The sequence below is a fragment of the Eleutherodactylus coqui genome, chromosome 5, assembly GCF_035609145.1.
Source record: "Eleutherodactylus coqui strain aEleCoq1 chromosome 5, aEleCoq1.hap1, whole genome shotgun sequence".
In the NCBI taxonomy this organism is placed as follows: Eukaryota; Metazoa; Chordata; class Amphibia; order Anura; family Eleutherodactylidae; genus Eleutherodactylus; species Eleutherodactylus coqui.
Window position 1 is genome coordinate 167,272,245 of NC_089841.1, and position 1,153,433 is coordinate 168,425,677.

General features: G+C 43.0%; 7 protein-coding genes across 15 annotated transcripts; 4 read left to right on the forward strand and 3 right to left on the reverse strand.

Moving 5' to 3' along the window:
* Nucleotides 1–787: 787 nt before the first annotated feature.
* Nucleotides 788–40,386, reverse strand: LRRC74B (leucine rich repeat containing 74B). 2 transcript variants are annotated; one of them, XM_066603675.1, is made up of 13 exons: nt 40,063–40,386; nt 30,053–30,230; nt 23,599–23,741; nt 23,053–23,185; nt 20,604–20,810; nt 18,650–18,759; nt 11,375–11,490; nt 10,193–10,271; nt 9,685–9,780; nt 6,769–6,885; nt 3,914–4,042; nt 1,721–1,806; nt 788–1,025 (listed from the first exon to the last, which is right to left on the reverse strand). In XM_066603675.1, the coding sequence occupies exons 1-13, from the start codon at nt 40,228–40,230 to the stop codon at nt 998–1,000; spliced, it is 1,590 nt and encodes a 529-aa protein (XP_066459772.1). In that variant the 5' UTR covers nt 40,231–40,386; the 3' UTR covers nt 788–997. The 2 variants fall into 2 exon arrangements, with proteins under 2 accessions (XP_066459772.1, XP_066459773.1); XM_066603676.1 differs by lacking the exon at nt 3,914–4,042.
* A 1,151-nt stretch (nt 40,387–41,537) lies between these two features.
* Nucleotides 41,538–50,677, reverse strand: HSCB (HscB mitochondrial iron-sulfur cluster cochaperone). Its single transcript, XM_066603684.1, has 6 exons — nt 50,241–50,677; nt 48,728–48,824; nt 46,830–46,919; nt 46,413–46,557; nt 44,897–44,944; nt 41,538–41,894 (listed from the first exon to the last, which is right to left on the reverse strand). The coding sequence occupies exons 1-6, from the start codon at nt 50,570–50,572 to the stop codon at nt 41,806–41,808; spliced, it is 801 nt and encodes a 266-aa protein (XP_066459781.1). The 5' UTR covers nt 50,573–50,677; the 3' UTR covers nt 41,538–41,805.
* Nucleotides 43,017–80,976, forward strand: CHEK2 (checkpoint kinase 2). 4 transcript variants are annotated; one of them, XM_066603679.1, is made up of 15 exons: nt 43,017–43,037; nt 53,981–54,225; nt 57,428–57,552; nt 58,167–58,314; nt 60,764–60,854; nt 63,634–63,739; nt 68,309–68,362; nt 70,567–70,631; nt 70,921–71,017; nt 73,698–73,784; nt 74,582–74,745; nt 75,890–76,005; nt 76,088–76,173; nt 77,526–77,597; nt 79,081–80,976. In XM_066603679.1, exons 2-15 carry the CDS (start codon nt 54,003–54,005, stop codon nt 79,183–79,185), a joined length of 1,539 nt encoding a protein of 512 aa, XP_066459776.1. In that variant the 5' UTR covers nt 43,017–43,037; nt 53,981–54,002; the 3' UTR covers nt 79,186–80,976. The 4 variants fall into 4 exon arrangements, with proteins under 4 accessions (XP_066459776.1, XP_066459775.1, XP_066459774.1 ...); XM_066603678.1 differs by lacking the exon at nt 43,017–43,037 and adding an exon at nt 50,615–50,634; XM_066603677.1 differs by lacking the exon at nt 43,017–43,037 and adding an exon at nt 50,804–50,851.
* A 5,865-nt stretch (nt 80,977–86,841) lies between these two features.
* Nucleotides 86,842–136,080, reverse strand: LOC136628064 (solute carrier family 2, facilitated glucose transporter member 11-like). 2 transcript variants are annotated; one of them, XM_066603682.1, is made up of 13 exons: nt 135,882–136,080; nt 135,604–135,743; nt 117,397–117,495; nt 115,257–115,417; nt 108,543–108,667; nt 103,251–103,380; nt 100,795–100,943; nt 99,119–99,306; nt 97,686–97,796; nt 93,756–93,857; nt 89,420–89,495; nt 88,494–88,621; nt 86,842–87,118 (listed from the first exon to the last, which is right to left on the reverse strand). In XM_066603682.1, the coding sequence occupies exons 2-13, from the start codon at nt 135,655–135,657 to the stop codon at nt 86,915–86,917; spliced, it is 1,527 nt and encodes a 508-aa protein (XP_066459779.1). In that variant the 5' UTR covers nt 135,658–135,743; nt 135,882–136,080; the 3' UTR covers nt 86,842–86,914. The 2 variants fall into 2 exon arrangements, with proteins under 2 accessions (XP_066459779.1, XP_066459780.1); XM_066603683.1 differs by lacking the exon at nt 135,604–135,743 and having other exon boundaries at nt 86,843–87,118.
* A 55,660-nt stretch (nt 136,081–191,740) lies between these two features.
* TTC28 (tetratricopeptide repeat domain 28) lies at nt 191,741–735,072 on the forward strand. 3 transcript variants are annotated; one of them, XM_066603685.1, is made up of 23 exons: nt 191,741–191,928; nt 250,511–250,789; nt 446,703–446,850; nt 455,743–456,015; nt 459,955–460,085; nt 520,914–521,421; nt 587,359–588,700; nt 589,664–590,187; nt 594,465–594,574; nt 598,650–598,779; nt 601,786–602,004; nt 606,673–606,838; nt 648,748–648,888; nt 684,761–684,905; nt 715,551–715,730; nt 717,149–717,869; nt 720,960–721,084; nt 722,297–722,528; nt 724,345–724,421; nt 725,715–725,738; nt 727,011–727,137; nt 729,220–729,327; nt 731,190–735,072. In XM_066603685.1, the coding sequence occupies exons 1-23, from the start codon at nt 191,896–191,898 to the stop codon at nt 732,767–732,769; spliced, it is 7,323 nt and encodes a 2,440-aa protein (XP_066459782.1). In that variant the 5' UTR covers nt 191,741–191,895; the 3' UTR covers nt 732,770–735,072. The 3 variants fall into 3 exon arrangements, with proteins under 3 accessions (XP_066459782.1, XP_066459783.1, XP_066459784.1); XM_066603686.1 differs by lacking the exon at nt 725,715–725,738; XM_066603687.1 differs by lacking the exons at nt 191,741–191,928; nt 250,511–250,789 and adding an exon at nt 314,953–315,141.
* Nucleotides 735,073–774,574: 39,502 nt separating this feature from the next.
* Nucleotides 774,575–818,755, forward strand: PITPNB (phosphatidylinositol transfer protein beta). Its single transcript, XM_066603688.1, has 11 exons — nt 774,575–774,678; nt 786,884–786,914; nt 791,173–791,318; nt 797,699–797,790; nt 801,536–801,543; nt 804,025–804,099; nt 804,836–804,919; nt 811,376–811,453; nt 813,425–813,535; nt 814,532–814,654; nt 817,205–818,755. Exons 1-11 carry the CDS (start codon nt 774,659–774,661, stop codon nt 817,253–817,255), a joined length of 819 nt encoding a protein of 272 aa, XP_066459785.1. The 5' UTR covers nt 774,575–774,658; the 3' UTR covers nt 817,256–818,755.
* Nucleotides 818,756–847,125: 28,370 nt separating this feature from the next.
* MN1 (MN1 proto-oncogene, transcriptional regulator) lies at nt 847,126–901,384 on the forward strand. Of its 2 annotated transcripts, XR_010792842.1 has the most exons (3): nt 847,126–850,974; nt 890,237–890,341; nt 897,954–898,051. XR_010792842.1 is itself a non-coding variant. In XM_066603689.1 (2 exons), the coding sequence occupies exons 1-2, from the start codon at nt 847,515–847,517 to the stop codon at nt 898,136–898,138; spliced, it is 3,645 nt and encodes a 1,214-aa protein (XP_066459786.1). In that variant the 5' UTR covers nt 847,126–847,514; the 3' UTR covers nt 898,139–901,384. The 2 variants fall into 2 exon arrangements, 1 of the variants encoding a protein (XP_066459786.1); XM_066603689.1 differs by lacking the exon at nt 890,237–890,341 and having other exon boundaries at nt 897,954–901,384.
* Nucleotides 901,385–1,153,433: the final 252,049 nt, after the last annotated feature.

Genomic DNA, 1,153,433 nt, shown 5'->3' on the forward strand with positions numbered 1-1,153,433 from the left:
CACATACCCGTTACAGAGCTGGGCAATGAAAAGCTTTAACATGTCAACTTCACAAATGCCCAATGCATTAAATACAGTAAGCATTGGTTATGTCATGCGCTCAGTGGTAAACTAGTGGTGTAGAGCAAGACTGCACGTACTGCCATAACCATGGGGGTATTCTCCTTAAGAAGCCGGTGTAGTAAGTGGTTTACACTGCTTACATGGAGCAGGATGTACACCAGGTTTAAAAAATGACAACTCTGGCTTTCTGTGGTTTGGAATAGCCAGCTTTTCTCTACAATGTGGATTTTTAAAACCGCAGCCATACACTTGGGGTCCCTGCACTTTCAGTCTGCAGTACTCATGCTCCAGTGACCATTTTCGGATCTTCCTGGCAGCTGAAGACTGCTCCATATAGCGCTATATCTTCAGTTGCCAGGAGAAGCCAAAAACGGTCAACGGAAAGTGCAGGTACTCTTAAAGCTCTCTACAGGTGAGACGTGACAGAACCTACCTAGTAATCCTTCCTTGGAAATGAGCTGTTTGCCTTTCTTCTGCACATACAATGTGATACCAGGGTTCAGTAGACGGTGCCATGCTCTGCTAGCTGGCATCTACCCTCTGTACAATCTGAACTTAGGAACTCTGGTCTTGTGATTTCAACCGAAAGTTTAATGACTGCTTAATTGTTTTATCAGTGCTTATGGCAACTACAAAACAAATCTTGTATTTTTGTATTGATGTATTTTAACATTCCTTGGAAGAAAAGTGCTTACTCCAAATGTCTTTTCCAATTATTTAGACGTTTTGTTGTACAGTGATGTATTTATTTCACAATAAAGTATCTAATAAATGTTTAGAGATGTGAAGTCTTCTGTAATATTTGTATGTTTATAGAAGCACAAGTTTATTTATAAAGTGCCATTAACACCAGGGTGCTGGACAAAGGATGAGCTGAGGGAAATGCTGGCAAAGTGCTCCACCAAGGAAAACATCATCTATATAGCTGCTTCTATCAAGAAGACAGGGCTTTGTGAAACTCACTGCAAAGAAGGAAAAGCCATTTTACAACAGCAAGACAATTAAAATAGAATTAGAAAACTGTGTAAACAACTTCCTATCTGAACATGAATCTGTTAAACTACAGCGATACACATTTCTAGAGATGAGCGAGCATACTCGCTAAGGGCAATTGCTCGATCGAGCATTGCCCTTAGCGAGTACCTGCTCGCTCGGGAGCAAAGATTCGGCTGCCAGCGGCGGGCGGGGGAGAGCAGGGAGGAACGGAGGGGAGATCTCTCACTCTCTCTCCCCCGCTCCCCCCTACTCATGGCCGCAACTCACCTGTCACCCACGCCGGCAGCCGAACCTTTTCTTCCGAGCGGGGAGATACTCGCTAAGGACAATGCTCGATCGAGCAATTGTCCTTAGCGAGTATGCTAGCTCATCTCTACACATTTCGCTTCTGCCACCCACTGTCTTGTGTTAAATCCACAGATCTATTCTATAACTATACGTACCCAGCAAATATCAATATTCTACTGATTTAGCAATGTGGGGTAATTTATGATTTTTTTTTCACAGAACGTCAGTGGACTGCAGTTGGAAAACACTACTTTATTGTATAAAGCAACACTATAGTTAGCTCCAGTTTCTACAGCATCAGTTGAAACATCTCTTTTTGAGCACATAATGGCAACATATATCTTAATAAGACTCTACAATATGTAATAATCACCTAATATCAATCATGCCTTTCTTGTCTTGGTCCAGGAAGTTGATGAGCTGCTGAATTTCTTCTTTAGGCATAAGAACCCCAATGTTCTGTAATAGAGAACAGTTTCTAAAACATAATGGGCCATGCAAGTATGTCCAACCTTTTTTAAATTCCACCAATGCATCCAAAATGAAAAATAAAACTTTGCAAAGTCTTCATTAAAATGATCCCATTTTTGTATACAGTTGCTATTCAGATGTATGCGTCTCCATGGTTACAGGCTGAAAGCTGTGCAGTCAGGTTTTGTCTCTAATCAATCTGATCTTGCAGTCATATGCAGAACCTAAGAAAAACATAGGAGCTATAGGCAAAAAATGGTAGAATATTTTTAATAAGGACTATTTGCAAAGTTTCTTCATGTATTGGAGCAGTAAAAGAATGCATGCAGAGGTGGACATAGTCTTCAGTGTATGTTCACATGTAACACACTCTGCAGCTATTCCACAGCGTTGAGTACAAGCCATGTGGATGAAACATTACTAAACCTCATCCACATACTACAGAAAAATTCCCGATGTGGATTTTCACCATGGAATTCACCCCCTTCAATGAATGGAGAGACTTCTATGGCGCATCAGCAACAAACCTCACATACAAGAATGCACAAGACAATCTGCCGCAGACAATACATCCCATATTAATGTAGCCAGTCAAAATAAGTGTTTTTTTTAATTCACCCATGCATGTAATAATGTGACATTTCAGCTCACTCAGTGTAACGTTTTTCAAGCAATATGCCTACAAAATGCAGTATTTAAAGGCATATCGTTACAATTACTTCATTATGCTAATTACTGTCAGACTGCATTCAAGTGTTATAGTCATATGTTTGAACAGCTGAAATTTACTGTGGTTTTGGCCTCGAATTCATGGAATATCCATGTCAGTATAGTGTCCCAATCACCTGAATGGGAATCCTTGCAATAGTTCTACATGCACCAATAAAAAAGTATCATCCCATCTTGAAGCAGATTACACATCGGGAATTCTGCATGTAGATTTGCCCATTCAATAAGGCTAAATCAGCATGCTTATCTGTGACAAACAGAGGGGCAAATCGGCAGCATAGCCATGGGGTTCTGTGATGGTTTTAGAGGTGAAATTCATGTGGAAACGTACCCAAGGCCGCTCTCGCACACAACGCTTTTTGCAGAGTTTACAGCACTATACAACGCCTCCATTGATTGCAATAGAGCTTCACAGATTAGCGATTTTTCAAGCGCTGTCTGCTCTATTTTCATGCATTTAGGTGCTTTTTAATGCACCTCATCACCTATTGCTACGATAGGGTGTATTTTAAAAACCGCTGTTGAACACTATACAATGCTTGCTGGAACAATGCATGTGTTCTACTGACAGGGTGAGTGAGCGTTACTTAAGACTGCCTGCAGACGAGCGTAAATTCCGCGTCGGGATTTCCCGCGGAATTTCCACCCGTGGAAGCTGCCATAGGATTGCGTTAACAAACGCAATCCTAGGCAGACGGCCACGATTTGTCCACGCGATATCTCGCGCGGCAAACAAATTGCGGCATGCTCTATTTCTGTGTGGCGCTCGCAGAGCACCGCACAGAAATCTCACTCCCCGGCCACCGGCTCCGGTTTGCGCATGCGCTGGCTGCCCGGCGGCCGGAACACCAAACTGCGGGGGCCATGGGAGCAGGTGAGTACACGCTGCTCTCTGCAGGGGCTCGGGTTGGGTCCCGCTGCGAGAATTCTCGCAGTCGGATCCAACCCGGCCGTCTGCAGACTAATAAAAAGTAAGTTCGGCAAAAAACAAATGTATCAAAATATTTTCAATATATGTGATATATATACATAAACCCTAAATAGAATATTGATTTATGTATATTACTGTAACTTGTAAACTCCCCCTTAGCCCACATTCAATTCTTATGATTTGAAGAAACACTGACATCTGTTCATACGGAGTAACATATTGGAACTGGTTCATAAAGGGCAGCTAAATGGTTAATGGGGACAGTGGGGCACAAAACCCCCCACTGCTCTATGCCGCATCACAATATTGAACAATTGGGGTTTCGTCCTTTCACCTGCCAGACCTGCTTCACACAACATTCATGAGCTGCTTCTATTGTTACTTGTGAAGCTTTTCATTTATTTTGTGCCTTGGGACACTTCACAGGGAACTTGCCATTAAGTTGCGTTCGAAGTCTTCATAAGTCGCCCGGCGGCTCTTTTCCACATCCATATTTTCAAACAATCCAGTTGCCTGCAGGTTATTTTTCTTTATATACTCTTTTACTTTGCTTATTGGATCTGCCTGAACAAAGTGACAAATGTATACAGCTTCAATACTAATGTATGGCTCCACTGATTGGTAGTGATGGATTTTTATTCATACCATGATCTCTTTTATGGAGTATTTCTTCCCAAAATACATTTCCTATTTGTTAGTAGAAGTTTTTGAAAGTCAAAATGCGGTAACTTATTTATTTAGAGAAACGGTGTAACTTCTCTGCGGTATTATGGCAGATAGTTCTACAAAGGTAACCACAGGCAGTGCAGCCATTATGGCTGTCAGCTTTAAATCCTCTTGACAAGTGGATGGTAAAACTATTAATTTATTAGGTATTTTAGATGATTGACTAGGGGCTCGCTCTCATCTCTGTTAGGTTCCATCTGGCTTGTTCCATTTTTGGAGCAGAAAACGGATTTCAAATGGAAATAAGCATTTCCATTTTTCCCCATTGATTTTGTTGGGTTTTCTAAAAACAGAACGCTTTCCATTTGATTCTGGTCAATTACGGGTCTCTTTTTTTTTTTCACTGAACTAAACGCCCGGCTGCAGTGCTGCGTGTTCTGTTAAAAGAAAATGGAAGTTTAAAGTTGCAGTTTTAAAAAAAAACAGCTTTTCACCTCCAGCCTAGATAAATAGCCATCATGTTCTGGTGGAGGCCCTGGGCCCTTCGATTTCCTGCCTTGCTTGCCTCGCTCTCGTGGCACTGTGCCGACGACTCCAATGCAATGCGTGCAAGCTAGGTGAGAGCTTTACGTCTGGTGGCTTAATTATAATGTGCCCTCCGGAAGCGGTCTGGTTGCGGTCACACTTTGAAATCAATGGGTGAAAAACAGAAATGTTTCATTTCAGTTCCATTTTGCTGCGCCAAAAACAGAACAGAGAGATGGAAAGCTCTAACCCAAGTGCGAAGTCAGTTTAAGGCCCCAGGCACACGGGCGGAAATTCTGCGGTGGGATTTCCTGCAGAATTTCCACCCGTGCCCGCCTGCATTGGATTGCATTACAAAACGCAAACTTAGGCAGACGGACGCGATTTGTCTGTGTGAAAACACACGCGGAAAACAAATTGCGGCATGTTTTATTTCTGCGCGGGTCTCGCAGAGGCCCGCACAGAAATGTCAGTTGTGACAGGCCGGCTCCACTCTGCGCATGCGCCGGCAGCCAGTGCATAACAGGAAACAGAAGACGTCAGGAGCTGGTGAGCCACAGTTCTCTGCAGTGGCACGGGTCCGCATCTCGCTGTGAGAATTCTCGCAGCGGGATCTGACTCGTCCGTCTGCAGGCGGCCTAAGTGTCGACAAATTCATTAATAACGAATGAAGGATCACTGATGTCAACCCAGCCTAAATCATACTGCTGATTAGAGATGAGCGAACGCACTCGTCCGAGCTTGATACTCGTTCGAGTATTAGCGTGTTCGAGATGCTCGTTACTCGTAATGAGTACCACGCGATGTTCGGGTTACTTTCACTTTCCTCTCTGAGACGTTAGCGCGCTTTTCTGGCCAATTGAAAGACAGGGAAGGCATTACAACTTCCCCCTGCGATGTTCCAGCCCTATACCACCCCCCTGCTGTGAGTGGCTGGGGAGATCAGGTGTCACCGGAGTATAAAAATCGGCCCCTCCCGCAGCTCGCCTCAGATGCGTTGTGACATAGCTGAGGGACAGTGGTATCGTGTTGGAGCTGCTGTAGGGAGAGCGTTAGGAGTTAGTGTAGGCTTCAAGAACCCCAACGGTCCTTCTTAGGGCCACATCTAACAGTGTGCAGTACTGTGGAGGCTGCTTTTAGCAGTGTTGCACATTTTTTTTTTTTTGTATATCGGCCGTGCAGAGCATTGCGCCCTGCAGTAATAGTCCAGGGACAGAAGTGTGGAGGCAGGGAGAGCGTTAGGAGTTAGTGTAGGCTTCAAGAACCCCAACGGTCCTTCTTAGGGCCACATCTAACCGTGTGCAGTAGTGTGGAGGCTGCTTTTAGCAGTGTTGCACATTTCTTTTTTTTTGGTATATCGGCCGTGCAGAGCATTGCGCCCTGCAGTAATACTCCAGGGAGAGAATTGTGTAGGCAGGGCCAGAAGACATATATTATAGATTGAATACACGCAGTGGTCCTTTGGAAAAAAATCTTGAAAAAAAATCTATTTGGGCTGCCTGTCACTGTGCTCAGTGTTCTGGGTCTGTGTCTGCTGGGGGTAGTAGTTCTCCAAATAAATACGCAGCCAGCTAAGTGTTACAGCAGGCTTGCGCCAAATTCTTTCCTGGCTCTGCTGTGCGTGGGTCGTGCGGGGGGGGGGGTGGTTGGTCAGCATGTAACCCAGGAGAAGTGGCAGCGGAGTGTCATGCAGGCAGTGATTGTGCTTTGTTGGAGGTAGTGTGGTGCTTAGCTAAGGTATGCCATGCTAATGAGGGCTTTTCAGAAGTAAAAGTTGTTGGGAGGGGAGGGGGGGGGCCCACTCTTGCCGCTATTGTGGCTTAATAGTGGGACCTGGGAACTTGAGATGCAGCCCAACATGTAGCCCCTCGCCTGCCCTATCCGTTGCTGTGTCGTTCCCATCACTTTCTTGAATTGCCCAGATTTTCACACATGAAAACCTTAGCGAGCATCGGCGAAATACAAAAATGCTCGGGTCGCCCATTGACTTAAATGGGGTTCGTTATTCGAAACGAACCCTCGAGCATCACGAAAAGTTCATCTCGATTAACGAGCACCCGAGCATTTTGGTGCTCGCTCATCTCTACTGCTGATCTTACCTTATATGTAGTTCTTTTGAACATGTCAGAATTCCCTCCAAGTCTGATCGATAGGTTTGGCAGAGTTGTCTTTACTGCAGCATACAGATCATCAAACTGTTTATTTACAACGATTTCCTAAAATCATGAAAATAACAAAACACTAAGGGCTCATGTCCACGGGCAAAATGTGATTTAAAATCCGCAGCGGATCTCCCGCGCGCGGATCCGCACCCCATAGGGATGCATTGACCACCCGCGGGTAGATAAATACCCGCGGATCGTCAATAAAAGGCATTTAAAAAAAAATGGAGCATGAAAAAATCTGGACCATGCTCCATTTTCGTGCGGGTCTCCCGCGGGGACGGCTCCCGCGGGCTTCTATTGAAGCCTATGGAAGCCGTCCGGATCCGCGGGAGACCTAAAATAGGAATTTAAAGCATTTACTCACCGCAGCGGACCGCGAAGCTCTTCTCTTCCTCACGGCCGCATCTCCCTTGCTTCGGCTCGGCGGATGTGCCCGGCGCATGCGCGCGGCACGTCGACGACGTGCCGGCGACGTGCCGCCGGCGTCAGGAATTCATCCGCCGGCCGAAAATGAAGATCCGGCCGTGAGGAAGAGCAGAGCTTCGCCGCCCGCTACGGACAGGTAAATGCTTTTAAATTGCTATTTTCAGCGCTCATGTCCGCGGGGCAGGAGGGACCCGCTGCAGATTCTCCATGTAGAATCTGCAGCGGATCTGATTTTCCCCGTGGACATGAGGCCTAAGGGCTCATGTCCACGGGCAAAATGTGATTTAAAATCCGCAGCGGATCTCCCGCGCGCGGATCCGCACCCCATAGGGATGCATTGACCACCCGCAGGTAGATAAATACCCGCGGATCGTCAATAAAAGGCATTTAAAAAAAAATGGAGCATGAAAAAATCTGGACCATGCTCCATTTTCGTGCGGGTCTCCCGCGGGCTTCTATTGAAGCCTATGGAAGCCGTCCGGATCCGCGGGAGACCAAAAATAGGAATTTAAAAGAATTACTCACCCGGAGCGGGCGCTGAAGGTCTTCTCTTCCTCACGGCCGCATCTCCCTTGCTTCGGCTCGGCGGATGTGCCCGGCGCATGCGCGCGGCACGTCGACGACGTGCCGGCGACGTGCCGCCGGCGTGAGGAATTCATCCGCCGGCCGAAAATGAAGATCCGGCCGTGAGGAAGAGCAGAGCGTCCCCGCCCGCTACGGATAGATAAATGCTTTTAAATTGCTATTTTCAACGCCCATGTCCGCGGGGCAGGAGGGACCCGCTGCAGATTCTCCATGGAGAATCTGCAGCGGATCTGATTTTCCCCGTGGACATGAGGCCTTAGAAGCATTACATGAATTTACAAACACAAAACCGGACTGCATGATTCAATAATAGGGTACTGGACACTACAAACAATCTAACACTATACAGAACGAGTGGTATCATCTCTATACTTCTTGTATAGACCGCCATACCCGAGTGCAAATCAGAAATACCCGTGTATATTCATCCTAGTAAACTCAGCAGGACAGTATACAGTACAACTGGCTTCACTTGGTGTCATTGTGATGAACAAAAGGCGCGCAGTATGTATGTGGAATGGAGAATATCCTCAGGATACAACAGAAATGTCTGAGAGGTGCCGCTCTGTTGTTTCAGAAATGAATGGAGAGAGAAACACGTGTGACCTCTATTCTGGAGACAGAGACAGTATGGCATATTTATATGAATATGCTATAAATGTCTATGATGGGAATATATTCCTTTAATTACAAAAGATGAAGAGATGGTGGAGCCACCTGCCTGCCCAAATAACTGCAAACATGCAGCAACAAGTCAGGGGCAAGAAGGAAGGCTTTGTTCATGTCAACCTTTAAGCCATCAATTGGAGGTATTTGACAGGAGTATTTCCTAACCTATACCTGTAATAGAAACCATCGACTTATGCCACTGTATAGGTAAGACGACGCATACATTACCCTAAGGCTTCCTCACACAGACCTTTCTTACCGCGATTAGCGCGGCACTTTCAACACTGCGCTAATCACCATATAACGCTCCCATTGTTTTGAATGGGATAGCTCAGACAACAGCTCAATCACAGCGCTTTTCAACCGGATGATGAGGAGTGCTGAAAGCCGGCGTCAGCCGCAGCATCACTGTGGCCAAAAACGATAGCAGAACGTGGCAAAGCGCCGCGATTTAAATTGCGGTGCTTACCGTAACGCCTGTGTGAAGGAGGCCTTGAGGCTCATTTATGCGGAGCGATGATCGCTCAAACGACAGTTTGAGTGACAGCTTTGAGCGATCATTTTGCATAAACTATTTAGTAGCTACTCAGCTACTTAAGAGCAATAAAGTGTGCCAATAAAGCCTTAGCTGAATGCAGTTAATAGCCCGAGGGCTCTTATCTGCATTCAGTTTCTTTGTTCTCCAGTGGGAAACAATGCTATCAGCACTACCCTGGAGAACTCTTGATAAGGCTGAATGATGATTTTTAGGTTGGCCTGATTTTAACGATCAGCTAGCAGTGCACGATGGCCGTGCGTTTAGACGTAACGCTTATCGCTCAAACGTTCGCTTTTTAGCGATTTTTGAGCGATCATCGCTCTGTGTAAGTGGGCCTTTATGGTCCCATTGTAAAAACAATGTATCATATAAAATCCTAAATAATGCCAAAAAAGATACTTTTTTTGATTACATGTGATAAATAGAAACAATGGGAACTTTCTATTCTATGCGAACCCAGTTTCATGCGACTAAAGCTAAAAGAGTACCAAACGTGGAACCAAATGTGTAGATATCAACAGCTAAAGCAAGCAACAATGTCTTAAAGCACCAAATATACCGTACAATATTATATACGGTATATAGCACTTCAGTAAATAGCATTGACTTGGTTAATTATACATTGTACTTACAGAAAAATCAAGTGATTCTATAGCGGACTCTGTGTTTGCTTGAATTGACTTTAGAATAGCGAAGCATCCATCACTTTGCATTGGATTTCTGGCCATCTGAAGGAGCAACAGAAGAAAATCTGAATTCTACTAATAGACAAACAGCATATAAAGTAACCATACATAAAATAATATTGAAAGGTACAGTATGGTTGTGGAATAGAGCAACACGGGAACATATGCCCCCAGGCTACCGATATGGACTATTCATGACATCTATTCCAATACAAATGTATTTGAAGAATCCCACTGACTAGAAGATGGTTACATAGTGCTTCTGATGACTAAGCACTAATACAGACTTCTCAAAAAGTAAAAAAAAAACATCCTCAAAGTGTGTTTATTGTTCAAAAATGAAATCCCAAGCACGCCTTTGGATGCTGTAGGTGCGTATTATGTTGGATTTCCACATGTCTAGTGGCCATCTAGTAAAATTACCCCTATCTACATACATATTCACAGGACTTACCTTTAGCACTCTCAGGGTTTTGTTTTCTTTAAGACACAATGAAAACCGTACAGCCCCTTGTATGGCGATCCGGTTGTTGCTTGAAAATAAAATACAGAAAAAGTTTTCATCAAACTTATTTTCTTTAATGCTAGCTTCAGTCAAAACTTGTACTAGAAAAAGCAGGACTTAGGTTTAGTAGGCACCAGAGCCGCCGTTCTGTATACTCCTGTGTTTTGAGTGCAATCCCTATGATGTGGTGGCTATAATGCAGCAAAGCAGAGATGCTAATGATAGATGTATCTTACGGCCAAGACAGTAAAGAAACTGTGTGCAAGAGGGATAGCAGTGTGCTACCATGTTCAGTGTCCTGCTGACCAAATACAGAGTAAAAGAACCCCCCGACAGAGAGATCTTAGGTCCGTGAGCCTGAGGGATAGCCGTCACTATCTGGTGCCAACCAACTGACTGGTGAGTGATCACAATAGTGAACTGCCAGAGAATGGTTCCACCACAAAAAAAGACATACTGGTGGTGATTCTATGAAGAGTGGAACTGTGATCACTGTTCCTGGCATAGTTGGCTGAATATCAGGACACTAAGGCGGTCTTCACACAACCAGATGTGAATTGTGGATTCTGCGATCCGCGTCCTCACAGACGATCTGTGGTAAAGCGCGGGCATGGAAAAGGTATGCATTGTTGATTTTTCCTTCACACTCGTGGATATGAATTATGTATTCCGTGAGCGAAAGAAAAATCGCAGTATGTTGTATTTTACCGCACATGGTCTGCGGGTACAAACAAAAAATAACCTGCACAGCGCATGACCGCCTGTGTGCCTCCACAGTCATCCGCAATACAGGAAAGTGCAGTAGGCAGGGTCACCGGCTGGGCTCACAGACGGACTCCGGCGTGTGAGCCCGGACTAAGTATTACCAAGGGAGGTGTAGATTCTTCCCTGGATATACTTTTACAGCACCACTGCAATGTGAAAGCTGGACTCTCCACCTAATGAGGTTACTCTACAAGAGCTGTGCCTCTGCCAAGTGTAACCATTAGGATTGGTGCCTCTACAGTGTTTAGTTTTCAACCGATTTCTATGTTTGTAATTCACTGCCATAACAGTAGCCAAGGCGTTTATAGCAACCGGATATGAATTGTAACTGTAAGCTACTCCTATGACTTCATACATATACTTTACCTGATATCCACTTCTTCTAATACATTATTAACCTTCAGAGCTTCTCCAAGTGCAGCCGCTCCATCATTTCCAAAACCATTGTATGATAGATCTATTACTCTCAGAAAGATATTGGCCTACAAGATAAATGGCAATAGCATTTTATATACCAATGCCTGTGTTATAAGCAGGAATCAAATCGTGTGACATTATAAGAATAGGCCAGTGAGTTACAATGAGTCCTTAGTAAGGCCACTCTCACACAGGCGGTTTTAATAAGTTTGAAACGCCTGCTAAAAATGCTTGTCTGCGCCTCCGTTGATTTCAATGGGGCTTCTCAGACGAGAATGTTAGAAATGGCGCGCTAATCAAACACTATGCTATCTTAGTGCGTTGCATCGCTTTTTAAATGCACCACATCACCCATTGCAATGATGGGGTGCCTTAAAAACGCTGTAAGTGCTGCCTGTAAAATGCCGTGTTTTATATATGCCTGTGTGATACTGGCCTACGGGTTATGGTGAATACTGTAATAATGCCACTCTTCTTAAAATGTATGAAATACCCAAGAAACCGAAATTGACCTCCTCCCTCAGTCATGTGCAAGAGGCAACTAGTGACTCGTATATAAATACGGGACAAAGACTGATAAACATATGGTACCGTGTTAGCCAGAAGAACACAATGTTATTGCTTTGAGGAAGAGGAAAAAAATTATGATGCTAACGGTGCAATTTTTTACTACTGTTTATGGCCCCCTGCATACAGGCGGAAATTCCACGGCGGCATTTCGCACGGAATTTCCGCCTGTGCCCTCCTGCATAGGATTGCATTACAAAACGCAATCCTATACAGACAGCAGCGATTTGTCCGCGTGAAAACACATGCGGGAAAACAAATCGGGGCATGTTCTATTTCTCATTCCCGACGCGCTGGCTGAGCGGTAGCCGGCACATCACTGAGCAGAGCAGACGTGGGGTGGTGAGCCTCACTGGTCACTGCAGGGGTGCAGGTCGGATCCCGCTGCGAGCATTCTCACAGCGGGACCCAACCCGGCCGTCTGCAGGCGGCCGATGCCTTCTCATCAGACTAATATAACAACATTTATCTGAAGAAACACATTATATACTTGTGTATATAAGAGCAGGAACATGGTGTAATTAATTTGCATTAAAAAAAGTGAACGGAACAGGATGAGATTGCAGAGTAATTTCCTAAAGGGGTTGTCCAGCTGTAAACTATTGATAATCTATCAGCACATTAAGCCTTCAATAGTTGATAAGCAGGTGCCTGCCACATGGGAGCTGTTCTCTCAGTCAGTGCACTTATAAACTGGGCTGATTTCTGCAGAAAGCAGACAGCTCTGTTCTCACTGCAGTGGCCAAGCTTGGTATTACAGGCAAAGTTCCCATTGAGGTCGGACGAAGATGGCACATCTGGAGGCTGACGTGGAAGCTCCCTTGTATCTGAAAACCTGCTGAGCGCTCACTGGTTAGTGAGAACTTTCAGCCAAGCCTCACAAGTTCGCTCACAAACATGAAAGAAATTCCCGTGAAAGTTCCTGAAACAACTCGTTCACCATCAACTCCTTGACCACAAGGCGGACACATCTTACTCTCGCTTGGTGAGCCCAGCGAAACAAGGACAAAAGATGAGCTCACAGATGTTTTGATCGATATTCCTGTCAACCACATATCAGTGATGAACACCTCGATGAAGGCGATGCTGAAAGCCTTACAAATCTGGTGACAATCTAACATTGCTCAACTTATTCAAAATCCTAACTTGGCAAAGCAGAAAATAGAATTACCCGTATAGAATTTAAGATGACAGAACTCGCATCATCGCACAATAATCTTATAGGCTCGCACTATAACTTGGAAGTGGATCTTCAGAAACTCCGCAATAGCATCATATTTAAAGGGATCCCTGAATTAGTTTCTGCTTCTAAATTGATGGATTGTTTGTAAAATCCCATGAAATCACTACTCCTTGCAGGATCTCATGATAGACAGGGCTCACAGACTCCCCCTCCCTAAACATCTGGCAGGTCATATACCCAGAGATGTCTTAGCCTACATTTACTTTTTCCATGTTAAGGAAAAGCTCTTGGAGGCAGCCAGGGAAATGGGCCCATTGCCTGCGCCTTATCAAACTTTGTCTCTGTATACAGACTTATCCGCGGCAAGTCTGGCTCAAAGACATCGACTGCTTACTGTCACCAGAAGGCTCAGAGACAATAGAATAGGATATAAAATAGGGATTCCCTGCCTACTGATAGTCCACAATAACAACACTTCTGTCATCAAATCACTGGATGAAGGAATCGCCATCCTGCAACAATGGAACCTAGACATCTTGCCTACTAAAATCCTGGACAAGTCAGTCAACACTTTCTGGAGGAATGGCATGCCATGGGGTCTCTCGAACAAGTTCACCGCAGACTTTAAATCTGCCCTGCTGGTGAGACTTCATGAAATCACTCAACATTCAAATGCACCAAAGAACATTCACCTCCACTCATGGTACTCGGCTCCAAACGAGCTGCTACATTTTCCTTTCCACTGCCAAGTTTGTATAGGACTGTTTGCTGTTGCGTCTTTTTGTTTTCAACATCTAACATCACGGATCCCGTATCTAACTTGCCAAAACAAGGAAGGAAAAAAACTCACAAGCCCTATAGATCTAGCAAACAGCTTTTAAGACAGTTTATGGCCTTGTATAATCTAAAAGATAGATGACCCTTTTACATTTCCAAGCGCTACACATTAAATTCAAAATTCTTGCATAACATTAATCTACCCACGCTCTCTGAAACCCACCAAAGTGCTCAAACATATCAACTCCCTATCAGACAGTAAATCACCTGTCCCAGATGGCTCTACAAATTTCTATTATAAAAAGTTTCAAAATATTCTATCTCCGCACTTGTGCAAGTCCCTTCCAATTGGTGGTTACAGAGGGATCCTTTCCTAAAGAAAACCAACAAGCTCTAATAGTTACTCTTCCTAAAACAGGGAAGCAAACAGAAAGCCCCCACAACTTTCGGCCTATATAACTACTAAACACCGATATCAAAATTTATGCCAAAATCCTAGCCTCCAGATTGGCATTTATCCCACCTTCTTTGATCAAAGAAGATCAAGTTGGATTTGTCAAAGTTCAACAAACTTCGGATAATACCAGAAAGGTACTAAAACTTGCACATTATATTGAATCTGCGAAAATTCTAGGGGCTTTTCTTGCTCTGGATACCGAAAAGGCTTTCAACCATGTACATAGGTTGTATACTTTTGCAACTCCAGACAAAATTAGCTTTGGCAGCCTTTTTCTCAAAGCTATAACTGCATTGGCGTGAGTATTCACCAATGGTGCACTATTGGATGAATTCATAATTACAAATGGTACAAGACAGGTCTGCGCTCTATTCCCGCTAATTTTTATATTTTTCCTAGAACCAGTAGCCCAAGCCCTCAGAGAAAATACCTTAATTAAAGGAATACAGATTGGTGACTGTTCACACTCAATATCGCTATGTGCGGATGAGATCATCTTGACATTAACAGACCCCACACCATCTCTGGAAAATCATAAAAGAGTTTGGAATGATATCTTACTACAAAATAAATACACAGAAATCCCAAATCTTACCTATGATTATCCACAATGACTTTCTATATTACTTACAAAATAAACACACTTTTAATTGGCCAAATGATGATATAAAATACCCGTCATAACTATAACAGCTCTACATCAAAAAGTAGAATCAACACAATTTTAACATTTGTGTTGAAAGTATTGAAGGAATACTCCCAAAGGCTATAAATTCGAGATATCGTGGTTAAGAAGAAAACGTTACCCTCAAAATGCTTTTACTTCCAAAATTGCTATCCTTATTCCGTACCCACACTATTGAACTACCACAGTGATTTTTTATAGACCTGAATAGAATGCTATCTCAACTTGTGTGCAACATAAACATCAGGTGACTAGCACCATATTCACTAAGGAAAGATGGGCAGGAGGTCTAGGCCTCCTAGACATCCAAGACTACTGGACAGCAACACGTGTTTCCCAACTAGCTGTACTGTGGAGGTCTTAAAACCAGAACCATTGAGTCCATAATGACCATCATTTAGTATCCTCTATCTTGACTAAATCTTTACTTACAGTTGCGTTGTGACATTTGCCTTTAAGATCCCACCTCTGCCTGCTAACTCAAACATCTTTAAAAGTATGAAAAAAATTCTGCTAAATCCTCTCCCAAAAGAATATATCAACTCTAGACCACCTCCGATATGCCATCGCCTATCTGAATATTTCAAATTGGAGAACACTAGGTTTCTGTACACTCGCACATCTATGAATGGATGAATCTCTTGGTCCAACTCAAACCCCAATATCATCTGACACCAGGTGACCACTGCAAATATTTACAAATCCAGCATTTCCTACATATACATAAACCTCAACTTTTCCAGGCAACTGAAATATATTCTGAAGATTTTCCAAATTGAACTGAAGCATTAAAGCCTATATATGTATTACTACACGGTCATGCTAATTTCCAAAAAACATACCCTCTGGAAGAGTGGGGAAGGCATTTAGACTAAAAATCTAGCGACATAAACTGGCATTCATGTAGAAACATTAGCGAAAATCATATTGAGATGGTATTATACCAATCCGTATATCTAAGATATATGCTGATGGCTTGGCTGATTGTAGAGAAACTGTGGCGGTAAGGGATCATTACTGCACATTTTGTGGAACTGGACCAATAATAATGGGACTCTGTGTTTCACCTTCTTTAGTCAGTCGTACAGTCCAGAGGTCTCCCTCATTAGCCCTGATGAATATTAACTCCCATCTAATGCCACTGAAATTTCTAATTCTAGGCTGCAAAGTGCTGACATTATTACATTTGGTTATCCTTAGACACTGGAAAAGTACTGGCATCCCTTATATAGAAGAAACTATCACTTTGATCAACAAAACATGTATATGATAAAATATCCACTGGTAACAAAGCCACATTCTTGAAATTCATACATATATGGAGAGCTTGGATGTGCTGCAATCAGTGTATATCTGGATAATTGTCATATCTTCCTACTCTTGTAGAGTCCTATGTTTTCATCACATGGCAGTCAATTGGCAGGGGCATGGTCTATAACTTTTCTCTTTGTTTTACCTGGTATTAGTTATTCACCTACTTTCCCGTTCACATATTTATTTAAACAATGGTTATTACTTCCCCCCTATTACCTACCCAATTTATGATGCATATTATATTTCTATTATAATGTTAGAAGTGCATTCCCTCATTATTGTATATGGTAACCTGTTATTGATTGTTTGGAAAAATAATGAAACCCAATAAAGATTATTGAAACAAAAAAATCTCTCTCAGATGTTATTCTCTGGGTTGTTATATACTCATCATCAAAAAAAAATCAGGCACCTAGAAGGAGTTGTGATTTTGCCGCAAAACTCGGCATGCAGTTACATCTCAGGCAGCTATACAAGTGATTAGAGTTGTGATATGATTAGATGAAAGGTCTTGCCACCTGAAGCCCTAAAAGTGGTTCCACCCTTGGCCTATAGAGAGGCTCTCAGGAGGCTACTTGTCTGTAGTGGACCTCTTTTTCCACTTGTGTAGAGCTTTTTCACCACTAGACCTCTCTCTGCAACATCAAAGAGATTTCGCTCAGTTAACCAAGTTTGAGAAGTGGTGCATTATTAGAATGCAAGAAGCTGGATGGTCGTATCAATGAATTGCCCGCCACCTGGACAGTTTTGACCAGACTGTTAGGAGGTGTTCAGACCAATGGATGCGTGAGGGCATGCACACAAGGCAATCCAGCTCAGGACGTTCTCAACAAAACACCAGCAGAGAAGATCATCTTACAAGAATGAGCAGCTCCAACTGTTTCGTTGTCCGCCATGCTGAGGCAGGTGGCACTATCATTACAGGCCTCTGGGTCTGTCAGGACCATTTGCATGCACTTGGTTGAAGGACATTTGACCTTTTGGCATCTATTACGTATACTGCCTTTGACACCCACCCACCATCACGTGCGTTTGCAGTGGTTTCGTAAACAATGAAACTGGACTGCTATGGAATGGAACTAGGTTGTCTTCAGCAATAAATCCAGGTTTAGTTTGGGCACTGATGACGGCTGTGTTCATGTCTGGAGACCTAGGGGTGAACGCCTTAATCCTTCCTTTGCTGTGAAGCGGCACACTGCCCCCACTGCTGGTGTAATGGTCTGCAGGCTATCACATACGACAGCTGGTCACCCCTAGGAGTGGTACGAGGGACAGCTACGTGATATGTTCAGGACTTACTGCAGCCACATGAAAGCCCTGCCATGAGAGGCAACACAAGAGGCATTTTCCAGCACGATAACGCTCGGCCACACACAGCAAGGGTGTCACAGGAAACCTCCACAACATTGCCACACTTTCAGGTCCTGTTCAGTGGCTAGATTTTTCACCAATAGAACCTGTATTGGATTATCTGGGACACCAACTTTGACAGCCTATGAATTTGCACAATCTAGAGTCTCAGTTACAGCAAATGTAGACCGATAGGCCTCCATGTCCGCCCATATCACATCTTGTATCCAAGCTAGAGGTGGTTTAACAAGGTACTAGAGCCTCCCTTCAATTTGCTCTGATATTGTAACCACTTACTTATCAATGGTACAATCACACATATAAAGTTTCATTCAGCTCCAACAACTCCTTTTAGGTGCTTGATTTTTTTTTACAATGAGTTTTACATAAATAGGTGAGAACTGTGATTTGGTTTGTTTTATCCCTCCCATTTCTACAGTTTTTTTGATAATCAGTATATTAGAAGGCAACTTCAAATTGCAAAGATACAACAGGGGGTCGTGAGAATACAAATTTGTAAGAATTTTTGATGCTTTGAACGCGGGGTTACATGTTTCTGATGGGTTTATGTTGGGGTATACCATATAAGAGACCTGGCCAGATAAATATATCATGCAATTTCAACAAGTGAACAAGAATCACTTAGTGCCCTGTTGGTGGCCACGCGTACATGGGCTGACCATTGCCCAAATTTCCAGTTTCCAATGATTATTCGGGCGATTATCATCCGGTGTACAGGTATCTTTACTGAAAGCAATAACATTTTGAAAACCTTATTTCACTTGCAAATTAATTATCTTTTTGGTTGTTAGACAGTTTGAGGCAATGTTAATAATAATGCATTGAATGAATGCTATTTCTAATTTTCAGAGCAGAGTATTAAATACCTACCCCTAATCCCTTAGCAATGGCTACAGCAGCCTTTCCACGAAAATAGTTCCAACTGAGATTTATTTCCAGCATTCCAGTGTTTTCAGCAATCGCAGCACCCAAAATCTCACCTACACAAAAATGACATTCTTGCTTTACATACTCATTTTTTTCATTTTAGATTTGGGTCTACACAACCATGCATTCCAATAATCTGGAATAAAATTATGTACAACCCCACTCCCATCACAGATATATGTAGCAGATTATTCCCACGTTGATTTAGGAGTGTCCCCAGGAGATAGCAAGCCACATTGCCCCATAAGAAGGGCAGCCAGTGTTCTCCCATAAGAACACCACCATATTACTAGTCACAGTGCCCCAGAAGGGACAGCCAGAGCCCCTATATGCTTCAGGGAGTGCCCACAAAATTTTAAAAAGCGCTAGCACTATATTTGAATGATAGATTCTAATCACAATTACCACTGTACCTACCAACAGAGTACACTTTTCAAATTAACCCCATTAGCAATCAATGGATACTGCCCAGTCTAAGTTCCTAGATAGTTTGGAACTAGCTTAACCAGATAGATGCTCAGAGGAAGATTTACTGATAAAGGAACCAAAGAAAAAACAAAATGAAATGAAACCCTAGCAGAGTCTCCAGCCTTGAAGGTAGGCTGGAGGCATATCATTTTTTTGGACAGAACTGTATCCGTTCCATTTTCTCAGTTTGGCCCCTAGGGCATATTAGAAGCATATAAAAAAGCGCACAACACTTACATCAGTGAAAACCGAGTATTTACTCTATAAGCGCCATCCATGGGCCATTTGAGAAACTGGAAGTCTATGGTGTTTTAACCAAAATATATATTTGTTACCTCTCTGTGGGAATATACGTTTTTAGAAGTTACCATTAAACGTTAAATTTTAATTAGGAGTCAAATCAGTGAAAAGTACTTTAATAAAAAGTGATTCCCCTGCGGCTGTGATCCCCCTATTATTGACAGCGACAATTAATGAATGTGATTTGTACATAATTTATAACGCTCTGCCCAGCTGACCATTTTATGTTGCATTTCTCTTATAGCCTGACTAGAAATAAAAATGTAGTTTGCATTGTTTGAGGTCATGAGGGTTTGATGTTACATATACTTTTTGTTTGTGTGTATTGTTTCATTTTGGTGGAGGGATTTTCTATTAATATTTTCTGGATTTATTATTTTTGGGATCAGGTCTCTTTTGTCCTGAGATGGGTATCTTAAAATATAGAGGGGATAAGAGAAGGGAGAAATAGGAAAAGGAAGGTTAGGTTGCAGTGTGGGGTCGTCTTATAGTTTGGGACATTATAGGGTGCAGTTAGGTTTGTTTTTTTTATATATAATTTGATTACTAATAAAATTGAAATTTTAATTAAAGGATACAGTACACTTTTCTGAGAATCTCTAAAATCTTTTTGTGGCTGTGACTATATATTTTGGCCTGTGAGGGAGGTTTATTCCTGATATTCCGGGAGCTTTCTATGATCTGTATTGCAAGCAGAAAAAAAAATCCAACTTTGAAATGGAACATAAAATGGTCAGCGTGTTATAAATAATGTACAGGTCCCAATCATATAATTGCACGGCCATTAATATATGCAGTACCCATTCAGTATATCGGATCTGGACTCATAAGTTATAACCCCTTGATGGGACACTTGGTCTCCTCTTGTGGCTGGGCACGCTGGTACAGTATCGACAAACTACAAATCACAAGTCATTAGGAAGGAAGAATTTCTTCACTGACTCAAAAAACTGAAGCCTACTATCTCACCACAGCCCTCTAGTGGTAATCCATCTGCTCGTTATAGGTGATCCTTCCTGCCATGTGGTTTTAGGCAATGCTTTATAAAAGGACGGTAGCTTATATATGGTTTTAGAAAATTATGAAATTTTGTCCTATCTAGTAGCTAACATTTCAATGTGTGCTGTACCTGAACCATCTCCAAACATGTTATGGCTGAGATCCATAGATTCCACCTTCTGATTGTTCATTAGGACTTCAGAAACATAAGGAGCGACCTGGTCATCAAACTCATTTCCCGATAGCTTCACCTTCTGAAGTGTTATGTTCTCCAGCAGCATCAGGGATAGTGCTTTGGCACCGCTCAGTGCTAGTCTATTGTCACACAAATGTAGCTCTGAAAGCACAAGAACATCAGAAGTAAAATTGTAAGTGTTGGACAGAAGTAACATTATGTTACACACTGGGAAGTAGCTATAGGGGGGGCAAAAGTGGTTGTCCCACCCAGGGTCCTTTCGCTTGAAGGGACTGAAAGGCCCCATTGCCACATAAGAAGACATTAATATTAACCTGTTGGTCTTCTGTGACATATTTTATATTTTATAGTTTCCATACACTGTCAATCCAGACCGCGGCATGTAAGTAGTCAGCTGCAGAGGGAGAGTGTCCCATCTGACTCCACATCAGTTTCGCATGATGCAATGGCGGAGTGTTGAGGCTTGCCATGGTAGCCATGGGTCTGGTGAAGGCTTCCAGGACAGCCATGTATTTAATAGGAGAGTGTTAAAAATACAGTATACTGCAGTGCTGAAGTATTGCAGTATATTGTAGAAGTGATCAAAAGATCACAAGTTCACGCCCCCTAAGGGAACTAAAAAAAAAAAAATCTAAAATAAAGTCAAATAAAATAAAATAAAGATTAAAAAAATTAAAACAAAACTCCCTTTTCCCATTTTTCACACAAAAAAATAAACAATGGGTATTGCAGCATACAAAAAAGGAACTCAAGTAATGTGTAATTTATCCCACATGGTGATTGCTGTCAGAAAAAAACAAAAATATAACACCAAAATTGCAGTTTTTTTGGTCACCTCATCTTCATATAAAAATTGAATGAAAACCGATCCAAAAGTCAAGTGTACCCAAAAATGGTACATTTTCAGTTTAAAGCGTTTCGGGACTAGATTTTCTCCTGTATGCGGAGGGGACAGTTATATTACTTGCTGTTGGTCTTCTGTGCTGATGCTCCTCTAATCTGCCAGTTCCGAGTCCCATTTTCAACTGTTCAAGATGGCCCTTGCAATCTTCAGACTACCTAATCCACATAGTGAATTGGTAGTGTTAGACTATCAATGCACTTCACTTGCTGTTTGATTGGCCAACACTGCTCACATGATCAGGGCTGGCGAATCACAGGGCAGTGCACAATGTGCATTAGGCATCTTTAACACGGGCAATAAAATCATGCAATTTTCTTGCCATGTGACAATGCTACAAAATCGCATGTATGTGAAGCCCATGCTTTCCTATGGGTTACTTGACATTAGCGAGGTTTTCTAGCATGCGACATTGCGAGTCAAAAACATCGTGGGTCCAGCGATATGCGGTTTTGTAGCCCATGTTTCCCTATGGAGCCTTCCTCTCTGCAATTCTGCTTTTTTTTTTACAGTGCTCACTGTGCAGTATAAATAATACATTAAATTCATTATGTGAGTCATTACTAAATTTATATAATTTTGTTAATATCTTGCTACTTTTTCACACTTTTATAAAAGACATGCATTTTTTGCCTCGTCGCATTCAAAGAGCAGTATTTTTCCTGTCAACAGTGTTGTTTCATGTTTTTTCTTTGCAGGACAAATTGTGCTTTCTATTGGTACCATTTGGTGACACATATGACTTTTTGATTGTTTGATTGTTTTCTATTCTGTTTTTTGTGAGGCAAGATATACAAAATTGTCTATTGGTGCTTATTTCTTTTTCACAGCTTACACCGTGCAGATTAAATAATGTACTAACCTTTAATCAATGTTTTTTTATGAATGTTGCGATACCAGATTTGGGATTTTTTTTATATATATAGTAAAGGAAGAAGAGTGGAGTGGTTGACATTTTTATTTTTTATTTTTACCTTTTTTCAGCACTTTTTCAACTTCTTATTTTTGTCCCACTAGAAGACCTTTAATCAATCTTATAATGCCTCGTGTGGTGCAGAGTGTAAACTTTCGCCTACGACCTGAAGGTTGCAAGTTCGATCCCTGTGTGATTCAGGTAGCCGGCTCAAGGCCTTCCATCCTTCTAAGGTCAGTAAAATGAGAACCCAGCTTGGTGGCGGGTAATAAATAATAATTACCTGAAAGCGCTGCGGAATAAGTTGGCGCTATACAAATACCAATATTTATTTAATACACTGCAATACTCCAGTATAGCAGTGTATTATATTGCCTATTAAGCTCAGCCAGAGGCTTTGTGTACATTGATTGTACATTAGGGCCTAGAAAATCCAAAGTACACCTCTCGAAAGAGGGTAGCCTAGAGGTTCATGGTGCAAACAAAGCTCAATCAGACCCCTGATGGTCGAGAAAAATCAGGTCTATTCTCATCCAACTTATAATAAATACTTGGCAACACAAACAAACCTGAAATATAGCAGTTTTCCTTTAACATATCTGCAATTGCAGCTGCCCCTTCTCCTTCCAGCCAGTTATCACTGAGATTTAAGTTTACAATTGAAGTGTTGGTCACCAAAGATAGAGCAATTGCTTTTGTGGCCTGGAATAAAAAGCAGTTTGTTTTATTTTATTGTAATCTTTTCATTTCAAATGAGAAATCCATCCTGATTAGAGATGAGCGAACGTACTCGGTTCGGGTGTTTTTGCACTCGACTACTCGGACGAAAAGATTCGTGGGCCGCCGGGGGGGGCGGCGTGGTGGAGCGAGGGGGGGGGGGTAGCAGTGGAGAACAGGGGGGAGCTCTCTCTCTCTCCCCCCTGCAACCCCCGCTCACCCCCGGAGCTCCCCGAATCCACCCGAACCGAGTACGTTCGCTCATCTCTAATCCTGATTAATGTTACAACTTGTAAAGAACTGCTTCATTCCCCATTTCCAAGGTTTAACAAATTTAAAAACTAGTGTCTATCATTTACTCAGCCTCACATTTTACCATTCCTCTTAATAGTTCTTACCTGCGCACCAAGCCCGTGATGCCTCATTATGAACTCGGAGTCTCCCATATGACGCAAGAAGTATGAAACTGGGACTACACCAAATAGCTGGCAGGCTGAGAGGTATCTGGCTTTACCGGAGGGGTCATACGAATGTTTGACTTCTGCAAAAGTGAATTACACGTTTAGCTAATTAGATGTATAATGCTAATTTATTAGCCATAACCCAGCAATCCCCATGTAAAGAAATTATTATGTATAGCATGCTTGACAAACCAATCAACTTCAGTTAGCAATATAATGGCACATAGTTACTCCTGGCATGGCAACAAAGACCCATGGGGCACTGACGCTGGCGCAGCAGGGATTTAATAGGTGGTTAATCTTTTGTTTTACTTTATTACACCTAGTTTGTATTGGTTGACAGTGGTTAAGTAAGTGATAAACATTTCTGTCTGAAATACCCCTTTAACTGCCAAGAATATATGTAATATGTCATAAGTTTTACTCTTGGCACTTCTAGAATATCAGTGCTAGATCTCTTAGCCCAGAATCTTTTATATGATTTCAGGCTTACTATTCCAGATATAATTTGGGCCACTGTAGCATCTACCCAAAAGGTGATACAAACCTGATATTTGTACCATGTATTATACTAGTGGTAGTCACTATTCTGGGGAATTCTCATCTCCTGAAGATCTACAGGCCCTTCAGAGTAATCCATCAAATAGGTCATTGTTTACAAAAATTATTAAAGTTACCACTTTTCGAGCTTAAATTATAAAAAAAAGAGAGCTTAAATTTTTTTTCTTACCAATACTACGTGAATGAAAATTTTTTTTCTCTCTTAATTAGATGAGTAAGTTTTGCAATGCCACCCATGGTGTGGTTAGAATTTCTGTCAAAGTATGCGGGTTTCTATGCACGCGGAAAGCTTAATGGCATTCCAAGTAACACTGCAGGTGGTAATAGAATGCTAAACAGCAGCGGTGGAGTCGCAAAATGAAAACTTACTGATCTAATAAAGAAAAAAATTCTCACAAAATGGAAAATTCTGAAATCTAATTAGCAGCAACCTGTACCTTTTATCTGCCGCTCTGCATCCTCTTCTTCATCCTGTGCAGCCGTTAATCTGCTGCTGTGTTTGCATGCATCACTTCCCAGTAAACACAGCAATAGACTGTTACCTACAACTCCCAGCATGCATAGAGCTTGTTCACTGGCCAGCACTGTAGCTCCTTCCTCAGATCACACGTCCGACACCTTACTACCACCAACCTCCCTCTCACTGAGAGGGCCAGAGAAAGCTGAAGGAGGCAGACAAGACCTTCCAGCACTCTGAACTGTACATGAGCAATACAGCGCAGCGCTTCCACTGCTGTCCTCCCATCATGCACTGCTCCCAGGATGTTGGAGGCTATGGGCAGGGGAGGAAGTGGCAAATGTGGAGATGATGTCAGAGGAAGTGAAGATATGTTTTAGGCGGAGGGTCACATGACACAGAGAGAATGAAGGTAGCTAAACCAGGTACAGTGAACCTATCACAAAATGACTTATCGCTATGGTATACATTAGATTTTAAAATGTTAGTCTGTGCCCGGAATACCCCTTTAATAATAACTTAATATTCAATAAGTTTTTTTTGACAGTTAGCATATCATTACATAACATGCAGGCAATAATCTTTCTCTTACATGTTATTTCTTGCGTTTAACATTCAAAATACCGTAAACTTCTAACAGTGAGTATGTAGATATAGAATTGTAATTTTTGCATTACATCTACTAGTAATCTAAAACAAAGGGAGAAAACAAAAAGTGGGGGAGGGGGTGTAATGTCAGGAAATTTTGATCCAGAACTCAAGACCAAACTAGTATGAATTTTTTAAGCCAAGAATTTTACTAGTACGTCAGATTGTGCTGAATGATCCAGCCAGGGTTTCTAGGTCTCCAGAAATTGTTTGACCCTGTTGTTTCTGTAAGCAAATATTTTTTCGTAGCTGCCGTGTTCAGAGAGTAGCTGGGTTAAGTCGGTCACTGAGGGGATGCGATCTGTTCTCCAATTCCTAGCAATTAATAGCTTAATGGAGAGGAGACTATGTGACGCTAGTTTTCTGACTTCCCTTGGGATGTTGTTTACGCCTAACAGTAGAATTGCCAGTTCAGGTGTGGGTGGTATTCTCACTCCTGTGACTCTTTTGAACTTTAATAATAACTTGAGCCCTCACACTCCTTTTTTTCTAGAGCCACTGGAACGGTTTCTCACTTGCAGGAGTACTTCAGATGCTGATTGCCTGATGTGGTCACCTGTAGTCATGATAAGATCCCCTCTTCCTCCAGTCACAGCACATGCACTCTTTCACAGTCCGAGTCAGGATGGCTTTTGATCAAACCATAGATAACCAGTTACTGTGCTAAACTTGGAGCAAAAACAAAGCTCCTAACAGACTGTAGCCATCAGCTCCATTGCAACAATTCTCTTCGACTCACCAGCCTCATTATCTCTGAGTGGTACTTTGAAAAAAGCCGTGAAGGACAGAAATGCGTGGAGAACATTGATCCATTGAGCGACCGAGGGTCGGATGTGACTAAACGGATAATCATCATCATCGGTACTTCTGAGGGCTTCTCTCTAGGACACATCTCTCTAACTATCATTCTCTCTCTTAGCAGCCAGATGGACTCCATTCTCCCGCAGGCTCCAGTCACTTACTGGCCTCTTTATGTCAGTACGCTCCTCGGTGGCACCCTAGCCCCAACGCAACTTGGTTTCTCAGGTGCTTACTGCACACATACTCCCAGATGTGCCAAACCCACCTACAGGTGTAACTTTCACTGTCAAGTCAGATTCAGGGCACCAGTGAAATGACTCCTTCTGTCTCATCTGTCCTGCATGATAACAGTCCAAGAATATTGTTCTTGGTGTCCTCAACCAACAAAGGAATCCATTGTATCAGTTGAGAAACATAGGTGGTGTGTTCTCTGACTGTCACATTTCAAAAAGGGGTCATTTTTGCACTGAAGGCTTATGGCTGCCCATACATTTCAGATAGTACTCTGCGTTTCACCGGACATCCCCAAGTACATTCAGCCGAGAATTACTGAGAATATGCTTGTACAGTGCCTAGAATTGCCGGGAGTCGGTGCATGTGCCTTAAAAGGCCAAACACACAGAATCTACATAATGGGGTCTTCGGAGACGAGCTCCAGTAATACTTTGGATTCACAAAGAGACTTTTTTTTGTTCATAAGTGTTTGTGGAATTATAGATAACAGGATAGTAGAAGAAATGCACAAATCAGACTAGATGATTCTATCATTTTAAATGATTTTTCTATAAATAATAGATGTTTTAGATGACATTTTAAGTGAAGCTACATGTCTGTGGGTTTCAATCGGGGAATAAAATATTCCTTCTGTTGTAAATAAATGATAAGTCTGTGTTGCAAGAACACTTTTACTGTGCAACATGCTGATGACTTTGCTAATTTGATGTCTAAGGGCAATGAATTGCTAATCTGATCGGATCTGAAAAGCATCACTTTGTTCAACTTGATTTTCTAAAATATTGTGTAAATAGAGCATTAAACTTGAATATCAGTGAAATTTACGGGACTCCATAAATAATGTATATATGACACTAAGCACTAGGCATTCCCTAATACAATTAGAAATTTCTGTTACAATTCAGCCCCTACAGCAGATCATTGATAAGGTTTAATAAGCAATGATCTGGACAGGCCATACATACATGAATGAGTCTTATATGTGCATATATTCCCCCAGCAGATGCAGAGGAACCCGTTTAATTGTTAATCAGAGTTTTCTAAAAATAAATGTAGATAACGACCAACTTTAAGGTTGGCTTCACAACAGTGCTAAGTTGTTCTAAATAACAGAAAAGCCAGAAGTGCCGGATCTGACATATGCCTGACCCTGACTTCGCCAAATGGACCCCAATGACTATAGCGGCGTTTGATACAGCTTCTGGCATACTGGGGGGTGCTATTTCCTCCAGGGTTTTATGGCAAATATGAACATACAAAAGAGAGGGTTAATATTGTCAAATTTAAAACAAAACAATAGAATAAAGAAAAAATTTATGATGCCTCAATTAATGATGATAATCAAAATTCCAATATGCAAGAAATAGATATTGATCAGGGCCACATGCATAACGCCATAATACGTGTATATAAAGGATGAGCAGCCATATGAAATTCACCTATGGCAATCTGGCTTCAGTTCTTATTACCGTAGACCTGTTGAAATGGTTGAATACAATCTTGTATTGGACCGGCTAGCCATCCGCAGTGGTTTCCTCTTGAGGGTGAACTGGGGGAGGAATGGACACCTCTTCCTAAATGTCCCTAGTGACTAAATGAACCAATGTACTGTAGCAACATGCAGGACGATGCAGCTCCGCAGGTGACCTAAGAGGTATGACCCTATTCAAGGTACATAACAGCAGGGACAGATTAACAAAAAGTGACCGTAGTCAGTGGCAGAGCGCCAAATGTTTTACATTTGATAATATTCACCCTTTCCTTTGTATGTTGTACATAGTAACATAGTATGTTAGGCTGAAGGGAGAATGTCCATCTAGTTGTTCACTCCCCCGCTCCTTGTTGATCCAGAGGATGGCAAAAAAAAAAACCAACGAGGCAGAAGCCAATTAGCCCATTTGGTTGAAAAAATTGCTTCCCAACTCAATAATGGCAGTCAGAATAATCCCTGGATCAATGTTTGAAAGTTCCTACCTGACTCCTAATTTGCCGAAGTCTTAGTATAGGGCTTTGTTCCCACGAACATAAAAATATCGGCCGGCCGATATAAACTACGATCTGAGCAGTAAAAACTCGTAAACGGGTGAACAAATCTAACGTGTGTGCACCCGTTCAGACGGCATGGACCCCAATGCATAAATGCCCCCTTCCCCTGCTGGTTCACCTCCTCTCTCCTCCCCTCCGGCTGATTGCAATGGGAGGGGGCGGGATGGCGGTGGAGCTGAGTGCTGCCCCATTCTGCCTTCTTCCATTGCTGGCTGCGGATAAGGTTCAGGAACATAGCTCTGCCCCCATTCTGCCCCCTTTTTGCAGCCAGCAATGGGAGGCGGTATGGGGTAGCGCTTAGCTCCGCCCCATCCTGCCCCCTTCCATTGCAATCAGCCGGAGGGGAGAAGAGGGAGGGAGTTTAGCAGTCCTGCTGCTAAACTCCCTCCCATCTCCCTTCTCTGGCTGCTGTCATTGGCTCCTATAGGAGCCCATGCAGCGGGCGACTTATTTCGGCCCAAAAGATAGTTCCGGGACTATCTTTTGGGCCCGACGTAAAAACGCCCAGCACCATATTAGCTGGCCGGGCACTTTTACGTCGCGGGAATGCGGCCATGTGATCTGATGCATTGGAATCCAATGCATCAGATCACAGCGTATAGACCGTGAAAACGTCGGGCTGGTATACGCTCTTGGGAACAAAGCCTTAGGATCCATACCAATTGTAAGGTTTCTTTAAGATCTTCAAATATCAACATAGCCCAATAGTGCAGAAATGGGCAATGGCACAAGTGTTATGCAAGCGCTGCGGAATATGTTGGCGCTATACAAATAAAGTTTATTATTATTATTATGGCCAACAAGCTGGTTCATCCCTTTCTTTGCTGTCAACACAGTGAAACTCCAGTTTTGATCTGATCAGCTGTCATGTCTGCCAATATTTCTTACAACCAGTCTTTTCAGTGTAGTTGTAAGGCTACATTCACATGGGTAAGTACAATATCTCACTTGCCAACATGTATTTTTTAAGGCGCTGCTACGCGTTTTTTATTCAAAAACGGATCCCATCACTTTAGTAAAATTGTGATCCTCACGTGTGTGTGTCATGCGCATGAAAGGATCACACGTGTTTTTCATTGACTTCAACGGGAAACATCACATCGCACTCGCATGCACATTGCACGGCATACGAGTGCCATGTGATGGTTTTTAAGGCCCCATTGAAAACAATGCTGCGATTTTTTGCGAAGAAAAAAAATGCTAGTGTGAATGAAGCAATTCAAAAGATACATTCAATTCCACATTCGTGCGTCGCACAAAACACGCCAGAGAATATTACTTGTGTGAATAAGCGCTTAGGGAGCATATCTCTAAAAAAACAGTCTGACTCGAGTTTTCAACTAGAGATGAAATTTCCAGTGAACACAAGAAAAGGAAGAGCTTGGCAAACTTAAATCATGCCCGCATGTGCCCATTTCTGCATTTTCCGAAACTGTAGAACATAAATCATGCTGAGAAATTGTTAAATATTTGTCCAAAATAATATATACGTAAATTCTACAGTGCAGCACAATAAAAGATTATCTTTTTTGAAGCTATGACAAGATCTACCAAAGATCACATGTTTTGTGTGCTATCGAGCGCTGCTTACTGATACTGTAACTGTCTAATGTATCAACTCAGATATCCACTCCAGTAACAAACCTTCCATTTCTAAGTCTGTGTCCCAGTCATCAGGACTTTCTTTAGGTGTTGTAGAGTGTTTGGGCTGCTTATCTGGTACTGTCTCTTCTGTTTCTTCTCTTGTGGGTATATCCTCATTTATGTCCTGCTTCTGAGGTTCTTCAGTCGTGGACCGTGATCTAGCTGACCTTGGTACAATCTAGAAAAATGCAATAATTTACTTTTATAACAAGAACTAATTGTCTGCGGCTTTACATGGGAGAGCACGATATCAGACCAAGAAACTCAGACAGGTATTGGAATAACTTGTTGGAACTAAAATACCCCTTTAAGCCTGTGCAGGAGTTCTGGAGTGTGGTACCAAAGAAAGGGCAACTGAACTTACGTTGATTCTCTATACTTGATTGACCCAATGTTCAGGAAAGTGGTGGTTGTGAACTTCTAAATCTGCTTGGTTATTTAATTATTCAGAGTGTCACTTTGTATTTGGAGCAGATATTTAATATAAAACACCCTACAAAGGTGTCTGTCTCTTTCTCTCGATTCGCTTCAACTGTTCGCTGTCCACTGTTTGCTATGAAGCACAGCAGCGCCGCTAAACTTAACATAGGAACTTTCAACTTGCCTGTCACTTAATGTAATCAAACTCAAATGTTATGATTTTACGGCAGTGGTGAATATGTAACAAATCTAATGACACCAAAATCATCCACCAAAGGTCACACCAAGGGGTCAAAGTGTGGTGCAAGAAAAAGCCTGTAGGCTGTTTCATATTAGATAAAACACAAGGGAGTTTTAGCATCCCGCTTCCAGATGAGCCTCCACACAGCATCTGACAAAACTTCTCCTAAATATTCTTCCCATTTTGTCCTATATAGGTGTCTAGAAGGCGATTCCAGGCTAGGGTTTATGAGAACACGATGTATGGTAGATATGAGACCTCTCGTAGAGGAACCAATTCTGCATGAACTCTTAAACAATGTGTAAAAGGACTGACTTCTGGAATTCTGACTGCCTTTGGGTTGGATCTGCATCGGAGGCTGTGAACGAAGCCTCCAATGCAGGTGTGAATGGGGCCTTACATAGTAAGAGCACCTGTTGCTAATTACCTTCCCGATGAGCCCATTGCTGTTTAGCTTTATCCTTTTTTCAATTAAAATTTGAAAAATGTGCAAACTGCAGTAAAAAGTCATAGCAGGTCCTATTATCTCCAATGATCGAAGGTCCCATTATATTATATACAGTATGTACGTACAGACCGATTGTCCCCCTTGTGCCTCCAAGTTAGTTCTGACTCACCAAGGCATTAACACAAGAGCTCGGAAAGTGTCTTGTGGAGTCTGACAGCATTAGCAGCAGATCCATTAAAGGGGTAATCTGCCATCACATCCAGTCCTTACCGAGAGCGGAGCAGGAAGTGCAATGGGAGTGAAGCCGGCCCCCGCACTTCCTCCGCTGTCCACCAATGACGACATCCCGTTCGCTGCACTGGACAACAAGCCAGGACAATCAGCTGGCTGAATTAAGTTGTGAGGAAGAACTTCCATGGATTGATTGGACTTGTTTTCCCAGCACATCCCAGAGATGATCAATCGGAGTACATTATACTGCTGAAAGAGGCCACTGCCATTAGGGAATACCGGGGCCATGAAAGGGTGTAGTTGGTCTGCAGCAATGTTTGGGTAGATGGCACATGTTAAAGTAACATCCACATAAATGCCAGGAGACAAAGTGTTCCAGCATCACACTGCCTTCTCTGACTTTTTCCTATTGTGCAACATGGTGCTGTCGCTTGCACCCGCCTGTCCATAGGATGTAAGAGAGAATGTGATTCATCAGAGCAGATCACCTTCTTCCATTGCTCCATGGTCCAGTTCTGATGCTCAGGTGCCCAATGCAGGTAGTTTTGGCAGTGGGCAGGGGTCAGAATGGGCAGTCTGACTGGTCTGTAGCTACATAGCCTCATGTGTAGTAAACTGGTATACACAGTGTTACCTTTCTATTATACCGATCAATGGCTGTTTCAGCCATTTGCACTACAGTAGTTGTTTGTGGGAATGGACTAGACAAGCCAGCCTTTGCTCCTACATGCATCAATGACACTGTTGCCGGTTTGCCAGTTTTCCTTCCTTCAATCACCTTTCGGCTACATTCACTAAAGTCACTCAGATCCTTATGCTTGTGGATTTTCCCAGCTTCCAACGCATCAACTTCAAGACCGTTCACTTGTATCCTAAAATATCTGACCCCTTGAAAAGTTGCCATGTTACTCTGAGACAATCAATGTTATTCAGATCCCCTGTCAGTGATTTCAATATTATGGATGATCAATAACAATCCTACATCTATATATATAAAAATGAATGTATGTATGTCTGTCTGTTTGTCCTTTATGCGCTACTACACCATTCATCCAATCGCCATGAAACTTTGGGAAGTTATTGAGTACACTTCTGGGAAGATTACTGGCATAGTACATCTATCATATGATAAATGGCGAGCGTCGTTGACAGCTACGCCCCCCCCCCCCCCCACGTTGATCGTTCGATTTCCATCATTGCCACTAATTCTCTCACTTCCCGATGTCGTTTTCAATTCTAAGCGCAAAAAAATTAGTGTCCAAATTTTACGTACGGAATCTAATTCCATCACTTCCCAATGTCATAGAAACGTGAAATTTGGCACGAGCATTGATTATGTCATAAATAGGAAATGTTAATGGGTCCCAACTCGATTATTCAATTCTAAGCGCAAAAGAATTGGCGTCCAAATTTTATGTACCGAATCTAATTCTCTCACTTCCCGGTGTCATAGAAACATGAAATTTGGCACGAGCATTGATTATGTCATAAATAGGAAAAGTTAATGGGTCCCAACTCGATTATTCAATTCTAAGCGCAAAAGAATTAGCGTCCAAATTTTATGCACGGAATCTAATTTTCTCACTTCCCAATGTCATAGAAACTTAAAATTTGGCATGAGCATTGATTATGTCATAAATAGGAAAAGTTAATGGGTCCCAACTCGATTATTCAATTCTAAGCGCAAAACAATTAGCGTCTAAATTTTACGTACGGAATCTAATTCTCTCACTTCCTGATGTCATCTATATATAGATATAAATGAATGTATGTCTGTCTGTCTGTCATGCATTACTACTAGAGATGAGCGAACGTGTTCGTCCGAGCTTGATATTCGTGCGAATATTAGGGTGTTCGGGATGTTCGTTATTCGTAACGAACACCATGCGGTGTTCTGGTTACTTTCACTTCCTTCCCTGAGACGTTTGCGCGCTTTTCTGGCCAATTGAAAGACAGGGAAGGCATTACAACTTCCCCCTGCGTCGTTCAAGCCCTATACCACCCCCCTGCTGTGAGTGGCTGGGGAGATCAGGTGTCCGCCTAATATAAAAGTCGGCCCCTCCCGCGGCTCGCCTCAGATGCCTGGTGAGTTAGATGAGGGACAGTGCTGTTTGTACCGGAGCTGCTGTAGGGAAAGAATTGGTAGTTAGTGTAGGCTTCAAGACCCCCAAAGGTCCTTATTAGGGCCACTGATAGCTGTGTGTTGGCTGCTGTTAGCAGTGGCAATTATTTTTTTTTCTCAAAATCGCCTCTGCAGAGCGTTGCACCCGGCATTAGGGACAGAAGTGTTGGATAGGCAGGGAGAGTGTTAGGAGTGAGTGTAGCCTTCAAGAACCTCAACGGTCCTTTCTAGGGCCATATTTAACAGTGTGCAGTACTGTGCTGGCTGCTGTTAGCTGTGCTGCATATTTTTTTTCTTCTCAAAATCGCCTCTGCAGAGCATTGCACCCTCCATTGATACTGCAGGGAAAGAATTGTGTAGGCAGGGCCACAACACAGTTATTATTCATTGAATATACGCAGTGCGGCCTTTTGCTTGTAAAACAACTGAAAAAAATTGTATTTGTCCAGCCTCTGTCCGTCCTAAGGGCTGTGGACACGTGTCGGCTGCGTGAACAACGTTGAAAAATCAGACGCACCCAGCTACGCTTTACTGCTGGCTTCGCCATTTGCTTTCCTTAATTGGGAAAAAAATACCTGCTCTGCCAGAGTTATAATAACTCTGCTACCCTCACGTTCTGTGACACATTAGCAGGGACACAGCACAGTTATTAAACTTCTCATGTTCATTGAATATACGCAGTGCTGCCTTTTGGTGGAAAAAAACTGAAAACAAATCTATTTGTCCTGCCTCTGTCCGTCCTAAGGGCTGTGGACACGTGTGAGCTGCGTGTACAACGTTAAAAAATCAGACGCACCCAGCTACGCTTTACTGCTGGCTTCGCCATTTGCTTTCCTTAATTGGGAAAAAAATACCTGCTCTGCCAGAGTTATAATAACTCTGCTACCCTCACGTTCTGTGACACATTAGCAGGGACACAGCACAGTTATTAAACTTAGATTATTCATTCACTAGAGGCAGTGGGGCCTTTCGTTTTCCAAAAAGGGAAAAAATTATATTTGGCCTGCAGTCTTGCGCCAATTTATTTCCTGCCTGTGAAATCAAATCACTGGTAATACAGCATGCTGAGGGGTAGGGGTAGGCCTAGAGGACGTGGACGCGGCCGAGGACGCGGACGCCCAAGTCAGGGTGTGGGCACAGGCCGAGCTCCTGATCCAGGTGTGTCGCAGCCGACTGCTGCGCGATTAGGAGAGAGGCACGTTTCTGGCGTCCCCACATTCATCGCCCAATTAATGGGTCCACGCGGGAGACGGTTATTAGAAAATGAGCAGTGTGAGCAGGTCCTGTCCTGGATGGCAGAAAGTGCTTCGAGCAACCTATCGTCAACACGCAGTTCTGCGCCGTCCACTGCTGCAAATCCGAATCCTCTGTCTGCTGCTCCTCCTTCCTCCTAGCCTCCTCACTCCACTACAATGACACCTGCTCAGGAGCGGGAACACTCTCAGGAACTGTTCTCGGGCCCCTGCTTAGATTGGGCAGCAGCGGTTCCTCTCCCACCAGAGGAGTTTATCGTCACTGATGCCCAACCATTCGAAAGTTCCCGGGGTCCGGGGGAAGAGGCTGGGGACTTCCGCCAACTGTCTCAACAACTTTCTGTGGGTGAGGAGGACGATGACGATCAGACACAGTTGTCTTGCAGTGAGGTAGTAGTAAGGGCAGTAAGTCCGAGGGAGCAGCGCACAGAGGATTCGGAGGAAGAGCAGCAGGACGATGAGGTGACTGACCCCACCTGGTGTGCAACGCTTAATCAGGAGGACAGGTCTTCAGAGGGGGAGTCAAGGGCATCAGCAGGGCAGGTTGCAAGAGGCAGTGCGGTGGCCAGGGGTAGAGGCAGGGCCAGACCGAATAATCCACCAAGTGTTTCCCAAAGCGCCCCCTCGCGCCATGCCACCCTGCAGAGGCCGAGGTGCTCTAAGGTCTGGCAGTTTTTCACAGAGACGCCTGACGACCGACGAACAGTGGTGTGCAACCTTTGTCGCGCAAAGCTCAGCCGGGGAGCCAACACCAACAGCCTCACCACCACCACCATGCGCAGACATATGATGGCCAAGCACCCCACAAGGTGGGACGAAGGCCGTTCAGCGCCTCCGGTTTGCACCCCTGCCTCTTCCTCTGTGCCCCAACCTGCCACTGAGATGCAACCCCACTCTCAGGACACAGGCACTACCGCCTCATGGCCTGCACCCACACCCTCATCTCCGCTGTCCTCGGCCCCATCCAGCAGTGTAGTTCAGCGCACCGTCCAGCCGTCGCTTGCGCAAGTGTTCGAGCGCAAGCGCAAGTACGCCGCCACGCACCCGCACGCTCAAACGTTAACCGTCCGCATAGCAAAATTCATCAGCCTTGAGATGCTGCCGTATAGGGTTGTGGAAACTGAGTCCTTCAAAAGTATCATGGAGGCGGCGGCCCCGCTCTACTCAGTTCCCAGTCGCCACTACTTTTCCCGATGTGCCGTCCCAGCCCTGCACGACCACGTCTCCCGCAACATTGTACGCGCCCTCACCAACGCGGTTACTGCTACGGTCCACTTAACTACGGACACGTGGACAAGCACAGGCGGGCAGGGCCACTACATCTCCCTGACGGCACATTGGGTGAATTTAGTGGAGGCTGGGACAGAGTCAGAGCCTGGGACCGCTCACGTCCTACCCACCCCCAGAATTGCGGGCCCCAGCTCGGTGCTGGTATCTGCGGAGGTGTATGCTTCCTCCACTAAAGCACCCTCCTCCTCCTCCTCCTCCTCTGTCTCGCAATCAAGATGCGTTAGCAGCAGCATGTCGCCAGCAGTCGGTGTCGCGCGGTGTGGCAGCACAGCGGTGGGCAAGCGTCAGCAGGCCGTGCTGAAACTACTCAGCTTAGGCGATAAGAGGCACACGGCCCACGAACTGCTGCAGGGTCTGACACAGCAGACCGACCGCTGGCTTGCGCCGCTGAGCCTCCAACCGGGCATGGTCGTGTGTGACAACGGCCGTAACCTGGTGGCGGCTCTGCAGCTCGGCAGCCTCACGCACGTGCCATGCCTGGCCCACGTCTTTAATTTGGTGGTTCAGCGCTTTCTGAAAAGCTACCCACGCTTGTCAGACCTGCTCGTAAACGCGCGCCGGCTCTGCGCACATTTCCGCAAGTCCCACACGGACGCTGCCACCCTGCGCACCCTGCAACATCACTTTAAGCTGCCAGTGCACCGACTGCTGTGCGACGTGCCCACACGGTGGAACTCTACGCTCCACATGTTGGCCAGGCTCTATGAACAACGTAGAGCTATAGTCGAATACCAACTCCAACATGGGCGGCGCAGTGGGAGTCAGCCTCCTCAATTCCTTTCAGAAGAGTGGGCCTGGTTGGCAGACATCTGCCATGTCCTTGGTAATTTTGAGGAGTCTACCCAGATGGTGAGCGGCGATGCTGCAATCATTAGCGTCACCATTCCTCTGCTATGCATCTTGAGAAATTCCCTGCAAACCATAAAGGCAGCTGCTTTGCGCTCGGAAACGGGGGCGGTGGAAGACAGTATGCCGCTGGATAGTCAGAGCACCCTCCTGTCTATTTCTCAGCGCGTACAGGAGGAGGAGGAGGAGCATGAGGAGGATGAGGAGGAGGGGGAAGAGACAGCTTGGCCCGCTGCTGACGGTACACCGGCTGATTGCCTGTCATCCTTTCAGCGTGTATGGCCTGAGGAGGAGGAGGAGGAGGCGGAGGAGGATCCTGAAAGTGATCTTCCTAGTGAAGACAGCCATGTGTTGCGTACTGGTACCCTGGCAGACATGGCTGACTTCATGTTAGGATGCCTTTCTCGTGACCCTCGCGTTACACGCATTCTGGCCACGACGGATTACTGGGTGTACACACTGCTCGACCCACGCTATAAGGAGAACCTGCCCACTCTCATTCCCGAAGAGGAAAGGGGTTCGAGAGTGTTGCTATACCACAGGACCCTTGCGGACAAGCTGATGGTAAAATTCCTATCCGACAGCGCTAGTGGCAGAAGGCGCAGTACCGAGGGCAAGGTAGCAGGGGAGGTGCGGAGATCGAGCAGCATGTACATCCCAGGCAGTGCAACAGTCTTTAAGGGCCTGGACAGCTTTATGGCTCCCCACCAAGACTGTGTCACCGCTCCCCAGTCAAGGCTGAGTCGGCGGGAGCACTGTAAAAGGATGGTGAGGGAGTACGTAGCCGATCGCACGACCATCCTCGGTGACGCCTCTGCCCCCTACAACTACTGGGTGTCGAAGCTGGACACGTGGCCTGAACTAGCGCTGTATGCCCTGGAGGTGCTTGCTTGTCCTGCGGCTAGCGTCTTGTCGGAGAGGGTGTTTAGTGCGGCTGGGGGAATCATCACAGATAAGCGTAGCCGCTTGTCAACCGACAGTGCCGACAGGCTAACACTCATCAAGATGAACAAAGCCTGGATTTCCCCAGACTTCTGTTCTCCACCAGCGGACAGCAGCGATACGTAAGCAATACGTAGGCTGCACCCGCGGATGGAAGCTACGTTCTCTCTCACCATCCAAAACGGGGACATTTCTGCTTCATCAATCTGTGTCTAATATTCCTCCTCCTCCTCCTCCTGCTACTCCTCCTGAAACCTCACGTAATCACGACGAACGGGCAATTTTTCTTAGGGCCACAAGGCTCACTCAAATAATTTTTCTAAACAATTTTTAAAAGTTTCAATGCTCTTAAAAGCGTTAGAACTGTAACTTGAACCAATTTTTCGTTACACTGGGCTGCCTCCAGGCCTAGTTACCACTTAAGCCACATTAACCAAAGCAATTAATGGGTTTCACCTGCCCTCTTGGCTGGCCATGGCCAATTTTTGGGATGTACATTAGTACTGTTGATACAGCAATTTTTGTGGGCCCTCGCCTACAGTGTAATCAAATAAATTTTTAGCCCACCTGCATTAAGCACGACATTACTACCTCAGCTGTGTTGGGCAATGCAATGGGATATTTCTATGTACCGCCGGTGGCTTCCTGGCACCCACCCAGGCAGTGGGTCCACAGGGAGTGTAACCTACATGTGTCCACTTCTAAAGAACCCCAGTCTGACTGGGGCATGCAGTGTGGGCCGAAGCCCACCTCTATTACGCACGACATTACTACCTCAGCTGTGTTGGGCAATGCAATGGGATATTTTTGTGTACCGCCGGTGGGTTCCAGGGAGCCACCCATGCTGTCGGTCCACAGGGACTTCACAATAGGGAGTTGTACCTGCCTGTGTCTATGAATTAAAAAGCCCGGTCTAACTGGGGCATGCAGACACCTTGACAGAATGAATAGTGTGTGGCACATAGGTTCCCCATTGCTATGCCCACGTGTGCAGCTCCTGATGGCGGTGGCACAGGATTATATTTCTCATTGCTTCTGTACAGCATTGTGGGCTATCGCCCCGCCCCTTTTAAAGAGGGTCGCTGCCTAGCCGTGCCAACCCTCTGCAGTGTGTGCCTGCGGTTCCTCCTCATGGCAGACGCACTTCTAAATAGACATGAGGGTGGTGTGGCATGAGGGCAGCTGAAGGCTGCGCAGGGACACTTTGGTGTGCGCTGTGGGGGGGAGGGGGTGCGGTTGGTCAGCATGTAACCCAGGAGAAGTGGCAGTGGAGTGTCATGCAGGCAGTGATTGTGCTTTGTTGGAGGTAGTGTGGTGCTTAGCAAAGGTATGCCATGCTAATGTGGAGTATGCCATGCTAAAGTTTTTGGGAGGGGGGGGGGGCCCACTCTTGCCGCTATTGTGGCTTAATAGTGGGACCTGTGAACTTGAGATGCAGCCCAACACGTAGCCCCTCGCCTGCCCTATCCGTTGCTGTGTCGTTCCCATCACTTTCTTGAATTGCCCAGATTTTCACACATGAAAACCTTAGCGAGCATCGGCGAAATACAAAAATGTTCTGGTCGCTCATTGACTTCAATGGGGTTCGTTGTTCGAAACGAACCCTCGAACATCGCGGGAAGTTCGTTCCGAATAACGAACACCCGAACATTTTGGTGTTCGCTCATCTCTAATTACTACACCATTCATCCAATCGCCATGAAATTTTGGGAAGTTGTTGAGTACACTCCTGGGAAGATTACTGGCATAGTACAACTATCCTACGATAGGTGGCGCGCGTGCGAGCGTCGTCGACAGTTATGCCCCCCCCCAGACCAAGATCGTTTGATTTCCATCTCAAGCACGAAAGTAAAAGGCATTACGAGCAACGGGATGAGTGTTCAACCAGAAAATGATGCATCCGCCGAACGTTTCGCAAGACAATTGCTGGATATTGAGAATGCTGAGGTAACATGAAAGCTGCGCTGTGATTGGTTGTTATATATTATACTGCTGAGGTTACATGAAAGCTGTGCTGTGATTGGTTGTTATATATTATACCGCTGAGGTAACTTGAAAGCTGCGCTGTGATTGGTTGTTATCTAGATATATAAAAACGAATGTATGTATGTCTGTCTTCGCAGCAACTCGCGACGGGTATGCTATTATATATAAAATACACACATATCTACGACTCAGACATCCATAAATTGTCCTTAAAATACACAGAGAACTTACTTTGTTGTCAACACTTCCTCGGCTCAGGTGGGCCAGCGGTCTGCTAGGCGGTCTACTAGGAATTCCTCCTAAGGAGTAACCGACTTCCTCCTCCTCGGCATCTTTTGCCTCTTCCACTGAAGGGAGCGTTGGACTGATGTCCTTCGAAAACCTCTTGCTCAGCACCATATTATAAGGATCACCGACTTACCACAATATAATTAGATCTGTTCTACTTGTTTAATAAAGGTTATAATCTGACTACTTGTATGGCGACCCCTCCATGCAGCCAGGTGCTACATTAGTAAGACTAGGTCTCTTCAGTTGTGGTGACTGCCACTACATAGAAACTTGCTAGGCTGCTTTTTTTCAGGCTGACGAACATTGCTGCAGACCAATTAGAGCAGCTGAACTGAGGATTCAGCCAATCAGAAGTCAGGGGCGGGAGTGCTATGCAGCCCTGGTTGTTGTAGGGTTGCCATGGTGATGCTCACTGCTCAACAGTGATTTCCAGCAGATTGAAGAGCTCATTTCTGCTTCACTCATCCAGCAAATCGTACGGCAGCACAAAGACAATTCTATTAATCAGGATTATTCGTGATGCTTCTATGCGGATTCTTCCACACTGAAGTTCTGCAGAACAATCCGGTACAAAGCGTGTGACATGTCGTACGCAAAAATATCTTACATTTCATTCATTAAAATCTGCAGCATGCTTAGTTCTAAGTGGATTTCCCGATTTCAGCACAGTTCCCACCCCACTCATTAGTAGGTAGTGAAAACGGCTAATAAATATGTGCAGATTTATTGCAGCTAGATTGTAAGCTCTTGTGAGCAGGCCCTCACCCCTATTGTTGACATTGTTTACTACAGTTTAGAATATTTTATTTGGTCTTTGTATATATTCTGTAATTTGTGCTGTCGCTATATACAGGTTGCTACATATGTAGCAAATTTTAACTTCTCCATGATAACAACAGGGTACTAGAGCCTCCATGCCCGCCTGTATCACATCTTGTATCCAAGCTAGAGGTGGTACAACAGGGTACTAGAGCCTCCCTGCAGGGACCAGCGCGGCACTCACCCCTCCTGTGGCTCCGGCTCTTTGATGTGCCGGCTAGCCGATGCATGCGCAGAGAGGAGCCAGCGGCTGGGGAGTGACATTTCTGTGTGGGGCTTTGCAAGTGCCGCACAGAAATAAAGCATGCCGCGATTTGTTTTCCGTGTGTGATTTCACGCGGACAAATCACGTCTGTCTGCCTAGGATTGTGTTTGCTAACACAATCCTATGGCAGCTTCCACAGGCGGAAATTCTGCGGGAAATCCCGCCACTGAATTTCTGCCCTTATGCAGGGGGCCTTAAAAAATAAACACCCCAAATAAACATTCAGCAGTTTAAACATATTCCTGCATAAATAAATAGTTGTCAAACCAAATCACATTACAATGCAGTTAATTATGTAGCAGATAATGCAACGTCAATATAGGAGGAAAACTAGAACTTGGTAATATTTTATTAACACTTTTGTTCACCCGATTGCATCAACCAGATGAAGTAATTCCGCCTTGTGCGGTAAACACATGCGGGTCAGGAAAGTCATTCGAAATATGTGAGCAGCAGTCTTTCTATTCATAACCTTTAAGTTAAATTGTAAGTTTAAGAGCGCTTGAGTGTTAATTCCCATGGTGCGGTCTGCTGAGCATACTCCGCTGATCACGCACAGCATGCCCACTCGCTCCATAGAGGCAGCAGGGGGACAGATGTTAGGGAACCATTTTCTTCTTCACTTGATCAAGTATGTTTGAATAGTACTTCATCTTGGCCAACAACATTTCAGCGCCATCGAGGTCACCTAGAGAAAGAACAAGGCTTCAGTGAGCATAAAAGTACTCATTTCTTGGATACATAAAGCAGTATTTTTACATAACGCATCATTATCTACAAAAATTCATTTTATGCAACAAAAGATTAGTCTAGATTGGGCTTAAAGGGAACCTGTCAGCTGGAACACACGGTCCAAACTACAGGCATCATGTTGTAGGGCAGGAGGAGCTGAGCAGGTGGATACATAATCTAATGGGGAAATATTTAGTTAAACTATCCATCTATGATGTCATCAGTATTTGGTATATCCCTTGTTTGTTTAGCCTTTGTATATACTGTGATAGCTATACAGAAGGCCTCAAATATGATGGTGAGGTGTTGAATTATTTTTATGCCTGTACCTTCACATATGTCAGTCAGGTGACCTCATCTGGGTATGTGGGATTTTATTTTTATTTATACCCAGTGTCATTACAGGATATATATTTACTTGACGGAAGTGACATAATATACTTACTGTTAAAAGGGTTGTCCCGCGCCGAAACGTTTTTTTTTTTTTCAATAGCCCCCCCCCCCCCCCCGTTCGGCGCGAGACAAACCCGATGCAGGGGTAAAAAAAAACGAACCGTCCAGTACTTACCCGAATCCCCGCGCTCCCGCGACTTCCTACTTACCTTAGTAAGATGTCCGCCGGGATCTTCACCCACGATGCACCGCGGGTCTTCTCCCATGGTGCACCGTGGGCTCTGTGCGGTCCATTGCCGATTCCAGCCTCCTGATTGGCTGGAATCGGCACACGTGACGGGGCGGAGCTACAAGGAGCAGCTCTCCGGCACGAGCCGCCCCATTCGGAAGGGAGAAGACCGGACTGCGCGAGCGCGTCTAATCGGGAGATTAGACGCTGAAATTAGACGGCACCATGGAGACGAGGACGCCAGCAACGGAACAGGTAAGTGAATAACTTCTGTATGGCTCATAATTAACGCACGATGTATATTACAAAGTGCATTAATATGGCCATACAGAAGTGTATACCCTCACTTGCTTTCGCGGGACAACCCCTTTAAGCCTTTGTTGTCATCTGGGTGAGTGATACAGCGGGATAAGAAAGGTCTGGTCCGATCATTTGACTTTTAATATGGCATGAAGGATGGTATGGGCTGATACACAGGTATGTACTATGTTGCAAAGATATTATAATCTTTGTGGGTCTAGTAAAGTGTATGAAGGTAAGGGCTAGAATTGTTTTGATCTGTATTATGGCGTAGACCATGCTCGCCAAAAGTCCAATGCGAGCCTCTGTGCAGTGACAATTAGAAGGGATGTGCTGCAGCATTCTGCTGGCAGGTTCGGCCCATGCATGCGATGTTGGGAAGTTTGTGTGGTGGATTGGTTAACAGATCGTTCCCCTGATGGCACAGTGAGGTCGGGTCCTCAAGACTGGGCATCCATTTTTCATCTATCCTACTGTCCTTCATTTATAACTTTATATTCCCCTGAGGAGGTAGCTATGGATAGAGTTGCAGAAAGCTGTAAGGGAGAGTTTTATCAATTGGAACCCTTCATTTTGCATATTACAGCTCAGTAGTCGTGAGATTAGGTTTATTATGTTAAATACACAGCATATGGGTGAAATCATCCCGTACATCCGATCTGTGTATTTTGTGTTTGTAGGGGTGCTGCAATTAACCAGAGTCTTAAGAACGGGAGATTGAAGAGGAAAATAGGATCCCTACTATATCTCTGGGTTTACTTTGGAGGAATTGTTAGTTCCCCACCTCCCTGTCCAGATATTAAAGATAGAGATGCTTCTAGATACACACATCAGTAGGTTTCCTCATATTTAAGTACCTTTTTTGCTTTTTTTCTGATATCAGTTCAGGTCAATTTTAAAAAACTTGTAATAAAGTTACGTTTTAGTGAACTCTCACAGTAATACCTGCAGCCTCCACTAGGCTCAAATGTTGGCATGTCAACCTGTAGGCCCCCAGCAATCAAAGAGCAAAAGGGTTATGCTATGGCTTTTAGACAGTTGAGTTGACAATCCCCCCTCCCAAATAAAAAAGGTTGAACCATAAAGCGACCCCCCCCCCCCCCATGCACAAGAAAAACAGATGGCCGCATTACTTCTCTGACTACTTTGATGCATACTGTGTATTAGTATCCATCCAACTTTTTTTTGGTTAACCAGTGCTGCCCCCATGAAGAGCGCTGGCCAGTCAGTGCGGCATGTAGTGTCTAAGACTACCGATGCATGCTATGTACAGTGTGCAGCAGGTAGTCAGAGAAGTGGTGCGGCCATGTTTGTTTCTCCAGGCCCCATTTTTTCAGCAAAAAATAATTATATGTCTGGAAGCATCTCTAATGAGACAAATCTGGAATTCACACTTCATATTTGACACTAGAGGTCAGCACAGTAAATAACTGTACAATTACTTAACTTATAGCCTATGATGTACATTTACTTAGCTCACTCATATAGCACATTCTGCAGCGCTTCATACAGAGTGTCATCACTAACATGGGGGTTCACAAACCATATCCGCCTGGGGCCGCATGCACACGGCCGGGTCAGATTCCGGGTGTGAGATCTTGCAGTGAAATCTAACCCTGTGCCGGCCAGTGACCCCTGCGTACCTGTGTCAGATGCACTGTGGATGTGCCGGCTGGCGCACATGTGCAATGCAGGGAGTGATGCGCCGTCACGCCAATGATGAATTCGTGAAAGGCATCTGGCTGCGAATTCCGCAGCAAAAATCCATCCATTTGCATTGGGCCTAATAGGATGTACTTGGAGTGTGGGTGGGAACTAGAGTACCAGGAGGACACCCAGGCAAACACGGGGAGAACATACAAATTCCATACTGATCCTGTCTGCGGTCAAATTAAAAACCAGGACAGCAGCGCTGCAAAGCAAGAGTTAACCACTCTACCACCATGCTGCCCAACGTGTAAATATTATACAATATAGATTACAAAATAATGTATTGTTTGTCTGAAGGACAATGGGATACAGAAAATAAATCCTACCTTTCTCAAAGGCTTTTCTAACATTCTCTATCAACGAATGACACTTATCTGGAAAAATAGCAAAATCAGACGTTAACTGCAAAATTAAAGTATAGTTATTGTAGCAGAAATCCCTCCCAGGACGGCAACTGAAAAATATATATTAATCTCCAGGCCCAGGAAAATTATTCAGTGAAATTAGGAAAAAAAGTTATAACGCAAAGGCGTCAGCTATTTCATCGGCACAAACCAACATGGAGGTCCCTTTGCATGTTGCCCCACTGGCCTACTTTTATAGATTCTGGTAGAATTTTTAAAAAGCCTCTGCAGGGTTTTCTTTTATTCTTAGTGCATCTAATTAAAATATTTCCCAATAAACAACATTTCAATGAAGTTTCTTGTACAGGGTCGGCCACGCAAAATTAGCCCAACACCACACTCTTATGAAAGCTGTCTAAAAGAAAATTTTTATTGCCCATAGCAACCAATCATTTTTTTTTTTTAGACAGCTTTCATAAGAGTGTGGTGCCGGGCTACTTTTCCGTGGACCACCCCATGACAACGATGGGCGAGCAGTGAGTGTGAAGCATGCCGTGCAGTTACAGAATGCACACACACGAGGGCAGAGTTTTGAGACTGTGAGACTTCAGATTTCATAGGAATGTTTTTAAAACTGGTGGGTTCGATGAACTCCCCGAATAATTTGAGGTTTTAGAAAGGCCAGTACAGAATTTGTGAGAGTAATAATGTGTCTGCATAGGCGGCTATTTTGTGGGAAACAGACTTAACCTTTATACTACGGTATGTTCTTGGATTATTTGCAATGAGAGTTCAAGTAAAAACACAGAAGGAGGGAGAGGGGCATTCCTGCCCTGTGTCATTTAGGGTATTAGAAGGGGGCAGAGAACTGTTAACCCTTTCCAATCCAATTTGTATCCTAATTTTCCTAGGGGGCTTACTCTTTTTTTGCCGTTATACAATGGCGCTATATTCTGGCTAAAGCCAGTACTGCATGAGGTGACACGTTGGATAGGCTCTGACAGCAGAGAGTCTGGCAATATCCAGTAAGAGAACCCTGACAGATGTCTTCCAACATCGGAGTTGTACAGCCTTAAATCATAATGTCTTCAGAGGTCAGACAGTGGATTGGAAAGGGTTAATACATAGCTTAGCATTGGTTGAGAAAACATTGCAAAAATAGCTACTATGACAGGGATTTTGGAGTCTGACGGACAAGCCTTATGTGGATCCAATCAAGCCTGTCGAAGGTCTTTTCTGCATCCAAGCTCAGCAAGGCTAGCAGACTTCTTGTTTCATGAAGCACCAAACGATGCATTTTGTCCATCCTAGGTTTCTGACTTATGCTGTGAATGTAGAAATGGCCTTACGCCTATGAAACTTGTACGCCAAGATTAATTACTCCCTCGGAGCCTGAAACTGCAGTTGCAACAAATTACAAATTCGTTCATCTGAGACTAGCGCAGTAAAAGTCGATTGGTACCCATTATTGTCAATACAACTTCCACCCAAGTAATACCTTGTACAAGAGTCCCAATTTCTTCAATTTCTGCCTCGGTGCTCAAGTCATGAAGTTTCTCATTGAGCTCTAAGACTTCAATCAGAAATGGTGCATCCATGCCATCTTCTGTACCTTCTGCAATTGTGATGCCATGAAGGCTTAACTGTAAACAGACAAAAAAAAAATACTTCTATGATATATGTGTCAATCAGTATTTAGGTGTACCCAAAGTTCTTCATATCGCTCAGCTCTGATCATACCTGGAAGATACAGATGGATTCTTCCTTAATATGACTCTTGCGGCACACTACACTGTTACCGCAGCACGCCTGCGCCATTTGTGTAGCTCGGCAGTCAATAGAAGCAAACATCATTGGTGTGCGGAACGTCGGCTTACAGAAGAATACATTATGTAAAAATACTATAAAAGCTTACCAGGTATATTCCTCTGCTCAGTGGTGACAACAAGGTGTTGTAAGCTTTGTTAACCAATGAAGACTGTTTTTCAGAAATTTCTCGTTCACGCTAATAACGAAATCAGAGTAAAAGGTCACTACTATATAGAAAGACTACACAACTAAGGCGCTGACCGCAGTCCTGGCTTTAGGTTTTAAAAGCTATTTTATAGCATCAAATACCAGGACATTGCTCATATGGCATACAGCAGGGCATGTACATGCAGTAGACCTTAGGGAGAGCACCTAGAAGGTGTGAGGAGACTGGGAAATTAGAATATGCAAAGAGGAGATGGAACAATGCTTCAACAGCGCCACCTATAGGAAAGCAGCATTACAGCAAGTCAATGTCTGACCTTTTCACAAGCCTTGTAACAATGGCTGAGAGTATAAGGCAAAGCAAGAGGCTTCTCTTGAAGGAAAGATGGCCATGTACAGATGGATTGCTTTAAGCTTCCGCCCCATCATTAGTATACAGTAGGTTGCTGGCTCGCTGGGTGAGAAGCCCATGACGTGGTCAGGAGGAGTATGGTTTCTCGTTAGGCAGAGCAAATGCTGTCTTCTAATAAGTGGAGCTGTAGAAGCATTCTTCCATCTATCCAGAGGAGCATGTATGGCCTTATAAGCCTCCTCACACCTTCTAGGTGCTCCAGGAGGAGGATACCCTTCCTGACCCACATCATAGGCCTCTTACCCAGCCAGCAACCTACTGTACACTGATGTAGGGCAAAAAAGCTAAATGGTGTGTCTGTACATAGTTATCTTTTCCTTCTGGCTGTGGTTTATATTTCAAGTCCTTACTACAAGGCTTGTGAAATGTCAGATATTTGCTTGCAGGAATGCTGCCTTCAAATAGATGGCGCTGTGGAGGCATCTTTCCATCTTCCTTTTGCACATGCAACAGACATAGGCCGCTTGCAGACGGGCGGAAATTCCACAACGGGATTTCCCGCAGAATTTCCACCCTTGGAAGCTGCCATAGGATTGCGTTAGCAAACGCAATCCTAGGCAGACGGCAGCGGTTTGTCCACGCGAAATCTGGCGTGGCAAACAAACCGCAGCATGTTCTATTTCTGTGCGGGGCTCGCAGAGCCCCCCACAGAAACGTCACTCACCGGCCGCCGGCTCCGCTCTGTGCAGGCGCCGGCTGCCAGCACATGAATGAGCTGGAGCTGCAGGGCCTGGATGAGTACGCGCTGCTCTCTGCAGGCGCTCGGGTCGGGTCCCACTACGAGAATTCTCGCCGCCGGATCCGACCCGGACGTCTGCAGGCGGCCTTAAGCTGAGTGACAGACTGGTAAAGTAGGGGAGAAGGTCTTATCTGCGAGGGCGGATGATAAGCGGCCATGGAAAGGCATGAACTTTTACACCTTCGTCAGACGTTCAGATTCAGGAATTGTGGTTTCCATGAGTGAAATTAAAAAAAAAAAATTAAAAATTGCAGCATTCTCTTCTTTTGCGCGGATTCCGTACGGATGCCCCCATTGAAGTCAATGGATGTGAGTGTTCTGTCACTAATTAATTAACATTGCATATGAGCGGTGGAAACGCTTTAAACTTCAATAAAAAAGTCGGAATGCCAGCTGGAGCGTATCTTTCGTGCGGAAAAGCCACATGCAACCGCGATCTTTTGCAATTATTTTCTGAGAACCATTGCAGGTCTTCCGCTGTGGAAATCCACATGTGGAATCTGAGCCTGGCCTAAATTATAGAAGACACTGAGCAAAAGATGCGGTACCCGCTGTCAGAGAGCGGTCATCATGGGTGGATTTGCCGTTTAGAGTAGACATTGATTTATACAATTTATCACAAAGTTACAATTTACCCACAATTTAACAATAAATAAACTCCTGTTATTTACAGACACACTAAACCTACCTGTGACTTGCGGCTGAAGTAGTCCGGGTGCAGGAGGCGCTGGAGGTTCCGATACTTCCGCTGCAAATCCTGAACATCAATAATAAATGATCGCTCGCTGCAAAAGTCAGTGAGTAAAGATTAGTGTCTCCCCTAATATGTCATCTTAGGGAGAAGCAACAAGTGGGGCTAAGGAAAACCTCAAGATACAACACAACTTATACCGAACGCCCACGCAGAGGAGCCTGGCAACGGCACCACCATCCTACTGAACCCCAACCACCATGGAAACCCACGTTCTGGTCAGACATATTGAGGAGGGTCCGGGCGCTAAGTCCATATTATGGAAACCAGGGTAGCGTGGCCTAGCCACAATGTCCATTACAGTTGGGCCGTGTGTCGGATGGCTCCCATTGACTTCAACGTTTGTGTGGAGTCCGCACAAAAATAGAACATGCTGCGATTTAAAAGCCGCTCACAGAAATGGCAATTGCTGTCCGCTCATCTAAGGAGCAGATCTGCGAATGTTCTAGTCTTTCAATGTGTGCAGAATACGGCAGATCGCCTGTGCGGGTGGCGATCACAGATTCTGCAATAGAAGTCCGGCCGTGTGAGAGCGGCCTAAGGGTATGGGACCAGGAATCAGCCATATATCTGCAGCCAGTTTTAGCAGCTACAGCGCTCCCCTTCCCAACACATTACGCCCCGTCACATGGTAGCCTCTATAGGCCAGTTCTGTCATTCACAACACCCCTGCAAACAGAGATGATGACGATGGGTTGGTGTCTATGGCCATACACGCAATGGGCGCCGCAAGACCAAATGTCCTGCAGCTGGAAATGGTTCAGCCAGACACAGGAGTGTAACAGTGCTGCCACCTGTCTCTGGGTGGTGGACAGCGGAACAGTTGGAGCAGCTGGTCAGAAGACCCCCTCTACTAGTGGTCCACCGAGAGCGCCCTGAGCCCGATCCCCTTGAACATGCGACCTCATGTATGACACCTAGGACTAATCTTTATCAGATGTATACCTCCACTTGTTTGCTTTGGAAGCACATTTAAAACTTTTCACATTTTTCTGAGCAATTTAGGAGTCTTCGTAATTTCACATTACTTTTTCAGACTCTGGCGGTATATGGTTTTACATTGTCACTTATACTTAGTTTACTAGTCTTAGTTTATATACACAGTATTGGTGGTTACATAGCAGATACGGGTCTGTTCACACAGCGGAATGTGTGCAGACATAGCATGTAGCATCCTGCATCACACACGGGGACGCGGATCCGCAACAGACTGCATCCTGCATTTGGTAGGGGGACAGCCCGCTGCGGATCTGCATCCAACAGGGGCAGAGCCGCACAGACTGGGGTGGATCTGCACCAAGCCCCCTAGGTGTGAGCTCACCCGTAACGTTCTAGAACGTAAGCCCCGCATTACATGTATATGACCAGGCAGGTGAAGCCTAGGGCTGAGAGCAGCCGGCATGTCTGCGGGGAGCTGTAGTCGCTCTGCATGCCGCCACTACGGCCTCACCAGTGCAGGAGCTGGAAGTAGTCTCTGCCCTCACTGGGAGGCTGGATGCAACTGCAGGAGGGGCAGAAGAGCTCGGAGCTTCCGACCGCGGACTGACAGCTCCAGCACGGCCTGCCGCCTGTACACAGGGGTCTGTGGGTGGTGAAGCCACGGCTCAGAGAGGCAGCCCGGGTCAGCGCACTACACAAGGGCGCGAGCGGGGAGGAGCGGCCGCCTACAGGGCTGACTTTGGAGGTGACCGCGCCAGGCTGTAGTAGAGCCGCACTGCAGCGCCTCTTCACCCGCCACTGAGCGGCACACTGCCTCCATACTACACGGCCGGCCTGCTCCATTATTCAGACGTTCCCAGGTGGGTCCCGGAAGTAGAGGGCGGATCACGGATTCCTAGTTATAGGTATGCTGAGCCGCAGGAATCCCCCGCTCTAGTGTGTTTGGAAGAGGCCGGCCACGCCTACTTTAGAATCAATGTATGCATCCGGAAAAAAGTCTGTACAGGCGGGGAGGTTCCCGCCCATTGCCGACGTCGCAGCAGCTGATTGGATGACTGCACTTAACTTTGCATGGCGGCAAAACATGAGTGCGGGATTTCCTGTTTACGCGGCGGCTGTGAGGTGAGAGTCTCCATATGTGGCCGGGCCTGTGTGTAATACCGCGCTGATAGCAACTCACAGGCGGGGGCGGCTGCAGCAGACTCCTGTGGCTACCCCGGGCCTGTATGTAATACTGCGCTTATGGTTCCTCACAGGCGGGGGCGGCCTCCTGCTTTACGGCTACCTCGGGCCTGTGTGTAATACTGCGCTCATAGCCGCGGCTGCCCTTAGCGCCCTCGGCCTTCAGAGAGTAAATAAAGCCTCGGCGGTCATGGAGGAGGTGGGGGTCCTTGTCACAGAGGGGCCGCTACAAGCCGCCGCCGGTTCTGTGCTCGCTGCTGCCCCACACGGCCGGACGGTCTCCGCATTTTATCTTGCATTGTCTTCTATGGGGGACGGATAGAAACGGGAACTGTTTTGTTTATGTGCTGTCTGCTACAGCCCCGTCGCCTGCGTGAGCCCGCCGCCCTCCCATCGCCTGCGTGAGCCCGCCGCCCTCCCATCGCCTGCGTGAGCCCGCCGCCCTCCCATCGCCTGCGTGAGCCCGCCGCCCTCCCAGCGCCTGCCTGCTGCGGCAGTAATGGTCCCCTCCTGGATGCCATGATGTCAGCTAAGTGGTGACATCTTCCACAACAACTCCCGGGAGGGTGGCGTACAAGGGGGGGGGGGGGGGTGTTGTCTGCTAACCGGACCCCCAGTCATACGGTTCTCTCATCTGGTGCCCCATAAGCCGGCGCGGTGGCAGGCTTCTAGTAGAGGGCCGGGCTCGCACCAGCGGGTTGGATTCCGCAAGCTTATTTCCGCAGTGGAAGAGCTGCGTATGACCGTGGAGGGGAGTTGCATATGCGTGCGATGTGCTCTGTACGACAGTGTATCATCCCTGCGGAGGAAAGAATGTAAGCAGGTGACGACCCCCAAAAGTCAGGGCATCTCAGTGCCCGGGTATCGTATGCACAGATGGCGATATCCGATCCCACAATTCCCATCCGATCTTGTGAGATCAGCCTGAGGCACATCAGTTTCTGGGGTACCTCATACTCAATGTGGTGGGCTGCACATGGGCATGCCCCCTGTTGCTTGAACTTGCATGCTTTTGGGAAAATTGCTAAGTACCATTCATGTAAATGGAACTGAACTGCAATACCAGACACCGCCACTAAGCAATGTGTGGTGCTCTGTCTGTTTTACAATAAAGAGGTCGCAGCACATAGCCAAGCATTGCAATTACTTCCAACAGCCAACTGGTGAGCGTGCCAGGAGTCGGACCCCCCCCCAGATCTGATATTCACGACTTCTCCTGAGGATAACTCATCTGTATCCAAGTTCTGGGAAACCCTTCTATCAGAAAGTTCAGCTTTCCCTAAAAACTCTTCTTACCGTTTGTACAGAATTTTGGGGGAACAACTTGAAATAATCCGTACCCCCAAAATGAGCCCTAGCTACACTACATGGGGGGAAAAAAGCAATACCCGCCTAGCAGGCGTCGTCTGGGTTGTGGCACTCCGCCAGGCTTCCATGTAGTCCTTAATGCCGACGGAGCATCTCTTGTTGGTGACGGGGCTTGAATGCCTGTGATTGGTTCATCAAGCGCTGGCTTTGTTTGGTTCAGGATCGCCGCCTCAGCCAATCAGAGCAATCTCTTGCTGGAGGCGGGGTATGTAAGCCATGTCAGCAGCAAGAAATGCTCTGTTGGCGGTGACTGCATGGAAGACTGCCAGAGTGCTGCAGCCCAGCGGGAGGGACCCGAACAGCACCTGCTAGGTGACTATAAGACATCCCCCAATAATAACACCCCGTGCCTCTTTTGAGGTAAAAATGAATATGACAGGGTCTTATTTTCAGGGAAACACTAGCTGTTAGGTCGCCCCTCAGCTGTCTTTTTTTCTAAATTATATAATCCCAATTTTGATAACCTCTCTGGGTTTGTAGTCCGCCCATTCTATTTATTACTTTATTGCCCGCCTTTGTACCCGCTCAAGCTCTGATATGTCCTTCGTGAGTTCCGGTGCCCACAACTGTCCACAATATTCCATGTGTGGTCTGACCAGTGATTTGTAAAGAGGAAGAACAATGTTCTCATCATGTGCCTGTAGACCTCTTCTGATGCACCCCATGATCCTGTTTGCTTTGGCGGCAGCTGCCTGACACTGGGTGCTCTTGGTAAATTTACAAAATGTATTTTACATTAACTAAAACCCCCAAGTCCTTCCCCATGCCAGTGCTCACCAGCAGTTTCTGATTTAGTGTGTAATGGTGACATGGATTTCTCCTGCCCATGTGTATAACCCTACATTTATCAGCGTTAGCCCTCATTTACCACTTTTCTGCTGAATCCCCGAACTCATCCAGAACTATGTGCAGCCACGTTCTGTCCTCTTGTGTTAATTACTTTACATCGTTTTGTATCATCTGCAAATATCGATATTTAATGTACGGGGGTGGCAGAATATCTCAAATCCGTCAGGTTGTAAGCTGTTCGCGTGTTGCTCTGATACTGCATTGTGAGTGGGCACTATTGGGAATAGCTGAACCCCCTGCCATTACTGTCAGAGGTAAATGTAGACTACAAAGGTGCAGTCTGGCTATGAGTCCAGCCTTGCAGATCACATACATCCATACATGCTGTGTGTCTTCCCTGGGGCAGAGGGGCTCTTCTAGCAAGACAATGTAACATGTCACACAGCTGGAAATGTCTGACGGTGGCTGGAAGAGCACAACCAAGACTTCCAAGTACTTCCCTGGCCCCTTAATTCCCCAGAATTGAACCTAGTTGAGCATCTGTGGGACCACCCTGATCGTCATGTTCACTCTATGGATCCCCCCATTCACACACCCTCCAACAACTGTGGGATGCAGTGCAGTCAGCATGGCTGCAGTTACCTGGGACAACCTACCAGCATCTTACTGGATCGCTCCCAGCCTGTATAGCCGCTGTCTGTGCGGCACAATTTGGCTACTTTGGATATTCGCTGGTGGTCATAATAATGTGACTCGAGTCTGTGTGTTTGTTTAAATAAAATAAAAAAAGATGGAATGAGCGTAATATACCGCTGCATTGTACATGGTAGTATATGTCGGCGCCATATGCTCACTGTATATATCAGCAGACGGCGGCTTTCTGCTTTATACATTTATTTTTTTATTGTTTAGACCTTCTAGATCCTGAAACACAATGGGTGAATCCCAGCAATCTCAGCCGTCTCAAGGCACCTCCAGCTCGTCTTCTAGTGCCCCTCACTCGGCCAGCCAGTCCTCCTCCTCCGGTTCTGGGACTCTGAGCTCTTTAGAAACTTTACCAACGCAAGATCTTGCATCGATTCCAGAAGAAGTGGATGAGAAGAGTTCAAATCCGTGGGGTCGACTCTGGGCACTTGGAAGAGGATTCGTGAACCACGGTATGGATCTATACCTCGTGATGTAGAACCAGGCTGTCTGTACATTGGGGTAAATGAGTGTGGGCTCCGGGGACACTGTCACACAAAGTATTTTACATGAGAATTTCTTAGTGGAAGCTAAACTATACATCCTCCCATTACACTTTTACACACGGGGTTTTGGCTTAAGCCAGTTTCATGCATTATGTACAAGTTGTGAAATTTGGGTAGCGGAATCCACACTGAATTTCCACAATTAAGTACAGTGCCATGTTAGTGAATGGGGTTTCAAAAAAATGCCATTCACTCACAGAGTAACAGATGCGATGAGGATTCGAGTCATGTTGCGCATTTTCAGATCCGCAGAATGTTCTTCTTGTTGCCATATTTCACTGCAGATTGCAATCCCTTTAATGAAGTGAATGAGATCTGCTATAAAATTATGTGTGGATCTCAATGTGGACTTTTGTACGGGGTATTTACGCAGAAATGCAGCATCATTTTTCTGCTGTTTGTGCAGCCAGCTATTTACGGGTTGTCTTCCCCATCTCAATATTGAGAATGTAGCTTTGCGGCTCCCAAACTACAGATATCTGAGGGCGCACATGCACTCCTCTCCTCCATGCACTTCTATGGGACTGCTGGAGATACCAGAGCGCTTGAATTCCGCTAGCTAAAGGCTATCCCATTGAAGTGAAGATGCTCATGCCTGTTCCCTGCTGCCCACAATTCACAACACTTTGGGGTTGCTTTCCTGGTATCTGCTTTGGTGAAACAACCCTCTTAAAATATATCCAAGTCTTTAAATGGTTTTTCATATTTAGCTGTCGTGTTTGTGTACATGAGGAATAACACTATATATCTTGTCATTATATGACTTTATATTGCATTTAGCACTATTTTCCCTTTCTGCACACTTTATATCTAATTCTGAGATCTCTCTGAGGTGGTGGGAGGAGACTGCTGCTATGTCTTCTATATACTGCATATGGTAGTGTTTTCCAACTCCGGTTCTCAAAACACCCCAACAGGTCATGTTTTCAGGATATCCTATGGTAACAACACCTGTGGCAATGTGTGAGGACTGACAATAATTACATCACCTGTGCAACACTGAGGAAATCCTGAAAACATGACCTGTGGGCTCTTGAGGACTGGAATTGCGAAATACTGGCATATGGAGAAAACGGCAGATTCTTCTCTCTGTAGCGTGAAAAACACACGCGTATGTGTGTATATATGTAATCATTTACGACTGTACAGCACTACTGAGCATTGTAGATGCGATTCCAGTAGGTGTGAGCCAGTACATTAGTCACTATTACCTTCATCAGCTATGTCTGTGTGCGCGTCTCCCTTCTCCTTCCCTCTTCTCCCTCTCCATAGACTTCTAGAGACAGCATGAGTCCTCGCCCTCCTTCGCTTCCTATTGTCTTTGTTACCAGAGATGGCCTTCACTTAACAGGCAGTGGCCGGCAATGGGGGGACCCTATCGCTACGGGGGCGGCAATGGGGGGACCCTATCGCTACGGGGGCGGCAATGGGGGGACCCTATCGCTACGGGGGCGGCAATGGGGGGACCCTATCGCTACGGGGGCGGCAATGGGGGGACCCTATCGCTACGGGGGCGGCAATGGGGGGACCCTATCGCTACGGGGGCGGCAATGGGGGGACCCTATCGCTACGGGGGCGGCAATGGGGGGACCCTATCGCTACGGGGGCGGCAATGGGGGGACCCTATCGCTACGGGGGCGGCAACAATATGTGTTTTCAACTGACTTCTGTGACAGCAGACATTGACAAACTCTGCCGCAAAAAGCAGACACATTGTTCACATTCACTTTGGGTGTTCATGTAACATTGTAAGAGGTTTCAATATCTTAACTAGTTGTTATATCATTTTGTAGATTTAAAGAATATTGTATCCAGTTCTTGTTTTTACCATTGTTTCCTTTATTAATATACATACCTTATTATTCCGACTTCCATATACGTATCGTGTATAATATGCCACATAGACAGATGGAACTAAACATTTCTTGGGGCTCTACCTGAAATTTATACTTCAAAAAGGGCTCCATGGCTGAACATTTTTGGGAACTACTGGCTTAGACTATAGTGTTTGATGCATATATTTGCTTCTTAAATAATAACCAAATTTAAAGTTCTTGTGGTTTTTTTTAAAATTTTTTTTAAAGGATGGACATGTGTATAAATAATAAAACAGCCTATACTTGCCCGTCCGGGTGCGGGCAGCTCCAGTGCTGCCTCTGTCTTTGCCCCACTGGGTCAGTTTATAGGCTGTAGAGGTATCTTTAGAGTGGAACGTCACAGGCTGCAGCCAATTGCACATCCCGATGGTCGATCGCTGAGATCTGTGATTGGCTGCCGCAGCCTGTGATGTCCCATGAACAGGCTGACTGAAGTCTGTAAACAGAGTGCTTGGGGATAGGGGGATCAGAATTTGAGTTAATTGGGCTGTGCTAAGGCCTCCCCAAGTCACTGCATCCCACCAGTCTCCTCTTGCTCACCGCCTTCCCCAGATTCTGATGTCAGTGCTTGTAGCGCTGAAAACCCATGCATGCGTTGTCCGCTTCCCATGGATTGCGGTGCATGTTCTGTATACACCCGCACGGAGATGAAACAGATATATTGAACTGTGTATGTGCCAGAAGACACGGAGGGGGCTGTAGGGGGGAACATGCACGGGATTTCGGCACTACAAGTGCTGACATCGGGATCTGAGGAAGGCAGTGATTAAGTGGAGGAGGAGTGGAGCCTGGCCTGATGCAGCGACTTGGGGAGCCCTTGGCACCGCCCGATTTATTCAATCCCCTGAATTTACATACAAGACGCCAAAATATAAAAGTGAGATTTTAAGCTGATGTTTGTTCTTATTCCTCCTAAAGTATTCTTCCATTTCTTGAAGTTTACGAGGAAATGTGTAGCAGCAGATACAATTTTAACACGCCTACCTATGAAGATGTAACATATTTTGACCAAATTGGGAGGTTTCATGTTCTTTTGGCTTTTTACGTAGATTATAGAAATATATTACTGCAAACTGCATAGTAGACTTTTATAAAAGTAATTTGGCTATATTATAATCAATTTGGCTATGAAGTATCTCTTTAACATGAAGGAAAACCTGTCTTTCCGTTGCTTTACTAACCTTGTCTAGAGTTTGTGTCGTAGTGTTAATAATGTGTTTTGTTTTGGACAGACTGCGTGAATGATGAATATATATTTGGGAGGGATAAGCTCTGCGATTATACCTTCGATAGGCCTATAATCAACCAGATGGAGAGATATAAAACATACAGCAAGAAGCATTTTCGGATTTTTAGGGTGAGTAATTATACACGTTCATCTGCTAAGTAACACTTGATCATCTGATACAGCTGGATTCCCATTGAAGGTCTTGGGTGGCGCAAGAAACTGCAAATTTTACATTAAATGTGCCACATAATCCGCTGTGTGAACAAGCTTAAACATTTCATCCCCATTCAACTTTGTAAACCTTTCTGCTGGCATGTAATGCTTTTATTCACGGAGCTGCTGCCACACAATTGGCTGACTTCTATTTTTCAGCCTTAAAGGGGTTTTGCCATTAAAAAACGCTATATTAAAGTAACTTACTCCTCGCTGTCACTGATTCCTTCATGTATCCTGATTTTTCATTTTGCTTTGTTTCTTTGATTCTAACGCTGGTCACGTAATCCACAGCAGTGCGTTTTTGCCGTTTCCGCCCAGACAGTGAACGCTACGTCACTAGTGACGTTCGCTGCCTGAGGGCAAATACAGGCGTTGCAAACTGTACCTTGTGGTAAAACAACCTCTTTAAAGTTTTTTTCATTTTTTAAAATGTAGTGTACAAAAAACAAATTGTGGGATATCAGAAAATCAAACTGTTGTGGTGATGATGATTATTCTAATTTATTTCCATTCCCTTGTCACTGTAGGAAGTTGGACCCGGTCCTTCTCCTGTGGCCTATATCGAAGATTTGAGTGGCAATGGAACGTTTTTAAATGCTGAGTTAATTGGACGTCGGAAGACATTGCCCTTAATGAATAATGCTGAAATTGCAATTTCATTACCAACAAATAAAGGTACTCCTATACTGGTACAATAATGATATCGTGTGTGACCATAGAACCATGTAAGAAAACAAACCTGGCCCCATATGTCTACTAGTGAAAGCTTCTGTAATTCCGTATTGCACCAAATCTTTTGCACTATTTCTCCCACATATTATGCTGTGAAAAACTCACCTAGGTAGGTTTTAGTAGTACAATTTTTTTTTTTGGGGGGGGGGGGGGGGGGTACATGTATTGCATAACTCAAGGACCAAACACGGTTACTCAGTAGATTATGGCTGTAGACACAATGGTCTTATCTCCACATGGACATTAAAATAAGCGTTGCCACTGCGATGAATGTGCCTAATTATCGCTATTTGATCTTCTGCTTAAAAAAACAAACCTCTATCTATCGTGGAGTAATTCGCTCTGGAGCTGCTGCATGATGGATGACGTTAATCTTTCAGTTAGCAGAACCCACATAGAAGCTTTGCATTATATATAAATAATATGTATATATTACATGAAATCCTCACTTTGATCTATCATGCAACTGCCCTGGAGCAAATGACTGTGTACATCTCCACTCCAGAACTGTGCCCTCTCTGCCCCATGAGGTTAACAGAGTCAAACAGTGTAAGTACAGCAGTATTGCTGCGCTCTGGAATGGATCGGGGCTCAGCTGATCAGCACTTCCTCTACGTGTCGGTCTGCAGGATTTGATTGGTGGAGTAGAAGAGCAAAGGGAAGCCTGCTGCACCAATCACCACTCGCACCTCAGAGGAGAGGGAAGAGCTTTGGTCCTAGCCATCCCTCTGACTCGACCATGTAGCCTGTGCACTCAGTGCTCAGACAGCGCCTCCTAGGTGAGTTCAGAGGCTGTGCAGCCTCACAGCTGAAGGATAACACAGCTTCCCTCCTCATCTTAGCAGCTAGTGGCCATAGTTCAGATTTAGACCAATGTCCACCAGTTAAGTACTCCTAACCTTCTTTCTTACAGCAAATTGTAGTTCTAATAGCTAACAAAAGGGATCCGATGCCGGGCACTGCACAACCTATTATAACATTAATTATATGGTTCTTATTTCAAAATACAAACTACGTTGCTTTGGACTAAAAGTAAAGCAATAAAACATTTTGCTTTTACTTCACCTCATGTACTAATATTTAAGAAACTTGAATCTGAATCTAAATTTTTTTCTCCTAAAATGTGTCCCGTTGTACCACAATATGGCAGCACAAGCCAAAGATGAAAAATCCCTTTTAGGAAATAAGTAGATTTTATCGGGATCACTACCAGTTTAATCTCTTGTCTACTCTTATTTGCCAGATCCACGATGGATTTTTCCAACGTGGATCTGCCGCAATACAAGTCGGAAATATGAGGCTGAGCCTTGGAGTTCTACTGCCAAGGCAACTGAAGGTCTAAAAGTGGCCTCAATGTCTGCAATGGCTGATATTGTCCTAATGAAAAAGTACTGCAGTGTATTATCTACGTGATCACAGACTCAAGACCCCTACAGAGGCATAATGAAAAGGTTAAAAAAGAATATAAAAATATTCAACAAGTAAAATAAAATCTAAGAAAAATACATGTTTTGTTTCACTGCATCCGTAATGACCAGGAGAATAGATTGCACACATTTTAATGTCACATGGCAAACTCTGTAAGGAGAAAAAGCAGCGAAAATGATAGTTTAGTTAATTTTGCATTATCAAAAAGTAATCAAAAAAGTTATACATATTCCAAAATAATACCCAAAAAATTGACAGCTTGTTACGCAAAAAAAAAAGCTTTCACACAGCATCATTGATGGAAATATTAAATCGTGTGGGCTTTTGAATGCAGCAAAGCAAAAACCTAAGAGAAATTATTTTGGTATGGTTATAATGGATACAGCCTCACATAGTTGCATCCCTGTAGGGCCAAAGGAATCCCCTGGCGTGTGGCTGTCACAGCCGCGGATGGGAATCGCATTATTCCTCCATTGTTTTCAACGGGGCCAGCAATGCTGCCGCCGCCGCCCTCATTGGAGGCAATGGGCAATATTGCAAAAATATAGAACATGCTGCAATCTTTTTCCTACATCACATCATGGTGCTATGCGGGTGAAAACCGCTCATGTGTATAAACCCATTCAAAAGAATGGGCTTCATATCTGTGAGTCTCACAATGCACAAATCTCATGCGATTTTCCTCGTCCGTGTGAAACCAGCCCCAGTCATTAATATTTGGGGAGTTTGTCTTATGTAACACAGCACTGCTATTTCTCTTAGCTTCTTTGTAGGCTTACATTGTGAGCCTGAGGTGAGTTTACTGATATGCTGGCATTCCAAGTCATTGGTATCTGATCCGCCAGCCTGTCGTGGTTTCTGTTCTAAGTGGATCCATGATGCAGGGCCTAAACCATGTGCTGCTTTAATTTAATCTGTTTACATGTTTACTACAAAATACATTATTGTTTGGAATTGTTTCCAGTTTTTCTATTTACAGATTTGTTGACAGACGATCAGTCCATTTATCCAATAGAGTTTAGACAAAAGTACATCATGTCAAAAACTATTGGGAGGTAGGTAAAAAAATCACAATACTGTAATTCATTACAACACCTGTCATTACCAAAAGGCAGCTAGCTGTAAGGTTGGGCTCAAAAGTACTTTCACATGGGATGACTATCATCCGAATAATCACGTGAAACAGCAAATTTAAAGGGGTTCTGTCACTAAAAAAGAAAAATGCTCTACTTATCTATTCCTCCCCATCAGTCTACTTACCAGATCTTCACCTCCCTTATCTTCTCCTGCAGTCTGGGGGCTCACTTCAGCTCCAGCTGCCTGATTCTGCTCCTTCCTGTGAGGTTACTACATTAGGTTGGCAGTCTGCCAATGTATATTAAGTCACAGCTCACAGGCCAGCAGGAGGACTGCCTATCATCTTCAGAGATTGCTCATGCGTGCTGTCTCTGAAATAATTACAATTCCTTCCTAGGCAGTGAAGCTACAGCACAGGGATGTGACCTTCACTGACCCAGCAGGAAGGAGTTTGTGATGAGCAGCCCTCATAACAAGCTGGGCCCAGCCTGCAGTGAGCTGACCTGGGGCACTGGAGAAGCTAAACCAGGAGAAGATGTGATAAGGAGACTGACAGGGAAGGGATAGGGAAGTTTAGATAATTATTTTTTTTTTTTTTAATGACAAAACCCCTTTAAGTTATAATCATTCAGGGTAATAAATGACTACTGGCAGGATCAGTCTCTAGTCATTTAGTATCAGCCTACCAAAAAAAATAGTCTCTGGTTCGAAAGTGGTCTGGTGTAAAGTCACAGTTGTTGATATTTAAGTGACTTGCCGACAAATTTTCATAGAGGCCATCTCAGTGAATATCTCAGCAAACAACTAGTGAACAATGACTATTGCTTAAAACTTTCTTTTCTGAGTGATTATCTGAACAATAATTGCTCTGTTTAAAGATACCCTTAGGGCCGGCTCATACTAGCGTAATTTAATTGTGTATTATGTGCACATAATAGGCAATGAATGGATCCAATGAGAGTACGTTGATTTTCATTGATCCATTCACATTTGCGTATATACATTACGTATAATACGCCTGTAAAAAACGCAGCATGTTATATTTTACCACGTATTACAAGTGTTAGAGCCCTATTGTTCTCTATGGGAGCCTAATAAACGCTGTAAATGCACAATTACATTGCTAAGTGTCAGGAAATCAGTGTGTGCTGATTGTGGACATGATTATTTTTAGTGATAATTGTGATATTTTTGGCTAAGTTAATGGAATTGTAAATTTTTGAGCTATCTCCTCCCCCCCCCCCCCCCCCCCCAAAAAAAGGCATTTCCTGAAAAACACTCTGTTATTGGCTATAATCTGCAGGGGAAAAACTGGCAGCTCCACCATAGGTAAAATGACGCAAGACATGATGGCCTATAAAATCAGTGGGCCTTCTCTGAAACGCCCTATGGGGAGAACGCTGCTCTGGTTTGTTAATGGATGTTATGTTTTGGGGATTTCAGAACATTACATTTTGAGTTGTCATCTTTTTTAATAAATGAGTTTTTGGCCCTTTTGCTGTAGAAATTTTTGGATGTTTTGCATATTACACCCATCTGAAAGCACACAAATATTGAGATGTACAGTAAATAATTTTTTATGGCATTGTTTGAATTCAATAATTTATGGTAACAGTCAATGGGAGAATGTGTTTTGTGGCTGATGGAACTCTTTTCTATCAATTAGAAAAAGTTAACAGTCAGTAAATTTTTGCTAAAGTCCAGTTCTAGACGGGGAGGGAGGGGGGGGCAGTGTGAAATATGTTAACTTTATTAATGTGTGTGTGTGTGTGTGTGTGTGTGTGTGTGTGTGTACAACTTGTTTGATGCCGCAAACCAGATACTTGAAAATGTCAGAGTTGTGGAGTCATCTGTTCATCCGATGGGCGGGTGCTCATCTTATCACACACTTTTTGAGAAGAAAAAAAAAACCTCCCAATATGTGACGGAGAGCAAGTATGCTTGCTGATTAAGGGGAGAGTGGTGTAATAACTGGTACAAAAGTCCAAATTACCGATTCGTCTTGGGGTCATCTACTATTATACAGGTGCAGCATAAGGCTCTATCCCTCTCCTCCTTGCAGCCTGTCAGCACGTACCCTGCTGGCCCTCTCCACCATGCTGACTTGAAGGGATTGCTGTAAGTATATGCAGCTTCCACTTCAAACATCTCTATCTCAAGCCAGATCACAGCGTTCCTGGTCTTGTTTTAAACCCAATGTTCAAGCTGCGATCTAGGCTGAGAGAAAGTCTGTTGGGACACTATTGGCAATGAGAGTTGCAAATACGATCCTCGGTCTTGTTTTATAGCTTCCTGGTTTTAAAGTAAGACCAGGATCGCAGTTCTCGTTGAAATACAGCCTAAAATAGAGCTGGAAGCAGCAAGTATGTATCTCTATGTCACTGACGTGACTTCCTGCAAAGACATGAGATACAGCAGAGAAAAGTTTAGGCCAAACAATCACTTTTTAAAGGGATTTACCCCAAACTTAAAACTGTTTCACAACCACTCTGCTTCCTGGTTGTTGTTAACCAGGACCTGTGACTGCTGCAGCCAATCACTGGCCACAGCATTGACCTTCTATAGCCAGTGATTGGCTGCAGCAGTCACAGGTCCTGGTCAGCAGCAGCCAGGAAGGACAGAAGGGTTGTTAAGCAATATTAAGTTGTGGGCAAACCCCTTTAAGTGGTGGTCAAGATGGATGAGTGCAGTGCTACTCTTTCAATGTTAATGAAGGCTTTTATCACACTTACATAAACATATCTTTTGTTATTGCAGTGGAGCTTGTGGAGAAGTCAAACTGGCATTTGAAAAATCGACGTGCAAAAAGGTTGCTGTTAAAGTTATAAATAAAAGAAAGTTCTCTTTAAGTTCCTCATGCCTCGTAAGTAAGCTTTTTTTTTCGTAAAAATGTATAGTTTTACGTATGGTTGTATTATTTCATCTGGTAATTAGGATAGCCACTATCTCATGAATATACATGATAGGTTGCCACAGCAAAACCTTTGTATGGTCATTATATGAACTGTAGATAGCATGTTTTCCCCTCTACAGACTGTATTTCTGATTTTCAGTCATCCCTGAGCTGGTTGGTTGGAGACTGCAATACGCTGCACAAGGAGAAAACAGATTCTGCTCTCTAATTCTCTGTAGTCCACGCACAGATAAGAGCAGCATGGAGGACATTAGAAAAGTACTGAGTAGGCTAGATGTCTGTGTGATTTTCAGCTTCTGTCTTCCTCCTTTTCATGCCCTTCTCCTCTCTGTAGAACTCTATGGGCAGCATCGGACAACACCCCATCTTATCTTTATTAATAGAGACAGACTTCACTTGACAACAGGCAGTGAACAGAGTCTGTAGGAATGGAGACACCTAGTGGTCAGCACTTTAGGGTGATTTTTTTTTTCAGCACAAAAATATCACTAGGTAAATAAAGTGGTACTTTTGTTACCCCATTGGCTATCACATAAGCACAGGTTTGTAGAAAATTTAGTGACCATTTAACTTGTCATAACGTATGTACAATGAGTACGGAATATTGTGTACATGTAACTTTTTTTTTTTACTTTTTTGGTTCTTAGACCTAGATCATGTTAAATCATCCAGCCAAATATGGCATAAAGAAGAAAATGGTACAAGCAATGTTATTACAATCTTTGAGCAACATAAATATAAATTGCTAAATCTGCTATGATGTATTGCTTCAAATCCTTTCACAATTAGCCAGGAAGTGAGTATTTCGGATGGGAGCGGTGCGCAAAAACTCTATGCACAGCAGAACAAATGGAAGCTGTGTTGTTGAATGTGAGGTAGAAAACACACCACCTCAACTAGTAATCACAAAGTATCCCAATTTTATGTGTAAAACAGGGCAGTATATATAATATATATCACCTGCTGGTGCACTGCAGGCACTCACCATGAATACGAGGAACCCTGTTTGTCAACAGGGGGATGCCTTCCAGAAAAGTCCTGTATAGTGGTGTTGTCCCAGTTTGCACCCCCCCCCCCCCTGAGGAGAGGAGACGTCTGATGTAAGCTGATCTCCACAGCCTTCATTGGAGGTGGCTATCGCTGGGTGCAGAACTAAAAGAATGCACTCTGGCACTAACCCGCAAAAGCACAAGCCACTCCAACCGGAAGCGGCAGTGTGAGGGGAAACTGCGGGCTAAAGTGTGACGTCACACGGCTGGCTACGGTGGACATCGCTGCCCAAAAAGTTGCTAAGAAGCCTGAAACTGGCTTCTTCATCTTCTTTCCCTGACAAAGAAGCCAGACTAAGGTGCACTTCGTAATGCATTACAACAATAAGCTTAACAGCCCCGAACCTTATCAAATTTATCGGGACATGTTTGAGGCATGTATACATAAATACATTACTGTTCACTTCACGTATCCAGGCAGTTCTCGTAGGTTGTTCAGGATGCTTCCAATAAAGCAGTATTACATTTCTGGCATATAAATCTATTGACGCTCCAGCCAGCAACATCTTCCCACTTGTCAAAGAAATGAGTCCGGTTATCTTTGGTAACCTTCGCCTTAGCCAGGTACAGCATGGCGGTGATAGGCTGCTTAGAACGCAAGAAACATTTTTCTTCCTTAAATTATTGTGGCTTCCTCAGCACTTCTAATGAGTAGTCTGAAGAGATCTTCACACATGGTTGCCAACCAACAATTCGGTTTGAGCAGTTTATATCTATCTCGACAGTTCAACTCTCCTGTAGTCCTATCCATCTGAGGTTGCATCTGTAAGAGCGATTTTCTAACTCCTGGAGTTTTTGTTGCTGAGCATAAGAACTGGACTCAAGTGCCTGTATCTGAGCTCTACAAGGTGTGACCAAGACCTCTAGATCAGAAACTTGGGTCTCCACCATAGTAGTGCGCTCCCGCAGATTTTGCACATCTGCTCGCAGCTGGCTGAAATTGGACTGCAAAGCATCTATCTTCTCCATGAGTGCAGACAGACACTCTGTTATTGCCTTATTTACATCCGTAGTAGTTGGACCAGGTGATGAAGATGTAGCTAATGTAGCGGTTCCAGAGAAAGACCACTGAGAATCAGTGAATCCACCATAATAGTGGACTGTGTAAACTTCTGTAGCTTATTAGTGAGCTTACTCTGTTAATTACCGTGTTTCCCCAAAAATAAGATACTGCCTTTATATAAGTTTTTGTGTCTTATTTTCGGTGGGTGTATTATAATTACCTAGCAGCCGGCGTTCGGGTCCCTCGTGCTGGTCTCTGTTGCTGCTGAAGGCTTCCGTGTCTTCCAGTACACTGACAGAGCAGTTCTTCCTGGATGACACGAAAGCCTGCAGCAGCGCCGTAGCCCAGCACGAGGGACCCAAACACTGGCTGCTAGGTGAGTATTGTTTTTTTTTTTTTTTTATACATGTAGTGTAGCTAGGGCTTACTTTTGAGGGAGGGCTTATATTTTAAGCCGCCCTCCCTAACCCCACACCTCCCCCCCAAAAAAAATGAGGGTAGGGCTTATCGGGGAAACACGGTAGGAGCCATGCAAGCTGAAAAAGGCACACAAGGCCAAAAGGAAATGTAACTGAAGCAAAAGTAGTGCCATGCTGCAGCTGTTATATCATAAGGCATCCTTAGAGAAAAAATGTAGCTTTCACCACATCATAAACTCATAGAAAAATCAGATAGTGGCATGCAGTCCATAATGTCCACCTGGCAGCAACAACATACCACCATCTGGACATGACTGAGAGCCCTTTAACAGAAGTTTAGCTCAGAGACTGCTATGTTAGGAAGGATCTCCAGGTGGCAGTCGCAGCACAGCAATTACAAGGATCTAGTAGTAATGCCAGTGATATGAGCCTCTTGTTGTATATCAGTAGTAGTATCGCCACAGTATAGTTGTATAATTGGGGAAGCCCAGTAACTTCTAAAATATCCATGGGGAAAAGGGGGGCAATGTGTCTGTTCTCCACAGTGCCAGAAAAAAGAGGAATCAGCAGTGTCATTAAAGACTTAGCCATATACTGGAGTATCCTTGTGTCTGTCCTGCCTCCAGATCCACCAGGCAGAGGCCTCCGAGATTCTCGGCCCACGGGTAGTTTCACGTGAGTGCAGCCAAGTAAGAGGTTAGCAGGCTGGTAATCCGCAACAAAGTCCGTAGAGTTCCCAGGCGGTTACCTCTATGAGCTGTAATATGCTAGGGCTCGAGAAAATAACAACTGCAGAGTGCTCCTCCCCGTGCTGAAACCCCAAGAGTATCCCCCAGCAGGTGGGGAAGAAAAACCAAAAATACAGAAAAAAAGTCAGCGTCCTTAAGGGGCTATATAAGAATCGCCTAAAAGCAGGATATGTCACAACTTTTCTATCTTGGACCATAGGTCCGAGACAAAAATCACTCGTAAATAGCTATATACTATATACTAGGTAAAAAAAACAAATACAATACTCGCCTCACAGCTGGGGTCTGTGGTCCCGGCGCAATGGTTTCCACAGCCGGGCAGTAAGCTGCTTGAGAATTCTCCCCGTTGTCCTCTCCCTGCTTGGCTTTGAATTTCCCCACCATCAGCGCTGTGTAAGTAAGCGCTGTGATTGGATCGAGCGCCAGCCAATCACAGCCGGCACTCAATACACCAATCACAGCCATTCAGTGATGTCATTCACTGAGGCTGTGAATGATCGAGCGCCGGCTGTGACTGGCTGGCACTCGATCCAATCACAGCACTTACTTACACATTGCTGATGGCGGGGGAATTGTGCTGATTGGTTCAGTTGTTTGGCCAGGATTCACAAGACATGAGCATCTTTGTGACTAATAATCTTTATATGGAAAGCTATCTCAAAAGTTATAATGGCAGTCACTGCGGCTTTGTGCAGACTGTGAATATAAACCAACATTGCAGAACTGAACTAATTTGAGGTAAAAAGGTCTTGGCATCACATGGGCTAAAACCTGTGCACTACGTATGGCTTTACCTAAACAGGAAATGCCTGATTAAGCTGGATTCCCATAATGAGATGTCATCAGGATAGTCTATTGTTTAGAATCGAACTCTGGGGCTGCTTTTGTATTCTTTCCTCTCGGCTTTTCTTTCTGACTCCCCTAGACTTCAGTACACTGAGCTCCTTGTCCAGTATCCATGTGTGATGCAGTAATATTTGGCCTAGTCTTGGCGCTTGTTCTTTGATACAAATTGATAGACTACCTGATTTGGTGTTCCGGAAATGTCCTATGCAGTTTTGTTTTTTTTCCACAGTTTTACAATTCCATACAAATGATTGAAGTACAGAAGAGCCAGTAATAAGTGTGATAGGAGTTGGTAACCTTCAGTTGTAGAGGCTGGAATGTAAGCCCTCTACTGCAGTAGTAGTCTCTGTACTTCATTGTATGTCCTGGCCAACTAGATGAAGGGTTACTGGGGTTTTCTTGGGATAAGTTGCATTAATTAGGTCAGGTTCAATTAATCTCTCTTTCCGCAGGATCAGTCCGCTTCAGTTGAAACTGAAATTGAAATTCTGAAAAAAATAAGCCATGTAAGTTGGAAAAACATTTTTTACCTTTTTTTTCAAATGTTTACTGAAATCATTGTGCACATTGTCATTTTTTTTTTTTTTTACAATGAAGCCTTTAGGGTTAGAATACACAGTTCTTGTCATAAGGTGCATTTTCACTTTCTAATTCTGTCCACATAAAAATCCTCGCAAGACCAGAGATTTTTAATTTCTTTTTTAGTTTTCTGCTTGGCGAGGTGTATTTATATAATATATATACACACACGCATACATATACACCATTAAGGTGCCATATAATGTATTAAGCTTAAAATTTATTGGGTGGAGTAGAATGAAAAAAAAATTGAATTGTGTAATTTTTTTTTTCTTGGGGGTGGAGGTATTTGGTTTAGCCGCGTTCACAGTTCAGTAAAAAATGTTAACTTATTCTTAGTATGTTTGTGGTGATATCAAATTCATATAGTTTTTTCATGTTTTACTACCTTTTAAAAAGTAAAGAACTTTTTTTTTTTTTGATAAATAAAACTTGCTTTCCACCACTATATTTTGAAACCCATAACTTTTTTCATTGATTTAAATTTTTTGCGCTGGCATATTTTTTGGGGTATGTGCTGTAGTTTTTATTAGTTCCATTTTGTGGTACATACATCATTTTGATCACTTTTTCAATTTTTTGGGTAGCAGGGCTGAAAACAATAATACAGTATTCTTTCCTTTTTCCCCTGTCTTTACTGGACAGGATAAATAGTGTGATTATTGTAATAAATTAAGACTTTTTACGAGCTATTTATAGTTTTAAAAATGCTACACGTTTTTCTACATTTTTTCTTTAGTTCCTATATGGGGACTGAACTTGCAATCACTTGTACTATATACTGCAATACTTCAGTATTGCACTATATAGTGATTTTCAATGTTGCCTATTAAGCTCTACTAACATGCGTGGCAGCCATAGGCTCATTTACTAGACTCCAGGCTGCCATGCTAAGCCATTGGCACCCCAAGATTATGTTGGAAGGGGCGTGATGTGACACGGGATGGGCTGGCTCTTCAGACAAGCGATTAATGATTGACTCCACAATCTGAGCCAACTCAGCTGATAGCCACTGGGTATGGAGCGGACTTGGCTCCCAAGCCCTTTTTATATGTCCTTCAAGACTGAATGATGTTTATTTGCATGATGCATTCAGGAAATAGTTAGAGGCTTTCCAGATAAATACTAGAGATGACCTGTCCTCGTGATAGATAATGAATAATTGCTTGGCTGGGATCTACCATGCAGGACCCTGGCTAATCTACTGATCAGGTGCCGGCTGTCAGCCACAACATACAGGGTATAGAGCAGAAGCGCTCTGACATCGGTGTAGTCACAGACGCTGGTAACTACAGGTGCAGTTCACATTAAAATCAATGACAGCTGCACCTTTAAATAGTAGTGCCAGCCAACACACAGGTCAGAGCAATTTGCTTCAGCTGTGCACCTCTGTGTGTCGTGGCACTGACAGTGGGCACCGATCAGCTGATTGGCCGAGGTCTGGAGCTGCGGACCCCAGCCGATCAATTATTGATGGAAATACCCTGTAAAGTGCATTTGTATATAACCTGCTGCTCTGCAGCTCCAGCATCGGTTATATACCAGGTTTGCTCTACTCAAATGTCTGCAGGCTTCTGTGCTGAAACCTTCATCCCTTACCGACTCATTTATCTTCATAGTCTGCATTCCAGGAAGTCTCCTCTTTATAGCTGTCGTCATATGACATAAGAAAGCCCCTCCACTGCAGTGTTGTATCAGTTTGGCTATTAGATTGAGGCTACTGTTAAGTTTTTTGCTTGTTTCCAGTAGCAACATGAACAATTGTGAGCGCTGCTCTGTACTAGAATACAGACAACTCCAGACTAGTGCGAGATAACTTTCTTACAACATTTGGGGCTCATTTACATCTCCCTAGAGGTTCTGTTTGAAGCCTCCGTTGCAGACTTCCAAGGTACAATACCGCTGCATTCACCACTATTTTGTCCTGGGAAAATTCAGAAATCTGGACGGACCCCATTATAGTCGTTGGGGTCCGTCCGGCATTTTCAGTCTTGCTGCTGTTCAGCCCCTAGGATGGAGACAAACGGAAACTGTAGTTATATGAACGAGTCCTTAGCGGTTTATATAGTTTTATTCTATGTCTAAACTGTAAAGTGATTCTTCTTAATGCCTGAATTTATTTTTTGTACAGCCTTGCATAATCAAGATTGAAAACTTTATTGACACTGATGATTGTTTTTACATTGTGCTGGAACTGTGAGTACACAAAATTCTAATGTTTTTTTAATTATGTTTTGTTTTGTACTTCTTATGCAAGTCTTTTGGACTTCGTATGCAAGTAGTCTATACTTGACCAGTTGAATAGGCAGAAGTAGCCCACAAAAACCCACTCGGTGCCCATGATTACACATGCACTTCAGACAAGCCAGAAACTACAGCACATGGGGTCACCAAGTGTCCTAGCGTTTTTCAGGCAGATAACTAATTTACGTCGTCTTGTATCCGCTGAGCAGACCTGTAACCCAGTGACGCATTTTCTTTCTAGGATGGAAGGAGGTGAATTATTTGACAGGATATTGAAATCCAGACTCAAAGAGTCAACTGTAAAACTGTATTTTTATCAGATTCTACTTGCAGTTCAGGTAAACTACAAATCCTATTAAATGTCACACTGCGTAATCTACCATTATCAGCACTATGAAAGAAACAATGTACATATTGTACAATGGTTATTTATGTCATGTGATTGTCAGTGGGGCTGAATCTATCCTCCATTTTTCTTTCCACCATATTTGCCTAGGTTCACCTGGTCAGGCTCATCCTTAGTCTGACTTCCGGCTCTTTTAACGTGTCATTTGGGTAATCCCTACTGCTTATTGTCGATGAGTGACATCTGACTTGATTTGACACTCTCGTGTCACCTTTTGAGAGTGAGCATTGGGGACCACACACTTGGCACACTGACAGCGCCTGGAGCTGGACCTAAGAAAAGTTTGGCCGTGGGAAGGGAGGGGAGTATGGGGAAAAAAATGGGGGGTAGAGTCAACGGGGCCGTGGCTGCAGAGCCATGCAGCCAACCCCACTGATTCTATCCAATGACCGGTCCTCTTTCATATTCTACGTAACAAAATGTTTTCATTAAACCTTGAAACAGACCTCACACTTCACCTTATTCCTAGTTCTTGATACCTATTTTCCTCACATATGAATACTAATGGGTAAACTTGGTAGGTTCTATTCTCAGCACAATTTTTAATGTTTTTTCTTTCTAAAACCAAAACCAGGATTGGAAAACTAATGTAGAAGTCTTCCCTTTATAGACAATCTTTCTGCTAGGGTACACTCCTAGTAAACTGCACAAAATCTGTCTCTGGATTCCTCAGCCAATACTGCCCATAGCATGCAATGGAAAAGTGATTCTTCCTGCACACAAGCCAAACAAATTGCGGTTTCCGCTTGCAAAGGAAACCTCTGAGCATGCTCCATATTTGCACTGATTCAATAGAAACTGTCTGATTCGCAGCCCTTCCGCAATTCACATGGTGGGAAGGTTGCGGATTCTGCATCATCGTTAGACAATGACACGAAAAAAACAGGGACTTAAAAAAAAAATAAAAAATTGTACTGCGGATGTCTGACAGCAAGCCATGCGGACCATCCGCAGTAGAGATGAAGAAAAAGAAAGGCAGGTACGCACGGACACTGCTGCTGCCAGGGCCATATTCCACATGACGAATCCGACCCGCCTGTGTGCATGGGGCCTTATAATCACACTGACCCACAGAATAAAGGTAACATAGCACTTTTAAGCATACAAAGTATACCTAAAAAATGAAACCCTACACGACTCATAGCTCCTTAATCTAATTTGAAAAATTATGCTTGTCATCGACCCCCAGCGACAAGAGCTCTGTCAGGTATACCATATTTTGCTGGCAGAGGAGACTGGGAAAGACCCATTGGTAGTTAAGCAAGGTTGGGGAAAAGAAATAGGAAAAAAATTCCCAGAGGAACAAGGGGCCAAAATCTTTATCTTGACATACAAAACTTCTAGGTCCAGCAAGTTCTAAGAACTCCAATAATAAACTTCTAACCCAATGGTACAGAACCCCATCGCGATTGGCCAAAATATATGGTGGTCCTGCCCTTACTCCAACCTATGTGGCGCGACATAAATAGTCTATACAATGTGGCTTTAACTCCTCCCCGACCTCCCCAGAATGGACTCTCCTTACACTGCTTCCGGGCTCTCCAGCAAGGACCAAAGCAGGTCCACTCAGATTTTCTCCTAGCCACGCGTCAACTTATCCCTTAGCTGTGGAAATTAAAAATGGCATCACAGACATTTATTTTCTTGTACATTAAATGATGCCCCCAAACATACAACTCATTCTGCAAAGAATAAACTCTCATACAGTTATGTTTGAGAAACTAAAAAATATATGGCTTTTGGAAGGCAAGGATGTAAAATCAGCAACAAAAGTAAAACTAGCAGGAAGGCATTAAAAGCACAAACCCTTTATAAGCGTGGACAGAACAGCGCTATGGTTTCACGATGTCTAGCTGAATAATGTAATGTAAGCATTATGTATGCAGCCATAAATCATCGCACTTCAAACCCAACTGGTTGTATCTAGAGATGAGCGAGCATACTCGCTAAGGACAATTGTTTGATCGAGCATTGTCCTTAGCGAGTATCTTCCCGCTCGGAAGAAAAGGTTCGGGTGCCGGTGCGGGTGACAGGTGAGTTGCGGCCATGAGCAGGGTGGAGAGAGAGAGAAAGAGATCTCCCCTCCGTTCCTCCCTGCTCTTCCCCGACGCTCCCTGCCCGCTGCCGGCAGCCGAATCTTTGCCTCCGAGCGGGCAGGTACTCGCTAAGGGCAATGCTCGATCGAGCAATTGCCCTTAGTGAGTATGCTTGCTTATCTCTAGTTGTATCATCTGCTATGCCACCATAGTCATTGATCCAACCAACAATAGGGTTAGAGTGCAGGACACAGGCGCATGGTATAATTCGGATACATCACAGTATGTACATATTGGATATGAAGTGTACCAAGACCGATCTGTCAGCTGAGTATGAATGCAGCATTGCTTTATAGCACGAGTCTGCTGGGCTCCATGAAAGATTTATCACATTAGGAGAAACCATGTCTGTATGCCCTACCAAGGACAGGGTTGGTCTTTGCTTAGTATAGCCTGAATTTTCTAAACTGACTTGCAATAATTTTTTTTTTTAATCTATTGTCATGCATGCTGTGTTCCATTTTATACCTTTTGATCTCTTGTTTTATGGAGCGTTAAACATATCTTGCCTTTTAGCATCTCCATGATAATGGGATAATACATCGTGATCTGAAACTCGAAAATGTGCTGCTATCTTCAACTAATGAGGAATGCTGTATAAAGGTGTGTACTATAAGCTTTTTCGATTGTTTGTCAATGGAGGTGGGAAGTCACAGAAAAACTAGTAGCATAGTATGTAAGGCCGAAAAAAGACATATGTCAATCCAGTTTAGCCTAATATCCCCCAATGTTGATCCAGAGGAAAGCAAAAAAAAAACAAATGTGAAGGTAGCCAATTTTTTCCAATTTTAAGGGGAAAAATTCCTTCCTGATTGCAATCAGAATAATCCCTGGATCAACAACCCAGTACACGATACATTAAAGAGCATGTTTATTAGCAGTAATTGATGTACAGTCTCTTAGCAGACGTGGACAAATAATTTTTTTGCACTGGAACAATCATCTGTGGTGCCTAGGATGATCTAGGCATGTGTACACTGCTATAAGTCTTTTATAGATGCTCCTGAACCCTAATGTTAGTGATAGCAGCCATAGTTACCGCACCACAGTTATGTCCTCTTCATCCACGACTATACTGATCCTCCCCTATAGTATACTAGCTGTCAGGTAATGTGTGCACACCAGCTATTGGCACCGTGTGTACTATATGAATTACCAGTGAGAATTTTAATACAAAATAATGATGATTGGCGCATTGTACACAAACATTGGAAGTGGTTTGTGTTACAAAGTAGTAGCAGAAAAGCCTGGTGACCTAACCTCAAGATCATCTAGTCCATGCTCGGATGTTTGTTAGTGGATCACCAGGTTTGGCCAACTCTGGTTTACACCATCAACAAACTGTTTCCTATTAGGAGTAACACTGTAAGTCTTATTTCAGTCATTAATTTATTTTACAGGTTACAGATTTTGGACAGTCCAAAATTCTTGGTGAAACATCGTTAATGAGGACTTTGTGTGGGACACCCACTTACTTGGCTCCTGAGGTGTTGAACACAGCGGGCACAGGTGGATATAGCAGAGCGGTGGATTACTGGAGCTTAGGGGTCATTCTCTTTATTTGGTAAGTATATAATGCAAGCATACATGGCACTTATGGTGACATCACACATGTCAGCTGTAGCTTAAGGGGGGTGCTTAACACTGCAAGAAATCTTACTAGATTGTAGGATCAGTTCATCCTGTTCTGTTTGAAATGAAGTTCTGTATTTGCAGAATATTAGACGATCTTAGTTCCCGGTGTAGTCAAATAGATAGAACTCTAAATTCTGTAATAATACATGTTGAAATCCTGCTATGAGTGTTAATGTGAGTTTAGGGTACAATGTCAGTCCCATTAAAGTGTTATCCTGCCAAGATGAGGTAGGGTGCTCTCACCTTGGACATGCAGTGTCCGTTGGAGGTATATACTGGAAAGATTTCCCATTGTATACCTCTATAGGCGTACAGTGACATGTTTTACTTATAGGTTTCTGTGTTTTAGGGAAAAACGCAGCGTGTGTCTTTTTTCCCTCTTTGTTTCATTGGATGCCTGTGTATGAAATGGCACTGCACAGTGTTCAATTCCATGCAGAGGTAAAAGTATACAACATATGCCCGCCCGGTAAAGGCCAAAAGGACTTTCTTTTGGCCTCTGTAATGTGAATGGGGGCCTACAGATACATTTGGCGTTCCGAATGGGACTGGAACTTTCCTGGTCCATGTGACAAAGTGAAAGCCACCTTAGAGAGTGAAAGGAAGAGCAGATCATTAGAAGGGGGGCTGTATTTGACAATTCAGTTTCATCTTTAGAAATGTAAGTAAGCAGGTTCCTTATTGCAGCCGCTCCCATAAATGAGCCTGCAGCCACTGCTGAAACTCCTTGTCCCATTCAGAACTTACTGTAGTGTATATTATAGTAGTCACTTTGCCTGAGGCACTTTGGATCCTAAATACACATAGATGTTTTCACAGCAGCATTCCTGGGAACATTTCCTACAAGTGCTAATGCTTCTGTGTATTTAACATGTGCCCGGGCAGATCACATGTGGTTCTGTGCCATAGCACTTCAGGTATGTGTGAGCTACTGCAGGACTAGTGATTGCTCTACTCAACACCTTATCAACACTTCTTCCAAAACCATACGGATCAGTGAATCATAGTATTTTCCAGTATAAGCTATACAGTATGCATAGACAACTTCTGCTGATACAATTTGAATATTGCAGCCTTAGCGGGTACCCACCGTTTTCCGAAAGTAACTGTAATCGGCCTCTAAAAGATCAGATTACATTAGGACTCTACAACTTCATTCCAGCCGCTTGGCAACACGTACCACAACCAGGTATGGAACAGCAACATATTGTCAGCTTTATGTAACGTTAGTGCATTTGGCAGAATAACTAACCACACTTGTATGCTTAAAGCACTAGATCTTGTTAAGAAGCTGCTGGTTATTGATCCAGAGGAGAGACTTACAACGAAGCAAGCCTTGGAGCATCCCTGGCTGCAGGTATTTTTCTGGACTCTTGTGGAGCACCATGTGTCCAAGGGGGGGTCTTTTATTTATTTATTGTAAATGCACTGAGGGAATGACTTTTCATAATGTGTGCTGCGCTACAGCTCAAACGCTGATCTCATGACTGGTCTTTAGTTCCTTTTATCAGAAATAAAAATTCATGAACTTGGCAGATTAATTCACTGGGAAAGATTCACCAATCTAAATGCCCCAATATTCTGCCTCAGTTCACACAACAAACTGGCATGTAAGCTTTGCACCATATTTAGATCTCCCTCACAGGCGTTTGCAGAAACGCAGCGTTTTTGAACACTGCGTTTACTGTAGTTTCAGCCCGGTTTCAGCAGCGCTGGCATGCGTTATGCCAGCGTTTTCAGCACAGCGAAAATGCAGCCAAGGATGCTGAAAAAAAAAAATCAATACTCGCCTAGCGTACCGTCGGGGTCCTGGCCACTGGTCTCTGGAGCTGCTCCAGGCTTCCCCTGCATTGACAGATCATCTATTGCTGTAAGTGAGGTTTGAGAACTGATTTTCGGGTTAGGTAGTTGTGCCATGTTTTCAGCAGTGCTGCTAACGCTGCCCATTCATTTCAGTGGGCGACACAGGGCTGAAAACGGCTAAAGACAGAACATACATTGCTGTTGAAGACACTGCGTTTTGATGCTTGTGTGAGCAGCCCCATTGAAATTAATGGGAGTGTTGTACAGCATTTAGCACAGCGCTGAAAAGGCAGCGCTAAACGCTGTAAAAAAAAAAAATTATATATATACTGCTTTAGTGTGTGTTTTAGACACTTTTTGGACCTTGCTTGATAAATGGGCGTGACTTTAACAAGACGGCTAGTTGTGAAAAGTCATGGCTTAAAATTCCCCCTCTAAAATTTTGTTGCAAAATAAGCTAACCGGTAGTGTGAAGTTAGACAAAAGTGATCTCCCTTCATACATACCCCAAAGCTGCATGACGTAATTGTATGTACTATAGCGTTAAGGGGTTAAAGGGTGAAATCGGCTGCAGATCTGCACCAAAATCTTCATCAAAATCCACATCAATGCAGATTTTTTGCAGTAGAAAATTCCCCCCACTTCCGGTACATGTGAACTTTCCCTAAAGATGCACCAAATCTATCATACAGCATGAGCCACTGGCATGGCTTGGCACATCTTTAGACTTTTATTGACTTAGTACACTGTAACACAGGATTAGCGAATCTGTCTCATTATGTGTCCTGTATTGTAAAAGGACAAACCCAAGGAATCGGTGTGCATGCTAGAATACATGTAGTCTTGTTCAGAAAGCAATGCATTTTGGTAGGTTTTGTTCATGATCCCAGTTTGTATTTCCTTTAGGATGACAACATGAAGAGTTTTGCTGATAGATTAATGTATGATGTTGCTCATCCGATGCCACCTCCCACACAGGTACGAAGTCCTTGTGTTCTGCTACATCTGCCCTTTGCCATAGCACTTCCGTTCACATTAGATTGTTTAACTGAAATTAACGAATACCATACATGAAATAGTATCCCAATTATTTAAGGGAACCTGGCACCATCTATGAGCACTATTAACTTAGTTATGGTGCTCATAGCTGAGATCTCGAGGAATCCGGGCATGTATTTTTTATATTTACCCGGCTTCCTGTTTCCGTGCCGTCAACTGTGAAAGTCCACACTAGAGAACAGTGTGTGCACATGCGCACAGCCTGCAGGGATGAGTCCGCTGCACTGTTTGTGTGCCAACTTCCATGGATGACAGCATGGGAACAGGGAGCAGGGTAAGTATTAAAAAATCCATCCCCGTACTTCTTAGGACCTGGCCTATGAGCACTTAGGACAAATTTAAGAAAACTATCTAAAGCAGAAAGTGTTTTTTGTTGCCCACAGCAACCAATCACAATGCAGCTTTCATTTTTCAAAAGTACTATGAGAAATGAAAGCTGTGCTGTGATTGGTTGCTATGGGCAACAAAAGCAGTTTTTGTTAGTTTCAGAAAAGCCCCCATACTTTATGGTGCTCATAGGTGGTGACAGGTTTTCCTTAAAGGGGCTGCTGCAATAGAACAACCCCTTTCTGTAGTCTGAGACTTTATCTATGCATGCCGTATCCTCAGGATAGATTATTAGTAGCTGATTGGTGGGGGTTTGCCACTCATGATCCCCATGAATCAGCTGATTGTTTGACCCGCTGGCAATGCAGCGGGTCTGATGTAGTCATTGGTGTCTGTGCCGGAAGTGAAAGGGCCGCTTTCACTATCATTGGTATTAATGGGAACGATGTCTCCTATTACACTTCTGGATCCTAATTGGACTCAAGGCTGAAAAATTATTTTATTATTTTTAAAAGGAGAAAAGTGGTGCCGTGCCTGGTGCTTCACTCACATCTGCATTCTGGCATTTCCTTTTCTTGTTCATAGTAAAAGGAAGACAAAATGCCAGCTGGGTATGGATCTGTCACATGACTGGCGTCCAGTGGACCTTATTGACCACAATAGGGTCTGCCTGACCTCTGCCATGTAACTTGGCATTTTACTGGGCAAAATAGTGGGACATGATGCGCTATTTTGTCTGGGATTTTGTGCCCAATCTGCATTGCAGGCTCTGCTGCAGGTGTGAACAAAACCTCACAGTAGAGTCAATGTGGATGTGATTTCAAGAAATCCCATAAGCTCTGTATAAACAATCCTCACCATAAATGGACCCGCAGTGCCGATTTGTAAATCTACAGCAGTTAAATCTATCCTGCGGATCTTCACTGTGGATTGCAGCCCTTCAAATTAGAGGGTGAAATCTGTTGGAACTTCACCAAAATCCATGGCAAATCCAAATGTGGATTTTCTGCTGCAAAATTCATGTCCCCTGTGGACTTATGCTTAATGGTTGTTCTTCTTTGGGTTTAATCCACAGCATTTCATGAGTCGTAAACGTGGACATGAAGCGGACTTCATGGATGCCAGCACTTCTACGTGTTCAGAGGCTTCAAGTCTATATGAGAAGAGAGCCAAAAAATGACCAGATTTTGTAAATTGCCACATCTTTATTTAATATTTGTATTTTATGTACAGTAATCAAGTTCTACCTTTTTAATTTAATTTTCAGCAATTATCTGTGTAATGGAACTGCTGACACCGCACTGGAGACAGTAGCCTGATTTCACAATGCTATGTTTGTTTCATATGGAAATACAAAAAAAGCATTTAGGCCCGGTCACACTGCGGAGTTTTGCAAATCCGTGGCGATATCCACATCACTTTATCATCCTGCATTGTGGCAATCTGTGTGAGAACAGTGTCAGGTGGTCGCACGCAGGTCTACCCCATTGACTGGGAATAATCTGTGTGCAAATCTGCAGCGGCACTCTGAGGCTGAGCCACTGAGTTCTGCTGCAGAGTCCGGTGTCGGATCCAGGTCACAAACTTCTGACCCGGGTCTCATGCTCGTTCGATCATGTGAACATGCTCTTAGTTTCTAAAAGGAATTGCCTCTTTGATCTGAAGCTATTCTGCTCTGTGCATCTCTCCTCGTCTGCATGTAAGAGGAAAATCACATGATTAAATCTGGTGTAATGCAGTTTAAGGGCTTGTTGGGCTTTATTCTGTAGATAAAATGTTCGGCAACTTTCTAGTATGCTTTTTGTTTCACTTAGGGCTTATTCACACAGTCGTCATTTCTGCTCCGTGAAATACCCATTGCATTTTTTTGTGCAAGAAGACCCTATTGATTATGTGTAAATACGCAGTGAATACTCAGAAAATGCTACAGTTGTAGCCAATCTAAGAAACACTGTGTGTGTTCCATATCAGCAGCACATTACTCTCTTCGGTGTTCAGCGCAGAGTATTACCCCTAGAAACCAGGGTGTTAAGGTCACCGATCTAGACCGGATTCAACTGTGGTAAACTCTCAACTGTGAGTAGTAGTAAGTTTGTTCAGATTTCCATTCTCTTGATGTAAACAAAAATTTTTTTGCTGCTTGATATCAGCTAGAGAACGGTGAAGTCATTGCAAGTATATTAAAATATTTTTTGTTATATGCGGAATATGATTAGGAAGAACCCTTAGTTAAGTTATGGTTTTCAGAAAAATTATGTTAGGGGTTTATAAATTATTCTGAGTTTTTATACAGTACTTGCAGATTAATTTTGCACAAAAATTGAAGTTCTACATAATGTTCTGAGAGCATTTCAGGGTTGTTTTTTTTTTGCAAATAAGGAAGATGCAACAATACCTCTGCAGCGCCACCTATCAGATAGCAGCATTCTTGAAAATCAATATCCAACCCGTTAGGTTGCTGTCACACTTGCGATCGTGATATTGCTGTGATTTTTTTTTTTTTCTTAAACGCAAATGTCAATAGGACTTTCTAATGTTAAAAACCTCACACAAAAATTGCAAGTTTGTGATTTTGGTGCGATGCTTTTTTAACATTAGAAAGTCCTATTGACATTCACATTAAAAAAAACAAAAAACGCAGCGATATCGCGATCGCAAGTGTGAAGGCACCTTTAATACAGGTCTTTAGAGCAATGATTGGGAATTGAAAACCAAGCCAGAATCCACACACAGACAACTGTTTTGGAGTGTTTGCCCCTCATCAGTGTGCAGTAGGATTCTTATAAAGGCAAATTTGGAACAACGTGTATACCGGTTTACTCTATTGTATCACACCTCTATATGCAGAGTTTGTTATTACAGAAAGAGTGTATTCTATATCTGCTGCCAGTCATATGGCCAGATATTTTTTTATGCATTTTATTCAAATTGCTGTGAAACAGTATGTAGACCAATAAATATTTGTAAACAATGCAAACTTTGCACTTGTGGTTTATCCAGATCGTTGGTGAATGTTATCAATTTCAATACATTGATGAAATAAGTCTACAAAACAGTTAAACAATAGAGATGAGCGAGCATACTCGCTTAGGACAATTGCTCAAGCGAGCATTGTCCTTAGCGAGTACCTGCCCGCTCGGAAGAAAAGGTTCGGGTGCCGGCGGGGAGCGGCAGGGGGGAACGGAGGGGAGATCTCTCTCTTTCCCCCCTGCTCACTCCCGCAACTCACCGCTCCCCCGCGCTGGCATCGGAACCTTTTCTTCCGAGCGGGCAGGTACTCGCTAAGGACAATGCTCGCTTGAGCAGTTGTCCTTAGCGAGTATGCTCGCTCATCTCTATTAAACAACTTTAGAGAATGTGGGTGTAGATTCATTAAAACGTTTCACTACATGGTTTATTCTGTATGCCGTCATGATCCATCAAATCTTGTAGAAAGGTTAGATTGCAAGGAGTGAGTAAGAGAATACAGTAAGAGGAGGCTAACGCCATGGATCTCATACCGTGGAAAGTTTTGGAGTGCACCTCAGGTTTATATAAACTTGTTTTTTTAAAGTGGATAGCTGTATTCACTAACTTCCTCCATTGGCCTATTTGATCTATCGAAGTGCAATTGTCATCCTAGTCAAGAACAAGGTTTCCCTAAGAAATAGTGCGTGATGCAAAGAGACACACTGTCAGACAGGAAAAACCTGCGCTTCTAGAATATGTGCAGTAGCCACCAAAAATCGATGCAAGCAAAGTAACAGATTGACAGAGGGGGGGGTATGTCAGGCAGAAGCCCCGTCCTGGAAGTGTCCACTCCGAGTTTACCAAATGAAACTTAAATCCAAGCTCACTGGATCAGTTCTCAAAGGTCCTTTATTCTCACAGACCAACAGTACAATCAAAGACAACACGTTTCGGTGCTCTTCTGGCACTTTTCTCAAGCCAATATGGTCTCTTCTGGCACCTTTCTCAAAAGAATATTCCCTGTCTAGATAACTTTCAAAGGCCAGTCCTGGTTAAAGAGATCAAAGCGAGCCCACACAATGTAAACCCCTAGTGCATTAATAAGACAATGTCCCTTTCTAGTCTGTAAATGGCCTATAGTAAGCCGTTAGAATGACTAGGTCTATGACAACAAGGTCCAGATAAACTCTAAGCGTGATGGCCCTGCCTAGCGAAAAGCTAGAATGTTATAGCAATGAGCCAATCGCAAATTGCTGGAACAGCTAAGTCCAAGACAACAAGGTTTAGACTTTAACTGGCCTATAGCAGGTCATTAGAATGACCAGGTATAAGACAATAAGGTCCAGATAAGCTCTAAGCGTGATGGCCCTGCCTAGCTTAAGGCCCATTTAGACAAGATGAATGTTGGGCAAACGATGCCCGACACTCGTTCTTACACATACTTGCTCTCGTGCTGCTGCATGGGAGGTAGTATCGCTGGCTCACAAAGGGGTGGCTGGAGTTTTTACTACTTGCTCTCCCCCGCCCCCTCTCCAATATAGCGGCCGTTCAGTACTGAACGGCTGCTATTTACACTGAACACTCATCGTTCAGCTCATCATCAATCATTTATGCAGCATAAACTATCGCCGATGAGCTGATCGTTCAGTGTAAATAGCAGCCATTCAGTACTGAGCGGCTACTATGTTAAGTCAATGTAGAGGAGTGGGGGAGCGCGAGAAGAGAAATCTCTTGCAGCCTCCCCACCCCTCTGCTGACCGCTCTGTGAGCGAGCCAGCGATACTAGTTTCCGTGCAACAGCACGGGAGCGAATGTATGCGGGGACTAATGTCGGGCATCGTTTGCCCAACATTCATCCCGTCTAAATGGGCCTTAAAAGCTAGAAAGATGTAATACAGCTAGTGGAGATAGCGTAACCAGCAACCCTGATGGTAGGTTGCTGGAGCGTAACTGACATTCAGATCAGTCCAGCCTTTTATATTATCTTCTAGTCCACATGACCCAGTAGTCTTAGCAACAGAGGCACGCAGGACAATCAACACAACAATACTGGTGATCTATTGCCCATCTCATGCCACATACCTCCCACCAGAGGTAGAGAGGTGGAGCCGTACGATCCGTAGATCGGAGGACAAGGGGGCGTCAGCAGGTCACGTGACCGGACCAAGAGGGTGTATACAATAGTGAGGAGGAGAGGGGAATGCCCACAATTAGGTCACTCTGTACTTTAGGGTTTTATTTAGTACATACATAAGTACATCATTTAATGTTCTCATAGTCTTGATGATGGACAGGGGAGATAAATCTGTCTTCTACAAAGTATGCTACCTATGGTAAAATGATAAACTACAAAAAGAAATAGGAAATAAATATTTTAAGGAATACACAAGAGGGACATAACCGCAGGATAGGTGTTAAAGAAAGCAACTAAATGACAATGTATCATTGAAGCCGAATGGGTGAACAGAATTCAGTCTGTATATCAACGCGGCCTCTTTTTGTAGGAGCCTTTGATCAACATTCCCCCTCCTACCAAATGTATGCACAATCTCAATTCTCTGAAAACTAAAATGCATATGGTCACCCCGTGTTGTTGCTGTCCATGATTTGCCGGTGGGGTATTCTCTTTCCTTCTTATATACCCCATATGTGCTAGGATCCTCTTCTCCAGTTGTTGAGATGTTTTTCCAACATAGTTTAGTGAACCCGAACAGGTCACCATATAAATCACATTTGACGTGTGGCAATTTATGAATTCCATGTTATATGAGATATTAGTAGAAGCACTACAGAAGGAGTTACTCTTGTTAACAAAATAGTCAGCACAGGGAAAGGTACCAATAGTTCTAAACTTCCCCAACCAAATCAGGTCAGACACCTGTTGAAAAGGGGGACTTTTGACTACACGATCACGGACATGGCGGCCACACTGAAAGGTAATGGCAGGAGACTCTGGAATAACGTTGAGGTCTTCATCCTCTCTGAGGATACCCCAAAACTGTTGCAGAATCTGGTGTACTTGTGTGACTCCTGTGATGTACTCTCTGATGAAGCGAAGTGTATCACTCGAACTACGTTTGCGCTGAGCCAGAAGCGTGGATTTGTCTTGGTCAAGAGTGAATTTTAAGGCCTGTGAGATCAGATGTGGAGAATACCACCTTTGTATAAATCTATCTGACAACTTGGAGCCCTCCATCAACAAAATCAGAGTTAGTTGAGCAGTTCCTACGCAGTCCCAAGAATTGACCCTTAGGCATTCCTTTCTTCAATGGAAGGGGGGGGGGGGGGGGGGGGGAGGAACTAAGCCAAGAGTAAACTTTTGGTTGTGGGGGTCTTTCTATATAGTTTGGAGGTGAGAGTACTGTCCTCTTCTTTCCTTATGAGGACATCCAGGAATGATATAGCCGTATTATTGATTATCTGATGTAATTTTCAGATTCAAATCATTGGTGTTTAAATGCTCAACAAACACCTGGAATCCTGATACATCACCAGTCCACAGTACTAGAGTACCATCTATAAACCGCAACCATAGTAATATGTTATGTGTCTAATTAGAGTTCTTTTCAGAAAACACAAACTTTTCATCCCACCAGCCCAGGTACAAGTTGGCATCAGAGTGTGTCTGTTGGGTTTTATCTCCACTTAGAATATCCCCTGGTATACCTGTCCACTTCAAGACTTTGTCCGACATTACCCCATCCTGTTAAAACCATTTTATAGTTGTGGGGTATAAGTGTTATATGTACATGTATCAGTTTAAGCCCCGTACGTTTTAAATACTATTAAATAAAGATTATTTTAAGTGTCTATACTGTGAAGGCCTAAACGAAGTGTGTACATTTAAAACAATTGCATAACTGTATAAACAGATAATAACTAAAGGCTGAAATTAATAACCGTAAGATTGAGCGTATAGTGTCCACAGTCACGGATGATCAGAAGAAGAAAATGGCAAAAATACCAGGCACAATCAGGTTGAATAGATCAAAGCAAAATCACAAACTACGGTATATTTTCTCCCGTGGCATATGGACCCAGCACAAGCCACGCATCTCCCAACGGACAATATAGTAATACATATATTATGAGCATACTATGGAGGGCATTTAACCAAATATTCCTTCCAGGGTCTCAAAGAAGAAAATAAGGACGTTTTAGTAACCTATCTATAAGATAACAGTTCCTCCAAATGATACATAAGATTAATAGAATTAATAACTTAGTTCAAAGAAGGTGCATCTAAAGATTTTTATTTTTTGGCAATTGCCAGATGAAATGCTATAAAGCTATGAGAGATAACTGAATAAAAAAAGGAGTTTAATAGAAGTTATCCCTTATCCACAGAATAGGGAATAACTTTTACCCATTAAGGACCAAGCACTGTAATTTTATGGTGCTTGGTTCCGGGCTAAAAGCCCAGCTCTATGTAAAATCACGGCAGGGATTAAAGCCTTCTGCAATCAATCAGAAGCAGGATGGGTTGTCAGCTGTTAGTCACAGCTGATAACCCGGAGGAGGAGGGAGAAGTGGGTTTTAACCCTTTCTGCCTCCTCCTTTATTTAGTACACATCGCTCAATGAGCACTATGTACTAAAAAAGTGAAAAAGGAAATCTTTCACTACGCGAGCCGGCAGTCAGTAATTGCCGGGTGACCTCTGGCACAGCAGAGCTACAGGGTCCCAGCAGACCCTGATCAGCTCTGCCAGTGACTAATGTCATTACAGGGGCTCCTATGGATGCCGCAGCTACAGTAGAAAAATGTCAAATTAAAAAAAAAAAGTGAATGTCCCCCAGAGGTCTTACATGAGGTCATGGGGGACATAGATAGTAAAAAAAATAATTAGATAAATAAGTAAAACAAAATTACAGAATAAAACAACAATATATGCATAAGAAAGAAAATAACCCAAAACCGACGTCAACCAAAACCGTCGCTATAAGCGCCCTGTAATCCAAAACCATACATTTTATATATCGAAACGTCCGAAACAAAATGAGGAAACCGTTTCTTTAGTATATTTACGCTAAAATAGTCATTTAAAAAAAAAAATCTAAATGTTAATTTTTTTGCTTTTTACCCCCAATAAAACTAAGCTATTTAAAAAATTGCTTTCTATGTCACGGAAAAAGAACGCAGCAAAAATAATTTTGGTAGCTAAAGGAAAGAAAATAGGGCAGTAAAACTACCATATGGGTAAAATCCCTAAAAAGTGTCTGGTCCTTAAGGTATAAAACAGCCTGGTCCTTAATGGGTTAAGATGGCTGGAGGTCTGACTGCTGGAACTCCCACACCACCTGTTCATGTCAGTGGGGCTGCCACAGACAGCTGAGCGATTAAAGTTTAAACCGTATAAATGGAGCGACTGCTGCTTTCTTTTCTTCAGGACAGACCGGTGCCCCGTTCTTGGGATTGGTGGGGGTCCTAATGCTCAGACCCTTGCCCATCTGCAGGTTATCCCTTATCCTGTAGATAGGGGTTAACTTCTTTTGGCGGCACAACCTCTTTAAGTAATGGGATAGTAAAACCATATAGCAGTAAAAATATACTGATTGGAAAATTATAGCAAGTTTTTGAAAATTGCACTTTTTTTTTCTTCTGTGCTTATATTTATAAATTTTCATACCACATTTGTGAGTTCACAGTATCTATTCTTGCATTTTCATACCTTTTTAGTGCTAAATAAAAAATGACAATTCTGATGATATTTTCACTTTAAAGGGTTTTTCCAGGCAGTGTCGGCGGTCGATCCTGAGCCACAGCGGAGTCTGAGCGGAAGCCGCTGCTCCGACCACTGTGCAGTGTCCGGCGCTAGTAACTGCAGGCGCAGCTGTCATTGCAATCAGTGGGACCCCAGCCTGTATTTACAGGCGCAGTTTATCCAACTTCACATTTATAGCCATTAGATGTGTACAAATAGAGCTAGTTTTATTATATAATAGGTGTACATTAAGAAAGGTCACATGGAATCATCTTGTGTAATACTATTATCCTCCACTTCTCGGGAACTTATATAAGAGTGTCCATAGTTCAGTTTCTGAAAGTCCTCTTTGATATCGAGAAATGATTTGTTCTTCGTTTCAGGTACAATGATGTAGATGAAGGTGGCTATTATAATGCACGTCAAAAGGAAAAACAGGAAGCAGTATTGATTTAATCCATTCTGGTGAAAAAGGAACAGAGAAAATAAGACACTAAAGGTGCATTTACACACAGAGGATCGCTCAAAAGATGGCTTTTGAGCGATCATTTTGCATAAATTACTACTTGGTACTAATGCCTATTAGTACCAATTAGTAGCATGTGAGCCGCCGGGAGCTGTATTTAGAGAACAGACCACCTGCTGTTCTCTGAATACATTGCCTTTGTTCTGCCGTGGGGCTGATAGCTGAAACAATGTAATCAGCGCTCCCCGGGCAGAACACAGCATGCAGTCCTTCTTATTAGCTATTCTGCCGAACGATGGATTTCATGCTGAACTGAAATTCATCGTTCGGCAGAAAAGTGAAAGATGGGGACAATTACACGCAACAATTATCGCTCAAAAGATGCCTTTTGAGCAATAATTGTTGTGTCTAAATGGGCCTTAAGTGTACAAAACATGGTACCTGAAGCAATACTGTTTCATATTACTACTCTCCACGCTAGGCTTTTGGTAAATATGGACTTTAACATAATCTTTGTATTAATATTCTATTATGCTGATCTCACTTAAAGGGAACGGATCGCTTACATTTTTTTACTGATCAAATCCAGATAGTGAAACATTTTCCATCTTTCTAATCCGTTTTTTTTAATGGAGACTGCCATCTTGCTTAAGCGGCAGTTAACAGCATTTAGAGACATGCTTTACAGCAGCCTCAAGGGCCATTCACACAATAGACAGGAGCTGACCCCTTGACTCCCATGGGAGAGCATTCTAGCCATGCCCTGTGACACATCTACGGCGGATGAACAGTTGTATGAGCAATAGACTTCTTATATGAAATTGTAAATATATTACATTACGTATTTTATACTGTGCTAAGCTTCTCAATTTTTTATGTAGGATATTATTAATATATACCGCATATCCGCCTTTTATTCCCTCGCTGTTCCACCACCACCCTTTCATTATCCCCCACCACTCAGCGTTTACTGGCACATGACCGCTTCACATAATCACTGGCTGCAGTGGTTACATTACGTGCTCTACTTACTGAACAGCTTCAGCCAGTAGACAGTAAACACCGACCAGCAGAGGACCATAGACCGCTGCCAGCACTTGATTAAAGAATTGTTGCTTTTCTTTTCAGTGACTTAGCTCACAGTTTATTTTTTACAGGCCTGGAAACTTTGAGATATACTGTTGCAGTTCCATATCTCAACATCTTGCAGGCAATAGGCATTTTCATCGTTTTGCAGTACAAGTTTTACTGTAAAAGCTGATCTTAGATTGGCCATTGACTTTTGGTACACACTTAATTTAAACAGTTCACTTTTTGATCACTGATAAATAAGATCCTTCTGATGGTGAGATATAAAGTAGTAATACTTACAACTATAAATGGGAAAACCATTCCTATTGCAAAAAAACTCATCCAGTTTACAGCTCCTCCTATCATATAAGCTCCTGTACGGCTTGATTGGGTAAATAACTCTGCAGTTAAGGTATTTGTGACACCACCTATGGGTTTAAGAACACAATGGTTTTGGTTAACAGAGAGATTTCCTTAACCCTTTCCAATCCACTGTCTGAAGTCTTTCTACATTCTGATTGAAGCTTGTACAGCTCCAATGTCAGAAGACGTCTGACAGGGTACACTTACCGTCTATTGCCAGCCACTCTGCTGTCGGAGCCTCCTGGCTCACGCACACTGGCTTTAGCTAGCAGGTGGCACCGTTAAATAACAGCAAAAAGAGAAAGCCTTTTAGGAAAACCTGAATCCAAAATTGGGTTGGAACGGGTTAAAGGGCCACTCCAGTGAAATTCTTTTTCCATTCGTTATGTAATTCAGGGGTGTTAAACCCATCTTCACCGAGGGCCACATCTGCCTTATGGTTGCCTTCAAAGGGCTGATTGTGAGACTGTATAGCACTAGTGAACCCAAAATAGTGTCCACAGTAGTAATAATGACCCCATAGTGGCCCTAGTATTAATAGTGTCTGTCATAGTGGCCCTACTAGTAATAGTAGTAATAGTGTCTGCCTAAGTGGCCCCAGTAGTAAGAGTGTCTGCCATCGCAGCCCCAGTAATAATAATGAAAGCCATAGTGATCCCAGTAGTAATAGTGTCCATCATAGTGGCCCTACTAGTAATAGTAGTAATAGTGTCCGCCTTAGTGGCCACAGTAATAATACTGGCCCCAGTAGTAATAGTGTCCTACCAAAAACATTGAATTAGAAACCACAATTAAACAGATATTTTCATTGTTCCGCTCATTACAATACAGTTTAGTTGAATTTTGTCATATATTTTACATACCTGGTCCTAGACCAAAACTTAATATAAAGGTTAGAATAGCTGCCATACTAAAATACGGTATCCATGGATATGAATCCTAGAAAAAAAGAAAGTAAAAAAACCATTATAATGTATAGGACCAACAGCTCTCAAAGTAAGGCTACAATTGCATTTGTGCAGAAGGCTCGATTTGGAGCCTCCAATGCAGATCCAACAGAAAATCCTGGATGATGCATGGTGCTGCACTATATCATGTGGGAAAATTTTAGGCGGTTTGTCAGAAGCTGAACAAATCCTATTAAAGCCCTTGGGGTCCATCTGGCACCAACCAGGTACTGCATGTGCCAAATGTGGCACTATCAGTATTTTCATTGTTTGGCTCTTCTAGCAGAACCCTGAAGACCTCCTGCGGATGTGAACTTGACATAAAACTACTATTAAAAAGAAGCGCTGTTGCATTGTATATTGAGAATGTTCAACACCATAAGAATGCTGCTCCTTTTCTGATTTTTGGTTTCTCCTCCCCATTTAAAACAATCCTAACTCTTATTTTTCAGCCGACATAGCTGTTTGAAGACTTGTTTTTTGTGGGACAAGTTGTATTTTTCAATGGTGTTATTTAATGTACCTTTTAATGTACTGAAAAACTTTTAAAAATGTCTAAGTGGAGTGAAATGGAAATAAAACAAAAATGTAGCCATCTGAAAGGGGCATTGTTATTACAGTATACATACTGCGGCAAAAATGGCATAACATTATTCTGTGGGTCAGTATGATGGCGATACCAAAGTTATTCATCTTTAGTTGTACTACTTTTTAAAAAAATCTATCTTTTAAAAAAAATTTTGTCGCCATCTTCTGACAGTCATAACTTTATCTTTTCATTGATGGTGCTGTGAGAGGACTTGGCAATACCAAATATGTTTTTTAACTGGGTCAGGAGGGGTGTCGTGTCTCCTTAAGGAGAGCACCTAAAAAGTGTATGGGAGACACCCAGGGGGTGAGTCAATCGGGGGATGGTATAGTCTCTCTCCAAGAAGAGCACCCAAAATCAAGCCGAGAGTGAATAAGTGGGACAGTAAGAGTTTTTGAGGTCTTTATAGCGAGGAAGAGGCAGATTTGGAAGATGTTTTTGAGGTGCAGGTGACATGAATGAGCAAGTGACTGAATATGGGGAGTGAAGGAAAGGTCAGAGTCGAATACGACCCTAAGACAGCGGCCAAGGATTATGTGCTGCCAAGGATTATGGTGGTACCACAAACTGAGATGGAGATATCAGATTTAGGTCAGTCAGTAGATAGCGGAAACACAAGAAGTTACGTTTTAGATAGAGAGACCACATAGTGTTGGATGTCCATACAGTGGACAGACAATCACTGGCATTTTGTAGTAGCGAAGTTGTGACGTCATGGGACAAAGTATATAATTAGATGTCGCTAACATAGAAATTGTAACCAGACCAAAATCTACTGATAGTTTGTCAAATGGGGGTTGAGTAAATGGAAAAGAGGAAAGGACTAAGGACCGACCCCTGAGGAATGCCAACAGCAAGGGAAAGAGGAGAAGAGTGGAGCTAGCGAATGAGACACTGAATAAGCGGTCAGAGAGGTACAAGGAAAATCAGGAGAGTGTAACATCTTAGGGCCAATAGTGCAGAGCATATTGAGGAGAATTTGGTGGTCTACAGTGTCAAACTCTGCAGAGAGATTCAAGAGGATGAGTAAAGAGTGGTTACCACTTGATTTAGCAGTCAGGAAATTGTTTAACACTTTAGTGAGAGTGGTTTATGTAGTATGTAAAGAGCAAAACCAGACTGCAAGGGATCAAGAAAAGAGTTTTCTAAAGGCCGGTTTAGACCCAACGATTCTCGCTCAAAATTTGCTCAAAGCTGTCTTTTGATGTCTAAATGCACTGACATTGTGCAGTTTTCGTGCACGAGTCATTCATCTTTCAATTGTAGTTTTCTTGAATAGAGCGATGAACTCTTATCAGCGTGCAGGCTGTTATCACAGTCGGCAGCGCTGATAAGATTCTTTCAGCCCGTGTCCCGCTGGTAGTCCACAGTGGGACGTGAGCCGTAATCACGGACAACAATATGGCTGTTTGCTTGTGCAGAACAGCTGTATTGTTCTCATAGCGATCGCGGGAGTGTCTCGCAGCCCCTGCATGGCTCTTAAGTAGCTACTTAGCTACTATGCAAAGATGATCGCTCAAAACTCTCACTCAAACTATCATTTGAGCGACTTTTCAGCGATCATCTGTCAGTGTAAATGGGGTCTAAGAGATAGCTTATTAAGTGAGAGTAGACCAGACATTCCAGGAGTTGGGAGATGATGGGAAGATTAGAGATAGGTCAGAAGTTGGTAGCACAGTACTAGATAAAACATATTTTCTTTACTGATGGGGATATGACAGCATGTTTAAAGAATGAGGGAAAAATACCAGAAGAAAGAGGCAGGTTGAATATTGTTGTGAAATGACCAATGACAGCGGGGGAGAGACACTTACATAGGTGAGAGGGAATAGGGTTAATAAGGCTAGAAGATAGAAGACTAGAGACTACTTCTTCTGTTGGTGGATCATATGCTAGAGGGGGTGCAGGAGAGAATGGAATCAAAGCTAACCGTGGACTGGGAAGTTTTTTCCTGACAGAGGTTGTCAGTTTTATCTTTGAAATAAGCCACCAGATCTTCAGCACTGAGATCTGTCATAGGGGGCTGTATTTTAGGACAGAGCACGAAGTGAAAAGTATCAGAGTTTTTGGGTTATGGGATAGTGAGATGAGAGAGGTGAAGTAGGCTTGTTTAGCATTGTGCTGGGCAAAGTGTGTTCTGAGCATGAATCTGTAGTGGAGAAAATCTGCAGACGTTTGTGATTCTCTCCACATGCATTTGGCACATCTAGAGCACCGCCAAAGGAAATGCGTTTGAGCCGTAAACCAGTGGTGGCGCAGTCTGCAACGGGAGGGTCGGATCATGGGGGCGCACGGCTTAATCTATTATAGTTTTAAGCGTTTTATTGTAGTGCTCAGCAGCCAAATTGTGACAAGAGAGTGAAGAAATCAGGAATAGCGATGACTAATAAGTCTTGAGAATTCATTGGTGAAAATGGCCTGAAAATGTCTGTGTGTGGTAGGTAGGAGTGTCCTTAGAAAGACAGAGAGGAAGCTATGATTGAAGAGTAGGAGAGAGGAGTTTGCAAAACTAGAAACACAACAAAGACGGAAGAAAGCCAAATCAAGAGTATTGTCATCTTTGTGCGGGGGAAGTTGTAAACCGTGAGAAGCCTAAGGAGGAAGTTAGTGATAAAAGCCGAGAGGCAGTCAGGTAAATCAGGTCGCCAATTGGATGTTGAAGTTGCCCAAAATGAGAGTTGGAAATTCACAGAATAAGAAGTGGTGGAGCCAGGCATCTGAGTGATTAAGAAATAGGCTGGGAGGGCCCAGGGGCGGTAGACAACCGCCTTTTACATAGACAGAAGAGTCTAAGGGTTTGGACCCCAAAGGAGGGGAATGTCAGCGAAGGTAAAAGAGGGATAACCTGAAAGGTGCATCGTGAAGGAGAACAATACCTACTCCTCCACCACACTTATTTTTAGGTAAGGGAGAAGTTTACGCTACCAAAAGATAGACTATTCAATCCATGTTTTTGTGAGAGCCAGTAGGGTTGGAGATTTTGCAATAAATTCATCATGAATGTTTGGGGATTTATTGCACACTGACTGACCTTCCAGAGTGTACATTTTAAAGGAGATGTGAGGGTGAACAGCGAGTGGTAACTGTATAAGATGGGTTTCTTAGAGGGGTAGATAAGTTATAGCCAGTGGAAATAGATGGTGGACCTGGGTTAGGAGAGCTGCTTCCCGCAGCTAGTGGGAGGAGGATAGAGAGGGTGAGCAGATGACTGAGAGGTTTGTGGAAGCAGCTTTAATGTTTCACCGTGGAATTAATTGGGTTGAGGCATTTAGGAAAGTGAACAGTGCTATGAACTGTGCATCGGTGAGGGAAGGAGAGAGGAGCTGATGTGGATGGACTCCACTGAAGGCGACATAGATTGTTAGCTGAGAAACAGAAAGATAACAGGAAAAAAGAAGCAATAGTGAAGGTGTGGAAATGCAATTTACTAAAGAAGTGTATGTGGCATACGTGTCTAACGGCCATTGTATAACTGATACTTAGTCAAACAAATTAAACCTTGCCAACAAATGATATGTGCCACTATATGAATGTAGAAGTGAAATAATGCTGCTGAATTTCATGTGAGTGCCTTCATTTACGTAATCATCATTTCATGGACATTTTCTTAATCTGCCTTATTTAGCTACTTTAGACAATTCAGATCTACAAATTGATAATTACCTGAAATGTGAGTGTTATTGTTAATAAAATACAAAACAATGCCATCAAAGAATATCCACCAATGATGAGAACTCGTCTTCCAACTCTGTCTATCAGCAAACCCTGCAAATAATACATTTCTTATTAGCTAGGGGAGATAGTTATGAGAGGCATCAGCTTTGACAATATTTGGAAAAGACAGAATCCATGTGTTAAACTATATTATCTATAGATAGAAGCATTCCAGAAGAAGAGGACTTGTCACCATTCCTGGCATGTCAGCCTTTATAAATGCTTGAAATTCCCAATGAAATAACAATTCTGGAGCATCTTTTCTTAGAACTCTGCACTGTGTTAAATATGCATAACTTGACTACTGGCTGTTACCATTCCCTTGTCAAAAAGGCTGTGTCCCTAGGCAGTACTGATACTGTCAGCATTGAGTGGACTGTGTAAAAGTGTGTAGGGACACCTCTCCACCAACTCCAGTAGAAAAAACAGAGGAATGGTACCAAAGGCATCACAGAATTGATATTTCATGGTAAATACAATTTACTAAAAGAGATATATGAAAAGAGCTGACAGCTTCACTTTAACCCCTTCTCGTCACAGGACTTCTACTCCTTTATACATTCTGGGTGGGTAGGCGTTCCCATGAAATGACGTATATTTATGTCTTATGGATAGTGGGAGCTCACTCAGGAGCTGCCGGATCTGGGGTCTGAATAAAATTAGGGATCTATTCTGTGGTCTGAAATTAATATAGGGGTCTGAATATATTTAGGGGGTTGTTCTGGGGTTTTATATTAAAATGAGGTTCATAAAAGAAGAAAGTTAAATTGCTCACCATACATAGATGAAAAGTAAACCTTCGGAATGGTAGGTTGCAGAGGACAAACTTGTCAGTTTATAAGCAGGTCAGACATTGGTGAAATGGCGAATTTTATAGCACATCCTTTGAAATTAAAATCTTTATATTGAAATTGCATTTAAATTAGGATTTTCCCAGGGGGCAGTAGCATACAGCGCTTATGCATTTTGAACTAGAAGTCTTTAGCCTTAGAGTGTGTCATGGGAAATTACAAGATATTTCCAAAACTACTATGGTAATATTGAATTCTGACATTCAAGTCGACAGAATTCTGGATGATAGTCACACATATCGTAAATTCGAGTCTGACCCTACATCAATTTCTAAACTGTCCCTTGAGAAAGTTATCAAGGAATGAATCAGCCTGAAATGTGTTAGGCGATAAAGAAATGAAGTTTGTGATTAATGAAAATCCAGTCATTCTTGTATTTTATGGACGGACAAACACCCATGAGAATGTGTTCTCTCCACCCTTGAGACCCATCATCTCAGACATTAGATCTCTCAGTGAAGGACTCGGTGCTTTGAAATTTACTATGTCATCGTTTGACTCCATACACCTCTTAGATTTAACCCTACAGGGCTATCGAACTACTGAATACGTGATTACTCTTTCAATGGAAGTGTTCAAACAAAGGCTGGACAGACATCTGTCTGGGATGATTTAGTGATCCTGCACTGAGCAGGGGGTTGGACCCGATGACCCTGGAATGTTCCTTAGTTGTATTTTCTAGTGAATATGGCATTAATTTCAAGCAGATCATATATAAATACTTACTTGTACTTAAGCAAGATCCAAGACATTTTATCCCAAAGTGTGCATAGTAGTCCTAAATAGAGATGCACTGAACTTGTAGAACCCCTAATTTTGGTCTAACGTTGCTAAAAATTTGGCTCGGTGACAACCCACACCTCAGGCAGGTTGTTTTTGTCGAACTGGAAGTTCATTCAGAAAACCCCTGAAACAAGTACTGAATACTTTCTAGAAGTCCAGTGTTGGTGCTGCCTTTTCAATGGATTGTCAGCACTATTGATGGAATTGTAAAACTCCATGCAGAAGTTGTCTTTGGTCAGATTTAAATCGAGGACTCCAGCACTGCAAGGCAACAGTGCTAACCACTGAGCTGCCTTCATTGAAGAGGCCCCCTTCCTTAGAAAGTACTTGTTTTAGTTTTTTTCCCGAATTTCTGGTTCGGTTCGACTTAATTCCAACTGAACCGCATTTATGATGAGATTTGATGAACTGACAGAACTTAACTTTAAAAGTTTGCTCATCTCTAATCCTAAAACTATTACCAACCCTGGCTCTCCTTTAAGGATTTTTATCATTGTGGAGGTACATATTGCAATACATGATAATACATCCTGAAGATGAATACATTTAGCACTTTCGGTAATCCTGATCAGTTTTTTGTATCACCTCATATTTAAATTATAGTTCCAATCATGTCTAATGGTTGCAGACAAACTGTAGTTTGCAATATATAGGTTTGCATATAATGCAAGGTGAGAGTACGTTTAGCTGAGCACATTTATGACATTAGCAACAAGTCCATGGGTATTTCAGGAGCAGCCAGGCAGTTTATGGAGGCACTGTTTAATGTTTATCTATGCTTAGGACAAATTAACTGACCTCCAAGAGAAGGCAGCTGGAGGAAGTGCCTGCTCATGAAAGAAGTCCACTGGATCCTGTATTTGAACACATGGGCTTTGCCCAGTATAAATTACAGAAGTGATTTGGCTGATATTTATTACTGCATGTTGCAGGATGAGATAATCTGATAGGTCAATCAGGTAAATTGTGCCCCCCCCCCCCCACACCCTTTTCCCCGAATCAATTAAAAATTTCCCAACTTAATAAAAATGATTGACATATTTTCAAAGATCCCTGGAAAAACCTGTAATTAAATGCAGCCCACCGTATCATACTTTATACAGGCCCCAGAACAGTCTTATGCAATTTATACAGACCCCTGGTCACCCCATGTAATTTCCATAGACCCCCAGAACAGTCCCTGTGATTTCTGCAGACTCCAGAACAGTTCCTTGTTATTTATACAGACCCCATTCCCACCTGAATACAGGCTACATAAAAAAAAACCAAAAAAAACAACTCACCTCTCTGCTTGTTCTGGACACTGCCTCAATCATAGTGCAAGGATGTGCTGCTGCCACTACTCGGGGTCCTCTTCTGCTCCGGGTGTCGCTGCACACTGCATCAGGGTATACTGCAGCAGCGAGACCCGAAGAAGCATTGAGTAGTAATATACACTATGCGTCTCAGATCTCCTGTCACTACTTCTCGAGTCTCCTATTGCAATGAGCGCTTCCCTCAATGGAAGCGCTTACAGCCTAGAAAGATGAGTAGCGCAACGTTTTTTTTTCAGTAAAACTGTGCCCCACCTAACCTACCCCTCATGCCAGCCCTGGCTCGCTATATAGAATTGTTGCTTACAAGGAATTTATGCAGTTTTTGTGTGAATTTGATCTACAGTTCACATACTGCTTTAATGAATCCTACTGGTGCATATTTGTTTTAAATATCATGTGACTTACCATGATGCACGCTAATACTAAGGACATCTAGTCCGAAACGGGTAAGTATTTGTAAGATTGTGCTACTTGTCATTGGGAATATCCTGTTAAAAATAAAATCTTCATTAAAAGTATATGCTGGAGAATTCGCTATTTCACCATTAATATAAGGTGTCTGGTCTGGGGTATCATATTAAATTAATAGAGGGGGCCGGAAATATCTAGGTGAGACTGAGATCTAAAATTAAATTAGGGGTTTAATATCAAAATGGGGAGCCTGAATATATTTAGCCCCACCCTTTTATATAAGCCTCGCCTCTTGAAAAGGCCACTCCAATTTTTGCTTTGACCTGCTCAGATAAGTATCGCCCCTTGAAGGGTTCTGCAGGTTACCATCTGCCTCTATGGTAGGGATGCCATTGATCTTCAGCTTCTTGCTGTGGGAATCCAATGTGTTTTGCCTGGATGGTATAATTTGTTATATGTTGATACCAATAATGTAAAGAATTTGCTACTATACCCTGTGAAAATCAGAGCTCTCTTACACATGTCATAGCGGTGATACATTCACAGACGCCAGTCCCCAGTGTCACATAAGGGATGTTTGCACTTGGAATCCCAGCTTTTTTGAACACATAAACTGCATAAAAGTAGATCTGTAAAACATAAGAACTTGGTTTGAAATTTACGCTACATTTAGTATTAATGTAACTTAGTGATATGTTGTATTATAGTAGCAAGAAAAAGTATGTAAACCCTCTGGAATTACTGGTTTTTGCATCCATTACTAATAAAAAATGTTCAGATTGTTATCTAAATCACAATTATAGACAAACACAATCTATGTTAATAACACACAAGAAGTTGTACTGTTTGTCTTTTATTGAGCACTTTAAGTAGACATCCACAGTGCAAGGAGAAAAAGTAAGTGAACCTCTGTGTTGATGTCTTCTCAAATTGCTAAATGGCAAAAAAAGTGTTTTAGTGAGGGGGCCTCCACACTGGCGAGAAAATCGAGCGATTTTCTCACAATGTGGGAGGGAGTGAGGAACGCATGATTATGAAACCAATGAATTTTAATGGTTTCATTCTCATTTGCGATATTTTCACTCCTGTGATGCTGCATGAAAACAAAATCGCAGCATGTAATCTATTTTTGCGATATTACCCATAGTTTTTAATAGGGCCGGTGGCAGCAGCTCCGGCCCCATTGAAAACAAAGGGAGAACGTCGTGATTGTGACAGCAGCGGCAGGGTGTTCAGTGATAAGGGGACTCCACGCAGGGATGAAGGAATCCCCTGCCACTGCTGTCACAGCAGTGGCAGAGAATTGCATTGCTCTCCCATTGCTTTCAATGTGGCCAGCGCTGCTGCCGCCCCATTGCAAGCAATGGGATAAAGGGATTTTCCCACAGTGATGTGAGGCTGTTTTCACATGAAAACGCTTCACATCCAGGGGATTCCCATGGATTGCGAAGGCGATATCGGGCTGTGAATCATGGCCCGATATCCCTCTCGCAAAGGTTCAGAAGATCTTAGGGAGATGAGATTTACTATCAATATGAAACAAATGAGTGGAGAATATCATGACCAGTGACTCCCTACACCAAATTGATGCTCTCCCCAAAAAGAAACTTTATTCCCTCTGACTCAAATTGAAGGTCTCTCACTAAACTTTGCTGATGTGGGTCTTTTCCTTCTCGAGGAGACTTTTAGCTATGTTCTCAAAGCCCGTTGAAAGGTCTAACATTGACTTATAGGGAATTCACCTTTAAATAGGTAGTGTAGTGGAAGTACTTTTCCATCCCCTATTTGCATCCTTTTCTTCCCACGGAGCATTGCATTACAAGGCCTACGCCAACTGGGCACTCTCCTCAAGAAGAAACTTTATCTTCCTCCAGACTCTATTTGCCTACTTGGTACGTAGACTTAGATCTTAGATGAGATTATGTAATAGTAAGGTTTTTTTTTTACTTACTGCATTAATTCCAGAGAGCTGCTGTCCAATGTTAGCCACAATTATGGTAATTAGTTGCCATTTTACTGATTGTTCAAAGAACAGCTCCAGTATCGTCTTCTGTTTCTCGCCGTTTAAGGCACGTGATTCTTTCTGGATATCATCCATTTCCATTTGGTAATGTCGTGAACCATAAAGTGATTTTAGTGCTGGTTAATGAAAATAAAATACACTATCTGGAGTTCAAAACTTAATAGTTACATGTTAGGGGTGAAAAACAGAAAACAATCCATAAAGTTTCCCCCAGTATACAGTATTTTAATGCAAAATCAAATAAAACCAGGGGTTGCCAGTCGGGATTGGCTGGCTCTGTAATAGTGGCACTATGGTTGTTACTGTTCTAAGATCATTCTACTGTTTAGTTAGGGAGCTGTGGATGGTACTGTTCTGGGGCAGTGTGGATGTCTCTCTCATTGGGTGACTCTGGCTAACTGTATTCTGGAGCTGCCGGTTCTGGGAGTGAGGTGGTTGGCACTGTTCAGAGCAGGGTGGATAGTTTATCCTGGGGACATTGTGTCTTTGTTCTTGAGGCATTCTAGTTGAATCAGATCTGGAGGTGTTTTGGACACGAAAATTTTGGACATGAAAATGGAATATAGCTGAAAGCAGGTAATGCAAATCTTTACGGAGAAACTAGCAATAATTGAGCTGACTATAACAAAGTACAGAGGACCACAAGGACCAAAATCATCCAAACTGGACCGTTCCCTCAAGTGGAGTGTTCGCTCTGAAAAGGGCAACCCCACTGTGGAAGAGAGACCAGAACCAATCCGAGCCTATCTGGTGAAAAGTACACTAACACTAAACCTCTGAGACTGTATAAACTAAAAGTAAAAAGCTGCTTAACCTCTATGACTTGAACACAAGATAACCAATAAAATTTTCTAGAGACACTTCAGGCACAGCGTGTCAATAGTACACTTACAGTATAACCAGCAACCTCTGTTCAGAGGAGCTGGAATTAATAGCACTAGAAAGAAACTGATTAATTGTGGATGTTCCAGGCAGTTATTAGCAGTTACCTGCTGTATATGGAGTGGGATCAGCTTGTGAGCCCACTCCATACACAGCATGTGTTATGGATGGCCATTACGTCCTAACTACACAATGTATTTGCAGTTAGGACATAAATAGTCTTATCTGTGTCAGGAAGGGGGTAACTATTGTACAATAACTATTGTACTAATTTTAATAAATGATAGTAGCATATTTTTCAGCTAGAAAGTGAGATCTTGCAAAAAGTTTGTTTCCAACTCCTGCAAGGGGGAAGGGGGGGGGGGTCGAGCAAATAATAATCCTGCTATCTAGCATTTAAAAAAATAAATAATTAATGGACCACATTTAGTAGTATTTTTATTTTTTTTTGGGGGGGGCACTATTCATTTATTAAATAAAACAGACATCCAATTTTAGTGAAAGATCCTCTTTAAATACATTTCTGTAAAAGAACCTGAAATATACATTTTATTGGTTGACGAGAAAAATATATTTCCAAAATTTTGGAGCTCCGTGGGCCTTTGTGTTCTGTAAGCCTACACATATAATTCTTATAGTAATCAGCATCACACAAATCGCAAGTACACAGACGTTAGTGATATTAATTCCACAATGCGGCTTTATTAGGGCTCATGTCTTACCCTTTTGGCATTGATATTCATCTTTCTTGTCTATCAGAAGGTATCTGGGACTCTCAGGAAAGCATGGCAGCGTCAGTAGCTGTATAAGAGCCGGAATGGCACAAGAGGACAGCAATAAAGACCAGGAGCTTTCACCACCCAGCATCTCTCTACAACATACAAGACCTGTGAGTACGGAGACTCTTCAACTCAGAGGCAATTAACATTAGCACATTTAGGCTGGATATTTTATGTATTGATTTTAAAAAATCTGTTCTTATAGTTTATAAAATTTTTACTGGTACATTTCTAATAATAACTATTTGGAATCAAATTGATACGTCGTCCTCATCTGCGGGGGGGGGGGGGGAGGATGGAGGAGCCAGAAGCAGGAACTGAGCTCCCGCCCCCTCTCTGCCTCCTCTCCGCCCCTCTGCACTATTTGCAATGGGGAGAGGCGGAACGGGGGCGGGGCTAATTCTCGTAACTTAGCCCTGCCCCCATCCCGCCTCCTTTCATTGCAAATAGTGCAGAGGAGCGGAGAGGAGGCGGAGAGGAGGCAGAGAGGGGGCGGGAGCTCAGTTCCTGCTCCTGGCTCTTCCATCCTCCCCCCTGCAGATGAGGACGACGTATATCGGCTCGGCGTGAAAACCGAGCCGATATACGTTTGTGGGAATGCAGCCTTTAAGATTGTAAAATGTTTAATCACTGGGATATTCTACATAAGGGTGCATTTACACAGGCAAGTACAATATTAGTTTGAGAAACTCAGACCAGTATCGCTCTTGCAAACCCGCGATTTTTATCCGAGTGCAATGCATTTTGCGAGAGAATCGCATTGCACTTACATTGTTGCACTTGCTATTTTCACCTACGTGAGAAACGCCGTTATTCACTATGGGAGTAAAAATGCATTGCATTTGCATATACATGCGAGTTCAGTGTGATTTTTTTTTCTCTTCTCCCATATGGAAGAATGGGTGATTCTTCAACAGACTCACCCAGAAATAGGACATGCTGTAGTTTTTCTCTCGCACCGCTTCCTCTCATAGCACTGCGAGAGAAATATCGCACATATAAATGCATCCAGTAAAAGCAATTAGTGTTTTTTCCATGCAAATTCTGTCATCTTGCAATGCACAGAATGTGCAGAAAAATCCTCTCTGTAAATGCAGCCCAACAGATCATGTGCAATACCTCCTTGCCATGTGTAGCATAGGAATAGTGTATTGAGCAATAGCAATTTACAGCATAAATAGACAACAAGCCATCTCTGCTATACACTAGTAAAGGTCTTTAAATCTAGCGCCTTTGAGACCAATACATGTCAGATTGTCAAGTATTCTGGACTGTTGGATGCCAGATTAATAATGTCTGCTATATCTCATTGGTATGAGAATGATCTTAAACATAAGACCTACAGTATAATGCTTTTTTCTAAATTTAAAATGTGATGCTCCTTTTTATCTTTAACCCTTTCCAATCCAATTTGTATCCTGGTTTTCCTAGGGGGCTTACTTTTTTTGTGCCGTAATACAACGGCGCTATCTGCTGGCTTAAGCCAGTACTGCATGAGGTGACACGTTGGATAGGCTCTGTCAGCAGAGAGGCTGGCAATATACAGTAAGAGAACCCCAACGGAGATCTTCCAACATCGGAGCTGTACAGCCTTAAATCATCATGTCTTCAGAGGTCAGACAGTGGACTGCAAAGGGTTAAAGGGAACCTTCCATGTTGAACATGCAGTCCGATCTGTGAGCTGAATCTAACAGAGCAGAAAAAGCAGAACAGATAGATATATAGCTTTGTGAGGAAAGATTCAGTATAAGTTATGCTTTATTAATGTAAATTGGAGGGCCCTGTATGTGTGTGCACACAGAGATAGCTGTCAATCACTGATAGGACCGCCCACTGGACTCTTAAGCATCGAAAGAGCAAAATACACGTTATACGGAATCCTCCCCCATAAGGGCGAGCACCCACTGGCGTTTGCGTTCTCCGCGGGAAAAAACGCAGCATTTTCGCCGCGTTTCTCGCGTTTTTTCCGCGCGTTTTTCGCGGCGTTTTCCGTTAATTTCCATTGACATTCATGGGTGCATTAGGAGAAAAATAGGGACACATATACAACTGACAGTTCCTATGTTAAAAACGCAAACGCAACGCAAAAAAAACGCCAGTGGACAGGAACACATGTTATCTCTATGCCTGTGCAGGAAAAACGCAAAACGCAGGTAAAAAAACGCCAGTGGGTGCTCGCCCTAAAACTATATATCAATCTGCTCAGCTCCTCCTGCTCTATAACATCATGCCTTCACATCAGACACTGTGTTCAATATGCCCCATATAAGTGCTATATGGGTCCATCTTTGGCTGAAGGGAGAAGCCAAAAATGACCAACAGAGAATGAGTGCTGCAGACTTAAAATTCAGGTATTCTTTAACTAAATCCTGCCTTCTGTAATTTTAGACAGTCCATACCGTAAACCAACAATCTGTCCTGTCAAGATCCCAACAGTCAGGAATATGTTAATGCCCACAGATGTAAGGCCCCTTATTTTCTTGGGAGCTATTTCTCCCAGATATAATGGCTGCACACACATTCCAACACCTGCAAAAGAAAGCAAACAATATTCTATATACCTCTTTATAGCATAAATGACATCTATTGAACACAATAGGCGGATGAATTGAGTTCTGCAAAGGTCATCTGTCTCTCAGGGAGAGTCCTCAGCAGCCATATGGAGTAACTCTTCTTGCCCATTACCATAAATACTGTCCGCAGCACACCCTGCAGCCACACTACACAATTCTTACCAATCATGCTGGCCATTAGTCTCCAGCTCCTAGCAAGGGTCCCAGCTGCTTCTAGAGCTTCTATTTCCTATGTAATGCTCGAGCTTCAGGTCCAAGCTATGCTCTCTGCTGTATCTATATCTCCCACAGACAATTTAATCTAATGGTGTGTATATTAAATGTTATAGTCTAGTATTGCTGGGAGCTGGTGCTGCCGCTACATCTGCACTGATGATGATCCAGACCGGGCAAGCAGGGAGATACCTCCCATTACAGCCATATGACTTTAAAGGGCACAGTTCTCTCCCTTACCATGATTCATACTGTATCACTGGTGAAACTAATGCTCACCATACAAGCTGGCATTTGCATAGTCAAAGTCACCCCATCACCGTTTATTAATGTTTCAGACCTTCATTCACATTCATTAACAACAGCATTTGCATTTTTATCCTAAAATCTCTGTGTTCAGCCTCATTTAGGCTGTAAATTAATAGCGACAGTAAGGTGACATTGATGTTCTTTCTGTTACATGGGTATTACATAGGTTTCCTGCTTATCTAGTCTATCAGCCTATATTCCTTGGAACATAACAGTAGTTTAGTCATGACTTCTACAAACTGCAAGGGAGGCACAAATAGCCCTTGTATAGGTTTTTTTTCTTAGTCGTCCTTTATATATTGTACACAGGATCACATGATATTTATATTGTCAATTATATATTTATTAGGGTGGCCCAAAAACTCAACTTTCAACTACAAAGCAAGACACCCTCTATTTTTTTTCCCTTTTAACAAACCTGTATTTGGGGCATTTTCGGTTCTTATGTCTATGACAAGGTTGTGCTCAGAGACCAGGAATTTTTACTAATGACCAAGAAGAAACACAACTGTTGCTTCTAATCGCAAATCGCAAGGCTGCTCCAACACAGATGACCAAGAAGTCTGCCGACCAGTCCTTTAAGGGGTTTTCCAGTTAAATAATATTGATGACCTATCGCGTTGATTTCAATGAGAGCCGTGCCTGCAGTTACAAGCACCGGCCACTACACAGAGGTCAGCGAAGAGGCTTCTGTTATTGCGGTGCCGGCAGCATGCGCCCGCTCAGCTGATCAGTTGGGGTCCCGAACGATGGACCCCAGACGATCAACTATTGATGACCTACCCTGATGATAGGTCATCAATAGTATTTAACTAGAAAACCCCTCTAGGCACTGACTGACAAGTATTTGTGTCGTCATTTGAACTATATTAATAAATTTGGAGGTATTATATACAGCACAAATGTGTAGGTTGTTGGACAAATGCCATTGTCAATACTTCATGTTCTAAAGTATGGTGGTTGTTTTGCAAAAGCAAATTGTTACTATTAAAGGGGTTGTCCCGCAAAATGAAGTAAAGGTAAACACTTCTGTATGGCCATATTAATGCACTTTGTAATATACATCGTGCATTAAATATTGGCCAAACAGAAGTTATATACTTATCCCCCCGGTGTTGGCATCCCCGTCTCCATGGCGCCGACTGAAGCCTTCTTCTGTCTCGATTAGACGCGCTTGCGCAGTCTGCCTCTTCTGTCCCGTTGAAGGGGCCGCTCCGGCGTGCTCGCGACGCACAGCTGGTCTGCGCACCGGTGTGGCGCGAGCACGCTGGAGCGGCCCCTTCAACGGGACAGAAGAGGCAGACTGCGCAAGTGCGTCTAATCGAGCCGGGCGAAGGATTCGGTCGGCGCCATGGAGACGGGGACGCCAACACCAGGAGGGGGTAAGTATATAACTTCTGTATGGCCAATATTTAATGCACGATGTATATTACAAAGTGCATGTATATGGCCATACAGAAGTGTTTACCTTTACTTCATTTTGCGGGACAACCCCTTTAATGCTGTAGGTTGTGTAACTGGAAATCTTGCGCTTAGGCGCCATTCCTCATAACATACATCAGTTTTGAGCACCATCTAGCAGTTGGAATTTAAAGCTAAAACTTTATCCTAACATTTCTATTAGCAGACATAACACATTGGGAAGGTGTCTTGCTGTATAGCTGCCACTTTATTTCTTGCCATATCTCTATGAGCCACCCTAATATTTATATTGTCAAGAAACAACCTCCGAATCACCTCATTAAAGCCCAACTCCACCTACAAGCTGTAAATTCACATGTGACTGCAGTAAGTATTCCCATACCCTCAGCATCGCACTCACAGTAATACAGGACATTAAAGTAGGGAGTTGTTTGTAGAGTCTTAAGTGATTTTTTTTCCCCCACCAAGAAAGGGGGTTTATATTTGGCTGGGCTCACACAACTGTCAGCGCCGTTGTGCTGCACACGAATCTCTTGCACGCCGGCATGCAGCAAGTACGCACAAGTAAATACGTACTTGCTGCGTGCCGCAAATCCCCATGCATTTTTTTTTTTTAATACGTGCATGGAATGATATAGTGCGTTTGCCTTCAAGACACCTCCAGAGGAACCCATTTGAACCTGAGGAAGAACACCTCCAGATTGCCTTGCACTAGACAAAATGATGTCCCTTATGATGTAAATGAGTGCAATATTAATCCCTACTGATAATACTTTTGCATTGGCTGCAGCAGCTTGTGACGTCCTGTAAACAGTTTGTTGCAGCCTGTAAATATGATGGGGCTGAGCGGGACACAGTAGGGAGCCAGGAGAAGCTGATCTATTGTTTTAACCCATGAAGGGCTTGTTTACAGTACAATTGTATAACTCGGACAACCCTTTAATAAGATCCCTACTCAAATTGAAAGAAAAAGTAATTATGTTTTTATTTCTTTCCACTGAATTGTCTAAATAGATTCTTGCTTTTCGGACTTCTGGGACACGGCAGCAATTACCGGAGTGGTTTTCAGGAAAGTGGTGGAGAAATACTAATGCCCTTAGACTGGCGACAGGTTTGATAAAGTGCCTATTTATTAGTGGTAAATAAAGAAGAGCGGGCTGTTAGGAGGAGAAGGCTTTAATAAGTAAAATGTCTCACTCTTTGTAATCTTGTAGCTTTTTTCGTGCAGCACGTTGCCCACTTTACATTCCCTCGCCTTTGATAAATGAACCAGACAGCACTGGTCTACCTTTAATCAATGAAGGCTTGCGGTCAGATTGTCAGGACTTTTTGCTCTCTTATTTTTATTTTTAGAGTTCAAAAGCTATTTCTAGGCTGTTTATATATACGCTGATCGTCTCATATCTCCATGTCCCCATGGGGCTTACTGTCTTTCTTTACCTTAGTCATGGGCTTACACATTCTACAGTGTATAGATGTTACATTTCCCCCCAGATTCTAGAGTTTGATCGCTCTCTCGCCTTCATCAAACAGCAGAATTGTAAATACTGCATTATAATTGATGGATCTTGTATGGATATAGTCACACACAGCAGAGTCGTTGCAGAAATTTCTGCTACATGTAAATATACTTACTTATGGATATCAAATATTGTAGGGGGCCAAGAGTTTGAAGTTTCAACTCCACAAGAGTCAATAGTGTAGTGCCAACCAACCTACCTACAGCTATTTATTAAAGAATTATAATTCCCTTCTTCATTCTCCTCATCTGATAAATCTAGTTATTGGTCATGCATAAAATGAAAAATGGCATGCTATTACACTTTTTGATTGATATTTCACACCAAAACCATCACATCCTCATGACTAATGAGGTTCCTAGCAGTCCAACTCAACAACTTAAAGGGGTTGTCTGAGTTGTAGCTTTCATGTAAAAACGCCATCTACATGCACTAAAATAACATAGGCACATACTTACCTCTCCCCGCTGTGTCCTGTGGTGCTGCTCCAGGTCTGCACTCTCACATCACATTTACTGGCTGCCCTAGCCTTTTTACAGGCGCTGCAGCCAATGACAGAGCTCAGTGCTCGATCGCCAAGCTCTGCTATTGGCTGCAGTGCCTGTGACATCCTATAAATTAGGCGGGGCTACAGCCTGTATACAAACATAGGCACGGAGGACTGAGTGGCAGTGCATAGCGGGAAGAGGCGAGTTTATGTCTATTTGCTATGTTAGTGCATGTAGAAGGGATTTTACATGAAAGCTACAACCCATACAACCCCTTTTAAACATTTAGTGTATGTAGCACACACACAGACTTTACATTTATCTTTAGCAATAGGTACCAGTTGGCACTACTGTGGGTGAAGGGTGTATTTTAGTATATGCCTGTAGAATTCCTAACTTTGTTCCTGTAGCGATACCTTTATATCCATTGTAGATGTAACTTCTACCATTTAATACCTAACTGGAACTTGTCAACAGTTTATAGCAATGTAAACCAGGACCAGCGCTATAATAATGGGAGTCCACGCTTTCACACAATTGTCTTTGTAGGTCTGCTGATAAAAGCATACCTGCGCCACATGTAAGTGAGGCAGAGCGGTCCGGCGGGCGTGCTGGACCATCTCTGCTAGCACCTCCAGACGTGGATGACATAGAAGACATCATCCACTCAGCTCTCTCAAGTTTTGTAGATGGTCTGTCCTTTTGTGGGCTGAATCACGCTGCTCATCTGCTCATGCGCCGGCTGACGATGTCCCATTGCTCATGTGAGACTTGGGAATGCTGCATAGATGACAACTACTATGTCATCCATGTCTGAGGAGGCGAGAGGGGCTGACTTAGGGGCAGAACAAGATGGTAGAGACAGTCTGGCACGTCCACTGGACCGCTCTGCCTCATTTACAAGTGCGGCAAAATTGTAAACTTCGATAACCCAGGCATACTTTTATCAGGAGACATGCAAACATAATTGTGTGAGAGAGTGGACTCTCATTATTGTGGCGCCGGTCTTGGTTTACATTGCTAATAACTCATGACAGGTTCCTGTTAAGATCTTAAGCAAAAACCTTTGTTTTCTGTCTTCCGCATTCACATTGTAGACCTTCACTAACAATGGGCTAAATATAACAGCGATGTATTAAAAAAAAAAGTATTTGCATATATATTACCTGCATTGATTCCTATTAGGAATCTCCCAACTATCAAAAGTTCAAATAATCCAGCTGGTTGTGCAATTCCCATGAAAAGAGCAGCAAGAATGGCTACAACATTATTCACAAGTAGAGCTTTTTTCCTGCAATACAGATGAGCAGATAATTTAGTATCAGCAGGACATCAAAAGTAATTGAAAGGTTATTTGCTTCAGATCAGACAGGTATAGAAACGTAAAGTCCCTTTTACACTGCAATGTACAGTGGAACGAGAAAGCATTGAGCGGTGAAGTAAAGATCATATACCGTTCGCTTGAAAGTGGACAATAATTGGGTAGTTTGGATCATTCATTAAATCAGACCTGCACATTAAGTCAACCTGTCCCCCACTTATTTCCAATCAGCAAACCGTTACAACGCCGGTTTATATGAAAAGATTTGTAGCAGAAAATGATTTTTAGGTCCGCATGAAAGATCTGATCACTGAGAATTAGTGATGAGCGAGCATACTCGCTAAGGGCAATTGCTCGAGCAAGCATTGCCCTTAGCGAGTACCTGCCCTCTCGAGAGAAAAGGTTCGGCTGCCGGCGGCGGGGGAGAGTGGGGAGGAATGGAGGGGAGATCTCTTTCTCCCTCTCTCCCCCCCCCGCTCCCCCTGCTCACTGCCGCAACTCACCTGTCACCCGCGCCAGCAGCCGAACCTTTTCTCTTGAGCGGGCAGGTACTCGCTAAGGGCAATGCTCGCTCGAGCAATTGCCCTTAGCGAGTATGCTCGCTCATCTCTACTGAGAATCTAAGGATTTATCATGGATTGTTTGGTCGCTGCACAACACGCTTATTCTTAACAATTATTGAGCAAAAACATTCGACCTAATGATTATTTGCACAGTAATTGTGCCATGTAAAAGGGCCTTTAGGTCATTCACTTCAGTTTATTCAATGCTCCTTGGCAATAGTTTGCTATTTTTCCCATATAGCAGTAACACACTGCCACTCTCTGCTGTAAACCTCTCATTGACACCCCTAGGTAGCCCTGTAAATGCTTCAACTGCCTTGCCCAAGGAATCATTCTTTCCATTGATAGTAGATGTAGGAAACTTGCAGATCACAGGCTCTAGCCTCCAGCTACATTAGCTCCTTATACATAAGCACAAAAGGCCATTCACAGAGGTTGCTTGTGCGTGAGAGCCTTAAAGTAGCCAAACATTCAGGAGGAGTGTAGGGGGATATCACAAGCACTTCGGGTGACCGGTAGAGTTTGGTTTAGAATAAACAGGTTTTACAAAAGTTCGTCATGAGACAAACATGATTTTTCCTAAAAGAAACCTCATACTGTATAGCAAGCAGCTGAAGCATTTAGGAGGGGTGGTGGAGGGAGTCCACAACTGAGCCAGTGTTGAGATCAGCTCTTCCATGTCTACCCTAGCTCTATCAGTCTGAATACTGTAAACTACAAAACATACCAGAGGGCCGTCTACCTTTCTGATTTTCCTTTCCAATCTGTGAAGAAACTTCATATGATCTATTACCAGAATTTAGGTAATCAAACATGTGAAAAGACAACAACTACATTTTGTTACTATGAAAGCACATGGGTGTTCCTTTAAAAAGATGCAGATGGAACAAATTTGAGTCACCGCATAACTTTATACACATGACAAGACCTCAGTGTAACTATTCCCTAGGCCTTTTTATAGCTATTGTACAATTACACATAGAATGGCTAGACCTAAGAAGTATTAGCCTACATTCTTATTATTATATGAGCTCTCAACAGGTTAGAAATGACTATGAAGTTAGTGCCTTGTTTTTGAGATTGGGATATCACATGGTGAGGCAGGGACTGATGTGAGTGATGACAATCTCCGTAGCCCTGTAAATCCAGCTATTTATTCACTGAGGCAGAGGGATCAGTTATTAACTAAACACATTCACTGATCTGATCCCTTAAAAGGAGGCGGGTGGCTTTGCTGAAATTCTTTGTTATTTTCTTTTGTTTTAAACTCCTTCATTTGAGGCTTAGTGTAGGTAATTCAACTACTACTAGAAGGAGTTTAGACGTGAAAATACTCCTGGAACTATTTTAGGTTATTGAACCAGATTTAGGTACAGAACCAGGGTTTAGTTACAGAAACACCCATCCTGAACGCAAGAGAATAGCTATGTCTGCAGTCCTTAGGGTTCTTACGGTAGGGGATCTTTTCTCCTTCTATAAGGTCTCCCACAGCTATGTGAGTTTAGCTCATTTAATAAAAAATTTTTGTGCAACACTGTGGTTAGAGATCGATCTTCTAGCAGCTTTTTTGGTAGTTTGTTCTGCCTTTGTCTAATCTATAGGTTCCTGATGAGTTGTTTAATCAACGAAACACGTTGAACCATACTATATAGACAATTTGGCTTTATTGTAGATACAAATCTGTTCATATAATCAGGATCTTATCATATAGACGAGGATATTAAATGGCTCAAGCTACGTAGTTCTTAAACAGAGATAGTTATTAAACCTGCTACTTTTATGGTTGCCTGGACAAACGTTTCTCAAACCCTGATTCTGGAGATTCCAGATAGGGACTGGGAAGAATATCTCCTTTTCATGCTCCAACAATTGGTGGTACGCGTCTTGCCTATGACTTGACATTTTGACTGTTACCTTGGGGACCTTATGCTGAAGTAACCAATTACTATCATGTACAACAGTGTGTTATTAAAGAGCCTCACTAGAGATGAGCGAGCATACTCGTCCGAGCTTGATACTCGTTCGAGTATTAGGGTGTTCGAGATGCTCGTTACTCGTAACGAGTACCACGTGATGTTCGAGTTACTTTCACTTTCTTCCCTGAGAAATTTGCGCGCTTTTCTGGCCAATAGAAAGACAGGGAAGGCATTACAACTTCCCCCTGCAACGTTCAAGCCCTATACCACCCCCCTGCAGTGAGTGGCTGGCGAGATTAGGTGTCACCCGAGTATTGAAATCTGCCCCTCCCGCGGCTCGCCACAGATGCATTCTGACATAGTTCAGGGAAAGTGGTATCTTGGTGGAGCTGCTATAGGGAGAGTGTTAGGAGTATTTTAGGTTTCAAGAACGCCAACGGTCCTTCTTAAGGCCATAAATCTTCTCTATATGCGCTCAATGGGGCCGGCGGCAGCAGCGCCGACCCCATTGAGAACATATAGAAGACAAATCCTTCTTCTCTGCCAGAGCTGTAACAGCTGTGGCAGAGAAGAACGATGTTTGCCCATTGAATTCAATGGAGCCGGCAATACAGCAGGTTCCACTGAAAGCAATGGTCTGCCGACGTGCGCGGGGATGAATTGTCGGGAAGGGGTTAAATATATAAGCCGTTCCCTGCAATTCATCCAGAAATGTAAATGAATTATAAGGAGGCGCCTTGATGCTTTTTACTAAATCATGTTATATTATCTTAACATAAAAAGAAAAACAAGGTAGAGTGTTAAACTCACCTGGTGTCTAGCGAGAATACCTTGCAAAAGGTATCTCGCTGACACCGCAATCCACGTCCGCTTGTAAGATAGGTCTTTAATCCATCCAACCTCCGTCGGAGAGCAGCCGGACACTCCAGGTAAGCTACACCGGGTAACCGGGGCTTAATTCAGGCAAACCACAGGAAAGAAAAAACGGCTGTCCGCGCTCCTAGGGATATCAGACTCTAAAAGGTAGTTGTATCTACTGAAACGCGTTGCTCGAAGATCCCTGTATGTGTTCCCAATAAAAAAAGGAATTTATTATCCTGGATTAGAGTCTGATATCCCTAGGAGCGCGGACAGCCGTTTTTTCTTTCCTGTGGTCATCCAGAAATGTGTTACAATAAAAATATATACCGGCGTATAAGGCGACGGGGCGTATAAGACGACCCCCCAACTGTCACCTTATACGCCGGCAATACAGTGGAGCAAAGAATAAAAATCATTACTCACATCTCCTGGTGTTCTGCGCCGCTGCTGCAGGCTGTTGCTCCCTCCTGGTTCCCGGCAGAGCATTGATTTCTCTACGAAGGGCTTGAAATCCCCGCCTCCAGAAACACACGTGCCTTCAGCCAATCACAGCCAATGACAATGATGTCATTGAATGGCTGTGATTGGCTGTGTTTCTGGAGGCGGGGATTTCAAGCCCTGCGTCCAGAAAGCAATACTCTGCCATGGACCAGGAGGGAGCAACAGCCTGCAGGAGCGGCGCAGAACGTCAGAAGAAGTAAGTAATGATTTTTATTCTTTGCTCTACTGTATTGCCAGCGTATAAGGTGACAGTTGGGGGGTCGTCTTATACGCCCCGTCGCCTTATACGCCGGTATATATTTTTATTGTAACACATTTCTGGATGAATTGCAGGGAACGGCTTATATATTTAACCCCTTCCCGACAATTCATCCCGCGATCGCTGGCAGCCCATTGCTTTCAGTGGAACCTGCTGTATTGCTGGCTCCATTGAATTCAATGGGCAAACATCGTTCTTCTCTGCCACAGCTGTTACAGCTATGGCAGAGGAGAACGATCTTTACGCTGACAGTGCGGGGGGGGGGCCACTCTTGCCGCTATTGTGGCTTAATAGTGGGACCTGTGAACTTGAGATGCAGCCCAGCATGTAGCCCCTCGCCTGCCCTATCCGTTGCTGTGTCGTTCCCATCACTTTGTTGAATTGCCCAGATTTTCACAAACGAAAACCTTAGCGAGCATCGGCGATATACAAAAATGCTCGGGTCGCCCATTGACTTCAATGGGGTTCGTTACTTGAAACGAACCCTCGAGCATTGCGAAAATTTCGTCCCGAGTAACGAGCACCCGAGCATTTTGGTGCTCGCTCATCTCTAAGCCTCACTTCTTAGACCATGTGATCACACCGATACAAGTACATACTATTCATTCCGTGGTTATAAACTCATCGAGAGAGTATTATACCACTGAGAACACCCTTGAGATAAGACGCGTCCGACCAATGTCATTATAGTTCTTGGTGTTCTCATTCTCCATATGATATCTAGGCTGAGTATCCATTCAATGGAGAAAGTCGATGTATATGCACATGAGATAGGCCCTGGTTGCTAAACCTCAAGGGATATTCTAACACCCAGACCAGAGGTATAAGATAGTCTGGTGGTGTGTCACTTTTTGGTGGTGGATAGTAGCTTTTAAATAGCGTCAATAAAGATTATTATTTTAATTTTTCATTTATATTCTTCTCTTTTTAAGCGATCAGATCAATGAATTTATAAATCCAGCTATAAAGTAGTCAGAATTGTAATGTATAGATAAACTAATGAGTGCTGCAATACAACAGAGCTACCTGTCCACATGTTTGTCTTTACTGTGTCTATCTAAAAAACATGGCACTAGTCCAAACGATGGAGGTGAAAAATGAATCAACTAATTACTTGCCCATACGTAACGTTTCAGTCCAACTAACTAAGGCCCCAATGAGTTGCGCTGAAATGTCCTATATGGGTAAAAAAAAGAGGCCATTTATTTTTCGCCTCCATTGTTTGGTGTGCTCCCATTTTTTCATCTATGTATTATTTCCGCTGCTAAGTCAGGCTCCACAGGACTGCACCCATCTTTCTCATAACACAGTGCTAGTTCCTTATGTTTGTGATCTGTCTTTTTTACTCTATTCTATTTCACTCAATTTTCTTCAGGTTCCATTGTCTCCTGTTGGAAAAATACAATATAGAATTATCAGCCTTCATCCATGGATGCTAAACACGTAAATAGATGAATCCACAAAGTACTGTGCAATAAACCCAACAAGTATTTTATCAATTCTGTTAACTTTCAGTGACTGTAGATTCACTAGTTTCTCAGTACATGTAATATATGTGTATTGCCTGCTTACGAGAAATAACATCACTTCATAGGAATCAGTTCAATGAAAAAAAAAATCTTTTTGGCATTATTGTTTTCCTTCTTTCTGCTAATTTTGGTCATGATTCCTCATAAGAATATATTCACATTCCATAGATTTGTTGACCATGAAAATTTGGTGGTAAGCTCATAGATTTCTACAAGACTCATTCAGATGAATGGGACAAAAGTAGATATTTCTGAAACAAATCTGCCGTGTGTGGATATATCAAAACGAGAATTTTTGCACTGCGGAAATATATAAGATGAGAATAAAATTAGTGGACCAACCTTCCCAGGAACCAAAAATCTACCTAAATGTATGATGACTATGCCAGGTTGTCACTACTGTCCTGAACTGCAGAGACACCAAGCTTCTATCCTGGCAACTGTATAAAGGGGTTCTCCAGGACTTAAGCTCTTTAAGATAGACCATCAATGCTATCATTATAGAAAACCCCTTTAGGAAGCTGCATGTGAGCAGTAGACGTTTGCCCACTGGATTTGTGCAAGTGGAAGTCTGAGAAGCACTGGGGTATGGGGAAGGCTTTCTTGAGACACTGATATCGAGGCGCTACTGATGTGACAGTTATGGGGCACAGTGACTGTGACCATTATGGGAATTATGATTGGTTATGTTATGAGAGAACAGTTCTTGTCCCTAAAGTGTGAGTACAGGGGCTTGTTCCTGTAAAGGCTATCACTGCAGTGGATCATTGTAGTAGGAACCAATCACTTTGCTGTGATTCTGTGGCCATCACTTTAATAGGTCACTGTAGTGGTCATCATTATGGAGGACTGTGGTTGTTTCGGTTACAGTGGCAATGCATGCATTTAACTATACCTCTATTCCATATACAAAAGGAGGTGTCTACTAACCTGCCAAGCTTTACTGCTGCATGCCCACCAATAAATGTCCCAAAGAGTCCACCTATTGTAAACACTGAAGCAATTACTGACCAGATGAGGGTTAACAGGCCTTCATCTAATTGGGTGTTGTAGCGTGAATACCAGGTTTCATTAATGAACTTGTGTACATGCTGTAAGGGAGTAAAAGAAAAGTTAAAAGAAAGTTCAAGATATTAATAGGGGTCCAAACCTTCACTGTCAATTTATTTTCTAATTTTGGTGATCATGCAGCTTTTGTAAATAAATCAGGTCACAATGAAAATGCAACATTCTCAGCTCTCCTTGTAAATTCTCAAGCAAATAACAGAATATGTGTGATTGCTTCAGTGATCTCCATAATTGTTCTATTATCGGAATATAATGACCTTTATGCCTTCATCAGGGAAGATTGAAGTACCAAATACTTCACAAAACTCCAATGTGAGAACAGTTGATTGATAAAAAAACATAAGAAATTCCACAAGACATTCCACACAATGCATTTCACTGTTAAAAACGCAATACAATCTGGACTAATTGACATCTACATCCATGCTGCCCCATTAAAGGTAATGGGATGAAGGCATTCCCTGCAGCGATGATTTTCAGGGGGGTGGGCTTGAAGTATAAGCCCTACCCTGAAAATCATCCCTAGCTGTAAAAAAAAGAAAAATGTCCAGCTCTTCTCTTCATCCCTGTCAGTCTTTATCTATTGTCTGATGGCGGGGAATGAAAAATCCCTGCCCCCAGAAGGCCCTGCTTCTGATTGGCTGAGCACTATGACCAATCAGAGGCAGCACTCAGCAGTCATTGAATGATGCCTCTGATTGGTCACAGCGCTCAGCCATTCAGAGGCAGCGCTTTCTGGAGGCGGGGATTTTTCAATCCCCGGCCACCAGAAGACAGATGAAAACTGATGGGGACAGAGAGAAAAGCCAGACAGCTCTTCTAGGAGAGTTATTTTTTTTTACTTTTTTTTTACAGCTATGGATGATTTTCAAGGTAGGGCTTATATTTCAAGCCCCCCTTCCCAAAAATCATTGCTGCAGGGGATGCCTTCATTCCATTGCTTTTAATGGGGTGGCAGCAGCCTCAGCCCTATTGAAAGCAATGGGATAGCATCACAGACCTCTGCCCATGGATGAATGGCTGTGATTGGAGCATCCAGCTCTGAATGTTATTGGCTGACTGAGCTGTCACTCAGCCGACTTAGCCAATCAGGGCAATCTCTTGCTGGAGGTGGGGGATTTCAATCTCCCGTCACTAGCAAGATGCTCTGCCGCCTTGACAAGCCTGCACAGAGCTCTGGAGAGCAGCCATTGGGACACCAACTGCACTTGCTAGGTGATTATATTGATTTTTATTTCCTCTCAGGCAGTGTAGCTAGGGCATTTAGCGCTGCCAAAAACGTTGTACTAAGTTGTGCCGCGTTTTCGGCAGGTCTGAAAACACTGCCCATTCATTTCAATGGGCGACGCAGGACCGAAGATGTTTGTGTGGACAGACCCAGTTTTATTGGTTTCAAATTTAGCTGATTGCTTTTGGATGGATTACCAACAAGCTAGAGGTTTGACTGTAGTCATACTGTAAGCACACTGATTTCTCAAGGGCACAGGGGATAAAGTGAGTAGGAAAAGCAGCTCCCTGGGACCCCCGTTCACTCACCTTTGAGCTCCATAACATAGTTTATGGGATTCAAAGGTGCTGACAAATTCCCTTTAAATGTGAACAAGAGTTAAAAAAATGTGTAATTGCATAAAATTGTCTTTCAGGTAAATGTCTGGACCACCAATTCCCTGTGTTCTTACTGGCATGGCACAATGTGGTGCTCCGAGGAATGAAATCCTATTAGCTAATTTTCAGTTTAAGAAGTCAGGTAATCCAAGACAACACACCAGAGCTGCATAGTTACATAAGACAGCTTACATAACCAATGGCTATATTTTTATTATTAGGTTCAGGATAATTTGTGGAATCAACTGAACAACTGAATTTAATTTTGATACAACAAGGTCAACCTCATGTTCCATTCCACCCTCTCTGTATAATGAATGTACAGTATTCATCTTTGCATCATTCTCCACAAAACAATACTCCAAATGCCCAACAAAGCTTACAAGCCTTTACTTACTAGGGTAGGTGCATTAATAATTGATAGGTTATATCCATATTGAAATGCCCCTCCAATCCCCACTGCACAGACAGCCCCAAATAGTTTCTTTTTAGGAATCTATGGAGTCATAAACAAAAAATGTTATTTGCATTCAATTCTAATGTTTAACTGCACATCCGGATTACAGGCAGGCAAATGGGTGAATTATAATAGGATTCAAATAACTGAACACTAACAAGTAAGACAGTTTAAGGCTCTGTTCACATTGCTGTTTGGGAACGGTTGGGGTTTTGTCACTTTCACTTGCAAAAATAGTGCAGCATGCATCACTATTTTGGTCCATTTAGGTTTACTTCAGCATTGTCATAGAGAATAATGGGACAGTGATATAATGTAACCAAATGTATGATACGAATAACCACAACCATCATGACATAACCAGTAGCCTTATACTGTATAGTGACAGTGTGGCCAGTGGAGTGGCCTGTTTACACCACTGATTTCAGGAGATGTTCAGCGTGGAAAGGGTTTTCCCCATATTTCGTGCTGTCTAATGAGATAATTAGCAGCCGGATGGGAAGGCTCAATAAGAGCTGGCTGAGCACTTTCCTCCCCCTAGACTGGGAAACAAAGCCTAAGGTCATCTGCACATGAACGGATTCCTATTGCGGAATCCGTGGTCGACATCCTCACAGAGGATCTGCAGCAAGTCGCACGCATTGAAAGGTATATATTTTTGCTTTTTCCTTCACACTCGTGGAAACGAACTGCGTATTCTGAGAACAGAGTAAAAATCGCAGCATGCGCTATTTTGCTGCAGACTCCACGTGGACAACCTCGCTTTTAAAAGTTAGAAACCCCTCAATTACTACAGTTATGCCCGACACATAGTTATAATAAACTCCACAATCGCTCTTTTTGGCACCCCAGCTAACCGGCGATTGCTGGATTTGTTCACCTTAGTAGTTTCCCCTTACTTCCCATTGAACTCTCCTACAATCCCCATAATGCGGGCACATATGTGGTATGCAGAATAGATGAGGGGGGACATCCGACCCTCCCCTCTTGCAAAATGCTATTCTAAGTCATGGCAAAAAGTCATGTACTTTGATTAGAATGGCCCGTCACTAAGAAACAGGAGAACGGGGTCTTGAGACTGAGTGCCGAAACAGAGGAATTGTGATATATCGGAATAGCTATGATCTGTCTATTTCACCAAGTAGGCAAACATTTTGAATAGTGGTAAAGCAACCATTAAACCTCTTTAAGCAGAAGGCTTGAGTGCTGGGGTAGCAGGAGTTCAGAAGTCTTCGCTAAGTGTCATTTCCAACAAATTAACACGGCACATAGACAGACATATGTGATATCTCTGTATTTTACAATGACCAATAACAATTTGTTGACAGCCGTAAAATCACAATTCAACGCTGATAAAAATAATGTTGGAAGAATTTAGTTCCAGTCATAGAGGGGGTGGTATTTTGGTGCTATAGACACATTTTTTACTACAAAGCCAGGATTCATCAAGCATGGATCATATGCACATTGAATGATACTTTCAGTAGACTAAACATTTTTATGAATAACATGGAACTCACTTCTTAAAGAGACACTCATTTTTTAAAATGGATTCATTATGTAGCTATCCACCTAGTACATGTAAGTCAGCTAGTGTTACCTTGGTCAGTTATTCCTCTCTCTCTGAAGATCCTGGTCTCTTTTTCCTCAATGGTCATGTGATTTCGGTTCTGACCAGATCAGATCCACTTGGGGTTATGGATTCATTCTTTAGTCAGTTTCACAGCCTGTGTGATGCTATGACTGAAAGTGCTTAGAGGAGGACACAAACGCCCCAGTCACAGTTACTGATGTCGATCACACAGCCCCTGTCACACAGTTATAATAGAGGAGATCACTGCTCATCCTCCTGACTGTACACTTATGGTCTGTAGCTTATTTAGGTAAATATAGAAGGCAGAGGCGTAACTTGAAGCTCCTGGGCCCTAATGCAAAATCTGTAACAGGGCCCCCAACTATAATGCTTTATTCATAGTACTGGGCTCCTATATGGAGAAGAGAGGCCTTATGGGCCCCCTAAGGCTCCTGGGCCCGGGTGCAACCACATCGCCTGCATCCCCTACAGTTACGCCAGTGATAGAAGGTAATGATAATTGAACTGTCCTCTCTGCAGGTAGAATGGTAAGAAATCAGGTGAGGGGGCAGGCAAGGCAAATGTGTTTTCTCCACAGTGGCCCTTTATGAAGAAAAGCGTTGAGATGTAGTGCAATATGTTGTACTTTATATGCTTTTAATAAATTTATGGAATCCTGTGCCTTGGAGCTCTTTAATGAATGCCAATACTTACAGTATCAGCTAAATTTTATTAATACACTAGCTTACCCGTCGCGCGTTGCTGCGAAGACAGACAGAGATACATACATTCGTTTTTATATATCTACATAACAACCAATCACAGCGCAGCTTTTTTATGTTACCTCACTGGTATAATATATAACAACCAATCGCAGCGCAGCTTACATGTGACCTCAGCTTTATAATATATAACACCCATAGTTGTACTATGCCAGTAATCTTCCCAGGAGTGTACTCAACAACTTCCCAAAGTTTCATGGTGATTAGATGAATGGTGTAGTAATGCATAAAGGACAGACAGATAGACATACATTCCTTTTTACTGGTATAGTACAACTATCCTACGATAGGTGGCGCGCATTGCTGCGAAGACAGACAGACATGCATTCGTTTTTATATATCTAGATAGCAACCAATCACAGCTGTCTGGGGTTTGACTACTCCTATGCCCCCAATCCTGCATTTTCTACCTATGTGTATAGTTTATAGTGCTATTCTACTTTTGACAGAAGTTATGATTTTTACTGCAACAAGGCTGACAAGTGTGCTCTCTCTATAACTTTCATGTTTTACCTGGTAAATGCTCATGGGAGGGCAGACATGCAGAGTTTTCCCTGGCATTTCATAAATGATTGTGGGACAGCAACTACTTCTATTTAAGGCGGTGACACTGGTAAAGCTAGCGGCAAAATAAGAAGTTTGTGTCATTGGAAAGCATAAACATTCGGATGAGCCAAGGGCATTGGTTGCAAATTATGTAGCGACAAGTTGTGGTCAGGAGCAGTTGTTCTGCTGGTTTGAGCTGATGTTCACCGTGCGGGGTAAATAATGCGCTACTTTGATAGATCAGACTTTTACGGACGCGGCGATACCAAATAGGGATTTTTGTTTTATGATGTAGATTTTTCTATTAAAGATATGGCAAAAAGGGTGCGATTTAAACTTTGTCACTTTTTTATTTACAATTAGTAAAACTTTATTGATCTAATTTTTACTTTTTTTTAGTTCCCCCTAGGGGACGACAACTAGCGATGCTGTGATCGCTCCTGCAGTATGATATAATGCCATAGCATTACATCATACTGCAATCTGACAGGCAGTCTATCAAGCCACCCCACGGGGATGGCTTGACAGGCAGTCTGCCGAGACAGCCTTGGGGCCTTCCAGGAGGACCCCGGCTACCATGACACCCACACGGCTCCCTGCGATCTCACCACGCAGGGGAGGGGGCCGTGCGGGTGTCATGGTAGCCGTACTCGCATTAATGGGTGAGTGAGAGCTGCCTCTGATTGGCTGAGGGCTGTGACCAATCAGAGACAGCCCATTCAGCAGGCGGGGATTTTAAATCCCCGCCTGCTGAATACTACAGAAAGCAATTCAGGAGAAGAGTCGGCTGGACGCGGCTGATCTCCGGCAGCTGCAAAAAGATGAGTATATATATATTTTTTATTTTTTTACACTTTTTTCGGATGGTTTTCAGGGAAGGGCTACATTGAATTCAATGGGCGAACATCGTTCTCTTCTGCCACAGCTGATAAACGCTAGCAGCGTTTTTTCAGCTGTGACGCTGGCTTTGGTCACGCGATTTTTTGGGCGCATCAGTTTTGCCCGTGTGACTGAGCCCGTATTAAGCAGATTTTTTACCTTGTGAACATAAAAATTATATTCATTTTCTTTGCCTTTTCTGGATATCCTCCACCCCTCACATACACTCTATATTGTGGGTGGAAGTGCCATTTCACTGTTCTCCTAAGGCAACGGAAAGGCTGGGCACATTCCTGGTGACCGTCACATGTTGGCTAGAATCTACAATCATCTTCTGTTATCTGATAGTAGACAGCCGTTTGGCAGTCTGCTAGTCAAAACTTTTCATTCTGCACAATTTTGCCTCAAAGTACCCATTAATCAAGAGAGCTTATTATTAATGAGAGCTCTATATATTTAAATAGGATGCTATTAAATCATGTGATGCTCTAAAGCAACAAACAAAAAGCAATAGCTTTAAGGTCAGTCAGCTTTCCATGTGGCTAGTCATTCGTGTGATACTTTAAAGCAATTAACCACAGAATGTTAGTCTCATGTCAGGAATGAAAAGCCATGACTGCATCCTTCTCCGATTATGTGCTTCCATTATATAAAATGAGCAGAGGGACAGAAGAAGTTTGTACACAATATTATCGTCTAGTCCTTGTATGACGTTTATTCTTATGTTAAAGCATAGCTACATTTTTTATACATTTTTTTTATTATGAAAGATGTTGCATGCGTTACTTGTATTTTTTCTCTAATATAGGCCGCCTGCAGACGGGTGGAAATTCCGCGGCGGGATTTCCGCCGCTGGAAGCCTGCATAGGATTGCGTTAACGAACGCAATCCTATGCAGACGGCCGCGGTTTGGCCGCGTGAAATCTCACGTGGCAAACAAACCCCGGCATGCTTTATTTCTGTGCGAGTTCGCAGAGCCCCGCACAGAAACGTCACTGCCTGGCCGCCGGCTCCGGTCTGCGCATGCGCCGGCTGCCCGGAGCCACGGGGGTGGGTGAGTACGTGCCGCTCTCTGCAGGCGCTCGGGTCAGGTCCCGCAGCGAGAATCCTCGCAGCCGGATCCGAATCGCCCGTCTGCAGGCGGCCATACTTTTGTCTTTATATGTCTTAGTGAAAATTTCTCAATGTAACAAAAAACTTGGGTGGGGTAATAATAAAGGCAAAGCTATATTGGAAATGACAAAGCTTAAAGGGGTTTTCTAGGCTATTGTTATTGATGACTTATCCTCAGAATAGTTCATTAATAGTTGATTGGCTGGTGTCTGCCATTTGGGACCCCAACTGATCACCTGTTCGGGCTCCCGCTGTCACTGGCAAAACACAGGGTCCACAGTGGGAGTAGATCACTCTGATCCCTGTGGAGTGGTCAGTGCTGTTACTTGCACATACAGCTCTAACTGATTTTAATGGGAGTTGCGCCTGCAATTACCAGCATCAGCCACTACACAGCCAGAGTGATCTACTGATTGCTTGGGGTCCTGAACAATGGATCCCAGCTGATCAACTATTGAATAGGAGGATAGGTTATCAATAAAACAGCCCAAAAAAACCCTTTAAGGCCCTTTTACACAGCCCAATTAAAAAGGGACAGTAATCAGACGACAAACAAGCAAAAGTCCCTTCGTCAGCTCTCTCAGAGCCATGAAGACAGAGCCAAACATCATACAGTTCCTCCTTCTGCAAAAGCAGGACTATAGGGGAAGGTAGTCTAGATCCAGAAGTAGAATCCAGAGACAGATCTATAACTGAATTGAAGTTCCCCTCCAAATATCAAAGTGCCCTTTCGTATGTTAGCAGTTTTTTTCAAAACGTGAGAAAAATGTAGCCTGCCGCTTATATAGAAAATATACATTTACTAAAAGGGAACGGGGTATTATTAGAGATGAGCGAACACCAAAATGTTCGGGTGTTCGTTATTCGTAACGAACTTCCCGTGATGCTCGAGGGTTCGTTTCGAACAACGAACCCCATTGAAGTCAATGGGCGACCAGAACATTTTTGTATTTCGCCGATGCTCGCTAAGGTTTTCATGTGTGAAAATCTGGGCAATTCAGGAAAGTGATGGGAATGACACAGTGACGGATAGGGCAGGCGAGGGGCTACATGTTGGGCTGCATCTCAAGTTCCCAGGTCCCACTATTAAGCCACAATACCGGCAAGAGTGGGCCCCCCCCCTCCCAACAACTTTTACTTCTGAAAAGCCCTCATTAGCATGGCATACCTTTGCTAAGCACCACACTACCTCCAACAAAGCACAATCACTGCCTGCATGACACTCCACTGACACTTCTCCTGGGTTACATGCTGCCCAACCGCCCCCCCTCCCCCCCACAGCGCACACCAAAGTGTCCCTGCGCAGCCTTCAGCTGCCCTCATGCCACACCACGCTCATGTCTATTTAGAATTGCGTCTGCCATGACGAGGGACCGCAGGCACACACTGCAGAGGTTGGCACGGCTAGGCAGCGACCCTCTTTAAAAGTGGCGGAGCGATAGCCCACAATGCTGTACAGAAGCAATGAGAAATAGAATCCTGTGCCACCGCCATCAGGAGCTGCACACGTGGGCATAGCAATGGGGAACCTATGTGCCACACACTATTCATTCTGTCAAGGTGTCTGCATGCCCCAGTCAGACCGGGCTTTTTAATTCATAGACACAGGCAGGTACAACTCCCTATTGTGAAGTCCCTGTCGACCCACAGCATGGGTGGCTCCCTGGAACCCACTGGCGGTACACAGAAATATCCCATTGCATTGCCCAACACAGCTGAGGTAGTAATGTCGTGCTTAATGCAGGTGGGCTTCGGCCCACACTGCATGCCCCAGTCTGACTGGGGTTCTTTATAAGTGTACAGATGTAGTAAAAACTCCGTGTGCACCTACAGCATGGGTGGGTGCCAGGAAGCCACCGGCGGTACATAGAAATATCCCATTGCATTGCCCAACACAGCTGAGGTAGTAATGTTGTGCTTAACCCTTTCCAATCCAATTTGTATATGGTTTTCCTAGGGGGCTTACTCTTTTTCTGCTGTTATACAACGGCGCTATATGCTGGCTAAAGCCAGTACTGCATGAGCTGACACGTAGGATAGGCTCCGACAGCAGAGAGGCTGGCAATATACAGTAAGAGAACCCCGACGGACGTCTACCAACAACGGAGCTGTACAGCCTTAAACCCTAATGTCTTCACAGGTCACACAGTGGACTGGAAAGGGTTAATGCAGGTGGGCTTCGGCCCACACTGCATGCCCCAGTCAGACTGGGGTTCTTTACAAGTGGACACATGTAGGTTTAACTCCCTGTGGACCCACTGCCTGGGTGGGTGCCAGGAAGCCACCGGCGGTACATAGAAATATCCCATTGCATTGCCCAACACAGCTGAGGTAGTAATGTCGTGCGTAATACAGGTGGGCTTCGGCCCACACTGCATGCCCCAGTCAGACGGGTTCTTTAGAAGTGTACAGAAGTATTAAAAACTCAGTGTGCACCTACAGCATGGGTGGCTCCCTGGAACCCACCGGCGGTACACAAAAATATCCCATTGCATTGCCCAACACAGCTGAGGTAGTAATGTCGTGCGTAATGCAGGTGGGCTTCGGCCCACACTGCATGCCCCAGTCAGACTGGGGTTCTTTACAAGTGGACACATGTAGGTTTAACTCCCTGTGGACCCACTGCCTGGGTGGGTGCCAGGAAGCCACCGGCGGTACATAGAAATATCCCATTGCATTGCCCAACACAGCTGAGGTAGTAATGTCGTGCGTAATACAGGTGGGCTTCGGCCCACACTGCATGCCCCAGTCAGACGGGTTCTTTAGAAGTGTACAGAAGTATTAAAAACTCAGTGTGCACCTACAGCATGGGTGGCTCCCTGGAACCCACCGGCGGTACACAAAAATATCCCATTGCATTGCCCAACACAGCTGAGGTAACGTCAGCTGTAATGCAGGTGGGCTAAAAATTAATTTGATTACACTGTAGGCGAGGGCCCACAAAAATTGCTGTATCAACAGTACTAATGTACATCCCAAAAATTGGCCATGGCCAGCCAAGAGGGCAGGTGAAACCCATTAATCGCTTTGGTTAATGTGGCTTAAGTGGTAACTAGGCCTGGAGGCAGCCCAGTGTAACGAAAAATTGGTTCAAGTTAAAGTTCCAATGCTTTTAAGCGCATTGAAACTTATAAAAATTGTTCAGAAAAATTATTTGAGTGAGCCTTGTGGCCCTAAGAAAAATTGCCCGTTCAGCGTGATTACGTGAGGTTTCAGGAGGAGGAGCAGGAGGAGGAGGAGGAGGAATATTAGACACAGATTGATGAAGCAGAAATGTCCCCGTTTTGGATGGTGAGAGAGAACGTAGCTTCCATCCGCGGGTGCAGCCTACGTATTGCTTACGTATCGCTGCTGTCCGCTGGTGGAGAACAGAAGTCTGGCGAAATCCAGCCTTTGTTCATCTTGATGAGTGTTAGCCTGTCGGCACTGTCGGTTGACAAGCGGCTACGCTTATCTGTGATGATTCCCCCAGCCGCACTAAACACCCTCTCCGACAACACGCTAGCCGCAGGACAAGCAAGCACCTCAAGGGCATACAGGGCTAGTTCAGGCCACGTGTCCAGCTTCGACACCCAGTAGTTGTAGGGGGCAGAGGCGTCACCAAGGATGGTCGTGCGATCCGCTACGTACTCCCTCACCATCCTTTTGCAGTGCTCCCGCCGACTCAGCCGTGACTGGGGAGCGGTGACACAGTCTTGGTGGGGAGCCATAAAGCTGGCCAGGCCCTTAAAGACTGTTGCACTGCCTGGGATGTACATGCTGCTCGATCTACGCACATCCCCTGCAACATGGCCCTCGGAACTGCGCCTTCTGCCACTAGCGCTGTCGGCTGGGAATTTTACCATCAGCTTGTCCGCAAGGGTCCTGTGGTATAGCAACACTCTCGAACCCCTTTCCTCTTCGGGAATGAGAGTGGGCAGGTTCTCCTTATACCGTGGATCGAGCAGTGTGTACACCCAGTAATCCGTAGTGGCCAGAATGCGTGCAACGCGAGGGTCACGAGAAAGGCATCCTAACATGAAGTCAGCCATGTGTGCCAGGGTACCTGTACGCAACACATGGCTGTCTTCACTAGGAAGATCACTTTCAGGATCCTCCTCCTCCTCCTCCTCCTCAGGCCATACACGCTGAAAGGATGACAGGCAATCAGCCGGTGTACCGTCAGCAGCGGGCCAAGCTGTCTCTTCCCCCTCCTCCTCATGCTCCTCCTCCTCCTCCTGTACGCGCTGAGAAATAGACAGGAGGGTGCCCTGACTATCCAGCGGCATACTGTCTTCCCCCGCCCCCGTTTCCGAGCGCAAAGCAGCTGCCTTTATGGTTTGCAGGGAATTTCTCAAGATGCATAGCAGAGGAATGGTGACGCTAATGATTGTAGCATCGCCGCTCACCACCTGGGTAGACTCCTCAAAATTACCAAGGACATGGCAGATGTCTGCCAACCAGGCCCACTCTTCTGAAAGGAATTGAGGAGGCTGACTCCCACTGCGCCGCCCATGTTGGAGTTGGTATTCGACTATAGCTCTCCGTTGTTCATAGAGCCTGGCCAACATGTGGAGCGTAGAGTTCCACCGTGTGGGCACGTCGCACAGCAGTCGGTGCACTGGCAGCTTAAAGTGATGTTGCAGGGTGCGCAGGGTGGCAGCGTCCGTGTGGGACTTGCGGAAATGTGCGCAGAGCCGGCGCGCCTTTACGAGCAGGTCTGACAAGCGTGGGTAGCTTTTCAGAAACCGCTGAACCACCAAATTAAAGACGTGGGCCAGGCATGGCACGTGCGTGAGGCTGCCAAGCTGCAGAGCCGCCACCAGGTTACGGCCGTTGTCACACACGACCATGCCCGGTTGGAGGCTCAGCGGCGCAAGCCAGCGGTCGGTCTGCTGTGTCAGACCCTGCAGCAGTTCGTGGGCCGTGTGCCTCTTATCGCCTAAGCTGAGTAGTTTCAGCACGGCCTGCTGACGCTTGCCCACCGCTGTGCTGCCACACCGCGCGACACCGACTGCTGGCGACATGCTGCTGCTAACACATCTTGATTGTGAGACAGAGGAGGAGGAGGAGGAGGAGGGTGCTTTAGTGGAGGAAGCATACACCTCCGCAGATACCAGCACCGAGCTGGGGCCCGCAATTCTGGGGGTGGGTAGGACGTGAGCGGTCCCAGGCTCTGACTCTGTCCCAGCCTCCACTAAATTCACCCAATGTGCCGTCAGGGAGATGTAGTGGCCCTGCCCGCCTGTGCTTGTCCACGTGTCCGTAGTTAAGTGGACCGTGGCAGTAACCGCGTTGGTGAGGGCGCGCACAATGTTGCGGGAGACGTGGTCGTGCAGGGCTGGGACGGCACATCGGGAAAAGTAGTGGCGACTGGGAACTGAGTAGCGCGGGGCCGCCGCCTCCATGATACTTTTGAAGGACTCCGTTTCCACAACCCTATACGGCAGCATCTCAAGGCTGATGAATTTTGCGATGCGGACGGTTAACGTTTGAGCGTGCGGGTGCGTGGCGGCGTACTTGCGCTTGCGCTCGAACACTTGCGCAAGCGACGGCTGAACGGTGCGCTGAACTACACTGCTGGATGGGGCCGAGGACAGCGGAGATGAGGGTGTGGGTGCAGGCCATGAGGCGGTAGTGCCTGTGTCCTGAGAGGGGGGTTGCATCTCAGTGGCAGGTTGGGGCACAGGGGGAGAGGCAGGGGTGCAAACCGGAGACGGTGAACGGCCTTTGTCCCACCTTGCGGGGTGCTTGGCCATCATATGTCTGCGCATGGTGGTGGTGGTGAGGCTGTTGGTGTTGGCTCCCCGGCTGAGCTTTGCGCGACAAAGGTTGCACACCACTGTTCGTCGGTCGTCAGGCGTCTCTGTGAAAAACTGCCAGACCTTAGAGCACCTCGGCCTACGCAGGGTGGCATGGCGCGAGGGGGCGCTTTGGGAAACACTTGGTGGATTATTCGGTCTGGCCCTGCCTCTACCCCTGGCCACCGCACTGCCTCTTGCAACCTGCCCTGCTGATGCCCTTGACTCCCCCTCTGAAGACCTGTCCTCCTGAGTAAGCGTTGCACACCAGGTGGGGTCAGTCACCTCATCGTCCTGCTGCTCTTCCTCCGAATCCTCTGTGCGCTGCTCCCTGGGACTTACTGCCCTTACTACTACCTCACTGCAAGACAACTGTGTCTGATCGTCATCGTCCTCCTCACCCACAGAAAGTTGTTGAGACAGTTGGCGGAAGTCCCCAGCCTCTTCCCCCGGACCCCGGGAACTTTCGAATGGTTGGGCATCAGTGACGATAAACTCCTCTGGTGGGAGAGGAACCGCTGCTGCCCAATCTAAGCAGGGGCCCGAGAACAGTTCCTGGGAGTGTTCCCGCTCCTGAGCAGGTGTCATTGTAGTGGACTGAGGAGGCTGGGAGGAAGGAGGAGCAGCAGACAGAGGATTCGGATTGGCAGCAGTGGACGGCGCAGAACTGCGGGTAGACGATAGGTTGCTCGAAGCACTTTCTGCCATCCAGGACAGGACCTGCTCACACTGCTCATTTTCTAATAACCGTCTCCCGCGTGGACCCATTAATTGGGCGATGAATGTGGGGACGCCAGAAACGTGCCTCTCTCCTAATCGCGCAGCAGACAGCTGCGACACACCTGGATCAGGAGCTTGGCCTGTGCCCACACCCTCACTTGGCCCTCCGCGTCCTCGGCCACGTCCACGTCCACGTCCTCTAGGCTTACCCCTACCCCTCAGCATGCTGTATTACCAGTGATTAGATTTCCCAGGCAGGAAATAAATTGGCGCAAGACTGCAGGCCAAATATAATTTTTGCCCTTTTTGGAAAACGAAAGGCCCCACTGCCTCTAGTGAATGAATTATCTAAGTTTAATAACTGTGCTGTGTCCCTGCTTATGTGTCACAGAACGTGAGGGTAGCAGAGTTATTATAACTCTTGGAGAGCAGGTATTTTTTTTTCCCAATTAAGGAAAGCAAATGGCGAACCCAGCAGTAAAGCGTAGCTGGCTGCGTATGATTTAGCAATGTTTTTCACGCAGCTCACACGTCTACACAGGCGTAAGGACGGACACAGGCTGGACAAATAGATTTCTTTTCAGTTTTTTCCCACCAACAGGCAGCACTGCGTATATTCAATGAACCTGCGAAGTTTAATAACTGCGCTGTGTCCCTGCTTATGTGTCACAGAACGTGAGGGTAGCAGAGTTATTATAACTCTTGGAGAGCAGGTATTTTTTTTCCCAATTAAGGAAAGCAAATGGCGAACCCAGCAGTAAAGCGTAGCTGGCTGCGTATGATTTAGCAATGTTTTACACGCAGCTCACACGTCTACACAGGCGTAAGGACGGACACAGGCTGGACAAATAGATTTGTTTTCAGTTTTTTCCCACCAACAGGCAGCACTGCGTATATTCAATGAACCTGCGAAGTTTAATAACTGCGCTGTGTCCCTGCTTATGTGTCACAGAACGTGAGGGTAGCAGAGTTATTATAACTCTTGGAGAGCAGGTATTTTTTTCCCCAATTAAGGAAAGCAAATGGCGAACCCAGCAGTAAAGCGTAGCTGGCTGCGTATGATTTAGCAATGTTTTTCACGCAGCTCACACGTCTACACAGGCGTAAGGACGGACACAGGCTGGACAAATAGATTTCTTTTCAGTTTTTTCCCACCAACAGGCAGCACTGCGTATATTCAATGAACCTGCGAAGTTTAATAACTGCGCTGTGTCCCTGCTTATGTGTCACAGAACGTGAGGGTAGCAGAGTTATTATAACTCTTGGAGAGCAGGTATTTTTTTTCCCAATTAAGGAAAGCAAATGGCGAACCCAGCAGTAAAGCGTAGCTGGCTGCGTATGATTTAGCAATGTTTTTCACGCAGCTCACACGTCTCCACAGGCGTAAGGACGGACACAGGCTGGACAAATAGATTTCTTTTCAGTTTTTTCCCACCAACAGGCAGCACTGCGTATATTCAATGAACCTGCGAAGTTTAATAACTGCGCTGTGTCCCTGCTTATGTGTCACAGAACGTGAGGGTAGCAGAGTTATTATAACTCTTGGAGAGCAGGTATTTTTTTCCCCAATTAAGGAAAGCAAATGGCGAACCCAGCAGTAAAGCGTAGCTGGCTGCGTATGATTTAGCAATGTTTTTCACGCAGCTCACACGTCTCCACAGGCGTAAGGACGGACACAGGCTGGACAAATAGATTTCTTTTCAGTTTTTTCCCACCAACAGGCAGCACTGCGTATATTCTATGAATAATAACTGTGTTGTGGCCCTGCCTATACAATTCTTTCCCTGCAGTATCAATGGAGGGTGCAATGCTCTGCAGAGGCGATTTTGAGAAGCCCAAAAAAAATGCAGCACAGCCAACAGCAGCCTGGACAGTACTGCACACGGATAAATATGGCCCTAGAAAGGACCGTTGAGGTTCTTGAAGGCTACACTCACTCCTAACACTCTCCCTGCCTATGCAGCACTTCTGTCCCTAATGCCAGGTGCAACGGTCTGCAGAGGCGATTTTGAGAAAGAAAAAAAAATCCCACTGCTAACAGCAGCCAACACACAGCTATCAGTGGCCCTAATAAGGACCTTTGGGGGGTCTTGAAGCCTACACTAACTACCAATTCTTTCCCTACAGCAGCTCCGGTATAAACAGCACTGTCCCTCATCTAACTCACACCGCATCTGAGGCGAGCCGCGGGAGGGGCCGACTTTTATATTAGGCGAACACCTGATCTCGCCAGCCACTCACAGCAGGGGGGTGGTATAGGGCTTAAACGTTGCAGGGGGAAGTTGTAATGCCTTCCCTGTCTTTCAATTGGCCAGAAAAGCGCGCTAACGTCTCAGGGAAGGAAGTGAAAGTAACCAGAACACCGCATGGTGTTCGTCACGAATAACGAACATCCCGAACACCCTAATATTCGCACGAATATCAAGCTCGGACGAACGCGTTCGCTCATCTCTAGGTATTATTCATTTCCCAAACAAGAATTATGAAGCGGCCCAAAGGATCTACATATAAATCCCACTGGGAAAATGATACTGAATTACTGATTGCAATTAGTACTCCTGTTTTTTTCTTAGCAGGATTCAAAGAGAAAAAAAAGATGCAGGAATTTAGGGTGTCTATCCTTTATAAAATGTGTCTATTCTTTATTAAAAATCCCTTTTAAAAATTATCCTTTATAATCTTTGGGTATAAGGAAAATTGGTGATCTATATTAGATTTTCCCTTACTTTGCAAATTGTTCCCAATACCTAGGAATATGTTTTTTACCTCTCTAAGATTGCAACATAGTATAAATGAGGATAGCGCTCCTGGGTGTGCAATGTCCAAATGGATCTATAAACTATATATATATATATATATATATATATATATATATATATATATATATATATATATACACATATATATAGTTAGGTATGAACTTACCCGGTGTCTAGTGGAGCCTAGGATAAGGACTCCACTAACACCTCCATATCCTGGTGAACCTTGTAGATAATGAATCTGGAGACTCCTGTAATCCCACCGGGCTACAAGCAGGAGAGCAAGCAGGTCCCCCGTATTGTTAAGATTGCAACATGCTCTTTGATCCCTATTTGTTTATAAGCCTTCTTTTCCCAAGTCCGCTTTCATTTTTTTTTTTCTCTGCGCACTCGGGCATCTAAAAGGCCAAAGGCGAATTTTTTTTTCTTTCCCTAGCTACTCAAAGTAAATACTCTTGTATGCAACTATGGGAACAAGACTTTAAACATCAATTCCATCTGAAGAAATAGAGGAAAGCTCCATCTTGAACTAAAAAGTCTCACATAGAATCAGACATCAGGAGTCATCCCACAAAATATTTATGCACTGGTATCCAACTCCTGCTAGACTCGCCAAAATGAACAACTATCCCTAAAACATGCTGGATAGGATGTGACCTCAAGGACAGTTACTACCATATGTGGTGGTCCTGCCCTGTCAATCGTTCCTTTTGCAATATGATCTTTGACTTTGTTTATACAGTATCACATCATTTTATGGCCTCAAACCCAACACTGGCTTTGTGTTTTCTGTATTCAGATAAATCTTCATATTTTTATTCAGTTGTTATCTATGATATCTTTCTTGCATCTCGTAAGGCAATTGCCAAAACATGGAAATCTGAACAAAGTTATTAATTCCATTAATCTTACATATCATTTGGAGGAACTATTTTCTTATAAATATTTTACTAAAACCTCATTATTTTTTTCGTTGGATGGAATAGTTCAGGGAGTAGGAAAGCGGAATCACCATGGCCAAACGCTTCCGTCTTTGGATGAAACCGAACAGCGCCGGGTGAACCCGATTGACTATAATGGGGTCCACCCACTTTCCGCCTAGCTGGAATGGAAGAAAAAGTGGAACTGAAGCTTGGGCCGGAAGAAAAACTGCTGCATGCAGCTCTGTTTCTTCTGATATTTGCAGCCAAATCTGTGACAGAACCTCTGGTCGGAGGTTTCGGCACGGATGTGAGAGAGCCCTTAATTATTTAAACCCTTAAAAATTATTTCAATAAGAAGTAATTACTTGAAAAATATTTGAAACTTTGAACATTCCACAGAGCACCATTAAATCCACTATAACATCTACAAACCTGACAAGACGAGGCCAACCACCAAAACTCTAATACCGGGCAAGGTCAGCATTGATCAGATATTCAACAGAGGCAACAAGGATAAATCTAAAGGGGCACCAAAGATCCACAGTACAGACTGAAGTATCTGTCTAGACGCCATACACTCCATAGAGTGCGGCTTTATGGAAGAGTGAGCAAAAAAAAACAAAAAACAGCCATTTCTTAAAGAAAATCATGTAATTGACACTCCCTGATGTGGTTGATGGATTGCCATGTCAGTCAACAGCTTAAAAAATGCCCAGTAGGTCTGCCATGTGTGTATGCCTACTAGGCTGCTTGTGGTGTTTTAGGCTGGTTTAGGCTTGTATCTAACATTGACTTGCAGGAATGCTGCCTTCCAACAAGTGGCGCTGTAGAGCTATTGTTCCATCTCCCTTATTTGCATATTTCCCAGAGGAGCATGAATGGCCTTACAAGTTTCCTCACTCACTCACCTTCTAGGTGCTCTCCCTGAGGGTTGCTTACCATGGGTGATAGCAATATCACTGTGAGAAAATTGCAAATGTTAAAATCACAAGCTTTTGCGATGCATTGTGAGAAATCTGTTTTCCCATTGCACTGTACAGGTCACATAAACAAGCAAAACGCTGAAACAGTCCTGCTGCTGCAATTTTTTTTATTCCTCACATCCTCACATTGCAGCTTGCCCTAAAACATTGCAAGCGGATAGGCTGTCAAGATGTGTAGCACTTTCTTGCAAGAGCTCGCACTCTCGCATCGCACTAAAAACGTGTGATTTGCTCGCAAGTGGAAAGGGCCCCCTAGGGCTCCTACCCACTTGAGTTTTTTTAACGCTGCGGTTTTTTTTAACACGAATGTCAATGGGACTTTCTATTGTTAAAAATGCATCGCAAGTTGGTGCTTTGCGATTTGTTTCTGCGATGCGTCTTTAACATTAGAAAGTCCCATTGACATTTGCGTTAAAAAACGCAGCGTTAACGCAGTGTTAAAAAAAAACGGAAGAGGGTAGGAGCCCTGAGGAGAAACGATAGCATTCCTGAGGCTGATTTCATACACAGTATTTTGCTTACTTTCTTTTCAACTAAAACATGTTTTTCATGGTGTTTTTTCTTCCAGTTTTCACAGCTTTTTTTGGGGTGCTTTTTTCTTGCCCATAAACTTTGTGGCCAGATGTTCCATTAAAGTATATAGTATAGTCAAATATACAATACATTGCATACAATTTAATGTTATTTTTCATGTCTTGGTAGCATTTTTGGATCAGTTGCATTTTTTGCACAATGCAGCATTCTCATGGTATGAGTATGTTTTCTCATAGGCTTCTCTGTACGAGTTGAAAAATGGTCTAAAAACTAAAATGACATTAAATTAAAAAAAGGCTACCAAAAACGGAAGCAGGAAGTCTACTTGTACCCCAGGCTGGCTATGTCGGGGCTCTATCTTCAGTGTACTGCATTTTCTGAGAGATTTTTCCAGAAGAGTGATTAAATGAGGTGTGAACAGAGCCTTAAAATACATATAATAGTGATCCAGTTTAATTCTTTTCCTCAATATTGGTTTGTATCATAATACAATGTAGGCTATTTAGATTTACCATACGCCACAAATAAGCAGGTTACATGCATTTTATTTGGTGTACTGCGTATTACTCACATATATAATACACGCGTAATACGCGGGCCACATACTCCCATGTGAATGAGCCCTAACACCAATCCTTATCTCATAATTACATATAAAACAAGAACAAAAACCCCCAAACACCTGACTGATCGCTAAACCGCTTGAGCTAAAGTTCTGCAGGCTGATAAATGAGAAGTTTTTGGAAACAAGAACCATTAGGTTTGGTAAAAGCCAATAAAGCAAAAACATACACAAATACAATAAAGAGCATCACACCAGCAAATCATAATAGTGTAATAGTGGAGATGCAATGCTGAACATAACAAATAAGTTACTGGAAAGAAATCATTAAGTCTGCAATTTACCAGAAAACCCTTCCATTTCTACAATTTAATAAAGTGGTACTCCCAGAGGAAGCAATTGGCAAGAGATGTAATTAATACGCCCCCGCCTGATTCTCCCTCACTACACTGATCAATGGTATTGTGAAAAGGCATCAGAGGAGCTACAGGAGAGGAAACCCTACTATCTAAAGCGCAAAACCAGCGACTCATACAATCCCAATGTCAAACGCAAATAGGAAGCACAAGATTAATTTTCAATGTTTACCTAATTTGTATCATACAGTATGATAAGTTATGTTGTATGATGCATAAACTTTACCAATCTGACATATTTCATAATATACATATGAAAGGTAAAACATATAAAACATATATGGTAAGTGGCTTCCTATGAGTGGCAGGAATATTAGATAGTGAGCCCTACTGGGTACAGGGGTTAGTGTAAATGGATTACACACCAGCATGGCGTATGTCAGTGGTATATGGTAATATATTGATAATGCATCACACACTAATGCTGTTCTGCAATAGCATGCATATGTTTACTGCTATACTGGGTCCTCCAGGAGAAGTCTAAGAGATGTATAGAACTTTACTCAGGTCCCACTACAGTATTTCTAATAAATGGCTTCCCGTGAACACACATCAATAACAGAGACTGGCCACTTACCCCGCTTCGACTCTTGTGTAAAAAGGGCTGATATTCCATTGCTCTCGACAGCATTGCTGCTCCTCTAGCTAACCGGAGAAATGTCTTTTCTCTCCTCTCTCTCTCCCTTTCACTTAGTGAAAACAATATCCAGCATTATACTGCAAACCATGCAAATTAAAATAGATCATGCAGACATAATTTAACACAAGCTGCTTTCACAGCTACACACTACACATGTCATTTTTTAGATCACTTGAGTCTATAGGATATATGGTTAATTAGTTCCAAAAACTTACCGTTAATTGGACTTTGAGCATCTCCATCTTATTTCGCTTTGGCTAGGAGAATGTTCACTCTTTATGGCACATGTGGAATTTTCATGTGACTGACCGTGGAGAGGGTTTTTTTTAGTGTCTATTCTTAAACCCTGTCTGCTGTCTCAGTTTCAAGTTCATGTAAAGCCGGGAGGGAAGGAGCCAACTTTTTCATTATGCCCTCATAATTCTAGATTGCAATGACAGATAAGAATTGCTTAGGGCAGAAAAGTTCTTAGGCTACAGAATACATCAAAGAAACTATTATATAAGAGAGGTGTGTATTCAAATTAAGTGAATACATACCAAACAGTGTTTTTCTACAAAGGACTGGATTCACATCTGTGTCAGAGGTTCTGTATGGATGTAATAGCACCCCACAGTGGGGTCTGTTCGTCATGGTTTAGGTCCGGTATGTGTGAGGACAAAGCCGAGCAATGGAAATAGAGCGGAACTGCAGACGCAAGTGTGAATCTGCCTTAAGATATAACAATAATTGATATAAATTATAGGGGGGAAAAAACTTTTTTATGACACTTTAAAACTTCTGTCATTGCTGGCCAGCAGCCAACTGAACAGTCGTACCACATCTTTTTGAGTACTCTCCATGAAAGTGGACTGCCAACCATAGGGATCGAAAGCATGCAGATGGTTCATATCTTTGCTGTCAGTTGCACCAGCTACTCTGCCATTGTAGGAAGCATAAAAGGCGCACAATACGTCCTCATGCTACACTTTTATTAAGTGCAGCACATTGCATGCTCATAGTTTTGGGGGTAGCTTCATGTGATTGGATTGAGTCCTCAGCTTAGTAGGGCAGCGTGTCAAGGTGCATTTACACAAGTGAGTTTCATGTGAGTGCGAAATTGGTCTTAGTAACTCGGACTGATATCACACTTGCAAAGATGTGATTTTTATGTGAGTACAATGTGTTTTGGGAGAAAAATGCATTGTACTTGCATCACAGTGGTTTTATATATCAAGCACTATGGTGTCATTTATGGGGGAATCCGTAGGGCACTGCACTCTTGAATGGCCCCATAGTCGATAGAGGGGACATAACAGCGACCCCAGGAGGTATATGATGGAACAGAACAGGTGGTCAGAAGGGGCTGCCAAAGGGTACTGGTTGGCGGGAAGCAATTCTTCCTTGGGTGACCCTGTCATGGGAGCTGTTAGTGAATGGGTCACATAATACTGCCAATCACACGGCTGAAAGCAGGCCAATAGCAGTTTCCGTAAAAAGAACATAGCGTTGTATGCCATCTTGCTTCAATAAACCTTTATTCTCTAACAACAAACTGGTACTGTGCACTGTGATCTGTAATCTCCTCGAAATGAGGGGTGAATTCATGCGTAGAGGTTTCTTTAACAATAATAACTCTTCTCACAGCGAGTGGCAATAGGTAAGTACACAGTTCGGTGGTAATGAGCAGGGCACTCCAATGTCAATAGTCTCTGATGTGCATTGGGGACTTACAGTTGGAAGTGCCAGTTGAAGCTGTGATAGTCATACAAACAATTCCCTTGTGAGTCAGTTCCAGGAACATGAAGCTCAGTCTGTAAGCAGATCCCGCTTGTAGACGAGGTTAGTCAGCGCATTGATCCATGCTGGATTGGGCCTGGGTACCAGGTGTCACTCCACTCTAACCTGGGGTCTGATACAGAACACCACAGGCATGAAGGAGCTCTCAATTTCCTCTTTCGGGATCCTTCACACTCTGACTTAATCACCTGCTCCCATAGGAGATTGCCCACAACCATGTGATCACCACAGCCAATGAGCATTAAGGCTATAAAGCTAATGCTAAATAAAAGAGGAAATGTGATTGTTCTCAGCAAGAGAAACGATGTAATCTTGTAGATATGATACCTTTTAATGGCTAACAAAAATACATGATGTAATAATAGCGAGCTTCCGAACCAACGCAGGGTTCTTCTTCAGGCTTATGGATTGGATCTGAAGAGACATGCATATTTATACATACTTATAACATACATACTTATGACAAGGCACAGATATGGATGTGATTGGTTCGCACTTAAAAGGAATTCTGCAACAGCAAACAAACTTTTTTTGTCTAGGCACTGATAGCGGAGTGAAAGTTTTATGGTCCCTAAATTACTGTTGGAGGGGGGAAAGTCAGCAGGCTTGAGTTGCTACAAGAGATACACAAACATTTTTAGCTAAACACTGATAAGGGAGTGAAAGTTTATGGTCCCTGAATTACTGTTGATGGGGGTCTTATCTGGGAATAAAACAGACACATATCGCTGGAGATCGGAGAATATACATTTATATATTATAATCCAGGAAGGCTATAAAAGGGGCAATAGACTAATGACTAACTCGTACCCCCGTGTTACACTCTTGCTATGCATATAAGTACACTCTGACCCCCTTTAGTTTGGGGATACATGGAGTCTTTTTTTTATAGTGCGACTTTCCAATTTTAACTACAAAGTAACAGTTGCAGTTCTGGGGAATACTGAGAATTGTATGCAACTGAGTGCACTCCTGTGAACTGCAGCTGTCAGTCAGTAGTTAAAATTGGAGAGTCAAGCTAAGTCTCCATGTAGCCTCAGCCTTAGAGGGGCACTTTGGTTCTATTTGTGGGCCCGATAAGCAGTGTTTCTGGAGAATACACTGGCAGTGTTCACAATGTTCATAGGATCTATCTCGATCTTCTCATAGGGGCTAAAATTGTTAATGCGTACTCTGTTAATTGGAAAATCCAGGATCTCATGATGGGGACATTTAAAGAGGACGCTGTTAGGTCTTTTGACAAGCAAGACCTGCTGCATACCTTTACAGCCACTGTCCAGCTCACTCCATTTACCATTATTTTTCCAGTTTGCCCACTATGACACCCATTCTGTTTATGTCCCACTATGATTCTGTCTTTCTCTCTTTAAATCGTGTGGCAATGCGATCTCAACCTGGCTTTCAGTTTTTGTCCTGTTTTTCCAACATAAGGCCCCCTGCTGTGTGTTGGGGATCCGTATCCTGTCCACGGTCAGTACATGTGAGCAGGTCTTGCAGTTCCTTACATTGCAGGGCTAAGTTCCTTTTTGTGTGTCAGAGGGTAATGCACTTCTGTTTATAAGGTTTCTCAAATTTGGAGGCTGCCTGTAACACAGAAGGGGAGGGTCTGGGAATATGGTTTTCAAACTGTCACGCTTGTGTAGGGTATGATGGAGTTTTTCGCAGTTTTCCTTAGTACTTCTAGCTGTAAATTGTAGGTCACTGCTAGGGGTGCTTGACCATTTTCTTCTTTCTCTGTATATTGGAGCAGTTAATTTCTGGGTATCCTGGTGGCTCTGGTTATTTGGCCATCAATTGAGGTGGGATGGTAGCCCTGGTTTAAAAATGTTCTTTTAAGGTGGTATAAATGTTCATCTCTGTCTGTTGGGTTGGAGCAGATCCGGTCGTATCTGATGACCTGGCTGTGTATGATGGACTTTTTGATGTGTTTAAAATGAGAACTATCCCATCTGAGGTATGTGGGCTGATCAATTGGTTTTCGGTATACTGATGTTTGTATTGAGTTGTTTGAAATTTTGATGATGGTGTCCAAAAAGTTGATTTCTGTGTATGAGTAGCCTAATGTCAGGTTTATGGTGGGGTGAAATGCATTGAATCTCTCATGGAATTTTATTAGTTTTTGTTTGGTGTTGGTCCAGAGGATTATGATGTCATCAATGTAGCGGAAGTAGGCCAATGTTTTGCTGGAGCAAGGGGCCAGAAAGTCACTCTCCAGTTTTGCCATGAAAAGGTTGGCATATTGCGGTGCCATTTTACTTCAAGCCACAGCCGCCAATTAGGCATACTTCAAGACCCAGCCCTCACTTGAACCAGTCTGGCCAGAATCAGGTCACGAGTCCTTTATGCCTCAACTGCCCACCTACAAAGAGAAAAGGACCATGACCTCTCTTATGGAGCTTAGCCTGGAACTCCAATCTCAGGAAACAGGCTAGCTCTATGCTGCCAGGCTGACACTGATCTGGAAGACTGGGAGAGCCAAGAACCAGCTGCTTGAAGTCGTGTACATTAGCTTTTTTTTTTTTTTAACAAGTTTTATTGAAATTTTTCATAGTAAGTAATACACAACAGTCTTGCAGCCAAGATAAGAAATGTACAGTAAAACGAGGGGTATACAGCTGTTCACTGTCCATCTGAAGGGAATTATGGGAGGAGGGTCTTGCAAGTATTTCACATGCCCTCCAGGCCATTATGCGCAAACGTCTGGGGTGGCCCGAAGATCCTTACAAATAAGAGCTGCATACAGAGTAAACTGTAAAAATAGTATGATGGTGGGGGGTGAAAGACGTGGAAAAGAGGGGGGGTGGAGGGGGAGGGGGGGTGTAAAGGAAATGAGATCCATTAGAGACAGTGTATCTAAGTATAACAACAGAGGGGGGTGGGGGTACCTTCTTGTTCCGTCCCAAGGTCAGAGGGACACAAACACAGCGCCACGTCATGCCACATCTCTCTGTCTTGTAGTCCAGGGGTCGCTTCACCACACTGGATGAGAGTAGCCAGAGTCTGTGGAGGGTCCTCCAACGTCCGCGGTCCGAGCCCCAAGATCATGTGCATACCACAGGCTGTAGGGAGTAATAGAACTGCTCCAGGAACCGGATGCTCTCGCGAGGAGCTCTATGAGCTTTTGCGGCAAGTCTCCCTAACACTCAAGCCAGATGGGTGTTCAGGAGTTGATTTGTCTCCAGGGGTGCCATGTTTTAATAAATCCCTCATGTGTTCCCGTGTTCCAACTGTGTAGTTCCTCCATATTATAAATGGAGTCCACTTTTGATTTCCAGAGTGCCAAAGTAGGAGGTACCCTCTGAAGCCAGAAAGCGGGAATCAGAGCCTTAGCGGCGTCTAAGAGAAAGGCTAGCAATTTGTCTTTTATCGGGTGGAAATTCGCCGAGGGTTTCCAAAGGAGCAATATTTCCGCTGTGATGTGGAAGTTGGGTTTAAGACGGCGCATCACCTCCCCTATTTCTCTCCAGAATTTAGTTAGTCCTGTGCACTCCCACCAAATATGACAATATGATCCCACTCCCGCACCGCATCTCCAGCATTTATCCTGGTCAGCTAATTTGTGCGCGTGTAGCCATTGTGGGGTCTTATACCACCTGACCATAATTTTATAGTGGCATTCTTGGAGCAATATACAGGGTGAGAGGCCAAAGGCAGTTTGCAACATCAGTTTGACCTCTGAAGTAGAAAGGGAGATTTTAAGTTCTTTTTCCCAAGATATTAGAAATGCTGGTTTATAGTGAGTTTCGGGGCTAATATACCTGTTACGAATACAAGAGATAGATTTGTCTCTTGTCAGGTTACTAACTAAAGCTTTTTCAAATGGGGTTTCTGGTCTAGTCGACCTAGCTGTTTTCTGGAACTCTCCAAAGGCTTGGAGAACATGGGCCCTTTGCAAAAAGGAAAGGGTAATCTGCGGTGCCAGGGTGTCTAAGATCTCGGTTGGTGTCTTGTGCGCCAGTGTCTGAAGCTCCTTGATCCTTAAAGGGGCGAACTTCCTCCATAAGCTTCTAATATCCCTATCCGTTGTCCGACCCAGGTAACTACTTAAAATACTCAGTGGAGCTGCCGGGGACCTCTCTGGGGCTAGGGCTAACCCGAGTTTGTCCCACACTTCACACGGGCCACGCAGCAGTGGGTTAAAGTCCTTAGCCCTGTAGACTTTTCTAGAGGGGCGCCACAGATCCTCCAAACAAGTGTCACTCTCTCTGCCAAAGGTCAAAGAGTGCAACACCTTATCCCCTGAAGGGGAAGTTAGGTCTATCCAGTATCTTATTTGGATCGCTTGATAGAAATCGTGGACGCATGGCAACCCAATCCCCCCCTCGGACTTCCTTTTAATCATGAGGCAGAAAGCTAAGCGCGGTCTTTTCTGTCTCCATGTGTAGCCAATGAAAGCTGACCATAGGGCTTTGAAGAAAGATTGGGGTAGGTGGATAGGTAGCATTCTCAGTTTGTAGAGGATTTGAGGTAGAATGTAAGTCTTTAATATATTTTTCCTCCCAAACCAAGAGGCATATGGTATGTCATATTGTTGTAGTATGGTTTTGACCTGTGATATCAAGGGCACAAAGTTGGCGCTGTATAGGTCCTCGATTTTTTTTGTGATCTTGATGCCGAGGTATTCAATCGAAGTATCTGACCAATCGAAGGGTGAGCTGGACCTCAAAAGCGCGCTGCGGTTTGGTGGGATGGAGATATTGAGAATGGTGGATTTAGTATAGTTTATTTTAAAGTTGGAGATGCTACCAAAGGAGTTTAAGAGAGCGATCAAATTGGGGATACCTTTCTCAGGCTCAGTTATCACAAACATAATATCGTCTGCGAACGCAGCCGTGTTTAAGCTGACTGTACCAGCTCTCAATCCCTCAATATCTGGGGCCAACCTAACGCTCCTTAATAGGGGTTCCAACGTGAGTATGAAAAGGGTCGGAGAAAGCGGACAGCCTTGTCGAGTACCATTTCTGATGTCGAAGGGTGGGGAAAGTAAGTTATTGACTTTCAGTCTAGCGTAAGGTTCTTTATAGAGGGTGAGAATTGCTGCTATGAACGGTGGTGGGAAGTTGAAATGAGTTAGAACTCTCTCCATGTAGGTCCAGCTCACCCTATCGAACGCCTTCTCAGCGTCTGTTCCGACAAGTGCCAGCTCTATACCGTTGGTTTGGGCGTATTTTATAGCATGGAGCAGTCTGTAGCAGTTATCTCTGCCCTCTCTATTTTTAACAAACCCTGCTTGTTCTTTGTCAATCAGTTTGGGGATTAGTGTTTCAAGCCTTTTTGCAAGCAGTTTAGCCCAGAATTTAACGTCTGTGTTGATGAGGGAGATGGGCCTATAACTGCCACAGAGCTCCGGATTTTTGCCATCTTTATGAATGAGCGTTATGTGTGCCTCTTGTGCTTGTTTGGGTAGCGTTTTCCCTGACATGAGGGCATTCATCAGGTCTTTCAATTTGGGGGCCAGTGTCTCCCTGAAAGTCTTATAATACAGTGCTGGGTAGCCATCAGGTCCAGGGCTCTTGCCGGCAGGGCTGTTGGTTATTATCTCTTCCACTTCTTTTAAGGAAATGGGAAGCACCAAGGCTTGAGCGTCGGAGACTTTCAATTTAGGTAGGTTAATATTGTTTAAGAAATGGTCTATTTGTTCCTTGGTGTCATTAGGGTTTAAGGGGTACTCCGGTCCTTTTAAGTTGTAAAGCTCGGCGTAATATTTTTGGAAGGCCTCTGCTATTCCTTTTGAGGAGGTTAAAGATTTCCCTGCATGATCTTTGATGGAGGAAATATGGTTCTTAGTTCTCGCTTTTTTGATCATGGAGGAAAGCAATTTGCTCCCCTTATTGCCGTGAGCGTAATATTTATATTTTAGATACAGGTGTTTTTTATTGTATCTCGAATCTAACAGGCGCTTAAGCTCCCGTCTTAAGTCCGCCAGTTCCTCGAGGTTATTTCCTACTTGGGAAAGTTTTGATTGTTGCTCGGCCTTAGCGATCCGCTTTAAGAGCCTGTCTATTTCAAGTTGTTGTTGCTTCTTAATTTTGGAGCCTAGAGAAATGAACAGACCTCTCATGAAGGCCTTGTGGGCCTCCCAAACTACTGGGAACTCTAGGTCCCCGGTGTCATTGAGTTGGAAAAACTCCTCTAACAAACCAGAGAGGCGGTCCCTCTCCATGTCCAACCCTAGTAGTGAGGTATTGAGTTTCCAGACCCATTCTCTATGACCGTCTGCGAAGAGTGTAAGATCTATGTGTATTGGGGCGTGATCTGATATTGAAATTGATTCTATTCTAGCTCCCTTTACTCCAGGCAGAATGTTCTGTGAGACAAATAGATGATCTAACCTCTGGAACGAATTATGGACTTGGGAAAAATATGTAAAGTCCTTTGTCGAGGGGTTGATTGTTCGCCACGCGTCCACGATCCCGGCCTCCTGAAAAGCTTTATTCAGTTTTTTGATTCGTCTCTGGGCGATCCCAGATCTGCCCTTCGACGAGTCGAGTAGGGGATTGAGGAATAAATTAAAATCTCCTCCAAGTACAATTGGTCCCTCGGCGAATTCCTTCAAGATATTAATTTGCTCAACCAGCCAATCTACTTGGTTGGTATTGGGTGCATATAAGTTCGCTATTGTTAGCCTTTTGTTCTCAATAGACCCCTTCAAAAACAAAACTCTGCCCATCCGGTCTGAGTATTCTGCTTTTAGGGTAAACACAACGGATCTATGGAACAGAATGGCCACCCCTTTTGATGCAGATATAGGGTATGTGCTATGGTAACTCTCGGGAAAAATTTTCCTAGAGAGGTGGTAATGGTTATCAGCTTTAAAATGTGTTTCCTGGAGCAGTAATATTTTTGTGTCGAATTTTCTTACCAGTTGGGAGACACTAAACCTTTTCTGGGGTGTGTTCAGGCCCCGGACGTTGAAGGACGTGACTCTCAATGGCTCCACGACCCCGGGAACGTCCATTGTTGTCTCAGACCGTTAGACGCTACCCTAGTGTCGAGGAGAGAGAAAAGCAGGTTAAGTCGTTGTTATACGAATCTGAATCGAGGAGTGGCGTTGGAGAAGCACCGTCGCTGCAGTCCTGTCCGTCTCGCTGGCGGTTGTTGTCAGGGAAGATATGGTCGCCCTGGTAGGTATTGGAGGGGGGGGGGGAGGGGAGAGGTTAGGAAAAGTAAGGGGTAGAGGGGGAAAACAGTTAGACAAATTCAAAAGGTACAATAATAAGTTGTGGCACCAGAAACGTCTGATGCTTAAATATTTACGGGTGAGCTCCGCAGGAAATTACGGAGCCCAGCCGCAAAAGTGGGGTGGAGTTAAGGTCTGCACCAAATACTATAAGTATTGGTAATCGCCTGATCGGGGGAGCACAAAAAGGCACTTGCTTGTAGAGAAAACGAGAAAAGTTCTAACTTCTATAGACCATGGATTACTAGGTCCAACGTAAAGAATGAATCAACAGCGTTCAGTGTGCAGGATTCCGCAGGTTTTCCGGGTGGTCGTTTTTGTAGGAAAACCATGGGAGTTCGGTAGCCCAAAGGGCACATTTTTACTGCCACTGTGTCTTTAATGGAAGAGGACGCATGTCCGGACGGGCTCAAGTGTCACAGATGGCGTTCTCTTCTCTCTGTTTCTTCCTTTGCTTGCTGCGTGGTGACTTTGACTGTGTCGCTGTCTGCCAGCTGTCCTGAGTGGGTAGATGGGGGAGGGACGGGAACTCCGGTAAGGGAAGCCAGTTCGGGAGGTCCATAGGCTCGAGTCCCAGGTGCTGCCAGCTTCCCTGAAGGTCCTCCGGGGATCGTATATTTATCCTTCTCCCATTGTGAGTTACACCTAACCCGAAGGGAAAAAGCCAGGCGTATTTTATATTCTTTGATTTAAGCGCATCCAATAAAGGGCGCAGCAGTCTGCGCTTGGCTAGAGTTGTGGGGGAGAGGTCTTGGTAGATCTGTATATTAGTACCTTCATATTGGAGGTTTCTGCTGCTCCTTGCTGCATTCAAGATAGCAACCGCATCAGGGAAAGTCAGCAACTTGCACAAAATGTCCCTTGGGGGTTCTGCTGGGGCAGGCTGTGGTCTCAGAGCTCTATGCACCCTCTCAATAGCAATCCCTGAGGCTCTCTCTTCTCCCAGCAACCCAGCAAAGATTTCCAAGCTGATCTTATGCAATGTCTCTGCCGCCCAGGACTCTGGCAAGCCCTTTATGCGGACATTATTGCGACGGCTCCTATTCTCTAAATCCTCCTGCATGAGGAGCATTCTGTTGAGGTGAGTGTGCTGGTCTTTTACTGCGGCAGCTAGTTCTTTAGAATGGTTAGTTATATCTGCTGTGGAGCCCTCCAAATCCTCTACCCTCCTCCCCACACTCCTTACTTCTTCTTTTATGGCTGTTAGTTCAGCTAGCAGCGGTCCCATCGTTGTAGCTAGCAACTCTCGCATGAAACCCTTTGAGGGGGGGTCATCCTCTTCACAATCAGAGGAGATCTCTCCTTCCCGCGCTGTGTTCATTGCTGCTGCGGCCGCCGGCGCCATCTTGCCTGCTGTGTGCGGGGAGCGGGCGCTCCGTTCTTTAAGGAACCGCTGCATGTCGGACTGACCTCGGGGCTGGCGAGGGGTCCCTGTATGTTCTCCCGTCCTTTCCTTAGTCAGCTTTCCCATTTTCGGATAAGATAGCGGCTGTTAAGTGCCTGAAAGAGTGCCGTGGAGATGGAGCACAAACTCTATGCTACCATCTCGCTCCGCGGTCAGGCTCCGCCCCCGTGTACATTAGCTTTGATAGGACCAATCTGACCCTGCTTTTGATGCCAGTCTATCTCTAGACCTGTTTCTGGGAACACTGGCTCTACTCATGGAAAATTCTGGGTCAGTCTATGGGAGCACTCTATCTTTATGTCAGGTCTCACACGCTACTTATACTGTCACTCTACCACTTTTCTGAGAACTTGGGCACTATTTATTTAGGAAACCGTAACACTTTAAGTTCTATGGCTCTGCTTAAGAATGCACTTTGGCTCTGCTTGTAGGAGTAAAGTTGATCTGTTTATGGTACTCTGACCCTGTTAATAAGGAGTTTTCCCCTGTTAAAGGGCCACTCCAGTAAAAAAATGTTATCATTCATTTTGTAACTAGTCCTCCATTATATATAAGTGGACTAGTATTGCCTTGGTTACTTATTCCTTTGTATTTCAAACTTCCTAGAGGTGGGTTATGTGATCTCATGATGGCCACTTAAGAATTACTTCACTTTATGTTCTCTCTAGAAGTCACTTTTTCAGTCACATAATTCCTGAGTGATAATGACATGGACTCTACCACACAAGCTCTTCATGGGGGACAGAAACTCCTATCGCAGTATTGCTGATAATCCGAGACTCCCGTTACGCAGTTAAAGTAAAGAAGATGACAGGTGACTATAGAATACAGAAGGTAATGGCATTTTCCTACTAACAGGCAATTTGTCGATACGACATCCAACTTCTTGCATTCCAATAATGCACCCACTCTTAAAACTTTGTGTAACTGGGTGAAATCTCTTCAATTTCATCATAGAGATGCCTAGTGGTCAACAAGCTCTACACTGGCGGAAAATGAGGTCCACTGCATAGAAGGAGCCTCAGAGCTTTTTTATGGGCCAAGCGTGGAGCAACTTTTCGGGTCTCAGGTGACAAGATCGTTCATCTAATCACGCCGCAACTCTAATCATTTGCATGTCTGCCTGAGACATAAGTACATGCCGAGTTTTGCAGCAAAACGACAACTTTTTTTAGGTGCTTGATCTTTTTCTTTTTTTTTACAAAAAGTGTATCTCTACAATTTACTCTTTTTGTGTCATCTCTACAATTCGTCCTATTCTTCACATGTAACTGCATATTTCCCTTTACCAACATGGCTAGAATATACAGTAATTTTTGCTCTAAGACAAGTTAAAATATAGCTAAGAAGAGACATTGTCATCTAGAGGCAAAATAAGCTTATCCTTTCTTTTTGCCCCTCATGATTAATTCAGCTTTCCCCATTATTAAATGGGACCTGATAAACACAATACTATGAAATGCTCTGGACTATCAGAGAGCCATAGAACTAATTATAAATTGTACGTATAAGAGTTAAGAAACTCCATTAAGACAGCCCTAATTGAAATGCTAACATAAAATATACTGTTAGCACTTTTCTTTATGACAAAACAAATCCTTACAACTGATTACCTCTGGCCAGTCTTCTGTTTTCGGTCTTTCAGATTTCAGACTGCCTTGCTGCTTTGTACCAGAAACAAATCCCAGACCATCAGAATATCTGGAGTTTTGCAAATGGAAGAATACTTGTATTTTTTTACAACCATGCTGCTGATTATTATTGTTGTTATACCTATCATCCAGGTCCCTAAGATGTGGCATGAAGTAAGCTTTAAAAATTCTGAGAATTCTAAGCAAATTAAATGTTTATTTCTATCATAACCATATATGAAATGATGTGTCATTTGGAATATAGGATGAATTAGAACAATGGCAGAAATCTATAAAAAATGTCAGTCTAGCATTGAATAAGAGATGCATTTTCTATATTAGTGTTTTTGACAGCAATTGGTTTGTGTCCTCCTCGATACCGATCAGCGTGCCTGGCAAGGGAATGGACTTGGCATATGAGCCTTGGGTATTTTAAGAAACATTTTCTAGATTCCAGATTATATTAATAGCAATTAAAAGCAATGTTCCACTAATGCAAATCTAATCTTCTACATTATTTCACCTCCTATGATATGACAAATCTATATGGCAGATATTTCTCTGTCTATATAGCACAGTTGATCACACGTCCACATGGCACATGCAAACACCATTCCAGGACCCCCCGCTCTGTGGCAGACACGCTTGCACTTACCTCCTGTCTGTATTCCAGTAGTCACTATGCACCGGTGCTGGGGATCATGTGCAGAGCTGGTTGATCTTGGCATTTTTTGAATTCTTTAAGATGGAGACTAAGATAAACTCCTTACATTATCCTGCAATTGTACATGTGGTAGATAATCCTGCAGTGGGGGAAGGGTCCTCTCAACTATTGCATAACTCCTGGCTACTTTATCATAAAAGCTGTACAAATGACAGGTTAGGGGCCATTTACACGGGACAAGCTGTTTGGGAAATGATGCCCGGCAGCTCGTCCCAGTGATGCTCGCTCTTGTGCTATTACATAGGAGTGAGTATCACTGGCATCGCTCACAGTGCTGCCGGAATGGTGGCGGAGCGGCCGGGGAGTGTTCTCTCCCACCCCCCCGCCCACCTACCGCCATTTACAGCCAGCAGACAGTCGTTCAGAAGTGAGTGACTGCTGTTTATAATAGGCTCGTAGAACTGACCGACAGAACAATTCGCGTTCAGTCGCTGCATGCGTTCACACGGGATGGTTAACTGAATGATAATCATCCCATGTAAAAGGGCCATTAGGGTCCTCCTACATAGAGTGAGAAATTGTTTAAAAGATCGAACGCTGACTAAGTAGTTTGCTTTAAATTGCAGTCAGTTTACACATGCAGATATTCATTTACATTTTTTTGTCATTCGCTCATTCACTCGATATGTGCCAGTGAATGGGACCCACTGAATGATGAGTTTTAAAATAAAAATGAACGACAGACAATAGATGATTCAATCTAACGGCCATGTTTACTCTGAACAATTATCATTCAGAGTTACATGATCCAATCATCTAATTTCTTGAATGAAAATTGTTCCCTATAAAAAGACTTTTAGTATTCAGTGGTCTGACACTCTTTTTAAGACTAGCCAGTGGGTCCAAAAAGTCTGCAGACGCTTTGACTTTTTTATGTTTTGTTATGCTTTTCCACATCATTCTGAACTCAGTACCCCATAATGACATATTTGCAAGCGAAACATTCCCAGATCCTTTAACCGTTCCTCATAGGACATGATTTGCAGACCGCTCACCATCTTGGTAACTCTTCTCTGAACTTGCTCCAGTTTGTCTATGTCTTTTTTAAAGTGGGGTGCCCAGAACTGGACAGAGTATTCCAGATGAGGTCTGACTAAAGAAGAGTAGAGGGGGATAATGATCTCACATGATCTAGACTCTTTGCTTCTCTTAATACATCCCAGAATTGTGTTTGCCTTTTTAGCTGCTGCATCACATTGTTGACTCATGTTTCAGAAGGCTAGCCATCACTGCAGCACTTCACCAATCTGGGCTTTCGGGCAGAGTGGCCAGAAAGAAGTCTGTCCTCAGTAAAAGATACATGAAAGACCATCTTGGAGTTTTCCAAAAAGCACCTTAAAGGGGTTGTCCCGCGGCAGCAAGTGGGTCTATACACTTCTGTATGGCCATATTAATGCACTTTGTAATGTACATTGTGCATTAATTATGAGCCATACAGAAGTTATCAAAAGTTTTATACTTACCTGCTCCGTTGCTGGCGTCCTCGTCTCCATGGTGCCGACTAATTTTCGGCCTCTAATGGCCAAATTAGCCGCGCTTGCGCAGTCCGGGTCTTCTGCTGTCTTCAATGGGGCCGCTCGTGCAGAATGCCGGCTCCGTGTAGCTCCGCCCCGTCACGTGCCGATTCCAGCCAATCAGGAGGCTGGAATCGGCAATGGACCGCACAGAAGAGCTGCGGTCCACGGAGGGAGCAGACCCCGGCGGCCATCTTCAGCAGGTGAGTATGAAGATGCCGGACCGCCGGGATTCAGGTAAGCACTCTCCGGTTTGTTTTTTTAACCCCTGCATCGGGGTTGTCTCGCGCCGAACGGGGGGGGGGGGGGGGGGTTAAAAAAAAAAAACCCGTTTCGGCGCGGGACAACCCCTTTAAAGACTCTCAGATTGTGAGAAACAAGTTTCTCTGGTCTGACAAACCCAAGGTTGGAATTTATGACCTCAATTAACATAGTAATATTGTAACATAGTATGTTAAGCTGAAAAAAGTCATATGTCCATCAGCCTATTACCCCCATCCATCCCTTAAAGTCAATGCAGAAGGCAAAAACCCCAATGAGGTAGAAGCCAATTTTCCTCATTCAAGGGAAAAAAATTCCTTCCTGACTCCAAGTTTGGCACTGGCATTCTAAGCATTATGGCTGGAGGAAACCAGTCACTGCTCATCACCTGCTCAATGCATCCCTGCAGTGAAGCATGATGGTGGCAGCATCCTGCTGTGGGGGTGTTTTTCAGTGGCTGGGACAGGGAGACTGGTCAGGGTTGATGGAAAGCTGAATGGAGCAAAGTACAGAGATATTCTTAATTTCCCCAGTCGTCTCCACGCCAGCACCAATTGAGATTGCCTCCTCCTGGTAGGACAGGAACATACTGAGAGGTTAAAAGCTCCCCCCCTTCCCCACTTTCCTCAGTGTCTTCCTGTCCTGCCAGGAGGCAGGATTGCTGAGAGGAGCTGGTGGAGAAGCCAGCCAGAACTACTTACCGGCGGATCGGAGGGCAGTGGCTCAGCCTGTCCTCCCTTCCAAGCCAGACGACTCCCGGGACGCCACATGGGGTGGTAACCCCCGGGCCAGGTTCCTCCGGCGGCGGCCCATGGGGGGTACAAAGCGGGAGCCTCAGTCCCCCTCGTCCTCCAGGCAGAAGTTACAGCACGGCGCTCCAGGAAGCCCTTTGACGGCGGGGGGTGGGGCGCCGCGTCACGTGTCCAAGCGCGATGACGTCATCACGTCTGCATCAGGAGCGGAGGGGGCGGGGCTTAGCGCAGGAGCGCGAAAATTTAAAAAATAGGAACCTGAGAGAAGCCAGAACAAACCAGCACTACAGGTCGCAGGGTGTCTGCAGCACCGGTACAGAAATGAGTGCTCCAGCCCCAGAGACAGCTGAAACTTCAGCCTCAGCGGCCGTAAGTAGCCAGTCCAGCAAAAATACAATGCAAATATCCAGTATGTTGTGTATAGAAAAATTGCATATTTACCCGCAAAAAATGCTTTGTTTGTCAGGGGGATAAAAAAGACATCCCCCCCAGAACAAAACTGCGAAAATGCGTGGAATGCGGGACGAGACTGCCAGCCACGTACCAGAGGCCTCTATGCAAGGCATGCGTGGCTAGGCTAGTCAGAGAGGAATCGGTGGGATTCCTGGAGGACGTTAGGAAGCTGGTGAAAGAGGAGGTTAGATCAGCCCTAACGTCACAGCCGGCGCCACCAGCGAAACGCCAGAAAAAGGCGTATGTTCCCGACGAGCCTTCCGATTCCGAGAGTTTGATCGGATCGGAGCAAGAGGAACAGGCGGCCGAGGAGTCCTCAGACGATGAGGGCCAAAAAAGATATTTATTCCGTCAAGACGACCTAACGGAATTAATTAAGTCAGTCAGGGCTACACTAAAAATGGAACAGCCCAGAGAGCCACGTACTCTACAAGATGAGATATTCGGTGGACTGGGGGAGAGGCGCAAGCATACCTTCCCGGTCCACAAGAATATCACAAAAATAGTTCAGAAAGAGTGGAGTAAAAAAAGACGCAGGCTCCTTCTCCGCTAGAGGCGTAAAAAGAAGATACCCACTCGAAGAGGAAGTTTGCGCAAGCTGGGAAGAGGTACCTAAGGTAGACGTCCCGGTGGCCAAAGTAGCCAAGAGGACGACTCTTCCCTTTGAAGACGCCGCACAGTTAAAAGACCCCATGAATCGCAAAGCGGAGGGCCTTCTAAAGAAATCATGGGAGGCAGCGGCAAACATACTTAGGCCAGGGATCGCAGCCACTTGTGTGGCGCGGACTCTGGGGGTATGGTTAGAACAGCTAGAGCTACACCTAACCCACAAGACGCCGAGGGAGCAGATCCTAAACTCCCTTCCGATCCTGCGCATGGCAACTAACTTCCTAGCGGACGCCGCGGCCGAAACCGTCAAACTTTCGGCGAAGGCCACAGCCCGCTCTAACTCAGCCAGAAGGGTGTTATGGCTAAAATCATGGTCAGGCGACCTAGCCTCAAAAAATAAGTTATGCGCCCTCCCGTTCTACGGCCAGTTCTTGTTCGGAACGGACCTAGACAAAATTCTAGAGAAAGCAGCCGACAGAAAGAAGGGGTTCCCCGAAGAAAAACCACAGAGAGGGAAGACCTTCTTCCGGGCTCCAATGCAACAGCCCGAGGCCTACCGAGGCAAGGGCAAGACAGGCCGCTGGAGTTACCCCAAGGGGGGCAGAGGAAGGAATATCCTCTTCAACCCCCACCTGGGAGAGCCGAAGCAGAGACCCTGACGCCATCCCTGTAGGGGCAAGGCTGGGGAACTTTGTGGATCAATGGGCCGCAATCTGCGAGGGCCCATGGATCCCAAAAATCTTACAGCAGGGATACCAGATAGAGCTGGTGTCCCTCCCCAGAAGAAAATTTGTCATCACGGGAGGCTCAAAAAGACAGTTACACCTACTAAGGCAAAGCGTGCGCGACTTGCAACAACTAAATGCAATATCCCCCGTACCGCAAAACGAGGAAACCCAGGGCCATTATTCCAGGCTCTTCCTAGTAAGAAAACCCTGCGGGAAACATCGGATGATAGTAAATCTGAAACCCCTGAACAACTGCGTCCGATACAGAAAATTCAAAATGGAAACCATCTCCTCAATAATAAAGTTGATTCCCAGAGGAGCCTACATGGCATCCATCGATTTAGAGGACGCTTATTTCCACGTACCGATCCACAAGGGGTCCCAGAAATACCTAAGGTTCGCAGTGGACATGGGCAAAGGAATAGAGCACCACCAATTCAGATGCCTGCCCTTCGGGATATCCTCAGCCCCCAGAATCTTTACCAAAATTATGGCAGAGGTAGCCGCCTACCTGAGGAAAAAATCGGTCCTAATAGTACCCCACCTGGACGATATTTTAACAATAGCAGAGTCCAGAGAACTCCTAACAAAACATCTGGAGATAGTGCTAGAGCTGCTCCAATCATTAGGATGGATCATAAACTGGGAAAAATCCAGCCTAGATCCCGACAAGCAGAAGACGTTTCTGGGAATAACGCTCAACTCAGAATCGCAATGCTCCTGCCTACCCGGGGAAAAAATACAAAAAATCCGAAGAATAGTCAAAACCTTCCTACGAAGACGATTCTGCACAATTCGGGAAGCAATGTCTCTCCTGGGAAGCTTGACATCATGCATTCCAGGAGTGGCATGGGCCCAGGCCCACGCCAGAGCCCGGCAGGCCTTAGTCCTATCCTCGTGGGACAAAAGGCAGTCCTCCCTAGGAGCAAGAATGTACATCCCAGGCAGGGTGAAAACATCCCTGCGTTGGTGGGCATCCCCAGAGAACCTGCGGAGAGGGGTTCACTGGCTACAAAACCCAGCCACCCACATCACAACGGACGCAAGCGCCTGGGGATGGGGAGCGCATGTGGGGAACCAGTTCTTTCAGGGCCCCTGGCCTCAGAGGACAAAAGAACAGTCCTCAAATTACAGAGAACTACAGGCAGTATGGCAGGTTCTACAGCAGTTGGGGAACTCGCTACAGAACCGGCATATAAAGATACTGTCAGACAATATCACCGTGGTCGCCCATATACGACACCAAGGGGGCACAAGATCTCCCGCCCTGCAAAGCATCACACAGAAAATTTTTCACTGGGCAGAGGGCCGGATCCTTTCGATCACGGCACCCACCTGAAGGGGACGTTAAACCAAAAAGCGGACTTCCTCAGCAGGAGGCAAATAGACCCAAGAGAATGGTCCCTCTCCCTAGAGGCATTCAGAATCCTGACCAACCGGTGGGGGACCCCACAGTTGGACCTCTTCGCAACCAGGGAGAACGCCAAAGTAGGCAACTTCTTCTCCCTCCGGCCAGGAGATCATCCGACAGCAGTAGACGCCCTAGGCCAGGACTGGGGACAAGGGCTGGTGTACACCTTTCCTCCTATACCACTGATCCCCAGGGTTCTACAGCATTTCAGAGCCCAGGTATGCACACTAGTCCTGCTGACCCCCTTCTGGCCGAAAAGAAGCTGGTTCGGTCCTCTAGCAACATTGAGCGTCCAGGACCCAGTCACCTTTCCTACCTGGACAGATCTTCTATCGCAGGGGCCACTGAACCACCCAGGCCTAGACAAACTCCATTTAACGGCATGGCTCTTGAGGAATCCTCACTAAGAGAGAAGGCATTCTCAGAGAGAGTAGTAGAAACCTTAATGTCGAGTAGAAAAAAGACGACCCACCGGATCTACCAGAAGGTTGGAGAAGGTTTTCCTCATGGAGACAGGGAAGGAATCGCGGGGATTCTATCCCTGACACTCCGCTAATCTTGCAGGAGGGCCTAGAGATGGGCCTCTCTCCAAGCACCCTAAAGGTCCAGGTCTCAGACCTTAGCGCCATTTGTGACATAAAGTTCGCAGACGACAGATGGGTCCACAGGTTCCTAACAGCAGCAGCTAGATTACGGCCCAGGCCCATAAATCTTTTTCCAGACTGGAACCTTAATTGGGCTCTAAGGGCCATGACAGCGGCACCGTTCGAACCGATCGAGGCACTACCCATAAAAATGCTTACAATCAAAACCATTTTTTTAGTAGCCATCACCTCCGCAAGACGGGTTAGCGAGCTACAGGCCTTGTCCATCCGCCACCCGTTCATGAAAATCGCAGACACCAAACTAGTATTTAAAACGGACCCTGCTTTTTTGCCAAAGGTAGTATCAGAGTTTCATAGGTCCCAGGATATAATAATCCCCTCATTTTTCAGCAATCCAAAGAGCGAGGAAGAAAAGACCCTAAACTGCCTGGACGTTAGGAGAGCAGTCCTAGCCTACATAGATGCAACAAGCCACTGGAGACGGGACGACAACTTGTTCGTCCAGTTCAGTGGCCCAAATAAAGGTAGCAAAGCAGCAAAAATTCCATAGCCAGGTGGATCCGCCCAGCCATCATAGAATCCTATAAGGCCCTCGGGAAGGAAATCCCGTTAGCTCTTAAAGCTCATTCCACAAGGGCAGTGGCATCCTCATGGGCCGAAGACAGCTCAGCCTCGGTCGAGCAGATATGCAAGGCCGCAGCCTGGAAGAAACCCCATACGTTCGTCAAACACTATAGGGTAAAAGTGCAGCAGGACGAGGACATGGCCTTCAGCCGCAAAGTCCTCTCGGCAGCAATCCCACCCTAAGAAAACTTTAGTTGGTACGTCTCAATTGGTGCTGGCGTGGAGACGACTGGGGAAAAAATAGATTATACCTACCCGATAATCGGGTTTCCAGTAGTCTCCACGACAGCACCCGTACCTTCCCCCCCTAAGAAAGTAGTATAGTATATAATTTCCAAAAAAAAACCCGGTTAAGGGAAGAATTTTAAGTTGAGCTCCTGCCCCGGCAATTCGTTAGAATCCACTGAGAAAAGTGGGGAAGGGGGGGGAGCTTTTAACCTCTCAGTATGTTCCTGTCCTACCAGGAGGAGGCAATCTCAATTGGTGCTGTCATGGAGACTACTGGAAACCCGATTATCGGGTAGGTATAATCTATTTTTTAATATGATCCAGAGTACAACGGACCTTAGATCGGGGAGAAGGTTTACCTTCCAACAAGACAATGACCCTAAACAAACAGCCAAGAGAACACAGGAGTGGCTTAGGGACTGTTCTGTGAATGTCCTTGAGTGGCCCAGCCAGAGTCCTGACTTGAACTCAATCGAACATCTCTGGAGAGACCTGAAAATGGCTGTCCACAGGACGGTCCCTATACAACCTTAAAGCTGCCTACTACACTTCCAGCTCCGACCATGATGACAGTATCTGGCCCTCTGACAGCAGGCCAAGCGATCCATTGATTGTTGGGGATCCTAAGCAGCAGAATCCTGCTGATCAACTATTGATGACCGATCCTGAGGATCGGTCATCAATAGTAAATACCTGGAAAAACCCCATAACTAAATTAATTCTACATGCCTGTTTAATGTTTTAACATCTATACATCTATGAAAAAATGATTGAGTATATAACAAGGGAAAATACAAATATAAAAAACAGAGGCTATATCATCATTATCCCCTTCCTTCTCTTGTCCCAATCAGGTTACTTGACACTCTATTTAAACTCTCAAATGTGCACTGGACAAAACAGCACCCCCCATACTCCAACCCTCCTGATGCAAACCACAGCAACCATTGCATCAAACATGTCACTGAGGATGGGTGGGGCTAGCAGAAGTCTATGAACATATTGGATCTCTTAATGTACTTTTACACAGGATGACCTGTTGGATGCAGATGCCCTTCAGGTCATCCTAGTGATGATCGTTGCTGTCCTTTTACACAGGAACAATCATTTCTTCAGTAAATGGAGGTGGAGCACAGCAGGCATTGTTTTGGCGTAGCTTCCATTCACGGTAAACAGGCCATCATTCATAGATGAATGAGGGCCTGATTACACTGGCCGATCCATCATTATGTTTTTATACATGCAGAAACTGAACAACGAACGGATTTATTGTTCATCGTTCAGTCGTGCATGTATTTAGACTTAACAATATAATTGTTCAGATTCTTGCTGATTTTGCAAATCTGAACAATTTTTTTTACCTTGTGTAAAAGGGCCCTTAGTGGAAGCTGCAGTAACAACCTGTAAGTTTGTAAAAAAAAACACTGCACATTACCAAATACGTAACAGACCACTAAAATCAGCATGTCTCTCACTACTTTATGCTCTCAGTGAGGAACAGCCTAAAGTACCTGACTGGTTCCCTTTAAAAGATGGAGTGAAAGGAGTCAAAGTTGTCTATTATTCAGCTTGACCCCATTTTCAAAAATATAGACAAACGGTGAGCAGCACTTTCAGTCTCCGCAGTATTAGAGGCACACTTTTCCAGTGGGAATCATTCTACAGTACCCACCTTCTAAACTTCATAAAAAATAAAGTGTTGTATTTAAGAATGTATTAGGTTGTAATCCATAGATGCAGCATTTCAGCTTGTCAGAGCCCTTCTTCAAGCATTCGGTAAACCACTACACTGTATACTTATATACCCTAAATGAAACTAGTATCTATGATATCTGCAACTGAGGCTCTTAGTGATGGTTTCACTGGGTATGTAAGCCCCAATATCGCTTGCAAGCAAAATCCTACTGAATATTATACAAGAATGCATGATGGTGATAGTAAAATGGGAACTCCCTGATGCACAAGCTGGTTTTCACAAAGGAGGTGGAGCAAGAGAGCAATTGAAAATCTTCGATGGATCATGGAAAAGGCCGGGGAATACCAGAAGATGGTGTACACATGCTTTATTGATTACAACAAACTCTTCAATAGCATTGAACACGACAAATGGGAGTTCCAGAACATCTTGGACAACTCATATAGTCTTTATATGCGAACCCAGAGGCTACGGTCAGGACCTCCAACGGGGAAACAGAATGGTTTAGAATTGGGAAAGGCATACGCCAAGGCTGCATCCTATCCCCTGCATTGTTCAACCTGTATGCAGAGGCGAATCCATCATCAGAGTCAAGGTTGTTGGATTAACATCAACAACCTCAGATATGCAATAGATAGAGCCTTGCTGGCAGAAAGTCAAGAAGATCTTGAACAACTGATAATAAAAGTTAAAGTAGTAAGTGAAACAGGCCTATACTTGAATATAAAAAAAAAATATCAAGATCATGACAACAGCCAGTAACGGTACAGGAATAATCAAAATCAACGATGAAGAATTCAAAGCCGTTCAAGACTACATCTTCCTCAGATTGAAAATCGACCACAACGGAGAACCAGGGCCCAGAATAAAATGACGCATCGCGCTAAGTCACTACACAATGTTATGGTAGAGTGATGAGTAAGGATTGGATGGATAAGACTAGAAAAACAAAGGCCTAAGCATTGCAACAAAATGACAGATTGTCAACTCAATTATCTTCTCAATCAGAACTTCCGTCTGTGAAAATTGGACGCATAAGAAAACGGACCAGAGGAAGATCGATGCCTTCAAACTTTGTTGCAGGAGGAAACTCCTATGAATTTCTTGGACCGCGAACAAAACATTCCTAGACCGCATCAAACCATCATTTTGATTGGAAGGCAAAATTATGAAACAGAGACTCTCATACTTCGGCCACATAATGCAAGCTAATTCTTTAGAAACATTAATAATGCTTGAAGTGATCAGAGGCAAAAGAAGACCTGGCCATCAAAGAACATGCTGGCTTGATACTATCAGAGCTGACACCGATATGCAAATGATTGAACTGAAAGAAGCTGTACAAAGCAGAACCATGTGAAGTGGGCTGCTCCATAAAGTGTCTGAGAGTCATCCCCAACTAAATAGACAAAGCAGAAGATACTTTCTAGCGTAACTGTGGGTGGGAGAAGCAACCTCATAGTGACAGGCACAGCGGGACAGGGGACCACTGTTCTCAAGATTGGCAGAAGTCTCAGCTGTGAGACCACCACTGATCAGCAAGTTATTCTCTATACTTTTCTGCATCAAAACTGGTGTCAAAATACACACAATTAGTGCCGATTCTGACTTGGAATCAGGTGCGGGAATGCAGTTGATTTCAGCCCGCACAAAAGATTCCCCTCGCCTAGGAATACTGCCAGTGCCAAAAGTGTAGCATGTGCCATCACCCTGCACCACTACTGAGTGCCGCTGCTAGTCAGGTGATGCGGAAGTGGAATGGTGTAAATTTTGATGCTCTTTTTGATGGGGAAATACTGCGGATTTTGCCATGGAAGTTTTCGCTATGTCAAATCCATTGTGAACACACCCTAATACAGATTGATGCGCAACATGGCAGCTGCTTTCACTTTATATTTTGTGGCATAAAACTTTAAGAATGTGATCTTGGTTATTATATTCTTTTATCTTGAGTTCTTCCATGCACATAAGATCTCTGCTTTCCTGAACCTATCCTTGCATCAGTTGAGCGATCGACAGTTAGCAGTGGTCTGCTTTCCACTGACTCGCTTAAAACCCTATGCAAGAAGAGTTTGGTCAAAGGGCAGCTGCACCTGATGTGAAAACTTGGTTCATGTTCCAGACCACAGTATCAAAACATGTCAAAGTCCATAAAGTGGTAGCAAAAAAAAACCTATCAGGCCATCAATACCATAGTTGCCAGCATTCCGAAAAAAGAGGGACAATGAGACGCATAGGGTTAAGTTTTAACAATGTAGTGTGGCCTGCAAAATTGGTGCCCATACGACCCACCTCTTTGTATAGGCCAGGCCTCCATACCCCGCAACCTAATGTACTTGAAATACATGACCCAACAGACCCCAAACTTGTTTTGCGAACAATTATCCAAAAATCACATACAGCAAATATTTTTTACAGACACATTGGAAAACCATAATGAATGACAGTGATTGTTAGAGATGTATGCTTATAGCTGAGAACACCAATATGAAGACATAAGCAGCATTTACTGTAAAAGTTATGATCATTACCTGTAGAAGGTCTTCCATCTTAAAACAAATATCTTGGACAACTATTTTTTTTTCCAGATACTAGAAAAAAGTGCCAAATTCTTACAGACTGTCCAGCAATTTACGAATGCCTGACACACTTGAATACGTGGTTGAGTCTATTCATGCTACGTTCATTGGAAGGGGGAGACGAAAGAGGATTCCTGCATAGTTTAAACGTCACAGAGAAAGCATGGGTTGGATTATTTCACAGGAGGGCCATGCTACATTAATCCAGCCCAGCCGCCTAGGACATAGCTGGGAACACATATGCACTAGGGTCTGAGTTTATTGGGACAAAATTGGGACAGTAGGTCACTATGAAATACCAATGAAAAAACTATTAGTAGTTTTATTCTAGCACTTGATAGGCCACTGTGAATGTCTGTGCTATGATACAATGTAAACGAGTGTGGCAGCATAAACGTATGTGCTATGATACACGACTTACTCATCATCTAGGAGCTGTCCTTGATGCTCAGACCAATGAGTGTAAAAGTTTGTAATTCTGTCTGATTAGCCTCCTATATGCCCCAAAGGTATGAAATTATATATATTTTTTTTGTTAGTAATGTAATTACTGATATACAACTTTCTTAGATAGATCTATTTAAAACTCAGAGATCATGTGTCACAAATTTTGTATTTTAGTATTTGTCCCATTTAAGACAATAAGTATAAAAAGCGGAGTAAATATTCCCCATTTTAGGATTCTACACAAATGTAGCCCTTTAACCCTTTCCAATCCAATTTGTTTCCTGGTTTTCCTAGGGGGCTTACTCTTTCTGCTGTTATACAACAGCGCTATATGCTGGCTAAAGCCTGTACTGCATGAGGTGACACGTTAGATAGGCTCCGACAGCAGAGAGGCTGGCAATATACAGTAAGAGAACCGCGACAGACGTCTTTCAACATTGGAGCTGTACAGCCTTAAATCATAATGTCTTTAGACGTCAGACAGTGGATTGGAAAGGGTTAAAATAGACAAACCTAATAGGTAAAGCTCATTTCAACCACAACATTCAACAGACATGATCTGCATAACATGTAGAGTAAATTCGCTTAGGCCTCCCTCACACAGACGTTCTTTTCAGCGTTTAGCACTGTGCTTTCAACGCATCACTAAATGCTGTCAAAGGCTCCCATTGTTTTCAATTGAGCCTTACACACATCCGTTCTATTTTAGGGTGTTTAGCGTTCCTCATCAATGATGAGGAGTGCTTGAAGCCTATTAGTGTGTTTTTGGAGTGTGGGAGAAAAGATGGAGAGAACGTAGAAATTCCATGCAGATTTTGTCCTTGGTCAGATTTGAACCTAGGACTTCAGTGCTGAAAGGCAACAGTGCTAGCCACTGAACCACTGGGCCACCAAGCTAAATGATTTTCCATTATTATTGAATTGTGGGAGCATAGATGACATTGGAATAAACTGTTGTAAGTTTCTATGGGCAACCATATACATTACTTGTAAATTGGCCTCAAGGTGCATAATCACCATCATCAGTGGCAATGGTGTGAAGATATTAACATTACCTAATGTAGCTTTCAATTTTTTTTGAGTTTTGTGCCAGTCTAAAAATTGAGAATGAAATAGTGCAGTTATTATATTCACCACTAGATGTCAGCACATTAGATATCAACTGGTAAAATGAAGTAACAACCTCAGTTCACTTTCTGCTTTGAGGACTTTGAGCCGAATATGTCAAGGCGGAAGGAAGGAAAAAAAATAGTTTTTAAATGGCTAGTTTAATAATAATTAAGCAGTTTTTTTGGGGGGGGGGGGGGGCTGGGGGGGTTGTGAAGCGCTGAGCAAGCAATTCAGCTGTGCAGTCTTGTCAGTGTAAACGCTCTGCACAAGTGCTGACGACCTTATCAGTAATGCCAGTGCTTGTGCAGTCGTTCACCCGGCTGTTGTCCTGTGTAATAGGGCCATTATGGTGTCCACTTTCACTTCACAGTGGATACAAGGATGTGAGAATAGCTAAGTGAATTAATATAGTTAAGGTGATAAAGATAAAAAGATACAGAAAGACATCAGATACAAGATACCAAAAGATAGATACAAGACAAAAGCTGAAAGATCTCTAAAGATACATACAAGATGTTGGGACTCGAACCTGGAAACTCCTGTGCTCCAGGCTGCAGCCCTGTATCCTAACATTACCCTTGCTCCTGTTGATCCGGTTCCTGTTTCCCTGTCTGGCTCCGCCTGCTCCCTTGATTGAGCACACTATGAAAGCCTGGCCCTGCCACTCCCTACTTGTATGTTTATTGAGCTCTCAGCCTTTAAACCAGGTCCTCCATATACCTGCTCCTTTTAAAGAAGATTGCTCTCTGTGTACCGACCACTGGCTTGTTTCCTGACTATGTCTCTGCTGAAATCCTCTGTAGTGCATCGCCCTCTCCGTTTACCAACCACTAACTTGTTTCCTGACTAGTTGTCTGCTTAAATCTTCTGTACTGCATCACACTCTCCGTTTACCGACCACTGGCTTTCCTGACCACGTTGCCCGCCCTTGCTGGCTACGACCCGAGACTCCAATTTAGTGCCAGAACATGACACAAGATATAGAAATAGTATGCCAGCAAGATAAGGAAGAACAATACAGTATTATTCTAGAGGCCTGTTCATACAGTCCGATTAACAGACACAAATGCCCATTAGCACATTCATTAGCCTGATTATCAGGCCATGTAAAAGAGATACCAATTAGCTGACAAACAAGGGAATGCTCATTCATTGTCTGATCAGTAACTTTCAACAAGCAAAAAAAACCTGATGATCACCCGTAGGTCTCTCCATGTGAGTAGCGAGATGTACAGTTGGCCTATGAGGACATATATTCACATTATTCACATTCTTCCTATTCATTTCCATAAGACCATTCTTAACCCTTCTAAAAGAAAATTAAACAAGGACCAATCAACATGCTTGTTGACCTGCGCTTGTTACATCAGGCTTTACATTCAACCGATGTAAATATACCTTTAGTGTCCATTACATAATCTGAAGTAATGTTCATGACCTGATCTGGAGCAGCCCCTGTTTTACCAGCACCTAGAGTTTGAGAGTAGACTTCACATTTGCCCAGTTCCAAATTGGCTCAATTCTCTTTGTCTGTTTCAAGCTTTATAACCAGTGTGTTCTCCTATCAGTTAGTGATTGACTACGCATGTCATGATTTCTACTATGAACTCCTCAGCAACATCTGGGTGTAGCTATGTAGGTTGCACTAATTGCACTTGCAATTGGGCCCCTCCACCCAAAAGATCCCCTCACCACATTAAGAGATACGGTTGCATGGGCCCAGAGACTTCCTAAGCACTAAAGAATTTCTGAATTTCTGGGTCATGCTGACAGCATGGCAGTGGACATTCAACATATCCCAACTCTTCCTGTCTTCTCTGCGCTGTAGTGCCAGTTATTTTGAATGGACACTACCGTGACCAGCGTGACTTGCCAGTAGGGAAGTTCTACATTGCTGTAAGAAGGCTCAGAGGCACAGGCAGTAACCCTGTATGGACTGCTGTAGTCCATCAGGCTCAGAGGGCCAGTAGGTACTTTGTGGGGACACAGTAGTCCACTTATACTTTGTGGGGCTACAGGGGGGCATGGAATAGGCATTTTTACTTTGTGGGGCAGAAACAGAGCTCTATTACTTTACATGGCACAGAGAGGTTGTTACGGGTCTAGCGTGGGACTGGAATCTCATGTTATAGCCACTACTGGATGGTAGCATGGTCAAGAAGTAGCCGGGGTCTGGTAAACAAGATGGTGGTGCAGTACAGTGGGTTCAAGCAGAAGAGTAGTCAGGAGGTCTGGTAATACGGGAGGACGATCAGTTGGTAGAGAGGCAGGTATGAAGGGAGGAAGCTTGATTAAAAGCAGAAAGCACAATAAGCATGCAGGAAGGAGGGAACACAGCGAGGTTTATATAGGAGACTAATTGGGGAAGATACAAGACACTAGAAGGACTAGACAGGGAAAACATGGAGCAAAGAACATAGAACAAGAGACAAGGACAAGGAACAGGGGACTAGACTCAGGGGAGCTATCCAGCATCCTGAGGTAGCTCAACAGGTAGGGCTACTGCTCTGAGTGCAGGAGGTCATAGGCTGAATCCTGATAGAGCTTTTTATTACTTTGTGGAGACACAGAGGGGGCTCAGTTGTGGCACTGAAGAGGCTGTATTTGTTGTGGCCCTGACAGGGCACTTTTATTTTGTGGAAGCCTTAACGGGGCAATATTGCCTTGTGCAGGGACATAAAGGGGTATTACTGTATGGAAGCACAAAAGGGACTTTATTAATTATGGCGGGCACTATGGAGGAATTATTATTTTGTGAGGCAAAAATAGGGTGTTATTGCTATGGGGGTACTGAGAGGGGCATTAGATATAGTGACAGGAAAGGGTGAGCGTGCAGTGATCACTGGAGGTAACTGCACTGTAGTCACTATTTCTATGTAGAGCTGGTATCTATTATATGGAGACGGCATTAATCAGAGCTATATGAGAGCCGAGCTGCTGTATCTATTTCCGCTATGTGATACAAGTTTTATAAGAATTCTTATGTGACAAGCTATCTACATGAATACTCCTAGTTTTCCGGTTTAGAGCTTAAGCTAAAACCTTTGTTTAGGCTGGTCCTAAAGTTGTATAATCCCATGTGCAATGTGTAATATTGTGTTCCTTTCTTGAAATAATTCTTCACTCTTTTATCAAGACTCTAGAAATGATAAAGAATTGCGTTCCGTAGTCTGGATGGATGTAATAGAGAACCAGCACAGCAAGGGTCAATTGGACCCTTGACATATAATTGACATATAATTTTCCTATCCAGCTGCTTCTCAGACTCCTCCGCACTATGCCAGTCCCTGCACTGGCTTACCTATCCACTACTGAACTAAATTCAAACTCATCACCCTCACCCACAAAGCTCTCCATGGTGCCGCGCCACCATACATCGCCTCCCTCCTGTCTGTACACCACCCAGCCCGCACATTTCAATCAGCTAACACATTTACATTAAACATCCCTCTAATTCGATTCTCACATGCTCCCCTCCAGGGCTTCTCTAGAGCAGCAACGGTCCTCTGGAACGCACTACCCCAAAACATCCCCGATGCACAGAACTTCAGATGCACCTTAAAAAACACACCTCTTCAGGGAGGCATACCAAATCTCCTGATCCAATCGCCGACGCAGATGTGAAACCACCCTTAAAGACAGTGTCTCTTGTCTCTAACTAAAAGCTGGCATGGTAATCAGCTGATTGATCCAGGTGCAACTGTTCTAACCCGGGGTGATTAGATGTTGTCACTAGAGAAAACCAAATTTAACCAGACATCAGGTGAGTGGCTAACCGTGTCTTGCCTAGAGCCAGGTTCATTAGAGTGTCTCCCCATCTGGGATAATATTAATAATCATATGTCTTATAGAAACACGAGGCAATAGATATATTCTGACATTAGATCACATAATCTGTTTTGCACGAAGCGAGAAATTGTTTGCATGAGTGGACAATGATGAAGTTTGTTCGCTTGTTCAGCCAGTTTACACAGGCAGATAAATCGTTTGAACTTTTTTTTGGCTCGCTTGTTCAGTCGTTCACGGCACTGTACCTGCGAATGGCCGAATGATCGCTGTTTACACGACTTATGAACGATGATTTTCATGGCTGCATAAAATGAACAATAGGCGAATGAATTATCTTGCATTGTTCAATTGTTGGCCGTGTTTACATTGAACAATCATTCAAATTTGCATAATCCAACAAATTTTTGAAGTAATCACCGGGGCAGTAATTCTTCAAATATTTTCAAAGATATTCACCGATGAAGAATCTGTTAAAATTTTACTAACTTTATTAATTTACTTAAAATCTGGACAGAACAAAACATATATAATAGATCCTGAGGACCTCGGGAATATATCTTTTTTGATGAAAAAAAGATAATTTATTCCTTGGCTCCTCAGTTGCATGAACCGTCTCTTATGTGTCCCTGCTGTTCAATGAGTTGCGGGCATCTAAACCACTTGTGGCCTGTAGCCATTGATTGAGTCAGGGTTGCAGGGACGGATAAGGCAACGCCTTTTGTCAAAGATCTTTTTCTAGATAGTCAGGTGATAGTGTGTTGCAGTGTTTTATACTGAAACCTCGCCTTCAGTAGTCTAGTCAGAGTCCCCTGTCCCTTAAACATATAAGGAGATCAGGTATATTGTGTTCTTGATTAAGTCATCACAAAGTGACCCGTTAGGACAGAGGAGTACAGTTTCCAGAGTGTTTAGTGCCCCTTGAGGGTATTTTAGAAGAGGTTACAGAGATATTTATATTCCTATAGGGTGATATTTAGGAAAGGGGGTGTCAAATTCAGTATCAGATCCTTTATGATACCCAGTGTCTAAAGGGTTAAACAGTCCCTTTATAGAATTCAAACAGAAATAGAAAGCAGCAATGTTGATGAGAAGCGCTGGTTTCCAAAGTTTGAAATTTAATTTACACTTATTTTAACTCAGAGGTTAAACTTACCCCTGGAGGGAGAGGAAGGGGTTAATTTTGAGTAGGTGGGCTCCTAGGTGGTGTGTATCCCTGGCCCAGTCACCCAACCATGATAAAGAAAACTGATAGGTATCTAAAGTTGTGCCTTTTTTTAGTTTTATGCAAACCAGCGCATTAGGGGTTAACTCCCGTTAAATAGGAGGTTTTCTCTGCGCTGGTGATACCTCTCTTATACTCAGGTATATCCCCCAGTTTGAAAAATTCCTCAATTTTGCATGAAAAATCCCTGTCTCCTCTCACAGCACCGAGCACTGTGATATGGATGGGACTAACTCGGCATTGGTGTAGCCGCCCGACAAATGGTATCGGGCAGCCGATGAGTACTACACCGCACTGACTAAATAAGAGATCTAACTCACTACTCTGCGTCATAGACACGTTTCTGCAGTCTTTTAAGAGAGAGACTGCTTCATCAGGATGATTGGGGAGAGAAGCAGGGAGCGGCCCTGATTACCGGCGGCATCCCAGAAGTGAACAGCAGGGACACATAAGAGACGGTTCATGCGACTGAGGAGCCAAGGAATAAATTACCCTTTTTTCATCAAAAAAGATATATTCCCGAGGTCCTCAGGATCTATTATATATGTTTTGTTCTGTCCAGATTTTAAGTAAATTAATAAAGTTAGTAAAATTTTAATAGATTCTTCGTCGGTGAATAACTAATTTTTGAATGATGATCGTTTCAAGTAAAAGGGTCCTTACAGGCAGAATGCTCTCTCATTGTGTTTGATGCTCACTGATAGACAGACAGACGAAACACTTGTCCTTACTGGAAAGAACCATGTGGAAGAATGTGCCAGGTGATTGATCAAAGCAGTGAGGTTTCGGTTTCCATCTCCGATGAGAAGTGAGAGTCCATGGCATTTTAATTAGTGTTTGTTCTATAGAGGTGTTGACCTTAGGAGATCAGTGTAGACAGGCTTCTTAAGGGTCATAAACATAAATCCATGAGCTAAATTGAGGTCTGTTTTTAGTGTGTCGAGCCTTGTGATACATTTATGTCCCCATATCCTTTTCTTTCTAAGAGCATTCCCATCTGCTAGAAAGTGACTTGGACTATAAATCTTACTTCCAAAAGGTGTAATTTTTCCCACCGTTCTTTGTGCAATACTGAAGATACATTATTTTTCTTCTTAGATTCGCTCTTCTTCATGTTTTAGGTGTAACATCAAGGATACAGCTGTTAAATAGGCAAACCAGATAGGCAGGCCCAGGGAAGCACAGAATATTGGGGAGCATGATAATGTGTCGGTTTTAAATGCTTTTGTCCTCCTTTTGTATATGGCATCACCAGGGGATGCAGGGGATGCGGTTGCACCCAGCCCAGGAGCCTTAGGGGGCCCATAAGGCCTCTCTACTCCATATAGGGAGCCCAGTACTATGAATAAAGCATTATAGTTGGGGGCCTTGTTACAGGATTTGCATTGGGACCCAGGAGCTTCAAGTTACGCCTCTGGGTATCACTAATCATAAATTGAAAAGAAGAAGAGAGTAATAGGATGCATCCAGATGCGGGCAATAATATATATATATATATACACATACATACATATGTATAGATGTCACACTTTAAATGACTGAAGCTACGGCCACTTGTTGCAGATTTTTTGCAGGAGCACATCTGCATGTGTTATATGTGGATTTTGGTGTAGATGTTCTGTGGATTTCACCCTGTATTTGAAGGGGTGATAATCTGCAGTAAAAAGCTGCTGCATGAATTACCATGTTGCGGATTTAAAATCCGCAATGCATGTCAATTTAGGCTACTTGCACACAAACAATATTTCTGTCCGACTCTCGGACAGAAAAAGCGGTCAAAAAAAAAAAAAACTGACAAAAATTGCACCCATTCATTTGCATAGGTGTATGCACATGGGCTTTTTTTTACTTGGATAGAAGATGTGAGTAAAAAAAATTGCAGCATGTCCCATTTTTGCCCGATTCTCAGACAAAAATCGTACCTGTAGATGTGTGGGGTCCCAAACATCCGAGAACACACAGGTGGGATATCTGTGTGCTGTCCGATGCAAGTCGCGCGCAAGAATCACAGGCACGACTTTTGTACAGTCTGTGTGTAAGTAGCCTTAGGCTACCTACACACAGCTGAGCGAGATATCGGCCCGTGACTCTCGGCCTGACATTGCGCTTGTGAACGTGGGATGTAGCCGCGGATGCAAGCCATTTTTCAGGCAAAAAACACCTCCCATCACTTCTAGGAGGTAACGATCCTTGTTGGAGGTTCGGCAAGTGTTTCCCATGGGAAACCTTGCATCGCGCTCCCTTGCACATCGCACGCCATTAGAGATGAGCGAACGTGCTCGGCCACGCCCGAATACTGCGATTTTCGAGTACTTCCGTACTCGGGCGAAAAAATTCGGGGGTCGCCGTGGCGGCGCAGGGGGTTGCAGCGGGGAGTGGGGGGGAGAGGGAGAGAGAGAGGGCTCCCCCCTGTTCCCCGCTGCTACCCCCCACGCCGCCACGCCTCTCCCTGCCCCCCGGCGCACCCGAGTACTTTTCACCCGAGTAGTGAAGTACTCGAAAATCACGGTATTCGGGCGAAAAAGGGGCGTGGCCGAGCACGTTCGCTCATCTCTACACGCCATACAAGGTGTCTTCCTGTCCCACTGAAATCAATATCATCCACACTGAGTGAGCTTTAAAATGCTGCAGATTTCAGTAGCTTTTATCCTAAGGGTTATGTTCACATGGTGAAAAATCCACGGCGAATTCCACCTCAAACTTTCACAATCCACAGTCTGTTGCCGCAGATCCACACACGGAATTTGTCCTGTCAGTGGGCAAATTCCACGTGTGAAAAATCACGTTCCCGCGTCAAGAAGTGACATGTCACTTCCTGATATGGAAACATACAGAAACGTGATTTTCCGCACTGGAATTGTGCACGTGGATTTTGCTCAATGATAGGGCACAGTCCGCATTTGGATCTGCGCCAAAAACCATGGCAGAAAGCAGATTCGGCAGGGTTTTCAATGTGGAAAATTCTGCAGCGACTTCTGCCATGTGAACAAAACACTAAGCGTGGACGTACCCTCAGGGTTTAAACATACAACGCAGTTTTTATACATGTGGGAACAGATGCGGCAGGACCTATTTGTCTGGTTTGTATCTTCTTGTGCGCAATAGCGCGGAGTTTGAAATGTAAAAAAATAAAAAAAACTTTTTACTGGTTCATGTACGATGGTCCGCAGCGGCGAGCGTATTTGCACATAGGCCAGTGTGAAGACGTTCTTAAAGGGACATAAAAACCAAACGCTTGATTAAATCTATTTGTTTTGTGCCTCCATTCTTGCCCCTGATTACATCCTAAGGAGTGAACGCTGCTTTGCTCATACCAGCATTTTTAGACTTTTGCCAGGATTTCCTGAGTGCAGATAAGAGCAGTCTTGCAGCACTTTTCTTGCTGTCAGAAATAGTAGAATTCAGCAAGAATCCATAATATTCCAACAAGGTTTGTCAGGATCCGTTTAAAGCTGGAATAGGATAAAGCCATGACGCTAATGGGAACTGAGCCTCCGCCGCTTATGTTTATAAGCTTTTCTCCTTTGGCTCATTTATTTTACACAATATTATTTATTTTCGCATTTTTCAGCATAGCTACATATGTAATAATGTTACAGTGTATACTATTACACACATCAATATTGATTTTCGTGGAGTAATGAAACAATGACAGACTTTGCATTCCCGTTGCACAGTGTAGCCAGCAGATGGCGATCTTGTACAATGTTACTGCCTACTCCGCGCTCTTTTGATGTCCTATGAAGCATATAATGACACACACCTTTAGATAATTATATCATTTTGAGTAGTTAATATTGCAGTATTATAATTAGTGTGTTAGAAATGGAGATAAGCAAAATTGAAATAAACATCTCTCGTGTGAATCTGAATCTGCCGGCTGATCTTATTTATCATACAGTGATACCTCAAGTTATAATGGCCCTAAAGTTATAATATTCTCAACGCACATTGGTCTTTCCCAGGCACTACAACTGAGTATGAGTGGGCGAAACGCTCGCTACTTCATAGGAAAGCCTGAATGCCGTCTGGAGATTAGTGAGAGATCTTTCTTCCACCGACCGATACGCTGTGCATTGCGTACATCCACATATTCGTATCCACAATCTTCCACGGCCATTCGCAATGACTTTCCGCGATCTATTGCTGGTGCAGCCCCGCCTAACTTTCTTTTCACACATTGAATTGATTGAGGGAAAACAAAATTCAGACGGCAATTCCAACTTACTTATGGAAATGGGCCGCTATTAAATCTACAGATCTAATAACGTCTGAATTAGCGTTTATTTTAAACAAACCCCTCCAGATGTCTTACATTAATTCGTGTGGACACCAGACAAGTAAAATGCCCCCCATTGGTGGGAGAAGCTTGATACACCCAAGTAAAAAAACTATTTAACCTTAGTAGTTCTGCCCTGTGGTGACTGCCAAACCCTTATGGATGACAGACATACACCAATTTTCGGAGCGCCTCTCTGTGGTGCAGTATGGTACTACATGCTCTGTACTGCTCTTTACCTGTGCCAGGTTGAGTAGTTCTTTTGACCATCAGATGAGGGCTGCTACATGGTATTTTTCTAATTCAGAGGTTGTACTAAACAGGACGGACCCTTAAGTAGCTTCTGTCCTCAATACAGAAAGTGATTTGCGGCTTCCAACAGAATTGGAAGGACTTGCTTATTTGTAAGGTTATCTCATTCCCCCCCCCCTTATTTTAGGGTGATAGTTTGTGGGCTGTTCCACAATTAATTAGGGCTTCATGTCCACGGGCAGGAGTCTCAGCAGCATTTTACCAGTGCTTGTGATGCCGGCTCTACTGGCAGTGAGCCAACAGAGAACGAGTATGAGCAGCGAATGTATTACGCATGTATTACCCGCATAGCTCACGCAGGCATGCCCCCTTTTTCTGCGGATGACGCGAGACGGCTTCCATTGAAGTCAATGGAAGCTGTCCGATCTGTGGCACAGAGAAAGCAGGAGATTTTTTTAAAAAGTGCACTGCCCATGCAACCGGCATGTCGCCAGGGCGTCTGGTCGCATCTACTGTGCTGAATGAAGAAGATCGAGCCAACATGGAGGAAATCCGTGCTGGAGCCGGACAGGTAAGAAAATGTATTTTCCTGTCCATGTCTGCCGGTTTTAGTGGTGGAATCCGTGCACGCAAGTGGACATGAGGCCTAAGGCTCACGCTGCGTGGTATGCCAAAATATAGAGTATGCTGCGATCTATTTCTTGTGTGCATCTGCAAGCAATGTCTACACACATATGCATGAATCAGTGAAAGCCCATTGACTTTCATGGACTCCATTCACTGTGTATCACGCGGCCGTGCATCACACATTTAATACACAGTGAAAATATGCCCGTGGACATGAGGCCTAATACTGTAACCTGAGGAACCCATGTGTTTGCTTTCTTGCAATGTCCCTTATTTGTGGAGCAAGCTAAGCTACACAACTGAGGATATAGCTTTCTACGAATTGTTCACATTGAAAACTAGAGATTGAGGCGCTTCTGGCATAAACAATATTTATGGTTACAGGTTAGATTATTTGTTTCCTGCGAGTTGCAGAAAGTTGAATGGTGCAATTTTCTTCTAGCCATATAAAAGACTAACTCTGCCATGCAGCCCAGGCTTTTGGTTGGTTTCCACTAATGATATCTAAAATGATGCTACACCAGGGGCGTAACTAAAGGTTCAGGGGCCCTGATGCAAAAGGTGAGCTGGGCCTCCCCTCTATCTGTATCTGTACCCGTACCCATACCTAAACCATGCTGCACAGAGGCATAACTTGGAGCTTCTGGGCCCCAATGCAAAATCTGTAATAGAGCCCCCAACTATAATACTTTATTCATAGTACTGGGCCCCCTATATGGAGAGGAGAGGCCTTATGGGTCCCCTAAGGCTCCTGGGCCCGGGTGCAACCGCATCCCCTGCACCCTCTATAGTTACGCCCCTGTGCTACACATATTGTGGTCTTCCATATAGTAAGTGTGATGGCCATTTTCTATTACTAGAATCACCAAAGTAGAATCATTTTTGGATGGATTTCCAACTTCATTGAAAAGGTTTGTTCAGGTCTGACGGCTCCTGCTCAGCTGATCACCAGGGGTCCGGCTGCTGAATCCCCCCGGCCATCAGCTGTTATCTCAGAGGGAAGCTGCAGGCATTGCAGGAGAAATGAGGTTTACATGGTGCTCATTCATGTGGCAGCGACAAGCTCTTTAATATTATAGTATGTCACGCTTTGCCACTGTGCCGCTGAGGCTTTGGGCTTGCAGAATTGTTGCATATACATTTTTAGTGTTACATTTTACCCTGAGAGCCCCGACTCTATTGTATGTCCAGATGGGACAACTCTGTTACAGAAATTCCTATGATTGTCTCTTTCATCTCAATGCAGCTTTCACGCGTATCAGAATATTCTGCAAGATGCTGCTGTCAATCTGCAGGTCTATATGCAAATTTTGACATGAAATTTCTGACAGAAATGAGCTATTTTCAAATCTGTGTCAAAAACCACTGTAAGGCTAACTTCACACGGGCGGGTGCGGTATTGAATCCCGACCACCATATTGTGCTCCGACCCACCGTGTGAAAGTCCTGAATATGGGAGGCGTTTTCATGTTAAAACAGCCTCGCATCACTTTGGGGATGAAGGGAACCTCTGCCACGGCGGGGGATCGCGGAGTTTCCCCCATTGTTTTCCATGGGACATCTCACATCACATGCACTTTGCACATGGCACGATGTTGCCACTGGACCCATTGAAAACAATGGGCAGTGCCACGTGAAAGCACGCACAAGGTAGGACATATCGCGATTTGTTTCCCACGTCACAGTTGCCATGCAGAGAAGAAAAAAAGAAAAAAAATCGCTCGTGTGTATGACCCCTTTCAAAAGAATATGGGTTCATATTTGTGCGTCTCACAAACTCACAAATCTCATGCAATTTATTGCCCGTGTGAAGCCAGACATACAGATTTTGCTGTGGACCTTCGCACATGGCAGAGTACTCTGCAGCAACTCATGGAATATTCGATTATGCATGAAAACACACTAAAGTTCATTTCACACAGGTGAGCGCGATATTTGGCTGTGAAACTCTACCTGATATCGCGCTCGCGAATATGCGATTTTCCCACAGATATGAGGCGTCTTTATGTCCAAAACCCCTCGCATCACTTTAGCCAAGTGACTTTCATTGTTTTCAATGGGAAACCTCGCATTGCATCGTACTCACGTGCACCTCATTGAAAACAATGGGCGAGGCATTCCGAGGGAATGTCCAAAGATATGACATGCCACAATTTGCATAGGGGTTTCATATTCATGCAAAATTTGTGCGTCTTGCAACGTACAAATCTCGTGCGATTTTTCTTGACCGCGTGAGAAGCTATGATCACACATTGCGAAGCTAATCTGCACCAAAATCTGCATGCAGAATTAACTCATTGCAATGAATGAATGGATGAAATCTGCAATGAAAATCTGCTGCCTTTGTGCAACAAGTAGAGTATGCTACGGTTCTGAAAATCCACAGCATGACGGTCCTAGAAGCGAATGGGGTTTATTCTGTATATTGCAGTGGAATTTTGGATGCCATTTCACGGCCAAAATTCCACAGTAATTCCACTAGGTGAGCACTCACCCTAAGACTGTCTTCACATGGGCATAAGTGTATTTCCATGCACATTTGTGCTGGGAGCATTGCGTTTTTGCACCCGTGTGTGCATTTTTTATTGTATTTTCTGTGCACATGCCCTGCATATTTGCACGTGCAAGAAAACATGCAAGCATGCTCCCATTGATTTCAATAAGCAATTTAGTTTAATATGTGCTATTTTCATGCACAATAGTCACGAAAATAGGACATGCTGCATTTTTTTGGGTGCAACCGAAGTGCGTGTATAAAAAAACATGTGATTGAACCCATTGAAATCAATGGGTTCTATTCACTGCATCTTGCATGCGCAAACTTTGCATGTGTAATGCACAGCGCAAATGCATTGGTGTGAATAAGCCCTAAGGCTGCTTTCAAACAAGCGTATCGTAGCACATCCATAATACGGATCTGTATTCTGGACGTCTCGCAGATGACATCACAACCGATGTCATCAGTACTTGAGCAGTATTTTCGCCTCCGCATATTTTATTTTCCACTGGCTAAATTTTGATCCACATTTGCACAATAGAAACGAATGGTAAAACAGAGGCGGAAATACAAAAAAATAGGTCGTGCTGCGTTTTAAAAAACCACCTGTGAGATAAACATTTCTTGTGTGAATGTGAAGCCTTTTTATGCCTACTGATATTATTGATTATACAGTGATCCCCCAAGTCAGTGTTTCTCAACTCCAGTCCTCAGGGACCACCAACAGGTCATGTTTTCAGGATCTCCTATAGTAAGAACACCTGTGGCAATGTGTGAGGCACTGACAATAATTACATCACCTGTGCAACACTGAGGAAATCCTGAAAACCTGACCTGTTGGGGCTCCATGGGGACTGGAGTTGGGAAACATTGCCCCAAGTTATAATGGCCTCAAGTTACAATATTTTCAACGCACATTGGTCTTTCCCAGCCACTGTAACTTACAACCAGTTTCAATGTACAATGTCACAATACAGCCATATGAAGAGGTACCTAGATTTACATTAGCTCCGGATTATAGTCCCCAAAACATAGATCAAATAGCAAAAGCTCGTACTGAGCTATGTCTTTCTTTAGGTGTTTTGTTTGAAATAAATGCTAATCAAGATGTTGAGTGACACTTTATATTTGTGTAGGGACTCACGAGACGCGAGGAGCCTTGACGATTGGTTTGTGAGCTCAAATATTTTGGACAAAATCCAACTAATGCCTTGCATTTATTATGTATTATTCACATGCAGTGCAGCTTTTAAACGCCGAGGGAGCCCAGGGTGCAAGTACCAATGTGGTTCACTTTGAAGTGCAGTGCAGCCCACTGAACTATTATGGCATCATTAATAGGTTGCTAGTCTGCATGGTGCACTACATGTATCAGAATGGTTTGACATCTACTCTGTGTGGGAGTATACACCAAGCAGCCACCCCCCTCTATATAGGAGGTTGTGTGAGTGGCTGTCGCATCGGTGTCCTCCACAGGTGTGAGTTGGCTCCCTCATTTGGCAGTATGGCTGCCTGCATGTTGAGGTGGTGCACATGTTTGCCCTCCTGCGTTAGTATGTATATGGCCGATTTCAGTGAATGTTTGTTTTTAATTTTCCCTGTCTGTGATACACTAATTAAGATGTTAAGGGCTTATTCACACAAGCATATATCGGCCGGTGTTTTCGCGGCCGGCCGATATACGCTACCATGTGATGCACTAGCTCGGTGTATATGCCATCTGGCGGGGGAAGACAGCATTGGAATCCAATGCATCAGATCACAGCGCATATCAGCCGGCCGTGAAAGCACTGCTCCCAGCTCTTCCAGCCTCCATCCCCTGCAGAGAGAGACGCCGTATATCGGCCAGCGTGAAAACCCAGCCGATATATGGTTGTCTGAATGCACCCATAGGCCCAGCTTCCACTTGCACGCATGGATTCCATCGGCTGAATCCCACAGTGGAACCCAGACGTGGCCGCAGACATGGAGAGAAAAATATATTTTCTCACCTGTCTGGCTCCAGCGCGAGTCTCCTGCCGGCCCGAATCTTCTTTCTTCTGCACGGCGGATGCCTCCTGACACACTGGTGACATTGTTGACGCATGTGCAGTGCAAGTTTTTTTATTTTTAAATCTCCTGCTTTCCCACAGATCCACGGCACATCCAGTGACAGCTGTGGCTGTGCTGCGGATTGGACGGCTTCCATTGACTTCAACGGAAGCCGTCTTGCGGGATCCGCAGAAAAACGAAGCATGCTGCGATTTCTTCCCGCGCGTACGGTCTCCCCCACCCCCGGGAAAAAGAAAATCACATCTGCATGCTCTAAATTGTTTTGCGGATGCTAATGTATCCCTATGGGCGCCTAGAGCTGCGGATTCTATAATTAAAATCCGCCCGTGGACATGAGGCATTACAGCTCAATTCCAAATGTTTAAAAACTAAAATGCTTTACCCCCTTCTGTTGAGCATTTACACCTGTGGTTGTCTCCTGTCCCAGATTTACTGCCTTCTCCCCAACTGTTAGAGCAGTACAAGTTAGATAGTTCCTTTGTGTGCGCTAACCAGACATCAAGTTGTGATGTAACTGAGGATGGATCACTAATGTGGCAAGTAATTGGCTTCCACAATGACTTGATGTGCCGTTACAATTGAAGTCACCTCATCATGTATGAAGGAACAGAAGTAGAAAGGTTTAACATGTCTAAAGGTTGGGCTAATTCTATCATGTTGTGTATAGTGTTTTATAAATTTGGCATAACTTGTTCCCTTTTTAGCTGTGTGTTAAATCGGTGCAACCTACAACAAAACTAGAATGAGCTCTCCATTAAAATGTCCTCAATAAGTGAGAGTCCCGCTTGTGAACGGGTGTCCAGATGACTGTCAGCTGGCAGTTAAAGAAGTAATATACAGGAAGAATGAATTGCAGCACTTCTGCATAATCACACTTCTTTATTGACGCATACACTATCCTAGCAAAGGAATTGGACACCTGAGCAAGTATCAAAAATAGCATTTATTTCCATATGTTAATACTTACTGGGACCTTATTTGGCCCTAATGACATTGGATACTTTCTGTAGCATACCTATTACTAATGTCTAATACACTTCAGCTGGTATTTCCCTCCATTCACCCTGCAAACATCTGGTAAGTTCTCTCAAAGAAGATGGACGCTGTTTATATTTTCTGATACGATGTTCCAGTTTGCCCCAAAGATGTTCAGTAGGGTTCAGGTTGGGACTCTGTGCAGCCAGTCCAATCGTGGAACAACGATATCCTCAAACCAACGTAAAACAGTGTTGGATTTGTAACAAGGCGGGTTGTCCTATTGGAAGCATTGCTGACCATCCCCAGAGGATTGTTTTTAAGCATTTGGAATTGAGCTGTAAGGCCCAATGTCCATGAGCGGATTTTATTTGCGGACCTTGTGCGGGAGATCTGCAAATCAAGCCGCCCATAGCAATGCATTAGTGTCCACAGGACATTAAAAAAGCATGTGGATGTTATTTTTATTAATTTTTTTTTTCCTGGCGTGCAGAAGAAATCACAGTATGCTCCTTTTTACTGCGGATCCCGCGCGGACGGCTTCCATTGAAGTCAATGGAAGCGGTCTGATCCGCGGACTGCCCGCAGTTGCCACTGCTCAGTGGGTGGCGGCATCATACTTGCCTTCAGCGGCTCCCAAATAACGCAGCCTGTCCTCCTCACAATTCTAGCGATGGTAAAGTGCCCCAGCAAAAAGTGTAAAGAGACAAAAGAGTTGCCAGTGGCCAGGAATCTGTAACAAGAAGATAGATAATATTTTAGACCTGGCAAAATAACAGCAAAAATATATTCTGTGCAGCAAAAGGACAACATAGAAGCTAATACTTACAATAGTAAAAAAGAACGAAAGATGGCGCAAATTCTACAGAGCAAACTAACCATGGGAGCAAAAAAAGAGCCAGCACACAATTACTATGGGGGTAACAAGCGTGATCTTAGCAGAGGGTGACAAGCAGACGCTCCTCAGGGGTGATGGATGGCCGCATGTTGGTGTCTTGGAAAGTTAAATGTGGCCGTAGGAGCTCCAGAAGCTCGCAGTATTTATTCTACAGCGACCTAGTGTCTGGGAAGGTATGCGTATAGAGTAGCAAAATGACCCTTATGATATCGCTGCTGGACAATGGGGTGAACCCAATACCGCCGCTTTTTGTGTATTGGCTCCCCCTCTTCCTCCTCCAGCTCAGAGTTGTTATCAAAGAAAATGTCATAAGCCAGCCATGCCAGTAAGCAATTCGACAAGCTCTAGACAAAGGCATCCTGCTCTCTTCAATGCTAAAAAGCAAAGTAAAATGGCTCCTAGGCATTGGCCAGTGGACTGGACAAGTATTTAAGGGTTTGGCTTCTTTTCCAGGAGAATTGCAGATTTTTTCCGCGTAGATGATCCGCAATACATCCGCATGGGAAAAATCTGTGATCTCCCACATGCACTAAAAAAGTCAATTTTAAGAGGATCAGCAGTGCATCCGCTGTGGAAATCTGCATTGAATATCCATGTGTCCCATGGACATAAGGCTTTAGACCTCCGGTGGTAGATTTCCATGTTTACCGCCTTTGCCTTCACTGGACATATCTGTGATATATTAGGAATAGAGATGAGTGAGCGTACTCGCTAAGACAAACTACTCGAACGAGTAGTGCCTTATGCGAGTACCTGCCCGCTTGTCTCAAAAGATTCGGGTGCCGGAAGGGGGGGGAGCGGCGGGGAAGAGTGGGGAGGAACGGGGTGGGGGGGAGATCTCTCTCTCACTCTCTCCCCCCTGCTCCCCCCTGCTCACTCCCGCAACTCACTGCTCTCCCCCGCCGGCACCCAAGTCTTTAGAGACGAGCGGGCAGGTACTCGCATAAGGCACTACTCGCTCGAGTAGTTTGCCTTAGCGAGTACGCTCGCTCATCTCTAATTAGGAAGTAATAAGACTAGGAAGCCCAGTGAAATGTATAAATTCTTCTTTCTACTACATACTTCTCATTGACAGAATTATTTCTTACTATAATCTATATAAAAGGCACTAGTTGAGTTTAAAGATGGAATGCAATGATGCACATGATTGACCAAAGTATGTTTAGCGCATACATATTTCCCGCTCTGACTTGCTTAGTTTAATGATGCCACAGATGGTGAGTTTTGATGCTGCTGTTGTTATTGATGAGCTCTGATGTCATCACCTCCATGTTAATTATGAAATGTATTATAAGACATAATTTGCCACAGATTTTAGCTGGCATGTGGTACTACAACAAGTCAGCTTGAATTTCTGTGTAAGACCATCTGTCCTCCAGTCCTTGTTTTCATGCGTTCAAGAATTCCCCAAAGATTGCAAATACTGTCATAATTTACACTAGCAAAAGAAATACACGAACTTAATATGCAAGTGATCCTAATATGCAATAGACAATTAGCACTACAGCTTAATGGGTTCTTACTGTTTTATTGCAAATTGACACCCATTAAGGGAACAGGTGAGAAATAGTTATTTGCAGTAGAGGATAATTGCTTAAAGTGGACCTGTCATTTTTTTCTCTCACTAGAATCACCAAAATATTCTTGGGTGGGTTTCCAAGTTGATTCAAATAGTTTGTTCCAAATGGACAACTCTTTTTCAGCTTATCACCCTGGGTCCAGTTGCTGAATTTCCCTGAGGATCAGCTATGATGTTAAAAGACGTTGCAGGCAATGCTTAGAAAAACATGGCAACTTTCTTCATAAACAGCATTGCTTTTGCCTAATATTTTGGTCTGGTATTGCAGCTCAGTTCCATTGAAGCAAATGGAGCTGGGATGCAATATCACACACACATATGTGCGCTATTTCTGGAAGAAAATCAATTTTACAGTCAATGCAGGTCTTATTCACCTTGCCTGCATGATTGTAATACTAATATGGCTAGAGGGAAGTATAAAGGGATATACACACGACCAGGCATAGTTCACACCAAACATAAACTGAACGTGCAAGCAACAAAGGGAAAACAGGCACATCAGACCGTACAGCACACCAGGTGGCCAATTACTTACCAAATGTACCAACACAACAAGACAGATGAATATATCAATAAGAACAAGATATTGGTTCATATTTTGGTCAAAATACATAAGCTCACAAGTCAACGTCAAGGGTCCTTGTTATCTTGTGAGTCCCTACACTAACAATATAACTAAACCCCAGAAAAGGGAACCCGGTCTCCTAGCGGGATGATCATCTCAATAAGTATGGCCCCACACTGGAATCTAGAGACAACTGTCTCACCCTAGGTAGAAATAGGCAGGAACACCAGACAAGGACATAACATACAACAGATGTCTGCACACCTACAGACACAAGGGAATGCCAACATTCAGCATAAAACATATCAGGTATCAAATGTGATTGTTCCCAGCAAGAGAAACCAAGTAATCTTGTAGATATGATACCTTTTAATGGCTAACAAAAATACATGATGTTATAGTGAGCTTGGTTCTTCTTCAGGCATTTTAGCAAGAGAGGCTGGTACTTATCTTGAGCAGTAGATCCCAGGTGATCAACTATTGAGGACCTAACCTAAGAATAGGTCATCAATAGAATTTCCCTGGAAAACCCCTTTATGGGATCTTTGAGGCCTCATTCACACAGGTGAATTTGCGTAGCTAACTTACATGCACAAAAAAACTTGACTATTAGAGCCAATGGTTTCCTATGGAAACATTCAGATGAAAGAATTTTAGCCACGCCAAAAAAAAATTGCACCTAAAAAGATAGGGCATGAGCGACTGAAATTCAGCAACTGAAATTCCCTACTGAGTGAAAAGATAAGACCTGACCTATCTTTGGTGTGCAAAGCACAGAAGCCTCCATAGACTCCTATGGGAGACTATGTGAGGCGGCCAGCAAAAGGAAATCTAAGGGATTCCCCAGCAGCACGATGCTGGGGTTCCCCTGTAGGGGAGATTAAGCGATTCTCCAGCAGTGCGATGCCGGGGCTCTGTTCAGACAATTTTCTGCAGAGCTACCTGCGATTTTTTTTTTTTCTTGCACAGCTAATAGCTGCATGAATTCCACGCTCGTGTGAATGAGCCCTCAGACAGGATGTAATAAGCTGCAGGACGAACCGCAAGGTAAATTCCACACCAAAATTCGCAGGCTAACTGCGAATTTTGATGTAAAATGTAAAATTGCTTAAAACCTGCCTGAATTAACAATCAAAATTTACAGTTGATCTTGTGGATTTTGGTGTGGAACTTCACAGCTGCGGCGCCGCTTGGCTGTGTCCTGCGGTGCAGTTCCGCCCCGTCTAAAAGGTCCCTAACACATCAGTGCAGGATCAGACTACACAAAGGGATAGTATGTGGTCTGTAACCATAGAGACACATAGGTTTGTATAGGAGCTATATAAAAAAATTTGATATATGTTTAATCAAGATTATTTGCAAAGCTGATTCATTTCTGTTAGAGCAGTAACAAATGGTTGCAAAAATGTACATAGCATTCAAACAATGCTGCAAAAAGTGCTTTATTTTGCTGTACAGATGGGAAAAAATGGCCTATTTTCAAACGCTGGAAATGAAGAGAGAGAATAGTATCATTGTATTGTACATCCAAGTGAAACAATTTGATTAAAAATGGATACATTAGCTGTTTTCACAGAACATGTTATGGATTTAATATTCCCTGCGGGTTACAGCGATGCTCAGGATGTCTGGGGAAGTAATGATATAAATGAGTTTAGTCTGTTTACCTGATGGTGGGCTAAACATGCCTTCCCCTGAAGGATTTAAGACATAGCAGGTTTGATAAATCATTTCTCTGACAGGGGATGAAAACATATATCATATAGTAAAAGACAAGAAGATATAACTGTGAAGTTAAAGAGAAGATATTTACTCTGGATGAGGTTTATTTACTAATATTGAGAGAATGTCACAGTGAATAATTATTTATTTCCTTTTATAATGATACGCTTGACCAACCAACGCTTCATCCAGTCTTCTTCTCACTGGTGGGGGTGAGGGGGGGGGGTGCGCTAACTCTATAATTAGGAGGACTAGGGAAACAGGACCCCCATTCTTGAGTGGGGGTCTCCACAGTACTAGAAATTCTGGAACAACCTCTTTAACTCAAACAACACATTTAGCTTTCATGATTAATGTGTCAGTTCCTAATTCATGGTGTTACCTCCTTGGGTTGAGTCTTCAGACTTCTTCTATTTCCCGCTTTAGGCTAAAATGAAAGATCCAAAAGACATTTTCCATATGGTAACAATGTTCATTTAAGGCTACTACACACGGGTGAACGCGATCTCAGACCGAGAAACTCAGCCAGATATCGCGCTCGCCAACGTGAGTTTTTACGCCCCTGTGAGGCGTTTTTCTGTTAAAAACTCCTTTCATCACTTCTGTGAAGTAGCGATTCTTCAGCGCAGCTTTCAACGTGGACAGCATGTTACATTAGAAAATTACAGTAAGAGTCAATTACAGTCATCTGGAGGAGAGAAGAACAGGTTACATAGGCGAGGTATCCAAACGTTTCCAACACAGTATTCCACAGATTACAACAGAGTAGTCTCTATAATTTGGAAATGTTTACCTATTCTTCAAACGGATAATAAGCTCAAGCGATTCAGGCAGATTGTGATATTTCTGTGAAGAGAGATATGACCGCAGGAAATGTCCCTTCTCTTTCAGTTATAGAAGCGAGGTCCAATGTGAACACATAGCTAACCACTAAAGGTTCATATAGATGTGGAATGTCTACTTGTGGATGTTGCCAGTATATGTTGCCCAGTAAGGGCTTTTACCCACTGGCGTTTTTTTAACAATGCAATATCGCTGCGTTTTTTGTTTTACTGCAAATGTCAATGGCACTTTCTCATGTTAAAATCGCATCGCACAAAAGGTGTTCTAGTGAACATTTGTTGGCACTATCATACAGTTTGGGCCCTATGCAAAGGAAAGGAAGCACTTCAAACTTGATTTTCAGGGATAAAACATAGATTTTTTTAATGCAAGTATATTACAAGATTGATGACACACAGGCCGTTAGATGAGCAGAGGTTGTGTGAAGAGGTAGTGTCCATATAATTGATATCTATGATAAAGCTTGGCTAATTTATTCACAAATGTATCAACAAATCTACAACTGTGCTCCTTCTTTCATAAAGTGACAGGGGTTGTCCGAGATCCTGCTTCTTTATAAAACCTCGTCCCCCGTGTAAAGAACACAATAAAGAGCTTAGGGGCATTAATAAAGGCTCACGGGCAAAAGTTCAGCTCCCCCGCCCCCCCCCCCCCCCCCACCTATCCGTACCCATACCTAAACTGCCCTGCCCACAGCTACAGAACAAATTTACATACATGATCCAGCTCCTTGGCATAAGCTTTCCAAACATGACTTGCTTCCTGGACTACATGAAGATTGGTTTGTATCCCCTTTGGCTTCATTCCCATGAGCGTATATAGGCCGCCGCTTTCACAGCCGGCCAATATACGCTACCATCTGAGGCGTAAAAGCTCGTGAACAGGCCCACAAATCTAACGTTTGTGCGCCTGTTCACACGGTATGGGCCCCAGCGCATATACGCCAAAGCTGCCATGCCGTTGAGCCTTCCCCTTCCCTCCCCCTCGCCGGCTCACCTCTTCTCTCCTCCTCTTCGGCTGATTCCATTGGGAAGGTGTGGAGCTAAGTGCCACCCTGTCCTGCCTCTGTACCACTTAGCTCCGCCCCTTGTCCACCGCCAGCTTAGCTCCGCCCCGTCCCACTCCCACCCATTGGAATCAGCCAGAGGGGAGGAGAGAAGAGGCAGGGAGTTTAGCAGTCAAGCTGCTAACTCCCTCCCACCTCCCTTCTCCGGCCGCTGTCATGGGCTCCCATAGGAGCCCATGCAGCGGTCAACGTATTCCAGCTACAGATGAGCGAGCACCCAAATGCTCGGGTCTGCGTTATTCGAGTTAAGCTTTTCGTAAAATTCGAGAGCTCTACTCGAGTAACGAACCCCATTGACTACAATGGGAGACTCGAGCATTTTTGTATGTGGGACGCCGGGTCCCGAGCTTTTCTTTTTTTTTTTGCCTTGGTTCGTGTTCTCTCTCTCGCGACAAAAAATTTGCCAATGACGCGCGCTGCGTCACGGCAGGGAGGGGCCAAAACAGGCACGCCACAGCGGGGAGGAGCCAAAAACTGGGTCGGGGTCGAACATGATTTGATGCTCGTTCAAGTAACGAGCACCATCGAGTACGCTAATACTTGAACGAGCATCAAGCTCGGCAGAGTATGTTTGCTCAACTCTAATTCCAGCCCAAATGATAGTTCCAGCACCATATTGGCTGGCCGGGCGCTTTTACGTCACAGGAATACGGCCATGGGATCTGATGCATTGGAATCCAATGCATCAGATCACAGCGTATATCGGCCAACCGTGAAAACGGTGGGACGATATACGCTCGTGGGAAAGAGGCCTACAGCTGTGTTCATGTTTTCTGTTGCATTTTTGAACCACAATTAAAGAAATATTAAAAAACTGCATGCAGTATTCAAAAAGCACATGTGGATTTAAACAATATATGCGTTTTTTTAATGTTTTTTTTTATGTATACCATATACATATATAATTATATACAGGAGATACCCAGGTTATACCAGCATGTTCCATATCACTATATACAGGGAGATGTATAACTTATACCAGCTTGCACTTTCCACCATGTAAAAGCCCCTTGGATGCGATGCGTTTTCATGTAAAAAAAGCATCGCATCACTACGGGGAATCCCTTCATCTTATTGCTTTCAATGAAGCTACAGCAGCACCGGCCCTATTGAAAGGAATGGGGAACTCCGCAATCCTCTGTGACAGCAGTGGTAGGGGATACCTTCATCACCTCGGAGAAGGGATTTCCCCGCCGTATCTAAAGGGATTCCCCACGGGAATGAAGGAATCCTTTGCTGCTGCTTTCACAGAGGATCACAGAGTGCCCCCATTGCTTTCAATGGGGCCGGCCCCATTCATAGCAATGGGCGATATCGCAGGAAGATAGAACATGCTGCAATGTGTTTCTTACATAGCATCGCATTGAATGGGGTTCATATTTGTACGAGATTTCTACGCCTCGCAACTCACAAATGTTGCACTATTTTCTCGGCTGTGAGAAAACGGCCTAAATTAGATGTTATTTAAAGGAAATTGAGGAAAACAAAGGCAATTCAGCATTTTGTAGAAATTATTCCCTAAATCACTTTAGGTTAACGCTGGCCATGATCAGCTGAAAATGTGTTAATTTTCTCTTACTTTCTACTGAATCTGATGTGAAATCCAATCAGATGTCAGTACGACGGCCACTTCTAGTCTCCAGTGTTCCAAATTAAACAACTCTCTTCTGTGGGTTCTTTATGTCCTGCTAATCTACCAAACGTATGATAGCATAAAGTTGGAGGCAAATAGAAGGAAATAGGACTGTTCAGGGTTTATTTGTTGTCTGTTACCATGGAAACCCATGGTCTGCATGGGAGCTGTAAAAACAAAACAATAGTAAATATTTAATTAAGACCTATTACAAAGTTGCTTAAGTTGCTATTTTAGAGGCTTTGAGAAAAAAAAGGAGCGGTTGCGAAGATAGACATAGACTTTTAGGGTACGTTCACATGGCAGATTTTCGCAGTGAACTGCATTGACTTTTTCATTACTTCATGCAAATTCCATGTCCAGAAATCTGTACACTGATTTGCTCATCGAAAAAGGCTAAATCCAAGCACAAACTTGCGATTTTTGTGCGATGCGATTTTAACATTAGAAAGTCCCATTGAAAAAGACGCAGTGATATCGCAGAGTTAAAAAAAAATGCTAGTGCGTAGAAGCCCATAGTCGTGATTTTCTACCATGGATTTTAGGGCTTATTCAGGCGACTGTATATCGGCCGGGTATTCACGTCTCTCTCTGCAGGGGGAAGAGGCTGGAAGAGCCAGGAGCAGTGCTGAGCTCCCGCCTCCTCTCTGTCTCCTCTTCGCCCCTCTGCACTATTTGCAATGAGAGGAGGCGGGACGGGGGTGGGGCTAAATTCCGGGAATTAGCTTTGCCCCGTCCCGCCTCCCCTCATTGTAAATAGTGCAGAGGGGTGGAGAGGGGGTGGAGAGTTGGCGGAGAGGGGGCGGGAGCTCAGAGCACTGCTCCCGTCTCTTCTAGCCTCCTCCCCTGCAGAGAGGGACGCCGTATATCGGCCAGCGTGAATACACAGCTGATATACGGTTGTTTGAATAAGCCCTAAGATACAGAATCCATATTGAAAAATCCAATGCGAATTCCGTCGTTTGAATCTACCATAAAGAGGTCATCCCATCAGGATATCATAGAGGGGTTCCTCCTGTATAAGCCAGAGTAAAGAACTACAGTACTAAATGTCTGCGGCTCCTGTGCAGCGGGACCCGACCCATACATGGATGCCTATTTATCTGAATGACAACCATGTAATATTACTAATTAGTAAAAATGGATGATGCCAACAACTTCCTTTGGCAAAATCAGCTGATTGCCAAGGGTTTCAAATGCCAGACAGGATTCTTTACTAACAGGGTCTGTCTTTGTGAAAAAATTGGTGTTGGTGGAAAATCGACCTGAACTGCTGGCAGCATTATTTGCATTGGCAGCTTGATTGGCTTCCATGAGCATATTCACCATTATCACCACTTGTTCTACATACCTCCCACTATACTGCACATACCAGAGATATACTATTTACCAGCAGAGTTACACTGCTATATTTTGCCTTCCCTAACTTTCCAGTGATAATTCTCTTTGATTCCAGTAGCTGTGCTTCATATGATGACCAAAACACTTGGGGCAGCAGGTATGACTAAATGTATACCACGTTAAATATTCAGCTGGGGTGGACACCTACATCTGCTTTAGCTCACAATGACTTATTTTTGTCCAGGCACATTAGCCCTCAGCATATCCGGTATTCAGTATTTCTGCTGCAGACTGTTCTGTTATCAAGGAAATTAGATCAAACAATGAGAGAAAGAATGTGATCGCTTCTGGAGAGCTCACAAATAACCATGTCTAGGGTTTAAACTACGACCCTTGTCTAAAGGCCATCTTTGGGGCCCTTTTACACCTAAGAGGAATCTCACGATTCTCGTTTGCCTGAGTGAATGAGCTGGTGATGTTATTACCTGCTTGTTTGCGCTCGTGCAGCCTCTTTAGACAGGCAAATCATGGTTGGAACCGTGAACTTCTCGTCTACTTCTCGTTCAGCGTTTCACATTCTTAGGCTTCTTTCCCACAAGCGGACATCAGCTGGCCGTTTTCACAGCCGGCTGATATACGCTACGTTGGGAGAGCAAAAGCAGGTGAACGGGCGCACAAATCAAGCGTTTGTGCACCTGTTCAGACGGCATGGGTCCCAGCGCATATGCGCAGAGACTACCATGCTGTCACCCCTTTTCCCTCCCTCCTCATCGCAGGCTCACCTCTCTTCTCCTCCTGACTCGTTCTTTGCAATGGGAGAGGTGGGGCGGAGCTAAGCGCCAGCTGGCACCGCCTCCTCCCATTGATGGCTATGGACAAGGAGTGGAGAGAGGGCGGGAGCTTAGCTCCGCCCATGCCCCGCCTCTTGGAATCCAATGCATCAGATCACAGCGTATATCAGCCGGCCGTGAAAATGGCCAGCTGATATACACTCATGGGAAAGAAGCCTAAGGCCCCTTTCACACGGCCGTAGGCATTTTTTCATCTGCCCGCCGGGGCCGTAAAAGCATGTGAACAGGTGCACAAACCTAATGTTTTCACAGCTGCAGTGACTATTTGTAGTCAGATACACCGGTCATCAATGGACTCTTTAGTCAGATACACTGGTCGCTGGTGGACTCTTTAGTCAGATACACTGGTCGCTGCTGGGCTCTTTAGTCAGATACACTGGTGGCCGATGGGCTCTTTAGTCTGATACACTGGTCACGTGTGGGCTTTTTAGTCAGTTACACTGGTCGCCGGTAGGCTCTTTAGTCAGATACACTGGTAGCTGGTGGGCTCTTTAGTCAGATACACTAGTCGCCAGTGGGCTTTTAGTCTGATATACTGGCAGCTGGTGGGCTCTTTAGTCAGATACACAGGTCGCCAGTGGGCTTTCAGTCTGATACACTGGTGGTGGGTGGGTCTTTAGTCAGATACACTGGTGTCTGGTGGGCTTTTTAGTCTGATACAATGGTCACCAGTGGGCTCTTAAGTCAGATGTAATGGTCACCGGTGGACTCTTTAGTCTGATACAATGGTGGCCGGTGGGCTATTTAGCCTGATACACTGGTGGCTGGTGGGCTTTTTAGTCTGATATACTGGTGGCCAGTGGGCTCTTTAGTCTGATACACTGGTGGCCGGTGGGCTCTTTAGCCTGATACACTGGTCGTCGGTAGGCTCTTTAATGAGTTACACTGGTCGCCGGTGGTCTCTTTAGTCTGATACACTAGTGTCCTGTGGGCTCTTTAGTCTGATACACTGTTGTCCGGTGGGCTCTTTAGCCTGATACACTGGTCGCCGATAGGCTCTTTAATTAGATACACTGGTTGCTGGTAGGCTTTTTAATCAGTTACACTGGTCGCCGGTGGGCTCTTTAGTCTGATACACTGGTGTCCTGTGGGCTCTTTAGTCTGATACACTGGTGTCCTGTGGGCTCTTTAGTCTGATACACTGGTGTCCGGTGGGCCTTTTAGTCTAATACAATGGTGGCCGGTGGGTTCTTTATTCTGATACACTGGTGTCTGGTAGGCTCTTCAGTCTGATATACTGGTATCTGGTGGGATCTTTAGCCTGATAAACTGGTGGGTGGTGGGCTCTTTAACCTGATACACCGGTGGCCGGTGGGCTCTTTAGTCTGATACAGTGGTGGCCGGTGGGCTCTTTAGTCTGATACAGTGGTGGCCGGCGGGTTCTTTAGTCTGATACACTGGTGGCCGGTGGGCTCTTTAGTCTGATACACTGGTGGCTGGCTGGCTTTTTAGTCTGATACACTGGGGGCCAGTGAGCTCTTTAGCCTGATACACTGTTGGCCGGTGGGCTCTTTAGTCTGATAAAATGGTGGCTGCTGGGCTCTTTAGTCTAATACACTGGTAGCCAGTGGGCTCTTTAGTCTGATACACTGGTGGCCGGTGGGCTCTTTAGCCTGATACACTGGTCGTCGGTAGGCTCTTTAATGAGTTACACTGGTCGCCGGTGGTCTCTTTAGTCTGATACACTAGTGTCCTGTGGGCTCTTTAGTCTGATACACTGTTGTCCGGTGGGCTCTTTAGTCTGATACACTGGTGGCCTGTGGGCTCTTTAGTCTGATACACTGGTGGCCGGTGGGCTCTTTAGCCTGATACACTGGTCGCCGGTAGGCTCTTTAATTAGACACACTGGTTGCTGGTAGGCTTTTTAATCAGTTACACTGGTCGCTGGTGGGCTCTTTAGTCTGATACACTGGTGTCCTGTGGGCTCTTTAGTCTGATACACTGGTGTCCTGTGGGCTCTTTAGTCTGATACACTGGTGTCCGGTGGGCCTTTTAGTCTAATACAATGGTGGCCAGTGGGTTCTTTATTCTGATACACTGGTGGCCGGTAGGCTCTTCAGTCTGATATACTGGTATCTGGTGGGATCTTTAGCCTGATAAACTGGTGGGTGGTGGGCTCTTTAACCTGATACACCGGTGGCCGGCGGGCTCTTTAGTCTGATACAGTGGTGGCCGGTGGGCTCTTAGTCTGATACAGTGGTGGCCGGCGGGTTCTTTAGTCTGATACACTGATGGCCGGTGGGCTCTTTAGTCTGATACACTGGTGGCTGGCTGGCTTTTTAGTCTGATACACTGGGGGCCAGTGAGCTCTTTAGTCTGATAAAATGGTGGCTGCTGGGCTCTTTAGTTTAATACACTGGTAGCCAGTGGGCTCTTTAGTCTGATACACTGGTGGCCGGTGGGCTCTTTAGTCTGATACACTGGTGATCAGTGGGCTCTTTAGTCTAATGTACTAGTGGCCAGTAGGCTTTTTAGTCTAACACAATGGTGGTTGGTGGGCTTTTTAGCCTGATACACTGGTGGCCGATGGGCTCTTTAGTCTAATACATTGGTGATTGTTGGGCTCTTTAGTCTAATACATTGGTGATTGTTGGGCTCTTCAGTCTGATACAATGGTGGTCGGTGGGCTTTTTAGTCTGATACACTGGTGTCCGGCATACTCTTTTAGTCTGATAATCTGGTGACCAGTGGGCTCTTTAGTATGATACAATGGTGGCCGGTGAGCTCTTTAGTCTGATACACTGGTCGGCTCTTTAGTCAGATACACTAGTAGCCCATGAAGTCTTTAGTCAGATACAGTAGTCGCAGGTGAGCTCTTTAGTGTGATACACAGTTGGCTGGTGGGCTCTTTAGTCTGATACACTGGTGGCCGGTGGGCTCTTTAGCCTGGGACACTGGTCACCGGTAGGCTCTTTAATCAGATACACTGGGCTCTTTAGTCTGATACACGGGTGTCCAGTGGACTTTTTAGTCTGATACAATGGTGGTCGGTGGGTTCTTTAGTCTGATACACTGATAGCCGGTGTGCTCTATAGTCTGATGCACTGGTGGCCGGTAGGCTCTTTAGTCTGATATACTGGTGGCTGGTGGGCTCTTTAGTCTAATACACTGGTGGCCGGTGGGCTCTTTAGTCTGAAACACTGGTGGCCGGCGGGCTCTTTAGTCTGATACACTGCTGGCCGGTGGGCTCTTTAGTCTGATACACTGGTGGGCTCTTAAGCCTGATACACTGGTGGGCTCTTTAGTCTGATACACTGGTCACAGGTGGGCTCTTTAGTCAGATACACTAGTCGCTGGTGAGCTCTTTAGTCAGATACACTAGTCGCCGGTGGGCTCTTTAGTCAGATACACTAGTCGCCGGTGGGCTCTTTAGTCAGATACACTAGTCGCTGGTGAGCTCTTTAGTCAGATACACTAGTCGCTCGTAGGCTCTTTAGTCAGATACACTAGTCGCCGGTAGGCTCTTTAGTCAGATACACTAGTCGCCGGTGGGCTCTTTAGTCAGATACACTAGTCGCTTGTAGGCTCTTTAGTCAAATACTCTAGTCGCCAGTGGGCTCTTTAGTCTGATACGCTGGTGGACGGTGGGATCTTCAGCCTGATACACTGGTGGGCTCTTTAGTCTGATACACTGGTCACCGGTAGGCTCTTTAGTCAGATACACTAGTCGCCGGTAGGCTCTTTAGTCAGATACACTAGTCGTCGTTGGGCTCTTTAGTCAGATACACTAGTCGCCGGTGAGCTCTTTAGTCAGATACACTAGTCGCCGGTGGGCTCTTTAGTCAGATACACTAGTCGCCGGTGGGCTCTTTAGTCAGATACACTAGTCGCTGGTGAGCTCTTTAGTCAGATACACTAGTCGCCGGTGGGCTCTTTAGTCAGATACACTAGTCGCCGGTGGGCTCTTTAGTCAGATACACTAGTCGCCGGTGGGCTCTTTAGTCAGACACACCGGTGCCCGGCGAGCTCCTGGCAGCCACAGGCTCCTCACACTTCGCAGGCTCCGGTTGCCTTGGTTCCTTCCCTCCGTGCAGGACGTAACTAAACTCCAGCAGGGTTGAGCTCATTGTTTGACTTTGCAGGGAAAACTGAAACCTCTTTCCGCCTCTCCCTCCTCCTCCTCCTCCTCAGAAACTGGGGGGAGACTTGGCTGCGAGAAAAGGATGTGAAAATATGGCGAACTTTTCCTGGGAAATGCTGAGTGCGAACCGTTACTTGTAGTAGGAGTGTGAGAGGCCGCCAGAGCTCGTCAGTCCTGCCATGGCTTCCCCTGTCAGCACTGCTACTACTGTGTGAGGAAGGATGGAGCAACAGGCGGTAAAGAGAAGAGACCGGGTACGAGGCGCCACTTCTTTGTTGACTTTGTAATTAACCCCTCATGCAGGCACCATTGTGTTTATGGGATGTGTTGCTGATGTGACTGCCATTGCATGAGCTTGGCTAGAGAGCACCAGAAGGGATGTGTACTATATCAGGAGGGGCTCATCTACACCTCTGGGCAGCTCTTCCAAGTCTTCACTGAAGACAATACAACTTCATGTAACCATTTCACTGCTGGCTTCTACCTCTGCCTCTTCTCCTGCTCACTGTGCTGGGTAGGATGCTAAGGGTTAACTCCTTGTGGTCTGCATGTGATCAAGTAGTGCCCAGGCTGTGAAGAAAGTTGTAGTAAAACTTTGTAACACTTGGGGTGACACCTCCTGACATTGTGCTGACTCCCTCTGAAGGGTGAGGCAGAGGATGTCAGAGGACTAGAAGGGGCAGCAGGAGATGGACTGTGACTACAGAGGAGGGAGCATAGTATGGACATATGCTTCCCCCTTCTGCAGGGATCTCACATGGCGCACTAGTGGCGTTTTTTTGTTGCAGCCACATGTTAGTGAATGGGGATGTATGAAGTTTCCACTCACATGGCTGCTGGTTTATAGAACTTCATTACTTCTGTCAACTCTAGACATGATGGTTTATCACTAGTAATGTCCTATACCGTTACCTACAAATGCTCAGCAGAGTTTACATCCCATTTATTAAACTGCCTTTCTTCTTATAGATGGTCGAAGAGATGAACAGCATGTTAAATAGGAAACCCATAGAACAAGTAGGGTCTCAGAGTCCGGACGTAGATGTAGGAAACAAAGGGAGAGTGACAGCTATTCCTACACATGAAGGATGGCTTATGGGGAACGGAGGGGAATGGGTACAGAGGTAGTACTGGGCGCCACTGCTCCTACACTGTCTGTGATTGTCAGAAATGAGGATTGCTCATATATCATCCAGAATAAGGGACATGACAGGTTTTTAGGAAAAGCATTCCATCATTTGTGGTGTAGTTTTGACATCAGCTACACTTTTCTAAAAGGGGATGTACTTAAAGGGATCTGTCAGGGGGAACATGTTGTCAAAACTGTAGGAAGTATATCATGGAGCTTGAGTAGCTGAGCAGACTGATATATGGTTTTGTAGGGAAAGATTCAGTATAACTATATTTAATTCATTTATTTCTCTGCTCATTTTAAGCTGAAAGGTCCAGTTTGCGGTCTATGAGTGATTGGCAGCTATCTGTGAATGACAGTGCACACAAAGGTAACTGTCAATCACTGATAGCTCCGCCCATTGGACCTCTCAGAGATAAAGGTGCAGAGATATAAAAGAATTACATACAAGTTATACTGTATCTTTCCCTGTCACACTATATATTTGGCTGCCTTCATATCTGCACTGGATCCCCCATTCACAGGGCCGTTGTAGATACGGCACAAGATACCGGAAGAAGTAACACTGCTTTTACTTCTGGTAAAATGTTGGGCAGCGGAGCGGAAACAGAACGGACCTCACTTGTCAATGGGACTATCTAATGTTAAAAACTAGAGATGAGCGAGTATACTCACTAAGGCTAACTACTCGAGCAAATAGTGCCTTAGCCGAGTATCCTCCCGCTCGTCTGTAAAGATTCAGCTGCCGGCGCGGGTGACAGGTGAGTTGCGGTGGTGAGCAGGGGGGAGCGGGGGGGAGAGAGAGATCTCCCCTCCGTTCCTCCCCGCTCTCCCCCGATGCCCCCCGCTAGCCCCCCGAATCTTTAGAGACGAGCGGGAGGATACTCGGCTAAGGCACTATTCGCTCGAGTAGTTAGCCTTAGCGAGTATACTCGCTCATCTCTATTAAAAACGCATCGCACAAAAATTGCAAAGCGCCAACTTGCAATGTGTTTTTAACATTAGAAAGTCCCATTGACAATCGCGTTAAAAAAACGCAGCGACAGCGTTTTCTCCAACCTGGGACCCTTCCATACTGTATACTTCTATGTTGGGGTCACTTGTATAAAATAGTACAGCCATGATTTAGAAGTAGAAGCTATGCATATAATGGGGAATGTATGTATGCTAATGTTTGGGTGTCCTATAAAGCCACATTTACACACACAGATGATTGCTCAAAATTCGTCAGAAACTGACAGTTTTGAGTGATCATTTTGCATTAGCTACTAATGGGCTAATCAGACCATTAATAGCTAACTAGCTTCATTTACATGTATTTAGAGAACAGCTGGTGGTCTGTTCTCTAAATATATCACTATTGTTTTCCAGTGGGACAGTAGCTGAAAGAATGTTATCAGTGCTGCCTGAGGAGAACTCAGCGTGCGGTCCCTCTTATGGGTTTTAAGCTGAGCTGAACTCAGTGATGGATGAAAAGTGCACAATGGGCACACATTTACACACAACGAATATCGCTCAAAAGGTAGCTTTTCAGCAAATTTTGAGCAATAATTGTATGTAAAAGGGCCTTAACTTTCTGTCTGTGTGTGAAGGAAATAGGCTGAGCTCTGTGCCTCACATACGAAACACTACCTTTCCTAGACAATTATTTGCCAACTAATGATAAGAATGTACAATTGCTACGTTACAAAATATTTTTCTTTTAATGTGGGGCAGTATGACACAAGTACTGCCCTAAAGAAACCTTTCTGCAGTGTATCATGCAAATTACCGGTTAGCTCCTTGACAACTTACAATAAAATAGTATGTCATGGGTGGTGTGGGGAGGGTTTTGGGGGAGCTCAGGAGCTTAGCCCATGCCATACCCAGTAGCTGGTTCTGACAAGCTCCAATTGTAATAGCCCAATACACTTACTGTGTATAGGCATTGGTGTATCTTGACACCACCGGAAGTTAGGGGTTTGACAGGGGTTAGATTTAGGAACGCCCCTGTCACACACCTAGCTCCTGATAGGCTGACAAGTCTAAGGTCCTAGCAGGACACTGTGTATCCTGTTACTGTGGATCTTCTGCTGCCGGCGCTGCTACTAAAAAGTAGGGACACAGACAGCAGCCATCAGCAGCAAGAGAGTGGAAGGGTCGGACAAGAAGCAGGCTCAGCGGTGCCGTGAGCTGTGACAGGAGGGAGCTGGGACAGCAGGAGCGGCACCAGCGGGAACAGCAGGAGTGGGGCCACTAGCTGGGACTGGAGGGAGGCGGGACAGTGCTGAAACCAGCAAGGACAGCAGGAGCATGGCCACTAGCCGGGACTGCAGGGAGTCGGGACAGCGGTGAAACCAGCATGGACAGCAGGACTGGGGCCACTAGCCGGGACAGCGATGCACAGTGACAGCAGCAGCGGGGACAGCAGGAGCAGGGCCAATAGCCGGGACTGCAGGGAACAGTGAAAGAATTGAAAGCAGCCGGGACAGCAGAAGCTGGCCAGTGACACCAGCAGCCGGGACAGCAGGAGCAGGGTAGTGACAGCAGCAGCCGGGACAGCAAGAGCGGGACAAATAGCGTGACTGCAGGGAGCCGGGACAGCGGTGAAACCAGCGTGGACAGCAGGACCGGGGCCACTAGCCAGGACAGCGATGCACAGTGACAGCAGCAGGGACTGCAGGGTGCGGTGAAAGCATTGAAACCAGGGAAAACAGCAGGTTCCGGCCAATGACACCAGCAGCGGGGACAGCAGGAGCGGGGCAGTGACAGCTGCAGGGGGGCCACCAGGAGTGGGACCAATAGCCAGGACTGTAGGGAGCAGACTTACTGCAGCAGTGGGGGAACTTCCACCAGGAACTGCAGAGGAGCCATCAATTCAGCCAATTAGGTGAAGGGGGCGTCACCCGGCTGTCACTCTTGTCTCCACCGGGACTTCCTGGTGGCGTAAAGATACACCAGTACCCTTTGTATATGGCTGGAGGCCTAGTCCTAGTCACAGTGCAACCGAGTGGTAACATAGGGGGAATGCTTATGAAAGTATATATGTATATAATGTTGTGACGCCACCGTTCCCACACCGTTATTCTATGTGGCGGAGTAATAAACACTGGATAAGTGTATTGCACCTCGGGTCCTCAGGAATGGTTGAGGCCTGGTAAAACTTTACTTGAATAAACTTTTCAAACAGGTAATTACAGGTACATTCACGGCAGCAGTTACAGGCAGAAGCTCAGAGGTTGGGAGGCAACAATACACAGGAACAATATGGCCCTATAGTCCACGCTATCTATATGTTCCTGGACATTAAATATACTCCGGAGGAGGTAAAAAGACAAGAACCTCTCCACATATTCACTGGCAAGAAATCACTTAGAAGAAGGCTTAGCCTTGATGCGCCCCACACATTCTCCGTGTGGGTCTCACAATCATGTACCTCTGTGTGGTGATCCTATTGGCGGACGGCCACACAGGAAAAATAAATGCCTGTAGTGTGAACGGGTACCAGGTTTGTGTGAAGTAGGATGATGGGGGCTATGCACGCTCTCTCTGGACTGGAATCACTCCTATTACATCCACTCTACATGCGCTATGGGTAGTCGTTCCTCTTCCTCCATCTTCACCAACATGGAAGTTGAGGGTGCTCCCATGCGGCTCTGTGTTAGCTCCAAGCAGCAGGTAAGATGGAACCCTGCTCCAACACAGAAAGAAGAAGACTAGAGATGAGCGAACGTACTCGTCCGAGCTTGATACTCGTTCGAGTATTAGCGTGTTCGAGATGCTCGTTACTCGTAACGAGTACCACGCGATGTTCGAGTTACTTTCACTTTCATCTCTGAGACGTTAGCGCGCTTTTCTGGCCAATTGAAAGACAGGGAAGGCATTACAACTTCCCCCTGCGTCGTTCAAGCCCTATACCACCCCCCTGCAGTGAGTGGCTGGGGAGATCAGGTGTCACCCGAGTATAAAAATCGGCCCCTCCCGCGGCTCGCCTCAGATGTGTTGTGAGATAGCTGAGGGACAGTGCTATAGTGTTGGAGCTGCTGTAGGGAGAGCGTTAGGAGTTAGTGTAGGCTTCAAGAACCCCAACGGTCCTTCTTAGGGCCACATCTAACAGTGTGCAGTAGTGTGGAGGCTGCTTTTAGCAGTGTTGCACTTTTTTTTTTTTTTTTGTATATCGGCCGTGCAGAGCATTGCGCCCTGCAGTAATACTACAGGGACAGAAGTGGTGGTTAGGCAGGGAGAGTGTTAGGAGTTAGTGTAGGCTTCAAGAACCCCAACGGTCCTTCTTAGGGCCACATCTAACCGTGTGCAGTAGTGTGGAGGCTGCTTTTAGCAGTGTTGCACTTTTTTTTTTTTTGGTATATCGGCCGTGCAGAGCATTGCGCCCTGCAGTAATACTACAGGGATAGAATTGTGTAGGCAGGGCCAGAAGACATATATTATAGCTTGAATATACGCAGTGGTCCTTTAGAAAAAAATATTTGAAAAAAAACTATTTGGCCTGCCTGTCACTCTGCTCAGTGTTCTGGGTCTGTGTCTGCTGCGGGTTGTAGTTCTCCAAATAAATACGCAGCCAGCTAAGTGTTACAGCAGGCTTGCGCAAAATTATTTCCTGGCTCTGAAATCACCGCTCTGTTGCACTTAATAACAGTGCAACACTGCAGTTCCATGACACACACATCAGGGACAGAATTGTGTAGGCAGAGCCAGAAGACATATATAGATTGAATATACGCAGTGGTCCTTTTGAAAAAAATATTTGAAAAAAAACTATTTGGCCTGCCTGTCACTCTGCTCAGTGTTCTGGGTCTGTGTCTGCTGCGGGTTGTAGTTCTCCAAATAAATACGCAGCCAGCTAAGTGTTACAGCAGGCTTGCGCAAAATTATTTCCTGGCGTTCCGTAAGCGAACTCAGCCTACAACCACAGGCCAATAAGCGGCACATTAAATTACAGTGTTGTGTTTCTGCATTCCTGGTAATACAGCATGCTGAGGGGTAGGGGTAGGCTTAGAGGACGTGGGCGCGGCCGAGGACGCGGAGGCCCTAGTCCGGGTGTGGGCACAGGCCGAGCTCCTGATCCAGGTGTATCGCAGCCGATTGCTGCGGGATTAGGAGAGAGGCACGTTTCTGGCGTCCCCACATTCATAGCACATTTAATGGGTCCACGCGGTAGACCCTTATTAGAAAATGAGCAGTGTGAGCAGGTCCTGTCGTGGATGGCAGAAAGTGCTTCCAGCAACCTATCGTCCACCCAGAGTTCTGCGCCGTCCACTGCTGCAACTCAGAATCCTCTGGCTGCTGCTCCTCCTTCCTCCCAGCCTCCTCACTCCATGAAAATGAGACATTCTGAGGAGCGGGTAGACTCCCAGGAACTGTTCTCGGGCCCCTGCTCAGATTGGGCAGCAGTGGTTCCTCTCCCACCAGAGGAGTTTATCGTGACTGATGCCCAACCATTGCAAAGGTCCCGGGGTCCGGGGGATGAGGCTGGGGACTTCCGGCAACTGTCTCAAGACCTTTCAGTGGGTGAGGAGGCCGATGACGATGAGACACAGTTGTCTATCAGTGAGGTAGTAGTAAGGGCATTAAGTCCGAGGGAGGAGCGCACCGAGGATTCTGAGGAAGAGCAGCAGGACGATGAGGTGACTGACCCCACCTGGTTTGCTACGCCTACTGAGGACAGGTCTTCAGAGGGGGAGGCAAGGGCAGCAGCAGGGAAGGTTGCAAGAGGCAGTGCGGTGGCCAGGGGTAGAGGCAGGGCCAGACCGAATAATCCACCAACTGTTTCCCAAAGCGCCCCCTCGCGCCATGCCACCCTGCAGAGGCCGAGGTGCTCAAAGGTCTGGCAGTTTTTCACTGAGAGTGCAGACGACCGATGAACAGTGGTGTGCAACCTTTGTCGCGCCAAGATCAGCCGGGGAGCCACCACCACCAGCCTCACCACCACCAGCATGCGCAGACATATGATGGCCAAGCAACCCACAAGGTGGGACGAAGGCCGTTCACCGCCTTTGGTTTGCACCGCTGCCTCTCCCCCTGTGCCCCAACCTGCCACTGAGATCCAACCCCGCTCTGAGGACACAGGCACTACCGTCTCCTGGCCTGCACCCACACCCTCACCTCCGCTGTCCTCGGCCCCATCCACCAATGTCTCTTAGCGCACCGTCCAGCCATCGCTAGCGCAAGTGTTTGAGCGCAAGCGCAAGTACGCCGCCACGCACCCGCATGCTCAAGCGTTAAACGTGCACATAGCAAAATTTATCAGCCTGGAGATGCTGCCGTATAGGGTTGTGGAAACGGAGTCCTTCAAAAGTATGATGGCGGCGGCGGCCCCGCGCTACTCAGTTCCCAGTCGCCACTACTTTTCCCGATGTGCCGTCCCAGCCCTGCACGACCACGTCTCCCGCAACATTGTACGCGCCCTCACCAACGCGGTTACTGCCAAGGTCCACTTAACAATGGACACGTGGACAAGCACAGGCGGGCAGGGCCACTATATCTCCCTGACGGCACATTGGGTGAATTTAGTGGAGGCTGGGACAGAGTCAGAGCCTGGGACCGCTCACGTCCTACCCACCCCCAGAATTGCGGGCCACAGCTCGGTGGTGGTATCTGCGGCGGTGTATGCTTCCTCCACTAAACCACCCTCCTCCTCCTCCTCCGCAACCTCTGTCTCGCAATCAAGATGTGTCAGCAGCAGCACGTCGCCAGCAGTCGGTGTCGCGCGGCGTGGCAGCACAGCGGTGGGCAAGCGTCAGCAGGCCGTGCTGAAACTACTCAGCTTAGGAGATAAGAGGCACACGGCTTACGAACTGCTGCAGGGTCTGACAGAGCAGACCGACCGCTGGCTTGCGCCGCTGAGCCTACAACCGGGCATGGTCGTGTGTGACAACGGCCGTAACCTGGTGGCGGCTCTGCAGCTCGGCAGCCTCACGCACGTGCCATGCCTGGCCCACGTCTTTAATTTGGTGGTTTAGCGCTTTCTGAAAAGCTACCCTCGCTTGTCAGACCTGCTTGGAAAGGTGCGCCGGGTCTGCGCACATTTCCGCAAGTCCCACACGGATGCTGCCACCCTGCGCACCCTACAACATCGGTTTAATCTGCCAGTGCACCGACTGCTGTGCGACGTGCCCACACGGTGGAACTCTACGCTCCACATGTTGGCCAGGCTCTATGAGCAGCGTAGAGCTATAGTGGAATACCAACTCCAACATGGTCGGCGCAGTGGGAGTCAGCCTCCTCAATTATTTTCAGAAGAGTGGGCCTGGTTGGCAGACATCTGCCAGGTCCTTGGAAACTTTGAGGAGTCTACCCAGGTGGTGAGCGGCGATGCTGCAATCATTAGCGTCACCATTCCTCTGCTATGCCTCTTGAGAAGTTCCCTGCAAAGCATAAAGGCAGACGCTTTGCACTCGGAAACAGAGCCGGGGGAAGACAGTATGTCGCTGGATAGTCAGAGCACCCTCCTGTCTATATCTCAGCGCGGTGAGGAGGAGGAGGAGGATGAGGAAGATGAGGAGGAGGGGGAAGACACAGCTTGGCCCACTGGTGAGGGTAGACATGCTGCTGGCCTGTCATCCTTTCAGCGTGTATGGCCTGAGGAGGAGGAGGAGGAGGAGGATCCTGAAAGTGATCTTCCTAGTGAGGACAGCCATGTGTTGCGTACAGGTACCCTGGCACACATGGCTGACTTCATGTTAGGATGCCTTTCTTGTGACCCTCGCGTTACACGCATTCTGGCCACTACGGATTACTGGGTGTACACACTGCTCGACCCACGGTATAAGGAGAACCTTTCCACTCTCATACCCGAAGAGGAAAGGGGTTCGAGAGTGTTGCTATACCACAGGACCCTGGCGGACAAACTGATGGTAAAATTCCCATACGACAGCGCTAGTGGCCGAAGGCGCAGTTCCGAGGGCCAGGTAGCAGGGGAGGCGCAGAGATCAGGCAGGATGTACAGCACAGGCAGGCCAACACTCTTTAAGGCCCTTGACAGCTTTATGGCTCCCCAGCAAGACTGTGTCACCGCTCCCCAGTCACGGCTGAGTCGGCGGGAGCACTGTAAAAGGATGGTGAGGGAGTACGTAGCCGATCGCACGACCGTCCTCCGTGACGCCTCTGCCCCCTACAACTACTGGGTGTCGAAGCTGGACACGTGGCCTGAGCTCGCGCTGTATGCCCTGGAGGTGCTTGCTTATCCTGCGGCTAGCGTCTTGTCAGAGAGGGTGTTTAGTGCGGCTGGGGGAATCATCACAGATAAGCGTACCCGCCTGTCAACCGACAGTGCCGACAGGCTAACACTCATCAAGATGAACAAAGCCTGGATTTCCCCAGACTTCTCTTCTCCACCAGCGGACAGCAGCGATACCTAAGCAATACGTAGGCTGCACCCGCGGATGGAAGCATCGTTCTGTATCCCCATCAAAAACGGGGACCTTTTAGCTTCATCAATCTGTGTATAATATTCCTCCTCCTCCTCCTGCTCCTCCTCCTGAAACCTCACATAATCACGCCGAACGGGCAATTTTTCTTAGGCCCACAAGGCTCAGTCATATAATTTTTCTAAACAATTTTTATACGTTTCAATGCTCATTAAAGGGTTGAAACTTTCACCTCCAACAATTTTTTGTTTAACTGGGCTGCCTCCTGGCCTAGTTACCAATTAAGCCACATTAACCAAAGCGATTAATGGGTTTCACCTGCCCTCTTGGTTGGCCATGGCCAATTTTTCTGATGTACATTAGTACTGTTGATACAGCAATTTTTGTGGGCCCTCGCCTACAGTCTAATCAAATGAATTTTTAGCCCACCTGCATTACAGCTGACGTTACATCCGCTGTGTTGGGCAATGCATTGGGATATTTTTATGTACCGCCGGTGGCTTCCTGGCACCCACCCATGCTGTGGGTCCACACGGAGTTGTAAATGCATCTGTTTCCACTTCTAAAGAACCCCAGTCTGACTGGGGCATGCAGTGTGGGCCGAAGCCCACCTGCATTAAACATGACATTACTACCTCAGCTGTGATGGGCACTGCAATGGGATATTTTTATGTACCGCCGGTGGCTTCCTGGCACCCACCCATGCTGTCGGTCCACACGGAGTTGTAAATGCATCTGTATCCACTTCTAAAGAACCCCAGTCTGACTGGGGCATGCAGTGTGGGCCGAAGCCCACCTGCATTAAGCACGACATTACTACCTCAGCTGTGTTGGGCAATGCAATGGGATATTTTTATGTACCGCCGGTGGGTTCCAGGGAGCCACCCATGCTGTGGGTCCACAGGGAGTTGTAAATGCATCTGTTTCCACTTCTAAAGAACCCCAGTCTGACTGGGGCATGCAGTGTGGGCCGAAGCCCACCTGCATTAAGCACGACATTACTACCTCAGCTGTGATGGGCACTGCAATGGGATACATTTATGTACAGCGGGTGGGTTCCAGGGAGCCACCCATGCTGTGGGTGCACACGGAATTCCCATTGCGGAGTTGTACCTGCCTGTGACTATTTATAAAAAACCGCGGTCTGACTGGGGCGTGCAGACACCTTGACAGAATGAATAGTGTGTGGCACATAGGTTCCCCATTGCTATGCCCACGTGTGCAGCTCCCGATGGAGGTGGCACAGGATTGGATTTCTCATTGCTTCTGTACAGCATTGTGGGCTATCGCCCCGCCCCTTTTAAAGAGGGTCGCTGCCTAGCCGTGCCAACCCTCTGCAGTGTGTGCCTGCTTTTCCTGTGGCAGACGCCCTTATAAATGGACATGAGGGTGGCGTGGCATGAGGGTAGCTGAAGGCTGGGCAGGGACAGTTTGGTGTGCGCTGTGGACACTGGGTCGTGGGGGGGGGGGGGGGGAATTGGCAGCATGTAACCCAGGAGAAGTGGCAGCGGAGTGTCATGCAGGCAGTGATTGTGCTTTGTTGGAGGTAGTGTGGTGCTTAGCTAAGGTATGCATTGCTAATGAGGGCTTTTCAGAAGTAAAAATTGTTGGGAGGGGGGGGGGGGCACTCTTGCCGCTATTGTGGCTTAATAGTGGGACCTGTGAACTTGAGATGCAGCCCAACATGTAGCCCCTCGCCTGCCCTATCCGTTTCTGTGTCGTTCCCATCACTTGAAAATGAAAACCTTAGCGAGCATCGGCGATATACAAAAATGCTCGAGTCGCCCATTGACTTCAATGGGGTTCGTTACTCGAAACGAACCCTCGAGCATCGCGAAAAATTCGTCTCGAGTAACGAGCACCCGAGCATTTTGGTGCTCGCTCATCTCTAAAGAAGACCCTTTCCCGCTCTCAAACACTCACTTTTATCACATCCCTTGTACCACATGACACAGTAAGAAATACACATTCAGCATGCAGCAGAGCTCATAGGCAATGATTTTATGAGAGTTAACCCTTCAGACGCTGCAGCTGTGCAACACACATACAGAAAATGACATGACAGCTTTGCACAGTGCATCCACAAAAGACGATACCTGTATGACAATTATGGAGGGGACTAGGATGTTATTCTGGGACACTACACCGATCACGGTTGTTTAACTCCTTAGACACCTCTGTCAGTGCTGACCGTGGCCTATAAACAGGTGATCAAAGGGGTGGCGTTCCCTTTAGCACCCAATCAGCCCCCTTTACGACATGAGTGCAAATTCTGATGGATTCACATGGCAGTTTGAAGGCTTGTGAAGGTTCCCTGGGCTGCCATGTATTTCAGTCTATTTTTCAGGGGTTGTCAAGGACTTTTTGGATATTTCTATTGATGACTTGGTCTTGGAGTCTCTGATGGAGATTATCCTAAGCACAGTCCTCCTTCATATGCAACACTCTGAAACATACATTCCAGTGTTGCAGCAATCACATTGTATACTTTGCCTTTGGCTCACCAGGATAATTGGCAAGTGATTGATGGGTGAGCGTCAGATGGCTAGGACCCTCAGTGATCACGAGAACAGGGGTCTCGTCTGTTCCTGTATGAATTGAACGGTGGTTATTTTTGCTCACTGCTGCTCCATTCATCTCTGTAGGACTGACTGACGTTGATAGCCGAGCTCTTCTGTTTGGCTAGCTCTGGCAGTCCCATGCGGAATTAATGGAGTGAAATGCAGTTGAACGACCTGCATTTCTTCTATGGTGTGGATGTCCCAGCGCTCAGACCCCTACTGATCTATCACTTTTCACCCATCCACTGGGTTAAAGTTCACTAACCAGAATACTTCTCTAACTGACATTATGGGCAACTGTGTCATATGATCCCAGACTGACCCCCTGCAGAGAACTTCCTCTCCTGCATAGACACAATGTTAGGGCTCTCTCCCAATCGCGTATTTTGCGTGTGTAATACACAATATCAAACTTCACATTGACTTACAGTTGTGCCTCTCACACACAGCGCGCGAAATACGTGTGCAAAAAAGAGCATGGCATGCACTATCTTGGCACATATTACGTGCGCATACACTCTAAGATAAATTCATGGCGTACTTGCTTCGTGCTTCCGAGCGGCAGATACACACGTAATGCACTGCAAAAAACTGCTCGTGCGAAAGAGCCCTTAGGCTGCCTGCGTACAGGCGGGTTGGATTCCGCATGCCTTTCTTTTTCTCCATCTCTACTGTGGATGGTCCACACGGCTTGCCATCGGACAAGCGCAGTACATATCATTTCTCCTTTTCCCGTGTCATTGCAATATCAATGGCGGATGGTCTGTTGATCGGACGTCTTCCATTGACTTCAATGGAAGCCATCCACACAGAATCCATGCAAAAATTGAGCAGCCTGCGATTTTTCCTCCGTGAGCGGAAACTGCAATACCATGATTAGCTGAAGAGTTCTAAAACTGCCCTGATTCACTCTGCCTCTCTATACTATCCAGTGGATCCTATGGGTTCTTGACCATGGACTGATATTTGCTGCGGAATCCTCGGTGGGCGTTTACACCGCGGACCCGCGCAAATAGCGCCCCTAGTTTGCTATGGGAAATCGATTCTTCCTGCACACTTGTGGAAACTAATTGCAGTTTCTGCAAGCGAAGGAAAAATCACAGCATGCTCCACTTTTGTGCGGAATCCGCCAGGCGGCTTCCATTGAAGTCAATGGAAGCCATCCGATTTGCGGTCCTTGCACAATGACATTGTGGGAAGGTCGCAGACTCAGTGTCATCGCTAGGCACTGTATAGCGGATGATGCCGCGTCATCACCTTGAAAGAAGGAATTGGGATGGCAGACAACCCATAGATTATACATGAACTAATGCAGGTATAGGCATACACAAAGCCTTGTAGGCCAGGGCACTTTTTCGCCTTCCTGTCATTAAAGGGGTTGTCCCGCGCCAAAACGGGTTTTTTTTTTCAATAGGCCCCCCGTTCGGCGCGAGACAAACCCAATGCATGTGTAAAAAAAAAAAAACGTTTAGTACTTACCCGAATCCTCGCGCTGCGGCGACTTCTTCCTTACCTTAGCAAGATGGCCGCCGGGATCTTCACCCACGATGCACCGCGGGTCTTCTCCCATGGTGCACCGTGGGCTCTGTGCGGTTCATTGCCGATTCCAGCCTCCTGATTGGCTGGAATCGGCACACGTGACGGGGCGGAGCTACGAGGACCAGCTCTCCGGCACGAGCGGCCCCATTCACCAGGGAGAAGACCGGACTGCGCAAGCGCGTCTAATCGGGCGATTAGACGCTGAAATTAGACGGCACCATGGAGACGGGGATGCTAGCAACGGAGCAGGTAAGTGAATAACTTCTGTATGGCTCATATTTAATGCACGATGTACATTACAAAGTGCATTAATATGGCCATACAGAAGTGTATACCCCCACTTGCTTTCGCGGGACAACCCCTTTAATAATTTTCAACCTTGTTTTCCAAGAGCCATAACTGTTTGTATTTCTTGATTGGCATAGCCATATGAGGTCTTGTTTTGTGAGTTGTATTCTTAAGTAGTGCCATTAAATGTAACATGTAATATATTGGAAATGTTAAAAGTGTGGTGAAATGGAAAGAAAACATAATTGGGTCATTTGTGAGGGGTTTTGGATTCAAAGTGTTTATGGTACAGCAAAAATGACAAGTTAAGTACATTCTGTAGAGCAGTGTAATTATTGGGAGACCAAAATTATAGAGTTTTTATTGTGTTTTACTAATTTTAAAATAAAAAAAAACTTTGCTTAAACATTTTTTGAACTGTGTGAGGGCTTGTTTTTGTGGGGTGAGCTGTAGTTCTCATTGGTATTTTTTGAGGTTCATACGCCTTTTGATAATCATTTTATTCCATTTCCTTAGGGAGCGGAGTCGACCGTTTCTTTTCATTTTCTTTTCTTACAGCATTCACTGTACAGGAGAAATAACCTATTTTATTAGGTTGGGTTTTTGGGATATGCAGATGACAATAATGTTTATTTTTTTGTTTATATTTTCCACATGGGAAAAGTAGAGATTTTTGAACTTTTATTTATTTTTTTCTAATTATAATAAGCTTTCTTTTACTGGCCCTAAGTGAGACTTGAACTTGTAATTGTTTGATCACTTCCACAGTACACTGCAATAATTTTGTGTTGCAGTGTTTTGGTCCCTGTGCTGTCATTCTGTTACACTATGGGTGTAATAGCATCACAGGTCCAAAGGCCTTCACCAGGCCACCAACTGCCTTGACATCCAGACAGCACCCCACAATCTTGTTGCAGAGGGTCCAATTGGGGGACAGAGGAAGCCACCTCCCTCTTTTTAACCATTTAAATGCTCGCTGTTGAACATGGCATCTAAATGGTCAATCGGCTGGGATGGGTTCCAGCCAGCGCAATTGGGGTTGGGAATCTACCACATTCAGTACTTCTGGTTTTGTTGTTGTTCAACAAGTGAGCCTTAAACTTATGTTTTTTTTTCAGTTTGCCAACTTCTGTTTTATATAGAAATATTTGTCACTTGATCAGCTTATTATGAACAGTTAGGGTTTTTTCACACTAGGCCTTTCATTGTGGTGGTGCCTCCGCCATCACCGCCGCCTCCCCCTCCCCCTCCTCCTCTTCCTCTTCATTGAATGTGGATCAATGGTTAGCACTGTCACCTTGCAGTGCTGGGCTCCTAGGTTCAAATCTCACCAAGTAAAACATCTGCATGGACTTTGAAAAACTCTATGCAAATGTTGTCCTTAATCAGATTTGAACCTAGGACTACATCGTTGCAAGTCAACAGTGCTAAAAACTGAGCCACCGTGCTTTGTTTTTGTCTCCTTTTTCTTCTCCCCCTTTTCACCCTCCCTTTCCTGCTCCTTCATTATCCTCTGCTCCTCTTTCTCTTCTTCCATTTTCTTCTCTACTTATCCCCTTTCTCCCCCTCCCTTTTATCACTCACCTTCCAATTTCCTTCTTCTTCTTACCCATCTTCTTTTCCTTTTCCTTATTCTTAATCTTCTCCAGAGAAGGAGGAAGGAAATGAAGCCTGGTGGTTCAGTGGCTCTGTGGCTCAGTGGTTTGTACAGTTGCCTTACAGCAGTGGAGTTCTAGGTTCAATTCTGACCAAGGGCAACATCTGTATGAAGTTTGTATGTTCTTGTTCTTATCCTCCAGAGAAGGAAGAACAAGCATGGTGGCTCAGTCATTAGTACCACCACTCTTAAAAACCTCCCACCGTTATGCAGAAGGGCAACACTGTTCACTAATCTCCACCAGGCTACAAAAGAATACAGGTCCGTGTTCAATGATGTGAGATGGAAAGCAATCTGTTTGTTTTTGACAGTTTAATACATTGGCTAATAAAACGGAAGGAATGCTTTCTGTTTCACTTCCATTTTGCTGATTTCCGTTTTTAGTTAAATTGGATCAGTTGAAAAAACACGGGTGTGAAAGTAGCCCAGTTTACAATATTTCTGCTATATTTTTTTCTAAAACATGGTCAATTAGCTATTGGTTAAGGAGCCTCCAAAATGTCAACCAAAAATGAGGATTAAAGAAAATTAAGCAGATCACTAATACAGATAAAGCAAGTCCCCTCATATAAAACTCTGAATCAGTTGCTAGAGCCTTGAATGGCTGTGATTGGTTCATCGAGTGGTGCAGTGATTGGCTGAGCTGCGGCGCTCGAGAACCAATCAGACCCAGCGCTTCCAGGAGGCGGGGTTTATGAACCCCCTGACCAGAAAGCGGTGGCTGAAGACTGCAGATAAATGTGCCGGAGCTTCAGGAGGGGCAGTGCGGGGACCAGACAACGCCTGTTAGGTTTATGTATTGTTTTTTTTTATTTTTTAAATGCAGCTAGGGCTTATTTTCTGGGTAGAGCTTATATTTCAACCCCCCCCCCCCCCTCCAAAAAAAAATCCTGGCAAAAGAGTGCTACAAAGTTGTGCGCATTTGTAGCGCAACACAATTGCAATATAGGCTCAAGAAAATGCAGTGATATCGCATAGAAATCTTGGGAGCACAGCTGCGATTTTCTCGCGGTGATATCGCTGCAACCTGGTTGCTCCAGAATCATGCTGACCCAGAGAATATTATTTATTCTTCATTCCGAATGCCGTAACAATGTGAATTTAAAAAACAATTGTGGTATTTTTAATTTTTTTTCAATCCCTCTCAAAAGAAAAAAAAGTTACATAATACATTATATGTACCTAGAGATGATGGCAATAAAAAATATGATTTGACAAACAATAAGCCCTTGTACGGTGTGTCTACGGGAAAATTAAAAAAGTTATGGCTGTAGGAAAACGACAGAAAAAAACTGAAAGATTGGTTGGTCATTAGGAAATAAAATGGGCTCTTCACTAAGGGGTTAAAAGTCAATCCTGCTTCTCCAGTGAATGTCTTGGTGAAGCACTTGTATGTAACCTGCTGCACTCGGGAACACTGGCTGCATCCTAATCTCCACTTACTGCACTCGCTGTGCTCTGTGTGTTCTGACGGAGGGGCCCGTGCACCAAAGTGACATCACCATGTCCTGGACCGTCTGTAAGCCACTAGTATGATGTGCCTCAGATGTACTAGGCGTGCATGACAGTACGTCTTGTTCACATGCCGCAGATTTGCTGCACATTTGTTGCAGCGGAAAGAATCCACAGCAAATCCGCTTCAAAATCTGCACCACTTGGTAGGGAATTAGGGCTCATTCCCACAGCTGTGCAGCGCTTTACTGCAATGTGAGCGGCATGTGGGCTGTACATGCGTAATATGCAGTAAAATAGAACATGCGTTTTTTGCACTTTTATTACACACAAAAATATTCACAAGTGTGAATGGATCAATAAAAATCAATGTGCTTTCATCGACTCCATTCACCGCATACTACACATGCGTACATTGCACGCAGATTACGCAGTGAAAGTACATTCGTGGGAATGAGCCCTTTGACACTGATTTTGGTGCAGATACACAACAGATATCACACCTTCAAGTGAAAATCCACAGTAAATCTGCCATGTGTGAGCATACCCTTAAGGCCCTTTTACACGCAACGATTATTGCTCAAAATTCGTCCAAAGGACCGAAAATGAGCGATAATTGTTACATGTAAACGCGGACATCGTGCAGTTTTTCTTTGAAAGAAGGATTTTGGTTCACTTAAAATCCATCGTTTAGCCACTGATAGACTGAGCAAATATGTTCCATTTGAATGGATTTCGCTTATCTTTCAAAAGACTGCATGATGTTTTACCCATGGCATGTTTACACTAGCCACCAGGAGAACAATGCAATCTGCCGGCAGCCGCAAGGAGAACAATGGAATCTACCGGCAGCCGGGAGGAGGCAATGCACTCTGCAACAGCCAGGAAGAGAACAATGGAATGTGCTGGCAGCCAGGAGGAAAACAATGGAATGTGTCGGCAGCTGTTTGCACAGCTGGGAGTGTGTTTAAACACATGCTGGGTTATGCAAACAACTTGTGGAGGTACTTTTACATGCAAATGAAGATGATAAAGTGTAAATGGCCATTAAAGCCATTAACACTTTATACAAATACATAGCTAAATCTTTCGTGTAAAAGGACCTTTAGTTCATTTGCTATCTGTGACTTTGGATTGCTTTGATGCAGAGCAGCCACCTATTTATTGCTTACTATCTAGGATTTAGGCCAGGCTCACACAAGCCTATTCGAATTGCATATTACATGCGATGTATGTGCGTATAATACGTGGTACATCACAGCAATGCAAATATATTGATTTTCACTCTTACACTCACACTACAATTACATTGCGTACGTGCGGCGTTTATACTTAGCGTCGCTAAGCGACGGAGCGTGAAATTTAGAGAAAAAATGAAGCCTGCAGTAAGCTGTGATTGGTTGCTATGGGGAACCAAGACAGTTTTCCTATTAAACAGTTTCATCAATCTGTCTGAAAAGAAGAGTTTTCCTTGCAGCGTATATCTGATGGGATCCTTTTTTGGTGTATTAAAGAGGATAACTTACCAATACAGCAAAATACGGCCCGAGGTAAGTATTGTTGCCCTAACCTCTCTTTTATTGCATTCCCCGGGCAAATAACGGAGCTGCTGCAGGCAGGAGAACCTGAACAAGACAGCTGATTATGAATGGCTGCCAGCAGTCCTCCAGATGTAAGAGCTGCGCTCCCTGATCCGCTCTGCATGCCCTAATATGGCAGATTTAACACATTGTCTAAATCACACAACTTTTCATTTTCAGTCTTTCCGTTTATAAGTTGGAACTTAAATGATTACCTGATTTTACAATTATTAACTTAATATTTAGTAACTTTGTTCTGACTTCCCGCTTGTGCTATTTAAAAACATTTTTTTCATGCATTCTTTAGGTCGCCTGCACACGACCGCGTTTGAATTGCGGAATCTGTGATAGTCTCCCACGCGAACGATCCGCAGCATTCTGCACAATTCAAACCAATAGAGTATCCACATGAGTGGAGAGCAACTGCGATTTTCCGCTAAAAATCGAAACATGCTCTATTTTTGCACGGATTGCGCGTGGATGGCTTCCATTGAAGTCTCATGCGATTTTCTTGGCCGTGTGAAGCTGGCCTCACTCTTAAGACATACAAATCTTAATTTTATAACACAACAATAAATACATCTTCCCTGACACTCCTTAGGCCTCATGTCCACTTGCACGCACAAATTCCATCTGTTGAATCCTACAGCGGAATCCGTCTGTGCCCGCAGACATGGACAGGAAAAGACATTTTCTTACCTGTCCAGATCCAGTGCGGGTCTCCTCCATTACGGCCGGATCGTCTTACTTCTGCATGGCGGATGCGCAGTGTATTTGTTTTCTATATCTCCTGCTTTCCCGTGGATCTGTGGCCCATCCACAGTGACAGCTGTGATTGTGCCGCGGATCTGACGGCTTCCATGGACTTCGATGGAAGCCGTCCGTGCAGGAATCCACAGAAAATAGAGCATGCTGCAATCTACTCCCGTGCGTGCGATTCGCACGCCCGGAAAAAAAAAAAATCACGTCCGCATGCTTTAAATTGTTTTGCGGATGCACTGCGCATCCCTATGGGCGGCCTGATTTGCGGATCTCCAGCGCTGGTTCCGCAAATCAAATCTGCTAATGGACATTGGGCCTTAAGCACAGACTTTGGCTCTATGTCTAGGAGTAAAGATAACTCTTTAGTTTATGCATGGCTGAGAGAAGCAAAATAATCACACAACTGGGATATTCCAAGCAGCAGGTTCTTTTTAAGGAGATCAAAGATCTTGGTGATCCAGATTGTTGTAAAGACTTGAGATCTTTGATTAGGCACAGTGGTTGATTACAAGAGCAAATACTCATCTTCTCACCCAGTTAGCAGAAAATAACAGACTTTTCAAAAGGCCTTAGGCCACCTTCACATAATTTTCAGCTGCCTATATCGAGCCCGAAACTTACATGAACCAGAGAAAGCCCCGACCAAGTCGTGGGTAAATCTCACGTTTTCTCGCCCATGAATGCAGCCGTGTGCGACGTATATATGCCGCCGCTTGAAAATGCATTACCCTGGGAGAAATCCTTGCAACAGGATCTAATAGAGCCTGTTGACATAGTTTAGCAGCACTAGCAGCTAGTGCTGCTAAACTCCCTTCCCCTTCCTTTGCTGGCAGCCCTCGGCAATAAAAGCTCCAATAGAAGCCTATGGGAGCTGCCAGCAAAGGAAGGGGGAGGGAGTTTAGCAGCGCTAACCACTGCTAAAGTCCCTCCCTCTCCCATTGCTGGCAGCTCCCATAGGCTTCTATGGGAGCTGTCAGCTGATCGTGACCAAAAGATAGGGCAAGACCTACCTTTTCTCGCCACATGTAAAAGTGGCCGCTGGAATCCGCAGCGTATGTGCTATCTTTTCCAGCCGTCCAATTTTACGTGGCTAAACATCGCCCATCTGAATGAATGCATTGAAATCCAGCACTTCAGATGGTTGTGATTTGCACGCGACATTTTATCGTGGCAAAGTAGCCGCGATAAAATGGTCTTGTGAATAAGGCCTTATTCACACGACCGTATTTACACAGGTATTTAGCCGTGTAAAAAAAAATCACCCAAAAATTGCACCATCCAAACCAGTGGATTCCAATGCATTTATTTAGATGAATGATTTTTGGCTGCGTAAAAAAATAGCACATAGGCAACTGTTTTCGGTTGCTGATTTTATACGCCATGTGAAAAGATAGGTCTTGATACATCTTTTGCTGAAATACACAGGAAGCTACCATAGACTTTAGTGGAAATTGGAAAAAAGGGAGGGGGAGGGAGTTACCTGGCATACAACGCTGGTAAAGAAAAAACAGCTCGCCCTATTTCAGCATTATCAATCATTCCGAGCGCTTTACAGTGATCAATGGTTTCCCTCGCTTCTGTGTATCTTTTTGCCAATGTGCAGCAGCATCCCCCGTGTGAATGGCATGATCGTGGAAAATCGTCATTCATGCAATTATACGGTGCATACGAGCGAACGTAAAAACGCATACGGTCGTGTGAAAGAGGCCTAAATGTGACAGACTGAGAGCACTTAGCCCCTTCTCTTTAACAATTAGAGAGGCTAACATGAACAAAGTTGATATATCCCACTTCTAGGGTCATAGTAAGACTTTGGGGGACAATCTCAGAATTTACTGTCTCCTTCTTTCTTTTTGCTTTCTTCCAACTCTACATACAGCTTCCCCCATCCCTTCCTTAGGCCGGGCTCATATGGGCTCATGACTACCATGTATTATGCATGCGCAATATGCCCGTGAAACATGGTAACTCGCAGGCAATCAATTATATTGCAGTTATGCACTAAAAAATTCAGTAAGTGTGATATGTTTGGAATTTTAGGACTTTATTGTCCACAAAGACACTATTATAAAAAAACTTGTTCTGACATGCTAACGCCTAGCAGGGTGTCCTTGAAAAAGGTCTTGACCTAGTTGGCAACTATTAAAGCTTTTGTTAATTAGTATACAGGCACAGTAATCCCTTGATCAAGTGCACATATCGCCTGGTATTCTCTGCAAAGTTTCATTACTTCAGTAACAATGTGGCTGTTTCACATGTTGAACCCTGCCAAAGTAGCATAATGAGCCAGGATGTATAGCAAAAGCAGCATGGTACCGGAGAAAACGCCTATGTGATGTTAAATACTCTTGTATACAAAAATATTATAGAAGTGATATTTTTATTTACTAACCAGAAAAATGATATTTGTAAGCTTCGCCTGGCAAGTTTAACAAATACTGAGAGAAAAACAAACATTCAGAAGTTCCATCAAGACATTGTTACATGGGGTGAGACATCACTGAGATAAGCCAGAGGAATAAAAGTTAGGATTGTGTATGTGTAGAAGGTTAAAAGGGAAATGACTTAGGATCTGTAGGCAGTGATGGTGGCGAGAAGTGTCCATGTAATGGGTCATCAAAGCAGGCCTTAAAATTAGGCCTTGTGTCAGTAACTGAAAAGTTCTTCTCAGTTTGCAGTCCCACACTTTCTTGTCCCTGTGCTTCTTATAATGACCTTTAAGTAATAAGACTTTTAAATCCTTCACACAGTGACTTGGAAGAATGCCCCATTATATGATCACCTCATGCAGATGTGAATATTGCCTAAAGGCACCTTACACGGGAGGACTGACGGGCATATAAGTCGTTCTCTAAATGGAGATCTCTTCCAGCGGCCCGCCTCAGTTCACTGCAAACAGGCAGTTGTCCATAGATGAACATACCTGTTTACATTGGCTAGTAGTCACTTTGTTTTTAGTTCTGCTAAAAACCAATCGGCTCTGACAAGTGATGATTATCTCCCGAATTCACAGTTTCCAGCGATTATTCGAGTATTAATTGCCCAGTGTAAAGATACGTTAAGTTACTGTTGTTTGTCTTTGTCTCTACTGTTGGCTCTGATTGATGATCTTGCTTTTGCTTTCATGTCCTTCTTTTCATGTACATGTAAGAAATAGGCATATACTCACCTCTCCTCACTCCCGCTGTGATCCGGTCCTCCACTCCTTGTTTGTTTACAGCCTGCAGTCCTGCCCTGGTTTACAGGATGTTACAGGTGCTGCAGCCAATGACAGAGATCAGTGATTGATGGTTGAACTCTGTCATTGGTTGGAGCACTTGTGACATCCTGTAAACAGATAGGGGAGACGTGGAGTGACACATCGGGAGAGGTGAGTATATGCCCATTTGTTATGTTGCTGCATGTGGAATATATTTTACAGAGCACATACAACTCCAACAGTCCCTTTAAGCTTAGAGTACGGTATTATGGCGCCATAGGCACTCTATGTGGAGATGTAATATGACAAAACTTTTTCTCAGAGATGCAAACTGAATAGATACAAATAAAGCTTCTATGTGCTGCATATAACATTGGAGCATTCAGAGATAGAGTATAGACCCATAGCAGCCTATAGGTACCATATTTTTAATCTGTACGACACGGAATTGTAATAGCACTATGTTCATGAGTCATAGTACCCATGTACATGAGCATACTTTCACCAGATATGTGTCTAATATCTTATATAGTAAATCACCATGTCTAACATCCACGTTCCATGCAGGAAGGACTGCATGCATATTCTGTAGACCAGTACAACATTCTTCAGCTGCCATGGAATATGTGAGCAGAAGACCCTTCCAAGTGACTGTGTTAACACCACAACATCGGACACAGTGGCTTGTGAGATTGCTAACTGCACCTTAGAGGACTGGCAACATGTGGTGGCGGCCAATGAATCGTGGTACCAGTTGTGGGCTGATGATAGGGTTCATGTGTGGCAAAGACAACATGAAGCCATAGATCCAAATTGTCAACAAGCAGTAGTGGGTGTGTTCTCATGGCAGGAGCTGTATCCACTGGTCCACCTAACATTTCTTGATGACTGTTTACAGCCCCTCATTGACTTTATGAGGCCCCACAATGATGGGATATTCTAGCAGGATAATGTACCATGCCACCAGGCCTCAGTTGTTCAGAAATGGTTTGAGAAGCATTCCAGAGAGTTCCTATGAATGGTGTGGCCTGCATGTTCGCCCGACAAGGGCCCAATTGAGCATTTTTTGGATGTGGTGGAGAGGTCCATTTGCACCCAAGATCCTGCACCTACAAATACCACAGAGCTGTGGGTGACTATCCAGATCGCATGGCTCAATATCCCTCTAGACGTCAACTTTTGGAATGCCAGTGTATATACTACTGACATTTTACATCTAAATGCAAGCTTAATAAAATGAGTTTTTCAGTCTTTGTATGAATAAGGAATATCTATATTTTCTTCCAATCTAGTACCAGTTTTTTCCTCTTAACTTTAGTATTTCAAACACATGATACAAATCTTTCTGGCATTCTAGTAGTCATCAATCCTCGGTACTCCATCTGCCTTCCCGCATCAGTGGGGCTCAGTACTGAATGCACTCTGTATGAATTGTTTATGATACTGTATTCATCCAGTAGAATTGAACTAAATACAATAAATCTGGTGCGACATAGCTATGAGTACAGCACAGGACATCACAAATCAGGAAAGCAATACTGCCATGAGACAGCCCTGACAGTGATCATTCAGACCACTAGAATTATATGTTATTTTCATGAGCATTTCCAAGCAAGGCTTTCATTGTAGAAGATCTGATTAGGGCAGGCAGTGAAAACATGCACTGATTTCCATGGATTTGGCTAAGCTACAATTCTTCTCCTCTGACACTGGAAACACAAAGTCATTATAAGAGAGTAGCTGGAAAATACACTCACAAGTCCTTTAAAGAACAGCAATCCTACCCATCCCGGTCAAATAACAGATCCTGCTGCACCTTCTCCTAAACATACTGTATGTATAGCGATAGCAGAGACAGTTATATGAAGAGGGAGCCTTTGTTCTGGCGGATGCTTTACGATTTCATACATAAAATGATACAAGAAAAGGCGAAATATTTCATATTTGAATTATATCACTTGCATTTTAGGCCTATTTTGTATCGGCGGTTTTGGTGCAGATTTAGCTTGCATTTTCCGTTCTCATTTTTAGCTTAAATCAGCAGTACATGCTAAAGAGGAGAAACATAATGAGAGATCACGGCCAGGTTCGCACAGTGATGGTTTTCATGCCTCTTATAGCCAAAACGAGGAGTGGATACAAAAAGGTGGACGAGTACAAAGGCAGGTGAGCATTCGGTGGAAGTTCCTGGTGCAAATGCTGTGGTGGTTTTGTCACAAATCTGCAGTTCGTTTTGTGCTATGAACAAGGTTTAAGACTAATGGACCGCACAGATTGTTTGGAAATGGCCTTATAATCCTATCCAGAAAGATGGGCAGCAAGAATTGCTTTTCTAAGATTATTGATGGTGTGTTTCCTCCTTTGCATTGTTAACATACACCTGAATGCTGCAGAGCAGCAAACTACCAAAACTTTTTTTTTTAATAGAGGTGGTCATACTTGCTGATGATTAATTAATCAAGGGCATTGGAAACACTTGGCTGCTACTTACTTTCTTAATTCCTATGGAAGCAGTAAGTGTGAACTTCACACTTTTTTTGCATTTTGGCTTAGTTTTGGCTAATTAAATAATGACACAATGTAATGTGTTGTTGTTCATCTGAGGTTTTATTTACCTAGTTTTAAGACCTTCTATGAACCAGATGTTCTTTTATTATGTCCTGACATGTAAAGCCATAGATTTAAGTGGGTGTACTTAGTTTTTCTCATGACTGTAAATAGCAACCAACACAGAAACTCAGGTAAATTTTGTGTGGAATCCTGAAATGTTCTACAGTTGACAACTTTCCATGGATGGCCTTAGCAACGTGTGACCCATGCGATGACACAGGGCACTGGCCACCAGCAGGTAGGGGAGCACTAGGGAAATGTAGGCTGGGAGCAACTGCACCCTAAGGCTTCATTCCCATGAGTGTATATCGGCTGCCATTTTACGGCCCTCCGATGTACGCTACCATCTGGGGCGTAAAAACTCGTGAACGGGTGCACAAATCTAATGTTTGTGCGCCCGTTCACATGGCATGTGCATATATGCTGAGGCTGTCATGCCGTTGAGCCTTACCCTTCCCTCCCCCTCGCCAGCTCACCTCTTCTCTCCTCCCTGTCCCACCTCCTCCCATTGCAATAAGCCGGAGGAGAGGAGAGAAGAGGGAGGGAGTTTAGCAGTCATGCTACTAAACTCCCTCCCACCTCCCTTCTCCGGCCGCTGTCATTGGCTCTCATAGGAGCCCTTGCAGCAGCCGATGTATTCCGGCCCAAAAGATAGTTCTAGGACTATCTTTTGGGCCCGGCCCTAAATTGGCCAGCCGGGCGCTCTTACTTTGTAGAAATACGGACATGTGATCTGATGCATTGGAATCCAGTGCATCAGATCACAGCGTATATCGGCCGACCGTGAAAACGGCGGGAGATATACGCTCGTGTGAAAGAGGTCGTAGGTCCAGGTGAGATGATCAACTTCCTCCATGCAGCATCTTCTTTTGAAGTTACTTGAATCCTCCTGCAACATAATTGTTTAGTTCTGCTACTGGTATGTTATGAGCTTGGTTTTGGGGCTGTATGTTATAATTTATAAACTTTATAATAATTTTTGCAAAAAAATGTGGGGTCAGAATGCTCAGTACACTCCTAGATGAATTTATTAAGGGGTCTAGTTTTCAAAATGGGTTCATTTGTGGTGGACGTTCTATCGTTTTGGCAGCTTGATGACGCTACAAGTGATGAAAGACGCCTGGAATTTATTTAGTTGTGCCCTGAAAGCCAAGGAGTGTTCCATTCATTACAGGCCTAGCCATGTGTTCAGAAGCAGATTGGGGCTACAATAGGTATGTGTCTGAACACAAGGCAAACAGGGGGATCCATTTTGGCCTGCAACTCTTCATTCATATGTGTGATGTACAAGAAAAAAATGTTTCTAAAATGACACAATTGGCAAAAAAATGAAAATCGTAATTTTTTTTCCTTCTGCTTTGCTTAGCTTCATTCAAAAACTGTGGGGTCAAAATATGCAGTACGATCCTAGATAAAGTCCTTAAGGGGCCTAGTTTTCAAAATGGAATAATTTGTGGGGGTTCTCTATTGTTTTGGCAACTCAAGAGCTCTACAAGTGGGCAATGGGGCCTAAAATGCCTTCAAGCAAAATGTCTGTTCTGAAAGCCATCGACTGCTCCTTTCTGTTTGGGTCCCATTGTGCATACGGACATAAGATTAGGGCCACAATGGGTATGTTTCTGAACACGGGACAAACAGGGGTATTCATTTTGGGGTGCAAGTCTTCATTCATATGTGTGCTGTACAAAAAACTTTTTAAAATTACAATTGCCAAAAATTGCCAAAAAAAATTGTTTTTTTCTTTCTGCTCTGCTTGGATTCATTCAAAAATTTGGGGTCAAAATACACAGCACTCCCCTAGAGGAATTTGGGGTCTAGTTTTTCAAATGCAGTCATTTGTGGGGGTTCTTTATCATTTTGGCCGCTCAAGGGCTCTACAAGTGTGCAATGGGGCCTAAAACGCCTTCAAGCAAATTGTCTGTTCAGAAAGCCACTGGCTGCTTCTTTCAGTTTGGGCCCCATTGTGCATATGGATGATATACGCTGCATCTCTCTGCAAGGGGAGGAGGCGGGATGGGGCGGGAGCTAGTGCAATTAGCTCCACCCTCTCTCCACCCGTCACCACTGTTTGCAATGGGAGGGGCAGGATAGGTCAGATCTTAACTCCACCCTGTCTTGCCCCTCCCATTGCAAACAGTGGCAGGGGGTGGGAGCTCATCACACTAGCTCGCGCCCCATCCCACTTCCTCCCCTTGCAGAGAGGGACAGCGTATATCGGCTGGGTTTTCACGCCCATGTGAATAAGCCCTAAGGTCACAATGAATATATTTCTGAACATAGGACAAGCAGGGGTATCCATTTTGGGGTGCAAATCCTCATTTTTATGTGCACTATAGAAAAAAAAACTGTCTTTAAAATGACATATTTGCAAAAATATGAAATTGTATTTTTTCTCCTCTAAATTGCATTAACTCCTGAAAAAGATACTCATGACCCCCCTCAGTGACTATATTAAGTATTGTATTTTTCAAAAGGGGGTCATTTGTGTTGGTATCTATAATTCTGACACCTATGAGCCTTTGCAATCTTGGCTTAGTGTAGGTAAACAAAATGTTCCTCAAAAAATTTAAGTTAAATTTGTAAGTCTCCTAAATAGTTTAAAAAAAATCCAATATGCTTCCAGAATAAACAGATGTAAGTATATATGTTATCAAAAATTTGTACAGTATGTTTGCACATATTTGATATATTGCAGTTGAAAATGTGAAAAAAATGACAGTTTTTTTCAAAATGTTCCCAATTGTGTCGCTTTTATTAAATATCCACAAATACTATCGGTCTATTTTCACCACCTAAATGAAGTACAATATGTGGTAAAAACAATGTCAGAATCACTTGGATATGCAAAACCTTTACAGAGTTATTCTATGTTAAAGTGACACATATCAGATTTCCAAAATTTGGCCTGGTCACTAAGGGGTTAATTTCTCCTCACTCCTGTGATCCCAGGAAAGCCCCTTGTTATTGTTTATGCTCTGCATCTGGTTACTATGCAATGCAGATTAGCTGGTGTGTGCAGCCTCTCCTCCTGACACTGCTGACAACTTGGTAAATTCCATTACTGAACCCCCATGCAAAGCCATTGCATAGCACAACGTTCTTCACCCAACAACTCCTGTGAGTTTCCTCTGCTCCCCCCTTTCCCCATTCCCCAGCCTTTAGTGCTTCTCATCTCTCCCTAGGTTCCACTGTTTCCCCTCTTCCCTACTCATTCTCCCAGTATAATGCTGCCCAGTTCCATCCATCTCCTTTCAGTTCCCTTCTGCATTTTCCTGTATCAGCAGTCCCCCTCCCTCAACACCCCCAACACCAGTCTAATCTCATTAGATGGCATTCATCTGGCAGTTCTGTTGCATGTTTGCTGTGCATGCTAATTGCACATTGAAGTTATATGCGTCCTATAGACACCATGGCAAGTCACAGTAAAGAAGCATGCGATTTTCAGCAGAATTTTTGATGTGCAATTAGCATGCATATCAAAAAGGCAATAGAATCGCCCGACGAATCTAGCATTGGAGTGCAGCCTTATGCTATATGCACATGGATGATTTACTTGCCCGATTTTCAGAATGAAATAAATCGGTTGAAAATCAGACAGAAATAGAGCCCATTCATCAGAAATGGTTCACTCACAGCAGGGATTTTTCACTTTGTACTGATAGTTCAAGTTAGAAAAATCACAGTCTGTCCTATTATTGTCTGATCTTCAGGCAAGATTAAGACATGTAATGTTCAGTGTCCCGCACATCGGACAGCACACTGACGGAGTGTCCATGTGCTGACTGATGCCAATGGTGTCCGAGAATCTCGGGAACAACAACCAATCGTACATGTGCATATAGTGTTACATATCTAACTGCCTTCAGCTCTTGATTACATCACAGACAAATGTCCCATCCAAATCATGAACTCTATGTGCATGTACTGAAAGGCTGGAAAGCACATAAGGAACCAGCCATAGACTGCAGGAATAGAGCATGCCTGAGGAGAATCTACCTCACCTATATGTGTATATACTGAGGAGACTCTACCTCACCTCTATGTGTATATACTGAGGAGAATCTACCTCACCTCTATGTGTATATACTAAGGAGAACCTGCCTCACCTCTATGTGTATATACTGAGGAGACTCTACCTCCCCCTCTATGTGTATATACTGAGGAGAATCTACCTCCCCCTCTATGTGTATATACTGAGAAGACTCTACCTCACCTCTATGTGTATATACTGAGGAGAATCTACCTCACCACTATGTGTATATACTGAGGAGACTCTACCTCACCTCTATGTGTATATACTGAGGAGACTCTACCTCACCTCTATGTGTATATACTGAGGAGACTGTACCTCACCTCTATGTGTATATACTGAGAAGAATCTACCTCACCTTTATGTGTATATACTGAGGAGAATCTACCTCACCTCTATGTGTATATACTGAGGAGAATCTACCTCACCTCTATGTGTATATACTGAGAAGAATCTACCTCACCTTTATGTGTATATACTGAGGAGAATCTACCTCACCTCTATGTGTATATACTGAGGAGAATCTACCTCACCTTTATGTGTATATACTGAGGAGAATCTACCTCACCTCTATGTGTATATACTGGGGAGAATCTACCTCACCTCTATGTGTATATACTGAGGAGAATCTACCTCACCTCTATGTGTATATACTGAGGAGAATCTACCTCACCTTTATGTGTTTATACTGAGGAGAATCTACTTCACCTCTATGTGTATATACTGAGGAGACTCTACCTCGCCTCTATGTGTATATACTGAGAAGAATCTACCTCACCTTTATGTGTATATACTGAGGAGACTCTACCTCACCTCTATGTGTATATACTGAGGAGACTGTACCTCACCTCTATGTGTATATACTGAGGAGACTGTACCTCACCTCTATGTGTATATACTGAGAAGAATCTACCTCACCTTTATGTGTTTATACTGAGGAGAATCTACCTCACCTCTATGTGTATATACTGAGAAGAATCCACCTCACCTCTATGTGTATATACTGAGAAGAATCTACCTCACCTCTATGTGTTTATATTGAGGAGAATCTACCTCACCTCTGGGCTAAGTCACACGGGTGCACCTGGGCGCCGATGCACCCTTCTTCCTGCATGAAGAAGACGGCCACACTGCAGGTGCGGGCATCTCGCCACAGCACCGGAAGAAAGAACACATGACCAGAAATAGAGCCGGTCATGTGTTCCTTCTCTGCACCTGCAGTGTGGCCGTCTTATCCTGCAGAATGACGGGCGCATCGGCCCCTGTATGCGCCCGTGTGACTAAGCCCTCTATGTGTATATACTGAGGGGAATCTACCTCACCTCTATGTGTATATACTGAAGAGAATCTACCTCACCTTTATGTATATACTGAGAAGAATCTACCTCACCTTTATGTATATATACTGAGAAGAATATAACGCTCCTCTATGTGTATATACTGAAGAGAATCTACCTCACCTCTATAAGTATATACTGAGGAGAATCTAACTGACCTCTATGTATATATACTGAGGAGAATCTGCCTCACCCCTATGTGTATATACTGAGGAGACTCTAACTGACATTTGTGTGTATATACTGAAGAGAATATAGCTGACCTTTGTGTGTATATATTCAGGAAAATATAACTGACCTTTGTGTGTTTATACTGAGGAGAATTTAACTGACATTTGTGTGTATATACTGAAGTGGGCACAACTGACCTCTGTGTGTTTATACTGAGGAGAATCCACCTCACATCTATGTGTACATACTGAGGAGAATCTAACTGACCTCTGTGTATATACTGAGGAGAATCTAACCGACCTCTATGTGTATATACTGAGGAGAATCTACCTCCCCTCTATGTGTATATACTGAGGAGAATCTAACTGACCTCTGTGTGCATATACTGAGGAGAATATAACTGACCTCTATGTATATATACTGAGAACAATTTAACTGACCTCTATGTGCATATACTGAAAGGCTGTAAAGTACATAATGAAGACCATGGACTGCAGAGATGGAGCAGGCCTTTAAGGCTAAGAAGGGGCTGCAACCTCCAGTCTGGGGTTAAGTTTAAATAAAAAGGGGCATTACCTTTAAGGGTAAAAAGTGAGGGGGTAGGAGGGGCGGCACATTCTGCAGAGGGACATTGGTATATGCAGTTTGAGGAGAATCTAATGCTCCTCTATGTGTATACATATTTTATTCCTCAGTGCAAACAACAGGTAAACACCTGTATCAAATTAACTTGGGCGAAGCTGATTATATCAACTAGTAGGTGTGTATGTATATGTATGTATGTATATATATATATATTAGCCCGGGTACCTGATACAGAACGCATGCAATACAAAACATGACATTTTAAGTAAGAAAAGATGATATCAGAACGTACACATAAATATGTCGAAGAACATATATGCTGGTCCGATTTGAATAAAAGTTGGCATTTTTGGTTGCCAATAGTAAATAATCATAGCTCAGCTTTCATTTGTTATTCTGTTGAGGTAAAATGAAAGCTGTGCTGTGATTGGTTGCTATGGGCAACAATTTTCAATCGTTAGTGCTGAGATAAAATGAAAGCTGCTCTGTGATTGGCTGCTATGAGCAACAGTATTTAATCCTCTTAGTGCTGGGGTAAAACGAAAGCTGCTCTGTGATTAGTTGCTATTAGAGATGAGCGAGCGTACTCGCTAAGGCAAACTACTCAAGCGAGTAGTGCCTTATGCGAGTACCTGCCCGCTCGTCTCTAAAGATTCGTGTGCCGGCGGGGGAGAGCGGGGAGGAACGGGGGGGAGATCTACCGCAACTCACCGTTTTTCCCCACCGGCACCCGAATCTTTAAAGACAAGCGGGCAGGTACTCACATAAGGCACTACTCGCTCGAGTAGTTTGCCTTAGCGAGTACACTCACTCATCTCTAGTTGCTATATATTATACTGCTGAGGTAAAATGAAAGCTGCTCTGTGATTAGTTGCTATGGGGAACAGTATTAAATCCTCTTAGTGCTGAGGTAAAACGAAAGCTGCTCTGTGATTGGTTGCTATATGTTATACTGCTGAGGTAAAATGAAAGCTGCTCTGTGATTGGTTGCTATATATTATACTGCTGAGGTAAAATGAAAGCTCCTCTGTGATTGGTTGCTATGAGCAACAGTATTTAGTCCTCTTAGTGCTGAGGTAAATCGAAAGCTGCTCTGTGATTGGTTGCTATGACCACCAAAAACTGTTTTTTACTGTTGATTTACTGTTAGACCGTTTTGATAAATGAGGGTCGTCGTTCATTAATTTGCTCCATGTATCCTTGTGTGGGGACATATCATTTCCTGAAACACAAATTGTCAGAGCTCAGTCTGACTCTTCTAGTGAGAATTACTTGTTTGAAATAACCAGGAATACTAAATCGAGTACATAGAATCCATCGGTGAAAGCAAATTTGGGGGTTGCTGAATTAAAATTCAAGCATAGGCCAAAAAATGCAAATAAGGTTGCCAAGACAACAACATTTCAAAAATTTTTTAGCCTTTAACCTTCTCCGGGTCGAGATTATCCTGTGTGCAAAATTTCATGTAATTTGGTCGTGCAGTTTGTGCGTGATGCTCCAACAAACAGACATTGACAAATACTGCATATAGAAGATATACACACACACACACGTTTGCAAATATGTGTGTGTATGTATGTATATTTATAATAAAATCAAAATAAATAAAAACATATTTGGTATCACTGCATCTGTAAAAGTCTACTCCACCAAAGTAAGGCCTTATGCACCCGGGCACGCATGGATTCTGTGTGGGAAATCCTGCACGGAATCCTCCTGTGCCCGCTGCCTGTAACCCTGTGTACCTGTCAGATGAATCTTCTTCGTAATGCGGATGTGCCACCGGTGCTCTGGTGCACATGTGCAATACACATCTCCCCGCGCTGTCGCCTAGGTGATGATGCAGATCCGTGGCACTTCTGCAATAAAATCGCAGCATGCTCTATTTTCAGAGCGGATACACAGGGACGGCTTTTTTTAATTGAAGTCAAAGGAAACCGGCCCTGCCGCAGCACTTCTGCAGTGTTCATTGCAGAAGTGCTGCGGCAGGGCCGGTTTCCATTGACTTCAATAAAAAAAGCCGTCCCTGTGTATCCGCTCTGAAAATAGAGCATGCTGTGATTTTATTTCGGCACGTAGCAGCTGCAAATAAAATCCACTGGTGTGAGTGGAGAGAGGAATCTCCACACACATCAATGGGCACAATGAGCAGCGCGGATCCCCAATTCAATTTGCACTGTGTGCATGAGGCCTAACTCCTTATTTATCCAACATGGTGAACTTGACAGAAAAAAAGAACACCAGAATTGCATCTTTTTGGTCACCCTGTCTTCAAGTAAAAATGTAGTAAAAAGCTATCAAAAAGTTCTATGTACTCCAAAATTGTACCAATAGAAACTACAGGATGTCCCACAAAAAACAAGCTCTCACACAACTATATAGACGAAGATGGTGCAGAAAATAATTTATTTTTTCAAAACCTAATTTTTTAAAAGTAGTACAGCAAAACAAATTTGTATCATCGTAATCGTACTGAACTATAGAATAAAGTTATCATGTGATTTTTGCTGCATGCCATAAAAATACCCCACCCCGCCAAGATGGCAGAATTTCATTCATTTTTCCATTTTACTCGTAGAAATTCTTTTAGGTTTTTCAGTACATGATGTGCTTTTTATTCTGTTTTTGGGAGATGGGGTATGCACAATTAACACTTTTAGGCACATTTTGTTTTCACAGTATCCACCTTGTGGATTAAATAATGCGCTATCTATTTGAGATCATTATGAATATGTCAATATCAATTTTGTTTCTTTTTACTAAGGGGGTGCAAGGGGTGGGGTTTAAGTTTTTTTTATACTTTTTAATATTTAACCTTTTTTTTTACAATACTTTATTATGATTTTTACTTTTGTCCCATTATGGGGCTTGAACTTCCTTTACTTTAATCGTTAGTAGATTACATGGCATACTTCAGTATTGATCATTAGATTCTTCCATTGGAAAGGCTTAATGGACCATTGTAAATGGCTCACCCAGTTGCAATTGTTGGGCCTCTGGGTGCCATAGCATCTCATGGACGCCAGGTGACTGCATCACAAGAACCCAATGAGTGACAGAGGAAGGCCCCTCTCTTTATCCGCTTCTTAGATGGTGTGGCATCTAAAGGGTTAAATATCCGGGATTGGAACTAGCTTGGTTAGTGCAGGAGCCCAGTTGACTTTTGACAGCTGAACTCCTGTTATGCCGGACAAGAGTCACCCGTTCAGGGCTTCTGATGCACACCATAAAATGATGCATGGATTGGATTGAAGCCAATCAGTGGCTGCCGTAAAAAGGCACATGGCCAATCACTAACAGGTTAGGCCAATGTTTGCAGAGAATATTCCTTTAGTAGGTCACCCAGGGGATGTATCAGCTATTGTGATCACTTTAAAATTGAGATTATGTTATTAAAAAGGGATTAGTAGTAAATCTGTGGCGAATTGCTTGGCCCCTGAAATGTTTGTGCCTGGCATACATGCCGTACCCTTCTGGGAGACTTTTCTGTTTTCAAGAAAGTTCATTATTTGACTAGTTGTAGGTTTTTCAGTCATCAACACATCTTTCAGTGAAAACACTTCAACTTCTCTTCCCTGATGTTTGCACGCTTGTTAGCACTGTAACTTGTGAATCAAGTACCCACTTTCAGGCATGGGTACAGTGGTTGTTGTTAAACATTAGCCCTGGTGTCTGAGGGGATCAGAGGTTGCTCTACCACATGAACAGGCATGCCAACTCACCTGGTTTTAGAGGGAGTCACCCTATTTTCAGCCTTCCTCACCTAGACATGCTATGACATAGTTTTCTCTCTATTGTCAGAGAGGGAGACTGAAAATAGGGTGCAAGCACGGCAAAAAAAGAAAATCAGCAATTATCTATTGGTTCAATCCTATAAATATCAGCCACTATACTTACCTTTCTGATTCCTAACTCTGGTTCAGCACTGGTGACTGCTACAGTGGGTCTTGATTCCATTGATGATTGTACTGTGAGGGGAATCAATGAGTGGAACAGGTTACCACGGTTGGTGGTGAGTTCTCCTTCAATGGAAGTCTTCAAACAGAAGCTAGACAGACATCTGTCTGGGATGACTTAGTGAATCCTGCACTGAGCAGGGGGTTGGACCCGATGACCCTGGATGGACCTTACAACTCTATGATTCAGCATCAGCCTGTAGTGTGTGGAGGTGCACAGAACATCCTGATGCTGAAGAGCCCGGAGCGAGCAGGGTAGGTATGTGATCTGGTCTGGAAAGGGGAATATAATATTTTTGATCTGGGGTCTGAATAAAATTAGGGGTCTGGTCTTGAATATGAAATTATACAGGGGATCTGACTATATTTAGGAAGTCTGGACTGGGGTCTAAATATATTTAGGGGGTCTGGTTTTTGGTTTGAATTAAGTTAGGAGTCTGATATAAATATAAGGGGTCTGAAGATACTTTGGGAATCTGAATATTCTGTATTTACGGGGTCTAAAATTAATTTAGGGGATTTATCTGGGATTTGATATTGGGGGGGGGGGTCACTTCATCACAGGAAAAAGAGGATCCGGACGGCTGGAGGTGAGGTGACCCGGGGGACTGGAGGAGTCAGGAGAAGATCGGTGAGGTGAAGATCTGGTAAGAAGACTGCCTGGGGAGTAATAGGTAAGTATAGATTGATTTTTTTTTCAATGATAGGACCCCTTTAGGGCAAAGTTCAGGCACTAGATTTCTAATAGAATAGAATAAATGCTGTATGCAGTTGGATTTTTTGTATCCAGGCAGTAAAAACTTTCATGACCCAGGAAGTTAATCATCAGCAGCACATTCTATGTGCATCTGTTACCTGGCTCCAGCCTAGTCTTAATGACCGCTGGAGTGTTTTTAAGAGGGTTTAAAGTTATTCTCAAATATTCAAACCATGTAATCAAAAAGTGCTCACACATGTAAATTGTCCCAGTTTACCTGAGGCAACCCTGCCTTGCGTATTCTTTTCCATTTGCCCTAACATATTTTCAGTAGATTGTGCTTCCTTTACAATTTTAGATGCATGAGACATTCTTTTAAATATGTTTTAGAATCCATTAACTGGCCCCTCCTCCATTGCAATTATAAAAGAACATTTTTCCTTGGGTCTTGATTTTAATTGCCAGCTGCTTGCAACTATGTATGAATGTGAACGTCTGATCACTATTAAATGGCACCTGTGCTGTGATTTGACCACAATGCGTGTAGGAAATCAATGATAAATTTTTGTTCTCAGACGAATTTCATAAATGTAATTTGAATTTTGTCTTTTATAAACCTAATAAATTACCAATAACATCAAGGTTTATTGGGGCAGATCATGTAGAAGTCCAAAACACAAATTATTGCACTTCACAGCGTTCCCCCAACTTTCAACTCTCCAGCTGTTAGTGAACCACGACTTCCAGCATGACGCAGAACCATAGGTTGCGTATATTAGATGTACTATAATGAGACATCTCTGTGACTTAGAGGGAACACTACACGCTTTACATTTTTAAAGATGTAATGAAATCAGATTTATATGGAGATGTTGTTGTTAGCCATTTAGTCATTCACGACCCTCGGTGACCCTAAAGGCTCCATCCCTCCATGTTTTTCGGTTTGCACTGCTTCTTTCAGTTGTGTGATATCCATGCCAGTATCAGGTCTGACAGTATCAGCCATCGTGTTCTTTGGCGGCCGGGTCTTCTTTTGCCACTGATCTGTCCAAGCATTACAGATTTTTCTAGTGACTCTGCTCACATTTCATGGCCAAAATCCGTGCACCTGAGGCGGGCCATCTTGCCCTTCAGAGAAATATCAGGTCTTCTATGATTCAGGACTTCTCTGTTTGTTACTCTCGCCGTCCAGGGCATACGCAGCAGCTTTCACAAGTACCACAACTCAAATGCATCAATCCTCCTATCAGCTTTTTTTGCAGTCCAGCTCTCACATCAATACATAGCTATGGGGAATACGATTGTTTGCACTATCTTGCGTTTAGTTGCTATACCGATATCCCTACATTTCCAGATTTTGCCCATGTTTAGCATTGCGCTTTTCCCCAATGCTATCCTAGGTTTTTTCTCTGGCATAGATTCTCCAGTCTGGTCAATTTTCGAACCAAGGAAGATGAAGTCTTGCAAGTATTCTACAGCCTTGTTTTCGATTTTGACTTAAATTTGGCCATTTTTTGCAGTTGTCATAATTTTAGTCTTCGTTAAATTCAGGTAGTGGCAAGGTTTTTCACGTTCAGTTTTAATCGTACATATCAGCTACTTCAGACCTGCTTCTGTTTCTGCAAGCAGAATTGTTTCATCTGCGTAACAGAGATTGTTGATGTTTCTGCCACCTATTTTTTACCCTGGTTTGCAATTCGTCTAGGTCCATTTTACACATGATCACTTCTGCATATAGGTTAAAGGGGTTCTGACATTAAAAAAAAAAAAAATTTACTCACCTTGCCTGGCTAGGACCGATCGACAGGCATGTCCCCTCCAGCCGGCATCTTTTTCTGTGGCTTGTAGAAGCAGAGCAGGAGCGGTCAAAATGACCGCTTCCTGCTCTGCTCCGTCCGTCAGTCACTTCCGAGGTAAACGGACGGACCGCCCACAGCAAGCACGTCACAAGCAGTGCTTGCTGTGGGCGGCCCGTCTGTCCTGGCTGAACTCCGAGATTCTGCGCGTGCGCAGTAGAGACACGGCCCGTCCTGACTCCTGTCAGAGGGCACCTCTCCACTGCGCATGCGCGCGATCCCGGAGCAGCGCGGCTCGTGGAGGAAGAAGAGGACGAGCAGCACCTACTGGAAGATGACCCCCCCGATGTCAACAACAACAGGAGACAAGGTAAGTATTATGTTTTTATGTTTTAGCAGCCATTAAACCGTGGGTTCCCTGTGTCCATTAGGCAGACCAGGGAACAATGGCTGCTAAAGCATAAAAACATTATTCATGTCAGAACCCCTTTAAACAAGAAGGGTGAGAGGATGCAGCCCTGTCGGACGCCTTTGCCAATTCCAAACCAATCTGTGTCCCCATACTGTGTTCTCACAGTGGCTTCTTGATTGGTATAAAGTGATTTTATCAGCTTGACTAGATGTGCTGATAAGCCGAGCTCTTGTAGGGTGTTCCATAGCTTGTCATGGTCGACACAATCAAAGGCCTTGATGTAGTCAATGTAGCACATGTAGATATTTTTTTGGTATTCTCAAGCTTTTTCCATGGTCCATTGCAGGTTTGCAATGTTGTCGTAGGGTGCCGCGTCTTCACCGCTATCCTGCATATGAATTAGGTAGTTCTGTTTCAACTACTGATCTCAGTCTTTCCTGTATAATTTTGAGAAGGATCTTGCTTGCATGCAGAATGAGGGCTATTGTTCGGTAGTTGGGGCAATTCTGTGAGTCGCCTTTCTTTGGTAGAGGGATGAAGACAGATCTTTTCCAGTCCTGCCGCCATAGTGTGGATGCCCATACTGCCTGGCACAGCGCTGTGATTGTTTTCACTGGTACTGGCAGCAATAGCTCTGCTGGTATGTTATCTGTGCCTGGTGCTTTATTTTGGCTGGTTGTTTCATTGCCATAACCACTCCCTAATGCAGAGCTCCATGTCTACCTCATGCAATGGTACAGGTATGTGGTTGCAGGCATATAGTTCCTTTGAGTATTCCCTCCACCTATACTTAAAGGGGTTGTCCCGCGCCGAAACGGGGTTTTTTTTTTTAACCCCCCCCCCCGTTCGGCGCGAGACAACCCCGATGCAGGGGTTAAAAAAACAAACCGCTCAGCGCTTACCTGAATCCCGGTGGTCCGGCGTCTTCATACTTACCTGCTGAAGATGGCCGCCGGGGTCTGCTCCCTCCGTGGACCGCAGCTCTTCTGTGCGGTCCATTGCCGATTCCAGCCTCCTGATTGGCTGGAATCGGCACGTGACGGGGCGGAGCTACACGGAGCCGGCATTCTGCACGAGCGGCTCCATTGAAGAGAGCAGAAGACCCGGACTGCGCAAGCGCGGCTAATTTGGCCATCGGAGGGCGAAAATTAGTCGGCTCCATGGGAACGAGGACGCTAGCAACGGAGCAGGTAAGTAAAAAACTTTTTATAACTTCTGTATGGCTCATAATTAATGCACAATGTACATTACAAAGTGCATTAATATGGCCATACAGAAGTGTATAGAGCCCCTTTAATGCTCTGTTGGTCATTCAGTTCCTTCCCATTTTTGCCTTTGATTGTGCTGTTGCATGCCATGAAAGGTTTTCAGGCCATCTTGACATGTGAAAATAGGCCTTGGATATGGCCCTTTATGCCCTCTGCTTCAAGTTGTTTGCAACACTTATGCCAGTCCATTTCCTTGTCTTTCTGTGCCGCTCACTGATAATCGGTATTTAGTTGCTGAACTTCGTCCTTTGCCGTCCGCCTTTGCTGCTCTTCTTTTATCAGCTATTCTGAGGGTTTGCTTGTTGTTTTTCCTGCTTCTTATAGGTGAGATGCTTACTGGCTGTTTCCATAACTATGGACTGTATATATCGTGCCATAGTTCCTCTGGATGCTTTTCTGATGTGTCGAGCAGTTCGCATCGGTTTGCTACCTTAATAGTGTATGATTGGGGGATTCTAGAGGTGTTGAATTTTCTCATTGGAGCACCTTTCCTAATTCTACAGAATTTCTTCTTGATCTTATACAGAGATACTTAATGTCAACAATTTTACATAGCAACTTCAATGAGGATAATTTCATATGTCTGTTATGGAGGCTGACAAACCATAAATTGTAGCGTAACAAAATGGTGTAGCATCAAACACAGGCAAATTGTTTTACAGCGGGGAAAATACTGTAAAGTCTGTCATCAACTGGTAATCTCCTGTGGGTCTGAGATGCATCTCAGGAAGTCCTAAACCCTAAATTTTAGTACGGATCTGCAGATTTTATCAGTGATATCCATTGGTTTTGGTTGTGCAATGAATACGTTGCTTGTAACAGAAGCCATGACACCGGTGTGAACAGAACTGTAGACCCCTTCTTTATTTTCTAGTCTATTGTTTCTTTGCTTCAGTATTTAATCTTCCAGTTTAAAAGGGTTTTTATATAGATGATATGAAGAATAAGTAACAGTATCATGAATTGATGCACATGGAAAGCATGTTTCCCATGTGAGGCTGGCAGATCACCATAGTAGGCTAAAAAAGAGTCAGGGCCCTTTTGCAAGGGCCACTTTTCCGCCCTTTATTACAAGTAGCAATCAACAAATAGCATCTCGTTTGGCACTTGTTAATACTGTTCACATGGGAATTGGTAGTATGGGAGGAAACCCCATTCAGGCGACAGTGAATACCTGTTTACATGGGGAATGGTCTGCCTACAAGTATTTTTACGCCTGCCTAAAAGATCCAATTAGGTGATGAACAAGTGTCTGCTCATCCTTTGAACATTCACACAAACCGTCATGTCAGATCACTGGTTGTGTAATTAGACCTTAACAGTTTGTGTGCAATTAAAGAAATACATATTAATTTTAAAAGGATATTCATATCTTGAAAAGTGATGGCATGTTTCTAAGAAATACCATCATTTTATGATCACGGAGGTTGGAGTTGTCTTAGTTTTTTCTTAACGTCTATTTGCACTGCTGTGCAAGGAAGAACAGTGAAAGGGATGCAGCCCCCCAGTGTTGTAGCCCCTTCATTCTCAGGATCCCATAGTTCAAATCCCACTGATTTATAAAGTGCTGCCATACTCTAGCTGTTATGACTGCCTTTTCTATAGATGACAACTGGCACATGGATCCAACTTGGAAAAACATAAGGGAAGGTGATGGCCAGGCAAAGTATGCAGGCTGAATGGATGGTATAAATACAAGACGGGGGTAGGGAAAAGCTGACACTATTCTGTCCCTGACTGATCCTGCCTAAAGCAGGGCTACACCCCATGGCCAGAGCCTTGGTAGATTCCCTAGATAACCCTATGTAGTGACTGGACCAAAGGACAAGGAACAGAGGAGAGAGGACAAGACCGAAAGAGGAGAAAATGACAAAAGTAAACATGAAAACCACAAACACAGAGAACCGTAGCTGAAAACCCACAGGAACATGCTTATAATAGCCACAGCAAGGCAAGACTTCAAGGCTTCCAAACTGAGACTGACCAGGATACTGAAGTGAATAACCGTCATCTGCTGAATGCAAGAGCCACTTTTTAATACCTAGTAGGTTAGCTGGAATGACACCCACCCTATCAAGCAACTATACAGATGGGGACATGTTTCTCCCATAGTGCCAGAAACAGAATGACTCTACTCCTACACCACCAGGCCCATCACGGGGCAGGTGCCGATGCTGTGATGTTATGCCAGAGTTGTGCCGATTCCTGGAACCAAATGGCACCAGAAGCACTGTGACACTAGTGATATATATATATATATATATATATATATATATATATATATATATATATATATATATATGTGTGTAACAGTAATTAGCTTTGGAATATTTGTTTAAAGAAGATTTCTCATCATATATAAGTGAATATGTAAACTCATACAATCTCTTGGAGATGCTCTTACACATGAATGGATAGGTGGGCAAAATTAAGGATGATATATGGGGTAATATAATGTAGTCATAAGTTAGTCAACGGCCTCCCCAAATTTTCCTCTACTTAGTTTTTTGTGTTACTTAAAATTTTTGAACAAGTATTATAAGATTCAATACTATGTTTGGCAACAACAAAGGATAAAGAAGAAGTAAATTCTTGTGGCATAGTAAAAAAAAAAATTGCACGTTTTAGGTACATTCTGTGCTGATTAGTTTATTATATATATATGTGTGTGTGTGTGTGAAAATTATATATATATATATATATATATGTATAAATTTTTATATATATATGGCAGTTGCCTTTTTTTCTGTAACGAAGCTTCAAATCCCCATAGAGATAATGAATTAGGCGATAAAATTCTGGCTGCCTACAGCTGCCACTGTGGAGAGATTAGAAATTTACTGGATACTGTTATAGTATTGAGTTTGTTATATAAGATTATCAGAGTGCTGTGGTCACTCTGGCTGGGCCACTGGTTGCGGATCCATGGGCGGTGGCCTGGCAGCCAGTGCCAGAGCTTCTGGTTGGCGCCTCGTACGGAAATAATAATGTCTTGGAGGAATGACAAACATTGTGGAGGCCAACTTGATGCTTGAACTTGTATTTACTTACAGCCGTTAACAACAGTAGCAGTTCAGCTTTACTTTGTGGCAGGGTAAATATAACAGTCCTCCTTCTTATGTGGAGGCGAGTATGGCCCTTGGAAATAAGCACAATCTCTACAACATGGAGCATGCTCCCACCTGGTCTGCTGTGTGGCAACTAGTCCACTCTAGTCAGGTTAGCTTCTGCTTGCTTCTTCACTGGCCATCCTGTAGAGCACTCTGTATTGGCTGGCTCACAATCACACCAACGAAGTATCTGTCCTCATTCCTATGCATCAACTATTTTGCGTATATGTACATCATCCAGTGTTATCCCTCTCAACAAGACTCCACCTACCTAAACCTATGGGGCACCTGCTCACTGCACCAGCTGAACAACTACACTTAAAGTTACAAAAACCATGAAATGCACAACATTAACATTAAAGACTTTAAAAGAGTACATTTATATCACTGTATGCACTTACCTGCTATCCTCCTCCTTTCATTTGTTTCAATGTCTTGCCTGAACCACTGCTAAAAGGTCTGTTTGAGATTTATTAACATTTCAGAGGGCAGGGAATGTGAAGAAGATAAACTAAGCTATATTCACCATTCCAATCCCCATTTATCCAGTGGTACTGCTCCCATCCTGCCTTATGGATTTTATTTACAATGGTGATATCCTGTATACACACATGACCACTGCAGCCAATCACTGGCCTCAAAACCACTGAGGCTGCAGCAGTCAAGGGTATATGGATACATCTCTGCTGCAGATTGTAAACAAACCCTGACAGGCACAATGGGAGCAGTGACATTGGACTGATGGGGGATCGGGACAGGGAGTACATTTCAGTTTGTCGCTTTTTCACATTCCTTGCCATCTAAAATTTTACTACATCTTATTATAGACATCCCCATTAACATTCAGAGATATGCCTTATAGGAGTCAAAGGGACCCAAAGAACCTATAGACTTAGGATGACCTCATTGGCTTCTGTGATGGAGTTTTCTAGGTATGCTCTGTGACATGTGCAGGGAGTGGAAGAGGTGAGCTGTGACCACCATTAATTGTTAATCGTGTAATCCTGTGTCGTTAGTATATAGATGTTATCCTTAAAGGGGTTGTCCCGCGCCAAAACGTTTTTTTTTTATTCAATAGGCCCCCCGTTCGGCGCGAGACAAACCCAATGCATGGGTTAAAAAAAACAAACAAACGTTTAGTACTTACCCGAATCCCCGCGCTGCGGCGACTTCTTACTTACCTTACCAAGATGGCCACCGGGATCTTCACCCACGATGCACCGCGGGTCTTCTCCCATGGTGCACCGTGGGCTCTGTGCGGTCCATTGCCGATTCCAGCCTCCTGATTGGCTGGAATCGGCACACGTGACGGGGCGGAGCTACGAGGACCAGCTCTCCGGCACGAGCGGCCCCATTCACCAGGGAGAAGACCGGACTGCGCAAGCTCGTCTAATCGGGCGATTAGACGCTGAAATTAGACGGCACCATGGAGACGGGGACGCCAGCAACGGAGCAGGTAAGTGAATAACTTCTGTATGGCTCATATTTAATGCACGATGTATATTACAAAGTGCATTAATATGGCCATACAGAAGTGTATATCCCCACTTGCTGCCGCGGGACAACCCCTTTAATTTAAATCCCGTCTGTAATTATAAGGAGATGATTACTGAAAAGTAATTTCTACAGAACAGGAAGTGTTAATCTATTATGAGGCTCAGTGGTGAGTGTGAAAAAGATTTCTGGATTTCTTTTAAAGAACACACAGTGGAATGGAAAATTGAAAGAAAAATCAACTGAAAGTCTTTAAAAAACATGTTCCAAATAAAAAATAACTTTGTGTAAGCAAAGATCATTTTTGATGACAAATTCCCTTTAAAGAATGCCTTTCCATGTCTTTTTAGAGGATCCGGAGTCTGCTACGCCGACACAGTAATGTCTGTATAACTTTTATTATTAGTAGTCTGTTATGTTGCGCCACTACATCTCACAATTTAATAGCGTTTTACAATGTAATAAAACCAAGGATAAAACCACCATTCAGATATAGATACAGTTACAAAAGAGTCACGTCTTGATTTGGATGCTACAAAATACAGTAAGATGGGAAAATCTTTTAAGTTTGAAAGAATAGATTTGATTTGATGAACTAAAGGTCATGTGGTCTATAAAAAGTGATTGCATGCACGAAAAGAGGGAAATTATATATTTCTATCAAGCACTATCATCAACAACAGCAAATTGGTGTCATAAATGGAGGGTAAGACATGAATTGAGATAGCTGAATATCGGGTGGCGTTAAGGAATTAAAGGTCTTGTACCAAAATGAACTACTATCATGTCATAGGTGATAAAAGTCTGATCGGTGGTGGCTTCACTGCTGAGACCCCCACTGATCCCAATAACAGGAGTAGTATATACTGCTCTCCTCACTGCAGGCTCACTGCACCACCAACAGTGAGGAGGACATTGAATGGAGTACCTCTTCATTCAGTCTCCATGTCATTGTGGGTGGGTGCAGGAAGCCCACAGTTACAAGAAACGGGACTCCCGTTCTTGGAATCGGTGGGGGTCTAAGCAATGAGACCCCAACGATCACATTTTTATCTCTTATTCTATGGATGGGTGTTAGAAGCTGATTTTGGTACAACCCCTTTAGCCTGAAAATAATTTTTTTTCACTTGTTCTGCATATTTGCATTTTAGAATATGTTGACGTGGTGGATAGATCTGCATTCCATTTTATCTTATTTAACAGAATTTCTTTCAGCATTTTTCAAATATTTACTGGCTTGTTTGGCCAAGAATGACTATATACATACTGTATATATTAAAGAAAAAAAAACATAGAAAACTTTGCTTTTGCACATTCCTGTGAGAATTTGCCATGCCCAAATGTTTTGTTTTGCTTGCTCTTAGTAAAAGCCTACTATTTTGGGGTTATATTTAAAGTTAAGTAGTAGTTTTGTCTAACCAGTGATGACATACACCTTTGGTATTTTGCCTGTTTCCTAATGAAAGCACTGTTTTTAATTTAGTGGCCTACTTTGGAAAAACTAACTGTAGTTATTAACTATTACCATTGCTCTACTGTGGGGATATGTGTTTGTGTTTTATCTATTCGCTAGGTTTTTACAATTATACTATGATATAAGCTGGGCACAGTTTTTTATTGTGTTTTGCTGAATACAAAAATGACCTTTTCGTCTTTATTGTCGCTATCAACTGTGACCAAGAGAACATGCAAGTGAAATAAACTATATTTCATTTAACCCAGGGGCGAAAGGCTCAAGGGCCTGGGTGCGAACATTCAGCTCGCTTCCTCCACCCCCCTTCTTTACTTGATGACTGTTGGCTGTGGTCTACTCAGAGCTTTATGCAACATCACTTAGGAGGCCCAACATGTGACACCAGCAACTAGGTGCGGTACTGTTGTATCTTGTCTCCACCAGAGCAATGGGTGGAGACGTAGTGAATGACAGTATCCCCCTTCTTTACGCCCCCAAGATCCTGATTGGCTAGGGTGGCGGTGTGTGCTTTGAAGGAGCTGGCCTCAGGAGCTGCCCGAAGAGAGCTGGCTTCAGGAGCTGGCCAAGGATCAGTATGAGTGGCCGCAGCGGGTCCAAGGGAGACTGATGGTGGAGGGGGGCTGCAGCAGGGCAGGAGTACAGCAGCAGTGAGACTGTTTGGGCAGAAGCGCCGACAGGACCACTTCAGGGAGCAGAGTGGCAGGGAGAGACACACAGCGCAGGAGCCCCGATGCCACACAGTGGCGAGGGTGAGTGACAGGAGCCATGAGGGTACAGCGGTGCGCTGTCCAGAAGGGAAAGTGTCGCTGCAGAAGGACCAGAGCTCGACGTGCCACTGTGACTGTTTCCCTCTGCCGCCCTCCTCGCTTGTCACTCACTGTGCTCTAGGCAGCTGACTGGCATCAGTGTCGCCTCGGCTGATAAGACAGTCACCGGCACCCTCACATCTTCGGGAGTCTCCTGGCAGCCTCCACAGTATGCTAGTGGCAGCGCTGTCACTGTTAGCACAGGCGCTGATGCAGCCTCCATGCCATAAGTGACAGCGACTAGTCGGAATGCCGCTTCTCTGTCCGGCGGTCTGCTGCCTCCTTGTTGAGAAAGCCAGTTCTCCAGACGCCGGTCAGATTCCTCCTGTGTCCTGCCATGTTGTGGGATCACCGGCAGCTAGCACTGCTCTGCAGCCTCCTCATTCGGGACGACGATCCATGGCGCTGTTGGTGGTCCTGCACCAGGGGCAACATCTGAACTGCAGAGTGTCAGCCAATCACAAAATGGGGGTGTGAAACTGGGAGCTCTAGGCCAAGCTCGTGTCTCCACCCCTAGTTCCGGTGGAGACAAGATACAATAGTACCACCAGGTGCTGCTAAAGTCTGAATAGATTAAGGGCATGAGATCCAAAACTCATGCATCACTTCACCCCCTCACCAATAGAAAAAAATCCCTGAAATCCCAGGCAACCCCTTTGATTCTCTATGTCCGACCCTGACACAACACTCCTGCATGCTATTGAATTAATAGATGGTTTTAGCTACCACTCTAGTATTAGACTCAATAAGGGAAAATCTGTATATATGCCCCTATCGCCGAGGCCATAGTCTGTTCCCTCAAGTGGTGTCTGAATTTAAGTATTTGGTCATTATTGTTATGAAAGATCCTCAAGTAGGCCATGATCATGATGTTATTCCATTGCAGGAATACAACCAAACCAAAATTTTTGTCTGGAAGGGTTTGCCATTTAATCTGGATGTGTCAACCTGATAAAATTGATCATTTTGCCAACATTTCTTTATGAGTTGGAGCATACATCTAACCCCGTCCCCCAGTCATTTTTCCATCAGGTCATTCAGTTTAAACTCCCTTTGTCTGGGAGTCAGCACATCGTAAGCTTAAGCTGTCTACAGTACCCATAACATTTGGGACGATTAGCACTTCCTCACCTCTCTGGGCTGGCAGACATTATGGCCTAGAGTCCCCAGCAGTGGCACCCTGCCCTTTAATTTTCAAATCTGACATCTGTCACTTTCTGTGGTAATAACTTTTGAATGCTTTTACTTATGGATTCAGTTTTTTTGGGTTATATTGTAGTTTGTCAGTGGTAAATTTTCATCAGTAAATTTTGTCTTTTTTAGGAACAAAAATCAAAATATAGTGAAAATGTTGGAAAAATTCGAAATTTTCAAACTTTGAGTTTTCTCCTTGTAGGGGCTTATTCACAGGAGCATATATAGGCCGCCGTTTTTGCGGCCAGCCGATATACGCTACCATCTGAGCGGTCTTGCCGCTTCCCTCCCCCCTCAGCGGCTCTGTGCCTCTCTCCTCCCCTCCGCAATGTTTGCAATGGGATAGGGCTCCTGTCCCTTGTCCGCAGCCAGTAATAGGAGGGGGCGGGAAAAAAGCACCCTAAGATGTATTACCCAATTTGTTCCAAGGATAGAAATGACCCATATGTAGACGTAAACTGCTATTTGGGCACATGGCAGGGCTCAGAACGGAAGGAGCGGCATGTGGCATTATGTATAAGCTGTGCGGAGTACATTGGGGTAAATCATAGAACGGGGGTTCAGCGCAATAATGGCATTAAAATTCCAGGGGCGTGTGGTATATTTTGAAGCAATCTTTTATGCACAGACCGGGTTGTGTGGGGCATGTTTCACAGTAATGAATGGTGTCCTTTCTGATTCCTCATTTGTAACAGACTCTGCACCTTTTTTGGGTCCTTCCCTTCTTACCAGTGGAGTGTGTTTTACTAGGAAAATGTTGGCCTAGTACAATTCATGTGGCCTCGCTTCCAGTAGCACTGGGCTCCCTTCTTCTTGGTCCCCAAATATTAGGGCCTTGTTGACCTCCTACTGGAAGTCAAAAAAGGTGCCCCTCTGGCATGCACATCGATATAGCATATAGGCATTAAACAGTGCCACCTGTATGATGTGCATGGACAGTTTTTCACATCACACCCTTGTTTTCCACATGGCATTGTAGGGCTCGAGTACTTCAACAGATAGGTCAACCCCTCCCATGTACCTATTGTAGTCGAGGATGCAGTCTGGCTTGGGGGTCTCTGTACTGGTACCTTGTACTGGGCAGGGGGTACTGCTATGGGCATGTACTGTGCTCAATAAAAGGACATCCCTCTCGTCCTTATACTTGACACACAATACGTTGTTGCTGCATAGTCCCCGGCTCTCACCCCTTCTGAGAAGCTGAGTCTGACTCAGACTCAGTAAACCTCTTGCCGGCCATACTATAGAATTTATCTAACAGTGCTACATGCCACAGCTTACCAGTAAGTAAAGGCTCTAAAATAGGGGAATACTGGTGTAAAACCTATCCAGGCAGAGGTGGTAACCCTGGTCCAGTACTGGGTGCATCAATTCCCATACAATTTTTCTTGTAATTTTCGGAAGGGGAAGGGCATTTAGGGGCTTAATTGTGGTGTCCTTCCCTTCATAAATCCTGAACTTACGGATGTACCCTGATGTACTCTCACACAGTTTGTACATTTTCACGCCATACCGTGCCCTCTTAGGCCACTCTCGCACACAATGCTAAATGCTGTTAAACGCCTCCATTGATTTCAATGGGGCTTTGCAGCTTAGTGTTCGAACGTGGCATTACTAACATTGTGATTTTAAACGCTGTGTGCTCTATTTTAGTGCGTTTAGCGCTTTTTAATGCACCTCATCACCCACTGTATTGATTGGGTGCGTTAAAAAAACACTGTCAAACGGGGCATTTGAAAAGACGCTTGTGTGAGAGCAGCTGTACTGCTTAGGTACTGGCTGAATAGAAGCCTCTCTTTTTAAACAATTTGTTCTTTATTGGGTTTCTAACACACTGTTACATATATAACATAGAACAGATAACTTTACAGACAAGTGTGTTGCTTAGTTTTTTAGCGTTGTTAACAAGAAAAACATTCATTGACAACTTCCCTTTATCCAGAATCCCAATAGAGTCCATGGCTGTAGTTTATGGGAGGAGGATGTCAAGAGTATAACAGTATAAGCGGAACTACTGCTGAGAAATAAGACAATGTATATTATATATTACTTTTGAACATTTAAACTGATAACCAATAACAGAGTAGAGGTGGGGTAGAGGGGAGGGGGGGGGGGGGGGGGGGGGGAGGGGAGAGGGAAGAGAAACAGTCAGTCAATAACCGAGAGTCAGGAATTAGGTCAAGCAATTATGTAACCATGGGTCCCACTTTATACAATAATTAGCATAGTTCCCGTTCTTTAGGGCGAACAATTTTTCGTATGTGTTGTGATCAGAAATTGTTTGCTTTAGTTCCGAGATAGTGGGGGTCTCAGCCGCCCTCCATCTCCTAGATATCAGCAGTTTGGCGGTAAGAAGAACGTGGCCCACCCACCTTTTAATGGAATGTGGCATATGGTCGTTGTCAAGTAGCAGAATAGCCAGTTCGGGGGATCTGGGGATGTGCACCCTCGTAATCACCCTCATCCAGGAGAAGACATCGGCCCAGAATTGTGACAGCTTCGGGCAGCTCCAAAAAATGTGATAAATGTTACCCCTGTGGCCGCAATGTCTCCAGCAACCATCTCCCGAGTCGGGAAATGCCCTTGCCAACGCAACTGGGGTGAAGTACCACCTCGTCAGCACCTTTGTGTGTACTTCCAAAATGTTTGCATTAATAGTTGCCTTATTGGCCCACGTGAAGGCCGCAATCCATCTATCTGGTGGAAACTTCCTCCCCAGGTCCCTCTCCCAGTTGAGGATGTGTGCCCTTTTTGTATCCCCCATGTCGCCAGAGAAAGAGTCATAGCAGACCCTGACCATGGAGCGAGACGACGGGCCCGGGCTCTTAAGGATTCTCAAGAGGTCAGTCGCCAGTTTCACCCTGGCCACCCCAGTGGTCCGGAGAAGGGATCTTACCTGGAGGTATCTGAGGAATTCTCTCATTGGCAAGTCAAATCTTTCTCTCAGATCTTGGAACGAGGCGGCACCTTGATCTATTATTATATCATTTACGTTTGATATTCCCTTCACCACCCAACTCCCCAAGTGTAGGTCGGGGACGAGGTATTCCAAGGCATTAATGGGAATATGATCCAACACTTTACCCCTGTGATTGCCGGGTCGACGAGCCCACCACCTCCACGACTCCAGTACGGCCTGCATGGTAGGGGACAGATTCCCAGCACTGAAGACCGGGAGCTCAGTCGGTGTGGACGAGGCCAGTAGGGATGCCAGGAGAAGAGAGCGGAGAGGCCTACCACCATTCAGATGGGTCTCAATTTGTAGCCAGCTTGGCCCCGGATCCGGACTTAACCATATTCTGGATTGATTAATGATGGATGCCTGCAGATAGGACCACAAGTTTGGCAGCCCCAGACCCCCTTGCTTCCTGTTTAAGTGTAGAATAGAGGCAGCGACTCTCGGTCTTCTACCTCTCCATACAAATCCAGATAATTGTTTCTGAAACTTCTGTACTTCAAGCCTAGGGATCGGGAGGTTGACCGTGCGAAATATATATAGGATTTTAGGAAGGATCAGCATTTTATAAAGAGTGACCCTACCCATCCACGACGGCTCACTTTTTCCCAGGGACGCAAGTTCTCCGTGAAGGTTAGCCAACAAAGGAGAGAGATTGGCTTGGACCGTGTTGGACAGGGGAGTACAGATTTTTATCCCCAGAAACGGGAGGGCGCCCTCTCCCCATCGAAAAGGGAATTCTTTTTGGATATCTACTTTCAGGGAGTTGTCTATATTAATAGCAAGTAGCTGCGATTTGTCGATATTTAATTTATAGTAGGACACCTTGCTAAATTCTTGAATTATGTGGGAGACCTCTCTCAGGGAAGCAATGGGGTCTGTGAGAAGGAGCAGGACATCGTCCGCGAACAAGCTAATTTTGTGTTGTCTTTCGCCAGCGGGTATCCCTCTAATGTTTGCGTTCATTCTAATCGCCTCCGCCAGGGGTTCCATAATAAGAGTAAAGAGTAATGGGGATAATGGACATCCTTGCCGGGTGCCATTTGTTATTTTAAAAGGTTTTGAGAAGGTCCCATCTACTAGAACTCCAGCAGAGGGCTCTCCATAGAGGGCACGGATGGCCCCAAGAATGTCTCCACAGAATCCAAACTTCTCTAGAGTGGCGAAGGCGAACCCCCAGTGGAGCCTATCAAAGGCTTTCTCAGCATCTAAAGCCAATAGTATAGCTGGGGTACGGTCCGCCTCCGCCACTGCTACCAAATTTAAGACCCTTCTGGTGCCATCCGATGCCTGTCTCCCCCTAGTAAAGCCCACCTGGTCGCCATGGATTATTTGTGGAAGGATTTTTAGGAGGCGTTGGGCGAGTAATTTAGAGTAAATTTTTGTGTCACTATTGAGTAGTGAAATGGGCCGAAAATTTGCAGGAGAGGTCGGGGGCTTCCCCTGTTTAGGGATTGTCACAATAGTGGCATTTAGCATTTCCTTCGGGAGGGAGCCCGTAGATACCGCTTTATTGAATGTATCTACCATACAAGGCGCCAGATCCGGGGCAAAGTCTTTATAATATTCGTTAGAAAAGCCGTCCGGACCCGGGGCCTTGTGTGTCTTTAGGGACTTTATTGTACCCAGAATCTCCAAGAGGGAGACCGGGGAATTCAATAGTTTCAGGTGGTCCTCTCCAATAGTGGGGAGACGAATCCCCTCCAGGAATTTGTTGATTTGGTGGGTGTCCGGTTGGTGGGTGAGATCATCTTTGTTTAAATTGTAAAGTTTAGAATAAAAGAGGCTAAACTCATCCGCTATGGCTTGGGGATGGGATATTTTGGTGTTAGATCCATCTTGTTTGATCAGAAATGGAATTTTGGTTGGGGCCTGTCTTTGTTTAATTATCCTAGCCATCAGCTTGGAAGGTTTATTAAAGGCCGTGTAGTAGTTCATCTTAGAGAAGTTTAAGGTTTTAATATAATCTCCAATCAGTTCCTGGCGAAGATTGTGACGAAGGGCCATAAGTTCCCTGTGTAGCTCGATAGAAGGGGAGGACTGGATATTTTGCTCTGTCTTTGCGATTTGTTCCAGGATACTATTAACTAATAGTTGCTTCTTTTTTTTATGATGGGAGCTGATCTTGATCAAAATCCCCCTCATGAACGCCTTATGGGCGCACCACGTGGAGAACACGTCCACCTCTGGATTTACATTAGTTGAAAAGTATTCATTCAGTGCCTCTTTGATAGACTTTTTATATTCCGGGAGTCTCATAAGGGCTGTATTAATTCTCCAGCTTCCCAGAGTCGGGGGGGATCTCGCTATTGCTAGCGAGAGAAATACGGGGGCGTGGTCTGACCATGTGGCCCTACCTATCTCCGCACTCCTAGCGCACGGGAGGGTCCATTTATCTAGCAGAAATAGATCAATCCTTGAGAAGGATCTGTGGCGAGGGGAGTAGTAAGTGTATTCTCTAGACGTTGAATTGAGACACCTATAGGAGTCAAAGAGCGCCTGTTTTTGGAGCCACTTTGAAATCGTGGGGGAGGATCTATTAGTTGTGCTGGTGGAGTCTAGCTGCTTATCAGGAATAATGTTGAAGTCACCGCATATTATGGTTTTGCCTTTCTGAACTTTGCGTATTTTTTTAACGATCTTATTTAGGAAAGAGATCTGTGAGGAGTTCGGAGCGTAGAGGTTTACCAAAGTTAGTGGGACACCATTAAAGAGGCCCACCAAGATTATGAACCTTCCTCTCGGATCGACCACCTGCTCAGTGATTGTGGTATCGACTGAGTCCTTAATGGCAATGATAGTCCCCGCTCTCTTCTCCTGGGCGCATGAGAAAAATACCTGGGGGAATCTTTTATGTGAGAAAAGGTGACGCGATGCGGGAGTGAGGTGCGACTCCTGTAAGCACAGAATATCAACCTTCTCTCGAAGCGCATCTCTCCAGGCCGCCGATCTCTTAAAGGGGGAGTTCAGCCCTTTTGTATTTAAAGAGCATATTTTAACTGTCATATTATTGGGGGGGATTTCGCGAAGAATTTGTGAGGACCCTGATTGATGCTGGCTACCGACCTGTCACAGAAGGGGGGGGAAACATAAACACACTTAACACAAATGATTGGCACATAGTACCGGAACAAGTAACCGATAAACATTTTCTGTATAGCAATACACTTAGGTCTACGATAGTAGATCCTGGGAACAGCGAAACAAAGTCAGCTGTTTATTACAGGGATGTAGTCCTGTAAGTGAATGGGGGGGAATAAAAGTTCACCCGACTTAGAAAGCACGGTTAACCTCCAGGTTTAAAGCAAAAGAACATCAGAGTTCAGCGGGGGGGATGGGGCTGAAGACTTTCCTCAGAAGGCACAGAGGCTCGTTGGTTAGGGGGTTTGTCGTGAGAATCTTCGCTAATTTGGAGACCCCAAGAGGCTAGGGACCTCTCCCCCTCTTCTGGTTTGTTGAAGATGTGTGTAACTCCTTCTCTGTGGAGGATGAGCTTTGTGGGAAAGCCCCATCTATATGGGATTCTCTCCCTCCTAAGCGTGGTAGTGACGCGGGAAAAGGCTTTCCTGGATTGAATGGTGGCTGCCGATAAGTCCACGAAAAGCTTAATGCCTGAGTATTGCGGGGGCAGATCAGGCATTTTGCGAGACGCAAACATCAATGCCTCTTTAACGTGGAAAAAATGAATCCGCGCAATCACATCGCGCGGTATGTTTTCATGTAGAAACTTTGGCTTCTGCAGGCGGTGCGCCCTATCAATAATCAATTCCTGGACAGGCGTTGAGGGAAGAAGTTTTTTCATTAGGTGAATCAGAAAATCCTTCAACTCTGCTGGGCTGATTTTTTCGGGGATGCCCCTAAATTTGACATTATTCCGACGGTTGCGGTCTTCCAGATCCGCCATTTTAACTTTAATCTGCTCTACTTCTTCCTCCAAGGTGTAATGGGCGTCAATTAATGTATTGTGGGACTTAGTCAGTTCTCCCATTTTGTTCTCTATATGGGAAGTTCTCTCCTCAATTTCCACTACTGCGGAGTTAAATGATGCAGAGAATGTATGCAGGTCCTCCCTCATGGTGCTTCTAAGGGCAAGTATCATCTCTTTTATAAACGCCTGTGTTGCAGGCTGGTCTGAGGTAGGGACCATATCAAGTAACTCTGTGCTGTTGGATGGAGGCAGGGAGGTAGCAATTGCCTCCTCCATTCTCTGCCTTCTTTTTTCCGGGCTAGCAGATGGGGAGAAACTGTCTCTTGGGGCTGACACGCGGCCCGACGCCATTTTAGGTGGGGAGGTGGTGGTGTGTGTAATGTCCGTGAAGCTGTCACTCACCTCTCCCAGGCTTGGAGAACTGCGGGAGTCGTCTCGGCGGAAGCTGGAGCTCCCTGTCGGTGTTTCCTGGGATGTAGCCGGAACGTTTGCGGAGCCTTGCGTGGAGCTTTTAGATGAGGAGCGCGCCGCCGCCGGGGTCTTTCTGCCGCTCCGAACGGAGAAGAAATCAGCCACCGGGACCGGGGAGGCTCTCGCCGTCCTGCGCCGAGTCATGGCTAGATGGTGAGGTAAGCAGCGCGTCTCCGGGAAGGTGAAGGGACCCGCTGATGCTTTGAAAGTTGCTACGGAGGTAACGGACGGAGCGGAGCTCAGAAGCTTGCGACTGCCACCGTCCTCAGTCAGCAATAGAAGCCTCTCTTTGAAATGTCCTAGGAGCTCATCTACAGAAATGTTTGTTGCAGGAGTATACGCCTGGGCGAACTTAGCTCTATTACCGGCCTGACTTTATATAAGTGATCATATTCAACTTCATTTGATTCTGCCACCTTGAATGTTCTGGCAGGGAAATTGAGAGCAAACTGACATTAAGCCCTCAACTGCGTATTGTCATTATAATGCAGGAATTTTATGATCACTTCAAAACAGGGGGCAATAAAATCATCTGGAGGAAAAAACCTTAAAGTTCCTCCTCTGAGCCCTGCTGTATTCAATTGTATCCCAGAGTTCCGTGAGTGAAATCGGGGATTTGGGGTTTGATATTTTCTGGGGTAGTCCACTGAGCAGTCCTTCACCGTCTTCTCACGGGTGCAGGGAGTTTATGATGAAGAAGAAAATGCCAAAGAAATGGCATCCTCCACTGTAACCTCTTGCTGGCCATATTATAGACTAGCTGATATACGCGGCTTCACCTGAGTTTATTTGGTACAGGTGTTTACCTGTTGTTTGCACGGAAACTTTTATGAAGTTGTGGTTACTTCAGAGGAACCGAGGAATAAAATATGTATACACATGGAGGAGCGTTGGATTCTCCTCAGACTGCATGTACAGATGTCCCTCAGCAGAATGTGCCAACCCTCCCACTTTCCTCACTTTTTACCCTTAAAGGTAATACCCCTTTTTATTCAAATTTAACTCCAGACTGGAGGTTGCAGACCCTTCTTAGCCTTAAAAGCATGCTTCATCCCTGCAGTCCATGGCCGCTTCCTTATGTACTTTACAGCCTTTGTAGTATATGCACAAAGAGGTCAGTTAGATTATCCTCAGTATATACACATAGAGGTGAGGTAGATTGTCCTCAGTATATACACACAGACGTCAGTTACATTCCCTTCAGTATACAAATCATTTCCCTAGGCTTTATGGTTTCGAAGATAAGAAAAAAACAATCTCATGTAACGCAGATTTTCACAGTCTTTCACGTTTAAAATTCAATATTGAAGTTGCCACCCCTATATTTTTCTTATTACATCTTAGAATGTAAAGAATGGTTGTGGCAAATTTTATGTTTGTGCGGTTCAAATGTGTGTTATTAGTTACATTACATCGGGGGTCACTTACTTTTGCACTAGCATTGAATAATCAAGTTGTGACCACTTTACTTATCCTATTTAGGACCTAAACAATGGTTGTGCAAAATTTCATGTTTGTCCGACACCGGGAAGTTAGAGAATTAGATTAGGTACATTACATAGGGGTGCCTTTACTTTTACACTTAGCAGTGAATAATCCAGTTGTGACCCCTTTACTTTTCCTAGATAGCATCTACAAATTTCATGTTTGTAGGACACCGGGAAGTTAAATTACATAGGTGTGCCAATACTTTTGCACCTAGCATTGAATAATCAAGTTGCGATCCTTTACTTTTCCTACTTAGAACCTAAACAATGATCGTGCCAAATTTCAAGTTTGTAAGACTCCAGGAAGTTAGAGAATTAGATTAGGTACATTAAATAGGGGGGGGTCACTTACTTTTTCACTTAGCATTGAATAATCAAGTTGTGACCCCTCTACGTTTCCTGTGTAGGACCTAAAGAATACTCGTATCAAATTTCACGCTTGTACGACATCGGGAAATTACATTACATTGGGGTGCACTTACTTTTGCACTCAGCATGAATAATCAGGTTGTGACCCCTTTACTTTTCTTGTTCAGGACCCAAAAGAAGCACAAATACAATATTGGGTGGATGACCACAGGACACTGCTTTATCACTAGGATGGTTTGGCCATGGCACAGGGTCAGGAACACAGCACGAACTTTTGTTTTTTGTGGGGTTTTTTTTATACCAACGATATCCTGACACTATAGCCGCTGACTAATGGCGGGATGGGTGACAGAACTTTTCGTTTTCTTTACACTGATAGATGCGCTGCCACTAATAGTAGGATGGGTGACTATGGGACAGGGAGACAGGGACGGGAACACAGCAGGACCTTTTTTTTTTTTTTACACCGACAGGATCAGACAATACACTAAATATACTGACTAAACTAACACTACACTGACACACTGATCACACTTTACTAACTACAATTTAATGTCGTCTGAGTGATTCCCAGCCTTAGAGCTGCGGCACCATGGCCAGGTTCTTGGGGCACACCAGGGTGCTGGAGACACTGGTTGGGAATCACTGGTATAGTTTGACACCTTGAGTTTTTTTTTAAACTCTTGCTTTCCTGTGGAATCAATGGCCAGGCCGCGGATTGGACGGCTTCCATTGACCTCAATGGAAACCGTCCGTATGGGAACCGCACTCAAATGCAGCAGGCTGCGATTTGTTTTTCAGACCAAGAGTTCTGCAAAACAAATCCGCACGCTTCATGTGCGGACGCTCATGCTTCCTATGGGTGGTTTGATTTGCGGATCTTCCTCTTGGATTCCGCAAATCTGATCTGCCCGTGGACATTGGGCCTAACACTTTCAATTTCCACCAGCGTATGTTTAATGCAGTTTTGTTAAAGAAGATGTGAGCGGTTGTGTTCACATCTCTGTGTACCAGATCCAATCCCTAAACCCCCCCCCTCCCCCCCCAAAAAAAGGGCAGGGTGGCAAGTAGCAGCCAATTACAGGGAACGACTATAGTTCAAAAAACCCATTGGATCTTGGAATATGAATGATATTGTTCAGTGTAAACACGGCTAACAGTTGAATGCGAACGAGAATTTATTTGTTTCTAAAATGATAAAACTAATCGCCTGCTCCTTCGCACATTGTTGCGTGTGCACAATGATTGTTTAGTCATTCACTGGTACTGCGAACGACTGAACGACATGCCAACAAAATTTATCTGATCGAGTTAATGAGTGAAATTTGTCATTGTTCGCTCGTGCAAAAGATTTATCGCTCTACGCAAAAGTGGCCTAAGGGCTGCTTCACGGGAACGTGTGGTGACAGCGTATTATGCACGCGGGTTTTGCTGGTGGAATATGCTGTACCAATCTGCCATAGGCGCCCATGTTGCCAATTGCACATATTGTGGGAAATATGTGCGCAATAAAGACAGCATCACATTCTATCTTGGCACATAGTACACGCACATACATGCCATGATAGCGAATGGCGATTGGCGGCACACAGCATATACACAATGTCTCATGCAGGCGGTGCGCAGCGACTTACGCTTTTGTGAGGCTGCCCTCAGAATGGAAGCTGGAATCTGATTGCTGCACCTTTACTCTTTGTCTGCTGCAATGAAAAAAGACTTCGGCAGCATCCAGGGTGCAGATTGATATCCAAAGTTTTATTCCCCCATCACAGAAAAACAGGCAACGTTTTGGCCATGTTGGCCTTTGTCAAGCTTGACAAAGGCCAACATGGCCGAAACGTTGCCTGTTTTTCTGTGATGGGGGAATAAAACTTTGGATATCAATTTGCACCCTGGATGCTGCCGAAGTCTTTTTTCATTGTTGCATGTGATTTGGTGATAAGGATCCATTCACCTGTTTCTTTGGCTACTGCATAATCTATGCCCAGCCCTTGGAGGGATATACAATTTGTGCTGCTGGCGACCTGCTTTCTCTGGACTCTACTCTTTGTCTGTTAGTTTTGGTAAATAGGGGCATTGTCTTTAGTAGTTGCTTTGTAGAGATAGTCAACTGTAATTTAACGTCCCCCTTTCATCTTTTTTTTTTCTGCAGTCGTCAGCCATTGCTGCGAAAGCATTTGGAGGAAAAGTGGTTGAAAACTCTATTCTCAGCAAGGAAGAATTTATTGAGAAAGTTCGTCAGAGCAACGATGCCTGTAAGAATGGAGACTTTCAGCAGGCCATCGAGCTGTACAGCGAGACGCTGCAAGTCGATCCGCAGAACTGTATACTGTATAGCAACAGGTCGGCTGCCTACCTTAAAACTACGCAGTACGAAAAAGCTCTGGATGATGCCATTAAAGCGCGACTGCTAAATCCTAAATGGCCAAAGGTATGGCTTTTGCATGTTTCAAATGTTGATGCTTTTTTATACATTGAGATGTGAACATATTTAAAAGAATTTTGCAGTTTTTCTATAATCAATTAGTACAGCACTGAAGAGTTTTATAGACTAGTCATAAAACAAGAAGTCTGGCATTAAATATATTAAATCTTACATCTCTTGTAAGTCTATGTTCAGTGACAGAATCTACCTCCTTCTATGTAACAGATACTACACACCATGTAACATGCCTGTGTGGTGCCCCCTTGTGGCCTAGATGATGTTGCCCTGTCACAGCAGGGTCTATCTCATTTCCCCCCAGTAGTCATAGCAGGACATTTGTTGTACCTTATCAGTCACAAGAAGGCCTTCCCAATCTCATGTTTACTCAGCTCCAGTTCACTTCTGCAAAATGGCCTCTGCTGGTGGGAAATCACATATGATGCTGCCAATAACTGGCTGCTACATGAAGTATCCTGTTTCTGCTCCCGTTCCTAACAGATCAATGAACGAGCTGCTCGGTGTACTGTCATCAGCGCACTGACAGCCATCTCAATACAGGAGGGAGGGCTGTCACTGACTGAGACCTCTCTCCAGACTCATGCAAAAAGTGAGCAGGGATGTAAATCAAGAAGTTATGCTGACTCTTTCCTGCAAAAAGAAAAGAGTTTGGTACGGTGTTAGCCAGTAGAGCAAAATGTGATTGTTCTCAGCAAGAGAAACCAAGTAATCTTGTAGATATGATGCCTTTTTGAAGGCAAAGAAACCCCATCATACCCTACACAAGAATGACAGCCTGAAAACCATATTCCCAGACCCGCCCCTCCTATGTTACAAGCAACTTCCAAATTTGAGGAACTTTATAACCAAGAGTGAATTGCCCTTCGACACACAAAAAGGAACTTATCCCTGCAATGTAAGGAGCTGTAAGACCTGCTCACATGTACGGACCATGGACAGGATACAAATCCCCAACACACAGCAGGACTATAAGATCCCTGGGACATTCACATGTTCCACGTCCAATGTTGTGTACCTGATCCTGTACAGTGAATGTCATCTTGAGGGTCTTTATGTTGGAGAAACAGGACAAAAACTGAAAGCCAGGATGAGGTCTCACCGCCACACAATTAAAGAGAGACAGAAGTACCTGTGGCTGAGCATTTTTCTAGCCACAGACATAACATAGAACATATGAAAGTTACTATAATAAAAGGCCACTTCAAATCTCAATATCATAGAAGAATTCGGGAGTACACGTTTATAACCATCTTTGACACTATCAAGACTGGAATCAACATTGGAAGTGGATTCATGCATCAGTGGAGATTATGAGAAATCTATAGCAGAGATAACACGCAGGCCTGATGACCCCCTAACACCAGTTTAGAGACCATAAAACTTTCACATCCCTTATCAGTGGACTAATTAAGTATTTACTCCTCTAATCATCCTGTTCTGGTATAGCTTTAAGTGCAAATTAATCACATCATGTATGTGCCTTTTCATATGTGTATGCACACGTGTGTATATATGTATGCTTATTCGGATCTATTCTATTAAACCTGAGGAAGATCCCTAAGTAGGTTGGAAAGCTAGCTATAATATCTTTTTTTGTTAGCCACTAAAACGTATCATATCTACAGAATTACTTGGTTTCTCTTACTGAGAACAATCACATTTTTTCCCGCAAAATTATATTTCTGTCTACTCAAATCCTCCAAAACTTTAACCCCTTAGGCCTCCCCTACACGGGCATTGTGGTAAGCTCTGCGATTTAAATTGATGAGCGCTAAACGCTCAAAAGTAGAATAAACATCGTTCGAAAATCGCAGCGCTCAAAGGTGCTGCGACCTGGCGACTGTCTGAGCGGTCCCATTGAAAACAATGAGAGTGTTAAACCGCAATTAGCGCAGTGCTGAAAGGGCCGCGCTAATCACAGTAAAAAAGTCTGTGTGAGGGAGACCTTAGGAACCAAGACCTCTGATACCTAAATATCCACATCTAAATTTCCTATTTTCAAAACAATACATTCTAAGGGTTAATGTATTTTATTTGATGCCTGTTTTTGTAGCACAGATTGTGTTTTCTTACGGTACCAGGACACGGCTAGTATCTTTTAATTTTTATATAGAGAAGAATAGTCAAAAATAGTATGACATTCAAATTTTCTTCCTTTCTTTTTCTGTCTAATTCAATGTAATACATTTTATAAAACAAATTTATGCAAAAAAAACTAATCCTGTACACAACAATACCAAATATGTGTCCTCTGATTAACCCCATAACGCCACAGGACATAAGTTTACCTCTCGGGTGCATGGTAGGTCACGCAACAGGCTGTAAACTTACGTCCTGTGGATAGCACAGACCCGTCTTCAGTTGCTGAAGGGAACCAAAAATGGCCTACAAAGTAGGAGCGCCCGAAGTGAAAGTACAGGTAATCTTTAACCATTATCCCACTTTTCTATATTAGAATACCAAAGCTAATGACTGTCGCCCCTCCAGTTCGCTTGACCTCCAGAGACATTTAAATTTGTATGGAACACCTTTTCCTGTTTACTGATGAACCTGGGGTGCGTCTTATAGTCTAAAAAATACGGTAAATCTTACAATTAGTATGTTTGCACCTTGCTCCTCTAAACCTACTCACAACATTAAAGAGGAAACATATAGCCTACAGCACCCATGTTAACCCTTTGAATGCCAACGTGCTAGATGTTTCCCTGTTTAATTCACTGACGGATTAAGGGTATGCCTGTGTTACCAGGAGTAAGGCATCTTGTTGACTCGACAAGTGGTGCTAGCATTTTGTGTAGCTGTGTGGACTAATTTTGGAGCATGCATATTCATTGCCTAATGCAATAGGTAAGTATGAGCATGCGATCGACTCCCACCAGCATTCTGAACCTCCGTCACTGAATTCCATTTAACTACCGGACAAAACAGTACAGCATGCTGCACCACTTTAACTACCGGACAAAACAGTACAGCATGCTGCACCACTTTAACTACCAGATGAAACAGTACAGCATGCTGCGCCACTTTAACTACCGGACACAACAGTACAGCATGCTGCACCACTTTAACTACCGGATGAAACAGTGCAGCATGCTGCACCACTTTAACTACCGGATGAAACAGTGCAGCATGCTGCGCCACTTTAACTACCGGATGAAACAGTGCAGCATACTGCGCCACTTTAACTACCGGATGAAACAGTGCAGCATGCTGCGCCACTTTAACTACCGGACATTTCTAAAAACTGTCCAACACTAAAACCGTCTTTGTTTCCCCTAGCAGCCTATCAGAGCTCAGCTGTCATTTTTTAAGGTAAAATAAAAGCTGAGCTCTGATTGGTTGTTAAGGGCAACAAAAACAATTGTGCTGATAGACGCTTGATAAATCTGCCACATTAATGTCTTTATAAGCCCTCTAACTTATTCTATTGGCATTTTCTGAGAAGTTGGCACATGTTTGCCCGGAGAGGTAGAGTCCATTGCCCTGGAGCTCTTTTACTGATGCTAAGTTCATTCGGAGGTGACTCCGTTCCGTTGCGCAGCGCTGCAGATGAAGTGTCAGTATTCTGTATTGTTGCATGGAATGTAACATGTATGAATTAGAGCCGTACTGTTCTTGTTGCAGAATGCGGTAAGTGTTTAATACAACTCCCAGGAGAGTACGTCTGCTTTTATTTACTTGTGAAGGACCTACGGATCTATCCTTGGTTTACATTTTGCAGACATTTTTTTCTTGTACAGCAAATACACAAAACATCTTACATAATCCGAAGGAAGAAGAGACCGGCGCCACAGACGTGCAATTAAAATTCAAATATCTTTATTTTGTTTCACATGGGTTTCAGTAGTTCTTTACTGTAACAGACGAGTTGTCCTTCCTTAGGCTACAATAGCAAAAAGTGAAGAACATTAGATCCGATCCATTAATATAGGGTGCTGAATTACCTGGGAGCTAATCATTAAAGGGGTTGTCCCGCGAAAGCAAGTGGGGTTCAGCATTTCTGTATGGCCATATTAATGCACTTTGTAATGTACATCGTGCATTAATTATGAGCCATACAGAAGTTATTCACTTACCTGTTCCATTGCTAGCGTCCTCGTCTCCATGGTGCCGTCTAATTTCAGCGTCTAATCGCCAGATTAGATGCGCTTGCGCAGTCCGGTCTTCTCCCTTCTGAATGGGGCCGCTCGTGCTGGAGAGCTGCTCCTCGTAGCTCCGCCCCGTCACGTGTGCCGATTCCAGCCAATCAGGAGGCTGGAATCGGCAATGGAACGCACAGAGCCCATGGTGCACCATGGGAGAAGACCTGCGGTCCACCGTGGGTGAAGATCCCGGCAGCCATCTTCGCAAGGTAAGTAAGAAGTCGCCGCAGCGCGGGGATTCGGGTAAGTACTATCCGGTTTGTTTTTTTTACCCCTGCATCGGGTTTGTCTCGCGCCGAACGGGGGGCCTATTGAAAAAAAAAAAAACCCGTTTCGGCGCGGGACAACCCCTTTAACTTAGGCCTCATGTCCACGGGCGGGTCAGATTCCGCATGCGGGAGCCCGCAGCGGAATCCAATGCTGCCTGCAATACGATTGTGTATGGGCTGTGGATCCAACGGCTTCCATTGACTTTGATGGAAGCTGTCCGTGCAAGAACTGCAACAAAATGGAGCGTGCTGTGATTTGTTGTCCAGACCGAAAGGCCCGCAAAACAAATCTGCATGTTTTTATTCAGCTGTTGGCGCCCATGTTTTCCTATGGGTGGCTTGAACTGCGGATCATCCGCGGGTGCCCCGCAATTCACATTTGCCCATGGACATTGGGCCACAATAGATGGCTCCTTTCTTCTGTGTATTATTGTTACATATGTTTTTATTCTGTAAACTTGTATTTTATATTTATTATTTTCTATTAGAGATGAGCGAACACCAAAATGCTCGGGTGTTCGTTATTCGAAACGAACTTCCCGCGATGTTCGAGGGTTCGTTTCGAATAACGAACCCCATTGAAGTCAATGGGCGACCCGAGCATTTTTGTATTTCGCCGATGCTCGCTAAGGTTTTCATGTGTGAAAATCTGGGCAATTCAAGAAAGTGATGGGAACGACACAGCAACGGATAGGGCAGGCGAGGGGCTACATGTTGGGCTGCATCTCAAGTTCACAGGTCCCACTATTAAGCCACAATAGCGGCAAGAGTGGGCCCCCCCCCCCTCCCAACAACTTTTACTTCTGAAAAGCCCTCATTAGCAATGGATACCTTAGCTAAGCACCACACTACCTCCAACAAAGCACAATCACTGCCTGCATGACACTCCACTGCCACTTCTCCTGGGTTACATGCTGCCCAACCCCCCCCCCCCCCCCCCCGCACGACCCAGTGTCCACAGCCCTTAGGACGGACAGAGGCAGGACAAATAGATTTCTTTTCCCTTTTTTTATACCAAAAGGACCCACTGCGTATATTCAATGAACATGAGAAGTTTAATAACTGTGCTGTGGCCCTGCTAATGTGTCACAGAACTTGAGGGTAGCAGAGTTATTAACTCTGGCAGAGCAGGTATTTTTTTCCCAATTAAGGAAAGCAAATGGCGAAGCCAGCAGTAAACCGTAGCTGGGTGCGTCTGATTTTTTAACGTTGTACACGCAGCTCACACGTGTCCACAGCCCTTAGGGCGGACAGAGGCAGGACAAATAGATTTCGTTTCCCTTTTTTTTACACCAAAAGGACCCACTGCGTATATTCAATGAATAATAACTGTGTTGTGGCCCTGCCTACACAATTCTTTCCCTGTAGTATCAATGGAGGGTGCAATGCTCTGCAGAGGCGATTTTGAGAAGAAAAAAAAAATGCAGCACAGCTAACAGCAGCCAGCACAGTACTGCACACGGTTAAATATGGCCCTAGAAAGGACCGTTGAGGTTCTTGAAGGCTACACTCACTCTTAACACTCTCCCTGCCTATGCAGCACTTCTGTCCCTAATGCCGGGTGCAACGCTCTGCAGAGGCGATTTTGAGAAAAAAAAAAAAAAGTCACTGCTAACAGCAGCCAACACACAGGTATTACTGGCCCTAATAAGGACCTTTGGGGGGTCTTGAAGCCTACACTAACTGCTATTTCTCTCCCTACAGCAGCTCCGGTACCAGCAGCACTGTCCCTCATCTAACTCACAAGGCATCTGAGGCGAGCCGCGGGAGGGGCCGACTTTTATATTCGGGTGACATCTGATCTTCCCAGCCACTCACAGCAGGGGGGTGGTATAGGGCTTGAACGTCACAGGGGGAAGTTGTAATGCCTTCCCTGTCTTTCAATTGGCCAGAAAAGCGCGCTAACGTCTCAGGGAAGGAAGTGAAAGTAACCCGAATACCGCGTGGTGCTCGTTACGAATAACGAACATCCCGAACACCCTAATATTCGCACGAATATCAAGCTCGGACGAGTACGTTCGCTCATCTCTATTTTCTATACTTTTTATTATTTTAGCCTCAAAATAGACAGCTCGTCTGAAATAGCACTACCGTTACAGTAGACAACTATGGAGACCCATGTAAAACAAAATAAACATTAATTTTTTTTTGCCTCCCAAGAAAGTCTGTGGTTCAGTTCTCTTCTTCCTTTTGATTACTCCTGATTGAAGTCCTAAGGCAATAAAGTCCTGGACTTGCAGACAGGTCTCCAATTTGTGGCCAGATAGAGGGGTGTGACCCGTACACAAAACATTTGGCAGAAGTACTGTCCCTTAGTTAACTAGTTTACAGTGTCTGGCCAGGTGAAGGCTCTATGGCAGAACAGATGTACATATTTATATATTTGGGATGCTTTTGTGAATGTTATACTAGCCCAACAAAACAGCGACAACCGAGTGAAGAAGGGGCACTATGGGGTCTCCTGTTACATATTATTGCAATTAACAGTCTGTGTAAACTTTTCTTAGCTTATCTACTGTCAGACTTTGGGAAAGTTGTATCTAGGAGGTCGTTTTTTGGGTCAGTCCTGCAGATGTTTTTGTCTTGTCTTTGTCCATAGACACACCACACATATCCGTTTTTTCCCTTTTGCCTGTTGAGAAAAGGCTCTACTTGCGCATTCACCGTATTAAGACATTATACAACACTTTTGTGGGAAACCCTTTTAGGCTGCATTCACACGGGTGAACTTGATATCAGGCCAAGAAGCCCGGACCGATATCGCGCTTATCAACATGCGTTCTACCCGTGGATGCGTTCTGAGGAATGCAAAAAAATAGGACATGCAGCCATTTTCTATCTCACAGCATCATTGTGAGGAAAAAAATCCTTCCTGTGTATGACTCCATTCATGTGAGTTTTGTGTGTCTCGCAACGCACAAAACTCGCGCAAGTTTTGCGCTAGTGTATCTAGCCACAGGCCAAGGTTTTCACTCCTGCAATAGTGTCTGCTTTATATCTGGCCATAACTGTCATGAAGTTCAGTTTCAGGGATTTCGATTTTAATGAATATAATAAATCAATGGGAGTCAAAGAGGATTTGAAGGGATTGCATGGGAATGGTATAAATGGCTGTTACCAGTCCAGCCTATGAAAACCCATCCTAGGACAGGATCATTTATATGAAGACTGGAGAGGGAAGGGGCGGGACTGTGGGTATGGGGTGGAGCCTAATAGTACACCGGCAGGAGCATTGAAGGAGAAGGGGGTCAGTCCAGAGCCCAATGCTGCACTTTTTGGAACAGTAAAGCGTTAGGCTCCGGCTCCGGTCGTGCCCTTTCCTCTTCCAGGCTACACATGAACTACCTGTCCTAAGACACATTTCCATTTGTTGCACGGATAGCCGCCATTCTATTCTATTTCTGGACAGTCCCTTTAAACGAGTTGTCCAGGGTTAAAAAATATGTCTGCTTTCTTCCAGAGGTAGTCCATGGGCTGTGTCTGGTATTGTAGCTCAGCACCATTGAAGTTATTGTGGCTGGCCAGCAATTTCTCACCTGACCAGTAGACCATGGTGGAGCCGTTCTTGGAAGAAAGTAGCCATGGTTTTTTTGATCCTGGACAGTTTTTTTAAGATGGATTCTATTATCACATTTTTCAATAATAAGCTTCCACTGTAGCAGTTTGGGGCACATTCAACACACTCTGGACATATGTGTATAAAAATCTGTAGAATGTGTGTTGATGCAAAAACTTTTATTTCATGATGCCCTCTATGCAAATTGACTCTCTTCAAATCATGAAGGCAAGCAGCTGGAGCCCCAAGTCACACTATCCTGTAATTGCGCACACCCCTTGCAATGTTTGGCTGCCACCATCGGCTGCCAATGTCGGAGCAAATCGCAGTCAAATCCCGCTCTTTTGCTGTGTGGTCCTTTGTCAGAGACGTGCACTGAAGTATCATGGGATTTCCCCGCAGCTTACGCTGGCGGCAAGAGGAGGTGGCCAAGCAATTCAGGGGGCGTGCATAATTAAACAATGGTGGGACTTGGGGGGCTCCAGTGACCACTTCTGTGACTCAAGGTACAATAAAGGTGTTAAATAACCACTATAGTGGAAGCTTAATATCGAAAATCTGATAAAATTCCTTTTACCTTTCTTTTTTAATATGAGATGTTTGTTTTTTTTTAGAAACTTTGTTTATTTAACATTATTTAAAAATATAAACTTTTTGTATGATCTTTTTGCTCTAAAGACAGAAGTGAAAGCACAGGGATTGGATTAATGTTATCCATACAGATTAGATGAAAGTCAGCTAAACCGGCAGATTTTGGTGGGACTAGACAAATATATAATGTGTATAGGAGTGTTCAGACTCTCCCCGAATGACAGATGTTCGGGGAAGGAAAATTCATGCATGTTGGATTTTTAACACATCCCTGCCATCATTTATGCATGCAGGGAATAAGCCACCACTAGAGTGGTCTATCAGCAGCTTATTCCCCAACAACTTATACTTGCCTGAGCCGAGCATGTACGTGTATGGAGAAACATTCAACTGACAGCTTTCTAAAGTGTACGGCCGCCTTAAAAATAGCAGGTTATTTGGTTGGTAGTGAAATCCATCATAGTATCACTGAGTTCTGCTGTGAAGAACCCAGTTCTGTAGCTCACCCCCTGCAGGCCGTGTATTCTCACTTTTCTTCAGGTCACATGACCAGCACTCTGACAACAGTCAGTGTCGTGCAGTTATTAAAGGGGTTGTCCCGCGGCAGCAAGTGGGGTTATACACTTCTGTATGGCCATATTAATGCACTTTGTAATGTACATTGTGCATTAAATATGAGCCATACAGAAGTTATTCACTTACCTGCTCCGTTGCTGGCGTCCCTGTCTCCATGGTGCCGTCTAATTCTGATGTCTTCTGACGTTTTTAGACGCGCTTGCGCTGTGCGGTCTTCTGCCTGGTGAATGGGGCCGCTCGTGCCGGAGAGCTGGTCACCGCGCCGTCATCGTAGCTCCGCCCCGTCACGTGTGCCGATTCCAGCCAATCAGGAGGCTGGAATCGGCAATGGACCGCACAGAGCCCATGGTGCACCATGGGAGAAGACCCGCGGTGCACCATGGGAGAAAACCGCAGTGCATCCCTGGGAAAGGACCGGCGGCCATCTTAGGGAGAAGATTTTTATAACTCCTTATTTCGTCGGATCGGTGAGTAGCAAGCGGCTTAAAAACCTCTTTAAATTGCTATTTTATGCCAGGGGGGTAACAGGGGGAATGGGGTAATGTAAAATTTTGATGTTTGCCGCGAGACAACCCCTTTAAGCACTGAGGATTTTATCTTTTTGTACATACTCTAACTTAAAAACCTGTCGTTTACCGTATGAAAACATTCCACAGATCATCTTCACAATGACATCTTTGGTCGGACTATTTGCTAATTCAAAGGTGTTGGCAGGTGATATGCTGGGAATTTAACATCCAGAATCCTGCGGGCAGCCTCCTCTAGCGATCCATTTTTATTGTGCCCAGCAAAGCATACCGAACAGCAGCAACGTTTCATCCCAGCAAATGCAGTCGGCAAGATATCTGATGGCCGTTCCTGGAGTGAAGAGCTCTTGTACATTATTAGGGGTAATTGACAAATGTTTTACACATGGTTTTCCTTTCTTGGGCTTCTGTCTCGATCAATATGACGTGAAGAGTCTAAGTTAATTTCATTTTAGCATACTGCAGCTTGAGCTGAGTAGGTTACAATCTGCAGTACAATGGATGGATGGTGGGTGCGAAATTAGTTCACCTATTGAAATTATTTGACATATTTTTATGGTTTATTAGGACATTATTTTTATTAACATTGTAAAATGGAGGGACAATAGAACATACTTGCATAAATATTGTATGCATATTAAATATACATGCATCGTATATAGAAGACGTAAAATAGAAGAACAAATATATATGCCGAAGTATATATAAAGGGACAATTATAATGGGGCTTATTTAGAATCAGAAAAACACACATCATCCTACAATTGAATATTGCATAAGCTCTTTAGTGATTGGTAACAGACCGTTGGATGCAGAGCCGTTGCAGATCCGGAACCTGAGCTGGAACCGATCGGACCCATTATAGTCAATGGGATCTGTTTGTGCTGTTCGATTCTGTCCTGAGACAAATCCGTACGGCTGAGGGGACTCCTCTTTCCTGCTCCCTGAGTGGAGCAGGAAAGCAGAACCTCGAATGCAGGTGTAAAACCACCATAAGGCTAATGTCAAACTGTGAAACCTGCCATTATATCGCACTCTTGCCATTCTATCGCCGATGCAAGGCTTTTTTGTATCAATGCGGAGGAGAAACGGCAAGTGTTTCCAATTGTTTTCAATGGGAATCCTTGTATCACATGGCGTGCAATGTTTTTTCTGGCCCCATTTAAAACAATGGGCAAGGTGTTCCGAGGGAATGCCCACTATGTGAAAGCGGCCTAATTCTGAGTTTTATTTGCAGAGACATACTTTGTTATAAGGGGAATTGAGCCGAATTTCCCAATTTTTAAGAAACTTTAGGGGCAGTGGGAATCATTCCATCTGTATGCTATGATTTTTTCAGATTAATCCGTTTTCATTAGAGATGAGCGAGCGTACTCGGATAAGCACTACTCGCTCGAGTAATTTGCTTTATCCGAGTATCGCTGTGCTCGTCCCTGAAGATTCGGGTGCCGGCACGGAGCGGGGAGCTGCAGGGGAGAGCGGGGAGGAACGGAGGGGAGATCTTTCTCTCCCTCTCTCCCGCCCGCTCTCCCCTGCTCCCCGCTGTGACTCACCTGTCAGCCGCAGCGGCACCCGAATCTTCAGACCTGAGCACAGCGATACTCGGATAAAGCACATTACTCGAGCGAGTAGAGCTTTTCCGAGTACGCTCGCTCATCTCTAGTTTTCATTAACACAGGATAACATTTCAGAAATAGAGGGGGGATTGGGTTTTCTCCAATATATAGCTATTTTAGTTCATGATGCTGTTTATGAGTTCATGAGTAATAATAACTATTCTGTATTTATAGGGAAACACATCATGATTCAGTGATAGCAACGGTGAAAGAGAAACTGTAGATTTACAAACCACAGATAAGAAGTTACCAATAGCTATCCATAAAGCCAGCTTCACACCGACGAGACAATTGCGCGAGATTTGGTGCTCTCCCTAACGAGAGACGTTATCTTTTCTGAACCAGGGTTGCATCTGAAATGCAAAAACATAATTCAGACAAAACCCCGGATGAAACCCTAAACTTGCATTAGTCAAATGGCGATAAAAGGTGCAAGCTGTGGGCTCTGTTTGCACCTTTTGGTCTCCTTTTGACTAAGGGCTTCTGCAGAGGATTTTGCACTCCCATTCTGCGTTCCCATTCTGTGCATTTTGCGCTCAATTTTCACGTGCATAAAAATATACGCAACGTGCTCTATTTTTGTGCCCACACCATAGGAGCAATTTAGTGTGATTTTGCGGTGTTAATCGATAACACCAGGGACTAATTAGGCTGCACAGCCAGTTCAACCACGGTGCGGGTGTGTCCGTACTGATGTGAGCGGTCTCAGCAGCGCAGAAACGTAAAGTAAAATGCGCGGATACGCGTGCGATAGGGCTCGCTTCACAGCGCTATTACGTCATGCTATCATGAGCGTATGTACCCCTCCGCTCGTCTGCAGGAGCCCTGATGCAAGTCCGTGGTTCTGCCCAGTGTCTGCAGGCCATAGACTGGTTCACGGATGCTGGGAAGGCGCAGCCTGACCGTCACATTCCAGCACTGCACTGTTTGTGGAGTTTGTCTGTGAAACATGTTATTTTCAGCTTGAGTGGAAATTGTGGGTGAAAATTTGATGTTCCAAAGACTAAATAAAGACGGTGTGGTCGCGGCGCAGTCCATATGCTGGTCGGCATGCTGCACTATTGAGATTTCAGATTTCCATACATTTCTTATAATAAATGTTGCAATTTTCTTTCTGTATTGTACATTTTGTAGATCTTTTCATAAATAGAATCCCCAAAGTATATTGGACAATATGCAAATAAATTCACAAGTCACGGATAATTTAGGCTGACTCACACAACCGTATGCGTAAAACGCTACATGAGTCACGCAGGGTTTTACCGCTGGGGAGCTGGCGGTGAGCGGGCATATCACTGAGTATGGCAGCGATTTTGTACTGCGCATATCATTGTATTTCACGCACGCTGTCATGCGCAGTCTTCCTGTTTTTATTTTTTTGTTTCAATTTCTCGCTTTGTTGCTTCGCAATGGCGCATATCAACGCCACCCATACGCAATGTAATTACGTATGAAGACGTTGATTACGTGCCCATAGAGAACAATGTGCTCTCTCACTCGTAATACGCAGTGCATATACGCAAATGTGAGAGAAACGGTGTAATACGCAATTCAAATACGTTCATGTGAGGCCGGCCTAAGAGTGATAATTGTATGTGCGCTAGTATGTAGCAAGATTTCCCTGTATTGAATTCATACCAGCTCACGTGTTCTAATACTCGGTGCCCTCCGGCTTGCCGCAGCAGTTCAGTGACAATTGCCCATCAATCATTTAGTGGAAAAAAAGATCTTCTCATGATTTAGGCTTTTTATCTTGAAAGGCTTGTGCTATGTTTTTTCAGCTTGATTTGTTACAGTAATGTGATATTTTGCATTCCGCTTACTTTAGTGCCCTCTGGTGTTTAAATGCAAATTTACATTTTCACTTGATCTGAAAAAATCCATAAACCTTTACGAAATCCTTCATAGACTGCAGAAAGCAGCTCAGGTCAGTCATAAACTGCAGTGTAAGTATTTGATTTAAACTAGTTCTTACTGATGGTTTATTGGCAAACGATGTGAACCTATAAACGGTGTCATCATTTTAAGGCTGTTTCCATCAGTGGTTCCAGTATTTTTGGACAAGAAGAACAATTGAAGACTACAGAGAAGAGTCATTTTAGGAAATGAACATGATATCTCAATAGCTGAATTTCCAAATGGATTATTAATAGAGATGAGCGAACATACTCGGTAAGGCCGATTTCGCAATCGAGCACCGCGATTTTCGAGTACTTCACTACTCGGGTGAAAAGTACTCGGGGGCGCTGTGGGTGAGCGGGGGGTTGCAGAGGGGAGTGGGGGGGGGGGGGAGAGGGAGAGAGAGAGCTCCCACCTGTTCCGCGCTGCTATTCCCCGCTCCACCACGCCTCCCCCCGCCCCACAGCGCCCCCGAGTACTTTTCACCCGAGTAGTGAAGTACTCGAAAATCGCGATGCTCGATTGCGAAATCGGCCTTACCGAGTACGTTCGCTCATCTCTAATTATTAACATTAGTTACGTTTGCTTGTCCCCCTCATTTTCTCTAACATAGTCCACTGCTAGTCCACCATCAGGGCTACTGGCTACACTACTTTCTTTCTGTTTGCTAGGCAGGGAGATCTGGGGTATTGACTTCAGGTAGTGTTATACAGACCCTTGGGCAAGGATTGACCTTTTGCTATAGGTAGATCCTACATTTGATGCAGATATCCAGGTTTGTACATTTACATATAGGGTGGAATAAGCTCTTTATTCCCTAGACCCTGGTTTTGATATTAGTTCTCTAATGATTTAGGCTCCTCATGAACTGTGTGATCAGGGAAATGCGTTGAACAACTATATTGGAGAAACATAATTAATGCATCGAAGAATTTGAGCAAGCATAGCCTTATCTCTAGAGTCCTGTACTTGGAGGCTGGATATATTGAGTCTGTATCCTTAACCAGCAATTGATATTGGCAACATAGGACTGCTAAGTTATTTTGAGTGAGGCGTCTGTCTCTAATATTCTGCAACGCTCTAGTTTGATCCAATACATCTGGGGTCAGTGATATAATACTAATATGACTGTTGTAATTAAATAATTTAAACAGACTAGCAGCATAAAGGCTTGTCCTATTCTTAGATTAGGGACGCTGACCCACCATCTTCTATTTGAAGTGCCCTCTGTTTGTATGAATGGACGGATAGACTTACTTGGCGAATAGATACAGCTCTATGCTCCATTTAGATGGGACAAGTGTCGGGCATTCATCCCTGTTTATCCTCGCTCCCATGCTGTTGCACAGGAGCTAGTAGCGCTGGCTCGCTCACAAAGCAACCAGCAGGGGGGCGGGGCAGCTGCAGGGGATTTCTCTCTTCGTGCTTGCCCGCCTCTCTTCATTGAAATAACATAGTGGCCATTCAGTACTGAACAGCTGCTATTTACACTGAGCGATCAGCGATCAGCTCATCGTCCATCGTTTATGCAGCATAAACGATGGACGATCAGCTGATCTCTCAGTGTAAAGAGCAGCCGTTCAGTACTGAACGGCCGCTTTGTTATGTCAATGGAGCAGGGTGGGGGAGCGCAAGAGAGAAACCCCCTCCACCCTCCCCGCTGTGAGCCAACGATAGTAGCTCCTGTGCAGCAGCACAGGAGCTTGTATGTGCGGGGACGCATATCGGGCATCATTTACCCAACACTCGTTCCGTCTGAAGGGAGCTTTAGTCTGTTTCTCTGGAGTAGAAATTATCCCTGAAATAGGGTGATTGGTCCCTACAAATGCACATATAGGAGTAATCTATCATAAGTATATATGTGTTCGTTCTTAGTCCTGGAGTTTTTAACAATTTATTATTAAAAATTATGTTTTAAATATAAGAGATTTCTATTTCTGTGAAAGTATTTTCTTCTAACAAGTACATTTCAATAAGAAGGCAGTTTTTAGGGTAAATCCCATAAAAGCAAGTGTGGTAAAGTATATCCGTTCTTTCAGAAGACCTTTCAGAATTAGCTGCCATGTGTGTTTACATGAGAAATTACACCACTTCTTGTCAGTTCGTCCTGGACTGCCAACATAAACAGGGTACGGTGGGCAGCCAAGGCGGATGCGGGAAAGCGCTGGTACAGGTGGTTAGATGCAGAACGGACAGAGAGCACCTCTGCAGGAAGGTCTGTATATCTCTACCGTGCAGCGACATTGCAAAATGAACTAAGGGAAAACCTTTCCCCGCAGACCCCTATCCCGGGAGGGAGCCCTGCCGAATCAGCGGTCCGATCGCTTCTGACAGGTGCGGACCCACACTCGTACCTAGGCCACTACAAATCCCTACCAGGGAGTCCTGAACACACGGGGTACAGTGCACGGAAATAAACAGAACAAGAACATACAAACAATAGGCACACACAGGGAACAAACCAAAGTACTGGAGCCAGACACACAGCAGCCCTCAGCAGGCTGACTGCTCAGGGATCACTGGAAATGAATTGGCAACTCCCAGGCAGGAAGCGCTAGATCTTATAGCGAGGAGGGAGAAGCCGATTGGCTGACAGACATGTCAGTCACCTGCCGCACCTCTCAGACACCTGCAGGACTAATTAACCTAGACTAGAAAACACAGGAGAGGTTAACCTTGGCAAGTTTGGCTAGAACCTACAAAAACTAGGTGTGCTGGCAAATAATTAACTGAATTCAGTGCTGACTGAAACATGACACTTCTGACCATGATGTAACTTGTTGCCTGCTTTTTCAGTAGGTCTCCACTCTGCAGGCTGTTTATTTAATTTTCTGTCTCCCCGAGCTGGGTGGAGGTTCCCATATACTTCATATGGAGAAAACTGCAGATTCTGCTCTCTGTAGTACACAAACATAACATCACCATGAAGGACAGTGTACAGCACTACTGAGCAATGTATATGTGATTTGCAGTAGTTGTAACACCAAATCACTTATTAGTGTCAGAAAGCACAATAAGTCTCTCTACTTCTCTCTCCCTCCTCCCTGTTCTGTAACACTACATGGGGACCTTGAAAATGTACAAAGAGAAAAAGAGTGTGCAAAAATAACCGACCATAAATAACATACACAATAGTATAAAAGTACAAAAATCTTTATTAGGCCGGGCTCACATGGCTGTATGCGTAAAACTCTGCATGGGTGGAGCCGCTGGTGACTCGGCCTATTGCCGCGTATGACAGCAAAATTGTACTGTGCATCACAGCGTATCTCACACTCGTCACACAGTCCTCCAGTTTTTTTTTAAAGTGTTTATATTTCCCATGCTGTCGTTTCACAACAGCGGATAATTGCATATGGGCGATCTTGATTACCCGCCCATAGCGAACAAAGGGGTCTTCCGCAAAATAGAGCTTGCTGCATTCTTTTTTGCACTTGCGTATTAAACTACGTGAGGAGAAGATTGGGCAGCACCTGTCTTCCTGCTGTAATTTCTAATTTCCTGTGCTCTGTCGCAGAGTTTGAAAAGACGGCGAATGGAAAGGGATTCCCCTTCTTCAGCTGAAACTATACTCCGTGCGTAGCTGCGCCTATGGCAGTCTGGATAAGCCCTAACCCTGCATGGGGGTATATGATGGATGTGTGTGTTTCATCACAGCATCGGTGGTTAATGCTATATTTGTGTTGCAAAGTGGTTTTAACCAATATATGGTTTTTAAATAAACATTTTGGACTTTTATATTATTGTGTATGGTCCTTATGGTCTGCGATTTCTGCACATTCTTTTTCTCTTTTGTATGTTTTTGTGGTTCAGTCTTGAGGTGCAGCCGTTTATTACTATGAATTGTGTGGTGCTCGCCATTGCTTGCATACATCTGTACTGCATGGGGACCTACTGATGCTAATGAACAGATCAATGCCTCAAGTCAGTTAGAAGAGAAATAAAAGATTTATTTCAATATGAAAGTATGAAAATGTAAAGCCATAATTAAGTAAAAGCTTAAAATGATAAGAGTGTAAATGATAAAAAATAAGGTTCTGAAGATATGCAAGATACTTAGCTTGCACGGAGTAGCAGATGGGTCTGAGAGATGGTAAGATGCCAAAAACTCTTGCACCACAATGCCAGCAGACAAGAACTTCTATGATGTCTTATAGTTCCCTTACAGAAAAGTTAAAGTCTATGTACACCTTTGCCATATTTTTTTAGCTATGTGTTTTTGGAAATTACTTTTTATGATTGTTTTTTATCAATCATAAAATTTAGCAATCTCTCCCTGCCAGAGTAAACTGAAGGGTTGTTTCTCAGCTACTTCTCTGTCAGGTAAGGAAGACAGATAGCAAAGTAGAGAAAACTACTATTACAGAGGGCTGTATGACAGAGCTGGGGGATGGTGGAGGAGATCATGAGCTCTTAGCAGTAAGAGGGATTGACCAGCAGCTACTCAAAGAGAGGATTGGAAGATATCTGTGTATGGGTATGTATGGTTGTGGTAAACAGTCTCTGGAAGTTAAGAATCTGTCCTATCAAATCCTAGTGTAGCATCTTAACACACCTCATCCCCAGCCAGTAGCCCTCCTGCCGTTGTTAACTGCTACACTCTCATTCAGGAATGTTGCAGGTATTACTATTCTCACCTCTGTCCTCACACCACCCTGCACACAGCAGTGCAGTCAGGCAGAGCAGTGGGAGTAGTCGCTTCTCCATATCTGGTTCCCAGCGCTACGTACATGGGGTGTGAGAGAGCCGCGGACCTCGGCGGGCAGTTCTACCACAGCCGTCCCCAGTGACCGGAGGCAGAGAACCACACACCCTGAGCTGATAGCTGTGAGGAGAATGTCCGCAATTCTCAGCCTTAGCCCTGATCAGGGGGAGGGGAGGAGTACAGGGGTGGGCAGGACTACAGCTGAGCTGTCATCCCCTCAGTGATAGCACCTGGGTCGGCCCGCACCTGTCGCACTCCCCTTCCTACGCCGCTAACTATACTACACTCTTAATGGAAAGATTCTCAAAATCGAATACATAACATTCCTTCCATTGACTGCTATAGGTAGCATGCGATAACCACCTCCTCCATTTCCTGTCTTCCGCTTAAAGACAGATGTCACTTGACAAGAGGCAGTGGACAGCAAATTAGGAGGAAGAAAGCTCCCTAGTAGCCAGCAATTTAGAGGGATTTTTCAGCACAAAAACCTAATTATAGTTAAATGAAGTGTTTACCACTTTTGCTGTTATCAGATTGGCTATCGTATAAGCACAGGTTGTCTCAATGTGTAGTGGCCTTATAACTAGACTTGAAGATGGAAGATTTATGATGTGTTTCAGTGAATCAAATACATCATATGTTGTCTAATCTCTAAACAAGTGAGCGCCATTTCAGTTTTCATTAATGGCAGCCGGGTTTTTTTTCTAGATTTCTTTTTTTACGATTGATTTTTATAGTGGAAGTTTCTCTTTTATATCTAAAAGTCCTATCACAGCTTTATTAGACTGACTGTACAAATGCATCAATTTAGTTTCCATGGCAACTTTTACTTCTTCATCTCCTATCCAGTGTACTGGGAAATATTATTGCCAGCTGGCATGTGAAGTGCAAGCATTTGTACATATTTCATCCCCCACACTGGTTGTTTAGTAACATTAGCATCCATAGAAGAGCGTAAGACACTGTTTAAATAGAAATCATGCCATTTATATTGTCTGGAGATATATGCACAGACAAGCCTTCTTGTGTGGGATTATGTATACTACCTTGTGAACTAATACAATCCACTTTGGCTTTATACGTAACTTTGATCGTCCGTAGTTAATTCATTTTGATTGTGGAGATGTATGCCTGTATGGTTTGTAGTTGCTGAAAATTGATGTTACATGAATTGCTACATTGACTTTTGTTTGACAGAACTGTAACCGATAAGTTAACTAAAAACTATAGGAAAGATCTGAGCTGTTAATCAGAAACCATATATGAAGTTATCGAAAAGGCTAGAAAAAAGATGAAAAATAACCCTACATGGCTAAGGAAATTATGCAGAAGCAATGCTCCATGTAAACGTGTATATTTTTAAATAAAATATAATTAAGAAAAGACACATTGGGTATAAAAAGTCTGCACACACCGGTTAAATTGCAGGTTTTTGTCACGTTAAAAATGGGACAAAGATTAATCATTTCAGATTTATTTCCACCTTCAGTGTGACCGCTTATCTGTACAGTTACATTAAGAAAACAAACTGAAATCTTTAAGGCTGGATTCGCACGGAGCGGAATTGCCACAGAATTTCTGAGCGGATCCTCCACACGGAAATTCTGCTGCATTTACGGTAGCAGCAAAGTGGACAAGATTTTAAAAATGAATATAGTTAGAGAAACAGAAATGCTGCTGCTGAAGGCTGTGGTAAGTTTTGAATCTCACCACAGTACTGGATTCACATCCACACTTCCCCGTGCTGCTGTATAATGTGCTCCATGCTGTTGAGAGTGTGCTACAGAGAGATAGGGAAGCAGGATGTCCTTTTCACTTTGTGCACCTTGTATGAGAGATAGCGCAGCAGCTAGTCTCCTGTTTCCTCTTCCTTCTTCATATACTTCTTTGGGCAACTGTAAATTGGTCTCTCAGTTAATCTGAAAGGCTGTACCCTATCTAGAGACAGATTTTGTCAATGAACTCAGAGTGAGTGAAAAGTTAAAGGGGGAGAAAGTCTGATAAGTGGAGAAAAACTTTTACTATCGATGACTAAAATATGGTTATAACTGGACGTACTTTTTAAGTCATCTGAAGCAGACTTGTTGCTAAGTACAGTACCTTCTGTTGGACAACCTCATAGTTATAGCTCTTAGGAGCTGTGTACATAGTTAGGGTATAATCACATGGTCTGTGTGGGCTGCATGTGGAACAATTGCCCCGATTAATGTAGTTTTGTCTGTGTGGTCCTAACAGATTAAGCATATGGACTACATCTTGGCTCAGTAAAATAGCACACAGTACTTTATTAATCTGGCAGCACAAATTTAACAATAAACATGCTAGTAAATATGTAGTGACTGTACTGTTTATAAGAGACCGAGCTCTTATGGGAAGTTGGCTGTTTCAGTGGTAATACTGCTGTGGAGCAGTTTGTTGATCATTCCAGCTGGGCAGGGAAGATGAGGGATAATTTACAGATTTCGGACTTACTTGACTTCTGCAGCTAAAATTGTAGAAGTTCACTGTCAAACTATTAATTTTTGTCCTCTCATTTCTGCCATTGGCAAGCAGTGGTGGCTGTCAATCACAACTACCCCCCACCCATCCCAGCTGTTGTGTCTATATAATAATACATTTCCATTGCATAGAATTAAGGTCATTTTGTCTGTGCCGTAAATGTACAATGGGAAAAGTTGTTAGCCAGTAGAGCAAGTGTGATTGTTCCCAACAAGAGAAACCACGTAATCTTGTAGATATGACACCTTTTAATGGCTAACAAAAATACATGATGTTATAGCAAGCTTTCGAACCTACTTAGGGTTCTTCTTCAGGAATAATATAACAAATCTACAGATGTATCTATATTAGACACAACATATGAGAAAGACAGAATTACCTGTGGCAAAACATTTTTCTATTCATGGACACAACATACAATATAGAAGTTATTATACTTTAAAGTAATTTTAAGTCCCAACATCACAGAAGAATTTAGGAATATAAGTTTATAATTATCTTTGATACTATCAGAAACTGTATGAATCTCGGAGGGGGGTTACAATCACGCATATAAAGTTTCACTCGATTTCAGCAGCTCATTCTAGGTTCTTGATTTTTTTGACAATGAGTGTATATAAATTGGTTTGTGTTGCCTTGTTTAGTTATTCCTTTTCTACCTGAAACTCCTGGCCCCCTTCTCCTCTGTTGGTCATGTGATTTTAATTTTGACCAGCTCAGATTTATTTGGGGTTATGTGTTCAGTTTCTAGTCTGATTCTCAGTTTGTATGATGCTGTTACATGGACCATACCACAGAAATTGCCTGGAGTGATTCATAAGAACTCCTGTCACAGTTACTGATGATGATCACATAGCTCCTGTCAAACAGCTATAATAGAGGAGATCATAGCTTATCCTTCTGATTGTATACTTATGGCCTGTAGCTTATTTAGGTGAATATAGAATACAGATGGTAATCAAAGTGTTTCAGAGATGCTACAGGCTATAGCTGATAATGCTGTGCTGATGCATCATGTAGTGAAAATGTAGTGAAAATGGAAGCAGCATCAAGATGATAACTGATAATCATCAGTAGAAGCAGAAACCAAAAATGGCAACAGCACACCAAATAAATTTACTATCAGAGGTATACATACCTATAATCAATACTCTAACCACATTAAATAATGCAAGGTTCTTGGTATATAATTTGATCAAATTACATTGGCCCATCTACCAACGTCCAGGTGACCAAGCTCTCAGATGGGTTCTAATGCTAATACAAGGTGCTAAATCTCAACCTGGGAAAGTTGGGTTCCAACCTCTCAGAATGCTCCTCTCTTGGGACTAAGCCTACAAATAAAACCAGGGGGGGGGGGGGGGGGGTAGGATACCATTCATATGCTCCAGTAGGAGGGACAAAAGGTAAATGGGCGGCAGGTGCGCACGACCCAGTGAAGGCAGCCAAAACTTCACAATATTTGTACAAAAAAGTCAGCACTACCCAATGGAAATATATCTCAATAGAAATATATAGGTGCATGTTAAACCATGGCTGCAACACACAGTAGAAGCAGAAACCAAAAATGGCAACAGCACGCAAAATAAATTTACTATCAGAGGTATACATCTTTTTTTGGACCTGATAATCATCAGACAGGGGGCTGCATTGCATGGAAGTGGCTGCATTACACAGAGGAGACCTCCAGAGTGTGACAGGAAATCAGGTGAGTGGGCCTTTAATATTTAGCGCATTTTCAAATGCAGTAGATTTGTTGCAGACATTTCCGTGACTACCCTGGGCATCTAGTGAGGTTTGTAAAATACAGCCTAGATAAATGGTAAGCATTTTGAGTTGCAGAAATGTGTGCCACAAACCTTCCACGTGTGAACACAAACTAAAAGGTATACATTACAACAACAGCTTTATTTGAGTGATTGGTAACTGTCCCTTACAGACCGCTACATGGTGCTCTTCTACTGATTGCACTGTATGTGTCAGACGTGAGCCCAAAATATATTCCTGTGGACCCAGGGTAGGAAATTCTATTTATCATATATCCCACTATGGATGGAGTCACAGCAGCAAAATACTAAATATTAGATATTGGGATAACCAACCACTGGGTACTAGAGACTGTGGAGAGCACTAAAACAGTGGACTCTAGGACTTGGACAGCAAACTACTTGAAGCTGCTGCACTAACACAATGTGCAGTAGGATCTGGCGCTATAATCCATTGTGTTTACCCAATATATTGGAATTCATCTCTGAATATTTTTCCAGATTTTACTATTTTTTAATATATTTTCCTGACTATTAGTTTAGTATTGTAAGAATAATTTTCTCTATCATTGCATAAATTTCAAAATTGAGCTTTTCTATATATTTTTAAATCCGCATATTGCTTTTCCACAGTTTGGGGCTGAAACAGACTCAGGTTCATTTGCATGTCCTGAAGAGTGTCCATATATAACTCCAGGACTGACAACTTCCTGCCATTATGCGGATTCATGTGCTATCCCATAATTCTCTCTTCCAAAGCTGTATGATCATATAAAGCATTTTAAGTGAAAGATTACACTTTTGGAATTCAGCCTTATTACTACAACATAATATTAGCTGAATCAGCTGTTAGCCATCCATCAGTGGTGTGGAGATGCTGGGTCTCCTTTATTTTCTATCTCTGTGTAAGTACAGTTCAGCATTTGCTGAGTAAAATACTGCCTGAGCGGAGAGAAGAATATTAACCAGGTGTGAAGTAAACATCCACAGCATATCTGCCAAAAATTAGCATTTTCCAAAAACGCACCAAATGGTGCAGCTTTTATTGTGGATTTTGTTATGGACATAATATGGATTTGCGGCAGATTTCGACCTTTGCATTCCAGAGGGTGAAATCTGCTGTGAAACTTGGCAGCATTATTTGACATGTTGCAGATTTAAAATTTGCTTGTGGATTTTATGTGGATTTTTTTCTGCAGCTTGTGGATAAAGTTTCCTTAACTTTCATCCACTTTGCTGTTCCTGTAAATGCTCACAGCTTCCACTGGATTGTATACATACTGAAATAATCTGCAGTGAGAAGAAATGTATCACTGGCGGTGCGTAGTAGTCGTGGCAGAGAAAAACTCCTAAATATTCTCACATAGCTATTTTGCACATTTGTGACATTCACTTATTACGTTGCAATGGATACTTTTCTGAAAAGTGGGCAAAGTTTAGCAAGAGGGGTGTAACCTCTAGCAGCCAGGAAACTTACTATAATTTATGCCTAAAACTGGCATAAAGTATTGTGCAAATCTACACAAGTGCATAGTTGGCATAGATTTGACTGTTGAGCATGGAAGCCTGAGGTATGCTCAATTTACCAAGAGGTATGTGCTTTTTAATAAAGTAGGCACATCGTATTCCAGCAGAATACTACAGAGGGCCGGCGTAGGATCTTTACTAAATTTCCACCGTGTCAAGGGAAGAAGATCTGCGTACACACAGAGTCTAATGGTTTGAACCGAGGTAGGGTTGGAGTAGGTCAGTAGGTAGGTGACTACATGCTGGGCAGCAATTACACGAGGCAACGCGATTTTTGTGTCTAAGAAAAGTTTATTTGCTCCTGTTAACCTATTGTAAAATATAATGGAAAATAACCTTCATTTCGCAATACGTTTGCTTTTGTGGTCAGGAAGCACATGTGGTCATGAACCTGCACTGTACATAAAATCTTAGTCAGCAGTGGGGCAATCAAAGTTTTGGCTCAATAACGGTTAATAACCATTTGTTTGTTATCCAAATAATGTAAAAATACCACTGATTTCCCAGACATACAAATTTTTTTTTTTTGCTGCCTAGTGTTATTAGGGAGCTGTACTGGCCCTGGGAGGTAAGGTAGGGGGGTGTGCCTGGGCCAAAGCAGCAGCATGGGAGCGAGTACACACAGGGACGAGTTTCAGGCATCGTTTGCCCAACATTCGTCCCATGTAATGGGCCTTTACTGTTGTTCCCAATGTATGACATGTAAAATGGTGAGGTTATGGGACTGGACCGCACATTAGCCACTGTGGTGATGATGCTCCAAAAACATTTAATACCAGTTCAGCAAGTGCACAATTCAGTAGGCTCACCAGTACACAGTTCCTGTAGGAGGGAGCAAGCTGCCTTCATCCCTTAGTCTATCTGTTTTGCTTAGGCCACTATCACAGAGGCATTTGAAACACTCGCTAAAAACCCTGTACTGAGCCTCCATTGATTTCAATGTGGCTTCTCAGACAAGCGTTTTTGCACAGCATTTGTATCGCCACAATAAACTAATGCTGTCTGTTCTATTCTAGTGCATTGCAGCGCTTTTTAACGCACCACCTCACCCATCGCATCACCCAACGCTGTCGAACGTGTTTGAAAATGCTATTCTGAAACGCTGTGAAATGCTGCGGTAAAAAACGCTGTATTTTTACCAATGCCTGTGTGAGAGCGTCCTTAGAGTCTCCATCAAGCATTGCTCTCTTGGAGAGGGCTTTGTATATTTACCATCGATAACAGGTGTTCAGCCGATATGCTAGCGGGCTAAATACTGAAGCAGATTGCTCTCCTTAGCAACTTGCCAGTGATCAAGTTATTATAGCCCATTTAGATGGGACAACTGTCGGGCAAACTATTCCCAACAGCGCATCCCAGTGAAGCTCGCTCCTGTGCTGTTACAGAGGAGCAAGTATCGCTGGATCGCTCACAGTGCAGCCAGCATGGAGGCTGGGTGGCTAGAGAGCGTTCTCCCCGCCCACCTCCATTCACTGTAAGCAGCAGTCGTTCAGCTGAAACTGAATGACTGAACAACTCCCTCAGTTGTTCAGTCTCTGCATGCATTTATACAGGAAGACTATCATTCAAATTATCGACAAATTTAACCCTTTCCAATCCAATTTGTATTCTGGTTTTCCTAGGGGGCTTACTCTTTTTCTGCCATCACACAATGGCGCTATCTGCTGGCTAAAGCCAGTACTGCATGAGGTGACACGTTGGATAGGCTCCGACAGCAGAGAGGCTGGCAATATACAGTAAGAGAACCCTGACAGATGTCTTCCAACATCAGGGCTGTACAGCCTTAAGTGATAATGTCTTCAGAGGTCAGACGGTAGATTGGAATGGGTTAAATGACTTGTCAGAAAATATTAAACTAAGGTATTAGTATACATTGGTATATTTCTTTTTCAATCTCTTTTCAATTAACTGGTTTGTGTTAATATTGCCGAAAAGTAACTTTATTACATGTTTTATACAGACTGATTCTATAGTCTGTCTTAGGGCTTAAACACATGGAAATGTTTTTGTCCCGTTATGAGGCTTTTATAATCATGGCTGCATAAAGGGACAAAAGGAAACCATTGTTTTCAATGGTTTTGTTTTCACTAGCGGTATTCTCGCCCGTTAATAGTACAGACGAGAAAAGGTAGGACTTGCCCTATCTTTCTTGCACAAAGTTAATACTACATGCGAGAAAGATAGGGCAAGACCAATCTACCCACTGTTCTTGCCAACGTCTGCACTCTGGGGCGGAGTTTGAAAAGCCCAAGGAGAGAAAAAAGCCATTCATGCGAAGAGCATAGTTGCACATATGGCAGTGTGAAGCCACCCTAAGAATGGGCAGGGACGTTCAGGATGAATATTAAAGATATATTCACACATGGCACACATTGTAGACATTTTTGTGAACTAAATCTGCTCCATGCAGTACGTGGTGCATAAACAACTCCATTCAGATGTAGGAAATGAAGTTTTAGTCGTAGAAAGTTTTGTTAAAGGGGTTGTCTCGCGGCAAACCTCAAAATTTTACCTTACCCCATTCCCCCTGTCACCCCCCTGGCATAAAATAGCAAAGTAAAGCGGTTTTTAGGCCGCTTGCTACTTACCGATCCGACAAAATAAGGACTTTAAAAAATCTTCTCCCAAGATGGCCGCCGGTCCTTTCCCAGGGATGCACTGCGGTTTTCTCCCATGGTGCACCGCGGGTCTTCTCCCATGGTGCACCATGGGCTCTGTGCGTTCCATTGCCGATTCCAGCCTCCTGATTGGCTGGAATCGGCACACGTGACGGGGCGGAGCTACGCGATGACGCGTAGAAGGGGGCAGAGCCAGAACGCCGCTCCTGCCTGGACCGAGCAGAAGGGGAGAAGACCGCACAGCGCAAGCGCGTCTAAAAAAGCAAGAAGACATCAGAATCGGATCCATGGAGACGGGGACGCCAGCAACGGAGCAGGTAAGTGAATAACTTCTGTATGGCTCTTATTTAATGCACGATGTACATTACAAAGTGCATTAATATGGCCATACAGAAGTGTATAACCCCACTTGCTGCCGTGAGACAACCCCTTTAAAGACACTATACCACAATGGAAATATGTGTGAGCTAAATACACTGTGCAAGATATCAAGATGGGCAAATCAATATTCCAGTCATTAACAAAAAGTGGTTATTTCATTTGACTTTTCTGTTTTAATTAAAGATAAGGTCTGTGAATATCAAGAGGTCAACAAATATAGAGAAAGAGATAGGGATAGTGTACCTGGGTATCAGTTAAAGTGTGGTAATTTAATGCATTTCTTTTACTTTAAAACCTTATATTTTCAGAAGCATTTTTTATTTGTACAAAATCTATTTAGTAAAGCTTAAAAAATGTCTTCTTTACGTCATTTTCTTAAAATCTTCAGCAAGCCACAAAATGCAGCCTGCATGTTTGATATCACCCTTGGCGCCTAAATGTGATCGTTCCCAGCAAGAGAAACCACGTAATCTTGTAGATATGATACCTTTTAACAATCACATTTTGCTCTACTGGCTAACACGGTACCAAACCTTTGTTTTCATAATACCTTGGCGCCTAGTCATAGCATGTCTAAGGGTGAAAAGTGTGAATTATTCATGTCTTAGGCCGCCTGCAGCGGGTCGGATCCGGCAGCGAGAATTCTCGCCGCGCGATCCGACCCGAGCGCCTGTAGGGACGAGCGCGTACTCACCCGCGCCTGGCGGCCTCGGCTCTTTCATGTGCCGGCTGCCGCGCAGACCGGAGCCGGCGGCCGGGTGAGTGCGTGCCCCGCAGAAAATTAGGACATGCCGCGGTTTGTTTGCCGCGCGAGATTTCGCGCGGCCAAACCGCGGCCGTCTGCATAGGAGTGCGTATTTTAATGCACTCCTAAGCAAACTTTCAGCGGCGGAAATCCCGCGGCGGGATTTCCGCTCGTGTGCAGGCGGCCTTAATGGGGATTTTAATGCATTCTACAAAAAGCTGACAATTTTACTCCTGTAAGTCTGTGTTTTCTAACTTTTTTAGCTTCGAGCCACCCCTTAAAAAAAAACATTTAACTTTGGGGACCACCTACCTAATAATTTTTTATGAAAGGCAAAAAATGGCTAAAAGCACTTGCCCACCACAGTATAAATTCATCCAGCGTCCTACCCCATCACAGTATGGTCATATCCTGAGCTTCACTACCCCTCCACACCACAGTATAATCGCATCCAGAATGTCACCATCCCTCCCTGCAGCAGTATAATGACTTACAGAGCTTTTCCCCACAGCAGAAAAGTCACATCGCTCCCTGCTACAGTATAGTCACTTACAGAGCTTCTCCTCCACAGCAGTATAATCACATCCAGAACGTCATCCTCCCTCCCTGCTACAGAATAATTGCATCCAAAGCCTCACCATCCCTCCCTGCTACAGTATAATTACATCCAAAACCTCAGGATCCCTCCCTGCTACAGTATAGTCACTTACAGAGCTTCTCCTCCAGAGCAGTATAATCACATCCAGAACTTCATCCTCCCTCCCTGCTACAGAATAATTGCATCCAAAGCCTCACCATCCCTCCCTGCTACAGTATAATTACATCCAATACCTCACGATCCCTCCCTGCTACAGTATAGTCACTTACAGAGCTTCTCCTCCAGAGCAGTATAATCACATCCAGAACTTCATCCCTCCGTGCTACAGAATAGTTACATCTAAAGCCTCACCATCCTTCCCTGTTACTGTATGATCACATACAGAGCTTTCACCACCCCAATCAGTAATGAGCCCCTACCCTCAGACAAAGCCGCTATACTGTAATGCCTCCTCGCTGTTTCAGTGAGAACTTCATACTCGATACTCTTTATAAAGCCCACTTGCTCTCACAGGAACCAGATCCCTCAAATGTAGACTCCGCTAGTGACACATGGGAGACGAGATGTTGTAGGTCACCTGCATTCTCCTGCTGCCTCACCATCTTGGTTTCTTCCTAAATGTAGCAACTGAGCAGTACCTTTCCCCATGCACTATGATAATACCGCTCCAAAACAGTAGCTGAAGAAGTGTAGATGTGAGCATACATTCATCTGCACATTAAACAGCTTTATTATACATTACACATTGTAATGGTATTCAGCTTTTTACCGGTAATGCTACTCACTCACGGAGGCACACAGAGGTTTTCCTTTCTGATTCTGTCATTGCACTTGTGGCACACTGCCCTACATGCCAGAATTTGAAAGTCTTTATGGAGACACCATAGTGAGTGTGCTGTGGGTCCGTAGTGAAGTCCATCCACCACCACATGCAATGGTCTTTTGCATGACTCCATACTGTCATCAGTTAAATGATGTTAATGAGTTGTAAGTACTTCAGATTTACTAGAGCACTAATGCACAAGGCCTACAGAAAAGCCCCAAGCAGCGCTGAAAACCAACACACAGCATTTTCAGAAAAGTGAAGAGGGTGAGAAACAGAGAACAAAGTAGTCATACAGTTCGGATTATTGTACTCTACTGTTCCAGGTGGTTTCCTGCTAATTGGCAGTGTTCTATTGCCCGGTGAAGTGCTCAAATAGGTTAAGGCTGGATTAGTGGTAATCTTGTTACATGGTTAAATCTCTCAGCTATTGATGTCAAAATGAACTGGTGTCCTGCGGTCAATCAAAAATGTGTTACTCATACATATATGATCTGACTCATATTTCTATGTATCAGAATAGCATATACGTTGTATTGCCAGCAGTACCAACATAGGGTCGGGTTCACACATGGGGGAGCTGGAAGCACAGTTGCGCGCACATCATTTTTAACGCACAATGCATGTTTAACATTCATTTTTCATTGCCATTATAGTGGACATTGGAAGTTCAACACTTTCTGATAACTTTTTAGGATAAACTGATGTGTGAATAACACTACTATACTTCTGGACTTTATTACCAGTTATCGCTCTTCTGTAGGCTCCATTACCTATTCTTAGTTTACGCTGAGATGAGCTCCTGGGGAGGTGGAGACAAGCTGCTATCATGCCTACCATACATAGTAAATGCAGAGAAGAGGAGATCCTGCTGCACAATCTGCTAGGTGTAGGGAGTGGCACAGAGATTGTAACAAGTAATGGATGCAATGTAATGTATCAGGTTGGTTTGGTATGCAAATAAAAGCAATGTGAGTAATTTAATCACTATATAGTTCACATAGCTTTTATTTTTCACAAGGCTTTGCTCTCATGGTGATTTGGAACATAGCCATACTTGGCAATTTGAGAATGGGCATTAGAGAGACTACAAATAGGGAAAGTAAAAATGGCACACTATGTGCTTTCCCATTTATATTCAGCCACCCTTAACTTACAGCGCGTGAATCACAAATAGTAATGAATGAATGTAGGCCACATCAGACCTCCTAAACAAATATAGACCACACCGACTATTATCTGTATATAATAATAAGAGTTGGCACTGTATATAATTAGGGAGGACACGATATGTAATGAGGGACACACTTTATGTAATAGTGGACAATACTGTACAGTACCATCCAGAAGTTTGGAAACTCCCCTTGAAAATGTAAGATTGGCAAGAAATAGTCAAATTATTGAACATATATTATTGACCTAAAAAAACAAAAAACAGCTCAGTCTTCCAACCAACTTTTGGAATCAGAAAATAACTTCAAATTTTGGTCTCTTGAAAATATCCACTTTTTGCCTGTATATTTTTTTATTGCACGGCCTTGTATACTCTTGGCATGCAGTAGATCAACTTTTAAGTTCTTCGGTGGGCATATATTTCCTTTTTGGGTGGAATATTTTCAGAGATCTTCCTAACTGGTGAAGTATTGCAGTATACACTATAAGCGATCAAACAATTGCCAGTTCAAGTCCCATATGGGGGCTAAAAAAAATCGTTGCTTCAAGTCCCCTGTGGGGACTAAAAGAAAAAAGAAAGTGAAATAATTTGCTTTTAATAATAAAGAATATTAAAAGTTTAGAAGACCGCCCATTCCTATTTTTAATATAAAAAATGAATACAAAAAAAATTGCAATTGCCACATCTGTAAAAGCCAGATCTAATAAAATAACACATTATTTATCCAACACAGTGAATGCTGTCCGAAAAAATGAACAATGGCAGAATTGCGCTTTTTGGTCACCTTTAACTTTATTCTTAAATTCATGGATAACACCTTTTAAAACTTGAATTGTACGAGTACAATGCCAACATTAATGTTGGTGCTACTATTGTAAGCCACCAGTGATAATACTGGAACACAAATCCAATCCGTTCTTTATATCCTACCCATAAATTTTAAACATCTAAATATCATTTTCATCCACAAAATACCAGACATGCCTCATTAACAGTGTCTGAAGAACTATATAGACAAATGAGTAAAACACCAGAATCTCATGCTTAATAGTCTAATAAGCAGGTAGATTTTTCCAGTGTGCACAGCAAAACTCTGAAGCAAGTTTGTCAGATTACAGTAATTTGCAAGACATAATGTATGCCCATGAAGTGGGTAAAGGTTATACTGCCAACCCAGCTAAACTGTTATTCTTCAAGGATAGTATTTCAAGCAGAGAATATGATTTCACAGACTTAATGAATTGGCTCAACTGAATGACATAGCTTGGAGTTATATTAGCTCAGAAGAGAAATGATCAGCTGCTGCCTGATCTCTTTTTATTCCACAACCACAGATATATTTAGTAGCGCCTTCAAATCTTTTTTTTTTACTGCACAATTGTAAGTAATGAATCACTGACGGGAATCAACCATTTTAGGCAACAGACCGTAGAATGCTCCCCACATTGTAATTAGCAAGGTCTTGTGCTCCAGTCGCCATTCTTTTAAACGCAAGGATCTTCTCTGTGTTTTCTCGGCTACCTCCTGTTTTTGTATAATGGCAAAAGTAGTAATTGGCAGAATGGACTGAGATGTCTGTACACAAATCAAATGTTTTCATCCTGGTGCATGTTCTTCATAAACGGCCATCTGTGGCAGCAGTTAGGAATGCCGTTGACTCATGCCGAATATATTCCTTTGAACATAAAGTGATGTAAGTACAGCCTGGGTATAAATAGAGGAGATTCTAATTTCTGACGCCTCTAACTTCAGTTCATGGAAGAAACTGCTCTATCAAGCTGATATATATGTTGAACATGAGTAGAACACATATTAAATACATCAATCCAACTTATCCCCATTAATGTCAATGTCCTATTTTCCTTCTTTACTTAAGATTAAGGGTCCTAAACCACAATGCTAGGCTGGCCTACACCATAGGACGCTTCTAGATGTATTAAAAGTGTAAAGTTCCAAAATGTCTCTCACTGCTTCATGTTTCTTGCTCAAAAAAACATTTCTTTTACATGTCTCAAAAATCTCGGCGACATTGGCAAAAAAATGTCTTCTTCTACCTCAGGACAAAAGAGAACCTTTATGGTTACATGCTTTCTAAATATTACCCAAAAGTCCAGAATATATGTAAAATATATCAATGTCTACTATCTTTTAATGCCCCCAGCAACCTATCTACTCTGAGTTTGGAAAAAAACCCCATCAATACCACTTTTTCCAAACACTCACATGGCTTTTCAGACTGTATAAGAACAAAAGAAAATTCCTTCAAGACTCAAGGAAGATGGTATAAGACCCCAGATTCTTTGTGCAAAATTAAATTATTTTAAAATACTATTTGTAGCTACGTTCACCCCATGTGACCCATACGTCCATCCAACCAGACGATACTTTTTCTCTGTGCAAGCATCTTGGGGAGTTACATGAATCATTCTACTCCTTACTTTGTCTTCTATCCTCTAATGTTCCTTGCCGCTACGGTTAGCCCTTTGGTGTCCCCGCAACTCAGTCGCTTAGTTCTGCTACTGTATTTATGTTATAAGCCTGGTTCTGAGGCTATATTTATGTTTTGAACTTGATTATGGTATTGTATCTGGTAGTGTATCTATTTATGCTCTGTTTATGTCATGTGTTTGGTTCTGGTTCTGTATTTATGTTATGAGCTTGGTTCTGGTACAGTATTTATTCACTGAGCTGTTCTGGTGCAGGTATACTGCTAACTTGCAGTTTTCTGCAAGAATACAGAATGCCGGCAGACTTTGTAACTGCCTATCATTGCAGCATATATTGCTTATTTTCATACCCTGCAAGAAGTATGAAAAAAATCTGCACATGGTGCCTTCTAACCTAACACCAGCACTGCCTGCACTGATCCTGATCCTTCTGATCTACGCCTACATTTTGGCCTTCTAAACATGACTTACTTACTTTCTTAAGAATGACAGACAAACTTCTTATCCCAATAGTTTGGTGCTCTCCGGAGCCACAAACCCTTTTCAAATGGATTGAAAAAGTGAATCGGGTGCACAAGCTAGAGGAGCTAGCTAGTTGGGAACCAAGAACCTATAAAGTCTTAAAAACCTAGAGCCATTGGGTGAAATTTCGCCACTACTAGGTATAATGCAGAGCTTCTACTTCAACAAGTGTCTCAGCTTTGTCATTTACTATGGACTGTTCATTCTATTTGGGATAATGCACTCACTGATATCACATTACAGAGATAATAAACGTGGTGTTCCAAGTTGGGCCAACTCAAGCCCTTTACCCAGACTTGATTGTAACCTCTGCACCTTTATAGTTAGACCCCTGTTTGTTAGTAAGCAGTCATGTACATCTTCACTAATGCATTCATTAGACCTGTATCAGGGACAAATGAAAAAGTCAGCATATAAACCATACCATAACTGCTTTTATACAGGTTAGCAAACTCCGAGGAGACTTATAATATTACATTTGAGCGGTCAGCCACTAGCCACTCATATATCTTCCTATACCTGTTTCAGAGGGTATCTGAGAAGAAGAAATGTCTTGGCAGAAGTCATCCTTGGCAGATCTTTGTGGAGTCTATAAACACAACTCAACATTATACAATCAGCTAAATCAAATGCCACAAAATACTGATTATACAAGTATTATTTCTATATGTGTCAATCAAAAGACTTCATTCATACTTCTAAAATAACATTGGCCTGTGTATGTGGCACCTACGTACATGGCTTGTACTTGACCAGAATCAAGAGGCTTGGGGTGGCATCCTTACATTACTCTTACTATGTACAGGTTACACTACTAGACTGTCTATATATTATAACAAATCCTTAATATGGATCCGTATTACATGTGTGTTATAGATGATTTTACAACATATATTTTATTTTCTATATACTGATCTGTACTTGCCGTATAGAAATATAGTGATACGGAGTCAAAAATGAAAAATAAATTGGGTCACGCTGTATTTTTAAAAACTGTTTGTAAAAACTACGGCCATGTGACTAGATACCAAATTACTTCAACTCCGTATTACAGTGCGCTAAACACGGACCAAATACAGAACTAAAATACTCTAGTCTGGAATATTCGCAAGTTTCCAATATAATTCGTATTCTTTGCTCCTTATATCACCCAGTAACAGCCATATAATTGTAGTGTTATTTCAGGCAGCTCTTATGTGTAAGCATTAAACTTTTTATATGGACATTATGTTCTTATCGTGAATTATACTGACTACATTAGGGCTTACCTCATGCGTTTGAAGGCAAAGTCTACATTTTCTTCTATTGTTTCACTGTAAATAGTCAGTGTCTGAGAGCCATGACCAAGTCCACATCTGCAACCGGTTAAGGGAGGTTTCTTGTACACTCCAAAGGATATTTCGCAACTCATCAACACTATAAAAAGTTCTAGTACACGGAATCCATGTATCAGTTGTCAGCAAACCTCAAACATCGCTACACTAATGTGTCTCCAGCTGCTTCAGACCCTAGAAAGCGAAAGACCAAGTTACATACTAAGGCGGCTTGCATACTTCTTAACGATTCCACAACCCACGCTGTCGCTTATTTGCTTCTTCATTACACAAGCCCGGGCTTGCAGATGAAGTGGCTATATGATAGGCTACTAGAAAAACAGTTCATGGCTAGAAAAAGAATACGCATAGAAGATCCTCTGTTGAACAGCATGATAATATCCATGCAGAGATGATATGCAGCCAAATGATAGGTCATTTCAATCTTCAAATATAAAATACAACAGTAATAACATACATTAAATGATGTACTGTAGTACTAGAAAAAAACATAATAAAATGATGCTTAACCCTTTGCAATCCAATTTTGGATTGAGGGTTTCCTAGGGGGCTTTCTCTTTCTGCCATTATACAATGGCGCCGTCTGCTGGCTAGAGCCAGTGCTGTGGTATGGGGCATGCTGGAGAGGCCCCCGACAACAGAGCGGCCAGTAATATACAGTAAGAATACCCTGGTGGACGTCTTCCGACTTCGGAGCTGTACAGCCTTCAATCAGAATATCTTCAGACATCAGACAGTGGATTGGAAAGGGTTAAATATGTACAGTAGTACTAGCAAAAAACATTATCTTATCTGGCGCCGAGTGTTAAGGCAGCAGAAATTCAGACTTAAAAGCCCCATGACTTGAAGGTTGCAAGTTCAATCGCCGCTTGGTTCAGGTAGCCGGCTCAAGGTTCACTCAGCCTTCCATCCTTCCGTGGTCGGTAAAATGAGAACCCGGAGTGGTGGGGGGTAATAAATTACCTGAAAGTGTTGCGGTATAAGTTGGTGCTATACAAATAACAAGCACCCATGAAGAGTCTGCCATGATGCTTCATGCTAATGTTGTATAGTTATTTTCACTGCTACCAATGGGCATACGGAATGTCTGTTTCACTGCGTTACAGTAAATAATCTGCATGGTCTTATTCCAAATCAAGATAATAAAAATTATTAATATTGGCTGCAGGAAGATCTAATTGAAAAAATAGCTGCAATATAGTGCTAGTTCATTAGAACTTGTGCCGGCAAAAATCATTTGTTCCACATATTAATTTTCACAGTCAACCATAAATACAGAAGTTGCTGAATAACATAAAAACAGACAGTTGGATGGGATAAACAAATCTGCAGTCTAGGTCCTAATCAATGTAACATTAAATTCTTCAGTTTGAGGGTAAATAAGTGACTCTGAGGATTTACCATGTAGCTGTCCAATTAAAGACACATCCGAAGAAAAACCTTCCATGGAAACCACTAGTTGTCCAGGTCATTAACCGTATAAATGTGTCGGCTGCAAACTATTTGAAATTCAGACACTTGAATGTGAGACGCTGCTTTTCATCCAGAAGAACATATTATCACATCGTGGAGCACAGAACACCTCAGATTGATATTTGTACAGAATTTCTACAACATCTAAAGCGGACTTTTAAATAACATTGTGGCTCAATGAGTACTGAATAATTCAAGACTTACTCTGTAATAAGTTCTCTGTAAATCTGAAGTGCTGCCCAGTCTTGCAGTCAGTAGATGCATATTAAGTAAGACTCGTATGAAATGTTGGTTTTCTCATAACTGTATTGTTCTGTGGCAGAATCGGGCATCTTTTGGCAGACCATGTTTTCTTGGACTAGATCTTAGCATGATTGATATTTAACAGTTCAACAACACCCTTAGTATTCGATGTACAATAGACTTTCAAATATGATATAAATACATAATGATGCAGAAGAAGACCAGGGCTTTGTAACAAAATTTAGAAATGTGCTCCTCCAGACGAGGAGTTTGGGCCTTGATTTTGAAAGAAGACTTCTTAGCATTGGTTAAAGGGCTTATCTTATAAAGACAACGCCTGTCCAAATGGTCTGTTAGGATTCAACCTCTATGAGCTGCTATGGAGAACCACTCTGGTGCACCCAGTGTGTCCATGCATTAAAATGGAAATGGTAGGGCAATGCAACTTCACTTGGCAGTAATTACCTGTCACTAGGGGTTAGTAAAGTCATTTTTAAGTGTTTTTTTTTGTTGAAAAATGACCCCTTAAATGGCAAAAAGTATATAGAGGGTTGAGGCCCCGTTTCTTAATGATTTTGAATGGGAAATAAAGCAGATGGGTAAAAATTTGCTCATCGTTGTAAGCCTCATTGTAACCCTGTGGGTTCTTTACTGGAGCTCCCAATACAGTTGCATCAACTTAAGGCCCCCTGCACATGGGCTGAAATTCTGCAGCAGGATTTCCCACAGAATTTCCACCCGTGGAAGCTGCCATAGGATTGCGTTAGAAAACGCAATCCTAGGCAGACGGCCGCGATTTGTCTGCGCAAAATCCTGTGCAGAAAACAAACCGCGGCATGCTCTATTTCTGTGCGGGGCTCGCAGAGCCCCGCACAGAAATGTCACTCCCCGGCCGCCGACTCCGGTCTGCGCATGTTCCAGCTGCCCGGCAGCCGGCACAGGAAAGATCCGGAGCCATGGGAGCAGGTGAGTCCTGCACTGGTCTCTGCAGGGGCTCGGGTTGGGTCCCGCTGCGAGAATTCTCGCACCCGGATCCGGCCCGGCCTAAAGGGGGTTGTCTTATGAAAAATATTGTTTCTATTTATATCCAGATGATAATTCTAAACATTTTTTGTTTACACTTATTAAAAAATGTTTATATCCAAATATTCCGGGGCTAATAGAGTAGTGCCATATGTGGTTTATATTCTGTGTTCACATCAGTAATTGCTGCAAGGTGGTTACACCGGCTCAGACTTGCTTCTCTCTGCTCCACTGGGTATGTGGAAGGATTCCTGGCGAGGTGAGCGGCTGTTTCTGAAGTTGCTGCGTCTTCTCTGATATCAGAAGAGTTGATGAACAAATAATAAGAGAGGAGGCAGAGTTACTGCAGAGAAGTAAGACTGAGTAGTCAACTACAATAGTATGCTGTTCTATACTCCAAATGCAGTGGAAACAAGCAGAACACTTGTCAAATAGACACCAAAGAGCTGTTCATTTGACGGATGACAATGAATGGTTCCATTTGGTTCCATTCAAGAGTTCCATTACAATGTTTTTAGCACCTGCGATGGAACCCCCAGACAAAATTTCACAGTATATAAACGCTATGTGAATGTTTACTAAGTAATTGCCGTTACCATGAAGAGAAAGGCTGGGTATTTCCCCAATGACATGTTAGTGAATTATCCTCATGGCATCCATGTTTATAAGAAGAATTGTGTATTTGATATTTTCAGTGACACATGAGCTGTGTGGTAGAATAAAACGAAGACTTATGATTATTGGTATAAGCATAGTAATGATCTCTTACTTTTGTATGACATGGGCTGTATAGCTTTACCTATCAGGACAGCAGAGGCTCGTACAAGCATTGCATACATTTTTGCCTGCTGTCACTGAAGAGTCTAATTTTATCCTTCAATATATAGGGTACCTTTTATTATTCAAACACCATGGAAGCCATTGTGATGATCTAGAACAGGTTATACTTATGGGATTTTTATGTTTTTTAATCATTTTAAAAGTATATTACCATCCCAGCCAAACATGGCTGAGGTGGGAATACAGTCCATACGCTGAGGCCAATGGTGGCTGGGAGTACATAAGAAAGTAAGCTGGCTTTTCTAAATTTGTTTCTTAATTCCCATAGGCGTGAATGGGAATTATGGAAACCACTTGGGACAGCCAGCCACGTTGTTCATATAACTTTTGAATGCTGTGCTACACTTTCTATAACTCCTATTCACTTCTGTGGTAGTGTACAGCAGCCAGGTCAGCTGTTTCAATATGCATGGCCACCAGTGGCTGTGGTGCTGAATTAGGACGAAGGTAGGGTACCTCTGTTCTGGTGATAGATGCCATTCCCACCTCTGGGATCCAAATCCATCAGACATATATTACATATGCTGTGGGCCATATTTCCTGTGTCAGAGTTCCGTCATATACTATACATATTGTCCATCTTCTTTGACAGGACTAATCCTCCAGAAAAACCCTTTTTAATGTAATATAAGGAGGTCTTCTTAACTGTAGATCAATGTCTATGATCTAATGCCCATATTTGGACAGTATGGACTCCCCAACTTCCAGCATCAAACATGATATTTTAGATATTGGAGTATAGTAGCGTGTATCTATATCTGGTATTTGCAGACATAGGAAAAATTTATGAAGCGGAAGCTGGCATACAAAAGTTGCACATTTTAGTACAAGCCTTCCTTGCGCAAAAAAAATGTGACTTTTTGCAGTCTATGCCAACTCACACACCATTATTAGGAATAGGGGTGCAGTCTGTTGGGAGGGGACAGCAGATTTATGAAGAATTTACGCCAGAAACTGTGTAAGCGCACAGACAGCCCAAGAAGCACCTAATGTATAAAAAGGAGATTATTTCTCAATATAGTCCCATTTCCATTAATATGCTACATCCCTGTATTTTTAAACTAGGACCTCGTTGGGTGTTTTTGAATAAATGGATCTAACTGGGGGGATCTTTTTTGCTTAGTTAGACAATTTGTTTTTTGCCGATGTATCGTGCGCCGCCAGGTATCACATTAATACTGGCGTTTGTAATGCCGCCTTAATAAATTTCCTCCATAGGGTTTTAATATGAATAGTCCACCTTTATACAGTTTAGGAGCACAAACCAGCAAGAGATGTTATGGCATACAGACATCAGGCAGCTAATGAGTGAACTCATTATCTAAGTATTCAGTTTGAGGCAGGCGTTGTGGGGGTCTTCGAAATGTTATGATTCTGGGGAAGCACAGAGGTTACACTATATTATTCCATTTTCCGTAGACATGGTACTCATCATTGTACAGAATGCATCATTAGTACAACAAATCCCAGCCTGAGGAGTGAGGACTGGTCCAAGATTGATACCAATGTATTCGGCCTGAGGCACGGTCTCAGTGATCAAATTGTGCACCTGCAACTCTCTTTTGTGAATTGGGGGAAGGGTCGCTGGTCACAAGAGAACAGCATGTTGTTGCAAATCCAAAAATTACTTTATATAATCAATGGAAATTAAATAAATGGCATGTACTTGATTATTCGATTCCCAGAGGTATAGAAATTAACTAGGTGTGTATGTGTGTGTGCATATATACATTGTGAATATATATATATATATATATATATATATATATATACATTTCCCTAACCTTATGCAGCCTTGACAGAAGACTGATAGATGCAATCTAACTACTAATATCACACTGATACCCCCTAAGATCAGAGCTTCCACCCAGTGTCCCTTTAAATACATTTCTACATCTACCTTATGATCATAACCCATAATGGTATGCAAACATGTCTTTACATATATCTGTCTTAAGGTGCCCATGCACTTTCAACAACTGACAGATGAATGATCATTCTTCCGATAGCTGTTTCCCCTGGCTCCTCCATACATGAGCATTTGTGTATTTAGGGAGGTGAGGACCCTTTTACACTGAACAATAATTGTACAGTTTCTCGCTGGATCGCAGGAATCAAAATGATAATTGTTCTGTTTAAATGCCGGCAACGCTGAACAATAATTTGTTCATTGTTTAGTTTCTGCAGGCATAAAAATCAAATGATGATCGGCTCACGTAAACAGGCAGTTATTCATTTTGGAATGACTGCCTGTTTATTGTGATTGGAGGTGGGCAGGAGGAAGAGATCTCCAGCCCTCTTCACCTTCATTCACTGAGCGATCCTCTCTCCTGTAGGAAAGCACAGGATCAGTTACGCTCATGTCTCTGCAAGATGGCTCTAGGTCATCGTCAGACAGGTTTGGCAGCAGCTTATCTCTAAGGCCTTAGTCAGACGGGCGTTTTTAGCCACGATTTGCGCATGCGCATGCGTCCGGCGATTTTATAAAACCATTGCTTTGCAATGGTATCGGACACATGAGCGCTTTTTATGCGCTCGTCCGATAAATTATAGAACAAAAAAATCGCAGATCGCACCTATCTGCGATTCCTGTTCTCTTCTGTATATGCGCTCAATGGGGCCGGCGGCAGCAGCGCCGACCCCATTGAGAACATATAGAAGACAAATCATTCTTCTCTGCCACAGCTGTAACAGCTGTGGCAGAGAAGAACGATGTTTGCCCATTGAATTCAATAGAGCGGCAATACAGCCGCTCCATTGAAAGCAATGGGCTGCTGGCGTGCGCGGGGTGAATTGTCGGGAAGGGGTTAAATATATAAGCCCTTCCCTGCAATTCATCCTAAAATGTGTTACAATAAAAAAAAATTGTATACTCACCTTTCCGCTGCAGCCGGAGTCCAGCCGCGGCCGCTGTCAGTTCTCCTGAACTGCTTCTCGGCACTATTCAGCCGGCGGGGCTTTAAAATCCCTGCCTGCTGAATGATCTGCCTCTGATTGGTCACAGCCCTGACCAATCAGAGGCCGGTTTCACTCACACACCCATTCATGAATTCATGAATGGGTGAGTGACTGCTGCCTCTCAGCGCTGAGCCAATCAGGGGCAGGTCTGACTCACATCCATTCATGAATTCATGAATGGGTGTGAGTGAGGCATGCCTCTGATTGGCTCAGCGCTGAGCCAATCAGGGGGCAGGTCTGACTCACACCCCCTTCACACCCACTGCAGGACGGCCGCGCGGAGCTCCGGCTGCCGGGAGAAGGTGAGTATACAATTTTTTTTATTTTAACACATTTTAGGATGAATTGCAGGGAAGGGCTTATATATTTAAGCCCTTACCGACAATTCATCCCGGGCTCGCCCGCAGCGCATTGCTTTAAATGGAGGCGGCTCTATTGCCGTCTCCATTGTATGCAATGCGCTGGATAGCTCCGGCCCGTTTCTAATGAAACGCGGATAGGAGCAGATTTTCGGGCGATTTGCGGGCGACTTGCGCGCACCGGTCACGAGATTTGCGGATGCGCATCCGTCATGCGATCCGCAAATCGCGCGAAAAAACGCCCGTCTGACTAAGGCCTCAGGGAACAAAAGGATCAGGTCTTGAAATTCAGTGGGACACAATTATGAAGATTTTTACATCAGTTTCTGGTGCGCAAATTTTTTTTAACTTTTCTACATTCTGCGCTGCCCCCTCCATGTTTTCAAAAAATAGGTGGGGCTTGTTGGGAGGGCGTGTGGCTGCCCTGGACCGGGAGATTTATGTATAATTTATGCCAGAAACTGGTCTAAATGTTACATCAGAAGTGTGCATGAGGTCGGATCAGACGTACATTTCTCTGAAATCTGAAGGTGTACGGAAGTGCCAGGATACGTCTAATACATGAAGAGAAAATGCCAGCCTCAGTAAATCTCCCCCAATGTCTTCGATCCTTCTTTCTGTGATATCATCTGTTGAGGGACAGTTGAGCCACCCCCATGCACACTAGAGTGTCATTGTCCCCTGCTGTTATTGGTGGGTTCAGACAACTAAACTCTAATGTGTGGGGTGCCTTTACAATGAAATCTACCTTTTTGTACGCTGTTTTTGTACTACCGTAATATTAATATCTTTGAAGTGATACTTATAATCTTTCACACTGGATGGACCTCTCATCTTCGGTCCTCTGTGGCATTGGTACCAAAGTGTTCATCCAGGGCAGCGAAAATAATCCCGCTGGTTGTTTACATTGTGTCACTGTGGTGACTCCGGTTCTCAGAAACTTGCTAGACTAAGCTTTCTGCTTTTGCTAATAAGGATCTCCAGTAGATATAAAATATCATTAGTCAGATATTTTATTGAACTTGGATGTATTTACCCATGTAATTAGGTCATCCCTAAGGCATCGTTTTCCAAGCTGAGTAACCCCAATTTCTCTAATCTTCCTTGATAATAAAATTCTCTTAATTAATGTGATTTCTGCCTCTGAACCCTGTCCAGCTCTGCTGGGTTGCTTTTTTTTTTTACCCTGGAGCCCACAACTATATCCTATTTGTGGTCTTTTTCCTTCATGTGCACCCCTGTACTTTTCCTGTACCCCACGGCCTTATTTGCTTTCAAATCAACCGTGGGCACTTAGCACAGTTCAGCTTATTTTCTAATAAGTCCTTTTACATAAATACTTGTATCCAAATTCCCAATGTACTGTAGGCATATATTATTTTCCATTTCTCTTCTCCACTTGCCAGGTTTTCCAAATTCTTCTATCATACAATTACTATATGTTAATACACACTTTATGTAAAAAGATACAGCCATAAGGATACCTTTATTGACTAACCAAAAAGTAATATTTACAAGCTTTTGGAGCACCGAGATCTCTTCATCAGGCATTTACAAATAATGACTAATAGAAAAGCACAAAAAACAAGATAAAAATATGTTATATCAAGAATTTTGTGCAAATGAGTGATAGAATAATGCCTCTACAGCGCCACCTCTTTGAAAGTAGCCTATAAGTCAATATCTATCTTAAAGGGGTTGTCCGGCCAGAAACATTGCATGTCATTACTTCTGTTTCCCCATTTCCATGCACTTTGTAATATACATTGTGCATGGAAAATGAAGCAAACAGAAGTTTTGGACTTACCTGAAGGGGTGCCCCCCCCCCCTGTGTTGCACCTCCGTCGTCCCTGGTTACCACAAGAATCTTCTCTTCTTCTTGTCGGGCCGCAGCAGCTCTTGTCGGCGTGGGAATGAGCCTCTTCTCATCCGCGCATGCGCAGTTCTTCTCATGCAGCCCGGACCGATATACGATCTCCTTGTGTGCAGGGGGAGGGGGAGGATGGAAGAGCGAGGAGCAGGAACTGCCCCGCCGCCGTCCCGCCTCTCCTCATTGAAAATAGTGCAGAGGGGTGGAGAGGAGGCAGAGAGGGGGTGGGAGCTCAGTTCCTGCTCCTCGCTCTTGCATCCTCCCCCTCCCCCTGCACACAAGGAGATCATATATCGGTCCGGGCTGCAGAGAGAAGAACTGCGCATGCGCGGATGAGAAGAGGTTCGTTCCCACGCCGACAAGAGCTGCTGCGGCCCGACAAGAAGAGAAGATTCTTGTGGTAACCAGGGACGACGGAGGTGCAACACAGGGGGGGGCACCCCTTCAGGTAAGTCCAAAACTTCTGTTTGCTTCATTTTCCATGCACAATGTATATTAGAAAGTGCATGGAAATGGGCAAACAGAAGTAATGACATGCAATGTTTCTGGCCGGACAACCCCTTTAAATCTGATTGTTCTCAGCAAGAGAAACCAAGTAATCTTGTAGATATGATACCTTTTAATGGCTAACAAAAAAACTTGATGTTCCAGCGAGCTTTTGAACTTACTCACGGTTCTTCCTGAGGCACAGCAAAATGAGCTGAAGAGGCATGCATATACATACACACATAAATACAACAAGGCACAGACATGGATGTGATTAATTTGCACTTAAAAAGAAATTGTATTCTAACATGACTAGTGATGTAAGCCAAACTACTAAACTAGGAGTAATAAGACTGATGTTTTTTTCACAGATTAAAAGCCATAGAAGTGACGACTTAGGGCTCACTCACACTAGTGTATTCACTGCATAGACTTTAATGGTGCATAGTACGCGCCAAAATAGGACATTCTCCATTCTTCACACATATGGTATACGTGCATGTGAAAAACGCAGGTCAAAATGTGTAAATCAATGGGGTTTTAGGACTACATATTATGCTCGTAGTACGCAGGCAAAATATTATTGCTTCTGTGAGTGAGCCCCTAGGTGTTCATTGATCTGGGGTTAGTCTGCTGTTGGTGTGAAGTTTCCATGTAATAGGTCATAAATCTAGGTGCTAGATTGAGTCCTTGTGTCAATAAATGTTCCGAAAATGTGCAATTATAATTGTTCTGATTAGCCAATAAAGGTTTAACGTCTATGATACTTTTTTTAACCAACACTATGTGCCAACACAGACCTATTAGCTAATACGGTGTCACACTATTTTTGCTGTACATACTATTACTATAGTACTACTCTTGTCCTGGTGTTTCCATTTCTCTGGGTAGATAAAGAGTGTTGACTATAAATACAGTATTGGTAGCAGATAAATGGTAAGCCTCTTGTATTTTGCCTTGCTGTTGTTGGTCAGTGATGTCACAGTACTTGTCACAATACTTGTATGCTGTTTTCTTTGCTCCGTTGCAACAATAAATGAAGAAGTCTCATATGTCCATGCTGTCTGGATTAGATCAAGACCTCTAAAGGGTCAAGCGTACAAGCCAAAGGTCACAAGCTGTCTACTTTATGAGGCTTTTCTTTTAATTGCCTTATTTTAACTGGCAGACCAAAATTCTGAAAATGCTGCCATAATGTTTCTAGTGCAGTATCTTCCAAACATCCTATTCTCCCCAACATTCTGTAAATAATTAGAAAGATCTACAGTACAGCAGTTGTCCCAGACCGCAGGAGGCAGCCAATGCCAGCCTCTAACACTGTTTTATTCTCAGATTATTTCTTTACACCAGTCTATTGGTTTAATGCAGGCATATTCCATATAAGAGAAGCCTACTTGTTCTGGAGGATTTCAGAATAAGTGTACTGCTTGTAGAAAGTTGGCTTGGAAATAAATGAAATATGACAAATAAATGCTAACTTTACAGTACTATTTATTTACAAGCAGGTAAAATAGTCAGGAAAGATAGCAGGTGGTTATCTTACAATGTGTCTTAGGGTGGCCCTTACTGATATGGCAAAAAATAAAGCGGCAGCTATACAGCAAGACACCTTCCCAATTTGTTATGTCTGCTAATAGAAATGTTAGAGTCAAGTTTTAGCTTTAAATTCCAACTGCTAGATGGTGCTCAAAACTGATGTATGTTAAGAGGAATTGCGCTTACACGCAAGATTCCAATTACACAAGCTACAGAATTAATAACAATTTGCTTTTGCAAAAGAACCACTATACTTTAGAACATGAAGTATTGACAATGGCATTTGTCCGACAATCTACACATTTGTGCTGTTCCTACAAAAATACCCCCAAATATATGAAAATATCAAAATGACAACACAAATACTTGTCAGCAGTGCTTAAGGACTGGACAGCAGACTGCTTGGTCATCTGTGTTGGAACAGCCTTGCAGTTTGCTTCAATGACTTGAAGCAACAGTTGTGTTTAGTAAAAAATAACATTAGTAAAAAGTCTGAAAATTCATGATCTTTGAGCTCAACCTTGTCGAAGACCTAAGAACCTGAAACTGACCCAAATAAAGGTTTGTTAAAGGAAAAAAAATAGAGGGTGTCTTGCTTTGTGGTTGAAAGTTGAGTTTTTTGGGCCACCCTAATGTATGTGAATGTTATATAAAATAAATATATACAGGAAATACAACGCAATTAAGAATTATTCCACAACTAAATTAGTCTTGGTATTTCATAGTCATGTTCAATTACGTATTAAAGCCATATCATCACTAATAAAAACTCATTTTTATTACAATCTTATTTTCCTTGATGTTTGATATCTAAAAATGTTTTAGATTTATTGGATGCAATGTTCAGTTGTGGCCAGTCGGAGCACTGGGGGCCTTAACTGGGCTTTTCCAAAGTGATTTTTACTAGCTGAAGTATCACAGTTAGGCACCTCACCAATACTGAGAATGGGTTGATTTTAAAGTGGCCATACACCTTAGATAGCTGTTGCTAGAAAACTGTTTTGGCTGTCAGCTATCCCTTCCAACCACCCAATACACGTGCATGTATTCTTAATATGGAGCGGCAAATTAGTCACTACGAGGCATCTTTGAAAGTGGCTTATCTTCTGTCAGAAAGGATTGGTCCTGTTGCAATACTGGATACCCTATCCTTCTTTCCACCAACATCTATCCATTAGGGGAAGTTAGGACAACACTATATACACTAGTTGGTTGACTGTAAATCAGCAGACATCTAAGTAGATTTATCACTGAAATTAATGGGAGTTATGGAAACTGCTGAGTATTATCAGAACTTAGTCATCTTTACATGTATGGCTAGAATCAAAATGGTATAACTCTTAGGACCAGGTTTCAGTGAGTAGATGCCCAGTAGCAATGTTCTATAGCATTTTATATTGACATATCATGAAACACAATTTTAAGGGAGCACCTTTAAAAGGGTTATCTCATGAAAAATATTGTGTATAGTTAACTCCAGCCCATAATTGTAAACATTTTTTTTCTATTCTTATTTTAAAATGTCTCTATCTCCATATATTCCTGTACTAATGTTAGAATAGTGCCACCTGCTGTTTATATTGAAGAGCTTTTCTGTGTCCAGTGCACCTCAGTAAATATTTCATGGAGGTCACACCTGCTCAGGCTTACTTAAATGTAGTGGAGCAGAGAGAGAAGCAAGACTGAGCAGGTGGAATGATTACTGAGGTGAACACAACCCCAATTCCAAAATGAGTTGGGAAGCTGTATAAAATGTAAATACTCAGCAAAAAAGAATTCAATGGTTTGGGAATCTCATAGAACCAAATTTTTTATTCACAATGGAACATAGAATACATATGAAAAGTTGAAAGTGAGACGTTTTTTCTATGTATTTTTAAAAATGTAACTTTATTTAGAAATTGATGGCAGCAACACATCTCAAAAAACTAAGTAAGTGGTACTAATGAAAAGCATCTGGAGGGTCAGTTTTCTACTAAATCACATGACTGTGTATAAAAAGAGCATGTTAGTGTGGCAGAATCTCTTAGAACCAAAGATGACCAGAGGTTCACCAATCTGTGAAAAACAGCGTCTAAAAATTGTGGAATGCTTTCAGAAAAATGTTCCTCAATATAAAATTGCAAAGACTTTGAATATTCTACCATCTATTATCAAAAGATTCAGAGAATCTGGAGAAATTCATGTGCACAAGGGACAAGGCTGATATTGGATACTCAAGAAGATCTATGGGCCCTCGGGCGGCACTGCATTAAAAGTATACTTCCAGAAATCATGGTCTGTGAACACAGTTTGCTGTGCAAACCACAAATGCAAGTTAAGTCTGTATCATGCAAAGAAGAAACCATATATCTACACAATCCAGAGACACTGGCGTCTTCTTTGGGCCAAAACTCATTTAAAATGGAAAACTGTTCTGTGATCAGATGAATTCAAATTTAAAATTATTTTTGGAAAGCACAGACATCGTGTCCTGCGGATTCAAGAGGAGGAGGACCATCCAACTTCTTATCAGCACATAGTTCAAAAGCCTGTATCTCTGATGGAATGGGGTAACATTAGTGCCTATGGGGAGGGCAGCTTACATAGCTTGAAAGACACTATTAATGCTCAGCAGTATATACAGATTTTAGAACAACATAAACTCCCATCCAGACAACGTCTCTTTCAGGGAGGGCTTCGCATATTTCAGCAAGACAATGCTAAACCACATACTGCATCCATCACAACAGCATGGCTTCACAGAAGAAGAGTCCGAGTGATGGACTGGCCGCCTGCAGTCCAGACCTTTCACCAATAGGAAGTAATAGGTGCATTATCTGACAAAGACGACCCAGGACTGTTGAGCAGCTGGAATCCTACAACAGACAAGAATGGGACAACACTCCTCTATTAAAACCACAATTGGTCTCCTCACTTTCCAGACATTTACAGACTGTTGTTAAAAAGAAGAAAGGATGCTACACAACGGTAAAATGGCCCTATCCCAACTTTTTTGAGATGTGTTGCTGCCATCAATTTCTAATTGAGTTTTTATTTTATAAAATTGACAAATGTGTCACTTTAACTTCTGATATGTGTTCTATTGTGAATTAAATATGGTTACATGAGATTTATAAATCATTGTGTTCTTTGTTTTTTTGCATATATCTACATTTTACACAGCGAACCAACTTTTTGGGAATTGGCGTTGTATAGGCAGTGAAAAAGGATTGACATAAAACATGCAAAATGACTCTTTTCATATACCATATGTATATATATATTATTAAAAAAGGTAAGTACGCCCTCTTCGAATTCTATTCTTTCCTTAATATATCCTAACAAGCCGTGCCGGATTGTATGCGCAATCACAGGAACCGGAAACATGTGGTTGTCAGAAGTGCACATACGCTCCACAGACCAGTACTTTCCTGGGCAGAAGCATGTATGTGTTCCATGTGCCTGAACCACCATCCACACTATATCTATAGCAGAGCCAGAAGTATGCATGCGTTCCATGTGCTGGAACAGACTCTCTCACACCATACCTACTACAGATTCGGGAAGGTCCATTGCTATGGACATCATATACAACCATTGCTAGGTTATCAGTTAGATACTAATAGAATTAAAATGCAAATGCATAATAAATGAATCTCTTAAAAAATATTGCGATTAGTGCATTGAATATGCTAAAATATAAAAATATCAATATATAAAAAAATTATATGCAAAAAATCCCAACATCAAAAAATTAATATAAAAAAGCATACCTATTAGAGATGAGCGAACCTACTCGTTTCGAGTAATTACTCGATCGAGCACCGCGATTTTCGAGTACTTCCGTACTCGGGTGAAAAGATTCGGGGGGCGCCGGGGGCGGGGGGAGGCGTGGCGGAGGCGGGGGGGTAGCAGCGAGAAACAGGGGGGAGCCCTCTCTCCCTCCCCCCCCCCCCACTCCCCGCTGCAACCCCCCACTCACCCACGGCGCCCCCCCCCCCGAATCTTTTCGCCCGAGTACGGAAGTACTCAAAAATCGCGGCGCTCGGGTGAAAAAGGGGCGTGGCCGAGTACGCTTACTCATCTCTAATACCTATATAAAACACCATTGGATGATATAGTGGGTGTGTGAGGATTAGAGATGAGCGAGCGTACTCGGAAAAGCACTACTCGCTCGAGTAATGTGCTTTATCCGAGTATCGCTGTGCTCGGGTCTGAAGATTCGGGTGCCGCTGCGGCTGACAGGTGAGTCGCAGCGGGGAGCAGGGGAGAGCGGGCGGGAGAGAGGGAGAGAAAGATCTTACCTCCGTTCCTCCCCGCTCTCCCCTGCAGCTCCCCGCTCCGTGGCGGCACCCGAATCTTCAGGGACGAGCACAGCGATACTCGGATAAAGCAAATTACTCGAGCGAGTAGTGCTTTTCCGAGTACGCTCGCTCATCTCTAGTGAGGATATATACAAGCCCATATGTATGTCTGAAGGAATGTACCTGATAAAGGTAAAAAAATCAGTTTGGATAGTGTTATGTATATATATATATATATATGTTTGTGTGTGTGTAAATAAGTAGAAAAGAGTATAAGAAATGTATAGAAAAACAAAATCGAATTATTATAATAAAAAGGGTTAAAAATGAATTATGATAGCCTACATAAAATAAATTGGATAGGGGGAAAATGAAAATACTGCCCAATTACAAAAGATGATGAAAGGGGCTAGGATGATTAATTTAAGGGGAAAGGTGTTAAACCGGTGGGACAACTGAGGAGAATCCCCGCGCTCCGGTGACTTCTTACTTACCTTGCGAAGATGGCCGCCGGGATCTTCACCCACGGTGGACCGCAGGTCTTCTCCCATGGTGCACCGTGGGCTCTGTGTGTTCCATTGCCGATTCCAGCCTCCTGATTGGCTGGAATCGGCACACGTGACGGGGCGGAGCTACGAGGAGCAGCTCTCCAGCACGAGCGGCCCCATTCAGAAGGGAGAAGACCGGACTGCGCAAGCGCGTCTAATCGGGAGATTAGACGCTGAAATTAGACGGCACCATGGAGACGGGGACGCCAGCAATGGAGCAGGTAAGTGAATAACTTCTGTATGGCTCATAATTAATGCACAATGTACATTACAAAGTGCATTAATATGGCCATACAGAAGTGTATACCCCCACTTGCTTTCGCGAGACAACCCCTTTAAGATCACTAGGGGTCGGAGTGTTAAGTCGGAAAATCCAAAACATTTCTTCAGTTTTCAGTTTGGAAAACTAACCATAAGGGATTCACAGGAGCTGATAGATAAAGACTGCCTGTTTACACGGGTCGATTGTCATTCAATTTTATGCATGCATGAATTTCATGATGAACGATAAGCAAACAAATTATAGTTTGTCATTCAGCCGCTGGATGCATTTACTCAGAACAAATCATTCAGATTATTGTGGGGTCACAGGAATCAAAACAATTATTGGTCGATGTAAAAGGGCCCTAATATAAATAGTGAGTAAATGATGGGGGTGCACAAAAAATGCAACATGCACTGAACAAAATAAATAAGCTAAAATGTACAAATTTTATTTCAGCACATATACATATAACATAAATAGCACCCACAAATGGATTAAAAACATTTAAAACCAATGTTCATAGATAACCACCATAATAAGAGTTACTTACCCCAATCTTGTCCTAAATAAATTAAAGGACACATCTGTCACATCACTACTAGAACACCTTTACTACAGTTGGTTCTATCCTGACTAGCTAGCGTTAATATCTCTTGTGCAGACTAGTTATGGTTAATTAGACCTGCAGCCTTTAGCTGAGGTAGTGGCTGGTGTTTGACAGCTCTATCAGCCAATCAGCTTCTCCCCTTTCCCTATATAATCCAGCTCTTCCTGGTTGAAAGTGCTGGTTGTATTTCAGTATTTCTGGTCAAGTCAGTTTACCTGTCTGTTGTCTGCCTCCTGTCTTCTGGTTAGTACCCTGTGTTCCTGTTTGTTTTGTGTTGTCAGTTACTGTTTGTCCTTGGTTTCTGTAGTTTGGTTCCCCCCTGACTCTTGACCTGGCCTTGTGCAAATAGTGGAGTCGTCCCTTTCGAGATGGGTGCTCCGCTTCGAGGCAGGTTCTGACGGTGGAGTTCAGAGAGCCCCGCTCTGATCATTACCGCTTGGTTCTGTCTGCTTCTGCATCTAGCCACTTGAGTAACAAGCATACACGCTTGTCCCGACTGCTCCGGTACCATATCACCCAAGGTTTGGTCAGCAATCCAGGACAAACATGCCAACATCACTCCAAACAATAAATCATAGTACAAAATGCAAGTGTAAAAGAACACCATAAAGCATTAATAAATAGGATGATTCCAAAAATGTGTATGCATGGTGAATAAAACTGCTTTCAGACCCCTCTAGCGGAGGCTTACCTCCTGAGGGAACAAAGGATTGAGTATGTTTAAATTAACATGCCAAATCCTCCCTTCCGTGGCCACCATACACGTTAAGACACATATATGTATTGTCGGCTAATACCGTGGAAATCAGCAGATTTGGCCAAGTCTAATGTATAAAGTCACCTTTAAAAAAAAGATACTGTCCAAAATGGACAACCCCTTTAATTGTTACATTGGGACAACATTTTCAACAAATCTTTTCAGTGGCCCTCAAAATGATGATTTAGTAAGGAACTGTAATATGTAATATTTATAGACCTGCCTAAGAATTTACAACACAGAAATAGCACAAATGTCACAGAGATGTAGTAACAGGAGAAAATAATAAACCGAATGTGGCAGGCAATCACCTGAGCAAGGCCGCTTGTATGTGACCTATGGCGAGATTTAAAACCAAACTGGGTTTTGGCTCAATTTAGTATCTCTGTTTTTTTTCCTCTGGGTTTGACTATACCATGCATAATACAGTACCTTTTGGATGGTCTTTGGTGGGATATTTTATGCACTGTAGCTCTATAAATCTGACAATATAAACCTGCAATGCTATACCAAAGCAGGTCCTTCTGATCCCTATGATATATAGGCTTCAATGACTAATGAAATTGTGAAGACAAAAGGACCTGTCTCACATCTTTGTATCAGTGGTCAGTTGTAAGCTTTCACTTGTATCGGTTTCCCATTTTCTCATCTATATAAACTGTGTTTGCATCCTGACCTGCCCACATGGCCTTCCATTCCAAGTTAACTGACAAGTCCAAATTGACAGGTCCTTTGTGCAGGCTAGATCTATGTCCGCTTATAATCTAATTGCTTGGCCTCCTATTTATCTGTCCAGTTAACATCTGGCACTTTTGTAATATTCTATTCTGATCTTTTTGGCCAGCTTGTAACAATGTGTTACATCATGCACACACTATTTTTATATCTATAGCCATGGTGGTCAACCTACCACATTAATACTTTAGGGATATTCTTACAATGGACATTTATGGAATATAAATAGAATATGCCCTGTATATCTGCTTCCCCCATTGTACTGAATAAAATGTCCCTTAGCGGCCATAACAAGACAGAGAAACAGGAGAGAGGTGGCTATGAGAGTAACAGAACAGCTGAGCCATTGGCTCTGCTATGGTGATCTATGTCAGTATGAGGACCGTATAGTGCATCCCTAAAACATGCATTAAATATGGTCTATATTATAGGGTGAGCATAGAATTTGGCAATCTGTTGCATGTATTCAGTACGTTTACCATTATTTTTGAGTTAATAGCATTTTTATGTCCCATTGTCGTTACACATACCGAATTTCTCAGAGGAAATTGCATGGCCTGTGTATGTATCCTCACAGCAACTTAGCGGTCTTCATAAGAAGAAACAGTGCCCCTCCCGACCAACGTCACCCGCCTTTTGCCCAGTCAACCAGAACCCCACTTTGTGCTGGTGAGGGTCAGAACCTCGTAGATATCTTTTCCTTTTGGAGAGGGCTCTGGTTTGGCTTACATTCCTAGTAATGTTGCATGATATATAACATTGACTTAAAGGAAACTTACTTCTAGTAGACAACACTGCTGCGGCTTTGTACCATCTCCTAAAATTATACATTTCTTTTTCCAGATCACAAGTTTTGATCGTTTTATCTTCAGTGGAATTTGGCCACACCATTGCTTGTGTGCATTGCCAAAAAGGCACTGGTTCACTCCTGTCCTGTTAATATATAATCTACCTATCTGACTTAGTTCCTGTATGCAAACTATATAATGTGCAAGAAATCTCTGCAGCCATAAATAAGAAAAATGTTGGGTCCCTCTTAAACCACTAATTCTATGGATGGAATGAAGAGTCCTTTTTTATAAAAGGGGTATTTCCATCTTATAAACCAAAGGCATATCCTAGCGATATGCCATCACTTTATGATCAGGAGGGAACTGACCTCTGAGACCTCCATTGATACTGAGAATGGAGGGGCAGGACGCACTGATGTAGTAGTGCCATCCCTTTTTCAGTCTCTCCCTGCAGCACAGCCCCATGCAAGTGAATATAGCCAGCTGCAGTTCTCTGCATGTTTGGGTGGCCAGGAATGCCTTTATGCAGGGAGGAAGGGAGACTTTGCTTTCAATTCCTGGTCATTGTTACAAGGCTTGTATAAAGAGTCTAACATTGACTTTAGGTATTCCTGCCTTCCAATAGGTGGCACTTTGGAGGTATTGTTTCATCTCCCTTATTTGCATATTACCCAGAGGAGCATGAATGGCCTTATAAGTCTCCTCACTGACCGTCTAGGTTCTCTCCCTAAGGAGAAAAGATAGCGTTTCTGACTATGCAGGGAGAAAAAGCAAAGGGGCAACAGTCCTGAATCAGCGCAGCAGCCCTTCATTCTCTTCCTCAGTGGGAGTCCCAGAGGTCTGACCCCCACTGATCATTAAGCAATGCCATTTCATAGCCATAGGCTATCACTAAATAAAATGAGAATAACTCTTTAGTATTGAGTTTATTGATGCTTAGTATCTATGCTAAATTTGACTTGTTTTGTACATGAATGCTGCTGCTTGCCTGATAAATTTCTTCATTGTCTTATCTCTTCACTTAGTATTCTTTAATAATGCTTATGACGATGAGATCAAGCCAGAACAAAGCATCCATGTTGTTTAGTAATACACATTATAGTGCTTAATGACGATGAGATGGAGATAGCGCTTCTCAGAACCATCACAAGCAGTTTTCTTCCCTGGCAAGACAGCGTCGTCTTGCTTTTATTGCTGATTATATTAATATGATCCTAACTTCAAGATGACAATACAAAGCTGTGATCTATTTCCTGGCAGGTCTCTCTGTACAATAATTACTGCTATATATTGCTCTAATTTATTTTTATAGATAATTAGCTATTGTACAGCCATATCAGTTGAATCATGTGCTGTAAGTGGAAAGAGAAAGCACATTAAAAGCAGAGCTCAGGAATTAGGCATTGTGTTTACGACAGTCAACATATGTGGCTGAAAAAATGTGTAGGCGCAGATAAGGGTTATGAGCGATACCTGAATAATGTCTATATGCATATACAAAAGGAGTTTTTCATATTAATCATATATATCAGTGCAGAGAGAAACTAGCAAGCTGTCTGCTCAGCTATTCATCAAGGCTTGTACTAACATGGAGATTTATGGTAAGACGAGGCTAAGTGCTGTATATAAATAATAAGGAAACTTACCTACATGTTGAGGAGGACCTGTCGCATAGAATCTGCCTGGCTCTCCCCGAAAGAGAAAGATTTATGTATATATATATATATATATATATATATATATATATATATATACTCTATGTAAAACTTCAACTCTTCATGGACACCATGAGGTATTTGGTGAGGCAGTGGACTCCTGTCAGCTAAGTGCCTGTGGTTATTTGTTTTGTGTGGGACTTCAGCTCCATTTAGCTGGGACGGCTGTCGGCAAACAGTACCTGACACTCATTCCCCCATGTACTAGCTCACGTGCTTTTGCACAGGAGCGAGTATCGTTGCTTCAGAGTGGGGCGGCTGGAGTAGATTTCTCTCCTCGCTCTCCCCCCGCCTCCCTCTGTTCACTTAAAGGGGTTGTCTCGCGGCAGCAAGTGGGGTTATACACTTCTGTATGGCCATATTAATGCACTTTGTAATATACATCGTACGCATCATCGCGTAGCTCCGCCCCATGACGTGTGCCGGTTCCAGCCTCCTGATTGGCTGGAATCGGCACATGACGGGGCGGAGCTACGCGATGACGCGAAAAGGGGGCGGAGCCAAAACGCCGATGCTTCCAAGACCAGCCGAAGGGAGAAGATCCATCTGCGCAAGCGCGTCTAAAAAAGCAAGAAGACACCGAAGTTAGACGGAACCATGGCAACGGGGACGCTAGCAACGGAGCAGGTAAGTGAATAACTTCTGTATGGCTCATATTTAATGCACGATGTATATTACAAAGTGCATTAATATGGCCATACAGAAGTGTATAACCCCACTTGCTTTCGCGAGACAACCCCTTTAACACAGCGGCTGTTTAGTACTGAACGGCTGCTATTTACACTGAATGATCATGGTTCAGAATTTTAAGCTGCATAAAATCCTGAATGATGATCGTTCAGTGTAAATAGGAGCCGTTCAGTAGTGAACGGCTGCAATGTTAAGAGAGGGGCAAGGGAGCGCGCGGAGAGAAATCTCCTCCAGCTGCCTTGCTGTTAAGCAATGATACTCGCTCCTGTGCAAAAGCACAGGAGCTAGTATATGCGGGGAAGAGTGTCCGGCATCATTTGCCAGACAGTCGCCCCGGCTAAATGGGGCTTTACTCACTTCTACCTTATACTGTATTATAATATTTTATTATTATTTCCATCTGCATTAAGCATCTCCCGCATCCTCTATCTAGGGACAGACTAGGCCTCCTAGGTTCCTGACGTGGGCCACCCTTATCGGGGTGATTGCTCAGCTTCTAGGCAGGGTATGCCACAGAAAAGTTAGTTAGGGATAGTGTTCCCATCCCCATATACCTGTTGCTGTTACTTGCCCTATTTTGTGTTCCCCTAAGTTTTGTTGTTATAATACATGTGTATATTTGTCTATTCTGGATATTGGTTACATCTGGGTCTGATGTCTTGGTGACGTCTGTGGGGGCTGTCGTACTTGCTCCCTAATGTAACGTTGTTTTTGGAAAGGAGCAATGACTGCTTCTATCAGCTACTTATAATACAATCAAATGTATTAAAGAGCCTTTCACTGAATAAATGTGACCAAATACATAGATTATAGCAATCACAGTACTGGATTTCTTTGCACTAGGCCTAAATCTCTAAAGTTTGGGAGCCTTGGAGAGTATGGTATCATGGCCCTGCACTCTATCCTTAACTGTACAAGACTTATATTCATTCTTCTAAAGTGTGACACGTAGCTTAAGTTTAACCATGCACATATATTATTACAGTTCCAATTTGGACTTCTTTTTCTATAGTACTGATGCCTCTTGCTTATGGATAACCGTCCCTTCTTCTTTCCACTCTCCTCCTCATTTCCCTCTCTTATTTCCCTCACTCCTTTATCCTTCCTAACAGACCCCTTCTGAAATGTTGACTCTCAACTGCTTATCTTTATGCCTAAAAATTTGGAATGTCGCTTTTTTTTCTGTTCAAGACTACTGCCATGACAATTTTGTTCATTATTGTCATTATTTTTTTAGTTTGACATTCTGAGTATTGTAATTTTCTTTAAAGTACAATTTCAATAAAAACGGTTTTGAATTTAACACTGTATTACAGTGCATTAGCCATTTACTATGAATTTTAATACAAATGTGTCAGAAAAATGCCTGAAAATGTACATCAGATAAGAAATGTGTTATTGAAATTGTACCTTGTGCACTTTCATTATTTATTGAACATGTAGCAAGCACCTCCAAAGAGTTTTTTTCTGAAATACAATTTGTACCATGTGCCACACCAGAAAGGCAGTGGGAGATTAGGGAGGTAAACAAGTGGCTCAAGAGTTGGTGTAGGAAGGAGGGGTGTGCGTTCCTGGAGAACTGGGCTGACTTTTCTGTTGGCTATCGGTTCTACTGTAGGGATGGGCTGCATCTCTATGGGTAAGGTGCAGCTGTGCTGGGTGGGGGGTTGGGGAGGGGGGTGGGGATGGTAAGAAAGTTGGAGGAGTGTTTAAAGTAGGGACTGGAGGAGCAACCCTAGAGCTGTAGGGGAAGATAGTGCAGACCATGATCTGAGACACTAATTAATGAAAATGGGGGTGAAGCGGTGGGAGGGGATAGCACAGTTAGAACTGGCAGAAGAGTTAATAGGGATACATTTTAAATAAAAAAAGTAACACAAACTTTCTAAACTGCATGGTGACTAAGAGAAGTCTGACCATTAAGATTGACGACGTAAAAGTAATAATGTCTGAGGAAAACTACAACATAGCTGGAAATATTCATGCCAGTTTTGTGTACATGGTATCGCACAAAACACATCAGAGGTTGCCTTCAAAGGGTTGATTGTAATTGTAAGCCTGACCTCCATAATGGTCTCAGTACTAATTGTGTCCACCATAGTGGACCCATTAGTAATAGTGACCCATATATTGGAGCCAGTAGTAATAAGTGACCTCAAGTATTAACAGTGACCCCCCCCCCCCCCCTATTGGTCGGGCTCCATGCCTACAGACATCCCACTCACCCAACATGCAGGCCTGTTCCAGTGACAGCTGCTGCTGAGCCTGTGACTGCTTATTTCTCCCCTCGGCATCTGTGCTGCATACCGGATGGCACACATAGACACCAGTAGGCAGACGCCAGCGGTCAATGACTCTGCACAGCTGCCGGACTTGATCTGTAGGCTGGTTGAGCGAAATGCCTTTTAGGTTGCTGCAAGGCCAGCAGGTCACATAAAACGAGGTGGCGGGCCGGATTCAGTCCGCAGCCCTTATGTTTGACATATGTGCTCCACATCTAGAGGAAAGAAAGTTTTTACACCAACATAGAAGGGGTTCTTTACTGTAAGAGCAATGAGACTAAGGAACTCTACCTGACGACGTGGTGATGGCAAATTCAATAAAAGAGTTTAAGAAGGACATGGACACCTTTCATGAGTTAGGGAAGACATTTTTTCCCCTTAAGTGAGGAAAACTGGCTTCACCCTCATTGTTTTTTTTCTTCCAACATTATGGGGGAAGTGGAGGGGGGGGGGGGGGGGCTGGTTAATGGGCTGAACTAGATGGACATTTGTCTTTTTTCAGCCTAACATACTATGTGACTATGTACCATGTATTTACAATAATGTTCAAGGTCAATATTATAAAATAAAGTGTTTCCAAAACAATATAAGAAAAAGAGAGAGCAGCAATAAAACCACTTTTGTTCTATAGACATTTTCTACTGCATTATTCATTGTGAAACTAGTAGGTTGGTAAGGGTGATAAAGATTGTGCCTGGACAGGAAAACACAGTGGTATGTGTTATAATCCATCCCCAGTGAAAGCAGTCATTCAGATAGAAAGAGATTGCTTACCAGGGGTTCTTGTATCAGAGTAAATATTTTATACTCGCACAGTATCTCTGCTCTCCTGTCATTTGCCAGACTAGATTGTCCAATTATGGCTTTTTATCTGGGTATAGTGTGACTGCTTTTCAGCCATGTAGATCCAGACTCTTGTGATATATACATAAATGCCAATGTGCCTGCAGGCGTAAAGAAGGGGCTAATATATACAATGTATACCCTCAGGTGGGACTAGAACATAGTGGCATTTATAATAAAAACAGTAAGTGAAATTATTAAATACTGTATAACCTAATTTAATGGTGAAAAATGGCAGATTAATGTTAAAGAGAACATTGCAAGTAGACTATAGCTTGCTGTATGTGGCGAAACTGATACAATATGTTAGATCCTCAATTGGGTTGTCCAAGTTATGATTTTTTTTTTCAACCACAGAAAATGTTATAAAAGCAATAGTAAAGTGTCCATCAGTCCAGTCCGTAATCAAACATAGACTGCTGATGTCAGTGAATGGCTGCAGCTGTCCTGTTTGTATACCGACATGTCACTGTTGCAGCATGTGAACAAAACCCAGCAGAGAGAACCGCCGTGGTGGCACTGGTCCGGCAGGGGATTACACAGGTGGGCATAGCATATCTTTAGAACATTCCCAGCAGTTAATTAAAAAAAACCATAGCTTGCACAATCCCTTTAAGGGTCTGAGTCCCATTACAACATATTGTATTGATTTTGCCTAAAAGTTTCATTTAAAATAAAAAAAATAACACCTACGATTGTTCTGAGTCTCGTGTTTTAATACCTTTATTGAATGGGTGCCCGGTAATGCAGTGACTGCTGCAAGAGAAATGTGTAGCCAGCACAGCGTCTCCTGGCAAAAGCAGCTGATTGCCAGAACACACGCTGGAAAGATTTAGAAAAGGGGTTGTCCTAATGAGACAAGCCCTATGATAAGGGCTGGAAAAGTGAAAAAATAACATTCTTACAGGGGTTTTCCCAGAAATACAATTTTTTTTAAAGTCCCTGGACGCTCACTGATGGTAATACTAGGCACCCATGACTACAGCAAGTCAGTTGCTTCCCCCCTTCCTTGTTTTTGACAGCCCAATCCCCTGTTAGTGACTTTCCTGCAAGGTGCACAATGGGCGGCCCTTTCTTTTATGCCATGTGACTGCTGGGAAACTACATCTGCACTGTGCCCCGGTGTCCTCCCTGTGCTCCCCTGTGTGCTGCCAAAGTTGTCATGCCCCCAAAACTACATTAGCTCTCTTGTCATACCTGGAGCAGTGCACAGCCAAGGAGATAGTAAACCACCGGATCGCAGGCTTCTTGTCCAGTGCTTCACCTCCTATGCGAAGCGCTGAGCGGGGAGCGTTTACACGGAACAAGAAGCCAGCGGGTCAGCAAAGTTTTTGAAACTGACGGAAAAGTCAGCGATAATGACTTGCGAACGAACAGTGAGCGTTTTTTTTTTTTTTAAGTTACGCTACAATATTATCACTCAAGTGTGTTCGTTTGAACGAATTTTGAACGATAATCGTCCAATGTAAATGGTACATTAGCTGTCAGTTTCTACCTGAACTTACCTTCCTCCTATGTAATGTTCTTCCTATTCATCACTCCTCTGCAGCATCAGCCTCTCTTGATAGGTCGCTATTAGACCTCACTCCATACAACCTGCAGCATGAGCAATCGGCTGCTTTACAGAAGCCAGTCCCTGCCTACAATAGGAAAGGGAGACTCACAGGTTAGAGCCCTGGCGCTGTGTAGCAGTCCTCCAATAAAGTGTTAGATGCAAAAGCAACATGGGGGATTTTTATTTACAATGAGGAGGTGACCACAAAGCTAAATTATGGTGCAATAGTTATAATATTTATTTGGAACTCTCCCATTGGTGGTTTCAGTGGAGCATATAGAGTGCTCGATCTTCCAGACAGACACTGATTGACTTCAGATGGAGCAGCGTAGAGAAGCCTTGCTGACTTCTCTGCATCTGCTCAACCAAGATTAAGAACAGAGAAATGCAATCTAAAGTGCAAGAGAAAATCCTCTACATAATAGAAGTGAATGAGGTCTCCACCACGCATGCTCACTTAAAGGGGTTGTCCCGAGGCAGCAAGTGGGTCTATACACTTCTGCATGGCCATAATAATGCACTTTGTAATGTACATTGTGCATTAATTATGAGCCATACAGAAGTTATAAAAAGTTTTATACTTACCTGCTCCGTTGCTGGCGTCCTCGTCTCCATGGTGCCGACTAATTTTCGCCCTCCGATGGCCAAATTAGCCGCGCTTGCGCAGTCCGGGTCTTCTCCTCTTCTCTATGGGGCTCCGTGTAGCTCCGTGTAGCTCCGCCCCGTCACGTGCCGATTCCAGCCAATCAGGAGGCTGGAATCGGCAATGGACCGCACAGAAGCCCTGCGGTCCATGGAGACAGAGGATCCCGGCGGCCATCTTCAGCAGGTGAGTATGAAGACGCCGGACCGCCGGGATTCAGGTAAGCGCTGTGGGGGTTGTTTTTTTAACCCCTGCATCGGGGTTGTCTCGCGCCGAACGGGGGGGGGGGGGGGGTTAAAAAAAAAAAAAACCGTTTCGGCGCGGGACAACCCCTTTAAGCTTCAGGACGAGAAACTACGCATGCGCAGCAAAGGATTGGAAGATCAGAGTGGCTAGTAAGGCTTTTAATACACATGCTCGACTGCTGGTGGCAGAGCTACTGGAGGTTGTATCCAGTAGCAACTGGCAGTAAATATTGACTGTGGATTGGGTATAGTATGTATCAAGTGAACAGTCAGTTCTTGAAGTCAATACAGGAGAAATGGCCAAGAGTAAGGATCTGAGCAACTCTGATATGATCTGATAAAGGTCAAATTCTGATAGCTAGATGGCTGGGTCAGGGCATCGCTGAAATAGCTGTTGTGGGGTGATCTCAGTATAGAGTGGTTAGTGCAATCAAAAGTAGCCAAAAGGAAGGACAAGAGTTGAAACACTGACAGATTCATAGACACCCAAAGCTTATTGATGCACATGGGTGGGAAGGCTAGCCCATCTGGTCAGATCCCACAGAAGAGCTAATGTAGGACAAATTGCTAACAGAGGTATGTTTGCCCTCTTTATTTGCTCCCCCTGATGGCGCCGCAAGGCAAAACACGTCGGGTGGCTATAGGTTACATTTTAAACGGGTTTTGGTGGTGCTGATTTATTAATTTTCACATAGGCTTTTGGAAGTTGGCCATCCAGGCCTATGTCTTAGTGTGCACAGTTGCACACATGATGCTAATTGATGATTGCTGGTCACATTTCATTGCTACCACCATTTCGATGTTGTCTTTGTCTTTTTTGGATAATACAGTATTTAGATTATATTTTAGGGGATATGTTACCTATAGGTATTTTTTGCCTTTGGCATTTAGAATTGTGTTTATATACCAAAGAGGTATGACAGAGAGGTTTCAGAATACATATTACATCACAGTTTACTGCTTATTGGGCTATGTTGCCACAGACTGGTCATAATGCCCATGCTGACCCCTGCCCACTGCCGGAAATGCCTACATTGTTGACATAAGCATCAGAACTGGAGCATTGAGTGATGGGAGAAGAGATTGGCAGGAGGAGGCACTATGGAAACAAAAACAAGTGGATGGAGATAGTGTGATGCTTTGGGACAGCTTGGGTCCTGGCATTCAGGTGGATGTTATTTTGACATGTTCTGTAACACCTACCTTCTGTTGTAGTCCGAGTACATCCCTTCATGGCAAAGCTATTCCCTGATAGCAGTGGCCTCTTGCAGCATGATAATGTCCTCTGCCACATTGTTCAGAAATGGTCTTAGGAACATGGAAAAAAAGTAATGGTTTTAACTCCCCAAATCTCAAACTGATCAGGCATCTGTGAGATGTACCAGAAACACAAGTCTGATCCATAAAGTCCACACCTCACAACTTAATCTACTAGTAATGTCTTGGTGCCAGATACCACCAGCACCTCCAGAAAGCTTGTGGACTCCATACCTCAACGGGACATTGGTTGCTCAAGGGATTCCTACACAGTATCAAGCAAGTGGTTTGATTTTTATGCCCGATTGTTGCATACTCCTTCAGCTGTCACTATACATTTTTGCATTCCTTCTAAAGCCCAGACTGCAGCAAAAATTGAGTTGCTCCACTGAAGCCATTGCTTGAAAATGCATATTAATGCAATAAAGCTACAATTCTATCAGCTACAATAAGTCATGATCCTCCATTTAGGTGACATATGCAAATCAATGCTTTAGCAGGATGTAAGGATGACAGTGTTTTTTGGCATGGCAGTGTCTATCTACATCATAACTGAAGATTCTGTAAATGTACTCCCTTAGACCTGTCTAACAGGAGGTGACATCACTGCTGTCCGATGATATCATATTATGTTTGTCCATCCAATGCAGCACAAGCCTTATCATGAAATTACATTACTTTATATATCAACTTATAGAGCAGCTAATTACTGGCGAGCAAATTTTCATCTTTTTTGCTTTTTTTAATGATTTTACGGTATGCCCTAACTATTTAAGTGACCTATCCAGAATTCTGTGGCATAAGTGCCCTGTAAGAATGCTATTTGTTCTGTATCACAGTACTTCTAGACCTAGATAACACGTTTAGTCAGCAGTAATAGGAATATGAGTAGGCTCATGGGCAAGGACTTGCAGTTTAATATATCTTTATTGTATCTGTGTAACGTGGCCACATTTACGCGGATGAGAACTATTTATTTGCTTTGTTAAAGCAGACATTTCCTACTGCAGATCTGTATGCTTTTGCACAGTGGGATCATGGGATAAATGAAAGCAGATATTGTATGTAGTGGTAGCTGATCTGACTAGCAGTAAGACCCTGCAGGCTGCTGCAATGTCTTGAACTGAACAGTGCGGGCTCTGCATATACTAGAAGGGAAGGAAGTCATTAGTGTAGAGGAGTACATTTTGTTGCTGCTGCAGGATTTCCTTCCAGCATTCCCAAGTAAAATTCCGTGTGTTTTGGTGGATTTGTTTTTGTTTCTGTTTTCGGTGTATTAAATCGCGTGAATTCTTCGCGCAGAACCTTTCCTGAAACATTCTACACATTGAAGACCTCAGCGGAGCCAGATTTTCCTTTCCTCTTATGGAACTGTATCCTGGAATGTACTTTTTTTGGGGGAAAGATGCAAGGAGACGGCTGGCAACCTTCGCCTGTAACTGCAAAGCACTCAGAGGATAGTGAATTCTAAGGAGAGAAAGCGGAGAGGTATTTGCAACATGACCAAATCCCATCTCTGCTGTGTAGTGTGAGAGTACAGAACACTTCCAGATCTTGGATTGCAGATGTGAGCATTTACGACAAAAGAGAATTGACTTAATCCAGGTTTTTTAAGAAAAAAAAAAAGCATTTTCAGATACATTTTTCGGTTACATTTTCTTAACGCGATGAAGCGTCGGATTTTCCAGCTCACTCCGAATTCTTCTACTCTGGAGAACTGATTTTGCTGACGCTCATTTTATTTATTACCATCGTATTTTTTTTTTTTTTAATTTCCATTTTTTTTTCTTCCTTTTGGATTTGGTTAAACTAAGTTGGAAACAAAATCCTTTCCTGCAATTGTTTTTTTTTTTCTTTTGTGATTATGTTCCAAAAAGTAAATATGCAACACATTTAAAGGGGCAGGAAGCATGACTATCAGCAGCTGTAAAATTCCCACGTTTACAAGTATCTCTCACATCTCTTGATGCTCAACCTTCTTACATACAAATATGATGAAATGGCAGCCCAGGAAGAAGGTAAGAAGGAACTGAAGAGACTGTCTTCATCTCTTCTTCTTTTCCTATGCTTGCAGCGCTACTTTAGTTGTAGATACTTGTCACATATTTATGACAAATTCTTTCATTGCAGCACTGAGCCCCGCAGTTAACTTTTGTGCATTTCTCATTTCGCTGCTCGTATTATGCGTGTTGGCAGGGCAATTGAAATCTGTGCTTGTGAAATTTTCAGCATAATATCAGTGTAATCCATGTAATGCTCAGGGGTTGAGAAGGGGCGTCCAACTGCTGTTTCTACAAAAGGGATCTCACAGTAAGAAGACCTAATCAGGGACGGATTACATGTAATTCTTGCTGGCACTGGATTCTTTTTTCTTACTGTAAATTACAGAAGCGAAAACTTTGAGAGATACAAATTCTGTATCATTACCCAAAATTGTACACTTATTTTACAGCGGGGACAAAACCCTTCATCCCTCGGCCGTACGGGAAATCCTACCTTAACCTGTTATTTGCTTCCATATCTCAGCAAGAAAGCACTGCCTTCTTGAGAACCCACTGTGTCCTCTGTAATCTATAGGAACCTTTCATATTGGGCATTAATCCCCATGATAAATAAGGGGCGGCATAGTTGCTCTGCCTACTTGTAGATATTTTGGAACTTTGGTATACTTATGTATATTTGCATTTAGACAACTCTCTACATTAGGTCTGTACGGGGTGACCCAGTGTTAAAGTGTTTATTAACTCTTTTAAAGGCAAGAGCTAAAGCAGTTAATGTGTCTTTTTCTTGGAGAGTTTCTCCCGGGGCCCACTGGGGGGCGAGCAGCAGATGTAACAATGGAACATATGTTTTCTTAATAGATCTAAAGCAAATAGTAGCATGACTAACACTTTTGGCTTACATACCTGCGCTGGAAAAATGGTTAAATGTCTGCTTGAAAGATGCTTACTTTGTTAAGCGTATGCTGTGTTATGATAGTTTTAAACCGACTATGTGAGTGATGCAAAACCAATCAGCGGCCCTGCAGTTTAGAAATGGTCTTTTGATTTGTGCCTGAAATGGAAAGATATAGGATATCCAGGCTGACCACAAATATAGGTTGTAAATGATGAAATAGCCCTTGGCTCATACTGCTGACTCGAAATGTATTGCATAGCAGCATTCTGCAATAAAGCCCCCCCCCCCCCCCTGACCTCAAGAGGCCCGTCTATTCTCCTCTGGAAAATCTGCTAGCAAAAAATAATATTAATTAGTGGCGTTTTTGTTCAAGGGTTAGAAAAAGTCTGCCATTAGTGACACATATTGCCTGCTTCTCTGTTAATTAGGGATTCAAGGGAAAAAGAGAGATTCCACTGCTGCAGTGGTCTACTGAGATGATACAGTATGTAGGTTGTCGCTACTTGCTACATAGTTGTTACTCTTGTGTGTCAGTGTGGAAGGTGTCATATCAGATGGTTACAATGGGCCGTATACGAATTCCTTTTGTATCTGCTGAATGATATTTCAAATGACATTTACATACTTTTTCAGTAATGCTAAGCAACCAAGCTTAATTGCCTTATGAATTAGTAATTCCATATGTAATAGATGTTGGTTGGTAATGAATTAAGCATCTTGCATGCTGTTATACATACACCAAACTACATTGTATCATGTTGTAGATACATGACTAGCTACTGTGGCCACTGTGGCCATTGGAGTGAAAAAAAAAATCTGGTGCCAAAAGCTTTCTTTTGAAGTCGTACAATAAAGTTGAGGCCTTCAGATGGTATTGTGGTGTTCTGTATGACTTGGCAGTTCATATATGCTCATGGATTCCATTTTTATGATTGTGTCAGGAGTTTATAACAAAGTGTAACAAAGAATAAAGAGGATTCTTCATCAATGAATGCTACTATGTCCCATTATGAGCAGCTTCTGGCTCCGGAGATCAGGATCTTCTCCCACATTGGATGCAAATGCCCAGCATCTTAAGGAGACTTTACATAGGCAGACAATAGCGCAAATAATTGCTCAAAGGAGCGATTACAGGTGGCTGCCGTCTTGTGTAATCATGGGACCCTACTGGGCAAGTGAACGAGAATTGCTCACTTGTCATCATCGCTCAGTTTTTAGCGACTGTCACTGTTTAAACAGACAGTTGTTCATCTATGAATGTCTACCTGTTTATTCTGAATGGAGGCAGCCGGAAGAGATCTCCAGCACGCTCCGCCTCCATTAAGAGTGATCATCACTCCTGTTTGAAAGCACAAGAGCAATAATCGCTGGGACGACTGTCGGGCGCTTAAAGGCCCATCTGTCATCCTATGTAAAAGTACCCTAAATCAGACTTGTGAGGTGTCAGCCTGTTGCACCAGTGCATAAGCTTCCAAGTCATGGTGGACACACGTCATTAATAAGATTTTCACACTATAACTGTACTTACCGTATATACCGGCGTATAAGGCGACGGGGCGTATAAGACGACCCCCCAACTGTCACCTTATACGCCGGTATTCAGTGGAGAAAAAAAAAAAAAATTTATTACTCACCTCCCACGGCGTTCTGTCGCGCTCCGGCAGGATGTCGCTCGCTCCGGCAGGCTGTCGCTCGCTCCTCGTCCCCGCCGCAGCATAGCTTTCTGAATGTGGGGCTTGAAATCCCCGCTTCCAGAAAGCTAATACACACGCTGGCAGCCATGACATCATTGAATGGCTGTGATTGGCTAAAGCACACGTGGCTTCAGCCAATCACACTATTCAATGACATCATTGAATGGGTGTGATTGCTAACACGTGCGCCTTCAGCCAATCACAGCCATTCAATGATGTCATTGAATAGTGTGATTGGCTGAAGCCACGTGTGCTTTAGCCAATCACAGCCATTCAATGCTGTCATGGCTGCCGGCGTGTGTATTAGCTTTCTGGAAGCGGGGATTTCAAGCCCCGCATTCAGAAAGCTATGCTGCGGCGGGGACGAGGAGCGAGCGACAGCCTGCCGGAGCGAGCGACATCCTGCCGGAGCGCGACAGAACGCCGTGGGAGGTGAATAATAAAATTTTTTTTTTTTACACTTTTTTTTTTTTTGTATTACCGGCGCATAAGACGACCCCCGACTGCAGAGCAGATTTTTCGGGGTTCAAAAGTCGTCTTATACGCCGGTATATACGGTATTTATTTTAATTTATAGGGGTGCTTCCATCTTGGGAATCCTATTTCAACGTGTTCAAAGTCGCAAAACAATGCACTCACCCATAAAATGTTTATTTAAAATATGCTCCGTTCTCCAGATATCGGTGCAGATTTATAGAACTGTCTAAGAAAACTCTATTTGTTGCCCACAGCAACCAATCAGAAGCACATGCACATTAGTTTTCGGCCCAGCTACCCCTCTGCTCTGCTATTTCTTTCCATAGAAGAGGTGGTCTGTTTCCCTGGCAACGAGCAGTAAACAACCAGAGGGCAGAGGAATCAATAGCGGGAGAACGGAGCATTTTGGAAATACTCACCTTATGGGTGAATGCATTGTTTTGCAATTATGTTAAAAGAGGATTTCCGATATGGGAATAGCCCTTTAAGTTTTAGTAGCATTTGGATAAACAGTGGCTTTGGGTTCTACGTTAGACTACCATAGCCTTAGCAGAATTGACAGTTGTTACATTTACTGGATGCTCATAAATATGGAAATAGTAATTTTTCATAAGTTTTCCGTGAGACTTGCTAAATGTCCCGTGGTTTATTCTTTTCAGAAACTTTAATGATATCGGAGTTTTTGAATGAGTTTTTCAGACATGTGAATTATTCTCCTAAGTAAAACCTATGTTGCACCTGCATGTGCAGACCGCACGTATGATCTGTTACCTGTGGTGTTCCCAACCATAAATGCATACATATTCATGGCACAGAGGCAAGGTATAATAATCTGAGCTTATGTATCCTCATGTTTCAAGGAGTCAGATAGAATGAACACTTGTGCATTATTAAAGCTGATACTGTTTCTGTGCCGAACTGTTTATAGACATTCCAAGCAACTGAGGCTTTGTGTCTGTCCTCGCAGTTTGTGTAATGACGAGGAGGAAGTACTGAATGACATCTCGTTAAAGACTATACAACACTCTCAGGTGTTTTATAAAAGGAGAGGAGATGTTAGAATAACTAAGGGTCCTTTTACACGGAACGGCTGTCATTCAAATAATCGCTGGATCGTGCGAATTTGAACAATGATCATTCAGCGTAAACACGGCCAACGATTGAACAACGAATGAGAATTTGTTTGCTTCTCGTCAGTCATTCATTTAATGCAGGCATAAAAATTGTTCGCTCGTTTACACATCGTTGCGTGTAAACAGTGATTGTTTAGTCGTTCATATTCACTGCTACTGGGAACAACTGAACGATTTGTGAGCGAGCGATTTATCTGCCCATATAGACGACCTAAACGAGCGAAATCTATCATGCGAACAATAAAAGATAGAAAGAGCCCTACTGTCATCAGCAGAAATCTATAGCAGGATAGAAGTGGTAGTTGTGCTGTAGGCTATGTTATTACTCAACCGTTGTTACATATTATCCCAGAAATAATGCAGTGAAGGAAATATATCATTAGAAAACACATGAGAAAAAAGAAAAAAAAACATATAAAGAGTAATAGAAACAAATTCAACAATAGAACAAATGGGTGAGTAACTCCTAGATCCCATTTATGATTGCTGAAAGATTCAAGTGACCAATAACAAGCATGGTTGAAAAACGTAGCCAAAGCGATCCAGTGACAAGGTGGAGCAAGCTTAGCAACCCTGATGACTCTGTATTATCCATTGTGCAATGGATGGCACAGCATCATTCATCCAGTTCTGCGCCATCACTCACCTGGCCTGTTATAGGGACTCATGAAGCAGCTGTTGCTGTGGAGTAGGTAATTAGCGGAACCAGGATGCCCATCAAGTCATGAAGAAACCTGATAACTTGCACCCAAAACCCCTGTATGTAAGGACATTGCCAGATCAAATGATAGAAGGCCCTCAACTCTACGTAACACTTTGGCAAATATCTTGTTTGTCAGGGCAGAATGTAGAGAGCCTAGCGGTAATCATATAAGCCTAGTGAAGAATATACAACTGCGTGGCTCGCTCTAGGTATCATAGAGAAACTTTTTTAGGCTCTTCCAGGATTTCCTCCCATTTGCCATCTGAAATGCCAGCCACGGCCAAGCCCCACTGGGCCCTACTAGAGGCCAGAACAGTATCCTGCTGATACGATAGGAAGCCACTATATATAGAAGATATATTTCTCCTGGGGCTACCTTTCATCGAAGTTACGGGTAAACAAAAATCTGGGAACACTATGGCTTGACTCCTGTATTGGGTATGCTAGGTGTGGTTCAGTTGTAAATACCGGAAGAGAGCATATTATTGGGTAAGTAACACTTTCCTAAAGGGTTAGGAAAGATTTAAAGGGGTTGTCTCGCGGCGAAAGCGAAAAAAAATTTTTTTCACTTACCCCCGCATTCTGCCCTGTTAAAAAGAAAGCATAGGTTAGTTTTTAAAAAGCACATTGCACTTACCTGCATCAGCGTTCTGCAGCTTCTTCTATTCTTCTTTTAAAGATGGCGCCGCTGGTCTTCTCCCACGGTGCACCGCGGGTCTTCTCCCATGGTGCACCGTGGATTTTCTTCTCCTTCCTTGCGGTCCATTGCCGATTCCAGCCTCCTGATTGGCTGGAATCGGCACACGTGACGGGGCGGAGCTACGATGACGACGCAGTGAGCAGCTCTCCGGCACGAGCGGCCCCATTCACCAGGCAGAAGACCGCACAGCGCAAGCGCGTCTAAAAAAGCAAGAAGCCAGCGAAATTAGACGGAGCCATGGAGACGGGGACGCCAGCAACGGAGCAGGTAAGTGAATAACTTCTGTATGGCTCATAATTAATGCACAATGTACATTACAAAGTGCATTAATATGGCCATACAGAAGTGTATAACCCCACTTGATTTCGCGAGACAACCCCTTTAAGTCCTCTAGAGCTTAGAATTTGACCAAGATATTGAATACCAAATTGAAGCCATATCGTACGATTTAGGATATTAACTCCTTCATGACAGCCATATGACTATATATGTCCTATCTGCACATACCCTGTGCAATTAGCACATGTATAGAAGTCGGCAGTGTGTGAAGAATTCAGCAGGCAGCTTCCTTCTTCTCTCCCTGGTCTAAGCAGCTGCTCTCCCACCACCTCCCTGCTGTTCACACACTGATCTATGCTACTCCTGCATCTGCCAAGCCTTATCTAATAATCACTTGTTAAAAAAGCTAAGGGCCCTTATACACAGGAGGACCTGTTGGGCGCACGTGTCTGACAGGTCATCCCAGCAATAGTCATTCCTGTGCTTTTACACAGGAAGGAGCATTGCTCAGTAAATGGAGGTGGAGCGGTCCATGGATCATTCCGACCCGCCCGCCTCCATTCATAATGAACGAGTAGTCATCCATAAGTGAACGGGCCTATTTACACAGGCCGATCCGTCATTCAGTTTTCTGCATGCAATCAGGATATGATTCAGATTCTCGCTGGATGTGGGAATCTGAACGGTTTATTGGCCTGTGTGAAAGGTGACAAACACAATCACATATAGAAAACGTGTGTACTGTGTGTGTTTATATATATATATATATATATATATATATATATATATATATATATATATATAAAACACACACAGTATATATATATATAAAGTATAAATTGTGGTGATATGTATATATATTTAATGTAAATTTTGCCCTGTGTAATTTAACCCATTCATGGCTGCTATGGAAAACTAGAAAATATTGAAAGCTTTAAAAAATCTTTCCCAGTCGTTACATAATTATTTTTTTTTATTTGGTAGTGCTGCGACCGAAAAGATCCAATTTATTAAAATATTATGTTATGAATCCCACATGTTGAATATCGTAAAGAGGAAAAAAATACACAATGCCAAAATTATAGTGTTTTGTTGGGTCATCCTGTCTCCCAAAAAAATTTAATAGAAAGTAATCAAAAGTCCTATGTACCCCCATATAAATTTAGTACCTCCGTAATTGTATTGACCAACAAACCCACAGAATAAAGATATCATGTTAATTTTACTGTGCCATTAGCACCGTAGGAACATTCCAAACACGTACAATTGTGGTTTTTTTTTTTCCATTTTACCCCACCTAGAATTTTTTTTAAATCTTCCAATACATTATATGATATGTTAACTGGTACAATTGAAGTACCTCTCGTCCAGCAAATTAAAAAGTTATGATTATTTGAAAATGCAGATACCAGAATTAAAGAATATGACAGGGACACAGGAGCATCAGTGACTCTTGGTCATGAAAGGGTTAAGGAACTCTGGCAATTTATTATTATACCTTCGGGGAGTGAAAGCATGAAATATTGGGTTATTGTAATATGTGAAAAGCCTTGCCTTGTTGCGCAATTTTTTTGTGTTAGCAGCCCATGCTTGACAGGAGGTATGAGGTCAGCTAGTTCCACTCACCACTCCTCAGTCCAACTCATACACAGTGAGGGGCAGACAACAGCCATGTGAAGTCCGTATATATGGCTGGGTAATATATCCTTCTACCTTCAGGACTGATATGGTGGAAGGCAAGCCCTTACCAGTGAATTTGTTTATGTAGCAAAGCCTTCGCAGAGCCATTACATTGTTAGTCAATGCAAGAAATTCAGTGGTAACTATCTTTATATTACCTCCTTGGCATATACTTGCACCGAGGCAGCTGCCATGCAGGTTGAACCTCCACGACTCATCAGATTGCTGTCTCTAGAGCATAAAGTGACCCTCCGGGCATGGAGAAAAAAAGATGGCCACACCAGCTCCTCCATCTGATGCACACTGTGTATTAGTATGCATCATTAGCCTACGGCACTACCCCTGCTTTGATTAACTAGTGCTATCCACATGAGCAGTACTGATTTGTCAGATCAGCATGCAGTGTCTTAAACTACCAATGCATACTATTGCAGAGTGTACATAAAGTAGTCAGAGAAGCAGTGTGGCCTTCCTTGTCTGGCCAGGCCCATAGGGTCACTTTAATGGGGTTGTCCTACTTCTTGCTCTTTTGCTGCAGGAAGCAGGTAGCTTTGTACATTGCACAGTGGACCAAGTTGGTACTGCAGGCTGGATCTATTGAAGCAAATTGGACTCAGCCTGCAGTACCAACCCTGGCCACTGCACAATGTACAGAATATCTACAAAATAGCGAAATGTGGGATAATCTCTTTAGTGCTTTATTTTAGACCCTATGTCCAAATTAGCACACCATGGCCAACATGCCATCATCACTGCCACTGATCTTGTAAATATAAGCGTGCTTTGTGTTTTGATGGCAATGTGCAACAGTAGTGACAGTGATGATGAGGCTATTGCATTGGTTTAATACTTATTTATAGGGTGTAAAAATCTCCAAAGCTTAATTCCTCAGGCACAAACTTGTGTTCTTAGCATGAGCAAAAAAACCCATGTCACAGATATAGAAAGAGTTTAAAGGGGTTGTCCCGCGCCGAAACGGGTTTTTTTTTTTTTCAACCCCCCCCCCGTTCGGCGCGAGACAACCCCGATGCAGGGACGTACAGACAGCTTACCGGAGCGCTTACCTTGATCCCCGCGCTCCGGTGACTTCTATACTTACCTGTGAAGATGGCCGCCGGGAACCTCTTGCTTCGTGGACCGCAGCTCTTCTGTGCGGTCCACTGCCGATTCCAGCCTCCTGATTGGCTGGAATCGGCACGTGACGGGGCGGAGCTACACGGAGCCGCTCTCTGTCACGAGCGGCTCCATAGAAGAACACAGAAGACCCGGACTGCGCAAGCGCGGCTAATTTGGCCATCGGAGGCCAAAAATTAGTCGGCTCCATGGAGACGAGGACGCCAGCAACGGAGCAGGTAAGTAAAAAACTTTTTATAACTTCTGTATGGCTCATAATTAATGCACAATGTATATTACAAAGTGCATTATTATGGCCATACAGAAGTGTATAGACCCACTTGCTGCCTCGGGACAACCCCTTTAACTAACTTTTATGGCCCAATACATGTTCTATTGGCAATAATTCTGGTGAACGGACAGGCCATGGAAGTGTGGCAATGTTGTGGAGGCATTCCTATGACACCCACAGACCATCACACCAGCAGTGTGGGCAGTGTGCCACTCCACAGAAAAGACAGGATTGAGGCGTCACCCCTCGGTTTACAGACATGAACACAGCAGTCATCAGTGCTCAAACTAAACCTGGATTTGTCGCTGAAGTCAAGCCAGTTCCACTCCGTAGCAGTTCAGTTATATTGTTCATGACAGAACTGCACACGGAAGCGACGGTGGGTGGGTGTCAAAGGCAATACATGTTAAGGGTGCCATGAGACCAAATGTCCTTAAGCGAAGCTTCTGGAAATGGACTATGATAGATACAGGGACCTGTAACAAGGGTGCCACCTATCTCTGGATGGTGGACAATAAAATAGTTGGAGTTGCTCATGCTTGTCGGACAATCAGCTGATCCTCTCTACTGGTGGTCTCTTGAGTGCGTCCTGAGCCTGGTTGCCTTGCTTGTGTGCCCTTACGTATCTACTGGTCTCAACCCCTCCTAACAGTCTGGTCAAAATGGCCTACATGGCAAGCAATTCATCAATATGACTAAGCAGCTTCTCGCATTCCAATAATGCGCCCCTCTTAAACTCTGTTAACTGTTCAAAATCTCTTTGATTACGCCATAGAGGCGTCTAGTGGTCAACAACCTCTACTGAAGTGGAAAAGAGGTCACTACACACAAGTAGCCTCTGGGAACTTTTTTATGCTATGGGTGGAACCAGCTTTATTGCTTTAGATGCCAAGACTGTTCATCTAATAATGCCACAACTCTAATCACTTGCATATCTGCCTGAGATGTAACTGCATGCCGAGTTATGCAGCAAAACAACAACTTCTTCTAAGTGCTTGATTTTTTTTTATCACAAAGAGTATAGATATAAATAAAAAGCAGAAGTAAATTACATGAATATTTATAAACCCACATTAGAAAAACCAATAATATTGCTGGCAATCTTAGAAATGCCCCAGTCTCCCACCGCTAGCCTCTCGTCCTACACCACAGGTCCACTGGCTTGGCGTCACATGACTGCGCTGCGCAGTCGGTATGTACTGCTCTGACATTACATTCATGTACGCTCTGAATTGTAAACTGCTGCAGACTATGTTGATGCCACATAAAGATTATTATTACGTTCCTCGCAGCTATTAGTTACCATAGTTAAGCATTACATTATACCAATCTATGTAAATTAGTACATCATTTTCAGAGCTTATAACAATACTTGGAACATTGAAAAAAAACTTTAATTTCCTATTTTCCCATCAACATATTATCAGATTATTCTCTGTGTAAGAACACTAACAAATATTTATAAGCCTTCAGTAGCAAAATCTTGTCATTCTCCTAATGCCAGCAGAATCTCACTACACATCAGTTTTAAAGATAGAGATGAAAGCAAAAGCAAAGCCATCACAAGCTGAGAGTGTATTCTTCCAATGTCACATATACATAAGCTTTCTTCAATATTCCAAACTAGATATCACTTACTACCTGATCTGTAAAACCTCATAGAAACTCAATGCGTCATGTTTCCTATTCTCCTCCTCCAGCTTCAATTGATTCTTCTGTTTGATCACCTTCTGTATGCCTATTCTTTTCGAGATAGTGTTCATGGTTAAGACCCCATTGTCTCCATCAATGCAATTCATCTAGGCTTTAGTATTTTCAGATCTTTTTTCCGATCATTTCCTCAGAGCATTGGTCCATGCATATTCATCAATGTGCAGTGCCACGTGTCTCTTGTTATTAACAAAAAAGAAAGTAGCATGCTCTATTTGGAGCCGGATTCCGTGCAGACGGCTTCCACTGAAGTCAATGGAAGACGTCCGTTCCGTGCCGCAGCCATTCTACAATCATCATTGCGGAAAGGCCACGGAATCCGGGTCATCGCCTAGCATTGGTGTAGTCACATCTGTACTGTACAGACAAAAAACATCCGGACAGGTACGCAGGGGTCACAGGCCGGGGGCACTGTGGGATCCTGCATGTGGAATCCGAACCGGTCATTTGCATTTGGCCTAAGCGTTGTAATAAATAGCAGCAACAGATTTGTCAGACACAGATGCTTAGTGGCGAATTACCACCTATATGGTTATAAACATGGGGAGTAACTAGACCCACAAACAGCAAATCCGCAAAATATCTTGCACTGAAATTCCCTAATTTTGTCCAAAAAGATATGTATCACACATAAGGGTGGTGTAACCCCATGCACCTAATATCACAGCCTCATAGAAGGCGCTCAGAGAAGAATGGGAGTATAGTTACCACCTATATGGTCATAAACATGGGGGAATTGGAAGTCCCTACACCTATCGTCATCAGATGATAGCTTCCTCAGCTTGTTATATGTGGTTTTAAATGTCTTGAATTGATTTGTCTGTGTTTTTGGCACATTAATAAAGACTTTTGTATGGTGTGTATTTTGGTTTCATTTTTGGTCATGTAGCACACTTTAAAAAATATTTTTGCCATATGTTATAGGGTGGTGCCTGCAATTGCTATATATTGCTGCTGTTGAAGAATAGTCTGGGCTTGCAGTCAATCTACCAAAGACATTGTAGATTAACTCTTTCAGACGAGTCCTCTAATTAATTTTTCCCATTTCTTGCCTGTGCTTGTTTTGCTGTTAATTAAAGCACTATTTAATAGCTTGTTTTATAAATGTAACACTTTTAATGAGATGTTACATAACTAGGAGACAATAATGTACACCCATTAACCTGCTAGAAGAAAGTGATAATACTAATTACTAGAAAACTTATTGTGAAGTCAATTATAGTGACGTGTCCATAGTATACTTCTTATATGGAACCAAGCCATGCCGCCTTTGCAGTTTTTTTTTTGTTTTTTTTTAGAATAGATCGACTCTGACAGCAATCTGGAAAAGCTCCTCCTTTTCTGTCCAGGCTTCTGTGCTAAAATTGCGATTATGTAATCACCGGGGAGCAATTGTTGACATAGAAACCACAAACCCCGGTTAAGCTGCAGTGCTATTAAAAAAAAGAAGGTGCTTAGGGGAAATTCACATACTCCGCACACCTGAGTCCATGGAAATATTGTGCTGATCAAGGGTCAGATCTTGCTGCTGTATACTTGCAAATTGAAAAAAAATAGTCAACAGAATGCTAGCTCTCCGTTGTAGAGCATGTCGTTATTTTTGTAGGGTTTTTTTCTGCCATTTTTTGCTTTTGTCTCTGATCTAAGCTGCCATATACTGAACTATCCATTGTCCATATAACATTTGACAATTATTAATAAATGATACAAAACCATTACAGGACAAGAGATGTAATTATATTTCCAGCCAAGACCTTCGTCAGCAATTTACTTAGTGGAACGAAACCCAAGGTAATTTTTCAGGAAACAAGATCACTCACAGATTTCTCTTAGGTCACTTTCAGATGGTCATACTATCACCACATTCCCAGACCTCCTGTGGTTCTACTCTACTGGATTTGGGATCCTACAGAGATTTAAGTCTGTTTCAGTAGAATTATAGCTGATTTTGGTGTTTCGGTCATTATACAAGCACTAACCTAGGTGGCCTTACATATAGGCAAAACATATTTGTTTACATTCTAGTCATACCTGACTCTTATTTAAGGTCTATGATTGTATAAACCAGTGGACATAAATACACAAGACTGTAATGTTTTGCCATAATTGTATTTTTAATAAAATATTTCAACTATTATGTTTATGATGGCAGCAAAAAGTTACTAAATAAACTATTAGCCAAAGTTTATTATATACACATTTTCTTGATAGACAACAGGTTGTTACTTGTATCAAACTGGGTCATTGATCTCATTGAGAGACATGAAAAGTGTTTCTGTAGCCAGCATTGTGCACACACTTGTATCTTGCCTTAGGTCCAGTAGCATCCTTTTGATTCTTTATACCTCTCTGATCATACCCTTGGCCTATGTATTAAGGTCATAATGAAGAATACTCATTATTTTGCAATCTTTTGTTGATAATGATTATACTCATTTCCATCAAGCACTGCAGAACTCTACATTACCCTTTATTGTGTATTTCTCCAGTTCTGAGACTCTCCAGAAACATGTCTATTTGAATACTATTAGCCTCTACAGATTGCACTATGAACTTTGTAGTTTAGGTTTAGTGTCCTATAATCTACAGTGATCTAATGGCTAGTGCTAAGGCCCTGATGCACAGTAGTTAAATAGGTTTCTGTATTCACAGAGCTTGATACAATGATTGCATGCAGTTCTGTAATCTCTGTAGTTAGAGGTCAGGGCTGGAAACAGTTTGGAACAACTTATATTTTACAGTGGCTCTGTTTTCTTTTCCTCATCAGTAATGCCTGGTTTACATTGGACGAGTAGACAGGCAAGTAAGGAAAAGCATGCACCCTCGAAAAAGTCTAAACACACTGATGGAGTGAAGAGTAGAGTAAGCAGGTGAGCACTGCAGAGGGAGAGATGAAGCACACAGCGGTCTTGCTCCTCGCTGGCCCTCCTCTACTGTGAACTCTCCTTGTATGCTCCCAGTGTCAACAGGACAGTGCAGAGGCTTGGGGAATAGCGGAAAGGATTGGTTTGCTTTTGTCTTTGCAAACCGGGTCCAATTACTTGACTAATGTAAGCACCAGCATCAAAATGTGACGGTGAATCAAGTACTGACCCCAGTTACATAAGTAATGTAAACCAGACATTAGAGCTGTAACATGCTTACAAACCTGACAGTGTGTATCTATTCCTTCCCCAAGACCTTTCTGATCTCTAGAATTTCGGTAGGTATAGTACTGTGCAGGGTATAATATATATGATGACATACATAATAATGACCATCATCTATTCATTTCAGTTGGAAATTACAGAATATCTTTTGGTTTATCTTGGTGGCAAGAAACAAGTATGCTAAGTTAGTTGGTTTTCAATGTCTTTTCAAGTTGTAACTTAAAGACTTTCATTTGTGGAAACTGGTTTCTTCACAATCCTTTCATATAAAAGATGGTAAATAGAGATGAGCGAACGTACTCGGATAAGCACTACTCGTCCGAGTAATGTGCCTTATCCGAGTACCGCTGTACTCGTCTTGAAAGATTCGGGACGCGCTGCGGAGCGGGGAGCTGCAGGGGAGAGCAAGGAGGAACGGAGGGGAGATCTTTCTCTCCTTCTCTCCCGCCCGCTCTGCCCCGCTCCCCGCTGCGACTCGCCTGTCAGCAGCGGAGCGCCCCGAATCTTTCAAGACGAGTACAGCGGTACTCGGATAAGGCACATTACTCGGACGAGTAGTGCTTATCCGAGTACGTTCGCTCATCTCTAATGGTAAACTGATTCCCCTTCAGTAGCCCACAAAGCTGTGTGAATATAGTCTTACATGTACACAGTTGTCACCGGAGGTAGATCACAAAAGTCTTCAAAACACTACAACATGCAACAAGCTTGGTGGCTGGAAGATATAAATGTCAATGCAAACGTAAGCTTCACACATATCTAGCAAAATGGCAGCTATGACTTGTTGCAAAATAACTGAGACATTATTATATATTTATCATATATATAAGTTATTCCCATTTTGCGGTTGAGACACGTCTGTGCTGCAAAACTATGTAATAGTTGTGAAAAACTGTAGCAAAGAAATGCAAATCACCTGCAAAATGTAATAAAGACTGTTATCAGGCAGCTCCAGTAGTAAAACTAGAACAAAGGCAAGGCATTTAGTAACTAGATTCATACAGGGCAGTGGGAAACATTTCAATTTGTTATTCTATGGTAGGAGAGTGAGGAAATAGAGGTAACGGGGAGCAAATCACATTCAGTAGAGGGGAATGTAGGGCAGTAGTACAATGAGTACAATGGCACCTACTGCATCACTGTCAGAAGTACATCAAATAGATGCCCGAATATTGAGAAATCTTTCGGGATTAGACTATAGTGATTTGTCTTTGCATTCTTTCTGAATATAGGTAAGGCTAAACATAAATCAGAGTACAGAGTACCGATTGCATATGAGGGCCGGCTGCGTTGTGACATATTTCAGCCTTTATTCATTTGGATACAATCAGAATTTCATTTAGATCCGGATGGCAGTGGCACACTTTTCTGACTATTTACACCAAGTAATTGCTTCATGCTTCCCATTGTGTGCCAGCCCGTACTCTGCTGTGTATCGGCTGCCCCAAAGATTGCTGTTTGCCGAGTCATTTATTGACTTGCCTGTCACAGGAGGAAATGTGTGAGGAGCGTGAGATTTTAATATACTGTAAATGGTTCATTTCAAACTGTGACTCTTTTGTGCTGAGATATAATCAGACTTCAGTGTTTTCTCTCAAGCACTGTTCAATTGCATTGCTTTTTTTTCTCCTAAGAAAACCCCACAGTGAAGTCTGGGCACATGATAATCTTATTGCGCCATGGTCATGGCATTTATTATGCACTACGGCATGTTAGATGCGGACAGACAGAAAGTGTTAAGGGTCCGGTTTAGAAGCCAGTTTAATTTGTTCTGGTTTATTGCAGTCTTTGGTTTTTCTTTTTTCTATGAAAATGAAAGTTAAAGAAAAAGAATAGATCAAGGGGTGACGGTAGATATACTTATAATATGTGCTGCATTGCTTAAAGGGATTTTGTCATAACAGGGAAAATAAGGAAGGCGGTATCTGGGCCGAATGGTTACATTTTACTGTTCCATTTCCATAACGGCCAACAGTCTGGAATTTACTGGAACAGTCTTGAGATTGCAATGCAAAAAGGGTCATTTTGGTTAAAACTGTTTAAAACTATTAAGCAAGCAGTCTTTGAGTTTGGTCAGGCTAAACAAACATTGGTATATATGAATCAATTCTCAACCACTACATCACGTAAGTCTACTATATAAAAGCACAATTAAACCTCTTCTGATGAAACAATTTACAAGGGTTTTTAGCTTAGTTCATGGTTAGATTTGAGGCAGGATGTGGGCAGGGCTGGCCTTGGGGGGGTGCGAGCTGTGCGACTGCACAGAGCATAACACCCTCTAAGATCACAGGGGGCGCCATCATACCACTCCCACCATTTATGCACTACTGGTCGGCTCCATCTCTGCATACATAGCAGCTCTTGTTTCTGTACACAGCTCCCATGCTGTGTAACTGGTGGGTAAAGCCTGTCTGTAATTGCAGAGAAGAGTTGTGTAGACATGCGGGGATAGAAGTACTGGCGTAACTATAGGGGTTCCAGAGGATGCGGTTGCACCCGGGCCCAGGAGCCTTAGGGGGCCACAAGGCCTCTCTTCTCCATATAGGGAGCCCAGTACTATGAATAAAGCATTATAGTTGGGGGCCCTGTTACAGGTTCTGCATTGGGATCCAGAAGCTTCATGTTACGCCTCTGGATAGTAGAGTAGCTATGTGTGAGAAGGAGACCATGCTGAACAAAGGGTGGGTACGTTCTATCATGGCATGGCAAAGGGAGAAACACAGAGTGCATGGCATGGGAGAGATATCATAATGTGGAAGAGGGGAGAATTAATATTGTAAGAGAGCTATACTATACATACACACAGCAGTGAAAGGGTTACAGCTTGAGGTTATATATATATGGAGTATATATTTACATACTTCCAAAAATTTTAAATTTTAGGGGAAATGTCTGTCTGGCCACCTTTCCCTCCTTCAAAATCAGCTCTTTCCCAGGGGTGCTGTTTGTACTGGGTAACACATTCTTAAATGGTCTGTGTCTGATATCAGAACCGCTTTGTAGAAATGTACATGATTACGCTTTTTTTTGTAAAACTCTAACAACACCCCTGGAAGTAGTAGAGTTCAGCTTTGAGCGTTCTGCATGCCACCTACTGAATGTCTTGAATTTGATTGTTTTTAATGCAGTACTTCAGTATTTGGGGCCCCATTTCTAATTTTGCCCAGGGCCAAACTTTCTCTAAAACCAGCCCTGTGTATAGGTTTCCTTCCACACTTAAAAAAAAAACATACTAATAGGCAAATCTAGATTGTGAGCCTCCATGCGGACAGAGCCTAATGTAAGTGGTGACAATCTCTGTATACAGCATTGCAGAATATGTATGTGCTGTATGTGTAAGGGAGTAAAATAAAGTAGAATATACTCTTTCCTATGTCTTGGGTCCATAGGAGTCAACCGGACACATTTGGTAAAATGCTTCTGAAATCTAGATGTGCACTGCAAAAACTATTTGCGCATAGTCTAACAAGGATTTTCGCATTACAGTGCGTGCAGATAGCTTGAAGGTTTTTTAGACTACAGTGCTTCAAGATTAAAATGATTACTCTAGAAAGTGGTAGAACACATAGGAATCTAATGCAAACGTTATGTTGTCATGATAAAGGGGTATTACCCGTAGGAGAGGTTTTACCTACACACATACATGTTTGTACACATAGAGGGTATATTTGCATATTAGATCACCCTGAGAATTGGGATTTGTAACATAATACAAGCTCTAATTGCAAAACATAATTGAATTAGGCTCTGTTCACACCTGCGTTCCAAGCCTCCTTTGGGGGTTCCGTGAAGATTTCCATCACTTTTGATAGCAAGAATAGTGTGACATGCAGGACTATTTTTGCTATAAATTGAAATATATCTTTTTGAAATAGTAGTGTACCCCGTTATCAAACAGTGGGGTCTGTCAGTCAGTGGTACTAGAACAGGGTAGCAGGTAATGGTGCAGTAGAGTTGAAAAAAATTCATACTTCAATTTTTTTTACCAAAAGTCTATGAATGAAACAAAACAGGGTCCCCTAAAAGTTAAAAAAATCTGTGGATTCTATGAAAGTAAACAATGAGGTGGTTAGTGCAACAGTGCAAAAAAGAATGGTAAGAACGATTCCTTAAACCGCGCAAAGAATACTTCTGTTGTCAGATGTGGGCTCTGCATTCCATGAATATACCTAAATGACCATAACTGGTTAATGATAGCTAAGACATTGTGAAGATTGGAAAAATGATAGGTGTAAGCAGGGATTGGGCTCCACGGCAGATGTTGTTGTGATAATGACAGATGCATTGGGCATGGGTGGATTGACAGTGATAAGGGAGGTGTATTTTTTAATAAATGTGAAGTGACAGACAAGTATTAGCTGCATGTTTTTGCAAAATTTAGATAAATGGATCTGAGGATATAAGTAGAAGATCTAAGATGCAGAATTGGTGCCCACCACACTTAAATATACTGTTGATTTTAGGAGAAACGCCAAGTCTTGTTTTTGTAACCTGTTTCATAACGGGAGTATACTACAGTACAGGCAATGAAAAACCAATTTCGGATGTTCTCAAGGAGAACCTTGAGATTCTGATGAGTTCATGTAATCTGACATAAATTGGCTAAAAGTGTCTTTGGGCATGTTGATTTTCTTAAAGGGAAAGTACCACCTACATAATTTCTGTAACTAATTATAACCAGATAGTGAAACATATTTTTTTTTTCTCTTATCCGTTTTTATTCTCTATAGTTTTCTTATTCTATTGTCTGTACATGGCTATAGGGAATTCCATCTAGTCTGAGCTGTAATCAACAGCATTCAGAGATGCTTTACAGCAGAAATCATGGGCAGTTCACAGAATGGGCAGGGGCTGACCCATTGACTTCTGTGGGAGAGTATTATAGACATGCTCTGTAGTCTGTGCAGAGATCATTCTGCAGGGATTGGAAGAAAGTGACTGTAACCATCAGCTGTTGGGAATTTTGGATCCTTTGTTGTCTATATATAGGTGTTACCTGTCACTGTAATCCTGAGCATAACGAGATGACTGCTGAAAAGTTTTCTCTACTGAACAGGAAATATTAGACTATTAATAGGCTTAGTGTTCAGTGTGAAAACTGTGGATTTTTAAAATATTTTTTAAATATAGACTGTGACATCAACAATGTAAAAAATGTGTTCCCTTTAAAAATCTGACCATAAACTACAGTTGTTAATCATATTTACATCAAAGGGTTTTTTTTTCATCAGGACTACAGGACTTGTATAGGACCACAACCTGGGAGCCAGAGCTGAAAGTCAATGCAAAGAGTGTCTCTGAGCCTAGTGGGTTCAACAATAGTAAATCTTTGTATATGTATGCAAATTGGCACCATCAAATGCTATAATACAATGATCACCCCTAAATATCTTTCCCCTGTGAGGACAGCTGATTACCATGGGTTAGAGAAACAGGACCTGCTGCAATCAGCTAATCACTGTGGTGGCTTCATGGTTTTTTCTTTAGTGAAATGATCATTGAACATTTATTGTTTTGATGTAATTTTGCATTTATGAGTCGATAACAATATTTCACCATAAGGCGCATTGAGCATGCTGGTCACTAACACAGGTCTAAAATCATTTGTATGTTTAGGAATAGTTAGTTCATCTATTATATTGCTTTTTATTAAACCATCTGAACCATAACATTCTGTTGATCTTTATTTTATAGCATTACATCTATGGTCTTTTTGTTACGTAATCGTGAATTTGTGAACTTTCATGGCTGCGATAAAATGGATATCCTGATATTTAATTATAAAGTATCTGACTTTACAATCCATGATTGTGTTATTTGTAAGCTGTATATAAGAAGTTTGCAGTAATAAAAGTGGGAAACGCTGTGGGAGTTAACTGAAAATATTCAATGGGAAGAGGGGAATAAAACAAACACATGGGACTGTATCTCAATACTAAGAAAACAAAGCTGCTGACAACAGTAAGCAATGTTGTACCACACAGAACAATCAACGATGAAGAAATGGAATTAATCCAAGATTTCACTTTCCTTTGATCCAAGATCGACCGCAGTGGTGAATCAGGGCCTGAAATCAAACGAAGAACAAGACTTGGCCATAGGGCAATGCAAGGGATGGCAAAGATATGGAAGAGCAAAGACATCAGCATTACGACAAAGATCCGAGCAATCAATGCAATCATATTCCCAATAACTACATATGTATGCGAAAGCTGGACACTCAAGAAAGTAGACAGAAGAAGGATGGAGGCCTTTGAGCTGTGGTGCTGGCGGCATATACTGCGCATACCATGGACAGAGATGGTCACATATAAGGCGATCCTAGACCGTGTCAGACCAAAAGTATCACTAGAAAGGAAAATCACCAAGCAATGGCATTCATACTTTGGTCATGTCATAGGAACTAATTCTCTTGAAACGGGATTAATGCTCGTCACAGTTGGTGGGTCCAGAAGAAGAGGACGCCAAAAAATACACTGGCTAGAGACAATCATGTTTGACAAGAACATGACTGTGGAAAATCTGAAGGAAGCAGCAAAAGCCGGGGAAGCATAGTGTATGCTGATCCACAGCACAGGGTGACCGAAAATCGGCAACGACTAAACGGATTAATCATCATCAGACAATTCCAAAGATCGGGTGTGTTGAAATCCATCTAGTTAGGCTGGAGTCATGAAGCCCCTGTACTCAGTAGATCGTCGGCCAACCCTGCTGAAATCGGCGGGTTTGAATGCGTTTTGTATAATGTGTATGGGCGCCTTAAGATGACATTTTGAAAGCTCAATGTTTAGTGTATCTGGTTCTTATAACATATTATCAGATACAAATCTGATTGTAAAATGGCTTTATATGCACACAATAAAGGTTTCGCAGCGTGGAGATATTTACAACATTTCTTTCACTGTCTTATTGACATACAAAATCATTGGCATGCATAGAGTTTTCCTAATAATGAGATGCAAACCTTGGTAATTACACTTGTGCAGTTTCCCATTAGCCCCAGATAATTACTTATAATTATGATTTTTTGCCAGAAAATTAATCTGCTTTTTACAGACTTAATTGTTATTGCTAGTGATTGTGATTTCCGTTTATTAGACAAAAGCTTCATTCTCTGATGGTCAGTCTGCTCAGCCTTGACTTTGCAACTTGTACGCGGCTACTTTGCATATTAAAAACCAAGTAGAACAGCTATTTATAAAGCTATTTCATCAAGCCGTATATTAAGACATTTTGGAATCAGATATGCATCATTGTAGGTTTAATTGAGTGAAAAAAATTTAAATGCATATTCGGGTTATTACCTAAATTTGCATTGTGAGAGTAAGTGTGCCAAAATGGTTCATAGTAATTCTGTGCATTACCTATAATGTCGTTGTCAAACTTTAAATCACTCATTTCAGTAAGTCTCGTCCACGGTTGACATCCCATCCATTAATTTGTAATATGTCCTTATGGTCCACTTTTCTCTTGTATCTTTTTAAACTTAATTTGCTTTTTCCAATTTTTCAAAAAATATAAAACATTGCCCTCATTTGATCAAGGACCCTTGCTTGTAGACATGAACACAGTATAGGGGTGCTTTTACATGGAGCGATCTCTGAGGCAATAGATGCCTGACTGGCCATCCCAGTGATAATCGTTCCTGTGCTCTTACACAGGAACAAGCGTCGCTGACTGAATGGAGGCGGAGCAGGTGGTGGATTGTTCCCACCCATCTCCATTTACAGTAAGCAAGCAGTCCTTCATAAGTGTACGACTGCCTGTTTAAACGAAACGATGCATGCAAAAACTGAACAACTAACAAAAAATTAAGGACTTCTTCATTAGTCAGTTGGTGCTGACTAATGAAAAGGCAGTCAAAATCATGCATTTATAACCAACGAAGTATTCCATGTAAGAGAACCTTCAATCCTAAATTGCATTACCTCTAATCCAACCCTCCTTCTACTAACTACCACTGACATGCTATCTGTTTAATTAAAAAAAAATCCCTCTTAACTCTACTTCAAGGCTCATTTACATGCAAAGACAATCTTTTTGAAATGATTGAAAGACTGACAGGTCTAGCAATCATTTTGCGTAAAGTACTAATGGGCACTAATGCCCATTAGCCCTTTATCAGCTTCATTTGCATGTAAATGAGCCTCCAGGAGCTGTTTGCAAATACTAGCATGTGGTCTGGACTTTGCACTCAGCTGCATTGTCTTTGCATGGGCTGCCACAGGCTGTCGGCTGAATACAATGTAATCAGTTGCTCCCATAGAGAACACAGCATGCTGTCCCTGCTATCTCTCTCTTGCTGAAGGATGGATTTTATGCTCATCTAAAAATCATTGTTCAGCCGAAAAGTGAAAGATGGAAACATTTACACTCAACGATTATCACTCAAAAGCCATTGTTAGAACGAATGAGTGATAATCGTTGCGTGTAAATGGGGCTTTAGAAAATAATCTGCTTAATATTGGGAGCTATGAGTTCCTCTCAAACATGCCTTTTAATGTACAACTTGGTCCAGATGGGAAAAACACAGAGTGCATGAAAGTTTTGCTACTTACATTAATTTTATCTGTATACCTGGCTTGCAATTTCCTAAAATTGATGGAATTGATGGTGTAGTGCTAGAACAGCAAGCTAAAAGCTCTTATTTACAGTGGTATGCAATTTGAGCATGAGATCTGGAATACAGACTGTCCTGAAACAGCCCGTAGTCTGCTGATCCAGAACCACAAAAAAGCATTTACTATGACTTCTAATGTTATACTGATATAGGAACGCTGACTTCATTCTTCTATCATTACTTTTCACCAAGAAATCCCCTTTATTTCATTCTTGGTGCTAAAAGTCATAAGGAAAGGAGGCGCTGCTAGATGTGATCACAGAAATGAGTTATGAGGTTAATTGGTTTGTAACAAAGGCTTAAAATGTAACCTCTCTCTGAGGTATTTTAGGACCTCCAGAAATGGTTTTCAAACCAAGCTTGATACAATTCAGATAGTAAAATAAATTCACTTTGACAATATCCGATATGAAGTCTTGTGACATAATAAAGATTGGAATACATATTTATATGAACATACATATTTTTATCTTGTGTGAGAAGCAATATGATGAGTAAGACTAAGATAGTATTGCATCACTGAGAATGATAATTTATACAGCATATGGTATGCAGGTAAGAGGAGCCTTCACATGTACACATACAATGCATGCCATCAGTCAGTTGTATGTAATTCTCATGTAACGTGCTCTAAAGCATTGATTAGACTACAGATGTGCTCATCTGAGAGCTTCTAATACTTTCATTTAATGGGTTATCTCGACCACTCCTCAAAATGTGCACTCATATTAGATATGACGCCACCTGGTACACTAGAATAAGATCTGCTGTTTGCACTCTCTGCTCTGGCTAAGGGCCTGTTCAGACCTCATTATTGGCTCCTTCCAGGGATCCCATCAGGATTTCCATTTAAAATCCCGAAAACAGCCCAGGATGGAACCTGAGAAGAACCTATTTTTGCCATTAATGAAAACTGCTGAACAGAAACCAATATGTCTCCATTTTGGCAGGTTTCTGTTCATTTCTGGTGTTTTGTGTTGGAAAGAATAGGATGGTGGACCGCTCAGGTCCCATTTAGGGGTGCAGTTTTTGTGATTTTTAAACAGAAACCCTAACGGGACCCCTGGACAGAACCAGTAGCAAGGTCTGAGTAAAGGAATATCTTGAATGGAGGAACATTAGCCTTTTTATCATCAGATCTTGTTATTTTTTTAATAGAGTATGACAATCTAATACCTACACTTGCCAAAAGACTTCACCATCTGTTCTTTCTCTGAGGAGAAATGGATAAATCCAGTTGATCATTTTTGTATACCCAAATATAAGGAATGCCAGAGATATCTGTCAGCTACTTGTTCCTCTCTCCATACAGTTGACATGCTTAGCTAAGATGAATATACATGCTAAGGGTGAGACAGCTGAAGATAACCACAATCTAACAATAGCAGGGTGTTAAAGGGGTGCTTCATCGAAATCAATTTTTTCCATGCCTGCCTCCTTCACCTAATTGCTTGTCACACTCCTCTGTGTATTGGAGCCACTTCCTTGCAGTGTAGCCGCCTGTCTGATTGTCATCAGCCACCATCTTGAGAGTGAGATTTTTTAACTTTCAGTTTCACATCAATCCCATGATGCATCAGCACAGCATTAGCCTGAGGCTATGCTATTTTGCATACTGCGAATTAGTTTGATTATCATTACCTTCTATATTCACTTAAATAAGCTACAGACCATAAATATCCAGTCAAGAGGATGAGCTGTTATCTCCTCTATTACAACTGTGTGACAGGAGCTGTATGATTGTCATCAGTAACTGTGACTGGAGTGTCTGTGCCTACGCAGTTTCTTTGGTAGGGTTCATGTGATAGCACATCATACAAATTGAGAATGTGACTAAAGAATGAATCCATAACTCCAAGTAAATCTAACCTGGTCAGAATTGAAATCACATGACCATCTGAAGAAAAAGAGGCTAGGAGATTGTTAGACACAAAGAAATAACTAACCAAGGTAAAACTAGCTATAATATAAATAATTTAGAAAATCCCCGGAGTGACGTACTTTCGGCCCATAGGCTTAGCTCATAGGGCTAAAAGTAGGTGACAGATTCCCTTTAAGTAAAGTTTATGATAGTATGGCTTTCAGGCCTGTTGCACGTGGCTCTTGAACTGTTGACAGCTACTTATACTATTGCAAATCATATAACACTAGATATCTCATAGCATAGCTGAAACTTGGTACAAGGGTAATAATATTAGCAGTTGATACCAGGCCAAGAACCATATCACTGTCACGTGGCTTCTAGGTCAGAATCCTACATTGGGCACTTTTTGATTACGGCCTCCACTGTCAAACGCTGCAGAAACAAAGTACCAGATGGCATTGTTGACAGTGGCATTTTCTAATTGATTGCTTGGTTTTATCAGTAATTAGATGTAAATTGGGATAATGTATTTGACCTTTATTCAATCTTCATCACATCTAAGGGTCCTTTTACATGGGACAGTCATCCCAGTTAGAATCGCTCCTGTGGATGATCGCTCCGTGAATGGAGGCGGAGCAGACTGGAGATTGATTTTACCAACCCGCCCCCATTCATAGTAAACAGGCAGTCGTTTATAACAACTGCCTATTTACGCAGGCCAATCGTCATTTGATTTATATGCCTGCAGAAACTGAACAACGAACAAATTATCCTTCGTCTTTCAGTCACTAGCAGCATTTACACTGAACGATTGTCGTTCAGATACCCATGATCCTGTTCAGTGTAAAAGGGCCCTAATGTAGCTTAACAGCGTCTGTTATATTTGAATATGAGGGTATACAAATCTGGTCTATGGGCAACTATAGGATTCTTAATCCTCCTAGTTCTAATGATGCAAATAGGAACTCTATATTCCAGAACAACAGCTTGCTCTTCAGAGAGAAATCTAGGGCTGAAAAGGGCATCATATTAGTCTCTGATAGACTACTGTGTCATTATATATTCAGCTTTAAGTTGAGTAGGGCAGTATATGGAAGAATACATAAATGGCTCATATTAAATAGAATGTGTCATCAGAATATGATGACCTATTGTATAAATTAAAGGGGTTGTCCCGCGCCGAAACGGGTTTTTTTTTTTTTCAACCCCCCCCCGTTCGGCGCGAGACAACCCCGATGCAGGGACGTACAGAAAGCTTACCGGAGCGCTTACCTTAATCCCCGCGCTCCGGTGACTTCTATACTTACCTGTGAAGATGGCCGCCGGAATCCTCTTCTTCCGTGGACCGCAGCTCTTCTGTGCGGTCCATTGCCGATTCCAGCCTCCTGATTGGCTGGAATCGGCACGTGACGGGGCGGAGCTACACGGAGCCGGCATCCTGCACGAAAGGCTCCATAGAAGAAAGCAGAAGACCCGGACTGCGCAAGCGCGGCTAATTTGGCCATCGGAGGGCGAAAATTAGTCGGCACCATGGAGACGAGGACGCCAGCAACGGAGCAGGTAAGTAAAAAACTTTTTATAACTTCTGTATGGCTCATAATTAATGCACAATGTATATTACAAAGTGCATTAATATGGCCATACAGAAGTGTATAGACCCACTTGCTGCCGCGGGACAACCCCTTTAAGTTTTTATGTTAAGCATATTTTTATTATTTTCTATATCAGTCAAACTAGTAACGACCACGTGTCAGTTAGTATGTGAGTATTTCTCATGCTCCACCCATGGTGATATCATTGCTCCGCCCCTGGTGACATCATCGAAGGTTCTACAACATATATTAAACACAGAGCCTGACTGACAGAAGAACAACACAGTTAGGGCTCTTGAAAAGGCGAGGACAAAAATAACAAAATAAGAATACAACTCAGCTGTTATTATCGCAGACACAACTCAGCAGTCCTGACAGAAGACACCAACCTACCGCCACTGTATAGATCCGGTAGGCTGAAGGACCTGTGATGATGTCATTGCTGTGAGTGGAGCCATTGTGCAGTTTGGTAGAAAATACTGTATACGGGATAAGCCAACAGCAGGTACAACTGGGGCCTGTGATGACATCACCGTCATGTGATCACATGTGTGGGTGGAGTCAGGAATCACATGACCAGGTGTAATCACTGTATCCGGGAGTCTGGTGATGTGTGGGATAGCAGAGCTGTGTGTATGTGATGTGTGTGAATCAGGATGTAGCAGAGCTGTGTGTGTAATGTGTGGGGTCAGGATGGATGTAAATGGATGTACAATGTAGCAGGGCTGTGTGTGTAATGTGCTGCATGTGTAATGTGTGGGGGTCAGCATTCATGTAGTAGAGCTGTGTGTGTGATGTGTGGGGATCATAATAAATGTACAATGTAGCAGAGCTGTGTGTGTAATGTGTGGGAATCAAGATGGATGTACTACAGCTATGTGTGGCATGTAGTGGAGCTGTGTGTATAATGTGTTGTATGTGTAATGTGTGGAAATCAGGATGAGGTGATCAAGACCTGAGAAGGTTGAAATGCGTCCTCATGACGTCTGTATTTTCCTTGTTATGATGGGCACATATTGAATAAAGAAAGAAGAAAGCTTTTATCTCTATGCATCCAAGCTCCTATCATTTAAATGCACTGGAATCAGGATGGATGTAGTAAAGATGTGTGGGGATCATAAAGCATGTACTATATAACACAGCTGTGCGCCACCAGAAAGACTGATACTATAATTTACTAATAATTACTAGTCTATATAAAAAGGCCTAAAATCTTGCATTTTGCAGACTGAGCTCTGAGTCTAATAAGAGTCTGACACTTCCTGTTTTTAGAGAAAACTTTTCAGCAGGCATTTCATTATCATCACAGGCAGAATTGCAATGAAAGATAAAACCTATATATAGATAACACAAGATTTATCAATCACAATAGGTGATAGTCACAGCTTATCTGCTTCCCCCCTTAACAAAATGACTTCTGCGCATGTCACAGAGCATATCTAGAACAGTTGCCCATAGAAGTCAAGTCTCCTATGGACGTCAATGGATCACCTCCCATACATTGTGTGAATGGCCCTTGATGTCTGTTGTAAAGCATCTCTGAATGCTGTTAAATTCAGCTCAGGCAAGATGGCAGCCACAGTAGTCACACACAGATAATAGGATAAAAACATCTGCGATATGAAAATGAAAACAGATTAGAACATGAAATGTGTTATTAACTGTTTTTTATTAATTAAAAAAACATTCCCTTTAAAACATATGCCAGTTGCTATATCCAGATGTGCCCGGCACCTTACCTTTCCATGAATTTCATTAATGAGTTTAATTTCTTGAGATACAAATTTAATATATTCCTGCAACTTGATAACAAAACTCTTGTCAGGCTGTAAATTACATCTCAACCACTGAGAGCATATAGCACAAATATCTCCGGACAGTGTAATGTAAAGGCATGTTTTCTTCACCAACTTGACATGTGTCAAGTCAAGAGGAAAGGTGTTAAGATTTGCTCACCTGCTTATTAAAGACCACTTCCACAGTTGGTCTTTGTTCTGATCACTCTGGTCAGCAGAGGGTAAGAGACCCTTGTAAAGGTGAAAAATCCCCCTCCGGTGCCAGGGCTAATCGTCTGGCTGGGTTGTCTTTCCACCCAGTCTGCCAATCAGTTTACATGTAAAAGCATTTAAACTGGTCCCTTAGCACAAAAGATATACGTCCTGTATACTGGCTGTCATGCTGTGTCAGTGTACTCTGTGTCCCTGAGTTCAGAGGTCTTGCATATAGTAGTTTGGAGAGGGTTAGCTACATACTTAGTTTTCCAAAGTTCACATGGATAAGTGTCTAGTGTATTTTTTTTTTAGTACGCCTCGGACTAGATCTCTGGCTCTCCCCCACAGTAGGGTTGCTCTTTTCAGGGCAGATGCTCTGCTTGAGGGACCAATCCGATTTGGGTGATTCTGGTAAAATAGGTTGTTATTTTCACAGCTCCTTGCTGCACTTCTTCAAAGCACTATTGTTTAGCCTGGAAAGATCCAAATCACCTGCCCACTAGTTTGACTCTGTGTTCGGTCCCAAAACGTGCCACCTCCAGTCATTTTGACTAGTTGTAATAGATGTGGCAGTAGGAAAGGACTCATTTGTATATATAGAGAAGACAACTATGGCTCAACTTTATAGCTTGATGTAGAGCTTTAGAGCACTCACGGCTAGAGAAGTGACTCAAGAGGAAAGATGCATTCCATCTAATAGAAGTGACTCTCTGTATATCTTCATTTACAGATGCCCAGCTTAACTTGGAATGTACTATATATACCTGTATATTAAATTGTCTAGTCTGTCTAACAACACAAGACTGTAACATCTTTACAATGGTAAGTCTGAAGGATGACCCCTACAATACAGTATTAACAATATTTATGGCCATCGGTTGTATCCACTAACCTTTGGTCAGTATGTTCTTAAAAAAGTCTCTTAAGTTCTTAGGATTTCTTTTTTGCTCTTTCTAAAATGAAGTCCCCTAGTAGTCATGGCATGCATAGAATCCATGAAATGTGTGTAGAAGCCTTCTTCCACCATTAAAAAGGAAAAAAAGGATAGATTACATTTTCACGTCTATTCCCAGATGTTTGTATTGAGGTGTAGGAATTTCTCAGCTGAAGGGAACGAGTCGCTATATTTTCCATCAAGTCTCTTTGGCCTGAAGGCCATTACGAGTAAGCATACGATTATACTAGCAGAATAATATCATGTAAGATTACATCAGCGCAAGAAGGCCAAGCTCCTTCCATGTAATTTCGCCGCTTTCATACCTACATTATGTATTGAAGTCTATTTTTTTTCCTTGATGTTGCTTTGACACTTCCCTCCAGGGCAGTGTGATGTGATTGAGAGGGAAGCCTGCAAATTTCATGTAATTCACTGCTCACATGAGAAATAACTGCTTTGTCTCCCAGATGTTTTGACATTAGGGTAATTTATTTGAAAACTGCCTGCATTTTTAGAAAAGGTAATCTGTACCCTCAGCATGTGCGGTGAATTAATATAACAAAGCTAGGTGATGTGCATGTTTTATACTATTGATTTCAAGATGTTTGATGACAAATGGGATTATTCTCAATGTATGGCGGTCCTTTGTATGCTTCTGCATTCATTTTAAATTAGCTGTTTTATTCCTCTTGAATGGATCTATCATGTAGCGGTTTGTAAAGCTCTGTATCCATCATTCTTTGTCTTTATTGAGTTCATTTGTAAATATTTGTATTTCAGTATTATTAAGCATGTTATTTGTATAAGCAATACACGATTAACAGATCTGATTTAATAAATACTGCTGGAAAACATAAATGAAATGTGCAAATTAGCAGAAGTATTATTTAGGGATAAACAGGGGCAACATGTGCCAAAATTTACAACAAATTTATTATGTGTTTTCAACACTTGTTACATGTGGCATGCCTAAAAGCAATTCTAAAATGCATTAAACTTATTTAGAAATTGCACCAATTTGGGCAAAAAATAAGACCGCCTTTACATGTGCTGCAGGATTTCACAGCGGAAATTCTGCGGCATTTACATTGCAAGGCATGTGGAGGAAAGTTGTGAAATCTCCTTTACATGCTGCAGACAATTTCCACAATGAATCCTCAGTGCTTTTGAAAACGCTGCGAATTCTAAATTTTTGTGTATTTTTGCTGCGGAATTCAACCATTGAAATAAAAGGGTTAAAGGTCTGCTTCAGAAACCAGGGCCAAATCCTCACCATTTTGGTGCAGATTTAGACACTATAGTTTCCCGTATAAGGATATGTTCATACACGGGAGAACTGCATGAAGGAAATAAGTAAAATTCATTTGGCTTATACTGTAAATGCTGCAGAATTGATTCTAAAGCACAAGTTCTGCAGCGGAGCCTGCATGTGTGAAGGCAGCCTCATGGTCCTTTGGATGATTGTCCCAGTGATAATCACCCCCATGCTTTCACGCAGGAGCGATGATCGCTCAGTGAATCCAGGCAGAGCGTGCCGGAGATCTCTTCCCCTAGCCTCCATTCAGAGTAAACAGGCAGTCGTCTATAAATGAATGACTGCCTGTTACATTGTTTGATTTTTATTCCTGCAGGAACTGAATGATGAACGAATTATCATTCGTCTTTCAGTCACTGCCAGAACTTACAGCTATTGTTCGGATTCCCATGATCCAGTGAAAACCTGAACGCTAATCATTTAGTGTAAAAGGGCCCTAATTGCTGCGGGTTTTGCTATGTGTGAAGGCGGTCGATGGGTGAATATGTATGCCATAAAGACAAAAAAGGAAGAGCAAAGTATTTGATGTGCCTAGGTAGTTATGACAAATTTATCATGCAGTGCCTATCATTTTGATGAATTTGGTACGATTCACTCCTTTTTTTTGCGGGCTTGCAGATGCATACATCTTATGACTAGAGATGAGCGAACACCAAAATGTTCGGGTGTTCGTTATTCGGAACGAACTTCCCGTGATGCTCGAGGGTTCGTTTCGAACAACGAACCCCATTGAAGTCAATGGGCGACCAGAACATTTTTGTATTTCGCCGATGCTCGCTAAGGTTTTCATGTGTGAAAATCTGGGCAATTCAGGAAAGTGATGGGAATGACACAGTGACGGATAGGGCAGGCGAGGGGCTACGTGTTGGGCTGCATCTCAAGTTCACAGGTCCCACTATTAAGCCACAATACCGGCAAGAGTGGGCCCCCCCCCCTCCCAACAACTTTTACTTCTGAAAAGCCCTCATTAGCATGGCATACCTTTGCTAAGCACCACACTACCTCCAACAAAGCACAATCACTGCCTGCATGACACTCCACTGACACTTCTCCTGGGTTACATGCTGCCCAACCGCCCCCCCTCCCCCCCCACAGCGCACACCAAAGTGTCCCTGGGCAGCCTTCAGCTGCCCTCATGCCACACCACGCTCATGTCTATTTAGAATTGCGTCTGCCATGACGAGGGACCGCAGGCACACACTGCAGAGGTTGGCACGGCTAGGCAGCGACCCTCTTTAAAAGTGGCGGAGCGATAGCCCACAATGCTGTACAGAAGCAATGAGAAATAGAATCCTGTGCCACCGCCATCAGGAGCTGCACACGTGGGCATAGCAATGGGGAACCTATGTGCCACACACTATTCATTCTGTCAAGGTGTCTGCATGCCCCAGTCAGACCGGGCTTTTTAATTCATAGACACAGGCAGGTACAACTCCCTATTGTGAAGTCCTTGTCGACCCACAGCATGGGTGGCTCCCTGGAACCCACCGGCGGTACACAGAAATATCCCATTGCATTGCCCAACACAGCTGAGGTAGTAATGTCGTGCTTAATGCAGGTGGGCTTCGGCCCACACTGCATGCCCCAGTCTGACTGGGGTTCTTTATAAGTGTACAGATGTAGTAAAAACTCCGTGTGCACCTACAGCATGGGTGGGTGCCAGGAAGCCACCGGCGGTACATAGAAATATCCCATTGCATTGCCCAACACAGCTGAGGTAGTAATGTTGTGCTTAACCCTTTCCAATCCAATTTGTATATGGTTTTCCTAGGGGGCTTACTCTTTTTCTGCTGTTATACAACGGCGCTATATGCTGGCTAAAGCCAGTACTGCATGAGCTGACACGTAGGATAGGCTCCGACAGCAGAGAGGCTGGCAATATACAGTAAGAGAACCCCGACGGACGTCTACCAACAACGGAGCTGTACAGCCTTAAACCCTAATGTCTTCACAGGTCACACAGTGGACTGGAAAGGGTTAATGCAGGTGGGTTTCGGCCCACACTGCATGCCCCAGTCAGACTGGGGTTCTTTACAAGTGGACACATGTAGGTTAAACTCCCTGTGGACCCACTGCCTGGGTGGGTGCCAGGAAGCCACCGGCGGTACATAGAAATATCCCATTGCATTGCCCAACACAGCTGAGGTAGTAATGTCGTGCGTAATACAGGTGGGCTTCGGCCCACACTGCATGCCCCAGTCAGACGGGTTCTTTAGAAGTGTACAGATGTATTAAAAACTCAGTGTGCACCTACAGCATGGGTGGCTCCCTGGAACCCACCGGCGGTACACAAAAATATCCCATTGCATTGCCCAACACAGCTGAGGTAACGTCAGCTGTAATGCAGGTGGCCTAAAAATTAATTTGATTACACTGTAGGCGAGGGCCCACAAAAATTGCTGTATCAACAGTACTAATGTACATCCCAAAAATTGGCCAAGGCCAGCCAAGAGGGCAGGTGAAACCCATTAATCGCTTTGGTTAATGTGGCTTAAGTGGTAACTAGGCCTGGAGGCAGCCCAGTGTAACGAAAAATTGGTTCAAGTTAAAGTTCCAATGCTTTTAAGCGCATTGAAACTTATAAAAATTGTTCTGAAAAATTATTTGAGTGAGCCTTGTGGCCCTAAGAAAAATTGCCCGTTCAGCGTGATTACGTGAGGTTTCAGGAGGAGGAGCAGGAGGAGGAGGAGGAGGAATATTAGACACAGATTGATGAAGCAGAAATGTCCCCGTTTTGGATGGTGAGAGAGAACGTAGCTTCCATCCGCGGGTGCAGCCTACGTATTGCTTACGTATCGCTGCTGTCCGCTGGTGGAGAACAGAAGTCTGGGGAAATCCAGCCTTTGTTCATCTTGATGAGTGTTTGCCTGTCGGCACTGTCGGTTGACAAGCGGCTACGCTTATCTGTGATGATTCCCCCAGCCGCACTAAACACCCTCTCCGACAACACGCTAGCCGCAGGACAAGCAAGCACCTCCAGGGCATACAGCGCTAGTTCAGGCCACATGTCCAGCTTCGACACCCAGTAGTTGTAGGGGGCAGAGGCGTCACCAAGGATGGTCGTGCGATCCGCTACGTACTCCCTCACCATCCTTTTACAGTGCTCCCGCCGACTCAGCCGTGACTGGGGAGCGGTGACACAGTCTTGGTGGGGAGCCATAAAGCTGGCCAGGCCCTTAAAGACTGTTGCACTGCCTGGGATGTACATGCTGCTCGATCTACGCACATCCCCTGCTACCTTGCCCTCGGTACTGCGCCTTCTGCCACTAGCGCTGTCGGCTGGGAATTTTACCATCAGCTTGTCCGCAAGGGTCCTGTGGTATAGCAACACTCTCGAACCCCTTTCCTCTTCGGGAATCAGAGTGGGCAGGTTCTCCTTATACCGTGGATCGAGCAGTGTGTACACCCAGTAATCCGTAGTGGCCAGAATGCGTGCAACGCGAGGGTCACGAGAAAGGCATCCTAACATGAAGTCAGCCATGTGTGCCAGGGTACCTGTACGCAACACATGGCTGTCTTCACTAGGAAGATCACTTTCAGGATCCTCCTCCTCCTCCTCCTCCTCCTCCTCCTCAGGCCATACACGCTGAAAGGATGACAGGCAATCAGCCGGTGTACCGTCAGCAGCGGCCCAAGCTGTCTCTTCCCCCTCCTCCTCATCCTCCTCATGCTCCTCCTCCTCCTCCTGTACGCGCTGAGAAATAGACAGGAGGGTGCCCTGACTATCCAGCGGCATACTGTCTTCCCCCGCCCCCGTTTCCGAGCGCAAAGCAGCTGCCTTTATGGTTTGCAGGGAATTTCTCAAGATGCATAGCAGAGGAATGGTGACGCTAATGATTGTAGCATCGCCGCTCACCACCTGGGTAGACTCCTCAAAATTACCAAGGACATGGCAGATGTCTGCCAACCAGGCCCACTCTTCTGAAAGGAATTGAGGAGGCTGACTCCCACTGCGCCGCCCATGTTGGAGTTGGTATTCGACTATAGCTCTACGTTGTTCATAGAGCCTGGCCAACATGTGGAGCGTAGAGTTCCACCGTGTGGGCACGTCGCACAGCAGTCGGTGCACTGGCAGCTTAAAGTGATGTTGCAGGGTGCGCAGGGTGGCAGCGTCCGTGTGGGACTTGCGGAAATGTGCGCAGAGCCGGCGCGCCTTTACGAGCAGGTCTGACAAGCGTGGGTAGCTTTTCAGAAACCGCTGAACCACCAAATTAAAGACGTGGGCCAGGCATGGCACGTGCGTGAGGCTGCCAAGCTGCAGAGCCGCCACCAGGTTACGCCCGTTGTCACACACGACCATGCCCGGTTGGAGGCTCAGCGGCGCAAGCCAGCGGTCGGTCTGCTCTGTCAGACCCTGCAGCAGTTCGTGGGCCGTGTGCCTCTTATCGCCTAAGCTGAGTAGTTTCAGCACGGCCTGCTGACGCTTGCCCACCGCTGTGATGCCACACCGCGCGACACCGACTGCTGGCGACATGCTGCTGCTAACACATCTTGATTGCGAGACAGAGGAGGAGGAGGAGGAGGAGGGTGCTTTAGTGGAGGAAGCATACACCTCCGCAGATACCAGCACCGAGCTGGGGCCCGCAATTCTGGGGGTGGGTAGGACGTGAGCGGTCCCAGGCTCTGACTCTGTCCCAGCCTCCACTAAATTCACCCAATGTGCCGTCAGGGAGATGTAGTGGCCCTGCCCGCCTGTGCTTGTCCACGTGTCCGTAGTTAAGTGGACCGTGGCAGTAACCGCGTTGGTGAGGGCGCGCACAATGTTGCGGGAGACGTGGTCGTGCAGGGCTGGGACGGCACATCGGGAAAAGTAGTGGCGACTGGGAACTGAGTAGCGCGGGGCCGCCGCCTCCATGATACTTTTGAAGGACTCCGTTTCCACAACCCTATACGGCAGCATCTCAAGGCTGATGAATTTTGCTATGCGGACGGTTAACGTTTGAGCGTGCGGGTGCGTGGCGGCGTACTTGCGCTTGCGCTCGAACACTTGCGCAAGCGATGGCTGAACGGTGCGCTGAACTACACTGCTGGATGGGGCAGAGGACAGCGGAGATGAGGGTGTGGGTGCAGGCCATGAGGCGGTAGTGCCTGTGTCCTGAGAGGGGGGTTGCATCTCAGTGGCAGGTTGGGGCACAGGGGGAGAGGCAGGGGTGCAAACCGGAGGCGGTGAACGGCCTTCGTCCCACCTTGTGGGGTGCTTGGCCATCATATGTCTGCGCATGGTGGTGGTGGTGAGGCTGTTGGTGTTGGCTCCCCGGCTGAGCTTTGCGCAACAAAGGTTGCACACCACTGTCCGTCGGTCGTCAGGCGTCTCTGTGAAAAACTGCCAGACCTTAGAGCACCTCGGCCTCTGCAGGGTGGCATGGCGCGAGGGGGCGCTTTGGGAAACACTTGGTGGATTATTCGGTCTGGCCCTGCCTCTACCCCTGGCCCTGGCCACCGCACTGCCTCTTGCAACCTGCCCTGCTGATGCCCTTGACTCCCCCTCTGAAGACCTGTCCTCCTGAGTAAGCGTTGCACACCAGGTGGGGTCAGTCACCTCATCGTCCTGCTGCTCTTCCTCCGAATCCTCTGTGCGCTGCTCCCTTGGACTTACTGCCCTTACTACTACCTCACTGCAAGACAACTGTGTCTGATCGTCATCGTCCTCCTCACCCACAGAAAGTTGTTGAGACAGTTGGCGGAAGTCCCCAGCCTCTTCCCTCGGACCCCGGGAACTTTCGAATGGTTGGGCATCAGTGACGATAAACTCCTCTGGTGGGAGAGGAACCGCTGCTGCCCAATCTAAGCAGGGGCCCGAGAACAGTTCCTGGGAGTGTTCCCGCTCCTGAGCAGGTGTCATTGTAGTGGAGTGAGGAGGCTGGGAGGAAGGAGGAGCAGCAGACAGAGGATTCGGATTTGCAGCACTGGACGGCGCAGAACTGCGTGTTGACGATAGGTTGCTCGAAGCACTTTCTGCCATCCAGGACAGGACCTGCTCACACTGCTCATTTTCTAATAACCGTCTCCCGCGTGGACCCATTAATTGGGCGATGAATGTGGGGACGCCAGAAACGTGCCTCTCTCCTAATCACGCAGCAGTCGGCTGCGACACACCGGGATCAGGAGCTCGGCCTGTGCCCACACCCTGACTTGGCCCTCCGCGTCCTCGGCCGCGTCCACGTCCTCTAGGCCTACCCCTACCCCTCAGCATGCTGTATTACCAGTGATTTGATTTCACAGGCAGGAAATAAATTGGCGCAAGACTGCAGGCCAAATATAATTTTTTCCCTTTTTGGAAAACGAAAGGCCCCACTGCCTCTAGTGAATGAATAATCTAAGTTTAATAACTGTGCTGTGTCCCTGCTAATGTGTCACAGAACGTGAGGGTAGCAGAGTTATTATAACTCTGGCAGAGCAGGTATTTTTTTTCCCAATTAAGGAAAGCAAATGGCGAAGCCAGCAGTAAAGCGTAGCTGGGTGCGTATGATTTAGCAATGTTTTTCACGCAGCTCACACGTGTCCACCGCCCGTAAGGACGGACAGAGGCTGGACAAATAGATTTGTTTTCACTTGTTTTTCCACCAAAAGGCAGCACTGCGTATATTCTATGAATAATAACTGTGTTGTGGCCCTGCCTATACAATTCTTTCCCTGCAGTATCAATGGAGGGTGGAATGCTCTGGCGATTTTGAGAAGCCCAAAAAAAATGCAGCACAGCTAACAGCAGCCTGGACAGTACTGCACACGGATAAATATGGCCCTAGAAAGGACCGTTGAGGTTCTTGAAGGCTACACTCACTCCTAACACTCTCCCTGCCTATGCAGCACTTCTGTCCCTAATGCCAGGTGCAACGCTCTGCAGAGCCGATTTTGAGAAAAAAAAAATGCCACTGCTAACAGCAGCCAACACACAGCTATCAGTGGCCCTAATAAGGACCTTTGGGGGGTCTTGAAGCCTACACTAACTACCAATTCTTTCCCTACAGCAGCTCCGGTATAAACAGCACTGTCCCTCATCTAACTCACACCGCATCTGAGGCGAGCCGCGGGAGGGGCCGACTTTTATATTAGGCGAACACCTGATCTCGCCAGCCACTCACAGCAGGGGGGTGGTATAGGGCTTAAACGTTGCAGGGGGAAGTTGTAATGCCTTCCCTGTCTTTCAATTGGCCAGAAAAGCGCGCTAACGTCTCAGGGAAGGAAGTGAAAGTAACCAGAACACCGCATGGTGTTCGTTACGAATAACGAACATCCCGAACACCCTAATATTCGCACGAATATCAAGCTCGGACGAACGCGTTCGCTCATCTCTACTTATGACAAATATCTCCCTATGTGTACAATATGTCTATATACAGCCTGTAAGTATAGGATAACACACTATCGATTTCAGGTCAGTAGTTTTCATTACTGTGATGATTTTTCTGGATTTTTTAAAATGTTGTTTCTATAAAAGACATTATTACAGCATATACTATGTATAGTCACTTTTCAAAGTGTGTGGATATATACCAGCCAGCAACCAATAAGATAGGGGGCCACTTATCCATACCATAGCAAGTGCAGCTTGAACCACTTTTCAAAATTGTAACTTTAATTCCCAGTCTATGTAATATATTTTTATAATGCAGAATACCGCACACTCTATAAGACTTGCAATAGTATTAACCCATTATTGACCAGAGGGCTTGAGGCCTAAGTGACCAGACACAGCCCCGACGTTTTTGTTGGGCTACCAAAATAATTTTTGTGACTTTTGTTTTCTTTGGGTGACACATACGACTGCTTATTTTATTAAACGCATTTTTAAAAAAATGCATAGTTCTTTTTTTTTTGTTCCATATGCGCTTTTCATTACATTGAATATTATATAAACTTCAAAAGTGAAGACAGAAGCAGTTATAGCTATCTGCTCCTCTGCCTCCCTGGCTGGGTACCTGACCTGCTGATTGTAGGAGCTTTAAAGCAGCAATGCCAAAAGACGTCAGTACACACCCCTGGACTTGTGGTGCCTGCGGCCAAATATAGTGAACAGGCTTTAGATGGTTAATGTTATACACAGCGATGTGCCACACTTTTGTAACTATAAGGACTGTCGGGGACTCCAACCATCCAGTGTTATGAATAAGCCCCAGGGTTGCAATGTCTGATTTCTAATTACTACTTTATAAAATAAATGTTTCATGTTACCGTTTGAAAGGCAAAACGAAAAAAGATTTTATGTTATTTATTTGATGACATTTTTGGTAACATTTAAATGTCAAGGCACTGAAAGCTCAATTTTGTAGGAAATTATGACTCATATGCCATGGATATGTAACAATAACATGAAAGGAAAACGGTTTGTCTTATGATCTCTCACACTTCTAAATAAAAGGCTAACCATCCCCAGTTTTAATAATGCACACAATGGCTGTTTTCAGCAACGCACAACCAAGGCTCGACTCAACCATTTATGGGCTATGTCTGAAAGCTAGCTAAACAGTTTTCTATGGGCCCAATGTATGCCCAAAAGTGTCCCTTTGCCATACATTTAACAGCTTAACGTCTATAATATCTTGAGATTATTGTAAAAACCACAGTCTATCACGCAACTGCATGCAGAGAAAGATGTGCACAAATACCTTTTTAGGACTCAGTCACACGGGTGCTGATGCACCCGTGTTACTGCGCGATAAGACGGCCCCACCGGGTGCGGACGTCTCTCTGCATGACCGACTCCATTGCCGGCCATGTGTTCTATTGTCCGCACCGGCAGTGCAGTGGTCTCATCCTGTGGAAACACGGGTGCATCGGCGCCCGTGTGACTGAGCCCTTAAATATAAGCCTGCTGGACAAACCCCTGATCCCAATGTTGTGTGGATAGAGCTTGACTAACTGACTTTCCTGTTTAATAGCCTCATTGAGTTCCAATGTAGGTATGTTTTTTATAGGATATTTCATGCTTTCATAGGATCATCAACAATTAGACATTTCCGATATCCCTATAATGTAGTTGTTGAAAGTTATTTATTACGGAATTGAAAAACTTTGATATAACCATTAGATTCCGGCAGTGGTTAAACAAGGCAGCAGATACGAACCAGTGAATTTTACTGATGTGATTCATACTTCAACCACTGATGCAATCCTATAATTTAATTAGATTTAAATCCTGATTTTTGTAAGAGATTACATGGTGCACTAAATCACTTATAGCAGTATTTAAAAATCTCCCATGTATTAACATGAATCATTGATTTTGATACAGCAAATTCCTAAACTCAGACATTATCTCCCTTCATGCACACTGGGCATATAAACTATGGAGACCATCTAATTGTAGACATGTAAAGTAATGCCAGTGCTGCACTTCTAAAAGCTTTTTGGCCTAGAAATAACTAGAACTGTTTCCCAATAGTAGAAAAAGATGAAGTTATTATTAAGAAACTGTGATGTGTTTTCTTCAGACATTCTTTTCTAAACCTCTAAAGATGTTTGGCCCTTAGGCTGAATGCACACGGCCGGGTCGGATTCCCACTGTGAAATCTCCAGGGGAATCAGACCCTGTGCCCCGGCACTGACCCCCATGTATCTGTGTTGAAGTCTTCTTTCTGCTCTGAGGATGTGCCGGCTGGCACGCTGCCGCACATGCACAGTGCAGGGAGTTGCGATGACACGGATCCGCTGCGACTCACCGCGGGACAGATGGCTTCCGTTGACTGCAATGGAAGCTGTCCATGCAAGGCTCACACTAGAATAGGACATGCTGCGGTTTTCCCCCGCGAGCAGAAAATCGCAATTGATTTTCTCTCAAAGGCATAGAAAAGCGCTTTCCATAGCATGTCCTATGGGGAGTATTTGCTGTGGGATCCATGGGCGAACGCTCGCTCCAGATCCCGCAGTGCACATACGGCCATGGGCATTCAGCCTAATATACTTCTCACTATGTGGAAAGTGATGCAGCGCACATTATATAAAAATGACCATTTTTATGTCAGTTGTCTGACAAAATATATAGAAAACATTTACCAAACATCACTTATTGACATTGACTTATAGAACATAAGGCATTGCAATAAACTGCTCCAAGAAGTATGACAGGTATGTTGGAGTATTTCCTACAAGCATGCCTGTCAAAATTCACCCAGTGTATATATTGTACTTTTATTTAGCACATCATTACCAAAGTTAATGCTTTAAAAAAAAAAAAAACCTTGTGCAGCTGCTGGCTAATAATATTCTGAAGTAGAGAATACTGGACACACTTTTATGCTATTTTCGGTTATACCTACAAACAGTAACACATGCATTGTAAAAGACTAGCCTGATGAAGAGACCTAAGTAGTGTAGAAACATCATTTCTTATGTTAGCCTTTAAAAGGTGTCCTATCTACAAGCTGATTTTGTTTCTCTTACTAAGAGCAATAACAAAAGCTTTATAAGAAATGTGCAATTTAGAAGTAATTTCCTATAAGAAAGGATTCAGCTGAACACCACAGTCTTGTGGACCTCTGGAGCAGTAATCTACAAATGTGCTGGGACAGTCTTTGGGACTTTAGTTACTTCTACAAAATTTCTAATATAATAAGGTAACATTTGGTTCTCTTTCAAGGGCCCTGTACAGTACCGTATGCTTATATAATGTCAAGGTAAAGTAGTGACAGTTCTACTAATTGATAACATGCTGATTGTTCGCGGCCCTTTAACTTGTACCCACAACACTGTTGCCAGGGATGGATTTTGACACAATCTAAGGGTGAATGCACACAGACGGAAATTCCGCGTCTGGATTTCCGCCCGTGTTCTGCCATAGGATGGAATGAGTTTATGCAATCCTATGCAGACAGTCACGATTTGACTGTGTGAAAACTCACACGGTAAACAAATTGCGGCATGTCCTATTTCTGTGCGAGCTTCGCAGAGGCTCGCGCAGAAATGTCACCGCTGACGCACCGGCCGGCACATAGCAGAGCGGAGGAGACGCTGGAGGAGGTAAGCCGCGGGTCACTGCAGGGGCATGGCTCGCTGTGAGAATTCTCGCAGCAGTATCTGACCTGGCCGTCTAGATGCCTTAGGCCAGTTTCACAAAAGCATATTGTAACGCGTCTATAATACAAATCCATAATATGCTCGTGTTACAGATAATATTGCGACTGTATGCCATCAGTACTGTCATGAATATATGATCTGTATTTGCCTCCTTATTTGCTGTCATTGATTTTATTTTGCTCTTGGCAAACTACAGATCCATATATGTCCACTAGAAAATATTACCAATGAATACAAATATGGAGCCAAATACAGATCAGATACTAATGAAATACGAATGACATACAGACGCATCCATATTTTAACCCCTTTCCATAGACGATAGTGAGCATATTTTTGAAGTCCATTGCAATCAATGAGAGATGTATCTGCAATTACCGTCTATTACATAGGGGCTAGAGCTATCTGCTTCTGCTCTGCACCCCTGTGTGTTGTGGCATTGACAGTGGGCACCCAATCAGTTGATTGAACGGGATCCCAAGCGGCGGACCCCGGCCCATCAGCTATTAAAGGGGTTGTCCCGCGAAACAAAGTGGGGTTATACACTTCTGTATGGCCATATTAATGCACTTTGTAATGTACATTGTGCATTAATTATGAGCCATACAGAAGTTATTTACTTACTTGTTCCGTTGCTAGCGTCCCCGTCTCCATGGGGCCGTCTAATCTTCAGCGTCTAATCGCCCGATTAGACGCGCTTGCGCAGTCCGGTCTTCTCCCTTCTGAATGGTGCCGCTCGTGCCAGAGAGCGGCTCCTCGTAGCTCCGCCCCGTCACGTGTGCCGATTCCAGCCAATCAGGAGGCTGGAATCGGCAATGGACCGCACAGAAGACCTGCGGTCCACCGAGGGTGAAGATCCCGGCGGCTATCTTCGCAAGGTAAGTAAGAAGTCACCGGAGCGCGGGGATTCGGGTAAGTACTACCCGTTTTTTTTTTTTATCCCTGCATCAGGTTTGTCTCACGCCGAACGGGGGGCCTATTGAAAAAAAAAAAAAACGTTTTGGCGCGGGACAACCCCTTTAATGACCTCTTCTGAGGATATGTCATTACATTAGCAGTATTTGCCTGCAAAACCCCTTTAAGCTAATGGACCACTTTGGAAAAAGAGGAATAAAGATTTTATTGAATAAAAGCATTATATAAAATGATTTTTATGTTAAACATCTCCTAAACACATCTTTATCTTTTCAATGACTGAAATCTCCAGTGTTTGGCAATGCTGCACATTAAAGAAACTGAAATTCATTGGAGAATTCCTTTTAATCCAAAAATCTGTCAGTGTTCTTTATTGTCTCCTAGCAGCAGCGTATACAATGCAGATTGCGTGAAATTCATGGAGTGCGTACACTCAGTCGGAAACTTGTCACAACACACAGCAGGTGGTAGTTATCCATTATTGAAAGTAGTGATTAAACAGAGCTGTTGCCATTTCTCTCTCATTGTTGCAGTCATTATGAATAACACTTCCTGACAGCACCTGTTAATACGCTATAATTCTTGTCAATCTTTGTGCTCAGCCTGGCTGCGGTGTTCTGGAGCTTTTCAGCACTGTGCAATTAACTATGTCTATGAATTCTGTGTCATTAACAGTCCAGCCTTGTTCAGATATGCTGCAAAATGTGCATGAGTGTTTCCTATATAAGATTACAAGGATGTGCCCTGGGAGCCTTCAAGGGGAAGAGTGCAGGTCGTACATACATTAAGCCCAGTTCACACTTTAAGTTTCCATGCAAATTCCGCATGCAGTTTTTTATAGCCAGAACTAGGAGTAAGGCCACGGTCAGACGAGCAATTTTTTTTGCGCACCTATGTGTGCAAAAAAACCCCAAAACACATCTATTAGAACCATTGCTTTCCTGTGAAGTGTTCACATGTCTGTCTTTTAGAGGCACAAAATACTCGCACCTGCAAAACCTAGGACATGCATGCCTATAATGCCTGTCGGTAAGGTCCGTGCTGTGCGTAAAGACATCGTGTGATGTCGTTAATCGCCGGGGGAAGGGGGGGGGAGACCCCTCATCACTAGACACTGTGACAGAACTGTCTCAATGTTCAGTGATGACCGGTCTGCAGCTAGCACAAAAGAATCCCCTGCCACAGCTGTCACAACTGTGGCAGAGGACCGCAATGCTATCCCATTGCTTTCAATGGGGCCAGTACTGCTGCCACCCCCATTGAAAGCAATGGGATGAAAGCAACACCTGCAGCGATGATTTTTAGAGGGTGGATTGAAATATAAGCCCTACCCCGAAAATCACCCCTAGCTGTTAAAAAATTTAACACACCTAGAAGCGCTGTCCGGCTCTTCTCCCTCTCCCTGTCAGTCTTCATCTGTATTCTGGTGGCCAGGGATTGGAAAATCCCCAACCCTAGAAAGTGCTGCCTCTGATTGGCTGAGCGCTGCGACCAATCAGAGACAGCACTCAGCCATTAAATGACAGCTGTTTTCAATGTGTTGTCCTATTTGGACAATGTTGGGACCCAAGTTGAACAGCTGCTATTGTGAAAGAACTTGACAGCACATTTTCAGTTTCTTAATAGCAAGCTCAATCAATCATATACTAAAACAAAACGTCCTCCATGGACTAATGTGCAGGACCTCATAATCCCTCTTAGGGAGCTTCTACACAGGATAGAATATGCCCTCCTGCGTAATATTCAGCTAACTTGCGATTTTGGTGTAGAATTGAATTAGCAGAATCCTGCTAGCAATTCCGCATCAAAATTTGCAATTAGCAGTACAGATTTTGGTGCAGAATTCAGGGTCGGCTTATTCCAAAACACTGTTGCAGAATATTCCTACCCATGTGAAAAGTCCCTCAAGTATCCATTCACACAAAGATGCATGCACAAACATTTGATCTATGAAAAGATCGCTTTTTTTATTAATTGTATTTTTATTATTACCAAATCTTGGAACAAAAGTAACAATATTCGTCATGACCTCATAGTTTGCAATAGATCTTAGTCTTCGTGACAACAATAGAAAAAAACTGGAGTTTGATACAGACAAATCAAAGAACAAAAATATCATCTGTAGCTTCAGCATCACCATCAACAATAAAACAATCTTAGCACATGCAAAATAGTACGTGACAATAATCAAAGAAAGAAAAGGGGGAACACATAGGACATAGAAAAGACAGGGACACAAAAGGGAAAGGGAGCTGCCAAAATATATGCCTCAACATATATTCTGTCTGTAGAAAGTCACACTCCATATATATCAAAAGAGGAATTAGCTAATCTCCTCTACGAATCCAAAAAAGGTCCCATTGTTGCCAGGTTTTCATAAACAAGTCGACCTAATTGTTTGAGATCGTGGTCAGGTACTCCACACCCTTTGCTTTGGCACTTAGTTCCATAAAGGTAGCGGGTAGCTCCTGTCTCCACTTCTAAGCAATAAGAGAGCTGCAGTAAGAATGTGGAGTAAGGGCTTAGACATGAATCAGCCTAGTTTGGCTGGAGGAACATACAATAGATAGTCTAAAGGTTCTAGTGGTATCCGCACGCCAAGGAGATCTTGGAGTAGTGATTGTACCATCAACCAAAATAGTTGGATTAGATCACACGTCCAATATATGTGGGTTACTGAGGCTCCGGGGGTTGGCAAACCCCAGCACCCATCAGGAATATTAGGATTCAGCTTATGTAGGAGGGCCAGAGTATAGTTTAAGGATTGTTTTTGTGTATCAATTATTTTCTATTCACAATCCATACAACATAATCACCCAAGTGCTAATATTTTCCATATTAATCCATATTGTACACCTGTAGAGAAGTGTTTGAACAAGCATGATGACATGTGTTCGGCACACCACCTCTTAGTGGGGTGCTCTTGGAGATCTTGTCACCACAAGACATAGAAAGAATCTATAACACTTTCCATAATATTGCAGAGTAGATAAATCTCATTTATTATTGATACATATCATATACTGTATGTGCATCCAGGCTCAGATTAGTAGCTACTGTGTTTCAGAAAAAGCATACAATAGTCAGAGCTTTGATTCTTAGCACTTGAGTCAAAGGGGTAAGCCACGCCAAGCTTCCACCACCCACATCATGAAGACTGACAGCTCCTCTCCTTGTTTGTGTATAGGGAGAGGGCTGTCCGTTTTAATGACACAGGCTGGGTGAGCCTGGTGCGGCCCGCTCCTTTGACTCAAGAGCTACAAGTCAAACTACTAAGTATGTTTTTTCTGAAATGCCAGAGCATTTCAGAACAAAAATACATGGGCAGAGCGGGCACATCTGCCCTGGCTTCATGCTACACGTGGTTCGGGCAGCATGAACCTGATGACAGGTTCACTTTAATGTTTTGAATATGATCTGTCTTTGTTCTCTACTGCATTTTCTGTATTGAAATAACAGTTTTCTCATCTTCTGATCCTGACTCCAGACAGTTTTCTATCAAGCTGTGACTTTTCCTGTTGGTCAAGCACAAAGCTATTCATGATTTTCATTTGATCAGTGCTCCATTGTGTTCTGTTTGTACCGAGTACATCGTTTTTCTTTACATTTCTTTGTTTAGTGGTGTATTTGTATAAATCATTTCTGCCTGCTAGATATACAGATATATAGACACACGGATCAGCCATAACATTAGAATTCATTTCAATGACAGGTGAAGTGAATAACATCATTTTCTCCATACACTCGCACCTGTCAAAGGGTGGGATATTTTAAGGAATAAGGGAACAGTTAGTTGATGTTGATGTGTTGTTGTGTTAGAAGTAGAAAAAATGGACAATTGTAAGTGACTTTAACAAGGGACAAATTGTTATGGTTAGAAGAATGGATCAGAGGATTTCGAAAACCGCAGGTCCTGTGGGGTGTTCCAAGTATGTAGTGGTTAGTATCCACCAAAAGTGGTTCAAGGAAGGACAAATGGTGAACTGGCAACAGGGACATTGGCACCCAAGGCTCATTAATTTGTATAGGAAGGCTAGCCCATCTGGTCTGATCCCACAGAACAGAAGCATACAGTACATTGTGGAAAAGATTACTGTCAGTCTTGATAGAAAGTTGTCAGAACACACAGTGTATGATAGCTGCCAAGTATGGGGCTACATAGCAGAAGACTGTTCTGGTCCCTGTACTTGCCAAAAGTGCTTACAACGAGCACCTGAGCATCAGAACTGTGCCACGGAGCAATGGAAGAAGGTGACTTGTCCTGATGAAGCATGTTTCCTTTTACATTATGTGGACTACCGGGAATGTGTGCAAGCGCTATCTGAGGAAGATCTGGAATCAGGATACACTATGTAAAAAAGACAAAACAATGGGATGTTCTGGGCAACATTCAGGTCCTGGCATTCATGTGGAAGTTACTTGCACATGTACTGTGCCATCTTCCTAAGCATTGTTACAGACCAAGTACACCCCTTCATGACAACAGTGTTCCTAATGGCCTCTCTCAGCAGGATGATGTACCCTGCCACACTGCAATAATTTAGGAATAGTTTGAAAAACATGACAAGGAGTTCAAGGTGTTGACTTGGCCTTCATATTTTCCAGATCTCAATCTGGTCAAGCATCTGTGGGATGTGTTAGAAAAGCAAGTATGATCCATAGAGGTTCCACCTGACAATTTAGAGAACTTTGGCAACATCTGACGTACACAGGGTGTATATGGAGCAAGCTCAGTAGTCAGGCCCGCTCAGTATGTGGTGGGTGTTGTCTGTCTTTGACAGCTAATACCTGAATGCATATTTTTAAGCAGATTCCATGCGGACGGCTTCCATTGCGGAAAGGTCTGGAGGTTTAAAACAAAATTCTATACTGCACATGTCTGACAGTGAGCCGTGCGGACCATCCACAGTACAGAAAAGAAGAAGAAAAAATAGGTATGCGCGGATGCCGGTTGGGCACAGGGTCGGATTCCTCTGTGGGCTCCCGCATGCAGAATCCAACCCAGTCGCGTGCAACCGGCCTTACTCTGTAAATTGTAGCCAGTCGTTTCAAATATTGCTTTTTTAAAAAAGCTATTTGCATTCATGAATCTATGCCATTAGTAATTAATATTTAGCTGAACTGCTTCTCATGAAATTGTTTCGTTGAGTAACGTACGACTTACCAGGAACTCATTACTGGAGACTCAAATACCATCCTACTAATCAGAAGGCTTCAAGCAAAGCATCCTCATGGTCATCCAAACTAATATGAGCCTTGGTATGGAAAAGCACTGGGAATGAATAGAACTACAATTTCTATTAGAAAGAATAAATGAGCGTCTAGTTTAGTGAGACTCTGCACTGTCTTGGCAGGTGATGTGGAATTGCATTCTGTGCTGAAAGATGCTCCCCTTTCCCTGAACATGAACCACTGTCTGCCCTTTCAGTTTATCATTTATGCCTATACAGCTTTTTCACATTGGATCCAAGCACTGTATTAAACTGCAAAGTCATCACATTGTGATATCACTAGCTTCTCTCGGCATTGGCATTACACTGTTCTTGTATAGCAGGCAGACATAGAGACCCAGCACTATTTTCAGAGAACAACAGCTTAAAAGGGTTTCCCATTACCTAAAATTACTCTACAAGCCCTCTTTGCTTCCTGGTTACTACTGACCAGGACATGTGACTGCTACAGCCAATCATTGACCACAGCAGTAGCAGCTTTGAGACATGTCTGATTACCAATAGAACATTTTTGTCCTGTTGGTCTTATCACGGGGATTTGCAAAGTCTAGAGTTTTAATGTTAACCTCTTAAGGACGTGGCCCCTTTTTTTTTCCTCCTCACTTTAAAAAAAAAAAATCAGAACTTTTATTTAGGGGCCTCGTGCGGCGCAGAGTGTTAAGGCAGCAGTATGCAGTCCTAAGCTCTTGCTCACGACCTGAAGGTTGTGACTTCAATCCCCACATGGTTCAGGCAGCCAGCTCAAGGTTGACTCAACCTTCCATCCTTCTGAGGTGGGTAAAATGAGTACCCAGCTTGCTGGGGGGGAAATAAATAAATCACCTGAAGGTGCTGCGGAATAAGTTGGTGCTGTACAAATAACAAGTCCCTTTCCCTTCCTGCCTTATCATCAACATAGATGTCTGTGGGCTTGTTTTTAGTGAGACGAGTTGCAATTTTCAATGGTACTATGGTGGCACCATATAATGTACTGAAAAACATTTTAAAAACCCTAAGCGGAATGAAATGGGAAAAAAAGCACATTTCCGCCATCTTTGCGGGCTCTTGTTTCTACGCTGTACATACTGCAGCTAAAATGACATGATGACTTTATTACATGGGCCAGTATGATTACTACTGTACCAAATTTATAAAGTTTTTTTTTTCTTTTTGCTGTACTACTTTTAAAAAATAATATCTTTGGAAAAAAATAAAATTATTTCCTGCCGCCATCTTCTGACCACCATAAATAACTTTGTTATTTTTGTTGTTGACATAGTTGTGCAAGGCCATACAAATGACTTTTGTATCATTTTTTATTAAATATTTCTTTGATTTCTCACGCATGTGCTGGAGGTTTGCGGACCAGTGCATGTGCAGATAGAAGCTACGAAGCTGCCTGCCAAAGTTATACATAATCTGCACATGCACTGGTTTGCAAACTTCTAGCATGTGCGTGAGAGAGCAAAGCACTCTAATAAATAATGTGAACCATGCAGCCACGGTGGGCGGGTTTATGCTAACAACTCCGGCCAGAAGAGACTGCCTGCATGCGTCCATCAGACATTTGCATGCAGCGCTAGAGACTTTAAAAGTTGTTTTGTGCAGGAATGCTTTCAAAAGGAAATTTAAAGTTATTTATGGAAATTGCTCTAATTCTGGTTCAAGCACCGAGTCATGACCAACTCCTAGGGTGACGTCATGATGTGACATTTTCTCAGCAGACTGTTTTTGCCGGGTGGTTTGCCATTGCCTTCCCCAGTCATCTTTACCAGGGTACTCATTTTACCAGAAGGATGGAAGGCAACCTTGAGTCGGCTACCTGAACCATGCAGGGATTGAACCCGCAACCTTCAGGTCGTGAGCGAGAGCTTAGGACTGCATTTCTGCTGCCCTAACACTAGTTTAGCAGGGTTTAAACTACTGTCAGGTTCCCTTTAAAGTCCGAAGCTTTCTGAAGGATGTACAATGGCCATCAGTTAACATATTGAGTCATCACTATGTGGTGGCTAGACTATGGAGTCATTTTTATTAAATACAGAGGTTAGAGTGCCAAAACAATTATTATTACTCTAAATACTTAAGTCACTAGAGAGGTCCACAATTAGTTTAACACATGAAAGAACACAAACCATGTCGTGCTTTTATTCGCTATTTCATTTAGTCTTAATTATAGTACAGTGTGACAGCCTAAAAATGTGCTTTCATTGCCGTACAACTCAGTGTGGTTGCCTTACAAAACATAATTTCTCGCCTTTATAACTACTCCTTTAAATGAAAGAAATCGAGAGAAACGGTCTTTGCGGCACAGCCTTGTGTAGATTGCTATTCATTGTGGCCAGATATTAACATAGGGGCTGCTTGTTCCCTTCATCGAAATAGATTACAACTTAATTGCATATTGTATGATCAGCAACAGCCCTGAAAAACACCAAATGGTGTTTGCTCTAATTTCGTATTCCTAAATTCACATTGTAATGCGGCAAAGGCTGAGGATTTCATATGAGACGGGAGGTCATTTACAGGGTAGCGACTGCTTGAATGTCTGCCAGTAAGCCTTGGAAAGGGAGGTCTCTCTACTTAATGCAGCTTCAAAAGCTCTTCTGTTGAGAGCTGAAAAAGGTTAAATGGGGTCCCTGGTGAGACAGCAGGTGTAAATTGGCTAGAGCAAAGTATTGATAAAGAACATTGGCATAATGAGGTCTGACATGAACAAATGTTGGTAGCACTTACAATGTAGAACTAACTATCATGTTCAATAATGTAGACAGAGGAATAAGTGTAATTCCCTTTAATCAATGCATCGTGGTCAGACTTCCCTTTTCCAGTCTTTAAGTAACATGACAAAGTAAACCCTACGTTCTGCTTGTAATGAGGACTTATTACAAAATAGCTTTTATGAGGATTGCATTGTACCATCGCTACAAATAGAAGACAATCAGATCTGTAGCGCTCTTGGTGAATTCTCCGGTGTGTTCATTTATGGTCTGTTGCAATTGGCCTGTCCTACTGGAATCCATAAGGGAACCATGGGCTATCCTTCACAGGGTGGAAGTGACAGTTGATTTAGGGCTTCTCTCAGTACTTGCTCAGGTATCTGCTGGTACGGATACAATCTATAAAAGCCGAGAGTAGACAAGTGTATAGGGCTCTTCAATGTTCTCTGCTCTTAGGCCAAACAATCCAATTATAGGCACTTGTTTAGAATGATAAGACACCTTTTGACCTGAGTAAATAAGTCAATTCTACTTACACGCTGCATGTAATCTAGTTCAGAAGAAGGGTACACATTTTAAGTACACGGTAGCAGGCCAGGTTTCATTAGAGCATATTGCTTATATTGTACATTTGATGGTTAAGCTGTCATTTTGGAAACAAGTCCTAAAGCCTAAATATTGCAGAGCAGTACCAATGCTATTACTAGAACAAGCAGGCAAATAAACCTGGACATCTAAGTATACCATTCTAAGTCAAAATGTGAGCTGATCAGCAAATATCGGATAGCACAAAGATAGCTGGAAATGGTTAATTTCATTGTTTCACTGTCAGGAATAAAATATCTTCTGTGATTAGTGACTATTGAAGTTGATTGTGGCAAGTTTTCAGCTAGCAGTTAATAGCATATGGCATCCAGACCATAGACAGTGACTTGGATTTCATAGCACGCTCATAGTGGATATAGAAGCCAAGCAGTTTGTTAGATTGAGTGAGTATATTTATGTGCCAAGCACTAATAACCTTTCTGCTGTTCCTCTGCACTGATATGAGGGGTTATCTGACAGACAGGACTTTTATGTCTTATTTTAAATGCACTAATTAATGCTAGTAATATGAGGAAGGACTTTGAGGTGAGGATTTTTTCCAGATCTGCTTTACACAACCCAATTATAAATGTCTTATTAGGGCATATTAAGCCGATAGAAACGGGTTGGTGAATTTAGGAGAACTGCCAGCATGGAAAAAAAAACCCTGTGAATACTCCTTGAATTCAATAGAGCGTACACTCTGGTCCCTAGCTATGCAAGTTTATTGTGGCAGCTCTTTCTGACTGACATATGGATCCCTAGGCTTTCATTGACGTTGTTTTAAGGATTCTTCATGCATTTTCTAAATCGAAGGTCAGGAACAAAATGCTCATCTTTGGTCATTGAAAGGTGAACTGTTTCCTTTGTGCACTATGATTACTCATTCAGAAAAGAGGTTTACATGAAATCATATTGAAAATCACAATTAGACAGTGAGTCATGCATTTAAAGGGGTTGTCCTTTTTCCAAAACCCATTGTAAGGTCTTACCGGCACTGGATTGGAGCCCAGGCGTAGTAGCTGGGCTGGACTGGAGAGTAGTCAGGAGGAAGCCGGGTCGTTAGCAGGTGGTCATGGTTGCAGTACAGAGGATGAGGCAGGAAGCGTAGTCAAGTTGAAGCCGGGTCGTTAACAGGTGGTCACGGTTGCAGTACAGAGGATGAGGCAGGAAGCATAGTCAAATGGAAGCTGGGTCGTTAGCAGGGAGTCATGGTTGCAGTAGCAGGGGAGCAAACAACAGTGGAGCTTAATTACAGTCTAGGAGCTCAATAATCATGCACTGAAGAAGCGGTAGGGCTAGGCTTATATAGGAAGTGCAATCAGTAACAGGGCCGGAGTCAGGAACTAGGTAACTGGGAAATATAGAACAAGGTTAGATTTTCAGCAAGGGAACTGTCCAAGTCATGAATAGCCAGGCGGAGAGAGCTGCCGACTGGAATGCAAGAGGTCATGGGTTTGAGCCCTGATACCCAGTTTCATGCAATCCATTAGGGAATTTTTAGTTAATAGAGGGGGTTATCCGTTCAGGATCCTCATCTCTTCATCATAGTAGAGAGCAGCTACAAACAGCATCTCTGATACTGGAGGACTTGTCATGCCTTGCATTGTATAGATAACCCGTTGATTGGAATGGTAATGCTTAATTCCACCTGTGATGGTGCTGCAGGGAAATGTAACAATTATTACCATATTTCTCCAAAGATTACAGTTGAAATGGCTATTTCTCCTGATTTAGCTTAGCATGTGTTTATTTCACAGGAAGAATGGAATAAGTAGCTGCCAGACACCTCTCTATCATTACGACCCCTCTTTCCCATCAGATCCAATTGATCAAGTCCTTATATATATATATGACATTGTTGTCCCTTACTGCCAGTATGGCTGACTTTTATGTGCAGTGTTTGGCTAGCTTAACACAAATGACATATTAGTGGCATATAACAAAGCAGTATCTGCTTCATTAACCAATTCAGCACTACATTATATTATAAGTATTTTCAGTTTTCCCGTTCTTTTCTTAATATTATCCGAATTGCTTCTGCTAGCTACAAGAGGGATCCAAGTTATTTACATGGGTCATTTAAAGGGGTTGTCTCACGAAAGCAAGTGGGGTTATACACTTCTGTATGGCCATATTTAAGCACTTTGTAATATACATCGTGCATTAAATATGAGCCACACAGAAGTTATTCACTTACCTGCTCCGTTGCTGGCGTCCCCGTCTCCATGGATCCGTCTAATTCTGCTGTCGTCTGGCGTTTTTAGACGCGCTTGCGCAGAAGGGTCTTCTGGCTTCTGGCGTTCTGGCTCCGCCCCCTTCTACGCGTCATCGCGTAGCTCCGCCCCATCACATGTGCCAATTCCAGCCAATCAGGAGGCTGGAATCGGCAATGGAACGCACAGAGCCCATGGTGCACCATGGGAGAAGACCCGCGGTGCACCATGGGAGAAAACAGCAGTGCATCCCTGGGAAAGGACCGGCGGCCATCTTGGGGAGAAGATCTTTTAAAGTTCATATTTCGTCGGATCGGTGAGTAGCAAGCGGCTTAAAAACCGCTTTAAATTGCTATTTTATGCCAGGGGGGTGACAGGGGGAATGGGGTAATGTTAAATTTTGATGTTTGCCACGAGACAACCCCTTTAAGAAGACTAAACATTTCTCTGAATGCTCATTTGCTCAACTATCAGGTTGTGTAAAAAGACCAACAATTAGCCGACAAATGAGCGAATGCTCATTCGTTAGTTGATCATTCAATTTCCACAATCATAAAAATGCTTGCTGATTGGCTGAACATCTCCCCATGTGAAAAGATGGTCTATGGAGACAAGCAATTGTTTATCCTCGTAAGCCAATCCTGGGATTTCATAAAAGAAGAGCAAGCGAGTGCCAATCGACCTGCCTGTCTTATCAGATGTCATTAGATTAAGCTGAAAATTCAGCCAGTTTAAAAGGACCCTTTTGAAGAACTGCATACGGGCTGGTGGAGCCCCATGAGCTTCATGCTACTTGTCACACTCTACAAGGGACTGTAGGTGGACTAAAACAATGGTCTAGATAGAAGTAGGTTGCTAATTGACCAACCATTGAACGAACGATCTGTTGGTCAACATTCACTTCCGAGATGAAGCAATACATATTTTAGTCCATATTGATCTCTACAGTTGTTAAGACTGGCCGTACATGTTCAGTGACACTGGGCAACGGATGGAATGTCTTTTTTGAAACTTTCTTTCAAGGAAAGATCTTTCTTTGAACAAAAGTTCTTTTGTTCGATTATTGGATGACTTTTAAACCTACTTTTTCCCAGATGACAATTGTTTGTCACCGGTGAGCTGAACCAATTATTCACTGTTTACATTCAACAACTGATTATTTTGGTTGAAGTCATCCATTTTCATCAACTTCCGGTCAGGTGCACGCTTCCCTTGTGTGTGAAATGCGCCTGACCCTCTTGGGCACAACTTGCATAGGACAGCATATAGACACCTGTCCGAGTGCTGTCTAATTTCATGGAGACAATGCATTGACACGCATGAGCACATCCTATTTCTAATTTGTAATAGGGACAGAAATAGAATATACATTTGTCCGCATGAAAAACATCAGTGTGCATAGCCCCCATAGACTATAATGGGGCATGAAAAACATCAGTGTGCATAGCCCCCATAGACTATAATGGGGCATGAAAAACATCAGTGTGCATAGCCCCCATAGACTATAATGGGGCATGAAAAACATCAGTGTGCATAGCCCCCGTAGACTATAATGGGGCATGAAAAACATCAGTGTGCATAGCCCCCGTAGACTATAATGGGGCATGAAAAACATCAGTGTGCATAGCCCCCGTAGACTATAATGGGGCTGTGTGCTGTCAGTAAATTAACACAGGCAGCACATGGCCCAAATACACTAGTGTGTAGGGGACCTTAGTCTAATGTGTATGGGGACGTGTATACTGGGAATTTAAATTCGCCCAGCAGCCCTGCATTCCTCTTATAGCTGACGGAAGCAATTATTTTACGATTCACAAAATACTTGGTGGAAAAATAACTTCAAAATTGTGGCTTTGCTTAAACATATGGGCGATGGAAAAATCACGTTCTGAAATGTATGAATCCATCCAAATGACATTTCGGAGTACCTACCATACAGCAAATTTTCTTACTGTGGTATTGCTGTCTTGGATTATTTTTCACCCGGCCAGTTGAGTTAAAGAATGCTAGAAAAAGTGAATAGCCTTTAACAAAGAAAACACATTATATGTGAACAATGTGATAAATGAATAACCTATACACACATACATCATTGGTGTAATCACTGTCTTCCCTAGCTGCAATCTGACATCATGATTTCTCACATAACGGAGAGAGCGGTATTACACATATAAAGCTGCTTACTTCATTTTATGGGAACATAAATTTGGGGACAGGCACATACATTATTTGTGGGACTTCATGTGTTGACTTGGTAGGTATAAAAAGGAAATAATTATTCTGACTTTAATGAATATCACATGAAGCTGTAAAGCTCATGTGGTGGAGTTCCATCAGCGCTGCCCTAGTGGATACGTCTACTTCATTCACTGTATCAATACATATAGGTAATGTATAAACATTTGTGTCCCTGAAGAATGGAATGTTGGTCCAGAATATCACTGGTGCCACTAAGGAGGCTAGTAGAGTTATACAATACATCAACAGTCTACGATACCTTTATCTACAGCTTATTTTTTCATAATCAGGTAGGTTAAGCAACAAATATATACAATGAATAGAGAAGAAGGCTTCATTGTTGGAGCCTGTGAGTGCGGGCATTTGGAGTCCTTGTGTAGCCACTTTTATAGCACTGTATGTTGAAGTTCTTTTAGTACCGTAGACTATAATACTGCATTCGATATAAAAGCCCACACTTCTTCTGTATACCTCCGTATGAATTGCATCCTTACAGAGATAAAATAAAGCTCCACTGACGTCTGTGACTCAGAAGTAGTACATAGCCCCAATACGGCCATGTGCATGAGCCGAAACCACGAGTCCAATCAACAACCATGGTTCTAAAATATTTTTTAAAATTTAATGTTTTTTAATGTTTACTTCTGCTCTTTTACTAATGTAGTAATAGAATAGGTATCTAAATGGATAAATAAACATGTGATAAGACTGTGGCCACAATGCAAGGACATTGGAGGAAAGTATCTGGGTTCTCTTGGTTGTAGGAGATCCCAGTTGCCTCTTTTGCACCTGACTCCACTTACCAGGATTACATGGAGACATCAAAGACATTTATCGGAAAACAGCTTATATTAAATCTTTTAACCCAGTAATCTTTGAAGTTTGCTAATACCGCTAATGAGGGAGGATAAGAATATTAACAGTTATTTGGAAATACTTTTCGTACAATCACTCAAGAAGCATTACTCGTGGCATTGTAAATGTTGTACATGCTTTGCTTCTAAATGGCTCTTTGAGGAATTCACCTTTGGTGAACATATAGTACAATAACAATTTGTACATATCTATTTATCTATCTATCTATCTATCTATCTATCTATCTATCTATCTATCTATCTATCTATCTATCTATCTCATATCTATCTATCTCATATCTATCTATCTCATATCTATCTATCTATCTATCTCTCTATCTATCTCATATCTATCTATCTCTCTATCTATCTCATATCTATCTATCTATCTTGTTCCTATGTTAGCGTAGGTTTACAGTTTAATGTTGTGTAGAATGTAGATGCTCAGCCTAACTTCATATTTGTAAAATCAATTAAATTTGGGTGACCTAACAGAGCAGAAGCCTCTTTTGTATAGGGAGTATAGTAGCAAGACAAACACCTTTCAGACAACGTAGGATGGCATAAAGCAACATAATGGCTTGTGTCATTTCTTAGGACTAACCAGTAAGTACGTCTCACATCCATGTGGCACAGAAGCAGCATGTCTAGCACTGATGTAGGGTGGCGTTCAAACAGAAATGCAAAAAGCACACAAGGCTGAAACAAATAACACCACTCCAGGCACTATAGATGGAAAAAACCTGTCCCTTTACAAATTTGGAGAATGGGGAACCCTTGTCTAAAAGCAGGGTAGGCGTCCCTGTAAGGACGGCCCTACGGTCTTCACCTAGGACCTGACTATCCCTGACAGAACACCTGGAGAGATGCATTAACACAGCACAGAAACAGAGTAAAGACTAACAAAAAAGCTAAAGGAAAGATACCTGTGCTTAGCTGAATGTAGAAAGCTTTCACACTGCATAGAGGTTCCAACCTGCTCCAACTACGACACCAACAAAACTGAAAAAACAGCAAGGGAGAAAGGGAGGGGTAGGAATATATGTGTTAACCCATGTCCTGCATAGTAGCAGGGCAACAGGTCTGTTCCTGCATCATGGCCACCATGCCATGACACCATCTCGACCGACAAGCCGCAACAATACGATTGTGCAATATTGCTGTTTTGTAGCTTTGCATATTGTCATAGCTCAGAACCAGGAAGACTTCCATTGTGGCTGTGCATTACGAAATACTTAATGTAACATTAGCTGTTCACTTCTTTGTAAAGTGAAGATGCTGGTGGTGTGCTGAAATAAAAGCAATAATTACAGTAGGAATCATTGCACTCCATTTATTATATGTTTCTCTTGTATAACATGAGATGTGTTGAGATACAAAGAATAAGACTGGACTATGAAAGCCTCGTGGTGTGAACTTATAAGTTTTACACCTCACACAACAATTTCCAGGAGCCAGTAATGACCTACTTGTAACCTTTAAGAATCACTATTATTAGTTCAATTTGTCCTTATACAAGGCTGCAGCAGCAATATATCCCCTAGCAATCTCTACTTGTGTCATAGTGCGTTGACTCGGTTATATATTATTAAAATAAAGCACATGGACAGAAAAAAAGTAATAATGTCAACCTGCCAAAAAAAGTTGCCTTTCAACATTTCCATTTATTTGGGGGGGATGAATATGTTGGTGCCGTAAGAAACCAAATGGTAAGATAAATATTTGAAGCCATAATAGTTTTTTACGACTCTTGTTGGTCTGTAAGACAAGTGCCATTTTTCACTGGAAGCAGCCGCATTCAGTTCTTATAGCTCTTTGTTCTGCAGAAGGACATAAAAAATGGTGGCGTATATCTCGTCTCTTAAGTATAGCTTCCAAGCAATCACTAAGAGGCAATATCTATTTTGTTTCATTATTGTTGTAAAACAGTTGTTTTATTTGTGTGGTTCTTTCAACCTTGAGCTCTCGGAATTACTTAAGTAAGACATTGAGGACCGCAGACACATCAAGCATTTAGTAAGACCCGGCATATGAATAGCCTGGATGTGCCTATGGTCATTTATTAAAGTACGGCTGCACGTCAAATGTACAAAGAGAAATTATGGATTTCAGCACTTTCTCTTATAGGGACTTTAATTCTGAAAAAGGCACTGTTAAGAAGCATCAGGGCTGCTGGATGCCCTCGCTCTTCATATATGATGTGTTCAGGCTTTTTTCTTATCATGTAGTCTTGTCACTGGTATTTGTAACTTTCCTTTCTTACCTTTGGAAACGTTGTGTTGCTTTAGTATCCTTTGGGCTACATGCGCACAGCCATACTATTAAACTGTGGGGTGCGACCTTGTCTTATATTGCCTATGGCCTACTATGGACTCATACGGTTTCCTCTGTGTGACTGCAATATTAAATGGAGGAATAGGTCGTTTCTTCTTATTCTGTATAAATCCATGAGTCAAAAAAGAGTAGCATGTTGCATTATGGAAGTGTCATCCCCTAGAGGCATGATTTCTAGGAGAGGATGCTGTTTTTCATGGAGGCACCTTGGGGCGGCACATGGAATGCCCATGGTTCTGTAATATCAACTAGCAGGAATTTCATGTGCTGCTTTATATGGTCTGTGCTTAAACTATTGGTGTGTGAATGGACCCTTTTACAAAGGCGCAGTGGTTGCTTTCTGTATACTCTGCATTAAAGTATAGCCACAGCCACAATTAGTATGTTAAAACTAAGCATTCATCGTTATGAAGGTTACAAGGAAAAAGTCAACTTGCTAAATCTTTTTATTATTCTAGGTCCTTCTGTTTTTCCCCTTTCTGGCTTGAGGGTAGGCCACAGATTGCATATCCTTTGTACTAGGCTCATTGTTCCACTAGACTAATCCGCAGATTATGTGACCTACGGTACCATAAGGAGTAGGGGGAAAGGAAGTGACAAGTCTGTGAAGGAATTTCTGGGTCAGAAAGATTGACTGCTCTTATTAGACCAGCATGAAGTTTACCTATAGGCAAAAATATAGGCATAAAATTCAGGATTTATTAGGATTTGACTGGAGTTAGTGAAACAGTTTGTAGCGGTATGAACTTTATGCAAAAGCTGTAAAAGGAATTAAAATCATTGACTCATTTCCATTCAGTTGGTTTATCCTGTCATTGTTTGCAAATCCCCCTGGCACCAGTTAATTGTGGGGGGCACAACTAGGAACACCTGCTTTCCACTAAGTGCTGTAGTGTATGCAGGGGCCTAACTATAGGGGGTGCAGGGGATGCGGTTGCACCCATCCCCAGGAGCCTTAGGGCGCCCATAAGGCCCATCTTCAACATATAGGGAGCCTAGTAGTATGAATAAAGCATTATAGTTGGGGGGCCCTGTTACAGGTTTTGCATTGGGGCCCTGAATCTTTAAAGGGGTTGTCCCGCGCCGAAACGTTTTTTTTTTTTTTCAATAGGCCCCCCGTTCGGCGCGAGACAAACCCAATGCATGTGTTAAAAAAAAAAACCCGTTTAGTACTTACCCAAATCCCCGCGCTGCGGCGACTTCTTCCTTACCTTACTAAGATGGCTGCCGGGATCTTCACCCATGATGCACCGCGGGTCTTCTCCCATGGTGCACCATGGGCTCTGTGCGGTCCATTGCCGATTCCAGCCTCCTGATTGGCTGGAATCGGCACACGTGACGGGGCGGAGCTACGAGGACCAGCTCTCCGGCACGAGCGGCCCCATTCACCAGGGAGAAGACCGGACTGCGCAAGCGCGTCTAATCGGGCGATTAGACGCTGAAATTAGACGGCACCATGGCGACGGGGACGCTAGCAACGGAACAGGTAAGTGAATAACTTCTGTATGGCTCATAATTAATGCACGATGTACATTACAAAGTGCATTAATATGGCCATACAGAAGTGCTGAACCCCACTTGCTTTCGCGGGACAACCCCTTTAAGTTTTGCCTCTGAGTGGATGAGTGGATATATATGGCAGCAAAGCTTCAGTTGAGATCAGTGGGCATCCATTAGTGTTTGTCTTCCTCCGATGCTTTCTTGATGGGGCTCTCCTGGTTATAGTGTATAGTCTTATTTGAAGGATGTGTCCTAAAAGAGATTTTTACAAACTAGACTACCCCTTTAAAGCATATGTTTGTGGCCTACATACTGTATGTTATAATTCACGGCAAGTCATAACTGACCTAAATGTAACACCCGATTCAGGATTAATGAGAACCTTTCCCATGGTAGCCTGGGAACTGGACGGAGAAGTAATTCCATTCATTGTGTACTGCGTGGGATAGTACAGGAAGGTGCCCTGTGAAATCACTATTTTACTATTGTTAATAGCTTCCTATGTATACCCAGTTCTTACTTTTGATGATTGATATTTTTTCCTTTTTGACATCCTGAAGCCAGTGGGTTATTCAGATTATTTGGCACACTGGCTGTAGTTATATATAATGGCTTGGACGCTACATCCTAATTGTGTAGCTCTAACAACAAAATAGTTCTTTTCAATCAGTCTGGGGCCTGTTTCACACGACTGTATGCGTTTTTGCGTTCGCCCGTACAATCGCATAAATAAAGATTTCACGCGATCGAGTCCTGATCTTTATTTATGTATTTGAAGCCATTCACACGGGATGCTTCTGCGTGGATGTTAGAAAAAATGCAGAAGTGGTAGAAACCAACAATTGGCAGAAATCCTCAGAATGACAATTAATGCTTATTTAGGGCGAGCTACCTTCTTTTCCCAGCATTGTACGCAGGGTAGCTCCCTCCCCCTACCTTTTTTCCTGCTGCCATAGAAGTCTATGGGAGTTTGCTGCATAGCATGTCAAAAGATAGGTCAAGAGACTCAAGACCTATCTTTTCACGCGGCGTATAAAACCGGCGACTAAAAATTTTTTTTTCCCAGTGCAATTATTTTGTGACAAAAAATCGGTTGCTTGAATGAATGAACCCATCTAAATCCAATGAATGAATGAACCCATCTAAATCCAATGAATGAATGAACCCATCTAAATCAAATGAATGAATGAACCCATCTAAATCCAATGAATGAATGAACCCATCTAAATCCAATGAATGAATGAACCCATCTAAATCTAATGACTGAATGAACCCATCTAAATCCAACGCTTGGCATGGCTGCGTTTTATGGGTAATTTTTTAATGTCGAGATATGCCTGTGGAAATATGCTCGTCCGAATAAGCCCTTAAAGTGATACTTTGAGCCTAGAGAAACAAAGATATCTGCGCTACTTCTCTGACTACTTGATGCACACTGTGTACATGTTGTGACACAACATAGACCATATAAAAGTTGCTGCCGTGTTTCCCCAAAAATAAGACCGTCTTATATTAATTTTTGCCCCAAAAGAGGCACAGGGTTTTATTTTTGGGGGATGTCCTACCGCTGATCTGCGAAGTTCCGAAGCTCTGCTGGGCTTCCTGCACTCCTTGGCCGCCAACAAAACATCACTTCCTGGTTGCAGAGTTCAACATTTCCGCCTCCAGGAAGCGATAGCTCTGATTGGCCAGCAAGCGCTGCTCTCAGCCAATCAATGCAGCGCTTGGTAAACCAACGCTACAGCACTGCTCTCAGCCAATCACAGCTGTCACGTTGGTTCAGCGAGCGCTGCACTTTGATCGCAGCTGAAAAGCCCTCTAACTGCCCCCATCAATTCTGACAGTAGCATTTAAATACCTGCTACGGTATACTACCCGTGATACGCCAGCCCAGATGCCCTAGATCTCACCCACAACCCCTGTCCCTGCCTGCTTGCCTCCATCCTGGCTAACCCCAGGCGGGCAACTGGGAGGTGGTTCCTACTCTAATTAGGGACTGAGAAGGGACGCTGGCGTACCTGGATGGAAAGGGTAGAATACCGACAGAAAAGGCAGATGTAAATGACCAACACGAACAATACCAAGCAGAACTGAGGCAGATGGAAAAACCTGGCGCATAAAAGCAAAGTATAGCAGACAAGATGAACATAATTGCCGATCCACTTCATAATATATATTTTTTGGGGGCTCATGAATATCTTGGAATCTATCAGAGACCTCAATAGCACTAAGTTAGTGGGTGCAATATTTGTACCAACCACCAAATCCCCCCTTGAAGTACAAAAACAATGTCTGTAAAACTTTCTACTCCATTAGCTGATTGGCCAAGGTGACCGAGTTGGATCTCACCTTAATAATCCCTTCTGAAATACTAAAATTGGACAACATCACAGACTTTGTCTATGCGAATATGTAGTATGAGCATTTGTTGCAAAGTTTCAGATGTAGTGTCCTTCATATGACCGTGTAGTGTACTGCAGGCTGCGTGCAAGGCTCCCAGACCTTCTGGGCCATTCTGGTGAACACTCTTGGCTAATCATCCAAGAGGTCCCAAATTTAAGTCCTGTCTGGGTGAAGAATACAACACTTCCCGTCTTTATAGACAACCTAGTTGAGAGCAGATTTTAATAATATTAGGGGAGGATACAATGTTGCTTTGGAAACAGCAGGATTTTCTAGTCTTTTATAGATTTTCTAGTAATCTAGTTACACGCTGACCACAAGAGAATTTCCTAGTCACATGCCGGATAAAAGTGGGTGCAAAAATGTAAAAATATTTCTTTGTGTTAAGTGTTTCATTAAAGAGAGGTTCAGATTCTTTCACATTAAGCAAGGAAAGCCTGATCCGAAATTGAGGTTGATATGCTTCATTATGTTCTGAGGGAATTAATTCAATTTCTGCCATAAGACGGCTTATTCACCAACATCCATCTGAGCTGCTGCCTTTTTTGTAACAATGAAAAACACTGGAACCCTTTTTTATTGATGCCACAAAGAAAGATAAAACACTTGTGATTTTCTCATACACATATAATTAACTCTCGCTCTGGCTTGCCTTATGTTCTCCGTATAGCAGTTTCTGTATTAAATTGTAATAACAAGAGAGAAATCTTGGAGGACACAGACTTGGTTTTATATCCCACAGCTCACTTTTCCATATGAAAAGACACATTCTTGGCTGTTCACTTTTTACTCTGTTTTAACTTATACTGTTGTTGCCAAAAAATGAATCTTAGTGACCTTGTGCACCGAAAATGTGTTCTAGCAATCAGTAACAGTAAATGTAAAACATGCCTATAAATAGTTGTAATTATTCCGTTGGATCTGTTTATCACCGCTGATAAAAAAGTACACTTGTCATTTTAGGCAATTTCTGCCCATTAGTGGAGGAAAACTTATTATCGTTAGAAAGATACTTTCAGTATCCAGCATTCGAAAGGATACTGCCGACACCTTCTATAGGCATTTCTGACAAATCCTGCCATGTGCAGGAGCTACAGACTTCCTATGAAGGGTCCAGGCAAGTGCACACTATATGGAGAAAAGTATTAGGACAGTGCAGAAAATCAGCAAATATGCAAATACTGAGTTTGCCGAACGGCATGCTGGGAAGGGCATGGGTAAAATAAACTGCTCATTTTGTAATAACCATTCATCCGATCGAGCACTTGTGGGACGAACTGGAGCGACGGGTACGACACCGCCACCCACGCCCATCTTCACAACAATCTCTTCTCACAGCCTGGTATGAGGAATGATGGGCTATTCCTGCCCAGACTTACAGAGAACTTGTGGAAAGTATGCCTCGACGTGTTACCGCTGCAATACAAGCAAAAGGAGGACTGACCTGTTACTAAATACAAGGTAACACTGTAATACAAGCAAAAGGAGGGCCGACACGTTACTAAATAGGATAATAAAGTACTTAGCAGTTAGCCCTTGGCCCACCAATGTTTTCTTCTGACATGTCTCAATGACATGCTGGATGATATGTATGTTAGTACATACACTTTATTTTTAGAAGTTAGTTATGGGTCCTACTATAACTTTGTTCCTGTCTCAGCACAAATATTAATGGCATTGCTGGTTCTGACCAATCTGATCTTTACTGATTTCTAGAAAGAAGTGAAGGTTGTTCTTGTCTGTCATCTTCACTTTTGCTGCTCAGAGCCTACAGTACCATATAACACCCGAAAAGTCTCATGCAAAGGTCCCATTCTAATTTATAGAACAAGCCCAATCCTTGGCACCTCTACTGCCTCCACTACCTGGGTCTGCATGTACCCACGGCACTAACCAAGAAACATTATTATTACATCTGAACGCATCATTTTCATTTGCTTTTCTTTCTTAAACCCTTGACTTATAAATGCCCTGTAATGGAATTGTCATATGCGGGCTGCAGAAAACCAGATTAATACGAACAGCAACATTTTTCGTGTATAATTTCCTATGGTACAGCGCACGGCTGCAGCCAAGCCGAGGTTTAGATCATTTAGCAGAGGAAATCAGGGTGAAGGTGGAAAATGAGAAGGTTAGGAGGATAATGTGGAAGTAGAATGAGAGAATGGAAATCTGGATGAGATAAGTCATGGCGGCTTCCTGATCAGATATTATTTTACATTAGGAGTATTTGTCAAGTGAGCACACGCGGTGGACACCTTGTCTTTGCATTACATTTTTTCAGTTACATCTATATCTTCTACTTGCTAAAATGCAGAAGTGTCGCAAACAGAACCATTGGAATAGAAAATCAAGGGTGCTGTATGAGCCAGCCGAAGGGCTCTTTCACACGAGCGCATATATGGCGATGGCTTTTTTATGCTCACTCCATATAAGTGCCTAAATAGGCGCTACTCCGCAATCACAGTCAGCGTTTTCTCGTCCATTCAGGCGACCGCCGTTTTTAGCGAAAAATACGCCGCACTACAGAAATCCCTCGCTCTGGCAAAATTCTCGGGATGGCATCCAATGCCTAAATGGAGGCACCTGTAAGCTTTTTGCAGCTTTGGACGCTGTATAAATGCTTCCCCCTCCCTTCTCTTTCCTTGCTCCCATAGGAGTCTATGGGACCCGCCAGTGTAAATTACCAAAAGATAGTTCCAGAACTATCTTTTAGCTGATCGCATATGCGCCGTCCATGTATATGTTCTAATATTCACGCTGCCGGCGTATTTACGCCACAAATATTTGCCCGTGTGAACAGATGCATTGAAAATCAATGCCTCTCATGGGTGCGTATATATGCCCGGGCGTGAAAACACGCCGTATATGCGCTCGTGTGAAAGAGCCCTAAGGAATATCCTTAGGTGGATCCACAGCTGACAGTCTGCTTTAAAACCTGCACCACTTAGTGCTAATTTTGACACAGATTGGTGCAGAATTTACCCCCTCATTGAGAAGAGGTGGAGTCTGCAGTGTAAACCTTTAATTATGCACTGCATGTCTATTTTCACACGGTTTTGGTGTGGATTTTTTTTCCATTTGGGCAAGATTTTCAAAATCTCATCCACTTCGCTGCTATTTTAAATGCTGCCAATTTTCAGCGCGAAGGGTCTGCAAAAAACATCTACCACAAATCTGCCCTTTCTAAACACGGCCTCAGATTGCCCCTTGTGAGACTATTAGGGTGGGTTTACACAGGGCGGATTTGCCACGGAAATTCCGTCTGGAATTTTGCTTTGGCGAATCCGCCTGCGGCTGCTAATCACGGGATTGACCAGCCGTGAGAACGAGCTTTGTGAGAAATCTCGTCCACACAGGACGGCCAATCTGTCGCGGTAGAGCCAGCAGAAGCTGGCACTGCAGCGCAGATTCCCCCGCCGCAGCATGTCAATTCTTTTTCCCGTTGCGGCCACGCTTTCTTCTAAGGGAGCGCCAGCCGCAATGGAAAAGCGTGCGGCTAAGCCGCTTCAAAACCCGCAGCTAAGTGCCATGGGTTTTGAAGCAGCGCTTTCCCATCGGAAATCTCACGTTTTTTTGCTGCGGCAAAACTGCAAGATTTCCGTGGGGAATATGTCTTGTGTGACCCCAACCTTAGGGAAACCAACAGTGTATTTTGGGCTGTCTTCCAATAGACTCTATGCTACGTAATTTGTTTTTAGGACTGTCTGATGCTTCAAACATCTGATAATCCGTCACCTCTACTGGGCTAACCTTGTGTCTGATAAGAATGTGATATGAGCAAAACAAAATAAATAAATTAAAAAATCAGCATTGCCGTTTATTGCAGATCCCTACTGTGCTGGGTATGTGAGCAGAGTCTACTCTGGTGCTAAAGCAAAAATGGCGCGTTACCTGTGTTCTACTCCTGATGCTCATGTGCAGCTGCCTAGGGTTCGAAACTGAACCTAAAGTGTATCCATTCTTGGGGTGGGGGTCACATGTACAGTGCATGCTACTTCAGTCCATCATGGAAGATTAATGGCTGGGAGACAGTATGTTCAGGCAGGAAAAACTCAACCTGTCCAACCTATGGAACCCCCGATAACATCTAGCAACTTGTCTGCAGCTCCATAAACCAGTGTCAATTAATTCTGTCCAAATTAGTTACGTCTTATGAGAGTCAAATATTTGTGGTTAACTTTAGGACTTTTAGAACTGACTATCTACACTCAACTGATACCATTAAAGGAGTCCCGGCGGTTGGACTTCCACTGATCTGTAAGTGGGGACATGCTGTATCCTATTGACATATCCTCATTTACTATAGTGGGAAAAGCTCATTGGAATGTAACAGATTTATACTTGGTTTATGCGTGAGTTAATACAAAATAACTGTTTTTTGATAGTATGCTTCGTTTACAAGCAGGGAATATATATACACATACACAGTGTATGTTGATTGCTTATCTGGACACATGACATGATTTGTAATGCCAAAAAGGCAATTATTTTGTATAAGTTTATAAAGCCCATGAATCATTTGTTGCTCGGCACAAATTTGACTGCATTCCTACTAAACAACCTGTCCCTGGTGCCTAAAAATTATCCTTTTTTCACATTATGCATTTGTTTTTATGCTTGAATTCAGGCTGTAAAATATAATAAAGCTTCTGCAAAGACAATCGACTTCCACTTTCTAACATTAAACATGACCTCACTTTTTGTAGCACTGCCAATTGTAATGACTCTTGTAGGGCAGTACACTTGTGACCTAAGAACAGGTTGGAGTTTGGTCAAAGTGAGCATAGGCGGTTCAATCTAGGCATGACGTTATAGCATGCTCGGCTGCAAGGAGCGCAGATGGAGGAGGAGATCTATTCTGTCCAGCATTTCCAGTAGACAACACTGGAAGGAAAGCAGAATAACCGCTGCCGGCACCAGGGTCTGCTACCTGTGCTAGGCATATACCGGCACTGTGATATTGTATAATGGGACACTGCTGCAGGATGGCTTCTCCCCTTTTATCATTGCTGTATTCCTGTGCATCGGCATCCATGTCAGACACAGAGGAGTTCAAGGAGTATTGTATGATAAGTGTTACAGTTTAAGGGACATTGAACGTGAACAGCAATCAGTGAGCTGTTTTGATATAATAATTTCTGGGTATACAGGGAAGAAGTAATAACAGAGAAAAACTTTTGAAAAGTAATGCTAAAAATGTGATTTTAGGGTACGATGCACCTGACCGAGCCATGTGCACAGAGCCCATGTAGTGGTGCAGCGAGGTGCCCTAGCAAGGATTCCCATGGCCATTCCCCTCTGCATACAGCCCCATGAACAAAGGGGCTGTATGCAGATGACATACTACCTGCTGTTATCTGCATACAGCTCAGGGAGGCTCATTTACTTGCAAATTAAGGTAATAAGCTACTCATTGACATTAGTGGGCATTAGCAGCTTATGCAAAATGATCGCTCAGACTATCAATCATCCTATCTTTTGAACGGCTTTTGATCGATCATGCTTGCGTGTAAATGGGGCTTAACTTAATAATAGAGGAACAATGCATTCTGGGTGGCAGTCATACGCTTTAACGATTGCCCACTATCTTGATGAATTAACCTTCGAGCCTTTGGCGAACTACTGATAAAACGAGCACTGATAGATTTGCACACTCAGCGCTTCTATACCTATACACGCACATACACACCCAATAAATGCAGAGATTTTCGGTAGCACTCTGAGAGTACAGCTTGTTCAAGTGTCCCTTATGAGATTACATTTTATGTTCTCACTTTGTGCTGCTGCAGTAATTCCTTTGCACTTTTCAGTGAGCTTAATGGTCTTCACCAGACTATAACTATAATTTCATTAGCATTAGAGACACTTTCCACACATTAATCTCACATTAACAGAACAACATATCGAAATTAATTTGAATGTGAAATATCTGTTTTTGCATTGTTTCTGATCAAGTGAGTGTAATGAATAAAGTTTATAACTATGACCTTGTGTTCAAGGCCTGTCTCCCCTCCCGCAATAACACCATATTTACTACCTAATAAGAGCATCTGTGTTTTTGTACGTTCCTGCGTTGTAAATTGTATTGGTGGCGATGAACAATTTTTTGAAGTTAATTATATGACCCAGGGCAGATTGTATAAAAGTTGATTCAAGAAATGAGGTATTGCTGAGTCGGCGAAATGAACCTAATATTTCATTGCAAAATATACCAGGGAATATTGAAATGACTACAGAGCGGGGTTGTGCGCTCGAAAAAAAAAGCGTAAAACTCTATCTAGACTAACTTTTGAAATGTCTTTGGTTGTCATGCAGCATATAACTCCTTATTTAAAAATTCTAGAGCTAATGTGAGTCACCACATCTTAAGATACAATTTTAAAAACATCATAAATACAATCCCCAACTCAGCTATTGCCTTTAAGAAATCCATAAATTCCCTGGACTACAGCCACGCATTCAAATTTGTCCTAAAATCACATTTGGTCTTGGGCTTACGAAACGTTCCAAATATTACTATGCACATCAAGCATTTAATGCTCTAGCTTGGGAGGATGGGCAGTCATACGTATCTAAGGAAATTAAATTATTGGGGTTTTTTTTTCAATTCGCCACTTCTAGGCCCTCAACAGTGATGTTCCCCCAAAGAACAGACACACTGAAGACACTAACGGATGTTTCAACCCAATGAGTCTGCCTCTTATTTTTGTGTAACAATTGCCCTCCAAAGGCTAAAGCAGCTGTAGACAGGGAGATAAGCCCAGATTTGATAGGTATTATATTGTTATTCAGTATTGAGATGCTCATTGGGAAAGAGGTGTGCATGAATACTTATGTGAAATGATGGCTGTGGCATTTACTAATATTCTTTATTTTGCAAGTGTCATTTTTCACATTATTTCTAAGTCAACAGTTGATTAAATCCTCCAATCAACTCTAATGGCTGCAAAATAATATATGGAAGTGATCAGTTGAAATCTTTTATTTTATTTAAAGGTGTCATTCTTTCAGATGTAATAGGAGATCAGCTTACTTTGCCTGCGTTGTTACTGCAGAAAATATGCAGTAAAAAGCGGGCGAACACTCACTAAAACTCTGCTCTCAACGTTAAAAAATGCAGCTTTTTTTACAAATGCATTCAAAATTTGTTCAAAAGATAGGGAGAATGACAGTTTGAGTGATCATTTTGCATAAGCTGCTAATAGGCACTGATGCCCATTAGTAGCTTATTAGCTACATTTGCATGTAAATGAGCCTCCTTTCGCTGTATGCAGATAACAGCAGGTGGTCTGTTATCTGCAAACAGCTCCTTTGTTTTCCCACGGGACTGCAGCTGAATACAGTGGTATCAGCGCCCTCATGGAGAATTACAGCGTGCGGTTCGTGGTATCAGCTTCCCGACCGAATGATGGATTTTAAACTCAACATAAAATCATCGATCAGATAAAAAGCTAACGATGGTAGCATTTACACGCAAAATACATTGTTTGAGCGAATTTTGAGCAATCATCGTCCCATGAAAATGTGGATAAGAGTGGCTTTAATCATTGTATAACAAAAATGAACTAAGAGCAGGTGTATATAAAGGAAATGACATGGTAACAATGTATCAGCAATGCCTCCCTTCATTAGCATATAATTAATGTGTAAAGTAGATAGAATGAAAAGCTTTCTGGATAATGCAATTAAATACTCAATTTCCAAGGGGATTAAATCTGCGCTTCCAATGGTATGGATATGCTGAGAGATCTAGTTTCACAAGCTAGAATGTTCTGGACCCGATCAAAGTGAGTGACTCACAGGTGACGTCCTCTGGACTCCCCCCTTTCTTCTATATCTGTTCATGACTTCCTCCTGCTATATTTGTCTATTCTGAGTTTTCTGCTCATTTATCTTTAGGTCTTTTAGAATGATAAGCCCTACATACTGTGTTACCTGAATAGCGCTACTCATTCTGCCCCAGGAAATAATAATCTACACTCTGCATTTGAAATGAATAATTCATACTGTGACCCTTGGAAATAAATTCTAATACATTCTATGCCCCCTGAAATGATCTACTTTGCTTCTCTGTCCGCTCTCAACTTGCCGCTGCCTCCAATGCCACTTTCAGTGTCTTCCATACAACAGTTAGCCGCCAAAACAATAATGCCCCATTTACAGCCCTCAGCACAATAATAATCTCTGTTTCCTACCCCACATGGTGTAGGTCATCAATAGACAAAGGAAAATAGAACTACAACTCCTATAAGATCTCACAAAACATCCCTTGTTCCAGGTCCATCACTGTCCACCATGGAGCTCTACCGTTCGAGATATCATGACAGGTCCTTCCACACTAACCGCCACTGCTGGGTCCTGCCCATCATGACATCATCATAGGTTCTGTTTATCTCCACAGCACCGCAGGTCCTTAAATTCCTTCCGTCTGCCACACAACATCGCACCTTCCTGCTCAGCCTATGTCAAGAGGCTCAACCTGAGTGCCCCCCCCCCAGGCGTGGTGGGCCCTGACACCTGCCAGATGCTGGCTTGTTCATGTGGCTAGTTTATGAGCCTATAACATACAATATGGGCAGAGTATTACCCAATATAAATAAAATAGCTGTATCCTGAAAACTCTTATAAAATAGAGAACTGCTGCTAAAATTATATAGTAGTTTTGTATTTGCCATCTTTGGTAGAGTTTCCTGGTGAATATGTTTTTCAAGTCGGCTTTTTATGAAAATAACAATTAATAAGATCAAACTGAAATGAGCACGGTCTAGCTTTTGTGTGCCGAAGAGGGAGGAACAGATGTTTTACTAGATTCACATAACAATTGGAATTCAGCAAGACATCAATGAGATAGCACAAATCATTAAACTGCTACTCTTTGATTGCCTTTCCTTTCATTTTCTTTAACTTGGGTGGATGGGTAGTCAAGCGATGGAAGCTATCCATATTGTAATGGGATGTATTGTAAAACAACAGCCTTCTGTCTGTTTACAGGCTATGGATGCGTGGAGGGCAAGAGCGTGAAGGCAACTCTCTATAGTCAGGGCCAATAATGAATATATCTGATTAGGTAAAGTGCAGTGCTCAACCTGCCACCTGTGATGCAGCCAAGCCATTGTGACCTGTTTAGACTACCGATCATATGGCATATCTAACCAATGACTCTAGATTGCAATATGTATATTATAAAAACATACTTGTGGAATTATAGTTCAAAACATAGAAGGTTAGATAGTGGTTTTACTGGTGACTCACTGAGTCTGTGGACGTAAGTATTATACTTACCTCAACTGTCATTCCCCCCTTGTCAGCCCTGAAAGCCGCTAATTGTCCACTAAAGCTATTGCCCACTATAAAATTAGTAGTCCACTCATTCTAATTTTATAGTGGGCAATAGCTTTGACAATGCACTGAGCAGCAGTTTTCAGCACTGACACCAGGAGAACGATGGGGAAGGTAAGTATAATACTTAAGTTGCTTTCACACTTGCACTGGGAATTCCGCTTTCCTGCCTGTTCGGGGAGCAGAAAAGGGGAATCCCTGAACCAAACAGCACCATGCAGACCCCATTGACTATAACGGGATCCGCCCAGCTGCCCAGCTTTTGGATGGATGGAAGCAGCGCTTTTTCTTCCGGTATTTTCAGCTGCCTCTGCGACAGAACCTCCACCCAGAGGTTCCAATGCAGATTTGAAACCACCCTTAGGCTGGGTTCACACAGGACGGATTTGCCGCAGCAATTCTGTGTAGAATTTCTGCGCGGCAAATCCACCCGCGGCTCCTAATCCCGGGCTAAGCCAGCCATGTGGACAAGATTTTGCAAAAATCTCGTCCACACAGGGCGGCCAATCCGTCGGCCAATCCGAATCGGCGATGCGGCGCGGAATTGACAGACACAGCATGTCAATTCTTTTTTTTTTTTCCTTTGCGGCCTCACTCCTCTCCATCGGGAGAGAAAGCCACAACGAAATGCTGGCGGCCGAACCGCTCCAAAACTGTTTTGAAGCTGCAGCTCTCCCGCGGAAATCTTGCGGCTTTTCGATGTGGCAAAGCTGCGATATTTCCGTGGGATCTCCATCCCGTGGGAACCCAGCCTTATATTCTTGGACTCCGTAGGTCACTTACTTTCAACCCACAAGCTGAACTTCTAGAGCTTAAAGTAGATGACAGAGTTAAGTTGTTTATTTATATCAGTGAGATGAAAGGTAATTGTATCAGTGTTTGACTGATAATAACAGAACCTTCTCTAGAGACAAGCAGGAGTTTTTATCTCTTGCAAGACCTTTTATTTTATTGCCCGTGTGGGAATCCACCGTTTTTTATGATGCCTCAGAAAGAAAAGTTGTATCATTTTATTTATCATACAGATTCTAATTAGAGCAGAGCCTTAACATTACGTGAAAAATGTAAAGTGTTTGTATTGTCCTTAAAGGAATTTGGAGGAACTGAAGCTTTAAATCATATCAGACAGTTTTTTTATGACTTTCATGATGGTTTATCCTTAGGTGCTTTGACATTTTAACATAAGTGGCTGAATAAGTAGCACTATTGAACCTCTTCAAATCAGATGCTCTTTGCTCCTTGGTGGAGGTTGATGGGCTTCACTTGTTCCGCTGTAGATGGAGCATGGCCTCAGCTGACTGACAGCTGGTTTGGGATGCATAAACAGCAGTAAGTCTTTTGAGCGGTCTCCCATGGGTCCTGCTGACACCTCAGCTGAGGGACTTTTTAAGTAATGAATTACTGTTTGTCAAGACAATGAATAGATATTAGAACTGGGCACAATGACCATATATTGTAGCTTTTGAATGGTTAGAGAATAGATGGCTGACAGAAGAGAATAAAACCGAAACATTTGAAAGACACCAGTAAAAGACCAGTTGGAGTTATATTTACAACGGCCCTGCTAAAGTTTCAAAAGGTTTGTGAAATTAAGTGTGAAAAGTCTCAGTGACAGACAGATGGTCCGTGGACGCTGAAGTTCTGTATACCAAACAGGGGGACATTCTTGGACCAATTAATTGGTTAACCTCTTTCAAAGAAAATGACAGATTTGGATTTGAAATGTAATATCATAGTGTAGGACGAGCTCGGAATACTTTTTTCTGTCCAGACAATGTAACTTCCATGTTATTTAATCCCTCAACAAGATTAATACATTTGTAGTGCTGCAGTTTATGCTTCTAATGTATCATCTTGGTCAGATAGTAGGAATCCATGTTGTTTTTTTCCATACTTTGTTTCTTTCAAATTCATGATTATTAAAGGGGTTATGACTAGATATGAGCGAGCGTACTCGCTAAGGGCAAATACTCGAGCGAGTAGTGCCTTATGCGAGTACCTGCCCGCTTGCCTCTAAAGATTTGGCTGCCGGCGGGGGAGAGTGGTGAGTTGCGGGAGTGAGCAGGGAGGAGCGGAGGGGAGAGAGTGAGAGAGAGATCTCCCCCATGTTCCTCCCCGCCGCTCCCCGCCCCCCGCCGGCAGCCGAATCTTTAGAGACGAGCGGGCAGGTACTCGCATAAGGCACTACTCGCTCGAGTAGTTTGCCTTAGCCAGTACGCTCGCTCATCTCTAGTTATGACCAGTTTTAAACTCATACCCTATCCATAGGGGAGCAATTTGGTTGCCACTCCATATGGGATACTATGGGACCCCTGTTCTTGTGATTGGTGGGGTCATAGCAGTTGCACTCCTTTATTTGCAAGATAAATCTTTTTTTTAAATTATTTTGTGTTTATACCGTAAGACCATGTTCTCTTCTGTTCAAGCCTCTGAACAGATGTATGGACCCATTGTGTCACTATTAGTTTTGGCTTTTGAGTCTAAGGGTACAGTCACATGGCAGATTTTTCTCAAATACTGACCAGTATTTTGACCAGATTTTGGTCAGAAGTCAAGGGACTGTGAAATTTGTCACATACGCTAGATAGCTGATGGCTGACAGCTATCCCTCCTGACATTCATAAACATGCACAGAATTGGCAGATTTGGCCAGCATTAGTCGTATGTGTATAGCGCACTTAAGAGTCATAGCTAGTTAGTAAGAAAAGGCTTTACACTATCCTGTATATTTCATTTAGGTTTGGCAATATGCTGTAGCAATGATGTTATTTTGTACACTTGTAGATATTGAGACATATTCAGAAATACTAACTAGAGAAGACAACTAAGGTTCTGGCATAATTGAAAAACATAAAAAACTGCATTGCTAGTTGTTCCCCTCTCCATCCATAAATAAATGATACAACATTCTGCAGTTCCTAAATTTGTGCTCCACTAGGATCAATAGCTAATTTAAAGATGACCTGTCATGTCCTCAGATCAACCAGGCCAGCTGCTTAGCTTTGCAGCCACGACCCTGCTGACTCCATCACAGTTTTCCTTTTCTCTCTACTACCCCTCCCCTACCACCCCCCACCCCGTCCCCCTTTTCCAAATTCTAATGTCTCAAGACTTTAACAAATACGAAAGGGGAGAACAACCAGGGCGCTGATCTGAGTGTAGTATATTAAGTTTTTGTACATTGAAAAGAACAAGAGATATGTACACCTCTCACCTGATGGGATTATGCACATCAGGGCACAATTTCATTAATTAAATGGCAACTGTGGCCCTCCAATCTCCCAGCCTCAAGCCTTGGTCAGTCCAAGGAAGCGTTGTCCAATGCACTTCAAAATCCGGTGAACCATAATATGGAAAACCACATCAAGGTGCTACTGGATCAGTTATGAAGACTGCCGGATCCAAGATGAATCATAAGGTCTTTATTAGACAACCAAACCATATAGTACAGTGTGTTTCAATCCACGCTGGGGTCTTCATCAGGTAAATGTTGAAGATGCCAGTGGGGGTTGAAACACACTGTACTATATGGTCTGGTTGTCTAATAAAGACTTCTTGATACAACTTGATGTGGTTTTCCCTTACCAAGTCCTGTTAAATTCGGTCCCTGACATTTTGAATCTGTCAAGTAAAGCTGTGATAGAATCAGTGAGTTTGTGGCTGCTAAGCTATGGAGCCAACGCTGCTCTCGTGCTTGTGATGAAAATTGCAACCTGCTCTATGTCCTTATATTTCATCTGTTAAATCAATTTTGGAGAAAACGTTCATTATCCTAAAAAAACCTTTAATTGTTCCTGCAAAGAACAATTAAGACTATGTTCTCATTTTACTTTGTGGCTTCCATTCATAACAGAAACCACAATGCTCCGGTACTGTTGTATGACGCATACCACGGATGTCTGATGGATCTCCATGACTTCTAATGGAGTCCGTCTGGTTCTGGTGTGGTGTTTGAGAATGAAAGACTCTGAACAGTGGCAGCTATGTAGATATAAGCAGAGTGCAACCTGTTCCTTTTATCTGGTCCGACATGTACATTATGACTAAGAGTGGATGTTACAGTAGTTGGGCAGACAGAGCACTTTTGCCTGTCCATTAAGAAACTTTCATTGTTAGCCGTTTGTACAACATGTTCATAACTGATTATGGTGTCCACTGCTGAGAATATAAGCACAAGGCATTTTGTAGTGGATATCCTATATATGGGCAGTCAGCTCTGGGTCTTTTGAAAGTAGCCTAGGGTTTTCTGCCCATATTGCTTTTTGTTATGGCACAAAGTAAAAATTCTCCAATAAGATTAAAGCCAATATAAACCAACAATAAAGGTACATAGTGTAAAAACAAAATACGTCTAGCTTCACTCATACGTTGGGGCTCCGTTCAGGGTTCCCGCTTCTCTGCTCCATTTTTGGAGGAGATATACTGATGTAAAATGGAAAAAAATGGATCTGATTTTTTCCCATTTGATTTCCAAAAAAAAAAGGAAAGCAAACAGAAAGGCTTCCGGGTGCTTCCATTCTGTCAATTTTTTTACAGAAAAATAACACTGCAGACTGCACTACTTTTCCTTGCGGAATGGAAGCAAATGGAAGCCTTTCCGCTTGCTCTCCGTTTTTTTGTTTTTTTTAAAGCAATGGTGTAAAAAAATGGATCCAGTTTTATTTCAGTTTCTCTCCTTTAAAAACTGAGCAGAGAGAAGGAAAACATGGACCGAGCCCTAACGCAGGTGTGAAAGCAGCCTGAGCAATTAACTAAACATTTTAGGACAGACAATAATATAAACTTATTTGACATATCCATAACCAATCTTATTACACATTTCACACATTATTTGTGGTGAATGATCAGTAGAGAGCAGTACATAAGAAATAGGCATTTACTTAAATGTTTACCCCTAATATGAATGTGTATTTGCTACGTATCTTAACTCCCCATAATCTATATTGGTGCGTATCATGTGCCAAAATAGGATATACTAACGTTTTGGGTTCTTTCAAGCATATATTGCGTAAATGCAGGTGTGAGACGCCCAATAGCAATCAATGGGCATTTGGCATGGATATTACATGGGAAAATATGCGTATAATACGTTGGGCACATATGCTCATGTGAGTCAGCCCTAACCATGCTGACGCTTCTATGCATTGGACTGATAATATATCAAAAATTAAGAAGTGGTTTCTTACATTGAAGGAAACATAATTAAGATTCATCTGTAAATACAAGAATCTCGGGGGTGTTTAATAATTCATTTGTGTTGTGATGAAAGGTTTACTGAATGCCTTGAAATGCATATAACATAAAAAATACTACAGACCAGGTGAAGTTATCTGCTGACAACATATACCTTCACCAACAGGCATATGTACGAATATAAGACAATGTGACTGATGGTATGACGCCTACTTTTACATACTGCCCACAAGTGGAATCCTATTACTTTTCATTCATTATCTCATCACTATCAGGATCAATTGCTGGAATAGAATACATATATAAAGAACTAGAACTAGTGCAAATAGAAAAAGCACAATACAAAGGCTGTAAGTACAGTCGATCTTGAACTGCATGCTCTAAACTAAGAAAATTACTGTCGCAGTGTAAACACTTAGAGTATTTGACAGAACAGTAATGAATACTGAAAAGTGCGCATCAAAGTCCATTTCTCACATTCCGTATAAGCTATTGTGTTCTGGTATTTATAAAAGGGAAAAATGGCCACTGATTTTGACCTCCAGACAGACCAGTATTAATTTAAAGGGGTTCACAAGTCACAGTGGTATGAAGTATCTATATTTTTTATAGGTTGAGGCCGTCACAGATATAGAGTTAAAAAGAATAAATTTTATTAGTAATTGATTTAAAAAGTCAAAGCCTACCAACAAAAAAACAGTCACATAGAACATATAGTGACAGGACAAACAGTTAACATAAAAAGGGAGGATCTTATGGGGGTAAGGGAGGGGGAAGTATATCTACAGTTCCCGTGTAGCCCTCCAGAGGTCCTCAGGAGTCACTTATATAAGATGGTTCACTATCAAGGTAAGTATTTAGTACTTGAGCTGTTATGATTCGCATCCCCTTGAGATGGTGATTGTTTTTTAGTGCGAACCAGACAGCCCTTTTATTTATAAGGACTCGTATGATTTTTAGTATGGTATTCAAATCAGTGTCGTTTGGTGTATTGTTTACACTGTATCATTTCGTGCATTGTTTACACTGTATTCATATTATTTTTGACTCTCATTTGTTTTTGCTCTACGCGTTTCCCTATCGGGATAGCCGATAGTTCGTCAGGAGCTGGGCAACAATACGCCCCTAGAGAAGTAGGAGAGAGTTTTCTATCAGAAATATAAGCTATTGTGTTCTGGTATTTATAAAAGGGAAAAATGGCCACTGATTTTGACCTCCAGACAGACCAGTATTAATTTAAAGGGGTTGTCCCGTGGCAGCAAGTGGGTCTATACACTTCTGTATGGCCATAATAATGCACTTTGTAATGTACATTGTGCATTAATTATGAGCCATACAGAAGTTATAAGAAGTTTTTCACTTACCTGCTCCGTTGCTAGCATCCTCGTTTCCATGGAGCCGACTAATTTTCGCCGTCTAATGGCCAAATTAGCCGCGCTTGTGCAGTCCGGGTCTTCTTCTTTTCTCAATGGGGCTCCGTGTAGCTCCGCCCCGTCACGTGCCGATTCCAGCCAATCAGGAGGCTGGAATCGGCAATGGACCGCACAGAAGCCCTGCGGTCCACCGAGGCTGAAAATCCTGGCGGCCATCTTCATCAGGTAAGTAAGAAGTCACGGGGATTCAGGTAAGCACTCTCCGGTGTTCTTTTTTAACCCCTGCATCGGGGTTGTCTCGCGCCGAACGGGGGGGGGGGGGTTGAAAAAAAAAAAACCCGTTTCGGCGCGGGACAACCCCTTTTAGGCCACATTCACATCGGCGCTTGGTTTTCGCTTGAGGATTCTATTTGCCTGTTCTGTTATAGCACCAGGAAAGCAGAATCCATATCCAAATGGATCTGTCATTTGACAGAATTGAACAGCAGTGAATCGACCCCAAGGCCTCATTCACACGAGCGTGCATTTGTGCACGCATATGGGTGCACAAAACCACGCATCTATTAGAACCATTGTTTTCCTATGGTGTGTTCACATGTCCATGTTTTACAGCCGTGCAAATTTGCGCACCTGCAAAAGATAGGACATGCGTGCACCGCATAGGTCTGTGCTGCGTGTAAATATTCCCCATGAAGATTCCCCTTATCACTGAACACTGTGACAGCACTGTCACAGTGGTCAGTGATGAGGAGATTCCCCACGGGGAGTAAAGAATCCCCTGCCAGTCGTGGCAAAGGAATGCAATGTTCTCCCATTGCTTTGAATGGGGCTACCGCTGCTGAATTTAATGAATGGCTGAGCGCTACCTGTGATTGGCTGAGCGCTTATCCAATCAGACACAGCCCTTCAGAGCTTCAGAGCAATGCCGGGGAGCCAAGCGTCAAGATGCGCCTGAGCCCCGGCAGCGGCGGAGAGGTAAGTATATATATTTTTTTATTTTTTACACAAGCTAGCGATGATTTTCAGGGAAGGGCTTCTATTTGAAGCCCTTCCTCGAAAATCATTGCAGGGGTTGCCTGCATCCCATTGTTTTCAATGGGCTGCTGGCAGCAGCCGCGGCCCCATTGAAAGCAATGGGAGAACATCGCGTTCCGCTGCCACAGCTGTCACAGCTATGGCAGGGGATTGCTTCATCCCCGCGGCAGTCATTAGTCTTCATCCCCCTCATCAGTGCTGTCACAGTGTTCAGTGATGAGGGGACCTTCGTGGAGCAGCTGCTCCAGTGAACGTGCAAAGTTTCATGTGCAAACTTTGCCCATTTACGCGTGTTCCGAGGAGCGCATTTTTTTTCACGCACAAATACACGCTTGTGTGAATGAAGCCCAAGATTGTAACGGGGTCTGTCCAGCTTTCATTATGCCCTCCGGCATTTTCCAAGACAGTGGAATAGTTCAGTTTGTTTGTCCTGCCAGTTTAAATACATAAAAATGTAAGGAAATGTAGCAGCAAATTGTAATCTTGTTCTGTGAAGCCAAAAGCGGGGCTCATGTGGGCCTGTAGGGCGAAGCGATGGCTCTGACACTAATTTATAGGATGGCAACTTCCTTGTTGTCTTCGCTTGCTTAGGCAAATAATCAAAACGGATGCATCAGTTGTCACGCTTTTTCATCAGTTTGTCATAAATTGTCATCCACTTTTTGCTAACTTCAAATTACATTGAAGTCAAATAGATGACAGATCAAAACACTGGAGTAACACATGATATTAGTGTAAAACATTTTTCTGTGACATCCAGGAAAACATTGCTTGCTGTGTTTTCTTTATATCTCAAAAAAACATCCATTTTCATAACAGACGACAACAAATGCCTTCCTGATACATACCCATTAAAATCAACGGGATTCGGCATTTTGTCTCAAAGACCATATGGAAACTCACCAGAAAATTGATCGAGCTTTTGTTATAATGTAGCTTTATTCTGCATGCTTATTCTAGAGCAGTTACAGCATCAAAGTTGCTATTGTCTCCGGCCAAGAAGACTTGCTATACGCCTTTGTAAAAAGCCACAGTAATAGAACGAAGAAATGCTATCCTGCTAATGAGCCCGACAATCAACTGTTTCCATGAATTTGGGATCACAGCACCCAAACCAAAACATTAACTAAGATGACATTTCAAGATTCACGGAAGAGACGTAAATAGAAAGAGACTGAAATGCAGAGTTCCCCTCCTTGGAGATTACAGATTAATGAGGGGACCTTCATGTTTGATCTGTTTAGGGAATTGATGCTCTTAGAAGAAATGCTCAGTGGGGATGATATCAAGAACTTCTTTCAAGAAGAAAAGAAAAAAACAGGCTGCAATTACTTACACCAACAAAGAGGGATACATTTGCATTGATGTAAATCTGGAAATCAATGTTTCATGTTTTTTGGACTGACGCCTTCCTCATTAAACAATTCATAAAGTAACATCAAAAATATTTGGATGGCTTTAATGGATTTATGTGCTGTAATCATGTTCAGGAAAAGGGAGGGTCACTTATGCCCATTCGAATGTCTTGAGAATAGTATGGAAGTTAATGTATTCACATTTATCAAAGCAGAGGTTTTATGTCTATATACGTATCCATCTACCTATCTATTTATCTATGGCAGTTGGATAAAATGTATGAATTTAGATACAGGCTAAGGCCGCTTTCACACGGGCGACAACATCGCACGATTTTCTTGGGATGCAACAGTGCTACAAGTAGCATGTATGTGAAGCCCATGCTTTCCAATGGGATCCTTCCCATTAGTGATGTTTTGTAGGCTGCTACATTGCATGAAAAAAATCGACATGCTCTATACAGTCGCGATTTGCCATGTTTTGTAGCCCATGTTTCCCTATGAAGCCTTCCTTCCTGTTATATTGCAGAAAGACGTGTTTTTCTTGCGGTACGATGCACCTTTTACAGTAGGAAGTCCTAGTGTTTGTCCCTAAAATAAGCCCTAGCTACATTTAAAAAAAACATACATTACCTAACAGGCGCTGTCTGCTCCACCGCACTTCTTCTCCCGAAGCTCTGGCACACTTGTCTGCAGTCTTCAGCAATGCTTCCTAGTGAGTTGGTTCAAAAATCCTGCCTCCAGCAAGCGCTGGCTAAGATTTGTTCTTTGAATGCTACTCAGCCAATCAATGCAGCCCTCGATGAACCAATCAACAGTCATCACATTGTGGAGGTGGGAATAATGAATTAGCTGAGCCGTGGAAAGCCAATTCATAAAGGGCTGGGGTGTCCAAGTCACGGAGTCCAAGTCAGAGTAGCATATTGAAAATATATGTATACAGTATTATAAATATCGTAGAATTAATTCAATTTAGAATTTGTTGCATATTTCCTTGCATAGGAATTTTGAAAAGTTTTGAAATGCCCTTATTTATCCAAAAACATTGATAACTAATTAGGATGTGGAAACAGCAATAGAAAATCAGTTATCGCCTTTCCTCTCCATTAGACTAACTATCCTCATGCTGCTCCTTCAAGGTTTTTAGTTGAGATAAGTCTGTGCTGCACTTTCTGCACATGCTCAGTAGTGATGATCCTCCTCTACAGACCAGAGGAAGAAGGCCCTGGGCAGTGGGCTTCTCTGCACTCATCTTAGGACTGCTAAAGAGAACTGGAAGACAATACAAAGACAAGTAAAAGCAGACTTAAACTTTCAAAAAACTTTGCATAAACCAATAGTCCAGTGAATGTTCCCTCGAGGGCTGTGGAGTGAGAGTCTGGGAAAATTGAGGAGTTGGAGGTTTGGCTTACCGACTCCACAGCTCGGCTTAAAGCGCATGAACGATGTGAAACCTATACTCTGCTGCGCTGCACAATGTAGCGGTAAAAGTAACGTCCATATCATTGGGTGAAGTGGGGAGATGCTTGAGGAGCAGAGAAAAGCATCACTTTCTGCTTTGTTTTTTGTTAAGTGTCCTTGTTATTATAATTTCAAAACTGGTCAAGGCCAATTTTCCCTTTAATGCGGGGATCACATTTTGTCATATTACATGTTTTTTTTCTGGAAATTCCGTAGATCGTATTCTCCTGGTCTCTGATGTTTGCTGCATTGCCTTGAAAGCAATTTGAATAGATCAGTGAGTCTTCTGTAATGCAGACTGGGGGATGGATGCAACCGTGATCCAGCGAACACACAGACAGCATAAAATACACTTACATCAGCAATGATCTTATCTGTTTGTACAATGATGCAATGCCCTTTTCTCATTCTTGTACATAGGTTACTGCTGCAAACATCCTAATGAGTTATTGATACTATTGTAGCTAGTAGTGCCTATATCCAGTGATTACAAACACTTCTGCAGTCTTAGATTCCGTGTTCACAGGCAGCCATCGCTTTGCTCTATTCCTTCTCTCTATCATTTCATCAGTGGCTCATTAGCGGACACAGCTTTGTGCATTTGGCTCAAATTCAACAAGGGCACCATGGAGTCTGTATGTTCTGCATATAGAGTATTTACATGGAAGTAATCGCATTCTTGAACTTATGTCATGTTTGTGCACATATATGACGTCTCTGTACAGCACAGTATTATATAGTATTATAGTATATAGTATTATACAATAGCATGGGACTATATGAATGTGGATAGTTATGATTAGTCCAGTAAATGCCTGGATGGAACAACAGCTTTTATCCCTGGAATAGAAATGGAGTTTGCACTAGAAGCTTACATTCCAATACAGGATGACTTCTACAAGCAGGTAAATCCAGCTATACTCTGTGACCAATGGCTAATGTATTGGAACAGCGGCAGATCATTATCAATCATGATGCATTCATTGGCCATGAATATGGAGCATCTTTTTGTGGTCCTACTGTTTGTCAAAAATCATAGAAAGCCTACAGCTAGCCTAAGGATACCATTGACTGATGTTTGAAAGCTCTTTAACATACTGTGAGCATCAGAGGTGTGTGAAGAATATCTCAGTTATTGGAGAGACACGACAAACCAGACGGGGATCTATGGACATATGTTTCATCTCATCAATGAAAATAGCCTCTAGCTAGAATATGGAAGTTGGAAAAATATCTAGTATTTTGGTGATATATTGTAAAAGTATAAAACATGAAAACATTTATCTACTGCGGTAGAATTGTTAGGCAGGGCGCACACGGTCGTATGCGTGAAACACTGCGTGAGTCATGTAGCGTTTTACCGCTGTGGAGGCGGTGTTGACTCGGCCTATCGCCGCATATGGTAGTGATATCGTACAGCACATGACAGCGTATCCCGCGCACGCTGTCATGCACAGGCTTTCTGGGTTTTTTTGTTTAAAGTTCCCACACTATTGCGTAAGGGCGCCATTGATTACGGCGCATACACAACAATGGGTTCTCTTGTGTGTAATACGCGGCAAAATAGAACATGCTGTGTTCTTTATTTGCGCTCGTGTATTACACAGTTCGTACATGCAAATGTGCGCGGAACTGTGTAAGGCAAAGTATTTGATTACCTGGGAATTACTGTGTATCACAGGCGCATACATCGCCAGCGTGGTAATCTTACGCTCGTGTGAGCCCAGCCTTAATTTTTTAAATCTTGAGAAATTGAATAGTTAAATAGAAATGTTTATTTTGAGCTGTTACATTACTGTTATTATTAATATTACTTTTTTATTGGGGAATAATTCATACAAGCTAGGTGCCCCATCCTAGGCAGCCATGGTTCATACCTTGTTTTCAGGCTATTAGTTTCATTCAAGTGCTGTCACAGTGTTCAGTGATGAGGGGATGAAGGAATCCCCTGCCACAGCTGTCACAGCTGTGGCAGAGGAGTGCAACCTTCTCCCTATGTTTTCAATGGGGCTGGCGCTGCCCATTGACAACTAGGTGAGGCCCCTGGATGTGACAGCATCCAGGGATTTTACATCCAAGGACTCCCCTGCTGCAGCTGTCACAGCCGCAGCAGGGGACAGTGATCCTGTCCAATTGCTTTCAATGGGGCCGCACTATATGTGCGAATTTTAGGATTGTAATTCATGTGCTTATTGTTCCTCTTTTGTTTTATGTAGACATAAAAATAATGGTTCAGCTGTTTGCAAGTTGTTACGTGTGAAAAGCAGTCGCTCAGTCATTCCCATTCACTGATATCGTTCCCCGGTGGACCAACGATCAATTAAATATGCAAATGATGTGAAAATGTAAACAATTATATGCTTCCGTAATCTAACTGTATTTTAAAGCAAACAGCTCTGTCATTGTTTGCTCGTTCAAACTATTTCTTGTTCCGTGTAATCAGACCCTTAGAAAGACCGCTTTCTGTTTTGGCAGATGACATAAATCTACCCCAGGCTGGACATTGAAGGTTTCAATAGCGTAATTGTATTATTCACTTAGTATGTTATCATTAATACATTTACAAAGTCACTTTCTCAGGTTAATAATAATAATAATAATCTTTATTTGTATAGCGCCAACTTATTCCGCAGCGCTTTCAGGCATGGATAAATGCAAAACAATACAACAATTACAATATAAGGTACATTGGGTTAGACACAAATGGGTTGAGGGTGGTACAGGAGGGGCAGGGGGTGGGGAACACAGGCAATAGGAAATATTATGTACAGATCATTTATCAGAAGGCAAACAGGGTGGAGCACCATAGTGAGGGGCAGGGGACTAGGTCAGGAGATTTGGTATGCTTCCCTGAAGAGGTGCGTTTTTAAGGCACGTCTGAAATTTCGTGCATCGGGAATTGTCCGGATGCCTTGGGGTAGAGCATTCCAGAGGATGGGTGCTGCTCTAGTGAAGTCCTGTAGGCGAGCATGAGAGGTTCGTATTACAGGGGTGTTTAGTCTGAGGGTGTTAGCCGATCGGAGTGAGCGGGCTGGGTGGTGTACTGACAGTAGGGAGGCGATGTATGGTGGTGCAGCGCCATGCAGAGCTTTGTGAGTGAGGTAGAGGAGTTTAAATTTAGTTCTGCAGTGGATGGGCAGCCAATGCAGCGACTGGCATAATGCAGAGGCGTCTGAGTAACGACTGGATAGAAAAATGAGTCTAGCTGCTGCATTTAGTATGGATTGGAGTGGAGCGAGTCTAGTGCGGGGGAGGCCAATGAGTAGCGAGTTGCAGTAGTCAAGCCGGGAGTGGATGAGCGCAACCACGAGCGTCTTTAGCGTGTCCGTGGTTAGGAACGGACGTATTTTAGCAATATTTCTGAGGTGCATGTGGCATGTTTGGGCCAGAGATTGGATATGGGGGGCAAAGGAGAGGTCAGAGTCCAGTGTGACGCCAAGGCATCGGGCATGCCGTCGGGGGGTTATGATGGTGCCAGACACTGGAATGGAGATGTTGAGGGGAGGTCGGTTAGAAGGTGGAAAGACAAGGAGGTCAGTTTTAGAGAGGTTTAGTTTGAGAAAAAGGGAGGACATAGTATTAGAGACAGCAGACAGACAGTCGGTGATATTTTGGAGGAATGGTCCAGAGATTTCACGAGAGGAGGTGTATAGTTGGGTGTCGTCAGCATAGAGATGGTATTGGAGGCCGAATCTGTGGATGGTTTGTCCAATTGGGGCAGTATAGATAGAGAAAAGAAGGGGACCAAGGACCGAGCCCTGGGGTACCCCGACAGCGAGAGGAAGTGGAGCAGAGATAGAACCAGCAAAGGAAACACTGAAAGAGCGGTCAGAGAGGTAGGAGGAGAACCAGGAGAGAGCAGTATCCTTTAGACCAATAGAGTGGAGCATAGTGAGAAGGAGATTATGGTCGACAGTGTCAAATGCAGCAGACAGGTCAAGGAGGATTAGTAGAGAGTAATATCCTCTCGACTTTGCAGTCATCAGGTCATTTGTTACTTTTGTAAGGGCAGTTTCGGTCGAGTGTAGAGAGCGGAAACCAGACTGGAGGGGGTCGAGGAGTGAGTTGTCAGAGAGAAAGCGAGTAAGCCGGGAGTAGACCAGGCGTTCCAGTAATTTGGAGATAAAGGGGAGGTTTGAGACGGGTCGGTAGTTAGCAGCATTAGTCGGGTCCAGGGTTGGTTTTTTAAGCAGAGGGGATATAATGGAGTGTTTGAATGAGGAGGGAAAAGTGCCAGAGGTTAGGGAGAGGTTGCAGATTGTGGTAAGGTGAGTAATGAGAGCTGGGGAAAGGGAGCGGAGGAGGTGAGAGGGGAGAGGGTCGCTGGCGCAGGTGGTAGGGCGGGCAGTGGAAAGGAGCCTGGAGACTTCTTCCTCTGTCGTTGGTTCTAACGTAGATAGTGAGTAGGTGCTGGGTGCAGTGCTGATGAAGCTGGGATCAGGGCTAACCACGCAGCTTTCAGAGATTTCTTTTCGAATGTGGTCAATTTTTTCTTTGAAATAGGCAGCTAGCTCTCCAGCAGTCAGGTCTGTCGCAGGGGCCTGTTCCTTGGGGCTGAGGAGGGAGTGAAAGGTCTCAAAGAGTTGTTTGGGGTTGTGGGATAGTGAGGAGACAAGGGAGGTGAAATAAACTTGTTTGGCATGGTGAAGGGCTAGGTTATACATTTTAAGCATGAATTTGAAGTGGAGGTTGGTTGCACATCTGCCTCAGAACTTCCGGCCAGAGGTTCTATGTCTGGATCGTCTGAATATACTAGTCCAAAAGCTGGGCGGAAAGCGGACGGACCTTATTATAGTCAATGGGGTGTGCCCAGCACTGTACGGAACCGTCCAGAGATGAAGCGGTTCGCCGGCGGGGATTCCTTTTCCCTGCTCCACGAACAAAGCAGGACAGTGGGATCCCAAATGCAGGTGTGAAACTACCCTTAGTTCACTCATGAGCTGACAGTAGTGTTGACTCTATGGGTGATAGAAGAAACATTTTATTTCTCATGGTGGCGTTTCTCTTCCCAGTAGGCAGAATCCCTTCATAATCTTTACTTTTACCCCCCAAAAAATATTTTTTGATATGATCACTCAGAAGTCTTCGTAAAAGAATTCATAGTAAAATGTCAGTGAAGCATGCAATCTCTTACTTCGCATGTGACCATGTTCCGTTTCATGTGTTCCTGGCATGCTGCCCAGTTTTAGGCCCACCAATCCCCTTGGCAAGGTATTGGCTCCTTGCCCAGCATAATGTAACAAAATTGTCTCTCCTCCTGTTAACATTATACTGACTACTCTTCCGCATTTTATTCATGTATTGGCCACGTTAGTTGCCAGCTGTTGTTTATTCTGTAATATACAATCATAAAGTTGAATGAGCAGGAATAAGACGCATTTTAGGCAAGAGCAGAAAGCGGGCACACTTGGATGTTCATGAGGAGGCACAGATATGGCCACATGGGCAGTGCTTATGAAATCTTATGTGTAGAAACACTACAGTCTTGCTTTCGGACAAACCTTGCTGAATTAAAACCCTAAGATACCTCCCAGCCTCTGACTGTATAATATAGACCGCTAGTGATAAATGTGACCGGACTTGAAGTCTTCTTCATATTTCACCGAATGGTCTGGGACAGACGAGTGGTTGTTCACATATTGTTTTTTACTGATTAAAACAACTGAGTTAATTTATGTTTTTGCTCAAGCGTTTTCTATCACTTTTGAGATTTATGATGTATAGAAAAAAATTGGCCATAAATAAGTGAGGTCATTGCTCGAATCAGTGATTCCGGGAAAGCAGCATTTACCAGGCATTTTTACTGATCAGATAAATCAATATGTAAACCAGTAAGTTCTTCACACTTACTGACCAAATAATGTTGGTGATGTCCTGCAGTACAATAATATAATGTTAATGGATACAAAAGTTTAACCATACTTGTAACACATTCAAATGGGTTGCCTCAAGACTTAAACATATGCCCTGTCCACAGAATACGGAATTGGTGTCAGTGGGGATCTGACTCCTGGGACCACCATTAATTATGAGAATGAGGATCTCATGTGCCTCCATATGAAAAGAGTGGCAGGCATCTTTATGGGATTGCCAAAGATAAGCTGGGTACGGTGCTTGGTTACCTCCGCAGCCCCATAGAGATGAATAGTGAGGCAGTTCACATGCTCGGCCAATGCTCCATTCATACAAGAAAACACAGGATCTTAGTTCTCCTGGGGGTCCCAGCAGTCAGACTCCACCCAATCAGACAATTCTCCCCTATCTTGTGGATAGGGAATAACTTTAAATCTTAAGATGACCCCTTCAATTAAAAGTGAAGCTAATTACATCACATTAGGAATATACAAAGGAATGAGTTCATTAACAAATGCCTAAGTATAGGATGAACTCGAATCAACTTTTTAAATTATGTAGCACCATTCTTGGAAATGAGGTTTCAATCTTATTTACGGTATGCCTCCAAGCCTTCTCCAAGACTGTATTCAGCTATAACATTGCATTGTATAACAAGGCTTTAGCATGCTTTTACATGAGTGTTAGCACCACTGCTAATGCTCACGATATGTTGATATTGCTAGGCTGCATCTAGGCTTGCAACGTCTGCCCAATTGGTAAATCCCAAGCGTTAGTGCGACTGCTAACGCCTGACCTATGACACCCCCGTTTCTTCTGACCCCAGTGATTTCCTATATACTGATGACATAGGCTAGGGGCTGTTAGTCCTATCCGAATATATAGGATGTCAATAGTCATGCTCTGTTACAGGGGCTTGTGGTTTGCTACGGCTATGATGAGGGCCATTGGAAAGCTGGCCATGAGTAGGTGAGAGGAACCTGCTGAACATATGGCTTTCTGGAAAGTACAGGGAGTAGATTCAGCATGAAGCTCAGTAGACAAACAGGTCCCATAATTGCAGACCAGCAACAAAAACAAACAGTATACTACCAAAAACGGGCTTATCGTATGTACTAGAGTATGAGAACATGCTTTACACTGTTTTTTTGTGAGGGGAACTTGGTAAACCTTTTTTATGCATTTTGTTAATAATAAAGTAAAGTTTGACAAACCACCTGAATAATTCTATTACAGAGTTGCATATCATAATAATAAGGCTGAGTGAAAAGCATAGTCATCTTTAGTTGTGGCAGTGGTAGCCCAGACAAATGTATGCCTAAAGGACATTCTCTTGGCATTTGTTTAAAGTCTATGGGGACTTTGGTGTATTAGTTGGCAGCAGTGGCATAGCTGCAGAGTCATGGGCGCGGGTGCAAAAGTCCAGCTTGTCCTCCCCTGTGCTCCATATTACCACCATATCATGACAAGATAACACTGCCATACTGTGACTGTTGATCAACTGCATGACATGATTAAATAATACCACCAAGCTGTGACTGGATAACAATGCCATAACATGACCAAATAATACTACTATACCAGGACATAGAAATACCCCCTTAGGCCGGCTTCACATGCACAAGATTTATGCGCTGCGAGACACACAAATATGAACCCAATTCTTTTGAATGGGGTCATGCCCCTCTGTGATGAATTCCCGCATGGCCCCGCGATGCGCTGCTATATAGGAAACAAATCGCGGTATGTTCTATCTTGTTGTGTGCTTTTGCACCGCAGCGCCCAGTCCTCAATGGGGCCAGCGGCATTATTGCCGGCCTAATTGAGAGCAATGGGAGACACTCAGTGATCCTATGCCATGGCTGTGAGAGTGCACTGGAGGATCCCTGCATCCTTGAAGTGATGTGAGGCTGTTTTGCCATGAAAACGCCTCACATCCCTGGGGCTTTCACATGGATGGCGAATGCGCTATGGGGGCGGGATTCACGGCCCCATATCGCGCTCGCCCGTGTGAAGTGAGCCTTACAGTTGCTGTATTATGCCCCAATACTGTGAATGAATAATAGTACAATATTAAAGAGATTGTCCAAGTTATAATTTTTTTCCTAATTGATGCTCTCCAAGCCTGAAAATAATAAAACATACTATACGGACTTCCCCCGGCTCCTGGCATGTCCAGTGTTGGCAGCTCTGGTCTCCCCTATGACACTATGGGATGTGATTGGCTGCAGTAGCCTGTGATGTCACATACACAAGCTATGATGTCAGTGACTCCAGCCTGTCCCCATGATTTCACTGGATTGGAGCTGAGGGGAGCACAGCATACTTAATTATTAGCAGGCATGGAGAGCATCGAATCCAATAAACCATTCTAACTCTTACCATCCCTATAACGGTTTGTTCACACAGTGCGGACACGGGGCTCAATGTCCACAGCTGAGATTTCACACCAAAATCTGCACAAAATGTTGTGGCAGAATCCATGTCAAAATCCACAGCATCGGTGCAAAGTTTGTCATGGAGTTTACCGCAGATCTGCAGGAGACGGATCCCCTTCAATTGAAAGGTTGAAATCTGCTGCAAAACGCAGATTATGATTTGGTTTTAGTGCAAACCTGCCCCAAAATATACAGCGCAGATTTTGGTGTGGCTCTGCATCAAAATAGACAACATGTGAACCCACCCTAACAGTGATAATAGTACCACCACATGGTAATATTGACCCCAAATATGGCCACTTAAGTAACTGTGCCCCCAATTTTGACCCTGTAGAATAGTGCCCTAGAGGATGGCTCTTTACCCTATTGTAGGTCCTCTGGCCACCCAGCATTGCTATGAAGTGCTAACTTCATGCCACCATGCTCAGTCTCCTAACCCGGAAGTGTCAGTGCCCGACTCCTTGTCTATGTCTGCAGATGCTGTCAGCTTAGGCCACCGGGCAGCGGGGACAGGAAGTCAAAATTTCTATCACTGCCACTCAGTCACCTTACCCAGTAGCATCAGTACCGACTTCTCCTCTGTGTCTCCACACTGTTGAGTATTATTATAGTGATGTGGTCAGTTTTTAATGTATTTAGAGGGTGGGATCATGAATTTTGATTGGCAGCAATAGCTGCCCCTTTGGTAATCCCTTCAGTGTCTGTGAAGCTCCCACCATACAGGCAGTTGGCATGGTTGGACAACCTTGATAGCAAAACCAATGGAAAACAATACAGAATTCCATTTAAAAAGTAGAGTACAATTGAAGATTAGACTGCTGTAAGGGATTTGTTAAGAAAAAATGGTGATGAGTTCTCTTTTTAGATATATTTTGTCTATGATACCTTATATATGGCTCCTAGCAAGTAGCTTCACATGGAATCACATTGCCAGCCCTAATACTGTAGATGTCTCTCCTCACCATGTCACATCAGCACTTATGCAGATCTGGGCTGAGACTTCATGGGGTGATATTTGTACAGATTTATCACACATGCTCTAATTACCTGCCCACTCCCTATGAAACTAACAGCGGGGCTTTAAATACCTTAATTAGTTGCTTTAGATTATGTAGATCTGGGCCTGTTTTCTGATGAATAATAGTAATAGAAATGGAAAAAATGATATAGCATTAAAGACAAATGCAACAAATTACAGCGTTTCATACTGTGATAAAACGTTTCTGCTTCCTCTGTGTGCACGCCTTACATAATATGAAACTCACAAAGCCCATTGGGATATCGAGTCAATAAAGCATGAAAATGGCTGTACAATGTTGTGAGACACTTTAACTACAGCGGTTTAAGTAGCCCAAAGACATTACCCCAGTTTAGGGAGGAGAATTGATTCGAAGTTGGACAACTCTTGCACTTTACAAACTTAACCCTTTGGTTGCCACGACACGAGGAAGCAATGTGCATAGTAGATAAGTAGCAAATAGAAGAAATAAAGGTACTCACAGTTTCTTTACGTATATTTTTTTTTACATTTTTGAGGATAATATCAAATATTTCATTGTAATGTATGTAGAAATAATTCTAATTTAAATATCTGTTCTTGTGCATTTGTGTTCTAGATTTTATATATATATATATATATATATATATATATATATATATAGATAAAACATTTATTTATACTGCATGTAGTAAATGAATCACCTTATTTTTTCAAAATATATAGGCCCATGGACATGCAACGATTATCGCTCAAAATTCGTTCAAACGGCCAAAAGAGAGCGATAATCACTACATGTAAATGCAGGCAGTCATGTACTATTCGTTCACTTGTTGTTTAATGCTAGTTTTTAGCCGACATAAAAATAGTCATTAGGCAGTACAAAATTTGTTCCATTTGAATGGAAACCGTTCAGTTTTTTGAGCGGCTTGGCAACTTGAGGAGAGTAAACAATGTACTCATTGTGCATGCAAGGCAAACACAATAAGTACATTGTTTACTCATACATAGAGAAGACAATGGAATCCTGCTGACTCGATAATCCCTCACATAAACACCTGCCCACCTGAGCTAACAACTAGTTCTGATTCTACTAAAGTTTACTTTAACTAATGAGGGAAATAGATGATTTCAAACCATTATCTGTACGTGTAATTTTATGCAAAAAAGTTGTCAATTCGTTCAGTCGTTCGTCTGTTTAAGTAGTAATCATTGCGTAGCTCTCTTTCACGCGGGCAATAGCAATATCGCTATGAGAAAATCGCAGCTGTGTTCCTGTGATTTCTATGCCATATCACTGGGTTTTCTTGCGGCCATGTCGCGATTTTGTAGCGCTCTTTTGCTGGGATTTTCGGGGAGGTTTGAAATATAAGCCCTACACTGAAAATAACCCATAGCTGCATTCAAAAAAACAAAACAATACATTACCTAACAGGCGCTGTCCACCCCGCCGCTCTTCTCCTCTCGTAGCTCTGCCACACTTGTTTGCAGTCTTCAGCCGCTGCTTCCTGGTTAGGGGGTTCATAAATACTATTAACTGCAGCTCAATCAAGAGGCAGCCCACATAGTTCTGTACAGACAATAGAATAAAAAATAGTACAATTAGAAACTTTAAAAATAGATGATAAAAATGGAATATGTTTCACTTTCAGTTTTTTATTAGTAAATAAAATACAGGTGATACATTCCCATCAAGAATGGTTCCTTATTATGGTATGTGCTGGAGCATGCCACTATTCTTTGTGTGGCTCTTTGTAACATTGCAGATACATAGAGATAAACTATGAACCCATAGCTTTCTATGTAGAGATAAACTATGAACCCATAGCTTTCTATGTAGAGATAAACTATGAACCCATAGCTTTCTATGAGCACCATACATCATACATCAGTAATACCCTCACCTGTTTATGGCCTAAGGAACATACGTTAAAAGAGCATTAATTAAGGAGAAAAACACAGGAATTCCTGTTCTCCTTGATAATTGATGAGACACAGGGCTGCACTTTCTCAAAGCGTACAAAAATTGCAAAAATGCAGATAAAATAAAATGAGTAAAACTTTAGGCAGTCTGCGTGACTCCCCATGACCCCTCTTCCCATTGCACCGATTGCTATCATGCATATGGATGTGTTCTCTTATTAATGTCTGCGTTCTCATTCTTTTGTTTCCCAACTTAATGTGTAAAATTGTTTCATTTTTTTTACTGTTATTTTGCATCGCTACCAATTTTCTGGCACGTCGTCATCTTTCCGCTTAGTTCATTGCAAATTAGTTTAGTGTAGAAGCTTTCATTTTTTGCTAATTAAATCGCACCCTTTCCTTAAATGCATTATGTTGCTTGTTTTGGAGATATTGAAATAATGTGCAGCTTTGCTACAACATTAATGAACATTCAAACATCGCCATCGTAAATAGAGTGGAACGGCTGAGTCCGCCAGTCGGCTTGAAGATGTGTCTTGTCTTTGTGTACATACACATCGGGATGTTAATGAAGAACACATTAGTACAGTACTATAATGGAGAGCAAATCCCAGTTTAAGTACTTGCCCAAAGCCTATACACACAGGGAGCACATTATCACACCGACGCACACACACTGGATGCAAACCGGCTTGGCATTTAAATGAGGTTAAATGTAGTATTTTGTTCCTGCATCACAAGGTTTCATTGTAGCCACACTGCCGTGTCTTTGCTCGTTTCTGATATGACTTTGTCATAGCAATGCTATTGCAAGCTGGACAAGAAACGTGCAGTGACGCAGCCATACTGTATCTGTAGAATGCGTCGCACCTATATAAACAATTGGAAATTGGAGAACAGCGAGAAGATGCCATACATGCAGATAAAGACTTTGAGGCCTCATTCACACAAATGTTGCAATATTATGCTGGCTGCATTGCGGGGGAAAATCTCATCAATGATGAGTTGCTGCAATCAAGTCCCGAGATTAATTAGCGCTCCATTCGCATCACGTGAAAAATACGCTGCAGCCCGAAATTCCGTCGGTCTGTAGAAATCCTCGGAATGACTACTAATGGTTAATGCTTCTGAGCGCCGAACATAGGTAAACTCCCTCTCCCTCCCTTTTTTTCAGCTCCCATAGGAGTCTATGGGAGCATCCAACGATTTTCCTCAAAAGATTGGTCAAGACTAGAGATGAGCGAGCGTACTCAGAAAAGCACTACTCGCTCTAGTAATTTGCTTTATCCGAGTATCGCTGTGCTCGTCCCTGAAGATTCGGGTGCCGCTGCGGCTGACAGGTGAGTCGCAGCGGGGAGCAGGGGAGAGCGGGTGGGAGAGAGGGAGAGAAAGATCTCCCCTCCGTTCCTCCCCGCTCTCCCCTGCAGCTCCCCGCTCCGTGCCGGCACCCGAATCTTCAGGGACGAGCACAGCGATACTCGGATAAAGCAAATTACTCGAGTGAGTAGTGCTTTTCCGAGTACGCTCGCTCATCTCTAATCAAGACCTTTCTTTTGCTGAAGCATGAAAAACACTAACCGAAAACGTTCGCCGTTTGACATTTTAACGGTGCGATCTTTTTTCACGTGCTCGAAAAACGCCCGTGTGAATGAATGCATTGGAATCCAATGCTTCATATGGTTGAGGTTTTCGGCCCATGTTTTATGGCGGATACATAGCTGCGTTTAATCGCCCGTGTGAATGAGGTCTTACGCTTTTTCTGACCAGGAGCCCGAGATATTAGCCCCTTGAGAGGCAATTTGGTGATAGGAAGCAGCATATAGGATTCAGTAACGCACTCATGTTGTACTCTTCAGTTAATTCTGATTAAAAACATCGGAAGGGGTTAAAAGTAAACAAAACTGCCGTGTTGGTCACGTATGGAAGCATCTAGTTGCAGCAAAGAACTTTTTTCCTCTTGACAATTGTGTGATTGCAATGCAATGGCAAAAGCTGTCATTCGGCCGCCGTACCCTAAGGACATCAATGGGAAGACACCTGACATAGGAAATATTAAAGTATAAATCAAACACTATCTTGTTACATCTCTGTTTTACCTCCAAACACGTCTGCAGCCTCCTAGAGCTTCAGCGCTGCAGTGAGAACAATAAAGAGAAGCCATCAGCCCCGATGGCATTCTGGAGCCCGACTATTCAGTGCTGAGGATACAGGAATACAGACCAGCATGCTTGTCGACTACATTAGCCTCTTTGTTTAATGCCTTCTCCCCCTCACATCCCGGGCACAATGCGATTGTCTTAGTTCTAATATGCTAATATGGATTTGTTGTTACATCTGTTTATTTTTATCTCTTGTTTTCATCCCTCCCAGCAAAATGAGTTGTTGGCTTATAAATAAAAGATCAAGATAATAACAATATAGGTCTTGCCGCTGCCAGCGGATATCCACATTGCAGCACTGACTAGCTCATAAATAGCTTCTGCAGATCCTCGCAGCAGAATGTTTTGTTCACATGTGTTCAGTATCCATTTGCTCGGTCACTAAAACATGAGTGCGGGGGCTTTGTAATAAGCAACCCCTTAGAGAGCATTACTGCGGCACTGAAACACACACACAGCAGATTCACACTAGCGAGCTGCAAGATGTCAACTGTTGGCGTGTAAAGCACTTACATACACTGCGTCTAGATGTCAGCGCCTCTGACAGCTGTAAGGGTACCCTTATGGCTGCTTCACATGAGCGCATGTGCAAAGACGCTGCGGATGAGCGAGGCTGGATGAGGTAGATTTGCGCGCGTGTTTGCGCATAGTACAGTGCATTTTGTGCATGCAGGGCCCGTTAAGAAACGCGCTAGACACATGCCTGGTAAAGGCTGTTTAGCCTAGTGAGGTGCAAATGTGTTCTTTTCCTTGCATTTTGCGCAGTATTTCACGCATCCCCTTTGCACACCTCCCATCGTCTTCTATGGTGGCCTATGCTGTGCAAAACACAGAAAGACAGAGCAAGTCCTAATTTTTTCAGAACTTGCAAAACACGCTCATGAGGACGGAGCCATTGAAATCAATGGGTTCTATTCTGTGTGTTTTGTGCATATATTTTACGTGCGCAAATACAGTCGTGTGAAGAAGCCCTTACATGCAAGTCAAGACAGAAAGGAGAGTTGTCTTTATATTGTCATGTTTTCAAGGAAATCCCCTCCATGCTGTACAGAACACATGGGGGCACATTTATCGTAGACCAGTGTTTGATACATTTTAATGGCTACTTTTGTTAGGCATTAAAAGGTATTATATCTACAAGATTTCTCACTTTTCCCCCTAGACCAGGATTCTACATGCTCTTCTTAAAGTGATCCTTCCGCCCTGGACAAACAAAGATGACCCCAGCGCTTATCTGACTTCCTGATGCACTAGTATGCATCTAAGATACTGCATGCTGCTCTGACTAGTTAGTGCTGCTCATGTGGAAAGTGCTGGCCAATCAAAGCAGGTGCATTTAGATGGAACGATAATCATTTAAAAAATCCCTAGATTGTTCGAATTTGGATGATTATTGTCCAGGCCAACAATCAAACAATGAAAGATAAGTCATTTGATTATCGTTTTGTTTCATGCAAGCATTGTTGGTTTGCTTGCTAATCGTTTAGTATAAATACTGATTTGATCAGTCGTTCTCATTCACTTATACCTGAATGACTGAACGATTTAGCAAGCAAATGAGCGAACAATTTATTTGTCTGTTTAAACAGGCTGCATGAGCCAATTCTGACATGGTTCACTCATGCGAACAATAAACCGCTGCTAAAAGCACCATTAAAGGGGTTTTCTAGGAAGAAAACTGTGGATCACCTCTCCTTAGGATAGGTCATCAATAGTTGATCAGCTGTGGTCCATCGTTCTGGACCCTGTCAGCACCGCAAATCCATAGAGGTTGGAGTGGAAGCAGCGGAAGTCTCCGCGCCAACCTCTGTAAAGTGGCCAGCGCTTGTAACTGCAGGCGCAGTTCTCATTGAAATCAACATTAGCTGTTCCTGCAGTTACAAGCGCCGGCCACTACACAGAGGTCGGCGTGGAGACTTCCGCTGCTTCTGCCCTGACCTCTGTGTATTTGTGACGCTGACACCACGCGCCCACTCAGCTGATCAGTTGGGATCCTGAGCGATGGACCCCAGCCGATCAATAATATTTTCCTCGGAAAACCCCTCTAAGGGTGCGGGCAGACGAGCGCATAAACGGCGCGTTTTTGCGACCAAACGTATATACGTGACCATCTGAGGCAATGGTTTCGAATGTATTCGTTCACATGGGCGATTTTACGGCGCGTAAAAACGACAATTCGAAAAAAAATGGAACATATGCGACCGAAATACGCGCCAACGCATATTCGATCGCCGAAAAGACCATTTGCAAAGTAGGAACAAACGAAAATACGCTTTCTAGCTCTGGTCGTGATCGGTGAAAAACGATCGCTCGGGCGATTATACGTTGCGCTCGTGCGAACGTAAATACGCCTACGCTCGTCTGCCCGCAGCCTAAGGCTGCTTCTCATAACCATATTTTAGCTCAATTTTACGTATGGAAAAATCCTGCGTGACACGCGCAAAGAATAGGACCTATTGAGTTCAATGGGTACATTCTTATTTCTTTTTTTGTGTGCGTGCGGTTCTGTGCAAATAAACACAATATTGCGTTCAGGTATGTGCACCAAAAAGTTGAAGGAGCAACTCTATTTGCCATATGCCCATGTGGAGCCACCTTTAGACTAATAACACATACTAATGACCAGTTTGCATCAGGTTGTCAGAGAAGCAATGCGGCCATCTTTGTTGGACCAGGACTAGAGGGTCGCTTTAAATAAGTAATTCTGGAGTAAGATGCAGCAAGGTATAAGTCTCCTATTACATTTGACTCATCTTTGGCCACCTGCAGCAAGGTGAAATCTGCAGTAGGCATACATTATAGTCCTGCTCCCTCCCCACCAAGCTCTGCCTACTTTTTTTTTACAAAAGTAGGAGAATAGCAAGGACTTCAGAAAAGTTTCAACATTTTTGCCCAAGTGGGACCTGTGAAACAATTTGCAGCTTTTTTTGTGCCAAAAACTGGCATACACTGTTTTAGAAATTCCCTGCACTGTATCGGGGTTACTTGATGAGTTGAAATTGAGATTCACTTTGGGCTGTTTGTGTATTTTGCTACTACCCCAGCAGGGGCACAACTATAGGGTGCAGAGGACGTTGTCATGCCCAAACCCAGTGGCTTCATTATTTGACGTAGGAGGACACCAGTACTGCAAAGTAGAACATAATGGGTGGTTGACCCTGGTGCAAAGTTTGCATTGGTTCCCAGAAGTTGATTTCTGTGCTATAATTTACAATTGTAGGTGTAAGGCATTACAGGAATATAAGAATTTAGAGGTTGCACACTGACATTAAAGGGGTTGTCTCACGGCAGCAAGTGGGGTTATACACTTCTGTATGGCCATATTAATGCACTTTGTAATATACATCGTGCATTAAATATTGGCCATACAGAAGTTATACACTTACCCCCTCCGGTGCTGACGTCCCCGTCTCCATGGCGCCGACCGAAGCCTTCTTCTGTCTGGATTAGACGCGCTTGCGCAGTCTGCCCTCTTCTGTCCCGCTCCGGCGTGCTCGCGCCACAGAGGTCTTCTGCACATGCGTAGAAGACCTGTGCGGCGCGAGCACGCCAGAGCGGCCCCTTAAGCAGGACAGAAGAGGCAGACTGCGCAAGCGCATCTAATCCAGGCAGAAGAAGGCTTCTGTCGGCGCCATGGAGACGGGGACGCCAACACCAGAGGGGGTAAGTATATAACTTCTGTATGGCCAATATTTAATGCACGATCTATATTACAAAGTGCATTAATATGGCCATACAGAAGTGTATAACCCCACTTGCTTTCGCGGGACAACCCCTTTAAATTACAATATGTTAAATAATAAACACATACAGTTCATACACTTTACCATGTTATGAGAGACTGGGAAAGGGCAAAGTAGTGCTTTCCTGATACCACCTGTGTCGGTGTACACCAGTTCTTCTCAAACTACCGGTATGAGCTGGGCCTGACTGATGGGGAGCCCCCATTCCTTGCTAAGATGCAGCTGGGGAGTAGTAATCACTGCCGTTCCGCAGGCCTTTCTGCAACAATATCTAGCTCAGCAATATACTGTAGTTGACTTATTTTGTGTTTATTTTAATGTTATACCGAACTCTAAAGACAAAATGGTTAATTGAGCCATTTTAGTTTTTGCATGGGCTTTGACTACGACTATATCCACATGAGTGAAACATCTGACATAGATTTCAATGTGACTGCTGCAGTAATCCATGCATGTAATGTGGATTTTTGCTGTGGGTTTGCCTTTGTAGTAGACATGTATGTGCACTTCTGTTTTTTCCATCATGTGGAATTGAAATCTGCAAGCAGAAAATCTACACTATGTAAAAAACGTAAATTCCTATTAGAGGCAATAACACATTTTAGGATGCATGTTTAGCTGCAGATTTGATGTGCAATCCATGCAGAATTGGTGTGGATTGCAAAGGATTCTGCATCAACTCTGTGGCCAAATCTGTTGTGTGAACATAGCCTAGTAGTGAGGACCAGGCATGGTCATGTTCCAGGTGGTGGTCACCCAGTAGTAAAAGTGTAAGGCTTGTTGTTACTGGTGAAGATTTAGTGTTCCACCACAAGAGAGAGGCCCCTGTGCCCTGAAAGCTCTGAGTTATTTGCTTTTTGGCTAGCCTTTAGTGGTGTTATTTTTTGACATGAAAGCCCCCAGCATGATCTAGCCATTTGTGGGTTAGTGAGCGCTCTCATGTGTACCTGCTCTTTATGGTGATGCCTTTCACTGCATTAGGATGTACTTTGTATGGCTGAAGCTAAGCTGGCCCATGTCTTCTGTGCTTGTAGGCTATATTTTTAGTTGTCCAGAGTAATTGATGTACGATAAAGGTCACACACTAAAACAACTTGTTGATTCAGAGTCTGGAAGTAAATGTCCCACATCCTGTGTGAGTCAAGCAAGCCACATCCCTCATTGAAATGCACAGACTGGATTTTAAACATCTGCTTGAATTATTTAAGCATCTACTCTGAAGATCTGGAAACAGGGATTTGCAGTGTATTCTTGCCGATGAGTTCTTATGGATCATCGTGGCTTTGCTTCTTATCAATTTTTTCATTATTCTATATCCATGCTGTTTACAAGAATGTGCATGTCTTTGAAGTACAGTTTACGTCCATTACCCTGTTGCTCTATGGATAAACTCTGTACTACTTTATCAATTGCCCCCTTTTCCTTTTCTAACTGAAGGCAGCTGGTGGTCTTTTCCATGTGCATCGCTATCCATATCACCATGTTGGGTCTATCCAAAGTGCATTTATTCGGGAAGGGCTCGTTCACACTAGGGTTTTCAATTCCATTTTGCTGTTTTGTCATGGGAACAGCAGAATGGAAAGAAAATTTTGTTTTCAAGCCCAGAGAAACGTATTGAAGGTCTTCAGTTTCAATCCATTTTTGTATTTTCTGTCTCCATTCCATTTTTTACACTGGGTCAAAAGCAGACTGCTGCACTTTTTTGTTTCCAGTTTAAGAAACAGAATACAAATGAATGCTTTTTTTACTTCATACAGCCATCACCCTTGGTCAGATTTGAACCTACAGCTACAGGGTAGCAGTACTAACAACTGAGTTACCATATTTTAATTTTTTTCATTGGCAAAGAAATAAAAGAACAAGAAGAATAAACACAAAGAGAAAATTAAAATGCCAATACAGACTTCACCCGTGGTGAGATTTGAACTTACAATTTCAGCACTGCAAGGCAGCAGTTCTAATGACTGAGCCACCACGCTTGAAAAAAGAGAAGAATAAACAGAATGAAAATATACAGGAGAAGATGTTCCTCTCCTTCACCTTCACGTTCTTTTTTTCTTCCTCCAGAGGAAGAGGGAAAAGAAGAAAGAGGAAGAAGGATAAACAGAAAAACAAAGCATGCTGGCTTAGTTATTATGTCCCGATGCCCACGGACGGGTAATCGCTGCGGGATTCATGGTCAGACACCTGCCGCGAATCCCGCAGCAATAGCCATCCATAGACATGCTATGTTAGCAGATTCTCCCCTGCCCATGAGCGGAAAACAACTGCGATTTTGCGCTCGTGGGGGAGAATCGCAGCATGTTCTATTCATCAGAGAAAATCGCACTGACGGCTTTCATTGCAGTTCTCCGCGCTGTGAGCACAGCAGAAGTATCGCGGGAAATCATGTCACCGGCGCGTCATGTGCTGCACTGCGCATCCATGCCATCTCGCTGCGGATCCGGAGAGGTGAGTATGGGGTCTCTGGGGAGTGCTGGGTCTGATTCCGCGGTGAGATTTAGCAGGCGGAATCCAACCTGGCCGCTGGCATGAGACCTACCACTGTTGCATTGCTGTGCTGGGTTCCTAGGTTTAAATCAGACCAAAGACTGCATCTGCTTGGACTTTGTATGTTCTCTTTGTATTTCTTGTTCTCCTTCTCCTCCAAAGAAGGAAGAACAAGCATGGTGGCTCAGTCCCTAGCACTGCTGACCAAGCTATTGGTTTTTTATGTTCTCTTTGTGTTTATTCTTTTTGCTCTTCTAGTTATTTACTGACAAAAGAAGAAACATGGTGGCTCAGTTGTTAGTACTGCTGCTTTGCAGTGCTGGAGTTGTAGGTTCCAATCTGACTAAGGGTGATGGCTGTATATGGGTTTTCAACGTTGATGTTACCATCACCACTTTTTGTTAAATGCAGAAAAAGGATGTGCGCAGGAAGTTTACAGATGGTTTCAATTTCACTTCTGTTTTCTGATTTCCATTTTTGGACTTTGGATAATTTTAGGTTTAGACTTGGAAGTGGTAGAAGAATTCAGACTGACTTCTATAGTATATTGTAGATGATGGTGACAGCTTTAACTGAAAGTGTGTATTGATAATGATACACACTTTCCAATAATGTCACAAACCTCTATCAGGGATGCTTTATTGGGAAGGGAGTTGAGCACTTGTCCTTTGGCAGTGACCTTCTTAAATGGATAATAACAGCATTTTGCCATATCACTCATACCACCTTGTCAACCTTTTCTATCTACAGTTTAGGGAAGGGGGCACTATTTCATTTTTTCCCAGACATGATGCCACTCTTCTCCCTGAAATGTATCTGATATTAAAGGGATTTTGTAACATTAATAATGCAGTCCAATCGTCAGGCAGCATGTTATAGAGCAGGAGGGGTAGAGTAGATGACCATTATAGTTTTGTGGGTAAATATACAGTATAAATTGTAATTCACTGCTCTAAACCTTCGCTCTTTCTATGTCTAGAAGTCCAGTGGGCGGTCCTATTCAGTGATTGGAAGCTGTCTGTGCATGCACACACATACAGGACTGCCCGCTAGACTCCTAATCCCAGAATTGGCAGAAGTTTAATTGAATAAAACACAAGTTATATTGAATCCATGCAAATAAGGATGAGCTGTCATACAAGACACAGGCTAAGAACAAGAATTTCACTCTTTTGGGAATGCCCCAGAATATTCCTTTTTGCACTGCTTTTCCTAATCCCAGACAACCCCTTTAACCATACCTTAGATGTCAGTTTTGCTAATCCAGCAGATCCTGGTACAAGAAGACTATATTTACCATTTTGTAAATGATAAAGATTAATTATAAGATTAACAAGTCTCTATGTCCATCAAGTGGTTTTATTGATCGCTCCTTCTTCATGGTGTTCCTACAATGTAGAATATAAAATTTGTACCCCTGTACCAGCTTGTGACTACACAGAATATGCCTATACATTACATGAACAAAGTTTCAAAGCAATCTTAGTGAAGAAAGTATGCATGAAATGCCTGTTATTTGGTGTGCCATGGCTTTGATTTACATAGGTTCACAGTGAGCTGAGAATAATGGTAAATTATGCATAGACCATATGCTTAGAGAAGCTGTTAGAAGCTGCAAAATAGCAAAGCATTAGGAATATAGTGTACATTATTTGCAACCAAATTTTTTATTGCATTCTTAATTAAGTTCTATGAGATGAGCCAACCCTTGTAAGGGATCAAATATGGTACAGTATCTCGTATCTGGAATGGAATGACTTTCTGTAGCAGACATATAGATGATGACTTGTTACTCTTTATAACAAATGCAACAAAGTATTGATAAATATGTATTTACTGGGACAGGCAACATGTTCATGGCGCTGAGGGGAAGATCTTATCACTCCGTTGTTAGTAAATTTGCTGTTGTGATTGTTAATGTTTTTAATCTTTGAACAGTAACAGTAACTTTATGGATATCACAAATCGGCTGTAGAATTAGAGAGAGTATAAATTAGACTTTTCTTTCTTCAATTTAAATAAGAACTCCCCAATAAATATATATTTCCCATATTTTGCTTCGCTTTTATAAGCTTCACATGTCATTTTAGTAGAGTAACAACTACTATTATGTTTGAGGTGACAACCAAGCTCTCTACTTCGCTAAAATGAAAGAGTATTCACAGCCTCATCCTCGCTGTTAGTAGAACCTGAGGCTTAGCTTAGAGCTCCGGGTCCCTGATGCCATATCCGTACCAGAGCCCCCAGCAAGCATATGGCTCAGGCTGCCAGGTATGCAACTTCTGTATCCCTTGTTGCTTCAGCACTAAAAAGAACTATTAGACCCAGGCTACATGGCTCATTAATGAGAATTAAGGGTAAAAGGTTTTTGATTAAGGTCATAAACTTCATACATCATCTAATTATCATTCAGTGATGCCCAGCCTAAGTCCTAGGGGCCAAGTGTGGCTTCATGTGAATGTTGTGCAGTATACTGATATTGTGCCTAGCCATAAACAACACTTCTGTTTTGTCTTTTGTGATGGGGGCACTGTGGTATCCCATCTCATGAATACACCTATGTATGGGCTATTTCATATGTCTTTGGCCGGTGTTCTCTCTATATTTATTTCCAAAAATAAAAACCGATCTGTTTAAAAAAAAAAAAATAATCTGTTTTTCTTTTCTTCTTTTTTTCAGTTTTAAAGCTGTTTTTAGTAAAATAAACACGCAGATGTGGCATTCTCCTCCATGATCATGCTATATAGGTGTGACAATAGCATATCACATTTACGCTATTTGCATTGGGCGCTGTACATTCAAACTGAATTGCAGTGGCTGCACAACACAAATAGCCTAGAGACTGTGATGTGCTTGCAATATGAACATAGTGCACCTACAATCAAGGTAAACAATGCTATATCTGTATGGAGAAAACAATGGCCACAAATACAGCTGTGTTAAAGAGCCTACATATATATCTACCCTTTGATCCAGGGCCAAATTCGAGGCCCTCACAATGTGTCAGATTGACGGCTCCTGCATTAGATTGTAAATAACATATAAAAATGTAAAGGCTCTTATATACATTAGATAACAATAGTCTAAACCTGGACAAATCCTGTATGTGTTTGGGGGCCTCCTGACTGTCCCCAGGCAAAATATGTTTCAGGGGAGGCAGGAATCAAGCATATTGTAACATCTGTGCGGCTCAGGAGCACCATGCTCTGTACGAACACAGGGTGACATTCACACTGCTGCAGTTGTAACACTATGCACTGTAGAACAGTGCGCACCACACCAGAAATCTGAAAGCCAGTGTGTAAAGCCCATGTGGCACAAGAGCCCTACACTCAGCATAGCGCAGGATAATGTACACTCTTCGGGAAAAAAGGAAAATACCACACTATGTAGATCAGTAGCATCACTCCAGGGGATAAGGAAGCCAGGCCCCAACCTAGCAGGGAGGTGATGGGACCCTGCCTAAAGCGGAGTCATCGCCTCGATAGAGGCTGCCCCACTGTTTTCTTCCTGGGCTCTGATTGCCCTATAGGAACCCCTGGAGAGATAAACTGACACCACAAAGCAACAACAATAAGGGAAACCAAAATACAACTGATAGCAAACAACAGCACTTATCTGTATATGTAGCAATTCACCCAGCCTAGAGGAACACCAGACTACAGCCTTTCCTCTAGAGAACTGAATAAGCAGCATTGAGCAAAGAGAGGGGTGGGAATAAAAAGCTGTCCACACCTGCTGATAGGAAGAGCAATTAGAGAAGCATCCCCCCAACCTTCTTCCGGGAATGACAAATAATCAGCATGCACCATCTTCAGACAGCAACCAGCAGTCTCTGCACATAGTGCATTAACCCTTTACCTGCCTCACCAGGCAACAGGTCTTGGCCTGCGTCGAGGCACCATGCCACGATGCTGTCGTGACCAACAAGCAATGACACATATCGAATTTTAGCTCCAGATCCTTTGTCCACCAAGAGATAAGTTGACAGAGTGATCTGTCTGCAGTTTTCTTCACTCTCCCCATATAAAACAATGGTTGGCCGAACTGAATGTTCATGTGTTTGGAGGAATTGGGGGAAATAACTGTTGGCCAAAAGAGCGTTTGGCGGACAGCTTTAGGAGGTGTATGGGCAACTTATAGAACCCATATTAGAAAAAAATCTAGAAGTTACAGACAAATATGTTGTAACATGATCATCTATATGGCAATCCTAAAGAATATTTATGCTGAGAGCTACAAAAGCAAAGGGTTTGTAATCCCGTTCTAAGACTTTCTGTAAATATTTGCTGCTGTAATTCAATTCCTATTAGTTCCAAATTACCATGAGATTCTTTGGACTCAGCTTTATTTATTATCCACAAGAACATAGCAGAGCAAATAGCTTAATATCAGTTTGGTTCCAAATACTTCAGTCAGAAATAGTTCAGATCACAGCCTGAGCAAGAAGCAGCTGCTTGCAGGGTTTCTGTAAAGTGAGGGAGAAAGTTTAGGCAGATGGAGTTGAGTTGTCCGTAAATATTAATCAAGATAAATGTCATCAGGTTGATTTGCAGTAATAGATGCCTGGTGATTCATGGCATCAAGTGTGCAATCCCTCCTAGGACCAATGTGACTTAATACCATGACATATTTAAGATGTAACATCTGCTTGATTTATGTCTGCTTTACCCAAACCTGACGCCTATCCATATTTTATTAAAGCTTTATTTGATTTCTTTTGACTGCCATGGTACTTATTATATCTTATAAATTCCTGGCACAGTTATGGACAACATATGACCACTTTACACCACGCATGCCTCTAAGGGACCCTAAATCACTATTCTGGAAATGTACATACTCTGGTGTATTAAATAATTAATATTTTACGTCATATAGGGTTTCAGTAGGTATTGTGTGGGCTCTTATGCATTGCCCTTTATTGAAGAACTAATGAAACATTGCTACTTTGGAACTAGTTAAACTGAATGCCACTTTCGTAGTATTATATTCTTAGGGTGAAGTGGTATGCAGAAAATGTAATTTACTGAATACAATTTTACTCTGTAGTGCAAAGAAAGCACTAAGCAGGGCAAATATATATTGAATCGGAAGCCTAAGATTACTTTTTACACAGGCCGACTATTGGGCGAAATATTGCTTGAACAAGCGAGAAATTGCTTGCTTTCGTTAAGCTTGCTGAATTTAAGCAAGTAATGAGTGGCTTCTCGCTCAATGTAAATAGGCAGCCGCTCGTCTTTGAGCAACTGCCTGTTCACAGTGAAAGGAGGTGAGCAGCTGGAAGAGATCTCTGGCAAGTTTCGCCTCCATTACTGAATGACTATTGCTCCTGTGTGGAAGAACAGGAACGATAATTGTTAGGCTGGCTGTCAGGCACTTAGATGCCTGACAGTCGTCCCATGTAAAGGTACCCTTATAAGGTCTCATCACAGACGACTCCTTCAATGGGAGTGATAAATCTAAGACCCTTGGCTAAGAGACATATATTGGTGAAATTGCTCCGCAGGACACAGTGGAGTTTGCCATCCTGCTGAAAATTCCACACCAAAATCCACAATTCTAATGTGCAGATTTTAATGCAGAATTAAAAATGGCCTAATTCTGCCTGCAATTCTGCATCAAAATCCACAATTAGACCTGCTGATTTTGGTGCAGTTTTCCGTGAAGGCAAATTCTTCTGCGTGTTGCAGAAATATTCGGTCCTGTGTGAAAGGTCCTTAAGAGTTGAACTTGCTTGGGAAGGTTCCCTTCAGTTGATCATTTTCCCTTTTCTCAAATAAGGAACCTAATAGGGTGTATGAGTAGGGATTGTGCTGATGAAACAATCTCTTTTAGGGGCGCTATAAAAGAATAACATAAAAACCCTTTCACTGCAAATTAAAAATTTACTTTGGCTTATAGAGCAGGGTCTTTAGCACTTTAGCAGAGGATCTCCTTTCCCCGCTATGAACTTAATAAGCCTTTTTGGGGGAAGGGTTTGTCTTGTTAAGAAAATCCCAATAATGAGGGGTATAAATACAACATAAAAATCACATAAAAAATCATAATTCAGCTTTTCAGAATACATTTCTATGTTTTCTACGACTGCTACATTTAGCAGTAAAACCACACCTTCTATAGCTTTCTGAAGCTAAGGAAATCTAGGAACCGTGGATCCCAGTGGTTACAGGCTTTGAGCCTTTAACATAAATCAGTGCTATTTCCAGAAAAGAACTCTGTTCCGAATCTTTAATTTGTGGTGAAGGGGCTTTTCTTTAATGCATTTAGCAATCCTTCTTTAAATAAAGTTGCACTGAATCGCACACTCAGAACATATTTATGGATGGAACATAATTCTCATTGACAGCTGTCATTATTATTTATACTTCGATCTTCTATGTAATGTAAGCAGATACATAATATCAATTTATGTTTGTTATAGCAACAATAGAAATGTATCCATTCTCCTTTCCGATTAGATCACATATCCTGCATGGAAATGCAGTTACGGCTTCTGAAACATTAGCCCATTATTTACAAGGGGACTGTTTATTTTCATAAAGCTGTTCTAGGTTTTTGTTTGGGGAAGTTTTTATAACAAAGTGAACTACAGAGAACTTTTTCCATTATACGCGTTTCTGTCTTTGTTGCCAAATATGGGACATCCAACACAGTTGAAAGGAAAGAGACTCAAATTTCTTGGTCTCATTAAGAATGCATCAAGCAGAAACTGGATTTCCTATTTTGGTATTTATGTAGGAGACCAGAGTGAAGCAAGTTTGCAGCCGTATAAACATGCATGTGACCGGAGAATTCTCTCTAGAACATGCCCAGATGTTGATATAAGCTCTATGTAGTTGCTTATATGATGGCCTGAAACCAACGACTTATGACGCAAAGACATTTTACACCTACGAAGTTTGTCTAAAAACTTTTTCATGCCTTGGAGGGAAGGCGTATATGGATAAAAAAACAGGATCTCAGTGAAAACAGTGTTACCAACACAGAATGAGTGAGATATTTATAGACATGTTGCACGTGTTTTGCATTAAAATGAATTCATTTTCCTTGTAATCACATTTCTGATCTCCCCATCCACATTCCATAAATCCCACAGCTCGGAGAGCTTGGCCTGGATTTATTGGTTAAACTGTTTAAATAGTTTATGTGGAAATTGGGGGAAAAAACACCTTAGACCTAGTTGGGCCTTTAAAACTGAAATTATAGCATTCACATCTGAAAATGATATCTGTTTCCTCAGCTACATTCAGCTTTCTTACCTACATAAGCCGTCTAACACTGTTTTATGTGCATTTCATTTGATTGTCCTCTGTTCATAAAGCTTTAAATATACTGCACTGAAAACAATGTGGTAGAACGTAAAGTATCAGTACTCGGTGCCGTGTACAGCTAGTGGCTGTGGTCATCAGTACTCGGTGCCGTGTACAGCTAGTGGCTGTGGTCATCAGTACTCGGTGCCGTGTACAGCTAGTGGCTGTTGTCATCAGTACTCGGTGCCGTGTACAGATAGTGGCTGTTGTCATCAGTACTCGGTGCCGTGTACAGCTAGTGGCTGTTGTCATCAGTACTCGGTGCCGTGTACAGCTAGTGGCTGTTGTCATCAGTACTCGGTGCCGTGTACAGCTAGTGGCTGTTGTCATCAGTACTCGGTGCCGTGTACAGCTAGTGGCTGTTGTCATCAGTACTCGGTGCCGTGTACAGCTAGTAGCTGTTGTCATCAGTACTCGGTGCCGTGTACAGCTAGTGGCTGTTGTCATCAGTACTCGGTGCCGTGTACAGCTAGTGGCTGTTGTCATCAGTACTCGGTGCCGTGTACAGCTAGTGGCTGTTGTCATCAGTACTCGGTGCCGTGTACAGCTAGTGGCTGTTGTCATCAGTACTCGGTGCAGTGTACAGCTAGTGGCTGTGGTCATCAGTACTCGGTGCCGTGTACAGCTAGTGGCTGTTGTCATCAGTACTCGGTGCCGTGTACAGCTAGTGGCTGTTGTCATCAGTACTCGGTGCCGTGTACAGCTAGTGGCTGTTGTCATCAGTACTCGGTGCCGTGTACAGCTAGTGGCTGTGGTCATCAGTACTCGGTGCCGTGTACAGCTAGTGGCTGTTGTCATCAGTACTCGGTGCCGTGTACAGCTAGTGGCTGTTGTCATCAGTACTCGGTGCCGTGTACAGCTAGTAGCTGTTGTCATCAGTACTCGGTGCCGTGTACAGCTAGTGGCTGTTGTCATCAGTACTCGGTGCCGTGTACAGCTAGTGGCTGTTGTCATCAGTACTCGGTGCCGTGTACAGCTAGTGGCTGTGGTCATCAGTACTCGGTGCCGTGTACAGCTAGTGGCTGTTGTCATCAGTACTCGGTGCCGTGTACAGGTAGTGGCTGTTGTCATCAGTACTCGGTGCCGTGTACAGCTAGTGGCTGTTGTCATCAGTACTCGGTGCCGTGTACAGCTAGTGGCTGTTGTCATCAGTACTCGGTGCCGTGTACAGCTAGTGGCTGTTGTCATCAGTACTCGGTGCCGTGTACAGCTAGTGGCTGTTGTCATCAGTACTCGCTGCCGTGTACAGCTAGTGGCTGTTGTCATCAGTACTCGGTGCCGTGTACAGCTAGTGGCTGTTGTCATCAGTACTCGGTGCCGTGTACAGCTAGTGGCTGTTGTCATCAGTACTCGGTGCCGTGTACAGCTAGTAGCTGTTGTCATCAGTACTCGGTGCCGTGTACAGCTAGTGGCTGTTGTCATCAGTACTCGGTGCCGTGTACAGCTAGTGGCTGTTGTCATCAGTACTCGGTGCCGTGTACAGCTAGTGGCTGTTGTCATCAGTACTCGGTGCCGTGTACAGCTAGTGGCTGTTGTCATCAGTACTCGGTGCCGTGTACAGCTAGTGGCTGTTGTCATCAGTACTCGGTGCCGTGTACAGCTAGTGGCTGTTGTCATCAGTACTCGGTGCAGTGTACAGCTAGTGGCTGTGGTCATCAGTACTCGGTGCCGTGTACAGCTAGTGGCTGTTGTCATCAGTACTCGGTGCCGTGTACAGCTAGTGGCTGTTGTCATCAGTACTCGGTGCCGTGTACAGCTAGTGGCTGTTGTCATCAGTACTCGGTGCCGTGTACAGCTAGTGGCTGTTGTCATCAGTACTCGGTGCCGTGTACAGCTAGTGGCTGTGGTCATCAGTACTCGGTGCCGTGTACAGCTAGTGGCTGTTGTCATCAGTACTCGGTGCCGTGTACAGCTAGTGGCTGTTGTCATCAGTACTCGGTGCCGTGTACAGCTAGTGGCTGTTGTCATCAGTACTCGGTGCCGTGTACAGCTAGTGGCTGTTGTCATCAGTACTCGGTGCCGTGTACAGGTAGTGGCTGTTGTCATCAGTACTCGGTGCCGTGTACAGCTAGTGGCTGTTGTCATCAGTACTCGGTGCCGTGTACAGCTAGTGGCTGTTGTCATCAGTACTCGGTGCCGTGTACAGCTAGTGGCTGTTGTCATCAGTACTCGGTGCCGTGTACAGCTAGTGGCTGTTGTCATCAGTACTCGGTGCCGTGTACAGCTAGTGGCTGTTGTCATCAGTACTCGGTGCCGTGTACAGCTAGTGGCTGTTGTCATCAGTACTCGGTGCCGTGTACAGCTAGTGGCTGTTGTCATCAGTACTCGGTGCCGTGTACAGCTAGTGGCTGTTGTCATCAGTACTCGGTGCCGTGTACAGCTAGTGGCTGTTGTCATCAGTACTCGGTGCCGTGTACAGCTAGTGGCTGTTGTCATCAGTACTCGGTGCCGTGTACAGATAGTGGCTGTTGTCATCAGTACTCGGTGCCGTGTACAGCTAGTGGCTGTTGTCATCAGTACTCGGTGCCGTGTACAGCTAGTGGCTGTTGTCATCAGTACTCGGTGCCGTGTACAGCTAGTGGCTGTTGTCATCAGTACTCGGTGCCGTGTACAGCTAGTGGCTGTTGTCATCAGTACTCGGTGCCGTGTACAGCTAGTGGCTGTTGTCATCAGTACTCGGTGCCGTGTACAGCTAGTGGCTGTTGTCATCAGTACTCGGTGCCGTGTACAGCTAGTGGCTGTTGTCATCAGTACTCGGTGCCGTGTACAGCTAGTGGCTGTTGTCATCAGTACTCGGTGCCGTGTACAGCTAGTGGCTGTTGTCATCAGTACTCGGTGCCGTGTACAGCTAGTGGCTGTTGTCATCAGTACTCGGTGCCGTGTACAGCTAGTGGCTGTTGTCATCAGTACTCGGTGCTGTGTACAGATAGTGGCTGTTGTCATCAGTACTCGGTGCCGTGTACAGCTAGTGGCTGTTGTCATCAGTACTCGGTGCCGTGTACAGCTAGTGGCTGTTGTCATCAGTACTCGGTGCCGTGTACAGCTAGTGGCTGTTGTCATCAGTACTCGGTGCCGTGTACAGCTAGTAGCTGTTGTCATCAGTACTCGGTGCCATGTACAGCTAGTAGCTGTTGTCATCAGTACTCGGTGCTGTGTACAGATAGTGGCTGTTGTCATCAGTACTCGGTGCCGTGTACAGCTAGTGGCTGTTGTCATCAGTACTCGGTGCCGTGTACAGCTAGTGGCTGTTGTCATCAGTACTCGGTGCCGTGTACAGCTAGTGGCTGTTGTCATCAGTACTCGGTGCCGTGTACAGCTAGTGGCTGTTGTCATCAGTACTCGGTGCCGTGTACAGCTAGTGGCTGTTGTCATCAGTACTCGGTGAAGTGTACAGCTAGTGGCTGTTGTCATCAGTACTCGGTGCCGTGTACAGCTAGTGGCTGTTGTCATCATCCCTTATCACTAACGTAATTATTAGAGATGAGCGAGCGTACTCGGAAAAGCACTACTCGCTCGAGTAATTTGCTTTATCCGAGTATCGCTGTGCTCGGGTCTAAAGATTCGGTTGCCGCTGCGGCTGACAGGTGAGTCGCAGCGGGGAGCAGGGGAGAGCGGGTGGGAGAGAGGGAGAGAAAGATCTCCCCTCCGCTCCTCCCCGCTCTCCCCTGCAGCTCCCCGCTCCGTGCCGGCACCCGAATCTTCAGGGACGAGCACAGCGATACTCGGATAAAGCAAATTACTCGAGCGAGTAGTGCTTTTCCGAGTACGCTCGCTCATCTCTAGTAATTAATTAAAGCGGGTTACCTGGACTCATTCTGACCCACATTTCCACCTGAGACACATCTGCAGGATAATTTTAGTAAGGTTTTTTGGCTGCATAAGTAGCCAACATAAGAGTTTTCTCTATCTCAAATTGTAATCTAGTGTATAGCTGTAAATTCATCTGTCCATTAATATATCATATGATAAGACTATAGTTACATCGAATACTATTCCAAATGCATAATCATTAAAGTGCCACTCCGGTGAATTTTTCCCCCATTCATTATGTAAATATTACCCAAGTATATATAAATCAGCTAGTGTTACCTTGGTTAATTAGTCCTTTCTATTTGAAACTCCTGGCTTCTTCCTCCTCGATGATCATGTGATCTCAAGTCTGTCCAAATCAGAACTACTTGGGTTTATGTATTCTCAAACTAGTCAGTTTCTCAGTCAACTTAATATCTTTGTGATGGACTCCACCACAGAAACTGGTTAGAGGGGGAGACAGAATCTCCTATCATAGCTGCTGATGATCACACAGCTCCTGTCGGAATTATAATGAAGGAAATCACAGCTCATCCTCCTGACTACGTACTTATGTTCTATAGCTTATTTAGGTGAATATAGAATATAAATGGCAATGGTAGTATTTTTCCTGCAGTGGAGCTGGTACAGCTTCTGATGGTACAGTCTGTAGTTTCTCATGTAATGCTCTGCTGATGCATCATGGAATTAATAGCACAGAATAGTGAAAGCAGAGAAATCTCAGCATTAGGATGCCTGATAAGCATCAGACAGGAGTCTGCACTGCATGGAAGTGACGGCAGTATTCAAAGGAGACCTCCAGAGACAATCGAGTGAGGGGTGCAGGGATGGAAAAATGTGTTTTTGCCACAGTTGCCCTTTACCGTGTTTTCATGTCTTCTATATAATGTTGTCTTCTATATAATACTTGTTTAATTGCCTTGTTGTGGCATGCCGGTCATAATCAGGAGGTGGAGGTGAGGTGGTGTCATGACTTTACCCTGGCCCACATGATAGCACCTTTGTCATCTGTGGCAGGTCATTTTCTATTTTATGTATATATTTTTATTTTATTCTGTATTTTTTTTAAACTTATTTTTGTAACCATTTTTTATCATCTATGTCCCCATGACATCATATAAGACCTCTGGGAGTCATTCACATTGTATTTTTTTTTTTTTGCATTTCATACTTTCCCACTGTAGCGGGGGTATCCATAGGAGCCCCAGTTACAGAGGAAAACATTCCCCTGTATTGACAATAGTCACTAACAGAGCTGATTAGGCTCTGCCAGGACCCTGCAGCTCTGCTGTGACAAAGGGCACCTAGTGGTCACGTGATTTCTGGGTCTCATAGTTTAAGTAATACTTCCACTTTCACTCTTTAGTACATAGCACTCATTGAGCGCTATGTAACCTGGGATGGAGAAGGCAGAAGCGGTTAAAAACTGCTTCTCCCCTCTCCTCCAGGTCCACAGCTGTGTCTGATAGCCGAAGACACAACTTGCTCCTGCTCGATTGCAGTAGCAGAGGCTGTAATCCTGCTCTGTCTTTCTGCTATCAGCCAGGATTAAAGCTCAGAACCACGCGCCATATATTATGTTAAACTAATATTATTGTCATTGGTTTAAAATGTTGCAGATCAACACACTAGAGACAAAATCTAAAAACCATATCTGCATTATTTATATTTGTCTTATAAAACATTATACATTGTGTATACAGGTTAATCCTTGTTTGCCCCCCGTTTATTGGTTTTATTGGCCCTGTTGGAGACAATTAGAAAAATAAATTGTGGCCTTTACTGCAGGGCAGTTACATATTCCTGGCCATCTATTTAAGATCCCAACTAGAGATGAGCGAGCACGCTCCGATAACGAAGTTACTCGAGTAAGCATCGCTCTTCTTGAGTAACTGCTTACTGGTCCGGGCAGGCTCGAGGGGGCGTGGGGGGTAGCGGCGGGGAGAGTGAGAGATCTCTCTCACCCCCCTGCCACCCCCCGCTCACCCCCGCCCCCCCCCCCCCCCGAGTCTACTCAGACCAGTAAGCAGTTACTCAAGAAGAGCGATTCTCGTCCGAGTAACTGCTTTATCCGAGCGTGCTCGCTCATCTCTAATCCCAACCGTTTATTCACATATAATGTATACAATTGTTCTGTGCATCATTCAAGCACAAAGTATTGTGACACGTGAGATAGGCTATGAAGAAAGTGTTTTGTTTGCCTGGGGTAGAAGTTATGATTACATAGAAGTTTTCATGAATTTTAAATCTAAACTTATTATGGTTTATTTGTATGCAAACATCCACAGGTCCTAGAGCCATCACGGGCGTTTAATATGCAGTTATTTACATTCTTTACCATTGTGTTGTTGGATAATGTTATAAAGTTCACAAAAATACAAATTTAGGAAGAAATGCATGTCACTGACATCTATTGCTACTGTTTGTTTAGAAAATATGTAAATTCAAGCCTTCTAAGCACAGTTCAGGAGAAGGCAAGAGGAATATGCTATATTAATATTTGAAGGTCCCATTATGTGTATGTGGCATTGCGATTTAACAGCTTTTAGATGTGTGATTCCAGGATACTTATGCCACAGGAGTCTGACATCTTGGTGGGAAGATGTAAATGTATAACTCTGTGGCACTAAAAATGCTTTTTTCAATGTTAAAACATCAGCATAATCCTCTGATGTAGCCATTTTGGTCAGTGTATGATAAATATTCAATTACTCTTCAGCTCTCCTTTAATACAGAACACAAACATAGGAAAGTACCCGCAGGCTTATCTTTTGAAAGTGTAATAGGTTTTGGTAACTTTGAATTCTGCCCTCAAGATACAAATAGGAAACATAGAAGATAGGGAAAAAAAACTGCTTATATTTAGATTTACTCATTGATCTATTTAAGTAATAGCGGTTGCAGATTATGGCACAGAATGACGCAGATTCGCCTGCTTGCTTTTTGTTTTTGAGACTAGACCAGGATTATATTACAGTACACTCGGTGTGACGGCATGTTTTATAATCGACTCCTAAGGCTTGATGCTCTTTTTAGAAGAAAAATGTTTCCCCGCATAACTGTGGTTTCAGTGAGGATTTAAATACCAATACGTCACAGGCGATGTCCTTGAATGTGACCTTCAGGAGGGTGCTGTTTGTGTTGCCAAACCTGTATGCAGAGCAAATGAGTCTGTAGAACCTGGGTATCCTACAAACAGTTAAGAGGGATGTACTGGACCATTGAATAAAACACTGGTAGAAACCTCTACAGCTACACAGGAAGTCATTAAAGTCTTGGTTACATAGCAGTGTCTTATTTTTGGGAACTTGCATTCATACGACATGTGACAACTGCAGCCAATCACTGCCTGCAGCAGTGACCTTAGTGGTGTCAGCATGCCACTGCTAAGCCAGTGATTGTCATGTTGACACATCATCAGTGGGGCAGGAAGGACAGGCATTGAGGGGGCACCCAGAAAGCATCAGCACAAAAGTGGCAAATGAGCGTAACTCCATTTGTTATTTTATGCCAGGGTTACTCAACAGGTGGACTGTAGGCACCAGCTGTCCAGACCCAGAGAAGGAGCCCTCACCATACTAATACTGCTGCCTTTAGATCTGTCCATTCCATCCATTGCTTTATGTAGTGACCCAGAACACCATCCTGGAGCCCTCCATAAGTGTCATACATGTATTGTCTTATGTGGATGAACTGTGCAAAGCTGTCATGTCATTTTCTGTAGGTGTGTTGCACAGCTGCAGCGACGGAAGGGTGGTGTAAGGGAGGTTGCAAATGAGAGAGATTGAGAGCAGGAAGGGAGTCCATCTTCAGGAGGAGAGGTTGCTAACACAGAGCCGCATGGAAGCACCATCAGTTTCCATGTAGGTAAAGATGGAGGAAGAAGAGTGACATCCCGTAGTGTCTGGAGAGTGGATGTGAGAGGAGTGAGTCCCCACCATAGCGCGAGAGAGAGAGCACCAAACCGCAGTTTCTAATAACAGGTACTTTTACACACTACAGGCATTTCTTGTGCGGCCGTCCATAGCTGTGATCACCGCACAGAGGTACTCTAAACTTCTCCTGTAATAATTGTTCTTAACAGAGTGTATGTGAAGGGACCCCTACCCCCCTTTTCTCCTCTGGAATGCACCTAATCCAGGCCCGGTGTCATACAGATAACTTGGACTGTAGAGCTGTATTGATCCTGTGTATCCTCCCTACCTCTGAGCTTTAGTCTGTAACAATTGTACCTGTATTACCTGTTATACCAAGTAAGGCCTCCTTCCCACGAACGGATTTATGCCGCGTAATTCACAGCGAAAATCCGCTGCGTTGCCCGCTGCTATTAGGTTCTATTGAACCTAATAGCACAATGCTCACGATGCGGAATTCCACCGCGGAATTCCGCACCGTGAAATCTCCCGTCCTCACCCGCGGCATGCTCTATTTGCCGCGGGTGTACGCGCTGACGGCTTCCATTGCAGTCAATGGAAGCCATCCGTTCATGCTATCTCCCGCTGTAACACAGCGGAAGATAGCGTGAAAACGCTTTCCCGCCTACCGCCGCCGCGTCACGTGACACGGCCGGCCGCGTCATGTGACGCGGTGGGCGTGTCACATGACGCGGCGGCGGTGGGCGGGGAAGCGTCTTCACGCTATCTTCCGCTGGTAAGTATGGGGTCTCTGGGAGGCGCCGTGACGGGCTTCGCTGCGGAATAATCCACGGCGGAGCCCGTCAAGCTCGTGTGAAGCCGGCCTAAAAGTTATAACGGGCCCTAACCATTTCTAGGGACCCGAGTTACTGCACCCAAGTCTCTGTCTGTATTACTCAGCCGCATAGAATAACGGTGTGTGGGAACAGTGGCATCACGAGTGATATCTACTACAACCCTCCTCATCCCCTTTATTGGCTCTCCCTGTCAAAGGAGTGTCGAAGCTTTCCTGCGATCCTGCTCTGGCCTTGGCTACGTGTCATCCCTCAGGGATCAGAGCCTGGTAAGTGCCACTGTGACGAGACAGCACTTATCCCTCCCAGCTCTTCATGTTAGTGTGGTGCCCAGGGTCAACCCTCTGGGGTGTTGCATTTACACAGCACACAACTGTCGCTGGTGCACCACCACTGTGTGCAGCCTAGATCATCTTCCCCATGACGCCTCCTCTTTGGTTTTGCTAGTATATTATAATCTCTGTTGGTGCCGAAGTGGAGGAGTCAGAGAAAGATGAAGCAGGCTGCACAAGTATGCCAGCAGCAGCTGCACATTGTGCAAGGAACAGAATGAACTGTACAGATCTAAAGGTACCTTGGGGGTACAGAAGATTTGGTTCGGGGGGGGGGGCACATAGAAGAACACATGACCATCATTACTGGGGATGATAGGATGCAAGAGCAGTTTGGCCAGTTTGGCGGCACAGAGGACCACTGTCAGTGGGAAGGAAGCAGTGGCCCAAAATAACATTATTGTGGAGGGATATTGGAAGGTAGCAAGGGCACACAAAAAATCAAACACCTAGTACAAGTTGAAACTTTATGTGATTGTAATGTTGATATAAGTAAATGATTACAATATCAGAGCAAAAGGATAATCTATTGTGGACTGAACACTTGTAGGGAGGCTCAAGTACCCTGTTGTACTGATTTTAATGTGTATACAAGATGTGATATGGGCGGGCATGGAGGCATACAAATTCCATAGGGTATCCTGCTGCATATTTGTCCACGTTTGCTGTAAATAAACCTCTAGATTGTCCAAACTCGTAGGCTGTCTGGCATCCCAGATGGTCCCATACATGTTCTACTGATGATAAATCTGGAAACCGGGCAGGCCACAGAAGTGTGGCATTGTTTTGGAGGCATTCCTGAGGCAGCCTTGCTGTGTTCTGCTGGAGAATGTCTCCTGGAAGCCCTGCCATGAGAGACAACACATGTCCCTTTCAGAATATCCTGAACATAATGCTGAGCTGTCATTGTCACTTGTACCTCTACTAGGGGTGACCGACTGTTGTGTGCAATGGCCTCCCAGACCATCACACAAGCGGTGGGGACAGTGTGCTGCTCCAAAGCAAAGGCAGGATTGAGGCGCTCACCCCTAGGTCTCCAGACACAAACACGGGCGTTGTCTGTGCCCAAACTAAACTTGGGTTTGTTGCTAAAGACAACCCGGTTCCATTCTGTAACAGTACAGTTTAGTTGTTCATGACATCACTGCAAACAGAGGTGATGGTGGGTGGGTGTCAAAGGCAGTACATGTAATGGGCGTTGTAATGAAATGTCCTTTTGCCAAGTACCTAGAAATGGTTCTGACAAATACAGAGGTCTGTAACAATCATGCCACTTGTCTCTGGCTGACGGACAACAAAACAGTTGGAGCTGCTCGTGCTTGCCAGACAATCCTCTCTAGTGGTGGTCTGTCAAGGGCATCCTGAGCCTGGTCACCTTGTGTGCATGCCCTAACAGTCTGATTAGAACAGCCCAGGTAGTGGGCAGTTCATCGATATGTCCATACAGCTTCTCGCAATCCAATAATGTACCCCTCTCAGATTCTTTTAACTGAGCAAAGTCTCTTTGAGTGCATCATAGAGGCATGTCTAGTGCTCAATAAGCTCTACACAAGTGGAAAAGAGGTCACTGCACACAAGAAGTCTCCGAGAGCCTTTTTATGGGCCAATGGGGGAACCACTTTTAGGTCCTCAGATGGCAAGACCGTTCGACTGATAATGCCACAATTCTAATCATTTGCATATCTGCATGAGATGTAACTGCATGCTGAGTTTTGAAGCAAAACAACAACACCCTCTAGGTGCACTTTTTTTTTTTTAACAAAAAGTGCACAATAAAAGTACTGCATGTGTGTGTTATATGTTTCTTCACTCTTTCCTACCGTGTAGGAAAGTGCTGCGAGCTATAATTTCTTGTTCAGTAAATAAATAGTATATGTACTCATACCAGCTTGGTGCATGCTAAAAGAACATTCTTTTGCAATGTGCCGGCTGCACGTGGCCCTATAGATACATCTGGCACATACTACAAACAAGTTCTTATAATGAGGGGCACATAGCCAAACTTTAGAACATTCTACCATAAGAACATAACTCTGTGAAGTACTAATAACTAGTTCTAAATAATTGGTCCCTATTTTTCACAAATAAAAAACAATGAACTTTAAAGAAATACAGTATTACAGATGTTTTACCAGTGAAATGCACTTCCTGATTGGTTGAATCTTCCAGCCAATCACAGTTGCTGCTGATCTAAGACATAGTATGTTGAGTCTGGTTTCAAGTTACAGTGGCCTGGGAAAGACCATTGTATGTTGCAAATATTGTTTCCTGAGGCCATTATAAATAGAAGGATCACTGTATTTCTTCCATGTTTCCAGCAGCAGCTCTTGTACACTTTGGAGCACATATCATTTGGTTGCCAGTTTTTGTCCTGTTTTTTTTAGTGGCCATCTGCCACATTCACTGAAATGTTGCATATGTATGTAAATTTTGAGTAATTATTATGCATTGGCTTTTTACCACATTTAGATACTATACATAGTAACATAGTATGTCAGGATGAAAAAACAAAAAAAAGGTTTGGCACGGTGTTAGCCAGTAGAGTAAAGTGTGATTGTTCCCAGTAAGAGAAACCAAGTAATCTTGTGGATATGATACCTTTTAATGCCTAACAAAAATACATGATATTATAGCAAGCTTTCAGACCTCTCAGGGTTCTTCCTTAGGCATAAAGGATCCTGAGAGGTCCGAAAGCTCGCTATAACATTATGTATTTTTGTTAGTCATTAAAATGTATCATATCTACAAGATTTCTTAGTTTCTCTTACTGAGAACAATCACAGGATGAAAAAAGACATACACCCCTACAGTTCAGCCTAGTATTCTGCAATGTTAATCCAGAAAAAGAGCCAAAAAAATCATAAGGTAGAAGCTAATTTTCCTCATTTTAGTGAAACAAAAACTCCAGCTTCAAATCTTACAATCAGAATAAATCCCTGGATCAGAGATCCTTCTAAATTAATCTGTGACGTCACTGGGACGAGTGCCCGCATTGTTTGCCCGTAGCTCCTCCCAGGGTAAATGGACCATTAGTTCTGTAGTAGTTTTCAGCCCCTGAAAATAAAGAAGAATGTTCCCATTCTTTAAGAACAGATAGACATCTTATAAACCATGAGGAATAAAAACGCAAAGTCGAATTGTGTTGTATCAAACTTACTGAAAAGCCCTTTTAAAACAGATCAGAGCAGTAGCTTGGCTGTAATAAGGTTTTTCGGATACCACCAAGCTTCAAACCCTTTTCCAGGATTTAGAATTCAGGCCTCAGTTGCTGAAACACCCAATGTGTCAGAGCAGTCAATCATCATCATATTTCACAGAATAAATATGAAGTTACTCGGTAGCACGAAAACAGACATGTCTGCAGCAACTGGATAATCTTCTACAGTGGTGTCCAACAAATAGCAAGCTGGTCTATAGGCAGGTGTAAGATTTCCTTAAACTACTGATGTCTCAAGACGTTGAGACTTTTTATTTTATCTCAGGCTAGAATGTCTACTTAGATCATTCAGCCCTTCCGTTGTAGAACTTGGACCTTGCTGCAGGCGCATGAAAGATCTCACAGAAAATGACAACAGCATACTTGCCTATATTGTGCTGTGCAGTAGTGGGAGTTTGATGTCAGGCCGCGACAGTTCAATATGGCGAATGCTACCACGTGTGTCAAAGTTCAAATAGCACATCACTTTTCATTAGCTGCAATATTTAATTTGTGTCCATCTGTTTAAGCAAAGCAAATTCTCTTGTCTTTGTTTAGATTACAGAGCACTGGAAATGTAATTTACTGGCCCGATTCCTCACTGTTGTTTCGTTCCTGGCTTGAGAGCCTTACGATAGTAATGGCAGTTAATGGAATAAATTCCTGTCTTCTATCAAATTAATTAGAAATTGCCCTCTAATCATTGCTAATGGAAAGCAGATTAGATATTTATGTTCACAAATGTGCCTTGTCACCTCTGATTTTAACTAATGCCATGTTTGGTGAGGTTTTTTCCACTAGACCATGGGCACTCGTCTCATGGAAAACAGACTAAGTTAAAGGTAACGATACTTGCTATTGTAGCACCTGTTTATGCCTAATGTATATATCATTGGCATGCAGGATACAGCTCTAGTACAGCTCAACCAGAGTAGAGGTATTCTGTCATTGAAAAGAATATTCTTAGAACGGATTTAATTATTTGGGACTGTGAAGATTGAGCTACACATGGACATTTGTCAACTAAGGCTGGCTTTACGGGGCTGAGAAAATTGTGCAAAATTTGTGCATTGCAAGACGCACAAATATGTACTCTATTCTTTTGAATGCATTCATGCACATGAGTGATTTTCGCGATGCTATGTGATCTCGCATTGCAGACCCCTCGTTTTCAATGAAGCTGGCGGTGGCAGTGCCGGCCCCATTGAAAGCAATGCCATAACTCTGCAACCCTCTGTCGCGGCTGTGACAGCTCTGCTGGAGGATCCCTGCATTTTCACATGAAAATGCCAGCATTCCCTGCAACTTTCACATGGATGGCGAGGACGATATCAGGCTGTGATTCACAGGCTAATATCGTCTCACCCGTGTAAAGTTAGCCTAACAGTCTTATTTATGCAACATGTATGCAATGCGCATGCTACTTTTTTCACCTCTAGTCTTTCTTCTTGAAAATAAAAGGTGCATGTACATGCGACTCTCACATGACTCACTGCATCATTATGGATTGAGACCTGAAGGGTTAAACACATGACCGTGATTTTGTCCCATTTTGCGGTCGTGAAAATTATGCCCACAAAACTGGATGAAACAGAACCATTGATTTCAATGCTTTCATGTTCACTAGCGGGATTCTCGCACTTGATACTACATGCAGCGTCTGAGGAGCAGGTTCTCAGCTGAGAAGAAAGCGGGGTAGAGAAATGCCTTGTCATGGGGTTCTACCGTCTCCTCCCTAAGGGTAGCTCAGGACCTGACCTCATTACTGACAGGGGAGGATCATGAATTAGTAACCGTGGTTACTAGAGATGAGCGAACGTACTCGGATAAGCACTACTCGTCCGAGTAATGTGCTTTATCCGAGTATCTCGCCGCTCGTCCTGAAAGATTCGGGGCGCTCCGCTGCTGACAGGTGAGTCGCTGCGGGGAGCGGGGCAGAGCGGGCGGGAGAGAAGGAGAGAAAGATCTCCCCTCCGTTCCTCCCCGCTCTCCCCTGCAGCTCCCCGCTCCGCAGCGCGTCCCGAATCTTTCAGGACGAGCGGGGAGGTACTCGAATAAAGCACATTACTCGGACGAGTAGTGCTTATCCGAGTACGTTCGCTCATCTCTAGTGGTTACCTGTAGTCTTGTTTGTCACTCGTGACGCCAGCATTCCATCCTCTGCAGTGAATCTTTCAGATGGAATAAAATAGTCCCACGCACACAGAGTGTCTTTTCTGAACATAAACTGGGAATGTTTGGTTCTTTCCGCTTACTTAAACAATGTTAACAAATAACAATAAGGCAGTTCTTACAGTGGTGACGAAGGGATGATTCATGGGGTGTTTGTACATAACGCTCTCTTTCTCCTGTCAGTCACTCACTGGCTTTCTTGTTCTCTGGTGGTTTCTCTATTTTCTCCGGGTGAACAAGGTTCTAGTGCAGTTCTCCTCAGGTCCAGACTCATGCATGCTTGATGGGTAGTCACTATGGGGAGTATCTCAGGAAGGATAGGCTCAAGCGGAAACAGCAGACCACCTCTCGGCCTCCTCCATGTCTCCCTCTGTGATTCTTCTCTATCTCACTTGTCTCTCCTATCTCCCTTCTCTCCTCAGACTTCTCTCTGTGATTGTCCTTCCTGGACTTTTCATCCAACCACATAAATCAAGCATACATCACATGGTCAACAACCAATCCACGAACAGACAAAACGATACAATTTCCAGACAACACCAGACATGAACAGACATTAACCCATTCATGCCCGCAGACATCCAATACACTTAAATCTGATGCATTCCACATACAAAACAGTGCACAGGACAAACATAAAACATATATCCTGAGGTGCTGGAGGGGACCCCTAACTCTGGGCCACTACATAAGCACGAGACAAGATAGGACTTGCCCTATCTTTCTTGCACGTAGTTTTTCTATGTGTGAGAAAACAGTTCAGGACCTATCTGCACACTTTTTTTTTTACAAACTGGCACAGAGTTTGTATAGTCAAAAAAAGATCAATTGTTCATGCACTAATATTCCACTCAGTAGTGAGCGAATTTGCACATGTGCCAGTCTGAAGCCGCCCGTAGGTGAACAATGTGACAGTATGTTCCCACTGCAGGTTTATCGCAGAAATGTCTGCAACTGCACAATCTATTCCCTACATCTGAATTGGGTGTTATGTGCAGCATGTACATAGACCTCAGCATGCCTCATTCAGATGCACAGGCCGTCCCAGAAATTTCTGCATCAAATGTGCCCTGTGGGATTATACCCTACAAAGGGCGGACAAGTAATGACAAATAAAGTCCTCTGGATTTTCGGTTTAAGTATTGTGCCCCCTGCTCTCTCTGGGTGAATGCCCTAAGATTTTGCTTTATAGTACTGTACAGAAATGTAATCACTCATGTTAGTCTGAGTCCCCGGGGCTCATAGTGTAATTCCCTTATCTCAGGAACATACACTAGCCAATTTCATAGTAAGCCATTTAATCTAATTGCGTTTTTGGGGTATAGTAAAGAGTAAACTAAATTGCCCTGAGGTGACTTGTGTAAGCACAAGGGGAACATACGAAAGCGTCTGTGGATGTTGCAGAGCATTGGGCCACCATGTCAGCCATCACAAATACCTTGCCACATTGCTGTTCTCAGAATAGTCATGGATTTCATTCTGCATAGAATAGAGATAAAGCATTTAATATGTAGAGATGAGATAAAATATTTATTCTTTTACTGCCCTTGAGTACTAAGATGTTGTTATTCATGAACTATGATAGGATACATTTTTCACATTGTTAGGTTGATCTCTGTAATCTCTTCTAGAGCAGAAAGAGATGAAGGATCAATACAGCATTGGTCCACGGCTCCTGAGTCTGTGAGCGTCAGCAGAGTTATGGCACTACTGATGTCATGTCTGCAACTACTAGAGCTTTCAGCTCTCTTTCCTAATAAATGCTATATCATGTGTCAGACCAGGATTTGGCAAAAAGCTAAGGAAAAAAACAAGGAGTAATCTTTTTATTTCACTGTAATGTTGTACCTTATATTAAAAAAACCTCTTTATTATTATTTAGGCCTCATTCATATGGGCGACAAAGTCACCCGATTTTGTTGTGTTGCAACAATGCGACAAATCGCGTGGTCATTCAGCCAATGCTTTCCAATGGGTTAATTCACATGTGCGATGTTTTGGAGTGTGCGACATCCCGAAACAAAAGCCTCGCGGGTCCCGTGATATGCATGCCACTCGTGAGGTTTTGTAGCCCTTGTTTCCATATGAAGTCTACCTCTCTGTTGCATTGCACGAAAACGTAATTTTCGTGCAATGCAATGCAACTTTGACAGTAGGAAATCCTACTGTCAAAGCCATAAGATAAGCCCTATCTGCAGGAAAAAAAATTAAAACAGTATACATCACCTTAGAAGCGCTGTCCGGCTCCGCTGCATCTTCTCCCCGATACTTTTTCTTCTTCATTTCTTCTGGCCGGGGATTGAAAAATCCCTGCCTCCTGGAAGCGCTGCCTCTGATTGGCTGATGCTTAGCCAATCACAACCATGCATTGAGCACTGGCTCTGATCAGCTAAGCATCAGCCAATCACAGCCAGCACTTCCAGAAGGCGGGGAAGAGATGAAGAACAGTGTTGGGGACCGGGAAGAAGCTGAGCGGAGCCCCGGACAGCGCTTCTAAGGTGATGTATACTTTTTTCCCCCTGCAGCTAGGGCTTATTTTTGGGGTAGGGCTTATATTTCAAGCCCCTTTCCCCCAAAAAATTGTCGCATGTAGCACCACATGCGACTTTGCCATGTCATCCGTGTGAATGTGGACTTACAGATACAATAAGATTTTAATGCTCAGCTCCAGTACCAAATCATGGTGACTTTTTAAAAAGTATTTTTAAAAATACATATTTTAGCCTATAAATGCATTATCAGACAGCCAAAATGTGCCTCATCTGGAAATCTGTATTTTCTGTCCGTATTGAACAAAGACACGCTTTTAGTAATTTGGTCCAATTCTTTAGGACATATAACTATGGCCAATACAGAACCTGACCATAATATCTCCACTCCACGCTCAACTGGCTGCCCTTGTGACATTACTACACACGTGTTCACTCAGATAACTATCCAGGTGACAACTTAATGCAACTTTATTTATATACCTCTTGCCAACATAATGCCCTGGTCCCTCTGGCCAAAATTAACACCATGTACCTATGTCATTCCTCCTATTACATTTAGAATATAAACTCTTATGGGCAGAAACCTCTGTCATAGGCTAAGTTCATACTTGTGTTTCTCCCGCATTTAAAATGTGGTGGTGGTCCTTCAATGAATGTGGCTCAGTGGTTAGCACTGTTTCCTACCAATGCTGCGTCCTAGGCTCAAATCCCATCAAGGCTTACATCAGCTTTAAAAACTCCATACAGCCATCACCCTTGGTCAGATTTGAACCTACCACTCTAAGGGTGCCCACCCACTAGCGTTTTTTTACTGCGAAATTCGCAGCGTTTTTTTTTTTCTGCAGGGGTCTTTGGGCTATGGGACATGCAAAGCTAAAATCGCGATATCGCGGTAAATCGCGATTTTGCGCGATCGCGATTTTTACATTACAAGTCCCATAGACCCCCTGCAGAAAAAAAAAACCTGCGAATTTCGCAGTGAAAAAAAACGCCAGTGGGTGGGCACCCTAACACTGCAAGGCAACAGTGCTAACAACTGAGCCACCACACTTGTTCTTTAATTGCCAAAGAAATAGAAGAGTAAGAAGAATAAACACAAATAGAACATAGAAAGTCAATACAGAGGTCACCCTTGGTCGGATTTGAACCTACAAGTCCAACACTGCAAGGCCGCTATATTTCCAAGTTACGTTGGCCTCTCCTGCACCAATATAACTGGAGTATGTAATCAACTTCTGATTGTTCAGTCAGTGCTGAATGGCTGAACATGTGATTGGCTGGAAGATCCAGAATTCTGGTTTGGCATTTTCATTATTTTGAACATGCAATGGTCATACTGGAACCAGTCCATATTGTATATTCAGGGACTATTTGCATGTATAAAGGTAATTATAGTTATTATTAATGTATTATAATAGGATGGCTTGTATGAACTTCTCATACATAAGAATGCAAATTAGGAGAAAGTGCTACATATTGTTATCTTTGTAATGCACAGCATAATGCATAGAGATGCATAGTAATAGGTTTTCTTATTTAGATAGCTGTAAGGCCAAATGCACACGGTGTGGAAACTCAGTGGCGAGATTCCATGTGGAATTTCTGCCGTTGCACACTGCCATAGGATTGCATTGGTTCATGCAATCCTATGCAGACAGACGCAATTTTGATCGCAGAAACTCGTGCGGTAACAAAATCGCGGCTTGTCCTATTTCTGTGTGGTTACATTATGTTGCCATTAGAGATGAGCGAACCTACTTGGCCACGCCCCTTTTTCGCCCGAGCGCCGCGATTTTCGAGTACTTCCATACTCGGGCGAAAAGATTCGGGGGGCGCCGTGGGTGAGTGGGGGGGTTGCAGCAGGGAGTGGGGGGGAGAGGGTGAGAGAGAGGGCTCCCCCCTATTCCCCGCTGCTACCCCCGCTCCGCCACGCCTCCCCCCGCCCCCCAGTGCCCCCCAAATCTTTTCACCCGAGTACGGAAGTACTCAAAAATCGCGGTGTTCGATCGAGTAATTACTCGAAACGAGTATATTCGCTCATCTCTAGTTGCCATTGACTCTTACTCTTGCCTCTTACTGTATAAAAAAAAGTATCTGTCTGGGCCTTATTCTTAAACAAAACACAAAAAGAAGCTTCAATCATCTATTGTGTCTTATTGCATCTACAGTTTTATGCTAAATTTGCACAAAACATAGCACAAAAGCCGTACCTGTCAACAGGATGCAAAAATGTGGTGTAAATCTAGCCTTATTTAGGTAAAAAAGGCTGATTCAGTGAATGCGTTTCCATTTGCATATTCTCATGACCTGTCCTAATATTGCTTCACATATGTTAGGCCGCCTGCACACGGCCAGGTTGGATTCCGCATGCAGGATCCTACAGCGAATCCGACCCTGTGCCCGGATGGTGACCCCCGCATACCTATCCGCCCCTCTTCATATCTGTGCTGCGGATATGCCGGCCAGTGCACGTGTGCAGTACAGATTATGCTGCGCCATCGCTAGGCGATGACGCGGATCCTGCCACCTTTCCGCAATTATTGTGAAAGGGTAATGAGGCGGACAGCTTCCATTGACTTCAATGGAAGCCGTCCGCACGAAAGTCGCACAGCCCAATCGATTTCCGCTCGTGTAGAGGAAATCGCAGCGCCAGCATGCACTGTATTATATTATTTACTTCCGATATTTTCTTGCCTTCTCTGTATTGTTAGGCAGTTAACCACCACTAACACTTTTCCCAGTTAAATTGCAAGTTAATGTAGAATGAAAAAATAGTAATTCGAAAGATATTGGCTTCATTTGCCTTGCTTCTGCAGTGTGGGCACAGCAGGTGCCATGTGTGCTTGAATTTCAGCCCTTCTCATGATATATACATTATGATTGCTTATCTTATTGTTCAGGCAATTTAAAACCTGCAGTTTCTATAAAGCAATATATGCTAGCTCTCCCTACAACGGCTGTGTATGTTATTAGTCTCAGCTTACCTGTCTGAGTACAATTGGATCAGACATAGTGACACTGATTGGTTGACTGGCGCTTTAGGGTCCCCTCAGGGCTGGCGTTGATAACCGCATCTATACTGTATGGTGAAATGTTCCTACTTATCTTTTGCTTAGACTTTTACTCTTTTTTTATATCGTATGTGTAATAAAAGCGCCAAAACCTGCAGATGCTTGATTAACATTGATTGCAAAGTTAAAACAAAAATGAACAAATAAAGTTCTACCCGGGGATCATAGCAGTTATTACGCTTTTGGTTGACTGTATCGATCTGTTCTAGTTTTTCATACTAAACACTCTACGGCGAATACATTTCAGGTCGGAGTGTGCTGGCAGACACAGAGGCGAATGAATGCATCACTTTGGAATGGCAGGAATGAGCACAATAGTTTCTTCAGCAGTGCAGACGTTATTAAATAAATCTTAGAGGACAGAGTAATTAAGGACAGGGAGACTTTTATGATGTCACTCAATACCGTCCATGAAAGGTCATCAGTGTCAAATGAATCTGCCACCGTCCTCTTGATAGCAGGGATGGTCTGTGTAGGTGTCAATGAGGTCACTGATAAGATAGAAATATAGTAAGTGACCTCGGCTCTGGCTGAATTTATATTTACTATTATTGATTGAAGGTGGAGCTGATAAATGTCAGATTTAAGTGAAGTACTCCATTTGCTCACATATATAATGCTGGTAAGGGATAACAATAGATTTGTATTGTGGAGCCACTATAATGATATGTATCGGACCATCTTATGAGAGGCAAGTCAAGGTCAAAGACAGATTACAAGACATTTAATCATTCGACTCTTAAAATGGATACACCAAAACTTAGAAATCAAATAGAGGAACATTTCCAGGTACTTGGGTTTTACTACTATGTAGAAATCAGATATTTATTTGAATAGTGTTTGCAACACAATTTTAAGTTGTGAGTGATAGATGGGATTGGTTTGTAACAGATGTAACTGGCCTCTGATAGTTATGATAGATGTGATCGGCTCAAGGTTTATGTGATCAGCTTGTGATAGATGTGATCGGCTCGTGGTAGATGTGATCAGCTCATGGTTGATGTGATCAGCTCATGGTTAATGTGATCAGCTCATGGTAGATGTGGTCGGCTCATGATAGATGTGATTGGCTCGTGGTAGATGTGATCAGCTTGTGATAGATGTGATCGGCTCGTGGTAGATGTGATCAGCTCGTGGTAGATGTGATCAGCTCATGGTAGATGTGATCAGCTTGTGATAGATGTGATCGGCTCGAGATAGATGTGATCAGCTCATGGTTGATGTGATCAGCTTGTGGTAGATGTGATCGGCTTGTGATAGATGTGATCGGCTCGAGATAGATGTGATCAGCTCATGGTTGATGTGATCGGCTTGTGATAGATGTGATCAGCTCGAGATAGATGTGATCAGCTCATGGTTGATGTGATCAGCTTGTGGTAGATGTGATCGGCTTGTGATAGATGTGATCGGCTCGTGGTAGATGTGATCAGCTCATGGTTGATGTGATCAGCTCATGGTAGATGTGGTCGGCTCATGATAGATGTGATTGGCTCGTGGTAGATGTGATCAGCTTGTGATAGATGTGATCAGCTCATGGTTGATGTGATCAGCTTGTGGTAGATGTGATCGGCTTGTGATAGATGTGATCGGCTCGAGATAGATGTGATCAGCTCATGGTTGATGTGATCAGCTTGTGGTAGATGTGATCGGCTTGTGATAGATGTGATCGGCTCGAGATAGATGTGATCAGCTCATGGTTGATGTGATCAGCTCATGGTAGATGTGATCAGCTTGTGATAGATGTGATCGGCTCGAGATAGATATAATCTGCTTATGATAAATGTGATCGGCTCGTGGTAGATGTGGTGGGCCCATGATAGATGTGATCAGCTCGTGATACATGTGGTTGACTCATGGTAGATGTGATCAGCTTGTGATAGATGTAGTGGGCTCATGGTAGATGTGACCAGCTTGTGATAGATGTAGTGGGCTCATGGTAGATGTGATCAGCTTGTGATAGATGTGATCGGCTCGAGATAGATATAATCGGCTTATGATAAATGTTATCAGCTCGTGGTAGATGTGGTGGGCCCATGGTAGATGTGATCAGCTCGTGATACATGTGGTTGACTCATGGTAGATCTGATCAGCTCGTGATAGATGTAATTTATATATTCAGGCCGAATGTCCATGAATGGATTACTGCTGTGGAACTCATGGTCAGACACCTGACGCGAATTCCGCATCACTGACCTTCCATAGACATGCAATGTTAAACAATTCTTTCCTGCCCACGAGGGGAAATCAACTGCAATTTTTCGCTCAGGGGGGTAGAATTGCAGCATGTTCTATTTTGTGCAGAAAATCGCACGGATGGCTTCCATTGCAGTCAATGGAAGCCATCCGTCCCGTGATACTTCCACTGTAAAGTATTGCAGGAATCAGCGTCACAGCCCAGTGCCAGCACGTCATGCACTGCACTGCGCATGTGCGCCAGCTTGCCAGCCGAGACGCTCGCAGTAGATCCGGACAGGTGAGTATAGGGTCTCTGGGGGTCTGATAAATTTCTGGAAGTTGTTCTACATTTACTTAATTTTGCTATGGTAAAATTCTGTTTTGATACATTTATTATTATATTTGAAGTCATGTTCATATACTGTCATAAAAAAAATTCAAAAGCTTCTTAGGCGTTACATGCACTGTTTAATATGTCTGATGTACAACCACCGTACTACATCAATGTTAAGGACCTGCTTACCCTAGTTATGTTAAGGACCTGCTTACCCTAGTTTGTTGTCATAAATTGATATTTTCCCAAACCAGTGCCATTTGTGATGTGAGGAACTCATGTGCTGTTATACATTGCCAATATTTTGCATTAGGTTCCATTGGTAAAAGAAATGTTTACCCAACCCTAATATCTTAAAGCCCTCTACAAATATAATTTCTATATAATTTACTGTTTGCTATGTACTCCCACTCTGCAGTATTCAATGCCCTTCATGCATCTGCTCTATGTTGCTGACATAGCCTTTCTTTTCTTTCTAGGCATACTTCAGACAGGGTGTTGCCCTTCAGTATCTTGGTCGCCATGCAGATGCCCTGGCTGCATTTGCGTCTGGGTTGGCTCAGGATCCCAAGAGTTTACAACTATTACTTGGAATGGTGGAGGCTGCAATGAAATCCCCAATGAGAGGTGAGCAGTAGAATCTTTTATTGTATTATACATCTAAACCACTAAGCCATAGCATTAAAACCACTGACAGCAGAAGTGAATAACTTTGATTATCTCCTGACAATGGCAACTGCCAATGGGTGGGATATATTAGGCAGCGAGTGAAAAGTCTGTTCTTGAAGTTGATATTTTGGAAGCAGAAAAAATGGGAAAATGTTAAGATCTGGGTGACTTTGACAAGGATCAAATTGTGATGCTTAGACAACTGAGTCAGAGTATTTCCAAAACTAGTCCTGAAAAGTGTTGTTGGTATGCAATGTTGAGTACCTACCAAAAATGATCCAAGGAAAGACAACCACTGAGCCAGCAATAAGGTTCTGAGCTTTCAAGGTTCATTGATAGATATGGGGAGCAAAAGCTAGTCCTTCTGGTCCCTTCCCAGAGAAGAGCTACTGTAGCACAAATTTCTTGCTGGCTGTGATAGCAAAGTTTCAGACCACACACGGCATCACAGTTCTCTGTGCATAGGGCTGTGTAGTCACAGACCAGTTAGAGAGACAGTGTTGACTCTTGCCCTCCACTGAGAGCACCTACAATTGGCACATTGGGCACATGGGCATCAGAACTGAGCCATATTGCAATGGAAAAAGGTGTCTTGGTTTTTGATTAGTCACATTTTTTTATCTCATGTGATCAGCTAGATGGGTGGGTGTCACTTACCTGGAGACAAGACAGCACCAGAATACACTATGGAGAGAAGGGAAGTAAACAGAAGTTAATGTGATCAACTGGGCACAATTCACCTGAGAAACCTTGGGTCCTGGCATTCATGTGAATGTTACTTTACGTACCACCTGCCTAGTCCTTCATGATAACTGTACTCTTTAATAGCAGTGGCCATTCAGCAGGATAATACGCTCTGCAAAAATATGTTCAGGAATAGCCTGGGGAACGTGACAAAGAGTTCAACATATTCACTTGGTCTCTAAATTCCCAATTGAGCATCCGTGGGATGTACTGGAAAAGCAAGTCAGATCTATTGGGAATCTACACAATATTAGCCAGGTGTATACAATAGCACACACGCATTGGGCCTCATTTATTAAATCTGCCTAATAGTAAAACTGTCTTGATTGCACATAGTAACCAATCAGAGCTCAGCTCTCATTTCTTGAACTGCTCTGGTAAAATGTTGCAGTTTTACTTTAGTAACTTTAGACAGTTTTGATAAATGAGGCCCACTGTTTCCGTAATGCATCTGTACTGAAATCCATTGATGTATCCACTGCATTCAGTTTCATTTTCTTTTCCTTTGCTTTATTCTTCCTCTCTGTTATATCACCTACATGGATGGGAATCAGTGCATTATCACTGGTTATTAAAGGCTGCTTTTACTATACTACGCTTGATAATCAAGACAGTTGGCATCGATTTCTATTCTGTATCATACTGATGTGAGATCTTTACAACTGTCATCCATAGCTGCTAAAAGAGACGTTTTGAAAAACCAAGCAGTGCCTTGTCATATAACAGCTTGGTAGAATTAATTCATTTGTAGATCAGGCAAGGTTTGGACTGCTACTGGGGAAATTGCTCAAAGCCCTCTTAATTGTAATATGCATTCTAATTCCCAATTAAGTCAGTAGTCTATTAAGGGTTTGTTCACATCTGCATTTGGGGCTTTCCGTCTGTCTGTTTCCTTTTTGGAACAGAAAAACAAAATTAAAACAGAATTTCAGATTTTTTTCCCCATTCCCTATTCAATGGGTTTAAAAATAAGAAACAGAAAAGTTTCAGTTTTCTTTCTTTCCGTTATGTTTCCGTTATTTTAACGTTGCAAATAAAAACTTTAAAAAAATTGGAAACAATGGAATGGAAGCAAACTGAAAGCTTTACATTTTTTTGAAAACCCATTGAAATCAATGAAAAAAAAATAAAATGTTTAATTCCATTTTTCTGTTCCACACACGGAGCGGAGAGACAGAAAGCCATAACACAGATGTGAACGAGCCCAAATAGTCAGGTAATGCCTGGTCTATTAATGTTTGGTCATTAAAACACAACCTCAAAAATAAATAAGATGCTTTTAAGACAAGAAAGTTGGATCGACTGGACTTTCCTTCACAGACATGGCTGATATAGGGGCAACCTTAACCCATTAGTCAATACATTATTATCTTTGTTGCTTAAGCAGACGGCTGTTAATTCATTCCTGTCCACTATATCATGCCTTGATAAAGTGAAGGCTCCTTATAAGAGATGTCATTTGTTATATTTCTAGCACGTTCTTTGTTACTCTGCCCAGAACTCATCTAATATAAGAAAAGAAAATAAATTTTACATTTGACATTTAAGCTAACTAGACAATGCTTAATTCTTTGGCCGTTTAATGGATTTCAGTCCTGGGCTCTGAATGTTGTGCTTTCTCATAAATCTCTGTCACTAAAAAGTTTGCCTTAACAACATGAGGCGACCAAGAGTTGATTTGTGCCAGTGTGAACTTTCACACTTCATCTCATCACTGTGGACTTCATTTGCTTTTCTGCTCCTCCATTTCTTTTGTTTCCAACTTCACTCCCTTTATAGTTATTTGTCATACACGTCAGTGTCTTGGTGCAGACTAGCAGTGGACTAATGTATAGTACTATATATGTCGCATATTACATCTGTAGTAACATAGCCCGTCTACTAGAGATACAAATATCCCTTAGGTATCTTTAGGCTTTAGACTTCACACTGACTTTTGGTGCAGTGACTTCCGGACCATCACATTACGTGAACGCTACCCTGGGAGGAAAAACATAAGACAACCATAAGGCTGGGTTCACACTGGGCGTATTCCCGGCGGAAATCCCATGGTTTGGCCGCAGCAAAAACCGCGAGATTTCCACCGGGAGAACCGCCGTGGAAAAGCCTGCGGCGGCTTTGAATCGGCCCGGCCGCTCGCTTTTCTGCTGCGGCCGGCGCTCCCATAGAGGAGAGTGCGGCCGCGGTGGAAAGAAAAGATAAATAGACATGCTGCATATTCTGAAACCGCGGCTGCGGCCGCCGCAGCCGCGGTTCCAGCCTGACTTACCGCAGCGGATTGGCCGTCCCGTGTGGACGAGATTTCTGAGAAATCTCATCCACATGGCTGGCTAATCCCGAGATTAGCGGCCGCGGGCGGATTTGCTGCGGCAAAATTCCGCACGGCAAAACTGTGGCAAATCCGCCCTGTGTGAACCCAGCCTAAGAACGCAGACACAGACCACAACTTTTCCTCTAGAAGGGCCCTAACTGTAACCAACTTTCAGAAGCCAACAGTTGGGCCACCTCTATTGTCAGGCCACTCTCACACCCAGCATGGGCAAAACGCTGTCTTGTGCCTTGATTATGCTGTGGTTTTTAACGCACCCCATCATTGTGATGTGTGATGAGGTGCGATAAAAAGTAGGAAAACAAAGTAAGATAGGGCAGATATCGCTCGAAAATCACAGCGTTAAAAAATGCCGCGTTGAAGCGCACGTCTGCAAGGCCCCATTGAAATCAATGGGAGCGTTAGATCGCTATTACACGCTGCAGTAAAAAGTGCATGTGGGAGAGTGACCTAAGTGTAACAGTATTCTTATGATTTAGTGTAAAGCACAACACAAAGTGTCTCTCCACAACACATTGGAGGTCATGTAGAAGAACTAGTGCCAACCAGAAGGGTGGGGTTACATTGCTATTTTAAAGGGAATAGTAAGCCCCAATGTGTTGTAAAGATGAATTGCATTAATATACAGTACCACAATGTTAGTCATTAAGTATGGGCAATGCTTTCTTACTGGTTACATTCTTCACATGCTTTTAGTTCTGTTTTATTAGGGCATACAGTACTTCCAGTCTCACGAAGATTACTCTTCTCTTATACCACATTAGATCATGTCTCTATGAGCCAGATCAGAGAGCATGTATTATATAGATGGTTATTCATTTGAATGGTGGGCATCTAATATAATATTTAATAATGTACTACAATGGAAATTTTTGGTTAATCTGAACGTTTTTCGGTAGTAACAGCTGATTGTTGGATGTTCCTAAAGATGCTCTTGTAGCAATTGCTAAGTCTGCTTTTATGTAAAACAGGCTGTCCTTGAGACAACCCCATTATCATATGTCTAATGGTAGACTGAGGTTGGCTAAGATCTCCCAACCATCTTAGCAGACATGTTGGTTCCTGCTCTCTAGCCATTTGCAGCTCTGTGTTTCTTACTATCAACTGCCATATATAAACTCATGTTCACCATGGAGTCAGAACATGTAACACTGATTCTCACCACTGGCGAAACTGCAAGAACTTAAATGGCCTGTAAGGAAATGTTTATGTGATAATTGGCCACATATAATGAGCCTCATGAGCCTACATAAGGGTAAGTTCACACATGGCGGATTTGTGCAGATTTCACGCTGAAATTTCATGACAATGTACAGTACAATGTAAGTGCATGAGGTTTTAACAAACCCCATTCGCTTACAGTGGAAACAATCCCTAGTATGCTGTTTGTTGTGGAAATGGTGCAACATTTCACCATAGAATTAATTAATTGTGATGCAGTGAATGAATTCCACAATCAAAATTTTCAAGCGCATTTTCTCTGACGTGTGCATATACCCTAAGGGGAGATTCATGGGGTTCTGGATAAGTATTCTGCATAGAATAACTTTAAAGAGGACCTGTCACCACTCTTGACATCTCTAGCTTAATAAATACTTGTCTTCTACATGACATAACAAATCTGAAACATATCCATTGGAGCTCTACATTGTGCCGTCCCTTTGTTATTTCTCCAAGATGTTAACCCCCAACCAGTCACATTAAGATTGGAAATGCCCTCCGGAAAATGTAATTTTTTTTAATTGGATTTTTAATTTGTCTTTAGTAAATATAGTTGTTGCATTTCTCAACAGAAATTCATTTTAAACCCTTAGTTATTAAATAAATTTCAGTCTTAACCCTTGTGGTAGCAGTTTCAAAGTATAGGACTGCAATGAACAAGGCTGGGGTCAAATAGACCCCATTGTACCACATGAGGTTTAAGGATCAGTAAAAATGCTTCCCCCTCTGTGTCCAAGTGGTCATAACTTTTTATCTTTAATTCAGGGTAGTTGTATGAGACTTTATATCTTGCAGAACGAGTTGCAGTTTTTATAGGATCCATTTTGGGGTACACATATTGCATTAAATAACTTTTGAGGGTGGAGAAATGCAAAAAAAAACCAAGCAATTTCTGAATTTTGAGGGGGATTTATTTGTAGAGTGTTCACTATTTTAGTATAAATGGCTTGATAAGGGTATTCTATGGGTAGCTTTGATTATAATGATAACACATTTGTATAGTTTTCGTTATGTTTTACTACTTTTGCACAATACAAAGACTTAAACTTACCATGGGACATCTTTCTGTGTTGCCACATTGCAAGACCTTATTTGCATATTACCCAGAGGAGCATGAATGGCCTTATAAGTCTCCTCATTTACTCACCTTCTAGGTGCTCTCCCTAAGGAGAAAAGCTAGTGTTCCTGACCATTGTCCAGGGACCAATTATTCTCTATTGTATACCTTCTTCTACTTCTAAACACAGAGTGACCTATAGCTTAACAGACTCAGCAGAATTTCACTGTGGATACTATTTGACTGGGACTAGAGGCATAACTTGAAGCTTCTGGGCCCCAATGCAAAACCTGTAACAGGGCCCCAACTATAATGCTTTATTTATTGTACTGGGCTCCGTATATGGAGAAGAGAGACCTTATGGGCCCCTAAGGCTCCTGGTCCTGGGTGCAACCGCATCCCCTGCATCCTCTATAGTTACAATAGTGACTGGGACACAGGGGCATGGCATGATGCCTAAGTTTCAGATCTTAAAACAGAATTCAATAATATTAAAAACATATTCCTGATACTGCACATCACTGAAATGATCTCCTTTTAAAATCCGTTATTGTTCCTTGTAGAAACTGACAAATGGCTAGGCGGTATCAGTCCATCAATACTCTTTAGGATATGGACACATTTCATAATATAAAAACCTGAAAGGTCTTGAAAGGTAAAAGTTAGAAAGCAGAAATCTCCAGGGCTCATTCTAGATGTTTCTTGCCTCACATAGTTGACTTAAAACAGGGCAGTAAAATAAAGAAGCTGCTTTACACTGTTAATCACTTGTAAGCTATATTATGACGATAAATCCTGAACTATAAACTGCAGTAACCACATCCGAGGGCCTTTTAAGTCATAATAATAAAGAACGGTCAAGACGTAAACTAAGCTCAATTATGTATTGATCTGGAGATGAATCAGTTCGAAAATCTACCTCCTCTTATACTTCAGAATGAGTTCTGAGGTGTACATCATTGTTTAGTATGAGCCTAGCTTCCACCACAGACATTATACATGCCTTCCTTAAGGGATCAGCAAAGTATTGATTTCTCATTGGTGCAGCGACTCAATACACTCAACTCAGCCCCTGTGCCATAGTATTTTTAAGAATGGAAACACATATTAGATTTCCTAGCACAGGCTCCTAGACATAAAGTAGTAAATATACTAAATTATACTCAATAGTGTTTTGCTATATAATGTAAGAACAATACACAACCAGGAGGAAACACCCAATCATATCAAATATACCATCTATCTTTTTTTTCTATAACAATGTCGATGGTAGGGGATATTTTAAGACCAGTTTGAAATTCAACTTTCCCTTAATAATTATCTTTTAAGGCATTAAGGTACATGGATGTATGGGATTTTGTAAGCCTTAAGAACAATTTTGTGTATTTTTATATATTCTGCCTCCAACCCAATTATTATCCATCACATAAGTCACTTGCGTGCTTTCCTCATTCAGTGAGTAGCTTTTTTGCAGCCCACATGGACCCCTTGCAAAGTCAGTTACTAATGAGAACTCTGCTTATGTGCAGGTGGAGTACTTTAAATCATGGCAATGCTGACTGTTGTATTTGTCATTAAGCTATTATGTCTGAGAAACCAAGGTTTCTTAAGGATCTCTGGGAACAGACTTTAAGATCAGCAGAGTTTCTCTCAAGTAGCTAAGGAGCCTTTAAGCATCTGTGCCAGACATAATTGAAATTGAACCTGAAATTGAAACCCATAAAACAGGCCAGTTGCCACATTACAGATTGCCCTCTTTGTGTCCATTGGCCATGCCTCTGCCCTGAAGCATTATTTGAAAAAAATATATACATTACTTCAACAATTTTTTTTTGCATGCTGTGTGACTGAAATGACGGAGTCATAAAGTATTAACCAAGGAAAAGTTACATCATTACATTAAGCTGAAAAAGAAGAAACCATTTAACATTGATTGGTTTTCATGAAAGTCTTTATGATGGAAATAGGACAAAGTTAAGACATTGTGTGGTCATGAAGAACTTACCTAGTGTAAATCTCTTTAGCAGAGAGAGTACAAATCTGTCAGCAGGTGCCGGCCATTTACTGTACTCTGAGTCTAGAGCCCTTTGACTGACTATGGGCTGACAAAAACAACTTTCTTCAGTAAAAATCTGACGGATTTGTAAAACGGTAGAAATGGGGATTTTAACGTCTCTGTCCTAGCACAGATCTCCTGTGCCAGGGGAAGTAGGAGCTTGAGTATCTGATGATAAGCAGGCTCCAGCTGTAACAGCTGGAACCTGAGAAACTGCAGATCCAAGCCATTAAGCCCCTTACATGCAGCAGTCAATTCGACCGTGGCATGTAAAAGGCTGTCACCCATTGGACCCTAGTGATGTAATTGTAGCTTCTGATAGGTTGTTATGGCATCCTAGAGGCTTAGAGATGGCTTCCAGGTCCGCCATCAGCCTCTGGCAGAGACGTATAGACCAATATAATACACTGCAATATTGAAAGATTGCAGTGTAAGGGTGCGTTCACACGAGCGCATAAACGGCACGTTTTTGCGCCCAATCGTATATACGTGACCATCTGAGGCATTGGTTTCGAATGTATTCGTTCGCACGGGCGATTTTACGGCGCGTAAAAACAGCAACCCGAAAAAAACACGGAACATACGCGACCGACATACACGCCAACGCATATTCGATGGCCGAAAAGATAGTTTGCAAAGTAGGAACAAACGATAATACGCTTTCTAGCTCTGGTCATGATCTCCGAAAAACGTTCCTTCCGGCGATTATACGCTGCGCACGTGCGAACGTAAATATGCCTACGCTCGTGTGAATGCACCCTAATACAGCAATGATCAATTGTGATGTCTTCAACTCCCCTAGTCGGACATAAAAAAAGTTAAACTGTAGAAAAATTGTTATATATATATAGTTTTTTTTGTTTTTTTTTAAATTGTGAAAAAGTTGCAAGGCATAAAAAATTTATGTAAGTTTAGCATCAACGTAATCATACTGACCTACACAATTCATTTAACATATTGATATTGCACGGTTAATGCCGTTAAAAAAAAAAAGCATGCTGGAATTGTAGTTTTTGTTAATCTTGCCTTTAGAAAAAATGGAAATAATTGAGCTAAGCGATGTATGGGATCAGCAAAAACTAGAGCTCATCCCATAAAAAACAATCCCACATTAGACCCATTGGTGGAAATATAAAAATGTTATTGGCTAAAAGGGGTCAGTTATTAAATGGTTAATATTTGGATTAGACAGCAATTACTTTTGTCCTATTATTTCTTTTGTTTACATTTTCTTCTATTTTTTATATTGTATATAATAATATATGCATGTTCATCATTCCCATTCAATTATAATTATATATTATAATTATTTAAGTTATTCTCCGGTTGTGAAGAAAAGCAGTATTATATGTGTTATTCATAAGCCATTCATCAGTACAACCTTCATACAAGTTTACGTTTATTAATTTTTTTTTTAATAAGATTGTATTTCACTTCTTTCAGAATCTCTGGAACCTACATATCAGCAACTTCAGAAGATGAAACTGGACAAGAGCCCCTTTGTGGTGGTTTCCGTGATTGGTCAAGAACTTCTGACGGCAGGGCATCATGGTGCTTCAGTGGTTGTATTAGAAGCTGCGCTAAAAATTGGGACTTGCAGTCTAAAATTGAGGGGCTCGGTATTCTCTGCTCTCAGCAGTGCTTATTGGTCTCTCGGGAACACAGAAAAAAGTACAGGATATATGCAACAGGACTTGGACGTAGCAAAGACGCTAGGTATAGCCATAAATTCTGTGTTTGTCCTTGTCTACTTGGAAAACTTCTAAAGCTTGTGTGATACTAATTGTATTAACATCTGCGACAGGTTGCCTAACTTCACTCTAGCAAATATGTATTTTCGACATTACTTAATTGCCCTATAAGGACATGTTTATATACAGTAGAAATGGCCTGAAACCTGCCGAAAAATCCATGTATTATAGGTGGGTTGTGCAGCAAAATTTCCCACAGCTCTTGCTGTAGATTTCATTCTTTGGAATCGGAATCAGGTACAGAGCCGGGTCAAAATCAGGAGGGACTACAAGGTATAAGACAACAGGCAGAAGGGCTAATCAAGGCAACAGGTGCAAAAGCAGAACAAGTAATAAATGCAAGACAGAGTCAGAACAGGAATGAATTAGGCATACAGAGACGTAAAGTCAACACAAACAGACCAGGAAGGAGAACACACTAATAACTGTCGGGAAACGAAGGGCTGAGCAGGTTGAGGTTGAGCGCCAAGCATACCCATTGGCTGCAAGAGGGACACATTGATTGGTGTGCTAGCAGAACTCGATTGCCAGGTGGGAAGAACTAAGAAACACACAGCTCAGAATGAAAGGGATACATGCACAGAAATAATACACAGAATACAAACGTCCCCTAATGCTACCGTCAAAATTACGGCGCTCAACACAAAAGATACTTTATAGGCAAGCACATGAATTTCTGCAAGCATATTCAGGTGAATTGGACAGCCAGTGCAATTTCTTCATCAAATGTGCTGTTTGTGAACATACACTTGCATGTATTGTACTTCACCTATAACAAATATGCTATATGTAAACTTAGCTTAAAACATAGACTATTACAGAAATTAAAACTCCAGTTTGGAGGCAGGCAAGTTCATATAATAGGATATTGCATTATGTGAACTATACAGTATATGCTTTTATTAAATCCTCTGGCCTTCAATTCCAAAACTGGTGGTGTCCTTAGAGGGTTAATACTATGGTACAAACAAAGATGACATGGTTTAATCATAATACTCATAGGGCATCCCAGTTGTAAATGTCCTAGGATCCATGTGTGAATAAAGCCTGAATAAACATCGGTTCTCTTTCCCATGTTCATTCCATTCTTCTTATTCTACAACACTTACAATATTACAAAAAGTACTTTCCATCTGTACCTCTATGGCTACCATATAACAAGCTAGACCTGGCGCCTCTGGTTTAATGCACAGTTATTGGTTTTATCTATTATTCTATAGGAGACCAAAAACATTAATAAGATTTTTTTGATCTTAATCATTAAGTAGATGGTCAGCTAAGGAAACCTGAGTATTTTGGAAGAGGTAGATGAGATTTGTGAATGTAGTCAAAAGAGATTCGGCTGAGGATTGACCTAGTGGCTAATGGTCCAAATAGTTTTATTGATGAGAATCCCGTTCAGAATGATGATGACCACCATAATACCCATATTACTGCCTTGCAATTTCCTCCGTGAAGAAGTACAAGAGAAATGCATATTATTCTGGATACAGTTTCGTGTAAAAAGGACCATTAGTCATTTGTATGTTGAAACGGCAACAGAAAATCTTTTTCTGGTCCTGCAAATACCAACATCATTAAATCACAGACTCAGCCTTGTCATTTCACAGATTTTTCATTTTGAGGTAGTCTTTTACCTCCATTTAGTAACCTCATTCATCCCACCTTTCTGCTGTGTGGTTATGTAAATAGGTTTTACAAGCCATGTATTACAAACTTCCATGGCGGAGATGTCAACCTCCAGTGACCCAAGTCAGTGCAATTTGGCTGTTTGTAGCCATTAAATGGCAATTTAATGGGTTAGTGCTGACGTCTGTCACAGAGACACGTCTGGAGTCTATAAAACTGCTCATGCTAAAACCAGCAAGAGAGACTCCAAGTCAGGAAAGCTTCTAGCCTCGCTCTCCATACAGAGAACGTGAGCCATGTCAGCATTGTTATTTTTTTTTCTGCCAGATCTACATTTTCTGAAGGTTTGCAATATTATGTATCAGAAAATAAAGAACCTGACAATTTCACCCAGAGCTGTATCTGTTGAAGGCTCTTAGGCCGCTGTACTCTCTCTCTAGCTTCAATTTGCCAAAACAGTCATTAGTATCATGAAACAAAGGGTAGATTACAGGAGAAGTGTTGGCATGTAATTGCAAAATATTTCCTTTAAGAGATTCTGTCATCAGATTCATGCTGTCCAAAGCATGGGCAAGCATGGACCCAGGACATATATGCCCACTGCCCCTATGTTTGTTTCATTCTGAAACGTTGTAGTATTTCAGAATGAACACACTTTGAAGTTTGACTCAGAGATGAGTTCCGAGTCACGGGGGCGGGTGATGCCGGTCTCTCTCCGCCTTATCCTGCAGAGTGACAGCTCTCTTCCTGTTTATGTATAGGGAGAGCTGCCACTTTGCATACTGTGGGTGGGGAGAGGCTGACTCAGCCCGCCCCCTTGACTCCGAGCTCAGATGACAGTCAAACTTCAAAGTTTGTTTATATTACAGTACTTGGGAATAAGACACCCACAGGGGCAATAGGCATATCTCTCCCAAGTTCATGCTGTCCATAGACTGCAATGATATTTATAAAATCACCCAAATACTCTTATAATAGCCTGCAGGCTTAAAGGAAATTTCAAATCCCATTTACCTATTTTGCAGTCCCAGGACCAAAATAAAGTCGGAGGACATATATGAATATTTGGTGTTTGTTAACAATTCTGCAGGGCGTACATTGCAAATGTAAGATGTAATACAGGTGAGGCTTTGTTCACATCATGTTAGAGACATACATTTGCTGTATATGTCTGGAAAGCTCCTGGTGTATACATCAAACATATCTATAGGGCTCCATTCTCCAGATGGATGTCAAAAGAGTGTCCTTTCGACAACCCTTGGCTGAAATCCCATTAATTTGGTCCATGTAATAACGCACTGGGCTATACTAATCTATGCAGAGGCATCTAGTAAAAGAACTAAAGTGGTATGGTTATATACATGTTGTCTATGAGAGACATATGCCACTGTATATCTATGTAGTGGCATACATCAGAGACTTTCATTGGAGGTACAGTAGGCGTTGGGAAATCCTGAACACGGAATTGAACACTCAAGCTTGATATGAACTGAGCAGATGAAGAGAGTAAATTCATTGTATACATTATATCAGGGCTTTAGTGTTTATGCAGTTCCCTAATATACTATTTAAAGTGGGTGAAGAGGAGAGTCAGCCCATATAAGGCCACCTGTAGACGGGCGGAAATTCTGCAGCGGGATTCCCCGCAGAATTTCCGCCCCTGGACGCCTGCATAGGATTGCATTACAATACGCAATTCTATGCAGATGGCCGCGGTTTGTCTGCGTGAAATCACGCGCAGAAAACAAACCGCGGCATGCTCTATTTCACTCCCCAGCCGCCGGCTCCGGTCTGCGCATGTGCCGGCTGCCCGGGAGTGGGTGAGTTCCGCGCTGCTCTCTGCAGGCGCTTAGGTCGGGTCCCACTGCGAGAATTCTCGCAGTCGGATCCGACCCGGCCGCCTGCAGGTGGCCTAACTCAAAGTGAGCCAAAGTTAACAAGTTTGCTACATTATTAGAAATAGTTACATTTTGGTTTGATTTTATTTTTGCTTCTTTTCATTTGTTGCAACATTGAGATGCCAGTGCTCCTTCCACCTGTTATATGGCTATTTTTTCCTGTTCTATCTACATCCTTTTCGTTGCTATGTACTGCCATGGGCAGCTGGAACTGTATGGGCTATTTATATTGCTGGAGAATACTAAATAGAATGTTTTTCCTTGTATAAACTGTCCTGCAAGGCAGAGTTTAGGTAAAGCGCTGGATGACAGACTTGTTAGTTTTCTATACTGTGTAGATACATTGTTCATAACCTTATCGTCTTCATATAATGTAGGTGACCAGACGGGAGAATGCCGAGCCTATGGGAATCTGGGATCTGCATTCTTCTCCAAAGGAAACTTCCGGGAGGCACTTACTAACCACAGACATCAGCTAGTTCTTGCCATGAAACTGAAGGAAAGAGAGGTAAGCAACCTGTTTCATGGTGTAAATGTACTAGAAGATGAATTGCGGGTGTACTTTGATTTTCCTCTCTATATTTTATATCAGCACTTGTCACGCTTTGATTTGTTGCGCTCAGCCAGGCTTGTATATGTCATAGACCAGTGAGCAGCCTATTTCTTTGTGTTTTCCACAGTAATACACATTTGAACTCTCAAGATGTTGGGCTTTTAGACACATAAGCATGTGATTTCTGTATTTTTATTGTACAAGATGAAAGCTTAGCCTTTGGTATGAACTGGGAATTGGAGGAATATAGGACAGTCAGAGCACATCTCCTCTGTCAGTATACAAGCCTATACGTGTATTCTGTGAGTAATGAATACTCACAGATTAGTGAATATTGAGTGCTATAACTGGTGTTGGATATTTATCAACCTGTTAATAAAATGTTGGGAAGAAATGTCTCTGATGTGTCTATATAACAGCAAACTACCTACACTGATCTGGTATTCCCAGAGAGTAGACCAATTCTCAATTTTTCCATTCCATGGGTACGCAGCAGAAATGCTGTGGATATTCCGCAGTGGAAATCCACATCGAAACCTTATCAAAAACTGGGTGTGGATTTTGACGTGATTTTTGCAGCGGATGCACAACAGATTTCACCCTTCCAATTGAATAGTACCGATTTCAACGTGTTCAACGTGTACCCTGTGGATATTTTCTGACTCCTCACTGGCTTTTAGAAAGTAAATGTTGTAGGCTTCAGTCATCAAATCTACTTAACAGAAAAAATTGCCTTTTTTGCTTTTAACAACGAATCAGAGTTCAAGTAGTATTTCTTTAACTGATCTGGGAACATGAAAGCTGCACTGTGATTGGTTGCTTTTGACAACAGGACCAGTTTAGAATCTATATGCAATGCAAACATTGAGTATTTGAGATAATCACTCTCCAAGTAATGAGTATGTAGTACTGCTGTGTTCGCTGATGGCTAAGTTCGCTATATACGTTAGCCTAAAGTCAACCAAACCTTCTTATTCGGTACGTAGCATGGGATTATGTGGAGTTTAGAAGCCCATACATATTAGGTAAATGTCAGCTCATCTTGACAATTTTGACTGAATGTTCTTATGTACAGTATATATATATATATATATATATATATATATATATATATATATATATATATGTTCTCTAAAGTTTCTTATAAGTTAATGTCTGACCCAGTAAAGAGCCTTGAAACACAACTCAGGTTTTTTTCCAACCCTTCCATTTGGAGGAGACCCTGGCTTGACTAAATTCCATGTTTCAAGATTATTTAATAGCTGGGCATTAACGTGTGGGGTAGCACCTATACATGGCTTTACAAAACTATTTTCTTCCCCCTGGAGGAGATCTAATTTGCACATCTGTATGGGAGCACAAAGGAAATCCAGAACGGGCTGTACATTATATTACTGCCAGAATCACGTTGTGTTGGAAAGGGGCTCTGTAAGTTAAATTTGCACAAAATACAGTTTTCTCTTTTGGTTGAATTTACCCTTCAGTATTCATATTTGGGATCCAATGTTGGCATCCAAATTCTAATAGCTGCAGGCTTGTAGGCTTTGTATCTGCCAGCCATGTATGTGAACAATTTATGGATAATTAACATGCTTAGTTTGAGCAGGCGGCATCTACTCTCATTTGTGCTGAATCTCTTTTTCCTAGAGTTCTTTGCAACGGAAGGACACAGACAGACGCCATAGGCAGCAGAGTTAAATTAAGCCATACATTTTGTATTGACCTTTCATTTACCATCCATAGTTTGGACCTCCTACAGTATAGAGTAAAACTCCCATATCCTCCTTTTTGTGCGTTAGAAAAACCCAACTGCAATTCGCAATTGAAGTACTCCATTGCTGAAAGCTGTCTGCTTCCCAAATATAACGTAGACATAATTTATGATATCTTTCTTCATAAATGCATGCATTATGGAGCCCAAAATACAGAACTATCTGCAGATATTGTGTCACTTGTAGTCGAACTCAATTAAGCTTTGGAAATAAATAAGCCATTTCATTATGACTAAATTGATATGTGATATATATAACGTCATCTGTTTTACTGCTTGCTGTATGCAGCAAATCATTAGCAGTACTGAAAGCTGGAGGCATCTGCAGCAAAGCTGCTTTCTGTCATTCATGGATGCAGTCTAACCCCAAGTATAACTATGCTTGCAGAAATGTTTATATGACCATCCTCTAGTTGTAGCATTCGGTAATACTGCCCAACCCTGATAACTGTAGGAAACTAAAGGATTCTGCTATGAAACAGCTTTTTAGGTCCTACATCTAGGGTCTTTCAGAGACAGTTGCCCCTCCAGTTAGACATTTTATGGCGAGGGGCACTATTCATCCTTTAAAATCATTTTCAGGGATCTGCCCAGGGGTCTTGGCTCCTCTACGCTCAACTGACTGCTTTATGGCCAGTCTGTCACCATGTGGCCTGGTTAGTTGTTACTTGACCTCGTTTGAGACATTGTGTCTCTGAAGCTCAGCCCACCTCTCATACAGTGTCATTACTTGGCGGGTTGCTCTAGGCGATGCGTAGGAAAGGGGCAAACCTCTAGTTCCCAGTTACACGGACCTTCAAGGAAGAATTAGGACCTAGCTTCTCATCGGAGGATTGAAGTAAAACATTTAACCTTAGAATATATTTCCTGCCTCCTGTAAATTACTTGAGTAAAATTACAACATCCTTTCCAAATCGTATAGAACTCTGGGTCTGCTACATCCATTCTACTCTGAGTGTTCTCCAATATGCTGGTGATATGGTACAAAAGTGGGCATGCGTGCGCACATTTGGTATGGTTGCGAGAACATTGTCCTCTTTTGGTCTGCCATAAATACTTTGTATAATAGGATGTGCTGCTCTACTTTGATTTGGTCACCTGCAATGGACCTACTTTCGATGCTTCCTTGATCTATCTCCTCTTTGAAAAAAGCCTACTTCATTTCTTTTTGCTAGCAGCTCAGTTGGTGATGCCACATCATTGGAAGTCAGTGCAATGTCCAAGTCTTTTCGAAAGGTATAAGACTCTTTCAATGATGTGTAGAATGGAGGAGCTCATTCCCCAAGACCAGGACAGACATGATAGATTCCTGAAAAATAAGACCTCTTCAGTGAATTTTATGAGCTCTCTGCTTCGCTTAGTAGCCTTTAAAATTTGGCACAATTTCCAGCACCTTCCTACCCCCCCCCCCCCCTTTTTTTTTTCTTTTCTTTTTTTCTCCCATTTCCTCCTTCCCTTCTTCCTTCGTTTGGTGTTCAATAAAGTTCCCTGTTTGGGATATGCTTCTTTCTTCAGACTGCTTTCAGGATTTGGAGGGGATTTATATTTTGAATGTTTCTTTATCTTCTCTGCACTTGCCCTAATTTGGTACGATAACCATGGATCATGGTGTTTTGTACAGATTTTTAAATTTGTTGAATAGAAGTGAATGAACCATAAAACATAACTTTTTCATAATTTATAGCAAGGATCTCTGAGCACTTAAACTCTCTCCTTGTTTCCTAAAGTGCGGTTGACCAAGACAATGTGTTTTTTTTTGTTTGTATCTTTTTCCATTTTTTTCTACTTGGGGAGATATTCAGAAGTGTAAATCTAGATAAAACATTGAGATGCCATTTACCGTTTCAATACTGATTTAGAGGTTTTTAGGGCATTTCAGCCAAACACCATATTATGATGTCCCTATTCCACTTTTTCTTACAATTCAGTTTGAAGAGTATGGCTTAGGGTGTTTTTTCATGGCAAAATAAATTGAAACAAGCATGCAACCAGCAGTCACGTAGCGATCGTATATTGTTCACCTGGCATGCATTTGCACTGTGCAATAATTGGGTAGTTTTTGGCCTTCATTTGAAGATATCCATGCCTCCAGTCCACCCTTCTGCCACTGCTTTCTATTGAGCAAATCATTATAACTAGAGATGAGCGAGCATACTCGCAAAGGGCAATTATTCAAGCGAGCATTGCCCTTAGCGAGTACCTGCCCGCTCGGAAGAAAAGATTCGGGTGCCGGCGGGGGGTGGGGAGCGGCGGGGGAGAGCAGGGGGGAACGGAGGGGAGATCTCTCTCTCCCTCTCTCCTCCCTGCTCCCCCCTGCACACTCCCGCAACTCACCGATCTAGCAAATATTTGCACGATAATTGTGCCGTGTAAAAGGGCCCTTACGTATCATCCTATTGCCGCACAGATCTACTTAATGTGCCTATTGGTATTAGACAAAATTGAACTGAATCCGCTGCTGTAAGCAACATCTGCCGATAATCTAATATCTATGGGAGCAAATTGTCATGGCAAAGAAGAATCAAGCATGTTGGATTTCAACATGTCCCATCCTTTGTTTCCACTGGAGATAAACCTCTTTCCCATTAAAGTAAATAAGATGAGCTGTAATAACATAGTCAGCATTTTTTGTAATGCTGTCCTACCCCTTTAAGACATGAATTGAGAAAAAAATATCATATGACCAAGAGTACTTTTATATGAGCTGACTATTGGCTGAAAAATCGCTCAAACATTTTACCGATAGTCGTCCCATGTAAAAATGGGACCCGACGGGGTAATGAGCAAAAAATTACTTTTTAGTCACCTAGTTTCAGTTCACTGAAACAAAGCGACTAATGAGCGACTTTTCAGTGTAAACCAGCAATTCTTCCTTTATAAACAACTGCCTGTTCGCTGTGAATGGAGGCGGCACACTGCAGCTTTTTCAAATGAACAGTTCTAGGAATAATGATCTTAGTTTTATCATGCACATAATAAAGTATATATATAGCTGTGTCCTTTCTTACTCTTCCTCCTGGCTCAGTATGTTCAGATATGTATGTCCTAAGATAAGCAACATGATTTTGTGATATTCTGTCATGAGATATCTATCCTGCATGGTTATTGTGGCCACCCAGTGGTTGTGGTTAGAGTTGAGCAAACGTACTCTGTCGAGCTTGATGCTTGTTCGAGTATTAGCGTACTCGATGGTACTCGTTACTCGAACGAGCATCAAGCCGTGTTCGACCCCGCCCCAGTTTTTGGCTCCTCCCCGCTGTGACATGCCTGTTTTGGCCCCTACCCGCTGTGACGCAGCACGCGTCATTGGCAAATTTTTTGTCTGGTAGGGGGAGAGAAAGACAGAGAGGGAGAGAGAGAGAGAGGGGGGGGAGGGGGAGGGAGAAGCACAAACCAAGAAGAAAAAAAAAAGCTCAGGACCTGGCGTCCCACATACAAAAATGCACGAGTCTCCCATTGTAGTCAATGGGGTCCGTTACTCAAGTAGAGCTCTTGAATTTTACGAAAAGCTCGACTCGAATAACGCAGACCTGAGCATTTGGGTGCTCGCTCATCTCTAGTTGTGGTGTGTGCTGCGGAATGCAGTGGTTCTGCTAGCATCATGCAATATTGTATTGAAAAGCAAAACAATAAATATATATGCAGTTTTTACCTATACTCAATGGATAGTGGGACATGCTGCAATTTAATAGGTCGGGAAGGGTATCATTGCACCTTAAGGAGAGCACCAAGAAGGTGAGTGAGGAGGAGACTTATAAGGCCACTCATGCTCCTCTATGCAAATAAGGAGGATGAAATAATTCTTCTGCAGCGCCACCTATTGGAAGGCAGCATTCCTGCAGGCCAATATTAGACTCTTTATACAAGTTTTTTTTAGCAATGACTGGGAATTGCCTTATTTGCAATTTAATAGGACACACATTATATAACATTGCTTTGCCCTATGAAACATATGTGGATTTTATTTTGGAAGACCTTCATGTTGGTTTAATGACCTTTACTAGACTGTGAATCTAATGTCCAATATTATAAAGGATGGGATTATGCAGCCGCATAATTTTTAATTAGTTCACTTTCAGCCATGCATCAACGGAGTGATAAAGCAAGCATGATTTAAAATTGCTCTGTAAGTAAAAACAAAGGAAACTTAGAACATGAAAAGTTGAGGCAAGTTAGATAACACCCACTGACATCCAAATGGAGCCAATTAATTATACAGGGTCCTTAGTAATGTGCATGTTATAAGGCCTCATTCTTAATGCAGTACTTTACTCTTGACATGCTAGAAAGGGGAATGTGCAAATATAGATAAGATTTCTCATCACTTTTGCAATTAAGGGCTCAGACACACACCGGATCTGTGTTCATGGAGTCTGCATAGAAGTCTACGGAGTTCCCATGGCTTCATACCAAGAGCATTACTTGTAGTGGAAAATAATTCTTTGACTTGGTGTCCTTTGGAACATGGGAGCATTTTCTCAGTTGGATTAAACCTCTTTACGAGTGTGTATAAAATCTATGGCAGCCATAACACAGTAATGCACATGATATCTACTAGCCATATAGTCTTCGTGCTCAGCCTACGGCTTGGATGGGATGCATAGGAAAGATTGTTATTTGACACCTGCACAAACAATTGGATGTTATTGACAATAAACAGATATCCAGCTAACTTGAAAACTGAAACTTTTGAATTTCCTTTTTGGAAATGGTTATAGGAAATTGGCAGTTTGATTCTGATGACATCATCTGGCCCACAAGCCGTCCTAAGTATATAAAATTATTGTCCTTGGCATAGCTAGCATATTTGTGTAAGGCATGCTTTTTCTTCAAGAGTCTCACCCTGCTGACTGATGTAAATTCCATTTTACTCCTGTAGGGATGTTTTTCATGCTTAGAAACAGCCAGTAAATAGCTTTCCAGTTGGCTTCCTTACCAGGCTGTGTTCAAGCTTCGGTTTGTATCCTGTTTTATAAAAAAACACTGGTGCAACTGAGATAATTGATCTCTGGTCACATTTGTTTTTGTCCAGTTTTTCAATAGTTGCAATAAACATTATTGTTCCATTGACTTTAATGCTAAAATGAAGGTTGAAACAACATATAGGAGGTTTCCGAAGTATCTATCGCAAATGACTCGTATTTCAACAAATGGCAAGAACCTTGCCATGGCTGCTATGAAAAAAAAATCGCAGCATGTTCTATCTTTGGGCGTTCCCTCGGAACGCCTCACCCATTGTTTTCAATGGGACATAAAAGACAATGCTCGCCTATGTGAATGTAGCCGTAGACTGAAAATTTTGCAGAAACATATAGTAGAAGGGCTGTAGGCTGTGTTCACATAATGCAGTTTTAGTTGCTGCATGTCTTTATATGTATTTTGTATTATGATACTCCTTAAACTTATACAGCGCCATTTGCTGAAGATGTAAACTTCAGCAAAATGGTCTTTCCAATTTGCAGGGGTCGGACGAGAGTTCGGTGAAGTAGGCTACCACCTAGGGTGTCATTGGAAGAGGGGCATCATTTATAGATGAAAGAAAAGATACAACACTGCGACTGTACATTTCTTTGTAAAAGTTATTGAATGCTGTGCTCGAATGGCTGATAAAGCTGTAGGTATGAAGGCTGACTTCAGTGCTTCAGTTAAGTGAATATGCTAGACCCCATCTACACTGACAGGTGATCGCTCAAAATTCACACAGTTTTGAGTGATCATTTTTGCATACCTAATAGTAGCTAAGTAGCTACTATACAGTTATACAGTCAGAGCAGGACACAGCCGCGGCCTCTAATAAAACAATACAGCTGTTTTTCATAAGCAAACAGCTGTATTGTTCTGCAGGCTTACAGCCTCTGCCTGCTGTGAATTCACAGCAGGACACAGGCACAGAGAATCTTATCAGTGCAGCCGGCTGTGATAACAGCCTGCTCCTCTGATAACAACTGATCGCTCAATTCAAGAAAACTTGAAGTGAGCGATCAACAACTCGTGCACGAAAACTGCACAATGTCAGTGCATTTAGACGTAATGAGAAACACTCAAAAGACGGCTTTGGTGACTTTTGAGTGATTCTCGTTGTGTCTAAATGGCCACTACTGTAGTAGGATCTAAAGCCAGCTCTTTATTCATATATAACAGGCATGGGTAATGGGATTAAAAAGAGCACTGGAAATGGGTGAGGAGTAGAGGACAGGGGGCAAATAAATAAATGGTTATCAATCTGCCAACTGTCATGCTGAACTAAAGTGTAGGGAGGCAAATTCTAAATGCACTGCCTTGGGCACCAAGAGAACTTGTCCCACCCTTGCCCATCTATGGCCATAAGCTTCAATAATACTGGTCCTTCTGCACTCAGTCATGACTTATTCATGAGTTCTATGGAACAAGACAACTAAACAGGATGCAGCAATAAGATAAAAAAAAAATCTAAAATAGTGTGTGTTTCTAAAAAATACAAAAAAGAATACCAAGCCAATCATATCATGCCTGGATAGATATCTTACACCATGATTTATGTCTCAGATACCTAGAACTGAATACTGCATATCTATTGTTTGTTTTCCTGTCTTTTTTTCCATGTCCTTATCAAGACTTCAGAAAATATTGGCCACTTGACTTCTAAAATATGGGAATCTGCCGAATGTAATACTATGAAAAGCTCTATTTCACAAAGTTTAAACAAGCAATTATTTCAAACACAAACACATGGATTTAATAGACTGGGCAAAATCTGCTGGTTTGTGAATAAAATGTGCTGCCTTTTGAAGGAAGTATGGCAGAAATATGAAAAAATCCCCAGCAATACAATGAGACATAATGACTTTCACAGAATAATAGAAAAAGCCAATGGCAGATTCTATTTCATAAATCTTTGTTTCCCAGGCACTAAGCTACAAATACCTATTTGAGGCTTCACTGCATTATCGTCAGCACATCCAGGCTTAGTAAAAGAAAAGAAAAAATAATAGTGTAATATGTCAACACACTCAAAGGCTGAATAATATTCTCATGATCTCCTGTCTCATTCCACATATTTTATTTGCTTATTTAAAGCTCAAGAATCTCCAAATTATAGGCAGAAAGCTGAATTTTTAAGGATGGATACATAGATCAATTTCAGTAAGTTGTGCGCAGAACACATTCGCATCTTTTGTGTCGGCCATTTGCATAGTTATTAATGGGGGGTGTATCAATTACATTTTATTATGTCATACACTGGCCAAAGTGTATAGTAAAATGCCTGACAAGAAGCCAAGGTATCTTTTTTGGGTTTGCTACACCAGGGTAAATTTACCTTAGTTCCTAATACTCTCTTGAGCAAGAGGATAATTAACCAACTAAAAGCCAACAAGTTGTTGGACCCTACACAGCACGACTTAACTGAGGGCATATCAGGTCAAACTAATCTCATTGAGTTCTTTGACTATGTCAAAAAAGTCATGGATAAGGGTGGTGCTTCGGCTATCGTCTACATCAGAGGTGTAACTTGAAGCTGCTGGGCCCCAGTGCAAAATCTGGAAATGGGATCCAACTGTAAAGCTTCATTGATAGTATTGGTTTGCAATATAGGAAAGAGAGACTTTATGGACCCCATAGGGCTCCTGGGCCCATGTGCACCCTCTGCACCCCGTATACTTCCACCCATGGTCTACATGGCCCTAGCCCTTTCAATTGCTCTGAGCAGCAGTACAAAGCAGACCATGGACAAGTGTGCTGCTGCTCTTGAAAATAAGCAGATCTGTTTTGTAATCTTGGTGAGTAATGTTTTTACAAATGTAAATGATTAACCCTTTCCAATCCACTGTCTGACGTCTTCCTACATTCTGATTGAAGCTTATAAAGCTCCAGTGTTAGAAGACGTCCGACAGGGTATTCTTACCGTCTATTTCCAGTCATTCTGCTGTCGGAGCCTCTCTGGCTCACGCACACTGGCTTTAGCCAGCAGATGGCACCGTTGCATAACAGCAAAAAGAGAAAACCTTTTAGGAAACCCTGAATCCAAAATTGGATTAGAAAGGGTTAAAGACAGTTTATACCATCTCTTTTAACATACTATGGCAATTGCTCATCTTTGGATGGTAATAAAATGATTATTGTCAGAGGTTTACATCGCTGTTTTCAGCCAAGACATTATCTACATGAAATGCATGTATTCTTCTTACCTGTAAGACCACCTTCACATGTGTTATATTTGCTGTGGGCTTTCCACTGTGGAAAACCCACAGCAAATCTGGACCAAATTTGCAGTGGTCAATTCCAGGGATTTGGCCACGTTTTTAATTGTGGATCTGCTGCAGGATTTAACCCTTGTACTGAATTCCGCAGCAGAAAAACACATGCTGCTGATTTAGAATCCTCAGCGTTTTTCAAAATTTTCCGCACTACACAAGGTATTTTTTAAAACCCTTCCACATGGCTTGTATTATAAATGCTGCTGGATTTCTGTAGTGTTTCTGCCAGGGCAAATTCTCCAGCATATCTGGCTCATGTGAAGGCAGTTTAAGGGTGCCCCCCCTTAAACTGAGGCTGCAGCCACACGGGCTACAAAATCATCGCTACAATGTAAAGACTATGGTTTCCAATGGTTTCTTTCACATGAGCGATGTTTTGTAGCAAGATTTTGTAGCCCGTGTAGATGCAGCCTAAAGTTGATGAAAATCACCAATTTCAAGCAAAAATATGAAGGGGTCAAATTCAGCAATTAATGATTCTTTTGGTTGACCCATTACAGACTGTCATTGTGTGCAAGAAGCCTGGTCGCAGTTTAAATTTTCAGCCAGTAATTGGACAACAGAACTTTTATTCAAAGAAAGTCTTTCGTGAATGAATGCTCTTTTGTTGAAAAAATGTTCCCCCCCAAATTTTTCATTCATCGCCTCGTGTCATTTAAGATGTTTGTCCAGTTTAAACAACTTTGGCAGCCAATATGGACTAAAATGTGTATGGTAATCAATATTCACCAGAAAATCATTTGTTTTATGGCTCTTAAATTATTATCAGCCTACTTCCCCCGGCACCTGAGTGGTTTTACGGAAAAAGAAAACCAAAACCTTTTTTCTGTTACACATTGTTTTATTAGTGAAAAAATTGGAAAATAAAATCTACACGTAATTGTTATCTCTACATGCATAACAACCCATACTATAAAATTAACGGTAAACGCTGTGAAGAAAATCACCAGTTTATCCTGCTACCAAATCAGAAATAAAATATGATCAAAATCTCATATGTAGACTAAAATGGTGCCAATAAAAACCGCAAGTCCTCCTGCAAAAAAACCCAGCACCAATATAGCTATGTAAGTGGAAAAGTAAAATGCTCGAAGGTCTTGGATTTGGCAACACAGAAAAAAGACCTGTGGTAAAAATAGGTGTTTTGGGTGGGTGTGTGCAAAGTAGTAAATCATAACAAAACTATATAAATTTGGTATCATTGCAATTGTAATAACCTGTAGAAGAAAGTCAACATATTATTTATACCACACAGTGAATATTGTAAGAAGAAATCCCCCAAAACGATTATGAAATTGCTATTTTCTTACATACCTTCGAAAAACTAATAAAAGTTATTCAATACATGATATATACCCCCAAACTGATCCTATAAAAACTACAACTTGTCCCACAAAATGTAAGTTGTCATACAGCTACACTGAATTAAAGATCAAATCTTATGACCACTGGAACACAGAGGGGGAAAACATTTTTACTGGTCCTTGAGGCTAAACTTAGACAAGTATAGGGATTCCTATAATTAGAGATACTTTTTCTTATACCTGGGTATTATCTATTTGCCTGTAACCAGTATACAGCCACCTCTGCATCCATTTGGTGACTGTGTACTTGCAATACATTGGTTCCTGATGAAGTTGAACAACCAACAGATACGCGTTGAACCAATAGAACTTTAATAATCTACTTCTTGTATACGAGGAGATAGATTCAACCAATACTAAATACTGGTGTACTTTAAAGATCACCCTAGATCATCTCAAGTGAGAACATGGGCTTTTTCTCACTGGACGGTCCATTACTCTGGAGATCCCATGTTCAACAGGGTTCTCCACTGATCTATGTGTAGATCTTTATCAGTCTGATATATAAAAAGTCGTCTGAAGTGACACCTAACACTACACTCTATTCAGATGCTCTTCGACTGTAGGGACTGTGTGTCATGTGAAACTGATATATGAGTTCCACATAGGCTCCCATCTGAGAGACGTTTTTCCCCTTTGGGATTAATAACCTGTCTACCAAACCCCATTGTAGAGAGGTGGGTCTTCATTACCCTCTACTTGTGAAATCCCAAAATTAAGGGGCATCATTCTGTTAAAGTCCCTACTGATGTAATATGAAGTTAAAAAGATTTTAAACTTGGTTAGCTTTCTAATCTTCAGGAATCATTAGTCTAGTCGTGTGTTAAGAAGACTAGATCTATAAGGGATTACATTTAGTTGTGCCTGATTTATGGAGGCCCAGAAATAATTTTAATCTATATTTATACTACTAAAAGTTAAGTTTTAAGAATCAATCCGGTGAAAGTTGCTAGAATAATATTTTTGATTCTTCTGCCTTGGGGAATTTAGTTTCGTCACTAAGGGGTTAAAATGCATTTAGGACTTGCAAGTTATGTATCAACTATATTTTCTTGAGATATAAATTAAAAGTCAGCAATAAAACAGTGACATTTACCGGAGGGTTTTGTATTTTAATATCACTGGTAAGGGTCTTTTGGAATGAGGTGTTGAACAAACACAAATGAATATAATGTCAGGGTGTACAGAAAACTGTTGTCCCTGTGTAGAAGAAAAAGTCACCATTTTATTTAAAGTGTAACTGCTTTTCAAAAACTTTTGATATGACATGGGACATGTCAAAGGTTTTGATCGCTGGGGGTCCAGGTACAGACACCCACACCAATCGCCAGAAAGAAGCAGCTGAAGTGTTCGTCCAATATTGTCACTGCTCACTAGCTGAAGACGGACTTACTAGAAAGTCTATGGGCCCATATTCAGCTAGAAAGCAGTAACATTGCTCAGATAAGCACTTCTGCTACTTCATTCCAGCAGTTGTTGGGGTCTCAGCAACCGGATTCCGCCGCGATCAAAACTTTTCACATGTCCCCAGAGCATGTCAAAAGTTTTTGTAAAGCACAATTATACATGAAGTGAAAAAAATAAATAAAATAAACCACAGACTTTAACAATAACCAGTGATTGTTCTTCATGTTTGGTTTTAAAAGCAGAGTTCAAGACCAGAAAACATACTGAAACTTTAATTGGCTCTCTGTGAAATCAGCCTCAGTGCATATATCGAGGGAGATTAAATAATTAGTCCCATTGGGCCTGGTGACAGTACAGTAAATGACAGCAGTAATATAAATGTGCAGTAGATAAAACAAAACACAACAAATAGTTATTTACCCCAGACTCCCTGCATCGGCATATACGCTCTTGTTGCTCACATTGTGTTCATTCCAACAGAAGTGCTGGCAATCTACACAAAGGTGGACACAATCTACACCAATCGATATGCGGTCAGCATGGTCATCGAGCTTTTACTGATGCTTCCTAGCAGTGTACTGTAGGAAACTTTCTTTTATTCTACAAGTTTTCTTTTAAAAGGGACGATGTCAACAGAAAATGACTGACTGTATAAATCTACTTTTTATGTCATTTTTTAGTTTTTTTTAATTATTTTTTTACTTTCAGTGTCATATTCTATATTTTAAAAAATCCTAAAATTCTGTATTTTTTCACATTGATGACTAAGGGCCTTTTTACACAGAACAGTTATCATTCAGTTTACTCAAACAACGATTGGTCTGTGTAAACGTACAATGATTCATCTATGAACGACTGCCTGTTACTGTGAATGGAGGTGGGTGACCAGAAGTGTTCCTGAGCCCACTCCGCCTCCATTCACTATGCAATCATTGCCCCTGTGTGAAAGCAGAGGAGCGATAATCACTGGAACGACTGTCAAGCCCAACGATTGTCCTGTGTAGAAGGACCCTAAACCTAATAATCTAGCACTTCCTGTCCTGTGCAGCATTCATCTCCTGATCACCACAGCCAGCATTACAATGAAAGGTGAACACTTACCACTGTTCACAATAGGTGTTTCAAGGCTTATCTACTCCCCCTCCTTGCACAATCACCTCTGTACATGTCACCGAACATATCTAGAAGTTCTCCCACAGAAGTCAGTGGGTTCCCTCTGGTCCATTGTGTGAATGGCCCATGCTCTCTGCTATAAAACATCCCTAAGTGCTGTCAACCGCAACTCAGCCAAGATGGCCGCCCCCATAGTCACAAACCGACAATAGAATAAAAAATCTACAATTAGGAAAAAATATGTTAGAAAAATGAAATATGTGTAATTGTCTGGTTTTATTTATTAAAAATTATATGTTATATGTTCTCTTCAACCCTTTCCAATCCAGTGTTGGACTGTGGCCAACATTGAGATTTCCCTGCATAGCTCTGGGAAGTGCTATGCAAGTTAGCACCACCCCTTTAAGTACATTAAAAAATAATAAACACCTATCATTTCTGTCATGTCTTTATTATAATTTACTTATTTCTTCTATTAATGTCTTAAACAATCCTCCAGTTTCGGGACAAAATTTTGACACAGGACAGGAGGAGAAGAGGAAGGGGGGTATATTACTTACAGTTGTTCTTCTCTGCTGGCCCTCCAGTTGTAGGCCCCATTTTCAGCTAAGTTGACCTCAACAATTTTCTAACTACCTAATGCACTGCGCTCTGATTGCCCACTGCTGACCATGTGAGCAGCCCGGGCCAATCAGAGAAATAGTCCACTGGTAGTCTGCCACGATCAATGCACTGTGGAAATTAGGTGCCCTGAAGATTGTGATGACCTTCTTGCATGGCCAAAAACAGGATTCAAAAGTGGTGGATCGGAAGAGACGGCAGAGAAAAACAGCTGTTGGTAATTTAGACAGAATATGGTCCCAAAACCAGAGGGGCGCTTTAACCTTCCAAACTTTGCTGAGGTGTTTCCCTATAAAGTTTCCTATGTTATGACTGTGATGTTTTATGAATATTGAAGAGGGACCATGAGGTTCATAAGCAAAATAGCTTCCTTCATCTCTTCTTCTGTCTACGTCCACTTCCTGTAAGCGCTATTCTTTACTAGGGTCCAAAAGTTTTGGAAGTTTGCAAGTTTTCTTGTCCAACCAACCACTAAAGGTGTTATTTTCCCTCTACTTAGATCCTCCAAATACTCGTCCTATAAGTGTAATGCAACAAATGAAGATTGCTTCATCTGTCTGAGCATTAGCAGCTATGTTGCCAGCCCCTTCTTGGCCGCAGTGCTTCCTCGCAGTATGCAGCCTAACAATGTGTTATACGTAAAGGTTATAGAATGCACTAGAGCAGTTGTTACAGACCTCAACTATGAACATTTGGCACTAGACTAATATAAATTCTCATTTTTTACAAACAGTCCCACTAAATGTCACAAATAAATAGTTGAGATGGAATTCATAGCATCACATCATAGAGGAAAAGAACACCATATGGATTCCAAAATAGAAATACAAGTTAAGTGATTGAATATGTCTTTTTTTGTGCCCCTGGCGAACAAGTACTCAAATACTAACTGACGTGGCATTTGAATTCTTGGCATGGAGATACCACACAGAAATGCTTTCCTGTCTCTTGGGTCGTCTCTCGTATCCGAGGATGTACAAACAGCAAGAGGACTTATGGAGAAAAGAAGAGGAGCAACAAGAAAATGAACGATTACCCCTCAGTGCTTCAGGAAACTCTTGCTCTATGGAATTTATTTGAAATTGATTTTGTAGTTTCACTTTTCAAGATAAAGAAGTTCATTAAAATATGTCTGAGAGCTGTGCAGCGTGTGAGGCTCCGAAAGACATAGAAATAGCAAGCTTTTAATAACTCTCACTGTGGGGATAAATCAAATGCCATTGCCTGCTCAGATCAATGAGGGCTGTTTTCCTGAACGTCTGAGGTATCACACAAGCGGGCCTTACTCTTAGCTTTTTAATGCATAAAATACATCCGCTAATGCAGTATATATGTGCAGTGCTTTATGCGGGATTCATACATTGGCAGACCATTAACCCTTTCCAATCCACTGTCTGACGTGTAAAGACATTCTGATTGAAGGCTGTACAGCTCCAATGTCGAAAGACGTCCGGCAGGGTATTCTTGCTGTAGATTACTGGCCGCTCTGTTGTCAGGGGCCTCTCCAGTATGTCCTATACCACAGTACTGGCTCTAGCCAGCAGATGGCGCCATTATATAATGGCAGAAAGGGAAAGCCCCCTAGGAAACCCTGAATCCAAAATGGGATTGCAAAGGGTTAACATTTAGGCCCTAGCTTTCCAATGGTTCAGCATTGCATTACTGACCACAAAAAGTGCATGTTTCCTGTGTATGAATGGGCATCTACTAATTCCCACCCACAAACAGTAAGGCCGGTATACATAATTGCTCGCACATTTGCACCGCGGTTTCGTACATCGGACGTTGCCTATTGGTGTACCCAACAGGGGTTTTCACTGCACTTTTTGTGCACACAAGTCATGTACAATTGTGCAAGCAAAAAAAAACATTGAACCAATTGGTTAAATAAGTTCAAGCTCTGTTCCTTCGCTGCACAAATGCGTAGGTAATAGAGCATGCTGTGTTTTTTTTGCACGACCGAATCGCGTACACACATTACGTGCATTTGAACAAATTAATTGAAGTCAATGGGTTCCGTTTTCTGTGTGATGCAAGCGCGGATGTTTTGTGCGCAAATACGTCTAAGTGAATCCAGCCTATTAGCAAGTCCTGTAGTTTTGAAGGCGTACTGTTTATTTGCTTAGAAGCCGCTCCGTAAAACTATGTTCACATATGTCTGATTAGCATATGGCACATCTGACGCATATTCACTATATGATCTGTGGCAGAAATCTGAGGCTCCCATTCACATTCCTGCCATGGACGTGCAGTGCGAAGTGCCCTGGATTCACCTGAGGATTAGCACTGTGATTTGCATGTGGCTAGTTTTTTGGCTTTTCTTCTGAAACAATGAATATGCCCAATCGTGGCCACAATTTGCAATACATTGCTCGGCCAGTAATATACTTTATGCACGCTGAGCTAATCCTGGGACACTAAATAGCATCACCTCATCAATAGCATCACTCTTACATAGCCTGCAATCCAATCCCTAGCTTGCCTCAGAGCTGCTTCACCAATTAGGCTGGGCAGGGGGTGGATATGACGTACTATGCTTTGATTGGAAGTCTCGGTGGGGCACGTGCTCTAAGGGATGGGTAGGGGTTTTATCTTATATGTAGCTTTCTCTATGGACGGAGTGTGGAAAAGGGAACTCAACTATCCATTAGGGACAGGCACATAAAACATTCTCTTTGTGTCATCATCATTTTGGTCTTCACTAACAGTGAAATGTTAAACTGCAACTATGACAAGTTACTTTTTAGCGCAGCAGTGCATTTTTTAGTGAAAGTGACTTCTGATGCGGCATCTTCATACCACCTCGCAATCTGGCTCCCAGCCAACTTCCCCCTAAGTGTGGCAGAAGCTGACACTTTTATGTTACTTCCTGCCACACCCACACGTGTTACCTCTTGTTTCCGCAGCCTGACTGCCTGTCTACCACCCTCTGCAGGCCATTCTGTGTACTGCACTTCTACACTATGAATGCATGATCAGTTTGAATCCCTAAAAGTCTGATCACTTATGAATAATTTATTGTATGTGTATTTGCGGTAAGTCAGGGTTACTGTTTTACATTTGATCTGTTTTTAATTAATTACATTTTTTTAATTAAAAATCAAACTCTGCAAAACATCATCAACATTTTCTAGCAAGGACATATGTACCATAGAGGCAGAAAATGTGACTGCAATGGGGCCCATGGAGAGACGGGGCCCCAGCTCTAATTGCACCATATCTTTTCTTGTTGGGTAGCGAGAATATATGCCGGACCTTCCTCCAAAGAGGAACTGCATTGTAGCAAACGAGAGAATAGAGAACTGGTGCAAGGATAATTTGAATTTAAAGGGCATAGAATGGGAAGCAAATACCAGACCCTCCTGTCCTGGGTGGCCAAACTGAATGCCATAATGGGGGCCTATTTAGGTTTTTACATTGGGGACCCAATTCTTCTATGCACACCACATTTTCATTTTTATCTTTGAGGTTTTTTATTTACCTACCTTCTGAACTTACCGTATATTCCGGCGTATAAGGCGACGGGGCGTATAAGACGACCCCCCAACTGTCACCTTATACGCCGGGAATACAGCGGAGCAAAAAAAAAATCATTACTCACCTCCCCCGGTGTTCTGCGGCGCTGCTGCAGGCTGTCGCTCCCTCCTGGTCCCCGGCAGAGCATTGCTTTCTGGATGCAGGGCCGTCAGCCAATCACAGCCATTCAATGACATCATTGAATGGCTGTAATTGGCTAAAACACACGTGGCTTCAGTCAATCACAGCCATTCAATGATGTCATTGAATGGCTGTGATTGGCTGAAGGCACGTGTGCTTTCTGGAGGTGGGGATTTCAAGCCCTGCGTCCAGAAAGCAATGCTCTGCCGGGGACCAGGAGGGAGCGACAGCCTGCAGCAGCGCCGCAGAACGCCGGGGGAGGTGAGTAATGATTTTTTTTTTTTTGACACTTTCTTTTTTTTGTATTACCGGCGTATAAGACGACCCCCGACTTCAGAGCAGATTTTTCGTGGTTCAAAAGTCGTCTTATACGCCGGTATATACGGTAATGGTACAGTTTATAATCAAATACAAACATAAACTAGAGGTTGCGATACTGTACTAATTCAGTCCAAAAATCTAAAAAAAAATATCCTACCATGTCCTAAAGTTGAATCAGACGTCATTATGATTTCTTTTGAATGAGATTTCAAAATATTTTTTTATGTCGTTGCAGCTAACAAAAGAAATCAAAATATTAAATGATTGTAGTATGATGATAAGCTGTCTGCTCATCTGCCGTTGTATGTGAAATAATGCCTGGTGTGCTTTCATCTCTGACAGCTTTCGCCTATCTGGGTGCAATATGTGTAAATAGAAATGGGCATTTGAAATTCTCTAAATGAATATCCCCAGAGAAGAAACACAAATTAAAAATGGAAGGAGGAATTACCCATATGAATAAGATAATGAACACGCCGATTCCCTTCTACAGTTACATCCTACAGGATCCAATCTGTACAGTTTGCTCATGAACCTATGTCTCCAAGCGTAATAAGAATTTGTTTTATTTGATGTGTCAGGAAAATAATGCGCATATGAAAAGAAAAGTGATGCCATAGTGATTGTTCTAATCAAATGATATTATGTCTTGACTCTCCTGCAGCATATTAGATAATGTAACTTAACGCCCTCATAAAAGAATTCTAGAATTCTGCCATGATTTATAGTTTAATCATGGTGTCGTTGCCAAAGAATTTTATTAAATATACCCCTGGGCTGGCACCTTCATGTCTTTGTTCGGCGAGGTCTAACATTAAGACTCTAAAAATAAACCCTGCTCCTTGCTGGTCCAAATGATGAGATATCACGGTTAAAAGATGACTGGTAATGTTTCCTTATATTCCAGGAAACATCTCTCTTTTCTTTCTCAGTCACGTTTTCTTGTTACAGTATGTCTTCCACTCATTCTCGAAAATACTCATAAATGTGCCATTTATGTTTTAGCTGTGAAATCATTTAATACTTGCTATTTCCAATTGGCTCACTTTTCCTAAGGGTACTTCTAGACGGGACAACTGTTGGGTGCTTAAAGGGGTTGTCTTGCGGCAGCAAGCGGGGTTATACACTTCTGTATGGCCATATTAATGCACTTTGTAATATACATTGTGCATTAAATATGAGCCATACAGAAGTTATTCACTTACCTGTTCCGTTGCTAGCGTCTCCGTCTCCATGGCTCCGTCTAATTTCAGCGTCTAATTGCCTGATTAGACGCGCTTGCGCAGAAGGGTCTTCTCCCTTCTGGTCGGTCCGGGCACGAGCGGTGTTCTGGCTCCGCCCCCTTCTACGCGTCATCGCGTAGCTCCGCCCCGTCACTAGTGCCGATTCCAGCCAATCAGGAGGCTGTAATCAGCAATGGACCGCACAGAGCCCACGGTGCACCATGGGAGAAGACCCGCGGTGCACCATGGGAGAAAACCGCAGTGCATCCCTGGGAAAGGACCGGCGGCCATCTTTAAAGATGAACTTTTATAAGTTCATGAAACGCTGGAATGGTGAGTAGAAACCATCTTTAAAAATGCTTTAAACGTCTAAATTGTAATGTTTGCTTTAGAAAGGGGACTGGGCAAAACAAAAATTTTCACTTTTGCCTCGGGACAACCCCTTTAAGTGCCCGACAGCTGTCCCAACAATTATTGCTTCTGTGCTTCCACACAGGAGTGATGATCCCTTACTGAATGGAGGTGAAGTGGGCCAGAGATCTCTACCGGCCGCCCGCCTCCATTCAGAGTAAACAGGCGGTTGTTCATAGATAAACAACTGCCTGTTTAAATGAGCCAATGGTCACTTGGTTTTTAGGTGAACTAAAGTAAGTCATTCGTGTTCACTTGCTCTGTTGGGTCACATGTTCACATGGGAAGACAGTCACCCGTAATTGCTCTCTTGATCGATTACTCAGGCGATTAACGGCCCTTGTTAAAGTCCCCCTAGATGCTGGAAGTAGTGCAGGGTGTTTTCATAGTTAATATAAGATGAGAGCAGCCAGGAGAGAACTATGTGGATCATGGGAATGGATTGGGCGATCCCTGTTCAATATGTAGACTGCATTGTCCACACCTCTATAATATCATTTACAGCATTATGCTATATGTACTGATGCTTTTTGTGAAGCATTGAGATATATATTGTCGTGATATACAGTATTTTCCTGTAACAAGGCTGTTTCACTACTATAAGTAATATGTCAGTACAGATAGTCCCCTGCTTACGACCAGGTTCCGTTCCAGTAGACTGTTCGTATGTGCATTTGTTCGTATGGCTGTACTTTTGTTTCCATCGTGATGGCCTGGTGTTAATAGCCAACTACCCGACGCATCACCACTGCTTTTGCGCTTAACACCCAACATGTTAGAATGCACAATACACGCTCTAATGAAACCACACAAGAGAGCTACTGTTTACGACGTACACTACTCTCTATCGCTGCTGCTGGCACTCGGCGGACAGGCAAACTATCCTTACATGCTAACTTTTAACTTGAGAACAACTTTGTTCGTATGTACCGAAGTTCGTAACTCGAATGTTCGCAAGTAGAGGACTATTGTATTCTGATTGAACGATTCCATAGTGTGTGTTCCGGACAGTCTCTCTCAATGTACCATATATCAATATCTGCCAATTTGGTCAGTGGTCAGTGACTGGAATGCGATGGGATACAGTCTGCGCAACTTCACAGTTGATTGTATATTGGTTGTGAATAGGTATAACGGACATGCTATTATACTAGAATGATTTGTTAGGAAAGAAAGAATAAAGAAAGTTGCCATCTGCAATGGAAAGTATTTTTTTTGCATTAGGTACCAGTAGCATTTCCTTGTGTAGGAGAAGGAGGCTATTGTTAGTATGATGAGCTATGCAGTATTTGCCCATGACCAATAGAAAGGTGCCCCTTCAGCATTTGGTACACCCTCTTAAAACCAACTTATGGTTACATGTATTCCTAGTTGTAGTTAAACATTGTCAAAATGTGGGTTTGATTTGCAAAATAAATACTAATTATATTTGTTTACTAGGAAAATCCCAGCAATTATACTAATGGTTGCCTGGATAAAACCTTTCCCAATACCACAAAGTGGTCTTATATTCTATTTATACGCAGTACCTATTGGAGATAAGATCCCTACACAGGTCTCACTTCAGCAGTTGTCATGTTCCTGTTCATTAATGTGTACCCTGGAGTTCTGCCGCACAGCTTTCCGTCCATGTGGTTCAGGAGATTGTTTAATTACAGTATGGACATAAACCTGTTATGGTGGGTGGCACTTTGGCATTCTAGCATATCATAATCTACTTAAATCTTGCAAGCTTTCTTTTTCCATTTCCGACATGATGTTTTAGGGCTGAGAACACTGTGTACATTATATATTTACAGATCTCCATCATATCACTTTCTTTAGCCAATGCTCAGGCCAAACATCCAACATTGAGACACATCCATGCCAAATGAATGACTTCAGAATTCCCCGAAAACAAAGATTTTAATATATTTAACAGAACAAGACTTGAACATTCAGTTTCATCCATATTTCACATCAGTATCTAACATGTTTTCTTCCAGTGCTTCCAGTCCATTTGTGATTGGATAGTTGTAGTCAGTCCTCTGGAGATGGTGGCCCGGTGAGATGTTTATTGTCATGAGTTATCTCTTGGATTCAGAGACTCAGAATTCCAGCTTTAACTTTATACCCAAGTCTGTTTTCCTTTTATCTGTAGCAGGTAGAATCCAGCTCCTGAGAACGTTAAGACTGAAGGCTTTATTAATCTATACATGAAAGAAAACTTAATTAAAATATTTTAAACGTGCAGTTTAGTAAAGACTTCACTGTTACCTTTCTTGGGTGCTGGATTCTACCTACTATTGAAGATGTTGTGTTTTGGAGTCCACCGATGTTTTCATGCACCTCCGTGGAATTACCTCTGTGCGGATGCTAATGGCTGGGAGAACACCAGGGTGAGATAAGCTTTCTTCTTTTTCTTTTACCATCTCAAGTGTAATAGTGATTGGATATATTGCAGACATTCATATCAGATATCTGCTTCTATTTGCATGTTTCATCACATTTGTTTCATCATCAACTGTGGGGAAAGGGACTTGTATAGCGCCAACTGATTCCGCAGTGCTTTCAGGTAATTTATTTATTCCCCCCCACCCAACAAGCTGGGTATTCATTTTACTGACCTTGGAAGGATGGAAGACCGAGTCAACCTTGAAGGTTGCGGGGATTCAACTCTGGCATAGTGTTAAGGCATACCGCAAGGCCCCTATTGAAGATATTCTGCATTTCTTAGGATCATTTTTGGGTCTAGGTGCCATATTCTAAAATTAGGCCATGTTTGTAAATATGAACTTTAAAATATTAGCAAGTGTAACAAGATATTATGGAACATTTTGGAAAGTGTAGCTAGCCTGGTATTCAGCCGAATAAAGATACATTTGTTTATGACAACCCTTACTAAAAAGTTTCTACTTTTTTGAGGGTGTTTCATACAGAGATTTTTTGGAAAAAAGCCACAGGTTTGGTTCCTTCCCCCTCCCCCCCCCCCAAAAAAAACTTTGTGAAACCATCCTTGCATCTTTTTGATGACACTTTTGCAGATACAACACGCCTGACTGCCAAAGCTCCTCCACCAGGTTGTATTGGGAGGCGTAGTGGCTCTCTACACTCCCCACAGTCCTGAAAATGGAAAGTGTGAGGTTCTCAGCTGGTACTTAAGAGGGTGCTTGATTCGACAGACACTCTAAATGCTGCACTCACAAGTCTTTAGTTGATGCGTCTAAATGAGTTATCTCCCCATCGCTTCAACCCATAATAAGTGCCAGTAGCTTTTGCAGTAGAAAGCATCTCTGTTACCCTAATAGGCAGGAGCTAAGCATTAAACATGAGGAATAGCCAGATCTGTGAAGCAAAGCCCAGCATGATACCGTGACAGATGCCAAAGGAGGAGGGGAATGTCAGCTGTGAGGGAGAGATAAAGTGCTGCTAGAAAGGTGATGTAAAACGTGTTCATTGGTGCTTTCAATCATTACATTTACAGTGAAAGCGCTTGGCTTACAAGTGAGGGAAGTGCTCCAATATGGCCCATCTGTTTTGCATATATTATGTTAAAACCAAATAGGAAAATTGTGAAATGTTAAATGAGTAATAAATGCGTTACACACCAGAATGAGACGAAGAATACATTTTGCCTCAGTTACTGATTATAGACTTCACATATTTTTTTGTGGGGATTATATGACAAGCTGGAGCTGGTGGGTCCTTATTATTTTAATGTCTTTGTTTCTATGTAGCATGTGAGTTCATTATGAAACATATCGAAATAAAATGAGATTGTGAATCTCCTGCACAGATAATGTGGAAAGAATACCAGAGAATCCTCATCTTATGTAGCATCCTACTAGTAATAGATCATACAAACAAGACGGATTCTGCTGCTGCCAGGACACAGAGCTCTAACTAACCTGGGAATAGGGACCATACATCTTTAAGCTTCTGTAAACGCCAGTGCTCTTGGGATCCTGTGAAAATGTATGATGGATTGGGAACACCATGTGCACCAATTTTCAAAATAGATAAGCCATCATATTTTTTTTTATAAAATCTAGCATGACACAGTTTGGAGATCAGTGATCCCTACTCTGTATCCCATTAACACTGGATTGACTGCTGATTAAGGAGTTTGGTATCCCGGATGCAATAAGAGTGCTATCGTGTAGAGTTGTGTTAGTAGATAAAGAGGTTTAGAGGATTAGATTATTTCCAGGAACAGCACCAACACGGGGTATGTCTAGTATTGGAACGCACATTTGAGGACAAGTAGTAATAGTTACAAGCATTGCCAGTCTGTCCACAAATAAGGGCTAGATCACACAGGCGTTATTTTGACTTGATGTTGGCTCGTCCAAAAATGGGGTCTATTGGAACCAATGGATTGCTATGGGTTCCTTCAGACAAACAATTTTTTGGAGTGCCTTAAAAATCGCGCCCTAAAAGATAGGACATAAGCCTATCGTGTCTAAAGATAGGTCCTGCCCTATCTTTAGACAGCAAAACGCTGGAGGATCTATAGATTCCTATGGGAGTCTATACAAGCCGGGCGAACAAGAGAAGGGGAGGGAGTTTAACAGCGACGAGTCTGTTAAATAATGACAAGTGCCTCTAGAGAGGCATTTCAAGTCATTAAAGTTTTTTCAGGCGACTGCGGGATTTAGACTCTGTGGTATCAGCGCACTGCAAGATGACGCAGCCAGCCATGCAAAACCGCAAAGAATAGCTACGACGTGGTCGCGGCTATTCTTCGTTCACTCGATTTTAAGCTCCGATAGTCACAATTTTTGTAGCACAGCTATTGGAACTTTAAAATGACATTTAGGAGGCCTAAAGGTCTGCATGCACACATTTACCCATGCAGGTATACATATCTCATGTGGGTTCTCTAGCACATCGCAAACCATAACTAGTAGAGTCAGTATAATTCTGAAAGAAATGTGTGAAAATTGCTAATAACGTGGTATCTGTAGGGCTCAAGTGTCACAATGTATTAATATGTGGGATATGATGACACTTTGTAAACAAATTCAGTAATTTGATCAGTAGATGCTGGAATATTCGAGTTACTTATTCTCTGTATGTCCGTATGTCTCCAAGTATCAGGGGAATACAGTCATCTTAGTCCCAGGAGCAGTAATATGTGCATAGCAATTACGGGAGTCAGGTACCATACTGTAACTGGAAATGACAACGGCCTTTTCACATGTATATGTAAAGGTCTCTTCTAAGAGACACTTTGACTTAGAAAGCGTTCTATCGCATCTGACATGTAGACACTTAATGGATGTTAAAGTACATGACAGCTGTCTGAAATCACTTTGGGTTATCTCTTTGACCACCACTAAGGTCCTCAGATAGAACCTGCTGTGAAAAATAATTGCCTGTTTCTCTGCATGTCCGCATTAACGGCACGGACAATAGACCTTCTTCCATCTCACTGACAGGTTTGGTAAATTTCCGTTTAATTGGGCAAATATGACGATCAATATTATATATTATTTACACTGCAGTGCCCAGTCATGGATGGCAATTTTCAATTCTGCTTTAATGGCACATTGTCACTGAAATACCTATTTTATACTGTGGATGAGATATCCATTTGTAAAGTATAGTTCTTCATGTGACTGCGACACCTACAAGCCTTTGTCTGTTTCTCTTCACCGGCTTGTGCTGTTTTGTGTCATGCACTATTTAGATCATGGGTGCTCAACCTTTTTAATGGTCTGAGGGCCAAATTGTGAGCCTATACCACTCCAATGGGCCACAATAAATCTTTAAAGGGGTTATAAAGAAATGATAAAAGATATCCACCATCCCTGCAGCCTGTGAAAAACCCATCCTAAAATGCCACTAGGGTGGGTTAAGTGCACCTGTAGACTGGATGGGGGTGGGTATATGGGCAAGGGGCAAGCCTCTCGGGAGAAAAATGTGGCTTCACACCCGACCTACAACCCTGCCCCCATACCCCTCCGCCTCCATTCTGGAGCTGTGTTCAACCCATCCTAGTAACATTATAGCATTGACTAGGGGGGCTGCATTGATGTGGGACTTTCTTTCAATTCCTGTACAACATCTTTGAAGTATCACTCTGGGTAAAGCTGATGGACTATTACGTCTAGTGCATGATCTGACAGAGCGCTGCATGGTATTCGAAAAGCGCTGAAGAGAAAATACTTGTCAACCATTGACTCCTCAGGCATAGCAGAGTTAGGCAGGGTTCACACAGGGCGGATTCCCGTCGGAAATCTCGCGGTTTGGCCGCAGCAAAAACCGCAAGATTTCCGCCGGGAGAACCGCCGCGGTTTAAGCCGCAGCGGCTTTGAAGCAGCTCGGCCGCATGCTTTCCCGTTGCGGCCGGCTCTCCCATAGAGGAGAGCGCGGCTGTAACATAAATAAACAAAAAACCGAAAGTAAACAGACATGCTCAATCTTTGGAAACCGCAGCTGCGGCCGCCGCAGCCGCGGTTTCAGCCGTATTTACTGCTGCGGATTAGCCGTCCCGTGTGGACGAGGTTTCTGAGAAACCTCGTCCAGATGGCCGGCTAATCCCGAGATTAGCGGCCGCGGGCGGTTTTGCCGCGGGCAAATCCGCCCTGTGTGAATGCAGCCTAAGGGCGAGCACCCACTAGCGTTTGCGTTTTCCGCGGGAAAAAAACGCAGCGCTTTCGCGGCGTTTTTCGCGGCGTTTTCCGCGGCGTTTTCGCGGCGTTTTTCGCGGCATTTTCGCGGCGTTTTCGCGGCTTTTGCATTAATTTCCATGGAGAAAAATAAGGACACATATGCAACTGACAGTTCCTATGTTAAAAACGCAAACGCAACGCAAAAAAAACCCCAGTGGACAGGAACACATGTTATCTCTATGCCTGTGCAGGAAAAACGCAAAACGCAAAACGCAAAACGCAGGTAAAAAAACGCAAGTGGGTGCTCGCCCTAAGGGTTCTATCACCCTTTTTCTTCACTGTGTGCTGAGGTTTCTTTCAGGAGGAAACCTCAGATGTATAAGTTTGATTGGTGCAGCTTAGAGGCATCAGTCATCCATAGCTTTCCTTTATTTAAAAAATATATACTACATAATGTAAGTTTACATACTAGATGCCCTTTACAGAATAGTCTGCTAAAAAGAAATGGAAACCCTAATGAAAAACACCCAAGGCCAACTTGAGGGTGTATGGATGCATTTACTGCAGGACTGCATACCCCATATCCCCAAAAATAAGACCTACTCTGAAAATAAGACCCATCCTAATTTTGGGGGATTTTCGGGAAGGCTTGAAATATAAGCCCTACCCTGAAAATACGCTCTAGCTGCATTACATTAAAAGAGAAAAAGGAAAAAAATTACCCAGCAGGTACAGTCCAGGTTCCTCCCACTGCTCTCCGGAGCTCTAACGCACTCCTTGCAGACCTCAGCCACCCACAGAAGATCACTTCCTGGTTACGGGATTCATAAATCCCACCTCCAGGAAGCGATGGCTCTGGTTGGTTCTTGAGCACTGCTCAGCCAATCAATGCAGCGCTCGATGAACCAATGCGATGGTTGTATGTTTGATAGGTGTGATATGTATGTCTGATAGGTGTGATTTCTACTTCCATGACTTCCACCTATCGGGAGAAAGGGGATCCTCTTCTCCCCAGTCACCCCTTCCCATAGGCAAAGGACATGTATGCGGATCTCTCCATTGTAGATTATACGTGTTATAGTAACAGCCCAGTATTTCACACCTCCCATAAACTACAATGACGAGAGCTGCATGCATAAAAGGATACCACTAACTAATATACTTCTTTCTAGAGTGTCCAACAGGGGTCAAGGGACCCTACTTTCCTGATATAAGCAGAACCTAGTGATGGCTACACTATGCACTATTAGTATCTGTCAGTCGCTGTCCCTTAGCTGTGTGCCACTCTTCTCTGACAAGAAACTATATGTGAGTAGCCATACAAATACAAGCATTTATGTGTCCAGTTGGGTAAGCTGACTTTTTCTTATTTTTTTTCAAGTTTGCATATGTTCAGGAGCCACACATAATGACATTGTGAACCACACGTGGCCTACTGGCTGCAGATTGTGCTCCCCTGGTCTACCTTGTGTATCGAGAAAGCCATCATTTTAACGAATTTTGAGCAACAATCGTTGCGTGTAAAAGGGCCTTAAATTATAAATAAAAATAAATAAAATATTAACAAAATAGTATTAACAGATGTTTACAACTTTACTACACAAATATGTTGGGGGATTGCACAAACAGTATATCAGCTCCATAATATAGTATCAATATTGGAATGTCCCCTTTAAAAGCAGCAGCAATCCTATTAGAATACATGAAAATTCCTTGTGAAACTATCGGTGGTATTGTCTATATCCTGCAAGGGGCTCAGCTGTTATAGACTGGAAGCTGTAATTTAAGGGGTTATTCAGGCTTTAAAAATTGATGGTCTATCCTCAGGATAGGCCATTAGTATCTGAACGGTGGGGGCCCCAGCTGATTGAAGGAGCTGCGGTGCTTTTGCAACCTCTTCAATGGTTACATTTGAGCATGTTCCTGTGAGTACTACAGGCCCATTCACTTTAATGACAATAAGTTTTTGGAAATAAGAAAGAGGTATGTAAATATGTGGGGTGTTGTCTATGATTGCCACAGTATCTCCATAACAGAGCCCCTACTACAGATTTAGCCATGAAACTTATACTATAGATTGAGGCAGCCTAAAACAGTCCCCCTACCATCTAACAGTGCAGCAGTGCTGGCGTAATAGAGCCCTTTAATAAGGGTGCTTTCCCATACACATCAAGCTCCACATGCCTAACATGGATCTTGATGCAAATTTGAAAATGGCTTGATTCCGCCATAAATCTGCGTTAAAATCTGAATATTCTACTGTACTTTCAGTGCAGATTTCTGCATCCGAATATAACCCTACATGCTGTGGAGTATTCTGGTATCTGTGAATGCACCCTAATAGCATTCCTATTGCGGAACTGCAGCAGTGGGAAAGGGGGATCTAATCTGCTACACAAGCACGGCCCAATAGAGGAACATTTACCCCTCGGACATGTCAAAAACCACCTAAGAAACCACAGGTTGAGAAACTAAGGTCTAGAACAAAGAAGTCAGCCAGGGTTGGGCTTAGTATAGGACAATCAGAAAGCTTACTGGTAAGTATGATAATGTGTATTTGTTCTGATCGGTATGCAGGAAATGTGCTAAACTGCACATCAACAAGTTGCTGAACATTAACAGCCATATTCACTGGTTGTGGCTTGACAGCTGCTGTTTCTATGAAGTTCCTAATGTGTTATCACTTTGTAAAGAGGCCTTCTGCTTTAGCAGAACCCATGTAGACAAGCTTGCTAAATGATATCTTGCTTATCACCCTCCAACAACTAGTAAAACACTAGGCTTTGGAGGATTTAGACTTTACTGGTGATCACATTTTAGACAAATATACTGAGTTTCTAGAAAGTTTTCTACTTTGCATTTCTAGCATGAGCACCTATGGGATACATTGTATTATAAATACTTTATCTCTTTAACTAAGATGTTTCCACTTGTAATTGACTTGCCCCTGGCACGCCAACTTTCCCGTAAAAAGCCTAACAAAGTGCTTAAGTTTCTACAGAGAGCCTAAAGGGAGTCTCCCGGAGCCATTTATATGAATACCATGCACTGCACTATGTGCTTCTCAGATTGTCGACAAGTCCCATTCTGGGATATGAGGCAGAAAGAGGTTAAGTAGACTCTTTTTTGATAAAATCGTGTCAAGGTTTCAGATCTCTTGCTCAAAGTGATGTCAGCTTACGACTACAGCATAGCAGCTCAGTACTGTCAGCGCCAAGCCGTCAGTGAAGTGAGAGGAGCTGGGCCTTCTCCCGCTGGCCTCTCTATTAATTAATTTATCTACTCTGCAGGTTGCAGCCAGGAGGGAAAATTAATGATTTAAAGATATGCAGACAGGAGAATTTTATACAACATAACATCAGCTATCTTACCAGAGGACTACACAATTATTTCTGGAAACTATTAGATCCCATTAGTCTCCAGTGTGTTTTGGGAGACCAGCCCAGATGTGCTTGTATGGGAGAATTATATTTGGTCAATCTGAGTGCAAAGATGCACCCATTTTATGGTGGGCGTGAATACTTTAGGCCTATTCATTTTTACATTACGAGCATGCTCAGGGTGCAGAACACATGCTCTGGCTGTTCATCAATGCCAGGAGCATCTCTGGAGTATGTTGTCTAGCTGTTCATTAACACTAGAGCACACTCGGATTGTGCTGATTATGTTCCATCCAATAGCAGAGTTGAAGCAGAGCATCAAGATGGCATCGCTCAGTGCAAAAACTCTTAGGGTCCTTTTGGATGACGTGATTATCGTCTGTTTAGTCAGAGAGATACATTGTTGGCTCGTTCAAATGAGAATCATTCAGAATCGTGCAGTCTTTTCCATTAGCTGTATAAGCGAATGAGAGGGACTGAACGATTGCTATTTAAACCGAATGATAAGTGAACAAGCCAATGATTATTTTTATGCTTGCATAAAGTGAACCCCGAACAAAAAGCTTACGATTATCATTCGGCATTTGGTCAACCGAACGATTATCGTTCACTTTCGCTCATTTGAACAATTCTTTGAATGATAATCGTTCCGTCTAAAAGCACCTTTATGCAGTTTATACTGGACGGACAGTTGTGCAGCATAGAAATGGGTGCAGAATCTGCAAGGATCTACCTGACAAGTAAGTATAAAGCCAGTTCTCAGTGTGATTATTAATGGAGTGGTCTGGCTGGTCTGTACTAAACTGGCTAGAATAGAGGGGGTTGAAGGAGATCCTCTACAGGCTGTTCATGATTGCATCAGCTGGATCATGAGCGCTGTGCACTCCAGCAGGTCACATGATCCACTCTATGATGTCACGGATTACTGTGGAAATTATCCAACAATGTAAAAATGAATATGCCTTTGGAAAGTTTAGATTTTGTGTACTGCCAATTGAAGTACAGGTTCTCAAGTAAATGACATTTTGGAAGATCACGTTGAGATGCTGTAAATCACTTACTACCAGCCAATCATCATGTAGTGTCAATGAGTGACGTGGAAAATACCTTCAGCAGCATACTTATAGGTATTTGGCCACAGAAGAGATCAGGTATACTGCGCAGCTCTCACTCTGGAGTTCCTGTCCTTGTTCAGCATTTCACGAGCAACCTAAGGGTTCTGTTCTAGGTCCCCTCTTCTTTTCAACCTTCACAGTCCCTAAGTTATCAGCAGACTTGGCTTTCAATACCATTTTTATGTTGATGACACCCAATTATATACTTCTTCCCTGACATCACACCCTTTCTACTACAAAATGCCAGTGATTGTCTTTTTGCTGTCTCCACCACCCCATGTTATCTCCCTATCTAAAACTGAATCTCTCAAAAACTGAACTTCTTGTGTTTCTGCCTTCTACTAACCGACCTAATCCTGATATCTCCCTCTCACTGCATGGTGCTACCATAATTCCTCGGAGGTATGACTACTATCTTGGGGTCATATTTGAATACAATCTTTTCTTCACTCCCTATGTTCAAACACTTGCTCGTTCATGTCATCTGCACTTCAAAAACATCTCCAGAGTCCACCCTTTTCTCTTGCTCTTATCCACTTTTGGCTTCAGTATTGCAACTCGCTACTGTTGGGCCTTCCACTCACCAAACTCTCCAATCCATTTTGAATGCAGCAGCCAGGCTTATTTATTTTGTCCGACCACTACATCAAGTCTAGTGGTCGGACACTTATTTTTTTGTCTGACACACTCTACCCTGTGCCAATCACTGCACTGGTTACCTGTGAAGTATAGAATAGAATTAAAAATCATTTCTCTCATCCATAATGTTCTCCACAGTGCTGCCGCAGCCTATATCTTTTCCCTCATCTCTGCCTACCACCCTACCCATGAATACTAATGTCCATTAACACTGTATCAGTTTCATTTGCGTGTAAAAGGGCCCTTCAGGAGCTGTTGGCAGAATACAGCATGTGGTCTGAGCTTTGCACACAGCTCCATTGTTCTCGCACGGCTGTTGGCAGAATACAATGTAATCCCTTGACTCCCGTGCAGAACACAGCATGCGGTCCCTGTTATCTCTCTCGAGCTGAAGGCTAGATTTGGAGCTCATCTTAAAATCATCATTCAGCCGAAGAGTGAATGATGGTAGTGTTTACATGCAACGATTATTGCTCATATGCCATTGTTTAAAAGAATTTTGAGTGATAATCGTTGTGTGTAAATTGGCATTTAGTTCCCCTTTCATTCGAACCTCCCACTCGTGTCTCAAGGATTTTTCCAAAGCGGCACTAGTTCTCTGGAATGCGCTACCCCTGACAAACAGGTTAATTCCTAACACACATAGTTTTAAGTGTGCCCTTAAAACACATCTTTTCAGGGAGGCCTATTACATTCCCTAATCTATCGCGTTTCCATTTATGCTACTTCTACACTTAGAAACCTGACCCCTTCTTCCAACTGTATCACCCACACACCCTAAAGCACTTCTGACCTGTTTATGCACCAATACAGCTGTGTCTGGCTCATACAGATTTCTGCATATATGTATAGCAACCTATAGAAGATGCACTTAACTTATATTAGCTCAAAAAATGAATTTTGGGGGGGAAAGAGATCTTTTTTATGGTAAACTTAGTTCTGATTCTCTGTAATAATTCCTCTATGACTCACTCTCTTTGTAGGAAAATGGGATGCTGAAGTATTTAATGCACTAAGATGACTATTACTAAATGTACAGTATAATGTAAGTGTTTACAGCGATGAGCACTCGAGATAATTTCTGTACACAAGCTGTCAAAATACTTTACAAGCACAACTTTGCATATTGTTCTATTCATTGTCATCTGACTAGTATTAAAAGGGTTGTCCCGCGGCAGCAAGTGGGTCTATACACTTCTGTATGGCCATAATAATGCACTTTGTAATGTACATTGTGCATTAATTATGAGCCATACAGAAGTTATAAAAAGTTTTATACTTACCTGCTCCGTTGCTGGCGTCCTCGTCTCCATGGTGCCGACTAATTTTCGCCCTCCGATGGCCAAATTAGCCGCGCTTGCGCAGTCCGGGTCTTCTGCAGTCTTCTATGGAGCCGCTCGTGCAGAATGCAGGCTCCGTGTAGCTCCGCCCCGTCACGTGCCGATTCCAGCCAATCAGGAGGCTGGAATCGGCAATGGACCGCACAGAAGAGCTGCGGTCCACGGAGACAGAGGATCCCGGCGGCCATCTTCAGCGGTAAGTATTGAAGTCACCGGAGCGCGGGGATTAAGGTAAGCGCTCCGGTAAGCTTTCTTTACCTCCCTGCATCGGGGTTGTCTCGCGCCGACCGGGGGGGGGGGGGGGGGGGGTTGAAAAAAAAAAAACCCGTTTCGGCGCGGGACAACCCCTTTAAGGCTTTCATATGTAATGGTGTTCAAAGTTGCAGTATGGTCTGAAGAACAACTCTTAACTTCAGCATCTGCATACACAGTAGAGAGAAAGACATTGAGTGGGGATTTTCCATATGGCTAAACAATGTGTGATACAGTAAAAGTTTAATACTTTCAGATGCTCTGATATAATAGACTGTAACATCCTATCCAGACATAAGAGCATACTGGATCCATAACTAATGTTAATCCTGATTTAGGAAGACAGTAAGTGATTTGATGAACGAGACAATGTTTTAAGCACAGACAGTTTTCAAGTTGGTGGTAAATTCTCAGCTTGATAAATGGGAAGTTGGGGTAAGCTGCCTGTTGCAACTATGTACAAAAACTATAAGTGATAATTCACTGAAATAAACATGCTATCTCCATTAAAATATCTTTGTGATGTCTGCACATCCAGCAAATATGGGACAGCTGTCTCTTCCTAACAGAGATGTGCACTTACATTTACTTATATCACAATTTCACAATACTCAGTAATCTTTCAGCCATTTGCGTGGCATCCGGGTCTGCCATGGATATATGATCATTAGCAATAGTGGTAATACAATGTAGTACAGATGTACTACAATTAGTGATGAGCGAGCATACTAGCTAAGGGCAATTGCTTGAGCGAGCATTGCCCTTAGCGAGTACCTGCCCGCTCGAGAGAAAAGGTTCGGCTGCCGGCGGCGGGCTGGGAGCGGCAGGGGAGAGCTGGGAGGAACGGAGGGGAGATCTCTCTCTCCCTCCCTCCACTCCCGCTCCCCATGCTCACTGCCGCAACTCACCTGTCACCCGCGCCGGCAGCCGAACCTTTTCTCTCGAGCGGGCAGGTACTCGCTAAGGGAAATGCTCGCTCGAGCAATTGCCCTTAGTGAGTATGCTCACTCATCACTAACTACAATGTATTAACATAGTCCTCCACAGGAACAATAAAAAAATATGGAAAAATATAAAAATGGTAAAAAATAGAAAAAAATACTTTTTTTTGGCTATTCTCTCGACTGTTAAAAAATAGAATAAAATAAAAACACTCAACTTTTGTCTATAACAATGATTTGAACATACTATGTATCCTGCATGGCAAAACACATTAAGGCCTCAGTCAGACGGGCTGTAACAGCTGTGGCAGAGAAGAACGATGTTTGCCCATTGAATTCAATGGAGCCGGCAATACAGCCGGCTCCATTGAAAGCAATGGGCTGCTGGCGTGCGCGGGATGAATTGTCGGGAAGGGCTTAAATATATAAGCCCTTCCCTGCAATTCATCCAGAAATGTGTTAAAATAAAAAATATATATATACTCACCTTGTCCCGGCAGCCGGAGTTCAGCGTGGCCGGCCTGCAGTGGGTGTGAAGGGGGTGTGAGTCAGACTTGAGCCAATCAGAGGCAGGTCTCACTCACACCCATTCATTAATTCATCAGGATCAGCAGGTTTTTTCCATTGTTTTCAACGGGAAACCTTGCATCGCATGCCGCCCAATGTTTTTGCTGATCCATTGAAAACAATGGGCAGTGTGTTGCAAGGGAACACCCAAACATAGGACATGCCATGATTTTTTCAAAAGAATGAGGTTCATATTCATGCATGAAATGTGAGTTCACAATGTGGGAAAAATAATGTGTTCTTTAACCCCTTGAGTGGCACGCCCGGAAAAGTTCCGTGACGAGCTCCACTGCCCATAGTGATATACCCCGGAAGATTTCCGGGCTATGTATCACTATGGGAGCTGCAGAGCACAATGCCACAAGCTGTGACAGTGTGCTCTGCCTGCACAGACCCACACAGAGCAGAGCAAGGGCTTTGAAAAACCAGCAGAAGATATTGCCGACATGTCGGCAATGTCCTGCTTTGTTTACAGGTTGCCATAGAGACCATCGGCTTGTCAGAAGCAAGCCGATGGTCTCTGTGGCAGGGAGAGCTGGTTGTTAGCTGTCAGAGGACAGCTAGGTACCAGCTCTTACAGCAGAGATCAGAGAAAACCTCCGATCTCTGCTGTTAACCCTTTACATGCTGCAGTCTATGTGACTGCAGCATGTAAAGGGCTGTCACTGCAGCATGTAAAGGGCTGTCACCATCGGACCCCTGGAATGTGATCAGGGGTCCTGATGGGTCCCTGTGGAAGTCCCCTAAAGGGACAAAAAAAAATAAAAAATTTAAAAAAAATAAAAAAAATAAAAAGTAAAAAAATTATTAAAAAAATTTAAAAAAAACACTTGTCTCCCTTTACTTTGTAAAAAATCAAAAATACAATCACACATGTGGTATCCATGTGCATCGTAATGACCCAGAGAAGGAAGTTAATACATTATTTAACCCCTTAATGACATGGCCCCTTTTTTCTTTTTTCCTCATTTCTTTTTTTCCTCCCCCCTGTTTAAAAAATCACAACTTGTCCCGCAAAAAACAAGCCCTTATATAGCCATGTCAATGGAAAAATGAAAAAGTTATGGCTCTTGAGACACAACTGCAAAACTAGTTGAAATTCAATAATTAGACCATTTTAAAAAACCTGCCCTGGTGGGCACGACAGGGTGGTAGGAAACCTGCCACTCAAGTGGTTAATGGAATGGAATTTTCTAAAAGCGGCAGAATCACATCTTTTTGTTTTGATTTTTCAATGTTAAAATTGTGAAAAGTATTTTTTAACATTTTTAAAGATTTTTTAAATTCCTGCAGTAATTAAAAAACTTGTTTACTTATCTTCGCTTTTTCTTTACCTCTCCATAGAGGACTTGAACTAGTGATCGTTTGATAGTTTAGTATTGTAGTATATTCTATTTCTGCAGACATTCTATAAAGCCATACCACAGGCATGGATTAATAGGCAGAAATACATGGCACCTTCAGAAGGCCCTAGGTAATCGGGACATAAGAATGGCCACCTACAATCTCATTGCGGGAAAGCCGTTCCAGTGACAGAGGGAGCTCCCTCCCTCTGTCAGGAGATTTACTATTTACTATTGATTTCCCATCCTGAGCAAAAGTTAATGGAGTTCATCAAGTGTCACTACAGTGAGTTATAAACAGAAGCAGTGATGTAGGTGTGAACAGAACCTATCATGTCTATTCTTCACCACTATTTAAAATAGTCATACAGCGAAGGATAGAGCAGCTCAGAGCCATTAATTGGAGGAGAACCCTGACTGGACGGTGTCTTCTCCAGAATCATCATCCACATGCCCCTTTCGGAGAACGTCATACATCACTCTTAAACTTTGTTTCAGGGGGCTGTGCAGTGGATGCTCTGCACATGCTATTTGAACTTCCTTTAAACATTTCATAGATACTTGTATCCAATATTCCACTGTCTAGTGACACTTTCAGAGAAAAGCAGCGTGGGTGGAGAAGCTTAGTGGGGGGGGGGGGGTGAGAGTTGAGGTATTTTTTCGTTGGCCTATTGATGGGAGAATTATTTTGAACTGTAGTAGGTTTACTCCTGGTACCTCAGTTTCTTTCCAACTGTCATAGGAATTATGTTGTGATCCTCACCAGGGAAATGGCCAAATGTGAATGCATTCTTTCTTCTGCATTGAGACATGTGTTCGAGCAGTTCCAAACACAAGTATTAAATAGATATGTTCCCTTTTGAAGAGACGGACGCATCATCAATAGCAGCTGTAAGAAATAGTGCTACTATTTTTAATGTAAAGTGTAATCGTTTGCTAGCAGACTAGTAGACACTCGGGAGGCTCATTTTGATGTATTTTTTTAATTAACTTGCATGTACAAAGGTAAATTTGTCAGAATCACAAAGGTCCCTGGTGTTGACAATGGCACGATTCAGTCCCTGAAGTGGTTTCAGTGAGATAATGACAAAACAAGAAGAAAATGAGGTATTGTAAAATTAATTGCTTCAGGAATCACTTGGAAGCAATAAAATGTCACCAAGTGCTTTCTATCATTTTCTGTCTAATCTGACCACTCCAAGTGTTAGCCAATGTTCAGTCATTTAGGGTCATTAAGACTAAAAGATCATTTACTTTAAACTAGGTTTAATAATAACATTCAGCGATGTGTAAAATATCGAAAGTTTTAAGAAAATATGAAAACTGAATATATTTAGGATAAAGTCATCGACTGGGAGACTTTGTGTTCCTTGTGCTCTTGATTTTCTGATAATAAAACCTTTAAATTAAATTGCAGTTAGACTGTCTGAGCCTAAATGACTGATGAAATAGAGAATTATAGCTTACAGAGAGGTACATAACAAGGTTATATGCAATGTCAGATATCCTAGCTGTCTGAATCTCTGGCAAAACTTCGTTCTCTGTCTGAGTCAGGTTACAAAATAGCTTAAAGGGGTCGTTGCATCAAGCATTCCAAATGCTGCCGATGCCCCCGTCGCACCAGCAAGTAGCCGATTTTGCCAGGGAACGCTGCAGCTAACCAGGGCGGATATCGTATTACAGATGTGGCAGAGTTTGACTTGAGACTTAACACATGTAATTGCTTTACTATGGCTTTTATTGTGTTAGCGACTATGGCTTTGTAAGCACCCATACGGCGGTATAAGAACATTAACCCTTTGGGTAAGTTCCTTACACTACAAAGCCAATCCTGTCCACATGCCTCATTAGGGCATATGGACATCATATGGGGGCTTCCCCTCGGGCCCCCCTCTTTGAGCCAGAATGGATAGCCATCCTATAACAGTGTATCGCTTTCTGCTGAACTTGAACCATCTTCGTACTGTAATGCAAAACATGTACCGATGCAGCAAAGTTTAACTTGACTGTGGAAACTTTTTGTGACAAGTTATCTTAAGCCATTAAAAACTATTGTTGATCTATCTTAACACAATAAAAGCCGTAGTAAAGCAATTACATGTGTTAAATCTCAAGTCAAAGTCTGCCACATCTGTAATACGATATCCGCCCTGGTTAGCAGCTGCTTTCCCTGGCAAAATCAGCTACTTGCCGGTTGCCACTCTCCTTCCTCCATTCACTGAACAATCATCGCTCCTGTGGGAGAAGACACAGAAGTGATTATTGGTGGGACAACTGTAGGATGCTTAGCACCCAATAATCGTCCCATGTACAAGATACTGGTTTATCTGAAAATGAACTACTTACTGCAGCATGCCTTGAAACTAGGTCTACAATGGGGAGGTCGTGCATCTTTAGAATTGTAGTTTGAATGAAAATTAGTGATTATTTTAGTTGCAGCCTAGTAATTGTTGTAGTTTGAATGAAATGTAGTAATATTTCTGTTTAATCTATGATATATGTATGAGGTCAGAGTCAGAGCTGAGGTGTTCTGACCATCATTCTGCTGAACATCATGAGTTTTGTTGTAGATTGGCTCCACTATCTTTGGTCAAGCAAACAGCCTCTGTATGGTGTTATATAACTGAAATTTATATATGTTTGTAAGATCCCCGCCACAGCCATGGTGGGATGGTGGGTTAGCAACTTGTGGATCGGCTGATGACTGGGACTTGGTCTAGAAATAGGAATAGTTGGGCAAAACATAAAATATCTCAGAGACAGAGATGCTGCTCAAAAAGATCAACTCTACTGTTCACAATCAGAATGTAAAACGTAACGGAAGTATGGCGGCTGGGCTACTTAACCTCAGGACCCGGACAGGATAAACAGTCTATTGGTGAAAGGGAATGGCTTTCACAGAATTGAGCTGCAACATCCTATATCTATCCACCTTCATCCAGGCCAGGATCAGTCTTTAGGCCAGCTGTGTTCTGCCGTGGCCACTTAACTTCCACTACTTGTTGTGCGGTAGTACTACTTTGAGCTCTGTGCTTTTCTTGTTTCTACTCACACATGCAGAATTCTTGTTTTACTCGTATATATGTCCTTCCACACTCCTTCCCCTATCTACAAAGTTCTCAGGTCAACTACCCACCAAGCCTCCATATTACTTAACACAATATTAACACATGTAACCAGTAAAGATACAAACACTTGGAAGCAACAATGTTGGCACAAGTTTCACGAAAGCATTGAAAATTCTAAGGTTTTTTTTCGAAGCAGCTTGAAGATAAAAAATGAAACAAATGACATTTCAAGCCAGTACTTCATATGGGTTCGTGTCTTCATTTAGACCATTACACCAAATGCAGATACTGTACTAGGCTGAATATGATGGCCTTGCATGTTCTTTTCATTCCTACTGTATAACTACCACCAATTTGCACATATTAGAATAATATACAATGAAATGGATACGAAGGCCTAGCACAAAACCCATGTGCTATCACCATTTTTTCAGCCTCCAAGCACCGTGTTTATACTTTATATTTTGCGTTTAGTTGCTCGGGATATGAGCCAGACACAAATGTTGGCAGGTATGGGGGAGGTCTAGTAGAAGTATGTGCTCTTGTGTATTCATTTAATTATAGGATGCATAGCAAACACAGCGTTGGAATAGAAAATGAATTTCAAGCTTGTAGGAACTGTAGGTTTCTCATTTTCTTTGTTCTTAAATTGGAGAATAGTGAATGTACAGGATCTGGGTTAACATTGCAAATGAATATAGCCTCATAACTCATAGGTTTTCATGTATAGAATGTGGAATGATTACTGGATAACTAGACCAATATAAACATGCCTGGCCTAAATGCCTTTAAATTGTCCTTTGTTTCTTATGGTGTTTTAGCTTTTTGATATCTAATGTAGATGAAATGAAATGTAGACCTACCTAGATGGTTATTTGATGTTTTGTGATAAAAAGATCAAAAACTAATACAGTGCTTATATAACTGAATGTATTTCTACGGTATAATATACAGTATAAATAATGGAGAAACACAGGAATCTTATCTCTAGTAAACTCTGCATTGTAACTAACCTGGAAGACCTCGGCATTGGTACATATGTTTCCTGTACCCTTATCCATATATTTTGCCTATATGCTCATTGTACACATATGAAAAACAATGAGAGTACCATGTCCATCTAGGGTGTAATACTTAAAGTAGTTCTCTCATGAAGACAATCCCTTTCCATATGTCCTATCAGGGCATGGATATCATATAGGGGAGGGTCTCCTGCTCGGTGCTCTGCAGCATGCAAGGTGTGTATTCTGATGTTCTACGGTGGCCTAGGTGTCTATTATCATGTTTTCAGAAGCTGAAGTGTGTATTATGAGGATCTGCAGTAGTCAAGGTGTATGATTTTTGGGGGCAGAGTGGTGCATTTTTCATGTTTGCCCTATTTACTAAATTCCCTATTAGCTGCCCTGCTTTTATTTTACAATACATGACAAACCCTGCATCATAAAAGGGGGCAAATGTAAATCTTTGCTATTAGCCATCCTGTCCTCCATTTACACCACCAGTGCATGCATTTTGTTCTCCTGATAACTGAACTTTTTGAATAAAATTAGAATCATATGTGTCTGTTAAACAGTTTTAAAGTATTATTCACAGAATAGGGGATCATTTTCTGAGTGGGGAAAGTTTGACCACTGGGACCGCATGATCAGAAGAATGGTGGTGCTAAAGGTCCCTGAATGAGTTGAGCAGTGGTCGAGCATGGGCACCATGGATAGGCACTAACTTTAAATGTTGGCACAACCCTTTTAAAAGAAAAGCAGCTAGATTGATTTATTGCCTATAGTAACTTCTGGTAAAATGGTGCTAGCATATAACAGTCAAACATAAACGCAGGATAGTGCAAACCTTTGTTTTCCTCCTAGTCATGTATGGATGTGAAAGCTGGACTGTGAAAAAAGCTGATAGATTGACGTGTTTGAGCTGTGGTGCTGGTGAGAGCTGCTGCGTATGCCCTTGACGGTGAAAGTAACAAACAGACGAGTCCTGAATCGTAGAAGACCAGATATATCACTGGAGGGCAAGATGGCCCGGCTCAGACATATGTTGGCCATGAAATGTGAGCAGAGTCGCTAGAAAAATCTATAATCCTTGGACAGATCAGTGGCAAAAGTAGACCCGGCCGCCAAAGACCACAATGGCTGATACTGTCAGAGTGGATACTGGCATGGATATCACACAACTGAAAGAAGCTGTGCAAAACCGAAAAACATGGAGGGCACTTGCCTTTAGGGTCACCAAGGGTCTTAAACGACTTAACGGCTAACAACAACAACATTATCCATTTGATAACTATCACCAAGAGATTTTTAGAGATACGTTTTATACATGGAAAATGATATCTCATGTAAAGAGAAATGTCATATTTTCTTCCCACTTCCTCTTCCTCATACAGCTTTCTGAAGCAGGAGGTCACCTTCAGGTTCAGGAATTATTACCTGCCAGTGGCAAGCGTAAAGATGTCTGCCAGCCAAGTAATAAGTAGAATTTTGAATGTCACCACAATTTTTTATTTATTATCTGAACCATACATTTTACATGGCCGTTGTTCTATAAGAATTGTGGGAGAAGAATTCAAGGTTGTTGTTTTGGAAGCTTTTTTTGGAAACTGTGAATTAGTATGTATTTTAAGCATAGTCTCCTAAATTTTTTTACTTTTCTGCTATTTATTGGCCACTTTAATCATTTCATTAGCATTAGCAAATTTGTCCCAACTGGAATAAAAGCATTTACAATGTGACATATGTTTTGTGATGATACATGGACAAATACAAAGCATTTGGAAAGTCTTTAGACCCCTTCAGGTTTTTTTTTACAATTGGTTATGTTGTGGCCTTATGTAAATTAAAAAATTCTAGTTGTCCCCATCATTCTGCACTCAATACCCAATAATGAGAAAATGAAAATAGAATGTTTGAAATTTAGTACATTTTATAAAAATTAAAAACTAACATTTTGCATCGACGAAAGTATTCAGACCCATTAGTATGACACTTGCAATTTAGCTCTGATCAATTCTCTTGATCATTTTTGAGATGTTTCTACACCTTGTTTGGGGTCCACCTGTGGTAAATTCAGTTAATTACACATAATTTTATAAGACATATCCCTGTTTTTAAATGATCTCACAGCTCAAAATGCATATTAGAGCCAAAACCAAACCATGAGGAGGAAAGAACTGCCTGTAGAGCTCAGAGACAGGTATGTATGAATGCACAGATCTAGAAAAGGCTACAAACAATATTCTGCTACACTGAAAGTCCCCAAGAGCACAATGCCCTCCATAATTCCTAATGGAAGAAGTTTGGAACAAAAAGGACTCTTCCTAAAGCTGGACGACTCAAAAAACTAAGTAATTAGGGATGAAGGGCCTCAGTAAAAGAGGTGACCATGAACCCAATGGTCACTCTAGCTGAGATCCAGAGATCTGTGTTCAGATGAAAGAAACTTCCAGAAGGTCAACCACCAATGTCGCACTCCACTAATCTGGGCTTTAGGGCAGAGTGACCAGAAAGAGGCTTCTCCTCAGTAAAAAAAAACACATGGAAAAAAAATCACCTAAAGAACTCTCAGACTCTGATGAAACCAAGATTGAACTTTTTGGCTTCCATTCTAAGCATTATTTCTGCAGGAAACCAGGCACTGCTCATCACCTGCCTAATACCATCCCTTCTGTGAAGCATGGTGATGGCAGCTTCCTGCTGTGGAGGTGTTTTTCAGCTGTAGAAACAGGGAGACTGGTGAGGGTGATATGCTTCCATCCAGTGTATCATCTCAGTGCCGTTTTCAGCATGTGTGACAGAATCCTGCAAGAGAGAGTTGGGTCGCAGAGGTAATCGTAGTGTGAAGGGAGCCTAACAGAACAAATCCAGGCAGCAGAATCTGAATGGTCAGAATTAATTTAGGGGTCTGGTCCAGGGTTTGAATTTGTTTGTGTTGTTATTGAATCTTGGCATGGCTACAAAATTGAGGAGCCAAAGAAGTCTCAACAGGGATCTGTGAAGCGAACAGGAGAAGTTGTAGTAATGATCCGGGTTTGATGTGAAGGCAAGGAAGAGAATGACTCCAATCAAAGAAGACATCACCTGGAGTCATTGGATTTATAGAGAATCTGTCATCTCTCCTGACTCGTCTGTTATAGTAAATCCTTGTATTACCCATTCTGGAGCATTTGGAGCATCTTTACTTAGAACTTTGCGTTGTGACGGCTGTATGGCTGAGGCTTCTGTAATGAATTTTAATAATGGAGCTGTAGCTGCAGTACACAGCTGTATGTTTAGTTGCACACAATTATTGTGAACTGTGACTGTCATGTAGTAGTTAAAATCGATCAGCCTCTTTGTAGCCTAGGCTTAATTGACTACTTGGTGTTACTGTTCTCCTTGCCATTAGAATGTATCCTTGCATAGTCTAAGGCATGGTCTGATGATGCAGTAACAGCATGCAGGCAAAATGCTACCAACAGAACCCCGGCAGCCAATGGCTATATGATCGTGCCAACATTATTGTCAAGATCGTGTGGTCATTGGCTGCCATGGCCGCATTGGACCATACCCTGATACCGTAAGCGATGATACCATAAGCATTTGACAAGGAGAATGGGAACTCCTAGTTGTCCACCTGTTCATAAATTTCTAGTAGGGGTAACAGGAATTTAAAATAGATAATTCTAAGGAAAGATGCTCCAGAATTGTTGTTTCGTGGGGAATACAGAGCTGAACTCCGAATCACCAAGGTGGACTGCGCCGGCCTCTTCCCGCCTGCAGCATGCAGAGTGACAGCTCTCTCCCTATACAAAAAAAGGCGAAAAAGCTGTCGGTAGGCTTGATGCGAGCGGGGAGTAGCCGGAGCAGCCTGTCTCTGTGACAAACTTCCTGAATCCCTTTAATGTAGCCCTGTATAGCGGTATCATGATATGCAAACAATACAGAATAATCCAGCAAAGATGTCTTCTTGTTTTGTCACTGAAACAGTTAATTACAATGATTTCATAAATTAGTTGATGGAGGAGGTATTTAGATTATTTTACTGCTTCATTGTAATAATTGCAATTAATTTAGGCTAGCATGTTCTATTTAAAGCTACATGCATACATTTCTTCACTTCACACATTCCAGGTTTAATTGCTGTCTCCATTGACACAGAGGTTAACCAAATTGTTCTCATAAATTATTCATGGGTTGCACTGATTATTATGGCATAATTTTTTCCACTAAAATACAGACCAACTGGAGCTGAAATATATGCTCTTAGCAGTTTCTGACAGACTCATTTGGAAATTTTCCTGCATGTTTTCCAGATTTTTTGCTCTAATAATCACAATCTTATGGTGAATCACATATTTATGGATGATCCATACATCGGATGATGTATTGCTGTAGAAAGCTATTTAAGATATCAATTTGAAGAGTCATTTGAGAGTAACATGTAGATATCCAACTGACGTTTACACCGTGATCTCATCCTATAAGCTACCGTACATTTAATGCAAATGTGCTGTAGAAATTGAATTGGAAATTATGTTTATGACCGCAACAGGAAAAATAAAAGAGAGAGAAGAAAGGGAAAAGTTACTTTAGAACTTTTTCTAGAACGTGATATTTTAAAAGTGTATAAGTAGATTCACAATATAGTAATGTGATAAAAACACTTCCATGGGAAATATACACAGTACTGCAAATAATAAGAGATTATGATGTTGTAGAGACTACCCTAATCAGACCGAATTTGGGACAGATCTTTGGTTTTAGACCATTGAGATTGAAATACTACAGAACAGCACACATGCAGAAGTCTACAAGTATATCAAGCAAGCACACACATAAGAAGCATATTTTATACTATTTCATGAGAATTTTCCATTGACACGTATGTGAATTGTATTGTTAGAATTGGCACATTGATGGTGGAACTTGATGATTGTTCATAGATGGCTGACACTGCATGGCTACCCTTCATCTCTCAAGCTTCATGGAAGCTGTTCCTTAGAAATTTCTCTTGGCATGAGGCCCTCCATCTGTGTTGACATCTCTTACATCTCTCTTGCATGTGAAAAGCCAGTCTATAGCATAGGAGAGAGCAACAGTGTTATGGAGATACTTGGGAGATAGGTATTGTAGGTATTTTAGGAGACTGGGGTTGACCCATCGTGATACATTTGGGCTGACAACGAAGTGAGGACATTGCAGATGGAATGGGTGGAGATACATTGTAGTTGACTTTTGGTGGTCTTTGTGATTTGTTGACATTGTATAGTACATTGTGGCTGGCGCTGCATGGGGTCCACATTATTGCTGCCAGTGTTATATAATCTATAATTCATAGAATCATATAATGGTAGAGTTGGAATGAACCTCCAGGGTCATCGGGTGCAACCCTCTCTCTTTCTCTTCAAAAAGAGGCGCTGTAGCAGTTGAAGTATAGATTATAAGGAATAATGTATCCCCACTTGGATGGATTAAGAGTATTAGAATATTAAATCTATAATAAAAGCATTCAGCTTGCGGCATCTTCTACAATACTGCTGAAAAAATAGTGCCTTTTTATGTGCAGATCAAATGGAAAATTCCATAGTTAAAGGGATTGTCTAGTTGTAAACTGTTGTTGGTCTGTCCTGAGGATAGGTCATCAATAGTAGATCAGTAGAGTCTTTTGTCAGGGACAACCCCTTTATTTAGTACTTTATGCAAATTTGTCACTCCAGGTCCCACATAACTTTCTTTGATTTCTTTCTAATCACATTTTTGTTCTAGATTAAATGTTTCTATGCAAATGAAAAGGTTGTGAGTTTTGTACAAGTCATTTTGTGTTAATAGCCTCCCACAGGGTGATGATATAATAGGAAGTCCCAGTTCCACTAAAGGGCCTCGGCAGAGTAAATGAAATATTATACATCATCAAAATCAAAAAGCTGTTATTGGTTATCTGGAACAAGAAACAAACATTATAGCCAGTCTTTGCTCTGGTTAATACATGAGGGAACGAAATAAGATCATTTAAAATGGGTTTTCTAAACCAAACAACTCCTTTAAAGTGTAAATGGGCAGGAAAACGTTTAACATGTCATAGGGACATGTTAAACGTTTTGATCGCTGGGGTATGGTTGCTGAGACCCCCACCAATTTATAGAACAAGCCAGCTGAAGTGCTTTTATAAGCACTGTCACTGTTTGCTAGCTCAAGACGGGCTCAATAGAAAGTCTATGGGTCCGTCTTCAGCTAGCGAACAGTGCCGGTGTTCGGGTGAGCACTTCTGCAGCTTCATTCTAGTGATTGGAGGAGGTCTCAGCAGCTGGACTCCTAGTGAGCAAAACTTTTCACATGTCTAGATGACGTCAAAGATTTTTAGAAACCATAGGAATGTGCACGTACATACTGAAGGTGACTGTGCTTCATCTGCCAATGTCAATGGCACTCTTCTTTTGTTTCCATCTCCTCAGCAGTACCCATTGTCAACTAAAATCTAGCTTCTTCTACATACAATATGTTTGAAACGTTACATTTACTCTTATTCTGTAGAACATACATTGCTAATTGAAATAGCTGCTTTTCTTATGAATATATGGGAATATTTTTATATGTGTTATGTAACACCAAATTAATATTTTATATGAAATTGTAAAAGTTTTGACAGCAAGGCTATTGTGAACTGCACTGTAGTAACACTTAATGCTTGCCAGTATGCTAAAGGAATATAAATGGAATGTACATTAATGCATTTGAATGACACAATCACTAGGTATAAATAATTTCATGCTATACACTTTTCATTTTGTGCTTGAAGACACAGAAATCCTTTAATGCGCGCAATTTCTCTTCGAAATCCATAACCTTTTTGCTTCTCAAAAAAGTTAAATTCACTAAACCTCTGTAGACTTTGCAGAAAACTGAGTCTTGTCAACAAGTATACTTGGTTTTAGGTTACTGAGGTGTTCTAGCAGCAGTACTTCTAATCATTTCAACAAGAAATTATTTTACAAGACTTGACTTCATTCTGTAGCGTTATAGTCATTTTGTGAAATTGAATGAAACAACAATAAAATACAAGGTCTGGTTTCAATTGGATGCATGTGGAACCTGATCTTGTAGAAAGCAACAAAATTGATGTCCCGTTTGGTCACATGTAGATCCCAAAGGATCATTTGTAGACTTTTTAGAGCCTGTTAATGGGATCAACAGAATGTACAAATAGATGCAAGTCAAAGGTGGTCATAATATGATTAATATAGCAAGGATATCTACCAGCAACACAACTGGTTGCTTTCTTTTGCATACTTATCAAGGCAGATTCCTTTTCATGAGGGCATCAGTATCTGTAATGCCACATATGTTTATAAGCCTACATAGTATTGTTTATGCACAAATAACCTCCATTCTACCACGTCAATAAAAGTGATTTTAAAAAAAATGGAGCATGAAAAAATCTGGACCATGCTCCATTTTCATGCGGGTCTCCCGCGGGGACGGCTCCCGCGGGCTTCTATTGAAGCCTATGGAAGCCGTCCGGATCCGCGGGACACAAAAATCACATTTTACTTACCCGCTCCGGTTCTTCTCTTCGGCGCCGCGCCATCCTCTCTCAGCCGCGGCCGGATCATTTTGCTTCGGCCCGGCGCATGCGCGGGGCACGTCACCGACGTCATCGTGCACATCCGCCGAGCCGAAGAATGAAGATCCGGCCGCGACGAGAGAAGATGACGCCGCCGCGAAGAGAAGAAACGGAGCGGATGGGAGGTGAGTTTATTGTCATTTATTCTTATTTTCAGCGCTCACGTCCGCGGGGCAGGAGGGACCCGCTGCAGATTCTACATGTAGAATCCGTAGCGGGCCCGATTTTCCCCGTGGACATGAGGCCTTAGGGCTCATGTCCACGGGGAAAAGAAGAATTAAAATCCGCAGCGGATTTTAACTCTTCTCCCGCGCGCGGATCCGCACCCCATAGGGATGCATTGACCACCCGCGGGTAGATAAATACCCGCGGATCGTCAATAAAAGTGATTAAAAAAAAAATGGAGCATGAAAAAATCTGGACCATGCTCCATTTTCATGCGGGTCTCCCGCGGGGACGGCTCCCGCGGTCTTCTATTGAAGCCTATGGAAGCCGTCCGGATCCGCGGGACACAAAAATCACATTTTACTTACCCGCTCCGGTTCTTCTCTTCGGCACCGCGCCATCCTCTCTCAGCCGCGGACGGATCATTTTGCTTCGGCCCGGCGCATGCGCGGGGCACGTCACCGACGTCATCGTGCACATCCGCCGAGCCGAAGAATGAAGATCTGGCCGCGACGAGAGAAGATGACGCCGCCGCGAAGAGAAGAAACAGAGCGGATGGGAGGTGAGTTTATTGTCATTTATTTGTATTTTCAGCGCTCATGTCCGCGGGGCAGGAGGGACCCGCTGCAGATTCTACATGTAGAATCCGTAGCGGGCCCGATTTTCCCCGTGGACATGAGGCCTTAGGGTACATTCACACATAACAGAAATGGTGCAGATTATCTGCTGAGGAAAATCTGCATCAAAATCCACACCATAAGAGTGGATTTTGCCTTGTTTTTTGATATGGATATGCAGGAGATTTGAAGTGTGCTGTGGGTCCACATCAAAATTCACACCAATGGCGTGGACCTTGATGTGGTTCTTTTTATTTTACCAGGCTCAGAATGGTTCTACAAAAAGCAGAAAACTTAGTCCAGAAATTGGACAGGATTTAGAGGACTTCCAACCTCCTTTGAGATTCAATTAAAATAAGAGCAATTGAAACAGTATCAATCAAAACAATAACAATAACAGTCAGGTGGGGAGGGTAGGTGGGCAGGAAAGAGGGCAATAAAAAAAGGGGGAGCAAGGGGGGCGGGGAATATGAGGGGAAAAGGTAAGGGACCCTATTTCTGAGAGGAAACAGATCACAATTTTGCCATACCGGTAGCTTGATCTATCAGAGAGAGTCTGCGCATCACCAACTCATCATCGTCAAGGGCTCTATATCTGTGAAAATTTGTCATGGGCGCCTCTGGACCAACTAGATAGTTCTTCGAGATTAAAGATAAGGTCAACCTTCTCCCTCCATTGTGTCAGTGATGGGGGTAGAATGGGGAGTTGAAACCAATGAAGAGGTATCAATGCTATAGCCGCATCCAACAGGAAGGCAATTAGTTTGTGCTTCACTGGATGAAGTGGAAGGTTCCAGTAGGAAAATCATCTCTGGTGTAGCCGTTAGGTTACGGGAAATTTTCCTCAACTCTCCCTCCACCCTCCTCCAGAAGGATGTCAAAATTGGGCATTTCCAGCAAATATGTAGGTGTGAGCCCTCCTCTATATCACACCACCAACATCTGCCATGAGAGGCCAATTTGTATGCGTAGAGCCACTGCAAGGTTTTGTACCACCTCACTAACGATTTATAGTGGCTCTCCTGAGATAGTACACATGGGTAGAAACCAAAGGCCATTTTCAAATTTAGGTTGGTATCCTTTATAGAGAGAGAGATGCCCAATTCCTTCTCCCAGGAGGTGGTAAAGGGAGGCTTAGAGAGCACCAGGGGGAGATGAAATGCCTCTGAATATTCACCATTTTCCTAGATATGGTATTGTTCTCCCTCAAAGCCTTTCTGTGGTCTGTTTGTTTTGTAAGGCTTAAGAAATTCTCCTAACACCTTAGTCACATGAGCCTTCTGCAAAAAAAGAGAAGTTCTGGTCAGGTGCGAAGGTTTGTAATACATTGGAAGGGGTATTATGTGAAAGTGCCTGAAGGTCATCTATAGTTATACCCACAAATTTCTTCCAAATACTGATCGTATCCGAGTCAGAGGGAATGTCTAGAAGCTTACAAACAGCTAGTATCGGGGTGGTCAGTGAAGGCCTAGGAGCCAATACTTCTTTTAGTCCTTCCCAGGTCTCACAGGGGCCCCTGATAAAGGGGTTAAAACTCTTAGATCTGAATTTACTCTTTGAGGGGAACTAAAGATAGTCTATTAGGGTGTCGCTGTATGAGCCCTCAGCTAAAGGATAGAGTAACATATCCCCTATCGGTAAGCTCAGATCCATCCAGTAACCAATTTGAGAAGCTCTGTAATAATCATAAATATTGGGAAGGTCGATGCCCCCCTCTGATTCCCTCTTAATTATTAGACTATAAGTCAATCCTTGTCTCCCCTGTCTCCAAACAAACCCAGTAAAGGCCGCACAAAACGATTTTAAAAAGCTTGCAGGAAGATGTATGGGGAGCATTCGAATTTTATAGAGAATTGACGGAAGTATGTAAGATTTCAATATGTTTTCCCTACCAAACCACGATATGAAGGGTAAGTCATAACGCCGCAGAAGGTTCCTAACTTGAGCTAAGAGGGGCTGAAAATTAGCTGTGAATAAGTCACCTGCATTCTTAGTTAGTTTGACTTCCAGGTAGTCCAATGACATCTCCGACCAAGAGAAAGGGGAGCTAGCCTTCATGGCTTTGCACCGGACTGCAGGGATGGAGTTATTTAGTACCGTGGATTTAGAAAAGTTAACCTTGAAGTTAGAAATATACCCAAACTCCTCCAGGAACTGCACGAGCCTTGTGAGTCCCTTTTTGGGGTTTGTTATCAGGAACACAATGTCGTCCGCAAAGGCAGCAGAGGACAATAGGTGCTCCCCACAATTCAGTCCTTTAATATCAGAGTCGTGCCTTACCCTCTGGAGGAGGGGTTCCTACGTCAGAATAAAGAGGGTAGGGGAGAGGGGCAGCCCTAATGAGTAGCATTTCTGATGTTGAATGGAGGGGATAGAATATCATTGATTTTGAGTCGAGAGTGGGGTTTGGCATAAAGGGAAAATATGGCAGAGACAAAAGCTGCAGGAATATTACAGTGAAACAGAACTTTTTCCATATAACGCCAATCAACCCTGTCAAAAGCCTTTTCGGCATCTGTTCCTACCAAGGCTAGGGGTATATTATGTGTCTGAGCATATCGGGCAACATGAAGCAGTCTAAGACAGTTAACTCTACCCTCTCTTCCCTTCACAAAGACCGCCTGTTCCTCACTTATCAGGGTAGGTATATAGTCTGCCAATCTTTTGGCCAGGAGCTTGGTCCACAGCTTAATGTCAAAGTTAATCAAGGAAATAGGTCTATAGCTGCTACACATCTCTGGGTCCTTATTATCTTTCTGAATCAATGTAATATGTGCTTCTTGGGACTGTTTTGGCAATGCTTTGCCTTGTAGTAAAGCATTAAAAAGCTCAGTTAAGCGTGGTACAAGGATTGGTTTAAACGATGTATAATATATTAAAGTTAGGCCATCTGGGCTTGGGCTTTTGCTGGGAGGACATGAATCTAGTAAACTCTCGACCTCAGATTCTAAGACTGGTGTCATTAAAGCTGCGGCTTCACATTCACTTAGCTAGGGAAGGTGTATGCCTGACAGAAAGAAATCTATCAGCCCCATCGTTCTTGACTATTCTTGGGGGTCAGCATGCTATCTTAAATTATACAGATGCGAATAAAACTTTTGAAACTCACTAGCTATTTCCATGGAGGATGTGACTGAGTTGCCTGACAAGGTTTCAACAGATTTAATAATATTTTTGGCTCTTGCTTTCTTGATCAGCGAGGACATAAATTTTCTCCCCCTGTTGCCCTGCGCATAAACTACTTGTTTAAGATAAAGGTGTTTTTTATTAAATTTTGACTCAAGGCAATACTTTAGGTCTTGTCTTGCTGCAGTTAGTTTCTCAAGGTTATCTTTCATTTGGGAATGTTTTCTCGCCTGTTTTAATTGAGTGATTTGGGACAGTCTGTTGTCAATATCTTTTTGCTGCAGTTTTAGGTTCTGGAACTTAATGCAATCAGCAAGCCCCTTACAAATACCTTGTGGGATTCCCATATCATAGGAATCCCGGGATCCCCTTTTGTGTTTAAATGGAAAAACTCATCTATAAGTTTAGAAAGGCAAGTTTTCTCTTCATCTTAGTCTAGAAGGGCAGCGTTAAGCCGCCATCTCCATTCCCGAGGGGGTACTTTGAGCGGGTGTAGTTCCACATGTAGTGGGGCATGGTCAGAGATCGTCATTGAATCTATACAAGCTTTATCTAGATACGTCAGAAGGCCATAGAAGGCAAATATATAATCCAATCTCTGGAAGGAGGAGTAGACCTAGGAGAAATAGGTACAGTCCTTTTAAGAGGGATGTAAGAAGTGCCAAGCATCGACCAACCCCAGCTAGGTCTGCCATCACTGGATGCATGGCCCGTGATATCAGGTCATTCATAAACCCCCTGGAAATGTGCTCATCATTTTCTCCATCCGAAGAGGCCTCTTCCTCCTCCTTCTTACTGTGGGTTACGATCGTCTCCTTGGCTCGGCGCCATCTTGGAAGCCACATGCGGTGATCTGGCGCCTCGTTCTTTGAGGTATTTCTGCATGTCGGCTTGTCCACTGCATGGTCAGGGGTACTCTGCAGCTCTCCACCTCTCTCTTTACTAATTTTCCCCATCTTTCTCTTCTTCTAGCAGCTGTATAGAGTGTGCTGCTGTGACAGAGCTCTCTGCTCAGGCGTCCATCATGCTCAGTGGTCAGGCTCTGCCCCCTTTGATGTGGTTTTTGATTCAGTTCCTGATGCAGATTTTGGTGTGGAATTTCCACTGTGGATAATCCTCACCATTTCTGCTACATGTGAACATGCTGTGAGTGGGTATGTAAGGTTTTCTTCTTTCCAAAAAACGTTAGGTGTTCCTAATTTGATTGACTTTAACAATGATGGCATCCCTAAAGCAAAGTTCCTCAATAAGATCAACTTTGTGATTGTAAAAGGTGAAGAGCAGAAAAAAGCTTTTTTGTGATCTCATGCACTCCCAGGTGTTGAACCCCAACAGATCACACATAGGATACGCAATATGCCTTCCATTTAATACTTCTAGAACCCCCTATATTTCCCTAACCTTTGGAGGCAAGCTGCAGATTTTAAAGGAATGTGTCTTAAAAAATGACCCATTGAATAATTCACATTTTTGTGTTAAACATATTTTTTAAGAATTTGTGGTCATTTTCTTTTTAACTTTTGGTCACAATCCGTATTTAAAGAAAAAAAATCCTAAAATCTTGCATTTTTCACACTGAGTACAGAGCCTCATATTAGTCTGTTACTTCCTGATCTGTAGAGAAAGCTTTGCAGCAGTCATCTCACTAATTTCACATGTAGTCTTTACACTGTAAGAACACAGGGACCCCTCTGCCTTTCGGATAATCTCCCTCCTCATCCAGGGGGTCAAGTGGGACCAATGACAGCCAAGAGCCTGCCTGGAGAAGCCCAGCGGGGTCCTGGCCTTAACGTCCCTTCTAGCTGCACTAAGCCAAGGTTTCCAGGCTGCTGTGCATACGGGTGCCAGCCTGGGGGAGTTGAGGTACCCCATGGGGCTTGGTTTTAAATACCTAATCATTGTTATAAAGACCTGTATAAAGGGTCGGACATTGATTTGAAGGAATGCTGCCATCCAATAGGTGGCACTGGAGAGACATTGTTCCATCTTCCTTATTTGCATATATTTCCCAGAGGAGCATGCATGGCCTTAAAAGTCTCCACACTCACCTTGTAGGTTCTCTCCTAAAGGAGAGACAATATCCCCTCTCGACTGAAAGGTAAACACCTCTATGTGGATAACACAGGATCCACCATTAAAGAGGTATAAACTGTGGCTATCTACTCCCATTCCTACAAAATGTTCTATGCACAGGTCACAGAGCATGTCTAGAACAGTCTCCCATACAAGCTATGGCTCCCCTCCTGTCCATTGTGTGAATAGCCCATGAGGCTGCATAAAGCATATCTCTAAATTCTATTTTGCATTTATGGATTACGCAATTTCGACACGCTAATGAGAGCGAAACTACATAAGGTAATGTAATTGATTGCCTGCAAGTTACCACATATCACACAGGCTTACAGAGCCCGCATAATGCGCAATTCTAATGCAGTCATGTGAGCCCGGCCTAAACATAATGAGAGGTGTTCAGTTGATGTAAATCACAAGTGCCCATGTAGTCTGTAATTCCCAGTATGGAATTTCAGTATAGAACAAGCATGACTAAACCCACAGAAATACTACTTATTTTGGTACTTTTAGGCTGGGTTCACACAGGGCGGATTTGCTGCGGAAATTCCGTCTGGAATTTCGCCAAGGCAGACCCGTCTGCGGCTGCTAATCCCGGGATTAGCCAGCCATGTGGACGAGATTTCTCAGAAATCTCATCCACACGGGACGGCAAATCTGTTGTGGCAAAGCCGTCAGAAGCCGGCGCTGTGGCGCGGATTTGCCGGCCTCAGTATGTTCATTCTTTTTTTTCTTGCCTCCTCTATGGGAGCACCGACCACAACAGAAAAAGGTGCGGCCAAGCCACTTCAAAACCTGTGGCTAAGTGCCGCGGGTTTTGAAGCAGTGTTTCCCTGTGGAAATCTCGCGTTTTTTTGCTGCAGCCAAACTATGAGATTTCCGCCAGGATTCCGGCGTGTGAGAACCCAGCCTAAAGCTTTTGATAATGGCCACCTGTCCCTTTACTGTACCCAACATACACAATGTAGCGTTTGTTCTTTTTTGTAATTATTGTGCATTTTTGTCCATGGCCAGATTATTCTGTATTTTTCCCAGTCTCTCAAAATAATGATACAATAAATGTAAAACAACAATGAATAGCACTGTTACTATTGTCAGGGATATGGGAGAGATGTAATTTACTTTTATTGCACTCTTTTATAGTGCTTTCTTATATGTAGATGGAATTGAATTGAGAGGAAATATTATATAATGTATTACAGTTTATCTATTAATACAAGAAAAAATCCTATTCCCTCTTTAGACATCGTATATAAGTCGTGCTGCCAGTGTTGTGGTTAACCTCCATGTTTTAGATACTCACTTTCATAAGTGTATTTTGGAATGGTGGGCCCTATTGGGTGGGTGTGATGTAAGAGTTATGCTGTGACCAATTAGTTAGGCTGCCTGCACATGAGCAAGTTTGAGTTGCGGAATCCGCGACAGTCACCTGCGCGGATGATCTGCGGCATTCCACACAAATTCAAACCAATAGAGCATACGTATGTTTGCTCAAGTGATTTTTTGCTTGCGAAGAGAAAATCGCAGCATGCTCTATTTTTTCATGGATTCTGCATGGACAGCTTTCATTTGCACCTGTGTTATTGCCAAAAGCAGGAGTTTGAAAAAAAAAATCTGTACTGCGCATGTCCAATGGCGCAGTACAGATAATGAAAATACAAAATACAGGTACACGCGGACGCTGGCCGGGCACAGGGTCAGATTCCACTGTGGAATCTGGCTCTGCCATATGCAGGCAGCCTAACTCTTTTTTCTGCTGTCCCCCTCCCCAAACAGAATGAGTCTCAAATACGTGCGGAGGCAGAGAGTTAGTATTATAATCTTCCTCCGCTCGCCTTCCCTCTCACAGCATGAGTTTTACACAGAAACCAGAGAGAGATACACTGCAGCCTCTCTTTCCTCCCAGCGGGTCCCTGCTGTTCATGAAATGTCTTTACGTGATTGGCCGTTTCACCAGAGCAAATCAGAATGACTTCCTGTACAGGTCCCCAGGCAGCTCATGACAATGGCTGATCAGGACCTAAACATCACACTTTGGTGAAAGAGCCAATCATGTGGACAATCCAATGGGACACTGATATGTCATGGATAAGGTAATTATATATTTAAGGATGAGACCCTTCCTTCTGGAAAAAAGCTGCATGGGTCACTTTAAAGAACTATAGAATTGCTGATAATTTGCTGTTAGGTAATGTATAAAAAACGATAAAGACTAATGTGCAAACTGGTATGCTACAGTGATACAAATGATGGTCCTCATTGCACCGGCCATCATCCCTACAGATACCCAGTTCCTGATGCTGATGAAGAATAAAAGATTCTAACAATAAGCTCTCATTGTAAGTTCCCACCCATTTTATTTCCATGCTGAAAGCTTTTGTAATGCAGCCCCTTTAATGTTCCCAAATACGTTTTGCCTGTGGACAACAGTAATGTAAGACGGTCGTAAGTCAGTGCTTTTTGAATTAGCCCTTTTTACATTCAATTTTCTACGGTAGACTGATTGAAATATCAGCTTAATTTTGATAAACCGCACAATTTATCATTTAAGAGGACCTTCGTAAATACCTCTCGGTCCCTGTAGGTCTAAACGCTAAGAAATGAAATTGAAAATCCAAAAACCTAACCAGATTTTTCCCACTTGTAAGTGGAGAGGTATTTGTGAGGCTCTCAACAAGGTTGGAAATTACTCAGCCATAATTTAATTTAAATAGAAGCCTATCACTTTACCCCAAAATAAGCAAAAATAATATTGATTTTACAGCGCTGTAAGTCATTACAATTTGTCAGCTTTTATGTTGTAATTAAATTGCCGCAGGGAAACCTAGTATAGTTTTTCAATTTTGGAAGCTGGTAAAGGTAGTGTATCTTGCCAACTTCCGTATCTAATTAGCTATAAATTGTTTTTTATAGCTAATCTGTTTCTGTTCCTTCTTAAAAAGAAAGATTGTTTGTTTATTAATCTCTTACTTTCCAAAAACAGCGCTCCAGAATTTATACAGGAAAATTGCGAGCTGTTTTTTATACAGTCCTCCTTAATTTATCGCATCTTCCAGATACTAAGGACTCAGCTATGTGTCTTTCTGGCATATTGTTTATTCCGCATACGGGAAATATATACAAGAGGACAATACTGCCTGCTTTATTGTTCTGTCATCTTGTTTAACTTGCATAAATGGAAATTACATCTAACATACCAGGTGTAGCCAGTATATGGAAAAAAATAGGTAATGTCAAAAGTACTTTAGTGCTAATTGTCTTTAGTTACAGATGTGACCTTACATTTTCCCTTGGCTCAACATATCCTGAGATGTGTGGCCATTCAGCGTTTTGCTAGTATGTCGCAATATGGTTTTGAAATTTGGGGGGGGGGGGGAATTGGAGTCCTTAACTGGCTTCCTTTATTTGCATGCTATATACAGAGAGAGATGTATTCTGTTTACTCTCTGAGCATGGACATTTCCCAAGAGCCTTAGTTTAGGCCTTAGCTGGCTGTTGTACGGCCATGCGCCTAGTATCAGTCTACGATGGAGCAGCAGGACGCGCAATATCCAAAACAAACGAAAAGGCACAGCAGTGCAACGAATAAACTAAACTACGGGAATACCTCTCCCTACAGACCCCTAACCTGGAAAAGGGCCCTGCCTACTCGGCAGGCCGAGCGCTCTGAGAGGTGCTGACCTGCACGCGTGCCTGGGCCACTGACAATTCCCTATCAGGGAGCCCTAATACAAAAGAAAGGAACAGAAAACCAAACAATGCAGAAATAAAGAACTTAGCTTATCCAAAAAGGAGCTTCAACCAGGATGTGTTCCACAGCAGCTGTCCAGCGGCAACTGAAGCATTGACCAGCACTAGGGTCAATACTAGCACTGCTTAAATAGGAGCAGAGCTACTCAGCACCAGGTGATGATTGACATCACTCTTGCAGTCACCATACCTCAGCTCCGGGAGAGGTAAGGACACTGCTAAACCCTGGTCTGGCCTGCAAGCAAGGCGAAAGCCTCAGAACGGCTGCAACAACAATGTTACGTATGGAGCCATATATATGGACTACATGTGGCACACAATGGAGCCTATGAAATCAGAGACATACAAGTGTATATGCTTCCATGCACATCTATGGGTGCCTTTTTATGGATACAATACAATTCGGACAAAATATATGGTATTATGTATGAGGCCTTATTCAGTAGGGTGCAATATACAGTATACATTCACCCAGAATCTAGTTTGCATTAAGACACGCTGTCTGTCTCCTAACATCTTCCATTGCAGAAACAAAGGTTGGAAGGGTTGAATTTAACTTGTCTGATCCTTTGCTTCCTATAGCCATAAGCAATGCCGTAGAGGTCTAACAGATGCTTATCCCCTCCACCCATTATAAAACATGCCCCCTTATCCTGTATGTTTACGGAGAAGATAGCTATTGGCCAAACAATTGTTCATCTGACAACTATCTGAATATATGGCCATTTTTATCCCAAAACTAACATGTATTTAAACCAGCCTCTAGTAGATGAAGCAAGACTATAGGACAGTCGATCGATAAAATAACTGCATTACATTGAAGATGGGTAGCCTTGCTGTATTTGAATAGTAAAATTATTCACATATTTACTGAAGTCAGTCATTTTGAGAAATAGCTCTAGTCACATGTCTGACCCTTTTTTAATCAATCTTTGGACACTGAACACCATTGAGAAAGATTGTACTTGTCAAACGTAGTTCTTGATATTCATTATTGACAATCATTATTTATTAGATATCTTTTATTATTCAGTTTTTTTAATCGAATTGTTTTGCCTTATAGAGGAAAAGTAATATTAGCGTACCCCCAAATATCCGTCTTTTGGAGGGATACTCCCTACTTTTTCACCTAAGTTCCTCTGTCCTTTTCCTATAAGTGACTTTTTTTGACTTGGGAAATAGATTTGTATTAATAAATTTACTATATGCTCCGTAAACGATCTATATGGTTCTTAACTGTATATAAGACCTAAATCTGGATCTTAAAAATGTCTAGATTCTGATGATTTTTGTGCTAATGTTTAAATTAAAACAGTTTCAAGCTTATAGATATGTATGAAAAAAAGGATCTGTCATACAACGAAACCCAAGTGTCTCTCTTTGACCAACCAAAAGGTTGGGAGGTATGCATTAAAGTACACTAGCTTGTCTTTCCTAATGATATTTTTGGAAACCATTGTCTACATCAATTTAGTGATGCCATTTAAAGTAGCTCTATAAAATGATATCAATGCCTTGGAGCCCGTGTCATCATTTAACATAAATGATCATTATGAACCCAATCTTCAAAAGATGTATATTCATAAATATGAAAACAGGCTAAGATTATTTAATGGAGGGCGGTAAATATAGCTGGCTGTTGTGGGAGGCATAAATCACGTAAGGTCCATCAGGAGTATCACAAGGGGCTTTATTTCATATGTTGAATATAATCATTTCTCTTTCGTTTTCTTGAGACATCTTCATTGCTTCTACATAAAATGCATAATTTCAACTACTTCAGTTTAATTTAAGTGTTTAATTTTTATTGTTAACCATGAAAAAGGCAAGATAAGCTCTTCACAGGGCCACGGATTAGGAGTATAATAAAACATAATTCTGAAAGAAATATTATACTTTTATTAATAATAATAATCAAGCCGAGGAGCCATCATCTCCTTCCCCCTGCTAGCTTTCATAGGAGACATCTCCTCGTTCTGAAATTCATCTTTTTTATGGGCATTTCTGCAGTATCTTACAGATTAAATTCCATACTGAACAGGCAAGTCATCCAATGTATTACTTTATATCCTAACATCAGGCAAACTGCAATTATGGGGTGGCAGATATAATAGGTGAAATTTCCGCTGCATTGAGCAATGTGTTGCAGGTTTTAGATTTCATTCTATTTAAAGGCAAATTTTGAAATTTTTTTCTTAAATATAACAGTATCGATTCTATTAATGGTGTAGTTTGCATGAAATAAAAGAATTCACTGCTTTGTCCTCAATTATTTGCTTGTTGGGATACTCTGGCCTGTTTTGGAAGGGTTGGGGCTCTTCATAGCATCAAGTTCTAAAGTTATCATAGATTTTTTTTTTCTTGGAAATACATTGAAAAGTAGAGTCATGCTTCTCCAATAGCCTGGTTTTTAAATCAGAATCCTGTATAATGAAGAAGATGTATCAGTTTATGAGTATTAAAGGAGTTTTCAGAGTCCTAGATATGATAACTTATCCTCTAGATACATTAGATCATCAATATCAGAGTGGTGGTGGCTCGCCTCTTGGGACCCCCACTGATTAGCTGCTTGAAGAGGATGAGCACCATGGCCTCATTTAGACATCATGTTCATCGGTCACATGGCCTGAGAGATTAGTCCCATTCAAGTTAATGGGACAGTGCTGCTATACCAGGCACAGCCACTATAGAGTATACAGCACTGTGCTTGGTATGCTTAAACACTTCAAATAAGTGATTAGTGGAGTCCCAAGCAGTGAACCATCACCAATCTGTTAATGATTACCTATCCTGAGGACTGGTCATCAATATCTGAGTCTCGGAAAACTCCTTTAATAAAAATATATGGAAGCCTTTGTTTTGCTGCCTTTTTTAAACTGGTCAAATGAGATAAGAAAGAAGATTTTGATTAATTTTTTTCCAAAAACAGGACAACTGTTGTCCACAGCCCATGGACAAAAGTGGCAGTTTTTAATGGAAAAAACACGTTTTTTTTTTACTTTTTGACAACCCTTCTAAAAAAGTATATATTATCAGTGTAAAGCAAATAATGTTCCATCTACTAAAATTTGGAATCTTATTTTCACAGGCAGCATCATCTGCTTTAAGCAGTTTGGGCCATGTCTACACTGCAATTGGCGATTACCCCAACGCACTGGCCAGCCACAAGCAGTGCGTTCTCCTGGCTAAACAATCCAAAGATGAACTGTCTGAAGCTCGAGAACTGGGGAACATGGGAGCTGTCTACATTGCAATGGGGGACTTTGAAAATGCAGTTCATTGCCATGAACAACATTTAAAGATTGCTAAGGACCTTGGGAACAAGAGGGAAGAGGCCCGAGCGTATAGTAACCTTGGCAGTGCCTTTCACTACAGAAGAAACTTTGACAAGGCAATGTCCTACCATAACCATGTTCTAGAACTTGCACAGGAATTATCTGAACAGTCCATTGAGATGCGTGCCTATGCTGGCTTGGGGCACGCTGCACGCTGTATGCAAGATTTGGAGAGAGCAAAACAATATCATGAGCAACAACTATCCATTGCTGAAAGTCTAAAAGACCGTGCAGCGGAGGGTAGAGCTTCTTCCAACTTGGGTAAGTGTCATTCCGTTTTTTACATCTACAGTGTTCTTGCAAGACATTTCTAAAATTTCGTAATCGAGGAGAAAAAATGGCTGAATGACAATGAGAATAAACAAACATGCTCTCATTAGATGACTTGTCGATGTTGTATAGATTTAGATTGTAGTAAATAGTCGTCTTTTCATGGAATTCAGAATAAGTATAAAGAAACGTCCAACAAACAAATCTAGCAAGTTCAGTGCTACTTCCCTAACCATTTCCATATGAAAAGATTAGTGCATGAGGACAACATATCCTAGTATACACTCACTGTCCAGTTTGTAATGAGGAGCAGAACATTTTATTCAGAGTAGTGATTATAAAGATATTACTGACATTGGATCACTGGGAAGTGTAAGAAGGTGACATTCAATGTTACGTATAAGACGGCCATACAATAGGTGAACATCAATTGAAATTGTTGATTTTGCCGAAACTGGCCACCATCACATGTACATGGGGGTGCAACAACTCTTCCCCAAGGAATGATGTCAGAGGAAAGAGGGATTGAGCATGTGGGATTTCAGCATGCCTAATCCTTCGTTCTTACAGGAGATAAGTTTCGTCTAAGGAATCTGGTCTCTGCTTATTCTCTTCCCAGCAATGAGAACACATGCTCCAGCAAGCATGTGCGTGGGGCTGGGGAGAAGAATAGCTGTCAGCACAGAGTGGCTTAGGGACAATTCTGCGAATGTCCATGAATGGCCCAGCCAAAGCCCTGACCAATTGAACATCTCTAAAGACCTGAAAATGGCCATCCACAGATGGTCCCCATTCAACCTGACAGACCTTGAAAGGATCTGCAGAAAATCCCTAAATCCAGGTGTGCAAACCTTGTAGCATCGTACCCAAGAAGACTGGATTCTGTAATTGCTTCCAAAGTTGCTTCAACTAAGTACTGAGTACAGGGTGTGAATACTTATATCACTGCAAAATGTTAGTTTTCAATTTGTAAAAAATTGACAAAGATTTCTAAAATTCTGTTTTCACCTTGTCATTATGGGGTATTGAGTGCAAAATAATGGGGAAGCACGTGATTTAAAAAAAAAATTGCGTAAGGCCACAACAAAGGAAAATGTAAGTAAAGTGAAAGGGTCTCAAGACTTTCCGGACCCACTGCATATGCAAAATATACACTTATTGCTATTACATTACTGAAGTCAAGAAAACAACTACAGAAGGACCAATTATTGTAATTGCAGTCCCTTCTAAACCATCATCAAAAAAATATCTGTAACTTGGCCAAAGGTCAACTTTTTCTAAGAAATCCTGAGCAATAAAAGTCTGATGGCACAACGCCAGGTCAACATGTGACCAACACAGGTTTAATGCATTGTCACCCACTTATTACTATTCCTGTTGCTAGGCAACTGCCCAGAACATTAGTTAAAACATATATTATATGCTATTGGGGAATCTCCTTAATAAATAATTACAATGAAAATCATTTGATTCTATGAATAAGATTACTCTGAAAGTTCCAGACTTTTTCTGGTGGTATTGTCTGCCCCCGACTAGAACCCAGCATGTAAACATTATATTGCTGACTGCATTGAAATCCCAGATTTCATTATACTATTTGCACAACTGGATGAGTCTTGAATTTCTGCAACTATACAGGAACCTAATTTTCGCCTGCTATTTTTTATGCTTGGGCTTAGCAAACATTTTATAAATGAGTCTCTTATTAAATTGAATTCAAGTGTGCTCCATATTATTTGGTTCTGCCACATGCTATTGATCAAATGATGCCGTGGTATTCATGAAACTTAATAATAAACGTGTCTAGGAATATTAGTAGCACAGAGATTTTTTATTAATATCAGTCTTTGCTTCTCTGTTTAACTTACTTAGACCAAGACTATTTGGCTGCTGCTAATTCCGCTGGGGTTTGGACGAGCCGTGTGTTTGTGTATTTCTGTGTGTCTGTCTGCTCTGTAATTTGGGTGAATGAATATCACACATTCGGTCATATTTTTGGTACAGTGTTTTTTAATTAGTTTCATGTTTTATGCATTCATTCCATTTGAATACTGTTAACAATTTTTCTATTATGGCACCGTTAGGAAAGGCTATTGTTAGCAGTAATTTAAAGTGTAGCCACACTTTCAGAATAAGGCTTTGCAGAATAAGCTACTATATGTGTACATGACAAATAAAACAATTTCTGCCCCTTACCTGTATCTGACTTGTATCATGCATATCTCTCTAGTTTTCCCCTTCTGCAGGCTCTATTTCTAATTCTCAGTTGTCCCTTAGCTGATGGGTGATGACTAGCTGATGTGATGTCTCCCATACATTGCACACATAGATAAGAGGAGATCCTACTTCTCTATTCTTATGTAACACATCCTCATCAGTAACAGCAGTATGGAGGACATTATATGACAGTACTGAGCAGTGTAGACGTGATCTCAACAGCTATGAGACAGTAAACCGCTTACTAGAAGCTGCAGCAGCATGTCTGTGTAAGGGTCCTTTTAGACGGGCCAATTACTGTTTGAACAAGTAAATGATGTCACTGCTAGCTCATTCGCTCTTGGACAGCCTGTTTACACAGGTAGATGCATCGTTGGCTTGTTCAAACGAATCGTTCAGTCTTTCATATCTGCTGTATAAGTGAATGAGAGGGACTGCGTGATTGCTGTTTAACCTGAACGATAAGTAAATGAGCCAACTATGGTTTCTATGCCTCTATAAAATGAACGACAAATGAAAAGTGAATAATTATCATTTGGCATTCAGTCATTGTTGCTTCTATACTGAATGGTTATCAACAATAATCGTTCTGTCAAAAAGCACCTTAAGGCTGGCTGTCCACGGGCGAGGTGTCATAGCGGGATCCACGGCAATAAATCGCACGCGGAGCTCGCATGACACTCTTTCCATAGGATAACTATGGAACGCCCAGCCTACCGCACACGAGCGGAGAATCATATCAATTTTCCGCTCGCATGATTAAAATCGTGGCATGCCGCTATTTGCCATGATTCTCTGGGGTGAGCCTATCATTGACATAGACTCATCGCGGAGACCTTTTAGTGCTCCACCCTCCTCCCCCGCAGCAGAATATCGCTAGCGATATTCCGTCGCAGCTGTGGACAGGCAGGCTTAGTCTCTCTGCTTCTGCCTTCCTCCGGCAGCTCCATCCCCCTTCTCTTTCCATAGAGGTCTATGGACATCATGAGACAACAGCAAGCAAAGACAACACCAACTCCCCCCCCCCCCCCTTTAATCCATCTTGGTGTCTCTATTACTGGAGATGGATTTCCTAAAATGAAACAGGCAGTGATAGGGCATGAAATTAGAAGTGAGATCCCTAGTGGCCAGCTCTTTTGAGTGATGTTTCTGCACAATAAGATAATTTTAGGTAAAGAAAGTGATTTGTACTTTAATTAGTTATCCCATTGGCTATCACATAAGCACTGCAAAGTGTAATGACCATTTAAAGGGATTGTCTGGTATTTTATATTGATGAATTATTTTTAGGATAGGATATGTGAGATCCATCCCCAGGACCTCCATCGATCAGCAGAACAAAAGGACAGAGAAGTTTGAGCAGAACCAGCTCTGTTTATTAAGATTGGCCGCTAAACGTGAGCACAGATTCACCAGAAATCCATATATTATAGGTAACCCGTCACCTTGGAACAGCACCATTATCATAAAGGTATTCTAAGTTATTCTGTTCAGGGAGGTGAAGGTGATCCGGGGATGTATTTTTTTTCACTCACCCAACTCCCTTGCCCACTCCCTCGCCCACTCCCTCGTTTCCATGCTGTCAGCTGGTGAAAGCCACGCATGGTGGGAAAATCGGACTCTTTTTAGATCGCTGAGCATATACTCTCCCATATAAATTTGTGCTCACACATCGGTTTGAAAAGAATCAGATTTTCAGACCATGCATGGCCTTTACCGGCAGACAGCGTGGGAACCGGGGAGTAGACGAGTATCAAAAAATACATCCCCGGCTCATCTTCACATCCTGGAACCGCAACATAACGGTTTTAGTCCTTTTAGTCCTTCCTGATTAATGATACTTCTCACTCTTCATTCAACCATTATTATCGTCAGTTTTGATCCTCTGAAAAATGTAACACTTTCCCGTGTTTTTAATTTCTAAACAGATACTAATTGCTGTCCAGAGCAGAGAGGCTCTTGTTAGAGAGCAATCAAGGCAAATTCAAAGGACACGCTGTATTATTAAGGTGGAACTGTCAAACCCTTGATTTTAATGAAAGTAGCTACTTCAGTTAAATTGTCTTATAATTGAAGGAAATATTGAACAAGTGACTGCCTATTCTTCAGGTCCAATTCTATGCCACAAATGGTAATTATTATTTGGATGATGCAGTTACCACTGTGCATATTTATGAGCGGTCCAGCTCTTCCTCCGTCAGCTGCTGTCTGTAGAAGAGATGCAAACAATGCTAGAACATCGGGCATCACTAACACGAATCCCTTTTAAACGGAAAGATTATTCTTCCAAAAATCGTTCTAACGAGCAAAAATGAATGAGAACCATTCAGTGTAAATGCAGCCAACGTTTGAATGATGAACGATGTCTCATTTGAATGAGTCCACAGTGTATCTGCCTGTATAAACAGGCTGCCGGAACGAACTTAGGCCTCTTTCACACGGGTAATGCGTTTTTCGGCCAACCAAATCACGGCCGAAAAATGCATGTACGAGAGAAAGCCGCTATCAAGTCGTGGCTAAATTTCGCATTTGCTCAACCATTCACACAGCCGGGTGCAGCGTATATATGCCACAGCCCGGAATTCCGTTGTCTAGTTAGAAACCCTTCAACTGACTCAATAGAGCCAGTTGACATAGGTTAGCAGCACTAGCCACTACTAAACTCTCTTCCTCCCCCTCCCCTTGCCGGCAGCTCCCATGGTCTTCTATGGGAGCTGCTGGCTGATTGCAGCTAAAAGATGGGGCAAGACCTATCTTGCCGATCACGTCAAAATTCAGCCAATGGAATTCAACGCTGGTATGAATAAGGCTTAGATTCAAAGTCTAAATTCTTCTATCTCTCAAAATCCTGCATACAAAAAGGGCTAATTTCATAAGAAGTTAATTCAGTAAAGTCACAACTGGAAATCAATTAACAAGTAAAGTTAATTATCAGTGTAGTATGTTTTTGGACAGTAGTAGGAAACTGGAATGCCTGTCTAGAAACAGATAGGAATTTTACTCTGCTGCTTATAGGTAATACCTGGGTGGAATCTTTGCAAACAAAGGAAGAACATATAAGACTTGTAGTGTGCTGTCAGTGTACTGAATGTAGTGGTGTCCTTCAAGCATACATTTGGCTAGGATACATCTGGATTGTGGAGCTCTAACTCTATTGGAAAGCATAATTAACTGCACTTTTCAGTTCACCCGTGTACTAAAATAGCATGTTTATATGTCCTTATCAACTGCTTTCCATTCCACCAAATACTGTCTTACTTTACAGATGTCTTAGGCCAGGCTCACATCTGCGTCGGAGGTTTATTTCGGAACCTTCTTTGCAGATCTGGCATAAAATCCTGGATGAAACAGTGCAACATGCTCTGCTATTTCGTCCAGGAAAATACCGAAAATGCCGGAAGCCAGATGGACCCCATTATAGTCGATGGGGTCCAATCCGCACCATTTGGGTCCAGCATGTGCCGGATGCTTCATATTTCAACTCTGAGGACAAGCCGTACAATGGAAATAGACTGTAACCTCAGGCGAAAATGTGAATGTGCCATTACATAACTTGTTTTACATTACCGGTTGCTGAAAAATAATTAAGAAAAACCAATACAAGGTGCATGCCTGTTGGGGACTGGCTACTGAGCAATGCCAAGTTGTAGATGCCCTGAGGCCGTACTCGCATATCAAAGCTGTGTGTATTGAAGCTGCACAGAAAAGGTACCCCCTGGTCTATACTAAGGAGCAATATGCTTGCCTTTCAAGGATACCATGGAGCATTGAGGCACAGTTTCCATACCATGTTGGCATGGCCAGGTGCCATTCAGTTAATATGTTATTGTGGCAGCTTTACCCACTGTGGTCAGAGCAGGGGGTCCTCAGACCAGGGGTTGTGTACTCCTCATCTAAAGATTGATAGGACTGCATTGATTTGGGTCTCAAATTGCATTTTAATTCCTTTACAGCTTTTAAGAAAGTAACAAATTGCAGAGGTGTGATCAGAATAGAGTGATAAAGGACATCCGTAAAGGCCCATTTAGACACAAAGACAATTGCTCAAAAGATGGCTTTTGAGTGATCATTTTGTATAAACTACCAAATGGTACTAATGCCTATTAGTACCAATTAGTAGTGTGTGAGCCTCCAGGAGCTGTAATCAGGGAACAGACCACCCGCTGTTTGCTGATTATTTTCACTTTGTTCTGCTGGCAAGACTGACAGCTGAGAACAGCTGAGACAATGCAATCAGCTGTTATGAGCTCTCCCTGGGCAGAGCACAGTGTGTGGTCTGTGTTTTCAGCTCTTCTGCTGAACGGATTTCAGGTAGAATTGAATTCCATCGTTCGACAGAAAACAGAAAAATAGGCACATGTAACTGGAAAATACTGTATGTATATATATATATATACATACAGTATTTTCCAGTTACCCATATAACTCTTAAAAGCGTTGTCCAATCATATTTAGGCAATTTTCCTATTCTGTCAGAATCTGAGATGGACAGAACTTGCATGGGAGAAAATCCCATTCATTTCAATGGGTTGATTCGCATAAGTGATTTTTTTCTCAGAACCCGCATGTCCTATTTTTGTGTGATCCTTCTGCAAGAATCTCCCATTATTTTCTATGGGAACATAAAAAAATTGCATCACAGTTGCATACCATTTAATTTGCATGCTATTTGTGTGGGATTGTGATGCGTTTTAACTCAAGTTACTATGGGGGGGCCACATAAAAAATGAACCAGGAAATGCAAAGCAATGAAAAACACACCTTAAAATCTCATAAAAATTGCATGGAAAATGGTCAATTTTTCACTGACCAAAATTGCACTTGCCCAGGGAAATACAGCCTAAGGGCTTATTCCGACAAGCGTGGGCGCAACTACGCTAGGCAACATAAAGCATAGTTGTGCCTGAACAAGGGGAATCCCTTTGCTGGATTTTCCAAAGTTTGAAAATAACCGCAGGAAGACAGGTGCTGCTCGATCGTTCCCGCACGTAGTATTCATTACATGCGGGAGAGATAGGGCAGGTACTATCTTTTCTCGGCTGTACAATAAACGGCCAAGAAAAGAGCTACTGAAAATGAAATCACTGAAATCCTATTGACATCAGTGGTTTAGTTTTGTCCCGTTATGCGGCTGTGATTATCATGGCTGTATGAGGGTAGAAATATGAATCGGCCCTCATCACAATGGAAGGTGGAGATATAGCCATAATAATAATAGCCATAATTTAAAGGCTTTTCCGACATTGAGGGCAGGGGGGGACGAGGTAATGTGTGTAAAATAAAAAACACACATACTTACCTCCCAGTGCTCGCTGCTCCCCCACCGCTGCCGGCCACTGTGTACATTGGCTGCAGCGGTGATGATAGGGGTTCAGCCGAAATAACAGTCCGGCACTTCAGTGAGTATATTTCTTTTATATAGTTTTGGATGTGAATAGCCCAAAACTGTATGAAAGAAATAACTCGGAAAACCCCTTTAAGTTTGCCTAATATTAGAAAATTGACGACAGAAAAACCCCACCTGGTCCATCTAGTCCACCCTTATGTTATTCCTTGGTATGTCTCTCCTAGGACAGATCTACGCTCATCGCAGGCAGCTTGACTTCCTTTATTGTAGATCTTCCAACCACGTCTGCTGGAAGCTTGTTCCAAGTATCTACTACTCTAATATTTCCTGACATTGCTCCTGATTCCCCCAGCTAATCTCAGGTAGATAGAAGGATTGCTCTACAGTAGTCTTCTGGCTCTAGTAGCCTAATATCTCTAAAACCACAGCTTATTTTTAGTTTTGAAGAGCAATTCTGAAGGGACGCCTCAGTCCCATGTTTTTACAGTGTCTGTAATTGGGCGTTTCATTTAGTTTTAAGCTAAAAGCGTTTTTATATTGATCAAGAAGCAAATTCTTTCATCATCTCGGTCACTTGGGTATACAACCGCAGAAAAAATGAATAATTAATAAAGGAGATTCATTCTGCAGTTAATGACCCCGGCAGCACCTTACCTGTTTTCATACGGCATACTGCACTGTGTGCGCCGGGAGAGGAGATTACAATTCGTGTTACTATTTCATGTCTTGGCCGGATCAATTCCTGCTCTCCAGGGTCACCGCCGGGCCACGTTTTAGTTAAATAAGCCCTTAAATGGCTGGAACAAAAAATAGCAAGACAATGGGGGTGGATAAAAAAAAATCTGAAATGTTTGCCTCTTACCGGATGATCATATTGGAAATCTTCATTATTGGTATAGGTTTCCAACTATCATCAAGATAAGTGGATTATTTCCTAGCTGAACCTTCAGATGAATGGTGTGTTAATCATTGTTAAATATGAAGTGTACCGTAGATCTCATGGAGGGAGGTGCGTGTTGGGCCCGCACCAGCGTCATTTCATTGCTTACTACACTTGTATAATATGAATGGAATCAATGAAAGTATGTTGATTCTCATTAATGCAGTCACACTTGCGTATATGAATTGCATATAATACGCACATAAAAAAGGGGAAAATATAGGACCTGCCATATCTTCCCCCCACGTAGTGAACACATTGTGCAGGGAAGATCCGGCAGCCGCTAAGTGACAGAGCGGAGGACTGGGCATGACCGCATGTGGGAATTACACTGTCATGTGCAGTGCAAAATCGTTGCCATATGCAGCGCTGACCGGTAAAATGCTGCATTATACACACAGTGTTTTAACTATGGTTCAGGTGCCCCCCGCCTTATATACAATTCTTTTGAGAAGTTTAATGTGAATTTAAAGGGCCCCTACCATGCTGCCTTATAACCACGGACATGCCAGCAGGCTCCCTGATAATAGTGAATACCATGTAGAGTCAGCCCGGCAGGGAGAGGCAGCCAGCGGGCACGACTCCCCACGTCTGCCACTTTATAAAACTATACACTCTGTGCAATGCCATGGCGTTTCAGACTAAGGCTAGGTTCACACGGGGTGGATTTGCTGCGGAATTTTGCTGCAGCAAATCTGCCCGCAGCTGCTAATCCGGGGTAAGCCAACCATGTGGACGAGATTTGTTAAAAATCTTGCCCACACAGGGCGGCCAATACATCGCAAAAAAACAAGGCGGAACCGGCGTTGCGGCGCAGATTTAGAATATGTAGCATGTCTATTTTTTTCTTTCCACTGCGGCCTCGCTCCTCTCTATGGGGAGAGAAAGCCGCAGCGGAAGGCCAGCGGCTGAACTGCTCCAAAACCGCGAAATGCTGCGGGTTTTGAAGCTCCGCTTTTCCAGCGGAATACCTGTGGTTTTTCCTTGTGGCCAAACCGTGGGAATTCTGCTGGAAATCTGCCCCGTGTGAACCCACCCTAAGGCCTCATGTCCACGGGGAAAATCAGATCCGCTGCAGATTCTCCATGGAGAATCTGCAGCGGGTCCCTCCTGCCCCGCGGACATGAGCGCCGAAAATAGGAATTTAAAGCATTTACCTTTCCGGCGCGGGCGGGGAATGTCAGCTGTTCCTCACGGCCGGATCTTCATTTTCGGCCGGCGGATGAATTCCTGACGCCGGCGGCACGTCGCCGGCACGTCGTCGACGTGCCGCGCGCATGCGCCGGGCACATCCGCCGAGCCGAAGCAAGGAAGATGCGGCCGTGAGGAACAGCTGACATTCCCCGCCCGCGCCGGATAGGTAAATACTTTAAATTCCTATTTTAGGTCTCCCGCGGATCCGGACGGCTTCCATAGGCTTCAATAGAAGCCCGCGGGAGCCGTCCCCGCGGGAGACCCGCATGAAAATGGAGCATGGTCCAGATTTTTCCATGCTCCATTTTTTTTAAAATCCCTTTTATTGACGATCCGCGGGTATTTATCTACCCGCGGGTGGTCAATGCATCCCTATGGGGTGCGGATCCGCGCGCGGGAGATCCGCTGCGGATATTAAATCCTATTTTCCCCGTGGACATGAGGCCTAAATGTAATTCCCTGTTATTAGGGAGCCTGTTGTTCAATTACATTGTGTATGGGTGGCGTATATCCGCACCGCTGCGAAGTAACAGCGCAGGGAATGTAAACAGAAACAAAAGGTGGACTGCACATAATAACGTGTGTAAGATACGCTGTCATGCGCAGTACAATTTCACTGCCATATGCCGGATCAACAGCGGCTCCACAGCGGTAAAATGCTGCGTAACACACGCAGCATGTTAAGCTTACGACCGTGTGACCCAGGCTTAACTCTTCTGATCATTGAAATATTTTATAGCACAAACCCTACATTTCTGACATCTGATACCAAGCTCTAGATCTGACCCAAGCGACTTCATATACGTCTACAAATGCATGTAGCAAAGGCTTTCTGGTTTTCCAATATGCTTTTTTATAGAATATCAAGACATAGCAAGTCTGCTCTCACATAGGCGTCCGTAGAAGCACCACACGGCTTTTAACTGCGGCGTTTTACAGAGTTTTCGAACGGCATTTACAAACACGTTCAACAGCGTTTTTAACCGTACCCCATCACTGCAATAGGTGATGAGGTGCGTTAATAATCGCTAAAACGCACTAAAGTAGAACTGACAGCATAAAAAAATCATGGCGTTAGAAATGCCGCGCTCAAACGCTCGTCGGAGAAGCCCCATTGAAATCAGTGGAGGCGTTTTACAGCATTTAGCGTGAGATTCGAAACGTCGCACTAAGAGCTGTAAAAAACGCCTGCATGGGAGCGGCCTAAGACATTCATCCCGGTATTGATACATGTAGCTCGATTAACAAAGTGCCTTCGGAGAGGAGCATGGAGGCAAGAGTGATAGCATGGAGACTCTACGCCACTGCACCAAAGACCTTATAGCAACCACCTAAGCCATGGTTTTTCACACAAAGTCACCAAATGTTACACCTTAGGGCGAGCACCCACTGGCGTTTGCGTTGTTAGTGCGTGAAAAACGCAGCGATTTCGCATCTACGCGTTTGCGTTTTTCGCTGCGTTTTTTTTACGCAAAACGCGGAGAATGTCTCATCCTAAAACGTTGCATAGCGTTTCTATACCAACACACCCTACAGCACCTGTGAAGAATGCCCGCCCTTCCACAGTCTTCAGTAATGTTGTCTGCAAAAACGCCACGCGGCGCGTGCGAATTGCGTTGCGTTGCGTTTTTTCCGGGAGCATTGAAAACCATGGGAGAAGTTAGATTAAAAAAAGGAGCCAGAGTGTAAGGACAGCTGCGATGCGATTTTGCGGGGCGGGGCGATTTTAAAAACGCCAGTGGACATGAGCACACTTTATCTCTATGCCTGTGCTGGAAAAACGCAAAACGCAGGTAAAAAAACGCCAGTGGGTGCTCGCCCTTATCTACACAGAATATTCTGTAGCTGATTCAGCACTCAGAGAATGAAACGGTGACATCGTCCTATGGGGGGGTTTATTCAGAGGACAATGACTGGATTTGCTCCCACCAATGCTCAACTTATTTATATTTCAAAAGTTCCAACATTTATTAGAAAAAATATCAGTATATAGCAATTCTACAATATTGTCCGTTAACTGGGATCCATAAATTGGAAGAAGATGAGAATTCACATTTCATGTTGTCATCTACATCCTTGAGCCACATCGTAAGCTCGGAGGGGACCCAAAATTGGGCCTCAAATTAAACTTTTGCACTTGACACCTTTTCACAACAACTTCTTTCACAGTGCCAGCCTTCCTGCATGGACTCGGCCAAAATCAACTCTTGGAACGGGATTAGCCCTTCTCCTTCTTGGTACACAAGAGTGACAAGTGAGTGGGATTGCTGCTGCTCTGCCCAATTATTCTACACCACTACTACTTTTTTTGCCCTCACCAAGTCACCTTCCCCACATCCCCTGCATTCTTCAGCTTGTATATACTTTTCTCCTAAATGATCTTAGTGTCTCGGTCCGTACTCTTCATTGGTACAGATACTCATTGGCTAACAGTAAACGTGGGGTTGGTTTTCAGCTCATAGTGATTAGTCCTTGATAAGTACATTGAAGTTTTGCTGCTGAGCTGTGGTCACTGATTCACTCTTCCAGCAGAGATGTTCACTCTGTAAATGATTGTGGTAAACGATCTGCATATTTGTGACATGCAGGATTATGGGCTGCTAATGGTGGTACAGTCATTGCTAATGTAAAATACTACACAAACGACTGGGCCAGGCAACAATAAAATAAAGGATTCCTATTTAGTTATGACCGCATACAAATACTTTACAGCCAAAGTTTCCTGATTAAAAAGGTCTAACATATCATGTTTACTATACTGTTACCCTTTTATTATATACTGGTCAGCTACTCTATAAATAATCCGAGCAGACATGTATACTCAGCAGTGTATGCCCTGTTTTATCTGATATATTCATTTAATGGCAGCTTTCTCTGTCAACACATGAAATAGCTGTAAAGGGTTTTCCCATGACTTAAAATTGCTTCCCAACCACTCTGTACTTCCTGGTTGCTGCTGTTCAGGACATGTGACTGCCGCAGCCAATCACAGGCTATAGAAGGTTACTGCTGTGGTCAATGACTGGCTGCAGCAGTCACATGTCCTGGACAGCAGCAACCAGGAAGTACAGAGCGGTTGTGAAGTCATTTTTAGCAGTAGGAAAGCCCCTTTAAGTTTAAAGGAATTGTCTTTTACAGAAAACCCATTTTCAAATACCTTTCCAGAGAGTTCCGAATTAATGGTGAGGTGCCCATCATTCAAGACCTATTCAGCTCGGCAAGCTGCTACACGGTCTTTCACTCTGGAGGACCCAGCACATCGCTGTATTAAATTGACAGTACAGTGATTTCATTGGGGACTGTGTAAATCTTTAAAACCAATGCGGTGCCAAAGAACACTTGTGCTGGATCCCCTCCCAGACTACATTCTGGGAAGGACTTTTCTAACTAAAAGAAAATATCCAAAGCAGAAAACTTCTTCAACATGCAAAGGTGGACACCTATATGACTTGGTTTTAACGGTTCTGCTAGATGTGTCAGTAGAGTTTTACCTGGAGGCTGGGGTGGGTGGGAGGGTTGGTGGACATTTAGTTATAGAGCTCAACAATGTCCTCCCTCTGCCTCCCCTCTGACCTTTATTGGCCCTGGCCAGGCCATTGTTACCAGTGAATTGCTACTACCAGAAATACAGCAATGAAAGGCAGAGAGAACTCTGGTTATACTGGAACACCAAAACTTGGTCTTGTTTATCAAGCCAGAGCACATATTGCTATGTAACTAATAACTCATTTATAATACGCTAAAAATTATTTTTCATACTGCTATTCTTTTGTATATTGGAAAAATTTCAATTAAAAAAAGTGTTGTTTAAAAAATATATATTAGAGGCTACGATCTACTACAAGTAGAAATGTAGGTCTCTTAACTTGAGTATTACTTGGTCTCCGACCAACGTCTATGTAGGTAAATGCAGCTAAAGATAATTGTAGAACAAGGTATGCCTAGTAGGAGACAATGAAATCATTGCTTTGGTTGCTGCAGATGTTTTCATGGGCTTGTTATTCCGTGCCTAATAGGCACGACTTCTCTTTCACACGAGACGTTGTTGAATGTGTTGCATTTTAGTAGGAAAAGTTTTCAGTGAAAACGGCTAAAGCGTAGTTAATTTTTCAGTGGATTCGTTGGAATGGTGCTTAAAATCCAGTCTCTGGTGCATTGTAGAATTGAGAATGCAAAAAAACATCATGCAGCTGTTGAAGTGGTCCAAGGGGAGACATAATATTGCTCGATGTATCAGAGAGCTGAATGTAGCTGAATTGTGCGTGTTGCAAGTTTTCAGTCCTGTGCAACAGGGATGTCTGGATCCCTACCAGAAGCCCCATGCTGTCAACATTGGGAAAGCAGATGGCCTCAGATGATCTGGCATGTCATGTGCTGCTCTACCTTGTTTGACTGCATTGAGGGGATTTGGAAAATATCTAATAATTGGCTTCCTCTGAAGCCATTGATATATGTTTAATTAGCCCATATGCCAAAATTGCTTGTTTGTCAAATGTTGGCTTCATTGATGGGATGCCTGTTATGTTTCCTTGTGATTGCAAGTAATAAAATGTTAAGGCAAACGTTAAAGGTGACTTCAACTAAAAGGCTCAATTCCCTATTATATTTTTTATTTTAATTGCTGTATTTCTGGAGTATTTTAAAGATTAGGCCAAATATTCAAAAAAGTAGCAACTATTCTCTTAAGATGTGTAATGAATAATTAGTAATGTGAAGTATCCACTGTCACACTTAAAGGCTATGGACAACATTGGAGGCATTGCTTTCACTTAAATGCATATATTTCGGGCTGGCAATCATTTTTGCAATTTTATTAAAAATGTTGCCAGGTTTGTCTTCTGCAGCTTCTACATCTAAACCTCAGTCTAAATCTCAGTAGGAGATCCCTCAGTGAGGCCGGACTAAAATCTTAGTTCTCAGCCCTTACCTCTCCTCTTCTTCATGTTTTATCCGCTACTCTATTGTGGTCATAAATTAGACAATAGGGAGGTGCAGGAGAGAAAGCAGGAAAATCAAGTTGTCAGTCAAGCCTCATTGACACATTTCCGACTTGTTCTGCAGTTTCTATATATACAGTGATATGCAGAAGCTGCAGGAGACAAACAGTGCAACATTTTTAATGAATCCTTATTGCAAAAATGATTGTCAGACTAAAATAAGTGAAAAACGTGCCCCCAAAGGTGAACATAAACCTCAATTATAGCAGATCTTCAAATTAAACAATATATAAAACAAAGACAATCTTTCATTTGTTGAAGGGAAAGTGTTCTACAAATCACTGCTATCAACTTAATATATAGAAGAAGGTATTGCATATAGCCATCACTGCATCCAAAAAATACCATCATAAAGTCAATAAGCTTTATTTATAAGACGCTGATAGTAACATCACATGCACGATGACGCATGTGCAGAGTGGGGATGGGCAGCAACCACGTGTCTCGTATCTGACTGCTAGTCAAAAGATGTAATGCTGATGATAGGTTAATATAAACGGGTGAGGCATGGTTTTGGATTTAAAGGTCTCTTTTTGGTTGCATATGGCCATGTCTGCTATCAGTGATGTCACATATCCTATTGGGGGGTCTGCAAGTTACTAGAATTTGCCACAGTTTCCCTTATTTTCTGTGATTTACTCTGATGAACCCTCTTATTTATTTTAAGAGGGAAACACACTGGGAATGTTTGGTCCCTACTGGTTTTTAACTACAGGGTTTAATAGGTGCTTTATAGGGGTGGGTCGTCTGTGAGCTGAGCCGTCCTTATCAGGGCAATGTCCCTGTAGTTAGGTAGGGGTAATATATAGGGTGATTGTAGGGATATAATAGTATATCTATTTCTTGGAACATCTCACTGCATGAGTCTAATGGTTTATTATCTGTATTATCTTTGGAACTTTAAGTGATATCAAGTGCTTGAAATATATCCACAAACTGTAAGTAACTCCCTATATTGCCCTATTGGGAACTATTTGCATTTTTGGTATTGCATTTGATTGACCATCAGCTTTTGCACATTTGATTAGTTGGGTTTTAATATGTATATAAATATAGTTTATAGATTTTATGAGGGTAATTTTTTGATGCAGTGATGGAAAAATGTCATCCAACATCAAATAACTCTATTTGTAAAAGTGCAACAAATATACAATAACAGGGATGGGGCAATACCTTTTAAGCAACATAAGAACACATATCCAGGCTGGCACAGAGCGGTTGTAAAAATTTGAAAAGAGCAACTAATGTGGGAAAATAGTGATGTTTTCAATGTTGTCAAGCCTGTTTTGTTTCAAAAAGAGATTATAGTATGGATGAATGCCATTTACTTTCTGGAACGCCTAATCAGGTTTGCTAAGATCTATATAAATCTTAGTCTGAATTTTTTTAAATGCCAGACTGTTTGACATTACCCTTGGCAATTTGAAACCTTGAGATATAAACCTGTTAATGTCAGTTCATCTTGACAGAGATATAACTAACTTGGAAGAACATGATGATAGATAATTTAAAGAGGTTATTGAACTGTTGGAAACTTTTTAAAAAATGGCCGCAAATGTTGCAAAGCTATAAAAGAAGCATTACTCACATGTTCTCTCGCTCCTGGTGATCCAGTGCTGAACCTGCCTCCCAGTCCTTGTTTACAAATGGCTAACACGCAAAGAGGGGTTTTTTCCTCGACAAGCAATGCAAACAGCCATAGGATGGATTGTACACAACGTCAGTGGCTTTTGCCGTAGGCCTGTCAGAGGTTACTTCCTTCCCATCAGTGATATGGAGTATAATGACACTTAATAAGTCTACTCTGTGCCATTGCTAGGAAGTAGGAACATAAAGTATTTTAAAATCCTTTTCACTTCCACACAGCAGTCAGTATTAGGATTGCTATGGCCAAGTATCATAGTCTCACCCATAGTTTGGGCTAGACCATTAAAATAGTAATACTATAGCATTATATTGAGCTTGGCATGGAAAATATTGACTGGCCTGCATAAAGCTCTGACCTTTACGTTGTTGAAGACTATTGGGGTGAATTGAAATGCTCGTTATGAGCCATACTTTACTAATCCAATATCAAGATCTACCTGTGCTGCATGCATGTGAATCCTTGTAGCCATGATCCAAAACTTGGCAGAAAGTCTTAGATGGTCTAATTCAAACCTCTCATTAACGCCTCCAGGACTTCTCCAGAGCTGCACTGGTCCTCTGGAATGCACTACTTCAAAACATCCGGACAATCCCAGATGCTCTTTAAAAATGCAACTCTACAAAGAAGCATACCTAATCTCCTAAAATAACCCTCGCACCCTACAACATGCCTTACCCCACCTAATACACGTCTGGGCTATTGCCTACCTATGACACCCCACATTCTCCATTTTGCCTACTTTGTACATCCCATTCCCGTGTACCTCCTGCATCACCCTGGAACAAACACCCCACGCCTATTGTCTCTTACTATCTGATTACCACATGTAACTGTTGTACCCCATTTGTCTTGAAAGCACTGTGGAATAAGTTGTCGCTATACAATTAAAGATTATTATAATATTATCGTTGACTACTGATGTCTATCAATTTGGCATCAGATGGTTAAGCAGCAAACATAGTCATGATGTCTGTGTGTCCGTATCCTGTTGTAGTCGTGTAGTTTATACGTACACCTAATTTTAGGGCTACACACTCTGAATCATATTTGTCAAGCAGTTTCCTTTTCAGACTCTCTGAAATGATGAGCAGGGCGTGACACCGGCTTATAGATAATAACATTGTTTACATACATGATCTCATTGGTTAGCGATAAACTTGCTCATATGTTGTCCTCTTTGTTCATTCGTAAAATGTAATTTGTTTGAACTTGGGAAAAACTTTTCCACTTTAATTGAAATACTACATGGCTTAAATGAAACGAAGCGGTAACAAAGTTTCTTCCTGGAAATTGATTTCTTGGTTATTGAATTATTCCATGAGTTAGTGTTTACCTCATATTGTAATCTATCGTATCTGACGGCTATTCTCACTTTGGCATTAAAAGTACTGTTTGCAACGTTCTCTAGAAAATTAACAACAGTTTGGAAAGTTTTGGATACAAAACGTTACATTGTAAACATATTGTGAGGAGTTCTTGTAGCCAATGGAAATTAAAGGGAATGTGTCTTCAGAAAATGATCTATTATGTAACCTTGTTTTTATGTTAAACCTATTTTAAAATAATTTTTTATGACATTTTGGTAATTTTCAATATCACAATCTATATTTTGAATAACACTAAAATCTTGCAGTTTTCACCTGACCACAAAGCCTAAAAACAGGCTGATACTTCCTGTTATGTAGAGAAAACTTTTCAGCAATTATCTCATTATCATTATAGGCATGATTGCAATGAAAGGTGATATACCTATATATAGGTAACACAGGATTCAACATTCACAATAGGTAATGCTCACAGTTTATCTATTACTTCTCCATGCACAGTGACTTGTGCACAGGTCATAGATCATGCCTAGAACAGTCTCCAATAGAAGCTAGTGGGTCAGCTCTTGGTCATTGTGTGCATGGCCCATGAGACTGCTGTAGACACAATGGCAGCCCCCATAGTCATAGTCAGACAAATAGGCAATAGAATAAAAAATTTACAACCAGAAAATAAAAGCAGATTAGAAAAATGGAACATATTTCACTATTTGGTTTTCATAGGAAAAAAAACATAGGTGATATACATTCCCTCTAAGCTATGGGGCTAGTAGCATGTAACATTGAATTAACTCTAAACACCAAAAACTTTGGGCTTTGGCTCTTCTTCTAATCCAACAGCTCACAACTGTGAATATGAATTGCTCATGAAATAAGTCGCCACCACTTATAACGTCTCTATGCACCGTCAGTGTATAAAAAGTCATCTATACAAGGAAGGGCAGACGTAATGGAGTTTATTTCTGCATCACTGCAAGATGTGAACCATCACGTTTCTCAATTCCTGTATTATACATTTTTGGAAATACATTTTATGAAAGTATTGCTGCCATATAATATCACTGACGCAGTGTTACCTATTGAGCTATCCAGTTTTACCTATTGCATTAATTCTGGACCATCTGGCAAGTTCTAGGCACAGATGTACTTTTACTACTATTGTATTTTCCAAACTCCCATAATTTGTTATTACGGATGGTATAGTTGTTATGCAGTATAGTAAAAAAAACATGTACGTTGGAGTTTAAGCGCTTTGTAAATGAGGGGTAAAGGTCTTGCCATAATGAAAAGCAGAGATTTGCCCTGTGAAAAACAGAGAAAGTTTGTATTCCTTTGCTTGTAGTTATCACAAATGGTTCTAATTGTTAGGCGCTGACATGCTCTAACAGGAGAACAACTCACAGCACCCAGAGGAAGATTTATCATAAAAACGTGTGTTGGTTCAAGAAAAGTCTTCCAGAGAGTTTATGTTTGCAACGGTAGAAAGCTGTAAGAGTAGGAATAGTTAAAGAGGACAGGTCTTACAGCTGGTTTAATTCTTAGAGAAAGCAGAGGAGTAGTTGCCTATGATCCTTCTTAGTGAGATAGCAGCAGAATTCCTCGTAGATTAGAGTACTTGAAGACTTATTTATGAGTAAACTTCTGTGATCTCGTCATGATAGTCATCCTTGGGCTTTAGGCAAAATGCTTGGTAACCATTAGAAAATAAATAGCACAAATTAACTAGTACTAATTATAGACGGATTCATAGAAATACATTATGGCAATGCAATGGGGATTTCGCTCTACCATTACTCGTGCAGCATTGTCAATGTGGTATAAGTAAAAAGAAAAAAGTTTGGTACCGTGTTAGCCAGTAGAGCAAAATGTGATTGTTCTCAGTGAGAGAAACCACGTAATCTTGTAGATATGATACCTTTTAATGGCTAACAAAAATACATGATGTTATAGTGAGCTTTCGAACCTACTTAGGATTCTTCTGAACCTGAAGAAGAACCCTAAGTAACTTCAGAAGCTCGCCATTAAAAGGTATCATATCTAGATTACTTGTTTTCTTTTGCTGATAGCAATCATATAAGGAAAAAGGAATGTAGGCATAGGAAGTGTTTGATGCCAATCAAGGGTCACTACAAGTGAAATAGGAGACCCATTCTATAGTATTTTACTATGCAATGAGCTATACAAGCTCATTCACATGGTGGCCCAACTGGACTCCAACCTGTATGCTGACATATTTTATCTTCTGTTGTATTGAAATACCCTGTAAATCCACTTCATATTTAGTATTACATGTCTGTCAAACATGCACCTCCCCTTCCTGTACAAGTTAACCGTTTTCCTAAATTACCTAATATAACACACAAGGAAACTAGACTTTGTAATCGTAGATATATTGTTACATGTTAGGCAACCCTATGTTAGCTGAAGAGAAGAAACAGATTCACATAATTTATATTCCCCACATATGAGAGATTTTCCTTAAGTTCTGATTTTTTTTGCATCTATATCCAAAAGATGAATGAAGAAATTGCTGTGCTCCTAGCAGCCAAGCAGGCAATAACTTAGTAAATGAGAGTTTGCAGGAGACATGGTAAGTAAGCAGGAGGGAGACAATACAGTAAGATATAAGAGAAGGTAAAAAGGTCAGGAGGTGACCTTGATCATTGCAGTCAGCCAAACAGCTGGGAAGCATCTTAAGCTGCTGGCAGGAGGAACAGATGTCATGGCAGGAAGGGGGGAGGTTACAGTACAAGTATGTGTTTTGACTACTCATGTATATTTATTGGAAAGCAGTGACATTAGTGATCATTAAAGCCTACCATCCAAATTATCTTGCTGTCCAAGTTGATATTCCTGGGAAATGTCTACTGATTTCTGTGTATATTTACACTCATTGACAAAAGTAATGCACCAAGAAGTTGTTGGAATTGGTGGAAAAAAATTGTGTGTGAATGTAGTGATGATATACAGTATGTAAATGATTACAATATTAGAGCAAAACTGTACAATTCAAAGAAGGCTCTAGTACCCTGTTGGGCCGCCTCTAGCCTGCATACATGATGATATATGGTCAAGCTTGAAGGCATACAGGCTCCATATGTTATCCTGTGGCACATTTGCCCACAAATGTTTCAACTGAGACTCTAGATCTTGCAGGCTCGTAACATGTAGCTGGCGTCCCCGCGGGTCCTATATATGCTTGATCGGTGATAAATCTTTTGACCAGTCAGGCCAAGGAAGTGTAGCAACCTGGCGGAAACATTCTTGGGAAACCCTTGCTGTGTGTGGGAGAGCATTATCCTAATGAAAAATGCCTGTTGGAGGCCCTGCCATGAGGGGCAACACATGTGGCCACAGGATTTCCAGCACACATCGCTCAGCAGTTAGTATGCCTTGATCACTATTAGGGCTCAGTCACACGGGCACATCGGCACCCGTGTTAATGCAGGTAGCAGACGGCCGTACCTGAAGACGGACGTCTCTCTGCAGCGCCTGAGGAAAGAACATGTGAACGGCTTCATGGCCGGTCATGTGTTCTTTCATCAGCGCTGCGGGGAGATGTCCGTCTTCAGGTACGGCCGTCTACTAACTGTCAGTCACACGGGTGCATCGGCTCCGGTGTACGGTGGCCATTGCGCCCGTGTGACTGAGCCCCTAGGGTTGATTGACTGTCCAATGTGATGGCTCCCTAAATCATCACACTTGCAGTTGGAGCAGTGTGTTGCTCCTCAGCAAAGGCAGGATTGAAGCGTTTACCACGAGGCCTCCCTACTCTCTAACACAACCATTGTCGACTCCCGAACAGAACTTTGAATCATCACTAAAGGCAATGCAGTTCCATTCCATAGCAGTGCAAGTTTATTATTAACGACAGCACTGCAAATGACAGCGAGGATATTGGAATGTTAATGGCAGAACACGTAATGAGTGCCGTGACCCCAAATTTCCATCTGCTAAGCATTTGGAGATAGTTCAGGCAGTGACGAGGTTCTGTAATGTAGGTGTCACCTGTGTCTGGATGGTGGACAATGAAACTTTTGGTTCTTCCTTTTTTTGTCAGTGGATCAAACAATCCTGTGTGTGTGCCCTCATATAACCATCACCTCCCAACACCACCTAACCGCTTGGTCAGAATGGCCTAAATGACGGGCAATTTATTGAAAAAAACATCCTACTCCTCTCATCTCAATTATGCGCTCCCTCTCAAAGTCTGTAAACTGGGCAAAATGTCTTTAAGGTCATCGAGGAGACAACTCTGTCAGTTAATGTTCTCTCGCCAAAAGGTACACTACACAGAAGAAGCCTCTCAGAGCCTTTTTAATACAGCAACAGGGGACGCACTTTTATGGTCTCTCATGGCAAGACTCAGTGTCTAATCATACCACAACTGTAATCCTTTATATATCTGCTTGAGACAAAGTTGCATGCTAACTTCTAAAGCAATCTGAGATTTCTATCTGGGTGTATTTCTTTTTGCCAATGAGTCTATTATAGATAATTATAACTATATTATAATGATTAACAATCAGGAAAATGTTAAATATAACAGACCAATTAGTAGATACAGGAGGCTACTCCAGTATCTATCTTTATTGAAGTTCAGTTTCATTTGTGGCATTAGTGTCTAATTTTGTCTTTAACTGGTTGATCCACTACTTATAACGGTAATTTGTACTCCATGCACTATTAATGTTGCAAGGCCAAAACCGTAAAAGAAGGAGAAATCAACAAGAGTTGATCAGATCATATAGTCCACAGTGCACTCACTATACTGTAGATGAAGTGAGGGAGCAGCAGGTCCTATGCTAGTAAAAGTTTAGCCACTCTCTGTTCCCATGTACATTAGATTTAGTGGTATGCCAGAGGAACTCATTTCTCACTGAAAATCCACTGTACTCTTTTATTCACCAATATCTCAGGCCTCCATGTACCTACCTTTGTATCCCCCCCCTCCCCCCCCCCCCCTCTTACTGGAGCCACAGTGCTCATCCCATGCAATGTGAAGCCTTTTGTCTATTGGGATCTTTTTGGGCTAATGCTAAGGCTAATATCAGATCCTTCCTCTTTCTAGCCTTACCGTAGGAAATCTAACTTCCTAGCCACTGGTAATTCTTTGAGTGCCTGGTAAGAGAATGGTGAATTGCATGAAACGAGGTGTAGAGGACAGGAAACAGAATGAGAGACTACATAGAGAGATAAATTAACAAGAAGAGGGGGGTGCTATAGGAGCTTTTGTTGGTAAATTGTGGTATGTTTTTCTTGGTGTTTGAAAAGTTAAACAAATTTTACCTGTCAAACAAATTACATTTGACTAGTTGCTCTTGTTTTTGACCAGTTTATAAACTTTTGCAGAAATGTCAATTGATCACCCTCTATGTGTATAAAGTCATAACTGAGTCCTTAGTGTAAATTTATTAGCAAGTTCAAAATGTTGTCCTCATACACATCAGCAAGGGTTAGACAGATGTGATACGGGTTGTAATAATCCTCTGTAAGGTGTATTCACTAGAGGCCTCAATAAACTGAGTAACCAGGTTACATTTCTATACTGGTTACATTGTATGGGTTCTGAAGCGGATGAATCTAGAAGACATTGTCATAGAAATGACAAAACTGCAAACTGTTGCATACAGCCAATTGTCAACAGTAGTAGATGTTACAAATGTTGGGAAATTATGCCCCTAATGTTCATATAACATGAACATAAAAATATTCGGGAAGTAATTTCAATTACGAAATAGTTGAGATTCAAAGGTGGTGTCAAGAATTTACTCTATGAATGTGGTAAAATGTGATTTATTTCATGTAGAATAGGACATCTTGACAAATGTCATAAGTGATGTGTTTTCTAGGTGAGTGAAATTGCTAATCTGGCCAGTAGTAATTTATAAACTGCATGTCATTAATTGTTTCCATATGCAGTCGCTAGCAGGGTGCCTCAATTTATTGCTTCATTCAAGCAATACTAAAGGTTCATTCACTCTGACAAACATATGCTAAAAATTTCAGTATTGCAAGTAATTCCTATTACATTGCCATAAAACACAGAGCAATAACACTCAGGGTAGAAGAAAATGCTCAGCAATGTGTCTCTGTTAGGAGATGCCGTGCATCGGGATACATTCAGGGGAGATATTTACTATTCCAAATATAATGGTTTTCTGGCAAAATTACACCAAAAACCGGTCCTACATGCTAGCGCCACATTTGTGACGCTGATCGTCATGGCCTTACCCTTAATAAGCAAATAAGAATGCTTGCTTGCCTTGCCAAGTCACCATGAGCACATGTGGTGTCTGATGCTCTAAACACAATCTCATACTCTTTTAATGATTTTGTGTTGGGCCGCATTCATAGCCGTCCTAGGCCGACATTTTTCCAACATACTAGCCATAGGCAAGAAGAAAGAATTTTACAAATATGTCAAAGATAAAAAAAAGCCAGAATATGCTATGAAAAATAATTAAAATTCATTGCATTTTTTAATATAAAGGGTAAACAAAACACTGACTTAAGAGTATGATGGAGGCTACAAACAAGTCCTGACAGCTGAGAAGCCCTTCTACATGCAGTAATATAACAAGAAGACATATAGTAACCTCTCCCTGCTCCCGCTGGGTCTTGCGCTGGTCCTTGGTCCTCCACCTTTGTGTTTTTGTTTACAGGGTTCAGTCCCGCCCGGTTTACAGTACATCATAGATACTGCAGTCATTAACAGAACTCCCTGATTGAGTGCTGAGCTCTGTCATTGGCTGCAGTGCCTGTGGCGTCCTGAAGCAGCACCGCAGGACACAACGGGAGCAAGGAGGGCTGAGTATATGTCTATTTCTTATGTTGGTGCATGCAGAAAGGGTTTTATCAATAAGCTACAACTTGTACAACCTCTTTAAGCCTTTGTAACATAATTACTAAACGCTTGCTGAGCCTGTGGCATCTGTACTTTTTATGGTAAACCTATAAGATGTAGGACAGAAGATGCAGATCAGCCCACCAGATCAACCAGTACGGGCATCATTAATAAGCTGTAAGCCTGCCTGGTGCACTATACATATCTGTGACTCGCACCCTATACAAGCCTTATATATGTGCAAGTATAATACCAAGCAGCCACTCCCTCCGATGCATGGTAGGTGTGTTAGTGATTATTCATTAGTGTTTTGCACCTGTATAATCTCCTCCATATAGCATTTTGCCTGATTTGCATGTTGTTGGGATGTGATGCTTAACCTGCTCTAGTATCTCTGTATCAGTCCATCAGTAAGTATGGCCACCTTCTCTGATTTTTGAATAGGCATAATCCCTTTTTCAATAATTTGTTTGTAATGTTAGTGTAGGGACTTGCAAGACAATGAGGACCCTTGACGTGGGTTGCAAGCTTGCATATTTTGGCTAAAATAATAACTAATATCTCAACAACATCATGGATAAAAAGAATTGATAGCAATTCTTGACATGGTTTCTGTGTGGAAAATGTGTCTGGAAGCCACTGACAATTTTGCCCATCCATATGCAAATTTGCCAGCAAATCCATGGCAAAACTCATTAAGTCAGCCTCAGATTTCTAGTGTGGATTATTGTGGCAGATCTATGTCATAGCAATCTGACATGGTTCTTCCAAAAATGCTCTATGTGAAGATGCCATATGTGGCATTGACCTGGAGCAACAGAGCTGAATGGTCTTGACAAACCCATGTTATAGTAGTTTAAAAAAGAGTTACCTTGCAGTGGCTTGATTTTGCATGATATTATCTGCTGCAGGCCTGAAACACTTATGTAGCTTCCACAGCACTGATAAGGAAGCAGTACTGTAAAGCAATAGTATTGTATGCTACTGTACTATATACAGTTGCAAGAAAAAATACATAAACACTTTGGAATTATCTGGATTTCTGCACTGATTGCTGATAAAATTGCTAATAACTGATTGTTATCTAAGCCACAATCATAGACCAACACAATCTAACTAAACTAATAACATACAAAAAGTGTATTGAGGACAAGTAGTAAACCTGCACAGTGCAGGGAGTAAAAGTCAATGAAGCTTTGATTACATCCCTAAAAGCTAATTGGCAAAAGGTATTTTAGTTAAGGAGATTAGATGGAAAGTGTCATTTTCTCAGATGCTTTGCCCATTAAATAAAGGCACACAAAGCCTAGTTACTGACTAATCTGTTCTCAAGAAGAATTGGTTAGTGTGAACGATTTCTCGATAACTTTCATAACATCTCAAAAGATGTGATATAGAGAAACATGAGGTTGGAAAAGGCTGAAAAAGCATTGATCAAGACCAGAGTGTACATGAGTCCATGGTTAGACAAATTGTCTACAAATGGAGAAAATTCAGGACTGTTGCTACTCTGTCTAGGAGCGGCTGTCTTGTTAAGATCACTTCAAGAGTACAGCTTGCAAATCTTCTATTCATATATCCACTGTTAAAAAAAACAACAGAAACAAGAATGGTATTCATGGATGGAAACCACAAAGAAAGCCGCTGCTGTCCAAGAAAAATATTGTAGTCCATCTCAAATTTGCTTGAAATCACGTGGATGTTCTACAGGTTTTCTGGGAAACTATTCTATGGGCAGATGAGACAAAAATTGGACTTTTTTTTAGCAGAAATTTCACAATGCAATGCTTCAAGAAAAAAGAACCCTATGCGCCAACGCCAAAACCTCATCTCCATTGTGAAGCATGCAGGAAACAGCATGATGGTTTGGAGTTGTTTTGCTACTTCAGGACCTGGACACTATATAGCCATTGAGAAAATAATGAGTTCTAAGGTGTATCAAAATATGTTACTGGAGAATGTAAGGGTAGCAGTTTACGACCTCAAGATGAAGGTGATATTGGATGATGTAACAAGTCAATGAGCCAAAGTACACAAGTAAATCAACTAAAGAATGGTTGAAAAAGATCATTTGTATTTAGGAATGGCCAAGTCAGAGCCTGACCTTAACCCTATTGAGATGCTGTGGCTCGACATGAAGAGGGCTGCATACACAAGGCGGCCTGGATACATTGATGAACAGAAACATTTTTGTAGGGAGGAATGGTTCAAAATTCCTCCTCCACATTGTGCAAATCTTATTTGCGGCTATAGAAAACATTTGGTGGTAGTGATCGCTGCTAAAGGGGATCTACGAGTTATTAAATTCAAGGCTTGACTTAGTTCTTCTCCCTGCATTGTGGATATGTACTCAATGTGCTCAAAAGACATGAACGGTACAACAGTTTGTATGTTATTAGTTTAATTAGATTGTGTCTATAATTGTGACTTAAATAGCAATCAGACCACATTTTATTGGCAATCAAAGCAGAAATCCAGGTAATTCCAAAGGGTCCACTTACTTCTTTTTTGCAACTGTACAATTAGTGAAATATAGAAACATGGCATTGCCTCTTGAATTGTGCCGAATAAGCACAAATTTAGTTGAAGCATGGGAAATGAAGTATAGAATACCGCTGACTGAATCAAGCATTTTACATAGTTCCACATATTCCGTGAGCACAGTTACCTGTATTCTGGCTGGGTTGTGTGTGAAGTTTGCATTAACCCTCAGTTCATAGTCATTTCAATATTCTGCATGCTTACTTCATTAAACTAAGTTATTCCCTTATAATCTGCAGCACCACGGGAGTTATAGAACAAGCTCAAACAAAAATGCATTCCCAGTCATTGAGAAGCGATATAATAAGCCCAGTATAACGATACCATATATCGTCATATAGTGAACATATATTTTCTTCCTCCGTGGCAAATTATTTTTCTTATTGAAAAGTGTGTCCTGCTGCTACAGTAGTTATAGCTGTAGGTGATGGGTGGAAAATCAAAAACAAGAAAAGGCAAGGAGAATGAAAGCATTAAACATTACCTCTGCTATTATACAGAACCAAATGCATGACATAAATAAGATTTATAATGTCATAAGCTGAGAAAACTACCCAACTGCCTTAGGATGCAGTAAACTGAACAGAAGGCTCTTAAAATACAATCGACCTACAAAAAAAAAGGTTTGTGGCTGGTTTACTTTCTGGTTATATGAATAAATCAGCATGATAGACCTTTGGAAGACACATAATTAAAAGTCTTTCTGTTCAGCTTCTGAACTCTTTGATAATGTCGAAAGGTCAGTCTCACCCAGAAATCCCTCCCTCAAAATCTCTCATAATATAGGAATCACAGCTAGAATGTTTTTTACCTCATTTGGGAATCAAGCAACTTCAAGTAATGTATCACTTCCAACTTTTACAATTTCGGATTCTCTTTCATTGCCTGGTATATTGCCATACAGTTACTATATTGTATGATTGTTAGTCAATGTTGAATATTGCCAAAGCTTTAATCTAATGGTTAGTAGCATGTATGGGCGATCAGTAACTGTTGGGCAACAGAGATGGTAGAGTCAATTTGTCAGATTCGAGAATCTTGGAATATGGGCTTTATTTACATCTTAAGGGTGCATTCAGAAGAGCGTATGTGTACATAGGTGCACACAAAACCACACGTCTATTAGAACCATTGGTTCCCTATGGTGTGTTCACATGTCTGTGTTTTACAGGCATGCAAACGCATGTACCTGTAAAACATAGGACATGCATGCACCATAGGTCCCTCGTGCGTGTCAATGTTCCCCAGCAGGGAGTCCCCTTGTCAATGAACACAGTAACAGCACTGTCACAGTGGTCAGTGACAAGGGGACTCCCCGTGGGGAGTAAAGAATCTCCTGCCACAGCTGTTTTAAATCCCCACCTGTTGAAAGGGCTGTATCTTATTGGCTCAGCGCTCAGCCAATCTCAGGCAGCACTCAGCCATTCATTGAATGACAGCTGAGTGCTGCCTGTAATTGGTCACAGCATTTAGCCAATCACAGCCAGCACTTGGCCATTCATTGAATTCACACATCCGTGTATTTTGTCTGTGTTTGCAATGTGCTGCACACGGACAGTACATGGGCCCATTGACTTCATTGGGGTTCTTAGACATTTAACTTTTTTACACAGACCCATGGTCTATGCAAAAGAATGGCAGCATGTCCTATTTTCATCAATATCACAGATGAGAATAAAACATGCAATGTCAATTGCAAGTAGGGCTCGGACAAGAGACGGAGCTATGTCCGTGTGCTGTCCAATGTAAACTGTGCTCGAGAATCGCAAGCGCAATTCACGTATGTATATGTCAATAAGCCCTTAGGGAATTGTAGAAGAGAAGTTTTGAATATTCACACTTCCCTATGTGTTTATCAATTTATTGATCAATGAGTTAATGGATGGAATTGATTAATTCTCTTCACTAATGAAGTCAACCCCTTTTGTAATGGAAGCCGATGATCAAAGGAGATCTGGCTTCTCTACCCATACACTTGCTTGCTGCCATAGAAATGCATGGAAGGGTGGGGTTCTCGGGTGAGTCTCTATTCTGATTCATAGAGGGAGTTCCTGAGTGGGTGACTCCCCCTTTTATTTATTGAGATACTTAGATATTTGAGATTATAAGGCCTTTTTACAGAGAACGACTGTCAGGTGCTAAAGCAGCCAACGGTCTTCCCAGCGATGATTGCTCTTGTGCGTTCACAGAACAATGCAGCAGCAAACCAATGCTGATTTTCAGGTCTGTAGGAAGGATCCCATCAGTGATTTATCACTTTTCGTTCTTTCACAGCACAAGTTTACAGCTAATAATTATCATGCAAACCACTCAATCTAATGATCATGCTGTATAAAAGGGCCTATAGACTAGAAAACCATAAGTGTGTGTAGGAGCATACAACTTCTACTCAGAGAAATACAGAAAGAGTCCCATTTTTCAAGGTTCCTTCGCACAGTATTTGAACACTTGTGTTGTTAGGAGTTAATTAAAGTAAAACTTGACAGTCTTTGTACAGCTGGTATAAACTTTTTGTGAACCACATAGAAATCAATTGTAAGCTTAGCCTTGGATATTAAGTTGATCCAAGCTCAAGCTTACAGCAAGGTCACTAAGAAGACATACAGCCCAAACTGTTGACAGCGTCATTTTAGTGGTCGAATTCTGCTTATTCTTCATATTCATGATCATCTTGATATCTTGGCAAAATACCTGTAGAAACTCATCTCACTTAAAGATCTTCTCAGGCAGAATGTCAGTGATACCCTCCATTAGCTCTTCACATTGTTAGCAGATATATCTCTAAACCAGCAGTAAAGTATACATTACCCAGAAGAACACCATTTTTTTGCAAACTGATACTAAGTATCTTTCAAAGGTAAGATAGGTAGTTGTGATAATGTCCTGAAATCTGTGGATCCTCCCTCTCTGAACCGCTGGTTGCAGCTACGCTAGTTAATTCTTGTATTCCGCACTATGAGATTTTGTATATGGCTAGGAGATGCCCTCAGAAGTATGACAGAATTGGGCGGACTGGCTTGCTATACCAAGTTATGTGGGTGGTGCCGAGGATTAGTTCTGGCCTAGCGCTGGACGGAAGAATGGGCTACCTTACTTATTTCTGTATTTCTTTACTTATTTAGTTCTTTTCTGTCACTGGTAGTTTTACTCTGGTTCTAGTCAGTTTTGCAAGCAATGATGACACACAAGTAATACTAGAGGGCCACTGATTCTCATTAGACCCCTAACAAGCCTCGTTATCTGTATTTTGAATGCATACATATAATGATCCCATGTGACTATTCCGAGAACTTGCTACACATACGCAGTGGATTTTCACAGGACCATAAGCGTAAAAGATGCTGTGGGTATCCCGCAGCGTTTTACCCGTCTGGATGTAGCGAGTGTGCTGCGCATGACCGTGTATCTGACGCACATAGTCATGCACAGTGTGACTCTGCTTTTTTCTTTTTTTAATTCCCCGCTTTATTTCCTGAGCCGGGCTGCATATGAATCGCCACACATATGCAATGTATTGTGTATAAACAGCATTTGCGTACATGTCCATAGAAAGTATAGGTCTCACACTGCGTGGTACGCAGAGACATAGAGCATGCTGTGATCTGTTTCTCGTGCGTATCCACACGCAGTGTCTACACCCTAATGTGAACGGATCAATGAAAGTCTTTTTACTTTCATTGACTCCATTCACTGCATATCACGCGGCCGTAAAATGTGCCGAAATCAGGGTCGTGTGAATGAGCTTTTAGTGACATGGCCTATTTGGGACCTAAGGACGCAATGATTTTTCATCTCCACTTTTCAAAAGCCATCATTTTTTCATTTTTCTGATGACATGGCCAGATGAGAGCGTGTTTATTGCATGGCAAGCTGTAGCTTTTATCGGTACCATTTTTTGGGTAAATATAATGTATTGCACAACTTGTAGGGCAGGGAGAAAAAAATACTTCAATTATGCCATTGTTTATGGGTTGCTTTTACAGTGTTAATCATACAGCATAGATGACATGATACATTTTTTTCTGGAGGTTGTTACGATTTCGATGATGCCAAAGTTGCATTTTTTTAGGTTTTTCCAACTTTGCACAATAAAATCTTTTTTTGGGGAAAAAAATAAATTTGGTAATAATTTTTCCATCAACGGAGCTCTTGAGTGCATGCTTTTATGCGAGATAAGCTGTTGTTTTAATTGGTACCATTTTGGGGAGGAGAAAGGTCGGGCTCACATGAGCGTGTGGTAAATCGCTATGCATATAACGCATTATACCGCAGTGTAAACCGGCATATCACCCCATTTTTTAAATGTGCATGACAACATATCTAACGCGCGCTCTCATGCGCAGTCTTCCTTGTTTCGTTTTTTTTATTTCTTGCTCTGTCGCTTTGTGATGTTCATATCAATGCCACACATACGCAATGCAATTGCATATGTACAGCATTTATTATGCACCCATAGAGAACAATAGGGCTCTATTGCAGGCAATGCGCGGTGAAATTTACCATGTTGCGTGCTTTCTTACACGCGTATTATATGCAAGTGTGAATGGATCAATTAAATTCATTGTACTTTCATTGACTCCATTCGCCACATATTATGCGTGTGTAATACGCAATGAAATTACGCTCATGTGAGCACGGCCAAAGGGTTGGCTTGGCAGGGAAAGGGATGAATGACATCTTCAGCATAAGCAAAAGACCAGGACAGAGAACCTGCACAATCATAGAAGCAGAGTCCAGAGCAGAGGGCATTCTACAGTGTATGAAATGGATACAATCAGCTATGGCAGATGCTCAGGATTAGGACAAGTAGTTAATTATCTAAAAAAAAATCACATAACGAGCCGGAAGTCATTGTCCGGTCAAAATACAGGGCCAGAGCAAGAAGCTGAACAAAGAGGTGCCAATTCTTAGATGGCTCGAATCAAGACTTTTAATTGTCATCTCTAAGATAAAAAATGAAAATCATAAAGGACAAATACGATAGATTTATGAGTATTTGGACCCCATGGATGGATTATGCCTTTCCTACTTTGGAAGTTGGCACTTCAACAACTTCTTTCTATAAACATGCCTGAAGAATAGCCTTGGGGCTCCTTTTTGCCTCCTTATAGGTTGCTGCCCGTGAGAGAGGACCCCCCCTCCTACCCCAACCCTTGATCATCCCTACCTCACTCTTTCGCCCCTCCTAACCTGTCAGTTGGCTCTGGCCAGGCCACTGTGGTTCGTGAACCATTTCCATGACAGATGCTACAATGAAAGGCGGTAAACAACCTGGATATAACAGATTTAAATCATCTGGTTACCACTAACCCACCCAGGCCGTACTTTGCTTGTTAATTTCTAAACTATAAACGCCTACATACATTATCTTACTGTCTTTTCCTGTGTAAAATGGAACTTTTCAATAAACTATTGCTTAAAAAAATAAATAAAAAATGCAAATGTTAACCATTGATAAAAAATCCAATAAGGCATGATGATATTGGAACAAACATAGAAGTGTTTCACACTTATCGACAACTAAAATATTCAATCTTTATTAAGAAAAACGTTAAATAGGGGCTACCATGGACAAAACACCAGTTGGGAGCACAATGAATGTGGTTCCCTAGTGTTACCACATGTCTAGATAGCAGCAGCCTACTCTCAGTACACCACTATCTCAGCAGTTCGATATATGGCATAGCTGAGGGTGTACAACCCAACGGGTACTTTTATAAGTATCTGAAACTGAACAGGGGCCTTGTTCAGGGCTACTAACTAGCAGCCCTTGCCTATTAACCCTTTGCTCCCATGGGAGCTGTGAGGCACCACTCTTTTATATCCTGTACAGTGGGATATTTATAAAAGTACCTGTGGGGTTGTACACCCTCAGCTATGCAATATATCAAACTGCTGAGATAGTGGTGTACTGAGAGTAGGCTGCTGCTATCTAGACATGTGGGAACACTAGGGAACCACATTCATTGTGCTCCCAATTGGTGTTTAGACCGTAGCCCAGCATGTTCAACTGAGCGCCTAGGGAGATTGTATACCAAGCAACTACTATGCTGAATTAGAGGCTCTGTAGTTAAAGGGGATGTCCCGCGGCAGCAAGTGGGTCTATACACTTCTGTATGGCCATATTAATGCACTTTGTAATGTACATTGTGCATTAATTATGAGCCATACAGAAGTTATCAAAAGTTTTATACTTACCTGCTCCGTTGCTAGCGTCCTCGTCTCCATGGTGCCGACTAATTTTCGGCCTCCGATGGCCAAATTAGCCGCGCTTGCGCAGTCCGGGTCTTCTGCTGTCTTCAATGGGGCCCCTCGTGCAGAATGCCGGCTCCGTGTAGCTCCGCCCCGTCACGTGCCGATTCCAGCCAATCAGGAGGCTGGAATCGGCAATGGACCGCACAGAAGAGCTGCGGTCCACGGAGGGAGCAGACCCCGGCGGCCATCTTCAGCAGGTGAGTATGAAGACGCCGGACCGCCGGGATTCAGGTAAGCACTCTCTGGTTTGTTTTTTTAACCCCTGCATCGGGGTTGTCTCGCGCCGAACGGGGGGGGGGGGGGGGGGGTTAAAAAAAAACAAAAAACGTTTCGGCGCGGGACAACCCCTTTAAGTTTCATAGGAGGAAAAGTTTCAAAAATAATCTTTCCTTTGGAGCAACATAGCAAGATAGGTTCCTGATGAACTGTTACTATCTACAGAGAAATGCGTCGAGCCTCTACTGCTGTTGGCCTTGAATCAAAAAATTGTTTGATCACTCCATTAACCTTGAACCTTGCAAATAGCTTTTCACTTTTATGCCCACCCTGGTTGGATGGTTCATGCAATTGCATGCATTGTCATACTAAGGGGGAGATGTGACATTGACTCTATTGCTTTATCACTATAATAGAAGTCAATTAGACCCCTGGTTATCATATGCTTTGGGTCTCCAGTCCTCTCAAAAGTTTGAAACATTTTGATTTGATTGCGAGCCCATTGCTACGCCACTTGGGCTATCGAATCAATTTTTGAACAGAGTGAGCTCAAATACATTTGGAATCCTCATAAGTCGACTTAGATTGGCCTATCTTAGTTATTGAGGATCCTATGTATGGGTTTATGTGAGTTTGTCCATGTTAGCCCCTATTTTAACATTTGTTTAATAAAGATTGAATCTTTTAGATGTCTATAACTGTGAAGGGCTTAGTGTTTGAAATATAGACAAATACTGCCGCAGTTAAAAAAACATAGAAGTGTAAAGAGTTTTCTCTAACTACTTTTATGCAAATTTCTGCTTTTTTTTGCGTGATTAGTTCAACGTCTTTAAGTATTTGAAAACCTTTGACTAACAAATGTATGGTTTGTGTTAGCAAATATATTTGTCCTAAAGTTTTATAGTAGATTTATATGCACATTACACCTGTAATATCTATACCAATAAGTTCTACTTCCGGATGCAGTTTTATAATTGCCTACAGTATTAAGTTTTACATTTAATGTGAACTGGAGAAGTGACTTGGTAGGCTAGACCTCCAGGACATGAACTGAAACTGTCAGTCCTAATTGTGAGCATCCTTTAGTCTGTCTTGCTTTAAACCAGCTTGTAGCACGTGTGACAATGGGACAACCTCAAGATAGCAAAGGTACAATCACCGGTTGTCTGGCTTTATGTGACTCTAAGCTATTGAGTTCTGGGGAAACCAGCGAGTGGTCCCTCTTGTCACGAAAGCTCCCAGAGTGCTGTTGTGCAAAGGGTTGGGAAATGAAGAATATAAATCATTAGAACCGCATTTTCAGATCCCTTAAGCTCCTTTGTAGCATACAGTCTTTTATCTCCCAGCTGCCAATAGACGCACTTCAAAGAAGATCTTACCCTTACATCAATTGCTGTTTCAAAAGGAAATCTAGTGCTTAGGTGTTTAGCACATTGTAACAAATAAATCATTCATTAATTGAGATCAAATGAGAACAACAAAAGTTATTAGATGCACTCACAATACAATCCATTTGAATCTGTTGCAAAACCATTGTGGCTCCTTTTAGAGGTTAACTCATTGTATACTTTAATAGAGACCTCCTGGTTTTGATGGCCTATTTATTTATCATTCGTAACAAAGCATCTTTCAAGTCACTGTTTAAAGTGGACACAGCCTAGACACAGACACACAATTATCGAATAGTCACCGTGCTTTCAACTCAATAGTACAGGTAAATATCAGCAACTCTGTAATATATATCATCACATTAAAAATGCTTTCTTCTCTGCTTATCATGCACCCCTCCCCTTCCTAAACTGTATATTGATTTTAAGTTCAGTGCTAAATCAGTTTTGAGAGACTGATCAGATCACATGTTGCCCATATGTCTATGGAGAGAGGAAACAGGAGGAGGAGGGAGCAGGAGTTGAGTAAAAGATAAGTGGAGAGAGACACACACACAGATGGTACTGGAGCTAATAGTAGTTTTTTTATTGTCTTTCAGCTACTGGAATTACATCTACACTGCTCAGTGCTTTTTTTAAATAATGCCTTACGTGCTGTTTCTCTGTGTAGGAGAGATAGAGATAGGGGAGCAGGGTTCCCTCTATATGTCCTGTGTATGGAAAAGATTATAGTAGTTAGTCTCTAACCAACCAGCTCAGGGAAAAGTGACAATTAGAGATGATGCCTGCAGAGGAAAAAGGAGTGAAAAATGCAGGATACAAGTCATACAATGGCCAGAATTAGTGTCATTCCTCATGTACACACACAAGAACGGTTTCTAAAAAAAAGTCATCTGAAATGCCCAGTATGCTTGAAACAGTCCCTGCTAGGCTCCCTGACGTGTCTGTTTTAGCAAATACATGATGACAAGAGCAATTGCCTTACCAGTAGGGTGTGTGATAAGTGGAATAGTAATACCCAGTTTTCAATGTATCCATGCATTTCCAGGAGATACAACAGATGGACAGCAGAATGTAGAAATCTAAGAATAGACGCTCCATAATTGTTATTTTATTAGTAATATAGGGATTTAATCAAACTGTAATGTGAGAAGAGCTGATTGGTCTTTTTTAGATTTAACTATGTTCAAACAGAACGAGGGATTATCACATTTTCTGCCTCATGCATTATTAAGTTGTGCTTATTTCTAATTAATTGGATATTATGTTGGAGAGCCCACCACTATGGCTGCTTCACTCTTGCTTTCATACACATGCAATTTTTAAAAGATGGTACAGTAAAGCTTAAAGAGACCCTGTCACCATATTTGTGCACCCCTGTCTGAGGACAGCATAAGGGCGAGCACCCACTGGCGTTTTTTTACCTGCGTTTTGCGTTTTGCGTTTTTCCTGCACAGGCATAGAGATAACATGTGTTGCTGTCCACTGGCGTTTTTTTTGCATTGCGTTTGCGTTTTTAACATAGGAACTGTCAGTTGCATATGTGTACTTATTTTTCTCCATGGAAATTAATGGCAAAGCCGCGAAAACGCCGCGAAAACGCCGCGAAAAACGCCGCGGAAAACGCGCGGAAAAACCGCGGGACACGCGGCGAAAACGCTGCGTTTTTTTCCCGCGGAGAACGCAAACGCCAGTGGGTGCTCGCCCTTAGTTAGTAATAGGGATATTGATTACAGTGATGTGTCTGCTGTGTGGATCTGTGCAGTAGTGTTTGAGAAACTTGCCTTATATCAGTGGCAGCAAATGCATAGTGTACTTCCAGCGGGACACAAGCTGAAAGAATTTTATCAGTGCTGCCGACTGTGATAACAGCCTGCACCACTGATAAGAGTTCATCGCTCAGTTCTAGAAATCTAGAATTGAACGATGAACGACTCATGTACGAAAACTGCACGATGTCCGTGCATTTAGACGCAACGGTTATTACTCAGAAAATGGCTTTGTGCGAACTTTGAGCAAGAATCGTTGTGTCTAAATAGGCCTTTACTGTGCATAGAGAGAGCTGCCAATCATTGGCTGGAGGCCGGGCTGCGTGTGATAAGCCTGCAGCTCATGAATATGCAGTTCTGTGTCTGGCTGCTACTAGTAAAACGCAAGTTTCTCCAAAGTACAAATCTACAGAGCAGACATATTACTGCAACCAGTGTGACTGGCACTACCATATGGTGCTCTCAGTGAGGGCTGCAAAAAGATGGTGACAGAGTCTCTTTAATAATGTCCTCACAGTGTACTACTGTCTTACAAGACAATGATTAGCTATTTCATATGGTCACATGACTATTTTGAATTGGTTCATATGTGCATATCAGAAAAGGATAATGATATGTAAAGTGGAATGCGCAAGATTTAATTACATGGGAACGGTTGCCCGCCCTTTCATAGGCACAAATCTGTGAAAGTCAATGTCAAGAAGATGAATTCAGTTCTACTGTGGAAACCTTCCTTGTTGTTCGACACAAGAATAAGTGAAAACTTCAATGAAAAGAATAGCCAGCTTTCCCGATCCCTGCAGTGAGAGATACCGCTCTTTGTGTTCTTAATCTCATCTAAAACTGAAACCTGTACTCTAGTAGTAGACTTTCACTGCCTCATTGTCTGGCTTTTATATTAGCTTCCGAGATGTGAAATGGAGAATCAATTAAGCTTAGAGACTAGAGCTTACACGCAAGCATGTCTGTAGCTCGACAAGGAAGGGACGCTCGCCCATAGCAGAAGATTATTAGAACGGAAGCAGTTTGGATGAAATTTGGCCTCTTGGCCATAATAATTTATTTTTATGTGCCAATGGAGGAATATCCATAACTGCTCCTCCTCCTCTTTTATTGTGAAGTTGGGAAAGTTATACCTTTTGGCATTTAGAATATCAATTAAACAGTAGGGAAAAGATACACAATGTACCCTGTGGTTCACACAGTTTGGGAGGTTGAAAAACAGATGCTGTTATCTGCAGGAGTGACCTGATACAACGTTGCTACTCTAGGTATTGTGTATCAATTGTTGCAGCCATGATTATGCTTTTGTGGCTAGTAACCTATTTCTCATGTTCAGCTGCATGAATCTGTGTAAATAAACAGCACATTTATACTAATGTACAGGAATGATATCTACAGAGGCTCAATGTAGAGAAGCCTTCATTTTTGAGTTGTGTTACATCCTTTTTTTAATGGTAGATATGACCACAAATAAATATAAAGCCTGGAGGAAGGAAAGGGAAGACATGATCAGAAACCAAGAAATCTGTAGTATTTTACAGGGTAACAATCATGGATGAGATTTCAAGAAATCTCACCATACGTAGTAGATCAAAAAAACCTGGCCTACGTGTGATTGTTCTCAGTGAGAGAAACCAAGTAATCCTGTAGATATGATACTTTTTAATGGCTAACAAAAAGACATGATGTTACAGGAAGCTTTCAGGGATATCTCGCCTCCTTCATCTGGCTATGAATGAAACTAGTTTGGATGGCACATAATTATAACCAAACTAGTTTCATTCATTAGCCTGAAGAAGGGGGCGAGATATCCCCAAACTTTGCTGTAACATCATGCATTTTTGTTAGCCATTAAAAGGTATCGTATCTACAGGATTACTTGGTTTCTCTTACGGAGAACAATAACGCGTTGCTCTACTGGCTAACACGGTACCAAACCTTTTTTTCGTTTTAGCAAATTGGCCTACGGCACATATTTTAAAGGGAACCTGTTACCAGGTTTTTCCTATCTGCACCATAGGCAGCTGTATCTCAGTCAGTAATGAACCTTACTTTCTAAATATGTCACTTACTTTCTAAATGCCCATAAGCCTGGCATTGCACTAGAAAGGCTGCTTTAAAAAAATCCTGCTTAGTACAATCATCAGTTTTGAATGGTTAGGTGGGTACACCCAGATAACTTCAGTCACCTGAGGTCTCCTCTGTAAGCATGGTCCTCATCCCTACCTCATCGTCAAGCTGCTCCAAATCTCACGCTTGTGCCGAGCATCCTGGGAGGGGCGCATGCTCAGTTGGTTTTGCGCTGCGGTGGGTAGACACCTTCGTTTTGACTGCACATGCACCACTCCCAGGATGCGTGGTACAAGCGCTGATTTGGAGCAACCTGTGGATGAAGTCGAGTGGTCATACACATCAATCAAAGGGGAGAGGCGTGTCTTTACAGAGGAGACAACGGGTGGCTGGAACAGTCCGGTTATGTACATCAGACTACTCAGAACTAATTATCATACTGTGTAGGAGTTTTCGAAGCAGTTATTTTGGAGGTATGCTGGGCATTAAATCAAACATGTTTAGAATGGTTTATTCCTGACTGTTATACACTTGCCAATGGTTCCGAATAGGAATACCTAGTGGCAGGCTCCCTTTAAATGCACAGCATGTGAATTTCATACCGTGGATTTTATAGCGGTAAATGGAATGAAATCTGCAGCGAATCCACAACAACTTATACATCAAAGTTAGTTTGTAACTCTGGATTCCGCAATGTCTGGCTGTAGTCTTAAATTTAGAAACAATGTCAGAAAATATTATGTTATTCAAGGAGTAGTAGATGCTTGGGACAAACGTCTAGCAGATGTGGTTGGAGAATCAATGAAACGTGAAAGAAAGCATGCCTGGGGTGTTCCTATATCTATCCTAGGAGAGAAATAAACGTAAGGGCGAACTAGATGGACCATGTGACCTCTTTGTGCCGCTTCTACAGTAAGTTTCTAACTTGAAGGTCCTCGACATTAGCAAAGCTACATCCGAATATTGTACAACAGCTCAACACCAGTGTCATCATATGTTGCTATTGTATTATCATGCTGTATGTGCTCTATCTGCAATATCATGGCTCATACAGCCGTAACACAGTTCTATTCATAGTAGGGTTGCTCTGGAGGTGCATGAGGCTTATGCCATACTTCTATATGCCTTTTATTCTATATGGAAGCATATGGAGGTTCTTTCTGTGAGATTCCATTTAAATCCATCAGGAAAAAAATTGTAACATGTTGGGACTTAGAATGCACAAATGTATTCCTTGCCTCCCAACTTTTGAGCAATAAAAGAGGCACAACTATAAAGGTGTGCATAGCTTGCCAATGCAAATTCTTAGGACAGGCCACACCCCTTTATGTTAAACCACACCCTCTGTATCCCGTAATACTGCTTTTTAGTGACCCCCTCATAGTAATAGTGACTGAATCTGGGACTACCCCGCCAAATCCAAATCTAGAATGGTTGGGATACATACACAAGTAGTGCAGTGTATTAAACTAGCAACTGAATTTTTGCATCTTCAAGTCCACTCGAGGGACAAGACGAAAAGGTAAATAAAGTGTGAATTTAAAAATCCTACGCAAAACTCCCTTTCTTTTGATATGTATATGTATCATAACTATTGCCATGTTTATAAAGACCTGCACTATAGAATTCTTACTATTATGTCTGTTATACTGCATAGTAAATAGTGTAATAAAGAAAATAATGCCAGAATAGCTATTCATCCCACTCCCAAAAAACCCAATAGAAAGTGATCAAAAAGTCGCATATAGTTTACCATGCACCAATGATGCATCTTGTTTTAATAGCTGATATGACCACAAAGATATATCTAGTAATTTTGTGGCACATTACTTGATTACATACGTTCTAATAAATAAAATGAAGTGTTCAGTAATTGATAGTTTTGGCAGTCTTCATCCTATAATCTCTCATAAGTGAAAATTGATCAGAAAAGGCCTCTTATACAGAGTGCAGAACTATGAGCACAACTGCATCTGAGGCAATATTCCAAAGAAAGATATTTCTTGGATTAATTTTGCTAAGCGGGAAAACGAGGCTATAAATAAGAGAGGATTAATGAAAGGTCAGCTGAAAATGAAAATATTTATGATAAGGTAAGAAGAAAAAGACAAGGGAGTGATGGACGAGGAAACGGCCTTGTGTGTCATTAACGGCTGCCATCATTTAGAGCACCGCCGCTCCTGATGATTCCGTAATTGAACGCAGGAACATAGATTACATTTTTGACTGGGTAAGAATTATACAAAAGCTGATGTATTAAGTGACTCATTTGAACCGCTGTGGTTATTATTACTAAGTCAATGTTGTGTCAATTATGTACCTGGAAGAAAGATTTGTGAACAAAGGAGTCAGGGCCTTTTTATCATTGTGAAGGCGCTGGTGGAGATTACAGTGCAGTTTACTGCAGACGCTGGAGGTTAGGGATTTGGGGCATGCAAGGTTGGGCGAAGCAGCAATTAAAATACAGCACAGGTGGAAACCAAGAACTCGGTTGATTAACCAGTTTGAGTCCCAAGCGGAAGACAAAAGAAGTAAGAAAATAGCTATTTGTGTCAGGCAATTTGAGCAGCGGCTTAGCAGATTCTCGACAAGGAAGGGTATTAATTCTGCTCCGCATTGGTCTTTTACGTTATCCATTAGGTTGTTTTGTTATGTTGAGGGGAAGTGAAGCAGAAAACAATATTGTGTGGGACGGACTCTACATTTTCGTAAGAGAGATGCCTGGTAAGCTCACACAATAACGCTATAGCTCCACAAATGCGAACAGCAGGAAGGAGAAGGATAAGTTCTTCCTTTATATTTCCCAGCTCTTTTGAATACATTTTTGGTTTTGGCTCAAAAAAGTGCATTAAAAACTGCCACAAAAGCCGCTGTGTGAAATCACTGTAGGATGGAACAGCACATATGCCACCGTGTCAGACTGGTGTTATATTGCTTCCAATTTCAGGTTGTAAAGCCACTTGGAATCATGTCAACGACTGCACCCACATCCAATGCAATAAACACAAAGAGAAGTTTGTTTGCCCGATGATGTCTATGGACTGAAATGTTGAACTGCTGTGGACATGGGTGCTGTTCTTCATAGGATTCAAAGTAATAACAGCTCCATCATTGCATAATTTAAAGTTATTCAACTGTCTAATTCATTTAGTCATTTTCAGGTTTTCTTCTTGCTGTCGGTGATTTCAAACGCTCTTATTTAGATTCAGATAAAAAAAATCAAAGAAAGCGGACATATACTTACGGTATACTGATACAGGAGGGCAGGCCTATACACCACTTATCTCTCAACATGCAGACAACAAACTGCTAAATGGAGGAGCAAATTACACATGTGAGGACACTGATGAACAGCCACTCACACACCTTCCTTATATTGAAGGGGTGGCTGCTTAGTGCTTATTCCTGCACAAAAATGTAGATACAGGGTATCATGCCACATGGTATATGTAGTGCACCATGCAGGCTTACAACCTATCAATGTCACCATATTTAAATACAGTGGATTGCCCTGCACCCCAAAGAAGAACCACACCGGCACTGACACCCTGGACTTCCCAAGCGTTCAAAGCCGCACTGCATGTTTTTGATAAATACTTTGGATGCGAGGTATTACTTGATATTTTGGCCAAAATACGTGAGCTCACAACCTACGGCAAGGGTCCTCACTTATTGTGAGTCCCTACACTAACATAAGTCAGAAAATCACAGAAAGGAAAATATAAAAACAGAAAAAAATCACAGAAAGACGCCATATACTTACTCATATACTGATACAGGAGGGCAGGTATATGCACCACTTATCTCCCAATATGCAGACAGCCAAACTGCTAAACAGAGGAGCAAGTAACATATGTGAATGGCACTGATGAAAAGCCACTAACACACCTTACTTATATTGAGGGGGGTGGCTGCTTAGTGCTTATTCCTATTTTTGTCTGTTTATATTCAGAGGCTGAAATCCCTTGTTTTTATGTTGTTCACACAGCTCACTTTATCACTATGTATCTGGAGGTAAAATCTCCACCAAGGGTAAAAAGACAGGATAGAAATTTGACTTTGATCAGCTACCACATGATTTCTAGAAGCCCTGCAATGAACTGAGAGATGGAGGTTCCCTTTATCTATCCCAATAATGATGCTCTTCATTTGGAGCTAGGCAGAGGCGTAACTAGACGCTCTTGGGCCCCGATGCAAAATCTATAACAGGGCCCCCTACCTACTATGTGCTGTTTATAACACCAGTGTCTTCTTATGTGATGGAGGGGTCTTTGGGCCCCCTAAGGTGCCAGGTCCTGGTAGCAACTGCTACCCCTGCACCCCCTATAGCTACGCCCATGCAGCTAGGTTGTTTGTAGAGATAGCTATCTACCTGATTGATCCCATTGCTGTAATCAGGGTGTGATCACCTTTTTATGGATGTTAGAAACAAAGTAGCAATTTGTTAGATTGGTACAATCTTCATGTCTACATAAAAGAGAAAAGTGTGGAGGTTTGGTTTCTCCACAAATACTTGATAATGTTACTTTATATATTAGAAATGTGTTTTCCTTCTTTTAAGCAGGTCAGGTGAGAGACTTCACTTTGGGATTATTTACTCCAGCAAGCCTACAGTTTTGAAATCTGACCTTTCTTAGTGCGAGTAAAATAGCTGCCCTACCAGACTAAAGTGTTACTTAGTGTTATAGAGCAGACAGACCGACCCTTCATGAGACTGCCCTTTCAAACAGGAGCCTCACATTTAACAATTGAACCCCTAGTGACTCGCAGGTAAATAACATTTTTCATGTGTTTACAGAGGTCATAGGAACATTATGTTTTGGGGAAAGTTTGTGTATTGCAGCATTTACACAAGACCATATAAAACAATGTATCCGCTCTATTTACAGTGTATATGTGTGTTCACATTATGTTAATGATAAACTCTAGTCTAGTGTAAGGATTTATGTATAAATTGAAATCCTTGTTGGCTGAAGGCTCAGAGAGCAATTAAAATGTTATAGATGGGTGCCAGATACTGGATTATCTTGTTGCCCTCAATACAGTGAAACATCATTTCTTAACTGGATGAGTGGGAATATGTAAATGATGACTATCATACAGGGAGATCCTAAGCAAGACTCCTGTTCTGAAATTACAATAGGGTCAATCTGGTAAAGTTTTATACCTTGTGACCACAAGTTGAGTCATCATGTGATCTTCGTGACTACAAGTAGACTCATCTTTTTCTCTGCCCCAGCTTAGAGTACATATACATCTTAGACTAAAATTGATGAAAATGGATGATTTCAACCAAAATGATCGTTTCTCAGGTGGAATCTAACAATGAATGGATTGTTATTGGCAAATGATGACAGAGCATCATCGCCGGGTAAGAAGTCAGCTGTATTTGAAACTTTTGTCTTATAGTCGAATGTAAGACCTTTCATCTACGAATGACCAAAAGATCATTCATTCTTCACCTGGTGTCCTTCCACATGTATGGCCAATTTGAATGACAATAACAGCTAATGTGGACTAAAATGTGTATGGCTGCATCTGCAAAGTGATCGTTAGGTTAATGGCTGTTTAACTAGCTGTTGGCCTAACAATCAATTTGCAGGCGCAACCATAAAACTACACTAATGAAATAACATATCACTTCTTCGTAGAGTACTCACTTTAGAAACTAACTAGTATTGCTGGATGAAGGCCAGAATGGTAGTATAGCATTGAGGGGTTTATTTCAGCAAGATAATCCCTTTGCATATTTCCTATTAGATTACATTCTATGAGCCAAGTTAAAAGAGAACCACTAAGAAATAGCAGCTCCTGCTCTGGCAGACCTGGCAAGTCCATATATTCCCTAGGGAGTAGTTTTCTATATACGGCATTTGATGGAAGATGCCACATTTTATTTCTGTCAGATTCTATGGAAATACAGAAAAAAACTATTTGTATTCCTCTGTATGGAAGGCATAGGAAGTTACAGTATAGTGCTCTCGTACCTCTAAGGGAGCTGCATGATCACTCCGCTTCCTACAAATGCAACCCTTGTACTGCTTGTCCATACAGAATGGACCCATTATACAGTACAGTCATGTTATAGCCATATTAAATAGAAAATATTTTATTCTGAACTCTCTATGCATTCCACCCAAATCTGTTAGATGTGAATGGGATTTTCAGAAGACCACTCATATGAATTGTACTGCATTTTTTTTGTGTAGTCTGTACTGAAAATCTCCAACAAATCCACCATGTCTGAATGTGGTCTAATAGGGCATGTGGACAGAGGTTTTCCAAACAAAGGTTTCCCAGTGATCAATGTTTATGAGAAAGGTGGAGTATTTTGCACTATGACCTGGTGACGGTGTCTTTCATAGTCCTCTACAGGACGTATCCATAATGGCCCACTATTATCATGTGCAGAGATAATTCATGCAGAACTAAATGTTGGTTCCTTATGTGACTACTTTCCGCTTCCATTAATAATTCTAATTGCCGTAGTGCGATAGAAATATTTTAACCAATACTTTACACCATAAGCTTTCAATCGAAAGGAAAATTAACAATAGTCATTATTGATTTCCTCTAAACTTGTTCTAGCTAAATCTCTTGACCTTTCTGCTTTATCCCAATGTCCAGGTCAGACCCTATTCCTTCTACCAACATAATCCATAGCTACAATTTAATCCTCCTCTAAGTACCTAGCTAAAGCTTCTTAATAATGTTCTGTCTTGGGTTAGTCAGCCAACGCAACTCCATCTTATCCATGGATACATTAATAAATGCTATATTTCAAGCACGTTACAGCTGAGGTAGAATAATGAAACACTCTTCATAAGTAAAATATATAGAGTTGCTTGCAGAAATTACATTTTAGACCGTAAAGAAAGAGTAGAGTTTTTTTTTTTTTCAACTGCGCAGATAAATTAATTCTGTTTTCAATTGAGAGTTGAGAAATTTGCATGACTGAAGAATTTGCCATAGAGGTTTCTGCAGACACATTTCTTGCCAGCTGTATAATCGACCTCTTTTTCATGAGCCACGTACTCCTGAACACTGATAATCTTCATTGATTTGTTCAAACAGGCAGATGATTTAATTTTCCATCTGTGCAATCTTGTTTGAATGCTTCAATCCAACTGTTTTTTAGCTGCACAAAACTGCAGCAGTAGCTGTTCATAAAAGCAGATTATTACTTTCCATCTAATATTTCAGCTTATTCTTTAGGTTACGATTTAAGCATCAGTGGAAACAGGAAAATTAGGCATTTTATCATCCCAATATGATAGGCGAAGAGCGGGTTAGAATGCTGACAAATAGATGATAAAATAGAATAGAACATATACCTGTGACTTTTACTACCAGGCTAGACCTGAAAAATGGCCATTCCCGATATCTAAATGTTTTCACCGGTAGACCGCGGTATCTCATTTGTATATTTAAATAACCAAAGCAGATGTACGATACTGGGCGCAATCCAATTTGTTTAAACAAATGGACAAATCTGGAAAGAGTCCAGAGTCTACCCAAAGAGAATTTCAGATGCTGCAGACACAATGAAATACAGTTTTAATTAGATCATTTGGACTCTAAGCATTGTGGGATGCTCTAATTATTGAACATGAGTGATGATTAGGGTGAAGAGATCAGGGCACTGTTTGAAACGTAGGCCAGCAATTTACATACAGCAGGCAGCATTTCTACGAAAAACACAAGATTTTGGACCATATGCTGTTTACATGAAAATGTTATATACTGCAGTCTGTCGGGATTTATGAGAAACTAGACTATTATATGGTTTGGAGGTCCATAATCGGGGGCATAGCAATAGGAGGAGCAGAGATAGCAGTTGAACCCAGGTCTTGGTGCCTGAGGGGGACCACATAAGAAGACAGCAGTATTATTAATGGCACTTGGTAAGAGGTGGGGGCCCTGTTATAGATTCGAGATGAAGTTCTGTAAAGACTCCCTATGCTGTCACCTAGGCAGCTGTAACGTACCGGAGGTCATTGTGTTATCTACTGTATCTAGACGGCGTTCCACAACAAACATAGACCTTCTTTGAGGATTGTTGTATTATGTGTCTATATATGTTTTCCTTATTTCGCAAAATGGACTTCAATCGGCTTGAGGAGTATTTCTCTGACATACTTGTAGTTATCTAGTTTTTCATGAAAAACAGTAATTTGTCCTTCAGCAATATAATGTAGGCTCTGATTACCATATTAAATTGTGTTAAGTGGTTATTTGAATATGGTATGTTCTGACATCTCATTTAGACATGTCAGAAGATCACATCCATGGAGATCAGAGAGTTACAACCCCACTAATGTCCAGAATAACTTTCCTGATCTTCTTCAATTTGGATTTCAATAGCTTTTATGTTTTATAAACCACATAAAGGAAACGATGCAAGACAGATGTATAAAAGTCAGTTACCTGTGTAACCGTTGTACTATATGTAGTATGTATAAAAGTCAGTCAGAAAGAAGGAGAAGAAAGAAGGAAAACGGGGGTGGGTATAGGAGCGTGAAGGTCTCTTCACCCATTCGGACAACTCCCAGAGTTAATCCACGGGTCCCAAACATTACTAAATTGCTGTTCCTTATTTTATCACTCTCTATATGCTGGTCATTGGCCATTGAACTCAACAGATTTCATAAGAGATGGTAGCTGTAATTCAGGTGTTCTTTATGATAATTTTACTAGCCAAGAAAAATGAAAACTCAGTAGAGTGTTGAGGATAAGTCTTCCTTAATTTGAACTCATAACAGAAGATTTCTTGCAATATTTTATCATGTCTTCTGGAAAAAGTGAACAAATCGGGGTGATTTTTTTCAAGGTAGAGACTTGCTAAATGCTGGGGACTTGATAAATTATAGGATCAGTTAAAAGGATTAACAATGAAAAAATCAAATAGTGTCACCATCAGACAATCCCTCCCCATCGCCTTGTCCTAATAAACACCGCTTATGTGGCGGAGGGATTAAATCTTACCCAAAACACTGAGAATTAGCAGATAATTATAGTGTACTCTTTATAAAAGTAATGCATGCTCATACATCCTACACATTTATTACATTGTGTACATAAATTAAGGTTTCACCTGTTAATTAAAACATGGTTAATTAAAACATTGTTGGAAGATGCATTATTTATATGTCCTGTGTTGTAGGGAAGAATTTGCATAGCCTGAAGATGTCACTTTATTGCTTTTGTCCTCTTGAGACTGTATTTCTTCATTAACCGCAACAGTGATATCCCATATATCAGGCAGAGAAGATCATTGTCACCATAAATACTGTTTAATTTCATTAATAAAGAAATAAAAATACATCATACACTAATGCGATCTTCAATGTTACTTGTGTGCATGGGCAGTAGAATTTGGTTTAAAGGGCTGGGCCGATTAAAAGTTGCCAAATTGGAATACAGTTGTTCTACCCAGTAAGTGCTAATAAGGCAAAACTATAAATCACAAATAAAAGCATAGTAACATAGTATGCAAGTCTGAAAAAAAACAAATGTCCTCCAGTTCAGCCTGTTTCCACCCCTCCCTTGTTGATCCAGAGGAAGGCAAAAAAAAAAACCAATGAGGCAGAAGCCAACTTACCCTATTTTGGGGGGAAAAGATTCCTTCCAGACGCCATAACGGCAGTCAGAATAATCCCTGGATCAACATTTGAAAATTCCCACTTGACTCCAAAACCCGGATCAACAACCCTGCTGGTTATTTAATGTATATATCATGTAATAGTATAGCACTCTAAAAAGGCATCTAGTCCCTTCTTAAACCCCACTATCGATTTTGTCATCACCACGTCCTCAGGCAAAGAGTTCCACAGTCTTACTGCTCTTACAGTAAAGAACCCCCTTTTGTGTTGGTGATGAAACCTGCTTTCCTCTAGACATAGCAGATGCCCTCTTGTTACCTTCGCAGTCCTGGGTATAAACAGATCATGGGAGAGATCCTTGTATCGTCCCCTAATGTATTTATACATAGTTCTTTGGTTACCACATAACCTTTTTTTTCCAGGTTGAATAATCCCTATTTGGATAGCCTCTCTGGGTATTCCAATCCTCTCATTCCGTTTATTAATTTAATTGCTCGTCTTTGTATCCCCTCAAGCACTGTAACATCTTTCCTGAGCACTGGTGTCCAGAACTGTGCGCAGTATTCCATGTGGGGCCTGACAAGTGCCTTATATAGTGGAAGAATAATGTTCTCGTCTCTTGCCCCTATACCTCTTTTAATGCACCCACAGACTTTATTTGCCTTTGCAGCAGCTGACTGACATTGGTTACTCCAGTTTAGTCTACAATCCACTAGTACCCGCAGGTCTTTTTCCATATCACTTTTCCCTAGCAGTACCTTATTTAGTGTATATTGGTGACATCCGTTTCTCCTGCCCATGTGCATAACCTTACATTTATCAATATTGAACTTTTTTTGCCATTTTTCTACCCAATGCCTCAGTTTATCTAGGTCTATTTGCAACCGTATATTGTCCTCTGTTGTATTATAATTTCGTATTGTCTGCAAATATCTTTATATATGACAAGATGAATCGCATTTTGACTTTCATTATTATTTTTTTATCAAAAATGATGTATATTTTTTTTCTGAAATAAATTTAAAAAATGTTCCCCATGCTAAATCAGCTAAAACATAAAAAACAGACCTATACTCACCTCTCCGGCAGTAGCAGCTTTGGGTCTCCTCTGTGGCATGATGCTTACAGGCTGCAGCAGCCTATTCATGGGATATCACAGGCTGCTGCAGCTATTCACAGATTAATCACAGTGTTTGAGCTTATTTGCCCCTGCCCTGATGAAGATGGGTCACCAGTGAAATATGTTGGAGGATGAATTCCACTACAGATAGCAAGGCTTGAGTTCTAGTTCTTCTACTGGATCACTACCTATACATAATCATTGGGGAAAGCAGGTCTATATCTTCTGTCCATGGTATTTGTTTCCTTGCTGCCACCATGTGTTTTACCACAGCTGGTTGGTAATGAACAATGACTTTTTAATGCATCAATAAAATTCACATTTTAGCTGAATGGAACTTTAGGAGTTCAACAGTGCTTCTGAAACACTCTTTTTGCTACATCTGTAATGCATACACAGAAATGTGCCCTTATTGCACTCATGTGAAAGCAGCCTAAAGGTCTATTTAGATGGGACGAATGTCAGGCAAACCATGCCCGACACTCGTCCCCGCATACACTCATTCCTGTGCTACTGCACAGGGGCTAGTATCGCTGGCTCACTCACAGAGCGGCCAGCAAGGGGACAGGGAAGCTGCAGGAGATTTCTCTCCTCGCTCTCCCCCGCCCCTCTCCATTCACTGAACATTGCAGCCGTTCAGAACTGAGCGGCTGCTATTTACACTGAACGATCATCGTTTAGCCCAACATTTATGCTTGACACAACTGTTGACATTTGGATGCAGTTTAAGTGGCAGTCCGGCGTCCATAACCAGACAGAAAAATGCAGCATGCAAAGTTTCTCTGTTCAGCACAGGAAGATTTTCAGCATCAAAACTAAGGTATTGAATGTCATAAGCAATCCCAATGAAACCTATGGGATCAGGCCTGGCATCATTTTCTCTCTAGCATTTCACACAGAACTGGAGGGAGGAAATAGCAAATGGCTAGATATGTGGAAACCCAATATCAAAAGTTTGAAAATATTCGGTAAAGGCGTTGTCCCACTTCTTTATGTTTTGCTGCAGGAAGCAGATGGCTCTGTATGTATATTGTGCATTGGCCTGTACTGCAAGCTAAGTCCCATGCACTTCACTAGGACTCATGTATTATGCTTCGATGGACTTTGCCAAATGGCTGCTCACCAACACGACTGTTACATCATGTTATGGCGGATTTAAGAAATATCCAGCATCCCACATGATTCTGTAAATAACTGCAAAGAATTGCCCAACTTAACCTGTTTTTAGCATGACATACAGGTATTGGCTTAAAGCATGCTTTGCAATAGTGCGGCAGGCCAGGAGATTCAAGCAATACAATAGATTTTCCTTACAGCTTCTTGATCATTATCCAGATCAATAGATTGATTATATTGAATTTAATTGCGTTTGCTATAATGTACATTCAATTTGTTAAGATTCTTATTATACACTTATATAAAAATATATTTGTAAACCAACATTCTTAAAAACAAACAAAAATGAAATATTCTAATTCTACACAAAGGCAGCATCAGACTTCTGAGATCTTTTTAAGGGATCTATTGTTATTCATAAAGCATGCCTGAATTCAATATAAATATATATTGAATTTCCCTGGCAGTCCTCTAATTTGATCAGAAGAGTATCATGGCTTTGTAAAGATGCATTGACTTGCAAAAGCAGCCATATTGTTCTGTTGTTCTTTGAAAGGTTTCTCAGTAACATATGTGGGGAGGAGGGCGAACGCTGCTGGTCACTGTTAAGGTCAAATTGCTGCAATTAATCTTCATCCTTAATGAAAAACTGCATCAACTTAAAGGGGATTACTGCCGTTTTAATAGCTAATGAATACTTTTAATAGCCAATTTAAATGGCATGGTACACACGAAAAAAATATTTTTCATAAAGGCAAAGTGCTTTATATCAAATATAAAAGACAATAAAATGAAAGTCATCAGAGAATGGTTTGATAAGTGGAGATACTGACTTTCTTACTGGAAACAAAAGTCATTGTGTGATATTCAAAGCAGTTTCTTCATTATTGATCTAGAAATTCTTCATTGCCGTTTTCTACGTCCTTGTTATGTGAACATAGCACAATTTATATATCTGCCAGCAGGGAAGAACATAGTCACTTGCAGTAATAAAGAACACTAGTCAATGCTTTGCTGCATTTCATTGCCATAATAACACATTTTTAGCATTTTGTTTAAGGCATACCTAACTTTTCAGATGACCTTTTAGAATAAACTGCTGTATCAGCATAAGGAATAACACTATTTCTGGCCATTATATGACTTGTGTCCTGTATTTTTCCTAATTCTCCCCTCTGCAGGATTTACATCTGATTCTCAGTCCTCTTAGTACTAGTGGAAGGAGCTTGGCTGCTGTGTTGCGTGTGCTGTGCTTTATAGACTCTGCATAGAGAACTGTAGAGATCCTGGTCTCTGTCTGTAACACGCACAAATACAGAGACATGAAATCATTGGTGTACAGCAAAAGTGAGCAGTGGAGATGTGATTTCTGTAGTTAAAATACAATAAACAGTCACATTAACTGCAGATGGTATCTGTGAGTCTCTTTCCTTTCCTCTCCTTCTTTACATTTCAATGAGCACAATGTAGGGATATTTCAAATGAGCTTCCTGGTTTGAAACACTTATAGCTCATGTGCTCATTTAGCAAAACTAACAGTAAGTCTGATTGCCATTAGGGAGTCGGGAAGGAATTTTTCCCCCAAATTAGCAGGGCTAATTGGCTCCTGCCTCTTGGGGTTTTTTGCCTTCCTCTGGATCCACAACACAGGAGGTTAACAGGCTGGACTAGATGGACATTGTCTTCATTCGGCCTTACATACTATGTTACTATGACTGTCCTTGTTGCCCATAGGAACCACCAATAGTGTAGCTTTAATTTCTCAAGCTGCTGAAGAAAATGAAAGCTGTGATTATCTGCTATGGGCAATAAAGACAGTCTCACTGTTGGACAAGTTTGCTAAATGAGGCCCAAAAACATTTATTCTGCTGTAGTCATCGCTAGGGGGGTATAAGACAAAATGACTGCCAACAAAGACATTTCAAGACAATGAAGGCAGGAGTGAGCTCAATAGGTGACTACCAAACAGATGGATTGGCCGTCCAGGTCATGACAATAGTGAACTTCTCCCTTGACTCCCACATTCCCTGGACCTTATACCTTGCAATTTTTTTCTCTGGGGAAGTGTTAAAATTAGAGTCTACATGCCCCCCTTACCACCCACCATTCATGATCTGTGATACGCTACAACATTTATAGCAGGAACTTGACTACATGTTCGATGTTTGTCCAGTAACAAAGCAGGCTAACGTTGGACACCTCTGGTGTGGAAAACACTTTTTATGTTGTGCAACAAAACTTTTCGAGTTTCTGTCTCTACTGATATAAAATTTACATATTGGAGAGTCATTAAGTGTGAGTTATGAGTGTTCAAAATCAGGAATATCATTGTTAATAACTCTGTATGTTAAACAGCTCACACCTGTCAGCAATAGCCATGATCAGTGCTATCACCGATCGTGGCCATTTAACCACTTATATGTTGTGGTCACTGCTGACTGCAGCATCTAAGCTGGTAGACTGAGCGGGGTGATCCCCCTCATTGCCTCACCAGCTGTTTGCAATGGGGTCACCAGGAGAAGATGGTTGCAATAGCAACCAAGAGCCTATTGAAGGCTTCACAGGCTGTCATGGAACTAAGTCTATAGCAGGGCTATAAAGAAAGCAATTTTGTTTTTTAAAAAAAAAGCATTTTTTTAAAAAGTAGTAAATAAAAATCTATATTAGGGCTCAGTCACACGGGCGCATTGGCACCCGTACATCGGCGCCGATGCGCTAGTGTGACTGAGCCGTTACTGCAGAAAGGGGACGGCCGTACCTGAAGACGGACGTCTCTCTGCAGCGCTGATGAAAGAACACATGACAGGCAATGAAGCTGGTCACATGTTCTTTCCTCCGGCGCTGCAGAGAGACGTCAATCTACAGGTACGGCCGTCTGCTACCTGCAGTAACATGGGCGCCGATGTGCATGTGTGACTGAGCCCTAAATGTGGTATCTCCAAAACTACACTAGCACACAGAATAACATTAATAAGTCATTTTTACTGCACAACGAATGCTGCAAAAACTAAACCTAAGCAACAAAGAACTCAATAGCTTTTTTTTCTATCTCATCCAACTTAAAAAAAATGTAAAAAATTTTCAGTACATCATATGGTATATTAAATAGTACCATTAGAAAATACAACTTGTCCTGTAAAAAAGAGTTCTTCTATAGCTATGTCGGTGGAAAAAAAGTTATAGCTCTTGGAATGTAGGGGTTAAAAAAGACAATGAAAAATGGCTTGGAAACAAAGCCTGGGAACATTGCCCTTTTCATTTTTGCAGTGCTAATTATTTTTTCTTGGACAGTAAGGCAGCATAGAAAATTCCCAGGTTAAATGCTGGTTGGCCAATTTGCTGCATTAATCTTTTATTGTAAGGTATTAGAGTTCTACACGACAACATATCGAACCTGTTAATTTCCAACTACATCTAAATTAAGGAATCTCTACAACATTCTCTCGAAAGGTAGAGTAAATCATATTGTATGTACAGAATAGAATCATTAACAAATGGGAAACTGAAACATGAAATCCAGGAATGTACTCTAACTGGGTCCAAAAGAGAGGAGAGAGGGACATAGGATCCCCATTCTCAGGGTTGGTGGGGGTCTCAGCGGTGAGACCCCCATCAATAAGACTTTTATGACTTATCCTGTGATAAAGTAAATTTTAGGACTAAACCTCTAATTAAAATTTCGGGCCCAAGTCTAATTGTATATGCTACCTGAGGATACCTCCAACAATGTTTCTATACATATGTTGGAACTGAAATTTTCAGCCAAGCTGCTTGTGGTCATTAATACAGTCACAGAATATAAGCATTCAGCGAATCATTGAGAAAGATTGGTGAAAAGGGTATTCGCAAAATTTAATTTTGAGGGGGGATAAACGTCTGATAGGTTGAAGTCTCACTGCTGAGACCCTTATCAATCCAGAAAATGATGTTCTGTCCCCCCTTCTCCTTGTCACTGCAGGTTCACCTCATCCCCTCCCCATGTATTGAGGAGGAGATTCAAAGCAGCGGCATTTGAGCATGCGCCACTCCATTCGATCTCCACTTCACTTCAAGGTTGTAGTGAGCCTTCAGTGAGCAAGATATGGGGGCAAGGGACTGCTGTTCCCAGATTAAATGGGGGTGTCAGTGGTGAGATCAACACCTATCAAATTTTGGAAATGTCACATTTAAATTTATAAGTAGTTTTAAGCTTAAGTGTATAATTAATTGTCCATGACATTTCCAAACTGGGGGGTCATTGATCTTCCAATTGTCTACCCAAGTCTTACCTAGACTTGACTCCCACTTTACATGATATATGCAAGTAGAGGTACTTACCATACTCTACTTGCATATACCATGTGTACTTACCATCAGGGGCGTAACTATAGAGGATGCAGGGGATGCAGTTGCACCCGGGCCCAGGAGCCTTGGGGGGCCCATAAGGCCTCTCTTCTCCATATAGGAAGCCCAGTACTATGAATAAAGCATTATAGTTGGGGGCCCCAAGCCAGGTTTTGCATTGGGGCCCAGGAGCTCCAAGTTACGCCTCTGCTTACCATACTGGGAGAACCATGGTTGATCCAAAAAAGGAAAGAGATTTCATCAACCATTGGTGCTGCTCAGAAAGTTAACTTTTTAACTAGTTTAAGAGGCAGTAGATGTACTTGTTAATATTACATAGTGTACAGTATCAGTTTTATTATCATCCGATGTGAAGTCGTTTCTATATACAAAAGGTGTACATGTTTGCTCTAAAACTATTTCCATTCCAGTATATAGTGATATTGTAAGTATAGTAAACTTGATGAAACTACCACACCAACATCAATATCCCAAAATGATATCTAGTAAATATTCATGAAATTCAGCAAAATATTGTGTAAGATTAATTTACATTGTATAATTAGGGTTTCCACTTATCTATATTTTGTGCAAGTGTTTTAATTTATTTGTAATTAAATAGTCCCCAAGTGAGAGTCTGGATTACTGTAATCAGAGTGAAGATCAGTTCCTTTAAAACATAAATTGGTATTCTTACATTCTAGTTACAAAATCCGTTACATATTGATACTAAAACAATTTAATAGCAGTGTAAAATGCTGTCATAATTAGAATGCAAAAACTGTCTTGGCAGATTACCAAGTGTTATTAACCTTGTAATATATATTGTATAGCCTGCATATTCTCCAAACATGTGAAGGGCTTTGTCATCTATCCTCAAGTGTACGGCTATGTCACACCACCTTTTTGCATTCTGTTCTTTTTGTGGAACATACAGAAGAAAAGCAGCATAGAAATAACAAAATGCACACTCCAATGTCATACCAAAAAGTCTGCAAAATCTGTAAATTATCAATAGAAGCTTTATTAAGGACGAATAGAAATGTAAAAACATTCAAAAATCCAGTGCAAACACACTCCGAAGAAATACGTCTGAGATGTATAAATATAAAGGCAATCCCAAATATGAGGGGTTACACGTAATTAGAGATGAGCGAGCATACTCGCTAAGGACAATTACTCAAGTGAGCATTGTCCTTAGCGAGTACCTGCCCGCTCGGAAGAAAAGATTCGGGTGCCGGCGGGCGGTGGGGAGCGGCGGGGAAGAGCAGGGAGGAACGGAGGGGAGATCTCTTCTGCTAACTCCTGCAACTCACCACTCACCCGCGCCGTCACACGAATCTTTTCTTCCGAGCTGGCAGGTACTCGCTACGGATAATACTCGCTCGAGTAATTGTCCTTAGCGAGTATGCTCGCTCATCTCTACACGTAATGAATACCTCAACCATGAAAATGCAAAATCCAAAGAGTACAACAGGGGTGCAGCAGTAAAAAGGATCCACTAACAACCAGCACACATAGACTCCTACTGAGCATTGGGTTTGCAAATGCACACAAAAATAGAGCATGCTGCGCACTTTTTCACACGACGAAAATGCAGGATTAAAAACGCTGAATGTGAGGAAACCTATTGAAATCTGTGGGTTCTATTGTCAACGGTTTGCGCAAGCAAAATTGCTCGTGTGCAGCACTTGTTTTTCTCCCCTTATACGGCCGTGACAAAACCAAACCACTGATCTCAATACGAGTTCAGAGGTTTCATTTTCACTGCTGGGATTTCTCGCCCGTGACTACTGCAGCCGAGAAAATATAGGACCTGCCCTATCTTCCCCACACATAGTGAACACATTGTGCGGGGAAGATCCGGCAGCCGCTATCTTCCTGCCTCTTTTTTCAAACTCCTGCACTCTAGCGCAGAGTTTAAACTGCTGGCGAGGGGGAAGAAATCTCCCTTGTTCAGGCGCAGCTACGCTCCATACTGCCAAGGGTAGTTGCGCCTACGACAGTGTGTTTTAGCCCTCATACTAATTTTCACTTGCCTCTGCTATATTTATATGCTGCTATGTGCACACAATTTTTATCTGTGTGTGTTTGCATGGTTTTTTTTTTGTATGTGTTTTTACATTTCTGTTTGTCTGTCATGAAGTTTGTGTTGATATATTACTAATTTTGAGGATTTTTATTGCATGAGATTGGAGTTTGCATTTGCCTATTTCTATGCTGCTTTTCTTTTGTGTTTTCATGTGTTATCTAGCATAGACAGTGCACCTCCTTCATAGTAACATATTATATGAGATGTCCATCCAGTACACCCTACTACTCCCCATTGTTGATCCATAGGAAGGCAAAAGCCCCAATGAAGTGGAAGCCAATGAAATATTATTACACTTAAAACAGACATCTGGGTCCCTCTTAAACTGTTTTAGCGAATTTGCCATCACCACACCCTCAGGCAGACAGTTCCATAATCTCAATGCTCTTACAGTAAAGAATCCCCTTTTATAAATAGGGTATAAATAGATGCTGTTTTTTTGTTTATTTATTTATACAGTCCTACCCTGTCCAAGTGCTGTTCTTGTGTGAGACTTGCAGAAAAATAGAACATGCTGTGCTTTTTCCAAAAAATCGCCCAGGTAAATACACCCATTACAAATAATGGGTTGTAATTTCATGTGGGTTTTGTGCTTCCTGCAACACATAAGATTCAAAACTTCTAGCTGTCTTGCTACATGAAGCAATGGCCTAGGTTGGGATTGCAGGGAGTCCTGGGAATCAGCCTGCAGTACTAACATTCTACAGAACTGTCTTTTTACTGCAGCAGGACAGTGAGAAGTGGGACAACTCCTTTAAAATAACTTTCTGTTCAACAGTTTATTTGCAGTTTAATAGCTTTTCAATGGATCATTGTGAGATGAGAGAACAATAGGTTTTCAATGGCTTAATACGAGATAACTGTTCGAAAAAAGTTATTACAGACAAATTAAATTTGGCTGCATCTATATGTAAGTGTGTATGTAATGCCCTCTGGCCTAATGTTATATTTGCATTAGAGATGAGCGAACACCAAAATGCTCGGGTGCTCGTTACTCGAGACGAACTTTTCGCGATGCTCGAGGCTTCGTTTCGAATAACGAACCCCATTGAAGTCAATGGGCGACCCGAGCATTTTTGTATATCGCCGATGCTCGCTAAGGTTTTCGTTTGTGCAAATCTGGGCAATTCAAGAAAATGATGGGAACGACACAGCAACGGATAGGGCAGGCGAGGGGCTACATGTTGGGCTGCATCTCAAGTTCCCAGGTCCCACTATTAAGCCACAATAGCGGCAAGAGTGCCCCCCCCCAATAACTTTTACTTCTGAAAAGCCCTCATTAGCAATGCATACCTTAGCTAAGCACCACACTACCTCCAACAAAGCACAATCACTGCCTGCATGATACTCCGCTGCCACTTCTCCTGGGTTACATGCTGCCCAACCCCCCCCCCTCTGCACGACCCAGTGTCCACAGCGCACACAAAATTGTCCCTGCGCAGCCTTCAGCTGCCCTCATGCCACGCCACACTCATGTCTATTTATAAGTGCGTCTGCCAGAGGAACAGCAGGCACACACTGCAGAGGGTTGGCACGGCTAGGCAGCGACCCTCTTTAAAAGGGGTGGGGCGATAGTCCACAATGCTGTACAGAAGCAATGAGAAATCCAATCCTGTGCCACCTCCATCTGGAGCTGCACACGTGGGCATAGCAATGGGGAACCTATGTGCCACACACAATTCATTCTGTCAAGGTGTCTGCATGCCCCAGTCAGACCGCGTTTTTTTATAAATAGTCACAGGCAGGTACAACTCCGCAATGGGAATTCCGTGTGCACCCACAGCATGGGTGGCTCCCTGGAACCCACCGGCTGTACATAAATGTATCCCATTGCAGTGCCCTGGACAGCAGAGCTAACGTCAGATTAAATGCAGGTGGGCTTCAGCCCACACTGCATGCCCCAACCGGAGCAGGGTTTTTAATTCATAGACACAGGCAGGTACAACTCCCTATTGTGAAGTCCCTGTGGACCGACAGCATGGGTGGGTGCCAGGAAGCCACCGGCGGTACATAAATATATCCCATTGCATTGCCCATCACAGCTGAGGTAATAAATTCATGTTTAATGCAGGTGGGCTTCGGCCCACACTGCATGCCCCAGTCAGACTGGGGTTCTTTAGAAGTGGACACATGCAGTTACAACTCCCTGTGGACCCACAGCATGGGTGGGTGCCAGGAAGCCACTGGCGGTACATAAATACATCCCATTGCAGTGCCCAACACAGTTGATGTAACGTCAGCTGTAATGCAGGTGGGCTAAAAATTAATTGGATTACACTGTAGGCGAGGGCTCCAAAAAACTGGTGTACCAACAGTACTAATGTACCTGAGAAAAATTGCCCATGCCCAACCAAGAGGGCAGGTGAAACCCATTAATCGCTTTGGGTAATGTGGCTTAATTGGTAACTAGGCCAGGAGGCAGCCCAGTTAAAATAAAAATTGGTTGAGGTGAAAGTTTCAACGCTTTAATGAGCATTGAAACGTATAAAAATTGTTTAGAAAAATTATATGACTGAGCCTTGTGGGCCTAAGAAAAATTGCCCGTTCGGCGTGATTATGTGAGGTTTCAGGAGGAGGAGCAGGAGGAGGAGGAGGAATATTATACACAGATTGATGAAGCAAAAAGGTCCCCATTTTTGATGGGGATAGAGAACAATGCTTCCATCCGCGGGTGCAGCCTACGTATTGCTTAGGTATCGCTGCTGTCCGCTGGTGGAGAAGAGAAGTCTGGGGAAATCCAGGCTTTGTTCATCTTGATGAGTGTTAGCCTGTCGGCACTGTCGGTTGACAGGCGGGTACGCTTATCTGTGATGATTCCCCCAGCCGTACTAAACACCCTCTCTGACAAGATGCTAGCCGCAGGACAAGCAAGCAACTCCAGGGCATACAGCGCGAGTTCAGGCCACGTGTCCAGCTTCGACACCCAGTAGTTGTAGGGGGCAGAGGCGTCACGGAGGACGGTCGTGCAATCGGCTACGTACTCCCTCACCATCCTTTTACAGTGCTCCCGCCGACTCAGCCTTGACTGGGGAGCAGTGACACAGTCTTGCTGGGGAGCCATCAAGCTGTCAAGGGCCTTAGAGAGTGTTGCCCTGCCTGTGCTGTACATGCTGCCTGATCTCCGCGCCTCCCCTGCTACCTGGCCCTCGGAACTGCGCCTTCGGCCACTAGCGCTGTCGTATGGGAATTTTACCATCAGTTTGTCCGCCGGGGTCCTGTGGTATAGCAACACTCTCGAACCCCTTTCCTCTTCGGGTATGAGAGTGGAAAGGTTCTCCTTATACCGTGGGTCAAGCAGTGTGTACACCCAGTAATCCGTAGTGGCCAGAATGCGTGTAAAGCGAAGGTCACGAGAAAGGCATCCTAACATGAAGTCAGCCATGTGTGCCAAGGTACCTGTACGCAACACATGGCTGTCCTCACTAGGAAGATCACTTTCAGGATCCTCCTCCTCCTCCTCCTCAGGCCATACACGCTGAAAGGATGACAGGCCAGCAGCATGTGTACCCTCACCAGTGGGCCAAGCTGTCTCTTCCCCCTCCTCCTCATCTTCCTCCTCCTCCTCCTCACCGCGCTGAGATATAGACAGGAGGGTGCTCTGACTATCCAGCGACATACTGTCTTCCCCCGGCTCTTTTTCCGAGCGCAAAGCGTCTGCCTTTATGCTTAGCAGGGAACTTCTCAAGAGGCATAGCAGAGGAATGGTGACGCTAATGATTGCAGCATCGCCGCTCACCACCTGGGTAGACTCCTCAAACTTTCCAAGGACCTGGCAGATGTCTGCCAACCAGGCCCACTCTTCTGAAAAGAATTGAGGAGGCTGACTCCCACTGCGCCGCCCATGTTGCAGTTGGTATTCCACTATAGCTCTACGCTGCTCATAGAGCCTGGTCAACATGTGGAGCGTAGAGTTCCACCGTATGGGCACGTCGCACAGCAGTCGGTGCACTGGCAGATTAAACCGATGTTGCAGGGTGCGCAGGGTGGCAGCGTCCGTGTGGGACTTGCGGAAATGTGCGCAGAGCCGGCGCACCTTTCCGAGCAGGTCTGACAAGCGTGGGTAGCTTTTCAGAAAGCGCTGAACCACCAAATTAAAGACGTGGGCCAGGCATGGCACGTGCGTGAGGCTGCCGAGCTGCAGAGCCGCCACCAGGTTACGGCCGTTGTCACACACGACCACGCCCGGTTGGAGGCTCAGTGGCGCAAGCCAGCGGTCGGTCTGCTCTGTCAGACCCTGCAGCAGTTCGTGGGCCGTGTGCCTCTTATCTCCTAAGCTGAGTAGTTTCAGCACGGCCTGCTGACGCTTGCCCACCGCTGTGCTGCCACGCCGCGCGACACCGACTGCTGCTGCTGACACATCTTGATTGCGAGACAGAGGTTGCGTTGGAGGAGGAGGAGGAGGGTGCTTTAGTGGAGGAAGCATACACCGCCGCAGATACCACCACCGAGCTGGGGCCCGCAATTCTGGGGGTGGGTAGGACGTGAGCGGTCCCAGGCTCTGACTCTGTCCCAGCCTCCACTAAATTCACCCAATGTGCCGTCAGGGAGATATAGTGGCCCTGCGCGCCTGTGCTTGTCCACGTGTCTGTTGTTAAGTGGACCTTGGCAGTAACCGCGTTGGTGAGGGCGCGTACAATGTTGCGGGAGACGTAGTCGTGCAGGGCTGGGACGGCACATCGGAAAAGTAGTGGCGACTGGGAACTGAGTAGCGCGGGGCTGCCGCTGCCATCATACTTTTGAAGGACTCCGTTTCCACAACCCTATACGGCAGCATCTCCAGGCTGATAAATTTGGCTACGTGCACGTCTAACGCTTGAGCGTGCGGGTGCGTGGCGGCGTACTTGCGCTTGCGCTCAAACACTTGCGCTAGCGACGGCTGGACGCTGCGCTGACAGACATTGCTGGATGGGGCCGAGGACAGCGGAGGTGAGGGTGTGGGTGCAGGCCAGGAGACGGTAGTGCCTGTGTCCTCAGAGCGGGGTTGGATCTCAGTGGCAGGTTGGGCCACAGGGGGAGAGGCAGCGGTGCAAACCGGAGGCGGTGAACGGCCTTCGTCCCACCTTGTGGGGTGCTTGGCCATCATATGTCTGCGCATGCTGGTGGTGGTGAGGCTGGTGGTGGTGGCTCCCCGGCTGATCTTGGCGCGACAAAGGTTGCACACCACTGTTCGTCGGTCGTCTGCACTCTCAGTGAAAAACTGCCAGACCTTTGAGCACCACGGCCTCTGCAGGGTGGCATGGCGCGAGGGGGCGCTTTGGGAAACAGTTGGTGGATTATTCGGTCTGGCCCTGCCTCTACCCCTGGACACCGCACTGCCTCTTGCAACCTGCCCTGCTGCTGCCCTTGCCTCCCCCTCTGAAGACCTGTCCTCAGTAGGCGTAGCAAACCAGGTGGGGTCAGTCACTTCATTGTCCTGCTGCTCTTCCTCTGAATCCTCTGTGCGCTCCTCCCTCGGACTTACTGCCCTTACTACTACCTCACTGATAGACAACTGTGTCTCATCGTCATCGGCCTCCTCACCCACTGAAAGGTCTTGAGACAGTTGCCGGAAGTCCCCAGCCTCATCCCCCGGACCCCGGGAACTTTCCAATGGTTGGGCATCAGTCACGATAAACTCCTCTGGTGGGAGAGGAACCACTGCTGCCCAATCTGAGCAGGGGCCCGAGAACAGTTCCTGGGAGTCTGCCCGCTCCTCAGAATGTGTCATTTTCATGGAGTGAGGAGGCTGGGAGGAAGGAGGAGCAGCAGCCAGAGGATTCTGAGTTGCAGCAGTGGACGGCGCAGAACTCTGGGTGGACGATAGATTGCTGGAAGCACTTTCTGCCATCCACGACAGGACCTGCTCACACTGCTCATTTTCTAATAAAGGTCTACCGCGTGGACCTATTAAATGTGCGATGAATGTGGGGACGCCAGAAACGTGCCTCTCTCCTAATCCCGCAGCAGTCGGCTGCGATACACCTGGATCAGGAGCTCGGCCTGTGCCCACACCCAGACTAGGGCCTCCGCGTCCTAGCCCGCGCCCACGTCCTCTAGGCCTACTCCTACCCCTCAGCATGCTGTATTACCAGTAATGCAGAAACAGAACACTGTAATTAAATGTGCCGCTTATTGGCCTGTGGTTGGAGGCTGACTTCGCTTACGGAACGCCAGGAAATAATTTGGCGCAAGCCTGCTCTAACACTTAGCTGGCTGCGTATGATTTTGTAGAACTACTACACCCAGCACACACAGACCCAGAACACTGAGCACAGTGACAGGCAGGCCAAATAGATTTTTTCCCACAAATTTTTTTGCAAAGGCCCACTGCCTATATACAATCAATAATATGTCTTCTGTCCCTGCCTCCACACTTCTGTCCCTGGAGTATTACTGCAGGGCGCAATGCTCTGCACGGCCGATATACCAAAAAAAAAAAAAGTGCAACACTGCAAAAAGCAGCCTCCACAGTACTGCACACGGTTAGATGTGGCCCTAAGAAGGACCGTTGGGGTTCTTGAAGCCTCCAATAACTCCTAACACTCTCCCTATAGCAGCTCCAACACGATAGCACTTTCCCTCAGCTATGTCAGAATGCATCTGTGGCGAGCCGCGGGAGGGGGCGATTTTTATACTCGGGTGACACCTGATCTCGCCAGCCACTCACTGCAGGGGGGTGGTATAGGGCTTGAACGTCGCAGGGGGAAGTTGTAATGCCTTCCCTGTCTTTCAATTGGCCAGAAAAGCGCGCTAACGTCTCAGAGATGAAAGTGAAAGTAACTCGAACATCGCGTGGTACTCGTCACGAGTAACGAGCATCTCGAACACGCTAATACTCGAACGAGTATCAAGCTCGGACGAGTACGTTCGCTCATCTCTAATTTGCATTATGATAGCAATTGACAACATGACAACATAGCGGCATAGATGTACTGAGCAAGTTGATGGAGAGAAGACAATATTCCCAAGATCAATGGTTGTGGGTTTTTAGAGATATTAATTAGCAATGTCTTCTTACTTTGACTGTTCCCATACATCTATTTGAATGCAAACAATCTGCACATTTGCCTAATTCAAAGAGAATAAGCAAACTTTTTGCCTCTTCCTAAGGTTGGAAACAAGTTTTAGCAAAGGCTATGTCAAAAGGGGAAAGCTGGCAGACATATTGATATGCTATGGGTAAAACACTCTAAAACCTTGTGACAATGTAAAGCATTGCCTTGCTCATGTGATTATCTCATATCTCTGTTTTGTGACCTCTCGCATTAGGAGTGCTTTCACAGTTGTGAGTGCTTTAACGGTTGGCCTCTTTATGTCTTGGCTATGCCGTTCACAGCTCTACTCTCTTCCGTAAACTATCACTCATGCAAAAGGTTTTTTTGTAGAAAGGGTTCAAAAATTCCATTTAAAGAGTAATAAAGAGAGTTCTTCATTGGACACATTCTGTTCTCCTCTATCTTCCACACAAACAGCTTCCTGCATGTTTATAAATTGCTACTTGTAGGAATAAAGACGTAAATGATGACGGCAGGCCACCTATACACACAACTGCTATATGATATTAAGGTTTACTTTGGTCCCTTTTTTTTACCCTAAAGCAGGTGAGGGGCCCCAAGCGGATTACAGCTGGGAGGCAGAGTAACCATATCTCTACTGTTGCACAGGCCTTCCCCTGACTACATCAATCTCTGGTTTAGCAACATAAATCAGACTTCAACTACATCCCATGTGTCATAATGTCACAGAGCGTATATCCTACACACACAATAGGACATAAGTATCTGATCAGTTAGGGTCTGTCTACGGGGATCCCCACCAATCACAAGAATGGGGGTATTGAGTGTCCCCTAATGAATGGAGCAGTGGTCACTTATGCACTCTATCACTCTATTCATTTCAATGAGACTTCCGGAGAAAGTTGAGTAAAAGTGGATAGGTGATACAATCTTTTCATGAGACAATCCTTTTAAAGGCTTCTAAAACCCCAATAGAAATAGTTTGAGAAGCTCTGGCCTAATACATTTTTTCTTATTTTGTGAAGTTGCATTTCATTTATTTCAGTACTCACACAAATTTAAGCTTTTTAGAGCTTTAACCTACCCGAACGGTAACTGAGATAGTAGCAGACAAGCGTACAGAAAGTCTAGAACTTTACAGAAGCCATTTTCACAATTATCCGTCTAGCCGGCAGCCGAGAAAGCAGCACCAACTTCTGAGCGGCAGTGACAGAGTAGAAAAATCCACATAATTGGATTTAAATATCTGCATAAGTTGGTGATTTTTTTTCCTAAACACATAGATGGTTGGAAGTAAAGGCAGTTGGATATGTTTATGGTTCACCCATAAATGAACTTTGCTTTGCCTTCCAGAATATTAGGAGTGGTTATCATCGGCTTCCATTAGTTTAAAAGCAGTACACAAATTCCATTTCCGAGTGACCTAAATATCATACAGCTGTTACCTAGTTCTAAAGCAGGATAGTAGTGCCCATTAACACTATGCGGTGTAAGGTTCAAGTTATTACATGGCTATTTACAGAAATGAAAGCTAGCAATTATCCTTCCAGATTAATAATAGACAGTGTATTGTAATATTAATAGAACCCACTTCATAATCTCCTCTTCAGTTATTGTTGCACATGAATGCTCTTTTGTAGTAGCTCCCACATGACAGACAATACTGTACAGGCATGAGTATTATAAATAAATAAGAAGTGTGAATGTGATATATCTTTGGATTGAAATGAAGAAAAAAAAGGCTAAGCATCTAGATGAAGCCGACCGGAGTAAGACAAATGGTTCCTTCAGAATGTGTTTCAAGGGAGCCATAAAAGAATCATTTACACATTTTTCTTGCATATAAAAACTATGTCACAAATGATTTCTCTTGTAATTAAATATGCTAAGTTAATATCAATGTTTTGTTACTTTGCATTGCAGGAATAATTCATCAGATGAAAGGAGATTTTGAAACTGCACTGAAATTACATAAAACTCACCTCTCAATCGCCCAGGAATTAAATGATTACGCCGCCCAGGGCAGGGCATATGGCAACATGGGGAATGCTTACAATGCCCTTGGGATGTATGATCAAGCTGTCAAATATCATCGGCAAGAGCTTCAGATATCTATGGAGGTCAACGACAGAGCTTCTCAAGCATCCACTCATGGGAATTTAGCGGTGGCCTACCAGGCTTTAGGTGCCCATGACAGAGCTTTGCAGCACTACCAAAACCATCTGAATATTGCTCGCGAGCTAAGAGATATTCAAAGTGAAGCGCGAGCACTTGGAAATCTGGGAAACTTCCATTGTTCTCGGGGTGAATACATGCAGGCTGTACCTTTCTATGAACAGTATTTAAGACTTTCACCAGAGTTGCAGGACATGGAGGGAGAAGGAAAGGTGTGCCACAACCTTGGTTATGCCCATTACTGCCTAGGAAATTACCAGGAAGCTGTAAAATACTATGAACAAGATCTGGCATTAGCAAAAGATCTCCATGACAAGCTAAGCCAAGCCAAGGCATACTGTAACCTGGGCCTTGCTTTTAAGGCACTGATGAACTATAATAAAGCAGAGGAGTGCCAGAAATATCTTTTGTCCTTGGCACAATCTCTGAATAATTCCCAGGCAAAGTTCCGAGCTCTTGGGAATCTAGGTGATATCTTTGTGGCCAAGAAAGATATAAACGGTGCAATAAAATTTTACGAACAACAGTTGAGCCTGGCCCATCAAGTCAAAGACAGACGGCTGGAGGCTAGCGCCTACGCTGCTTTGGGCAGTGCTTACAGAATGGTACAGAAATATGACAAGGCACTGGGATATCATACACAAGAACTTGAGGTCTTCCAAGAATTAAATGAGTTACCTGGAGAATGTAGAGCTCACGGTCACCTTGCTGCAGTCTACATGGCCCTAGAGAAGTATACTATGGCCTTTAAGTGTTATGAGGAACAACTTGAGCTTGGACAAAAGCTAAAAGACCCTGCAATAGAAGCTCAGGTATATGGGAATATGGGTATCACCAAGATGAATATGAATGTTATGGAGGAGGCCATTGGCTATTTTGAGCAGCAGTTGGCAATGTTACAGCAGTTAAGTGGAAATGACTCCATGCTGGACAGAGGCCGTGCTTACGGAAATTTAGGAGATTGTTATGATGCACTTGGAGATTACGAAGAAGCAATAAAATATTATGAAAAGTATTTATCTGTAGCCCAGAGCTTAAACCGCCTACAAGATCAATCCAAAGCTTACAGGGGACTTGGAAATGGTCACAGGTGAGCAAACGTTTCTACATGACCGGTTTGGTTGTAAATGTATTACAGTTTTTATGTAGTTCAGTGGTAGAAAATATCAAGTACTGTAAAGAATTAAAGGACAATACTTGGTCCCATGTACATAGACACCTCTTAGTGTTATTAATTCTTTTTTCACACACTGTAAAGCCGCGTGCGACAACACAGGTGCATAGGACCATGCTTTGCGTTACTACTCAATTAATAACATCTAGGCCGGTCTCACACGGATGGGTTGGATTCTGCATGCAGGAAGGAGCCTGTAGCAGAATCCAGTTCTGACCCCATGTACCTTATTTTCTCTATACTGCAGATGACCGTGGACACTTGCCGTTGGTCATGCGCAGTATGGATTTTTAAAAAATGTTTGTTCTTTCTTGCTCTGTCGCTAGGCGATGATGCGGGTACCCACGGCCTATCCACAAGGTCAATTGCAGATGGGCTGCGGGTTGGACGGCTTCCATTGACTTCAATGGAAGCCGTCTGTGCGGAGTCCGCACAGAAATAGAACATGTTGTGTTTTTATTTCCGCTCGCGGAAATCGCAATCGGTATCCGCTTGTCTGAGTGGATATGGAAATGCTCAGACAAGCCGAGACCGGCCTTATAGAGCTATTCTCTTCCAGAAGCATTGCTTTAGGGAAGAAGCTCCCACACACATCAAGCTACATGAATGCCCTGCAGCTCCGTACTATGCAGCTGCAGGAACTTTGCTCTCGGCCCTATATCCTCCTGCCTCCTCTGCCATCTGTATGGGACCTCACATCTATACAAGTATTAGTTTATACTGTACAGAACTGCAGTAGAGTCTTAAGTATACAGTACAGTATGTAGAAACTTAAAAGCAATGTTGAATTGACTTAGTTGGTTTGGGGAAGTAAATAAGCTCATGCTGTCTCATGATGAAATCTTATGAACACTTTTTCCCATTTTGTATTTACTCTAGGTCCATGGGAAACTTACAGCAGTCACTTGTGTGCTTTGAAAAGAGACTTGTGGTTGCTCACGAACTTGGGGAAACATCAAACAAAGCTCAGGCATATGGTGAACTGGGTAATTTGCACAGTCAGCTAGGAAATTATGAGCAAGCAATATCCTGTCTAGAGCGTCAATTAAATATTGCCAGAGAAATGAAAGACCAGATACTGGAGAGTGATGCGGCCTGTGGTTTGGGTGGAGTGTATCAGCAGATGGGAGAATTCGATACGGCATTACAGTACCATCAGCTGGACTTACAGATAGCAGAAGAAACCAACAATCCATCTTGCCAGGCTCGGGCTTACGGGAATCTGGGACTGACCTATGAATCTCTGGGTAACTTTGAGAGAGCTGTGGTTTATCAGGAACAGCACCTTAGCATTGCCGCTGAAATGAATGACTTGGTAGCAAAGACATTAGCTTACAGTAGCCTAGGAAGAACTCATCATGCATTACAGAACTATTCTCAAGCCGTAATGTACTTACAAGAGGGTAAGTTCCATCATTTCGCTGAATGTTCTCAATGTAACGGCACAATATGGAGGTATATTTTAACTCATAAGAATAAGTTATTCTGTAAATGTTACAATAAATATGCAGAGGTCATTTTATAAATGAAATGTTAGTTATTAGCTATGGGTATTGGCTTTCGTCTCGGCTCATTAGATGCTTTTAGCTCTCCACCTGTCTAACATGTTTTGGCCATAATGCTTGACAGGAGTCTGAGGTATCAACCTGTGCTGTCAGAGGCTCAGGCTGGGGCTCTGTACTTCCTCCATACTTTACACTGCAACTTTACTTGGTCAGATTGGTTGCTATGTATATGCACAAGATCACCAGGAAGTCAGTGGGAAGAGAACTGATTTTGGAGCGGGTTTTCTGTTGTATGTAAATAAAGCTTAATCATTTTCACAAGAAAAGTTAAACAACTGGATTTTCATGATCGATTTTCATGATTAGTGAACAAGATACATCTAGAGGCTGCAAACCTGTCACAGGTGCACAGAGCATTTCATGGGAGACCTCTATGCAGCTGTGTTATGGGAGACCTCTATGCACCTGTGTTATGGGAGACCTCTATGCACCTGTGTTATGGGAGACCTCTATGCACCTGTGTTATGGGAGATCTCTATGCACCTTGGCCACTTGGGCCAGGACAGAGTTTCATAGATACAAGCGATTAGTATTTCCATTCAAAATGAGCTTTAAAAACATTGAGGAATTGAAATGCTGATTATATAAAATTTTTGTTAAACAATGAATAAGCTTTATTTGCTACAAGCAGCTAAACGAGAGGAGAAATAATGCGAGGTGACTGGTAATCATATACTGAGTCAAAGGTCCAAGGTTATCAGGGATCCTGTAGAGCAGGGGTGTCAAACTCATTTTCACCGAGGGCCGCATCAGGCTTATGGTGACCTTCAAAGGGCTGATTGTAAGGCCACCTGCAGACAAACGGGTCGGATCCCGCTGCGAGAATTCTCACAGTGGGACCAGACCCCGCCCCTGCAGGAACCAGCGCGGTACTTACCTGCTCCCGCGGCTCCAGCTCTGTGATGTGCCGGCTGCCAGGCAGCCGGCAATGCCCAGAGCGGAGCCGGCAGCCCGGGGAGTGACATTTGTGTGCGGGGCTCGCAGAGCCCCGCACAGAAATAGAGCATGGCGCGATTTGTTTTCTGCGCGAGATTTCATGTGGACAAATCGCGGCCGTCTGCCTAGGATTGCGTTTTCTAATGCAATCCTATGGCAGCTTCCACGGGTGGAAATTCTGCAGGAAATCCCGCCGTGGAATTTCCGCCAGTGTGCATGGGCCGCGCAAATACGTGGTGAATGCGCAGGAAACCTATGTATTCACTGCATATTTGCGCACCATTTCAATGGGTCCACGTGCGTTCCTTTTTAGCAAACGCAAATATACATGCCTAAGTAATTTTCGATAGCACAAATACGCAGCGTATTTGTGCTATCGAAATACAATTACACCCCTGTGAGTGAGCCCTAATAGTGACCCTAATAGTGGCCCCAGTAAAAATAATGACCCCCACAGTGGCCCAATTAGTAATAATAACCCCCTCAGTAGTAATACCCCCATAGCAACGTTAACCCCCCCAGTAATAATAAGCCCCCCTCAGTAATAATGAGCCCCCCCCTCAGTAATAATGAGCCCCCCCTCAGTAATAATAAGCTCCCCTCAGTAATAGTAATAAGCCCCCCTCAGCAACAAGAAGCCCCCCCAGCAATAATAAGAAGCCCCCTCCCAGTAATAAGCCCCGCCTCAGTAATGACCCCCCAGTAATAAGCCCCCTCAGTAACAATAATAAGCCCCCCCCAGTAATAAGCCCCCTCAGTAACAATAATAAGCCCCCTCAGTAACAATAATACCCCCGCAGTAATAAGCCCTTTCATTAACAATAATAAGCGCCCCCCCAACCCAACCCAACCCATCTACTTACCTCCTCCCTGCTGTCAGTGCCGTTCTTCCTCTTCTCGCGCTGATTCCTGGATGCACACTGACGTCAGTGTGTAGCCCGGCACGCTTCCTCCCCGAGTCCTCTCCTGCGGAACTGAAGAGCATGGGACTCGGGAAGGAGGATCCTGGCTGCACACTGACGTCAGTGTGCGCCGGGATCAGTGCTGCCGGCGTAATTACCAGCGGGGAGCTGCGGCACCCCAGCTGGTAATTGCTGCAGTGGTCCGCGGCGTCGGCACGCCGCGGGCCACATAACACAAGGCAGCGGGCCTTGTGTTTGACACATGTGCTGTAGAGAATCTTTAATTGGGTGTTCCTATCTAAATATATATATATTTAGAATATGCCATAACATTATGATTGGTGGCATCCAATGTCTCTGACTCCTGCCAGGCACAAAAATGGAAGGATGAGGTCCATTTGGCTTATTCCATGTTCATGGAGTTGCACAATTGCCACAATTAAGGCGGTCGTCTGGTTTCAGTACAAAAATAGGCAATGTAGGAAAATTGAATAAAACAAACTTTTCTCACATATTAGATCCAGCAGCATCGTTCTTGCTTCAACCGACTGCAGTGAGTACATCAGGTTGACAACATGCGACCACTGTAGCCGTCTGGCTTTAGCGGTATACCAGTGTGCCACTAAGGTCATCAGGTAGTTGTGTTAAACAAAGCCTAGTATAAGAATCTAAGGGTTGGTGCTGCATTGCATAGATGAGTAAGTGTTGACTTAAAGGGGTTGTCCCGCGAAAGCAAGTTGGGGTATACACTTCTGTATGGCCATATTAATGCACATTGTAATATACATTGTGCATTAATTATGAGCCATACAGAAGTTATAAGAAGTTATTCACTTACCTGTTCCGTTGCTAGCGTCCTCGTCTCCATGGTGCCGTCTAATTTTCAGCGTCTAATCGCCCGATTAGACGCGCTTGCGCAGTCCGGTCTTCTCCGTGTTGAATGGGGCTGCTCGTGCTGGAGAGCTGCTCCTCGTAGCTTCGCCCCGTCACGTGTGCCGATTCCAGCCAATCAGGAGGCTGAAATTGGCAATGGACCGCACAGAAGACCTGCGGTCCACTGAGGGTGAAGATCCCGGCGGCCATCTTCGCAAGGTAAGTAAGAAGTCACCGGAGTGCGGGGACTCGGGTAAGTACTATCCGGTTTTTTTTTTTCAACACATGCATCGGGTTTGTCTCGCGCCGAACGGGGGGGCTATTGAAAAAAAAAAAAACGTTTCGGCGCGGGACAACCCCTTTAAGGCTCATTTACACGCAAAGACAATCTTTCAAACAATTGAAAGATTGACAGTTCTAGCGACTGTTTTGCATAAAGTGTTAATAGACACTAATGCCCATTAACACTTTATCATCTTCATTTGTGTGTGCAAAGCACATCATGTGGTCTGGGCTCTGCACACAGCTGTTTTGTTCTCTTATGGGCTGTTGGCAGAATACAATGTTATCTCCGACTCCCGTGGAGAACACAGTGTGCAGTCCCTGTTATCTCTCTCCGGCTGAATGATGGATTTTAAGTTCACCTTAAAATCATTGTTCAGCCGAAAAGTGACGATGGCAGCATTTGCACGTAACGATAATCACTAATTTGCAGTCATTTGACAGAATTTTGAGCGATAATCGTTGCGTGTAAATGGGTCTTTATTGTTTTATTCAATTTACATGCATTGCCTTGTTTTGTTCCAAAGGGCAGGCTCACACAAGCGTAATTTAATCGCGTTTAATGGAGTCAATGAGTTTTGCTCTTACACTCACACTAGCGTTTTTTATTGCGTATAATACGCGCATAAAAAAGAATGCAGCCCCTATTGTTCTCTATGGGCGCGGGATAAACGCTGTACACACGCAATTGCATTGTCTATGTGCGGCGTTTATACACAACATTACTAAGCGACACAGTGAGAAATGTAAAAAAAATGAAGCCAGGACGACTGCGCATAACAGTGTGCGTGAGATACGCTGTCATGTGTAGTGCCAAATCGCTGCCGTACGAGGCGATAGGCCGGCTCACCGCCAGCTTAACAGCAGTATTACGCTCCGTTATACAAAGTGCTCGTGTGAGCCCGCCTAACACTGCTGCTTGTACACGGCTTGATAAATATGTATTTGGATTAGCGACATAGAATGAACTTATTTATGTGAAGAACTCCAGTGTTTATGCAAACATAAAAAGTTGGCTCAATGTTGGAAAGATGATCCCGTTATTAACCATCTCTAATGTGTCAATAAGGGAACGGTCATGTGTACATTAGCTTACATTCTGCTTGTTTGTCTTATACAAAGGCTTGAGGTTAGCAGAGCAGCTGGCCCGCAGAGAGGATGAAGCAAAAATTAGACATCGCCTTGGACTCTCGCTTTGGGCGAGTGGGAACTTGGAAGAAGCTCAGCACCAGGTCAGAGCTCGTACTGTATCAGGCATGAAATCAGAAATACACTAGAGAGAAGTATGGATATGATTACACTGTGTGCTTTAGACACATGCTTGGAAGGAAAGGTTATTCCCTGCAACTCAACTGAAGCAATAGGAATCCTGTGTTTTCATCTGTGTGCTTTTTTAGATTTTAAACTACTTTTAACCAAATTGAACTTCCATGTCTGAGACCCCAACAGTTTCTTTAAAGCAGGAGTGCACAACCTGAAGCCCAGGGACTACATGAAGCCCGCAATGCGATTCTGTGCCGACCCAAACCACAGATATGCACTGGCCACAGATATGTTGACAGTGTCTGGTAGTGGCTGACGCAGAGTGGCATGCAGAGCAGGAGTAGAGTTGGGCAAGGACTAAAGGGTGGCCATCCCTGGGACCCCTATATACTGGCAGGATAGGGGTCTCATGACGCTGGTGTAGCACTGCAGAAAGGGTAGATAAGATGGACATGCATGATTCGGGCTACCTTCATTGTAGTTTGTGGGAGTAATGAAACTTTCAAGTGTTCCAGCAACTTGCCTAAACTACAGTGGAGACACATGCATGGTCTCTTCAGTGCTGGAGTGTGAAGGCGGGAGAATGGAACTCACATCCTGTCGATAGAAGTGATTTCTGGAAGTGGTACCAGCGCCTATCAGACACATATACGTTTGATACACCATAAATGTCTCAGACGCCTGCAGACGGGTGGAAATTCCACAGCAAGATTTACCGCTGAATTTCTGCCCGTGGAAGCTGCCATAGGATTGCGTTAGAAAACGCAATCCTATGCAGACGGACGCGATTTGTCCGCACAAAATCTCACGCGGAAAACAAATCGCGACATGCTCAGAAATGTCACTCTCCGGCCGCTGGCTCCGCTCTGCGCATGCGCTATCCGACACATCATAGAGCCGGAGCCGCGGGAGAGGTGAGTGCCGTGCTGGTCTCTGCAGGGGCTCAGGTCGGGTCCCGCTGCGAGGATTCTCGCAGCGGGATCGGACCCGGCCGTCTGCAGGCGGCCATAGTAATATCCCTTTAATTTTTAATATGACCTTTTGGGATTGGTTAAATTTGACTACCTTGCCCCCGGACCAGATAAGGTTATGCACCACTGTTTTGCAACTCATCTCTGTTTGCTACAATGTATCTCTCAAGCTTCTTATTACACAGATACTGGATAAGATTATTTATTTTTTCTTTCTGCACCTTACTCCACCCCCATTGTCTTACTACATGATCTCCTCCCAGGCTTCAAGCTACCTATTGTTTTTTTAATGTTCAAATCTCTTAATATGCCATGTTTTCAGGCTTTTTCTTTGAGAGAACATCTGTGACAATAACTAATATGTTAAGACAAATAACTCATGAATATTTAATACATTACTTTTCAATGTTGATCGCGGCATGTATGGAGTTAACAGAGGGGAGGTATTCATTCTGTGATGTCATTGGTCTTCCACCATGAAATTGTGAAGGGCCAATGGGGTTGCTATGACAAACAGAGGCATAACAATGGCCTCCAAATCTGCCATGGCTTTCAATGTAAATGAATACAGCAACAATACAGGAGTACTGCAGTGAATTATCAGAGTGATCATAAGATTGCAGGTTCATGTCCCCTAAAGGGACAGTAAAAATGTGAAAAAAAATTCTGTAATAAAATAATTGAAAAAAACAACAGCACGTTTTTTGACCCTGAAGTCCCAGACAACAACTTTAAAAACCACTTTCAAATGGCAGTATTTTGGTCAGTATTTTGCATCAGTATTTGCAAGCCAAAACCAGGAGTGAATACTAAGGAGGTGCAAATCTTCCCTTTATATTAGTTCTCTGTGTTTGCTCCACTCCTAATTTTGTTTACAAATGCTGCCATGTAAAAGGTTAACTTTAGTACAAAAGTGGATATGAGTTGGACCAATCTCACCCGCATGCTGCTGAAAGAATCTGCGAGGAATCTGCAGCGGACTTAACCTGCGGTGCTGATTGTAAATCTGCAGTTTATCCATTGTTTGATGAGGAATTCAAGGCACTTACTAAAAAAGGTGAACTCTGAGGCAAAATACACAACAGATCTGGAATTAATACATGCAGATTCTGCCATAGATTTGCTGTGGATTTTGCTGTAGAATTGCATGGCTGTGCCCCCAGGCTTCTACTGTGCCGGTCCCTTAGGAATATGTTTACAACTTTATACCTAATGAAGCTACAGTACTGAAACACATGGGATACTTTCCGTTTTTTGTCTTTTTAAAAAAATATTATGGTCTCCCTAGTTAAAAAACCCACAAAGTCTATAATAATTTCCTCTTTAATGACAGATGTATCCAGATGTAAAGTTTTTATGTTTGCATGGCTGTAGTATATGTTTGAGTCCATTAAAAGAAATTGTACTTCCCCTCGACCCCTCAAATTGATTCCAACTGTGTACCTTTTTTTAAGGCATCCATAGGACGGAGAGGCAAATCCCTGCCACACACATATTTGTACAGTTGTTTTCCACTTTATGAAGCCATTTTAAACAAAGCCTTACCTAAATAATGGAATAATTACTCTAGTTAATCATTTTTCAGGCCTCCAAACTAAACACTCCGCACATCTGAACCCCGTGCTGTGTTTATTGTTCTTGTACTAAGTTGTGCATTTTCTTCAGTTATAGTTTGAGATCCTTTAACCTGTTGAATCTCAGAAAGTAATAAAACATTACAGATAAAACAATAAATAACGCATTCCATTCATATTAAGACAGTACATCAAATTATGTATACATGCTCCCCGCATTAATGAATATGCTGATGCATGCACTTTATTAATAAGAGAGTATGTAGTAATAGCAGAGAAGAGATTATGGCCTCCTTATGTCTTAACAAGGAGACTTCTTTTTCTTAATTATTTAAAATAAAACACCTTTTCCACCTCCTAGGATTAAAATAACCCTTAAAAATGTGCAGTAATGCAACTGCTATCACAGATCTCAAGTAAATGAGCCGTCAGAGGTGCAGCTCCCTCCCTCCCGTCAAAAGAATGAATTAATATACCAAGATTTTTAAAATTTATTTTGTTTCTAAATTGTGAAATCCGGATTGGGATATCTGTATGCCGCTGTATGACCCTACTCAAAGCCCAGTGGTATAGCTAAAGGCTCACAGATCCTGGTCAAAAATTGAGTTTCAGGCCACTGTGTACAATGTTTTTAGTGGCTGCTGCCGACATTCCATACGTAACTTTCAGCCTCAAGACTTATGTTCCCCCACCCTCGCCCATACAATAATCCCTCTTTGTCTCCCCTCCACAGTGATAGTGCCCTCCTTTCTGCCCCCACACAGTGTAAGATCTCTCTCACTTACTCACGAGGATCTTCATTTCCTGCAGTGTAGAAAAAAAACAGGAGGTAGGTGGGGCATGTGCCCCTCCCCCCCCCCCCCCGCCCACCACTCACTACACCCAGGGCACATGCCCCACCTGCCCCCTGTTACACCCCTGTGAGCTGTAATACAAGGCACAGCCACTATCTAGTGTATGTCAATGTGCCTGGTGAACAGTGAAGCACTGTAGCACCATGACACCTTTAGATAATGAAGGTGTTGGTAATCCCAAGTATAGGCAATCAGTAGTATAGCCCCAGACTCTATTTACTGAGTGATGTAGTACTACTACTAGGATTATGCTTTTTCCTAAAAACAAAAAAAATAACAGTATCCATAAAATGGTAACAATTCTTGCTTATTTGAACCATGCCCAAATTCTCTGCAGTACCTTTTCATGGAAATAAAAAAATGCCCATAAATAGAGTTTATATCTCTTTTAACATACTTGCTTCTTACTGCAGCAGACTCAAGTTACAGAAATGTAGCATAATCAATATACATGAAATGAAAACATAGCAGATAGTGTAAATAAATATACCACATCGTCTGCTCATTCTTTAGAGTGGCTCGCATAATTCTCATTTAATTACAATGGTATGAAATGACCAAAATAGCATCAGTCCCCTTAGGAAGCTTACATTTCAAGACAGGTTGTCAGATATTTAATGAGCAAAGTGTTCTCTCTGGTTTCAGCTTTACAGAGCTTCAACGTTATTTGAAACAATCCGGCGTGAGGCGCAGCTCAGCACCGATTACAAGCTCTCCCTCTTTGATCTGCAGACGTCCTCCTACCAGGCTCTGCAGCGGGTGCTCATCAGTCTTGGTAAGAATAGCTGCATGTCTTAGTCACAGTCAAGGGCCGTTGTCATGACACTTACCAGGAACCTGTCAAATACAAATAATGCACGGTTGTCTTTACATCATTACATAAGGATTTATCTTCTGAAGATGTTCAGAACAACAACAGGGACTTCTCTATCCCTTATTCACAATGACAGAATGATTTGTACTGAACAAATTCCCAAAAACTGAACACCCTCTGACCAAAACTTATTCTAGATGATTTATTATAGCTTAACCACAAATAATAATAATCTCTATATAGCGCCAACATATTCCGCAGTGCTTACAAAGCAGAGGGAAACAAACAAAACCACGGTTACAAGTAGTAATCGATTGGTGGAAACAGTAGGGGTGAGGGGCCTGCTCCAACGAGCTTACCTACTACAGATAATGGGGTGATACAGAAGGTAAAGGGCTGGAGATGTGCACGGTATGGCGAGGTGGAGAGTGAGGGGTGCTATACACATAGATGACAGTCAGATTTAAGCCGGATAGTGGCTGAATCGGTATGAGTACAGGGTGCGGTTGACTATGGTTAGCAGGCATTGCAGTCAGTAGGACAGGGAGCATGTTATCAGGTGGAATAAAGAAAGGTTTGGTTTAGGAGATATGGTATGCCTCCCTGAAGAGGCGCGTTTTTAGAGCACGTCTGAAGTTTTGTGTGTCAAGGATTGTCCGGATAGTTTTGGGTAGCGTGTTCCAGAGGACTGGTGCTGCTCTGGAGAAGTCTTAGAGGCAGGAGTGAGAGGTTCAAATTAAAGGGGCACTGATTTTGTTAGCCCAGCAGAGGGCATGGGCTGGGTGGTGGATTGAGATGAGGGAGGCACTGTAGGGAGGTGCCGTGCTGTGGAAAGCTTTGTGGATGAGGGTAGGGAGTTTGAATTGAATTCTGTATTTGACAGGCAGCCAGTGCAGTGACTGGCTCAGGGCAGAGGCATCCGAGTAGTGGCTCGACAGGAAGATGATTCTGGCTGCAGCATTTAGGATGGCTGACAGCAACAGTGAGTGTTTTTAGCGTGTCCACGGGTGGATTCTTGCAGTGTTCTTGAGGTACAGCTGACATGTTCAGGCTAGAGATGTAGGGGGTAAAGGAGAGATCAGAATCGAATATAACCCGAAGGCAGCGGCGTGCTGTCTGGGAGCTATGGTTGTTCCACATACTGAGATGGAGATATCACGATGAGGTTGGTTAGCAGAGGACGGAAACACCAGTTTTTGAGAGGTTCAGTTTTAGGTAGAGAGAGGACATAGTATTAGAGACAGCGGACAGAGCGTTGGTGGCATTCTGGAGGAACGGGCTTGTAATGTCACCGAAAGAGGTGTCCACGAAAAAACAGGACATGTGGCAGCATATGTTGATGCAAAAACAGATGGCGATGTTTCGACCTACGTAAAGGTCTTCGTCAAGCGAAAGAGTTGTCGTCAGCTTAGAGATAGTACTGAAAGCTAAATGTCCTGTACAATAGGTGCAAACCAGATTTAACTGTTTAAAATTGATCATCAGACTTGTCATAAGTTCTTCTCATTGCTAGGAAAACTCTTTGCATGCTCCTAGAGATTTCAACCCTCTGGAAGTGAAACATAGCTACCCTAAAGCGCCAACCTTTTAATGGGTCTTATTTTACATCTTTCTAGCACTAGCTATCTGCATAGCTCTTTCTTAGGGAGCATTGCTTGACCTGTAAGATTCCCTACTTGTACCATTCTCATAAGGAGAAGCAGTAACCCCCACAGACTTAGTAACTTGAATTTCTAATCCCTGCCACAGGGGTTTTGGCATAACACACAGAGCACCAAACACTCTTTAAGGGTTCTGTCATTAGAAAAACAAAATCAATACTCACCTATTCCATCCCAGGCAGTCTTCTTACCGTATCTTCTCTTGGCTCCTGCAGTCCCCCAAGTCAAATCACCTCCAGCCGACCGGATCCTTTTCTTCCCGGGACGTTATGTGCATTCTCGGCAGTCCCCTTCCTGCAGGTCAATGTACGCAATGTCTCTCAGCAATAGTATATGAACGCTTGCGGTGAGACAGTACGCATGCGCAGTCTCGGCAATAGCTCGGCATTCCCTGCTAGGCAGTGAACGTTACATCACTAGTGACATAGCGTACACTGACCTGCAGGAAAGAGACTGTTGAGAATGGACGCTGCATAACAGGAAAAAGAGGATCCGGACGGCTGGAGGTGATGTGACTTGGGGGACTGCAGGAGATCGGCGGGGAGAAGATGCGGTAGGAAGACTGCTTGGGGAGGAATAGGTGAGTATTGAGTTTTTTTTTAATAGCAGAACCCCTTTAATTCTGGAAATAATAGCATACAATGTGTAATTATTTGATTGTGCCCACCAGTGCATACAGTTGGGTGACAATCCAGCCCCTAACATAAATAGGCCATTCTCTAGCCATTCTCATGCACAATATCCCCGACAACCACCACTATATATGGTTCAGAATTTTTTCAACTATTGCATTATTAAAACATGAACTATACTTAACTCTTGCAATAGAGAGCCATAGAACAAGTAATGTATAGTACACTCATAAAGTGCTGTATCCTTATTAAATAATATACTGGAAAATGGCTTGATGTGGAGAAATCCACTATATGAATAAACCCAATGAAATAATATGTGTGTGTGTAATATGTGTCCATGGTTTTATTTGTGCTGATAAATCTCATCCCTACCTTCCCAGAGATTTGGAATACATTTATTAATTAAATCCTTCATCATGAGCCATTAGGAGAGACTGCTAATGTAAAAGCATCATGAGGCATCATAACTAGGTGACACATTAAAGGTGCAGGTGGTAAATATTTCACAGTAATACTGTACAGCCTTCACATGCCTGCCAAAGGCGAAGCTACACAGCATTTACATCCCTAGCGTGATAAAAATGTGCTGGGGGGGAATAACATTAAAAAGAAAGAGACAATGAATGTGTTATTCTTATCAAGGAAAGAAATATCCAATGCATATATTATAGGACATCATGATGAGGCTTTAGCAGTTGCGGAAAGAGGAAGAACGCGGGCTTTTGCAGATCTGCTTGTTGAACGGCAAACTGGGCAGCAAGAATCGGATCCTTACACACCGGTGACAATTGATCAAATCCTGGAGACTGTAAACAGCCAAAGAGGCCTGGTGCTCTACTACTCACTGGCCGCAGGCTATCTCTACAGCTGGTTGCTTGCCCCTGGATCTGGTAAGACTAAAGTGACTTTAATTCCTTTCATATTTAGATAAGCAAAAATAAAGTAATCTGAAAACTATTATATTTGTTTTCTGTTGATTTTACGATAGCAGCATTTTCCACAGTGCATTACATAGATTATCATCAATTACATCAATCCCTATTAACAATTTCACAGCAGTTATTTCTAGTAATCCTGCCTTACAAATACTAGAGCCAGTTTTATATGATGCCAATTTACCATATCACTCTAGAGTACATATATATACACACATACAAGCACTGACATGCCAATAGCCATGGGATAGGAACTAATTTCATAATGAACCCCATGTAACCTAATGAACTGCAGCAACTTGATATGGCATCAATCCCACAAGTGGACAAAAGACATCTGGAGGGATGGTGGCATGTAGAGATGAGCGAGCACCAAAATGCTCGGGTGCTCGTTACTCGGGACGAACTTTTCGCGATGCTCGAGGGTTCGTTTCGAGTAACGAACCCCATTGAAGTCAATGGGCGACCCGAGCATTTTTGTATATCGCCGATGCTCGCTAAGGTTTTCATTTGTGAAAATCGGGGCAATTCAAGAAAGTGATGGGAACGACACAGCAACAGATAGGGCAGGCGAGGGGCTACATGTTGGGCTGCATCTCAAGTTCCCAGGTCCCACTATTAAGCCACAATAGCGGCAAGAGTGGGCTCCCCCCCCCCCCCCCACTGTCAGCATAAAGATCGTTCTCCTCTGCCATAGCTGTAACAGCTGTGGCAGAGAAGAACGATGTTAGCCCATTGAATTCAATGGAGCCGGCAATACAGCAGGTTCCACTGAAAGCAATGGGCTGCCGGCGATCGCAGGATGAATTGTCGGGAAGGGCTTAAATATATAAGCCCTTCCCTGCAATTCATCCAGAAATGTGTTACAATAAAAATATATACCGTATATACCGGCGTATAAGGCGACGGGGCGTATAAGACGACCCCCCAACTGTCACCTTATACGCCGGGAATACAGCGGAGCAAAGAATAAAAATCATTACTCACTTCTCCTGGCGTTCTGCGGCGCTGCTGCAGGCTGTCGCTCCCTTCTGGTCCCCGGCAGAGCATTGCTTTCTGGACACAGGGCTTGAAATCCCCGCCTCCAGAAAACACACGTGCCTTCAGCCAATCACAGCCAATGACAATGATGTCATTGAATGGCTGTGATTGGCTGAAGGCACGTGTGTTTTCTGGAGGCGGGGATTTCAAGCCCTGTGTCCAGAAAGCAATGCTCTGCCGGGGACCAGGAGGGAGCGACAGCCTGCAGCAGCGCCGCAGAACGCCAGGAGAAGTGAGTAATGATTTTTATTCTTTGCTCCGCTGTATTCCCGGCGTATAAGGTGACAGTTGGGGGGTCGTCTTATACGCCCCGTCGCCTTATACGCCGGTATATACGGTATATATTTTTATTGTAACACATTTCTGAATGAATTGCAGGGAAGGGCTTATATATTTAAGCCCTTCCCGACAATTCATCCCGCGATCGCCGGCAGCCCATTGCTTTCAGTGGAACCTGCTGTATTGCCGGCTCCATTGAATTCAATGGGCAAACATCGTTCTTCTCTGCCACAGCTGTTACAGCTGTGGCAGAGAAGAATGATTTGTCTTCTATATGTTCTCAATGGGGTCGGCGCTGCTGCCGCCGGCCCCTATTGAGCGCATATAGAGAAGAGAACAGGGATCGCAGATCGCACATAGGTGCGATCTGCGATTTCTATGGCCTAAGAAGGACCGTTGGGGTTCTTGAAGCCTAAAATAACTCCTAACGCTCTCCCTATAGCAGCAGCACCAGCAGCAGCACTTTCCCTGATTTATGTCAGAAGGCATCTGTGGCGAGCCGCGGGAGGGCAGATTTTAATACTCGGGTGACACCTAATCTCGCCAGCCACTCACTGCAGGGGGGTGGTATAGGGCTTGAACGTTGCAGGGGGAAGTTGTAATGCCTTCCCTGTCTTTCTATTGGCCAGAAAAGCGCGCAAATTTCTCAGGGAAGAAAATGAAAGTGACTCGAACATCGCGTGGTACTCGTCTCGAGTAACGAGCATTTCGAACACCCTAATACTCGAACGAGTATCAAGCTCGGACGAGTATGCTCGCTCATCTCTAGTGGCATGCCATCTGGATAGTCACCCACAGCTCCTTGGTGCTTGTAGGTGCAGGATCTCGGGTGTGAATAAACCTCACCACCACATCCCATAAATGCTTAATTTGGCTCCTGTCAAGCAAAAGTGCGGGCCACACTATTCGTAGGAACTCTCTAGAATTTTCTTTGAACCAATTCTAGTTTTGACACCGATGAGTATCACATCATTGTGAGGGGACATGAAATCTATGAAGGGCGGCAAATGATGATAAAGCAGTGAAACGTTGTGGTCACTGGTCAGTCACATGTTTATGTGGACCAGTGGACCCAACCCATGCTATGAGGACACACCCCACACCAGTAGGGAACCACCACCGGCCTGCATAGGACCTTGTTGATAACAGGCTTCATGAGGTCTGTGCCCCACATGAACCCTACAGTCAGTCTGAAATAATTGGTACCACGACCCATTGGAATACACCACATTTCCAGTCCTCTAGGGTCCAACCTCACGAGCCAAAGTAAGGCACTGTGTGTGGTGTTGTTGTGTTACCAGAGGCATCAGGGGGGTCTTCTGCTTCCACATGGAAGCTCAAGAACACTGCACTGATTTGCAGGATATGCATATGGGACCTCCTGCACTGAATGTAGATGTGATTTCTGGCAGAGTCACTTGTCTATTTATGCAGACAATTCTAGCCAGACACTGATGGTTTTGAATCATTATGCACCTGTGGATGACCACTGCGCTGTCCATTTCTGAAGTTATGTGGGCATGTTCACTATGGATTTAAGATCCATAGTGTCACCTGCGTACAGAGAGACATGTGAAATGGTTCCATTGTACACATCTGACACTATGGATCGAGGAATGTTCAATGCCCACACAACTTCAGAAATGGAATGTCCTTCCTCTCTGGCACCCACTATCCTGCCCCAAACTCTGATAATTCACACCGCCTTGCCATGAGCACGTTGGTCTGTGTTCAACTTCACTCACAAGATAACACCTCACAATTTCCACAGGTGTGGGCATTCCCAAGCCGTCACCTAAAGTAATGACACTTCATAATGTTTACATACTGCTATCCCATGACTATTGGCATGTCAGTATATGTGTATGTGTATGTATATATAAATCCATCACCTAGAAGGAGTTGCCAGAATCGAATGAAACTTTAGATGAGTGATTGTAACGTTGATATAAGTGAGTAATATCAGAGCAAAAGGATAATTTATTGTTGAAAAGTGAATACTTGAAGAGAGGCTCTAGCTTGGATGCAGGAAGTGATACCGCTGGCCATAGTGGCATACAGGTTCCAATAGATTCCTGCGGCATATCAGTACACATTTGCTGTAACTGAGCTTCTAGATAGATTGTGCAAACTCATAGACTGTCAAAGTTGGCATCCCAGATGGTCCCATACAAGTCCTATTGGCGATAAATCTGGCAACTGGGCAGCCTCAGAAGAATGGCAATGTTGTGCAGGCATTCCTGTGACCCCCTTGTGTGTGCAGCCAAGTATTATTCTGCTGGAAAAGTCCTCTTGGAAGCCGTCATGAGAGGAACACATGTGGCTGCAGGATGATCTGAACATATCGCTGAGCTGTCATTGTCCACTATTAGGAGTGGAGCGATGGCTCCGCAGACCATCACACCAGCAGTGGAGGTAATGTGCCGCTCCACAGCAAAAGTGCTCAACCCTAGGCCTCCAGACGCGAGTACAACCATCTCCAGTGCCCAAACTAAATCTGGATTAATTGCTGAAGACAATCCGGTTCCAGTCCACAGCAGTCCAGTTGCATTGTTCACAACCACTGGGTGTCAAAGGCAATAGATATAATTGGTGCTGTGACACCAAATGTCCTTTAGCCAAGCACCTGGAAATGGTTCCAACAGACACAGGTGTCTGTTATAATAGTGCCATCTGTCTCTGGATGGTGGACAACAAAACAGTTGGAGGGGTTCTTACGTGTCGGATGATCACATGATCCTTTCTACGGGTGGTCTGTTGAGGGCATCCTAAGCCCTCACGCATCCACTGGTCCCAACATCTGCAGAATGGCTCAGGTGGTACCATTTCAATAATGCACCCTCTCTCAAATTCTGTTAATTCGCAAAATCTCTTAAATTGCATCACAGTGGCATGTCTAGTGGTCAACAAACTCTACACCAGCGGAAAAAGAGGTCCACTACACACAAGTAGCCTCTGAGACCCATTCATCCAATCATGCCACAACACTAGTTGTCTGCATAGCTACCTGAGATGTAACTGCATGCTGAGTTTTGTAGCAAAACAACAACTCCTTCTAGGTGCTTGCTCTTTCTTACAAAGAGTGTGTATATATATATATATATATATATATATATATATATATATATATATATATATACACACACACACATAAGTAAACATATTTTTATATATATATATATATATATATATATATATATATATATATATATATATATATATATATATATATATATATATTTAGACATACACACATGGACAAATGTGGTAAAATGTGTAATACCATTTAATATTTTTTTGCAGGAATTTTAAAGTTTCATGAATACTATTTGGGAGACACAACTTTGGAAAATACCAGTGATTTCAATGAATCCGGAAGTTTGAGTTTTCAGGTGTCAAACAGCTCCGTTCTAGAGCAGCACATTGCAAATGTCCGGGAAAGCCTTGGAGTGGACTCTTACTACACAAGGTGTGTATATATGTATATGTGCCCTGAAAGCATACAATGTGATATAGGATCGTGTGAATAAAGCCTAAGGATGAGTTCACACATAGCAGAATTTCAGCTGCATAACGTGAGCTAAAATTCTGCAACAATGTGCAGTAAAGTGTAAGTGAATGGAAATGGTTCTCATACACCCCATTCACTTACAGCCAAAAGATTCTGAAGCAGAAGAAAGGCACAAAGTGGATTTTCAAATTTGTTGTTGAATTGCCACAGATTTTCAGTGTGTGGATTTTGATCTTACCCTAAGATGTTAAACAAAGCAATGCGGGTTAAAGCACTGCAATGGTTTGTCAGTCGTTTTACATGTGCCATATTAAGGTATATGGAGTTAATAGATGAAGATCCCCTAATCTTGGGTCCCTTTTGTTTGCCAGAACATGGAGCAGATGCAAAGAGGGATGATTGCTCTGTAGTGCCTTGCGAATCCCGGAAAACCCCCTTAATTATTGCTCATGACTTGCAACATTGCCAAATATTTAGAAGGTTTCTCGGATCCACTAATCAAAATGTTAAAACCTGCAGAATAGATTTTCTTATCAACCCTAAAAGTTTAGATTCATGATATCTGCTTGTTTTTGTTCTTAGTATCTTAGTGCATGAAGAAAGTGTAAAAAAGTCGTCTTATGTCATAAGATGTACTGTGAAACTATATGATGCAAAGTGCTGGCTCATCAGGGAGGAAATCTCATCTTCCCTTTAATAGTCCTCAGCCCTGCTCGTTTTCCAGCCCATAATACCACTGAATGCAGAATGAACCCATTTCAAGTCAACAGCATCAATACAAAGTGCAGGATGAGTCCTTTTATAATGTAAACAGAAACAAAATATATTTGGCAAGCAGGCAGCATGCAGGGGAAGTCAGTAAAAACTGCATAATTTGCTGTTTGAGCCTGACAGCCGGTACATCTTCGATGTGAGCTCTACCTCCAGGGGATTTTTATCAAGGAAAGAGATATCCATGGATCTGAAAGAGACCTCTGACAAAAGCACTTTGCACACAAGTACCATTATATTTAATGACACCAGCCCTGCACTTCTACCACCATCACACATTGCTTGCACATTTCAGCAGGATCACAGGCTGCTGGTGCGCCTTTTTTTATTCCTATAGTTTTTATTGTTTTTCCTTCTGCTTGCTTTAAAGTAAAAGCTACTCTGTCATTATGAAGGAGATGGTGTTGTCATTTACCCAGACTAGAACATGTGGTGCTTGTCAAAAGACAAGTCCCTTGTACTGCTGATTTACATTTTTATATTGTCAGGGCTGTGCAAGATTCACATACAATGTGTCGGCTAGATGTGGAATAGATATATATCACAGTCAGCAGGGAGACAGATTGCAAGTAGGTGTCTAGGGCACAATAACCCACCTTGCTACATTCTTCTAACAAAGCAAGTAGAACGGAAGTACAAGCCCTTCAGAGGCTTCCATAATTTTATTCATATATAGCCCTTTAATCATGAAATAAATGGAAAATGCCCTTATTCATATATGTAGTACAGTGTATCAGAGACATCAGCCCAGAATTATCTGCACAGGCATTTCATATAATACGTTACAATAATTTGTGCCGAATTTAGGGCTCATGCCCGCGAATACGCCCACAGATTCCCGTCGTGGGAGTACCATGATTCAAAACAAAAAAGTGCCAGCAAGTGATCACATTTTTCCGCGGTCTCCATTCCTTGATATCAATGGAGTCCTCCCGCTGCGAAAATCTATGGTAAAATAGAAAATGCTGCAATTTTTTTCCCGCTGTGGAAATCCGCGTTCTCAGGCAGAAAGCTATTAGCTTCAATAGAAACTTGCCACTGCAGAATTCACATGCGGATTTCACACCTTTTTGTAAAAAAAAAAGACGTGCCGGAATTTGCAACTTTTTTGCACCTAAAAAATGATACATTTCCACCCTACATTGCCACCCTCATTTCAATCCACCACCCAGTCTGCACCATCCACTCCGCTAATGAAATCAGATTAAGTGCCCCTTAATTTGAACCTCGCATTCCCATCTCCAAGACTTTTCCAGAGCAGCACCAATCCTCTGGAACGCTCTACCCAAAACTATCCGGGCAATCACTCACACAAAACTTCAGATGTGCTCTAAAAGCGCACTTCTTCAGGGAGGCATACCATATCCCCTAAACCAAACCCCTCTGTACTCCGCCTGATAACATGCTCCCTGCTTGTGTGACTGCAATCCCTGCTAGCCATAACCAACCGCCCCCTACAGTCATACTGATTCAGCCATCACATGGCTTGTCTGACCATTATCTATGTGTATAGCATCCCACACTCTCCGCTTCACCATACCGCGCACACCGCCAGCCCGTTTATGTTCTGTATTCCCCCATTATCTGTAGTATGTAAGCTCGTTGGAGCAGGACCCTCACCCCTACTGTTTCCACCAATTGATTACTACATGTAACCGTGGTTTTTGTATCTTTGTTTTTTCTATCTGTTCTCCCCTGTTTTGTAACCGCTGCAGAATATGTTAGCGCTATATAAATAAAGATTGGTATTATTACACTTACATTTATATTTATCCACAGAATGAGGACATCCATTATTTACATTGCTGGCTATATGCAGAGAAATGGAACTTGACTTCTTTAGCTAAACCTTTAAAGTGTATACAACCCCTCTATAAGTAATTTATTTTTTATTTTTGCCACAATGAATGGAAAGGGAGTGTAAAGTTCTTTCTGCAACATCTTCCATGGGGACTTATTTTTCTTCATACAAGCAATAGAATAATAGAGGCTCAAACTCCTAAATTGTAGGAATACTTGTGGGCACTGGCTCAAGCAGAGTAAAGTAAATCCCAAATTTCAAAATATATTTGACTGCATCCTCGAAAGGATCTAATTAAAACATTGTTTTACAGAAATTCAGATTTGTATGCCAGTGAAAAGTATTTATTAAAATGCTGAATATTTGACCCCCTGGAAATGTTGAGTCCCATTTGCATTAGATAACTTCATACTCTAAACAACAGCTAGTGTTGTCCAAATACATAATTCTGAAAAAACTATCATTTTTTCGTTTACTTGGATTGACATTTCATAATGCATTTTGATCATTTTGACTGGATCCTTCATGCACCTACGACAGAATCTCAGTGATAGCTGGGCTCTTCTTCATATATGGGAGATTGTTCAAAAACTATGTTGCTATTGATATTATTGTTACAGTCCACTACAATTTTTTTTAAATGTTTTTGCCCTTTTTGAAATTACACGTACTCTGATTTATGTGTATGGTACATTAGGTTAAAAATATGAGGTAAAGGAAAGAATTCAAAAACTTGTCCCCCCCCCCCCCCCTCCTGCATCATTTGTATTCCATTCACTTGAAGCAATCTGTCCCCAGAAGTCAGATTACCAAAGTAAGAACCAGAGGTGGTATGTATACAGTTGACTGTATCGTTGACTGAGATAGCTTAGAATGTTTTGGAGCATGAACACCCTGTGAAGTTGTTCAGTGATGCGAATTAAAAGATTTCTAAACATACAGGACCGGTTTTCTGGCACCAAAAGAGAAGTGTCTAAAAAGAATCTTCCCAGACTGTAAATATTACGATGGCAAGGCCACAAATCATTACAGCCTATGGCTAATTTTGCTCTATGTTCTTTGCTAATTCCCCAATTTCGAGTACAAAAGTACACTTTTGGTTCATGGTCTTATTTGCTTTCGAGAAAGAAACCATGTTGAGATAAACAAAAATCAAAGAAGGTCCATCTCTTCAAGAGTCTGCAGCTTGATCAAACACAATCGCTTCCCTTCTAGCTGTGCATTTCCCTGAAGCGGTCTGTCAGTCAGTTAGAGTGCAGGGTAACGGAGATCATGCCAGTATCCAGGGAGGATGTAACAAATTACAAAAACTAAAAATACGCGGAGTTATTTTGATTGTGAAGATTGGAAGTCTTTTAGAACTTGCTGCACCGTTCTTATTTGTATTATACATTTCAAGATGTACTGAGGTTACGTCTTTGAACTCGCCATTCATCTGTTTATTGGAACTTGCCAAGCATGCCACTACTTTTGATGTGTATAGCAAGCATGAGTAAATGTTTATATTACCGCATTGCTGTCTTACTCTAATCCTTTCCATATCCCTACATGAATCCCGTTGATGTTGAATTTTCCCCTATTTCAAGAAATGTTCTATTTCTGTGTAGTAATATAGCAAAACAGAACATTGATTGTCTTGGCATGAATTTTTTTAGAAATACTTGCAACTTTTTGTTACTGCTTTTTAACACAGCTGATAACTTATGACTATTGTTTGGTCTAAAGCAGGGGCATAACTATAGAGGATGCAGGGGATGCGGTTGCACCCGGGCCCAGGAGCCTTAGGGGGCACATAAGGCCTCTCTTCTCCATATAGGTAACCCAGTACTATGGGTCGAGCATTATAGTTGGGAGCCCTGTTACAAGTTTTGCATCGGGGCCCGGGAGCTTAAAGTTACGTCTCTGGTCTAAAGAGTCTAGTAAATGTATTTAACATTTACAGTTAATGCAGATCTATATAAGAGCTTTTTTTTAGGTATGTTTAAATGAAGAGAATACATTCAAACATCAAGGAAGTAAAGCCTTCTTTCCCCTGTCCGACTTGTTTGTCCTTTAGTATTTTGAGGTTATAGTTTGTAGTCCTTTGTCGATTGTGTTGCCCATATGGCTCAAACTCTGTCTGTAGTCCCTGAAATTAGCCTATGAATAGTACAGAAGAAGGTTATTGCTAGCTTACATATCAGAACAAATTCCTTTGCCTAACTTCTGTGTACCTCACCATAGAAACTCGTATGGATTTTAGCTTATTCTCTTGTGTGCCATTATTGTGTCCACTGCCCCCTTCACTATAAATGTACAAAAGAGCACCAAATGTACAAATGCATCTAAAATAAAGGAAAGCACCAACAACATTTGTCATTTTGTAAGGTTCTTTTTTATTAAGGATCTTAAGACTGTTAGTCTAGCAGAAATCTTGCAGAGAAAACAGGCATCTGTTTCATAATCCCTTCCATTTCAGCCAAGGGACCAACTGGGTGAAAATTGCTTAGCTAAAGAGGTGGGGATTATCTCACTTGGCTTCTATTGCCAATAGAGCAGTTGGTTCAGCAAGTTGCCTCCAGACCAGAGAGTGGATTGTTCTCATCTAAACATCCAATTGATAGTATGAAATATTTACATATATCTGAGCGTCCGCAGACTACTGCTGCATTTCTGTGTGCTTCTGACCTGAGGTCTGAGAGGAGGATGAGTGACAAAAAAGATGCCTCATAGACATATAAAGACTTCTTTTTTACTTCTCACCTACAGTATAAGATTGTAATGTAAGAGAAGCAGGTATTTTTGTGGTTTTGACTATTCTTATTTTAAAACATTTTTTTAAGCATAATATACAGACCCACCAACACCCACTCTCTCTCTCTCTGTTGCTCTGATGATGATTCAAAAGTCAGGGCCACCCGGAATATATTCTGCACGAAAAGGGATACGAGTAGGAAACTTTGTAGGACACTTAGATGGGGGAATAGAACTTTTTGGCACTATGATGCTACCTGTCAGACATCTTCGTGGCAGCCATCTTGGATTCAGCCCAAGAAATATCAATGGAAAGGAGTTCATGGGATTTCAGGTGGGGAATTTCATTAGAAATTGATAGGTGTAATTATTCTTTTTAATACCTGAAACCATTTTTGGGTTATGGATAGAGATGAGCGAACACCAAAATGTTCGGGTGTTCGTTATTCGTAACGAACTTCCCGTGATGCTCGAGGGTTCGTTTCGAACAACGAACCCCATTGAAGTCAATGGGCGACCAGAACATTTTTGTATTTCGCCGATGCTCGCTAAGGTTTTCATGTGTGAAAATCTGGGCAATTCAAGAAAGTGATGGGAATGACACAGTGACGGATAGGGCAGGCGAGGGGCTACATGTTGGGCTGCATCTCAAGTTCACAGGTCCCACTATTAAGCCACAATACCGGCAAGAGTGGGCCCCCCCCCCTCCCAACAACTTTTACTTCTGAAAAGCCCTCATTAGCATGGCATACCTTTGCTAAGCACCACACTACCTCCAACAAAGCACAATCACTGCCTGCATGACACTCCACTGACACTTCTCCTGGGTTACATGCTGACCAACCGCCCCCCCTCCCCCCCACAGCGCACACCAAAGTGTCCCTGGGCAGCCTTCAGCTGCCCTCATGCCACACCACGCTCATGTCTATTTAGAATTGCGTCAGCCATGACGAGGGACCGCAGGCACACACTGCAGAGGTTGGCACGGCTAGGCAGCGACCCTCTTTAAAAGTGGCGGAGCGATAGCCCACAATGCTGTACAGAAGCAATGAGAAATAGAATCCTGTGCCACCGCCATCAGGAGCTGCACACGTGGGCATAGCAATGGGGAACCTATGTGCCACACACTATTCATTCTGTCAAGGTGTCTGCATGCCCCAGTCAGACCGGGCTTTTTAATTCATAGACACAGGCAGGTACAACTCCCTATTGTGAAGTCCCTGTCGACCCACAGCATGGGTGGCTCCCTGGAACCCACCGGCGGTACACAGAAATATCCCATTGCATTGCCCAACACAGCTGAGGTAGTAATGTCGTGCTTAATGCAGGTGGGCTTCGGCCCACACTGCATGCCCCAGTCAGACTGGGGTTCTTTACAAGTGGACACATGTAGGTTAAACTCCCTGTGGACCCACTGCCTGGGTGGGTGCCAGGAAGCCACCGGCGGTACATAGAAATATCCCATTGCATTGCCCAACACAGCTGAGGTAGTAATGTTGTGCGTAATACAGGTGGGCTTCGGCCCACACTGCATGCCCCAGTCAGACTGGGTTTCTTTATAAGTGGAAACAGATGCATTTATAATTCCCTGTGGACCCACTGCCTGGGTGGGTGCCAGGAAGCCACCGGCGGTACATAGAAATATCCCATTGCATTGCCCAACACAGCTGAGGTAGTAATGTTGTGCGTAATACAGGTGGGCTTCGGCCCACACTGCATGCCCCAGTCAGACTGGGGTTCTTTATAAGTGGAAACAGATGCATTTATAATTCCCTGTGGACCCACTGCCTGGGTGGGTGCCAGGAAGCCACCGGCGGTACATAGAAATATCCCATTGCATTGCCCAACACAGCTGAGGTAGTAATGTTGTGCGTAATACAGGTGGGCTTCGGCCCACACTGCATGCCCCAGTCAGACTGGGGTTCTTTAGAAGTGTACAGATGTATTAAAAACTCCGTGTGCACCTACAGCATGGGTGGCTCCCTGGAACCCACCGGCGGTACACAAAAATATCCCATTGCATTGCCCAACACAGCTGAGGTAGTAATGTCGTGCTTAATGCAGGTGGGCTTCGGCCCACACTGCATGCCCCAGTCAGACTGGGGTTCTTTACAAGTGGACACATGTAGGTTAAACTCCCTGTGGACCCACTGCCTGGGTGGGTGCCAGGAAGCCACCGGCGGTACATAGAAATATCCCATTGCATTGCCCAACACAGCTGAGGTAGTAATGTTGTGCGTAATACAGGTGGGCTTCGGCCCACACTGCATGCCCCAGTCAGACTGGGGTTCTTTAGAAGTGTACAGATGTATTAAAAACTCCGTGTGCACCTACAGCATGGGTGGCTCCCTGGAACCCACCGGCGGTACATAAAAATATCCCATTGCATTGCCCAACACAGCTGAGGTTACGTCAGCTGTAATGCAGGTGGGCTAAAAATTAATTTGATTACACTGTAGGCGAGGGCCCACAAAAATTGCTGTATCAACAGTACTAATGTACATCCCAAAAATTGGCCATGGCCAGCCAAGAGGGCAGGTGAAACCCATTAATCGCTTTGGTTAATGTGGCTTAAGTGGTAACTAGGCCTGGAGGCAGCCCAGTGTAACGAAAAATTGGTTCAAGTTAAAGTTCCAATGCTTTTAAGCGCATTGAAACTTTTAAAAATTGTTCTGAAAAATTATTTGACTGAGCCTTGTGGCCCTAAGAAAAATTGCCCGTTCAGCGTGATTACGTGAGGTTTCAGGAGGAGGAGCAGGAGGAGGAGGAGGAGGAATATTAGACACAGATTGATGAAGCAGAAATGTCCCCGTTTTGGATGGTGAGAGAGAACGTAGCTTCCATCCGCGGGTGCAGCCTACGTATTGCTTACGTATCGCTGCTGTCCGCTGGTGGAGAACAGAAGTCTGGGGAAATCCAGCCTTTGTTCATCTTGATGAGTGTTAGCCTGTCGGCACTGTCGGTTGACAAGCGGCTACGCTTATCTGTGATGATTCCCCCAGCCGCACTAAACACCCTTTCCGACAAGACGCTAGCCGCAGGACAAGCAAGCACCTCCAGGGCATACAGCGCGAGTTCAGGCCACGTGTCCAGCTTCGACACCCAGTAGTTGTAGGGGGCAGAGGCGTCACCAAGGATGGTCGTGCGATCCGCTACGTACTCCCTCACCATCCTTTTACAGTGCTCCCGCCGACTCAGCCGTGACTGGGGAGCGGTGACACAGTCTTGGTGGGGAGCCATAAAGCTGGCCAGGCCCTTAAAGACTGTTGCACTGCCTGGGATGTACATGCTGCTCGATCTACGCACATCCCCTACTACCTTGCCCTCGGTACTGCGCCTTCTGCCACTAGCGCTGTCGGCTGGGAATTTTACCATCAGCTTGTCCGCAAGGGTCCTGTGGTATAGCAACACTCTCGAACCCCTTTCCTCTTCGGGAATCAGAGTGGGCAGGTTCTCCTTATACCGTGGATCGAGCAGTGTGTACACCCAGTAATCCGTCGTGGCCAGAATGCGTGCAACGCGAGGGTCACGAGAAAGGCATCCTAACATGAAGTCAGCCATGTGTGCCAGGGTACCAGTACGCAACACATGGCTGTCCTCACTAGGAAGATCACTTTCAGGATCCTCCTCCTCCTCCTCCTCCTCCTCCTCCTCAGGCCATACACGCTGAAAGGATGACAGGCAAGCAGCATGGGTACGGTCAGCAGTGGGCCAAGCTGTCTCTTCCCCCTCCTCCTCATCCTCCTCATGCTCCTCCTCCTCCTCCTGTACGCGCTGAGAAATAGACAGGAGGGTGCCCTGACTATCCAGCGGCATACTGTCTTCCCCCGCCCCCGTTTCCGAGCGCAAAGCAGCTGCCTTTATTGTTTGCAGGGAATTTCTCAAGATGCATAGCAGAGGAATGGTGACGCTAATGATTGTAGCATCGCCGCTCACCACCTGGGTAGACTCCTCAAAATTACCAAGGACATGGCAGATGTCTGCCAACCAGGCCCACTCTTCTGAAAGGAATTGAGGAGGCTGACTCCCACTGCGCCGCCCATGTTGGAGTTGGTATTCCACTATAGCTCTCCGTTGTTCATAGAGCCTGGCCAACATGTGGAGCGTAGAGTTCCACCGTGTGGGCACGTCGCACAGCAGTCGGTGCACTGGCAGCTTAAAGTGATGTTGCAGGGTGCGCAGGGTGGCAGCGTCCGTGTGGGACTTGCGGAAATGTGCGCAGAGCCGGCGCGCCTTTACGAGCAGGTCTGACAAGCGTGGGTAGCTTTTCAGAAAGCGCTGAACCACCAAATTAAAGACGTGGGCCAGGCATGGCACGTGCGTGAGGCTGCCGAGCTGCAGAGCCGCCACCAGGTTACGGCCGTTGTCACACACGACCATGCCCGGTTGGAGGCTCAGCGGCGCAAGCCAGCGGTCGGTCTGCTGTGTCAGACCCTGCAGCAGTTCGTGGGCCGTGTGCCTCTTATCGCCTAAGCTGAGTAGTTTCAGCACGGCCTGCTGACGCTTGCCCACCGCTGTGCTGCCACACCGCGCGACACCGACTGCTGGCGACATGCTGCTGCTAACACATCTTGATTGCGAGACAGAGGAGGAGGAGGAGGGTGCTTTAGTGGAGGAAGCATACACCTCCGCAGATACCAGCACTGAGCTGGGGCCCGCCGGTGGGGGTGGGTAGGACGTGAGCGGTCCCAGGCTCTGACTCTGTCCCAGCCTCCACTAAATTCACCCAATGTGCCGTCAGGGAGATGTAGTGGCCCTGCCCGCCTGTGCTTGTCCACGTGTCCGTAGTTAAGTGGACCGTGGCAGTAACCGCGTTGGTGAGGGCGCGTACAATGTTGCGGGAGACGTGGTCGTGCAGGGCTGGGACGGCACATCGGGAAAAGTAGTGGCGACTGGGAACTGAGTAGCGCGGGGCCGCCGCCTCCATGATACTTTTGAAGGACTCCGTTTCCACAACCCTATACGGCAGCATCTCAAGGCTGATGAATTTTGCGATGCGGACGGTTAACGTTTGAGCGTGCGGGTGCGTGGCGGCGTACTTGCGCTTGCGCTCCAACAGTTGCGCTAGCGACGGCTGGACTGTGCGGTGCGAGACATTGGAGGATGGGGCCGAGGACAGCGGAGGTGAGGGTGTGGGTGCAGGCCATGAGACGGTCGTGCCTGTGTCCTGAGAGGGGGGTTGCATCTCAGTGGCAGGTTGGGGCACAGGGGGAGAGGCAGGGGTGCAAACCGGAGGCGGTGAACGGCCTTCGTCCCACCTTGTGGGGTGCTTGGCCATCATATGCCTGCGCATGGTGGTGGTGGTGAGGCTGTTGGTGTTGGCTCCCCGGCTGAGCTTTGCGCGTCAAAGGTTGCACACCACAGTTCGTCGGTCGTCAGGCGTCTCTGTGAAAAACTGCCAGACCTTAGAGCACCTCGGCCTCTGCAGGGTGGCATGGCGCGAGGGGGCGCTTTGGGAAACACTTGGTGGATTATTCGGTCTGGCCCTGCCTCTACCCCTGGCCACCGCACTGCCTCTTGCAACCTGCCCTGCTGATGCCCTTGACTCCCCCTCTGAAGACCTGTCCTCCTGAGTAAGCGTTGCACACCAGGTGGGGTCAGTCACCTCATCGTCCTGCTGCTCTTCCTCCGAATCCTCTGTGCGCTGCTCCCTCGGACTTACTGCCCTTACTACTACCTCACTGCAAGACAACTGTGTCTGATCGTCATCGTCCTCCTCACCCACAGAAAGTTGTTGAGACAGTTGGCGGAAGTCCCCAGCCTCATCCCCCGGACCCCGGGAACTTTCGAATGGTTGGGCATCAGTGACTATAAACTCCTCTGGTGGGAGAGGAACCGCTGCTGCCCAATCTGAGCAGGGGCCCGAGAACAGTTCCTGGGAGTGTTCCCGCTCCTGAGCAGGTGTCATTGTAGTGGAGTGAGGAGGCTGGGAGGAAGGAGGAGCAGCAGACAGAGGATTCGAATTTGCAGCAGTGGACGGCGCAGAACTGCGTGTTGACGATAGGTTGCTCGAAGCACTTTCTGCCATCCAGGACAGGACCTGCTCACACTGCTCATTTTCTAATAACCGTCTCCCGCGTGGACCCATTAATTGGGCGATGAATGTGGGGACGCCAGAAACGTGCCTCTCTCCTAATCGCGCAGCAGTCGGCTGCGACACACCGGGATCCGGAGCTCGGCCTGTGCCCACACCCTGACTTGGCCCTCCGCGTCCTCGGCCGCGTCCACGTCCTCTAGGCCTACCCCTACCCCTCAGCATGCTGTATTACCAGTGATTTGATTTCACAGGCAGGAAATAAATTGGCGCAAGACTGCAGGCCAAATATTATTCTTGCACTTTTTGGAAAACGAACGGCCCCACTGCCTTTAGTGAATGAATAATCTAAGTTTAATAACTGTGCTGTGTCCCTGCTTATGTGTCACAGAACGTGAGGGTAGCAGAGTTATTATAACTCTGGCAGAGCAGGTATTTTTTTTCCCAATTAAGGAAAGCAAATGGCGAAGCCAGCAGTAAAGCGTAGCTGGGTGCGTATGATTTAGCACTGTTCTTCACGCAGCTCACACGTCTCCACCGCCCGTAAGGACGGACAGAGGCTGGACAAATAGATTTGTTTTCAGTTTTTTCCCACCAAAAGGCAGCACTGCGTATATTCAATGAACATGAGAAGTTTAATAACTGTGCTGTGTCCCTGCTTATGTGTCACAGAACGTGAGGGTAGCAGAGTTATTATAACTCTGGCAGAGCAGGTATTTTTTTTCCCAATTAAGGAAAGCAAATGGCGAAGCCAGCAGTAAAGCGTAGCTGGGTGCGTATGATTTAGCACTGTTCTTCACGCAGCTCACACGTCTCCACCGCCCGTAAGGACGGACAGAGGCTGGACAAATAGATTTGTTTTCAGTTTTTTCCCACCAAAAGGCAGCACTGCGTATATTCAATGAACATGAGAAGTTTAATAACTGTGCTGTGTCCCTGCTTATGTGTCACAGAACGTGAGGGTAGCAGAGTTATTATAACTCTGGCAGAGCAGGTATTTTTTTTCCCAATTAAGGAAAGCAAATGGCGAAGCCAGCAGTAAAGCGTAGCTGGGTGCGTATGATTTAGCACTGTTCTTCACGCAGCTCACACGTCTCCACCGCCCGTAAGGACGGACAGAGGCTGGACAAATAGATTTGTTTTCAGTTTTTTCCCACCAAAAGGCAGCACTGCGTATATTCAATGAACATGAGAAGTTTAATAACTGTGCTGTGTCCCTGCTTATGTGTCACAGAACTTGAGGGTAGCAGAGTTATTATAACTCTGGCAGAGCAGGTATTTTTTTTCCCAATTAAGGAAAGCAAATGGCGAAGCCAGCAGTAAAGCGTAGCTGGGTGCGTATGATTTAGCACTGTTCTTCACGCAGCTCACACGTCTCCACCGCCCGTAAGGACGGACAGAGGCTGGACAAATAGATTTGTTTTCAGTTTTTTCCCACCAAAAGGCAGCACTGCGTATATTCAATGAATAATAACTGTGTTGTGGCCCTGCCTATACAATTCTTTCCCTGCAGTATCAATGGAGGGTGGAATGCTCTGCAGAGGCGATTTTGAGAAGCCCAAAAAAAATGCAGCACAGCCAACAGCAGCCTGGACAGTACTGCACACGGATAAATATGGCCCTAGAAAGGACCGTTGAGGTTCTTGAAGGCTACACTCACTCCTAACACTCTCCCTGCCTATGCAGCACTTCTGTCCCTAATGCCAGGTGCAACGGTCTGCAGAGGCGATTTTGAGAGAAAAAAAAATGCCACTGCTAACAGCAGCCAACACACAGCTATCAGTGGCCCTAATAAGGACCTTTGGGGGGTCTTGAAGCCTACACTAACTACCAATTCTTTCCCTACAGCAGCTCCGGTATAAACAGCACTGTCCCTCATCTAACTCACACCGCATCTGAGGCGAGCCGCGGGAGGGGCCGACTTTTATATTAGGCGAACACCTGATCTCGCCAGCCACTCACAGCAGGGGGGTGGTATAGGGCTTAAACGTTGCAGGGGGAAGTTGTAATGCCTTCCCTGTCTTTCAATTGGCCAGAAAAGCGCGCAAACGTCTCAGGGAAGGAAGTGAAAGTAACCAGAACACCGCATGGTGTTCGTTACGAATAACGAACATCCCGAACACCCTAATATTCGCACGAATATCAAGCTCGGACGAACGCGTTCGCTCATCTCTAGTTATGGATGATGTTATGTCGAGTATTAATAAAGTCGTTATGTTAAATTGTGTGGTAATGAAAACGCTAATTGCATATCTTTTCAAATACCAAAAGATGCCATTAACAATCCAGAACAAAACGAAGATAATCTTGATGGTCAGTAATAGAAGTTCATGTGAGGTGGCCAAGAATTGCAATCAAGAACACCCAGGAAGACAGCCAATGAGTGCATTAACTGTCAGGAAACTGATGCATAGGTTCAGAGAAACTGGTAGTGTCCAAGGCAAACCGAGAAATAGTTTGGGTGCCACTTCTGTGTCTTGAGGATTCTTCTGATAGTTGGTTGACTCACATCTTGCTCCAGTGCCAGTCTCCCGGTGCTGTTCTGTGGGCTCTTCATTAACACAACTAGCGTAGCGGATGACATCTGGGGATCGGTCACACTGCTCAGATGACCAGCTCTTGGTTTTTCCTGGAGACTAGCAGCTTCCCTGAATTTATGAATCAGTTTCCTGATAGTTTGTGCACTCACTGGCTGTCTTCCACGGCGTTATTGAATGAAAATCTCAGTCCCCCCACCTGAACTTCTGATACCAACAATCAGGATGAATTTCAATTCTGTCCTGGATCATTAATGGCATCTTCGGGCACCTGAAAAGACATGCAATAAGTGTTTTCCCTACCACATCATTCAACATAACTATTTTATTAATACTCAACATGACATCCATCCAAAACACAAAAATGGTAACAGATATTGAAAAAATGACTGCAACTATCAATTTCTGATTAAATTCTACATTTAAATAATGTATCCCATAACCCCCTTTTTAAGCAAGTTTCTTGGGCTGAACAGACACCACCACCATGGGGCCAAAGAGTTTTCCCCCGCCCATCTCAGTGTTCTGCAAAGTTGGCTTCTAGTCTCTTGTTTCATTCAGAAGATATTCTGACTTTTGAATCACCCTGTATATACATTTTATATAGCAATGCACTTTAAACAAGAAGTCATGCCGGTTTTTATCAAGATTTCTGGAGGCTCATGGCCAAAAAATATTATGTTAGACTCCTGCCAAAGAGTGTATTATAGTACGCAGCTCATATTTGGGCTATCCTGGATTAGATCGAGCTGTTCGCTTGATAATTGTGCAGTGTAAACACATGCAGTGAAAGAATGGTCAATGATAAATCACTGATTGGATCATTCATGTAGACCATAAAACCATCACTAATTTACTGCTGCATCTGCCTAAAGGTCCGTTTAGACACAACGATTATCGCTCAAAATTCACTCAAAAGCCATCTTTTGAGCGATAATCGCTGTGTCTAAACTCCTGCCCATCGTGCACTTTTTGTCCACTATTCATTCATCTCTGACTTCAGGCCAGCCTGAAATCAGTGATAGGCCTTATCAGCGTCGCATGTTGAATTTTCAGCTGGATAACGCTGATAGTATTCTCTCAGCTGCCATCCTGCTCTGAGTTGTCAGCGGGATACCGCAGACGGCTCCAAGAACAAAGCAGCTGTTTGGAGATAACAGAGCTCCTGCTCTCATCTGCATACAGCAAGAGCCTTTATTTACATGCTAATGAACTCTTAAGTAGCTAAGTAGCTACTTAAGAGTTTTTGAAAAGTGATCACTCAAATCAGTCACTCAAACTGCCATTTGAGCGAATGTTGAGCGATCATCTTTCAGTTTAAATGGGCCTTAAGTAAAAAGGCAATTATTCAACTATGAACGACTGCCAATTTACTGTGAATGGAGGTGGGCAGGCTGGACAATCTCCAGCCTGCTCCGCCTCTATTCCCTGTGTAAAAGGACAAGTGCGATCATCGCTGGGACATTCGTCCTGTGCAAAAAGGGTTTTATTAATACATTATATATATATTACTAAAAGCTGCAAAAATCACCTCTTCTTCCAAAGTCTATAAAGTGCTGAAGGTATGGAGAGAGATTTTAAAGGCTTTTTGTGACCGAGATGGGAAAACCCAATACTTTGTGCTGACTTGTCGGAAACAGGCAAGTGCTTCAGCCTTGTAGCTCGCATTAAAGGGAATTAAAACTACTGCAAATTTCAATGAGTTATAAAAAACAATGCTAAATTATAGAATCATAGAATGGTAGAGTTGGAAGGGTCATCTGGTCCAACCCCCTTCTCAGTGCAGGATTCACTAAATCATCCCAGACGGATATTTGTCCAGCCTTTGTTTGAAAACTTCCATTTAAGAAGAACTCCCCACCTCCTAGGGCAATATGTTCCACTCACTGCCTGGCCAGAGCTGTTTCTGTGGGCTCTGGCCGGGCAGCTGATAGCCATAGCAGCAGTTTCCATTCCTAGCTATGAAAAGTGGAGATGGGAATACCCTTATAAATGGTGGGACCCATAGATAATAATTACCCCTTTTGCCCTTCATGTAACCTATTTCTGCCATTCATGATATGGCCTTATTCTGTGTCAAGCTATTAATACATGACATGCAAGAGAAAAGATTTAGTCAAAGGCAGGTAATAGTCATGTGCATACAGATCAGTAAATAGCGTCTTTCTGTAATAAAATACACCCTTACAGCACCTTCCATGACAATTACCTAAATGTAATGCACATAGTGCTATAGCTCTGTGCTGGCTTCCCTCTGGAGTCCTAATGTAATTTCATGTAATGTTTGACACCACTCTTTCTTTACATCCAAACCTAAGAGTTTTAGTGCACAACCGGCATTATTGTTACCATCAGGAACGTTTCATTACACTTTGAATTGCTTTTACTGTTTGTAACATCCAGTGCTCGGGGAAATTAGTGAGAATAGATCATTTTAATGGCCGGGAAAAGTCCTGTAGAAGACATTGTTAGGTTGTTAAACATTTTATGGGTCTAAGAATGATATACATTTGTATAAAAGAGAACTGTCTCGATAGTGGTCATTTGTGATGTGTCATCTGACAGGCGGCTGGAACCTGTGATTACATTCAATTTACTCTAAAAGGGGAAAAACCAGTTTATTATGTGTTTATATATTCACATTGTCTATTGTGTCTCTTTAAGAAAATGTGACTTGTGTATTCTTTATTCTTCATGTTATTTTGAACTATAAAGCCCCCTCCGCGCCTGACATCTCCTGCCGCTAACGCATCCTTCCTCATATCCCAGCATTCCCTTTGCTTTCCCTGCTGTCTTGTTTTGTCAATTGTTTCCTTGCTTTTATGTGAAAGGATATAATGATATCTTGTTTCTCTCTGTCCATACGGAAGATAGTGATAGAACACGAATAAGTCTTTGTTTTGTGTACTGTACGTAGGATTCGGCTTTTTGACATGCTCTGTAATAATCATCTGACACGTTGCTTTATGCACCCCTCCTAAATGTCATCGTTAATGTCTGTGCCATAAGTAGTAAGAGGCAAGGCTTCCTAGAAACAGAGAAATCATGGAGGGCTACACCCCCCTTTATGTGCATTGTCAGTGAATTGAACAGAATTATTTTAGTATACTCTAGGGCCACGGCTTATCAAACAGTGCGGATCCCCGCAGACAGACACATAATATGAGTTTTTGTCTTATCAGCTGTACAGGGTGTAGTGATAAAGTTGAGGTTAAATTATTGTAACATGTTCCAGAGAGCTCGCCAGCTCCTGGTGCGGAATTGATACTGAGGCCACAATCATCCTTCCTCATTTTCCTTTGTTATGTTTTTGGACTCGTGTTGTCAGAGATCAGCAGCCAGTTAAGGGGCGGTGAACATGCACATCAGCAAAATTCCTTTTTTTCTTCTAAGATGTGGATTGCCGGGTGCATCACTTGCTTGTCGTTTACAGCATTTCCATGGAAATGTATTGCTTTTCAATCTGTTCTTTAATCCTTGTTTTTTTGTTTGCTTTAGTTTTATGTTGTTAACCACTATTTCTCCCATGACTTTTTAATCTTCCGCTTCTTTGTGGGCTGTAATGAAGATGCCTCGTAATTGTGCTTGCTTTTTTCTTTAAGAAGTTTGTTTAATTAGGGAGTAGATAAATTATATAATGAAGTATTCCTCCTCCCACTTCTAAGTCTCAGGAGCATATACTTCATCATTAAAGGACTGGAAACAGAACTCAGAACTGGGGAAATTAAAGCAAGATTTTTCTACTCTTCCCGGTGAAGATGTTCCGTAAGCCTCTCTCTAGCTCGAATCGGTTCCTCACAGGCATCAATATAGCATATTTAGCTGCACAGCCAATAAGGATGAGACTTCAGGATCAGTTGCCCTTTAAATCTTACACATATGATATCTTCCCTTTAAATTATGTATGTAAATATAAACTTACTTAGGTTCTTCAAGGTGGATAGAATCTATGATAGACCCAATAAACAGACCTCCTACAGAATAGTCCGGCGTTAGGCTAGTAGTGTGGGGGTGATACCGAGGACAACATGAAGAGTGAGACCTGACATCTGCATGAGGGTGCATCAATGGTTTTTGTTGGCAAAGTCTCGGTTATAGGGATTTCCCATGTAGGGGATACACAGGGAGGTTATTGGTCTAGACCACATGATTCAGGATCATTATTCTCAAACCTAACTTTAATAAAGAACACAGCATTGGCAAGTGGTGCGGCCGCACTGTTAAACGTGGCCTTTTTATAGCAAAATCATCAGTGTCCCTATGTCCAGTGTAACTGAGTAGCATAGCTCCAATTCTTTCTCTGCAGAGCTGCAGTTGGAACACAATATCTGCACACTTCTCTGATCCATCATTGTCTCTCTAAAACCCTCCACTAGTCCGTCCTTTATTTCTCTGTTACCGTTATTGCAAGAAGATGCGTCCCAACTCTGCCTTACTCACCACATTTGAAAGTGGCAAGACTTTTACTTTAACAAAACAATAAAAATAACTATTAAACATTTAGTTCCTTACTAGAATGTAGCGGGACTCTGTTACACTTGAACTCTCTGAAAAGGGGAAGGGAGTCAGAAGTATGTGAACCCTCTCATTCAGTATATTTGCACCCACTGTCCCATCTTAGGGCTCCTACACGTGACTGTTATTACATTTGTCTTATATGCATTTATGATATGTCAACCATACTAATCTTTATGCCCATACTGTACTTTAATTTCTCCCAAATTTCATATGGAAGCATATGGAGGTGTTTTCTACCTGATGAATATGGAATCAATAAAAAAAATTAAAATGGCATGTGGTGTGTTGGATTATGTAGGTATCCACCACTATAGGTATTGCTTGTAACAATCCGGTTCTGGGTTGGAGTCTCTTTGTCATAGCCAGTGCGGATTGGTAGCCAGAGATCAGTACATCGGTAGGTATCAGTTCATGGTACAGAAGAGCAGACAGGTAGCGTAGTCAGGGAAAGCCAGAGATCGGTACACTGGTATGTATCAGTTCGCTGTACAGAGGAGCAGACGGGTAGCACAGTCAGGGAAAGCCAGAGGTCAGTACACAGGTATGTCAGTTTGCAGTATGGAGGAGCAGGCAGGTGGAGGAGCTTGACTACAGGCTTGGAGTGCAATAATCACATGATGCAGGGAATGCCAGGCTGGGTTTGAATAAGGTTTCTAATCGAGGGAATGCCGCGGAGCCAAACAGAGAAACAGAAACTGGATTGTAGAGGCAAGGAACACAAATCCAGGTTTATGCATGGGAGCTATCCCAAGGGCTCCTGGGTTCAAGCCCTGACATTGCTACTAGAGGAGAATATGGTGCCATATATGTAAGGCAGCGGGACAGCTTATAAATGTCCTAAAATAAAAGGGTCATTATTATGACAAATATCCTTTAAACCATGCTGAACTTCCAAAATCCGTCGATTATAATGGTATTCATAAGACTGATCTAACATTTAGCTGTCAGGAACATATATATATATATATATTTTTTTTTTTTTTCATTTTTTTTCCTATTTGTCTTGTTTTAGTGTGTTTTCCATACACATTGCATCTCATATCGGTGCCGCATGCTCTTTTTGCCTCAATTTAAGCCCCATCCTCTCACACACAAACACTTTGATATTATGCCTTCAGTAAGCTTGATTTTATTATCTTCACTATTATCTGATAACATCATAATTTGCTTTTTAATATGCCTGCAGAATCTGATAGCTCCATCACTTTCCACGCTAGCATCACCGTCCCACGATAACATCATGTTTGCTGTATTAAACATCACTTCTTCAAACGATAACATCAGTTGACATTGATTCCACATTCTTATCAACACTTAAGACTGGTTTATGAATACAAAGAAGGTGCAGATTAAACCTATGCTGGTATCAATGCACCATAATCAATGTTGCGGTGATAACCTCAAAAGCGTGATGCTAAAAAAGTGCGCCGCGTTGTCAGATCTCATTGCATTGTTTTGCTTGTTATGCTGTAAAGTCTCTACATTACCTTACTGTTCCTTTGCTTTTAAAAGAAATGAATTTCCTGTGTTATTTGCAGTTAATGAAGCGTGCACAGTAAGTGTCACCTCATATCAGATGCTTTCTGCTTTTCTTTTACCAGCACTGTACTAACTAAGCTGTTGCGTATTTCTTTGTTAAAAGGGAACTGTGGTGTTCTTTCCTTGCTAAGGCCACATTCACATATATGCTTGGGCTTCCGCTCAAGACTCCATTTTCCTGCTATTTCATTGGACCAGGAAAGCAGTATCCCCATCAAAACCGATCCAGCCTACAATGGAATCAAACAGTTCCGAATGCACCACATTGACTATAATGGGGCCTATCTGGCTCCCGTTATGCTCTCTGCCATTTTGCCAGATGAAATAGTTCAGCTTGCTGGGCTATTTCCCTGGCATTTTTTGCCGAATCTGTGCTTTAGGCTCTCAACCGAGTCTTTGATGCAGATGTGAATGTGGCCTAAGGAGTAGTCCTCTGTTCCCCCACACATACAGTATACTTGGCCTGAAATATCTTGTCTGCTTGTAGCTGTATGACACTTATCTATAGGCCACTGTCAATACCAGTGCAGTCTAGTGTCCACAAATGAGTGTCTTGGCCCAATGATGTGAGCTTGGGTCAGTAGACCCGGAGTCGGGCCAATATGCTCATCCACTATATGGGTGCAAAAATGTGTCTGCATTACGCTTGTGTAAAAGCGACCTTATAAAGATCAGCCTTCTAGTGGTAACAGCAGGCAGCTGAGTTTTTCAATTATGAGTGTGGAGGAACAAGAAAAAATACCCAAATCATTGATGTTGTTGATTCTTAGAAAGAAAAAGAAAATTTCCACCCAAGCATGTTTATTAGAGATGAGCGAACACCAAAATGTTCGGGTGTTCGTTATTCGGAACGAACTTCCCGCGATGTTCGGGGGTTCGTTTCGAACAACGAACCCCATTGAAGTCAATGGGCGACCAGAACATTTTTGTATTTCGCCGATGCTCGCTAAGGTTTTCATGTGTGAAAATCTGGGCAATTCATGAAAGTGATGGGAACAACACAGCAACGGATAGGGCAGGCGAGGGGCTACATGTTGGGCTGCATCTCAAGTTCACAGGTCCCACTATTAAGCCACAATAGCGGCAAGAGTGGGCCCCCCCCCTCCCAACAACTTTTACTTCTGAAAAGCCCTCATTAGCATGGCATACCTTTGCTAAGCACCACACTAGCTACAACAAAGCACAATCACTGCCTGGATGACACTCCGCTGCCACTTCTCCTGGGTTACATGCTGCCCAACCGCCCCCCCTCCCCCCCACAGCGCACACCAAAGTGTCCCTGCGCAGCCTTCAGCTGCCCTCATGCCACGCCACACTCATGTCTATTTAGAAGTGCGTCTGCCATGAGGAGGAACCGCAGGCACACACTGCAGAGGGTTGGCACGGCTAGGCAGCAACCCTCTTTAAAAGGGGCGGGGCAATAACCCACAATGCTGTACAGAAGCAATGAGAAATATAATCCTGTGCCACCGCCATCAGGAGCTGCACACGTGGGCATAGCAATGGGGAACCTATGTGCCACACACTATTCATTCTGTCAAGGTGTCTGCATGCCCCAGTCAGACTGGTAATATGCACCTTAACAGTAACCGCGTTGGTGGTAATGTGGTGGTGACTGCGGACCTAGTAGCACGGTTGTATTTTGTTGGTTTTCGGAATGCGGCCAGGATTAAGTGGGCCGTGGCGGGGGGATGGTGTGGGGGCTCTCTTGTTGTGTCGGTAAAGGTGAAATTCTTGGACTGCCACCAGACGAACCAATGCAAAGGCATTTGCCAAGAATGTTTTCCCTGTTGAAGGAGGAGGGGGATGTTTTTGAGGCACTACGTGTCCTCTCCACGTGTCCGTGGTTATATGCACCTTAACAGTAACCGCGTTGGTGGTAATGTGGTGGTGACTGCGGACCTAGTAGCACGGTTGTATTTTGTTGGTTTTCGGAATGCGGCCAGGATTAAGTGGGCCGTGGCGGGGGGATGGTGTGGGGGCTCTCTTGTTGTGTCGGTAAAGGTGAAATTCTTGGACTGCCACCAGACGAACCAATGCAAAGGCATTTGCCAAGAATGTTTTCCCTGTTGGAGGAGGAGGGGGATGTTTTTGAGGCACTACGTGTCCTCTCCACGTGTCCGTGGTTATATGCACCTTAACAGTAACCGCGTTGGTGGGAAATGGCCTCGCCGCCATCATGTCTTTGGGAAGCCTCTGTTTCCACACCCCAGAGACATACCATTAGCAGCGGTATAGGCAGAGCCCAGAATTCGTAACATTTCAGCCGTAGCATTAGGACAGGCCCCACTAACATATCAGTAGCAGCATTATAGGAGGAGCGCAGTCTTCGTTCCATGTCAGCAATAGTAGCACTCAAGACAGGCCCCAGTAACAATTCCGAAGCAGCAGTATAGCGGGAGCGCAGTCTTCGTTCCATGTCAGCAATAGTAGCACTCAAGACAGGCCCCAGTAACAATTCCGAAGCAGCAGTATAGCGGGAGCGCAGTCTTCGTTCCATGTCAGCAATAGTAGCACTCAAGACAGGCCCCAGTAACAATTCCGAAGCAGCAGTATAGCGGGAGCGCAGTCTTCGTTCCATGTCAGCAATAGTAGCACTCAAGACAGGCCCCAGTAACAATTCTGAAGCAGCAGTATAGTGGGAGCGCAGTCTTCGTTCCATGTCAGCAATAGTAGCACTCAAGACAGGCCCCAGTAACAATTCCGAAGCAGCAGTATAGCGGGAGCGCAGTCTTCGTTCCATGTCAGCAATAGTAGCACTCAAGACAGGCCCCAGTAACAATTCTGAAGCAGCAGTATAGTGGGAGCGCAGTCTTAGTTCCATTTCAGTAGCCTTAGTATAGCCAAGGCACAAGTTACATTTATGTAGCTAAAGTGTAGGCCAACCCCACACACCTTTCTGTACCATGAGTGCAGGCGAAGAACATAGAAATTACTATGATTACACTGTAGGTGAGGGCCCCAAAAAATTGGTGTACCAACAGTACTAATGTACCTCAGTAAAAATTGGCCATGCCCAACCAAGATGGCAGGTGAATCGCTTTGGTTAATGTGGCTTAAGTGGTAACTAGGCCTGGAGGCAGCCCAGTGTAACGAAAAATTGGTTCAAGTTAAAGTTCCAACGCTTTTAAGAGCATTGAAACATATAAAAATTGTTCAGAAAAATTATTTGAGTGAGCCTTGTGGCCCTAAGAAAAATTGCCCGTTCAGCGTGATTACGTGAGGTTTCAGGAGGAGGAGCAGGAGGAGGAGGAGGAATATTAGACACAGATTGATGAAGCAGAAATGTCCCCGTTTTGGATGGTGAGAGAGAACGTAGCTTCCATCCGCGGGTGCAGCCTACGTATTGCTTACGTATCGCTGCTGTCCGCTGGTGGAGAACAGAAGTCTGGGGAAATCCAGGCTTTGTTCATCTTGATGAGTGTTAGCCTGTCGGCACTGTCGGTTGACAGGTGGGTACGCTTATCTGTGATGATTCCCCCAGCCGCACTAAACACCCTCTCCGACAAGACGCTAGCCGCAGGACAAGCAAGCACCTCCAGGGCATACAGCGCTAGTTCAGGCCACGTGTCCAGCTTCGACACCCAGTAGTTGTAGGGGGCAGAGGCGTCACGGAGGATGGTCGTGCGATCGGCTACGTACTCCCTCACCATCCTTTTACAGTGCTCCCGCCGACTCAGCCTTGACTGGGGAGCAGTGACACAGTCTTGGTGGGGAGCCATAAAGCTGGCCAGGCCCTTAAAGACTGTTGCACTGCCTGGGATGTACATGCTGCTCGATCTCCGCACCTCCCCTGCTACCTTGCCCTCGGTACTGCGCCTTCTGCCACTAGCGCTGTCGGATGGGAATTTTACCATCAGCTTGTCCGCAAGGGTCCTGTGGTATAGCAACACTCTCGAACCCCTTTCCGCTTCGGGAATGAGAGTGGGCAGGTTCTCCTTATAGCGTGGGTCGAGCAGTGTGTACACCCAGTAATCCGTTGTGGCCAGAATGCGTGCAACGCGAGGGTCACGAGAAAGGCATCCTAACATGAAGTCAGCCATGTGTGCAGGTACCAGTACGCAACACATGGCTGTCTTCACTAGGAAGATCACTTTCAGGATCCTCCTCCTCCTCCTCCTCCTCCTCCTCCTCAGGCCATACACGCTGAAAGGATGACAGGCAATCAGCCGGTGTACCGTCAGCAGCGGGCCAAGCTGTCTCTTCCCCCTCCTCCTCATCCTCCTCATGCTCCTCCTCCTCCTCCTGTACGCGCTGAGAAATAGACAGGAGGGTGCCCTGACTATCCAGCGGCATACTGTCTTCCCCCGCCCCCGTTTCCGAGCGCAAAGCAGCTGCCTTTATGGTTTGCAGGGAATTTCTCAAGATGCATAGCAGAGGAATGGTGACGCTAATGATTGTAGCATCGCCGCTCACCACCTGGGTAGACTCCTCAAAATTACCAAGGACATGGCAGATGTCTGCCAACCAGGCCCACTCTTCTGAAAGGAATTGAGGAGGCTGACTCCCACTGCGCCGCCCATGTTGGAGTTGGTATTCGACTATAGCTCTACGTTGTTCATAGAGCCTGGCCAACATGTGGAGCGTAGAGTTCCACCGTGTGGGCACGTCGCACAGCAGTCGGTGCACTGGCAGCTTAAAGTGATGTTGCAGGGTGCGCAGGGTGGCAGCGTCCGTGTGGGACTTGCGGAAATGTGCGCAGAGCCGGCGCGCCTTTACGAGCAGGTCTGACAAGCGTGGGTAGCTTTTCAGAAAGCGCTGAACCACCAAATTAAAGACGTGGGCCAGGCATGGCACGTGCGTGAGGCTGCCGAGCTGCAGAGCCGCCACCAGGTTACGGCCGTTGTCACACACGACCATGCCCGGTTGGAGGCTCAGCGGCGCAAGCCAGCGGTCGGTCTGCAGCAGTTCGTGGGCCGTGTGCCTCTTATCGCCTAAGCTGAGTAGTTTCAGCACGGCCTGCTGACGCTTGCCCACCGCTGTGCTGCCACACCGCGCGACACCGACTGCTGGCGACATGCTGCTGCTAACACATCTTGATTGCGAGACAGAGGAGGAGGAGGAGGAGGAGGAGGGTGCTTTAGTGGAGGAAGCATACACCTCCGCAGATACCAGCACCGAGCTGGGGCCCGCAATTCTGGGGGTGGGTAGGACGTGAGCGGTCCCAGGCTCTGACTCTGTCCCAGCCTCCACTAAATTCACCCAATGTGCCGTCAGGGAGATGTAGTGGCCCTGCCCGCCTGTGCTTGTCCACGTGTCCGTTGTTAAGTGGACCGTGGCAGTAACCGCGTTGGTGAGGGCGCGTACAATGTTGCGGGAGACGTGGTCGTGCAGGGCTGGGACGGCACATCGGGAAAAGTAGTGGCGACTGGGAACTGAGTAGCGCGGGGCCGCCGCCTCCATGATACTTTTGAAGGACTCAGTTTCCACAACCCTATACGGCAGCATCTCAAGGCTGATGAATTTTGCTATGCGGACGGTTAACGTTTGAGCGTGCGGGTGCGTGGCGGCGTACTTACGCTTGCGCTCGAACACTTGCGCAAGCGACGGCTGGACGGTGCGCTGAACTACACTGCTGGATGGGGCCGAGGACAGCGGAGATGAGGGTGTGGGTGCAGGCCATGAGGCGGTAGTGCCTGTGTCCTGAGAGGGGGGTTGCATCTCAGTGGCAGGTTGGGGCACAGGGGGAGAGGCAGGGGTGCAAACCGGAGGCGCTGAACGGCCTTCATCCCACCTTGTGGGGTGCTTGGCCATCATATGTCTGCGCATGGTGGTGGTGGTGAGGCTGTTGGTGTTGGCTCCCCGGCTGAGCTTTGCGCAACAAAGGTTGCACACCACTGTTCGTCGGTCGTCAGGCGTCTCTGTGAAAAACTGCCAGACCTTAGAGCACCTCGGCCTCTGCAGGGTGGCATGGCGCGAGGGGGCGCTTTGGGAAACACTTGGTGGATTATTCGGTCTGGCCCTGCCTCTACCCCTGGCCACCGCACTGCCTCTTGCAACCTGCCCTGCTGATGCCCTTGACTCCCCCTCTGAAGACCTGTCCTCCTGAGTAAGCGTTGCACACCAGGTGGGGTCAGTCACCTCATCGTCCTGCTGCTCTTCCTCCGAATCCTCTGTGCGCTGCTCCCTCGGACTTACTGCCCTTACTACTACCTCACTGCAAGACAACTGTGTCTGATCGTCATCGTCCTCCTCACCCACAGAAAGTTGTTGAGACAGTTGGCGGAAGTCCCCAGCCTCATCCCCCGGACCCCGGGAACTTTCGAATGGTTGGGCATCAGTGACGATAAACTCCTCTGGTGGGAGAGGAACCGCTGCTGCCCAATCTAAGCAGGGGCCCGAGAACAGTTCCTGGGAGTGTTCCCGCTCCTGAGCAGGTGTCATTGTAGTGGAGTGAGGAGGCTGGGAGGAAGGAGGAGCAGCAGACAGAGGATTCAGAGTTGCAGCAGTGGACGGCGCAGAACTGCATGTTGACGATAGGTTGCTCGAAGCACTTTCTGCCATCCAGGACAGGACCTGCTCACACTGCTCATTTTCTAATAACCGTCTCCCGCGTGGACCCATTAATTGGGCGATGAATGTGGGGACGCCAGAAACGTGCCTCTCTCCTAATCGCGCAGCAGTCGGCTGCGACACACCTGGATCAGGAGCTCGGCCTGTGCCCACACCCTGACTTGGGTGTCCGCGTCCTCGCCCGCGTCCACGTCCTCTAGGCCTACCCCTACCCCTCAGCATGCTGTATTACCAGTGATTTGATTTCACAGGCAGGAAATAAATTGGCGCAAGACTGCAGGCCAAATATAATTTTTTCCCTTTTTGGAAAACGAAAGGCCCCACTGCCTCTAGTGAATGAATAATCTAAGTTTAATAACTGTGCTGTGTCCCTGCTAATGTGTCACAGAACGTGAGGGTAGCAGAGTTATTATAACTCTGGCAGAGCAGGTATTTTTTTCCCAATTAAGGAAAGCAAATGGCGAAGCCAGCAGTAAAGCGTAGCTGGGTGCGTCTGATTTTTTAACGTTGTACACGCAGCTCACACGTGTCCACAGCCCATAGGACGGACAGAGGCTGGACAAATAGATTTGTTTTCAGTTTTTTTCAACCAAAAGGCAGCACTGCGTATATTCAATGAACATGAGAAGTTTAATAACTGTGCTGTGTCCCTGCTAATGTGTCACAGAACGTGAGGGTAGCAGAGTTATTATAACTCTGGCAGAGCAGGTATTTTTTTCCCAATTAAGGAAAGCAAATGGCGAAGCCAGCAGTAAAGCGTAGCTGGGTGCGTCTGATTTTTTAACGTTGTACACGCAGCACACACATGTCCACAGCCCTTAGGACGGACAGAGGCTGGACAAATAGATTTGTTTTCAGTTTTTTTCCACCAAAAGGCAGCACTGCGTATATTCAATGAATAATAACTGTGTTGTGGCCCTGCCTATACAATTCTTTCCCTGCAGTATCAATGGAGGGTGCAATGCTCTGCAGAGGCGATTTTGAGAAGAAAAAAAATATGCAGCACAGCTAACAGCAGCCAGCACAGTACTGCACACGGTTAAATATGGCCCTAGAAAGGACCGTTGAGGTTCTTGAAGGCTACACTCACTCCTAACACTCTCCCTGCCTATGCAACACTTCTGTCCCTAATGCCGGGTGCAACGCTCTGCAGAGGCGATTTTGAGAAGAAAAAAAATTGCCACTGCTAACAGCAGCCAACACACAGCTATCAGTGGCCCTAATAAGGACCTTTGGGGGTCTTGAAACCTACACTAACTACCAATTCTTTCCCTACAGCAGCTCCGGTACAAACAGCACTGTCCCTCATCTAACTCACCAGGCATCTGAGGCGAGCCGCGGGAGGGGCCGACTTTTATATTAGGCGGACACCTGATCTCGCCAGCCACTCACAGCAGGGGGTGGTATAGGGCTTAAACGACGCAGGGGGAAGTTGTAATGCCTTCCCTGTCTTTCAATTGGCCAGAAAAGCGCGCAAACGTCTCAGGGAAGGAAGTGAAAGTAACCAGAACACCGCATGGTGTTCGTTACGAATAACGAACATCCCGAACACCCTAATATTCGCACGAATATCAAGCTCGGACGAACGCGTTCGCTCATCTCTAATGTTTATATAGTACTGTATATGGAATTAAATAAAAAAATCTCTCTACTAGAGATGAGCGAGCACCAAAATGCTCGGGTGCTCGTTACTCGGGACGAAATTATCGCTTGGAAACGGAGGCGGAAGAAGACAGTATGTCGCTGGATAGTCAGAGCACCCTCCTGTCTATATCTCAGCGCGTTGAGGAGGAGTAGCATGAGGAGGATGAGGAGGAGGGGGAAGAGACAGCTTGGCCCACTGCTGAGGGTACCCATGCTGCTTGCCTGTCATCCTTTCAGAGTGTATGGCCTGAGGAGGAGGATCCTGAAAGTGATCTTCCTAGTGAGGACAGCCATGTGTTGCGTACAGGTACCCTGGCACACATGGCTGACTTCATGTTAGGATGCCTTTCTTGTGACACTCGCGTTACACGCATTCTGGGGCACAGGGGGAGAGGCAGCGGTGCAAACCAGAGGCGGTGAACGGCCTTCGTCCCACCTTGTGGGGTGCTTGGCCATCATATGTCTGCGCATGCTGGTGGTGGTGAGGCTGGTGGTGGTGGCTCCCTGGCTGATCTTGGCGCGACAATGGTTGCACACCACTGTTCGTCGGTCGTCTGCACTCTCAGTGAAAAACTGCCAGACCTTTGAGCACCTCGGCCTCTGCAGGGTGGCATGGCGCGAGGGGGCGCTTTAAGAAACAGTTGGTGGATTATTCGGTCTGGCCCTGCCTCTACCCCTGGCCACTGCACTGCCTCCTCCAACCTGCCCTGCTGCTGCATTCGCCTCCCCCTCTGAAGACCTGTCCTCAGTAGGCGTAGCAAACCAGGTGGGGTCAGTCACCTCATCGTCCTGCTGCTCTTCCTCCGAATCCTCTGTGCGCTCCTCCCTCAGACTTACTCCAATTACTGCTACCTGAGTGATAGACAACTGTGTCTCATCGTCATCGTCCTCCTCACCCACTGAAAGCTCTTGAGACAGTTGCCGGAAGTCCCCAGCCTCATCCCCCGGACCCCGGGAACTTTCCAAAGGTTGGGCATCGGTCACGACAAACTCCTCCGGTGGGAGAGGAACCATTGCTGGCCATTCTGGGCAGGGGCCCGGGAACAGTTCCTGGGAGTCTGCCTGCTCCTCAGAATGTGTCATTGTAATGGAGTGAGGAGGCTGGGAGGAAGGAGGAGCAGCAGCCAGAGGATTCAGAGTTGCAGCAGTGGACGGCGCAGAACTCTGGGTGGTCGATAGATTGCTGGATGCACTTTCTGCCATCCACGACAGGACCTGCTCACACTGCTCATTTTCTAATAAAGGTCTACCGCGTAGACCCATTAATTGTGAGATGAATGTGGGGACGCCAGAAACGTGCCTCTCTCCTAATCCCGCAGCAGTCGGCTGCGATACACCTGGATCAGGAGCTCGGCCTGTGCCCACACCCTGACTTGGGCCTCCGCATCCTCGGCCGCGTCCACGTCCTCTAGGCCTACCCCTCAGCATGGTGTATTACCAGTAGTGCAGAAACGGAACGCTGTAATTAAATGTGCTGCTTATTGGCCTGTGGTTGGAGGCTGACTTCGCTTACGGAACGCACAGCAGAGGCAGGAAAGAATTTTGCGCAAGCCTGCTGTAACACTTAGCTGGCTGCGTATGAATTAGGATAACTACCCCCAGCAAAGACCCAGTACACTTGTGGACAGGAATACAGCGGTGATGTAAGAGGCAACACAGAGGCAGGAAAGAATTTTGCACAAGCCTGCTGTAACACTTAGCTGGCTGCGTATGAATTAGGACAACTACCCCCAGCAGAGACCCAGTACACTTGTGGACAGGAATACAGCAGTGATGTAAGAGGCAACACAGAGGCAGGAAAGAATTTTGCGCAAGCCTGCTGTAACACTTAGCTGGCTGCGTATAAATTAGGACAACTACCCCCAGCAGAGACCCAGTACACTTGTGGACAGGAATACAGCGGTGATGTAAGAGGCAACACAGAGGCAGGAAAGAATTTTGCGCAAGCCTGCTGTAACACTTAGCTGGCTGCGTATGAATTAGGACAACTACCCCCAGCAGAGACCCAGTACACTTGTGGACAGGAATACAGCAGTGATGTAAGAGGCAACACAGAGGCACGAAAGAATTTTGCGCAAGCCTGCTGTAACACTTAGCTGGCTGCGTATGAATTAGGACAACTACCCCCAGCAGAGACCCAGTATACTGAGGACAGTCACAGGCAGCCCAAATAGATTTTTTTTCCCAACTGTTTTTGGAAAGGCCCACTGCCTATATACACTAAATATGTCTTCTGTCCCTGCCTCACCACTACTGGCCCTGGACAATGTAAAATTACTGCAGGACGCAATGCTCTGCACGGCCGATATACCAAAAAATAAATGTGCAACACTGCAAAAAGCAGCCTCCACACTACTGCACACGGTTAGATGTGGCCCTAAGAAGGACCGTTGGGGTTCTTGAAGCCTTAAATAACTCCTAACGCTCTCCCTATAGCAGCTCCGGCACCAGCAGCACTGTCCCTGATCTCTGAAAGAATGCATCTGTGGCGAGCCGCGGGAGGGGCCGATTTCGCCAGCCACTCACTGCAGGGGGGTGGTATAGGGCTTGAACGTCGCAGGGGGAAGTTGTAATGCCTTCCCTGTCTTTCTATTGGCCAGAAAAGCGCGCTAACGTCTCAGAGATTAAAGTGAAAGTAACTCGAAGATCGCGTGGTACTCGTCTCGAGTAACGAGCATCTCGAACACGCTAATACTCAAACGAGTATCAAGATCGGACGAGTACGTTCGCTCATCTCTACTCTCTACCATTGGTATGGTCCTGAACTCGATAACTCACTTTGCAGCAATGTATCTAAACCTCTGATCCGTTAGACTAGGAACACTGTTGTTTGTCAATTGTTATAAGCGAACTGACAATTCCTGTAAAGGTGTCCAAAGAGAGTTGGCCAAACCCATTTTTAGCAGGACTGGTTGATTATCTGATGTGTATGCTGACCACAGATGTTTGGGGACACAAGGATTGACCATCTTACATTTCCGCTTGCCCAGTCTTTTTGTTCCTAGAGGAGATAGTTTGCCGCCAGAGGTGTCTGAGAGGAGCTTATTCCCCTTTTTCCATTGAAAACGCATGCTTGGTTGGCCAAGGGTGCAAGTCTGTGGGTAAATCTGGAGGAACGCCTGTTATTCGATTGAGCATTTGGTTGACAGTTATCTAAAGTATATGGGCAGCTTTAGTTCAGAATAAGCAGAGCTATAGTTGGCAACTGTTTTAGCCCCAAACACAGTTCCTGGGGGGATCACCTGTGATGCATGTATTAGTACAGTGATGGTGTCATTTAGAATGTGCAACATGATCTTCTTTGCTAGGTGGAATGTCACTTTAAGGCATAGACATTCATTAAACAGAGTAATAATAATAATGCTAATACTCATAATAATAAAATGATAAACTATAGAATGAGCTTAATGAACCGGTGGGCAGTGCTGAGTCTGCTGTAACTCTTTCATGGCTTAGGCCTCTTTCACACAGAAGTATTTTGGTCAGTATCTTGCATCAGTATTTGTAAGACTTCGGTTACACTTCTGCGAGAACTTTCCATTATTCAGTTCTGCCACTGGAGCCAAACAGCTAAAAGAAATGAAGTGCTGGATGGCACATTACGACTACGAGCTGCTCCTGACGGAATCATTAACTATAGCGGAGTCCGTTGGGTTTCCGGCATGCCACCTAGCATGTTAACATGCAATATAGCATAGCCTGCCGTACTATTTTGTCCAGGATATTGTACCAGATCTGCACTGGAGGCCTGGAACAAAGCCTACGATGCAGATGTGAACAAAGCCTTAGCCAAACGAGGAGTAAAGCACAAACAAAGAGATGTATAATGGAAAGATTTCTACCTCATCTGTGTTTTGGACCCACTTCTAGTCTTGGCTTATATATACAAATACTAATGTGAAATACTGGCCAATATACTGCTGTGTGAAAGCAGTGGCGTTCACATCACAGTTTGGCATACTATTGAAACGTACAGTTTTCTTTGTTACATTTACCATTCAGGGAGCAGGAAAGGGGTATCCCTGCGGCCCAGTCTCTGAACGGAACTGCACAGCGCTGGATGGACCCCATTGACTATAATGGAGTCTGTTCGCTTTCTGCCCAGCTGCCCGGCTTTGGGAGGAAAGAGGAAGCACTGCATGCTTTATTTTCCCAGCATCTTGAGCCGGATCTGTGATGGCACATCCGACCTAAGCTTCCTACACAGATGAGAAACCGTCCTTACAAGAATGATGCATGCTATTGATGACCTTAGGATAGGTCATCAATAGTATTTGCTTGGAAGCCACTTTAAACCACGGCACACATTGGATGAAGGTCAGCGGGTGATGGTTTTGACAGTACAAATGCCCCCTGTGCAATAAGTCATTACAGCGGCATTATGAACATGCGTATTTTCTTTTTAATACGATTAAAATATTTTGTAATTCATTATACAAGGTTAGGCAAGAAAAACATTTCCGGCACGTGTGACTGACACTTTGATGCAAGGCCATAAAAAACCAGAAGAGAATACCTGCCCTCATATTGATATTTACATATTTAATCATGTAAATATGATATAAAATGGTAATATATTTCCCTGCATAAGAAGATTTTTTCCTTTGGCCTTAGGAATTTGTGAATATTTATTTAGCAATTAAGAAAGGCATGTGAATGTGAGATGCTTAAGTCTCTTATCTACAGCTCCATTCTCCTATATAGTTTCTCTATATAAACATAAGCTTTTCCGGTTCAGCAGTCCAAAACTGAACCTCACCAGGGCACATTGGTAGCTGTGCTGGAAATTTTGCAGATGCCAAAGAACAAGACGTGAACCTCCCTTCCCAAAGTCACTTTCACTCCAAATAGCAAGGATACATTCTGAGATATGCAGCTGTGTGATTGATGCTTGCAAATAATTTGCATGCTCTCAATTCACAAACCAGCCACTGACTTGCTTGCTTGTTTCACAGACAGAAGAGAAAATGATTGCATTAATTGTAGACCTCCAGTTGTCATGATAAATGTAAGGGAATAACTGCAAAGCACATTTCCGACGCCGGCTCTGGAAGCGTTCCGATTTTTATTTAAGACGTTGCTGTTACGGCGAGAACTCATTATTATATTTTTCTATATGCAAATTAAATTTTTATTCATTTTGACCATTCAAAAATAACACGAAAAAAAAAAAAATTGAAATCTCCACCAGTCAGTTTACCCGCCACTGAGCAGTAATAACAGTGGCTGATGGTGAACATATGTCTGTTGCGTGCTCTTAATAAACTATTCTTTCTTATCTTTTGGCAGAGATAAATTATATTTTAATGATGTGTCATTTTGATGCAGTTAATCTTCATGCTCAGCTGTGGCTGGCGATGCTCCACTGACCCTTTCTTTGTTTTGCGGACTCTGTATATTAATTAAACATCACCATTCTTTTTGGATTTCAGTTGTAACAAGTGACCTGTAATCAAATTGTTTGTGTGCCTGCTTTTAGCGCTACGGCTTAGCAGATGACACGGTTTCATCTCAATTTACTTGCAGATTCCAGTTTAAATTTTAATGTTCTGCTAGTTCTATCTTATATAGCTAAGCATATATGACTGCGGAGTGTCTTTACTAAGTAAGCGTGGGGTGGGGGTCATGACTATCAAAACGATGCGACTTTTGTCCTCGCCAGAGTAAAATTCTGGTAATAGGTCGGATTACATTTTTCTGTTTCAGTCTATTTGGGAAGAGGTGACTTATGATCGGAAACAATTACGAACAAGATTTATTTGAAGGCTGATGTTTTTTTGTAGGATGTAGGAGCAATGTTCATTTTTATAGGTAATCAGGTGGAAACTCCGTCTTACAGAACTCTGCAAGATTCATTTGACCTTTGATTTATATTTCGAGCTGTCTTACATTGGGAATTCAGTTTCTTTGCAGTAGCGGTTCATGGCCATGCCTGGGGAGACTGGTGGGTTGTTCTGCTGTACAATGAGAGCAACCATCTTTTTTACAGCTGTTCAACTCCAAATTCTTTGCCAACCACTCCTTTTTGTTTGCCACCCAAAAATATTTAATTGACTTTTTTATTTAGAAACATCTAATAGATATCTGTTATGTTTATCTCCTGTTGCTAATATAGCGACAAGTGCCAAAATATTCTGCAGTGCTATACAGAGATTGTCATTATTCAGTTGAGTCCCTGTTCTCATTGGGGCTTACAATCTAATTTTCTTCTCTCATACTCACTATGGCCAATGGGAAGCTAATTTATGGTACCTACTAGAATGTTGTTGGAGGAAACCATAGTATGTAAGGTCAAAAATAGACATATGTCTATCCAGTTCAGCCTATTACCCCCCAATGTTGATCCAGAGGAAGGCAAGCAAAAAACCAATGAGGTAGAAGACAATTTTTTCCCCATTTAAGGGGAAAAAATTAGATCAACAACCCTTTTGAAGTTTTATAACACACCCAAGAAAGCTGTCCAGGCTCCTTTTAAACTCTTTTAACGAATTCACCATCACCACGTCCTCAAGCAGAGAGTTCCATAGTCTCACTTCTTTTACAGGAAAGAACCCCCTTCTATGTCGATGCAGAAACCTTCTTTCCTCTAGACAAGGATACCCCCTTGGTACAGTTACAGTCCTGAGTATAAACAGATCATGGGAGGGATCTCTGTATTGTCCCCTGATATATTTACACATAGTTATTAGGTCGCCCCTCAGCCGTCTTTTTTCTAAAATAAATAATCCCACACAAACACAGGAGAACATACAACATACAGAAGCCTAGCCATGTTTTTTTAGACTACTCCATTCATTTTACTCAAAGGTTATGTGGAAATATGTATAGTAATATTCATGTATTGAGTCATGACTTTTTCAGTGTTTTTTTTTAACATTTTGAACAAAAAAATCTAAGGAAATTGAAAATTTAGAATAAAAAAGTTATAAATTATATAATAATAATAAAATAATCTTGAAAAACATATAAAAATAGATTTAAAAAAAAACCTGGGCTCACAGCCTGTTCCTGCATGTACCTTATCTCAGACCAGAATAGTTCCCAGGATGGAACACCCATTGCAGCCCTCTGAGACAAATAACTTTTATGACAAGAATAAAACCATCCCAGACACATTGTAAAAACTAATAGGACAGAATGAGTGATACAGCCATAAACTTTCTCTGTCCTTCTGTCCATAAACACTTTCATTTACAACATCTGTATCTACTTCATCCATATCTCTTATTTCCCTTCTGCGGACAATCAGCAGCTCCTCTTTGTAAGACAGTATTATCCCCGTTGAAATAGTTCCTACTTCCCAAGAAACCAATAATTTGTGCAGTGGTCTGAAGTTTATCTGACAATCACTGAAGATGTCTTCAGGTCTGGCTCTATTAAGCTACCCAGTGGATTGTCACTTAGTTTCACTGAAATGGTTCCTGGCATAGGTATAACTATTGGACTATTAATCAAGCTCCATTTCGTGTTCACAATTAGTGCTGTACTGTAAATAATCAGTATATTGATTCACTTGATGGCCCAAGGAGAAAGGCAAAATCAAACTGCACTTACTAAAATATTGGATGTAAGCACCTGGCATCAAATATGTAGGATATATTCATGGCCATTTAACCACTGAAGACACTATTCAGTTAATGTCACTTTCTGCAAACTGGTATATCTGTTGTTCTGGGCACAATTTTGGGTTTTAGCTTATTCAGTAGACCCCGCTCCTCACGTTAGTTTTTAATCATTACATCTAAATGATGCATAAATAACACCACAAACTACATATAAGGGTAGCTGTGCCTAGTTGGTGCACAACTCCATTCACTTATATAGGCTGAGCTGCAGTACCAGTCATAGCCACACTCATATGTGCGGTGCTGTATCTAGATAAACATTAAATGGGTTGTAGCACTCCAGCACATGCCATGGCCCCTACATTCTGCTGGTCATGGGTGTTTTGGGGGGTTGAAACCTCAGCAAACAAAAACTAATGGGCTTTCCTAAGGATAGGCCAACAGTCAAAAATAATAGAAAACTCCTTCAAGTGTATTTATTCATCTTTACCTTAACCTCTTAAGCACCAGGCTGTTTTATACCATAAGGACACTTTTTAGGGATTTTACCCATGTAGTGGTTTAACTGCCCTATTTTTTTGTCTTCAGCTGCCAAAATTAGTTTTGCTGTGTTTTTTTTCCTGTGACATATAGGGCTGTTTTTTAACTATCGTTATCACTGGCTTTTCTTTCCATTTTTTAGTTTTTTTTGTGGATAAAAAGCTAAAAAAAATGTTTTAAACATTTATAGTTTTTTTTTTTTTAATTAGTATATTTATGCTAAAATAAAGTATGGGAATAGGTTCCTCATTTTGTTTCGGACGTTTTGATATATAATATGTATGGTTTTGGATTACGGGGCGTATACGGCGACGGTTTTGGTTGGTGTCGGCTTTGGGCTATTTTCTTTTTTATGTGTATATTTTTATTTTATTCTGTAATTTTGTTTTACTTATCTATGCAATTATTTTTTTTACTATCTTTGTCCCCCATGACATCATATAAGACCTCTGTTTATAGTTACAGGGGAAAAGATCCCCCTGTAGTGACAATAGTCGCTGGCAGAGCTAATCAGAGTCTGCTAGGACCCTGCAGCTCTGCTGTGCCAGGGTATCCCAGCGGTCATGTGACTGCCAGCTTGCGTAGTGGAAGAAAGACTTCCACTTTTTAGTGCATAGTGCTCATTGAGCACTATGTACCAGGGAAAGCAGAAGGCAGAAGTGGTTAAAAACTGCTTCTCCCTTCTCCTCTGGGTTCTCAGCTGTGACTAACAGCTGGCAACCTGACATGCTTCTGCTTGATTGCAGAAGAAGGGGCTTTAATCCCACACTGTATTCTTACTTTCGGACGGATTAAAGCCCACAACTAAGTGCCATATATTTACCGCGCTTGGTCCTTAAGGGGTTAAAATTTTACCATATCTATGCATTAAAGAGGGAGCCGGTTGAAACTGCAGCCTTTTTTAAAGCAGCTGTACAAGTATTAACAACTTCACACTCCAGGGCATACAGTTACATTGTGGGTGCACAGGGTTTATACAGAGCGGGATCGGGAGCCAATCCCACTCCGTACACAATGGGTGCCAGCTGTCCCCTGCCTGCAATAGCTGAAATCAGTGTGAACGCCGGTCATGGTTGTTAACCCTTTAAATACTGCTGTTAATTCTGACAGTGACATTTATATGCCTCGATCAGTGTTTGATGGTCCCAAATGGCCTCCCCTGTGATGAGATTGTGAGGTGCCGTTTGGTTGCCATGGTAGCCTGTGGCCTTCTGAAGGCCCTCAGGGCTGCCGTGACTGAATGCTTATCAAGACATTTATGTCACATGTCTTGATAGACTTCCTGTCAGAATGTAGTGTAAGGCTAATTTCACATATTGGGCCATGAAACAATTGGCGGGGCGTTCCGAGGGATCACCCAAGGATTGGACATGCCACAATTTTTTTCCCGTACCGCGATGCGATGCTGGAAAAAAAATCACTCATGTATAAGACCCCATTCAAAAGAATGGGGTTCAAATTGGTGCCATATTTGTGTGTCTCGCAACGCACAAATCTCGCACAATTTTCTCAACCATTTGAAAGCGGCCTAATGCAAGTTCAAATCCGCTGTGGACTAAAAAATTGTAGAAAATAAATAGTAGAAAGATAAAAGGTAATAAAAGTTACTTTAGAAAACTCTTTTCCATGAATTGCCAATATTAAACTCCTTACTGCCAAGCCCAGTCACACTGAGGGTGCAGTGACACCAGCAATTTTTTTCACGCATGTAAAATCTGACATGTGACCGCTTTCATTGGACAGCATTGGTTCTAATAGATGTAATTTTTTTATTGCGCCTATACATGTGCTAAAAAATCGTGGTGTGACTGCACCCGTAGCCCTCTTTTACGCAGGTGTTAATGCGCCACGTATTGCACACAATTTTTTACGTGCAGTGAATAGAAACGATTGATTCCAATGGGTTCATTCACATCTGCATATTTTTCATGCAATTTTCGGTTGTGTAAAAAATACTACAGCATGTCCTATTTTGGTCCGTATTATGGACTGAAATTGACCATAGAAGTGAATGAGACTGCGCAATATGCATATTCACTGCGCATATGTGCATAAAAACAATAGTCTCTTCTTTTTTTATTTTTGCGCTCGTAAATACGGAACTCTTACTCATGCAAAAAAAGATGCAAAAAAGGCTGAAATATGCCCTGGATAGGTGATTTTCAGTCCATGAATACGCCTATATTATGCTGTGTATTCATGGACCCAAACATTCTACGCCCGTGTGAATGAGCCCTCATGAAAGCAGCTTTTCTACTACAACGTTTTCCAATTTGGCATTTGCTTTTGAAGATTATGGATGTTTGTAGAGGTCAGAGCCGTGGACCGCACGTTCTGCCTACCTGTGATGTAGGAAATCATTTCCACTACTCCATGGTTTGACTTTCATAAATGGTTACAGTTCATAGCTCAGTGTATCTCTAGTGAAATTTATAATGTAGCTGCGCGGAGGATATTTTTTGTTTGCATGCATAATTTACTATACTTCATACATTTTTAACAATTCATAAGATTGCGGGGAAACATTGGGATTAAGAAATAGAAGCAAACTCTACAAAACATGTTCCTTTTGCAGCTTCTCTTCATTCTCAGGTTGATCTGTGCAGAGATGACCTATGCAATAATTGCATTATCATGTTGCACTATGGAACACATTGGGAGTCCATCTCATAAATCTGTTACATCACTCAATATGAAAAATGTTCTAGTGCCTCACAAAATGCTCCGCTCTTTACTGTCAGATGCAACATTATGCTAATTTGACAGCTCGCCATTATAGTTTCAAATGGAAATTGTTTTTGGGAGGTATAAAAGAAGATATGCAGAGACATAAACACTGACAAAAAACGCGTTACCTACATAACATTTTTCATGTGGCTGGAGCCATTATTCATATGAATGCTGCAGCTTAGGAATCTGTTCAAAAGTGCTGTTAATATTGAGCTAAGGGCAACCTTAGGATAGTTTGGGGGTAGTATTCAATTTCAAACTTAATGGGCACTCTCTTTTTAATGATCTTTGCATAAATCAATAATACAACAGTAGTCTTAAGCCTTGTTTCAAAAGATGTCTTTTGAGCGATAATTGCAAGGTCATGGCTGAAATGTTGAGCGATCACTTAACACTCTAAACGGGGGATGCAGAAGACAAGCGGGGCTGCTTGTCTTCTACATCCAGCTGTTCGCTGCTCGGAGTGCCTGGCTGTTATACAGCTGAGCGCTCCGAGCGCGGTATGCAGAACACACCTGAGGCCCTAACAATGATTCTACCCTGGGCCTATAAAAACGCTCTCAGAGGCTACTTGTGTGTAGTTGACCTCTTTTTCTGCTTGTGTAGAGCTTGTTGACCACTAGACGCCTCTATGATGCAATCATAGAATAGCAGAGTTGGAAGGGACCTTCACGGTCATCGGGCTCAGCCCCATGTTCAATACAGGATTCACTAAATCATCCTAGGCAGATGACGGTCCAGGATATGTTTGAACACTTCCATTGACGGAGAACTCAACACCTCCTGTGGCAACCTGTTCCCCTTGTTGATCAGCCTCGCTGTCAAAAAGTTTTTAAGAATATCTAATTTGTGTCTCCTCCCTTTTGAGTTTCATCCCATTGCTTCTAGTCTTTCCTTGTGCAAATGAGAATAGGGCTGATCCCTCTACACTGTGACAGCCCTTCAGATATTTGTAGATAGCTATTAAGTCTCCTCCCAGCCTTCTCTTTTGCAAGCTAAACATTTCCAGATCCTTTAACCGTTCTTCATAGGACATGATTTGCAGACCGCTCACCATCTTGGTAACTCTTCTCTAAACTTGCTCCAGTTTGTCTATGTCTTTTTTAAAGTGGGGTACTCAGAACTGGACACAGTATTCCAGATGAGGTCTGACTCAGAAAGAGTAGAGGGGGATAATTACCTCAGGTGATCTAGACTCTATGCTTCTCTTAGTATGTCCCTGAATTGTATTTGCCGTTTTTTGCTGCTGCATCACACTGTTGACTTATTTTCAGTCCATGATCTATTAGTATACCCAAGTCTTTTCACATATGCTGCTGCTTAGCCCAATTCCTCCCATTCTTTTTTTCATTTTTCTCGCCCAGATGTAGGATTTTGTATTTCTCCTTGTTAAATACCATTCTGTTAGTCGTGGCCCATTGTTCAAGCTTTTCTAGATCTTTTTGAATACTCTCTCTCTGTTCTCCAGGAATTTTCAGTTTGAGTAGTTTTCACCCACTTAACAGTTTGAGATTGGGCTCATTTTTGGAATGCAAGAAGCTGGATGGTTGTATTGACGAACTGCCCACCACCTGGGACATTTTAACCAGACTGTTAGGAGGTGTTGGGAACAGTGAATACATGAGGGCACATATACAAGGTGACCTGGCTCAGGGTACCCTTTGACAGGCCACCAATAGAAAGGATCATCTAATTTGCCAAAGCAGCTGTAACTGTTTCATTGTCTGCCATTCAGAGACAGGTGGCACCATTGTTATAGGCCCCTATGTTTGTTGGAACCATTTACAGGTGCTTGGCTGAAGGATATTTGGTCTCATGGCGCCCAATACATGTACTGCGGTTGACACCCACCATCAGCTTTTTTTGCAGTGGTGTCATGAATGACAAAACTGAACTGCTCTGGAGTGGAGCTGGGGTGTCTTCAGCGACAAATTCAGGTTTAGTTTGGGCACTGACGATGGCCATGTTCATGTCTGAAGATCTAGAAGCAAGCACCTCATACCTGCCTTTGTTGTGGAGCAGTAGACTGACCCCACTGCTGGTGTGATTGTCTGAGAGGCCTATATCACATCTTGTATCCCAGCTAGAGGCGATCCAACAGGGTATCAGAGCCTCCATTCATGCGTTCCACTTTGCACAATAAAAATTATCCTTTTGCTCTTTTATGGTAATAACTTACTTATATAAACAGTACAATCACACATAGAAAGTTTCCTTTGATTCCGACAGCTCCTTGGTGCTTGATTTTTGTTTTTGACAATGAGTGTACATTGAGCAGTGTGGTACAAACCAATCATGCTATGCCACATAGCCATTGAATATACTTGAACAAACTGATAGCAAGAGGTTCATTGGATTTCTTGGTTAATAGCATATGTTTGTGTGTACTTGCATTCCACAATAACTACATGTACTATATATACGCTGCATTGCATAGTAACAATTTGCTATATGTGTTCAGATCTGATCACTATGTTACCTATATAAAATAGCCTCCAATTTGATTACTGTGATCGCTAATTCGATAGCTTGTAAATGGTGATCAGAGTGCGGCTTTAAATTATTGGGGCTTATGTTCATGTAGTTCACATATCTGAACATACATTTCATGGAAGGGTATCCATCAAGAAGAAGCCTGTCCTTCCAGCCAATGCATTAATAACCATTAATAATTCACCCTGCTGAACATTGTATTTCTGTATTTTCTGCAAATAGTGGATAGTTCTGATTTTCAATAGCCACATATTTTGCTAAGGTTTTTGGTGTAAAATGTGTTGCTTACTCAGTTGTAGACTGTTTATTGGATGCTCTATCACTTTTAATATCCTTCCGACTTTATTGCTTAGAGTGATATAATTTCCCATCAGCACGTCTTTAAAGGAAAGCAAATTAAATCCTGTCAAGCATGTTTAAGATGTAACTTTGCCTGTTTTTATCTCTAGGACTTGTGCAAGCAGCGAAACCGAAAGCGAGGCAGGAGATTATATGGACCAGCAATATGATGATCTTAACAATAAAATGAATTCTGTAACAGACCCAACAGGATTCCTAAGGATGGTTAGCAGAAACAACACCTTCAACAGGTGAGAGGTGCTTCCAGAGGGTTAACAGCAACGGGCGTAGCATTGACGAAAGGGCTGCACATTAAGCAGCGCACTGTAATTCACTTGCAGGGTTTTGTCAGCTTTGTCCGCTCTATCCCCCAGATACGACTTTCAGTGCAAGTCAATTAGTGGAGACATTTTGCAGCTACAGAGGAGCAGCACTCTATAAAATGCAAATGTTATTATTATGAAATTGTTCTTTATCGCAACTATTATGAGAGTTCTGCATAACTCACCATGGAACTTAATTGGCTTCTTTGAGCAGATCTAATTATCCATAGAGCAGCAATCTGTTCTGCTCTGTCATATTTTACATTACAACGGGTAAGGACCATCCCTTCTCAGCGATGGGGAATCTCTAGGAATCTCTTCATACTGGAAGCTTAGAAACATAAAACTTCAGTACAATAAATATAGACTATCTGAAAGTGTTCATCATATACTGTAAGGTGTTACTGTAGTATACTAGGAGATATTCCCCTAAGTGTTTCCTCTTAAGGATCCTAAATACACAGACGATAGAATGTAATAGGCCCATACTATAGTATTTCTTTTTTCTCAGAGTCTCACAGAAAAAAATGGTTGCTTAAAGGCAATGTGTTATCAGAAAGTGACCTGTTGCATTAACCCTTTCCAGTCCACTGTCTGATGTTTTAAGCCATTATGATTTAAGGCTGTACAGCTCCGATGTTGGAAGATGTCAGTCGGGGTTCTCTTACTGTACATTGCCAGCCTCTCTGCTGTTGGAGCCTATGCAACGTGTCACCTCATGCAGTACTGGCTTTAGCCTGCAGATAGTGCTGTTGTATAATGACAGAAAAAGAGTAAGCCACCTAGGAAAACCAGGATACAATTTGGATTGGAAAGGGTCCACCAAGTTTTTATGTTAGACTTATTTTTAAAGAATTTTTGGAGATTTTTTTTTAACCTTTGGTCACAATTTATATTTAAAAAGAAAATCCTAAAATTCTGCATTTGTCACTTTGACCATAAAGGCTAATTATACTCTTAAACCTCTTAATACTTAGCAGTAGTCTTCTCATTATCATCACAGGCAGGATTACCATGAGAGATAAACACCCATATGTAGATAATACAGGATCTATTATTCACAGTAGGTGAGGCTCACAGTTTATCTACTCCCCCTCCCTGCACAGTAACCTCTTCACAGGTCACAGAACATGCCTAAAACAGTCTCCCATAGAAGTCAATAAGTCAGCTTCTGTTCATTGTGTGAATGGCCTATGAAACTGCTGCAAAACATCTCTGCTGTTAAATGTAGCTCAGGCAGGATGGCCACCCCCCTAGTCATATACAGACAACAGAATAAAAAAAAATACAATCAGAAAATGAAAACAAATTAGAGAAATGGAATATGTTTATCTATCTAGTTTTAATTAGTAAAAAAAAAATCTATAGGTGATATAGTCCCCTTAAATACAGAACATCCCGGTTGCCGTTTTCCTCACCTAGAAGCAATGTTTCTAGAGGAGAATACTATGCTTCAGGCAGGCACTATATGGCGACATAAAGAGGGCACTACAGGTCAACGCTGTAGACCAGTACTGCAGAATGTGCACTACCATACAGCTTTGGGTTATCTCATGGATTGGTGTATTCATGAGCCCCAAAACACATCAATCAGTGTCATCTTCATTGTCTAGAATAGTTACACATGTACAATGTTGAACCTAATCTGGACAAAGAGAACACAGCATTATCATTGGAAAACCATTGAATATGATAAGGGGGCCACAAGGTTTGATGAATCATGGAAAACATCCAGCAATAATGGGCCCATACTAGATGGTGGTTCTCAATGAACCAGCATGTCTGTCATCAATGAAAAAATCGGTTGCCTTCTTCTTTGGTTTTAGTAATTTGTTAAGGTCCAAACCTTTAGAAAATAACCATTTTCATACTTATTTGAACATTCTTTTATGTTACATATGGGTAAACTTTCTGTATAGATAGTGTTAAATGAGCATGTACAACTTGAGGCTTCATTCCCACGAGCGCATATACGCCGCGTTTTCATGCCCGGGCGTATATACACTACCCATGTGAAGAATTGGTTCCCAATGCATTCGTCCACAAGGATAAATATACGGTGCGTAAATACGTCAGCAACGTGAAAGATGGAACATAAGTGGCCGAAATACGTCCGGCGTATATACAGTGGCCATAAAGATAGTCCTGGAACTATCTTATCGCCAATATATGCCGGCAGGTCCCATAGACTCCAACTCTGCGAAAAGCTTACAGGTGCCTCTATGTAGGCACTGGAAGGCATCTCAAGGATTTTGGCAGAGTGAGGGTTTTTCCAGAGTGCGGCGTATTTTTCTGCTAAAAGTGGCGCTTGAGGTCATGTAAATAAACGAGAAAATGCTGGCCGTGATCGCAGAAAAACGCCCATTCAGATGCTTATACAGAGCAGGCATGCAAACGTAGAAATGCCATCGCCGTATATCCGTTCCTGTGAAAGAGCCCTTAGGCAAAATCTGTAAGGTTGGGGTGAAACGGACTTAAAACTAGAAAGGCGCCCAAAAGCAATTTTCTCACTTGGAAATATATCCAGTATATACCACTCCTGGCCGGTGCTAAAAATACATGACCGCATGTACTTTGTAGAAGGCTTATGTTGTACATTATGTTAATACGGCAACACTTTTCTTACCTTGAAGATATCACCTAATAAAAATGACATCTTTAGAATATCAATTAGCACTGCCAGTTCTGAAGCTGCCTGCTTAATGATAATGGCTTTTTCACTAATGAATTACTACAAGGTATATTTTAATGTGATTCATAGTAATTATTTTTTTTTCCATTCAAATTTGGGAATTGAAGGGATTTTTAAACCGATTGTATCAAACTAATGACCACTAGCAGGGCCGGTAGGAGAAAGCTGGAACTGCTTTATTTTAGTTTAATAGACCTTACAGGTTAGCGTCCAAATATTTACTACTCTATCTTTTACTCAAAAGGAAGCAAGACTTCTGCTTCAACTGACTTTGCAGAAACCAATTAGCTAATTAACTATTATGGTTTGAATGAGTGTATTTTCTCTGCTTCCATTGAGAGGATGTTAGTTTAGCAGTGATTCAGATATTTCCAGTTTCGGTGTATATGGGAGATCTCTGGTCTATTAACTTTCATGAGTAAAACCTGTAATAGGAGACATTTTAATAGGTGGCATCTAAAAAAACCTGTGCAAAATCTTCAATCAGCCAAACTAGCAGGCGTGCTTTTCTGTAATTGTGGGAGCCGTGGGAGCCGGGATGTGGATGCTTACACTCTAAGGCGCTACTATAAGTCTTCTATATTGCTTTGCTGATTACGGGTGAATATCTGGAAGAAACGAGTGTCCATACAAATGTTATGATGAGCCATATTAAAGGCATTGATACTGATTGATATTTCATACTCTTTGACACAGAAAGTTTATAGGAAATTTTTGTAAGTTTTCATCATACAAAGAAAAACATTTATTTGCTGAAACAGAATAATTAATAATCACTGTCATTTTTGGTTAATTCTGGATTTTTTTGTGTCACTCTATGGACAATTTAAATTTTGCATAAGTCCCCATGCAATAAGGTAGAACTGCGTATATCATGTTTTTAGAGGAGAATACTTCTATACTTGAAATCTGACTAACCAAGCTTTGATGTATTTTCTTGGCTTTCTATGTAATCCAACAAAAAGTTTATACTTGGGAAATTGCAGGCATAGGGCCCATAAATTGAATGGGTACCATATTAGAAGTTGAAGGTTGGCTGAGCACATGAGGGTCCCTTCTGTATAAGATTTGTCAACATTTTCATGTATGCATAAAGAGGCATATGTACTTTGAGGGGTATATTCATATGGTGCAATGTAATGCAGATATATCCACATGGACTCCGCCTCTAGAAAACGCAGCAGAAATATGAGACTAAGCGGCAAATTCCTGCTGTGTATTTTTCAGCGGATTCTAACTTGGATTTTGTCCTGTAAATACCGTGTGTGGAATTTCAGATGCAGTTCCACACAGATCTGCATTAAGAAGTGACATGTCACTTCCTAATGCGGATCTGTACTGAATCATGTCAGAAATTCTGCATGCAGTTTTTACCCATTCTCAGCGCTAAATCCACTTGTAATTCCACAGCAAAATACATGGCAGAAAGTTTCTGCTGGGGTTTTTAGAGGCAGAATTCATGTGGAAAAATCTGCTTCCATCATGTGAACATAATATTAGGGTCTGTTTACACCAAAAAAAAAAATTTTTAGGTTCAAAAGTTTTTTTATGAAAGGTTTTTAAATCCATAACTGGTCATGAATGCAGAAACAATAAAGATAGTATATAAACGATCTTGTCTCCCTTATGTATTACATTTGAATCAATTTTCATTGTATATTTAAGGAGGCTAGTATTGGCATGTATCACCACCCCATGGATCCCATCCCAAAGAACTATGAACCTAAATATAATGAGGATGGCCATGTGGGGAGAATCCACTGAGTGTGACACACTCCCATCTCGGCCGCTACATCCAGCCCAAACATAGAATCAACTGTGAAACTGGAAGGAAGAAAAGGAGTAATTATAGTGAAGTAGAGAAGAAAAAAGAGAGGAGGGGGAGTACAAGGAAAGAGTAAGACGTGCCCTGCGGGTGTGGACCATACTTTGTAACTAAAATATAAATATATAGATAAATGAATAAATAAATAAGTAACCCTTTTTATTAGATAGAACCATCCAATATCCAACTGGACAAAGAGGGCGAGTCTCGAAAGTCTATCAACATAGCTGAAGTGGAGCAGAATTCTGTAGACTCCTCTTCTAAATCAGAACACCCAATTTCTTCCATATATTTTCGGAAATCCATAGCCCCTTTCCAAACTATTATTTGAATCGCGACACATTGCTTCCAATACCACATAGGGGCTATACATGTGCAGTCCCACCAGATATGCAACATTGACCCTGTATCCGACAAGCATCTCCAGCATTAATCTGATACTGAGGGGTACATTTTATGCAACTTGACAGCTGTTCTACGATACTGTTTTGAAATTAAGTTCTTGCAGTCTGGTAGATGCAGTCAAGTTGTAGGACAGTTTGTAAGATTTGGACCAGAGCTCTCAAGAAAAAGATCTACCCTCCTTTCTTTTTGCAGTGGTCAGGCTTGGTACTGCTGGCCAAGTTCCTATTGAAATGAATGCCTGCAATATCAAGTCTGGCCCTCTGCAGAGAGAACAGAACTGTCTGCTTCCTGCCAAAATCAGCTAAGTGCATGAGCGCATTGGCCCAAGGTACTGCTGATTGATGGGGTCCCTAGTGATGGACTCTTCGCCGATCGGCTGATTTACTTTTGATGATCTATCTTGAGAAAGGGCCACCAACAATTTACAACTGGACAACCCCTTTAATGTTAAGTGCACAGCGTTTGACTGACAGCTGTCCCAAATATATGGCTAGCTTTAAGGTATGTATAGTACAACAATATTGTAATGTTCACAAAGGCACACAATTCTACAAATATATTAATTGTCTTATACATGGGACCACATATATCTGCAGGTAATCCAAGTACATTCTATACAGTGAATTGGATGCAGCCAGTAAGTTCCTTTTAACCGAGAATAGTCTCCGCAGACCTTTGTTTCAGCTTTTTCTTCATTGCCAAGCGGATATGGGAGCCGGCATTTTACTTCAATTCTTGGGATAAATCAGTATCCGTGTTTATTCAATTACAGTATCTGGACGTCATCTGGCAAACATCTGCTGTTTATGTCCATGCAGACTAGATTTTCCTGATGAATCCTACAACTAGATTAGCTGGAGGAAAGCCAGGTGTCGCAGGAAGCTCCAATCTCCAGCAGTTTCATCATTATGTGAACATCTCCATGAAGATATTTCACACGTAATTATTTAATCACTTAATTTGTAAAGAAATGAAAAGTGCTGTTATCACCCATTTCCTTATGAAAACCTTCACTTAACACACACTGTGCAATCACCCACTAATATCCCCCTTACCTTCGGAAAGCAAATTTATCATAAAGTGCCGTCATGCCGTATTAAGTCACGATTGTATCAAATGCTTAATTTTTAAAATAATGATTTTTTTTTTCATTGTGAGCAAAAATCAGATAATTGGCTTTAGAATTACCTGGATTTTTATGTTGATTTCTAACAAAATGTGGTCTGATTATTCTGTAAATTACAATTAGAGACCAACACAATCTAACTAAACTAATACCCTGCATGCAATTGTACTGTTCATGTTTTGTATTGAGCATACTGAGTAAATATCCACAATACATAGGAGGGGCAGAAGTATTAAGGATAACTGCTATATAAAGCAATCATAAGTCAGTGTGTGAGCTGAGTGAGTGTGCTGTTTCTTAAGTGTGTGACTTGGGATTAGTGACTTTGGAAGAGTCACTTGTGTTATATACTGTTTATTTATTTGAATTTTTGCATATATGACTTTTTATCTAGTCTGTCTGTATGATGTCCATTGACAATGGCATCAAGTGTACATCTTGTGCCATTTATGTAGTCCTTGAACAGCCATTCGAGGGTGCATACTGCTGTACGAGATGCACACATGTTGCGCATTTGGAACCTCAGATTCTGGATCTAAGTATGCAGCTTGCAACACCAAGATCCATTGGCAGCATGGAAAAGAGTTTGCTGCTCACTGAGCAGGCACTCGCTGGGGTAGATGTGGGGTTGGATGATAGCATGGGAGAGCAGGATGATCAGGGAGCTAGCTGGATAACAGTTAGAAGGAGGGGTAGAGAGCAGAGATTCAGAAAGGATAGTCCTGAACTGGCACATCCCAACAAGTTTGCAAATTTGGCAGATGACAGGGATGCCATTACTGGATTAGCACTGCTGCAGCATGACAAGACCTCTGACTGCCAGGGGGATGTCTGCTTCAGTAAGGAGGGGAATGGAAGCACAGGGCAGGCTAGAAAGGTCCTGGTAGGGGGGGAATCAATTATTAGTGGGACAGACAGGGCTTGACACACCGCAGATCGGGTTGACAAATTACTGGGAGGGTCTGGTGGGGATCCAGTGGTCATGGTACACATTGGCACCAATGACAAAGTTAGAGGTCAGAGAAGTGTCCTTAAAACAATTTTGAGGAATTAGGATATAAGCTTAGGGCAAGGACCTCAAAAGTAGTATTTTCTGAAATACTACCTGTACCAAGTGCCATGCAAGAAAGGCAGTGGAAGACTAGAGAGGTAAACAAGTGGCTCCAGAGTTGGTATAGGAAGGAGGGGTTTGGGTTCATGGAGAACTGGTCTGACGTTGCTGTTGGCTACAGGTTCTACCGTAGGGATGGGCTTCATCTCAATGGGAAGGGTGCAGCTGTGCTGGGGGAGAAGATGGCTAGAAGGTTGGAGGAATGTTTACACTTGGGGCTTGGGGGAAGAACAACCAGAGTGATAGGGGGGAAGATAGTGTAGATCATGATCTCGGACTAAGTAATGAAAATGGGAATGGAGCGGTTGGAGAGGTTAGAACTGTCAGGACAGTTAATAGGGATACACCTAAAATAAAAAAATAACCCAAACCTTCTAAACTGTATGGTGACTAATGCTAGAGGTCTGACCAATAAGGTTGATGAACTAGAAGTAATAATGTCTGAGGAAAATTATAACACTGAGTGATAATATCAATTAATACATTTTAGTTTCATACGATTGTTTCTTCTATAAGGTTTTGATGGATTTTCAAAGCGATCGTATTGTTTTTGCAGCATAAATATTCCCAGCATGCAGAGATGAACAATTGTATAAACTTTTTTCTTTCTTTAAAAGCAAAAGCTGCACTCCCTCTTTGATGGTGGGGTGGATTCGCGGAGCACAGAGTCGTTTAAGCAGCCGCACATCATCATTTTTCTATACTTGTTACCTGATTTTTAAGTGCATGGCTCGGTAAATGCTTTAAAATGCAGCACTGTATCCAGAGAACTGAGATTTATATCAACCACGGGCTCTGCTTCTACTTTCTGACTATTTTCAAACGCATAAATTTCTTCTTTTTTGATAGCTCGTTCAGATTTATATCCGTGAGCAGCCTATTTATAAAGCCTCTATCTCTCTTCTCTGCAAAACCCACGGACAAGAAATTTCTATGCAAATCCAACATGTTATCGTGTTTAGGTCAGCATTATGGTATCTGATGAATACTTCAGCTTTGTGTTGTACAATTTCGAGGTATTTCCTTGCTTAGGATGCAGCGGCCGCCTGTCACAGGCGTGTAAAGTGCCGCGAAACATCGCAGTTTAATATTTCGGAATGATATGCTCTTTGTGGAAAATTTAAGAATGAATTAATGATCCATAACTTTTGTTATGCCTTAAAGTTACACTCCACCCAGACATATGATAACGCTGATATAACCTCTCTGCTCGCTCCAAGTTGCCAGGCACTGATACATACTATGAATCGCTTCAAAAGCCCACTTCTTTGAGAAGACCACCCCTGATTCTGTTCCAGATCCCCCTATATCCCATGGCCCTTTTATTTGAGAGTTCAATCCCTTCTATCTTTCACTGGAGTTTATGTATATAACAGAATGCTAATTAGGTAGTCATTAATTTTATGCAAATTCAAGGTAAAGAATCGCTTTCAACTCAAAACTGTTTGCTGTATAAGTGCATTCAAATAGAAGGAAGTTTCATTCCGGCTATTAGCCACAACAAACATTTAAAGAGATCCTCCAGTCCCAGGCACAAAATTTGTTCTGGGACCAAAAGGGGGCAGAATACCTGGCTCCTTCCTTTCTTGCTGTTCTGCCACAGATATGCTGCACCCAGGCCCCTTTTTGGTCTCCCAAGATGGCTCCTCTCTTCTCACTGGTGAGACATTGCCTGTGAGCATTGCTGGCCAATCAGAGAGTAGCGTATAGTGTTTTAGACTATACTCAAGTTCCCATACAGTAGTTCCTCAATCGTAGGATTATATAGTATAGCAGTAGTTCATACTTTAGTCCCCATAGTCATGCCAATTAATTAGTGCCCAGATTACTGGCCTTATCTAATATTAAAAAAGCCTACATACTTTTTCTCGCACCCCACGTTGACCCCTTTGCGTGCCCTTTGGTGGATGATTTTGGTGTCATTAGATTTTTACATCCTCACCACCACCGTAATTTCATAAAATTTTGAGTTTGGTACATTGAGTGACGTTCATATCAAGTGCTTACCAGTTTGACTGTTGACATGTCCCCAAACGTGGAAGAGCAAGCTGTGAACGGCGAACACTTCAAGAGATATACTCAGATGGAAGTTGGTACACTGAAAATGTTGGTACACTGTATCCTGAAGTCCTTGCCAATTTAAATAATCAGTTCTTAATACATTTACAACCATTTCCAATAACATTTCATGTTCGCGTTACAAACATTGGGTCAATCTAGTTGTTTTAAACAACGTTGTGCCCATACTGTAGTACCCACACACAACTGTCACGATGTAATACCCATACAGCTGTACCAACACAACACGGCACATACCAGTAATGCCACTCTAGTGTACCCGATGTTATTTTTTTTACTTGATGGAAAATATGTGTGTGTCTGTGTGTGATATATATCATATTCAAACAGTAAAGTAAACTTGACAGTATGAACAAACAAACGTTTATCTAAACAGACCTGACATTTTGGTGGAGCTCAGTCCCTTGATGAAGTTGGACTAACTGCGCTCCACTGGGTTGTCGGGTCTGTTTAGATGAACTCCTCTTTGCTCATATTTGCATTGTTTCTGAGACTTTACCTGTTCCTATGCCCTATATGTATTTACTTATAGATGTAGTGATAGAACATGAACAGTTTTATTCATTGTAAGCATTTTTTGTCATTTTGCAACATGTATAGATTAAGAATACCGCCCTTTATATGACATTAGTATCAGCACTTTATGGTTCATTGGACATTGTTGGCTCTATCCCTGGTGGCACGGCTACAGCCTACCTGGAACCTTTGGGTATTTCATGGAAGACACAGTTTATGGAACTTTTTTCTTTGTGTTTATTGAGGCAGAAGAGTTATATCTGACTTGCTTTGCGTGCTTTCCTTAAACTTATTTATATGAAGGTTTGTGGCCATTTACGTGGACATTCTCATATACTCATTAGAAGAGTATATTAACAGCTGGTAGATTTGTTACTGAGACTTCTGCTGTCTGTGTGAATGGGGCTTGCAGAAATCCATGGACTTGCCCGATGAACAGAACTGATTTTCTGTAGCAGAAGTTTCTTCAACATATCTGTCACACTTGACTATTTCCTAAAGCCCCCCCAAACAAAGAGACACCCTATACAGACTACTGTGTGTCCATTTCTTGAGAACTACTTTTAATGCTAAACTTCTTTTTAACACTGAGGCAGATGATCTAATGCTTCTTAATCTAGACTGGTCACCGGCAGTTCCACTATGAATCCAGTGATTTCCCGCCTCACTACTTATACATATTTGTGATTTTAGTAATTCTTTTCTGTTTTTACCTCTCATTCACTGACCGTACTACAAACATTATTTAGGGCATGGTGTCGCAAAGATGGGCATACAGACCTATTTGGTCTACAGACTTTTTTGCTTCTTAGTCAACTATCCAATTTGTGACATGCCATTTGCTACACAGTTAGCAAAAGGTAATTATATAGCATTATGGTTATATGTATCACTTGGTAAATTCCAACTTTTTTCAAGAGACACTTTTTTATTGAGATGCAATGTGAACAAATGCCCTTTATATTTATCCACTCGGGCATTATCCTGAAATAGTTCCATGCCCTCTAGCATCATGGCACATAGTTTAAAGATTTAATGACCAAACTACCCTGGAATGCTCTCAATAATAGAGCTGTGTGACTTGCTGTACAAGGAATAACATTTAGGTATTATGTCTCATATGTTTAAGATTGGGCAGGCAACTATTTCTACGTTCTAGGTAACCAAGTGCTGACTACTGCAATGACAGCCAAGGTATTGGTGAATACATAAAACAAAGGCATATTCAGCAGTAAAGGTCAGTGCACCTAGACCACACATATATTCTAATAACAAGGAGCTGAAATCATAAATTAGTTAAATAGTCCATACACCCAGATGTCACCAGTCAACAGAGGATGACCTGTGATATATGTGTAACCCTTAGTACCTAGCCATGTGTGACTCTGCTCTGAGTATCCACGGGCGCTAGAGCACAGCTTATCTTACTTTGGAGAATAGAAGGCACATAGTTCTTTTACACTTTTGGTATGTTAAGTATCAATACTGCTATAAAAGTCTGCTTCCCTTATCATTATTTGGGATGCATTAATGGTGTTATATTGCATCTGTCACTGATACTTAATCTCTTCTTTTGTCTGTCTGAAAAATGTGAACATACATCATCTACCATAATCTCTAAATCCTTTCCTCATGCAATATATACAATGTAAGAATACATTAACGGTTAAATAGGTAAAGAAACCAAAAATCGTTAACCTATTTATGTGTGAAAAGATTTGGCGGGGTTTTAATGCATACAACTAATTACCTATCATTGGGGTTGCATATGCAATCTATCAGGCTAGCCTTGCTGCCAGATCAGTGGAGTATATCCCATAAAAGAGGTTGGTTGATTTCCGTCCCAGTAACATGAAGTTGGTTCCATTGTGTGGCATAAACTGTGCATAGTTCTACTATCCATAGACATTGCATTGCTAGTGAAGAAGGAAAGAATGGCTGGCCAGAGGGTCACATAGTGTCTTGCCCTCGGAAGGGGATGTTTGATAGTATAAACTAGCTCCTTGAAGGGATCCCATGTTGACTGGGACCTACGATGTACATCATAAGGTATATAATATTTGTAATACCATATAATCTATGCTATACATGACAAGGTCACATGATGATTCTCTGGTGTCTACCAGTGTAAAAAGCAGTTAATATGCAATGTCTGTCAATTAGTACTTTGGTAGAGTTATTTGATGCTGTGTTGCCATTCCTCAAAAACATAGGTAGATCAGTTAATGCTTTAATGTATCCCTTTCTTGGTGCTTCTCTCAAAAATTGTTATTTTAGAACAGATTGTTTCTTTAATTAGTAACATCCCCTTATTGGTTTATTAGGCAAGACAATGTGTCCTTGTGGGGAAGTTTTTTTAATCCACTTTGTAAGTTTGATTTTGCCTTAATAGCGTAACATATGCACCAGAATATTGTCTAACCAGTGGGTGGTCTGTGTGACATTTAAAAGAGATAATTAGAGCAACTGGTGCAAAGAATATGTGCTGGAGAAACCATGACAAGGGAGACAATTCAGCTGGGTTTGTTGGTTTGCTTTTAAGGCCAGACAGGGCCTTTGGGGAGGTTTTAGCAATTGCAGACAATGTTCTAATGGTCTGTTTTGCTAAATTAACCCCATATTATGTATTTTACTGTCCAATACAGTATATGTACTGTTCTGTTGAAGATTAGGGATATTGCAGTAATACTGTAAGCAGTTTATGTTAGCTGTTAGTTACCTGCAAGATGTAGATAGAAGCTGCTATGGTGGAGCCTCTATTACATTAGTGGATATCCAAGACCCACCTTAAGGCCCTTCTATACGAAACAATTATCGATACCGATCATCCAGTCTTTCTCATTCATTTATACAGCGAATATGAATGACTGACTAATTTCTCGAACAATGTATCTGCCTGTATAGGCAGGCTGCCGAGCGGGCTCTGACACGGTTTGCACGTTCAAACGACATATCGGCAGGTCTAAACGGACTTGTTTGTCTCGGCATATATGTTCTGACTACATGATAATCTGATAGTTGAGTTGTTTGTGGTTTATAGCCCTTCTGTCCTTGTTGTAATGGACATTATTTCTCCAGGCACTGAGAGAGGGAGGAGGGATGGAGCAGCTGCCTGATACTGATGGAGAGGAGGCAAGTTTCAGATTCTGTTTGGCCACTTTTACTGACTATAGTTACCCCCCAATGAAGCAGAACAGCTGTAGAAATGAACCCAGCAGCCAACAGTGAACTAAATAAGTATCCAATAATCCCTCTAGGTAGTGATAGGTTAAGACTACAACTGGCCAACTGACTCCCTCCATACATCGCAGGTGTCAGCAGTTTATTACAGATGACACCCGCGGGCAATAGCCCCAACACGCCGCGAGGCCGATCAATTCTGACAGCGGCATTTAAACACCCCAAACGATGTGAGATTGGGGGAGCCATGCAGGTGTCATGGCAGCGAGGGGCCTTCTGAAAGGCCCCAGGGCTGTCTTGGCAGTATGCCTATAAAGCCATCCCTGTGGGGTGGCTTGATAGGCTGCCTGTCAGAATGCAGTATGATGTAATCCTATTTTTGACAGTTTGAGTGACAGCTATGAGCAATCATTTTGCATAAACTTTTAAGTAGCTACTCAGCTACTTAAGAGCAATTAAGTGTGCAAATGAAGCCTTAGCTGAAAGCAGTTAATAGCCCAAGGGCTCTTATCAGCTTTCAGTTCTTTTGTTCTCCAGCGGGAAACAATGCTATCAGCACTCCCTGTGGAGAACTGCTGATAAGGCTGACAGACATTTTTTTAGGTTGGACTGAATTGAAGGATTAGCTAGCAGTGCCCGAAAAGTGCACGATGGGCGCGCCTTTAGACGCAACGATTATCGCTCAAACGATCGCTTTTTAGAGATTTTTGAGCGCTCATCGCTCCCTATAAATGTGCCTTTATACATGATAACTGTGAGGTCTCTGTGCCCAGGATGCTGGTGCCTTCACTAAATCTCATGTATCAGCACAGCTTCGTTCCTGTACTGATTTCCCCTTGTACAACTCAAGAGGGATCTATTCTCCCATGTACTGATAGAAGCGTGTGTGATTCCTCTCCCCAACCATGGGTGCCCTGCTTTCTCTCTGTAATCTGTGTGATTCCCTCCGCAATGATTGCTGTGTATGATTTCCTTGGATACTCTTCCCCCTCACCTCTTCACCTTTCTGATTAGCTGCATACACCCTACTGCCCCTCCTTCCTGCTATCTTTTAGATTGAGAGTATGGAAGGGAGAGCAGAGAGGGTTGTCCAAGAGTAGTGCTCATTCAGATCGATGGGATGTTGCAGTACATATTCAGAAAGGCAGCCAGCGGGGTGAAGAAGTTATAAATACTCCACAGGAAACATTTTTAATGAATACTATTTAGAAAGTTGCTAAATTTTGCATTTTTGGTTTTTAGGAATCAAATGAGTAGTAAAAAAAAAACAAGTGAAAAGAAGTCCATAACCTTTCATCTATTGTTCTCCTTTTTCTTTCCTTTTGTTTTAATAATTATTACTCATAGTTTGGAATTTTGTGTGCTAAATAGTTATTGCCTCTTTCTTTACTTTTACTGTACTTTTAGGACTTCACTATGATTCAGATTCAAAAAGCTTTTTGTCAAACATAAACATAATTTGGTACTCTATATGGGAACAAACCCATATAGAATACCAAACTTTGCAGGAGGTACTTCCACTTATACAATCGACCTACCTACCAGAATACTAGAAGATCCTCCAGTAGACAAGCCGCAAAAGTCCAGCAGAAGACTATTCCATTAAAATTTTGTTATTTGCATAGTAGTGCTTTCAAGTAATTTATTTATTACCCACACCAAGCTGGGTACTCATTTAACCGGAAGGCTGGGAGGCTAAGTCAACCTTGAACCGGCTACCTAAACCAAGCGGGGATTGAACTCGCAACCTTCATGCCGTGAGCGTGAGCTTTGGACTGCATTTCTGCTGCCTTATACACTGCACTCTATTTCTGATAGGTTGATTTACCCATATGATATGTCCTCTGTGTGTAATGATGACAAAGTTTACAGTGTGTATGTGCACATGTATCAGTGGAGGCTGGACCATCCTGTCTTCTGGTGGGCCCAAGTATCACTGACACTGGAGCTCTTTTCTCAGTTTAGATTGCTGGTACTTAGATAGCATGGAGACCTGAAATGTTCAGTGCGGAGATTGATGGTGCAGTAAAAATCTATATGGCCCATACATTCATGAGTGTTGTGCAATGCATCTTGGGAACTACATACAGTGCCGATTCATATGCATAATTTCATAGTGAATGACTACTTGGTAGTCAAAGGGAATATTCCTGGCAATAAACAAGATTAATAAAAAGTGAGTACCATGTGCGACGAGATGCGTCTGCTCAGGAATATCTCTACCAGATTCTGTATATAATATCTCCGAGAAAACATAATCCTTAATATCTACTAAAGTGGCTTTAACCTGCAGTATTATATCCTGAGACTGCCAAGCATTGCCATGCTACAAACCACAGCCATTACCATGCGGCACTACAAAGTGAACTGTCAGGGCTAAGAATTTGCTGTAAATCAGTTGGCGGAATAATTGCATCTGAAGTGTTAATCATGCTAACAGGTACAAATAAACGAAGAAGGCTGGAAATCCTGGAGCAATACGAATGTGCAGATACCACTGGGCACATGCATACGTTTCATATTCCTGTCGTGTTACATGGAAGTGGAATGCAATGTGCAAAATGTTCCCATCACTTCCTCTTACCGTGTGATTGCTGTAGTAAATGATTCCACTTGCAAACTCTTACTAAAACTAAATGTCTATCTATTCTTTGTTTTTAAGCCAGTAGCTGCAGGAAGTCTTCATAATGCATTTGGTTCTTGTAATATGGTGCAAGAAACCAATAATGAACTTTAAAAAATGTTCCCTGGGTGCTACCCTGTTTCCCTGAAAATAAGACATACCCTGAAAATAAGACATAGCATGATTTTCCAGAATTTTTGAGGATGCAAAATGATTTTTCAGGCTTTTTGCGGATGCTTGAAATATAAGCCCTACTCCAAAATTAAGCCCTGCTGACAGTTAATTAAAAAGTCAATTTAAATAGTGTCCAGGCAGCTATACATGTAAAAAAGTTAAACCTTTTTGAACAAAAATTAGTATAAGACACTGTCTTATTTTCGGGGAAACACGGTATTAAAGGGGTTGTCCCGCGAAAGCAAGTGGGTCTATACACTTCTGTATGGCCATATTAATGCACTTTGTAATGTACATTGTGCATTAATTATGAGCCATACAGAAGTTATCAGAAGTTATTCACTTACCTGCTCCGTTGCTAGCGTCCTCGTCTCCATGGTGCCGTCTAATTTTCAGCGCCTAATCGCCCGATTAGACGCGCTTGCGCAGTCCGGTCTTCTTTTCTCAATGGGGCCGCTTGTGCCGGAGAGCGGCTCCTCGTAGCTCCGCCCCGTCACGTGCCGATTCCAGCCAATCAGGAGGCTGGAATCGGCAATGGACCGCACAGAAGAGCTGCGGTCCACCGAGGGAGAAGATCCCGGCGGCCATCTTCCCCAGGTAAGTAAGAAGTCACCGGAGCGCGGGGATTCAGGTAAGCACTGTCCGGTTTTTATTTTTAACCCCTGCATCGGGTTTGTCTCGCGCCGAACGGGGGGGCTATTGAAAAAAAAAAAAAACGTTTCGGCGCGGGACAACCCCTTTCAGTAGCAGATACACTCGGTGCGGCTGGGCAGTCATAGTGTGAATACCAGCTAAAACTTACACATTTTATTAGAAACCTTTTAAAAAGAACTAAGGGCAGAGATGAACACTTGCATCTACCATGGCAAGAGGGGAAATGACCAGGTGTCAGACATTTTTTACATGGTGGATGCAAGTGTTCGTATGTAACACAGTATGTTAGGCTGAATGTAGACTGTCTATCTAGTTCAGCTTGTTTCCACCCCCTTGTTGATCCAGAGGAAGGCAAAAAAATCAATGAGTCCATACGCAATACATTGCGTGTAGGCAGTATTTTATGCACAACCCCGCTATGGAACAGAGCGGGGAATTTAATAAGAAAAGAGTCACACTGCGCCTGTCCGTGTGCTTCTTATACACAGGCATGAGCAGTAGACTCGCAGCCATACACGTCTCTGTCAGCTCTCCGCCGGCAGACCCGGTATGTACAAGCAATGGTTAAATGCTGCGGGGAGCCCTGCAGCATTTCTCCAATACAGCCTTGGACATGAGCCCTTAAAGGGGTTGTCCCGCGCCGGAACGGGTTTTTTTTTTTTAACCCCCCCCCCGTTCGGCGCGAGACAACCCCGATGCAGGGGTTAAAAAAGATCACCGGAGAGTGCTTACCTGAATCCCCGCGCTCCGGGGACTTCTTACTTACCTGATGAAGATGGCCGCGGGGATCTTCTCACTCGGTGGACCGCAGGGCTTCTGTGCGGTCCATTGCCGATTCCAGCCTCCTGATTGGCTGGAATCGGCACGTGACGGGGCGGAGCTACACGGAGCTACACGGAGCCCCATTCAGAAAAGAAGAAGACCCGGACTGCGCAAGCGCGGCTAATTTGGCCATTAGACGGCGAAAATTAGTCGGCTCCATGGAAACGAGGACGCTAGCAACGGAGCAGGTAAGTGAAAAACTTCTTATAACTTCTGTATGGCTCATAATTAATGCACAATGTACATTACAAAGTGCATTAATATGGCCATACAGAAGTGTATAGACCCACTTGCTGCCGCGGGACAACCCCTTTAATCATAGAGCATGGGGCCCAATAGTCCTAAAATACAATTGCATCTCCTCTAGTGTTAGTTCATGACGTCCTGGGGGGTCACGAGGGACCCCCACCTCCAACCTTCATAGGATAGGGTGGTCTGACCTTGCCTGTCTGATTCTGCTGTCACTTCTGCAAATGGGTATCTCTGTGTAATTTTATAGCAAAGTGCTTAGAACCAGGCCGGGCTGAGCCCACTGGCATCCTCACAACCTAAATTCCCCTGAATCTACCCTAATATATCTGGGATTCCTTAATAGAAACATTATTATGGAAATTGCTACTTTTACTAGCAGAAGTGATCTGATAATGCAACATGGTAATCGGGGGAATTCAGATACAGTGCAGCCTGTGCTTTCTGCTTCCTAAGAGGAATCTATACTACTGTAGATGGTGTTAGATCATCCCTATGCAAATAAGGGAGATGGAATAAATCCTCCACAGTGCCACCTATTGAAAGGCAGCATTCCTTCAAACCAAAGTCAGACTTTTTATACAAGCCTTGTTACAATGACTGGGAATTAAAAGCAAAGCTAGACTCCATGTACAGACAGCTGTTTCAGGGTTTTTGCCCTTCATCAGTGTACAGTAGGAGTCTGGCTTTGCTAGTGAGAGGCCTGGGATGGGGGTCAGAAACGCTATCTTTTCTCCTTAGGGAGAGCAACTATACTATAAACTAAGTGAGGAGACTCAAATGGCCATGCACACTCCTCTGGGTAATATGCAAATAAGGGAGATGGAATAAATCCTCCACAGTGCCACCTATTGAATGCTGCCTTTCAATATATATTTATTTCTGTGCTCGGGGCAACAATATGCGCAGGTTTACCTACAGGAATTGATATCCTCCAGCTCTCTTTTTGCTTTGTGTAGGGACAATATTCTGTATATAAAGCAACAAAAATATTCCATCACACAAAATGACATGGCAGCAGACTTGTACTATGGTAAAGAATTCTGTATCTGCTTAAATGTGTGTCAGACGGCTTCCATCGAATCAGCCCTTTCCGTGGTGGGAACAAGCAAATCCGCCTGCCGAGTTCTGAAAGAAATTTCTAGACATGAAAATCCTGATTAATATTTATAAAGACATTCATAAATTATGATAAAGTAGCGTCTGGATGAAAAACCAGCAGCTTGTTCATAAACTTGTCGACTAGTCATTATAGGTATCCGTATAGTAATGATTACTGAACAGCAATGTGATCAATAGACAAGACGACGGAAGACGTTAACTATCAGTTTAGGCTTTAGTTGCTCATTAAATGGCCTGTTTTATGGGTGCCCGATGTTAGCAGCATCCACTTTCCAAGTATTACAGCGTGTGTTATGTAAAATGAAGAATCAGCAGCACAGCTAGATGGAAGGCAGTGAAGAGCTGGCTTTATTGTAAGTGCTTCTTCATTGCTTTCCTTTAAAGCAGCTACTTTATAGTGGAGCAATTTAACATACTGTAAACCTAATTAGATTTTAGAATGGTCACTATAACAACGATAAAAAGATGAAGCGATTGTTATTGCCTTGCATGTGGCATCATGGGTAAGGATTAGGTGGATCATCTTCGCTATCGTTAATGGAATAACGTGGAACATAAGAGGCAATTGCACGAAAGGGGACACTTTTTTGTCATGTTACTTCGTTTGATCGTATCAACTTTCAGTAGTAGAATGTAGGTAGGACAATTAAGAAAATCGATATTTCGGAGCATCCAGGCTATAATATTCACTTGGAAGTGGAATATATTGTCCCATACTCACAAACCAGTTGGCTCAGTGATCAGGCCTCTTGCTTTAGCCCAAAGAATGGTTGTGAAATCTCAAAGAATGACTGAAAGCTCAACATCTGCACTATCTCCAGCAGATCGTGAAAGCAGCAGTATTCTGTGCTATTTACAGATGTAGCAAAGTTTAACTTGACCACGGTAACTTTCTGCAGCCAGTTATTTTAACTTAAAGGCTGCTGTGTGATTAAAAGAAAAAAATGAACGACTGGGCAGGTGGTAAAAAAAAAGACCGCATTCTCACCTGTCATCAGCCCCCTCGGGCACAGGTAAATGGCTTCCGCTGCCCCGTCTGTCATGGCAAACTCCTGACATCGTGGCACGCAGGATGTGAGCGCTGATTACTGGAGTTCAGAAGGGGATGCTGCAGCCAATCAGAATTTGCTACTATCACTTGACCTATGGTGGCCATCCGTGATGGGGACGGGGCACTGGGAGGCGCTTTGGGTCCTGAGGGGCTGAAGACAAGAGAGTATATGGTCTTTTCTTATGATATCACCTGCCTAGGCGTTAGAAAAAATGTTTCTCATAATTACACAACCACTTTAAGCTATTGAAAAGTTATTGTTATATTATCTTGACACAACACATGCCTTTGAAAAGCTATTGAAAGAGTAAACGAACTGACACTGAAAGTTACCAGAAAATGGTTTAAGAGTCAATTTAAACTTTGCTACATCTGTAACGTATTTTACAACATCAGCTGCTTCCTAATTTAGCAGATGTATGAATGAAAACATTATTAATCTACCGGGAAAAGTTGTGGGGGTTTTCCTTGTTTTCACATCTAATGACGGATGGTATATTAATGGTGGCGGTGTGAGACCCTGATCTGTGATCCTTGACCACTCAAACTGCTTACAGATGGCAGCACATATTTTACTACTGCCGGACAGATAAAGTATCATATCTACATACATCATTACCTTAGCATATGTTTTCAGTTAAGTCCATGAGAACACTCCTCCCAGTGTGAAGGTGGATGCATCCTTGTGTATGATCCGATTGAATATAGTAGGGTTATCACTGGCTTTACAGTAGTTGTATTGAAAAGGGTAGATATTGTACCATTTCTAGTAATCACTAGTTATTAAGTGTGGGAAATACAACACAATAGCCAAATATTCTGCCATTGCTTCAGTAAATAATGGAAGGTGTTTTGTAATGTCATTGTACTTATTGGGGTTATGTCCGGTGTAAGGTTCAGCGGGTAGTGTACGACACATGGATTGAGTGGTCTTTGAATACCTATGTCATGCATCGCCCACTTAGGACCTGCACTAGGTACTACACAATGTATAGGTTTTGCCAGTATTGTTCCTCTTAATGTTACAGAAAGCAAGGCAGCGTCCCACAAATTAGGTTATCCCTTATCCACGGGACAGGGAATGACTAGTTGATCATTTGGGATGCAACTGCGTCGATCTGGAGAATGGGGTTTTTGGCCATTTGCAAATAAATGGAGCGATGGTCATACAAGCACATTACTACAACACTCGATTCAATTGGACCTATGGAAATGGATAAGTTCAAGCATTAATTTATTTCCGGCGGTCCCACTGAAATGAATGCAGCACATTTGCGACCATCATTCCATTCATTCAGGGATTCTACAGGGCCCCCATTCCCCTGATCAGCAGAGAGACCAACAGTCAGACCCCAACGATCAACTAGTTATCCCCTATCCCGTGGATGAAGAAGTATTTCAATGCACGTGACAACCCCTTAATGTATTCCAGTAAATTCTGTATCCAATCAGTAACCATGTTACCGCTCCTTCTAAGAAGGATTGCCCACATATATTCCCATGATCAGCATTGATCTGACACAGCAGCGTAACACTTCACAGACTCTCATGTTTATTCTTATTACTTTACACCTCATTATAATCAAAGGTCAAGACAAAACAATCATTGTCCAGAGCTGTCCACGTGATTGTGATTAATGGAGACTCCATGTCAGATTATTAGAACAGTAGCAGCTTGTTCCGGCTGCACGCTCATTCCCCATTGATCTTTTGCTGGACTGTAACCGTTTATTTCTAAACAGCCCCGTATAATGTGCGTGTAAAATATTGCTTTACACGCAGCCATTTGTTTTGGCATTAAGCCTGCGCTATTACATCCTACAGCTACTTTTACAAGGCTTTACGGCTGAAGTCACACTCCAATCTCGGTGGGTTTCTCACACCCTTTTGTCTTTTTAAGGTCAAAAATGGTGTGGCCAGATGTTACTTTAAAGTCTATAGGGAAATATTGAAAAGTCTAAATAGAAACATTTTGTTTTATGTCTTTTGGGGGAAAGTAACCCGTTTTCAAAATGCAGTATTCTCTGAATATACAGTAGTGTTTTTGTTTTTTTTCTGGCCTCGTTGAAGGGATCTAGTGAATATATAGAGACTTATTTTCAGGCAAAAAGTAAGCAGATTAGCCAAACCAGAGACTCCCACAAAAGCAGGACTAACCTATCTATATGCAAACTGTTTTGTGTTTTTTGCCTCTCATCAGTACATAGCACTGGTTGGCTGATGAGATGCTTTAGATGCAGTTCCTGGGGTATTAGTTCACATTGAAGACACCATACAGTATGGAGACTCTGGAAAAAAGTATGCAAATTAAGCCATTTCAGAGATGTGTTTAAGGCCGCCTGCAGATGGGCGGGTCGGATCTGGCGGCGAGAATTCTCGCGGCGGGAACCGACCCCAGCACCTGCAGGCAGGAGCGCGTACTCACCCGCGCCCGGCGCCTCGGCTCTTTCATGTGCCGGCTGTCGGGCAGCCAGCGCATGCGCAGACCGGAGCCGGCGGCCGGGTGAGTGACGTTTCTGTGCGAGGCTCTGCGAGCCCCGCACAGAAATAGGACATGCCGCGGTTTGTTTGCCGCGTGACATTTCGCGCGGCCAAACCGTGGCTGTCTGCATAGGAGTGCGTATTGTAATGCACTCCTATGCAGGCTTTTAGTGTCGGAAATCCCGCCGCGGGATTTCCGCCCGTCCGCAGGCGGCCTAAGGCAGGGGTGTAACTATAGGGGATGCAGGGGAAGCGGTTGCACCTGGGCCCAGGAGCCTTAGGGGGCCCATAAGGCCTCTCCTCTCCATATAGGGAGCCCAGTCATATGAATAAAGCATTATAGTTGGAGGCTCTGTTACTGGTTTTGCATTGGGGCCCACGGGCTTCAAGTTACGCCTCTGGTTTAAGGCATCTCATCCAGCTAATCAGTACCCTGCTTTGTACTGATGAGGGGTAAGATCTCCAAAGCAGTCTGTTTACATATGGTGTGGCAGTGCCCCTGGAAGAAAGCAGCCATGAATTTCTATTCTTGTTCAGTCCCTTCAAAGGGGTTATGTGAAGTTATAAAGTTATCCTAGGGAGTAACTTTGTGTTCGGTAGCGGTCCAACTGCTGGGATCCCCACTGATCTCGAGAATGGAGGTCCGGTTCGTCCCTACGTGAATGGAGTGGAAGTTTTGTGCAGGCATGCCGCCTCTCCATTTGCTTCAATGATGTGCTTAGGCTTGGTAATCTCCAACACTATCATTGTATTGAATGGAACCACAACATGCCCACCTGACCTTCACTCCATTCACTTGGGTACCAACTAGACAACCATTTTTGTGATTGGGGAGGGTCCTCCTTGTGGATAGGGAACAACTTAATAACTTTGCACAACCCCTTTCACTGCAAGCCCTTATACGTGAAACTCATCAAGATGACGTCACATGACAATATTCTAATAAAAAAATATGTGTTTTCACGTACCTGTGGGATTTGGTTTAGTATTCTCATCAGGCTTGACTTACCTGCTTTGCTTTTTGGTTAAAGTAAATGACATTGTTGGAATGAAGTGTGTCCTCAAGGCTGGTTTTCACACAACTTGCTTTATTAGGATCTGACTGCTATAATATGGATATGTGTATGTGAAATGGACTTTAGGCAAGAGCCCTTAGGAGAGCAATAGAAGGAGAGTGATGTCAGCTTGGAGATTGCTGTAGGTCATATTCATCAGTCTCATCTTATACTGATGTTTCTTCAAACCTCTTCAGACTAAATGGCTATTGGAATTTTGGTGAGAAGGGATGCAGAATACTAAGTGTTATGTGTCCTGTCTGTCTATATTACTAATCATCAGAAGGCTGGCTGATTGCAAGTACTAAATATATGTCTATGTGAATAATTCTATAAAAATTCGGCACATGCAGCACTCTAATCTTGTAATATAAACTGCATTCATGTCATTCATGTTAGCTCCTAAAGTCTTGTGTTGAGGACTATGGCTGCAGAGCTGATTGCTAATGACACATGCACGTAGCGATCCAGTGGCGAAGTCTGTCTGTCTAAACGAGCGCTGATGACTTTAGTGGTGACGTCAGCGCTCGTGCAGTCGTTTAACCAACTGTTGTACCGTGTAAAAGGGCCAATACCCTGCTCATGCCAAATATTTCCTCAGAAAGCCTGCTCTCAAGCCCCCTAAGGGCTCCTGTCCTTGGGTGGTGATTCACACTGTTTGAAGCTTTCCATAGTATTGCTATGAAAAGCGCAGGGCCAGCGTCCATGAGTGGAGAATTATAGCGATTCTCCGCGTTGAAGCTATCTATCAGATAGGCCCAGCATGGAGAGCCGTCAGCTCTCCCGTGCTCCCGCGGTGGAGATCTGCCGCAGGATATCGCTACGCCCGTGGACAGGCAGCCTAAAGGCCATTTTTGGTACTGCCTTCCTGCACTTGTGAAACGTATGGCTCTAATACCTCTTCAGGTATTGCATTCAATATGGCATAAGGATAGGTCATCAATAGTATTTCCCTGAAAAATCCCTTTAATTGCTCATGTTCTGGTGGGCGTGGAAGGATGAGCTAAGTGCAGGTAGCATAACTGAGAAGAGTTCAACCACCCGGGTCAAAGGTCATCTAGAAAGTTAGAGGGAGGTTACAAAAAGTATTGCTTGTACCACTGCATTATATATAAATTCCCCCAGTGATGCTGCATTATCAAATAACTTCTGCTAGTAAAAGCAGTAAAAGTTCCATAATAATTAGAGAATTGCTGACATATTAGTGTAGATTTAAGCCTCTCTCACACAGGTGCTTTTTACGGCGATGAACACAGCGTTTTGAATGCCACGCTAATCGCTGTATAACGCTCTCATTGAAATCAACGAGGCCTCGCAGACATGCATTCAATCGCGGTGCCGGCCGGCGCTTTCCAGCGCTGCAATTTTCGAGCGCTGTCTGCTCTATATTTGTCCGTTTAGCGCACCTTATCACCCATCACATTGATGGGGTGCCCTAAAACACACTGTCTGCCTGCGGCCGAAAGCTAAAGTAACATTGTGGGGCTTTTGAAATCATGGGGCCTTGCCTCGTTCATGTGTGAAAGCGACCTTAAGAGTTGAAACTGCTAGGATGCCTATGAGAATGACGGGCCCAGGTTGGGATGGTTCTAACCCCTTTGCTATAAGCTGCACAGGGATACCACTTGCTATAGTAAACACTTAAGGGAATTATCCAGGTCAGACTTCTTCACTCTATGACGGTGGGGTGGGGGTCCATCAGGACCCATGAACTAACACTTGAACAGATATAATTGTAGTTTTTGCCTTTTTTTTAGACCACCCTCCCATGTCCTATCAGCAACCAAGCAACCATACTGCATCCTACCTTTACTACGTTCCGACTTATAAGCCTGGAATCGCTGAACTAGGAAACATTAGAATAGTGGCCCCACACATAGAACGCTGTAGAATGGTTTAGAAGGTAGACACGGGCTTGTAGTTTGTAAGTCATATATCATATAGTGCCCCACGTGACGCCTCATTCACTGCTCTACGATGTATGGAAGAAGATGATGTCATCTATTCTCTTCCTTACATGTAATCATGATGTAAATGCTTCATTATTATCTTTTACAAAGTAACGACTCCAGATATAAACTCATGATTTAACGGAAACATTTTAGTGAACTATAAAAACAACATAAAAGCAGCAATGTGCACCTGTTTCATGTGCAGCGGTTTGTAAAACTGCTGATGCTGCTGCCTAAAATTCAGTTACCAAGCGTGCAAAAGCTGCAATGGACCATTGAAGATGAGGTAGTAGCACAAATATGGAATGCTGTAGGATGTAGACCTGTTTTACAAGAAAACATATTGTTTGTAATGTAATTGTAGCAAAATAAAATGCAGTGTGTGTGTGTGGGGGGGGGGGGGGGGGGGACTGAAAATGTACAAGTGCAAATAACATGACTACTTTGGTAAAACCACGTATCTTATTTCTATGCCTAGAGTAAATGTTATGTTATGAAAACCGACTATTCCAAAAAGTTTGGAATTTTTAGTTAGCCGCGTATATACGGACGTGTGAGTAAGAACTAACATATTCCCTTGTCTTGGTCCTCTTCTAATTGTTTCCTATGGGCAAACTATCATTAGTATAGATTATACAACTCTAATATAAATAAGCCTACATGCTTTTTCTTGCACCACACTTTGACCCCTTTGCTGTAACTTTGGTGTATGATGTTGGTGTCATTAGATACACGCATGCTCACAGGTGCTGTAAAATCATCAAATGTGAGTTTAATACATTCAGGGATCTGTCAGGCGGGTTGAAAGTTACAATGTTTAGTCTATGGGTGTGTGCGCTGTTGTGCTAAACAACACAGCATACACTGCTAAGCTGCACCATACACTGCCCAACCAAGAGCGATAGAGAGACACAGAGAGAGAAAGACAAAGAGAGAAACAATGATAGAGAGACAGAGAGAAAGAGCAATAGAGAGCCAGAGATAGAGACAACGATAGAGAGACAGAGAGAGCAATAAAGAGACAAATTGAGAGAAATATAGAAACACAGAGAGCGATAGAGAGACAGTGAGAGAAAGAGTGATAGAGACAGAGAGAGACAGCAATAGAGAGACAGAGAGCAATAGAGAGACAGAGTAAGAGAGCGATAGAGAGAGACAGTGAGAGAAAGAGCGATAGAAACAGAGAATAAGCGCTAGAGAGACAGAAAGAGAGTTATAAACAGAAAGAGAGAGATAGATAGTGAGACAGACAGAAAGAGCAATAGAGAGACAGAGCGATAGAGAGACAGACATAGAGCAATAGAGAAACAAACAGGGAGCGATAGAGAAACAGACAGAGGGAGAGTGATAGAGAAACAGAGAGAGGGCAATAGAGAGAGAGAGCAATAGAGAGACAGACAGAAAGAGAGAATGATAGAAAGACAGAGATAGCGATAGAGAGAAACAGACAGAGAGAGCATAGAGAGGCAAAGAAAGTGAAAGACAGAGAGCGATAGAGAAACAAATAGAGAGCAATAGACAGAGAGAGTGATAGACAGAACAAAAGCAATAGACAAACAGAATGAGAGCGATAGACAGAACGAAAGTGATAAACAGACAGAACAAGAGTGATAGACAGACTAAACAAGAGTGATAGACAGACAGAACAAGAGCGATGGACAGACAGAACAAGAGTGATAGAGAGACAGAGAGAGCGATAGAGAGAGAGATAGAAATACCCAGTCAAAGCGATAGAGAGACCCAGAAAAAGCGATAGAGAGACAGAAAGAGAGAGAGCTAGAGACAGACAGAGAGAGACAGAGAAAAGCAGAAAGAGACAGACAGACAGAGAGACAAGAGTGATACCGATACAGAAAGCGAGAAAGACAGAGATAGCAATAGACAGACAAAACAGAGAGAGAGAGAGACAACAGAAGAGACAGATAGAGAGACAGATAAAGAGAGATAGGCAGACAGAGAGAGAGACAGACAATGAGAGATACAGACAAACAGAGAGAAAGAGGCAGAGAGTGAAAGACAGAGAGAGACAAATAGAGAGACAGACAGAGAGAAAGACAGACAGAGAAAAAGACCTGTAGGCTTTTTTATATTAGATATCTGCTCCAAATACAAAGTTACACTAAATAATCACCTAACCAGCAGATTTAGAAGTTCACAACCATCACTTTTGAAACATTTTATGTTCGCATAGTAAACATCGGGTCAATCTAGTAGGAGTAAAATTAGTAGCTTGTCAAATCGTGTCAAACTAGGAGAATAAGGATAATACAAGAGTAACTGTAACTCTGCATGTAAAGTATGAGGCAGGATGAAGACAGCAAAACATAGACCTTTGTAGCAGAATAACAGTCTCAGGATGAATCTGTAAAGTCTGAACGCCTTTCTGGAAATTAGGGACATCTGACAATTATGGCACAATAATGCACCTGACTTGCCAGACACAACATCATGCAAACCGACAAAATCAGGCAAGCAGCCAAACGCTGGAACAGCAGTTCTCCATAGCGTGTGTGCATGGTCCAATGAAGGCAGCTCTGCGCATAATGCCGGACTCTGCACCCCTGCAATTATCAGCATTTACAAATGACCTGACAGAACCCATAAAAGGCAAAGAGGTGTTGTGCCATCCGCACGCAGCATGGTGTGTGCCAGTCCTATGCCACGTGTAAGTGGAGGAGACGGGCTGAGAGCACCGAGGAGCTGGTGATTTATATTGGCCTTATGTATTGGCACTAATAAAAGAACATCCTTGGTAAAGGAAAACTGATAAATGCAAGGATACAATGATGTGATCATCTCTTTTAAAATGAAACAATCTCTACTGATTAGAGGGATCAGCTCTGCTGTAATAGATGGCTCCGCTTTAATTATTTAATGGCCAATATTCAGCTGAGCAGTGCCATCTTCTGGAAGATAACATGATTTAAAACGCTTTCAGCACCACACAGTAATTACGGCAATTTATGATAAACCTTTAATCTGCCTCCTTTGACTCGTGGAATTAGAGCGGTTATATATTTATATAGTGGTTCTAAACTAGATTACATCGATGGAATATTATCTCACATGCGTTTTACAGCACATCAGATTCGGCTTGTCAGACATCAAAAAAGTGCTTGGGATGTGAGCAAGATATGATCCATTTCCTTTAACTGTTAGAAATTTATTTCGCGCACTTCTGCTAGATATTACATTTGGTACCATTTATTTCATTTTAATCATATCCTTTCCAGCTTAGAGGTCAACCTCGTGTCAGGTGCGTATGAAACATGGTGGACTAATCATACGATATTCTAAATAATAAACATTGGTTTATTGCAGGGGGAGGGGTTAGAAGTGATTTGCATATGCTCTATTCTTCAACATTAGATACATTTTCTATGTACTCAATTACTCAAAAAGTAATTGAGCAAAAAGGCAAACAAAAAATTGGTTTAGCCCATTTCTGCAAGAACGGCTTAGTTACTATATTTTGCCAAAATGTAGAGGGAAAAAAAACCTTTTCTAAACTTTTCCTGTTTTCTTTCCCTGCAAAAAATGCTGTTCAACGTTTTGTTTTTTAAGTACAGCAATCAGAAGTCACATTTTTGAAAATGACGTGATTTTATTAATGGATGGCACATATACCCGTATATATTTTTTTCCCTTTGTTTGTATATTGTTCTTCGTTCAGTTTGTGCCAGCATATAAATCAAACGACGATCAGCCTCTGTAAACTGATGAACGACTGCTTGCGTACTGTGAATGGAGCTGTGTGGTCGGAAGTGATCTCCAGCCCGCTCCGCCTCCTTACACTGAGCGATCATTGCTCCTGTGTGAAAGTGTGGGAGTGATGACCGTTGGGACGTCCCATGTGAAGGAACCCTCATCCTGTGCAAGTTTTGGGAGTTTATTTTGTGACCACTGGCGTAACTACAGGGGATGCGGTTGCACCCGGGCCCAGGCGCCTTGATGGGCCCATAAGGCCTCTCTTCTCCATTTAGGGAGCCTACTACTATGAATAAAGCATTATAGTTGGGGGCCCTGTTACAGGTTTTGCATTGGGGCCCAGGAGCTTCAAGTTACGCCTCTGTTTGTGACAGTGTTATTAAGTGTTGCACCTCACTCTTTGGATTTGCCACACTTTATAATAGAGAAGCTGCGGTGCTTTTGTGATTTCTATCATATTCTAAGCTGATAATTGCGTGCTTATGTGGCTTTTTTGCAAATTTTTAAGTCGTTTTTCATGCATATGGCTACATGGTAACTCTGCCCATAACCACATCCACTTGACTAACATGAATCGCAAAGCGGCTCCTACTGCAGATACTTAAACTCTGTGTACACAACAATTAGGCTGCATTCCCACGAACGTATATCGGCTTGGTTTTCACGCTGAGCCGATATACATCATCCTCATCTGCAGGGAGGGGGGAGGATGAAAGAGCCAGGAGCAGGAACTGAGCTCCCGCCCCCTCTCTGCCTCCTCTCCGCCCCTCTGCACTATTTGCAATGAAAGGAGGTGGGACAGGGGTGGGGCTAAGTTCTGAGAATTAGCCCCACCCCTGTTCCGCCTCTCCCCATTGCAAATAGTGCAGAGGGGCAGGGAGGAGGCAGAGAGGGGGCGGGAGCTCAGTTCCTACTCCTGGCTCTTCCATCCTCCCCCCCTGCAGATGAGGACGACATATATCGGCTCGGCGTAAAAACCGAGCCGATATACGTTCGTGGGAATGCAACCTTATACTGAGGCAATATTTTTATCTATTGAGCCAGGTTCCTGGTGAAAATACATTGAAAAAAATTGAATGCCACATTTAGGAAACCTCTATGGCATTTAACATAGTAACATAGTATATAAGGCTAAAAAAACATATGTTCATCCAGTTCAGCCTGTTAACCCCTTCCCAATGTTAATCCAGAGGCAGGTAAAAAAAACACTTCTTCCAAGACACTTTAAAAAGTGGTTGAGTGATTGGCACACAGCAATAATTATATCACTCACCTCTTACAGTTGAGATCATAAACTGAAGGCCCTCTTATTTTGTTTCATTGACAGCTGATGTCTGTTTTTCATTATTTCTCGTCTTGTATGTTATATTCGTTGCAGAATATTAGCGCTATATCTTTCTCTACAAAAGCAGTTTTATTGGGAATGAGAGAAATGTAATCTAAATTAAAATGCATGTATGTGTTGCTCCAAAAATTTGAAACTAGACAAGATGTTTTTACGCAAATCTTTATAACGACATGATGAATAAAAGAATAACAGAGGGTTCCAGTGGAAGTACGTCTGCCCATAAATATTACAGTATGGGTGATATATACTGCTGTTATGACCAGGAACCTTCTGTGATTTCATAACTAAGCAAAATGTTTAATAGAGTTTCCTAACTTCTATGTGTCATTTATAATACTGGTGCTCTTTAATGTGGCAGAAGGGCCTTTGGGCCCCACAGACACCAGAGCCTTCGGGAACTTCTGCACTCCAAATAGATACAGTATGCTCCTGTTTGGGTGTCCATTCTTGGAAGGTTGAATTGAACATGTTAGATATATAATTCTCTGTATACAATCAAACTACTAACAACCACTTGTCAGTTAGTATGTGAGTGCTTCTTATGCTCCGCCCCTGGTGATGTCATTGTTCCGCCCATGGTGATGTCATCAAAAGTCCTACAACATATATAAAATATAAAGCCTGACCAACAGAAGAACAACAGAAGGGGAGGACAAAAATAACAAAATTAGAATACAACTAAACAGTTATTTTCTCTGACACAACTCAGCGGTTCCGAGAGAAGACACCAACCTATCACCACCACAGGGTATTGAGGGTATATGCCATAAATGTCTGATGGGTGCAAGTCCCACCTCAGGGACCCACTCCTATTCCCTGACCTCTATCTCGTCTGGCAAGCTAGCCTCTGACTGCCTCATCCAGTAAAAAAAGTAAATGGTGATTTGGCATTGTATGTATGCATCTTTCTCAGTTCACTTCTATGGGAGTCGCAGCTTGGCTGGGTTTCAGCTGTTTCCATGACCCTCACTCTCCTTTCACTGCAGGTCAGCAGCCGACTCTTAAGGAGGTCAGGGGATCCCTATTTTGAAGAATTACCAGAGATGGGATTTGTGTGGGATGATGGAATTACCTCTTTAATATACCCCTGGCCTGATTCACAAATATTTTGCTGTTCCCAAATATTGAAGTTTTCAGAACTTTTAAACTGACCAATAAAAATGGCTATCGAACATTTAAAAAAACTCTTGGATTCAGTGTTGCTCATTAGTCATTTTTGTTTACACTTGAGAAGTGGAAAATAAACTTGGCATCTTCTTGGTTTGTGCAGGAAAATCAATAGCCGTTTGAGAAAAGTATACTTGACTATAGAGACAAAGAAGATGCTGTATCAGCATCAGCGAGGCAAGTGAAGCAATAAAACCTCCTTTCAAGATAAAAGAAACCATTACTTATCCTGTAGCACTTTTTATTGAGATAAGAAAGAGAATAGGCCTTTTTCTCACTTCTGGAGAGAGCCATCCAGTCATAATACCTTGCTAAATGTTTTTCTATAAAAGTATTCTCCACTTGCCATTATTTCCCACAGCGGTATTTATCTGCAGATCAATCATAGAGATAGAAATATAAAACCCTCCATGATAATGTTTGCTGTTATATTAAGTAATTAATGAATACAGGAGTGGAATTGTGCAGATAGTAATATACTTTGTGTTCCATTTCTTACCATTTTTATGATTTCCGCTTGCTGTCAGTGAATATTTAGAAACTGAAACCCCATCATAATCTAGGGTTCATTATAGTATATCAGAGTAGCTGAGTCTGGAGGTCAGGAAAGCCGAGAGAATTGTGCTGATGTTGTGTTTAGCTCCACAAGGATACAATGTAATAAACTCTCAGATATAGGAGGGACTGCAACAACTAATATATGAACAGAAATGTTTCTACTCACTGACAGCAAGTAGAGATCTTGAAATAATAGACAATTAAAAATTACAGTAAAAGTCACATAACTTCATTATACAAGAATCTACTTTAATGATAGAGGACCAAGCAACTTTATTGCTTGCACCTTTTATAGAATACTTTTGGGGGGCTCAGACCTGAATGTGATGTGTCTATGTCTACAATCATACAGCACATACCAAGGTTAGTCAATAGTTGTCCACAATACATCGATAAACTTTATTTCAACAAGAATGGAAAACTTATAATAGCATTGTTTTTCAACATAGACTATTTGCTTTTCAACATTCTTCTTCTGTTGTTCCACGAGCCCTCAGGAAAACAAAAGCAAAAAATACTTTTGGCTCAACAGCAAACCCCTCATGCACCACTTCCTTCAGTTCGTGGTCCGGGGTGAATCAATAATGTCTAAGTTTCTCTTTGGGTGGACCAAATAGATAATAGTATGAAGGGTTGCAATTGGGACTATAAGGAGACAATATCTCAAACTTCAGTTTGTGCAGATGGACATTGTCATGCAACAAGACACTGCCTTTAACCCTTTCCAAGCCAATTTGTATCCTGGTTTTCCTAGGGGGTTTACTCTTTTTCTGCCATTATGCAACAGCGCCATCTGCTGGCTATAGCGAGTACTGCATGAGGTGACACATTGGATAGGCTTTGACAGCAGAGAGGCTGGCAATATACAGTAAGAGAACCCCGACGGACGTCTTCCAACATCTGAGCTGTACAGCCTTAAATCATAATGTCTTAGGATGTCAGACAGTGGATTGGAAAGGGTTAATGTTCTATTACCGCGCCCTGTGAACCCTAAAAATCTGCAAGCATCAATTTTCCTCTTCATGGTTGGCTTTTGCACTATTGCCAAATAGGCAATTGTGGATATTTCCTTACTATAATCTGCCATTTACTCTCCGACTCCTAATAATGACCCCTTGTTTCGTCACCAGTGATGATTCTGTCCAAAAACGATGTCACCTTCGTTATCATAGTGATTCAAATGTTGTTGGCATATGTCCAAGTGTGTTTGCGATAGTGGAGCTATCCTAGTTAGTGTCATGTTTGGACAGTGGAACTGACCTAGCGACTACAAAGCTGTGCAGCGGTGATAAGATGGAAAGCATGCCTATTGATGGGCTTATCGACAACAGGACTGCCTATAGCAACACAAACTGCATTGCAGATACATATTGACTCTCCTCTCGAACCAACGCTAGCAGTGGATCCATAGACTGCCGCATCAAACAAAAGCTGCTCCATACAGCTGCTTCCCACAATCTCACTTCTGGAGCCACATGGGAACATATTGTACATTGCAATGCCCCATATGTTACACCATCATTTATAGCACTTGAGCGGATGTGTATGTCAATTCCCAAAAATGGTACATAAAAAATGATAAAAATTACGGAATGATGTAAATGCAATGCAGGATATTATTAAATAGCCGCACTTTCTCCATATGAATTTCACAACATTTTCAACCTTACAAATCTCAAGTACATCATTATAGCTTAAAAATATTATCCATGTACAGATTGCCATCAGCCATCAAATAAAATGTTAAGTTATAATTAACTCTGACTTTGCTCCAAAAACTGGCGCAGGTAACGGCTTACTATCGCAGGCGATATTTCAATAATGAACTTTTCAAAGTGCAAAGATAGAAAAACATGCATGTATTATTCTTCATTTTACGGCATTTCTGTCCTGTCCTTCTCTGATTGTCATAGCAACCCACATTACCGGAGTCTTCCTGTAAAATTTACAGTCTGGCGTGCCGGAGAATTCAGATAAGAGTCTCATAATGTTCATAATTGAAACTTCCCATAAAAAATATTCCCGGTTACATTGAGTGAAATTAAAATGGAGCGGATTGTTAGTCTTACTAGGAGCTCTGCGGAGAGTGATATTAAAGGGCAATTATTTTATAATGTATTTGTGTTTGCTGCTGCATTCATAAACCGCAGGAAGTCATTTACTCATTACACCTGTGTGCAGTCATTGCCCAAAAATTAAGCAGCATTGAGTCTGCTTGAGTGGATTCTGGGAGACAAAAGATGAGCCGAAAAGTACAGAGATCAGCTTTGTATACCTTATCATAGACCCCATTCAGATGACAGACCCATCTGCTTAGGCCACTCTCGCACATGTCTCCCGAAAACGCTGCGTTTGAAATCGCGGCATCTTACCGCGATTTCAAGCTGCATTTTGGATGCTTGTCACTGCGTTTGGCACGGTTTTTTTAACATACCCTATCATTGTGAAAGGCAATGAGATGTGTTAAAAAAAATGTGAAAACGCACAAAAATAGAACAGACAGTACTTGAAAATTGCAATGTTAACAACGCTGTGTTTGAGCGCAGGTCTGTGATGCCCCATTGAAATCAATGGAAACATAATAACGCGATTAGCACGGCGTTCGAAACACCACACTAATCATGGTAAAAAGCATCCGGAGTGAGAGCGGTCTTAGAGCCTGTACGGCAGCACTTGGGGGCTGTAGAAGGGCTTAACCCTTTCCAATCCACTATCTTTCTACATTCTGATTGAAGCTTGTACTGCTCCAATGTCAGAAGACATCTGATAGGGTATTCTTACCGTCTATTGCCAGCCACTGCACTGTCGAGGCCTCTCTGGCGCACACACACTGGCTTTAGCCAGCGGATGGCACCGTTGTATAACAGCAAAAAGAGAAAGCCCTGTAGGAAACCCTGAATCCAAAATTGGATTAGAAAGAGTTAAAGGCGTTTTCCCACTAAAGACAATTGGCCCCTATTCATAGAATAGGTGACAAATGTCTGATCGCTGTAGGTCCCACCGCTGGGAACTCCACCAATCGGAACAGCGCACCCCAAATGTCCCATGTGAATGGAAGGGTGGTGTGCATAGACCGATGTGCTCAGCTATCTCCATCAGGGCTTCTTCAGATGGGTGGGATTTAGTCCCATTATTAAAAAATGAAAATGGGAAACAAAAAGCTGCATCCTCAAAGGGTTAATGGCCCTGCTTACATGTGGTATATTTGCTGTATCTTGCCGACATGCTATGCATCATCTGATCTGTATTATGCTCCTAAGTCCAACACTAATTTCACCTTTGACATTGGCACAGTCTGACGTACCAGACCAAAACCCAGAAAAATCCACACAAATACACAATTAAAGAAGCTATAAATGTGTCAAGAAAGTTGATTTGAGCTCTAAATATCCTCTAAATGTGAAGCACAATAATAAGTAAGACGCATGGACCAAAAAGACCAGACTGTCATCGATTTACATTTGCCCTGTCTGTACTTACACTTCATTTGTATAAAATATATTGTATAGATAGTAACTAGAGATGAGCGAACCTACTCGTTTCGAGTAATTACTCGATCGAGCACCGCGATTTTCGTGTACTTCAGTACTCGGGTGAAAAGATTCGGGGGGCGCCGGGGGGCGGGGGAGGCGTGGCGGAGCGGGGGGTAGCAGCGGGGAACAGGGGGGAGCCCTCTCTCTCTCCCTCTCCCCCCCCCCCCCACTCCCCGCTGCAACCCCCTGCTCACCCACGGCGCCCCCCGAATCTTTTCGCCCGAGTACGGAAGTACTCGAAAATCGCGGCGCTCGGGCAGAAAAGGGGCGTGGCCGAGTAGGTTCGCTCATCTCTAATAGTAACATTAATATACTTTCCGGAAAGTCGAAAACAAAACATTGACCTTTTCTTTGCCTTTTTGCTTTTAGAAGTTGCCAAAGCATGACCAGCCTGTTCAGCAACACCATGTCACCGGTGAAGGAAAATACCTCTTCTCTCCCCCGAAAACAAGCCTGTACTAGTAAGCCACCTCTTCGAGCCCTCTATGATTTGCTCCTGGCACCAATGGAAGGGGTAAGGATGTGAGATTGATTAGTATCATTATTAACGATGATTTCACATGACCACGTATGGCCAACAAAGTGCAGGAGGTTATTGTATCGGGGCTATCATTTACACCATGTTGTTTATATACCTCAGCAACAAAACTGGGAGTAACCAAATAACAAGGGAAATATACAAACCTCATGCAGATGTTGACTGCTTGAAACTAAACCAACTTCTTCCCCCTTTTCATCTATTTACCATGGCTACCGTGTAAACATAGCCACAACACTGCTCTTTGTGAAGCCAATTAGAAATGTTCGGTTGGCTTGGAGCGGAAAAAATATGTACACAAGTTTCATCTCTTTTAGCTTAAAGAGATAGTCCAACTAGCCCAACATTGGTGGCAGTGGGGGGACATGAAATAGGGAAATATTCTGGTTTTAATATTTTTTTAACACACTTGCCCATCGCTCCCATCCTCACAGTCTGTGGTTACATTGACTGCTGCTTGTTTACCCACTTGACTTCTGCTGGTCGGGGTCTAGTAACTGCAAGCCCATGTGACCTGTATATGCAATGTCACTGGGGTAAGAAGACCCATAGATGTCTAAGGTCATGTGACACGTCACTGAAGCACATAACCAGTGCATCTTTGTTCTAAGCGAACGATTGCTCAATTAATTATTGGGGTTGGGGGGAGTTAGATAAAAAAATAATAATAATTTGGAAAATCCCTTTAAGAAACTAGAATAATATGTTTTTATAGTTTTCAAAAACTTTTATACTTCCTAAAAATCTCCTTTTGAGAGTCTAACGTTAGACTATTTTTACACAGCATTCGGCATGGTATATATTCCAAATGTATCCACGGCATATAACTGGCTGGATGGATGTCACAAGTGTGTCCTTTTTACGTACATCTAACTATTATGTATCTTTTTGGGACTGTTAGAGGACATAGTTGACTACACTTTCCAATACAGTGGTTTCCCTCAGAAATGCAGTATACATTGTTTTACAATGGATGGGAGTCTATTGCAGATGTATGTTGATATGGCATAGTCTTATGGCTTCTTCAGATTGACGAGATTTCGCTTTGAGATGGCACATATACAAGCCGCCCATACGCAATGTCTTCCATCTCATGTATAGATGCGGCAAAATAGAACATGCTGGGTTTTTTTTGCACTTGCATATTATGCACTTCCAACACACTGTTGTGATCGGAACTGCATAAGGCAATGTAATTGATTGCCTGCGAGTTACTGTGTATCACACGGGCGTACAGCGCCCATGTAATATGCGGTCATCATATGCCCATGTGAGTCCGGCCTTAGGTGTTGGAATTTAGCTATATAGGAACTGACCCATTCCAAAACTCCAGAAAAAGAAGAAAAGTGCTATCATGTGCCCGATTGTTGTTGGTCTTTTCTCGCCGCGGCACAGTATATCTTCCGCACTCACCTTGTTTGCTTATGTACACACAAGCTTTTTAGGACTTATAGAGGACTATAGGACTTTATTGTGGAGGAAGACCCTTCCAGATAATCAGCCTAATAATACAGGACAATGGGACTATGGCAGTTTGGGGTAAACGCACGATAATAGGTTCAATAAGTTGAGATTAACATGCTTCATTTACAGCGGCATGGACATTGGGCAATGTGTTACAAATCCGTACTGGATTCTCATTCAGGTAATCTATCTGAAGTGTCTTTCCGATAGATTTCAGATACACACGGTGTACAGAGCCATCCATAGTCCCCCTCTTCTGCATTACTCTGCTCATTACAAAACTGTGCGGGAAATACAATAAAAAGCCCAATGATAATAATAATAAAACATCGTGTTAATTTATATGAAATACAAAGTGTAGGCCCCCTGTCCATGGCCGAGGGGAGGAGGGGGGAGAGCTGACAGGTCTCTGAGATGAGCCTATCTAATAGGCAGGCTCACTGTGGAGAATTGCGGCAATCACAGCATGTCGCACTTTAAATCTCACAAGCAGAGAATCGCTATGATTCTCGGCTTGTGGACACCGGAGCTGCGCTTTCCATAGCTTTTCAGAGCATATTCGCCTGCAGATCATCGCCCGTGGACAGGCAGCCTAAGGCCTCATGCCCACGGCTGTGACATACTCCGCCCGCGGAATATCGCAGCGGAGTCCGTCACAGCGCCCTCCCAAAGACCACATACTCACCGCTCCGGATCCGCCGCTCGAGTCCCGCCTGGCGAGCTGGCGCACATGTGCAGTACAGGGAGTGACTCACCGGCAGTGGGTGATGACGCGGCCGGCAGTGGGCGGTGACACGCAATCACGCAATACTTCTGCTGTACTCACAGCGGAAGTATCGCGTGACGGCCGGCTTCCATTGACTACAATGGAAGCTGGCCGCGCGTTTTTCGCGGCAATTAGAACATGCCACAGTTTCCGCTGAAAAGGGTGACAAATGCAATATATTAGAAACAACATAGAAACGTCTTAACCTTCCCATATACATGGAATATCCTTTATGTATGTACCGGACAACTGCAAATTGTAACACAGATAACAAAAACAATTTCTGATCATACTTGATGAATTTCCTTTTATGCCTCAGTTTGCATCAAACCCCGATGCCTGAAAAGAATGACGTAAATATATGTCTATAAGCCAATAAACAGGAAAGTATCAGCTTTCTCAGCAGCCTATATACCATCCTACACTGCTGTCACAAATGGAGTTTACCTCTAATGAACTCTAGAGGGAGCCAGGCATCCAATGTATTTATCACAACACACAGCACTTGTTAGGGATTATACTGCTGGACTAGATGTGCCGGAGATGCTAGGCGGGAAAAATGGTGAACTCACCTTAATATATCAGTTTTTAATACTGTTTTGTTAATTGTTTAATAATAAAACTGCATTTACTAAATTAATGAGAACATATTATTATCAGGATTGATGATCTGCGGCTGCTTCTATCTAACCAGCATTAGCAGCATAATTGCACTGAAGTTCATCAACCACAAAACGTTTGTTCGGCCGTCACATATTGACATAATGCTGAACACTGGTTATTGTATGAACCTGGAAAGTCTCCTTTGTGTACGACAAACATATGTGCAGTGCCTACTTGACCGAACGTATGCCAAAGAATGGCCTCCCTGTATACACCTGGCTGGGATGCATCAACTCACCTTCTTAACTGTATGGAATAGTGTAGTAAACTAGGCTATTCCATACAGAGGCAACCAGTGAATATAAAGAGATATTGTGTGTGTGTATATATATATATATCATGCCATACATATTTTCATATTTTTTGCAACATGTACCAATGCCTATACAGTGGCACACAGCCTTATTTCAGAGCTATACATGAGGAAATACTAGACATTAGACATGTACTGTACTTCTAAAAGACGGCTTTGACCCAATGTAAGAAGAGGCTAATGGAGTAGTCTGGATATGGTGCAGCGTGGTAAAGACTGCAGTTCTGATGTATACCTAAAAATCAGTCTCTTCTTACCAATTCCTGATGCGCTGCTGCTATAAAGGCTAGCTAAATATTAACATATCAATATTTTCATCACGTTTTATTGTTGTTTTACGAATCGGTTAGTACAAGGGTCAGCTCATTGTGTCCAGAAATAGTATTGTTTGCATATCATGTAGTAAGACTTTTTCACCTGTTGAATAACTCACTGTTAGCCCATGGGAATAGACTCTAAAGCGCCATTTACACGTAACAATTATCGCTCAAAATATGCTGAAACGATTGCTTTCGAGCGATAATCATTGCATGTATATGCTACCATCGTTTGCTTTTCGGCCGAACGATGATTTTATGTTGAGTTTAAAACCCATGGTTTGGCTGCACAGCTGATAGCAGGGTGCGCTGATAACATTGTATTCAGCTGCAGAACAAAGGGACTGTATGCAGATAACAGACCACCTGCTGCTCTCTGCATATAGGGAAGGGAGCTTCATTTACATGCAAATGAAGCTAATATGCTGCTAATGAGCATTAGTGCCCATTAGCAGCTTATGCTAAATGATCGATCAAGCTGTTATTCTCCCTATCTTTTGAATGAATTATGAGCAATCAACTTTGCATGTAAATGAGGATTAAGGGAGTTTGCCATCAGATTATGAAACATGGCCACAGGGATTCCTATCCATACACACATAAGAACATTAGTGAGGCTGTACTATTAGTAGTTAGTAAATACCTGGCTCTCAAACTGACCTAAGACAGGAAAAGGCCTTTCCAAGATTACTGCCAAAATTCTCTGGAACTTCCCTGTAGTAAGATTCCCATTATTTACTTAAATTAAGGAGCCAAACCATGAAAGACTGCATAATACTATTATTTCTCCACCAGCAAACTTTAGAGCTGGTAGGAAGTGTCCTCTTTGTCCTTCAGACTGCTAGATGGTGAAGCGTGGCTCCTGGCCACAGAGAATACAATGGTGTGCAGTACTGCACTTAGTGATCTCCAGCTTGTACGTGGCTGCTTAGTCCTGGAACGTATACGGTGTATATATACAACATTTATACTTGAATATCATTTGCCAGCCTCATTGCGCTGGGTCATTATGTAAAACTCCAATATGTGCTGCCATTTCAATTAACTTTTTTTTGGTTCCCAATCTGTACTTCTCATTAACCCAACCACAGACATTTAGCTTGTGGCTGCACATTGTAATTTCTCTTTCTGTCCAGCATTCTCTCATTTTGCAAAAATGTTTCCATCTCCCGTGAATATATATATGTGCTTTTTTTTACTACTTTGAGTGGCTCAGTTGTTGATTTTGGCAGATTACACAACTTTCCAGCCATTCTTTTAGCTAAGAAAATCTGCCTGCATCTTGCACAGAGTATATGTTAATCCTACTTTTTCACTCCGGCATATAACCCCTCGCATCTTGTGTCTGACTTATCCAGCGTAAAGTAACATATTTTACTCAATGTGTTGCTTGTCCTCAAAATATTACGTGCCATTCCCTGATGAGACATCCATGTAAGTCCCTCTTTTACAGCCTATAAACCTGAAAACATACGGTTTTCTTTAGCGGAACTTCTGAATCTTTATATCGTTTTGCTATAATTGGATGTGCACAGAATATAATCTCATTATGATATTATTATCTTGTGCCAGACTAACCCTTGACGGTCCATTCATTATCTGCATCATTATCACGCCTTGTTTGTAGCTTTGAAGTTGTGGACCATTATTTAGGTAGTTTGACTCATTCATTACATACCAGCTTTTGGCAGTGCTCTTTTAGAATTATGATTCCCTATGTGATTTCTGGCCTCCACACAAGTCTTTTATATGGGAGTGCCAAAAAGAATTTTACATGTAACTTTTCCAGCAGGAGATGGAATGTTAAGTTGCAGATGTTTAGAATAAAGGTAACAAACACCAGCAGAAGTTACTTGCTCACTCTCACTTTATCAGCCAGTTTACTGTTGGTCAGTGTCACGTGCTCCGCTTACTAGCTATTGAGGAACTTGTCTACATATAAGTGTACTGTATCTAGCTCCCCAGTATTTGCAGAGGACATTACATAAACAACAGGGTACACTAACTGGATAAGAAGTGGTTATGTGACTCCCATGGTATATTACAATACTAGTAATTATTAGGAAATTATAGTACCAGTGTTTCTGGTGGCGTAATGCATCACACAACTATGCTACATGGTACTTCCATTATGATCCCCACACATCACACACACAGCTCTACTACATCCATCCTGATTTCCACACATTACACACACAGCTCTACTACATCTATTCTGATTCACACACATTACACACACAGCTCTACTACATCTATTCTGATTCACACACATTACACACACAGCTCTACTACATGCCACACACAGTTCTACTACACCCATCCTGATTCACACACATTACACACACAGCTCTACTGCATCCATCCTGATTTCCACATATTACACACACAGCACATGACACACACAGCTCACTACATCCTGATTAACATACACACAGCTCTGCTACATGGTACATCCATTATGATCCCCACACATTACACACACAGCTCTACTACATCCATCCTGACCCCACACATGACACACACAGCACATGACACACACAGCTTTGCTACATCCTGATTCACACATACACAGCCCTGCTACATGGTACATCCATTATGATCCCCACACATCACACACACAGCTCTACTACATCCATCCTGACCCCACACATAACACACACAGGACATGACATACACAGCTCTGCTGCATCCTGATTCACACACATCACACACACAGCCCTACTACATGCATCCTGATTCACACACGACATACACAGCTCTACTACATCTATCCTGATTCACACACATGAGACACACAACACTACTACCGCCATGCTGATTCACACACAGCTCTGCTACATCCTGATTCACACATATAACACACACACAGCTCTGCTACATCCACATCCATCCTGATTTCCACACATTACCAGACTCCTGGATACAGTAATGAGCCCCTGGTCATGTGCTTCTTGACCCCACCCACACAGGTGATCACATGACAGTGACATCAACACAGGTCCTGGTAGTAGCTGCTGTCGGATTATCCGGTATACAGTACTTTTTACCAAACTGTACAATGGCTCCTCCCACAACAGTGATATCAACGCAGGTCCTTCAGCCTACCGGATCTCTAAGGTGACGGTAGGTCGGTGTCTTCTGTCATGACCGCTGAGTTGTGTCTGACATAATAGCGGTTTAGTTGTATTCTCATTTTCTTATTTTTGTCCTGCCTTTTTCAAGAGCCCTAACTGTAATGTTCTTCTGTTGGTCAGGCTCTGTGTTTTATATATGTTGTAGGACCTTTGATAACATCACCAGGGGCAGAGCATTAGAAGCACTCACATACTAACTGACAAGTGGTCGTTCGTAGTTTGATGATATATATAGACATTTACCCCCTGCTCATGACAATCCTTTTGGCTGTATTATGTTGAACTTGTTTTTAGGTAGAATGGATATTAATAAATATGAATGCTGTGTTTGTTCACAGGGAATATTTACACTGAACTATCACTGCATTAAGAATACCTACTCAATAATGGGTTGGTCCACCATTGTGGGTGATTACAGCCTTCAGATGTTGGAGAACAATGTGGTGAACATCCTCCATACTCAGCTCGACTCATGCCCACTGCAGCAGCTCCGTTAGTTGGTGCACATTTTGCGGATAAGTGGGAGCAGATCTCACACCATAATCAAGCATATCCCAAACATGTTCTATGGGGTTACAGTCCAGTGAATTTGGGGGGCCAAAGTAGTGTGGAGAATTCATTGTCATGTTCTTCCAACCACTCTCTAGTGATCTGAACTCAATGACATGGAGAGTTGTCCTGTTGAAAGATAGCAATGTGATCAGGGAAGACTTCCTTAAGATATAGGTGCAGATGGTCAGCTAATATGTCTTTGTAGCGTTTACCATTCAAGGATTGTGGTTTGGTGGCGAATTGGACTAGGCCATGCAGGAAAATGTTCCCCAGACCATGACACTGCTACCATTGGCCTGTTGAACTCCAACGGCACACCCATAGGATTTGGCTTCATGCTGTTAACACCAGATGCAGACCTAGCCATCCATGTGGTTCAGCAGTAAACAGGACTTATAACTCCAGATGATTTTCTGCCATGTGTCCAAGTGCCAATGACATCTTTGCTGGGCCCATGCAAGGTTTTGTTATCAATGATGCAGGGTCATCAGAGGCACCCTTGATGGTCTTCAGCTATTTAACCCCAGTTGACGCAAGGAAATTTGTCTTAATTTGCCTGCTATTGTACTACTGGATCAGTTGACCCATTGTGGCACGTCACTGCTAAGATACCAGACGTGCCATCTGACGCTCGCCTCTACAATCAACCACACATGACCTGTCACTGTGTGATCTTCTGCCAAAATTCTGCCTGCAGTCAAAGACACTCAGGTCACCAAGTTTACCTATGAAAGCTAAATCTTGCCTTCCGCTGCATAGAGGAGGTCAGCTGAATATCTGAGAGCAGAGCATGATGTAGCCATCACATGGTACCGCCTAACCAATCAAAAGATGTCACGAGCAAGTTGTTCATAATGCAGGGATCATTCAGTGTATATATAGATCGCAGGGTCCTGTTTATATCACACGTGTCTTCAATTAATTAATTTCTCCAATTTGCTGAGAAGAGCTCCATACATAAACATTTCATTGAAGGCTGTGATTGATGCCTGACAGTGGCATCCATCAACCATAGATTATAATGATAACTGTTTAATGATGTGTCTGTTAAAAGGGATACCATTATAGCCTATGGTTGATAGAAGCTGCTGTTAGGCATCTGTTTAATGCATCTGTCACCTATAAGCTGTAATATTAGCTTTTCACATCATATCCGTGAAACGGATGCTGACATATATGTTGAACGGATGCCTGCGATGGATGTCATTCAATGGTATCAATCACCCATAGCCTACCACATTAAAAAAATAAATAAATACGATTGCTGGGAGGCCAGTGTAACTATTCTCCTCTCTATATTATCCTAAATAAGCTAAGGATATGGTCAGGTAGGCTATACAGTCTTCTTATTCATCATAACTGTATGACAGGAGCCTATCTCATCAGTGTTGTCCATCCCTGTGAAGAGCCTGTGTGGCGGAGTCCACGGAGATATTCTGGTGCCTATGTGAATGACATACAGCTCTTCATAGACTCAAATACGAGAATGTTTCACTGAAGCCTGTCACACTGTCATGTGACATCCTTATTGCTGTATGATATATAGAGAGAGAAGCTGCAAGGAAAGAGCAGATGAGAAACTGACACATGGAATTCCATAATGAAGCACATGGGAAACTTTTTAGTTTTGGTTGAAGTCTCCCAAGGGTCATTGATGCGTCCAGGCCGCATTCTGTAGTTCTGGAATCTTCACTTTCAAAACACCAAAACTTTTAGATTCCTTTTTATCCAATTTTTTTTGGGGGGGGGGGGGGGGACGGGGGGACGGAGTGGCCAAAAAAGTGCAGCTCTGCCTGTCTGCCTTTTTTTCTGATTAATATGGAATTAGTAATGCAATATTTTAATAAGTTGGACTTTTATGAATGTAGTAATATCTATTTTTTTTTTTTTTACTTCTAATATTTATTTTTATAACAATTCAAAAATATTTATTTACTTATTTTTTACCTTTTTATTAGTCCCCATAGGGACTTGAACTTGTGATCATTTGATCGATTATACAGTATAATGCAATATTATGGTAGTGCATTATGCTGTATTTCAACAGACTGCCTGTTAAAGACTAATAGGAAAACAATCACAGTAGCCCTGCCCTGATGGCCTTAAGAGGTTGGATCTCGAGCCTGCTCCATACAGAGTATATGCTGTGGACGGTTATGTACGTGCTAACTGAACAAGGTATGTACAGTTAACACGTAAATATTCATATATGTGTCATGAAAGGGTTAAAGGGTTTGTCCTATTTCTAGCTGTTTTGCTGCAGGAAACAGACAGCTCTGTACATTGTGCAGTGGCCAGGGTTGGTACTACAGGCTGAGTCCCGTTCATTTCAATAGGACTCAGCCTGCAGTAACAACTCAGGCTATTGTACAGCGTATGAAGCTGCCTGCTTCCTGCAGAAAAACAGCTACGAATGGGATAACCCCTTCATGACACATATATGTCTATTTACGTGTTAACTGCACATACCTTGTTCAGTTAGCATGTATATATGCCGTATACGGAGCAGGCTCGGTAGCCAAACCTGCTCCATACACAGTGGGTATCGGCTGTCTCTAACAGCCAACACCCACCTGCAACAGCCATGACCAGAGATAACTCTGATCGTGGCTGTTAACCCTTAAAGGAGATGTCCCGCGCCGAAACGGGTTTTTTTTTTTTTAACCCCCCCCCCCCCGTTCGGCGCGAGACAACCCCGATGCAGGGGTTAAAAAAACCACCCGCACAGCGCTTACCTGAATCCCGGCGGTCCGGCGTCTTCATACTCACCTGCTGAAGATGGCCGCCGGGATCCTCTGTCTTCATGGACCGCAGGGCTTCTGTGCGGTCCATTGCCGATTCCAGCCTCCTGATTGGCTGGAATCGGCACGTGACGGGGCGGAGCTACACGGAGCTACACGGAGCCCCATAGAGAAGAGGAGAAGACCCGGACTGCGCAAGCGCGGCTAATTTGGCCATCGGAGGGCGAAAATTAGTCGGCACCATGGAGACGAGGACGCCAGCAACGGAGCAGGTAAGTATAAAACTTTTTATAACTTCTGTATGGCTCATAATTAATGCACAATGTACATTACAAAGTGCATTATTATGGCCATACAGAAGTGTATAGACCCACTTGCTGCCTCGGGACATCTCCTTTAACCCAAAAAAGGGCCAACCACTGTAAAGGCCTACCCTTTTATATTACATATAAACCATGCCAATTAAAACCCATTCATAATAACCTGGGGGGCATCAACTTGCAAATCATTAATAGTTTATCTAGTGGGCACACTAAGGCCTCATTCAAACGAGTGTCTTTTTCGCGCACAAATAGCCGCACAAAAGAATGCCGCTCACATGTGGAAAAATCGCGGGAACAAAGCAGAAGGTGCGATCTACATTCGCGCATAATTTGCTCGTTCACACAATCAGAGGTGCGTCCAGCTCCCATAGGAGTCAATGGCAACTTCTGCACAACATGCACCAAAGATATGCCAGGTCCTATCTTATCTCGCTGCATGCACCTTAGATGCAGCATTGGAGTCACACATTTCCTATATTTTGCAAATATTTTGTGCATCTAATAATCATTCATGTGAACGCTTTAATAGGAAACCATTGGTTCTAACAGACGCAATGTTCTTGCGCAGCTATTTATGCACAAAAAAACGCTTGTCTGAACGGGGCCTAAAGTTGCAAAATTGAGTATAGCTTATGCGAAATAATGGCTGGCAACCAAAGCCTAGAGAGGGCACATGTGATGTGGATGCTGATGATGTGCAGCTTTCACTTCCACAGATGAATCAGCCCTTGAAGAGATTTATGCCAGCTTACACTGTGCAGCGGAATAAATCTGATGCCTGGCGTCACCAGCAGATACGCTAACACATACATATAAATAGGCTCCTAGAACAATAGCATCCAGCTTATGTCCTCGCGGACAGATTTACAAAACTACACAGCTGAAAAGATCCAAATAGAGAAAGAAGTAACAATTGCTTTCTATCTTGCATCCTCGCCTCGTCCTCCGCCCTGTATAACATATGAATTCCTCCAGGCCGTGTTGGATGAGATGTTTGGCATTCATGTACCTTGTAACTCATTGATGAAACCATGTTCTCCAGCAGAGGGTTGGCAGCCATTTCTGTATCATTAACCACTTTAATGATTTGCCACAGCATCACTGACCATGAGAGACTGTTACATGTTTCCATTATAGAGCCTAGGCACAAAGTAGCGGCTGAAAACAATGCAGAAGTGTCCTTTCTTAGTGACTGGAGCTTTGCTATTGTTTCCATGCACTGCGACAGGAACAGTCTTTTTATTCTGAAATGTTACCAAAACAGAGGTATTCTATTCTAAAATATCACAGACATAAGAATACGGATAAGTATAATATTATGGTCTAAAGGGGAAATATGTAAAGATTGTATTAGCAGAATCAATAGATTAGTCAATACAGCAAGAAATGCTTAGGAGCTCCGAAGGTACATTATGGGGTCATACTCGCACCACCATTGCTTGCCCCTTCTCCAACATCTATTCCCCTTTTGACTAGATGGATGTAATACAAGCGTCATGTTCTAAATAAATCTAATCTAAAATCATGTACTATCAGCTTTAGAGGCTCTCAATCTACATGCCAGGGAAATATATTTATCAGATCTTGCTATCCAGATCAGAAAATCTCAGTCATGTAATCACTAGGATTTCCTGAGTATCCCTGTTGCCAGTGCCCACCAGCCGTCCAGAAGAAGAGTATATGTATAGTATATATGCTCTACCAATTAGCAAAGACATCTCTGAGTTAAAGCGATCCCCCAGTCCTGGGCAAACAAAGATGATTACTGATGTAAACTGTGTTTTAGTATGCATCATTAGTCTAAGACACTACATGCTGCTCCTAATGGGCAGTGCTGCTCATGTGGACAGCAATAGCCAATCAAAACATCATGTAGTGTGTTAAGGCCCTTTTACATGCAACAATTATCGCTCCAAATGCGTCCAAAGGGCCAAAAATGAGCGATAATTGTTACATGTAAATGCGGGCATTGTGGACTTTTTGTTTGAATGATGGATTTTAGTTGCACTTAAAATCCATTGTTCAGCCGCTGAGAGACTGAGAAAATATATTCCATTTGAATGTATTTTGCTCAACTTACAAAAGACTGCATGATGTTCTCTCCACGGCATATTTACACCAGCCCCAGGACAACAATGGAATGTGTCAGCAGCTGCTGGGTGTGTGTTTAAACACACACTGGGCTCTACAAACAGCTTCTGGAAGTCCTTTTACATGCAAATGAAGATGATAAAATGTAAATGGCCATTAATACCTTATGCTTTTAGATATCTAAATCTTTCAATTTTTCAGTCATTTGAAAGATTATCTTTGCATGTAAAAGGGCCTTTCGACTACCAATGCAGACTAATGCACAATGTACATTAGTAGTCAGAGAAGCAATGCACCCATCTTTGTTTCTCCAGGACCAGAGGGTCACTTTAAATGATTTTTGGGGACTTCATTATACTGGTTTATATTTACTAAAGACCATTAATATCATATATATGGGTGTCTGACCTCCTGCACCTTCACTGATTTAACAGGGAAAGTGCTGCGGCCTCTTAATTGTGTATTGGGCACAGCTTTGTATACTTTATAGTGACTTTGCCTGGTACTGCTGCCCAGTTCCGTTTACCTGAGTGGAGGGGTTTGCAAAATGTTACCTTGTAATTTACTAGTTTAATGTAACAAAAAATAAAAACAAATAAAGGTGAAAAAAATACAAATTATAATATTCTTATCATTTACAATGAAGAGCACATTATTCTATATCTTTTATTCTGTATAATACATACTGTATCTCAGTCAAGGCTGTATTTACATGGGATGGTTGAACTGTGGTTAAAACCTCCAAATCTGCATGTGGTTTTTGCTGCAATTTGGTGCTGTTGTTGGTGTGACTGTGATATTTACTGCGACCACATGAAAAACCAAATGTCAACTGCCCTGTGTAAATACCGCCTAAGGGCTTATTCAGACGACTGTATATCGGCCGCATATTCACGCCGGCTGATATACGGCGTCCCTCTCTGCAGGGGGAGGAGGCTGGAAGAGTCGGGAGCAGTGCTCTGAGCTGCTGCCCCCTCTCCACCAACTCTCCACCCCCTCTGCACTATTTGTAATGATATACTGTCGTCTGAATAAGCCCTAATGGGAAGATTCCTGACCACCCTTGATTGGTATGAAACAATCTCATCTTTTTCGAAACAAACATCTGCAGCATTTCGGGTGTGTAATTGGATGTTTGCAGCTGCTGAAGACCTTTTTTTTTTAAAGCGCCAGCACTACCTACTGTTGTCACAGACAGGAACTTCCTACACAAATGATCCATGACAGACCTTTTCTGCAGGAACAGATAAGCAGTGCCATATGTAGCTCCGCTCGTCTCTGTATAATTGTCAGGTGCTGATAGGAAAACGTGAAGTTTATTGAAATCTTATTTCCAAACATATCAATGGGAAATTTCCTTTGACAGTTCTTATAGTATTATGAATAATACCGTTTAGCACGGCCTGTTTTTTGGAGATAACTTCAGTGGTCAGTTTCAGTGTAGATTGTCTGCCTAAGTATCACTGTAACCCTCTATAGGAGCAGTGAAAGTCTGTCTAAACATTGAAGAAGTTTTCCAGGCATTTAACTGCTTTCAGTACTGATGACCTATCCTCAGCAGATCTCAGCACCTGTACTTACTGCAGCAGGGCCAAACGTCTGCATTGGAGTCGGAGCTGGAAGTGCCATACAAGGTATAACTCCCATGAATTTCAATAGACAGGTCATCAGTACAGGTTAAACGCCTAGAAAACCCCTTTAATTTCAATAGACAGGTCATCAGTACAGGTTAAATGCCTAGAAAACCCCTTTAACCCCTTAAGAACCAAGTGCAATAAATTTACAGTGCTCGGTTCTGGGCTTTAATCCTGCCAATAACAAAAGTACAGCGTGGAATTAAAGCTCTTGCTCCTGCAATTAAACAAGAGCAGTTCGGGTCCTCGGCTCTTAGTCATAGCCAAGGACCTGGAGGATTCTTATTTTGCCTTCTCCTTTTCAGACTACATAGTGCTCTAAGAGCACTATGTAGGGAAGAGAGAAAGCGGAAGTGTTACTGCTAAGTTCTACCCGTCCCGCCCTCTCCCATTGCAAACAGTGGCGAGGGGCGAAGAGGGGGCAGGAGCTCAGTGCACTAGCTCCTGGCCCGCCTCCTCCCCTTGCAGAGAGGGGCAGCGTATATCGGCCAGCCATGACAACCCGACCGATATATGCCTGTCCGAATAAGCCCTTAAATTTGCACTTGTGCGGTTACATGATACAAAATTTGCACATAAAAGTGCGGTGCCATCACTATCCCCTGCTATGGCTGTGACAGCTGCAGCAGGGGATTCCTTGGATGTGAAACCCCTGCATGCTGTCACATCCACGGGTTTAACCTTGTTGTCGATGGGGCCGGCGGCAGCATCGCCGGACCATTGAAAACATACGGAGAAGATCACAATCCTCTGCCACAACTGTGACAGGGAATGCATTTATCATCATAGCGCTCAGCCAATCAGAGGCAGCACCTTCAGGAGTTGGGCATTTTTAAATCTTGTCCAAGAAGAAAATACTTTAGAACAGTGCAGGGGACCTGGGGAGAAGACGCCCCGGAGAGATGATGGGTTTTTTTTTTATTATTATTTTTCCAAGCAGCTAGGGCTTATTTTCAGGGAGGGACTTACATTTCAAGCCCTTCCTCGAAAATCCCTGCGGGGTTGCCTTCATCCCATTGCTTTCAATGGGGCCAGCACTGTTGCCTCCCCTTTGAAAGCAATGAGAGAACATCGCGCTCCTCTGCCACAGCTGTGGCAGCTGTGGCAGGGAATTCTTAATCCCCGCGGGGAGTCCCCGTATTGCTGAACACAGTGACAGCGCTGTCACAGTGTTCAGTGATGAGGGGACTCCCCGTGGGGCTGAAGGCATTCCCTGTCACAGCTGTGGCAGAGGAGCGCGATCTTCTCTGTATGTTTTCAATAGGGCGGCAGCAGTGCTGGCCCCGGTTCCATTGACAACAAGGTGAATCCCCTGGATGTGACAGTATCCAGGGGTTTCACATCCAAGGAACTCCCTGCTGCAGCTGTCACAGCAGTAGCAGTGCATAGCGATCCTCTCCCATTGCTTTTAATTGGGCTGCACTATATGTGTAAATTTTAGGATCGTGTGTGAATCGCAAAATGCTGTCCTATGTTTTGCAGATGCGAATTTTATTCGCTTGTAAAAAAACGGACAAGTAACTGCTTTCATTGGAAACCATCTGTTCTAATAGATACGAATCACAAACGCACCTAACATGCGTGAAAAAACACTCGTCTGACTGAGCCCTAAAACTAAAAAAGAGGGGGAAAAAATCAGTGAAAAAAAATATTTTAAAAATCGCCCTATATGTCACAGAAAAAAAACACAGCTGAAGACGAAAAAAATAGGGCCATAAAACCACCATATGGATAAAAGCCTTAAACAGTGTCTGGTCCTTTAGGTACAAAACAGCCTGGTCCTTAAGGAGTTAATTCTATAAAATACCAGGTCACGGTTTCCATTATTTTGTGTAGTATACAGCGCCCATATAATAATTGTACAGGTACCGTGTCTGCGCTTCTTTGCATTGTTCATTTGGTCGCCTAGAAAAAAATCCAGACAGTGAAAATAGATTGTTGTAAGGAGCAGGAGGTTAAATGTAAGATTTATTACCCTCTCATAGTAAATCCACTCGGAGATCTCTCCTTAACAGCATAATCTGCACAGTAAAACTTGCACAAGTTAGTAAGTAGGGGGCAGCACAACAACACAGCAGAGCTCATTGTTCTCTGCGCTGGAGGATAATCTGTACTTGTGCCATGCTGTCAGAAAGATGCATATGCTACATGTAGACAGTGATGCCCTGACATCATTACTCTCCGCATTCACCCCAGTATCGCTAACACATACTGCTTCATTTCCTTCCCTGTTTCAGACTGTACAAGAACACTGTGTTATTAAATAGTACCTTACCAGGCAATATTGGGTCAGTGCATTCAGTATACAAATAAGGGCGGCTTCATACAAGCGTATTTCGCCGCATGCTGCCCGCTTGACACAGTCATGCATCCCGCAGCAAGTACGCAATGATATTGCATACCTGCTGCATGCTGCCGATAGCCATGCACTATTCTTGACATATGTGCATGCGTAATATGTGCCAAGATAAAACATGCTGCAATCTTTATTGCGCACGTATTTTGCGCAGTATGTCTGAGCAGCAACATGGAAGCCTATGGCAGATTGGTACAGCGTATTATGTATGCAAAACCTGCACATGTAATACGCTGTAACAATATGTTCTTGTGAAGGGGCACTAAAAAGCAGTGTTCACGGTCTTAGAATTCCAAATGAAGACAAGCTAAATTATTAATCAACAGGTTTTATAGCTTTGCACCAATATATCCTGTCAGTTATGCTATAACTGGTAGAAGTAGGGTATTCACTAGATTTACTCTTTGTAAAAAGCATCAAGCACCTAGAAGGAGTTGTCGTTTTGCTAAAAAACTTGGCATGCGGTTACATCTCAAATTAGAGTTGTGGTGTGATTAGATGAAGGGTTTCCTGCCACCTGAGGCCCTGAAAGTTGTTCCAGCGTTGGTCTATAGAGAGGCTCTCAGTGGCTCCTTGTGTGTAGTAGCCATCTCTGTCCGCTTGTGTAGAGCTTGTTGACCACTAGATGCCTCTATGACACAATTGAAGAGACTTTGCCCAGTTAATAGAGTTTAAGAGGGTGCTCATCATTAGAGTATGAGAAGCCGAATGGTTGTATTGACAAATTGCCCACCAACTGGGCCATTTTGACCAGACTGTTAGAAGGTTTTGGTACCCTTGGATGCCTGAAGGCATGCATACAATGCAATAAGGCTCAGGATGCCCTCGATAGACCATCAGTAGAGAGAATAGTCTTATCGTCTAAAAAGCGCGAGCAGCTCCAACTGTTTCATTGTCCGCCATCCAGAGACAGGTGGCGCCATCGTTACAGGCCCCTGTGTCTGTCAGAACCATTTCTAGGTGCTTGGCTGCAGGACATTTGGTCTCACAGCACCCATTACGGGTACTGCATTTGACACCCACCCACAGTCGCCTTCATTTGCAGTGGTGTCATGAACAATGAAACTGGACTGCTAAAGAGTGAAACTCGGTTGTTTTTAGTAACCAATCCAGGTTTATTTTGAGTACGGATGTCAGTGTTTGAGTCTGGAGACCTTGGGGTGAGCGCGTCAATCCTGCCTTTGTTGGGCAGCAGCACACTGCCCCCACTGCTGGTGTGATGATCTGGGGGGCCATTGCATACAACAGGCTGTCACCCGTAATAGTGCTATGAGGGACAATGACCACTCAGCGATATGTTCTGGACATCCTGTAGCCACATGTGTTCCTCTCATGGCAGGACTTCCAAGAGGCATTTTCTATTAGGATAATACTCGGCCGCACACACAAGGGGGTCACAGGAATGTCTTCACAACATTGTCACACTTACATGGCTGCCTGGTCACCAGATTTATCACCAATAGAACATGTATGGGACCATCTGGGATGTCAACTTCAACAGCCTATGAGTTTGCACAATCTAGAGGTTTATTTACAGCCAATGTGGACTAATATGTCATTGTACTGATGAGTAGACGGTGAGTCTTCATCTTTTTTAGATAGTGGATAACTGATTTTCTCTGCTTTGGTGAATAATTCATTGCTTACGCAAGCAGCAGCACATCTTGAGTATTAAAACTTATCAAATGGTGACTTAAAGGGGTTGTACCAAAATTGCAAGTTATTCTCTATCCACATGATAACTTGATTGTGAGTGTCTAACACTTGAGACTCCCACTGCTCTTTAAACCAGGGGGTCCCATGTCCCTTGTCCTCCTCACTGCAGGCTTACTGCACCCCCTGCGGTAAGGAGGAGAATGAATGGAGTAACAGCCACACAAGTATGCTGCAGGTCCATTTATTTTCAATGAGACTGCTGAACAGCAAGCTTGACAAGTGCTCCATTAACTGTGATGTCACTATGGGTAAGAGAGGCATCCCAGCAATGATGAGAAGAGGGGGACATGAGACTCCCATTCTCTGAATATGTGGGAATCTCAGAGGTGAGACCCATATCAATCAGCAAGTTATCACCTATCCTATGGATAGGAGATAACTTGTAATTCTAAAGGCTCATCGGCCCGGGTACAAAAATTTATCCTGGGGCCCCTCAATTTCTCTTAACCCTTTAACGCAGAGGCGTAACTTGAAGTTCCTGGGCCCCAATGCAAAACCTGTAACAGGGCCCCCAACTATAATGCTTTATTCATAGTACTGGGCTTCTTATATGGAGAAGAGAGGCCTTCTGGGCCCTGTAAGGCTCCTGGGCCCGGGTGCAACTGCATCCCCTGTAGTTACACTAGTGATTCTAGTACAACCCCTTTGAACGTAATTTAAAAGTTGCATAAAAGTCATTGTTTTAGCTAGTTTTCATAAAAACGTGACCATTTATTAATACGATGTGATTTATATGAGGTGCCTGGACTGATGAGTTTTATATAAAGAAGTCTAAGTATTATTAGTACTATTTGATTTACTTTTCTATCGTAGTTCTTGAATGACTTACTGCCTATTTATATTAAAATCTATACAGTCTTGGACAAAACATTTTGACTGCAAAACAGTGTATTCTCCATACTAAGCCAGAACACATCATTGTTGTGGTTCAGTTCTTTATCCAGGGTCATATTCTCAAACCTTACGTCTTATCCGATAATCTTACAAATATAATGAAGCACATGGATTTCTGTGTTATTATGTTTTCTGGAAAGCAAATATATATTTTCAAACCTATAGACCCCACAGAAAAGCAAGAACACATTTATATACAGCATGGCATTGTATTGCTTCGGAGCTCAGCTGGTTGCTTAAATGTGTCCTTGGTTAGATGCTTGTATTGATTGGGATGTCGGAAAAGAAAAGACCCCAGTGTACAACATTTAACATTTATGTTTCACAGGGGGGAAAAAACAGATTGCTTCCTACATCCAATATTTGTAATATTAACATGGATCAATAGCCCACAGTGATTCAGGGAGCTGTTAGAGATATAAATTGTCGAAACATCTTCCGGCCAAAATCTAACACATCGGACTATAATACATATGTAGCCCCACTTAGCAGGATTAGAAGACACATGCTGCATCTCATTTGCTCCCCTCTTCTGCGTATGTGTCATTAACACCTGTGTATAAAGTTACCATCCATTTATATGGCAGCTCATTGCCTGGACTTCATTAGGTTGACCACAATCTCGGAAGTGCGTGAAATATTGTTTTGGCTAAATAGAAATGATCGAGTGCATGAGATCATGTTCTATTCATGCAGCTTTACATTCTAGCCACATATGTTTACGGCACTGTAACTTTACCATATGCTTGAGAGGAGAAAGCTTTTAAAGAACATTTCAGATTTATGGGGACGCATTTGAAGTTGTATAATATTATGTTGGAATTAGTTCTCTATTCTTGATACTAAAACCAGTACTCAGAGGAGTGATCCGGAGCACTTTATGGAAGAATACACCTTATTTCATTTCACCCTGCTTTATGACATGATTGAATGTGATTTAGTAGGTCGGTAGCATTAAAGGTGAGTCTTATTACTGAACAGTGGACATTTTGGCAAGTCGAGTATCCCGCCTTAATATGTCTCCTTTCAGATCCTCACTAGAATGAAGCTTGACAAATTTTTCCTCTTTTTTTATGGGGGAAAACCTTTTGTAATACGATTTCAGTTTTCTCTTGATGTTCTTTTAATGCTGTGACAGTAATTCATGGACAAGACCTTGACTGATATTATGCCAGATAAAGTCACTGTACCATGTAGCTCTATGCATTTTTTTCAGATGTGGTTACTTGTTACCAATAAAGAGACATTTCCCATTAAAATGACTAATAATTGGTACATTTCCTACATATATCAGATCAGCCTAAAATATGTGCCCATTTTCTAGAACAGGGGTGCATGCAGGGAGGATTCCTGGTTCCCTGGAACCCCCTACTGTAAGACTGTCAAATGTGGCCAGTTACCTATCCGCCATGGCAGTGATTGATAGATTTGGTGTTGAACGTGAGCGCCGGGCACAGCTGAAGACTTCAGCCTGAAGTTTCTTGAGGGGTCATCGGATCATCCGGCATTTGGAGCATCTCTGTGGCCATGGCATCAGTGACACCAGTTGTGCCATCCAGTGACGTTGGCTGGTGACAGGTATTGTGCATATGGGCAGGGACTATTGAGTGTCTCGCAAGAAAGGATCTCTACGTGGTTAGGCTGAGGAAGTACATGTGACCAGGTGGTAGGAACAAAGATTACTGTGCAGACAGCAGCATGGTGCAGCGCACAATCTCCTTGGGAAAGGTATGGACACTCCATATGGTGGCAGAGCAAATGTAATCAAAATATTGAATGAATTTGCAGAACAAAATTTGATTTTTCTTGTCTTCTAGCAACAATCTAGGATGGATGTTCCTTCCTCAGTTTTTCTCCACAATCCCGCTTCCCTTTGAGTTATTTTTACGCTACAAGTTCTGCAAACACTCTGCTTTCAATCAGCCGGGCACTACTAGTTCAGTAGTGGTTGGTTATACAAAAGCAATGGCAGCTATAGAAATAATATAAGATACAATGACAGTACAGATTCCTGTCTGGGGTCCGTGCAAAGGTCCACCCCTCTGTTTTTGCCAGAATCCTGATGCTTTTGGGGGTTTAATTTTGCTACAAGCTCTGCAAACAATCCGTTGTCTTACAATCAGTTGTCTGCACAAATAACCCGTAAAACAAGTCAACGGTGTGGTCAGGCAGCAAAGAAAGCAAGTAGCTGGAGGTGTAACCAGTAGAAAGAGGGAAGTTGTGATCCTGCTGTGTGGAGCTCTATATACCTACACCATTCATACAGACTGAACATTTGCACATTATATATCAGCATTTGAGTATTAGAAAAGCTCACACAGTTCAACCCTTTTTGTTATATGCAGTAAAAGCCATGTACTTTTAGCGTATAATGTGGGGTCCTACTGTCACCACAACCATACTGTAAATGTATTTTCCCTGTGGTGTCTTTATTATAGTCAAGATGATCAAAAATATGTGTCTTCCTCTAATATTTAGAACATAAAGGCTGCTTTCACATCTGCATTGGCACAAAATACCAGAAGAATAAAGTCCTTTTTCTTCCTCCAGTAAAATGTCGGGCAGCTGAATGGAAACTGAACGGGCCTCATTATAGTCAATGGGGTCCGTTCGTCTCTGTTCGGTTCTGTCATAAGACGGATCCGTTCGGCCACGGGATTCGCCTTTCCTGCTCCCATAACAGAAAACGGAACTCCCTGCCACACATGTGATAGGAGCCTTGTGGAACAAAAGACAAAAAAAGCAGATTAGTAGTAATATTAAACAATCACATTCCAACAATGACATGAAATTAAAGATGTAAAACACGCCAACACTTTCATTTGGGTTCCAAAGTAATCAAAGAGCAGCGTTACGGTTATCTAAAATGTAATTGTTAGCAGCTTTAATCTACACACGCTGAACATTAGAAAATTCTATCATACCTCTGGCATTATACCAGTATTTGATTTAATTTTTGCCTTGGGTGATAACTACACTATGGTTTCTCAAAGCACTGTGTCCTTTGCTGTCATAAATGAAGCAACACTTTCACTGACTGCATCTTTAAGACGCACACAGCATACAACATGAAACATCATAAAAAATTAAATCAAATCCCACTTCATCCCTCAAGGATAAAATGCTTCATTTGTAAAGCTTCCAACATCCAAACAAGAAAAAATATATATTTTTGTCTGTAGGATATGAGCTGAAAAATAATTTATGTCTCATGTGGTTATGGAGGAAATACAAAAAAACAAATGAAGACAATGCAAGTCAAGGGTTCTACATAATTCTCACAATAAACCTCATTATGTAAGCAAGGACTGCGCTCCAGGCTCCGGCTGAGTCCATCTGACTTTAGCTTATTGCCAAACACTAATTTCTTTAATTTTCCAAAACTGTTGAGCTGGTCATATCGTTTTTAGTTCTGGACGTAAACAGATCATGTTTAAGGTCTTCAAAGGCACAGAAATGCAACGCCGGCAATGTGAAAGTTGCTACTGATAGACACAAGGCTTCTCTGGATATAGCGGAGGTCCCAGGATCAAGTTATGTCTTGAGGTTTAGAGCAGACTGAAAAAATGTCAGCTGCCTGGTAGAATAAGAAGCATTAATCGTCTCAAAGACATACAGCAGATGAGTAATGGAAGGTCAACCGGTTGCCCTATACACATCGGTTCAAAGGGGCATTCTCAGGATTAGAAATATGCCTCATTGTCCCCTATTTGTAAAGTAAAGGGGAACAGTTATAAAGACTTATGCTAAATCCTGGCGTTAAAAAAAGAATAAAATTTTGGGCTTGTAGCACTAAAATTTTGACATTTTTGCTCGTCGACAGAAAAGGGATGTGGCTTGTCAGAAGCTGGAGTAAATTATACCAAAAATATACATCAGATTGGATATGGTGTACATTTCTGAGTACCATAGGTGCACAGAGGAGCCGAAATGTGCCTAATATATGAAGAGGCATGCGCTTCTCTATGTATTAGGCCTATTGTACACCAATGGAAATTACATTAAGACCGACCTTCAAAAGGTCAGTTTAAATAAATTTCTCCCGAAGTTTGCACGTATAACAAATTTCCCAAAATTCAAAATGAATATCCCACGCTATTTTGTCGTTGGCACCTTATTAGTACAGGATACTTCCTTCAGTAATTCTTTCTTTCACATGATGCGGTGTAGATCTGCTGCCTCAGTATACCAAATATGCTTCTATCCCTGTGCAGTACGCTTAACATGCGCTCTTCCGCTGTCCTCACTTCACATGGGGAGCGTGCACAGTTTACACCACAGAGCTTTGTATCCTCGACTTCTGGGAAACACTTCCTGAGATGAGCAGTAGGACTGTCTGGTTTGCTTTGTGAAGACCGCAAGGCCAAAGGAAGGACTGATGTCAGAAAAAATTTAAGGACATCACATAACAAGTGTATTTGGGAATGTGGCAATATGTTTTCGGAAGTTAGGAACGTACTAAACTTTGAAAAAATGTGAAATTCTGCCCTTTAAAGCTTTTGGTGTAGCTATCAGAGGTTGCCCTGATTTCCCACATCTGTGGTGCACGTCACAATATAGATCAGCATGCTCAGAGACATTAATGGCCAAACATATGCCAAAAGGATGTCCTATTTGGCCAGCACAGGTTAGGTTCCCACAGTCCTAACAGGATGGCAAAGCAAAACCAACTACTTCTTTAAACACAACTCTGTGCAGATACAAAAGTTTACCATGTGGCATACTTTTATTCATATTTCTGTCCGTTACATACAGCCAGGTAATTCTTGGCATATGTTTCTCAGGACCGCTTTGCCAACAATCTATGTAAAAGGGGTCTGCTATGTGCAGGAGGCGCTTATGTTGGTACTGCTTGTGGTATTTTTCATTGTCATATTCAGAGCCCCATAACTTTTTTTATCATTGAAGGGGGGGAGGGGGGGGGGGGGGTTGCGGGCAAGCTGTAGTTTTTATTGCTAACATTATTGAGTATGTACGACTCTCATCATTTTTTATTCAAATTCTATTGGGAGACTGGGTCACTTAAAAAAAACGATATTTTGGCATTACTGTTTGAATTGTTTCACCATAAGAGATAAAGAATGCGATACTTTGATAGTTCATACTTTTTCAGGCAAAGCAATACAAATTATGTTAATTCTTTTACTGTTTTGAGGAAAACATGGAAAAATGGTGTTTTTTATTTTTAAAAGTTTCACATTTTTTAAGTTTCTTTCAGGCATATGAAATTGCGATCTTTTGACTGCTTCTACAATATGCACCATACTTCAGTATGGCATTATATCAGAATCTTAACCTTCGTATGTTAGGCCCTGCCACAGGCCGTAGACGGGGCTTAATTTGGTTAAAATGTGGCAGCCCTCTGAGTCTTCATTAGGCCCAGGGCTGCCATGGCAAACACTGGTACCCCACAAACTCAGCACATGGGGCTGATAGTGAGTCAGGGGGGCCCGCCTCCAGCTGACAGTTTACATGTCGCAGTCAGGATTGACTTCCCATGTAAGCTGTCCAGCAGCTGCGATCGTAGCTGGCTGTTCGCGGGACGTATTGGCGGAGTGTTGCCAAGCATGCAGCGGGCTCAGCTCTCGCTTTATACCCCCTCCTGCATCTCTGTAACGTACATGTACATCACAGAGGCAGAAGTGGTTAAGAACCTATAGGTGAGAAACCATAGGGGGAGAATTAATGGCCCTGGTTAGCTCATTTATTGTAATTGTCAAAATCATGAACTTTGCCTGCCGTTTCCCTTTAAAGAGATATTGCTGTAATGTTATAAATGTGAACCCTTCTAACATTCGCAATACAGACATTGTGCAATGTGCCTTATTTTCTTATCAGGCATTTTGGTGAAGGTTGCCTTTCTAATAAAGGCATACTAAATACATTTCATGAAAACAGCTCCCAGATATTATCACCTTAGAGATCTCTTTTGGAAATTATTCCCATGGGTAGGAAAGATTTGAGCGCAGTATTTAAAAGGAATCCAATGACAGATCTAAGACTAACAGTTCACACACTTCAGTCAGCAGAATTTCCTCAGTTGGAATTAATTAGTTGTTGAATAATTCACAAGGACAGTGTAGGATGCATTCAGCCTTCCATCATTACATGTTTACAGAAAATTAGAAGAAAATACAAAGTTCAATAGTTACATTAAATTAACCAAGTCATTGGAGCAACTGCCTTGAAGGCTGTCTGAAAGCCACTGTGACTATATCAGAAGTACTAGGAAAATATAATCAGCTCATTATAGGGACCATGGTGGTCAAACACAAGCCTTATCCAGGTCCCATGTGTGCCTAGCATCATGCTCCTTCTATGGCTATCCCAGAGATGCACCAGATTTGTACCATGTAACCACCAGAAAGTGTTCAGACTATACTTGCATCAATCAAGTAGAAAAACAAGCACCACAATTAACCTCAGCGATTGCCGGAATGGCCAAATGGGTGAAATTGTCAGCCATTATGTAGTAGTCATAGACAATTAGAGATTGTTTCACAAGAATGCAGTCGATAATAATGACTTGGATAAATCTACATGCAGATCGCTAATTAGTGTAGAATCTTCATGATTACTGTATCTTTATGGGTTACATATATATTCTGCATGAGCGGAACATATTAATGTCTGAAGCACCATGCAAAATGCATTTGTGTCAAGCAGAATGTCTAATGTTGGTGGGTGTGGGTTCACAGAGGTCTGCACTTTTTTGGGGGGAGGGATAATTTCTTTATTTTCATTCAATTTTAATTAGGGTTTTTAAAATTTTACTATATTTATTAATTCATTAGGTTTTTGCTTTGTGGGCACCAGTTAGCAGGGAACACATTTTCTATGTGTTCCCTGCTGTTGACATATATAGATCACTGATAGCAGTGATTTAATGGTAACATCCTATTAAATGACTGTTACTAGTGATCTGCGTTCACAGACATGCAGGGACCTGCAGAGAAGACGCAGATTATGTCGTCCCTATATACCTCTGAGATCCCACTGCACAAGGAATACCAGACACAGGTTTTTAGGGACAAGAAAGGTTTCTTTTGTTTTTCCGTTTGAGGGCCATACCACCGGGCCGCTAGTTTATGTGTGGAGGGCTGGACATGACTAAGATGCTTTTTATTTACCAAATGCCAGTCTTTGACACATAATAAAGGCCGTCACATAACTAAGGCAATTGTAAAATAAATCTGACAAATTTCGACTGGTTTGTAAAATTTAATTGGCTTGGACCTAATTGTTTTGCCACAATAGATGTAACTATGAATATCATAGCAGTTATTCTTGTTTACCTTCAAAAATCTTTCTGGCTACCTTAAAAAGTGACGTTTTCCATTGTCATTTGCAGTGTGCCGGTACCAAACCCAAATATCTTTCTAAGGGCAGGCTCACAGAAACGTGATTTAATAGCGTATTATGCGCGTGATGTGGAACAAAGTCAATGAAAGTACACTGATTAGTACACATTGCACATAATACGCATGTAAAAAGGAACAGCATTTTACGGTGTATTGTGTGTGATAGAGTCCTATTGTTCTCTTTGGGTGCCTATTAAATGCTATACATATGCAATTACATTACGTATATGCGATGTTTACACTCAGTGTTGCTAAGCCACCGAGTGGGAAAAAAAAAAAAAAAGAAACACGTCAGACTGCGTATGACAGCGTACGTGAGATACACTGTAATGAACAGTGAGAAATCGGAGGAGACGGGTGGGGGTTATCTTTTTATATAAATAAAGCCTAATCCTTCCATGATGAAAAGCTATGCATCAAAGGCTAAGTTCACACGGGCGAGTGCAATAGGGAGCCGTGAATCCCGCTCCCATAACGCGCTCGCCATCCATGTGAAAGCCCCAAGGATGCAAGGTGTTTTCATGTGAAAACTGCCTTGGATCATTTCGGGGATGCAGGGAACCTCCAACAAGGCTGTCACAGCCGCGGCAGGGGATCCCAGAGTTTCTGCCATTGAAAATAATAGGCGCTGCGATGTGAGATCACGCAGCCAGATAGAACATGCTATGATTTATTTCCCGCATAGCATCCCATGTGTATGAACCCATTCAAATGGGGTTCATATTTGTGCGCCTCATGTTTACAGTTGCACGGATCATTGGAAGAGAGATCTCTGACATTCAGTTCATATTGCTTCAGAGCAAGCAAAGAATGTTCCATAATGGTCCATTCTTCAATTAAAACAAAGCTTTATTTACATAAAACTGAAAATCCCGTTTAATTACTTTTACATGAGGCACTTTTAAAGTGGGGTGTTGGGTTTGTCGGCTGGGACACTCAATGTCTTCCTTAGTGTAATAATTATGCCAGCTACCTGATTAGGATAAAGATAGTTAAAAGTGCAGCTAGAAAACACAGATGGGAACAGGCTTAGACCTCATATCCATGGTCATACCGGTAAACCGCCAGTGTTTGTAAATACCGGGTCTGCAGGCAGAGACCACGTATGGGCAGTGAGTGTACTGCGCATGCCCACATATCACATGCATGCGGTCATGCACAGTATGACTTTGTTTTTTTCCTTAATTCCCCACTCTGTTTCATAGCGGGCTTGCATATGAAATCGCTGCCCATACACAATGTATTGCTTATGTACAGCGTTTGCATATGCTGCCTATACAAATGTATAGGGCTCACGCTTTGTGGTACGATGAGAAATAGAGCATGCTGGGATCTGTTTCTTGTATCTCCACGCACATGTGCATGGATCAATGAAAGTCCATTAACCTCCATTCACTGCGTATCGCGCGGCCGTGCATCACACGCGTAATACGTGGTGAAAAAACACCTGTTGGCATGAGCCGTTAGTCTGATGTCCTGCAAACTTTATAGTTTCTGGTTTATCTTCTTGTTTATTATTTTGCTCTTCTTTCTTCATTCTAACACACATTAATGTGCAGAGAAAGCCTGGCTTTGGCCCGCCGCACCTTTCACCTGGGATGGACTTTTTGAAGTATCGAGCTGAGCCGGCACATTCTAGCTGCTGTGTTATAATGAGGGCCGTTACTGTATATTAAACATTACATTAATGATATGCACGGTTCTTCCCTCAGCTCACCAGCGTATGATATTACTACCATAAATCTATATTCCTGTTTACATGAATATCTGCATATTCCTCTTCTGAACACGCCAGTGTGGCTCGTTTTCCCCATGCTCATTAATATTAATGTATTTGTATGGTCTTCATTTTCGGGATTTTATTTTACTTAATGACTGTAAATGGAAGAGAAATGCAAATGTTCTTTGTTATTTCATTTGCGCGGCTCTTGTATGCAGCTTCCATAAAGCATCATACCAAACCTCAGGGGTTTCCTCTAAATTGGAACTGTGGTTAGGCACTTGTCACTATGACTTACAGTAGCTGCTAAAAGTTACCTGGAGCTAATGCTTTGAGAGCAGTAAGTCAAACGCAATATAGAAGGAAAATATTTCTGGAGAACACTTCCCAGTAGTGGGAAGATACTTCTTGTCAGTTCATACTGTGCAGGGAAGGGAGAGATTGAGCAAATGCTGGTAAATTTTGCTTGAGAGAATGTGAGCAAGTTCACCATGGGCTTTGGTCTATGGATGCCTCCCTAAAGGAATCATTGGTTTTTGTAAACAATTTGTCAGAATGAAGTGAAGAGGTTTCTCATGAAGTCTCCCGAGGCAGCTTAATGTCAGCATGGCTGACCCTAAATCTCCGTTCCTAGCACATACACTGATGTGAGCGCAGGATGCAAAATGAGCACAAGTCGGAGATTCCAGTAAATTCTGTACAATTCTTGGGGAAGCATCAGTACAGCACTAAATATGATGTGTTAGACTATCATGCCATGCTTATGTATGCCGCGCCATGCAAGGGAAGCTCAGACTGCAGTTTATTTTAATATTCATCACAATTCCGTACATGAAAAGGAGATTGCTTGCAGTTCAAACATGGGTTTACAGTACAGGTCAGATTCTGCAAATTCAGTATATGTGTGCGTATCCGCATGCATAGATAGATGTGAGATAGATTCTAGATAGATAAGATAGACACCAGATCAGTGATTTCCAACCAGGGAGCTGTGAAACCCTCTACTGTGAGAAGCTCCTAGGAGTATGGAAGGAGAGAGAATATTTTTTTCGCAGGGGTGCTGCGAGATAAAAACTTTTTGAGGAGGTGTGCCGCAAGCCGAAAAAGGCTGGGAAACACTGAGATAGGTAAATGGATAGATACTAGATCAATGGTCCCAACCAGGATGTTGCGGCAGCCTGGTATGCTGTGAGAAGCTCCTAGGAGTATGGAGGAAGGGAGAGAGAATTCTTTTTTTGGCAGGGGTGCTGCGAGATAAAACATTTTTGAGGAGATGTGCCACAAGCTGAAAAAAGCTGGGAAACACTGAGATAGGTAAATGGATAGAAACTAGATCAGTGATCCCAACCAAGATGCTTGCGGTACCCTGGTGTAGTGAGAAGCTTCTAGGGTAAGGGAGGGAGAGAGAATTCTTTTTTTGGCAGGGGTGCTGCGAGATAAAAAAATGTTGATGCCATGTGCCGCAAGCCAAAAAAAGCTGTGAAACACTGAGATAGGTAAATAGATATGTTTTAACTTAAAGGGGTTGTCTCGCGCTGAAACGGTTTTTTTTTCTCCATAGGCCCCCCGTTCAGCGCAGGACAACCCCAAGGGATGTGTTAAAAAAAAAAAATTTATTACTTACACGAATCCCCGCTCTGCGACGTCTTCCTTCTTCCTACTTCTTCCTTCACCAAGATGGCCGCCGGGATCTTCACCCACGATGCACCGCGGGTCTTCTCCCATGGTGCAGCGTGGGCTCTGTGCGGTCCATTGCCGATTCCAGCCTCCTGATTGGCTGGAATCGGCACACGTGACGGGGTGGAGCTACGATGACCAGCTCTCCGGCACGAGCGGCCCCATTCACCAGGAAGAAGACCGCACAGCGCAAGCGTGTCTAAAAAAGCAAGAAGACATCAGAATTAGACGGATCCATGGAGACGGGGACGCTAGCAACGGAGCAGGTAAGTGAATAACTTCTGTATGGCTCATATTTAATGCATGATGTATATTACAAAGTGCATTAATATGGCCATACAGAAGTGTATAACCCCACTTGCTGCCGCGAGACAACCCCTTTAATAGCTATGTTTTATATACTGTTAAGAATATTCATACTGGTTCCTATCCTCAGTCGCGTATAGGTTTCAATCTCCCTACTTCATCTCATGTACGCATATAATAGAATCTGTTCAGTTTCAACCCTATTTAGGTATCAGCAGAATTTCAGATTGTGAGAGTCATGTTGAGTACCCAGAAAACCATTCCATACAATAGGAGAATTTACCAACTCTATATGGATGTTCATGGCCCCAGCGCTATAAGAGTACACTACTAGCCACTATACTGCTACAAGTAGTCAGAAAAGTAGTCCTGAGTGAAATCAAAGTCAAAAAAGTTCTACTATTGTTTAGCTTTAATGACAATTTTATCTTTTTGTCCTATCCTAATTGGTCAAGGTCAAACGTCGAAGACAATTAACCAGTATTTAAATATTATGTGATAGAAACGTAACTGATTTAAAATGTTCTATTCATGTGATTGCATGGAGATAGCATCTGCTGGTTAATAGAGTGTTGTATATTTTATCTCTACAGGGACTTATGCATTCCAGTGGACCTGTGGGAAGACACCGCCAGCTGGTGCTGGTATTAGAGGGAGAACTGTACCTTATTCCATTTGCTCTCTTAAAAGGGAGCTCATCAAACGAGTATCTTTATGAGCGCTTCAGTCTGATTGCTGTTCCCTCCATCCGATCTCTGAACATAAATTCGAAGGTAAGGGTACATAAGATTAGTTCACCTCAGTGCACAGTAAATTGCTGATACATGCCTAATACTTTCCTCCTGTCCATGAGTGGCAGCATCTATAGATTGCATTTTATAATAAATCTTGTTACCCGTGGCAAAGCAACTGGATGCTGTTATTGTAAGGTGTATTACAGGGCATCCGAGCACGTTCTCTCCAGTCTTCATCTCCTTGCTATGTATCAGTCATGTTTACAGCAGCAGATGAGTGTTCTTATTATGATGGAGGCAGTGACCTGTCTATTTCTATGATTACATTACCTGGGGCAGGGCTGCGTGTGAAAAGACAAAGTTATGATGTAAGGATAAACTGTAAATTGAAGACAGAAATAATAATCCGTCCACACGGGGCGGATTCCCGATGGAAATCTCGTGGTTTGGCCGCAGCAAAAAACCGTGAGATTTCCGCCGGGAGAACCGCTGCTTCAAAACCTGCTGCGGTTTTGAAACGGCCCGACCGCTCGCTCTTCCGCTGCGGCCGGTGCTCCCATAGAGGAGAGCGCGGCCGCATCGTAAAAAAAAAATATGAACATGCTGCGGTCGGCAAATCTGCGCCACAGCGGCAGCTTCTGCCGGCTCAGCCGCAGCGGATTTGCCGTCCCGTGTGGACGAGATTTCTGAGAAATCTCGTCCACATGGCTGGCTAATCCCGGGATTAGCGGCCGCATGCGGATTTGCCGCGGCAAAATTCCGCTTGGAATTTCCGCGGCAAATCCGCCCCGTGTGAACCTAGCAGTGATTAAACAATACAGAGTAAAGATCGGTTTAATGGCTGTGTAGTATGGAAAGAGTCATCCTATGAAATTGCAGTACACGTTTTACCCAATATATTATGTATCATTTCAAGAAAAGGATACCATTACATATTAATGTTTTAATGTTTGTTACATTTGCTGCCCTCCATAGGTATTATTGTACATGTCGTTAGCTAAGCTGGATTCACATATGCAATTTTTGAGTGCTTTTATGTCTTTAGGCCCCCATACACTTTAGACTAAGTCGTCCAAACCGGTCAGTAGCAGTAGGTTCAAACGACTCAAGTGTATGGGGGTGACACAACGTGTCCCCCAACAGATGATGTTGGGAAAAAGAAGGTCCGGTAACGTTGAATTTCAACGCCTGATCCTTTTGTCCACCAGGTAATAATCTGGCCTCAGAGCTGTCTGGCTGCAGTTTGTATGTATGGGGGAGCTGGTGGACACAGCTGTTGATCAAATGACTGTTTGTCCAACATTTGTTGAAGGTGTAATGGCACCTTTGGCTATGATTGAGATCTGCCTAAGACAGGCTTGCCCAAGTATTGTGTTTGAGAAGGATAAAGGCTGTTTACAATGCTTCATCTACTTGTGTAAAATGTTTGACTGTACTGTTGAATATTTATTTTGCAGTCACACTTGCGGAAGAATGCTCCAATATACTCAAGTTCTACCTCAATGGCCGCTGTTATTGGAAACCCTAAACTTCCCCCATCAGTGATGGATAGATGGCTGTGGGGTCCAATGCCCACTGCAGAAGAAGAGGCTTACATGGTGGCTGAATTGTTGGGATGTCAACCTCTTGTTGGCAGCTTGGCCACAAAAGACAAAGTGATGAGTGCGCTCACCCAAGCTGAATGCGTACACTTTGCCACCCACATATCATGGAAACTTGCAGCTCTAATACTAACTCCTAACAGTGAAAACAACTCTGGGGCAAACAAAAGCACTTTTGGCAACACCTATACTATTCCAGAGTCACTACAAATGCAGGACGATGCCAGTGATGTGGAGAGCATATCAGACTGTCCGCCTCTCCAAGAATTCCTGTTGACAGCAGCAGATGTCTTAGATCTTCGGCTCCCTGTTAAATTAGTAGTTCTGGGATCTTACCAGGAATCCAGCAACAAGGTTACAGCAGATGGAGTCATTGGCTTAACACGAGCCTTCCTGGCTGCTGGGGCCCAATGTGTCCTTGTATCTCTTTGGCCCGTTCCAGTTGCAGCTTCAAAAATGTTTGTTCATGCTTTTTACTCATCACTTTTAAATGGAATGAAAGCAAGTGCTTCCCTCTCGGAGGCAATGAAAACAGTACAGAGCAGTAAGCAATACTCACATCCATCAAACTGGGCAGGTATGATAATTACTTTGTGTCTACACTGTACATCATTTTTATTGGATGCAGCTGCTATCCGTGTCATTTGTAACTCTGCCTTGCTACTTGGTGTTACATTTGCAGTATATCTTCAACTGTCATCACTTTTTCTGAGTGTTGCAGTAGGAATTATCTGCAACAAAATCTAATTATACTCTACAAATGTCTTTAGAATCATCCTTACTTCCAAATGCCCATTTTCTTAAAGGAGCTTTTTCAGGGAAATGCTATTGTTCATATATCCTGAGGATAGGCCATCAATAGTTGATCAGCTGGGGTTCACCACTTGGGATCCCCAGCTGATTGGTTGACCAGGCATCTGCTGTCATTGCCGCTACATACTGAGGTACTTAATGCAAGCCACTGCTCTGACCCGTGTAGTGGCCGGTGCTTGTAACTGCAGGCACAGCTCTTATTACAGTCAATAAGAGCTGCACCTGCAGTTACAAGCGCTGGCGACTACGAAGGAGCTGTAGCAGCAGCTTCACTTCTTACCCCAGTTTGTAGCAACAATGACAGCAGGCACCTGGTCAACTAAATGGCTGGGGCCCCGAGTGGTGGACCCAATTAAATCAACAATTGATGGCATGTCTGGAGGATAAGTAATCCATAGTCATTTCCCTGGAAAATCCCTTCAATGCCCAAACATCCTTAAAGGAACTCTATCACCCAATTTACTGCTATGCCCCATAAACTAGTGACAATATTACGTAGGTACCATGAAGACATGCTGTTGGGTCCTACCTTTTTACTTATAAAAGTACAGTTGATATGGATATATCAGTGTTTTCATGTGCTGAGCGCTGTATGCAAATGAGCCTCAAACCATCCTATAGGTGGTCTTGCAGCTTGTACTGGTCCTGGCTGCCTCTGCTCAGTCCTCCCCAGACCCTCCCTCTGCCTAATGATTGACATCTACAGTTCCCTTGATGAGCTGTAAAAGATGGTGGACCGTGAAATATATCTAATTCTGCCACAGAGTCCTAAGAAAAAAAGTTGGAAGATGTGAAATTTATAACTAATAACACATGGAAAACCCTCAATTCTGTTGTGTCCTTTAAAGAGATTATCTAACTTTTAAGAACTGATGGACTATCCTCAAAATAGGCTGTCAATATTTGATTGGTGGGGGTTCGCTGCTTGGGAACCATACAATTGGGCTGATTGAAGGGGCCGCGATACTCTTGGAAGTTCCACCGCCTTTCTTAAGTGTTTACATCCAAACATTATCATATTTGTATTCAGAAGTTAATGGGACAAGCCTGTAGACTCCCACCTGTCAGATATTTGTGGCCTGAGGAATGAGCCATTTTTAAAGGCTAGATAACTTTAAATGATTTCAGACCATTACTTCAATAGAAAAACTCAGTATTTCAGTCATAATAGGGCTGAGTTTTTCTGTTAAGGCAGGATTTTAGATAGTGAGAGTGATCACTAAAAATCCCTTTTGAGGGCTGGTATACAGCTATGGTAGTGGTCTGAAATCATTAATGCTGTTGACTTTAGGGGTTCCTTTCTCTGTCCATTTGACTGTCTCCTTGACAGTCATATGCAAATCCCAGCCTTTAACTAGGGACAGGTCAGTCTGCACAGTAGTTACCCTATTCATTCCCAAGTGAATAAGACTGAGCTGCGGTACCAGGCACAGCCACAGCCATATGTATGGTGATGGAGTGCCATGCCCTCCTCAGTTTTTCTATTTTAATATGGTCAGAAAACTCCGTCCTGCACCGATCAAATATTGATGACCTATACGAAGTCCTGGAAAACCTCCTTAATTGCAAAACACATATTTCTATTATTTCAAATAGGACATAACATGATTCAGATAATCAACATGGGTCAAAATCCAATCATGTTTTTGCAACAAAAGCCCCTTCATGTTTGTCCTGTTCAGATGCTACCTTGAAGGCTTGGTTTACACGTCAGTGAACTGCAAACCCAAGAGAAGCATATATGCAGTACGACATGCCCAAGTAGCTTATGGTTATCTCTCCCACAACTATCCATTGAATGTTCATAGCATTACTCCAGCATAAACATGGAAATAGAAGAAACCATACCATACACACACACATATATATATATATATATATATATATATATATATATATATATATATATATATATATATATATATATATATATATATATATATATATACCAATCCAACAATAACTCCATAATATGGGAAGATTTATTTGCAGTTCCTAATGGGAATCAATTGGACCTTTGCTCTTAATAACCTAATATCAGCTTCAAGTGATGCTAATTGTTGACAGGATAAATGGCAGCATTAGCGCCACTACCAATGGTCCAGCGGAATGAAGGTGATGCCTCACACCATGAGAGAGGATGCAGCAGCGCTCCGGCTGTGGCAGTAACTAATCTGCCTCTGAACAGTAATCCAGAAAGTTCAGCAAATTAAATTATTGATCAGAAGTCCTCAGTGCGGTGAAGGTCTGCTTTATTGCCTCTCATATGTTAACTGAAACATAATGGCAAGGAAAAGGTTGGAATCAATATTTTAGTATAACCTGTTTATTAAGAAATTGAATGAAAAGCCCACAACTAGAACATCAGAAGAATGAGGTTTACGGAATGGATTTCCTATTTTCTGTTTTAGTGGTAATAATTACAGATAAATGTAATCTAGCCTTTTACTGGAGAAGGGATGGATTGCTTCATTTGGGTCCCTGTTAATTATTCATACTGTAGACAATGAATTTGCCACTTGTGGCCAATAAAAGCAGATGCAGAGTTTTCAGCAAGTATTTTAGTACTGGGGGAAATTGTAAAAAGCTGCAGTTTTACCTTAACGTCAGCAGTTTTGATGTGTTACACCGTATAGGCCAACATCGCTCACTATTTATAAGCAGAGCAACAAGGAGGGCAAAGATGGCATATTTATTTATTACCCTTTGAAAGAAAAAATAACCCATATTTTATAATCTTGCAACGAATCCCAAGAAATGAGTCTTATCTGCAGATGATAGTTGTGATATTTACATGTAAATAATGGCATTTATTACATCGCACTGACTTCATCTTCATCTTCTGTTTATACAGGATTCATGCTGATTGGGAGTGATGTGAAGCTGAACAGTACATCATCACTGATTGGTCAAGCCCTATCGGAGATCCTCCAGAACCCAGACCGAGCAAGAGATGCTCTGAGGGTTTTATTACATCTGGTAAGATCAAGTCATCTCTCATTTTCATCATGTTCGCCTTTATTAGGTACAGGAGATTAAAGGGACCCTCCAGGTTCAGAACACAATCCTGTCACTGGACTGAAGGGGGTGCTTATTGCCTGCTGGCATTCTTCTATGCCAATATCTCCGATCCACCGGTTTGGAATCTTATTTTCAGCTGTCCAAGATGGCTACTGCAACTTACTATCTACTTAATATACCCTGTGCACTTCTCTCTGATTGGCCAGCACTGATCATGTGAACATTGCTGGACAGTCAGAGTGCAGGTATAGCGCATTGGTAGTCTAACACTACCAATGCACTGTGGGGATTAGGTACCCCCTTTCCCTGAAAAAAAGACCTACCCTACTCTGATTTTTCTGGATTTCTGGGGAGGTTTGAAATAAAGGCCCTACCACAAAAATAAGCCCTAGCTGCATTACATAAAAATGAGCTCTGCCGCGTGTCCTGCAGTCCTCGGTCACCTGCAGAAGATCACTTCCTGGTTACGGGATTCAGAAATCCCACCTTGACGAAGCGATTGCTCTGATTGGCTGAGCAGCGCTGGAAAACCAATCAATGCAGTGTTCGATGAACCAATGCGATGGCTATGATTGGTTTATCAAGCTCTGCATTGATTAGATGAGCATCGGTCGAAGAACCAATCACAGCCATCGTGTTGTGGAGGCGGGATTTATGAATTGGCCAATCAATGGCACGGCTTAGCAAGTCAGAGCTCTGGAGAGCAATGAGAGCGACCTAGACTGAGCCTGGTAGGTAAGTATAATAAGACATCCCCTGAAAATAAAACCTAGCACCTCTTTGGGGGGCAAAAAATTATATAAGACAGGGTCTTATTTTCGGGGAAACATGGGTAGTTTGAAGATTGTCTTGGCCATCTTTGAAAGCTGAAACTAGGACCTGGAACCAGCAGATCAGAGGAGCATTAGCACAGAAAACCATCAGTAGGTAATATAACTGCCCCCTCTGGTCCCTGGACAAAATTTTGTCCCGAAATTGAAGGTGCACTTTAACCTAAACGTTAAGGAAACATGAGATCATGCTGACTTGTCATTTACACATACAGCCTCAGACAGCGTTTCCTGTATACATGATATATACTGTATACAGAATGTCAGCTGTCATGTTTAATGATGAATCTGCCACCTTTTCCCTCCATATTCCATTCTATCACATGTTGTTACTTTACAGGTTGAAAAGTCTTTGCAGAGGATTCAGAATGGCCAACGTAACTCCATGTACACCTCGCAGCAGAGTGTGGAGAATAAAGTGGGGGGAATCCCAGGCTGGCAGTCCCTGTTAACTGCTGTAGGATTTCGACTTGACCCACCAGCTAGCGGTCTTCCTGCAGCAGTCTTTTTCCCGACGTCTGATCCCGGCGATCGACTTCAGCAGTGCAGTACAACCATACAATCCCTCTTAGGTACCTTTCATTTCTAATAACAATGAAGTAGGAACTGCCATAACCTCAAGAGGAAAGTAGTAACAAAAATGGAAGTTATTGTTGAACTTTCAGAAAACAAGAACATTCTCAGAGACCGAGAAAAACATAATTGTCTCTTTTCCAAAGCTTTGTTCTCCAATCCCCTGATAGTAATAGTGCAGGGAAATTCTTCAGTTGCACAAGAACCATAGCTGCAATAAAGGCATGTTACCAAAATGCGTACAGAGAAAATAGGCGCAGTACAGAAAGCAATAAAACCGAGCCTAATTAAACTGGGCATACACTTTACTCAGGAAGAAAATGCCCGCAGTCCCATGAAAGACACAGAAATTCTGTATTTTAGGTGAAGAAATGAGCATGAATTACACTTTAGTGCTTTCATGTAGCTATTGACTATAAAACCCAATTACACAACTCATGGAAAGGTGCGCCGACTACCTGATGAATCAGCAAACCATCATTCATCAGATGTTGCATCTTTCATGTGGCAGAGAAAATGATCTCTATTGGGGGCACATCTCCCCATGTAAATGGGGGATGTGCTGCAGACATTAGTGTACGTTGTCGGTGTTGCTGCTTACAATCTGTGACCTAGAATGTGTTGGAATACAATGCATGCGGCGGTGAGAGCGCCGTGTGCGCCTCATACTTTATAGAACTCTCTGCTCTCCTGGCACATTTGCTTTAGTAAATACCATTCTATATTCTTAGAATTGTGGAGCATCTTTTCTAATAAATCTGCATTGTGCCGTTCCTCTGTTGTTCTTCCTAGAAATGGGGATGTGTCCTCATACAGTCTGACACCACCCAATCAGTGCTGGCAGTATTAGTCCGTGTGATGGGGGAATGGTAACACCCAGTTGTCAATTTTTTTATATATATTCAGGAAGAATAACAGAGGAACAGCACAATGCAGAGTCGTGAGAAAAGATGCTGCAGAGTTGTAATTTCATGGGGAATGTGAGTATTTATAAAGAGAGATGACAGATCGGCCTGGTAAACTGTATTCTGTGTAATTAGAAGAAGAATGGACAGAGAGCGGCAGCACCTGAGGAGCTAGACGATAAGTCTACAGCAATGTTCAGCATGGGGTCTTTTTGGCTCCTCATATACACCCACAGTGTTACTATTAGACCGTATTCACATAAGCGTTTTATCACGGCTATTTTGCCGCAATAAAACGGCTGAAAATGGCAACCATGTGAAGCGCTGGATTTCAATGCATTCGTTCAGATGGGCGACGTTTAGCAGTGAAAATCGTCTGGACGGAAAAGATAGCGCAAACGCTGCCAAATCCGCATCCAAATCTTTTGGCCACTATCAGTTTGCAGCTCCTATAGAAGGGAGGGAAAGGCAGGGTGCGCTGCTAAACTCCCTCCTTCCCTCTCCCCTTGCTGGCAGCTCCCATAGGCTTCTATGGGAGCTTCTATTGCTGGGAGCTGCTGGCAAAGGGAGGGGGAAGGGGTTTAGCAGCGAAAGCAGCTAGTGCTGCTAAACTGTCAGCTGGCTCTGTTGAGCCAGTTGAAGGATTTCTCCCCGGCCAATGGAATTCCGGGCTGTGGCATATATACGCCGCACTCGGCCGTGTGAAGGGGTGAAAAAAAACGCTAGATTTAGCCGCAACTTGGTCATGGCTTCCCCTCGCTCATTCGCTTTTTGGCTGTGTTGCGTCCGGCAAAAAACGCAACGCCCATGTGAATGAGGTTGTGACCTACAGCATTGGTTTTGTTACTTGATATATTGCTCTAGTATGTATATACATGACCGTCACTCATATACAGCGCTCTTTCTTTAGGCTTGCCACATGCAGCACTTCAGGCTCTTTGCAAACTTATCACTGCTTCAGAAACCGGAGAACAGCTGATTAATCGGGTAAGTGCGGCCCCACGAAACAGTAAATGGTAGAAATTCAACTCTAAATAAAAGCCATTGCCTGGAGTGCAGAAGCAAACAAGGTCTGCCAGGCTGGACCATGTGGTTCTCTATGCTGTCAGGCATTAACTCTTGTATACTTTCTGGCATTTATATTGCAATATATTTGTGACTTATCAATCCAGTATAAATCATACTAACAGCTTTGAAGCCAACCCCATCAGTGCATGAAAGCTGCCAGCATGGCTAAGAGCGGAGTGATCAATGAATGTGATTTAATCAATAATTCTTCTTTTGTTTGTCATGCACTTGGAATAGTCTCTAAGCATCTATCACCCCGTATTGGAGTCCATCTGTGTTATGAGCTCGCATGCATGCTTCCTAAGTAAAAACACATTTCTCTCTAGAATGCTATGAATGTCTAAACAATCTACCAGGACCAGATTTGCAGCTTGAACTGCCTGTCTTGTTTGCACGCTAGCTTCGTCCGCATAAAGGAAAGGCACATTTTGATTTTGGGACCAGTATGATAGTGGTACATAGACTCAATAAAGCTATACGTTGCTGGTATCAATGTGCACACCCACACAAGTCTTATTACACATGAGGGCAGATTATATGGAGGGCAAAAGGGACTATTTTTTTTTGCCCAAAGGACTCCACTTACCTTAACCCTTTCCAATTCACTGTCTGACTTCTTCCAATATTATGATTGAAGACTGTACAGCTCTGATGTCGGAAGACGTCCGGTAGGGTATTCTTACTGTATATTACTGGCCTCTCTGTTGTCGGGGCCTCTCCGGCATGTCACATACTGCAGTACTGGCTCTAGCCAGCAGATGGCGGCATTATATAATTGCAGAAAGAGAAAGCCCCCTAGGAAACCCTGAATCCAAAATTGGATTGCAAAGGGTTAAAGGGGCCAAGACTGTGGCTAGTTTCAGGCATCACATACTACGCTATGATTCCGCATTGAGTATAGTACAAGGTTATTGAATTGAGTTTTAACAACCCTGGGCTCTTTGGCATGGAATAGTGGCGGTGGGGGGAATAGGTATCCCTATATAAAATCTCTGTTCCTAAAAAGCAGTAATTGATGGGGTGCTTAGCGATGCTTCTTGCTGATGCATGTCTACGTCTACAGTGATGCATAACACCACCTCGCTCAGCATGCTCAGAAATGAATGAAAATGTTGCACTGTAACCTATGCTTGAGTTTTATGGTTCTTTTTCTCTTTTCTTTTTCCTGCGCTAAACTTTATGTTTCTGCTTGTAATCTGCTGGCTTCTGAAGGCTGTTAAAAATATGGTTGGAATGGTAAGTACACAAAAATGGATTGGTTTCTTTTGCAATATGGGCCTCTATTTCCCTGTAGAAGTCTTGGGTTATATTCAGACTATGTTCTAAACCCCGCTTGGGGATTCTGTCCCACGGCTCCGTCTGGGTAACTGAAAATACCATCCCAATGGATCCATAGGCTACTATTAGTAAGAGTTGGATAAAGGCTGCAGGCTTTGGTCTTCATTTCAGCAGGTTTCCATTTGGCTAGACAGAATAACGTAACCAAACACGCTATTCTGTCCAGCTGAAAACCCAAAATGAACAGAAATCTGCTAAAACGGAGACTAAAACTGGCAACTCCGGTGTCTGTTTTACTAATAGCAACTAGAGATGAGCGAGCATACTTGGTAAGGCGATATACTCGAGAGACCATCGCCTTTTTTGAGTACCTGCTGGCTCGTCCCTGAAGATTCGGGGAGGTCGTGGGAGGCGCGGGGCAGCGAGGGAGAGCGGGGAGGAGAGTGAGAGAGATCCCTCTCTCTCTCTCCCTCCCGATCCCCTCTGCAACACCCCGCTCACCCCCGCCCCCCCCCCCCCCCCGAATTTTCAGGGACGAGCCAGCAGGTACTCGAAAAAGGCGATGCTCTTTTGAGTATATCGCCTTACCGCGTATGCTCGCTCATCTCTAATAGCAACCTATGATTCCATCCAGGGTTCCATTTAGATGGTGTTTTTAGCCACCCAGACAGAACCCTGGGACAAAATCCCCAAGTTGGGTTTAAAACGTAGTCTGAATGCAGCCTTATTTATCAATATATTTCATAGCGATAAATTTCCAAAATTCTTTGTACAGAAATATTTCTAATTCCTTATTTTTAAAACCATTTCCTATAACCAATGTACCTTAGCATAAAACTAACTTCCCACTTTAGATGCTGTGCGCCGCAGCGACATTCATCTCAGCAGTCAGTTTGGCTAAATGGGATTTGCATGGATAAAGAATCTGTTTAGAAGTAGAGAAATAAAGCTGCATGTGGCACAGATCCGTAATATGGTGCTCAGTGAATTCTGGGGGCCTACCTCCTATGTCCGTGTGTCTCATTAGATCCTGTGCATCTTATAGTCCAAAGCAAGAAAGTGCGTACTTAATAAAAAGAGGGAGAAATTCAGAGGTTCGGCTATTTCTATGAAACGGTGCTCAGCCTCTTAGCTGCTCTCCAGGGCTGTTTGTCAATCATAGATTGCTTGTTATATAACTAGTGAGAAGTACTCCTCAATGATGAATATTGTAATTTTTCCCACTTTTAGCTGCATCAGGTCCTTGTTCAGCTGCAGGCAGACAAAGAACATGATTTCTCATCAGTCCCCATCCAGGTTTCCATCAGCGTTCAGCTTTGGAGATTACCCGGGTGTCATGAATTTTTAGCAGCTTTAGGTAATATATTTTTTTACTACTATTATAAATACTGTACTGTACACTTATATTTCAGAAAATACCTCACTGCACAGAGGGCTTCGTCTAAATAAGTGACCCTGCATGTGCCAGTATTGTCTTATACATAAGCGGGGATCTTGGAAAAAGTTTGTTTCCTTCTATTCCATGCTGGGGTGTGAATTAATAGGAGATAGAAGTAAAGAAATGCTTTTGCCCAAGTGTAATCCCAAAATGCAGTTCTCAAGAGCCAAATTATGTACTCCTGGAGACTCCTCTAGAAGTAAGAGGTAATTCCACAAGATCAGTCTACAATTTTCACCATAGTCAGTGTGCAGAATGATGTTGCAGTCCTTAAATATCATTACTAAAGCTGGCTGTAGACATACAACTGTCAGCCAAATTCCTCCATTACAGGGATATTGCCAAGATTGACTTTTATCATCCGTCCACTGGATGGGTAAAAAAAGGCTGCTAAAAACCCCACCAATCCAGAGAATGGGAGTACTGTGTCCCTCTCTTCTCCTAAATGTAGGCTCACTGCACCCCTCCATAGTGAGGAGGAGTTAAGCGGAGCGGCAGTTGAGCTTACACGGTTCTGCACCATTCATCTTCAATGGGACAGCTTGAGGTAGCCAAGCCCCTGTATTCTAGTACTTCTGTCAGCCCCAATAGAATGAATGAAGCGGCACCTTGCATGTTTGGCTACTGCTCCATTCAATGTCTACATTACTGTAGGGGTGCAGTGAACCCAAATTTAGGAGCAGAAGGGGACATGGGACTCTTGTTCTCAGGATCGGTGTGGTGTGGGCAGTTGGACCCCCACCTACCAGACTTTTATCACCTATCCTGTAGATGATAACAGTCAATCTCGGGAATAACCCTTTAACATGCCCGTTTGTCCCTTCTAAACGTGCATGTTATTTCTGAGAAGGGGAGAAGATAAGCAGCTACCAGACAACACCGACCCTGTACCCGTAGGTATTACACTCTCTGCAGACCCTGCCAAAATCACTCACATATCTAAAATATATGGCCAATTTAAATAAGGTAAAGGTATAAAGAAGGTTCTGAAGGAAGTGTATTTACTTGGAAGCTAAACACTAGATCAAGGAGGCGCAATCAGAGATTAGTTGGGGGGGGGGGGGAGAGATCAGAAACAACATCAGAAAACATTATTTCCCTGATAGAGTCGTAGGTGTTCGGAACAAGCTTCCAGCAGACGTGGTTAAAATATCAGCAATAAATCAACTCAAGCTGCCTGGGATAAGCGTAGATCTATCCTAAGGCCGGATTCACGCGAGCATATGTGTATTAGCGCCATATTTTTGTGCATCAGGCATTGTGTATTTGCATGCACAAGTGCGATTTTTACTGTCTAGAAATGAACTAGCATACTCGCTAAGGCTAACTACTCGAGTGAGTAGTGCCTTATTCGAGTACCTGCCCGCTCGTGTCTAAAGATTCGGCTGCCGGCGCTGGTGACAGGTGAGTTGCGGCGGTGAGCAGGGGGAAGCGGGGGGGGGGGGGGGGAGGGGGAAGAGATCACCCCTCCGTTCCTCCCCGCTCTCCCCCGCCGGCCCCCGAATCTTTAGAGACGAGCGGGCAGATACTCGACTAAGGCACTACTCGCTCAAGTAGTTAGCCTTAGCGAATATGCTCGCTCATCTCTAGTACTGTCTTTTTTGCACGCACAAACCATACACGAAAAAAACCCAATGATGCTCTCAGCCATTGCAATGGCCAATTAGTTTAATGAGTTCAATATGAGTTCTTTTCCTGAGCAAATGTGCAACAAAATAGCGCACGCTGCTTTTTTTTTTTTTGCATGACTAAAATGCACATACAAATTACGCACATGTGAACAAACCTATCGAAAGCAACTATTTTCTGCTTATTGCACCTGAAATTTTTTCGTGCGCATATGCACAGGTGTTAATCCGGCCCTAGAGAGAAATAAGGTAATATAATAAAGGGCAGACTGGCGGGACCACGTGGGGTGTTCCTGACACTGGTCTTCTACGTTTCTACATGCTTCAAACGTTTGATGGAATTGAGAAGAACCTTTTGTGTTTTTGCTCCTAGGCTTTGACCTGTGTGAAGTAGGACAAGAAGAAGTTATACTAAAAACTGGCAAGCAGGCAAACAAAAGGACAATGCAGTTCGCTCTGCAGTCACTCTTAGCGCTCTTTGGTAAGTCCTATATACAGTATGTAGTTTATGCTTATGTAAGGAGAATCAAGGCTGCATCCCCATTCAGGGAGTCCCATTGCTTCACTGCAGGAAAATGTAATAAGGGTATTGCTACAAATCACTGTGTGCAAATGCTTCAGTACATTAAAGGCACAGTGCGTGCGGCAGATTGGGTTTGGGCATTTAGACAACCCCTTTGGTGTGAGCCTTTTTGCAAAGTACAATTGGTCAGGGGGACTAATTACATACTGATCCTTACCATACATGGGTGTACAAGGGCCTCCAGAGTGAGAACGTCTCTTCAGCAGCACTTTGCCTTTAATACCACCATGTGCATGTAGGAAGCCATTCTACAAATATGACATAGGCCTCATGTCCACATCCGTATGGGTAAGACGCTGCCGGTCTCCCCGCAGCGTTTCAATGATGTTTGTAATACCCACTCTGACTGTACACGGCTGCTAGTGTACCGTGTATGCCCGCATATCACATGCACACGGTCATGCGCAGTGTGACTTTTTTTTTAAACCCTTAAACTCTTCTTTTATAGCGGGGTTGCATATGAAAATGCCACCCATATGCAATGTATTACGTATGGACAGCATTGCTTACGCTGCCTATACAAAGGTATAGGATTCACGCTGCGTAGTACACAGAAATATAGAACATGCTGCAATATATTCCTCGTGCGTATCGATATGCAGTGTCTATACACACATGTGCATGGATCAGTGAAAGTCCATTGACTCCATTCATTGCGTGTCACAAGACCGTGCAATGCATCCATAATACTTGGTGAAATACTGGTCATGGACAGGAGCCCATAGTTTCAGTAAATCTTGACTTAGTTTGTTACGAATTTTGGTACAATTTAAGTAACACCTGTGTGCCGTGCATCAAATAGGAAAACACGGCACTACCCGAGGACCCAGATGCTCGCTATATACAGGTTGTCTCAGGAAAATGATAAGCTTGTCTCGAAAAATGCAATTACTTCAAAAATAACACCACCATTTCTAAGAAACCCTGTGTATCCCATTATAAACTCCAAAGTATGCCCTGGTTTATAGCAGCCAGCACATTGTATTGTGTTAATATTATGGCACTAGAACTCTAAGGCCTTTGAAGTGTGGGATCCATGGCAGATTTTTCCAACGTGGATCCAACAGTTTAATCCACAGCCGGACTCTAAGACGAAGTCCCAGTCAAAGAGGCAAATCCGCATACATCCGCCTGATGCATTTTTCACATAGATTCTGTGCATTCCATAGAATCCAAAAGAATGCTAAAATAGGCCAGATTTTGCCATGGATGTGGGCATGGAATTCACACCCAAATCCATGGTGAGAATACACTGTGAATAGGCCTAAACCCCTGGTGGGCATAATGGACTGATAATTACTAGGAGGGGCAAGGACTGTGCTTCCTGCCCGTTCTAAACAGGGGGGGGGGGGACATCATTGATAAAGTTGTGTGGCAGTGAAGCCAGGAAACCGAGAGGAAGAACTTTTGTAACTAGGTTAAAAAGAGTAATAGGGGGCAGAGGCGTTTTTGGTGAGACAAAACTGGGGAAGCAGGTTTGATATAGGTAATTATACGAGTGTGTTGTCATTATATGTTGTACAATCTCTGGTTTAGCATGGCAACACAGTCTTTTTCTGCTTACTTTAATGTTCTGCTGGGTTCAGGAGAAACCTTATTAGGATATATTGATGTAACTTATTTTAGTATGGACTAGAACCCTCGTATGATCGTGTTCTGCTTGGTTAGGACCCCAGTACAAAAAGAATGAGCTGTGCATTAGAATTTAGTAATTGCAAGCTGCATTTATAGTGCTGATGTACTCTTTATCTGTTTTTCAGATTCCACTGAGCTTCCAAAACGCCTTAGTCTTGATAGTTCTTCATCGCTTGAATCCCTGGCATCTGCACAGTCTGTCTCCAACCCGATGCCTCCAGGATACCTAGGTCATCCCTTCTCTCCAACATGTCCAGATAGCATGGCTTCAGATGCTATCTCTGTATACAGTCTAAGTTCAATTGCATCATCAATGAGTTTTGTCTCCAAGCCAGACTGTTTAGCTGAGGGAGAACACAAGGCGCGTCAGGACTATGACAGACCAAAAAATATTTATTCTCTCAGAAGCTCCACCAGAGGCCAGTCTTCCCCACAGACTCAGATGTCATTAAGCAAAGAAGAACAAGAAGAGTATGATGGGTTCTCTATAATAAGCAATGAACCTCTTTTGTCATACACAGAAAACCTAGATCCTAATCTCCGAAAGGATAATGTTCAGGAAACAATTCAAGTGTCTGTAAACCCTAAAGGCAGTATAAGCACACCAAATTCACCTGTTAAACTTGCTCTGATACCAAGTCCAAATTCGCCTTTCCAAAAAGTTGGCAAACTTGCAAGCTCTGATACTGGAGAATCAGACCAATCTAGTACTGAAACGGACAGTACAGTGAAATCTCAAGAAGAAAGCAATCCTAAACTTAATCCTGAAGAACTTGCTCAAAAAATCTTGGAGGAAACTCAAAGTCATTTAATTGCAGTTGAACGTCTTCAGAGAAGTGGTAGTTTGAACAGGGTGAATCATTCACCCGATGGTGCTTCAACTCCAAATGGCAGCTCTATGTTCAGGTCATCAGAAACAAGTGCTTTTAGTAGACCTGTTCAGAAGGGGTTGCCATCCCCTGTTAGTGGGAAACCAAAGCCTCCAACTAGAAGTTCTTCCCTTCAAAAGGTGAGCTCAGGATACAATAGTCCTGCGAATTCTGATTCATCCTTAAAGGAAGGTGCAAGTCTTCACAGTAACCAGCCTTCTCCAAGTTCAGATTCTCCTTTCAAACTCAAATACCCTAGTTCTCCTTACAGCTCACACATTTCAAGATCTCCTCGAAATATATCTCCAAGCTCAGGTCACCAGTCTCCGGCAGGAAGTACCTCATCTCCAGCTCTTTCCTATTCCTCTGCTGGATCTGCCCGGTCCAGCCCTGCTGATGCACCTGATCTAGATAAATTAAAACTTGCTGCAATTGATGAGAAGGTGAAGGCCATCCACAATCTCAAGATGTTCTGGACAAGTAACCCTCAGCATACATCAGGTCCCATCAAAATATTGCGTGGAACTCCTGGAACAATGACTTCAAAGAAGGACGTTCTTAGTTTATTAAACTTGTCTCCACGACATAGCAAGAAAGAAGAGACTGTGGATAATCTTGAACTAAAGGAATTGTCTGCTCAAAGAAAGCACGTTGAAGCCACACAGCAAAATCCTCAGAATGGACATAAACACACAGAAAACATTAATGTAGCAAACATAACTCAGTCAGCGTCAGCCATCAACATGTCTGGTTCTATTCGCAATTTAAAACTCTCATCTGGAAATGGGTACAAGTTCCTTTCACCTGGAAGATTTTTTCCTTCTTCGAAGTGTTAAAATGTCTTTTATACAACGTTTAAGCCTGTATTACAGTTTATATATTGTTTATGTCCAATTGCCTTCATAACTGAAAGACTAAAATATTACATGTGAAACAGTGGTTATCATGGACATAACATGGCAATCTACAAGTGGGGTTTTACTAATTACCAAAAGTTCTGTCTGTTTGTCCAGACTAGAGTAATAATAATATCACTAATAATAGAGCAGGGGCAATAACATTGGGTTGGGTAGAGGTTCTAGAAGAGTCCTGAAACGTAGGCCGCTATTTATTTATAATCTCTATAATCAGTCACTTCTTCAATTTGTACATTTATTTGTAAATTTTGCCACCTGAAACATCAAGACCTTTTTATTATACTATTTTATTTCGTTTTAAGCTGGGTTTGGAATGGCAAACTCATTGTAACTGCCTGTACTGTAGGGTGTCAACAGTGAGGGTGAGCTTACACCTACGTTAGGGCTCAGTTCAGGGTTTTCTGTCTCTCTGCCAGTTTTTGGAACAGAGAAACTTAATATAAAACTGAAAAAAGGGTCGGTTTTTTCCCCATTGATTTCAATGGTGTTTCAAAAAAAAGAAAGCAAACGGAAAGGCTTCTGTTTTTTTTCTTTTCTGTTAAGTTTTTTGGGTTTTTTGGACAAAAAAATAATGCAATCTGTAGCTTTATTTTTCCGGCACAATACGGAAACCTAACAGAATAGAGGAAAACTGAAACCTTTCCATCAGCTTTTTTTAACCCCCCATTGAAATCAATGGGGGAAAAAACTGTTTCTGTTTTTTTCTTTCATTTCTGAGCTCTATTACAGGTGTGAATTCACCCAAATCTGGTCATATCTGTGTCCTATGTTTTATTCCATGCCAGGCCTGACTATTTTAAACTTTGTTGCCAGCACGGACCATCGACTATATGTTGGCTTATGATTTTACTAAGACACCATCGAGATGCCTATCATACACATGTCAGTCAGCTATGACGGATACATTATTAGTAGGACATTCCCATCACATTTTGACTTAAATTAGGTCATATTTTTATATACAGTTACATTTACAACTACGTGAATATTCTTGACAAACAAAAACATCGAGGTCAAGAATTGTCATGTTGGCTATCTACCATAATTAGCAGTGAATGGAACTTTTACAAAGTCAGCAAGAACTAGAATAAGCCCCCAGTGCCATTTGGAGGAGAAGCAACTGTTATTTAGCATCTATTTATTTCTAGAAATATGTCAAAACAGCTTGATGAGTCTTCTGCTAATGAAGCAACTTTAGTAACTGAGACAACTGTTCAGTTCTGTCTGATGGCAAGCTGAATGAAATGATTTCCTATGTAATCTCCAATGATTAGTAACTGGTCCCGGCGTTTGTTGTAACAGATGATGTCACAGGAAATCAGGTGAGCGCTACAGCCAATGAGAGGCTGCAGCATCACTGCTCATTCTCCTAGCATCCTGTGACATCATCTGCACAGCAAACACCAGGCCCCAGCGGACAAACCCTTTAACACTGTGTTAGGTTAAGCTGCACACTAATATAGTCATTGTAAGCGCATACGGGAAGTAATATAAGAAGGTGGAGTCTGCTGTGACAGTTGCTGGCCTTTGAGTAAATAGGCATAGAGTAGCTAATGTTAGGTAGGTCTGTTCAGTCTGTATGATACATTAGAAAATCAGCCAATCAATAGGATTTACCTCAATTAATGATTTATAAGGATAGATTGTTCACTTGCGGTTATAACATCAAATTAATTTAGCTAAACCTGCAGTGAATGCTGCTTAAAGGGAAATGTATCATCAGGGTTGTTCTGTTTTATATTTTACAGGTCATGATCTATGTTTAAGGAAATAATTCTGAAATCTTGCAGTTTTCACACCAACCACTGAGCCCAAGGCCAATTTCAGATAAGCTTATTGTATCACGCCTGTAATACGGATGTGTTGCGGATGACATTACAGCCTTATGTTATCAATATGTCATCAGTATTTGCCTCTGTGTCGGTTTTATTTTCTACTTGGCAAGTACAGTAGAAAATAATACCATTACAGAGGCAAAAATACAGAAAAATAGATCATACCGCATTGGTTTTACAAAATGGCTATGAAACATACAGCCATGTAAATAGATATATAGATTTACATTAGCTTGGTATTACGGTCTGAAAAAAAAAGAATCAAACAGGAAAGTAAAATACACTCATCTGTAAGTGGCCTAATAATACAAGACACTTCCCGTTCTGGAGAGAAAACTTTTCAGTAGTCATCTCACTATTATCACAGACAGGATTACCATAAAAGGTCATTATATATATATATATATATATATATATATATATATATATATATATATACAGATATATATCTATATACATATATATATATATATATATATATATATATATATATATATTAGATAGATAGATAGATAGATAGATAACACAGTATTCCCCACAGATAATAGGCAATGGTCACCTTCTTCCCCACTGTACCATGTCACAGAGCATGCCCACAACTCTTTCCCATTGAAGTCAATAGGTCATTTCCTGCCTGAAGTTTCTTATGGTCATGTAGCTGCTGTAACGCAAATCTCTTAACTGTCATTCACAGCTCGGAGTAGCAGCGAGAACATGATGGCTACCCCTTTAATAATTGAAAAAAAAAGTAAGAGGATACATTCTTAAGACTATAACATAGACCTATCGGGCATTGGCTGTACATAGAATAATGCACTTTATACGAATCTAGTAGTCACTATAACATTGATCACAGCCAAGTACCTGGCATTTGCCACTTCATTCCAACAATGTTTTGCGTTTCTTAAAACATTTAGATTTGGCCAGTCTCATAAAACCTGCAAATTGCCTTAGAAGATAAAGCAGTAAGTCTACTCCAACAGTTGTAGGACCACAAGCTCCAGCACGACGTGGCTTCTAGTTCTGCCACAAGCTGCCTATCCCTGATATGGAATACCAAATCTATATAGGAGAACCCTGCTTTCCTCGAATCTTTTAGCCACTAAATGAGTTTACAAAGCCACTTTTGTATTTGTACTTTGTAGCTACGAGCTTGACACTGTTGTATCCACATATCCCTATGCAAAACGTTTGTGAAGAATTGGGGCTGTCGATGAACCTGTTTGCAGATATTTCCATGGTTTAGTGGAACCCAAGAACATGTAAATAGAACCTTGTTAAAAAGCTGCATGCATGTTTTGTGAACTGAGCCCTTGAAATACATCTGTGTTTGTGTATCGGTGGGTTTCATAGAGTTACCGTCTAGATGATCTTTACTTTGTGTAAAGAGAACTTTTTCCTTCCTCGAAAAGAAAGCAGCCTGCGGGATCGTCCCCGACAGCCTGCGCTCCGCGGCCCTCGTATCTGTGTGTCTGATCTACTTTGGTTTTGTAAATTAAACAATGTTTTTTTTCCCTGGCAGCACTAAACTTTTTATATAATATAATATGTACCTTGTAAAAAGTATTTCATATTTTTTATTGAAACTGCAGAGGCATTTGGCCTATTTCTTTGTGATCTGTGTTTATTAAAGCATGAAACTATATATAATGTGTCATATACCTGATCCAATGCTAAAACATTGTTGAAGCCATAACTGTCTTTTTCTACAGTGCTGCGGTTTCCCTACCTGGCAGTATGAAGTAATTATCAAGATCCAAATAAAGCAATTAGAAAATACTATCTTAGCATTCATAATTTAACCGCAGAGGGGCATCGTAAGTATGTCCGGCCTTATTCCAGCACAGTGGATATCAAGCAAAACTGAGTTCCATGGCTTAGGATGGACTTACTGTAGTGGGGCCAATTTTTCCCATAAAAAAGCAAATACCTAGTATGTTAGAAAGTTTACATGTAGGTAAGAAAAGATGACATCACAAGCTATTGTGCTATAATGACAAAATCAGATCCACTACATATGTATGTAGATGTCGATCCAGCTGCTGCCTTTACATGACAAGATGTTTTGCTAAAATGAGAACAGGATAACCTGTTACCTTCCTAATGAATTCATTCCCAATTATAATTTTGGCTAGGGCTACATGGCGTCACTGGACTCTTTGGTCAGGAAACCCATGTCGCAGCCAAAGTTGACATATATCCCTAGCCTTAGACTCTACTATTGTAGTGATCATGGCAAACAGATTAGGGAAATGGGTAGACCAATCAAACCCAATTACTATGACCAGGCGCACGAACTGATTATCTCTATGTAAGGTCACACATAGTGGAGTAGCTGTGGAAAATCTGTGCAGCAATTTGCTAGAAGCAGTATAGATCCATGGTCTCAAATCAGTGGCTCGGGGTTCACATGTAGATCATGGAACTCTTTAGTAGCCTGATTTTAATACCAATAGCACCTCTACCTCTCTTCCTGCAACAGTAGGAATATCAGCTTTATCTATATTTACTATGTCTCTCTGTCACATCTGAGTTGGATATGACTTCCATCTATCTTGTCTGAGCTGAAAGGGTTAAAAGAAATGATTAGGATTGGTTTTTCATGCCGTGTTAGCAATATTATTTCAGCTTATGCTACATAAATAAGTGTTTGCCATGTGCGCTGTGACATTAAGTTGCTGTGGCCATATGAAACCTGTTCATACAGACTGATCTCCCACTCTATAAAGTAGTATGTTACCAGCATTAATGTACCACAGCACCCTCCTGCTTACTACCCCCTAGGCTGACATTTGCAAGCTCTCCATATTTCACTGTAGGTTAAAACAAACAGTTGACTTATTTCAACACTAGAGGGCGATATTGTACAAGAATGTGAAGCACACAAAGCTGCAGAACAAAGTATTGGAGTAAGGATGTATAGGACGTAGGTATGTACACTTCCTAAATATTCCGGAGAAAGTAATAATCTTTCTTTGTATAGTGCCAACATATTCTACAGCTCCTAAGAAGTGAGGAAGTAACAAAGTAAAATGAGAGGAAATCAAAACAAACAAATAAGAGCTTAGATTCTTACCAGCATTTTTCTATGTAAACCTGTTTTCCACATACAACACATAAATAGTAAAATAGTAATAAAATGTGGGGAGCATAGATCAATACAGTAAAGTGCTCGCTGAGCCTTATAACTATTAATATGTTCATTCCGTACTGATAGTGGGTCATTTGTAGGATGGAGTTCTAAGGCTGCTGTTGCGTTTGGGTTTTTGTCTGCATTAACAAGCACATCCAAAACGCACTTTATAAAACACACATATTTTGTGTTTTACATCCCTGAGAATAATTGTTATTGATTAAAATAGCAAAACGTGCATTTTACAAAACGCCTGTTGTTACATGTATTTCTCAAAGTGCAGTTTATAGAGGAGACAGAACTGCAAAAATATTAACATTCTAAAGCTAAAGTACACTGGCCTGATTTATATATTCCATAGGGCTCATGCCCACGAGCAATGCGGAATACGCCCACGGATTTACGCCGTAGATATCCACTGTACAAATCTGCATGTGTGCATTGGCAGGCAGAAAGCTATTAGCTTCAATAGATCCTTGCCACCGCGGAATTCACGCGCAGATTTACGCAGCGGGAAACGCAATGCAAATCCGTCCATAAGCATTCACCCATACAGTCATATTTAGATCTATTATACAGTAAAACTCGGCTTTCACCCTCACTTCATAACAAAAAGTGCCTATTTTCCTGTATTACAAAGTCTTAGGCATATATCTATATATATAGATAGATAGATAGATAGATAGATAGATAGATAGATAGATAGATATGAGATAGATAGATAGAGAGATAGATAGATAGATAGATAGAGATATGAGATAGATAGATAGAGATGGATATGCAATAGATAGATAGATAGATAGATATGAGATAGATAGATAGATAGATAGATAGATAGATAGATAGATAGATAGATAGATAGATAGATAGATAGATAGAGATATGAGATAGATAGATAGATAGATAGATAGATAGATAGATATGAGATAGAAAGATATGAGATAGATAGATAGATAGATAGATACATAGATAGATAGATAGATAGATAGATAGATAGATAGATAGATAGATAGATGCTTTTGAAAGAACAAGGTGTTATTGGTCATAAGTCAGCATACAAAATGCCTAAGACTTTGTAATACATGAAAATAGGGATTTTTTATATATTAATATTGATATTAATTTTCACTCATTGTAAAAAAAATCAAAGCACCTAGAAGAAATTGTGGGAATGGAATGAAACTTTCTCTGTGTGATTGCAGTATTGATATAAGTAAGTGTTCACAATATCAGAGCAAAGGGATAATTTATTATGGAAAACTGAAGGGAGGCTCTTGTACCCTGTTGTATCACCTCTAGCTTGGATACAAGATGTGATACAGACAGGCATGGAGGCTCTTGTACCCTTCCTCTAGCTTGGATCTACGATGTGATACGGACGGGCATGGAGGCTCTAGTACCCTGTTGTACAGCCTCTAGCTTGGATACAAGAGGTGATACGGGTGGGCATAGAGGCTCTAGGATCCTGTTGTACGACCTCTAGCTTGGATACAAGATGTGATACGGACGGGCATGGAGGCTCTAGTACCCTGTTGTACTTCCTCTAGCTTGGATCTACGATGTGATACCGGCGGGCATGGAGGCTCTAGAATCCTGTTGTGCCACCTCTAGCTTGGATACAAGATGTGATACGGGTGGCCATGGAGGCTCTAGTACCCTGTTGTACCGCCTCTAGCTTGGATACAAGATGTGATACGGGCGGGCATGGAGGCTCTAATACCCTGTTGTACCGCCTCTAGCTTGGATACAAGATGTGATACGGGCGGGCATGGAGGCTCTAGTACCCTGTTGTACCGCCTCCAGCTTGGATGTAAGATGTGATACGAGCGGGCATGGAGGCTCTAATACCCTGTTGTACCGCCTCTAGCTTGGATACAAGATGTGATACGGGTAGGCATGGAGGCTCTAGTACCGTGTTGTAGTGCCTCTAGCTTGGATACAAGATGTGATACGGGTAGGCATGGAGGCTCTAGTACCCTGTTGTACCGCCTCTAGCTTGGATACAAGATGTGATACGGGTCGGCATGGAGGCTCTAGTACCCTGTTGTACAGCCTCTAGCTTGGATACAAGAGGTGATACGGGTGGGCATAGAGGCTCTAGGATCCTGTTGTACGACCTCTAGCTTGGATACAAGATGTGATACAGGCGGGCATCGAGGTTCTAGTACCCTGTTGTAGCGCCTCTAGCTTGGATACAAGATGTGATACAAGTAGGCATGGAGTCTCTAGTACCCTGTTGTACCGCCTCTAGCTTGGATACAAGATGGGATATGGGTGGGCATGGAGGCTCTAGTACCCTGTTGTACTGCCTCTAGCTTGGATGTAAGATGTGATATGGGTGGGCATGTAGGCTCTAGTACCCTGTTGTACCACCTCTAGCTTGGATGCATGATGTGATACAGGTGGGCATGGAGGCTCCAGTACCTTGCTGTACCAACTCTAGCTTGGATGTAAGAGGAATACGGGCAGGCATGGGGGCATACAGGGTCTGTATGATATCCTGCGGCATATCACTCCGCATTTGATGCCTCTGGAACGTGCAAACTTGTAGGTTGTAAAAATGTGTATCCCACATGGTCCCAAACACATTAGATTGGTGAATAATCTGGGGACCGGGCAGACACGGAATTGTGACAATGTTCTGGAGGCTTCCTGTGACACTCTTGCCCCCCCCCCCCCTGCCAGACCATCACAGCAACAGATGGCAGTGTGCCACTCCACAGTAAAGGCAGGATTGAGGCACTCACCCCTAGGTTTCTAGACACAAACACGGCCATTGTCCATGCCCAAACTAAACCTGGATTCATCACTGAAGACATCCCAGATGGATCCAGAGTTGACAAGTTGCACAGGCTGACAGCTTATACCTTTGCTCTTTTTATACAAGAGGTTGACCAATGAGCCCTTTAGTCTTTATGGACTTATTGAGAAAGCTCTTTAATCAATACAGCAATTTGTTAAAAAGTAAAGTAGAAGAAGTGGCAGCATAAATGGGGAAGTTTTTGCAGTAAAAAAAGGAGCTTTCTTCCATATTAAAAAAAGTTACGTTTTGGCCTGCCATGGCCCTTTTCAAGCTTTTTTGGACTGTTTCAGGGTCCTTCGATTCAGGTCTCTAAATAGTTAACCAGCTGGCCTTCATAGGATTTGAGTGCTGTTGGCTTCCATTTCCACATACAGCCATTTGTTAGTTACATTACATAGGACTGGGAAATATAAGGTTAAACTAGTGGGTGCTAAGTGATCCCACTATAATACAGCTACAGAAAGCATTTTTAGATAGACTGACATCTACTGGCCTCAACCTGAAAAGGACATTTTATAGATGCCCTTGTTTAATTAGACCTGATACATGTGCTGAATGCTGTACTTTGTCTTCCATGTCAAATTCAAAAGGTAACTTCACTCTAAACCAATGATGACCCCATAGGTAACTATAATAACCTGTTCTATTGCGCAGCTTGTTTCAGGTATATTATTGTACTCGGCACAATGGATTGAGTCACACCTACAGCGATGACCATGAAGTAGTTCTAGTCTCACAATTGTGACAACATTGTAGTTCGTGCCACCACAGTGCCCATACATACAGTATGTGCCAGTCAGAGAATTCCTCATATAAGTATGTCAATGCTGCAACAACACACTTACTCTTGGTCCTATGCTTTAACAGGAGCTCACATGCAAGCAGCCAAGCAACAACCACTTGAAAGCAGCTCTCTTCCCGTGCTAACCTCCAATCAGCACTGGAGAAGAAACATTGGACATGAAAGAGGCTCGTGACCTCCATGTGGCTCCTGAGCCTTATTCTGTTCAACATACTAAGGGGTTGTGTCCAGTTGTAAACTATTCGAGGCCTATCCACAGGATAGGTCATCAGTAGTAGATTGATGGGGGTCTGTCGCTTGGGATCCCCGTTAGTTAGCAGTTTGTCAGACCTGTGTGCTTGTGCACTGAGCTGTTATCTACAGGAAGCCGACAGCTCCATTCACACTGCAGTGGTCAGGCTTGGTATTGCAGGCACTGAAATAAATAAGAAGCTTGCCTGTAATACCAAGCCTGACCACTGCAGTGGGAACAGGGCTGTCTGTTTAATGGAGAAGTCATCTCAGTGCATGAGTTCAACAGCTTGATGAACAGTTGATCAGCAGGGATTCCAGGTGGCAGCCCCCTGCCAATCTACTATTGATGACCTGCCCTGAGGATAGGCCATCAACAGTTTGAGGGTGCGTTCACACGAGCGCATAAACGGCGCGTTTTTGCGACCAAACGTATATACGTGACCATCTGAGGCGATGGTTTCGAATGTATTCGTTCACACAGGTGATTTTACGGCGCGTAAAAACAGCAACCCGAAAAAAAACGGAACATACGTGACCGAAATACGCGCCAACGCATATTCGATGGCCGAAAAGATAGTTTGCAAAGTAGGAACAAACGATAATACGCTTTCTAGCTCTGGTCATGATCGCCGAAAAACGTTCTTTCCAGCGATTAAACGCTGCGCACGTGCGAACGTAAATACGCCTACGCTCGTGTGAACGCACCCTACAACTGGAGAACTCCATTAACTTTCAAAGAAAACAATTAGAAAAATGCCCAAATTGATTTCCATTAACTGTGCAATATGCTATTCCACCCCGAAATTCACCCAGGTTGCTTGAACCAAGAACTACTGCAATGAATAGATATGGGACTGTCCAAATAGTAACTATCTGCCTCCATCTGCTTCCCTGATTGACAGGATGAACAATGCTTAAACTTAAAGGGGTTGTCCCGCGCCGAAACGGTTTTGTTTTTTTTTTTAACCCCCCCCCCCCCCGTTCGGCGCGAGACAACCCCGATGCAGGGGTTAAAAAAACAAACCGCTCAGCGCTTACCTGAATCCCGGCGGTCCGGCGTCCTCATACTCACCTGCTGAAGATGGCCGCCGGGGTCTGCTCCCTCCGTGGACCGCAGCTCTTCTGTGCGGTCCATTGCCGATTCCAGCCTCCTGATTGGCTGGAATCGGCACGTGACGGGGCGGAGCTACACGGAGCCGGCATTCTGCACGAGCGGCTCCATTGAAGAGAGCAGAAGACCCGGACTGCGCAAGCGCGGCTAATTTGGCCATCGGAGGGCGAAAATTAGTCGGCTCCATGGGAACGAGGACGCCAGCAACGGAGCAGGTAAGTATAAAACTTTTTATAACTTCTGTATGGCTCATAATTAATGCACAATGTACATTACAAAGTGCATTATTATGGCCATACAGAAGTTTATAGACCCACTTGCTGCCGCGGGACAACCCCTTTGAGGACAAATAATGTGCATTAATTTCATGCAAGGAAAGCGTATGCAGACGGTATAATAGTATAGGAGAATCCAACCAGTCAGGAGGAGCTAGAATGGAGTCTCTACACATTTAACAGTTCCAGTCTTGGGAAACCTAAGACATTCATTTGTAAGAGCTGGCAGCCGCAGTTAACGCGAAGAAGGTCAGTTACTGCTGTAAGGGAGAAGGCTTTACTCTCTGGGCGAAGGCGCAAGTACGCATGTGCATGGGCAGTAAGACAAAAAGCAAAAATGCCATCACTGTAATCTGTCACCACAGATTATACACATTAGGATATCTCCTGCAGGAATGGTTTTATGCCAGTGCAGGGTAAAACATCAGCAAACACACAAGTGCATCATCTAAATATCAACCACATCAGTAGAATGCTAAAGACCTACAGTAATATACAAACATTTTAGGCAGGTGTGGAAAAAATGCTACAAAGTTAGAATGCTTGCAAAATTAGAAGTGTTAATAGTTCTTTGGTCAAGAAACAAAATGAATGAATAATAGTGAAATGTAAATCACATCACTTTGCTTCAAAACAGCATAAATTCTTTTACAGTAGGTACATTTGCACACCTTTTTTGAAGTATCTCAGTAGAGACGTTGTTCCAAACACCTTGGAGAAATAACCACATATCTTCTGTGGATGTAGGCTTGTTTAAATCCTTCTGTCTCTTCATGTAATGCCAGGCAGACCTGATGAAGTTTAGATCAGGGCTCTGTGGGGCTATATCATCACTTCCAGGACTCCTTGTTCTTCTCTATGCTGAGGTTCTTAATGACATTGGCTATATGTTTGGGGTCGTTGTTCCACTGCAGAATAAATTTGGAGTCAGGCACCTTCTATTTTTGAAAAAAATTCTTACTTTGCAGCATTTTTTTCACACCTGCCTAAAACATTTACACAGCGCTGTATAATACAGAAATGTTGTAAAATCCATGCTGGGACATAAAACTAAGGAATAATCCATAATAAAGAAGGCAGCAGGCGACTCAGTGGTTCGCATTGTTGCTCTGCAGCATCAGCAACAGCTTCATACTTTCATGGAGTTTGTATGTTCTCCCCATCAAGGTTACAAACCTGAATTTTTTTTCTGGACAGTTTACCAAAAAAATCACGGACCGTCAACATTTTTGATGGTCACATTGGAAAATCATAATGAATGATAAAGATTATAGGTAGAGATGAGCGAACATACTCGTCCGAGCTTGATGCTCGCTCGAGTATTAGGGTACTCGAGAGGCTCGTTACTCGAGACGAGCACCACGTGGTACTCGAGTCAATTCCATTTCCTTCCCTGCATGTTTAGCGCCATTTTCTGGCCAATAGACATGCAGGGAAGGCATTACAATTTCCTCCTGTGACGTTCCAGCCCTATTCCACCCCCCTGCAGTGAGTGGCTGGCGAGATCAGGTGTCACCCGAGTATATAAAGCAGTCCCGCCCCTCGGCTCGCCTCAGACACACATTGAGAGAGATCAGGGACAGTGCTGCTGCTTATTCAGGGATAGTGTCAGTGTAGGATCCTGTGTACAAGATCCCCAACGGTCCTTCTTAGGGCCACATCTGACTGTGTGCATTACTGTTGTGGCAGCTGGGAGCAGTTTTGCACTTTTTTTGTTTTCATCTTGGGCTGTGCAGATTATTGCGTTCTCAGTCTGCAGCCAATTATACAGAGTATAGGGGCAGTACTGGTCAGGCAGGGACAGTGCTAGTGTAGAATCCTGTCAACAAGTACCCCCAAAAAAGCTCCTCCTTAGGGCTACCTGTGAGCGTGTGCATTACTGTTGTAGTGGCTCACTATTAGCCAGCTAGGCCTTTCTGCAGCCCAGCGTATAATTTTTTCGGCCTACAGTGTGCGTTACATTGCCGCTGTCAGCCTCCAACTGCACGCCAATAATTGCATAATTATTCAGACCGCTCTGTGTCTGCTCTATTGGTAATACACCATGCTGAGGGGTAGGGGTAGGCCGAGAGGACGTGGCCGTGGACGGAGGCGAGGACGCGGAGGTCCAAGTCAGGGTGTGGGCACATGCCGAGTTCCTGGTCCAAGTGAATCGCAGCCGACTGCTGCGGGATTAGGAGAGAGGCACGTTTCTAGGGGCCCCAGCTTCATATCACAATTTATGGGTCCACGTGGTAGACCTTTATTACAAAATGAGCAGTGTGAGCAGGTCCTGTCGTGGATGGCAGAAAATGCATCCAGCAATGTATCGACCATCTAGTCTTCTACGCTGTCCACTGGTGCAACTCCGAATCCTCTCGCTGCTGCTCCTCCTTCCTCCCAGCCTCCTTACTCCATGAAAATGACACATTCTGATGAGCAGACAGACTCCCAGGAACTGTTCTCAGGCCCCTGCCTTGATTGGGAAAAAATGGTTCCTTTCTCACCTGAGGAGTTTGTCGTGACCGATGCCCAACCTTTGGAAAGTTCCCAGGGTCCGGGTGATGCGGCTGGGGACTTCCGGCAACTGTCTCAAGAGCTTTCAGTGAGTGAGGAGGACGATGATGATGAGACACAGTTGTCTATCTGTGAGATAGTAGTAAGGGCAGTAAGTCCGAGGGAGGAGCGCACAGAGGATTCGGAGGAAGAGCCGCTGGACGATGAGGTGACTGACCCCACATGGTTCGCTAAGCCAACTGAGGAGAGGTCTTCAGAGGGGGAGGCAAGTGCAGCAGCAGGACAGGTTGGAAGAGGCAGTGGGGTGGCCAGGGGTAGAGGCGGGGCCAGAGCGAAGACTCCCCCAACTGTTTCCCAAAGCACCCCCTCGCGCAAAGCCACCCTGCAGAGGCCTAGGTCTTCAAAGGTGTGGATGTTTTTCAGTGAGAGCGCGGACGACCGACGAACAGTGGTGTGCAACCTGTGTCGCGCCAAGATCAGCCGGAGAGCCACCAGTACCAGCCTTACCACCACCAGCATGCGCAGGTATATGATGGCCAAGCACCCCACGAGGTGGGACGAAGGCGGGTCGCACCGCTGCCTCTCCTCCTGTGCCCCAACCTGCCACTCAGATCCAACCCCCCTCTCAGGACACAGGCACGAGCGCCTCCCGGCCTGCACTCACACCCTCACCTCCGCTCTCCTCGGCCCCATCCAGCAATGTCTCTCAGCGCAGCATCCAGCTGTCGCTAGTGCAAGCCTTGGAGCGCAAGCGCAAATACGCCGCCATGCACCTGCATGCTCAAGCTTTAAACGTGCACATTGCGAAATTGATCAGCCTGGAGATGCTGCCGTACAGGCTTGTGGAAACAGAGGCTTTCAAAAACATGATGGCGGCGGCGGTCTCACGCTATTCAGTCCCCAGTCGCCACTATTTTTCCCGGTGTGCCGTCCCAGCCCTACACCAGCACGTCTCCCGCAACATCAATCGTGCCCTCACCAACGCGGTTACTGGGAAGGTCCACTTAACCACGGACACGTGGACAAGTACTGGTGGGCAGGGCCACTATATCTCCCTGACGGCACACTGGGTGAATTTGGTGGAGGCTGGGACCGAGTCAAAGCCTGGGACCGCACACGTCCTACCCACACCCAGAATAGTGGGTCCTTCCTCGGTTCTGGTATCTGCAGCAGTCTATGCCACCTCCTCTAAACCCTCCCCCTCCCCCTCCTACGCAACCTCTACCTCTCAATTAAGAAATGTAAGCAGCACGTCGCCAGCAGTCGGTGTGGCGCAGCAGCACAGCGGTGGGCAAGCGTCAGCAGGCCGTGCTGAAACTACTCAGCCTAGGTGACAAGAGGCACACGGCCCCCAAGCTGTTGCAGGGTCTGACTGAGCAGACCAACCTCTGGCTTCGCCGCTGAGCCTCCAACCGGGCATGGTCATGTGTGACAACGGCCGTAACCTGGTGGCGGCTTTGCAGCTCGGAAGCCTCACACATGTGCCATGCCTGGCCCACGTCTTCAATCTGGTGGTTCAGAAAAACTACCCGCACTTGTCAGACCTGCTCGGCAAGGTGCGCCGCGTCTGCGCACATTTCCGTAAGTCCACCACGGACGCTGCCACCCTGCTGACCCTGCAACATCGGTTTAATCTGCCAGAGCACCGGCTGCTGTGCGACGTGCCCACACGGTGTAATTCTACGCTCCACATGTTGGCCAGGCTCTATGAGCAGCGTAGAGCAATAGTGGAATACCAACTCCAACATGGGTGGCGTAGTGGGAGTTAGCCTCCCCAATTCTTTATCAAGGAGTGGGCCTGGATGGCAGACATCTGCCACGCCCTCGGAAACTTTAAGGAGTCTACCCAGATGGTGAGCGGCGATGCTGCAATCATTAGCGTCACCATTCCTCTGCTATGCCTGCTGAGAAGTTCACTGCAAAGCATAAAGGCTGACGCTTTGCGGTCAGAACAGGAGATGGGGGAAGAGAGTATGTCGCTTGATAGTCAGAGCACCCTCATGTCTATATCTCAGCGCGTTTTGGAGGAGGAGGAGGAGGAGGGGGAGGAGCAGGAGGAGGAGGGGGAGGAGACAGCTGGGCCCACTGCAGAGGGTACCCATGCTGCTTGCCTCTCATCTGTTCAGTGTGTATGGCCTGTCGATGAGGAGGAGGAGGATCCTGAAAGTGATCATCCTAGTGAGGACAGCCATGTCTTGCGTACTGGCACCCTGGCACACATGGCTGACTTCATGTTAGGCTGCCTTTCTCGTGACCCTCGCGTTAGATGCATGCTGGCCACTACGGATTACTGGGTGTACACCCTTCTCGACCCCCGGTATAAGGAGAAACTTTCCACTCTCATTCCCGAAAAGGAAAGGGGTTCGAGAGTGATGCAATACCACAGGGCCCTGGTGGACAAACTGATGGTAAACTTCCCATCCGACAGCGCTAGCGGCAGAAGGCGCAGTTCAAAGGGCCAAGTAGCAGGAGAGGCGCGGAGATCAGGCAGCATGTTCAGTGCAGGCAGGGGAACACTCTCCAAGGCCTTGGCCAGCTTTATGGCTCCCCAGCAAGACTGCGTCACCATTCCCCAGTCAAGGCTGAGTCGGAAGGAGCACTGTAAAAAGATGGTGAGGGAGTATGTAGCCAATTGTACCACCGTCCTCCGTGATGCCTCAGCTCCATACAACTATTGGGTGTCAAAGCTGGACCTGTGGCACGAACTTGCACTGTATGCGCTGGAGGTGCAGGCTTGCCCTGTCGCTAGCGTCTTATCAGAGAGGGTGTTTAGTGCAGCTGGGGGAATCATCACGGACAAGCGTACCCGCCTGTCAACTGCCAGTGCCGACATGCTTACACTCATAAAGATGAACAAAGCCTGGATTTCCCCAGACTTCTCTTCTCCACCAGCGGAGAGCAGCGGAACTTAAAGGGGTTGTCCCGCGCCGAAACGGGTTGTTTTTTTTTCAACCCCCCCCTGTTCGGCGTGAGACAACCCCGATGCAGGGGTTAAAAAAGAACACCGGACAGCGCTTACCTGAATCCCCGTGCTCCGGTGACTTCTTACTTACCTGCTGAAGATGGCCGCCGGCATCTTCTCCCTCGGTGGACCGCAGGGCTTCTGTGCGGTCCATTGCCGATTCCAGCCTCCTGATTGGCTGGAATCGGCACGTGACGGGGCGGAGCTACACGGAGCTACACGGAGCCCCATTGAGAAAAGAAGAAGACCCGGACTGCGCAAGCGCGTCTAATTTGGCCATTAGACGGTGAAAATTAGACGGCAACCATGGAGACGAGGACGCCAGCAACGGAACAGGTAAGTGAATAACTTTTGATAACTTCTGTATGGCTCATAATTAATGCACAATGTACATTACAAAGTGCATTAATATGGCCATACAGAAGTGTATAGACCCACTTGCTGCCGCGGGACAACCCCTTTAAAGATTCTTTTCGCTGCAACCACAGATAAAAGCACTCTTCTCTATCACCGGGCGCATTTCTCTTTGTCAATCTGTCTTTGACATTAGTCCTCCTCCTCCAGAAACAACATGTCATCGCGCTAAACGGCCAATTTTTCTGCGGCCCAAAAGGCTCATCTATATCTACCAATGTTTTTACAATTTTTCTAAGTTTCAAAAGTATTGAGACTGTTACATGAACCAATTTTTTCAACAGGGCTGCCTCCAGGCTCTGTTACAAATTAAGCAACAGTGAGCTGTATCTTTAAAAAAATGTTTATGGGTTTCACCTGCCCTCTCGGTTGATAAATTTTTCAGGTACACTTGCACTCTTGGTACACTAATTTTCCGGGCCCACGCCTACACTCTTATCCAACTAGTTTTTCCAGTTTTCGCCTACGCTCATGGTATCCCAATGTTTCAGAGGTTGGCCTATACTATTACTACAGAAATTTTACTGGGGTCTGCCTACCTGCCTATACTTCTGCTATGAGAAAGTTACAGGGGTCTGCCTATACTGCTGCTACATAACTGTTACTAGGGTCAGCCTATACTTCTGCCACATAAATGTTACAGGGGTCTGCCTATACTTCTGCTAATGAAATGTTACTGAGGGCTGTCTATACTGTTACTACAGAAATGTTACTGAGGTCTCCCTAGACTTCTGTAACATAACTGTTACTGGGGTCAGCTTATACCTTTGCAACAGGAATATAACAGGGGTCTGTGTATACTATGGGTGCACTAAGTCTTCCCATCGTGATGTTCTATCTATCTGGCCCCCCAAAAAACCCAGAATGTCTAGGGCATGGCGTGTGGGCCACAGCCAATATGTATTCCCTCTCACGTAACCTCAGCTATCCGGGGCACTGCAATGGGATTTCTTTCTGTACCGTCTGTTTGTTCCTGCTAGCCACCATGCTGTGGGTGCACACAGACTTGCCATAGCGGAGTTGTACCTGCCTGGCACTTTTAAAAATAACCCTGAATGCCTAGGGCATGGATTGTGGGCCGAGGCCAACATGTATTTCCTCTCACGTAACCTCAGCTACCCGGGGCACTGCAATGGGATTTCTTTATGTACCATCTGTGTGTTCCTGCTAGCCACCATGCTGTGGGTGCACACAGACTTGCCATAGCGGAGTTGTACCTGCCTGGCACTTTTAAAAATAACCCAGAATGTCTAGGGCATGGCGTGTGGGCCGCAGCCAACATGTATTCCCTCTCACGTAACCTCGGCTACCCGGGGCACTGCAATGAGATTTCTTTATGTACCATCTGTGTGTTCCTGCTAGCCACCATGCTGCGGGTGCACACAGACTTGCCATAGCGGAGTTGTACCTGCCTGGCACTTTTAAAAATAACCCTGAATGCCTAGGGCATGGCGTGTGGGCCGCAGCCAACATGTATTTCCTCTCACGTAACCTCAGCTATCCGGGGCACTGCAATGGGATTTCTTTATGTACCGTCTGTGTGTTCCTGCTAGCCACCCATGCTGTGGGTGCACACAGACTTGCCATAGCGGAGTTGTACCTGCCTGGCACTTTTAAAAATAACCCTGAATGCCTAGGGCATGGCGTGTGGGCCGCAGCCAACATGTATTCCCTCTCACGTAACCTCAGCTACCCGGGGCACTGCAATGGGATTTCTTTATGTACTGTCTGTGTGTTCCTGGTAGCCACCCATGCTGCGGGTGCACACAGACTTGCCATAGCGGAGTTGTAGCTGTTTGTCCCCAAAACACTGACAGACTTGGGTAGGGTGCAGAGTGCAGATGGTTTACCCCTTGCGTTGTCGATGAGGTATCCGACACCCAAACAGAATGAGTAGTGTGTGGACACATGGAGTCCCCATTGCTATGTCACTCGCAGCACCTTGGGCCACTCAGGGTGTTTGCTGGGACAGAGGCTGACCCTGGGCCCGCTCACATACTTCCCACACCAAATATTGCTGCATTGTGGAGATGTGCAGAAGTGCTGGGCTGGCAGCTGAGTCCCCCTTATGCCCACGTTTGCAGCTCCTGACGGAGGTGGCACAGGATTGGAATGAAGATCGAACATCAATTTCTCATCGATTCTCTACAGCATTGTGGGCTATCACCCCCCCTTTTAAAGAGGGTCGCTACCTGGCCCTGCCAACCCTCTGCAGTGTGTGCCTCCGGTTCCTCCTCATGGCAGACGCACTTATAAATAAACATGAGGGTGGTGTGGCTATGAAGCCAGCGTGTGGCATGAGGGCAGCTGAAGGCTGCGCAGGGACACTTTTGTGTGCGCTGCGGACGCAGGGTCGTGTGGGGGGGTTGGGCAGCATGTAACCCAGGAGAAGAGGCAGTGATGTGTCCCGCAGGCACTGATTGTGCTTTGTTGGAGGTAGTGTGGTGCTTAGCTAAGGTATGCCTTGCTAATGAGGGTTTGTCCAAAGTAAAAATTGTTGGGGGGGGGGGCACTCTTGCCGCTATTGTGGCTTAATAGTGGGACCTGGGAACCTGAGATGCAGCCCAGCATGTTGCCCCTCGCCTGCCCTATCCGTTTCTGTGTCATTTCCATCACTTTCGTAGGTTTTGCAGATTTGCACAAATGAAAACCTTAGCGAGAATAGGTCATGTACAAAAATGCTCGAGTCGCCCATTGACTTCAATGGGGTTCGTTACTCGAAACGAACTCTCGAATATCACGGAAAGCTCGACTCGAGCAACGAGCACCCGGGCATTTTGGTGCTCGCTCATCTCTAATTATAGGTAATACATGTTTATAGGTCAGATACTGATATGAACTCATTACCAAAATTAACTGTGAGCTGTAAAATGATGATAATTACAGTCATAATAACTTGTGCATTTACCATTAACCTAAAAAAAAAAATCATGGACGCATATGTTTTTTTCATGGACATTGGAAAAATGGGCCTTATTTTTATGGATTGTCCAAGAATTTCTGGACGGTGGGCAATCCTGCTCCTTGTGTTTGTGAGGGCTTCCTCTGGGCTCTCAGATTTTCTCGCACACTCCAAAAACACGCTGATATATGAATTGGCTTCCTATGAAATTGACTGTAGTGGTGGTGAAATAGGGCAATTAAGTAGAAATCCCAGGGGGACCAAGAATGATGTAAGTGAAAATCCTGTATTTCTAATAAGGCGAAGCAGTAAAGAAAATAAAAAAGGACCCTGCACAAAACAGCTTAACTGCACTGCCTCACACTCTTATTAGGCCATGTGGATATCATGGAAGAGGTTTCCCTACTCCGGACCAAGAAAAACATTGCATGTGATCTTCATATAACATTATGGAAGAGATAAATTACATGCAATGTTGTGATCCCAATATCATGTTAGTAAGGCCGAGGCGGCAGCATCAAAGGTGTAGAATAAAGCTTAAAATCCTTTTATTGCTCCATATGGTAAAAGGCAACGTTTCGACTACATGTCTTTTGTCAAGCCTCAGGCCAGACCTCTATGTACCCAATATCATGGTGAGATGCAATCAGGTGGACAAGTTTGATTTCATGGGACCCCCACAGGAATACAGTATGATTTCTCACTGGGATACAAAATAATTACATTGATGTAATAATGGTGTGTGATTTATACAACCCCAATTCCAAAAAAGTTGGGGCGCTGTATAAAATGTAAATAAAGCTAAAGAAAAAAAAATGCGATGATTTGGAAATCTGCTATAGCCATATTTTGGTCAAAATAGAGCATAGAACACATATCAGATGTGAGACAGTTTTCAATTTCATTTAAAAATATTAACTCATTTAGAAATTGATGGAAACAAATCGCAAAAAAGTTGGGCCAGGGCCATGTCTACCATTGTGTAGCATCCCCTATTCTCTTTACAGCAGTCTGTAAATGTCTGGGAAGTGAGGAGACCAATTGCTGGAGTTTTAGGAGAGGAGTGTTGTCCCAATCTAGTATGATGTAGGATTCCAGCTGCTCAACAGTTCTGGGTCATCTTTGCCGGATTTTTCATTTCATAATGTACCAAATGTTTTCTATTGGTGAATCTTCTGGACTGCAGGCAGACCAGTTCAGCACCTGGACTTTTCTTCTGCAAAGCCAGTTTTCCATTTTGCCTCAATCCATTTTAAATGAGTTTTGGCCAAGAGAAGACGCTGGTGTTTCTGGATTGTGTTGATATATGGCTTCTTCTTCGCATGATACATTTGTGGATTGCACGGCGAACTGCGTTCACAGACAATGATTTTTGAAAATATTCGAGTCCATGCAGTGATTTGCATTACAGAATCATGACTATTTTTAACTCCTTAATGCCAAAGGATATAAGTTTATGTCCAGCTAGAGTAGTAGTTAAAGGGGTTGTCCCGCGAAAGCAAGTGGGGTTCAGCACTTCTGTATGGCCATATTAATGCACTTTGTAATATACATCGTGCATTAAATATGAGCCAAACAGAAGTTATTCACTTACCTGCTCCGTTGCTGGCGTCCTCGTCTCCATGGTGCCGTCTAATTTCAGCGTCTAATCTCCCGATTAGACGCGCTTGCGCAGTTCGGTCTTCTCCCTTCTGAATGGGGCCGCTTGTGCCGGAGAGCTGCTCCTCGTAGCTCCGCCCCGTCACGTGTGCCGATTCCAGCCAATCAGGAGGCTGGAATCGGCAAATGGAACGCACAGAGCCCACGGTGCACCATGGGAGAAGACCTGCGGTCCACTGTGGGTGAAGATCCCGGCGGCCATCTTGGCAAGGTAAGTAAGAAGTCACCGGAGTGCGGGGATTCGGGTAAGTACTATCCGTTTTTGTTTTTTTTAACACATGCATCGGGTTTGTCTCGCGCCGAACGGGGGGGCTATTGAAAAAAAAAAAAACCCCGTTTCGGCGCGGGACAACCCCTTTAATGCAACAGGATGCAAACTTACACAATGGGACATTAGAAAGTCCCATTGACAATCGTGTGAAAAAAACGCAAGTGGGTGTGAGCCCTAACTCTTATGAAAGATTATATTATTATGGGTTAAGAGGCCCTTTTCAATCTCAAAATTCTGCACAGATAAGTTCTCACAACTTACTTCCAGTGTGTTTCAGTGGTGGAATGCATCCTACTTCTGGCAATGTGTAATTCCCGGATGGGATGTTTTCTGCCTGTGGGCCATATCAGACAAGACATTCGTCTGGGAGCTGGTGACATGACAGATTTTGGTTCATGGTGACAATAGTTCTATGTATCCAAGTACCACTGTATAGTTTTTTTGTTCATTTTCCTGATGAAAGGGAATCAACTATCACAGAATCGTGTTGAGTTCTGTTAAATGTGCTTTATCTGAATAAAAACCTTAAATATTTCTACTGCTCCATTTTGATCTATGCACGAACGGAATACACTGCCTTCTTGGATTTTATGGGGATGAGCTAGGTTTTCACTTATGCTCCCCCCCCAAAAAAATTATGTGAATATATATCACCCACATTGGGTGTTGATATCGTTTACCCCTATCTACCATGCTATTGAGCAACAGTTCCTATTGTTTGTATTCGATAACCACCCCCAATGTACCTGTACAGAGGCAGTTCTCCTAGGTAGATTCAAGGATGGTCTACTTAAGGTTCCATTTAGGAATATCCTGTTTAACTAACTGAAGGCATGCATGGATTTCAATGTCTGGTGCCACAGACTTGGGGGAACTCTATTGTATGGTTCATCTTTTTTGTGAGTAGCACCGAGTCTCATTCTATGCTTTTCCTACATTCACAAATGAGATATTCTGATATATTCATCACTGCTGCATCCCTGCAGCAGTTCCCTGCTTATGAGAGAGAGTAAGAGAGAAAAGACAGAGAAAAAACATTGTCAGTACTCGTAATAGCTCCAACTACTCCATGAAATCAATTTTGGACTGATAATCTGGTCTGGGATCTAAATTTATTTTGGGTACTTTTCTGGGATATGAGTCTATTTAAATTGTATCAGAAAAAGGTCATCATGGAGGTCTGGGTCGGATAGACAAGAAAAGGAAAGAAACCACCTACTATAAGAGGAGATGCCACCTGTGAGTGACTAGATTTATAGAGAAGCTGGCAGCTTTTCAGACTTGTCTATTAGGGCGCCCACCCACTGGCGTTTGCGATTTTCGTGCGTGAAAAACGCAGCGTTTTCGCTGTGTTTTCCGATCGTTTTTGCCGCGTTTTTTGCCGCGTTTTCGCGGCTTTTCCATTCATTTCCATTGACTTTCATGGGTGCATTAGGAGAAAAATAAGGACACATATGCAACTGACAGCTCCTATGTTAAAAAACGCAACGCAACGCAAAAAAAAACGCCAGTGGACAGGAGTACATTCAATTCTAATTGCTCTTGAGAAAAAACGCAAAACGCAAAGAAAAACAAATCGCCAGTGGGTGGGCGCCCTTATAGTAAATCTTTGTATTCCCCATGAGATAACATTTCTGCAACATTTACTTTGTGTTGTGATATTCCTGTGTTATTCCATTCTGAAATGTATAATTAAGTCTTGGCCTACATAGGGATTTTTGTAACACAACTTATTAAAACTGTGTAGCCCACGTCTAATCTGACAACTGGATTTTACCATTGCCCTTGTCAAGAGGATGTGTTCCTGCATAGCTTTATACTGTCAGTAATGACTGGACTCTGTTAAATTCTGTAGTGACATAGCCAGGGGCATAACTAGTACAGTATTGTGCCAACAGGAACATTTTGAATGGGACCCCACACTTGAGCATGAACATTAATCCGCCCCATGTAAAAGTTATTTAAAAGTTCAGGCAAGGGCATATTTTGCTGCGATGTCGCACTTTAAAAAAAAACAAAAAACTAGGCCGTTAAGTGTGCCTTTACCATTGTAGGCTGAGGCATAGTGCAACAAACTGCTCAGCACTGATATGTTACCCCAAACCAGAGCCCTAAATTATATCACATACAGTACCGTATATATCAGCTGCAAATGTTATCACTAGAGATGAGTGAGCATACTTGCTAAGGGCAATTGCTTGATCGAGCATTGTCCTTAGCGAGTATCTCCCCACTCGGCAGAGAAGGTTCGGCTGCCGGCGCAGGTGACAGGTGAGTTGCGGCAGTGAGCAGGAGGGAGCGGGGGGGGGGGGAGAGAGGGAGAGAGAGATCTCCCCTCCGTTCCTCCCCGCTCTCCTCCGCCGCTCCCTGCCTGCCGCCGGCAGCCGAATCTTTTCTCTCGAGCGGGCAGGTACTCGCTAAGGGCAATGCTCGATCGATTTCCACATGTAATTCCCATACTGCCCGTGTTCCCCTGTGCCTTATCTCCCGACTCCCCCCCTGTAGCTCCTATATCACCTCCACCCCCTATGTTTCAAACTGATTGTATACCACATGTAATCTGTTGTATTTGACTGTGTTCTTCCGTGCTTGAAAGCGCTGCGGAATAAGTTGGTGCTATACAAATAAAGGTTATTATATATCTTTCCATATAATACTTTATACACATATGAATTTAACCATGTAAATCTTAACTAATGATTGCTAAATACTACTAGTAATGCCTATGCACTAACCAACAAAAGATAGTTAACGTGACTGGAAATGAACTCAGGAATCTTATACATTAACTAATTACCAAGCCCAGAAATAGTTAATATAACAAACTGCACATGACCCAAGGAATGTTCTCCTTAGATCTGCCGATCGATTGATGTATAAAGCTTTAGACTGGCTACTACTCAAAGTCTTCAAGAGCAACAGTAGTGTAATGATCAGACGGGAAGGGGGCCCATCCGGATCCCTGGGTGAGCGCCACTTTCAACTAGATCTGCATCTTCATAATCCGATTGCAGACCATGGCGGAGCAGGGAGCCATTGGCTTCCGGTCCCATCACTTACTCCAGTAGACTGCAGACTGCTTTAAACTCATGTCCTTACAGAGCTCTAAGCATGCTGAGAATGTGAGCTGGCATAATGCAGTCACTGCAATCCGCCACCTCTGCCAGGCCCTGGCCTGCAAAGAGACTCACCTGCTTGTTGGAGGAACGGAACAGGTCAGTTTTAGTTTCTTTTTTTTTAAATTAGCAATGGGGGCATCATATGAGGGACACTATTACTATTTATGGGGGTATAATATGAGAGACAGTATTACTGTTTATGGGGGTATAATATGAGTACCATGCCTCTTTATGGGGGAATTATTACCATTTATGGATGCAGCACATCAAAACATTTTTTCTGTGTATGGGAGTCGCACACAGGGGCATTACTATTTATGGAGGCAAAACAAAGGGTATTATTACTATGTATTAGGGCAGCATGGGGGGGGGGATTATTGCTATACATAGGGGGCTAGCACAAGAGGGATACTGTTAATATATATGGGTGCAGAACAAAGGAAGACAATATTACTGTAAGGAAACATTATAATCATGTGGACTCCAACAGGGGATACAATTACTATGTAGGGCACTATGGATGGAGTATGTGTAGGTGGGGAAAAGATGGAGCAGATGCTAGAAAAGTAAGGAGCCAAATATGTCTGTTTACTAAATTCTGCAGTTGAGTTTTGGCTGCAAGAAATCTGCATAGTAACCTGGACCGGATGGAGAAGAAAAGCGAAAGTGAACTACTCCAGTCAGAGAAGGCATCACGGATTTAACAATGGGCTGCAGAGCGCCTGTATAAAATTGGTATCTACCATTATATGGTCTTTGGATGGGGGTAATATTGTTCTTTTTTACAGGGACTTTATACAGTAACAGTATGGTGGTATTATTCAGTCATTTTGTAGTGGTAATGGCAGGGATCATGGTGTAGCAGTACTATTAAGCCCTTATATAGTGATATTGGACTGGGGTTTGTTCAGTAACTGTAAGGAAGTAATATTTGTTATTTGTATAGCGATGTTCTTTGTTAAATATTCACCCATTTCATAGGTATAAATACATAGAAAATTGTTGTATAGTTACCTTCTATTTGAGATACATGTATGTATAGTTGTACTATTTTTTGAGGAAGGGGCATATATCTTTGTAGAACAGGAAGACGGGGACTCAGGTCCAAAACTTGTTCTGAGACTATAGGACACTAGTTGCACCCCTGAAGAGAGATACTATAACAGGACCCAAAGTGAGAAGTAGTGGAGGGAAGATTGCTAATCAGTTTCAAAATTCATTGGAAAGAGTGTTACCAAAATGAAGCATGAACTATAATAAATGCTTCTCCACATGTGGTTGAATGGTGATGTGCGTAACAATGTTCTTTAAATGAAAAAAGCCTATTGTAAAAATACCTATAGTCTAAGAATAGGCCATTAATTATAAAACGACCGTAAAATCTACTTACATGTTACAAATCCGTTACAGTACATCCCAACAACAAGGACATCTATTATATAAGAATAAGCAACTTCTTAAACTAGAATTGATCATTATATACAAAGCAGTTATTGTTATGTTAGATTCTCTTACTAATAATCACTTTGCGCTAATGTCCCTTGTGTAGGACTGGTGTACAACATCCTGACAGTCGCAGGTTCATCCAGTAAAACCACAGGCTGCGGGTCAATGGTCACTAGTCATATAACCTGTCTGATGAAATCTGTCACACAACAAAAAATGCCATTTACAGCTTGACCCAAATAAGCCTCTGTTCCAGGAGAAGGTCAAAGCAGATTATCATTTATGTAATAGAATTTCCAATGTGCACAAAGAGAACATTACTATTTGTAGAATACATAAATGTTTAGAAAGCAGAGCGGACTGGAATAGGAATTATGTAACCAGTTTATTAAAGCAGCTTGGACTTTGTAATGGCATTGCTCAAACAGCTCTACTGGATATATTTTTTTACCACGCCGAACCTTAGAGTGGGTCCTCCTACCAGTATACTGATATATCTAGCTGCTGTTTTAGCTGTTTTTTCCCTGACATGATTCCCAGCAATGAACTAGAGTGAGTATAGTGGCAATTTGGACAAAACACTAAGCTTTCCTATTGTTTAGTAAAATTCCAGTTGCCCCTTTGGAACAAGCCATAGCGCTATTGGGGCATATGAATAATCACCAAGAGGGTTAAAGTGACCGTCCGATCCTGTCATCAGGTTCATGCTACCTAAACTACATTGCCCCCAAGTCTTATACACTTTAAGGTTCGACTCAGAGCTGAGCTTTGAGTCATGGCAGTGGACCACATAGTCCTATTCTTGCATACTGCATGAAGACTAACATAAACCTGATGACAGAATCCCTTTAACAGTCAGCTGGTGCAGTGTCTGTGTGTGAGTCTCTCTCCCTCATCCCCACCCCCCCTGTGCTCTCCATAGACTTCTATGGACAGCATGCATCATCATTCTCCTCCACTTTCTGTTATCCATTTTGTTCTCTACATTAGGGCCCATTCTCACTGAATTTATATCTTGGGTGTATGTACACTTAAAACATTGATTGCACATACAAGCAGAGTTAAAATTACACTGCACTTATCTTGTTCCTCCACTTCTTCATACACAGGTTCGGAAGGAAAGAAATGTTTCGATACTCTGTAGAGCTCAACTTCCCATCACTTGCTATTGTCCTTTTGGACATTTGACTTGGACCAGTACTGGATCTCTGGGTTGCAGCAGAATTTCTTGCACCAGAGTTCTAGTTGCATCCATTTTCTCTTCAAGTCTTTGTCCTGTGAGATATTATTGCTTGCAACTAATGCCAGTGCTTGCGCACCCAAGACATAACAGTTCTTTTGGTTATAGCCTCTGGTTGTTCAAGATTCAGCTCAACAATTTCCCTTCTGGTTCACCCAAAAAGCAGCATGGATGGAGTGTAACCCGCAGTATTCTGGACTTGGTTACTGTAAGTCCACACAAGCTCAGGCAGGCATTATGGCCATCTTATATTTTATTGTCCTCCAAGGTACAAAGCATTTGTAGCAAAGTTCTGTTAGTGCGTTCGCATGCTCCATATCCCTGTGGATGGTACAGTGTAGTTCGGGATTTTTCAATGCCATGCAGCTTTAGCAGTTCCTCCATAGCCATCCCCTGAAAACAGGCTTCTTAGTCTGAGTGGATGCATTTTGGACAACCTTACACTCAGATAAAGTCTTGACAGATTGCACGGGTAGTGGATTAACTGTCTAATCCCAGGTGGGAATCACCACAGTAAATTTCAAGAAATGATCTATCATGACTAGGCAGTACTGATGACCACTCCTTGACTGCCCGATGAGTAGATAGTCGATCATTGTGAATTCAAGGGGCTCAATTGTCTTTATCGTTTGCACAGCAGCATGCTGCTCTGGACTTTGGGTCACTTCACACTTCTCAGACGTCCAGCAGACTTCCTCAACAGTCTTTTATAGCTGAGGGCAATACACAAACCGTTGGAGTCACTGAAATGTATTTTTGTTCCCAAAGTGAGCTGTTCACTCATGCGGTTCTCGATCTGCATCCTTCACCAACTTTGATAACTTTCCAGGGATCATAACCTGCTACCATTCCTCAAGATACATAGGAAGCTAAACTCTTCGGTATAGGACATTGTCTTTTACTTGTAGTTGTTCCCATTGTTGCAGGATAGAGAGCATCTTTTCACTAAGATGGGTCTTTTCTTTCTTTCCAGGTTTTTCTTGTTGGGTGACCCAGCTCATCACCTTAGACAGTCCCAGATCCTCACTCTGAACCTTACTCAACTCAGGCTTACTGTTTCCTAATACTGCCATATGTGGTCAGGCTTCTTCACCTGACTAGGCCGCTACTCTAGAAGGAAACTTCCGAAAATCTGGTGTCTCTTCATCCTCAACCGGTCATCCACTTCTCCTACAGGGACTTCTAGCATTAGTAGTGACAACACTCCTGCATTCATGTTCTCTGTCTTCGCCCGACACTAGATAGTGAAATTTTACTTTACTAGTTGAACCATGCAATGTTTTTCCAGGCGTCATAGGTTAGCTGTGCCCAGATGTACTAATGGATTGTTGTTAGTTTGAACTTGTATTTCAGCTCTAGTCAAGTACTCTGCAAATTTTTCACTTACTGTTTCAACTAAGTCGAGCAGTTCCACTTTAATAAAAACTATAGCGGTTAGGGTTTCATTCTCGTAGGGATCAGCTAGCATAGGCAATTACTCTCTCATGTCTCGCCTGTTTTTACGTTAGTACTGCTCCTAGACCATAGAGACTGCCATCGGTATGCAGTAAAAAGGGTTGGTTGAAATCATCATATGCTAAGATGGGAGCATTGGTCAGAGCCTCTTTTAATGCTCAGAATGCTTCCTCTCGAGCTTCACCCCATGGGATGGATGGGTTTTTCAGGGCAACAGCTGTTCCTCTTAACAGTTCATTCAGAGGGTCCACAATCTTTGCAAAGTCTTTAACAAAGTGTCTGTAAGACCCTGCTAGGCCAAGGAATGCTCTTAGTTTTTGCAAAGTCTTTACTGGTGGCCAGTAACTAATTTATCCTGGGAAAGCAGAGCCCAATCTTTGGACAATGTATGACCCAAGTACTTGATTTTTTATTTAAGCAAGTGGCACTTCTTTAGTTTAATTTTCAGGATGTGAGCCTGCAGGTGTACCAGTACTTGTCATAATCTCTTCAGATGTTCTTTGAAGGTGGTAGAGTACATGATAGTGCTGTCAAAACAGATAGGAGTGGCCTCAAAATTAAGTCCCCCACACATTTTTCAATTAGCTGCTGAAATGTTCCAGGCATATTGCCCCACAAGTAGGATGAACACTCTTTTGGGTTTGTCCTTTTCTGTGATGGGCACCTGCCAATATCTACTGGCATGATCAAGAGTTGAAAAATACTTAGCTTTCCCCAAGGCAGAAATAGACTCTTCAATCCTTGGTAAAGAGTAGGAATCCCGAGTGGTGTAGGTATTCAACTTGTAGTAATCTATGCAGAACCGGATACTTCCATCTTTCTTCTTCACAAGCTCTACTAGTGCTGCCCTGGGACTTTCACTACCTTGTTAACTCAGATGCTGAATTCGGCAGTCATCCAGATTCTTCATCTGATGGTACCATTTCAGTGGTATCTGTCGGGAATTCATGCTGAATGGTGCAAGCGTACCTTGGAGGTGATCAAGATCTAATCAAGAGATCGAAACGCGTACTCCAGTAACATCTTAAAACCATGATGTTGTGAGCACAATGTATTAATAAAGCAGGAAACTTACTTTTAAAGAAAGTACGAAGCTCCTGTCAGTCATTGCACACTTGTTACAAGCGTACCTTAAGTCTGCTGGAAGGCTTTCTGTGCCAGCTGAAGGGAGGTAGTTTGCACCAAATAACCGGGTCATTTTTAAGTAAACATCTGGTCAAACTCACGTAGAACATTCATGTCCAGGAGCACAGGGATATCCTCTCAGAAGGGTTCACAAACAAGGATTACGGCTTTCTTAACATTGCCCTGCCCTCAAATCCATACTATCTTCCAAGTAATTGCTGTTACAGGACCAGACAGATGATTAGCAGCAGTCAGTTTAATTATGATTTCTCTTTTGGGCTTGATTAAGACTAGAGATGAGCGAGTATACTCGGTAAAGGCAATTGCTTGAGCGAGCATTACCTTTATCGAGTACCTGCCTGCTCGAGATGAAAGGTTCGGGTGCCGGCGTGGGGGATCGGTGAGTAGCGGCTGTCAGCAGGAGGGAGCAGGGGGGGGGGGAGAGGGAGAGAGAGCTCTCCCCTCCGTTCCGCTCCGCTCTCCCCCGCTGCTCCCTGCCCGCCGCCGGCACCCAAACTTTTCATCTCGAGCGGGCAGGTACTCGCTAAAGGCAATGCTCGCTCGAGCAATTGCCTTTAGCGAGTATACTCGCTCATCTCTAATTAAGAACTAAAAATATTTATTGAAGAAAGATTTAGGCATCGCGGTTACTAGCGAATTGGTATCTAAAAGGAAAATGACCTCCATTCCTTCAAATTTAGGCCACAGTATCAGACACCCAGCATCTAGATGTTTTCTAGGTTCTCTGCTATAAAAAGACAACTATCCCATTAGTCCTGTCTGCAAACAAGATGATTGTCCAAATAGGCCCCACACTGGAACCTAAGGACCTGGCTCACCCTAGATGGTAAACCATCCAAGCAGAACAGGACATGGTTGACAACAACACACAAGGGAATGCATACCACACAGAATAGGACTGTTCACATCACATGTTCGGCCCCTTGCACAGACACACAGAACACATCGCTGTTCACACCTACAAAAAAACATGCATGAATGCAAACACAAGGGTACTGGGAGGGAAATGAGGAAACCAGCACCCTCTAGCCAGAGGGGCTGGTATTTATGATCAGTAGACCGATGGTGATTGGCTGGCTGTAGAACTCCACACCTAGCCAGTTCAAACATCTCATACCTGTGAAACTGTGCTCCTCGAGACCCACAGAACTCAAAAGCACAACCTGACAATTCATCGGTATTGGACTTTGATTTGTCACTTTTTGTCACAATAAAGTGTAACTTAGGCTGTTGGTCCACCGTGATTGGACACTATACTTTCCTTTGTTCTGCTTTGCAATATAAATAAAGTTAACACTAAGCATAGTAGTGACTTCACACAGTTGATGTCTCTTGTTATTTCTCTGATCATCGTTAATTAATTTGGGCACATAAGAGAACTCAGATACCAGGAGCTTTATTGCTGATTCTAATTGTAAAGGGGGCTCCAACAATTTATTGGTGGACGATGTGGCAGACTAAGCAGTCCGATGAATTGTTAAACACAGATGGAGGCTGAGCACCAGTAAATAAAAACTGCAATAACTAATAAAACGTGTTTGTTACAACTATTTACTGCTACATTAGCTTATGTCATGGTGCAAGTCAAGGATTCAACAGTCTGTTTAAGTGATTTCTCTCATGTAGGAATCAAATGTGTATATTTTGTTGTTCTGAGTATATATTTTCTATTAAGATAGAAACAGTAAGACCCTCTTGTAGACTTGTGTGTGTTTATATAACATCCCATCTGTTAGAAGATTCACAGACAGGGCAAGGAATTTATGATCTACAATTGCCATGCTATTCCCCTCCCTATGCTATGATACAGAGATAACTAGACTTGAGCTGGAATGTAGTGGCTGATCTCAGTAACCTTGTGTGCCTTGACAGACAGACTTCTAGAATAGGGAGAAATCTCTTGTCTGGTAAATCTGGGTCATAAGAAATAGAGCCTATGGGCAAAGTTGAATAATTAGACTTGTTTGTAATCATAGAGGAGTGCACATGAATAACCTGTACAAATAAATGTAACACATTGTGAAATTGATCTGTGCTGGATAGATGTACATTGTGTCGAAGGTTGCAGTCTCATACTGGTAGCTTTGTGTTTATTCAGTCTAAGGGTGCATTCCCACGAATGTATATCGGCTCGGTTTTCACGCCCAGCCGATATACGTCGTCCTCATGTGCAGGGGGGGGGAGGATGGAAGAGCCAGGAGCAGAAACTGAGCTCCCGCCCCCTCTCTGCCTCCTCTCCGCCCCTCTGCACTATTTGCAATGGGGAGAGGCGGAACGGGAGTGGGGCTAATTCTCGGAACTTATCCCCGCCCCGTCCTGCCTCCTTTCATTGCAAATAGTGCAGAGGGGTGGAGAGGAGGCAGAGAGGGGGCGGGAGCTCAGTTCCTGCTCCTGGCTCTTCCATCCTCCCCCCTGCACATGAGGATGACGTATATCGGCTCGGCGTGAAAGCCAAGCCGATATACATTTGTGGGAATGCAGCCCACGGGTGACTACCCACTAGAGTTCTTTTCCGCTGCAAATTCGCTGCATTTTTTTTCCAATTGTCAATGGGACTTTCTAATGTTAAAAACGCAACGCAACATAATGCAACTTGCGTTTTTGGTGCATTGCGTTTTTAACATTAGAAAGTCCCATTGACAATTGGAAAAAAAACGCAGCGAATTAGCAGCAGAAAAAAAATGCTAGTAGGTAGTCACCCTAAGGGCTACTCGATTGCTACAACTAGAGTCTCGGGTTCTGGACTAATGGATTAAAAGACTTTATGGAAGTTTCTGTTAGGTAATTATTTGACATTGCAGCAAGGATTCTGAATTACTGGAATTCCAAATTAATGGATTAAAAGACTTTAGGGAAGTCTCCATAAGGGGTTTTCGCGTTAAATACTATTGAAGACCTATCATCAGAATAGGTCATCAATAGTTGATCGGCCAGGGTTCATCGCTCGGGACCCCGACTGATCAGCTGTGCGGGCGCATGCTGTCAGTGCCACAATAACATAGAGGTTGGAGCAGAAGTCTCCGCGCCAACCTCTGTGTTGTGGCCGGCACTCGTAACTGCAAGCATGGCTCTCATTGGAATCAATTGGAGCCGTGCCTGCAGTTACAAGCGCAAGCCACTACATGGGAGGTCGGCACGGAGGTTTCCGATTCAAATAATAATAATCTTTATTTATATAGCACCAACATATTCCGCAGCGCTTGCGGTCAGAGTGGAAACCTCCATGCCGACCTACCTCCCATGTAGTGGCTGACGCTTGTAACTGCAGGCACAGCCCTCATTGATCTCAATTAGAGCCGTGCCTGCAATTACAAGCGCCAGCCACTACACGGAGGTCGGTGCAGAGGCTTCTGCTTCGATCTCTGTGTTATTGCAGCGCTGACAGCGATGGACCCTGGCCGATCAACTATTGATGACCTATCCTGATGATAGGCCATCTATAGTATTTAACTGGAAAACCCCTTTAAGTAATCACTCAGGGAATTATATAGCAGCTACAGCTGGCAAATATCTGAGGGACAAAGGAGATGATCCACTGGAGTCAATGCTCAATTATTCTGGCAAATGGACACTCCAAGAGTGCCCAAAAAATTGGAGTAAGCCAAAGACTGGGTGTCTGGATATTGATAGATAAAGAAAATTTGTAAGTGATTGTAAATGATCATGGATTCAGAATGAAGGGCTTTGTGTAGAAGTCCCTGCTTGGAAAGATATTACATTTTAGTCAGAGCATGTAGAAATGAGAAGAAAGACAGTGATGTCTGTTATACAATTCTGTTACTTGCCTAGGAAGATTTATTTTTTATTTTCCAATGTCGTCAAGAGATAAGGTACATTCTAGCGGGAAAGGTGTGCTCTAACTAGGAACACAGTATAGTTAGAAACTGTATGTTGGGAATATGTGTGAGTTAGTAGGCTGTGATATTACTGCACAGAAGATAGGATATGATTTTTGCTAAATGAGAGAGAGATATAGACCAAGGATTGGAGATACAAAAAGATATTCTGCTTATTCCCGATGCATTCTGGGAAGAGTTGCTGTGAGTGGGACGATTGTTGGGATTAGCTGTGTGGGCCGATGGTCGGACGGCTTCCAGTCTGTGCGGAATCCACGCAAAAATAGAGCAGGCTGCGATTTTACCTCCGCGAGGGGAAACCGCAATTCATTCCCACTCATGTACAGGAAGAATAGATTTCCCGTAGCGTGCTATGGATGGCATTTGCTCTGGATCAGCCGTGTGGTCGCCCACCATGGATTCTGCAGCAAAAATCTGCCAGTGTGCAGGCGGCCAAAGGAAGATGAGGATTTTTTTGACACAGCAGAAGTAATGCTAGTTAGTAATCGCTGTGATTGGTTCATCGAGCGCTGCAGTAATTGGCTGAGCTGAGGCGCTTAAGAACTAATCAGAGACAGAGCTTCCTTGAGGGGGGATTTTTGAACCCCTTGACCAGGAAGCGGTGGCTAAGCACTACAGACAAGTGCGGCGGAGTGGACAGCACCTGTTAGGTAATTTTATTGTTTTTTTTATGCAGCTAGGGCTTATTTTAGGGACAAACAGTGGGACTTCCTACTGTAAAGTTGCATCACACTGCACGAAAACCACGATGTGATGCAACACAAAAGAAAGGCTCCATAGGGAAACATGGGCTACAAAACATCGCAAATCGCGGCTGTATAGAGCATGCAAGAGAAAAAAAATCACGGCAATGTAGCAGCCTACAAAACATCGCTCATGTGAAGGATCCCATTGGAAAGCATGGGCTTCACATACACGCGATTTGTAGCACTGGCACATCGCAAGAAAATCGCACAATTTTGTCGCCCGTGTGAAAGCGGCCTTAACGATCAGTGTTTAAAATGCATGATATATGCATGAGCCCTGCTGATTTTTATGGCTGCTAAAATTAAAAGAAGGGCGCGATTCTCGTTCGTTGTTCAGTCATTGGCTGGGTTTAAACTGAATGATTACACTAGTCCACAGCCATTTTGCATCTGGTGTGTGATGAATTAATTCTTATGGATTTTTGGATGTGGAATCTGAAATTTGCCTTTGGAAACGATGTATCACATAAGGTTTTTATGTCATTTAGATTTATTCTATTTTTTTAAATGGTTTTTGTGTTTTCTGTGCTCTCCTTTTCTGGTGATTTATGTATATACAATTAAAGCAGTGACTATACTAAACTCTTTATTTGGATGGATAAAGTTCTTTAAATGGGCTGTGGCTGAGCTTTCTGCACCCGCCTGTTCACACTCTGCAATCACCTGCATGGACAGATTCTAGGCATTGGTACGCAGAACAGGACATTCCATTTCTGTGTCCATTTCCTCAGACAATGTTTCATGTAACACATTTTTATCAGTACAACCTCCATACACGTTTTTCTTAAACGCTAGTGCACATTGCGCAGATTTCACTGCATCATCCATATTATGCGGGTCACATGACTTTGCAATGACCTTATTGGTCAGCAAAAGCGTTATAAACCAGCAGCACCTGGCAAATAGTTTGATGCAAAGAGGATATCCACCACGAGAAGATTTTGAAGAAAACAGCGTATCTTTATTATGTATCCCAGACAAAATAAAAACGGACAGCAACATTTCGGCTGAAAAAACAGCCTTTGTCATGACCTTATCATATTTTTGTTCTGTGTCATTTCTAGCAATTCCTTTTGCTATAGACATATCCTGCAACACATTTTTAACACCAAGTCCATCAGTTTTTACAAGTCCATGCTGCGCCCCGTTATCAGTCCGTGGGATGGTTTCACCACCCCACAGGCTTATGTGTCCTGAGGAGCTGCAGTGCCACAAGATATGTAGGACCTTGGACTCAGTTCACACCATCAGTCAGTGAAGCTCCAGCCACCAACTATTCAGAGACTTCTTTCTGCCTCCACTGATTATACTGCGGACTTTGTAGAAGGCTGCACATCATCCTCTCCCTCCACAACTGCCAAAAGTACGGAAAGTCTCTGCCCAGAATGAGCTCAACTTTTTGCTCTTCACACTTCATAAGTCCAAATGATACAGTTCCATACAAAGACCAAAAATGAACAAGGACAGTCTTACTAGACTCAGGACCTGTCTTGAGGAATGGCAGTACATCAGGCATTACCTTGGAAACCTCCAGTTCTACCAGCAATGGGATTCCCACCAACAGCATTTCACGTGTCCTTATCTCCAGCTTCACTGACTCCTGGCCAGAGGGCATGTAGTGGCTCAGAGTTAGTGGGGCCTCTCCATAATGTTATATGTCTGTCTCGTGACATTGTCTTGTCAGTGTCTTAATTGTGGAATGCATCAGAGTTCTGTGTATTGCACCTCTGTCGCACTGAATGGGTTTATGTCTGGAAAATGTATCATATAGTGTGTTATGTGACCTTGTTAGATATATGTGTTTGCAAGGTGGGATGCAAGTCAGTCTGAGTCTGCTTCTGGTTCTTCTTGCAAGAGACAGCTAACAAGGGAGAGAAGTCAGTGAGTGAACCCCACAGACATAGATTGGTCTGTGTGTGGAAGAAGCTGACCGATTCCCTTCTGTTTGGCCTAGGACCAGTCTACCCAGGATATGCCAGTGCTGTCATGTGAAGTCAATGGAAGCCGTCTAATCCACGGACCGTGGAATTAGCGAGAAAGTAGAAATTAAAAATAAAGAATGTACTGCGTATGTGCACTGTCCGGTGTATCTGTAGACCCGGAAATAGAAGACCCAGACAGGTCACGCAGTGTCCTCGTCCGCGAGCGGGGTCCGATTTAACTGCAGGCTCCCACATGCAGTATCGAATTCGCCCGTGGACATGAGGCCACAAACTTGCTCTCACCCCCCTTCCCGCTGTCAACCATTGGCACTGCACTGCACAATATAAATAAATAAATAAATTAAAAAAAAAAATATATATATATATATATATATATATATATATATATATATATACATACATACATACATACATACACACACATACATTTTTCCCTTCCCCCTCATTTTGGACCGACATAGCCGGGTTCGGCACAAATATCTCCTAACGGTGAGATTAGATGGGGTTAGGAGAACATGCTTGTATTTAGTGAGCCTGGCAGCAGAATGGTACTTAATTGTAGTCTGTTTGTGATGTACTTATCAGGCTTGTTAAGCACACAGGTGTCTCATTACTGTCTTAGCATCATAATTCAATAATATTCAAATAAGTAAAACCCAATATATTGAACATACCATGTACTTGTGTTGTGCATGCATCAAGAATATATATGTATGTATATACCATGTACTTGTGAACACTATACTTTCCTTTGTTCTGCTTTGCACTATAAATAAGGTTAACACTGTGCTGGGTCTCTCCAGAAAGAGCACAGCAGTGACTTCACACAGTTGATGCACCTTGTTATTAATTAATTTGGAAACATAAGGGAACTCAGATTCCGGTAAGCTTGTTGCTGATTGTAAATTTAAAGGAGTACTCCTTTTTAAAGGAGTGAAATCTACTATGGATCCGCCAAACTGTGCAGCTTTTGATGAAGATTTTGGTGCACATCCCCGTCAAAATCCACCATATTTAGATGACCGCATATCGGCTCAGTTTTCACGCCGAAACAATATACAGTGTCCTTATCTGCAGGGGGGGAGGATGGAAGAGCCAGGAGCAGGAACTGAGCTCCCGCCCCCTCTCCGCCCCTCACCACTATTTGCAATGGAAGGGGTGGAGGCGGAGCTAAGCCCCGGGACTTAGCCCCGCCCCCATCTCGCCCCTCCCATTGCAAATAGTTCCTGCTCCTGGCTCTTCCATCTTCCCCCTCCCTGCAGACAAGGACACCGTATATCGGCTCGGCGTGAACACCGAGCCGATATACGGTCGTCTAAATAAGCCCAAATGTGCCGTCACACTGGCGATAAAATCGTGCGATTTTTAGCGAGATGCAAGAGTGACTTAAAATGTGGAATTATGAAATCAATGCTTTTCAATGGTTTTCTTTACATTTGAAGATGTTGCATGAAAAACAAAATCGCAGCATACCCTATCTTTCTGTGATGTGCGATTTTTTTTTTGCCCATGTTTCCCCATGGAGCCTCCTTTTTATCACATTGCAACATACAAACTTGCGATTTTCATACGATGTGATGCATTGTTAACATTAGAAAGTCCTATTGACTTTCACAGCATACTCGCGCAAGAAAATCGCAAGTGCCAGCAATGTATTTTTGAGAAAATGTAGCGCTGACGCTCAAGAATCATGGTAAAAAAAAATGCAATTTTGCTGTGATTTTCCCAGCGATATCACGATTGCCCATGTGAAACTACCCTACATGTCTGGGTGAGATATATACCCAGTCCAGCGCTTTACCCTTCACCTGTCTACATACTATAACCTCAGAGCCTGTGTGCTGCCAGGTGCAAAAATCAGCCTAATTTAGCCTTCGGCGCACGTGCAATGTGCCAGGGAAGTTGCAGTGTAGACACCTCAACCCGTTGCTCGTGGCTGCCAGGGGCAGATGTCCAGACAGTACATGCATGGGATTTCCCCGTAACTTGCGCTAAAGTTCACTACAGGTGAAAGAGAGGATCTAGTAGAGGGTGTGTACATAATGTAATGAGCTCGTTACTTGGGACTCTGATGAACCACCCGTGCCTGGAAAGAAGGGTATTTGCATACTAGGTACTACATTATAAGGCTGGTTTCAGATGAGCGAATTATGGACACATTACCCGTGTCCTGGCCTGACCCAAACTCAGCGCGTCACAGGTCTCTACTTCGGGTCAATAAACCCCCCAGCTGGGCTGGGACAGATCTGTGTTACAGACACAGAAATATTCCAGTAATACACTCCTTTAAACCGGTGTTAATGTAAGTTTTTAGGCTGATGAGCCTCCTTCTGTACACAACTATGTCTGGGGTGTACCAGTAATTATTAGGAAATTATAGTACCAGCGTTTCTGGTGGCACACAGCTCTGCTACATGGTACATCCATTATGATGCCCACACATCACACACATACAGCTCTACTCCATCCATCCTGACCCCACACATCACACAGCTCTGATACATCCATCCTGATTCCCAGACATTACACACACAGCTCTACTACATCCATCCTGATTCCCAGACATTACACGCACAGCTCTACTACATCCATCCTGATTCCCAGACATTACACGCACAGCTCTACTACATCCATCCTGATACACACACAGCTGTGGTACATCCATGCTGATTTCCAGACATCACCAGCTCAGCAGACTCCTGGATACAGTGATCAGCCCCTGGTCATGTGATTCCTGACTCCACCCACACAGGTGATCACCTGACAGTAACATTATCAGAGGTGCCTGCTGTCGGCTTAGCCAGTATACAGTACCAGGGTTCATACAGGTTTTTAAAAAAAATTTCCATGGCAAAATCTTGATTTTCAATGACACACATAGAGCTCTAAATACACGCAAAGGTTTAGGTTGATTTCACACAGGCGACAAAATCGCACGAATTTCTTGTGATGCGACAGTGCTGCAAATCGCATGAATGTGAAGCCCATGCTTTTCTATGGGTTCCTTCACATTATTGATGTTTTATAGGCTGCTACATTGTGAGAATATAAAATTGCAGTATGATCTATACAGCCTGTGATTCGATATGTTTTGTAGCCCATGTTTCCTATGGAGCCTTCCTTTGTGTTGCAAATCCTACTATAAGGCCTCATGTCCACAGGGAAAATCAGGCCCGCCGCGGATTCTTCATGTAGAATCCGTAGCGGGTCCCTCCTGCCCCGCGGACATGAGGCCTAAAAATCAGAATAAACTCACCTGCTCCGGACGATACAGATCTTCCTTCCTTCACGGCCGGATCTTCTTTCTTCGAAAGAAGATCCGGCCGCGAAGAAGGGAAGAACCGCATCGTCCAGAGCAGGTGAGTTTAATTCTGGTACGGGTCTCCCGCGGATCCGGACGGCTTCCATAGGCTTCAATAGAAGCCTGCGGGAGCCGCCCCCGCGGGAGACCCGCACTAAAATGGAGCATGTCCATTTTTTTCCCACACGCGTATCCGCGGCTGACGGGAAAAATGACATCCGCAGGTATTTAACTACCTGCGGGTGTCCAATGCATCCCTATAGGGCGCAGATCGCGTGCGGCAGAAACGCTGCGGATTTTAAGCCCGTGGACATGAGGCCTAAAAGTCCTATAATAAGACCTGGCTGCTTAAAAAAAAACAAAAAAAAAACAATACATCACCTAAGAGGCGCTCTCAGCTCCACCTGCGTCTCCTTGGCAGCTCTGGCAGACTTGTTTGTAGTTTTCAGTCAGCGCTTCCTGGTTTGGAGTTTCAAAATCCCCGCCTCAAGGAAGTGCTGGTTGTGATTGGTTCTCGAGCACCGTGGCTCAGCCAATCACTGCAGCGCTCGATGAACCAATCACAGCTATCAGATTGACTGCAATGGAAGCCGTCCATGCGGGGCCCGCACTAGAATAGGGCATGCTGCGATTTCCCCCCCGCAAGTGGAAAATTGCAGTTGATTACGGCTCATGGACAGGAATAAGCGCTTTGAATGGCATATCTATGGGCAGTATTTGCTGCGGGATCCAGAGGTGAACGCCCGCTCTAGAGGATTATTATATAAAAAATGATTCTCTTTTAATCGACAGATCAGATACAGAGATCACACCTGCAGCAGGTACCACGTTAAGAGACCGTCACGTTCGTAGGTTTAGCGGCATGAAACAGTGACTCCGGCATGTAAGTGTATATACCATGTATTAAGCACACAGTAAAGACACTTTGAAACCAGGTTTTACAAGGGACACTTAAAAAATCTGTAAGGTCTAAGTGAACTCTTGTTCTGCCAGTAATTAACCCAAACATTACAGAATCTAGACCACAGCTACCACAGAATTACATTAAGCAAGTTTGCCAAAAGTTGTTTTTTTAACAGACTTTACTCTCAGATAGAAAACATCCTGGAATATTTTGACAACCCAGCTCCTCTGATTCTGTTGACCCCCAACCATCCTCACAGCTTTTAGCATATGAACTGCAGTCAATTAACTTAAATACAGGAAAACGTCATCTCTCAGTGATACGGGTGAAAAAAGCACCAATTTGACTCTTAGTAAGATTCAGAAAAAATTCCATGACATAAACAATAATCCATGGCAAATTAGAAAATTCCATGACATTTCCAGGTATTCCATAACTTTCATCAAATTCCAGGTTTTCCAGGACGTGTATAAACCCTGAGTATTTTCTGCCAAACTGCACAATGGCTCCTCCCACAGCAGTGATGTCACCACAGGTCCTTCAGCCGCCGGATCTCTGTGTTGGCGGTAGGTCGGTGTCTCCCATTAGGCCTGCTGAGTTGTGTCTGATATAATAACGGCTTAGGCTGCCTGTCCACAGGCGTTGTGGTATCCCGCGGCAAATCGCCACCGCGGGAGCCGCCACCCGAGAGCAGGAGCCAGCAGACAGGCTCACCGTGGAGATCTATCTGTCAGATAGGCTCACCGCGGAGAATCGCGGCAATTTGCAGCATGCAAAATGGAAAGCATGCACTGTGTTCCCCACGGCCGGATTATCGCCGCAGGGAACACAATGCAAAAGCGTCCTTGGACAGGCAGCCTTAGTTGTATTCTCATTTAGTTATTTTTGCCCTCCCCTTCCAAGAGCTCTAACTGTGTTGTTCTTCTGTTGGTCGGGCTCTGTGTTTTATATATACCTGCGATGACGTCACCAGGGGGCGGAGTGAAGACGTCATCGGGGCGGAGCATGAGAAGCGCACACATACATACATACTGACAGGTGCTCATTAGTAGTTTGATTAAGAATGATTTTAATTGCTACAGCACAAGTTTAAGGTCCAAAATCCTGAGTTCTCTTTAAGGGTTTGTTCACACTGCTAATTTGCTGCTGATTTTGTCACAGATTTTGGTGCAGACTGAATTTAAACTGAAGGGGTTAAATCTGCTGCAGATCTGCAAGGTCCACAGCAAATCCGCTACCTGTGACGGTATGCAGAGAGCAAATCTGGATGACAGGTTCCCTTTAAAAACAGAAAAAAAGTATAAGTCCTTCCTTCTGCAAGCCTCTGAAGTTCTTCCTTCCGTTACTTCTCCCACCAATAGGCTTATCACTGTTATAGAGGCTGCTTACGGGCAACTAGGATTCCATCCAATGGAGAAGCAGAGATTTAATCCTTCCTGCGCCTTTAAATCCAGGCCCCGTCCAAGCAGGAGGGAAGCCCGAGCAGCAGCCGGCAGGACTGCGGTATCCCTGCTATAAGAGAGCCACTATCACTACCTGCACACAGCCGCCTTCTGACAGATGTCAACGTGCCGACCAATCAGCGTTCAGTAGGCGGGGATCCCGAAACCAGGCTGTTCCGCTTGACCAATGGGAGAGCTTGGTGGGCGTGATTCCGTGCGTGATGAGGGCGTGGTCTAGCGCGGCGTCCCCTCTCCCGGAAAGCGTCGTGTGACGTCGGTGCCGCACAGGAGCTGCGGCGGTCGCTGCGGAGGATGGTGCTAATCAAGGAATTGTGAGTGCGGGCGCCATGGCAGCGAGCGGCGGGGGCCGCAATGCCGGCAGGCTGGGGGAGAGCGGGCCGGACTCTGCAGGAGCTCAGCACTGTGGGGAGAGCGGCGGCGGCTTAGAGCTGCAGCGGAGGGCTGCAGGTCGCAGGGGATAAGTGCGGCGGCCGCCTGTGGCTGGGCCTTTGCTGTGGCCTCGGCCCTACTCAGCGGGGAGGCCGACAGGCCGGTGCGGGGCAGCTGCCGGGCCTGTTTTTCTGCGGCGCAGGTTACATCATAGAGCCGCTCCTGGGACGTGGCTGCTGGGCACCGGCTGGCCAGGAGGAGTAATGGAGGGGTCATCACTGGGGTGCATCATGTGACTTGTCAACCCTCTGAGTCATGAGGGCGCCATCCTGTGGCCTCCATAGTACTGAGCAGTGACCGGCCAGGAGGAGTAATGGAGGGGTCATCACTGGGGTGCATCATGTGACTTGTCAACCCTCTGAGTCATGAGGGCGCCGTCCTGTGGCCTCCATAGTGCTGCACACCTACTGGCTGTCCAGGAGGAGTAATGGAGGGGTCATCACTGGGGCGCATCATGTGTCTGGTCATCCCTCTGAGTCATGTGGGCGCAGGTGACTGGCGGGTTGGCCGGTTATATTTACAGCATCTATAAGTATCCCATAATGTATTGTCCTACATGTGACTCCTCGGAGGGCGAGTTGTGGCACCGCGCCATAGTGAGTGTAGAGCGCCCGCTGTCCACCTACGAGCAGCGGCCTGTTTACTGTGACTGGTGTTGGGAAGAGATCTCTGCCCGCCCCACCGCCGTTCAGAGCGCTCGTCACTCCTGTGCAGAAGCGCTGATCCCGGGCCGGCCGCTGAATACCCAGTAATCTAAAGGGACCCTTTAAGCTAAGTGTCTTATTAAATGGCCTTTAGTGAATTGGACGATGCCGGCGCGTTCTCGGACCTCTCCTTGTGGAAGCGGTGGGCACTTGTGCGGGGTCAGTAGTAAGCCTTGTACCGCTGCAGGAGACATGACAGTCTTGGCGCTGCCCAGTAGTGCCTCGGTGCACAAGGGCGTCCGCACTACTTCTGGCCGGACTATTTCAGACGTCCCGCTGACTATATGGTCCCATCCGCTAGTGTTCTGCGCCTAGCGCCATCATCAGGCGGTGGGGGCTGTACGGATTCTTCTGTTACATTCCGCCTCTAGAGGTGCGGCAGAATCAGCGGCTGGGGCACAAATGTCTGCTGCGTGCTTCCACAGATTTAGCCCTGTTCACGGACAGAATCCGTGTGCCTGCGTGAGGAAGTGACTCATGGTGGATCTGTACAGAATCGTGTTGGTATCTCCGCAGGTGGATTGTGCCCATCGCCGATGCCTCATCCGCCTGTGACCGCGGGTCAGTAACTCTTGGTTTAGGTCGCTGCACATGAACGGATTTGCATTGAGAATCCCCGGTCGGCGTCCGCACCGCAGATCCGCAGCACGTACCGCTCGTGGCACATTATGGGAAGTCGCTTCTTCCTGCGCACAAGTGGAAATCAAGTGCGGCTTCTGCTTGTGGAGGACAAATCCCAGCATGCTCTATTTTTGTGCGTGTCCGCACGGACGGCTTCCATGGAAGTCAATGCAAGACATTGTGGAAAAGTTGCAGATTCGGCGTCAGCGCCTAGCGACGGCGCGGGAAAAATAAACATAAAAAAAAAAAATCTCTTGCGCATATCTGACGGCGGCTCGCCGCGACAATCCACACCGTACAGATGAGGAACAGAAAAGAGCGCTACGGGCGGACCCCGGCTGTTGTCTGGGTCGGATTTCACTGTGGGCTCCCGCATGCAGATCCAACCCTTTGCGTGCTGCCGGCTTTAGCCTTTCTATAGGTGGATCGGTGCCATCCTCTGCCCATCAGTCCTTTTTTCCTTTTCGTGTTGTAAAGTGCGGCTGGGGGTGTCGGAGTACAGTGCCCACAAGTGTGCCCCTGCCGCTGCTCTCCGGAACTCCGGGCACTTGTCAAGCCGACAGAGCATCTTTTGCTAGTGATAGTCTGAAGACCCCGCCCCCAGCAAGAGATTGCTCTGATTGGTTCATCAAGCGCTGGCTGATGAGAATGACCCACATGGGCGCTGCAGCTCTTCACTGGCTGATAGTGCTGCTCTCCAAGGCACACCCAGACGGGGGTCACAGTGCTAAATTACAGATACAGCCCCTCCATTCTCCGGATTGGTGGGGGTCCAAAAATACTTTATTGGTCTCTGACAAACTTCCAGTGGAGTCAGATGGGGGCGTAGAGGAAGACCCAGTGTGAACACGCCGGCTCGTCGTACGGTGTACATGGCTGGGTGGAAGAGTCTACATCTTAAGGCCGCTCTAACACGGGCGTCATTGTGTGCGAAGCCCGTTATCAGTATTGGGCTGCGCAGCAGACTGTTTCTTTTGCGTGTATATGACTGGCACAGAATAATCGCAGCATGCTCTATCACGGTGCATATTACACGCCAAGATAGTGCATGGGGATCGGTGGCCCGCAGCAAGTACATGCCACTGCGCACTTACTGCAAGCTGATACACGGAATGTTTACCGTTCACGTCATCGCTGGATTGTGCGAATCTGAGCGATAACTGTGCGGTCGCTGGCTGCGCCCCCCAACGAACGGATGATCATCTCTTTATCACTTGTCACCCAGTTCCTGCAGGCATAAACATCTAATGACAGTCGGCCCTTGTGAACAGGCAGTCGCTCCTCTATGAAGAACTGCCTGTTTACTGTGAATGGAGGCGGGCGGCCAGAAGAGATCTCGGGCCCGCTGTGCCTCCACTCGCTGTGTGGCAGTACGGGGGCGGGGGGGGGGGATCGTATTTGGGGGCGTTTGCTAAGAACTGATCATCTGACACCTTGTCTTAAGACTAAGTGCGCTGGAGGAAGATGCCTGAACTTCACTAATAAGCGCCCCTTTTAATAAATTTTGGTGCATCTTTAACCGTCCGTGTGCCTGAATACAAACCTGCGAGCTGGCAGAGATTTGCGCTGTAATTTGCGCCAACTTCTGGGTCAGTTTGATGGTGTGCGGAGGCCGTACTGCTCACGGTTCAGTAGTGGAGAGAGAATGTCCGTTGCGCCAAAACCTCTAACTTTGATATGATGCAATAAGCGGTTTCATGGCTTCCCGTCAGCGTCTCCGTTATTTTGGCCGTTCTTGTATTAGGAGAGGAAGCTGCTCTTCGGTGCAAAGTAATTGGGGCGCTATGAATATTGCGCTGTAGCGCTCTGATATTGTATAGTTTCGCCCTTGGCTATAACATAGCTCTGTGCGGTTACTCATCCGCACGCATACAGTTTACTTATTTGCACTGTTGGGTTTCTTGATATAGAAAAAAGGAATGGCAAACTTGACCATACTCCGTGGACCCCAGGAGGCGGGGACCGTGATGACGACGAGCGCGCTCAGGGGGCTTTTACACGGAGCGATTTATCCTTCGCACGAGCGAATGACCGAGTTCACTTGTGCAGCCCGTTTATACAGGCAGATAAATCATTCCACCTTACCAGTGAATGTGAACGACTCAACGGCCGCTGTTTACACGCAACGACATGTAAACGACCGGGACATTATTTTGATGCTTGCATGAAATGAACGAATTATCATTCGTCATTCGATCGCCGGCCGTGTTTACACTGAATGTTCTTCGGAGCTGCGGTCTACTGTCTACTCCACGTTACACAACACAGTCAGGAAGTCACAAGACATCACAAAAACTCTCCAGAGAACGGCGCCCCCCGCAGCCTCCGCTTAGGTCAGCACTAGTGATTAACTCGTTATTTTCAGCATGTCTCTTAGTTCTCTGACCATAGAATACTTTTAGTATTTGGATTTTGGTGTATCTTTGGGACTCCTAAGAGAAACCATCCTCCCACCGCATTATGTGGGCCGATTGGTTCCCTGATGTCCAGTCTGTGCCGATGACAATCGGTCACACCGCGCAGCCTCTTAAAGAAACCGTACTGGTTGACCGCCGCAGTCACCTGTACCCCAGACGTCTTAAGGCCCCATCTTTCTTGCCTGACCTTTTTGGCTTTGAGCTGTGAAGGTGCGCTTCCTCTCCTTTTTAGCCAACCCAGCTCGTATATTTCACCACATGTATTTGGTTGCTGCCCATCTTGACCCCTATTGGCTCTAAATGAACTTGTGCCTTGTCTGACTATGATGCCCGTCGGTTCCCTTGGTGCCTTCGGCCACCTATGTGCCAGTTGTTAACAAAGACTTCTCCAAGGCTTGCAGGCTCTGGATTCAGCCCAAACCCTCTTTTGGTAGTTCAAGGTGAAGAACATTGCTGACTATTGGCCTCGTGTCGCCCCAGGTAATCCTAAAATGTTCTCTTGATAGAAATTGGAGTATTTTGAGGATACAGGTTTGGCTATTCCCGATATAGGAGGCACCATGCCAATGAAGGACACCACACTGCACGATTCGTGCCGTCGGACCCCGCTGACTGGCCTGGAGTCACCAGAGGTGGCGGGTATTTTCTCCTGAAGAACAGTGCTGCCCGCGGCCTCTATGTAGCTTATCAAAGGAAAGCACTTGGCATGGCTGCCTTGAGTACATAAAGCAAAGCCTAAGCAATATTTGGCTTCCTCTCTAGTGCCCTCCTGGCCAGTGCTTCATCTGCCCGTCATGAAATAAGCACCGTTTCCACATAAAGGTTATGTCTGCCGTTCTGTGTGTCCAGGGATGTAGGTCTACAGCTGCGGTGTAATTGTTTGTGCTTTTCTGGGGGGTGAGGGGATATTTTCTCTTTGTACAATGTATGGCGCTGCTCCATACCGCAGTCATGTGACCTGCTGACACGCAGCTTCAGTCCACAATCTATTAGTAGCGGACAAGTAACGTAACTGTTAAGATGCTGTGGCTATCTATTACTGTCTCTCATCTTTCCACTCCTTAGGCCCAATGTCCACAGGTGAATTTTAATTATAAAATCCGCGGGAGATCCGAACCTGTAGCCGCCCATGGGGATGCACGCAATTAAGAACACACGGATACTCCATTTTTCTGCGGATCCCGTGGAACGGTTTCCATTAAAGACAATGGAAGCCGTCCGATCCGCGGTACAGCCGTAGGTGTCTCTGTGGACGTGCTGTGGATCCGTGGGAAAGCAGGAGATTAAAAATAAGTTGCACTGCGCATGCGCATCTGACGTGCAGAAGAAAGAAGATCCAGCCGGCACAGAGGAGACCTGCGCTGGATTAGGACAGGTAAGAAAATGGATTTTCCTGTCCATGTCTGCCGGCACGGCTGGATTCCGCTGTAGGATTCAGCAGTGGAATCCGTGTGCAAGTGGACATGAGGCCTTAGTCTGCAGGTTGTCAAGATTGGGCAGATGGTGTGTAGCCATGGAGACACTTTTGTCGGAGAAAGAATCCGTATACACAAAATGGTAGAATCGGGCCCCGTGTGCGAATTCTAAGGCAGCAGAAATGCAGTCCTAAGCTCTCGCTCATGACCTGAAGGTTGCAAGTTCAATCCCCGCTTGGTTCAGGTAGCCGGCTCAAGGATGACACATCCTTCCAAGGTTGGTAAAATGAATACCCAGCTTGCTGGGTAATAAATAAATTACCTGAAAGCGCTGCAGAATAAGTTGGCGCTATTCAACTAACAAGATTTATTTACTAAGAACATTTTTAATCAAGATTATTAGCAAGGTTTCTCCATTTTTTTAAATTTGAAATACTCTGCAATTAATGAAAATGGCTGCAGAATGTCCGTGCGTATTATGCTTTAAGACATAACGATTTCCATGCAAAAAAATCATACAAGCGAAAGGGACTGATAATCCTTCAGTTTAAATGTGAGCCAACGACTGAATGACTAATTAGAATTGTGCACTTTTCATTGTCATTTAATTTCAGCAGGACTGAAAACTATTGTGGGCTCGTTCACTTCCCGTTGCGATTAACCGCTCTGCGAGTAACATAGGAACGAGCAGTGAGCGATTCCTGGCGATGTGTCTGCCTGTCTAAACAGGCTGCATGAGCGCGGACAAGTTAGCCGTGACGTCACTCGCTCGTTCGAACCAGAATCGGCTCCTCCTCTGTGGCATTGGGGCGGCCTCACACAGGGGTTCTCCTACTCTTTATACTCGTGTGTATTTTTTATCCAGAAGCACGGCTTCCAGATGTTAGCGGGGAATATAATGCGCTGCAGAAACGATACTTTTTAGTGTTTGGCAGCTCTTGCCTCAGACGCGGCGTGCTCTGGGTGCAGCAATGTTTTAGAACATTCTTTCCATAAACTTCTCTATGGGACTTAAAAACGCAGGAAAAAATGTGCATGTTGGAGTAATGGCGAAAAAAGCCAGAAAAAAATGCAATGAAAAATGCTTAAATTCTTATTTTGTTTTACAAGAGAAAGCGCCGATGGCGAGAAGCGGAACCACTAGCGGAGTCTGTCTTTAGGATGGCCATCGATGTCAGATATTGGCGGGGTCATCCTTATTATTTACCTAGCTGTACTTTTGGTAGGCCATGGTACCTGAATGAGGGGGCACTGCAGTACCAGCTTAGAGCTGAGCCTGGTAAGGGGCCGCAACACGTTGTGGCTCTTCAGTCAGCTTAAGGCCGCCTGCAGACGAGCGGGTCGGATCCGGCGGCGAGAATTCTCACCGCGGGACCCGACCCGAGCGCCTGCAGAGACGAGCGCGTACTCACCCGCGCCCGGCGGCCCCGGCTCTTTTATGTGCCGGCTGCCGGGCAGCTGGCACATGCGCAGACCGGAGCCGGCGGCCGGGTGAGTGACGTTTCTGTGCGAGGCTCTGCGAGCCCCGCACAAAAATAGGATATGCCGCGGTTTGTTTGCTGCGCGAGATTTCGGCCGCGGCCGTCTGCATAGGAGTGCGTATTGTAATGCACTCCTATGCAGGCTTTGAGCGGCGGAAATCCCACGGGAAATCCCGCCGCGGGATTTCCGCCCGTGTGCAGGCGGCCATAGTCACACACGGACAGCCCTGTTCTTTTCTAGGAGTAGCGTATGCAACACTGTCCACATGCATTGTATTGCGCATAGGTGACAAGACATACACAACACCCCTATAAGACAGAGCAAAAAAAAGGTCACACTGCGCATGACCGAGATACGCTGTCAGTGCTCAATCGCTTCCGTACGCAATGATAGCTGGCCTGTAAAACGCTGCGTGATCCATGCCGCGGTTTACGCACACGGCGATGTCACCATGGCCATACGGAAGGGTCATGATTTGTTTTCTTTATCAACTATGCATTTTATTGCTTCACATAAGCGCAGATATTATATATATATATATATATATACTACAGAGCGCCCCGATGACGATGGATGACTTCCTGTTGCTTTAATACATTTTCGTGATGTTAATTTACTTCGTAGCATAAAAGTGCTGAATTATTTATTGATTTCCTCCTTAGCTTTGGCACGTTTACCTTTAAATATGGATTGGTTTGCATGTAAATGAATGGGTTGTATTCTCCGTTCTGATGAGTGTGTTGAAGTGCTGTCTGATGGGATTATGTAGCCGGTTCTGGTGGAGTCCCATAGATATTGTAGGCCAGAACTGTGTAATAGCAGCAGGTCTCGGCTTTAGGACCCCACCTGCCCAGTCAGTGGGCATCGCTGGGCCCCTATTCTCTTCCCAGACTGGTTCTACCATAGATGAAGGCTTCCTGTCACACCTCTTACTGGTTCCGCTGGTCCGTCCTCCATACATATATAATATATACTCTGTTGCTTTAGGCCTTGGGCAAGTGAACGATTTAGCTGCCTGTATAAATGGGCGACATGACTGCCATTGTTCACTAGGGCGACCCATAAACGGCCCGGTGTAAAGGCTGCCTTAGTGTAACCAGGATCTGTGACGACGACTATGTTTAGGGGATCCTGTCAGCTCTTTTCAGGGCCCATGAACTACATTACAGGGCACACAGCTGAGGGGATGCAGAGCTGATTTTTAGGCTCCCTGGGTCGCCCTTTCTATTGCAGTGAAGTCGGAGCGTGTTCTGTATGGGAGTGCAAGCGTCTGCCCTCCCGAAGAGTCGCTGCTGATATCTAGGGGGCGCCGCGCTGGGATGGGGACCCTGTGAGTGGAACCAGCAGCTCCCTGGACCTCCTCCTTCCCTCATAATGTAGTTTATGGTGCCGGCAGGTTCCCTTTAAGACGGTGATGAAACATCCGGATGCTCAGGAAGTAATTATTTTAGTCCTATTTTCCAGTAAAGCCAACATCAGCATTTCTCTAGTTTGTTAGGAAGCCGTGAGCATTGCGGAGTATCGCAGGTCTAGTTCCTTCGCTCTTTTACGCCTTTCTACGTTTTTCTAGATCGTCTCTCACATTTTCCTGAATGACTGGGTACATAAGTCAATGAGTAAGACCGTGCGGAAGATACACTTCAGGCTCCCACGCACCATCTGCCAGTTAGGCCTCCCTCATGCTGCGTTTTGTCAGCGTTGCGGTTGCGTTTTCAGCACCGCTTACACCACAGCCACAGAAGCTGAATGCCAGAACTGTGAGGGAGGCCTTCTGCCCGCCTAGCAGGCGCCGTCCGGGTCCGCCCTGCTGTTCCCCAGCGTCCATGCAGGCTTCCGGGCACTTGTCATCACCGACAGGGCATCTTTTAATGGTAATGGGGTTCAAAGACCGGCTCAGCCAATCGGAGTCAGCCCTCGATGCGCCAATCGCAGCCATTCATTATCATTTTAAAAATCATTGAAACGAGTGGAAGTGAGCGATAATCTTTGTCTAAACGCGAGCCGACGACTGAACGAGGGGCGATAATCGCCTACTTTTCTTTCGCCCATTTTAAGCTGGCATAACTATCTTTGTTGGCTTGTTCACTTATTTTTCCGTTGAGCACCTTAATGCTACAGGACGCAAGTTTACGTCTGAGGCACATGGTACTTATGCCCTGTGGATGGCAGGGGCACAGAAGTAAGCCTGTGCCATCCCCCAGCGGATTTTGCTGTAACTTATAGCCAGCCTCCCACTGCAACAGCGGGGACCGATGAGAAGAGCGATCCCCTCTGATAACCACCTGCATGCTGTGATCAATTGACATCGCAGCATACAAAGGGTTAACCGAGGATTACGCTCCTTCTGTAATTATGGAGGGTTGCCATGGCTACCAGACTCCATACACTGGTGTCCTGACCTGTCATGACCTATGATCACTATTGTAAGTACTGCAATGCATTATCATAGTGATCAGCGCTGCTATGGTTCAGGTCCCTTACAGGGACATACAACATGTAAAAAAAAAAAAGTGTAAAAATCAAAACTTTTGTATAAAAAATGCCACCTTTGGTACCACTGTATCTGTAACGACGTGTACAATGAATTGCACACACCATTTACAATGCACGGTAAAGGAAAAACTAAAAAAAAAAAACAGCCACTTTTTTTTTTTTTTTTGGTCAGCAGCGGCGTCTGCACGTACCTGCTTTGTCGCTATCTTTTCTGTAATGCGGACGGACTTGGCAGCTCACCGTCGCACATGCGGAGTATAGAATTTTTTTTCCCCCCTGCGACGCCGCCTAGCGACTTGTACACAATGTTTATTGCGGATGGGCCGCAAGTCGGATCTCCATAGGAAGCAACAGGCGGTATGTGCTGCGGATTCGTGGTTTGGACACCGACCGCGGATTCCGCAGCAAATATCTGCCCGTGTGCAGGAATCTGGGCAGTTCGGACCACCGTCATGGTCTGGAGAGGGTAGTATAGCCAATATTACTGGTGAAGGGGAAGTAGAATTGTTGCATAGTAAAGGATCTGGGATATCGTTCAGCATAGATTCTGAAGAGGGCACGCGGATGGCCACATTACTCGTCAGAGGGCACGCGGATGGCCACATTACTCGTCAGAGGGCACGCGGATGGCCACATTACTCGTCAGAGGGCACGCGGATGGCCACATTACTCGTCAGAGGGCACGCGGATGGCCACATTACTCGTCAGAGGGCACGCGGGTGGCCAAAGTACAAGACAAAACTGTTGCTCATATATTAATGCCAAAACCCAGAGATGATGTGGTATGGGAAGCGTTACATGTCCGTGAGCCAACCTCTGGGGAGCCTTGTACCCGGATTTGGCTGTATGTGTCTAGTGGAATACATTGCAGTCGGGTGCCACAACTCATTTCTAGGTGTGTTGGGCAGGTTTTTGGTCGCTTTCTATAAAGCTCTATGGAAGCTCTTATTGTCTTTAGTAATCTGTCCCCGCTACCTCTGCCCATACAGCGATCCTGCCAAGATCTCCGCTATGACACCATATTTGTAGGACATATTTTTGCTGTTTTAGGTGCTGTTTTTTTTTTTTCTATAACCGTAAAGCAACATTCTTGAAAATCCCGTTATTGGGCCTGGCTTGGTGTGAAATGGATAAAACTACCTCTGCTATATCCAGCTTCTTGGGGTCCTTTTACACACAGTTGGCCCAACGATCACTCTTGTTCAGTGAATAGAGGTGGAGCGGGCCGGAGGGTTTCTCCTGGCGGCCCGCCTCCTATCACCGTAAATAGGAGGTTGTTCATAGATGAACTGCCTGTTTACACCGGCCCATTGTTTGAGTTTTATGCCCACAGTAACCTTCAGTCACCGGCAGGTTTATACTATCTTTCCCTCCATCCAGCAATAGTCTTTTGTGTAAAAGGGCCCAATAATGTATTTTTTGTTTGTCTGAATACAGAAAGGTCCAATGAGGGCCAGCGGGTCAATAACCCCTACACCCTCATCAAAATTTGTAGCATGACATGGTGATCATTTTTACAGTCTTTCCCCACTGATGTGGAGATCATGATGATGGGGGGTGGTAGTCTTTCATATCCCTCCATACTTTGAGTACCTCTGATAATCCTGGTGACCATCTTCATGGGAGAAACGTGTTGGGTGCAGTGTACCAGGTCGTAGGGTTACAGCAGGGTGAGCCTCTGTAGACTAGGGGGCCGAAGATGAGTAGGGTGATGTTAGGGCTCCTTATAGGAATAGTGTGTTCTCAGAGCGTGACCTGAAGCCCATGCTGGTTATCCCTGGGGTCCTCTATACATGTATAAAGACATCCGAGGTTGAATCTACAAATTGTGAGTGATGCAGGAATACCTGCTGTCTAATCCTGAGGCCTCCTGTCCATGGGCAGGTCGGATTCTGCATGCGAGACCCCGCAGCCAAGGACCCTGCAGGTCTTCTACTTATCCGTCCGGGTCTTCATTTTCTTCCCTGTGGATGCGCTGTCCGGCATACTGATGCACATGTGCACATCCATTTAAATGAATGGGGTGTGTTAAAAAAAACCCACAGTAAATATGCAATTGCATGCGGGGACATTACGTTTTTGTAAGTAAGTTGCTTTGCTACCAGGAGGGGGACTTGTGATATCAGCTGGCCTGCCTGTATCGTTACTGCGCAAAAATATGCCCGAAAAACGCTGGCAAATACGTACAGTAAAACACAGCTCCTTTACACGCACTCGTATGAGAGTGGCCTAGAGTACACATTATTTCTTTGTTTGTATATTAGTGTTAATGACCTTTTTAAGTATCTCTATAGGTTTATATTCTTTTATATAGGGGGATCCTTTTGCAGCAATGGTGCTTTATTATTGGCCCCGGAGCTCCTAGATGACTATTCCAGTGACGTTTGTGACTTGAAAAAAGCAGGGGAAAAAAATTGCAGTGTCTTTCAGGGGTTAATTAGTTTTAAAAGGGGCATCCCAGGCTTGACTGTTGTTCCCTATCCACGGGGTACAGACTCTTGGCCATTCCCAGCAATCCCTGTGAAATAGATGGAGCAGTAGTTGGCTGGCTTGGGCGCAGTTAAGCCCCTCCCTGCAGAGGGGGTGAAGTGAGCAGGAGAGGGGGGTGTGGGACCCTCTTTCTTGGGATCAGTGGGGGTCTTGATGGGTAAGACCCCCATGTTCTGACTTTTGTGTCCTATTGTGGGATAGGTGATAAGCTGATCTTTGGAAGCTATAAGAGGGCATGCTATCTGATAATGGAGCTTTGGAACATGATCCGGGATCTGTTTTGGTGTGCCCCGTACTGAGCTTGCTTTAAAGACCACCAATTAGTTAATACATGAGTTCCCGAATGTCTGTCTTTATGTGTACATGAGATGTGGGGATAGTTGTGAATGAACATGTATAAATTAGAAGTCTTACCAACTTTAATATCGTACTTTCTAAACTTTTTTTTTCTTTTTTTTCTTTCAGCCGCGTAGTTTTGCCGTGCTCCGTAGAAGAGGTATGTGTCTCTTTATTACCTTTTTTCCTGTCTGTCGTGTATTTAGTTTTGGCGATGTCCGTGGTATTTGTTGCTGCGGTGGAACACACTTCTTCATCCAGGTGTGTGATAAGCTCTGATAAGGCCTCCCTCTCACAGGCGTTTGCAGAAAGCACTGCGTTTAGTGCGGATTCAGCCCGGTTTCAACAGCGCTGGCATTCTGAAAACACAGCCAACGATGCTGAAAGAAAAAAAAAAAATCAATACTCCCCTAACCGCTGCCGTCCGGGTCGCGGCTGCTGATCTCTGCCGCTGCTCCGGGCTTCTCCTGCACTGACAAATCTATTGCCGTAGGCTAGGTTTGAGAACCCCACCTCCAGCAATAAACTGCTGTGATTGGGCATCGAGCCACTGTCGAACCAATCACAGCAATCTATTGCTGGAGGCGGGGTTCTCAAACCTGGCCTTCAGCAATAGATGGATGGCAGCGGGTAGGTGAGTATTGTGTTTGTTTGTTTTTTTCTAACTAGGACTTATTTTCGGGGCAGGGCTTATATTGCAAGCCCTCCGCCTGAAAATCGGTGTGCGGTTAACGCTGCCAAAAACGCAGCACCAAGTTTTGCCGCGTTTTCAGCACTGCTGAAACTGCTGCCCTTTCATTTCAGTGGGTGACGCAGGGCTGAAAACGCCCAAAGATAGAGCGTGCAGCGCTGTCAAAGCGCAGCAATGAAATGAAAACCCCTGTGTGAGGGAGGTCTTAGATAATCTGCAGCTGTCTGCTGTATGAATGGTGCCAGCGTCTGGTGCTTAATGTTGGTGCAGGAAATAGTTTTCAGTTGGTGCAACCTTAGTATTTTTTGGGTCACTTTAAAGAGACTATTTTGCCCCCAATGGCAGCAGGTTCCACTGACAGACAAGCCAACATTTTATTGTGATCTGCCTCTAGATTAAAGTTCTTTTCCTTGATGTGTGTGACTGATTGGCTGCATGATGTGATTGGCAGTTGTCGTGTTCTACACGCAAAAAATACTAATAATACGTATTAAAAAAAGACCATCGTCAAAAGTTTTTTGTATTGATTAAAACCAGATCTAGAAAGTTTCCATTTCTCTATTGGTTTTATTTTCTGATTGTAGAATTTTTAATTCTGTTGTCTGTAGAGGACTGTGGGGTTTCAAATGCCCGCTCGCTAAAAAAAACAAACTCTCCTGTGTGAGAATGGCGTTAGACTCTGGTTGTCAGTGTGAAAGATGCAGGATTTAAAAAAAAATCTAGATTGTGACCAAAAGTTTTCTATATTATCCATTTTAAAATCAGTAAACTAGAAACCGATTTCTGGATATTTTAGCCTGGGTTCTCACGGGACGGACCTCTCGCAGCTTGGCCGCACAGAAAAACTGCAGAGACTTCCACGGGATAAGCGCAGTTTTAAAACCTGTGACCTTTCGCCTCAGGTTTTGAAGTGGCTTTGCGGCCTGCATCCGCACGGCGGCCATCTCTCCCCATGGACAGGCTGCTGCGGAAATGAAAAAAGAATTGACCTGGTGCGTGCTTCTTTTGTTTTCTGCGCAGCATGTCCGCTTCCATGCGTGTGGACAAAATTTTTGCAGAATCTCGGCCACTTTGCTGGCTAATCCCGTGATTACGATCCGTGGACTGAATTGCCATGTGGACACTCTGCATGGAAATTCCGCGGCAATTCCGCCCCGTGTGAACCCAGCCGTAGAGATCCAACCTAGGTTTTGGAAGTTTTGTCCCAGATGAAAGTTTCCTAACTGTTTTCAACCTACTACTGTCTTAAATATCTTGTTCTGTAACGTAAAAACTGATGTAGGGAATTGTCAGAGGAGCTTCTTGTAATACGGATGTCACAGATGACCTTGCACCGTGTCATCAATACTTCATCCGTATTTGGTTTTATTTTCTATTGGGCAATTACAAATCTGTATTTGCTCAATAGAAAATACCAATAAATGCGAGGACTGGTAAGGAGAATCGGCACCCGCTGGACCCGAAGACAGCTGCAAGGTGCCGTCCACTGCCTCGTCATCTGTATGAGCCTGTCTGTAAGTGGAAGCTTGCAGCCCACTGCTGCCTGGTCTCCTCCAGCTTCAGCCTGCCGGCCCCCACCTTCAGGACCGGTCGTGACTGCGATCTTTAAACCCTTGTCCTTAATAATCAGATACAATAGCTTCCCTAACTTAGTCACCACAGGCACATGTAATGTCTGATGGTGTAAAAATTGTCTTCAGTTTAGGGTTGTGTTGGGCCGCTTCCATAGCCGTCCTGGCCCGTAGGTTGGACTCCCTTGACCTACCCAATACCAGTTTCTCAGCCGGAGATCCAGTTTAACACCCTCTGTAACTGGTTTGACTTCTGCTCCTGTGAAGCATGTTAGTCATTTCCTCATCTCTACTTGAGGCGGACAGAATTATAGGTGACACAACAGAAAAATATGTTAATGTAAGCTGAACCTGTCTCTGCAACGCTCCACACAGGGTTTGACTAAAATATAGCAGTGATTTCTATCCTGTAATCTGATTAAATGGGAAGCTCCTCCGATTATGTGGAGATACTAAGGGAACCTGTCGCCTCTGAACTACTTGTGGTGGTGAACCGGGGGAAGTATTTATTTTGTATACTCTCTTGCTCCTCCATTCCTGCACTGTCTGCTGGTGAACTCCATACGGTTTGGAAATCGGGCTCTTTTCAGACTGCTGTGCGCTTGCACTGCCATAGACTTCTATGGAAGTACACACAGTGGTCAGAAAAGAGCCAGATTCGCGGGACCATGTGGGAACGGGGTAGTGGAAAAGTGAAAAAAAAAATTCAAAATACACCCCCTCCCCCATTGCGCTGTTGTCCCATGTGACCTCTGCTGGGACGCGCCAAATCCTACAGGCTCTTGTATGTTGAAGGGAAGTTGTTTTCTCTACTCCTTCCTATGAGTGTCATTCGATAGAATAGAGAATGTGACTTTTGCTCCGCACGGCTGATAGAAGAAGCTATAACAATTTAGGAATACTCACCTAGCTGGCGCCGTCGGGGTCCCCACTGCTGCTCCCCAGAGCTCCGTGTGCGCTGCTGGGCACTTGTCATCGCCGACAAAGCATCATAGAATGGCTGTGATTGGTGCATTGAGCGCCAGCACTGATTGGCGGAGCCCGCTGACACTTCATGAACGCTCATACGCCTTTTTATGGCGCTGCATCAGAATGCAGACACACGTCCGTCTACCACGCCGGTAGCAGCAGGGGCTGTCTGATAACAACTTGGTACCTGCTCTAACAGCAGGGACTGGAGCAACCACAGATCCACCAGTGCCCTATGGTTAACCCTTTACATGTCACGGTGGGTGGAGGGGGGTGGCCCACAAGGCTCAGCATAGTACTGAAGCATTGTAATATATATATATGTCCTCTAGTGGGGTAAAAGTAAAAAAAAAAACGTGAAAAACAAATCGGTTTAGATGTAATCAATCGTACTGACCCTCAGAATGTAACTTATTTATACCATACAGTAACAAATTGCCAGAATTACAGATCGCCTCGAGAAAATATGGACTAAAAAGTGATCAAAATGTTATATGATCCCATTTTAATCAAAGTAAAGACTAGATCTTATCTGGCAAAGAAACCATTCTCAGATCTGTGGATGGAAAAATAAATGTTTATGGCTCTTGGAATGTGGCGACACAAAAGCAAATCTTTATTAACCCCTTAAGGACCGGGCTGCTTTGTACCTACAGGACCAGATACTTTTTAGGGATTTAACCATGTGGTGGTTTTACTGCTCCCTTTTTTTTCTTCAGTTGCCAAACTTTTTGCTGTGTTTTCTGTGACATATAGGGCTATTTCTTTAGACTCCCCCCCCCCCCCCCCCCCCCCTCTGTTTTATTGGGGCGAAAACCAAAGTTATGTTTTTCTTTAAAAATTAGTATGTTTACACTGAAACCCTGAACTCCAGCAACTCTTAGCCTTAAAGAGCTAGCTCCCATTTTCTAGGCCCATTACAGGTGCAGCTCATGGCCTTCAGAGAAGGTGTAGTCCTAGATCCCTCAGACCCTCAGAGATTGGCTGTGCGCTCTGGCACAGTTTATTCTGTGGTAGGCATGCCTCCATAAGCCCCTCCCACTTGTCAGATACTGGCACTGGGTAAGCTTTGTTCAGTTTTTGCTAATGAGGACCCCTAGCTGGCAGAGTGACAGGCCTGCTATTATGATGAGCTCCTTTTGCCCACACAATATAACAGTTTTCTGTTTCTTTTCATGCATTTTTAGTATCAAGTAGGTCAGCTTTATTCTGTGGCAGAAGCCAGCAAAAATGAAACGGGCGGGGGTGAAGGAATCGAAGTCTTGAAAAACGAACCATATGAAAAAGATGGTGAAAAGGGCCAATATACACATAAAATCTATCATCTGAAAAGGTAAGTCCCCCAGAAGATGCTGCTCACATTCATCTTGGCAACGGAAAAGAATTCAGAGTCTTTACAGTTGCCAACCATGTCAGTCATGTGACTACCTATCTTTTTCTGCTAGACTTAATTTAATATGGTAATTTTATTTTTTAAAAACTTGGGTTGTCACCTTAGTGCCCTTTTAGATGAGCCGGTTCTCGTTTGAGCGAGTGAGGTCACCGCCTGCTCGTTGGCTCTCGGGCAGCTGGTTTAGACAGGCAGATACATCGCTGGCTCGTTAAAACGAGAATCATTCAGTTTCTGTACAAGCGAATGAGGGACTGAACGATGGCTGTTTAAACTGAACGATAAGTGAGCCGACAATGGTTTTCATACCTGCACAAAACGAGCAACAAACCAAAGCTGATTGATTATCGTTCGTCATTCAGTCGTTGGCTCCCGTTTAGACTGAACAACTATCGCTCACCTTCGCTCGTTTGAACAAATCGTTCCATCTAAAAGCAACTTTGAATGGGTAACCTAGTTTAGTCAGCCCCTATCCACATGCTGTATTGTGGTGGTAGTATGGGAGTTCTAAAAGTGAAATACTCAGATAGACTTGACAAAGCACGTCGTCATCCGCAGCAGCGCCGGATCGGTATGAGTGGCCGCATTGTGGTCACACTGTTGTTTTCTTCCTTATCTGCATTGCTGTTTTGCACTGTTACACATCCATTATTTTTCCATCTTTGTGTTTTGCATGTATTGACTAATGGCCCATTTACACCTAGCTATTATCACTCAGAATTTCTTCAAATAAACAAATTTGAGCGATAATTGTTGTTTGAAAGTCAGCAATAACGACAACTGAACAAATGGTGAACAATTTTTTTTTTTTTGCATTTAGTCAGGGAAAAAACTATTGTTGGCTCTCTGGCTTTTCGTTACGTGTAAAAGCTCCCTGCTCAGCGCTTCATATAGAAGGTGAGGCACTGAGCAAGAAGTCCTTGAATCCAGCAATGAAGACTATCAGTGTAAACGCTTTGCACGATCGCCAACGACCTTAGCAGTAACGTCAGCACTCGTGTAGCCGTTTACCCGACTGTCGGCTTATATTGAAGGGCCATAAGGCTCCTTTACACGGAACGATTACGCTGTGCAACACACTTTTTGTAACAGACAGAGGGCTTATAGTAATTTTAGTGCGCTGAATTCAACTATGATGGCCGTATTTTTCTGCCACGTAAGGTTTTCTAGTTATTGGAAATGATGTAATCCAATGGCTGTTGTACTTTATATTTTTGGAAATATTATGATGATGATTATCCTTTCAGTCGCAGCCGACCCTCAGTCACTCTATGGATCAATGTTCTCCACGCGGTTCTGTCTTTCACCGTTTCTTTCAGTTCCGTGATTGACATGTTGGTGGTGGCCTTGATTGTATCCAGCCATCTTGTTCTTTGTCGTCCTGATCTTCTCTTTCCATTGACCTTGCCAAGCATCAGTACTGTTTCCAGTGAGTTAGCGCGCATCATGTGGCCAAAAAGAGTCGCTGTTTGATTTTGCCTCTAGTGATATTTTCGGGTTGACGTGATCTTTACACTACCTTGTTCTTTTGTCAAACGCATCAATTTTCCTTTTGTTTTCCTGAGCGTCCAGTTTTTGCAACCATACATCGTTATTAGAGTTGAACAAACATGCTCGTCCGAGCTTAAAGGGGTTGTCTCGCGGCGAAAGCGAAAACATTTTTTTTTCCCTTACCCCCGCATTCTGCCCTGTTAAAAAGAAAGCATAGGTTAGTTTTTAAAAAGCACATTGCACTTACCTGCATCAGCGTTCTGCAGCTTCTTCTATTCTTCTTTTAAAGATGGCACCGCTGGTCTTCTCCCACGGTGGACCGCGGGTCTTCTCCCATGGTGCACCGTGGATTTTCTTCTCCTTCCTTGCGTTCTATTGCCGATTCCAGCCTCCTGATTGGCTGGAATCGGCACACGTGACGGGGCAGAGCTACGATGACGACGCGGTGAGCAGCTCTCCGGCACGAGCGGCCCCATTCACCAGGCAGAAGCACGGACTGCGCAAGCGCGTCTAAAAAAGCAAGAAGCCAGCGAAATTAGACGGAGCCATGGAGACGGGGTCGCCAGCAACGGAGCAGGTAAGTGAATAACTTCTGTATGGCTCATATTTAATGCACGATGTACATTACAAAGTGCATTAATATGGCCATACAGAAGTGTATAACCCCACTTGCTTTCGCGAGACAACCCCTTTAATGCTCATTTGAGTATTAGTATACTCGATGGTGCTCGCTACTCAAGCGAGTACCGCGCCGAGTTCGACCCCTCACCGCATTACCACTTCCTGCTGAGGGAGAGAAGCTCGGCACCCGGCGGGTCAAATACAAAAATGCTCAGGTCTCCCATTGACTTCAATGGGGTTCGTTACTCCAATAGAGCTCTTGAATATTACGAAAAGCTCGACTCGAATACAGGCACCTGAGCATTTGGGTACTCGCTCATCTTTAGTCGTTTTGGGAAAGATGATTGCATTGACCAGTCTGGTTCTTGTTGCAATGCTAATATCCTTGATTTTCCTGATCTTTTCCATTCCTTGCATTGCATTCCTACCAAGTGTAATCAGTCTCTTGATCTCAGGTCCAGGTTGCTCATTGCAATCGATTTTGCATTGAAGGAAGATGGAATCTTGGACCGTATCAACTTCTTTGTTGTTAATTTTTATGTTCACTCTACTGTTGCCTACTGTGGTCATGACTTTCGTTTTCTTGCTGTTGAGGTACGCCTTTCTCGATTCCGAACCAATCCGTGTTTCTATAATCTCTCCTGACTGTTGCCTCTTGGTTGTTGTAAAGCGACCTTATAAGCTGTTTAATATGTTCTGGGACGCCCATTTGCTTCAGACACTTCCAAAGCTTATGTTCGACACAATCTAATGCTTTGCTGTAGTTGATGAAACGCATGTACACGTTCTTTTGATACTCCCGGGTCTTCTCCATGATCCAGTGCAGGTTCGCGATTTGGTGTCTAGTGCCACGTCCTTTGTGGAAGCCAGCTTGAACGTCCGGCAGTTCCCGTTCGACAATTGTTGCAATACATTTTTGTATAATCTTTAAATTAATTTTGCTCGCCTGAGGTATGAGGGTGATGTGCGGTAGTTGGAACATTCTTAAGCATCACCTTTTTTTGAAGTGTGATGAAGACAGATCTTATCCAGTTTTTGGGCCTCGACTTGGGGCTCCAGATCTTTTGACATAGGTCTGTTAAAATCTTGACTAACACTGGTTTGAGCAGTTCGGCTGGTTTGTGAGCAATGCCCAGAGCTCTCCGGCTTGGCAGATTCAGGGCCCATGTGACCTTTTCCCCCAGAATGCCCGGTTCTTGTTGTTCTTGATCGGCATACTTTTTTTTTATGTCCTCATCTATTGCATTGGTTGTGGGTGCATAAACTTGCAGAATTGTAATCTATCGAAGATTCCCATTGATCCGTATGGATATGATCCTATCATAGTACCGTAGTATGTAAGGCTGAATGAAGACAATGTCCATCTAGTTCAGCCTGTCGTCTATGGCATTGAAACAATGGACAGCTTTTGGTGACGGGTCAATGTTGAGCCGTCCAATTTCATTTTTTGGGATTTCCAATTTGCCAGTGTTCATGCCACGGACGTTCCACGTGCCGATGTTGTGAATCGTTGAGAAACACCAACGAAACCTTTCGCTTGTAGCTCTTTCAGCACACTGGCGTCCAAATGGCTTTGACCGTCCTGCGTCATTAGTACTTAAGTTCGAGTTTCGTCCTTGTTCTTCGCTGGTGGCTTGATCGGTGCCTTGCAGCCCAGGGGGCCCACCTTCCAGCACCATATTTGGATGCATTTGGTTTGGAAATATGCCTATACAATTAATCCAGTAGGCTCGCCATTAACCTTGCCTAATAAAAAGAATATCAAAAGGGATTGCGCAACTATTTTGCAATCCCTGTTATACATCGCGCACTGACTGAACACTATAAGGGTAGGTTTATGTAACATATAGGCTATGTTTCCACCTAGCGGAAACACTGCGGATAATCCAACAGTAAGTTGTAATTAATGAACTGTGTTTTTACAGGTCATTGGTTAGACTGGGACTATTTTTCAAAATGTAATAATAATATGGCTGAGCGGCGCGGATGTCTAAACAACCCAGACAATTTCTGATATGTTTGCGGACAGTACACAACAAAGACACAGTGGAGGAAAATAACATCCATGGTAAAGTGGGCCTATCACAAGTATTTCGGAATAAAGCTTGGCGACCATGATAAGAAGTGGGCACCGCAGATGATCTGTGTGTCATGTAACACTCATCTCACACAGCGGCTGGAAGCCAAGACTAGAATGCTATTCGCCATCTGATGGTATGGTGAGAACCAAGAGACTGACTTTCTGCATGACAAATGCCAAAGGTTTCTCCAGTAAGCAGAAAGATAACCTTTTGTATCCAGATACACTCCCTGCAATAAAACCTGTGCCTCATCGCGTCAGATTACCTATTCCTGATCCAATGGGAGGGTGGCTATTGGCCTCTGGCTGTGCAGCATCCCTGGGGCCACTATGGTGGTCACGGTTACTACTGGGGCCACTATGGTGGTCACGGTTACTACTGGGGCCACTATGGGGATCACTATTGGGGCTCTTTCCCATGGATGAAAGTGCATTTCTGTCGTGTCTTTCGCCTGCTCTGGCATATTTTTAAGTGCACAAATATACTGCATATCTGTATATACAAAAAAGAACGCAGACAGTCTCATTGAAAAGGTGTACAAAGAAGCAGGTTTCCTGCGTACTCCCTGCGTATTTGTGCCCGCCCATTCACAAATGACATGCTGCATATTTTTTCAGGTGATTGTACATCTTGTGAACAAAGTATGCTTACATGAACGAACCCATTGACATCAATGGCTTCCATTCACTGCGTATTACGTAAACAAGACCTCTCAGTCATTGAAGACCATTACAAAGGGAAGTACAATCCGAATATGATGGGCGACTCTTGATGGTTCTTACAAAGGGAAAGTAATGGTTCTTACAGGAGAAAGTCAAGATCCAAGCGTCATGTTCCACCAAAAACAGTAGAATAGTAATACTATAGCACGTCCAAGCTGTTATCTTAAAAAAAGGAAATGATTCGTAACATGAAGTGAGACGTGCCGCTAGTAGTCAGTTACCAGTGGAATCAGCAGGCTTTAATTTTACAGAAATATCAATTACTTTCTGTTATAAGATTTTTTAAAACCTGTCGCTGCACCGTGTAATCATTCAGATGCCGCGATCTAGTAGTATTCTAAACGATTATCGTTCCGTGTAAATGCAAGCACCGACTGAACGACCAACCAGAAGTCGTTCCCTTCTTGTTAGTCCAGTTTCCGCATGCAGAAAACTGAGCAACATATGGTTCCGTGTAAACAGTTGTACACTTATGGACGACTGCCTGCTTACCGTGATTGGAAGAGGGTGGGCTGGGGCGATCACTGCCCGCTCGGCCTCCATTCAGTCAGCGCAGTCAGTGATAATAGCTGTGACCAGCTGTTGGGCATCGTTTGCCTGCCCGCTTATCCCATGTACAAGCACCCAAAGTCCTTCTCCAGTTTCATGCTTTACATTCCATTGACCCCACATCTACCGGGGATATGTACTGGGATGCCTCTGTCGCCTGTAGCAACTCATCACAGCTCAGCTTTCATTTCCTACTCTGCCTTTAAAAAAAAAGAAAACTGCTCTGTGATTGGTTGCTAGGGGCAACAAAGACAGTTCTAAAACTCTCCCCAGTATGTGACAAGTCATTCATCTTTCCTTGGGCCGCTAATAAATTTGTTTGCATTGGCTTTTGATAATATATATAGAGCCTTATGAGCGTGCAGGGTGTTAAGGCAGCAGTATGCAGTCCTAAGCTCTCGCTCACGACCTGAAGGTTGCGGGTTCAATCCTCCCATGGTTCAGGTAGCCAGCTCAAGGTCGACTCAGCCTTCCATCCTTCCGAGGTCGGTAATATGAGTACCCAGCTTTGTGCGGAACAAGTTGGTGCTGTACAAATAACAAGATTGATTTATTTATTTTAGATATATATGGCTACAAAGTTAATATTAGAGCCTGCAGCTTTCAACAGAAAGGTCATTATTTTAGCTCCCCACGAGCCTTCTCTGAAAAGTCCAATTACATCTAAATGTCTGTGTCAACAAATGTCTGGCATTCTTGATGCAGATCTCCCAATTCACGTGTGACATAATTATAGGTCTATATGAGTCTGATACTAACAGATGGGAAAGTATGCATGATGAGAAATGACCGCTATAAATGGTTGGGTCTGAGGAGATGGCGGGATCTTTGTAACTAATGCGTATTTTTCTGTCTTCAGTAAAGTCCCTGGCTTCGTAAAGATGTTTGCTCCAGAGGGATCCTTGGTATTCCATGAAAAGGCGTGGAACGCTTATCCTTACTGTAGAACAAGTAAGCTGCATTGTGTTACTCCTTTCATAAGTTGGACCTTCTATCTGGGCACAACCCCATCTTGCTCCCCAAAATCAGGAGAACTACTTCTGTTCTCTCATTAGATGATACAGTATCTACACTTCATACAGTCACATCTACTACTGATGGACGCAAAAATAAAAAATAATGAAGGAATCCCATCAGCCTAGAGCAGCATGTCCTTCCCTTCTGATCATCTTCTGTGAACCCGCAGGTTGACGGGGACCTCTTTCTCAGTCACCAAAAACCATGTAGTGGAAACCAGTAACTACAAGACCGGGAGGAGGGGGATGCAGCTGCAGTCTGTGATTTATCGGACGCTCTTGCAGCCTGTTCATACAGGCAGATAAATCTTTGGCTTGTTCATTTGCTAAATCATTCAGTCCTTCTAATTCGCTGTATAAGTGAATGAGAACAACTGAACAATCGATATTTGAACCGAATGATCAGTCAATGAGCCAACGATGATTTTAATGCTTGCATGAAATGAACGATGAGCAAACTCCTCGTTCATCACTTTAATTTTTTATTTTAATGATGAGCGCTCCGTGTAAAAGGGCCTTTAGGCTTCAAGTTGTGAGAAGGAAGGAGGATCTGAAGTTTGGAGGCATCTGATTGGCACTGACTGCTAAGTTCACCACTCATACCATACTCTTCAATAGCCACGGAGGAAGAAAACATGTATTTTCAAAAGTAATGAAGGGGAATAGCAAAAAACCTCTCCCTAATGCACAGGTTAGACACAACGTGTATAATTGCACTAGAAGGCTGGTTTCACACCGGTCGGCATCACTCACGCGTTTTGTGCGTTGCGAGAGGCACGAATATGAACTCCATTCTTCTGAATACAGTCCATACACATGAGTGATGTTTCCCTCACAGCGATGCTGTGAAGAAATACATCATGGCATGTTCTGTCTTTTCACGTTCATCAGAACTCCTTGCCCATTGATTTCAATGGGCCATTAAATCGCATGGTTATCGCATGCCGTGCGATGTACATGTAAGTGCGGTGCAAGGTTTCCCTTTGAAATCAATGGGAAACTGTTCCGATCCTCTATCGTGCGTGAAACTTGAATGAGAGGATCGGAATTTCACAGAAGCCATGTAAAGCTTTTTTGCCTGGAAATCGCCTTTCGTCTGAGAGGTACAACAAGCATTGCTGAGCGCAATACCAAGCGGAGTTTGTCGGCCCAATACCACGCTCGCCAGTGGGCCATTAGACTAACCACTTCTTAGACCAATGGGTTTTTTATGTTTGTACTTGTGTAGCAATAGGCATAATAAATGTGGCTCATATATATATTATCCCAACCACAGAAAAAAAAAATGGCCGCCTCTTATCTATGTCACTACACGAAAGTGCCTTTCAGTAAAAAGTATTGTATGCATAATGCCATAGGTAATTTTCCCAGGCAGGCGATTTGCTGGTTGGCGCCTTTTATGGATGACCTTGGAGAAAATATTTATTTTAAACTTCTAGTTTAAGCAAAACTTCTTCCCAGACACATACTGTAAGACAGAGGTGCGGTAAAGCTGGACGCCATGGAAGCGAAGCCGCTGAGATTTATCATTCTGACCTTGAAGATACTGAAGCTTTTGGTGATTTCCTGCTAATTCGGCATTGTGACTATTTTGGTGAGATGCCATGTTAGCAGTAATTCCAGGTCATCGAGTTCCAGATGAACAGTTTTACTGACCTTTTAATCAGTGTCTTTTGTGCAGAATTTATGTGCCCCTCGGGATCGGGGCGGAGCTGCTGCTTTATCTCTTTCTGGATTTCCTACAGATTCTGTTATTTCCATTTTGACTTGGAAATATATATAAAGATTTTAACTTTGCATATTGTGGTTTTTCTTTTTCTCTTCTTTTTTTTTTTTCTTTTTCGGTAACTTTTTATGTATAATCAATATTGATGTGCGATTTACAGTTACAAGGGATTTATAAAAACAAAATTGGCATATAAGTCAATATTTTTGGAGCAGGCTTGTGCAAAAAATGTGTGACTTTTTGAATTTACATATACGCAGCTTTTTATAAAAAAAGTGAATGTGGCTGGTTGGAGGGAGGATGGCTGCCCCAGCCTGACAGATTATACCAGAAGCTGGGGTAACTCATACCAGAGACCTACCTCGGCTTATAGTTGGCGTAGGTTTTTTTCTTTTATGTGTACAGACAGCCCATGTGCTTAATGTATGAAGAGGCGTATGCCTACTTATATGTGGTATTAGTGTATCTTGACGCCACCGGAAGCTAGGGGTGTGACAGGAGCTTACCCCCCCCCCCCCGCTGGCATCCGTCCCAGCGGCTGTGTGCTCCCTGCCGGTGGGCCGCCTAACTGCTGTGTGGCGGCGGCGACCTTTCAGCTGGGTGATGGGCACTCCCCCGGTGACATCTCCGAATACGGCGTCCGCCTCTCTGGTGGGTGAGGGCAGCCGCCTCTGTTACCCCTGATGCCCGCTGCACCGAATAAACGTTTGAAGACATCGGTTGCCTCTGTGATGGGTGACGGCGGCCACGTCTGTCATCCTTGAAGCTTGCTGTGAAGAAAAGTGGATGCTCCCGGACACTTTCACCTGGGGCTGCAAGGAAGCAGAGGTTGCAACCCCTCTACACCTTCTACACATAACTTTAGTGCCCTTGCAGGACCTCACCAACAAAAAGCACTGCAGCCAATCATGTTGTCAATCGTTGTCAATCTTGATTCCACCAGGAATTCCTGGTGGCGTCAAGATACACTAATACCCTTATATGTTAGGTGCATCTTGTCACTGCTGGAATCCTATTTAGACTGGCGTTTGAATCTTTGGTCTTGTAAATTTAGAATGTTTACCCAGCCGTATGACAGTAGGCTGGTGGCCCCACAGCTGCGGAGGACAGTGTAGTAGCCTCACAGGTGCTGGAAATGCACCCTTTAAGAAATAGGGGAGCAGCACCAGGCTCTGCGGGCCCCTCCCTGGCAACGGCAGCACCAGGCTCTGCAGGCCCCTCCCTGGCAACGGCAGCACCAGGCTCTGCGGGCCCCTCCCTGGCAACGGGAGCACCAGGCTCTGCGGGCCTCCTCCCCGGAAACCTAAATCATGCAGCCTTAAAGTAGCAAATCAGTTTGATTGATTGCCCAACCCAAATTGCCGCACAAGTTTGATGTAGATCTTGGGGATGTCATCGGTAATCTGGTTTAATTGTCTTACTGTAATTACTGCCATAGAATTCCTGCCATCTGCTGCTGAGATTTGCGGTGGCAAACTGTAGGAAGTCTAACTGTAGAATAGTTTCATAATGGGGACCAAAAAAATAAACCCACGCCGCACAGAATGGTTATGGCGCAGCGGCTTTATGAGGGGTTTAGCTTATTTTAGATATAAGCTTTTTCATCCGGATTTACAGGCAGAAAATCTGCTGTGTGTTACACTAACTGCAAAGTGTGAGAGACCAGATCATTCGTATGATTCTAAATCCACAGCATGTCCATTCTTTCTGCGGATGTTAACATGGGCTTCATCCTTGGCGGAACTTCCAGTAGGTCCGCTACAAAATCTGTATGCAAACCATGTGGAGTGCAATGGACTCACTGTGGGGTTTCCTGTGGAATCTCAGGGGGTCCTTTCCATTCCATGTAGACCTGTCCATAAAGTGTAGTGTGCCTCTGCATGCCGGCCATTGTCACTGCTAATCTTGTTTCCTGTTTTTTCCTCTATGTGCCTTCCTGTTCTCAATGGATCAGTTGTAACGGTGAGTTTATGCTGCTTTTTTATGGCTGATGTAAACCTTGACTTTGCAATGCAGATGTCTTTGCGTTTTTCCTTCAATATTCAAGAATTCTTGTAGTTGAAGGTCAAGTTTTTTGATTCGCTGTTTTGGATCTCAAGAGATATAGGCCTCCTGCAAACGGGCGGAAATTGCACAGCAGGATTTCCCGCAGAATTTCCACCCGTGCCCGCTGCCATGGGATTGCATTAGGCTGCCTGTCCACGGGCGTTTTGGCATTGCGTTCCCCGCAGCGATAATCCGGCTGCGGGGAACTCAGTGAACACTTTCCATGGCGTTTCTACAGAAAGCACAGCCCCCTGTCCACGAGTGGAGAATCATAGTGATTCTCCACTCGCGGGCGGCAAATCGCAGCATGCTGAGGGTTGCCATGATTCTCCGTCAGGCTCACTGCGGAGATCTGTCTGCTGGCTCCTGCTCCTGGGCGGCGGCTTTCGCAGTGGATATAGCAATGCCCGTAGACAGGCAGCCTTATATAATGCAATCCTATGCACACAGCTGCGATTTCTCCGCATGAAAGCATGTGCGGAAAACAAATTGCGGCATGTTCTATTTCTGAGCGGGTCTCGCAGAGGCCCACACAGAAACGTCACTAGTGACGCGCCAGCCCCACTCTGCGCATCGTCGGCTGGGCGGCAGTGGTCACGGCAGGGGCATGGGTCTGATCCCACTGCGAGAATTCTCACAGCGGTATCCGACCCGGCTATCTGCTGGCGGCCTAATGTCTCTTAGTAGTGCAGTTCAGCTCTAATCTATGGACAAGCATTGTGCTGTTTTTGGAAAAGCAGCAGACCCCGTTTTTCTAGTTCTGGACAAATGTCTTTAAGTGAACTTGTCAATGTGATCATGCTAAATAGAAGGAGAAATATGTCCGTCCCAGGTGGGGGAAGATGGCTGGCACTGCCCTATGAGCAGATTTCCACAATGCTGGCGAAGTATGCGCACTTCAACCCAGACTATTATTTGATAGTTATCCTTAACTTGGCAGTTTTTTTTTTGTAAATGCCTTTAGTACCTACAGATGTAGCAATTACCATGACTGGTGCGCCATAGTGTGATTGTTCTCAGTGAGACAAAACAAGTAATCTTGTAGATATGACACCTTGTAATGGCTAACAAAAATACATGATGGTGCAGCAAGCTTTTGGGTCTTCTATCGATCCTTCATCAGGATTACCTGAAACTGATTTGTATGAGGCTCAGTTTCATTTTAGCCTGATGAAGGATCGATAGAAGACCTGAAAGCTCACTATAACATCATGTATTTTTGTTAGCCATTAAAAGGTATCATATCTACAAGATTACTTGTTTTATCTTACTGAGAACAATCACACTTTGCTCTACTGGCTAACACCGTACCAAAACCACCCCCATTTTTTCGTGGCACAACATTAGAACGTGACTTATAGCATTGTAGTACACAGTTTAACCTCTTAGCGACCAAGCTTTTTTTCGTTTTTCCATTTTCATTCCCCCCCCACCCCTCCTCCTTTTCTAAAGTTGTATTTTTCTGTGATACTATTTAATATACCATACAATGTACTGAAAAACTTTTTTGTTCAAAGACATAAAAACATTTTTTTATTATTTTCTGCCGCCACCATCTGCGCACAATAACTTTTTTATTTTTCCATCGTCATAGTTGTGCAAGGGCTCATTTTTTGTGGGTTGTCCTGTAGTTTGCTTTGGTACCATTTGAAAATACGTACGACTTTTTGATCGCTCTGTATTGCATTTTTTTCTTGGAGACAGGGTGACCAAAAAAAAGCGCATTTCTTGCGTTCTTTATTTTTTCGGATGACACTCATCGTGCGTGGTTAATAATGCATTAGTTTGATAGATCGGACTTTTCAGATGCTGCGATACCAAATATGTATTTTTGGTTTTTTGATGTAGCTTCTTTAATTATAAATATGCCAGAAGGGTGTTTTTTTTTAACTTTATTACCGTACTTTTTTTTAATAATTAGTAAAACTTTATACCTATTTTTACTTTTTTTTTTTTTTTTTTTTTAGTCCGCAGAGGGGACAACCACTTGCATTACATCATACTGTATCATAACATAATACTGCAATTTGACAGTCAGTCTATCAAGCCACCCCACAACTGCCATGACACCGGCACGGCTCCCTGCGATCTCATTGCATAGGGCCGTATAGGACTGTTCGGGGGATTTAAATGCCGCTGTGATAATTTCTGTCCGTATAAAGTTACCTTTACACAAACCCTGTAGCACTTTGTGCGATGTTTACATAACTCCCATTTACTTCTGTGGGAGTTATGGGAACAACGTTGGGAAGCCCAGCTGTAAGGCTGGGTTCACACGGGACGGAAATTTCTCGGAATGTTGATGGCATGCTTGACCTTGGATTCACCACCCAACAACAATTTTTTTCAAGCTCTTCCAAGTTGTGTGTATATATGATTTGTATTTTGCACTTTCAGAATGAATATATGAAAGAAGACTTCTTCATAAAAATTGAGACTTGGCACAAACCAGATATGGGGACTCAAGAAAATGTAAGTTCTTTCCTTTGTAAAATGTGGAAATACAGTTTCTGTAGATTTTTGTAGAGCCCTGTGTGGTGCAGATTGATAAGGCAGCAGACATGCAGTCCTAAGCTCTTCCCGATGACCTGAAGGTTGCAAGTTCAATCCCCGCTTGGTTCAGGTAGCTGGCTCAGGGTTGACTCAGCTTTCTATCCTTCTGATGTCGGTAAAATGAGCACCCAGCTTGTTGGGGTAATAAATAAATGATTTTATTTTTATTTTGGGAATATGAAAGCTCTTACCGGTATCTTTTAATGGACCGGTCTTGTGGATTTCCTAAACTCTATACACAAGAATTCTATAGAACTTCTTAAGGTTTATCAGAAACATTTGGCTGATAATCTAAGAATGGCAGAGTCTTTGTACCATTTGATAGTTCTGTACATATGAACCCCTCACTGATACGTTTAGTGAATCCAGTGACCCCAGATTCGAGGACTGACCGTGTTGGGCAATGTCCTACTGAGACCGATGCTCTCCATCTCACGTATTCGTCTCTACGGTGCTGGCCAGGTTCTGTTTTTGGTTTTTGCATGGAGGATAGAAACCAGGACAGAACAAGCGTTGGATTTGCTCTACTTACTGTGAAAGTAACAAGTCTTGTGCTTTTCTTCCCTGTTTTTGCTGTGAGCACCACAGGCTTTCTGTCTTCTAGTTCTAGTATGTAAATATTGAAGGACATCTTGTTCCTTTCCTCTTCTCCCAGGTACATTGTTTAGACCCCAACGTGTGGAAGACTGTTGAAGTGGTCCATATCGACATTGCAGATAGAAGTCAAGTAGAACCAGCAGTAAGTGATTTGCTGCATTAATTTCTTAAGACTCCAGTTCCTTTGATCTGATGTGGATGAAACAGAAGCTTTTGGACTAAAGGGAATGTGCTTTTAAAGCCGAACTCCTATCAAAACCTGTAAACTGATGTGTGACTGCAGTAAGCTGTGAACTACCAGTGTCCTGTCACATTCAGAGGTCTGTAAAGGGGTTGCCCAATTATCGGACAACGATCCCCTGATTAGCTGCAACTGCGTTAATATAACAAAGAGCTGTAATTGCCCGTCCTTTGCTATGGATCCAGCACTGTAGCCCAACTGTCCTCCCAATGGTCGTCGTTAAAAATGTTCTCACTGAGGTCACCTGACAGCTGCAGTCAATTAGAGGATTCTGGTGGGGGGGGGGGGGGGGTGTTGGACATCCCCTTTAAGCTATGGGGAGATTCGTTTTTTCCTACACTTTATGGGGTGGTTTCACACACAAGTTTTTATAGCAGTCTTTGCAGCCAAAGCCAGAAGTGGATCCGGCAGGAAGGAGAAGTTTAGGTCCTTTATACTTTTCATCTTTTTTGAATTCGCTTCTGGGCTCAAAACTGCAGTATGAAATGCTGCCACAGAAAACTTGTGCTGAGCGCACCTTGGGGCTCGCCACGGATGGGCTCTTTTTTTTCTGACATCTTTTAGGGTAAAAAAAACTACCAGATAAATCACAAAGGTTTTTTGTTTCTGATTCTGTTTTTATTCTATTTATTTTTATAAACTGGCAATTTTTTTTAGTTTTGTTTTTTTCTTGTCCTTTTAGTTTTTCCTATAGAGACACATGGTAAAATGCCATACTGACTGCAGGCCATGATTTGTGAAATAAATGGGTTAAAAAACAGACCTAAAAACGCAGCCGTAATGATCGTGGCAGATTTGCTGTAAACATTTGCCAATTTTCTCGTGCAAATCGCACCAGAAAACTGTCGTACGTGATTTGCACAACGTGGTTTTGGCCACTTTTGGACACACTCTTTACAACTCCTCCAACGAAGGGGTCTGGCCAAATACAACATTGTGTGCCTAGTGTTGGCGCGATTTTGTGCTTTAATTATGCCAACTAAGAGGTGGTATGAAGTTAGACTAGACAGTCTATAAACATGTGCCAGATATATCATACAGCATGAGCCACTCATAAATGTGGCTCATTTCAAGACTGGTGAGTCTAAGGGCTAATGCCCATGGCCGCGTTATGCTGCAGCTATTAGGTTCTATTGAACCTCATAGCTCAATGTTCACACGGCAGAATTCTGCAGCGTGAAAGAAACCGCGGCTTGTTCTAAATGCCGCGGAAAAACGTGCATCCGGCTTCCATTGTTCTCAATAGAAGCCGTCCGTCATGCTATACTTCCACTGTGAGCACAGCAGAAGTATTGCGTGATTACGCATCCCTGCCGGCCACGTTGTCCCGCACTGCCGGTGCATCATCACTGTACTGCGCATGCGTGGCGGCTTGCCAGGCAGGACACACACAGTTGACCCGGGAGGCAAGTATGGGGTCTTTTGGCATGACGGACTCCACTGCGATATTCCACTGGCAGAGTCAGTCACGGCCGTGGGCATGAGGCCTAAGTTAGCACTGTCTAATATTAGAGCGTATTAGTAAATCTGCCCCTATGTTTGTAGGTTATTTTATATCTCCCCACTAGCCTACAGCAAGCATCTGAACACGGCAGGTTTTCGTGCAGTTAAAAAAAAAAAAAAGCCACTGTGTCAAAACGCCGAAAAAGGGACATTTTTGCAAAAAAGACTGAAATCCGCTTCCAGGTGGCTTGGCCCGCAGGATTTTGTGGCAGTTTTTGATGCAACCTTTTTGAGTTTAAAAACTGCATTGAAACTACCCCCAGGCCTCCTCCACACTGCTGTATATGGGGCCTGGTGCTGTCCTCATTATAGGCCTATGAGATTATATATGTGGACCGATGGTCCACATGAAGACCCCATGACATGTCCTATTGTCAGTTTCATAGATGAGGTATGAGACCCGCCAGTGCAGGTTTAAGGAATCTGCGCTGTATTATGCGAATTGCGCCCGATCCCTTAGGGCACGACTTTTACATATAGCTAGTGGGCACCTAGCCTTAACCCTTTCCAATCCACTGTCTGATCTCTGAAGACATTATGATTTAAGGCTGTACAGCTCTGATGTTGGAAGACATGCATCGGGGTTCTCTTACTGTATATTGCCAGCCTCTCTACTGTCGGAGCCTATCCAACGGGTCACCTCATGCAGTACTGGCTTTAGCCAGCAGATAGCGCCATTGTAGAATGGCAGAAAGAGTAAGCCCCCTAGGAAAACCAGGATACAAATTGGATTGGAAAGGGTTAAGCTGTTTTTGCTGTCTGTCTCTGAAATTGTAGAAGCCCTGAATTCTAAGGTTTCCTTAAAGTTGGGATTTAAAGAGAAGCCATCTACAGTAGTTTGTGAAAGCGTATACGTTAGTACTGTCCTACACTGTACAGAATTAGGCATGGTATACTTTGTACCTCCTTCCTGCCACATGGTGTATCAGACGGGGAGCAGGTTCTGCAACCTGAAGGGGCCACTTTGCTTCTGCACCTTAGTTTCTGGTGATTGTGTTTCTCTAGTAGCTGATAATTTTCTGGTTTATGGGAATATCACTACACTGTAGATAAAACTATAATCAGATTAGAGGACCAATGGCCATCCATAAATAGAATTCACAAAGTGGAATACTTTGTATTACGACGCAGTGCAAGGGCTCGTTCACACGGGCCAGATGGCCAACGGCTCGGCCCAGAGATGATCATTCCTGTTTTTCTCTCCATCAGCATCGGCTCTTCCTTGTGAGGTTTTCTCCTTCCTCTGGGTCGGCATACAATAATAAGCTGAACCGGAAGGACGCAGGTCTTGTTTCCAGCCTTACAAACTATATTACTATGATTGCAGGTTGTCAGGGGCTCCACACCTCTTATTGAGTGCGCTGGTAGAAGAATGGCGCTTGAGCAATGTGCGCTGCATTAAGAGGCGGCGCAGCACCCGCCAGGAGTAGCGGGGGTTTCGCCTTTCTGTAATGCATAGCTTTGGCTGATGTGCATTTTTTACATAAGTATATAGTTACATAATATGGTTGAAAAAAGACATCCAGGAGGGGAAAGGACCAATATCTCAGTTCAGCGGTCTGTCCCTGCTGGGTCCGAGGCTCGCGGTCTGCGTGCAGCACTTTGGAATATGTTGTCATTATGTAAGCAATGGAAAATGAGTAAAATCTCCCTGCAGTTGCCAACTTCTATTTTCATGCTTGTTTCTTCCTTTTATAGAAATGGGTATGGATGCTGGTAGAGTGGCAAACGGGTGAGGAAATGCTGGAGTAGTAAGTGTGCACAGGTATTTATTGGACCTGTCGGTGACACATTAGTATGAATTGTCTATATAAACCTCCAGTGATAATGGGCTCATAACATTTTGTCCACACAAGAGTCGGAGAAGGGCTTCTTTCTATTATTCCAGAGATGCTTCTGCTGGCCTCTAGTGGCCAAGAAAGGAACTGCAGATTTCTTAAGTTAAAACTACAAAGGAAAAAAGTTGCATAAAAACTGTTAAAATATGGTCACCAAGTCCAGGCCCATTTACATGCAATGACTATCGCTCACAATTCGTTCTAACGAGTGAAAGGGAGTGATCGTTACGTGTAACCGTGAAGCCATCAGGCACTATTCGTTCACTTGTTTATCTCTGTGTTTCAGTCTGCATAAAAATAATCGTTAGTTCATTTGGTTGTCGTTAGGTTCAAATAGAAGTCGTTCAAACAACTTGAGGGGAGGGGCGATTGTTTGCCCACCTAAACAAAATGACTCATTCAAAAGCCAACTTAAAAACTGCCACAGTAGACAATGTTTTTTTCTTCGTATTAACTATAAACCTCCCCAGAGATTTGTGGCATACACGCCCACCTGAGCAAACCATCATCCACTTATCTGATCTGTGTCCACTTTACATATAAACACTTCCCAAGGACCCAGCTAACGAGGGAAATGGCGAGGATTTCAAACAATTATCTTTGCGTGTAAACACATCATTTGAAAGCAAAAAAGTCGTTTGTTCAAATGACACTCATTGCTTGTAATTAAGCTTTAAGAGACCCTTAAGGAGGCATGCCCGACAGCAGCCAGTTATATAATCCTTAAGGGTAAGAAGCAGTAAGTACAATAGTTTATAGCTGTGAGCTGTAAATCCACTTGCTTCACCTTATTCGCAGCTGCTCCGATCACTAGCGGCAACTAATGACCCTGAAAATGTTGATTCTTTTGGATTGTGTAGAATTAAAAAAAAAAATTCCTAAACTGCCCCATGAGAAGACACCACATCAGTGCTGTACTAATCTAGAACAAGGCTCCCAGCATGGGCCATCGTATCAGAAGTCTATTTATTGATGGCCTGTTATCGGGATAAATCATCAGTAGTTGATTGGCGGAGGTACACCACTCAGGATCCCTGACAATTAGCTGATTGCTCACTGTCAATGCAGACAGCGTTTGAGGCAGATAGCTCTGTCTTTATTGCAGTGGCCTGGTTTGGTAGTGCAGGCACAGCTCCCATTTCAAATCAGTGGGGTTCTTCCTGTAGTACAAAACTGGGCCACTGTACTGCTGACAGCACTATCTGCTTCCACATGGACAATGGACCCAGGGCTGCTTTTTAAAAAATGTTCCATTCTAAAAGTTCAAAAAAACCCTTTTCCTATTTTTCCATTAAAAAAAAATCTAACCCATAAAAAAACATTCGGTATGTTGTGGTGTTTATATAAGTCAGAAATATTTAAATATCACTCTTTGCCCAAAATGCCCCATCAGAATAATATGCAGAATGTGAGAATTGCTTTTCTTATGATTATCTACCAAGTCTTCTCAAAAAAAGAAATAAAAAGTGATCAAAAGGTATATGTACCCCCAAATGGTACTAATAAAGGCTAGAGCTCACCCCGCAAAAACGGAACCCTCCCAGCCCAATAAACAAAAAAATAAAAGTAGTAAAACCTAAACTAAACTTGGTTTTGCTGTAACTACACTTACCTGCAGAATAAAGTGCGTGTCGGTTTTACTGCACCATAATCAGCGTAAAAACTAAACTCCTCAAAGTGATGCAGTTGCAGTTTTCAGTTACAACCTACTTGAAAAGTTTAAAATACTTTCAGTACACTTAAATGGGGATAGTAAAAGTTACAACTCGTCCCGTTAAAAACAAGCCAGCGTGCAACTAGGTTAATGGAAAGTTAAAAAAAAAATAAAAGTTAAGGCGGAAATGAAAAAACAAAACAAAACCAATCTCTTGAAGGGATTAGATGGATCCTACCCTCCATAGTTCAGCCTGTGTCTTCTGGCCGGCCCGTCTTGGAACATGGGAACAGAGTTGTCACATATGCGATAACAGTCCAGCTATTCAGCTATGTTAATATTAGTTTTTGTACTGCTTGACAATTGCTTGTTCTCCTGTGCCTCGCTGAGACGGCTCGCTTTAGGCCAGGCAGTGTGACATGTCTGCAGTTTCCCTTGTTTGGAATGAATTGTTTCCTTTGCTCGGGCACTCGGCGGACAGGAAACATTCTCATCCGTTGTGACATCTTAGCCTGTTGCGTTTTTAACCTACTTGAGGAGCTCAAACTGTTTGTGCCGCTCAGTGATATGTAGTGGCCGCGCTGGTTTAAGGGCTGCAGAAACTGCACAGCGGAATTAGCCTCCAGTAATCCTCAGAGCCGGAGATTCAAGTGGGTTCCAGCTGTCATCCCCCGGAGTATCCCAACTAAACTAATGAGATGAGAAGTGTACAGCTGGTGGCAAACGGAATAAACCACCAGCCAAAGGCTCGCCTACAGTGGCTCCGCGCTCCCTGTGGGATCCTGAAGGAGATTGCATGCTAACAAAGCCAGAAGGCTGTCTCCTTCCACACTATTGCTCATTTGCAGCTGTAATTGGAAGCTGCACATTGTGTTTCCGATGCTGAATTCTGTCATGTATCATAGAATCGTCTTTTGTTTCTCTAATGCTTTTTTTGCCAACGAAACCCTTTGTGCAAGAGAAATGAACGGGAGGTCTCGCTGCAGTTGAGAAGTGCTGATGGTACTTGTATATGTAGTGTAAGTGCAGTTCGTGCCTATGTCATACCTGGGTGGGAGAGTTGGGTTGGGTCTCCCAGGGCATGACGATCCGCAGTGTGAGACGGCTGTAACTTGTCTGCCCTGAAGTGCCGCTGGAGTGATGGAGTGTTTTAGGGCTTGGGCACCTGTGGCATGTTCACAATGGTGGCAACAGTATTGGACCCTGAGAAACAGAACTTGTATTGATCTTGTCATGACTTGGGATACACGATTTGAAGAAATCTTAGACTCCTGTCCATTAGATAAGTAACACTGAGCAGGTTTGTACAATATGATGGGTGTAGAACTGGGTCTGATATTATCACACTTTTGTGTTTTGCAGGATTACAAAGCAGATGAAGATCCATCAATATTTCAGTCAATCAAAACAAAACGGGGACCTCTGGGACCTAATTGGAAGGTAACTTGGGGAATACAAGGTTGGGTTCTCGGGAAGCCACATGGTCTTGTGCGTAATGACATGTGAATCCAGCCGGATAGGTTTCTCAATATGCAAACACAATTGTGACTATTAGTCACTGTGGTTGTGATGGGACATTTTATTCATGTTGGACTTTCGATGTTCATATCAGGTGTGTGATGTTCGTTCAGTGTGCAGTCCTAGAAAGCTCCCAACATACACGCTAAACATGGACGTCCGTGCAAGGCCCCCTGCACACAGGCGGAAATTCCGCGGCGGGATTTCCCGCAGAATTTCCGCCCGTGCCAGTCTGCATAGGATTGCATTACAACACACAATCCTATGCAGACGGACGCGATTTGTCCACGTTAAAACACACGCGGAAAACAAATCGCGGCATGTTCTATTTCTGTTTGGGTCTCCAAGAGGCCCGCACAGAAATGTCACTCCCGGCTCCGCTCTGCGCACACGCCGGCTAGGTGGCAGCCGTCGCATCACAGATTCAGAGCCACGGGAGCAGGTGAGAGCCGCACTGGTCCCTGCAGGGGCGCGGGTCGGGTCCTGCTTTGAGAATTCTCGCAGGGGATCCGACCCGGCCGTCTGCAGGAGGCCAAGTGTGCATATGGCCTTCATCTGTCCAGTATGCGCTAGTATGACACAAAGATAAACCATCCAGAATACTCCAGTAGACCACACCATTCTAGAGAGCGGTATAAAGAAACAGAACAAGTTACATTGTAATACATTGTTCACAGTGCGACCCTGTTGAGGAGTGCGGCTGTATGCTATCTGTTTAGTGCCTGTGTTACATGGAGCTGATAGATGTGATCAGAGCCTTAGAAATATCACTCCTCTAGTAGATTCGTGGTAATAGGATTTCCCATTTGTAGCGACCGCTGATGTCAGCCAGATTGGATGGATCACATCCAGCGAGGGGGTTGGCATTGGGGATCCCCAACAATGTCCTGAAAGAACAGTCCATAGCACAGATTAATAAATAAGGGTCATAGTTGCTCTAAATCTTCTCACTTGGCCCCGGGATTGGGACTATCAACAGTAAAGTTACAATTTTACATTTTTCAGTTTTGCTGTGTATTGGAAATCTAGCCGGATATATCATGCCTTATATAGAAGTTAGGGGAAGCAAACAAATGGGGTCTATACCTCTTCTCTGCCTTTTTAAGATTACCATACACATAAACGTAGGAGATACACTGCGTGTTGGGGAGGCCCAACTGTCTGCTGACAACTGCATTCATTTGTGAATTTGGCCCCAGGAGATAAGTATTATCAGGGGGGTCTGCAGCCGCTTATCTCTGGCTGGCTGCCTGCTTGCTTGGCCAACCTGGGGAAGCGGGAGATTCCAGGACTGAACAACAATCTGGGTCTATGGCTCATCTTTATTTTTTTTTCACGTTTATACTGTAGCACTCTGCATTACATTTTTCAGCCACCAGATGGCATCACACTGACTTACAGACTTGCTTTACATGTATGGTGAACATCCACAATTTGTACTTTTTCATCTACATTAACTATAAGAATCTGTTGTAATTTTTTCTCAAAAACCCAGAGTTTCTGTCTTCTGCTGTTAGAAACTCTGGGTTCAAGTTTTCATCCGGCTCCAACTGCTGCCGCACAGAAATATTTTAAATATGTATTGCGGTTAGACCCATTACCTTCTCGTTAATGGATACAGAATACCACGGATCGTCCGCGCAGGCGACTATCGGGGATTACACAAACTAAATTCAGTCGTGTGAGACCGGCCTAAGTCATGTGGAGGCGGTGGTGTCATACAATCCATCCGCTGGGTTATTTCAAGTTCAGCTTATTGCGAATACGCTAATGTTTTGTATGGCAGTGATTGGTTTGGGGTTTTTCTGCAGACATTGGTGCACTAACTTTGCCAAATTGTATGATTTCAATGGCATTTTAATCCTAATATGTCTTTATTTACAACTTTTGCAGAAAGAACTTGCAAACTCAGAGGACTGTCCACGAATGTGTGCGTACAAACTAGTTACAATAAAGTTTAGATGGTGGGGACTTCAAAATAAAGTAGAAAATTTTATTCAAAAGGTAAGAATCTCCAAATGTTAAACTAATAAGAATGTTTTTCTAAGGCCTCATGTTCATGGACGGATCTGATTCCGCATGTGGGAGCCCGCAGCGGAACCCGACCCTGCCTGCCGCCGAGGACCCTGCTTAGCTGTCTGTGTCTTCTTCTTCTTTCTGCACTGCGGAAGTGCCGGCCGGCGCACATGTGCAGTACACTTTTTGGTTTTTTTCCCCCCAAACTCCTACTTTCCCGCATAATCCACGGCCCGTCCACAGTATCAACTGCCGATCAGATGGCTCCCATTGACTTTAGTCGAAGCCGTCTGTGCGGGAACCGCACTGAAATGGAGCATGCTGTGATTTTTGTTTTCCACATGTGGAATCCGGAAAACAAATTTGCATGTGTCAAGTCTGGACGCCCATGCTTCTCGATGGGCGGCTTGAACCGCCGATCTTCCGCAAAGCATTGCGGTAACTTGTTCCTGACTTCCAGTGAGCACAGAGGGAGTTTTTTTTTTTCTGTTTTTGGTACTTATCTTCTACAATCTATTACGCAACACCCAAACATGATAAAGTTTGTACATTTTACACTTCCCATCTCCTATCTGTGAATGATCTTTGGCGTAAAATTCGCTGACTACTTCACTAGCAATATCTGCTATATGTTCCAGTCATAGTGGTCAGCACTTGAGAGGAATGTCTAATACATTTCTGATGGCTGGTGAGGGGGAAAAAGTTTTAAGAAAGAAAAAAAACTTTTGCAAAGTGGCAAATAATGAGCCAATCATGCCGTTTGTTTGTCTTTTTGAGCGGAGCGTTTTGGCAGACAAATGTCTGTCAGCCCATCGTGAATCGTCTGTTTTTGGCAGACTTTAATCTTGTGTGTGGCCACCGTATGGACCTACCTGAGGGAAAGCGGCTAAATTGGGGAGGCAGGACTGATAACAGACTAAATAGTTGATGAATCTTGCCTTTTTAAAGAAATTAATTTGGACTTTTTTCATATTTTCTCTTAAGCAAGAAAAACGAATATTTACGAACTTTCATCGTCAATTGTTCTGCTGGATTGACAAATGGATTGGCCTAACGATGGAAGACATAAGGCGAATGGAGGACGAAACGCAGAAGGAGTTAGAAGCGGTAAGAAGTTCTAGAATTCCTTCTGTAATATACGAGTTGCTGATAAGTCTCTGGCTTTACCCAGAAAGAAACGAGATTTACATTTATTCCACATACTCTCCACTGATGCCAACAGATTTCTTACATCGGTATTCCAAGTTCTGTAAGCCTTGCAAAAAAGGTTTTGGTTGTGCGTCAGACCAGTCATCCGTAGCAGCCATGGCATCAGAAATGGTGTGAATTTGGTACCCTTGAGGTGTTTCGTCAGGTTTGGAAACAGATGATAGTCGGAGGGAGCTAGATCTAGTGAATAAGGTGGGTGGTCAGCCAGCAGGAAGCCTAGCTCCACCAGATTTGCCGTGGTCGCTTGTGCAGTGTGAGCCGAGGCATTGTCTTGCAGGAACAAGAGTCCTTTGGACAGCTTGCCGCACCTTCTGGCCTTCAGAGCTGCCTTCAATTGGTCCAAAAGTTCAATGTAATACCTTGCATTGATGGTGGAACCATTTTGAAGGTAGTCCACTAGCAGCACACCCTCCTTATCCCAGAACACAGACGCCATCACCTTAGTGGCTGATTTTTGTACCCTGAACTTCTTTGGGCGAGGAGAACCACTGTGCCTCCACTGTTTTGACTGTTCCTTGGTTTCAGGGTCATACAAATAAATCCAGGTCTCATCCATAGTGATCAGTCGATCCAGGAAGTTCTTATCAGTCCGGAAACGCTGACAAATGGACCGGGAAGTTTTCACTCGCATGCTTTTCTGATCTGTTGTCAAACATTTGGGCACCCACTTTGCAGATAGCTTCTTCATGTTCGAATGTTCATGGATAATGACACAAACACGTTCATGAGAAATACCCATGATGTCTGCTATTCCTTAAGCTGAAATTCGCTGATTCTCCAGTATGAGGTTGTGCACAGCATTGACGATCTCCGGAACAACAACCTTTCTCGGTCATCCAGGACGTTCCTCATCATTGGTGCTGAAGTGGCCCGTTTTAAATTTGGCAACCCAGTTCTTAACTGTAGAATATGAAGGGCATTGATCCCCCAATGTCTGCGACATATCACCATGAATATCCTTTGCGGACTTTCCTTGCAGAAACAAGAATTGTATCACTCCTCTGCTGTGATTTGCTGTGAACATCGCCTTAGACTCCGCCATTTTGTTTTCCCGCATGCCTAGATCACTGTTGCCATAAGCTACAAACACAAAATTATGAAAACATATACTAGACACATAAGGCTTTCATGTGATGTAACATTTGTTACCATAGAAACAAAAAAACAAAGCCAAAGACTTCTCAGCACCCCCTTGTAAAGGGTAATTAAAATGAAATGATTTCTTCCTCCATGATGATGACCTTTCCAGGGCGGTATAGTACTAATGACTATGTAACTGCTCTCCACTCTGTCCAAGAGACGAGGGTCCGCAGTATGCTCTCATGTGTGGCATGACCACTATTTCCATGGATTCTCTCTAGCTAGTAGGACTTTCTTTCCCATACCCAGTGTCCTCGCAGGGCACTGCCCACATCATGTTGGGTTCGGGCATTGCTGCGTGTTTTTTCCTTTTCAGCTTTCTGCGGTGGGTTCCTCTTACATGACCAGGTGATCGTCTGTTCTATCTGTGTTTACTTCAGCTTACAATTGTTTCCTTTTTTTGAGTAGCTTTTTAATTTCATTCCACATCTAGATACGTAAGAAGGGTCCTGTTCGAGGTACAACTGCTGCAGACAACTAAAAAAGCCAAGTCTAGTTACAGGGGCAGTATTGAGGTCTGTAAGTAAGTAGCGGGCCAATAATAAGGTGATGCACCTGTACTACTTCATATACCCAAAACGCTTGGTCCAGTCTTCTTGCTCTTTCTATCGGCTGCACATTTCTATGTAATCTTCATATGCCGTCTATATCTTCACCTTATCTGCTTGCCTTGTGGAAGTTACAGGATGATATGGTGTTAAAGGGGGTGTCCAGGGTTAGAAAAACATGGCTGCTTTCTTCCAAACACACACCATTCTTGTCCGTAGGTTGTGTTTTGGTATCTCTACGCTCAGCTCCTATTCACTTCAACGGAGTGAGCTGCAGTACCACACACAACCCTATGAACAAGGGTGGCGCTGTTTGGATGAAAACAGCCATGTTTTTCAAACCCTGGAAATCCCTTTAAGCAGTAACTCGCTCTAGTATATGGGTATGTCCACACATATGCGCAATTTCCACTGCAGAAACCTGGTGTGGAACTGCGTCGGCCCACATGTTACATATTGCATATTGTTTTGCAATTTTCACCCCCTCATTTGAATATGCAAATTGAAAAAAAACAATCTGCAGCCAATCCCGCTGCAGTAAATCGCAGTATTTCTACTACGTGTGAACATACCCTAAAACAGCGGTGTTTTTCGTTTTTCTTCCAAGCACTGATCACTATTCTCTTTTAGCGCTACTGATGCCTGTTTCTGTCATACAGGGGTGTTTGCACTTCTTGCTCATGCTACCTGAAGATTATTTCTTAATGTCCACCAGCTCATCACATGGTTTTAATAATTTTTTTTTTCTTTTCTGATCTAGCTACGCAACCAAGGTCACGTGAGAGGAACGAGTGCTGCCAACGACGAATGAAGACGGACCCGACCAAACCGCATGCAGAATTGTCATTTACATCTGTGTTTATATACCTGTATCTCTATAGCTATATAAACACTCTGAGCATAAACTACTTAAGTGTACTGTACCTGACATGAGCAAGAAATGTACTGTACCTGACTAGTTTACAAGCCCTATGAATGTCACTAGCATTGTACGGCATGGACTCCTGACAGCCAGGCCAAGCGTTTTTGCAAAACTTTTTGTTCTACTTTTTAACTCTTTTAGTTTAATGCCAGGCAAATAAACTACTATTTTATTTTTTTTTTGGTTCCGTAACAAATTTACCAAATAGTAATGAGTTGTTGCTTTTGATATCTATAAGAATATTACAGCATCATGTAAAACTGGGCTCAGGGTGAACCTTTACTAAGCTACGTTCTCTTACGGTGAATTTCCATTTAACCCCCAAATGCCCAGTAGGTCGTTATAGGCTTATTTTTTTAATCAAAGTAATATAATTTGCCATTGCAGTGAATAGCTTTGGTTTCATTGGTAACGGTCTTTTGTCAGAATTGTATCCGTCCCAGATTTTGGATCTATGCTGATTCTTGGGAGATGTGTCTGTCTGGGGTCTTGTCCGTCTAGGTCCACCCCTTCTTGTTTTGTTTACATGGAGCAGAGCACAAGAAAACTGCTGGTGAAACGATGCATCACATGTGAGTATGCCATGCACGCTTTCGGTTAGGTGGTGACGCTCTATTGTTTCCCCAGCAGTTTTCTGGAGGGTGCCTGGAATATGTCAAGCACATTCACTGGTATGTTTTTGTTTTTTTTCTTTCACTACTTTCTCTAGTTTTTCCCCCCTTTTTGGGATGAGTCTTGTGCAAACACACACTGTTGGAAGACATTGCTCATTTCAGATGTTGCAGTTTGGAAACTATGCAAACTGTTTCATTTCTCCATTATTTATGCTTTCCACTCGTCTACGTGTAAAATGAATATTTAATTTAATATATAAAAGCATTAATTAGCAGTTGGAGAGAGAGAGGTTATAACCTAATGTTATACAGTTCACTTGTAGATAGATCCGCAATAGGTTTTTTAATGGAGCATGTCCAATGCTTAGTATTTGGCTTAGGAAAACGAAATTGAAATATTTTAGGAACAACTTTTTTTTTTTTTTTACACAATGTTCACCTAGAACTGCAACGTTAAATCCCGTAGTCTCTGTTCACACTTGCCTTTACATTACACCTATATAGTAGATGCCCCTTATTCTACTTGATTATTCTAGACGTAACACTACTCATCATTAAGTCTGTTATGATACAGAAGTTTTTTGTTCCCCCCCCCCCCCCCCCCCCTCCGGTGGGAATTGGAGTCAGACGTGAGGAAATGTTGCAGTGTCTCAGTCCAGATTTTAAAATTCAGGGGAACTTTTAATGAATGTAAAATGTCAAGAATTGCAGTCTGGTGTGTGAACAGTATGTCAATAAGTGTAAGAAACCAATAAATTTGATCACCAAATATGAATGTTCTACAATTTAATGAAGGCTCGTTATTTCAGACGCATATGTGTCAATGACTTAAAGGGGAACTGCTCAAAACTTGAAGTTTCCCGGCATATTTCATTAAGGAATTCCAGGTCTGGTGTTGCTTCTGTTACTGGTATCGGATCCGCCACACTGAGGCCATTGCATAGCAATACTCAATCTCCCATCAGTGATCTTATCTGTCAGTCAGTGAGGATTGATCTGGATGTGTATCTTACACATTTTGTAGCTTGCTTAGTAGGATTTCACTTTAAGGGCTGTATTCTCAAGTTAATATTTCCTTTCAAGGATATTCCGCAAACGTCTTGCTACCTGGGAATATTGCTTCGTCATGGGTGTCCTGTTTATGCCAGTGTATGCACATTATAAATGTTAAATCTATTATTTGACTTCCCTTTATTCAGCATTGATGAAAAAATATTCCCATTTGCCATTTATCTGTAAAACTTACGGGGTTTTTCTGGGTCTAAAAAAAAAAAAGTTGTCACATGCTGTTTATTGTGCACATGACCGCTCAGCCAATCACTAGCCTCTGTGGTCACGTACCATCTCTAACCATCACCACTGAAGCCAGTGATTGGCTGAGTGGTCACATGCTCCGTAAACGGCTGCAGCTTCTATAATTGGACTGGTGGCAACCAGGACTCCTGTGCTGGACCATGGGGGCATTCCAGGAGGGGATGAGCTCTGCTTATTTTCTATTTTTCACTATTGCCTGCCCATTAGATTATTTATTTATTTATTTATTTTTTTAAGTCCCAGAATACCCCTTTAATTCAAGCATCGGTGACAGGCCTGCCATAGGCTATAAACATCACAATTGATCATTTCTGAATATGCCATTAGTGCCAGTATCCCAGGCTCCATCATTCCAATGTCCACTTTCTGTTATGGCTAAAACTTTGATATTAACAATGAGGGAAGCTATGAACTTTCCCAGGTAAATTGTATGACCATATGGAGGATATATGCATAGGATTAACCATATTAAAACCATCTGCTTGCCTCGCTGTGAGTGAGCCAGCAATACCAGCTCCCGTGCAGCAGCGAGGACACACAGGGACAAGGGTTGGGCATCGTTTGCCCGGCATTCGTCCCGTCTAAATGGACCTTTATCTCCTGAAACTTGGGACCTCCGTGGATTGGTATGGTTTTCCATTACATCCTACACCTGCTTGATTTGGGGTGAGATCTAAAAAATTTGAAGCCAAATCAACACGATCTGCAGCAGAACATTCCCCAAAGCATCACCCTATTTCTGCTAGATTGCCTTTCCCAATAGTGCAGCTTGGTGCCACTTCTGGTAAATGTCGCACACACACCCAGATGTTCACATGATGTGAAGGAAAACCTAATTCATCATATCAGGCCCCCTTCTTCCATTACTCCTTGGTCCAAATCTGAAGCTCGCAAGCCCATTTGCGGGTCAGCATGGGCCCTCTGAACGGCCGCTATGAAGCGCTCTACACAGCAAGCAGCAATGCTCTGTGTGTTCTGACGCCTTTCAGTCAGCAGTAACTTTTTCAGCAATTTGTGCTATAGTAGCTCTTCTGTGGGATCCACCTAGGTGGGCTACGCATCCACCTCCCCATATGCAACAATTAGTTTTGGGCACCCATGACCTTGTTGCCGCAGCACTGGTCGTACTTCATCAGAACGCTGTTGGTAAGTACTAGTTTCTACATATAGGAACACTCCACAGCTGCGGCCTACCTTTTTGGACCATCATTACAACTTGGTCATTGTCAAAGTTGTTCAGATTCTTATGCTTTCCACATTTTCTGCTTCCAGCACATGAAGAACGGACTGTTCACTTCCTGCCTAATATATCCCATCCATTGACAGGTGTCATTGTCATGAGATAATGTTATTCACCTCACCTGTCAGTGGTTTTAATGTCATGGCTGAGTGGTCAAACTCCCATGTAACTGTCTATGGACACATTGCATCTATAAACTCCCAGCTGGGGGCAAAAGTGAAATGCTGCTATTTTACAGAATGCGGTATGGTTTATCAGAGAAGCCTTGCTGAATTCTGTAAGATCTGATTGGTCAGCAGTACGGCTGGGTGCAATGAAGTATCCACATGGCTGCTGAATGAACTATATGGAGCAGTGCTCGTCTGCCAGACGTGAGGCCACTGTTGTAGTTCGTGATGAAGGATGCTTAGAAACTTATTTTAAGCAAACTTCTTTTGGAAAGAATATATAGAATGTGTGCTGAAATAACCATGAGAGGGCTAGTGCGGTGTAATTAGTCCTTCAGGGTCAGACGCCGTTCACCCTTGATGTAATACTTGCTGGCAGCTCCCAACCTCTAGACGAGGTCACCACCATCTTTTGTGAGAACTGAACTTTGAATTACACAATGTTTCTTGCCTATTTTCTATAGAGCCCAGATTGCATTATATCATACCTTTTGTTTGTATTAAAGAAAAAAAACCTAGACAAGGCATGGTACCTGTTACTGCCTAAGAGGAACCTCTTGCATTGAAAATGCAGTCCAATCTGCAAGCAAATTAGGAAAAGCCTCCCACAGAGAATCAGCTGAGCAGATTGCTGTATAGGTTTGTGGAAAAAGATTGAGTAACCTGTATTTTATCTATAGCTTTGCTGATTCTTGGGCCCACCCACTCGATCTTTAAGCTATCAGTGATTGGCAGTCTTTCTGTATGCACACTCCTACACAGCTGTCAGTCATGGATATGACCGCCCCTGGGACCTCTAGGTCCAGAATGAGCAGAAATCTAAAATACAAGACTTCCTACAAATCTATATGTGGACAGAATGATGAGACAGAATGTTTAAGCTGACCGGTTTCTTTACTGTCCTGATGGCACTGACTTGCCATAGGTATTGTCTCTGGCCCTGCAGACCCTCTAATTTGGCCATCTGCTACTCATCTGAATGATACAATTCTCGCAGGGAGTGCTCTCTTCACTTGGGCTAATACAGCTAGTAATGCATTCAGCCATACATGGTTTAGTCAAAAAGACTGATCCAGTGCTATATCTTAATATGGGTGTCCTATGTTGAAATAACAGTAGCATGCTTGAATAGGAAGGCATGGATGTGCTACATGTGGCCCCTCCCTGTAAGAGGGTAAAATCCAATTGTAAAGTTGAAGAGCAGCATGTGAGAAGCAGGAATCCGCCTTTTGTGTCCAAGTCCTGTGGGACCGCTGCTATGGCTGAAGTAAGGAAAACATACTTAAAGAGACCTCTTCTGCTACGATAGGGGTAGATTATCCAGGAAGTCATCTACCATCATCTGCAGGAGATTCAAATTCGGATACTGAATTAAGAGTCCATGGAATGACCATAGATCCAACCATGGTTCCATACATGTATTGTTCGGGAGGCCACTTTGAGTACACTTTCCTTACTTCAGTCATAGCAGTGGTCCCATGGAACGTAACGACTTAGAAAGCAGATCCCTGATTTTCACATGCTACTCTTCAACTTTACAATTGGGTTTTACACTTTTATCGCTTACAGGGGCCAGAACACAAAATTGAAATTCATGTTTTGGGGGCCCACGTGCCATCATATTGTGTAGCACATCCATTCCTCTTTATTTAAGTATTGCATTGTTTCAATATAGGACATCAATATTGACCTATAGAGCTGGACCAATCTTCTTGACTACACCCTGTATAAGGCCTGTTTCACACAAGTGTCACTATATTTCTGCAAGAAAATTGCAGCAATATCGCATCGGTTGTCCATGCCTTTTATCACAGCAATGCTGCAATTTTGTAGCGCTACAAAGTCATGTGTTTTTTATTTTTTTTAATTTTTTTATTTTTTTTTGGGGGGGGGGGGGGGGGCGCGAGTGGGGGCTTGAAATTGAAGCCCAGCTGCATAAAGAGAGAAATGCATCACCTCTCCGGCGCTGTCATCTCTTCCCGCTCGTCTCCGCTGAAGCTACCCGGAACTTGCTAGAAGTCTCCTGCAGAGCTTCCTGGTCAGGTCTTTGAAAATTCACAGCTCCAGGAAGCTCTGCTACTAATTGGTTCTCCATCGTTGCTCAGTCAATCAGAGCCAGCGCTTGATTAACTAATCACAGCAATTCAATGAATAGCTGTGATTGGTTCATCGAGCACTGGATCTGATTGGCCGAGCCACGTGCTCTGGAACCAATCACAGGCAGAGCTTTTTGGAGTCAGAGATTTGCAAAGTCCTAACAAGGAAGCTCTACAGGAGACTTCAAGCAAGTGATGGGGAGATAACTGTGCTGGAGAGGTCTTGTATTTTCTTTTTTTTTTTTTTATTCCTACAGCTAGACTAGGATTTCCTACTGTCAAAGTTGCATTGGACGAATACTGATTTCAATTCATGCGATGCAACAGAGGAAGGCTCCATTGGGAAACATGGGCTACAAAACCTCGCAAGTCGTGTGCATATTGCAAAACCCGCAAGGTTTTTGACTCGCAATGTCGCATGCTACAAACTATTCCAAATGTGAAGGAACCCATAGGAAAGAATGAGCTTCACATACATGCGATTTTGTTGCTTTGTCGCAATGCGAGAAAATCGCGTGACTTTGTTGCTCGTATGAAACAGGCCTAAAGGTAATGCACTTTATTACAGTGGCTGGAATTGCTGCTACCTGTTACGTTTTTTTGCACAGTAACAGGATCAGTTCTTGTAATAAGGTAGTGTTAGTAAGTGAGATTTGTGGCACACACTGGTTAAGCTGTACATGTGCCCTTCACACTGTAAATGGAAACTATAACAAAAGACAAAATGTGCCAATTTTCTCTGAAGCCTGAGCCCTGATACAATTTGGGGAGCAAGAGTGTTTCAAGATTTATACACTTAAAACATACAAACTCTAAAAATTAAATACAGTGTAAAAAAGAAAAACAAAAAACTATGATCATGCAAAAATTACAAATAACGATTACAATTTTACTTTGTTGGCTAAGTCCCAAACTATCCCTGTGTTAAAGGGCTAACCATATGTTGTGACATGATGTTCTTAGGTTGGAAGGGGTATAGTCTCTCCTTAAGGAGAGCACCCAGAAGGGGTGTGGAGACACCTAGGAGGTGGATGAGGAGATTTATAAGGCCATCCATGCTCCTCCTGGGTAATATATGCAAATAAGGAAGATGGAACAATGCCACTGCAGCGCCACCTATTGGATGGCAGCATTCCTTCAAATCAATGTATGACTCTTTATACAAGTCTTTAAAAGAATGATTGGGAGCACTGCACCCTGAGAGGCAAACACACCAAAACCGTTGCCTGTATGGTTTTCTGTCTTAGTTTCCTATTCCCAGTCATAGTTTTAAAGACTTGATTAAAGAGTCGTACATTGATTTGAAGGAATGCTGCCATCCAATAGGTGGCACTGCAGAGGTATTGTTCCATCTTCCTTATTCGCATATGATGCTGGTCTTGTGTCTACTGCAGCCATTTTGTTGCTATGGATCCAATGCTATTGCAGACAATGATTGGCTCTGATGGGTATACCAATGAATGTCGCATCACCTTGCACCTTTGAAACTAACAGGGAGGGATCAGTGGAGTACAGAAACATGGCAATGGAACCGAATAACTAAGGTGGGCCCACCAAGTATATTCTTCAGGCGTTATAGCAGTATTTCCCAACTCTAGTGACCCAGCTGCTGCTCATTGCTGTGATTGATGTCTTTTACTATAAATGTATGTATAGTGTTTATATGGTTATGCTTTAAAAAGACTCTTAGGAGTCGAAACGTTCCTGTTTGTCGTCTTGGAGGAATAAAGGACTTTTGTCTATTTGCACCATGGATGCTGCCACACAGTTGTATCTAGACAGTCCATCTTGGCTCACTGGAACAGAATGACTGCTGAGCTGCCTCTCGCTCCGTGTAAACAGGAGTCACTCAATATATGAGCGACTGCCTCTTTACAGTGAATAAGGGCAGGTGTGAATGATGGCTTGCCCACTCCGTTTCCGTTCACTTGAACAAGTAATGCTCCTGTGTAAAACACATGAGCGGTAGTCATTGGAGCGGCTTATGCACCTGACAGTCATACCTTGAATCTACTAACATACTACGAATCGATCCAAACTCATTTTTTTTTGCTTTTATATAGAGTAGATGTAAGGGCCCTTTTACACGGGACAACCTGTTAGTAGCAGATGCTTTTACCTGGGAATGATCTTCCTTCAGTGAATTAAAGTGGAGCTGCCCGGGAAATATTCCGAGATGACAACCAGATGACCTCATGCTACAACCCCAAATTAATCTCCAAGGCATATTCAGACCTCACGGATGTAGAGTTCTTAATTTATACATCCAGTATATTTCTCATTGATTAATTGAAGAATCGAGGTGGTCCTCTGTGATTATTTTAACACAAGCGACTGTCTGAAATTGTAACCCTTTTGGACAGCATTGGCACATTGCTTTTAAAGGGGCAAAGACACTGCCAGACAAATGTTTTTGAATCCTGTTTTTTCATTTTCATAGGGTGTGTTTTACATACTGGAGGCCACATGGGCACTCGAACATGTAGACCACCCCCCCACTATGCTCAGCTACAATCTGTTTGTTTAAAGAACGTTCTATCACAAACGTTTGATCTAATAATGTCAGTACTATAGCCTCTGAACGGAAGTTAAGGGAACAGCTATGTATAACTTTATCTTAAACCCCCTTCCCGCCCCACAATATACATAAACATCACGGGAAGGAAGAGGTTCCAGTGGAATGTCATAGATTTACAGCTGCTTGGTGGTGCAGGCTCAGACAGCTAGCATCCTACTACAACAGCAGAGATCGTCAAGAACACTGATCATCACCAGTTACCCTTTTCATGCCGCTATCAAAGTTGCTGGTGGCATGTATGAAGTTTACTGAGAGAGGGTGCTCCCTCTGTGATGTCATCATTCCTCTGCTGTGAAATAGCAAAGGGCCATTTGGGTTACCACCATGCAACCAGAAGCTTAATTGTGGTCTCCAGCTCTGCCGTGGCTTTCGATGCAAATGAATAGCGATAATACACTGCAGTACAGAAGTACTGCAGTGTATTAACTCAGCAATCAGAAGATTGCAGATTTAAGTCCTCCAAAAGGACATAAAGTGAAAAAAGTAAAATAAAAACTTATAAAATATAATTTAAAAAAACAACTTTTATTCAAAAAAATAATAGCCATATGTTTGGTATTGCCTCATCTATAACGCCCCATGAAAAAAAATCGAAAACCCTTTTATCTCACACAGCAAACATTATTTAAAAAACAAAAAAGTAGACAAAATGCTTATTTTGTTAATTTCACCTCTTATAAACCTCAATAAAAGTGATCAAAAAAGTCTTATGTACCCCAAAATGGTACCAATAAAAACAAAAACAGCTAATCATGCAATAAACAAGCTTTTACACAGCTCTGTCGATGGAGAAAGCTCTGGGTCTTTAAATGCAGCAATGCAAATAAATAAGAGAACAAAAAAAATCACCACCTCTTTAAAGTACCAAACTAGGCTGCGTCCTTAAGGGGTTAATATTCTGATTTCTTTTATAGACAGTAATTGGAGTTTTAGGGATGACCGTTCCAATAACTCACATTTCAGCGAACATCTTTTTATGGCTTTTTGTTTTTTTCTTACCTTTTAGTGATGTTCTAAATTGTAATGTTTTATAATATACATATAATATAAAAGCATATTTCTTTAAAGGCCTTCATGAAAGCCCCGTAGGGGGTCCTACACAATGACTGACCATCTTTCTTTCTGCCAATCCCTGAGTACGACCACCTGCTGGACTCCTAATCCTAGAATGATCAGAGATGTAGAACACTAAATTGCAAATTATACTGAATGTTTTCCCACAAACTATCCATCCATCTGCTGCACTCCTGCTCTATAGCATGCTGGCTGCAGATCCCACTGCACTTTCAATGTGACACGTTCCCTTTATGCAACTTATAGGAACAATCTAGGCAAAACTGTTTCTACATATGCCTAGCACATGAGCATCAGGTCGGGGGGCCATTCTCTTCTGGCATATTTATGGCATATTCAAAAGATATATCATAAATGTCTCATAGGCTCAGTACTCCAGAGAGACGGGGAGGCAGAGAGCTCTCCATTGTAGTATATGGGAGCTGTAAAATACTCACTTGTTTCTGTAACTCTTTAATAAACTTCAATGGGAAAAACCTGCATGCATGTGCAGCCACCTCATCTCTTTTCCGGAGTGCCAAAGAGAGGACCCCCAATTCCCTGAATCCCAGAACGGATCCAAAACCTATTAAAAAACATTTCAGGCATTTACTATTGATGTACCTTAAAAGTGTCAAATAGAGAATACTCCTCTACAGTGCTTATCAGGGGAGAAACAAGTTTAAAGCTGATCGGTTCCCTGACAGTTTTTACTTCCTGCTCCAGCCACGGGCATCGGGCACGCATGAGTGCTGCAGCCACGGGCACCGGGCACGCATGAGTGCTGCAGCCACGGGCATCGGGCACGCATGAGTGCTGCAGCCACGGACATCGGGCACGTATGACTGCTGCAGCCCCAGACACCAGGCACATAAGACTGCTGCAGCCGATCACCAGCTCAGTTCAGCAGGTGATCAACTGCAGTGGTCATGTGTGCCGTAAGTACGATATTACATAAGTCATATATGTGTGACACTCGCAGCATTTGGGCCCTGCTATATGAGTTGATCAGGATTAAATAAGCAGCCAAGCAGACTTTGCTACATTGTTTCCATACCTCCTTTAGAAGTTGGCTGTTTCCGTCCTCCCGGCTACCCTGTACAGAGCAGAATTCCCACCGCAGCTATTTTTGGCTGAGATGGAAATGCTCCTTTAATTCTTCAGTACTTGAACCTGTTTTAGTACTTCATGTAACTGTAAATCTTCAAAAATGTATCTAACTCCTAATACTATTACAAAGTAAAACTACTTTTAATGGAAAATTAGTTTTGTATTGTTTTTTTTTACTGTGTACATATTTTTATTAGCTTTATTAACATATATTTCAATACATATTTAGTCCCACTAGGGCACACATGTCAAACACAAGGCCCACAGGCTGAATCTGGCCTGCCAATTCATTCTATGTGGCCTGCCGGGCATGTAGCCACCCCAACAGGCATTCCATTGACCCAGCCTGCAGCTCAGGTCTGGTGGCAGCAGTGCAGTCTGTGACTGCTCACCTTTTCCCCTCGGTGTCTGCTTGCACCATCCTATATGCCGAAGGGAGAGGTCAGCACTCACAGACTCAGCTGTGAGGACAACCCCTTCCTCTATCCACCTAGTTGCCACGGTTACTATTAACAGCAACATTTTGGGATTAAACAGCTATGGTCTATGTTATCTTCGCTCACGTCTGTTGGAGCAGGAACAAGGCTGCCAGTCAACACCAGACTACCATGCGATTTTCTTGCTGTGCAACAGAGCTACAAATCGTATGTATGTAAAGCCCATGCTTTCCTATGGGTTCTTTCGACAGGAGCGATGTTTTGCAGCCTGCAAACATTGCGAGACTTGAGGCATGCTCCATACAGCTGCGATTTGCAATTTTTTTGTAGCCAATGTTTCCCTATGGAGCCTTCCTTTCTGTTGCATCGCATCGCACAAAAATGTGTAAAAGCCCTAAACTAAGCCCTAGCTGCAGGAGAAAAAAAAAAGAATACATCACCTTAGAAGCGCTGTCCGGCTCCGCTGCATCTTCTTCCCGGTCTCTGGCACTGTTCTTCATCTCTTCTGGCCGGGGATTAAAAAATCCCCACCTCCTGGAAGTGCTGCCTCTGATTGGCTGAGTGCTGTGATGCTTAGCCAACCAGAGCCAGTGCTCAATGAACCAATCACAGCCATTCAGTGATTCATCAAGCGCTGGCTCTGATTGGCTAAGCGTCACAGCACTCAGCCAATCAGAGGCAGTGCTTCTAGGAGGCAGGGATTTTTCAATCCCCGGCCAGAAGAGATGATGAAGACCAGTGCCAAGGACCGGGTAGAGGGCTAAGAAATCCTCTTCTTTCTGGTAACTGGGTTTTGAATACCCCACCTCCAGCAAAGTGAGCGCTGTGATTGTATCGAGTGCCAGCCAATCAAAGCCGGCGCTTGATTATTCATAGCCATTCAGTGAATGACATCACTGAATGGCTGTGATTGGCTCATTGAGCTGGCGTTCAATCCAATCACAGCGCACGCTTTGCTGGAGGTGGGGTATTCAAAGCCCTGTCACCAGAACGAAGATATCTCAGCGCGGAAGGCACAGCAGACGGCTGTGTCACCACCGGAGACCAGCAGTACGAGGCACTGGGACTCCACGGATCCCGCCCCCCCCCCCCCCCCCAAAAAAAAAAAAAATAGGACACTGTGCCTCTTTTGGGGCAAAAATGAATATAAGACAGTGTCTTATTTGGGGGGAAACACGGTATGAGACGTATATTGAGAAGTTATGTAGTAGATGTGGTGAGCATTATGAGTCTCTGTATCCTCCGATGTGTGTATTATGAAAATTCTGAAGGAGCTGAAGTGTTTTCTGATATTCTGTAGCCACTGTTGCAGTGAAGTCAAGAAAAGTGAGCTTTGTTCCAATTTTAATGTCTTAAATATCAACATAATGGAGTTACCAGTAAGAAGCATTTATTTGTGCATCATTATTCTTATCATTGTGAGAATTATGTGATGTTACTGGCACTTTTTTAATATTCTCCTTACTGGCCAACTACCCTAGATACTTTCCTGTTAAAGGGGTTGTCCCGCGCCGAAACGTTTTTTTTTTTTTTCAACCCCCCCCCCCCCACCCCGTTCGGCGCGAGACAACCCCGATGCAGGGACGTAAAAAAAAAACGCTCAGCGCTTACCTTAATCCCCGCGCTCCGGTGACTTCTATACTTACCGGTGAAGATGGCCGCCGGGATCCTCTTCCTCCGTGGACCGCAGCTCTTCTGTGCGGTCCATTGCCGATTCCAGCCTCCTGATTGGCTGGAATCGGCACGTGACGGGGCGGAGCTACACGGAGCCGGCATTCTGCACGAGCGGCCCCATTGAAGACAGGAGAAGACCCGGACTGCGCAAGCGCGGCTAATTTGGCCATCGGAGGCCGAAAATTAGTCGGCACCATGGAGACGAGGACGCCAGCAACGGAGCAGGTAAGTATAAAACTTTTGATAACTTCTGTATGGCTCATAATTAATGCACAATGTACATTACAAAGTGCATTAATATGGCCATACAGAAGTGTATAGACCCACTTGCTGCCGCGGGACAACCCCTTTAAGTCCAGTTCATTAGCAGATGAAGCGCTGGTACCACACATTGCACTATGCTACAACTCCAGTCGTACAGTACTGCTACAGATCCACCCAGCATGCCCTTCCAGGGACGCCCAGGCAGAGCAGGGGAGATGAGTGAAGGTATCCACCCCCACTGATCCTCAGTGTGTCAGAGCTAATAAGAAGCAGTGATTGGAGATGTAGAAGCGGGGACACTAGACTCGAAGAGCATATTATTTTTCATGTCTCAACTTACCCCAAATTTCTCCTGTATGACATCTTACCCATCACATTTCTTTAGCACTTCTGGGTAGGTATTTCGTGTGCACTTTAGTGTTTGGTAGTGATGAGGAGGTACGTGGTACCGCACTGGTATTTTGTGTTGCTGGGGACTTATTTTTGCACTAGTATTTAGTTGGCTATGCTGGGGGTAATATGAGTACTTCCCAATAGTATGTGTTAACTGGTAAGACCCTGTCATCACTATGGATTAGCTGGTAAGGCTTGAATAAAAAAAAGTTTGAGAAGCCTTGCTCTAGCAAAGGTCAACTTGGTTGAAACTTTGCAGTTTTGATGGAGAAATAAAGGATTTCTGTTTTGCACCCTGAATGCTGTCATGTAGAATCTTATTGTTGGTTGTGGGATCCTGTGGATTCCAGGCCTTTATGTATTACAGAGATACAGTATGTTCTCACAGAAGGGTTATGTAAGTTACAGTTATAAACTGTAGAATTAATAAGGAAAGGTACAACTGATACAAATTCATTGGGCTTTAGGTGCTCAATAACTCTCTATCTCACTCCTTCTTCTCCCATTTTACCCCATTGCCTTGGTAGCGAGTGAAGTGCTCAGTACAGATCACCTTCCTTGTTGCTCTCTAGCATTAATGAGTGTGGTCTAAGGGCTCAGTCACACATGCACATTGGCGCCCGTGTTACTGCAGCCAGCAGACGGCCGTACCTGAAGACGGACGTCTCTCTGCAGCGCCAGGAGGAAGAACATGTGACCGGCTTCATTGCCGGTCATGTGTTCTTTTATCAGCGCTGGAGAGAGACGGTTGTCTTCAGGTACGGCCGTCTTCTAACTGTCAGTCACACGGGCGCATCGGCGCTGGTGTACGGGTGCCGATGCGCCCGTGTGACTGAGCCCTAAGGCTGCTTTCACACATCACATATTAGTTGCACTATTTCATTTGAGGAATCTGCCTCAAAACTCTGCCATACAGTACAGCAACATGTTAGTGAATGGGGTTTTAACATCTACTGTGGATTTTCGAATCTGCAGCAATGCCCGATTTGCTGCAGATTCCAACGATGAGTTTCTTCAATTGAAATGCAATGATTGAAATCAATGGCTCAACCCAAAACCAAACGGTGAAATCTGCATGTCAAATATTCGAATTTCAATGCAGATTTCCCTATGATTTTTTTATCTCCTGTTTCTTGGGCCAATTTCATAGTATCATTTTTACACAATATGTGAACCAGCCCGATGTACAATCTAGCAGACAGGAAGAAGTGCTTCTATCTCTTTAAGAGTGATGTCATTGCCAGAGCAATGCTTACGTAATCTGCTTGGATTTCGGCACCAAAACCGCACCTGCATTTTGACAGAATACACAACATATGAGCATGATCTGACTTGGATATAAGAACACATACATTTGTCCTTACCAGGATTCCAGCTTCATTACAATACTGTTTTTCCAGACAACAGGAAGCAAAATAGATTAAAAAAAACTTATTTCTGTTCTAAAAGGTAACTTTCAAAGAAGGGAACTATACATTTACTGCATGACTTTATTTGATGGATCATCAAAAAGGTATACAGTTGTCTATTATTGTAGTATACATTTTTTTCCTACACACTATGTACCCTAAAAGTTACTGTAATGGTAAACAACTGCACTTCCACTTTTAACCAGAAGATGGCAATAAAATATCCTTAAAAATCAGCCCAACTTCTAAGTTTTAGGAAATTCATTCTTTCAATTTAAAAGTGAAAAGAATTACAATGCTGGAAACATGAAGGTTTTTATTCTGTTTTAGCAGTAATTAGTGAATAAGGATCAGTAAAGGTTTCAAGAAACAAGGAATTTGGGGAAAAGGCAAATATTCTTTGTATTCATTGCGGTGTTTCCATGATTTCTACATCAGTGATACATACTGTGCAGTAACTTCTTAAATACTATTAAACATAACAATGTATTTCTTACTTAATGCTAATTGTAATGTTATATTTTACCCAATAATGATAATCACCACAATAATACGATCCGACAATTCTGAAATAATAATGAGTTGCTTTAAAATAAATAATGCCGTTTACTATGAAGAAATCTGATCTGCAATCAAAACACCTATGATTAAGACACGAGCAAATACAGAAAAGAATGTCAATCCTTGTTGGCAATGAGCTTTTAGAAGGATTCCTATAAGAATAAAGTGAGTAGAGATCTACAGTCCCCCGAGAGTATTGCCTATTGTTATACAGGATCTGTGTGCGCTTTGAGGGGAGAGGCTTTAATATACTCATAATTCAGAGAAGGTCAAGTATGGACAACATGGTGAGATTATGTCACATTATTTGCATATCATTGATCCTCTGAACATTTTAAACAGCCTTACTGAAAAGACTGTCACCAGCCAATGCATAAACTAGGGGGCCGCTGATCGAATGCCCTCCAATCAATACATTACAATGTCTTTGATATAAGCACCATGTAGGTTAGCACGTTCAGTGCTGCTAAACTATATCCTTGTGAGGGTGATCCTGACTGGAGGACAACAGTACAGAGTGTTCGAAACAAAACCCTCTGCATATTACTTCACAACACACAAGCATCATCATATTACATAATCAGATAATTGTGCATCTATCTATCTCATACCTATCTATCTCTTATCTATCTATCTATCTCTCTATCTCGCTATCTCTTATCTATCTATCTATCTCTCTCCTATATCTATCTATCCCATATCTATCTCTCTATCTCTTATCTATCTATCTATTTATCTCATATCTATCTATCTATCTCTCTATCTCTTATCTATCTATTTATCTCATATCTATCTATCTATCTCTCTATCTCTTATCTATCTATTTATCTCATATCTATCTATCTCGCTATCTCTTATCTATCTATCTATCTATCTATCTATCTATTTATCTCATATCTATCTATCTCTTATCTATCTATCTATCTCATATCTATCTCTCTATCTCTTATCTATCTATCTATCTATCCCATATCTATCTATCTCTCTATCTCTTATCTATCTATCTATCTATCTATCTATTTATCTCATATCTATCTATCTCTTATCTATCTATCTATCTCATATCTATCTCTCTATCTCTTATCGATCTCATATCTATCTCTCTATCTCTCTATCTCTTATCTATCTATCTATCTATCTATCTATCTATCTATCTATCTATCTATCTATCTATCTCTTCCTTTCAAGAGATTCACAGTCCTCTCAGGATATGCAATGTTTTCAACCTGTTCAACCTGTTTTCAAGGCGGCATCCCCTTCCCTCTCGCTGCTCTGCAGGCGCTGCGGAAATCTTCTGTGACGTTCTCAGCGCTGAAAGAGCATTCTCTTCCTGGTAACGTGGGTTGAATACCCCCCCCCCCCCCCACACACACACCTCCAGCAAGAGAATGCTGTGATTGGCTCAGGCAATCACAGCCATTCAGTTAATGACATCATTGAATGGCTGTGATTGGCTCATCCAGTGCCCGCTGTGATTGGCAGAGGCTATCGTCCTGAGCCAATCACAGCATTTTCTTTCTGGAGGCGGTGTATTCCACCCGCGTTACCAGGAAGAGAATGTTCTTTCATTGCTGAGAACGACAAGGATGAATACCGGTGCATCTGGAGAGCAGTGAGAGAGACGGGGACGGCACCTGCGAGGTGAGGTTTTTTTTCATGTAGTGTAGCTAGGGCTTATTTGGGAGGAGGGCTTATATTTCAAGGCCCACTCCCCCCCCCAAAAAATCAGGGTAGGGCTTATTATCGGGGGAGGTATTATATTCAGTAAAACCCAGTATTGACATGCAAACCCTCTGCTCCTTCTATTGAAAAAATAGCCATTTTTAATGCAGATGCTGTATTAGTAGTGTGTATCACTCCTCTAAAACAATGCATATCTATTCATAGAAACGCATTGGGAAACAGTTTTTGTGTATCTGCTAATAATAGTCCTCATTTATGTAGCGCCAACATATTCAGCAGCGCTTAAAGGAGGAGAGATTTGTTTTGTTGCATACATTTTGGAGTTGGTAGATATGAACTATCTTGTCAGAGAGACCTTTTAAACTTTGAATACCCTCTTCTGGGCTTATGAAGACAATAAGAGGTCCTGTGAGGACTCGGCCCGGGAACCTCCTGCACTCCAAGCAGTAGTCCTTCTTATTAAGCCATCAGCCTTGGTGATATGTTTGTTTCCAAGGTTGGTCTTCTCACACTTTAAAATAAAATTGTATCTCATGATAATTTCTTAATCTAAATACCAGTATGAAAAAAAAGTGGGAACAGTGGAGTTTTATGGGCCAGTTTTGGATGTCTATATGAAGCTGGGTCTATAAATTATGGTTCTGCTATGCTACATAAATGTTGTAGTATTTTCACACAGTTCATGTTTGTTTTCCTTTTACATGTATGTGTATCAACATCCTATAAAATCCCTTTTTTGTTTACTTTTAATAAATGTTTATAATTTCTCTTACTAAGTTCACTGAGGACAGTGCTATATTCTCTTCACAGCAAATAAATGTAATGGTTAATTAACTTCTAATGACCCATAAACCTGTAAAACACCCCAAATTTAATAACCCGACCGTGTAATGCTGCAAATAATACTACTAATAATCATAATAATATAAGAAACGTGTAGCATGCATTCCCACATGACACTGTATAAACGCTTAGAAGCCTCCAGACGTCTAAATAATATATCACGTTTCATGACACTATGACGTAACGCTGCAGCGATGGTTTGAATCTTGCTTCAAGGGTAATGTTAAATTCTGCAGATTATTCCCCATTCACCCAGTTCTACAGATCTAAGCCTATTGGTAACAATTAAGAATATATCCTTTAAGAGTAGGGGTCACAGCGTGACCTTTTTGTGTTTTTCTAAACCATTATTTCATTGGAACCTTGAAAGCATGACTAATCCGAGACCATGGATTCCAGCAAAACAGGAATTCCTAACCATTGGGGTTTATAGAATGAAACTTCTGCAGCTCACTTTTCAGGTTAAGGATCAAGTTATTTTAAATTTTATTGTGCAAGCTGCACTTTTAAAACGCTGCCATGTGAAAGCCATCATTTTGTAATGTCTCCTGCATTTTGTATACATAATAGCCCTTTTTAAAAAAAAAATACCATCATCTGGTCTATGAAGAGAACACCTCTAAGGAAGGCTGTTTGTTAAATGTCAGCTTCATTCACTGATGCAAGGTAGTAGCGTGTCACTTCAAGTCATATTCAGTCAATATACCGCAACAGATGAGACGTGAGATGGCTTTTATTGTTGTCTGTCAAAATTTCCTGTGATTTTTAAAAAGTTTATTTCTATAGAGTTATTTGTTTTTTTTCTACCATTAAAACTGGAATTCATTTTTTTATTTCCTAATGATATACAAAAGTTTTGGCAGGTGTGGGAAAAATGATTATTTTCAAAAATGGAAGTGTTACTGGATTATTTTTTGTCATCTAAATCAAATCAACATTTCGTATGACCACCTTTTGCCTTCAAAACAGCATCAATTTTTCTAGGTACACTTGCACACCGTTTTTGAAGGAACTCAGCAGAGAGGTTATTCCAAATATCTTGGAGAACTAAACACAGATCTTCTTAGGCTTGCTCAAATCCTGATGAATACGCAGCTGACTATTGCTGATTTTAATCTCATGTATGAAAACTAATGCCAACAAATGGTGAAGGACGAGTCCATAGCCACTACAAAATATCAGCCGAAATCTGATTGCTCTGGGCAACAGCTCCACATTTTGTCTCTACTAGTTTGTAGGAATAAAGTCCTTTGTGTGTTGTATTTTGAAAGGTATAAGGTACAAATTGTATCACCCTAGTACAGTAAATTCCATAACTTATCATTCATTTCTATAATATAGAAATATCTGTTTAAAGGGGAAAAAAAGGAGAAAAAAACCTGCCCCAACTATTTGTCAGTCTGACGGATTTTCTGCATGTTCCTGAAACGATCTTTGATAAAGGAAGCACGGGAAGAGCTGACATCCTTCTGATCATTTTTGCTTCTGTCTGGAAAATGGCTGAGAGGTGGAGCCAAGTCAATGGGTGGGGCTTATTGCTGCAAGTCTCCTAATGCAGACAGAGCAGAGCAGGATGACCCTTCTGCAACCAGTTACCATACAACTAGGTACAGGTTTGTGAATAGGGGGAAAGGGAGACATGGCTGATCCCCTGGGACACATATATAGATTTTAAGCCTATAATGGACATAGGTCCACATCACTATAATGCAAGCAAGTCAGAAAGTATATTGCCTGCAATATCCCATCAATGTCATATGGAAATGTATACATCCTCGCAGTAGCACTGAGTTCTCACATGAAAAACTATTTTATAGACACAAATTACCAAACACAAATAAAAAAAATCTTTAAAACACAAAACTACGGTAGTAAAGGTATACACGCCGAAGGTGGTGTATAATTTCACAATTTAAAGTGGGTAGCTGGAAGCCAAAAAATCTTTTCAAAGCTGCTCAGCCTGCAGTATAATAATAAAAGAAGCCCTACTCGCCTCCCTCGCTGCTCTGCTCCACTGGTGCCTGGTCCCCCATTGCTCTCCACTCAAGTGCAGTGAATATGGCTTCTTTTTGCAGCAGGCTTTAAAAAGCTGCTTTGTCCCAACCTCTTTAACATCAAATTCCACAATCATTGGACTGGGTAAAATTTTAAAAACACCTGTCACAAATCTTAAAGGGGATGTTCAGCCAATTAAAATTTATTTAATTGGGCTCAGAATAGCATTAAATAATTCATACTGACTTTACAATCCCCCACCGCTCCCCTTCTGAAGCCTAGAACCTTAGTGGGCCCCTGTCGGTCTTTGCTCCCTGGTACCTCTCAATATGGACATGTGATCACTGCAGCCAATCACTCGCTGTAGCAGTCACATGTCCATATCATTTGGGGACCAGGGGATAGAGACCAGCAGGGATTCAGGAAGCTCCAGAGCGAGAGTAGCAGGGAGGGGGAGGAAGGGAAGTATGACTAATTTTATTATTTTACGCTATTCTTGGCCTTTTTTATTTGATTGGAAAGCCGTTTAATGAAGTCAGAAATCGCCTCCATCCATAAATTAATTACATACCATTCCAAACCATGCCCACACGGCTCAAGACCCCATTTCACGCAAACTTTCACAGTTACTGAAATAAAACATGTCCCAGATTTTCATGGGATTGCTTACCAAGTCTACCCCATCTAAAGGTGAAGATGTTCTATACTGCATTCTATCAGACGGGAGAAACATTACAGAAATCGGCACATGTAATTTCGCTTGTGATTCATCATTCAGCTTTAATGCTGTATAGCAGGTGGCCTCACAGTGGCCTGTATAGACTACAACAATAGCCCATGACTTCCCATTCTGAGCCAGTCTTCTCCGATTGTCAAGAAAGAGGGTATAACACAATGATGCAGTCCATGCAGGCAAATCTGAGGCTGCTTACTATCCAGTCACATTAGAGGACTGCTAACGTTCTCTGCATACAACTATTCTGACAAATATCTAATTAACATGGTACAGATAGAGAAACAGCGTAGTTTGGGTACTGCTGGGCCTACTTGTCCCCTCTTTGTCCTCAGCTGAATGACAGTTTGACCTTGAGTTGTACGCAGGCTACATCTGAAACCAGACTAGTCACACAACGCCTGGCAATGTCATATAAAAAAGCTGTAACTGCTCCAAACTATATTGGCACTGTGCTGTCAACAGAAAAGGTGAAAAGCACTTGAGCAGCACTTATGCCATCCTATTAGTCACTTCATCTAGCATTATGCTTCAGAATAACCAAATACAGCAACATTATCATTCATGTTGCTCTACAAATAAACTGCAATACACTTCTTTCATTCATAATATGTACACTTCTACAACCATTTAGTGCCCTAATGCATCTATGAATCAACGATCAATGCTTACTACATTTAGTAGCTTATCAAGCAGGGGACAGGTGGGGGAAAGAATGGTTGTACAGTCATACTATGCATGGTCTTTTTATAATCTGTGTCTATGGGGGCACACAGGTTTGCATAAAAGCGGAGGACACAAAACAGCAGGATATGTTCAATACAGACTATTGTCAAAATTGCTTCGTTTTTTTTCCTATAATACATATATTGGAGCAGTAAAATAAAGTTATAAATGTCTGTAGGATCAAAGGAAAGCAGTTTATTAAAGGTGCAATTGATGGGATTTCTATTTAATTTTCTATCTTTAGTATTTCTGTCAAAGTGTTCACCATCCAAAGAATGCAGCAATCTTAATAGCTAAAAATAGTGATAAACAACAGTCTACAATTAAGAGGAAATCTATTAAATTAATTGTGAATTGGGATACATTTACACTGTTACCATCAATGCTTGGCAATTAAACTATTTATCTATCTCATATCTATCTATCTATCTGTCTATGTTTCTCATATCTATCTATTTATCTATCTATCTATCTCATATCTATCTATCTATCTGTCTGTCTCGTATCTATCTCATATCTATCTATCTCATATCTATCTATCTTTCTATCTATCTCATATCTATTTATTTATCTATCCATCTCTATCTATCTATATCTATCTATCTATCTATCTATCTATCTATCTATCTATCTATCTATCTATCTATCTATCTATCGTCTATCTCTACTATCTATCTATCTATCTATCTATCTCTTATCTATCTATATCATATCTCATCTATATCTATCTATCTATCTATTTCATATCTATCTATCCGATATCAATCTATCTATCCCATCTATATCATCTATCTATCTATCGTCTATGTCTATCTCATATCTATCTATATCGATCGTCTGTCTCTACTGTCTATCTATCTCATATCTATCTCATCTAGCTCTATTTATCTCATAATTATCTATCTATCATCTATCTCTACTATCTATCTATCTATATCTATCTATCTATCATCTATCTCTACTATCTATCTATATCTATCTATCTATCTATCTCATATCTATACTATCTATCTATATGTATCTATCGTCTATCTATCTATCATCTATCTGTACTATCTATCTATCTCATATCTATCTATCTATTTCATATCCCTCCATATCTATCTATCTATCCCATATCAATCTATCTATCCCATCTATATCATCTATCTATCTATCTATCTATCTATCTCATATCTATCTATCTCATCTATCTCTACTATCTATCTATCTATCTCATATCTATACTATCTATCTACCTATCTATGTATATTTATCTATCGTCTATCTATATCCTATCTCATCTATCTCTACATATCTATCTATCTATCTATCTATCTATCTATCTATCTATTTCATATCCCTCCATATCTATCTATCCCATATCAATCTATCTATCCCATCTATCTATCTATCTATCTATCTATCTATCTATCTCATCTATCTCTCCTATCTATCTATCTATATGGATCGTCTGTCTCTACTGTCTATCTCATATCTATCTCATTTATCTCTATCTATCTCATAATTATCTATCTATCATCTATCTATCTATCTCATATCTATACTATCTATATATATCTATCTCTACTGTCTGTCAATCTATCTGTCTTCATTGATATTCTTATAATTAAAAAAAAACAATCCATATAAGTCATCTCACAAACAAACGACTAACGTTAATATATCCCACAGGGTTAGAAAATATTTATGCTTGTTATTTTGTCTTTCAGATTTGCATTTCCTTCCACTAGTAAGAGTTGAAGATTGTTCTGTACAAATAAACTGAAATGCTGGTTCCATCTTCCAAAAGAAATGCAGGTCAGGGTAGCAGATTTCTGACAAGCGATACAACACTTGCTTTCTATATGACAATAACAGCATTTAACACAACATTTCAGACAATGACAAGAACAATTCACCTTTTTTGTCGAAAAACTGTACTTTGTATGAATTAGGTTGTATTGACACAAGTGCGATGGCAGCCGGAGAAACTCATATCGATTTTGAACTTGTAAACCTACGATTTTTTATGCGGGTCCGATGCATTTTGGGCGAAAGATACACGGCATCGCTGCACTTGTGATTTCACATGTGTGGTAAAACGTGCATGAAAATCACATGTTATTCCAATAGTAAAAAAAAGAAAATTGCAGATCTAGAACCGCAACCAAACTGCAGGATGTAAGGTTATTGGTTTCAAACTCCTGAGATGGCAGTTACCTTAGCTAACGAGGCTACTACAGAAGGACTCTGCGTGGTCTGATATGTTCACTAGCCAATTATCTGTATTCATACCCTAGGCCTCACCAATGCATAGTACTCATACTTCACTCCAGTTATGGATGTTTTTTTTCTTCTTCTTTTTCATATTCATTTCATCTCATAAATATAATGTTAAGCAGCGGACAACAATTGTTCAGAAGGTTGATGCTCGACATTGTCAGGTGTCGATTCGATTTGTATTCCTGTACATACAATCTCTGCACACTGTATCTGACCTTCGCTGTCAATCGAATAAAAAGAGATGGTTCAAAAAATAATAATAAATTGCATTGCGTTCGCATGAGATGTGCATTTACATGCAAGCATGATGGGGAACATGTGACCCCTGCCGCTAATCGCAAGACTAGGGGCATATTGATCATCCCATTCTGAACATGCTCTGAGCATGGAAAACATAGAATGCAGGACTGTAGTACTGGGCAGCGACTGCTGTTAGCTTCATCCCTCCCATTCCTGGCTCTCTGTATTCTACCTCTCCACAGTCCAGATTTTTCCATACTCCGAGCATACTTGGAAAACAATGATGAATATGCCCCAAGTAAGCCGGTGATTGGCTGCAGTGACCACATGTCCCTGGTGTTGGTGACATCATCAGTGGCTTACTACACGATTTCCCTGCATAGCCCCAATGTCGGATGAGGTCAGATACATGTTTCTAACATTCTACAGGACAGCGCACCGATGTCGTTGGCTATTCTGCACACGTATGCTGATAGAGCACTATCCTATATACTGTAATATACATATGCAGAACAGCCTCCAACATCAGAGCTATGAAGGAAATCTTAATGTCGGACAAGGACCGACATTGGATTGGAAAGTGTTAATTTTCAAAAAAATTGCTAAGAAAATTATCATGGCAGTTCATTTTTATGTGTTCCTGTTGAGTAATTCCAAGGAATACGCAATGCGTTTTTCCACCTAGAAAAAAAAAATAAGAGCTGGGGGGGTGTGCAGCTGACAGGGAAACCGGATTGGAAAGGGTTAAGGGTTTGCCTCGTGACAGATGCTCTCCAAATTTTACATTTCGATAACTATGGGCAGAGATTGCACTGAACAAATACTCCTCAACCGTCCCATAGCAACAGACTACACACTATGGAAGAAATTCATATAGCATTTTAGGCTAGTTTCTACTACAAAAAAACCTAACAAATTGTTGCGTGAGGATTGGTGCAAAAATTTGCAACTTTTTAGCTTTTGGCGTCACCCTTGCCACGTTTGTGAAAAGTGGGTGTGGCTTGTCAGGAGGGGGTGTGGCTGCTCAGACTGATAAATGTATGCATAATTTGCACTAGAAACTGGCATAAATTATACCAGAAATGTGCGCCAGGTCAGACGTGGTATAGATTTCTGTGCAGGCACTCAAAGAAGACAAGATGTGCCCAATTTATGAAGAGCCGTTCACCTCCACATGTATTAGGCTCATCGTGCATCACGGGAAATCATATTAAGACCAATGCCAGTCTTGGTAAATTCGACTTCCGCAGCCTTTTCTGGTACCTAAAAACTTTCAGCATTCTGTTACTAAAAAGCAACTGAGGAGCAAATGTAACATAAAGAAAAAGTCCAACATGATCCAAATAAAATCTCAAATTCTTTACTGAACCAAGCAACAGCCCCAGGTCCACAATATGCTTACACACTTCAAACTACAGTATTCTTAATTATAACACGGGGAGCCTGTGGTACAATTTCAAAAGGCAAGAAAAATCTCAGTAAGACATTTAACTATCTTTTTTGGAATACACAAGTTGTAACCCCGTAGAGACTACAATAAGAATTTTCACTGACGTCAGTAGAGGGCTTTAAAGCTGCACATACATCTTTTTAAGGTACTGGCTCAGCTGACTAATGACAGCCAGGCTCCTGCTCTAACAGCCAAGAACAGAGAAACCTCAGAAACTGGTAGTTTAACCCCTTACACGCCACAAACAACTTCAGCATGTAACAGGGGGAGTAGGCTCTTTCTGTCACCCATCAGCACCCTACAGTCTGATTGCAAGATACAAATGGGTTACTATGGCAGTCTTAAGCCTAACAAAAGGCCTCCATGTCTGAAATGTAACTGTCTATTAGTCCCTGCCTCTGACAGAGTCTATGAGACTGATGTTATAGGCTTAATACAATGCATTACATCAGTAATGTAATCAAGCGATTATAAAGTGTAAAAAAAATTCAAATCCACTTTAAAGAAAATGGATACAATACGAAAAAAATACATAACTGTGTAACAGGAGCTTTGTGATCAGTAACTGTGAGAGGAGTGCCTGTCTACCCCCGTAGGTCGATTCTATGGTAGGATTCATGCAATACCTTTACACAAACTGAGAATGTGACAAATATCAGAGATCATAAACCCCCAAGTAGATCTGAGATGGTCAGAATTGAGATCACGTGACCATCTGAGGAAAAGGAGGCCAGGAGTTTCATACGGAAAGAATTACCTAACCAAAGTAATACGAGCTCATTTATATATACAGCTACTTAACCCTTTCCAATTCAATTTTGGATTCAGGGTTTCCTGAAAGACTTTTTCTGTTTGCTGTTATACAACGGTGCCATCTGCTGGCTAAAGCCAGTGTGTGTGCGCCAGAGAGGCTCCAACAGCAGAGTGGCTGGCAATAGACGGTAAGAATACCCTGTTGGACGTCTTCTGACATTGGACCTGTACAAGCTTCAATCAGAATGTAGGAAGACGGCAGACAGTGGATTGCAAAGGGTTAATGAATGAATAAAAAAATGCCTGCTTTATGGTGCACTCCACTGATTAGTTCTTAACTTATTTGCCTGCTTCATTCCAATAACATCTGATCTATATTTCACATGAAATGCAACTCTTTGGTCTGGCATAGTGGGGTACGTTTGTGACCACTTGATCAGTGGCATATACGGGTCCCATTGGTGTATATATATATATATATATATATATATATATATATATAGTAAGTTTGCTGCCTGGCCTCTTTCCAAATATGCAAATGAATGTACTACCATGGAAATGCTATTAGATGTGATAGTAAATGTAATTCCTAGCTAGAAGGCCACAAGGTCTAAACACTGCTGGAATATTCATAAGGATTGTGTTTCCCTAGAGAATCTTCTGAGTGTTACAGTACTTCTGGAAGAAAATAGATTATCTTTGCTGTACATACCATGCAGTATTCAAACTTCCTAAGCAGAATCATTATAAATGTGATGAAGTTGTTAGAATGTAGCACTGCAGATGACTTTATGATGGTAAAATGAGGTATTCAAAGAAAAATTCCTCTAAAATGAACAGTACAAATCAATTGGGTGTTTTCTTTTAATTCTGGGACCAATGACATAGCTAAACACTAGGGGGCAGTGTGGCTGTTTAGAAGAATGTCCTGCTACTAGCTAAGTTACACATTGTACCAGTCTTAAGAAATCCTCTTGAACTGACTTTGAACTAAAAAAAATATTGTTACATATAATGAGATACAAGCCTTTTGGACTTGGGCTACTCATAATTAGTCTTAGATCTGATGTCTTTTTATGTGAGAGAAAAACACGTTATAAAGATGCCAACTCTCAAATGTCTTATAATGGCTAACAAACAACTTATCTTCATCTCCTATATATTATCCCCTCCACAGGAACCTTCCTAAAATGCCTGTCACTTAGTATATTAATAAGTACAATTGATTCTATAATAACAATACACTAGAATAAGCCGTTGTGCTGCCACTGCCATGATCTACAGTCACTTATAGCATTACAATAGAGCTTGTATAATGATCCCATTTTATATAGAAATACTTTGTACAGATATATATCCCATAAACTGTGCAAAGCATATCCATCTATCTACAGATATATACACTACACATACATATACACACACATACGTGTATATATATATATGTGTGTGTGCGTGTGTATATCCCATAAACTGTGCAAAGCAAACAGATCACAAGTCCCCATTCCCCCGTCACTTTGCAAAGTAATAATTTCCATGTCCAAATCCATTTCTTTTCTACTTGTGAAATCTCTAAGCCATCAGCAAGGAGGATAGTTCACATGAAAACTAATTACATAAAATCAATATTTAATCACAGCACAGCATCCAGATCTTGCAGAAAAAAAATCCTTTTAAAATCTACTGCAATATACAAATTGGCTTCCTCCTCCTTTAATTTACACATGCCAAGACTCCGATTATTCTTTATTTATTTATTAGGGTTTATTATTTTATTCTAGCAGAATTTAAGCCATTACAGATTTAGGTCTGGGCCTAATAACACTTAGTGGACAGAGAATGTAGGTTTATGTTTACAACACACTCTGCATGGATGACTAAACGGATGGACAGATAGATAGATAGATAGATAGATAGATAGATAGATAGATAGATAGATAGATAGATAGATAGATAGATAGATAGATATGCAATAGATAGATAGATAGGAGATAGATAGATAGATAGATAGATAGATAGATAGATAGATAGATAGAAGATGGATAGATAGATAGATAGATAGATAGATAGATAGATAGATAGATAGAGAGATAGAGAGATATGAGATAGATAGATAGAGATAGATATGCAATAGATAGATAGATAGATAGATAGATAGATAGATAGATAGATAGATATGAGATAGATAGATAGATAGATAGATAGATAGATAGATAGATAGATAGATAGATAGATAGATAGATAGAGATATGCAATAGATAGATAGATAGGAGATAGACAGATATGAGATAGATAGATAGATAGATAGATAGATACCAGATAGATAGATAGATAGATAGATAGATGGATAGATAGATAGATAGATAGATAGATAGATAGATAGATAGATAGATAGATAGATAGATAGATAGATAGATAGATAGATAGATAGATATGAAATATATGAGATAGATAGATAAATAGATAGATATGAAATAAATGAGATAGATAGATAGAAAGATAGAAGAGAGATATAGAGAAATATGAGATAGATAGATATGCGATAGATAGATAGATAGATAGATAGATAGATAGATAGATAGATAGATAGATAGATAGATAGATAGATATGAGAAAAGTAGATAGATAGACAGATAGATAAATAGATAGATATGAAATATATGAGATAGATAGATAGATAGATAGATAGATAGATAGATAGATAGAGAGAGAGATATAGAGAAATATGAGATAGATAGATATGCGATAGATAGATATGTGATAGATAGATAAATATGAGAAAAGTAGATAGATAGATAGATAGATAGATAGATATGAGATAGATAGATATGCAATAGATAGATAGGTAGATAGATAGATAGATATGAGATAGATAGATAGATAGATAGATAGATAGATAGATAGATAGATAGAAGAGAGATATAGAGAAATATGAGATAGATAGATATGCGATAGATAGATAGATATTAGATAGATAGATAGATATGCGATAGATAGATAGATAGATATTAGATAGATAGATGATAGATAAACAATAGATAGATATGAGATTGACGGATACATAGACAGTTGAGAGATAGACAAATAGATATATTATCTGTTGGTGTATCTATCTCTCTACTGTCTATCTATCTTTCTCATATTTATCTAATATCTATGTCTCTATTGCCTAACTCATATCTTTTTGTCTTTTCATCTATCTATCTATATATATATATCATAGCTATTCATCTATTTATCACTCTAATGTATATCTATTGATCTATCTATCTATTCATCTATCTCTTTACTGTCTATCTAGCTATCTCATAACTATCTGTCCATCTCATATCTATCTATCTAATATCTATCTATCTATCTCTCCCATATCTCCTATCTTTCTATCTCTCCCATATCTATCTAATATCTATCTATCTCTCCCATATCTCCTATCTATCTATCTATCTATCTATCTATCTATCTATCTATCTATCTATCTATCACATATCTATCTATCTCATATCTATCTAATCTATCTCATACCTATCTATATATCTATGTACGTAAAGTAATGATAAAATGTAAACTGATTGCACCGTCTTATAGCTTCGGTCTTTAGTAGCAGTAGTGTGCTGGTAACTTCCTCTGCTCTCTTGCACCCCTGCTAGCTGCAGTGGACATGGTGCTTTATGTAGTTTCTGACCAATCAGTAATTCCTGACATTACTTTATTTGTTACTATTCTCGCTTTTTCTTGATGTTATCCCTTTTTTAGAACGTGTGAGTGTAACAGCCTGGGAGCGTCCGGCAGCCTCTGTCCCCCAGTGACACCACTGCCATGGTCTCCAGCTCGGCAGGATCTTCTCCCGGAGAGGTTCTTCATCGGCTCCTGTCTGCATACAGAGTATCATCTGCACAGACACATATAGGCCGCTTGTGCGCCGCGCCGTCACCCTGGCACCGGCTTGTGCCCCTCATTGTGCCGCTAACAAAAGGCTCCGGGCTGCTCCGGTACGCCGGCTGTCTCTGCCCAGCAGCACGTAGCCGGTGTAGGTGTAGAGCGTGTAATGTGCCCGGACCACCTTAAGCGCTGGCCCCGCCCCCTGCGCGCTGACATTGGCTGCGGCCGCTGTGAGGGATTCATCGCTGAAATGCAAAACTTGTTGCTGCTCTGTGGGCTGAGGAGACGCAGAGAGCGCGGAGCGGGCACCGGCCGGACACAGCAGGCAGCACCGGCCGGACACAGCAGGCAGCACCGGCCGGACACAGCAGGCAGCACCGGCCGGACTCAGCAGGCAGCACCGGCCGGACACAGCAGGCAGCACCGGCCGGACTCAGCAGGCAGCACCGGCCGGACTCAGCAGGCAGCACCGGGCGGCTCGAGCATGCAGGTGGCACGGATGGAAGTTGCAGCCGGCGCGGTGCGGCTGTGCTGACGAGGCGGCTCTCCGTGCAGCAGCTGACCGTCGCCCCGCAGTGCTTGTACCGGTGACCCGCAGGCCCCGTCACCCCGCACCATGTGACTCGGCTCCGGACGGGACTGGCATGACTTACTGAGCCCCGCGTGGCAGTATGTTCGCGCTGGAGCAGTTTGAGCCGCAGATGAGCAGCAGAGGCGCCGGCCAGGCAGAGAGGAGCTTCCCCCCCCAGCAGCCCGGGATGAACATGAGCTCGCACTTCAAGAACCCTGCATTCCACTCTGGGGGGTCGTCAGCCGCCGCCGCCGCCGTGGTGGACCCTAATCTAGGAGCTATGACCGAGCCTTCCATGATGGGCATGAACCTGACTCTGAACGGAGGAGAGCCCTATGGGTACCATGCCAGGGGGCACTCCGAGATCCACGCAGGTGGCATGCAGCCCGTCCATGGCTTCTTCAGCAACCAGCAGCAGCAGCAGCACCACGGCCACCCTCACCAGCATCATCCTCACTTCAGTGGCAACTTTGGTGGTCCTCCCGATGCCACAGCGTCTTGTTTGCACGGTGGTCGTCTTCTGGGTTACAACAGTAATCTTGGCAACCAACAAGCCTTTGGAGAAGGGTATGAGCAGATGGCAGAGAGCCAGGCAGGAGAAGGCTTTGGACAGCAGAGAGCAGGTAATCTACCTGAATTTCAGCACCCCAACTCCTCTGCCTCCAACCATGCCGTCCCTGCACCCTGCCTGCCCCTAGACCAGTCCCCCAACCGAGCTGCCTCCTTCCATGGGCTTCCTTCGTCCTCCTCTTCCGAGTCTCATAGTTTGGAACAAAGGAGAATCCACAACCAAGGGGGTGTCGATCCACTGGAATACAATTATCCCAGCGACGGTCCGGCAGGACACTTTGAGGTACCAGTGTTTTCTCCTTCTGATTCCGAGGGGCATTATGGTGCTGGGAGGCAGGCTGGTTCTTTTCCTGGTGCTTCTGCTTTGCCAAGACCTCCTGGGATAGTGGGCATGACTAAGGTTCACCCACAGCAACAGCACGGGGTGTTCTTTGAGAGGTTTGGAGGTGCCCGAAAAATGCCAGTGGGCATTGAGCCTGCAGTGAATGCCAGGCACCCCCTCTTGCAACAGCAGCAGCAGACAGGTTTACTTGCCAGGCAAAACTCATGCCCGCCAACAATTACCAGGCAGCAGCAAACAGAAGGCAGTACCTCAAACCCAAACCTGCCAGACAATGGACCAGTAATGCAGAACCAGCATTCGCAGTTTGAGTACCCTATTCAGAGACTGGAGAATAGAAATATGCATCCTTATTCTGAGTCAATGTTCAATATGCAGCAGGGACCTCCTCAGCAACCTCCAAATCAAAGATTGCAACACTTTGATGCCCCTTACATGAATGTTACCAAAAGGCCCAGGTTTGACTTTCCAAATAACCATGGTGTTGAGAACTGCGCTGCCTGGAATAACAACAGCATCCACAACGCCGGCATAGACAGTCACCTTTCTCCTTCCACCTATCCAGGACTCCCAGCTGACTATACTCCCCAAGTGCCAGAAAGCTTCCCCCCTGGTCCAGCATTGCAGCACCCCGGCCCGGACCACCAGTCCATTCAACAGAGACAAAACGCAGCAATGATGATTAAACAAATGGCTTCCAGAAACCAACAACAGCGAATGAGACAGGCTAATTTACAGCAATTGGGCCATCACGGGGATGTTAATCAAAGCAGCATTGTACATGGAGGTCAAGTGGGGACTATGCCACAGCCTAACTTTGATCGTGAAGGGGGAAGGATTGCTAATTTTGACCCCCAGAATCCACATGGGGGTCAGGAAAATGCTTGGTTTCCTGGACCTCCCCCACCGGGAGATATTCTACAAAGAAGGATGGGTGGGTCAAGTATCCCTGCAGATCCCGCATCCCATGATATTAATTTACAGCAGAATGGGTCTAACATGCTATTTAGGCCAGGGGTGAATAGGATGGGTCTTCAGGAGTCATTGGGGATACCTGGAGAAGGGCATGTTCAGGCCTTGCATTCTCCAAGCATGCACTCTCAGTTTGGAAACAACATTACTAACTTATCTCAAATGCAGTCACCGGGTGGAGGGGTGGGCATGAATAGTACTACCACTGACCGCAGAGGACCCCCAGATTTCACAACACCAGGTATAGGGCAGCAGCCAGGATTTCCTTTTGTTGGATCAAATAGACAGTCTACCCCGCATAATCCAACAGGTGTAAACTCATCCCCGAGCTCCTACCCACCTCAGTCAGATTTCCAAGCTAGTCAGCGCTCAACAGCTAGCAAATTAGGGGCGCTCTCCCTGGGGTCATTCAATAAAGCTAATGCAAAAGAAAATATGTTTGGACAAAGCTGCTTAGCTGCCCTTTCCACGGCCTGTCAGAATATGATTGCTAGCCTAGGTGCCCCAAACCTCAATGTAACATTTAATAAAAAAAGCCAAGCCGAGGGGAAAAGAAAGCTCAGCCAAACAGAGAATGAACTAAATAACAACAGTGGGAATGGCACTAGTTCTGAATACTTCCCTGGGGGCTCTTCTCAAGCCAGTCAGGGGCCTGGTGCTTCCAGCAACAACAGCAAAGCTGCAGGGCAAAATGGGACATCTCAACCAACGCAGGGTGAAACAAGCCTTTCCCCAAACTACAATATTGAAGTGACTCCTGGCAATGATGGCAAACCAGTTACTGGTGGTGGACGTGGGAGGGGTAGGAGAAAAAGAGACAGTGGACATGTGAGCCCAGGTAATTATTTTGATAAATACTCTGCAGACAGTGGGGGCGCTGTGGTCAGCCCAGGACAACAGGGCCAGCCTGCAAATACAGTAGAGCCTGGTGGGACTCCTCATGACAAGCCTCTGACTTCTCCATCTTGGGCTAAAGGTGGTGAGCTACTACTAAGTGATCAACCTGACCTCATGTCATCTTTGGACAGTGGAATTCAAAGTGTGACTAAATCAGATGGTAGCTCACCTCATGTTGACTTCTCTGAAGATGTCAACACTACATATGGCAATGAAGATGAAGTTTCTTCTAGTTCAGATAACAACATATCTAAACCAAGTAACTGTCCTTTAGTAACAGGGTCTCCAAAAATTCAGCGGAACGAGCATGGACTTCTTAATGGACAAAAACCAATGGGTCTAAATATGCTAAATAACACTACCTCTCTCCCGGACAGTTATGGGTTGAGCAGTACTGGGGCTGGCCACCCTGGCACTCCAGGGATGGAACAGGTCCGCACTCCAACTAGCACATCAACACAGGATGAGATCCACCCTCTAGAGATACTGCAAGCACAGATACAACTTCAGAGACAGCAGTTCAGCATTTCTGAAGACCAGCCCTTGGGGATGAAGAGTAAAAAAACTGACTGTACTGCTCAAAATGTGGACAGTGAATTGAACAGTTGTTGCTCTGACAATGTCAAAAATTCTATGAGTACTATAGACCTTGACTCTCTCATGGCAGAGCATAATTCTACTTGGTACATGCCTAATGAGAAATCATTGATGGAAGGAGAAGAAGACGACAAATCTATCACACCTTGGGATAAATCAAAGAGCCAACAAACCAACAAAGAAGGTATATACATTTAATTATACACTTTGCTACAGATCTATCTTTTTACAGTCTTGTCATGTTAGCCATGTATTTATGCTTAAACTAAAACCTGTCATCCCTGCCAAACAAGCTCCGTGAATTCATTTCCCAGTGACCAGCAAATAAATTACAGCCAATTATTCCTCTAATTTCATACTCCCCGTAAAGTGTGTGCAAGCATTGCTTACTGTACATAGTTCATTAAACACCCTCATCTAGCAATCACATTTACAGTCAGGCTGAAAACCTAAAGAGGGCAGAATGAAGCCACCACCAGGTTGCTGCACATCTCCAAAAAAATCAGCCCATTTGGATGGTAAATGACAGAATGTGAGGCCGGATTCATCCCACGACCCACATTTCATAGCAGACAAAAGAGGAACTCTTCTTTCCTATTACACTCCTGATAAAATGCTATCAGTTAATTAATAGGAGCTGCCCGCAGGGCCAGGACAGAGGGTAATCAATGTTTACAGTTCAATTTAGTGATATATAGCCCTTCACCCCATTACTGTGCACTGTTTAGCATGTTTCTCTATTTGCACTCCTACAACTCTGCATTGTTTGAGGTTATTTGGGGGCCAATGTTCCATTTTTGCTAGTCACCTAAGATGCTATATGATTTATCTCTCTGTTAAGAACATGTGCAGAAGTCTATGTAAATTGTACAGTTTTTAATTGTGTGTGTGTTGATCTATAGGGCATATCTATATATGTGCGCACACAGGCAATCTGATGTTTTCTGGATTCTATGGGATGTGTTATTGAATATTTTATTCATGTTGAATAGCTTTGTTATCCTAAAATAATCCTTCAAGGTTTCAGACAAAACAAAAAAAAAAAATCTGTAATGTATTTATTTCTTGCATCAATCTATTTTGTATGTTCTTGAAATGGAATCTAATATAACTTTATTTTCACAAATTTCCCAGTTTATTGTCTTTGCTTTTTTTTTCCTATTTGCAGTGTGAATTGTAGGTAGTGTATTCATTGCCAATGTTGCGAGTGGACTGGTGACTGGTCATTGTAGATTGATTCACTGTTACAGACGCAAGGTGAAAGAAAAGCATTGCATTTAATCCAATCTCTTTAAATAGGCAACACTTCATTCAATATTGTTATACTATGGGAATCCCAGTTTGCTTTCTAAATAGCTGATTTCTATTACTGATGGGCTGCAGTCTAGCATTTACTGAAGAACACCATTAGAGGATCAAAAGACTTAAGATATTAGGGAATAGGTTAAGGGGAAGTAAAAAGAGAGTTTGGCTGGTTTAAAGTGCATCATTTAATAGCCATGGTTTTGGTTGGCTTTACAGCTTTAGGTTTTGAAGCATGAATAGAAGCCCCCGCTGGTTGCCTCTTTGTCCCTGTTTAATGCTCAGCTCAGGAGGGCCACTGTTTGAGGAATGAATCTTTAGCATGCATAGCACAGCAGACATTGGAGCACATCAGCATTCCCCATGCTTTGCTCCCGCAACTACCTAAATTGGTGAGCTTGGGGGCCCTTCATCTTTATTTTTCAGTGGGGCTTCCTATGGCAATGCCCCCACTTCAATCATTTTCCTTTTTTTTAAAAAATTATTTAGTATGTCATTTAATTTCACTACCCAAATTGAAAGCAACATAAATCAATCAATGGCATCAGAAATGGATAATACTAATTAGATTTTATTAAATGGAATCAGGGTTTAAAATTGAATTATTTCATAGGAGAAAGAAATAAAACACCAGGGTGATATTTATTAAGGTATACATGTTTGTTTTAATTGTGTGTATTCTTTGTATAGAAGAGGCCACTATTTGTATCCATCCATACTGAGTGATTGAGGTAATGGTTACACATGTTATTGGAGAAACAGTCATGATTACAAATATTTAGTATCATATAGTAAATATTGAATGATAATATTACCAAGTGGCTTGAAATGAAATATTATTTCCCCCTGCTGCTTTTCATCTATTAATTTGAGGTAAATACATATAAATATTTAATCAGCCCTATTCCGGGCGCTGGAAACGGTCACAGAAAGTGAGACATAATTAATAGAGAGACACAAAAGAGCGCAGTGTTTTCTGGGATGCTACGTTTGATACAATCCACCTCATGCCTGTTCCTCAGGTTAGTCCCTACTTTGTCTATACAAATTGTTAAACTCGCTCAGTGGCCAACAATCGCTCCCTGTTCTTTCTCAAAGCCATTTTCTGTTTATTATGAATGGCCACAAGCATTTAACCTTGTGCCATAACCTTTGCACTTCAGTGGCGTTTTTTAATTTCACACAAAATAATTCAGGGGATACAAATATGAGGTCTGTAAATATAGCCAGAGATATCCTTCATGCGGGTGTAATATATGTGTATGTATCGAGATCGATTTCTAGTCATTTATTGATCATTATTATGGTGAATATGGATGTAGCCATAACTAGTTCTGCTCTTTCTTGCTCTTCTGACATACATTGGTTACTACCTACATGGAGGAAATCTTGATTCTGCTTCACAAAGAAATGGTTTGTGTGTTGTCCTGGGGTCGGGGAATGGTTCCAGCAGTGTGGGGGTTAAATCCATTATGTTTTTGTTTTTTTTTCCCTTAAAATTCCTAAGGTCTCTGCAAATGCCTTCATTTGACATTTGCTCTGCAGGAACATGTAACTTAAAACCACACAGGTGTTACTCGAGCTGGATGGAAATGGATACAAGTTACACTGGATGTTTATTATCACGTGGATTTTGCCTATTTAGTTTCAACTATTTTCCTCTTGTGTGTGAATTTACCTAAATTGGCCCAAAATCTAAACTCACAGAACCCAGCAGTACGTTTGACATATGTTCTGCTTTTCTACATTTTCTGTAAGCGGCCCTAAGTTTTCCCAACATTCATGTGGATTTCAGTCAGTTCTGGGGGATGCGCTGTATCTTTTTATTGGCAGGAATGTATGCAGAACAATATGTAGAAATAGATTTTATGTCACAGATTAGGAGGCTCTTCTTTTATTACCCAGATAATAAGCGGTTTTGTAGCTCTTTTAAATGTAAAATAGTCATCTATGAAGGATTTGTATGCAATAGACTTGATGTCTTTTAATAAATGATCCAGATGAGCTGATTGCAATGATAAAGAGCAGGCACAGATAATTCTCCCAGTGAACATTTCAAAGAGCTCAGCGCTGATCTTTTTATGTCATACTGTATGGTGCATGCTAAACTTTTTTCCATAATTAGCCATCTTACCCCATGGGCAATTAAAATATGTCTAAATTTCAATAGCGGCAGGGCATACTCTGTGACAAATTATAGTCATTAGCAAAAATGCTGTTAAATGTAATTTAAATTGCCTTTTATTTATTGACTTTCAAGACTGAAGTAGCTGAATATTTTTACATATTGTTTCCTGTGAATAGTTAGAAATGGAAAGAAAATTACACCTATGATTTTAGGATTCTGGGCAGAATTTTAAATATATATATATATTTTTTTTCCTAAAATTTATTTTTTATTTGCTATTCTATCAATTGGATGAGTTATAGGGAAAAATATATATTTACATAATTTTTTTTTTCTTTTATGTTTTTTTTTTTGTGTTGACGAAAGAAATATGAACTACTCTCGACGTGCTCCATACGTGTCGTGTGTTTTTGAAAATCCTGTGACATGTAATAATATAAGGCCTTGCGTGTCAAACTTCCAAACTGTGATATCTTACACAGCATCTTGATAGGCAGATGATATTTTTGATGTTATCATTAAAAATTGAAGAAGCTCCAAAATTGGCGCTTGTAAATAAATACTTATCCTTTGCCGTACTAGGCAGCTGGGAGTGTCACCCCCCTCCGCTTTGATCTGTCAAGCAGTAGCTGGATTATATCACTATAACAATATAATATATCAGAGGGTATGTAATACATAATAAGTACATGTATGTGTCTGTCCTGCTATCTGTCTTGTTATACTTTTTTTTTTTTAGAAGCAGGTAACATCGCGTACTTTTTTGGCACATGCCATAATAAATATTTATCTGACACTAGTTATAAGATATTTTATCACTTTTAAATACATTTTACGTATTTACATTTTAAGATCTATGTGGTGAGATGTGAGATAGATCACAGAGATACAGTACGGCGTTATAAAATATGATCTAGTACATTGCGGCATATAGAAAATCTGGAATATATTTGCTACGTTTATAATTGTGCGTTTTTAGCTTGACGTGAGTCTGCTAATTCCTATTTTGGTGAGAAATGTAATAATATTACCAATTCTATATACATAACACTACACAGGCAAACATCAAGTAATAGATAAAATGACAGATCCTGAGAGGTAGGTACATGAGTTCCAGTAATTGTCAGAAGAATATACCTTCTCCTCTTCACTCAGTTCTCCACCCACTTATACGTCAGTAAAAGCAGAGGTCAAAATTCAATATTCTGATCCTTTGCTTGCTGTATAATGAGCTGTCAAGGATTAGCTGAGAGCAGTCGAAAAAATGCTCCGTTTTATGAGAGCATTTTGAAGACATCAACTTCTTAAAATGCAATTGTAATGCCATAATGTCATAGTAAAAAAAATCCAACAAAACAAATAATCTGGTGAAAAAAAAAAGTTTGAGAAGAAATTAGTATGTAACCTGAACAAGACATAGTTTTGAGTAAGACAAGAAGACACTTTTTTGTCTGCAGTTTCATAGCATGGATCCCTATGAGCAAGATGTTCCATCTGTTCGTCTATTCGTATCATATTAGTTTTACTTTTTTTTTAGACTGTTTCCACAATTTTTAAAAAATAGCTCAAATTCATTTAAAAGGCTTAGGCACACGTACCGAATAGTATATTACTAAATCTTGATATTAGATTAGTATGGGTGTATAATAATAATTTACCCAGTTATATGTACACTATGTATCTTTTCTATTTTTTTCTCTATTTTTTCAATAGTCTACATGTTTTTTAAATGTTTTAGCCCAATATATTATACAGTTGCATTATTATTTTTAGTATTATATATATATATATTATATATCCACCTGTATTTACTGCATGGAACAAATGTGTCTTATTAGTAGAAACAACAGTGAATTGATGAAAAACATGTATTAGGTATAGTGTAGATGACGGAGGGAATAATAAAAACATCTCAAACGTTAAAGTAAGAGAAGAACCATTGTGTTTAACTCTCCCTTATATTTAAGTAATATGAGTATAGTGTCAAACCCTTGTGCGTAAGTATATAACCCACATCTGCCTCTTTTACTGCTTTTATGAAGCTACAATAAGTTATAACGACGGGCGAGGGATGGCAGGAAGGGGATATGACCTTCGTTATATGTATCATCCATTTCCAAGTCTTTCTATAATCTATATTGTTTTCCATTGGTATGGGAATGCTTATAATGCACAATAAGGTAACCATTATCCACTCTATTTCAGTCAATATTGTAAATAGCCTTGGTGAGTGTTTGTATGAAGAAGTAATTAGTCCACAATGTCATATTACATTCTGACAAAACCTCGAGATGTCAGTTTATAGGCAGTCGTTCTACAGTCCACATACAATTCACCTACTGCAATACTTTATAGCTTGTGCGCTAAAGGAAAATATCACGCACGATTTATCGACTCTTGAGGACTCAAATATGGTTTTAATAAACAGAAATAGTTCTTAATTTCTCCTAACACTATGTATAGAGATCGCAGAGGGCTAATACTATATGTAGGCTTATTTTGCTAATTCATGTGCACTTTCTTTGTGTAATGATATATACACAAAAGTAAATTGTGCCCTAACTTCGGACACTCAGACCTGTTTCCATATTGTATAAGTGTTCATATAGATTGTATTGCTATATTTCATGTAGGTACTCATGATGATGATGGTTAAAAAAAAAAGTAGTTGTTTATTCCTTTTAGCGTAATGAGTTAAAAAGCACAGCTTGGGGGGGAGGTGGCTATGGTGTCTGAATGACCCTAACCCTACCTCGTAGGGGTTCTTTTCTGCCATTATTGATTTTCTTACATTCATTGTAATGTCTCCTATTCAATGACAAGTTTCACACGTATCATTTTTAAGAATCTATTGGTAGACTTATTGTGACAGGTCCCATATATATTGTGAATAACACGTTTTCATCCATGATACATAATAATTAAGAATCCCCCGATCATTTTATGGAATGCTCTTCAGGAAGAGATACTTCTCCATTCTGGCAGGCGGCCTAGTGACTCCCTTCTACATAATGCAGCAGGCAACAGTTGAGTGCTTGTGTATGGCGGCGTCACACCCAACGGCACGGTTTCCAATAAGGTGGAACAGTGCCATTCTTTTGATAGCATAATTTGGAAGGCCATTGGTTTCTCACCCAAAAAAAGCGAAAAAGGTTATTTCTTGCTTCTGATTATTGTATCAATAGCAAAGTTCTCCATTGATATAAACAGTGGATGACGACTTGAAATTAAAAATAGATTGAGACATATCATCATACATTTGGACTTTGCAGTTGAGTAAAGCAGTGAAGAAACCATGCCAACACCGTCTTGATTGTAAATAGTTACACAAGTCTGTTGTTACACTATGCTACACTTGGATATATCATGACAAATATATGAACTCATAGAAATAGTTTCGCTAAGTTATCCAAGGACTTATTCTCTTGTTTAAGTATCAGTTTGGTGCTCAGCACCTCATGGCGATGTCTATTGAATCTCGATCTCCGTGTAAAGGCAGCACCATTAAAAGAACAAAAAACTGTCACATGCCTCAATGCAATTGCTGAAACGGTGTCCACGATGCAAGGGAGGAGTAAGGGTTACATTTCTTCCATACATGTGACAAACCATAATGTATCTTAAACCATAGCTAATACATAGTGCGTACTAAGTACTCCTTTACCATTGTAAAAAGCTAACGCCAGCATTGAAATAGGTTCGCTAAGATTCCTTCAGGACTCCAGATATAAGGGGTTACAGTTGTCTGTGTTGCTGCTGTTCTAGGTTCAGAGTAGATCTGCAGACTATATCAATATATTTTCATGGAAGGATGCATACGCCAGGGCAATCATTTTCTCACCAAGAGGTTACTTGACAAAGTATTTCTGTAAAAAACAAAGGGAAACCATGAGATACGAATCGAATCCAACTAGTAAAACTTACTTGAGTTCTCTTGATGGTATTTTAAGAAATGATCCAGAATTAATGAAGCAATGCACTTCTGTAGCATGCTGTTCCTACTACTTCTTTTACTGTTCATATTTGCTACAGTGAACTGGTTAGTTAATGCAGGAACCAGGGAAATTTTTCTATTTCTTCCTCATGGTCCAGTGAGTATGGAGCGCGCTTTAAATGCAGGAACTGAAGTAGCAGGGCTGAATTAATTGATTAACTCTTAGAAGCTGCCGCAGGGTGTATTTACACCGTGCAGAATGGTGTAGCAGAGAGCCCCAACACTCCGCAGGAAAAGTGCTGCTACCGGTTTACCGTAATTTTATAACCGCCATGCCTTTTGCCATAGTACAGTTGGATTTTCTGCTGCACCATTCTGCACCCTCATTGAGTCAATTAAGAGATCTCCTTTTAGTTTCCCTGCAATGTTATGTCATTCCACATATAATATAGCGTGATTTGTAAAAATCCATATTCAGACTGCCTCAAAGAAACACATAACCCCATTAAAAAGTTAGCAGATTTCAATACTCTCTCACCTGCTCCTGTTGCTTTATAGAGGAGTTACAGTGTCCTCATCCCTAATGTGCTAATTGATCTTGCTTCTTTATGGTTACAATTGGATTTTTTTGTATCTCATTTTAGTAGGCGGGGTGTGGGGGGGGGGGATTTTTTTTCATCAGTGCATTATTTAACACTAGTGTATTCTTCAGTTGTTTTCAGTTATTCATTTTTAGTTAGGTTTTTATGTGTAGTTGTAATGCCTCCCATTAATAGGCTCACATGTGTGATTCTATAGAATATCAGTTAAAATATACACAACATACACGAACAAGGGTGTCTTTGTTCTATAAGATAAATTATTACAAGTGATATCATAGTTTTGATATTTATGTCTATTGAGCTTTAGGACTTCTAGTGTTTCTCCAGGATTACCGTCTACATTATTCTGCCATCTGTAGCATCTGCAAAGTTTCTGTGAAAGTTTGCTGAAATAAAAATCTTAATATAAACTTTAATTTGTGCAAATAAATATTCCCAATATGTAGAGAAAGTGTAGAAATATTAGTTAATTAACTCTCGCTAACAGTAGAAATTATTGACACATTTTCAGCTCACACCTCGCTAGATGGGATTTATCACTCTTATGTATTACCTATAGATTGGTGTTTGGGTAAATAGGTAGAAAAAAAATGACACATTTTCAGTGTTGAATGTGGATGAGGTGTGAGATAATGTGACAAAGCTGCAGTTCTGAGAGCTTCATAGAAATAGTAAAGCATGAGGGCTAAAATATAATGCATTGTAGGTAATAAAGCAGGGGATTGGACCAGATGACCCTGGAGGTCCCTTCCAACGCTACGATCCTTAATAAGTACAGTATGTATCTCAGTCTTATGATCTGCAGCTCAAATCAGCCATGATCAGCGATTTTGTATGAAGATCTGTGGTTTATCTACAGGTATTTTGCACATAGAAATGTGTTTTTTTCATCAGTAGTGATTCATCCTGTTATTTATTTTCTTTTAAGTAGCTAAAAAATAGCTATTTTTTCATTATGAGAATGCAAATAGTATAAAATCATTGATACCTTTTTGATGGAAGTATGAAAGATCTTGCACTTTGTTGGGTCCTAATCCATGACTATTTTTTAGTAGAGCAAAGCTACATGGGTAGTTTTATGGCTGTTTCAGAGATATTCCTTATTCACATTTTGGGACATAACAAGTGATAATTGCTAACATAAGAATACGTAAAGAGGAGCCATCACATTCCTTACTAGTGGAAGAGGTTGCATACCATCACAACTGTGTCCCCGCTGTTTCTTCTGCAATTTTATTGTAGTTTACCAACCACCTCCCTAATTGTGTTACTTTTGGGTCCCCATACTAACCCATGTCAAGCCGGTGGTCTCAATTGCTCAATATGTCTGATTGACCCAAGGCAGTGGAGACAGCCCACATGACAATTGACTAATTTCAGCCTTTAAAGGTATTGGGAGCCATTGTGTACGGAGGATGGGGGACTAAAACAATCAAAGGGGATGGTAATGATAGGTGTGTAGACAGATGCTCTTTAGAGGGGTCTACAAACCCCTATGCAGCACTTTTTCTTCCGTTTTTTTTTTGTTTGTTTTTTTTTAGCCAGATCTGCGTCTCCAACACAAGCAGCTCAAACTGTTTCGTTGTTCACCGTTCAGAGACTGGTGGCACCATTGTTCCAGGCCCCTGTGTCTGTTGGAACGTTTTCCAAGCGCTTGGCTGAAAGACATTTGGTCTCACGGACCCCATTACATGTACTGCCTTTGATACCCACCATCACCTCCGTTTGCAGTGGTATGAATGAAGAAAGTGGACTCCTGTGGAGTGGAACCAGATTGTCTTTAGCAACGAATCCAGGTTTAGTTTGGGCACTGATGACAGCCGTGCTTGTGTCTGGAGACCTAGGGTTCAGCGCCTTAATCATGCTCCTAATGCTGGAGTGATGGTCTGTGAGGCCATCCACTACAGCAATTGGACACCCCTAGTAGAGCTACGAGGGACAATGACAGCTCAGCGATATGTTCAGGACATATGTTCCTCTTATGGTAGGACTACCAAGAGGCATGTTCCAGCAGCACAAGGTCACCTTTTACATGGGACGATTCTCGTTTGAATGAGCGACTGACCACCACTAGTTCTTGGCGCTTGTGCAGAATGTTTAGACAGGTAGATCATCGCTGAGAATTGTTCACTTCACATTCACTTCTCGCTCAGTGCCTCACCTTCCTATGTTACACACTGAGCCGGGAGCGTTTAGACGTAACAAGAAGTGAGCGTACCAGCAATGCTTTTTATGCAAGCTGAAACTAAGCAACAAACATAAAGTGGACAAAAAGTGCACAATGGGTTGTGTTAGATGTACCAATTATTGTGCACTTTTGTTTGTTTGAGCAACAATGATTACATGGAAATGGGCCTTAAGCCAAACCTCCTAACAACTCAATTTTAAACCCAAACTCCCAACTCCTTCATATATGACGCAGGTTTTTTAAGTGATAAATTTACTGTATTAAAATGGGGAGCAGAAAGGGAGCAAAGCAGTGAATCATACCCAGAAACTGCTGATAAATATGAAGGTTTATCTATACCTGTAGTACTTTTTCACATGTAGATATATGTCTTCCGTGATCCTATTGCTGTTTTCTTGTATTTTAGAGGTTAGGAAGCAGTTTCCTCTATATAGGAGCAGCTAACCTCCAATCATGATCTCGGAGAGAAAAGCCCCATTTGTGCTCCCCAGTTCTTTCAATTCACTAAACTTCAGTTCATCAGTTCTCCAGACAACCTGACATATCTCTCTACTCAGATTAGAATTAATAATTGGTAATTTATTACTTTGTATACCGGAGATGCTGAATCCTCACACTCCATGCACTCAGCACTGCAGATATATAAAATAATTCAAGTAATAATGCTTATGCCAATTTTATACTATAAACTGGTTGCTGAATAAAAATACCATATTTTATGGACTATTAAGACACACTTTTAGCAGGAAAAAATTCTTACTGAGAAGTGTGTGCATATTATGATCTGACGTCAGGAGGGTTTTGCAGTGCCAGGTGCTCTTGACCACTTCCTTAGTGATTGACCAGAATGCTAATAAAGGTCCTGCCGAATCACTTTGAGAACTGTGCAGCTGCACACCTCTCTCCTTCCCAACACTGATCTATGTGATCAGTGCAGGTTAGAAGAGGAAGCATTTTTTTGAGGGGACCTCTATGAGAGATACTGAATTTCCATCATGTTGGGCCTGACTTTAGCAGCACGGAATGGGAAGCAGTGAAGATGAAAGGTCCGAGTCTGAAGGACCTTTCCAGTATATCATGATCATGTGACCAGTGAGAGGACATGATCATGTGACCAGTGAGAGGAGTCAGACTCAGGCAGAAGTACTATGTAGTGGTATTTCAGGACTTGAAAAAATTATGGGCTTAAGGCCGCCTGCACACTACTGGGTCGGATTCTGGATGTGGGACCCCGCAGCGCAATCTGACACTCTGCCCGGCTGGTGACTGCGCGTTCCTGTTAGTTGTCTACTGTATGGTCCGGACGGCTCCCTGTCAGACATGTGCAGTACAGATTTTCCTGTGCCTTCGCTAGACGATGATGAGAAATCCACAAAATGTCCACAATGTTAATTGCGGATGGGCCGCGGGTTGGATGGCTTCCATTGACTTCAATTAAAATAATCCATGCAGACACCACACTAAAATTGAGAATGCTGTGAGTTTTTCCTCTGCGAGTGGAAAATTGCAATTGCTTTGCACTCGTGTGCAGGAAAAAGCGCTTTTCCATAGCATTCCTCGGAAGGTATTTGCTGCAGAACTCGGATGTAGATGCCCGCTGCGGATTCTGCAATGCAAATCCGGTCGTGTGTAGCCGACCTAAAGTGGTACAAAATACAGAAAAACTGTATACTCACATACTCTAGCGGTATCCCATCCACTGCTGGAGCCCTGGTGTCTGTCGCTTGGAACCTAGAAGAAAGTGGCAGGTGATCACAGGCCATTCGTTGTGCATGTGACCATTCAGCCAATCACAGGCTTTAGCAGTGATTTTTCCCTGGCCACTAAAGTCTGTAACTGGCTGACCAGTTACGTGCACAATGTATGGCATGTGACTGCCCGCTGGCTTCTACGAGGTTCCAAGTGGCAGGGACAGGGGCTCCACTGCTGAACATACAGTTTTCCTTCATTTTGCACCATTTTAAGCCTCTCTCTGCAGCGCCGGAAGAAAGAACATGTGACCGGCTTCATTGCTGGTCATGTGTTCTTTCTTCAGCGCTGCGGGGAGTCATACAGCCGTCTTCTTCCTGCAGTAAGGGCTCAGTCACACGGGCGCATCGGCGCCCGTGTGACTAAGCCCTAAACCTGTTAGGTATGCTTTATAATCTGAAAAACACCGTATATAAGCAAAAACATAAACAGGGTTATTTTATTTGTTTATCACACCTTAACCCCTTCAGGACCAGATATTTTTATAAGTGGGGAGAAATTTTTTAAAAATGCAATTATGCCATTTTGTGGTTGGGGTATGTTTTACAGCGTTTACAATGCAGCAGAAATTACAAATGAATTTTGTTCTATATTTTGGTACGCTTACAATGATACCAAATTTAAATAATTTTTTAAAAATGTTTTTCTATTCTTAAATGTAAAATAAAATCGCTTTCCATCATCATATTCTGAGACCCACAACTTTTTCACTTTTTTGTGGTATTGGGCTGTGTGAGGGTTCATTTTATGTGGGGCTGAGCTGTAGTACCATTTTGGGAAACCTGTGTCTTTTTGATCATTTTTTTTAATTCAAATTTTTTTGGGAGTCAGGAATAAGAATCAAGTCTCAATTCTAGCATCCTGTCATTTTTTCAATGCTTTCACCGTGCAGAATAAATATTGTAATATGTCAATAGTTTGGACTTTTACATACATGACAATACCAAATATGTGGAGTCTTTTTATGGGAAAAAGTTTTTTTTAAAAACTTTTAATATATATATTTTTTCTGTTAAAACCATTTTCAATCTTTTATTCAGTCACCACAGGGGACTTGAACTTGCAATCATTTGCTTGATTGTACTATGTACTGCAATATTTCTGTACTGCAGTATATGGCATTTTTAATGCCTATGAAGCCCTGCCACCATTTTTTTTCAAGTTTTCACCCATCTACTGCCTGATTACCTGCTAACCAGCTAGGAGGTTATATTCATGGATCATGCTTTGGACTAACGTAGGCTTTGAGGTAGCACAACACCTATGTATTGAGAGCAGTCATAATATCAGCATATCTAGAAGGCATACAGTATGCTGTCTGTCAGTAATATAGGAAATCAAACCTTTATTCTGTAAGACAAGTAAGCAACCAATTTTCTTATATATTTGCACGAATCAGTAATCAAAGGTTACAGAGGGCAGAAAATTCTGAAGATTATACTCGCCCCTCGGTGACTGTGCCAAATACATCTTATTATTAAATCAACCCATTAATCTGGAACCCAGTACAAGGTTGTTTGCGGAAACTCAATGGCGGTTCTTTTATGAATTAGCTCCATTGATTGACATCAGTTTGTAAGAAACGACATCACTGATCGCGAGCGCCTACAGTGCCGTCTCTGTCACACGGAAAGTACTCCTTTTTTTCCCCTTTCTGAATTCAGTCAATGTTCATATCTATGGAAAAAACAACTTCTTTACATTTTGGCATGCACATGACAGTGACAACATATTATTCTGTCTGGTCACACTGAATGATGTCTGGTGTCTAGCTTGTGCCTTATTTATGGGTGTTATTGCTTAAATTAGGTCTTAATACCTAAGGACCCTTTTACACTGGATGGTAATAGTTGGGATTCTTGCTGGATTCGCGGGAATCTGAACGATAATCTTCAGTGTAAATGCCTGAAGACAATCGATATGTTTCTTGCTCGGATTGCGAAGCATAAAAATCAAATGACGATTGGCCTGTGTAAGCAGACAGTTGTCCGTCAATGAAGAACGGCCTGTGTACTGTGAATGGAGGTGGGTGGGTGATAGTGATCTCCGGCCCGCTCCAGGCTCTGACGTGTGCAAATAGTTGTCCCATGTAAAAGGATTCTAATCGTATTCCTAAACGTAGGTAATGGCTGTTTTTTTGGGCTATATGCAGTCATTTCTGGTTATCCGTTTCACTTGGAAACATTTAATCAAAACTACATATCGAAATTGTGTAAAAATTTAGTGCGGTGCTTTTCTTCTTGTCCATCTGATCACGAGTTGTGTGTGACTGTCTGCTTGCTAGAAATACACCATCTAACAACCACAGTCTTGTCAAGTGCCACATTCGTAGAAATCAGTCAACCTATGATTACTTAGGTCAAGGCCAATTACCATTGAACTTAGGGCAGTTAAGGAGCAACCAAGAGCACACCTTTCTTTATTCTTCCTGGCACAGTAACAATATTTTGAATACTTAAAGGGGTTGTCCGAGTTGTAGAATTACTGTAAATCCAGTTCCCCATGCTCTAACATAACAAATAAGTATATGCTCGCCTCTCTCCGCTCCCGCTGTGTCCCGCGGCGATGCTCCTGGTCTCCCCTATAAAGTCACGTGTACGGGCTTCTCCAGCCCATTTACGGGGTGACACAGGCACTGCCGCCAATAACCCAAGCTCAGCGATCAATCTTTGAGCTCTGTTATTGGCTGCAGTGGCCTGTGACACTCCGTTAACCCGGACGGGCCTACAGTCTGTAAACGGGCACAGAGGATCAGACACCAGCGCAGAACTTAGCAGGAGTGGGAAGAGGTGAGTATATGCTTATTGGGAGCTGATTTTACAGTAATTCTAGAACTCGGAAAACCCCTATTTAATTGACATCTTCCTAAAAAGAAATAGTGTTTATTAAATTGTATGACTCTGGCTTCATACTTATAATATAGTTTGAGTACAATTATTTTGGGGTGCAGCCGGAGTGGTTCAGCGTTTGTTTACATAGACTTCACTGTATGGATGGGATACTTGCATAAATCCGTATGGATGGCTGCCACTTTTCTGGATGAGAACATGCAAACAAACAACGTTCCTATTCTTCCCAAGATCAGCAAATTTTACAGAGTTGAAGATTTATTATATACCAAAGTTATTGAAGCCATGCTGCTAAGACATTATCTGTGCAGTCAGAAATGTGATGGAACATTATTATTTTTTCTACTCATTTGCTCAGTCTATAGAATCATGCAGTTTTGCATAGAAGGAGTTCTATAGTATAGCTAAACCCAGGAACCATTAAATAATGAACTTCGACAACTAAGAAACATTAAATTGCGCACCAAGGAGACTGTGATGTTACGAGGTGTTTGATCTCTCAGCTTCATTGCATGTGTGTAGTTGGATTGAAGGAAAAGTCCGGCATGGATATAACTCATCTCCTGCTGCAAATCCTCCTCCGCACATACCCATTTGTGGATTAAAAAAAAATGATGTAAAAGTTTTTTTTCTTGAGAAACCATAATTCCGTGTTGATGACTGGCAGCCATTTTCTTCCTATGATATTGACATCAATGGAAGGGCAGGTAACGTGTATCAGTGTGTTACCAGTACTTGTGCCATATATACTGCTGGAAGATTGTGGCTGTATTTACAGGGGCAAGTGCAATATAGGTCCGAGAAAATCAGACCTGCATCGCACTTACTTAACCTGAAATTTCCGTGCTTCTGCAATGCGATTCCACACTAAAACACACAAAACTAAAAATCACATGTTGCTCCAGTAGTTGAAAGGGAAAAACAGCATTGTTTTTTCATGAAAATCGCAGGACATGCGAATGCGATGTGATTTTTTTTTTCACGCACGCACCCACAGGAAATAGTGGGTGGTTCTTGCAGTGGAATCGCCCAAGAATAGGAATGCAGTGATTTTTCAATTGTGCGCCTTCAGTGCAAGCAAACAATGGCTCATGTAAATGAACCCATTGAAAATAGTGGATTATTTCAAAAAGCAAATTTCAAAATCACACAGAAACCACATGTTATTATCACCCGTGGAAATAAGCCTAAAGGGATTTTCCAGTATAAAGTATAGTCGCAGATCGGCAGGGTCCACCACATGGATGTGAAGGGGCTCGTGTTCGCTGGAAGACTCAAAACCCCGTCCGTAGTGCAGCAGCCAGTATGGGACTGCAGCTCTCTGCCACTGAAGTGAATGGGAGGGAATTGTAACGGAGCTGCTGCAATACAGACATCATTTTGTGTTGGTCTTATTATATAGTACCTACTAAAAGATGACTTTCTCCGAAACCCATAGTAGCCTCTGGTCGTAATGCTTGAACAAAATGCAGGCTGCCATTAGCAGGACCTGCAGAGACTGCTGCCTGAGTTCCCTGACTAACTCTACATATGGAATCTGCCAGTTCTATACTTGCTTGATTTCTACGCAGCATCATTAAGTCTGAACGGTGCAGCGAACCTACCTGCTTTTATGTGAGAATATTTTTCTGACTCACATTCTGAGTAGTTAAGACTCCTAATACTAATAATGTATCCTAACACCAGATTAGGCGTTCTTGTAAGTATACTTCTATGTTTTTGACCAGTTTAGTAACTTTTATCCCATTTGGAGTGACTGCTGTTTCTTTCTATCTGTGCAGAACTGGTATTTCCTGTTCTTGGTTTGTGTAACATGGAGAATAAACATTGAGATAAACCTGCCAATTGATTAGCATAACAATGAAAGGATGTTTTTCCTAGAATCGGATAGCGATCCGTGTTCACGCCACCCAAATTATTAATAACACATTTTCAGAATTTTTTTTTTGTTTTTTACTAATACATTCCTACAGAATCAATGGTTGGAGGTCCATGCAGCAGACGATCGTAAGCCATGATCCTGATGTTTTCCAACCCTGTTCACTCGATGAATGTACAAATGTAGCACAGCTCAGTTTCTCATTTATTTGGGTTTGCGTTATTTGTAGGCTTATCTACAGTCTCTACGTAAAACCTTAGATAAAGGGTTATATGACAAGTGACAAACTCCGCAGCATCTTTTTTCTGACAGTCGTAGTTTCCTTTATGGTTTGGAATGATGATCTAGTAGATTCCATTTACCCGGACAACACCTACATAATGGATGTTAAGGCGGTGATACACAACAGATGGATGCAGGTTGATGGTTGGACAACCGTTGAATGAATGATCATCTGGTGAACAGTTGTGTCGCTGATGCAGCAATATACGTTTTCGGCCTTATTGGCCGTTCTAGCCCTTTGAACTGGCCGTACATGTTCAATGACATTGGGCGAGGTACCAAAGGTTTTTCCGGAAATGTTCTTTCAAGGCTGGGTTGTTTATAGACAAAAGATCTTTTGTAAGAACAAAACATCTTCCATCTGACTTTGAACCAAATCTTGAGATGTAGCTGACTTCTTTCCAGACAAAGACGGACTGTCATCGATTGGCTAAGACTGTCGCTCATTGTTAAATTTCACCTAGTGATTGATCATTTTTTTGTTCGAATCATCCATTTTCATCAACTTTAGTCTTTTGCGTATGAACACTTTTACCTGGTCTTGCAGAGTATGTTGATTTTCAGATACTTAGAAAGTTTTTTCTCCTGACTTATCCATAAAATATGCATGCTCGGTTACAGCAAGTGTACATGAATTTCAATGGTGGTGAGAATACACTGTTGCTAATAGTGACAGCTAAGTTGACCAACACTGTATTCTTTTAATGTAGTATATTTAGACTACTATACCTTATTAAACTGTAATGCAAAGAGTTGCTTGTTAAAGGGGTTATTCAGTTGCAAATTATTAATGGCCGATCACCTGGATAGGTCATCAATAGTAGATGGGTCCATCTCCTAGAATCACAACAGATCAGTTGTTAAGCCAAGTTGTTGTGTTCTTGCATGGAGCTGATTTTTGCAGGAAGCAGACAGCTCCATTCTCTCTGCAGTGGCCAAGCTTGGTATTGTAGGCCAAGTTTCCATTCATTTCAATGGGAACTTAGCCTGCAATACCAAGCCTGGTATCAGACAGGTGCAGGTGAATCTGCCTTGCCATACAACTGTTTAGTTGTGGACTGGGAAACCCCCTTTTTCATGCTTAACCCCTTTAAGTGGGCTGCAGGGTCCCCAAGCCATTATATGAACAAGTAGTCCCAGTGTGTGGCTGCTGATGCTGAACTGGGCCAAGGCATGGTACCTAAATACAATACATTAAAACTACAGTTTGGCACACAAAAAACAAGCCCTCTTATGGCCATGTCGACAGAAAAATAAAAAGTTATGGTTTTTGAAAGTGGAGATGAAAATCCCCCAAAATTGTTGCATCCTTATGGCCAAAATAAGCCATGTCCTTATGGGGTTAAATATCCAGTTTCACCTCAGACGTGCGCACTGGTAAGCACCTGTTACATGAAAGAAATACACTGACCTTTAGGCAATATAATAGAACATGCCAGGCTTCCTTTTTTCACAGAGGTTCATAAACATACCTGATCAAATTGGTGACAGATTGCTTACAGATTGACAGATCTTCCCATCCTATTTCCACCAGATCAGTGACGTCATATGTCTGGCACCTGCTGGCAGTGGCTCGCTTGAACAGACGTCTTAATGTTGTCCTAGACTTTTAGTTTCCAAAATGGATTTTTCTAAAAATAAATGTGTCCTTTCCGTTCTTTGTAGCAATATTTTAAGAGAGGGGACATTTATATATAAAACTCATTTATTTTGTTATATTTGTTGTAAATAGCTGCCATTGGCTTTGAGTTAGTGGCTTGCATGCCATCATCTAGTTCACTGAGAACGGTAATTTTATTTTCTAAGCAGTATGGACATAATCATCTATACTATTTAAAGCAAACCTCCAGGCCTGGCACCAAAGAGGTGGGGATGTATCACCTGGTGCTCTCATTAATTCCTGTATAGCCACACATCCGCCAGTTGCTGGGGCCCTGCTGATTCAGTAGAATCACATTTCCTCTTAATAAGGAAGATGGAACAATACCTCTGCAGCGCCACCTATTGGAAGGTAGCATTCCTGTAAGCCAATGTTAGACTCTTTATACAAGCCTTTATAACAATGGCTGGGAATTGAAAACCAAAAGCCAGAAAACCATACACAGACAGCTGTTTCGGAGTGTTTTCCCCTCATCATTGTGCAGTAGGTTCTGGCGTGGCTAGTGGGAGGCCTATGACGTGGGTCGGGAACAGTATCATCTTTCCTTAAGGAGAGCACCTAGAAGGCCTTATAAGTGTCCTCACACACCTTCTAGGTGCTCTCCTTAAGGAGAGATGATATCCTTCCTGACCATCGCTGCTTCTTAAGCACAGTGTATACTGACCAATTAGAATGCAGTATATACTGGCTGATTACCAATGTATATGTAGTGTGTATCAGGTAAGCTAAGAAATGGCACAACCATCTTGGATCACCAGAGTTTGGCCTAGGAACTGGCAAATCAGCAGCTGTACAGGAGTAAAAAAAAAGGCACCAACCCTCCCTGTCTCTGGCACAGTGAATAACATTTTTCAATACAGTGTCTGGCCGCCTTTGGCCTCAATGACTGCAGTAACCCTACCAGGCATGCTTTCCGACAAATTCCAATAGATATGCAAAGGGATTTGCCTTCATTTCTTGATGAGAGCTTCAGATAGTGATGTGGGGGATGATGAGGGTGCATGGATACAGCATGGATACAGCATTCTAGTTCGTTCCAAAGATGCTCAATGGGATTGAGATCCAGACATTGGGCTGGCCAATGAAGTTTTGCAGATGTTCTTCTCTTCAAACCAAGCCTCCACACTGTGTGCTGTATGACATGATGCTCAGTTATGTTGGTAGAGATATGGAGCTGTACCAAAGTATTGCCACAGGGGAGGTAATGCCAAATTGTCCAGAATGTCTTTGCAAAAATTGGCATTGAGGGTGGGCTTCACTATAACGGCCCTAGTCCTTCTCAGCAGAAACACTGCCACACCACTCTGATAGTCTCTATACTTGAATTTTCCCTGTGTAAAGGCCCCTTTACACGCAACGTTTATCTCTCAAAATTCGTCCAAGCAGCCAAAAAGGAGCGATAAGCGTTACATGTAAACGCGGGCATCCTCCTATTTTCGTTTGAATGATGGATTTTACTTCACATAAAATCCATCGTTTAGCCGCTAAAAGACTGAGAAAATACGTTCCATTCGAATGCATTTCGCTCATCTTTCAAAAGACTGCAAAATGTTCTCCACACAGCTAGTGTAAACGTGCCACGGGGAGAACAAAGGAATGTGTAGGCAGCTGTTTGCACAGCTGGGCCTTTGTTTAAACACATGCTGGGCTTTGCAAACAACTACTGGAGGTCCTTTTACATGCAAATGAAGATGATCAAGTTAATGGCCATTAAAGCCATTAATACTTTATGCAAAAACATCGCTAAATCTTTCCATTTTTCAGCCGTTTGAAAGATTATCTTTGGGTGTAAAAGGACCTTAATACTCTCCTTTATTTTATACCTCATGCTCACATATTTGATTTGCATATCCCCTTCTCCTGACCGCTCAGGAGTGGTGGGTGTCAACATAGTGTATCTACCCCAAAGTGGTGCCTGCAAAAATTAAGCCCTCACATAACTATGTTAATGAAAAAAATAAAATAGTTATGGCTCTTGCATATGACAAAGATAAGACAAAGAACATTTCTTGGTCATTGAGACACAAAATGGGCTGGTCACTAAGTGGTCAATAATGCAGTAAAACTCCTCAAGAATCTTCCTTGTCCTAAAATTACTTTATAAATATTCTCCACAAAGAAAGCCAAAAATTCTACTAAAATTTAAAGCATGATATTAAAGGGGTATCCTCTATGTATTTCATGTGTCTATACCATATAGATGTAGGTATATTATCTCAAGACCTATCAACACCAGACGTACGGTGCTCTTTGCTAAGCACTTTCTCTAATTCCTAATGATAGCAATAGAGAGAGAGCTACTAAATGCCACAAATGCCTAAAATGAGAATACTCCATAGGTCACACTGCTTCTCTTTGTGATAACAGCTGGTTGCTGGCAACCTGGGCTACTGATTTAAGATGGCCATGCATACTGAAATGTCTTAAGACACCCCAAGACATTAGACAAACTTCTGTTCTCAAACCCCCTTCACTTTGCCAACAAAACAGATACTGACGATTCACTAAATATAAGAAAAGAAAGTATCAGTTAAAGGGGTATTTCTATCTCATAAGGTGAAGACATTGCTAGGATGAGCCATCACTTAATGATCGGAATTCATGAATGGGTGTGAGTGAGAGCTGCCTCTGATTGGCTCAGCGCTGAGCCAATCAGAGGCAGCTCTCACTCACACCCACTGCAGGCTGGCCGCGCTGAACTCCGTCTGCCGGGACAAGGTGAGTATATATATATTTTTTATTTTTACACATTTCTGGATGAATTGCAGAGAAGGCCTTATATATTTAAGCCCTTCCCGACAATTCATCCCGCGATCGCCGGCAGCCCATTGCTTTCAATGGAGCTGGCTGTATTGCCGGCTCCATTGAATTCAATGGGCAAACATTGTTCTTGATGATTTGTCCTCTATATGTTCTCAATGGGGTCGGCGCTGCTGCCGCCGGCCCCATTGAGCACATATAGAGAAGAGAACAGGAATCGCAGATAGGTGCGATCTGCGATTTCTGTTCTATAATTTATCGGACAAGCGCATAAAAAGCGCTCATGTGTCCGATACCATTGCAAAGCAATGGTTCTATAAAATCGCCGGACGCATGCGCAAATCGTGCGCAAAAACGCCCATCTGACTAAGGCCTTTAAGTGAACTTTGCAGGCTGCTCTTCTCTGCATAGTGGGGAGTGCCGCTATGTAGAAAACAGTGAAGGGCCACTGTGGCCTCTTAATTCTCAGGATTGATGGCAGTTCCAGAGGTGGACCCCATCAATCATAAAGTGATCCTAGGGATATGTTATCACTTTATGAGATGGGAATACCCCATTATGAAGAGTGTGTAAATGCATTTTAGAAATATGAATGACCGGGTATCACATGTACAGCTATCTTCAATAACAGTGGCTGGCCACTTTTAGAGCCCAATGCAATCTGACAGCAAATGATGGACTTTGTGCACTTTTATATGCAATGAAACAGTAAGTCCATAGTCCTTTCATCCTATTCATAAATAGAATTATTTGCTTGACCCCTGTCAACACTTTCAATTAGAATTCCTGTTGACTTAAATGGATGTTCTCATTTCAGCTACACATGGCATTGCCATAGGATATGCCATAAATGTCTGATAGATGCGGGTTCCAAGTACAGGACCCACGCATATCTCTAGAACAAGGGTCCCCGACCCTGTCCTGCCTCACTCCATCCCACTGGCTGCTGCATATGGGTCGCAAGAGATGGTCGAGTTTTATGGAAACAGCAGAGCACTCTGTAACACTCTTTCCTTATCTCCCATAGAAGTGAATGGGACTTGTATGCAACACTGTAGCACAGAAGGCTATACTGTTACTGTAACTTGTGAGATGCATAAACAGTACAGCTTGCTATGATATGCTGTTCATGTAATTCCCGTTCACCTCTATGAAGGTTACAGAAACTACATAGCACAGGGTGCTTGGCTGTTTCCATAAAGCCAGGCAGTGAGTTGGAGTGAGGATTTTAATTTAAGATGACCCAAATGTTTCTTTTTTGTAGTTGACATTCTATCACTCTTCTTAGCCAGGGGAACATTCACCTCTTAGATGAGATTGAGTCTGTACCATGACCAATTCTATAAAAATAGCCGTGGAATCTTTATTTGTGACCTTTTCAGAGATTTTTGCAATGGATTTTAGCCAAGGTCCTAATAAGACTAGGCCACCGGTTGGCAATTGCAGCTAATCAGCGAGCTACAGGTGAGATTCTTATATTCACCCAAAGGCATCATCTGCTCTTTCTCCACAGCTTAAAAGTGTCTTATACCTGAATTAGCATATTAAATATTACAAGCAGAAGGAATGTAATATTTGTGTGGAAGTCACATTTAGCACAAGAAGGCAGCAACTATATGTTTTACCTATGGTTTCAATTCACTTTATATATAAAAGAGTATTTTTCATATATGACTTAATATTTTCTGTGAACTGTTATTTGGGCCAAAGGTAAAAATCAACATTTCTTGTCTACATCGTTTACCTGAAGCAGACATACAGTGCACCACCCTCCATAGTCCATACTGTTGTGGTTCAGTCTCATATAAAGACAATGTTCTAATATAAATGGAAATCAGGTGGTTGCCGTCATTACTTACGGAGAATGGCCCCACATGTCCCCATTCTTCCAGGAGAGTGTCAGTTTTCGCTCTTGAGATAATTAAATTACAGTACACATTATCCCATCATCTGAGCTCCTGAAGGACCCAAATTAACTGGAAAATTGGGAAGACTTGTGCATTATTGGGTCACGGACGGATAGATTTAGAGGCTTGACTAGCTCCTCTCACAATGAATGTGCAGCTTATTATTACTATTTTTTTAAAGGGGTTATTCCATAGAAAATATTATTTAAAGTGTACTTGCATTTTCAAATAACTTTTTAAAATAAGTTGCCGGGTGTGTGCATAAAGAATAACATCCTTTTTCACCATTATATGACTTATATTTGCATTTTCCCTTGAGCAGGCTGTATGTCTGATTCTCCATCTTCTCAGAACTACTGTGAAGAGCTGCTGCTGTGCTGTGTTCTATACACTGTACGCAGAGAACTGTAAACATCTTGCTTTCTAAATACCTATTACACACACAGAGACATAATCTCGTCAAGCAGCAGTGTACAGAAAACAATAGCAGTGCACATGTGTATAAACAGCAGAAAATTGCACTATTAGCTCTACTTGCAGCACTCCATGTGTGAGTTTCTCTCGCTCCCCCTAGTCCCTCTCCTCTGTGCATGTAGATCACATGATGAGTCATTTCCTGCCCTGTTGTGAGCATTTTCTTGTCAATCAAGAGCTAGCAGACAGTGGACAGCAAGCTAGAGGAAGGAAGACCGCAATATAGGGGGATTTTTCAGCACAAAAACATCTATTTAGGTAAATGAAGTCCACAGCAGTTTTGCCACTGTTATGACACTGGTTAACATATAAGCATGAGTTATTTGAAAAGTTAATGTCTATTTAAGTCCAGCCCATAATTATAAACATTATGGTATTTACACTTCTAAAGAAATATTTATATCCTTAGATATTGCAGGACTAATGTTAAAATAGCGCCACCTGCTGTTTCTGTTCTGTGTCCACCTCAGTCAATGTTTTTAGGTGATGATACAGACCTAGTGTTGCCTCTTTCCCCATGTGGAGGGATCCTTGAGTGGTTTTTTGGCTGCCTTTGAAACTACAGCACCGCTTCTGCTTTTCAGAAGAAATGCTTCCCCCTCCCCCCCCCCAGTAGTTTAGGACGAGCTCTGTTTGCTCTGCAGGAAAAGATTATTATAGTTTTGATGAATGGGGCTCGTTCTACTTTAAACAGGGCTACCAACATTGTTAGTGTCATTGCTACAGGGCTTCTTAAAAGGTCAGATACTGACTTGCAGGAATGCTGCCTTCTAATAGGTGGCGCTTTAGAGTCATTGATCCATTTCCTATCTGCATTTAGCTGAAAAGGACATTAGGAGGACAGCTCTGTGTGCCAGCTGGTTTCAGACAATCAGCGTTGAAATAAACACAGTCAGCAGTGCTCAATGGCTGAGAGCAGCTGAGTGACAGCATATCACTATGGTATTGGCCATGATGTAGAACTAGCAGTAGACGTCTATGGGCAGTACAGTATTTTACTGCACCTTTCCAGGAAATTTTGTAATAATGTAGAAGGCATTACGACAAAGGCATAAAAGTTTTAGGGCTCCTGTCCACGGGTAATTGTGTGATAATCTGGCCGCGGGTAACGCAGTGCACGCTTTCCATAGCGTTGCAATGGAAAGCACAGCCTCCTGTCCACAAGCGGAGAATCATAGCAACGATTTGCCGTGATTCTCCGCGGTGAGCCTATCTGTCAGATAGGCTCACGGCAGAGAACTGACAGTTCTCTCCCCTGCTCCCCCGTGGCGGAATATCACTAGCGATATTCCGCTTCGCCTGTGGACAGGGGGCCTTAGTTGCATTTTGGTAATAAGTAAAATGATTTTTTTTTTTAAACTGTTGTGAAGTGATCTGCACTTTCTGGTTGGGATTGTAGTTCATTAGTAGTGTGGACTTTACCCTGAACTGTCATGCAGAATATCTGCATCTAAGTTACATCGGCTCCTGTCCTTTTTCTACAAGGTATTATGAGCAGTGTTATCGCTAGGCATTTACTCTGCACTCGAGATAATGCTCTCAAATTAGGTCTTCTGAGATACCACTAGACAAGCATAATGAAAAGATGTACAATCCACAAACTTATAATGTCTGATGTAGCGGGGTGCGCAGTATTTGGTGTGACTGGGGTCCAGGCATTGATGACTTATTGGCTGTAGTGTTTCCTGAGACCATCCTTCTGTAGTCATTTTCCGCAGTGTAAGCAGGCAGCCCTCTGCATGTCTGTGTCCCTGCAAAATGCTCAGTTCTGTTTCTGTGTTTGTTTTTTTTTAAATACACAAATTCTATATTGTTTTTAATTTCTTTGCTGGTTTTAATGACAAATAAAAGATGGAAACATCTGCTATAATTTTGCTGTAAACAAACGTCTCCAGGTTTGTCCCTGAAATGGACAGCATAAGACGCAGACATTGTTGCAGCATGAGATATGCCTTCTCTGCATATGTGCATTCATACATATGTATGACATGTCTTTGTCTTTGAGTGTAAACACAAAGATGAGTGGAAGCAAGACGCTTTCTCTCTCTGTGGGTTTGGGAATGATGGGAATACTAAGGGAAATCACAGATTGCATATTGCAGTAACCATTATTTGCATCTAAAAGGGACATGTTAAGAAACCTCCAGTTTTCAAGCTGTCATGGTATAACAGGTCTTGGCACATTGTGATTTGTTGTTCCAAATAAAGAAAACAGTCACAATATGCCTTCATAGGGAAAATTTGTTGGTACTTGTAGTTCTACTGCAGCTAGCAAGCTTACCATGGTGCATTCAGTGTGTGACTGTGGAGAGTATTGCTGATGTTTGGTCTTGGGAAAGTGTTTGGCTGTTGTGCGTCAAGGGATTCAACATATTAGAAAATACATACAGTATATAAAAACGTAATTCTTGTATTCTATTGGAAGATATGTTATCTGCCTGTATCTATCTATCTATCTATCTATCTATCTATCTCATATCTATCTATCTATCTATCTATCTATCTATCTCCTATCTATCCATCTCATATCTATCTATCTGTCTAACTCATATCTATCTATCTCATATCTATCTATCTATCTATCTATCTATCTCATGTCTCTCTATCTATCTATCTCATATCTATCTATCTATCTATCTATCTATCTATCTATCTATCTATCTCATATGTATCTATCTCATATCTATCTATCTATCTGTCTAACTCATATCTATCTCATATCTATCTATCTATCTATCTATCTATCTATCTATCTATCTATCTCATGTCTCTCTATCTATCTATCTCATATCTATCTATCTATCTATCTATCTATCTCATATCTATCTATCTCATATCTATCTATCTATCTCTCATATCTATCTATCTCATATCTATCTATCTATCTATCTATCTATCTCATATCTATCTATCTATCTATCTATCTATCTATCTATCTATCTATCTATCTCTCATATCTATCTATCTATCTATCTATCTATCTATCTATCTATCTATCTATCTAATCTATCTATCTATCTATCATCCTTCTGAATATGCAAAATTTAATTCAAATCATTTAAATTAATACAACATTCACATACACATAGTCAGTGGATGTAATATAAAGCAGGCATACGGATGTGTGTTCCTCTGATTTCATACTTTCCTCATAAATCCATATAAATCTATGAGCTATAAGGCTTCCTTCAGATGTAGTCTTTAGTTGTGCGTTTTTCACTGACACCTTTTTTTGGTACCAGTGTTTTTGGTCACTTTTACCTAGAGAATGTAGCAATTTGCAGAAAATGCTGTAGACCCAATAATAAGCCCAGTAAGGTCCCCGACCTTACACTAGTGTTGTTTTATCTGTGTGTTGGTTGTCAAAAAAGCAAATGATACACGGACAGCATACAGACCCACAATATTCAATGAGCAGCAGAAACTCATCACATGTCCTACTCTTGTCTAATTCGTGGACGAAAATTAGGACATTAGCAAATGCACGTCAATGTGCGGGTCGTCTATTTATTTATTTTCCCACTGCATCAAAACTCCAAGAAGTGTCGTTCTTGTGAAAACCACTATATATGAGACCAGGGCAAGGGTGATTTCATACAAACTCTTTTGTGGCGGTTTGCTATGCCATTTTCTGAGCCAAAGCAGGAAGTGTATTCAGAAGATGTGAAAAATATAAAGCGAGGACTTGTAAAGGTGCTTTCACACGGACCAGAATTGACTCTCAGGACGCACCCAAATCCGCAGCTGTGGAACTCTACACCAAAATCTGCAGATCCAACTGTGGATTTTGATATGGCATTGCAGGCAGGTAGCCGGCGGATCTTGGTGTGGAATCTACCGGGGCTTGTAGTGTGTCCAGCGTGCTAATTCCAGATTATGTAAAAGCACCCTATTTTTTCGTCCTGCTAGATCCATTTTTGGCTCAATAAAAATGCATGAAAAACTGACACCAAAACCTGTGTAACACCACCCTTAGGGCTCATGCCCACATCCGTGACAGGCTCCACAAGCGGAGTACCGCAGCGCCCCCCCCCCCCCCCCCCTACAAAGATCCCAAAATCACCTCCGGATCCCCTGTGCAGCTCCCGCATGACACGCTGTGACGTATGCGCAGTACAGCGCATGACACTCTGGCAGTGTCATATGACACGCCATATGATGTGCTACAGCATAGCGTGACTGCCGGCTTCTATTGACTACAAATACGCACGGGTTATATTACACTGCAGAATTCCACTGTGGAATTCCGCAGTGTGAACATTGAGCTATTAGGTTCAATACAACCTAATAGCTGCGGTGAAACGCCACGGATTTCCGGCTGTGGGCATTAGCCCTTAGGTTACCTTCATACAGGCAAGAACGATATTGAGCAGAGAAACTCTGCCCGATATGATGCTCATCATCATGTGTTTTACTTCCGGATGCAAGGCAATTTTTAGGCAAAAATACCTCGCATCACTTCTGTAGAATTCAGATCCTCTCGCACAATAGAGGATCAGAAGTGTTTTTCATTGATTTCAATGGGAAACATCTGATGCACATCGGACAACATGCGTGAGCCATGCAATGCATTAATGGTCCCATTGAAATCAATGGGCGATGTGTTCCGAGGAATGCTAAAAAATAGAACACACCACGTTTTTTTCCCTTGCAGCATCGCTGTAGGGGAAAGCATTACTCATGTGTATAACTTCATTCGAAAGAATATTATAGTCGCCTGAGTTTTGTGCATCTCGGAATGCAGCCTTAGGCCTTAGTCACACGGGCGTAAATACGCGCGTATATACGCGCATAAAAACCCACGGGCGTATTTACACGCGTATATACGCGCGTAAAAACGCACCTACAAAAGATAGAACATATTGGTGGCAATGGACATGGTCACACGTTTTTTTTACGCGCGTATATACGCGAGTATATACGCGCGTATTTACGCCCATGTGACTAAGGCCTTAGAGAAATGTTCTTATGGACTTTGCAGGGTGTAGAGAACTCATAGTGTATTAATCCTTTAGGCTTAGGTAAAATATTATGATCAAAAGTTGTATAAACATCAATATATCACTTACTTTCAGGAAACAACATCTATTGTATCTTTGCTGTTTGTTTTTTTCATGCTTTAGCATTATTCAGAATGAGTAAATAAATACATGTATAGGATTCCTTGTGTTAGCGTACCAGCTGCCTGGACACTATAAATATTGTCCTTTTTTATTAACTGTAAATAGGGCTCTATTTTGGAGTAGGGCTTATACTTCAAGCATCCTCAAAAATCCTACAAAAGCATTCTGCATCATGAAAAATCAAGAAAAATCCTGCTACGTCTTATTTTCAGGGTATGTCTCATTTTCAGGGAAACGGGGTAGTTTGCAAATATCTAACTTGGAGATACTTCTGTAACAGATTTCTTTAGTAACATATCACTGAAGAAAATGTAACCATTTGTATCAGTGAAATGTTGTCCAACTATGAACACAGCGCCTAATACTTGTTTATTAGGTTTTCTGGTATTGTAGTCTGCGTGTGTTAACCGTTTGAGACAAGGGTGGTTTACTTGCTAGCACTTGGTATTCCTGGAATGCCACAAAATCTCCAAAACGGCACCACAATACAGCCACAATCTTTATAAAATATCGGAAGATCAACAGGGAAGTGTATCTACTTTCACAGCTTCCCTGATCCCCGGCATCCCTCCTGCCCAAAGGTGCTGCTGCTGTCCTGACCACAACATTTTCTAAAATGATCTGCTGGAAGTAGTTTAAGAGAGCTTGTTTTGTTCCAGCAGCTTTTCTTGCTGGCTGCCTTGTCTGTGAGCAGTGTGTGTATGTCTGCTGGAGACAAGCAGAGTGGAAATGTCAAGGGTCAGGCAGAAGGAGGAGGATCAGGTCAGAGGCAGCTACTACCCTAGTGTGAGAAACCTGAAACGTGTTCTGCAGCTTAACTGTTTCTTCCCCGGCCGCACAGCCCAGCCAGACATCAGCTGCGCAGGCTGGATAATATGCAAAGTTAAATGTCCTGATAGATTCTCTTTCTGCATATTATTACCGCTTTGGTTTTACAAGCCGAATCCATTTTCCTTTTAACAACAAATATAATATCACATTATGGTTCTTTCAAGCTGTTATTAATATTCAAAAGTAATAAAATGAATGCGATAAAACCAAATGTCTGTGACCTCCTTGCAGTTATGTTCTGAATAGCTAAACAGATCATCTTCCAAGAATAGATACTAAGTGATACCGGGAGCATTCGTCGCTCAATAGCTTCAATTGGATGAATAATCCATAATCTATTGAAAAGTAACGTCTGTTTATGCACTAGTGTCTGTAAAGACAACAGTTTGTGGTCACATTTGTATGACGATAAACAGTTATGGGAAAGAGATTCTAGCGAACGCTAAACATTGGGTGAGGTTACCGGCAGAGCAACGAGACAGGACTTGCGAGATACTGGGACTTAAAATGTGACATGCATTCTTCCTCCTCAATGACTTTGTATTGAAGGTGGAAATTATTTGACAATGCGTCACTCACAATAGTGAAGATGCAGATTTATTCAGTTTAGAAGGTCTCTATGAATTGATGTACGCAAATGTATAGACATTTTTTGTTAGGATAGGCATTTCCGATTTGGTATAGTGGTGCCTTATGGGTGTAGGTAAAGAAACTATAACATTGGAGATAGTGTTATTCCATAGTAACTCATCAATAATATATGAACGTGAGAAATTCTTTACATATGAGCATTTGCTTGTGTCAGTGTGACATTTAGTGGTGCAGTGTGCATGAGCCTTTAAGCTGCTGGGCTTTGGCTTTAGTTAGTGAGGTGGATATACAAGTTCCTAATCAGCTTTGAGACTATCTCTGGCATCAGCACTGCTTTATCCTGTGATTTGGGTAATAATGATAAGTTCCAGGACTAATGAAAAGGAAGTAAATATAGAAATTTGTTTTAATTAGCAACACTTGCATGCAACCACGTCTAATGATAATTGCAGCTTGTGCATCACCCAAAGCGATTATTTTCATAATAATTGAAATGTAATCTAAACTGGTAAAAGTTATGTCGTCAGAGAAGCCCCATTGTGGTGATCGCCTTATGTAAATGAGCTATTTAGTCAGCGTAGAAAGGAGTAGCCTCCTAATCCTGAGGATAGGAAAGAGCAGAGCACTTCCTTGGATATTATATCTCAGCAATCAGATATGCAGATACAAAGTGGGTGCTCACATTTAAGGCCTTTGGACCTTCCCAATTTCAAAAACAGGGAGGTCCTGATGTATAAGTAATCATACATACTTCATGATTCTTTTAATGCCTATTGAAGATGCAAAAAATGCATAAGGCGGTTTATCTCCCTTTAACTATAATGGAGGGTAATCCTGCATTTGGTCACCTCTGTGCCTGGAATAGAGACCAAGAACCCCTGTTCTTGGGATCAGCAGGGTCATCTCAAATCAGAACCTCTATAAATAGATAAAGGAATATGTTACTGTTGGATGATATGTTAGATCAAAAAGCAGATGGCCTCGTAGAGAACATATAAACTTACAGCAGTTTTAGCACTTAGGAACAAAGAAAAATATACTGATAACTATAGTCAAGTAGTCAACTAAGAAACATTGTCAGAAGGTGAAAGATTGCACCATATGTTCAGATAACGTGCACCTACTTCCATTCAAACAGTGAGGAAGTTTGATGTCTTATGATTTCTAAGCCCCTTGTTACAGACAACCAATCATAAGGTATAATTATTTCCCGCAGGGATTTATGTTCTCCCTCATGTGTTACATTGTGTGCTTAATTGTGCATATAATGTTCATATTAACAATAAATAAATCAATAAGAAGTAACAGAAGTATGTAACTGCCATAATCAAGTTTCTAATCACATGAAATTTATAGACTTTTAAATGCCCTCCTGCAACTTTTACTTGAAAGTTGCACGAGTTTTTCTTTTTAGTTGACCATTACCCATGTCGTGTTTTTTCTTGTATATCATCCACTGTAGTGCAGTATCTAAAGCTGTTTTTATGTAACATGATTTATTGGCCAACAGATAAACAGTCTGCTAATTTTGCCATTGTATGTTGTTTATTTTATATTTAATAAACATAACTAAATTGTAACCAGTTACGAGAACGCCAATTAGGAACTACCTGTATGTTTTTTATAATCAATTTATCAATCATCACTTATTGTTACTAACGATTCATATTGTCCCCTTTTCGACATCAGGGGATGTATGGGTAGTCGAGCCCACTCTATATGACTTTTATAGCTGATTCTTATCTGCAATGGTTGGAATCAAAGGTAATTCTAATCCTGGTTGTTTAACCCTTCAGACGACATGCTCAATTGTGATTGTGGGATCTTAAGTGATTAGGCAGAGAAAGAGTACTCCCTCTATCCCCCAATCAGCCCACCATGACAGGATCATTGAGTGCTGAGGGGTTGTCAAGGCATCCAGGGGCTTAGTGATTAATAGGGCGACAGCACAGAAACAATACACTGCAATAGAGAAGTATTGCAGTGTATTGCACAAGCGATTGAATGTTCTAGTTCCCTAGTAGAATTAATAACAATGCATAAAAACAATATAAAAAATGCTTCAGATATATTAAAAAAATAAATAAAAGTTCAAACTACCCCTTTTCCAATATGTGATCCAAATAATATAAACATTAAAAAAATGTCTATTATTGCTGCATCCAAAAAATTTTAAACTATTAAAATAGCATTATTAACGCCATAATATATACATAATTGCTGGGTTTTTTTTTTGTTATTTTGGTTGCCTTAAAAATTGCATTAAAAGATGTTCAAAAAGTCATCCGTACCACAAAACGGTACAAGAAAAACTGCAGCCCACCCTAGAAAAAAGAAAAAAACATTTTGGGTTTTCAAATATGGCATAATAAAGCCAATTTTATTTTTTTAAGTAATAAAGCATGACAAAAAATATGAACAAAATCCAAAAAATAACTGCGAAATTGTGTTGTTTTTTTATAATCCACTCCACAAATAATTTTTCGCAAGTTTCTCAATACATTAGATGGTACATTAACCTCGGGAAGGTTTTTGTCCTCCCTGAACTTAAGTTAGGACGCCTGCATTATGATTTAACAGATGTACCACGCAGCTAATGCTGATGGGAAAGTAAAAAGGTCATGGTTCTTAGAAGAAAAACACTAAAGCAAACAGAAAAAAGAAAGAACTAAAATGGTTTAATGGGATTAAGGGATTAAATACATTCATACATATATAACATGTTAGAGATTAGTTATGGTATGAAACTGTATGTACTGTTGGTGAAATCCTTGATTCCCCACAGATAGCACATTGGGGTGCACAAGACCTTAATCGTGGGCTGACCTGTGACTACCATCAATGTCAGTAAGACATTTGGCCATGTATGACCAGCCTTAGCTTAAAGACATTAAGTACGCTGTATTCTGGGGTATGGGAAATAAAATGTAGTACAATATATAGTTGATATGGCTGGAATTTAAGGGAGGTAGAAATGAAAGCAGTTAACTATATGCTCTGCGAAGGCACATGAAAGTCAATAGATATAAGTCACTTGAAGGTGTAAAATCTCCTCAAGCGGAACGAAAAGTCATCTTTTCTCCATGAAAACATACAAGATAGCCTGCTTCTATTCGAGTATAGACAATTTATTGCACTTAAGTTGTGGAATAGTGCTAGTGTCCTATACACATTTCCGAGATCAATGCCAGTGTTAACTCACTGCTGTACAACATGTCCTTGCTTACTAAATCCTTCTGCAAATGAATGCTAATATGTGGTATTTATCTAGGAAGAAGTCCATGTTAGTGGGACAAGACATCACTTTAATTGTCCCATCCCGCTGTGTCTGTTGTTGTTGTTATCACTACAGTACATATGCTGTTATTTTAGCCATTGACTATTATGTATTACATTATGAGACATCAGATTATTGTGTCTTTGTATCGAGGCACAGAAAAGCTGTTTTTGCAGCTGGTTCAGATAGAGGAAAATCTCTTCTTACATTTGACACAGATCATTAAGCAGAGAATTTAGGCCCATTACGAGCACAATAACACATGTGTGTTAACTCCTCCTGTTGACACTGCTTGGATTATAATATAATGTATGTGAAGGGAGTGATGTGACATATACACCTATGAGGACTGTGTGTAAAATGCTACCTGAGGAGTAATTCTTTGAACTGGCAGATATCAGTCAGATCTGTTACCAGATACAATCTCACTATGATCTTCTCAAATTTACTTGCGCTTATATGTCTAACGTCAACTCCTGCTAACTTGCCTGATACATAAAGATTTTCTTTATTATTATTAAGAAAGCGGAGACACCATTGTGCTTCACTTGTTTATCACTAGTCATTCTATGATGTCCTCGGTGCCTGTGTAAAAATGGAGAGGGTAGACTATTAACCTTTACGTTCTTTACGGCTTCCTCATTGAGAAGGATGGCCAAGCACCACGTAGGCATTAGAAAAGTTGACTGTCGGAACGCTATAAAGATTGAACCTTCTGTCAAGATAGAGAAGAGATATTCAGCACAATCCAATATCTGCCTAAAGATTCCATATACAATAAATCAAATTTTGATCACAAAGACAAGTCAGAATAGTATGGCCAATACTTGGGTGAAATTGTAAATACAATAGATCTTTCCTGATAAGAACTGTGAAAAGATTTCTGAAAAATAGTTGGATATGTCTTATTATTACTAGTAGAGATGAGCGAGCACGCTCGGTTAAGGCAGTTACTCGAGCGAGCATCGTCTTCTCAATAACTGCATACTAGTCCGAGCAGATTCGGGGGGAGGCAGGGCCGAGCGGGGGGTGGAGGGGGGGGGGGAGAGAGAGATCTCTCTCACTCTATCTCCTGCTGTCCACTGCCGCCCCCCTGAATCTGCTCGGACCAGTATGCAGTTACTAGAGAAGAGCGATGCCCGCTAGAGTAACTGCCTTAACCGAGCGTGCTCGCTCATCTCTAATTACTAGCTGTTTAACTGGTCCAAGTTTCTACGCCCTGCACCATACTATACTTATGGTATAAGTTTTAGGCAGCTAACTGAACAGTCAGGCAGCCATATGTCTGATTCCCTATTTGCAGAGACTGGTAAATACGATAGAATGGTAGAGTTGGAAGGGACCTCCATGGTCATCAGGTCCAACCCCCTGCTCAATGCAGAGAGCACAAGTGTTTTTCACCACTTCTCTTCACCCATCTTGTTCTAATTGTTTATTAGTCTACTGCTGTATGTAATGTCTGGTTTTAGCTGTACATGTACCCTCTGAATTGTAAAATGCTGCAGAATATATTGACACTATCATAATAATAATTATTATCATCATTATTGTCTATTGTCTGCTCACAGATCCACAGCTCTCAATGATCCTGCTGGTCACATGATTTATCATATGATCTTCAGGATCTAAGTAGACCCAGTAGAGTCATAGTATTGACAGCTGTAATGCAACAGAGCTGATGTCTCCTGTAATTGCAGTTGACTATAGTGAAAAAACAGAGTGTAAAAAAATTATAATAAGGTCCCCCACTGGTCTTTTCTGACCACTAAGGAACAGACCATACAAAATGAAAAGATATAAAACATGAAATCAATAAATACACCAATCATAACCCTCTTCCTGCCACGTTCCCCCTGCCAATTGCTGTTATATCACCATGCAAGACCAAATTGTTCTAAATTGAACATGTAATTCATCAACATTTACAGTAGACAATGACAAACAGTCATAACAAGTCTATTTCAGTGTAACACTATATTATGACCAGAAAAAATAACTAAACCTTAAAGAAAGTCATTCTTTTGAAGGAAATTTTTTTTAAAATGCATAAATTATGTGTATAAAATGAAAATAAGCCCGCATTGTACTGTACATAAGGGAAATATCACTAAAATCACGTTGCCAGCCCAACAAATAAAAATATAACAGTCATTAAATGAACCCAAACTAAAAATGGCTAAATGGTATCTGGTTCTAAAGGCCCACAATATCCCAGACCACAACCAGTTAACGAGTTGCCAAACAATTAACTTATAAGCATTGATGGAGAACCTGCTAAAATTATATTTTGCCTTGTGCTAGTGCCTTGGCACAGAAATACTCATCCATTAACCTTTTAGACTTTTTAAGACTTTAACTCCTTCCCGCCCCATGACGTAAGGGTACATCATGGGAGGCGGGTACTTCCTGCAAAATGACGTACCCTTACATCATGCGGATAGCGTGAGATCATAGCAGATCTCACGCTATCCCGCAGCAGGAGCCGGCTGTCACTAGTAGCCGGTGTCCCGCTGCAACAGATGCGCCCCCCCCCCCCACTGTTAACCCCTTCCCTGCCGCGATCTAAGTAGATCGTGGCAGGGAAAGTGTTCACAGAGGGAGTGCGCTCCTTCTGTGTCTCCAGGCGGCCTGGCTGGTTGCTATGGCAACAGGATGCCGGATATGGGCGTCCTGTACTGCCATAGCCTATGATTGCTATAGTAAGCGATAAAGCATGGCAGGGAAGAAGCCCTGCCATGCATTATCGCAGCGATCTGAAGTGCTACAGTAAAAGTCTCTCAGAGGGACACAAGTGTTGTAAAAAAGAGAAAAATAAAGTTCAAAAATAAAAATGTAAAAAAAAAGTCTAAAAACCCTTTTTTATGCTTTTTTTCATATTAGCATAAAAAAAGAACCACATATTTGGTATCGACGCGTCCGTAACAACGCGTACAATACATTGAACATGCTTTGTATCCTGCACGTCAAAAAAGCGTGAAAAAATGCTTAAAAACTGAGGCAAAAAGCTTATTTGTAGCATTTTGCCTCCCATAAAACGCAATAAAAGTGATAGAAAAAACACATGTACCTCAAAATGGTACCAATAAAAACGACAGCTTGTCTCGCAAAAAATAAGCCCTCACAGAGCTCCGTCCATGGAAAAATAAAAAAGTTATAGCAGTGAGTTTAGAAAAAAAAAATAATTTCCAAAAAAAGGGTTTTTATTGTGGAAAAGTGGAAAAACCTAAAAAAAATTATATGAATTTTGGTATCATTGTAATCATAGCGGCCCGCAGAAAAAATGTGTTGTATCATTTATGCTGCATAATTAACGCTTTAAAAAAAAAAAATCTATGGCAGAATTGATGCGTTTTCTCTCCCTACGATCATAAAAAAAATAATAAAAGTTTTACAATGTAGTCTATGTACCCAAAAATTGTACCTAAAAAATCTACAGGTCGCCACACAAAAAACAAGTCCTTATACGGCGGCGTCAACAGAAAAATGAAAAAGTTATGGCTTTTGAAAAATGGAGATGGAAAAATAGCAAAAATCGCTTGGTCCTCAACGCCAAAATAGGCCATGTCCTTAAAGGGTTAAAAAGGTATTTATGACATATCCATATAAGTGACAGGTGGGGTTCCCATCACAGGCTTGAAATGAAAGAGTCATACATATGCGCAACTACCTCTCCATTAAATCACAGCTAGGACTTCCTTGTTTTCCCAAACAGATAGGAGTCCCAAATGTGGCAGGCCCACCTAGTCCACATTTTTATTTTATTTCTGTCTATAGTAGGAAAACCCCCTAAAGCCACCTTCATTAAAGTTGTGCCCGCAGCGGAAAATAAGCAGCAGATATGCAGGAAAGCTGCAGAGACCAAATGTGCACCTAAATGTTGTAGATTTGGGTTTTTGTAGTAAATCTGCTACACAATTTAACCCTCGTATTTCATGGGTTGATTTCTACAGCAAAAATCTGCCGCCGAAGTAGACATGCTGCAGATGTAAAATCCACAGCATTTTTCAAAAGCACTGTGGATTTGTTGCAGAACATTTCCGTACCATGTCAAGATTATAAAAATTTCCTCCCACATGGCTTGTACTGCAAATGCTGTGGAATTTTTACAACACTTCCGGCAGCAGAAATTCCATTTCTGTTATGTGTGAAGGCGGTCTTAGGGCTTATTCACAGGAGCATACATCGTCCGCCATTTTCACGGCTGGCTGATGTACCATCTGAGCTGTCTATTCCCTCGCCCTCGCCGGATCTCTGCCTCTCTCCGGCTGTTTGCAATGGGAGGAGAGAGGGTGGGGCGGAGCTAAGCTCCGGACCCCTCCCTGCCCCTTGTACGCAGCCAGCAATGGGAGGCGACAGGGCGAAGCTTAGCTCCACCCTGTTCCGCCCCCTCCCATTGATAACAGCCAGAGGGGAGGAGAGAGGCAGAGAACCTGCGAGGGGAAAAAAGGGGATAGACAGTTCAGATGGTAGCATATATCGGTGTGTAATGTCTACATCTAGATTAAAATGTCTTCTTCCTCAAACTTATACTTATCCCAGATTGGTTTTACCATTGAGCCTCATCAGCTCTGACAGCGGTATTTGAATGTAGCAATTGGAATTGTGATGTTCTAAATGGCTCCTTCGTAATGAGATTGTGGGGTGCCATCCGGGTATCATTAAGATGTGCTTGTGTCACATTTTAATTGGGTGCCCATTAGAATACAGTACAATGCATTATAGTATTGCATAAAAGTATGTGAGCAATCAAATGATCGCAAGTTCAAGTTTTCTATGGGGACAAAGAAAAAAAGTTAAAATAACTAAAATAAAGTATTTTTAATTAGTGCAAAAATTTTAAGTGGGGAAAGAACTCCTTTTCCTAGTTGTCGCATCAAAAAAGTCCAATTTATTAAAATTCACATTATTAACCCTGTTCAGTGAACGCGGTCTGAAAAAATTGTGTTTTTTTTAATCACCCAGTTTCTGATTTTAAAAAAAATGAATAAAAAGCAATCAAAAGGTTGTATGTACCCAAAATGGTACCAATAAAAGCTACAGGTGACCGCACAAAAAACAAGCCCTCACACAACTGCATCAATGGGAAAATTTTTAAAGTTATGAGGGTCAAAATATGGTGACAGAAAGCATTCTTAATAGCTATTATATTTTTTTAACTTTTATTTATTTTTTTTGAAGTACTACATTAAAAAACTGCACTAATTTAGTATATCTATAATCATACTGACCCACAGAATAAAGCTAATATGTCATTTTTACTGCCCCCCCAAAAAAGGCACAATTATTTGGGGTGAAATTGAAAAAAAAAACACAAGAGATTCTTAAAAGTTTTTCAATATATTATATGGCACTTTGAACAGCACCATTGACAAAATACAACTTGTATCGCCCTCATGTAGCCATTTCAGTGGAAGAATAAAAAAGTTATGTTTTTTTAAAAGTGAGGATGGAAAGGTAAAAATAAATATAAAAATAGGGCTGCAGAGGGAGGGGGCGTTGATGAAAGTGTTTGAGACCAAGCAGTCAAAGTAGATGGCAGTCCGATAGTAAATAAATACATGGGGATTGCATTTTCAAAGATTAGATATTAAGGGAAAATTCACTTTAAAAATAACGCTTTTGATATAGGCCATAATTACAAACATTTTTTTAATCTTGTCAATTACGGCTTCCCGGTGCAAGTAGGCTGAAGAAATAGCGTGCAAGTGTAAAAAAGAGAAATAAAACTTTATTACAATAAGCACAATCACCTTGAAAAGTCAGATTAAAATATCACAACATCTGCATCTCAATATTCCATCAGGGGAAATGAATGTGTGATGGGAATCTCTGCTTGTAGTATAAGTACAGTTATATATTTTCTCCTGCTGTGCTGACTGGTAAAATTGATTGAACTCCTTTTAATTTTAGGAAAGGACATTTGCTAGGGTTCTGTGTAGCTGCTAGCTGGAGTTTGCTACTTCTGGGAATACAAATTACAAGGATGCCCTAAAGACGATTGAAAAATAATTCAAGGTAACAGAAAATAAACAGCAATGAGGTGATGCTGATTTTATGGCTGATATAGTTAGCACCTGATCTTGCCATTGTTTTAAAGCTATTTTACAGTCTTCTCAACTAAAGGCTTTCTGGGTAATGAGACTTCCTAAGACAAATATTTGATTAAAACAGGAAAATATGTAGTTAAGAGATGCACATAATAGTAGCTAAAGCAATACAATACAGTGATGATCAATAAATCTATTCCGAAGCATGCACAATATACCGACCTGTCAGAGAATCCTAGGCTGATGTAGTCTCAGGGCTTATTTCATATTACCACCGCCATGTCTGCTGGAACCCGTTACTAGGCTCTAAATAAATCATATCCACAATGATTTTCTGTAGTGCTATGGAAAATGGAAAAAGCTTGTGTTATTTTTAAGAACTAGATCAGACCGCTAGAAATGTAAACGTGTTGCAGAATGGAATTGGTTTGCACCTGCGTTGTTTCAGCTTTATCTAATGTAACTAAGATAGAGAAACTCACAAACTCAGTCTATTCGGGATTCTTCCCTTTACTTGTTCTTAAGAGTAAATCCTTTGGAAAGGCCGAATTTTCAATATTAAAATCTTATCTGCCAAAACTGATATGTCACAATGTCATGTTGAGGATTTATCAAAAAATTGATTTAAAAAAAAAAAGCATTCGCGTGCAGGCATATTGCTACATTGTGTCCCAAGGCAGTGGAAAGACATAAACCACTCCTCCTTGCTTCATTCTTGGTGCACTTGGTAACTTCTGCAAATGAAGTAAATGGAGATGGGTGAGTTAGTTATATTAATTGCGATCCGAAACCTGGCTGGTTCCTGATAAACAATTCTAGATATATGATCCAAATGAACTGATGTCACCTTAACAAGATCTCTAGCTGCGGGATTCACGGTTGGCTGCCTCTTGGGGATGTCTTTTGCACACTGGTCTCATGCTGTGTGAGGGTATAGGCAGCCATGGAGCAGTAGCTGATGGTTTGTCAGAGCCTTTGAAGAAGTGTAAGGGACAAGCCCCGAGGCAAGTAGCCTTTCTAGGGATCCTCACCTCCTGTTTGTCACTTTAATCTTGTGAGCAGGCTAAAAAAAGGAAGCTGATTCTTCACCAGACCTTTACATGGCAATATTTTTTCCCAAATCTTCTCCTTTGATTCAGATTTCTTGTGACAAAAACAGTACACAGACACTAAAACAAAATCTTAGTGTCTTAGTGTTTATTTTTTCTCGTGGCATAGTAAAGAACCTGTGTTTATAAAGATATATATATATCCATATATATATAGATATATATCTATATATCTATATATATATATATATATATATATATATATATATTTATATCTATATATCTATATCTATATATATATATATATATATATATATATATATATATATATATATATTCTATTCCCTGTGTTAAATCTTTTATATTATGACTTTATATGGTAATACTACTTTCACATAGTGCTGGATTGTGGCTATTTAGAGCTCTAGACAGAGAAGCAATTTTAGACCCCTTCTTCTGGTCCTCGTAGGAATGCTATCATGTATGAAAGGGTCACAGGGAGCTCAGATTATTCTAGTAATGTCCACACCACTCCATATGTCCTGTTTCAAAATTATTATAGACATGTTTGGTCCAGTTCATGATATATTTTCTTGTGCAACCGTCCCTTGTAGATTTCCTGTCTTCAATGCAGTTAACAAACTTTGTATTGTTTAAAGACACCCAATAGTTGTTATATATTTTTATTTGCAAGTAAAGGCTACAAAATGATGAATCGCTGTAGAGGATATTGTATGGGAGACAGGTGTGAAGCAATCCAGAGTTGTGTTTATTAGATGCTACTACACTGGTAGACTTCTGGATTATGAATGCCTTTTGTTTTACTGTACAGTTGTTGTGCGTTGGTGCTCCTCCAGGTCTCTTAATATGTTATAAGTCAGGACTATGCGGCCTAATTCTAGGGTCCAGTCTCGTAGTTGAGGGAAAAAAAATCAGGTCACGAATAGGAGAGATAGCAATCGCTTCAGGCAGTTGTAAGTGCTTGTTATCACACAAGGACGTCTGACAATATGTTGGGAAATCTGTTTGCTAGTGTACACAGAAGTATGTACTGTTCATGATCTGCTACTTAGATCAATGAGATCTTTCCAGCATAGCATAAGAGTCCTGTGGATGGCTGGTGTCTCTTAAGCATCTGCCTATCTGCGGCTGACCTTACTTGAGACAGATCAAATAACTAAATGTCCTTTGGGATTATTGAACTAGTGACTTATCTGCTGCTCAAGCCTTTGTATATGGAGCTGTAGAGCTGTAATAGAGGTACATAGGGCCTCGAATATAAAAATCATCATGCAGAGGTTTTTTTTCTGTTGGATTCCGTACAAATCCAACAGAGAAAATAGCATGCCACGCTCCATTTAACGCCGTATGTAAAAAGAATTCTAATTATTGTCCTATGCATGCCTATACTTTTAGGGTATCTTCATCCTTGATTTTTTGGGCAGATTACTCACATTAAAACACTGAGGTATAAATATGTCTTGTATTTGTAAATCCTGCCTGAGTATTAGGGGCTGCACACTATGTAAAATGACAAGACGTCTGCAAATAAACATCTCATGTTTTTTCTGATGTAACAAGTAGTTTTTCTTTGCTTTGATGAATACTTATTGGCTTAGGTTCTTTCTGCAGATACACCTTTGCCCTTATGTTGGGTAAATGCAGGGTAGATGTGTATAGCTGCCTGCATAGCCCATTCTAGCTGTTAATGCTATTGTAAAACAATGCTTTTCCAGAATCCTTATTATGCCATCATTTTTATATTTTGTTCAGTGGAGCCTTCATTTTAAAGAAGGCCGGCAAGGGTTAACTTTGTGATTGATGCACCTCACTAGGGTGACACCTTGATTATCCATGCTCTGATTAACAATACACACTTAGGGCAAATTCACCCTTCTCCCAAACTGAAGAGATTCCAACTTTTATTTTTTTGTTCAGACTATTCATTGAAACACATCGATGTACATTTTATATAGCTGCTCTTTTCTTCTATATATTGTATTCATATATGTTTTTACTCTTTAAATAATTTTATATGTAATAGGATTAAACAAAAATATGCATCTACATGTGGCTTCCATTGATATTATGGGTGTTGTGCTGACACTTATTAGGCTCTTGTGTGACAGGAATTCTACTAAAATACTTCATATTCTGTTAGATTGTAATGCAGCTGTTAGCAAATTAATTGACCTTTCTAATTATGTTCTTACGTTTTTCTATCTATCTAATATCTATCTATGTCATATCTATCTATCTATCTATATCCTATCTATCTATCTAATATCTATCTATCTATCTATCTATCTATCTATCTATCTATCTATCTATCTCATATCTATCTATCTCATACCTATCTATCTATCTATCTCATATCTATCTATCTCATATCTATCTCATATCTATCTATCTATCTATCTCTCTCATATCTATCTATCTATCTATCTATCTCATATCTATCTCATATCTATCTATCTATCTATCTATCTATCTATCTAATATCTATCTATTTCATATCTATCTATCTATCTATCTATCTCATATCTATCTATCTATCTCATATCAATCTCATATCTATCTATCTCATATCAATCTCATATCTATCTATCTATCTATCTATCTACCTATCTATCTCATATCGATCTATCTCATATCGATCTATCTCATATCAATCTCATATCTATCTATCTATCTATCTATCTATCTATCTATCTATCTATCTATCTATCTATCTATCTATCTCATATCTATCTATCCCATATCTATCTATCTATCTATCTATCTATCTCATATTGATCTATCCCATATCTATCTATCTATCTATCTATCTATCTACCTATCTATCTCATATCGATCTATCTCATATCGATCTATCTCATATCAATCTCATATCTATCTATCTATCTATCTATCTATCTATCTATCTATCTCATATCTATCTATCCCATATCTATCTATCTATCTATCTATCTATCTATCTATCTATCTATCTATCTATCTATCTCATATTGATCTATCTCATATCTATCTATCTATCTATCTATCTATCTATCTATCTAATCTTTTTGTATGCATTTTGTTTAGTTTTTTTTCTCCCCAGCACATTAGACAGACCTTTTTTTTCTCAAAGCCTCACTATTTTTATGTGGCATCATAATCGTATAAGTTCATCTTGTTAAACAAAATATGACTGAAGTACACATCCCAAGGTTCTTCTGGAATCCTTATTTTACTGAGTTCACTGGAGCAGAAAAGCAGAAGTACTTATGCTATCTCTCACTGTAAAGCTGTTATCTTCGGCTTCCCTTCCCCTTTGCAGTTCCATGCTACATTACATGCCATGCATATTTAAAAGATGCGGTAAAATGAATTTATCACTGCTGCCTCTGAGATAACAAATGTTTTAAACCCACATATATATTAACTGTTTAATAGCTCCAAGTGCCGCCGTAGTATCTCAGATTAGCAATGTTATTTGTAAAAACAGCACCAGTTAACTCTCTAGACGGATAGAAGCAAAGTATATATTTCACACTGTCTACATTCCTTTAGGTTTGTTAGCCAAGTATATTAAGTATTTGTGATTTAATGTAACAAGATGACACCATCATATTTTTACGTGTTCTTTACTCTTGCACAGGCTATACCTTTATATTCAGAGTAGCCATAAAATGTCACCTTAATGTTCATGCCATTAAGAGAAGCCTTCTGAAATATCTTGCTTAATTTACTCTGATGACTGCTACAAATACTGAGCAATATTAATAGGCTAAGTTGTAATTATGCAGCTGACGTATATTTTACAACATACTGAAAGTGGACAAGACATCAACCAATTAGAGTCCCATCGTGGTGGGACATTTATGGCAACCATAAACTGTACAAATGCACAAGAATAGCTGCTGCACAGTTTCATCTTTGTCTCTACTTTTGTCTTGTATGAAACCTTAAAGGAGTTGTACCAACTTTAAGTTATCTCATCTCCACATAAGAGGGGATTATCTTCAGATTGGTGGGGTCCCAGCAGTTGGACTTTACTGATCCCAAGAGCATTCATGTGGGGACCTTCAGGACCCTCATTCCTGGATTGTTAGGGTTTCCAATATTCAAAATCTCACCAATAAGAACATTGTATCCCCTGTGTCTTGGGAATTACTTTAAAGGTTGTCACAACCCTTTTAACTGCCAGCCTCTTTCACATCTAAGGCCGGCTTCAAAAGAACGGATTTGCATTGTGGAATTCGCAGTCGGCATCCACAGCAAATACCGTTCGGAACATGCTATTGAAAAGCACTTCTTCCTGCACACTTGTGGAATCAAATTGTGATTTCCACAAGCGGAGAGAAAAATCGGAGCATGTTCTACTTGAGTGCGGATTCCGGATGGACAGCTTCCATTGAAGTCAATGGAAGCCATCCAGTCCACGGCCCTTCTGCATTTGACATTTGGGAAAGATTGCGGATTACACGTCATCGCCTAGCGACGGCATGGGAAAAATAAACATTTAAGAAAAAAAAACTAACTGCGCATGTCCAATGGTGGCTCGCCACAGCCATCCGCAGTACAGATAAAGAGAAAAGACAGGCACATGCAGACACTAGCTGTGGTCAGAGCCGGATTCCGCTGCAGGCCCCCACATGTGGAATCCGAGCCGTTCGTGTGCAGCTGGCCTTAAGGCATCTTTATGCATTAGATAGACATAGGTTGATGGTTGATCAACTGTTGAATGCACAATACACCGATGCAGCCAAACTAATTTTTGTCCTTATTGGCCATTATATTTTAAAATGGCTATACATGTTCAATGACAATGGGCATTGGACAAACAATCTTTATAGGGACATTCTTTGAAGGGAAGATCATTCGTGGATGAAAGATTTTTGTAACACTGTAGGATCTTTTATTCGACTTTCAGACAAAAATGTCAAATACGTCTGACTTCTTTCCAGATGTTGAAAGTCTGTCATTGTTTGGCTAAAATGATTATTCTTTGTTATATTAAACCTGACACACATTCTTTGCGGTTGAAGTTGTACACTTTTATCAACGTTAGTCTAATGTGTATAGGCGTCTTAAAAATCTCTTCGACAAGTCACCATGTGCTGCTGCAAACTGCTGATTATATTATGGTGTTCATAACAATTAAAACATATTCCCGTGTATAATGCAGTGTGATCAGGGTAAGCAAAAACATACTCAGTTAATGGGTTTCCTATGATATTGGCCCTTCTTAAATTGAGATAAGGAAATTAGATTAGAAGCACCACTAGGCACAGGGAATGATGTGAGTGATACATTCCTTAAGCAGAGTTGAGAAGGACCATGGTTCTATGGATGCAGCATGACTGTTTATGGACTTATCTTAGGGTCCTTTTACAGCAGTTCAATTCTCCGCCTGGTATAATGCGATCCAAATGACACACATGTAGATTGTGCGCTCGTTTAATTTTATTTCATATGGGCTGAGATTCGGCTTATCGGGCTGAACGATCATTGTTTGATCATTGTACAATCATTTGTCCCCATAGGCTGGCTGTACATCTCCCCTTTTACGCAGGAAGATGACCTGATGATTAACAAGCATTTTTTTACTTACTGAAGTCCACTGTTCAGCCAACAAACAAGCATTTGCTCATTCTTTGGCTTATCGTAGGAAGTTTTACATGGCCTGATTATTGAGGGATTCATGCCTGATAATTGAACTGTGTAAAAGGACCTTTAGTACAGGATGGTCACTTCACATGTATAGAGTTTAATGTAGTCTGCAAGTTCATATCCATTGCTGGATGTGTGAGCTCAAAGAGCAAGCACTTTTAGTAAATAAGGGTTTTGCATAGAAACTGGGAACCCTTTTTGATTACCCAAGTAGGATGAGCATGTGATGCACCACTTGGCTTTACAGTTGACTATCTCTACTTAACAGAATTAATGAACTAGTAAATATTTATTTGTTAGCTTTGTTTATAGTTCGGTTGGAATGAATTAATGTTGAAGTAAACAACCTGCTCTCCCATGATTCATCTTTCACCTTCTACTTTTCTTACGGAATATAAAAACATTTCTGAGTCACCTTTCTACTGTCTGTTGAAGTAGGGATACACATGTGCAAGAACCACTGTTTACTTTATTGACAAGGAAGGAAGCCAAAAGCATAAAACCCCTTTACGAAATGCTCTGTTTTATATAAACATTGTCATCGAGATATATGTAAGTTCATCAAATTTTGGCAGGATTTACATTGGCATTTGGAACATCTATCCTCCTATTCACCAAAAACTGTAAAAGTGGCCATAAACATTAGATGAATGTCGGCTGAGTCTGCCAATTTTGACGAAAAAGGCCGACCGTCTAATGTTTGTGGAAGTGTCCTGGCGCTCCCCTGACACTTTTGAAAATGTTCAATGACCCTTATTGCTTCATTGTTTAACAAAGACTGGGTTATGGTTATTGCACTTTCGTTTGGAAATTTTTTGGAATGTTGAAGACATTGCTCAACGTCTATAACTAATATTTGTTTTGGTTTTTTTGCAGCCCATGATCTTCCCCAAAACAAGACCTCAGCAGCGGCACAGAATGGAAGCCACTTGCAGTGCCTCTCAGTCCACTGCACAGATGATATTGGGGAGTCAAAGGGTAGAACTCCTGTTCCTACGTGGAGATCCCTTCATTCTGATATCTCCAACAGATTTGGGACTTTTGTTGCTGCCCTAACTTGAAAAATGGAAAGAAAACCCACATTCTTTTCACTTTGCTAAGAAGCCGCTAATGATAGGTGGACTAATTTTTTTTAGATTGGTACCTGTTTAGTGGCTTTTGGACTTGCAAGGGTTAGTTTGAAATAAACCTCATATTTTTGGATATTTTGCCACAGTATGATACCAGTGTTAATTCTTCTTCATCCAGAACACTTTGCGCATTTTTCTTACTTTTATTTACGTCATTTCCCTGTTTCTCTGTAAACCTGATGTATGGTTATCTGGGCTAGAGAAGGGCTTTTGTATGTCAAAATTATATATGTATTTACTTTTGTCTTTCTTTTTTAGTGCTTCATAAAAATATTATTTCTTTTGTAAGAAAAAAAGTTGACATTTCTATTAATCTTTTGTATCATAATAGACTACAGCCGATCCATAGGAAAAGAAATAATATTGTTGGGACCGTCTTCATTATTTTGTGATCCCTATATTAACCGCAAAGAAAATGTTACTCGGCCTTTTTTTTATTTTATTTATTTAATATTTTCCCCCGGGACTCTAATTCAAGTTCTAAATGGATGCTCACAGCTATTTTGCACATGAGGTTATATGTCAGCTTATATTTTTGGGTGATTTGTTGCAAGATAAATGACAGAAGATATTTTATGCTTACAGAGGTAAAATGCAAGAATTCCCACACCCCATGCTTAAACATCCACGTTAACAAGCGGACACTTATTTTTTATTTGTCCCCATTGGCATGTTAGTGGGTTATCAGTCTCTGACTCCTGACTGGTCAGGTTGTCTATAATTGAAAGGACTTCTTTGATGAGCTTGATATGTAGGCCTGAAATCATAAAACCATGAAAAAAAAGTTTATTACACAAACACTATCTGCTATAAATATTCACATTAATATCATTTATACTTGTTTGATATTATTGTGCAGAGCTGTACAGTGTTTCACTTCTAAGAATGTCATAGGTTACAAGCAGGCAACACATCTCATGATTACTTGTTGGGTTTTTGTGATCTTCCCATGTTCAGTAAGGCTCATTCATTTCCATGCAACTTGTTATTTGCAGAATCGTAATTAATGCCAACAGATTAACTTTAATAAAAATGAACTGTATAATCTTATTCCATCTGGTATTTCTATTGAGTTCTTCTACATAATGATTTAACTGCAATGTCCAATGCAGTGGCCATAACTGTTAGCGGATTTCATGTGTTTTGAAGGTTACCATTTTCTTGATATTTGGTGGACTGTTGGTAATGAAAGGAGTGTATGTAATCATACTGTAGAATGCATGGTCCAGGACTTCGAAGGATCCCTTGCTTCACATTGATGGACATATGCCTTCTCAAAACAGACAGTACCCAAGGTCTATGAAGAAACATTTCAACATCTTCTAAGTATTTCTGGAGCTAGAGGGTATTGCGTTGCATGACTAATTAAGTCATGAATTACCTTAAGTTAAAGCTATTGCGGTCAAGTAGTCAGCAACATCTATGTTTAGAAGGGGCTATAGTTGGAAATATAGCAGAGTGAAACCAAACCAGTATTTGAAAAATGAACAGGACAGTTGTGTCTACAATTGTGTGAGGGTTTCTTCTCCAAACAGAATTCCATTGCAAAATAACCATTCAAAACTCTTGTCAACAGGTTGTTCGGATTGTGAAGACTTCTATTTAATGTATTACATGCTACAACATACAGCTATTGATATCATGTCGGAATTACATAACTGACTTACTGAATTGATGGACTGTTAAAGCTGTGTGCACATTCTGGATTTCAAGGGTATTTTGTTGATTAGTAATATCCAAATAGCTTAGAAAACTGCAATGTACCTTAACTAATTGTTTGGCAGCAGATAACAGTAAACAGCAGATTCTCCATAAAACAATTGCAATGGAATATTTGGTTACAACAATGCCTAATTACATGGCCATATTTTTCTATTAAACATAAAACAAAACATTTGAAGGAAAAATAGAGTTGAGATGTATTGGGGATTTTTATCTGTATCGGTGATCCAGTACTGTCTACTGCATTGTCTATGACATGTTGTGATGAGACTAGGGTTCCACCACAGCCTTTGGTTGCTGAAATTGTTTTTATGCTTTTGGAAAGGTCATCATATTAGAATTTTTGCCTACAGCTTAACAGTGAGGTCTCTTTAGAGTTGCTGTAACCTGCGATTTTTCCACAACCAAGAGTGACAATAGAGCTCTAGCTTAAAGGCCCATTTAGACACAACAATGATCGCTCAAAATTCGCTCAAACGTCAGCTTAAGTGACACTTTTGAGCATTAATTATGCATAAACTCTTAAGTAGTTACTCAGCTACTTAAGAGTTTATTAGTGTGCAAATGAAGCCTTTTGCAGAATGCAGATAACAGCTGGAGGTCTGTTATCTGCATTCAGCTGCTTTGTTCCTGAGCTGGACTGCAGCTGAAAGAATGCTATCAGCGCTATCCTGCTGAGAACTCAGCGTGCAGTCCCGATAAGACACATTGCTGACTTCAAGCTGGCTTGAAGTCAGTGATGAATGAAAAGTGCACAATGGGCACACGTTTAGACGCAGCGATTATCACTCAAAAGATGGCTTTTGAGTGATAATCGCATGTCTAAATGGGCCTTAATGGTACAAAAACTTCCACTTGTTAGACTCTCAATGTAAATGGACATATACATTAGGTGAATGCAATTAAGGTCATGGCTAATGAAGTGAGGATCTTTTATTCCTCCTATGTATGACCCTAGTGGTCTATCAGATCAGTACTTCATCCATGTATACAATAAAATTAATATCATTCCATGCCAACAAAGAGAGAAATATAAGTCTCTGGAGCTTGGGCCATCAAGTCCACTGTTTCTATGTGTATTGGAATATGGATATATATACATACATCTGACTCTATTACACTTGCCAACCTTACTATAAACATGCTTATAAAACAAAAAATATCAAAGCTTAACATGTCATCATGTTCTATTTCTATATAAAGTGTATTTTTTTGTATAAACAAGCATAGAAAAATTACACTGATAATCTCTGTGCTTGCAAAAGTATATTTATTGCGGTTCGGTTTACAGTAAAGGTGTTATTTTTTTCTGGAGGTTTGTAGTCATTAGCCATGTATACGATTATAATTTGCAGATATTAATATTCTTCTAACAATACAAATAGCGTGGTACTGTGTTAGCCAGAAATATCTATGTGATGTTAAATACTCTTGTATTAAAAGACTAAAGTATTACAGAGGTGATCCCTTTATTGGCTAACCAGAAAAATTATATTCACAAGCGTTCCGAGCTCAGAAGCTCCTTCGTAAGGCAGATCACAATTCATTTGTTAGTTGCCCGATGAAGGAGCTTCTGGGCTCTGAACGCTTGCGAATATGATTTTTCTGGTCAGCCAATAAAGGGATCACCTCTGTAGTACTTTTGTCTTTTTTTATACAAGAGTATTTAATATCCCTTATATTAATGGCAATTGCAGTGTGATGCCCAATAATAAAACGGGGACGAAAACAAAGGCTGTAACATTCTAGCAAACATTAGGCTAATGGCTTAAAGTGGTTTTCTAAGACTCAAATATTGATGACCTATCCTTAAGATGAGCTGTTGATTGGCTGGAATCGTTAGGATAGGCCATTAATGTTTAGTTCAGTGGGGTCTGAACACTGTGGGATCTCCTTCAATATGCAGAATGAAGTGTCATGTCCCACTTATTGTTTACATGGCACAGTAGTTTACTTGTTTAATGGAAGTTGTACTGCAGCTCTGCCACATTCACCGCTGATCATCCCAGGGTCCCAAGGGTTAGATCACCAAGAATCAAACATATATGACGTATTCTAAAGACAGACTGATACTTTTTAAGTCCCAGAAAATCACTTTAAGGTCGCAGGGTGTACCCGACATTCTGCTAAGTAAACCCTATGTCTCTGTGATATCAAATAGATAACTATCAGGCATTTTTGTCTGTGTGGTTGCAGAAATCCATGCATTAAGTGGGAAGTGCAGCTGCAAAACAGGGTCTGGATTTTTGGCACATTTTCATTTGCAGGTTTCTCAAAATATCTACATAAAGTTTTATATTTTCAGACTATGTAACATGTGTAAGTGAAGCTCTACCTTATACATCTCACACCAAAGTCCTTCTTCTACTCAGTTTTTTGTGCTAGTTTTGTATAGAGTTCTTAGTCCTTTTTATTCATTTTAGCTGCAATCACTTTCACATAGGCCTCATGCATATATACTGGATGCAAGGAGGCAACCAGCATGTTGTGCACTATGGGTCCTCACTATTGACCTCTTCTGCGCTCTCTGCTGCCTCCATAAGGTAAATATTCTCCTGTAGAAGCAATGCAATGTACATGAGGTCTAATGCAAGGGTATGGAAAAACTCTAGAATAGTATAAAATATGTTTAAAATATAGGTGCAGATATCTGTCCATTAACATGTAACTAATTGCGTTTTACAAACCATTACTATAGTTCTGTAAAGATCCTTTATCTATCCCAAATGGTAAACATGAATTCAGTAAAATACTAAGAATAATATAGCAGGAACAGCTCTAATAAAAGGTTAAAATCAGATTATGTTCTGTAAGAGCTAATATTAGTAGAACAGAGACAATCAAATTATGGCTTTAGCAAGGATCAACAATTATCTGGTTTTTAAAACATTATACTTCATCAATTACCATATATATTTCCAATTTACTGATAAGCATTTCCCCTGAGATTAAGAGTGCAAATGTATTTATTTCATTGGATTGTCCCCAGAGGTGTAGCTGAAAGCCCCTTGGGCTCTAATGCAAAATTTGAGCCCATCTATTATATGACATTTATAATACTGGTGTCTTCCTATATGGCAGAGGAATCTTTTGGGTCCCTGATTAACCCTTCTCCATCTAGCATTAAAGGTGTTTCCCAGTTGTAGACTGTTGATGGTCTATCCTTAGGATAGGTCATCAATAGTAGATTGGCAGGGATCCCAGGCAATGGACTCATTCCCACTAATCAGTCCTTCAATGGGCTGATGCACTTATATGCTGAACTGAATTCTTCCAAAGCAGACAGCACCATTCTTACTGTAGGGACCAGGCTTGGCATTACATGCCGAGTTCCCAATTAACTGAATAGGAACTTTACATGCAATACCAAGTAAGGCCACTGCAGTAGTAATGGAGCTATCAGCTTTCTACAGAAATCAGCCCAGTGCACAAACATAAGAGCCTTGCAAACAGCTGCTTAGTAGTGGTCCCAGTCAATGGGCTCCTGTATATATATTATTGATGACAATTTCTGAGGATAGAGTATTAATAGTTTACAACTGGAGAACCTCTCTAAGACTATCTGTGGCAAAAACGTTTGGTTTTCGATTTTATTGTCCATGTAAATTGACGTAAGTGATATATAAAAAGTGCAGATATTGTGAGTTCCTATGGGAACCGTGGGATACAGAACTACATATATACATCTGCAGTTCAGAGTTATGAATTTTTTGTAAGACAAATCCATTAATACACTAAGGGTGTAACAGTTTGCATGTTCGCTCGGGCGGCCTGTTTAAATACAAAGATAAATAATTTATTTTATTTTTTCTAGGATCGTTCAGTCAATCAGTTTGCGATATCGGTGAATGAGAACGACTGAACGATCATTGTTTAAACTGAACGATTAGCAAACGAGCCAACCATGATTTTCATGCTTGAGCAATAAGCGAATGTATTATCATTCATTGTTCAATCGCTGGCCATGCTTACCTTGAACGATTATAGTTCAAATTCGAACGATCCGGCAATGTTACTGAATGATAATCGTTCCGTGTAAAAGCACCTTAAGTCCACCAGGATGTATGAAACTCAGATTTCGTTATTAGTCTGCCTTCACGGGTTCTCTCCACTAAAGTAAACAGGATCAAAACTAAATATCCAATCAATCTGACGAATAAACTGCTAGGACCCTTCTATATTTAACCCTTTAGGAGCCTATTTCTTTTCATTTATATTTTAGGTGTAGTTTTTAGGTATATTTTAGGTCTCAGTGTTGACAACCCGTTTTACAAAAAGTATCTAAAAGTTTCCTAACACTTTTCCTATTAAACGAAGGTCATTACTTTGGTCTTTACTACCTTGCAGTATTTACACCGGTTAAAAAAAACTTTCTTTTTATGTTTATTTCAAGTATATCTAATTTTTGGAAAGGTTCGTCTAGTAATACAGCAATACCTGACTTGATTCACTACTATAGCAGACATTTGTATCCTGAGAGTGTAAATGTATTTCAATAATGAACCGATTTAACGTTAACCTCCTATAAATGTCCTGATTGTAACATTTTTCCAAGAAGGTTGCTTTTCTTTTTTTTTGTGTTAATGAATCCCTCATTTCACCAGACAGGAGAGGCTGTGAATTAATTTTAAATGTAAACAAGTATTACTCCTTACAAACAGTACAGCTTTAAAATATATGTGAGAGCAATTCATGTTTCATAACATTTGCTTTATGGAACTGGGGGAAAACACTGGTAATCAGTACTGCATAGGAAAGTCTTCTTAAAATGTTATTGCACATGTAAAATATGGAAATGTTACTCTGCTGTGTGTTAAGCAATCTGTAATCTTTTATTGACTATTGTTAAATTCATTTTTAAATTCTTGTTTGGAAGACTGTGACACTAGCTCATAAAACTGAGTGTTATTTTTCTCTTTTTTTTTAATCTGTAAAGTGCAGTCTTCTGTATTCATGCATATTGTATATATCTGTATATGTTTTACCAACAAACTAAATAACAATAAATATGATGTTAATGGTGATTTTGTGTTTGCATAATAAAGAAGCCAAAATTCAGATGTTAATAAATAAGTGTGCTCACGAATATTAGGCGGAGTTCACACTGCTGTCGCTGCTTCCTTGTTTTTTGCGGATCGATAATGGATATTCAGTATTCATTATAATCTAGGAGTTGCCCCACTTTTAACTATTGGTGACCTATCCTCACAATAGGTCAGCAATAGGTGATCGATACAAACTGTCCTTCCCATAGGCTTTGAATGGGTCCATAAGGTTCCTTTTTGCTTTTTTTTTACTCAATGCAATACCATTCTGGCTGCCAAAAAGCATCAGATACCTGGTGAACGTACAAGCATTTAAATCTGAGGCGGAGTGGGATTCTGGGATGTTCTACTGAGAACTGAAATTTGCCATACATATTAGAAGATCCACCATCTGATGTATAGGTGGGAATCCCGACTCTCCGTAGATGGCCATGCACAGTAGTTGTCAGTGGGACCGGATGGCCATCTAATGAGTAAGGTGGTGTTATGACTTTCCTCCAGCGGCAGATGTTGGGAGAAAGAAGAGTTAGGCCAATCTTTTTTTATTCTGAAGGAAGATAATCTGTTGCCAGAGGTCTCTGGCAAAGCCAAGTGTGCACGTGTAAGGCCAGCATTACGGAGTATGTATAAAATGAGTATAATATACAGCAGAGGTCCCCAACTCCAGTCCTCAGGGACCACCAACAGGTCATGTTTTCAGGATATCCTATGGTAAGAACACCTGTGGCAATGTCTGAGCCGCTGACAATAATTACATCACCTGTGCAACACTGAGGAAATCCTGAAAACATGACCTGTTGGCGGTCCCTGAGGACTGGAGTTGGGGAACCCTGATATACAGGACCAAACTTTCCCTAGAATAGCCTTAGAAGTTCTACAGTCCATGTGTCTATTCACATTCACTATAATCAATTAAAAACATTTGAGACATTTTTTACATCTGTGATGGATACTAAAGGTGGCCAACACACCCCATGGGGTTACCGTTGGGTTTCTCACTGTTTTGTTGAAAAACGTAACACTACATGCTGTACAATTTTTGCCATAAAATCTTACGGAATAGCTGTCAGAAGCTCCGAACTGAGCCTCATACAAATGTGATAAGAGCCTTACATCAGAGTTCTCCATAATTATGTGGTCAATGCTGGCCATGTTTGAATTTTCCTCTAATTTTCTAATTAGCACTAAAAACATTTGGGCTGCTAAAATGACTGCAAGTCAACTGACAGTCATTTGATGGAGAAGTCATAAATAAACATCAACTTTTATGGATCCATATGTAATTCATAGTTAAAGGTGATCTACAGATTTAGTTAGGGCCTTCCGTCTTAGACTGCATCAATGCCCTTTTCTAAAGTCACTCGCTAGTTCAGTCTATACATTAAGGATGTTACCGTTTTCTTCATTAACTTCTTTTGTCCTACCAGTAGCACTGAGTGGAGACACAGGACATTATAACACCCTCGTGTTTCTAAAGAGTTGATACTTGAGATGAGCGAACGTGCTCGGCCACGCCCCTTTTTCGCCCGAATACCGCGATTTTTGAGTACTTCACTACTTGGGTGAAAAGTACTCGGGTGCGCCGGGGGGCGGGGAGAGGTGTGGCGGCGTGGGGGGTAGCAGCGGGGAACAGGGGGGAGCCCTCTCTCTCTCCCTCTCCCCCCCACTCCCCGCTGCAACCCCCCGCGCCGCCACGGCGACCCCCGAATTTTTTCGCCCGAGTACGGAAGTACTCGAAAATCGCGGTATTCGGGCGAAAAAGAGGCGTGGCCGAGCACGTTCGCTCATCTCTAGTTGACACTCATTTTGTGAATTTGAGTGTGGTAGCATGTGATCCCTCTTGGTGCTACTAAGGGCTTACTGATGAAAGAGAACTCTCATTACCGTAAAAGGCATTCTGGCTTTCAATTCCTAAATCAGAATCTAAAAGGTCGATGGATACTATTGTACCCACTAGATCTGTTTAATTATAGCATTAGATGACAATTACATAAGATGTTTTTAAAATAGAAGATGTTAGAGGAATATTAAGATGTCTTACCCTTTTGACTGTATCTTATTCTACCAACATACTGTCGGCTATGACTACGCAGGCAACTTGGTTCTTGCAATGTTAGCTCTTCCATATAGAAAGACACTATCATTATTGTTAGAGAAGAACTGATTTGCTGGTCCCATAACTAGAATTATCACATAATAACAAAATTTGAGTCATGTGGCTAATAAATACTTAGTGATCTCTTTATTAGGTACACCTAGAGTCCTATAGTATTATTTGTTTGGTCTTCCAAAATTATGGCGAAGATGCTGTAGTTTTGCTGCAAATTCACAACATGTGAACCCTGGGATCACTAAGATGGATATATTGGGGCTGCGTGTTACAAGTGTATTTTTCACATGCATAATATGCAGTGCACAGTTAAATATGCATGTAATATTAACATTAATACACACCAAAATAAGACTTGCTGGTATATTTTTTCACATATGTAATACGTAATATGTAATACACATGTCTGAATGGCCTAATATTAATCAATAGGTATTACACTCACAAAAAATGTGCATGTAATACGCAGCCCCCATACATTTGTGTAATGAGCTCCAGGGTTTGCAGAGAACAGTGCATAAAGCATTGACTATGCCTGTTAAGTACAGAGATCAGACAAGAATAGTCAAACTTCAAGAAGACAGGTAGGCGACAGAATTTGTAATAGCTACGTATATGTGACAACAGTGGTATGTGGAAAGAAATCTGTGAGCACACAGCATGGGACTGTGAAATAAATGGGCTACATCCAATGAGACCACTGCAGAATCAACTCAAGACAGCTAAGAACAGGAAACTAAGTGATACGTTTATTACCAGATATATGCTAATTTTCTGCCATACAAATTTGCAAAACTTTGTGACTTTTTGCTAATTTGTACTTTGTTGACCATTTTTTAAAAATGCTTAAAAAAAGTGTATGTTATTTAGTGGGGAGATTGGGAAGAGGGAGTGTTCACTGTGTGAGATAAATAGTGTGATGTTTTAATAGTTTGAACTTTTATGAAAATGGTGATACCAATTAGGATTTGCTTAATGTTTAGATTTTATTTGAGTGTGATTGTTCTCAGTACGGTTAACCAAGTAATCTTGTAGATATGATACCTTTTAATGGCGAACAAAAATACATGACGTTATGAGAAAATTGGAAAGAGGGGGTTGCACTTTTCATGTTTTTTTAAATCTTTTAAATATATAAAAACATTTATTAAACATTTCTTATGTTTTTTTCTTAGTCCCACTAGGGTACCTATACTTGTGATTACTTGGACCATATACTGGAAAAAAGGCCCTCCTATAGCTATGATAATGGAATTTTAAAAAAAAGTTATGGATTTTGAAAGGCAACGTTAAAAAAATAAAAATGTAAAAACAAAAAATCTCAGGTCTTGAAAGGGTTAATAAACATTGTTTAAATGACCATGCTTAGGGTCCTGGGAGATAAATTGTCTCTGATGGTTTAGCAAGTTGGTGAGTGCTTGTTTATTAGTACTTGTAGGAATGGTTATTCATGCAGTTGTCCGTTCCCCCCATTTACATAATTGTCTACACAATCGTATCTGCTAACAACAAATGATGACTTTTATGTCCACTTAGAAGATGCAATACACAAGAAACAAATTATTGTTCGATCACTAGACATTTTTCTACAAGGCACTACCTTATTCTTGCTGACTTCACAATTCTGCTTGCTAATTTTCCTAATGGCACTATATACTGTACATGCAGTCTAATGGAATGGAGAATGTTCCCAGTGGTCTAGCCACACATAGGTACACCTTGGTCTTTGTGAGAAACAGCAATTTTAGCATCTGTAGATGAATTCATTTGGATAATTGAGTTCATCTAATGTATCATCTTTCATGGGTATAAATTACTTTATCTTTCCCACTTTCCAAGTGCTTCCTTTTTAGCAAATGTAATGCAGTTTTAGTGCTTTGTGATTCTTCACTCGACAATTAATCACCACATGTCTTCCAGCAAGCAATGTTTTTGTTATTGATGGTATTCTATTTGTTAACTTTAGCTTAATATTTCTATAAAGCTCTTAAAAACTAGCATTGTGCAAACATGTATTGGGTTTATCATCTACGAGCAACCTCGGCATTCTATTGACTCTTCTGCTTCCTGCGTTAATTTCCAGTTGGCTTTCCATATCACTGCTTAGCTGTTATGCAACCAGCACAGGCTCCAGCTAAGGCCTAGAACGGGACACATAGGGGAAATTTATTAAGACTGTCATTTCATACATCGGTCTTCAGTCTTAATCTTAAGTGCGCTGGAGTAAATGTGGCAATACACATTAGATAGTAGACTGATGGTTGGACAACTGTTGAATGAAGGGCTGTCTTGTGAAGTGATGCATCCATAGACTTTTTAGCCTCTATTAGCCATCACTGTTGTTCAAATTGCAGCCAGCATCACAACCTCGATCAAGGTCCTTTAAATACTCCAAAAATCAGGCAGCACATCCAAGTCTGGTCTTCAAACTGGCCATCATGTTCAATGACATTGGGCAAGATATGAAAGGGACCTTCCATTCAACGACAAATCGTTCTTAGAAGAACAACCGCTCATCAACACAAAAGATCTTTCATTTGACTATCAGCTGAAGAATTAAAACATGGCGGACTTCTTTCCAGATGGTGACTTTCTGTTATGTGTCGGCTGAAACAAACATTTGTTGTTAAATTTCACCTGACAAATGACAGTTTTGGTTGATATCATCCATTTTCATCAATTTCAGTCTAATTGGTATGGGCACCTATAGATGTGCCAAACATATTAAGATGCTAACAAATCTTAATAAATTTGGCACATCTTTGGCTGTCCATGCATCACAGAATGAAATCTATGCCAGCTCGAAACTAGCTTAACTTTGCACTTAAATCTTTGGTGTAAATTAAATGTATACGTCTGTACAGCTGCAGGAGACCCCCCCCCCCCTCTGATAAGCCCTGCTTACTTTATTGAAAAGTGTTGAGAACAGTGTACAATTAAAAAAAGGCACACATTTTCAAGCAAAAGGTTGTGTGCCAGAATTTGTAACTTTTTCCCGCCAGAAAAAAGCCCTTGATACATTCCGCCATGTTTTTACTAGAATGGAGCCACACAATAAAGTGATAGTTTAAGTAATGAAGTATATCATCTTTGGTCAAAAGATGAATCTTCAATATTTTCTCATGGATTCACACTTTAAGGTGCCCGAGGAGCTTGGACAGCTATCGGATGTATGCTCCTTCTGCCAACGGCTATTCTTCCTGTCCCCCATCCCCATACTACTTGGGTAAGTGAACATGAGTTCTCATTAGGCAGTCATGTTTAGCATTGGCTTGTATTGTGAACAATGGATGGGGCGTGTAGAAATTCAACATGCCTTTACTTTTTTCCCTGGACATTTGCTATCATGGGAGAGTCTGGACACCTTCATACACATCAAATAGTTTGCAGTTCCTACCACAAGCAGCAGGTTCAGTGAACTTCAACTAATGTGTATGGGCACCTTTATTTATAGTAAACTTACACAATGTGATAATTGTTATCTATTTTATTACAAGCACTCATAAGGATTAGAGATGAGCGAGCGTACTCGGCCGAGCTTGATGCTCGTTCGAGTATTAGGGTGTTCAAGATGCTCGTTACTCGAGACGAGTACCACGCGATGTTCGAGTCACTTTCACTTTCATCTCTGAGACATTTGCGCGCTTTTCTGGCCAATAGAAAGACAGGGAAGGCATTACAACTTCCTCCTGTGACGTTTCAGCCCTATACCACCCCCCTGCAGTGAGTGGCTGGGGAGATCAGGTGTCACCCGAGTATTTAAATCTGCCCCGCCCGCGGCTCGCCACAGATGCATTCTGACAGAGATCAGGGACAGTGCTGCTGATGCTGCTGCTGCTATAGGGAGAGCGTTAGGAGTTATTTTAGGCTTGAAGAACCCCAACGGTCCTTCTTAGAGCCACATCTGACCATGTGCAGTACTGTTAAGGCTGCTGTGAGCAGTGTTGCACATTTTTATTTTTTTTGTATATCGGGCGTGCAGAGCATTGCGTCCTCAGTCTGCAGTCCTTGTACATAATATAGGGCCAGTACTGGTGAGGCAGGGAAAGAGATATACTGTCTATATAGGCAGTGGGCTTTTACAAACAAATTTGGGAAAAATACTATCTTTGGGCTGCCTGTGATCGTCTTGAGTGTACTGCGTCTCTGCTGGGGGTAGTAGTCCTAATTATTACGCAGCTAAGTGTTACAGCAGGCGTGCGCAAAATTCTTTCCTGGTTCTGCGTTGCCCGTTACATCACCGCCGTCATCCCGTCCAGAGGGAAACAGTCTGCATGTAATTTTACATAGTATAGGGCCAGTACTGGTGAGGCAGGGAAAGAGATATACTGTCTATATAGGCAGTAGGCTTTTTCAAACAAATTTGGGAAAAATACTATCTTTGGGCTGCCTGTGATCGTCTTGAGTGTACTGCGTCTCTGCTGGGGGTAGTAGTCCTAATTATTACGCAGCTAAGTGTTACAGCAGGCTTGCGCAAAATTCTTTCCTGGCTCTGCGTTGCCCGTTACATCACCGCCGTCATCCCGTCCAGAGGGAAACAGTATACATATATACGCTGCCTACAGTATCTGTCGGCTGTCTCAGCTCAGCCTTTAAAAAAATAGAAGCAAAATACTTAAGGCCTACTAGTGGCCTTTGGCCACTTGACTGCTTCTGCGCTGTGAATTCCACTAGCTCTGTCATACGCACCTACGTCTCACTACAGGCTTGCGCAAAATTCTTTCCTGGCTCTGCTGTGCGTTCCGTAAGCGAAGTCAGCCTCCAACCACAGGCCAATAAGCGGCACATTTAATTACAGCGTTCTGTTTCTACACTACTGGTAATACACCATGCTGAGGGGTAGGGGTAGGCCTAGAGGACGTGGACGTGGGCGAGGACGCGGAGGCCCAAGTTAGGGTGTGGGCACAGGCCGAGCTCCTGATCCAGGTGTATCGCAGCCGACTGCTGCGGGATTAGGAGAGAGGCACGTTTCTGGCGTCCCCAGATTAATTTCACAACTAATGGGTCCACGAGGTAGACCTTTATTAGAAAATGAGCAGTGTGAGCAGGTCCTGTCGTGGATGGCAGAAAGTGCATCCAGCAATCTATCGACCACCCAGAGTTCTACGCCGTCCACTGCTGCAACTCTGAATCCTCTGGCTGCTGCTCCTCCTTCCTCCCAGCCTCCTCACTCCATTACAATGACACATTCTGAGAAGCAGGCAGACTCCCAGGAACTGTTCTCGGGCCCCTGCCTAGAATGGGCAGCAATGGTTCCTCTCCCACCAAAGGAGTTTGTCGTGACCGATGCCCAACCTTTGGAAAGTTCCCGGGGTCCGGGGGATGAGGCTGGGGACTTCCGGCAACTGCCTCAAGAGCTTTCAGTGGGTGAGGAGGACGACGACGATGAGACACAGTTGTCTATCACTCAGGTAGTAGTAATTGCAGTAAGTCCGAGGGAGGAGCGCACAGAGGATTCGGAGGAAGAGCAGCAGGACGATGAGGTGACTGACCCCACCTGGTTTGCTAAGCCTACTGAGGACAGGTCTTCAGAGGGGGAGGCAAGTGCAGCAGCAGGGCAGGTTGGAAGAGGCAGTGCGGTGGCCAGGGGTAGAGGCAGGGCCAGACCGAATAATCCACCAACTGTTTCCCAAAGCGCCCCCTCGCGCCATGCCACCCTGCAGAGGCCGAGGTGCTCAAAGGTCTGGCAGTTTTTCACTGAGAGTGCAGACGACCGACGAACTGTGGTGTGCAAGGTTTGTCGCGCCAAGATCAGCTGTGGAGCCACCACCACCAGCCTCACCACCACCAGCATGCGCAGGCATATGATGGCCAAGCACCCCACAAGGTGGGACGAAGGCCGTTCACCGCCTCCGGGTTGCACCACTGCCTCTCCCCCTGTGCCCCAACCTGCCACTGAGATCCAACCCCCCTCTCAGGACACAGGCACGACCGTCTCCCGGGCTGCACCCACACCCTCACCTCCGCTGTCCTCGGCCCCATCCAGCAATGTCTCTCAGTGCACCGTCCAGCTGTCGCTAGCGCAAGTGTTTGAGCGCAAGCGCAAGTACGCAGCCACGCACCCGCACGCTCAAGCGTTAAAACGTGCACATAGCCAAATTGATCAGCCTGGAGATGCTGCCATAAAGGCTTGTGGAAACGGAGGCTTTCAAAGGCATGATGGCGGCGGCCCCCCCGCACTACTCGGTTCCCAGTCGCCACTACTTTTCCCGATGTGCCGTCCCAGCCCTGCACGACCACGTCTCCCGCAACATTGTACGCGCCCTCACCAACGCGGTTACTGACAAGGTCCACTTAACAACGGACACGTGGACAAGCACAGGCGGGCAGGGCCACTATATCTCCCTGACGGCACATTGGGTGAATTTAGTGGAGGCTGGGACAGAGTCAGAGACTGGGACCGCTCACGTCCTACCCACCCCCAGAATTGCGGACCCAAGCTCGGTGGTGGTATCTGCGGCGGTGTATGCTTCCTCCACTAAAGCACCCTCCTCCTCCTCCTCCTCCGCAACCTCTGTCTCGCAATCAAGATGTGTCAGCAGCAGCACTTCGCCAGCAGTCGGTGTCGCGCGGCGTGTCAGCACAGCGGTGGCCAAGCGTCAGCAGGCCGTGCTGAAACTACTCAGCTTAGGAGAGAAGAGGCACACGGCCCACGGCCCACGAACTGCTGCAGGGTCTGACAGAGCAGACCGACCGCTGGCTTTCGTTGCTGAGCCTCCAACCGGGCATGGTCGTGTGTGACAACGGCTGTAACCTGGTGGTGGCTCTGCAGCTCAGCAGCCTCATGCACGTGCCATGCCTGGCCCACGTCTTTAATTTGGTGGTTCAGCGCTTTCTGAAAAGCTACCCACGCTTCTCAGACCTGCTCGGAAAGGTGCGCCGGCTCAGCGCACATTTCCGCAAGTCCAAGACGGACGCTGCCACCCTGCGCACCCTGCAACACCGGTTTAATCTGCCAGTGCACCGACTGCTGTGCGACGTGCCCACACGGTGGAACTCTACGCTCCACATGTTGGCCAGGCTCTATGAGCAGCGTAGAGCTATAGTGGAATACCAACTCCAACATGGGCGGCGTAGTGGGAGTCAGCCTCCTCAATTTTTTACAGAAGAGTGGGCCTGGTTGGCAGACATCTGCCAGGTCCTTGGAAACTTTGAGGAGTCTACCCAGATGGTGAGCGGCGATGCTGCAATCATTAGCGTCACCATTCCTCTGCTATGCCTCTTGAGAAGTTCCCTGGAAAGCATAAAGGCAGACGCTTTGCGCTCGGAAACGGAGGTGGGGGAAGACAGTATGTCGCTCGATAGTCAGAGCACCCTCCTGTCTATATCTCAGCGCGTTGAGGAGGAGGGGGAGGAGCATGAGGAGGAGGGGAAAGAGACAGCTTGGCCCACTGCTGAGGGTATCCATGCTGCTTGCCTGTCATCCTTTCAGCGTGTATGGCCTGAGGAGGAGGAGGATCCTGAAAGTGATCTTCCGAGTGAGGACAGCCATGTGTTGCTTACAGGTACCCTGGCACACATGGCTGACTTCATGTTAGGATGCCTTTCTCGTGACCCTTGCGTTACACGCATTCTGGCCACTACGGATTACTGGGTGTACACACTGCTCCACCCACGGTATAAGGAGAACCTTTCCACTCTCATACCCGAAGAGGAAAGGGGTTCGAGAGTGATGCTATACCACAGGACCCTGGCGGACAAACTGATGGTAAAATTCCCATCCGACAGTGCTAGTGGCAGAAGGCGCAGTTCCGAGGGCCAGGTAGCAGGGGAGGCACAGAGATCAGGCAGCATGCACAGCACAGGCAGGGGAACACTCTCTAAGGCCTTTGACAGCTTTATGGCTCCCCAGCAAGACAGTGTCACTGCTCCCCAGTCAAGGCTGAGTCAGTGGGAGCACTGTAAAAGGATGGTGAGGGAGTACGTAGCCGATCGCACGACCATCCTCCGTGACGCCTCTGCCCCCTACAACTACTGGGTGTCGAAGCTGGACACGTGGCCTGAACTCGCGCTGTATGCCCTGGAGGTGCTTGCTTGTCCTGCGGCTAGCGTCTTGTCAGAGATGGTGTTTGGTGCGGCTGGGGGAATCATCACGGATAAGCGTACCTGCCTGTCAACCGACAGTGCCGACAGGCTTACAATCATAAAGATGAACAAAGCCTGGATTTCCCCAGAGTTCTCTTCTCCACCAGCGGACAGCAGCGATACATAGGCTGCACCCTAAACAATACATAGGCTGCACCCGCGGATGGAAGCATCGTTCTCTATCACCAACAAAAACGGGGACCTTTTAGCTTCATTAATCTGTGTATTATATTCATCCTCCTCCTGAAACCTCACGTAATCACGCCGAACGGGCAATTTTTCTTAGTCCCACAAGGCTCAGTCATATAACTTTTGTAAACAATGTTTATACGTTTCAATTCTCAATTCAATAAATCGTTGAAACTTGCACCTGAACCAATTTTTATTTGAACTGGGCTGCCTACAGGCCTAGTTACAAATTAAGCCACATTAACCAAAGTGATTAATGGGATTCACCCGCCCTCTTGGTTGGGCATGGGCAATTTTTCTGAGGTACATTAGTACTGTTGGTACACCAATTTTTTGGGCCCTCGCCTACAGTGTAATCCTACTAATTTTTAGCCCACCTGCATTAAAGCTGACGTTACCTCAGCTGTGCTGGGCACTGCAATGGGATATATTTATGTACTGCCGGTGGGTTCCAGGGAGCCACCCATGCTGTGGATCCACAGGGACTTCACATTAGGGATTTGTACCTGCCAGTGTCTATGTATTAAAAACCCCAGTCAGACTGGGGCATGCAGTGTGGGCCGAAGCCCACCTGCATTAAACCTGTCGTTACCTCAGCTGTGATGGGCAATGCAATGGGATATATTTATGTACTGCCGGTGGGTTCCAGGGAGCCACCCATGCTGTCGGTCCACACGGAGTTGTAACTCCATGTGTCCACTTCTAAAGAACCCCAGTCTGACTGGGGCATGCAGTGTGGGCCGAAGCCCACCTGCATTAAACCTGACGTTACCTCAGCTGTGATGGGCACTGCAATGGGATTTATTTATGTACCGCCGGTGGGTTCCAGGGAGCCACCCATGCTGTGGGTCCACAGGGACTTCACATTAGGGATTTGTACCTGCCAGTGTCTATGTATTAAAAACCCCGGTCAGACTGGGGCATGCAGTGTGGACCGAAGCCCACCTGCATTAAACCTGACGTTACCTCAGCTGTAATGGGCAATGCAATGGGATACATTTATGTACAGCCGGTGGGTTCCAGGGAGCCACCCATGCTGTGGGTGCACACGGAATTCCTATTGCGGAGTTGTACCTGCCTGTGACTATTTATAAAAAACCCCGGTCTGACTGGGGCATGCAGACACCTTGACAGAATGAATAGTGTGTGGCACATGGGTTCCCCATTGCTATGCCCACGTGTGCAGCTCCTGATGGAGGTGGCACAGGATTGGATTTCTCATTGCTTCTGTACAGCATTATGGGCTATCACCCCGCCCCTTTTAAAGAGGGTCGCTGCCTGGCCGTGCCAACCCTCTGCAGTGTGTGCCTGCAGTTCCTCCTCATGGGAGACGCACCTATAAATAGACATGAGGGTGGTGTGGCTATGAGGCCAGCGTGTGGCATGAGGGCAGCTGAAGGCTGTGCAGGGACACTTTGGTGTGCGCTGTGGACACTGCGTCGTGCGGGGGGGTTGGGCAGCATGTAACCCAGGAGAAGTGGCAGTGGAGTGTCATGCAGGCAGTGATTGTGCTTTGTTGGAGGTAGTGTGGTGCTTAGCTAAGGTATGCCTTGCTAATGAGGGCTTTTCAGAAGTAAAAATTGTTGGGAGGGGGGGCCCACTCTTGCCGCTATTGTGGCTTAATAGTGGGACCTGGGAACTTGAGATGCAGCCCAACATGTAGCCCCTCGCCTGCCCTATCCGTTGCTGTGTCGTTCCCATCACTTTCTTGAATTGCCCAGATTTTCACAAATGAAAACCTTAGCGAGCATTGGCGATATACAAAAATGCTCGAGTCGCCCATTGACTTCAATGGGGTTCGTTACTCGAAACGAACCCTCGAGCATCGCGAAAAGTTTGTCTCGAGTAACGAGCACCCGAGCATTTTGGTGCTCGCTCATCTGAGTGCTGTTTTAGTACAGTATAGATGCGTGAAAAGATTGTGTCTATACTGCACTAAAGGTTGCGTGATTGGGTGATTTCAAGCTATTTTAATTAGCCCATTCACTCGATCGGAGGTGCATGGTGTGTGCTATCCAGCTCCCATAGGAGTTTATGGAAAGGATGCACTAAAGATAGGTCAGGTCCTATCTATTCCCGCATCACGGACCTTAGATGCAAGCATTGCAGTCGCATGTCCTATCTTAGTTAGGTGCTAGTATTTAGCGCATCTACAATTCCTTAATCGAACGGTTCTATTGGAAACCATTGGTGCTGATAGAAGCGATCCTTTTACGGGCCTATAATGTGCGAAAACAGCACTTGTGTGAACGAGGCCTAAGGGCTCCTTCATACGGGCGCTGTGATTTATAGTCGGCCGCAGCACAGCTGAAAATCGCATGAACGAGAGGCAGCCATGACCAAGTCACGGCTGCATCTCTGGCTTATGTGCCCGTTCAGATGGCCGGGGTGCGGCGTATACGCATCGGAATACCGTTGGGTGGGAGGAGAGAGTTTAGCTCTGCAAAACTTCCTCCCCCTTCCCACCCCCTTTCTGCCACTTGCCAGCTGTCTGCAAAGGGAGGGGGCAGGGGCTAGTGTGATAATCTCCTGCACTGTCCCGCCCCCTCCCTTTGCCAACAGCTGGCAAGGGGCATAGAGGGAGAGGAAGTTTAGCAGAGATGCTGCTAAACTCTCTTCCACCTCCCTTTTCCGGAAGCTCTCATAGGCTCCCAAAGGAGTCTATGTGACCAGCCGACACACTCTGGCCAAAAATATAAGTCCAGAACTATCTTTTCTGGATGGCGTCAAAATGGCCCATCCAGAATGCGCAGCGTATGTGCTATCTTTTTTTGGGTTGTCCGTTTTTATGCACTGAAAAATTGGCCATCTGAACTGGAATCCAATGCATCAGATGGTCTCGTATATCAATGGACAATATACGCTTGTGTAAATAAGCCCTAAGGCTGATATTACACATACTCCTTTTTGCAAAAATGCCATGTTTTTGGTATTTTTGACACAGGTCTTTTTGTCACCCTTTTGCAGCAAGACTCACTGCATCTAGATGTTAGCTGTAGGTCAGTAGTAAAATATGAAAAGCCCAGCAAACATTGCAGTCTTTTAGGGCTCAGTCACACGGGGGTTTTAACGTCTGATTATTTGCGCGTTAAGAAAGATCGCACTATATAGAACCAATGCTTTCCAATGGCAGCGGTGACATGTGCGAATTTTACATGCGCATAAAATTCGAACGGACAAAAGATAGAACATATGGGTGGCCATGGACATGGTCACGCGTTTTTTTTACGCACGCGGTGCGATCTTTTTTATGCATGAATGAACACGCGTAAAAATGCCTGTGTGACTGAGCCCTTAGGAGGCATTTTTTTCACTTCCAGTCTGTTTTTGAATCCATTGTATTTTTATAAAGTCACAGTGTGCTCTAGCATTTTCCAGCCATTTTTCCATGTGTTTCTTCATAGGAAAGAAAATGGCGAACAATAAAACCTCTATGTGAGCAAAAAAACCCCACAAAAATCACTCAAAAAAATCACATGCATTTTTTCTGTTTTTTTTTTAAAAAAAAGAAAAAACACCAGAAAAAAAGGCCATTCAGAAGGAAACCTAAAAATGTAGAAGAAATGGTAGAGAGCGTTTCTCGAGCCAGTGTATCACCATATCAAGGATGAGACAACCTCTCTCAGTAGCCTTTCCTGTAAGCAGTTCTGTTTTGGATTTTCTCCTAACATAGTGATACACATATACCAATGCAGTAAAGCAAATCTTTCTCCTTATCAACTGAAAGTTCCATTAGTAAATGTATGCTAATTACAGTAGAAAATTAGCATAACACAATACCATCAAAACTGCATTTCCATCACCTAGAGGTATTATTCACTTGCTAATGGATGGCAGTAAAGGGTCTGTAAACTCACATTCAAGGGAGTAATTACTCTAATTACTGGCACAAAGTTAAGACACATCCACATTCTTATTAATTATGGATCAATATGGCCATATCCATCAATAAATTAATCACATATGGATCAATATATGAACGAGGACCAATAACAATTTCATTAGCAAACTCTTATTTTGTGAAATCACATTGGTAAACATAATAATAGTTTTTTGCTATGGTGCAGAAAAGTGGATTCTTGGCAATTATTTTACATTGCCCATATACAATACTAGCTAATATATCCGTCTTCGCCCAGTTTAATTTGGTACACGTGTTTACCTATTGTTCGCACTGTAAATTTTCATGGAGTCATGGTTACTTCAGAGGAACGGAGGAATAAAATATGTATACACATAGAGGAGTGTAAGGCCTTAGTCACACGGGGGTTTTTTGCCGTCATTTGCGGATCGCATGACGGATGCGCATCCGCAAATCGCGTGACCGGGGCCGAAAAATCGCCCGAAAAAACTGCTCCTAGCCGCGTTTTAATAGAAACGGGCCGGAGCTGTCCAGTGCATTGAATTCAATGGAGCCGGCAATACAGCCGGCTCCATTGAAAGCAATGCGCTGCAGGCGATCGCGGGATGAATTGTCAGGAAGGGCTTAAATATATAAGCCCTTCCCTGCAATTCATCCAGAAATGTGTAAAAAAAAAAAATATATATATATATACTCACCTTGTCCCGGCAGACGGAGTTCAGCGCGGCCGGCCTGCAGTGGGTGTGAGTGGGTATGAGTGAGAGCTGCCCCTGATTGGCTCAGCGCTAACACTTTTCTGGATGAATTGCAGGGAAGGGCTTATATATTTAAGCCCTTCCCGACAATTTATCCCGCGCACGCCGGCAGCCCATTGCTTTCAATGGAGCCGGCTTTATTGCTGGCTTCATTGAATTCAATGGGCAAACATCGTTCTTCTCTGCCACAGCTGTTACAGCTGTGGCAGAGAAGAATGATTTGTCTTCTATATGTTCTCAATGGGGTCGGCGCTGCTGCCGCCGGCCCCATTGAGCGCATATAGAGAAGAGAACAGGAATCGCAGATTGCTGATAGGTGCGATCTGCAATTTCTGTTCTATAATTTATCGGACGAGCGCATAAAAAGCGCTCATGTGTCCGATACCATTGCAAAGTAATGGTTTAAAAAAATCGCCGGACGCATGCGCATGCGCAAATCACGCGAAAAAACGCCCGTCTGACTAAGGTCTCCGATTCTCCTCAGACTGCATGTACCATTGTCCCTCTGCAATATGTGCCACCCTTACCACTATTTTCAGTTTTTACACTTAAAGGTAACACCCCTTTTATTCAAATTTCACACTTCTACACCACTGGAAACTTTCATTACATAGGGGTGCACTTACCTTTACACTTTGCATTGAATAATCGACCTGTGACCCCGTTACTTTTTCTATTTAGGACCAAAATAATTCTCGTGCCAAATTTCACACTTGTATGGCACCAGGAAGTTACATTACATAGGGGTGCACTTACTTTTGCAATTAGCATTGAATAATCGAGCTGTGACCCTTATATTTTTCCTATTCAGAACCCATAGAATGCTTGTGACAAATTTCACACTTGTACGACATCGGGAAGTTACATTACATAAGAGTGCACTTACTTTTGCAATTAGCATTAAATAGAGTTGTGACCCTTTACTTTTCCTATTTAGGACCTAAAGAATGGTCGTGCCAAATTTCACATTTGTACGACAGCGGCAAGTTATAGAATTAGATTAGGTACATTCCATAGGGGTGCCAATAATTTTGCACTTAGCATTGAATAATCAAGTTGTGACCTATTTACTTTTCCTATTTAGGACCTAAAGAATGCATGTCCCAAATTTAATGTTTGTACGATACCAGGAAGTGAGAGAATTAGATTAGGTACATTACATAGGGGTGCCAATACTTTTGCACTTGGCATTGAATAATCAAGTTGTGACCCATTTACTTTTCCTATTTAGGACCTAAAGAATAGTCGTGCCAAATTTCATGTTTGTACGACACCAGGAAGTTAGAGAATTAGACTAGGTACATTACATAGCGGTGCACTTGCTTTTGCACTTTGAAACAATCACAGAAAACGGCCATATACTTACTCACTGATGAGTGCATATAGATGCATCATCTCACCATGCAGATAGCTGACTACCAGATGAGGGAGCTAATTGCACCTGTGTGGGACACCGATGAGACAGACACTCACACTGTATCTTCGTATAGAGGGGGGTGGCTGCTTGGTGTATACTCCCACACAGAGTGGATACAAAGTGGCAGACCATTCTGATACATGTAGTTCACCATGCATTGGTAGTCTGCTACCCTTGGGATGCCTTTCATAGTTCTGGCGGTCAAGGGATTTCGGGACTGCGGCGTCAGTACACTGCAAGACGCTGCAGCAAGCCGTGTAAACTCATGGAGAATAGACTTGGTCACAGTTATTCTTCATTCATGCGATTTGCCGTGATTGTTTTGTGCTGCTATCGGAGAGCTAAAATTACGTTTGTTTGAAAGAGGCCATAGGGTAGGTCATCAATGTGTGGAGTCCTGACCCCTGAACTCCTCACCAATCACAAAGGTGAACAGAGTTGGGCTGCAGTATCAATCCCAGGTATACTCAATAAATGGCAATGGAGCCTTTGTTCTGCTAGGTGAGAGAGATCAAAACACCACCAATCATACATTGATCTTAAAGGTTGGTCATCAATCGAGAATCATGGAAAATCCCTTAAACAATTATCATATTGTGGATGTTACTAAAATTATTACTTCCAACTGAAGGGAATTCCATTATTGATTAATTACTGTGATTAGCATTCTGACAGCTATGCTACTAAGTAAGTGTATAGGCAGCAATGCACATAAACAATGTGTATAAAATGAGAACCGTGTGCCACAAGGAAAAGTATTCTAATTTCTGCAGATATCCTGCAATGTCCATACCATGCCCAGTGTACAAGGAGTGAGTGGTCAGACCTGAAACAGATTAACCCACTTATGACCAACCTTAGATAATTCTAGGCTGTTGAAAATGACAAAACTCGAAAAAAAAATCCTATTCAAAGAAAAATATCATGAAAAATAAAATGTAGGGAATTTCATTTTAAGCTTTTTCTGTGTGAAAGCCTGTTTACCGTGTAGGAAGGCCTCTGCTTATCCTCAAGAAATAACTAAACACTCCAATATGTTTGGGTTAGTCAGCAGGGGGTTAATGAAAAGCCCAACCCCATGGTCTTCTACCTTATCTGAAATCATGAATTTATTGAAGAATGTGTTAATGTGGTTGATTTTATTCATCCGAGGTCAAGGCTTTTCAAATTCCTTCTATGTCTCCTCCCTCCCCCCTTTTTCCTTTCACAGCAAACATACAATGATGTTTAAACAAAGGTTTCCCAACACAAAGAACAAATTTACACAGTAAAGTTTTTTTTTTCTTCACAAACTCAAAGCTCCGTCTGGAAACATTCCAGATTTATAAAGAGAGAGAGGAGAGAAGGGGGATTGTATTTTATATAGAACTGAAAAAAATTCCCACCTTCTGGAGAGCAAAGATCAGAAAATCCCCAACAATTTCATTGATTGAACATGGGAAGATTTAAAGAACACTCCTTTTGAAACTTCTCTTTTCTGCTAAGAAAATTCAAAATCTAAGCATAAAAGCTTTTAACACAACACATTGTGGCCCACCTATACAACCACTGGCCGGATCCTAATCCACTATGGAAGGAAGAGAACTGAGAGAAATCAGTTTCCAAGTAGTTATATGTAACTTTATGCATTGTGTTTATGTTGGTATTACATCACCAACATGATACAAACTAACAGTGATGACCCAATTCATGTATGTTACTCTTTCCCAACAAGTGGCCATATGTGATTCTTGTGCCCCATGCTTGTGATTACTTAACTATTGACAGTGTACTCATGATGCTAGGGATGCCATAGAATTTCTGCAAAGAGTGTTAGGACCATATGACTGGTAGTTGAGATCTGGCTCAAAACCATATTAATTGGCACAAAGCTTCCGAGTCTAAATCAGATAACACTCAATTGACAAAAATGGCAAACTGGACTCTGTCTAAAATTGCAGGGCAAAATATGCAGGAACTTCAGTAATTGTTGTAATAAAGCATGGGGACTCAAGCAGATCTCTTTAACCCTTTCCAATCCAATTTGTATCCTGGTTTTCCTAGGGGGCTTACTCTTTTTCTGCCTTTATACAACGGCACTATCTGCTGGCTAAAGCCAGTACTGTATGAGGTGACACATTAGATAGACTCCGACAGCAGAGAGGCTGGCAATATACAGTAAGAGAACCCCTGGACATCTTCCAACATCAGAGCTGTACAGCCTTAAATCATAATGTCTTCAGACGTCAGACAGTGGATTGGAAAGGGTTAACAGTTTATTGAAAACAAATTGGCCAACACTGGGTATGGGGAACAATTACTTGCTTAGTACAACCACTTACGGAACAGTCTCTTTACACTAACGGTATCAGGAGCCGTATCTGTACATGGCCAATATTAGGAACAGATAACAATCTTCTGCGAACACAATACCTTCAGCTCCAGTCATAGTCTTGGTTGATTGGACTCTCGCTGTTGTAGACATGATACCCAGAAGTCCTTTCACAGCACTTCTTTTACCCACCTACTGCACCATATGTCCATTATTACTTCAGGAACAACTAGAGATTAGCTATATCAATTAACTTTACCAAGAGGAATGTGCGTAGGTTCCTTTGAGCAATGTGGCACACCACCTTTGTGCATTCTCACACTGGTAATAAACTAACACCCATGCATTTCCCTGCCATTATTCCCCTGCACCATATTGGACAGGCAATATAGCCTTTATCGCCGTCATTTCAACCCTTACATAATCAAGGATCATGGATGTTTCTGTGTTTTGGCATCCCCATTTTCTAAAAATCATAACTTTTTTTTATTTTTCGGGCTATATAGCCACAGTATATGAGAGTTTGTTTTTTATAGGAAGACCTGTAGTTTGTAATTAGCGTCATTTTGGGGTACATATGACTTTTTGATAATTTTTATTGGAGACAGAGCGACCAAAAAAAGGCACAATTCTGGCATTGCATATTTTTTTCTGTCGGTATTCAACATGCATTAGTAATAATGTGATATTTTAATAAATTTGACCTTGCGGGTGCCAATGTTTACAATTTTTCTCTTTTTATTGCGAAAAATGGGAAAAGTTTGTTTTTATAATACAATTTTTTGGAATAACTAAACAGTCTTTATTTCATTCACTTTTTCTTTTAGTCCTATATGAGACTTGAACTTGTAATTGTTTGATTGCTAATATATTACAATGCAGTAATACAGTATTGCATTATACTGTATTTTAAGTAGCATCCTATTAAAACGTGTCACAGGCACATCTTAATAGGCAAATGGTCACGGCAACCCTTGGGGGTCTTCAGAAGGCACCAGTTTGCCAGGACACACAGACAGGTGGCATTCAGGGTATTTAAATCCCGTTTGATTATGACAAGACATGAGCGAGCACGCTTGTTTAAGGCTGATGCTCGATCGAGCATCGGTCTTGTCGAGTAACTGATTACTCGATCGAGCACTATGCCAGGGTGGGGGGGGGGGGGGGGACCGGGGTGTAGTAGTAAATATGTACATAAGTCCTAAATGTATGGGGCAAAGATGTATATAGTTGTATGCATGTCATGGTTAGAGATATAGTAACAGGAAAAATTCAAAGTTTAATATCAAACATGTTCTCCGAGCAGCACGGGCAAAGCAAAGAAAACATGCCTAATACATTACAGCATAAACTAGCCATATCAGCAGCAACAGTCCCATATCCTCATAAGAGATCCCTCCAATCCTGTCATTGCAACCAACACCATATCCACCAGAACACAGGGACTTTTCTGCTTGATTACTTTTGTTTTCTTATTATACTAATGGATTGTTAGCAAATTGTTTTTTTCACCATTTTGCTGTAACACCACCTGAAATATTTGACTGTGACTTTTGACATGAAGAAGGTTGAAGACCTCTTAAATTAGGCAATAGAAATGTATCCATTCAAGCAATGTGTCCTTTATGTAATTCTCCTGGATACTAGCACATATGAGCATTTTGTTATAAAATGTGTATCAAATAGACCAAACACTATACAAGTCTGTGGGTTTTGTAGGTCTGCTGCTATACAGAACCCCCACAAGACTGAACCATTGGTTCTCAGTTACGTGTATTAAAGTTCATTTATTTTTCTTACATCAAAGTCAGAAATAATAGATATTTTCTTATTTACATCAAGGCCTGTGGAGTAACTATCTTGTTAGCAAAGTGCAGATTTGTTGCCATTTTTACAAGTGGAGAGCCTTCCCACAACAAATAGATTGCGGTTCTCATCTTGTGAAGTCCATCTGGGAAACACAATTATTAAACTGAGTAGTTGCTATGAATCAGTCCTCCACCTTTTCTCTGCATTAATTTTCATAAATCTCCCAAGGTACATCAGTCCACATGATCAGTTACATTATTTAGGAATATTGGCAGTTAAGGCTGTATTTGTATGTAAATTAATGTGGATGGTGATTTGGTGATTCGTACAATGTGCCAATGACAAGGCTGAACCACCAGAACGCGAATTGGTGTCATGTAGACAAAGGAGCTGGGTATCTGCCCTATAAGCATGGAAGTATTGAACACTTATTGTCACATTTTGCAGGGAAAATCTTTTGTATGTAGACCATGTAGACCCAACGATTCTCACTCAAAATTCACGCAAAGACGTCTTTTGAGCGATAATCGTTGCGTCTTAATGCACAGACATTGTGCAGTTTCTATGCACTAGGTGTTCCTCGCTCAATTTAAGTTTTCTAGAACTCAGCAATGAATTGTTATCAGCGGTGCAGCCTGTTATCACAGTCGGCAGTGCTGATAAGATTCTTTCAGCTCGCATCCCACTGGCAGTTCACAGCGGGACGCGAACTGTAATCGCGGCAAACAATACAGCTGTTTGCTTATGCAGAACAGCTGTTTTGTTCGGCGAGCGATAGCGGCGGTGTCACGCTCCACCTACATAGCTCTTAAGTAGCTACTTAGCTACTATAGACTATGCAAAGATGATGGCTCAAAACTGTCACTCAAACTGTCATTTTAGCGACTTTTGAGCGATCATCTGTCAGTGTAAATGGGGTCTTATATCTGGTAGATCTCCTTTGCATTGCTCACAACATAAAGGACAGTTTACATATGTTGATGATCAGGCAAATGATTGCAATTTTGAATGCCTGTGTTCAATCACTGGTTCATGGTAAAAAGCCCAGTGATCAGTTGACAAACAAACGCTAATCTGTCACTATGTATCTTTTTTGCTGATGTAAAAGTCAGCACATCTAGTCATGTAAATGGGGATGTCCTGATGACAATAATGAAACTTTGTGCCGAAACGATCACACTTCACTCATATACCGTACTGATGATTTCTACGTGTGAATACCAATTGTGGTGAGACAACTCCTTAAGTAGAACTAAACAGACATGCGTAAACTTGTAATATTGTCGAAAGTGTTCATTAATGACAGAAATTACCAATGTGGCTGGGCCATAAGATAGATCTCCAACCCCTTAAAGAGGTTTTCCCGATAGAAATCAGTGGTGGCAGTGGGGGGATGAACCCAAGTTATAAAACAAAAAAAATATGTAGATACCCACCTCCTACTGCACACCACTCCCCCACCACTGCGTGCCACCACTCTGATCTTCTGTTTACATTGGTGATAGCGGTCATGTGGGTAGTTTACCCACCTGACCTTTGCAGCCAATAGGAGGCTGGATAAGGATGTAATCATTGATGTCCCATAAACCTGCCTCAGGGGTTTTTTTTACATTAGAAGTCCATAGGCAGGATTATGGGATGTCAACCGGCCTTTGGACCTATCAGATACCATGATGCTGGATCGCTGATGCAGCGGTCTGGCACCACAGTGAGTATATTTCTTTCATATAGTTTTGGGCATGGGAGTCCAAAACTATATAAAAGAAATAACTCAGAAAACCCCTTTAAGCTGGCCACATACATTAGATATATATCAATAAACCCCATAGATTTTGGCTGGATGGGCTGACCAGCTCATGTGTATGTGGACTTTTCCCTTATGGTAGATATCAGGCTAGATAAGGATTGGGCTGTTGGATTTCACCATTTCTTTTGTTCTCAGGGAAATAAGCCACTGCCAAAGAAGTCTGGGAGAGCTAGTGTTAGCAGAATGAGTGTGTGGTGGATGCCTATCTCATGTGTATGACCATGTTTAGATTAAAGTCTGCCAGACATCTGGAATGCATATAATGGGGGTCTTTACAATATCTGTCAGTCCTTCCGAAGAATTGGAGTTGTTTGATTTCAACATGCTCAATCCTTTCTCTCCACAGGAGATCAGCTGTTGACAAAGTGGTCTAGCAGAGGCTTTCTCCTACCCCTATTAAAATAAACATGCTCTCTTGACTGAGCATATATGTGTATGGTGGATTCAGGGGAGAAAGATGCCTGGTAAATTAGAATTTGACCAACAGCTGTCTAAAGGCCCATTTACACAGAGCGATGATCGCTTAAAGATCGCTCAAACGACAGTTTGAATGACAGCTTTGAGCAATCATTTTGCATAAACTATTAAGTAGCTACTCAGCTACTTAATAGATTATTAGCGTGCAAATGAAGCCTTTAGCTGAATGCAGTAAATAGCCGGAGGGCTCTTATCTCCATTCAGCTCCTTTGTTCTTTGATGGGAAACAATGCTATCAGCACTACCCTCAGAGAACTCAGCGTGCGGTCCTGATAAGACCGCACAACAATTTTTAGGTTGACCTGAATTTAACGATCAGCTAGCAGTGCACGAAAAGTGCACGATGGGCGCACATTTAGACGCAACGATTATCGCTCAAATGATAGTTTTTTAGCAATATTTGAGCGATCAGCGCTCCATATAAATGGGCCTTTAGGCCTTGGTCAAACAAGCGATTTTTTTAGTGCATGTATATAGTATAGGTGCACTGAAAAAAATCGCACATAAATAGTGCACAGCTGCAGCAGGGGATTCCCCAGCTGCAGCATGGGGCTGGCGGCAGCAGCGCCGGCCCCATTGAAAACATATAGAGAATATGCGCTACTCTATCACACCTGTGGCACAGGAGCGCGATGCTATCCCATAGCTTTCAATGAATGGCTGAGCGCTGCCGCTTATTGGTCACAGTGCTCAGCCAATCAGTGGCAGCGCTTTCAGGAGGTGGGGATTTTTCAATCCCCGGCCACAATAAATAAAGAAGAAGAGTGTCGGGGATCACGGAGAATAGCCTGACAGCGCTTCTAGGTGATGTATGAATTTTTTTTTCTCATAACTAAAAAGTTTTTATATGATATCTACATGGGCATCTATTACATACTTAGTACGCTATTTCCATATTAGCATAGAAAACATGATATCATATGTTGTACTATAGACTACTCTCTGTTTAATGGGGTTTGAACTTTGCACAGCCTGTAAAAAAAATCTGTGCATTATTTGCTTGTAGAAATAACTTGGGATCAATTAATTGTCTATAGAAACATAGAAGAATATAAAGCTCTATTCAGAGCCAGTGAAAACATGCCTTTCTGGGAAAGGTTAAAGCAGTACACTTCATGGGCTTATTTTTCCAGGAGTATTTTTTTTCTTTAATAAGACAAAATAATGCTTACCCAATCCAAAAAGAATTTGTCTGTAAACTGAAGTTAAGAAAAATATAGAATTTTGGAAAGGTTACACAACCGCACACGTTATCAATTTGGTCTTACAAAAAGTGGATACAAACAGTTATAAAAATCAAGCTGGAGGTCTGTTTAATCACTATTCTTCATGTGCCAAGAAAAGTTTCTAGTTTCCTAGTTGAAGACACTTTTCTTTGTTTGTATGCTTGTGTTTCCTCGTGTTTGTTTCTTTGTCTGGTGTCTCCTTGGTGACATGAGTTAAAGGAGCCTGGTATTGCATAAAACCTGTCTCCTGTAGGGACACTAATGCAGACTATTACCTTGTAAGTAATACTACAGGAATACAATGTCAGGTTAATATTTTACCTTCTCTGTGATTGAACATGCAGACTGAAGTTGTGACTCTCTCAGACTCTTGCACAATACTTAGTCTGCCCTCCATAAACTCTCTGGACTGCTCTGTTTGATAATGACAACTAAGAATCATTTTCTATTTTGGAGCAGACATTTCATAACTACTACAGACATTCTAAAATCTGTAACAGGGACTTCCCCCTATCGTGTGCCATTTATAATACTGCTGTCTTCTTATGTAGCAGAGGGACCTCTAGGACCCCTCAGCACCTTCTGTAGCTAGGCTCCTGTCTAGCGTCATGTCTTCCTATTTATCCATAAACAAATAGTTAACAATTTTCAGGACAGTATTTGGTGGACTGCCAGTCAAAGCATTTTTGTTAAGCATAGCAGTCAACCACCATGAAATGTATTTTCTATGGTAGGGGTAAAGTAAGCAGATATACAGGGGGTGGACAAAAATATGGAAACACCGTACGAAATGCATACCTGAAAATCGGTCCCTACTAGAGATGAGCGAGTATACTCGCTAAGGCACATTACTCGAGCGAGTAGTGCCTTAGCCGAGTATCTCCCCGCTCGTCCCTAAAGATTCGGGGGCCGGCGCCGGTGACAGGTGAGTTGCGGGGGGAGAGAGGGAGAGAGAGATCTCCCCTCCGTTCCTCCCCGCTCTCCCCCGCCGGCTCCCGAATCTTTAGAAACGAGCGGGGAGATACTCGGCTAAGGCACTACTCACTTGAGTAATGTGCCTTAGCAAGTATACTCGCTCATCTCTAGTCCCTACATATCTAATTGAAATATGAATTATAATCCCATGTAACTTAAGTGGAGGTAGTATGACACAGATGCTGCCAGGCAGAAGTTAATATCTGCCCGAGCAACAAAGTTCCATTGGTGAGGCGTTTGAGCCATGCAGCTGCTGTTACCAGTTTGCTCCCAAAACCACCCAGAGCAGGGCGAGAGGTGAAGTAAACGTAAATCTGGCGGGAAAGCTCTCAGCCAATCAGGGGTCAAAAGGGCAGCTCAGTGCTAATGGTTAAAATCTTATGCATTTCGTACAGTGTTTACATATTTTTGTCCACCCCCCGTATATAGCACATGGTCATTTTCAGTTTTGTCTCCATTTTTTTTTTACAATGGTTGATGGAGTAATATACTTTTATAAGAAAACAAAGGCATGTCCATCATTTCCCCCACAGGAGTACCTGTGTCCAAATAGTTGTAATGCAAAGGTAACAGCTATTTCAAATACACAAAATACTCAAGCAAACCAACGTGGAGGTCCCTTTGCTTGTTGCCCCACTGGCCTACTTTTATAGAAACTGCTGAAATTTTCAAAAGACTCCAGAGGGGTCTATTTTATTCATAGCGCATCTAGTTAAAAATATTTTCCAGTAAAGAACATTTTGGGTAGATTATGTGAGGTGTGAAGTTTGTTGTACAGGGTGGGCCATGGAAAATTAGCCAGGCACCACTCTGTTATGAAAACTGTCCAAAAGAAAGCTGGGCTGTGATTGGTTGCTGTGAACAACAAAGATTTTATTTTACACAGATCTCATAAGTGTGTGCGGCTGTGCTACTTTTTTGTAGCCCACCCTGTAGATGCTATGGTGATGATGAGTGAGCAGTGAGTGTGAGGCATAGCATGTAGTTACATGATGCATACGCAGTACTAGTGCCCCCTTTATGCCCCACAAAGTAATAGTGCACCCACACAGTATTAATTCCCCCATTGCACCAAGCAGAAAGTAATAATTCCCCTTTGTGCCTCACAATAATAGTGCTGTGCTTTATGCCACCACAATGTGAGCTTCCCCTTTATGCCTCTGCACAGCGAAAATTTTCCCTTTGTGTCCCACACAATGCAATGACACCCCTTTGTGACCCCCCACAGAAATAATATCCACTTTGTGCCTTTCACAAATAGTTGTCCCCCTTTTGTGCTCCCACGCAGAAATAATACCCCTTTGTTTCCAAAAAGTAATAAGCCCCCTTTTTGCCCCTCACAAAACAGTTTCCTCTTTCATGCCCCTGAAAAGTAACAATACTACACTTGTGGCTCCAAAGTAATAATCCCCCTTTGTGCCCTCCGGAGTAATAATCCCCCCTGCAAAATACAGATAGACAATGGGGTTCTCAACAATGATCTCCCTGTCTAAACAGGCTGCACCAGCGAGAACGATTACAAATGAGTTAGAGGTGACATCACTCGCTCATACAGTCGTTCAAATGAGAATTGGCTCATGTAAAAGGGGCATTACTGTTAAAAAATTGGAACATCAAGAGTTTCTCTCTAAACTCATTTCTTATTTAGGCAAGTATGATTCAGAGCCACTGCTGTGAATAAGGATTGTCTTTATGGAGATGGAGTGAACCGTATAAAAGAGAAAGCCTGCCTGGTAGAGATGAGCGAACGTACTCATGCGGACAGATAATGGGACTAAAACACACCCATCTGTTTAAGTCCTAAACTGAAGGGGTAAAATCCGCTGTAGATCAGCTCTAGAGATGAGCGAACCTACTCGGCCACGCCCCTTTTTCGCCTGAGCACCGCGATTTTCAAGTACTTCCGTACTCGGGTGAAAAGATTCGGGGGGCGCCGTGGGTGAGTGGGGGGGTTGCAGCAGGGAGTGGGGGGGGAGAGGGAGAGAGAGAGAGGGCTCCCCCTGTTCCCTGCTGCTACCCCCCGCTCCGCCACGCCTCCCCCCGCCCCTCGAATCTTTTCACCCGAGTACGGAAGTACTCGAAAATAGCGGTGCTCGATCGAGTAATTACTCGAAACAAGTAGGTTCGCTCATTTCTAATCAGCTCCAAAATCCACACCAAGTGGTGCAGATTTTAGCATGAACTACTGCAGAATTTTCTGCTGGGTATGAAATATGCCCCAAATTTGTTAAGGAACAAAACTACCTTGTAGTAGCATTTGTCTTAAAGAAATCTTGAAATTGCTTTTTCCGAACAGTTTAAGGAATGAAAGATGAGCTTTTATTGGCTGCTAGGGGCAAGAATACCAGTTTTTCCATTGAACATAAACGAGGCTCATTGCATAAGTGCTGCATCTCTGGGGTCTGGAACTCATTATGGCCATAAGCTTGAATGGTCAGTCTGTCCCTCTCAGTCAATAGCGACGCCTCTGATAAAAGTGGACAATGAAAGAAAATCACTTGAATTTGCTTAAATCTACTCTGCTGTTGAGCTAAAGTTTTCCTAAATGACATTAATGTCTGTAAGCACTAACAGACTGGACCATAAATAACTTACGCTGTCCTGTGCAACCTCAGTCATTTAAGAGCTTGAGAAGCACAGCATGAAGTATAGTGCCAAATCCCCAGATAACACATGTCCAGGAATCTCCGACTGCATTGGAACGGCATTGCTCAAACTACTTGGATTGAAAACTGATTAACAAAGAGTTGAATAAATGCTTTATTGCTTGGTAAATGGGGCATAGAAGGCCTTGATCCAAAATAAGACACATTCATTGTGGATAAATTAAAAATCTGTGAATTCTTGTGTGAACACGTTAAGTTTGCAGCATTGGATTTTATACTCTAACAGCACAAAAAGGTGAACCAACTGCTTTAAAGACACTTTCAACCAATGAACATGTTTTAAAAATGTGCTGCTGGCATTTTTTTGTCCATTTTGGTTAACTGGCAAATTTATCAAACCAACTGTTGAAAAAAAATGGATTAATCGTTCTCTCACACAGGCGTTTTCTCATGCACGTTGCGAGCGTATCTCCTAGTATAATATTGGTTAAAAAACGCTTGCGTGAGAGAGCCCTAATGCCTGGAAAAATTTCACTGTGTAGAGACACATTGAAGTTTTTCCCTTTGTGTCCCCTACAATGCAATAATGCCCTTTTGTGACCCCCACATAGTAAAAATATCCACTTTGTGCCTTTCAGAAAGAGTTGGCCCCCTTTTGTGACCCCACATAGTAATAATACCCCTTTGTTTCCACAAATTAATAACCCCCTTTCTGCCCCTCACAATAACAGATTCTTCTTTCATGCCCCTGGAAATTAATAATGCCTCACTTGTGCCTCCAAATAATAATTCCCCTCCAGAGTAATAATCCCCCTGCAAAATAGACTATAGGCTCTACAGCCACCCGCCTTGATTTCCAATGAATGTGCAGCCTGCTGTGAACTAACTGCTTAACATGAGAAGAAAGTTTATTTCTTGCAAGCCCCACCCCCTGATAGCTGCACTGCATGCGGCAGTATGCATATCCTGACTCCTCCCCTGAGATAGGAGGAGTTTGAGTTGGGATATACATGCTGCCTCATGCAGCATTGTGTCAGGCAGCAGAGCATTAAGTAGGTAGCAGCCCAGTCTGTGTTAATGTGGCTTTTAATCACTGCGACCCTCATAGCTACTTCTCTGATGGCGCTGACCCTAATGCCCCACATTATCCTTGCCATACATCCAATAATAACCATTTTGCGGGCTGTGTGTGAGAGGCACCAAGTAATGTAAAGTTTATTACCACGTATTACGCATACAAAACCCGTGAGTATAATAAAAAATGCTTTTGTGAGAGAGCCCTAAATTATCAAGAATGAGAATTTACTGGGGCAGAGGGAACTCGAAATCATATAAAGCCCTTTCACAGATGAGTGCCCTAAAACATAACCTTTATTAATACATAAAAACTAAAAACATATGGGCTCAAACAAGCCAGAAACAGACACAACATAACATAAATTGACCAGGATAGGATAATGTATTTTGTGTGATCCTTCCTAGTAACCTAGATTCACAGGGGTACAGGTCATATGTAGCCACGTAGCTCTCCTATTGTGAGAGGGCAATGGTCATTAGCCAGTGGGACAAGCCACATACCAAAAATGGTACACCGTAGGCAATAATGCTGTTTTTATCCCTCACTAACAAAGATCTCTATCTGGAGCAAGACCATGTACGGCTAACAAAATAAATCTTATAGGCAAAAATGCCAAACTCTAGAGATACCCTAGAGCTATATCTGATGATATTTCTGCCTGTTTGCGGAATTAACCCAGTTTAAGTAACAAGACAATGTGTCCCCCCAGTAGAAGCAGTCATAACCTAAAAGGAGTGAGACTATAAGACGTTAAACCGATGTTCAAAGCATGGTTAAGTACACCCAAAAAGGAGTCAAACCATGAAAAATTATTCGGAGGTTCAAAAACGTTCGACATGTGTCCATTGTACCTCACAACTCATCAGGAACCAAAAGGTCTTCAGCAACAATGTACTAGAGGTGCACAGAAGATACAGCACCCATCAAAGGTATAGTTAAGGTCCTCAAAAGATATGGCACCCTAAATAGACTGCCCTCTAATCTAGACAGACTGCCAAAGGATTCCTCAGCCAGAAAGAACAGGATCCCCGAGAGTACAATCACCCCCCAAATGTAGTCTCATCTAGACTGAGCGTTACCCTGGTTCTAAAATGATAGATAACCTAATAAGGTGAAAAGCTACCGCTGGATCCCCTAATTTAATCTAATAGGATCACCGAGGACCCAATAATCCCCAGATTCTATTCTCATCTCTCTAAATTTAGAAAACAATCCCCTACTAGCCACAAATAATTAAAAAATAAAAAAAAAATCAAGGAGATAGAGTAGAGAGGTAGCAAGACCACCAGTGGTAGCTGTTCACCTTATTAGGTTATCTATCATTTTAGTACCAGGTTAACTTTTAGTGTAGACGAGAAAATAATGCCAGGTTCTTGGTATATAATTTGATCAAATCATATTGGCCCATCTACCAAAGTCTAAGTGACCAAGTTTTCAGATGGGTCCAAATGCTAATACCAGGTGGTTTCATCTTAAGCTGGGAAAGATGGGTACCTACCTATAACAATGCTCCTCTCTTGAGACTAAGCCTACAAATAAAACCAAGGAAAGTAGGATACCAATTTATATGGTCCAATAGGAGGGACAGAGGGTAAATGGGTGGGCGTGCATGACCAGGTGGAGGTAGCCACAACTTCACAATATTTGTACAAAAAAAAGATAAAATAGGACAGCACTTCCCAATAGAAGTCCAAAGCCTAATAAATGAATATGTTTTTTCTGCATGCCAATTTCAAAATTTGCAGATGAAAATGGAATGACTCGTTTCGGTGATGCGCTTTGACTCTTCCACCTGATACACTATTATCAGCCTTCTTGTTGGAAGTATGCAGCTTTCTTGAAAAAGCAATAAGTTCACCGGAGAGACTCTAGCTGTCTTGTTGCTTTTAAATATTTTATCACGGCTACAATTACAGATAATAAAAACCTGAAGGGAAAAGCATAACTCGCCTAATTAACAGTGATTAAAACTAATTAAGAAGCAAATAAATAATGTCTTCGTTAGGCCTCATTCACACAACTGTATACGTTAATACGTTCACCCGTACACACCATATAATGGCATGAATGAAGATTCGCCATTATCGAGTCCTGATTCTAATTAGTATATTTTCTGCCATTCACACTGGCGGCTGCTGCGCATCTGCAAAAAAATAAGCTGGAACGAAAAAACACATCGCTCCGCCGAAATCCTCAGAATGACTTATAATGCTTAAATAGGGCCAGCTGTCCCCTCTTCCCAGTGTTGTACTAAACTCCCCCCGCTTCCCTTTTTTCCTGCTTCCATAAAAGTATATGGGAGCTTCCTACGTATTTCGCCAAGACCTATCTTTCGAAGCAGCGATCAGTGATTGAAAATGGATGTGCTATTTTTCCCAGCGCAATTTTTTTACCAGGCCAAAAATCGTTCATCTGAATGAATACATTGGAATCCAATGCTTCAGATAGTCACCAATTTTGGGCAATTTTTTTATGCAGCTAAATACCTGTGTAAATACAGTTTTGTGAATAAGGCCTTAAAGAAAGACTCTAGCTGATTCTTACCTGCACCCCCACTGGGTATAAAGTAGGGGCATAACGTATTGAGCTTATATTCCTTTTCTCCTCTCTCCAAAGCTGAGTTCTTGCAACTGCTTTCCCAAGCAAATCCCCATTATATCGTTCTAAACACACACTCTCACTATTTCTGGATAGGAGCAGGTGAATAAGCCACTCCAGTATTGTCATCCAGTCACAGGATAGCTGTTCAAAAACATTTGGACGCTGTCCATCAGTTATTGTTCACTGGCAAATCCAGAACATTTCCTAATGTATAAGGACAGCTTCACGTGGATGTAAGCATGCGATATTGTGACATTTTAGTGCATTTTACTGTAGTTTTTGCGCTGCCAGGGACCGTTCACATTGGCGCGGGACACACCTACGCCATGATTTAAAAGGCTCTGCAGCCTAATTAGTCCCAATTGTTTTCAATTTTCCGGTGTAAATGCACAGTTCATTGCACAATTGCGTGGGGATCAGGTGCGCATTTGCACCCCCCCATAAACTCCTATGGTGCTTTTGGTGTACAAATACGCATCAAAATACAGCATGTCACAAGTGTGCGTTTTTTGGGTGTGCGAAATGTGCGCACAAAAGCGATAGTGAGAGTGGAACCATTGAAAACAATGGGTTCTATTCTTTGCGCATTGTGGGTGCAAATCTTGTGCGCAGATGCCTTCGTGTGAAGCTGCCCTCATTCTAATAGAATTTTACAGAAATTCCAATTTAATAATAAAAAAACTAAGACTGTTTAAAATAAAATCTACACCGACAAATAATCAACACTTTCATGTACACATGGTTCTAAAGTACCTAAGGGAAAGCAAGTACAATGAACCTATTCTGCAGTGTTAAGCAAAGTCAACTGACCTGCTTGTGAAAGTTTACTTATCCATTGACTTGTATAACGAGGCCAAATAGAATAATAAGGATTTGAGTCAGACCATGCTTAATATGTTAATAAATTAAAATAATCAGTGACACTACCCAGGTGGCATTTTAAAAGATTTTATGCCACATTTTACTATTGATAACTTATCCTCAGGGTAGGTCATCAGTAGCAGATCAGTGCGAATCTGCCATTCGAGAATCCTGTCAATCAGCTGATCCTCCAGGTGGCTCTCCATCCAGTGCAGCGGGCTGGATGTCTGCATCAGTGGTCAAGGCCACTAAACGGCTTCACTCCCATCGATTTCACTTCCAAAAAACTAAAGTTAGCACTTCCAACAAATGAATTAAATGTGAAGGTGGACATAAGCCATGGCTGCAACAATTACAATAATAGAAACACATGCCTTAGCACGTATACACTATACACATTTAATATCTGAATAAACTTGCACAACTGTTGATTGCACTAACCACATAAACACTAACCACATAAACACTAACCACATAAAAATGCAGGATCCTTAGCACATATTTTGATCAAAGCATGAGGGCCCATCCGTCACGTCCAAACAATGTTGAATGGGTATCTGGCCTTAGAAGATACCTATCTTTAGGCCAAAGACCTTCAATGAACTCAGGAAAGGCTGTATACTACTTTCATTAAGACATCTGGGACAGATGGGTGAATGGAGTGCAAGTCAGGGCAGCCAATCCCCCACCAATGCGATGCATACAAAAAACTAAAGTCAGCACTTTCAACAAATAAATTGAATGGGAAGGTGCACATATGCCATGGCTGCAGCAAATACAGTAACACATGTCTCAGCACTCATACACATTTAATATCTGAATAAAACTGCACAATTGTTTATACTAATCACATACAAATTCAAGGTTCTTAGCACATATTTTGATCATAGCATGTGGTGTTGCAACCATTCTCATATCTTGCTCTAATAGGCATATAATTAAGCCATATCCGGATGCCTGAGTGCGAATTGTGTCTGAGATTGTCGAGCGCAATTCTGATTAGACAGAACTGAGACATCCATTCACTGTCCATTGCAAGTTCTACTCTCATCTGTGAATTGGACCAGAAAACGACATGTTGCAATTTCTTTACACAGAACATCAGTTTGTCATATCTGAAAAGCAGTGCTTTTAAATCACCATTGATTACAATTTTTGGTGACAGGGATATTAGAACTTTTTGGAAGTATTTTGGGGTCAAAGATTATGAAAATTAGTTTTTCTCCATCAGGTCTGCTTATCAAGATATGACATATGTCCATATAAATGTATACATGTGTACATATTATATTATTCATGTAATTACTGCCAATCAAAAGCTGAAGGTACAAAAATAAATCCCAAGTAGCCTAGAACCTGACTAAAACAAAAGTCTCTTCATTGAGATGTCGCTGAAACAACATTTTTGTGACTTCCTGTGATGAGATGTTCCTGGACATTCGCGGTTGATGTTTCCATAGTAATCTGCCATCATATGTGTAACCCACCATGAATGGTACCGTTCTTCCACAGTCCTTATTTCCTGGTGAAATCATTCACCCTGTTCATCACTTACATCATAAAGACATAATGGAAATCAATCCAAAATGACTGCAGGTCCGGCAATTTGATGCTCGTGTTACAGCCAAGAACAGAAGTGAGTGTATTCTCCACAAGTTCACTGTGGTTTACAGCCTTATAGTTCCCAAGATAATGCTTTACAACTATACAAAACAACGGACATGCATGTGCCTCAAAGTTGTACACTGGATTCTGGAAACGCTGGTCTTTCATGAGTTTTCGGATTTGTGGTCCATCGAATTTACCTGCTTTTAGCTCCTCCATGCTCATCGCAGGAAATTTTCTATATTTGTAGCCGAAACACATTCAATTTCTTTTCAATGTCTTTACAAATTGTTTCAGCAAACCAAGTTTGTTCTGCAGTGTTGGCAATATGTACCATATGTACTAATAGTAAGCAAATGCTGGTGAGCAAAAACAGTAACAAGAATAGATAATGACATCAGTAATATCTCAAAAACTAGAGCTCCTAGAGTGAAATGGAAGGCATTTTTAGAATCAGCGGCACAAAAATACCCAGACTAAGGTCTAAAATTCTGGGTACGATGAAAATTGCAAAGAGAAATTGGTAGTGTGAATTACCCCTTAGGTAGAGTAGTAGAAAAAAGGTAGACAGCAGCACTATTGTGTAGAAAACCAAACTTGATGAGGAGTGCCTTAGACAAACAAAAGCTTGCACTTCAAAAAGGGTCTGGACCATAGACCCAAGGCAAGATATCCAAAAGTAGAGATGAGTGCGGCAGCAGAATATTGTAAAAATATCAAAACTTTATTCCTCCTTTGTGCATAAAATAGCAATGTTTCGACCACTAATGGTCTTTTTCAAGCTTCGTCGCTATTTTATGCACAATGGAGGAATAAAGTTCTGATATTTTTACGAATTTCTGCTGCCGCACTCATTTCTACTTTTCGTTACCCCTTAGGTAGAGTCACTAGGCTTTCACTCAAGGAATTTAGTTTTCTGCCCCAGCTGTGTATCTAAATATCCTGGTCAAGGCAAAGTGGCTTGCTGGTACTTCCCTGGCAATCAGCATCTGAGGTCCATTCCCTGTTATGCCTCTGAGTTAAAGAGGCTTTTTTTAAAAAAAAACAAAACGGATCTATTGAAGCCCTAATACTCTGGAACCCCCCCTAATCAGCTGATCACCAGGCCATATGGAGTCAAAGTGTATCCGGAAACACACAAGTCTGTACACACTTCAGTGGCCCAGGGCAGTATTGCAGATTTTGTTTCCATTCAGCTGAATCGGAACTGTGCCTACAATACCATCCTGGGTCACTGCAGTGTGTATAGAGTGGTGTGTTTCCATCAATACTCTGACTTCATGCAGTAGCGCACTGTTTCAGTGGGCCCTCACAAATAAAGTATTGATGACTGATCCTGAGGATAGGTCATGAGTAGTTCAGACCTGAAAAACCCTTTAAGCATTATCCATAACTACTAAACAAAAACCGATAAAAAGTACACGTTTTACAACAATATTCTCATATGAAATCACTAACTCTTTGTTGTGTTATGATAACTTTTTGCAGCAGGTTATCAGTGCTGAGTTAAATTGGATGAAGCTACTGCCAGGACATCAACTATGAAGCACATATTTTGAGGGACCTACCCACAGGTGTAAAAATGCCATTCCCCTTTTTGTGAGTAAAAATATGATTTTGGCATTTAAGGCTGGCTAGACATATTAGATAAAAATAGGCTGAACTCATGATTTTGGCAGGGTCAATCTAATGAGTATGTTAGACTCCTCCAATAGTAGATGTGAAAAAGGATTTGGAATGTTTGACTTCAACATGCCTGGTCTTTTGTTCCTTACCTTATTTTGCAATGGGTTTTGCAATATTACTTGTCAGTTTACAAAAAATAATAGCTGCAACTTGAATACATTCATGGTAGTGTGTTGTCCTGCTAGAGATGCCGGCTGCTGTATTGTTTATTGTGCCATGCAGGCATTCACTTGGAATTTCTGACATACACTCTATTTAGGAAATGAAACTTTCTTCTGCCTCAGGTGCTCCAGCTTCATATTTTGTAGTTAAGAGTTGAACTGTGGCATAATCCTAAAAAAAGTAAAACAAATAAAGAGTATATACTGTAGAAATGTCAGCTCACCCAGCCTTGCTTTTCCACCTTGCTGACTGCAAGGAAGCAGAAAGCCACTGCTAATAGACATAAAAGAAGATGAGGTTCTCCAGTAAGTTGGATGACATAGAAAAAACCTTTATAGCAGCATATCATAATAAAAAACATGGAGTAAAAAACAGCATAGGAATTTTCAATTCCTACGCGTTTCAAGCAGGTGCTCTTAGTCAGGGCATACTATAAAAACTATACGGATAAAAACATATTAAATACCTCTCCTAATTGCTTCACAGCCAATCAGGCTCCGACATTCAACTCCATACTCAGAAGCTGAGGGAATATAATACAAAAGAAGAGGGAGTAAAGAGAAAGTTAAAAATCTACGGTCGACAGATAGTATGCAGCCTACAACTCTAATAATCCATCTCAAAATGTCCATCATATTTAACTGAAGATGGAAGTATTACATGAGTGACCATTAGATGGCAATAATTAGGAGAGAAAAACTCAAGGTATCAACAAATAATTAAATAATTGCCACAATAGGTGCATGATATCCTTGAATGACAATGGTCAGAAAAATGTGTAAGTATGTACTTAAAACAGATACATTACAGAAAAGTTTGAATTATCAATACTACAACATTATAGATCCAACTTGTAATTTAGACGGCTCCAAATTTTTGTCCCCATTGTAAGGATCTAGTATGCTTCTCTCTTCATTAATAGTCTTTTATGATCTCTCCTCTCTTTGATGGCCAGACTTTTTCAATTCCCTTGCATACAAGATTAGAATTATCTCCTCCACACTGTTGGACAACAAGTTTTTGAAACCACTGATGGCTTTCTAGTATTATTTCTTTTTTTAAGCCAAGTGTTTGCAGATCCACACTTCATAGGGAACCCACCACATCCCCACAGCACCATAAACTAAGTTATGGTGCTGTTACCGAATGTGACAGGGTAAAGTATTTTATACTCAACTGCTCCAGTAATTCAGCACAGTCACCCAGTGAAATTGGAATATGGCACAAAAATCTGACTCTTTTTAGGTTCCCATGCATGCATTCTCCCATAGACATGTATCAGAGAGTATCATGTATCATGTGCCATGTGATCTTCACCAGGTGGATCGTGGGAACGGGTGAGTATAACAAATACCTATCAATATGACAAGTGGACAAGTCACACAGGCCACATACCAAATCTTGCACCGGAGACGAGACAAGTTGTACAATGATCATCTTATGATCAGTCATGTAGTACTTTACTCCATCTATAGTTAAATATAAGAGACATTTTGTGATGGATTGCTATAGTTGTAGGCTGCAAACTATCTGTCAGCCTTAGGTTTTTACTAGAGATGAGCGAACGTACTCGTTACGAGTACTTACGCACCCGAGCACCGCCATTTTCGAGTACAGCAGTACTCGCGCGTAAAGATTCGGGGGGCGCCGTGGCGGCACGGGGGGTAGCAGTGGGGAGTGGGGGGGAGAGGGAGAGAGAGAGGGCTCCCCCCTGTTCCCCGCTGCTCCCCCCCGCACCGCCGCGCCTCTCCCCGCCCCCGGCGCCCCCCGAATCTTTACGCCCGAGTACTGAAGTACTCGAAAATGGCGGTACTCGGGTGCGTAAGTACTCATTACGAGTACGTTCGCTCATCTCTAGTTTTTACCTTTTCCTCCCTGTCACGTCCAACTTGGACGTGCTAGATCTGTCACTTACAGATCTACCAAAAATGCAAATAAATAAAGACAAAACAAGAATGGAACCAAAATATGGGAAACATTGTCCCTACACAACCAAACACTGGGAAGAGCCCTGCCTAAAAGCAGGGCAATCGCCCTTATAAGGACGGCCCTGACCGTATGCATCGGCCCCTAGCTAACCCTACGTGGGGAAAGAAAACAAAACCAGAAAACCAAATCACTATGCAGACAAATAGCTTGAGCTTCATCAAGTAACTGTATAATCCAGTAGAAAGCTTTTTACTGCTAGCCCAGTAAGGGAGAGACTGAAAAATCAACCGCAGTTCAGCTCACTCTCAAACCAGGCTAAATAGCCCTAATAATTATCCACTGGTGAAACTAAACACACTTAGCTATTGATTGACAGCTGAGAGCTGCCCCTGATTGGTCCCTGCGCTGAGCCAATTAGAGGCAGCACTCACTCACCCATTCATGAATTCATGAATGGGTGAGTGAGAGCTGCCTCTGATTGGTGAGAGCTGTGACCAATCAGAGGCAGCCCATTCAGAATACTACACAGAGCAGTTCAGGAGTACTGCCGGACGGCCGCGGCTGAGCTCCGGCTGCAGGGACAAGGTGAGTATATATATATTTTTTATTTTTACACATTTTAGGATGATTTTCAGGGAAGGGCTTATATTTTTAAGCCCTTCCCGAAAATTCATCCCGCGCTCGCCGGCAGCCCATTGTTTTTAATGGAGCCGGCTGTATTGCCGGCTCCATTGAATTCAATGGGCGAACATCATTCTTCTCTGCCACAGCTGTTACAGCTGTGGCAGAGGAGAATGATCTTTGTAGTATATGTTCTCAATGGGGTCGGCGCTGCTGCCGCCGGTCCCATTGAGCGCATATAATAGAACACAAGGAATCGCAGATCGCAGATAGGCGCGATCTGCGATTCCTCGTGTCCTATAATTTATCGGACATCCGCATAAAAAGCGGCCATGTGTCCAATGCCATTGCGAAGCAATGGTTCTATATATGCGCAGATCGCATGCGCATGCGCAAATCACACAAAAACGCACATCTGACTGAGGCCTAAGGACTAGAGATGAGCGAACGTACTCGGTAAGGGCGATTTCGCAATCGAGCACCGCGATTTTCGAGTACTTCACTACTTGGGTGAAAAGTACTCAGGTGCGCTGTGGGGCGGGGGGTTGCAGAGGGGAGTGGGGGGTAGCAGCGGGGAACAGGGGGGAGCCCTCTCTCTCTCCCTCTCCCCCCCACTCCCCGCTGCAACCCCCCGCTCACCCACAGCGCACCTGAGTACTTTTCACCCGAGTAGTGAAGTACTCGAAAATCGCGGTGCTCGATTGCGAAATCGCCCTTACCGAGTACTTTCGCTCATCTCTACTAAGGACTCATTTACATGAGCATGGTTTTAGTGCAGTATAGGCATGTGAAAAGATCGCGGCTATGCTGCACTGAAAATTGCGTGAACTGATAATTTTCAGCTATTAAGTCTTGAGCTTAATTAGTGGTGAAATTGCCCATTCACACGATCGGGAGCTGCGTGGTGCATGCTATCCAGCTCCCATAGGAGTCAATAGAGGCTCCTGCGCTGGTCGCACCAAAGATAGATCAGATCCTATCTTTTCACGCAGCATGGACCTTAGATGTGTGCATTGTAGCCACACATGTTCTATCTTTGTTAGATGCGAGTATTTTGAGCGCCTAAAATTCCTTTATGTGAATGCTTTTATAGGAAACTATTGATTCTCCTACAGGCGATCTTTTCACGCTCCTATAATGCACTAAAACCATGCTTGTGTGAATGAGGCCTAATGTAGAAAACACCAATTGGATGTTTTTTTCCCAATTTGTTTTTGGTTTTACATCTAAAATCATTTAAATATACCAGATATTTTGAACCGTGAGAGTATTTTACCTGGGCAAAACGTACCAGGGCATCATCTGAGATCCATGAGCATGATGACGGCACTGTTTTTTTTTAATAAACTTAATTAGTATATGGTTTTTAGCCAGCAGTTATCTCTCCTGACTGAGCATGGCCAAGTGGGCTTCTTATTTCAGTAGGAAAAATTACAAAACTTCTCAAAACCAGCAATCCCCATCCTTCTTTCCTCCAAAATCCACTAGGAAGTCTAAGTGTCCCCCATACACATTAGATTGGCAACCGGTCTACTCGACTTTGAGACAGTATGTACATGGCATAAGAACCTTAGAGCAAAAATTTCCCTCTCATCGTTTACCGAATTGAACATTTCTGCATCTAATGCTATATATATATTTAGTACTTCGTAGTACTAAATATATTTTATTTTTGTATTATTTATAATATTAGGTTGCATTGAGCAATTTTATGCTTCCCTAAAATTTTTGTCTTGGCCAATTGTAATGCTGGTGACAAGTTCATCATCCAAGAAGATTATGGCTTTGTTCAAGCTCTTTGTTGTAATTGTTAGAATACCTCTCATTCAAAAAAGCCAAAGGTCATGAGTCTTGCTGGATGAGTAGGGCTCAGGTGTTGTGCTTTAGCTCGGACAGCAGGGGTGCCGCCAAAAGGATTATCCATAGGATTAAATTTGTGGATTACTGTGAGAGTCCTGCCTCCCACCTTCTGCCTCTCTACTCTGCATAACAGCTCCCCAATACACCATATAATGACCTAATCAATAAAATGACACACTAAACTGTTCACCCTACTAACTAAATGCCTGGCGGATAGAAACACTGGGGCTGCGGATTCACATTTTACGTAACAACATTTGGACCCCCATGTGGCTTCTTTAAAGCCAATGTTTGCAAAGTTCAATCAAGATCCCAGTGTAAAGTTTCCCTTGGTTTAATGGAAATTGAGTGAATACCAGTTGCTGCTGGTGTCATTGTGGTAAATCATAGGCTTTTTGTTCTCAGCTTGAAAGGCAGGGTATTTGAAAAGTCATTAAGTAATGATAATTGGCTTAATCAGTATGACTTAAGCACTGGGCAATTGCAGGAGGGGAGGGAAACTTCTCATTCTTGATTTGTGACCTTAGCAGGCCTGCAGTTAACATTTTCTTTACACAAACAATCTGATTGACAGTTTAGTGAAAGTCACCTTTCTTGAGATCTTTTTTGCTTCTTAAAGACGATTTCTCTCATGAGGTTCACTGTCATTGAGCAATAAAGCAAGCCTATACTTAGGTCTACTCCCCTTACAAATAATATATGGCCCCAGGACAGGACAAGTAGCAATAGGCCAGATAATTAAGGTATTTTATCTCAATTTGAGGTGTTAAGAAGTATCCTTTTTTAGTGATTTATGGAATTAGGACCTGGCCAGAAGACTTAACCAGGGTCTAGTACAGCAGGCATGGAATGTTCCCAGTGAGACCACAGTAGGCATATTACACAGAACATAATAGTGGCTGCCTCGGTCTTTCAGCACTTAAAGGCTGTTTGTCTTTGATTGGCTAATGCGTATCAAATGCAATACTGTTTCCCACTGGCTTCCCTGATGGCCTCCTAAAGCTTCTCTTTGACTGATAATACTGAGCCTCAATGAAATTTCTGATTTCATGCTTATGCAAAAAAATAGGCTTTAAGGAAAATGTAAACCTAACTCAGTAGAAGCACTTTACACACAATTTATCATTAGCCAAGCATTACAGCCCAATGTTAGTTTTTAAAGACAGATTTATATAATGTGCTTAGCAACAAGCAGGCACTAAATGGACCTAAAACGACGACTTCAAATGTATCTGGTTTTGCAGAGTGTTTCATAGACGTGAAATGTGCGCTCTTATCTTATTACACTGGGAGGCTTGTAAGATGTTATTTTCTATATAGATGAGAACTGAGGTCAGCTGCTTGTTACAGTCTCACAGGCTAAAGCTTTCTGCACACAATGCCTATGCTTAAATGGTAACATCTTTTCAGAAGGGAGAATCTGGGTGGGCAAGGAATGCACAGCATGAACAGGCTTAACCACGAGGATTTCCATTCAGAAATCTGCTGTGACCTTTTGCATCTTTTTTTTTAAACACAATATTCATCCATTTTTCTCACCCTCATTAGCCATTTACTGAAGGTTAGGGCTCTCAGACAAAATAGAGAAATACAGTATTGTATGCTTAATTAGATTTGGAGAGAAATACGTTTAAGGTCAATAAAATGTACTTCTAATGACTGGTCACCATTGAGTAATTCCAGTAATCTGATTTTTTTGCAACCTTTTAAAGGAATATGCCAGTAAACAGAAATAATTAGGTGGTTACTATATAACGGTAGAAGATGTTTTGTAGTCTATGTAGTTTATTGAAGACATTAAAAGTCTAAGGCTGGGTTCACACAGGGCAGATTTGCAGCGGGAATTCCGTGCGGAATTTTGTTGCTGCAAATCCGCCTCCGGCCGCTAATCCCGGGATTGGCCAGCCATGTGCACGAGATTTGTCAAAAATCTCTTTCACACAGGATGGCCAGTCCGACACGGCAAAGCCGGTGCTGTGGCGCGGATTCCCCGGCTGCAGCATGTCTATTTAGTTTAACTGCTCTGGTGCTCGTTGAAGAAGACAGCTGGCTCTATTTAGCTATTTTAGCTAAATAGAGCCATTCTGCCGACCACTGCTTTTCATGCAATGCAGCTGTGTGAATAGAAGAGAAATACTAATTGCTTTTGGAATTAGATTGCGGTAATGCAGTGTTGCCACGATTTTCTGATGTGCATGAAAACACATCGTTCGTGGCTCTGGCATCTGGTGACCCGACAAATAGCTGATTTTCCCACGGGAATCACAGCCATTTGTAAAGGTGCTTTTCGATGGAACAATCATCCTTTAAAAAAATCGTTCAAACGAGTGAAAGCGAACAATAATCATTCGATCTAAATGCGAGCCAACGACTGAACGTTGAATGCTAATCAATCACTTTTCATTCATTGTTCCTTTTATGCAGGCATAAAAATTATTGTTGGCTCGTTCACTAATCGTTCGATTTAAGCAACGCTCTTCAATCGTTCTCATTAGCTTATATAGCCAATGTGAACGACTGAACGATTCTCGCTTGAATGAGCCGACGATGTATATATCTGTCTGAGCAGGCTGCCTGAGAGCGAATGAGTTAGCGATAACATCATTCGCGCATTTGCTGATTTAAATGATGACAGGTTTGTCTAAATGGAGACTTAGCCATAAATTGGGAGGCCTCCATTGATTGGACTTGTTTTCCAAGCATATCTCACAAATGCTCGATTGGACTGAGCTCTCACAAATTTCAATACCTTGAACTCTTTAGGCTCATTCACACTAAATGATGACCGCTCAAAATAATTCAAAGAAACAAATTTGAGCAATGATCATTCAGTGTGAATGCAAAAAAAATTTGCTCACTTGTCGTTAGTGGTTGTTTAAGCTAACTTTTCAGTCAGCTTAAAGGAAATAACTTTAAATGTTGGCACAGCCCTTTTAAAGTGCAAGTCAGGGGTGGAATGACCAATTAGTAGGGATGAGCGAGTATACTCGCTAAGGCACTACTCGCTCGAGTAATGTGCTTTAGCCGAGTATCTCCCTGCTCGTCCCTAAAGATTCGGGGGCCGCTGCAGCTGACAGGTTAGTTGTGGCGGGGAGCAGGGGAGAGCGGGCGGGAGAGAGGGAGAGAGAGATCTCCCCTCCGTTCCTCCCCGCTCTTCCCCGCAGCTCCCCGCCCTGCGGCGGCCCCCGAATCTTTAAGGACGAGCAGGGAGGAACTCGTCTAAGGCACATTACTCGGACAAGTAGTGCCTTAGCGAGTATACTCGCTCATCCTTACCAATTAGGCATTGGGTAGTCTCCTATTTTGTTTTATATTTTTGCATAGGACATATTTAAAGCATAAATCCATATCTTATGATATGTTGTAGGTAAATTTACAGGATTCTGCATTCAAAAAACTTTGGTTTTGTTGAAAAAATATAAGCAGGAGTTAAAGTAAAAATGTTTCAGGTATGTTCAAACAGTGAAAATTTGCCCAGTAATCCATGTGGATTGCGCATCAATGCTGGGGCAATTCTGCACCAGTCAAGTGTTCCATTCATTTCCATGGGAATCCATTCAGTAATCTATATAGTGTGGATTTTAAATGCATGTGTGCAAAAAAAAGTGACATTTCCAGATGCAAATTCCATGTGGAATCCTTGTAGGAACTCTGCACATGGATTTACCTATTGACAATGCCTAAATTTGCCTGGAAATTGGCTGTTAACTTCCTGCAAATATGGAAAATGCGCTGCAGAAACACCCTGTTTAGAAAAAAAGATAAAATGTGAAAGTCACAGTTTTTTTCAGTAAACATAACATCACTAAAAAAACATAATAGTGTAAACATAAAGTGTAAAACTTAGGCCTCATGTCCACGGGGAAAATCAGGCCCGCTACGGATTCGACATGGAGAATCTGCAGCGGGTCCCTCCTGCCCCGCGGACATGGGCGCTGAAAATAGGAATTTAAAAGAATTTACCCATCCGGAGCGGGCGGGGAAGGTCTTCTCTTCCTCACGGCCGGATCTTCTTTTTCGGCCGGCGGATGAACTCGTCACGTCGCCGGCACGTCGCTGACGGGCTGCGCGCATGCGTCGGGCACATCCGCCGAGCCGAAGCAAGAAAGATCCGGCCGTGAGGAAGAGAAGACCTTCCCGGTCCGCTCCGGATGGGTAAATTCTTTTAAATTCCTATTTTAGGTCTCCTGCGGATCCGGACGGCTTCCATAGGCTTCAATAGAAGCCCGCGGGAGACCCGCATGAAAATGGAGCATGGTCCAGATTTTTTCATGCTCCATTTTTTTTAAAATCACTTTTATTGACCATCCGCGGGTATTTATCTACCCGCAGGTGGTCAATGCATCCCTATGGGGTGTGGATCCGCGCGCGGGAGAAGAGTTAAAATCCGCTGCGGATTTTAATTCTTCTTTTGCCCGTGGACATGAGCCCTTAAAACCATTACAATAAACATATAATTCACATATTAAATAAACATAAAAACATAGACAACTGTAGACAACACACATTTGGCATCCCTGTGACTGCAAAAACCTATATAATCCAGGTAAAAAAATTACGGTGATTGGCAAAAATCTTGTAAATGAAAATGGTGTAGTTGCTTTTTATAAATAAAATAATGAATCTGAATATAATTTAAACACTTACATATATGTATGGCACGCTGGAGCCTAAAAAAAAAAACGTCTGCTTGTCTTGCAAAAATAGAACCTCATACAGTTATATTGACGTAAAAATAAAAATATGGCTGATATGGCTGAAGACGCGGGAATGCAAAACCAAAAGAATTGGCTATCCGTACAAATACATTTCCATGAGTAAAAGATTTTAATTAGATACTTTGCGGCATCCAGCTGCCTTTTTCCTTTTTTTAGGGTCCGCTTACACTCGGTGGGTTTTGGCATTCTTTGCTAAAAATTACAGGAAATGTACATTTCTACAAAAAAACACACAAAAAAAGACAGCAAAAACCATGAAAACGATAGCCTGTATGGCTGTAGATTATCACATGGAGAGACCTCATGGCAGTCTGTTGTACTAGTCATGTCACCAGTATATTGTACTATAAACACTTCTATTAGTGAAGATTAACATTCTGTTGGATCGTTTTTTTGCTCAAAATGACATTTTACTAAAAGGAAAGTTTGTGAGATAAACCGCCACCTGCACTCCGAGCCTGTTATATATATTATGGAGACAGACTATCTTTGCATTAAGCTATGCAACATGAGTTTATGGAATTAGGACTTCATCATGGGAAAAAGAGTGTTAGCTTGTTTCCAAAATCCGAATCTGTGAATTGGACATACAGTGTTCTTGGATCAGGAATTTTCCAGTTTCATTTATTTATTCATTCCCTTGTGGATATTTGGATTTGACAGAATGGTGCTTAAATAATGATTTATGGAGGAAAAGCCCAACACACATCACACAATGTACTCAGTTTATTGTGAGTCACTTGTTTTGGTCAGTTTGATTTCATGTATGATGTCTTATGTAATGATTAAACGATGATGTAGGATATATGAAGAGTCTGAACTTGATTTGAGTCAAAGGGTTGTGTCCAATCCACAAATAAGTCGCAACGTGTCTTTTAGATAAGTTTGAAAATCCTTTCATATACAGTATACACCCTGGACACGTTTTTAAAACTTTGGGTTGTTTTGTTGTGAAGAATTTTCTATACTGTTAAATATTTACTTTCTGGCTGTTTCAATTAAAATACAGAAAATTAATGGACTCACTCCTTTTGGAAAATTTTTAAAGAAAATTTTACAGATGCAATTAAAGGGATTTTCTAGATAAATTGGAACCAGCAGTGAAGTAGTGATTGTGTATTGTTTCCTTGGCATCCATTAAAATTCCATTTACACGGGATGAAGGTCGGGCAAACAATGCAAGACACTCATCCCTGTGTCTCTGCACTCCCATGCTCCTGCACAGGAGCTATCAGAGCTGTCTCGCTCATGAAGCGGGCAGCAGGGAGGTGGGGTAGTGCACGAGATTTCTCTCCTCTCGCTCTGAACGGCAGCTGTTTGAACTGCACGATTGCAGCATGCTCTATTTTAGTATGGGCTACGCATGGACGGTTTCCATTGAGGTCAATTGAAGCCGTCTGTCCCGTGACCCTTTCGCAATGAGCAGTGCAGAAGGATTGCGGGATTCGCGCCATCGTCTAGCGGTGGCACAGGAAAATCTGTACTGCGGATGTGTGCCGGTGTGATTGCCGACACATCCAAAAAACAGAAGGCTGTCTGCACATAAAGGCAACTGACAGGTAAGCAGGGGGCACCGGCCAGGCACCGGGATCCCACAGTCGGAATCCGACCCATTCGTGTGCAGGCGGCTTATCGATTATTTTTCTGCTTTATTTACATGGGACGTCTGTTGGCTAAGCGCTCTGAAGGAGTGTGTGATGTCATTGCTAGTTGTTAGCGCTCGTGTAGAGCGTTTAGACAGGCAGACGACCGCTGAGTATCGCTGGCTTCTTGCTGGCTTCTTGCTCAGTGCCTCGCATTTACACGCAGCGAGAAGTCAGTGATCCAGCGATGATTTTTGCTGATTGAAAGTGAGCGACCAATGAAAAGTAAACACTGTTTTGTATTTAGAAGTAATGATTATCACGTATGAGTATCCCGTTTAAACAAATTTTGTGTGATGATCGTCTCGTGTAAATTGCCCTTTAAGTCTGCATGAAAGATCCAATTAGTAATAATTAGAGATGAGCGAACGTACTCGTTTCGAGTAATTACTCGATCAAGCACCGCGATTTTCGAGTACTTCACTACTCGGGTGAAAAGATTCGGGGGGCGGGGGGAGGCGTGGCAGAGCGGGGGGGGGTAGCAGCGGGAAGAGGGGGGAGCCCTCTCTCTCTCTCCCCCCCACTCCCCGCTGCAACCCCCCACTCACCCTAGTAGAGTGGGGGTCTCTGTTCAGTCGATTCCTCACAAACAGCATCTCCGCTCTGTATGACCTGTCCCATAGTTCACAAAGAACCCATTGATTTGAAAAGGCAACGTATGATGCTTAATTTTCCCTCTAGTCATGCTTAATTGAAAAAAGGAGAAATTCCTCCATTGATTTGTGCTCGTTTTGTGGTGCAAAACTGTTGCAAATTATGATACACATCATGTTTGTCCTAAAATTTGTGACTCTTCTCCCCCATTTTGTAAAGTGCAGAGAAAAGTGGGAGGGTTTATTAGGATCTCTGTATTTTCAACATATTTATTCAACTTACATTCAATTTATTCAGAAAACGATGCAGTTAGCAAAGATATAAACTTCAGCTTGTTCGTAGCAGGTGTAGATTTGAGGTACTCGTGGGTTATTTGTCACCGCTTTTTTAATATATAATTTTTGACTATCTTGCAGGCTATTGCCGTGTTTATACCGCCTGAATTATAGATGTTTATGTTTTGGAGAAATAAAAAGAGTTTAAGAAATAAATAGTGTTTTTTTTACACATATGGATTGGTGAAATACTTGTGAAAATAATAAAGTAGTGACAGATAACCCACAAGTACAAGATTTTATTTTCTAACTTGAAGGCCCTATTCAAACAACCTTATGTATGCAGGCATTTGGGCGCGTAAAGAAAAAAAATCGCCCAAAGTCGTGACCATCTGAAGCATTGGATTCCAAAATATTCAGGGAGTAAAAACATTGTGCTGGGAAAGCAGCACATCGGTGACCGTTTTTGGACAATAATTTTATCTACCGCATCAAAAGATAGGTCTTGTCCTATCTTTTGCACTAATATACAGGAAGCTCCCATAGACTTGTATGGAAACTTAAAAAAAGGGAGGTGCATGAAATACGCTAATTAGGAACGGGACTTGATTGTGGCAATTCTTCATTCATGCGAAAAAATGCTGAGTATGGCCGAATGTAAAAACATGTACTTATGTGTGAACGAGGCTTAATACAAACCAAAACGTGTCTGATTTATTATGTGGTATACGCCTTTTAATGAATTTAATTATGGTCAAGACACCCTTACAAGTGACCTTAAACACGGGACAGTATTACCTGCAGGACGCAGCCAAATTCACAGCTGCGGAATTCCACACCAAAATCAAAAAGGTCCATTTAGACAAAACGATAATCGCTCCAAAAATGTCGCTCAAGCGACTTTTGAGCGATCATTGTTGTGTCATTTATACTGCAAGATGATCGCTCAAGATGAGCGATCACCTTGCGCTGCCAGCAGAGGATGCAGAAGACAAGTGTGGTGTCCCCGCTTGTCTTCTGAATCCAGCTGCTCCCCGCTTCGAGCCCCCAGTTGTTATACAGCCGAGCGCTCAGAGCGGAGGATGCACAAAGCAAGCAGAGTGTCCCCGCTTTTCTTCTGCATACAGCTGTTCCCCTGCTCCGAGCGCCTGGTTGTTATACAGCCGAGCACTCGGAGTGGAGGATGCAGAAGACAAGCGGGGTGGCCCTGCTTGTCTTTTGCATCCAGATATTTTCTGCACAGAGTTCCCGGCTGTTATACAGCTGAGCGCTCCGTGCGGGGTATAGAGAACAGAGTTGGACCGCTCTGTTCTTCATACCCAGCCCGTTATCAGGGAGCGGGATACAGCTGAAACAATAGTATCAGCTGTATCCTGCTGTACATCCCTGATAAGACTCATCGTTGTCTTTCAGCATGCTGAAAGATGACGATGAGCGACGGGAGAACGAAAACTGCACGATGTAAGTGCAAGTTACACACAACGGCTTTTAAAAGAATTTTGAGTGATTTCAATGGAAGCCCCCCATGTGGGTCCTGCACAAAAATGGAGCATGCTGTGACTTTTCCTCCGCTTGTGGAAACTGCAATTTGTTTCCGCAAGTGTGCAGGAAGAATCGATTCCCCATAGCATGCTATGGGTGGCATTTGCTGTGGATCAGCAGTGCGGACGCTCGCCGCAGATTCCGCAGCCAGTATTCGTCTGTGGGCAGGAGGCCCAACAATCCCTCAGCATCTGGTTTTGTGGTCCTTCTCTACTCTCTTTCCTCTTTATTGTCTTTGCCCTTTGATAGGATATAGTAAGAAACAGGACCATTGTTTTACTAGTCACAGATCAGTACTAGTTTTATTTATGCAGATGGAAAAGGATGTATTTAACCACTGACTATGGACTATCAGCTGTATTATATGACAGCCTATGGGCAGCTATTGGGACTTTGACTATAGATTAGCATTACATTGCTTAGTTGTGTGGTCAGTGGCAGAGAAGGTGGCTGTGCAACATATATGAAACCTTTCAGGTCGGAGGTCAAATATCCTTATTAACACACATGGGAAATTGTATTAAACTGTTACTAACATTAGGTTGTCAATAAAAGTTTTCTTCAGTTTCTCACACCCAAGCTAATAGCTGCTTGTGTTACACCCTAAGTAGAGTATGACCTGTTGCATAAAAACAAGTCCAAAAGACTTGACTTACTTAATATGGGCAGTTTACAGAAGAGATTGGGTGGAGTTGATATGATGAAATGTTTAAATGTCAGAAGTTTTAATAGAATTCAGAAAGCGCTGATATTTTCAACATAACTATTGAAAAACTACTGCAGATCGTTGCTGTGGGAGAGAAATGCATAGAAGCCAACACAATTATTTTTTCTATAGGATGGATGATAATTTAATGAACAAATGCTTAAAGTCACTTGTGTAGGAAGAAATGCAAATACATTAATTAAATATATCACAATTTAAAAATACATTTACAATCAGTACTTATTTTATATTTATAAGTGACATTGTATTTGTGTTCATTACACACAATGGTATACACTACAAATCTATCACACTGCTGTATATTGCTTAGCTAGAACATGTTATAGGAATCAGCATGGTAATAGATTGAATTATCTGGAGATTTGGTTTATAAGAAGTAGTCATTAAATATACCATTGATATTGCATGCCTCAAAACATGCTGTTATTACTCTTCTAATGAAAATCCATTTTCCTTGTGATCCAACCCAACAATGGACCTAGTCTTAATACAAATAGAGGTATATGACTTTGGTATAGGTAATCTTGTACAGAATCTAGGGGCACCCGCGTGGAAGATCTGCAAATAAAGCCGCCCATAGGGATACATGGGTGTCCGCAAATAAAATAAAGCAAGCGGATTTCATTTGTGAACCTTTTGGTCCAGAAAAATATCGCAGCATGCTCCATTTCGGTGCAGATCCCGCACGGAAGGCTTTCACTGAAGTCAATGGAAGCCGTCTGATCCGCGGCCCATCCACAATTGAATTGTGGACAACCCGTGGATTCTGCGGGAAAAGCAGGATTAAAAAAATAAAAACTCCACTGTGCATGTGCGGTGGCGTGCCGGACGGCGCTTCCGCACACATCTGCAGTGAAGGTAATGAACACTCAGACGGGAAAGTAGAAGACCCGCAGTGTCCTCGGACCGCATGCAGAATCCGATTTGCCTGTGGACGTGAGGCCTGATACACATTACACCCAATTTCATAGGAAATCACTTAGCCTATTGTTATGTTTTCAGTGGGGGGAGGGAAACAGAATACCCAAAGGAAATTCTTAGACAGGGGGAGAACATACAAATTCCATGCAAATGGAAATGAAGAAAAAGTCACTCTTGGTGAGTTCTCTCTGTAAAGTATTTCAACTGTAGAGTTGAGGTATGAGTTGAACTGGTTGAGTATGTATTGATACAAAATGCAAAACATCTGTAATGATCAAAATGGCCTTGCATTCTTTCCTTTATGGTTTGTTACATGCTGTATATGCTTCTTACTAGACAAGCATGGCTAGTTACTTTGTGAATTGTTGTCCCTATAGTCATGGTAAATACGTTCTTATCAGACATTTCAGATGTCTTTGTTACAAGGCCTCACAGAAGGGTGAAAAGTTAAAAGGAAGAATTTGGGTGGCAAATATGCGCTTGAATAGAGAGCAGAAGATAGGCAGCTGTCAGAGGAGAGTGATTTAAGTATGTGGTGTATCACCAGTTTAGTTGCTATGATCACTGCTGCTCTTTTTAACCTGTTCTTTAATTCACTTGCAATGACATAATCCTGTTTCTCCAAGTTTTACTACACAGGGGGTGGATTACAAAAGATGTTGCTCCATGCTAACCTGTCAGATCTGTGCTTGCCACTATTTGGTTTAATTAACTGGAGATGGAATAGCGGTGAACTTAGATCTAGCAAGTTCTTTACAGGTTACCCGTATAGAACGTTGGGTAAAAGTAAAGTTTTTGTTTGTACCCGCTATTCTAACTAGGGAATCGCTTTGCAAGCAATTATACTGTACTAGCTGATATACCTGGCTTCGCCCGAGTTAATTTGGTACAGGTGTTTATGTGTTGTTCGCAGGAAAAATTTTATGAAGTCATGGTTACTTCAAAGGAGCCGAGGAATTAAATATGTATACACATAGAGGAGCATTAGATTCTCCTCAGACTGCATGTACTGATGTCCCCCTGCAGAATGTGCCACCCCTCACACTCTCCACACTTTTTACGCTTAAAGGTAACACCCCTTTTTATTCACATTTAACCCCAGACAAGAGGTTTCAGCACCTTTTTAGCCTTGAAGATATGCTCCATCCATGTAGTCCATGGCTGCTTCCTTATGTACTTTACAGCCTTTTAGTATATGCACATAGAGGTCAGATAGATTGTTCTCAGTAAATACACATAGAGGTGAGGTAGATTCTCATCAGTGTGTGCACACAGAGGTCATTTATATTCCCTTCAGTATATACACATAGAAGTGAGGTAGATTCTTCTCAGTATATACACATAGAGATGAGGTAGATTCTCCTCAGTATATACACATAGAGGTGAGGTAGAAGTTGCAACCCCTTTACTTTTCCTATTTGGATGTAAGGAATGGTCATGGCGAATTTCAAGTTTGTACGACACTGGGAAGTTACATAACATTGGGGTGCACTTACTTTTGCACTTAGCATTGAATATTCAAGTTGTGACCCCTTTACTTTTCCTATTTATGACCTAAAGAATGGTTGTGTCAAATTTAAAGTTTGTACAACATTGGGAAGTTACATAACGTAGGGGGTCACTTACTTTTGCACTTGGCATTGAATAATCAAGTTGTGACCCCTTTACTTTTGTTATGTAGGACCTAAAGAATGCTCATACTAAATTTCACGTTTGTATGACACCAGGAAGTTAAAGAATTAGATTAGGTACTTTACATAGGGGTGCACTTACTTTTGCACTTAGCATTGAATAATCAAGTTGTGACTACTTTACTGTTTCTATTTAGGACCTAAAGAATAGTCATGCCAATTATCATGTTTGTACGACATCGGGAAGTTAGAGAATTAGTGGCGAGTCAGTCAGTGAGTGAATGAGTTAGTCAGTGAGGGCTTTCGCCTTTATATATATAAATAACAAGTGCCCTTATGTTGCTATATTTGTTCCTTTTACAAGTGGGAGGATTTCTTTTTACATTTGCAATAAAATTTTATTAAAAAGTCATTTAAAAAAGGAACATTATACAGGAAATGAGAATCATTGTAAAAAATAAATTAGCATATAGGCAAATAAACTTTGCCAATAAAAGTGTATGCACAGCAAAGTGCTTAAAAGGAAAATAGCAGCATGAACCCAGGACAGATATGTATAGCGCCCCCATGTATGCTGCGGAGTTTCAGAAGTTTGCCTGTTTGACTCGAGAACAGAGCTCTTGAGACAAAGAGGCTGGTCGCGGTAGGCTCTCCTCACTAGCTGCATGTTGACTATCAATCTACATGATGTGAGTGAGAGAGCCTGGCGTAGCCCTCCTCTTTGACTCGAGAGATCCATTCCAGAGTCAAACAGGCAAACTTTAAAGTGTGCTGTGGGAAGACAGCTCGGTAGAGTGCAGGTTTGCGGTGGGTATGGCAGTCAGAGACAGAGACACGTTTAAAGTCAAAATACAGGCGTGACCTGTGTTTATTTTTAGTCCAATAAGGCCCCCTGCACACGGGCGGAAATTCTGCGGGACATCCCGCTGCAGAATTTCCACCCATGCCCGCCTGCATAGGATTGCATTGCAAAACGCAATCCTATGCACACAGCCTCGATTTGTCCGCGTGAAAACACACACAGAAAACAAATCCCGGCATATTCTATTTCTGTGTAGGTTTCACAGAGGCCCGTACAGAAATATCAGTAGTGCCGGGCCGGCTCCGCTCTGCACATGCGCCGGCTAGCCGACGCATAGCAGAGACAGAAGATACCGGGAGCGGGTGAGCTGCAGGCCTCTGAAGGGGCACGGGAGTGCATCCCACTGCGAGAATTCTCAGAGCGGGATCCGACCTGGCCATCTGCAGGCGGCCTAAATCAAAGAAATACAGCCTTGGCTTCCGGCATGAAAATAGCAGTCCAGCTTCTCCGCATTAACTTCACAAAGTCCATCCCTGCCTGTACAGGTCACTTGCTGCAGGTGCACAACACAACCAGTCTTTTACCTTCAGTAGGTTATAACAGACGGCCTGGGTCCAGCAGCCATCCAGACTTCTTCTGTGTCTGTGAAACTGCCACTTATAGACCTCTTCCTGGCCCACCCTCACCTGTGCTGATTAACCTTGCTCCTCAACCCGGAGTGGAGGAAGTGGAATGGATCGCCCCCTACCAACCAGCCATCCATTCCGAAAATCTACTTGCTGGAGATTACATTGCAACCCTGAACTTTCATGTCTCAAACAATGGGACATGAACTTCCTCCAGCCCCACTAGGCATAATAGCGGAACCTAGGGGCAACGTAACAACCATCCACTATTACACCCCTCAGTATCTCACAGTACACAATATGAAACTCCACAGCATACATAGGGGCACTATGCATATCTGTCCTGGATTCAAACTGGACAGCATGAACCTGGTGATAGATTTCCTTTAAACAAGGGCAATAAATATTACAAAAGAGTACATACCAAAGTCCTACAGTGTAATACATTGTACCAATTAAGCATCCAGGTCTCTAATGTAGCCATAGACGGGATAAATAATTGATTAATAGCAGTACGTGAGCCATTCAGGAAAAACAGCAACAACAAAAAAGCAGTCCTACTGTAAACTAGTGATGAAATCATGATCAGAGTGGATACATTGTGTGATAGCCCATTGGCCATCTATAACAAGTGGGAAGATTTCTGATTCAGTTGATATGTTCTCCCTGTGCTTGCATCGGCAACTCTGGGTTATTACTACACACCAAAAACATACTGATAGATTTATTGGCTTCTTATGACACTGATGCCCATTCTCACTAGAGAAATGTAAGCTGAAGTTCTTGATTTTGTAGGATTGACCAACTATCTATTGTTAATAGGATGGGGAAGAAGAAACACGCATGTTGAATTTCAGCGGAGAAGAAAATAGATGTCTATTATGTCAGATTGTATTCTGTCAATAACATTTTGAGATGGGATATTGCAATTCTCATCAATACATTCAACAGCCCTTGTGCATTCACAGAGTACAGGCTACTGGAAACAACTACTGCAGGGAATCCCCCCCCCCACTCCTGCAGCCTTATAATCAGTTATCAGATATTAATGCTACAACTATATTATATATATACAGTATTATACTGTACATAGAAATGTAGTGTCCACTGTACTTTTCAGAGAGTTTGCTTTTTGGGGGCTTAGGGGGAATATATCAACAAAATGTTTTGTATTAATTAAAACCAGATAGTGAAACATTTTTCATTTTTCTAATCTGTTTTTATTTTCTGATTGTAGAATTTTTTTCTGTATATACATGGGAGCAGCCATGGGGCAGCCATCTTTCCTGAGCTGCATTTAACAGCATTTAGAGATACGCTTTACAGCAGGATCAGACTGTTGGGGACACATAATAATCCTGACAATGGATGTTCTAGTCCATTTCCTTGATTGATTAGAGGCCAGTTGTGCCCGCTCTTCATTTAACTCCATAGGAGATACGAAGATATACGAAGTTCAGGGACTTACACTGTAGAAATAATAGGTCAACAGAAATAGATATCTGTGCAACGTATCAGAAAAGTTGTGGGCCTAGGGTTGATGGGGTGGTACAGAAGGTAAAGGGGTTGGAGATGTGCACGGTATGGGAGGTGGAGAGTAAGCAATGTTATACACATAGACAATGGTCAGACATTTAGCTGTGTGACGGCAGAAACGGTATGACTGCGGGAGCGGTTTATGATGGCTAGCAGGGATTGCAGTCAGTAGGTCAGGGAGCATGTTATCAGGCAGAGTACAGAGGGGATTATGTAGGGAATGCGGTATGCTTCCCTGAAGAGGTGCGTTTTTAGAGCACGCCAGAAGTTCTGCGAGTCCTGGATTGCTCTGGTAGCCTTTGGTAGTGCGTTCCAGAGGACCGGTGCTGCTCTGGAGAAGTCTTGGAGGCGGGAATGAGAAGGCTAAGCTTATGGGCTCAAAGTAGGTGAACCACTGAGTCCGGCGATGTAAGTATTACACTTATCTTCCCCATTGATTCCCTGGTGTGAATGCTAAAAGTCGCTGCTCAATGCATTGAGCACGTCTGCTAAGTAGTCTTCCCATTCTAATTTTATAATAGGCGGACTACTTAGCAGTACCGCATAAAATGAATTTAGCAGCGGCTTCCAGCACTCACAACGGGAGAACGGTGTGGAGTTAAGTATAAGCGGGTCACCTACGTTTAGCCCATAAGATTAGTTTATAGGGCTAAAAGTTGGGGACAGAGTCTCTCTTTTCATGGTCTATTCCTTGATGTTTTTTCTCTATTTTAGAGGAGCTTGGTTCTCCAGTGCCACCCTGAATGAAGTTCTGCATTGCATAAATCTAGCGTGGTTTTATACATGCTGTTGTGGGGGTTTAACAATTTTTATATCATGTGGACAGTTTATTCACCCAAATTCCTTTGTATGAGTATGCTTGCTCTGAAAAAAATGACTATAGCATTTGCCTCGTTTGAGGTTCATTATATTTAGAGACACATGGGAAACATGAATCTTGATGTTTATATCATCAGGCCCACCAAAGATGTTAGGCAACACTGAGCTACATCAAAAACAGCAGGTCCTGTGGGTAATTCTGCAATATTTATAAGAACTTGTTTATTTTTCTATGTAGTCTTCCTCTATCGGCACACGACACAAATGTAATGTAAACCAATGGAGGTATTCAGAGAGTGCTAATGAATTGCACAAGTGTTCCACCTGCAAGTCCAATCCATAGTCTATAGGAGCAGGAAGGAGATTCGAATAATTGTCTACATAAGTCATGATGAAGAAAAAGTCTTGTGAGGTCTCAAGTAACACTTGTGTACTAATGAAATAATCATGTGCTCTATGCAGACTCACTTAGCTAGTCAAATAAATAGACATTGTCTTTCATTTCCCCCTTTTCATCCTGATCTCATGTTTCAGTGTACAATCTTCCACCAGCTTTCAATTTTGTAGAAATATTGACGTGAAACATTTTGTTGATGGTTCTTCTAAAAATATACAACTTCTGGTCCAATTCATCAGCTATCAGTGAACTTTTGTAATTGCCATTACATACTTTTCTCATGAGGTGTACTCTACATGGCCAAGAATGTGTTATATGTTCAAGTTACACAAAGGCTAGAGCAATTCTTTCATGTAAACATCTTGGAAACACTGAGACATCCAGTGGATTGAGTTTGAGGTGTTTCTTATAAAGAATAGTGAGCTAGACTACATGTAAATTGTACAGAATGTTGGATTCAGTCATTGTAATAAGTGGTCACACAATAATTAATCTCTCGATTTATAGGCTGGCCTGCCCATAGACCTTTGGCATACGTTTGGACAGTATGTATGGGCAAACAGCTGACTATGTCTGCTAATATGTTCCTTAGTACCATTTCAAATTATTTCACCAAACATTACCTAGATTCTGTGTGATTTTAGCCTTACATGCTGATTATATATGGTCCAAAGTTACATTTAAAATTCTCTGGCTTTTGATATGAATTCTCCCAGTATTCCTTATTGGCTTGGCGTCTACACAGAGTTTGCTTTGGTGATTTTTATATCTTTATCTTTTAAGACAATGCAAACATCTAATGTAGGATAAATTAACTTCCCTACTACATTAATAAGAAAGCTTGTCAATAACCAATAACAACCAGCAGAACTGTGAATGCAGCTCTGGGCTAAATTACATGCTAAAGCCATGTACAGGAGATGTAGAAACCATTCACTCACCCACAAACCTTCTTAAGAAGCAGAATACCGGCAATGAACGTTTCTTCACAGGAAGAAGAGGATCCGGCTGGCTGGAAATGGTGTGACCTGGGGGCTGGAGGAGCCAGGAAAAGATTGGTGAGGTGAAGATCTGGTAACAAGACTGCCTGGGGAGGAATAGGTAAGTATAGAATTTGTTTTTGAATGACAGACCCCTTTAATGAGGCTAATCACATCCTCAAATATAATGCTTCCCCATTAAGCCCATTTCTGCACTCTACCTCAGAACCTGATCATAGTATGCCCCACACCCTGTACACCCTAATGCACGTCATATCTGTACATACACACATACTGGCTAGTGACCGCTTCATACAGTTGTATGTACAGTATATTACCCTATTTATAAAAAATATGTTTGAACAGAATAAGGACACGTACTTTTTGGGTCACCTCTGTTTCTTCATAGATTGTAAGCTCTTGCAAGCAGGAGCCTCACTTCTAATGTTCCAATTGCTTATTAGTTTAATACTGTATCTAATATCTGATTTTACTTGTACATGTACCCTCTGATTTGTAGCCCCATGTACTCTAAAAAGGGGAGTGGCACCGCTGTTAAAACATTTTTTATTCTGGCTGTTGAATAGCTATGTATGCCCTAACATATTGGTTCTCAATGTACTGTGTATATATCAATTCTTGAGCCAATTGTGCCAGATTTCTGATGTAAAAAAGTCACAAAATATAGCTCACTGCATACTTGTGATGTTTTGTTTTTCTCTGCCGCTTTTTACCATTTGAAAAAGTGAATTGGGTTTAGCTAGAAGGGCATGGTGTTCTGTGGACCAATTCCGACCTGCTCAGATCTACTTGGGGTTATGCTGTCTAAAACTAGTCGATTTCTCAGTTTGTGTGATGCTGTTTCATGAATCTTACCACAGAACCTCCTATCACAATTAATCATGATGATCACACAGCTCCAGTCACACAGTTATAATAGAGGAGATCACAACTCATTCTCCTGACTGTATATTTATGGGCTGTAGTTTATTTAGAAGAATATAGAATGTAATGATAATTAAATTTACCTCCAACAGACACAGATGGCACAGCCTCTAGCTAATGCTGCGCTAGTGCATCATGAGATTGATTTGAAAGTGAAAACAACATCAAGATGGTCCCTGATAAGCATCAGACAAGAGGCTACACTACATGTGCAATATACAGAGTAGACATCCTGTATATGAAAGACAATTAGGTGATGGACAAATGTGTTTTAGCAAGAGTGGCCCTTTAAATTACTTTTCTGAGTCATGGAGAGTGAAATATGCACAAAACATATTAAGCGAGCACCCCTTATTAAATTTAGAGCATTTCACTCCAATGTACTATGGATTATGACCAACAGATGAAACAAAGGTCTAAGTAAATTCCCCTCATTTCTGTAGAGGATACTCGCAGCTTCGGAGATACCTTCTTATAATTTGTTATAGTAGGTGGACCTTGGCTTAGGAATGTTGAGAAACTTTGCCCTAACAGATGCATGTGCATATACAGAAAATGACTAGTACGGTACAGTTACACATTATAATCAAAGTCCCTTTGGGGCTAGTGAGGCTAAAAAATTGTTAGTGGATTTGTGCTTAGCTTAGATCATCCATGGTGCATTGCCAGCTTTAATAGGCCATGTTCTGTCTGTAGAGATGCCCTGGTAGCGTTCAGCAGAATGTGAATAATTCCTGCAATAAGTCATATTTCATTTTAATGTACCTTAATGACATGACAGTTTCTCACTACTTAGAGCTTCCCACCTTAAGTAATATTAACTTTGCCACAATTTTACTTTTGGACAGATTTTGGAACCACATTATTCAGGCAAGAAATCCCTTTTTTTCCGCCAGCTAGACCTCTGCGTTCTGCTGTGGGGGTGTGGCAATTAACAGGCACTTCTTGGTGTCAATGTGTTTTTCTTCCCATAGCAACAGCACAGTCTTAAATGCAGCAGCTCTTGGTAAGCGGTCCAGCCTTGCACAGTAAATCTTTCTTTCACCACACTCAAGGGAGTGATTAACATTTTACATGTCAGTACACTCATAACCAACTACTCAGCGAGATGGCTACAGTTCAGTTATTCCCTTTGCCCTAAAGACGATTTGGCAAGACATGGAGCTGTTGTTAATCCCATCATCAAGATTAAATAATGGAACAGTATAGTCAAACTGGAATGATAGAAACACTTCAATTTGGTGTTATGATGGACTGTGCTGTAATCCGAGTGAGTGATAGGCTTCATGGTGTGTTACTGGGTCAAAACAGCAGATGAGATTGATTAAATTATCTCCAAAATAGTTTATCCAAGAAATGTGTGGAAACTGAATGTGTTAGAGGAGTTTGGAAAATTCAGGTACCTTCATCCTATCACCTTTCTATTTATCAAAGGATTTCCAGTTCCTCTTCCAGATATATTCCACTTTCCAAAGCTGCATTATGCATAGTCTTTGTATATTAACTAGCCAACTCTGCATGAATGAATTGTATATATTAAAGGGCCACTCCGGCCAAAACACAATTTTCCATGCCTGCCCCTCACCTGATTGCTTGTCATACTCTGGACGTATCCTCTATGTATTCCAGGCACTTAATTCACATGAATTGACAATTTTTTGTGATCAAGTCCTGAGCTTAATTAGAGTTTTCTTGGCCATTCACACGGCTGGGTACGATATATTAGCAAAAAATACGCAGCAACCAGGAAATGCCTCGCTCAGCATAAATCCTCAGAATGACTTCAATTGCCTAAATAGAGGCACCTGTAAGCTTTTCCCAATGTTGGACGCTGCTAAACTGCCTCCCCCTCCCTATTTTTCCAGCTGCCATAGGAGTCCATGGGAGCCGCCAGCGTATATTAGTTAAAAGATAGAACCAGAACTATCTTTTCTGGCTGCTCGTAAAAGCGCCTGCCGGAATCGGCAGCATGTGTTTCATTTTTCCATGTAAACGAATGCATTGGAATCCAATGCCTCGGATGGTTGTGTTTTTCGGCTGGACGTAAACACGCGGCTACACGGCGGCGTAAAAACGCTTGTGTGAATAAAGCCTCGCTCTGGAGGACTCAGCTATGTATTCCATCATTTGAACAGATGTCGTGTAATGTTACACAGCAACATTATTGTGAGGACGTTAGTAAGCATTGACATCTTTACCCAGTGATGACAGTGGATCACAAGGGGGAAAGGTAGAGCTTCTTTGGAAAAGGGATTGCTTTAATGCAGAGGTCCACAACCTTTTCAACCTTTTGAGTCACATTCAACTTTGAGTGATGTTGGGAGCCACATTCACTTTAAAAATAGAGGAGAGACATTTTTTGAATAAGGTTCTATGGCAACTTTGGGTGTGACACATGTCATATGGCCAAGATTTGCTGTATTGACCCTGCTACATTGCAACCTATGGTAAGTGAATCCAGTTGTGTTGTGATTCACAAGTCACCACGATCTGAAAGTCATAAGAAATCCAAACCTGATGGATTATTTGTGGTGGTTGGGCCATAGTTGTGGCAACCTGCAGGTTACAACATGGCAGCATTCACTTATATCTAGATGCAATATAGCAGGTCCAAAGTGAGATCTTTGGCTGCATGACAGATGTCGAGCCAAAAGTTGCCATATAACCATAGTCTAAATGTAGAGACATTGTAAACATTTGCTAATAAATATTTCAGTGTGAATTTGACACTAGTATTATGCTACCTGAATTAGCACTATTTGGTGGTTAGGATAGGTCTGCAATAATGTCAATTGTCAGTACATATGATCAGAACTCAGATCTCCCAAAGAAAGCCACACAGCCGAGGGTCGGAAGCCACAGGTTCTGGACCACTGCTCCAATGGATAACTCATGCTAAACCTTACATGTGTCACCTAGAAATATTCCAGACTCCTCAGGGAATCCTATAGAGAGCTTGAAATATTTTGGCTTGCCGTTGTGGTTTTAGCTCCAAATGCAAATGCTCTTCTTCCTGGTTTGGTTAAAATTACCTGGTGATCAGAGAGCCCTATGGTGCCCAGGATATTTAAAGCTTAAAGGGGTTGCTCGCGGCAAGCATCAAAATTTTACATTAGCCCATTCCCCCTGTCACCCCCCTGGCATAAAATAGCAAATTAAAGCGGTTTTTAAACCACTTGCTACTCACCGATCCGGCGAAATAAGGAGTTTAAAAAATCTTCTCCCTAAGATGGCCGCCGGTCCTTTCCCAGGGATGCACTGCGGTTTTCTCCCATGGTGCACCCCGGGTCTTCTCCCATGGTGCACCATTGGCTCTGTGCGTTCCATTGCCGATTCCAGCCTCCTGATTGGCTGGAATCGGCACACGTGACGGGGCGGAGCTACGATGACGACGCGGTGACCAGCTCTCCGGCACGAGCGGCCCCATTCACCAGGCAGAAGACCGCACAGTGCAAGCGGGTCTAAAAAAGCAAGAAGCCAGCGAAATTAGACGGCACCATGGAGACGTGGACGCCAGCAACGGAGCAGGTAAGTGAATAACTTCTGTATGGCTCATATTTAATGCACGATGTACATTACAAAGTGCATTAATATGGCCATACAGAAGTGTATAACCCCACTTGCTGCCGCGAGACAACCCCTTCAAGATGACCTGAAGTGTCTGGCAGTGTCTGAGGAAATGCACAGGGACTGAAAAAAAGACAACCCTTTTAAATAAATATTATAGACGATCATTAAAGTAATTCCCTTGGATATGCTTTATTACTTTATGTTTTATTACACTATGATTAATTTTGTGGTAGTGGATTTGGCCAAGGGCTTACATAGAAGAGATAAACACATTCATGCCCTGTTTATTTCATCACATCCAGCAATTTGACATATGAGGATCCAAGTCTTCCTCTTGTTACTTAATATACCATGAAGGAAATGGCAAAGTGATTGTTGGGCTAGCTGCTTGTTTAATTGTGCTACCATTCTTGCCAAGAGGAGAAGCCTTTTTACAAGTTAAAATTTAGAATAGAACCATTTTGAGCTGGGCCACTCACTCTCCAGGAGTTAAAATCATATGATCATAGAATGGTAGAGTTGGAAGTGACCTCCAGGGTCATCTGGTCCAACCCCTGCTCAGTGCAGGATCACTAAATCATCCCAGACAGATGTCTGACCAGCCTCTGTTTGAAGACTTCCATTAAAGGAGAACTCCCCACCTCCCATGGAAACCTGTTCCACTCATTGATCACCCTCCCTGTCTAATATCCAATCTGTGTCTCCTCCCTTTCAGTTTCATCCCATTGCTTCTAGTCTTTCCTTGTGCAAATGAGAATAGGGCTGATCCCTCTACACTGTGACAGCCCTTCAGATATTTGTAGACAGCTATTAAGTCTCCACTCAACTTTCTTTTTTGCGAGCTAAACATTCCCAGATCCTTTAACCGTTCTTCATAGGACATGATTTGCAGACCGCTCACCATCTTGGTAACTCTTCTCTGAACTTGCTCCAGTTTGTCTATGTCTTTTTTAAAGTGGGGTTCCCAGAACTGGACACAGTATTCCAGATGAGGTCTGACCGAAGAAGAGTAGACAAGGATAATTACCTCACGTGATCTAAACTCTATGCTTCTCGTAATACAAGGAGTTTCTACTTGGTTCAGTACCACGACCATAAAGGAACCCTTTGGGGAAAACTGTGTTAAGCCTATTGCAGGAGCTAAGGGATAGGTCTATGAGGGAGAAATTCAAGCTATTCAAAGAGAAAATCCCTGGGTCATGCATCACCCTATCCGGCCCTGTAAAAGACAAAGCACAGCTTCTGCTCGTGTTCTTTTTAATAATATTGAATGGCACAGAAGATCCCTATGGATTGCCATATTGAGCATCAAATGAGGTTCAAGCCCCGGTCAAGGTAAAGTACAACATATAACACTTACCATGTTAAAATAATATTCTTACATTTAATAGGACATGGCTTAATTTTCTTAGTTGCTGTACAAGTCTTTAAGACTTGTCTTTAAGGCTTATGGCGCAGATGTGAATATGCTTAATTTTAATGTATATAATTAAAGGCTTAGGTTACCCTCAAACATCATGTGTAGGAGACTAGCTTATAGCATATGCAGCCAAACCATAGAGTAATATATGAATGAGAGCAGCAATGATTCCATGTCTGTTATCTAAGGCTGTATGCCAACTCGCACCCAGTGTCTTGGAGCATGAAAACCCATTCAATTTATAACCATTCAGTAAAACCACGTGCAGCAATACAGATGGTTTTCCAATGCATTAGCTTTCTTCAGCAAGTGTAACACTGTTCTAGCCAGCTTTTGGGTAACTGGTGATATCTGTAGACTCCCTCTCTGTTTTCACTTCTACTAACATCATTAAAAAAGGAGAATAGAAACAAAGTAGCAGAACGCCATACATTGAATCAAACACATTCTTTTCAATCTAATTACCCAATGCAGGATATACATTGTATCCCCTGCATGGTAAAAATGATGGTAATGCTAATAGTACTTAATGAAGTTATTAGTAATGTGAGCAACAGTAAAGGTTACATTGTGTGGACTGCCTGCTCGACTGGTCTTTCACCAAGACATGCAGGTGTTTGCTGTTGTGCTGGTTGTATTTAGGTATTTATATACTTGTTTGTTTTACTGTTTATGTAAAATGATGATTATTTGTTTTCTGTCGAGCAGCAACAAAATGGAATTTCACCTACGCTACCCAAAATCCCCTAGACAGCCCTGTTTCGCGTGCTTTATTTACTGGAACACAAACAATTGAAGAACACACAAATCCCTCAGTCATTTGATATTAAGATAAACAAACTGGCAGCTGAAATATAGATGTGTACAAGTGTTCAGTCCATTGCACCGTGGCATACACACCAGTCATGGAGCTCATTATTGTACTATGTGTTATGTACTATATACAAAAACTTTTTTACAGACTCAGATCACATGGCTGATGATTGCATAACTCCGTAATGAAGTGCTTTCCCAACAGCTGTCAGACTGTGGCAATGGTTTTATAGAGATGCGATCCAGATTGTTTTGAATGGAAAAGCAGTGTGACCTTGGTTTCCTGTTCAGCACTCAAGTATAGGAAGCAATTGTTGCTTGTTAAACCAAAAATAACTTGTATTTAGGCCAGATTGTTACAGACTCATTTAGCTTTAGAAGTACTTCTATGTACTCCTGCCTCCACATCTTTTAAAATCATCAGGTATTACTTTGATTAAAGCAATTTAGATGAAGCTAAATAATGCACAGATGTAACTTACTTGTACTCTGGCCCTTGTTAACCAATCAGGAAACAGAGGCGGATAAAAACTTGGATCTAGAACAAAATAAATGCTGCAAATAAACTTTATGAGTTTAAAGCAAACGGTGCAAGCCATTATAAAGAATCAAGGCAAGCCAATGTCAGACCAATGTGTTCTGCTTGGCTCTAGACCGTTTCACATGCCTCAAGCTAGTCCAGGTTGCCTGAGCATTATCACAGCAGATTTGCACATTTTCATATCCCCTCGTATTCTGTAGGATTTGGCTTAAACCAAATACCCTATAGAAACAAATTATGCCTATTGAAGAGGAAGCACAAATGTCAGCCTACTGTGGGAGTACACCGAGCCCTGAAATGTATGGTATTAGGTTACGTCTAGCAAGACTGCCCATGCACATGTCCTCTTGTAGACTTCATTATTGTGCTCAAGCAAGCAAAAATTAATAGAAAGCAATACGTTTTCGGAGATAATTGCTCTCCTGTGTTCTCAGAACTTGTTCTCTTATGATCATGAGTCAGTAGCCTCCGTGATAGAGTTACCAGAGCAGCCATGCAGCGTACGTACTTCATAGTTGTCCAGATTTCCATGGCTGATCTTAATTGTACACGGCGAGGTCCCAGAGCTTGTGTTTTTTTTATACATACAAAAGCTAGAAAAATGTGACTGTTATAAAAAATAGCATCTCTTATTAAAGATTTCCTTCCATATAACATTATTTTGTGCAATAGTAAATATTTTCTTTATTATTAAATATTATTTTGCTACTTGGTCTAAGTGGATGCAGAAGGAGTCTTTTTAGCAGAGTATTTCAAAGAGTTGCATGAGATTTTTTTCAAGTAACAGGATCACTCTTGTCCATCAGTTGCATCTGGTGTTGCAACTTAGATAGGTGCAAGTGTTACCAGACAGACTCTTTCTAAAAATCTAATCAAATCAGATGATCTGTAAGGCTTCCTTTAGACACACATTTTAATGTTTTTTTTTTTGGGGGGGGGGGGGGTAGTTGAAGAAACTCAGTGAAATGTATGCATCTTTACACTCTTTTTTTGGTGGTGCTTTTTCTTGGTCACATAGACTTCAATGAGCACGATGACTTAATTCCCTACTACATTTCCTATTCTGCCATCATGTCGTCTCCAGTAACAGATAGATGTAAGGTCATGCTCATGGACATGGAAAATATATGTCACCATTGTACTCTAAATTGGAAAAGGACTTTGGGATTTTAGCTAACAGTAAACTTAATTGGAGCAACTAGCGGCCAAGGCAAATAGGATCATGGGGTGCATCAAACGAGGTCTAGGGGCACATGAGGAGAATATTATTCTTGCTCTTCACAAATCACTGGTTAGACCCCACATGAAATATTTTTTATAGTTTTGGGCACCTGTACTCAAGAAAGACATATCAGAGCTTGAGTGAGTTTAAAGGTGGGCAACTGAGTTAATAAGAGGTTATCTAAAAAAAATTGGGGTTATTTAGTTTTAAAAAAATACAGCTGAGGGGCGACCTAATAGCTATGTATGAATATATCAGGGGACAATACAGAGATCTCTTCCGTGATTTATTTATACCCAGAACTGTGACTGTGACAAGGGGGCATCCTCTGTGTCTAAAGGAAAGAAGGTTTCTACACCAACACAGAAGGGGGTTCTTTACTGTAAGAGCAGTGAGACTATGGAACTTTCTGCCTGAAGACGTGGTGTTGGTGAACTCACTAAAGGGACATGGACACCTTTCTAGAGTGTAACAATATTACATGTTACATTCAATGTTACATGTTATAGTCACTGAATACTTCAGAAGGGCTGTTGATTGCCAGGCTTGTAGTCGGGGAGGATTTTTTCCCCTAAAATGAGGAAGGTTGACTTTTACCTCTTTGAGGTTTTTTTGCCTTCCTCTGGATCAACTTTTGAAAATAGGCTGAACTGAATCGACACAAGTCTTTTTTCAGCCTAAAATACTATGTTACTATGTTAGTCTGGGACACTACATGCTGCTTTGATTCTGGCAAATCAGGACAGCATGTAGTGTTTTAGACTACCAATGCATACTTTGCACAATGTTCTTCAGGTATCAGAGAAGTGGTTTAGCCATCTTTGTTTTTCCAGACCCAGAGGGTTGCTTTAAGTCATGTCGCTGAAATGTTCTTTCCTGGCCAAATTTCATTGTAAGCAAAATTTGCTTGTTTATAGACGCAGAAGGACATCGTTATAGGGCATGCAGAGGGACTTGTTACATCTGAGCTCTGCTGCCTAAAAGGTCTCAAAGGCTCCTCTGCTCCATAATAAGATACCAGTAATATAATGGCACTTGGTAGACCAGGAATGCCCTTTATACATTTTGCATTGGGATCTAGGAGCTTCACATTATGTCTGCCTCTGTAGATGGTGCAAATCATTGTGAATTAATCCTAAGAAAGGAATCAAGTGTTAACTATTAGAGATGAGCGAGCGTACCCGGATAAGCACTACTCGCTCGAGTAATTGGCTTTATCCGAGTATCGCTGTGCTCGGGGCTAAAGATTCGGGTGCCGGCACAGAGCGGGGAGCTGCAGGGGAGAGCGGGGAGGAACGGAGGTAAGATCTTTCTCTCCTTCTCTCCCGCCCGCTCTCCCCTGCTTCCCGCTGCGACTCACCTGTCAGCCGCAGCGGCACCCGAATCTTTAGCCCCTGAGCACAGCGAAACTCGGATAAAGCCAATTACTCGAGCGAGTAGCGCTTATCCGAGTACGCTTGCTCATCTCTATTAACTATCCATTAACATTGTAATTCTTTCCACACCCCATCTGATGACTACAAGAAAATCAAACATTGGAAAATCTATATCTCCATATGACTCTGTTTTCATTTGGAGACATACAGAGGTGTTGTGTTTTGGAGGCACCATATAGTGGCACCCAGTATGCCTACCACTCAGTAGTAGCATGCCATAGAGACTCCGTACATCTCTGTACAGGCTCACCACATTCTCTCTGCCATGTGCATGAGGCCTTAACACTTCTCACTATTTCACTCACAGGTTATCCCGGACTATATGGACTAGGCATCACTATTGGGAATCTGAGAATACTGGGCCCCAGTTTAATATAGTCCAGTTGTTTAGATTTACTTATCATACCATGCTACATCATATTATGCCACATTTAACCTATTCTAATTCCCCAAAGACAATAGATGAAAGTAAATATTGCTTTACAATTACTGATTAAATGTAGATATAAAATCCCATTGTCATTTCATTTTTTCAAAGGCACTTTTATATTTTGTGCACCATCAAAAAATATGCAGACGGATGGAAACTTTATTACCAAAGTAGATTAGTGTCAACGGCTAACATTGCTATTAGAGATGAGCGAACACCAAAATGTTCGGGTGTTCGTTATTCGTAACGAACTTCCCGTGATGCTCGAGGGTTCGTTTCGAACAACGAACCCCATTGAAGTCAATGGGCGACCAGAACATTTTTGTATTTCGCCGATGCTCGCTAAGGTTTTCATGTGTGAAAATCTGGGCAATTCAGGAAAGTGATGGGAATGACACAGTGACGGATAGGGCAGGCGAGGGGCTACATGTTGGGCTGCATCTCAAGTTCCCAGGTCCCACTATTAAGCCACAATACCGGCAAGAGTGGGCCCCCCCCCTCCCAACAACTTTTACTTCTGAAAAGCCCTCATTAGCATGGCATACCTTTGCTAAGCACCACACTACCTCCAACAAAGCACAATCACTGCCTGCATGACACTCCACTGACACTTCTCCTGGGTTACATGCTGCCCAACCGCCCCCCCTCCCCCCCACAGCGCACACCAAAGTGTCCCTGCGCAGCCTTCAGCTGCCCTCATGCCACACCACGCTCATGTCTATTTAGAATTGCGTCTGCCATGACGAGGGACCGCAGGCACACACTGCAGAGGTTGGCACGGCTAGGCAGCGACCCTCTTTAAAAGTGGCGGAGCGATAGCCCACAATGCTGTACAGAAGCAATGAGAAATAGAATCCTGTGCCACCGCCATCAGGAGCTGCACACGTGGGCATAGCAATGGGGAACCTATGTGCCACACACTATTCATTCTGTCAAGGTGTCTGCATGCCCCAGTCAGACCGGGCTTTTTAATTCATAGACACAGGCAGGTACAACTCCCTATTGTGAAGTCCCTGTCGACCCACAGCATGGGTGGCTCCCTGGAACCCACTGGCGGTACACAGAAATATCCCATTGCATTGCCCAACACAGCTGAGGTAGTAATGTCGTGCTTAATGCAGGTGGGCTTCGGCCCACACTGCATGCCCCAGTCTGACTGGGGTTCTTTATAAGTGTACAGATGTAGTAAAAACTCCGTGTGCACCTACAGCATGGGTGGGTGCCAGGAAGCCACCGGCGGTACATAGAAATATCCCATTGCATTGCCCAACACAGCTGAGGTAGTAATGTTGTGCTTAACCCTTTCCAATCCAATTTGTATATGGTTTTCCTAGGGGGCTTACTCTTTTTCTGCTGTTATACAACGGCGCTATATGCTGGCTAAAGCCAGTACTGCATGAGCTGACACGTAGGATAGGCTCCGACAGCAGAGAGGCTGGCAATATACAGTAAGAGAACCCCGACGGACGTCTACCAACAACGGAGCTGTACAGCCTTAAACCCTAATGTCTTCACAGGTCACACAGTGGACTGGAAAGGGTTAATGCAGGTGGGCTTCGGCCCACACTGCATGCCCCAGTCAGACTGGGGTTCTTTACAAGTGGACACATGTAGGTTTAACTCCCTGTGGACCCACTGCCTGGGTGGGTGCCAGGAAGCCACCGGCGGTACATAGAAATATCCCATTGCATTGCCCAACACAGCTGAGGTAGTAATGTCGTGCGTAATACAGGTGGGCTTCGGCCCACACTGCATGCCCCAGTCAGACGGGTTCTTTAGAAGTGTACAGAAGTATTAAAAACTCAGTGTGCACCTACAGCATGGGTGGCTCCCTGGAACCCACCGGCGGTACACAAAAATATCCCATTGCATTGCCCAACACAGCTGAGGTAGTAATGTCGTGCGTAATGCAGGTGGGCTTCGGCCCACACTGCATGCCCCAGTCAGACTGGGGTTCTTTACAAGTGGACACATGTAGGTTTAACTCCCTGTGGACCCACTGCCTGGGTGGGTGCCAGGAAGCCACCGGCGGTACATAGAAATATCCCATTGCATTGCCCAACACAGCTGAGGTAGTAATGTCGTGCGTAATACAGGTGGGCTTCGGCCCACACTGCATGCCCCAGTCAGACGGGTTCTTTAGAAGTGTACAGAAGTATTAAAAACTCAGTGTGCACCTACAGCATGGGTGGCTCCCTGGAACCCACCGGCGGTACACAAAAATATCCCATTGCATTGCCCAACACAGCTGAGGTAACGTCAGCTGTAATGCAGGTGGGCTAAAAATTAATTTGATTACACTGTAGGCGAGGGCCCACAAAAATTGCTGTATCAACAGTACTAATGTACATCCCAAAAATTGGCCATGGCCAGCCAAGAGGGCAGGTGAAACCCATTAATCGCTTTGGTTAATGTGGCTTAAGTGGTAACTAGGCCTGGAGGCAGCCCAGTGTAACGAAAAATTGGTTCAAGTTAAAGTTCCAATGCTTTTAAGCGCATTGAAACTTATAAAAATTGTTCAGAAAAATTATTTGAGTGAGCCTTGTGGCCCTAAGAAAAATTGCCCGTTCAGCGTGATTACGTGAGGTTTCAGGAGGAGGAGCAGGAGGAGGAGGAGGAGGAATATTAGACACAGATTGATGAAGCAGAAATGTCCCCGTTTTGGATGGTGAGAGAGAACGTAGCTTCCATCCGCGGGTGCAGCCTACGTATTGCTTACGTATCGCTGCTGTCCGCTGGTGGAGAACAGAAGTCTGGCGAAATCCAGCCTTTGTTCATCTTGATGAGTGTTAGCCTGTCGGCACTGTCGGTTGACAAGCGGCTACGCTTATCTGTGATGATTCCCCCAGCCGCACTAAACACCCTCTCCGACAACACGCTAGCCGCAGGACAAGCAAGCACCTCAAGGGCATACAGGGCTAGTTCAGGCCACGTGTCCAGCTTCGACACCCAGTAGTTGTAGGGGGCAGAGGCGTCACCAAGGATGGTCGTGCGATCCGCTACGTACTCCCTCACCATCCTTTTGCAGTGCTCCCGCCGACTCAGCCGTGACTGGGGAGCGGTGACACAGTCTTGGTGGGGAGCCATAAAGCTGGCCAGGCCCTTAAAGACTGTTGCACTGCCTGGGATGTACATGCTGCTCGATCTACGCACATCCCCTGCAACATGGCCCTCGGAACTGCGCCTTCTGCCACTAGCGCTGTCGGCTGGGAATTTTACCATCAGCTTGTCCGCAAGGGTCCTGTGGTATAGCAACACTCTCGAACCCCTTTCCTCTTCGGGAATGAGAGTGGGCAGGTTCTCCTTATACCGTGGATCGAGCAGTGTGTACACCCAGTAATCCGTAGTGGCCAGAATGCGTGCAACGCGAGGGTCACGAGAAAGGCATCCTAACATGAAGTCAGCCATGTGTGCCAGGGTACCTGTACGCAACACATGGCTGTCTTCACTAGGAAGATCACTTTCAGGATCCTCCTCCTCCTCCTCCTCCTCAGGCCATACACGCTGAAAGGATGACAGGCAATCAGCCGGTGTACCGTCAGCAGCGGGCCAAGCTGTCTCTTCCCCCTCCTCCTCATGCTCCTCCTCCTCCTCCTGTACGCGCTGAGAAATAGACAGGAGGGTGCCCTGACTATCCAGCGGCATACTGTCTTCCCCCGCCCCCGTTTCCGAGCGCAAAGCAGCTGCCTTTATGGTTTGCAGGGAATTTCTCAAGATGCATAGCAGAGGAATGGTGACGCTAATGATTGTAGCATCGCCGCTCACCACCTGGGTAGACTCCTCAAAATTACCAAGGACATGGCAGATGTCTGCCAACCAGGCCCACTCTTCTGAAAGGAATTGAGGAGGCTGACTCCCACTGCGCCGCCCATGTTGGAGTTGGTATTCGACTATAGCTCTCCGTTGTTCATAGAGCCTGGCCAACATGTGGAGCGTAGAGTTCCACCGTGTGGGCACGTCGCACAGCAGTCGGTGCACTGGCAGCTTAAAGTGATGTTGCAGGGTGCGCAGGGTGGCAGCGTCCGTGTGGGACTTGCGGAAATGTGCGCAGAGCCGGCGCGCCTTTACGAGCAGGTCTGACAAGCGTGGGTAGCTTTTCAGAAACCGCTGAACCACCAAATTAAAGACGTGGGCCAGGCATGGCACGTGCGTGAGGCTGCCAAGCTGCAGAGCCGCCACCAGGTTACGGCCGTTGTCACACACGACCATGCCCGGTTGGAGGCTCAGCGGCGCAAGCCAGCGGTCGGTCTGCTGTGTCAGACCCTGCAGCAGTTCGTGGGCCGTGTGCCTCTTATCGCCTAAGCTGAGTAGTTTCAGCACGGCCTGCTGACGCTTGCCCACCGCTGTGCTGCCACACCGCGCGACACCGACTGCTGGCGACATGCTGCTGCTAACACATCTTGATTGTGAGACAGAGGAGGAGGAGGAGGAGGAGGGTGCTTTAGTGGAGGAAGCATACACCTCCGCAGATACCAGCACCGAGCTGGGGCCCGCAATTCTGGGGGTGGGTAGGACGTGAGCGGTCCCAGGCTCTGACTCTGTCCCAGCCTCCACTAAATTCACCCAATGTGCCGTCAGGGAGATGTAGTGGCCCTGCCCGCCTGTGCTTGTCCACGTGTCCGTAGTTAAGTGGACCGTGGCAGTAACCGCGTTGGTGAGGGCGCGCACAATGTTGCGGGAGACGTGGTCGTGCAGGGCTGGGACGGCACATCGGGAAAAGTAGTGGCGACTGGGAACTGAGTAGCGCGGGGCCGCCGCCTCCATGATACTTTTGAAGGACTCCGTTTCCACAACCCTATACGGCAGCATCTCAAGGCTGATGAATTTTGCGATGCGGACGGTTAACGTTTGAGCGTGCGGGTGCGTGGCGGCGTACTTGCGCTTGCGCTCGAACACTTGCGCAAGCGACGGCTGAACGGTGCGCTGAACTACACTGCTGGATGGGGCCGAGGACAGCGGAGATGAGGGTGTGGGTGCAGGCCATGAGGCGGTAGTGCCTGTGTCCTGAGAGGGGGGTTGCATCTCAGTGGCAGGTTGGGGCACAGGGGGAGAGGCAGGGGTGCAAACCGGAGACGGTGAACGGCCTTTGTCCCACCTTGCGGGGTGCTTGGCCATCATATGTCTGCGCATGGTGGTGGTGGTGAGGCTGTTGGTGTTGGCTCCCCGGCTGAGCTTTGCGCGACAAAGGTTGCACACCACTGTTCGTCGGTCGTCAGGCGTCTCTGTGAAAAACTGCCAGACCTTAGAGCACCTCGGCCTACGCAGGGTGGCATGGCGCGAGGGGGCGCTTTGGGAAACACTTGGTGGATTATTCGGTCTGGCCCTGCCTCTACCCCTGGCCACCGCACTGCCTCTTGCAACCTGCCCTGCTGATGCCCTTGACTCCCCCTCTGAAGACCTGTCCTCCTGAGTAAGCGTTGCACACCAGGTGGGGTCAGTCACCTCATCGTCCTGCTGCTCTTCCTCCGAATCCTCTGTGCGCTGCTCCCTGGGACTTACTGCCCTTACTACTACCTCACTGCAAGACAACTGTGTCTGATCGTCATCGTCCTCCTCACCCACAGAAAGTTGTTGAGACAGTTGGCGGAAGTCCCCAGCCTCTTCCCCCGGACCCCGGGAACTTTCGAATGGTTGGGCATCAGTGACGATAAACTCCTCTGGTGGGAGAGGAACCGCTGCTGCCCAATCTAAGCAGGGGCCCGAGAACAGTTCCTGGGAGTGTTCCCGCTCCTGAGCAGGTGTCATTGTAGTGGACTGAGGAGGCTGGGAGGAAGGAGGAGCAGCAGACAGAGGATTCGGATTGGCAGCAGTGGACGGCGCAGAACTGCGGGTAGACGATAGGTTGCTCGAAGCACTTTCTGCCATCCAGGACAGGACCTGCTCACACTGCTCATTTTCTAATAACCGTCTCCCGCGTGGACCCATTAATTGGGCGATGAATGTGGGGACGCCAGAAACGTGCCTCTCTCCTAATCGCGCAGCAGACAGCTGCGACACACCTGGATCAGGAGCTTGGCCTGTGCCCACACCCTCACTTGGCCCTCCGCGTCCTCGGCCACGTCCACGTCCACGTCCTCTAGGCTTACCCCTACCCCTCAGCATGCTGTATTACCAGTGATTAGATTTCCCAGGCAGGAAATAAATTGGCGCAAGACTGCAGGCCAAATATAATTTTTGCCCTTTTTGGAAAACGAAAGGCCCCACTGCCTCTAGTGAATGAATTATCTAAGTTTAATAACTGTGCTGTGTCCCTGCTTATGTGTCACAGAACGTGAGGGTAGCAGAGTTATTATAACTCTTGGAGAGCAGGTATTTTTTTTTCCCAATTAAGGAAAGCAAATGGCGAACCCAGCAGTAAAGCGTAGCTGGCTGCGTATGATTTAGCAATGTTTTTCACGCAGCTCACACGTCTACACAGGCGTAAGGACGGACACAGGCTGGACAAATAGATTTGTTTTCAGTTTTTTCCCACCAACAGGCAGCACTGCGTATATTCAATGAACCTGCGAAGTTTAATAACTGCGCTGTGTCCCTGCTTATGTGTCACAGAACGTGAGGGTAGCAGAGTTATTATAACTCTTGGAGAGCAGGTATTTTTTTTTCCCAATTAAGGAAAGCAAATGGCGAACCCAGCAGTAAAGCGTAGCTGGCTGCGTATGATTTAGCAATGTTTTTCACGCAGCTCACACGTCTACACAGGCGTAAGGACGGACACAGGCTGGACAAATAGATTTGTTTTCAGTTTTTTCCCACCAACAGGCAGCACTGCGTATATTCAATGAACCTGCGAAGTTTAATAACTGCGCTGTGTCCCTGCTTATGTGTCACAGAACGTGAGGGTAGCAGAGTTATTATAACTCTTGGAGAGCAGGTATTTTTTTTTCCCAATTAAGGAAAGCAAATGGCGAACCCAGCAGTAAAGCGTAGCTGGGTGCGTATGATTTAGCAATGTTTTTCACGCAGCTCACACGTCTACACAGGCGTAAGGACGGACACAGGCTGGACAAATAGATTTGTTTTCAGTTTTTTCCCACCAACAGGCAGCACTGCGTATATTCAATGAACCTGCGAAGTTTAATAACTGCGCTGTGTCCCTGCTTATGTGTCACAGAACGTGAGGGTAGCAGAGTTATTATAACTCTTGGAGAGCAGGTATTTTTTTTTCCCAATTAAGGAAAGCAAATGGCGAACCCAGCAGTAAAGCGTAGCTGGGTGCGTATGATTTAGCAATGTTTTTCACGCAGCTCACACGTCTACACAGGCGTAAGGACGGACACAGGCTGGACAAATAGATTTGTTTTCAGTTTTTTCCCACCAACAGGCAGCACTGCGTATATTCAATGAACCTGCGAAGTTTAATAACTGCGCTGTGTCCCTGCTTATGTGTCACAGAACGTGAGGGTAGCAGAGTTATTATAACTCTTGGAGAGCAGGTATTTTTTTTTCCCAATTAAGGAAAGCAAATGGCGAACCCAGCAGTAAAGCGTAGCTGGCTGCGTATGATTTAGCAATGTTTTTCACGCAGCTCACACGTCTACACAGGCGTAAGGACGGACACAGGCTGGACAAATAGATTTGTTTTCAGTTTTTTCCCACCAACAGGCAGCACTGCGTATATTCAATGAACCTGCGAAGTTTAATAACTGCGCTGTGTCCCTGCTTATGTGTCACAGAACGTGAGGGTAGCAGAGTTATTATAACTCTTGGAGAGCAGGTATTTTTTTTTCCCAATTAAGGAAAGCAAATGGCGAACCCAGCAGTAAAGCGTAGCTGGGTGCGTATGATTTAGCAATGTTTTTCACGCAGCTCACACGTCTACACAGGCGTAAGGACGGACACAGGCTGGACAAATAGATTTGTTTTCAGTTTTTTCCCACCAACAGGCAGCACTGCGTATATTCAATGAACCTGCGAAGTTTAATAACTGCGCTGTGTCCCTGCTTATGTGTCACAGAACGTGAGGGTAGCAGAGTTATTATAACTCTTGGAGAGCAGGTATTTTTTTTTCCCAATTAAGGAAAGCAAATGGCGAACCCAGCAGTAAAGCGTAGCTGGCTGCGTATGATTTAGCAATGTTTTTCACGCAGCTCACACGTCTACACAGGCGTAAGGACGGACACAGGCTGGACAAATAGATTTGTTTTCAGTTTTTTCCCACCAACAGGCAGCACTGCGTATATTCAATGAACCTGCGAAGTTTAATAACTGCGCTGTGTCCCTGCTTATGTGTCACAGAACGTGAGGGTAGCAGAGTTATTATAACTCTTGGAGAGCAGGTATTTTTTTTTCCCAATTAAGGAAAGCAAATGGCGAACCCAGCAGTAAAGCGTAGCTGGCTGCGTATGATTTAGCAATGTTTTTCACGCAGCTCACACGTCTACACAGGCGTAAGGACGGACACAGGCTGGACAAATAGATTTGTTTTCAGTTTTTTCCCACCAACAGGCAGCACTGCGTATATTCTATGAATAATAACTGTGTTGTGGCCCTGCCTATACAATTCTTTCCCTGCAGTATCAATGGAGGGTGCAATGCTCTGCAGAGGCGATTTTGAGAAGCCCAAAAAAAATGCAGCACAGCCAACAGCAGCCTGGACAGTACTGCACACGGATAAATATGGCCCTAGAAAGGACCGTTGAGGTTCTTGAAGGCTACACTCACTCCTAACACTCTCCCTGCCTATGCAGCACTTCTGTCCCTAATGCCAGGTGCAACGGTCTGCAGAGGCGATTTTGAGAAAAAAAAAAAAATCCCACTGCTAACAGCAGCCAACACACAGCTATCAGTGGCCCTAATAAGGACCTTTGGGGGGTCTTGAAGCCTACACTAACTACCAATTCTTTCCCTACAGCAGCTCCGGTATAAACAGCACTGTCCCTCATCTAACTCACACCGCATCTGAGGCGAGCCGCGGGAGGGGCCGACTTTTATATTAGGCGAACACCTGATCTCGCCAGCCACTCACAGCAGGGGGGTGGTATAGGGCTTAAACGTTGCAGGGGGAAGTTGTAATGCCTTCCCTGTCTTTCAATTGGCCAGAAAAGCGCGCTAACGTCTCAGGGAAGGAAGTGAAAGTAACCAGAACACCGCATGGTGTTCGTCACGAATAACGAACATCCCGAACACCCTAATATTCGCACGAATATCAAGCTCGGACGAACGCGTTCGCTCATCTCTAATTGCTATTAATCATCACTCTGAACAGAACTGGGAGACAGAAAATAATGCTGTTAACATACTGTATATAGCACTCGTATGATGTGAAGCTAAATCCACTAACTCAAACTGCTTGACAAGGAATTGATTATCACCTGTATAGATCAGACAAGTGCATAAATGGAGGTGTGTTCTCTCATATCTTAACAGCACACAAAATTGCAAATCCAAAAGAAGGAACATCAGTTTTATAGTTGCAGAGGAATTTACAATTGCTACTATAAATTATCTATCTATATCCTATCTATCTATCTATCTATCTATCTATCTATCTATCTATCTATCTATCTATCTATCTATCTATCTCCTATCTATCTATCTCATAACTATCTATCTATCTCATATCTATCTATCTCCTATCTATCTATCTCTCTCTCTCTCTATCTTATATCTATCTATCCATCCATCTATCTATCTATCTCATATCTATCTATCTATCTCATATCTATCTATCTATCTCATATCTATCTATCTGTCTATCTCCTATCTATCTATCTATCTATCTATCTATCTATCTATCTATCTATCCATCTATCTATCTCATATCTATCTATCTATCTATCTATCTATCTATCTCATATCTATCTATCTCATATCTATCTATCTTATATCTATCTATCCATCCATCTATCTATCTATCTCATATCTATCTATCTGTCTATCTATCTATCTATCTCATATCTATCTATCTGTCTATCTATCTATCTCATATCTATCTATCTATCTATCTCATATCTATCTATCTATCTATCTATCTATCTATCTATCTATCTCATATCTATCTATCTATCTCCTATCTATTTATCTATCTATCTCATATCTATCTATCTCATATCTATCTATCTTATATCTATCTATCCATCCATCTATCTATCTATCTCATATCTATCTATCTGTCTATCTATCTATCTATCTCATATCTATCTATCTGTCTATCTATCTATCTCATATCTATCTATCTATCTATCTCATATCTATCTATCTATCTCATATCTATCTATCTATCTCATATCTATCTATCTGTCTATCTCCTATCTATCTATCTATCTATCTATCTATCTATCTATCTATCTATCTATCTATCCATCTATCTATCTCATATCTATCTATCTATCTATCTATCTATCTCATATCTATCTATCTCATATCTATCTATCTTATATCTATCTATCCATCCATCTATCTATCTATCTCATATCTATCTATCTGTCTATCTATCTATCTATCTCATATCTATCTATCTGTCTATCTATCTATCTCATATCTATCTATCTATCTATCTCATATCTATCTATCTATCTATCTATCTATCTATCTCCTATCTATCTCTCTATCTATCTATCTATCTATCTATCTATCTATCTTATATCTATCTATCCATCCATCTATCTATCTCTCATATCTATCTATCTATCTATCTATCTATCTATCTATCTATCTATCTATCTATCTAACTATCTATCTATCTCATATCTATCTATCTATCTAATATCTATCTCATATCTATCTCCTATCTATCTATCTATCTATCTATCTATCTATCTATCTATCTATCTATCTATCTATCTATCTCATATCTATCTATCTATCTATCTATCTATCTATCTATCCATCTATCTCCTATCTATCCATCTATCTCATATCTATCTATCTCATATCTATCTATCTATCTATCTATCTATCTATCTATCTATCTGTCCATTTATCACCAACAAAATGAATTTGTTATTTTTAGGGCTCCTTCAGATGAATGTATTTGTGCGTGCCATACGCAGAGAATAAAGCCCATTGGTTTGTTCTAATTTTCCTTTTTTTGCGCACACATTTTGAGCATGTGGAAAAAAATAGGACATGCTCTATTTTAGAGTATATTTGCGCACCAAGGGTCCCCATAGAAGTCTATGGGAAGTGCACAAATGTGCGCTCAATGCGCGTGCAAATGTACAATTAAGTGCACAATACTGTGAAAGAAATAACACCAAAAAATAGGTCATGCAGCGATTTTTAACCTTCCAGCATCGCTGTGAGGGGAAAAAAAATCGATTATACGTATAACTCCATTCAAAAGAATGGAGTTAATATTCGTGCGAGATTAGCGCTGGTGTGCATGCAGCCTGAGGGCTCAGTCACACGGGCGTTTTTACGCGTATATATATATGCGCGTAAAAACATTTGTACTGCGTTCGTCCAAAAAAAAAAATGCACCTACTAAAGATAGAACATATGGGTGGCAATGGACATGGGCATGCGTTTTTTTACGCGTGTATATACGTGCATAAAAACGCCCGTGAGACTGAGCCCTGAGGCACAGACTGGGTTTTTTATAGCAGAAAATCTGCAACAAATCCACAGCAAAATCAGCCTGTGTTACATGTGTGTTTGCAATGGATTTTGGTGCAGATCTGCTGCAGATTTCACCCCAATCACTTGGACGGGTTAAATCCACTGTGAAAATCTTCAGCATAAATTTTCATGGGGTGGATTTGAATTCCGCACTTTTGCTTAATTTACGGTGCAGATTTTTCTTCCACAGCATGTGGATGAGATTTATTTAAATCCCATTCGCTCTGCTTGTACTCTTATATGCTGCATATTTTCAGCATAGGAAACAATTACGAAGCACGTACGCTGTGTGTAAACATACACTAATGGTGAACTCACCATTATTGCAGTTTTTGTGTCTTTTTTTTGCATACAGTTTTCTAACCCCAAACCAGAAGTGAATTCAGAAGGTAATATAAAGGAAGGACTTAAGCCCTATTTACACGCAATGATTATTGCTCAAAATTCGTTCAAACAATGTCTTGTGAGCGTTAATTGTTTCATCTAAAAGCTACCATCGTTTGTTTTTCTGCTGAAGGATAATTTTTAGTTCAGCAATAAAACCATTGATTTGACAGCCAGCTGATAGCAGGGACCGCATGCTGTGATTCTCTGCGTGGAGTGCTGATAACATTGTTTCAGCTGCTGTCCCGTGGGAGAACAATGGAGCTGTATGCAGATAACAAACCATCTGCTGTTCTCTGCATACAGCAAAGGAGCCTCATTTCCATGCAAATGAAGCTAATAGGCTACTAATAGGTATGAGTGCACATGAGTAGTTTATGCAAAGCGATCACTTATTTTCCATATCTTTTGAACGAATTTTGAGCGATCATCTTTGCGTGTAAATGGGGCTTCACAGCATACAATCAACTTTTGGCTTTAGCTCAAAAAAGTGTAGTGTAGTTTTCCAAACAAAAGGCTGTGAGTGAACATGCCCTCAGCCATTGAAATAATGTTGCAATTAAAGGTTTCTTCAGGTGGAAGATTTGCAAACAAAATATGCGTGTGCAATATGCAGAGAATAGAACCCATTGATGTCAATTGGTTCTTTCACACAAAGGATTTTTTTGCTAAATCTCTATCTTTCTGCATATTTGTGCAGCAAAGTCCCCAATAGAAGTCTATGGAAGATGCGCAAATGCACGATTCTGTCAAAAAAAGGACCTCATTAGGCTAATTAGAATTTTTTTAATCGAGGCGGGGCTGTGCCGTGCGTGTATATGAACATGCCTTGCATGTGCCAAAAAGTACCATACAATGTGCCGATATGCACGAAAATCAACCTAGTTCACTGAGCAAATATGTTTTGGCGTGGTGGGCGTATTTGCGCTTACGCTCATCTAAAGCCGCCCTAATGCTTGAACTTAAAATCAATTTGTCTGGAGTCGTTGTGCAATAACTGCCCAACTGATGTGTCCTATTGCCCCGACTGGGCTACAATCCAGTACAGAGGATATCCTGTGACTCCTGCAGAGCTTTTTTTAAATTGAACTTACTGGTTTTTGTTCTGTGCTCCACCAGTCAGCCGGAAATGTACCTTTTGTTGCAAGAAACAAGAGGCTGGCCTGTGACAAGGATTTAGGAGTTTGTTTTGGGTGTCAACACTTTGTCCTAAATGATGAATGTGAACTGCAGCTTAAAATTAGAATGTAGTTTCACACCAGTGTAGCTTTCTGCATTATTCCATCCTCATCCACCTGATAAGAGTACTGCGGCAGGGATTGCGCTATACAGGTTACTATTTCCTTAGTGTAACTGACTTGTTTATTGCCCCCATCGGAGCTATTATTTTTAGAACTCAGGATTTTCTGGATTACAGAGATACTATTACGGACAAGAAGAAGCTTTATTCATCAGCACGGAGCTGAGATCCAGAACCTGATTAATATATGATATAGCCTGCTTTATATTGTCCTCTGTATGGAGTTGAGGCTTATTGAGAAATACATTTTCTAGCAGGCAGCTGAAACAATATTATGTAATGCTACAATCCTATTTTTTCTTATTAATATACAGGAAACCTCTCGGAGGATATGCTTTTTCCTCTTGCTGGCCAATTCCCCCATATTATGACAGAAGAACAGTGATTTTATTTGAATGAAATTGTCCAAAACTTCCTTTGACCTAACCTGCATAAGGGAACCAGTCCAAGTGTCCCCAGTGTCTATCTGTACAGCATATTGGGAAGGATCCATATGGCTGACATACTGCCACCCACCTGCTACTTAGCCTTGTTAGGGAAATCCGCCTGGGAAGAAAAACAGACATTCTGGAAGGATGTGCAGGTTTTCTTCTGGTCTCTGTACAATCTACATATAGATCACCTAGTAGAACAATGTCTGTAGTAGATCTGTAGATATGCTTGTATAAAAAACACTCATACTTTGCTTTTGAACAACTTAAAGGGGTATTCCGGTTACGCAAAGTTGCTTTCAAATAAATGATAATCAAAAGTTATTAAAGTTTGTAATGTGGTTTTGCCTTGGATTTTGCTATAAACCATTACCTTCTCCTGCACTTCACAAGTGTTTATTCTCGGGTAGCCTTGGATACAACCTGTAGGCATTCCAGCGCTACCGTTTGGTTTGCTCAGTAGTAAAAATGGCAAGGAATGCCTTTTTTTTCTCTAAAGCTTTCGGAACCGGATTGCTGGCCAATAGCAGGGAAGCGCTTAGTGGGGACATGAACAAAAAGAAAGTACAAAGTGGGGAATTGTGCAAAATGTAGTTTCAAGCCGCATATAAGCAGGGATGTGGCGGCTATCTTAGAAAGAAGTGATGCAGTGAAACATCAAAGACGGAGGGCAGGATAAGCAGGTGATGCTGCTCAATTTATACCCATAACTAGCTGTGCATAAACATGGCGCAAACACCTTTCATGTCTGAAATTTTTTTAAATTTGCTTCACAGTCAGAATAACTTCTTGACTTTAATAGAAACTATCATTTCTTAGCATCCTTTAGAAAAAAGATCCTTTGCTGTAAAATATAAAACTTAAATTGATTGTCCATCAAAGGACTTGTGCCAAAATGGCATTCCCTGATCATATGCCCTATTAAGGGCTGCCCACTATGTCCAAGAACTGAGAAACACTTAATAAGAGCAGCTCCCAACTTGGCGGACCTTCTGCTGCAGAAGAAATGTCAAGCTGAACACTACTGGTATGGCCTTTGCACATCTTGGCACAACCTCTTCGTATCTTGTCACAACCCCTTTGTATCATGTCACAACCCCTTTGTATCTTGGCACAACTCCTTTGTATCTTGGCACAATCCCTTTGTATCTTGGCACAATCCCTTTGTAGCTTGGCACAACCTTTTTGTATATTGGCACAACCCCTTTGTATCTTGGCACAACTCCTTTGTATCTTGGCACAACTCCTTTGTATCTTGACGCAACCCCTTTGTATCTTGGCACAACCCCTTTGTATCTTGGCACAACCCCTTTGTATCTTGGCACAACTCCTTTGTATCTTGGCACAACTCCTTTGTATTTTGGCACAATCCCTTTGTAGCATGGCACAACCCCTTTGTATCTTGCCACAACCCCTTTGTATCTTGCCACAACCCCTTTGTATCTTGCCACAACCCCTTTGTATCTTGACACAAGCTCTTTGTGTCTTGGCACAACTCCTTTGTATCTTGGCACAACCCCTTTGTATCTTGGCACAACTCCTTTGTATCTTGGCACAACTCCTTTGTATTTTGGCACAATCCCTTTGTAGCATGGCACAACCCCTTTGTATCTTGCCACAACTCCTTTGTATCTTGCCACAACCCCTTTGTATCTTGACACAAGCTCTTTGTGTCTTGGCACAACCCCTTTGTATCTTGCCACAACCCCTTTGTATCTTGCCACAACCCCTTTGTATCTTGGCACAAGCTCTTTGTGTCTTGGCACAACTCCTGTGTATCTTGGCACAACCCCTTTGCATCTTGGCACAACCCCTTTGTATCTTGGCACAACCCCTTTGCATCTTGGCACAACCCCTTGCATCTTGTCATAACTCCTTTGCATCTTGTCACAACTCCATTAAAGCTATATTTATTTACACATTGCAGGTATGTTGCAGAATTTCCTGCAAGTGTTATATTCATCAGAACAGAGCTTGCAGAAATGTAACGTGCTTGCTGCAGAAACAACCCCATTCACTTGTATTGGACTGCTTTTTAGGAACAGAAATTTCTGCATATATCAAATAATCTGGTACTTTTGACTAATGAATTGGACTGACGCTGCATTAAAGGGGTGGGATTTTTTTCTAAATACTTGCATAGCTTTAAAATGATAAACAAACTATATTTGTCTTTTTAAAGTAATTTCCCCTCCGGCTCCCCTCTGGGCAGTTGATCATGTCCTATCTAAGCTCGTGACTGCTGTGGCCAGTCATTGGCTACAATGGTCATGAGCTTAGCTGCCATGAGGCAAGCTGCCCAAAAGTAAATTAAAACCATCAGGGACCTTAAAAGTTTAAAAGTTCCAGCAGAGAACCCCTTTAAACATCTATTATAACAAGCTGTTCTTAATATGTCTTTAGATTTTTTATGTAACAATTAGAGATGAGTGAACTTTTTAAAAGTTTGGTTCAAATTGTACCTTCATTAATGATGATGATGATGATGAGGTGGTGGTGGTGGTGTTTTGCAGCGCTGCAGTTCTAGGTTCAAATCTGACAACATCTGCATAGAGTTTGTGTGTGCTCCCTGTGTTTCCTATTAATCACCTTTATGTAACTCCATGCAGATGTTGTCCTTGGACATTACACGTTTTATAGGAAGGCAAGCATTCGTTTTCCTGTTTATCTTGAATTACCAGTTAAGGCTCTGTTCACATCACGCTAGGGTTATATGTCATAGACATGTGTTAAGATTTTATGTTTTTTTTGGTAGTCAACTGTGTAGGAGAAGGCAGTTTACTGTACTATGCACTAAAAATATGGCAGTAAATGCCACCCTAATGAAGGCTAAAAGAACACTCTTTTGCCTCCGTTGGGTGGATAGTGGCTTATGGGTACTTTAGCTTTCCCAGAACATACACAGAACCAGAGGTGTAACTTGAAGCTTCTGGGGCTCCAATACAAAATCTGTAACAGGGCCCCCAACTATAATGCTTTATTCATACTGATAGGCTTACTATATGGAGAAGAGAGGCCTTATGGGCCCCCTAAGGCTCCTGGGCCGGGTGCAACCGCATCCCCTATAGTTACGTCCAGCGAGAATATATTCACATAGCATGATGTGAACACAGCTTAGCATAGCCAGGCATGAGGATGTGGATCATACATCCAGCTAGCAGTACTCCAGACTAGAGGTAAATATGGGGCATAGACAACTGCTGAAGCGGACTATTATAAATCTCAGTGCTTTCATTTCTTTAGGATTATGTTCTCATATTGTAAATATGAATATAATTTGCTGAGATGTACAAAGGTTGTTTTATACTATTATAAATAAGGAGTTTCCTTACAAAATGAATTAATAAATTCAATAAGCTTTCAATAATTAATCATTTTGTTTATTTAGATTCCATTATAATCAATGAAACCAACTAAATTAAATATATATTCCATCAAGTTTCTGCTTCGGGTCTCAATGTCAGCAGTCATTAATCATGAATTATGGGTCATGTAATTAGTTTCCATGTCCCAGTATTGCCATGAGGATTGAATGACAACAGTTTGATGATGAGAGATGATGATGATAATGATGAAGAAGAGTGGCTTAGTGCAACAACTAGAGCTGGCTTTAAATCCAGTGACCTACTCAATTTTTATATGGTATCACAACAGAGAAAGGGTTGAAAATAGTGTAATGATAGGAGTGTGAGATGGAGGAATGATTTGTAAAAAGTCAGCTATATGGGACAGGGCCAAGCAGTGACTGAAGCCTGACCCACCCATCCCAATGGCTAAAAATAAGACTAATAAAAATATGACTAATGGAAGATTTCTTGTGATTACACAAAACTCAATGCCAAACTTTCATTCTATCTAGGTGCAGTATGAGATACCTAACAGTGGCAGCTCTTTATGTCACTCAGTCCTTCACTGGGATAGAAAAACATGGGGTGGGAATGTCAGCTTTTACTTCTGCCCCAGGATGGCAACTGCAATCTATATATATATAGAAATATACACGCTCAAGAAAGTCATTCAGTGGAATAATACTTATAATTGAATACAGAGGCGTCAGCTATTTCAAATACACTAAATATTCAGGGCAAACCAACATGGAGGTTCCTTGTAGCAGAAAAAGCTAGTGTCAACAGCACTCACCGAATGAACTGTACATGGTGGAGCAATACGTGATGCCAGCCCAAGAAAGGATCTGACCCAGACCCTGAAAGCACTCAACATAGAAGAAGAGTCCGGGAGCATCAATGGTACATTTTCATCCCCAAAGGGAAAACTTTATTCCTCAGCAGACCACAACAGCGTCATTTCGACTCCTACAGGGAGTCTTTATCAAGACTCCATTGATAAAGGCTTCATGAAGGAGTCGAAACGTCGCTGTTGTGGTCTGCTGAAGAATAAAGTTGTCCCCTTGGGGATGAAATTGCAACATGGAGGTTCCTTTGTTGTCTCATTCTCCCTGCTTGAGCCACTCAGCGCTCCTCTTCGCTATTATATATTTGAGAACGTACCATGATTTCACAGGACTTGAGTTTGGAATTTGTTAAATCAAGATTTTGCCACTTCATGAAACCATCTTTGTGGAACCTCAGTAACGATTGATGAAAAAGTGCACATTTACAATGTAGACTTGTGTTTGACAGAGAGAGGTAGATGTAGATGACTTGAGGCATGGAGTGTGTTGTAGATGCTATGGTGATGATGAATGAGTGAGAGGCAGAGCATGGTACATAAGCTAATATATGTATATATATATATATATATATATATATATATATATATATATCATCGTAGTCTTAGTTATCCAAATATCTCTGCCCTCATGTGTATGCATTATGTAACTACTTGCTATACTTCACACTCACTCATCATCACCATAGCATCTACAGGGTGGGTCCCAAAAAAGTAGCCTGGCACTGAATTTCCTATGAAAGCTGTCTAAAAGAACATCTGTCTTTGTTGCCCATAGCAACCAATCATAGCACAGTTTTCATTTCTTATAATGCTGAGCCAAAATGAAAGCTTTGCTGTGATTTGTGCAGTCGCTGTCCTACAAAGGCAGAGTTGTTTTGAGAACAAACGTCACCACATCAGGCTAAGATGTATATATATTTGATTGCTTTCCTTTGAGGGATGATGTCAGATAATTTTCTGACATATACAATACTGATGTCTATTTAATTCTAATTTTGCATAGAATATCAATGTGAGGGCTTACGCACATTAGCTACATGACTCCATTCGTACGGAGCCATACTGTACATGATGCTGTACAGGCTCTATCGGACTTCCTTAAAAGCAAAGCCTTATTTGACCTCAGTACAAATGAAGTCCAGTGAGCTATAAATAAGACTAAATACTTCTGAATGCCTCAAAGCAGTGTTCCTAGAGGAGAATATCTATGTAATATGTCAGGTATTGGAACGTACATACAAGTTCTATCAGAAAAATTCTGTATTGGAAGCATGCAGAGCTACAGTATGGTACAGAATTTCTATGGAGGCCATACTGCGGATCATACAACTTTGATCTGTAATATTGATGAGTCCCAGTGGGCCCCAAAAAGTCTGCTACCTGCAGCAACTAACTGCTAATAGTTAATTAGTATCCTAATAATCTCAAAATTCCTTTTTCTCTTTAAGCTAGTTGCATGTGACTAAGAAATATTGTAATTTGTATATTCTTTCAAATATTTGGAAATACTAGTTTTGCTTCTCTTGGAAATGATACTTTTACAAAAGTTAAAGGCCTTCATATACATTAGTGTTTAGCCGCCCTGAACCTACCGACAGGGCCTGGTGGGGTCGCACGCCTCTTTACCCTGACAGATCATGTCGCTCTTTTCTTTTGTGCCCCATGAGATAAGGCGGCACCAGACCTGTCTGCTTACCCCCCTAAAGACACAAATGTTGAACCGAGCTGAACATTCATGTATATGAGGCAGCTGGGCGAAACAGCTGTTGGACAAACAAAGGTGTATAGGCACCTTAACCACATGTAGGTTTCGCGTATGTCATATAAATAATTCGCAATAAGCATCAAGTGTCCATGTGGTTAAGATAGGAAATGATAGCACATGTTTACAATATGTAGTAAATTAACCAAAATACCCGGACTAGCACATTCTGTGTCCCAGCTTGTGGGAGGAAAAATTGCCAAAGTAAAGGCAGGGACATGTGTCTGAGACATTCCTAGGAAAACATGTGTATGAAACAAAGTCGTGGTTGTTCAGTACGTTCTGCTATGCATTACCATTGATTTTGATGTAGAATTTCATCCTTTAGAGATTTTTTAGAGCTTAATCTTCAATGTACTTCTTGCTGGAGGGAAAGTTGTAAGAAAAGACTCTTTAAACTACCACAGTGTTACCAGTATTTCCTGATTCTGTTTTTGAGGGCAAGAATAGTCTGTAGTGTTGTTCTTTCCATCAAAAACTATGGATCGATGAGGGGAGATTCACACATGCCAATAAATGCACCACAAAACCTGCATGTCTCACATATGGATTTTGGTATGAATTTGCCATGGAAATGTTGTGGAAATGCTGCAGATTCCGTTCTTTGCAATGCAAACAATATAATTCGTGGAAAATCCATACAAAAATCAAAGGTTAAAAACCACATTAAATCTGCAGTATAAATAGGCATACGGCAGATCTAGAGTCTGCAGCGTTTCAAGAAAAAAAATGAAATGGTATGGATTCTGTGTGGAATTCTTTCACTCCATGTAAATCTCTTCCACAAGGCTTGTACTGTAAATGCTGTGGAATATCTGCAGAAAAATGCACTGTGGAACTTGTGCAGTATTTACTGTGTGTTTGAAGGCTGCCTATGACACAAGCAGATACCAACAACAATCTGTACTGAAATGCTACAACAGATAAACTGGATGTGTGAGCAAATGACCAGCAACAACAGGTCAACGCCAAAACATTTACCAATAATACCAACACACCTGAGCAGATGAAACAGCTAATAAAATACAAGGTATTAGTTAGTAATTTGGCCAAAGTACGTAAGCTTACGAGTTCACGGCAAGGGTCTTATTCTAATAAGACAACCTAAATTGCCTATAAGTAGGACAATCGTCCCAGTAGGGACACCCCCTCGCTGGAACCTAGTGAACCGTGTCCTGTTCAGCATATATGTTGTATTCCATCTAGGGCCTGGCTTGCCCTAAAGGGAATACAACATATATGCTGAACAGGACACCGTTCACGTGCACAAACAGGCAAGGAACATACACATTGGACAGGTAATGTTCACACCAACAACATGGAATCTCACTCAGAACCTGCATCAAAGCAAAGCAGAACATGCATGACACTAAGCACCAGGGTTCTGAGAGGGAATGAGATAAAAGACCCACAACCTCTAGTAATAGGGGCTGGTATTTGTATGCAACAGACTGGTGGTGATTGACTGGCTGGAGAACTCCACACCATTAGCCAGCCAAATCAACCAGACCTGTAGCACTGTGCTCCTGGAAACCCACAGAACTCCAGGTCCCAGGAGCACAATGTGACAGCCAAACAGAGAAGTGTAGCATGCAACATTTTCCTGTTGGGCTCAGGGAGACATCCAGCATTATGGGTGATTTATTAGATAGAAAAGTGATCCCATAGTCAGTTATATTTTGTCGCCTATTTTCCTCACTAATTTGTCTACTAGACCAGAGAGAAATTGTGACAGATGAAATGGACATATGAGAAGAGAGGGTTTAAGTCAATGGGAACGATGGATTCACTGGGGTCTATAAGAAAATGGATCTGTCATATTAGTAATGGCTTTGCTTAGAAAAGAAAAAATGGCACTTGTGTGAACATAGCATTAGGCTGGCTTTACATGTAACAACTGTTGTCTGAATAGTAGTTTGAAGTAATCCCCAAAGAGTCCAAATAATTATTGTTGTAGACTGAGTGATTGTTCACTTGTTGTTCAATTTCAAGATTGCTGAACAAATTGCTACACGGGCCAAAGTATTGTTCCCTGACTAATTCGAGGGCGTAAGCTTCTGTGGTGGCCATGTAGTTGAAATTTCAACCACTTCCCAACGTGCACTCATTGGTTGCCGAGACCACTAAACGCACATAAATATGTATGAGTAGCCTTCAAGGGAACACTTACTACTGTAAGATGCTGCGGCATCAAGTGTTCCTTTAACCCCTTGAGTGGTAGGTTTATTGTTACCATGCCGTGCCAACAATGCAATTTTCTCACGCAAGTATTTATTAAGGAACAGAACAATCGCTTTGCAACATTTTTTGTAGTGGAAAAATAGATTATAACAATTTTGGAAAATAAAATAAAAGAATTCATAAATTTAAAAAAATCTATCAAGAAATTCTAAGACTTTCTTTTGGTGTGATACGTCTCAAAGCAACCTTCTGGATGTAATGCGATATTCCCATCTGGTTTCTTTCCTTCCGGGACAAACTCGGCACACTCTGCTGGGAAACTTCTTCTTTGGTGTGGGTGGGATATGAGATGGGAAATGTCTTTCAGTAAGACTACTAGGTGGGTCTGTTTTTCTGGGTCTTCCTCCCAGGGCTGGTTTCCTTTCCATCATATATTTCTCTAGAAGTCGATGAATTAATTTATGCCCAAATTGCAGGAGACGGCATTTTTCTCCACCACGTTTCACATACACAATATGGGCATTCACAAGAGTGATGTCTAGGAAATGGAAGAATAGCTTCCGATACCATCTGACGCTCTTCCTGAGGCATTCGTATGGCTTTATTTTTTGGTCCAATCTGTCAACTCCACCCATGTTTGTATTGTACTCGATGACTACGTCAGGTTTCCTCACCACTTCTTTGGTATTTCTGCCTGTTTTCTGGGTGTTGCATATTATTCCTCTGTGATATGTGGATAACATTACCACATCTTTTTTGTCTTGCCATTTGATTGCAGCACAAATTCCAAATGTATAGCAAAGTACGTCTCCTTTTTCCAATTTAGCAGACTTCAATTCTTTAGGCACTTCCTTCCTCCCTAAGGTTCCACAGGCTCCGAAACCATGCTGCTGCAGCTCGTAGAAAAGCATAGGGCTTGAGAACCATCGGTCCATAAAAACGACATAGCCTTTCCCACAAAGTTCTGGGCAGAGCACGAGTTTGGTCGATGAAGCATGGCTTATCAGTTTCTGTGAAGTACTCTCTGTATCCCGTGTTTCTTTCCCTTGTCCAGTGTAAATGAAAAAGTCCCAGGAATATCCTGATAGCGACTCGCATAAAAAAAACATTTATCCCAAATCTGGCTCTCTTTTGCTGAATATATTGCTTCATCGCTAGTCTGCCTTTGAACAACATTAGACTTTCATCCACGGAAATATTTTGCTCTGGAATATATGTTTTCCTTAATGAATTACGAAGAAGTTCTAGTAGTGGCCTAATTTTGCGTAGACGGTCATTACTGTTTGCTTCTTCATTATTTGCAAAGTGTAGATAGCTAAGTAATAGCTGGAATCTTTTTAGAGACATAGTCTCATAAAAAATAGGGATCTGGAATATATAATCTCTGGACCAATAGAGCTTCAATTCCAGCTTGCTAAATAAGCCCATTGTCAAAATCAAAGCTAAAAAAAGCCACATCTCATTTTCACACACATCCGACTAAAATCGAATTCTCGCTTCTGCTCCTGTTCCCATATCTTTTGCATCATTTATGCAATTTTTTGCATACCTATTTGTTTCTATGACAATATTGCGTACAAAATCATCCGTGTAAAAAAGCTCAAAACATTGCAGAGCTGAAGCAGTTGAAGAAGGTGGTGCACAAACACCTGTAAAACCAGAAAAATAAGGTTTTCTACTGGGCTGTTCTGCAGGGTTACATTCCCATTTGGTCCTCTGAAAATGGTGCTGAAGTGCCTCTGATGTTTTTTTCTGTAGCTCAATGTCTGCGCTCTCAACCAGTTCTTCACCACTGTCACTCTCCTCACTACCACTGATATTTTCTAGATCACTGTCACTTTCTAAGTAGCTTATATCGCTTTCTTCTTTGCCACTTTCAAACAGGGCAGCAATGTCAATCTTACATTTGCTGTTTGCCATTATCCCACTCAGCGCTATACTCATCTTGTGGGTATTCCTGAGGAAATTCCAACAGTCTATTTGGTCAAAAGACTGCACAAGGGGTAAATTACACAATGGGTTAGAAGTCTTATCTGGCAGGATAACTGTAGGATGTGGTCAGAAGCCAAACAATATTCTGCGCTCAGGTCCAATAATGTTGAAGAAAAATTAGTTTCACTCACTCTTCATTGAGGGGCCTTAATTACCACAGTGTAAACTTATTCCCACTAAAATCTGCTCTGCAGAGTAAAGAGTGCGTTCAGACAAGTGTGAGGAGTAAATGGTGCGTTCAGACGAGCGTGGGGAGTAAAGGGTGCGTTCAAACGAGCATAGGGAGCTCAGCCAATCACACGCAGCCCTTTCAGCAGGAGAGGATTTTAAATCCCCTTCTGCTGAAAGAACATAATCACAGTGTCGGGACGGGACCGCGTAGCACTCGTATTGATTTCAATGGAGCCGCCGCTGCCAGCGGCCCCATTGAAGGCAATAGGATGCCGGCTCACCCGCAGTGATTTTCTGGGAAGGGCTTGAAATAGAAGCCCTTACCAGAAAATAATTTCTATCCAGTGTAAAAAAATAAAAATAAAATACATACTTACCTTTCCCCAGTGCCGGGACCCGAGCGGAGACACGCGCCTGAGCCCCGGCAGCGTGGAAAGGTAAGTATGTATTTTAATTTTTTTTTTACACTAGGTAGAAATTATTTTCTGGGAAAGGCTTATATTTCAAGCCCTTCCCCGAAAATCACTGCAAGGGTGACGGCATCCTATTGCCTTCAATGGGGTCACTGGCAGCGGTGGCTCCATTGAAATCAATAGGAGTGCTTCGCGGTCCCCTCTTACAGCTGTCAAAACTGTGACAGCTGTGGGAGGGGATTCTTTACTTCCAGCAGGGAGTCCCCTTTACTCCCCATGCAGTAAAAACCCCGGAAATTCAGCTGACATCTCAGTGCTCTACACATTTCAGCACTGGAGCTGTCAACCCTTCCGGAAACTTTCCTGGGTTTAACTGCATGGTCAGTGCAACAAGCCCCAGAGATTTTCCGGGAGTGCCACTCAAGGGGTTAAAGGCTGAACCAGCGAGAGATGGCAGCAGTGAATATATCTGCGAAGACCAAAACCAGGCATAGACTGTAGCAAAACGTAAAAAAAGGAGGGAACCAATCAGCGTTTGGTGGGAAACGCAGGCCGAACAAGCGCACACCTCCCTGTAAAGTTGGTGGCTAGATGTTGAAAAACAATGATAACCTGTTTACACCAGACAATAATTAATCAACCAGCTACTATTCTCAGATGAGCCAAAGCAAAGCAACTAGTGAACAAATTCTCACTCTTCATCTGGTCGGTGGCCATACTTACGTGGGAGAATTGTCACTTGTATTTGCTCTAACGAGCGGCTATTAAAATGATAGTCGTCTTGTGTAAAACCACCTTTAAAAATGGTACCCCAGTTTTAGAAATATTGTTTAGCATGCATGGCGTGCCCAAAACTATATAAAAAAATTAGTCGGACAACCTCTTTATGCTGTTGCACCACTGAATGAAAGGCCGGTCTATAATTAGGGCATACACTGTATTCATCAACATGATGCATGTGGAGTAGCTCGTTAGCTATGCCAGGTTGTAGCTTACCAGTTAATTACATGTTAAAGATGCTTAAATAATTGGTAATACTAAAAAACTGCCTCCTTTTTGCATTCACACCTCATTGTTCCATAGTAAGTAGCTAAATCAAGCATATTCTTCCATCATAATGTTAGCAGTGCTGCACATGGCACATTATATATTTTAGTATTGCTGTAATTGCATTCTAATTAATATTTTGGCACAACGTGAGCCTATTAATTGCATGGCATACTACATATTTCATTTTTGCTTTAACTGCATGTTAATTTATCTGTTTGGGGCTAATGTAACACATTACTTTTGTGGCATGCAGAGCTAATATAATGTCGTGATGATGCATTTTTTCACATTAATTAACCCCTTCACTTTTATGAGGGTTTTTGTTATGGACTTACTTTAAAATTAATAACATTATTTAAAAGGGAGTCTGTCATCAAGAATCTGTTAGTTTCTTGAAGTTACTAGTTTACCTACTATGTTTCTTTTTTTTTACAATGCCACTTTTTTATTTCAGCAATAGCATCCCAACGTACATGAGTTTAGGCCACAGTTGTAGAAGAAAAGTCATAGATCGCACATTGACATTTTTCTATATTGATTTACTGCTGCTATGCAAAATAAACATATATATTTGTAGTAGATAAGCAAAAAAAAATTATCTGGATTTCTAATGTTGGTTTTCATTGATAGTACATAGGCAATTGTTAGGGCATGCCATGGTCAGATAGCCATTGGGTTCCTAATGGACCCTAGGCTGCCTGTCCATACAAGGTATGTGTCTTAATTGTGTCAAAAGCATTTACCCTGAAACTCAATGACATCACTGATTGCAGGATTTATAGTGTTATATGGCAGAAATGAGAGATTTCTCAAATTTCCACCTTTAGTGCTGGTCTTTGGCTGGGGCTTTTAATCTTTGACCTGCTTCTAATTACATGGGCACAATTGCAGTGCCACATGATTAGCATGATGAGTATGCTTATGATGATAAGGCTCCTACCTGCGGCTCATGATGAGCATACTCATCATGAGTTGGCAAGGTTAAAGTACAACCAACTGTAATAATGTAAGCACTGCACTAAATGCCAGAACTGAACTTCACCAATAGCAGTCCCATTTCCTGGGTATTAATCCAGTCTCAACTGTATTTAGATACCCAGAGGATGTAAAGAAATATCAAATTATTTAACAACCAGACAATTGAATGAGCAATAATAAGAAGCATGTATCAACAAAATTGCAAGAATAGGATATCATTAGAGATAAGCGAGCACCAAAATGCCCGGGTGCTCGTTACTCGAGTTGAACTTTCAGTGATGCTCGAGAGTTCGTTTCGAGTAACAAACCCCATTGAAGTCAATGGGCGACTCGAGCATTTTTGTATGGGACCGATGCTCCGCTAAGGTTTTCATTTGTGAAAATCTTAGCAAATCACCAAAGTCATGTAAAAAACACAGAAATGGATAGGGCAGGTGAGGAGCAACATGCAGGGCTGCATGTCGGGCTCCGAGGTCTCACTATTAAGCCACAATAGTGGCAAGAGTGAGACCCCCCCCGCGTGGTGCTCGTCTCGAGTAACGAGCATCTCGAGCACCCTAATACTCGAACGAGCATCAAGCTCGGACGAGTATGCTCGCTCATCTCTAGATATCATCAATAGATGATAGAATCAGAATGGTGATGGTAATCAGATGATGGCACAAATGGATGATGGTAATGGTGGTCATGGTCAGATAAAGGAAAAGGAGCAGATGGGTGATGTTTATCAGATAATGGAGCAGATGGATGATGGTGAACAATCAATAACTATCCCCAGATCTAGGTCTCCCTACTTATTTCCCCAATTTATCCCTGATGTTAATTCTAACACCAGATATAACTGTCCTAAGTATCCCAAAAGATATCCCTAATAGAAACCCTGTCTGAAGCACTGACTCTGATAACCAATAAAAGTGCAATAAGACGCAGAGACAAAAAAAAAAACTGAGGAGAACTGAGCTGAGAAACAAGACAAAGGCAGATTCAAGATTCAAAGCAACCAACAAACTTCAAGCAGAAGTTAAGAAGCAAAAGGACCAGACTGGAACTAACCACTTGAATAAAACAACACTGACAAGAAACAAGGATAGGCTAGGAACAAAATACTGTAAGCACACAAGGAATACTTACACATAACTTACACTATAACTAGCAACAGATTGCAAAAGCGATAGATATTTAAGGAAAGGCTAACCAGTCAGGAACTTACTACAAGTCTTGGCCACCATCTTGCCTCACCTATCCTCACTGTTAGCTATGGTGCCACTCTCTTCCTGTCTGTGGCACGCACCATGCTCTGGTCTCCTTTTAGTCTCTCTCTACTGCCTAAAGGGCAAATGTGCACATAAGTCTGCAGTCTTTTAGGGCCAGTGGCCATTCTGAAATGTGTCCTCCTCTAATAATGAATCACCTCTGGTTATATCAAGCACCTTGTTCCTAAGGAAGGTACCTAAGCAGGCAATTTCTTGGTTACTGATTCTGTCTATACCCTGACTACTCTGCATTCTCTACTTCTGGATATTCATTCTTCTGATTTTGGTTCCCATAACAAGCATGTCAAAGAGGTTTTGCAGCATCTATGTGCCAATGTTCTCTATGACAAATTGGAGAAATGTGTCTTTAGTAATCCTGCCTGCCCTTCTTTGGTTAGATAATTTCTGCTGCAGAGCTCTGCATCAATCCAGAGAAATTGTCTCTTGCATTAAATTGGCCAAAGTCACAATGTCTGATGACCATCCAACATTTTTCTGGGTTTTTCTAATGAACACTATCAATTCATACCACCTAAACACCACATGGACCATCAACTCTCAACCCTCACTGCTTCTATCTCAATACTGACCCAATGCGCTGTCAATTCTAAGGTTTGGTCCCAAGAGGCTGAAGAATCCTTCCAAAATCTGAAAATTGCATTTTCTTCTGTGCCCATTTTTCATTGGTCAGATCCAACCAGGCCCTCTCCCGTAGAAGTAGATGCATCTTCCATTGGGGAAGGAGTAGTATTGTTACAAAAGTCTTCCAAGGGAAAGAATATCACTTGTGCATTATTTTCAAAACTATTTTTTCAGCTTACAGAAATCATTCTATTGGGGATTGTAAGGTGCTTTCAATAAAATTGTCTTTAGTGAAGTGGTGACACATGTTGGAGGGTTCATCTTTCCCTTTCATTATATACACGAACCATAAGAATTTAATGTAACACCTGTCTGCCCAAGGCTTAAACCCTCAACAAACCCGGAAGTCTCTGTTCTTTGCAAGTTTCAATTTCCCTTTTTATTTCCGATCTGCCAATAAAAACATTAAAGCGGATGCTTTGTCCACTTAGTTTGATGTAATAGAAACCTATCAAGAACCTCAGTATCTCATTGAACCCAAGAAGATATTTTGCACCAATGTTCTTTGTCTTTGGGACATCCTTCCTGGTAAAACTTTGGTTTCTTCCAGTCAAAGATCATGAATCTTGTCTTGAAGGCACTGTTTCATGATTGCTGTTTATCCTACCATACTAGTAATGGACTACTCAATTCATTTCACAGCATTATTGGTTTTCATCATTATCAAAAGATATAAAAGATTTTGTTTCTGCCAAGAATGCACTCACAATAAACCTCTTTTGCAATGACCTACAGGCCTTCACATGCTGTGACTCATTCTTGGCTCCATATAGCGATGGACTTCATTACTGACTTGCCTCCTTCTTCTGGTTGTTTTGTGACATCGGCAGGTGATTCAAAATGGCACATTTTGCTCCTCTCCCAGGCTTGTCCTGTGCTTCACGTCTGGCATAGTTATTCATGTAACATATCTTTAAATATCATGGTTTGCCTAATAATATTGTATCTGATCTGGGGTTCCAATTTACATTACAGATATGGAGAGCCTTATCTGGTCTACTGGATGGGGAGTTGAGTTTTGTATAAACCTATCAGCTGCAAGCAAATGACAAAAAGTCAAGAAGTACATATCAACTGAACCTTGGAGGTTTGCTTGAGACATTTTGTAAACTAAGAGAACCTGTGTGTTTCTCCTGTTCTTGACAGAGTTTTGCCTGAACGATCATGTCACTAAATCTACAGGACTCACTGTGTTCTATATTTTCTATAGCCAATGGCTTTGGGTACCACTGCAAACATACTGTTCATCATCTGCAGTTCCTGCTGCAAACAACTTCTATCAGAAGTTTCTCAATATCTGGGAGGAAGCAAAAGACTCTCTCTCTAAAGCCTTACCCATATGATAGCCGACAAAAAGCTTTGGCATCCTTCAAGTTTCTCTCCAAGGGACAGAGTTTGGTTATTTTCCAAAAATATTTGCCTATGTTTGCCTTCGTTCAAATTTGCAACACAATTCCTTGGTCAGTTTCGAGTCTTGAAGCAAATAAATCCAATTTCGTATAAACTTCAGTTGCCAGCATTTTGGAGAATACCCAATTCATTTCATGTGTCTCTTCTAAAATTCCTCATCCTGAATCAGTTCTCTGTATCTTTCCTAGTGTCTACTGCACTTACAAATGACAAAGAGGAATTTGAGGTTGAACAGATTCCCTCTCTAACCTCTCCCCTCTCCAATCCATCCTGAATGCAGCAACCAGGCTTATCTTCTTATCAAGCCACTACACGGATGCCTCCACCATGTGCCAGTCACTGCACTCGCTGCCTGTAAAATATAGAATACAATTTAAACTCATCACTGTCATCCATAAGGCCCTCCACAGTGCTGCACTGACCTATATCTCCTCTCTTATCTCTGTCCACCATCCTTCCCGTGCTCTCCACTCATGACTTTAGACTAAATTCCTCTCTAATCCGAGATTTTTCCCGATCCGCACCAGTTTTTTGGAATGCCCTTCCCAGACAACCAGGTTAATTTCAAACATCCACAGCTTTAAGTATGGCCTAAAAGCACATCTTTAAGGGAGGCCTAAAGTATTCCCTAATCTAAGCTCTTCTCCATCCACCCTACTTTTACATTTACCCATGGAAACCTGATCCCTTCTGCCCACTGCATCTGCCACACACCCCAATGCACCTCTAATCTACTTATTCACAATCACAGCTGCTGATCTACTCACACAGATTTATGTATGTATGTATATATGTATAGCAATTTATGTGTATGCTTTCTCAAAGTCTGTGAGCTCTTACGAGCAGGACCCTCACTCCTACTGTTCAAGATTTGGGTACGTTTAATTCTGTATATCATGACTAGAGATGAGCGAGCACCAAAATGCTCGGGTGCTCGTTACTCGAGTCGAACTTCCCGCGATGCTCGAGGGTTCATTTCGAGTAACGAACCCCATTGAAGTCTATGGGCGACCCGAGCATTTTTGTATGGGACCTATGCTCCGCTAAGGTTTTCATTTGTGAAAATCTGGGAAATTCAAGAAAGTGATGGGAACGACACAGCAACGGATAGGGCAGGCGAGGGGCTACATGTTGGGCTGCATCTCAAGTTCCCAGGTCCCACTATTAAGCCACAATAGCGGCAAGAGTGCCCCCCCCCCAACAATTTTTACTTCTGAAAAGCCCTCATTAGCGAGGCATACCTTAGCTAAGCACCACACTACCTCCAACAAAGCACAATCACTGCCTGCATGACACTCCGCTGCCACTTCTCCTGGGTAACATGCTGCCCAACCGCCCATTTCAGTAATAGTAGCAGTCAAGACAGGCCCCAGTTACAATTCCAAAGCAGCAGTATAGGGGGAGCACAGTATTAGCTCCATTTCAGTAGTAGTTGCAGTTTAGACAGGCCCCAGTAACATATCATATGCAGCGTATATATGTATACTCTTTCCCTCTGGCGGGATGACGGTGATCATGTAACGGACACAGCAGAGCCAGGAAACAATTATGCGCAAGCCTGCTGTAACGCTTAGCTGGGTATTAATGAGCGACTACTACCCCCAGCAGACACGCAGTAAACTGTAGACGGTCACAGGCAGCCCAAATATAGTATTTTTTTCCAATTTTTGGGAAAAAGCCCACTGCCTATATAGCCTGTATATGGATTTCCCTGTTGGAGGATGACTGTGGTTATTGAAAGCACAGTGCAGCCAGAAAAAATAATACGCAAGGCTGCAGTAACACCTAGCTGGGTAATAAGTGAGCGACTACTACCCCCAGCAGACACGCAGTAAACTGAACACGGTCACAGGCAGCCCAAAGATTTTTTTTTCCAATTTTTTTGAAAAAGCCCACTGCCTATATAGCCAGTATACCTCTTTCCCTGTACCACTGTCCCTGCCTCACCAGTACTGCCCCTATACTCAGTAAAATGACTGCAGACTGAGGACGCTATGGTCTGCACGCCCGATATACCAAAAAAAAAAAAGTGCTAAACTGCTAAAAGCAGCCTCAACAGTACTGCACACGGTCAGATGTGGCCATAAGAAGGACCGTTGGGGTTCTTGAAGATGAAGATAACAGCCTAACACTCTCCCTATAGCAGCTACAGCAGGACGGCACTATCCCTAATGTCTCTCAGCGTGCATCTGTGGCGAGCCGCATCCGGCCCCAGTTTAGATACTCGGGTGTGACCTGATCTCCCCAGCCACTCACTGCAGGGGGGTGGGATAGGGCTGGAACTTCACAGGAGGAAGTTGTAATGCCTTCCCTGTGTTTCTATTGGCCAGAAAACGGCGCAAAATTTTCTGGGAAGAAAATGGAAGTGACTCAAACACTGCGTGGTGCTCGTCTTGAGTAACGAGCATCTCAAGTACCCTAATACTCGAACGAGCATCAAGCTCGGACGAGTACGCTCGCTCATCTCTAATCATGACTCATGTTGTGTATGTTTTCCCTGATTTCTAAAGCCCCACAGAATATGTTGGTGCTATACAAAAAAAGATTATTATTAGATCCTAGATATCAAGAAAGGTAAAGAGATTGATATACTTAGTAGATTGGAAAGGCTGTGTATTAGGAGGGTAATAAAGGATGCTGATAATCAAGTCCCGTAGTGGGACAAAAATAAAAAGTTAAAAATGTATTTAAAAAAATAGTAAAAAAAAAATTAAAATGTCAAAATCCCACTTTTTCCTCTCTAGGGCTCAGTCAGATGAACGTTTTTTTGCACACACCTATATGTGCAAAAAGTGTGTCTATTAGAACTATTGGTTCCCTATGGCACTGGTCAGATGTCTGTCTTTTACAGGCACAAAATATGCGCACCTGTAAAAGATAGGACATCTGTGCCTCTTAGGTGCAGCACGGACCTAACTGGTGCACATAACGAATCCCCATGGGGAGTCCCCTCATCACTGAACACATAGTGTTCAGTGATGTGGGGACACCCCACGGGGGTTAAAGAATCACCTTCCACAGCAGTCACCAGCTGTGGTAGAGGACCACAATGCTAACCCATTGCTTTCAATGGGACCGGCACTGCAGCTGGCCCTTTGAAAGCAATGAGCTGCAGGCAACCCCTGCAGTGATTTTTGGGGAAGGGCTTGAAATATAAGCCCTTACCTGAAAATAAGCCCAAAACATCACCAAGCATACCGGCGCAGCTTCTTTCTACAGCTCCCCACCAGTTCTTTCACTGTATTCTGGTGGCCGGGGATTTAAAAATACTTGCCTCCAGAAAGCACTGCCTCTGATTGGCTGAGCACTGAGACCAGTGAGAGGCCACGTTAAGCCATTGAATGACAACTGAGTGTGGCCTCTGATTTGTCCCAGCACTCAGCCAATTAGAGGTAGTGCTTTTTGGAGGCGGGGATGTTCAGTGATGAGGGGGCCTTCTACAAGCACATCTGCTCCAGGTAATAGAGCATATGCACAGACCTTCGGTCACGCGCATTTTGCTCATCTGCGGTACACATTTCTTTTGCGCGCGTAGGTGCACGCAAAAAAATGCTCATCTGACTGAACCCTTGCAATAAAAAAAATACCTCACACATGCGGTATTGCTGCATTTGTAATGACCAATAGAAAAAAGTTAGTGCATTATTTAACCCTTAGAGCACATGTCATTAAGAAGAAAAATATTAAAAACATAGCAAAAATAGCTAGTTTTGCCTATCTCACCTTACAATAAATGAAATTGAAAGTGATCCAAATGACGCGGGGATCAACAAATGCTATTATCAAAAAGTACAACTCATCCCGCAAAAAAACCCTCACAGCACCGCTGACAAAAAAAGAAAAATGTTAGGAGTCTTTTAATGCAGCAATTAACCAAAAATATGTATTTTTTAAAAGTCTAAAGAAGTTGCAAGAAAAAAATATATTTATAAATGTGGTACTGACATAATCGTACTTGCCTGCAGAATTAATTTGACATATAGTTTATACTGCACGGTGATCGCTGTTAAAAATAAAAATCAGGCCAGATCTGCAAAATTTGTTAATCTCGATTCTAGAAATAAAAGCTATAAAAAAACAATCAAAATGTTATCTGTTCCCAAAAATTGGATAAATGAAGACTGGAGTTCATCCCACAAAAAACAAGCCCTTATAGAGCTCCGTCAATGAAAAAAAATAAAAATGCTATGGCTCTACTCAAAACTGATGCCATTAAAAAAATACAAATTGTTCCTCAAAAAACAAGCCCTCATATGGCTATGTAGACGAAAAAAGTATAAAGTTCTGCCTCCTGTAATGTGACGATGAAAAAAACTGAAAAATTAGTTGGTCTTTAAGGTGCAAACAGGCTTTGTGACTTAGGGGTTAGGGAGTAAATGATCTGGTCTGCTGAATGATTTACTTTTTGACCAATTTGTCATCAACATGTTCTAGCCACTTGTCATGGCCAGCAGCATCGCCTACCTTTTCTTGGCATTGGATGTGGCCAGCATAGTGTAACCAGTGTAGCCTCTCAACAAAGTGAGAGCACATGCACAGTTCACCTCTTAAAGGGTAATGATCTGAGGGTCTCGACAGGGCTGACCAGACCCTAATTGATAGGGTGAAAGGGTGAAAAATGGGGAACCCCAACTGCTACCCTTGGATCTAGCCCAAGTCACATCAGTTCTGAGGCACAGCTGATAAACTTCCACTATGACACAACATAGGACCAGATCAGGATTTTTTTATAAGGTGAGAATATATACAATATGTTCATTAGTACAAAGTTACTGGAAAAGTGTACATTTTACATCACCTGGTAATAACAGCTAGTCCTTATATTGGGACTGCCTACAATTAACTAGTCAATGGGTGGGTGGGGCACTCATTAGAGCATGGGTACCAAAGGGAACATGGATAGGGCATTATATTTGTTACAGGCTTATTAAAGATAAAAAAACAGCCACTGTTTAACACGTTTTGGGGATGAAGCCCCTTCTTTAGAAATGACTGTAATGAGTCCAGGATATAGCGGAGTTGTCTCTTATCCTTGCTACCGTTCAGGAGAACAGTGGGTAATACCAATAGCCTTTGTTCTCCAGAATGGTAGCAAGGAAAGGAGAAACCTTCACTATATCCTGCACCCATTATAGTCATTTCTGAGGAAGGGGCTGCATCCCCGAAACACGTTAAACAGTGGCTGTTTTTTTTAAAATGTTTAATAAAGAAGAACCGGCTGAAACTACTTACATGAATACCATTTCATGAGAGCTGTGCCTCCATGTCCACAAATTTTCATGATTCCTTTCAATCTAATTGATACACTCACGTACATACGGTTTGGCTTTAGTGGACTGGTAGCACCTTAGTTTATTTAATTTATTTTTTCCTGTAAGAAAAGCTATCTTTCCTGCATAACAGCAGCAGAAGGAGCTCTACTCGTCTCTTTTACTCACTTCCTTATATAGTTATAATTGAAGGCATGCAGTACAGACCAGCATAAAATGTATCATGCAGAATTTATATGGTCAGGTTATACTTGCACTTCATTAAAGTTATTTTGCTTTATTGTATCAGAAATCTGTTTGGTGCCCTAGACGGTATCAATAGTGTCTAAGCTCCTGTTTTGTGTTAGTTGCACTATGACAAACCATATGGATATAATTATCCAGTATGGAACCAATGAGCTCTGAATACTGAGGAGAGGGCATGACATAAAGTAAAAGAGAGATCCTGAGATTTACAGATCTTCCCCAGTTCAACATCCACATATAGTTTCACTTAAAATCCATGGGACCAAAGATTTATTAAAACTCAAAAAGTGTTATTTACGACTGTGACTTTGCATGATGCCAGATATCATAACCTATATGCATGCTACATATTCAAGCCACTGACATTCTGATAAACCTGAGAATATGTGGACACACGATTCTACATTCCATGAGAATTCATGTGCGTGTTCCAGGATATAAATATACAGCAGCTGAAATAAGAACTGGAAGTTACATCATATCTATTTTCTTAGTATGTATTTAGAGAACACAATCTTTTAGGCAATACTGAGACTTGAGATGGATGGATGGATGGATGGATGAATGAATGGATGGATGGAGTATATATATATTCTGAAGTATTTTGGCAGTGACACAGTTTTCACAATTTAACTTTTGTACACCACCCAAATGGACTTGCAACAAAGCCATCAAAAAGTGATTGAAGTGTAAACTATCAGCTTTATTTCAGTCTTTTTAACAAAAATACTAAATTAACCCCTTCTCGCCACAGAGCGTAACTGTACATCTTGGTTCCCTGGTACTTAATGCAACAGGACGTACAGTTACGCCCTGTGGATAGCATGAGATTAGAAGAGATCCCGCTGCAACAGTAGGGGTGCATCAGGACAGCGACCCCACAGTTAAGCCCTTCCCTGCCATGTTTTATGTAGGTTGTGGCATGTAAAGGGCTCACAAAGGGAAGGTGCTCCTTCTGTGACATCATCGGACCCTCCACTGTGTAGTCGCGGAGAGCCGTCAGGTTACCATGAAAGCAGGACGCCAGCTACAGGCCTCCAGCATTGCCAGGGCCTATGATCACTATAGCAAACGATAAGGCATTGCAGGACAGAAGTCCTGTCACTAGCGTAACTATAGGAGATGCGGTTGCACGCAGGCCCAGGAACCTTAGGGGCCCATAAGGTCTCTGTTCTCCATATAGGGAGCCCAGTACTAGGAATAAAGCCTTATAGTTGGGGGCCCTGTTACAGGTTTTGCATTGGGGCCCAGGAGCTTCAAGTTATGCCTCTGCGTTAAGGGGTTAGGAGAAGTTGGGGGGCCCCAAGATAAACTTTTGCACCCAGGAAAAAAAAATTCTTATAAAAAAAAAAGGTTTTATTGTAGAAAAACCTAAAAAAATCTAAGAATTTTGGTATCGTTGTAATCGTACCGAATCGCAGAAGAAATGTATTGTGTAATTTATGCTGCATGATTAACACTGTAAAAAAAAATCTTTGGCAAAATTGATGCATTTTCTCTCCCTATCATAAAAAATTATAAAAGTTCTACAATATAGTCTATGTACCCAAAAATGGCACCAATAAAAACTACAGTTCACTACACAAAAAACAAATAAGTTATGGCGTTTGAAAATGGAGATGAAAATCTGCCAAAAATCGTTGCGTCCTTATGCTTAAATTGGTCATGTCATTAAGGGGTTAATCATTTAGGAATTACATTTTCACAACCTCAGCAGTAAGTGAACACTTAATAAGCAGTTTTGTGTTGCAATATGGCCAGTTTCTTCATTATTTCGTGACAAAATGACATTTTCTTTTCGTAGCTGTTCATGGGAACTCTCAATATGCAGATCATCAACAGTTTGGTACATTCTTGCACAGAAAAAAATGCACTGGTGAGCTTAGCAACACCGATGAGCCTTGAAGAGATCGGAAGACAGCGAAAGTGAGTGATTGTAGGATTCTTTCCTTGATAAACATAACATCTAGTGAAATCAAGAACACTGTCTAGGACCGTGATGGCAAACCTATGACACGCGTGTCAGCACTGACCCGTTAGTAGTGAATACTAGCAGGGGGACGTGGCTCCCCTGCTTGTATTCACTAACCAGCGCTACTAGCAGCGCTGATCCCGGCGCACACTGTGATGTCAGTGTGCAGCCGGGATCCTTCTTCCCCCTGCCCTGACGTCTACTACCTGTTGGTTCCGCGGGGAGGAGGTGTCCAGCAGCACACGTCACAGTGTGCGCCGCAGATCATCGCTGCTGGAGGGCTCGGAGTTCAGAGGAGGAGCGGAGCTTCCAGGACGTGGAGGGGGTAAGTGCATGGGTGTCGGGGGGCACTGTGGGGGGCACTGTCACTGCTGGGGGGCACTATCACCGCTGGGGGTCACTGCTGGGGGCCACTGCTGGGGGCCGCTTTGGTGGAGGGGCACTGTCACTGCTGGGGGGCACTGTCACTGCTAAGGGCCGCTGTGAGGGGCACTATCACCGCTGGGGGTCACTGCTGGGGGACGCTGTGGGGAGCGCTGTCATTACTGGGGGCCGCTGTAGGGGGTGCTGTCACTGCTGGGGGCCACTGTGAAGGGGGGGCACTGTCACTGCTAAGGGCCAATGTGAGGGGCACTATCACCACTGGGGGTCACTGCTGGGAGCCGCTGTCGCTGCTGGGGGGTGCTGTCACTGCTGGGGGACGCTGTGGGGGCACTGTCACTGCTGGGGGCCACTGTGGAGGGCACTGTGATCGCTGGGGGCTCATCATTTCTATGATAAGTGAGGGGGAGGCCGTGAGAAGCGAGGGCCTGTACTATGGGTGTTTTGGGTTTATTAAATACATTTATACATTACAATTATACATTTTTGTTATTTAAAGTATAAATATCGCGAATTTATGTTTTCTTCTCAAAGTGACACACCACCCGAGTTATGCTAGTTTTTTGCATCCCTTTGTGGATGCATAGAGGGGGGTATTAGTACTTTTCAATGGCAAGATACTGACTTTAATACCTTGTAGGGGGAGTAAAGGGGAATTACTACTGTGGTGGGAGCGGATATTATTACTGACATATACACAGGGGGCATTATTTCTTGTAGTGGGTATTATAGGGGATTTCTTGCTGTATGTGGGAACTATTATTGTTAGTCCCAAAGAAGGCATTGGCACTGTTTGAGGAGCAAAGAAGGGCACTGTTTCTATAGACAGGCGTTTGGAAGTAGCAGTAGGATGCACAGGTGAGTTATGGCTGGAAGATGTTTTAATGGTTGTCTGCACCTGGGTCAGTGCTGTGCGCCTGCCCCCCAGCCTAAAATTTGCCATCAAACGGGTCAGCACTGCATACTTTATTTTATCCGATTCCCTGCCCTCAGGTCATTTGTAAAAGTCCCAGAAAACCACTTTAAGTCTCAGTACATCCTGTGTCCTAGGCTGGGCTCTATAAATCTGAAATAAAGTGAGAGTGACCTCAGTAAAGTAAAGGGCAACATATTATTAGCAGTAAAGGGTCTGCTCAAGTTAGACTTCTTTCATGCAGTTTTTCTTTCCAGCGCAGGTTCCATCTCAGATTTCCATCTTCTATGCAGAAAACTGCATAGGGACAGAATCCAGAATGAAATCACAGGTTTCAGTATATGAGACAAAGACCTCTTCAGCCATTTCACATGGTTTCCGCCGCCGTCAGTCTTTGGAGCTGGATAGAAAAACACATCTTTGGTGCTTTTTTATCCAGCTAAAAAGACTGACAGGGGCAGAAACCATGTGAAATGGAGACCAAGGAGGTCTCCGTCTTATATATTGAAACCTATGATTCCATCCTGATTTTTGTCCCTATACTGTTTTCTGCAAAGAAGATGGAAAGCTAGCATGGAACTTGTGCTGGAAAGATAAATGCAATGTAAAAAGAACCTTAGATTAAAAAAAATTGGAATGTTCTAAAATATGTTATGTTCACATATTTCATCCCTCATCCACTCCAGTGCCACTGCTCCAATCACTCCACTGGACTTCCCTTACATGGAATGTAAGTGGTGATGTGCCTTTATACCCATCTGACTGCTACAGCCAATCACTGTCCTTATTGGCCCTGTGTCATATATAGCAGAGAAGCCCAAAGCAATGCACAGAAAAGTGGTTTTGCTGACTATGGCAGCAGATGGGCCCAAACAGCCTATAGTCTACTTAATTGACCTCTGACAGGAGCTGTAAAGGCCTGACAAATCATCTCCTGGGAGGAAACTCAACAGTTGGTGGTTCATGTGTTCCAGGCTTCCAGCAGTCATTGACTGAAAAGTATTTGCATCCAAGTATTAACCCTTTCCAATCCACTGTCTGACATCTGAAGACATTCTGATTGAAGGCTGTACAGTTCCAATGTCGAAAGACGTCCGTCAGGGTATTCTTACTGTATAATACTGGCCACTCTTTTGTCAGGGGCCTCTCCAGCATGTCCTATACCGTAGTACTGGCTGTAGCCAGCAGATGGCACCATTGTATAATGGCAGAAAGAAAAAGCCCCTAGGAAACCCTGAATCCAAAATTGGATTGCAAAGAGTTAAGGAAGTAATTGGATAAACGAACATAATCAGAAGCACTAGAATTACGTTAGTTTGTCCAAATACTTTTGAACCTAAGAAAATAGTGGGGTATACACTTAACAGATTTGAAAGCATTTTTTCTATTTAACAAAACCGAAGTGTACAAAATATAATTTTACAAGTCAGTGTTAAGTATTGTACATACACTCTCTTGGACTAGAATTCTATACATTTATAGCATTCTAGCTATTTTTGTACCACTATGTTTCTATTGGAAATGGCTTTTAGTTTCTTGAGCAACATTAGCAAGAGTGACACAGGCTTGTTTAAAAATAGACTAACCAAGAGAGTAAAGCCTCCTATAACTGACACAAGGACTTGATCCACTATCAAATTCCGTTACCTACTGCCGGATAGAAGGCAATAAATGGGGAGGAAAAATGCGGAAAAACTTACAGTTGCTATGGAAACCAATTTAAGACTCTGATGAGATTAACACTATCTAGTTTAACATGCATCTACATATTTTCATCTATCTATCTCATATATATATATATATATATATATATATATATATGCATGTCTATCTACTGTACAATAAAAGCCTTTCAATCTAACTTCGATGGGCCCTCATCATATAGTCTTGATTATAGAGTGAACATGAAACATATATCATATTGCCAGTATTTCCGGGTTACATGCTTCCTTCAGTCTACCTGTACATGTTTGTAGAGTCATTGTTTTTGGCAGTTAGTTTTAACCACGATAAAGCAAATATATATTACGGTGTATAAAGTTTAATGAGATGCATACACTGCATATTTCACACTTCCATTTCCCCAGTTCTCCTTGCAGGACTTGTAATAAATTCCTATAAAAAATTCTCTGTGGCTTCATGTAATTTCACTTTTTGCATATATTCTTTCTTGGCTTATCATATTCCCAGCACCAGAATTCCATTTCTTATTGTGATGTGGTTTTAAGTATAAGGACAGACTGAAGACATTACATTACTCTGACATTCATCAAGGGTGCTATTTATTTCTGTTAATAATATGTTCTAAGTTCTCATTTCATGCAATGCCAAGGCACATGATATGCCTCGGGGTTATGAGGCTGCAATGTACATGCTGGTGTTGGGTGTTTCTATATGGTATAAGTCACTGGTAACAAAACAAATCATGCTATGTACCTGATTGGACTGTGACTTTTCTATGCTTTATCTGGCTAGCATCAAACGCTATTGATTTTTGTTTTAGCGCTCAACAGATTTCAAGAACGGCTAAATATGTAAATTATGACACGCTCACGAAAGCTTGCATTACAAAAGCACTACTTTTCTTTGAAACAGAAGTCTAATTTGATTTTTTTCTAAATTGAAGCCTTTTGCTTTAGAGTGGTGAGGTCAGTGTCCTAAGGGGATATTCTCATACATCACAAATTACCACTGTTAAACTAAAGCCATGCTAATATAACCTATATCCATGCAAATGAGCACTTTAGAATCTGATTCATTTCATTTAGTCAGGTCGGTTGGCCATAGTTAGAGGTGACTTCTGTTTCTATATACTTTAAACCAACTTTAAAGGTTTACATGAGACGGAAAGAAGTGTTCCGTGTCGAGTTCTGACACTTCACTATGGAATAGTTTACCAAAAAGGATAAACATGAAAAACTATTCCAATGGATAAAGGTTTCATAAAGGCTCTACCTGCATGCTAATAGGTTGTTTTTCTAAGTTACTTAAGGACATAGCCTCTTATTCATGGAAAGCATACAGATGTTATATATCTATATCACACTATTAATATGCTGCATAAAAAAATTCAACACAGTCTTTAAGTCATCCACCTCTCAAGAGATGACAGAAATTCTTTATTCGATTTCCTATAATTGGTGGGTGTCCATGTCTGGGACCCCTAACAATCCTGGAAGTGAAGAATGATGAGGCAGAAGTCCTTGTGGCAGTGTATCTAAACAGTGTGAGTCCTGTCCACATGCTGTGCAAGGAAATATAACACTACTCAACTCAAGTAAAGGAGGCTGTGTTGCATTTCCCTACATACATAGGTGGATGAGAGTGTCATTGTGCATGAAAAAACTGTAAACGCTTGAAACTGATGACCATGGGGATGAGATAGGAAAAGCCGCCATTAATCCTTAAATGGAATGTGTCATCCAAAATGACTTATTGTATAAATTGAGTTTTTATGTTAAAGATTACCTGCACTCTCTATTTAGAGCACTTCTACTCCGTTGGCCATTTTCGGTTGCTTCTGGCAGCTGAAGATGGCCCATATAGCCCTATAGCTCACTCATCCAGTCCCCCCAATCACCAACCGCCCTCTATTATATTAGGCGTCTTCTACTCATGTAGGATACCTAAGCAATATTTCTCATCAGCCATTGTGTTAAAGCCCACGTTAGTTGTATATTCCAGTTCCGACCTTTTTCTTGTGTTCTTAACGTATCTGATTTCTGTGCTCCCTGATCTTGGCTCTGTATTCTGGACTTAGCTATTGTTTGCTGCCTGCTGAAACCTTCTGCTTGGACATTGTTATTGCTCATCTGCTGCCAGCCCTGACTAAAGCCTGTTTTCTGGATACATAGCTGTTCACAGTATCAGGCCTCAATCCAGTATATCATCAGAAGCCACATAACAAGGACTATCTTGGGGAACTCGCAACAAAGTCCTCACCCTGCTTGGAGGGGTCAACAGTGAATATTGGGGCTGTCCAAGTGCTGCTGCCTCCTTAGATAACCAAAAGTCAAACTGGTGTGTGGCAAGGTGGATCCACATCCATCGGCATTACCAAAACATATACAATGAGCTCAGACAATTGGAACAAAATAAAAGAAAAAAAATAATCAAAAGCTAAGCAGCATCACTTATCATAATATCCTCCACTTGGTGCTAACTGTTATAACTGAAATAACTATCTATATTTCTATAGATGTGCATGTGAACAATAGAATTTGTAAAATGTGTAAAGTTCCCGGCTGCCATGTCTCATTCTAGTGATAGTTTACAATGGAGACCAAGCAAGGCAAAAGGCCAACCTCTTAGCTAAACCATACTGCTGACATTCTAGCCAACCAAGGAAATAGCCAGTCGATAAATGGTCTCTGTGATCTGTCAAACTTCTACAAAACTGTGTACTTCAAGGTCTTTTAGAGGCCATCACACAAATAGGTATATTTTCCCCATTAAATTCTATGTGCAGTGTTTCTTTAATAAAGTATTTCTTCTAGGTATATGTTTCTATTACATCCCGAATAGTTCCTAGGTCAGAATAAACAAACAAGTCAAAGTACCCATTTTATCTGTGAGCCTATTTGTGACCGAAAGCCAAAAATATACATTGTAATATTGCCCTGGCATCCACTAAAGAGTTAAAAGAGGAAGGGTTTTACTTGCCAAGATAATCATGTAACCAGTTAAGTCAAACACAACCAGAGTTTAATGTGAAATCTAAATATCACTTGATGTTAACTATTACACGGAAACTCCACTGAAGTGTCTGACATTCATTTTGTATGTGACATTTAATTATTCCGCAAATGTCTGACATTCATTTATGTTTCAGAGCATATGACTGTTCCACAGACCGAAGCTTGGGGCTTGGAAAACTTTAATATATCAGTAAATTACAAGGCCTCTATCAATCAGGGTGTGCAAAATTGAAAAAGTGATGGATCTGTTGACTGAAGACATCATTAGAGAGCTTGAGGACATGTAATTGAAAAATACAAACAGTATGGGTGTGCCAGGCTGAGTGTAAATAGTTCAGGTTGCCCCATACACAAAAGCACAGAAGACTGGATCATTTCTATAAAATTCTACAGTGTCTCCCTTGATAAGACCAGGTCATTCAATCTATTTTAATTCCCTATATAATAAGAACTGGCTCTATTCTCTTGCTGATAACTCATCGTGCATAGGGCAGGCAATGTCCCAAGATTATATTCATATATGCTGTAAAATATATCGCTTTCTATTATATTACAGATTGTATTATTCTTGCCTTTTTTTAGTTGTGATGTGTATTTCACATAACACAATAATACGTAAAGAAATTGTGTGCACACTTAACAAGCTCTTCATCTGATGTATGGAAGGAAGTAATAGATGTTTCGAAACTTTTCTTCTTCTATCAACATCTTATTCATCTGACTTTATTTTAAGTTGACAGATTGTAGAATGTAAATACCCTAGCTGACCCCTGTTGACACCCTCAATGGATTCTCTCATATAAAGGTGACAGTTCTGGCATCAGGAGCAGGGAGATCTTTTATTGCAAACTACTTGGTGGAAGTTCTTTTCCATGCTCCATCTATTTATGGAATGGTATTAGCAGTTTAGTACTACAGCAAGTATGAGACAACGGCAAATTCATTAGGAAAGTCTTAGCTTAGGAGCCGGAGCAAGAGAAAAATCAGAGAGACCAATAAATATTTTAGTAGGAATGTGAGGGAGGACTATTTTAATTGAAACCCCTTGCAAAATCCAAGACGTGGCAGGTGTAAATATAACAAGTCTTCATGACCACATGACAAAAATGTATGTCATGATGTGGCAAAAAGTATACAGAATCCAGTCTTCCCTATACCTGACAAATATCAGCTGTTTCTGACAGCTTACAACCTCCAGCAATGGCAGAAGTTAGCTTTGATCTTGACCATTAGCTATTGAGATGCCACCAGTGCCCCAACAGCCCAGAGTGATGCGATTACGGAGTGCCAATGAATTACCTTGGCAGACTGGAGTCTGGCACCCTGGGCTCCCCCAGCATTGAAAGCCACACTGCATGTGTACCGGTAAATATGAGGCATTGGTTTATATTTTGGCCAAAATACGTGAGCTCACAAGCCACATCAAGGGTCCTCGTTACTTGTGAGTCCCTAAATTAGCATTATTAAAATTACAGAAAATGGAAATATAAACAGACAAGAGGGTAGGTATAAACACCCCATCCCTCAACATGCAGAGAGCCAGACTGCCAAATGCAGGAGCAATTTGCACAGGTGTAAGGTATTGATGAATAGCAATACCACACATAACCCATAGAAGTGTGGAGTTCTATCTGGAGCAACGCTATCATTTTTATAAAACAATTTGTACAACTATTTTAAAGTTTGTATCTTTTGTGAAATATTCCATGTTTTATTTGGCATGTCCTATCACATTACAAAAATGCAAAACCTTACATTCAAATAAGTAATATATTTTTTAGTTATGATTGCCTTCATGTGATTGTTCCCAGCAAGAGAAACCACGTAATCTTGTAGATATGATACCTTTTAATGGCTAACAAAAATACATGATGTAATAACAAGCTTGCGAACCTCTCGGGCAATTCCTCAGGCTAAAACATTAGCATTTTTAGCCTGAAGAAGAACCCTGTGTTGGTTCGCAAGCTCGTTATTACATCATGTATTTTTGTTAGCCATTAAAAGGTATCATATCTACAAGATTACTTGGTTTCTCTTGCTAGGAACAATCACGTTTTGCTCTACTGGCTAACACCGTACCAAACCTTTGTTTTCATGATAGCCTTTATAAGACACTAGAATGGGCTTCTATTCCATTCTTTACATCACACAAGCTAAACAAAAATATCAACAGAAATCATTGGCCACTATAAGCAGATATCTCACCATTAAATAAATAGTAAGCCTAAATAGGTTGTTAGTAGAGATGAGCGAACACCAAAATGTTCGGGTGTTCGTTATTCGTAACGAACTTCCCGTGATGCTCGAGGGTTCGTTTCGAACAACGAACCCCATTGAAGTCAATGGGCGACCAGAACATTTTTGTATTTCGCCGATGCTCGCTAAGGTTTTCATGTGTGAAAATCTGGGCAATTCAGGAAAGTGATGGGAATGACACAGTGACGGATAGGGCAGGCGAGGGGCTACATGTTGGGCTGCATCCTAAGTTCACAGGTCCCACTATTAAGCCACAATAGCGGCAAGAGTGGGCCCCCCCCCCTCCCAACAACTTTTACTTCTGAAAAGCGCTCATTAGCATGGCATACCTTTGCTAAGCACCACACTACCTCCAACAAAGCACAATCACTGCCTGCATGACACTCCACTGCCACTTCTCCTGAGTTACATGCTGCCCAACCGCACCCCCTTCCCCCCCACAGCGCACACCAAACTGTCCCTGCGCAGCCTTCAGCTGGCCTCATGCCACACCACCCTCATGTCTATTTAGAAGTGCGTCTGCCACGACGAGGGACCGCAGGCACACACTGCACAGGGTTGGCACGGCTAGGTAGCGACCCTCTTTAATAGGGGCGGGGCGATAGCCCACAATGCTGTACAGAAGCAATGAGAAATACAATCCTGTGCCACCGCCATCAGGAGCTGCACACGTGGGCATAGCAATGGGGAACCTATGTGCCACACACTATTCATTCTGTCAAGGTGTCTGCATGCCCCAGTCAGACTGGTTATATGCACCTTAACAGTAACCGCGTTGGTGGTAATGTGGTGGTGACTGCGGACCTAGTACCACGGTTGTATTTTGTTGGTTTTCGGAATGTGGCCAGGATTAAGTGGGCCGTGGCGGGGGGATGGTGGGGGGGCTCTCTTGTAGTGTCGGTAAAGGTGAAATTCTTGGACTGCCGCCAGACGAACCAATGCAAAGGCATTTGCCAACAATGTTTTCCCTGTTGGAGGAGGAGGGGGATGTTTTTGAGGCACTACGTGTCCTCTCCACGTGTCCGTGGTTATATGCACCTTAACAGTAACCGCGTTGGTGGTAATGTGGTGGTGACTGCGGACCTAGTACCACGGTTGTATTTTGTTGGTTTTCGGAATGTGGCCAGGATTAAGTGGGCCGTGGCGGGGGGATGGTGGGGGGGCTCTCTTGTAGTGTCGGTAAAGGTGAAATTCTTGGACTGCCGCCAGACGAACCAATGCAAAGGCATTTGCCAACAATGTTTTCCCTGTTGGAGGAGGAGGGGGATGTTTTTGAGGCACTACGTGTCCTCTCCACGTGTCCGTGGTTATATGCACCTTAACAGTAACCGCGTTGGTGGTAATGTGGTGGTGACTGCGGACCTAGTACCACGGTTGTATTTTGTTGGTTTTCGGAATGTGGCCAGGATTAAGTGGGCCGTGGCGGGGGGATGGTGGGGGGGCTCTCTTGTAGTGTCGGTAAAGGTGAAATTCTTGGACTGCCGCCAGACGAACCAATGCAAAGGCATTTGCCAACAATGTTTTCCCTGTTGGAGGAGGAGGGGGATGTTTTTGAGGCACTACGTGTCCTCTCCACGTGTCCGTGGTTATATGCACCTTAACAGTAACCGCGTTGGTGGTAATGTGGTGGTGACTGCGGACCTAGTACCACGGTTGTATTTTGTTGGTTTTCGGAATGTGGCCAGGATTAAGTGGGCCGTGGCGGGGGGATGGTGGGGGGGCTCTCTTGTAGTGTCGGTAAAGGTGAAATTCTTGGACTGCCGCCAGACGAACCAATGCAAAGGCATTTGCCAACAATGTTTTCCCTGTTGGAGGAGGAGGGGGATGTTTTTGAGGCACTACGTGTCCTCTCCACGTGTCCGTGGTTATATGCACCTTAACAGTAACCGCGTTGGTGGTAATGTGGTGGTGACTGCGGACCTAGTACCACGGTTGTATTTTGTTGGTTTTCGGAATGTGGCCAGGATTAAGTGGGCCGTGGCGGGGGGATGGTGGGGGGGCTCTCTTGTAGTGTCGGTAAAGGTGAAATTCTTGGACTGCCGCCAGACGAACCAATGCAAAGGCATTTGCCAACAATGTTTTCCCTGTTGGAGGAGGAGGGGGATGTTTTTGAGGCACTACGTGTCCTCTCCACGTGTCCGTTCCATGTAAGCAATAGTAGCACTCAAGACAGGCCCCAGTAACAATTCTGAAGCAGCAGTATAGCGGGAGCGCAGTCTTCGTTCCATGTAAGCAATAGTAGCACTCAAGACAGGCCCCAGTAACAATTCTGAAGCAGCAGTATAGCGGGAGCGCAGTCTTCGTTCCATGTAAGCAATAGTAGCACTCAAGACAGGCCCCAGTAACAATTCTGAAGCAGCAGTATAGCGGGAGCGCAGTCTTCGTTCCATTTCAGTAGCCTTAGTATAGCCAAGGCACAAGTGACATTTATGTAGCTAAACTGTAGGCCAACCCCACACACCTTTCTGTACCATGAGTGCAGGCGAAGAACATAGAAATTACTATGATTACACTGTAGGTGAGGGCCCCAAAAAATTGGTGTACCAACAGTACTAATGTACCTCAGTAAAAATTGGCCATGCCCAACCAAGATGGCAGGTGAATCGCTTTGGTTAATGTGGCTTAAGTGGTAACTAGGCCTGGAGGCAGCCCAGTGTAACGAAAAATTGGTTCAAGTTAAAGTTCCAACGCTTTTAAGCTAATTGAAACTTATAAAAATTGTTCTGAAAAATTATTTGAGTGAGCCTTGTGGCCCTAAGAAAAATTGCCCGTTCAGCGTGATTACGTGAGGTTTCAGGAGGAGGAGCAGGAGGAGGAGGAGGAGGAATATTAGACACAGATTGATGAAGCACAAATGTCCCCGTTTTGGATGGTGAGAGAGAACGTAGCTTCCATCCGCGGGTGCAGCCTACGTATTGCTTACGTATCGCTGCTGTCCGCTGGTGGAGAACAGAAGTCTGGGGAAATCCAGCCTTTGTTCATCTTGATGAGTGTTAGCCTGTCGGCACTGTCGGTTGACAAGCGGCTACGCTTATCGGTGATGATTCCCCCAGCCGCACTAAACACCCTCTCCGACAACACGCTAGCCGCAGGACAAGCAAGCACCTCAAGGGCATACAGGGCTAGTTCAGGCCACGTGTCCAGCTTCGACACCCAGTAGTTGTAGGGGGCAGAGGCGTCACCAAGGATGGTCGTGCGATCCGCTACGTACTCCCTCACCATCCTTTTGCAGTGCTCCCGCCGACTCAGCCGTGACTGGGGAGCGGTGACACAGTCTTGGTGGGGAGCCATAAAGCTGGCCAGGCCCTTAAAGACTGTTGCACTGCCTGGGATGTACATGCTGCTCGATCTACGCACATCCCCTGCAACATGGCCCTCGGAACTGCGCCTTCTGCCACTAGCGCTGTCGGCTGGGAATTTTACCATCAGCTTGTCCGCAAGGGTCCTGTGGTATAGCAACACTCTCGAACCCCTTTCCTCTTCGGGAATCAGAGTGGGCAGGTTCTCCTTATACCGTGGATCGAGCAGTGTGTACACCCAGTAATCCGTAGTGGCCAGAATGCGTGCAACGCGAGGGTCACGAGAAAGGCATCCTAACATGAAGTCAGCCATGTGTGCCAGGGTACCTGTACGCAACACATGGCTGTCTTCACTAGGAAGATCACTTTCAGGATCCTCCTCCTCCTCCTCCTCCTCAGGCCATACACGCTGAAAGGATGACAGGCAATCAGCCGGTGTACCGTCAGCAGCGGGCCAAGCTGTCTCTTCCCCCTCCTCCTCATCCTCCTCATGCTCCTCCTCCTCCTCCTGTACGCGCTGAGAAATAGACAGGAGGGTGCCCTGACTATCCAGCGGCATACTGTCTTCCCCCGCCCCCGTTTCCGAGCGCAAAGCAGCTGCCTTTATGGTTTGCAGGGAATTTCTCAAGATGCATAGCAGAGGAATGGTGACGCTAATGATTGTAGCATCGCCGCTCACCACCTGGGTAGACTCCTCAAAATTACCAAGGACATGGCAGATGTCTGCCAACCAGGCCCACTCTTCTGAAAGGAATTGAGGAGGCTGACTCCCACTGCGCCGCCCATGTTGGAGTTGGTATTCGACTATAGCTCTACGCTGTTCATAGAGCCTGGCCAACATGTGGAGCGTAGAGTTCCACCGTGTGGGCACGTCGCACAGCAGTCGGTGCACTGGCAGCTTAAAGTGATGTTGCAGGGTGCGCAGGGTGGCAGCGTCCGTGTGGGACTTGCGGAAATGTGCGCAGAGCCGGCGCGCCTTTACGAGCAGGTCTGACAAGCGTGGGTAGCTTTTCAGAAACCGCTGAACCACCAAATTAAAGACGTGGGCCAGGCATGGCACGTGCGTGAGGCTGCCGAGCTGCAGAGCCGCCACCAGGTTACGGCCGTTGTCACACACGACCATGCCCGGTTGGAGGCTCAGCGGCGCAAGCCAGCGGTCGGTCTGCTGTGTCAGACCCTGCAGCAGTTCGTGGGCCGTGTGCCTCTTATCGCCTAAGCTGAGTAGTTTCAGCACGGCCTGCTGACGCTTGCCCACCGCTGTGCTGCCACACCGCGCGACACCGACTGCTGGCGACATGCTGCTGCTAACACATCTTGATTGTGAGACAGAGGAGGAGGAGGAGGAGGAGGGTGCTTTAGTGGAGGAAGCATACACCTCCGCAGATACCACCACCGAGCTGGGGCCCGCAATTCTGGGGGTGGGTAGGACGTGAGCGGTCCCAGGCTCTGACTCTGTCCCAGCCTCCACTAAATTCACCCAATGTGCCGTCAGGGAGATGTAGTGGCCCTGCCCGCCTGTGCTTGTCCACGTGTCCGTAGTTAAGTGGACCGTGGCAGTAACCGCGTTGGTGAGGGCGCGCACAATGTTGCGGGAGACGTGGTCGTGCAGGGCTGGGACGGCACATCGGGAAAAGTAGTGGCGACTGGGAACTGAGTAGCGCGGGGCCGCCGCCTCCATGATACTTTTGAAGGACTCCGTTTCCACAACCCTATACGGCAGCATCTCAAGGCTGATGAATTTTGCGATGCGGACGGTTAACGTTTGAGCGTGCGGGTGCGTGGCGGCGTACTTGCGCTTGCGCTCGAACACTTGCGCAAGCGACGGCTGAACGGTGCGCTGAACTACACTGCTGGATGGGGCCGAGGACAGCGGAGATGAGGGTGTGGGTGCAGGCCATGAGGCGGTAGTGCCTGTGTCCTGAGAGGGGGGTTGCATCTCAGTGGCAGGTTGGGGCACAGGGGGAGAGGCAGGGGTGCAAACCGGAGGCGGTGAACGGCCTTTGTCCCACCTTGCGGGGTGCTTGGCCATCATATGTCTGCGCATGGTGGTGGTGGTGAGGCTGTTGGTGTTGGCTCCCCGGCTGAGCTTTGCGCGACAAAGGTTGCACACCACTGTTCGTCGGTCGTCAGGCGTCTCTGTGAAAAACTGCCAGACCTTAGAGCACCTCGGCCTCCGCAGGGTGGCATGGCGCGAGGGGGCGCTTTGGGAAACACTTGGTGGATTATTCGGTCTGGCCCTGCCTCTACCCCTGGCCACTGCACTGCCTCTTGCAACCTGCCCTGCTGATGCCCTTGACTCCCCCTCTGAAGACCTGTCCTCCTGAGTAAGCGTTGCACACCAGGTGGGGTCAGTCACCTCATCGTCCTGCTGCTCTTCCTCCGAATCCTCTGTGCGCTGCTCCCTGGGACTTACTGCCCTTACTACTACCTCACTGCAAGACAACTGTGTCTGATCGTCATCGTCCTCCTCACCCACAGAAAGTTGTTGAGACAGTTGGCGGAAGTCCCCAGCCTCTTCCCCCGGACCCCGGGAACTTTCGAATGGTTGGGCATCAGTGACGATAAACTCCTCTGGTGGGAGAGGAACCGCTGCTGCCCAATCTAAGCAGGGGCCCGAGAACAGTTCCTGGGAGTGTTCCCGCTCCTGAGCAGGTGTCATTGTAGTGGAGTGAGGAGGCTGGGAGGAAGGAGGAGCAGCAGACAGAGGATTCGGATTGGCAGCAGTGGACGGCGCAGAACTGCGGGTAGACGATAGGTTGCTCGAAGCACTTTCTGCCATCCAGGACAGGACCTGCTCACACTGCTCATTTTCTAATAACCGTCTCCCGCGTGGACCCATTAATTGGGCGATGAATGTGGGGACGCCAGAAACGTGCCTCTCTCCTAATCGCGCAGCAGACAGCTGCGACACACCTGGATCAGGAGCTTGGCCTGTGCCCACACCCTCACTTGGCCCTCCGCGTCCTCGGCCACGTCCACGTCCACGTCCTCTAGGCTTACCCCTACCCCTCAGCATGCTGTATTACCAGTGATTAGATTTCCCAGGCAGGAAATAAATTGGCGCAAGACTGCAGGCCAAATATAATTTTTGCCCTTTTTGGAAAACGAAAGGCCCCACTGCCTCTAGTGAATGAATTATCTAAGTTTAATAACTGTGCTGTGTCCCTGCTTATGTGTCACAGAACGTGAGGGTAGCAGAGTTATTAACTGTGGCAGAGCAGGTATTTTTTTTTCCCAATTAAGGAAAGCAAATGGCGAAGCCAGCAGTAAAGCGTAGCTGGGTGCGTATGATTTAGCAATGTTTTTCACGCAGCTCACACGTCTCCACAGGCGTAAGGACGGACACAGGCTGGACAAATAGATTTCTTTTCAGTTTTTTCCCACCAACAGGCAGCACTGCGTATATTCAATGAACCTGCGAAGTTTAATAACTGCGCTGTGTCCCTGCTTATGTGTCACAGAACGTGAGGGTAGCAGAGTTATTATAACTCTTGGAGAGCAGGTATTTTTTTTTCCCAATTAAGGAAAGCAAATGGCGAAGCCAGCAGTAAAGCGTAGCTGGGTGCGTATGATTTAGCAATGTTTTTCACGCAGCTCACACGTCTCCACAGGCGTAAGGACGGACACAGGCTGGACAAATAGATTTCTTTTCAGTTTTTTCCCACCAACAGGCAGCACTGCGTATATTCAATGAACCTGCGAAGTTTAATAACTGCGCTGTGTCCCTGCTTATGTGTCACAGAACGTGAGGGTAGCAGAGTTATTATAACTCTTGGAGAGCAGGTATTTTTTTTCCCAATTAAGGAAAGCAAATGGCGAAGCCAGCAGTAAAGCGTAGCTGGGTGCGTATGATTTAGCAATGTTTTTCACGCAGCTCACACGTCTCCACAGGCGTAAGGACGGACACAGGCTGGACAAATAGATTTCTTTTCAGTTTTTTCCCACCAACAGGCAGCACTGCGTATATTCAATGAACCTGCGAAGTTTAATAACTGCGCTGTGTCCCTGCTTATGTGTCACAGAACGTGAGGGTAGCAGAGTTATTATAACTCTTGGAGAGCAGGTATTTTTTTTCCCAATTAAGGAAAGCAAATGGCGAACCCAGCAGTAAAGCGTAGCTGGGTGCGTATGATTTAGCAATGTTTTTCACGCAGCTCACACGTCTCCACCGCCCGTAAGGACGGACACAGGCTGGACAAATAGATTTCTTTTCAGTTTTTTCCCACCAACAGGCAGCACTGCGTATATTCAATGAACCTGCGAAGTTTAATAACTGCGCTGTGTCCCTGCTTATGTGTCACAGAACGTGAGGGTAGCAGAGTTATTATAACTCTTGGAGAGCAGGTATTTTTTTTTCCCAATTAAGGAAAGCAAATGGCGAAGCCAGCAGTAAAGCGTAGCTGGGTGCGTATGATTTAGCAATGTTTTTCACGCAGCTCACACGTCTCCACAGGCGTAAGGACGGACACAGGCTGGACAAATAGATTTCTTTTCAGTTTTTTCCCACCAACAGGCAGCACTGCGTATATTCAATGAACCTGCGAAGTTTAATAACTGCGCTGTGTCCCTGCTTATGTGTCACAGAACGTGAGGGTAGCAGAGTTATTATAACTCTTGGAGAGCAGGTATTTTTTTTCCCAATTAAGGAAAGCAAATGGCGAACCCAGCAGTAAAGCGTAGCTGGCTGCGTATGATTTAGCAATGTTTTTCACGCAGCTCACACGTCTCCACAGGCGTAAGGACGGACACAGGCTGGACAAATAGATTTCTTTTCAGTTTTTTCCCACCAACAGGCAGCACTGCGTATATTCAATGAACCTGCGAAGTTTAATAACTGCGCTGTGTCCCTGCTTATGTGTCACAGAACGTGAGGGTAGCAGAGTTATTATAACTCTTGGAGAGCAGGTATTTTTTTTTCCCAATTAAGGAAAGCAAATGGCGAAGCCAGCAGTAAAGCGTAGCTGGGTGCGTATGATTTAGCAATGTTTTTCACGCAGCTCACACGTCTCCACAGGCGTAAGGACGGACACAGGCTGGACAAATAGATTTCTTTTCAGTTTTTTCCCACCAACAGGCAGCACTGCGTATATTCAATGAACCTGCGAAGTTTAATAACTGCGCTGTGTCCCTGCTTATGTGTCACAGAACGTGAGGGTAGCAGAGTTATTATAACTCTTGGAGAGCAGGTATTTTTTTTCCCAATTAAGGAAAGCAAATGGCGAACCCAGCAGTAAAGCGTAGCTGGGTGCGTATGATTTAGCAATGTTTTTCACGCAGCTCACACGTCTCCACCGCCCGTAAGGACGGACACAGGCTGGACAAATAGATTTCTTTTCAGTTTTTTCCCACCAACAGGCAGCACTGCGTATATTCAATGAACCTGCGAAGTTTAATAACTGCGCTGTGTCCCTGCTTATGTGTCACAGAACGTGAGGGTAGCAGAGTTATTATAACTCTTGGAGAGCAGGTATTTTTTTTCCCAATTAAGGAAAGCAAATGGCGAAGCCAGCAGTAAAGCGTAGCTGGGTGCGTATGATTTAGCAATGTTTTTCACGCAGCTCACACGTCTCCACCGCCCGTAAGGACGGACACAGGCTGGACAAATAGATTTCTTTTCAGTTTTTTCCCACCAACAGGCAGCACTGCGTATATTCTATGAATAATAGCTGTGTTGTGGCCCTGCCTATACAATTCTTTCCCTGCAGTATCAATGGAGGGTGGAATGCTCTGCAGAGGCGATTTTGAGAAGCCCAAAAAAAATGCAGCACAGCCAACAGCAGCCTGGACAGTACTGCACACGGATAAATATGGCCCTAGAAAGGACCGTTGAGGTTCTTGAAGGCTACACTCACTCCTAACACTCTCCCTGCCTATGCAGCACTTCTGTCCCTAATGCCAGGTGCAACGGTCTGCAGAGGCGATTTTGAGAAAAAAAAAATCCCACTGCTAACAGCAGCCAACACACAGCTATCAGTGGCCCTAATAAGGACCTTTGGGGGGTCTTGAAGCCTACACTAACTACCAATTCTTTCCCTACAGCAGCTCCGGTATAAACAGCACTGTCCCTCATCTAACTCACACCGCATCTGAGGCGAGCCGCGGGAGGGGCCGACTTTTATATTAGGCGAACACCTGATCTCGCCAGCCACTCACAGCAGGGGGGTGGTATAGGGCTTAAACGTTGCAGGGGGAAGTTGTAATGCCTTCCCTGTCTTTCAATTGGCCAGAAAAGCGCGCTAACGTCTCAGGGAAGGAAGTGAAAGTAACCAGAACACCGCATGGTGTTCGTCACGAATAACGAACATCCCGAACACCCTAATATTCGCACGAATATCAAGCTCGGACGAACGCGTTCGCTCATCTCTAGTTGTTAGGTGATCAATTTTCTCTTTCATTGGTTTATAAAATAGATCTAAGATTTTCTTACTTGAATAAGAAAGTTGACAACAAGTTACTGAACCATTCTATAGGTTTATAGAGCAGGCATGCAGAAAGACTCCAAAGTTACAGAAATGCATATATTAAAGCATTTTGCACTGTAAGGTTATAATTTTGTCAAACTTTATTAGAGATGGTAATTAATGAGCTGTAAAGCTTGCTAGTGCATAACCAGTAAAGGAGCTAGTCTTGTTCAAATCCGCAGTTCATAAATTTATTGCTACTCCTTTTTTTCATTTATTAGTGTGGAGAGTGCTCCGAAAGCATATTAACTACACAGTGCTGAAGCTATCAAGGCATAAAAAGGAGAGAGGATCTAAAGGAGCAGGGACTGTAAAATAAAGTAATTTGATATCAACTTGCAGATGTGGTAAGAAATAAACTAAGTCTTCAAAATCTAAGCCAATTTTTTTTTTAAAGAGAAAGGATTGTGAAAATTGTAGACAAATCAGGTTAGCTTCAGGGGCACATAAGTAATATAAAATAATTATCTCCATTGGTGAAAAACTGATAATGTTAGATAAACTGTCATTACCTTATGAAAATCATACAAATAATTAGGGGATTGGAATCTACACAGGTATGTGCTCTATAGGTTATATTCATTTCTGAAGACCCAAGCCAATTCATTTATTTAATAATCAGCCCAAACCTGTCAACCTATTTTATAACTGATACTCGTTAAGTAATAGGGAAATAAAGCCCTTTCCACTTTGAATGACATAGACTAATTTGCCATAAAGCGAAAATATTCCTTCCTGACTTCATGCTAATATTGGACAAATTTTTGGGTCAAGATTAGATATGAGCGAGTATACTCGGTAAGGCGCATTACTCGAGCGAGTAGTGGCTTATCTGAGTATCTCCCCGCTCGTCGCTAAAGATTCGGGGGCCGGCGTGGGTGCCAGGTGAGTTGCGGCGGGGAGAGAGGGAGAGAGAGATCTCCCCTCCGTTCCTCCCCGCTCTCTCCCCCCCCCACCGGCACCCGAATCTTTAGAGATGAGCGGGGAGATACTCGAATAAGGCACTACTCGCTCGAGTAATGTGCCTTACCGAGTATACTCACTCATCTCTAATCAAGATTCTACATTGTTAGCAGCCTTGCAATGACGGTCTTTGGACCAGAACATGTGCATCTCCTCCTTCTTCATAATCTTTGTTGTTAGCATTCCACTTACTAAACGTATTGTCAATAAGTTCTAATAGGTTATTTTTGAAACAACTCATAAGAAAAAGATACTTGTGGCAAGTGATTGGCTTTAATGTCAATGGGTTGCCTCATGGTGGATCTTTGAGACTTTTCTGGAGAAGGGGTAATTCATACTGTCAAAGACTAAGACTATTGAAGACTCCTCTGGTACTCTGGTGGGTAGGCCTATACTGATTGTTAGTACTCATAATCTTGAATATACAGTAGTTCTGTATAAGAACTATACACAAAATAGTATATTTCATTAAAATGATTTGCAAAGTTGCCTTTTCATTTTATATACATTGGTGCAACAAAAAATATTTGACACGTACTGTAAAAAGTCCAAAAAACAGAATTCGTTCTCTGATGTTTGCCTTTAATTTATATTGGGATAAAACTGATGAAATACCTGTACAAAAATATAGATTAAATAATTAAAACTAAATTTTATTGTAATTCATTAAAATATACAACCCATAGGGCACACCAAACAAACACAAACAAACATTTGCAGCCCTCCAGGACTATGTGGTGATGTTATTACCCCATTTTGTGCATGAGGAGAAAAAACTAATCAGTAGGCCACTCTGATTTATATTAGTGGAGCAAGATCAATTATTTTCCTACATCCCACTTCTGGGAAAGTTATACTGATTACTGGTTATTAAGCGATAGGGTAACCTCCCATCACTTACATCAATTCTTCATGAACGTGGATAGTGGATTTTCTTTTTCAAGAAGTAGATTTTATCCTTCATAGATAACTGCCCCTATTCTCTCATGGGTGCTACTGATATAGCTTATTGTCTCACGAAACGACAGTTTCTGTATTTTCTTAATCAACACATATAGGTAATTTTGCTCAGTCTCCAACTGGTCAAACCTAAGACATATTTGTGGATTTTATCGCTAAATCCACAAATATGTCCTAGGTTTGACCAGTTGGAGACTAATTAGTCATACACAAAATTAGTTTATCCATGGTCCACCTTTAGGGCGAGCACCCACTGGCGTTTTTTTACCTGCGTTTTGCGTTTTGCGTTTTGCGTTTTTCCTGCACAGGCATAGAGATAACATGTGTTCCTGTCCACTGGCGTTTTTTTTGCGTTGCGTTTGCGTTTTTAACATAGGAACTGTCAGTTGCATATGTGTCCCTATTTTTCTCCTAATGCACCCATGAATGTCAATGGAAATTAACGCAAAACGCCGCGAAAAACGCGCGGAAAAAACGCGAGAAACGCGGCGAAAACGCTGCGTTTTTTCCCCGCGGAGAACGCAAACGCCAGTGGGTGCTCGCCCTTACACTATATAAACCCCCTCCTCCTGTAAGAAAGAGACGAGCCATATTACCAAATTAGGCATTATACCGCTCCCAATAACATTTAGCCGACTAAGTGGAATATTGGGCATGATCCATCTCATGGTCAATTGAGCAAAACAACCTATATGTGTCGATTAAGAAAGTACTATCTATTAAAAATATATTCTGTGTTTATTTTCTAAACCCGTCTATAAGGGAATAAATATACTTCCTGATGAACCGCGTAATTAGCGGGGAATTGCGTCGAAGGTATATAGAAGGAATATATGAAGTTTGATACGAAATACAGAAGATATATATGAAGTGAGACACGAAGTACAGAAACTGTCGCTTCGTGAGACAATAAGCTATAACAGCAGCACCCATGGGAGAATAGTGGCAGTTATCTATGAAGGATAAAATCTACTTCTTCTTGAAAAAGAAAATCCACTATCCCCGTTCATGAAGAATTGATATAAGTGATGGGAGGTTACCCTATCGCTTAATAACCAGCAATCAGTATAACTTTCCCAGAAGTGGGATGTTGGAAAATAATTGATCTTGCTCCACTAATATAAATCAGGGTGGCCTACTGATTAGTTTTTTCTCCTCATGCACAGAATGGGGGAAAAACATCACCACATAGTCCTGGAGGGCTGCAAATGTTTGTTTTTTTGTTTGGTGTGCCCTATGGGTTGTATTTTAATGAATTATAATAAAATTTTGTTTTCATTATTTAATCTATACTGTGAAGGGCCTTACTACTTGAATAGATTTTTGCCTCTGTGATTACCTATACAAGAATTATTTAGTTAATAGATTCAGTCAGGATCCATTTCATGTTTAAAATAAAAACAATATTGAACATTTAAACAAGATCTGTCACTAAAAAAAGTCAACGAGGCTGGCAGCATAGCTCTGCAGCCATGGCCCCACTGGCTTTATCCCTGTTTTTCCCTATACTCCACTCCCTTCTTAGGTCCAGCTCCCTGGATTATCAGTGTTATAAGTGGGTGTCCTCATGGCTTGTTCTCAATGGGTGACGTCAGACTATCAGTCAAGCCTGATATCGACCACTGAGAGTGAGTGGTGGGGACTGCCCACTTGGCACATTGACAGATCTGAAAGCCAGACCTAAGAAAAGCCCATCTGAGTAAAGGCAGGTGAGTATGAGAAAAAACTAACTGAGTTAAAGTCAGTGATTTTATCCAATGACAGGTTCACTTTAAAAATGGATAAAACTTATATATAACTTATATAAAAAATGCTACACATTATTTATTCAATCACTTCAGATCAGTTGTTAAATAAATATTTAAACTAACACTAATGGACTAAAGAGAAGTACAGCCTAGGGTGCTTTTACACTAGACAATCTGTTGGCCAACAGATGCCCAATAGCTCATCCCAGTGCTGATCATTCCTGTGCATTTACACAGGGACCAGCATCGCTGACTGAATGGAGTCGGAGGTCTTTCTAGCCCTTCTGCCTCCATTCACAGTAAGCAGGCAGTCGTTCATAAGCCTGGTTGCACTGAATGAAACGTTTAGTTTTCTGCTGGCAGAAACTGACGACAAAGAAGCCAAAGACTTCTCATTCGTCATTCAGTTGAAGCATGCATTTACACTGAACAATTATTGTTTATATTCTCACTGGACCGCGGGAATCTGAATAAATCGTTTCGTGTAAAAGCAGCTTTAGAATCCCAGGGCAGATGCTAGAAAGTTCTAGAGTTCTTCTGTTAGAATTAACATTGTTTATCTGGAGTCGAAACCATAGAAACATATAGTTTAGTAGTAGAACAAATTCTCCACTGTTCCTACTCCCCCTAGGAGTTATGATGTAGTAAAGTTATGATTTTGAGTACTCAAGTATCAAAGCCTAAGTTGACAGGTAAATGATATAGTTTTCATGTGAAGTTACCATAGAGAAAACCACTAGAGAAAAGAATTAAGTATCTTGCGTAAATCTATAGAACATTGCTATGCAAGTTATTATGCACTACATCATGTGTTTTAATAGTGTTATTGAAGATCTCACCTACGCAGTTGCAAATATGAAACCCTAGTTATAATATAAAGGTATAGCTTGCTAAATGTAAACATACTGATAAATCACTTTCACTACATTGTAGCAGTAAATCATCGCACTTGCAGTACTTAGTTTTCCAAATTTTTTACATTAATGTTAGTAACCATTGTCCATTGACTTGAGTCGTGAGCCAAATTATTCTTTTTTTGGAAGAAGACAGACAACTCATTTGAGATGCTGGCAGAAGTGGGGTAAGATCAGCTAACTGTTGTCTAAGGGCTGAGCAGTTTGCATCCCCATTAATGACACCATAGTTTGGAATATGTTTTTAGTCACACTAGTTTAACAGTAATGCTATCATGAAGGTAATACTCTTTCAAGAACTTGCTGACTGTAAATTTCATACTGCGCCTAACAAGATTTTTCTTCTATGATTCAATTATGGTCATTTTTATCCATTTATGTTTTTTTAGAACCTAAAGAGAAATTTGATCCAGATGTATGAACACAGAACAAAATCTACATTTCCTTTCAAAGAAAGTGGTTCTTGTATTTTCATAAATCACACAGGATTTTAGAACGGTTATACTATAGATCTAATGTACTAAGCCCTAACATGCCTTGAATTCCAAATTCCGGAGCCTAAATAAAGTTACAGTATTTGTTCCTACACCAATATAGTGCTGTGAAACCTACCTGCCCCTTGCAGATGGCCCATGTTATTACACATTTATAACTCTGCTTGATTTCTAACCTTTCTATAAAATGTAACTTCAGGCAAAGAAAACTTGAGTGAACAAATTTGAGTTTTTTGAATTTTTACAGCACTTTTTCCAGAATAAAGTTAACCAATACAAATTTCACCTATATTTATGGCCCATTTACATGTAACGACTAATTCTCAAAATTCGTTCAAACGAATGAATTCGAGCAATAATCATGCAGTGTAAATGCAAAAAAATTGCACACTATTCGTTTGCAAGTCATTATTGCTGACTTTCAGTAAGCATAAAAACTTTCGCTGGATCGCTGGCTTCTTGTGCTGTGTAAGTGCTCCCCGCTCAGCGCTTCACATAGAAAGTGAAGTACTGAGCAAGAAGCCCGCCAACCATCGGTGAAGTCTGTCTATCTAAACGCTCTGCATGAGCACTGATCAGCGCTCGTGCAGTCGTTTACCCAACTGTTGTCCCATGTAAAAGGGCCATTATGTAGCCGCTGTTATCTTAAGGCCTTAGTCAGACTGGCGTTTTTTTGCGCGATTTGCGCATGCGTCCGGCGATTTTATAAAACCACTGCTTTGCAATGGTATCGGACACAAGAGCGCTTTTTATGCGCTCGTCCGATAAATTATAGAACAGAAATCGCAGATCGCACTTATCTGCGATCTGCGATTCCTGTTCTCTTCTCTATATGCGCTCAATGGGGCCGGCGGCAGCAGCGCCGACCCCATTGAGAGCATATACTAGACAAATCATTCTTCTCTGCCACAGCTGTAACAGCTGTGGCAGAGAAGAACGATGTTTGCCCATTGAATTCAATGGAGCCGGCAATACAGCCGGCTCCATTGAAAGCAATGGGCTGCCGGCGATTGCGGGATAAATTGTCGGGAAGGGCTTAAATATATAAGCCCTTCCCTACAATTCATCAAGAAATGTGTAAAAAAAAAAAATATATATATACTCACCTTGTCCCGGCAGACGGAGTTCAGCGCGGCCGGCCGGCAGTGGGTGTGAGTGGGTGTTCATGAATGGGTGTGAGTGAGAGCTGCCTCTGATTGGCTCAGCGCAGGGACCAATCAGGGGCAGCTCTCACTCACACCCACTCACACCCACTGCAGGCCGGCCGCGCTGAACTCCGTCTGCCGGGACAAGGTGAGTATATTTTTTTATTTTTACACATTTCTGGATGAATTGCAGGGAAGGGCTTATATATTTAAGCCCTTCCCGACAATTCATCGTGAGATCGCCCGCAGCGCATTGCTTTCAATGGAGTCGGCTGTATTGCCGGCTCTATTGACTTCAATGCGCTGGACAGCTCCAGCCCGTTTCTATTGAAACGTGGCTAGGAGCAGTTTTTTTGGGCGATTTTTCTGCCCCGGTCACGCAATTTGCGGATGCGCATCCGTCATGCGATCCGCAAATCGCGGCAAAAAACGCCCGTGTGACTAAGGCCTAAGCCATGAAACAGATATTGGTATCTTATCTTAACAAAACAAAACCCAAAGCAATTGTAAGGGAAGATAAACTGTGACATAGAAAGTTATCAGAATTCTTGGTCAAATATCCAAGTGTTTTAATAGGAAGAGTGGAATTCACTACTGCTAGACCATTCTAACAGTGGAATATCTTTGTATATAATCTTGGGTATATTCAATGGACATTGGAAATCTCTGGACCCCTCCATCACTGAGAAGAGGATTCTGGAGTTTGCAAGTAAGGAAAGTACCTCAGGAACAACAAAATATGCACACATAAACAATTAGACAGAAAAGTAAGCAGGCCTGTAAAGATTTCAATATATTATGGCCCTTTTACTCGGGATGATTATTGTTTGGAATTGTTCAGATTCCAGCGCTCCCTTGGGAATTTGAATGATAATCGTTCCATGTAAATGCATGAGTGACTGAACAACTTATTGAGAAAACTGAACAACTTGCCATTCAATGTAAATAGCAGTTGTTCACTTTTGAATGACTATCGGCTTACTGTGAATGGAAGTGGGCGAGATTGGGAGAACGCTTCCCGGTCCGTTCCACCTCTGTTCCATCAGCACTGTGAGCAATGCCAGCAATACTTGCTCCTGTGTAAAAGGACCATTGCTCTAGTCATCATTGAGCGTCTTAGACACTTCTTAACTACAGACCGCGCAGAGAGACACTGTTATTTTGTTGAATCATCCCTTTCTCTATAGACGTTACTTTCCTGTTGTATGAGTATTCTTCTGGACAAGTGTGCACCACCTGTACTTTGCTTACCGTATATGCTAATTTTTGCTTACCATATATGCTAATTGTGAGTTTTAAATAGTGATAGTTAGGCCTTACTACTAAAAACGTTACTTATTTCTCATCTATCTCATTCAAGTATATTTACTTGTTACTAGCAGTTGTAATACAAATCTATACTTTTGTAAGTCCGGTGTCCGCCTCATACCCTGAGCCCTGTGTCGCCTACCGCAACAGAATCATACCTGTTTCATTACAACTTGGAAATTACAGTACTAAATGAAAGCTGATGAAAATGATAATGGACAAACAAAATCACTCTGCGTATCTTTTGGGTTATTTCAGTGCACCTTAACTTATATAGTATTTTTGTAGTTTTATCAATGGTTTTAAAATAACTTTCAAATTATAGGCATTTTGGTTACCCTAAAGAATTCAGCAGCATACTCGATTATAATGTCTTGTGATCCTGTACATACATAGTTTCTGTATCCAGATTAAATTTTAGCATACCATTTTGTTGTCATTTAACCCCTTCCTGCTCCAGGGCGTAAGTTTACATCCTGGCAGCGGGTTACTTCCCGCAACAGGGCGTAAACTTACATCCTGGGGATAGCGCGAGATCATAAGTGATCTTGCGCTATCCCGCAGCGGTAGCTAGCTGTGAAGTTGCCAGGCTATCACGATATAATCTCAGAGAGCCCGGCTGGTTGCTATGGCAACAGGACACCAGATACCAGCATCCTGTATTGCCATAGCCTGTGATCGCTGCATAAGCGAAATGGTTTAAAATAGTTGAGTCTAAATATATAAAGGGATTATCCCAAAATCTAATGTTAACCCCTTCTCACAGGATAAAGGATAACTTTATGATCAGCGGGGGCCTTACCACTGAGTCCCCCACCTGTTACCATGCGGCGGTTGCGGCTCTTCTCAGGGCGGCGGGGTGTTGGTTCCTGCTGTCAGGGCGCATCCCCCCGGCTTGTGGTCCGGCTGCCGCGGGCGGGGGTGTCTGGCCGGTGCTGTGCTTGTGGCTCGCGGCACCCTGCGCACGCGCATTGGTGAGTGCAGCTGCCCTGCACTAGCTTCCTTTTTATATTGTCTGTTGTGAGTCAGCTTCTCCCTCTCTCCACCCCTGGGCGGAGGCTTTTGTTTATAAGTCTGGCCGTGACTTGCAATCACTGCCAGGTATTGGTTTCCCTCAGTGAGCTAGCTAGCCTGCCTCTGTCGGTCTCCTGCTCTTGTCAGCCTGTTTGCTATTTCTGCCAGGTTATTCCATCTGCCCCAGGTCTGCTTCGTATTTTAATGTTGGTTTATTACATCTGCCTTTTCTGTCGTTATTCTGCCCTTTCCATCAGGTACACCAGCGTCCCTTCTCGGTCCCTAGTGAGAGTAGGGACTGCCGCCCAGTTGCCTGCCTGGGGTTAGCCAGGAGTGGAGGCAAGCAGGCAGGGACAGGAGTTGCGGGTGAGATCAGGGCAACCCAGGCTGGCGTATCAAGGCCAGTATACCGTAACACTACCAATCCTAAGAACAGGGATACTGCATATCCTTCATCCTCCTCACTGCAGCCTTACTGCATCCCCATGACGAGGACAAGATTGAATGAAATGGCAGTCACATACGCGCGGTGCAACTCCTTTCACTTTCAATAGGGCTGCCGGAGGTAGCTTAGAACAAGTGCATCGCGTTTTTTGACAGCCCCAAATGAATGGAGTTGTGGCTGTGTATGCACGACCAGCACTTTATTCAGTCTTACATCACCGCGAGTGGGAGAAGCATCAGAATTATTAAGAAGTGCATGTCTGTTAAGCGTGGAGCATCTTTGGGTCTCTGTGCATCAGAAATTCATATCTATTCCAGCTATGAGCTGAATTACGATTTGCTCTATAATTTACACCAGTTTCTGGTGTAAATGAAAGCAAATCTATCCCCATCCCTTTTTAATTTCCGCCCAAAGGACAAAAAAAGGCAAAAAGTTGCAAATTATTGCATAACTACATCCAATAACTTCTTTATACCATAACTATGATGCATAGTCCTTGATAAATTGCTCTCATAAACTTCTGGTTTAATATCTTAAAGAATGTGGTACATTGCAGTTTGGACCAAAAAAGTATCTATTCGGCTATTTACATTGTAATCTACAGGACCTTGGCTCTGGCTCTAGTATAGGCCTAGGCATGGTCAGTGCTTTTATAACTTTTCACATAATACTTATTTGTTTTAAATTAGGTGCGGCTATAACACTCAGAACATTGAGAAAACAGCCATAGTTTGTAAAGTAAATTACCTCAACCATCTTTTCTCTTTGATTTTTCCTTTAAAACGTGAATTAAATAGTAATTGCTGTAGCATTGAATTTTCTTATTGCTGTAATAAAAAACAGCATCTATAAGAAGTGTCTAAATTGGCAAATGAATATTTCTTCCAAATTACACAGAAATTATGCTAATAAAGTGCAAAGAAGATTAAAAAATAACATGGTATTGATCAATCTATAACTTCCAATATTAGTACAGATTTTATAAGATAAACATTGATTTTTAACAGAAAAATGTTCATTGCATAACGGACATAAAATTTTATGTAAAATGAACTGCCTGAATCTGATCTAAAATAACGTAATTGAGCCACAACATTGGCTGGGTCTATGTTCTGCATCAGCAATTAGCCGTGTGCTACAATGTCAATGGGAAATCCGTCTTTTGGAAATGAAATAATAAAATATAAAGAATGTTAGTTTTATCAGATTATATACTATAAATAACACACAGCCCATTGCTAATAGCTATCAATAGGATATTATCTGTAAACATTGGACTTGCGCATGCATTGTTAAACCAAAAACTACAAATAATGGACATCTGAAGATGATATCCATACCTGATGTCCACATGAAATATCCCCTAACCTTATCCGTTCTGCACTGCCACTTGTCAAACATAAAGCGCTGCAGAATAAGTTGGTGCTATACAAATATAGATTGTTATTATTACTACATAACTTCTATAACCAAATGTCTAGCATCCACACCCCAATTGCACTACTGAGAGGACATCCTGCTGCCTTTCAGTACAGTATAGACTTCATGAAAACAAAGGTTTCGTGTTAGCCAGTAGAGCAAAATGTGATTGTTCTCAGCAAGAGAAACCAAGTAATCTTGTAGATATGATACCTTTTAATGGCTAACAAAAAGACATGATGTAATAGGGAGCTTGCGAACCAACGCAGGGCTCTTCTTCAGGCTTAATGGATTGGATCTGAAGAGGCATGAATATTTATACACACTTATAACATACATACTTATGACAAGGCACAGATATGGATGTGATTGGTTTGCACTTAAAAGGAATTCTGCAACAGCAAACAAACTTTTGTCTAGGCACGGATAACAGTAATTTACAAACTTTCACCCTGCTATCAGTGCCTAGACAAAAAAAGTTTGTTTGCTGTTGCAGAATTCCTTTTAAGTGCAAACCAATTACATCCATATCACATAAAAAATGTTTAGGCACAGGTGAATCTCATCGATTTCCAAGTATATCATAACCATGATAATGAATACGAGTTTTAAAATCACATGTTGTTTCTCCTACATACAATGATAAGTAAGGGCACCATAGTCCGTGCACCACATAATCTGATGCACACGTTAAATGATATTCAGTTTTAAAATCCTGACCAGAAGATGGACATTTAATAAACCGGCAACAGGGGGTAACAACCCTTTTTCAAAGGACCCGAGACCGACTGACCAAATTTAGTTCTAAGAGGACCTACATCAAAATGTACCAACTTATCCTATAAATTAATCAATCTTCTAAAAGACATAAGTGGTTTATACTTGAATTCCTCAACATTCTTATATGCGTGGGTCAAAATACAGCAATATTTTACCATAATATTTTGTACCTTATGGACCTGGTTAGAAGTTGTACCAAAGGGAAGTGTTTCTTTCTTTTCCTATCCACTAACAAAACGTTTCTGCTCATGTTTTTCATCAAGTCAAACTGTGTTTTTTTTAACCCGAAAGGGGAAACCTCTATTCTTAAAGGTATCAACCATTCGATCCAAAGCACCATCCAACTTTTTTCTAAACCATGGTTCTTCCAACATCTATTTCTATTCCAGCCTTCTTGTATGGTTGATTTTTTCTCTCTCTTTTTTGTTCCTAAAAAACATCATCATCATCCTGTTGTCTAACAATAGCAATCAGCTCCCTTCTATGAGTTTTTTCTTCTTTTTTGGATTGTCTATTTATATCCACATTCCAAATATTGACATAAAGGGAATCATGGTCCACCTCATCTCTATGCCATTTTTGGTGTTTCGGTTCCTCAATTTCCAATTTGTACTTATCCAGATACCGTGTTTCCCCGAAAATAAGACTGTGTCTTATATTAATTTTTGCTCCAAAAGATTTCCCAATGATGTCATTGAATGGCTGTGATTGGCTGAAGGCACGTGTGTTTCTGGAGGCGGGGATTTCAAGCCCTGCGTCCAGAAAGCAATGCTCTGCCGGGGACCAGAAGGAAGCGACAGCCTGCAGGAGCACCGCAGAACGTCAGGAGAAGTGAGTAATGATTTTTATTCTTTGCTCCACTGTATTGCCGGCGTATAAGGTGACAGTTTGGGGGTCGTCTTATACGCCCCGTCGCCTTATACGCCGGTATATATTTTTATTGTAACACATTTCTGGATGAATTGCAGGGAAGGGCTTATACAGTATATTTAAGCCCTTCCCGACAATTCATCCTGCGATCGCCGGTAGCCCATTGCTTTCAGTGGAACCCGAGTAACGAGCACCCGAGCATTTTGGTGCTCGCTCATCTCTAGTAAGGACCATACACAGATTTTTTTGCATATACTCCATATTGAGCAATATAAGGTTCATAACATATTAAATGAAAATCAGCTCATATTTTCTACAAAAATCCACATCATGTATGTACATAGAAGACCATACATAAGGATTAGAGATGAGCGAACGCGTTCGTCCGAGCTTGATATTCGTGCGAATATTAGGGTGTTCGGGATGTTCGTTATTCGTAACGAACACCATGCGGTGTTCTGGTAAATTAAACTTTCTTCCCTGAGACGTTAGCGCTTTTTTTTGGCCAATATAAAGACAGGGAAGGCATTACAACTTCCCCCTGCAACGTTTAAGCCCTATACCACCCCCCTGCTGTGAGTGGCTGGGGAGATAAGGTGTCACCCGAGTATTGAAATCTGCCCCTCCCGCTGCTCGCTATGGATGCATTCTATATGCGCTCAATGGGGCCAGCGGCAGCAGCGCTGACCCCATTGAGAACATATAGAAGACAAATCCTTCTTCTCTGGCACAGCTGTAACAGCTGTAGCAGAGAAGAACGATGTTTGCCCATTGAATTCAATGGAGCGGCAATACAGCATGTTCCACTGAATGCAATGGGCTGCCGGCGATCGCAGGATGAATGGTCGGAAAGGGGTTAAATATATAACCCCTTTCCTGCAATTCATCCAGAAATGTGTTACACTAAAAATATATACCGGCGTATAAGGCGACAGGGCGTATAAGACGACCCCCCAACTGTCACCTTATACGCCGGTAATACAGTGGAGCAAAGAATAAAAATCATTACTTACGTTTTTAGATGATCTGCGGCGCTCCTGCAGGCTGTCACTCCCTCCTGGTCCACGGCAGAGTATTGCTTTCTCCACGAAAGACTTTAAATCCCTGCCTCCAGAAGCACACGTGCCTTCAGCCAATCACAGCCAATGACAATGATGTCATTGAATGGCTGTGATTGGCTGTGTTTCTGGAGGCGGGGATTTCAAGGCTTGAAATCCCCGCCTCCAGAAACACAGCCTATCACAGCCATTCAATGACATCATTGTCATTGGCTGTGATTGGCTGAAGGCACGTGTCTTCCTGGAGGCAGGGATTTAAAGCCTTTCATAGAGAAAGCTTGTCTGCCGTGGATTAGGAGGGAGTAACAGCCTGCAGGAGCACCGCAGATCATCTAAAAACGTAAGTAATGCTTTTTATTCTTTGCTCCACTGTATTGCCGGCGTATAAGGTGACAGTTGGGGGGTCGTCTTATACGCCCGGTCGCCTTATACGCCGGTATATATTTTTAGTGTAACACATTTCTGGATGAATTGCAGGAAAGGGGTTATATATTTAACCCCTTTCCGACCATTCATCCTGCGATCGCCGGCAGCCCATTGCATTCAGTGGAACATGCTGTATTGCCGCTCCATTGAATTCAATGGGCAAACATCGTTCTTCTCTGCTACAGCTGTTACAGCTGTGCCAGAGGAGGACGATCTTTATGCTGACAGTGGGGGGGGGGGGGGCACTCTTGCCGCTATTGTGGCTTAATAGTGGGACCTGTGAACTTGAGATGCAGCCCACCATGTAGCCCCTCGCCTGCCCTATCCGTCACTGTGTCATTCCCATCACTTTCCTGAATTGCCCAGATTTTCACACATGAAAACCTTAGCGAGCATCGGCGAAATACAAAAATGTTCTGGTCGCCCATTGACTTTAATGGGGTTCGTTGTTCGAAACGAACCCTCGAGCATCACGGGAAGTTCGTTCCGAATAACGAACACCCGAACATTTTGGTGTTCGCTCATCTCTAATAAGGATGCATGCCGCATCCAAAAGTAACCAAATGTAGCTCCAAAGCCACCAGCTTCTTAGATAAGGATACTAAATTTCTCTTAACATCAATGACAGATGAAGTAAAGAAAATGATGCATCTCTCCTAAATTTATCCAGTATCTGTCTATATCTTTATCAGTATATGTAAAAACATCAAGTGAACGTAGGCTTTACTCCAACCATAGAGTTTATCTTTAGAGATGAGCGAACACGTTCGGCTCCGCCCCTTTTTCGCCCGAACACCGAACTTTGCGAACACTTCAGTGTTCGGGCGAAAAAGTTCGGGGGCCGCCGTGGCAGCGCGGGGGGGTGCGGCGGGGAGTGGGGGGGAGAGGGAGAGAGAGAGGGCTCCCCCCTGTTCCCCGCTACTGCCGCCCGCGCCGCCGCGCATCTCCCCGCCCCCCGGTGGCACCCGGACACTTACGCGCGAACACTGCAGTGTTCGGCAAAGCCGGTGTCCGGGTGCGGATGTGTCCGTAACGGACACGTTCGCTCATCCCTATTTATCTTGTTTTCCATTGTATCCACTGCATGTGCAAGCTTAGAAGATCAAATCAATATGCAGCAAACATTTTATGTTAGCTGCAGATAGATAGATGGATAGATAAATATATATGAGATACATAGACAGATAAGTAGATGAATATACAATTAAAAAAGAAACAATTCTTGCAAAGTATCCCACATGGCACAGCTATTCTATTGTACTTATAGATATCTAGACAAATTAATAGAGGAGCACCCATGAACTGATATTTCACATAACTGTCTACATTCAAGAAACTAGAGAGCAACCACTTGAGTTTTCATGCCTTGTTCCTGGTACAATATTACAGCATATTTTTCTTTCCCATAACTACTTCATCAAGATAGGACACTTAAGGGAAGGATCATTAATTGCCTTGTCTTAAGTGCATTGGTTGCATACATTGGTTTAAAAAGCAATGTAGTAGTTTGGAGAATCGTTCCTGCTTTAACTTTCTATTCATCTTTCATGGCAGTTGTTCTGCTTCATGGTCAGGATGGAGGTAACAGGACATCGTGAAATAAGTTACTCAACACTATGCTACTAAGCTATTAGAATTCCCCAGCAACCAAGAGTGACTAAGTGGGCAACAAACACAGATGATGAGACCCATTGGTGGAACTAGTCAAGGAAACAAATCACTTCACACTCCACTCCGATTTAGACACAACTGTATATAAGCTAGAGTATGCAAGTAGCAACCCACAATAAAAATTTCTACAGGTATCCTATTTATTTCAGAGAAGACTGTATCCATTGTACAGTCTTCTGCCAAAGAGTTACATTGTTGATGTTTCGACCCCATTGCTGTTTGTTTTTTGTCAGACTTGTTAAAAGTAAAATAATAAATGCATACATTTGTAATAGTTTTGTATTAACAACATCAACATCAAGAATATTGTTAGAAGGATTCTGTCTAAATTTTAATATCAGTGTTTTCAATTAAAGGCTCAGTCAGACAAGCATTTTACACGCTTCTACAGCAGCGTGTAAACCACGCTTCTATAGCAATAGGTTGCTATGGAAGTGCTCACACAGACTCGCTTTTAGGAAAGAACAGAAAGCGAGTGCCGACTCACCTGGCAGCTCTGTGGTGTGCACTGTCCAGGGTGCTTGCCATAGGCTTTAGCCTTATATTGCCATATTTTAAGGCCTGTAACTAGAGATGAGCAAGCATCAAAATGCTCAGGTCCTTGTTATTCGAGTTGAGCTTTTCGTAAAATTCGAGAGCTCTATTCGAGTAACAAACCCCATTGACTTCAATGGGAGACTTGAGCATTTTTGTATGGGACCCGTTCTCTCTCTCTCTCAAGCCAGCCACAAACTACCATTGACATGCACAGCGTCGCAGCCGGGAGGGGTCAAATCTGACATGTCAGCGGTGGGGAGGGGCCAAAACTGGGACGGGGTCGAACACGGCGTGATGCTCGCTCAAGTAGCGAGCACCATCGAGTATGCTAATACTGGAACGAGCATCAAGCTCGGAAGAGTACGTTCGCTCAACTCTACCTGTAACTTTTTCATTTTTTTTGTCAATTGAGCTGTATTTGGGCTTATTTTTTGCAAAGTGAGCTGTAGTTTTTATTATTAACATGTTTGGATGCATAAATCTTTTTCATCACTTTTAATGCAAATATTTTGGGAGACAGCATTTTAATAAAATTGCAACTCTGGTATTCCTTCCTTTTTAGCCTTCACCATGCAGGATAAATATTATGATATTTAAATAGTTTAGACTTACATACATGGTGATCCCAAATATGTTGGGTTTTTTAATTGCTTAGGTTTTTAATCGGAAAAATGGAAAAGCTTTTTTAAACTTTTATTTTTTTATTGTTAAAAAAAGTTATTAAATCTTTTTTTTTACACTATTTAGTTCCAACAGTGGACTTGAATTTGCGATCATTTGATCACTTGTACTGTATAGTGCAATAAGTCAGTATTGCAGAATGTAGTGATTTTTGATTGTTGCCTTTCAAGCCTTGTCTTGAGTAGGACTTGATAGCATCTATGTGTGGCAGCCCTAGGAGCCTTCAGTAGGCTCTAAGCTGCCATGGTATCCCATCAGCATCCATTGATCATGTTGCGGGGGTTGCCAATGGGTGCAGGAAGTGCCAGCCCCCACAACGTGTTTAGACATTCAGTCAGCTTTGACTATGGAATCTAGACAATTAACTGCTGTGATCAGAGCTAACTCTGATAGCCACAGGGTATCAAATTTCAGGACTACAGGGTGTTTGTATTGTTTGGTGATCCGGAAATGATTAAACTAGATTCACTGATGATTTTTTAAAATTTTCAATGTCATGATCTACAGTATATATTTTAAACCACCTAAAATCCTGTAGTTTTCACTCTAGTCACACCTAATAATATTGACTAGAGATGAGCGAGCATACTCGTTAAGGGACAATACTCGAGCGAGTATTGTCCTTTTCGAGTACCTGCCTGCTCATCAGAAAAGATTCGGGTGTCAGCAGGGGTGAGCAGTGGGTTGCGGGAGTGAGCAGGGAAGAGCAGGGGGCTGTAATAGAGAGAGAGAGAGATCTCCCCCCCGTCCCCATCCCCCCCCCGCCGGCACCCGAATCTTCTCGCTCAAGTATTGTTCCCTGAAGAGTATGCTCGCTCATCTCTAATACTGACATTTCCTGTTCTGTAGAGAAAACTTTTCAGTAGTCACTACATTATTATAACAGGCATGATTAAAATGAAAGGTGATACTTATATATAGACTAACACCAGTTTTGGTATTAGTCTATATATAAGTGGTGACGCAATGCACTACTTACTAATATAATATAGTGAAATGGATTGGAGTAAGTACAAATATTTCTGTGCACTGCACAAGATTTACAAACTTCAGCAGATTGCTGAGGAGACATGTTCACTTGTTGCTTTCGCATATGAGCTGCACGTGATTTACGAACATCAAATGCACCCTGAGGAGACATGTTGGCTCATTGCTTTTGCATATAAGCTAAACAAGATTTACAAACTTCAGCTGCTTGCTGAAGAGAAATCGTGGCTTGTCGTTGTATTATGTAAGCTGCATTACCTTCACGGCAGCATTGAACCCTCTGTGGTGACATGTTTGCATGACAGCAATAGTTTGTTTCAGCACTGGACAACGGTTCACAATTAGATGAAGGCTGGACTGGTGTTCGCAGCAGTAGCACTTGAGATGACATGATATCACATTCAGGAGATGTGAAGTTAGTATTGAAGGACTATGCTTCAATGTTGTTGGTCAGTATGCCCCACGAGCTAAGTATGTGTCCATTTGTGAGGTGTCACTTATTGGGTCTCCACTAGAGATGAGCGAACATACTCGTCCGAGCTTGATACTCGTTCGAGTATTAGCGTGTTCGAGATGCTCGTTACTCGAGACGAGTACCACGCGATGTTCGAGTTACTTTCACTTTCATCTCTGAGACGTTAGCGCGCTTTTCTGGCCAATAGAAAGACAGGGAAGGCATTACAACTTCCCCCTGCGACGTTCAAGCCCTATACCACCCCCCTGCAGTGAGTGGCTGGCGAGATCAGGTGTCACCCAAGTATATAAATCAGCCCCTCCCGCGGCTCGCCATAGATGCATTCTGACAGAGATCAGGGAAAGTGCTGCTGGTGCCAGAGCTGCTATAGGGAGAGCGTTAGGAGTTATTTTAGGCTTCAAGAACCCCAACGGTCCTTCTTAGGGCCACATCTGACCATGTGCAGTACTGTTGAGGCTGCTTTTAGCAGTGTTGCACAATTTTTTTTTTGGTATAACGGGCGTGCAGAGCATTGCATCCGCAGTCTGCAGTCATTGTACAGAGTATAGGGCCAGTACTGGTGAGGCAGGGAAAGAGATATTCAGGCTATATAGGCAGTGGGCTTTTTCCAAAAAATTGGGGAAAAATACTATATTTGGGCTGCCTGTGACCGTCTTCAGTTTACTGTGTGTCTGCTGGGGGTAGTAGTCCTAATTAATACACAGCTAAGCGTTACAGCAGGCTTGCGCAAAATTGTTTCCTGGATCTGCTGTCTCTGTTACATCAGCGCCGTCATCCCGCCAGAGGGAAACAGTATACATAATATTATACGCTGCCTACAGTATCTATCTGCTGGGGGTAGTAGTCCTAATTAATACGCAGCTAAGCGTTACAGCAGGCTTGCGCAAAATTGTTTCCTGGATCTGCTGTCTCTGTTACATCAGCGCCGTCATCCCGCCAGAGGGAAACAGTATACATAATATTATACGCTGCCTACAGTATCTATCTGCTGGGGGTAGTAGTCCTAATTAATACGCAGCTAAGCGTTACAGCAGGCTTGCGCAAAATTGTTTCCTGGATCTGCTGTCTCTGTTACATCAGCGCCGTCATCCCGCCAGAGGGAAACAGTATACATAATATTATATGCTGCCTACAGTATCTATCTGCTGGGGGTAGTAGTTCTAATTAATACGCAGCTAAGCGTTACAGCAGGCTTGCGCAAAATTGTTTCCTGGATCTGCTGTCTCTGTTACATGATCTCCGTCATCCCGCCAGAGGGAAAGAGTATACATAATATTATACACTGCCTACAGTATCTATCTGCTGGGGGTAGTAGTCCTAATTAATACGCAGCTAAGCATTACAGCAGGCTTGCGCAAAATTGTTTCCTGGATCTGCTGTCTCTGTTACATGATCGCCGTCATCCCGCCAGAAGGAAAGAGTATACATAATATTATACGCTGCCTACAGTATCTATCTGCTGGGGGTAGTAGTCCTAATTAATACGCAGCTAAGCGTTACAGCAGGCTTGCGCAAAATTGTTTCATGGATCTGCTGTCTCTGTTACATGATCGCCGTCATCCCGCCAGAGGGAAAGAGTATACATAATATTATACGCTGCCTACAGTATCTATCTGCTGGGTGTAGTAGTCCTAATTAATACACAGCTAAGCGTTACAGCAGGCTTGCGCAAAATTGTTTCCTGGATCTGCTGTCTCTGTTACATCAACGCCGTCATCCCCCCAGAGGGAAACAGTATACATAATATTATACGCTGACTACAGTATCTATCTGCTGGGGGTAGTAGTCCTAATTAATACGCAGCTAAGGGTTACAGCAGGCTTGCGCAAAATTGTTTCCTGGATCTGCTGTCTCTGTTACATGATTGCCGTCATCCCGCCAGAGGGAAACAGTATACATAATATTATACGCTGCCTACAGTATCTGTCTGCTGTATCAGCTCAGCATTTTAATGTGAATTCCACTAGCTCAGTCATACGCACCTACGTCTCACTACAGGCATGCGCAAAATTGTTTCCTGGCTCTGCTGTGCGTTCCGTAAGGGAAGTCAGCCTCCAACCACAGGCCAATAAGCGGCACATTTAATTACAGCATTCTGTTTCTGCACTACTGGTAATACAGCATGCTGAGGGGTAGGGGTAGGCCTAGAGGACGTGGACGCGGGCGAGGACGTGGAGGCCCAAGTCAGGCTGTGGGCACAGGCCGAGCTCCTGATCCAGGTGTATCACAGCCGACTGCTGCGGGATTAGGAGAGAGGCACGTTTCTGGCGTCCCCACATTCATCTCACAATTAATGGGTCCACGCGGTAGACCTTTATTAGAAAATGAGCAGTGTGAGCAGGTCCTGTCGTGGATGGCCGAAAGTGCATCCAGCAATCTATCGACCACCCAGAATTCTGCGCCGTCCACTGCTGCAACTCTGAATCCTCTGGCTGCTGCTCCTCCTTCCTCCCAGCCTCCTCACTCCATTACAATGACACATTCTGAGGAGCAGGCAGACTCCCAGGAACTGTTCTCGGGCCCCTGCCAAGATTGGGCAGCAATGGTTCCTCTCCCACCGGAGGAGTTTGTCGTGACCGATGCCCAACCTTTGGAAAGTTCCCGGGGTCCGGGGGATGAGGCTGGGGACTTCCGGCAACTGTCTCAAGAGCTTTCAGTGGGTGAGGAGGACGATGATGATGAGACACAGTTGTCTATCACTCAGGTAGTAGTAATTGGAGTAAGTCCGAGGGAGGAGCGCACAGAGGATTCGGAGGAAGAGCAGCAGGACGATGAGGTGACTGACCCCACCTGGTTTGTTACGCCTACTGAGGACAGGTCTTCAGAGAGGGAGGCAAGTGCAGCAGCAGGGCAGGTTGGAAGAGGCAGTGCGGTGGCCAGGGGTAGAGGCAGGGCCAGACCGAATAATCCACCAACTGTTTCCCAAAGCGCACCCTCTCGCCATGCCACCCTGCAGAGGCCGAGGTGCTCAAAGGTCTGGCAGCTTTTCACTGAGAGTGCAGACGACCGACGAACAGTGGTGTGCAAGTCGCGCCAAGATCAGCCGGGGAGACACCACCACCAGCCTCACCACCACCAGCATGCGCAGACATATGATGGCCAAGCACCCCACAAGGTGGGACGAAGGCTGTTCACCGCCTCCGGTTTGCACCGCTGCCTCTCCCCCTGTGCCCCAACCTGCCACTGAGATCCAACCCCCCTCTCAGGACACAGGCACTACCGTCTCCTGGCCTTCACCCACACCCTCACCTCCGCTGTGCTCGGCCCCATCCACCAATGTCTCTCAGCGCACCGTCCAGCCGTCGCTAGCGCAAGTGTTGAAGCGCAAGCGCAAGTACGCCGCCACGCACCCGCACGCTCAAGCGTTAAACGTGCACATAGCCAAATTTATCAGCCTGGAGATGCTGCCGTATAGGGTTGTGGAAACGGAGGCTTTCAAAGGTATGATGGCGGCGGCGGCCCCGCGGTACTCAATTCCCAGTCGCCACTACTTTTCCCGATGTGCCTTCCCAGCCCTGCACGACCACGTCTCCCACAACATTGTACGCGCCCTCACCAACGCTGTTACTGGCAAGGTCCACTTAACAACGGACACGTGGACAAGCACAGGCGAGCAGGGCCACTATATCTCCCTGACGGCACATTGGGTGAATTTAGTGGAGGCTGGGACAGAGTCAGAGCCTGGGACCGCTCACGTCCTACCCACCCCCGGAATTGCGGGCCCCAGCTCGGTGGTGGTATCTGCTTCTTCCACTCAACCACCCTCCTCCTCCTCCTACGCAACCTCTGTCTCGCAATCAAGATGTGTTAGCAGCAGCACGTCGCCAGCAGTCGGTGTCGCACGTCGTGGCAGCACAGCGGTGGGCAAGCATCAGCAGGCCGTGCTGAAACTACTCAGCTTAGGAGAGTAGAGGCACATGGCCCACGAACTGCTGCAGGGTCTGACAGAGCAGACCGACCGCTGGCTTGCGCCGCTGAGCCTCCAACCGGGCATGGTCGTGTGTGACAACGGCTGTAACCTGGTGGCGGCTCTGCAGCTCGGCAGCCTCACGCACGTGCCATGCCTGGCCCACGTCTTTAATTTGGTGGTTCAGCGCTTTCCGAAAAGCTACCCATGCTTGTCAGACCTGCTCGGAAAGGTGCGCCGGGTCAGCGCACATTTCCGCAAGTCCCACACGGACGCTGCCACCCTGCGCACTCTGCAACATCGGTTTCATTTGCCAGTGCACCGACTGCTGTGCGACGTGCCCACACGGTGGAACTCTACGCTCCACATGTTGGCCAGGCTCTATGAGCAGCGTAGAGCTATAGTGGAATACCAACTCCAACATGGGCGGCGCAGTGGGAGTCAGCCTCCTCAATTCTTTACAGAAGAGTGGGCCTGGTTGGCAGACATCTGCCAGGTCCTTGGAAACTTTGAGGAGTCTACCCAGATGGTGAGCGGCGATGCTGCAATCATTAGCGTCACCATTCCTCTGCTATGCCTCTTGAGAAGTTCCTTGCAAAGCATAAAGGCAGATGCTTTGCGCTCGGAAACAGAGGCGGAGGAAGACAGTATGTCGCTGGATAGTCAGAGCACCCTCCTGTCTATATCTCAGCGCGTTGAGGAGGAGGAGCATGAGGAGGAGGGGGAAGAGACAGCTTGGCCCACTGCTGAGGGTACCCATGCTGCTTGCCTGTCATCCTTTCAGCGTGTATGCCCTGAGGAGGAGGAGGAGGATCCTGAAAGTGATCTTCCTAGTGAGGACAGCCATGTGTTGCGTACAGGTACCCTGGCACACATGGCTGACTTCATGTTAGGATGCCTTTCTCGTGACCCTCGCGTTACACGCATTCTGGCCACTACGGATTACTGGGTGTACACACTGCTCGACCCACGGTATAAGGAGAACCTTTCCACTCTCATTCCCGAAGAGGAAAGGGGTTCGAGAATGATGCTATACCACAGGGCCCTGGTGGACAAACTGATGGTAAACTTCCCATCCGACAGCGCTAGTGGCAGAAGGCGCAGTTCTGAGGGCCAGGTAGCAGGGGAGGCGCAGAGATCAGGCAGCATGTACAGCAGAGGCAGGGGAACACTCTCTAAGGCCTTTGACAGCTTTCTGGCTCCCCAGCAAGACTGTGTCACCGCTCCCCAGTCAAGGCTGAGTCGGCGGGAGCACTGTAAAAGGATGGTGAGGGAGTATGTAGCCCATCACACGACCGTCCTCCGTGATGCCTCTGCCCCCTACAACTACTGGGTGTCGAAGCTGGACACGTGGCCTGAACTCGCGCTGTATGCCCTTGAAGTGCTTGCTTGTCCTGCGGCTAGCGTCTTGTCAGAGAGGGTGTTTAGTGCGGCTGGGTGAATCATCACAGATAAGCGTACCCGCCTGTGAACCGACAGTGCCGACAGGCTTACACAAAGCCTGGATTTCCCCAGACTTCTCTTCTCCACCAGCGGACAGCAGCGATACCTAAGCAATACGTAGGCTGCACCCGCGGATGGAAGCATTGTTCTCTATCACCATCAAAAACGTGGACCTTTTAGCTTCATCAGTCTGTGTATAATATTCATCCTCCTCCTCCTGCTCCTCCTCCTGAAACCTGACGTAATCACGCCGAACGGGCAATTTTTCTTAGGCCCACAAGGCTCAGTTATATAATTTTTGTAAACAATTTTTTAAACGTTTTAATGCTCATTAAAGCGTTGAAACTTGCACCTGAACCAATTTTTATTTTAACTGGGCTGCCTCCAGGCCTAGTTACAAATTAAGCCACATTAACCAAAGCGATTAATGGGTTTCACCTGCCCTCTTGGTTGGGCATGGGCAATTTGTCTGAGGTACATTAGTACTGTTGGTACACCAATTTTTTGGGGCCCTCGCCTACAGTGTAATCCAATTAATTTTTTGCCCACCTGCATTAAAGCTGACATTACATCAGCTGTGCTGGGCACTGCAATGGGATATATTTATGTACCGCCGGTGGGTTCCAGGGAGCCACCCATGCTGTGGGTCCACAGGGAGTTGTAACTGCATGTGTCCACTTCTAAAGAACCCCAGTCTGACTGGGGCATGCAGTGTGGGCCGAAGCCCACCTGCATTAAACATGACATTATTAATAAGTAATAATTACCTGAAAGCGCTGCGGAATAAGTTGGCGCTATACAAATACCATGATTTGACATTACCTCAGCTGTGCTGGGCAATGCAATGGGATATATTTATGTACCGCCGGTGGCTTCCTGGCACCCACCCATGCTGTCGGTCCACACGGAGTTGTAACTGCATGTGTCCACTTCTAAAGAACCCCAGTCTGACTGGGGCATGCAGTGTGGGCCGAAGCTAACCTGCATTTAATCGGACGTTACCTCAGCTGTGATGGGCACTGCAATGGGATACATTTATGTACAGCCGGTGGGTTCCAGGGAGCCACCCATGCTGTGGGTGCACACGGAATTCCCATTGCGGAGTTGTACCTGCCTGTGACTATTTATAAAAAACAGCGGTCTGACTGGGGCATGCAGACACCTTGACAGAATGAATTGTGTGTGGCACATAGGTTCCCCATTGCTATGCCCACGTGTGCAGCTCCTGATGGCGGTGGCACAGGATTGGATTTCTCATTGCTCTTGTACAGCATTGTGGGCTATTGCCCCGCCCCTTTTAAAGAGGGTCGCTGCCTAGCCATGCCAACCCTCTGCAGTGTGTGCCAGCGGTTCTTCCTCATGGCAGACGCACTTATAAATAGACATGAGGGTGGTGTGGCATGAGTGCAGCTGAAGGCTGCGCAGGGACACTTTGGTGTGCGCTGTGGACACTGCGTCGTGCAGGGGGGGGGGGGTTGGGCAGCATGTAACCCAGGAGAAGTGGCAGCGGAGTGTCATGCAGGCAGTGATTGTGCTTTGTTGGAGGTAGTGTGGTGCTTGGCTAAGGTATGCATTGCTAATGAGGGCTTTTCAGAAGAAAAAGTTGTTGGGGGGGGCCCACTCTTGCCGCTATTGTGGCTTAATAGTGGGACCTGGGAACTTCATATGCAGCCCAACATGTAGCCCCTCGCCTGCCCTATCCATTGCTGTGTCGTTCCCATCACTTTCTTGAATTGCCCAGATTTTCACAAATGGAAACCTTAGCGAGCATCGGCGATATACAAAAATGCTCGAGTCGCTCATTGACTTCAATGGGGTTGGTTACTCGTAACGAACCCTCGAGCATCGCGAAAATTTCGTCCCGAGTAACGAGCACCCGAGCATTTTGGTGCTCGCTCATCTCTAGTCTCCACACAGGTGTCCAGTTGTCTTGCAACCAGCTACAATCTGCCAGACTGAGTACTGCTGTATCCATAGCAACTGAGGCCGCAGGGCTTTGTGGGGGATGTAGTCCATCCGTAATCCCTCATTCAGTGCACAGGGAGGAAGGACCTGTGATGATGTCACCATCAAGTGATCAGGGGCAGGGCTCAGAGTCTGGGTGACTGATCACATGATGATGACATCATCACATGTAACTCACTCAGTCACTCATTACTCACAGACAGGTGGTCGTTAATATTTTGATAACACATGATCGGGCATTTACAATAAGTGACAATCACAACTTATCTATCCCCTCACTGTAAAATGACCTCTGTACATATGACTGAGCATGTCTGGGGGTTTCCCATAGAGAATAATAGGTCACCTCTTGTCCATCTTGTACATGGCCCATGAAGCTGCTGTAAAGCATATATCTAAATGCTATTAAGTGCAGCTCAGGCGAGATGGCATCCTTCATAATCTTGTATAGAAAATAAAATATGTCTGCAATCAGAAAATGAAGACAGTTTATTAGAAATGGAATATGTGTCACTATCTGGTTTTAATTAGCAAATAAATAATTGTTATATTCCACTGTACTGCATGCAGCGCTAATTTAACAGTATCTGCGACTGAGGCTCCAAATGAAACCTCTGACGCAGATGTGAACAAACCTGAATTCAAGTACAAAGTGCATTAGACCATTGTAGAACTTTTCTAATCATATAATATAAAGTGATTAAGATTTATTTTCATAAATTACTATGACACCGAGCAGTGATGACATCACTATTTTCAGTGAAGTATATTTTCAGTCCACCACTGGGTGTGACTCATCTAAGATTCATAATTTTATTTTAGAAATATTTTTGCTATTACTACTGCTTATCTTTTATATAGTTTGAATAACATTGTTTGAAAACTTGACAAACTATCCAGCACTTGTCCAGGTTCAGTTCAGGTGTTCAATAGCAAAAGTATGCTGCAATATATCGTTAGGCTGCAGGGGCTAATCGTAATTAATAGACCATAATGGCTAGATTTTCATCACTACATTGTCACACATATTTCAGCAACTACAGATTAACATCTTTCATAGATGTATGCAAAAGAGAGAAGCTTATGTATTTGTTATTCTAATGAGCGTTGGAGGGATAATTATTCTTGCGGCTAAATAGTAGTATAGTTTCAACATATGAAAATAAATTCAATATTTTTACTTTTAGCAAAATATATTCCACATATTTAAACTAATGCAAGTTGCATGTAATTGTGTCTAAGAATACTGTAATTAATTATTTAAGAACTGGGGAATATTAAAAAATTCCCTGTTGATGCACTTACTTGTCATATTTATATGCTATAACTGGAGGTGTGCCAGGAGAAGCCCGCACATCTCCCAATAGTGTTGTGCGAACACTCTCTGTGTCTGCATATTTATTGGTAATCCTGCAATGTTCCCAACACATGCTGTGACAGAGCTATCCCTCTGACAATATTGACAGGTAAACATATTATTCAAAGTATACTTAAGAAAATTACCATCTTCTGCTGCTAAATAACTTTAAGAATATTAGCTAATTTAGACATTTGGTTACATTAGTTCCATTGGGGTTTTAAGGTATCATTAGCAGTAAATTACAAATATAGCTGCACAATCCAGGAATTATTATTGCTCCAAAATATGAATCCTTATAGGTCATAAACTATGCAATTTGTTTACAATTTATGTAAAGTTTGGTAACTTCACATTTGGAAGGCAGCCAAAGTCTAATAAAAAATGTATTCTTGGGGTTGTTCAGTTGTGAACTATTGATGGCCTACCATTAGCATGGGCTGTCAATAGTAGATCTGTTGGGGTCTGCCACCAGGGATCCCTGTCGATTAGCTGTTTGCTGGGCCGATTTGTTCATGCTCTGAGATGATTTTTGCAGGAAATAGACAGCTCCATTCACAATGCAGTGGCGAGGTTTGGTATTACAGGCGAAGTTCCCATGGGAACCTTATGTATAATGCCAAGCCTAGCCACTGTAGTGGGAATGGAACTAACCGCAGAAATCATCTCAGTGCATGAGAGCAGCAGCCCAGTGAACAGCTGATCAGTGGTGATCCTGCTGACTTACTATTGATGGACCATTCTAAGGGTGAGCCATCATTAGTTTACAACTAGACAACCTGTTACCATGCGGCGGTGTGCGGGGGCCCACGTTCGGGGGCGCATCCCCCCGGCTTGTTATCCGGCTGCCGGGGGCACGGGTGCCTGGCTGGCGTGGGCAGCGTGGTGCTGGTGGTGTAGCACCATGCGCGCGCGCACCTGTGAGTGCAGCTGCCGTGCACAAGCTCCCTTTTATTATGTTCCGTTGGGAGTTGGCTGTCTCCCTCTCTCTGCACCTGGGTGGAGGTTTTTTGTTTAAAGGTCGGGCAGAGACTTGCAATCACTGCCAGTTATTGGTTTCCCTCAGTGTGCTAGCTAGTCTGCTCTGTTGGTCTCCTGCCTCTGTCATCTTGTCTGCTATACTTTGCTATTGTCCACCAGGTTTTTCCATCTGCCTCAGTTCTACTTAGTATTGTTCGTGTTGGTTATTTAGATCTGCCTTTTCTGTCGGTATTCCACCCTTTCCATCTAGGTACGCCAGCGTCCCTTTTTGGTCCCTAGTGAGAGTAGGGACCGCCGCCCAGTTGCCCACCTGGGGTTAGCCAGGAATGGAGGCAAGCAGGCAGGAACAGGGGTTGTGGGTGAGATCTAGGGCACCCGAGCTGGCGTATCAAGGGTAGTATACCGTAACATAATAACTGGCCCTTAAAATTGCTCTCCAATGGAGGCCATGAGTACCTTCGCAAGTCAGTTGCAGGATTTAGTGGTCATGATCCAAGACCTGCCTGGTCGTATGGTGGCCCAGCAACAGCGGGAGTTATTGAATGTTTCTGAAGCCCCCTTCTATTCCTGAGCCCAAGTGCCCTCTTCCTGAGGTATTTTCAGGGGAGAGGAGCAAGTTTTTTGTTTTTCAGCAGGCATGTAGATTGTATTTTTGGATGCGGCCCCGCTCCTCTGGCTCAGAATCCCAGAAAGTTGGATTGATTATTATGTCCCTACTTCGGGGTCCCCCCCAGACATGGCCCTACTCCTTGCCCGAGAGTTCGGCTTGCCTGCAGTCAGTGGATTTGTTTTTTCAGGAACTTGGAGGTATTTTTGATGAGCCGGACCGTGCGGGTTGGCGGTATCTCATCTCTATGTCAGAGGCAGCAGTGGATGGAGGACTACTGCTCTAAATTTAGACTGTATGCAGGTGAAACTTCTTGGAACGATAGCGCCTTTAAAGATGTGTTCTGGTTGGGTCTGTCTGATGCTGTCAAGGATCTACTTATTTCTCTGCCCGCTCCCATGACACTCAATGATGCGATGGAATTGGCGGTCAAAGCTGATAGGAGGCTGAGATCTAGAAAAGAGGAACGTCTGGCCCGTAAGGCTAGATCCGGCAGAACCGCTCCCCCTTCTCCCATGCCAACTTCTGGTGCCGAGCCTATGGAAGTGGATCAGCTAAGTCCCGAGAAACGGCGACGGTTCCGGATGACTCATCGCCTCTGCCTCTATTGTGGGAAAGCCGGACATTGTGTAGCGACCTGTCCTCAGAAGCATCTACAACATCAGTCTGAACTGGCAGAAAACTTCAGATCCTAGGTGATCTTTGGGAGGACCGCCTAGGATCACAGGTTCTCCCTAAGTTGTTGGTGCCTTGTCAGATTGGCTTCCGGAATTTCACTTGGTTCCGTCAAGCTTTTATTGATTCGGGTGCAGCCGCCAATTTGATTAGTTGAAGTTTTGTCAGACCTCTGATGACTGAATTCTTGGCGTTAAAAATTCCCATACGCTTCACTAGTTTTGATTCTACCCCTCAGTCTGCAGGGGTTTTACAATGGAGGACTCCCATGTTACAGTTCACTGTGGGTGTTCTCCATTCTGAGAATCTGTCGTTCTTGGTAATGGAAAGGTTGTCTGTTGATGTAGTGCTTAGTATGCTCTGGTTGGCACTACACAATCCCCAATTTGATTAATCCACTCGGGAATTGACACATTGGGGGTTCTCCTGTCATAGTCACTTAGCTACTATATCCATGTGTTCAGCAGATACCATACTTCTACCTGAGTATTTGTCCGATTTTCATGATGTATTTTCCAAGAAACCTTAAGTCCTATATCTCACGGTCTCTAGCCAAACAACATATCCGGCTGTCCAGTTCTCCTGTCCAGACAGGTCTCTTCTTTCTAGAGAAGGATGGGACATTGAGGCCTTGTGTGGATTATCGGGCTTTGAATAAAATTACAGTCAAGAATCAGTGCTCCTTGACCCTGATTCCTGATTTATTGAATCAAGTGGTAGGGGCCCACTGGTTTTCCAAATTGGACTTAAGGGGGGCTTACCATTTAATTTGCATCCAAAAGGAAGATGAGTGGAAGACCGTGTTTAACACCTCGTTCGGACATTTTGAATGTCTAGTCATGCCCTTCGGACTTTGTAATGCCCCCGCTGTGTTCCAGGGATTTATGAACGTGGTCTTCCAAGACTTCCTAGGGGTATTTTTGGTCATATATCTCGATGACATTCTGGTGTACTCCCCAGAGTGGGACTCACATGTGCGGCACCTGAGGTTGGTTCTGACCCGTTTGCGTGAGTACCAACTTTTTGTCAAGTTGGAGAAATGCATTTTTGGTACTAAACAAGTGTCTTTCCTTGGTTATGTGATTTCACCCACAGAAATTCAAATGGAGTCTGATAAAGTGGCAGCAATCTCCCAATGGATCAGACCAGATAACCTGAAAGCTCTCCAGCGGTTTTTAGGTTTCGCAAATTTCGAAACATGAAGGCAGACGCCCTCTCACGGAGTTTCGGTTCGCCGGAAAGTGAGACAGTGGCTCCCGAGAATATCTTGGCACTGGAAGTGGTGGTGGCAGCTGTAGAATCTGATCTCATTCCTCATCTATAAAATTGTCAGCAGGACGCTCCCTCGGGGGTGCCGGAGGGCAGATGGTTTGTGCCTGAGACCTTGCGTATCAGTCATTGAAGAGTCTCACTCGTCCGTTCTCGCAGGCCATCCGGGGGTTCAGGGAACTCTGGATCTTTGTACTAGACACTACTGGTGGCCAGGCATGTCTCGGGAGATCCGCGACTTTGTTAAGGGATGCTCTGCCTGTGCACACGGTAAAAGTCGGGATCGACGTCCGGAGGGGCCTCTGAGACCATTACCGGTGCCTTTTCATCCGTGGTCGCATTTATCGGTAGATTTTTATCACCGATCTACCTGAGTCTCAGAAGTTCACCCCTATCCTAGTTGTTGTAGACCGTTTCTCAAAGATGGCGCATTTTGTGGTGTTAAAGAAGCTACCTTCTGCAATAGAATTTTCCAAGATTTTTGTAAAAGAAATAATTCGTCTACATGGGGTTCCCGAGAACATTGTATTTGATCGCGGCGTTCAGTTTGTTGCGCAATTTTGGCGAGCCTTCTGTAGAAACCTGGGAACGTCGCTTTCCTTCTCGTCACCATTCTACCCGCAAACTAATGGTCAGACTGAGCAAAAGAACCAGGATTTAGTGCAATATTTACGGTTGTCCTTAACATGAATCTACAGGGGGCCATGGGTGTTTCTCATTGTGGAAACAGGAACAGGAAAGTGTACCACAAGGACTTAGGAAGTCTTATATAGGCCATGTAATGCTCACTCTCTACACCCTTGTGGTGCTTTTCCCACAGAGAAACTTTATCCTTCCTCCTCACCCCCCCCCCCCCGACTCATATTGATAGCCTTTCACCAAGCCAACTGAAATTCTACCGAACACTAATGAGGTGCAATAATTTCAAGACAGCTGTAAGTGCACAAATATTCTGGTTTGGCATACATCTCTAGATATGTTTCAAGGCCTATTAAATGGTTGGATATTCTCATAGGGTAGCTTCCATTCCAATAAGTTGTGTTGCGGAGGATTGCTTTGTTACATTTGCATGGCTTTTTCCAAGGGAGTATTGCATGGCCTATATAAGACTGTGGAGCTCTCTACAAGGATAAATATTACTCATAGCAATGTTTCCAACTCGTAATGTACCTACAGGTCAACACTGATGCTACGGTACATGGGGTGGGCAGGTGACATGAGTTTCACCCTGATGGTTGCAAAAGAAAACTTGGTGGGTCGTATATGAGCAGAATTTATAGTCATAAAGACATCAATATTCTGTATAATTCTTGCTGTGAACGTGTTTCTTTAAATAAAAGAACTGGTCCTTACCTGTTAATCAGTCTCTGCCAGCAGTGCAATCTATGTTTTTTGCAAAGACTGTACTTGTTGCTGTTTTTGAACCTTCTCAGCCCTACAGCCTCAGTCACTTACTATGTATTCTTCAACTCAGTGTGTCCTGAATATGATCTCTTTACTGGAACCTGATTTCCCCTTCTATTTGCCATTGTCTGACCTAATTATCTTTCTACACCTGATTACTTGTGTATTGGATGTTGGACTTGCCTACCTGCCCGTGTGCCTGCTATTCTGTTTCCTGTAGTCCTTCTGGTGTTTGACGCCGCTCTGTTGCTGGCTTTCGGTTATCGTATAATCTTTGGTTTTGATGTTCTCAATATTCTCTTTGAATTTCTGATACTGATTCTTGGACTTTTTGGCGTTATCACCTGTTTGCTCCACTAATCACTAGAAGTTCACAGCAGTGAAAGCCAGATCCCTTAACAAAGTGGAAGGTTGAAGACCTAGGAATTGCTAGCCAGAGTAATCAGCACCAAGCCAGATTGTTGAAGCACTGTTGCTGGATAGTCATTCTTCCGGTAAACAGCAGTGTGACAGAGGTCAAGTATATATAGGCCTTTCACAAGCCCAATGACTTATAGTCTGAAGCAATGCTATGTTATAGGCAAGACTTAAAGTGGCTATAGGCCCATAAAAGGAATCATTTGGTAAAATGATGTGACACTGGCACTATACTGTGCTGCTTCTCATTTGTTTCATTTTTAAAATTTTGTCATTTTGTCACATACATAGGACAGATTTATGAAACCGTTGAAAAGAAAACCTGTCTTTGTTGTCCTGTCATGCTTTTAAAAAATTAAATCTGTGCTGTGATTGGTTGTGAATTGTGATGGACAACAAAAGCAGGTTATCTTTTAAACACTTTCCTGAATTTCCTTCCAATTGTCTTTAATTTATAACTGGGCATATAGCTAGCATAAAGTATGCACATTAAAGGAAAGTTGACTGCACCTCAACTAAATAATGTGTATCCAAGCAGCCTGAAAGTCCCCCAATATGTTTTGTCGAGTAGTCACTGAAGCGGAAAGGCCCCAGGAGGGGTATTAAGTAATCACTGGGTGGGACCCCTAAAACGTAACCTTTATTGATTTATTTAATGATTAAAAGGTCCTATATTTGGGACCAACATGAATAGACCGCAAACAAATATACTTCTCCAATTTAGGCTACAAGCCAGTATTGAAGAAATGTCCAAAAATACACAATGGACCCGCACAGGGCAGAGCGGTTCTGTGTATTTGGATTAGTATTAGAGTGATAAACTTGTGTCAACTTAAGTCACTATAGAGCGCGACCAGACTAATACCCATCAGTGATAGTTCTCTATCTATGATACTGCGACTTGTAATTTGTATGGTTAGCTTTAGATTTAACTGTGTCCAACTTTGTGCAATAGTTAAATGTGTGGTGGCCAGGCTGTGTGCCACAGGGATTTCAAGTGCTCTTCACGGGTGGCTCTGCGATCTCTCTCCCCGACATTAAAGGGGTTGTCCCGCGCCGAAACGTTTTTTTTTTTAATTCAATAGGCCCCCCGTTTGGCGCGAGACAAACCCAATGCATGTGTTAAAAAAAAACAAGCCGTTTAGTACTTACCCGAATCCCCGCGCTGCGGCGACTTCTTCCTTACCTTAGTAAGATGGCCGCCGGGATCTTCACCCACGATGCTCCGCGGGTCTTCTCCCATGGTGCACCGTGGGCTCTGTGCGGTCCATTGCCGATTCCAGCCTCCTGATTAGCTGGAATTGGCACACGTGACGGGGCGGAGCTACGAGGACCAGCTCTCCGGCATGAGCGGCCCCATTTACCAGGGAGAAGACCGGACTGCGCAAGCGCGTCTAATCGGGCGATTAGACGCTGAAAATAGACGGCACCATGGAGACGGGGACGCTAGCAACGGAACAGGTAAGTGAATAACTTCTGTATGGCTCATAATTAATGCACGATGTACATTACAAAGTGCATTAATATGGCCATACAGAAGTGTATAACCCCACTTGCTTTCGCGGGACAACCCCTTTAAGTTTTGAATGAAAAGGTTTGCGCTCGTGGAAAATGAAAGAAGATAACCCAAAATCCATTATCCAATAATAAAAGCGGAGATTTAATCCGCCTGTTGCAGTAATATTCGCGACTAGGAGGACTTTGAGGAGTCGACACTTCAAGGAGGGGGCTTCTTGTATAATACATCCCCCTCCTCCGGAGTAAGTGCCATCCTGATTTCTTTTTCACCAGATTGACGATTTATTTTGGGTTATCTTCTTTCATTTTCCACGAGCGCAAACCTTTTTATTTAAAACTTTCTGTTTGCTTTTTCTTTGGGGTTCATTCTCCTTGTGAGAACCCCCTATATTGTCGTTGCATCTCTCCTTACCCGCGAAGTATTTGAAAATGCTAAGATGGGTAACCCACCATTAATCTTCTGGCGCTATCTGAACTGCTGTGGCTTTTATCTCCCCGACATTGGCAGCAAAACAGGGTTGACCCAATCATGTGCAAGGGGCAAAAGTGGCACAGTCAAATGGTAGTTGTCACGGTGATGTGAGTACCTTTGGGGGGTGAACTCCAGTTCATGGTGATAAAATAATTTAGACAAGTCCACGTAGCTTTGTGGTAAACCAAAGGTACACAGTTTACTCAGCAATTTGTATTCATAAGTTTAACAAGTACAGTTCACAATGGTGCAGTCTTACCTTGCATTTGAATCAACATTGCTCAGAACACACAATTAACACACAAGGTTTCTCTTCCACAGTCTCTCTCTCTCCGCTTAGGGTTTCTCCAAAACAATTCCCATCATTTCTAGTTATCTGAGGATTGTTTTTCCCGGGATTACATTAGCAAGTAATGGAGTAACTGTGGTTGGGCCACTTGCACTTCCCTGGCTTTTCATCTAATAGGGGCTCGTACTACTCACTGTTGTGTAGATGGCTTCCAACTCTGTTTCTCCTCCACACTGTGCCCTTTTCTCTAGGTTTGTGGTACTTTTATGCTCCACTCTGGCAACGTTACTTTTGCGAGCTTGCTGCACCCCTTCTTTTCTCCTATACCTCCAAACAGCTTGTCATTGCAGGGATTGCCGCTCTGTGCTTCAGCGTCCAAGTGAGATCATCCCACTAAGACTAAGGTAGGCCTACGGCTCAGCGTAAGCAGAAGCAAGGCCAGTGCCAGCCTCCCGCTGACACGTCCGCTTCCACCAACTACATCTTTACTTTCTCCTACTCTCATCACTAAACTCTGCCTCTCAACTTGTCCTAAAATCCTAAGATTGAAAACACACAAACGACGTGTTATTAGAGACAGGACACAGCTTGTTAGTACCACACAGACCAACACACACACACACACAGTGAACCACAGAAGATTGCATTACCACAAAAAATATTGGACCTCATTTATCAAAACAGTCTAAAAGAGAAACTGTCTTTATTGCTCATAGCAAACAATCAGAACTCAGCTTTCATTTCTGAAACTACTGTGGTAAAATGCAAGCTGCGCTGTGATTGGTTGCTGCAGGCAACAAAGACAGTTTCTCTTTTAGGCAGTTTTGATCATGCCGAAGTTTTGTTAACTAACCCACAGAAGAAGCTTGTTGCTATGGCCCTGAGTAATGGAGTCTGAGTAGCAGGTATTTTGTTAAAATGTTTCTTCAACTAATAGATTTTTTAAGTGCTTTTAAAAAAAACATAAAAATCAATGTTATGCTGACACAAGCTGTTCTGGAGAAGAGAGTCAATTGATCAAAAAATATTGGTATATTGATCCTTCTGATTTCCAGACAGGTACTAAAAATGATTTGCGTTAAGAGGAAACACCAATGTTGACAATCTTTAAATACAAATGAAATGCCATGTGGAAGATCTATTCTGTTTTCTTGCCATTATTTTCCTGGAAATTGTACTTTCGGTTGTATCGTAGCATAAAGACATAGATTCTTCCACATTAAATCAACTAAGCAGTACAACATGGTCCTTTTATTCCTAAAGGTATAGTCACTAGAGATGAGCGAACGCGTTCGTCCGAGCTTGATATTCGTGCGAATATTAGGGTGTTCGGGATGTTCGTTATTCGTGACGAACACCATGCGGTGTTCTGGTTACTTTCACTTCCTTCCCTGAGACGTTAGCGCGCTTTTCTGGCCAATTGAAAGACAGGGAAGGCATTACAACTTCCCCCTGCAACGTTTAAGCCCTATACCACCCCCCTGCTGTGAGTGGCTGGCGAGATCAGGTGTTCGCCTAATATAAAAGTCGGCCCCTCCCGCGGCTCGCCTCAGATGCGGTGTGAGTTAGATGAGGGACAGTGCTGTTTATACCGGAGCTGCTGTAGGGAAAGAATTGGTAGTTAGTGTAGGCTTCAAGACCCCCCAAAGGTCCTTATTAGGGCCACTGATAGCTGTGTGTTGGCTGCTGTTAGCAGTGGGATTTTTTTTTTCTCAAAATCGCCTCTGCAGACCGTTGCACCTGGCATTAGGGACAGAAGTGCTGCATAGGCAGGGAGAGTGTTAGGAGTGAGTGTAGCCTTCAAGAACCTCAACGGTCCTTTCTAGGGCCATATTTATCCGTGTGCAGTACTGTCCAGGCTGCTGTTGGCTGTGCTGCATTTTTTTGGGGCTTCTCAAAATCGCCTCTGCAGAACATTCCACCCTCCATTGATACTGCAGGGAAAGAATTGTATAGGCAGGGCCACAACACAGTTATTATTCATAGAATATACACAGTGCTGCCTGTTGGTGGGAAAAAACTGAAAACAAATCTATTTGTCCAGCCTCTGTCCGTCCTTACGGGCGGTGGACACGTGTGAGCTGCGTGAAAAACATTGCTAAATCATACGCAGCCAGCTACGCTTTACTGCTGGGTTCGCCATTTGCTTTCCTTAATTGGGAAAAAAAATACCTGCTCTCCAAGAGTTATAATAACTCTGCTACCCTCACGTTCTGTGACACATAAGCAGGGACACAGCACAGTTATTAAACTTCTCAGGTTCATTGAATATACGCAGTGCTGCCTGTTGGTGGGAAAAAACTGAAAACAAATCTATTTGTCCAGCCTGTGTCCGTCCTTACGCCTGTGGAGACGTGTGAGCTGCGTGAAAAACATTGCTAAATCATACGCAGCCAGCTACGCTTTACTGCTGGGTTCGCCATTTGCTTTCCTTAATTGGGAAAAAAAATACCTGCTCTGCCACAGTTAATAACTCTGCTACCCTCACGTTCTGTGACACATAAGCAGGGACACAGCACAGTTATTAAACTTCTCAGGTTCATTGAATATACGCAGTGCTGCCTGTTGGTGGGAAAAAACTGAAAACAAATCTATTTGTCCAGCCTCTGTCCGTCCTTACGCCTGTGGAGACGTGTGAGCTGCGTGAAAAACATTGCTAAATCATACGCAGCCAGCTACGCTTTACTGCTGGCTTCGCCATTTGCTTTCCTTAATTGGGAAAAAAAAATACCTGCTCTCCAAGAGTTATAATAACTCTGCTACCCTCACGTTCTGTGACACATAAGCAGGGACACAGCACAGTTATTAAACTTCTCAGGTTCATTGAATATACGCAGTGCTGCCTGTTGGTGGGAAAAAACTGAAAAGAAATCTATTTGTCCAGCCTGTGTCCGTCCTTACGCCTGTGGAGACGTGTGAGCTGCGTGAAAAACATTGCTAAATCATACGCAGCCAGCTACGCTTTACTGCTGGGTTCGCCATTTGCTTTCCTTAATTGGGAAAAAAAATACCTGCTCTCCAAGAGTTATAATAACTCTGCTACCCTCACGTTCTGTGACACATAAGCAGGGACACAGCACAGTTATTAAACTTCTCAGGTTCATTGAATATACGCAGTGCTGCCTGTTGGTGGGAAAAAACTGAAAAGAAATCTATTTGTCCAGCCTGTGTCCGTCCTTACGCCTGTGGAGACGTGTGAGCTGCGTGAAAAACATTGCTAAATCATACGCACCCAGCTACGCTTTACTGCTGGGTTCGCCATTTGCTTTCCTTAATTGGGAAAAAAAATACCTGCTCTCCAAGAGTTATAATAACTCTGCTACCCTCACGTTCTGTGACACATAAGCAGGGACACAGCACAGTTATTAAACTTCTCAGGTTCATTGAATATACGCAGTGCTGCCTGTTGGTGGGAAAAAACTGAAAAGAAATCTATTTGTCCAGCCTGTGTCCGTCCTTACGCCTGTGGAGACGTGTGAGCTGCGTGAAAAACATTGCTAAATCATACGCACCCAGCTACGCTTTACTGCTGGCTTCGCCATTTGCTTTCCTTAATTGGGAAAAAAAAATACCTGCTCTGCCACAGTTAATAACTCTGCTACCCTCACGTTCTGTGACACATAAGCAGGGACACAGCACAGTTATTAAACTTAGATAATTCATTCACTAGAGGCAGTGGGGCCTTTCGTTTTCCAAAAAGGGCAAAAATTATATTTGGCCTGCAGTCTTGCGCCAATTTATTTCCTGCCTGGGAAATCTAATCACTGGTAATACAGCATGCTGAGGGGTAGGGGTAAGCCTAGAGGACGTGGACGTGGACGTGGCCGAGGACGCGGAGGGCCAAGTGAGGGTGTGGGCACAGGCCAAGCTCCTGATCCAGGTGTGTCGCAGCTGTCTGCTGCGCGATTAGGAGAGAGGCACGTTTCTGGCGTCCCCACATTCATCGCCCAATTAATGGGTCCACGCGGGAGACGGTTATTAGAAAATGAGCAGTGTGAGCAGGTCCTGTCCTGGATGGCAGAAAGTGCTTCGAGCAACCTATCGTCTACCCGCAGTTCTGCGCCGTCCACTGCTGCCAATCCGAATCCTCTGTCTGCTGCTCCTCCTTCCTCCCAGCCTCCTCACTCCACTACAATGACACCTGCTCAGGAGCGGGAACACTCCCAGGAACTGTTCTCGGGCCCCTGCTTAGATTGGGCAGCAGCGGTTCCTCTCCCACCAGAGGAGTTTATCGTCACTGATGCCCAACCATTCGAAAGTTCCCGGGGTCCGGGGGAAGAGGCTGGGGACTTCCGCCAACTGTCTCAACAACTTTCTGTGGGTGAGGAGGACGATGACGATCAGACACAGTTGTCTTGCAGTGAGGTAGTAGTAAGGGCAGTAAGTCCCAGGGAGCAGCGCACAGAGGATTCGGAGGAAGAGCAGCAGGACGATGAGGTGACTGACCCCACCTGGTGTGCAACGCTTACTCAGGAGGACAGGTCTTCAGAGGGGGAGTCAAGGGCATCAGCAGGGCAGGTTGCAAGAGGCAGTGCAGTGGCCAGGGGTAGAGGCAGGGCCAGACCGAATAATCCACCAAGTGTTTCCCAAAGCGCCCCCTCGCGCCATGCCACCCTGCGGAGGCCGAGGTGCTCTAAGGTCTGGCAGTTTTTCACAGAGACGCCTGACGACCGACGAACAGTGGTGTGCAACCTTTGTCGCGCAAAGCTCAGCCGGGGAGCCAACACCAACAGCCTCACCACCACCACCATGCGCAGACATATGATGGCCAAGCACCCCGCAAGGTGGGACAAAGGCCGTTCACCGCCTCCGGTTTGCACCCCTGCCTCTCCCCCTGTGCCCCAACCTGCCACTGAGATGCAACCCCCCTCTCAGGACACAGGCACTACCGCCTCATGGCCTGCACCCACACCCTCATCTCCGCTGTCCTCGGCCCCATCCAGCAGTGTAGTTCAGCGCACCGTTCAGCCGTCGCTTGCGCAAGTGTTCGAGCGCAAGCGCAAGTACGCCGCCACGCACCCGCACGCTCAAACGTTAACCGTCCGCATCGCAAAATTCATCAGCCTTGAGATGCTGCCGTATAGGGTTGTGGAAACGGAGTCCTTCAAAAGTATCATGGAGGCGGCGGCCCCGCGCTACTCAGTTCCCAGTCGCCACTACTTTTCCCGATGTGCCGTCCCAGCCCTGCACGACCACGTCTCCCGCAACATTGTGCGCGCCCTCACCAACGCGGTTACTGCCACGGTCCACTTAACTACGGACACGTGGACAAGCACAGGCGGGCAGGGCCACTACATCTCCCTGACGGCACATTGGGTGAATTTAGTGGAGGCTGGGACAGAGTCAGAGCCTGGGACCGCTCACGTCCTACCCACCCCCAGAATTGCGGGCCCCAGCTCGGTGGTGGTATCTGCGGAGGTGTATGCTTCCTCCACTAAAGCACCCTCCTCCTCCTCCTCCTCCTCTGTCTCACAATCAAGATGTGTTAGCAGCAGCATGTCGCCAGCAGTCGGTGTCGCGCGGTGTGGCAGCACAGCGGTGGGCAAGCGTCAGCAGGCCGTGCTGAAACTACTCAGCTTAGGCGATAAGAGGCACACGGCCCACGAACTGCTGCAGGGTCTGACACAGCAGACCGACCGCTGGCTTGCGCCGCTGAGGCTCCAACCGGGCATGGTCGTGTGTGACAACGGCCGTAACCTGGTGGCGGCTCTGCAGCTCGGCAGCCTCACGCACGTGCCATGCCTGGCCCACGTCTTTAATTTGGTGGTTCAGCGGTTTCTGAAAAGCTACCCACGCTTGTCAGACCTGCTCGTAAAGGCGCGCCGGCTCTGCGCACATTTCCGCAAGTCCCACACGGACGCTGCCACCCTGCGCACCCTGCAACATCACTTTAAGCTGCCAGTGCACCGACTGCTGTGCGACGTGCCCACACGGTGGAACTCTACGCTCCACATGTTGGCCAGGCTCTATGAACAGCGTAGAGCTATAGTCGAATACCAACTCCAACATGGGCGGCGCAGTGGGAGTCAGCCTCCTCAATTCCTTTCAGAAGAGTGGGCCTGGTTGGCAGACATCTGCCATGTCCTTGGTAATTTTGAGGAGTCTACCCAGGTGGTGAGCGGCGATGCTACAATCATTAGCGTCACCATTCCTCTGCTATGCATCTTGAGAAATTCCCTGCAAACCATAAAGGCAGCTGCTTTGCGCTCGGAAACGGGGGCGGGGGAAGACAGTATGCCGCTGGATAGTCAGGGCACCCTCCTGTCTATTTCTCAGCGCGTACAGGAGGAGGAGGAGGAGCATGAGGAGGATGAGGAGGAGGGGGAAGAGACAGCTTGGCCCGCTGCTGACGGTACACCGGCTGATTGCCTGTCATCCTTTCAGCGTGTATGGCCTGAGGAGGAGGAGGAGGAGGAGGATCCTGAAAGTGATCTTCCTAGTGAAGACAGCCATGTGTTGCGTACAGGTACCCTGGCACACATGGCTGACTTCATGTTAGGATGCCTTTCTCGTGACCCTCGCGTTGCACGCATTCTGGCCACTACGGATTACTGGGTGTACACACTGCTCGATCCACGGTATAAGGAGAACCTGCCCACTCTGATTCCCGAAGAGGAAAGGGGTTCGAGAGTGTTGCTATACCACAGGACCCTTGCGGACAAGCTGATGGTAAAATTCCCAGCCGACAGCGCTAGTGGCAGAAGGCGCAGTTCCGAGGGCCATGTTGCAGGGGATGTGCGTAGATCGAGCAGCATGTACATCCCAGGCAGTGCAACAGTCTTTAAGGGCCTGGCCAGCTTTATGGCTCCCCACCAAGACTGTGTCACCGCTCCCCAGTCACGGCTGAGTCGGCGGGAGCACTGCAAAAGGATGGTGAGGGAGTACGTAGCGGATCGCACGACCATCCTTGGTGACGCCTCTGCCCCCTACAACTACTGGGTGTCGAAGCTGGACACGTGGCCTGAACTAGCCCTGTATGCCCTTGAGGTGCTTGCTTGTCCTGCGGCTAGCGTGTTGTCGGAGAGGGTGTTTAGTGCGGCTGGGGGAATCATCACAGATAAGCGTAGCCGCTTGTCAACCGACAGTGCCGACAGGCTAACACTCATCAAGATGAACAAAGGCTGGATTTCCCCAGACTTCTGTTCTCCACCAGCGGACAGCAGCGATACGTAAGCAATACGTAGGCTGCACCCGCGGATGGAAGCTACGTTCTCTCTCACCATCCAAAACGGGGACATTTCTGCTTCATCAATCTGTGTCTAATATTCCTCCTCCTCCTCCTCCTGCTCCACCTCCTGAAACCTCACGTAATCACGCTGAACGGGCAATTTTTCTTAGGGCCACAAGGCTCACTCAAATAATTTTTCAGAACAATTTTTATAAGTTTCAATGCGCTTAAAAGCATTGGAACTTTAACTTGAACCAATTTTTCGTTACACTGGGCTGCCTCCAGGCCTAGTTACCACTTAAGCCACATTAACCAAAGCGATTAATGGGTTTCACCTGCCCTCTTGGCTGGCCATGGCCAATTTTTGGGATGTACATTAGTACTGTTGATACAGCAATTTTTGTGGGCCCTCGCCTACAGTGTAATCAAATTAATTTTTAGCCCACCTGCATTACAGCTGACGTTACCTCAGCTGTGTTGGGCAATGCAATGGGATATTTCTATGTACCGCCGGTGGCTTCCTGGCACCCACCCAGGCAGTGGGTCCACAGGGAGTTAAACCTACATGTGTCCACTTGTAAAGAATCCCAGTCTGACTGGGGCATGCAGTGTGGGCCGAAGCCCACCTGTATTACGCACGACATTACTACCTCAGCTGTGTTGGGCAATGCAATGGGATATTTTTGTGTACCGCCGGTGGGTTCCAGGGAGCCACCCATGCTGTAGGTGCACACTGAGTTTTTAATACATCTGTACACTTCTAAAGAACCCGTCTGACTGGGGCATGCAGTGTGGGCCGAAGCCCACCTGTATTACGCACGACATTACTACCTCAGCTGTGTTGGGCAATGCAATGGGATATTTCTATGTACCGCCGGTGGCTTCCTGGCACCCACCCAGGCAGTGGGTCCACAGGGAGTTAAACCTACATGTGTCCACTTGTAAAGAATCCCAGTCTGACTGGGGCATGCAGTGTGGGCCGAAGCCCACCTGTATTACGCACGACATTACTACCTCAGCTGTGTTGGGCAATGCAATGGGATATTTCTGTGTACCGCCGGTGGGTTCCAGGGAGCCACCCATGCTGTGGGTCGACAGGGACTTCACAATAGGGAGTTGTACCTGCCTGTGTCTATGAATTAAAAAGCCCGGTCTGACTGGGGCATGCAGACACCTTGACAGAATGAATAGTGTGTGGCACATAGGTTCCCCATTGCTATGCCCACGTGTGCAGCTCCTGATGGCGGTGGCACAGGATTCTATTTCTCATTGCTTCTGTACAGCATTGTGGGCTATCGCTCCGCCACTTTTAAAGAGGGTCGCTGCCTAGCCGTGCCAACCTCTGCAGTGTATGCCTGCGGTCCCTCGTCATGGCAGACGCAATTCTAAATAGACATGAGCGTGGTGTGGCATGAGGGCAGCTGAAGGCTGCGCAGGGACACTTTGGTGTGCGCTGTGGGGGGGAGGGGGTGCGGTTGGGCAGCATGTAACTCAGGAGAAGTGGCAGTGGAGTGTCATGCAGGCAGTGATTGTGCTTTGTTGGAGGTAGTGTGGTGCTTAGCAAAGGTATGCCATGCTAATGAGCGCTTTTCAGAAGTAAAAGTTGTTGGGAGGGGGGGGGGGCCCACTCTTGCCGCTATTGTGGCTTAATAGTGGGACCTGTGAACTTAGGATGCAGCCCAACATGTAGCCCCTCGCCTGCCCTATCCGTCACTGTGTCATTCCCATCACTTTCCTGAATTGCCCAGATTTTCACACATGAAAACCTTAGCGAGCATCGGCGAAATACAAAAATGTTCTGGTCGCCCATTGACTTCAATGGGGTTCGTTGTTCGAAACGAACCCTCGAGCATCACGGGAAGTTCGTTACGAATAACGAACACCCGAACATTTTGGTGTTCGCTCATCTCTAATAGTCACATGTGACAGATTTGTTGCAGAAACTTCTGCCGCTACCTCATGCATCTGAATGGGGTAGTGGAAATGTCCAAAAGCAAACCCAATCAGATGAATAGAACTTAAATGCAGACATTTCTGCAACAAATCTGTTGTGCGTGAATATACCTTAAGCATCCTAAGAGGACAAAAATATTACCATCACTCACTGGTAGACTGTAGGTGAAGAAGAAAAGAACTCCTGCGCTCAAAGTGCCCTAGACGTGAAACAGCACCAAAATAGGATCAAGGGTGGACCTAGTAACTGTGGATGGTAGAAAAACCAGGACTAGTAAATGAATGGTGGAAACTTCTTGAATTTATAAGTGGTAATTTATTAGATATATACAGAGACAGAGTGCAACGCATATCGGAGGCTGAATTTGTGCTTGAGAAAGAAGCATATAGGCTCTGAAATGCGTTGAACTCTGTCTCTGTATATATCTAATGAATTAACATTTATACGTTCAAGAAGTTTCCACCATTCGTTTACTAGTCCTGGTTTTTCAACCATCTTCAGTTACTTGGTCCACCTTTGATCTTAGCTTAGTGCTGTTTCATGTCTGGGGCACTCTGAGTAGGAGTTCTTTTCTTCTTCACTTATACTTCTTACCCCTCCCTGTCAGTCTTACCATCTCCAGGGAATTCTCCTTGCTTTAGCTCTCCTCTGCATGTCCTTCTGGACAGGGTGTCTCCCTCCCGTAAGCACAGTCTCTCTATATACAGTTGTGGTAGGCATTCCCCACCCAAGTATTTGACTGTAATCAAGAGGATACATATCCAGAGGCGCTGTCCTACCTAGCTTGCTTTGCAATCACTGTCAGACTGGGTTATCTTGGGTACACTAGAGAAAATTATTCTGGGTGCCCACCCAAATTCCATCTATGCAGAATTAATCTCCTTGGCTCAGTCAACTCTCACTCAGATGCTACATGTTCTTGTTTTTCCCCATAAGGCTAGGGGCATTCATAGAGCCCATATATTCTATAAGACAAGTTTTATAACTTAGATACAGCAGCTCAGCTCCATACTGCTAACTATTGCATTCACCGAATAATAGACAGATATTAGCTTTACACAGTCATAGTGATTACAGTGCTGTTACCTCCAGTGGTCACAAGTGACATTTTCTCTGCATGGTGATATCTTTCTTAGTTTTTATTCTCTTTCTTGGCTGAGAACACCATGAAGACTTCTTTCAGCTATGAGTAGTCTTCCCACACTTTCCCATCCTGCTGCTATTCTCAATGAACTTGTCAGTACTTGCCTATAGTATTAGTGCCCCCTCTGTAGCCCTTCAAAGCAATACTGTCCCTTCTATGCTCTTAGTAATTGCGTTCCCTCTGTGACCCTTGTTAGTAATAAAGATCTTTGTATGGTACCACTTAGTAATAGTGCCCCTCTGAGGCTACTCTTTGTAACAGTGTCCCCTATGTGATACCTCTTAATAATAAAGCCACATTAGGGACACTTTCTAATACTAGTGTTGCCTAAGTAGCCCATCTTATGGTAGTAAAAGTTATGCTAGAGTGCCCCACAGAGTAATGGTCGCCACTCTTAGTAACCTATGTGAAACCTCTTAGTAATAGTGTCCCCATGAGGCTTCTCTAAGTAATACTGTCACCTGCGTGGCCTCTATTAGAAATAGTGCCCCTAATATAAACCCACTTAGTAATAGTGACCCCAGTATGGCCCCTCTTAGCAATGGAAGGCCCTACTCCAAAAAAGTCAGCCACTACAAGGGATGGGCAGGAATCAGGACAGGTTATTGAGAGAGCCACTCCTCATCAGCAAGTAGCACTGAGTGAGTCAAAAGAGAAAATGCTGAAGTTTTGGGAATGGGGGCCTAGCAACAAAATGGAGACAAGTCCAATTGGACCCAAAACCCCATGTCCAGTGGCCTCCACAGAAACCATGAGGGGTTGGGCCAATCAGCCCCAGGGCCCTCCAGAAGATCCTCCAGTCCTTCTGTGGGCCAGTCAATTGCTGCCAGTGGATAATCTCTAGTTTTTATTGTAAAGAAAATACTATATAGTTAATATTTTGTACACTGTTATATGAGGTATGATTGTCCTGGCATCTGATATGCAGGAATATTAGAGTAGAAATCAATCTTTACACATGAAACTGTAGTTAGTATTGTTTCCATATCAGATATAAAACCCCGCTGATAAACCCCAACATTACTGATATTATGGCTGCACATGCCTTTTTTTTATAAAACAGCTGACAATGAATATCTACAAATGTAACCTGTCAGCAGTCATTGTTGATACATACTGTTGCTGATTAATCTATAAATTATCACTGATCCTTTTTATAGGTATATTTTTCACTTCCATCTATCATAAAAAATAACTGTCAGTTCTCTCATGCTGACATATAACATATGGTCTTATACACTTAATACTAATAATTTGGTTAATGATTGTATAAAATCATAGTTATTATTAAAAAAAATCTAAAAACACAATCTCAGTGTTAACATAAGTACAGAATATATACATTATCTTAAAATATATTTTGTTTAATTTCATAACTAAAAGGTTAATACAAATTTAATAAGTGTAATATAACGGAATGAATACGAGCAAGGAGCCAAGATATTTTGACAATATGCCATGTAGTAATAAAGCACTCATCAACCTGGTTACAGTAATAAAATGTTACAGGGTAAATAATGACCTCAGAAACCTGGTTAGTGTAATTAAAATCTTCCAGGGTAATGATTTACCTTAGTAACAATAATTGGATATCACAGATGAACAAGTGATTTAGGAGATAGAAACACCTAATAGATTTTTTAAGCTTATTTACATATATGTAATAAGAAGATAATGTATATGCACACAGAAGCCTGAGGAGCTTGACACATGCAATATATTCTTTTGGTATAGAACAGGCTTCTGCACATCAATAACAGTGAGATTTGATTTTAACCTATTAATCTAAAGGCCCTTTTACACGCAATGATTATCGTTCAAAATCTGTCCAAACAGCTAAAAATGAGCGGTAATTGTTACATGTAAATGCGAGCATCATGCACTTTTCGTTTGAACGATGGATTTCACTTCACATAAAATCCATCGTTCAGCAGCTGAAAGACTATACAAATATGTTCCATTTGAATGCATTTTGCTCATCTTTCAAAAAACTGCATGATGTTCTCCCTGCAGCATGTTTACACTAGCCATAAGGAGAGCAATGGAATGTATCAGTAGATGTTTACACAGCCGGGTGTTTAAACACATGCTGGGCTCTGCAAACAACTCCTGGAGGCCCTCTTATATGCAAATGAAGATGACAAAGTGTTAATGGCCATTAAAGCCATTAAAGCTTTATGCAAATACATTGCTAAATCTTTTAATTTTCTGCTGTTTGAAAGATTATCTTTGTGTGTAAATGGGCCTTAAATGCAATAAACATGTAACAAATTCCTTCCACCTATTGGAAAGCATCATGTAAAATTTATAAAATTGTTTTAAGACAATTCACAAAACTGAAGTTTTACCCTCACATACAATTATGCTTTCACTTTACAAAGTAAATGTAGTTTATCAAAGTGAACACAACAACTTCCCATTGATGTAAGGTACACTGAAAGTTCTTTAAGAGGACCATTAAAATTTGCAGAAGAGTAGTTCTGCATAGGGGGTTCACATGTTGAGCAGAAATGCTGCGGGTTTCCCACAGCGAAAAATTCCATGGTACAATCCGCAGCATTTTCACATCAAAGCCAAAATCCACACTATTGGTGTGGATTCTGACTTGAAATCAGCTGTAGATCTGCATCACTTGACTAGTGGCTATGGCGCTTTGTAGCGGTTGCCAAGTGAAGGATGTGAGGGCTGCTCCCTGCGCATCTGCAGCCAATTTGAAGTCAAAATCAAATGCAGATTTTCACTCTGTTTTTGATGCAGAAATATTGTGGATTTTGCAGAGGTCTGGGGGAACTATTATCGATGGTAACTCATCAGATGGAACACCCAAGGGTTCTAAGGGAACTAAGTAACATGATAGATGGACTGCTATTTCTTATATTTAGGGACACTATTGAGACCAGGGTTGTACTACTTGATTGGCGCATTGCCAGAATGTTTCTAATATACAAAAAGGGGATTAAAGGAGAGCCTGGTAACAACAGGCCGGTAAGTCTCACTTCAATAATTGAAAAAATATTCAAGGGGTTTCTGAGAGATGCCATCCTAGAATTCATCAAGGAAAACAATGGCATAACTCCTCCTCATCAGCATGGGTTAATGAGGGGTCAATCACATTTTCATCGGCTTCTACAATGAAGTGAGTTCTAGGCTGGACCTGGAGAGTCCTTTGATCTCATATATCTGGATTTTTCTAAAGCATTTGACACCGTGCCACATAGGCTGATATATAAAATGAGACAGCTTGGTCTGGGCAAAAACATGTGTAGCTGGGTAAAGAACTGGCTCGGAGATAGAAAGCAGAGGGTGGTAATAAATAGTTTGCTAATGGGGTGCCACAGGGCTCAGTACTAGGCCCCATTCTGTTCAATATATTTATCAATGACTTGATATAAGGACAGCAAAGTAAAATATCAATATATGCAGATGATACGAAACTATACATGATAGTTAATATAAAGGAGGACAATATGCAGCTAAAAACGGACCTAGATAAGTTGGGGGCTTGGGTAGAAAAATGGCAAATGAAGTTCAATATTGATAAATGATAAATGCACATGGGTAGGAGAAATGGATGTCCCCAATATACACTAAATGAGGCACTGCTAGGGAAAAGTGATATGGAAAAAGACCTGGGGGTCCTAGTTGACTAGGGGCGAGGAATGAGAATGTTATTCTTCTGCTATATAAGGCACTTGTCAGGCCTCACATGGAATACTGCGTACAGTTTTGGACACTGGTGCCAGGAAGGATGTTACAGTACTTGAGGGGGTTCAAAGAAAGGCAACTAAAGTAATAAATGGGATGAGAGGACTGAAATACCCAGAGAGGCTATCAAAATTGGGATTTTTCACCCTGGAAAAAAGACTGTTAATGGGCAACCAAATAACTATGTATAAATACATTAGGGGACAATACGAGAATCTTTCCCATGATCTGCTTATAGCCAGGACCACGACGGTAACAAGAGGGCATCTGCTACATCTAAAGGAACAAAGGTTTCATCACCAACACAGAAGGAGGTTCTTTACTGTAAGACCAGTGAGACTGTGGAACTCTCTGCCTGAGGACGTGGTGATGGCAAAATCCATAGAGGAGTTTAAGAGGGGACTAGGTTTCTTTTTAGAGCGCCATAATATTACAGGATATAGACATTAGGTGACCAGTGGGGTTGTTAATCCGGGTCTTGGAGTCAGGTAGGAACTCTAATGTTGATCCAGGGATTATACTGACTTCCATTATGGAGTCGGTAAGGAATGTTTTTCCTCTAAATGAACTAAATTGGCTTCTGCCTTGTTGGTTTTTTTTTGCCTTCCTCTGGACCAACAAGGTGTCGGGGGTGGGTGGGGGGTTTGAAAGAGGCTGAACTAGATGGACATTGTCTTTATTCAGCCTAACATACTATGTTACTATGTATTATCAAGAATATATAGAGCACTGAGATGTAGTCCTTACACTACTTTACCAGGAAATTATATATTGTCCTTCAGCTCTTGTAAGCTTAGTGTTAAATAAAGTGTAGGGTTATCATGAAAATTGTCAAAGTTTTCTCCTTAAAGAGACTCTGTCACCATCTTGTTGCACCCCTCTCTGAAGGCAGCACAGGGTAGTGACAGTCATACTGATTGCAGTGATATATCTGCTGTGTGGATTCCTGCAGTAGTTTTGGAGAAACTTGCTTTTTTCAGTAGAGAAAATGCATAGAGGACTACTTAAAGTAGTCTTGAATATTCATGAGTTGCAGGGTAGCGACATCCACTTCACCTACTTGCTAATTACAGTCCATAGAGAGAGCTGCCAATCATTGGCTGGAGGGCTGTCTGGGTATGATAAGCTGGCAGCTCATGAATATGCAGAACTAGTTCTGTGTCTGGCTGCTACTAATAAAATGCAAGTTTCTCCAAAACTGCTGCACAGATCTACACAGCGTACCTATCACAGCAATCAGTGTGACTGGCACTACATTATGGTGCTCTCAGTGCGGACTGCAAAAACATGGTGATAGATTCCCTTTAACTTGTTTTTAGACACTTAGAATGGTGTGTCCTTGTAAACACATACATGTAAGGTCTACATTGCATGGCCTTTGGTGTACGGTTCTGCATTGTACAAGAGCTCATCAATCAGTTCAGTGAACAGCTCATTTAACACAATGGCAGCGAAATGGCATAAGATTGCCTATGTCAATGAACTCTTTAGAGACCAACAATCCTATAGACAAAAACTATTAACTTGTACACTGAGAATCGTGTCACAGGAGAAAGAGGATATGAAACTTGGTTTCCCATTTAATTGTTAATGTCATATAGGCGTCACAGGATACAACATTTTTTGGGTGACAAAGTGCAGTAATCAAACAGAAATGGAGAAATCCATTTGTAGCTTCAAAAAAAAAAAAAACTGGCTGTATTTGATTTGGAATTATCAATTTTTTAATTGTTATTTTTCTATGCATTCTCTATTCTTTTTAAAGTATTGGTGCCATGTGATTGATACTTCTACAATAAGGCTTCCTTCACACACATACCCTTGTTTGTGTCATGACATGTAAAAATATGACATTTTTCATCACAGATCATTTAACTTGGCCCCTTTTCTAGGCTTGTTTTCCCATAGAGTCTACGGAGAAACACCTGAAAAAGCCATACCTAAAGCATATTGCATTTTGAAAAAAAAACTCATGGACCCCCCAAAAAGCACACCAAAAGTGAGGAAAAATATCACATAACACATGCATTGATTGTTGTAGTGTGTTTCATAAGTCCATATTGACATACAGCTGTCTATAACCTTTTTTGTTACAGCAAAAAATGCTCGGAAAAATGCCACCAAAAACACAACCTTTTTTTTAAAAATACTGTGTGTGAATCTGCATACCAAAGATTTCGAAGCAGACTATGGAATCAAGATGTGCTCTTTAAGCTCTTTTGAAGAAGAATGTAGAAACAGACAACATTGAGGACTGTAGATACAGTGGTCAGCCTAGGGTACTTAGTGCAGCAGATAGAAGACACATCATGATTACTTCCCTTCAAAATCAGAAGATCCCAGGCAGTGCCATCAGTTCAGAAGTGGCAGAAACCAGTAGGACCCAGGTATACCCATCTACTGTTCGGAAAAGTCTGGTCAGAAGTCGTCTTCATGGAAGAATTGCAGCCCAAAAGCCATACCTTGAAATATTCGTCTATAACAGAAGGCAGTTTGTTTGCTAATGGAATTGAGAGCGGTACAATAATGGGTGTCTGCAGGCAACAGCGAAGCATGATTGAGGTTCTTTGCAAGTTTGGGGCTACATTTCAGTAAGTGAAGTTGGGGATTTGCTCAGGATTAATGGTGTCCTCAATGCTGGGAAATACAGGCAGACACTTATCCATCATGCAATACCAGCAGAGAGGCTTCTGATTGGCTTCAAATTTATTCTGCATTAGTACAATGACCTCAAACATACAGCCAATGTCATTAAGAACTATCTTCAGCATAAAGAAGAACAACATGTCCTGGAAGTGATTCTATGGTCCTCACAAAGCCCTGATCTCAACATCATCCTGTCTGCCTGGGATTACATGAAGAGTTAGGCCGCCTGCAGACGAGCGGGTCGGATCCGGCAGCGAGAATTCTCGCCGCGCGATCCGACCCGAGCGCCTGCAGGGACGAGCGCGTACTCACCTGAGCCTGGCGGCCCCGGCTCTTTCATGTGCCGGCTGCCGTGCAGCCGGTGCATGCGCAGACCGGAGCCGGCGGCCGGGTGAGTGCGTGCCCCGCAGAAAATTAGGACATGCTGCGGTTTGTTTGCCGCGCGAGATTTCGTGCGGCCAAACCGCGGCCGTCTGCATAGGAGTGCGTATTTTAATGCACTCCTATGCAAACTTTCAGCGGCGGAAATCCCGCGGGAAATCCCGCGGCGGGATTTCCGCTCGTGTGCAGGCGGCCTTAGAAGGATTTGAGCAAGAACGCATTCATAGAAGATCCGTTGCAACTCCTTGCAAAGTTCCTTCAAAACTACAAAAGTGTGCGTAGAAGAATTTATACTGTTTTGAATGCATATTGGTTTGATTTAGCTTTTTCTTTTGTTCATTCACTTTGGATTTTGTTAATTGATAAGAAATAATCTACTAACACTTCTATTTATTGAAGCATTCTTACTTTGCAACATTTTTTCCACACCTGCCTAAAACATTTGCACAGTGTTGTATTTATTAACGGCCTTATATAGGTCAGTACAGTAAAATTTCAATATTTGCAGATGGTACAATACATTGTAAAGCAATTAGATCAGCTGAGGACATTATATGGTTGTAAATTGATCTGGATAAGCTGAAGGCTTGGGCAGAAAATTGGCAAATTAAGTTTAACACTGATAAATGTAAAAATATGCACATGGGCAGGGAAAATACATGCCACCATTACACACTAAATGAGAAAATGCTAGGTAAAACTTACATGGAAAAGTTAACTGGAGCCACCAATGTCAGGTAGCTGCTGCCAAGACAAATAGAATCATGAGGTGCATCAAAAGAAGTATAGGGGCACAGGATAAGAACATTGTTCTTCCACTCTACAAATCACTGTTCAGACCACACATGGAATATTGTGGACAGTTTTGGGCACCGGTACTCCAGAAGGACATATCAGAGCTTGAGCAGGATCGAAGGTGGCACTAAATTAATAAATGGAATAGGTGGATTACAGTACCCAGAGAAGTATCAAAATTGGGATTATTTAGTTTAGAAAAAAGCTGGCAAAGGGGCGACCTAATAACTGTATATAAATCTATCAGCGGACAATACAGAGATCTCTCCCATCATCTATTTGTACCCAGGAGTGTGATGGTAACAAGAGGGCATCCTCTACATCTAGAAGAAAGAAGGTTTTTACACCAACATAGAAGGGGTTCTTTACTGTAAGAGCAGTGAGACTGTGGAACTCTCTGCCTGAGGACGTGGTGATGGTGAACTCGCTAAAATAGTTCAAGAGACGCTTGGATGCCTTTCTTGAGTGCAACAATATTTCATGTTATCATCATTAGATTACTTCAAAAGTGTTGTTGATCCAGGGATTTATTCTGACTGCCCGATTTGGAGCTGGGAAGGAACTTTTTCCCTAAGTTTAAGAAAATTGGCTTCTGCCTTATGTTTTTTTTTGCCTGCCTTTGGATCAATATTGCAGAATAATAGGCTCAACTGGAAGATCATATGTCTTTTTTCAGTCTTATATACTGTGTTACTTTGTTATTACTGCCAGTGGAGAAGGGGTGGAAAGGGGTCTGATGCTACTGTTACAATGGCAGGGGTAGAATGGGGTTCAGTGTTGCTGCTGCCATTGGGGGAAGGGTGGAATAGAGTACAATGCTGCTGTCATCAGTGGTGGAGGGGTGGGAAGGAGAACATTGCTGCTATTAGTGGTGTAAAGAGGACACTGCTGTCATTAGTGGTGAAGTAGTGTGGGGGACAATGCTACCATGAGTAGAGGAGGGGTGGAAAGGGGTACAATGTAGCTGCCAGTAGTGCTGCACTGTGCTATTTGATGCTTCTATGAAGGTATTTTGCGCTGCACTGTGTTATGTGTGGTGCATGATGATATTCTATTCAAACTGCTGGGGGTACTATAGGTGCTGCACAGTCCTACTTGTCATCAAAAATTGTCAGTCATTGTTGAAGCACCTCTCCCTATTTATAAAGGGGATGGGCTGCCAAAAAAATGAGCTTGGGAGATGAACAATCATGTTATTGATCATTTGTCTCCTATACAGTTTTATTCACCTGTTTGAAGGCCATTTAAAAGACTGCTTGTTGACTTGCTGTATTGTTGATCAGGGTTTGTCATGGGCTGGTATACAGTCCATATATTGAATCTACAAATCGGGCGCCCACCCACTGGCGTTTTTTTTTTCCCTGCGAAATTCGCAGCATTTTTTTTCTGCAGGGGTCTATGGGACTTGTAATGTTAAAATCGCGATCGCGCAAAATCGCAATTTACCGCGATTCGCGGTAAATTGCGATTTTGCGCGATCGCGATTTTAACATTACAAGTCCCATAGACCCCAGGAGAAATAAAATGCTGCGAATTTCGCAGGGAAAAAAAAACGCCAGTGGGTGGGCGCCCTGAGCCATACATCTTCAGCAGCTGTCCAACAAATGCTTATTCGTTCATAAGTGAATGACTACCTGTTTACACTGAATGATACGCCATTCAATTTTCTGCATGCAGAAACTGAACGACAAACGAGATGGGAAAGACGTCTCATTCACCGTTCAGTCGGTGCATGCATTTGCACTGAAAATTATCGTTCAGATTCTTGCTAGATCGCTAGAATCTAAATGATGATTGTTCTTTGTAAGTTGCTGCCTGACAACTCTGGCAGTGGCATATCTGCCTTGAGAACAAAAGGATTGGGCACATCGAACTCTAACATACCCAAGCTTTTTTTCTCTGACATATGTAGTTGAGGGAGGGTTGGAGTATCAACTACTAGCACTGAAAAAGTAAGACTAATAAATAACTTTTATTTAAATGATTAAAATATACAGGGGAATCGTCCTGAAAAGGGCAGCTCTGTGCAGGAACCTGTTCCTTCTCATATACCCTGTTATGCCCTAGGCGATAAGGAAGTAAGTATACAAATATGCCATATATATGCACACGTTGCTAGCTTTTAGAGAACAAACCAAAGTAGAAAAGGATATACTGTGTTATTATATATACTTAATATGTTATCAGAGGTACAAAAAAAACAGTTGTGCAAAGTTATGCTGTAGTAAACAAGTAGGAAACGGCTAAAGCATCATGGATGTCAAAGGATGAACCTGTACACAGCTCATCATAAAATTCCCAATGTCCACAAAACCAAACCAAATTAAGGTACTTTCACATGAGGCGATTATTGCCTGAATCATCTCTGGAAACAGTGAACTTGGGCGATAATAGCCCCGTGTACACAAAGCTGCTATCAGGGCGCTGAATGAGAAATCACAACTGTAGGAGTTACTGGGTTTTTAGCAGAACTAAAACCCAAGCCGCTATCAGCCGCTGTAACAAGGAGAAGTTCAATGTCTGCATTTACTTGAACAACTATCACAGTAAACACAGGAGCGATAGTCAGATGGTAGTCCGTGGGATGGCTGTGTAAAGGGGCCTTAAGTGCACAAAAACACTAAATCAGTGTGTACAGGCACTTTCAGTGTGAATAGATATACATGTATAACCAGTCCTAGTCCTGTATATTTTCCCTATGTTGTATGGAGATCCCAACTCTTTATATTTCATTAGATTGTCTTTTCTATTGCAAAAACTGAAATTTAGGCATAGTTTGTACAGGAATTTCTGGCCAAATGCAGACGGCCAGGTCAGATTCCGCATGCGAGATTCTGGCAGTGGAATGCAACCCTGTGCCCCTGCAGTGACTCGCGGCTTACCTATCCTTGCGTCTTTGCTCTGCGGATGTACCGGCTGGCGCACAGCCACACATTTGCAGTGCAGAGCTGGTTAATCAGGGAGGACGCAGCCGTGCAATCCTTGCACTGAAATAGGACATGCCGCGATTTTGTTATCGCGCGAATTTTCCGCGAACAGAATCGTGGCTATCTGCATAGGAGTGCATAAACCAATGCAATTCTATGTTAGTGTGCAATGACGGAAATTCCGCGCTGAATCTTGCGGCGGAATTTCTGCCCGTGTGCATTTGGCCTAACAGTATTTACAGTAGAAACAAATACACAGAAAAGAGCTGTTATAAGACTAGATATTTAGCTGCTTTCCAAATGATCTCAGGCCCTTAGAAAGGCACAGAGTGATTTCTTTTCATTTGCTCTTGTGTAAATCTTCTTCCTGTGGTTTTCCAAACACATTTGTGATTTTATCTACACTTTTACTATGTATTTATTTACAAACATCTGTGTAGTGAAAAGAAAAAAACTAAAAACAAAACATTATCGCCCCTTTCATCCACAGTTGACTCAGTCATAAACAGCTGAAAGTCTCTAGCATGCTGATAGTTTGCTTTTACCAGTTCAACTGATTTTCCTTTTGAATTAATTTTACTATAAGAATTTCTTGAATTACTTTTGTATCACACAAAAAAATACATTATTGCAGCTTATTCTAAAGAAGAGTAGCTCTATAATGTGCTGCAAGTTGCATGGAGGTACTAACAAGCTCTGAGCAGCGGACAGAAAGGGTTCATTGATTCATGTTGCTTGGGCCTGTCAGGACTCGGGGTCCGGGAAACTAGAGGTCCCTGAAGATACCTGCAACCCCTGTCCCTACCTACTTGCCCCCTGGACTAAGCCCCAGGGTGACAACTGTGTGACGGTCCCTACACTCAATAGGGAAGGGGAACATCGGGACTAACAAATGAACAGACACTGGAACAAACAACAGCAAGGAGAGTCAGACTATCCAGGTCGGCAACGAGAGGGTACGCGGTACAAGAGGGTCAGGCAAAGGCAACGTCAGGTCCAAAAACAGGGAGTCAAAAGTCAGGAGTCACAACAAGAAGTACGCTGATGTAGCAGGAAGACCAAACTAACCCTGGCACTGGAATGCAGACACAAGCAGGTTTAAATGCTGTCAGAGCTCCTGCCCCAGCAGCTGATTGGGGCGGGGAGTCTGACAGCAGCTGAGTGCACCCAGCAGCACTGGGGAACCTGCCCCAGCCCTGCAGGAGGCAGAGAAGGAGATGCATGCTGGGTAGCCATGGTAGCGAGGACGTGGCGCAGGGCAACTCCCACCGCGTCCCTAGCAACCTGGTGACGAGGAGGAGCCCGGCCGCCAGGGAAGGTGACAAGGACCGGGGCTCCCCTGCGCCACACCGCAGCAGCCCATGTGACAGGACCGGCGGTGAGGGCACGAGGGATCCGCGAACTGCCAGTCCAGATAGTGCCAAATTCTGACCTTCCATCAAAATGGTGCAACAGAAACCTTCTGATTAGACAATGTTTTTCCACTTAGTGATCCAAAATGTGCACTTTTTTGCCCACTGGAGTCTTGACTTTCTGTTTTTATTAGACAGTGCTGACACTCACACTGCCCATCTGCTTTTATGGACCATCCATGCTAAGGAAAGACAGGATGTGTGTTTGGACAAGTTATTAATATACTTACCATGGCGTCGGACCACCATGGCATTTGACAGGTGACATCACTGGGTCTTCTGGCCTGGTGACACCATGTAGATATGACACATGGGGTTCTAATGTAGAAGCCCCAAGCATGTTTAGCAGACGTTACTGATGATGTCCTGTGTCAGGCCTCCTATTGGCTGCACTGAACACATGGGTAAACAACCACGTGACTGCTGCATAGCAAGAGTAACAAAGCACCAGAAAACTGGAGTGGCAGCAGGGAAGGGACTTGTTTTTTTTTCATATCTGGGTCATCAACCACTGCCATCAATGTTATAATGTAATGGAAAGCCCCTGAATGAAACAAATGGAAAAAAACCTGTCAGATCATATGAGCACCATAAACTAAACTAAGTTCTTGGGCTCAAAGGCTGGAGCTGCTGAGGTTGGCAGGGTGTTTTTTTGTACTTACCAGCTTTCCCGTTGCCTAGCTGTCAGTCCTGGAAGTCGGTATCTGGTCCATGCATCAGACACATCTCTGCAGTCACTTAAAGCACACATATACTGTTCTCTTTGTGTATGTGTGCTCATTAAGAAAAGTCTGATATATGGATGCAAGTGCCAACAAGAATTTAGGAGTACCTCAAGGAAAATGGCTGTATAACTCTGTAACAGCATTGGTTTATGAGAGATCGCTCCTGTCAAACCAACCTGATCCGCTTTTACAAGGAGGTAAGGTCTAGACTGGACCAAGGAGAGTCATTGGATCTTGTGTATCTGGATTTTCCAAAGTGATTGATACTGTGCTGCATAAAAGGTTGGTACATAAAATGAGATGCTTGGTCTGGGAGAGATGGTGTGAAAATGGGTAAGTAACTGGCTCAGAGATAGAAAGCAGAGGGTGTTTATTAATGGTACTTACTCTGATTGGGTCACCTTTACTAGTGGGGTACCAGAGGAGTCAGTTTTGGGTCCTATTTTGGGTCCTATTCTCTTTAATATATTTATTAATGATCTGGTAGAAGAATTGTGCTGTAAAATATCAATATTTTTAGATGACACAATATTATGCAAAAATAACACAAGAAAGGACGCAAGGAGATTGCAAGAGGATTTGGATAAGTTAGGGTCTTGGGAAGAAAAGTGGCATATGAGATTTAACCCTGATAAATGTAAAGTTATGCACACGGGCGGAGGAAATACATGTCACCATTACACACTAAATGGGAAACCACTGAGAAACACTGACATGGAAAAGGATTTGGGGATTTTAGTTAACTGTAAAATAAACTGGAGCAACCAATGTCAGGTAGCTGCTGCCAAGGCAAATAGGATCATGGTGTGCATCAAAAGAGGTATAGGGACACATGACGATAACATTATTCTTCCTCTTTACAAGTCACTGTTCAGACCACACATGGAATATTGTATACAGTTTTGAGCGCTGGTACTCATGAAGGACATGTCGGAGCTTGAGTGGGTTCAAAGGTGGGCAACTAAAGTAATAAACAGAATGGGTGGACTATAATACCCAGAGAGATTAAAACTGGGATTATTTAGTTTGGAAAAAAACATGTCTGAGGGGCAACCTAATAACTATGCATAAATCTATTAAGCGACAATAAAGAGATCTCTCCCATGAGCTGTTTATACCCATGACTATGACTTTACCATCCACTACGTCTAGAGGAAAGAAGGTTTCTGCACTGACATAGAAGGGGGTTCTTTACTGTAAAAGCAGTGACAATATGGAACTCCCTACCTGAGGACCTGGTCATGACAAATTCAATAAAAGAGTTTAAGAGGGATCTTCCTTGAGCTTTGTTATAATTATTAATAACCTCAACAGGGTTATTGATCCAGGGATTATTCTGATTGCCAGATTTGAGTCAGGAAGGGATTTTTCCCATTAACCTCTTAATGAAACAGGATGTAAGGTTACGTCCTGCACGTTCGAGTGTGTATGGAGGGAGATCGCGAGGTGATCTCCCTCCATAAAACGTGGCCACTGGCTGTTTCTTACAGCCGCCACCTGCCCACAACCGCTCCGATAGGCCGCGCGGCTCATCAGAACTGTTAGCGGCATTTAAATCCCATACGGGCCTCCCACAATCTCATCGTGTGGGTGTGATGGCAGCCCGGGCCTTCTGAAAGGCCCCCAAGGCTGCCTTGGGAGAATGCCTATCAAGCCCTGCCTGTGGCATGATAGAATGCCTGTCAGATTGCGGTATGATGCAGTAGCAAGCAAAGCATCGCAAATTCTTGTTCCCTATGGAGACTAAAAAAATGAGTAAAGATTAAGTTTAAAAAGGTCATAAAAGTTAAAAAAACACTTTTGCCATATTTTTAATAAAATAATCTTTTATAATAAAAGAATCTAAATAATAAAACAAAAATACATATTTGGTTTCGCTGCTGGTAACGCCAGATTTGCTCTTTTTTGGTCCCCCTGTCTCCAAGAAAAAATGTAATAAAAAGAGATCAAAAACTTATATGTACTCTAGAATGGTACCAATGGAAACTACAGTGCATCCTTGCACAACTATGTCAACAAAAAAAATAAAAAAGTTATGGCTGTTGGAAAATGGCAGAAGAAAATAATTTTCAAAAATTAAATATCTTTGAAAAAAAATAAAAGAAGCGCAGCAGAAAAAAACGAACTATATAAATTTGGTATCATAGTATTCGTACTGACCGATAAAATAAAGTTATCAAATCATTTTTGTTGCAGTGTGTACACCGTAGAAACAAGACGCAACCAAAGATGACGGAATTTCCTTTTTTTCCCATTTCACTCCACTAAGAATTTTTTAAAGTTTTTTACCTCATAATAGGCTGGACTGGATGGACATATGTCTCTTTTCGGCCTTACATTCTATGTCACTATATTACACTATCCAGAATTGATGTCAAGTGCCAGTAAACTACACCTTGCATATTGAACTTATAGTACTCATGTAGAAAGACAGAGAATTTTAGATCTGCTGGGAGTAATGCTGGAGGTACAGCACTGCTCCCTTGATGCCTCAACCTAACATTATATTAACAGATTGCCACAGTAGGACAGTATGTTATTCCTTCAGTGCTATGACTAAATAATCTAAAGGATTATAAGCATAGAATCAGGGAGGCTGAACTATGAACATTATAACAATTGGTCTAATCATCATCAATAACTGTGATAAGATTGTGTTTCACCCCACTGTAGAGAGGGATAGTGACAAGGGCGAAAATGTCACATGACTAGCATTGCCATCATCCTGGAATTGCTGATGCCTGTTCATGCCTGTTTGCCCCCATATGTCCATAGAGAGAAGTTGCCCTAGGAGCACTTAAAAAAAGCACCTAAAAAGAACAAGCATTACAGTGACAAATGGAATGGGTATGGGAAACATTCCTTTTAGGCGGAGGTTCCCTTTAAAATGAAGTAGTTACAGTCAATTGAGTTTACTTGTAGGAGAGAAATAAAATTCTAACTAAGCAGTGTAATAACAAATATGTCTTTTCATGACATTTTCCTAAATCTTTGGTTTAAGCAAAGATTTTTTTATATTTTTTATTTTCCTTTTCAGATTACCGTGACGGACTAATTTGTCCCTTAATGGTTATTTCTTAGGTCTAATTGGAAATTGATGTAGCTTAAGTATGTGCCTAAAATGGAACAATAACATGGACTGGCATAAAAGCCTATTAGGCAGAAGGCTTTTGATTTGGATGATACAATACAAGCTTTGGATTAACCCTGAGTTTAGAAGAAATCTTTTTAGCAATAGCTGTTTAGAAAAAAAATGCCCGCCTGGGAGTCGTTACTGCTTGTATTATACTTATTATGCCCAGACTTTTATTCAATAAATTGACCAATTTTGGTATCAAGATATTTATGTGCCAATTTCTTGGGTGGTCTCAACTTGAGTTTTCTTTTTAATGATTCACTTCATGGTAATTTTTACATATTTCCAGAAGATTAAGAAGCTGCATTCTGAAATGATGTATCCAGCAGTTGCTCACAGATCTGGTACAACAATCTTATAAGGCTGCATAAAGTAACCATACTCTAAAATAAGTTCCTTGTTAAAAATGTACAAACATAAAAGGTTCAAGGACATATTTTTAGTACTCTTGTGAGCATACAAAATGAGTATATGTGAATTATCTGGTTGGGCAGAATCCCGTATAGTTTAGTGTAAAATAATCCAATCAATAAATGTTGCACAATAGCTTAGCAAAAGCTGGAAGATGAATTCAGCGCTTCTCTAAAATATTTGTAAAGGAAATGCAAGAAAGTTCCATTTAATGTGAAAGAACAATTCACATGCAAGCTTTAATTTCGAGTGAATCATCCTCAGTCTACCATTCCTCTAAATACATCAATTAGATTTGCTTGGCTTACATTTTACAAAAAATTGAAATGCATCTCTATCGCCTTCAACTCTTCCCTCAAATTTTGGTCAGCGTTGCACTTTCATTCCTTGGATACTCCAAAGCAATTAATTCTGAGAATCCACTCCCCAGCTATATAGAACCTGTGTCCATCCAGATTTAATTGAGCTGAAATACCTGTTGTTTCTTTGTTGTTATCACATGAAGGACATATCATCAATAAGATCTGAGGTTCTTATAGGTCTTTTCTAAATCAACCCATAAAGAAAAGACCCATTTATCAAGCAAAGGCTCCAAAGTTAGCTCCAAATAAGGTTCTCTTTTCCTTTACATTGGGTGTTGTCACAAACTTACCTCACTACACTCAAACCAGACACCACCATTCTGGCTGGTGCGTGTGACAGACATATCATATGGTCATAAAACCATCTGATCCTGGTGACTTATTTGGCTCTGCTATCCTCTAACTTCAATCTTGACTTGGCAATGAGTCCACACTGAATAGTTGCAGCTTAGTAGAGGTTAACTCTCTTCTCTAGTTCTGGGCTGAGGAATCATGCAGCATTTGCAGTTAATCTAGCCAGGTTGTACACTATAATCCAACTTTACCAGGATTCCTCGACAGTTATTGTTTCCTCATAGTAAAACTCTGATGTGACCTTGTAGATTGCTGTGTGATGCCTGACCTAACTTACCTTTGACCCTTCTTCTGTATTAATCGTCTCACTGATCATTTGGTATCTGACCCTGGACTACCTGCCCTTGTGCTGCTAACTAATGAGCTTTGTCCTGCAGCTCCTACTGGTATTTGACTCCGCCCTATTCCTGACTGATTTACTGTATTACCTTTGGCGTTTTTGTTCCTTCTGACTTCCAGATACTGAACTCTGGCATGTGTTACTCTGGTGCTGGTTTTACTTAATCGCCTGTTTGCTCCACCAATCAGTGGCTACTCAGGTGACACACTCTGTGGATTCATAGCAGCAAAGACTAGGTTCCTATACAGGGCTTAAAAAGTGAAGACTTGCATTCCCTGGAATCTGCTAATCAGAGTAACCAGTGCAAAGCGTGATTGAGGTAGCACAATTACTAGACAGGCCATTATCCTGGCACCAACAGGACAAACTCTGTTGCTTGGATTTCATACCTTGTTGTTTGGCTTCATCTTACACTTGGATCTACTTACCTGTTACCACAGTATACAGTCTCTGCCATCAGCAAGTGTGCATTACCTGTTACAAGTGTTTTATTGTATTAACCTTTTAATGCCACAGAATGTAAGTTCATGTCCTGGACACATGGTGTTTAATGCAACAGGACATAAATTCCTGTACTGTGGGTGGTATGGGCTCAGAAGTAAGCCCACACCATTCCACAGTGGGAGCTGAGTGTGGCTGACACAGTGGAGATTGGTGAGAACACAGATCCCCACTGTTAACCACTTAGATGTTTTGAGCAATATAGAACACAGCATGTAAAGGGTTCATAGCGGGAATGTGCTCCCAGTGTTAGCAATCCTTCCTAGCTTTGTGTCGTCGGCAAATTTGATCCTTTTCCCATCAATTCCCTCCTCCAGAACGTTTATAAAAATGTTGAACAACACTGGGCCTAGGGCAGAGCCTTGTGGTATCCCACTTGATACATTTTTCCACTTGGATGTACAGCCATTTATGACCACTCTTTGAGTATGATCACTCAGCCAGTTGTCACTGTACCTGAGAGTTGCCTTGTCAATCCCATATTTGGTCATTTTTTTGTATGGTATAAGATATTTTGTCAAATGCCTTACGAAAGTCAATATATACTATATCCACTGCATTTCCCTGATCAACCAAGTCGGTGATTCTGTCATAGAAGGAAATTAGATTCATCTGGCATGACTTGTTTGTTACAAACCCATGCTGGCTCTGGTTCATTACTCCATTTTTATCCAAATACTTGCATATATGCTGTTTAATAATTTGTTTAAAGATATTTCCCGGTATAGAAGTCAGGCTCACAGGCCTGTAGTTTCCTGGATCCACCTTCTTCTCTTTTTTGAAGATAGAGATAGCATTTGCCCTTTTCCAATCTTCTGGGACTTCTCCTGTTCTCCAGGAATTTTCAAAGATTATGGTGAGTGGTTCAGCAATTACCTCCGCTGCTTCCTTTAGTATCCTTCCTTGAGACATGAATTCATTTAAGTTAGCTATGTGTTCCCTCACCATCTCTCTCTTCTTATGTCTTTGTGAGAAAACCCATTTCAACAGACCACAAGATTACTCTTACTCTTATTCTTGGAAGGAACATCGTGATGAAACTTTATATACTAGACAAAAACAAAAGCAACATATATAAAGAGTAACAGAAATTGTGACCTGACCACCAAGCCATTCAGCCTCGTTCACTTAACACAAACACTCTGTTATTCATGGTTGCTGATCAATAATTCATTATTTTGAAGCTTCTGGTATTGATAGCATTGTAGGTGTCTAGTGTTCTTAAATGGTCTTTTAAAGTAAGCATTTTCCAATGAATTGGTCATCTTTCCTTTGAGATTTGCCTCTCTGTTGGAAAGCAGAGTCACTATCTACTTAGCAGCTGGTTAGACAAGGAAGTGTTTTCCGACTCCCTTAGTGTCACCTTAGATCAACAGCATTATCTTTACTGCCAGAACATAAGCATGAGACTTCTGCAATTATTTTTAGTCTGTTGGCTTTCCCCAACACAAAATCAGATTAGGAGCCCCAGTGTTGACATGCTGACAGGTCAGGGCTCTCTCTTCAGTATCAGGTTAAGTGTGTGATTTATCAGATCATGATTTCACTTCACTTCTATGTTTTTGTCAAGCAATGGCAGAAATCAATCACTGTATTAAATACTGATTTATTGTTTTATTTGCAAAATGGTGTAATTCCTAAACAATAACTGCGGTGCTACTATCATCTTACGTCTTCCGTTATTTCACACTGCAACAGCCTCTTTTTTATTTTGGTTTCCTTTGTTCCTGAACCAGATGCATTGCACTAATAGCTTGGGAGAAAATGGTATTGAGCTTGACTATTATGTGACTAGAGGTCATGACGAATTATATATTCTCATCTCGTCTTGCCTTGATATCCCCAATTTCCAGCAGTTCAGCTATATAAAAATCTATTCTTGGATATTTTTTTGTCTTTTAGTATTTCGGCAGTGGACAAATACATAATATTTGCAATGTGTCTTTATTTTGTCTTACTTTATGTCTACTGTATGTCAACACTAAAGCATAATATAATGTATTACAATATGGATATAATCGTGCCATCTATATGATTTATTAAGCAACTATCTAGTATGACACGCTATGTAAAAATATATATATTTTTTAAATTACATTTTTGTATTTATTCCTCACTGCTTCCTAACATAGATAGTAACAATTTGATTGTCAGGTAACAACTAGAGATGAGCGAACGCGTTCGTCCGAGCTTGCTATTCGTGCGAATATTAGGGTGTTCGGGATGTTCGTTATTCGTAACGAACACCATGCGGTGTTCTGGTAAATTAAACTTTCTTCCCTGAGACGTTAGCGCTTTTTTTTGGCCAATATAAAGACAGGGAAGGCATTACAACTTCCCCCTGCAACGTTTAAGCCCTATACCACCCCCCTGCTGTGAGTGGCTGGGGAGATAAGGTGTCCGCCTGATATGAAAGTCTGCCCCTCCCGCTGCTCGCTATGGATGCATTCTATATGCGCTCAATGGGGCCAGCGGCAGCAGCGCTGACCCCATTGAGAACATATAGAAGACAAATCCTTCTTCTCTGGCACAGCTGTAACAGCTGTAGCAGAGAAGAACGATGTTTGCCCATTGAATTCAATGGAACCGGCAATACAGCCGACTCCACTGAATGCAATGGGCTGCCGGCGATCGCAGGATGAATGGTCGGAAAGGGGTTAAATATATAACCCCTTTCCTGCAATTCATCCAGAAATGTGTTACACTAAAAATATATACCGGCGTATAAGGCGACCGGGCGTATAAGACGACCCCCCAACTGTCACCTTATACGCCGGTAATACAGTGGAGAAAAGAATAAAAAGCATTACTTACGTTTTTAGATGATCTGCGGCGCTCCTGCAGGCTGTCACTCCCTCCTGGTCCACGGCAGACAAGCTTTCTCCACGAAAGACTTTAAATCCCTGCCTCCAGAAGCACATGTGCCTTCAGCCAATCACAGCCAATGACAATGATGTCATTGAATGGCTGTGATTGGCTGTGTTTCTGGAGGCGGGGATTTCAAGCCTTGAAATCCCCGCCTCCAGAAACACAGCCAATCACAGCCATTCAATGACATCATTGTCATTGGCTGTGATTGGCTGAAGGCACGTGTCTTTCTGGAGGCAGGGATTTAAAGTCTTTCGTGGAGAAAGCAATACTCTGCCGTGGACCAGGAGGGAGTGACAGCCTGCAGGAGCGCCGCAGATCATCTAAAAACGTAAGTAATGCTTTTTATTCTTTTCTCCACTGTATTACCGGCGTATAAGGTGACAGTTGGGGGGTCGTCTTATACGCCCGGTCGCCTTATACGCCGGTATATATTTTTAGTGTAACACATTTCTGGATGAATTGCAGGAAAGGGGTTATATATTTAACCCCTTTCCGACCATTCATCCTGCGATCGCCGGCAGCCCATTGCATTCAGTGGAGTCGGCTGTATTGCCGGTTCCATTGAATTCAATGGGCAAACATCGTTCTTCTCTGCTACAGCTGTTACAGCTGTGCCAGAGGAGGACGATCTTTATGCTGACAGTGGGGGGGGGGGGGGGGGCACTCTTGCCGCTATTGTGGCTTAATAGTGGGACCTGTGAACTTGAGATGCAGCCCACCATGTAGCCCCTCGCCTGCCCTATCCGTCACTGTGTCATTCCCATCACTTTCCTGAATTGCCCAGATTTTCACACATGAAAACCTTAGCGAGCATCGGCGAAATACAAAAATGTTCCGGTCGCCCATTGACTTCAATGGGGTTCGTTGTTCGAAACGAACCCTCGAGCATCACGGGAAGTTCGTTACGAATAACGAACACCCGAACATTTTGGTGTTCGCTCATCTCTAGTAACAACATATATGGTATGTATTATTATCATCATCCAACAGATCAAATCTGGGGAAGAACAATTCAGCCAGTATTGTAAAATCCTGTACTTCTGGCATAAAATATCCAGAACAAAAATAAAAGACTCGATCTCATGAGGAGGTAGCATTGCAGTACCAGTAAACCAGATAACAGGGCAAGGAACAAAACTAGTAAGACATCACAGGAATGACAAGTTCCCTTATATTAAATAAAAATAAAATAAATCTTTTTATTTGTATATTGCTAACTTTTTTGACAGCTCTTTCAAATAATTTATTTATTACCCCCCCCCCCCCCCCCCCCCACACCAAGCTGGGTACTCATTTTACCGACCGGTGATTTTTTTCTAATTTTGAAGAAAATATTCAAAGCCTATTTTTTAAGAGACCAATTTAGTTCTGAAGTGACTTTGAGATGCCTATATATTAGTAGCTACCATGAATCACCCTATTTTACAAATTGCACCAATCAAAGTCATTCATTCGGCGAGAGCTGCCAGTGATTGGCTGAGCACCTCAGCCAATCACAAACAGCTCTTTCAGCAGGTGGGGATTTTAAATCCCCGCCTGCTGATAGATCAGCACTACAGAGGCGGGGACAGCGAGGAGAAGACGTGGCTGAGCCCCGGCAGCTGAAGGGAGGTGAGTATGTTTTTTTTTGTTTTTTTTTTAACCACTTTTACTGGATTTTCAGGGAAGGGTTTATATTTAAAGCCCTTCCCTGAAATCAATTGATGGGGTACCAGCAGCAGACTCCTCTACCGCAGCTACCGGGGGTCACGGCAGCGGCAGAGGGTAAGTTTATTTATTATTTTTTTATACTAAAATTTTTCTTTTTCAGGCAAGAGCTTATATGTAAACCCCTTCCCTGAAAAAGAATGTAGGGGTGCTGGCAGACCATTGTTTTCAATGGAGCAGCCAGCAGCAGCTGCAGCTCCCTTGAAAACAATGCGTGCATTCACTATGGTGCACGCATGTCCTATCTTTGCAGGCACACGCCTGCAAAGCACGGACATGTGCACACACTATAGGTAATGCATTGAGGCTAATAGACGCGTGTTTTTGCGCGTGTATGCACGCACAAAATACACACTCATCTTAAGCCACCCTAAACGATCGTTATTCACATACAATAAAGTGCCTGAATAAAATGAACGATGAACGAGAAGAAAACAAATTCTCGTTCATCATTCAGTCATTGGCCAGTGTTTACACTGAATGACTATTGTGCAGATTCGCATGATCCAAAATTTTTTTCATAATGATAAGTGTTTCATGTAAAAGAGCCCTAAGTGCTCCTTCACATGGACATATTTGCGCACGTTTTTGCAATAAGCAGAGAATAGAACCTATTGATTTCAATGAGTTCATTCACATTTCCTTTTTTTTGCATGCCAATTACTCGTGTGCAAAAAATGGCTGCTCTATTTTGTGTGCATTTATACTCCATTGTACACCATAGTAGGCTATGGTAGGGGTAAGGGTACAAATGCGGTGTATTAGGATGGCTACACACAGATGTATTTGCTCGTGTATTTACAATTTCCCTTTTTTTAGAACATGCTCTATTTTGTGCACATTTGTGCACCAAATAGCCCCATGGAAGTCTATGGGCGGTGCACGCAATATGCAAAGTAATACACATGCAACATGATGCATGAAATACAGCGCAAAACTGCAGAGAAAAGAACACATCTGGACCTCATTAAGCTAAATAACCTTTTCAATTGGAGTGTGGCAGTGTTTCATGCACAAACATTTTTGCCCTGTGTGCGCAAAAAGTACATTAAAATGTGCCAATTTGTACGCAAATCTACCACGCTCGTAGCGCAGACACGTTGCACTGGAATGTGCACATTTGCGCTTACGCCCGTGCGAAGGAGCCCTGATACTGTGAAAAGGAGAGATTGAGAGCAGAAAGAGCAGATGACATCAGCCTTGAGCGGACAACAGACTACAACAGCGTGCTGTCGGATTTATGGCACAGGCATGAGCACAGATGTGAAGCTATTGCACAGATTCTACAACATCAACTGATAGGAACTTTTTTTTTAATGAAGACTATAAAGTTTCTTGATTTTGCATTTAACAGCTAATGAGCTCTAAAAAAAGTCGATGTAAAGGTGTACATGGCATTTCCTGTTTTTAAAGCATTATTAATATATATTTTCCCTCAATGCCGAGTGGGATTCAACGGGATGGCATGATCTTTTATATCCGTCATCAAAATCTATTGCCCCGTGTTTGGATTAATCTTGTTAGATTTATCCAAAGCCAATGTTATTTTCTTCAGATAACGTATACTGTGATCCTTTCAAATTTCATCTGGGATATTTAAAGGGGTTGTCCCGCGCCGAAACGGGTTTTTTTTTTTTTCAACCCCCCCCTGTTCGGCGCGAGACAACCCCGATGCAGGGACTTAAAAAAAAAAAACGCACAGCGCTTACCTGAATCCCCGCGCTCCGGTGACTTCTTACTTACCCCCCCGTTCGGCGCGAGACAACCCCGATGCAGGGACTTAAAAAAAAAAAACGCACAGCGCTTACCTGAATCCCCGCGCTCCGGTGACTTCTTACTTACCGGCAGAAGATGGCCGCCGTGATCTTCTCCCTCGGTGGACCGCAGGGCTTCTGTGCGGTCCATTGCCGATTCCAGCCTCCTGATTGGCTGGAATCGGCACGTGACGGGGCGGAGCTACACGGAGCCGGCATCCTGCACGAGCGGCCCCATTGAGAAAAGAAGAAGACCCGGACTACGCAAGCGCGGCTAATTTGGCCATTAGACGGTTAAAATTAGTCGGCTCCATGGAAACGAGGACGCTAGCAACGGAGCAGGTAAGTGAAAAACTTCTTATAACTTCTGTATGGCTCATAATTAATGCACAATGTACATTACAAAGTGCATTAATATGGCCATACAGAAGTGTATAGACCCACTTGCTGCCGCGGGACAACCCCTTTAATCAGAATGGCTGCTCATAATGTTTTAACAGTGGTTCCTCTCATGTCTGGCCCACTTGAAGTACATAATTAAAGAGTTTCCTTTTACGTGCTGAAAGTTGAAATAACTTTCATTTTAAAAGGATTGTTCAGGCTTGAAAGACTAATAAACTGGCAGTTGTCTATACTTACCATTTACATCTAACACTTCTCCAGTGTCGCCCACCACATGGTCCCCCATCGGTCTGTGTGTATATTCCTGAAGCGATGATGTATATATGTAGGACTGCTCATTAGTATGGCATATCACCACTTTAGCAAAACACAGACTGATGTGAGAGTCAGTGGACCAGTGGGCCTGAAATAGAATTTAAGTATAAGTTTTTTCTTTCTTATTCCATAGACTGCTGAAATATTTTTAAAGCCCATTTAAACAATAGACAGGAAAGTGCGAATAAGGTATGCTCTCTATTGAACATTATTAGTATAGAAATAGTTGTTTAGGATCAGATGTCTTATTTATATTATGCATCTATGCTATTAATATTATACTCTATAGGCATTAGTGTATTCCTTTAATTCTATACATACCTAAATGGGCTTTGAAAGTTCTTTACAGGGCACAAACATTTCATGGAGGAGTACATTTTTCATATTCAGAGCTACAATATGCCTTTAGTTAACTTTTTGATCCACCATCTGACCAAACACTTTACTTGACGTTTTGAGAATTATGGACTGAGAGCAAAAAAGGCTTGTCTACAAAAAAGTCAGTTGAAAATTCTGTCAGCCAACATTTAATGAGTGCAGTTTTCTAACTGGGTATGCAGAAAGTTTTATTTGAACATTGCTAATAATATAGACCCAGGATCCTTTCAACAGATTCTTTTACTAACCCCTAATGACTGCTTTGTCAAACTGTAAATCATGCTGTACAGAGGAGAAATACACTCATTGTCAAAAAAACATCAAGCGCCTAGAAGAAACTGTACTGGAATGAAACTTTCTATGTGTGATTGTAACGTTGATATAAGTAAGTGATAACAATATCGGAGTAAATGGATAATTTATTGTGGAAAACTGAACACTTGAAGGAAGGCTTTAGTACCCTGGTGGGCCGCCTCTAGCTTGGAAGCATACAGGTTCTGTATGATACCCGTGGTATATCAGTCCACATTGGATGTAACTGAGCCTCTAGATTGTGCAAACTCGTAGGCTGTCGAAGTCGGCATACCAGATGGTCTCATACATGTTCATTTGCTGATAAAACCGGCGACCAATGTTTGGAAGCATTCCTTAGACAGCCTTAATGCGTGTGGCCGAGCATTATCTTGCTGGAAAATGCCTCTTGGAAGCCAGGTGGCTGCAGGATGTCCTGTACACATTGCTGAGCTTTCATTGTTCCTCGTACTACTATTAGGACTGACAGACTGTCATATGCAATGGCCACCCAGGCCACCACACAGGCAGGTGAGGGGTAGGGGCATCAGTGTGCAGCTCCACAGCAAAGGCAGGATTAAGGCATTCACCCTTAGATCTCCAGACACAAACACGACCACCATCAGTGCCCAAACTAAACCTGGATTCCTTGCTGAAGACAACCTTGTTCTACTCCGTAGCAGTCTAGTTTAGTTGCTCACGACACCACTACAAATGGAGGCAACAAGGGTTGGATGTCAAAGGCAGTACATGTAATGGGCGCCGTAAGAAAAATTGCCTTCAGCCAAGCACCTGGAAATGGTTTTGACAGACACAGGGGCCTGTAACGATGGTGTCCCATGTCTCTGGATGGCAGACAATGAAACAGTTGGAGTTTCTTGTACTTGTACGATTCTCTCTACTGGTAGTCTGCCGAGGGCATCCAGATTCTGGTCACCTTGTATATGTGCCCTTATGCATCCACTGATCCCAACACTTCCTAACAGTCTGGCAGAACGGACCTGCTGGTGGACAAGTTGTCAATACGAACATGCAACTTCTCATATTCCAATGTCCCCTCTCAATCTCTCTTAACTGGGTAAAATCTCTTTAATTGCATTGTAGAGGCGTGCAGTGGACCACAAGTTCTATACAAGCAGAGAAAGAGGTCTATTAAGAAAGCCTTTTTATAGGCCAGACCGTTCATCTAATCACGCCCCAACTTTAATAGTTTGTGAATCTACCTGTGAAGTAACTGTATGCTGAGTTTTGCAGCAAAATGGCAACACTTTCTAGGTGCTTGATTTTTTTTGACAATAACTGTAAAAGTGTTTCACCAAACTCTTTGACACTTTGCCTTTACTCAGATCACATACAGGCTCTAAATCAAGAAAATAATATTGTACCCAGTATAATGTAAAAGAGTAAGGTTGATCATATAGGAACACAAATAGAAAAGTACATATTGATACACTGAATGAAACAAACATGATCTGTCTATCTACCTCTATTTCAAATCCTTATAAATATCATCCTAATATGTTATATTAACATAAGATAAGTATTTAAGTTATTAGAGATAAAAAAAAGTGTTAGGGCTCAGTCACACGGGCGCATCGGGGCGCCGATGCACCCGGATGCACCCGTGTGACTGAGCCCTTATCCTGCACTATTCAAATCATACAATAATAATAAGGAAGATGGAACAATACCTCTGCCGCGCCACCTATTGGATGGAAGCATTCCTTCAAATCCATGTACGACTCTTTAATAAGTCTGTAAAAGAGTGATTGGGAATAGAAAACCAAGCCAGAAAACCATACACAGACAGCTGTTTTGGGGTGTTTTCCCCTCATCAGTGTGCAGTAGGTTTCTGGCTTGACTTGTGAGAGACCTGTGATGTGGGTCAAGAGGGGTGTCGTCTTTCCTTAAGGAAAGCACCCAATAAGTGTATTCATTATTTGCATAAATTACCCACAGGAGCATTCATGGCCTTATAACTCCCCTTACTCACCTCTTATGAGATGATGCCCCCCCCCCCCCCCACTCTCCCACTCACCCCCTTAGTGTCTCCAAAACTTTTTGGGTGCTATCTTTAGGAGAGATGACACCTCTCTGGACCCATGCAATACTTGAATTAAAGTTTTTTCTGACACCTGATGCAGCCATTAAAGGGATTTAAAGGACTCGTAGCTGTATACTTTCCATCAGTACTGTAGGAGTTAATCCTCCCCAGTGCTCTCAGCCCAGCTGCAGAATAATAGGCTATTGCCCTCCTATTTAGCTTAGCTGGGGATCCTACTCCTTGCCTGCGTATTTCTGAGAGTTTCTCTTAGTCACCTAGCAAAGCTCTTCTGCTTCTGACTCCTGTGTCTTCCCTTTTTCTGGGACTTATTACCTGGATTATGATTGTACTCTGTCTGCCCTGACATTGGACTGGATTTTGATTGTAGCACAGACTGTTTCGTGGTGTGTTGCATCGGTGTCTCTGACTCCCGTGGGTCAGCTGCCAACTACACCAGGACTACTCCAGGAGGTAGCAGGCTGCTCAATTTCCCACAGTAAAGACCAGATCCCTGCACAGGGCTAAAGGGTGAAAACTGGGGAACCCTCAGGATAATGCCCTTAGGATTAACCCAAATTCAAACAAATTAGTTGGCACAGTAGCTCCACATTCACTGTCTGTAACAGTTTTGATACAATAGTGGGTGAAACTAAAAATTTCTGCAAAACATTTCCAATCATGAAAGCCAGCTAACCTATAATAGAACTTCCTATTTCTTAGGAATAAAAACATAAGTGAGGAAAACGTATAAAACAGAAAAAGAGTTATTATGAAACATTTTGAACATAGTAAGTTCTGTCTACTATTACTCTTCTTTGGTTGGCATCTAAAGGACATGTTTTTAAACTGTCATTGATCCATCAGTGCTGTAAAAAGGTCATGCAAAATTTCCACCAATGTAATTTTTATCCTGGTATCAAATTTGCGTAGTGATGTTTTTACTACAGCCGTATGCTAGGCAGCTATGCATATTCTAATATCTCATCTAATAGTAGTTTGTATGGCGACACTGTGGATATTCCTTGGTACTGGCCAATTATCTCTATTATTGCTCAGAAGCAAACAATTTGTAATGTTAATTGGCCAGACCTTTTCTCTCATCCAGATAATGTGCATAGACAATACAGTAGGAAGTAGATACCCTTAGTGATTGATTCCAGTTTTCTATCAAGGATATCCAACATCATAAGACATATTTCAGGTCAGTCCTTTTCACAAAAACATCATGTCACATCATGTCATGCCACCACCCAGGAGAAAAGAGATGCAGTTACAAAATACTCTCAAAGAAATGTCAACTTCCCATGTAATTCACTGCATAGAGACAATGCAAAACATGATAGGAAGGATGACAACAAAGAATTCAGAGCTACTTTTGATGAAATGGTGTCTAATATCGTCAAAGAACTTGTTTAACTTATTACCAAGAGGGACAAACTGTCAGGACTTTTCTCTTCAACCTTATTCTTCTCTATAGCAAATTATATTACTGTATAAGTAAAATAAGTGTCTTAAACAGATATTAAGTAGTTGGAGTAAAACATCTCAGCTGCATTTAAGATTATGAACCGGATTAAGCACATAAAGCTGAAGAACTAATTTCCGCTAAATATTTTTTTGAACTACATCCCATAAGTAGGAAGATGTATAACTTGAAACCTCTATGCCCATATGCTAGCTCAGTACAAATGCTTCCTACGATATGCAATCAATGTAGGGAGCTTTGGGTCCTATCAGGCACCAGGACTAGGTGAGATACCAACCATTGCAGTCCCATATATAGACCATTAGGAGTAAATACCCATTGTTGGAATAAAGCAATATGGACATTTTTATTTTATAGAGCGTCCGGAGTAACATGCCAGGTAGGACCACCATGCTCTTTCAGAGTAGCTGGACTGCAGGACTGATAGTTCCATGGGTGCCAACATGTAGGAGGAGGTATCAGCATCAGCAGAGGTCCAGGAAGAGCCTGACACTGATGTAGGTATATGCGTTGTGTGTGGTGCGGAAGCATTGTGACGCAACTCTGGCTGGAGAATATATACAGTCAGTGTTTGGTGCCAGACTGTTAACATGCAGTGAAATTGCATGAGGAACCTGTCATATGCCTGTGAGAACAATAGGTTTGAGGTGTGCCAGGGAACTAGAGGCTGGAAAGTAACATTGTGTGCCTAAATGGAAGCTGCTCTATGGGACTCAATTAAATTCAGGCAGAGTCTCTGAGGTCCAGAAGTGCCAATGTTGCAATGAGGTTAGGCCAGAGTGTTGTTATGGAGAGAAAGCTAAAATAAATGTACAATTATACTAGTATATAAGTATACTAAATAATATAATGGTAACAGTTTGGTAACCTAAAATGCAGTTTAGTAACCTAAAATGCTTTCTCTAAAGCATTTCACACTGTGCCGCATAATAGGCTGATATATAAAATGAGACAGCTCAGATTGGGTGAAAACGTGTATCTGGGTAAAGAATTGGCTCAGAGATAGAAAGCAGTGGGTGGTAATAAATGGTTCATACTCTGATTGGGCCACCGCCGCTAGAAGAGTGCCACAGGGTTCAGTATTAGGTCCCATTCTGTTCAATATATTTATCAACGACCTGATAGAGGGGCTGCACAGCAAAATATCAATATTTGCAGATGACACTAAATTATACAAGACAATTAATACAATGGAGGACAATGTAGGCTGCAAATGGACCTGGATAAACTGAGGGCTTGGGTAGAAAATTGGCAAATGAAGTTTAATATTGATAATTGTAAGGTTATGCACATGGGCAGGAGAAACGGAGGTCACCAATATACACTAAATGGGGTACTGCTAGGGAAAGGGGATATGGAAAAAGACCTGGAGGTACTAGTGGATTGTAGACTAAACTGGAGTAATCAATACGAATCATCTGCTGCAAAAGCAAATAAAGTCTTGAAGTGCATTAAAAGAGGTATAGGGGCGAGGGACGAGAACATTATCCTTCCATTATATAAGGCACTAGTCAGGCCCCACATGGAATACTGCATACAGTTCTGGACACCGGTGCTCAGGAAAGATGTTGCAGTGCTTGAGGGGTGATCAAATAACTATGTACAAAAATATATTAGGGGACAATACAAGGATCTCTCCCATGATCTGTTTATACCCAGGACTGCGACTGTAACAAGAGGGCATCATCTACGTCTAGAAGAAAGAAGGTTTCATCACCAACATAGAAGGCAGTTCTTTACTGTAAGAGCAGTGAGACTGTGGAACTCTCTGCCTGAGGATGTGGTAATGGCAAAATCCACAGAGGAGTATAAGAGGGGACTAGATGTCTTTTTAGAGCACTATGATATTACAGGATATAGACATTAGGTGACCAGCGGGGTTGTTGATCTCAAATGTTGATCCAGGTATTACTCTGGCTGCCATTATGGAATCAGGAAGGATTTGTTTTCCTCCAAATGAGCTAAATTGGCTCATTGTTTTTTTTTTTGCCTTCTTCTGGACCAAGAAGGAAGGGGGGTGGGGGTTGAAAAAGGCTGACGTTGTCTTCATTCAGCCTAACATACTATGTTACCATGTAACCTTTCTGTTGTGCTTATCAAGATTAAAAGATATTACAGATTCACTGAAAAGTGGGTAAATATATAAAATAAAATATAACTTCTATTGAAATACTTAAAAAAAACCTGTGCCCTAGCCACTATACGCATATGGATATACAACGAATAATAGTGTTATCGCCTTGATATTTCCAACCTGTATCACATCAGCAAAACTCTGAGGCAAGAGAGAGTACTCTATCCAGCTGGAGAAAACAGGTGCGATAGCACAACTTTGGGCAAACAAAGGGCATAGATATATATGACACTGTAAATATACCCTGAGAATAGACCTTCCACCGGGTTTTGCTCCACCCTCAATTTTTTCTCTACCCAACCTTTTGATGTCTGTTTTATCAATTGGATTGACCAGACACCTTTTTCTAATATAACAAATAGGACATCTCAGAACATACTTTACCTGTCCAAAATAAAGGCAAATTCAAGGAAAAAAAGGCTGCCTTTACTTTCAGGAAACAGAAGGTAAGGCAAATAATTATGCTTATATACATCAAAAAGCAATAGTGTCATTTCTACATGTGCAAGTGACATAAAGAATCTCTTTAACCTCTAGTTCTGTGCTAATGTATCACTGAAATGTACACTTACAGTGGATAGAGCATCGCTTTTATGAGAGGGGGTTTAATATGTTAGAGTTTAATGTTAAACATATTTGAAAAGCTACCCTGTACAGATTAGACATTTAAACTCGCATTTCATTATAATTGATTCTGTACAGCACCACCTCAGGGGTTACAAATGCCTTCCTATCATTATGAGATTAACATGTATAAAATTACAGTTTGACTTTTCCAAAAACAAATGTTAAAATCATAAACTTTGAATGCGAGAAAATCACAACACGAAGAACATTAATGACACATTCTTTCCATCACTGCTGACTGGGGCTTTGTGCAAAATGAAATGACCCTAGCAATGAATAGCATTATTTGTTATTATTACTATTAGTACCAGTATAAGTAATCTAAAAGTAATTGTAGTTTTAGTTCCTTAGAAAATGATATCTAAATAAACCTATTAGTATATAAATAACAGTATTATAAAATAGCAAATGTAGCTAGAAGATGGCAAATATAGCAGTTCATCAACACTTACCACATCCAAATTGCACAAAGCAAATTACCTTTTCAGACTTCTCCATTGGGCAGTGTAGATTGGAAGAAACACATTAATTTGAGTGTTTCCAAAGAAAATGGAGTCTAGCACAGCTGGGATTGTCAAATGTTGAAGTCTAGTCCACCTGTGAACATGAAACTCATTGATGGATTGTTTTTGTCTGCTTTCTTTTTGCTACTGGATCCTGTAAATGGACCCTTATTTTGATGCCCTGTTTCCCAAAAAAATAAGACCTACCCCAAAAATAAGCCCCGGACTGATTTTTCAGGATTTTCTAAGAGGCTTGAAATATAAGCCCTACCCTGAAAATAAGCCCTAGTTACACAACACAAAAAAAAGGAATACATTACCTACCAGGCTGGGTCCAGGTCCCTCCTGCTGTTCTCCAGAGGTCCGGCAGTTCTCGTAGTCCTCGGCCGCTCATACAATATCACTTCCTGGTTACAGGATTCATAAATTTCGCCTCCAGGAAGTGATGGCTGTGATTTGGTTCTTCGACCACTGCTCAGACAATCAATGCAGCGCTGGATGAACCAATGCAATGACTGTGATCGGTTCACCCAGCGCTGCCTTGATTGGCTGAGCAGCAGTCAAAGAACCAATCAGTCATTGCTTCCTTGAGGTGGGATTTATGAATCCCATAACGAGGAAGTGATGTATGAGCGGCCCAGGTCTGTGGGAACTGCCAGACCTCCGGAGAGCAGTGGGAGGGACCTGGACCGAGCCTGCTAGGTAAGTATAATAAGACCTCCCCCAAAAATAAGACCTAGCACCTCTTTTGAGGCAAAAATTAGTATAAGCCAGAATCTTATTTTCAGGGAAACATGGTAGCAGCTTTCATTTTACATATATTTCATCTAATGGAGTTCTTTTATCTTGATGTACATATATGTATGCACCAGGCAGGTACATTTAATAACAAGTGATACACTTCCTTTTGCACGTAACATTTAATCGGCCTTTTCCCACACAGACTGACAAAGGAAAAACTAGTTTCTACACATTCTCTCACATTCAAAAGGGGTAGGTTTTTCCCCTACTAATACTTTTAGCTGTCAACTGGGACAGTTGGTCCTTACTTTAAATAACTTTTATGGAGTTCTTATGTGTTCTCTTTAGCTAATCGTGCTCTAATAAAACATATGGTGTTCTTTGTAGTGTTGTATTATAACATCTTTTAATCCCTTGTGAAACAATAGCTGAATGTGCTATGTAGGTAACAGAGAAAAGTCTAGGAGGGGCCCTTGGTTCAAGAGTCTTGTGGACCCTTCATTCACAAGAAATGATGGAAAATCTTATTCATGGAAACTACTCTGGCACCATTCTGCTAAGAATTATAGTCTTTTAACCCCTCACACCCAAGATCCTATCTAAATAAGATTTCATGTAAAAATGGATCAGAAAGTTAGTCACTCCCTTTCAATATACACCAAAGAATAAGGTCACGGCAGCATCAGATAAAATTTGCAAAAAAGCGTATCTTTATTCTTCCATGATCAAACAGCTGTCGCCGTTCCAACTTAAATAGTTTTTTTATCACGCTTGATATATGCATCGCCAAGCCTGATAAAGACCTGTTCAGGTCAAAATATCGCCAGCTGTTTTATCGTGAGATGAGCGAGCACCAAAATGCTCGGGTGCTCGTTACTCGAGTCGAACTTTCAGTGATGCTCGAGAGTTCGTTTCGAGTAACGAACCCCATTGAAGTCAATGGGCGACTCGATCATTTTTGTATATCGCCGATGCTCGCTAAGGTTTTCATTTGTGAAAACCTGGGAAATTCAAGAAAGTGATGGGAATGACACAGAAATGGATAGGGCAGGCGAGGGACTACATGTTGGGCTGCATCTCAAGTTCCCAGGTCCCACTATTAAGCCACAATAGTGGCAAGAGTGAGACCCCCCCCCCCGCACTGTCAGCATAAAGATCGTTCTCCTCTGCCACAGCTGTAACAGCTGTGGCAGAGAAGAACGATGTTAGCCCATTGAATTCAATGGAGCCGGCAATACAGCCGGCTTCATTGAAAGCAATGGGCTGCCGGCGATCGTGGGATGAATTGTTGGGAAGGGCTTAAATATATAAGCCCTTCCCTGCAATTCATCCAGAAATGTGTAAAAATAATAAAAAAATATATACTCACCTTATCCCGGCAGAACGATGTTAGCCCATTGAATTCAATGAAGCCGGCAATACAGCCGGCTCCATTGAAAGCAATAGGCTGCCGGTGATCGCGGGATGAATTATCGGGAAGGGGTTAAATATATAAGCCCTTCCCTGCAATTCATCCAGAAATGTGTAAAAATAAAAAAAATATATATACTCACCTGGTCCCAGCAGACGGAGTTCAGCGCGGCCGGCGGCAGTCCTCCTGAACTGCTCTGAACAGCTGTGAGTAGTATTCAGCAGCCCGGGGATTTAAAATCCCCGCCTGCTGAATGAGCTGCCTCTAATTGGTCACAGCCTGACCAATCAGAGGCAGATCTCACTCACACACCCATTCATGAATTAATGAATGGGTGAGTGACTGCTGCCTCTCTTTGGCTCAGTGGGACCAATCAGATGAGAGGCAGCAGTCACTCACCCATTCATAAATTCATGAATGGGTGTGTGAGTGAGATTTGCCTCTGATTGGTCAGGCTGTGACCAATTAGAGGCAGCTCATTCAGCAGCCGGGGATTTTAAATCCCCGGCTGCTGAATACTACTCACAGCTGTTCAGAGCAGTTCAGGAGGACTGCCGCCGGCCGCGCTGAACTCCGTCTGCCGGGACCAGGTGAGTATATATATATATATATATTTTTTTTACACATTTCTGGATGAATTGCAGGGAAGGGCTTATATATTTAAGCCCTTCCCGACAATTCATCCCGCGATCGCCGGCAGCCCATTGCTTTCAATGGAGCCGGCTGTATTGCCGGCTCCATTGAATTCAATGGTCAGTGCTCGTTTAATCGAGACGAGTACAGCGTGGTGCTCGTCTCGAGTAACGAGCATCTCGAGCACCCTAATACTCGAACGAGCATCAAGCTCGGACGAGTATGCTCGCTCATCTCTACTTATTATAACCTATCCCTTTCAATATACAACCTAGTATCTAATAGAGGATGCTAGAGACTCTGTGGGAAGATTAAAAATCCACAGAGAGCAGGATAACGGGACAGACTGAAATGGAATATGAGACATAAGATAAGGTCTGGAAGAGGATGGGAAGGGGAGAGTAGAGGAAGAAGGAAACATTAAAAATACCCCCTCCTAGCTATTTCCCTTTTTACATTTTAATATGTGTTTTTTTTGCTCTGTTTCTTTTTTGCCTAATTTGAAATAGATATATACAAAGATAATGAAGATTGAAAGTGACTAGTAAACCATAATAAGGAAATACTGTGTTTACCTGAAAATAAGAGGCACAATGTCTTCTTTTCGGGGGGTGCTTTATACTAACCTAGCCGATGTCGCCCCAGTGCCTTGCTCCAGTGTCCGGCACTACGGCAGGCTGCCATGCCCTCTGCGCTGACAGCATTGTCTTCTTGGTAACTTTAAATACTCCGCTTCCAATCAGAGCCAGAGCTCGATGAACCAATCACAGCCATTCAGTGATGTCATTCTGTAAATGCAAAGTTTTTGAATAATATCATTGCATTGTTCCTTTATTTCAGTATTTTTTTAATTTTTTTAAAAATAGTAATGGAAAAATGTTTACAAGAGCTAAAAATAAAAAAGATGTTTGAAAAAAAAAAGAATGGATCAGATGTAGAGATGAGCGAGCCTACTCGGCCATGCCCCTTTTACGCCCGAGCGCCGCGATTTTCGAGTACTTCCGTACTTGGGTGAAAAGATTCGGGGGGCGCCGTGGGTGAGTGGGGGTTGCAGCAGGGAGTGGGAGGGAGAGGGAGAGAGAGAGAGCTCCCCCCTGTTCCCCGCTTCTACACCCCGCTCCACCACGCCTCCCCCGCCCCCCCGGCGCCTCCCGAATCTTTTCACCCGAGTACGGAAGTACTCGAAAATCGCGGTGCTCGATCGAGTAATTACTCGAAACGAGTATATTCGCTCATCTCTAATCAGATGTAGTTTTTTCCAAAAAATATATTTTTTCAGTCCTTTGTGTCCTTTGTGGCTAAAGGTTTTAAAAGTGACCATATTAAAGTAAATTGTTACTTTTTAAAACAAAAGAATTCCAATTGTCAAATTTTATGCATCATTATCTTTAAAGTTGATCATGAAAAATAAATGTATGCTTACAATATACACTGAATGCAATGGGAGATTCTAAACATAAAAAAAAAATAAAAAGCGACAGCTAAAAAAATCTTTCTTTCTCTACCATTATTTCTCAATGTACAGAAATGACATCTTTTTAATTTAATGGATTATCTTTATGTTAAAAAGCCCATAGGCAAGAACAATGATTAGAAAGGTCATCTATTGAAGAAAATTGAATACAAGTTTGTACAAGGCTTAAAGTTTTTTTCTTTCAGACAGTAGAAATGTTTAGACATGCACATTAAATTTTGAATACATGACTGAGTAACAGTGAAACCATTCTGTAAATAGACACCTTTACAATATTCTTTTGTTAATAGTGACAGTGTTAACTTGTTGAATAAAATTCTGGAAATTTTTGCAGAATGTGATTTATACTTTGTAATGGAATATGTTGTAAAATGTAATCTTACTGAATTAAAACCAACACACCGTAAGAGGTACTTACTGCAGAGAACCTTATAAAACGCTTATTTTAATTCTGAAGTCAAACAGTGTATATGCGAAAATAATATATGCAATAAATTCAGCAGCACTATAGTCAGTGATTTAAAAGATCATATGCTAGTGTAACAAATATACATAGATGTCATTCAAAATAAAGCATTGATAAAATAAAGACTTTTATTGTCTCTGTTGCACTGAGAATATCAAAGGTGAGGGCCTGGTATGTGAATTCTGGTAATATATGACATGGTGAAAAAAAATATGTTTGAGGTCTTTATTAGAGTAGGACCCCACATTGACTTTTGGTTGCTCAATAGCAGTCACAATTCTGACCATGCCAGAATTTTTGCTGTAAAATTGTTGTGCAACATTGCCCAATAACAAATCTATAAGGTTGTGATTAGAGATGAGCGAGCATACTCGCTAAGGCAAACTACTCGAGCGAGTAGTGCCTTATGCAAGTACCTGCCTGCTCGTTTCTAAAGATTCGGGTGCCGGCAGGTGGCGGGGAGCGGCGGGGGAGAGCGGGGAGGAACGGGGGGGGGGGAGATCTCTCTCTCTCACTCTCTCCCCCCCGCTCCCCCCTGCTCACTCCCGCAACTCACCGGTCTCCCCCGCCGGCACCCGAATCTTTAGAGACGAGCGGGCAGGTACTCGCATAAGGCACTACTCGCTCGAGTAGTTTGCCTGCAAGTACGCTCGCTCATCTCTAGTTGTGATTACTAGTATACAGGGAAAAGTTTGTTCTGCATTTCTTTTCAGGAAAAAAAATGTTTTCCAGGCTGTAAAACATTTTTATGCTCAAAATGTTAAAAAATGTTTTAACTTTACTGACTGTGCACCAATCCCCATTACTGCTTCCCACCAACCCAAGTCTTTCTAGTTTACATGCAGCATGCAATGACGTGATGTCCACATAAGGTTGTATTGAGTGACTATGGTGGCCAATAGAATCTTGGGGTGGTGATGTTTCATCCATACAGTCATAAAGCTATGCAGTACTAATTCGCTAACATAGTCATGGGATGTGAAGTGATAAAGAAATTCTTCAAAACAAAGTTTCTTTTCTCACAGTGAAATAATAAAGTAGTAAAAATTTTTTGAGAAAAGAGGTTTACAAAATAAAAGTATAAGTGAGAAAAAAGGAAAATAAAAATGAAAAGTAATGGGTCGCGTGTAGAGATGAGCGAGCATGCTCAGATAATGCAGTTACTCGAGTGAGCATTGCTCTTCTCGAGTAACTGCATTCTCGTCCGAGCAGGCTTGGGGGGCGGCGAGGGGTAGTGGTGGGGAGAGTGAGAGATCTCTCTCTCTCCCCGCCGCTACCCCCTGCCAGCCCCCTGAGCCTGCTTGGACAAGAATGCAGTTACTCGAGAAGAGCGATGCTCACTCAATTAACTGCATTATCCGAGCATGCTCGCTCATCTCTAGTCATGTGAGGTGAGACTTCCATAATGCAGCCAGAAGAGATATGATTATGAAGTCCAAAGCTGTTGCATTTAAACCCTTGGCGACATCTGCTGTTCATGTATGGTGGTGCTGCATGGGGCTTGTATGGAACAGGCTTATGAGCCAAGCTGCTTCATATACATTGGGGGGCGGCCTGTCACGCTGGAGAGTGTACGCTGAATGAGTGAGCTCCATCTGGGCCTGCAGCTTTACAGGGAAATTGTATTATAACTATGCACGAGTCTATAGCAAAAAGGGCTCCATAATGCCCTACAGCATCCCAGCACTCAGAGCAGCCAGTCTCCCTGTTTCTCTGGCCTGTGTCTCATGTTCCTGGTGATAACTTTAGAAGTCCAGCCTAGCAGCCCACCAAGTCAGCAGTCAGAAAAGTCTCCCTGCCTGCCTCTACAGCCTGGCACACTTCCAGATGTTACTGTCCGCAGCATGAACTTGGTGGGAATAGTCCCATCAGTAAGTGAGGCGTGAGGTTCCTGGCAGTTGCCCTAGAACAGGTATCTCCTGATGCTGCAGCAGTGGAGAAGCAGAAGGCTTTCAATACACAGCTGCATACCCAGATGCTTCCGTAGGCCTCAGGCGAAGAAATGTTGCATTGTATGTTAGGAAAGCGTACATCTCCACAGAGATTCAAGCTTCAGAGAATGGTAGTTCTGTAGAAACTGTTTGGGTAAAAATACAAGGAGAGAACAGAAAGGACACCATTGTAGGCATTTAATACAGGTTGCCTGGACAAGCAGAATGCATGGATGAAATCTTTCCACATCAGATGGCAAGTTCTCAAAAAAGTACGACATAGTCATCATGGAAAATTTTAACTATCCAGATATTTGTTGGCAATCTCTCTTAGGAAAAATTAATGGGTCCAACAAATTTGTATGCGTTCTTCCCGGCACAAGGGGATCTGCTATCTTGGACATTATTCTTACCAACAGGGAGGAAATGGTTGAAGAAGTAAGGGAGGCAGCGATCATGCTATCCTTGAATTTTGGATAACAAGGGGAGGAAGACCTGAGAATATTTAAATTTCAAGGTTGGATTTCAGAAAGGCAGATTTTAATGAACTCAGAAAGACGGTAGGAAGACTCCAATGGCTGGATGTTCTTAAAGACAGAAATGTCCAAGAAGTTTGGGAAATATTGCAAAATGAGATTCTCAAAGCACAATCGTTAACAATCCCCAAAAGAAGGAAGAATGGGTAGCATTTAAAGAGACCAGGATGGATGAACACAGAACTTACACACATGTTAAAAAGGAAGAAAAATATGTTTATCAATTGGAAAGAGGGGGAGAATATCTAAAGTTAGAATATAATGCGGTCTGCAGAAACTGTAGGGCAAGTGTTAGATAAGCTACATCTAATAATGAATTTAGGCTTGCAACAGAGGCTAAAAGCAATAAAAAGGGATTTTGGGGGTATGTCAAAAGCAAAAGAAAAGTCAAAGATGCTATTGGATGGTTACAGGATGAAAATGGAGAATTGGTTAAAAATGATGATGAAGGCTGTACTTTTTAATTCCTATTTTTTTATCTGTTTTCTCTCAGAAAGTAGATGTAACATCAACTGTTCTTTCCTCTGCTACTGAAAGAATTAAAGAATGCAGAGAGATGGTGAGGGAATACTTAGTTAACTTAAATGCATTCAAGTCTCCAGGTTCAGATGAGTTACATCTTAGGATACTGAAGGAAGCAGCAGAAGTAATTGCTGAACCACTCGCTGTAATCTTTGAAAAATCCTGGAGAACCTGGCGTACCATATCACACTCTAATAATATAAAATAGACTTCTTATGAAGTTTTTACCAAATGGTACTTTACCCTGGAAAGACTAGCTTAACCTCCATATTCCAATTTATGCTTTCATAATTGTGGAAATGTGTGATCCTTAGCGCATATTTTATGGCTTTGTCCGGTAGCCCAAGTACATTAGAAGTGAATAGAATGCCTTCTAAACTCTAAGTTCATACCATTGCACTTTCCCCTTGGACTGCCCTCTTAATGTGGATATACCTAGGAATCAAGAACACAAGGCCAAATAGTTGCTCATGTACTATATGTTACCAGATGGACTATCAAAGTCACTTGGAAATCCCCATTCATATCTTTTCCAAAGTCCCTTATAAAAATGAAGAAAATGCGGTGCTTTGAAAGAACTTCTTTTTTCAGTTTTCTTTACTCTGTTTACTGTATTTTAATTAAGTTGCATCTCCAATCCCTCTAAACTATGGACATTTGGTATTTTACTGTTGCCATTTGATTGTGAGACAATGCCCAGTCAATTTTCCCAGGAAATTGGACCATGTTTTTCTCTTTTATAAAACCAATCAAAAGTTTGAAAATAACCCTCCACAGATAGAGGCTGAAGTTTGTAAAATGCAAACAACACGATCTAGAAATGCATAATTCTTAAATTAAGATATTTACAAATGTCAGTGATATCTACTGTATATAAATTCTTTCATTTTTTGCAACATGATTTGTCTATGGTCTCATAGGTTGTAGTATATCTTAGAAATACAGGCTGTAAGAGTTAAAGAGCCATAATAGGGCAGCCATAAGCATCAATGGAGACTTATTGTGCCTTCATATTGTTCCAATTTCATAAATGGGGCATACATAGTTTTTTCCTGTTGGGTTCCTTATGAATCAGTTATAAAAAAGATGTCATGCTCCATTCAACACTATAGTATGAAGGTAATGCATGGAGCATTATACAGTGGAACACAGAGTCCTTAAGGCAGCCTTAGTATGGAGCCACAGAGGACTCCATGGCATGAGGTATTACTCTGCATGGAAGGCTGGCTCATTGTTGTAAAGTGTCCATTTTTAATAAATTACAGATGATCGACTATATAACCAAATATTGAAGAAGATTTAAGTGAAGTAAGCATATATTCTCTATTGGAATGATGTTTATAATTATAACACTTGAAAAAAATGCCCAAGTAAATTGTTCTTATCTTTCACATTTCAGCAGGCAAATAGGAAATGACTAATGGTGACTAATGAGTAATTATTAGAACTTGGAACGTACGTCTTAATGTTTGACTCTTTGATACAAAGTTGCTGTTTACCTACTGTGTTGTTTCTCCCTAATTCTATGGCATCATGTGGAAAGAGTTCATTTAGGTGTGCATAAAACTGTCACATTATATATCCTAAAGTACCATTTTATTAGCTAAACATAGAGTTTTGGTTGTGGAAGCAAGCCACTGTTTTACTTGCCCGCAAAGTTTAGACATGTTAAATGCTTTAGGAAGTTCAGTCAAGAAGAGATTACTCTGTTATCTTTCTAAGGCTTAGCTCACACAACATGACTGGATGGATGTGCAGCGGCCTGTGTTATTATTAGGAACTAGAAAGTGACATGTTTTCTTTTTTGTGTAAGTTGAAATAAAACAATCATGTTTTAATGGACTGAAGAGTTGTATTTGACAAGCAATGGCTTGTACAAAGGTGTTAAGTGTTAACGGACTGTGTAAAATTAAACTACTGTAGTTAATAAAATAATTATATATAAAAAACACAACTGTTTAATGAATGATTTGTAACCACTGTAGTTACGTGAGTAGCTTATTGATTGGTAGAAGGGAAAGGCGATAATTGAATAATTAAACCCCTTTTAGTTATCAGACGCTCAAAGGACAATTAGCAAGAGGCACTTGGTAAAAGCACACCTACTTACTTTAACTCCTTCACTGCTAATTACTAAATACATTTTTCCTTTCAACTCACAAAATTGAGAGTTTTATTTTATAAAATATGTTCTTTAAGATAAAATATATAACATCAATTTTTTATACATGGTAACAAAAATGTGAAAAATTAACATAGTCGAATAAAAGTTACATTACTGATGATAACTATTCAATGGCAGTGTCATGAGCTCCCTAAAGAAGAAAGAGGATTTTTAAAGTCTACTAAGTACTTAAAGTGGCTTACACTATATATAAATAGGGATTTCACGGCTAACCTTCAATTGTAAATACACCATATAAATGCGAACTGTTATACGCTTTCACATACTAACCACTTTCTTTTTGCCTTGCAGTGTTTCTGCAGTTTCTTATGTATTCCACTGAATAATCTTATAATATTATAGTCAATGGGGTCTGTTCAGCGCTGTTCTGTTCCATCCTGAGATGGAGTTGTTCGGCCACTGAGATTTCCCTTTCCTGCTCCCCGAAACGGAGCAGGAAATCGGAACACTGTTGAGTTTCTTCTACATTGTGATGCAAAGACCTGTCTGTTTGATGAAATGACTGTCGATAAAGCCTGGTTTAGACATAATGATTATCGCTCAAAAAATCTTTTGAGCTATTTTTGAGCGATAATTGTTGTGTGCTTTTTTACAGTGCAAGGTGATCGCTCAAACATTGAGCGATTACCTTGTGCTTTGAGCAGGGGATACAGAAAACACGTGGGGCTGCTTGTCTTCTGCATCCAGCTGAAAACAGCTGTGTTCTTCATACCCCGCCTGTGTTCAGGGAGCGGGATACAGCTGAAACAATAGTATTAGCGGTATCTCGCTGTGAATTCCTGATAGGGCTGATCGTTCTCTTTCAGCATGCTGAAAGATCAGCGACGGCTTAAGTGAAAACTGCACAATGTCAGTGCAGTTAGACACAACGATTAGCGTTCAAAAGATGGCTTTGATTGATTTTTGAGTGAAAATCGTAGTGTCTGAAAGGGCCTTTAGCATTGTTTGTCATGACTGACTAATCAATAAAATCAAGCTGATTTTTGCTAATTCGGAATATCCTGATTTGCTTTTTAACAAAAATCACTAAAATATTGGCTTTCTGCTTTGAGTTGGCTTTGGACTGCTGCCTTGTAGTGCTGGAGTTCTAGGTTTGAATCTGACCTTGATGGGGATTTGAACCTAGGACCCCATCACTGCAAGGCAGCAGTGCTAAGTTGGATGATAACTTGTATATCAGATTTACAAAAAGTATTAATTATATGGTCAATATAAACATGGTCAGATTAAGGCTGCCTACAGTACAGAGCAGTTCAATCATGATGGTGGTCCGCCTTGCTTGACCCTCTCCTTCCCCCTATCATGACAATTATTTTGCATTCCTTTTTTGTATCTTCTTTTTTTCTTCCTTTTAGCAAAAAAGCTGCAGCCATATTATACTTTCAAACTTCTGCAAAAGAAAGAAAGAAAGGAGAAAACTTGTAGTACGTGTAGTGTGCCACAGCAAATGTTTCAGGCCATGCCCCTTTTATGCTAAGTTACACCCTTTGTTTTTCCTCAGAGTAATAGTGTCTGTCAATGGCTCCCTCATAATAATAGTACCCCTCAGTGATCTCTTCAGAGTAAAATTATATCTCTATGTTATTCTCTTTACTTTTTCTTCTCTATCTGGGCCCATACCATCATGATGACTTCTCCTGGCCACTAATTGTCTCTGTAGACTTTGACACATAGAAATCTTTGGCTCCTTGCTCTTACATTACCGTCTACACTTCTACAAAATCCATAGCGCTCCAGATAGTAATTAGTCCCCACACAATAAGTACTGCCACACAGTTAAAGCACTTTTTTGGATGCCTTCGCTCAATAATAATGCTCCATTATGGCCCATCAGTAATAATACCCCTTTTTCTGCCTCAAAAAGTAATAATGTCGCTTTTTCTACCCCTAAACAATAATGCTGCCTTTCCTACTGCCATCATATGATTGTTCTCAGCAAGAGAAACGACGTAATCTTGTAGATATGATACCTTTTAATGGCTAACAAAAATACATGATGTAATAATAGCGAGCTTCCGAACCAACGCAGGGTTCTTCTTCAGGCTTATGGATTGGATCTGAAAAGGCATGCATATTTATACATACTTATAACATACATACTTATGACAAGGCACAGATATGGATGTGATTGGTTCGCACTTAAAAGGAATTCTGCAACAGCAAACAAACTTTTTTTGTCTAGGCACTGATAGCGGAGTGAAAGTTTTATGGTCCCTAAATTACTGTTAGAGGGGGGGAGGAACTAACCTATGTCATGCTCTGACCTCTTGAGCACTCTATCTTTCTGTAGGGATTGCTGTCCATGCAGTAACCTTGAGCTTACTGGGAGAGAGGAAAGGGGGGAAAAAAGATAGAAAAAAAGAAAGGAGGGTGTAGGGAAAAATACTCCTCTGTACCTAGGGAGGATTGACTCCTTGTCCTGCTATGCTAACGGCCTCATTGCTTGTATTTGCATGAGCAGTTAAGGACTTTAGGACTTGAAACCTCCTTCACTCAACTATAGGGGATTTGGATCTGTTAGAGTTATTACCTCCAGACCAAAATTCCAAACCCAGTAATCTCATGCATGTAGTACTCTTTATCCCTACTCTCATTGTAAGGAGATCCTATTGACCATTACACCTGGCATGGGACTATTGAAAGTAGGATTGATAGAGAAGAAGGGTTTAACATTTGAAAGAAATGAACCTTGTACCTACAATCTTTATCTATCCCCTCACCGAGGTTAAACCCTACTAGCTCAAATTGAACGCTAAGAGCTCATTTCCTGATTGAGGATTAAATATTTTAGTGATACTCTATCTATGGAGTGATACCCTAATTGTTTACCATCATAACTCTGTAAACATTATTGTTGTTATTATTACTCTCTAAGTACTAAGTCTCCTGAGGATCCACGTACACTCAGTGGTGAAACGCGTAGAGTGGGAGTACTGTTTATAATGAGTAAAAAACATTGACAAAATTAAAATCTCTGACACACTGTCCTTTTGAGCCGTTCACAAGTCTCAGCTCACTAGGCAACAAGCTCTGACAGAGATAACTATCTTCTTAGGTTGAATATCACTTTCTTGCAATCTGAAAGTTTCTGCTCAAACATTGTCGCCATGAGTAGGAGTACTGGCCATAAGGAATAAAAATTGACTAAAATCAATTTCCTTGACATACTGTCCTTTTGAGCTGTTAAAAACTTTTCAGCCCACTAGGCAGTATTTTTGACAGAGATATTCACTTCCTCAGGTTGAACATCACGTTTCCGCAACCTGAGTATCTCTGGTCGGATTCTGTCATTATATTAATAAAACTACAGATATCTAATTGGGGTTCCGGTTTTTGGGAAATCCATGAACAGCCCCCATGCAGACTGTATTCCTAAGTGACGTGCGACATTAAGAAATACGGAGTATCAGAAGTAATACCAAGTTGTAATTTTGAAACCCACCAATCATTTTTCTATCCACTATTTGGTGGGTTAACGCCTTTCCATTACAACTTAGATTTTGTGTTGTGTCCTTTGTTGTGCCCAATCGTGTTTTTTTAGATAAAACTTAATAAAATTTATTACTTTTAACCAAGTCACGTCTGTGAATAGGGCTTTTTCAAATTTTCAGTCGACTTGTGCTGCCCTCTCTGTGAATACATAGTACACAGAAATGTACATAACCAGATATTGGGTTCTTTTCCCATTTGGGCTCAGAATCTATATGCACCTATCTGTCCAAATGAACAATAATACCCTTTTTTTGTCCTCACAGTTAATTATACCACCTTCTCTGTCCTTATAAAAGTAATAATGCCCATTTACTGGCCGCAATACATAATAATGCCCCTTGTCTGCCTTTATTTGTTTTAGTTACGAAAAAATATATATTCACCTGTTATGCTTCCCAAGCCACTCCAAATCGCTGCTAGTTACTCCTGGGAAGCATAGGTACATGCTGGGTACTTGACTAACGATGTCCAATTCCCGGTCTTAGAGTCTGAGGCCATGGATTAGCCAGCAGCGATTATGTCTATCAGCATGTACATCCACCCAAAAGTAAGAAGGAGCAGTGATGGGGAGCAGCGTTTCAGTGAAGAGGTAAGTAATAACTTTTTTTTAGATGTCACTTTCCCAACTGCCATGCATGTTTTATCATTAAATCCCTTCAAAGGATTCAATTATGTCCCCCATTTTCCTTCTTTCCTCCAGGCTACACAATTTAAGTTCTTTAGGGCTTTCTTTCTTTAAAAACCGCTTCTCTCTTCTCCTCTAGGTCTTCGGCTGTGTCTGATTGCAGGAGCAGAAGCGTTAATCCTGTGCCGTACGTCTACTATTGACTGGGTTTAAAACCCAGGCACAAGCGCCATAAATTTATGGTACTTAGTCCTTGAGGGGTTAAAGGAAGTCTGTAATCAAATAGTGAAGATAAAGTACTACCAAAACTATGAAGAGAAAGGGGCTCATACCTTATGTTCAGCTGAAATTGCAGAAATAAAAGAGATCACTTCTAGAGATGAGCGAACACCAAAATGTTCGGGTGTTCGTTATTCGGAACGATCTTCCCGCGATGCTCGAGGGTTCATTTCGAACAACGAACCCCATTGAAGTCAATGGGCGACCAGAGCATTTTTGTATTTCGCCGATGCTCGCTAAGGTTTTCATGTGTGAAAATCTGGGCAATTCAACAAAGTGATGGGAATGACACAGAAACGGATAGGGCAGGCGAGGGGCTACATTTTGGGCTGCATCTCAAGTTCACAGGTCCCACTATTAAGCCACAATACCGGCAAGAGTGGGCCCCCCCCCCTCCCAACAACTTTTACTTCTGAAAAGCCCTCATTAGCATGGCATACCTTTGCCAAGCACCACACTAGCTACAACAAAGCACAATCACTGCCTGGATGACACTCCGCTGCCACTTCTCCTGGGTTACATGCTGCCCAACCGCCCCCCCTCCCCCCCACAGCGCACACCAAAGTGTCCCTGCGCTGCCTTCAGCTGCCCTCATGCCACGCCACACTCATGTCTATTTAGAAGTGCGTCTGCCATGAGGAGAAACCGCAGGCACACACTGCAGAGGGTTGGCACGGCTAGGCAGCGACCCTCTTTAATAGGGGCGGGGCGATAGCCCACAATGCTGTACAGAAGCAATGAGAAATAGAATCCTGTGCCACCGCCATCAGGAGCTGCACACGTGGGCATAGCAATGGGGAAGCTATGTGCCACACACTATTCATTCTGTCAAGGTGTCTGCATGCCCCAGTCAGACTGGTTATATGCACCTTAACAGTAACCGCGTTGGTGGTAATGTGGTGGTGACTGCGGACCTAGTAGCACGGTTGTATTTTGTTGGTTTTCGGAATGTGGCCAGGATTAAGTGGGCCGTGGCGGGGGGATGGTGTGGGGGCTCTCTTGTTGTGTCGGTAAAGGTGAAATTCTTGGACTGCCACCAGACGAACCAATGCAAAGGCATTTGCCAACAATGTTTTCCCTGTTGGAGGGGGATGTTTTTGAGGCACTACGTGTCCTCTCCACGTGTCCGTTCCATGTCAGCAATAGTAGCACTCAGGACAGGCCCCATTAACAATTCTGAAGCAGCAGTATAGCGGGAGCGCAGTCTTCGTTCCATGTAAGCAATAGTAGCACTCAGGACAGGCCCCATTAACAATTCTGAAGCAGCAGTATAGCGGGAGCGCAGTCTTCGTTCCATGTAAGCAATAGTAGCACTCAGGACAGGCCCCATTAACAATTCTGAAGCAGCAGTATAGCGGGAGCGCAGTCTTCGTTCCATGTAAGCAATAGTAGCACTCAGGACAGGCCCCATTAACAATTCTGAAGCAGCAGTATAGCGGGAGCGCAGTCTTCGTTCCATTTCAGTAGCCTTAGTATAGCCAAGGCACAAGTTACATTTATGTAGCTAAACTGTAGGCCAACCCCACACACCTTTCTGTACCATGAGTGCAGGCGAAGAACATAGAAATTACTATGATTACACTGTAGGTGAGGGCCCCAAAAAATTGGTGTACCAACAGTACTAATGTACCTCAGTAAAAATTGGCCATGCCCAACCAAGATGGCAGGTGAATCGCTTTGGTTAATGTGGCTTAAGTGGTAACTAGGCCTGGAGGCAGCCCAGTGTAACGAAAAATTGGTTCAAGTTAAAGTTCCAACGCTTTTAAGCGCATTGAAACTTATAAAAATTGTTCTGAAAAATTATTTGAGTGAGCCTTGTGGCCCTAAGAAAAATTGCCCGTTCAGCGTGATTACGTGAGGTTTCAGGAGGAGGAGCAGGAGGAGGAGGAGGAGGAATATTAGACACAGATTGATGAAACAGAAATGTCCCCGTTTTGGATGGTGAGAGAGAACGTAGCTTCCATCCGCGGGTGCAGCCTACGTATTGCTTACGTATCGCTGCTGTCTGCTGGTGGAGAACAGAAGTCTGGGGAAATCCAGCCTTTGTTCATCTTAATGAGTGTTAGCCTGTCGGCACTGTCGGTTGACAAGCGGCTACGCTTATCTGTGATGATTCCCCCAGCCGCACTAAACACCCTCTCCGACAAGACGCTAGCCGCAGGACAAGCAAGCACCTCCAGGGCATACAGCGCTAGTTCAGGCCACGTGTCCAGCTTCGACACCCAGTAGTTGTAGGGGGCAGAGGCGTCACCAAGGATGGTCGTGCGATCCGCTACGTACTCCCTCACCATCCTTTTACAGTGCTCCCGCCGACTCAGCCTTGACTGGGGAGCGGTGACACAGTCTTGGTGGGGAGCCATAAAGCTGGCCAGGCCCTTAAAGACTGTTGCACTGCCTGGGATGTACATGCTGCTCGATCTACGCACATCCCCTGCTACCTTGCCCTCGGTACTGCGCCTTCTGCCACTAGCGCTGTCGGCTGGGAATTTTACCATCAGCTTGTCCGCAAGGGTCCTGTGGTATAGCAACACTCTCGAACCCCTTTCCTCTTCGGGAATCAGAGTGGGCAGGTTCTCCTTATACCGTGGATCGAGCAGTGTGTACACCCAGTAATCCGTCGTGGCCAGAATGCGTGCAACGTGAGGGTCACGAGAAAGGCATCCTAACATGAAGTCAGCCATGTGTGCCAGGGTACCTGTACGCAACACATGGCTGTCGTCACTAGGAAGATCACTTTCAGGATCCTCCTCCTCCTCCTCCTCCTCCTCCTCAGGCCATACACGCTGAAAGGATGACAGGCAATCAGCCGGTGTACCGTCAGCAGCGGCCCAAGCTGTCTCTTCCCCCTCCTCCTCATCCTCCTCATGCTCCTCCTCCTCCTCCTGTACGCGCTGAGAAATAGACAGGAGGGTGCCCTGACTATCCAGCGGCATACTGTCTTCCCCCGCCCCCGTTTCCGAGCGCAAAGCAGCTGCCTTTATGGTTTGCAGGGAATTTCTCAAGATGCATAGCAGAGGAATGGTGACGCTAATGATTGTAGCATCGCCGCTCACCACCTGGGTAGACTCCTCAAAATTACCAAGGACATGGCAGATGTCTGCCAACCAGGCCCACTCTTCTGAAAGGAATTGAGGAGGCTGACTCCCACTGCGCCGCCCATGTTGGAGTTGGTATTCGACTATAGCTCTACGTTGTTCATAGAGCCTGGCCAACATGTGGAGCGTAGAGTTCCACCGTGTGGGCACGTCGCACAGCAGTCGGTGCACTGGCAGCTTAAAGTGATGTTGCAGGGTGCGCAGGGTGGCAGCGTCCGTGTGGGACTTGCGGAAATGTGCGCAGAGCCGGCGCGCCTTTACGAGCAGGTCTGACAAGCGTGGGTAGCTTTTCAGAAACCGCTGAACCACCAAATTAAAGACGTGGGCCAGGCATGGCACGTGCGTGAGGCTGCCGAGCTGCAGAGCCGCCACCAGGTTACGCCCGTTGTCACACACGACCATGCCCGGTTGGAGGCTCAGCGGCGCAAGCCAGCGGTCGGTCTGCTGTGTCAGACCCTGCAGCAGTTCGTGGGCCGTGTGCCTCTTATCGCCTAAGCTGAGTAGTTTCAGCACGGCCTGCTGACGCTTGCCCACCGCTGTGCTGCCACACCGCGCGACACCGACTGCTGGCGACATGCTGCTAACACATCTTGATTGCGAGACAGAGGAGGAGGAGGAGGAGGGTGCTTTAGTGGAGGAAGCATACACCTCCGCAGATACCAGCACCGAGCTGGGGCCCGCAATTCTGGGGGTGGGTAGGACGTGAGCGGTCCCAGGCTCTGACTCTGTCCCAGCCTCCACTAAATTCACCCAATGTGCCGTCAGGGAGATGTAGTGGCCCTGCCCGCCTGTGCTTGTCCACGTGTCCGTAGTTAAGTGGACCGTGGCAGTAACCGCATTGGTGAGGGCGCGCACAATGTTGCGGGAGACGTGGTCGTGCAGGGCTGGGACGGCACATCGGGAAAAGTAGTGGCGACTGGGAACTGAGTAGCGCGGGGCCGCCGCCTCCATGATACTTTTGAAGGACTCCGTTTCCACAACCCTATACGGCAGCATCTCAAGGCTGATGAATTTTGCTATGCGGACGGTTAACGTTTGAGCGTGCGGGTGCGTGGCGGCGTACTTGCGCTTGCGCTCCAACAGTTGCGCAAGCGACGGCTGGACGGTGCGCTGAACTACACTGCTGGATGGGGCCGAGGACAGCGGAGGTGAGGGTGTGGGTGCAGGCCAGGAGACGGTAGTGCCTGTGTCCTGAGAGGGGGGTTGCATCTCAGTGGCAGGTTGGGGCACAGGGGGAGAGGCAGGGGTGCAAACCGGAGGCGCTGAACGGCCTTCGTCCCACCTTGCGGGGTGCTTGGCCATCATATGTCTGCGCATGGTGGTGGTGGTGAGGCTGTTGGTGTTGGCTCCCCGGCTGAGCTTTGCGCGACAAAGGTTGCACACCACTGTTCGTCGGTCGTCAGGCGTCTCTGTGAAAAACTGCCAGACCTTAGAGCACCTCGGCCTCTGCAGGGTGGCATGGCGCGAGGGGGCGCTTTGGGAAACACTTGGTGGATTATTCGGTCTGGCCCTGCCTCTACCCCTGGCCACCACACTGCCTCTTGCAACCTGCCCTGCTGATGCCCTTGACTCCCCCTCTGAAGACCTGTCCTCCTGAGTAAGCGTTGCACACCAGGTGGGGTCAGTCACCTCATCGTCCTGCTGCTCTTCCTCCGAATCCTCTGTGCGCTGCTCCCTCGGACTTACTGCCCTTACTACTACCTCACTGCAAGACAACTGTGTCTGATCGTCATCGTCCTCCTCACCCACAGAAAGTTGTTGAGACAGTTGGCGGAAGTCCCCAGCCTCTTCCCCCGGACCCCGGGAACTTTCGAATGGTTGGGCATCAGTGACGATAAACTCCTCTGGTGGGAGAGGAACCGCTGCTGCCCAATCTAAGCAGGGGCCCGAGAACAGTTCCTGGGAGTGTTCCCGCTCCTGAGCAGGTGTTATTGTAGTGGAGTGAGGAGGCTGGGAGGAAGGAGGAGCAGCAGACAGAGGATTCGGATTGGCAGCAGTGGACGGCGCAGAACTGCGGGTAGACGATAGGTTGCTCGAAGCACTTTCTGCCATCCAGGACAGGACCTGCTCACACTGCTCATTTTCTAATAACCGTCTCCCGCGTGGACCCATTAATTGGGCGATGAATGTGGGGACGCCAGAAACGTGCCTCTCTCCTAATCGCGCAGCAGTCGGCTGCGACACACCGGGATCAGGAGCTCGGGCTGTGCCCACACCCTGACTTGGCCCTCCGCGTCCTCGGCCGCGTCCACGTCCTCTAGGCCTACCCCTACCCCTCAGCATGCTGTATTACCAGTGATTTGATTTCACAGGCAGGAAATAAATTGGCGCAAGACTGCAGGCCAAATATAATTTTTGCCCTTTTTGGAAAACGAAAGGCCCCACTGCCTCTAGTGAATGAATTATCTAAGTTTAATAACTGTGCTGTGTCCCTGCTAATGTGTCACAGAACGTGAAGGTAGCAGAGTTATTATAACTCTTGGAGAGCAGGTATTTTTTTCCCAATTAAGGAAAGCAAATGGCGACGCCAGCAGTAAAGCGTAGCTGGGTGCGTCTGATTTAGCAATGTTGTTCACGCAGCTCACACGTGTCCACCGCCCTTAGGACGGACAGAGGCTGGACAAATAGATTTGTTTTCAGTTTTTTTCCACCAAAAGGCAGCACTGCGTATATTCAATGAACATGAGAAGTTTAATAACTGTGCTGTGTCCCTGCTTATGTGTCACAGAACGTGAGGGTAGCAGAGTTATTATAACTCTTGGAGAGCAGGTATTTTTTTCCCAATTAAGGAAAGCAAATGGCGAAGCCAGCAGTAAAGCGTAGCTGGGTGCGTCTGATTTAGCAATGTTGTTCACGCAGCTCACACGTCTCCACCGCCCTTAGGACGGACAGAGGCTGGACAAATAGATTTGTTTTCAGTTTTTTTCCACCAAAAGGCAGCACTGCGTATATTCAATGAATAATAACTGTGTTGTGGCCCTGCCTATACAATTCTTTCCCTGCAGTATCAATGGAGGGTGCAATGGTCTGCAGAGGCGATTTTGAGAAGCAAAAAAAAATGCAGCACAGCTAACAGCAGCCTGGACAGTACTGCACACGGATAAATATGGCCCTAGAAAGGACCGTTGAGGTTCTTGAAGGCTACACTCACTCCTAACACTCTCCCTGCCTATGCAGCACTTCTGTCCCTAATGCCAGGTGCAACGGTCTGCAGAGGCGATTTTGAGAAAAAAAAATTTGCCACTGCTAACAGCAGCCAACACACAGCTATCAGTGGCCCTAATAAGGACCTTTGGGGGGTCTTGAAGCCTACACTAACTACCAATTCTTTCCCTACAGCAGCTCCGGTACAAACAGCACTGTCCCTCATCTAACTCACACCGCATCTGAGGCGAACCGCGGGAGGGGCCGACTTTTATGTTCGGGTGACACCTGATCTTCCCAGCCACTCACAGCAGGGGGGTGGTATAGGGCTTGAACGTCACAGGGGGAAGTTGTAATGCCTTCCCTGTCTTTCAATTGGCCAGAAAAGCGCGCTAACGTCTCAGGGAAGGAAGTGAAAATAACCAGAACACCGCATGGTGTTCGTTACGAATAACGAACATCCCGAACACCCTAATATTCGCACGAATATCAAGCTCGGAAGAACACGTTCGCTCATCTCTAATCACTTCCTTTTCATATGCCACAAGGTGTATATAAATTATTTACAATACAACCAGTAGGTGGTCTTGCAGCTCATAATAGTTTGGGCTGTGTCTTCTTAGTTACCTACAACTCTTCCCCTTAAAGTTTTCAAGCATTAGGCAAGGGGAGGAAGGGGCTATAGATTAGTGAGCGGACACAACCCCGGCCACTATGGGCTACAAGATTGCCTATTGGATGGGTTTCAGTTAATTTACATCCAAAGCTTGACATGTGAAAATGCCACAATCTTGTTTATTCCTTCTCTTTTAGCTGAACATAAGGTATAAGCCACCTTATCTTAATAGGGCCTCTCTACTTTGGCAGTACTTTATCTTTGATGTTCTGCAGACATACTTCCTTTAAGCACTAGTGAATACATATAGTCTTATAATTAAGGCTCTGGCACATGGCAATGCCATATACATGGACTCTGTATGTATTATAGACCTGTAGGTATTTTCTGTGCTATAGTAATGTGCAGGAACTCTGTGTACTCTGTAGTCCTCCCTAGAAGCCTTGCATCTGATTAACCAGTTTGTAATTTTGTTTCTTACATATACAATATGGAATCCATGAGAAAAATCCTCCATGTGCCTGAATATATTATTCTTTTATTATTTTAGTATTATATTGAGCTAAAACTTGAGAACTTGAGTGGAGCTGAGCTTGAACTTGGGTTATGGAAATATGTAGAAAAGGGATCATTCGTTGAGAGTATCAATTATGTTTATCTTGCAGTATATTTTGGAAATCAAACAAGTTTCTGTTGAATGAACTATTTATCTACTGGTATATTACAGACATGTTTTCAGCAATAGATGGATCACACTTGAGCATAGTTTCAGGAGACATGTTTGGAAAGGGTCAGAAAACATTTGTTTCCCCTGGAGGGTTTCTAGTTGTGGATTGGAGATTCCATAGATTTTTTTAGCCTTCCTCATGAACAATACAGGAATAGGGCATGACTTCTACCTTTAACCTTAGGTACTTAGTTAATCTTGTTATTTATCAAAGCTGGCCTATTTGACCCCTGAGGATTTGACTCTTTACTGACTGACATTCTTTATTCTGGAGAGTATTATGTTAAAGGCAAAAAGACCCTTTTGCAGTGTGAGTACACAGATAGATGCCATGCAATGTCCCTGCTAAGTACAGCTACAGTAAGTAGATGATAAAATCATTATTGTTGTTTTCTGCTCTTATATGCTAATCAATAGGTTCCTCTGGTTTCCTGTCTTGGGAAGGAAGACACAGAGTATTAGTACAACAACATTCCTTTAAATGTAAACATATCAACAGGAAGTCTATCTAATATGGCAACAAAGGAATAGCTCAGAAGCAACCACTGTGTACAGTTTTTTTAGTCCAGTGCTCCTTGGAAGCCATTAGATAGGTGCCCTTGAGTTCATTCGAGCTTCAAAATCTACTAACGACCCACTTTTTAGTCTTTTTTAAAATCAAAATTAGTGAGTATGATAATAGGAATAGCTGTGAAGATAAATACAACCATTTTTAAGTTTCATCAGTAAGGTCCATTTCCATGACCAAAATGCACCTACGTGTACTACTGAATTTATTCATACTTGCATGCATTAGTTATTAAATCAACATTACTTAAATTCAGCTTATTTCATAGTTGCAAGAAAAAGTAAGTTATGCCTTTGGAATTACTTGGACTTTTGCACTGATTATTAATAAAAGGTGAGCGAGCATACTCGTTAAGGGACAATACTCGAGCGAGTATCGTCCTCTTCGAGTACCTGCCTTCTCATCAGAAAAGATTCAGGTGCTGGCGGGGGTGAGTGGTGGGTTGCGGGAGTAAGCAGGGAGGAGCGGGGGGTGGGAGAGAGAGATCTCCCCCCTTTCCCCCCCGCCGGCACCCGAATCTTTTCTGACAAGCAAGCAGGTACTCGAAAAGGACGATACTCGCTCGATTATTGTCCCTTAATGAGAATGCTCGCTCATCTCTATTATTAATAACACATGGTATGATTGTTATCTAAGTCAAACTGATAACACACAAACCATCGTACTATTCATGTTTTTATTGAGCACTTTGAGTACATCTAGTGTGCAAATAGAAAAAGTAAATGTACCTCTTTGTTAATGACATAGTAACATAGTTTTCAAGGCCGAAAGAAGACATATGTCCATCCAGTTTAGCCTATTTCCCCCTCAATGTTGATCCAGAGGAAGGCAAGAAAAAAAAAAGAAGAAGGAAGCCAATTTTTGCCATTGAAGGAAAAAATTTCTTCCCAACTCCAATTTGGTATTCAAAATACTCCATGGATCAACAACCCTTCTGAAGTTATTAATGATTATAACATGTATTATTGTAGCACTCAGGAAAACTGTACACAATATTCCATGTGTGGTCTGACCAGTGACTTGTAAAGAAGAAAGAACAATGTTCTAGTCCAGTGCCGCTATCCTCTTTTGATGACCTCTACAATAGCTAGTCAACAAAAGGTGTTTCAATTAGGGACATAAGATTGGAGGTGCATGTTTCACAGATGCTTTGCCCATTATATAAAGAAACATAAAGCCTGGTTACTGACAAGTCTGTTGTTTTCAAGAAAGATTTGTTAATGTGAACTGTACTCCTGAAACAAACTACTTTCAGAAGACCTCACAAGGCATGGAAAGAGAACACTACATACAAACACTAAAACCTCATCCCAAATGTGAAGTATGTTGGAGAGAGCATCCTGGTTTGAGGATGCTTTGCTGCTCATGGCCTTGATCCCTTGCAATACTTGAAGGCACAATTAATTCTAACCTGTATCAAAGTATTTCGTGGGAGAAAGTAAGTACATGACCTCAAGCTAAAGAGACCTGGGTGATAATAATGTAGTTAGTTAGTATTTGCCTATAATTATGACTTGGCTAACAATCACAACACATTTTATTATGAAAATCGATCCAGAAATCCAGTGAATTCCAAGGGATTCAGTAACTTTTTCCTGTAAATATATAGGCAAAGTATTAGAAAATGTTGTTTATTATAGACTATAAAACATCACTGAGTTTTTTATGCAAAATTATTTTTTTTGGAGATTATGTCACTGGGACATGGTTTGTGCAATATGTTCTGCTTTGCTCCTGAAACAACTTCTTGTTTCAACCGACGCCATATTTTTCCTGGATGTCTCTCAGTTTCCTGTTCAATGTAGAAAAATCTATGACATGACCACAGACTTTATGGGAAATGCGTAGCCTTACTGAAACTGCACTATTTATTACTTGTATTGCTTCTATTGTGTCTGATGTTAGATTCTTACAGGAACATAATGAATATTTCCTTCTCTTTTGCACTGTAACTTCATGACAGAATATATAAGGCATAAAGGAGAACAAAAAACTGACTTTGACAGTATAGATTTAGTAAACATCAAGAGTGTTATAGTTTTAGATTTTTATTAAGTTATGATTATGTGGCTGTCATGTTGCGAGATGATAAGACAAATTTCAGTGTGTATTGTTTTGCACATGGCAGTAAATATGTGGGGTCTATATCAGTCTGCACTTACAAAATGTTGCAGTGAAAAGGGAATTTTGTACGTAATCAAGGTCACCAAGATGGTAGTAAAACCTCCATGCAGGGGCATAGCTAGAGGCTTAAGGGCCCTAATGAAAAAGTTCAGCTGTTCTCATCCCAGGGCAATTTCTCTGCATGGTAGCTGACTACAACCCACCCTTAACTCTTAGTTATATGTTCATCTATGGCCTCGTTCACACGAGCGTGGTTTTAGCTCTGCATAGGTGTGCAATAAAATTGTACCTATACTGGTCTAAAAAACCACGTGAACAGGCAGCTGCTCCAGGAGGAGAGAGAGAAGGAGTCCCACGGGGCTTTGGGATTTTCCTATAGCAGGCAGAAAGAGAGTTGGGCTATGGGGGATTAACACATAGCCCTGCTCTGTCTCTCCCTGCTATGGGGATCCCCAAGGGATATCCTCATAGTGCAGAGAGTGGGCAGGGCTATAGGGCTTCTCACAAAGATTCCTCATAGCAAAGAGAGAAGGGGTGGGGCTAAAGGGTTAGGGCCAGAGCCCCGCCCTCTCCTCTCATGCTCTTGGGAAAAGCCCTGTAACCCTGCCCCCCTCTCTCTCCCTGCTATAGGGAAATGGCTTGGAAAGAAAGGTGATGGGAGTCTCCTACTGCCTCCAGCTGCAGGGGAATTGCCCAACAGGGCTGACAGAATTCCCAGCTGCTTACAGGGGAACATTTAAAACATGCTGCCCAGAAGCACATTTTAAATGTTGCACTGTAAATTGCTGTTAGTCCCTGCAGGGATTAAGGAAACCCTCGGGGGGTCCCCTCATCTCTAAGGGGACTAACAGTGTAAACAGTAGGGAATTCCTTCTGCCAGCAGGAATCCTCTTATTGAGATTTGTAATCTCATTTTCCTGTGCAGGAATTTCCATAGACTCCTGCTCTCATAGGAGTCTATAGAAACGCCTGCACAGCTCGCACCAAAGATAGGTCAGGTCCTGCCTTTCCTCACACCACGGACCTTAGATGTGAGCTTTGCAGTCGCATGTCCTATCTTAGAATGGTGCGAGTATTTAGTGTGTCTAAAAATTCCTTATGTGAACGCTTCTATAAGAAACCATTGGTTCTTATAGAAGCGCGCTTTTCGCGCGCCTCTAATGCGCAAACACAACGCTCGTGTGAACGAGGCCTAAGGGTGTGTTCACACAAGCAATTTTCACATGCAAGCTCTGTCCAATTGCGAGAAGGACAGAAATCGCATATGAAAATGACCAATTCTTTTCAACTGATTAATTCATATAAATTATTTTTTTCTTGGACCAAGAGTCCATGATCAAAAGATTGCAGGCTGACATATTTCTGGGTGAATCTTGTTCAAGAAAAGCTCATTATTTTCTAAGGGTGTGTGAAAAAATAGCATCAAACTTGCATGCCATGCGGTTTACATGCAAGTGCGATGCCTTTTTTTACCATTCTAACTAATGGGAGCACATGAAAAATGCATGTACAGCAATGCAATGTGATGCATTTATAATGCCAAAAGGCATCGCAATCACAGACAAACCGCAGAAAATGGAGTGCAATATAAATCATATTTTCATGGACTTACATCACACTTGTCGGTTAAGGGATTAATATTTGTAATCTTTGTGGTCTAGGGCAGTAAAGTGGTTAATACCAGCAGCCCTAATGGTCTAGGGAAGTGAGGGGTTATGTAAGGAGCCCTGGTGATCTAGGTCAGCCGAATAGTAAATTTTAAGATCCCTGGTTAAGGGTGGTGGAAGGGTTAACCATACCTGAGTTCCAGTTGTTACTCATCTGTCCAGGGTTCAGCACTGTCTAGGCTGTAACTTCTTGTTTCCTCCATGCTCCGATCATGAAGATGTGTGCAGGGAGGGGTAGTGAGTACTGTGCTGCTGTAACTGTAGGGTTGCACAGTTCTCTCTATGACATGGCAGAGTGATCGGTTACACTCTGCTCAATCAATAAGGGGGGAGTCAGTGTGATGAACAGGGCCAGTGGGTCCTCTTGGCTTAGAGGCCCAGTCACAATTGCGACTACTACGACCTCCATAGCTTTGTCAATGTCTTTATATCACGTGGGTTGATGTCATACAAAAAAGTACATTTTCTTAGTTTAAACGGGCTACAAAATCACACGACTTTGTAGCGCTACAAAACGCATGTATGTGAAGCCCATGATTTCCAATGGGTTCTTTCAGGCTACAAAACATCTCTCATGTGAAAGAACCAATTGGAAACCATGAGCTTCACATACATGTGTTATTGTAGTGCTACAAAATCGCACGATTTTGTAGCCCATGTGACTAAGGCTTAAAGATGGTTTTCCTATCATTCAACCTCTGTCCATATGCCCTATTAGGGTATATACACATCATAGAGGGGCATCTCCAAGTCATGATCCCACTCTAATTGTCCAGTCTATTGGACCCACCCTGTTCATGCTTTAAATGGACAGCTATTCGTTGTGTGGCTATTCTTTGCTTCCTTGGTGATGATAGCTGATATGAGATAAGTCAGACCCACAACCTCAGGTAAACAATCCCTTTAATGGGCTGTACACTGATTCTATTAACCTACAATACTGATGGAGTATAGGGTGCAGTGTGAAAAAATTGATTTAACTAAATCAATATTGAATATTGAGTTTTCAATAATGCTTACCAATTTTGTGAGCAGTAAGTAAAAGTTAGGAATGGGTATGAGTCAAACTGGATGATAACTTCTGTATATCAACATATAGTGGGCTAAGTACAACAAACTTGATTTCTAGTGCCCCAAAGAAGATAATAGTACTAAAGATGAATACTACCTACAAATTCCTAAAAGCTATTATCCAGAAATTGTTAGGTCTGCTACCTGTGTCTACCCCCCTCTTGCTATTCCCGGCAGACGCAGGCATCGCTCTGCTTCGTCTGTTTGAATGTACTCTTTATTCTATTTTCTACCAGCAATGAAGGAGTTAACCCCTCTCAGTGCTTACAACCTAGTTGCTGCTTAAACAGCAATTCTCCTCCTATTTAAGTGAGCTGGGGACCCTCCTTTCTTGCCTCAGTATTGATGTGTGTCTGTTGTGTGTTTGCTTCAGACACTCTAGGTCGCCAGTCTCTAAACTGTTCTGTCTGTGTATCTGTATCGGCATCTGTTTATCCTGTATGCTCTTTGCCTGTGTGTGTCTGTCCATTTGCTCCCAGTCTTTGCCTTATTTCCTTCTACTTGGTAAGTCAGTCCTGTTCTGTGTGTCCTGTGTTCAGTTCATAGTCCCTGTGTCCTGTCAGGGATAGTCAGCCTTGAGGTTCCAGCGTGGGGCCATTCTGATCAGGACAATCGCTCTGCAAATAGGCAGGGGTCTTCCTCATCTTCCAGTTTAGCTAAAGGCAAGTTACCTATCATAGTCCCTGTTTGGGTACCTTTGACCTCTTGGGTCAGCTGCCAGCCTTAACAGCTCTGGTCTAAAAGCCAGGTTTGGTTGGTTAGCACAGTGGGTCCACACCCTGAGCCCTAACAGAAATGAACTATTACTGAAAATAAAAGATTGGATTATTGTGATTAGGATTATATATCTGTTTTACAGTTTTGATCCTTTACATACTTAATGAGCTATTCCAATAATTCCAAACCTTTGTATCATAGGGGAACCACTATAGAGTGACTACTAGTACAGTGCTAACTACTATTACTGCTGCTCTACTACATCTGCTACTACGACTACTACAGCTACTACTATCAAATTTTGCTACCACTACTGCTGCTACTACTACTGCTAATGCTGCTATGACTACTACCGCTGTTACTACTACTACTATTACTGCTACCACTACTACTATTACCACTGTTGCTGATGCTACTACTACTATTACTGCTATCAATACTACTACTTCTACAACTACTACTATCACTACTACTACTGCTAGTACCACTACTGCTACTACTGCTGCTAATACTAATGCTAATACTACAACTGTTCCTATAGGTATTTTCAGTTACAAAAATTCTCATAAATTACAAAGTCACTAGAATTGTTAATGTTATTGAATATCATATTTGAATCAGAGTATCTACAGCAGAAAAGAGCTTCTATAGAGCCAAATAATATTGGTATTACTGGTATCCAACATTAGATGCCTGCAACTGCACAAGTGGCTGCAACATGTACAGCAACATGTTAATTAAAGTCAGTTAACACATTTTGGGGGGTGTCATTTTAATTTAACAACCACAAAATAAGTCATGAACAGCAAGTAATAAAATATTTAGTTAATTAGTCTAGAAGGGGGGGAGGGGGCTTGGAGAATTTACGTCTCCTCCAGAGATTTAAAAAAAATGTTGTACTCTTCATAGGGGTTGATTGGATGTCTTTACAATGAAGTACTTGTTCTGGAAGGGAAGAAATTCTACAGCTGCTCTATATATTTGGTTCTTTCAGCTGTTGTAACAGAATAGTTAAGACTAAAAAAACAATCCACTAGACTGGAGTTGATAGGATAACACTGCAAGAGGCACTAGCTTGACCCTATTGTGTCTAAGTTTATATGTACTAGTCTGTGGGAAATGAGGTATTTCCTTCTTTGCTTGAATTTAACTTTAGGTGTCTGGGAAACTGTGACCTCTGGTCATTTTGGTGAAATTGTAATAATTCTTGATAAGGAATAAGGAATCTCTTTCCATATTGACTTGGTACTTGTTGAGCAATGAATTTATTTGATGATGATAATCAACAAAACACTTGAAAACAGAATAGTTTTATTGATACTTAAAGACAACAATATAATAGGCAACATGTGTAAAAAGGTCCAGCCTGTGTTAACATGAGTTAGTTGGTATGGTGCCAGTTATTGATTCGCTTTTTTGTGCACCACCATATCTTTAAACCAATAGAGTGCAATCTGTCGGACACCAGATGTTCTGAAACTACAACTCCCAGCATGACCTGACAGCCTTCTTAATTACTTCTCGTTGCTTATTTACTGCCAACATATTTGATAGCAATATTCCGAGATTATCATCATTTATATCAGTCCCTGTTCCCAATGGGCCTTACAAGCTAAGTTCCTTAATATCACCCACCAGGTCCAATTTCATGAAGCCAATTAACCTATTGTGTTAATACTTGTACATTTTCTACATATACATCATTTGACAGAAGAAGCAAGTATCTGATTAGTTAAAGTTATTTAGTGCAAAAATCAAGCCCAAAAGCAATTTTACTAAATGAGCCAAGCGTCTAACTTGCTCCAGGTAAGTTAATTATTGAATGTCTGACAAAACTATATATTACAAATTTGTTCCTCTAAGCAGTCTAGGCACACTGTATAATTTACACTGCAATTATCAGTTATCTCGTGATATCATATGACATCATCATTATAAGTATTTGGAATTTTGGAAGATTGTACGAATGAACACATGTATTTTATGCGTGTCTGTCTATAACCTCTTATTTGTTGGTTTACATACAGCACTGAAATTGTAAAAGAAACATATTTCCAAATCAAAGGCACAATATCGGCTATGTAGCGAACGATGAATATAACAAATAACTGAATGCATTGACGGTTTGGTATAAAGACACATGCAAAGAATTCTCTATAGATTTTAACCTTGTATGTTAGCAGTATTGGCATCGGAAGCAGAGGTAGTTTAGAGTATATTTGTAGGATTGTTTTGTCCATATTACGGACTTGTTATAGATGACATTATGACTGTATGCCATCAGTATTCGTTTCTGTTTATTCCATTTTCTACTGGCAAATACTGATCTATATTTACCCAATAGAAAAGAATACAAAAATGTGAAGAAAAAAAAAGTATTTTTGAAATATGGCCAAGTGACTAGATATATAGATTTATATTAGCTGCATATTAAGATGAACTAAAACATGGACTAAACATGGAGCTAAAATACACTTGCCTGAAAGCAGCATATTAGGTGCTTTTGAATTGGATGGAATAGTCTGCAGGATGCTATGAAAAATTCCTATATTTCTAAATGCAGATTTTAATGTGAATTGCAGGCAGAATTCTGTTATTTTCAATTTCGCTAAAAAATCCACACATTAGACATACAGATTTTTCCATAGGCCGGAATATTTCTCAGCATCCTACAGAATATTCTGTACAAGTACCCTAAGGTTCATTTCTGCACCATTTCTGCACTGGATAATGATCCACTTCATTTCCGGCTCAAAAACCTTGACAAAATCCACACCATTGGTGTAGATTTTGAAGTAAATTTTCACATGGATCTGCCTCTGATTTCACTCTTTCAGGATGCGGTCAGATGAGCAATTTTTTTTTGCACCTATGTGTGCAAAAGAAATCACGTCTGTTAGAACCAATGGTTTCCTATGAAATATAGGACATGAGTGCCTATAATGTGCGCCAGTAAGGTCCATGCTGCGCGTAAAAACATTGTGTGATGTCCATAAATCCCCTCGGGGAGTCCCCTCATCACTGAACACTGTGACAGCACCTAGCCTGAGGAAGGATCAATAGAAGATCCAAAAGCTCGCTGTAACATCATGTATTTTTGTTGGCCATTTAAAAGTATCATATCTACAAGATTACTTGGTTTCTCTCACTGAGAACAATCACACAAAGCAAAGAATGGAGCTTACATAGAAAAGACACTCATGGTTTAGGCTTACAAATCCTGAAAGAAAATAATGACCAAAATACTGCTGTGTGAAAGTGACCTTAGTTTGGTTTCATACATAGCAATTTTAAGAGAAAAAAAAATTGCAGTTTTTCCTGGCACTTATTGCCATCTCTTTTGCCAAAAAATGAGGCCAGATGTTAGCTGTAAGTCAATAGTGAAACATGAAACGTACTTCAGTGTGTGCATTTTTGGGAGGTCCATGGTGTTTTGTTTCATAATGCAGGATGCTCCAGACATGGTATTTTTCAGGTATTTTCTTTTTGTCTTCTTTAATTTTCAAAAAATTGTTTGTCTTAATAGTCTGTGACCAAAAATTATCACCAAAAAATACTTCTACAGAAGCTTGAACTTCATGCTGTTTTTTACAAGTCAATAAGAGCTGCTTCAAAATAATGTTTGTGAAAAAAGGCCCTAGGATGCATTCACACATAGCTGACTTGCTGTGGATTTACCGAAACTGAAAAAAATCCACATCAAAATCAGCATCAAAATTCGCCAATCCAAAACATACTGTGTGAAACCACCCTAAAGGCGCTTTCAGATATGCCAGAATTTGGCCGCAACATGCACCACTAACCTCAGTTGAATTCCACACCAAGACCTGCATGTCTAAATGTGGATTTTAATATTGAATCGCCTGCAGAAGTAAGCCAATTTCAATTCTGCAACAAAACCTACTTAGGGTGCATTCACTTATAGTAGTTGGGGATTGTTTCATGAATTGTGGTGCAGAGCTGCAGCAGATTTCACCCTTTCAATTTAAATTCAGCTTAAGGGGTAAAGTTGGCAGCAAAGCTGGACCAAAGTCACTACAAAATCCACAACTGTGTATGAATGCACTCTAGGATTCAGTTGTGTATTGCGGTGCATGGTGTGGCCAAATTACAGCCCATGTGAAAGCGCCCTGTGGTGATAAAATTGTGCGGGTTTTGTATGTTGTAAGGGCTCAGTCACACAGGCGCATCGACACCCGTACACCAGCGCCAATGTGCCCGTGTGACTGACAGTTAGAAGACGGTTGTACCTGAAAACAACCGTCTCTCTCCAGCGCTGATGAAAGAACACATGCCCGGCAATGAAGCCGGTCACATGTTCTTCCTCCTGGCGCTGCAGAGAGACGTCCGTCTTCAGGTACGGCCGTCTGCTACCTGCAGTAACACGGGCGCCGGTGTGACTGAGCCCTAAGGCAGACAAAACTGACATAAAAAGGAAACCCATTCTTTTCAATGGGTGTATTTGCATGGCTGATTTTTCTCTAGCAGCATTGCTGCGAAATGGACAAACTGCAGCATGTTCTATTTTTCTGTGAGACTCGCATGAGAATAGAACATGCAGATGTGCGTTTTTCCGCATATTGCAGAGCACATGGACGGGGTGAATGCACCCTTAGGTCCCCTTCACACGAGTATTTTCATGTGCCTCAGCACATTTACACACTGAACGTGAGCCTTATCTAATCAGACTTATTGGTAGTACTGTCAATACATACTATTTCCTCTGGATATTTTTATAAATTAGAAGTCTTCATACAGTTATTTTCAGTTATCCTACATTATTATGGAGATTTACATACTATGAAATTATTACATTAGCTGATTTATGCATTTAGTTTTGATCCTATTCCCGATTTCTCCAAGGATTAGTAAAAATGCACAAGGCAAGAAAATCTATCTATCTATCCCATATCTCTATCAATCTATCTATCTATCTATCTATCTATCTATCTATCTATCTATCTATCTATCTATCTATCTATCTATCTATCTATCTATCTCATATCTATCTATCTATCTCCTATCTATCTATCTCCTATCTATCTATCTATCTCATATCTATCTATCTATCTATCTATCTATCTATCTATCTATCTATCCCTCCCATATCTATCTCATATCTCTATCTATCTATCTATCTATCTATCTATCTATCTATCTATCTATCTATCTATCTATCTATCTATCTATCTATCTATCCCTCCCATATCTATCTCATATCTCTATCTATCTATCTATCTATCTATCTATCTATCTATCTATCTATCTATCTATCTATCTATCTATCTATCTATCTATCCATCCATCCATCCATCCATCCATCCATCCATCCATCCATCCATCCATCTATCTATCTATCTATCTATCTATCTATCTATCTATCTCATATCTATCTATCTATCTATCTATCTATCTATCTATCTATCTATCTATCTATCTATCTATCTATCTATCTATCTCATATCTATCTATCTCATATTTATCTCTATTTTGGCAATTTGGGGTGCTATTAATTAACTACACAAGTTCTAACTACAAACAAATTTAGTATATGTTTGCCAGATTTACTGCACTCTGTTTTACTGCTGGACATAACTCAGCGGACCTAGCAGAAAATGTGTATAAAGCTGTGTAATTCCATTACATTTGATCACAATCAAGTTGTTGCGGATTTGAGCCAATTCTTCACACGTCTTAGGAAAAGTTGTGCTTTGTTTTTGCAACTGGTATTTGTAATCTCCTAGGTCAAAGGTCAAAACAGAGACACAGGACAAAAACAAAGCACTGGAGACCAGAAAAGGTGAACAGGAAAGGAAATATGGCATAACCTTAAGAGATATTGGATAGGTTGAGTTGGGGGCTAATGAATTAAAAGACAACACTAAATGCCTTGCCTTAAAGGAGATGTCCCGAGGCAGCAAGTGGGTCTATACACTTCTGTATGGCCATAATAATGCACTTTGTAATGTACATTGTGCATTAATTATGAGCCATACAGAAGTTATAAAAAGTTTTATACTTACCTGCTCCGTTGCTGGCGTCCTCGTCTCCATGGAGCCGACTAATTTTTGGCCTCCGATGGCCAAATTAGCCGCGCTTGCGCAGTCCGGGTCTTCAGCTTTCTTCTATGGAGCCGCTCGTGCCAGAGAGCGGCTCCGTGTAGCTCCGCCCCGTCACGTGCCGATTCCAGCCAATCAGGAGGCTGGAATCGGCAGTGGACCGCACAGAAGAGCTGCGGTCCACGAAGACGGAGGATCCCGGCGGCCATCTTCAGCGGTAAGTATTGAAGTCACCGGACCGCCGGGATTCAGGTAAGCGCTGTGCGGGTGGTTTTTTTAACCCCTGCATCGGGGTTGTCTCGCGCCGAACGGGGGGGGGGGTTTAAAAAAAAAAAAACCCGTTTCGGCGCGGGACATCTCCTTTAAGCCTATGTTTAAGTTAAAAGTAAGTTAATTACATATTTTGTGACAAATTTATATCTGTATGTACCCTAGCTGATATATCTGCCACAACATGCATTACTGACTTTAACTTGCATAATGGCCAACATTTCACCAATTTTTGCATGACAGATCCAATGTGGAGTATCGATGCAACTTTTTTTCTCATGTGAAATTTTTTTGAGACCTTTGCTAAAGTCCATGCTAAAGCCACATCAACCTTCACTCCGCTTTTACAACCTGAAGTGCATGGTACAAACAGATATAAAATCTTGTGCAAATGATAACTAAATATGTCTCATGTCATACACCCAAAATACCCAGTACAAATGCATTAGTAAATGTTTTATGTTAAGTACAGTGCCTAAAGGTACTGTGCATGACACATGGATTCTCTCGTTTATGTGCCTGCCTGTGTTATGTACCATTCCCTCAGGTCTTGTACTAGGCATAACACAGTACATAGGTTTTCTTTAGAAGGCTCCTCTAAAAAAGTTATCTGACATCAGACCAAAGCTTATGGGTTTTATTCCCAGAGACAACACCACTCTTGTTTATTGGCTGTGCCTGGTATTGCAGCTCAGCCCTATTCACTTGAATGTATACAGTCTACAACACCGGGCATAGGGTTTAGACAAGAGTGACGCTGACCCTTTTCTAATTTTATATAACCCACTTAAAGAAGCTTTCCCCTTAACATATCAAAAGGTTTAATTATTAGATGCCCCACTGCTGGGACCTTCACTGATCACTAATACAGTTGCCCTGACTTAAGGCCTATTTAGACGTAACGATTATCGCTGAAAATTCGTTCAAACAACCAAAAATGAGCAATAATCATTACATGCAAACGAGGGTATCATGCACTTTTCATCTGAACCATGATTTTAAGGTGAACTTAAAATCCATCATTCAGCTGCAGAGAGAAAAAGTGTCTCTTAATAGACCGCATGCTGTGTTCTCCATAGGAGTTGGGAGATTACATTGTAACCTGTGGGCAGCCTCGAGGAGAATAATGCTGGTGTCTGCACAGCTGGGCGTGTGATTAATCCCACACTGGGCTCTGCAAACAGCTCCTGGAGGCCCTTTTACATGCAAAGGAAGATGATAAAGTGTTAATGGCCATTTTTGGCCATTAACACTTTATGCATAAATATTGCTAAAACTTTCAATCTTTCAATCATTTGAAAAATTATCTTTGCATGTAAATGGGCCTTTACCCATTCTTCCACACCAGCACATCCACAAGACAGGCTGCTTTCATATTCAGTGATAGCAGATGTGGAACATCATGTATAGGAAAATCTCCCCACGTGTGTGTGCTTTTTTGCTATACTGTATAGTGAAAATCCTTTTGAGAGGGTCATCCAAAATTACTCTGAAAATGGTCTCCTTTGGCGTTTGTCCTATGAAAGAAGAGACCAGAATACACAGAGGATCAGGGAATTCATGACAGCAAAATATGGTCTAGGTGGGGGTAGTCTTCTCTAAAAGTTGGTCAGTTGGAGAGGTTTTGCTGTAAATTTTATACTTCTCTTCTAAACTTAATATATACTATTTTGTTGTGCTTTATTTTCAATTGCGCAGGCTTGGACTGGCCCATCAGAGTCTGAGGAAGTCCAACAGTGAACCATGGCTCTAACACAATAATTGACCGGATTGGTGCAAGAGAAGACAACTCCATTTGAAGTTACCTTCAGAGCAAACCACTTGTTACTGGGGTCTATTTTTTATGGGGTGATTCTTAAATAACCTATTAAACCTTATTCATATGAGCTTAGGGTGCAATTATGGTAGTAAAAATTAAAAATTACATGTGATTCAAAGTAGATATATGTATGTTCTATATAGGTGTGTCCTCAGAATCATCTCTTCTGATGGGCCCAAAAAACCTCAGTATATACACACAGTATATATACTTGAAAGTCAGGTATGCCTCTGCCATTTTATTTGACTTTCTTGATAGTCACATGGTTTCTTTAGCAAACATGTGACTACTGACATCTTTTGAGATAAGATAATACATATTGCCACCATACGGTATATTCAATTTGGATTTTAAAAAGGATATCAATAACCACTATTGAAGTGTGCCTACATCCTCGAGACACTATATATAGTGTATATATATATATATATATATATATATATATATATATGTATACATATAATTTTCTCTTTTTACTTTCTTGTACTTTTTTTTTACTTTGAGTAGTTTAAGTTAAACACTAATATATTATTCATGTAATACTATTAGTACTTCTACTAAGCAGCTTGTATACTATATAAACATTTAGTACATATTTTCTAATGTGCAATGCTTATTCACAGTCCATAGTTCACAATCAGCAAGGTTAAGAACCATGTTTCTGGGGTTAACAGAAGCCACACTGATCTTAAGGTTTTTTTTACATCCTCGTTAATCATTAGTTTTGATCCTACAGGTTTACCCTGACCACAACTGGAAACAAATGTTGACCTGAGGTATTAAGAAACCAGCTTTCCGTTGTGCCTTTGTGGTTAACATTAAGCATATGTTCTTTGTGCAAGTTTTTGTCTTTATCTCATCTTCGTTCTACAATGGCAAGAAATGAAAATGCAAGTGCAACTTCTACAAGTTTAGTGATGCAGTATTGGCTATCAGGCTTTTTCGTGTTCATCAGAATTCATCCTTGTATCTATATGCTTCTATCCCTCATTTGGTCAGGACATAAAAGAGTTAGTACTATGCTGCTATGCACAGTAATCATCTTCACAAATGTTTCCCAATTGAACATTACCATTTTTTTTTTTAATTTGTAAAACCGTAATTATTACCTTATACTACCTACATTATTAAAATACTTACAAATTAGAGGTATTTGTACAAATCTTAAATTTGAGGAGATTTATTAATACTGGCACTCCGCATGAGCAGTTTGCCTGTACCTTGTCCAAAGCAGTTACAGTTTCCCATGAAAAAGAAGACCTACCCTGATAATAAGCCCTACCATTTGATGAATGGTTGTGATTGGTTTATTGAGCTCTGGTTCTGATTGGCAGAGGTGGCGCTCACGAACCAATCAGCAGAATTTCTTGCTGGAGGCGGGGTATTTAAGCCCCATTACCAGCAAGAGATGCTCAGTAGGCTCTGAGGACTACATGGAAGCCTGATGAAGCACCATTGACCAGTGGGAGGGACCTGGACAGTGCCTGCTAGGTGAGTATACAACACCCACTGAAAATAAGACCCTGTGCCTCTTTTGGGGCAAAAATTAATATAAGACAGGGTCTTATTTTTGGAGAAACACGGTAGCACAAAATCTATCAGTATAGCCCACAGGTCAGACTTGGTGCTTGTAATGAACAAATTGTTGGGGAGTATTACCAGCTGAGTAGTCATGCAACTCTATGGGTTGAAAAGTCCCCTATGGACAAATTTGCAACAAAATTGGGATGTCTTGTGCAGATTTTTATGTGGATTTGCCATAGAACTGCTGTAGACTTGCAAAGATGCCAGATCTACAGCAATTCTAAGGAAAATCTGCATCCAGATCTGCATGTAGACATGCCAATTTTGGTTCTGATTAGTCCAAGGTGGATTTTTCCACCAAATGTGAAAGCACCAGTAGGCCCCTCCACTTTTTCAGTTATATCTGTACACATCAGAAAAAGTAGTACATGGGCTTCTTAAATCTGACATTTTGCCCAAATACTGGAGATGAGCGAGCACCAAAATGCTCGAGTGCTCGTTACTCGAGTTGAACTTTCAGTGATGCTCGAGAGTTCGTTTCAAGTAGCGAACCCCAGTGAAGTCAATGGGCGACTCGAGCATTTTTGTATATGACTGGTGCTCCGCTAAGGTTTTCATTTGTGAAAATCTTAGCAAATCACCAAAGTCATTCAGCTGAGAGCTGCGCTGAGCCAATCAGAGGCAGCACTCACTCACCCATTCATGAATTCATTCTGTGACCAATCAGAGGCAGCTCATTCAGCAGGCGGGGATTTTAAATCCCCGGCTGCTGAATACTACAGAGAGCAGTTCAGGAGAACTGCCAGCTGGCTGTGGCTGAACTCCGTCTGCCGGGACAAGGTGAGTATATATATTTTTTTTATTTTTACACATTTCTGGATGAATTGCAGGGAAGGGCTTATATATTTAAGCCCTTCCCGAAAATTCATTGTGCGATCGCCGGCAGCCCATTGCTTTCAATGGAGCCAGCTGTATTGCCGGCTCCATTGAATTCAATGGGCTAACATCGTTCTGCCGGGACAAGGTGAGAATATATATTTTTTTTACTTTTTACACATTTCTGGATGAATTTCAGGTAAGGGCTTATATTTTTAAGCCCTTCCCGAAAATTCATCCCGCGCTAGCCGGCATCCCATTGCTTTCAATGGAGCCGGCTGTATTGCCGGCTCCATTGAATTCAATGGTCAGTGCTCGTTTAATCGAGACGAGCACCACGTGGTGCTCGTCTCGAGTAACGAGCATCTCAAGCACCCTAATACTCGAACGAGCATCAAGCTCGGACGAGTATGCTCGCTCATCTCTACCAAATACCCTTTTTTTATGTATTTACACTAGTGAGCTGGCATAAATATATTGATAAATACGTCCCCTTGCAGATAGGTTTGTACCTTATGTAAATTTATTTCTGTTTGTACTATAAGTTGCAACAGAGCTCACTTTTAGGACCCAAAAATATAAATTCATAAAAATTAACTTTTAATAAATATTGCTTAAAAACCTTATGGACACACAAACAAAAAAAAAAAAAAAAAAAAATCCACTATCCGGTAGGGAATGTGAAATTGTATCATACAGTAACACTTCAAGATCAGTATCGATCTTGGACGTTTTCTTTATTATGTCTTTTACGTCCAAAAGATAGCTCTTTTTTTGGGGGGGTTTCTTGGTTTTAATGTTCCAAAAAACCTATGCATTTTTTCCGAACCTGAACATGATGTCATAATCAGCCGGAATCTACATGCAACTCATATAGTCCAATGTATAATAGACATGAGATGTTTTTATGTACAGAATAGACCTTGTAATTGCCCAGATGTTTTTATGTACAAAATAGACCTTGTAATTGCCCTACGCGTTTCGCCCACTGTGTGGGCTCCTCAGGGGCTCAAGTATCTCCTGGGATGATTCCCTGGAGAAAGGGTTATCAGTCATCAACTGAGTATAGAAAATTGTTTATAGATTAGGACTATAATCCATTAGAGGCAATGAGTAAGTATAGGTAAGGTACTGTATTGAATTAGCACCCCACTATGAGGAGTGATCGCTGCAATAATACCTCTTAAGCTGATATGCGGTACTTAATAGCCTAATAATATTTCCTAGAGGAACAGTGCCCAGTTATCACTTAGAGTGATGTCTTGGTCAATACCCAGATAGTCTGCGCACTAAAAAAAGGTTCCCCAGGTAATACATCGCTGTCTATTAGATCCTTTTAGTAGGTGAGTTTTGATATACTCAAAAGCTATCAATAGAATAGCTCCCACTAAATAGGGTTTTTCTGCAGTCAGGCAAATTCTCAGCCTAGTGAAGGGTTGTAAGGTTTCCCCCCCTATCAGGATCAGATAAAGCAGAATGAAATCATAAAATAAATAGAACAAGCGGCAGCATGACAGTCCTGGTGGTGGACTGCCAGCATTAAGAATATAAGTTGCAACACTATTAATTTGTGGTATCTGGTATCATATCTAGGTAATAAGTTTGGTTTTCGTATTGTATCTTTGCTCTAATCTTGGTTTTGTTACTGTATCTATGCAGTAAGCGTGGTTCTGGTATCATGTCCAAGTAGTAAGATTGGTTCTGGTATTGTATCCATATAGTAAGCTTGTTTCTGTTACTACTGTATATCAATACTAATATTATAAATGTGAAAGTAACTGTCTATTTGTTACCTTTTCACGCCTTAAAGGGGTTGTCCCGCGGCGAAATGCAATTTTTTTTTTCAACCTACCCCCACATTCTGCCCCGTTAAAATCAATACCATTTGTAATATTAAAAAAAATCGCTTACCTCCTTCCCAGTTCGCGCAGCATCTTCTTCTCTTCTTTTAAAGATGGCCGCCGGTCCTTTCCCAATGATGCACCGCGGTTTTCTCCCATGGTGCACCGCGGGTCTTCTCCCATGGTGCACCATGGGCTCTGTGCGGTCCATTGCCGATTCCAGCCTCTTGATTGGCTGGAATCGGCACACGTGATGGGGCGGAGTTACCCGATGACGCGTAGAAGGGGGCGGAGCCAGAACGCCGCTCGTGCCCGGACCGACAAGAAGGGAGAAGACCCTTTGCGCAAGCACGTCTAATCGGGCAATTAGACGCTGAAATTAGACGGAGCCATGGAGACGGGGACGCCAGCAACGGAGTGGGTAAGTGAATAACTTCTGTATGGCTCATATTTAATGCACGATGTATATTACAAAGTGCATTAATATGGCCATACAGAAGTGTATAACCCCACTTGCTTTCGCGGGACAACCCCTTTAACCGCTGAAGTGATTTTGATGAAATTTGGCAGGGAGATAGCTTGCATCTTGAGGAAGGACATGGGCTACGTTTTATCCTGAAAATGTACACAGTTCTCTAGGGAGAGCGACAAGACAGATTTATTTGGTTGTGGGCAGGCGTACCTTCACTCTGTCGCCGGCAACCGTATCATTTTGTGAGACGGAGGAGAAGGGGATGCACATCATAAGCTATGTCTACACAAATGGGCAGACATGTGAGGGCAGAGGTCTTTGCCACACATATGCGATTATTAAGCAAGCAGGGCTACCCCACTTTGAACAAAAGACACATTAATATAGATTGAGATTTTAAAGAAAATCTGTGTTGCCAATCACAGCGCAGCTTTAATTTTAACTCAGCAGTTTAAGAAATACCAACCAATCGCAGCACAGCTCTGATTAGCAAGGTTGTTTCTCAATAGAGATTAGCAAGCGTACTTGGTAAGGACAGATACTTGAGCGAGTATCGTCCTTACCGAGTACCTGTCTGCTTGCCCGCAAAGATTCGGGTGTCGGCGGGGGGCGGGGAGCGGCGGGGGAGAACGGGAGGGAGATCTCTTTCTCCCCGCCGCTCTCTCCTGCTCACTCCTGCAACACAGCGCTCACCCACGCAGGCACTCGAATCTTTGCGGGCGAGCAGGCAGGACGATACTCGCTCAAGTATCTGTCCTTACCGAGCACGCTCGCTCATCTCTAAGTCTCAACTGCAACCTAATATGGAAAATAAAGAATGGTTGTGTCAAAGGGCAATATTGGCACCAACTAATAAAAACTGTAGGACAGACAAATGAAAAAATTATTTCACAAGTCGAAGGAGAAATTGTAGAGTATGTAGAGCTGAGGTTAAAAGGTGGTGTTCTGGTCCTATTACTGCGTAATCTTGATGTACCAAAACTGTGCAGCGGCACATGATTACAAGTTACATACCTGGGGCGAAATATTGTGAGAGCCATTATTATGACTGAAATAGCAAAAGGATAAGATGTTTTAATTCAACACATTCTGATAATTCCAACGGATTTGCCTTTTCAATTCGAAAGGCTGCAATTCCCTCTAAAAGTAGCATTTGCGATGACGATCAATAAGGCCCAAGGGCAAACACTTAAGGTAGCAGGTGTACATTTAGAAAAAACATGTTTTTCTCATGAGCAACTGTATGTGGCGTGCTCACATGTATACAGCCTGCAAAACCTTTACATCCTAGCAGATGACAAGACCAAAAACGCACAGAACTGTGGCTAACATAGCAGATGGCAGTTACATTCCTTTCACTATTTTAACTTTTCACGTTTCTGTATGCAGCAAAACACTGATTAGATAAAAAATACAAGTTCCACGCGGACGAAGTCACGGATAACAAACTAGTCTATGTAATAAGTTTGATTCTGGTACGTTATCTATGCAGTAATCTTGGTTATGATACCATATATATGTATTAAGATTGATTCTGGAACTCACCAGCTCCCGGGAGCGGGATCCGACCTGGCCGTCTACAGTTGGCTTAAATCTGTCCATAGGTGTCTTTCAAGTAGTAGTGGATATCATATATTAGGCAATTGTCTTGTTTGTTATCTGCATGCCCAATGTATGCCAAAGTAAAGTCTTCACAGGATAATGAGTAACTGCAGATTGCTATTCATGTGTACTGCAGAACATTACTCTTATGCAGTGTGGCTAGCAAAAAAGTATGCAAGATACCATAATAAAGGTTGTCTTAATTCATATCTGGTGCTAGAAAATCCTCACTTCTGTGGTGTAGCAAATCATTTTACAATTTTACAGGAGAATGTAAGGGCAGTAGACCATGACCTCCAGCTGAAAAAACACTGAGTGATGCAACAAGACAATGACTCAAAGCACATAAGTAAACCAACTAAAGGATGGTTGAAAAATAATAAAATTTATGTTTTGGAATGGCCCAAGTTTAACCATAGTGAGATTCTCTGGCATGACCTGAGGAGGGCTGTACATACAAGGCAGCCCAGAAATATTTATAAACGGAAACACATTCGCAGGGGGCAATCGTCCAAAATTCTTCCTCAGCAGTGTACAAATCTTATGGGCAGGCACAGAAAATGTTTGGTGGAAGTGATCACTGAGATTTACAGGTTATTAAATTCAAGGGCTTACTTACTTTTTCTCCCTGCACAGAAGATGTTTACTCAATGTACTGTATAAATACATGTTACAGCAGCAGAAATGCAGTCCTAAGCTCTCGCTCACGACCTGAAGTTTGCAAGTTCAATCCCCGCGTGGCTCAGGTAGCCGGCTCAAGGGTGACTCAGCCTTCCATCCTTCTGAGGTCGGTAAATTGAGTACCCAGCTTGAAGGGGGTAAAAATAAATTACCTGAAAGCGCTGCAGAATAAGTTGGTGCTATACAAGATTTATTTATTTTATTTATGTGTTATTTAGATTAGTTAAATTGTGTTTGTCTATGATTGTGACTTAGATAACCATCAGGTCACGTTTTATTAGTAATCCATGCAGAAATCCAAAAAGTTCCCTTACGTACTTTATAACAAATTTATATATTGACTATTATTACCAAATTAGTGGGCAGCAGTCTGCCACTAAAACTCTGTGACCTCATAAGCCTAGAATGTTGCTGACATTCTTATTAGGTTAAGGGTTTACTAAGAGATCTTTTTCTTGTGCTCTTCAGTAGGATATTCATAAATTACATGAAGGAGGAACTAAGTGGTGTTGATGCTGATAAGAAAAAATATGCTTGAATAAATACATGTCTATAGGGGTAAAATATTTAGAGGTTGTATGATTCTAGTGAGATGTAAATTATTACAGCAAAAGTCAACATTTCAGAGGGAGACAATGCTCATCTTTTATACAATCCAATCTGAACAGGCTATTTAAATAATTTCACATTTCACTTGACTTCACAGAATACAAATACTGAAGCTAAATTTAGAGATAATCAAAATGAAGCTGCTTCTAGATATCAAAATATACTGTCTTGTAAAGCTGAGTAATGCAGATTTCTAATTGGCAGCTTCTCCAGGAGGAGGATACATTGTATCTTGGTAAAATGTATTGAAGCATATCTATGAAAAGCCAAACTGTGCTTAGAGGCTTTTCAGTATTAGGGTTCAATGGCTCATCAACTGCATCAAAATGACTACATATCTGGGCCCAGCATCACCATATATCAAATAAAACAAAATATCTAGTTTCGTTATCCAACATTTACCTATGGTGAGAAAGAAAAGTTACAAACCAAATGCTGTTTTTAACTTTAAACAAGTGTCTCAGGACACACACTGGTAGAATATTGCATGGTCATGCCACTAATATTCAATCGGTGGAGGTCTGATTGTTAAAAGTCCCTGCCAGTCACTAGAATGAAATTGTAGTGGTGCTGATAAAGTTCTGTGACACCTCACAATCTATAGATTTTGCTTAAGTTTCTTCAGAAGCTGCATAGTCAGCAAAGCATAATTAAAGGGGTTGTTTAACCATAACAACTTATCACTGAGGCTGCTTTTTCATGGAGAAAGAAATGGTTTGCATGAGTGAACGATGACAGAGATCGCTCATTTGCTCGTGCAGCCAGTTTATACATGCAGATACATTATTTGAATTTCGTTTGCTCAATTTTTCAGTCACTCATATTCACTACACCAGTGAATGTGAATGACTGAATAATCATTGTTTATACGTAAGACGTTGTGAACGAGCAAATAATGATTTTTACGTCTGCATGAAATGAATGATGAACTATAAGTGAACAGACTATTAAATTGTTGGCTATGTTTACACTGAATGATTGTTGTTCAAATTTTCACGATCCAACGATTTTTTGAACGATACATTCCATGTAAAAGGTCCTTTGCCCACAGGTGACCACTGGAACTCACACCAATCATGAGAACAGTGGTTGTGAGTCTTCTTGAAGAATAGAGTGGCAGTCACAGATGCATATTACTGATTCATTTAACTCTGTGGGACTGGCAGGGTTTGCTGAGTGCTGTGCTCGGCTAATCCAGCAGTTCCATAGAGATGAATGGAGGGGCAACACATGCATGACTGCTGCTACATTTGTACAGGAAGACTCATGCTGCCTGTTTTAATGATCGATGGAGATCTCCATAATTGTACCACCACTGATCAGACACTTATCACCTTTCCTGAGGATAAGTAATAATTTGTTATGGTGAGGCAACCTTTTTAATGGTTTAGTATTCGGCTGCCCAGATGGTACAAACCTGCAACATTTTGATGGTTAGGGTGTAGCTGTTTTTGGGGAGAACATGGCTAGAAGGGTAGAGGAGTATTCCACCTGTTAAGGATCAAGCACCGTAAATATATGGCGCTTGGCCCTGGGCTTTAGTCTTCACTGTCAAACAGAATAATTCTAATCATAAATTGTTCTTCATTTGTATGAACAATTAAAAGATTAAAATCGAAAGTGTTGGCCTTTTTAAAAAATAATGAGGGAGGAATTGTAGACAGTAATGAGGATAAAGCAAATCTATTAAATTGTTTTTTTTCTCCACTGTATTCACAGTGATAAATGAAATGTCAAGTGAAATGCAGAGTTATAAAGTAAACTCTTAATTAAGTGTCACCATCCTAACCCAGGTAGAAGTATAGAGCTGCCTTAAAAAAATTTAAATAGACAAATCACTGGGTGCAGATGGCATTCACTCCTGAGTTCCAAGGGAATTAAGCAATGTGATAGTTAGACTATAGAGATGAGCGAACGCGTTCGTCCGAGCTTGATATTCGTGCGAATATTAGGGTGTTCGGGATGTTCGTTATTCGTGACGAACACCATGCGGTGTTCTGGTTACTTTCACTTCCTTCCCTGAGACGTTAGCGCGCTTTTCTGGCCAATTGAAAGACAGGGAAGGCATTACAACTTCCCCCTGCAACGTTTAAGCCCTATACCACCCCCCTGCTGTGAGTGGCTGGCGAGATCAGGTGTTCGCCTAATATAAAAGTCGGCCCCTCCCGCGGCTCGCCTCAGATGCGGTGTGAGTTAGATGAGGGACAGTGCTGTTTATACCGGAGCTGCTGTAGGGAAAGAATTGGTAGTTAGTGTAGGCTTCAAGACCCCCCAAAGGTCCTTATTAGGGCCACTGATAGCTGTGTGTTGGCTGCTGTTAGCAGTGGGATTTTTTTTTTCTCAAAATCGCCTCTGCAGACCGTTGTACCTGGCATTAGGGACAGAAGTGCTGCATAGGCAGGGAGAGTGTTAGGAGTGAGTGTAGCCTTCAAGAACCTCAACGGTCCTTTCTAGGGCCATATTTATCCGTGTGCAGTACTGTCCAGGCTGCTGTTGGCTGTGCTGCATTTTTTTTGGGCTTCTCAAAATCGCCTCTGCAGAGCATTCCACCCTCCATTGATACTGCAGGGAAAGAATTGTATAGGCAGGGCCACAACACAGTTATTATTCATAGAATATACGCAGTGCTGCCTGTTGGTGGGAAAAAACTGAAAACAAATCTATTTGTCCAGCCTCTGTCCGTCCTTACGGGCGGTGGACACGTGTGAGCTGCGTGAAAAACATTGCTAAATCATACGCAGCCAGCTACGCTTTACTGCTGGGTTCGCCATTTGCTTTCCTTAATTGGGAAAAAAAATACCTGCTCTCCAAGAGTTATAATAACTCTGCTACCCTCACGTTCTGTGACACATAAGCAGGGACACAGCACAGTTATTAAACTTCTCAGGTTCATTGAATATACGCAGTGCTGCCTGTTGGTGGGAAAAAACTGAAAAGAAATCTATTTGTCCAGCCTGTGTCCGTCCTTACGCCTGTGGAGACGTGTGAGCTGCGTGAAAAACATTGCTAAATCATACGCAGCCAGCTACGCTTTACTGCTGGGTTCGCCATTTGCTTTCCTTAATTGGGAAAAAAAATACCTGCTCTCCAAGAGTTATAATAACTCTGCTACCCTCACGTTCTGTGACACATAAGCAGGGACACAGCACAGTTATTAAACTTCTCAGGTTCATAGAATATACGCAGTGCTGCCTGTTGGTGGGAAAAAACTGAAAACAAATCTATTTGTCCAGCCTCTGTCCGTCCTTACGGGCGGTGGACACGTGTGAGCTGCGTGAAAAACATTGCTAAATCATACGCAGCCAGCTACGCTTTACTGCTGGGTTCGCCATTTGCTTTCCTTAATTGGGAAAAAAAATACCTGCTCTCCAAGAGTTATAATAACTCTGCTACCCTCACGTTCTGTGACACATAAGCAGGGACACAGCACAGTTATTAAACTTAGATAATTCATTCACTAGAGGCAGTGGGGCCTTTCGTTTTCCAAAAAGGGCAAAAATTATATTTGGCCTGCAGTCTTGCGCCAATTTATTTCCTGCCTGGGAAATCTAATCACTGGTAATACAGCATGCTGAGGGGTAGGGGTAAGCCTAGAGGACGTGGACGTGGACGTGGCCGAGGACGCGGAGGGCCAAGTGAGGGTGTGGGCACAGGCCAAGCTCCTGATCCAGGTGTGTCGCAGCTGTCTGCTGCGCGATTAGGAGAGAGGCACGTTTCTGGCGTCCCCACATTCATCGCCCAATTAATGGGTCCACGCGGGAGACGGTTATTAGAAAATGAGCAGTGTGAGCAGGTCCTGTCCTGGATGGCAGAAAGTGCTTCGAGCAACCTATCGTCTACCCGCAGTTCTGCGCCGTCCACTGCTGCCAATCCGAATCCTCTGTCTGCTGCTCCTCCTTCCTCCCAGCCTCCTCACTCCACTACAATGACACCTGCTCAGGAGCGGGAACACTCCCAGGAACTGTTCTCGGGCCCCTGCTTAGATTGGGCAGCAGCGGTTCCTCTCCCACCAGAGGAGTTTATCGTCACTGATGCCCAACCATTCGAAAGTTCCCGGGGTCCGGGGGAAGAGGCTGGGGACTTCCGCCAACTGTCTCAACAACTTTCTGTGGGTGAGGAGGACGATGACGATCAGACACAGTTGTCTTGCAGTGAGGTAGTAGTAAGGGCAGTAAGTCCCAGGGAGCAGCGCACAGAGGATTCGGAGGAAGAGCAGCAGGACGATGAGGTGACTGACCCCACCTGGTGTGCAACGCTTACTCAGGAGGACAGGTCTTCAGAGGGGGAGTCAAGGGCATCAGCAGGGCAGGTTGCAAGAGGCAGTGCAGTGGCCAGGGGTAGAGGCAGGGCCAGACCGAATAATCCACCAAGTGTTTCCCAAAGCGCCCCCTCGCGCCATGCCACCCTGCGGAGGCCGAGGTGCTCTAAGGTCTGGCAGTTTTTCACAGAGACGCCTGACGACCGACGAACAGTGGTGTGCAACCTTTGTCGCGCAAAGCTCAGCCGGGGAGCCAACACCAACAGCCTCACCACCACCACCATGCGCAGACATATGATGGCCAAGCACCCCGCAAGGTGGGACAAAGGCCGTTCACCGCCTCCGGTTTGCACCCCTGCCTCTCCCCCTGTGCCCCAACCTGCCACTGAGATGCAACCCCCCTCTCAGGACACAGGCACTACCGCCTCATGGCCTGCACCCACACCCTCATCTCCGCTGTCCTCGGCCCCATCCAGCAGTGTAGTTCAGCGCACCGTTCAGCCGTCGCTTGCGCAAGTGTTCGAGCGCAAGCGCAAGTACGCCGCCACGCACCCGCACGCTCAAACGTTAACCGTCCGCATCGCAAAATTCATCAGCCTTGAGATGCTGCCGTATAGGCTTGTGGAAACGGAGTCCTTCAAAAGTATCATGGAGGCGGCGGCCCCGCGCTACTCAGTTCCCAGTCGCCACTACTTTTCCCGATGTGCCGTCCCAGCCCTGCACGACCACGTCTCCCGCAACATTGTGCGCGCCCTCACCAACGCGGTTACTGCCACGGTCCACTTAACTACGGACACGTGGACAAGCACAGGCGGGCAGGGCCACTACATCTCCCTGACGGCACATTGGGTGAATTTAGTGGAGGCTGGGACAGAGTCAGAGCCTGGGACCGCTCACGTCCTACCCACCCCCAGAATTGC

Coding starts and splice junctions, on each gene's coding strand:
- LRRC74B (XM_066603675.1), bottom strand. CDS start 40,230: ATGGTGCTGAGCAAGAGGTTTTCGAAGGACATCAGTCCAACGCTCCCT. Junction 4,043..6,768: donor TCAAAAGAACTACATATAAG/GTAAGATCAGCA, acceptor CACTTTGTTCAG/GCAGATCCAATAAGCAAAGT. Junction 1,026..1,720: donor AAAGGCATGATTGATATTAG/GTGATTATTACA, acceptor CCTTCTTTGCAG/TGAGTTTCACAAAGCCCTGT.
- HSCB (XM_066603684.1), bottom strand. CDS start 50,572: ATGGAGCAGGCCGGCCGTGTAGTATGGAGGCAGTGTGCCGCTCAGTGG. Junction 44,945..46,412: donor AATTGGGACTCTTGTACAAG/GTATTACTTGGG, acceptor CTATTTTTCCAG/ATAAGTGTCATTCGTTGATA. Junction 41,895..44,896: donor TAGAAAAGCCTTTGAGAAAG/GTAGGATTTATT, acceptor TTCTTTCTCTAG/GTGACCTCGATGGCGCTGAA.
- CHEK2 (XM_066603679.1), top strand. CDS start 54,003: ATGGGTGAATCCCAGCAATCTCAGCCGTCTCAAGGCACCTCCAGCTCG. Junction 63,740..68,308: donor CTTTAAGTTCCTCATGCCTC/GTAAGTAAGCTT, acceptor CTCTTTCCGCAG/GATCAGTCCGCTTCAGTTGA. Junction 76,174..77,525: donor TGGAGCATCCCTGGCTGCAG/GTATTTTTCTGG, acceptor TATTTCCTTTAG/GATGACAACATGAAGAGTTT.
- LOC136628064 (XM_066603682.1), bottom strand. CDS start 135,657: ATGCTGTCGAGAGCAATGGAATATCAGCCCTTTTTACACAAGAGTCGA. Junction 117,496..135,603: donor TACACAAGAGTCGAAGCGGG/GTAAGTGGCCAG, acceptor ATGACTCCATAG/ATTCCTAAAAAGAAACTATT. Junction 87,119..88,493: donor TGGTTTTCCCATTTATAGTT/GTAAGTATTACT, acceptor CTTTTTCACCAG/AATGGATTAAATCAATACTG.
- TTC28 (XM_066603685.1), top strand. CDS start 191,896: ATGGAGCAACAGGCGGTAAAGAGAAGAGACCGG. Junction 590,188..594,464: donor CGTAATGTACTTACAAGAGG/GTAAGTTCCATC, acceptor TCTTATACAAAG/GCTTGAGGTTAGCAGAGCAG. Junction 721,085..722,296: donor TGAGGGTTTTATTACATCTG/GTAAGATCAAGT, acceptor GTTACTTTACAG/GTTGAAAAGTCTTTGCAGAG.
- PITPNB (XM_066603688.1), top strand. CDS start 774,659: ATGGTGCTAATCAAGGAATT. Junction 786,915..791,172: donor TGCCGTGCTCCGTAGAAGAG/GTATGTGTCTCT, acceptor ATGCATTTTTAG/TATCAAGTAGGTCAGCTTTA. Junction 811,454..813,424: donor CTCTGGGACCTAATTGGAAG/GTAACTTGGGGA, acceptor CAACTTTTGCAG/AAAGAACTTGCAAACTCAGA.
- MN1 (XM_066603689.1), top strand. CDS start 847,515: ATGTTCGCGCTGGAGCAGTTTGAGCCGCAGATGAGCAGCAGAGGCGCC. Junction 850,975..897,953: donor CCAACAAACCAACAAAGAAG/GTATATACATTT, acceptor GTTTTTTTGCAG/CCCATGATCTTCCCCAAAAC.